This window comes from Phocoena phocoena, chromosome 4 (assembly GCF_963924675.1).
Source record: "Phocoena phocoena chromosome 4, mPhoPho1.1, whole genome shotgun sequence".
NCBI classification, from domain to species: domain Eukaryota; kingdom Metazoa; phylum Chordata; class Mammalia; order Artiodactyla; family Phocoenidae; genus Phocoena; species Phocoena phocoena.
The window spans coordinates 10,631,683-11,785,115 of NC_089222.1; the positions used below are offsets into that span (position 1 = coordinate 10,631,683).

The 1,153,433-nt window shown below is 42.3% G+C and overlaps 6 protein-coding genes across 9 annotated transcripts; 4 read left to right on the forward strand and 2 right to left on the reverse strand.

Moving 5' to 3' along the window:
• Positions 1 to 11,965: 11,965 nt before the first annotated feature.
• On the forward strand, positions 11,966 to 355,275 carry TBC1D5 (TBC1 domain family member 5). Its single transcript, XM_065876432.1, has 21 exons — positions 11,966 to 12,062; positions 79,046 to 79,115; positions 97,614 to 97,722; positions 99,212 to 99,301; positions 99,402 to 99,476; positions 100,592 to 100,659; positions 126,075 to 126,177; positions 132,836 to 132,924; positions 134,476 to 134,526; positions 134,621 to 134,690; positions 140,746 to 140,918; positions 202,339 to 202,481; positions 222,505 to 222,611; positions 263,463 to 263,548; positions 283,470 to 283,717; positions 288,033 to 288,098; positions 305,330 to 305,493; positions 334,198 to 334,297; positions 348,710 to 348,789; positions 349,598 to 349,742; positions 354,986 to 355,275. Exons 1-21 carry the CDS (start codon positions 11,966 to 11,968, stop codon positions 355,273 to 355,275), a joined length of 2,424 nt encoding a protein of 807 aa, XP_065732504.1.
• Positions 355,276 to 357,455: 2,180 nt separating this feature from the next.
• Positions 357,456 to 559,660, reverse strand: PLCL2 (phospholipase C like 2). The gene is made up of 6 exons (XM_065876327.1): positions 559,331 to 559,660; positions 442,893 to 445,379; positions 440,293 to 440,496; positions 413,338 to 413,413; positions 390,762 to 390,871; positions 357,456 to 358,294 (listed from the first exon to the last, which is right to left on the reverse strand). Exons 1-6 carry the CDS (start codon positions 559,658 to 559,660, stop codon positions 358,115 to 358,117), a joined length of 3,387 nt encoding a protein of 1,128 aa, XP_065732399.1. The 3' UTR covers positions 357,456 to 358,114.
• Positions 559,661 to 749,042: 189,382 nt separating this feature from the next.
• On the forward strand, positions 749,043 to 766,851 carry DAZL (deleted in azoospermia like). 2 transcript variants are annotated; one of them, XM_065877069.1, is made up of 12 exons: positions 749,045 to 749,162; positions 755,518 to 755,664; positions 755,925 to 756,016; positions 756,579 to 756,630; positions 757,076 to 757,139; positions 757,226 to 757,365; positions 758,931 to 759,002; positions 759,726 to 759,776; positions 760,621 to 760,734; positions 761,844 to 761,942; positions 764,868 to 764,968; positions 766,607 to 766,851. In XM_065877069.1, the coding sequence occupies exons 1-11, from the start codon at positions 749,160 to 749,162 to the stop codon at positions 764,919 to 764,921; spliced, it is 888 nt and encodes a 295-aa protein (XP_065733141.1). In that variant the 5' UTR covers positions 749,045 to 749,159; the 3' UTR covers positions 764,922 to 764,968; positions 766,607 to 766,851. The 2 variants fall into 2 exon arrangements, with proteins under 2 accessions (XP_065733140.1, XP_065733141.1); XM_065877068.1 differs by having other exon boundaries at positions 749,043 to 749,162; positions 764,868 to 766,851.
• An 80,055-nt stretch (positions 766,852 to 846,906) lies between these two features.
• Positions 846,907 to 1,041,638, forward strand: RFTN1 (raftlin, lipid raft linker 1). The gene is made up of 9 exons (XM_065876692.1): positions 846,907 to 847,051; positions 915,997 to 916,183; positions 947,929 to 948,037; positions 979,310 to 979,658; positions 988,072 to 988,275; positions 998,630 to 998,745; positions 1,031,041 to 1,031,144; positions 1,033,530 to 1,033,611; positions 1,041,231 to 1,041,638. Exons 1-9 carry the CDS (start codon positions 846,907 to 846,909, stop codon positions 1,041,636 to 1,041,638), a joined length of 1,704 nt encoding a protein of 567 aa, XP_065732764.1.
• Positions 1,041,639 to 1,057,583: 15,945 nt separating this feature from the next.
• OXNAD1 (oxidoreductase NAD binding domain containing 1) lies at positions 1,057,584 to 1,103,079 on the reverse strand. 2 transcript variants are annotated; one of them, XM_065876577.1, is made up of 8 exons: positions 1,102,929 to 1,103,079; positions 1,100,978 to 1,101,030; positions 1,100,603 to 1,100,666; positions 1,085,438 to 1,085,544; positions 1,073,356 to 1,073,497; positions 1,059,694 to 1,059,936; positions 1,058,840 to 1,058,948; positions 1,057,584 to 1,058,166 (listed from the first exon to the last, which is right to left on the reverse strand). In XM_065876577.1, the coding sequence occupies exons 1-8, from the start codon at positions 1,102,986 to 1,102,988 to the stop codon at positions 1,058,012 to 1,058,014; spliced, it is 933 nt and encodes a 310-aa protein (XP_065732649.1). In that variant the 5' UTR covers positions 1,102,989 to 1,103,079; the 3' UTR covers positions 1,057,584 to 1,058,011. The 2 variants fall into 2 exon arrangements, with proteins under 2 accessions (XP_065732649.1, XP_065732650.1); XM_065876578.1 differs by lacking the exon at positions 1,102,929 to 1,103,079 and having other exon boundaries at positions 1,100,978 to 1,101,087.
• A 10,369-nt stretch (positions 1,103,080 to 1,113,448) lies between these two features.
• Positions 1,113,449 to 1,116,634, forward strand: DPH3 (diphthamide biosynthesis 3). 2 transcript variants are annotated; one of them, XM_065876804.1, is made up of 3 exons: positions 1,113,449 to 1,113,677; positions 1,114,189 to 1,114,263; positions 1,115,987 to 1,116,634. In XM_065876804.1, exons 1-3 carry the CDS (start codon positions 1,113,570 to 1,113,572, stop codon positions 1,116,050 to 1,116,052), a joined length of 249 nt encoding a protein of 82 aa, XP_065732876.1. In that variant the 5' UTR covers positions 1,113,449 to 1,113,569; the 3' UTR covers positions 1,116,053 to 1,116,634. The 2 variants fall into 2 exon arrangements, with proteins under 2 accessions (XP_065732876.1, XP_065732877.1); XM_065876805.1 differs by lacking the exon at positions 1,114,189 to 1,114,263 and having other exon boundaries at positions 1,113,570 to 1,113,677; positions 1,115,987 to 1,116,052.
• Positions 1,116,635 to 1,153,433: the final 36,799 nt, after the last annotated feature.

Sequence of the window (1,153,433 nt, forward strand, 5' to 3'; positions counted from 1 at the left end):
ATATCATCTACTTGATGTCAAATGTAAACCAGATGTTATTCTAAAATACTTTCAAACTCTACTTTTGTCATTGAAATACTATTCCTTTTTTCTTTGTTTGTTTTGGTAATTTACATACGGAAACTTAGAAATTCCAGTGGTTAACTTTTGTCAGGAACTTCATTAATTTGATTAATCACTGTCATGGGTTTATGACATATTCTCATCATCGGCCTGTGCGTGGTCCTTTTATTGTTTATTTGTGGGATGGCTAACTTTGTAAAGCTTGCATATGTTGCTAGTTTCTCAGAAATTTCTCAAAATCTAAGCATTTACAGTTGAAATGCAAGGGCTTATGTCAGTTCTCACCCACTGTACTAGTATACTGAGCCGCTAACCTTCTGGTTCCAGCCCTGAACAAGAGACATGGGTTATTTTTTCAGTAAGTGGTTGGACTTGACTCACAGAGCACGGATCACAGGTTGGGTAAAATGTGCGGATTTCTTGCCGTCTTTGGTCTTCCCTGGCTTCCGTGGAGCATTTCTAACCAATGGGCAACGTTAAAAGGGAGCAGTTTGGCCACTGTAGAGTGTGGTGAGTGCAGGTGGCAGAAGAGTGTGTGTGTGTGTCTGTGTGTGGGCGGGGGGGGGGTGGGTTTGGGGGGTGTCTGAGAACCTGTTGGTCTACAGGGAACTTGGGCTCTCTTCTCCCATGCTGTGTTTCTGAGAGAGTCCTGAGCAGCAGCACCGAATGTTTGTTCAGCTGCCGCAGGCTCTCCCAAGAGAGAGCCCAGGGCCTCGTGCTACCTCTCACCTAGAGGGACCAGTCCTTGATTCTTTAGAGTAACTCTTATTAGAGGATCTTCCTAATCTCTAGTCTGTTTCATGGGATCTGTCTTCTCAAATATCTTTAATTCTAATCTCTTTCATGTATTTTGTGCTAATATACATCCCTAACATGTACCTAGGAATTCTTGAAAAACTGATTTAAATTAATAACTAACTGGGACTCAAATTAGGTTTCTCTCATTGTACTTTATTGGATTTGTCCAAACTGTCATCAGGAATGCCATAATAAAAAAAAAATAAGGGTACCTTCCAGGTACGGGAGATACAGAAGTGAATAAAATAGGTAAAGCCTTTGCGTTCATAGAATTTATAATAAGGGGTGATGGACGCTAAACAAAACACGAGTAAGTTTGTACTGTGTGAGGTAGTGATACATATTATAAGTAAAGTTGGGTAATGGGATGAAGAGTAAGGGAGGGTGTGTGTCGAGTGTGGCCCTGTGATCATGGGTCACCTAACAAATGAGGTGACGGTTGAACCTGGACTTTGAAAGGCAGTGTGGGAGAGCCATCTCTGAGGATGGATACCTCACGGAAGTGTTTAGGAACTGAGGACAGTATTCTACAAAGGCCCCCGGCAGCAAGAACTTGCCTAGCACATGTGAGGAGCTGCAAAGAGGCCATTAGGCCTGGAGAGCCTGAGTAGCAGGGGCAGGGGAGCTGTAGGGTAAAAGCTCAAAAAAAGCAGTGCTGGGGACAAGATCCTGTGGAGTCCCGTGAAGATTTTTTGTTTTCTTCTGAGTGAGATGAGAAACCAGTGGAAAGCTTTGAGCAGAGGTGAGGCACGCGCTGAGTTAAAATCTGAGATGGATCACACAGACTGCTGTGGGTCGATGGACCGTAGATGACCAGCCAGGTTGGAAACAGGGAGCCTTATTGGAGGAAATTAAATAGTCCGAGCCGGGGCTGGCAGTGACCTGGGTCAGGGTGGTTGTGGTACAGAACGGCCTAATGCTTGATTTTGTTTGGAAGGTCGAACTAGCAAGATTTGCCAGTGGATTAGATATGCTCCAGGAAAAGCTTTCTGCGCTGCCCTGCATGTGAGCAGATAACTGAAGGATATTAAGGGGCAGAGCGTCCCAGCAGAGGAAATGGGGTTGTGCGAAGACCTAGAGTGGCACTGAGCTGGATTTTTTTTTTTTTTTTTTTTTGTTACGTGGGCCTCTCACTGTTGTGGCCTCTCCCATTGTGGAACACAGGCTCCGGACGCACAGGCTCAGCGGCCATGGCTCACGGGCCCAGCCGCTCCGCGGCATGTGGGATCTTCCCGGACCGGGGCACGAACCCACGTCCCATGCATCGGCAGGCGGACTCTCAACCACTGCGCCACCAGGGAAGCCCGAGCTGGATTTTATTTTATTTTATTTTATTTTTTTATTTTTTATTTTTTTTGCTGTACGCGGGCCTCCCACTGTCATGGTCTCTCCCGTTGCAGAGCACAGGCTCCGGACGCGCAGGCTCAGCGGCCATGGCTCACGGGCCCAGCTGCTCCACGTCATGTGGGATCTTCCCGGACTGGGGCACGAACCGGCGTCCCCTGCATTGGCAGGCGGACTCTCAACCACTGCGCCACCAGGGAAGCCCCCCTGAGCTGGATTTTTGTTTAAGGAATAGAAAGAAGTCCTGTATGGCCAGAGCATCCCGACCGAGGGGAGAGTGGGGTCAGAGGGTTAGGCGTGGGTCTGGATCCAGGGCCTCTTAACAAGAGTTTGAATTTTATGCCAAGTACGTTGGGAAACAGTTTACAATGGAAAAAAATTGCATTGGATATTGTGTGGTAATGGACTGTAGGAGGTGGGTATGCTAGGCTGTGAAATCTGGCAGTAACAGGAAATCTCAGTTGGGTTATACAGTAAGGATTCTGTTACTACCTATAGCAAGATGGCAAGAGGTAGGGTGAATCTAGGTTGGTTAATCCACTGCTATTAAGAGTCTTTGTAACTGAGAGAAAAACCTAGGGCAACTTCCATTCACATCGAATGGCTCATCCCAACCAATCTGACACAGGAAATGGGACCATCACGATTGGCTTAGACCAATTATAACTACCCACCTGGGTATCTCTCCAGGAGCACTTGGACCGGAACAAAATTTGAATTTTGTTGGAAAGGCAATCAACACTGTTGACAGCAGCAAGGAAGAATGTAAGCTGGGAGACCAGTTAGGGAGGGTATTGCCAGAGTGTCAGTGAGAGATGAATCTACAATGAGGGGGTTAGGAGTGGTCACACTACAGAGGGGAAGCAAAAACTTGAATGAAAAATTTTTACTGGGCTTCCCTGGTGGCGCAGTGGTTGAGAGTCCGCCTGCTGATGCAGGGGACGCGGGTTCATGCCCTGGTCCGGGAGGATCCCACGTGCCGCGGAGCGGCTGGGTCCGTGAGCCATGGCTGCTGAGCCTGCGCGTCCGGAGCCTGTGCTCCGCAACGGGAGGGACCACAGCAGTGAGAGGCCCGCGTACAGCAAAAAAAAAATTTTTTTTTACTTTCTACTGAAGTCTTCAATTACATACCTTCTCTCTGTAAGAAAAATCGGTACTAATGCTATTGACCAAAATGTATTTAGAACAAACGTAGTTCTTCATATTCTAACTACTAGCATTTATTGCTTAATATTGTCCTGCAGGCAGGCTCCTGGGGTCCATCACATGAGGGAAATGCTACCATGGAGGAGCAGGGAGAAATGACTTCTGGCATTGGTCCACAGAGGAAAAGATGGGTGTTTAAATTATGTCTAGGATTTAGAAAAGTGAATGGGAAAGGCCTCATCAGGAGGGAAAGAGGTATGAATAAAACTGTGGAGGGAGGAAAGTATAGATATTTTTGTGTAGGCTACTTTGGCTAGAGAGGATCAGGTGATGCTTCTGAGCAGCTGGCCTCGCCTCAGTGATGCTACTTGGAACTGCAGTGATTGGCGTAATATGAATCATAGCATTGCGGGATTTAAGTAATTCACAGTTTTGGCTGTTTGATAGTGACTCCAAAGGTCATGTGGCTTACTCATAAACTATAATTTTGCTGAGGCGTATATAAACTATGTCTGCATCCATAGCTTACTTATTATTGTCTTTTCTCTCTAGATATGCATTTATTCTCAGATGGTGATTTGGGAGGGCACATATACCCTGTAAATATAAAGGGCCTATTGAACTTTTAATCCTAGATTTTGCAAAGCTTGTATGGGAGAAAAGTAAACTAGAATGCTTTCCCTTACAAGCATACCTCGTTTTATTGTGTTTTGCAGATCGTGGTGTTTTTTAACAAATTTGAGGGTTTGTGGCAACCCTGCGTTGTCAGCTGATAATTAACATATTTTAGCAATAAAGTATTTTAAATTAAGGTATGTACATTTTTTAGACATGCTATTGCACACATAATAGAGTACAGTATAGCATAAACATAACTTTCCAATTCACCGGGAAACCAAAATATTCCAGTGACTCTATTGGGATACTTGCTTTATTGCGGTGGTCTGGAACCGAACCCGCAGTATCTCCACGGTCTTCCTGTGCATTATATTTAACATAACAATAAAGAAAACTTTTCATCCTATAAATCCTGAGGTGGTTTTGCCACTAACAGCTCTGTGACTCTAAGTTCTCTAACTTCTCTGTGGTTGCCTAATCATAAAAGGGGATAATGAAGAGTGTCTGCTACACAGAGGAATTGTAAGGTTGAAATGTAAAAGTGCCTAAACAGTGCCTGCTTCCCAATAAATGCTATGTTTTTGCTGTTATTATTGTTTAATTAAAAGTACTGTTTTTAGTAACGTTTCTTTGGGTTTCGCAGCCCTACCACTTACTAACAGCCAAGGGATAAATATAAGATCCCCACGGACTTTCAGACGGGTCTCCTCACAGTTGCTCATAGGCTTCTGGAAACAACTCAGGCCTCCCCAGGCTTGCACCAAGGGGATTTTTTTTTTTTTTTTTTACGGTACACGGGCCTCTCACTGTCGTGGCCTCTCCCGGAGCACAGGCTCCGGACGCGCAGGCTCAGCGGCCATGGTTCATGGGCCCAGCCGCTCCACGGCATGTGGGATCTTCCCGGACTGGGGCACGAACCCGTGCCCCCTGCATCGGCAGGCGGACTCTCAACCACTGCGCCACCAGGGAAGCCCCCAAGGGGATGTTTTTTGTTTGTTTTTTGACCAAAATGTTTGATTTGATGTGATGCTTCTGCGAAGAGTAGCCATTTATTTCTTTTCCTTGTTCTTCACATCATCATCAGTTTAACGTAATTGACAAGTTAACTGTGACTGTTTTCTCTTTTCATTTTCTGTTTTGCTCATTCTTCCTGAACTCCTAATTGTTGTAGTTCTCTTGATTTTATGAAAAGCTGACCGAATAGCGTAAAGGCTAGAGGTGGTGTCTATGCACATAAAATACGGCAGTAGCAATGGAAGGCTATAATAAACGAAACGCTTGGTTACTAGGCTGAGCTGCTTTCTCAGTCTTTGCTTTGTGAGCATGTATTCAAGAGAACTCTGAAACTACATGAGCATACATGCTGGAGAGCTTTTTGTCAGGCCACTTTAGCTCTTTATAACGCTCAATTTCCTCTTGTTTATATGGTCACAACTGCCACGTTCTGTTACTTTATAGCATTTGGATATTGAAAGGCCAAACATATTCCTATTTTGTAATATAAAATACTTAAGACCACCTGTGAACCTTTCGTATCTTCTACGTGTTTCTGATAGTGTGTATCATTTGTGAATCTGGTATATTTATAGTGGATTGTTTACCCTAAAATTCTTGTTCTAATAGCCTGTTAATTATAAGGATTAAATCTGTGTTAATTTTCTATTGATCATTGTTCTCAGTGTGTAGACCCTCATCGTAGTCCTATACCTACACTGAGGTATTTAATAGACAGCACTTGAATAATACAATTGTGTGGTTGGTAAAAATGAATTAGGGTTTCAGGATTTTACCAATGGGTGATTTTTAATATTGAATGACGTGTATTAAGACAAACGCTTTTATATATAATTTATTTGGCATTGTAAATGCATTTATCTTGTGAGAAACAGACCCCCTGTTGTCAGATGAAGTATTCTGGAAAGGTTTAGAGTAAATAAATAATAAAACTACTTTGAGATACAATCTAACCAATATTAAATATTAAGACTTTCAGATGATTGATTTTAATACTTAATTAACTTATTTAAAGCCCAGTGTAGCACTCTTGCATTCAAGATTGACAGAATTTAAAAATGGGACTTCATCCTTTGTCTTTGTTTTCTTTCTCATTTCTTTTTCTTTCTTCCTTGCTCCTTTTCTACCTCCTTCTCTCCCTTGTAACTTAAGACTTTAAAACATCATTATTCCTGACCATCAAATTTACCTCTAGCTACCAATATTTCTAAATAAAAGTTTTTGTTTTTTTGTTTTTTGCCAGTTCTACAGGTAATGGTCCATTACTCTCTTAATTACAAAAAATCTAGCTTCTATCAGTTTCTTGCTTTTGTAGGCAAGATGTCATATTTTAGGTTACATACCCATCATGGTGAATGCATACTACCTGTAACAGTCATTCATGCTGTATGCTCTCCCCCTTTTATAATTGTGCTCTGGAAATAGTTCATTTAAGCTCTTTGATATGCTTTTCTTACAAGAGATATCTTTATGTAAAGTAATATTACTCTGTAACTTCAGTGTTTGACTTCTAAGTTTACCATCAGGCAAGAATATAAATGAATGGAATATGCTTATATGAGCTTTTCTGAATACGGATGTCTTTAGAAGACACAATTCAGAATGCTAATTCTATGCCTATGTAATAGAAACAGTGATAGAACGAATATAAGCTGAAATACGTAGAACTTCAGATTCAGAGGGAATAAACTATTTTTCTAGAGGTTTTGTTTATATGATGCCATTTTAAAAGTGAGAAATTTTATTCAGCTAACCTTTTGTTTTGTCTGTATCATGCTAATAATTTGACATTTTCACTTACAGACTGCTTTTGTTGCTTCAGTTTACATGGAAAATAGATTATTCTGAAATTTAATTAACATACTTTAAGACTGTCTTCCAAGCTTTAGTGCTGAACTCCTACCCTTTCATTAAATACTATTTTCACAAGACTTCCCTTCTTTCAGACAGATCACTTTTATCTTAAGATTTAATACTGCAAGAACCAGATATGTGAAGCCACTACAACTGTCCTAAGATTAGTCTGGGATTTTAAATGGCACTTTTAGCCTAATGTGTCAATTCCTGTGACCAGGATGGCAGTAAAACCACGCTGCACAACCAGTTTTGAGTTTTGTGAATGTTGAGTTCATGTGCAGTAGGAACTTTGTTATTTATAGTAAGTGTAGCAAAGAAGGGATATCTCCTTTCTCAGGTCTTAGAAGGTATATTGCTGTGCTTTCTGAATTAGAAAAAATAAGATTGCCTTTATTTTTAAAAATTCTTTACCATTTTTGTCAGTCAGAGAAATTCTAGAGACAACTTAGCATTATTTAAGAAAACTGAACTCCATCAATTATGGATTTGAGTAGTCATTTACTAAGATACATAATTTTGGTCATTATATATATATTTTTCTACATATATGTCTAGCTTCTGTGTAGAGAAGATTAAGGCATAGCAAGTATACAAACATAAGATGCAGTGGTCCACTGTGAGTTTCAAAATGTTTATACCATTTTGACTTTTATAGGGGTTATCTTAAAATCTTCAGACCACAAAAAATTCCCTTAAGTATTTGAATTTTTATTAAATATTTTCTTATAGTCTGATATTCATAGATACAAAATTTATTCAAAATAGTGATTAAAACAAATATAGATACATTTGTTTAAAAACCTTTGCTATTCTGCTTTATTTTTGGTTGTTGTTATAGTCACAGAACACAAATTGGAAAAATTACTTCATATTTGAAAGCAACGTTGTATTGTGATTTTATAAGGTAATCACAGTAGCGGTAACCAACAAAGTTAAATATTCTTTTATGTTCTAAAAAGCAAAAATAGCCCTTTGTATTTAAAACAACAACAAAAAACAAAACAGCGCCTACTTAATAAGTTACTTCTGAACTAGATTATTATTTAAATCTACGATTAAAAGAAAATTAAGGATATTGTCCAAACTTTTTCTTCAACGTATTTCTTGAAAATAACTCATTATTACTATTCAGCAGGTTTGCTTTATTTGACAATAAAAGCATTTCAGTGACTCAGTTTCAACCTATAGGCATGATTAATTAGCATATAGTAGATGCCTGGTTCTCTAGAATGGTTGTAGACTGGTATGTTTGGTAAACTTTGTATTCTGTTTATTGGGTGTTACCACAGACATCTCAATTTCTAAAGAATTATTATTAAAGCTAAAATCAGTGAATGACTTGAACTTAACTTTCTCTAAGGAGTTTAAAAGGTCTTAAGTCTCTTTGAGCATCTTGAGTGAATATTTGAACATCGTCATGTTGTATTTTATTTTAGCCATAGAGAGGGTTTTTTTTTCTTCTGATGTTCCTTTTTGAAATACACTTTGATATCAGTTTCCTTGTTGTTTATTTCTCATAGAGTTTAAAATATATAACATCCCCTTATTTATATATTTTACGTATATGAAGTCTAACAGAAGTATATACTATAAAAATGAGAAATGATATGAAAACATAGTATAGGATATTAAAGAAATTTTAAGGAAGTCTGGCAGTTAACTTGCAATATTCATTTCGAATGTTTACCCTTGTATTTTTAAAGAGTATGACAAAGTGTATAGAGAATATGAATTTTACATTAAAATAGTTGTCCATGGCCAAATACAGTTTTGACGTGTTTAATCAGTTCTACACAGTTTCTTTCTTTCTTTCTTTCTTTTTTTATTATTTGCCAACACTTACAAGTAAAGAGATTTCCCATAAAATTCTGCATTTTCAGTTTTTCTTGAAAATGTTGAAGCAGAGAAATGGATGTTCCAATAATTCACAGACCCAGTCCTCTTAGACCCCCTTGTTTTATGCCTCTCTTGTCTGTCTCATTGACTTAACAGGAGCCAAGTGTAGTACTGAGTAGAGGGTGAGCTTTGGAGCCAGATAGGATGTGTTCACAGCCTGGCTGTTCAACACTTCCTAGTTGTGCGGCTGTAAGCAAATTGCTTCATCTCTCTGTACCTCAGTTTTCTCTTTGGTAAAATGAAAATGATGGTGAAGATACGTCATTGAGTTGTTGGGAGGATGAAATGCTGAGTATATGTGAAGTGTTTAGAGTAGTTTTTGTCATATATTCACTACTTAATAGATGTTAACTGTAATTAATAATGCTTTTTGCCTGACCCCATTAGGTGCTGGCATTTGGTGAGCCTTTCTTCTCCATAGTAGAGGACTTTATTTTTTAACCTGCTCATTCATTTGATCAGCAGAATGTATCAGATTCTATTTTATAATATAATTGCTTATCTACATTTTGCTCTCCTCTACCACAGGGGCCCCCAACCCCCAGGCCATGGACCAGCAGCAGTCCGTGGCCTGTTAGCAACTGGGCTGCACGGCAGGAGGTGAGCAGCGGACAAGTGAGCAAAGCTTCATCTGTATTTACAGCCGCTCCCCATCACTCACATTACCACCTGAGCTCCACCTCCTGTCAGATCAGTGGCAGCGTTAGATTCTCACAGGAGCGGGAACCCTACTGTGAGCTGCGCGTGCAAGGGATCTAGGTTGCACATTTCTTATGAGAATCTAATGCCCGGTGATCAGAGGTGGAGCTGAGACAGTGATGCTAGCGCTGGGGAGCGGCTGCAAATACAGATTATCATTAGCAGAGAGATTTGACTGCATAGAGACCATAATAAATCAATTGCTTGTAGACTCGTATCAAAACCCTATCAGTGAGTGGTAAGTGAAGACTAGCTCAGGGCTCCCACTGATTCTGCATTATGGTGGGTTGTGTAATTATTTCATTATCTATTACAATGTAATAATAACAGAAATAAAGCACACAATAAATGTAATGTGCTTGAATCATCCCAACACCATCCCCCCTAACCCACCCCCCACCCCCACCCCCCCATTCTGTGGAAAAATTTTCTTCCACAAAACCAGTCCCTGGTGCCAAGAAGGTTGGGGACCGCTGCTCTACTAGATTATATTCCCCAGAGTTCCTTCTGTATAGTTAGTGCTCCATATATGTTAATTGATTTGTACACATAAGAAACAAGAACTGACAATGGTTTAGCTTTATGGATTTAGGATTTATGGCTTTAGAAATTCTTACTATGTTGGCAGCAAAAGTTCTGCTTTCCCAAGTGTTGATTTAGCCTAACCCTCTGCTTCTTTTGTTTTAACCATAAGCTGAGGGGGAAAGGATGTTAACATCTGATCCAAGAGTGAGGGTGGGTAAGAGTTGGACGGTTCTGATAAAAATGAGAAAGTGTTCAAGAGTGCTTTTATGAAATGAGAGTTTTAGAAATTAAGTGAACAGGATAAAGGAGCATTTTGTGAGACTGGTCAAGGATTTGTGTGTTCATGGGCTTCTCTGGTATTTTCCTCCATAAGTGGAGACTATATCCTTTAAAACTACATACCCATTTTGGTTGGACTTGCTTTTCCAGTTTAGCATTACACATTTCCTCTTCCTGTCCCCCCTGCTCTTAAAATTTAAAAGATTATGTTACTTACATTATTTTGGATGAAAAGTAGCGAACTCAGTCTATTATTTGGAAGATTCTGATTTGGGAAGTACAAATTCTCATTTGTACTTTATAGACATAAAAATATTATAAGTAGTTAATGTAGCTTGGAAGTTCAAAAACAATTTAATTTCTAAAAAAATTAGAATTATTTATAGAAATGAGAATTGAGGAGGAAGACCTTCAAAAAATGAGAAGACACAGGTGGTTATTTATATAATCTTGCCTTTGGAAGTGTAATACCAGAGGTAGAATCCATAAAGAAGATACAGATATATTTGGCTACATAAAAATGAAGAAGTTACTATCTCCACAAAAACTATATGTAATTTGAAGACAGACACACTCTGAGAAAAACATATGTAGCATATGACAAAGGTTTAATATCCTGAATATTTAAAGCATGCTTACAAATCATGAAGGCAATCATAATAATAGACTGCATCCACAAAAGACAATAACAGATGTCAGAGAAAACATATGAAGTCTTCAGTGATCTCGCTAGGTATCAAGCAAATGCAATATACAATTTGACTATCATATAGGTCCAAAAAAAAACAAAAAGCCCAAGGAATTACTGCTTCCCACTGTTGATGAGGGTCCAGGGGAAATGAATTGTTCTATTATATACAAATCTTTCTAGAGCATAATTTGGCAAAACTTATCTTAAAATCTTATTTTTTAAAAATAAATATTTTGGTCCAGCAATTATGCTTATAGGATTTTATCCTAAGGAAATAATCATGGATACAGCACAGAGATATTACTGGAAGATATCCATTGTGAGGCTATTCATAGTGTTGGGGAACTAAAAGTATCCTAATTGTTTGCTAATAAGGAATTGGTTTACATCAATTGTTATAGCTATATAAAGAATACCAGGGATCCATTAGAAGTGATAATATAGACTTTTTTATGGGAAGGAAAATACTCATGATAATTTATATAATCAGTATACTTAGCATGGTGGATCACATTAAACTATATGTATTTTAAATGCCCAGAAAGAATACATATAATAAACTGAAATGTTAACAGTGGTGTTTTTAGCTAATATAATTACAAATGATTTCAGTTAGCTATATTTTCTATATTTTGAAAGTTCCTATAGTAAATGTGTATTATTTTGGCAGTAAAATGAAGGATATTATAAATGTGACAGTGATTTAACTTACAATTCAGCTTTTTGTGTAGAAGTTTACTGAAAATAAATGTAACTGAATGTTGAGGTAGAGGTTACCAGTGAAGTCCAGATTTGGGAAGAAATTGTTGAAATGAAAATCTTGTGCCACTTTTTCACTTCTTTTATGTATATGCCTACCAATGTGTAGTAACAGTCCCTGGAGCCTGTGGAAAATTTGTTAATGTTTGTAATGCTCATTTAATCATTTTCCATTTTGCATTTATTCCCAGTCATAGCAGAAAAAAATTTATCATTTTTCTCCATATTTTTCATCTCCCAGGTGGTCACTCTTGGTGACATTGTCCAGTTCTCACAATGTATCATTCCTTATCTGAAACTAGACATCCTCTGCAGCCAGAAGAACAAGAAGTGGGCATTGACCCCTTGTTGAGTTACTCACACAAGCCTGGAGGTGAGTTTTGTATGCAGATAATTTTGAGGTTACTGGGAAACCTGGCAGAGGGTCTCCAGCTAGCTCTGCCTGCCTTGTGTGTCATTCTCTAGAGAGGCTGAGCGGGAGAGCTTTAAGAACATTTCCCTGGATAGATATGGAGCGCTCTGATACTGATGGATTCCACAAAACGTCAACTTTTAATTATAGACAGACGCATTAGCTATAGCCAAGTGTTTAATGCACTGTCATTCTTTTTTAAAAAAATCATAAACTTAAACAGTTTATTGCTTTAGTATAAGAATGTTGAAATGCAAAATGGCCTTTTCTCAAACATCTTTTAAAGAAGTCTAAGCTCTTGGTGTTGATTTTTGCAGGGATTTTATTTTTTCCTTCAGCAAGTTGAGATAATTACAGGATAAATAATTTTTTTTGGATTATTCTTTTTTTGTTTTTTTTTTTTTAAATAATTGGGATTTGTGTTTAACTTTTAAAGCTCTGTGTAGTGAAGTTGTTAAAACATCAACTGTATTCGGGGTCTGCCCTATAAAAATGTATTAAATGTATATGTATCAGAGCTTTGTATTATTTTCTCAGTATTAGTGATAATATAGTATCTTAGAAGGAAACAATGAGTTTGTGAGCATTCTTGACGCCTTTTCCTTATTTCAACTAATTCACTAAATATTTGCTAAAGTTGATTCATTGACTCAAGTAACTATTTGTAATTTTTCATTCAATACATATATCAGGATTATAAGATCTGTTTTAAGAAATTATAATTAGTCAGTCATTCACATATATTTTACATACTTCAAATATGATTTTTTTTCTGTATTGATGTAAATAAAGGTCTGCCATTAACTCTTGTTTGGAGAATTAAAAAAGAAATTGATACCTTAAGTAGTTAATTCTGTAGTATACACGCTATTGAGTTTATGGAGTGTGTTTATGTTTTTAGTGCATCTTTAATACCTTCCACATCATACAAATGCCCTTGTTGTTTTTAATGAAAATAGCATGCAACTTATTTTCGTGATTTTATTTTTATATTTGCTTTTATTTAAACTGCTGTTTAAGGTTTTGATAATATGAAAAAATTATTTATGTCCAATTTCAGTTTCAGCATTTAAAGAATTTCAGTGGTAAGAATGATATAATCCTCCCTAGTGATGTTTTTTCTTAAATGTCATACCTATAAGAAGTACTCATAATGAAATAAGTCAAATTATTATGCAAGCGCTTTGATAAGTGGATATTTTAAAAGTGAATATATTTTGTGTTATCAGTATATATATAACCAAAATGTTCTGGTTTATATGCTTATTTTAGAACATAGGTGTTTTTTTGTTGTTGTTTTGTTTTTTCCTTAAGTGCCTATTTTTCTCTGGACTAGTTCATTAAATATTGAGGTTCTTTTTTTTAAAACCGGTTAAAAAACATTTTAAATTAATTTTATCCTTTATTGTTTGTAGGAATGAGGAGTTACCTTTACTGAAAAGGCTTTTCGTTTATATCCTAGCCAACATTTATATGACATACAAAGTTATTAGGACTGAATTGATGTTTAAAAGTGCCATTAATTCATTTACCCCAAATGTTCATTAACAATGTAAATGTATGCTGATGTTCTATAAGACAAGGAAGTGACTAATGACTCTTCCAACTAACAACACTTAAAATGAATAGAAACTTTAGATAGCTAATCTTGAAGTAATCAAGACCCTCATTCAGCTTGGCATCTCTGTATGCTCTAAAACAGCTGTCAACTGTTAAAAATATATACAAAACACACGTACACGCACGCACATGCAGAAGAAAGATATGTAAATATCTAGTTCTTCAAAGCCATAAAGGTTACTAACCGTAGTGGGTTTTGTGCATTGTATATGTAAATATTTTATATAAAGCATATATTTCATCTTAGGTTTTCTTTTTGCAGAAAACCGTGTGTTGCATTTCAATGGGGTTGTCATATTTACTTGAAAAATCACCACCTTTTTAGTATGTTGGTTTATTTTAATATATGTCTTTCTTGGGGTTCTCCATGTATTTGAAGTCTTTTATACAACTGAATGACTCATTTTGTAAGTAGTCAGACATTGGACTTAATCAGTGGTTTCCCTGTGTAGAAGTCCTGTTTTTCTGTTTGATTTTTTAAAATTTCCTGTTGTATATTCCGTAAGTAAACAAATAAATCTTTAATTTCTCAAATCTGAATTTTTAACATTTATAGAAAAACAGTACATTACTGAGTTAAATGATTCTGAGTATTCTGGAAAGGATTAGCAAAAATAGCCACATCATAGGTATGATAGAGAGAAAATTACATATCATTGGTTTACTTTCATGGATGTTTGAGGAAAGTGGGTAAGGGCAGAAAAAAGAACTGTTTAGATAGATATATGCAAAATCTTAGGGCGCATTTTCCATGTGAATTAACTTTTAACTGCTTTAATTTCTTTCTGAAATAGAAAACAGCATAGAAAGTATGCCCTACTCTATTGCATTTGGTCATATACAAAAATTACCACCTTAAATTTCAAGATCTTTAATCAGAGGGTATTAATTAATAATTGACAAGTTACCTGTAATTCAATTGCAGCCATAAAAAAAAGCAAAACTTTGTTCAGCTACTCATGATTATTCATTCTTAGCATGGAACTTTCAAGGATTAAATGAAAAAGTAATTATTTTATTTTAAACTGGAAAAAAACAATATCAAGATCTAGGGAAACTTAACCTATTAGTAAAATAGTATTCTCTGAATTACTAATTGTTTTCCAATCTTACAAGAGCTTGGAATCTTGCTCATGGTGAAAGAACATTTTCCTCTATTAGGTCTCTTTTGAGAATAGCATTTTGTTACATGTAGCCAGAGATTTTAGCTTCAATTGTATATGCCTTCTTACAGCTTTCATAGTATTCAGATAATTACTTAATGTAATGCCTTTTTATAAAATATCTGTTTCAAAGCTTTCTTTCTAGCTCATGTATAAAATATTCAGTAACCCACTTAAGAAAACTCTAAGACATTCAGAATATCCTGCCTACTCCATTTTTGTCTCTTGTACTTTTTTGTCCCAATCTCCCTTTCTTTCTGTTACTATATCATAGAGTTTTATGACTAGAAGGGGGTGCGTGGCTTTACTGATGAACAAATTGGTGGTAATTCAATTCGTTTACTGAAGTTGATGTGATAAATGACACTGTTCTATTATGATCTTTAGTACAGTTTTTCCAGTTAGTAGAAGTGTCACTGAACTCAGGTTTGGCTGCTCACTGCTCGAAAAGTCAGCACTTGTGTGACCAGTGCTGATTAAGAACGGAAAGGTCACATTAATCAGAGAGCCGGCAATCTGGGGAGAACGCGGACTCCTGTCCCACAACCAATTCCGAAGATTCTGGTCGGCCATGAAAGTTTTTAAAAGGAAAGAGGGGAAATAATCTCAGTTACTCATTGAGATAGGGGGTCAGATTTGTAGTCATCTCCCATTGTGTGCAGGCCTGTCGACTCCCTTCCGTTTTTTGGAAAGATCCAAAATATGACCTTTCTTTTTTAAAATTTTTATTGGTGTATGGTTCCTTTACAGTATTGTGTTAGTTTATACTGTACAGCAAAGTGAATCAGCTATACGCATACGTATATCCCCTCTTTTTTTGGATTTCCTTCTCATTTAGGTCACCACAGAGCATTGAGCGGTGTGATCTTTCTTTAGATGCTATTTTGTTCACACAGTTTGATTGCGAGATTACTGAAGGGGGAGCTGGGGAAGAGATCCGGTCATCTGTTAATTACTCATTCTTCAATTCTACTTCTATGATCTATGGAAAGAATCAACAGGTTAGGCAAAGTACTGTGTGATCAAAAAGATTTGAAAGGTGTGCTTGGGCCGGAGGTTAGTTAAAATATAGCCTTGCTAAAGTGATGGGACAAAAGTGGCCTCCTGCAGAGAGCTACTGCCTGCAAAAATTTGCTTACAAATCACCGCTGTCAGACATCATTCCATTTCTGTGGGATTATGGGCGAAGGTCCATCTTCTGTAACTTCTTCATCCTGACACAGGGTGCCATATTCTTAGAGTGGAAGATGTCGACATGGGTCTGTAGCATCTCTTTGCTGATAATTTTAGTTGCCTGCTTACATATACGGGGAGAAAAAGCCACAATTATTTTGATGCCCACAAAGATACAGATTATTATGAGCAATAGTGTTAATCCCACTGTCTTAAGGCCAGTTCTTGGAATTGTGCTAGCCATAGATTCAGTACTGCTCAAGGTGGAACAGCTTATGTCATGGCGACAGTCTGGTCATCATGCAGTTAGCGTTTTCCCTCTGGTGGCAGTTACAGTATCTGTAAGACAACTCAGGAATGTGCATCAGACACTGAAGGATTCTGTGCCTCTATTGTCCTAATCATTAACTTCTTGAGCTTGCTCTTCTGTGACTCAGGGAAGCTTGGGAGACTTCACCTCTTCTGTAAACAAGAGCTAGGGGGTGTGGAGGGGCCTTTGTACTTGGAACAGGGCAGTGGCAGGGCTCTGCTTGGTTTCAGATGCAGTCTAGCGCCAAGATGGAGGGATTCGTGGAGAGAGAAGGAGAGGAAGGATGGAGAACAGATGTTTAGGTGCAGTAAGTTCATTCGTTTGATGGCAGAGGGTTCAGTGAAATATCATTGATATTTCTCTTTCTTGATATGTTAGGGTGAGATAATTTGCTGATAGTGAGTGACAGAATGAAGCATTTGAAGATTTATGGAGAGCAACAAAGGTTAATTGAGTTGAAAAAGAATATATGATCTTGGGGGCCAAGGTGATATTAGACATCATAATTTATAGGTGATACAAGCTTATAAGCGTGTGTGATTATGTCTAGCAGAATTCAGCACCTAGGATTTAGCCACAATCAAAAGCAGGCAGTGGTTGGACTTACCTGGTGGCACGGTGGTTAAGAATCCGCCTGCCAATGCAGGGGACACGGGTTCGATCCCTGGTCTGGGAAGATCCCACATGCCGTGGGGCAACTAAGCCTGAGTGCCACAACTACTGAGCCTGCATGCTGCAACTACTGAACCCCGTGTGCCCTAAAGCCTGCATGCCGCAACTGCTGAGCCTGCATGCTGCAAAGCCTGCACGCCCTAGAGCCCATGTGCCGCAATTACTGAGCCTGCGTGCTGCAACTACTGAAGCCTGCGTGCCCTAGAGCCCACGTGCCACAACTACTGAGCCTGCGTGCTGCAACTACTGCAGCCCGCACGCCTAGAGCCCGTGTTCCGCAGCAAGAGATTCCACAGCAATGAGAAGCCCACGCACTGCAATGAAGAGTAGCCTCCACTCACCACAACTAGAGAAAGCCTGCACAGCAATGAAGACCCAACATAGCTAAAAAAAGATAGTAATAGAAAAAAAAGCAGGCAGTAGTTTTGTCAGGGGAGTATAATAGGTAGACAGTAGACAAGGAAGTTGATGGCAGAAGAATTCATTGATAGTTTGAGAATATAAAGAAGTTTGCTGTTATGGAAGGGGCTTATAAGAGGGCAGAGTAGAAAGTTTTGGAAGGGATTGAGTTAGAAGAGATGAAGCATAGAGTAGCATGGTGATGGGAGTCATAAAGGGGACATGGGAACAGTATGTAAGTCTTTGATAACTATGTTAATTCGTTGGAACATTGTCTAGTGGTATCCAATAAACCAGCTCAGTACCTTCATTAGCTCTGTGTAATAAATTGGATCTACGTCGATTTGAATAGGTTTTGGTTTGAAATCTTTTTTTATTTTTTTTAATTTTAAACACTTAATTTTTTTAGAGCAGTTTTAGGTTCACAGCAAAATTCAGAGGAAGGTACAGATTTCCCATATAGCCTCTGGTTCCCATATCTATATCTCCCACCAGAGTGGTACATTTGTGACAACTGATGAGCCTACACTGACACGTGATAATCACCCAGACTCTGTAGTTTACATTAGGATTCACTCTTGGTGGTGGACGTTCTATATGAGTTTGGAAGAATGTATAATGACGTGTACCTGTCATTATAGTGTCATACAGAGTATTTTCCCAAAATTCTCTGTGCTCTGCCTGTTCATCTTCCCCATCCCATGCCCCTCAACCCCTGGCAACCACTGATCTTTTTACTGTCTGTGTCGTTTTGTAAAAAGTATCATCTTAATGAAAAATTCTCTCTACATATGGAGGAAAACGGCAGTTTAGATAGATGAAAAACTGTAAGGCTATTAAGTCATTAAGGAAAATGGTGGCTTTGTTGAAGATGAAGATTGTTAAATAAATGGTAGAACGACTTGGAAGTTCTTAAATTACAGTAACAAGGATTTTTTTTAAATGGATGTTTTTTAAAATGTCTCCTTAAAGACGGATTTTGTTACGTGGTGTGACAATAGGTAGAAGTTACATCAAAGAGCAGAGAACATGCCATGCCCTGTTCCTCTAAATTACACTGTCCGAAAGAAAGTGGGAAATGAGAGACTTCAGTCTGAGAGGCCATGAGTTAGAGATCTGAAAGTCATCCTCCAGAGATATCAGTTCACAGTATGAGACAGGTAAGAAATTCAAAGAAAGAGAAAAGAACTGAGGATTGATTGGTCAGAATTCTCCATGATTAGAAATTGGATAGAGAGAGCAGTATTTTAAAACAGTCAAAGTTGGGGAAAGATAAAGGAGGGTCAAAATTAAAGAAGCTACAGATGTGAGAGCTTCCAAGTAGGTCCAGGGTGGTCACTGCTTCAGAATTGCATAGGTTAAAGACTATAATTATAGAGGAGAAAAATCTATGATTCGGTGATGGGAAGAGTATTGATGATCTGTAATTAGTGGTAAGGCATTTTCAAGATACCAGTCACTAGCTGACTTGAGTAGATGGAATTAACATGAAAAGGTAGTGGTGAAATACCAGTCGTAAACATTTAAATGGCGAAGGAGTTTCAAGTTACTCTTTAATGTTAGATTTAGATGACTATATATGGATTTTATGTATTCGTGCGCTCACAGTGGATTGAGATTTAGCAAGTTAGACATTTTAATGGTAACAATGAAACTCACTGTTGGTAAAATGTACTCTTGAAATAAAAAAAAGTCTTCTGGTCTGAATTCTGATCTTTTTTTATTATGTTGTCTATTTCTCATTAATTGAATCCAGTTTTTAGTTTTATTTGAAGTTTTCTGTTGGTGTGGCAATTCCTAGTATTTACTTAATGGAGAGGCCCCTTTTCAGTTCCTTTAGAGTTGGGGTTGTGTGAAGAGTTATTTTAGTTGTACTGGGATTTTTTTCATTTCCCATGTCTTTAGGAGCAAAGGAGACCTCACTGCTTGCTCTGGTGGCAGACAGAAACAGTAGCCCGGCAAGAGCTGTCACCACTACCCCCTTGGGCAAAGTTATCTGCAAAGGAATATCCATACCTTGAGATATTTTTTCCACCATGCTTAGTCAGCCTTATAATATTCTTGGATCACCAAAAATGAGAAGCTGTGTGATGGTGGTTTGTTTTGGTTGGGTCTAGGCATAACTGAGCTATAGAGGTGATGTAGAGTGACAGTATTATCTTAAAACCTTAGAAAAACATAAACCCATTTAGGTGCAGTGACCTACAGTGGATTTCTTATCAAAGATTTATATTAGTTGTTTTCTGCTAGTGCATCAGTAGGGCCAGAAAGGACAGCAGAATAGAGTATGACTGATTTTGACCAAGCTTAGAACACTTCTATCAATCTGAATCTTTAATTAGACTTGTGAATAGATCTGTTTTGTTGAACTTACAGATTTTCAATCAGACATGTTGGCATGATGGTTAAGAAATTTCAGTTGCACTTAATAAATGAATAGAGACCATAAAGGCACGTATATTTAATCACAGTAGTGGCTGTGGGTCACAGACCTGACGTTTGTTCATTCATTCAAAAATATTCATTGGGGGCTTCCCTGGTGGCGCAGTGGTTGAGAGTCCGCCTGCCGATGCAGGGGACGCGGGTTCGTGCCCCGGTCTGGGGGGATCCCACATGCCGCGGAGCGGCTGGGCCCGTGGGCCATGGCCGCTGGGCCTGCGCGTCCGGAGCCTGTCCTCCACAGCGGGGGGGGGCCACAGCAGTGAGAGGCCCGCGTAACGCATAAAAAAAAAAAAAAAAAAAAAAAAAAAAATATTCATTGATCATCTAGTATCTGGGGATAGGCTATTAAACAAATAGTCCAGGTGCTCTCTTTCAATGAAATTCACATTTTAGCATGAGAGAGACAGCAAAAAAAAAAAAAAAAGGAAAACTACAAAAATGAGGAAAAAAATAGCAGAGAATGATAAAGGCTAGGTAAGAATCAAGATAAGGTAGTGTTACAATGAGCGTCTGTGTGCGTAATTTAGATTGTCAGGGAAGATCTCTCTGACAAGGTGATATGTCAGTTGCATGTGAATGACAGATGAGCCAGGCACGCAAAGGTGGTGACAGAAAGAGGGAGACAGATGGACAGACAGATAGGCAGAATGAAAGAAACATCAGTCTAGAAAAAGGAAAGAGTTCATACGGAGGAAGTTCCTAGGATAGGAGTAGGCTCATCCTATTCAAGGAACTGAAGGAAGATCACGGTGGCTGGAGCATTGTGGGTGACATGGAATGGCACAGGATGGGCCTAGCAGGCAGGGGCCAAATGCTGGGGGTTTTGTAAGCCAGCGTAGATTGTATTTTAAAGACTGAGAGTTATTTAGCATCTATGTTGTTATCTGAGAAGGTGATATGTCAGTTACATGGAAGTGACATGTAACTCTCTTGTGCTATTAAGTTTCTTCTCAAGAATGAGGGCCATAACTATTTTTTACTATGTATCCTTATGACTTGATATACTAAGCATTTAATAAGTAACATCTGATTTACATAGAGTTGGAGTATTTTAACATTTATTTTCATATTGCAGTCCTCTATACCAATCTTTGTTTCCTCACTCCAAGTTTTTTCAATATTTTAACTCTTTGTAATGGTGAAGTTATTTCTGTTTAACCTGACATAAAGAATGTCCTAAAATTAACCATTTATCTAAAGATCAGTTACTTCTATGTGGTCTGTTTTATGCCCTGCTACCAATATTAAAATAGTAATGATAAATGCAGTCTGGTGAGACCTTTTCTGCTTGACCCATTGTGTGTACATGTGTGTAGGAGACTTTGGGGTGGGGGTGGGGCCCACATAATTATTATTTTTCTTTTGCTGATGTGATGGAAAATTTGCTCCTTTAGGACATATTAGAACAATATATTTAATGCTCTTCAATTTAATTAGCTAGTATCACAATTAATACAGTTAAGGTCACTTGAAATGAAACTGTTAAATTGAGTAATTTACTTGAACAATGTCAATGTGTTCTCACAATTACATTTGCTTTAATTACTGTACAAGCTATTATTTAATAGCATACCTCACATAGAAAAATGTAATAATGCATTCTTGGCTCCTTATAGCAGAAAGAAAGAAACTTTTAATGGACCGAGTGATTTTGCGGAATTGCTACTAGATATAAAGTGATGGAAGGGAAAGTACAAAGCCAGAAAGCAAAGTGTGCAAGAGCGTAAATAAAACAGATACCTTTTTGGCACTTAACAATATGTATATATCCTATTTGTCATTGTGTAAATAGTATCGGAAACTTTTAATTACCATTTAAAAATAAGAGAACATAGATCCTCGAAAATTTTAAGTGTTCAGTTTTATCTGGTTTTTGCTTAATACTGCAATAATATTCCACTTTTTTGAATATCATAAAATAGTTAAAATCATTAATAGTTAAATTACTATTATTATCATCATTATTATAAGTTAATTAATAGTTAAAATAATTAGTCACGCTAATAGAGAGGAACAGAATGGTGTGGCGTATAGGAAAGGTAGGAAACAAAAATGTTTTAATTCTCAGTTTGGCTTTTGTTTTCTATCTTTGTTTTTGAATTTTATTTAATTTATTTTTTTATACAACAGGTTCTTATTAGTTATCCATTTTATATATATTAGTATATACATGTCAATCCCAGTCTCCCAATTCATTACACAGCTACCTGCCCCCTGCCACTTTCCCCCCTTGGTGTCCATACGTTTGCTCTCTACATCTGTGTTTCTATTTCTGCCCATTTCTTACCCAAGAGTTCACTTTTATAGCCAATGAAAAAAAGCTCTTCTTCTACCCGGCCTACTCTATACATTGAGATCAGAAGATCCAGGGAGGAATAAATGGTTATGTTTCTGTTCCTAGATATGCAGAGTAAGCAGAAGGAGATGGATGGTCAACCCAGTCATAATAAGATCTGCAGTTCTCCATACACACAAGAGCTAGATTTACTGTCATGTAATCAAGTGGTGATTTTATGTGGAAGGGAGATAAATGCAATCCAGATAATTCAATACTGTAATTTAAAAAATTAGTTTGACAGTCTTTTTGCCTAATTTGATTGATTTGACTTTCTACTGTTTTTATCTTCTTTCCTTTCCTTCTTTGGTTAATGACAAAAATTCCTAAAGTTGGGAGTAAAAAAAACCGGCAGAAGAGTAATTAGGTAGTAAATATTTAAATGTCAAATGCAAGAAACTTAGCGAATCTAGACTTTGAAAAATTAACTATATCTCACATTTCTAGGAAAGAGGTTCATAGGAGTATATTTAGTTTTTCAGTGCTCGTGAATGTTTATGCAGCAATCCGTCATTGGCTCTCCTTTTGTGCCCTAAATTCTGAATTCAGTCTATCAGGGTGTTCATAGGTCAGATGAGTCAGAATAGAGTCATTTACTAGAACAGTCTACTTAGCAATAGTAGAAAATTAGCTTAGGTGATTCTTTAAATAGCATTTTGAGTTTTGCATGGGTAAACTACTGCTTTTATTAGCTGCTACATATACTACAGCAAGGAGTTCTCATTTGGCCCTCATCTGATTCTTATTATACCTCATCTCTAAATTCTATCTTGACTTTTAAATATATTTGTCTATTGATTCCTTAGCCTATATTATAGAATATTAGAAGAGTAACCAGAATCTGACTAATTTAAATACTTGTTCTTTAAAATGTAATAGATTTTAAAATAAGACATTGATTTGCTTTCTCAAAGAAGGCCAAATGCAAGAAGTTAATTGCTCTCTTCCAAATCTTGCCTGTATGTGGTCTTCATTCTTAGTTCTCTATCTTGTAAGTAAGAAATTACCCCGATGTTTTTTTTTTTTTTTTTTTGCCATGCCATGAGAATCTTAGTTCCCTGACCAGGGATTGAACCTGGGCCATGGCAGTGAAAATGCCAAGTCCTAACCACTGGGCCGCCAATGAATTCCCCCCAACCTTCTTGAAACAACATAATATGCCCTTAAAGTGTTTATTTTATGTTAGGTCTGAAGATTAATTCACTGCATGTCAGGGTTATAAGCAACTCAGAAGTGCCTTTATGAGCAGCCTGTGTTTTGTTGTTGTTGTTGTTTTTTGGTTTTGTTTGTTTGTTTTTTGGATTAAGTGAAGTTTTAAAGAAAGTTCTAAAAAGACTTCACAACCTGGTCTCTGCTTGTTCAATCACTTTCCAGTGTGGCTACACAGGATTTCTCTATTAAAGTCCAAGACCAACCCAGAATAGACAATGTAACATTGAAGGAGAACAAAATTCGAAGACTGACAATATCTGACTTCAGACTAGAGAGCCCAGAAATAGACCCATGCAAATATAGTTTTAAGTGATACTGACAAAGGAGCAAAGGCAATTCAGTGGAAAAAGGGATAGTGTTTTCAACAAATGGAGCTGGACCAGTTAGATATCTCCATGGGGGTTGGGGGGAAGAAATCTAGACGTTGATTTTATGCCTTTCAAAAACAATTAACTCAAAATGGATCATTAACCTAAATGTAAAATGCAAAACTATAAAATTTCCAGAAGATGACATAGGAGAAAATCTTCATGACCTTGGGTTTGGTGATAACAGTTTAGTTTCAAAACCAAAAAGCATGATCAGTGAAAGAAAAAATTGATAAGTTGGATTTCATTAGAATTAAAACTATAAGGGAATGAAAGACAAGCCAGAGACTGGGAGAAAAATCTTTATAAAAATTATCTGTTAAAAGACTGATATCTAAGATATACAAAGAACTTTAATAACCCAGGAATAAGAAAACAACCCAGTCAGTTAAAAAATGAGCAAAATACGTGAGCAGAAATTTTACCAAACAAGATACACAGATAAGCATAGGAGAAGATGCTCAACATCATAGGTCATCAGAAAATTGCAAATTAAAATGAGATACCACTACACATCTATTGGGCTGACTAAGATCCAGGACACGAGGCCAAATGCCAGTGAGGACGTGGAGCCAGCAGGAGCCCCCGTTCACTGCTAGTGAGCATACAGATTGGTGCAGCCACTTGGTAAGACAGTTTGACTTCTTCTTACAAAGCTGAACGTACTCTTACCATGTGATCCGCAGTTGCACTCCTTGGTGTTTGCCCAAATGAATTGAAAACTTATGTCTAAACGTAAACCAGCATACAGTGTTCATAGCAGTTTTATTCGTAATTGCCAAAACTTGGAAGCAACCAAGATGACCTTCAATAGGTGAATGGATAAGCAAAGTGATATGTATATAACAGTGGAATTGTATATACGTATTCAGTGATAAAAATAAATGAGCTATTAGGTCACAGAAGAACAAGGAGAAACCTTAGATGCATATTACTAAGTGAAAGAAGCTCATCTGTAAAGGTTATTATATACTGTATGATTCCAACTATATAACATTCTGGAAGAGGAAACACTATGAAGACAGTAAAAAGATCAGGGGTTGCCAGGGGTGAGGGTGGAGGGAGGGATGAATAGATAGAGCACAGAGGATCTTTAGGGCACTGACACTGTTCTGTATGATACTGTAATTGTGGATACATATCATTAGACATTTGTCAAAACCCCTACAATGTACAACACAAAGAGTAAATCCTAATGTAAATTATAAACTTTAGTTAATACTATTGTATCACCATTGATGCATCAGTGTAATAAATGTACCACATTAATGCAAGATGTGAATACTGGGGGAAGCTATGAATGTGAGGGATGGGGAATATGTAGGAACTCTGTACTTTCTGCTCAGTTTTTTTTTTTAACCCAAAACAACTCTCAAAATAAGATTTATTAATTAAAAATAAAAGATACTAGGGTTCCTCATCCACTGATATTTACTTTTTTTCAAGTGGCACCATACATTTCCCCTTCATTCATCATGCCAGTTTAATATGAAACACCTGCTTAGTTTATTTGAAATATACAGAATACTCAAGACTAGGGGTTCTTGAAAGGACACATTATTTTTTTAAAAGTGTGCTACACTCCCTGCTTACAACATCTCTCAAACCTTTTTAGTTTATAATAGTTCTCTGTCTCACTCATGAAACAGGCCAAATCCTCTTGTAATCTACTATTTGGGTGGATAGTCTTTCCCATCAACATTACCTACTACTGATCTAATCCTTCATATAACTTTATTTATTTATTTATTCATTCATCTGTTCATTCATTCATTTATAATCGACAAATATTTATTATACTTTCAGTGAGTAAGAGTTTATACAAATGGGATCATGGCATTATCACAGGGGCAGTAGAGAAAGTATGCTTATTTGTAATAGAATTTTAAGTGAGTGTGTTATTCAATTATATTCCTCTAACATGGGCAAAATCAAGTGTCCAGAAAAACCAGTTTATATGATCTCAGTTTTGCAGTGTCATAGCATTTGGGCCAGTTTCAACAGGCAATGGGCAAAGAGTTGGACTCTTCATGAAAATAATATAAAAAAGGAAAAGTAAAAATGTCATTTTTTCCTTCCCAGTGAAAGTTACTTAACTCTTCTGATTTTTATATACTTCATGAAATCAAAGTAACATGCATTAAGCACAGCTTTGTCCCACACAAGGTACTGCAGGGGAAGCAAAACCTTTGAGCTTAGAACTACATCAGATAATCAGAGAACAGTTAAAACTAGACTTGGATAGATAATCAGTCATCTAACATTTTTTAAAAAGCATTCTCTCTTTAATTAATGAGCAAAGTCCTTTTTTGTATGACCATTCCTTGGCTCTGGATTGGAAATACTTTCATAATCATTTGAACATTAACTCAGCCATCCTTTTGGAGTTTTTCTTTGATTTTGAATAGGGTGGTTACTTATAATTGACAAGGTAAAAGAGAAATCTTGATATACCTGTCAGATGTGAATCTGAGGTCAGTTTTTATACTAGATTATTTTTCAGAACTGAGGTTGTCAAAATTTTTTCTTAAAGGGCCGGATAGTAAATACTTCAGGTTTGCAGGCCATGCCATTTCAGCCTGAGAGCAGTCAGAAACAGTATGTAAACAAATGCCTGGGAATGTGTTTCAATAAAACATTACCTAACAGGAGGTTGACCAGTTTGGCCTGTGGGCTGTAATTTGTTGACCCTTGTTTTAGAATAACTATTACTATGTTTTTAAAATAAATGTATAAAATGGAAGTGAGACAGAGAGTGGTAGAATGTTATTTTTTCCACAATTTTCCTCAAATAGAATATCCTAAAAATGGTTTCATAGCATTGGGACTGGTAAACCAAAAGTTTCTTCACATGAATTTAGAGGCTCCTGTCAAAGAGACTCTTTTATTCTGACTCCTTAATATACTTACTGAATTTAGCTGGATTGCAACTATGCTTAGTGTAAAGAAATACACTGATTTTCATATGTTGATCTTGTATCCTGCAACTTTGCTGAATTCATTTATTAGCTAGTGTTTTTGTGTGTGTGGATTCTTTACTATTTTCTCTATATCAGGTCATGTCAGCCTCTAATAGTGATTTTTTTACTCCTCCCTTTTCAATTTGAATAGCTTTTGTTTTTCTTGTCTAATTACACTGGCTAGAACTTCTAGTGAAGTGATGAATAGAACTGGTGTCTCGTTTGTGATTTTGGGAAGAAAGCTTTCAGTCTTTCACCATTGACTGATGTTAGATATGAGTTTTTCATAAATGCCCTTTTTTATGTTGAGAAAGTTCCCTTCCATTCCTAGTTTGTTCAGTGTTTTTAATCAAGAAAGGATGTTGGATTTTGTCAAATGTTTTTTCTGCCTTGAGATGATCATGTTGTTTTTTCCTTCATTTTATGAATATGGTGTGTTACATTGATTGATATTCATATACTTGAGCCATCTTTGCATTCCTGGGGTAAACCCCACTTGGTCATGATGTTTAATTTCTTAAAATGCAGCTGGGTTCAGTCTGCTATTATTTTGTTGAGAATTTATTTTTGTAGCTATATTGATATGGGATATTGGTCTATAGTTTTCCTGTAATATCCTTATCTGGCTTGGTATCAGGGTAATGCTGGCTTTGTAGGTAAGTGCTCCCTCCTAGTTTTTAGAAGAGTTTGAGAAGGATTGGTATTAATTATTATTAATATTTGGTAGAATTACTAGTGAAGCCATCTGGTCCTAGACTTTTGGTTGGGAGTTTTTTGATTATTTACCCAATCTCTTTACTTCTTACGGGTCTGTTCAGATTTTCTTTTTCTTCTTGATGCAGTTTTGGCAATTTGTGTGTTTCTAGGAATCTGTCCATTTCATTTAGATTATCAAATTTGTCAGTGAACGGTTGTTTGTAGTATTTTGTATAATCCTATTTGTTTCTGTAAGATCCGTAGTAAAGTCCCTGCTTTCATTTCTTATTTTAGTAAAGTGTTTTTTTCCCCCATGTCAGTCTAGCTAAAGGTTTGTCAATTTTGTTCTTTTCAAAGAACCTACTTTCTGTTTCATTGATTCTCTATTGTTTTTCTATTCTCTGTTTTATTTATCTCTGCTCTGTTCTTCTCCTTGTTCTTTTTTCTTCCCCTTAGACTAAATAATCTCATTGGACATATTCGACTGTGCTGATTTCTTCTGCGTGCTCAAATCTGCTGTTGAATGCCTCCAGTGGATTTTAATTTTATTTGTTGTAATTTTCAGCTACAGAATTGCTATTTTGTTTCTGTTTGTAATATCTATCTTTTTTTTTTTTTTTTTAACGGTACTTGGGCCTCTCACTGTTGTGGCCTCTCCCGTTGAGCCTCCGGACGCGCAGGCTCAGCGGCCATGGCTCACAGGTCCAGCCGCTCCGCGGCATGTGGGATCTTCCCAGACCGGGGCACAAACCCGTGTCCCCTGCATCGGCAGGCCGACTCTCAACCACTGTGCCACCAGGGAAGCCCGTAATATCTATCTTTTTATTGATATAGTTTGTTTAGACATTGTTCCCCTGGTGTCCTTTAGTTCTTTGTTCATGGTTTCCTTTATCTGTTTGAACATATTTGTGACAGTTGGTTTAAAGTCTTTGTCTAGTAAGTGCAATGCCTGGGCTTCCTCAGGGACGTTTCCTGTTAATTTTTTTTTCTGTGAATGGGCCATACTTTCTTGTTTCTTTGAAATTAGATTCTTCCCCTCCTCCTTGGGGTTTGTTGTTTCTGGTAGTTGTGGGTTGTTATTGTTTTAGTGTCTTTTATAAACTATTATAAAGTCTGTGTGTGTATAAATAAATATATATAAGTCTTTGTTGTGTATAACCATTGAAGTCTCTGCTCTGTCTGGTCTGTTACATCAGTGGTCAGCTACCGTTTTGCCAGAGTTTCCTTAAATACCAGGAGCCAGGAAAAGAAGAAGGAAACAGCACTGTCTTAGACTTTGTGTGTTGGGTCTGTGTTAAGGCAGGCGCACCCTCATTGCTTGACCAGGCTACTTACAGCCTTGCCTTAGCCTTTATGTCCTGCTTGTGTGAACCATGAAGTTCAGTCAGGAGTGAACGTTTAGGGTCTTTTCAGGCCCTTTCTGAGTGTGTGTCTCACGCTCGCGATTCCCTTGTATACAGGTAACTTTTAAAACCCCTCACTCCACCACATACCTCCTTTCCCAACCTTTTCCTTCCCAGGCTACTTGGTTTGTCTATTATTTGTCGTGACTGTTACTTCTAGCACTAGCCTGCCGTAGCCAATAGTTTTGGCTTTCACTGCTTTTAGCAAATGCTACCAGGGAAGCTGCCCTAGCCCTGGGATCACTAGAATTGGCCAGACAAAGGCAGGTGTTTGCACTGGTTCTTCAGGGAGCGCCCAGACAGGTTGAAACATTCAACTACGTTTCATACCGAACAAAGTCCGTAGCTCACTCTGGCTTAGCAACCTGCTGCAGGCTCCCACCATGCAGCAGCTTCTTTTTTCATTCATCTTTCCCGTTTGTTATCAGCTTTGAACTAGATTCCAGAGTTCTGCAAAAGCTAATTCTTAACAGTTTTTGCCAGCTTACTAGTTGCTTTCGTGGAGGGATGGAGCTCTGGATTTCCCTGCTCTGCCATTTTTCAGAGTAACTGCTAGTGATGTACTATGAAGAGATTTTCATAATGATAATTTAAAAAATCTTGTTTTTTAAAATAATTGAGTGTGGAGAGACAGCAGTAAAACTGTCAGTAATGTTTTCAGATGTGCACAGAAGAATCACAAACCTCACAACAATACCTTTTAAAAAGGTAAGCATGTTTCTTCAATACCAGAAGCACTTAGTATTAATAAATCCTATATAGTGATTTACTTTATTTTCCTTCATTATTAAAAGGTGGTAGGGATAATAGTATCATACTTTAAAATTTCTCAGGGTTGATTTATATACTTTAATATAGCTTCCAATTTTTTATGTTGTTCATATTTCTTATAAGTAATTTCGTGTTGCTGTCCACAGTCATTTTTCAAGTGTGAAGAACTGACTATATTATTCTCTTTGATTTTGTTAAGGAGATTCAGTTGGGTTAATGTGGGTGCCTCATTCCTCTCCCTCTTCTGTTCCTGTGAGTACAGAGACCCTATCTTGGATCCTCTCAGTTCACTCTGGGGAAGGTTAATTTAGCCTATAGTAGGTTATATATCCAGTGTTACTGGTTATCCTAGTTACAAAAGAAACCCCAGGGTGCTTAGAGTAGCACAAGGGTTATCCAAACCAGGAGTGAGACTTTCTCTCAGCTATTGAGTTTCTGATAAATTTGTTCCTGAAGTTTTAGTTCTACTCACAACATAGTAAAACCTAAGTTATGTTATCTTTTGATAGGGCCTTATGATTAAGTTTGTCCTGATTATGAAATCAGGAGTATGACAGGTTTCATACTGGGAAATAGTATTACATGCCATATGTTTTGAAAAGTCCTTCTGTTCGTGTCCTTAAGGATGAAACATGAAATCGTTGTAGCCTTGCTTCCTTTCGAGGTAGTTGTCTTAACCTTACCCGGCTTTTTATTGCTGGACTCACTTTCTATCCTGTAATTTCCTCGTGCTCAGCTGGTCTTCAGTTATGATGCTTCATCCTCAGTGCTCTAGTATGGGAACCTCTTTTTTCCTTAAACCTGGGTGGATTCATGATAATAAAGCTTCAACACAAGGGTAAAAGTCAGTGCTCTTTTTCTGTCTGAAAGCAGCTTTGTAAGTCCATACACGACAAACGATTCACAAGTTAACATTAGGAACGAAGAGGAGACTCTTTTTTTTTTTTTTAACATCTTTATTGGAGTATAATTGCTTTACAATGGTGTGTTCGCTTCTGCTTTATCACAAAGTAAATCAGTTATACATATACATATGTTCCCATATCTCTTCCCTCTTGTGTCTCCCTCCCACCCTACCTATCCCACCCCTCTAAGTGGTCACAAAGCACTGAGCTGATCTCCCTGTGCTATGCGGCTGCTTCCCACTAGTTATCTATTTTACGTTTGGTAGTGTATATATGTCCATGCCACTCTCTCACTTTGTCACAGCTTACCCTTCCCCCTCCCCATATCCTCAAGTCCATTCTCTAGTAGGCCTGTGTCTTTATTCCCATCTTACCCCTAGGTTCTTCATGACCTTTTTTTTTTTTTCTTAAATTCCATATATATGTGTTAGCATATGGTATTTGTTTTTCTCTCTCTGACTTACTTCACTCTGTATGACAGACTCTAGGTCCATCCACCTCACTACAAATAACTCAGTTTCGTTTCTTTTTATGGCTGAGTAATATTCCGTTGTATATATGTACCACATCTTCTTTATCCATTCATCTGATGATGGACACTTAGGTTGCTTCCATCTCCTGGCTATTGTAAATAGAGCTGCAATGAACGTTTTGGTACATGACTCTTTTTGAATTATGCTTTTCTCAGGGTATATGCCCAGTAGTGGGATTGCTGTGTCGTGTGGTAGTTCTTTTTGTAGTTTTTTAATGAACCTCCATATAATGAAACTTAAAAGCTTTTGCACAGCAAAGGAAACCATAAACAAGACCAAAAGACAACCCTCAGAATGGGAGAAAATATTTGCAAATGAAGCAACTGACAAAGGATTAATCTCCAAAATGTACAAGCAGCTCAGTATCAAAAAAACAAACAACCCAATCCAAAAATGGGCAGAAGACCTAAATAGACATTTCTCCAAGGAAGATATACAGACTGCCAACAAACACATGAAAGAATGCTCAACATCGTTAATCATTAGAGAAATGCAAATCAAAACTACAATGAGATATCATCTCAACACTGGTCAGAATGGCCATCATCAAAAAATCTAGACACAATAAATGCTGGAGAAGGTGTGGAGAAAAGGGAACGCTCTTGCACTGCCGGTGGGAATGTAAATTGAAGAGGAGACTCTTCAGTGTGGTTCTTTGGATGCTTGGCCAGTTATCTCCAAGATCTTTGCCTAATAAGGCCATTTTCTGAAATCAGTTGTCTGATAGTTCTTGAGGACAGGTTTTGAAGATACAATTACGGCTGTTTTCTTAAAGTCATCATATTCAGGCAGCTCTGTTTAATAGTTAATGTAACGTTATTTAAAAAATGTATGTCGTATCGGTGGAAACGAGCTGTAGACAGTATGTAGTTTTCAGTCGTTCTGAGGTTAAATTATTTTTTGCAGCTGTCAGGCATAATATTTTAATAGTCCTTTATGTACATTTAATTACTGCAAGTAACTTAGTAACAAGTTAAAAATAAATCTTTTGTCTTGTTAATCAAACTTCACACAAAAATATAGTAATTAAACATTTGACACATTTTTATACCTTCTACTCTTAATGGTTTCAGTATGGGATTAATTTGATACATGTGAACACTGTTAACTATACAATTCATACATGGATGTATACAATTCATACATGAGTTTTGAAATTATTTGTATACACATCAATGAGATTTTTTATATTGCACTTAAAAACTTAGTGTTAAAATCTACTTATGAACAGGTCAGAACTGAACAGAAATTCTGTTCAGTAACTGGATTGGCCAGTTAAATGTAAAGTTTTGAGTTTTCTGTCCAAGCCCCCCCCCCCAAAAAAAAAGTAAGTGATTCGAGCCATTTCATCTTATTGCTAAGGCAGTGTAATTTAGGTTTCATTTAAACCTTTTATATAATCAAATACATGGAAGCCAATAGGATTGGAAACCTAGGGCCTACCAGGAATTTATAGAAGGGGGAGGGATGGGGGCTCTTAAGGATGGTTCTTAATGGCAATTTATAGAATTCATCTATACCAACTTGTGGTTCTTAATATAGGTTATCTGATTTTAGAGATGGCTGTTACATTAAACCTCTCTCCAAAGACTGAGAGGTGCTATTTTTATGAACATCTAGGCAAGGGACTAAGTGAGTTCACATGCCTGACTTGAGTGATGAAAACACCAAGAAGCATTTACATACTTGGTTTAATTTCTTGCCATTAACACACACACACACACACGCACGCACGCACACACACACAGATTAGGGGTATATTTATGTACAGTCTGGCCTTTTAACAAAGAAAAATAAGCCTGTGTTTAGGCTGCCAGTGCTATGAACAAAACAGCTGAGATTTTAATGAACACCATACTGAGGACATAGGACATAAGGCGAATTAAGCAGGTTACAAACTGCACATCTTCTGTTTAGATAGAAGAGATCTCCCCAACCCTGACAGTTAGTTGTACTGACAAGGCAAGCAGATAGAAACAGAAGGAGATCATTTGTATCAATTTGAGAAATAGAACAAGTAATGAAACAAAATAGCTGCTCAAAAATAGTCTCACTTTTATGTTAAAATTGTTCTTTCTCTGTTTTTCCCCCAAAATAAATATGCATGGTTAAACAAAAACTTATTTTATTTTGTTTGCCAACATAGTTTTTGTTTTTATTTTAAGTAAAGATTTTCTGGACACTCAAACAAATTTTAGTCTTGGTAACCTGACAGCTTTGTTTAAACATTGAATATGAGTTTCCTTTCATGAAAGTCTTTTCAAAGTATAGCAGTTCGGCTGTGAAAACCTGAATACATTAATGATGACAAAGAAGCTCCAGAATGAGCCAACATTTGTTTTGTTCTTTTACAACATTTCTTGATAAATTACATACACAACAGTGTTGCAAGGTTATTTTTAAATTTCCCTATTCCTTTGCTAATAAATGTCTTTGTGTTTACTTTTTAGATATAATACCTTATTAATCACTTCACATTATCTTTTAAACAAAGTGATTTAAGAAGTTCTTTTTTAAAAATATGACTTAAAAGTACATATTATAGGGAACACTTAAACATTGCCTTTGAGGTATGTGATTAAATATGAAAATACATTATTCATGTTTAGGCTTTGGATAATTTCTTGAAAAGTAAACCTCTTTCAAATACCAGACAATTGTGTTCTGAAGGTGTTTATTTAAGGATCATTTACTTTATATCTTAAGTGATTAAAGAAGAGGAGTCATTTGCAAAGAAAGCAATATTGTAATATTTTAGTGTAATGCTTTTTTTTAGGGGTCACAGTATGCTTATTCAACATGGTCATTCTTATGAAGAGTGATATTGTAAATCTTTCTGAGATAAATGTTTCTTAGTGAGAAATTTTTATTTTTTAATTTGCATATGTATATCCTATCTCCTTTCAAAAATGTTTGAGGCATAATTTGAGACATTGTCTGAGAAGGTTAGCTTTTCTGATTTTTAAAGTTCTATTATGTTTTTTCTATTCTATTTACAAAATACTTTTGAGTAAAGCATATCGCAAAACTTTTGCAATTGTAGAATTATTTTTTAAAAGTTCTTAAATACATGGAAGGGTGCTCAACATCACTAATCATTAGAGAAATGCAAATCAAAACTACAATGAGGTATCACCTCACACTGGTCAGAATGACCATCATCAAAGATATCTACAAACAATAAATACTGGAGAGGGTGTGGAGAAAAGGGAACCCTCTTGCACTGTAGGTGGGAATGTAAATTGATACAGCCACTGTGGAGAACAATATGGAGGTTCCTTAAAAAACTAAAAATAGAACTACCATATAACCCAGCAATCCCATTCCTGGGCATATACCCTGAGAAAACCATAATTGAAAAAGAGTCATGCACCACAATGTTCATTGCAGCTCTATTTACAATAGCCAGGACCTGGAAGCAACCTAAATGTCCATCGACAGATGAATGGATAAAGAAGATGTGGCACATATACACAGTGGAATATTACTCAGTCATATAAAGAAACGAAATTGAGTTATTTGTAGTGAGGGGGATGGACCTAGAGACTGTCATACAGAGTGAACTAAGAAAGAGAAAAACAAATACCGTATGCTAACACATATATATGGAATCTAAAAAAAAAAAAAAGGTTCTGAAGAACCTAGGGGCAGGACAGGAATAAAGACATAGACGTAGAGAATGGGCTTGAGGACACAGGGAGGGGGAAGGGTAAGTTGGGACGAAGTGAGAGAGTGGCATGGACATACATACACTACCAAATGTAAAATAGATAGCTAGTGGGAAGCAGCTGCATCGCACGGGGAGGTCAGCTCAGAGCTTTGTGTTCACCTGGGTGGGGGGGATTAGGGAGGGTGGGGGGGATAGGGAGGGTGGGAGGGAGGGAGACGCAAGAGGGAAGAGATATGGGGATATATGTATATGCATAGCTGATTCACTTTGTTATACAGCAGAAGCTAACACACCGTTTTAAAGCTATTATCCTCCAATAAGTATGTTAAAAAATAAAAAGTTCCTTGAACTACTTTTTGATGTATTTTACATTTACAGATTGAAAATGTTTCCAAATGGTATATAGCTGAGCTTGATAACTAAAGTGAACTGTGTTGGTCACTTATATGTGTCTATCAGTTGGCTTTTGCTGTATAACAAACCATCCCTAAACTCAGTTGCATAAAGCAATAAGTGTTTATTATTGCTAATGATAAAGTTTGGTAAGCTTGGTAATTCTCTTACTCTGGGCTGAGCTTTCTTATATGTTTGGGGAATAGCTGGTTTAACATGGCCTCACTCATGTGTCTGGTGACTGGCTGACAGTTTGGTGAAGTGATGGAGTGACTGAGTCACATGTTTCATCCTTCAGTAGGCCAGCCATCACGTGTTTACGTGGCGGTGTCATCATTCCATGAAGACAAACAGAAGCTGCAGGTTTTCATGAGAACTAGGCTTATTAGTGACACTTTGTCACCTCTACCACATTCTGTTGGCCACAGGAGGTAACAGAACCAGCCAGAGTAGAGTAGTAGCAAAATTGTATTTCTATAGACTAGCAATGGACAATCCAACAGTAATTTTAAGCCAAAAATTCTATTCACAGTAGCACTAGAAAGAATTAAATACTTAGGAGTACTTCTGACAAGACATTACTGTAAGGAAGACACAAATAAATGGAGAGAAATTTGATGTTCATGGATTAGGGAACTCATTATTGTTATGATGCCACGGCCTCTTGATGGAAGGAACTGGAAAGCCACATCATAAAAGGCATGTTTTCAAAAAGGGGAATAATCAGGGCCATTTATACCATCAGTTTGCTGCAGATACCGAAGCAGAAGTGTAAGTAAGCAATTGTAATGTACATACTTTATGTTAACAAGAATCAGTCGAAAAAGGATGGTGTGACGGAAAACACAAAAGAATGAACTGAAAATCTAGGACAAGTGACTGAAAAATAATAGAAGAAATAAGAGAGCTCAACAATGTGGTGGCCACTGGGAAATAAGCTATAGTTTTCCTGTATTTCTGGAATTACCAGATTAAAAGTATATTACATATGAAATGAGTTAATAAGATCTTTAAATAAAATCTTTTAACAAGTGTTGTGTAATTTTGTCAATTCCCAGAGAGATTCTTTGAACTTGGAAAATATCTCTCTAAAACTCTTTCAGAATTATAAGCTTATTAAAAAGACAGCAAGAAAATATAGTGAAAATTTTTATGACAACAAATTTGAAAACTAAGATGAAGTGGAAGAATTTCTATTAAAAAAGAATTATTAAAAGTGACTAAAAGACAGTTAAATCCATTTTAAGTAAAATACTAAGTCCTCTACGAGGCTAGAGTACTTGCATCGCTTTCTGAGTTATATTTTACACATGAAAAACTGTGGCTATGTAAACTATTACCACATGTACAAAGAGTTTATTTTAAAATGGGAAAGATTTATTTGCTAAAGTGATTTTTATAAAATATATACAACCATATATTGCGGATCACAAACATTAAAATATAAAATAAATTAAAAAATTCTAGGTGATCCCATAGCCATTAATATAATGGAATAAATATGTCATCATATCCCACAGAGAAAATACCAGTCCCAGTTTGGTGACAGATGATTTCCAGCAGACAAAAAGACAATTTAGCTCTAGTTAAAAATTCTTTCAGAGAATTGAGGGCTTCCCTGGTGGAGCAGTGGTTGAGAGTCTGCCTGCCAATGCAGGGGACACGGGTTCGAGCCCTGGTCTGGGAGGATCCCACATGCTGCGGAGCGACTGGGCCCGTGAGCCACAATTACTGAGCCTGCGCGTCTGGAGCCTGTGCTCCGCAACAAGAGAGGTCGCGATAGTGAGAGGCCTGCGCACCGCGATGAAGAGTGGCCTCCGCTTGCCACAACTAGAGAAAGCCCTCGCACAGAAACGAAGACCCAACACAGCCATAAATAAATTAATTAATTAAAAAAATTTAAAAAAGAAAAAAAAAATTCTTTCAGAGAATTGAAATACAGGGAATGTTCTCACATTCATATCACATGGCTAATACAACCTTCATAAGAATATCAGACAACAGCATTATGAGAAAATACAGGCCATTCTTGTGCATGAATATAATACCAATAAAATATCGGTAAACTGAATCGAGCAATGTGTAAAAGGATAACACATCTTACCAAATCTTGTTTATCCTGGGAATGTAAGGTTTGTTCATTACAAAAATTTTTAAAGTGATTCACCTTACTAACGAAGTAAAGAAGAAAGGTCATTTCAGTAGATACAGGGAAAACATTAAGAAAAATTCAGATAACTTTATGATAAAAAGAAAAGCTCTTAGCAAATTGTGAATAGAATATAACTTCCATAATATGAAAAAGAGCATGTACAAAAGAACCCTAGCAAAACCATCTTCAATGGTGAAATATTTAAAATGTTCTTCCCTTTAAGATTGGGTGCAAGATGAGAATCTATAGATAAGTTATTAGAATTAACAATTTATTTTACAAATATACCCTGTTATAAAATTAACATGCAATATAATTTGCACTTAGAAATACATGAGTAATAAAAATAAAGTGTTTTGTAATAATATAAAAATATAAATACCCTTGAATAAATTCAGTAAAGAATATGACAGCTTTTATGGAGAATATTATGAAACTTTATGGAAAGACATATGAGACCTGAGTAAATACATACAGAGAATTCACCATGATTGTGGAAGGGAGAACTCATTGTCACAGAGCTATTAGGTCGTTTTCAAATTGATCTATAAATTCAGTACACTTTTAAATCAAAATTTCAACAGTGTTTTTTGAGTAACTTGGCAGACTGATTCTAATATTTGCATAGAGGAGCAAGATGTTCCATTGCCAAGACACTTCTGAAGAGCGAAGGTGTCCTGTGTAACAAGGTAATATGGTAATGGCTCATGACTTGACAAATAGACCAGTGAAAAGAACGAAAGTCCAGATAGACCCACGCATATATTAAAACCTAATATATTGCAAAGCTGGCATTGCAGATCAGTGGTAAAGAATGGGTTATTCATTAAATGGTCTGAGGACAGTTGATTTTCCATATGGGGGAAAAATGAGAATAAATCCCTTTTTCATGTCTTATGGAAAATACCAGTTCCTCTCACATTGCCATTATGCTTTAGGGTAGCAAAATGTTTAAGACAAAAAAAGCGAATCATATAGAATTAGATTGCGTTTATCAAGAAATGCTTTCAGAAGATACCATAAAGAAAGTGAAAATACAAGCTAGATTCTGGGAAAAGATAATACACAAAACTAACAAAAGTTTGATATCCAAAATATGTAAAGAATTTCTGTGAATCAATAGGTAAATGACACGAACAGACATACATTTTATAGAAAAGGAAATATGTAATAACCATAAATATAAGAAAAACCTAAACAAAATCAGATTGTACATAAGACCTTTTCCCCCAATTCTAACCCTTAACTACCATTGATCTATTCTCCATCATTTTAATTTTGTCACTTAAAGAATGTTATATAAGTGAAATCATATAGAGTATAACAGTTTTTGATTGGCTTTTTTATTCACAAAATGATCTTCACATCTAAGTTGTTAGATGTATCAGTAGTTTGTTCCTTTTTATTGCTGAATAGAATTCCATTGTATGGATGTACTACAGTTTGTATTATCCATTCTCCTATGAAGGACATGTGGGTTTTTAACAAATGTTAGCAGTTACTAAGAGAGCTACAGGAATCATTTGTGTACAGGATTTTGTGTGGATGTAAGTTTTGTTGAGCTACTTTCCAGAGTAGTTGTACTATTTTACTTTTCCATCAGCAACGTGTGAGAAGTCCAGTTGCTCAGCATCCTCACCAGCATTTTGATATTGTCAGGAATTTTTAGCCATTCTAATAAGGATGTAATAGTATCACATTGTGGTTTTAATATGCACTTCCCTAATGGCTAATGATGTTGAACATTTTTTTATGTGCATATTTACCATCTGTATTTCCTCTTTGGTGAAGTGTCTGTTCAAGTTGTTTGCCAAATTGGATTTTTTTTTTTTTTACTATTGAATTTAGAGAATTCTTTTTATATTCTACCTACAAGTGCTTTGTCAGATATGTGATCTGCAAATATTTTCTCCTCGTCTCTGGCTTGTCTTTTCATCCCTTCTAACAGACTCTTTCACAGAGAAATTTATTTTATTTTGATGTATTTTTTTCACTGATGAATTACGCCTTTGGTGTCATATCTAAGAACTCACATCAGATAACTCTTAACCTAACCCTAGGTCTTGATGATTTTGTCTGTTTCCTTCTAAACATTTTATATTTTACATTTAGATTCACGACCCATTTATTTTTATTTTTGTATAAGGTGTGAGGTTTAGATCAGCGTCTGTTTTTTTGCTCATCTAATTGTTCCAGTGCCATTTGTTGAAAAGATTATTCTTCCTTCATAGAGGTGCTTGTATACCTTTGTCAAAAGTCATTTGTACTTTTCTGGGAATATTTGTGGGCTCTTTTCTGTTCCATTGACCAAAATGTCTATCCTTCCACCAGTATTGTACTATCTTAAATACTGCAGCTATATAGCATGCATTTTCAATGAGGGTGATACTGCCCACAAGGGGGCAAAAATGTATTCTTGTGGGTTGAAAAAAACCTTAAGTCATTACAATGGTTGTGGCTCTTCAAGGGGCCACAATATATAATAGATATACAGTATACTTGTGGCATTAAAATATCATAGTTGGGAAGCAATTAGGAAAAAAATATTATATGCCAGTGTTACTGATGAACATAGATGCAAAAATCCGCAACAAAATATGCACAAACCGAATCCAGCAATACATTAGAAGGATCATACACCATGATCAAGTGGGATTTAGCCCAGGGATGCAAGGATTTTTCAATATCCACAAATCAATCAGTGTGATACACCATATTAACAAATTGAAGAATAAAAACCATATGATCATCTCAATAGATGCTGCAGAAAAAGCTTTTTGACAAAATTCAACATCGATTTATGATAATAACTCTCCAGAAAGTGGGCATAGAGGGAACCTACCTCAACATGATAACGGCCATATATGACAGACCCACAGCCTATATCATACTCAATGGTGAAAAGCAGAAAGCATTTCCTCTAAGATCAGGAACAAGACAAGGATGTCCACTTTCGCCACCTTTACTTAACATAGTTTTCGAAGTCCTAGCCACAGCAATCAGAGGGGAAAAAAAAGAACTGAAAGCTACCAGAAAACCATAGAGCTCATCAATGAATTCAGTAAGGTTGTAGGATCGAAAATTAATACACAGAAATCTCTTGCATTTCTATACACTAACAACAAAAGATCAGAAAGAAAAATTAAGGAGACAAAGCTGTTAACCATCATAAAAAGAATAAAATACCTAGGAATAAACCTACCTATGGAGGCAAAAGACCTGTACTCTGAAAACTGTAAGACACTGATGAAAGAAATTGAAGATGACAGAAACAGATGGAAAGATATACCATGTTCTTGGATTGGAAGAACCAATATTGTCAAAATGATTATACTACCCAAAGCTATCTACAGATTCATTGTAATCCCTCTCAGATTACCAATAGCATTTCTCACAGAACTATAACAAAAATTAAAAAAAAAAATTTGTTGTATGGCAACACAAAAGACCCTGAATAGCCAAATAAAGATACATTTTTGAGATGAGCAAAGAAGACTACTCATTGATGAATTGATGGCAGGGCAGTTAGTGTAAGAGAGGAATTCAGAAAGATTTCTAGATTTCTGTCTTGGGTAACTGACTAGGTGGATGATGCTGTATACTGAAATGTTGGAAACTGAGGGAAAATTAAGTTTGTAGAGAATTGGAGTGGGGAGGAGAAATGAAGATTTTTGTTTGTCCTGTGTCACAACATCCAAGGTGTCCGGTAGATATTCTTGGGCAGATGTCACTGAGCAGACACATATGTGAGTTAAAAATTCTGAGAATACAGTCTGGAGATACGGATTTGAGACATGTCAACACAGAATGATGTTGGATTTGAGAACATGGCAAGGTGAAGACTCAAGACACTAACCTTTAGAGTTGGTAAATAAGTGTTTGATATCCTTAGTGTTTGAGAATTCTGAAAAATTAGTAAAAAAAAAGATGAATGTAATAGAAAAATGGCCAAAGAGCAAAAATAGGTAATTCTCAAAAAGTATTTAGTGTTTTAGTTGTTTAATAATTATATACAGAATGGCTTCATTTTCCATCTATAGAATGACATTAAGGCAAGATAATTTTTTTAACATATTTTCAAAGATTCAAAATATAATAAAAGTGAGCATTGGCTGAGGTCTAGAGAGATGAACATTTTCAGAATGGCAATCAGTTTGGCAATATTTATCAAAAGTCTTAATGTGTCCTTATCCATTAACCTTCCAGTTTATTTTCTCTTTCTGAAATCCTGTGATTTTTTTTTCCCTCTTCTTTGTGGTTTTTTACTTTCACTGTCAATGATGCATCAAAATAGATTAAAATGTGGATAGTTTGTTGAATGTAAAGTCCTTATTCATCTGAAAGTCTGTCTAAATATGTCTTCTGAAGACTGGAGTAGTTCTTTATAGTTCTGTGTTTACTTTATGTTAATCTTCATTTCTTTTACTTTCACATACCTTCCAGCTTTTCTTCCCCTAATGGATCATGAATTTATTCCACCTTTCAAATATTGCTAATGTTGTCCATACCTAGCACAGAGAACCTTATTTATAATAAATATTGAAATGTGCACTGTTATGGAATGAATATTTGCATCCTTACAGAATTTATATATTGAAATCTGAACCCCCAATGTGATGGTGTTAGGATGTGGGGACTTTGGGACATGATTAGGTTATGAGGATAGAGCCCTTTTGAATGGGATTAGTACCCTTATAAAAGGGACCCCTGAGAGCTCTCTCCCCCTCTTCATACCATATGAAGACAATATTTGTTGTTGAAGCCACCCTGTCTATGGTGGTTTTGTTATAGCAGCCCGAATTGACTAAGACATTCACTTTATTTTTTTAAATTTTTGTTTCTGTTGGGTCCTAGTTGCTGAACGTCGGCTTTCTCTAGTTGTGGCGAGCGGGGGATACTCTTCATTGTGGTGCACGGGCGGCTTCTCACTGCGGTGGCTTCTCTTGTTGCAGAGCACGGGCTCTGGAGCGCAGGCTCAGTCGTTGTGGTGCACGGGCTTAGTTACTCCACGGCATGTGGGATCTTCCCGGACCAGGGCTTGAACGCATGTCCCCTGCATTGGAAGGTGGATTCTTAACCACTGCGCCACCAGGGAAGCCCAGGACGTTCACTTTTTAAATGAATTAAATAGGAAGTAGTGTATGGCTTCCCCATTTTGCCTGGAGGAAAACAAAGATATGATGAAACTTCTACAACAAACATAAGTAAACTCAGATTATGATAGGGCTTTTTTTTTTTTTTTTTTTTTTTTTTTGCGATACACGGGCCTCTCACTCCTGTGGCCTCTCCCGTTGAGGAGCACAGGCTCCGGACGCGCAGGCCCAGCGGCCGTGGCTCACGGGCTCAGCCACTCCGCGGCATGTGGGATCTTCCCGGACACGAACCCGTGTCCCCTGCATCAGCAGGCAGACTCCCAACCACTGCGCCACCAGGGAAGCCCTGTGATCGGGCTTTTTAACTCAGTAAGTGTTGTAACTCAGAAATCTGTTTTGATGAATAAGCAGTTAATATTCCAGGAAAGCATTTGCCAATGTAACTCTGTCAATACTGTATTCCCAAAAGGTAAATTAAATGAAAGTAGCAATTTTTACCCAGTGATTATTGACTTTGCCTGTGTGTACCTTTAGTAGATTTTAAGGTGGTTCCTATTTTAAAGTCTCCCTTTTTATCTCTTAATTTCATGTCTCTTCACCATTGTTAGGTACATTCTTTAAGAGGAAAACACCCTATTTGGAAATTATGTCTGTTGAGGTTTCTGAGTCCTTCCTCTTGTGAGATATATTCCTATTTGTTCCATCATGTATTATAAATAGGTAAAAAGCAAGAGCTTTTTTTCTTTTGCGGTACGCGGGCCTCCCACTGCCGTGACCTCTCCCATTGCAGAGCACAGGCTCCAGACGCGCAGGCCCAGCAGCCACAGCCCACGGGCCCAGCCGCTCCGTGGCACACGGGATCTTCCCGGACCAGGGCACGAACCTGCGCCCCCTGTGTCGGCAGGTGGACTCCCAACCACTGTGCCACCAGGGAAGCCCAAAAAGCAAGAACTTTTTAAGAGAGTGAAATAAAACTTAATAAGAGGGGATTTAGCCAGTGCATGTGTTTTGTCTTATTTACAAAATCTGTACATTTGTTTACTTTGTAAATAAAAAATATAGGTTCTACCAAATAGAAAAAGCCACAAATCTGTCCATCAGTAGATGTTTCCGCCTTAAAGTCAACTAAATTCTCATCAAATTGGATTTAGTGACTCATGGCCAGAACACATGTTATCTTAATGCAGGAAAGAAGTAGAAAATTGTGTGGTGAGCCACAGAGGCACTTCCAAATTTTATCCTTTGTAGGTACAAGAAAAGTTCAAAACCCTATTTCCTGCCATTTGCTAATACTATACCAGAACTCAGTGTTTTATACCCCAGGTGTTTAAATTTTAAAAGTACAGTTTAAATATATAAAGAGTGAATATTGAAATATTCAGGGAATTTTTTTTTTTTTTTTTGTGGTACGCGGGCCTCTCACTGCTGTGGCCTCTCCCGTTGCGGAGCACAGGCTCTGGACGCACAGGCTCAGCGGCCATGGCTCACGGGCCTAGCCGCTCCGCAGCATGTGGGATGTTCCCGGACCAGGGAACGAACCCGTGTCCCCTGCATCGGCAGGCGGACTCTCAACCACTGCGCCACCAGGGAAGCCCCATGGAATTTTTAATGTTATAAATTTGTATATGAATTCATATGTTCACATTAATATGTTAAGTTCTTTGATCCTCTATCAAAAATCACACATTCTTGTAATTTGTAAATTGCTCAAGATCATTAATTGTTCTTTTATTTAATCTCTGATAAATTGAACATACTTTCAAGGTGTTGACACTTAAGAATGTTAACCAATTTTGTTAGTTTTTATTCTGTACGTTTTAATCGGAATAATTATTGGGGGGGTGAGGTCAAAATTATAGCTTTTTATAGGATTAGTAGTTGGTGATATATTTTCTCTCAGTTCTATTTCAGCGATTGAATAGCTCAGCTACAATGACTGAGTTGGGTGGGTTAAGGTGCTCTGGTAACTTAGACACACATATTCTGATGATGTTAATATTTAGAATTTAACAGCACTGTCAAACCTTCAGTACTAGTCTTAAGTGTTCTGGTTTGGTTGTTAATGTAAAACAATGTTTCTACCTCAGGTGTCCTCATTCATTGTAGGGTTTAATATTCATTGATGACTTCATTCGCTAGCCATTTGTTGAGTGCCTGCTCCATGCCTTACTCTGCTGTAGATTCTGGGGACCCTGTGGTGAACAAACCACACAGTGATCTCTGCTCTCAAGAAGTTTATGATTTTAGTGCAAGACAATAAGCAAGATTAATGTGTAAAACATATATCACGTTTGGCGGTGTTAAGGGCTAAGGAGAAAAACGAAGCTGGGGAGAGGGTAGGCAGTGAGTGAAGGATGTCAGTGAGGGCAGCAGGAAAGGCTGCCTTCACTTGTGTAAAGACCCAAAGAAAGTGTCCAGTGAAAAAATTTCTTTCATAAAACCCCAGTGTATTGAAATAACATACTACATTAGTGTTAAATTGTAATATTCTTCTAATTAGATAACAATGATAAGAATATTGAAAAACCTATAATATCCTGCAACTGGCATCACCATTTATTTAGCATGTCCTGTTAGTATAGTTTATTAGGTATTTATAGTACTTTAAAGTACTTTATCTTGCTTTATATGGTAACTGCTAACCATTCTGACCTCCTACTGCAGAAAATATGTAATTTTGTTGGTTTTATCTCTGTGGTAGAAAGAAAATCAATTAAGTTCTATTAACACATGTAGGTTCTAATGCATTAAAGTACATTTGAAATCCCACAGTATTGTGAATACATGTTTTGGATATCAACTTGTTCTAATTAAAAAAATTGCTGTCTGTGTAGTGCTATTATTTGTCAACTTTTCTTAGATCTTTTGCAAATGCTCAGAAATGGGAAAAGCTGAGTAGTTTCTTTTAGTTTTTTTATACTTATGATTCTTCTTCTAAAATCTGTTTTTTTTAGCTTATTGCTTAGCCGAACTTTTAAAAAATTATTTGAGCATAAGAATATCAATACTGATAACGTTTCATTGCATTCTAAGATTTTAATCCTGCTATAAAACATTTTCTGATACTCTTTAAGAATAGAATTCTTTGTCATTTTTATTCTTCACATATAGGTCAAGAGAAGAGAGAATGACTGCTGGACTCCATTTATCTATGTGCCAAATGTGCCTGTCTTCTCCTACTTAATCTTCTGGGCTGCAGTTCAATCTAGGGATCCTCTAAGTAGAAGAGTGGAGGTGGGCTTTATGCTCTCCTGCTCTCCCTCGAGCCACGCTGCCCGTTGACCCCAGTATGGTAGTCCCTGGCAATGATATTCCAGTAACGTGAAACATTTACACACAAAAAGCATATGCTATTTTCTTTACGCAAGTCCACATCACAAAAATCAGTTTTATTTTTACATTAGATTTCTCATCATAGGGTAGAAGCTGTTATTTCAAGACCCTTGTGATATTATTACATAGGTCTTATAGTCATCTAAGTCATATTTCATTATTTTAAAGCACCTCATTGCAATGCCAATTTATAATTATTTGTAAAAATAAAGATACACTGCAATACATTCCATTTATCTTTCACAGTAACGAACATTCTTAGTGCGTGCTATCCCTTAATGCCTCCACTAAATTGTATTCTGCTCTTTGTTGCATAGGGTATTTTTACTTTTTGTAAAACTAGTTATGTTATGAAATAACCAGTGGATACTTAATATTTCTAAAGGTTTGGATGAATGTAGATATAGTTACTCATTACCCAATTTACCTATTTTAGGAAGACTTCCTGCCTGAAGTAACATTTTCTGTGAGTTGAAGAAAATAGCTTGGCAAGTCAAGTTTTGTAGTACAGACTAAAAAATTCACTGAATCTTTTTCTTTTTAACATCTTTATTGGAGTATAAGTGCTTTACAATGGTGTGTTAGTTTCTGCTTTATAACAAAGTGAATCAGTTATATGTATACATATGTTCCCATATCTCCTCCCTCTTGCGTCTCCCTCCCACCCTCCCCATCCCACCCCTCTAGGTGGTCACACAGCACCGAGCTGATCTCCCTGTGCTATGCGGCTGCTTCCCACTACCTATCTACCTTACGTTTGGTAGTGTATATATGTCCATGCCTCTCTCTCACTTTGTCACAGCTTACCCTTCCCCCTCCCCATATCCTCAAGTCCATTCTCTACGTCTGTGTCTTTATTCCTGTCCTGCCCCTAGGTTCTTCAGAACCATTTTTTTTAGATTCCATATATATGAAGTCACTGAATCTTGAGTGAGGGGAAAAAACAAAGTGATAGCAAAGGAATATGACAGTAGAGTATATGAAGAAAAACATGTTTCAGTATGAAATGGAGGAGGGTCCTGAGAGTTCAAGTGACAGACCAGGAAGTTACAGCTCAGGACAAGAGTGTGGGAAATGAGGGACTGAATGAGGGACACGGTTTTTACAGCTACAAGTTCACATGGAATGGGAGGGCTGAGGTGGATCAAAAGTGAGATGGGGGCTTCCCTGGTGGCGCAGTGGTTGAGAGTCCGCCTGTCGATGCAGGGGACACGGGTTCGTGCCCCGGTCTGGGAAGATCCCACATGCCGCGGAGCGGCTGGGCCCGTGAGCCATGGCCGCTGAGCCTGCGCGTCTGGAGCCTGTGCTCCACAATGGGAGAGGCCACAACAGTGAGAGACCCGCGTACTCCAAAAACAAAAGAGAGATGATTAACTAAATTCTTTGTATAAAGCATTTATTCTTTTATTTTAGTATACTTCCTTTCCTATACAATAAATTATGTCCTAATAAAAATTAAGAGCAAGTTGCATTTGGAAGATCGGGTCATCGTAGCTCATTGACATTAGGCCCATAACTGAATAATGTCTTCCTTCAGTGAAATACATCAAATGAGATCAACAATTATGACTCATAAACATGCCTCGCAGGCATAAAACAGCAGGGAATTAGCATGTGAGGCTGATAAATATGCATGTAAATAAGCTCCCAAAGGAATAACATGGGTTTGATTGATAGGTTTAGAATTGGAACATATGTAAACCCCTTTATTCCTCATTCTGGTGTAGCTAAGTAAAGATGCGTTTTACTTGTTAAAAAGTTTCAATAACTTTGTAAATCTTAATGCCACATCTGTTTTTGTTGTTGGTGGTGGTGGTGGTTTTTTTGTGTGTCACTTGTAAGATTAATTGAATTGTCTACAGGCTGTGGTTGGCCCTCACATACAATAAATGGAGGAACATGTGAGAGAGAGGCTGTGCATCTGGGGCTGGAGAGGGGGTAAGGATCTTTGAGAAATCTCTGTTGTTATATTGGAAAATGATGCATGGTTATAGGAAGTTTCTTTTGGAAATAAAGATGTGACATAGCAGTTAACTTTGACTCTCTATATATTTCATATCCTCTCTTTCTGTGTTTATTTAGCTCCTAACGGTGAAATCTCTGTTCATTTCATACTACTGTTTTGATAGTCTTTAACCAAAATGTATCTTTTTAATAATTTTTGTTTTTTCAGTTCATGATACCTGTGCTTTTTCTGGCCCTTCCAGATGGGCATTCATAAACTCTCAAGGAACTGTATTAGAAAGTACATGCCTAAACGCTAATGTCAGTGGATCTCTGGTTTTGGGTCCATGCCTTGGCCACTAGATGACTTTGGGGACTGTTAATTCCCTCCTTAGGCTCAAGTCATTTCAGATAAATGGAAGGAGAAATGTGGCTTTGGATTTCCTGGTGCAGAGTCTTAAGCATTATTGCTGTGGAGGGTTCAGAGATTTGCTAGCTAAAGGCATTAAGGGATTAGAAAGTGCCCATGTCTGTAAGAGCAGAGTTTTGCTGTCTTCCTCTAGTAATAAACTAGTGAATAAGAAGCAGCGTTAGTGTAATACCATGCAAGTGCCTGTGGTTTCAAAGGAATCATGTTTTTGGTTTGTTGAGACAGAACTGAATTCTCTACAGCCTGCATCCATCATGCTGCAGATCAGGGTTGCTGATGTGAACATTAGGCTTTTTGAGATCTGCAGCTCTGTTCTGGGTGCTTGGGATACATCAGTGAACAAAGCAAAGATCCTTGCCCTCGTAGAGCTTACGTTCTAGCAGAGGGAGAGAGTAAAAAACAAGCATAATAAAGAATTAGGATTGTGTCTCAGAAAGTAAGAATTGCTTTGGAAGGAAGAAATAAACTTTGCAGTTCAAGGGGATTGATAGTGTATGTATGAGTCAGGAGGTTGCAGAATTAAATATCAGGGTAGATCTTATTGGGAAAAACATTTGAGCCAAGACTTTAAAGGAAATGAACGAGCCATGTGAACATTGGTGCCAAGGGCATTGCAGGCTGAGGAAATAGCCAAGTACAGAGGTGCTAGGGTAGGAGCTGCCAAGCACGTGCTGCAAGTCAAGTGGGCAGAGAGGGATGTAAGTTCATGTAGGACTTCACCTCTCTAACCCTCAATGGTGTTAGATTCCTCAAGTTTGCCTAAGTGACGTACACTTGATCCAGGTTGACTGAATCGCCATCTGCAGTGGTCTTATTGCTGGATGCCACTGACCTTTTGGTCGTTCTTCCCTTTAGACCTTTTGCATTTTGTCACTTCATTTATTCTATACTGTTTATTCAAAATGTGTATTTCCCTTCTGATAGCATTTTTTCTTGATTTAGTCTCTGTCTTTCCCTTAACACAGATGGAGTTCAGCAGACGCAAGGGCAGGATTTTCTTTAGTGTATAAGAAAGCTATAGGAGAAAGTAGATTCAGTTAGGGGATACAGAGTTCAGATTCTGAAAGTGAGGAAAACCAGGCAAATGAGTTGTCATGATACAAAGAATTTAGGTACTAGGTCCACACACTGTGTGTTACAGAGATCAGTTGGGAGCGGTGCTCCATTTCCCCTCTTCCCCCTCCCATCTCCACTCCCAAACATTGGGAAACACATAAAGGCAGGGGATTTTTGCAGGGAGGGCTTGTCTTGGTAGCTAGGAAACTCCACTGGCATTTAGTGCATAAGGTGCTAAAGGTTTGCAGTGCAAACTGTTCCACATAATGAAGAACTGCCTTGCTCCAAATGCCCACAGCTATACCACCGAGAAGTACTGAGACAAAGATGCTAAGGACCAGGTTAGTCCACGCAAGCAAGAGGGCACTATAGACCTTGGGAAGGTAGTTTTCTGGAAGAGTGAAGACTGAAAGCAAGAGGGATTTCCTGGCCTAATGAGCTGGAAACTCTAGGCTGAGTTGATGGCATTGCTATTGTGGGGAAGCAAAGGCTTCTAGATAAAGGTATGTCTTCGTGTACACACAGTCAAAAGCAGAACCCTACAGGTACTCAGAAGACTCCATTAGCCTCAATGCTTAAATATGAAACATAGTTAAATAATGAGAATTTCATATTATGGTGATCTGGTACTAGTTAATGAAGCCTTGGAGAATACATGTGTTTTATTTTAAATACATGATTGGCTGGGGTAGGAATTCTGATGATTGCAAATTGATTGTTTTCTTTTTAAAGTTTCCAACTTGCTTTTAAAGACCTTATAGCACATGTTTCTATATAAATTCTCTTGGAAATGAGAATTTTAATTTCCAAGACAACTCACAAAAGTGAATATTGGCTATATAAGTACCTTTTCTGGTTTAGTTTAGGAGTAGAACAGTCTCACATACTAAAATATCTGATCATTGAGAACCAAAATTGTATAGAAAGGGGAGAAATAATATTTTGAAAAGCTTTTAAAAAGAGAGTTTTTAAAACGCAGCAGGTCCCTTGTCTATTTTGTTCACTTCAGGATCTCCAGCACCGGGGCTAAATAATTATTTGTAATGAAATGAATGAAACACACCAGAGACACACAGCCTTAGGTTCCTGGCCAGGACAAAAGTTTAACATTATGGTTTGCATAATTCTCATCCTTTAGTGAAAGAAAAAGCATCATTTCTAAGAAAGTATTTCTTGGTATTAACTTCAAAAGGAATTAATCAAATTGGCTCTTATGTAATAAGTGATCTTAGGTAAAAGTTATTGATAAGAATATTTTTAAAGAAAATTGTGTAAATATTTGTAAAGTTTTGCTAATTAGTCATCATTCTATTGTCTTGAATAACTAACTTTTTGTATCTGTACCATTTTGACACTGAAATGATTCCTTCAGTGTCAGGAGGGAGAGAGCTGAGGATCAGCTAAGAAGGGCTGGCAGAAGCTGGACACTATCTGGGTAGATTTAGGAGTCAGAAAGGCCCTGAACAATTGGATGAAGGATCAGACCCAGAATGAGAACAATGAAACATACTTCTTCGTTTGCATTTTATCTGTGGCAAAGCAAAGTGTTTATCATCGTCTCATTAAAATTTGGGGGGAAGAGAGATCCTGATAGGATTTTAAAAAACAAGAGTGGCTACATGGAACATGTGTCATACCCATTATTAATACCTTCATATGAACAACATAGCATACCTTCTTTTAAGTATTATTGCTTTATTTTAGAAAACACAAAAGATTTACTAGGGCTTTAAAAATGTACCTCCAAAATTCAGTCTTCCTCATCCTGTTTTCATTACCAACTTTTAAATTTCTTGGTGATAAAATTTCCAGTCCTGGTGTTTTTCAGTAACTTAGCTATTCCTGTTGAAGATGTACTACTTTAGTCACCCTTGATAGTAATAAAAAACAAAATTAGAGATATAATTCCTAAGAAATCATTATAATTCTTGGGGGAGGGCCTATGGCAGTCAAATCTAAGACCCTTTATTTCTGCAGGACTCTCTTGTCTAGTGGTCTAACTTGATCCAAAGAGAGAGAAAAAAATCCTTAAAGGAAATGTTGTCTAGCCTATGTATCAGATCACTATCTGCCAACCCAAATTATCCTCTTAGCCAATAAACTATCTAAAATCCCCATCACTGTTTCCTGGAGTTAGGGAAAAGAGGAAGTTAGCAAATAGAGAAGAGAAATGGAAATGAGATAATTTAAAAAAAAAGTTTGCCTTCACAGTGCCTTAGATGGTTTTTCTTACCCTTTGGCTGTCTTAGCTACTTAACAGGAGCTATGGAGTTATCAGTTCTGGAGCCTGTTATAGAAATATTCTTTATATTTGGTTTATTCATCTGTTTTCCCAACTAAACTATTTGTTCTTCGAAAGCAGAGGCTGTGCGTTTCGTCCCCGAATTCCCCATGGCACACAGCAGAAGCTCACTAAGTTTTGACTAAATGAACTGACTCAGATGTTTTAGGTAGCGAACACGCTTACGGAGAGGCAGTAGCATTTCATCGTGATATGAGAATACCAATGTGTATTCTCACTGGGACCTGTTCTTTCATTGATGTGGACTGTAGGGATGCTTATAGGCAGAGCCAAAGTATTTTTTCGAGAAGCAATCCATGAGAAAAAGTGCTGTGTTGATACCTCAGAGTTTTGTGCCGCAAAAGATGGCAAGGATCTGGAAAACAGGAAGAGAAAGTATAATCAGTTTGTCTGTATCAATTGTGAGGCAACTCAGGTCTGCACAACATCTGAGTTGAAGTAACATCACCTCTTAATGGACCAGAAGGAATTGGCTAAAAATATAATTCTTCCAGGAATTGCCCTGCCTAATTGATTTTGTTTGGCATTTACCAGCTGTACACTATAAAGTGGCTGCCGAAACCAAAGGCTTGAATTTGGGTGTGTTTGATACTGAGTCCGTTTTACTCTCAGTAGTTACACAGTAGGATTCATTGTTTCTTGAAATAATTCTCAGTTTATGGTAATGTAACCTTAAGATCTATTTGGAGGACCTGGCGTATATTCCTGTTTGCCACAGCAGGAGGTTGGGTGTCAGTTGATCCATGTTTATAAAATGTATAAATAAATTTAAAGGAAGTGTGTGTGTGTTGGGGGGGGTGGGTTGGAGAGTGGGGGAAATCAGTTTTGTTTTTTTTTTTTCTGAAGATGAGGAATGATTTAAAAGTGAGCAGTCAAGTCTTATTCCCCAGCTTGTTGCTTTCTGTCAACTAGCAGGATGATCCCTTTCCAGCCTTTTCCCGTCACAGAAAGCTCCCTGTGGGAGCTCACCAGAGGCTCACCAGAGCCTTTTCTTTATCTCCTGAAACACTTTTACCCTCTGCTGGTGAGGTTTCTCAACGTAGGACTGTGTTGATCTAGAGCAGGAGTGGACACATTTTTTTTCTGTAAATGGTCAGATAATAAATATTTCAGACATCACAGGCCATATGGTCTGCAGCACCTACCCAGCTCTGTCCTTGTCATGTGAAAGCACCCACAGAAAACATGTAAATGAATGGGTATGGCTGTGTTCCAGTAAACCTATATTTATGATGACCAAACTTTGAATATCATATAATTTTGATGTGTCCCAAGATATCCTTTTGATTTAAAAAAAATTTTGAAATATAGAAGCCATTCTTAGCTCATTAAGCCATACAAAAACAGCGGTAATTTGAGGACCCCTGATCTAGCTTTGTTCAGGTAGAATCACCGTTGGGCTTTGCTTGCTTGAAAATTCCTTTTCTTCTCAATGTATTATGATTTTGATGATATCTGTTGTTATCTTGAAGAAAACCAAATTTTTTTACCATATAGCTTAGGTTTTCCAAAGAAGACAGGTGCACCATGTGGTTGGGCCCCATCTGTTACTTTTCACTAAGGTGGATTCATTCTTTTGTTTGTTCAGTGTGGGGAATACTAAGATGAATGAGAGAACCCTGGGGTCCGAGGAATTTATAGTCTAGTGAGAAAATGAATATTATCACTTAAAATGTACCTTGTACATGGCGAGTTTTTACCAGGGAGGAATGGAAGGAGCATTCAAAATAGAGGGAGTGATAAAAATCAAAGATGGCAGAAAGGGATCTACAACGTGTTGAAAAAGGTGATTGTCTAGGTTTGGGTGGAGCTAAGATTTCTTGATGGTGATGGCTGAGAGATAAGAAATAGGAGTCGCACAGTATAGAATGGATTACAAAACGGAGAGAGAGAATCAAGCAGGTTGAAAGGCTAGGTCACAACAGGCAACTTCAGTTGGCTGTGAGGTGGTGAAGCTGCTAAGAAGGGACGTAGTGCTGGTAATGGAAGAAGGATATAGATGAAAAGTGAATATAGGTGAGAAAGGATATAGATACGAAACTGTACAAGGTGTTTCGTGTATAGTTTTAATCAGGTGTTGGGGACAAGTCATGAATGCTGCTGGATGGGTGAGTAAATAAATGAGGGAGTGGAAGCAGTGTCTGTGCACCGGTGTTGGAAACAGGTGAAGCAAGTGAAATAAGGTCAGGAAGAATGCTTGAGCTCTAGAAAGGATTCTTAAGGCAATGGGACCCAATTTCCCTTGAAAGGGGATGGAATCAACCAAGAGGAAGGATTTAAATTTGATGTAGAAAGGAGTGCTTACAGGAAAAACCATCCCAGTAAAGGAGAAAGGAGAGAATAAAATATTCAGTAATTAGAAGAGAACCCTCTTCCTCTGAGACAGGAGAGAAGCAGAAGAATGTGGGTGAATATCCAGAGAAGTTCTGAGTAGTGAGAAGTACGTGGTGACACTTTGGGTTGAAGTGGAGCAGTCAGTTGGGAAACAAGTAACTCTTGTCTGATGACCTTGACTTTAGTTTATTTATTAAGAGTAAGGAAGGCAAGTACAGATAAGGAACTTCAGAAATAACGTGTCAATAAAATTAATAAATCACCAACAGCTATGAGAAAAGGTTACAATCGAGACAGGATCACATAGAATTGTGTGGATCCCATCAGCAGGCCTCATGGTCTTCCTTCTGCCATGACCAGAGCAGCGATTAGTGAGTGAGAAATATAGTTGCTCAAATACTTGTTTCAAGACTGAGATTAGGATGAGGCAGGTAAAAGGATTGGTATTACTGATTTTTCTTTTGCCTTGGGCTTCAATGTGGCTTCGAATAGCAATATTACTAATCTTCATTTAAAAGTTTATTTTGTTAATCATTGTTTTTTTTTGCATTCATGTGATTTTTAAAATATACTACATTAAAATATTTTTATCTTTGGGTTTTTGGCATTCCCTTAAATTTTGTGAGCAAAGTCTAAGTACCTAACTTTCCTCACTGCCTTCTCCCTAATCTCAGTCCAAATTTGTTGAACAAACAGTAAGGTCCCCCAGAGTTGATGGCTGATGTGGAGAGCATGGCTCATGATCAGAGAAGCCAGAACACAGGATCTTGGAGAAAGTGCTCTTGAGAATATGGACCACGGTGTCCAATGCAGTATAGAACCTAGAAGCAGGCAAAAAGGGACCAGCAAGTTAAGGATTGAGCCAGTCCATAATTTCTCATGCTACCTTCAAAATGCTTGTAGACAAAGAGATACAAAACTATGCATTGCTGTAATCCAGAATATTTATCAGTAACCTGCCAGACAACATGAAGAGCTTCTACCAACCAAAACAGGCAGAATGGTAGCAGGTTGAGACAGAATGGTAGTAAGTTAAAAAATTTTTGTTTTAGTTGGTGTTCAATTCCATTGCATGCTGTACCTCTGAGATACCAGGCCTTTGAGGAAAGAAGTTCTTTTCTGCTCTAAGAGAGTTGCTTTCTAACAGAGAGGACCATTTCGTGACCATACTGATCCCTTACCACCAATTATTCACCTGTTAGGGCCTTGCTTTATTCAGAAGTGAAGTTCCTGATAATGTAATATGGCCAAGGTAAAAGAAGGTAGATAATGGCACATTTCATTTGGAAATAGGAAAATTAATGCCAGGAATGTGTGTCAAACCATGGGACCTATGCATTCTGGCATTGAATTTTTGTTGCTGTATCTTTAAAGAGAAGGTAATGCTTCGGTTTATCCAGGATTTATTATTCTTTTATATAGACTGGAAGCAGTGGAGCCCAGGAGAGCTCTTCTCTTTAGAGCCATAGTAAGCAGATGACAACTAATAATAGAAATTTGGCAAAAGTCCTTAAGGTCTGAAAGATTTAAATGTAAATATGTGAGTAATGAAGGAAACCAAGGAAATTAATTCACCCCCCCCCCCACCTCCCCCTTCTCTCCTACTTATTAGGAAATGAGAGAGTTGACTTCTTCAGGAATGAGTAAACAGCCAAACAAAGACCAAAGGATTCAGTAGTATGAAATAAGGAGAACATTGTTATTAGGGGACAGAGAAAAGATATATTCATGGAAAAGATTTAAATCTAGGAAAAAAATTAAATTTTATTTAAAAAATGCTTTATATTTTCAGTAAGAGCATACATGTTCTTTTGAAACAAAGTATGAAAAATGTTAAAAGACAGAGGTGAAAAAAAATCTGGCTGAGATATAGGAAAGGATAAAGAGAGCTGAAAAGAAATGATAAGCAATTAAAATTTAATAGCTGAGGTGAAATATCGGTTAGAAGCAGTAAAGAACAGAATCAAGAAAGCAGAAATTCAGAGCATAGATAGGACAAATAAAATGAGGTGATGGGTGTGATGAAAACCAAGGTCCCTTCTAGAATATGGAGTGAGGAAGATAGGAGACCACTTCACAGGGACCTTTGAATCTTTGGTTGGAAGTTTAGATTTGAATTAGTCATCAGGTAAAACCACACACACACACACACACACACACACACACAGAGCATTGCAAGCCCTTGACTTATGTCTTACCTTGATAAACATGGTTATTTATGTGAAGGTTATTCTGATAGTTATTTTTAGAACTATTAATGGAGAAAACAAAAGTAGATACCAGATCTTTGGAGAAGTAGCAGTCCGTGGGTTGGGTTATGAAGCCAGGGAGAAGAGTGTGGTGTTTTTGCAAATGAGGAACAATGTAAGCAGCATTAAAGTGTTGTGGACAGTAAATCAGCACAACTCAGTACCTACCGAATATAGAAGTGAAAGAGTGAGAATTTTCAAGTCTGGGACTTGAGAGAAGCCCATAGTAAATACGTAAAACATAGTTAACAAAACCTGTTGGAAATGTAAGGAAAGGAGACCTTCGACCAGACTGAGGTGTATGTGTGTGCATGCTCCCGCGTGCCTGTGTACATATGTGTAAAGAAATCATGAACGGTTATCCTAACTGAAAATGAAGTTAAACTGTGCTTGCGTTATTGCTTTGGTATTAACATGCCTCAGAGTGATACAGACCATAAAGTACAAATACGTCTAATTATACAGCCTTGTCCTGTACTGTGCTTGAATCAACCTACTGTAGAATGTTATTTTCTGTGCTTTATTTGCAAGTTAACATTTTAATAATTATCATAAATAGTTACGTGATTTGCATATTCTGGTTCATAATCCAACTGTTCTGCGGATCAACCACAGTTATCTCATTATTCATGCCAAGACTTCTATATTAGTCTGAATAATCTATCCTAGACTGCATTTCTGTTTCCAGTTCTAAGAGCTTTTTATAACTCAAAGTTATAGCGCTTTTTAAATCAAAAGACTGAATCATACATGTGCTAGTATAGTAATGTCTTTGACCCACTATTATATTGAAGCTAATTTTTATTGTGTGATTACCAACATTTCTGTGTAGTATCTTTTTTTTAATTTAATTTTCATAACCCTCTGAGTTAGATATTCATTGGTGTTTAAGCAATCCCTCATCTTTTATCTTTTTAGAATATATAGTGAAATGAAATAGTGGGGCATATACACTGAGAACTGAAAAACTTTTAAAACATTACCTTTTGAGAGTCAAACTATAAAATCTATGTAAAGTAGATTACATAGTAGAAATGGTCATATTAGAGAGGCAAAATGACTGAGAGACCAGATCAAAAACTTGGCTGTAATGTAATTAATGATACTAGCATACCTAGAGAATAACTTAATCTAGAAATGGAAAGTCATAAATATTAGTAATAACCATTTGAGCATTAGGTACAGAAGGAGCAATTGTTTTAGACAATCATAATGTTCTCAGTAGTTATCTCCAGAGATGTGGAAGGCTGCATGTATCAAGTTAGAAAACTTTGAAGCCATTAAGATTAGTCTTCTAATCTCCTTTTACGAAACTGTGGTATTTTCCTTATCAGCTTACATTCTGAAACCTTGATTTCCATGGTACTCTTTCTTACATGTAGAGACTATAGTGGTTAGATTCTCACAAATACCTGATCCTCCTCACAGATTTTTTTTTGGCTCCATATAAAACACATTAATTAATTGGCTTATATATTTTAATTTCTTATATGAACAGAATTGGCTTGAAGTATCTGTCTCCAGTAAAATCTGACGTACTGAAAAATTCAGCCTTTAGAATTTAAGACTGAGTACTTACCACCAGAGTGCTACAGGTACAAATATGAATAGACCACATTCCATGAAGGTTGCCCTCAATTCCATGTAATATATTCCCATAATATAATAAATATATCCTACTGGATTTTTAAAATCCTGTCATTGTCTGCTGTTTGCTATAAACTTATTGGATTAATTTTGCAAGGAAAACTCCATATTTTTCCAAGGCATTGTGCCTTCAATTCATCTGTTACCCATGAATAGTGATTCTTAATCACTTTGCCGTGCCTTAACAGCCTCCTTAAGCATGTATAACTGTGGATTATTGATAAAATGTGCTTCGCTTCACAGTATTGTTTTTTAAATGTTCAAGCTGTTCTCTATAAGCAAAGTAATGCAGAGTTAAGAGATAAAGTTTTTATCTTATTCATATATATATATTCTCTACAGCATCACATAAAGTCTTTGAAGTTGTTTGAATTAAGCTACAATATCTATTTGAAGCTAACTACACGTAAATGCAATCATGAAATCTTTTCCCTTGACCTTCAGATTAGAAATTGGGTCAGCTTCTTTTGGTGAGGCATTTGGTATGGCAGACATTAGTTAGCTGCTTAAACTTTAGCAGAATGACGGCATCGGCTTCTGGCCCAATGCCTGCCATGTAGTAAGCTTTATGTGGACATTTGCTGAATGCGTGAACTTAATGGAAAGTTATGATGGTAAGCTTTGAAAATCATAATATGTAGAATTAAATAGAAATAGTTGGGATGATTTCAGTTTTCTAACCAGAGTTGTAGAAAGCTGGAAAAAATCATTTCCAAACTTACAACAATAAAAAGCTGGACTGACATCAGGTTCACTACTTTTCTTGAACCCACTGAGTGCTGAAGTTGCAAGCCAATGAACTGGTCCAGAATCTAGAGAGAGGCAAACACCTTTCTCTTGCAGAGGGAGGCAAGGTGCGAGTACTAACCAGGGCATGACGCAGCCAGACGCCTATAGAAAGGGTTCAACTAAAATGATTGTTGATTTGTGGAGGTCAAGTGTGTACTGGTGAGAAAAAGTGAAGCCTGGGGTGGGGGTGTGGGGGGGTGGGGGGCATGGAAATAGGAGAGCCTGTTTTTCTTGTGTGGATTTTTCTTCCTGAACCCCATCAGCCACACAAAGAAAATTTCCTGTGTGTTGAAGAACTGGGGTAGTAGAGCAGCCATAGCAAGAGGAGCAATATACTCCATCTGGACTCTTCTTCTTCTGTTCTCTTACAGAACAAAACCATATTCTGTTGGGAGAAATGCAATGCCTTAGGGCACTGGTGAATCCCTTTGTAGCTGGGGATTTGGAACAGGGAAAAAAAATAAACCTCAGCCCCTAGGGAAAGGGCAGGAATATGTACAGGAACCAAAACTATACCAGGTGAGGGGAAGGATCACTGAGAAGGCATACACGTGAGACCTAGGGACACAGTGCTCACGTAAGACTAAGACTTAATCAGAAGATCAAAGAACACTCTCCCCCTTTGTTCATTCCCTGCTGCCAGAATAATAGCTGTCAAATTCTAAGTAACTTGCAAGAGACAGACCTTTCTGGATCACAAAGATTTAAGACTGAGTATGGAGCAGTTGTGAGAATGAAAAAAAAAAATCTGGCAAACTATATCCCCCATCCCTAACACTGTGTATCAGTATAGGAATTTGCAGCCTGTGGTGCCCAAGTGTAATCATTGCAACTACAAAATTCAAACCTAGCTCAACTCCTGATTAGGTTAACCCAAACCCCTGTGCTAAAGTTCTAGTAGAAGGAAGTGTGTGCTCATTTCTAAGCATAAAATCTACCTTAGTCTCTACTACTGTACACCTGATAAGAGTAGGACATAAGAACTTTAGCAAAAAGTTAAAAAGAATATGAAAAGGCAGGGGACCCCCCCCAAAGAAAAAAAAAACAACACTCAAAAAAGAGACAAAGTACTCATCACAGTCAGATACAACTATTACACAGATGTTGGCACTGTCTCACAAGGAAATTTAAATAACTGTGAATTATAGGTTAAAGGCTCTAGTAGACATGCAAGATCACATGGTTAACTTCAGCAGAGATGAAAATTATCTCAAGAAATTGAATTGAAAGCCTAGAAATATAAAACAAAGCAACAGAGATAGAGAATGTCTATGACAAGGGTTATCAGTAGAGTTGACACAGATAAAAGAAGAATCAGTAAACTGGAAAATGTCAATAGAAATTATTCAAATTGAAACATAAAGAGAAATAGGAATTAAACAAACAAAACACCCAAGGACCGTGAGACAGTATCAAATGGTATGTGTAACTGGAATCCCAGAAGAAGAGAGGTTCAGAAGAAATGTTTGAAGAAATAATGGTCGATAATTTCCCAAAATTAATGACAGACACTGAACTGCAGATCTGAGAAGCTAAGAGAACATAAAGCATAATAAATGCAGAAAACAAACAAAAATAATTTCAAAACATAGTCATATCATATTCAAACTGATAAAAACAAAAGACAAATAATGAAAGGCAAAAAATTGTTATAGCAATAATAGAAAACTAATATAAAAATATTACAGACAGATATAAGAAAAGATAAGAATTAGAGCAAAGCTCTCTTCAGAAATCATGCAAGCTGAAGACCACGGAGTAACATCTTTCATGTGCTGAAAGGAAAAGCAAAACTTCTCAAACCAAATTTCTATACCTGATGAAAAAATATTCAAAATAAATGAAGAAGAAATAAAGACTTTTCCAGATAAGCAAAATCCATTGGAATTTATTAGCAAGCCAACCCTATAAGAAATGCTAAAGGACGGTTGTCAGGCAGAAGGAACAGATAGGACAAAGACACTGAGATCTATACAAAGAAGAGAAACAGTATTGGAAGTGGAATAAGTGAAAGTAAAACTATTTTTTCTTTTTTATTGCTCTAAAATATGAGTGTCTAAAGCAAAAATAGTAGCAATATGTTTTGTGTTTACAGCGTATTTAAAAGTGAAATACATGACAACAGTAGCACAAAGGATGAGAGGGAAGAATTGGAAATACACTGTTGTGAGGTTGTGACTTTACACATGACTATATAAAGTTGTTTGAAGATAGCTCTGATTAATTAAATATGTATACACTGTATTGTAAGCCTAGAGCAGGGGTCAGGAAACACTTTCTTAAAGGACAGTACAATATATATTTAAGGCTTTCTTGCTTTATGACCTCTCTCTCAACTATTCAACTCTTCCACTGTAGTGTGAAAGCAGCCTGAGTACAAAAACAAATGGGCATGGTTCTGTTTCAGTAAAATTTAATATACAAAAACATTTGGCTGGCCCATGCCATGGGTTTGTCAACACCTGCTCTAGAATATCCATTAAAAAATGTAATACAGAAACATAAATAATAATTCATTAGAGGAGATCAAATGGAATCATAAAATATCCTCGACTTAAAGCATAAAATGAGGAAAAAAGAAATAGAGGATAGATGGAACAAGAACAGATACAAAACAAGTAGTTGGGTGCTATATTTTAATTCATCCATATCAATAATCACATTAATATATACAGTCTAAACACAGCAGTTAAAAGGCAGAGATTGTCAGAAAAGATTTTAAAAAACAAGAAGCAGTTATTTGCTATCTACAAGATACTTAATTTTTTAAATATTTATTTAGCTGCACCAGGTCTTAGTGGAGGCACGCAGGATCTTTAGTTGAGGCATGCAGTATCTTTTAGTTGCAGCATGCAGGCTCTTGGTTGCAGCATGCAGGACCTAGTTCCCTGACCAGGTATCGAACCCAGGCCCCCTTCATTGGGAGTGCAGAGTCTTAGCCACTGGACCGCCAGGGAAGTCCCAAGATACTTTAAATAAAATGGTGTGGCAGGCTGAATAATGCCTCCCTCCCAAATATTTTTATACCCTAACCTCCAGAACCTGTGAATGTGTTACCTTACATGGCAGGAAGAATTTTGCAGATATTTTTATGGTTATATGTTGAGGCACTGAATTCTCTGAACACCTGAATGAGCAAGGAAACAGATTCTTCCCAAGAGCCTCCAATAAGATACACAGCCCTGCTCACACCTTAATTTTAGCTCAGTGAGGACGTGTATTAGAATTCTGACCTACAGAACTGTAAGATAATGTATTTGTGTTGTTTTAATCTGCTAAGCTTGTGATAATTTATTATAACAATAATAGAAAACTAATACAAATCAGATAGAAATGTCAAAAATAAAAGGATTCAGAAAGTTATACCATGAAAACACTACACAAGAGAAAGCCGGGGCTTCCCTGGTGGTGCAGTGGTTGAGAGTCCACCTGCCGATGTAGGGGACACGGGTTCGTGCCCCAGTCCGGGAAGATCCCACATGCCACGGAGTGGCTGCGCCCGTGAGCCATGGCTGCTGAGCCTGCATGTCCGGAGCCTGTGCTCCACAACGGGAGAGGCCACAACAGTGAGAGGCCCGCATACCGCAAAAAAACAAAGAAAGCTGAAGTAACTGTTAATATTAGACTAAGTAGACATCAGAACAAGGATTATTATTAGGAGTGAAGAGGGTCATTACCTGTGATTGTATCTGGCGTATTTCACTTAATGTTTTTGGGGTCCAACCACGTTGTAGCATATATCAATATTTTGTTCTGTTTTTATTGCTGAATAGTATTTCATTGTATGGATATACCACATTTTGTGTTTATTCAGTGGTTGAAAGACATTTATATCATTTCTTGTTTAGGGCTATTACAAACAGTGCTGCTATAAACATTTGAACATAGATTTTCATGTAGACATGTATATTCATTTCCCTTGGATAGATTCCTAGGAGAAGAATTGCTGGGTCATATGTTAAATTTATGTTTAACTTTTGATGAAATTGCCATACTCTTTTCTGAAGTGGCTGCATTGTTTTACATTCCTACCAGCAATGTATGAGGGCTGTAGTTTCTCCACATCATTACCAATACTTGATATCTTCTCATCTCTTAGGTAATAGCTACTCTTTGGGCTTGAATTAGCCTTGGTTATTGTTTTCCCATGTTCTAGTCCATGGGAAGAAAAAGAAGGCATCAGGTTATTTTTAAACAGTTGAAGTAGAATTTTCCGTTATCCCTTGTGCATACAGGGCTGCATCCAGGAATGAAGAAGCTGTGAAATGTATTCTGTAACTGGGTTGCCATATGCCCAAGAAAAAGGGGAAAATAGATTTGGGGGAACAATCAGTATTCTTTAATAACTAAATCTAGGTTCACAAAATGAAGATGCTCATCTTTCAGGCATTGACTTTCAAATTATTTCTTACGTGGACAGTTCTGTATAGGATGCTTTAGAGTGAACGGCAGTAGGAATATATTTATTTATTAGTGGTTTATAGTTATCTTGGCCTATGCCATAAAGATCAGCTATTGTTTAAAATTCTGTGCAGCCATTGAAAGTCATTTTAAAATAGTATTAAAACAAATACTATTATATTCAAATTATAGAATATATATAGTGAATTTCATTTAAAAATTGAGGAAATATGTCAGAATACTAACAGCAGTAGAATTATGAATGACTTTTAATTTTCTTCCTTGTATGACTCTGCATTTGAAAGTTTTCCATAATAATCATGTTTGTGATTTTTATCAATTTCTATTAATTTTATAATTTTAAAAATACCTTTCAATCAGCCAATTTATTTTTTTATCTTAAGGCAGCCAGGGAACGATTTATGCACAATGATACTTATAATGTTATATAGGAAGAGCTAACTATTTTAAATAGGAAAATATTGATAGAATATTGGTTAAATAAATTATAGAACATTAATTAATAGCTGAATTATGCACTCATTTAAAATTTTGTTGTAAAACACTTAAAATAACATGGCAGATATTCTTATACTTAAAATACATGAAATAATAGAACCCAAAATTGTTTATGTAGTGTGTTTTCAATTTTATAGAAGAAAGAAAAATATTTTTGCCATGTAATTATATTGTAGGTTGATTTTCCTTTTCTCTTTTTTTCTTTCTTTTTTCAAAATCGCTTTCTTTTTTCAAAATTTCTTTTTCTTTTTTTTATTTGGTTTTGTCTGAATTTATTTCAAATCTACAAGTTTTTAATGTATAATATATGTATTTCTTTTACAATGGAAAAATAAAATATATCCAAGAAATGAAAGATAAGTGAATTCTAGAGTAGACCAAATTAATTTCCTTATTCTATTATAATCTCAATTTTTATTTAGATAATATTTACATTTATTCTTTATGATGAAATTATATTTGAATACAACTAATGAGAAGATAGTTATAGTGATAATTTATATAATGTGATTCTGATAATGTTTTTAAAAATGGTTGAATTTAAAAAATTTACCAGGAGTCTGTGTTGCCCCACAGTTTCCTGAGGTTCTGTTCATTTTATTTTATTTATTTAAAAAATTTTTTTTGGCTGCATTGGGTCTTCGTTGCTGTGCACAGGCTTTCTCTAGCTGTGGCGAGCGGGGTCTACTCTTCATGTGCATGGGCTTCTCATTGAGGTGGCTTCTCTTGTGGAACATGGGCTCTAGGCACACAGGCTTCAGTAGCTGCAGCACGCGGGCTCAGTAGTTGCGGCACGTAGGCCCTAGAGTGTGCGGGCTTCAGTAGTTGCGGTACGTGGGCTCAGTAGTTGTGGCTCGTGGGCTCAGTAGTTGTGGATCACGGGCTCTAGAGCACAGGCTTACTAGTTGTGGCGCACGGGCTTAGTTGCTCCACGGCATGTGGGGGTCTTCCCTGACCAGGGATTGAACCCATGTCCCCTGCATTGGCAGGTGGATTCTTAACCACTGTGCCACCAGGGAAGCCCCTATTTTTTTTTTTTATCTTTCACTTCTTCAGATTTGATAACTTACATTGATCTACCTTCTAGTTCACTGACTTGTTCCTCTGTCAACTCCATGTTGTTATTGAGCGCACCTAGTGAAATATTTTTTTTTTTTTTGTATTTCACATACTGTACTTTACAGCTTTAACAGTTTAATTTGATTTTTTTTAATAGGTTTTTTTTTTCATGCTGTGAAGTTCTGTCTTTCCATTCATTTCAGGAGTGTGCACTATTGTTTCTTGGAGAAAAGTGTTAATGGCTTCTTCAAATCTTTGTTGATTCCTACATTTGGGTCATCTCAGGATTGATGTGTGTTGATTGTATTATACCTTAAGAGTTGGCCAGATTTTCCTGATTTTTGGGTATATCAAGTAATTTTATATTGTATCCTGAACATTTTGAATATTTTGCTTTGAAACTCTAGATCTCATTGAATCCACTGGAGGAATCTTTCCTTTCCTGTCTTTCTCTTTTTTTTCCCCTCTCCTTCTTTCTTTCCTTTTTGCTTTCTTTTCCTTTTCTTTTCACTGGCAGTCATTGCAATTAGGTTCAACCTACAAATTCTGGTTCACTTTCTGTGGGTGTTAGTTCCAGTGTCAGTTCAGTTTTCAAACTCCTTTCTATGCTTTTTGAGTCTGCACCTTGTATGTGACTCTCAGGACTTTGGCGATGGTTTATATCATAGGTCAGTTCTCACAGCTTTTGCTGTGCTTCTTTGAGTACGTTTTGAGCATATACATCTTAGGGGTGAACCCAGGGTTTGTGTCAGTTCACACAAATACACAGAATTAGAGAATCCCCTTGTCCAAGGCTTTCTTTTTGAGACCAACTGTACATTCTCTGGCTTGTTTTATCAGAGCTTTTGCCTCTTGTGCTGTCATACGGATCCACGTGAATGGGCCTGCTTTTGTGGCAAACTGACAAGAGGAAGAGAAAGAAAACATAATGGGGATTCCCCGCTCAATGTTCACACAACAGAGGCCCCATTTTCCTAGTTTTCTATTATGAAAGATAGCTTTCTTCCTCACTGCTGTCACCCACCCATGGTGGCAGTATAGTTCTATGATTAGTCCTGGTCTTGTGGCAAGGTTGGAAGTGAACAACAGGGAAAAGATTCTTTTCCCAGTCCCAGAAAAATGGGATTGGAGTTTTTGCTCTTCATACCTGGCATTTAGTTCTCAGATTCAGCCTGACTTGAGCTCAAAGTTAGGATATAAAAGGAGGAAAAACAGAACACTCATCACCACTGTATCTTTGACTCCGTTATCCAGTATGTCTGCTATTATTTACTACTCAGATTCCTCAAGAAGTTGCTTTTTGTACTTTGCCCAGAGTTTTTAGTTGTAATCAGTGGGAGAGAGAGGCTTGCAGTGGTCCTCCTTGTTGGATGGTACTGGAAATCCCATTAATAATCTATAATGTGCTATTTTACTGTTTCTTTTCTCTCTTTCTTTTTGTGATTCAGATGTCAGTCTTATTTAGAAACCAGATTAATTACTAATCTATATAGAAAGCAGCATATAAAAATAAATAAATTTATTAATAATCAAATTCAGATAGTTATATATGGAAATAAAATATTAGGAACACAATTATTTATTTTTCCACCATGGAAATAATTTCAAATTATTTTAAAGGATTTCAATTTTCAAATCCTCATTTAGACTATCTTAGAATTAAGTATACAGTTGTCTCTTTGTATTGTCAGGTTATCCTATGATCCAGATCCCAACTGATCTCTTAGCCTCCATCTTGCCCCTCCCTGTTCAATCTAATCTTCACATAGCAGCTAAAATAATGATTTCCAAACCTGAAGTAGATAATCTTTTTCATCATTTTGAAACTTTATGATGGCTTCTCATTATACGTGTAAAATCTAGACTTCCTTCCTATAAAACCCCAAGTTCTCTGGCCCCTCCTTGTCACACAGACCTCATCTCATACTACTCTGCTCCTAGCCTTCCAGCCACCATGGCCTTTTTTTTTTTTTTTTCTTTATCTTTTCTAAAAGCCAGCTTCTGCTGTACGTCCCTTGCATGGCTAATTTTTTCCTTATAACTAGAATCTCATTGGATATTACCTCTCCCTGCAGAGAACACCCTCTCCCAGTCACTGGATGTCACATTAATCTGTTGTATTTTGTTTTTAAGCTTTTATGATTATCTGAATTTATTTGTTATAAAATTTATTTTCTTGTTTTTTTTCCCCCTGCACCCACACACACACTTGGTTCTGTTTTGTTCACTATGGTACTTCCATGTCCAAGAACAGTGCCTGGCACATAGTAGCCTCTCAGCAAATAATAGCAATGAGTTTTAAAAATGGTAAATTACTGTACCTAAGATCATATGAAAACAGTATCATCAATATGACTATTCTGTCATCATTTTTCACCTTGGAGTATGCAGGCTTCTGAGTCTCCCTCCATCCACTCTTCCCCCTACACCTGCACTCTAATTGCTTCCTCCCTAGTTCAAGTGATCTTTTAAAAGCCTTCATCATGTTCTACTTCTGCTTAAACCCTTCTTTCACTGACTTCCTGTTCATCTGGACCAAAATTCTTAGTGTGACCTTTAAAGACTCTTGACGCATGCAGATCCCAGGTGGGGTGCTCTCCATGCTCCTTTGGGCCAGGGACCCCCTCCTCTCTCATATGTTATTTTACAGTAGGCTGTGTGACTTTATTCTGTAACAGTTTTGAAAGTTGTCATTGTACATTGATTTGACTGTCCTTCTCTGCTGAACTTTCAACAAATTCCAGGATGTCAGGGATGGGTTTTGACCTTTGTTTTACACTGTATCACTAGTACTAAAACATAGGAGGTGCTTAACTGGTGATTGTTGAAAGAATTTTTAAAAGTAGAAAAGCTATCATGTGATCCAGGTGCATGACTAGAAGTTTGAATTAGTACATAAATGCATTTATTAATCAGGCCCATTTACCATTTGTCTAGGTAACTATTTGTTAGTTTAGATAAAGTGATCAATAAATACTTTGATATTTTTAATACTCTACAAGGATAGTTGAATTTAGTATGTTACACATTTACTAGCAAATTTAAAGGTGTCACCATTTTAAAACTAGTTATTATTAGGTTTAAAAAATCATCTCCACTAATAAATAATTAGACTTTATCATAAAATGATAAATAGAAATCAGTTTGTATATTTAGAATTTTTCTTTAAAAATTATATTTTAGTATAGTTCTTTAATATCAAAACAAAAATAGTTTATGAAATAAAACATTTTTATAGATCAATTAAAATATTTTTCAAATTTTTTTATTTGAAGGAAATGGTATAAACACTTGAAAATTTTTGATATTTTGAGAAATTTAGATTATTATATTTAAGGTAATTTAGTTTAGTAAATTGTTTTTAAAACTAAAGATAGGTTTGAGAATATTTACCCTTGGTTCTTCATCTGAGCTTTTGGACTTTATAGTTAAAACCCCCTTTGTGCTTTTTAAGTAGATCTTTGATATAAGACCTTGTTCAGTTAGCTGTCATTTAAAAGACATTAATAGAATGATTTACCCTAGTTCATGGATGGTAGTTTATATCCTTCAAATAGTCCCACTTTAGTTTTTTATACCAAAAAGGGGGATATCTGATGTTAACTATCCAAAGTCAAGTACTTGAGGTTAATGGTGTCTTTACATTTTATGTCCCCTTGATGTCAAACAATCTTAAAGGTTCTAGCGTTGATTATAATCAGTAGTGAAAATGAGAATTGCTCAAAGGAATCTGTTTTATAGAAAAAGATACTTCCTTTTTTTATACACTGAAGAAAAGAATAATTAATATACATGTTTTATAGTTATTATTTAAAAGATTTATAGAAGATGAAATCGGATTTCAATAGCAGATGTACTCTTTTATCTAGCAGATAATATGTATATGACTTCTGTTATGTTATTTAGGCACCGAAATGTAATTTGATGTCAGGTTTAGAATTCCCTAGGTCTCAGTTAGATTATCTTTGAAAAGCTGCTGTGTGTTTTTGTTTGGTGGTTGTTGTTTTTGTGGATAGGGGGGTATTTCATTGAAACTTGTGTAAGACTAGTAGAAAATCTAAAAATGTCAGTCAAAATTTAAACCAAGTCATTATTTGTATTTTTGTTAAGAAAAATTGTAGCAAAGGGAAAACTGTATAATAGTCGTCTTTGGCCTTGATACTCTTTCTCCAAGTTTTAAACTTGGAGTAATATTTTCAGATATTCTTTGTCAAAACATGTACTTCTAAGGAAGCTCTTTTTAAAAATCTGTTTCGCTGTTTATCTACTTATTTGCAATTGTCTAAATTATAGCATTGGCCTTATGTAACTCTTTTGTAGGAAGGTGCTTTTGAAGCCCAGGTGGTCTACAGGAGGACCACACAGGCCAATAGCAGTGTTCTGCTGGGCAGCTCCATTGTGCACCCTCCCCCAATAATCAGTACATGCAACTGATCGTATAGGGTAATGTGCAGAATTGGCATAGCTCAGAACAGTCCTCTACTACTGCTGGAAGATGTGACCAAATCTTGTGCCTCATTGATAGCTCGTAGTAAATGATGATACATGAGGCACTCTCCCTGTTTGGGGCAAATTAAATTGCCTTCTACAAGAGACTGTCAACTTTCATCACAGTAGAAGTTTATCGTTTCATACTAGGAAAGACTTTTGGATCATCACAATAATCTAGGAAACCCTTTAAAAGTAGAGGATCCTGGACCACACCCACGATTGTCTCAATCTCATCCTTTTTTTCATTTCTCTTTCTCTCCCACAAACACACCACATGCATGCACACGCACACACACACCACCTAAATACCTGTCCCCAGGTGATTTGGATGATCAGCATGTTCATGAACTTGGTCTGATCTGGTCCTGCCCTTCTCTGTTGTAGATGTGGGTGGTAGGACCCAGAGAGGTTAATTTTGCATTGGAATTCTCTTTACTTGATTGATTCCTGGTCTACTTTGTTTTTTTTCTGAGACATCAAGCAGCTTTAAGTCTATGGAATGCCTGGAGAGACAACAATATGTCCAGTAATGACAATGAAAATAAATAGAAATATTTGCATTTGTGTGTTATTACCCATTAACTTAAGTTGGGTAGTTATATTTGTGATTATTTTTGGAATTAGACCTTGTTTCCATTCAGTCTCAGAATCCTTAATGAATTCTTCTTAAAACTTGTTTTATTCTGATGCGTGTGTAATATTGTATACTATCCTATATGTGATAGTTTTAGTTTGACTGTAGTTTTAGTTCTTTATCTGCATTTTATCAATACCAAGAAACATATATATTCAGCTCATGGATTAGGTAGCTTTTTATTTCAAGGCTCTGATTTTATTTAGTTTTACTATTTTTCCACTCGCTTTCTTTATATCATATTCAATGTTTGATATCATCATCAGGAAGGATATTAAAGTATACCACAAATCTTGCACAGAGTTGTATAATTCATGGAATAAACTTTTGTTAATTATAAATTTTATCAGAAAGAGTGCTTTTTAGGGAATTCCCTGGTGGTCCAGTGGTTAGGACTCCATGCTCTCACTGCCAAGGGCCCCTGTTTGATCCCTGGTTGGGGAACTAAACTCACACAAGCCGCGCAGTGTGGGCCAAAAAAATAAAAGCAATGTAGAAATAATGCTTTTTAATTGCTAAGAAGAGTTACAATTTTCAGTTATTTAAATTATGAATAAGTTTATTCTCTTTACATAGCACCAATAGACTTCTACTTTTATTCCTTTACTGGGTACAGTATTTTAAATACATTCACTGATTAAAACATTCATAAATTAATAGCTAACATTTATCAAGGAACTTACATTGTGCTACATGCTATACTAAGCTCTTTATTTGCACTTATCTAATCTTCATAACCACACTTTGTGGTAGAAACTGTTATCTTCATTTTACAGATGAGGAAACTGAAATATTGAACAGTTAAGTCAGAGGGAAAGTAAATAGTGGAGCATGTACTCAGGTCTATCTTGCCTGAGCCTTAGCTTTTAATCATGAGGCTGTAATACCTCTACTTTATAATTTCATTAAATTGAACAGGGCAGTTTAATTTTACCAATTCATTAAGCGTTTTCTTTCCTGGAAATTACTTAAAAGTTTAATCAAAGATCATCATCAGCATTTTTTTTTTTCTTAAAATTTACAACCACTGTGTGTTCATACAGACCCCACCTACATACTTAACCTGTTTTTCTGTCTTTCCATCTATAGACACACATATTTGCATTTACTAGAGAATTTTCCCGTTTTCCTTCAGTAATTGACTTCTAGCTTTGTTCCTTTGTAGTCAGAAAAGATACTTTGTATGATTTCAGTCTTTTTAAATATATTGAGTCTTGTTTTATGGCTTAACATATGGTATGTCCTGGACAGTGTTCCATGTGCACTTGAGAAGATTGTATATTCTGTTGTTGGCTAGTTAGGTCTACTTGGTTTACAATCTTGAGTCCTCTGTTTCCTTACTGATCTTCTTTCTAGGCATTCTGTCAATTTTCATTGTAGAACTGTCTGTTCCTCCCTTCAATTCTGTCAGTGTTTGCTTCATATATTTTCATGTTCTATTGTTTGGTGCATATGTTTGTAATTATTATATCTTCTTCATGGTTTGACCCTTTTATCAATATATAATGTCCTTCTTTGTTGTAGCAGTTTTTGACTTAAAGTCCATTTTGTCTAATATTGTTATAGCCAAGTATCTCCTTTTTTGGTTATTTTCTTTTCCATACTTTTACTTTGGTTCTTAAATGAGTCTCTTGTAGACAACATACAGTTGCATCATGATTTTTTTTTTAATCCATTTTTGCTAATCTCTGCCTTTTTTTTTTTGCGGTACATGGGCCTCTCACTGTTGTGGCCTCTCCCGTTGCGGAGCACAGGCTCCGGACGCGCAGGCTCAGTGGCCATGGCTCACGGGCCCAGCCACTCTGCGGCATGTGGGATCTTCCTGGACCGGGGCACGAACCTGCGTCCCCTGCATCGGCAGGCGGACTCTCAACCACTGCGCCACCAGGGAAGCCCTGATCTCTGCCTTTTGATTGAAACTTTAATCCATTTACATTTAAGTTAACTACTGATAAGAAATAACTTACTTCTGCCATGATGCTGTTGTTTTCTGTATGTTTTATACCTTATTTCTCCTCATTTCCTCCATTACTGCTTTTTCTTGTGTTTGGTTGTATTTTTCTGTTTTTGTTCTGTAGTGACCATTTTGGTTCCCTTCTCATTCCTGTTGTGTAAATTTTAGATCTCTTCTTTGTGGTTATCATAGGGATTAAATGATAAAATTTAAATCCTAAATTTTTAACTATCTACTTCAAGTCGATAACCAAACTTAACTTTATAGCATACAAAATATGTGCTCCTGTACTGCTCTGTCTTTTTCCCTTTTAATGTTGTGTCATAAATTACATTTTTTTTTTAACTTTCCATATAATCCAAGTGAAAACCAGCTGAGAAGTTCAGCTTCATTAGTTGTGGCATGCAGACTCAGTAGTTGTGGCTCACAGGCTTAGTTGCTCCGTGGCATGTAGGATCTTCCCGGACCAGGGCTAGAACCTGTGTCCACTACATTGGCAGGCGGATTCTTAACCACTGCGCCACCAGGGAAGCCCATAAATTACATTTTTATACATTGTTGCTCAGTTATATTAACTTATAATTATTTTTATCCATTTGTTTTTATATCCTATAGGAAGCAAAGGGTGGCATCACAAACCTTAAATACAGCAAAGCTGGCTTTATGTTGGCTCACATATTCACCTTTACCAGAGATCTTTATTTCTTCCCACGGCTTTGAGTTATTGTGTGGTATTCTTTCCTTTCAACCTGAAAGACTGCCATTAGCTTTTCTCTTACGGTATGTCTAGTTTCAGCTTTTGTGTTTCTAGGAATGTCTTAACTTCTCACTCATTTTCAAAGGAATATTTTGCTAGATATAAAATTCTTGGTTGATAGCCTTTTTTAAAAGCACTTTATATATAGATATAGATAGATATATATCTATATATACATATCATCCCACTCTTTTGGCCTGCATGTTTTCTGATGAGAAATCATCTATTAATCTTACTGAGGATTCTCTGTTGTGACAAAGTACTTTTCTGTTGTATCTTTCAGGATTCTCTCTTTGTTTTTGTCTTAGAACAGTTTGCTTATAATGTGTCTTGGTGTGAGTCTCTGAGTTAATCCTACCTAGAGTTAATTGAACTTCTTGGATTTGTAGATATTTGTCTTACATCAAATTTGGGAAGTTTTTGGCCATTATTTCTTCAAATATTCTTTCTGCGTCTTTCTTCTATTTCTCAGACTCTCATAATGCATATGTTGCTGTGCGTGATGGTGTCATACAGGTTTCTTAGGGGATGCTCACTTTTCTTCACTTTTTTCCTATTTTTGCTCCTCAGACTCCATAATTTCAATTGTCGTATGTTCAACTTTGTTATTTTTGTGTTTTGCCTGCTCACACCTGTGGGTGAGCCCCTCTAGTGAATTTTTCAATTCAGTTATTGTATTTTTTAGCTCCAGAAATTCTATTTCCTTTTATTATTTCTGCCTCTCTATTAATGTCATTTTGTTGATTTATTCTCTACATGATTTCTTTCCTTTTTTGGTCTATGTTTTCCTTTTGCTCTTTGAACATCCTTAAGACAGTTTCAAAATCTTTGTCTAGTAAATCCAGTTATTTCTGAGGGATAGTTTCTGTCAATTTATTTTCATTCCTTTGACGAGCCATGCTTCCTGTTTCTTTGTATGCTTCATGATTTTGTTGTTTTTGACAACTTGATATTTAAATATTATATTGGTTACTCCAGAAATGAGATTCTCCCCTTCTCCTGGGTTTGTTATTTTCTATATTCTTGAAGACCATTTCAGTCCATTTGTTTAGTTATTCTCCTGAAATATTTTTTTATTTTTGCAAAGACTTATTGTTTGACATACATAGTCATTGAAGTCTTTATTTCTTAGGTTGTGTTCAGCTAGGATTTTAACAGAGATTTTCTGAATGCCAGGAGCTAAGAAGAGCAACAAAACCCTGAACCTCTCCTTATCTTTTCAGTTTATCTCTGCTGCAGCAGTCCTTCATCATTTAGCCAGGCTTGCATTCTTCCTAGTGGTCAGCTTCAGGTGGAAACTTAACGGTCTTCTCAGTTTCTGTATCATCATGCATCTTGCCCTGGGTATGTGCATAGTGTTCTACATGCCCCTGCATACCCAGGTGCTTTTGAATGTCCTAATTTCTCAAAGAAGCTCTCGCTAGCTTTTTCTCCCAGGCCTTAGGTGGTTGGTCTATTTTATGTTTTGATTGTATTCTTTTGCCCCAGGCATCTGCTGGCTCTTAATTTGATGTGCAGTGGGTACAAGAGCAAAGCCCACCTTTTTTTTTTTTCCTTTTTTTTATTTAGATGCAAAAGAGATGAACATCTTATGTCAGTTCTTCTGGTAGCTCCTAACAAGTTAGAATTGATTTACACAATACTTTGAAAATATGGTCTTCTCTGCTCCCTCCAGAACCAGGTACTATTCTCCTGGGAACTAGCTTACTTCTTACTTACACTGGGAACTAGTTTACTTCTTCAAGACTGCTGCTGATCTAGGGAGATGGTAGAACAGGCAAGTAAAAACCCCACAGAGCTTTCCAGTTGCCATTTTATTGGCTCATTGTTCACTTGGTTCTTGTAAATCTTTGACTATTTTCCAGAGTCATTACAAAGTTGGTTCCGACAGTTCTAGTTTTTCGACGTTTCTGTGGGAGGATAAGAACTTGGAGTTGTATCTTCTGCCACTCTGCTGATGTCATTCTGCTTTCTTTTTAAAAAGAATTCTGTTCAATATTTAACAAGAATAACAAGCATTATCTTCTTAAATTAAAATTGTGCACTTGAAATGTTATTTATTTAAAATAGTTCCTATGTATTTGTTTTACATCTGAGTTTCATTATGTAAGTTAATAATTTGAAAATATTATGTAGAGAACTAAATATGGCCATTAAATCATTAGAATATAGATAAATTAACAGTGATAGAGAAAATGGAAAATTATTGAATAAACAAATTTCCTGTATTTACTTGAGCACTGGCTCTTAAACCTAATGAGTGGTCCTAGATTTTTAGCATAAATAGTTAGCCTACAGAGCCTGTTGTTTACCTTATTCCTGAAATGAGGTAATAACCTTTGCAGCTACTGATTTCATTGACGATGCTGAGTTATTATGCTTTGCCTTAACTGTGTCAATGCCATGAATATACGTAATTTATAGATTTTTTTGAATCATTCACTTTGAATGGGATTTCAGATTTAACTAAAACATTTCAGTAGTAATCCTCATTCATTTAAAAGACACACAAGGTTTTAGGTGTTTACACTATTCATTTATGTCATATTATCCTATCACAACTAAAATGTGGCTATCCATAAGTTTGCTTTCAACTTAAGTTTGAACCAAATATTTTCCCCTTACTATTAATAATTCATCACACATACATGATGACATTTCTCTAACAATTCAGAGATCAGCCTTTTTAAAACTTCTGTGATATTTTTCAGAATTCATACTTAGTACCATGTGATCCTCTAAAACTTGATTCTTTTTTCCATGTAAACTGGAGAAGGCACAGTTGAGTAGGTGTGCTTACTTACAGCATTATTCTGGTTGTTTTTAACCTAGCCTCGTTTAAAATCTTCATCCCCCCCTTATAAAGCAGATATTTGTGCATAAAAAGCACTCTGGAAATCTGTAAACTTTGTTCAGCATGGTTTCAGCAGTGCACAGATAGATACTGTAAATGCTCTTAGCTAAGCATGACTACAGTAAAAGCTAAAAAAGGAGTCCAAATTTAATTTATCCTATTTAAGTCACCGTTATACATATTATTGTTTTAATAAGTTAGATATACATATATGTTAGGGATTACTAATGGAAAATACTATGCTCTTTGTACTCTCATTAAAAACAATAACTATGAGCATATTCTTTTCAAATCAGCCAACTTATTTTAATTCTGAATGTTATGAACTCATTTCACAGTTACTTACCAATTAATGAGAAATGAATGTGTTATGTAAATTTCAAACTGTAATGGTCACAGATAATTGATGAACCATTCCTACAAATATATATGTTGTACAATCTTACACATGCATATAGCGACATACAAAATTCATATGTTATATATTGTATATAATTTATGTATTTATTTAAGATTTACTCAGTAAACACATCCATTTTATTTTACTGGCTTAGTTTACATTAAATATTGGAATACCTTTAAAGTCACAATTGTATTTTTTAAATTTACTCTATTGTTAAATTACTTTTCAAGCAAATGAAAGGAACTCTGTTAACATATTTCAGTATTTGTGCTGCTTGGTTTTTAAAGGCCTTTGTGTGAGATTACTTTAAAAATGTATTTGTGTGTGTGTGTGTGTGTGTGTGTGTGTGTGCGCGTGTGTTTGTGTGTTTGGGAGAGAGAGAGGGAATGTCTAAAAACAACCTATGTATCCTTGTTACGGTTACAGCTACCTGACAACTTAGTTCAAGAATCAGAACAGCAACTAAAAGCATCATATTAAACTCTCTTGCACCCTCTGTTGTTATTTTTGAGGAACACTACATATACTTTCCCATGGCTGTATTGGCATTAGACTTACTAAAATCCCGATAAAATTAATACTTTGTTATACTTACCTCCAAATTAGGTTGATAATAAAGTAGCATTTGTTTTTAATTCTTAGTTGGTCTTTTCTTGTGATACAGATATGTTTTTGTTGTATAACAGCTTAAATGAAAAATGAGCCTTTCTGTTTGTCTTTGATCTCTCCTGGTTACCAGTTTTAAGCCCCTCCAAGTGTTTCACACAAATGAAAATCTCTACCGGCTATAGCACACTGTATATACCATTTTCCAGAATTACAAATTCTGTCTGTTCCTTGGTAAACCTTTCAATTGTCAGACAGTTACCTTCCAAAGTAAGAGTCTGGAATCGTCCATACTAAAATTAAGAATTTATAACTGTAAGGAACAGATGTTTTCATAAACATTTGCTATAATTAATTTCATCTAGAGGATTGAAGGAACAAAGCAGTTTTTCCCACTTCAAAACTTTATAGCCTTTTCCCCATATAGCAAACTCTGAAATCTTTTCTCTAATATTGTTGTGAGAAACAACTGTACTCCTTATTTGATATGTTTTAGAGAAAGAAAAGCTGCTGTTTTTCCTTATTACAATCCTTTGAGGGTTACATTTAATGTGATATATTCGTTTCCATACAGGTATAAAATGAAGAAAACTTTTGTGATGTATTTTGGTGACAAAACTTTGGTGTTTAAAAAACTGAAAATCTCTTAATTCTTCGAAGTATTTTATATTTATTATGATAAATATAAGCAGAGGACAAGAAATATTCCATTGGTGAGATTTTATGTATTTAAGTAATCATAATCTTTAGTTTTAAAGACAAAGAGCTTATATTTTAAATGTATGATGTAGTAGTTATTCTGTGCTGATTGTGGAACGTTTTACAGGAAATGTCTGCAAGCTGTTAAATAACATGTGTTGTAGGAAATTTTCATTTAGCAAGACAGGGAGAGACTAATTTTCCTTAAATCTTTTTAGTTTATTTATGATAATACCATTAATTTTTTTAAAAAGCAAATGAAGTATGTTGCATGAGTCATCTTACGGTACCCATGTTTTCAAAGAATTAACAGAGTATACTCAACTAGATTGATCTTAAACATTTAAGTGTTTTGGATTATTTTCTTCTATAAAATTTGGCAACATTTTCAAATGCTGTAATCCATTTCAGGGTTTTTGTTTAATGAAAAGAAACCCCCAAAACCGGAAAGTGTATTTTGAAAAAAAGAGTAGACTTAAAAGTTCAGTAAGTGAGCTCAGACCAATTTTCGTTCTTCTAAACACTTTGGGTGCAGCTGCAAAGATTTTGAAGAGAACCAACATTTTTGACTAGTCAGTCAGCTATAAAATGTGCAAAGAAAAATAGGTAGCTATCATTAAAATTACACTTTTGCTTTCAATAACCATTAATGAGCAACATAATCATATATGTATGGTACCTTAAGTGCTATATTCAGTAATTTAAAATAATCTCGCCTCTAAACTGAAAGGTCTGTAATTACTATTTGACTTAACCAGGACCACTGTGATAATCTCCCATGGTACTTTAGAATGTTCAAAGTGGAGTGAAAGTATAAATAACAATTGAATAAATCATTTAAATTATTAAGCTTTAAATATCTTAAAAGTGAATATAACCTAATGTTTGAAAGTTGCATTATAGGAATTAGGAGTATAAAATGTAATCAGATTCTGGTCTATTTAATTTGTTTCTAAGAATAAATGATATATTTAATAGTAGTATCTATGGTTTCCTAAAAACTATACTTTTAAGTATATATTTTAAATTTTAAGCTAAAATTAATTTTCTTTGAGTAAGAATGTATATTTTGTATTATGGCATTGGCAAGCATTTGTTTAAACTTCTTTAGCAAATTTATTCTTATTCTATGATCTCTAAACTGATAGGTATGAATTTGTTCTAATCTGATTTTATGAATATGCTTGAGAGGAATTGTTTTTTTCCCTAAAAGTTTGATATTACTACATGAGGCAGAAATACCTTTTGATGTTGTTGTTTTTTTTATTTTTTTAAACTACTGAACTTTTGCCCACAGTTAAAACATAAAGTTTGGGGAAGACTATTAAGATGTATTAAAAGCTCCTTAGAATGCATTCTTTTTTTTTTTTTTTAACATTTTTATTGGAGTATAACTGCTTTACAATGGTGTGTGTTAGTTTCTGCTGTATAACAGAGTGAATCAATTATACATATACATATGTCTCCATATCTCTTCCCTCTTGCGTCTCCCCCCCTCTCACCCTCCCTATCCCACCCCTCTAGGTGGTCACAAAGCACTGAGCTGATCTCCCTGTGCTATGTGGCTGCTTCCCCCTAGCTATCTATTTTACATTTGGTAGTGTATATATGTCCATGCCACTCTCTCACTTCATCCCAGCATACCCTTCCCCCTCCCCGTGTCCTCAAGTCCATTCTCTAGTAGGTCTGCGTCTTTATAGAATGCATTCCTGATCACCACCTCTCAGCTTTCTGTTCTTGCTCTCTGCAGACCAGATTCCTAGAGAGTGGAGGACTGGGGGGCCAGGGGCTGAGGTGGGCCGGGGGAGGGTATTCCATGTCTGCCTGCTCTCTTTTGACTCTGCCAGTGGACAGGACACTAATAAAAAGTTGCCCTTTGTTTATAAGCATTAGTTTGTGATTAAATGGTGTATAAATTTTGCTTTTGTCTGTGAATCATAAGCAGAAGATGGCTGTATTATACTTCATTTGTTCCTGTTTGCAATTACTTCTGTAGTATTCCTATCCAAGTTAGGAGTGGTGGTGTTAGTCTATATTTTAACATCAAAATGAATTTTTTGTTTAAAGGACTCTGATTACAAAAGATATTTGGGGGAGGGATAAGAGGATATTTGTTGTTTTGACTCAATAACCGCGTGGAGCTGTCACACAGTAGCTTTTCAACTGGAATACTCAAGTTTCATAATCTCAGTATTTTTAATTTTTTTTTCCAGGAGATTCAAATCAAAATGGAAGAAGAACAAGTTCTGCTTTAGACTCTGATGGAACTTTTAATTCCTATAGGTAGGTGATGAATACATAGATACATAATATTACAAGATATCTAATCTTACAGGGTTCTAAAAAATTTGACAAATGTGAAGAATATTTGTGGTATGCAATTGTCCTGCAGACTTATTGAGTCATTGAAAATGTAACATTCTTAGTTCTTGAGTAGATGGACTTATTGTAGATATCTGTCGTTATCCTAGAGTAGGATGGTTAGAATGAATGCGTATGTAGTATTAAGTTTCAATATAATCCATTTTTGTTTTCGTTTTTCCAGTATATCTCTTACAGTACTAAAGGCTTCCTTTGTTTAAGTTTCCTGCTAATACAGAGTGTACTGCCTGTGAGCATCTCAGAGAGTATAAAATATAATCCGTGGTTACATTAAGTGCTGTTTGTTAACATCCCATTTAGCTCTTCAGCAAACAGGGCAGTTACATCTCAATTAACAATTTTGAAAAAGGATACAGCAATTAAGGAAACATGCATCTTATCTAGTTATTTGTTACTATTCTCTTTATAACTTGAATTTGCTTGAGTAAATGTTTATATATTTTGTATCTTCTTAACAGGGAAACCTAGGAAGAAGAAAGATTAATGTATTTCCAGTAATATTTGAAAATTCATATACTGAACCAAAGTGATGTAAGAACTAGGTTGTTTTCTTTTGGGGAATAAAAAGTAGAGATCGAGTAATAATACATTTTGGCATTATAGGTAGCAATGCAGATTCTTGAAGAAGTACTTTAATTGGAGTACATTGTCCTTATGGTTAATAAGTTCCGATACTTGTGTGTTGATGCTATAAAATATATGCAAGAACCACTGTACACTTGGAAACTCATTTGAATATTAAGCTATAATTCCTTCTTTTCTATAATAAGTATGGAATTTATGCTGAGAATCTTTATCTTTTTCTTGAGCACATATTCTGTATACCTAGCTGGAAATGTGTCATTTGTTTCTTCAGATCCCAGGCAAGCTGTTAACATCTAGAGTAGGGCCTTATATTCAGGAAGCACTTAATAAAAGTGTGGTAATTGTGAAAGTTTTTACAGTTTGTTTATGAATTCCAGAAATGAGGTGGTAATTGAGATGCTTGACATCTTTATGTTATACCAGTTGGGGTCTTTATAAATAATCAGTCATTCAAGTGTCACAGATACTACAGAAGGCTTATGTTCCCGTGGTGTTCTAGAAGCATATTATAACAGCAGTAAAAGCTCACGTGTTGTCATTATATTTTCTCTGTACCCATCCCACCTTATAAATGTTGGAGTTCTCCAGAACCTTCTTTTAGTGCTGAAGTGTAATATAAAGTTTGGAATTTGACATATTAAGTAATAGGTAGAATCCTCTATCTGAACATGTTGATCACACCAAAAAAAAAAAAAAAAGATGAATAAAAAAGATATTTATTTATGGCCATGCTGCACAGCTTACAGGATTTCAGTTCCCCAACCAGGGATTGAACCTGGGCCACAGCAGTGAAAGTGCAGAATCCTGACCACTAGACCACCAGGGAACTCTCTATAAAAGATATTTAAATAAATATTCATGTTTGTCATGTAACTGAGGAATGCTAAGATGATAATATGTGTGAAATCCATGGTGGGAATATCAGTATTAGATATAAATACAGTTTAAAAAAATCCAAGACAAAAGGAAAATAAAGATGTATTTCAAAGGCAGGAAAACCCATATGTATATATCAACTTCATTGGTGAATCATACTTCATACCTACATTTGTAGTTAGCTAATTATAGTAACTAATGGGCAGCAAGTTAAGAGAAATTTGTTAATATGAAGGCACAGTGTTATCTGGTAGTTTATTTTGTTCTTGAGTAGTTTGAAGATTAAAGTATCTTAGTATGATTGAATGATAATTGTACTTTGAAAATAAACTCCTAATGCAACTTTGCACAGTAAATACTAATGTTGTTAACTAATATAGTTTTAATCAATGCCTGTCAGTGTTGTAATGTTAGGATATTAATTTATGGTTGTAAGTAAAAAGGCAAGATAAAAAGCTCAGGTAGTACAGTGTATAAAAATGAGCTTTTAATAGTTGGCAGGCCAGTGCTGTTATTAAATAGTAGTATAGTATTTAAGGTGTGAAATGAATATTTTGCTACTGAGTAGGCAATAGCTCTTACAATATAATGAGCTTACTTGTGAATTTGACACTTGTGTTAAATGCAGAATTCATAGAAGCACAGCTCTAGGGTATATTTTCACATCAGGTTAACTGATAGAACCTAGGAATTGCTGCAGAATCACACTAAAATGGCAACAGAATTGTCAATAAAATTTACTTTTGAAAATGAAAATTATTTTTCCATTACTATCGGAGCTCTTTTAAAGCAAGTAGAAATAGGTTATTAGAAAAATGGGAATGTTCCAACCGTCAAATATCTTTAGCCTAACAAGTCTACCTTTGTGTTTTAAACCACCTCAGAAATCCTGACCTTTCTTCGCAGATAATTCTGGCTGTCAGCCTAGTACTAGGATACTCAAGCTATATATGCTGTGCCTTGGGATAATGATTAGCTCTAATTTTTTATCTATAGAATGGACATTATAATGTCTGACCTGCTTCCTTCTCACAACTGTTTTAAAGATCGAGATAGGACTGTATAAGATAAAGCCTTTTGAAAATCTAAATGCAAAGCCATGCATTAATATTATTAATTCTTTGTGCTTACCTCATGTGAACTGGCAACTTTGCTGCCTTATTGTTCACTTAATCTTCCACGTGTGTACCCTTTTATAGCATGTGCCAAGGTTTTATTAACTTTCCAATTCAGTCTTGAATTGGCCACCTAAGTCTATATTCTTTCCATTATTTGTTTATATTATTGTGGTCTTAGATGGTCAGTTATAAGAGGGCACAGTCTCTTTTTTTTGTTGTTGTTGTTTTGGTTTTTGTTTATTAATAATATATAAGCATAGCGAGTTGGTTCGTATCCTGACTCCAAATGGAGACTTTGGACAAGTCTTCGGCTCAGTTTCCTCACCTTGAATGTGGGGATAATAAAACACATTTGTTACAAGGAGTTAATGGGCTAATGTTGTGTGGCAGATGCTGAATAAATATTAGCTGCTTTTATCTTCCAGTCCATGTCATCCTCATCATTGTCATCATTGTTAATCTTCTGGTATTGTAGAATATTTTTACCGTGCGCTAATGTAGAGACACCAAAAGGAAGATTTAAAAACAAAATGTCTTACAGGAAAGTAACTTTTGTTTTTTAGCAGAAAGGAGGCTAAGAACAAGCTTAACCTGAGGCTTGATACTCTGTCTTTGCTGTATATTCCAGGTTGCCTTTGTATAACACATTTGTACACATAGTAGAGATAAGGAGAAGATGTTTTATTATGAGTATAAATTCAGAGGTGGATTTTTGGAATTTTGACAAAGTTTGAAATTTACAATCAATGGACCGTATCTATAGCTTTATGTGCCTAAGGCTCATAGATTTGTTTTTCAGAGGCTAGGAGGTTTCACTTTGGATTTGTCTCTTGTGGTTTGCTTCTTTGATTCAGATAGAGTATAGCTGCATTTAACTCCTAAGGCACCAGTATGATGATTATATGGTGCCTGGGTAATAGCTAGATCTTGTTTTGGAAGTTTCTGTTAAAATTTAATTGTTTTTCTCCCAACTAATTTGCAGGTGATGTGGTAAAATGGAAAGATTAGAAGAATTGAGAAGATATTACTGGTTTATGCAGTATACCTTGTGCTTTTTGAAGACTAGTGTTAATGTTTTCTGTTAGATTAAATGAGCTTTCTCTGTTTCTTATTTCACCATTAAAACTGAGACCCTTTCAAACTGAGGGTATGAGAGCAGAGAAGTAGTTTGCCGATGAACAGTTTGCAGTAGATGTTTAACTTAGTGACTGTAGCACAGGGCCACGTGGTAGGAGCGTTCTCTCCCCATCCCCCCTCCTCTTCCCAAGGGCAGCTGACCTTCTCCTCTCCAAAGAGGCGAGCCCCTTGCCAGCACATATGACTACAGACTATTACATTAATCTGTTTAGCTGTAGTACCAGCTGCTTGCATGTTTTTAATTATCTTATTAGATGGTATAACAGTGACCTATGAAATAAATTGAAGGTGAGCATTTTTAAATTTTCCCTTTTTTACCCTATGTTTTTAAATATCTTGATTGATCAAATTATGATATTCTGCAAAAGTTCATTGGAAGTCTGTATGGTTTTTTGAGTCAGTGTAAAGCTTTTAAAAGTATAATGTTATAATTACCAGTATAAAAATAACTTCATTTTTGAAAGAGTTAGGCTGTGTTTATGTAGCCACAAATTCATGTTAAAATCTGTTGTTTTAAGAGTCAATTTAGAGAAAACTCAGACCAGTTATTTTGAGTTTCTCTGGGAAACTCAAAATATTGCTTAAATTTCAGACAACATCTTGGCATTGTATAAATGGCATAGGATGGAATATAAATCATTTTAGATTATTTTAAAATAATTTTGTCTATTTAACTCTGATTTTCTAGATTCTGTGTATTCAGTGGTAAATCATCTTAGCTGACCCTAATTATTTTTACAATTTAATTTCACATGGTACCATTTTTTTTTTTTTTTTTTTGCGGTACACGGGCCTCTCACTGTTGCCGCCTCTCCCGTTGCAGAGCACAGGCTCCCGACGCGCAGGCTCAGCGGCCATGGCTCACGGGCCCAGCCGCTCCGTGGCATGTGGGATCTTTCCGGACCGGGGCACGAACCCGTGTCCCCTGCATCGGCAGGCGGACTCTCAGCCACTGCGCCACCAGGGAAACCCACATGGTACCATTTTTGAGTGTATTTTCCCAAGCTGTACCATTAGTAAAAATGTATTATCTTCTGGATTTTGACAATTGGATAATTTTCAAATAATACCTTAAATGAAATGCTGACTCCAAGAGACAGTTCAAAATAATATCAACCAGTGATTGTCCAGTTATGAGTCATAGCCAATCAACAAAACTTGTAATGATTTAGTCAGAAACCCTGATGTTGAATTAAAAAAAAAGGTAGTTGGATGCAAAAAAGAATTGCAAAATACTTGTGTGTGTCTTTTGAATTAGCAAATCCTACAGCTGGCATAACAGGGTGACTTGAGCCTTGAAAAATGTGTAGCCCTTGAATAAGGACTATAAACTACACACTGTTTGTTTTTTTAACTAAGAAATATTCATTCTTTTTGGCTTCATAGTTTTTTCCCTCTAAAGAAAGACCAAGTTTCATATTTCAAAAGAACTTTTGTTGAAGAAATAAGGGAAAAATTTCCCCTTTATATATTTTATTTTCTTTTTAAGGAAAGAAAATAAAAAGCCACTTGGCACTACAGTACCGATGGCATTATTTCTTGATATATATATATATACACACGTATATATATATTAACGTCTTTATTGGAGTATAATTGCCTTACAATGGTGTGTTAGTTTCTGCTGTATAACAAAGTGAATCAGCTATACGTATACATATATCCCCGTATCTCTTCCCTCTTGCATCTCCCTCCCACCTTCCCTATCCCATCCCTCTAGGTGGTCACAAAGCACCGAGCTGATCTCCCCGTGCTATGCGGCTGCTTCCCACTAGCTATCTGTTTTACACTTGGTAGTGTATATATGTCCATGCCACTCTTTCAGTTCGTCCCAGCTTACCCTTCCCCCTCCCCGTGTCCTCAAGTCCATTCTCTATGTCTGCGTCTTTATTCCTGTCCTGCGCCTAGGTTCATTAGAACCAATTTTTTTTTTTAGATTCCATATATATGTGTTAGCATATGGTATTTGTTTTTCTCTTATTTCTTGATATTGATCAGAGTTTCCACAGTTGCCTCCCTTTCTCAGTGTGGTGTATTCTGTAGCCCACAGAGTCAAAGGCTGTTTAAGTTGGTTAAAAGTTTAAAAAAAATCATAGTTGGTTTAGCTTTTTGAATTTAAAAGTTGTCTTTTTCTGAATAAGGAAGAAAACCATTAATTTGAACTTTCTTTAGTCAGTGAAGAAATTTTTAAAATTAGGCTTCAAGTTTTATCACAAAAGACGTTTATGTATCCTATTTACATGTAATTAATAATTTGGGAGGATGTGGGAAATATCCTTACATCATTTACATTTATTGTTGGTATAGTACCTTCCTCCTCACCCCGATTTGTGTGTAAGAGGGTCATATTTCTCTTGAAATGACAATGAAGCAGTGATTCAAAATATTAGAGATAATAGGGCAAAAGCATACTTTGGATTTAAAATTAGAAATCTAGGTTCTGGTTATGCTCTTAGAATGATATAAATTTGTTAATATATTATTTTTAGGAATACGGATTTATAGAAACAATTTAATTATTGAAAGTTATACTGTATTAGTTTGTTTGGGATGCTATAACAAATTACCAGAGACTAGGTAGCTTATAAACAACAGAAATTTATTTCTCACAATTTAGAGTCTGGGAAGTTCAAGATTAAGATGCTGGTAGATTTGGTGTTTGATGGAGCCCACTTCCGGGTTCATAGACGGAGTCTTTTCACTGCGTTCTTACTTGGCTGTAGGGGCAGGAAAGATCTCTGGGAGCCTCTTTTGTAAAGGCACTAATTTCATTCATTAGAGCTCAGCCCTGATGACTTACTCACCTCCGAAAGGCCCCACCCCCAAACGCTGTCACATTGGGTGTCAGGATTCAGAACATGAATCTGTGGGGGCCACATTCAGTCCATAACACATACTAAAGATAATCAAGACCAAACTGAATTCCCCATCCCACTCCTTCTCCACCCACTCATCTTAAGTTCCTGAGGCCTTGCCTTTTAAATTATTTTTCCAGGACATAGCTTAGTAAATAGATGAAAGAGGAGGACCTAGAATTAGGGTTTCTTTCCTGATTCTTAGAAAGTTGCTTTCCTCACTTTGATGGGATGCCTGTATTTTGCTGAGAATCTATATAATTATATGACACTGACTCTTTAAGTTCTTAAGAATAAATACATAATTTAGGGAAACAGTTTAGAAAAACTACACAGATAGAAATAAGACAGAATAAAGTTTACATCTTAGCTCCAGCACTTACTGACTGTGTGATCTTAGGCAAGGTAATTAACCTCCCTGATTCCTAATTACTTCATTTGTGAAGCTGGAGTATTAACAGCTCCTGTATCACAGAGTTGTAGAGTTCTACACAAATGTGTAGAGCTGCTGGACCAGTCACCTAACACATAGTGAGTAACAATACTAGTTTCTTTCTTTTCTCTGTCTTTTCTAAAACATCCTTTAAGTTTTAATCAACTTTTTCACCTAACAAAGTTGGCCTTCATCTCAGAAAAGTGTTTTAAATTTACTCATTTTATTTATTTTTGACTGTGTTGGGTCTTCGTTGCTGCGTGTAGGTTTTCTCTAGTTGCAGCGAGCGGGGGCTACTCTTTGTTGCGGGGCACGGGCTCTAGGCACGCGGGCTCAGTAGCTGTGGCGCAAGGGCTTAGTTGCTCCTTGGCATGTGGGATCTTCCTGGACCAGGGATCGAACCCGTGTCCCCTGCCTTGGCAGGCGGATTCTTAACCACTGTGCCACCAGGGAAGTATTTTAAAATTCTATATAGTTTTAAAGTGGCAATAAATTTCTGATGTTTGATTTGAGGGACAATCTATATGTCTCAAAGATATAGTTTAAGGGTGAAATTTACATAGAATATTTTAATAAAATTGGTATTTAATATTTGTCTCTTTTCTATATCAGATTACCTTGCCTTTTGAGGGAAAGTGGCAGTGGTTAATAATCCTATTTTTTCATTTATTATTAATCCAGAGCTTTCAAAAGTGCTTTTGTGACATTTGTTTATATATATAAACATCCGTTTCCATTCCAGCGTATGGAAAAACCCAAACGAACTTTTTGGCCAACCCAAATTTATATGGAAGTTTGTTGTTGTTCATCATGAGACCTAACGTATCTTCATTCATTCTGCAGATCGTTATTCTGCACCCATTACAGCCCAGCCAGTGTGCTAGACAAAGGTTAAAACAAAACCCTGCTCTTGGTGCCCTCGTGATCTAGGAGGGGAGACAGACATGGAAGCAACTAGCATACATGAGGACCGGTGTCATTGTGGGGGCATTTCACCAAGAACTAGGGGAATACCAGACGGGCTAGTTAATATTGAGGGTGGGTTGTGGTTGGGAGGAAGAATATGCTTGCTAGACAAAGTAGATGAACAGGAGTTTTCCGTGAGGTGAACAATATGAACAAAGACATTCTTCATTTCCTACTGCAGCAATGCATTCTTTGGGGGTCTGGAGCACTCAGAATGGGTAGATTCGGTTGGCCTTGTACTTGTCAGTGACAAACTCATACAACATGGGTATTTACATATAACTGTTTCATTGTGGTGACATTGTTACTTTGCAGGAACTGCTATTTTGACACTAGATTTCAATGTATCATAGATGTTTGGTATATCTAAATCAGTGATCAAAATTTTTAACTGGGAGTTGAAAATGTGAATCTTTAAATTGCACAAAATTACATGAAATAGTTGATAATGTTACAAATGAGAGTGAATATTATGTGCCTAGAAATAAGGGAGAAATCAATAAACCAGCTATGGAATAAAATTAGCCTGGAAATGAGAGAATTTTTGAAAATTAAAAAGATGTCCTAGTTATCATCTGAACGTATGGACCTAGTTTTCATTCCAGGATTATAGAGGCACTTTTCTGAGACAGATATAGAAGTAGTTTAGTCTGGTTGACATATTCTCAAGGAGTTTCAAAGATTGTATTTCCAGCTACTTGTTCAGATTAGAAAAATAATTTGGATGACATGACCAAGTCTCTGAACCCATCTGAAGCAAAGCAGAATAGTTGCACACCATCTCTTAACTCTCACTCCAGTTTTTCACATGCTTCTAGATCTTAAAGCTCCCTTGAGTGGTAGAGCCCCACTGTCACTGAATCAGGCACAGAGCTCTGGTAGTTTGGATCTTGTTCGGTTCACAAGAATAAATTTATAATCTCCAGAGTAACGCCTGTCCTTTGCTTGCCCATCCCTCCTCCACAGGCACCACAGGGCCACGCCCAGAGCCTGAGTCTCTCCTTTGAATTCTGACCTCATTTATTCCCACCTGAGAGATCTGGGGTAGGATGGAGGGGGTAGGATAAATAAAGAGAGCCAGAGTGGTCTGTTTGGCATTTTGAACACTGCTTCCACCCCCATTTCTCCTGCTGCCCCTGAGCTGCTGATGGAGTCTGCTCCCTAGAAAAGGAGCCCGTTTTCCTGCCTCTGTCTCTCTAGGTACCATTCCTAATTGTAGTATTTTTAAAAGTTCTGTAGAAAAAATGAAAATTTTCTTCCAGGGCTGATTTTCAATCTTATAGTAGCATTCCACGCAACAACTTTACGAAAACATCCTGCTCTCGTTCATTATAAAGGTATCTGTGGTGGTATAATTAATTGTTTTGTGGCATCCATTTGGGAATATCTGAATTATCACGTGTATGAACTAACAGAACAGCAAATAACAAAGTAACGAAAGGTCTTTTATGAAGTCAGGACTAGATTTGGGTTCTTTTGAAGTACATGAACTTTCAAATAACATAAAATTTCAGCAGTGGAGGATATGTCTGTATATTAACAGAGGATTTTTTATGAAGCATAATTTAATTTGGGCAAGGAGGTCGTGAGAAAACCACTCATCTTCCACTGTGATATGGAGCAGCTGTTTCAAAAAATCGGTGCGAGAAGTACCGCTGCCACTGGTGTTCAGGCCTGCGTGGGAAGCAGCGTGTGGGCTGGAACCGGGTCTCCACACCCTGATTCCTCCACTTCAGTGTCTCCAGTGTCTACTGTTGAGAAAAGGGATCTCCCCTCTTTTCTTTGTAGATGCAGTAACATATCAGTTATTTAGAGGTCAAATTTCTAATATCTTCACCCAAGGAGGATGTAATCAGAGAGTTAGAAATGGGGAAAATGTTAAAATAGCCGAAGAGTTTGTTTATTTAGGTAGATTTAGTCACAGGAAAGCCCTTCCAGTTCTTAAAGTGCTTATCTAATTTCTCATTTTTTTTCCTTAAAAAAGGCTAATATAGTTTATGTTATTGAAATAGGCTAGAATGTATGACAGTTCAGAGTTTACTTTGTTGTCTTGGTTTTAAAAAGGAAAAAGTGAGCAAGTGACAGGGGTGGAGATTTAGGATTTCTGAAAGCTAACATATTATTCTACGAATCGATAGCTGATCGCCTGAAAACGATGGTAATGAGAGAAATGCCACTAAAAACAGAATGGAAAACTCCAAAAGCCAAGCAGTGTGGAGTTATTTAATGTAGAAGCAAATAGCCATGCATTCCCCAAATGTATATCACATCTGCAAAAAAACTCCTTTATGTTTTAGAAATGTTTTGGTACTCTCAACTTTTTTTTTTTTTTTTTTTTTTTTTTTTGCGGTACGCAGGCCTCTCACTGCTGTGGCCTCTCCCGTGGCGGAGCACAGGCTCCGGACGTGCAGGCTCAGCGGCCATCGCTCACGGGCCCAGCCGCTCCATGGCATGTGGGATCTTCCCGGACCGGGGCACGAACCCGTGTCCCCTGCATCGGCAGGTGGACTCTCAACCACTGCGCCACCAGGGAAGCCCCTGTCAACATTTTTGAGTTGAGAAAATGGCATACATTGGCCTTTCATCATGCTGGGTAAATTAGGTATTCAAGCATGGATTTTTAAAATCAGTGCATTCTTTTTCTTTTTAACTATAAATAAGTGATGTTTTCTAGTCACCCAGGGGTTGGGGTATTTCCTTATTTTTCCAGGGGCCCATGTAAAGTTGTTTTCCCAGGTACGTTAGTCTAACAAATTATAAAGTACACATTGACCTTGAATTAAAGTTTATTGGATCACGTGGCCCGTTGATCTTCATTTTAAATTACCATTTCCTGGATCTTTGAGCCAATCTCTTGCCAAGTATGGTTATAATATGCTCATAGTCCAAATCTCAGTTATGATTCTTTTCAGTATCAATCATTTTTGGTAACTTATAGATGTACCACTGTCATCACTAAAGATCTGCTTTTCTAACTTTTATGTGTGTATGTGTATGTGTGTGTGTGTGTGTTAGTGTGTGTGTGTTAGTGTGTCTGTGAGCGTGTGTGTTGTGTGTTAGCATGTGTGTGAGTGTTGTGTGAGAGTGTGTGAGTGTGTGTGTGTGAGTGAAGAGGGAGGTGGGAGGAAGCAGGAGGCAGAGAGTGGTGATGAAGACAGAAACACAGTGGGAGGCAGGGAGCTAAGAGACGAAAAAGGAAAAAAGAAAACTTTTACATGTGTATCTGATTTTACTTACAGTGATTTTTTTTTTTTTTTTTTTTTGCGGTGCACGGGCCTCTCACTGTTGTGGCCTCTCCCGTTGCAGCTGTGCTCTGGATGCACAGGCTCAGCGGCCATGGCTCATGGGCCCAGCCACTCTGCAGCATGTGGGATCTTCCCGGACCGGGGCACGAACTCGTGTCCCCTGCATCGGCAGGCGGCCTCTCAACCACTGCCCCCCCAGGGAAGCCCAGAGTGAATTTTATACTGTGTTACGTCTCTCATAGAATCATCTTGATTTTTTAACCACTTGTATAGGCTAGCTTTTAATGTATTTCTGTCTTCTTTCCCCAGGGACACTATATGAGTATGTATCATGTGCATGTTTATCTTTACATCTCTTGAAACTTTTTAGTTGTTACTTTAAAAGGGAATGTATATATGAATGGTTTATCATCCTAAAACAGTTTCACTGTCCGATATAGGAACCACTAGTGACATGGGGCTAAGTTTAGGTTTAAATTAATTAAAATAAGACAATAAACAACTGTCGTTCAGTTGCACTAACCATATTTCACCTGTTGAGTAGCCACGTGTGAGTAGTGATTACCATATTGGATGGTCAGATAGAGGACATTTCTGTCATCTTAGGAAGTTCTGTTGCATAGTGCTGGTCATCAAATGAATGATGGATTCAGTTAAAATATAATCCACTTAAATCTTTTTAAGAGAAAGTATTTATTTCAAAAGTACATGTATTTCTATATGTGTTATTCCCTACAAGTCAACCCAGTCTTGGAAAACATGGTTTAAGAAACAGGATTGACTTTTAATTAGGACATCAGATTTTGGGAAATAAATGCTTTCTTCTAAATGACTAGAAAATAATTTGTTTTCAATTCTGTATTTCCATTGCAGTATTGTTTACATCATAGACTGTGTGGTAAATTTTTTATCATACAGAAAATAAGATGTGAAGTCCATGCTGGTTATCACCAATAGCAAGGAAAACGAGGGCGGGACAGGGGGGCCAAGAAGGTGGAGGTCTGCACCGAGGTGTCTTGAAGAAAGGGATTTCCCCTATTTGTTAATTATATAAGAAACATCAGTAAACCATGGAATAGAAAGCATTCATTTCAGACAACTTCGTAGCGATTGTCTGTAACGCCTTTTCTCACCTCATTTCTGTATGTTTGATCCTTTGATTAGTAGTATGACTTATTATGTGCTTAATTTTTTATAACCTCGTGACATGGCTTTTCTTATTTCTTTTCTGAAAGTACATTTGTTGAGTACTTTTAATATGATCCTGAATTTAGAAGCTCTTAAACACTATATTTTGAAGAAAATAATACATTTTAAAAAAAAGATTATTATATCTGACAGTCCAAAACTGTTGCTAACTCAGTTGTTATCCACCTTGTGAATATTGACGTGGAAGCTCAAGATTTCTCAATTCACAGTTAAATCCAAACCCGGATCACAACATCATTGTAAATTAATTTTAACACACCACCACACGCTGAACTATCAGTTGCCTTTGTTTCAATGATGCCTCATCACATGAGAACATTTTTCACCTAGAAATATGAAGAAATCCATTTTAGGCTTGTGAGTTGTTTTTGTTTTTATATGTATAAGTAATATGCCCTGATGTTTCATTATGGAGGGAAAAAAAGCTTTAAATAAAAGTAAGTTTTTAAAAATTCCTGATATAGGAAGCAAAAAAGCCAGTATAGTTTCTAATTGCCTTTTAGAGTCTCTGAGTTCCCTCATTACCTGTGATTTAAGCTAAAAATGAGGTAATTATAGATAACATCAGTGTTTATCTGGTTGATCTTGGCACCTGCAGTCCTAATGTTGTAGCTTACCCAGATCTGGTGCCACACTTTATAGTCTCATGCTGACATATCTAATTTACACTTCTCCTATTTCCTTTGATTTTTAAGTTAGACGTTCCTTGTTCTATTTCGATAGTATTTTAAAAACCACCCCTTTAAAATGGTGTAAAGGCACATACTCTTCTATGTGGAATATTGGAATCATGGTACAGCCCTTTCATTAAGAGAAATCTTTCCCTGATATATTTCTATACAGATTAAAAAATTTACTGTGTCCTTTCTCCCTTTGCATTTGATAAAGCAAATATGATCGTAATTAATATGGCAATCTCCTCACATATTGGCATGCACTTTAGGATTATAAAATTGTATAAACCATTGTGCATCAGATGCAGTTTTCTCACCTGTGGTTCCTCACCTTCAAGTATTCTACCCATCTTGTCTGCCTTAAAGACCACCTTCCTTTGACCTGGCCTTTAGTTCTACTGTTCTACTAGTCTACTGTTCCTCTACTGTTCTACTGTTCCTTTAGTCACATCTCAAGGATGAGATGATGATGGTTGACTGGTGACCTTGTAAACCACAGGGCCATCTCTGAGAGCTCCTGCTCCACCCCGCCGCCCCCAGTTCGTCTGTGACTTCTTGACCTTCCCTGTGGTGACGAGCCCTCCTCTGCTCCACTCAGCAACTTTATTATCAAAGCCAATGTAGCTCCTCTTGACCAAGTATTGGAGATACTCAGTACTAGACTGTAGTAGTATGTAGTGTGTAGTCTATGAACTCTTCTCAGTTATTGTAACTGTCTGGATTTCTTACGTTAGCTCCACAGAGACATTGTTCCCTGTCTAAATAAAGCCAGGAAATCGGGTAAAACCATCATATAAAGTATATCTAGTGTATCCTCATTTGGGACAACAATTCAGAAATTTTTTATTCCAGAATTGCCTCGTCATTTTTGCATTCTTTAGGTTACGAAAGTATTTAAACACTTAAATCGAGAAGCCGCTAACCAGTTTCATACTAATTTTATGTGCGTATTTTGGGAAAATACATTAAAATATATCATTAGAAATAGTTATCTCCTTATGATCATCAGCTGTATTTCTTCACTGCAAATTCTAGTTGATTTCCATGTCAAAAAAAAAATTGCAAGAGCCTTAACTACCTAAATAGTTCTTAAATGAAAGGCATCCATTGCTGCTGCAAAAATTAATTTCACTTATTTAGAAATTATTGTAGTGTTCATGGCTAATGAATGTTCTTCCCTGAGGAACACAGAGGTGTTCTCAGAATCCTGAACACAGTGCTTCCAGGGCAGCCAGTACTAATCTGCTAACATTGGCAGGGGAAATGAAACAGCCCATTCCTGCCTCTTGCTTAGATGCTGGTTACGGTTTCAGGGACCCAGTGCCTGCAATGCAGAGTCTTTGCCACTAGATGGCACTAGTGCGTTATCCAGAGAGTTTTTAAGGCCCAGGTTCCATTTGAGGCGATTATGCACCTAAATGTCCCATGTGTTCTTAAACCACTCACAGTATCTGTTGACTTACCTTCGCAGTCCAACTGGTGAAAACTTCTCTCTATACTTTTGGACTTGATGTTCAAACTCTAAAAATGTAAGAAAGAAAATATAAGGTCGCATTCCTATCTTGCCTTGTTGCCAGGGGCCGTTTATGTCCTTTGATGTGTGCAATATTATGCTTCCCTTTAGTGTTTTCAGCCATGTTCTTCTGGAAGGTGCTTTTCCTAATTCTCATTCCATTTCTGTCTTGACAACTTATTTAATTTTTCTGGGCCTCAGTTTTGTCATTCATGGAGAGGGGAGGGGTTAAAATTATTCACCCCAGGAGGGTTGTTGTAGAGGTTAAAAGTGATTTACCCAAAATATTGTATATTTTGAATGGACTTTTTTTAAGCATTTTTGAATGGATTTTTTTTTTTAGCATTTTGAGAACATCGCTGCTAGATTTTTGCTGTGACAGACTATATGTTTTCCTATGTAAGACAAAGTTTAGCAACTACCTTTTCTTTACTTTTGTTAATTAAACTGCAGAATTCCACCACTGACTCCTCAGTACTTACTATTATTTTCCCAAGTCTTCACCTGAGTTCAGGAGTGTTGTCCACCATTTGTATTTGTGATTGGAAAAAACTTTTATTTTTTTCCAGCTCCCTTCAAAGGGCTCAACTTTCCAACATTTTGTCCTCTATAGACTGTTTAACCTCTGACAGCTCAGTTTTTAGGGTGGCATTTCAGTGCCTACAGGGATACTATTTATCATTTTTTACACTGAGTTTTAATTTTTAGATATAAGATTATTTCACCCTCCTCTGTACTGCCAGAGTGCTTTGCCAGTGATTATTGGTTTACACATCCGTCTACTCTCTTTAACTTTTTTAAATTGCTTACAATTTTAAATGATTATTGGTTTACACATCTGTCTACTCTCTTTAACTTTTTAAAATTGCTTTTTCAAATATCTCTGAGTGCTAAGCACACAGTAGGCACTAAATAGATGTTTATTATGTTTACTCTGTATCACAGTTTATTACTGAAACACCATTCCGTAGAAGAGAAAGACAATTAATACGTTTTCTTGTGGCCTTTATATAGTATCTCTGTTGTTAGAGCTCTCCATCAGTTTGAGATTTGTGTTTTAATTGGAACTATGAGTACCTATGAATAAATTTAAATGATTGTGAATTTCAGAGGGAATGTTTCCATTTCACATGCCTCAGTCTCCTTTATTCTTTACCAACACAGTAATCAAGGCACAGGGTCTTATTTGAGCTAACAAATAATTATCCCTCATTACGTAAGTGGTGTGTAACTTGACCTTGAAAGGCTCCTGACCTTGACAAGATGGCAATGAATCTAGCCACCAGCTGTGTCTACTTTCACAATGTCTTGGTACTTGTGAATAGGAGCTGATTTTGGAAGAGGCTGGAGGAGTCATTGCCTCACACTTTACCTCTCTGATTGGGAAGGTATTGGTGTTTTCAGGCCACGGAACTGCATGGTCTCGGACAAATTATTCCATTTGAAATCTGTGCTTTCTGTTCATAGACCACAAGCTATTTAAACATAGGCACGTTTTCGGAGATGTACTCCTGTAACGCTCTTTGTACTCGTTTTTTATCTCATCTTTGAGTATTACTACAAACTGTATAAAAACAAAACTTGAACTGTGAGATGTGGGTAATATATGTGAAACTGTTGGGAAATGGATAATGTATTTAAAATATGATAGATAATACAAATGGACTAAAGTGATGTTCCAAAAACTCAAGAATTCAGTGAACATCTCTTTGAACTTGGAGTGGCTAAGAATTACTTAAGCCTGAAAACAACGGAAAGAGCATCAAGAGGAAATAAATGTTAGGTTTAAATTATACACAAAAAGCTTCAGTGTGTTGAAAATCAAAATAATTGTGTTAAAAATACATATATATGGGGGCTTCCCTGGTGGCGCAGTGGTTGAGAGTCCGCCTGCCGATGCAGGGGACACGGGTTCGTGACCCGGTCCGGGAAGATCCCACGTGCTGCGGAGCAGCTGGGCCCGTGAGCCATGGCCACTGAGCCTGCATGTCCGGAGCCTGTGCTCCGCAACGGGAGAGGCCACAACAGTGAGAGACCCGCATACCGCAAAAAACAAACAAACATATATATGGCGTACAAAGGTGTGATGTCTTTAAGGTATGGAAAACTTCTCTCAGAACAATAAGCCCAAGGCACCAAGATAAAAGCTGTGTTATAATTATTATTAATAATGATATTAATTTTCTAAAATAATATGCCCCTTCTAAGGACTGTTCATATATTTTAATTCTTATGATAATTATTTGAGGTAGATGCTATTATCATTATTCCATTTTACAGAAAGGAAGTTTTAAAAAAGAAGAAATAAAATGGCCCAAAAGCATGAAAAATTTTCGGTTTTACTAATGATACAAAAGCAAGTGAAATCAAAATGAAATTTTATTTTCTTTCATGAATAGCGTGATGGAAATAAGACATTTTCATGGAGTAGTGGTAGGAATTAATTTCTTTCCAGCATAGTGTTGGCCTGTGTGTCGCATTTGTCACACTTAGCCACAAGCCCCTTCTGGCAGAAGCTTGGCGCGGCTGGAGATCAGTGCTGCGGGGCTGAGGCTGGAAGTTCTCCTGCTCGTGGCATTAGGGAACGTGCCATTGCCTCGGCCACTCTTCTGGAAAGCTCTGTGGGGAAGATGCAGCTTGCTCTGCAGTCAGGGTTTTGCACGTTAGGTGTGCAGTTGGTTGTGATACCGGCTCTAAGATTGCCTTGCGTATGGCTGTCCTTTCTGAACACGAGTGGGGTCTGGCCGGCGACAACTGTGCATTACAGAGAAGGATGATTGAGGGGTTTAGAGGCATTCTCTCGCGAGTTGGTCTCTGAAGAGATTGCCAGGCTTGCAGCTTTGATAATAAATTTTACATTATAAGTTTATTGTGGCATTATGGAATCTGAGAGAAATTTCATAAAGCTGCACTCAGTAGCCTCAACTGTTGACAAATGATTCCTGATGTTTAGTTTGGTACCAGACGCAGGGAATATAGGTCTGCTTCCTTTATTCAAACTCAGTAAATGGTTTGGGACAATTAATTTCCAATTGTTTCCCAGTAGGGCAGATTTACTTGTATATTAATGAGGCACAGGTGTTGGGCCCCTGGTGTCTGCATGCCTGGGAGGCATATTTCAGTTGTTTATCTCCTCAGCCATAGGTGCAGGCGGCAGGGTACTCAAGCTTGCCTTTCACAGTTTTTACAGTGAGGCTTTTTAATTTTTTTGATGTTTTTTTCACATTTGCCTGCACCTGTTAAAATTTTAAAACTGATCGTGTGGAAAGAAGTTGCAGAGATTTCAATAGTAAATAGTACTAAAAACTAAAGAAAGTAGTCTTCTATATAATTGCCCAGCTTGACATGAAAGAAAAATGAGTTGATTTAATGAGATATTTCAGGTGAGAAGCCAATACGATCCATGGCCCACTTTTTGGTTGTGTATTTTTGGAGCAAGTATATCTTTGTCAATGGCTAAAGCAGTCATATACTTATATTAATATTCATTTTTTTCTTGTTGATTCACTGAACTGCAGTACCATCATTTTAGAGGCAGTGGAATAGCCTCCATAGACATTATGAATTTCAGTAGCTGGCATAATTATAGCGATCTACATATTCATTAAATCTACTAAAGAACTCTGTCCAAAAAGACAGCCATGCGTTCAGAAACAGTACACAAATAAATATATACGTTTTAAAAGTTGCATTTCTGAGACTTATTTAAAATTAAATTCCTGTAACAGTCCTCTCCAAGCAGAGAATTTTAACAAAAGGATCCCCATGCCTTGGTTTCTTGCATCTAGGAAAGAATGGGAAGAACTATTTGTAAACAACAATTACTTGGCAGCAGTGAGGCAGAAGGGGATTCATGGGCAGCTGAGAAGCAGCAGGTTCCGCAGCATTTGCTGGAAGGTAAGAAGAAAATATTTATTTACAGTTTGTAGTTGCAGTATATCAACACATCACCTGATGCCCCGGAAGATCACCCATGCGGGGGATCACTGAATTTTCCAAGAGACTTCACTCTCGAGGTTTTGGCTATCCAGGTTTATCTTTCATAGGACATTTGCTAATAAGGTTGAACCACCTTACTCCTGGATAACTGGCGATGGTGAAGGAGTCATTTGAAATAACGGTCTTTTCATCCCATGTGATGGTGTGGAACTCAAGCAACGCCTTCCGGGTCTCCAGAGGCGTTTGCAGAAATCCTTGCTGCTGGAAGGGTGTGTGTGTGTGTGTGTGTGTGTGTGTGTGTGTGTGTGAATGTTTTCAGGCTCCTATTATATCAAGTGCCGTCATGTAGTCACTCTCCCTTTTTTCTTCACAAATAACAGATGGAAAAGATTTTCCATATTTTTTGTACTAGAAACACCGAGAGAAGGGCAGCAAGAAGGAGAAGTGGAGGGAGATTCGGTCAGTCTCCTTCCAGAGAAAGCCCATCAGTCACCACATGAGTGATGAGGAGCTACAGTATCTCTTTCATCGCTCGGAAATCTGTCCCTTTTTGTTCTCTCCAAGTGAATCAGTTTAGATTGAGACTCACTTTGAAAATGACTTCTCTTGAAAGTTGTTTAGGATTCATCTGCACAGATTCGGCATACGGAACCTGCAGGTGAAGACAGTAAGGAACACATAATGGAGTAGACAGTTTGAAATCTAATTATTGAGATGTAGTAGTCGAAGTGCATTTTCCTTGCATTTGGTGCAGGCAGTGGAGGCAGGGGTTGTGCTGCTTGGCTGTTTGTACACAGGAGGTTTGGGCCCACCCCCAACTCCTTGTTGTTGAACTTTTTAATGTCTCCTTCATTGGCTAAAAATAAACTCAAACCCAGATTTTTTTTTAATGTTGTATTAAGCTAAATTAAATTAAATTTGTCTTTTTAAGAATGCTTGTTATTTTCATAAGCTGACTGCTAGTTGTAAATTACGTTTTCTGCTGTAGAAGGAACAGCTTCAGTGCTCAGGCTGTGTCCTCAGATTGTTCCTCTCTGTCCTTTACCTGCTTGTTTGAAGACAGATCTGAAACCTTGAAACTAACAAATTGGACCTTGCGCCTGTTAATACACCCCAGCAGCCCCCCCTTAATATAAGAATGTAAAATAGAATTGTACTTGAACCTCAGTGAATTTTTCTTGTTCACTTTTATTACAAATTTGGAGGGGAGGTTGATTCCACCTTGTGATGTAGCTTTTGGGATCTTGTTCTTTGGCCTTTGTTCACTTTTGGAATTGTCCAAATTTATATATTTCTTAAATACCCCCAAATATAATTGACTGAGGATTGGAATGGTAACATGAATATGAATATCTTCTTCAGTTTTCAGGGGGTACCATTTGCCATAGTTTGATGTTTTACTTCTTAGGATTTTTATGAAAGTTTCCTTTTTTTTTTTTTTTGACAGCTCTTTCTTTGTGTTCTTCCTCAAGATAAAAGTCAGTGGATAAATAGAATTAAAGAATTAAGAGCATGGTATAGCAACATTAAAGAAATTGTAAGTTGTACTTTAATTAATGGAATTGTTTTCTTAAGTATGCTTTGGAGTCCAGTAGCCTCTGATCTTTGCATTTGTGTTTTCTCTCTTTCTTTCCCAGCACATCACAAACCCGAGGAAGGTTGTTGGCCAGCAAGACTTGATGATCAACAATCCCCTTTCCCAGGATGAAGGGGTAAAGTTTGTCTTTATTCATATCTCAACCGCTTTTACCCATAAGAGTATGCTTATGTCTTGTTATCCATCACCACGAAAGCAGTGTTATACCATACCAATTATTATTATTTTTTTACCCCACATGTTATACCACCTAAAACCAGATGGGCTTTATTCCATGCTGTGTATGGACAGTGTTGTAGAAAGCCAATGGTCTATTACTGGGGAAGGGCACTGCCAAGAAGAGGCCCCAGGGGTCTGTAAGAGCTGAAGGTCAGAGAGAAGAGCACGAAGCTGAGGGTTGAACTGTCCTCCCAGGGTCGCAGGGGGGAGCGGAAGGCTGCGGAGAGCCTCCCTTCCTGACAAAGGTAGAGAAGGCTTCACCTGGAAGGACCAGGTCACACGAAGGAAAGCAACTGTTTGTAGTGAATCTGTGAACAAGTTTTTAAAGATCATGAAAAAGATCAGGCCCACGAGGAGTAATTACTACCTCAGAGGTATTGATTGTGTAACTTCTTCAGTTGCTGCTCTAATTCCTATTTCCATGTTAACGGACTTTTTTTTTTCTCTATCTTCTACATAACATTAACATTTCTTTTTCCTGATACATGTAATTATTACAATATAGTCTGTGTTATAGCAGCATGAAATATTAAGCAATTTTTAAAACTTTTAAGTTCACATTTTAAAAAGTACATAAAAATCTATTTCATTATAAAACCTAATAGATTGTAATAGAAAACGTTACATATCTTTCTTAGTGCGTTGGCAGTTCAGGTCAGGTTCAAGTGTGACCACTTGGCCAATGGGCCTCCTCTAATCCAGGCGGACCTTTTTGTTGTTGTAGGGGTAGCAGCAGATGTATAGCAGTAAAAGTATCATTCACTTTAAACAGATAGTAGAAAATTTTAAATGTACACAGTAATATCACTGGAAAAGATGTTAGAATAAGGATGTATTTCTGAGATTAAAGTAGATTTTAATAAAAATTTTTCCAGGTTCAGGTTTCCTATCTGCAATGTAAAATCATAACTCAGAGAGGGATAAATTTAATCATTTAATTATTAAATTGAGATCATAAAAGTCAAGCAAAGTTGGGGTATTGTTTTAAATAGGTTGCTTTCCTTATTTCAGAGTCTTTGGAACAAATTCTTCCAGGATAAAGAACTTCGGTCAATGATTGAACAAGATGTCAAAAGAACGTATGTAAAACTACCTACAGGTTACTTTCAATAATTCAAACTGGCGTTACCTCTTTGCAATTTTAGCAAAATATACAATCTTAATTGAATGCAGTATTCTACTTGTGTTAACAGTTATTTTGGCCAAAGTTTGATAATAATAATTACTTTCTATTCTTAAAGTATAGATTTTTGTGTTCCCTTTGTCAAAATTTATAATATTAAAATAATATGTAAATACTTAACTATTTAAATCAGTTTTTCAGTTCCCAATGATTATTTGAAGTCATGTGCTCTGATTAAGGTTATATTTTATAGTCTTAATACTGGTTTTGCTAAAAAAATTATCTTTTGCTTTACACCTTTGAATCTCTTTCTAATCAAATTCCTTTTTAAAGGACAACTATTATTGTTACACACCCCCCTTATTTCTCGTCTTTTCACACCATTCAAGTTTGCAAACAACTCAGTCTACTCAATATTTACTATATGAAGATTGGTTCTTTATTTAGCATGTAGTTAATGTCTATAACTTTTATATATTGGACCTCATCTTTTGGGGTCATGTAGTGAGAATTACATGGAATTTGTGTAGGAAAAGCCCAGGGTAAGTTCTAGCAATGTATGCTATAATCCTGGACAAATTAATTTCAACAAACATCTTTCCCCCTTAGGTGTCCGTTTCCGTAAAACAAGGATAAGAGTAACCACCTCAAGGGATTGTTATAGATTAACATGTTGATAATGGTAGTAAATTTGATGTATTTATACTTTAAACTGCAAACTACATAAAGGTTAGTAAATTTGAGTTCATCATTGGGATCTGGGATGAGCCAGGTATGTGCAGAGTCCTGAATCCACTGCTTCCTTCCAGGTCCTCCTATGACTCTGCTTGTCTGCCCCACTCCTGGTTCAAGTCCTTCTCCCCTAGGGCAATGTCAGGGCCACTGGCTCTCTGACATTCATCTCTTTCCAGGTCCCAAACAGAATAATCAGATGACACGGCCTTTTATAAGGTTATACTACATATTTAACAAATGAGATTTCCTATTTTAAAATGGAAATAATTCAGAGGAGTCATGGGTTCAGAGAACAGCAAAATGGTAGCTAACTGGCCGTGATGGTGGGTTGGAGGTGTGAGGGAGGGATAATTTTGATGAGCTTGCTTAGGACTGGGGACTAAGCAGTGATATGGAAGCTACCCTCCAGTGTCAGATGGTGGTGCTGGATCTCCAGTAGGTGGTTTCAGAAGGCAGAATGCTGCGGTATTGGTTCCCGGGAGGCACTCAGTAAATATTTTTTGGGTAAAACAAAGGGATGAATTTCCTCACCAATCATTTAGGGAACTAGCTGGGTAATCAGTGGCAATAAAACAGACCTCATAAAAACAAAAGGCACGGTGTATCTTGCTAACCAAGCAGTCAAGGTATCTGTTTTGGAAGATGCTGGGCAGTTATCTTAGAAAACTTGACAGCTTCTGTTTAAGAAGAGTTTTAGTGAGTGTCCTCTACTGTTGCCAAATGGAAATGGACATGTCATGGCACTGGGGCAGAGTCACACACTAGCGGCCACATGGGCCAGATTGGCCAAAAGAAATAGGAAAAAAAGAGAACAGCAAAGAAAAAAAGTTGGATGGCCAAACCAATCAAGAAGTGGCATTGGGAGCCTCTTCATCATTTTGGTTCCTTAGCTCCCACATTTCTGCTTTGCTGTGTGAGAAAATGTTATTTCTCAAAAGCTGTATTCTCGTAACTATTTGGTTTTATATTTTTTATGTATTTTTCTTACAAATACATATGTGCGTATGTGTGTAACATACATACATGGCTATTTTTTTCCCCCTTATGATTTGTCTTCACTGGTGCATTTTAGTTAAGTTGACAAACCCAAGATGCAGGGAAGGCTGCTAGGAGGCCTATAGTTCATAGCCTGGGAGGGGGAGGTTGCAGACCTGCTTCCCCAGAAGGCTCTCCCAATGGCTCTCCCCTACATTTAGAGGAAGTCTCTCCTTGCCATCTGTATATAAATTTGGGGGCAAGTAACTTAGCTTGTAGGGTAAGGATGTCCGTCTTATTTTAAAGCCACCAAATTGCCTAATCATAAAAGATGAATAGCTTAAATAATTTTACTGCTTTAGGCAATACACCCTCTTTATTTATTTATTTTTAACAAATTTCATTTATTTACATTTTGGACATGTGGCACATAGGATCCTAGTTCCCTGACCAGGGATCAAATCCATACCCCCTGCATTGAAAGCACGGAGTCTTAACCACTGGACCGCCAGGGAGGTCCCGATACACCCTCTTTAGAAGGCACTATGTTATCTCAAATGCATGGTTTTCAATCCAGTCAGTACAGCAGCTCATAAAGCAACAGGAGAAGAAAGGGAGATGCACAGCTCAGTGAATGTTACACGGTGTTACGCGTTCACTAGCATCTGTGAGAGAATTTGGTGTTCTTTGAGTTTATATTTTACTGAATGTCTACTCTGTTTCAGGCCTGTCCTCTCCCTGGGGGAACAGGGTGGTGAGGGAACAGGTGGTGAGTAAGACAGACAAGGTCCTGCCATCACAGGATGTACATCACAGCAATGTGGGTTGCTGGGGAGTGAGACAATGTGCCCGTCTAGATAAAGAGGGTAATGGTAGAGGGTGGTGATTACTGTGAAGAAATCAAGCAGGATAATAGGACAGCTAGACGGGTGGCTGCTTTAAGAACAGTCATCGGCAACAGCATCTCTGAGAAGACATTTGAGCTGAGAAGTGACACATTTTAAATTTTTTTATTTATTTTATTTTTGGCTGTGTTGGGTCTTCGTTTCTGTGTGAGGGCTTTCTCTAGTTGTGGCGAGTGGGGGCCACTCTTCATCGTGATGCGCAGGCCTCTCACTGTCGCGGCCTCTCTTGTTGCGGAGCACAGGCTCCAGATGCGCAGGCTCAGTAGTTGTGGTTCACGGGCCCAGTTGCTCCGCGGCACGTGGGATCCTCCCAGACCAGGGCTCCAACCCCTGTCCCCTGCATCGGCAGGCAGATTCTCAACCACTGTGCCACCAGGGAAGCCCCATAAGTAACACATTTTAAAAAGCCAGCCATGTGAAGATGTAGGGGAAGCCCATTCCAGGCAGGGGGGACAGTCCTCAGTGAAAGTGGGCTGAGGGTTCAGAGGAACTGAAGGGAGGCCACGGTGGCTGCAGGCGGGTGATCACAGTAGGGAGGCCTGATGGGTGGTCCTGCCGACCACAGTGAGGGGTTTGGGTTTGGTCCCACTTGGAGGGTACTGAGCAGGGGAATGAGATCTGAGAAGAGAATTCTGGCTGCCGCGCAGTGGGGTGAAGGTGGACGTGAGCACGGAAGCTGGGAGGGTCACCAGGAGTTGGTTGCTGTGTCCCAAGTTCAGTGGTGTCGGTGACAGACTGAAGATGAAGATGGGAGTAGATGAGGTGAGGACATACATTTTATATTTTAAAATACAAATTAGGTGTCATTATTTGTAGCTTCCTCACATTCTGCGGTTCTATTCCATTGTTACTGGTCTGTTTTGAGTCCTTTTTACCTCTTACCTGGAGTTTCTTTCTTGTTTAACTGTTTTCCTTGGATCTATTAACTTTCTCTTCCAGTCCAACCCACGTGTTATAGCCTTGTTTTCCCGAAGCACATTTCTAGTCATGCTCCTACTTGCCTAATCTAAGACCTTCTGCGACTCTTTGTGGTTTGCAGAAGATGTACTTAACCTAGACTCCCGAACACACACACAGTTCCCTTTTAGGGCTTTCCAGTTACCTTTCTGTTATTGATTTCTCATTTAATTTCATTGTGGTCTGAGGGCAGACACTGTATGATGTCTCTTCTGTCAAATTTGTTAAAGTGTGTTTTATGGTTCAGAATGGGATCTATCTCTGTCAGCATTCTGTGTGAGCTGGAGGAGAATGTGTACCCTGCTGTTGTTGGATAAAGTGGTCTGTAGATGTCAGTTAGATCCAGTTGATTGATGACGTTGCTGAGTTCAACTCGGTCCTTACTGGTTTTCTGCCTGCCAGGCCTGTTTCTGATAGAGGGGTGTTGAAGTTGCCAACCGTGATAGTGGATTCTTTTATTTCTCTTTGCAGTTTCATCGGGTTTTGCCTTGCATAGTGTGATGCTCTGTTACTAGGTGCATACCTGCTAAGGGTTGTATGCCTTCTTGGAGAATTGATCCCTTCATCATTATGCAGTGTCCTTTCTTATCTTTTAACTAGTGTTAGCATGGTATGTTGTTCTCCAACTATTTACTTTTAATCTACATATGTTGTTCTATTTAAAGTGGTTTCTTAAAGGCAACGTATAGTTGGGTCTTGTTTTTTTGATCCACTCTGACAATGTCTGTCTTTTAATTGGTGCATTTAGGTGGTCTACATTGATGTTCAAAGTGATTACTGATATAGTTGGATTATTATCTGTCATATTTGTTACTGTTTTCTATTCATTACCTTGTTCTTTATTCCTACTTTTGTCTTCTACTCTTTTCCTACCTTTCATAGTTTTAATTGAGCACCTTAGATTATTCCATTTTCTCTCCTTTCTCAGCATGTTGGTTATACTTCTTTTACTTTTTGTCTTAGTAGTTACCTGGGACTTTGCAATATACATTTCAGCAAACCCACTTTCAAATTACACTCTACCACTTCAAAGATAGTGTCAGTGCCTTATAATAGCAAAATAATTCTAATTCCTCCGTGCTGTGTCCCTTGTATGATTTCTGTCATTCATTTCACTTATACATAAGCATATGTAAGCATATGTATCCATATGTATACATACACACAGGCATGCATAATTGAATGTATTGTTGGTATTACTATTTTAAACAAATTGTTATCTGTTATATCAGTTAAGAGCAAGAAAAAAGAAAGTTTTTATTTTACCTTTATTCCTTCTTACACTCTTCCTTTATGTAGATCAGAGTCAGAAATTATTTTCCTTTTTTCTAAAGAACTTTTAAAATAATTTCTGGTAAGGCAAGTCTACTGACAGATTCTCACAATTTTTGATTATCTGAGAAAGTCGTTATTTCTCCTTCACTTTTGAAGGGTAATTTTGTGGGATACAGAATTCCAGGTTGGTGGGTTTCTTCCCTTTCAACACTTTAAATATTTCAGTTCATGTTCTTCTGTCTTGCATGGTTCATGAGGAGAAGTTGGATGTAGTTCCTTATTCCTATATAGAAAAGATGTTCCACCCCCCCCCCCCTTTGAGGACTTTATCTTTGATTTTCAGCAGTTTGCAAATGATATACCTAGGTGTCATTCTTTTGGCGTTTATATTCCTTGGTAGTCTCTGAGCTTCCTGGTTCTGTGGTTTGGTAGCTGACATTAATTTGGGGAATTTCTCAGTTATTATTTCAAATATTTCTCCTGTTCCTTTTTCTCTCTCTTCTTCCGATATTTCTATGATGTGTATGTTACACCTTTTATGGTTGTCCCACAGTCTTTGGATGTTCTGTTCTATTTTTTTGTCTTTGTTCTCTTTGATTTTCAGTTGTTGAGGATTCTATTGAGATATCCTCTGGTGCAGATTCTTTTCTCAGCTGTGTCCAGTCTACTAAGGAGCCCATTAAAGGCGTTCTTCATTTCTCTTACAGTGTTTTTGTATGTCTAGAATTTCTTTTTGGTGCTTTCTTAGGATTTCCATCCTTGGCTTACATTGCCTGTCTGTTCTTGCATGCTATCTACTTTATCCACTAGAGCCCTGAGCATGTTAATCATACTTGTTTTAAATTCCTGATTCCCTAATTCCAACATCCCTGCTTTCTTTGGTTCTGATGTTTGCTCTGTCTCTTCAAATCGTTTGTTTGTTTTTTGCTTTTTGGTATGCCTTGTAAAGTTTGTTGTTGTTGTTGTTTTATGATAGCCAGACATTTGTACTGGCTGAAGGAACTGCTGTAAATAGGTCGTTAGTAATGTGGTGATAAGGTGAGGGGAGAGGGGAAGTGTTCTTTAGACTTACCACCAGTCTTTTAGGGATGTGCCTCTGGACTGTGCCCTTCACAAGTGTTTCTCAGGTCTCCCTACCCACTTAGATGGGACAGGATGGCAGAGGGGGTTGGAGTTGGGTATTTGCCTTTCCCCAGGTCAGTTAGGATCTGATGGTATCCCAGCAGGTTAGGCTCTGGTTAACTAGTTTTCCTTGCAGGCAGGCCTTGTTAAGACGAGCAGAGTGCTCTATTCAGATTGCCCCCTTTACCCCTTCACCTGTTGGAAGCTGAGGGGATTTTCCTCTGATACTTACTGTGGGAACCTGGTCAAGCTCCTGGAAGTAACTCTCACAATATTGTGTGGGCCTCCCTGTGATGGGGTTTTCCTGGAGTTTTTGAACTCTCAGAGCTGTCCAGTGAGCTTCTAGCAATCTGTCAATTACAGTTCAGGTTTTCCTTCCCCAGCACTGGTTCCTGCCAGGGGTTTTGCTTGTGAGTCTTTGTTCTGGTAAGTGTGGCTCCCTGTATTTGTGTGTCTGTCTCTCCAATTTTGGGGACAGCAGTTTGCCATGTGTCCTCGCCTCTCTTAGGAATCCAAGAAGAGCTGTTGATTTTTCAGTCTGCTCAGCTTTTTACTTGTTGTTAGGATAGAGTAGCGATGTCCAAGCTACTTATATGAAGAACCAGAAACCTGACGTCCCTCCAGAATTCCCTTTTAGACCAGTGCTCTGGCATTGTTTCCTGCACAGGCTTTTGCTTTCCATTTGCATTCCTCAGCTGCTCCTCTGCTGGAATTACACTTCCCCCTACTGCTCCCTGTTGGAGTCCTGACAGCTCATCCTTCAAGGCCTGAGTTCATCACCACCCTGTTCATGACGCGTGTTCCAGTCTTTGCAACTGGAAATCAATTGTGCCGATTCTGTGTTCCAGTGGCATTTTCTTAATAACTCTGTGATAATATTACTTAAGTTGATTTCGTCTTATATTTATTTAGACCTGCCAATGTATTCGATACATTTATATTAATCTCCTTGGCACTGCAGATGCCAAGACAAATATGGCACGGGCCCTTAAGAAGCTCAAAGTCTAATAGAGAAAGCAGACCTAAAAAAAGTTACAGTGCAAAATATGATGGAAAGAGTACGCACAGGAGCTCTGGTATCAGCCCAGGTCTCATCTTTCAGACCTAATGGTAAGCCCTGGAGGGCATGGACCAAATCTTACTTCTGTCACACTGTGCAGAATCAGGGTTATGCTTATTAATAAATGCTCTTTGATGGTGAATCTTATCACTGATGATCGGTATTGTTCAATTTTAGTAATAACAGTCTCTAACATTTTCACTCTTCAGAAACATAAACACACTTAAAAAAATACTATTGTCAGCCTTCTAGTCTGAGTTTAAACAAGATAATTTCGTCTCGTGAGCTGTGTTGTTGCCATCATTATTGAATGTATTTGATCTGAATATGTCACTGTATTAAATATCATCTCCTCTTTCAACTAATTTTAATATTCTTTTCTTCTACTAACTCTTTTCTGCCTCAGAGGGTTTTGTATTCATTTCAATTAATTGTTCCTTACCTCAACCCAATGAGGTTGTTACTATCCTCATTTTTATTACTGAATGAAAAAGAAACAGCTGAAAATCAAAAGGTAAATCAAGTAGCTTCCAATTTACAGCATTTCGAATTCAGAACTTGAATCGTCCATTCTGAACCAATTTTGCCATGCTTCAAAGGCTGTAACATTAAATGAAATTCAGTATTATTTAAAATGATGGGAAATATTGAGTTCAGAATAAAAGATCATTTCCGTGTTAGATACCAAAGAAGTCTGTTATTTGGTCAATCAAGGTCTATTCTAAAAGTATATTTATAGTGTCTACAACATCATTTGCAAAGTAACATATTTATAAGCTATTGCCGAACATATTTATAAGCTATGGCCCGGCTTTTCTTCCAATGCGTTCTCCCTCTTTCCTGAATTAAATGATTAAAATTCTTTAACTTACTTTTATTATTGTAATGGTACCTGTGTTTAACAGTCGATCTCACTGCCTGTCAGGTTTCCTGGTCGTTGTCTTCAGTTTCTGGTCTTTCATGTTTCTGGTTATTGTAGGGTCCTTAGGGTTGGCAGTTCAGGCAGCTCACTCATAGTTCATTCTGCTCTGTCCCACTTGAATCTCCATGACATGGTTAAATCTTTAATGATCCAGCTTTCTCATTTGATGCTCCCTTTCATTTATATTTCCCATATGGGCCAAGCTGTAGACGTAATCTATTTCAGCAAACTTTCTTTCCTCAAATTTTTTTTTATCTTGTCATTTGATATTTTGTGGATTCATTTATAATTGATAAAATGTTCTCTTTAAAACCACAGACGTAAAAATTCCGAATGTAGAGCATTTTTCCACGCCTTTTTTTTTTTCTGTTAAAAAATAAAAAAAGAAGGACCCAAGATGGCAGAGTAGAAGGATGTGCGCTCACTCTTTCTTGCGAGAACCCCAGAATCACAACTAGCTGCTGGACAGTCATCGACAGGAAGACACTGGAACTCACCAAAAAAGATACCCCACATCGAAAGACAAAGGAGAAGCCACAATGAGATGAAAGGAAGGGCACAATCACAGCAAAATCAAATCCCATAACTGCTAGGTGGGCGACTCACAAACTGGAGAACTCTTATACCACAGAAGGCCACCCACTGGAGTGAAGGTTCTGAGCCCCACGTCATGCTTCCCAACCTGAGGGTCCGGCAACGGGAGGAGGAATTCCTAGAGAATCAGACTTTGAAGGCTAGTGGGATTTGACTGCAGAACTTTGACAGGACTGGGGGAAAACAGAGACTTCACTCTTGGAGGGCACACACAAAGTAGCGTGTGCATCGGGACCCAGGGGAAGGAGCAGTGACCCCAGGGGAGACTGAACCAGACCTACCTGCTAGCGTTGGAGGGTCTCCTGCAGAGGCGGGGTGTGGCTGTTGGTCACCATGGGAACAAGGACACTGGCAGCAGAAGTTCTGGGAAGTACTCCTTGGCATGAGCCCTCCCAGAGTCTGTCATTAGCCCCACCAATGAGCCCAGGTAGGCTCCAGTGTTGGGTTGCCTCAGGCCAAACAACCAACAGGGAGGGAACCCAGCCCCACCCATCAGCAGACAAGCGGATTAAAGTATTACTGAGCTCTGCCCACCAGAGCAACAGCCAGCTCTACCCACCACCAGTCCCTCTCATCAGGAAACTTGCACAAGCCTCTTAGATAGCCTCATCCACCAGAGGGCAGACAGCAGAAGCAAGACCTACAATCCTGCAGCCTGTGGAACAAAAACCACATTCACAGAAAGATAGACAAGATGAAAAGGCAGAGGGCTATGTACCAGATGAAGGAACAAGATGAAACCCCAGTAAAACAACTAAATGAAGTGGAGATAGGCAACCTTCCATAAAAAGAATTCAGAATAATGATAGTGAAGATGAACCAGGACCTCGGAAAAAGAATGGAGGCAAAGATTGAGAACGAAAACTACACTAGAAGGAATCAATAGCAGAATAACTGAGGCAGAAGAACAGATAAGTGACCTGGAAGACAGAATGGTGGAATTCACTGCTGCGGAACAGAATAAAGAAAAAAGAGTGAAAATAAATGAAGACAGCCTAAGAGACCTCTGGGACAACATTAAATGCAACAACATTCGCCTTATAGGGGTCCCAGAAGGAGAAGAGAGACAGAAAGGACCTGAGAAAATATTTGAAGAGATTATAGTCGAAAACTTCCCTTGGAAGTTGGAAAGGAAATAGCCACCCAAGTCCAGGAAACACAGAGAGTCCCATACAGGATAAACCCAAGGAGAAACACGCCAAGACACATAGTAATCAAACGAGTAAAAATTAAAGACAAAGAAAAATTATTGAAAGCAGCAAGGGAAAAACGACAAATAACATACAAGGGAACTCCCGTAAGGTTAACAGCTGATTTCTCAGCAGAAACTCTACAGGCCAGAAGGGAGTGACATGATATACTTAAAGTGATGAAAGGGAAGAACCTACAACCGAGATTACTCTGCCCTGCAAGGATCTTATTCAGATTCGTTGGAGACATCAGAAGCTTTACAGGCAAGCAAAAGCTAAGAGAATTCAGCACCACCAAACCAGCTCTACAACAAGTGCTAAAGGAACTTCTCTAAGTGGGAAACACAAGAGAAGAAAAGGATCTACAAAAACAAACCCAAAACAATTAAGACAATGGTCATAGGAACATACGTATCCATAATTACCTTAAACCTGAATTTAAGGACGTTTAACCAACCAAAAGACACAGGCTTGCTGAATGGATACAAAAAAAGACCCATATATATGCTGTCCACAAGAGACCCACTTCAGACCTAGGGACACATACAGACTGAAAGTGAGGGGATGGAAAAAGATATTCTATGCAAATGGAAACCAAAAGAAAGCTGGAGTAGCAATACTCATATCAGATAAAATAGACTTTAAAATAAAGAATGTTACAAGAGACAAGGAAGGACACTACATAACGATCAACGGATCAATCCAAGAAGAAGATATAACAGTTATAAATATATATGCACTGAACAAAGGAGCACCTCAATACATAAGGCAACTGCTAACAGCTATGAAAGAGGAAATCGACAGTAACACAGTAATAGTGGGGGACTTTAATACCTTACTTACACCAGTGGACAGATCATCCAAAATGAAAATAAATAAGGAAACAGAAGCTATAAATGATACAATAGACCAGATAGATTTAATTGATATTTATAGGACATTCCATCCAAAAACAGCAGATTACACTTTCCTCTCAAGTGCACATGGAACATTCTCCAGGATAAATCACATCTTGGGTCATAAATCAAGCCTCAGTAAATTTAAGAAAATTGAAATCATATCAAGCATATTTTCCGACCACAACGCTCTGAGATTAGAAATGAATTATGGGGAAAAATACGTAAAAACCACAAACACATGGAGGCTAAAAAATACGTTACTAAATGACCAAGAGATCACTGAAGAAATCAAAGAGGAAATCAAAAAATACCTAGAGACAAGTGACAATGAAAACACAATGTTCCAAAGCCTATGGGATGCAGCAAAAGCAGTTCTAAGAGGGAAGTTTATAGCTATACAAGCCTACCTCAAGATACAAGAAAAATCTCAAATAAACAATCTAACCTTATACCTAAAGGAAGTAGAGAAAGAAGAACAAACAAAACCCAAAGTTAGCAGAAGGAAAGAAATCATAAAGATCAGAGAAAAAATAAATGAAATAGAAACAAAGAAAACGATAGCAAAGATCAATAAAACTAAAAGCTGGTTCTTTGAGAAGATAAACAAAATTGATAAACCATTAGCCAGACTCATCAAGAAAAAGAGGGAGAGGACTCAAATCAATAAAATTAGAAATGAAAAAGGAGGATTTACAGCAGACACCGCAGAAATCCAAAGCATCCTAAGAGACTACTACAAGCAACTCTATGCCAATAAAATGGACAACCTGGAAGAAATGGACAAATTCTTAGAAAGGTATAACCTTCCAAGACTGAACCAGGAAGAAATAGAAAATATGAACAGACCAGTCACAAGTAGTGAAGTTGAAACTGTGATTAAAAATCTTCCAACAAAAGTCCAGGACCAGATGTCTTCACAGGTGAATTCTATCAAACATTTAGAGAAGAGCTAACAACCATCCTTCTCAAAGTCTTCCAAGAAATTACAGAGGAAGGAACACTCCCAAACTCATTCTATGAGGTCACCATCACCCTGATACCAAAACCAGACAAAGATACTACAAAAAAAGAAAATTACAGACCATTATCACTGATGAATATAGATGCAAAAATCCTCAACAGAATACTAGCACACAGAATCCAACAATACATTACAAGGATCATAAACCATGATCAAGTGGGATTTATCCCAGGGATGCAAGGATTCTTCAATATACACAAATCAATCAATGTGATATACCATATTAGCAAACTGAAGAATAAAAACCATATGATCATATCAATAGATGCAGAAAAAGCTTTTGACAAAATTCAACACCCATTTATGATAAAATCTCTCCAGAAAGTGGGCATAGAGGGAGCCTACCTCAACATAATAAAGGCCATATATGACAAACATCATTCTCAGTGGTGAAAAACTGAAAGCATTTCCTCTAAGATCAGGAACAAGACAAGGATGTCTACTTTCACCACTATTATTCAACACAGTTTTGGAAGTCCTAGCCACGGCAATGAGAGAAGAAAAAGAAATAAAAGGAATACAAATTGGAAAAGAAGAAGTGAAACTGTCACTCTTTGCAGATGATATGATACTGTACATAGAGAATCCTAAAGATGCCACCAGAAAACTACTAGAGCTAATCAATGAATTTGGTAAAGTTGCAGGATACAAAATTAATGCACAGAAATCTCTTGCATTCCTATACACTAATGATGAAAAATCTGAAAGAGAAATTAAGGAAACACTCCCATTTACCATTGCAAAAAAAGGAATAAAATACCTAGGAATAAACCTACCTAGGGAGACAAAAGACCTGTATGCAGAAAACTATAAGACACTGATGAAAGAAATTGAAGATGATACCAACAGATGGAGAGATATACCATGTTCTTGGATTGGAGAATCAATATTGTGAAAATGACTATACTACCCAAAGGAGTTTACAGATTCAGTGCAATCCCTGTCAAATTACCAATGGCATTTTTTACAGAACTAGAACAAAACATCTTGAAGTTTGTATGGAGACATAAAAGACCCCGAGTAGCCAAAGCAGTCTTGAGGGAAAAACACGGAGCTGGAGGAATCAGACTCCCTGACTTCAGACTATACTACAAATCTGCAGTAATCAAGACAATATGGTACTGGCACAAAAACAGAAACATAGATCAACGGAACAAGATAGAAAGCCCAGAGATAAACCCACGCACCTATGGCCAACTAATCTATGACAAAGGAGGCAAGGATATACAATGGAGAAAAGACAGTCTCTTCAATAAGTGGTGCTGGGAAAACTGGACAGCTACATGTAAAAGAATGAAATTAGAACACTCCCTAACACCATACACAAAAATAAACTCAAAATGGATTAGAGACCGAAGTGTAAGAGTGGACACTATAAAACTGTTAGAGGAAAACATAGGAAGAACACTCTGACATAAATCACAGCAAGATCATTTTTGATCCACCTCCTAGAGTAATGGAAATAAAAATGAAAATAAACAAATGGGACCTAATGAAACTTAAAAGCTTTTGCACAACAAAGGAAACCATAAAGAAGACGAAAAGGCAACCCTTAGAATGGGAGAAAATATTTGCAAATGAATCAGTGGACAAAGGATTAATCTCCAAAATATATAAACAACTCATGCAGCTCAATGTTAAAAAAACAAACAACCCAATCCAGAAATGGGCAGAAGACCTAAATAGACATTTCTCCAAAGAAGACATACAGATGGCCAAGACGCACATGAAGAGCTGCTCAACATCACTAATTATTAGAGAAATGCAAATCAAAACTGCAATGAGGTATCACCTCACACCAGTTAGAATAGGCATCATTAGAAAATCCACAAACAACAAACGCTGGAGAGGGTGTGGAGAAAACGGAACCCTCTTGCACTGTTGGTGGGAATGTAAATTGATACAGCCACTATGGAGAACAGTATGGAGGTTCCTTAAAAAACTAAAAACAGAATTTCCAGGGGATCCAGCAATCCCAGAGAAAACCAGAGAAAACCATAAATCAAAAAGACACATGCACCCCAATGTTCATTGCAGCACTATTTACAATAGCCAGGTCATGGAAGCAACCTAAATGCCCATTGACAGATGAATGGATAAAGCAGATGTGGCCCATATATACAATGGAATATTACTTAGCCCTAAAAAGGAACGAAATTGGGTCATTTGTTGTGACGTTGATGTATCTAGAGACTGTCATACAGAGTGAAGTAAGTCAGAAAGAGAAAAACAACTATCGTATATTAACACGTATATGTGGAACCTAGAAGAATGGTACAGATGAACCGGTTTGCAGCGCAGGAATTGAGACACAGATGTAGAGAACAAATGTATGGAAAACAAGGGGGGAAAGTGGTGGTGGTGGTGGTGGTAGTGGTGTGCTTAATTGGGCGATTGGGATTGACATGTATACACTGATGTGTATAAAATTGATGACTAATAAGAACCTGCTGTATAAAATAAAATTCAAAAATTAAAAGAAAAAAAAACCACAGATGTGTGCTGTCCAGTTTGGTAGCCACCAGGCACATGTGGCTATTTAAGTTGAAATTAATTTGGATTAAATAAGATAAAATATGTCTTCAGAGGCCACATCTCAAGTGCTAATGGCTACTTTAGAGGCCAGCACAGATATCGGACATTCCTATCATCATAGGAGGTTCTACTGAACAGTGCTGTGTAAATAATTCGTTGTTGTTATATTATTATGCAGTATATGATAGGAATGTCTGCATTTTATTTTTTATTCATAGTGAACTTTTAGATATGACCTCTGCCCAGTATTTGCTTTTGTTTCCTTTCTCTGCCCTTAAGAAACCTCCATGAATTTTTATAGTGTACAAGTCTTATCTGAGTTTTTGATCAAATTTAGTGTTATATTGTAGTGGGCAGCTTGAAATTAGACTAGTTTGAAAATGTTTTCTATGTTAATAATATACAAAAGTGATTTTACAAAGTTGTTGGGTTTGTTTTTTTTTTTTTTTCTTTCTTTTTCTTATTTAAAGTCCATCTTCTGCACAGTTCCCATTTTTGGGAGAAGTACTGCCTGTTCCCTCGTCCAGCATTGATTGTCACACTTTACAAAGTTAAGATACCCTAAATGTTGGTATCTTTTACACAGTTTCCTCCAAGCCCCTTGTTTTTTTTTTTACTTAAATAAAAACCAAATTTCTCAGGGAAAGAAGATTTTTACAAGCAATTTCGGAGCAGAATTGATTTTGGTGTGTGTTAATGCAGACAATCTGCCCAGTGTTAAAATGTTACAGAGAAAAAAACCCACACAAGCTGCCACGTTCGTGTGATCACACCAAAATAGCAGCTTGTATTTATATTTTCAGTCTCCTCGAGGTGGACTGCAGGCACACACGAATGAGTGGCTGTACTTGGTGTTGTGTTGTGATTTTATTTGATGCAGGCACAGTACATGCTTGTGCGTTCACGACCAGCCTTCGCATATGCACTTGTTCACAGCCACGGAAGTGAAAACTACAACACAAGCCGCTCTCTATGAGTTGTCGGCAACCTGTGTGTGTGTTTCCTAAATATTAAAGAGGGGGAGAAACAAATTTTCAGGAACACAAGAAACAATTCTTCTGTCAAATGGCCTGTAGTCCTTCCTCATTTGACAACACTTAAGGTAAAAATAAAATATTGGATTCTCATGGTTGCATATATATATTTAGAAATATGTATTTTCCTGTACTGCTCATGATTTTGACGTGTATTTTTCTCATTTCTGTTCCATTTAAGCATGCAGATTCTTACCACACATTTGTCCCAATTTATGGGATATTTTTAAACTTTAAAAAAATTTTATAGTATTTGAGTGAAAATATAGGTGTATTTGCTGCAGTCGTGGTGCTTTGATTAGCATCCTGGCACTCCCTGTCTGTGGGATTTGGGAGCAGCGGTCCATGTCGTGGCAGCAGAGTTACATCACTCTGAGCAGCTGACCAGAAGAATTTTTACTTTTGAGGTCCTCCTTGTAAATTAAGCCAGAGTTTTTTAGCACTATTTATAGTTGTGGGTTCACATATTGATTATGAGAAGGTTAAAAAGTAAAGTCTGGTGGGTGGCAAAGTAATGCCTCATCCTGAAACATTCCTAGTTGGCCTATCCTGTTCAGTAGGGTAACAGTATTTTCGGAACTTTCACACATTTGGAATTGACACTACTTAAGTACTTCAAGAGTAAATGCTTTCAATTGCTTTAAAATTTTTTCTTAATTGCTGAAAAAGTGCAAAATAAAGTCTGTATTTTCAGTGTGACAAAGCCTTGCACTTAAAGTGCATATTTCTATCTACCTTTTTTTTTTTTAATTTTTCACCTTTATGGTATCAGTAAAAAGATTTTTTTTTTTTTTAATTTGAGACAGAGAGGCAGTGGGGTAGAGGGCTTGCTATGTAACTCAGGGCATTGGAGAGCTAGAAAGAACCTTGGATGAAAACCTCTATTTGGATGGTGACAGATACCACTCCCTGAAAGTCCAGCCCCAACTGCCCTGTCCTATCATTCTTTGATATTTCCTGTCATCCTAACCCTTCTGCTTTGTCTTCTCACCTGTATGGCGATTTCAAATTCCCACCTTCCCTGTTAGGCTCTTGGAGACTTTCCTGCTATCCTCTTGGGCTGGATCACACCCTTGTCATCACAACAGATTTCTACTTTCTTTCTGTTCACCTCCAGTTTATGGCCTGTGAAAACTATATGTTGCTTATGTATTCATTAGTTGCAAAAAACAAAGGTAGCCGAACTGTGGTCTGGCCTTTGTTATGCTTTGCCTTTTCACCTCCAGTCCTTGAGTTCATGATTTCATTCTCATTTTTTGTTGGTTTGTTTATTTGTAGGTTTGTAGATTTATTTACTCATTCAACAAATGCTACTTGAGAAATTACTATGTAGCAGCTACTATTCCAGAAGTTGAGGATCCTGATAAGGAAAATAGTGTGTCTTCTGTTCTTCTGTAGACCCTGCGTATTTTATTGTAATTATCTTCCTTTTAAAAATATCTGTAAAATGTCTACTTTCTCGCCTAGATTTTCTTAAGTACTTAGTTTTTCTGTTTTATATCTTTCATATTCCCCAGTACCAGGCATCCATAATAGGCATTTGTGTCATTGGTAGTCATCTACTTAAGTCCTTTTATTTTGCAAACGCGTAAAGTTGAAGCTCAGAAAGAATGACTTAAGAAAATACAACTTGTTAACGGCTGAAATGGAAATAACACCTGGGACCCCAGGTCTTTCCACAGATCTGTAACGTTTTATGTTAATCTAGTTTGCCTGAATTTAACGCTTTCTCAGTTCTAGAAACATTTATCAAATACTTTGTGTCTGCAGATCACTCTGTGGAGCACACAGGACATGAAGGCATGAGTGTTATCTCAAATCTTACTCAGAAAGTTCTAGAGATTCCATACATAGCTACTGTTTCTGCCCTCTGGGTTCATATGTTCTAATGTAGAGTTTCTCACCCTTGGGAGTATTGACCTTTTGGACCAATTAATTCTTTGTTGTGAGAGGCTGTCCCACGCAGTGGGGTGTTAACCAGCGTCCCCGACCTCTGGCTGCCGAGGGCTCTTTGGGGCATGATTTTTAGATCTTTCCAGGGCATCAGGGTGTCTTGTTTGACAGGAGGGTTCTCTGATGCACTGCTTTAGAGCTTTCTGAGATCTTAACAAAGTATTTTACATTCACACCCTTGGTTTCATCTTTGGACCTTGTTTTTCTGACTGTGTCTTATATTCGATCTTTGCCCAGAAGCAGTGTCTTAATGCTTCATTTGTGACTAGAGAGGATGAGAAGGAGAAAAGGTTGTATTTTCAAGCCCAGCAAGTCCCAGCGCCTCTGCGTTGAGCAGTTCTTCCACTTTCCTCATTTTCCATTCTACTGTAAATAACAAGCAACACCAGGCAGCACCTTCAGCACTGCCTGGACAGTCTCCTTGGCTAGATCACCCAGTGTATTAGGTACATTTTCAGTATTCCAAATAACTAGAGGCTGCTGTGTTGTCAGTACATAATAAGGAATCTTTTCTCTCCACTTTTCTTGTGATGTTTTCCTCACTTTGATTTACGCCCTCACTGGCAGCCTCGTGGGCTGTCTGGCTAATCATCTCTTTCAGATCCTTTAGTCTTTCAGTGAGGTCTATGCAAGGTCCTTCCAACTCCTGTCCAGTCCTATAGACACCTCTACCACATATTTTATTGTTTTTTTTAAAAACAGCCCAGTTTCAGGTATCAAAACCTCTTTTCATCATCTATTTGCTGCATAATACATCAACCAAAATGTAATCACTTGGAACTATAATCATGTATTGTATTTCATAGTTGCTGGAGATCAGGAGTTTGGGAGCAGCTGTGGTCCTGGCTCAGGGGTCTCTCTTGAGCTTGCAGTCAGGTGTCAGCTGGAGCTGCCGTCGTGTGGAGGCCTAATGAGGGCTGGAGGACCCCTGTGGGTTCCTCTCCATGTGGGTCTCGCCATGGCGCTGCTTAAGTGTCTTTTCTCCAGAGGGTTCTTCCCCTAAAGCAAACAATCCACGGAGGAAGGGCAGTGTGTTAAAGAATTGGCAGATGTATTTTTAAAACCACCACAGTCCATATGTAGCTTCCCAAGTTTCCCAGATGACCTTTTCCATTCTGTCCAGCTGGAAGGGGAAACGTGGATGGGGCCTGATGGGGGCTGGGGGAAATGTGAATTTTGTGGTCACATGTCATGGCCACTCCCATCCCAGTGGCCACAGCTCACTGAAGAGGATGCTGGGAAGTTCAGTCCTGCTGTGTACCTGGAATGAGGAGAAAGCAGATTTGGTTGAATAGGGGGGATGGTGAAATCATCAACCAAAGTAGGGAGGACAGGAATAAAAAATACGTAGTGTGCCTCCGTTCATTTTATATCAAATTGCTCCTCTGTGGTTTTTGCTTGATTTTTTTTCCAGTTTTTCTTTAATAAAACAACAAACCAGAGAAAGGTATTATAGTTATTTTGGTGTTTAATAGTATTCTAGGGAGTTTTCATCCGCTCATTTTAAATTTTAGATGGATGCTGGTAGTGAAGTTCTGGTTTTAAAGTACCGACGTAACATCAATTATTGTTCCTTCAAGCCCTCCTGTGCTGCTCTGTCCTCCTGCTTGACTATAAACCTTCCCCAAGGGTTTTATTTTTTCCCTTGGGGCATCTTATTGAATACTTGCATCTTCAGTAATTCAGCTGGGCCCAGTGCTTTGTCTGTTTTAATACTTCTAATTACCTAATTATGTACTATTATGCAGTGACAAAGCCCTTTGTCATTTCACTCTTTTCTTAACCCTTTTCTTGCTTAGGAAATGTTCTTTTTGTCTCTTTGTTGTCTGAGGAACTCTCCATCATAGACACCCCAGATATTTGCCTAGCTTCCCTTCATCCTCTGTCTGTGTTATGAGCGACCACAGCCCTGTGTGAAGTTTCTGCGTCTTTCCAGTTAGCTCCCATCAGGCACCTGGGTTCCTGGTTACTGGGTTTGACGTTGTTGTTTAGCTGTACTCCGTCCCTCACCTCCTGACTTGTTCCCATATGCTGCAGTTGCATGGGAAGATAGATATCCAAAAGGCAAATAGAATAGTCCAGTTATCATAACCTATTTTCGTGACAGAATTAGTGTCATTTATCATTCATAGAGCTTAGATGTCCACAAGCATCCATGAGTAAATATAATGGAAACCAACTATGTTTTTCAAAATTATAGTGATCTGTACTTCAGGATGACTAAAAATTGACAAGGGTAAATTTTTCTTTATATATGTATTTTAGATAATAATGAAAGGAAAAAGGATAAAGTTGTAGTCTTGCCATCTTACCACCTCTAATGAATTAATACATCTAGGCAATGATCATCGATCATCACAGAAAGAGAAGCTAAAAATGTATGCCTCCTGATGGAAGTACACAGTACCATCTGTACCCGTTAGCTATTGCTGCATTGTAAACCACCCCAAAGCTTAAAAGAACAGCAGAATTAATTTTGTTGATGAATCTCCAACTTGGGTAGGGCTGAGCAGGCAGGTTGTCTCTGTTCCACATGGTGTTGGCCAGGCCAGCTTGAAGGTTAAGGACTGGAATCATTGGAAGATGTGTTGTTCACTTTCCTGCCTGGCTGTTGAAGCCGGCTCTCAGCAGAGACCTCTGGAGCTGTGGCTGGAACACCTCCCCACGGCCTCTCCTGTAGCTGCTTGACTTCTAGCAGCACAGCGTCTGGGTTCCACGATGTGTCCAGACGGAGAGGCAGACAGAAGCTGTGTCGCAGCATCACTTGTACTGTCTTCCCTTTGTGAGAAGCTCATCACTGAGGACAGCACATCTGCAGAGGGAAGGAAGTTAGGCTCCTCCACCTTTGTATGGGAGGAGTGCCAAAGAATTCGTGAACATGTACTAAAGCCACCATGCCACCCATGAAGGTTTTTGTTGAAAGTTGAACCTGAACCTGATGAAGTCTCTAGACCTACCTACCAGATTATAGGAAATACAGTAGGGGCGGGGGTGTGGAGGTGGGGGGTGGGGCGCGGTGGGGAGGAGAGGAATGTGTTACATAACAAAATGGAGGAACAATAAGTAAAATTCAGAATGTGGGAAGTTTCTACAGGGAAAAGAGCCTGGTTTCTTTAACAAATACATTGTAAGAGAGAGAGGGAGAGGGAGAGAGGAAGGAAGGAAGGGAGGGAGGGAGGGGCACGTCTATGTAGTAAAAAACTCTTAAGAGATATATCAACAAGTTGCAGTGTAAATTCTTGGATCTTGATTGAAACAAACTGAAAAATATTTAGGGAAATTTGAACATTGATTGTATATTTGATTTAATAAATGGATTATTTTTATTAGTTATAGTGTTAAAGTGGTGCTATGGTTATGTTTTTAGAGAGTCTTTATGTTTTAGAAATACACACTGCAATATTATGGGTGTAGTGATGTCTCAGGTTTGCTTCAAAATGCAACACTGAGAGAGGAGGATATGTAAAAAAAAAAAAAAGAACTGATTAATGATGAAGCTGGGCGATAGCTATACTGAAATTCAGTCTACTATTGTCTCTTTATAGATGCTGGAATTTATAATGAAAAGATTATGTATGAAAGATTTTAGATAATGAAAGATTTTTTTTAAACTTAAGTTGAAAACTATACTGCCTACGAATGTGGGGTTATTTCAAGATACAAACCAAAACTCACACAGCAGACTTTTATATCTCTTGATGTTAGTTTGCACTATGTAAAATTTGTCTATTTAATACCTGCACACATCTTGAGAGAGAAACTCCTGCATTTTAAATATTGATCTATTAAGTTAAAACTGAATTATCGGGCTTCCCTGGTGGCGCAGTGGTTGAGAGTCCGCCTGCCGATGCAGGGAACACGGGTTCGTGCCCCGATCCGGGAAGATCCCACATGACGCGGGGCTGGGCCCGTGAGTCATGGCCGCTGAGCCTGCGCTTCCAGAGCCTGTGCTCCGCAACGGGAGAGGCCACAACAGTGAGAGGGCCCGCATACCGCAAAAACAAAAAACAAAAAACTGAATTATCACCTTTTTTTCCATCAGGTAAAAATGTTCGATGGTATTAGTCTAAATCACATCATGGAATACTTTAATATTAATTTCTCTTTGCTTTTTATCTCTATCAGAGTTTCATCCTCACCTGTTTTTCATCTCCACTTTCATTTCTGGCCAAATGCAGGAATTAGTTCTCTTGACTTTCATTTTCTAATAATAATTTAGAATTTCTCTTCAGTTCCCATTTATTGTGATTCTTTTCTCCTTTTACTTTCCTATCAGATAGTTTGGCTTGAGTGAATCATAAATGTCTCTAGTTTCAATCCTAAGTTTTTTTTTCTCTATCTCATCTTTAATGAATATACTACCATTTCTCTTTTTTGCATGAAACTGTAGAGTCACTATTGATTTTTCAAAATCTTCACAGTTGTTGACTTCAGCCTCGGTCTGTCTTCTGTGATTTTTGTTATTGTCTCAAAACCAGATTTGCCTTTCCAGTGATATTCGGGTTAGACTACTGTTCAGATTACCTGCCCTGAATCAACACCAGATGTTAGGAAAGCTATTTTGAAACTTAAAACCTATCATCAAAGCTGCTTGTCACTATTCCTAGAGAATCTACTCACTACTTTTCTCCCTTTTATTTCTGATTCCTATAGATGGAATGCCTTCTTACTTGAAGCCTGTTAATACGAAACCAAGTATTTGTTGTAGCAAATATGTTATTATTCAGGTATATTCATCAACCTTATGACCTAGGTTCTTCCGTGTAACTTTAAACTCATGGAATTTTACTTCAATGCGTATCTCTGACACACTGTTTAGCAAAGCAGTTGGGAAGTACTGCTAACCTGCTTAACTACCCAGATATACTGGAGCAGGTATTAATCTCTCTGCTTCCGTTCTCCTTACCTGTTACCTTCTGAACTGGACTCTTTCACCTTATAACTTCTCTGAATGTCATCTCTTTTTCCAGCTTCTGAAAATAGCATAAACTTTTGTTTCTTTTTTGGAACTCTTCTGAAATCTTTCCCATGTTACTTGTTTGATGCTATGGATTCTTCATCAGAATTTAGAGAGCACCTCACACTTTTCTAAAAAAGAGGATATCCTGAAACTTCCTAAATTGACACTTCAGCATTGTAGACTAGAATTGTGGATGGTGTGCTATCACATAGATATGCTCTGTCTGCCTAATAGGCGTTTTCAGTTGATTGGGTATTTGCTAAAAGTGGGTAATTTAAATTATCTACCTGCAATTTGATTCTTATAGATCTCTAGTTTTTAGTCTTGTGAGTGGTTAGTATGCATTTAAATGAAACTATGAATTGATATGTAATATAATTTACATTTTTAGTAGTAAGGTATTAAATTCTTACTTTATATAGTTCATGGATATTTGTTACAAAGTGAATGTTGTAGGTTTTAGTACTTTCTCCCATAGTCCATTCAGATTGCAGTGACTGTAGGGAATTTGGTGGTGCCAGTGTTCATAGACAGTTTCCAAAGCATAGTTATGGAAGGGGACACACAAAATCACGCATCCGTGTGATCTGTCCAGATCCTGGGACAGGAAGCCTACTTCACGACAGGGCTAGATTTAAGTCATCTGATGAGGAAGGAGGGGGAACAGTTTTGTCTCAGAAGGGTTACTCTGTTTTTACTTTAGTGACTAAGTTTTCCCAAGAAATTTCTTTCCAGCATTTTATTAACTACTTACCTATCTTTCATCCTGATTACTCTAATTTGGGATATTTGACTATCTAAAGGTTTTAGCAGCTTTCTTTTGTCCCAAATAAGTCATTTAACAAGTTTTTCTGTTTCTTTCCTGCTTCAGTGCATTTGACACCTTTCTGGAACTTCTTTGGCTTCTAAGATATAGTTATTATTCTTGCTCTGAATCTGCTTTCAGGTAATTTCTCTCCTCTTTAGGAGCTATGGTCACTTGTGCCTAGTCAGACTCCTGAGCTTCAGTCTGGGCTGCCTGGGGGGCCATCACATTAATCTGGATGGCTGTCTGGAGGGCCATCCATCTCAAGCATGGACTTGAGATAACATTGTTCAGACCCATGGACTGTTGATTACCGGCCCCTCAAAGGAGAGGCTTCCTTGTTGGTAGAGAACAGGTCAGATACCTGTGTCTGGGGACAAATTGTACATCCAAGGGAATTTCAAGCAAAAGTCAAATGAACAGATGAAGATGAAACAGGCTGTAATTTATTATAAAAATTAGGCGCAGGAAAGAGATGCTTCACAAACCGCCTGAACTGGAGAGAAAGTTCTCACTCTCACAGGGTGCCCGAAGAGGATCAGAAGGAAGCAGAAAAGAGCAGAGGTTGCCAGAGATAGGAAGCAGTGAACCATCAGAATATGAATAAAATAACCATTGCTGCCTTTACGAGACTAACGAAGGAGTTTTTTCTGTTTCCGTGATGCCGCGTGCCTCCGTGCTCCAGGCGCTCCTCCTTTTCAGCCTCTTGCGTATTTACTACATATTCTCGTGTTTTCTAGTTCCAATGCGACCTCATTCACATCTTCATCACCTAAAGTACCAGTACTCAGAGACTAGCAATCACTTCTCTTCCTGAACGTCTGCTGCCAGGCGCTGTTCTTGGTGCTTTCACATTATTTCATCTTCATCACAAGATCAGTATTATTATCGCTACTTATAGATGAGGCCATTAAGCAGCCATTTACTCAAGGTCGCACAGCCAGCAATTATGCAACAGGGATCTGAACTTCGGCTTTTCTTCTCAGGTTTGTGATTTTTCCATTTCACCTCAGTATAATGTCCTCTTATCTCCTTCCTGCAGTCTCTCCTCCTGCAGGCTTAATCCTACTTAGAGTTACTCAAATACTGTCTTCTTTGGTACTTCCCTATTCAGAAATGTAGAGTCACTCTGTTGCTTTTCCTCAGTTGTAAATACTGCATTCAAAGCTCTTTTCTACACCTCCCACCTTTTCTTCTGTCCTGTTGCCCTGCTGCCAAGTGGCAGTACTTCACAGAAGTATTGATACTTTCCTTTTGCATTACTAATACCATACAGTGCTCTGCATTTGGAATACTCTTTGCCTTCTATGTCTTCATAGCTTTCCTTCTGATTTGGTTACCTTTCCCACAGATGTTCCATGTTCCTCCTCTCCTAAAAATTCTTGTTCAAACCTTTTGTGATTGAACCCATTTGCTGCTTATTTCTAGATGACATTCCTTCTTCCCTTATAGGCTCGTCTCTTGGTATTCATAGGAGATTAGTTCCAGGACTCCCACAGATACCAAAGTCCATGGATGCTTAACTCTCTTGTATAAAATGGAGTAATATTCTCATATAATCTATGCATATCCTCTCATATACTTTAAATCATCTCTAGATTTCTTATAATACCTACTACAATGTAAATGCCATGTAAATAGTGGCTGGCATGCTGGCAAATGCAAGTTTTGCTTTTTGGAACTTTCTGGAATTTTTTTTCCCCAGACATCTTTGATCTACGGTTGGTTGAGTCTGCAGATTCGAAACCCAGGAATCCACAGGGTCGACTGTATATTCACTGTGTATTGCACTGCTCTGTATTTGCTCTTTGGGTTGTTGCAGTCGTGAATTCTTGCATTATAAACAGCTATTTAAGCTCCTTTCAGGTGGATACTCTTGCCCTTTTGTATTTCACATTACCTCAAAGCACCTGGTAGAATTTTTGATCCAGAGATCATTTAAGCAATACTGACTAACTCAGTCCATTTGAAGTCTGTGTTTTAATCAGATAAAATGAATGGTGTGGTCATGTATAATAATTTAAATCATGGTATTTGCATCCAAAAAAATAGGATAATGATTTTTTTTCACAAAGTTGGTACTTACAAAATCACAGTATACCAAATGGGGTAAAACAGAGCAGTCCCCACACCAAATGCACAGGCTATAATTTGTTTTGCTTAAAAACTGTTGTATTCATCATGCATATGATGACATTTACATATGAAGACATTTGAAATATTTAGATGTTGAAGGGTATCCAGTAGTTTCCCTTTTTCTCACCCTTTTTTCTTTAACACATGAGTCCCACCTATGGCATAAGTTGCCTGGCAAATACAGACTTGTACTAAAACCAAAAGCTGCCCATGGCACCTCTCAGAGATGAGAATTTGAGGGTAATTCTTGGAATTGTGCTAGCCGATTTCAATCCTGTGTTTTCTTTTTTCAGGTTTCCTGAAATGCAGTTTTTCCAACAAGAAAATGTGAGAAAAATTCTTACAGATGTTCTTTTCTGTTATGCTAGAGAAAACGAGCAGTTGCTTTATAAGCAGGTAATGAAAATATCGTACAGGTGGCATCCATTGACTCAGAATTTTCTATACAGCTTGACAAATGATAGAGCAATAATGTAGCCTTTATTGTATCCAAAGTTGCATCATAATAGTAAAGCAATCAAAGAGCTGCTTGTCAGCTGCATGGTGAGAAAGGTAAGCTCATTGACGCACATATGCTTCTTCCTTATTATAAGACATTCCACCAAATTGTCTTCTATGAGGCATTCAATCTTTGCTTTCAACTTTTGAGAGTTTGTTTATAAACAGCATCTTTGAAGGCAATCTAGTAATAAAGCTTTTCAGAGTTGTATATATAAATATTGTTTCTAAGTACAGCATTTATAAATATGTGGCATGTCATGTAGAGGATAATCAAATGTCCTTTTACTCTTCAAAATCTACCAGTAATATAACTGCAGAAAGTTCCTTTAAACTTTCTGAAATTTATATGATATTCTTGTGATCTTGATGTTTAATTCATCTCGTTATTAAAGAAGATTATTGGATTGTGTTTATTCTTTTCAAAGTGTAAATTTTTAATTTAATATATAAAGAAGTATCTAGGTTTGCATTTAACATTATGGGGTTCCAATAAAAATACGCAAAGTTAGATATTTTTATGTATTTCTCAAAATGCATATTAAGTCAGAATTCAAACTATATTAATAAATTCTCCAACAATCCAAAGTTATGACATCCAACTGATGACAACCCAAATTCAGTGTAATATAACAGAAAACATCTGCATGGTGAGAGCAGTGTATTTAATTTGAGATAGACTTAATTTGTTTAAAGATAATAAATCAAGTCATATTACAGTTGTCCTAAATAATGTATTTGTTATTGTGTACATAGAATATCCAAGGGAACTAATTTTATCTTAGTTTTCATACTAATAATATGTCTTTATATTAATTACATGGTGACATTTAGCTTTTAGAATGGGAAATGGAAAAATATATCCTACTCATAATGGCAACCAAAACTATAAAATGTCTAAAAATAAATGTAATTATATAGAATCAAAAGCTATATGAAGAAAACTATAAACGTTATTGGAGCAAGAGTTGAATAAATAGAAAAGTGATAACGTGTTTTTAGGTGGGAAGACATTAAGTAAAAATATTACTTCTTCCCAAATTAATATATAAATGTGTTATCATTCCATTGATAGTCTAAGTGAGAGATATGGTTTTTAAAAACCAGGCACAGTGATTTTAAATTTTACACCAAGAAGCTTTATAGTCATTTTAATGGTGATGATACAGCTTAGTGGTTAAGATCACTGGCTTTAGACTCGGATCCCTTGATTTGAATCTCGGCTCCAACACTTTAAGTAGCTACCTTGTCTTAGACAATATACACATGTAACTTTTCTAATCCTTAGTTTCGTTGATGAGGGCAATAATAGTATTGACTTTGTAGAGTTAAAAACATGTAGTGCTCATTATGAGTTCATGTTGGTAGCTGTGATGGTGATCATTGCTACAGTCAGTATTAAATATGTTGGAGCTGCCACAGAATTCAGGGGAAGGGGAGAATGGCACAGGGAGATCTGAAAACTGTTGTAAATGTTCTGTGATCAAACCAATGTGACAGTAATGTGGGAACTGAGAAAATAGATCAGTGGAACAAGCTAAGAACAGGTTCAGTTGTACATGAGATCTTCATATAAGATAGGACGTTTTCTTTCAATGGGAAAAGGATATTGACATGCTGTATTTGGCTTTCTATCTAAAAAAGATTATATTATACCATTATTGGGAGAAGAAATTCCAGATGGAGTAAAAATATAATTATAAAAACTAAAATTACATAAAAATTCTGGAAAAAACATTTAGGAGAACTTTTTTTTATAATCTCAGGGTAGGAAAGGTCTTCCCAAGCAAGACAGGCTATTCAGGTCAGATATAACGTGCAAAGACCAAAAACAAACCAAAAAGGAGACTGGGAGAAAATAAATCCCAATCAGTATATCAGGATTTTTTGGAAGCAAATAACAGAAAATTCCATTCAGAATGACTTACAGTCTAAGGACGTTATTAACACACTTTGCAAGAAGTCTGGGGGCAGAATGTTTCCACAGCATTTGTTAGTTCAGTACCTCAGGCTCTTCACCAGTGATCCAGGTTTATTTCTGTTTTTCTCTTCTCCTCTTCTCATTGTGTTGGCTTTTGTCATCAAGCCTGTCTCCTCAGTGTGCCCTCTTCTCTTTCAAATATTTGGAAATATCTCACAGTAAAAGATTTGATGATAACGAATCAAGTCGGAATAAAATTATCCCAAGTTATACATTTGTTTCCTCTTTTTCTTTTGAGAAAGAAAAATCTAGATTCAGGAAATCTTATAATAATGGAAGCAAGTTCCACGGACAAGGAACCAAAACATCGTAACTGCACCATCCACCGTTTGTGAGGCACGCAGCCCACTGCGTTTGTGAGGAAGCCTATAAACAGACCAGACTCTTGATCATTTAGACAAAGCCTATCAATTACTGAATAGGAAAGTATTATTAATTTACTCCTGTGTATCACTTTCTAAGATTTAAATTACTCCCTGTTAATGTTAAAAATTCTATAGATTCTTTACGTAGGAAGAATCCCTTGCTGTAAAAGGACTGAATATTTTAGCCAGATCAAATTTAAGAAAAAACCTTAAGTTTCATCACAAGCTGCTAAAGCTATTATTTTGTACTAGGTGACACCCCGTTTAACATCGACCATATTGTTAATAGTTATGGGATTTTATTGAATTAATGAGACTGTTATCATGTAGTAGAATGTCTTGCTGAGTTAATTGAAACTGCAGAGATTATATAAATGGTATTAATGAACTTTGACTGCCTGATGCCTCAGCTTTAATAAAGACTGCTTGGTAGGCTAAATGAACACAGGCAGATAAAAGAACACGTTCAATTTTGTGAGCCTACAGGCTGTTGATGAGGAAAACTTTGCTACCTTTCTTTTCAACTGGCATGAGTTTGGAGTGCAGTGACTACTGAGGATCCAGCAGGGAAAAAGGCTGTAAGCAAGCAGAAACGCTAATGGTGTGGATGGACGCAAAATACACATTTTGGGAACGAAGAAGTGTACCGACAATACATTCTTTTTCATTATGCTTTGTCAGATTTACAGCATATTGAATTTATGATCATTCTTTCCAGATAGTTCTCTTTTCCTTTAAAGATGTCTGTTTGCTTGCCACTTGTAATTATTAATCAGGTTTTTACTAGTCTAGAATTGAGAGTAAAACCAGTAATCTCTTACAAGTCTATTCGAGAAAAATATCCCTAGTTTGGTTGGAAGTCAACACTGAATGTGTAAAAGATTGTCTTAATGGTATTCAGGGGACTCTTAATTTCCATTATACAAAAAGCACTTATTTATTGATGGGAAATATTGAAATATAATTCAGGATGATTCTTTTCCATTTCTCATCTTATCGTAGTTCAGCTTTTACCCTTGTGTTGATAAATGAAGTATCTACCCCTCACTATATTGAGTGGAAGCTATTTCATTCATTCAGTCACTATGCAGTGAGCACCTTGTATGTGCCAAGCCTGTAGGAGGAGCTGGGTTTGTCTATGTATGTATGTACATACATATACATATATGTATCACTTGTCCCAGTTTATAACCTACAGTACTTCTGTGCTCATTTTATTATTGTGTGTCTTGCTGTTTAGACTGCAGGCTCCATAATGGTCAGGAGTTTGCCCACGCCACTCACTTTTGTGTTACCAGCACGTCTTAGGTAGTTAATAGATAATTTTTGGAATAAATGAAGGTGAATGATGCATGAGCAAAATCTGGAGAAAGGAGTGTCACAGGAACTAGAGGGAAGAGAATGTTCAGGGAACGTGAGAAGATACATTTAGGCAAGAACCTTTCGTATTAAACCAGCCTTAATTAGTTAGAAAGCATACTGCAGGGAAGAGTTCTATTCAGAAGATCTCTGCCGCCACCACCACCAACACCAACACCCAAAGCCTAGTAAGAAACCTAATAAAAACTATGCAGTTCCACATATTTTTGGATTGGAAGATCTGGTGTTCTTAAAGAAGTCTGTTTTCTTCAAGTTAATTTTAATGCAATGGCAATAAAAATTGCAGTATTTTGTTTAGCATTTTATGTAACTAAATTACATTTTCATTTGGATGAAAAGATGTTAGAATAGGCAAGATAATTTTGAGAAAAAGAATAGAAAATATGGGGAAATGGAGTATTTTACAGCTCAAGACATTACAGTAGTAAAGTTCCTGTTAAGAGTATATAAACCAATGGAATACCAGTAAAAACTCAGAAAAAATGAGAGCTAAATATTCAGCTTATGATAAAGATGACATTGCAGAACTCTGGGGAGAAGATGGATTATTCAATAATTGGTGATTATTCAATAAATTAGTTTAACACTTTGGGAAGGAAAAATACATATTATTCTTCAGGGCAAAATTAAATACCAGGTGGGTAAAGAATTGGCTGTAAAAAAGGAACCTGTATATTTAATCTAATCTCAATATGAGGAAGGTCTTTTTGCCATAAAAGCAAAATAAGAAATCATGAAAGATGATTTATTGATTTGACTGTTTTAAAGTATACAGCTTTACTATGACATAATCAAAATTAAAAGGCAAGTTATAAACATGGGAAAGTATTTGTAACAAAAATAACTAAGGGTTAATTTCCTGAATTGCTGAAGAACTATTACAAATCATCAGGAGAAGGGAGACTCTTCATTAGGAGAAAATGGGCAATTCATTAAATAAAAATGACCACTGAAATGTTTGTCTTCAACCTCACTAGCATTTAAATAAGTTAAAACAACTATTTGACTGTAGAATTTGACAGGATTTTTAAAAAACACTACAAATAAAGATGAGGGTATGTGAAATGGTGATTTTTATGCCCTAAAGTGAGGGAATTATTTCTAAAGGGCAGGTTAATTGTATATATCAAATGTCTTATTAGCTCATTTACCCAGAAATTTTACTTCTTGGGACTTTATCCTAAGGAAATTATCAGAAATAAGCAAAAAAGATTACCGCAAAGATATCTATCACAGTTTTAATTTTTCTTTCTTTTCTCTTTTGGCCTTCCTTCCCTTCCTTCCTGCCTTCCCTCCTTCCTTTTTTTTTGTTTTTTTTTGTTTTTTTTTTTTGTTTTAGATATTCTGTAGTTCTGTGCAGTAAGTAACTATTACTTTCATGATTAAAATTATGTCACTTGGTCTTTGGAATAATTTGAGATTATTTTAGAAGAATAAACCCCTCATAATGATTTTAAAGCACATTAGCAAAACTTAATTCCATTCTTTATGGGTGTGTACCAAGTTCTTCTAAGGCATAGTCTTTTCAAGATTTGTTTAGTAGGAGACGGTCACCTAAAAAGATTGAAGTGATGTGTGGTAATTTGTCCCAAATCACAAGTAAATTGTCAATGGGTCATAAATAATTTTGTAAAAAGTGTAATTAAGTCCTTCTCATTCAAGGCTAGTGATAACTTATAAATGAACTCTGACAGAGTTTCCTTTTGTATTACTTTATGATAATAACTAGCGTCCTACGAACAGCACAGAGCTGCCAGACCGTGCAGAGGTCCGTGTGGCTGTCCTTCCATCACAGGAGATTCCCTCTAATCCCATCAGCAAAAACTCTGTCTTCTCTCGGCTTCAGTATTTTATTGTTATTTCTTGTAGAAGCGGGGTTTTGTCTTCTTTTTTTGTAAAAGATCATCGTAGGCAAAAGGAAAATAGTGACACACCTTAAGAGGCAGAAAAGAGTACAGTCCATTTTTAACTTGCAAAAATATATTTTTGATGCCTAAGTAGGGAAAAAAATCTCAGCTAACAAGGCGGGTCACTGATGTGGAATATCTTATTTCCTCACAAGAATGGATAAATAATGGATTTTTATAATACCCTTTGAAAGGCAACTAAGTAACCAATATACCTTTTTGTTTCTATGCCTATGTATGTAATCCACAGGTGAACACGATATAAGGAAAAAGAAAGTTGTATTGGTGAAATCACTAAATGAATTGAAAAGTAACCTTATCGTTGAAGTAGACAGGAAAAAAAATTATGGCCATCTTGGCTTAAACATGTTGAAAATCGTACTTTAAAAACTTTGTTTTCTCTCATACCTGCTAAAGGTTGTTTCTTTTATTATCCAGCATTTCCAGCTAGCTGACTTCAGCTCTTCCTAAATCTACAGACATCCTAATTTTGAGCCATTATATAATGAAAACATTGGATGTAATTTCCTTAGGTCTACAGTTCTTAGTTGCCCTTCTTACTGCAGATCTTTACACTGTAGCATATGATTATAATTTGCATACATGAAATTCATATTTATGAGTACACATCCTGAAGCAACTGACAGGTGCAAGGTTGTCTACCGTGCCGATTTATTGTTTGTTGTGTCATTTAAAAGAGAACTGCTCTCCATGTTTTAAAGAAGAATACCTGCTGTGGTAGAATTGGAGTCAAGTTCTAAAACTAGATAAAATCTCACTTTGTAGGTTTTTATGTTTATGCTCTTCTGTATAATACGAAAATGCCTGGGGCGGGGATCAGCTGCAGAGGCTTTTAGCTGAGCCCGTCTGTCCACCAGCGGAGTCTGGACATGCCCCCGTCCCTTTCTCTGGCTCTATTTCAGGGCATGCACGAGCTGTTGGCTCCAATGGTCTTCACCCTCCACTGTGACCACCAAGCCTTTCTTCATGCCAGTGAGTCTGCACAGCCAAGGCAAGTTTGTATATGAGCTCCATCTATTTTGTCAGCCCTGCTGTAATCCTTTTTTAACCTCAACACCTTTTATATTGAAGGTATTTTGTAAATTGTAAACATTTGGTTGTGTTTCATGTGACTGATGATTAATTCCGCTTAATAACTGTAATCCCATTTCAGCTATGGGGCAAACTTGGAATTCTAAATATCTTTGCAAGTCTTAGAGCTGTACCAAAGGAAGACATGTAACTGATGGATCAAGAAGAGGACATTTTTGTTGTAATGGCAAAGTGCTGATGATTGTTAATATTCATACGTTCTATCCTCCAGTGGCCCATTCTTTCACAGTAAGCTGTAAGAGAACCTTATGTGTGAGATATTTTGTCCTCACCAGACTCAGTTCAGTTCATAAATAGAACAGTCCCCCAAAGAACCCCAGTATAAAGAAACAAAATGACTTCTCATGTTTTTGAGATACAATTACTGAAGTTATTTGCCGAGATAATAAATTAGTGTATCTTGTATTTAACTTAGGCCGATTGTTAGAATTTATTTTCTAACTTAAGATACCCTAACTAGATGGGCCAGAGAGGCAGCCGGGAAGCATCTTGGGAATGGAGAGCTGAGGGATTATAAAACTTCCTCAGGAATATTCCACAGGCTAGCCTCTCTCTGTGCCGAAAACAACGGATTAACATATACTATTTCATGTGTTTATCTATATGATCTTTATTCATCAAATGTAGCCATCCATTTTGCTGAACATATATTAGGGCATTTGTCAAATCAACTTTTGTTTACTATATTATAGATCAGTGTCTTCTAGTTCCTTTGAGTTTTTCTAATTATACTAAATTTATTGGATCTGACTATAGTAACCATATCTTAGTTGCTGTTGCCTCAGTTATTCTGAAGTATGATAAGGTTGCAGTTAGTATTGGGATCCTGTTTTCATGCCAGTTTTATCTTTTTAAAAGCACATGTGCAGAATATACTCCATAGGAAAGTATACACGATTGCAAATTGCTTTTTAAAAAAATAGCTTTTAAATGAGTTCTACATGCTTCTTTAACTGTTTCAATCCTTTATAAAGTAAAAGCAGCACGAAAATAGATTTGGAAGAGTTGCTGTCACTGATTAATTGATGTTAAAACATAATAAAAATAGAAGCCATTGAAAGAAAATAAATTACTGTTATAATATGGGATATTTGACCAGTAACTATATATTTTTTTGTTTCGTTTTGGACAAGTGATAGATTGTGGAATAATCAGTTGATTCTAGATCAGTCACATTCAAGGAATGTATTGTCACATTCAGTTTTGTTATTTGGAATAATTAGATAGTTGCCTCATTGTGGTACAGACAGGCAGCTAATTTGTTTTTGATCTTTATAGAAAGAAATGATTTTGTTTGTTAACGGAGTTGCTCTTTTTATTGAAAAAAGGCTAACTCTTTTTCATTTACACATTATATGAAAGTTGGCTTATGAGCATAGAATAAGGCAACCTCTGCATCTCCTTCAGTTAAAAATTTACACATTCTGATTGATTGTATCGCTTTTTTAAGTGAGGAAATGAAAACTCTCTTGAACCCTGAGTATCTGGAACATGATGCCTAGTAAGTACAAAAACTTTCTGTTTTTATTTTTTTACGCCATTTTTACTTTAATGAAGATTTAACATTGGCGTTATATTATTTTTCTAATTTTTAGTGCAATGTTCTCACAACTTATGGAAACTGCTGAACCTTGGTTTTCTACTTTTGAGCATGATGGTCAAAAGGTAAATCTTACAGTACAGATCTTTTCAATATATTTGAGGGAACAAATGATTTTAGTAACAACATATAATCAGAATAAAAGCCATTATTATCACTATAAAAAAATGAAAATATGAAGATACCTGTGGAGTAAGTTTGAACTGGGGGTCTAAATCATATCTCTAATTATTGACAGATTTACAAAGGTAATATAAAATTTTTCATATAAATAAATAGAAACTTTCTTTTATATGTGCGTATATTTTGCATGCAATATAATTTCATAAAAACTATTATAAACTTTGAATGAAAAGAGTATTTATCTACTTGATCTGTGCTGTCCTGGTGAGTTGATAGGCACGGAAGTATGTAGATAAACTCTGTGTCAAATAGGTTGTTTTGCTTTTACTAATGCATCACTAAATTGAATTTATATGTTTAGCACCAATACCATTTATCCTTACTCTCTCTTACCCTTATTCTTTTTTTTTTCCTAATAATTTTTATTGGAATATAGTTGATTTACAATGTTGTGTTAGTTTCAGGTGTACAGCAAAGTGAATCAGTTATACGTATACATATATCCACTCTTTTTTAGATTCTTTTCCCATATAGGCCATTACAGAGTATTGAGTAGAGTTCCCTGTGCTAGACAGTAGGTCCTTATTAGTTATCTATTTCATGTATAGTAGTGTGATTATGTCAATCCCAATCTCCCAATTTATCCCTACCCCCCAACACCTCCTGTAACCATAAGTTTGTTTTCTACATCTGTAACTCTATTGCTGTTTTGTAGATAAATTCATTTGTACCCTTTTTTAAGATTCTGCATATAAGTGATATCATATGATATTTTTCTTTCTCTCTCTTACTTGACTCATATGACAATGTCTAGGTCCAGTTTCATTCTTTTTTATGGCTGAGTAATATTCCATTGTGTATATGTACCACATCTTTATCCACTCCTTTGTTGATGGACATTTAGGTTGCTTCCATGTCCTGGCTTTTGTAAATAGTGTTGCTGTGAACATTAGGGTGCATGTGTCTTTTTGAATTAGAGCTTTCTCTGGATATATGCGCAGGATTGGGATTGCTGGATCCCATGGTAATTCTATTTTTAGTTTTTTAAGGAACCTTCATACCGTTCTCCGTAGTGGCGGTACCAATTTACATTCCCACCAACAGGGTAGGAGGGTTCCCTCTTACCCTTATTCTTTAACTATAATTTTTATTGTGAAATAATTAGCATACCGTAACATTCACCTTTTTAAAGTGTACAATTTATTGGGTTTTAGTATATTCACAAGGTTGTGCAAATGTCCCCACTATCTAATTTCAAAGCATTTTCAACACCCTAAAAGGAAATCCTTTTAGTCCCATTAGCAGTCACTCCCCATTTCCCCCTCCCTAGAGCCTTGGGCATCACTAATCTACTTTCTGTTCCTTTGGACTTGCCTATTCTGGACATTTCATATAAATGGAATCATACAATATGTGACCTTTTGTGACTGACTTTTTTCACTTAGCATAATGTTTTCACTGTTCATTCATGTTGTGGCATGTGTCAGTACTTCATCCCTTTTCAGGGCTAAATAATGTTTCATTGCATAGATATATGCCACATTTTGTTTTTCCATACCTCAGTTGGTGACGTTTGGGTTCTTTTCACTTTTTGACTATTAAGAATAATGTTGTGGGCTTCCCTGATGGCGCAGTGGTTGAGAGTCCACCTGCCGATGCAGGGAACACGGGTTCGTGCCCCGGTCCGGGAAGATCCCACATGCTGCGGAGCGGTTAGGCCCGTGAGCCATGGCCGCTGAGCCTGCGCGTCCAGAGCCTGTGCTCCGCAACGGGAGAGGCCACAACAGTGAGAGGCCTGCGTACCGCAAAACAAAACAAAACAAAACAAAAACAAACAAACAAACAAAAAAGAATAATGTTGCTAGGAACATTTGTATACAAACTTTTATGTGAACATATGTTTTCAGTTCTCTTGGCATATCTGTAGGAGTGGTATTGCCGAATTAACTGTTATTTTAAACAACCATATATGCTTAGAGATCATTTATTGGAAAAATTGCAAATTATTCTGGCAAGGGCTGTTGTTAAGAGTTTTTGGTATATTATTTTCTATATGACTAATTTATTTTATGTTAGTATAATTGAATGAGTTCTAGTTAGAGACCACGTATTACTCAGTCCCTTCACTCCATCTCTTAGCAAATGAGATGGATAACTAATGCTTTTTATGCCTTTGGCCGAGGTCAGGGCGAACTACTGCCTGCAGGCCCATTTGGCCTGCCATCTGTTTTTGTAAGACTTGTGAGTTAAAAATGGCTTTTACATTATTAAATGGTTGAAAAAAATATCAAAAGAGGAATAGTATTTGGTGACATGCAGATTATATAGAATGCAAATTTCCATGTCCATAAAAAAAGTTTGGTGGGGATACAGCCATGCCTACTTGTTTACTTACTGTCTTCGGCTGCTTTCTCGTTACAAAGGCAGAGCTGGGTGGTTGCAGCACAGACTGTATGACCTGGAAGGTCTCAAATGTTTACCATCTGGCTCTTTCTAGAGAAAGTTTGTCTACCCCGAGCTTAGGTGATAAAGTCTTACTCCAGCTGTATATCACCATGCTCCATTCCGTAAGGGTTATTACAGGGGAAGTTTGCTGTAAGCATGTGTGATGAACAGTAGCTCTATCTTCTCAGCAGGTGATCTGATGGAGTCATAGACTTATGTGAACATCAGCTTCTGAGCAGAGTTTTTGAAGACATTTAATTAACAGGCCTCATGATCGTTTTACGCAGTGGTCATTTTGTATTTTATAACTGATTCACAGCATCTGAGAAACTGAATGGTAAAAATGAGAGGGCTGCCAGTTTTTACTTTTACTTATTCATATTGCTTTCACTGAATCATGTCATGAGAATGGTAAGACAATACAAAGACATTTATTTTATCAAAGAACACATAGATGTGACCTCTGAGAATTTATATTATCTGTGTGTATCAGTGCATAATATATTCCTAAAAAGCGTATCTAGTGAATCCCTTTTTCATCCTCCCTTTTTGTTCTTTTTCATGATTCGATCATCGTTTTAAAAAGAAGTTCGAGAAATTAATGTATCACTCCATCATGCAGGTCTTCTAGTTCCCCAGAAAATTCAGTCATATCACTGTGCATGCTGGCTAGTTTAGCGACGTACTTTTTGTAATAAGACTTTCTTGATGAAGGAAGCAGTGTGTTGGTTTACATAATGGTGTGAAATCATTATCTTGCTGCATTGCTCAGTCTGTGGCCTGGCAATGATCTGTAGAACACACTTTGCGTACCACTAATAAGTGGTTAGAAAAGTTTTCTAGTTTTATCGGTAGTTGTGGCTGTCTTATTTGATCATATATGTTATATGCAAGTAGCATTCTTTGTAATAAGAAATCCTGAAGATAAGGAAGTGTTTTACATTAACTCTGTCTTCACTGTTTTTGATTTTTTACTGTTAGATAAGCTGTGCTGTTTAGCATCAAGTGATCAGAAACATTACTTTCAGGTTTTTTAAGTTTAAGAGATTTTACTATAAAGTATTCTGAGCTCAGGGGAAATCCTTTTAAGTTAAAGCATCCTGTTATTTGAAGAGAGTACTAGATGTTACAAAATCAGAAAAAGGTGTTTTGGATGTACTATTTTTATAATAAATGAGCACAATATAGAGGTTTCCCTTTCTCCTGTCTATACAAATTAACAAAAATGAACTGAGCCCTAAAGATTAATATGGTCTTATGTCCTTTGGACCTAAATACTCTAGGGCAGACACAGTAGGAAGTCCAAAGGGCTGCTTTTCTTTTTTAAGACTTGAAATGATCCTGGACAGACAGATGGAGCCCCTTCTCCCTGGACTGACACAGGACCCTCCCCTCCTCTCTTCTGTGCTTTCTACCAGCCTGATTAGTCACAGCTCTCACACAGAATTCAGAGCTTTTTTTCCCTCCAAATGATGAGGGCAAGAGCTTACCTTTTTTATCTTTATGCCCCTGAATGTGGTCCAGTGACAAAAAGATGTTATTCCTTTCAGAGATCTCACAGTTTAGGAGGAAGACAAGTAGAAACACATAACTGTGGGAGGAGAGAAGAGGATAATGAACTAGACCTGGCACTTGAGCCAAATCTTAAAATACACATGGGGGTTTCTCAGTGGGGAGGGGATATTTCAGGTAAAAGAATGGCATCCCCAGTATCTCTGGAAGCACAGTGAGAACAGAACTAGATGATGGAAAGCCTTGCCAGCCTGGCTAAAGAATTTGAACTGTTTCGTTTTGTTTTTCCCAGAGTGAAAATAATGGGGAGCTATTAAAAATGTCTAAGGAGGGACTTCCCTGGTGGTCCAGTGGTTAACACTCCGCACTCCCACTGCAGGGGGCACGGGTTCAGTCCCTGGTCGGTTGGGGAACTAAGCGTGCTGTGTGGCGTGGCCAAAAAAAAAAAAAAAAAAGTGTCTAAGGAGGGCAATCTGGCATAATCTAATACCTGCTTTAGATAGATCACCAGGCATTTTGGAAGATGGATTTAAAGCAGACTAAATTGGGGGGGGGGGCAGCAAGACGAGGAGCAAAGGAATGATTAGGGCCCCAAGTCAGGGTGTTGGTGCCAAAGAAGAGACATATACAAGAGTCCCCTGAGTGGTTCTGAGGAGCTACAATTGGCAAACCAGGTGTTCGTATTGGAGGATGGGTTGAGGTAGGCATGGGAGAGGATGAACATGTTTTTGAGCGGAAGGTGATGAGCTCAGTTGCAGGCCTGCTGAATTCGAGACCCTTCGGCAATCTGACATTCTTCGCCGACATTTGAGCGTGTGGGAAGCACTCCAGAGTTCTAGGTTACGAATACAGATTAGGAAGTCTTTGGAGAATGGGTTTTGGTTGAAGCACTGTGAATGACTGAGCTCACTCAGGGAACTGCGTGTAAGTAGAGATTAAACTGAGACCAGAACTGTATGAAAAAGCAGCATGTGTGAAACAGAAACAAGAATTTGACTCAAGTAGACTGAGGATGAGTGATAGGCAGATAATCATGAGAGAAGATGCTATAAATCCCAGTATTGGAGAGAGGTAGAAACTGGGAACTGTACGTCAGAAGAAAGGTCAACCATGATATATTAGGGTATATCATCAGACTTGAGGGGGCAATTGACGTTTACATGAAAGCATTACAAGGAGTTACAGATCTTTCTTAATATTGGGTGGAAGGAATGGAAGTTGTACTGCCCACATAGATTTTTTTTTTTTTAAGTCAGCTACATTTTTGGTCTGAAGATTTTAAAAATCTTTCTACCAAGCTATTTAAATTGATCAAAGGAAAGTTAGAGGATGTCTTCTTTTCTAGTACTGGTTTGCTTTATTTCTTGACTTTTTTATAGTTTTGAGAGCTCAAAGTAAGACAGTTTTGTTTTTTTGGTTTTTTTCTGCGGTACGCGGGCCTCTCACCGCTGTGGCCTCTCCCGCCGCGGAGCACAGGCTCCGGACGCGCAGGCTCAGCGGCCATGGCTCACGGGTCCAGCCGCTCCGCGGCATGTGGGATCTTCCCGGACCGGGGCACGAACCCGTGTCCCCTGCATCGGCAGGCGGACTCTCAACCACTGCGCCACCAGGGAAGCCCAAGACAGTTTTCAATTACTTTTTTTCATGTTTAACTTTTATGCCACAAGAAATATATTTTCCTCAGAGTGTGCCATTTAGGTACTATGGCTGCTGCTGAGACACACTGGCCATGGACAGATAGACTAGTGGCCACCACTACCTCTAGCCAAAATTATCTTATAAGACTTAATGTCACCAGATAAAGTGGTCGAGGGAATACAAGTAGAAAATTTTTAGAAGATATTTCAAGGCCTTTATGGGCACAGTCATCTATGTGACGATCAGTTTATGATCCCACATGTTAAGCTTTTTTCCTGAGTTGGTTAAAGTAGTTGTTGGTTCTTCGCTAAACTTCCATTGATAAATACGTTCAAGAATGACGTCCATGTATTTGTTAACTTCGCATTGAAATAATACATGTTCCATTTTTCCTGTGTTTAGGGGAAAGAAACCCTGATGACTCCTATCCCCTTTGCTAGACCACAGGATTTGGGGCCAACAGTTGCTATTGTTACTAAAGTCAACCAGATCCAGGATCATCTACTAAAGAAGCATGATATTGAGCTTTACATGCACCTGAACAGACTAGAAATTGCACCACAGATATATGGGTTGTAAGTATTCAAGTTTAAATTTCAGCAACACCTAATTATGATTTATGGTGGTTTCTATACGTTTCAGATTCATAGAAGTAAGAGTAAGAGCTATGCCGGCTACATTACATTTCATATCTCCTTTTGTGTTCTGTGTGCCAGACGCTGTGCTCATTGCTTTCATATGTCCTATTTCATCTAACGTTACCCCTTTGTTACAGAGGAAGAAACTAAGGTTTACAATAAACTTACACATATTGAACAGTGAAGTCATAATTCAAATCCAGGCAGAATTGGCTCTATCATCTGCAGAGCCAGTGTAAAATAAAAATGAATGGCCCTTTAAAAAAAAATTAGTGGGAATTTCAAGATGGCAACAGCAGATCATTAAACCAAGCATTCTGAGAAGTGCTGGGTCACACTGATTGTACACAGCGAAGCCAGCCCGGAACCCAAACTATCCTGTAAGATATTCATGTTCTTTCCATTTTATAGTGTGCTTATCTGCTCTACCCTCAGAAGTGCATTTCTAAAAGTAAGATAAATGTCCCTCATGGTAAAAATAATATATTAATCATCTTCAGCCAGATGACTTCTGTGACATGCTGTAGCAGAATATGGAGCCAGTTACCCTTAGGGGTGTGTGTGTGTGTGTGTGTGTGTGTGTGTGTGTGTGTGTGTGTTGTGTGTTTGTATGCATTCAGTGGCTTAAAACATCAGTAGGCAAATTAGAGAGATAGCAACTTTAATAAATATGAATTAGTTGTGTAGTGCTACAGACAACAAGATGATCCTTTAAATAGAAACAATATGACATTTATGTCTGGTGCTGGGCAGTTCCCTGGTAGATATTTCCTGCAAATCCCATCTGTCAACTAGATAGAACGTGGAAAATTGAGAAGGTGTTACTGAGATATACATAGTAGATGCTCAATGAATATGAATTCATATTTCTGCTCTCCTGTTTTCATGATGCCTGTTTTCATTTCTGTGACTTAAGCTTGATTTCATCATTGAGAGCAGCTCTGTCATTCCCAATGGAAGTGAGAAAGTTCTGGGGAACGTGGGTCCTTGGCAGCATTGTACGTTATTAATGAACTGGCATTTCTTACACTTCAAAGTCTAGCTAATATATTTGTGATTATAGAGTAAAGATTTATTTTAAAATACCTCGTGGCAAGGTCAGGAGGCAGATTCTATATTCCTCTCTACTCTGCACTCAAAGAATTGGTTTACTCAAATACAGAAATCCATTTTATAGCCTCAAGAATTTTTGCAAGTCTAGAAATTGGTCTTAAATATTGAAGAAAGAAACTAATGTCGGACACGTTGATCATTTCTTTGAAGTGCTCTATTGTTTGTTACCTCTTTGGCCAAGCTGGTGCTTCACCTTACGGTGGTCGAGGCATGGACTTGGGTACAATGATTTATAACTAGTGTGTTCTGGTTTCCTTATCAGACATTAGTTCACATCAGCTTTCTCTTCATAATAATGATTCATAGAGCTTCTTTGATATCCAGCCAGCACCTTCCCAATAAAATTCTATGATCCATGACATAATTACTCTTAATCCTTTCAACTTTATTTTCAGCTGTACTAACAAAATTAGGGCTTGTGGTAACCCTAGTTGACTCAGTTATCCCTTTATTTTTGTATAGAATCTCATCTGCATTATCTAAAAATATGTAATTGTTTTAATCTTTGAAGAAGTCATTCATTCTCTTAATTGGGCTGTACTACATTTTATAGTGTAAGAGTGTTACTTTCTCATATCACTTATTAAAGTTGATTTTATTATTTCTATTTGTGGGACAGTGTGGTTGAATTTTCCTATGTGTTTATGCTACCCTAAGCTGTACTGCTCACCTGTATATTTCCTATTGATGACTGTTAGAATCTTTGGGCCCAAAGGATAATGTCAGTATAATATAAAATAGCAGTTAGAAGCACAGGCTTTGAAATGAAACAGACCTGTTTAACCACCTAGAGCCTTGGTTTCTTCATCTGTGTAATGGAGATGAAAAATAGTGGTACCTGCTTCATGGAGTGCCTATGAAAATTAAATCATAATATATAAAAATCAGTGTTCAGTTTGGAATAAACATTCAATATATGTTTAGCACTGCTTTTGTTGTCATTATCTGTCATTATAATTACTGAATTAGGATATCATGGCTCTATCAATATGATGTACCATGTGATTCATGCACCCTTCCAGCTCTGGCTTTGGCTTTCTATGTTTGCTTCACTGAAGCATACAAGTTTCTACTTAAGTGGAAACATAATAGTTATCCTTTGCACCAGTGGTTCTCAAGAGATAGTGTAGAAGTGGAGAGTGAACTTTTAGAAACAGATCATAGCAATTTGGCACAATAATTTTATGTCCTTGAAGGTAATAAATTTTGTGGGTCTTTATCTCATGGAAATGAATTGAAATTGTTTCTTTTATATCATGCAAGTAATATTAATCTAAATAATTGCTGATGCTACTGTCTGTTGCTGTTGGGAGAAAGTTGTTTACATGGTGGAGAAAGGGTTATTTAGCAAAATGAAATTATATCCCACATTGAGTCCAGGTTTCTAATTTTAGTCAATCTTAGCAGTTGCATGATACATTAAAATTTATTTAAATCTGCCCTCTGATATGGGTGTGGTTATCTTTAAGAAAATGATTTTATAATTACCCTGTTTTTAGAAGTAGTTTTTCTTCTGTTTTTTATAGGAGAATATATGTGGGAGTCTCCTGATGTAGCAGATATGCCATATATAAATGCATCTGTTGCATTTTGCTAATAAATGTATTTAACAGAATTAGAATTAATAATTAGTGTAAAAATATTAATTGTACAAACATTGGCTAAAGTCATTTTAAATTAGCTTATCTTAATTTTAAATAAATTGATGATATTTATCTTGAAATATGGGAGTAAGACCCATATTAATGGGATTATTAATGGGATTATTTATTTTATGTATTTTAGTGCATAATCTCCTGGATAATTGTAGCTGGTTTTTCTGTTAGGAAATGTTAAATCAACTTACTATTTAGGTTAAACAAAGTTAATTTGCAATTAAATATTTAATACTTTCTAAGTGATATTATAAAATAATATTTCCTAAAAGTAATTTATACTGTTTTTCATTAACTTTATGAAAGATTACTCCTGTTGCACCTAAAATGAAATTTCTCTTACGTTAATTCAAATAATTAACATCTTGAGTTGTCTTTTGCTTGCCAATTATTGATAAGTATTAGACTTTTTAAAAATTAAGTTCTGTAGGGGCCTGTCAGTGCATGCCTACTAGTTTCCAAAGTAAAACATTGACTGTATCATTTCTAACTTTCCAAGGTGATTTCTAAGAGTTGCTGTTTGGTATCTTCATTTTTAATATGAGAATAAGAATGTCCTGTGATTTCATCACCTGGGAATTATTTTTGTGCAGAAGCCTCTAAAATATTACTGTTACAGTTCCATCCCTGAGTATGTCTTGTTTTGAGTCCAAAAGACCCTTAATCACAGCAGATTCAAATACAAAGATTCAATACTGTTTTCTTAATACTTAATACTATAAATACTCTTTTATAAAAAGACCAAAAATTGAAGTTTAAAAATAACAGTTTTTGCTAGGCCAGAGTAACTGTTTTATTATCACTCTTAAATATATTGAATCTGTATATTTTTGACTACATATTATACTTTGATATGAATAGAATACATAATAAGCATCTATGGGATATGCAATTAATGTCACTTTTGAGGAAAGACCCTCATAACACACTTGGGCTTTGGCATTCTTAAATTACGAGCTCTTTACAGCACACATGGGATAGATTCCATATCTCCCAAATGTTTTTTATACATCTTTCATTTCCCTTATTTCCTATTTTCTGGATTAGCAGTTGTTTTGCTGTGGTGGTTTCTAGTAATTTAATTGAGGAGGTTGTTGGTTATTGATAAATAATCTGCTAAATTATGGTATAGTTTCAGAATATTTATATCACATTTTATTTGTTCTAACACATATCAGTGTGATTATGTATGACTACCAAGTTTTTTAAACTGATACTGGAAGTATAAACATAGGGTAAAAATATAACTCTCAGTCATCAAAGTCAATATAATTACCCACCTTAAAAATTCTCTCTCTCAACAGGTTAAGAAATGGCTTCCTATTCAAAACACAGTTAATGATTGAAATATTCTTTTCTTTTCAATGAGCTTTATGTTATGTATTAAACATAAAATACAGAATGAGGGATTAGAAGGTGAAGAGCCAATGATACCTTGTCATACAGCGCTGGGCATTCCCCCCAAATTATTCCTTTTGAAAAAGCTGGCTTTTTTCCCCCTCCTACAATATGTGAAGAATTATGATTAAGAATTGTGGGGAAATATAATAAATTATTTGAAATATTGGTTAATAATTGTTAATATTTATTATTTCCTGTGGACTAGGCATTGTCTCTAAAGGCTTTACGTTGATTATCTTATCTGTCCTCACAACACATTGGGATAGATGCTGTGATCATCTGCATTTTGAAGATGAGGAAATCAAGGCTTATAAGGGCTTATTTAGATCAACTAGCTACCAAGAAGTTGAGCCAGGCTTTGAACTCCTGAGCTTACATTCATACTCTAATTTGACTAGAAATATGAGTGTGGTAGAAAACTAAGGTACCCAAAGGTACTATGTATCAGATGGGACCATGAGTCAAATGCAGGGTGAGCAGGTAAGCAGCAAAGACGAGCCAGGTATGAGGCCCGAAATTAGAGGAGTCTTGTTAGTGGGGATCAGAAACCAGCCTGGTAAGGAGGAAATGGAAAATCAAAGGCACTGGAGGGCCTGAGAGCCATAGCCATGCCAAGAATCAGGACAGAAAGAGCACAGCATCTTCTGCACAAAGGTAGCAGCATCAGAGATGTAGGTAAAATAATAAGCCACTGCCTGAGGCTTAACTCTTCTTGTCCAGGTCCAATACTGGCCTTATTTAGGTCAGGCCACTGGATAGAAGAATAAGAAAGCAGGTGGAGAAGGGGTGTTCTGCTACTTTAATCTTTAACTTGACCTACAAAAAGAGTTAATTGATGAAATAGAAGAAATGGAATCTGTACTGACAAAGTAATCATGAATTTTAAGATAGACAGGCCAAGAAGAAAATGCTTTGCCTTAGTCACACATGCAGAAATTTAGGGAAAGTACCATCCACACATCTTTCTAGGTAAAAATATACTCTTCCCACTGAAAGGTGAATAAAAATGAATAATTCAAAAGGGGAAAGCAGTTTCTTAAAGGACTGCTCAAAAGCAATGTAACCAGTAAGATATGGTGTTTACAACTGAATGCAGTTGTCAAAAATAATCATCTAAAGAGCAGTCAAAATAATTTATAACATTATTTGGATCTTAGATCTACTTAATTCTTGTGAATAATTCAAAGTGGGAAAGAAGTATAAAAGTTTGCATAATTTATCACACGTGAAGGAATATATACTATTTCACTGATATTTATAATCACTAAAGACGTTTTTTGTTTTATAAAACTTCTATAAAATAGTATCCATGCAGTGGGATTGTGAGGATTAAATGAAAAAATATCATTTAGAGCACAGTAGCTGGCATGTTGTAAACACTCAAAAATGTTCATAGGTATTAACTTTCATGTGCTAAGTCCAATTGCCTGGCTCATAAGACTCACTAAGTAGTCATAATAACAGCAACAACAACAAGGGCTTACAAAGGAAGCGTAAAACAATAAAACAAGATGACAAATGATACTGTCAAACAGTAGGTATAGTACTATACCTAAGTGCTTTAAGCTCTCCTAATAAAAGACTATTCTTGATTGACTTTATGGACAAAATCCAACTACATGCTACTTAAAAGAGACAGCTAAAATACATTGATCTGGTTTGGTAAAGGAATACAGAAATGGCAATAGTAATACCGAAAAATACACTTTGAAACGAAAACATTGAAAAGAGTATTCTTTATTAATAGCACATTCAGTTATAATAGCCTTGAATTTTAGTGCGTAAGATCTATGACAGCAAGGAGTTTGTCTGTCTTGTTCATTAATATATCCGAGATGCCTCCCTAACAGAACCCACTACATGGTTAAGTATTCAGTAAATATTTTTGAATCGATGCATGAATGGGATGGAGGTAAAAACAAAGGAAGTAAAGGTCACAAACCAATTATATAAGGAACTGATTATTCAAAATATCATTGGTGGAAAATCTGCTATTTTGAGGAACATCAACTAATAATTATTTAAAAAATTAAAACTCTAAATAATTACTAGAAAACATACATGAAAATGTAACTATAACCAATCTTCCAATGACCATGGAGTTTTCTAAGAAAAGTAGCAATGAAAGACATTTTAGAGAGTAAGTTTGTAATATGTCTACTCCAAAATTTCATTCCAATAAAATTCAGTGCAAAGACAAACTTTTTTTGCAATGTACACAAAATATATAAAGAATATAAAGCAAATTTTTATTCTTTATATAAAATAAGCCCTTAAAATTAGTAAGAAACCACTTTACCTATAAAGTAGAAAAATAAAGTGAACCAACAATGCATAGGAAAAAACAATCAATGGCCAACAAATATAGTAAAAAGGTTTCAACTATTCAAATATTTAAAGAATTATAAATTAAATAGCAAAATATAATTTTCATTCAGGTTGATTAGGATTGGAGAAAATTTTACTCAGTGCTGCTATAATTAATTTGGGAGTTGATTGGGAAAGTGAGTAAAATACCTGATGAACTTGGGCTCCTTGACTCATGATTCTACTTTTAAGCTTTAAGGGAATCAGAGAGCAGAGGTCTGTATAAAGATATCTATCACAGTATTATTTATGATATGAAATGGGAACTAATTTCTAATAATAAAGGAAATAATAGGGTAAATAAGTCCATTTGATGAAACTATGCCATAATTTAAATGATGTATCTGTGGAATCTGTAATCCCAAGAGGTGATGCGTATGATATAGTCTAAGTGAAAAATCAGGAAGAGAAACCACATAATCTATTTTCCTAGTTTTAAAAAGTATATATGTTTTAAATGAAAATTAGCCTGGAAGTAGTGTTAATACTGGTTATCTCTGAAAGGGAATAAAGAATTGTGTTTATTTTCTTTATACTTTTTGCTGTTTTCTCAATTATCTCAATTTAATCACAGATTGATTTTATAAGAATTTTTAAAATATGAGGGCAAACATAAGGTACTTAATTACTATTAGTGGGCACATACGTCAGTATCCAGAAAACTCAAATACTTTGAAGACATATTTGAACCATTATCAGTAATCTTTGAAGAATTAAGAAAAGTGGTGGTCTTGGCAAGAATACTTAAAGTAAAAGAAAATCTCTATTTTAACATCTGCAGTGGAATAAAATGTATTTACCTCCATCTCTGACAGTATTTTATCACTTTTAAAAAATAGATAATCTGTAATTCTTTGAAAGGGAAATTGTTTTATATAGATCTAGCATGTGTTCACCAGAACAGTTTGGACAAGATAGAACTGCATTTTCTTTTGCATCAAATTACCAGATTAGAGAAAAACTTTTGACTGAAGATTTTTATTTCACCATTTTCTTGTAATATTCTTTTGCTCAAAATGGAGGATTTGAAGACGGAGTGATACTACATTTGGGCTGAAATGTAGCTTTACTTAACAACCATGTTCAAAGAGTATCCATGAGTGTGCTGTGACCTAGGTGGAATGGGGTCCTGGTGGCCTGCCACAGGGCTTCGTTATTGGCCCTGCACAGAATCCCAGCATTCTGGGATTGAGGGTCTTTTGGAAGGTCGCTCTTGTAGCTACTCATGAAATGCTTCAATCTCAATTGTATTATTCATATTAAATTAATTGAATATCTCAACTTGACCAGTCCCTTGTTGGGGAGTTTGGTACCATCACAAATAGTTGCTTATTTCATGGCTGATTTGACTTACCTGTCCACTCTACCTCCCAGTATAACATAACAGATATTTTAATTCCTGATAAATGTTAGGCACTTGTTCACAGGGTGCTCACAACATTATAAAGTGAAAAAATAAGTGAGGTTTGAAGTAATATAGAGTTAGATTAAATCATGGCTTTAAGGGCTGGCAAGACGGTGGAGAAGAACGTGAGCTTACTCCTCACAAAAACACCAAACTCAAAACTAACTATTGAACAAACATCGACAAAAAAAAATGCTTGAACCTACCAAAAAAGATACCCTACATCCAAAGACAAAGAGGAAGCCACAGCAAGATGGTAGGAGGGGCACAATTGTGATAAAATCAAATCCCATACCTGCCGGGTGGGCGACCCACAAACTGGAAAACAGTTATACCACAGCAGTTCTCCCACAGGAGTGAAAGTCCTGAGCCCCACGTCCGGCTTCCCAGCCTGGGGGTCTGGCAATGGGAGGAGGAGCTCCCAGAGAATCTGGCTCTGAAGGCCATCAGGGTTTGATTACAGGAGTTCCACAGGACTGGGGGAAACAGAAACTCCACTCTTGGAGGGCGCACACAAGGTCACGTGTCCACCAGGACCCAGGGGAAAAAGCAGTGACCTCATAAGAGACTGGGACAGACCTACCTGCTAGTATTGGAGGGTCTCCTTTGGAGGTGGGGGACAGTTGTGGCTCACTGTGGGGACAAAGACACTGGAAGCAGCAGCTCTGGCATGTACTCATTGGCGTGAACCCTCCTGGAGGCTGCCATTTCCTCCCCAAGACCTAGCCCCACCCAACAACCTATAGGCCCCTGTGCTGGAACGTCTCAGGCCAGACAACCAACAGGATGGGAACACAGCTCCACCCATCAGCCAACAGGCTGTTTAAAGTCTTCCTCAGCACACAGCTGGTCAATAAACACACCCTCTGACATGGCCCTGCCCACCAGAGGGACAAGATCCAGTTCCACCCCCCAGTGGACAGGAACCAGACCCTCACATGAGGAAGCTTGCACAAGCCTCTTAGATAGCCTCATCCACCAGAAGGCAGACAGCAGAAGCAAGAAGAACTATAATCCTGCAGCTTGCAGAATGGAAACCACAATCACAGAAAGTTAGACAAAAGGAGATGGCAGAGGAATATGTCCCAGATGAAGGAACAAGACAAAACCCCAGAAGAACAACTGAGTGAAGAGGAGATAGGCAGTCTACCCAAAAAAGAATCGAGAGTAATGATAGTGAAGATGATCCAAGATCTCAGAAAAAGAATGGGGGCACAGATCGAGAAGATGCAAGACGTGTTTAAAAAAGACCTAAAATAGGGCTTCCCTGATGGCGCAGTGGTTGAGAATCTGCCTGCTAATGCAGGGGACACGGGTTCGAGCCCTGGTCTGGGAGGATCCCACATGCCAGGGAGCAACTAGGCCTGTGAGCCACAACTACTGAGCCTGCGCGTCTGGAGCCTGTGCTCCTCAGCAAGAGAGGCTGCGACAGTGAGAGGCCCGCGCACCGCGATAAAGAGTGGCCCCCACTTGCCACAACTAGAGATAGCCCTCACACAGAAACGAAGACCCAACACAGCAAAAATAAATTAGTTAATAAGTTCCTACCCCCAACATCTTCTTAAAAAAATAAAAAAGACCTAGAAGAACTTAGGAACAAGCAAACAGAGATGAACAATACAATAACTGAAATGAAAAATACACTAGAAGGAAACAACAGAGTAACTGAGGCAGAAGAACGGGTAAGTGAGCTGGAAGACAGAATGGTGGAAATCACTGCCATGGAACAGAATAAAGAAAAAAGACTGAAAAGAAATGAAGGCAGTCTGAAAGACCTCTAGGACAACATTAAACACACCAACATTTGCATTATAGGGGTCCCAGGAGAAGAGATAGGGGAAGGACACAAGAAAATATTTGAAGAGGTAATAGCTGAAAACTTTCCTAAGATGGGAAAAGAGACAGTCACCCAAGTATAGGAAGCACAGAGAGTCCCCGTCAGGATAAAGCTAAGGAGAAACACTCGAAGACACATAGTAATCAAACTGGAAAAAAATTAAAGACAGAGAAAAAAAAATTAAAAACAACAAGGGAAAAGCAATAACATAGAAGGGAACTCTCATAAGGCTATCAGCTGATTTCTCAGCAGAAACTCTGCAGGCCAGAAGGGAGTGGCATGATATATTTAGAGTGATGAAAGGGAATAACCTACAACCAAGAATACTCTACCCAGCAAGGCTCTCATTCAGATTCAACCGAGAAATCAAAAGCTTTATAGACAAGTAAAGGCTAAGAGAATTCAGCACCACCAGACCAGCTTTACAGCAAATGCTAAAGGAACTTATCTAAACAGAAGAGAAAAGTGGCTTATCTAAGCCACTACTAGAAACAAAATTATGAACGGAGAAGCTCACTGGTAAAGGCAAACATAAAGGTAGGAAATCACCTGCACACATGTATGACATCAAAACCCGCAACTGTGATAAGAGGAGAGTGCAAATGCAAGAGATTGGAAATTGATTGGAAATTAAAAGACCAGCAACTTAAAACAATCTTGTTTTCATATAAACAAAAGAAAGCAGGAGATATATTTGATAATAATATCAAATAAAGTAGACTTCAGAACACAGAGAATTACCAGCGACAAAAGGGATATTCCATAAGGGTAAAAGGGTCAGTTCACCAAAAGGACTTAGCAGTCCTAAATGTGTGTCCATTAAACAACAGAGCTACAAAATATGTGAACCAAAAACTGATAGAACTGAAAGGAGAAAGACAAATACATGTTTATAGTTTGAGACTATTGATAATTGACAGTACAACTAGACAAGAAATATAGAGCTCAACAACTAAATATATCCTGGCCCATGAAACAAGCCTCAACAAATTTAATAGAATTGAAATCATACAGAGTATTTTCCCTGTCCACGATAGAATCAGATTAGAAATAACAGTTAAGGGGAAAACTTTCCAAACACTTGGAAACTAAATAACACACTTCCAAATAATCCCTGGATTGGAGAGGAAGTCTCGAGAGAAATTTTTAAAGATATATTTAACTGAATGAAATGAAAGTACAACATATCAAAATTTGTGGGACAGAACTAAAGCAATGCTAAAGGGTAAATTTATTCCACTAAATGCTTATGTTAGAAAAGAAGAAAATTCAAGTTAGTAATCTAAGCTTCCACTTAAGAACCTAGAAAAAGAAGACAAAATAAACTCAAAGTAGGTAAAAGGAAGGAATAAAGGTAAGAATTGAAACCAATATTATTAAAAACAGTACAAAGATAATAGAATAAGAAGAAACAGAATAACAAGAAAATGGAAACAAAAAGCTGTTTCTTTGAAAAGATTAATAAAATTAACAGGCATGAAAAAATGAGAGCAGGAGAGAAGTGGGTATGCTTATAAAAGAGCATAGGAAGGATCCTTGTGGTAATGGAATATTTTGGTATTATGACCTTGTGAATGGTTGTGTATCCTGGTGGTGATATTGTACTATAGTTTTGTAGGATGTTACCCTTGGGTAAACAATTCACAGACTCTCACTGTACTGTTTCTTCCAAATGCATGTGAATATACAATTATCTCAGAATAAATTTAATTAAAATAATGTCAGTTCAGATGGCTCACATCTTTTGCCCTTTTTACAAATTGGGTTTATTTATTTGTTTAGTATTGAGTTTTGAGAGTTTTCTATATAGTCTAGATACAAGTCTGTTGCCATTGGTTATTCACAAATAGTATCTTCCTGTCAGTGGCTTGTCTTTTCATGTCTTGTAATTATCTTTCAAACATTTTTCATTTTGGTGAAATCCAATTTATCTACTGTTTCCTTATCAAATGTGTTTTTGGTGTCATATCTGAGAACTCTTTGTTTAACCTAAGTTTTCTTCTAATTGTTTTATGTATTATGTTTAGGGCTGTGATCCATTTTGAGTTAATTTTTGTATAAAATGAGTATAGGTAAAGGTTAATTAGTTAATTACTTTGACAGAGGATATCCAGTTATTCTGGTGTCATTGTTGAAAGAGTATCCTTTTTCCATTCAGTTACCTTTGCATCTTTGTCAAAAATCAGTTGGTTTGATTTGTATGGGTTTATTTCTGATCTATATTTTTTGTTTCTGAGAGAGAAGTGTTAATCCAGCTATAACTGTAAATTTCTCTATTTCTGAATTCCAGACTACTTAGGTAGACACCTAAGATTGAGAATTAGCCACCCAGTATTCTTAACCCCATACAAATGGCACAATTTTCTTTTAATTTATGACAGGCAACTCAGTTTTGTTTATTTCTTGGTACTTTTTGACACACAGAGAACATAATTCCAGTCATGTGTATGGTATGTACAGACTTGATAATAAAACTTTTAAATACTTATGAACTTTGAGGAACCAGTGATTTCCATCATAACCTTGAAATGCTGTAGCTAAAAGGACTGTAACTATTTGGAAATAAAGTGTTTAGCACAGACCAGGACTTTGTGTGTGTGTGTGTGTGTGTGTGTGTGTGTGTGTGTGTGTGTGTGTGTGTGTGCGTGCTCCTTTCTAAAATTCTTCCCATGGTCTGAAAGTTTTTCCAATTAAATGACTTCTTCCACTAGTGTTTTGGAGCCTAAAAAATATATTGGACTAGTGAAAACAACCAAAAAGCAAATGATGGCATCTTCATTTAACGTATTTAAGTTTTAGATACTTCCAAAATATCAAGCGTCTAATAAGAAGTATTTACAGTGAACATTAAAATGCTTCCAACACATAGAAGAAGCTTCTATCATAAACTTTTTAGCTCTGCAACTAAGGCCTCGTTTATTAAATTTTATTTATCAAAGCAATTCACGTATTAAAGATGAACATGTTAATATATTTTCCTTATCTTTGAGTTATACATCATGAACAGTATAACACTTTGCCAACCCCAGTGTTAAACTCACCCACCAGACCTGGGTCAACTTCAGGTTATATCAGCATTCTCTAGAGGAACCCGATAGGACTGTGACTGCACAATTGTTGCGATGTCTTTAACTGAACATAAGTGCAATGTACAGGAAAAACAAATATCACCCCAAAACTCAACACACATAAAATACCACCTAATAACAGTCATAAAAAAGAAAAGTTCTCCAGAAAGACATTGGCAGAGTTGTTTTAAGTCTTAGTGGAACAGTGGGATGTCTTCTTTAAGCTGCCTGGTTTAACAACAGAGTGATACAACTGTAAATCCAGTATTGCCTTTGAATCTGTTAGCCAGTAGAATACATTTAGATTGGAAGGGATGTAATTTTTGTCCTCAAATCAGAACTGTAGGTTCTAAAGCAAGAAGGAGAAATTTTTAGGACTTACAGGGAAATAATAGTTAAGTGTGGATAAAAACCTTGGCGTTATTAATTAGCCGCTCATATTCAGTTTCTCTCCCTCATTTCTCGTCCTTGGCGTCTTTATTTCATGGGTCTCTGATTGTTTTTCTATTCTCCAACTCCTTCCATAACCAAGTAAGCCAGAGGCAAATTGAATATCTACAGCTAATTGTGCTAATAAGCTCTTTCCTAGTGCTATATGGTAATTCATGTATGATATCATACTCCATTATTAAGTATACCTTGTAATTAACCTAATTTGTATCACTTACATCAGTGATTACAGTGTGTGTGTCTTTGATAGGTCTCTGACCAGACTTAAGTTTCTACCCTTATTTTTTAACCTCTAGAGACTTGGCCTAATACATGTAAAACCTTTTATGGGAACCACTAGGACTTCAAACAGATGCCTGTAAATGTCAAGTTTTCTAGAGAAGTGTCTCTTGGCTAGCTTTTTAGACATTTGAGATCACCTAGTGCACATTTTGTGTGAAAATTCTAGGTTATCTTTCTGACTTTTGTGAAATTATTTTAAGGACAACGTTTCACCATTACATAAAATTTTATATGACCCACGATATCAAGTTAGAATCCTGCCTTCCTACCGTTAGTTCTTCCCTGACCTAAATGTTAGAAAAATGAGAGCTTGCTTAATGAAGAGAACCTCTTCCAAGCTCATAATTTCATAAGATGCTGTTTGACAAAGGCTGCCGATTCAATTAAGAAAATTCATCATTTATTACAGTCAGTTTAAAAGGGTAAAAAATGAGAGCTCTTCTACCGCAAACTCTAAGAAAAACTTTTTCCTTCACTAATAGTGATACAGGTTAAACCTTGCTAGAGCATATTGCTTTTAACTTCTTATTTTTGCTTTTGGCTGCTTTTGATTCTTCATCGTATGTTTCTTTACCCCTCAAATTTCTTATTCTTATTTTTGTAGTTTTAAATACTAGATTTGTACCAGAGTTTAAGTGCAGGAAAAGAAATATTGTTTGCAATTCAGTTTGGCTTATATATACACACTTTGTTTCTAAAATCTTCTTTCATTAAAATTCACCTTCTCTAATAAAAATAATGCTTTTGTTTTCATTTTACTTCAGTTATTGTTAGACATTTTTGTATGATTTAATATGATTTTTTTATACCAACGTACCACCTCTTTTTGTTTTGTTTTGTTTTTGCGGTACGCGGGCCTCTCACCGTTGTGGCCTCTCCCGTTGCGGAGCACAGGCTCTGGACGTGCAGGCTCAGCGTCCATGGCTCACGGGCCCAGCCGCTCTGCGGCATGTGGGATCTTCCCAGACCGGGGCACGAACCCGTGTCCCCTGCATCGGCAGGTGGACTCCCAACCACTGTGCCACCAGGGAAGCCCCGTACCACCTCTTAAAGGTCCTTATTATGATTTGAACTATGAATGGTATGTGAGATTAAAAAAAAAACTCCAGACTTTGAAAAAAATTTTAGTCTTATTAAAATTAAATGTTATGCTATATGGAATTTGTGGGGGGAAATATGATACACCTTTAAAAGATCTTAATTTAGAATTGATAATCATTGAAATAGACATAAGCCCTGATTTAAGAGGCGTCAGAAACAATGTCAAGATGACTAGGACTTGGAGAAAAGACTAAATTATGGTCTGAGTGATCCCATCTGTGCTGAGCAGGGTCGGCTTTTACTAAAGAGAGCATCTGACCTAACTAAGTCACTGGGTCTTAAACAATTAAAAATGGTTAAAGTGTGAACAGTGACCCTTGTGGACACCCTCCGAAAGAGCTAACGTCCGCAAGTGTGAAGATGATCCATGTCTACACCAAAGGTGGGAGGAGGGGAAGGATTATTACTACAAGTGTATTTTAGTGGGTAGCATTTTATCATGTTGATGCCTAGTATATACTGTAGGCTTAGTTTATTCGTATTACTGATTTATAATTAAAAGGGTTTTATCTTATTTGAAGTAAATATTAAGAGAAAAATAATATTTATATGTTGTTTATACCCTCTTACAAGTTCCGGAAGCTGGTATCAGGTACCTGGTTGCACTGAATGCTTGCAAAAGTTGAGTCAAAGTCAGATTAAGAGTACTTACTTCCTTTTATAGGGTTGCCACGTGGCTTTTCTATTTGCAGAGCCCTTAAAACAGTGTCTGGCACATAGGAAACACTTTCTAAGTGTTCATTAAATTTAAAAATAATGATAAATCATAACAAGGATCATAAAATTCTAGTTAAGACTGCATACCTCTAAATAATAATAAAAATGATGAATAATATTACTCCTTCAAATTGAAAATTAATGGTAAATGGTTCTTTCCAGAGCCATGAGTCCCCATATACCAAATTGCTGTGGTTTAGCCCATCAGTAAGTAGCTGTCTTTTCTGTAGCTTGATGGGCTCCAGCGGGGAGGAGGGCCTCTGCCTCTTGATGTTTACGACGACAGTGTCAGATCAGGGCAGACTGGCTCCTAAGACGACTTTCTTCTTGTCTTTGAATTTTCACTCCCACTCTTCTTCTATGGAAAATACAGTTTCAAAACAATAGTAATTGAGAGGGATCAGTTACCTAATTGTCCTCTTCCATAGGTTCTGTGGCTGGTGGTGGAGAGTGCACGGGCTGCCCAGAGTGCATCTCTAGGCTTGCTCCTGGCTCCGCTCCACCACACAGGCGCCCTGCCTGTGCAGCCTCTTATTCTCTGTCTCCCCTCCTTCCTGCGTCTCCTTCCTGGCCTGCCCCTCCCTCATCACATCCCCTGCTCCGATCATGCATTCTGCTGGTATTACGATATAAAGGCCAGAGAAAGAGGAGGAAGGGAGACAAATGAAACACAGAGGAAGGTTTTTTTTAATGTTTGTCAGCCATGTATTTAAGTCACCCTCTAGATTTTACATAGTCTCACTGTTTCTCTTCTATCAGGCGACCCTGAACATTGACACCCTCCCGCCACGCCCCCCTTTTAAACTGCTTTAAGGATCTCTGGAGAAACAAGGTTTGACTGATTTCCTGGTACCAATTCTACAGCCATAGGTTTAACGTTTGCCTCCCAAGCCCAACATTCTGGAATAAGGTCCCACGACAGTGGAAGACTAGCCCATCTCACCCAGGACCAGCGCTTCACAACCAAAGGGTGGGTCCCCGTAGTGTGACCTGACTGCTCCCAGCCAGCTTCCGACCCACATACGATTAGCCTCTTATTATTATTTTTTAAAATTTTTATTGGAGTATAGTTGATTTACAGTGTTGTGTGGGATTAACATATACACACTACTATATATAAGACATAACTAATAAGGACCTACTGTATAGCACAGGGAACTCTACTCAATGTTCTGTAATAACCTATATGGGAAAAGAATCTGAAAAAGAAATATATATATATAAAACTGGCCTCTGCTTCTGGTTGTTCTACTAGTTGATGAGAAGTTTGGCTTTTCACCTAGTTCTTAGATTTATAAGTTTTCTCATTAAGGAAATTTGATTAAGCTGTGTATATCAATTTTTTCTTAGTTTCATTAGTTTAAGCCTTTCACTTGATTTCGCTAATTCTATGGGTTTTTTTTTTTAAGTTTAGTGGTTTTGAAAAAATAGAACTGTTTCAGCCATCATTCCTTCAGCAACCAGTAATTTTTATTAAACACCTACTGATATCAACATTGTGCTTTATGTTTGGGTATTTGAAGGATTATTAATTAGAACAGGGAAGAGCCACTCTAAAAGGCTAGATGAAAACTAGTAGAAAGAATCTGGGGGCATGGGCACATTTTGAATCAGCAAGTGGAAAAATCTGACATCAAAAATTATTTGCAAAATAGCTGGTTTAGGATTGGTGACTGCCTTCATCCTGATGTCTCAGCAGAGGCTCAAGAGTCCCCAGCCACCAGAAATTTGATGGATGAGTTGCCTTATGAATATGAGAGATTGGACAAAAGGGCGAATAAAGTCCAATATTAAGGTTGCACATCTTTGAAAATAACACAAATGACTAGGTTCATCCCCATTAAAAATAACGAAATCAATTTTTTTAAACCAACGATGATCAGTTTTGTTTTTTTTTTAAAGCAGCATACCCGTGTCTTCATATTGAGAATGACCATGGTCCTTCTGAAGCATGGTCTCTTTAACAAGTTTACATGTATTTTAATGAAACATTATTACTCAAAATATTTCTAGGACTCCCTCTTTGGAATGGTCATTATTACTAGTGTAGGAGCCACCTTAGAAACCTGATTCATGGCTGTGTAACCAAATCATCATAAAAAGGTTTTGTGTAATGTTGTTTCTCATGTTGTTTACCACATTTGGCTCTAATTAGAAGTGTTAGTTACTTTCACAAATAAAACTCATCTTCAAAACACACTCAGCCTCTCTGGGAGGTATTCAAATAACCTACCATGGCTCTGAATGAATCCTTTCATATATAAATTTTGGTATCTTTGTTTAAAAAAAAGAATCAGTTTCATTACTTTCTAGTCACATGCTCTATGTATTTTATTATGAACGTGTGGAAAATTAATGTTATGTATCATACAACAAAGCCAAGACAATACACTGATACTACTTGGTGATGAAATTTTCTTCTGAAGTATTACTTTGATGTAAAACTGTGGATTACCTAAAAGAGAATCCAGTCTGAGATGGCTGTCCTTTTCTACAAGATACTAATTCATCCAATGACACACTTGAGTTCTCTGAGTTTTGTTCTCTACTTGAGCCGTTTAATGACCACAGTCTCCTGAGGGATGATGTTCACTCTTACAAACAAATGGGAATGTACAGGAGCCTTGAGATTGCCATAAACACAACAGGGCATTTGAAGGACCGCGGCAACGGAGAGAGCAGGGTGCTGGCTCCTGTAGTGGCCAGCCTTCAAAATAGCTGAGCCAGTAGACTGCTGTGTCTTCTTTTGAACATAAGCTGGAAGTTAGAGGATCTGGGAGACAATTTGGTAGAGTTCTATTAAAAAAAAAACCTTGCTTATAAGAAAGCAGCTAAAGGGAAATGGTAAATGGAGTAAAATGATCCTGTCCCTTGGATTGTGAACCACAGTCCAGTTGGCCAGATTTGGATTTTTCAGCTATTGCCCAGCTGGTGAACAGTTCAAAACTGTTTTCGATCATGTGATCCCATTGTGGCCAATTGGGTGGTTTGGCAAACAGCAACATAGTAAATATCTGTTCACACAAATTGTACTCATACTGCATTTGTCCATGTGCATTCTCTGCTTGTCTGTATTGATGATAACATCCCCACATAGGTAGGTGGATAAATTGTGTGTATAGGTCCATACCTGGATATTTATGCACAGTAATTATGTACTTTGATTCCTTCTAGGAAACAGAATTGTAGGAATAATCTAGTTAAATCAGTTTCTATGAGGATTTTTTTTTACTCCTTTTTTCATATTTCCTCTAGTTGTAAAAATTACAGTGATTACACATCATAAAGCCTATCTGTAATAAAACGCATCAGCTGGCCAAGGTTTTCATCGCTCACTCAATAATCCATTAATACAGCAACGCTGCCCAGGCATCTTTATAATACCAACTCGGAGGTAATTTTAATCAGCTAGACCAGCTGGTATTTAACAGCAGCTGTCGGAGACGCCACAAATATACTCAATAGCTGACATCTTTATTTGCAGTTTTTCAAGGGGAGAAGAGATTCTCCTGTGGTTACTTGTATTAAGCATTTAAAAGAAGGTGTAAAGTATATAGGGGTTTATACCTAAATGAGAAGGGGGAGGGAGTAATGATGAAACAAAGTTGATAAATTCTATCAGGAGCAGAGGTTTGTGAGTGAAGAAACTGCTCAAGTGAATAAGAATACATTGGCTTTGGACTTTAGATCTTTTTCCGAGTTACGTTTACACTGATCTTGGATATGCCTAGCAGTAAAAATGTGGTCTGCTGTGTAGCATCCAGATACTCCTTCTGTACTAGATTTGTAGTGTCCTTTACTAGGTAAAGCTGTGGAAAAGAATCTGAGTCTGTGAAAGAGAGGTCTGTTTGTGTGCATGTGTTGTCTCAGCCCCTGCACGCCGTGTCCTTTTTTGTTGTTTTATGGATATGTTTTATTAATGTTCGATTTTGATACTTTAAATGAAAAGGATCATCATCGATATGTACTGTCTAGTAGTAAACATGGAATGCCATTTCACACGGGGGTGTGTGAGCATCGGTGGGGGGGAGCAGGCCTCGGCAACGTGAAGTCAACAGTCACAAACCCATTATAAATAAAAATTTAATTACACTTGGGGGAGCTTGGCTTACAAAGCTCAGAAATCCATAATGGAGCTTGCTGGTAATAAATGCCTGATCTGTTTGTTAAACTCCACTGTTCCCATCCTTTCCTTGCCTTCTTTTATAAAATATTTTGCCATCTCTACGGATTAGAAACTGGTAAACAGAGCTGACTCTGAGTAGTAAAATATTTTGCCTTTGCCTCTTTGACTGTGAATCTCCCCTTTTAGTTTAAAAACCAAGAGAAGAATTAGAGTAAAATAGGAAAAGGCAAAGGCATTGTTAGAGAAATAAAGGTCTTTCAAGACAGTTACTTTTAGTCCACATTTATAAATGCGGGCTTTGCCTACAGATAGCTGTGTATTCAAATGTGTTGGTGATATAAATGTCTGATACTTATGTGAACAGAAGCTAAGTGGTTTCCATTTTCATGGAAAATTTCGTGTGTCATTTTTTTCTAAGACTGATTTCATAATTAAATATAAAAGAAACTGATGGAGTTATGGGCCTTGTATACTTGGCATAGAAATTGTCTTGTCATTTCTGACTCTTGTAGAGCAATCAAACCTTTTTTTATGCTAATCGTTCTTGCTGGGAAAGGAAGCATTACAGACTCCTCAAAAAGTAAAATGTATAACACGTTTAAGTGTACTTCTGTACTAAATTATCAGAGGTTAACGAAATTTGTTGTAATACCAAGTCTTTTGCAGTTAACTTCATTTATCAGTGACACCGATTGTCTTTTTCCAGAGCCGCATAGTAATCTGTCTGTGTTGGATTATGATTGAATACTGAAAATTAAAATCCAGTAACGGAATGGATTACTGAGATAGCAATTTGAATTTTGAAATTACTTAGCAAGCATTTTTTTCCCTGTTATTTGTAGTGAAAACAGTCTGTTTAAGTTTGTTTAGTGTGTTTGACAACAGTTTGGTATATTGCTGGGCACAGCGGTAGGTTGGACTTGAGTGGTATTAGCTCTCCGTGTTTTGATTAATGGTAATTGTTTCGATGAAAAGGCAAGTTTTCCGTACAACTCATAGTTCTGGAAAACAGAAGTCAACTTGCAAGATCCATCATTACTGTTCTGAGTTAGCATATCAAAAGGGCAAGGAGAACCTGCCCGAGTAGCACAGTAGGGTTTTTTTGCTTTTTGCTTTGTATTGTAGTTAGAGCCTGTTCTTTATGTCAGAATATACATCTTCTGTTATTTGTCTTTTGTTCAGCATTTGAAGTTGATTTATGACACATTTCTGTATCGCATAATTTAGTTTGAATCCCACACCAAGGTGAAATTTCACCTGTCTCTAGAGTCAACTGTAAAAGGGACCAGAAGTGACCTAGTGTAGTACGGATTACAATTTTTTTTCTTATTTTTCTCTAGTATTGCTCCCTTGTTTTAAAAGAATGCAGTTTAGAAAACAATTAGAAGGTTTATTTGAACACTTCAGAGATTTCTATTGCTTTTTTAAATAAAACATTTTACATATCATTAGTGTACCCAAACTCAGGGAAAAATGGTCATTTTTACTTGGAGAAAATAAAACGTGCATTTAAGGAAGGACCAATTTTTGTCAGCCTAAAAGCTGTCAGCATAAAGCCTTTCATTCTCACACAAAGGTCTGTATACATATATGAAATAGATGTGTGTATGCAAGTCTACCCACAAAATGCACAGCACTCTGCATTTAGGTTATCAGTAGGTAGAAATTGACCTTAAATGAGTGTCCTTACCTTTAGCAGGAGCAAAGGAAAACCACTTTCCTGTAAAGACTTGGGAAGGGGCTGGGAGAAAATGCCCTTACCATATCTAAGCATCCTTGTTTTAAGAGGGTGAGAAATTTTGTAGGTCGGAGGCAGTGCTAGGGGATTTTCTTGCTTTACCTCTCTTTTGCTTTTTCCCTACTAAAGAAAAGAACTACGTAGTGTAGTAAGTGTAACCAGAATAATCTTCAAAGTGGCACGAATGGCAACCATGTTTGTGAAACTAAGGTTGAGAATCAGTATTTGCACAACCCGCCCCTACTTACTGTTTTTTTAAAGAAGCGTAGAAATTTTGAATCTGTTGGGTAATTTCCTAAATATTTACCCAGGAAGCCTAGTATGGTATTTAAAAAATATTAGTCCTCCCTGATAGAAGCAGGATTTTAGGTTTATATAAATATTGGAGGTTTGGCATAAATATGAGCACATATCTTCTGTATATCTTTTATATAATCCGCGTTCTTTAATATATTTGAGGGAAAGGGGGGGTGGGAGGTGAAATCTCTAGTGCAGAAACTTGTGGCGTTACTCTTTATATCTAAAAGGGAATGAATGATCCTGCTCTGTAGTCTCCTGGCTTGAAATGCTGTTTGTCAGAGTGTTTATTCCAAGCAAAATTAAAATGAATAAACGGTTGTCTGGTACACACCTAAGCCTTTGACATAAAAAGAGATATAATTTAAACGCTTTTTTCCTCGTAGTGAACAGCCATGTGTCATTGAGTCATCTTTTATTGAAAGGAACTTTATTTAAGTAGCATAAACTTGTTGGATGGGCTTCAATTGAATGATGATTTGTTAATGCAAATGTGTGGTGAATGACTGGTCGTACATCTGTCTCTTCATCCACAGGCCATTACTGTGCAGCGTGAGCCCATGATTGTAAAAAAAACGAGAAATCATTATATGCAGGTAGTACATATTCAGTCAATTCCGACCTTATGTCTCTGGCGAACTAAAAAAGGTATATAATGTAAATGTTATTTAATCTGAATAACAAAAAAGCAGCACTTTGACTCTCTCTGACTCAAGCTGTTGGGTGATGTGAGGTGACTGCTGTTTGGGGATTGATGGTTATTGGTGGTCCAGTGGGGAAAGGATATCACTTGAATCCTTTGTCATTTTCCCCATGCACTCCTCCAACCTCAATTATATTTCAAGTTCTATTTTCTTTCTGTTTTTCTTTTCAAGAGTGGTTTGTGGAGTTGTGGTGAGAAATAGGCAGTGATGACCACCAGCATGAGTGTGGCAATCGGTGACAATTAATACACACAAAAAATTATACAATTAGCTTCAGCTCCATAAGTGTCTAATGAGCCATTTGTCAGTCTTTTGGTGAAATAAACTACTCTATCTTAATTCTCCACTCTTGCAGCAAATAAATAAAAGTTATGAAACGCCTGGGCACCAGTAAAATATAATTTATTTCATAGGGCATGACAGAACTCTTTACATATCTAAAATGAACATGTTATTTACAAATGACTTGTGATACTCATATAAACCATGGATCTGTGTGCTAACTGCTTTCATTATAGAGATAGGCAATTTTTTTCTGATTGTTTAATCATTTAAATGTATCATTACTCCTAAAGGCATGTGAGTTAAAGTGACTCCTCCTGGTGTGATTAACTCATGAGGCCAAAAAGAACCTCAGAAATGAGCTGTTCTGCAGCTGAAGACATTAAGAATTTACTGGAAAGGACAAAACAATAATTTTCATTTGGGAATCTCTCAGCTCTTTACTGATTATCTTCCTGCCCTCATTTATTTTTAGGAACCCCAGCTTCTCAAAAGTTTTTCATCATCACTATGTATCAATCAAACAAAACAACATTGTAAGCTTCTTTCAACTTGTATTTTGTACTAGGTTAAAAGTTGTAATCACCATGTGGTGAAAATGGGAACTGAAAATTCACATTGAAAATGTGAAGTGTCATTCAAATGAAAGCCCAGATATTTGAAAAACAGTAATTAGTCGTTTTAAACAGAACAGGAACACAAAAACTGTTTGTCAGGGTAGCATATAGCCCTGCTCTTAAATGTAATCCGTGAACCAGTTGCATCGGTATTATCTTCGGAGATTGCTAGAAATGCAGGTTCTTCAGTCCCTGCTAAATCAGAAACTGTGAAAAGGGTCCAGGAATCTGTTTCAACAAGCCCTGCGAGTGCTTCTGCTGTCCACTAGAGTTCGTGAGCCACTGATGTATACTGTAAAGTAATTGAAGCAAAAATAAACTTTAGGAATCCCTAATATATAGAACCCAAAGGAAAGTAGACATCTTTCAGCTTCAAATAACTTCCATGAGATCCAATTCGTCTCATTTCCCACTCCTCTTGGTTGGTTCAGTGCTACTTTTTGACCCCTTCTTTCTCTGTTTTTTGTTGTTGTTGTTGTTTAATATTTATTTATTTATTTGGCTGCCCCGGGTCTTCGTTGCAGCATGCGAGATCTAGTTCCCTGACCAGGGATCAAACACAGGCCCTCTGCATTGAGGACGCGGAGTCTTAACCGCTGGACCACCAGGGAAGTCCCTCTCTTTTTCTCTTTTAATTTACCTTCATTCTCTACCGTCTTTGCAAGGTAATGAATGATAGTTTTCAGGCAAGTTCCAAGTTATTCAGCCTGCCACTGTCTCTTATTGCTAACCAGATGTTTTAGCCTACAGTTTAGGGTTGCTAGTATTTCATGGTTAGTATTTGGTTTCACCTTTCAATTTTAAACTTATTTCAAAGCTATTAATGGACAGTCCCCTTAGAAAGAAGAGAACGGGTTTCTTCCAGTGCCAGCCTGGTGAGTCCATGAAGCAGGAGGCTGGTGAACCTCTGGAAGGAATGGGTCAGGTACTTCCAAATGGCTTATGAGACATCATTAGGACTCGATGCTTTACACCTGCAGCCTGAATGATCCGCTGTTGTTACTAGTAGCTGTAGATTGATCCAAAAAATGAAATTGAGTCTAAAGTGGAGAGTGGCAAGTGAAATCAGAAAAAAAAAGACAGCTAGGAAGAATTTTACTAAAGGCGAACTAGAACCAATGATAATTATAGGCAGTTTTGTTTAAAAGGCATTCCTAGGTCCCCTGCTACTCAAAGTGTGGCCCACTGGCCAGCAGCACCGCATCTCCTGGAAGCTTGGGAGCAATGAAGAATCTCAGGTCCCACACGAGGCTAGCCTACTGACTCTGAATTCACATTTTAACAAGATTCTTTGTAGATTTACATGCACATTAAAAATTGAGAATCACTTGCTTAATATATGAGCAGGCAGGGGATTGGGTCAGAGATTGGTAGTGAAGACATTACCAAAGCAACATCACACTTTTACATGGGGACAAATTCTATGCAGGTGTGATAATTCCAAGGGGTATTTTTCAACAAATACACAGGACAATTGCAATTGTTATATTGGCCCGACTTACTTGATTTTCGAATAAATTCAACATGGAAATATAAAATTTGATTAATGATATTTAAGTTTAATTTTTAATCGTTTCTTTCCCAGAGGAGAAGTTACAGTTCAAGTGGGTATTATAAGTGTGAAGGGGGTTACAACTGAGAGATGATATAGATTTAAATCTAAACTCTAAAAAAAATTCTGAGCTTAGACTTTCTTAATCTGGTTTTTAAAAAGTGGTAGAAGTGTTTGGATTCTGATATTTTAAAAAACTCAGTTGCTTCATCTCAGGAAGTTAAAGAAGAAGGCGAGTATATTATTATTATTTTTTTTTTTACAATACCAAAAGAAAAATTTAGGTTGAAACTTTTAGGTAACTTGTCACACCATTTTAAAAATTTAGTTTAGAGTTGTGAGCAAATCAGTTTAACTAATTCTCAATTATTCATATTAAGAAGAAGCAAGAATAGTCTAAGAGGTGACTATTTAGTAAAATAAGCGAATAAGGAGAATTTGAAAAGACCAGGTTATATAGTCTTAAGGGACTAAACCAGGCTTACTTCGATATGTAAAGTCATCATTTAACAAGTGCTTTCAGGTGCTTGAGCTCACATGCCCTCCCAGCTCCTCTCTGAGGTAGACAAACACTGAGTCTCAAGGAAGCTGACGGGCTTAACCAAGTACTTAAAGCTGGTGGTTAAGAGAGCAATGTCTAAACTTACATCATCAGACTCCTGGGCCAAATACCACCCTGTTCCAATGGCATAAAACAGAGAAATACCCCCAGGTTGTAAAACATACATGTAAAAGTATATAAAGATAAATTTGTAATTGATGATTAAATAACATACATTGTCAACCTAGTACAGAAATTAACTGTTCTGTGGAACAGACTAGAAAGTTCATAGATTCAAGTATATATAAAAATTAGCATATACTGATAGTAGATAGATAGTGAATATGTTCCAGGTGCTTACATATACTAACATGATAAAGGTGACTTCATATTTATGGAGGATATGAGACAATTAATCTATTTGAGAAAAATTAGGTCCTTACCCCAGTCCATATGCTGAAATTAATTCCAAAAAGATTTAAAAGTAAAAAGTGAAAGTGTGAAAAACTAGAAAAAATAGTTGAATATATTGTGTTCTTGGATATGGGAAGGCCTTTCTACGTATGATTTCAAAGCAAGAAAACAATAAAGAAGATTGAGGGGTTTTAGAAAATAAAAACGTTAAATGTATGGTAGAAAAACCATCAACTGAAGGACAAATAAACTACGAAAAATATTTATAACTATGCTACAGAGGATTCATGACCTTAATATATTAAAAGCTCTTACAAATAATTAGAAAGAGGAGTACCAACTGACTAGAGAAATGGGCAAATGGTACAGACATTTTGTGTGTAGCATTTTGTGTGTGTATATGCACATATTTACTAATGAATATATTTTAAAAATTAAGTAATCAAAGCCATGTTAATTAAAGCAACAGTGATGTGTCATTTTTGCCTATTGGATTAACAAAGGTAAAACCAAAATAATGCACCCTGTGTTGGGGCAGTTTCATGGAAAGCATCAGTTCGATAGTTTGTTTCAAAATGCATAAAACTGTACATAACCTTTACCCTCCAATTCCATTACTGGGCATTTACTCACAACAAATAATTAATGGTATACAGAGATTTTGCTTTAGAGATTTTTTGGCGATATTATTTATGATACTGAAAAATTCTATAAATGTAGATGCCTAAAAATAGAGGATGAGTTCAATACATAATAGTGTATCCATACAGTGGAAGACTATTCAGCCACTTATATGTGTAGAGAATAGAATTGGAAAGCCATAATCCCTGATTATTTCTGGGCTATGAGATTATCGGTACCTTTTTGTTTTCTTCTCTTTGCTTATGCTTTTCTTTTCTAGCTTTTCTGACACAAATACTGATTACTTTTGTAGTAACGAAAAATAATTTTAATAAAGTCATCTTTGACATTAGTTGATATGTAGAAAAATACATAAAACCAATTATTTTAAATGTAGATCAAACGTTTACCTTTAACTGAGCACTTACTAGGTACTGATGCTAACTTGGGAAATACAGCTCAAGGAATTCATCATGAAATAAAGAAGTTGTGTAAACAAAAGGCATGTGAGTCTGAAAGACTTGTGTAGTGATGAAGGTAGATGTACTAGTAGCTCAGAATGGTCATCTGGGCTTCATGACAGTCAGGGAGTGGGTTGAGCAAGAAGAGATATTGGAGAAAGGTTTTGGAGAAGTTCCCCAAATCCCTGGAAGGGGCAGAGCATTTCTGTCATGTGTAGAAACGGTGAAGAGAGCTGGACTTTTAGCCCGCAATTAGGAAAGGCTAAAATGTGGACTCCGTGTGGGGAAGCGGCCAAAACTGAGTCTCAGCAGGAGTTGAGATGTGGTAACGTGTTCATCAGATGAACAGTGCAGGCCAAAGTTGACCAGATTTGCATTCTAGAAAGATCTCTCTGGAGCAGAATGCACCTAAATAGGATGGCAGCAAGGAGACAGAGTAGACAACTGATGGAGTGTCGGGTAGGAAAGGGAAGGCGTTTGGCAGTGGATTTGCAGAGGGAAGGATGACCACATGTCAGAGAATGAGGAGTCTTGGTCCTCAAGCACTGGAGAGGGGAGAGGGGGGGTTTAAGGGCGAGGTACCGTTAACTCCACCCCCAGATACAGGAGGAGAGAGGAGATGGGAGGAGGGGGGTGCCGTGATGAGTTGTGTCAGAGGATTAAGTTGAGTCGACTGTTCAAATCTCTGTTACAGTAACATACTGTGATTTCTTACTGCATTTTCAGCTTGAATATTCCTTTTACAGTTATTTGTAATGTTCTCTTAATACCTTCCCAGACACTTTGCTTCATGTAAATGTGGTGGTTTAAAAATTTTCATTTAAATACCATTTATCAGAAGGCACTATAGGATAGAGATTAAGAATATGAACTCAACTCCACCACTTCCTCTGTGTGACCTTAGGAAAGCAACCTGCATCTCTCAGCTACAGTTTCTTGTCTGCAAAATGGGCATAATACCTTTAAAGAGTTCAGAATTAAATGAAGGGCTCCATGTAAAGCTCTCACTGTAGTAATCACTCAAATAAATGTTAACCAGTGTTATTTATTATAATTTAAGACAAACGGTTTACAGGAAAATACAGTAGATATAATACAGAAAATATTTGCACATTTTTCTGAAAACGAAATGATTATAATATATTCGCTGTGCAAAACCAAGGGAATTCTGTACATTTAATATGACAATTTCAGAGACTTGTAAGTTGAAGAGCGCGTGCCTGCAGCCCAGGATTTATCTACAAGGAGGTGATCTGTGGTGTCTGATTAAATTAGCAAAGAAGCAGCAGGGACAAGCCCTGGTGCTCTGGGTAGCTGCGAGAAGAAATACACTACTAGACACACACCTGTACTGATTTTATAAATATTTGTGCATTGGATGAAATTGCTTAGATCCCTGGGAAAGAAGCTGATTCCCGCCGTCACTGACTCCAGACTCCATTACGGTGATGTGTCCATCCCTCTGTCTAATCCCGCTGCCCTTGCAGCTCTTCCGGGAAGAGTGTGGAGGCTCCAGAGGATGACACTCCTGAGTCTTCAGGGCACATTGACTCTCCATCCTCAGCTTCCTAACATGAAACAAGAGCTGCTTTTGTTAAAGTTACAGTGACAGCCTCAGCCTGTACTTTCCTTCTGCCAAACAGTCACTTTCTCCGTCTGCCTATTCTCAATCAGGTATTTGCGTCATGGCCGGTGAGATCGTACTTCACTCTTAAGAGGCCGTGGGTGTGCCCGGCCCCTCAGCACGGTTGCACCCCAGCACTGCTGCTGCCCTCTCCCTGCTTGTGCTGACAGCCTGAATTCGATATGGGCCTGCTTCTTTGGGGGTCTCAGACCCTCCATCGCCTGAAGGCCCTGTTTGCCCCCGTGCTGTTTTCATGCATAGACTTTTTAAAATTTTTATTGCAATATAGTTGATTTACAATGTTGTGTTAGTTTCAGGTGTACAGTTACACATATACATCTATCTACTCTATTTTAGATTCTTTTCCCATATAGGTCATTACAGAGTATTGAGTAGAGTTCCCTGTGCTATGCAGTAGGTCCTTGTTGGTTGTCTATTTTATATATAGTAGTGTGTATGTGTCAATCCCAATCTCCCAGTTTATCCCTTCCCCCCCCCCCCCCCCCCCCGCTTACCCCTGGTAACCATACATTTGTTTTCTACATCTGTAACTCTGTTTTGTGGATAAGTTCATTTGTACCCTTTTTTTAGATTCCACGTATAAGCTATAGCATGTGGTATTTGTCTTTCTCTGTCTGGCTTACTTCACTCAGTGTGACAATCTCTAGGTCCATCCATTGTTGCTGCAAATCGTTCCTCACTGTGAACTTCTCAGACTGGAGTTTCGCAGGCACCAACTGGGTAGCTGCCTGGTCCCTTCATGTTGAGACCCGTCCCCAGTGTGGAGGGGACCCAAGCATGAGATAGAAACATAGGGTTCTTCCTGCCCCCTTGTGTGCCCATAGCCCCCACTTCCATCTGGGAGCTCTGGGCTGCCCTGAGGGCTTGTAAACACACAGTGGGAACTGTTTACCATCCCACTAGTTTCTAGAAGAACTGTCTGACAAATTTGCTACTGCCAGCAACTATTTCAAGACTACTTTTTCATACTAAATAAACATAATGTTCTGCTTCTCACATTAACATTCATTCCATTTTAAATTTAAAGTTTCTTTTCCTTAAAATTGATCTTCTTAGCCCTCTGCTGCAAGGCCCTCGACTGTTTTCTCTCTAGTATTCATTTTAGGTGGTGACCAGCATCCTTGCCTCTTTTTTTCCCTTAAAGTGATCTCCTCACCCATGAATAAAAGTTTTATCTCCTCAGTTCTCTTAGATAAATTCACTGCAGATGTCATGCAAGATATTATAGGTGGTAAATTTTCTGCTATATGGTGTGTGTATGTGAATATACACATATCCTTTCTAATGTCATATTTACAGATTTCTGAATGCCAGTATGTGAAGATCAGTTTCTACTAACCATGGAAATATGTAGGGCGACATAGATGACCACTTATTACTGGTCAGATTCTTTTCTTCAAGTAGTTTGTTTTGACACACAAGTCACTAAGTGGTTTTTCAGAGAAAGCTTAGCTTGATGGGTCGTCACATAAGCTATTTGACATTTGTCCCCAGTCAAACCGGATGCCACATGAAAAATTTACTCGGGCAAGAGGCTCCTAGGAGTAAACAGAGCTCTAGTGATGCTCACAGGGGACTCGGCAAGGTGAGCGGAACTTCAGCTTGTCACGGATGCACTGTTCTGACAAACATAAGTAGATGCTAATGGCTACATCATGACAGAATAAAGTCCCACAACCATATGGCTAATTGCCACAACAGTATCTTCAGTGTTATTAATCAAGTTTTCATAGTGTGCCATGATAATTGGAATAATTAGGAACAGCCTCGGCCTTGCTCGTCTCCACCACACACTTTGCAGACAGGGGTCTCACACAACCACACTTGCACACTCAGTACTGTATTGCCCAGTGCCATCGTCTCCTCGGAAATACTTTGGCTCATTAATAACTTAACTGCTTGCCATCGGTGCATTTTGTGTGAGCTTCTGTAGGTGCGCACGTATCTAAGTGAAACCACCGAAACCCCTGTGCCTCCGTTTAAATAGGCAGTATTCCTTTAAGGCAGGAAGAGAAGTCTGCCCGTCTTGGATCTTATAGTTTGAAAGATGAATTCATTGTACACTAATTTGGATGATGGACATTCATTTCTTTGGTCATATATTTCCCCTTTTAGCTAATTTAGTTAAGAAAATGAGGAATTAGAAAGCAATTGAATAAATTACAAGATGTAAGTATTTGCATAATTCGTCTCAGGCAGATACTATGTAATAGTGCTCCCAAAATGAGCTATTTTGAGCATGTCTTTCAATTATGGATGAAGTAAATATTGCCATCTTTAATATCACCATCAGAACTTATATTTTCATGTTGTTAATATTGAAATATACTTACTTCAGTCATTTATAAGCTAATATCTATTCCTTCATCTTAATAGTGGAGTGAGAATTCGTTTGTGTTTGTCACAGTCCTTCTAAGTAAGAGAGCTTCTCGGGCTGCTTTGCTTTGTGAGGAGGTGACCGAACAGGAGAGACACCAGATTGATAACCGGCTTGGTGGTGGCACAGAAGCATCTAGACAAACAGATGAAGGGAAATGGCTGTTGGAGCTGTCTATTGTTAAACAGCTTCACTAATTATTGTTGAATATATACAAGTAGTCATGTCTTTGAATTCTGTGCCATCTCAATTTTTGTCTTCCTTGCCCTTTTCTGTCCCATTGCATTCCTTAACTAGAGATAAGTCATACCACATTCTTCTAAAATTTAAGATGTTCTTGTGTCTTTGGTTAAAATTATCCCCCCAAATCCCAAAATGAAAATAACTGATTAGAAACACTGTTTTATTATAACTTCAGAATTACCTCGGCCAAAAATCTTTGCGTTAGTGATCCCTGAACGCCACAAAATTTAAAATCACTGTGTTACTCAGTTTCTTTAATTAAATGAGTCTTTTCTTTTCCTCTCTTTGCCTCTCACTCCGGATGGGGTGAGAGGCAAAGTATAGAGACTATATTAGGATAAGACAGCAGAAAAAAAAAAAAAATCTGATTTTTTTCTTTCAGTCAACTCAATTAATGATTATTTATTCACTTTGTGGATAAAATGATTTAGATCTTTTACTTTTCTCCTACTTTGTCTTTTTACTATTCATTAGATAGGGGACAGACAAGGAAAAAAATGAAACTTCATTTTGGTGCTCATTAACAGTGATGATAAAAAATTGGTGTGGAGCAAAATATTAAGCCAATGTCTAAAATGAAGCTTGAGTTACGTGTAGGTTTTGTCTATTCATGACCTGCTTTAAATAAGGTGTAATTGTGTTCTTCATTAAACTTCAAATTTACAATCAGGATACACTTGGCAGCAAGTTGTAGAAAACCCTACCTCAGACTGGCTCAGGCATGAAGGAACTTAATTGTCTCCTACAGCTGAAGTCTAGTGGTGCTGCGTGCGACTCTAGGGGCTCAATTAAGGACTCAAGTATTTTTTCTATTTAACCTAATCGTCAGTATCTTACGACCCATTCTCTTGGATTCACAAATGATTTGGGAGCTACAGCCTTCCTTGCTCTAGCCTAGCAGGAGAGAGAGAATGCACCTTTTCATCAAATACAAAACAACAGTTCCTTTCAATCCAAATCAACCAAATTAGATCTGTGCCTACCCCCAAACCAAGAATGGTTTCCAAAGAGAATATCATATACTGTTTACCTCAGACTAACTGGAGCCTGCCTTTAGAGCAGTGGTTCTTAAATTGTGGCCTCTGGACCACCATTGTCAACATTCCCTGCCAACTTGTTAGAAATGATCCACCTTAGACCCACTGGATTGGAAACTCTAGGGGGGTAGCCCAGCCATCTGGGTCTTTAAGAGCTTTCCAGATAATTCTGGTGCATACTGTGTTTGAGAACCACTGACCACCAGAGCAAGGGATGCTATCAACTTTCTTCTGAATAACGATGGGGAGACGTGCATGGCTGGACTAAATTAAGTTCGTTTAGGAAGGAATGAGGCCAGAATAGATTCTTGGTAGCCAATCACCTTCTCTGTACTTTTAAGACTAAAATAATTATGTTTTCTCTCTTGCAAAGTTATTTATATGTGATGTACATCATTTGTCATGAAACTCAACTATTCCAAATTCTTTTCCTGTTAAATGTGGCAGACAGTGCTTTTTACCCACCTAATATCTCTGTTCACCCTTTCTTCCTTACTAAAATAAGTCTGATTTAGAGTTTGTTGGATATTTTTGTTGTTGGTTTTGGAATGTTACTGTACCTATGTTCAGGTGTGCAGTGTGACACAGTTTAGGCCAATTATATTTAATCTCCAGCCTCTCTGATGGGGATTTATGTCAAAGATTTTCTTTCAAGACATAGGCCTCACCCTTTCCTTTCATCACTTTCTCTTTTTTCCTATGTGATGGCTGTAGATGCAGCAGCCATTTTGCATCTATGAGTGAATGCCAAAGAGAATTCAGAGACCTCAGCCCTGACATCTTTAAGCTGTAGACCCAAAGCCAGCAAGCACATACTTTGTCCTTCTCTTTCCTGAGACAAAAATAAACCTCATATTTAAGACACTGTTTTTTTTTCTTACTTGCAACCAAATGCAATCCTAACGGATTGAGTAACATAGTGTAATTGTTTTCATAAAAGTAGATATGTGCAGCTTCCCTGTTTCCAAATTCTCTCCCCTATCTTCTAGACTTTACTTACTGCCCATATCATTACAAAGCCCTTGCAGACTGGCTAAGCCCACATGCTTTAGGCTTGAATCTCCTCTCTCCATATCTTACTATGTTTGTCAAGTTATACAAATTCGTCAAGCCATAGTTTTCTGAAATGTAAAATGAGAATAATAATAATTCATTTGGCTGTTAAAGGGATAAACTATGTTAATGGATGTACACTGTTAGCCCCACGCCTGACACATTTTAAGCTTTGAAAAAGTGGTGGCTATATGCTGTTGAAGCTCTTTGAAGATGGAAAGTGACCTATATCTGTAAATATTATACTATTCAGCAGCATAGGATTAAGGGCATAGAAAACAAGAGAAGAAGTCAGCATGAGCCTTACTTTGTTGCAACACCTATTTGGACATTTTATTAGCAGCTCATAAAACTCTTCTGAGAAGCTCGTTGTGCCAAAATACGATTTTCATTAAGTATGAATATGCATTTGGTTTCTTCTGTCTAGATAACATCTCAACTCTTTTTGTCTTTGGGGAAAACTATCACTTAAATTCTCCAACATAATAGCTGAAATCCATCCTGCATAATTTGATATTCTTTAAAATTCAAACTGGATTCTGTAGACTTCCTAAAGGTCATTGTTTAGATTCTTTACTCCAGCAGGCAGGACCCATGACTATTTAATGTGTGTTCTATGACATTTAAAACAGTTAAATATGCAAGCAGGCATTAATAATCCTTTTTGGTGATAGAGAAGGTAGAGCAGTAATTACCAGGGAGTGGTTTTCTGTATTTTTCAGTCTGGGAATTGTGGCCCTGCTAGTGGGAGTCCTAGATGGGTCCTTCTCACTATAGTTTAGAGTCATTCATTGCACTGCTGCCCTGACCACCAGAAAGATCCAATGAGAGAGTAAATGGGTCAGGGCAAAAAGTTTTTAGGATTATGGAAACATCAACTCAAAGATGTCACCTATGAGGGCTTCCCTGGTGGCACAGTGGTTGAGAGTCCACCTGCCGATGCAGGGGACACGGGTTCGTGCCCCGGTCCGGGAAGATCCCACATGCCACGGAGTGGCTGGGCCCGTGAGCCATGGCCGCTGAGCCTGTGCGTCCGGAGCCTGTGCTCCACAACGGGAGAGGCCACAACAGTGAGAGGCCCGCGTACCGCAATAAAAAGAAAAAAAAAAAAAAAAGAAAGATATCACCTATGAAATACACATACTGTGACCTTACACATTCTGTTAATAGTTATCTGTATTTCAAGTAACAGCTATATTTGAGTCTTATCTTTCATCTTTTTGACAGAAAAAAACTTACTATGGGCCCCATGTCAGATAAGACCATAACTTGTCAAGTTACGTTTAATAATACATTCCATTAAAATACTTAATGAAATTCATATCCACCATTTTCAAAATGATCTTATAAGAAATACTTTTCTTATCTTTTGAGTATATGTACTCAGATTTTAAGGCTTAGACCAAATTCAAATCTCTATCATCTTATTCTGATTAAAAGGGATAATTGATTTTATAAAGGTTTTTGTATTATTTCTAAGCTGACTAGCTTATCTGGGCTTTATCTGAGGATTGTTCCCTGTAAAATTGAGTGAAGTGTTTGCTTTAAATACGCAAAGTCAGATCACTTTGGGAGGAATAAAAAAATTATCAGCTCCAATTATCCATTTTAGTATCAGTCTCAGAAGAGCTCGGAATGTTGAAAGGAAAAATGAGGAAAATTCTCCCTTGTCCTGAACCCTTTTGGTACAATTCTATAGAAATATGAAAAACATCTATGTAGAGATTTATATCAAAAGATGACTTACCAAGGTCTCAGTGTTTGGATTTAGTAGATCTTGAAATGAAAGACCAGATCCCATAATCCTTAGAACAAGGAAGGTGTATTTCCTGTTGTAAATGAGATTATATTTAAGAATTAGGGGCTTCCCTGGTGGCGCAGTGGTTGGGAGTCCGCCTGCCGATGCAGGGGACATGGGTTCGTGCCCCAGTCCGGGAGGATCCCACATGCCGCGGAGCGGCTGGGCCCGTGAGCCATGGCCGCTGAGCCTGCGCGTCCGGAGCCTGTGCTCTGCAATGGGAGAGTCCACAGCAGTGAGAGGCCCACGTACCGCAAAAAGAAAAAAAAAAAAAAAAAAAAAGAATTAGGCTTTCTTTAAGGGCTCCAATCAAGAGATAGAGTCTTCAGTTTTATGGTCAGGCAGTTCTAGGTTTTAATCCTGACCCCACCATTTTTTTTAGCTCTGCAGCTGCTTCATCTGTACAATGAAGACATAATGATTGCCCCCTAGAGCGGGTATTAGTTTAAAAGAAAATGACTTCCATAAAGTATCCAAAACAAGTGTCTTCAATAAATGGTAGTTCCTCTGTTAATCACCAAAGTCTAAACATATGCCAAGAATTAGCATGACTTTGAATCTCTAAAGCTACTGTGGATGATGAGTAGAAAATACTCCCTCAAACTTCCCGGTGGCTCCTAAAGTCAGTGTTTCTGAGGCAGGTCTTATCTGCCTCTGCCCTTCAGTTATTCCTCTACTTCCTCACCTCCAGCTGCCTACTCTCGTGGTCATGCCAATAATCTCTTTATTTCCAGTAATTGTACCACCCGAAGAACATCCACCTCAAACTTGCTTCTCTCTGACTTGTTCCCGCCCCTTCCATGATCATATCTCCAATTCCAGCCTGATTTCCAGTTCATTTACCCCACTGCTTTTCCACTGTCCTTTATTCCACTAGTGTCCTCAATTCCCCAGCTCCTCCTGTGCTCCCTCGTTTTAATTACGCCCGAGCATTTACCCACAGCACCCTTGTTCCTTCCTCCCTCTGTGTCATTGACTAACAAAACCCAAACCCTACTGGTGCCTGTAAGTGAGCAGCTGAAGGTGGCCAGACGAAAACAGCCATACTTACTGACCTCTCTTCAAGTGGGTCCTCGCACTGTGGAGCAGCCCTCCAGTATTTCCTGTCCTCTTAAGCATCTAACACCCCTCCAGCCGCCCCCCGCCTCCCCATGTCCCCACGCCCTTGCTGTGTATTTCACTGAGAACCTAGAAGGGAACTTGCTCACATTCCCACAGGCATATCCTTCAGTCTGTTTCGTCTCTCCCTGCCCTCTTCAAAACTGCCCTTACCTCTCTGCTCAGGCACGGGGTCCCACTGTCTCCTACACAAAGATTTGTTCCTGCACTTCTGTCCATTCAGTTCTGCTCTAGTAAGTCCCCGTCTACTGTATCATTATTGGTATTTGAACATGCTGTCTTTTCTGTCTCATCTGAAGGAATAAGAAACAAACATGAAACACGCCACCTTGAACATGAATCCCTCTCCAGCTATTTCCTATTTCTCACCAGCTGTTAGAGCAAAGCTCCTCATGCAAAGGGCAGAGGGGCAGCACAACTCCGTTTCTCCAGCTTCCACTCTCTTAAACCCACTACTCTCTGGCTGTCACCTCCTATCCCCTGCCCCATTCCTCTAACCACTTTTCCCCATGTTGCTAAATACAGTGGTCAATTTTCATTCCTTTTCTTACTCAGCCTCTCATCCTTGAAACCACTGATTTCTACATCCTTCTTGAAATACTCTCTTTACTGGATTTCCGGAATACCCCGTTCTGGTTTTTCTCCTACTTCCACTGGCTGTTTCTCCTCCATCTCCTTCATCAGCTCAGTTTCCTTTCCCAGCTGCTAAATGTTGACATGGCCACCTCAGAGTACCCAGTCCTCAGACCTCTTCTTTTCTCTATCTCCCTGGGTGATTTCACAAGTCCTGTGGCTTGAAATGTCATTTCTAAGTTCATGACTCCCAAAGCGGTATCTCCAGTTTCTGCTTCTCCTCTTACGAGATCTAATCTGACATACCTAGCTTCCTAAGCATCACTTGGAAAGCCACAGGACCCTAACTTCACATGTCCAAAGCTACATTCTTGGTTTTCTCCTGAAAACTTCTCTGCTCTCTGTCTTCTCCCATCCGTAAATAAAATGACACCAACATGCACCCACTGGCTCCCCTAAAGCCCAGGGATGAATCATCTGGATTTATTTCCCTCTCATCCCACATCCATCAACAAATCATAATGGCCCTATCTTCATAATATATCCAGAGGGCTTCCCTGGTGGCACAGTGGTTGAGAGTCCACCTGCCGATGCAGGGGACACAGGTTCGTGTCCCGGTCCGGGAAGATCCCGCATGCCGCGGAGTGGCTAGGCCCGTGAGCCATGGCTGCTGAGCCTGTGCGCCTGGAGCCTGTGCTCCGCAGCGGGAGAAGCCACAACAGTGAGAGACCCGTGTACTGCAAAAAATAATAATAATAATTAAAAAAAAAAGTATATATATATATATATATATATATATATATATATATATATATCCAGAATCTCCCCCACTTGTTTGCAAACTCCACCAGGCCAACTCACCCTGGTCCCGGTCTTCTGTCATCTTTCACCTGGACTGTTGCAAATGCCTCCTAACTGGGCTCCCTCTTTTCCTCCCAGTCTCCCTACAGCCTCTTCTCTTCACAGCAGCAACAGTGACCTGTTTTAAATAGAAATAGAATTATAACAGTTTCCTACTCAGAAACCTCCAAGAGCATCCAATCTGTCTTAATTCATTCGGGCTGCTATAACAGAGTTCCATAAGACTGGGTGGCTTATAAACCACAGAAATTTCTCTCTCATAGTTCTCTCATAGATCAAACCACTGGCCAATTCGTTGTTTGGTGGTTCATAGATGGCCGTTTTCCCTCGTTTCCTCACAGGGCAGAAGGGGCAGGCGAGCTCTGCGGGATCTCTTTTATAAGGACCCTGATCCCACTTGTGAAGGCAGAACTAACTCCATTCCCAGAGGACACACCTCCCAATACCATCACCATGGGTGTTAGGATTTAATGTATGAATTTTGTGGGGTCACAAACATTCGGTCTCAAGCACCATCACATTTGGAATGGTACCCGGAGCCCTTCCCTGCTGTGGCCCGTGCGATCCCGTGTGGCCCCTTCACCTCTCTGTCCTCTTCTTCCAGACACTTCCTTAAACAAGTCAAGTTTGTTCTGACCATGGAGCGTTTGCACTTGCTGTTGCTTCTCTATTATTTCCACTCACTCGCCCTAAGATGTCCCCATGGCTTGTTCCCTCACTTTATTTGTGGTTCATTATCCCCTTATGCACTTTATTTTTCTTAATAGCACTTACGATTTATTATGTATTTATTGGTTTACATTCTGGCTCCCCCACTACAGTGTAAGCTCTAGGAAGGCAGGGACTTACCTCCTTCATTGCTATGTCCTTAGCACACAGAATAGGACCCGGTGTATATGATATGTTTTTAATAAACATTTGAGAAAGAATAGACTACATTTTACTTTTTATTTTTAAGTTCTCTCATGCAAAGAGTCATTAGATGATTAGTGAGCATCTGCAGTATAGAGAGTGTCTATAGTAAGGGGGAAGAGAATAGATATGTAGGGGAAGAGGTGGCCATATGTGTGTTATCACAGAGACCAGGGCACAGGATTCGTGGGATGGGGGAGGAGGATGTCAGTTGAGATGAGGATAATATTTGATTTTTGCTTGGGCAACTGAGATGGAGAGCAGAGTGGGAGCAAATTTGGGGGGGGGATGGTAAATGAGTTCAATGTTGGACATGTTGAGTATCAGGTACTCGTGAGATACCCAGGTGCTGAGGCCCAGTGACCAAAAGGCTGTACATATAAGTCTGAAACTCATAGGAGAGATATCTAATATGGAGAGGAATTTTAAGAAATAGCAGATGAATGGTTAAGTGAGAGAGACTGATCTCTAGCTTGATCAAGGAGAAAGATGGGAAGGATGGGTGTGAGTGCTGGTAATTTTGTGGGCTTTTACTCTGAAATGATACACTGTTAGAGAAATTTGAGCAGAGGCATGGCATTATCTGACTTACCTTTTGAAAGGATCTCCTTACAATCAGCGATGAGAATCGACTGTAGGAAGACAAGGGCAGAAGCAAAGAAATCAGTTAAGAAGGTATTGAAATCTTAATCATTATCTACTAGAAGTAATTTTCTACTACCAAATAAGATCCATGAAGATATTTTTATCTGTCTCGATTACTGCCAAAACCTCACCATTTATAACAGAAGTTGGCATATATTTGCCTCTCAAATTTTCTTCTTCCAGTTTTATTGAGGTATAATTGACATACAGTACTGTATAAGTTTAAGGTGCATAGCTTAGTGATTTGACTTGCATACATTATGAAATGATGACCACGATAAGTTTAGTGGACATCCATCATCTCATATAGATACAAACTAAAAGAAAAGTATTTTTCCTTGTGATGAGAACTCTTAACATTTATATTAATTATATTAATCATGTTGTATATTACATCCCTATTACTTACGATCTTATAACTGGAAGTTTGTGCTTTTGACTGCCTTCATCCAGTTCCTCCTTCCTCACCCCCTACCTTTGGTAACCACAAATATGATCTCTTTTTCTGTGAGTTTGTCTGTTTGTTTTTGAATTGTAGTTGACCTAGGACACTATGTTAGTTCTCAGTACTCAACATAGTGATTTGATATTTCTATACATTACAAAATGATCGCCATGATAAGGCTGGTTACCATCTGTCACCATACAATGATATTATGTTATTATTGACTAGATTTCCCATACTATACATTTCATCCCTGTGACTCATGTATTTTGTAACTGGAAGTTGGTACCTCTTAAGTTTCTTCACCTGTTTCACCCACCTCCCTCCCCTCTGGCAACCATTTGTTTGTTCTCTGCGTCTGTGACTCTGTTTCTGTTTTGTTATAATTGTTCATTTGTTTTGCTTTTTAGATTTCACATATAATAAGTTAGACCATATGGTAATTGTCTTGCTCTATCTGACTTCTTTCCTTTAGCATAATATCCTCCAGGCCTATCCGTGTTGTTATGAAGGGCAATATTTCATTCTTTTTTATGGCTGAGTAATAGTCCATTGTATACATATATACCGAATCTTCTTCGCCCATTCATCTGTTGATGGACCCTTAGGTTACTTTCATATCTTGGCTATTGTAAATAATACTGCTATGAACGTTGGGGTGCATATATCATTTCGAATTAGTGTTTTCATTTTCTTCAGATAAATACCTAGAAGTGGAATTTCTGGATCATATGGTAGTTCCGTTTTTAATTATTTGAGGAAGCTCCACTCTGTTTTCCACAGTGGGTGCACGAATTTGCATTCCCACCAAGAGCGCACAAGGGTTACCTTTCTTTCACATTCTCGCCAACACTTGGATATTATATTTTGGATATTAACCCCTTATGAGGTATATCATTTGCAAATATTTCTCCCATCCAGTAGGTGACTTTTTTGTTTTATTAAGTTTTCTTCACCGTGCAAAAGCTTTTTAGTTTGATGTAGTCCCATTTGTTTATTTTTGTTTTTGTTTCCCTTGCCTAAAGAGACAGATCTAAAAACGTATTGCTAAGACTGATGTCAAGAAGTGTACTGCCTGTGTTTTATTCTAGAAGTTTTATGGTTTCAGGTCTTACCTTTAAGTCCTTAATCCAATTTGAGTTTACTTTTGCATATGATATGAGTAGTCCAGTTTGATTTTTTTGCATATAGCTGTCCAGTTTGCCAACACCATTTATTGAGGAGGCTATATATGCAGTGTACATCTGCATTGTATATTCTTGCCTCCTTTGTCATAGACTAATTGCCTGTATAAGTGTGGGTTCGTTTCTGGGCTGTCTGTTCTGTTCCATTGATCTATGTGCCTGTATTTGTGCAAACACCATACTGTTTTGAGTACTGTAGCTTTGTAGTGTAGTTTGAAATAAGGGAGCATGATACCTCCAGCTTTGCTCTTATTTCTCAAGGTTTTTTCAGCTATTTGGGGTCTTTTGTGTTTCCATACAAATTTTAGAATTTTTGTGCCAGTTCTGTAAAAGAAATGTCATTAGTCTTGATAGGGATTGCATTGAATCTGTAGATTGCCTTGGGTTGTATAGTCATTAATTCTTCCAGTCCATGAGCGCAGCATTTCTTTCCATCCATTTATGTTGACTTTGATTTCTTTCATCAGTGTATTATAGTTTCCCAAGTATAGATCTTTCACCTCCTTTGTTCGATTTATTCCTTAGGCATTTTATTCTTTTTGATGCAATTGTAAATGGGATTGTTTCCGTTCTCTTTCTGATAGTTCATTGTTAGTGTATAGAAACGCAGTAGATTTCTGAACATTAATTTTTTTCCTGCAACTTTACTGAATTCATTTATTCTAATAGTTTTTGGTGGCATTTTCTAGGATTTTCTTTATATAATATTGTGTCATCTGCAAACAGTGACCGTTTTACTTCTTCCTTTCCAATTTGGATGTCTTTTATTTCTTTTTCTTGTCGGATTGCTGTGGCTAGGACTTAAAATAGTTTGTTGAATAAAAGTGGCGAGAGTGGGCATCCTTTTTTTCTTCCTGATCTTAGAGGAAATGCTTTCATCTTTCACTGTTGAGTATGATGTTGGCTGAAGGCTTGTGATACATGGCTTTTATTATGTTGAAATATGTTCCCTCTACACCCACCTTGTTGAGAGTTTTTATCATAAATGGATGTTGAATTTTGTCAAAAGCTTTTTCTGTGTCTACTGAGATGATCATATGATTTTTATTCCTCAGTTTGATAATATGATGTATCACATTGACTGATTTGCAGATATTGAACCATCCTTGCATCCCTTGGAGAAATCCCACTTGATCATGGTATATGATCCTTTTAATGTAGTCTTATATTCATAAATATTAGTTTGCTAATATTTTGTTGAGGGCTTTTGCCCCTATGTTCATCAGTGATATTGGCCTTTAAATTTTCTTTTTTGTGGTATCTTTCTCTGCTTGTAGTATCAGGGTGATGCTAGCCTTGTAGAATGAGTTCCAAAGTGTTTCTTGCTCTTCAAGTTTTTGAAATAGTTTGAGACAGATAGGCATTAACCTCTTCGTAAAATATTTGGTACACTTCACCTGTGATGCCATCTGGTCCTGGACTTTTGTTTATTGGTAGATTTTTTAAATTACTACTAGTGATTCAGTTTCATTTCTGGTAATTGGTCTGTCCATGTTTTCTGTTTCTTCCTGATTCAGTCTTAGGATATTGTATGTTTATGGGAATATATCCATTTCTTCTAGGTTGTCCCTTTAATTGGCATATAATGTCATAATAATCTCTTATCCTTTCTATTTCTGTGGTATCAGTTATTATTTCTCCTTTTCTATTTCTGAAATTATTTATTTGGGTCCTCTCTCTTTTTTTCTTGATGAGTCTGGCTAAAAGTATATCACTTTTGTTTATCTGTTGAAAGAACCAGCTCTTAATTTCATTGAAGTTTTCTATTTTTTTAAGTCTCTATATCATTTATTTCTGCTCTGATCTTTATGAATTCTTTCCTTCTACTAACTTGCGTTTTTGTTGTTGTTGTTGTTGTTGTTTTTCTTTTTCTAGTCCCTGTAGGTGTTAGGTTAGGTTGCCTATTTGAGATTTTTCTTGTTTCCTGAGGTAAGCTTGTATTGCTATTAACTTCCCTCATAGAACTGTTTTTGCTGTGTTCTTTAAATTTTGTATCATTGTGTTTCCATTTTCTTTTAATTTCCACTTTAGTTTCTTCAGTGACCCATTGGTTGTTTAGTAGTATATTGTTTAGTTTACATGTGTTTGTGGTTCTTTTTTTTTTCTTTTCCTTATAGGTGATTTCTAGTCTCATAGCACTGTGGTCAAATAAAATGCTTGATCTGATTTCAGTCTTCTTAAATTTATTGAGACCTGTTTTGTGGCCTAGCATTTCATCTCTCCTGGAGAATGTTCCAAGTACTCTTGAATAATTTGTGTTCTGCTGCTTTGGGGTAGAATGTTCTATATATATCTATTAAGTCTGTCTAATCTAATGTGTCATTTAAGGCCAGTGTTTCCTTATTGATTTTTCTGTCTGGATGATCTGTCCATTCATGTAAGTGAGATGTTAAAGTCCCCTGCTATTATTGGGTTACTGTCAATTTCTTTCTCTATGTTTGTTAATATATGCTTTATGTATTTAGGTGCTTCTGAACGTCCTCAAGTATGTTTTTCATTAAATGAAAGACTAATTTTAGAAATTAAATGAATATTTGGTTAATCAAAGTAGAAGATGATGGTGGTAGCATCAGTAAAGTTGGTATCAAGATGGAAGACTGGGATACTATCACTAAAATTGGTGACAAAAGGTCAGATTATGAATATGTTTTGAAGATAAAACTCAAAAGGATTTGCTGATGGACTAAATGTGGGGTATGAGAGGAAAGAAATAAAGGAAGTTCCAAGTTTTTTGGTCCCTGAGCAACTAGAAGTGTGCAGTTGCTGTTTGCTGAGTTAGGAAAAGTGGTGAGAGGGTTAGGAGTTTGGTGTTGGATATTTTCAGTTTGAGATGACTTTTTATAATATTCAAGTAGAGAGGTTCTGTTTCTAGGTAAGATGGAGCAAGCACACTCTACTCTGTCTCTGCCACTGAACGCAGCTAAAAATCTTTTCAGAATAAATGGGATAGCCACTTGAGAACTCTGGGAGGTAAATAATACAGGCTTACTGGAGAACACCAGAATTTGAAGTACCACCAAAGTGGCGGTGACGTTGTCATTTCTTACCCTCCAGTGTCCCTGTCTAGATAGAACACAGCTCTAGTGTCTTGGAATAGTTATTTCAGGTTTTCTCTTTATCAGTGTTCTGAATATCAAAACAAATTTTCCCCTCATCTATAAAGTATATTTTTGTATAGTAGTACCTGTTCATATTTCCATGAGATTACTTAATGTTCCTCAAATTTCCTCCTTACACTTTACATGTCTAGTGCTCTAGGAAATGAGTACAGTCACACAGAATTTATCTATTTCACCATTTTTCCCCACTTTGTAATACTAACATGGGTGGGGGTTTAAAAAATTCATTATTTACTTATTGACCTTTTGGGTTTTGTTTGTTTAGTGTTCAAGGTCTTTGTGACTCAGTTTGCTTGTATCTTTCTTCTTTTGATTTAAGTTTTTTGACGTATAGCTTGACAAAAACATACATTTGCGCTACAGTCAGTACTTAGAAGTAATTTTTCAATTAAAAAATTTCTCTTACGCCCCTTTGTTATCATTCCCTCCCTCAACTCCAGTCCCTGCCAGCACTGATATTTTCAGTCTGTCTCTATAGTTTTGCCTTTTCTAGAATATCATATAAACAGAATCATGTGGTATATAGCTTTTTAAGTCTGGTTTCTTTCACTTATTGTAAGACATTTAAGATTCATCCATGTTGTTGCTTGTATCGGTAACATTGCTTTTTATTACTGAGTAGTATTACCATGTTTGGGTGTACCACAGTTTGTTTATTCTTACTCCAGTTGAAGAACATTTGGGTTTTTGCAGTTTGAGTCAATTATGAAAAAAACACTATAAATATTTATGTACAGCTATTTATGTGAACTTAGTTTTTACTCCTCTTGGATAAATATCAAGGATATGGACACTGGTTTGTTTGGTAAATATATGTTTAACTTTATAAGAAACTGCCAAGGGGCTTTCAAACTGCTTTTCAAAATGAGTATTCCACCAGTAGTGTTTGAGGATTTCAGTTGTATCCTTGTCACCACTTGGTTTTGTCATTTTTTTAAAAAGCCATTCTTGTGATTATGTAGTGGTAGCTCATTGTGGTTTTAATTTGTATTTCCATAATTATTAACCATTTTGAGTATTTTTTCATACGTTTGTTATTCACATCTCTGGTGAAGTACCTGTTGACATCTCGTGATTTTAAAAAATTGAGGTATTTGTTTATTACAGTTGAGTTGTGAGAGTTATTTGTATATTCCCTTTTTCAATACATATTTTGTAAATATTTTCTCCCAATGTGTTGCCCATGTTTTCATTTTCTTAACAGTGTCTTTCAAAGAGTGTCTTTTTGTGGTTAGAGTTTCTATATCCTAAGAAATATTTGCATATATCAATATCAAAAATTTTTCTCTTACTTATTTTCAAGACATTTTACAATTCTTGCCTTTACATCTGTTATCCAGTTTAAGTTAATTTTTGTGTAAAGTGTGAAATATAGTTCTAATCTTAATTGTTTTATAGTGGATGTGCAATTATTCCGTAATTGTTTGTGAAAAGAGCATTTTTTCACAATTGACTTTCCTTACCATCTTTAGCAAAATTAATTGAAAATATGTGTAGGTCTATTTCCAAACTCTGTACTCTGTTCTGTTGATCTAGGTAATAATGGAAATTATGGAAATTATGTAGTAGGACTCTTCCAATTTTGCTTTTTCTTTTTAAAATTGTTTTGGTTATTCTTAATCCTTTGCTTTTCCATTCATATTTTAGAACCAGCTTGTAATTTCACTGGAAATCTTGCTGGGATTTTGATAATGATTATACTAAGTCTATAAAATCAGCTTTAGGAAAACAGACATCTTGCACTATTGACTGTTCTAGCCAATAAGCAGAGTGTATCTCTCCATTTATTTAGGTCTTCATTGATTTCTCTCATTATTTTTTGATAGTTTTCAGCTTATAAATATTACACTTATTATCCCTAAATATTGGGTCGGCCAAAAAGTTAGTTCGGTTTTAAGTAAAAACAAAAGACCCATTTTTCATTTTCACGAAGAACTTTATTGAACAACGTATTCACTGACCGAACGAACTTTTTCGCCAACCCAATACTTTATGATTTGGGGGTGCTGATTCTTTTGATTTCAGTTTCTAGGTGTTCATTCCTAGTATGTAAAAATGTAACTGATTTTGGTATATTGACCTGTATCCTTTCTGAAGTTACTTACTAGCTTGAGTAGCTTCTTTATAGATTGTTTGGGATTTTGTTTGAAAATTATTTCATCTGCAGTTAAAGATCACTTTATTTCTTCCTGTCTTATCTCTTTGCCTTTTGTATACAACTTGACGATATTTTGTTAAGGATCTTCATGCTTATGTTTGTGGTGGATATTGGTCTGCATTTTCTGTCTTTGGGACCTCAGTAATGCTGGCTTCAATATGAGTTTCTGCATCTTTCATATTTTTAGGAAGAATTTGTGTAAAACTGGTCTTATTCCTTTCTGGTATGTTGTTTAGTTGTATGTTACATTTCACTACTTTTTCTCATCATTTGTGGGGTTTTTTAATGCTGTGCACTTTGAATGTTATGTTGTTGAATTTCTGAATTTTGTGGTCTTCCTTTAGAGGAATGTTGAGTTTACTTTTGGATCATCTTGATCTTTTTGATACTTGTTTTTAGACTTTTTTTTTAAGTATGGTTCTAATGTATCCTCTACCCAAGGGCCAGTTTAGCCCTACTACTAAGACGTGGCACTTTGGGGATTTCCACTGGATTCCCTGTGTATACGCCAATTCCTCTCAAGCCTGTTTAGTCAGAACGTGGATGTTTCCCAGCCTTGTAAAACCTTCTTGCAATTTTTACACTCCCCAGTAGGAGTTCTTTCTCTGGTAGTTTTTCTTTGCTGAGCCTACTAGAGTTTTACCCTACATGTGCACAACTTAGTATTCAGCGAAAAAGTTAAGGAGATCCCCTGGTGCAGACCTCTGATTTCTTTCTCTGTATAACTTTCTCCTTTAAAGATAACATATCCTGCAGACTTCCCTCAGCCTTTCTGTCTTCTCAACCCAGCAAGACCAATGCACATTGCTTTGGGTTTCCCCGTCCTGATATGTGCTCTCAAAAGTACTTCCAGGCAGAAAACCAGTTACAGAGATCCCCTTGTTTTCTTTTCCCCCTTACATTAAGGATCATGGTGCTATGCTGCCTGTTTTCTTATGTCTGCGTGTTTCATATATTTTATCCAGTTTTATGTGTCATATCAGTTATTGCAGCAAGGTCTGAAAGGGAAATTATTTTAAAAAATAAAATAAACCAACCCTACCCTAAGAAAATCACCTCTAAAGCAAAGGAAACTGAAACAGATTGAAAATAAAACAATTTGCACAGGCATACTAAAAAAAGCAAATGAAAATGAGGTATAATAATATTCATATCAGACAAATGAATTTAAAGCAAATAGCATTGAATGAGATAAATGAGAACATTTTATGAATGTGAAAAAGTTTACAGTTTATAATGAAGAGCTTTCTTTAATCATTGTATACCTCCCCGCAGCCCCCTCGTAAAAAAGCCCCTCAGAATATAATGTAACAGTTGCAGAAACTATAAGGAGAAATACATAGAAATACGGTAATACTAAATGACTTGTACCTCTCCTCATTCATGGTAAATCAGGCCAACTCACTCTAAAGTAGGGATGTAGAGAACCTAACTATTCACATTGAATGTCAGACCTAGGTAATATATATCGAACTCTATATACTAGAAACAGAGAATGAAATTAATGTATCCATAGAATATTTATTTTTAAAGTAGCCACAAAGAAAAGCTTCAGTAAATTTCACATAGTAGAAAGTTGTATTCTTTGACGACAACACTTGAGATTAATAACAAAAATAGAAAACAACCCCGAGACAAACCTATCACTGAAAATATTAAAACTTTCTTTGGGCTTCCCTGGTGACGCAGTGGTTGAGAGTCCGCCTGCCGATGCAGGGGACACGGGTTCGTGCCCCGGTCCGGGAAGATCCCACATGCCGCGGAGCAGCTGGGCCCGTGAGCCATGGCCGCTGGGCCTGCACGTCCGGAGCCTGTGCTCCGCAACGGGAGAGGCCACAACAGTGAGAGGCCCGCATACCGCAAAAAAAAAAAAAAATCTTTACTCTCGTATTAAAAAGAAATCAAAATTGAAATTGTATAATTTCTAGAAATTAATGGTAATTAAAGTATATTGATCAAAACTTATTGATTTTGACTAAAACAATACTCTTAGAAGTTCTTAGTCTGATACTCTTAAATTACTAAACAAAAAAGGAATAAAAATATGTGAATCATACATTCATCTCAGGTAGTGAGGAAAATAACAGCAAAATAAATCTAAAGAAAACAAAATGAAGGAATTAAAACTAAAAGTTATGAATCGATAAGAAAACATAAATGGCACGAACTAGTATACATACAAACTTTCTTTGGGGGAAAATAAGTAACAAACATTAAAATTATAAAATAGAAAATATACATGTACAAATTAAAAATAAATGACAAAAGGTGCAAATTTCCAGCTGTCAAATGAATAAGTCTTGGGAATGCAGCATACAGCATGTGATTATAGTTAATAATACTGTATTGCATGTTGAAAAGTAGATAGGAGAGTAGATCTTCAAAGTTGTAGTCACAAGAAAAAAGTCATAACTATGTATGGTGACGGATATTAACTTGATTTATTGTGATGATCATTTTGCAGTATATATAAGTATTGAACCATCGTGTTGTACACTCGAAACTAATATAATATTATGTCAGTTATACCTCAATTTAAAAAGCAAACATAAATAAAATTTTATTTACAAAAAATTTGTTTTTATACATTCAGGTATAGCCAGGAATGTTCTGGTATAAATTTGTCATTAGCCCCATCCCCTGTTAAAATGTGTTGTAAAGATACCATACTTATAACAGTTTGGAATTGGTAAAGGGTCAATACCTATAGGACCCTCAGTACATATGGCAATTTCATGTATGATAAAAGTAGAATTTCAAATCAATAGAAAAATAATGGATTATTTAATAGTACAGTTTTTAGAACTAACTAGCTATTTGGTTAACCATGAAACTGTATCTCTATTTTTGCACCAAAATAAATTCTGGGTAGATCAGTGATATAAACAAAACTGGAATAAAATTATTATTTTTATATTCTTAGGTGCAATATTCAAATACCCATTAACCATAAAGAAAAAAGTTTGGTAAATTTGACAATATTACAATAAAATTTCTGCCTGGGAAAAGAGACCTCCCTGTAGCCTGAGAGAGATGGAAAAAGAGGTCACTGAAACTTTCTTAGTCCCTGGTAGCTTTGGGGCCCAGAACTGTATTCTGTTATATAACTCTTAAAGTAGGGGCTTCAAACTTGAGCTTGCATCAGAATCACCCAGAGGGCTTGTGCAAATTCTGCCAGGATTTCTGGTTTAGTAACTATGGGTGGGGAATGTCCAAAACTTTGCAGTTTGAAGAAATTCTCAGGTAATGCTGATGCTACTGGTCCAGGGACCACGCTTTGAAAACCACTGTTTTACTGTGTTCCCAAATGCCCCCTTTTTTCCTGAGATCATTCACTTCTACTCTTTGTAATCAAAGAGTCTAAAATCAAACTAAAGTGTTGAGGTAACATGAAGTAAACCATTTCCTTCTTTCCAAGATATACTGTGCTTTCAAGCACAAAGACCCATACAGAGGAGACATGTGTAATAACAAAGGGAGAAATCTAAATGCCATCAAAGTAAAAGAACTGGTTGAATCATGATACATCCACTCAGTGGAATACTGTGCAACCACAAAAAAGGATAAAGTATTTCTATAAATGCTGATTTGGAATGCTCTCCATTTTAACAATCATATTGTTAAATTTTAAAATACATGGTTTAGTATGTTCCCATGTCTGTTTTTAAAAGGCGTTTGCATACCTAAAAGTGCCTCTGTGTTATGGAAGCACATTGGCTGCACTTAGGCAGGTGGATTTGGAGGGAGTGGATCAAGGAATAGTAAGGGAAATTACTTCTCACTGTATGTCCCGTTACATGTTAAAATTACTTTTCACCTTGCAAAAAGTTATTCAAAATTAACAAAATAATAACCCCACATAGTTTTCACTGTAATTCACAGGAAATAGAAGAATTTTGGAAGTGAGAACACTGGTAAGACAGAAGGCTGTGGCCAGAGCAGCATTTCTGCCTTTGAGATAGTGGATTTGTAGCTTCTCAGAACCAGCTCTCAGCCGCAGTAACTGCTAGCTGATGTGGAAAGGAAATGAGTATTGTTGATAAAAATAAATTTAAAGTGTTTTACGGGATGTTTTTGTGCTTCATATGTGAGTTGCTTTACGAGCAGATTAACTTATGAACATATTATGTACCATGATGCCCTCAGTAAGCCGGACTTCACCGAGTTTCTGTTATCTCCCTTAGCCCAATGTACAATCTAGACCTCATAAGTCTTTCTAAAATAGGCTGACCAAAAGTGGCAATTAATTTTTCTTTGTAAGTTCTTAGTTCTCTATAGTTTCCTTAATGAGTTTCCTTGAAAGGAAACACTCTAAATCTTTTAGGGTCCTGTAGCTGTAATTACCACTGTATTGTATGTAACTGGAGTGCTAGTGAAATAGCTGATCATGATTTATCAAAGTAAGTCCTTCAGAAAGCTCCATTTCTTGTATTGTACTCAGAAAAACTTAGTGACCACTAAGTTTTGTGGTAGTGATAGATAGCAAGAGTAGTTACTGTGCATTCTGAGTCTTGTGACTCAGACATGAATGTGAAGAGGTGTTTTTAAAATATAAATCTGAATTAGATATCCTTTAGGAATTATAGAGGAGAATTCAGAGGATTATAAAAAAGTAGGTGGAACACTGAGCTTGGAGCTAAAGTATCATTGTCTAAATCTACAATCTGCTTTTGATTGGGGTGTGCTCAGGCTGGGCCATGGACCTCTGTTGGGACCTCTGGACATCTGTAACATGTTTGCCTGTTTGCCTGCCCTGCCTGTTTGGAGCCATCATTCTGTACTGGAGGCTCAACGAAGTCATCACCTGTCTCTGAAACATGCATTTTCCCACAGGTGATTTTAATGCCTATATTCCACAGACCACTTGAAGAAATACCACTTTTAGAGAGTTAAGGCTAATTTTTAGATCATGTATTTGGTAGTACTTCTAGAAATCAAAAAAGTCATATAAATGCATGATATTTGCCATTATAAATTATGAAGTCTACGCATAAGGAAATGCATTTTCTTTTTGCTTGGTGTATATTTGTCCCTATATTTTTTAAATGTACACACACACACACACACACACACACACACACATACACACAGTTGACTGTAAAGTTGTTTGGGCACTAAACTTCAGCTGTTAGCTAGGGAGCCAGGGATAAAGTGGAGTAGCCCACCCCTCTTTAACCCTCTTTTGTTCCCATTTTGCTTCCATTACTAGAGAAAGGTAACTGTGAGGGTTTGAGTTGAGCTACGTGGGTGTTGACTGCCCTTCTCCCTCACTGACTCCTGCCCCCTTGTAAGTCAGCTGGGCCCCGTGCAGATACATTCCGCTCTTCATTTATCTGCATTAATGGACAGGAACCAGGGCACATATAATCCCAAATGGTGGGTAATCCAAAAACAGTTAATACTTGACTTTGAAATGTATTTAGTGGTGTTTTAAATTGTTTTTACCTTCCTAACTATATTGTGCTAATGTTGCCAATTAGTTTGCATTCCCTGAACATACCCTGGTTGATTGAGGCACTTAGTGGGGAGGGGGCACAGAAAAATACAAAGTGACCGTGGGAACCCAGATTGGTAGGGCTTTGACTGAATTAGAATTTTACTTTGGATAATTTCCATGTTAATCATTGAAAGTTGTCAGCATCTCATCCCATCTAGGGCCTAGCACAGTGCCTGCTACACAGTTGAATTTCAGGAAATACATGTTAAGTGAAGATCCTGGGTGTTTTTCATAGCAGCCTTACTTACGGTCAGATCAGGGCTAGCCTGAGCCAGGAGAGGAAGTCAGTGAAGGATGTCCACTGCCCTCTCCCCAGCTGTTCCATCTCCAGCTTAGTAAAGGTGAGAATTGCCAATCAGGGACACTTTTCCAATATGCTGCTGAATTATAGGCTGTTCAACCAGCTGAGCCACAAAGATTAGCTCCTCAGTAGCAGACACTTAATCCAGGAAGAAAGAAGTTATGCTGTTCCTTTAAAATGCAAGGAGATAATTTGAAATAGGCACAAAGAGGCTGTGTATTCCTTTCAGTAGAGTATAACTTTCCATGGCAGTATAAACCTCTAAAGTAAAATAAACAATAATACAGAGCATAACTTCTTAATTTAAGGTCCATGGAACAGCTAAACTCCTGAAATGGCTTGCACATGAGTATGTGTGTGGATGTGTGTATATTTTAGGGGAGAGGGTTCATCAACTTGATTGAATTCTCAAAGGGGTCCACAACTCCTCTCTAATTATATAGAGAATAGAATTTACGTTTCACTATTTCATGCTTTCCATAAAGCTTTGTAAAGAGGGAAACACACCCATTGCCACTGCCTCTCAATTGTCTCCCTTTAGACTTCAGAACTACCCGAGAAAGTAATGTTGTGAAACTGAAACTGTAGCTGGTTCTAGACTAGGCATGGGCGTAGGCCGAGCAGCCTGGAGTCGGTAAAGAAAGACTGAATGAGAAAGTGAACGCTGGCCAGGCAATCTAGGACAAGAGAGCACTGACCTGTGCAAGAAGCCAAGTCACAACCTCTGCAGCAAAATCAGCCCGGAACAGTCAGGACTTGGTCAGTGACTGCCAACTCCCCTGTTTTTGCCTGCTTCCAACTCAGGACCAAACAGAGAAAGCTAATATGCTCCCCAAATCAATCACAAATGGGGCTCCTCTTCTGGTCGGCCCAGCGCCATCCTTATAGCCTCCAATCAGGCAGACCTGAAGCCTTCTCTGTGATTCACTAATAAAGCTTTCCCACTCCCCTGACTGCTTTTGATCCTTTGCCAAACACAAGTGATGGTAGCTGACTCCCTTGCTATAGCAAGCTTTGAATAAATAGCCTCCACTTGCCCTTGTTTGGGTGGTCTTCCTTTGTTTCAACTGCGCGTGGAGATCTGAGAGGTTCCAGGGGCGCTCCCTTATCCTGAAATCTCTCTTCTACCAGGTCATCGTGGGGGCTGGTAGTAATGATACCATTGGGGCAGACATCTCTTACTGTTTAGCTGTTTATCTTTCCAGGTAAAACATTTTAAATGCATGTTTTCTTTTAGAGACAGATCCGTCTGAGCATACTGATAGCGCAGAACCTCGGGGTGAGAATGGTTCATGGGTCACACAGAAGAGAAATCACCAAATCGTTGGCCATTCAGCCAGGCTCCCAATGTTGTAGGGCTTCTGCATGGGGAGTAGGAGAGTGCCCTTTTGGGTCCTGGTGGCACTGGGATTCTCTGCCCCTTGTATGCACTGGCCACTCCCCTCCTTGCAGCTAGCTTATTGGCCACGTCCTGTCCCATCCCAACTGTCACCTCGTTAGAGCCGATCACCAGAGAACCCAGGAGAGTCATCAACTCAGGGCTAAACACAGAGGGCCTCAAACTTAAGAGTGTTCGCTCTGCCTTGAACTGCAGTTGTATGTAACCATCATAGTAAATTTATGTTTAAAAAACATTGACCTATAAATGTTAACTTATAAAATGTCACAATTTTTTATGGCCTTGTTCTGGCATTTCTTCATCTTGTAATATACTGGGAGTTAAACAAAATCAGAGTGGCCCAGTTTCTCCTAACCTTTGGGAGGCCTTCTCCTTTTCCCGAATGTCTGTGTCTCTCCTTTTTATTGGATCATGTTTTTATGGTGATGTTTTCCTGGGGGCAAGAAGTATAGATACTACTAGAGATAGAATGTTAAGAGAGGTTTGGCTGTGTGTGCTTGGTGTCCCAGCCATTAGATGTTTCATGGCCGTTGGTCCACGAAACCAATGAGTAAGCTGATTAGAAGACCCCCACCCAGGACTAAGGGGATGTGAACAGAAACCAGAACCTCATTTAGTGATTCTCATACTGTGATCTGTGGATCAGCGGCGTGAGCAGCTCCAGGGAACTAGTTCGTAATGCAAACGATCGGGCCCCATCTAAACCTCAGGATCAGAATCTGACACTCTGAGGATGCGTCCTAGCAATCTGCGTTTTAATAAGCCCTCCAGGCAAGTCTGATGCATACTAAAGTTTGAGACCATTACTCTAGTTAGAAGAGTCATCCAACAGTTTAAGCCTTTTCTCTCCTCCTAGAATAACATTATACGCGGATGCATGGTGGATTTTAGGAGCCCTGACAGCTGGCACCAAAATGAGTGGGAAACAGGGAACTGTCACCTAGTCCATGGCTTCCAAAACTTTAATATACACAGAGATCACCTGTAGGTCTGGTTAAAATGAAGAGTCTGATCCAGTAGGACTATATTAGGGACCTGGGAGTCTGCATTTCTAACAAGCTCCCCAATGTTGGGGCCGGTCCTAGGATCACATTTTGAGGGCAGGGTCCTAGTAGACTACAGGCCCCAGCTGCAGACCATCTGAGGTGTAGGCAAGCAGGGAGCCAGAGTACAGGAAGTGAAGGGAGAAAGTCCAAGAGAGAGGGCTTAGGAGGCCTTGATCGATTCCTTCATAGGTATGATCACTTACTATTCAGTATGTGTGTCGAGGGATCCCTACAGAGAGGAGAGCAGCCCAGGGGAATGTCAGATGAGCAGCTAGGAAACGTATGAGAGATCAAGGATGCAGGCTCAAGGTCAAGAAGATCACTGGTTAACAAGAGCTGACCTGGGAAGGAGGATTCATATTAATTTAATAAACATTTGTTAACTCCCCTACTCTGTCCAACACCAAATAACCCCAAGGAGCTTGTGATCTGCCGCAGAAGGAAGAAGAACCAAACCAACCTATCAGTAATTAACCCTTGAGCTGGGATCTGTTTATCAGTGCCTTCATCTCTGGACAGTGTGATGGGGGAACAGAATAGATACGGAACCTGTAAGCATCAGGCCTGAGTGACGCACTTGTCCTAGCCTCCGCACAGCTGGGCAGGGTCGGGGCGCCTTGTGCGAAGGCGGGGAGGGGGAGAAGGAAAAGAGGGCCCGAGAAAACCACTCCCAGAAGGTGCTTACAGATACAGGTAAGCGGTAAGAAGTCATAGAAACCAGGCACCGCTGCTGCCTCTTAGGAAGGGGCTCAGTCTGACTCTCTTCACGACGTGTGACCGGTCTGCAGACGTGCGGTCTTACGTCCACCCTGAATCACATGGATCCTGATGATATTTCTTAGTTTAGTGTTACACCTTATGTTAGTTCCTCCAACAATATATATGAGTGTATTAGGAGATTTATGCAGAGGAAATTGAAAAGTGTTATTCAGTGAGGCTAAGATCTCATTGGTATGTGAAATAGCCTATGACAATTTCAAAAAATAAATAAATAAATAAAGTCGCACAAGGTTTGTTTTGTTTTTTAATGAGTTTCAGATTAGGGAAGGATAGGAGCAATTATTTTTAGGAAGACGGTGTGTGCTCTTTCAGAAAACCGACTTGCTCATAACTCCCTTTCCTGAAGATAAAATGACAGAACAAAGCCTATTTATAGACTTCCTAGAAGTAAGACTTGTTTGTAGTATAAATAAACACTAGTATTCACAGAGCCTAAAATTAAGTGTCCCAACGTGACCACCGACCATCCATGAATTCTTCATGCTGTTATTCATAGGTCGGAGTGGCTTCCAAGTAATTTTCTCAAGGAGATGCCCAGTAGCTCACTTGTAGTGGAGCCCAAGTAAGTGATCGGGTAGAGAGATTACTTCATAGCAGCTTTTACCCCCATGTTCTCTTGAGTCAGGGCTATGATTCCAGCTGCACCCTGGTTGGAGTGTACAATAGGATTCTCAGTGAGAGCACATCCTATTCATACAGCTAAATCGATATTGGAGTATGACCACCTTTCAATAGCTTTATTTGAACTTGCTGGTAAATCATACATCCTAAAATTACTCCTCGATATACCATACTTGTAATCCAAATGGCAGGTCTACCTCTGAAAGAAGTGTGTGTGTGTGTGTGTGTGTGTGTGTGTGTGTGTGTGTATGTGAGAGAGAGAGAAAGAGAGAGAGACAGAGAGAGAGGGAACGTTCAAGGATTATACAGCCTCAAGACGTGTGATGGTCATCCTCTGTGCCCCACACTCTCAGAGCATCTTGAACCGCTGAAGAAACATAGATACACAAGGCTCTGCTTTCCATTCAGGCTGTTTTTGCAAAGGGCGTATTATAGTTGTTCTGACAAAACAGCTTCAAAACAGCTTCAGACCCTTGCCAAAGAGAATAAATTACAGTACGAATGGGTAATAATTATTAGGAACTTATTTTTGGAATAAGAAACCTTCCTTAATAAAGGGCTATGTACTGCCCACTGAAAGGAACAGAGAATTTTCCCCAAAGTCAAAAATACGCTTTTGACAGTCCGTGTACTTATCCTGTGGGGGTTAACACGTGTTCCCAGAAAGCCAAATTCAAGCTGGCTTCAACCTGCGTATTACAAGGAGCACTTAGAAAGCAAATTTGAGTTCCTTAAAGATAATAACTAATTTGAAGTGCAGTTCCTTCAGTTTTTGCAGCAGAGTTTGATGGGCTTGAAGTATTCAGATCTTTCTGTAACACATGCAGATCCCAAATATTTTTAAGGAGACCAAATTGAAATAGATTGAAAAAATAGCCAACAGGCTAAGCATCTTCCAATAATGTATTCTGCAGAGCTGTCAGAAAAAGAATAAACGTGAAACTGGGGGGGGGGGAATGATTTATTTTGGCTTCCATCTTTTGTGGCTTTGCTCTCCAAAGAAGTTAGAATTAAAGATGAGACTGCCTTGTGACCCTAATTATAATAACTACAATATTTGGTTCTAATTTTAAGACTGTTTTCACAGAGTTGACATAAAGGAAAACTCGGTAAATTAATTCAAAAAGAACTGAGTACAAAGGAACTCAGTATAAGAAGAGCCTAAATTCAGTCAAGGGAGGAGGCAGGCACAGAGATGGGAACTTCTGATTTGCTTTTGTGTTTCTCTGACACAAACGCAGAATTTGGATTCTGTGTTTCTTCTCTACCAGGCATGGATTATTTAAAAATTAACTGTTAGTTTTGAAAAGTACAAGTGAACAGAAGGCAAAAGACAAAATTAATATCATTAAGCAAAACTCTAACATTGCTCTTTTGTGTTCCAATATGCTTACCCAGTGATCACAGGTTACTCAAGATGCCCCTATAGTGTCTGTTAAATTAAATTGAATATACCTTTTCCATTTTACTTGTTCTTCCAAGGTGGCTGTACCCATATCTCAGAAGAAAAAAGAAATGAAGATCTAGTGTATAAATTGCTTTCTGCGTGTATAACCCACTGCAGCCATGTTGGATTAAGGCTATGTTTATTTAAGCCTCAGTCAAATTGTTTATTTAAACCTCAGTCAAATTGGTCATTTTCATAAACTGATCAGTAAAAAATGTATTTCTCTTGGTGTTTCCATGGGTCATTCACCAAGCAATAACACCATCAGGAATCACTGATCCCCAGGGGATAACAGCTTAATTACACAGAAATTTAAAACTGAGAATAGTGGCATAAATGCAGACATGGAGACTGTCCTGTCTGTGGGTGGTTTATTATTAAATTTAATACTTCAGAAGGTCTTTTTGGTTTGTGTAGATTTTAATTACTAAGTAAGTCTGGTAAAAAATGAATTACTGTATTTTCACAAATAATACAAGGTATAGGTTACGAGCATTGCAATCTGCAGGTGTAACATACATAAAGCAAGATTAATAGTATCAAGCAATTAAACTGAAACTAAAAGAAAGGTTTAATGCTACCCTTAAGTGTAACTTAAATTCTTGCTAAGTATTTTTAACTGCAATAAAAGCATGTTAATTTTAGGAGTGACTTCTTTACAGGACCTCATTTCTTAGAGTAAGTTTTCCTTTCTAGGAATACAAAAGCATACTGAAATTGTTTCTATTGGTAACTCATTCCATAAAGAACTGATTTTTTTCTTGGTTTTTAAGCTCAATGAAGAAAGTCCAAAATAGCACAGGAAATTTTGTGTGTGGTGAATATATGTATGAACTAAACCCAGTTGGGATAAAAATGATTAAATTATTGATAAGGTCATTGTTGGTCCCAAAGCGTTCCATTAGTCATACAGTGTACGCCTTAAATATTTTGAGAATTTGGCCTTAATTTTCCTATAATTGCAGGTAAAATAGAGGAAACTATATTTTGCTTTAATGTAATATCCTTGCATGTACAACTTATTAACAGTTTTATATAAAAGAAACTTGCTAGGCACCTATTAATGAATTTTTTCCTTCTGTGTTTCTGGATTTTTTTCCACTTCCTGAATTATTTTTATGCTGCCATTACCCAGATGAATTCCTGTATTTCCAATTTAGCCACCTTTCCTTGTCAGTAGTGTGACAGGTGGCTTTACAGTGAGTTTAACAAGACCTTGGTAAACACGTAAAGCACTTAGCAAAGTGTACACAGCTCTTTACAGAGAACTTTCTGGCTCACGCTCTCTCTCTCTATTTCTCTCTGTGTCTCTCTCTCTCTCTCTCACACACACACACACACACACACACTCACACGCACACACACACACACACTCACAAGCTTTGGTCCTTGCCCTGGAATTATTTACCAGTGTACTTGGCAAGGTGAAACTTCAAAAATAAAGCAATGTAAAATATTTATAAAGCGGCACATCACAGATTACACATTAAATATAAAAGTACTGAAGGCGTACATTCTGTGTGGTTTTGAAGGCATGTTTTATTCACTGTAGATTGCTAGGTGTCTTCAGTCCCCACTCCTGACAGCTCTGCGGTGGCAACTGCGGCACATATGTATCTGCAGGGTGGTTTTTGAAGCTAAGCTAACACAACCCCAAATGGCAGGAAAGCTGCAAGAGAAGGGGTTTGGGCAATAACTGGGCATTTTGTTATAGAAATAATAGGAATATAGATTATTTCTGAAAAGTAGACTCCTTTGTTTTCGATGCATTATCTGTGATGAAACCAAAGATGTGATTGTCCATAAGAAAATGAGAGGAATTTGAACTTTAAGGAAGAGGGATAAAGATAGCATTGTATTCTCATCCGTGGTATGTATTAACCTTCATTAGTTTGGGGGTTTTTTTTGATAAATGATATTTATTGTAATATGATAGATGTCACCTTTTTTCAAAAGGCATTTTGCTTTCAATAGCCTGGAAAACACACAGAAAAAATTTTCTCTACACATAAGAAGGCCTAGCAAAAGCAATGTCTTTTGGGAAACAGCAGCAGCAGTTACCAAATGGGCTTATTCAGATAAGGACAGCATTAAAATAACCTCCAGGAGGGAAGGGGCCACATTCAGGGCACAGTGTTGTTTTACGGGTGTGATCCTTGAGTTTTGTACTGGCATCCAGATTTGAACCAGGAGGAATCACTTAAATGTCAGAATTTGCAGTTTTCAAATTGCCAAAATTTGCCTATCTGTCAAACCAAGATAATTCTTATTTATTTACTTATGTTTTTCAGCGTTACTGAGGTATAATTGACACATACAATTGTAGGATATTTAGCATACATCATTGTGATTTGATGTACGTGCACATCGTGAAAAGATTCCTCCATCTATTTAATTAACATAGCCATGATCTCACATATTTATCTCTTTTTTTTGGTGAGAACATTTAAGTTCTTTCTTTCTTAGCAAAATTCAATGATACAATACAGTGTTACCAACTATGGTCACCATGTTATACATTCGCCCCTCATCAGTTTTTTTCATTGATGAATGTTTCATCAGTTATGTCACTTGGATAACTGGATAACCATGTTCTAAGTGATTTTAGTCACTTACTAACGCAGATATAGATAGTTATCAGTTTAAAGGTCCTTAAACAGGTCCCCCAGATGGTCTAATCCAGGTACTTTTTGCTTTGCCCATTCTCTGGTTCCCCGACACTCTTTGCAAGACCAGTTAATTGTTTGTAATTAAGAAGAGCAACCTGTTTAATTTAGGGATATTTTGGTACTTCTTAAAACAGTAAATATTAGCATTTGTAATTTGTAAGAATTAGAAGTGTGTGGAGAAATAATGTTTCATTCTAAACCACATAAATACAAGCATATTAGACAAAATATACATATATATATTTTGTGTTAGTCACCTCTCATATATTAGCAGTGAGGTAAGAACTGAAAGGTAGATAAACATTCTAAGCAATACTATAACATTTTTTTTAAAGGATAGATGTCATTTAGACATTAAATTTCTTCCTGAAAAATTGAGTAACATAATTTAAGATGAAGTTGAAAATAGTTTAATTATTCTGTTGATTAATTTGGTAATATTAATAAAAGAACTCAAATATTTGATCATATGGTTCCTAATAAACTGTGATGCGTATGTGTGATTATACAGTATTTTGTCACAGCTTTTTGATTCCTCCTTAAATGTAATACTCCCTGAAAAAAAAGCAGTATTTGAATTTTTTTTTTTTGGCCTCACTTTAACCTCACAGATGGTTATATTTGGTTTTGAATTTTGCAAGGAGGTAATAATATCTCTTAACTAATTTGTAAAGAATCTCCTCTATTCTGTACTATTTAGTGGTACTAGAAATTTAGAATTTTTGAGTCTTTGCTATGTGCCAGAATCACACAGATTTCTAGCTGAAGTTCCTTAGAGAAAGGCTTGTGTAAGGAAATTATAGCCATATATATACAATTAGAAGTAAATGGATAAAAATATATCAAAGTGAATTATTTTAATTTTCTTGTAAGAATTAGATATAAATAGCTTAGCATTGGCTCAGAATCTGAGGTGTTACTATTTATGATATAAAATTAGAGACAGACCTTGTTTAGTATTCCTATTAGCTTTTTATGTCTGCTCTGTAGCATCAGTGTTCGTTTTCCTGGCCATAAAACTGACTGTGTTTTGAAAACTACCCCTAGAAAGATAACCTCACTGATAAGGTATATCTATTCTGAAGTTAAAAATTAAGTATCATTATATGTTTCATTTGAAATAACTGTCTGCGCTTGACAAAAACAGATATCTTTTGTTTTTTCCACATTTAATTTTAAAATGAATATTTTTACATAGGAGTGAAATGTGAGAATGCAGTTTTCTGTTTGGCTGTAGTAATTTGTCATATGACCATTTGCAAAAGTCTAGTTAACAAAAAAAAGGTCAGTAATAATATAAAATTTTGGAATATTGTTATTTTTTAATTCATAACCTTACGTATGAGGCAACTATCAAACTACATTCATTTTTCTCTTTGCCTTTTTGAAATTTGTGATTTCTAATACATATGAAAGATTTCTACCCTTTTCAAATATCATACTTGTGTTTTATACATATAGGAATAAAGTTTAATGATTGTGGCCTAGTTGTAAAATTACAAAACTCATTTGAAAGCTTAAAACTTGGATTTCACTGTATTATATTTTTGATATATAATATTTGCTCAGTGTGATCAGTTAAAATTTATAATTTTTTCACAGTCACAGGAGAAAATGATTCCTCTTTATATTACTCTCAAAAGTACTATTTTCTGAATTTGGGTTTTGTTTCTTCCCAGACGGTGGGTACGGCTGCTGTTTGGACGAGAGTTCCCCCTGCAGGATCTTCTGGTGGTCTGGGATGCCTTGTTTGCAGATGGCCTCAGCCTGAGTTTGGTTGATTATATCTTCATAGCCATGTTACTCTACATCCGAGATGCTTGTAAGTGTTAACGGCCTTGCTGACATTCAACTAAGTGGTCCTGATTTTTTAAACTGTGTTTCTTAAATATAGTTTATCTTTTATTTTGAATTACCATACCTACATTTTTATAGTAGGCAGTATAGTGAAGTTTCAAAGGAACATACTAAATATGCTTTCTGTTAGTTAACCATGTACATATTGGGAGATATGGGTGATTTTATATTGAGAGAATTGGAATATTCTTCAGAACCCTTTTTCTAAAGACTTTACTCCTGCTTTAATCTCCTCATTACACACATTTTTGAAACATACATATAAAAAGCCAGTATTTCAGATATGTTTAGAGCTCCACCTTCTGACAGGTAGGGAGTATTCAGGAATATTTATCAGGAGCTTGGAGCTGTTTTTATAGTATCTACAACTTGCCAATAAAAGTTAAATATTACATTTAAAGATATTTTAACTTCTTCTCAGTTGTATTTTGGCCAAATGTATTTCTCAGTGGAGTGTCAAATGGCAGATGTATCCCCACCTCATCCGATCTACCTTAGGGTGCTTGCCGAGCTGGAAAGCCAGTGCCTAACCCTTTGGAACGGTCCGATAATCCTCCGCTTGGAGAAAATAGCAAAGCGTGTTTTAATTTTCGAAATACCTCAAATTGTTTTCCTTCTCAAAAAAATAACCACAGTTCACAAAACCAGATTTGTAAGCCAAAATATAATTAGGAGAGATTGCACAAAGGGATGATGAAGTAGGAGATAAAAAACTACCATAAGAGTAGGACTTTGTCAGAAGAACATAAACTCTTTGGAGTCATTCATAATCTTGACTGTTAAATTGCTGTGTGGTTCTCTTTCTGTGTTCATTAAATGCCAGTTGTGCCAGATGCTGTTGTTATGCCTCTGGTAACACTAATAATATTCTTTAAACTTTAGATTATACTTTCTAAATTACCCCCAAATTACTTGAATGAGTAAGTGACAGGAGCACCACATTTTATCCAAAACTTGTGGTCTTCTTCTGTTCCTTGAAGGTCAGATAGTTTGGGTATTGACATACAAAGTGAAAAGTTCCTTCTTTCTGAGTCAGAGCTAAACCGAGAAGAACATGGAAATCATAAGAGGAAACATCTTGGAAAGTAGAGAAGAATGTTTGGGTAGATTTGAGGGATACTGTTGATAGATTTTAGAATATTTAATGCTAATCTCCCATTTAAAAATGGTACGATTTTTATAAAATGTAAGTAATAAAAAACAAAAGGAATGAGAAGCTGCTTTTATTTTTAAAAATGCTTTTGGATAATATTTTCACAAAATTTTCCAAGTCAAACCACTATCGAAATGTATTCTGATTTTCTGTAGTCTTAAACATTTGAATATTTACTCTTTTCTTACTTTGGTGCATCACAACTATATTTTTAATTTAATCACCCTGTTTTCTGTGCTAAGATCTACTTTTAAAAATTAATTTAATAAAACTTGCAGTTTTTGGCAGCTGAAGCCTTTGTACATTTTTAATCCCTGCTCTGATGACCTTATAAAACACATAGGCAAAAGTGAAAACATGCAGGAGTAATGAAGTTGTTTATTTCAATATGAAGTCCAAGTTATTTAAATTTGCTTATTTAAACCCATAACAGTGGATGAGATTTCCTAAAAATAGGATGACTATATATTAAGTATTTAAGGGGCACTGCCCCTGTCCTCAGGAAGTTTACCAACTAGTAGGAAAGACTGACATCATTAATTTCAAACTGACGTGTCTGGAACTGTGGCTGAGGCATGGATGGGCAGCATGAAAGTTTACAGCAGGGGCACCGAGCTCCCCTCCGGGCAGGCTGTGTGACTAGAGATAACGCTATAGATGTTGGTGAGGGAAATAAGGGATCTGCGTTCCAGGCAGAAGGAACAGCATGAGCAAAGAAGCTATGGAGTAAGAGTCAGCTTAATGGGGGTGCTGTATGTGTGTTTCTGCGACTGTCTGGTATCCTGAGGGTGCAAAGGGAGAGTGACTAGCAGGTTATGAGGCTGAAGGAGTCAAGAGAATGAGATCGTGATGAGAGTCCTTATCCTGGAGGTGACAGGAAACTGCTGAAAGGTTCAGAGCAGCTGTGTGGGCAGTGTTAGGTCACTCTGTCAGCCGTGTGGAAATAGACTTGAAGCAGACAAGACTGGAGCAAGGACATCAGATAAAAAGTTATGACCATAGTCCAAGGGAAAAACAGTGGATTGAAGAAATCTTCAGAACTGAAGTCAGCATGTCTTGGGGATTAAATCGAATAGGTGAGAGAGAACAGGAAGTTCTCCCTCATGAGCCCTGGCTTGGAGAGCTGAGTAATCTCTACGACTTGGAGAGGAAAGAGAAGGATTAGCAGGTTTGGGGTATGGGTATGATTGAGTTTGGGCCATGCTGAATTTGAGATGTCTGTAAGAAATCAGTACCTGAAGATTGGAAAATAAAGCTCACTGTCAGTGTCAAGGCTACAGATTTATTTTTGGTGAATAGGTACGTGTTCGTTAAAGCCGCAACAGTGGATGTGATCTCCGAAGAATAGAGGGACCATACATCCCAGTTTATATGGAACAGTCTCAGTTTACACTTGCTAATCAAGAGTAATAGTTATTCATACTGCCTTCTTTCACTCTCAGAGGCATCCCATAGAGATCATAAGAATTATATGGTCAGTCTAGCTAAGGTGGGTGCTTACAGAAAGAGAAGGTGGCAAAGGTATTTAATATCAGTATTTAAGAGGCACCAGAGAAGGAAGAGCTTGTGTTGTAACCTCACAAAGCTGTTATATGAGCGAGGGAAGTAACAGGGGTCAGGAGTGCTGAGGTACAGTAAGGTAAGGCTGGAAAGGTCCACCTGTGGAGGGACAGTCATTGGAGACCTTACCGAAGTGGATTCAGTGGACTGGGGGAGCAGAAGCTGGATTATGGTAGGTTGAAGGGTAACTGGACAGCTCAGAACTACAATAGCCTTTTCTACAGTTTTTGTTGTTATTTTATATACACATTACATTTTCAACAAAAAGTCAACTAAATAAAAAAGAAAGAATGCAGAGAGAGCATGTGCAGAGTAATCTTTAAAGAAAGTCAGCAGGGAAGGGAAGAAGAAAGATGTAACTAGAGGTCGGTGTGGGGACCAGGAAGGTTTGATGGCTGCCTGTAGAGGGAAACAGGGCACCTGGAGGTGGGAGAGCTGCGGAGAATTTCTTTCTCAGACCAGAGTCTGAGCTCCTCCTTCAAGGGTCAGCGCTAGTTTTTCCCTCCTGTTCTATGAGTAGGATTTATGAAAAGTTGAATTATCCTGTTTATTTGAAGTTTTTACCGTTTATGATTTGTTCTTCACACCCACTCTTCTACCCGCCAGTGAGAGATAGAATTTTGTCTCTCTTGGTTTGCCTACTGTATCCCAGCATCTAGAACAGGGCCCAGTGCATAGTAGTCCTCCTGACACATATTTTTTGAGTGAAATAACTGAAGAAACAAGGGCCTAGACTAGGCAGTGGCGTGAGGTCGGGAGTCCTGTGGAAGGAGGCACCAGGCAGGTTTCAGAAGTAGACCAGTTTCTAGGAGAAGGTGCCTGATAAAGGATGAGGCGAGGCTGTCTGCTGTGAATGGGACAGGGCAGGTCTTGAGGGGAGTGACTGGGAAGCGCTGGGGAGGTGGCTGCCCAAGACCTAGCATGAGCCCGTGAGCTGTTGAAGAGCCTGCAGAGACATGTGGGCAGTGGCACCTGGTGACGCTCACCGGGCAAGACCCAAAGAGGCAGAGAGCGATTCAGGCTTCAAGTGAGGCCCATGTCCGGCTGAAAGGAGGCAGGAGGTGGGGGGCATTGAGTACATCTTAAGAGAGAGGTTCAAGATGTGTAGGGAGAGAAGTGTGGCCAGGAAGAGACTGCTGCAAAATCAGAGTATCGGGATTTACAGGGAGCATGCGAGAGCTGAAAGCATCAGAGGTTGTGGTCAAACGAGAGGACGTGGAGCAGTTCTCGGTGTGACCAGGGTGGTCAAAGTCAGTAAAGGCGGGAAGGAAGTCACTGAGGAGATCAAGGGATTGGGAAGGAGCTGGGCTTTTTGTTTGGTCCTCCAGGGACACTTCATCGAGAATCATGATAGGAGAAGGTATAGAAGAAGCACAGTGAGGCCAGCAGTGGAAGCATCCCATAATTGCAGAAGAGTGACCAAGGAAACAACTTTTATTCAGTCAATCATTTATTCAAAGCATCAACCACTCAACCAGTATTTATTGAGTGCCTGCTCTTTGCCGGCCATCCTGGTGCCTCCACGACACTAACGAAGGGGAAGGATGGAAGTATAGATACATGGCATGACCTTCAGAGGAAGAGGGATCTTTATGGAATGAGAGGAAGCAATGGCTCACAGACAGAATCAGGGAGCGGGGTGCCCCCCACCATCACCCCTGGAGGTTGCAGGGGCAGCAGTGGTCGGGAGGGCAAGGCTCAAAGGGGAAGGCGTTGTTCCTCAGAGAGGATTGGGAGGGGGCAGAGTAGCAGGAAGAAGACACAAAACAGGATAGGGCAGAACACATGGGAGGGCAGTACTGATCAGATGAGTCTGCATCTTAGGCTGGGGTCAAGAACAAGAGGAAGGTGGGTAATTTGCCACCCTGTGCGTTCCATATGGAACATTGGTATCGAGTTTTTATTCCATCTCCGTGGATTCTGACTCATGATGCCCTGCCTGGGGCATCCAGAATGCTGATGTTCCATTACACCCAATCGTCTTCAAGCTCAAAAAGTTTTAACCGAACACCACTGTACAAGGCTCTGGACATGACGTGTGCTCTCTTGGAGCTATAGGTGATGTATTTGTAGCTCAAGGAATGTTGCTCTTGCAGAAACTAAAGAGCCTTCCTTCAGTGACGGCACTCCTTACCTGGGGCCCCTGCTTCCTAGGGGTTCAATGGAGGGCTTCATCTTGATGCTGTGCAGAATATCCAGTAGGTGTGTGTTGCCCTGAGTCAAGGGTGTCTAGCCTTCATCATCGTCTCAAAGGAATATGTCACCCAAAAAACAGTTCAGATCCACCACATCTAGTCCAAAATCCTGATTTTACAGGCTCAGATAATGAGGCCTGTTATGAATTGAACTGTATATTCAATCCAAAAAAGATATGTTGAAGACCTAACCCCTAGTACTTCAGAGTAGGACCTTAGTTGGAGATAGACTGTTGCAGATGTAAGCAGTTAAGAGGACGTCCTACTGGAGTGGAGGGCCTCTGATGCAATATGACTGGTGTCCTTCTAAGAAGATGAAAATTTGGACACAGACGTGCACAGAGAGAAAACAGTGTGAGGACGCATGGGGAGAATAATGCCATATGAAGGCAGGGCAGAGATTGAAGTGATGCGTCTACAAGCCAAGGAATGGCAAGGAATTCCACCTGTCACCAGAAGCTGTGAGAAGGGCATAGAACAGATTGTCCCTCAGAGGCTCTCAGAAGGAGCAAACCCTGCCAACACTAGAAGCTAGAAGAGGCAGGAAGGACTCTTTCCTACAGATGTGAGAGGGACCATGGCCCTGCCAAGACCTTGATTTCGGACTTTCAGACTCCAGAACTGTTAGACAATACATTTCTGTTGTTTTCCACCGTCCATTTTTTGGTACTTTGTTACAGCAGCCCTAGCAAACTAATACAATGCCCTTGGCAGTTAAGTGATTGAAAATAATCACACTCAGTCTGTGGGATTAGATCCCAGTGTCCTTGCTTAGTTCTCATTCTGCCCAGTTCACCATCAGCATCTCATATTTAATTTTTAACAAAAGTATTTGTATAAGTTTCTTAATTCACCTTGAAGAAAGCTTTCATTCTCTTTGAAAGTAATTGTCAGCCAAGTATAATATTCAACCACTTAATAAATTTCATAGAAACAGACAGCATGTTCTTTATGAAGCCTCAGAGATGGAGCCCAACCTCCGTGTTGAGAGGTTAGGAAAGAAGCTCTAGGCCACCGGGCTGATGTCAGGCAGACTGGTGCTCACATCACCTTTAATATCCCTCAAACCCTGCCATGATTTTATTAAGTAAAAGTAAAATTTCACATTGGAAAAAAAGCAATACGAACATTACCTATACAGATTTTAAAATTTAACCTTTGAAATGAAGGTCAAATGGCTACTCTTCAAACAAAACTTTCACTTTTCCAAAGATACAGACCAGAATTATTATAAATAGATTATTCCCAAATATTTTAATCAAACTACAAACATTTTTACTTTCTTATGTGTTGTAAGAAGTGCTTTGTGTATTCTTTGCTGGATTATATGGATTAAGATTGCATGCAAATTTTTCACAGAGCTAGAACAAAAAAGTTTCACAATCTGTATGGAAACACAGAAGACCTCTAATAGCCAAAGCAATCTTGAGAACGAAAAATGGAGCTGGAGGAATCAGGCTCCCTGACTTCAGACTATACTACAAAGCTACAGTAATCAAGACAGTATGGTACTGGCACAAAAAAAGAAATATAGATCAATGGAACAGGATAGAAAGCCCAGAGATAACCCCACGCACATATGGTCACCTTATTTATTTATTTTTTTTGCGGTACGCCGGCCTCTCACTGCTGTGGCCCCTCCCACCGCGAAGCACAGGCCCTGGATGCGCAGGCCCAGCGGCCACGGCCCATGGGCCCAGCCACTCCGCGGCACGCGGGATCCTCCCGGACTGGGGCACAAACCTGCGCCCCCCCGCATCGGCAGGCAGAGTCTCAACCACTGCACCACCAGGAAAGTGCAGTCACCTTATTTTTGTTAAAGGAGGCAAGAATATACAATGGAGAAAAGACAGCCACTTCAATAAGTGGTGCTGGGAAAACTGGACAGCTACATGGAAAAGAATGAAATTAGGACACTCCCTAACACCATACACAAAAATAAACCCAAAATGGATTAAAGACCTAAATGTAAGGCCAGACACTAGAAAACTCTTTAGAGGAAAACATAGGCAGAACACTCCATGACATAAATCACAGCAAGATCATTTTAGACCCACCTCCTACAGAAATGGAAATAAAAAAAAATAATAAACAAATGGGACCTAATGAAACTTAAAAAGCTTTTGCACAGCAAAGGAAACCATAAGCAAGATGAAAAGACAGCCCTCAGAATGGGAGAAAATATTTGCAAATGAAGCAACTGACAAAGGATTAATCTCCAAAATTTACAAGGAGCTCATGCAGCTCAATATCAAAAAAAACAACCCAATCCAAAAATGGGCAGAAGACCTAAATAGACATTTCTCCAAAGAAGATGTACAGATTGCCAACAAACACATGAAAGGATGCTCAACATCATTAATCATTAGAGAAATGCAAATCAAAACTACAATGAGGTATCATCTCACACCAGTCAGACCGACCATCATCAAAAAATCTAGAAACAGTAAATGCTGGAGAGGGTGTGGAGAAAAGGGAACCCTCTTGCACTGTTGGTGGGAGTGTAAACTGATACAGCCACTATGGAGAACAGTATGGAGGTTCCTTAAAAAACAAAATAGAACTACCATATGACCCAGCAGTCCCACTACTGGGCATATACCCTGAGAAAACCATAATTCATAAAGAGTCATGTACCACAACGTTCACTGCAGCTCTATTTACAATAGTCAGGACATGGAAGCAACCTAAGTTCCATCGACAGATGAATGGATAAAGAAGATGTGGTACATATATACAATGGAATATTACTCAGCCATAAAAAGAAATGAAATTGAGTTATTTGTAGTGAGGTGGATGGACCTAGAGTCTGTCATACAGAGTGAAGTCAGAAATAAAAAAACAAATACCGTATGCTAACACATATATATGGAATCTAAAGATAAAAAGAAAATGGTCATGAAGAACCTAGGAGCTGGACAGGAATAAAGATGCAGACCTACTAGAGAATGGACTTGAGGACGTGGGGAGGGGGAAGGGTAAGCTGGGACAAAGTGAGAGAGTGGCATGGACATATATACACTACCAAACGTAAAATAGATAGCTAGTGGGAAGCAGCGGCATAGCACAGGGAGATCAGCTCGGTGCTTTGTGACCACCTATAGGGGTGGGATAGGGAGGGTGGGAGGGAGGGAGATGCAAGAGGGAAGAGATATGGAACATATGTATATGTACATCTGATTCACTTAGTTATAAAGCAGAAACTAACACATCTTTGCAAAGCAGTTATACTCCAATAAAGATGTTAAAAAAAAGAAAAAGATTACATGCAAAAATAAAGGTTAGGAGATAAGGAAATATAATCCTATTATACTCCTATAGTATAATATAATCGTATTATTACTCCTGTAATAGTTTAAAATCGAGCTGCTCTTCTCACACTTTTTTTAGTGACTGACTTCATACTGTAAGTCACTCATGTGGTCCCCTCCTTCCCCTGGCCTTACCTACCTAAATCTTGCTCCTGTTCTCATGCCTCGGGCAGAGTAGCTTTCCCCCCACACCCAACCTTCCCTGATTAGTCTAGCCCTCATTGAGCTCTCGCTTTTACAGTCCTATAAGGCTTTAATCAATGCTACTCAACGTAGCACTTAATTACACTCAGTCTTATATTGTTCTTTCCTGTGAGTGTGCACCTCGTTTTCTCAACTAGACTGTCAGCTCCTCAGGACCAGGGCCGATGTTACAGTTCTTCCCGGCTCCTCAAAGCATTTGAAGCTCCTGTCGTGCTCAGTTAATATTGAGGGTGATCTCAGACAGAAGGGCGCTCTAGAGACCTGGGGTGAGGGCATGGATTCGTGTGCCATCGTTGCTGAGAGGACAGGTGCCAGAAGCTCTTTTCAACGTGGCTTTTGTAAAGAAAGCATTGTCTACTTTTAAATTAAGTACCTCGATTTTTTGCTTCTTATCTCTTATTTATTTAAATTTTTATTTTGTTTTTTACTAGTATCAAAGAAAAACATTTTCTCTAATTTACAAAGTAACGTACCTTTTATTTGTCTTGTAAATTGTATTAATAGCTAAAACACTATAATCAAATCTATTTAACAGTAGATTTTCCTAACCATCTCGCAAATGTTTATTGTCTCTTTTAATTGACTTTTCTTTCTGAACACTTTGTAAATGGAAAAGTTTCTTTTTGGCGCTTCTGTCCACTTCCTGCCTTGTTTTTTCAGCCAGCATCAACATGGCACTGCACTGTCATTTTCCTAGGTTTTCTGTAGGGCTCTCCTTAGTCATTTCTCAGCCTGGCCTGGTGTGGCAGTTATGTCCTCTTTGTGGTTTAAAACATTGCTCCTTTTTATTTCATTTTAGATCTCCCCTTACTCCTCAGCCATTATCTGTCTATCTGCCAGTATTTCCATCTGTCCTACCCCAGAATTTCTGTTTCTCTATTTTCTCGTTAAGAGCATGTTCAACATTATACTGATGTCAAAATGCAGTTAATTTCAACGATAAATGGAATGTATTTGTCTTGTCTGGAAAAGCTTTACCCAACCTCAGGGACTAGGAATAAAGACTCTCCCAAATCACACAGTGATGTGCCACAGAGTTTATATCAAAGCACAAACTGGGAGTCTTATTTTTGAAGGAATGTTTAAACAGTTCCTGACTGCCAGCTCTCTTTCCTCTCAGACATTAAATATTGTCAGTTATTTTTATGACCATCTCAGATGTAGATATTAATATACCCTTTGGGTTACACGTGTACCATTTATATTACTTCATGTTTTTAGTCTGATGTACCGGAATAGCACGTTGTCTTTTTTTTTTAATGTTTAGATTTTTTTTAATAAAACAGGCTATTTTTTGGAGAATTTCTGGCTCACAGGAAAATTGAGTGGAAAGTACAGAGAACTTTCCATCTGCCTCCACGCCCACATACACACTGCCCACTGTACGATCAGCATCCCTCACCACGGCAGTCCATTCGTTACAGTCGATGAACCTACACTGACACAGCATCATCACCCAAGTCCATGGTTTACTTTTTATTTTTAACATCCTTATTGGAGTATAATTGCTTTACAATGGTGTGTTAGTTTCTGCTTTATAACAAAGTGAATCAGTTGTACATATACATACGTTCCCATATCTCTTCTCTCTTGCGTCTCCCTCCCATGGTTTACTTTACAGTTCACTCTTGGTGTTAGACATCCTGTGGGCTTAGACAAACGTATAATGACGTGTATCCACCCCTATATATCGTACAGAGTCATTTCCCTGCCCTAAAAATCCTCTGTGCTCCACCTGTTCATCCCTCTTTCCCCTCTAACCCGTGACGACCACTGATCTTTTTATTGTCTACATAGTGTTACCTTTTCCAGATTGAAATATAGTTGAATCATACAGTATGTAGTCTTTTCAGATTAGCTTCTTTCACTTAGTAATATGGCATCTAAGTTTTCTACATGTCTTTCAGGTCTTGATAGCTCATTTCTGTTTAGCACAGAATACTATTCCATGGTCTGGATGTACCAGTTTATCCATTCACCTACTGAAGGACACCTTGGTTGCTTCTGATTTTTGTCAGCTATGAATAAGGCCACTATAAATATCAGTGTGCAGGTTTTTGTGTACAAGACATAAATTTTCATCTCATTTGGGTAAGTACCAAGGAGCACGACTGACTGCTGGATCGTATGGGAAACGTCAGGAGCTCAGCTGAGCTGGGCGCGAGAGAGAGCCAAGCTTCTAGGTGTTGGAGTAGCCAATTAAAGCAACAAGTCAAAAGTGGAAGAGTTAAGCCTTTAGTCACTTACTGTGGTGGTAGAATAAGCAGGGGTCAAAACCTGGAGAAAACGCCAAAGCCTGTGTTCCATTTTCACCCACGGAACGGCACACTGGTTGAGGGCCAGGTGATCAGCACAGATGTGCCATCTTCTCACTGTTGAGGGAGCCCTGAGCGAAAAAGTCTGGCAGTCTATGAACCCTGAGATGGTGGTGGTGTCGGAGGGCGGGACGTGAGCAGAAAGGCGAGGGGTGGAAGAGTACTGGCTACTAAGTCACACGAGGGAAGGCGTCTTCACGGTTTCCTCCGCCTGCCTCCACCTGACAAGGACCACTGCCCAAGGCCTCAGATAAAGAGATCTACGAACGAAGGCACCGGGGCTTGGAATACAAGTATGTGGAAAATCATGCCCGATGAGTTGGCCTGAGACCTTGATTGCAGCTCCTTTCAGAGGATGCAAGGTGCTGGCTGTGCACCAGGTCCGGAGTGGGAAGGGCATTTCTCCCCTGTGAGGCCTGTCAGAGAAAGCCTTTGGTATTAGGCTTCTTCAAAGAAAAAGAACCAGTAGAATAAAGAGAGAGAGAAAGAGAAGAGGAGATTTCTTATAGGATTCAGCTCACACAGTTCTGGAGGCCTGGAAGCCCCACAGTCGGCTGTCTGTAAGCTGGGAACCAGGAAAGCCAGTGGCATAATTCAGTCCAAGTCTGAAGGCCTGAGAACCAGGGGACCAATGGTGTAAGTCCCAGAATCCAAAGGCCTGAGAACCAGGAACTCCAATATCCAGGACATCGTAGCCCAGAGAGAGAGAGAATTCACCCTTCCTTGGCCTTTTTGTTCCCTTTGGGCTCCCAGCGGATTGGGTGATGCCCACTTATTGACAAGGATGGATCTCTTCACTCAAGTCTACCGAATCCAGTGCTCATCTCTTCCAGTTGCACACTCACAGACACACCCAGGAATCATGTTTACCGGCTATCTGGGCATCCTTTAGGCTGGTCGAGTTGAAAACATAAAATTTATTATCATACCTTTATAATTGCCTATGGTCAGGCCTGAAAAATCACACACAACTGCCTTTCCGTATGGCTGTACCACTCTGCATTCCCACCAGCAATGCCTGAAATTTCTTGTTGCTCCACATCGACACCAGCATTGGTGGTGTCAGTGTTTTGGATTTTGCCCCTTCTACTGTGTCATATTGTCTTTAAATTTAATGTCTATTTTTTGCCTCAAAAGAATTTTAATTTATACAACTCTAGAAATAGAGATATGAAAAGAGAATTAATTTCCTGCTGAAATTCTGTTCCATGTTCAAAATTAATAGTTGATACCCCACCCTGGCCTTCTATAAAGGGGAAGAAGTGGCTTATCTCCTGTACCGTAATCTTACCCTTCCACACACTTACTCCCATTCCACAGTTTTCTGTTGCCCTCGAAAGCAATATGACAGATGGATTCAGGAACCCTAGGATAACTTTTATGGGCAAAAGCCAGCAAAATTACATGCGTCACTGGAATTTTACCCAGGAATACTCAAGCTTCCATGTCCATGTGTTGCTGCCAAAGGAGAATGCGAAGAGTCCTGCAGGGTGACTGGGGCCATTCTGTCTGATGCACAGAGAAAGGATGGTGGTGATCTTTGCTTCCTGACTACTTATTTCCTCATTTCTCCACCCAATTGCCTCCCCACCTAGATTCTTCTTTCCCTTCAATCCACCTGCCCGGGGGTTCAGTAGAAATGTCATTAAAGTGATAAGGATATCAGATATGAGATGTTATGTTAAGGTCCTGCATTTACCTCCATTGCTCCTAAAACCCCATTGAAATAGCATCAACCCATAGGACACAGAGAATTAGGAAGGAGACAATTAGGGTAGTTTTGGAAGCAGGAAAACAGATGGGTGAGTGATAACTGACTTATCAGATCCAAGAAAGCTAAATACAAAATTGATAATGGAGAAAGCCAAGAAATAACCCATAGAATTCCTAAAAGTGTAGAAGTTGGCAGTGTTGGGTACTTCTGGAAATTGGTAGGGGGAGGGAAGGAGTTAAGACTAAAAAATGAAAACTGGTTGAAAGTCTATTTAAGAAGCAGTTACACCCAGATCTCCAACTGTACCTTCAGGATTTTTCCTCTGCGGACGGTAAAGTGGAGGGTCTTTGAAATTTCAGTGACTGTTGAACCGCCAGTCTTCTTTCTCAGGATGTCGAAGCTAGACTGTCTCCCTCCGGGAAGAGTCTGGGAGAATCTTCTCTGAGGGAATCTAGTCAGCACAAGAGAAAAGGCTTGGAGTGGCCCAAGCGTGACCTATGTCAACCCCCAGCATTCACAAACCCACCCAGCTATGCGCACACAGCTGTCTTCAAGATGCCTTTCTACTGCCCCACTCCTCCACAGGAGCAGGTAGCCCCAAACCACCACAGGATTGAGGAGAGCGTCGACATGAAAACAGAGATCTAAACAAGCAGCCAGGAAGAAAGCAACTTGGAGGCCACAGAGACTGTGCAGGGAGGAGAAAACTTCTCAGAGAGCTGGGAAATACATTATTCAAAGGGAAAAGTGTAATTGAAAAATAAAGTATCATGGAAATAGGTGGCTGGAATATAAAATTGAAGAAGTGTCCCAGAAAGAAGCACATGAAACCGTGAGAAAGCAAGAAAGAAAATTAGAGGACCAGGCCGGGAAATCCAACATCTTGCTATCATGACTTCTTATTAAAAAAAAAAAGAAGAAGAAGAAGAAGAAAAGGAGAGAGGGAGGGGGGAAGGAAGGAATAAGAAACAAATAAACAAAGTAAAACGGGAGGGAGAAAATCATCAAAGAAACAAAGAGAAATTTCTAGTTCAACAAAGGCATATGAGTTTCTAAATTGAAAGGGCCTGTTATGTATGAAAACAGATGCAAACCAAGGTATTTATCATCAATCTACAGAAAAATGTGGGGGAGGAGAAGAGAAAACAGATCACAGAAAGGATTAGGAATTGGAATGGTTTGAGGCTTTTCAACTGGAAGCCAGGAAACTCTGGAACAATGCTCCCAGCAATCTCAGGGAAAAGTATTTCCAACCTAGAATTCAGTACCTAACCAAACTATTAATTAATGTCAAAATAAAATCTTTCAAACAGAGAAGTTTTCAAAAAATTCATGTCCTGAGCATAAAGCTTTTGGAGAGATGGCCTCCACCAAAATGAGGGAGAAAAGCAAGAAAGAAGCAGGTAGGTACTCTAGGAAATAAGGATACAACACGTGAAAGAGGTAAAGGACATCCTCAGGGTGAGGGAGCAGGCCAGAGGCCTCATGAGCAATTTCCTAAAAAAAAAGGAAATTGACAAAATATCTAAATGTTTTAAAAGTATTAAGGGGAGATTTATATGACTAGGGGAGCATTTAAGATTAAATTACTGTTAAAAATATACACAGCAAAGCAAATGAAAAAGCAGGCAGTTATAAATTCCAGGAAAGGAACAAGGCTATACAAGAAAGAGTAGTCTTGATATACTCTGTTGTTCAGCTGTGATAACATTTGCCTGGTTATAAAAATGAAAACTCGAGAAATTATTCTAACCAAAATTTTGATACAACTTCACGTGGGAGAGACGAAGAGTGACGTGGAGGTGGGTGGAGGGTTGAGTTTCAGTGCTGGGGTGTGGTCGTATATGGCAAATTGTACACACATTATACGTGCTTACTGGCTTTTTTTTTTAACATGTTAGAGATGGTAGTTGTTCTCAGTCCATCTTGTTACCTTGAGAAGGTATATCTAAATGTGAAATAAATAATTTGACTAGTGTTTCACTTCAAAATGTTCCAGTTGTAAGTAGTTAACTCTGACTCAGACATAAGCTAATGGTCCCGTTGCTTTAAACTTTCTCAAAACAATCATGTCTCTGGTTATCTTTACTGAGCTCATTTTGTTTGTTACTACTGGAGAAACTTATTTATTTTATTTTTTTATTTATTTTTAATATCTTTATTGGAGTATAATTGCTCTACAATGGTGTGTTAGTTTCTGCCTTTTTTTTTTTTTTTTTTTTGCGGTACGCGGGCCTCTCACTGCTGTGGCCTCTCCCGTTGCGGAGCACAGGCTCCGGACGCGCAGGCTTAGCGGCCATGGCTCACGGACCCAGCCGCTCCACAGCATGTGGCATCTTCCCGGACCAGGGCACGAACCCGTGTCCCCTGCATCGGCAGGCAGACTCTCAACCACTGCGCCACCAGGGAAGCCCCTAGTTTCTGCTTTATAACACAGTGAATCAGCTGTACATATACCTATATCCCCATATCTCCTCCCTCTTGCATCTCCCTCCCTCCCACCCTCCCTATCCCACTCCTCTAGGTGGTCACACAGCACCGAGCTGATGTCCCTGTGCTATGCGGCTGCTTCCCACTAGCTATCTATTTTACGTTTGGTAGTGTATATATGTCCATACCACTCCCTCACTTCGTCCCAGCTTACCCTTCCCCTCCCCGTGTCCTCAAGTCCATTCTCTAGTAGGTCTGTGTCTTTATTCCCATCTTGCCCCTAGGTTTTTCATGACCTTTTTTTTTTTTTAGATCCCATATATATGTGTTAGCATACGGTATTGGTTTGGAGAAACCATTTAAACCAACTCCCTTAGACCACTCCAGAACAGTTTAGGCCCTTTAAAGCAGGGACCCCCAACCCCTGGGTACGGGTCCGCCGCCTGTTAGGAGCAGGAGGTGAGCGGCAGGGGAGCGAGCGAAGCCTCATCTGCTGCCCCCCATCGCCCCCATCACCGCCCCATCGCCCCCCATCTCTCCCCATTGCCCCTCCATCGCCCCCCATCGCCCCCCTCATCGCTCCCCATCGCCCCCCATCGCTCGCAGTACCGCCCGAACCATCCCTCCCCCACCCCCGCCCCCCATCCGTGGAAAAATTGTCTTCCACAAAACCGGTCCCTGGTGCCAGAAAGGTCGGGAACCGCTGATTTAAAGGTAGAGGCAGCAAAGTCAGCTCTGCTTCAGGTGGTGGGAGTGCTATTTATTTAGCAAGAGTCAAGCAAGATGGGGAAGCACATGACCTCACTTCCGTGCCGTTCTTACAGAATCCCTACAGGTAGAGTTAATGCTTTTTATAAATGAGAGAAATAAGGTTTAGTGAAGCTAAGCGGCTTGCGTAAATTCACACCCACAGTAAATGACTAGTCAGCCTTCTGATCTAGATCTAATCTACATCGTCTGATTTCAGATTCCATAGGTTTTCCTAAACGCCGCTCACCTTTGTCTTAACCATCCCTGAATAGGCACTTCAGAGTGTGGCTTTAGTACTTTGTTTTTAAAGCATATACATCCTTGTGTGCATCCTTGTGTGCAAGAGTTAACACCTGTCCTTCTGAAACTATTCCAAAAAACTGCAGAGGAAGGAACACTTCCAAGCTCATTGTATGAGGCCACCGTCACCCTGATACCAAAACCAGACAAAGATTCCACAAAAATAGAAAATTACAGGCCAATATCACTGATAAACATGGACGCAAAAATCCTCAACAAAATACTAGCAAACCAAATCCAGCAGTACATTAAAAGGACCAGACACCATGATCAAGAGGGGTTTTTCCCAGGGATACAAGGATTTTTCAATATCTTCAAATTAATCAGTGTGATACATCACATTAACAAATTGAAGAATAAAAACCATATGATCTTCTCAATAAAGCATATACATCCTTGATTTCAAATGTAGGTAGATATAGCAAAACTCAGTCTTTTTTTAGTCTTTCACTTTTTTTTCCTTGTGTCACTGCCCTGCTCAGATAGAATAAACACTGGAGAAGGAACAGTGTTGTGGATTAGTTTTTCAAGTTCAAGAAAAATTTACTGCAAAGATCATAACTAAATTCTTCTCCTATCAGATTCCTACTATTTTATTTTTTAAATAGCTCGTATTATTCTCCATTCGAGTACGCTAAATTGGACACAGTTATTCAAAAGGGACATAATACTGGCACATGTAATTGCAAATGAAAAGTACAAGTTTTCATTAAGAAATTCGAGGTGGAAATACACGTTTTCATTAAGAAATTAGAGATGGCATTATCAGAAGGCAGGGAGCAAGAGGAAGGTGAAACCTTACCTCTACCCAGTTAGGTTTTCCTCTGAGATTCTTTCACAAAATGATTGAGAGATAAACAGGCAAGTTGATTAACATGTATACCTCATGCGCATACGGGAGATACCCAGGGGAAAATGAGCGACCCTCAAAGAGATGGCTTTAGATTTCAGGATTAAATACCACCTCAATAGAGAAAGGGGAGGGGTGTTGTAGGCCTCTTAGGGGAGAGTAAATGATTTTTAGGAAAGATGAATGGACCCTGAGAAGAATAGATGCAAGCTATCTTTGTGACAAAGTTTGGCTGGAGGAATTTATGACAGTTGAGTTCCTTTTGGAGCACTTAGGGAGTTAAAGATAAGCGGAGTTCAGAGAAAACCTCTCCAGCTCAAAATAGTCAGTATACCAAAGGGGCATATTTGGAGGTGGCGCGTCCTGAGCCCCTGTAGCCAAACTTCAGGGTGCCACGTTCTGCTACCTTTCACAGCTCAGACTCATTCGCCATCATATCCCTAGTGCTACTGCCTGGCACGGGATTTTGTAGATGCTCAGAAAACGTACGTGATATTCAGTGACTGGAGGGATGGATTGATGGATGGGTGGATGGTTGGATAGATGGATGGATAGGAGAAAGAACGTTAGCTCCTTCGTTTGTTATGCAAGTAGAATAGTAATATGTTATTTAACTTCCCTTCTTTTGTAAAATGTATTTTATTTGTATTTGTAAAATGTATTTTACAGCTTCCTATAGTTTCAAAAGTTTTTTCAAGTTGTAATAACATAGGATTGTCGCTCTGGTCCCTCCAAATAAATGCCTACCTATGTCAGGCTGCTTTACACACTGGGTTAATCTGATCTTCCAAGCTACTTAAAACTATTACACAAGAGTACTAACATTAAATGACTTTTCTGTTTGCAGTGATTATTTGCATCCATTATGTCACTTGCTTTTCAAAACAATGGCCTTTCAAAACAAAGCCCTGACCCTGCCGCTAGACTTCTGAATTTCAAATCTTGGTCTACCACCAAATCACTGTGTGATCTGGGCAAATGATTTAATCCCTCCAAGGATTAGTTTTCACATCTGTAAAACAGGGTTAATAATAATTGTACCCTGTGATAAGATCGTCATAGAAGTTAAATGAGATATGCCGGTAACGTTCTTGGTATGGGGCCTGGCCTGGCCTCGGAAAGGCTTCAACAATTCGTTATCATCTTAGAGGTAGTAGTAGCAGTAACAACTGCTTGTTGTTACGTGTCTGCTCTCTGTACTTTCATTTTCTCGAGGGTGAGGACTGTGTTTTGTTCATCTCCACCTCGTCTCCTAACGTAGGGCCTGTCATGGATTAGGTACTCAACAAATGATTATTGGAATGAATGAGGTAGGCAGGTAAATTTTTTTTTAATCGTAAAGTTGTTTTCCAAATGACTGAACTTCAGCTCTGAGAGGTTACTCCCAACCGGTTTTGAGCTGCTGCTGTAAATCAGTCACTTAGATTATGTCATTGAGTCTCCAGGCAACTTTATGAAACGTTTTTAAGTGGCGTCCCAGGATGAAAGCCCACATCTTTTTCTTTTTCTTTTTTTTTTTTTTGCGGTACGCGGGCCTCTCGCTGTTGTGGCCTCTCCCGTTGCGGAGCACAGGCTCCAGACGCGCGGGCTCAGCGGCCATGGCTCACGTGCCCAGCCACTCTGCGGCATGTGGGATCTTCCCGGACCGGGGCACGAACCCGTGTCCCCTGCATCGGCAGGCAGACTCTCAACCACTGCGCCACCAGGGAAGCCCCAAAGTCCACATCTTTGAATCCCGAGCCCAGAACCATTTCCACTAAACTCTCCTGCCTGTCTTACAAAATATACAAGAATTCTTCCTGGGTCTGTTACTAATATATAACCATTATAGCATTTGGGAAAATAACTTTATGAGTTAGGAAATGAATTGATTATCTAAGTTTTATTTATTTGTTAGATTGCAAAGAAAACTGGACATGAAAATGTTATACTATTCTCAGTACCCTAGGTTTTTGAATTCTAGAGTAAAAAAGACAACAGGCAACTGAATGTGAATATGATAAAATGAACAAATAAGAAAAGAGGAGTCTGAACAGATAAAGAAAGGGTAGGATAAGTGAGTACTTCACAAATGAAAGCAGATGTATGAAATTACAAGCTGTCAGATAAGCAAAGGAAATGAAAATGATAAAGTGGTTCCTTACATAGATTATAATTATTCATTTTGCCCAGTCCTGTCCCCTTTCTCTGTAATGTTCATGGGAAGGGGGATGTTCCCAGCAGAAGAAGGAAAGAAAAACCTAAGAGTCAAGGGTATTTCTGATCACAAAAAAATTATTTTGTGACTTACGTTGTTTCTAGTGAGTCACAGTTGTTTTCCTACGGAATATTTTTCAGCTAACCATTCTGATTAATGAAAAGGATTCAGTCACAGCCACAGGAAGTTGCAACTGTAAAGTTTGTTCGCAATCATGCTGCCGAGGCCGTCAGCCCGGCTTACAAAACAAGAGTCGCTAATGGGCGCAACTGTGACAGCAGTGGCAGATGGATTGCCAAGAAATGAAGTAGTTTACATAGACCTGCCTGAAAAGATGTGTTTAATAATTGCAGCCATAATTAGGTTGATTTGGGGAAAAAAAATTAAATGACGGTCTAAGGAGCACAGTTAGGCTAATCTATGAAGATTTTGACACTTTTCCTCCAAGAAATGCTGCATAAATATCTTTCCTAAATTTCTTGTTACCTTTAGGAAAACAAATAATTGGAAGAAATTATATTCTCTTTAATTTTGAACTATGTAATATTTATATATACAAAAAATAAATGTAACATATGTAAGTTGTGAAGCATAGTAATCAGGGTACATAATATTTTATGAGAATTTTAAGCTGGTTCTTTCCCATTCATAAGATTTTTGTTACTAATTTCCAAGCAGCAAAGCTAGAGACATTTAAATACAGCCATATAAATGGCAATAAATGTGCATGCTTCTAAGAGTTTATTTGTGTTACAAGCGCACACACAAATCTATATCTGAGGCTCTTCCTTCCAACACCGCCCTGACGATGAGTGCTGGTATATTAGTGCAGTGTGCTGCTTCAAGGGCCATTTGGTAACGATCCCCTCTCCCCATTTCCTTTTGTCCAAATCAGTCGAGTTATTGGTTTGCTTTCTTTGAATCTAAGTTGTTAATTTTGTTTCTCTTAGTAATGCAGTTATCTGAAACAGCATTGCTTCTCAATTGCTTTTGTTCCCCTTTTATTTAGTGATCTCTAGTAACTACCAGACCTGTCTTGGCCTTCTGATGCATTACCCACTCATCGGGGATGTTCACTCGCTGATTCTTAAGGCTCTGTTCCTTCGCGATCCCAAGGTAAGCTTTCCATGTGGGATGTGCACAGTTTTAAGTGGGGTGAAAAACTGGTTTCTCTACGTGACTCCAAGAATTCCTAATGTAGAATTTGCCTAATAGCAGATGAATTGCCTACAGGCCACAACTCCACATACCTGATGGTCTAGCAGCTCAGCGGGCAAATTCAAAGGACACTGCCCTGAGAAACAGGAGCGCATGTCTCTTGTAACTCAGGAGGTTGTTCTGCCCACCTGCTTCCTTGTAACTCAAGGAAATAGTTGAGCACCTGCTTCTCCTTATAACCACACTTCATGCAGGGGGCCAACTGACCCAGGTATAGCCTCATGAGCCATGTGAAGAACAAGACATTAGACCTCTAAAAAGGACCAGTTTTCTAAGAGTTTATGATGCAGTGAGACACTAAATTATTTCATATTATGAACATGTATTTCTTATTTTGCGGGTGAAGAGTAACCTAATAAAATAAAGATTTAAAGAGTCTTTAATGCTGATTTCTCTGTTTGAACTTAAAGCAAGTCACCAAAATTTTCTTTACACTCCAGAGAAAAAGTGTGCTCTTTTACAACTAATGTTACATTTCTTGAAAATAAGAACATTTAATGATCTAAAAAAATCTGTGAATCCTTGATGCTTTTGAGCCAAACAAAAATATTGGATGAAGTATAAGAGAGAAAGCTTCAAACACGAGGACTAGGATGCCAGGCGCTGGGTGGTAATCCCAGCCTTTGGCTCTTTGGCAGAGCTCCCAGCAATCGTGTTGGCAGTTGTCGAACTGTCTTTGAGTCAGTCTGTCTGTGGATTCCACTGCCAGAGCTCTGTCTGATCAACGTGGACCTCCAAGTTCAACGTACATTTTGATTCTGAAGGATTTCTGTCCTTTCATCGGTTGTTGACTTCAACATTTGAGCATGTATTTATTCTTTGCTTGATTTAAAATTATTGTTTTCCTGTGCCTATATCCATTTTCTTCAGAAATACACAATTTTATGTCATTTCTCCTATACAAAATTTCATTAAGTGTCAGAAATACAATCCATCATTTCTCTAATACATAAGGTAGCATTTTTTTTTTCTGGTAAGGCTTAGGAGTCAGACTATGAAAAAAACCTACAGTCTCATATTTACTTTTTTATGTATATGTAGGCTGTATAAGTATATATTTTTAATATGAAATAGTCAAAATTATGGCATATCTATAAAAGGAATAAAGGATGAAGCTTCTGGTCAGTGAGGTATCTGAGTTTTGGTCTACAAACTTAAGGTAAATTCTATCTGCTCAGCATTGAGAATTATTAGGGTCATACAGAGTGGGAAAAAATTGCTAAAATAGCTGTTTGAATTATCTACTTGTGGGATTTGTTGGGTTTAATTGAAAGGAGAAACGAATATGTTATCTAAACCTATCCATCTTGGTAAGTTTTTTCCTAGCTAAATATGGTTGATCTTCCTATAAACCATTCACTCTTATGGTTGCAGAATTCTGTATACGAAATTCCTCAATGTTGTTAGTGGAATCCGTGATTTTATTAGAGTACTTTTGACATTAAAAAGATAGTATATGTAATATAGAGACTAATTAAGCCAATTCTACAAGTATTAAGAAAAATTTTCTCCAAGGTTTAAGAGAAACAATGTAATAGCATAAGTATCTAAAAAATAGTATTCCCCACTTTTACATTCAGAATCTTACCAAGTAAAAACAATCAAGATAATTGTCCAAAAGTTAGGACTTTAAACTGGTATTTCTGAGACATGAGAAACTGGGCAGAAGGAGGGAGTCATGTGTAAAAAGCTCCTGAGAACAAGTTCGTGGCATGATGATATCTGTAGGGGAAGATAAAGCAAGCTGCAGAGTACTTAAGGGGGTTTCAGACGGCCAACCCAGCAAGGTGGTAGTTTTAGTTAAGTGTATGTAATGGCTGATCCATTGACATTATTAGTAAATGTCAAATGGTAACTAACATCACTTGGCATATCTGCTAATTGGAGATCTATCGCAGTGTGGTGTCCTGGGTCTTGCCAGGAGCCTGAGCTAGGAATCGGGACACTGGGCCAAGTCTTGACTCTCCTACCAAATGTCCTTGTGATCTGGGGATTCACGCTTGCTAAGCCTTGGTCTCCTCTTTTGTTGCCTCTAACAACCTACCCAAGCAGAGCAGCCTTTGACCATAAAGAACTGACGTCTAAATAATAAGATGCAATCCAGTGCTACAAAGGCACAAAAGGAAAAAAAAGAAGTAAGTTTATATATATCGTAAAAATCCACCAGTGGATAGAGCTTTCAGTGTAGTTCATGTCAACTATAAAGTCATAGAGGAGGCCATGTAAAGAGAGGGAAAGACGATGCTAGTACCCCACCCATAGCCTCTGAGGATCCAGACCTCAGAGTGCTTGAAATGTTTTCTATTTATTAGCAACAATGAAACACTTAAATCAGAGTAAGTATATAAACACACAAGTCTCTATGAAGTGACCTAGTAGGAAGAGATTTGAGGCATGAAAGTTTACTGTCCTGTATCCCAGCTTCACGTGGCAGTTGTGCTGAGTGCTGCTGACAGACTCAATAAAATAAAAATGAACAAGGAGTTCTGGGCCTCCCTAGATTCATTGTCAGCCTTCAGAGAAACACTTCGTCCCGCCACTATCCCGAAATCCCAGTGGAGACTGCTCAGTTGAGAATAGACTCTGCAGTAGAGCTTGAGACACTGAGCTGTTACTTATTGTCTATCAGATGTCAGCTTTACTGTGAAAAGATTTCTCATTTGAACAGACTGAAATAATGGGCTGGTAAACTGTAATCACAGGATCATACTCGTTCACGTCTCCAAGTACTTTGATATGCTTCCTTTGGTCCTCACTACAAGCTCCGAGACAGCAGAGCGGGTTATCTTTCTTCCTTCTTTTTCAGTGCAGAGGCCATGTGGCTTTCCCAAGGCCGAAACGCTTGTAAGCTTCCAAACTAGCTGGAATGGTTCCATGACCCTTGTTTCTACTCATCCCCTCCTGAGGTTCCCAGCCTCTGTTCTTCCTTCCCCAGGAAGCCATTCCCAGACTAGATAAGACACGTCTTCCCTTTGAGTCCTCATAGCCCCTTTTAGTTTAGCGATTTGCTTGTATCTTCTATCAATTATCCCTCCTCATCATCCTGCTCGTTTGTTAGCATTTAGCTCTGTGTCGTGCAGTGGTTGGTATTAAGAAGACAATGGTAGCATTGAATGCTGACTTAAGCACTGCGCCTCTTCTAATACTGACTCTAATCCAGGTGGATCTCACTCACTTTACATATTTCTGGAACCCATATCCACATTCCACAGAAACCATAGCCAATGGTATATTTGTCAGCTGCCATTTTTATCAAGATGGTGAAGTGACCCTACAACTTGAACTGAAAGAGCATCTAGTTCCTTAATTTAATATCGATCAGAATTATTTGAAAACCTGTTATCACCTTCAAATATTATGGAACAAAGAAGATACAACAAAGGATCTAAGTAATATACTTCGGGGCTTCCCAGGTGGTGCAGTGGTTGAGAGTCCACCTGCCGATGCAGGGGACACGGGTTCGTGCCCCGGTCCGGGAAGATCCCACGTGCCGCGGAGCGGCTGGGCCCGTGAGCCATGGCCGCTGAGCCTGCGCGTCTGGAGCCTGTGCTGTGCAACGGGAGAGGCCACAACAGTGAGAGGCCCGCGTATCGCAAAAAAATAATAAATAAATAATATACTTCACTTAGACTGTGCAAATTTCAGAACTGCCAAGAATCAAGAGTCTAATTCCGCTCCTCCTTCTGTAATATGAACAAACTGAGGATCCAGGTATTTGAGAGACTTTTTCAAGGTCACAAAGCTTGTCAGTGGCAGAGCTAGCCGTTGAACCAAGGTCTTCCAGCCACCCTTCCACACAAGAGCTGTAGCTTCGTTAGTTTTAAAAATAGTGGAATCCTAGTTACCGATATTTCTCATACAAATTCTTTTATTTGTAGTAGATATTTATTTGCATCTGTAATAAATGAAAGTGCCACGTATATAAGTGACCCAAGAACTACTTGAAATGTTTGTAAATGTATGCTGTCTGAAGAGACTGGATATCAAATATCTGTAGCATTCTATACTCTGTTCACCTTACGATATGGTTTCTATACTTAGCTCTTCAGACCACAATCCTGATTCTCGTTTTCCTTTTATTATATTAGAATCACTGAGCAGATTTCCAAAAACAATCCACTAAACGAAGTAGAGGAGTGGAATGATGACAGTCTGAAAAATATGAAGTGATTAAAAAACATTGTTCTAACTAGTTGTTCAAATTCCAAAAAAAATTTAAAACCCAATTAGAAACAAAAGTCATAGAAAATGTGAACATATTGTGTTCCTTAAATAACCAGATGTTCTCTCCTTCCTGAAGGCAGTAAGGGCTAGGAATAAAAGGTTTAAAACTATTGTTTTAAGTTAACTGTGAATTTTGCAAATCTGTTTTTTACCCTTCAGCAAATAGAATTCTAATACAGAAACATAAGCAAAGTAATTTTCATTTTTCGGTCCTCTCTTATTTGTGTTGTATGTTGAAGTGTTAATCTTATCACAAAGACTTATTACAAATGAAATACAGTACATGAATTAACATTGTAGATTATTCAGTAAGAATTTGACAGCTACCGTTTGTTTTGAAGACTAGAATAGTCCCCCAATATTATATTTCTGGTAAGTTTGTAAGCATCCCTGTTATTGTTTATGGGAGAAAATTGCTAGAAATAAGACAATTTAATTTTATAGTCATTCTTGTATACAGAAGCACAAAATATATATACTATAAAATAAATATAAATATATATATATATAAAATATAGTGTACAGTGTTCTTGTGCTTGGCCAATTCTGATTTGGCTTTTGTTCGGAGTTATGTTAAATATTGCTTTTTTAAATTATAACGTCTGAATATTCAGATTTTATGCAGGTAATGGATTTTTATTCTTTAATTCCAAAAACCCTCACTGTACATGCAACTTTTTAATGTCAGGTGGCTTTAGTAAAATGTCACATATCAGAATTGAAAAGTGGTGAGTGGATTCAAGCCGAGTGATGATGATAGAAAATGCTTCATTCCAGAAATGCCATTATAATGTCATCTTCTCTGAGCAGTGAAGGACCTAAAATCACACACACTGACTCTTTGAGGAGCATGCACGGTGTCCATTTATTTACTTTTCCTGATGTTCCCATCCGAGGTTCTGTTCAGATTTCCTAGGATGTTTCTTGTCTGATTTTGTTACAGAAAGAATGTGTTACTTCTGTCTTCACCATCCTTTTTTTTTTTTCCCTCCCCTAAAAGCTGGAGCATTTCTATGAGAACTGCCTTTCTTGGAGAATCATTTTTTTGTGTGTGTTTTCTCTCTCAGTGACGAAAAAAAAAAAATGTGTTTTTTTCCCTTCATATCTGAGCTGCATGACTATATATTGTTCTTTTTTATCACTAGATTATAACCAATTGGATGTTTATTGTAGTTAGTAGTTAGGTATTGGTGACTCCTCAGTTATGTTTTCACATTCAGTCAGAAATATAGACTTTTTGACATAGACTCACATTAAAAAAAAACTCAAGTTTTACTTCAGAGTACATGGTGGCTTTCAGAAATCTGTAAGAACAATCAAAAGATCTTTATTGAACCAGTATTTGAAATTTGTTATTATGTTCAAACATTTCATAAAGTAGAATTGTGGGTTTCTCAAAACTTATTAAGGGTTTCCTAGTGCCTTAAATAATTTTGGATTAGTTTTATAAAAGTATTTTGAATTCATTAATTTATTCAGCAAATCTTTATTGTGTATCACAATGCACTGGGCACTGTTTAGGTTCTGGTGATATAAAGGTGAACCAAAAAAATGGCCCTTATCATTATAAACAAGTAAACAAACAAGAAAATACTCAGTTTGTCATGTGTTATAAAAGGTACAAATGGGGTATCATCCTTAAAATAATAAGAGGAGGAAGAACCTGAGCTGGGGAGGTACTATTTCCGGTGAGAACTATTGGAGGAGAAGGAACTAGCCAGGCAAAGAGCAGGGAGAGGAGCCGCTAGGAAGGGGAATAGCAAACACAAAGACTCCAAGGTAGGAAAGAGCTTGGACTCTTCATGGAACTGGAAGACCAGCAGCCTGGGGGACCCTACCTGAGACAGACACAAGAGCCAGGGGAGGCTTGCTAAGGTCACCTTTTGAAACTCCAGAAAGATTGCTGGATTTGTGATGATTCTTCCTGATGATTAAGACATCCTCTTATTATAAACTACTCTTGCTCTCAGCCAGAAGTTCCAAAAACTCTTCTTAAATGAGTTCCCCACTTGATAAAGCACATTCACTTATTCAGACCTCTAGGCTGTCACATGGGTCCGGCCAGTAGGTTCTTGTTTGATTTAAGAGGACTGGGGCCAGGACTCTGAACACTTTTGGTCATACATATATTACTTTTATCTTTTAAAAAACAATCTTGGCTGCCTTCTATATATCACCAATCTAGTCAGTTTTGCTCTCATTCATGTCAGCATTATGCTCACTGTGTAGTGTCAAGGTAACTAGACCCGTCTTTCTTGTCTACCAAATGAGAGCTTTGCAAGGTCAGGGACTAGATCTTCAACAGCATAAATCCTGTGTCAGCCCCTTGAGGGAAGCTCAGAATTCAGGTTTCACTTCTGTCACAGCCTGCTGTGTTTATTGAGCAAGTCACCCTTTTCTTGAACAAAGAGGCTAGATCACATAATGTCAAAGGACCCTTCTGGCTCTGTTTTAGCAAGATGCAGTTCAACTCAGCAGATCCCTTTTTTTTTTTTTTTTTAATTACTTACTGTGTGTAGAGGATGAGAGGGATGAGAGTTGGTCACAGTCCTTTATAGATGTGAACAAAACTGTTAGAGAAGGTAAAATGAGTGAGACTATTGCAGAAAGGACAGCTGATTTGGGCTTGGATAGTCAGAAAGGATTCCAACTGGGCTTTTTTTTTTTTTTTTTAACATCTTTATTGGAGTATAATTGCTTTACAATGCTGTGTTAGTTTCTGCTGTATAACAAAGTGAATAAGCTATGCATATACATATATCCCCATATCTCCTCCCTCTTGTGTCTCCCTCCCACCCTCCCTATCCCACCCCTCTAGGTGGTCACAAAGCACCAAGCTGATCTCCCTGTGCTATGTGGCTGCTTCCCACTAGCTATCTAGTTTACATTTGGTAGTGTATATATGTCCATGCCACTCTCTCACTTCATCCCAGCTTACCAATTGGGCTTTGAAGAATTTTGTTGGGACATGTTATTCCATCTTAAGAAAACAGTATAAGCAGAGCTCCTGAGAATTGCTGAAGCAAGTGGCCGGGTTGGGCCTGGCAGTTCTCTAGCCACAGTCATTCACGGACCCCTCAGGGACTGCCCTCAACATCTTATATATTAGCAGACACTAATTTTTTTTTTTAACTAAAGCATAGTTGATTTACAATATCATGTTAGTTTCAGGTGTACAGCACAGTGATTGAGTTATACATATATATGTATATTCCTTTCAGATTCTTTTCCCTTATAGGTTATTACAAAATATTAAGTATAGTTCTCTGTGCTATACTCAGTATTGGTTATCTATTTTATATATAGTGTGTATATGTTAATGCCAACTTCCTTATTTATCCCTCCGTCTCCCCTTTCCCCTTTGGTAACCATAAGTTTGTTTTCTCTGTCTGTGAGTCACTTTCTGTTTTGTAAATAAGTTCATTAGTATCATTTTTTTAGATTCCACATATAAGCATTATCATAGGGTATTTGTCTTTCTGTGTCTGACTTACTTCACTTAGTGTGATAATCTCTAGGTCCATCCATGTTGCTGCAAATGGCATTATTTCATTCTTTTTATGGCTGAGCAATATTCCATTGTATATATGTACCATATCTTCTTTAGCCATTCATGTTGGGTGGACATTTAGGTTGTTTCCATGTCTTGGCTGTTGTAAATAGTGCTACAGTGAACACTGGGGTGCATGTATCTTTTTAAATTATGGTTTTCTCCAGATATATGCCCAGGAGTGGGATTGTTAGATCATATGGTAATTCTATTTTTAGTTTTCTGAGGAACCTCCATACTGTTCTCCATAGTGGCTGCACCAATTTACATTCCCACCAACAGTGTAGAGTTCCTTTTTCTCCACACCCTCTCCAGAATTTATTATTTTTAGACTTTTTGATAATGGCCATTCTGACTGATGTGAAGTGATACCTCATTGTAGTTTTTATTTACTTAGTTAGTTAGTTAGTTTGTTAGTTTTGTCTGTGTTGGGTCTTCGTTGCTGCGTGCAGGCTTTCTCTACTGTGGTGAGTGGGGGCTACTCTTCTTTGCGCTGCGCGGGCTTCTCATTGCAGTCGCTTCTCTTGTTGCGGAGCATGGGCTCTAGGCACGTGGGCTTCAGTAGTTGTGGAACGCGGGCTCAGTTGTGGCTTGTGGGCTCTAGAGTTTAGGCTCAGTAGTTGTGGCGCACGGGCTTAGTTGCCCCACGGCATGTGGAATCTTCCTGGACCAGGGCTTGAACCCATGTCGCCTGCATTGGCAGGCAGATTCGTAACCAAAAGTCCCTCATTGTAGTTTTGATTTGCATTTCTCTAATAATTAACAATGTTGAGCATCTTTTCATGTGCCTTTTGACCATCGAGATGTCTTCTTTAGAGAAGTGTCTATTTAGATCTTCTGCTCATTTGTTGATTGGGTTCTTTGGTTTATTGATATTGAGCTCTCTCTGTGAGCTGTTTGTGTATTTTGGAGATTAATCCCTTATGGGTTGCTTTGTTTGCAAATATTTTCTCCCATTCTGTAGGTTGTCATTTCATTTTGTTTATGTTTCCCTTTGCTGTGCAAAAGCTCCTAAGTTTAATTAGGTCCCATTTGTTTACTTTTGTTCTTATTTTCATTACTCTAAGAGATGGATCCAAAAACATATTGCTGTGATTTATGTCAAAGAGTGTTCTGCCTATCTTTTCCTCTAGGAGTTTAGGTCTTTAATCCATTTTGAGTTTACTTTTGTGCATGGTGTTAGAGAATGCTCTAATTTCATTCTTTTACATGTACCTGTCTAGTTTTCCCAGCACCACTTATTGAAGAGACTGTCTTTTCTCCATTGTGTATTCTTGCCTCCTTTGTCATAGATTAATTGACCATAAGTGTATGGGTTTATTTCTGGGCTTTCTATCCTGTTCCACTGATCTATATTTCTGTTTTTGTGCCAGTTCTGTACTGTTTTGATTACTGCAGCTTTGTAGTATAGTCTGAAGTTAAGGAGTCTGATTCCTCCAGCTCCGTTTTTCTTTCTCAGGATTGCTTTGACTAGTTGAGGACTTTTAGTTTCCATAAAAATTTTAAGATTTTTTTTTGTTCTAGTTCTGTGAAAAATGCCATTGGTAATTTGATAGGGATTGACTTGAATCTGTAGATTGCCTTGGGTAGTATAGTCATTTGACAATATTCATTCTTCCAGTCCAAGAACGTGGTATATCTTTCCATCTGCTTGTGTCATGTTCAGTTTCTTTCATCAGCATCTTATAATTTTCAGAGTACAGGTCTTTTGCCTCCTTAAGGTGGTTTATTCCTTAGTATTTTATTCTTTTTGATGCGATAGTAAATGGGATTATTTCCTTAATTTCTCTTTTTGGTCTTTCCTTGTTAGTGTATAGTAATGCAACAGATTTCTGTGTATTAATTCTGTGTCCTGCAACTTTACTGAATTCACTGATGAGCTCTAGTGGTTTTCTGGTTTTCTGGAGCTGTGACACATTGCTCTGCATGTTTTAGAGGAAAGAGCTTCTTTACTGAAAGAGAACCAATTATCGTGGTGATTTATTTTTCCTCAAATAACTAAAGAAGAGACTAGAATCCATGGTTAATTCTGTTCTCATTAACAATACACAAAACAAAATCTACAAACCAGTTCTCTGCTTTTTATTTGCTATTTTGCAAGTAAGGGAGAAATCTAGGCTTTTAGGGAGAAATATTTTAAATAGATTACTTAAGCTTTCAAGCTTTTCACACATGCATAGTGTGTCTAGAAAGGCACTGAGGCCCCAAATGTAAAAGTATGAAAGTGTTACAGCACATCACAGTGAAATGTTTGTGCTGTGTCCCTGAGGTCGAGGCATGAAGTGGCTGTCCTGCTTCACCATAGACTTGATGTTACACCATCAGAGAAATCGTTGAACCATTTGCAGCCTTAGAGTCAGTTTCACTAATTGTTTTTTTTTAAAGGGATAGGTGACTGGTAAGACTGTAATTAGCCTATAATCTCTAAAGATAATTTCCAGTTCGAAGTGCAGAAAACCTAGCTAATCACTTACTTTCCTTCTTGTATGTGAAGTAGGTTGGTTGTTCAGAAAGAAAAGGCGCTACTTTGAGTTGTTTCTATGTCATCCTAATGTTACAGTTTAAAGAAATTAAAAGCTAGAAATCACAAATTATGACAAAAAGATTATAAACTTAAAACTGACAAAATGGAAAAAAAAGAGCATAATTCTTTTTGTGTGTGTGTGCGGTACGCAGGCCTCTCACTGCTGTGGCCTCTCCTGTTGCAGAGCACAGGCTCTGGACGCGCAGGCTCAGTGGCCATGGCTCACGGGCCCAGCCGCTCCGCAGCATGTGGGATCTTCCCAGACTGGGGCACAAACCCGTGTACCCTGCATCGGCAGGCGGGCTCTCAACTACTGCGCCACCAGGGATGCCCCATAATTACTTTTAATCTAAGTAGTTATGGCCACAATAAATATTTTATTTGCCCCTTAAGTATATTAGCTCAGAAAACATCTTATTGCTAATTTAAAATATTAAATGCCTTTTTTAATGTCACCTCCTTATGCCCAGTTAAGTCACACATCACCTGTCAGGTCTCCTGAGGGAAGAGGGCACTTCCCCTACAAAGGCATTGAGTGACCCCTACCTTTCCTTTCCATCTACCACCTTGTGCCTTATCATCATCTCCATGTGCCCAGTTAAGTGGATGTATGGGTTATATCATCTTAAACGATTCCATATTTACAATATTAAAATGATGTCGGGGGCCATGAACATCTGTTGTGGGTTTGCTGGATATCTTGTGCTAAAAGGAGTTGCCAAACATAAGTTCTTTCTGAAAAAAATAAACATACGTCACACTTGCTTACCTCTAATGTGATGACAAGTAACTGTCAGTATTAAGGTACCATGCACATATTTTTGAATAGACCAGCAGCTTTTCTCTTCAAGGTAATGATGACATTTTAAAAATGAGTGAAAATAAGAGCTTTTTCAAAGACATTCATGCTATGGAAAGGACATTTTAAAACTGGTTATCTGGAAATGTTTCATCTGTTTGTGATGTTCTGGCCAACAACAATTTAAGTGCATCACTTATTTACAACTCTCAAAGTACACTAAAAGATTATGGAAACAATTTTCTAACTAGATTTCTAACAAATCTTCTGAATGAAAAGATAAAGAGTCAGGTTTGAATCCATTTTTTTAAATTTAGAAAAGTAGAATCTTCCAATTAAATTTTCAGAAGACTTGGATGATGGTTAATTTTATGTGTCAACTTGACTGGGCTAAGGGTTGCCCATAGTGGTGAAACATTCTTTCTAAGTGTGTCTGTGCGGCTGTTTCCAAAAGTGATGAGTGCTGGTATCAGTAGTCTAGGTAAAGAAGATTCTCCCCAAACAATGTGGACAGGTGCCATCCAGTCCCTTGAGGGCCCTAATAGAACAAAAAGGCTGAGAAAGGGCTCCTTGATCTGGGGCATCCATCTTCTCCTCCCCTCAGACATCCGAGCTCCTGGTTCCTGGGCCTTCAGCTTCTGACCCATCCCCACCGCCCCCTCACTCACCTCCCCCATTTCCTCTTTCTCTACTTCCCTATCCCCCTCCCAGTTCTCAGACCTTGGAACTTGGACTGAATTATACCACCGGCGTTCCTCGTTCTCCAGCTTGCTGATGGCATATTTCAGCATATCTAAGCTCCGTAATCACATGAGCCAGTAATAAATCTCCTCTTATATATCAGTGTATATCCTAGTGGTTCTCTGGAGTACCCTAATACAAGCTGATTAACATTAAGGAAGAGAGAAATTTTATTAGCCAAATTTTAACAAAAATCTTGGCATAATTGATGGATTCCAAAATGAATACCATAATTTAGCAAGGGTAGCCAACGATGTCTTTCCTCCATTCAGACCTATATCTCCTTGTGAGGTAGCTTTTTCTGGCATGTCATTCACAAAAACCGACTATCACAAAGCATTTAAGCAAGATTTCCAAAAAGTAAAGAAACTTAGTCAATCACACTCCTACGGTTGAACATATTTTAGGAAGAGCATAAAATACCATAATATGTAACCTATTATAAAAGTCAATTTAAATATAGCTTATTTTATCTCTCTCATTTAAAAATTCTATTATGCATATATTTTCTAATGTACATAATGGATTAGTACAAGTGATTACATGCATATGATTCGTAAATAAATAGTCAATGTTAAATGTCAAGCCCCCCGATTTTAACTAGCAAAGGAATAATCAAAGTTGAAAGAACCCTGCTCTAGGATCCAGTTGATTCTATGCTTAGCCATCATGAGAGTCTTAAGGCTGGCTCTCAGCACACACATAATTCTGGAACTCCCCCAGACACCCATTAGCAGGGGCAGCTTAGGAGAACATAGGCCTTACCCTTATCCTTATGAATGAGGGAGTTCTCCTTCATCCCTCTAGTTCATCTGATGCTTTAGTATCCTCTGGACCATTAAATTTCACTGTCCAGTGGACGTGTTCCATCCTGGTCCTCTTGCCGTGTTCTTGTAACTTGGATTCATTGTGCACCTTTTCTAAATGATACTGCTGATGAAAAAGTAATTCCTTTAAAACTTTCAGTTATAAGAATATTATGCATCTTGTAATTTGTTTAGAGGTGGTTGAGTCTCTCGATCATGTAATTATACCCTCATTTCCTCCTGAGGCCTGATGACGGTGAGGTGAAATACCCAAAGTCACTCTGAATTCTGTGGCATAGCCGAGACCAGTCCCCGTGGCTCCTGCTCCCAGGCTGGAGATGTCTGTCATCCTCCTTGTCCACCTTGCCTGCCTTGCAGACTCCTAGGATAGAACTTTCTCACTATTCCCACACACACCATTTCCCCTCCTTCCTGATTGGCCACAGGAAAATTAAGACAAGCTCTTCGGTCTTGTGCAGTAAACACAAAACAGTTACAACTCAATTACCCTTTCAAGGACAGTTATTTACTTGATTCCTCATTTGTTCATTGTCTGAATACTGAGTTGGAAAATTGGTCTACTGTTAATTAGTTTGCCAGATCTGGCCTCTAGGATCAGGAAATGTTAAACCCAGTGAAATTGATGGGAGAAACATATAAAAATAATAATTACTGTTCTGTAATGAAACTGACCTTTGTTTTTTCCCTCAACCATGTGTCTACAATGGCTGCCACCCAAGTGGAGGACAATAAAATACAAAATGAGATTAAAGCAGTCAGGAGAGCCAGTTGATGGGCTAGGAGTGATAGTGTGAAATGCAGAGGGAAAAGGGGAGGTATACAAATATGAATGTTAATAAATAAGGATTAAGTAGCTAAAAGAAGTCACCACAACTTTTCTTCTTGAGATTAAAGTGTGTGCCTGCCACAGTGATCATTCTGTTTCATTGTTACACTGTGTTAAGGCTGGCCAACTGCTGTAACAAATGAACCCCTGTGTTTCCATACCTTAACACAGTAGGTGTTTAACTTTCACACAAGTGACAATCCATTGGAAGTCAAGGGTGGGGGTATCTCAGTGTCACACAGTTTTTTGGGCTTCTGCCAGCTCTGCTGTTTTCAACTTTGACCTTCCAGGGTTGTCCAGTACATCGACATCCCTGACAGGATGAGAAAACTAGTTGGTTACTGAACCAAACTTAGGTCTGCTCACCTGTTCAGTAAAGCCAATGTACTGACACCAGGTTGTGGTGAAGGAAAATACAGCATTTATTGCAGGGCACCAAGCAAGGAGAACGGGCAGCTCATGCTCAAAAGACCCAAACTCCCTAGTGGCTTTCAGGGAAGAGGTTTTAAAGACAGTGTGAGAGAGGTGGCTACAGGGTATGTGATCAGCTTGTGCACAGTTCTCAGATTGGGTGGCATCAAAGTGAAGTTTCAAGCATCATCAACCTTCTGGTTTCAACCAGTCTAGGGTCTACATGCTTGCAGTCAGTTTTCCTCTGGTGGGCTCTGCTTCCTGTACAAACAGCTTAGGAATGTGTGTCACGCCTGTATCTGTATTTTTCAGGGAACTGCAGGTTCGGCAACTCTGCTATGTGGCCGACTTAGAGTCTGAATTGTTACCAGTTTCCCGGCCCAACAGCCATTCTTTGTTTGTACATCTTCACATTTCCTGATCATTAACTCTTTAAGTCAGCCTTTTGAGACTCAAGGGAGACCTGGGAGACTAAGGCAAAGGCCTTTTACTTCAAAGGACAGGGGCACAGGGGCTTGTATATGATTCCAATCTCCCCTTTTCTTTGATACTCCTCAATCTTGAAGGGAACAGGTTCAGGAAAAGAAGGGGAGTAAAGTTTTGGATAGAGAGGTTAATCATAAACTCAGCAGAGGAACTCAGTTTTAGGGGGACTTTGTTTCAAGAGTTTTTCTCCATACATTGCCATTCTTAGCTGTTTTGATAGCCCTTTAAGCTTATCTTCTGTTTACTGAAAATGTGTTGAAGAGAGATGTGTTGAAGAGATGTGTTGAAGAGATGAAGAGAGATGAATTGATGAAGTGGAGAGCTGTAAGATGTTATACAGAATCGTCAGCCCTAGATCTGACCATCGTCATGTTATAGGTTGGGGTTGTTAGTTATGTGATTCCTTCTGGCCTTTTCTTGAAGTTCCTATTGTGGTATAAGTTCCTGATTCATCACTTCCCTCTTTCTCACTATAACAATAGCAATAAAAATAGAGAATATTTCAAATTATTCCATTTAAAGTAAACGTTGTATGATGCATACCTGCTTTGAACTGCCTTTGAGGAACACTGCCAAAGTAGCAAAATTTGAAGAAGGCAGAAAAAAGACAGGAATGGATAGAGTTGTTTCTCATAAACTCAGAAAAGAGGTAAACCCTTTACCCTCATCTTTCCAGCCAGTGTCTGGAGAAATCCCACCATATTTTCTCCTAAAGGTCCTAATTGAATGTATCTATTATGTATTCCGCTTACAAAAGAACCTGCTGCCAAGAATGTCAGTTGTTAACTTGAGATCAACTACTTAATTTACTTAATTGATAACATCTTATTTAGGCTCTCTTACTTGAACTTCCTTGCATTTGAGTTCTAGAGACTAAGTGACTACACATGAAACAGTATTTGAAATAGCACTGAAAATAAACTAAAATTTCAGAATATATTTAGGACTTACTCATTCAAAAGAAATTGACCTCTGATTGAACAAGGGAGAAGAGATTTCATTATCACAGAAATAACACAGTTTGGTGCCCTAAAGGATTTCACTGGCAGGTTTAATGTGTGTGTGTGTGTGTATATTATTATTAAAATTAGAGTCATTTCCTACCAACCATTCCTTTTGCTATAGGAGAGCAAACAATAGAATATAGATAGTATGAATGTTCTGTTTCCTTCCTCTCCTCTTTTCTCATTTTCTTCATTCATTCTTTCTTCCCTCCTTTTTTAAAAAAATAAGACATACTTATGAGCTTCTTGAAAACAGAAAATGTAGAGAATAACTTTGAGGAGTATTTAAGACAGGGTCAACAAAGGCTTGGTGAATGGATCCAGAGCTTTGGATGGTGAACAGTTAGTTGTATTTCCAAGGTATCCACCTATTGATTGAGTCGGTGGAAAAATATATAGATGAGCAGGTTTGCGAGAATGTTTAGGTATAAGAAGGTTGGATAATGAGTTGGCTTTGAGTAGGTTGTGGGATATGCAGGAAGAGATGTCCAGAAGACAACTGGGAATGTGTGTCTAGAGCTGAAAGGAGATATCTGGAATAGAGATACAGGTTTAGAAATCTTGGAAGATGGACATTAATTGTAGTTGAGGGAATACAAGTGATCTCAGGAATGGTATGTTGGGGAGATCAGAAGAGAGCTGGGAAGAGAATGACAGGACATAACAGGGAAAGAGGAAGGAACATGTGGAGAAGACTCAGAATGTGGAAAGCCATGAGGGAATAGACTTATATTTTAATTTTTTTTAATTTTATTTTTTTAATTGGTGTAACATTGATTTATAACATATAAGTCTCATGTATACATTATATTTCTACTTCTGTATATACTACAACGTGCTCACCACCAAAAATTTAGTTTCTGTCACCTTCCAGTTGACCCCTTTACCCATTTCACCCTCCCCCTGCCCCTTTCCCTCTGATAACCACTACTTTGTATCTATGTGTTTGCTTTGGTTCATTTATTTATTTTGTTTGTTTATTAGTTATATTCCACATATAAGTGAGGTCATACAGTACTTCTCTTTCTCCCTCTGTCTTATTTCACTTTGCCTAATGCCCTCAGGGTCCATCCATGTTGTCCCAAGATTTCTTCTTTTTTTTGTTCATGGCTGAGCAGTATTCCATTGTATATAGATATACCACATGAGAAAATAGAATTATAATTGTCCAAGTGTGGATAATCCCAAGTACCTGGAAATGGTTAGTGACAGATGTTGTAGAGAGATCAACTGAAATTAAAAATAAGCAAATAATCCGTTGGAAGTTGCTGAGATATTTAGGGTGATATTGAGCATCTTTTCATGTGCCTCTTGGCCATCTGTATGTCTTTTTTGGTGAAATGTCTATATATAGGTCTTTCACCCATTTTTTAATTGGATTGCTTGTTTTTTTGATATTGAGCTCCATGAGCTGTTTGTATATTTTGGAGAGTAATCCCTTGTCCGTTGTTTGATTTGCCAATATTTTCTCCCATTCTGAGGGTTTTCTTTTCATCTTGTTTATGGTTTCCTTTGCTGTGCAAAAGCTTTTAATTAGGTCCCATTTGTTTATTTTAGTTTTTATTTTCATTACTTTGGAGGTGGGTCAAAAGAGATCTTCCTGTGGTTTATGATAGAGTGTTTTTCCTATGTTTTCTTCTAAGAGTTTTATAGTGTCTGGACTTAAATTTAGGTCTTTAATCCATTTGGAGTTTATTTTTGTGTATGGTGTTAGGTAGTGTTCTAATTTCATTCTTTTACATGTAGCTATCCAGTTTTCCCAGCACCACTTACTGAAGAGGCTGTCTTTTCTCCATTGTATGTTCTTGCCTCCTTTGTTGTAAATTAGGTGACTGTATGTGAATGGGTTTATCTCTGGGCTTTCTGTCCGGTACCATTGATCTCTATATCCGTTTTTGTGCCAGTACCATACTGTCTTGATTACTGTAGCTTTGTAATATACTTTGAAGTTGGGGAGCCTGATTCCTCTAGCTCCATTTTTCTTTCTCAAGATTGCTTTGACTATTTTGGGTCTTTTGTGTTTCCATACAAATTGTAAAAAATTTTTGTTCTAATTCTGTGAAGAATGCTGTTGTAGTATGATAGGGATTGCATTGAATCTGTAGATTGCTTTGAGTTGTATAGTCATTTTCACAATATTGATTCTTCCAATCCAAGAACATGGTATATTTCTCCATTTGTTTATGTCATCTTTGATTTCTATCATCAGTGTTTTATAGTTTTCTGAGTACAGGTCCTTTGCCTGCTTAGGTAGGTTTATTCCTAGGTATTTTATTTTTGTTGTGATGGTAAAGGGGATTGTCTCCTTAATTTCTCTTTCAGATTTTTCATTGTTAGTGTATAGGAATGCCAGAGATTTCTGTGCATTAATTTTGTATCCTGCAACCTTACCAAATTCATTGATTAGTTCTAGTAGTTTTCTGGTGGCATCTTTAGGATTTTCTATGTATAGTATCATGTCATCTGCAAACAGTGACAGTTTTACGTCTTCTTTTCCAATTTGTATTCCTTTTATTTCTTTTTCTTTTCTGATTGCCGTGGCTAGGAATTCCAAAACTATGTTGAATAAGAGTGGCGAGAGTGGACATTCTTGTCTTGTTCCTGGTCTTAGTGGAAATGCATTTGGCTTTTCACCATTGAGAATGATGTTTGCTGTGGGTTTGTCATATATGGCCATTATTATATTGAGGTAGTTTCTCTCCCTGCCCATTTTCTGGAGAGTTTTTAATCATAAATGGGTGTTGAATTTTGTCAAAAGCTTTTTCTGCATCTGTTGAGATGATCATATGGTTTTTATTCCTTAATTTGTTAATATGGTGTATAATGTTGATTGATTTGCATATATTGAAGAATCCTTGCATCCTGGGATAAATCCCACTTGATCATGGTGTATGATCCTTTTAATATGTTGCTGGGTTCTGTTTGCTAGTATTCTGTTCAGGATTTTTGCATCTATGTTCATCAGTGGTATTGGTCTATAATTTTCTTTTTTTGTGATATCTTTTTCTGGTTTTGGTATCAGAGTGATAGTGGCTTCATAAAATGAATTTGGGAGGGTTCCTCCCTCTGCAATTTTTTGGAAGAGTTTGAGAAGTATTGTCGTTAGTTTTTCTCTAAATGTTTGATAGAATTCACCTGTGAAGCCATCTGGTCCTGGACTTTTGTTTGTTGGAAGATTTTTAACTACAGTTTCAATTTTATTACTTGTGATAGGTCTGTTTATAGTCTCTAATTCTTCCTGATTCAGTCTTGGGAAATTGTATCTTTCCAAGAATTTGTCCATTTCTTCGTGGTTGTCCATCTTATTGGCATATATTTGTCTGTAGTAGTCTCTTATAATCCTTTGCATTTTTGCGGTGTCAGTTGTGATTTCTCCTTTTTCATTTCTAATTTTATTGATTTGCATCCTCTCCCTTTTTTTTTTGATGAGGCTGGCTAAGCATTTATCAATTTTATCTTCTCAAAGAACCAGTTAGTTTTATTGATCTTTGCTATTGTTTTTTTCGTTTCTATTTCATTTATTTCTGCTCTGATCTTTATGATTTCTTTACTTCTACTGACTTTGGGTTTTCTTTGTTCTCCTTTTTCTAGTTGCTTTAGGTATAGGGTTAGATTTTTTATTTGAGATTTTTCTTCTTTCTTGAGGTGAGGTTGAATTGCTATAAACTTCCCTCTTAGAACTGCTTTTGCTGCATCCCATAGGTTTTCGGTTGTTGTGTTTTTGTTGTCATTTGTTTCTGTATATTTTTTTATTTCTTCTTTGATTTCTTCAGTGATCTCTTGGTTATTTAGTAGCACACTGTTTAGCCTCCATGTATTTCTGCTTTTTACAGTCTTTTTCTTGTAATTTATTTGCAATCTCATAGCGTTGTGTTCAGAAAAGATGCTTAATACAATTTCAATTTTCTTAAATTTTCCGAGGCTTGATTTGTGATCCAAGATGTGATCTGTTCTGGAGAATGTTCTGTGTGTACTTGAGAAGAAAGTGTACTCTGCCACTTTCAGGTGGAATGTTCTATAAATATCAATTAAATCTATCTGGTCTGTTGTGTCATTTAAAGCTTGTGTTTCCTTATTTATTTTCTGTTTGGATGATCTGTCCATTGGTGTAAGTGGGGTGTTAAAGTCCCTTACTATTATTGTGTTACTGTCAATTTCCCCTTTCATGGTTGTTAGCATTTTCCTTATGTATTGAGGTGCTCCTGTGTTGGGTGTATAAACATTTATAATTGTTATACTTCTTCTTGGATTGATCCCTTGATCATTATGTAGTGTCCTTCCTTATCTCTTGTAGCAGTCTTTATTTTAATATCTATTTTATATGATACAAGTATTGCTACTTCAGCTTTCTTTTGATTACCATTTGCATGGAATATCTTTTTCCATCCCTTCACTTTCAGTCTGTATGTGTCCCTAGGTTTGAAGTGGGTCTCTTGTAGACAATATATATATATGGGTCTTGTTTTTGTATCCATTCAGCCAGACTGTGTCTTTTGGTTGGGGCATTTAATCCACTTACATTCAAGATTATTATCGATATGTATGTTCCTATTACCATTTTCTGAATTGTTTTGGGTTTGTTTTTGTGGGTTTTTTTCTTCTCTTGTGTTTCCCGCCTAGAGAAGTTTCTTTCACATTTGTTGTAGAGCTGGTTTGGTGGTGCTGAATTCTCTTAGCTTTTGCTTGTCTGAAAATATTTTGATTTCTCCATTGAATCTGAATGAGGTCCTTTCTGGGTAGATTAATCTTGGTTGTAGGTTTTTCTCTTTCATCACTTTAAGTATATCCTGCCACTCCTTTATGGGGATTCCTTTGTATGTTATTTTTTGTTTTTCCCTTGCTGCTTTTAATGTTTTTTCTTTGAATTTAATTTTTTTTAGTTTGATTGATATGTGTCTTGGTGTGTTTCTCCTTGGGTTTATCGTGTAAGGGACTCTCTGCGCTTCCTGGACTTGGGTGACTCTTTCCTTTCCCATGTTAGTGAAGTTTTTGAATGTAATCTCTTCAAATATTTTCTCAGACCCTTTGTTTTTCTCTTCTTCTTCTGGGACCCCTATAAGTCGAATGTTAGTGTGTTTAGTGTTGTCCCAGAGGTCTCTGAGATTGTCTTCAATTCTTTTCCTTCTTTTTTATTTATTCTGTTCCTCAGCAGTTATTTCCACCATTTTGTCTTCCAGCTCACTTATTCGTTCTTCTGCCTCAGTTATTCTGTTATTGATTCCTTCTAGTGTATTTTTCTTTTCAGTTGTTGTGTTGTTCATCTCTGTTTGTTTGTTCCTTAGTTCTTCTAGATCTTTGTTAAACATTTCTTGTATTTTCTCAATCCGTGCCTCCATTCTATTTCCGAGATTCTGGATCATCTTTACTCTGAATTCTTTTTCAGGTAGATTGCCTATTTCCTCTTCATTTATTTGGTCTTGTAGGTTTTTACCTTGCTCCTTCATCTGTGACATTTTTTTTTGCCATCTCATTATTATTATTATTATTTTGATGGGTGGAATTGTGTTCCTGTCTTACTGGTTGTTTGGCCTGAGGCTTCCAACACTGGAGTTTGTAGGCTGTTGTTTAGAGCTGGGTCTTGGTGCCGAGATGAGGAACTCCAGGAGACGTCACTCTGATGAATATTCCCTGGGGTCTGAGGTTCTCTGTTCGTCCAGTGGTTCGAACTCAGAGCTCCCACTGCAGGAGCTTCTGTCCAACCCCTGGCTCATGAACCACAATCCTGCAAGCCATCTGGGGCAGGAAAAAAAAAAAGAAAAGGAGAACAATAACAGTAAAAAATAAAATTAGACTAGGAAACTAACAGATATGTTAGAAAGAATATAAAAATTAAAATATAGATGAAACAACAACCAGAAGGTAAAACAGAACCACACTAGTAAAAAAGAGGAGAAGGGAAAACAAAAAAAGAGGTAGAAAAGGCCTTGGCTGTGGAGGGCGGTCCCTAAGCAGGGGTGGGGTTTGGGCTGTGGGTGGGACCTATGCTTTGGACCCACCAGGCTGGGAAAGGCCCTGGGTGGTGTGGGGGTGGGGCTTAGGCTCATCGGAACAGAAGGGGCCCAGGCGTGCCTCCTGCCTCTGGTCTCAGAGGGCTGGGGACCCCACATGGGAACCCAGCAGGCTTCCTGGGCCCCAGTGGCCTGTCCAGCCTCCACTTCTCCTCCACTCCTGGAGGCCCCTTCCCGCCTGCCACTCCTGCTCTCCCCAGGCCTCCCTCCTACCCCCCGGGACCAGTGGGACCCAGTGTGGGGGAGGGGGCCTGGCCTGGGAGCCTGGCAGGCTTCCCTGGCCCAAGTGGGTGGGGCAAACACCCTCGCTCCTCCCCCTGCTCCTCCAGTCCTGGAGGGCCCCACCTGCCTGCCTTTCTTGTTCTGCCCTGGCCTCCCTCCTACACCCCCAGGACCAATGTGGCCCAGAGGGTGCCTCTGAGGGTGTAGGACCCGGCCGGAGAGCTGGGCAGACTTCCCTGTCTGACTGGGCAGGGGAAACGCTGGGTGCGCTCCCACCTGATCGGAGCTCCCGAGGGTCCCTCCAGGCGTGGGAACCCTCCCCCCTCTCAGCCGCTCCTCAGGGGCGTCAGTCTCATCCAGCCTCCACTTCTCCTGCCCCCTCAGTCCCCCCACATTCTACCAGTTCGCTTGGGGGTTCCTCCTGCCTCCTTGGGTGTCGAGGTCCCCCACCAGCCTCCAGCAGGCAGCCAGTTGTGAGGGGGTGTGAACTCTACGCTTCCCACACCGCCATCTTGACTCCGCCCCTCCCTGAATAATTTACTGTATTGTTATTTGTTGATTTTCTACAAATTATTGGGAATTCCCCGGCGGTTCAGTGGTTAGGACTCCGTGCTTCCACTGCAGGGGAGCCCCGGGTTTGATCCCTGGTTGGGGAACTAAGATCCTGCAGGCCGCACTGAGTGGCCATAAATAAATAAATGCTAACCTTTTAAAAAATAAAAATAAAATTATCTACTGCTTTTTAATGTAGGTGTATAGACAGATAAAGTTTGAAAGTTCTAGACATCATTGATCATTAAATAGTGCTGTCTAGAAAAAGAAGTCACATTTTCAAGGCTGTTGAGAGCTCCAAGAATGACAAGAATTTTCCTCACTGCTGCACTGCTGCTCTCTGGAACCTTCCCCCACAACTCAAACATAGTTGACAATCCCTCTTCCTTCAGATTGCTGTTCATCGTCACTTCCTCTGGGAAGTTCCTCCCTGATCTCTCTGATGAAATAAAATCACCCCATTCTGCACTTCCACCGCACCCTATACTTCCCTTATCTAAGCACTCGGCATGGGCACGGTCTTACATTGATGTGTGTAATTATTTCATTGTCTCATCCTCCCGCTCTTTAAGGGTAGAGTCATAACTATTGTGTCACCATTGTACTGCTGGTATCTAGCACGGCACCTGACATATAGGAGGTATTTGGATAGAAGGATTCATGGATGGGTGGCTGGCTGGCTGGCTGGATAAAGACAGAAGAATGTTTCTTTCCATAGTGTCTTCACCCCAGCTCTGTGTTGTCTTCCTTCTACATGGATTACTGTTTCTGCCCCTCTCCTACTGGCAGCGTCACAACCTCCCTTGCCATCCAGCTTAGATAGCACCTCTTGGTTTTAAAATGACATCCAGATTCTCAATTTCCTAGTAAAACTCCTATGAAGATCCAGACAAACAAAAGACAATATCACACCAGAAAAACAAAATGAAATAGTCAGACAACCTACTGCCTGCAAGGAATTCAACTCAATTAGGAAAAGTTAATTATATTGCCTGTGTTCTTCTTTATAAAGCAGGGTGCCATCCACAGCCACTCAGCCAGCTGTTCCTTTGTGAAATAACCCACCAAACAGGGGTGTGGTCAGGTAGTCATGGCCAACTCGTGTTCACTCTGCTGTCTGCTGACTGGACTTCTTTCCATTTTTGTGACCTGAATTGTGATCATGATGTTGGACTCAGTGAGTTAGGCTTCTGTTCATCCAGAGAAACTTTGGGAGCAGCATGAGATCGCACTCACTGCCAGCTAGACTTTTTTGAGCTTCTTTCTAAAATGGGTGTAATGGCAGCATCTTTGGCCTCACACTGAGGACAGGACTTGTGTGGGCTACTCTCTGAGCCTTCCATTAGTCATGCGGACATGCAGGTCAGATGGATCTTCACCCTAGTTCTCTGCAGCTCTTTCTTTAAAGGCCAGACTCTGGCGAGCTCTTCGTTTTATGTAGTTCATAGATCATACCATGTACCAGACACTTTGCAAGAGGCAGAGAGGATACGAAGGGAGATCTGGACGTGACTCAGCCCTCAGGGAACTTACACTCTACGTGCAAGACAGACATGTATACAAGTAACCATCATGCAAGGCAAGGTGGAGTAAATGCAAAATCAACTTAAAATTAGCACGCTGTTAGAATGGAGGCGGTGGAGTGATGTGGAAATTCACAAAAGGCTTCACACAGGAGGCGTATTTGACTAAGAATGAGAAGGATTCCAGAAAGCAGAGAACAGTGTGTAGACAACTCTAACCTGAGAGAACAGTTTACCTAAAGTCTGGAGATGTGGGGAATGCCCATAGACTGTGGTGAGTGAAACATGGGGTACATGGTGGGTGATATGAGAAGTGTTTTAGGGCCCGGATCATGGAGGTCCTTGAATGTCACGCTAAGAAATTGGAACTTTATTTGATTGGCAATTGAGACTTGATTCAGAACTAAGGAAGGGAGGTAAAAAAAAAATCAGGCCTATATTTTTAGGTGATTCTGGTGGCATTATATATACAGATCAGAGGGGCACGAGATTAGAGACTTGACATAGTCAGCAGAAAAGTTAAGACAGGTCTGAACCACCGTGAGGGTCCTGGTCATGCAGCAGTGGGATCGCACCACGGGAGTCATTGGGGAGGCGGGACGGTGGAACTTGCCCAGCCCCAGATGTGTCATGTCCTGGGTTTAGGGTTCTAAGAAGTGATCTGAAATGTTAATACCAGACATAGAGGCTTAGCAGGTTTTTTTGGGTTTTTTAATAAATTTATTTTATTTATTTATTTTTGGCTGCGTTGGGTCTTCATTGCTGCATGCGGGCTTTCTCTAGTTGCGGCAAGTGGGGGCTACTCTTCGTTGCGGTGCACGGGCTTCTCATTGCGGTGGCTTCTCTTGTTGCGGAGCACGGGCTCTAGGCGCGCAGGCTTCAGTAGTTGTGGCTCGCAGGCTCTAGAGTGCAGGCTCAGTAGTTGTGGCGCATGGACTTAGTTGTTCCACAGCATGTGGGATCTTCCTGGACCAGGGATCAAACCCGTGTCCCCTGCATTGGCAGGGAGATTCTTCATCACTGCGCCACCAGGGAAGCCCTATGTTTGCTTTCTAATTTCTCTCTTGGACATTTTTTTTTTTTTCTCTTGGACATTTTAAAGTTCAGTATAAATACTTCATGGTTATCCTAAAAAGTATCAGAAAAGATAGAGTGTAAGTGAATGACCTTAGTAAAAGTGTATTTACATAATAGAATTTTTAATTGCAAGATGTTTTATCATTGAAGTTACTCCCAATATTGCATGAGAAGTGTGACTGTGCAAGGCTTTCTTTTACCAGACCTCAGTGCAGGAGCTCAGCTTTTGTTGCCTTGGCAATTACAATAGCAAGTCACGAAAGGGAAGAAGATGGGGTAAAATTTCTCAAAACAGGGTTCTCAGTCCTATGGGGTCACATAGACTTATTCCTGAGGATTCAAAACTCCTAAAACCATTTTGTAAATAGCTTCTATTTTGATGATAATTTGTTTAAAATTATTTTAACATTTCTAAAAATAAAAATTTACGGTGGTAATTTTTATATCTGAGATTTTAGTTTCTTAAGTCTCTTTCCTGAAATGGAATATTTAAGATTCTTTTTTTTTGAGATTCTCTCTTTCCTTTTCTGCTTTGTATCATTGACAGTTGGGAACCTTCAGTCTTAGGAAAAGATAAATGGGTTTCCAGTTGTCTCTAAACCATTGAAGTAAGGCTCCCCCTCCCTCACTCTGCTCATATTCAAGGAAGGGAAAAGGTGAAGAGTTCAGTGCCGCTGAACAGAGCTCACCAACTACCTAAAAGGAATATTTTGAGGCCCAGGATTAGTAACAAAGAAAATGTGTAAACATGAACTGCTTTCCATATATATATATATATATATATATAGGCATGTTAATCTTTCATCTTCCTGCGTGCTAAATTCAAAATGTAAATACATTAGAAAAAGGAAAAAAAATTCTCTTTTGGTGTCTATTTATTGTATGAAGCTACAGCCGAGCATAACGCACAGGTGGTTTAAAATGCTTCTCTGCCATCTGAGATCTTGGCTTGCCAGGGTATAGATGTGGATGTCACTTTAGGGAATTGGGCTTATTCAGTATGTAAAATGAGGCTGGCATGGGTTCAGAGGTTTTGTCTGTCTTTAACAATTAACAATTTTTGCTTCCTTTTTTTTTTAAGGTCTTTTAAATCCTCTCTTTTTTTTTCTTTTTTGTTTTAATCTGTAGATTCATAGATTGAAATTACCGAAATTTTTCTGTCAAAGGCGCTGTCTTAATACCTAGTATCTGTAATATATATTTCCTATCAAAAGACATAGGAACTATTAGTATATAAACCAGAGGTCATTTTAATCTGGTACTGAAGTGAAATTCTCATTTACAACCTTGTTAAAAAGGTTTGTTTTCTTTTTTTTTTTTTTTGATGAAGGTCTGTGTGGTATCCACGTTTTAGATTTTGTAATGTTGTAAAAAAAAAAACAAACTAGATTTTGTTTTTCCAAATCTGATGTTTTGTGAACTTATTTTATGCAAAGCATTTGGCATTTAATTCATGGCATGGGTTCTTAAAACAAAAAAAAAGGGAAAGTGGTTTATATAAGGAAGGTATGGCTCAGTATTACTATTACACATAAATACATAACGGTAAAATCAGTACTGTCTCAATAGCACATAATATAAAAAGAAAATCAACTCCTAGATAAATGATGAAGGAAATAAAATACAAATCTAGGTTTGACAGCAATATCTAGATAATGCCACTTATTTATATATATATATATATATATTTTTTTTTTTAAGGGAATTTTGTGAGCATTTAGGATTATAGTGGCTGCCTTTTTGATCCACTGTGTTACTCTATCTAATTTTAATGAAGAGGGCAGTATGTAGCAATAAGGAACAGAAATGTTGAGACCTTTGTGGACCCTCTAGCAATCAGTGAATATCAGATCACAAATCTCTCCAGCTTTAATTACAGGCAAAAGAAAAGACAAAATTAGCATTTTAATATAGAAATATCTTAGGCTTTAGGAGAATTATGATAAATATAATGTTGCCTAGTGAACCAAAGAGGGAATATTACAACAAACTGTCTTCTTAGGAATATTTGTTTAAATGAAGGCAACAATACTTCATCCTTATCATTTTTGGATAATTATCACTATTTCAGGCTGTTCTTTGTTCCAGGTTTAAAATACCTTTAGTTGGGGGGGGGGGGTGGGGAAAAGAAAAAGTAATTGACAGTGTTTGTTTTCTGTAAAACTACAAGAAGGAAAAAATGCTGTTTGCTTGGCACTAACAAGATAATTATTTTAGGGAGAGCTTTTGCTCTGCAGCTCTGGTTCACTGGTGCCATGGCAGCCCTGCACTTGGATGCATTTAGGTTACGTCGTTTCAGCTACAGCGTATTAAACTAACTCCTCTTCCAGGGCTGAGTTTTGCCCACCTGTCTCCCCTAAAACACCTGCAACATATGTTTGCATAACCCTGTAATGCTTTGCCTTTGGGGTCCTGAGAAATTCCCCCAGAGCTTTTTGCTTATAAACAGCTGAGCAATTCGTTTTTCTAATGGCAGTTGCTTTTCCCCCAGCATTGAGGCAATAACATATTCACTAAAATAAGAGTCTCATTTTTCATCAAAGGGAAATGTTTGACGTATTTTTTACAGTGCTGTTTCTCCTTCTGAGCCTTATTCTTCCCCTAATCTGCCATGCTAAAAATTAAGAGTTGGTAGCAAGGTATTAGGGGAAAGCAAACTAAGTAATGCTTCATTTGTCAAATATTTTCTTCATGCCAGACATTGTATTTATATTGTAAATATAAATTAACCTTTTCTATTAGACAAGTGCTACAGGAACTTTATCAGTTTAATGTAAAAATTGTAACCAATAAACTATAAAAATAATAATTTGGACTTATTGTAAGAAATCACTTTAATTACTGTAACCTCATTAGCTGGCAAACAACTGTGCATTAATAGTATGTGGTTTTACAATTTTTAAAAAATTGTATGTATGTACGTACGCCTGTTCTGAGAAATAAGACAGCTTTTCTCCCCACATATGAGGTCCATTGTGCATGATATATTTTCCTAAATATGTGTTTTTACTTTTTAAAAAGTGGAATGTTTGGTAATATCTGCCCTAAGTTTATATGTGGTTATCAGAAGGACGAAACACTGCTTTCTCTACCTGTTTGTTATCATGGATTTCAAGTCGTCAAACTGTCAGATCTGCTGTCAAAGTTCTGTTTATCCGTGCTCAGTGGTATCAGAAGGTAATTGTAGCTTCCATTTTATTGAGTTTTTACGAAGTGCCCAGCACTGTGCCGCACCTAATGTTCATTGTCCCCTTTAATCCTTTCCGTTATGTTGCAGATGAGAAAACCTGAGCCGGAGTGTAAATTGACTCCTTCCCAGCCAGGCATGGGAGGGGCAGGCTCTGGACTTGAACCTCCCTGACTCCGGATCCCTGGCCTCCCCTGCCAGGCAGCCTGTGCCTCTAAAGCAGATGTTAGGTCTACCTTAGTCCCTTTGTTTCTAACGTAACACTTTTACTCTTCTTTACCTCCTGCTGGTACATTCATAGATTAGAACAGGGATCACTGGAATTGCTTATCTTTTGCTCCATTCAGTTCTACATGTGTTTACAAATAGCCAGACCTTTGAAAGGCAGGCGATGTGTTGTTCCAAGCAGGATGAGTGCCTCAGACTCTTTTCCTTCTGGAGTTTCCATTAACAGTGCAAAAGGAGATTATCGTCCTCAGGTGAGGGAAGGGAGTTAGGGGATCAGTCTAGAAAGTACTATTTGTGATGACCTTTGTTGGATGAGTTTGATTTCACCAGGCTCAGAACGAGGAAAATTGTCACATTTCATCTTGTGGTTAATTTCACTTCTTGTGGTTAGTTGTACTTAGTGTGGGTTAGCATTTAAATATTTTTGTACACTACCATAGCAAAGTGAGTTTGAACTTAAAGTCCTGAAATATTACTGTGCGGGTAAGGGTGGTAGGGAGGGACTTCTATTACAGAGTAGAACGGAGGGGAGTTGTCCACCATCAAAAGCCATACTCAGTAAGGGACAGGGTGTTTTACCTGAAATTACATTAAGGCACAGCTTACTATTGTATAATATAGAACTCAGAAGTGAAGAATGTTAACTATAACGGAGAGGTTAGGTTTCAATCAGTTTTGTCCCTAACATTGATTGCTGTCATTTAAGCACTACCTGTAAATTGATTTGACCACGCCAAATTAACCAAAGCATTTTGAAAATTCAGAAGTACCACACGAGTTTGGTTTGTTTTGTTTTTTTTCCGTATAGTTCCCTCTAGGATACTTGTTTCTACTGTTATCTATCCTGCTTCTGTAAGTCATTTTGTCCACAAGGCTCTAAGCTGCCTCCCCAGATTTCAGCCTATCTGTGCCACAGGTGGGAGTTTCAACATTCTTCTTCTATTACCATAAAGTAACATGCTGAAGAGAAAGCCTTAAGAAGAGCTCCAACAGCTTGTTAACAGAGAAGGATGGAGTGGTACTTGGGAAGTTAATTAGCTGCAATCTTGTGGAAGATTTATTTCAAGTCCATCCAGGTTGGTTTAGGAAAGGCATGGTAAACCCAGGGTGGATTGAATTTGTGATTTCTGCATTTTCATGTATAGTTATGTAGACTTCTCAGGTCATGAAACATAATTGGTATTCCTCTGTACACAGACCAATATAAGTTAGGGTATAATTACCATTTTTTCTTCTGAAGAAAAATTCCCCCAAATAAACAGAAGTGGGTTTTTTTGTTGTTTTTGTTTTTGCTTTTTTTTTTTTTTAAATGTACATTGGCTTGGAAAAGCTTATAATATTTGGAATCCTGACTGTGTGAAAGTGGGTTTAAAATAATTACTAATTGTTCCAATATTTTGCAAAGACATACTTTTAAAGTTGTCCACCACAGGGAGATCAGCTCGGTGCTTTGTGATCTCCTGGAGGGGTGGGATAGGGAGGATGGGAGGGAGGGAGACGCAAGAGGGATGAGATATGGGAACATATGTATATATATATAACTGATTCATTTTGTTGTAAAGCAGAAACTAACACACCGTTGTAAAGCAATTATACTCCAATAAAGATGTTAAAAAAATAAAAAAAAAAAAGTTGTCCACATCACATGTCCTACACAATGAGAACTTAAAACTGTCATTGGGTCTGGTCTTTCTTACATACAGAGTTTTATATGTGTAGAATTCTAGTGGCTCTTACATTTTAGAGGAAATTCCAGATCTATAAAAAAATAGAAATCAAAACTGTTATATTTCTGTTAAATTTTATTTGGAAAAGAATCCTTTGAAATAAGAAAGGCAAATGTTACTTTTAAAATATTGCAATTGCATGAGGTTAGAATTCAGCTCATTTAATCTCATCCCGCTAAGGAAACCATTGCTATCATTTTGGTACATAGTTGTGTGAGAAGATATTGCTCCAAAATTTCTTGACTTTTTAAAACCTTATTCAGAAGAGACTAAACTAAATTAAAAGAGAACAATTATAGGTGAATTAAAGAACTGCCAGTACTGAATCTTAATGTATAAACAAAGGCATGTGCCCTTTTTAAATAAGTGTCTATACCTGTTGATTTCTATAGCCACATGTTGGTTTACAGAGGTATTAGACATTCAGTAGCTACAGCCACAGGTGGCCATTGAGCACCTGAAGTGTGGCTGGTCCAAACTGAGATGTGCTCTCAGTGTAAAGTATACACAAGATTTCAAACACTTTGTACAAAAGAAAGCATGTAAAATATCTCTATTTTTTTATATCGATTGCATGTTAAAATGACAACATTTTGGATATACCAAATGAAACAAAATATTATTACAGACTTTCACTCTTTTTTCCTCTTTTTTTTTTTAACGTGGTTGCTAGAACATTTTTTTTTTTTTTTAAACATCTTTATTGGGGTATAATTGCTTTACAATGGTGTGTTAGTTTCTGCTTTATAACAAAGTGAATCAGCTATACATATACATATGTTCCCATATGTCTTCCCTCTTGCGTCTCCCTCCCTCCCACTCTCCCCATCCCACCCTTCCAGGCTGTCACAAAGCACCGAGCTAATATCCCTGTGCCTTGCGGCTGCTTCCCCCCAGCTATCTACCTTACTACGTTTGTTAGTGTGTATATGTCCATGACTCTCTCTCGCCCTGTCAAAACTCACCCTTCCCCCTCCCCATATCCTCAAGTCCGTTCTCCAGTAGGTCTGCGTCTTTATTCCTATCTTACCCCTAGGTTCTTCATGACATTTTTTTCCCTTAAATTCCATATATATGTGTTAGCATACGGTATTTGTCTTTTTCTTTCTGACTTACTTCACTCTGTATGACAGACTCTAGGTCTATCCATCTCATTACAAATAGCTCAATTTCATTTCTTTTTAAGGCTGAGTAATATTCCATTGTGTATATGTGCCACATCTTCTTTATCCATTCATCCGATGATGGGCGCTTAGGTTGTTTCCATGTCCTGGCTATTGTAAATAGAGCTGCAATGAACATTTTGGTACATGACTCTTTTTGAATTTTGGTTTTCTCAGGGTATATGCCAAGTAGTGGGATTGCTGGGTCATATGGTAATTCTATTTGTAGTTTTTTAAGGAACCTCCATACTGTTCTCCACAGTGGCTGAACCAATTCACATTCCCACCAGCAGTGCAAGAGTGTCCCCTTTTCGGGGCTTCCCTGGTGGTGCAGTGGTTGAGAGTCCGCCTGCCAATGCAGGAGACACTGGTTCGTGCCCCGGTCCGGGAGGATCCCACGTGCCGCGGAGCGGCTGGGCCCATGAGCCATGGCCGCTGGCCCGCGTACCACAAAAAAAAAAAAAAAAAAAAAAAAAAAAAAGAGTGTCCCCTTTTCTCCACACCCTCTCCAGCATTTATTGTTTCTAGATTTTTTGATGATGGCCATTCTGACTGGTGTGAGATGATATCTCATTGTAGTTTTGATTTGCATTTCTCTAATGATTAATGATGTTGAGCATTCTTTCATGTGTTTGTTGGCATTCTGTATATCTTCTTTGGAGAAATGTCTATTTAGGTCTTCTGCCCATTTTTGGATGGGGTTGTTTGTTTTTTTGTTATTGAGCTGCATGAGCTGCTTGTAAATTTTGGAGATTAATCCTTTGTCAGTTGCTTCATTTGCAAATGTTTTCTCCCATTCTGAGGGTTGTCTTTTGGTCTTGATTATGGTTTCCTTTGCTGTGCAAAAGCTTTGAAGTTTCATTAGGTCCCATTTGTTTATTTTTGTTTTTATTTCCATTACTCTAGGAGGTGGGTCAGAAAGGATCTTGCTGTGATTTATGTCATAGAGTGTTCTTCCTATGTTTTCTTCTAAGAGTTTGATAGTTTCTGGCCTTACATTTAGGTCTTTAATCCATTTTGAGCTTATTTTTGTGTATGGTGTTAGGGAGTGATCTAATCTCATACTTTTACATGTACCTGTCCAGTTTTCCCAGCACCATTTATTGAAGAGGCTGTCCTTTCTCCACTGTACATTCCTGCCTCCTTTATCAAAGAAAAGGTGTCCATATGTGCGTGGGTTTATCTCTGGGCTTTCTATCCTGTTCCACTGATCTATCTTTCTGTTTTTGTGCCAGTACCATACTGTCTTGATTACTGTTGCTTTGTAATATAGTCTAAAGTCAGGGAGCCTGATTCCTCCAGCTCCTTTTTTCGTTCTCAAGATTGCTTTGGCTATTCGGGGTCTTTTGTGTTTCCATACAAATTGCGAAATTTTTTGTTCTAGTTCTGTGAAAAATGCCAGTGGTAGTTTGATAGGGATTGCATTGAATCTGTAGATTGCTTTGGGTAGTAGAGTCATTTTCACAATGTTGATTCTTCCCATCCAAGAACATGGTATATCTCTCCATCTATTTGTATCATCTTTAATTTCTTTCATCAGTGTCTTATAATTTTCTGCATACAGGTCTTTCATCTCCTTAGGTAGGTTTATTCCTAGATATTTTATTCTTTTTGTTGCAATGGTAAATGGGAGTGTTTTCTTGATTTCACTTTCAGATTTTTCATCATTAGTATATAGGAATGCCAGAGATTTCTGTGCATTAATTTTGTATCCTGCTACTTTACCAAATTCATTGATTAGCTCTAGTAGTTTTCTGGTAGCATCTTTAGGATTCTCTATGTATAGTATCATGTCATCTGCAAACAGTGACAGCTTTACTTCTTCTTTTCCGATTTGGATTCCTTTTATTTCCTTTTCTTCTCTGATTGCTGTGGCTAAAACTTCCAAAACTATGTTGAATAAGAGTGGTGAGAGTGGGCAACCTTGTCTTGTTCCTGATCTTAGTGGAAATGCTTTCAGTTTTTCACCATTGAGGATGATGTTTGCTGTGGGCTTGTCATATATGGCTTTTATTATGTTTAGGAAAGTTCCCTCTATGCCTACTTTCTGGAGGGTTTTTATCATAAATGGGTGTTGAATTTTGTTGAAAGCTTTCTCTGCATCTATTGAGATGATCATATGGTTTTTCTCCTTCAATTTGTTAATATGGTTTATCACATTGATAGATTTGCGTATATTGAAGAATCCTTGCATTCCTGGAATAAACCCCACTTGATCATGGTGTATGATCCTTTTAATGTGCTGTTGGATTCTGTTTGCTAGTATTTTGTTGAGGATTTTTGCATCTATGTTCATCAGTGATATTGGCCTGTAGTTTTCTTTCTTTGTGACATCCTTGTCTGGTTTTGGTATCAAGGTGATGGTGGCTTCGTAGAAGGAATTTGGGAGTGTTCCTCCCTCTGCTATATTTTGGAAGAGTTTGAGAAGGATAGGTGTTAGCTCTTCTCTAAACGTTTGATAGAATTCACCTGTGAAGCCATCTGGTCCTGGGCTTTTGTTTGTTGGAAGGTTTTTAATCACAGTTTCAATTTCAGTGCTTGTGATTGGTCTGTTCATATTTTCTATTTCTTCCTGATTCAGTCTTGGCAGGTTGTGCATTTCTAAGAATTTGTCCATTTCTTCCAGATTGTCCATTTTATTGGCATAGAGTTGCTTGTAGTAATCTCTCATGATTTTTTTTATTTCTGCAGTGTCAGTTGTTACTTCTCCTTTTTCATTTCTAATTCTATTGATTTGAGTCTTCTCCCTTTTTTTCTTGATGAGTCTGGCTAGTGGTTTATCTATATTGTTTATCTTCTCAAAGAACCAGCTTTTAGTTTTATTGATCTTTGCTATTGTTTCCTTCATTTCTTTTTCATTTATTTCTGATCTGATTTTTATGATTTCTTTCCTTCTGCTAGCTTTGGGGTTTTTTTGTTCTTCTTTCTCTAATTGCTTGAGGTGCAAGGTTAGGCTGTTTATTCGAGATGTTTCCTGCTTCTTAAGGTGGGCTTGTATTGCTATAAACTTCCCCCTTAGAACTGCTTTTGCTGCATCCCATAGGTTTTGGGTCGTTGTGTCTCCATTGTCATTTGTTTCTAGGTATTTTTTTATTTCCTCTTTGATTTCTTCAGTGATCACTTCATTATTAAGTAGTGTATTGTTTAGCCTCCATGTGTTTGTATTTTTTACAGATCTTTTCCTGTAATTGATATCTAGTCTCATGGCGTTGTGGTCGGAAAAGATACTTGATACAATTTCAGTTTTCTTAAATTTACCAAGGCTTGATTTGTGACCCAAGATATGATCTATACTGGAGAATGTTCCATGAGCACTTGAGAAAAATGTGTATTCTGTTGTTTTTGGATGGAGTGTCCTATAAATATCAATTAAGTCCATCTTGTTTAATGTATCATTTAAAGCTTGTGTTTCCTTATTTATTTTCATTTTGGATGATCTGTCCATGGGTGAAAGTGGGGTGTTAAAGTCCCCTACTATGAATGTGTTACTGTTGATCTCCCCTTTTATGGTTGTTAGTATTTGCCTTATGTATTGAGGTGCTCCTATGTTGGGTGCATAAATATTTACAATTGTTATATCTTCTTCTTGGATCGATCCCTTGATCATTATGTAGTATCCTTCTTTGTCCCTTTTAATAGTCCTTATTTTAAAGTCTATTTTGTCTGATATGAGAATTGCTACTCCAGCTTTCTTTTGGTTTCCATTTGCATGGAATATCTTTTTCCATACCCTTACTTTCAGTCTGTATGTGTCTCTAGTTCTGAAGTGGGTCTCTTGTAGACAGCATATATAAGGGTCTTGTTTTTGTATCCATTCAGCCAATCTGTGTCTTTTGGTGGGAGCATTTAGTCCATTTACATTTAAGGTAATTATCGATATGTATGTTCCTATTTCCATTTTATATATTGTTTTGGGTTTGCTACTATAGGTCATTTCCTTCTCTTGTGTTTTGTGTCTAGAGAAGTTCCTTTAGCATTTGTTGTAAAGCTGGTTTGGTGGTGCTGAACTCTCTCAGCTTTTGCTTGTCTGTAAAGGTTATAATTACTCCATCAAATGTGAATGAGATCCTTGCTGGGTAGAGTAGTCTTGGTTGCAGGCTATTCTCCTTCATCACTTTCAGTATGTCCTGCCACTCCCTTCTGGCTTGTAGGGTTTCTGCTGAGAGATCAGCTGTTAACCTTATGGGGATTCCCTTGTGTGTTATTTGTTGTTTTTCCCTTGCTGCTTTTAATATGCTTTCTTTGTATTTAATTTTTGACAGTTTGATTAATATGTGTCTTGGCGTGTTTCTCCTTGTATTTATCCTGTATGGGACCCTCTGTGCTTCCTGGACTTGATTAACTATTTCCTTTCCCATATTAGGGAAGTTTTCAACTATAATCTCTTCAAATATTTTCTCAGTCCCTTTCTTTCTTTCTTCTTCTTCTGGAACCCCTATAATTCGAATGTTGGTGCGTTTCATGTTGTCCCAGAGGTCTCTGAGACGGTCCTCAGTTCTTTTCATTCTTTTTTCTTTATTCTGCTCTGCAGTAGTTATTTCCACTACTTTATCTTCCAGGTCACTTATCCGTTCTTCTGCCTCAGTTATTCTGCTATTGATCCTATCTAGAGTGGTTTTAATTTCATTTATTGCATTGTTCATCGTTGCTTGTTTCATCTTTAGTTCTTGTAGGTCCTTGTTAACTGTTTCTTGCATTTTGTCCATTCTACTTCCAAGATTTCGGATCATCCTTACTATCATTATTCTGAATTCTTTTTCAGGTAGATTGCCTATTTCCTCTTCATTTGTTAGGTCTGGTGGGTTTTTATCTTGCTTCTTCATCTGCTGTGTGTTTTTCTGTCTTCTCATTTTGCTTATCTTACTGTGTTTGGGGTCTCCTTTTTGCAGGCTGCACTTTCGTAGTTCCCGTTGTTTTTGATGTCTGTCTCCAGTGGCTAAGGTTGTTTCAGTGGGTTGTGTAGGCTTCCTGGTGGAGGGGACTAGTGCCTGTGTTGTGCTGGATGAGGCTGGATCTTGTCTCTCTAGTGGGCAGGTTCACGTCTGGTGGTGTGTTTTGGGGTGTCTGTGGCCTTATTATGATTTTAGGCAGCCTCTCTGCTAATGGGTGGGGTTGTGTTCCTGTTTTGCTAGTTGTTTGGCATAGGTTGTCCAGCACTGTGGCTTGCTGGTCGTTGAGTGAAGCTGGGTGCTGGTGTTAAGATGGAGGTCTCTGGGATATTTCCACCGTTTAATATTATGTGGACCTGGGAGGTCTCTTGTTGACCAGTGTCCTGAAGTTGGCTCTCCTACCTCAGAGGCAGAGCCCTGACTCCTGGCTGGAGCACCAAGAGCCTTTCATCCACACAGCTCAGAATAAAAGGGAGAAAAAGTAGGGAGAATTAGTAGAAGTATGAGTAAAGAAAGAAGGAAAGGAGGAAAGGAAGGAAGGAAGAAAGAAGCAAAGAAGGAAAGAAAGGAGGGAGGGAGGGAGGGAGGGAGGAAGGAAGGAAGGAGGGAAAGAAGGAAAAAAGACAGAAAGAAAGATGATACAGTAAAAATAAAATAAAGTATAATATAGTTATTGAATTAAAAAATATTTAGAAAAAAAAAAGGGACGGATAGAACCTTAGGACAAATGTTGGAAGCAAAGCTATACAGAGAAAATCTTACACAGAAGCATACACATACACCTTCACAAAAAGAGGTAAAGGGGGAAAAATCATAAATCCTGCTCCCTGAGACCACCTCCTCAATTTGGGGTGATTCGTTGTCTAAAGGAGGGAAGGAAGGAAGGAAAGAAAGAAAGAACGAAGGTAAAGTATAATAAAGTTATTACAATTAAACTTAATTATTAAGAAAAAGAATTTTTTAAAAAAAGTCATGGACGGATAGAGCCCTAGGACAAATGGTGGAAGCAAGAGTATACAGACAAGATCTCACACAGAAGCATACACGTACACATTCACAAAAAGAGGAAAAGGGAAAAAAATCATAGATCTCGCTCCTAAATTCCACCTCTTCAATTTGGGATCATTCCTTGTCTATTCAGGTATTCCACAGATGCAGGGTATATCAAGTTGATTGTGGAGCTTTAATCCGCTGCTTCTGTGGCTGCTGGGAGAGATTTCCCTTTCTCTTCTTTGTTCTCACAGCTCACAGGAGCTCAGCTTTGGATTTGGCCCTGCCTCTGCGTGTAGGTCGCTGGAGGGCGTCTGTTTTTTCGCTCAGACAGGACGGGGTTAAAGGAGCCGCTGATTCGGGGCCTCCGGCTCACTCAGGCCGGGGGTTGGGGGATGGGGGAAGGAGGGGCACTGCGTGCGGGGCGGGCCTGCGGCGGCAGAGGCAGAGTGACGTTGCGGCAGAGGCCGGCGTGACGTTACACCAGCCTGAGGCCCGCCGTGCGCTGTCCCGGGGAAGTTGTCCCTGGATCCCGGGAACCTGGCAGTGGCGGGCTGCACAGGCTCCGCGGAAGAGGGGTGTGGAGAGTGACCTGTGCTCGCACACAGGCCCCTTGGTGGCGGCAGCAGCAGCCTTAGCGTCTCCCGCCCGTCTCTGGGCTCCGCGGTTTTAGCCGCGGCTCGCGCCCGTCTCTGGGGCTCGCGCTTCCCGCCGCGGCTCGCGCCCGTCTCGGGGGCTCGCGCCCTCAGCCGCGGCTCGCGCCCGTCTCTGGGGTTCGCGCTTTTAGCCGCGGCTCACGCCCGTCTCTGGAGTTCCTTTAAGCAGCGCTCTTAAACCCCTCTCCTCGCGCACCAGGAAACCAAGAGGGAAGAAAAAGTCTCTTGCCTCTTCGGCCGGTGCAGGCTTTTCCCCGAACTCCCTCCCGGCTAGTCGTGGTGCACTAACCCCTTCAGGCTATGTTCAAGCCGCCAACCCCAGTCCTCTCCCTGAGCTCCGTCCAAAACCAAAACCCGAGCCTCAGCTCGCAGCCCCGCCCGCCCCGGCGGGTGAGCAGACAAGCCTCTCGGGTTGGTGAGTGCTGGTCGGCACCGATCGTCTGTGCAGGAATCTCCCCGCTTTGCCCTCCGCACCCGTCGCTGTGCACTACTCCGCGGTCCCGAAACCCCCCCCCCTCTGCCTCCCGCAGTCTCCGCCCGCGGAGGGGCTTCCTAGTGTGTGGAAACTTTTCCTCCTTCACAGCTCTCTCCCACTGGTGCAGGTGCCGTCCTTATTCTTTTGTCTCTGTTTTTTCTTTTGCCCTACCCAGTTACGTGGGGAGTTTCTTGCCTTTTGGGAGGTCTGAGGTCTTCTGCCAGCCTTCAGTAGGAGTTCTGTAGGAGTTGTTCCACGTGTGGATGTATTTCTGGTGTATCCGTGGGGAGGAAGGCGATCTCCGCGTCTTACTCTTCCGCCATCTTCCTGTACCTTCTAGAACATTTTAAGTTACATATGAAGCCTGCATTTGTGACCCACATTATATTTCTGTTGGACAGTGCTGGTCTAGACCATCCATGTGTACACATACTTCTGTTTTAGTAACAGTGTCACCTTCTCAGATAGAAAACCCTATTGAATGACTTTAAACTATAACTTCTGATTTTATTTTCTTACATTTCAAATACTATTTTTCGACATCATCTTTTGATTCTTTCTTTTCCATCCCAGTACAGTGGCACTTTAAACTGCCTCTCCTTTTGATACTAGTAAGTCTCCTAGGAATTTAAATAGGCCTCAGTGAAAGCAATACTTGAGCCTCATTCATATGTTCAAGTTAGATCATTATTCCTAATAATGGCTTTAAGTGCTTAGATAGATCAGCACTTCGTGTCTTGAATTGCTTGTCATTTCTTTATAAAGATGTTTCAAGAAATTGCTCCATGCATTCCCTGCTTTCATTGTTTCCTAGCAAAGAGGAACATAATCCTATATTAATTTGTTGAAAGTCAGAGAAGAAAAGCCTTTTATAGTCACGAAAACAAAATGTTTCCAGGTACTGAGAATAAAGAACAAAATTGGTTATGAGTGATAGTCCTACGCAAGTTAATTTTTAAAATAAATCATGAATGCACTGTCAGTCTGCCAGTGGCTTTGACCTCTATTTCATTTTCCCGTTATGCTTGGGTCCAGGTTGTCATCAGCTACCAAGAGGAAACCTATGTAATTCCTAGAGAGCTAGAAGTTGCACTGTTAGACTTAATAGTATGGTAGTCATGGAAGCATCAGTTATCTTCATCAAGGCAATTCAGATTTGATTATTGTAGAACTGTGTTGAATACCAAACCAGTGGAGTAGTAGCTGGAGCTAAATCAAGGGATTGTCATTTTTGTCAGATGATTACGGCTGACTTGGAAGAGATATGAAAGGGTTGAGCTCTGTAAATATTCTCTTTTCAGCAGAAAAAGAAAAGGTCCATCATGGCCTTAAGATGCAGCTTGTTAGCTTGATGAATTTCAAACTATTTAACCTTAGCAATTATGTACCCCCGCCTACATGCAAGTATATCCGTGCCTTGGGATTATGTCTCCAAGGACTGATATCAAAGCATATTGGTAATTTTCTATTAAGATAAAATGCAGCCTTTTTATGCCTAGTTAGATCTCTCAAAGGACAGGGCATGCTCTTGTTCAAAGTCCTAATTATTAACTTGAGTTATATGTTCAGGTAAACATTGGAACACATTTATTTATAAGTTTTTAAAAACTGTTTAAGGAAAAATACATATAATTTAACCTTTCAGAGATGATGGTATTCATTTAAGTTATGCTATTAACGTGTTACATTTTTATAAACTGAAAGTGTATTTGATTAATTTGTATTTGCCTGAGGGACTTGATACTTTTAAATAATAGACATATTAAATAATAGCAACCTATGTAAATAGACACACCCAACCTAATGATTCAAGGACATTTCTGCAAGTTTATAAATAATACTACATGCCAGAAAGTACAGTGTGTTGCTGCATTTATGAAAATGTGCATTGGTCAGTTTGCTTTTGTATTTCTACTACCTGGGCACTTATTAAACTCGTATATAAGAATAGATGACACAGAAGGTGCAAACTTCAAAAGAATTGCTGAATTCTGAAATAACTCATTCATTTTAGGAGAAGAAAGACTCGGTGTGCCATCTAGTGGGCATATATAGCACTTCGGTTATCAAAAACTAACTTGAGTTTTGCTCTTCTTCAAATGCAGCTTTCTTGACACTTTGTGTCTCCTAGGCCTTAGGCATAGATTATGCTGGGGTTAATCTCATACAATATTTCAGTTTTGTTGTAATTTTGTCTGATTGTATTTTGGAAAGGCATATTGAAAATGATCAAAATTATCAAAAAGAAATCTAATGAAAGGAATAAATCTGTGTGAACTACGAAACAGGTAAAAAGAAAATGTATTAAAACAATTTCAGTCTAATCAGACTAAGATCAGTTAAGGCAAAACTTCAACAATAAAAACAAACAAACAAAAAAAAAAACAGGGAGTTCCCTGGCAGTCCAGTGGTTAGGTCTCTGCACTTTGACTGCTGTGGCCCAGGTTCAATTCCTGGTCAGGGAATTAAGATCCCACGAGCCATGAGGCGCAGCCAAATTAAAAAAACAGAAAAACCCAAGCACATTAATTATTAAACTTCATTATTATACGTATTTTTTTCTGAAAGAATATAAAAACAATTGTTTCATTCTTTTATGTGTTAATGTATAATTTAAATAGCTTTATACATTTTAATTTACTGCTTTTTTTTTTCTATAGAGAAATCCAAGACCAGTGACTTATCAGTTCCATCCAAATTTAGATTATTACAAAGCCCGAGGAGCAGACCTCATGAATAAAAGCCGGTAAGTCCTCTTTCTCTGATGAAAGTCACTAAAATATTCTTGGAGATCGTCAGGAAATGTTACACGTTTGCTGAAAATAATTTCCCAGATTTGAGTATGGCAATGGTTAATGCATGTAATGAATCTTTGTAAAATAAATTATCTGAGTTTTTTTTTAAGGCATGAGCAAAGGATGTATGTTGATGTCAGTGGTAAGGTGAAAAATTAAATAAATTTAAGAGTACTTATTACAGATTGAAGTTTGTCAACTTTGTTCTTCTAACACTAAGAAACCTGAATAAAGTATGCCTGCTTGTGCAATCTCTTTCTAGACCCTAGCTGTTGACTGAAAAGAAGCAGTTCTGTAATATATGTTTAAATTATTTCAGTAACAAAATTAAAACTGGGTTTCCCAACTGTCTTTAGAACTACACAATAAACTTATAAATGCATCTTGTGTGTGCATTTGTGATTACATACATAGAAAATTTAAGGGCCACTGTAGGAATAAAAAAAAACATTAAAATCCTACTTTTAAAAGAAATTAACACTGGCATAAAGGGTTGATGAACAGTTTTGTTCTTTCATAATACTATACTCAGATGTCTCAAGAGTTAACTCATCAAACCAGAACCATCTCAAATTAGAACATAATTTCAAAATTTACTCTGGTAGACTAAAATGTTAGTCATGATAAATGCTGCAAGTTGTCCGAATTTTCTTCCTTAAGCATTTTGCCTCTGTGCTAGCTTTTCTTCAGTAGAATTCCAACAACCTAAATATACATGGCTGGAGTACACGTACATGATGTGTTCTGCTCCTACTCGGAGAGTTTTAAAAAAAGACATAATTCCTGACACATCGAAACTCATCGTCTGAGGGGTGAGAGGATTTTACAAGAAAGCAGCTAAATTTAAACTTGCATTTTGAACCCTTAGTGTAACGTTATTTTTAAATTACCCATCCTTGATTGAAGTCTGTCTCATGTTTTGAAGGGCTATGTAATTATAAGACCAGTTCTGTAGCCCACGAGGCTTCTGTGAAGCTCTTTTCTGTTTGTTCATTTCATCTGATTCTTGGTTCACAAATAAAAGGTTTTTCCCTATAGTCACTTTGTTCATTTAATTTAACAAATTCTTCTTGAGTGCCAGACTTTCAGTATTCTAGGCATTGGAGATAGTGAACAAACCAGAAAAAAATCCTAGCCCTCAGGAATCTTACAGTCTAATCACTTGTATTTCCTCCCTGTCAAGTATTTAGTTTTGATATGTTTTTTAAAAAGTATATTTTAGGTACTTTCTTCATACAAGATCTTTCCAGCTGGAGCTCCTTCTTCTCTCCCCTAATCTCCACCCTGCACCCCCTGCCCACCACCTTCCCCAGGTTAGTTTTCACAGGACGGCCTGTAAACTCTCAGTTTCCAGCAGATTAGATCACACTCCCACTTGAACCTCCAAAGGCTTCCTAATACCTCCCATAATCCAGTCTTCTTCCCTTGCCCCTCCCCTAGTGACCTCATCTCCTCCACCCTGCCCTTCTCTTCCCTCTTGCCTGAGCTTGCCTGGGGCCATAGTGCTTCCCTGTTCTCCTCCCACCTCCCCTATTCCTTTTCAGCTTCATGATTTATGGCTCAGCACAAATATCTCACACAAGGCAAGCCTATCTCTCTCTCACAGTTTTTTTTTTTATTGACATATAGTTGATTTACAATGTTGTGTTAATTTCTGCTGTACAGCAAAGTGATTCAGTTATACATGTATCTACATTTCTCTTCCATTATGGTTTATCACAGGATATTGAATATAGTTCCCTGTGCCATACTGTAAGACCTTGTTGTTTATCCATTCTCTGTATTATAGTTTGCATCTGCTAATCCCAAACTCCCACTCCATCCCTCCCCTCCCCACCCCACCTTGGCAACCACAAGTCTGTTCTCTATGTCTGTCAGTCTGTTTCTGTTTTGTAGGTAGGTTCATTTGTGTCATATTTTAGATTCCATATATAAGTGATATCATATGGTATTTATCTTTCTATTTCTGACTTACATCTTCTTTTTCCATTCATCTGTCAATGGACATTTAGGTTGTTTCCATGTCCATGTCTTGGATATTGTAAATCGTGCTGCGATGAACATAGGGGTGCATGTATCTTTTCGAATCATAGTTTTGTCTGGATATATGCCCAGGAGTGGGATTGCAGAATCATATGGTAGCTCTATTTTTAGTTTTTTGAGGAACCTCAATACTGTTCTCCATAGTGGCTGTACCAATTCACATTCCCACCAACACTGCAAGAGGGTTCCCTTTCATCCACAGCCTCTCCAGCATTTATTGTTTGTAGACTTTTTGATGATGGCCATTCTGACTGGTGTGAGGTGAAACCTCATTGTAGTTGTGATTTGCATTTCTCTAATGATTAGTGATACTGAGCAGCTTTTCATGTGCCTGTTAGCGATCCATATGTTCACACAAGCCTCTCTTGACCTCCCTTTTGTCTTCACCTCCCTTGGTCACTCTCTACCCCACTGCCCCCATCTTATTTTCATAGCATTCTTTACTCACAGAAGTCATAGACATATGTATCATCTATCTCCCCAACCTCCCCACTAAAGTCAAGCCCCCTGCAGGCAGGTCCCTTGTCTTACTCACTACTTGAGGGCACCTGGACAATCCTGGCTGGTGTGGGGAGGTTACTCAGTATTTGTTGTATGTATACATGATTCTATTTTTACATTTTTCAACATCTACTTTTTTTTTTTTTCAAAAAAGGAAATAGACTGTACCCTTTCCTTTTTCCCCTTGATGTTTTATCTCTCTTCCATTTAGCTTTCTGTCCCAGCATTTTTCTTCTCAAAAATGTTGGTTCTGTTTTATATATTTCCTTGTAAGCACATTGAGATTCTTACACAAAGTAACACTGTAAGGATGCAAGGCAGATTTCTCATCATCACTGTTGCAATTTCAAAGCTTGAAATTGAAACTGAACCAAATAAAGTGTAGTGTGTGAAGACATCACAGACCAGCAAATGAGGAGAGAAAGAGTTCAGAGATGGTACTGGGAAACTTGACAAATCTTTTGAAAAGGTATCAACTTATAAACTTAACACACACCAGAATAAACTCTGAGTTAATCAAAGTTCATTCAAACAAGCAAACATAGAAATAAAACACAAATGTCTGTCTGACCTCTAGTTACTAGACTTTTTAGCCTTAAAAGTAATGGAAGAAATCACAAAGGGAAGGACTGGTGGATTTTATTACACAACTGTTTTTAAGTAGATGTCAAAAATAAAATAAACTGAATCAAAAAGGAAACAGAAAATTGGGAAAATATTTGTAGTATAAATGACTGACAAACTATAATATCATTAATGTATAGAAACGTACACAGTTCAGTAAGAAACACAAGATCTGTTTCAGGGGCCATCACATCTCCTGACATACTCCTCTCTGCCCAGAGGATCTCAGCCCAGGTTCATGGCTTTACGTTCCATTTATGACTAAAGGGTCCTTCACTTATATCTTCAGTCTGACCTCTTCCCTTGAACTCCAGACTCACATGTTCCAAACTAAACTCTTGATTCCACCTCCACACACCTGTTGTTCCCCCAGTGTTTCTGCATCACAATGAATGTCATGACCCAGTTGATCAAGCCTTAGAATTGCCTTTAACTCTTCTTTTTCTCTGACATCACACGTCAAGTGCATCAGCAACTCCTATTCAAACTATATCCTGAACTAAGCCACTTACCTCTCTCTGCAGTGGTGGCACCAAGTCACGTGGCCTTGCCCATCTCACCCCCACGGTCTCCTAACCCATCTCCCTATGCAAGTCCAATCATATCACTCTTCTGCTCAGAGCCCTTCCGTGGCTTCCCAAAACATTTGGGGTCAATCCAAAGCCTTTTCAGTGGTCTGCAAGGCAGGCCCTACATGATCCTGTCTCTCCAACCCCACCACCCTGCTCTCTTGTTCACTGGACTCCAGCCACACCGGGCTGCTTACCATCCCTCCAGCTCTCGAACAAGTTTCCACTTCAGGAGCTTTGAGCTTGTTTCTCCCCGTGTCTGGGTTCTTCCCCAGGAATCCACATGGCACACTTACTGCTCAGTCTGTGTTCAGATATCGTCTCTTCAGAGAACCTCTCTTTGACTGCCCTGTCTAAAATAATGGACCACTCTACCCTGTCCCTTTAATTTGCTTTGTTATTGTTTTTGTGGGGTTTTTTTTTTAATAGCTGAAATGGTATTTTTAATTTTTTTTAGCTTTTCAGTTTGTTTTTATAGTTTGTTTCTTGCATTGAAATGTAAACTCTGCATGTTTGTCTTGTTAACTGTCTTATCCTCAGCACCTAAAATAGTGCCTAGAATATAGTAGGCACTCAATGAAAGGATTGCAAACAGCAAATAAACATTTAAAAAGCTGTTCAAACTCATAATTAATCAAAGAAATGCATAATTAATTAAAACACCTATGAAGCACTGTTTTTCACCTTTCAAATTAGCAAATTAAAAATAAACGAGGCAGAGGTGAGTAAATCATCACGATCTACTGTACGGCCTAGGCCCATAGTTAATAATCCTATATTGTGTACTTAAAATTTGCTAAGCGAGTAGACCTTAAGTGCTCTTATCACAAAAAATAAAATAAATAAAAATAGTAGTGATAAAGAGGGTGGGAGGAAACTTCTGGGGGTGATGGTTAGGTTTATGGCATAGATTGTGGTGATAGTTTCACAGATGTGTACTTATCTCCAAACTTATCAAGTTGTACACTTTAAATGGGTACAGCCGTTGTATGTCTGTTATACCTCAATAAAGTGGTTTTGAATGAATGAATGAATAAATGGGCAAGCTAGCACCAGTGAAGGTGAACGGATATCCTTAGTCACCAATACAGGGAGTATAAGTTGAGACAAGCTTGGTAATCTTGCCAAATAGTACTCCTAATTCTGTATGTAGCCCTTATAACTACCACATTATTCCCCAGAGGTTTGTTTATCCTGCCACTACTTTATCCATGATCAGAAACTATTGTAGCTGCAAAATCCTTGGGAAAGTCCCCCTTTAGCTATTTGATGCTTTTACCAAGCTGGACCCTTCAGCCATAATTAGCCTTGCAACTACTTTCTTAGCTGTATAGAGGCTATTAAAGAGTTAATGCATTGGGACTGTCATTGAGCAGCAAGACAGGTAGTGGGGATGGTCTAGAGGGAATTTATATCCTCATGGGGGAACCCCGAGCAGGGATCAGTTAGCAGTGGACAGACAAGAGGCAGGCAGACACCTGGAAAGCAGGGAGCTAATACTTGCTACGTCTAGGGCAATGGACTTCTATTTGTGTTGCTTATCCAAATGAGGGATGAGGATGCAAAGATGACATGTGATTTTGAGATAAGAATATCTCTAGAAATCAAGAAGCCTGATTTCTCTTCTCTGCTTTACCATGGATTGCTATAATTAAGTCTTTAAACGCAAGTGCCTAGGTATTTTAGTGGTAGATTTTCCATTACGTGTGTGGGTAATATTCACTGTGCTCTGATTTTACTTACTTGCAAATTTCTCTTTAAAAATGGGAATTGACATTTTGTTATTCATTCAATTTTTGAGCTCAGAACAATAATTTAACACTCAAATCCTGCTCCAATTTTGTCCTTAAATAACCATAAGTTGCTGCTATACATATTTTTTTTAGAAAAAGCACATCTAAATTGTGACTGGTCTTCAGAAAGACCCATCTAATTTACTCAGGAATCTATGACCACTGAAGTGCCCAATTGAGAAGTCATGGAACAGAATTTAATAGTTTTTAAATACTGCAACCTCTTATAGTAAGAGTAGAATCTCATACCTTCTTTATTCCAGAACATTCATGGGTTTTCTGTTTTGAAAATGAGAGAACACAATTTCTCAGAATGTGTAGTTTTTATCTGCTCTGCAGAGGTGATGAAATAATCACGCCTGAGCTGTCAGCAGTGACTCAAGGCCATGTGTCACTTTATCTAGTGGTGCCTTTTTTTTTTTTTTTTTTGCGGTATGCGGGCCTCTCACTGCTGTGGCCTCTCCCGTTTGCGGAGCACAGGCTCCGGACGCGCAGGCTCAGCGGCCACGGCTCACTGGCCCAGCCGCTCCGCGGCACGTGGGATCTTCCCGGACCGGGGCACGAAGAACCCGTGTCCCCTGCATCGGCAGGCGGACTCTCAACCACTGCGCCACCAGGGAAGCCCCTAGTGGTTCCTTTTTACAGACTCCACAACTATAGGTCTTTTAACTTGCTTAAGCAATTTCGCATCACCAAAGTTAGATATTTCGCTTGATTAAATGAGACCTTGGTAGAGATGGAAGAAACCAAGCTCAGTTCCTGATCTGCGTACTCACCAGATCAGCAATAGCGTTCTCTGTGCTAATATTCCCAGCTTTCCTCTGCCTTGTGTCAGAGCTTGAACAACTTAACTGATACCAATAATGAAAGATTCCAGAATTAGAATTCTGGCAGGTACAGGCCTCTGGCAGACCTCTACAAAAGGCCCCTTGTCAGGATCCCTGCATGGGATCCAGCAGGAAGCCAGGGAAAGATGATTCTAATAAGAGTGTTCGCTGGGCTTTAAAGATGTTTTCCACATTCCTCAGCTGGGCTCCAGTGATGAAGTAGTGATGGCGTCCAGTCCATTTTTACCCCAAGAATGCCTGATGGCCAATAACTTTCAGTCTCTCCTTGGGATCAGGATCTGCCCCAGCTTAGGAGCGTTCTTCTCAGGACCTGGCCTAACAAGAATGTCCTAGAAAGTGCGTGATCCCAGGAAGCTCAGGAATTCTTCTACCAGTTGTCATCTTATGCTAGAATTTGAGCTTTGTGAGAACAGGGACCACATCTGCCTCTGTCATTGCTGTTTCCTCAGTACCCGGCACAGAGAACACATTCAAATACTGGTGAAATGATTGAATGCTTTCTAGCCTCATTTATAGAGGAACCATATGGATGTCAGGGACTGAATCCTAGAATCTTCATATTGCCAGGGCCTAGCACAGTACCTGGCACTGTTTCTAGTGTTCAGTGAGTATTTAGTTTAATGACTGAATAAATAAATACTGTTTTGAATACCTAAAAGGCATTATAAAATTCTTCTGGCCAATTTCCATTTTATATGGTCCACAAGATTTTTAAATTAGGCTTTATTGTATTTACTCAGAAGTATTTTATTGCTAAAATATGGTAAAGAAATAATATGCTAATGATATTTCCCAAGTCATGAAGCCAAGAAGTCCATTGTTATAGTCCCTTAGTAGTTAATTGGCTAATCAGAATTCTAAAGGACACTGATTTCTATATAAATGTAATTTTGTGATATTTTTGTGCTCAAATAAGAGTTTATGCTATAAACAATTCTATGTCTGAAATGCTCTTTCTCTTGTATCAAAGAGAGTTGTTAGGGCTTCCCTGGTGGCGCAGTGGTTGAGCGTCTGCCTGCCGATGCAGGGGACGCGGGTTCGTGCCCTGGTCCGGGAAGATCCCACGTGCCGCGGAGCGGCTGGGCCTGTGAGCCATGGCCCCTGAGCCTGCGCGTCTGGAGCCTGTGCTCCACGACGGGAGAGGCCACAGCAGTGGGAGGCCCGTGTACGGCAAAAAAAAAAAAAAAAAAAAAAAAAAAAAAGAGTTGTTAATTCCTAACCAATTTAGGTAAATTGGTAAAACTATCTCCTGTTTAGGGCAGAGTAAATAACTCTTTCTCCTGTTTTAAAAAATTTAAGTGTAATTTGTACACAAAACACATCTTAAGTGTTCAGTCTGATGAGTTTTGACAGCTGTGTATACCCCTGTAAGCGCCATCTAAAACAATATATCTGGAATGAACATTTCTTTCACCCGAGAATTCCCTGGTGTCCCTTTACGGTCAGTTCCAACCCTTCATCCCAAGGCAACCACTGTCTGATTTCTATTACCTTATATTAGTTTTGCCTTTTCTTGAGCTTCCCATAAATAGAGCCACACAGTATGCACTCATTTTTGTCTAGCTTTCTTCATTCAGAATAATGTTTTTGCAATTCATGCGTGTTGTTGCATGTATCAGCAGTTTCTTCCTTTAGATTGTTGAGTTGTATTCCACTATACAATGTATCACAAGTTGTTTATCTATTCTCTTGTTGATAAATACTGGGTTATTTCCAGATTTGGGGTGTTATGAACAAGACTGCTAAGAGCATTCTTGTACAGGTGTTTTGATGTTTTTGTTTGTTGTTTTTGGTTGTGGTGTTTATCTTTCCCTTGGGTAAACACTTAGAAATTAAATTGTCCTAATGGATAGATCTATGTTTAACTTTATAAGAAACTACAAACTGTTTTACAAAGTAATTATACCTTTTTCCACTCTCATCAGGAATATATGGGGGTTCTAACTGCTCTTCATCTTTGCCAGCATTCGCTACTGTCAGTCTTTCTGATTTTACCTATTCTAGTTGGTGTGAAAATGCTATCTCATTGTGTTTTAATTTGCATTTTCCTGGGCATCTTTTCATAGAATATTGGTGATTTGTATATCTTCTTTTGTGAACTGTCCAGGTTGTTTGCCTGTGTTTAATGGGTTGTTTGTCTTTTTATTCTTGATTTGTAAGAATACTTTATATATTCTGGATGGAAGTCTTTGTCAGATAAATGTACTGCAAATATTATCCTCTCCCAGTGTGTGGCTTGCCTGTTCATTTTCTTAGTGATATCTTTTGATGAGCAGAAAATTATTATTTCAGTGAAGTTTCTTTTACCAGTTTTTTTCTTCTGTGGCTAGTGCATTTTATTTTCCTATTGAAGAAATCTCCTATCTAAGACTCACCTTAGTTTCCATTGTTGAGGGTCCTTAAGACCACGCTTGGCTTCGAAGTTTCACTAGAAGGACTCACAGAACTCAGAAAAGCTGATAGACTCATGTTTATAGTATACTGTGGCAAAAGATAATAGATTAAAATCAGGAAGGGAAAAAGGTTGGTGTTGTAGACTGAAAAAATGCACAACCTAGAAGCTGAGGGTTATGTTTTATTCGGCGGACTTTCTGAGGTCTTCAAGCCAGGGAGACAGGACTCTCAGATCACTCTGAGGGACTGCTCTGAAGAGGCAAGGGGGGAGCCAGGATATACAGTAGTTTTTGCAGCAAATACCAGGTAGTCGGAACATCAAAAGTTTACTGTTAATTAAAGAAAACCAGACATCTCACGTTAAAGAATGGAGCGCTTTTCTGTGTATGGGAAGACGCAAGAGTCTGGGCTCACTGAAATCATTGCTTTGATATGCACCTCAGCTACCTGGGGCCAGCATCCTGTGCTTTCTCATCCAGGGTCTCCTCAGGGTGCACCGTCAGGGTGGCTGCAGCAGTTGACTGCTAGATGGTGGGCATCCTGTTTCCATCCTGAGTTCCCTCAGGGCTCACCATTGGGGAGGCTACAATGTGATGGCTTGATGGCTGCAGCATCCTCTACTTACTGATATGGCAGGCAACATTTTTCACTCAGAGTCTTAAGAGAAACCAGGTACAACTTTCCAGGTGTCCGCTCCCAGTGGACTGCTTAAATCTCCTGGGAACCATGTAGGGCAACACATGTAAAGTGTTGCCAACCAGGGAAGCTCACCCAGGACTTGATGACCCCAAGGTTTGTTATTAGAGGTCAGTCATGTAGTCATGAAGCAACCATGTGACTAACATTAGCTACTCCATCTCCAGTTCCCTCCAGAGGTCAGACTGATATAGTGTGGCAGGGGCCCAGGTTGAACAAAAACAGACTTTTGCCATAAATCTGATTGTTAGCATAAACTTTGGTGTGGCTCAAGGCCCCAGGTCTACAAAGACACTTTTATCAGGTTGGATATTCCAAGGGCTAGAGGAGGTTATCTCCCAGTTGTCCCTCGAGGTCCAGTCCTAAACAATGTTGGAATGTGCAGGATTGGGACAGTCCAGGCCCGCTGAGTTAGCCCTTTACTGTACAGTCTCAAAGGTATTCTGTATTCTTCTAAAAGCTCTGTGGTTCTAACATTTGTATTAAATCTGTGGTCCACGTCAAGTTAATGTCTGTGTGTGGAGTGAGGTAAAAATTAAAGTCCATCTTTTTCCATAAAGGTATCCAGCAGTTCAGTACCACTTGTTTAAAAGTCTTTCCTTTCCCCATTGAATTAAATTGGATCCTTGGTTGAAAATCAATTGACTATATAGATATAAGCCAATTTCTGGACCTTCTATCCTTTCTCTAGTACCACACTAACTGAATTATGTAGCTTTATAGCAAGTCTTGATTTTAAATAGCCTGAATCCTCCAACTTTATTCTTTTTTTTATTATTTTGGCTATTCTGGGTTCTTTGCATTTCCTTATAAATTTTAGAATCTACATGTCAACTTCTATAAAAATTATTGGGATTTTGGTTGGAATTACACTGAATCTATAGATCAATTTGGAAAGAACTGATACCTTAATATTATTGAATTATCTAATCCATGAACATGGACTATCTCTTCATTCAATTAGTCTTCTTCACATTCCCTCAGTAGTGTTGTATAGTTTTTAGTGCAGAAGTCTTGTATATTTTTTTTTTCAATTGAGAGAAAATAAATTCCTCTTTTTTTCTGCATCTAACCTGTTCCCTTCCATGGCTGTACTTTTTTTAATGTGACTGTTTCCTTGGACTTTTATGTGCACTCACACTTTCTTTATCTTTATTGGCTCCCATACCTCCTTCCTTAAAACCCTTAACAGTTGATTCTTGATACATGTTAAGTACAGCTGCTTGTGATTTTTTTTTCAATTGTGAAGATATATAGTGATTCTCAAAGTGAAGGTAGAGAGGTGAAGAGGGCAAAACTCCCCACCAGGTGGGCATCTCAGAACTTTATCCTCTTCCATTCTGATGTATTTCCCTAGGCCAGAGACTCCCATGAGCCACGGTTAACGGGAGAGATTTGTATCCCTCTCAGATACTGGGTCAGAAAATAAATTAGTTGAAAACCACCACTCTAGAAGTAGAAACCTCAAAATTTATTCCTAGAGATATGTCTTGGGGAGTTTATCTCATGATTTTATACAACCACGATTAATGTGTAATTGCTAATTATTTGTTATATTAAACAAATATTACAAATTGTGTTCAGACCCAATTAGGTGAGCCCTACAGTCTAGCTTATATCCACCCTCTCATGAGGGCTAGCTTTTCTATCCCTAACAAGCACTCCTTTTGCTTCACATAACAGTCACAAAGATTTACATGCCACACGCAAAATAACCATGGTCTTCCTAGATGAAAGGAAACATGTTTCACTTGAAAGGCAGATTCCTAAGGAATAAGTAATAGCAAGCTAACTTTTATCACATAGTTTTTATAAAGGCCTATAAAATCTTGAGTTTCTTGAGATATGGAGAGAGTTCATTTTCTAAGATAATAGAAACCTCACAATATGGCAAACAAATTAGAATTACATATAGATGTCTTTCATTGAAGCAAATTCGATACACTCAACCTTAAAGGTAAAGAATTAAGAAAGTTGGAAACCAATTCATTTTATAGAATTGAGACCTTCAGCTTAGAGAATTTGTGAGTAGAAGTACATGATGAACGTTAGCTCAAATGTTAGAATCATTTGGAAAAGTATTATTTTGCAACCATGGCAACTGTTTTAAATTTCCAAATAAAAGATGGATGTATATAATAAGCATTCTGAAAGAGGTAAATATGAATCATAATCCATTCAGGGTACATCAATAATGACAGACTAGAAAATTACAGAGATGCAAAGAGAATATTTTTTCTATCCAAAAACCAAAGTCTCATATTTATATTTACTTTTTCCAGCTACTCCTTGTACTTAAGAAGATAATTTTAAAGTAAGTTATATGTTTTTATGATGGAAAAAAGTATAGGTAGGATGAGGTGAGAATATGATAGAAAGAAAAGGAGATTTTGATGGAAGGAGAAGGAAAAGAATAGAGAAAAAAGGCCTCAGAGGGAAGATGAACGTAGAGGAGGAAGGAGAGGTGAAAAGAACAGAATAGAAACTGAGGGTGGAAATAAGGAGGCAGGGCAGACAGGTAGGCCCCTGAGTTTGAGATGGGTTTGGTCAGCATCCCTCAAGGGCCCACACTATCATTCAGGCCTCTTTTTGGTCCTGTAATCTTAGCAAGATGGTGAATGTGATGGTAGAAGCCATTTGGCTCAGCTGATCACAAGCTGTCAGAGTCAGAAGGGGCTTTCACTGAACCCTGCCTCCCACCCATGCCAGGGCCAGGGAGCCTGTGTGTCTGAAAATGTTTTTCTAATCTCTACTTACACAGTTCCAGAAACGGAGCTCTTACTATTTTAAATTGAGCCTGTGAAATCACTAGAAAGGATTTCCTGTGTCATAGCCTTTTAACTGTCTTCTGTTACTGTCTGTAACTTTTGTAAACTTATTTTTTAAAAGCCACGCGAAGAAGTGCTGCTTTCCCTCATGGCAGCTCTCACAGTACTGGAGGACTTGCTCCCCTGCTTTTTTAGCCATTTCTCCTCCATCGTAATTTTCATACCTCCCTACTGTACCACTCCATTTTATAGACACAAAGTTCAGTTCTGCCAGAAATTAATGCATCACCAAAACAGTCTGCCATGATTGTACAGTTAGTTACCTCCTGCAGTGTAGACAGTCAGCTAGTATTTCTAGCCACATATCATATTTACTATTAAAGGAAAACGTGTTTCCTATAAGAGGTTAATATATACTTACTATATATAGATACCATATTTGCTTTTGAGGGATAATTGCACAGGGTACAGAATTCTAGGTTGGTGGTTTTTTCTCTCAACACTTTACATATTCACTGCACTCTCTTCTTGCATACGTGGTTTCTGAGGATAATTAGAATGTTGTTCTTATTTTTGCTCCTCTATAGGTAAGCTGTTTTTTTTCCTCGGGCTTATTTCAGGATTTTTTTTTCCTGTGATTTTCCATAGTTTAAAAATGATATAACTAAACATAGTTATTTTTTGGCATTTTTCTTGCCTGGTGTTCTCTGAACTTCCTGGATCTTTGGTTTGTTGACTGACATTAATTTGGGGGAAATTCTCAGTCATTGTTTCAAATATTTCTTCTGTTCTTTTCTCTCTTTCTTCTTCTGGTGTTCCCATTATTTGAATGTTACATCTTTTAGGGTTGTCCCACAATTTTTGGATATTCTGCTCTGCTTTTTCTGTCTTTTCTGTTTGCTTGGGGAGTTTCTATTGAAATATCCTCAACCTCAGAGATTCTTTCCTTAGCCATGTCCATCAATAATAAGCCCATCAAAGACATACTTTGTTTATGTTACAGTATTTTTGATCTCTGTCATTTCTTTTTTTTTTTCTTAGAATTTCCTCCCCTCTGCTTATATTTCCTATCTGTTCTTGCATGCTGTATACTTTATTCCTTAAGAGTCTTTAGCATTTTAATCATAGTGATTTAAAATTTCCAGTCTGATAATTCCAACATCTCTGATGTATCTGAGTCTGGTTCTGAAGCTTGGTCACTCTCTCTCTTCAAAGTATGCTTTTTGCTGTTTTAATATATCTTTTAATTTTTTTTTTTAATAGTTGGACATGTTGTACTGGGTAAAAGGAACTCCAGAAATAGGCCTTTAGTAATGTGGTGATAAGGTGTGGAGGAAAGGAAGCATTCTATGGTCCTATGATTAGGTCTCAATCTTTTAGTGAGCCTGGGCTTCCAGACTGTGAACTTGACACATGCCTCTCAGCTGCAGCCCCCACCAACATCAGGTGGAACAGGACGGCTAGTGGGGGCTGGGGTTGGGTACTTGCCTTCTCCCAGGTCAGTTAGGCTCGGCGAAAATCCCTGTAGGTTGGACTCTGGTTAAATATTTCTCCTGAGGGCAGACCATTTAAGAAGAACAAGATGCTCTGGTGTATTTCAAATGGTTCCTTTTCCTCTACCCCTGCCAGAAGCACAATTTTTCTCCCATATTTACCATGAGAACCTGGTAGAGCTCCAGGAGGTAAAACTCGCTGAAGTTTGGGCTGCCCCTCCACCCTCCTGACTGGGTCCCCTGGGAGATTTTAACTCTCAAGTTTGTCCACACTGAGCTTCTAGCAATTCAGCCACAGTTCCAATTTCCCTACCCCAGCACTAGTTCTTGTGGGTTTCTGCTCTGGTAGGTCGTGATCCTCTGTATTCACCCGTCACTCTCTCCAATCTGGGTGACAGCAGTTTGCCCTTTGACCTCACTTCTCTTATGGATCTAAGAAAAAAATGTTGATTTTTTTTTTCAGTTTGTTCAGCTTTTTACTTGTTGTTAGGACAGTGTAAAGACTTCCAAGCATTTTACACGCTTGCCTGGAAGCCCAGAAGTTCACTCATCTAGAATTAATGTACCCCAAGAATCTTAGTTTTCTCCTGCAACATCATTATGGGCTCAGATTAGCCTTGTAGACCAGACCAAAACATTCATTTTTGGGAGCTTGACTTTTTGTTTTTCAATATGAACTCATGTTAATCCATGCCTCCCTATTCTATCTGTAATGAGCAGTTGTCAAAAGTTTTAACCTAAGTGTATAAGCTTTTATTTATCTTCATTAAATGTTATGTGTTTCATTTATTTCTCATGCTACCCTCTTGAGAGTGTTTTAAATTTTGATTATTTTATCTGATGTATTGGGTACCTCTGCAGCTTTTGGTCTAAAATTTATAAGCCCATGTTCTCTTTCTTCAAGTCTTAAAACTATAGGATCTTCTATCTCAAAGGGACACAAAATATCATATAACTCAGCCCCCATGGTTTAAAGATAAGGAAACTAAGGTCCAGACAACAGGCTAAATAACTCTTCCAAGTTACGCAATTCAGTGACAGAAGATTATGACCTTTAAAAAAAAGGACTGGTGAGGAGGTCTGTGAACCAAGTCTGAGACACACGTCACCAAAGGGGAGCTAGAACATTCAGCGGTACACGTGAGGTACAGTTGTTCAGCTGTAACTAAGTGTGTATCATCCTCCATTATATCCACTGCACCTTGATAAAATCCAACAGAGGTCAGCTCTTCAGATAAGAAATAAAGTTGTCTTAGAATGACTTGTTTTTAGTGAACCAGACTGGCTACTTGTAATAAACACAGCCATTTCCAAGTAATTAGTAAAAATATTTGTATAAACCAGTCTATTTTACAGTTTGGTTTCCACACTCCTTTTGAAAAATCAGAATATTTCCCTACTTCCATTCGCTGATATTTCTATTTTTATTTAATAAAACAAAATGAGTAATATACTTAAGACAAACCCAACTGTCTAAAATTTTAAATGTATCTAAATAACAATTGGATCAACAGACTATTTGAAAATGTGAGGGAAAATCTTTGATGCAACTGCTTTAATTTTTTAAATATTTATTTATTTTATTTACTTGGTTGTGCTCGGTCTTAGTTGTGGCAGGCGGGCTCCTTAGTTGCAGCTCACAGGCTCCTTATTTGTGGCTCACCGGCTCCTTAGTTGTGGCATGCGAACCCTTAGTTGCGGCATGCATGTGGGATCGTGCAGGGGCCCCCTGCATAGGGAGCGAGGAGTCTTAACCACTATACCATCGGGGAAGTCCCAATGCTATTGCTTTAATCAGATGCAAATGTGCAGCTTTAAATACTTATATTGGGAAAAAGAGAAAATGAGTAAGTGAATGAATGAATGAACCAAGCATTCAACCTTTGGGAATATAGATAAAATAATTAAAAATGAGTTGAAAACTCATTATTTGACAAAAATATAAACAAGCATTTAACAACATTTTATTGCAAGAGGAGTGAAATAAACAAATATTAGATACTTAATATCAGACTTGAAAGAAATCTGTAGGTAAGAAGGAAATAAATCAGGGTGGTGAAAAGATTTGGATACCAGGAAAGGAAAGAAGGTTGTGGAGAGTTTTTACAGAGGCAATACTTTTTTTTTTTTTAAGTTTTAGAAAGGTTTTAGAAGCTGAATGAGAGCAGCTCATGATCCTGGGAATTAAGAAGGCATTGGAGACCCTAGAAACTCTTTCAGTAAACAGAGTGTGAGTTAGAAAGCCAGGCTGCAAGAGATCAAGTTGGTAGGAAGAGGGTAGAAGAGGCAGCAAGAGTCACCCACTTTCAGAATTTCAGAAACTGTACAAAAAGGGCCCAACAGTGAAGCCAGGTTGGGTTCTGGTACAGGTATTTCGAAGGATTCATGGATCTTCAGGAAGATGCCTCTGTTGCTGCTGATTTAACCCACTGAAGAGGCTGTGCTAAAAGAAAGTTCTTGGCACAATTTCCAAACAATCCCTCCTAGGTGATACTGTTTTTAATAATAGTATGTAGTGTAGACGACAGTAACAAAAAACTTTGATTACACAGAGCCAGTTGCTCATTAGATTTGCTGTTCAGTGTCTTGTTAACTCCAAAGCCCTCTTAGCATTTCTTTTAACACTATTTACACATTGCCGCCATCTTTTTTTGTTTTGTTTTGTTTTGTTTTTTGTGTTTTTTTGTGGTACGCGGACCTCTCTCACTGTTGTGGCCTCTCCCATTGCGGAGCACAGGCTCCGGACGCGCAGGCTCAGCGGCCATGGCTTACGGGCCCAGCCGCTCCGCGGCATGTGGGATCTTCCCGGACCGGGGCACGAACCCGCGTCCCCTGCATCGGCAGGCGGACTCCCAACCACTGCGCCACCAGGGAAGCCCCATTGCCGCCATCTTTAATCCAATCCAGTCCGGTCCTCACTGTCCATCAGATCTCTTGACAACTGCATTAATTTTCATGAATTTAGCACACGTGACTTGACAGCCAATAATAATTGTTGCAGAATGTTTAGTATGTCTTGCGAAGACCGCTGCTGCTAATATTTAAGATCTCTCTTAGCTAACTTTGTCATAAAAGTTGTCATGCCTGAAACACAAACAGCGGGCAGCATGCTTAGCATGCCTGCTCTAGAAGTACATGGGTTATAATTGTTTCTACCTGAAAATAGTCACCTTCAATAGTTGTTTTCAAAATTCTTCTCATTCTTCTGGAAGCATGGGTAGTGGATGAGGGGGAAATTGGTTGAAAACAAAAAACGTTCAAAAAAGGAAAACAGCGCTCATCCTCTTTTAAGAGCTATTCAGATGAAAAATGGTTCGGCATGAGCTTGATCTCTGTGTTTTTCATGGTTTGTAGTAGTAATGAAGATGCCATAACCATAGTCTCTTGATAATGCTCTAGCAGTTTCTTAGTACTTTTATCAACATATGAATTTTAGAACTGGCAATATGGGAATTTGACTAGTACATTTTTGTTTATAAAAAAAGGGTAACAACATTATAACTTCTTCATATCCGTGAATTATGGATCTTGACTTGCATACAAGCGAAACTAAAATGCAGTGGAACTTCAGTATCCTAATAACTCTTCTTTCCACTATGACTCGCGAGAAAGGGGGATGCACGCAGGCTGCTGAGTGCACTGCAGTGCCAGAGGTGAACGCCTTCTGAATCCAGAATTTATGAGTTCTTTACCTGTCATTCATTCTTTTTCTCAATAAACATGTATTGAGCGCCTTCTCTGTTGCCAAGCTGTAGTGTCTATACATTGAGAGGTCTCTACTTCCTTAGGAAGCATATAAAAATTGGAAATAGGGCTTCCCTGGTGGCGCAGTGGTTGAGAGTCCGCCTGCCGATGCAGGGGACACGGGTTCATGCCCCGGTCCGGGAAGATCCCACATGCCGCGGAGCAGCTGGGCCCGTGAGCCATGGCTGCTGAGCCTGCGCGTCTGGAGACTGTGCTCCGCAACGGGAGAGGCCACAGCGCTGAGAGGCCCGCGTACCGCAAAAAAATAAATAAATAAATAAATAAATAATTGGAAATAAGTGGTGCATCATCACTATATATCCTCATCTCCATTAGGAAACATTATTTTCAATAATTTTTCGAAGAACATTAAATAGCTTTGTTCTTTAAAGATGAAATGATGCAAAATGAACCATTTGAAAAAGGATTTTTTTTTCACATTTCATGCATTATAAATGAATAGCTCGTTTCTTTTATAAAGCAAATTCCAGGTTTTAAATTTGATTTGTCCAATCTCTGAAGCAATATAAGTTTCCCATACCTAGCCCATAATATTAGCTAGGACCGTTAAAGACTTTATGGAAGGAACAAGCATAGTGTTCTTTGCTTTTTATTACAGAACTCTGGATCAGTTCTGTTCTAGCGCCCTATCTAGCAACGGCAAGGTTACAGCTGTCATATAAAAAGTAGGCGAATTACCGTGTAAGTGCTGCCAGGTAGATCTGAGAGGACGAAATGATGGCAATATTCAAGGTAACTAAAATCATAACAAGTGGATCCCTCAAACTTGATTTTCAGTTTCCTACTTTTATGAAAAAGAAGCTAAATGTGAGAAAACAAGCTTCTATTAATGATTGGGCAGTAAAAATGCAAACTTTGATATTGACATGGTCAGCCTCCTACAACTAAAATAATTTATGATCATAACTGGTCTTTCACGTAATAGCCCTGAGATACTTCAAGATGATGAATCATTTGGGAAGTAATCATTCATTTTAGCCAATGTTGACTTGGTGTCCTCTATCTGCCAGACAGAGCACAGGTGCTGGCAAACCCTGGTGTCCGAGAGAGGACCTGTCTGAGAGGGAGCGGGGAGTGGAGGGCAGTTGGCTGCTGCTGAGACGTGGCACGAAGTAAGGGTGGACCTTTGCCCTGCGGAGTCATTGGTGACCTCCAGGGGTGGTTTCAGAGCGATGGCAAGGAGGCCACAGCCAGACCTTAGTGGGCCAGGACTGGAGAAGCACAAGTAGCACATTAAGACACTTCTGAAAAGACGTGTTGTGAGGAGGGAAAGAAGTAGGATGGTAACCAGGAAGGAATGAGGGTTCAAAGGAGAAGTTGGGAGACACGTGCGCGCGTGCACACACACACACCACGGTTGTGTGCTCATGGGAAAGATACGGTAGAAAGGGGGAAATGGTGATGCAGGAGAGCAAGATCCAGGAGCAACCGTCTCCAAAGGTCAGAGCAGATGGCATCTCCCCGCACGTGGGGAGGCAGGCCGTGGCCAGGAGCAAGGGACACTTCCTCCATGGGAATAGGTGTAAAGGCTTAGACTACAGGCAGACGCAGCTGCCTTTTAACACATATTTCTAGAATACCTGTTATGTTCTAGGCGACTGGCAACATGGCAGAGAGACCGAAGTCCTGTCTCCATGAAACATTTATTCCAGTGGGGGTTGGGGGAGGTGGACAGATCATAGCCAAATAAGTAAAATATGTAGTATGTCAGGTGATGCAAAGCACCATCAGGAAAAGTAAAGCAGGGACGTGGGGAAGGAGGATACGGAACGCGGGGCCGGTAGTGTGGGGTGAGGGTGGACCCAATTCTCGTGGACCAGAGCCCTTGATGTACTTCTATGAACTGACTTCATGGCTCTCAGACACATTTATTTTTCAAAGTCAGATTAAATATGGCCTTGTTCCCACAGGCCAGAGTTTGTGGGAAATCTATTCTCAGCCTGGCTTCCCAGGTGCCCCCTTCTGTGGGTTACCCCAGACTCGCCCAGCCCTGTACCTCTCCTTCAGAGTCCTCATCACAGGTTTTAGTCATACATCTGTTTATGTGATTATGTGATGAATGTATTTTCTAGAATCTCCAGGAGGGAAACTATGTCTGTTTTGGACAGTTGCAGTGTTGGCTATAATGGGCCCTGTTTGTTGAATGAATGAATGAATGAATGGAAAGTAAAAAGACTATATTCCATAAGCCACGTCTTTAAGAATCTTGTTGTTTTCTTATCCTGTGGTCACTTTGAAATTATCACGCCTCACTTCGTGTAGCTGATCTAGACCTTTTCCAAAGCAGGTGAGGTATGTTTTTATATCAACAGAGCATGTGAAATAGAGTTGTCCTCTAATTTAAACAATGTCTCTCCACCTAATTTGTTTTTTTACAGGACTAGTGCCAAAGGTGCTCCCCTGAATATCAATAAAGTCTCTACCAGCCTGATGAACTTTGGAAGAAAGTTGATTTCTCCGGCAACGGCCCCGGGCGGTGCGGATAGCCCAGTACCGGGAGGCAGTGGCGGTGCCTCCTCCCCGGCTGTGGTTCCCACCAGGACCCTGGCAGAGGCCCCCACGCATCCTCTGCAGCAGCAGCAGAGGCTGATGAAATCGGAAAGCATGCCAGTGCAGCTGAACAAAGGTAAGGGGAGATGCTGGTTAATCTAGAGGAAACACTCCCAGGGTAGCCTGGGATTTCCTCACCTGCCTGTGAGGAATCCCCGTCCTAGAAAGAGAAATTAGTGCAAGACTTAATTTTTTAAAATCTGTTATAGTAGGTCCTTTTTAAGTGGCAATATCAGATACTATATTGTTCTTAAGAACGTTTTATGAGGTAATTTGTTAAAGTACTTGTTTTAACGTCTGTACCTTAGTATACTTGCATTTGCGTCCTGGTGATGCCCACAGAGTATGGCGTGAACCATCACAGCATGGAACTTGACGTCGGTTGACCGAGATCCCTGCTAGCTTTGTATAGTGATGCTTCTGGCTAGAAGAGCATCTGAGATGGGAAGGTCTGGTACCCTGGGCTCTGCTAGTCACAGCATTTGTCCGTGCAGTTGGTTTGGAGGAAGCGGGTCACCAGGCTTGCAGTCCCTGTTCCACCTGCTTTACCTCCAAGGAATTCAAACTAGAGCCCAAAGCGGGGAAGAGGCCAAACAGAATATCTCAGGCAGCAGAGTTAGTGTCTGAGTCCCTGCACTGAGAGAACCAGAGAACGTGAGAGCCGGATCACTCAGTTGACGAGTGTGCACTGCTGCTGGGAGTGCCGTCAGCGGCTCTCCTGCTGCTGGGACTCAGGTACGCTCCTTTCCATTTCAGGGCCTTTCCAGCGCTTCACCTGCCTCCGGTGATTTGTTCATAAGGGAGCCCTTCAGGTTCTTACTCATAACCTTTTTCTCTTATTTTCTACTTCTTTCCAAAGACATATGAATTAAGTACCCCTACTCATAGCCGATTAGAAACAGCCACATTTATTTTTAGTGATGGGACTCTGCTGTCTATACTACGGAAACAAGAAATAGTAACACGATGGCAGAAAATCTACAAAAATCAATCCTAAGGCCTCACAAAGCATAGTGTCTGTGGCCAGTTAGTGTCAGAGCAAATACCCTCCTGACCCCTGCCTCATCTGTGTCTTAAAGGTGTCCCTGGATCATAGCCAAGTTCAGTAACAGGTGTTGACAATAACAATAGTAATACTGAATCAGTAAGAAGACCTTAAACCATGTTCCATATACTCTGTTTAAGAAGATTGCATCCAAAATTATTTTTAAAATTAAATTATTGGCATTTAAACTGGTCAGAACTTAAGTTAAATGGACTCTTCTCCAATGATAGAAAATAATGAGTTATTCAATAATAATAAGTGTGTGTTCAATAATAAGTGTGTGTTGTTAGTTTCATCATATTATCTATCATTGCCTATATGAAGTATTAGACTTTATATATTTAGTATTTAAATTTCTATTAGAATATTCCATTTACCTTACATACGAATATCTCTTTTAAAATTACGTTTTTCTCTTTTTAATGTCGAGCTATCACACATGTTTTAAAAAATAGGAGACTTCAGATCATTAACATATTGTAAATGTATTTTAATGCCAGGAGACATGCCCACTTCCAGGATGGAAATGAATGTTATTGTATATTTCTTAATTGTACTGTCTTACTGTTCTAAACAAATACGATTTCAATATTGCTTTGATAACAAGCTGTAGTCAGTAGTAGTTCTAACTGATGGCAGCAAATGAGTCAGAGAATCTCTTAATGCCGTTAAATTTTCTGAGGAACCAAGCCAAATGACTATAGAAATATAAAGTTGTGTCTCTAAGGAAATGTCAAGTATTAATATCACAGTAAGTGAGAAAGGAAGTGCATGAGGATGGAACAATTGATGAAAACTAAGTCTCCAGTTACAAGGAAACAACAGAGCACTTAAGCAAAGTATTTGGAACGTGAGCATCACTGGGGCATTTTGTAACTGATCCCTGCGCTGAACAAAAGTGGTCTTGTTTGGCAACTCTCCTTTTTATTTCTGGTTTGTTCTTGTCGTGTCAACCTACAAAAAGCTTGTCTACCTTCATATTAAAGGTATATCGTCCTGCTAATGCCCCTCCCTGCATGAAGTTTTGAATAAAATGGAGTAAAAGGAAGGAGAAAGTTTTATACCAGTAGAAGCGAGGGTAGGTTGATCCCCTTCCTTCATTCACTCTCCAGTGAACCACGGGCAGAATCCTGAAGCTTTCAGACCCTTTTCCTCATCCGGAAATAAGAGGTTTGGACTGATCCCTGGGGAGCCTCCCAGCTCCAAAAATCTGCGGTTCCTTTGGTAAAAGATACCAACATGCATGGACATATATACACTACCAAACGTAAAATAGATAGCTAGTGGGAAGCAGCCGCATGGCACAGGGAGATCAGCTCTGTGCTTTGTGACCACCTAGAGGGGTGGGATAGGGAGGGTGGGAGGGAGGGAGACGCAAGAGGGAAGAGATATGGGAGCATATGTGTATGCATAACTGATTCACTTTGTTATAAAGCAGAAACTAACACACCATTGTAAAGCAATTATACTCCAATAAAGATGTAAAAAAAAAAAAAAGATACCAACATCGGTTGTTTACGCTGGTGTTTCCCACAAGTGTCCTGCTGTGCTGTGACACTGACAAATCTGCAGGTGTGTCACCTGGCCCAGGAATGAGTGAGCACAGTGTTTACCCTTTCAGAAGGCATGTGTTGGAATAGGACTTCTGACTATCTCAGAACAGAGTCATCTACTTGGTGCCTTTTTAGTGTACTCTGCTGGAAAATTTTAAAGTTGTTTTGAAAAGTGGTTGTTTATGCAGCTGGATATCCTTATGGCTTTCATAGGTTAGTTAAATCCCGATTACCTGTGCTTGTATAGGGGAAGAGTTCTACGGAGAAGCCAACATTCATGTATGAGTCACTTGAAATGCCTTCTGCTGTTGCCATCTCTGTTGGGGCCGGGGTCCTGAAGGAGGGAGGGAGTACAGGTGATCCTCCATCATTTTCCTGGTGACATCCAATATTAAAGTTAGTCTCAGTCTCTAAATATACATTAATAGGTGATCCAGAAGCAGCAGAGTGAAATGGGTAGCAAGCATAGAATTGAAAATTTTCAGATGTACAGAAAATGAGGCACACCATTCACCAGTGAATAGAGAGTTAACTATATTATGAAAATTCAGGACCTGAGAAGTTCCACTAAAAGTTGTTTATCACTTGTTTGGCATATGTACCTATTTATAGATTTTATTTCAGCTATAGGAGAATATAAATGCATGTACCGTTAATTGATAGGAATGGTCTAATTACAACCCAATAATTTCCAGATGAGCTGGCTGTGCTGTAAATCATAATGGTAGCAAGTGGTCAAGGCACTGAGGGTTGTTATATAATTCAAAAATTGATTTTTTTTTTTTTTTACTATTGTGTAAAAGCTACAGGGAAAGCAAATCTGTTAATCATACATTATCATACATAGAAAATATGGTGCCTTTTAAGAAGGCTTGTTTTTCAGCTCATTAATCTCAAAATAGCATGGGGCTTCAGATGCTGATCTATCCAGGGGATGATTCTGTCAACAGCAACTGTGCTTCATATTGAACTTTGTCATCCAGGAAGGAAATCAAAGAACCAAAAAAATCTTCCTTCTCAGTGGTCGTGTACCTCGAATGCTTCTCAGTACTTCCTTTTCCTTTCTTTCCTGCATTTTTTAAATGTACTCCCTTTCCCCCCCTTTTCCTCTGTTTTTTGAATTTGAACACTTCTTTATTTTAAGCATTTACTGCAGGTCCAATTTGTAAATGAAATCTCGCCTATAATAAGTATATCAAGTTTAAAGGGTATGCAGTTCACAGATTTATTTTTACATGTTGACATTTATAAGTGCATGTGGTAACTTATGAAATCTTTTCAATACTTAATATGAAATTAGAACTTGTTTAGGTCTTTATCTTATCACTGAAGAAATTGGTTTCAAGTTTAGTTAAAAATAAATTTTGTCTGTTGCAGGAGGAAATCAATTTCAGAAGAATGTTGACTTCTTAATAAAGGCATTTAACTTACTTTTGGATAAAGAATTCTTAAAAAAAATAAGAAAATATAAATTCATGCTGTTATTTGTAGCATAATGAAATCTGCTCAGCCAAGTCTTTTGATGGCTAAAGTTTCCTGTGCTTTAGAGTAATAGAAACTTGTTTTTTTCCTTAAGAAAAACAGGCACAAAAGCTTTCTAGGAAACACTTTTTAAAAATCAGTTGCTTTAAAAAATATTTTATATTTTTCTAAGATTGTGTTGTATTTTCTGTTTCACTGTACTTTTAGTAATTAGGTTGATAAGTAAAAGTATTCCAGCATTAAATATGAAAGAAAAGTTGATTTCCTTTTCCTCTTTATGATACCTAATTATTTTTTCTTATGAAATCCAGGCGATGTAGTTACAGGAAGCGATGCTCAGGTTTCTGTTCCTGCCCAGACCCTAACTGACCTCCCAGGTACAGTTACCATGGCAATGCAGTATCTCTTTGCCTGCAGTACTATCATTGCCTCTTCCCAAACTCCATTTTCCTTTTTGCCCACCTTCCATTCATGCTGTTTATCAGTTCACTCCATTGTTCAGCCACTGAGTGGCACTGTTGTTAAGAACAAAAGTCCCCTCTCATGTCATATCGTGCTGATGCTGATGCCAAATCCCGTTAAGCTGTGGGTTTTTTATCGAGTTTGCACCAGCTTCTTTCCTTGCCAAAATATGGTCACTTTAGATTTTGTGATTATTTTACCACCATATTTTATTTGGCAGCTCACGCTGAGGTGTTCTTTCAGTTGTGCATAGGTGCTCTGTGACAAGATTTGACAAATTAGTTCTGAGGTTAAGACATTTTAGATGCTGTGTGTATACATATTCTTGTATGTATTAGCCATAGGTACTTATTATATTTTAGCTAAAAGAATTACAACTTGATTCTGAAATACATTTTTAAGTACAGGCTTCGTACTATGAATCATACTAACAGAATTAAAGTTCAGTGTGACAAATCTCTATGTAGAGTCATTGGTAATGATTTAAAATAAAAAGATAATAGTTAAATATCATAACCGTGTGTTCAAAATCTAGAAGAAGTTTATTTAAGAAATACAGGGGGCTTCCCTGGTGGCGCAGTGGTTGAGAGTCCGCCTGCCGATGCAGGGGACACGGGTTCGTGCCCCGGTCCGGGAAGATCCCACATGCCGCGGAGCGGCTGGGCCCGTGAGCCATGGCTGCTGAGCCTGCGCGTCCGGAGCCTGTGCTCCACAATGGGAGAGGCCACAACAGTGAGAGGCCCATGTACCGCAAAAAAAAAAAAAAAAAAAAGAAAAGAAACAATAATAGTAATCCATATTCAGCAGCTCCTGTGGAATTTAGAAAGGTAAATATTTAAAGTTGCTGCATTCATCTTTTATTATGTGATCTTTTAGAAAAAAAACATGCTACAGAGAGGAATTCTGTATTAAATGGAAGACTAGACTAACTTTAAGAATCCTCCATTCAAATTCAGACAAAAAAGGCAGCTGTATTAATTGAAATTCCTATCATGTCTTCCTTAATTTAAAATACCCGCACAGTACAGTCATGCTACTAGTATTAAAATACTGTTCTAATAATGATATGTCTCCATAATATCTGTGCCTTTTAATAAATTAACAGAAAACAATATATTGTGATTAGGAGATCGGTGGTATGTTGACTTCACATCTTAAAAAACATACTGTGGCACAGAGGGGTGTGATCTTACTTCTATATGTATTTCTGTGTTTCACAGGTAGGGTTTCTGGCTGTGTTCTAGTTAAGTGAACCAGCTGACCTTTAGGGCTTTTCAAGCTCAGGGATTCTGTGAAAAGCTGCTATTTACTCTTCTTGGTGTCTGTGGAGTGATCTGTATAATAAAGGGGTGCAGTAGCGTGGCCAGTAGAAGAGGCAGATCACCTCCAGATGACTTCTCTTTAGCTTTGTCAGTTATTGCGCTTAGATGAATATTGATGTGATCTTCTGATACGGTGAGGATTTGTAGGACTTAAATTTCTTTCCTAAAATTAAAATCTGAGCCCCCCCAGGCGACTTCGTTTTTGGCCTCGCCACGTGGCTCACAGGATCTTAGTTCCTCGACCAGGAATCAACTCGGGCCCTTGGTACTGAAAGCACGGAGTCCTAACCACTGGACTGCCAGGGAATTCCCCCTAGACAACTTTTTTTTTTTTTTTTTTTCCCGGTACACGGGCCTCTCACTGTTGTGGCCTCTCCCGTTGCGGAGCACAGGCTCCGGACGCGCAGGCCCAGCGGCCATGGCTCACGGGCCCAGCCGCTCCGCGGCATGTGGGATCTTCCTGGACCGGGGCACGAACCCGTGTCCCCTGCATCGGCAGGCGGACTCTCAACCACTGCGCCACCAGGGAAGCCCCCACCCAGACAACTTTTTAACCAGAGTTTTGTTATCCCAAAGTGAGTCCACCGCAGAGTATTCCTTTGGGTATTGAAGCCCGATCATTTTATACCTGTGGTAAGAGAAAGCTGAAGGCTGGCTTGTCTGTTCTGACTTCTGCTTTTATGCTATTGCTCAGTCCATGTTTTCCTGCAGACCAGAGCCACGTGAACAGTGTCGCTTTTTAAATAGACTCTTAAAGAAGGAGGTTGTATCATTTTGTTCAAATGACTTGTGTTGTAGAAGTAGAATCATCTCATTCACTTATTCAACAAGTGTTCATTGAGTGCCTACTGTGTGCCAAGCTCTGTTTTCATCAGTCCCTTGGGCTTCCGTCCAGCTTCACCAGGCTGCTAGGGCATCCCCGGTGCTGTAGATGGCCCAGCAAGCCCACATGGTCAGGAACCAGCTCCTTTTCTGATACCCTGTTCTAAATTACCCTGCCTGCCCTGCTCCAGCAGAGACTGTATCAGTCTGACAGGGAAGAGTCCAGTGGCTTAATGAGACATGAGGCCAGATAAAGAGCTTCCAATCTGTGATGAGACAGTAGGATGATACCTACCGGGATTTGGAGAAGTCACAGTGTGTTTCCCTCAACACACTTCCTGCAGAGTCTCAGAAAGCAAGGGGAAGTAGAAGTAAACCAAAATAGTCAGCGGTGACAACAAAAAACTTTCTAACAATCTCTGCTTGATAGGGTCACTAATATTGGAAATTTGAGAATCTCATCAGATGTGCTAAACCCACAAGAGTAGGTATACTTTTCATTTCAGGGAAATAAAACTAACATTTAGGCTTCCCAAGTATCTTTTTTCAAAGCAGTGGAGCAAATTTCAAGAAATTAAGTAAATGTCAATATTTTCGATGATTCTTTGATTGTAGATAGTCTTTTCTTCCCATGAGGTTTCATATCTGTTATCTTTGCCTTTTAACACACAATAATTATACAGGTTTTAATTTTTTGAAGAAAATTCTGAATATAAAGTGAGATCTCACAATTTAGTCAATAAATAATATTTGGAAAATTGTTGGAAAGTTCCATTTTTTCTCAGTGTAGGTTGCAATCATAAAAAAATGTGCCACAGGACAGTTCACTTTTGGCAACTCAAAGGGTTTCTTCAAAATTATTTTTGGAAATGGCACATCTACCCCCAGGAACTTTTTTCGAGAGATACTTAGGAATTATTAATTCATAAACTAAAAAACTTTAAAATATGGGGAGATAGACACATGCATATACACAGACATTACTTCCAAAGAGAATTTAGAATTTCCAACAACGGACGTATATAAGTATTATCATATAATGGACCCTTAGGAAAGAAATTTAGATTTCTTAAGTTATTGCCATAGGCAGTGTTAAAATTTGTATTCGTGTATATGTATTTATGTTACTAACATGAATGTATAGATATCATTATATAACATTTATCAGGTTGTTTTTTTTTTTCTTTTCCATTATGGTTTATTACAGGATATTGAATATATTTAGTTCCCTGTGCTATACAGTAGGACCTTGTGTTTATCCATGACATGTATAATGGTTTGCATCTGCTAATCCCACACTTCCAGTCCATCCCTCCCCTCCTCTCCCCACACCTTGGCAACCACAAGTCTGTTCTCTATGTCTGTGAGTCTGTTTCTGTTTCTTAGATAACTTCATTTGTGTCGTATTTTAGATTCCACATATAAGTGCTAATCATATGGTATTTGTCTTTCTCTTTCTGACTTACTTTGCTTAGTATAGTAATCTCTCTACGTCCATCCATGTTGCTGCAAATGGCACTATTTCGTTCTTTTTTATGGCCGAGAGGTATTCCATTATATATACGTACCACATCTTCTTTATCCATTTATCTGTTGATGGACGTTTAGGTGGTTTCCATGTCTTGGCTATTGTACATTGTGCCATTACGAACATAGGGGTGCATGTATCAGGTTGCTTTTTTAAATAAAAAAGGTTGAGAAAGATCAAAAATCTCCCTGCCCAGATAACCACTGTTGACATTCTTAAGGTAAAACTGAAGTACATATAATATTAGACAATCCCCAATTAATTAAAGACATTACATGGGAAATAAAACAACCCCCTGTTCTCCTCCCACTTCTTTCTGCCAGCCCATTTCACTAAGGGTATCCACTGTTAAGTTTCCTATAATGCCTTGTAGGAAAAAAAAAAAAAAATAGATTTTAAACTGAGAAACAACATGCGAGTCACATTAAATGTGTTAACAGCTCGTGCCTGGAGATGACTTCACTCTGGACCTTCAAGATGAAAACACTAACAGAAAAGTCCCAGTGCAGGTAACAAGCAGCAAATGGATAGAACAAAGAAGAGGGAGGTCAAATCAACTCAAGCAGGACATGGTGACGAGAGGACAGATAGCTGCTGCTGCCCACAAGGGTGAGGGAGGAGACTGCAGAGCCAAAAGGTTATCCTGGTAGATGACCTGGTACCGGTCCCTCCAGGTGTTGTTGAGACATGATAGTCCTGAAGCAGAACAGGTAGTTCCATTATGTTCTGAACAATTGCAGAGAAGTACAGAATATGGAAAACAAATTTGGGGATGCATCAATTAGCTAGAAAAAGCCTCTTTTTGGAACACTTACTGGAAAAAACATTGAATAAATGAGTTGTTTTTGGATTGAGAACAAGATCAGAATTTGCCCTTTGATATCCAAAGACCTCATTCCACTTTTCTTTAATTCGAAGTCACGTTTACTGCAGCCCTTTGTAGGGGAGCAGGATGGTGGTGCATCTTTGCCCAGCCCGGGCTCTGGAGTCGGGCCTGGGTTAGGGTCCTGCTTCCGTCACTGCCTTGCTGGATGACCCAGTGAGGCCACTTCACCACTCGCCTGTAAAGACAGAGAAAGAGTAGCTGCTTCAAGGGCAGTTACCTGTCGCATAGTAAGGGCTCGAGGGCACGACCTACGGAGCGGTGGGGGGCGGGTCCTGGTGGTGGCATCATTATGTGTTTTCCTCAGGTACCTCTTTGGTTTCCAGAATCAAACAGATGAACCGACTTAACACCTCTGTCTTTTCTTTGCTTAACAATGACTTCTGACAATCTGAAACCCCGTTTGCGCGCCAGCCCTGGACGCGGTAAAGCTTGACCTCTCTGGCCAGGCTAGAACCAGGTCTGTTTCAGGGGCTTCAGGTACAGCCTGTTTCCTTTCCCCTCTTGTGGCACCAAGATGTATGTTTCTCACGAGTAGACCTGAGCCCTCTTGCTGTCTGTCACTCAGGTCTGTGAGGTACCAAAGTGTCACCAGGCGGGGCCCAGCTTCGTCCTGTCTTCTCCGGGTCGCTGAATGACGTCAAGGCGACCCCCTTCCTGTGGCCACAGCACCGGGCTTCCCAAAGGCTTTGCCCTTCCCACTTCCCTGAGCCAGGCCTCCCACCAGCGACCCCCAGACTTCCTAGCCTCCTGAACGTTTTGCCTTTGGCCGTCCTGTGTCCAAATCCCCCAGCTGGTCTCAGGTTTATGGGGGTTCTGCCCGACTATTTAGGAATACAGCCCAACCCCTGTTCTTGCTTCCCACTGAGTTTAATGAGAGAAAAGTCATGAAAATACATGAGGCATAGTAGGAACTTAGTAAATATTCTTCCCCTTCCTCCTTTCCTCTCTCCCAGCCACTCTGTGGTCAGGGTCCCCGCTGATGCCTGTGAAGCTCATTCAGTCCACTCAGGTGCTTGACAGATAACCTCCATTGACACGTAGCACAGGGGACCCAGAAGCTTTATTGCATCTTTCAGAGAAGGACAGAGAGTGAAGGAAAGATTTAATATACCCAGACACAGCCATAGCTAGTCCAAGGAGTCCCTTTGTGCATGTTAGAAAAAGGTATGTTCCCGTCCTGCGCAGATGCAGCTTGCACCAGGGCGTGCGTCCGAACCCGCAGGCGCTCCCAGGCGTGGCGTACATGGTGGTCCTGGGCTCAGAGCCAATTAGCCCAGGTCTGTGGGTGGTCACCGGGCAGTGCAGCCAGTGGAAGGACAGGCCAGCAGGAGAGCACTGGCAGGTCTGTGACCACAGGACTGCCTGTGAACCCGCCTGCTCTAGATTTGGAAGTGCCCAGCGTGCTGGTTACTGGTCTGGGTCTGCGCAGCGCGTAGCAGATGCTGGGAGTCACGCTGAGCCCTTTACACACGCGACCCACCTAGGACACACAGCGCACGTGAAGTGGATGCTTCCCTTGTGGATGAGAACTGGGCCTGTGGAGGGTCAGTGACTCGTTCAAGGCCACACAGCTAGATACCAGCTGAGCTCAGACTCCAGCACAGGTGCTGACTCAGCAGGTATTGCTTTGAGGAATTGTGCTTTGCAAGTGTCTCTCAAATCTATCACCCCAGCTTTAGTTGAAGCCTTATAATCTCTTGCATGGGCCAGTGCAGGGCATGCCTCGTTCAGCCAAGCTCCTGTGAAACTCAGGCTACTTTCCTGATTAACATCTGTAAAAACTCCCATCGCTACTGACAAGAGAAAGGCCAGACCCCTTCACATGAGAACAAGTTGCTCTTCTTGGTCTAGCTGGCCCTATTTTTAGAGCCCCACCTTCCCTCTTGCCTCCCTCCCCCAGAGCTGGATGACCAAGAGAGAAAGCAGCTCACATTTGGGGTACTGGCAACTTTTAGAAAGAATTTTCTTCCCTCCTCCCCACCCCAGCCCACCCCAGCCCACCCCGGAGAAAACCACTGATGTAATCATCAAATGAAACAGAAGCACCCAGTTGAACTTAATCCTATTTTGTTTACACTGGTATTGGTGTCATTTTCAATTCCATATGGATGGCAGGAAGCGCTGAAGGATTAATCAGGCTTTGTCTGAACTCGATGTTCCCAGGAGTCTAACTGCCTCGTAAATACCATGTTTTCTGCCCCCAAATGACCTTCCCTGAGCCATGACCCCCACCACTGCCCACTCCTCGGATTTCAAGATGTCGCTCACAACTCTGATGGCCTGAGACAGGATTGGATGGTCCCTCTTTTGTGCTTCCAGAGTCCCGCTGTTCATACTTCAGTGTTTGCTTTTACCACCTGGGGTTGTAGGTCAGTCAGTGCAGGTACAAGTCTGTGTTTCCCTTGTGCTGCTGTTTTAGGAGCTTCTCACGAGCTCCTGTGGTCATCCCCCCATCCTCAGTGCTGGGCAGAGTTTCCAGAGACATTTCCTCAGATCAGTCTGTATAGGGCTTGTTCCCCGACGTTTGGTTATGAAAGGAAGACTGGGCATGCCTGAGGTGGCTTGAGAATAGGTCTGTATTTAGTATATTCAAGAGTGCCTTACCATATAATCATAAATAATCGTCTTGGGTCAGGACTTTGGAGAATTCGAGTAGGAAGCTTTTGGGGGAGTGCCCTCAGGGTCAAAGAAGCAGTGTTGCCCTCAGTTGTCTGTTTTGAGACAAGGGGGCCAGACTTTGTCCTCTGTCCACCCAAACCAGTCACTGGATTGGAGCTGTTCCCCGGGGAAGGGGCATGATCTTGGGCAAAGCAGCTCTCCTCGGCTGGGGCTGTTTCCAGAGAGGAAGCCGTGAGAGCCAGTGGCAGCCCACGCTTCCCGCGTCTGGGAGAACAAGTGCCTCGGTCCCGAAGCGGGGATCTCGGCAGGGCTCCGCAGGCTCCTCTAGGAATGAGCATCGGGTTTTGGTGCAACACAAGAAATGGTTAATGTTGTTCCTGTCAGTTAAAAACTTTCAAAGGTTTACAAGAGTATCAGGGCTACTGTGCGGTTTATGGGCTACAGGCGTGTTGAGAGTCCTGACTCCTCAGCTTGGGAGCTCTCCGGGTGAGGCCCGGGTGATGGAATGTCTCAGGCCTGGAAAGGGCGGGAAGTCTGACAGTCCTTTCTTCTGTCTCACGGGCTGGTGACTCTGTCTTCTTAAGGTCTAAATGTCTACGGTCCCAAAGGGCACAAAAATGTTAGCTAATTTGTGTAATTGAGGGGAAATGTATTTTGTACAGGGGTTTTATACGAGATACAGGCCAAGTAGTACTGTATAATACCACGACCAATTTGGAATTTGATCATTCAGAGGGAAATTCTGATAAGAACTGGCTTAGTGTTATTTCTGAAAAGGTAGTTTGCCCAGGAGCATAATAGCTACAAAAGAAACTTAGGGAGAATAAGACACTTTTAAGTTCTCTCTGGATTGGATAACTGGATACTAAATCTCACCCAGTAAATAACTGATGAGCTAATTTATTAAAGCAGGTATTCAAAAGATCTCTCCTAGATATGTCATTAGCTTATTTTGTTAAGATGGTTACTTGCCTGCCTGTTGTGAAAAACATTTGGAAATTTAGACTGTTAAGTGGTTTATACCTGTCCTGTCCAGTGTGGTGTCCGCTAGCCACACAGGACCTTGGAGTGCTTGAAATATATGCTTTTTTTTTTTTTTTTTCCATTTTGGAAGAAAGATGGGGGCAAAAGTTGTTATAGTCCACAGAATTCTAACTTTTTCCAGCAGTATAATAAAATTCAAATGATTCTACCTGGAATTTTAGATTAACTCAGAATCTGAACTATAATGTCAAATGTTCAAGAGTCTAGAGATCGTAAGTAGAGAAATACTTCTGAAATACTTAAGAAATAATAATGAGCATTTCCCACTATTGTAACAGTTCTGTGAATCAAAAGTCTGATTGAGGTCTCAGCAAGCTAAAACCAAGGTGTCAGGAGGCTCTAGGGGAGAATCATCTGTGCTGTTGGCAGAATTCACTTCCTTGTGACTGTAGAACCGAGGTCCCCATGTCTTCACTGGCCGTCATCTGAGGGCCATTGCCATCTCTAGAGGAGCCACACTGACTCACGTCCCTGCCTCCACGTCCAAAGCCAACACCACCAGGTCAGCTCCCTCTCCTGCTTCAGCTGCCTTCTTTTTCTTTTTCTTTTTCTTTTTTTTTTTTTGCGGTACGCGGGCCTCTCACTGTTGCGGCCTCTCCCATTGCAGAGCACAGCCTCTGGACGCACAGGCTTAGCCGCCATGGCTCACGGGCCCAGCCGCTCCCCGGCATGTGGGATCTTCCTGGACTGGGGCACGAACCCGTGTCCCCTGCATCGGCAGGCGGACTCTCAACCACTGCGCCACCAGGGAAGCCCTGCCTTTTTTTTCTTTAGTCACAGCTCTGACTCCTTCTTCTACTTTCCTGTTTCACTGTAAGGACTCGTGTTCACACTAACCCACCATGATCACCCAGGATACTCTTCCCATCTTAAGGTTCTTTAAATCACACCTGCAAAGTCTCTTTCGCCACATAAAGTAGCATATTCATAGGCTCTAGAGATGAAGGGCATAGGCATTATTCCACCTGCCATATAATCTGGCTTTTGGGGGAAAGATACGAATGATCAAAATTGACCCAAGTAAAAGTAGGAAACTTTAATAGAGGAATTAACATAGAAAAAAATCCAAAGAGCCGCTATAGTAGTACCTTTCAAAAGTCACCAGCACCAGAGTTATGGGTGAATGATCCAGATTTTGAAGGGACAGATAAATTCAGTTGTATAAACTTAGAAAGAGATGGAAGTTTTTTCATTTCATTTTGTGAAGAAAACCATGTTCTCGTGAATCAAAATGCTTTGGCTTCTTGGATTTCTTTTTTTCTGTGTACTTTTAAAAGTAAATTGAAACTCAAAACTGAGCAAACGTTCCTTTTGTTTTAGCTTTATCTTCCGCCACCCCAAGGCAATAAAAGCTTCTTAAGGAGTAGAGTTTGAAGGAGCAAGGAGAAAATGTTCATAAAAGGAAAAAGAAAAACCTAGGTTTATAATCAACACTTAAGTTGTTTTTCACTTTATCATCTTGGGTAAGAAATGCCTTCCTAAGTAGGACCCTAAAAACAGAAGCCATAAAGGTAAATGTAGACATACACAGACATATATACAAAGGGCTATGTTCTAGAATTTAGGAGGAACTTCCCTAAATCAGTTTTTTTAAATGAAATTAACAGAGACAATTCACAGAGGATCTTCAGATGGCCCATATTATTATGTTAAGAGATATTGTTTAAAAAGATATTCAGGGCTTCCCTGGTGGCGCAGCGGTTAAGAGTCCGCCTGCCAATGCAGGGGACACGGATTCGTGCCCCAGTCCAGGAAGATCCCACATGCCGGGGAGCGGCTGGGCCCGTGAGCCATGGCCGCTGAGCCTGCATGTCCGGAGCCTGTGCTCCGCAACGGGAGAGGCCACAACAATGAGAGGCCCGTGTACCGCAAAAAAAAAAAAAAAAAAAAAAAGATATCCAGCCTCACTAGTTATCAAGAAACTTCAAGCTAACATAATGAAGTCTTCCTTCCATCAGATTAACCAAATAAGTAAGTAGATAAAGATATCATACATCATATTACATTTACACTTATATATAAATATATATTACACACATATATGTCTGTTAAAATCCTAGGAGGAAGCAATTTGGAATCATCTAAATTTAAGATGTACATACCATTAAACATAGCAGTTCCATGTATATAAATTTATCTTACAGAAATAGCCAACTGTACCTAAAGATGTACCTCTCCAGAGCATTGTCATTTTGTTTGCAAAGGCAAAAAATTAGAAAAATCCCAATTATTCAGGAGCGCTACAAAATTTCTTTCTTCACATTCCTTAAAAAAGATAAGGCAGATTTTTATATAAATGAAAGACAAATTTTCATGATCAAGTCCAAAAAACATGTTACAGAGGGATGTACTTTTGGAATAACAGAATTAGGACCTCTGAAAAATCTGTTTCTCCATAAAAGTAACAAGAAGAATGGCAAGAATGCCAAAATCAACTTGTTCAGAACTCTGAAAATTAATCAAAGGATTGAGTCCATTTGAGGAGCATCAATTCAAGAAAAAAATGGCTGAATTTCAGTTACAACCGTGAGAAATGAAATATTTTCCTGCTATATCAATAAACAGAGGATGTCACAGTCATCAAGGATCGCAGCCCTACACCATGAGCCGAGAAAACTCAGGGCTGAAAAGAATACCTGCCATCTAGCAGCCATCAGACTGCAGCCACTCCCTGCGGTGAGCCCTGAGGAAACTCAGGATGTGTCAGGATGCTGGCTGCAGATAGCTGAGGTGCATATCAAAGGAAGGATTTCAGTGAGCCCAGACTCTTGCATCTTCCCATGTATAGAAAAGCGATAAATGCCTTAACTTGAGATATCTGGTTTTCTTTACTTAACAATAATCTTTTCATGTTCAGACTACCTGCCCTTTGTTACAGAACTCCTATATAACCTGGCTCCCCACCCCCCACCCCCGCCCTGCCACCCCCCTCCCCGCTCACCTCCTCAGAGCAGCTTCTCAGAGCTATCTGAAAACGCTGTCTCCCGGGGCTGCAGTCCTCATTTTGCCCCAAATAAAACTTAACTCGCAGCTCTCACGTTGTCCATATATATATTTTTTAAGTCAACGACAGCATGCTTTGTAACATTTTAACTTTCCCTGTTTCCACCCTCTCTCCCCAGCTCTGCCATAGCCTTTGATAAACAGCAGCCTCTCAACCGCTGGAGGAAAAAGAATGAATTTGGAGCACCCTAAAAGTCCCATCCCCAATAAATGTCAGTAGTTGACCTGTGCAGCAGCACTCTCAAAAAACCTCTTTCTTAGGGCTTGTCTTTATTGGACTTTAATCAGAACTCACTAAGGGAGAAACCCTATCCACAGAGCATCCATTGAAAATAATCAGTGGCAGTTACTTAACATCGCAGCTGCCCAAGGCAGAAATGGAGCAAACAAGAGGCTAAGCGAAAACTTAACAGGAAAATCAGAGGCTAGCAAAAAGCTTAAAAGGAAAATCTAAGGAATGAGATGTCCATCGGGGGTTTTGAAAAGCTCCAGTATATTTCTGGGAATCAAGAAGGCCACACACATGCAAGATTATACACATGCCCAGGGAAGATTTAAAAAGGGTTTAATCTGTCAACTCTGGATGAACTTGAGGCTCTGCATAGACAAGAATGAAAGCTAGAGCAGAACTGTAGACTGCCTGCTGAGCACTGAAGGCATGCCCGAAGACACACGCGTACAGAGCCCCCTGCAGAGGCTCAGAGACTGACTGGTTCAAGGCATTTAAGGAAGGGAAACTTCTGTCTCTTAACTGACCACTAAGCTAACCGAGCAGAGACTTCAGGGGCACACAACAGCAAAGAATATAGACTTTACAGAATTAGTTTAGGGAAGTCACTAAAGAACAAAACAAACAGCAAGAAAAACAAATCTGGGGGTTGGGATGGGATCTCATGTGCAGAGCTGCCACATTATTTTATTAAAATGGCCAGTTTTCAATAAAAAGTCTGAGACGTACAAAGAAACAGGAAAGTATGGCCCATATTATTGGGAATAAAGCAATCAATACACACTGCCCCTGAGGAAGCAGAGACATTTACTTGACTAACTAGATCAGTAAGCTATTAAGTCAGCTATTACAAATATCTTGAAAAAGTTCAAACTGTGTCTGAAGATCTACAGGAATGTGTGAGACCAGTTTCTCACCAAATAGAGAATATCAATAAAGCGATAGGATTTTTTTTTTTTTTTGAAGAACCAAATAGCTATTCTGGAGTTGAAATACAATAACTCAAATGAAAATTTCACTGTAGAGGATCAACAGTAGATTTGAGCTTACAGAAGAAAGAATCATAACTTAAAGACATGTCAATCGAGATGATCTGATTTGAAAAGCAGAAAGACAAAAGAATGAAATAAAATGAACAGAGTCTCAAAGACTTGCAGAATACCATCAAATATACCAACATACAGATGATGGGAATTCCAGGAGAGAAGAGAGAGAAAGGTGCGGAAGGAATATCTGAAGAAATGCTGGCAGAAGTATTCCACAACTTTATGAAAAACATTAGTCTGTGTATCCAAGAAGCTCCGTTAACTCCAAACAGGGTAAACTCAAAGAGATCCACACCTAGACACAGCATGGACAAACTGCTAAAAGCCAACAACAAAGAGAGAAACTTGAAAGCAGAAAGAGAAAAACAATTCACAATATACTAGGGAACCTCAATAAGATTAACAGCTGACTTGTCATAAAAAATCATGGAGTCCAGAAGGCAGTAGGATGATATATTCAATAATTCTATATCTAGTAAAACTATCCTTCAAAAAGAAAGGAGAAATTAAGACAATCACATAAACAAAAACAGAATCCAGTGCTAGCAAATCTGCCCTGTAAGACATAATAAATGGAGTCCTGCGGGCTGAAATGAAGGGATACTATAAGTGAATTCAGATCCACATAAAGAAAAAGAGCACCGATAAAGGTAACTACATAGGTAAATATAAAATACAGTATAAATGTATTTTGTTTATGTCTTATTAACAGAACAGTACTACCCAAATTGATCTATATATTCATCACAATCACCCTCAAAATCTCAGGTGTCTTTTTGGGAGAAACTGACAAGGTGATCATAAAACTCATCTGGAAATGCAAAATCCCCCTAAAGGCAAAAAAACAGTCTTGAAAAAGAACAAAATTGGAGAACTCATACTCCATGATTTCAAAACTTACTGTGTAGCTACAGTAATCAAGACAGTGTGGTACTGTCATAAAGATAGGCATGTGTAAATGGAATAGAGTTGAGAGCATAGAAATAAACCCTTACATTTGTGGTAAGTCGATTTTCAACAAGGGTACCAAGACCATTCAGTGGGGAAATAGTCTTTTCTAGAAATAGTACTGGGAAAACTAGATCTCTGCGTGAAAAAGAATGAACTGGAACTACTTCCTCACATTATGTACAAAAATTAACTCAAAATGGACCAGACTTAAATGCAAAAGCTAAAACTATAACACTCTTAAAAGAAAATGTAGGAGTAAATCTTTGTAATTAGGCAATATCTTCTTAGATATATTGCACAAGCAACAAAAGAAAAAATAGGTAAATTCATCAGAATTAAAAACTTTTTGGTTTCAAAGGATACCATTAAAGTGAAAAGGCAGTACACAGAATGGGAGAATTCTTTGCAAATCATATCTCTGAAATAGAATATATGAAGAATCCTTACAGCTTAACCATAAAAAGACAAATAACCCAGTGTTAAAAATGGGCAAAAGATTTGAATAGGTGTTTCTCCACAGAAGATATACAGCTATCTAATAAGCACATGAACGCAACATCGTTAGTCATTTGCATTGGTAAATTGCAAATAAAAATCACAGTGAGATACCACTTCATACCCACTAGGGTGGCTCAAATAAGAAACAGCCAAAAATACGTGTTGACAAGGATGTGGAGAAACTGGAACCCTCATAGGATGCTGATGGAAATGTTAAAATGGTGTAGCTATTTTCAAAACCAGTTTGGCAGTTTCTCAAAATGTTCAACACAGACTTACCATATTGACCCAGCAGTTTCACTCCTAGGTACTGACCCAAGAGAAATGAAAACATAGGTCCACACAAAATTTTATACACGACTGTTTGTGGTACAAACATAATAATAATAGCCAAGAAATGGATACAAGCTATAAATGTCCATCAACTGATGAGTGGATAAGCAAAATGTGGTCTATCCATACAACAGAGTATTATTTGGCAGTAAAAAGGAATGAAGTACTGACACAGACTACAGTGTGAATGCACCTTGAAAACATTGTGCCAACTGATAGAAGCCAGGCACAAAAGACCACATATTGTATAATTCCATTTATATGACATTTCTAGAAAAGGCAGAGCCATAGAGACAGAAAGTAGATTAGTGGTAGCCAGGGGGTATTGGGAGGAACTGCTAATGGGCACAGGTTTGGGTTTTTTGGTGATAAAAATGTTCTAAAATTAGATGGTGATAGTTGAGAATCTCTGTGAATATACTAAAAACCGCTGAATTATACACTTTTAAAAGGTGAGTTTTATGGTATGTGAATTATATCTCAATAAATCTGTTATTTTTTTTTATAAAGGCAATTTTCACATTTAGTCTGTTTACAATAAAAATATATTTACGAATTAGTGGCATAATCTTAAAAAGAGAAAATAAATAGGTGGTTCCTGAGGTCTTTTTCAGCTCCAGCGTTCTAGGACCCTCTACCAGTGAGCTTGTCGCCATGCAGCATAGCCCAGGGAAGTTATGACCTAGAGCCTGCGGGTGGGTGGGAGACAGACAGAGGCAGAGGAGGGAAGAAGGGAAGGTGTGGGGGACTTAGACAGTCTAGACCCTGCAGTCAACATCAGATGCTTCTATGGCCTGGGACTCTGCTGCCCCTCCTTTCCCAACCTCAAGACCGCCTCTGTCCTCCTCAGGGCTCAGCTCTGACATCACCCACTGCAGGTTGGATTCTCCAGGAAGCAGACCCTGAGACGGAGTTAGAAGTACACAAGGCTTACAGGGGACTACCATCTGTGAAAGGAAAAGAGGAGGGGCTGGAACTAAGAAGGGGGTTGTCATCAGACTGCGATGCAGACCTCACGGAGGTCTCTGGAGGCTCAGCAGGAAGCCTTGAGGCTGAGTTCCTAGTAGAAGAGCCCTGTGTCATCAGGTGGAAATGGGTCGGCCCTTTACTGCTGGTCGCTGACTGACAGTCACGTGTGAAAACCGACTTTATAAAAGTAACAGCTTTATTGAGGTATAATTCATATGCCATCAAATTTACTTTTCTTTAAGTGTATCATTCAGTGGTTTTTAGCATATTCACAGAGATGCTCACCTCATACCGCTATCTAACACTTGGAGTTAAACTTGACCCTTCTCATTCCTTCTCATTCCCGGATTCGTCAGTAAATCTCATCAGTTTTGTATAGAATCTGACCTCTTCTCACCACCAAGCTGTGAACATTCTGCTGACTTGGATTTTTGCAATGGCAAAAATTGTTTCCCCTCTTTTTTTGCTCTCTGCCAACCCTAAACTGTTCCCAATGCAGCAGTCAGAGGGATCCTTTTTAAATGAAGTCAAATCATGTCACTCTCCTGCTCAAGTCCTCTAGCAGCTTCTACTGGCTTCGCTTCTCAGAGGAGAAGTCATCAAAATTGTCTACAATTCCTCACCTGACGTGATGCCCCCAGGCCCCATCTGCTCCCCCCATTCTTAGCTTTAGCCACACTGGCCACTCTGCTGTTCTTCAGAACCACTAAGGTCCTGCTTGGGGCCTTGGTACTTACTGTCCCTTCATATTGTCTGCAAAGCTGGTATTTTACCTTCTTCAAGTTTTTGCCCAAATGTCCTGCACCTCATTTCTCAGTGACACCTTCCCTGACCATCCTATTTCATACTGCACACCTTCCTCCGACACTGACAATCCCCTTTCCTGCTTTCTTTTTCCTGCTTTCTTTTTCCTGCTTTCTTTTTCCCCACGGTGTTTACTACCATCTAAAATCATATATATTTTATGAATGTATGTGTCTGTCTCCCCTCACTAGAAACTGAATGCCTTGAGGGATGGGAGTTTAGATGGCTCAGTTTCCAGTCTCCCTGCCCCGCTAAGTGCCTGATACTTACTAGGCGCTCAGTTACTATGGGTGAATGAATGAATAACTGAATGCACACCAGGTGCTGCGCTAGGTCCTTAAATCCTCATAACAACCTTCCAGAAACGTCCCCATCGTATACGTGAGACCTGCGTGGGTCTGGCCGTAGCCAATTCTGTTCACCTATCTTCTGCGCCGTGCTGCCCTCCCAGCAGGCCTTCCTAGAGCCCTTGCTCCTGTCTAAGGGAGCTTTGTGGCTCCAGAACCTCTCAGTGCAAAAGGCACTGCAGGGAGTCACAGATGCACCCACTCTGATGTGGCGACCAGTCTTGGATGTAGCCCTTGAGCCAGCACCTTGTCCCATTTCCAGATGCTTCTACTATGGCCTGGGGGTAGCGGTGTATCTGTTCTGCAATTATTGAAAAGGAAAGGGGTGCTTTTGAAAAACTGGTGAAGGATTTAGGGGTTTTTTGTGTGTATATTAATAATATAATGTGCCATATAATTGTTTCTGGCTTCTGTTATTAAGGATGATTCCATTAGTGGGGGAAAATCCAGTCATTTCACCTGTGATTTCTGAAAATTGGATTTTTTTCGTTTTTTGATATGCGTACCACACTTGGACCAGTGTAGTTTAAATAACGCGCAGAAAACTAGAGCACTACTTCATTGTTTTAAAAAATCGACAGCTATTCTGATACATAAAAATACATGCATCTTAACACTCCACAGCGTCATCATGTTGACAGTGTGAATAAAGAAGTATTCTAATTGATCATTTATTAAAAGCAGTAAATTCAGTAGCAGTGAAAGAGTCTGGTGTCTCATTATTGCTACTTAATTTTTCTTACAGGACAAAGCTCTAAAAACATCCGTTCATCTCCAAGCATTGAGAGTTTGCCTGGAGGAAGAGAGTTCACTGGCTCCCCACCTTCATCTGCTACTAAAAAGGATTCCTTTTTCAGCAACATCTCCCGTTCACGCTCACACAGCAAAACTATGGGCAGAAAAGAATCTGTAAGTATTTTAAGGACGGTTTTCTTTTTATCCTACGTTTTCCTCTAGAATGCTGCATTTGTGAAAGCCTCTCTTCGTGCCTAGTTTTATAAAGTTCTTAAAATTTTTATGGACTAAAATGAACTATTTCATCAGAAATATTTTTATTATTATAATTTAGTAATATTTTAATGCTCTGATCTATATTACACTGGGGTGGGGGTGAGGGGAAGTAGCATCAATTAAAATAAGTTGAATCCCAAATCTTCATCCTTTTTTTCCTCTACAAATGCCTTTGTCAAAGCCTGTACTCTTCTAAAATGCTAAGAAATAACATTATACCAAACCATAGAATAAGACACTTAAACCAAGCTGTTTTTTTCAGTTTTAAGTATTTCTTGAAAATGAAAAACAGCTATTTTACCAATTGTTTAAAAAAGTTGTACAGATTACCTTTAAATTATGGTGTATTGATAGCTGCTGTCTAAGATCCTTTGTATACATTACTCAAAAGGACACAGCTAGCGCATATCAACTACAATACTTAAAAAATCTCGTTTCTTGGGCTTCCCTGGTGGCGCAGTGGTTGAGAGTCCGCCTGCCGATGCAGGGGACGCGGGTTCGTGCCCCGGTCCGGGAAGATCCCGCATGCCGCGGAGCGGCTGGGCCCGTGAGCCATGGCCGCTGAGCCTGCACGTCGGAGCCTGTGCTCCGCGATGGCAGAGGCCACAACAGTGAGAGGCCCACGTACCGCAAAAAAAAAAAAATCTCGTTTCTGAAAAAATGTTTAAGTCACCTTCACAAGAGATAAAACATTTAGTCACACTTTATAGCTATTTCAACCCAGTATTCTAATAGGAAGAATTCATCTGCCCACTGGAAGAGGCTGTAAATGCAAGGTCTTACAGCCAAGGACTAGCTGTTGCTGAAACAGTGCTAAGATGGAGGGGTGGGCTGTACGACCTTTGAGGGATAATTATTTAAGGTACATAGGCCAGATAACAGCATGGTATCTATCTGCGTGACTGTATGACACTCAGCTTCCTGGTGCTTCCGCCACCTCATCTGTAAGTTAAACAACATACTTTGCCCTCTGAAGGGAAGAGTTCACCACATACTCTCTCGGGGCGCTTTCCACGTGTAGGAACCGTGCTTCTCTAATTTGTAGAAGAGCAGAGTGGAACTCCCATTTGCAAATAGCAGCTTTAATGCAAGCAGTTAGCTCTGCTGCCTCCTAAACTCCACTCCAGGAACAGTTAAGGTCATTTCAGGTAAACCCTAGAGGAATAAGGAAACAGGAGAGACCATAGCCGCTAGCTTTTTGTTACTTGGAAAGCAGATGTTAAGTGGAAGCTAACTTAGCGGCCTAAGAAAGCTGTGCATGCTAAGCCAGCAGTAGGGAAAAACCAAGAAGCAACCTGAGTGAGATGGTAAAACCCTCTAGAAGCTCAGGAACTGGAAACGGGGTGAAGGTGGAGCTGAAGACATGAGGACTGGTTAGAGGTTTCTTTAAAAAGCGGATAGATTCCCATCCTCACTCTGGCAGAAGACTGGAGGTTTAATTCTCTGGGAAGTGCGAAACAGAATGTCTCTGGACTGAGAGAGATCAGGAATATTCGAGTATGAGACCACCCTCCTGGAAAAGGGTGTTGAATATATTTAAATACTGAATTGAGATCCCCAGGCCTCACCCCACTTGCTTCCCAGAACACCAGTAAGCATGTCCCTTCAGGCAGGAGATTGGAAGGGTTTTCTCTAGGCAGAAGTCACAAATTAGAAAAACCTTAGGGGTTCTCCAGGGAAATAGCCAGTTCACTTTACAGTGAACTCAACCATCACAGGCCCATCTAAGCACAGAAATTTCTCTTAACTTGTAGTTCACACTATTTTATATGAACAGGACAGGCAAGGATCACCAGATACTAGAGGAGAGCATCTAATAGTGACAGACAGGCAGGAACAAATAGATAAAAAGCAACTGGGAAGAAACAAGTCTTTGCAGGAGAACGCTTCAGAAAAAAATATTCATCCGGAGAATAACAACAACAACAAAAGCTATTAGAAATTAAAAGATGACATCTGAAATGTAAAACTCAATAGAATAATTGGAAGATAAAATTGAGGAAACCTCCCCAGAAAATAGGATACAAGACAGAAATGGAAGGTAAGAGAAATAAATATAATAAATAAAAAAAAATTAGAGAACCAGCCCAGGAGGTTCAAAATCTAAAAAAAACAGGAGTTGCAGAAAGAGGGAACAGAGAAAGTGACAGGAAGGAAATAATCAAAAATATAATTCAGTTAGTTTTTCCACTAATGAAAGACCTGAGTTTTCAGATTGAAAAAGGTCATAGAAGGTCCCACGTGAATAAAAACAAACCCACACCCAGATACACCACCAAAAAGGCTCAGAACCCTGGGAACAAAGAGATATCCTACAAACATGTAGAGTTGGGGAAAAATAAAGATTTCCAACAAAGGGTGAGGAATTACAATAGCTACAAATTTCACATGGCAACACCAGAAGTAAGACAATGGAGGAGAAATTCCTTCAAAGTTCTGAGGGGAAATTACTCCCAGCCTAGATTCAGTCCCTAGCTAAGCTAATTATATGTGAGGGCCACTTTCAGACATTCAAGATTCAAAAAATGTATTCACATGCGCCCATTCTCAGAATCCACTGGAGGATGTGCTCTACAAAAATGAGGACAGGTACCAAGGATAAAGGATACATGAGAACAGGAAATAGAGCAACCAGTGCGAGACAAAAGGATTCCTCAGAAGGGTAATGCAGGGAATCCCGGAGTATACAAAGCATGACTGTTTAGCAGATCCAAAGAGCAGCAGCCAGCCCGGACTGGAGCAACTCAAAAGGTTCCAGACAGTTTTCTCTAAAAAGACGAAATTGGAAGAATGACTCGTATATTTGGACAAATCGAGAAATTTACACAGCTACAGGTGGGTTTAGGTTTGAATTGGTGATAACTTTTTAAAAATGAAGCCATTAAAACACAGGACAACTATATGCCAATAAAAATGAAAAAAACAAAAAACACAGGACAAGGTAACTCCAAAGAAAAACCAAGGGTGTACAGGAAAAGACAGAAAGGTATTGATAAACCCTGTCACTGAGCCAGGCCTGGAATTTACATAAACATTATGATGTAAGTCTGTTGACTGTTAATGGTGATAAAAATCCATTGAGAAAGGTGGGTGGGGAACTGCGTTTGCTTGGGGAGGGGAAGGGGTAGGTGGTGGTCAGAAGAGCCGCATCTTCATCTTCTTTCCTGGAAAATCAGCGAATAATACTCTAGAAAAATCAAGAGGTGGCAATGTAAGCTAGAGCTATAAAGGTGAGAAGAAAAGCACGCGTAAAAGAGTTGAAAGGTTGCTAGAGCAGGAAGCAGAGGGTGGGGCTGTGTGAACTGCTTTTCGTAACAAGCCTCGTAGAACCATTGGACTCTTTTCAGCGTTACATATGTAACTCAGATTAAAAATAATAACTAAAAATCTCAACAAAAATAGGATGTATTGGCATAATAAATTAGTAGAGGAGCTGTCTGCCTGTACAAAGAGCATGTCTCTGAAGAACCAGAGTAAGGAATAACAAGTGAGAAGGCAGACGGAGACAGGTCTGATTTGCGTTCTGTCCTCTTCTGGTGCCATATGGGTTAGCCTACAGCACCAACTAATTACTTTTCTTTATGGTGCTACTGTAACTTAAAGCTGAGCAAAAATAGAAACAGCGTACGTAGACCTGCTGTGAACCCAGAAACCGAAGGCCCAACTCTTATTCAAAATTTAGTATATTGCCTAAGTTGTGAGAAGTAAGTAGACAGAACTTTTCAAGAGAAAGTGCACAGTTTTCCGAGTTACAGGTTATTATTTTAGGAAATAATTTATCGTGGTCAGTGCTCTTTGCCACATCATTCCAGTTCTGCGCCACTCTGGGCACTGGATGGGATTGCACCACCCCCCGCCCCCCCACCGTCCCCTGGGACCCGTTGGAGCTGTGTGGCCTGTTGTGTCCCGTGAGTTGGGAACGGCAGTGGCAGGCATGTGTTGCCACTGCAGGGTTTTCCACAGCCCTCTCCTTCCCTCTGGCATGGTGAGCAGAACCCACGTGTCAGCCCATGATAGACGTGGAGCCTGAGTGAGAAATAAGCCTTTACTGAGTTAAGGTGAGATTGCTGCTTTGCACAGCGTACACAGTTGGAAATGTTCAGGCCCAGAGCTGAGATTCATTCTCCCATGGGACCACCAGAGTGGTCCCGGTGGCACCAGAGCCTGTGACGAGGCACCGACCATCCTTGCGCCCACTTTGCTTTCATTTCCGGCCCCATTTAGTGTGATACAGGGGTTTTCCATGTCCTTAGAAAAATTCAAGGTAATTTTTCATTAACATCATCATCATCACCAGTTTCTCACGCAGCAGGTGGCCAGAAACTGAAGCAAGGACATCTGTTGCTTTGGGTCCCTAGTGCCTTAAAACTGTATGATGCCTTTCAGATTTCAAGACTCAGCTGATCTTTTAAAGTATCCTGGGGTTAAGAAATGGTTGATGTCAGTTAACAAAAGGCTGAAATAGCAGTTGAAAACAGACATTAAAACAAAAGTAACCGGGCTTCCCTGGTGGCGCAGTGGTTGGGAGTCCGCCTGCCGATGCAGGGGACACGGGTTCATGCCCTGGTCCGGGAAGATCCCACATGCCATGAAGCGGCTGGGCCCGTGAGCCATGGCCGCTGAGCCTGCGTGTCCGGAGCCTGTGCTCCGCAATGGGAGAGGCCACAACAGTGAGAGGCCTGCGTACCGCAAAAAAAAAAAAAAAAAACAAACAAACAGCAACAAAAGAAGTAACCTAGTAAGTCGCTATCAACCTAAAAGTGGTGAAATCTGCTTATAATGTGTCTAATCTTATCATTGAGAAACAATTTTTTTCAACATCAATATAGGTATGATGTATTTTGGACAAGAATCACGTATTAGGTCATAGAACTTATTTCCTCTCACTGTTGCCTTTTATGGATCATAGAAAGGCTTTCTGTAATCCACAGGCTACCTTTTTTAAATGAAGGTGTATCACATTTACTCCGGGTAATGCCCCCGATCTGGTTGTATAATAGAGGAACACAAAACTCAGCTAAGACTCTAGAGAGGTAACAAATTAAGCTTTGTGCGATGTGTTTATAAAAGACACTGTTTTCTGAAATGCAAGCAAACTAGTAGGAAGTTTTAAGAATTGACCTTACTTCTTTATCAGTGGTGGATTGTTTTGAGGATTGGTATTTATTCATGAAGATGATTTTCCCTCTGCTTTGTTTCCCAAAAGAGTCTTTAGGGCTCACCTAACTCCATCCAGGTTCTAATCAAGCTCTGATTTTTCAGTCTTGAGGAAGTTGGCAATTTTGATACTTAAGTTTTCATGCTTTATTTCACATAGTAATATAAATGACATCCAGTACTTAGTTTTCTAGAAATCTATTTTAGTTGGTCATTCATCTGACTGCTAAATAAATTTTAACTTGTTTTAGCATCATTAGTCATGTTCTATGATTGTTGCCAAGTCGTTTTCCGAGAATATATTTGCTAAGGTTAAAGATAGGGACTATGAGAAAGACTCTAAAATTGATTTGTGTAGGTGAATGAGTTCTAATCTTGAAGCACATTAGCCAACTAAATGATCTTTTCTGAATTCCTGATGAACTGCAAGACATTATGCTATGCTTTGTGACATTTACATACCAATCTCCAAAGATCTAAACTTGTAAATGGTTCAGAATCCTCTCTAAACCACAGGAAATCAAAATTATCTGAGCTGAAAGTCCCTGCATAAGACAGAGTGTGTAACGAACTACCCACCACCTGCGGATTCGCAGCACCACTGGGGGTGCCACCCTGTGTCTTTGTGACCCCCGCACGCACTCATCTTTCTCCTACAGTAGTTTGAACATATGCCTTTGTCATACTAATAGGATTTATTTTTATCGTATTCATTGATCTCTCCTTTATCACAACAAAATGACAAAAAGTTTCAGATGAGTGAAAACAGATTTGAAAGCAGACTCATACTTCTGGAAGTACAGACAACCTGAACATTACCTGATCTACATTACCTGATTACATCATCTCCGGTCATGTTCTAGTAGTTGGAATTCAAGACGTATCCATATAAGACATATGAGAGCAGTCCCAATGAAGGTGCTTACAGTGAAACTGGGGAGGGGAGAACACATCAAAAGTTAAGTAATAATTACACTAAATAAAAATATAACTCATCAGCAGGAGAGGCATAAGATGGTTTAATGCTATCCAACAGTAAAGACAGTAACTAATATGGATTCAAAAGATAGACCACCATGGGCTTTATTGGTCCAGACAAGCTTCGTGTGAGAGATTAGACTTGAACCACAGACATATTTCTTCTTCCACCAACTGCAACCATTGTTTTCCCTCATGAAGACCCCGAGACTTCCTAGGAGAGACAGTGGGGGGCGGATATTGAACAGGTGGTCAGCAGAGCCTGCCATAGCTGTTCTCTCCTCCCTCACGTCCTCTGACAGAGTGTAAGATAGTTGGGCTTATATCAAGTTGCTTTTGGTAAGAGTAAGAGAAATTACCGTCTCAAATGAGGAAGTTTGTTGCTTATTATCTAAAATAACAAGAGTCCCGAGAGAGGCAGGTGTGGAGTTGGATGATTCAGCACTGGGGTCACCAACTTTCCATTCGGCCACCTCAGTGTGTTGGCTTTGTCCTCAACACGCTCCCGGTCCCGCCATTTTTCTCAAGAAGGCTGCCACAGAACCCAGCAGGTGTCCTGTCGCCCCTACCCCCTCACACGCACACAGCGTCTTCTAGGGAAGTCTGGAAGTTCCCCGGCAGGCTTTCCCTCCCGTCTCATCGGTTGGGCAGAATTAAATCCCATGCCCACTGTAAACCCAGTCAGCCAGGGGAAAGGTTTAGAGAAGTCCACGGCGGTGGGGAAAGGTGGTAGGAGCGGGTGACCAGACACTTTGATGGACCAATTATCCCTGAAGTATTAATTGCCGAAACGGTTCATCTAATCCTTCCCTAAAACATTTACGTTTGAAAAGAGCCAGTTCTGTTGTATCAGTGATGTTTTAGTTGTAGATTTTCAGGCAGCTTGAGTTGGACTGGTAGTTGGAAGAGGGAAATTGAGCAGTGGCCTTCCCAGTAGGTCAGAATTTTCCTGGCTATATGATTTTTCTCTTCAGTCAGTGATGTATACTTCCTAAGAAGGTATATTATGTGGAAAGTATTGATTATAATGGATTTTTTATGGGCTTCTGCATGGAATTGAAAACTGGCATCTAGAGTGTATCTAATTACAGGACTTTTTTCAAATAATATATAATTGTAATCTCTCACTTAATCAGTAATACTAATGATAACTGGATTAAAATACAGTCCTATTGAAAATACATTCCCATTTAAGATAGTTTATTGAAATGAATAGATATAAAATGAATTTAAGTATCAGTTTTTCTGGCTTCTTTTTTAAGTCTCACGATAGGGATTTTAATTTAAGGCCAAAATGAACTCAGATAGTTGATCCATGATATTTAGTTGTCATTTGGTGTCGTATGAATCGTGCTCACATACCAAACAAGTCTTTCTGCCAGTGTGTCAGCTCGGGGTCAGGGAAGATGGACCATATCTTTGTAGGAGTGTCCCATCCTTCTCTCTCTCTCTTCTTGCCTTACCCAGTCCACGTAATATCATTGCAAAGAAATATGAACGTCAGAGGGAACGTCATAAAGAACGCTCTGTAGTCGACAGCTTGTAGGATGACAATATTAATTTAACTTCCGTTAAACAGGTTTTATAACCAACTTTTAACATCTTTATGCATCAATAAATTTATTTTTAACCAAAACATCTGAGGAGCCTCTGAAAACAGAACGACAGGGAGTGGAATGCTGAACCTTGACTCAATGCCCATTTTAGGGCAGTGAAGATGTTGCCCTTTGGGGTTGAATGAGATGCTTATCCCCTCTTGCTGGGCCTCTTCCCCCATCATTTGTCTTCAGCCCCATAATCTCCATAAAATGCCAAGATGCCAGACCAGACCATGCTGATCACTGCCCCAGAGGCAGAAACAGTGGTTTGGGGAGAGCTCAAGTGGAGCAATTAGAAATATTTAGAATCCCTGGCCAGAAATTCCTGTGGGTTTGAATTATCCCAAGTTAAATGTGTCATTGATAGCATTTGCTTCCTTCCAATGGCCTTTCTTGAAACTTGACATTTATTTCACCTTTTAATTCCACGTTACCTTAGGGACAGTAATTTGTGCCCCGAAGTGCACATGTGCATGGCAGGGAAGGAAGTGAGGGCTTCCCATTGTCCCGTGCAGACGGCAGTCAGCCAAGGCCAGAGGCCAAACTGAGGAGACTGTTGGGTGGTCCTCCTTTTCTGCCTCCATGGCACCCCCAGCACCTCCTACCCAGCGCCGTCCTGCTTTTAAGTCTTCTACCCCTAACATCTCATCATCTATCCTTTGAAATACCTATGTTTACTTTTCCAGGATGCTGTATTTTTAATCCACTGGGCTTTACTCCCACAAAGAATGGCTTTGCTCCTGTCGTAGGAACTCTAGGCCTTCTGAGCCAAGGCGCAGGGGAATCTTTGTCAGGCGGCCTGCCCCTTGCCTTGAAACCTTCAGGCCGAGTCACGCCTTTCTGGTTGCTCCTTGTGCCAGAGCTGCTGTACCCAGAGGGTCAGTCAGAGGCCTGGGTGCCTTTTTCCTTCCCTCAGCCCTGCTATCTTCCCCCCAGTGTTTTGCTCCGAGATGCCCGTGTGTCAGGCATTCGTGGATCGGTGTGAGTACTGGGAAGCTCACGTCTCCCGCAGGGGAGAAGGGAGCAGTGACAGGCATCGCCAGTGCAGCCTGGGCACTGCTCACGAGGGCCCCCGCGGAGGGCAGGTGGGTGCCAAACCCAGCCTGGGCGAGGCTCACCAAGCAGCAAGCCTGAGTTGGGGGCCATTTCTTTCTCTGCTCAAAGGTAGTATCCATTCCCCAAGTCCTGTACCCAAAGGAGGTGACTTCTTTCCTAATTAACTTAAAAGCATGTCTGAGGTTAGTAAAGGCCCCAAGAGGGAGTTGCCATTGTTGGAAAGATTCAGAATCTTTCTGTACTGTGGCAGTGATGATTAAAAAAACATGGATGGTACCAGGAAAACCTGCTAGCAATGACACAAATAACTAATAATAAGATGAGAAAGGAAAAACAAAAATAAAATTCATTTGACCATAAAAATAATAATAAACATAATCATTGACACAGAGAGTTCACCATTCATGCTTTATTAAGCCTCTTAATAAGCATGTCTGTCATTACAAATGCGCCTGATTAACTGTCGTAACTTTATTTGATTAGATTAGTAAACTTTGCTCATATACGCTTGACCTTCGTCTGAGGTGTTTGCTTGTGAGGTACAGTTGGTCACGAGCAACTTTTTAAAATACGTGAAAAAAGCAACCACCAAGACGGCTCCCAGCGCTGACATTACAGTGTGGCCGAAGGGTTTACAAAGCCTTGACTGTATGGATCACCAGAAGGTAAGACAGTCCAGTTCCCAAGCTTCCTTTTTATCTAAGATGATGGCAAAGCCACTCCTCCTTTCCCTCAGAATCGCTACCAACTTAGTACAGTTCCGTCGATAGCCTCATCATTTCTAGTCAGCACGGCATGTTCCAAAGTTACCTAGGTCAGTTGGTAGAAACTTTAACAGCAGTAACTCAAAGCATGATGATTGTAATAAGCCAAGAACAAATTAGCTTTATATTAAATTCTAAAAAGCTATGGGCTACCTTGGAAAATGAGAGAAAAGGGTAAAGAAGTGTTTCAGCTGGAAAAGTACTTACGAAAGGGGCCACTCCTCCCCCACCCCCATCATTTACTCGTAGACCCCTGACTAGACTGATTCCTGCTTTTCTTGGTCATATTTCCCAATTGTTTTTTCACCTTTGATGTTCTTACTGTTCTGCTTTAACACTTCTTTTACCTCGTTCCTTCGTCTGGAGCATATTCCTTTGCCATTTCATTTTGTTTAAGTCTCTATTTGTATTTTTATGTATATAGTAGGGGCTAGTTATGTTTCTTGACCTTGCAGAAGTGGCCCTCTGTCAGGGATGTCCTGTTTCCCAGCAGTACGCTCCCCTTTCATCACCCAAGGACCAGGGACCAGCTGGTCCCAGGGTAGTGTCTGGCCTGCATTCGTGGACTCTGTCTGCAGGCTGCAGGATCACAGTTTTCTTGTTTCTGGTGTCTGCCCCCAGGTGGGTGAGGCTGGTCTAGAGGCTTGTGCAGGCTTCCTGGCAGGAGGAGCCAGTGCCTGCCCACTGGTGGGTGGAGCTGGTGCCTGGCCCTCTTGGGGGCAGGGCCGTGTCAAGGGGTGTGTTTAGAGGGGGCCGTGGGTTCAGGAGGACTTAGGCAGGCAGCCTGTCTGCTGATACGTAGGGCTGTGTTCCCGCCCTGTTGTTTGGCTTGAGGTGTCCCAGCACTGGAGCCCACAGGCTGTTGGGTGGAGCCAGGTCTTGGAACTAATGACCCAAGCAAGATGTCACCCTCCAGCGAGAGTCCACGAAGATGAATACTCCCCGATATATCTGCCACCAATTTTTATGCCCCCAGGTTGAGCCACAGCTGCCCCCCGCCTCCCCAGGAGACCCTCTGAGACCCTCATGTAGGTCTGGCCCAGGTTCCTGTGAAGTAACTGCTTTTGCCCTGGATCCCAGTGGGCACGAGACCTTGTGTGCGCCCTCCAAGAGTGGAGTCTCTGTTTCCCCCAGTCCTGTGGAGCTCCTGCAGTCAAGCCCCGCTGGCCTTCAAGGCCAGATGCTCCGGGGGTCCTCCTCCCGATGCGAGACCCCCAGGTAGAACTGTAAACAAGGTCATGAAAGTTTGCAACATCTACCTGAGTTCTTTCATGTGTCCCCTCTGATATCTCAAGGATTCCACTAACAGGGAAGTGGAAAGAACTGGCAAAGTGATATCATTAACCTGCCCACATACACACGTACCCCCCCACCGCACAGTCCAGAAGACGGCGGGGGTCCCAACATGCAGAATTACGCCCCAATCAGTCTAGAATAAACTCTGAGAAGTGCTGCCACATCGCTTAGCATCAGGGTGTGCTCAGTCTACACTCTAGGTAGTCTTCTGGGTCTGGAGCATATCTGTATACTCCACATGCATCTCTTACTCATCCATCATGGTATAAAGATACATATTCTGTGAAACATCAAGAACAATACTTTGGAAAATGAAATTGAAGAAAAAAAGAATGAAACCAGCAAGGAAACACTAGGTAATAATGCTAACATTTACAGAAATCTTAAATTCATCCCTAGACAACAATCAAACTTTAATCTCATCCAGCTAGACTATTAATAGCTATTTACTGCCCGGGATGAATGAATGTTAAGTTTTTTCTCAGTGTCTATAATCAAATTCACCCATCCGTAGGCTCTGTTATGACTAAACTCCATTTTGATACCCTTGATGAAAGTCTCCAAATTAGGTTTGAAGGTTGGGTCAGCACAAGATTTTTTTTTCCCCCCTCAAATAAATGAGCAGGCCTGATTCTTTTGCCAGGAACTGAGATTTAAATTTATGAGATGGACTGATCGAATGTTAAGACTGTTTCAATCCTGGACCTTGCATTTCATTCCGAAGAGAGCATCATTATTTAGGATGCTTTGAGCTGACTATAATGGAAATCCTGACTCAAACCGATTCAAAGAGTAAAGAAAATTATTAGCTCAAAAAAGTCCGAAGGGGCTTCCCTGGTGGCGCAGTGGTTGAGAGTCCGCCTGCCGATGCAGGGGACGCGGGTTCGTGCCCCGGTCTGGGAGGATCCCACATGCCGCGGAGCGGCTGGGCCCGTGGGCCATGGCCGCTGGGCCTGCGCGTCCGGAGCCTGTGCTCCGCAACGGGAGAGGCCACAACGGTGAGAGGCCCGCGTACAGCAAAAAAAAAAAAAAAAAGCTTCCCAGCTTGTTCAAATGTACAGTCAAGGTTTGGAGCTGATGATTTAGAAACTCATCAGCATCTTCAAGGGCCCCAGTTCCTTGCACCTCTCTGCCTAGCCCTGCTCAGAGCAGGCCCTTCCTCAGGTTAGAAGCAAGAAAAGGAGAGAGACCGACCGTGTCTTCCTGCGGCTCTGGATTGGGGTGGCCTCCCCTTAGGGGAGGCTCCTGGCTGCAGGACCCTCTTGCGGAGGAAGAGGTGGAGTGAACACGGGGGGCACCAGCGTCCTCGCCGCTCCCTCGCGGAGTTAGAGTTCAGTCAGCCCTGCCCCGTGCCGCCGTGATCTCCAGACCGAAGCTTTTATGCGAACAGTTACCTCTGTGGGAAAATATATCAATTTGATTGTCGTGAGTGTATTGATCTTCAAATGAACAGGCATCTTCACAACGGTCAGTTTTGCTGGAGGCAGTTTACACGTCCCCCCCAAATCACCAGGCTGTACAAGATCATTAAAAACCACCGGACTCATGGGGAAGATGGGATTGGGGAACGACATTAAAAAACTTCATCAGTGACACATGAAGTAGGAACCTAGTTGGTTTGACACATGTTAAAATGATTACGAAATAAAGAAATACTGCAATAAATATGACCCTTTACCTTGAAAAACACCTGCTACTTGGTTGGAGAAGTGAACATCGTCGGAAAGGTCGCAGCTTATGAGTTACAGTGAAGTAACGGAAGGAGAATTCTCTGGAATCTGACAGATTTGGGTTACGGGTGCAGCTTGTCACACACACCGTGAACCCAGGTCGCTGGCAGATGTGTGAGGTGTGCACATGAATGCATTCTGTGTATTCCTGCGTGTCTGGGTCCAGCTTCGCGCAGTTGTCTGCATTCACCCAGTGTTGCTTGTGGATGCAGCTGTGCATAAGCAGACATGGGGTTCACGCTGTGCTCCGTTGTTCCCTAATCCATCGATCTCGTTGGAACAAGTTCACATTTTCAAAACAAGCATCATAACAGAACTGACTCTACTCTGGGTGTGACGTGCAGCTTCTGATTTTGGTTGGGTTGGGGAAAGGAAGTTATAGAAAGATTACACTTTCTGTATTAATTTTTTGTTCCCAGTTCAGTAACTGAGTTCTCAGTTCTCGGTTCAATAACAGTACCCTGCTAATCAGAACTTTTAGAATAAGTCCATTTTGATAATGGCCACATACATCCCTAGTATTTATAACATCGGCTTTCTCGCTGTGAATGTCTGAGTCCCCATCAGAATTCTGCAGAGGCTCCTTCTTCCCCGGGGTAAATCTTGAGGCACAGCCTGCAGGGCCCTTGATACTCTCACCGTGTCCAGCATTACAGTGAGAGCCTCCCTCCAAATCCCCAGCCTTTCAGGAATGCACAGCTGTTTCGTACCTCCAGTCAAGCACGCTGTCTCACACCTCTGTGCTACTTTGCTCCACTGTCTTTTCTGACCAAAATGATTCATGTGGCCCTAAAACTCCTAGAGTTCCTTCCAGTCTCTGCCCAAGCACCTCGTGTCCCATGGAGCCTTCCCTGCCACCCTCTGGAAGCTTTAAGCACTTTCAGGAGGTAGCTGTGGTCCCACTGAAGCTACCGATTCTGGAGTCCCTCCCCTAATCTACGGAAGCAGCATCTAAAGATGAGGCATGTCCTAGGTTATCTGCAGTTGCTTCCTTTGCTTTCACTGTCTGAGAACTGCTTGTATTTAGTTATAAGGCTTTTCCAGGCACTTGTCTCTATCACAGTATCTCCTGAGCCAGATATTGTGTCTGGCACTCAGTAAATGTTTGGGAATGAATGAAGGCTGTTGAGGGTTTTTTCCTGCTGCACAAGGATTCAGACGCATTAGGCTTTCCTCTGGCCTATTCTAGAACCTGAAAAGTCACCTCATTTCCCAGTGGCATTCACCAACCACATAAGAAAAATAGCAAGAGTTGTTGGTATCTAGTGAAAATGGGGTTTATATAAATTAGTTTAAGGGACAAAAAATTTTTAAGTGTGATAGGTATATAAATAAACCAGTAATTTAGAGAATTATTTCCTTCTCACATTTTTTTTTTTTATTCCAGAAGTCTCAGAACTGGTAATGTTTGTGTTAATCAAAGCTGTTCCAACACTTGGTTTCCTTTTACCAATTATAACTTAAAGTACTTCGTAAAGCATGCGTGATCCTCAACTTGGATTTTTGTAGGGTGCCATTTTTTGTTTGTCTCTAATGGGACATCAGGGGGTCAGTAGCCCAGAGCATTGTGGTACAGGGGTGCACATTTCATCCTCACACAGGTCAATTAGCCTTGCCGTAAAGAAGCAGTGTTGGCTGAGGCCCTTCTGTCTGGGTCAGCCATTGTGCAGACGCCTACTTTGGTGCCAGAAACAGCAAGGGAGAGCACGCAGATGGTTCTGCCCAGACAGCAACTCCACGAGAAGGCCGGCCGGAGGCCTCCGTGCTGGCTGGGTGGTTTCATCAGTTGGTCTGATCACGTGTAAGTGGAGAGGGGAAAACCCTTGATAAATAAAGTAACATCTGTGCTAATAGGCATGGTGGAGGAGAGAACCATTCTGGTTTACAAAAGATCGGTCAGGTTGCCTAATTATAAAAATACAACATGAAGGCGATAGCCTAAAAGCCCAAAAGATGGGGACATTCCCCACAAATGCCATTTAGTTAGCCTGTCAAACACAATCCCTTCTAGGAGAGAGCCTTTTTTTTTTCCAGTTAAAATGTTCAGAAGACCGGCAATTGCCTTAACAACTGAGCTTAACATTTCTATACCTTTTGAATTTTTAAAGGCTAGGAAGTTCCTAAGACAAACCATACGCATACGATGATTTTTTTAAAAGAGCAGTAACAGGATTTTTGCAAATAGAAGGTTTATAACTATGCGAGTAAGGTTTTATTCTTCCACTGATTATACCTGTGTGAGGTTGTCCTAGTTAAAGATTTTATTTTAATTTCCAGTATGTTTTTTCAGGACTGTACGTTTATTCCGTTTACTTTAAAATCTATAGTACATGATCCAGTTATTTGTCACTATTCTTTTCTATTTACTCTATTTATTGTGTTTTTGTAAACAACCTCTAGAAAGGCAAAGTTAGATTAAAATAGCTCATAATGTTGAAATGGTAATAGACAGAAAAGCATATTTCTAAATGCTCAATGTATTTAACAGTTATTACTTTTTATGATTATTATTAAAATATCTTCAGAAAATCAGGGATGAATTTAAATACCATAGATAATGACATGCTCTACCATTTTCTTTTTATTGCATTTACATTTGAAAAGCATCCTTTATTCTTGGATATACTTAAACACAGCCTCTGTTTATTGAAAGTTACAGAAGAGAGCATGCATAACCCCCCAAAATTAATTTATATTGGGCTTTAAAATAAGTACTTGTGCAAAAACAGAAATATAGATCAATGGAACAGGATAGAAAGCCCAGAGATAACCCTGCACACATGTGGTCACCTTATCTTTGATAAAGGAGGCAAGAATGTACAATGGAGAAAAGACAGCCTCTTCAATAAGTGGTGCTGGGAAAACTGGACAGGTACATGTAAAAGAATGAACTCAGAACACTCCCTAACACTGTATACAAAAATAAACTCAAAATGGATTAAACACCTAAATGTAAGGCCAGACACTATCAAACTCTTAGAGTAAAACATAGGCAGAACACTCTATGACATAAATCACACACAGCAAGATCCTTTTTGACCCAACTCCTAGAGAAATGGAAATAAAAACAAAAATAAACAAATGGGACCTAATGAAACTTAAAAAGCTTTTGCACAGCAAAGGAAACCATGAACAAGATGAAAAGACAGCCCTCAGAATGGGAGAAAATATTTGCAAACGAAGCAAGTGACAAAGGATTAATCTCCAAAATATACAAGCAGCTCATGCAGCTCAATATCAGAAAAACAAACAACCCAATCCAGAAATGGGCAGAAGACCTAACTAGACATTTCTCCAAAGATGATATACAGATTGCCAACAAACACATGAAAGAATACTCAACATCACTAATCATTAGAGAAATGCAAATCAAAACTGCTATGAGGTATCACCTCACACCAGTCACAATGGCCATCATCAAGAAATCTATAAACAATAAATGCTGGAGAGGGTGTGGAGATAAGGGAACTCTCTTGTACTGTTGGTGGGAATGTAAATTGATACAGCCACTATGGAGAACAGTATGGAGATTCCTTAAAAAACTAAAAATAGAATTACCATATGACCCAGCAATCCCACTACTGGGCATGTACCCTGAGAAAACCATAATTCTAAAAGAGTCATGTGCCCCAACGTTCACTGCAGCACTATTTACAATAGCCAGGACATGGAAGCAATCTAAGTGTACATCGACAGATGAATGGATAAAGAAGATGTGGCACATATATACAGTGGAATATTACTCAGCCATAAAAAGAAACGAAATTGAGTTATTTGTAGTGAGGTGGATGGATCTAGAGTCTGTCATACAGAGTGAAGTAAGTCAGAAAGAGAAAACAAATACCGTATGCTAACACATATATATGGAATCTAAAAAAAAAAAAAAAACGGTTCTGAAGAACCTAGGGGCAGGACAGGAATAAAGACGCAGATGCAGAGAATGGACTTGAGGACACGGGGAGGGGGAAGGGTAAGCTGGGACGAAGTGAGAGAGTGGCATGGACTTATATACACTACCAAATGTGAAATAGATAGCTAGGGGGAAGCAACCGCATAGCACAGGGAGATCAGCTCTGTGCTTTGTGACCACCTAGAGTGGTGGGAGGGAGACGCAAGAGGGAGGAGATATGGGGATATATGTATACGTATAGCTGATTCACTTTGTTATACAGCAGAAGCTAACACACCATTGTAAAGCAATTATACTCCAATAAAGATGTTAAAATAAATTTTAAAAATAAGTGCTTGTACTTACAGTAGAATAAATTGACCCCAAACCGTGTAAGAATTAGTTCTGAATAGAACAGTGAAGCCACTCTGGACAGAACTGGCATAGGGGACATTGGAAAGCTGTCTTGGGAGCCTGTCACCCTGCTTCTCCTCCCTGCATCCTACTCCATGTTGAGAAGAGGCCTCTTGTACTGTTAGCAAATAGGCATCTAACTATGCAGCCATCTGTTAAAACCGCCTTAGAGCAGGGAAATAGTAAAGTGCTTCACAACCTTCCCAGAGAGGTTGGCAGCTGTATTCAGAAGTAAGACTAAATCCTTACCATTCAGAGTGTGGTCCATGGACCAGCTGTGTAGTCATCCCCTGGGAGCTTGTTAGAAGTACTGACTCTCAGGCCCCACCTCAGGCCTGCTAAATTAGACATTCTCCAGGTGATTTTCATGCATATTAAAGATTGAAAAGAATTAGTCTGAGTAAGGTTAACGGAATACCAAATCAGAAATGAGATTTCCTATAGATAAAGCCAGCTCTAGATACATCCTAATGTGAACATGTTCTCCTAGTGGGTGATGGGTAAGTGCTTTCCATGCGTGAACTCTGCTCTTAGGACATTTTGCATGTATTAGCTCCTTTAACCCTCAAAAGACTCTGTGAGGTCAGTTCTGTAATTATTGCCCATTTTACAGATGAGAGTACTGAAGCACAGGGAGGCTGTGTTTAACTCTCTCCTGCAAAAAAAATGTTACTAGTCATGCCTGGACAATCGGTAATTTCTGCCTTATCAGAGCCCAGAAAAATAAAATGGGGTAAGAAACTAAGAACTTTTTTTTACTTCCTCAGTAAAAATTATGAGAGGAAGTTGAATAAGAAGAAACTTCTTTCTCTAAATTTTGTGAGCTTCACATGTTCTACTTGTAAATTGTTGTTTATAAACAATCCGTTTCCCTGTCCCACCCACGGCAAGCGCATGACTGGAGTTAATTATTTTAACTGCCCACATCTGACTTCAAAAGGATATTTGGAACACTGCCACATGGAAACCAATGAAGTGAATGTGGATTTATTATGTAATTGGCCAACTTGAGGGATTTGCTAAAAGACAATACAGCAAATGTTTGCATGGAAAAATAAGTTTCTCCCTCTATTTCATGTGGCGGCCCTGTCCTGCAGCTCTTCGTGGGCTGCTGCTGGGGAACAGGTTCAGATGGTCCCTGTTAGTGATCAAATGAGGGAGAGTGATTAGAGAGCCCGGCTGGCAGAAGCCTGGCCCACGCCTCACCTGGCCACGCTTATTTTAGGGCAGGCCATTTTTAACTTTATAAGAAGGCAGTATTCTTTTTTTTATTTTGGTAAAATGGACATAAAATCTGCCATCTTCATCATTGTTAAGTGTACAGTTCAGTGGTATTAAATTCTTTCATTGTGTTGTGCGTCCATCTCCGTAACTCAGCCTATCCTGTAAATTTGAAACTACACGTTAAACAATAACCCTCGCCTCCCTCGCCACCCTTCCTTTGGCAACCACCATTCTACTTTCTGTCTTTATGATTTTGACTACTCTAAGCATCTCATATAAATGGTACTGTATGTAAATACCATACAGTATTTGTATTTTTGTGAGTAGCTTAGCATGTTTTCAAGGTTCATCCACGTTGTAGCATATGTCAGGATTTCCTTCCTTTTTCAGGCTGAATAATATTCCACTGTAGGTACTTACCACATTTTGCTTATCCATCCATCTGTCAGTGGACACTTGAATTACTTCCACATTTTAGCTATTATGAATAATGCTTCGGTGACCATGGGTGTATAAATATCTCTTTGAGACTCCCCTTTCAGTTACTTTGGGTATATACCCAGAAGTGGAATTTCTGGATCATTCGGTAATTCCATTTCTAATTTTTGAGAAACATTTATACTGTTTTCCACATCAGCCTATACCATTTTACATTCCTACCAGCAGTGTACAAGGGTTCCAATTTCTCCACATCCGTACCAACATTTGTTATTATTTGCTTTTTGGATAGTAGCCATCCTAATAGGTATGAGGTAGTATCTCATTATGGTTTTGATTTGCCTCTCCCTGATGATTAGTGATGTTGAGCATCTTTTCATGTGCTTGTTGGCCATTTGTATATCTTTTTTGAAAAAATATCTATTCAAGTCCTTTACCCATTTTTTAATCAGGTTGGGTTTTTTTTTTTCGTTGATATTGAGTTTTAAGAGTTCTCTATATATTCTGTGTATTAATCCCTTATCAGACATATGATTTGCAAATATTTTCTCTCATTCTATGGGCTGCCTTTTTACTGTGTTGAGCACAAAAGCACAATTTTTTTGATTTTTTGTGCACAGTTTTTTGATGCACAGAAAAATTTTTGATGCACAAAATTTTTGTAATTTTCATGAAGTCCAGTTTTTCTACCTTTTCTCTTGATGCCTGTGCGTTTGGTGTCATATCTAAGAAATCATTGCCAAATTTAATGTCATGAAGTTTTGCTCTGTTTTCTTCTAAGTGTTTTATAGTTTTATGTCTTACATTTAGGTCTTTGATCCATTTTGAGTTAATTATTTGTTTATGGTGAGAGATAAGGGTCCAACTCAATTCTTTTGCGAATGGATATCCAGTTTTCCCAGCACCATTTATTGAAAATACTGTCCTTTCTCACATTGAATTGTCTTGGCACCCTTGCAAAAATTATTTGACCCTATATGTGAGAGTTTATTTCTGGTTCTTTATTCTGTTCTATTGATCTATATGTCTGTCTTTTTGCCAGTACCATGCTGTTTTGATTACTGTAATTCTGTAGTAAGTTTTGAAGTCAGGAAGTGTAAGTCCTCCAGATTTGTTCTTCTTCAAGATTGTTTTGACTACTCAGAGTCCCTTGAGATTCCATATGAATTTTAGGCTGAATTTTTCTCTTTCTGAAAAAATGTCATTGGGATTTTGATAGAGGTTGCATTGACTCTGTAGATCATTTTGGATAGTATTGACATTCTAACAATGTTAAGTCTTCTAATCCATGACCTTGGAATTTTATTTCTTCTTAATTTCTTTCAGCGGTTTTTATGATTTTCTACATATAAGATTATGTCATTTTAAAACAGAGAGTTTTATTTCTTCCTTTCCAATTTGAATGCTTTTTATTTCTCTTTCTTGTGTAATTGCTCTGGTTGGAACTTCCAGTGTTGAATAGAAGTTGTGAAGGTGGAACATCCTTGTTTTTTCTACTCCCGATCTTAGAGGAAAAGCTTTCAGTCTTTCATCATTGAATATGATGTTTGCTGTGGTATTTTTCATGTATGGTTTTTATTATGTTGAAGTACTTTCCTTTCACTAGTTAATTGAATGATTTTATCATGAAAGGCTGTTGAATTTTTTTAAATGCTTTTTCTGCACCAATTGACATGATCGTTGTTTTTTTCTCATTTTGTTAATGTGGTGTTGTTCACACTTTCATATGTTGAACCATCCTTGCGTCCTAGGGATAAATATATACATATTTATTTATTTATTATATGTATGTATATATATATTCTTTTTTAGGTTCTTTTCCCTTATAGGTTATTACAAAATATTAAGTATCTAAATGTCCTAGTCTTTAATGTCTGGCTCCCCAAAGGGGAGAAAGAGAAAAATGAAGTGGGCCATAAAGGGTGCAGGCTGTTTAAATTCACTGGAAGTCACTTCATCTGGAGAGGGAGAAGTTTGCAATAATGGAAGGAGGTGTGACAATGCCCGCCCTCCTCTTTGTCTGCACCTCTGTGATCAGAAACAGCAATCAGTGATCAGCACAGATCCCTGATATTTGAAGGGCAGGGTCCTTTTTGCCCACTCTGGCTCCCACAAGCTGCATGCAAGCTGCTCTAAGAACAAGGGCACAGCTGCCTGCCACAGGACTAGGGGGTGGGGTAGCCCCCAGGTAGCTCGTATTGTGCTAAGAGCTGAAATGGACCAAAATTAACTACGATCTACCCTCCCTGCCTTCCCCGGGAAGTGGACAGTCTTCAGTAGACTCCAGCATTCCAAAATAGTTACATCAGGCAGATTCTGCTGGTGCAATTATTGAATAGGTGGGGAGACAGATTTCTGGTGTTTCCTACTAACCCAGGGCAGTATTCCTTAATGTAGTTGTTTTATTCAGCTTGCTGGAGGAAAATAAAGTATGAAAATTCATAAAGTACTGTCAAGTTTAGGTTTTAGCACCTTTGTTCTAGGCTATAACAGGCCGGAAGGAGCATCACCCCATTATAGCATGACATGGGGAGGAGGGAGGGGCCTCTGTGCTTGTTACAAAAACCCATCCTGTGAGGAAGGACACCTCTGGTGTCCACGGTGGTATGCGTCTCAGTGCTGGGACATAGCACTGCTTCAGTGGCTGAGAAAAAAAAAGTCCGCTTGTGTAAGTTCTGCTCCGAGCTAGCCACCTAGCCATATTAAAATTTATTTATAAAAATAAGGCGTTGAAATATATTATCTCTAAAGGAAATTCCAGCACTGAAATGGTATGAGTTGCTAAATACCTTAAGCTTTGAGTTTCAGTTCAAAATTTCTAAAGGCCTTTTTCATTTACATTTAACATGTTTGTTTACATCCTGTCTGAAAATAGGAACTGTTTTATTTACTGGGGAAATGTGATAACCATCTTTCCATTTTTGTGTCTTTAAGAATCACATTCTTTCTAGGCAACCCCGGAAGATCCAGTGATGTTCCCACTTTAAGTGCAGAGAAAGGAGCCATTCCCCTGAAAATGCTGCTCAGGGCTTGCATATTGTACATTGGACAAAATATTATAGTCATTTACTTTTTCACAAATTATTTCATTTAAGTTATTCTTACTGCTTAGTGTTGTTTAGGGAACAGATTTGTTTAGACTACAGGGTTGCTTATAGTTTGGGAATCGGTTTTGGTAATTTAAAAATATTAATATTTCCTTTTTCTCCTTAGTAATCACCTTTTACTTTTCTGTCTTATTTTCTCTCTATTATGTTATTTGAATAATAATTTGATTTGATGATTACAAAAGTATGATCTGATTTCACTGTAGAAAATCCAGAAAAAATCAGAGGGAAAATGACCTACAATCGCACCGTTTGGAGAATAACCAATATAAACAGTTTGCTGAATGTCTTTCCGCTTTTTTCCAAAAACAGAATCATTCTTTACCTACTACTTTCCTGGTCAGTATATATGTTATTGTTAAATGTTCTCCTGTGAGAACGTTTAATTTCAAGTTGCATAATATTCTGTGCATCACTGTGTACCACAGGTTACCAAGTCCCCTGTCATTAGACATTTCGGATCTGTGTCGAAAGGACGAGGAATTTCCTGGGAGTTGTTTTTGCCCGTGTCCATAATTCCTTGGAATAACTTTATAGAAACTCTATTAATAATCTAAAGACAACAAAAGGAACATTTACTGAGCGTTTACCATTCACCAAGCACTGTGCAAAGCACTTCATCTGGAATATCTCATGTAATTCAATCCCCAACAGTCAGCTGAGATAGGGGTTATTATTATCCCCATTTTATAAACGGGAAACTGAGGCTCAGCAAGCTCGGCTCTCGGGTGGGGGTCACAGAGGCGGTCCGTGCGGGTGTGATACACACTGATGCTAGGGCTGCCGACTGTGCCCCAGCTCGCTCCCTGCGTCACACACCCAGAGCACTGATTTTTTATGCTCCTGAAAAGCCTTCTTCATGCTCCTCGTCTGTGTTTTCCAGTGGCATCTTCCTCTGCTGACACCATATGCTCCGGCTGGGGTTCCATCCACACCATGTGTGTATTTTGCCCTACGTAACCACAGCTTCCTCAGAACATCTGAGGCCTTCCGACTTTTTCTCCTCGAGACTTTCCGTTTCCTTCACTTCCCACTCCTTCACCCATCTGCGCGATAACGACGGGGTGTCTCTCCTGTCTTCTGGCTGCTATATTTAGCCTGTTCCTGCCGCCTGCCAGTCGGTGTCGGTTGCTTGTCTGCCGCTCTGCAATCTGAGGATACCCCGCTCGGAAGCTCAGTGGAACTCCACCCTGGTGCCCTTCCTGCCCCACTTTTCTCCAAACCAAGCGCGCCGGGGTCTCCATTAGTCCGTGGACAGGGACCCTGCTGCCGCCTGTGTGATCACGAGCAGGGCAGCGTGTCAGGGCAGTGGCCACCGCAGTGTGCACGTTGGGCCCCAGCCCCCGAAACCTCAGTATGTGAAGCAGAAATAATAGGGACGGAAGGGAGGGAGGGGAGCCTTCCTGCCCGTCCTCCACTCCCGCTGTTCTCCACACCCTCCTCGACTCAGTGACAGGCTCTTTGCCCGTGTCCCGAACTTTTCTGACTCTACTCCTTTGTTCACTGGGTCCCTGCCTCCTAAAACATTTTCCTTCGTTTCCTCTGAGCCAAGTCCCCCTTCTTCAAGACCCATCAAAAATGCTGCCTCTTCCAGAAAATCTGCCTTCATTTCTACCTCTATGGAGGCCATCTGCCCTCCCCATAACTGTGAAGTTTCTTTTTTCATATCTGCTGCAAAACTTCCCTGACGCCCCTCTTGGCCTGATGTATAGGTCTGACCTCCTGCTAAATTTGCAGACGTTGGAAGACATGTCTCGTTTGTTATTATATTTACCACAAGGGCCAGCACAATACAAATGAATATATTTGTTGAAAAAATTAATGAATAAGTGAATAAACAATAAACTGCAAAATCTCATCCTGTTATTAACCCAGAAAGAACACAAAGATGTTGAAGCATTTAACAAAATTGATATATATAATCCATATATTATCAAACAGTTTAAACATTTGAGACATATACTATGTGAGTGAAGCGTAATGATGCATCAACTATTGGGGGTGAATGGTGGTAGAAGCACCACTTTTTTTTTTTTTTTTTCCGTATGCTGGCCTCTCAACTGTTGTGGCCTCTCCCGTTGCGGAGCAGAGGCTCCGGACGCGCAGGCTCACGGGCCCAGCTGCTCCGCGGCATGTGGGATCTTCCCGGACCGGGGCACGAACCCGTGTCCCCGGCATCGGCAGGCAGACTCTCGACCACTGCGCCACCAGGGAAGCCCAGAAGCATCACTTTTTAAAAAGCAAATTCAAAAACCATTTCTCCAGATACAGTCCAAGCAGAAATCATTCCGCAAACTAAATGGAACACAGCCAATCATACCTGAGTGTTTTTGAAGGAAAATAACTTAGTAAGCCATTTGGGGTTAGGACTTAACATTGGAAATAGTGAATTTCTCTTAAAGGAAACTTGAGATACGAGGTTATTCCTTGTAAGTCCTAGTAGTAATCCAGCATAAGAAAGAATATATATACATGGGGACATAGGAGTAGTGGGCTAAGTGACTTGGGTTCTGAAACAGCTTTGTCAACCTTGGCATCACTTCCAGAGAACGTGGCTTACAGAGGAGACCACGTTTCATGTAGGACATGATGAGAGGGTCTACCTCATAGGTTTATTGTGAGGATTAAACGAGTTCATGCACGTGAAGCGCAGGGTCAGGCATATTATAACCACTATAAAAGGACTAGATGACAGCTGTTTTCCTCTTCTGATGGGACGGCCCTCATCCTTGGTCCTTCTCTGCAGGGCTGCCAGATCCATCTGGTGCTGTGTGTTGCACACGTGGTCTGCACACCACCCTACTTCATAATCCTCCATCAGTTTCTTGCCTTACACATCAGTTCATTATCCAGAACTTAAGACAATAATGGGCTCCCAAGCCCTACTTCATCTTTCTGGGCTGGGCCACATAAAAGTTTTAAACCAAGAGTGAATCATAGACCTCTGTATTTAAAATCCATTTTATTGTTTTGACCTGATTAAAAAAAAATGTTTAAAAAAAGAATAATTGCCTTTATGGAGTACCTGTTCTTTGCCAGACACTCTCCATGTGTTAGCATTTGTTTCTCCCACCAATACTGCCAAGTGGGGCTGAGGGGACCAAGAAATTAAGCATCTTGTTCAAGATTACACAGCCAGTAACTGGTAGAAAGAGGATTCAAACCCAGGTGTGTCTTCCCCTGAATTCCGCCCTGTTTCACCGTCCTCCCTCCCGTAACAGAGCATGTACGTGAAAGTAAATATAGTAAGCGTTTCTCTTCATGTCTTATTTATACATAAAAATGACACTAACCGGTTGTTTTTATAAAACCTCAAGGCAATTAGCCAAGCATTTGTTTTTGATTACAGAGGACCATTAATGAAAACAATTGACTAAAGCTGTCCGTGTCTGAAGCATGTTAGTTGGCGTGTGGAGCCTGAGAAGCTAAGATAGAAATGGAAAGTCAGTTCTCACAATTTTAGAAGCTTGATTCTCGGCTCTTCTTTTATCTGTAATTATATGAAAGAGTGAAGAATAAATGACAAGCCACCCTTTTGCCTCCAAGTGATGCCATTTCTATTTTTAAAGTCTGAGTGATTGTTGAAGGGCTTAGGAATATTTTAAGATTAAGCAAACTCTAGAGAGATCATACACTGAATTTCAAACTTTCAAACGGAAGAGGTTCTTGCTCCCCTCAACCTGTTTCAACCAGAATGCTCCTCTTATCTCATAATTGGGCTTTAGTGTCAGCTTTCCTTTGGAATAAAAAAAAAAGGTTTAAATTAATGAAAACTGCCATTTTCTACAGAGCAGATTCCATTTGTATTGAGGTTTACTCAGGATTTTGGCAAGCAAGATGCTCTTCACTTGCCATCAGTGTCCTACGCAAAAGTGCACGCCTGGGAGACTGTGTCTTATATCCCCGTGTGCTCAGCCAGCACACGCTTCCGCTGCCGTGCTCTCGGGTCTGCCCCGTGCGCTTGTTCAGGTTGTGCACTGCACAGTTCAGAGGGCGCCGGCCTCAGCCCATTTTCCTTACAGTCATGTTCCTACCAGCCCGGTAACGCGTTTGGAGGAAGAGACCCCCTTGAGCTCCGTACTTCCCTCCAGCTGTCAGTGCCTCACCACCCACAGGCAAGGCCTGCGTCCCCTCCAGCTCTTGTTCCCTCCCAGCTTTTAAAAGGAAAACAAACTGAATACAATCAATCCATCCAGGTAGGAATGACTGCTGGGGATTAAGGCTCCCAAGGGCTTTTGCATCTTATAAGAAGTGAGGGCTTAATCCAAACTAAACTAATACATAGAGTAAATAGGCAAGAGGTTTTTAAGCCAGGAGGTGGTACGTTCCTGGTGTCCTTTAGTCCATTCCAGGCTCTCAGCACCCCAAATGGTAGCCGAGTGCAAGGACAGACTCTGGCCATACCTGGGTCCCCTTCTTTCGAAAGACTTCCACACGCTGGCCTCAGTACAGTTTGAGACTCTTCCAGTTGGGTTTGTATCTGTGACATATTGAAAAGGTAGGTGACTTGTTCCACAGGAGGGACAGGAGGCTGGGATCAAGATTCCCAGGGCAGTTATTCTTATTTCTTTGTAAGACTTTCATGTACTCTCCCTCATCCTCTAGTTTATATACCTTTCCTATTCCAACTCCAAGCTTGTAAACTCCTTGGGAGCAAAGTATCTAACTTCTGCCTTCTCCAGAGGGTGCCAGAGTTAGGCCCAGACTGGGTAGAGGGTTACTGAAGTTGACATGACTTGTTAATGGCAGGACCAGGAATAGAAGTCAGATTTCCTCGTGCCATATACCACTCTAGTGTTCTTCCCATTCCACCACCATGTCAGTTATCTGTGGCTACGTAACAAACCACCCCCAAACCCCGCTCCTCAAAACGGCATTGTTACTTCTCATAGGTTTACCGGTCAGGCATCTGGACAAGGCTGGGTTAGGCTGCTCTTCCATTCCACGTGATGCTGACTGGGTTACTTATTTGGCTGGCTTCAGACAGGTGGAGCTGAAGGGTCCAGGAAGACGCCATTCACGTGTCTAGAACCTCACTGCTTCTCCTGTGGCCTCTTTCTCTCCATTTTGTCTCTCCTCCCTTTCAGTATCCTAGCCTGAGCTTCTTGACAACTAACTATGGTAGCCCTCTTCCTCTAGTGCAAGCAGAAGAAAGCAGAAGTTGGCAGGCCTCTTACACTAGCCCCCAGCTGGAACAGTTTGACTTCTGCTGCATCCTCTGGATCAAGGCAAGTGACAGGCCAGCCAGGATTCGAGGGGAGGAGAAACAGACACTACCTCTTGATGAATGGAACAGCATGTCCATTGAGGGAGGGAAGGAATGGATGGTGGCCATCTTTGGAGACGAACCACAACCAGGGTTAACCCACAGATGTAGCCTTCTTTCTGTGATTCCTGTAGGGTCCTGATAGAACGGGGAAACTCAAGTTTGTGCAGACGCAAAGGAGAAAAAGGAGAAGAAGAATGCCCTGAAACCACCTACCCAAGGCCCCAGTAATCATTCCCTGTCTGAGCTTCTCCTGGTTGCATTTGTCTTTACTTGAGTATCAGAAGAGAGGCTGCTTCGCCTTGTGGGATGTATAAAGTACATGGTTCATGCTTGTGTAATCCTACAGTGGGCATTTCACAGTAATTTGTTTTTAGAGCTATGGCTATGTCTGTTTTCTGCGTCAAGCATTTAAATGCATATTCCTAAGGGCTCAGCCTTCAGGCAGCCGTTAAAAACAGTGCTGCCTATGTGTGTTGCTTAAATGTGGTACACCTACAAGTAACCTTTTCAACTGTTCATTTCCATCTATGTGTCAAATTATATTCAGTCTCTAAGAAAAAGTATCTCTTGGGAGGTTTCTCTTCCCTTTTTTTTGATGACACAGAGGATTCTTAATGTGAAAAGAAAAGTGTCTAACACTCGAAAATCAATTTGCTAGCCTCCTCCAGCTTTGAGGATTACTCTTTCTCTGAGAAAAACTCCCTTAATCTTCGAAATTTCCTTGGGAACTTTATTGCATGTATTCCTTTTTTTCTTAAAAAAAAAACAAACCCAAAACCCACGTTTTATCCTTTTGTTACAGTTAGATTGTCTTTTACCGTTTAGATAATTATCCCACCCAGAGTATTTTTTTTCCTGGAAACAAGTCAAATAAATACAATCCTCTAGTATCCTACCAAGAGAGGAAACGTTAAGAGCAGCTAATTATGGGCTGTGGGGACAGAACTTTTCCAAGTGCTTTGGGAAATCTCACGTTTTAAGAGATTATCATTGTCTAGAAAATGATGAGATTTGTCTGAAACAAATGGAAATCTTTGGTGTCTCAAATGTGTGTGAGAAAATGTAATGGTCTCGTACCAGCTGCCTAAGGAGTAGGGTCCACTGAAATCCCATTTACTCTCTCAATTTGTGTGGCTCCATAGTTACTGAAGACATTTTATGTACTTCTGTAATACAAGGTTGTATGGGTAAACATTTACACGTGGCGCAAAGCTGACATTCAATTAGAAGTCCAGATTTTTTTTTTTTTTTTTTTTTTTTTTTTTTGTGGTATGCAGGCCTCTCACTGTTGTGGCCTCTCCCGTTGCAGAGCACAGGCTCCGGACGCGCAGGCTCAGCGTCCATGGCTCACGGGCCCAGCCGCTCCGCGGCATGTGGGATCTTCCCGGACCGGGGCACGAACCCGTGTCCCCTGCATCGGCCAGCGGACTCTCAACCACTGAGCCACCAGGGAAGCCCAAGTCCAGATTTTTTTAAACCTCCACTTTACCCTTACTCTGGTTTGTTGGTGGTGGCAGTAGTGGGTTTGCTGTTGTTTATTTGTTGCTTTCTTTTGTTCTGTCTAGGGCTGAAAAGACACTGTGGCTCTTTAACAGTCCAGATCATTTGGAGGACTTTGGGGATTTTCTTTGATTTTTTTTTTTTTTTTTTTCATTTTCATATCTTTGCTCCCTTCATTTTAGGAAGAAGAATTAGAAGCCCAGATTTCCCTCCTTCAAGGACAGTTGAATGACCTGGATGCCATGTGCAAATACTGTGCGAAGGTGATGGACACTCATCTTGGTGAGTGAAGTACTTTGGCCCTGGGCACGCTGGCAGTCGTGACAGTAATAGCCCAGCCGCGAGGGCCTGTGCTGAGCGCTTTACGTGAATTATCTCATGTAACCCACACAGCAGAGCTGCAGTAGGTGTACGATTACTATCCGCCTTGTGCACGTGAGGAAACTGATGCACGGAGATTAATACAGTTTCCCCAAATTATAACACCAGTGAGTAGAGGAGAAATTCAGAATCAAGCAGTCTGACTCTAGATTTCAGCTCTTAACGGCTACGCTGCCCTTTGTGAATATCTCTCTGCCCCAAACCAAAATGAAATATTGAACTTTCAAGACCAGATGGTCAGCCCTACTCTTGTGCTAACCTGCCTATCATCACTCATGTGATGATTATGTTGACAGTGCTTTCGTTATATTTTTAAGTATATGTTTTTAACCGCCTGCCCAAAACGCATGTCAGGACCCTGACCTTTTCTTACTTCTGACTGTGCCTATACTTTAAGAAATGTCTTAAAAAAAAAAAAAAAAAGAAGTCTTAGTTTGAAGTTGAGTTTATGTGTGTTGTCCATATGTCACATGAGAGAGTCTTCAGGCCTTATTCTCTACATTTGTGAAAGTTCTGTATTTTGTATTAGAAGAGCTCTCTGCTGGACCACCTGTGTATTGCTTCAGGAACTCCATTCTGCTTGCAGAACTTTTATAATCCATACTGTGGTTATTTTCAGCCCACTTATGGACATCCTTTCCTTCTCCATTCTCCAGTGTCTAGTATCTGTAGTTTGGGAGCAAATTAGGAAAACAAATCTCATGGAACTGGCCAGTATGCTGCCTGGTGAGTGTGGAGAAGTGGCAATACCAAGCACTGTGAGAAATCAGGACGTACCCCACCTATGAGGGGAAACCAAAGAGAACCTACCAAGGCCTCTTCCCACTGGCAGGGGCCATGAGTGTGGCCCATCTCTGGGGCCTTCGCTGAAGATAGACTTTATGTTTGTTCGGTTTTTTTAATTTTTCTTCATTTTATTCCACAAATATTGAGCACCTGCAACATGCCAGGCCCTTTTCTAGACACTGGAGAAATACTAGTGAAGAAAACAGATGAAAATCATGTATATTTCACAGCTCAATCCTATTTTTGACGATTGAAAACAGCCGTTTTTTTATCGGTTTCGTGTTTATCCTTCAGAAATAAACTATGTTTGTACAAACCAATATAACCCTGCACTTACCCTTTCAGAGTGCAAGTAGAGCATAATCCTCGCACTGTTCTGCACTTTGATTTCTCATTGAACGCTGTACTATGGAGAGCACTTCTATATGAATACAGAGTGGCCTCATGCTTTTTTACACCTGCATTGAATCTCATTATATGGCTGTATCATAATTCATTTAACCCCAGACTAATGAGCACCTAAGATATTGCCAGTCTTTTAATATTACAAATGATGTTCAAATGAAGAATCTTATATGACCTTTCACACATGTACAAGCATATGGTATAAATTCCTACTTTTCACCCTTTAAAGGAGTGTTTAAATAACTGTTGGAAGTATAAGACAGCCCTGAAGCTCAGTCCTTGGTTTTCCTAGACTCAGGGAGCAGTTGTTTGTAGAACATGAAGCTTATTATAGACAAACACTTTATGTAGGAATAACAGTGACAGCCCAGGCAAAATCTAATCATTTGAATTAGCCGAGTAATGGAGACAAAGGCAAAGTGAATTCCTGGTGCCAAAATTATCCAGATAATTAAGTTCCTGTACTTGACTTTGCGCTGGCAAGTTGGTCTCGATAATAAATCAGGAACACAATCCTCACTTGCCTCCAAAATTCAGTCGTCCTTCCTCTTTTTTAGAAGAATGAAAAAACTCGAGAGGGATGAAGGTAGACTTTATACCTCAGATTCTATCAGTCACCCAGCCTGCTGGGTCCTGAGTCCATGACATGTGGCCAACACGGCTGTCGTCTGGATGTAGCCTAAAACATACTGGCCTGGAGCCAGTAATACACGCTCTCTTACGGCTTTGGAGAGGTGCTTGAACCAGGTGTCGCGGCCTCCCGCTCGCTGGGCCCTGTTCTATCCTCCGCCTTCTTTCTGCTCTCTTGACCCCTCCTCCAGAGAAAGGGCTCAGGAGGGGGAAGCTGCAGGACAAACCGTGGTAGGTGATCAAAAGTGTAGTATCTGTAATCACAGAAAGAGACGTTCCCCGTCATACCTGCTTCCACCCCCTTCAAAACTCTATATGTTCCTTTATGATCACTTTTTAAAATTCATATAGAATTGATTTTACATGAATCTTATAGCATCACAGTTTAAAATGCATCAAAAAGAAGGGGGTGGGATGAATTGGGAGATTAGAGTTGACATATATACACTCCGATGTATAAAATAGATAACTAATGAGAACCTGCTGTACAGCACAGGGAACTCTGCTCAGTGCGCTGTGGTGACCTAACTGGGAAGGAAATCCAAATAAAAGAGGGGATGTGTGTATACGTATGGCTGATTCACTTTGCTGTACAGCAGAAACTAACACAGCCGTGTGAAGCAACTCTACTGCAATAAAAAAATAAAATGCTTCAAAAAGAAGTAACAAAGAGGTAGTTTATGAATAAATAACGGATATGTATTACATAACTAGTTTTAGTTAATTATTTAAATATAATTTTAATTTTAAAGTAAGTGTGGGCATGTGTGTGCGCACATGGACGTGTGTGTATTTTTTCCTTCTCCAGCTAAATGGGTGACCTTCGTGTTACTTGATTTTTGGTTTTGACCAAAGTAGGAGAACAAAGAAGTGACTGAAAAGATGTACTGGAACTCTGGCAAAATCCTAGAGTAGGATATTTCCAAGTTGTTCGGGCCGCTTTTAAAGCAACTTTACTTAAGCCTCAGAATTTTCAAACAGCTTTTGCTCTGATTTTTGTTCTTTCAGTCAGCACCAGCAGAGCATTTTCTCATCGCATGGGAGGGGGAAGCACTTTAATTAAAGAAAAGCCCATACCCAGCTGTGGATTTTCAGCTGACCACAAAACTAAATTTGTTTTTGTGTATATGTTTCACTTTCAGCCAGAATCCCTTCTGTCGACTTCTTTTTGCCATACAGATAGCACGACTGCATTTTTACAGTAGGGTTGAGGGTTGCTACGGAGAATTTGTGGCCCTGGGGGCTGCACATGCGTTTTATTTCATCTGCGTATATAACGCTGGTTTATTAAAGGGTGTTCCCGGGTTGTAGGCAGTTTTGACTGTAAGGAAAACTTTGAGGAAAACACAAAGATTAACTGAGGTGAAGCTCTTGATCTACCTTTTAAATTATATCCTTTAAAAATGACTTTAATACCCTAGTATTTTTTCCATATGACCTTTTCTGTTTTTCCTGATTATTAAAGTAGTTCAAAAATAGGCACAAGTGAAAAATCCATGACTAAGTGATTGATTATAATATAGTAATGCAATCTTTATAAAGATGAAAATATTTATTAACATAAGGAGGTGTTCATAATATATTGTGAAGTGAAAACAGCAGGTGGCACCATAGAATACATTTGATGTGAAAGTAACCATTAACAGTGGTGGCCTGAGTGAAAGGAAGAGTATAGAGGGACTTTCTAAGGGACCTGACCTAGTCTTCTATGCTTGGAAAATCTGTAGATGCCTTAAGTGCGTGTAACTAGCACCTGGGGGTCAGTCTTTACACTGCAGGCAAGAGTCAGCGGTAAGAGCGGCTACAGTGGTACGTGAGAAGGAGAGACAGCCTCGTGGGCGTCAGACAGACACAGGGTTGAAACCAGGCTCCATCACCTGTGAGATCAGCGTGCTTATGATGGCGTCTACATATATAAAATGGAGATACAAAGATAATCTCTTGCCAGCTGGTTGCCAAGACTAGTATGTTTTTAAAACCCAGCACAGGCTGGGTTTTCAGCACAGATCCTCCCCCTCTTTCCCCTTAACTCTTAACTGTCCCTTCTGGTGGACGAGCCTGGGAAACTCAGCCAGCCCATGACCGGAGAGCTGAGTAGTGACCGGTCTCGGGCCCCGCCGCTAGTTAGCAGGAGAGCTGGGAACAGTACCACACTTCCCCAAACCTACTCGAATATTCTTCCATCAAATCATGCCAAAAGATGCTGGATTTTTGGATCTGCCGGTCCTCAGATTAGGTGTGTGGGCTCTTTGAGCAAAAGCAGCTTTGTCAGAGCCCAGTGGTGCGTCTGCAGGCCACCGTGGCATGAGCCTCCCGAGGGCCGTGAGAGCCGCCTCACATACTCATCCTGGGAGTTACTGCTCTGCACGCTTTTCTAATGTTAATTATTTTCACTAAATTCCTTTCATTTCAAGAGAATGCCATATCAACCTATGTTATCATCAGACATGAAATAGTATCTTAAAATGTCAAGTACAGTTGAAGGCTATTTTTATAACAGAACAAATACAGAGAAGAACATCTCAGTTAAAAATTAAATAAAGGCATTTGTTTAAATGGTCCTTTAATTGTAGAGGTAATAAAATTGACTGGTTAGCAGTTATTTCCTTATAGTTCTGGAAGCCAACACTGAAAAAGTATTTGTCTTCTCAAAACTCTACCAAAATTCCCATTTCATTACCTCCGCATAAGTGAGCTATGTGAATTCAAAGATTTAGAGACGGGAAGTGAAAATCTGTGTTTTATTAAATCTAAACTTTTCCTGTCAACTTTAGAAGACTTTTTCACATGTTCATTTTTCTGTTGCTATAGTCACTCCTGACAGTTGAGCTGAAAACCATTGACAGCAGGAACCTCCGTGGCTGAGTCAGGCTATTTTTAGGTTTGCCATCGTTCACACGTAATTTCACTGCACGTGGCTGAGCTGCCTGCACTTCTCTGATCTGTGAGCAGCTGGGCTGCCGCTCGCCCTGCCTGCTCCCAGGGGAGGTGTTTCCCCTCATCTGTTTGGTATTTACACTAGTTTCCGGCAGCTTGCCCTTTCATTGGTGGTTCACACAGACAGTGGGAGGGTTAAATGCAATGAATTAAGGGAAATTAGAGTTCTGTAGCCCGTAGGATCTTAGACTGTTGAAGACGTGGACCCCCAACAGGCCGTCTCGGCCGTTCTTCATTTCACAGATAAGGAAACCGAGGCCCGGGCAGGATGAGTGACACACAGCTCGCTGGTGCCAGGGGCCCAGACCCCATCCCAGGCCTTGGACTCTCTTCCACTGATGATCCTGCTGAGGCCACACTCGAACCAGTAGTTGGGCTTCAGATCTGCTGCTTTATGGCGCACATCCTTACTGATTTTGTACTTGTCCTAATGTTTATGCAAGAATTAGCTGTAAGAGGAGGCCATTTTTGAAAATCAGTGTATTAGCCTCTGCAAGAACTTTATGCATCTGATTTGCTGATGTTTACAAAAACAGCGTTCAATTGATGCCTTTGGAAATGTTCAGCAAGCAGTTAACTAATGACATTTGAGAAGCACAGAAGGAAAATGTGATCACCAGACAGCTTTCCCTCTGTCAACCACACTGTGATAAAAGCTTCTTGTAATTCTTTTAAGAATTTGAAACACTGCATTTAATTGTGGGTAGCATAGTCCTCTGTAGAAGGATAAGATATACTTCACCTGAGGGTCTTGTTAAAAATGCAGATTTTGACTCAGTAGGTCTGAGCCGGGGCCTGAAGATCTGCATTTCTAACAGCCCCCAGGACACCTGGTGATACTGGCCCGTGACAGACTCCAAGCAGCAAGGAGCAAGAGAACTTTACACAATCGGGGCAAGATTCAGTTAATGTATTGCTAGCGCTGTCATGCATCCGTAACCCCACACTGCAGGCACACGTGCAGGAGCTCTGTGGGTGGAGAGCTCACAAGCTCCCTGGCCACATTCAGTGCTGTTCTCAGCCTCTTTCCAGCCTTGCTGTCTCGTCATGGAAGGCATTTTCCCCCCGGTTGTATTATCAGAAGCCTTGGAAGCATCTTCCTTGCACCAACCCTAGACCTACTGAGAAAAACTTAGCCAACTGTACGCTACCTTGTCCTTTCCCGGCTCAGAGAACACATCCCTGATCACGAGGCCTCAGTATGGACGATTCATCTTGCATCATTTTGTTTTCCATTTTATGGCTCTCTCCATTTTCCCACATGCTTTTCCAAACTGAATATCTTTCACTCTCTTTCTCTTTTTTGAAGATTATTCCCAAATCCTTTGTCTTTCTTAAACTGTGTCTGACTGCACCACCTGTTTTCCCACCTCCATATCAGGCTGCCTTTCCACCTCCTCTAACCCCGGCCTCTCCAGTGATGACCCAGGAAGCAAAAGACTTGTCCCCCCCCCCACCTCAGTAGAAACAGGCTTGCCACCAACAGCTCGCAGGCTCAAGGACTTCTTGGCCACCACAAGTGTCTCATGCTGAGCTAAGGGCTTGTGAGTGGGGAGAGGGGACCTGAGCGGACGTAAGGAGGTTCGTATTCACTGCCATGGCTGTGTTTCACTCCCAGCTGAGGTGTGGCACTTGACTATCCCCAGTCCTCGAGTGGGCAAAACCTTATGGCCTGCAATTCACAAAAAACATATCCATCTTCAACCCAATTCAAAGGGTCTTGTCTGACTAAATGATGTTATTTTTATCTCATTGCTCCCAAATGAGACGCGGTGGTTACAGAAACCCCAGGATATTTCCTATTAGTGAGGTCCTAGCTGTGTTTCTGCTTTATTTTTAGAAATATGTATTCTGGCAAAGGCATCTAACCCTTACTGGAGCTTAGAGACCTTTTAAGTTGAAAAGTATGTGCAGAGTCTCTTCTGATTGACCCAAAGGTGGCAGCCGTATCGTGAACAGGATAGGTTTTACCTTGAAGAGCCGTGCTTCTGTGCCAGCCTCTGGCTGGCAGGGAGGGAAATCCTGAGAGAAGAATCAGAAATGGCTGAGAGCAGTACAGATTTGAAACTCTGTGCCGAGCACACTCAGTTCACTTAGGAGAACTGTTGATTGACCCGAAGATTAAGCTTCAGTGCAATACGCGTTGTTTGCCTAGCCTTCCCTTGGGTTTTCCTACGGATTGTTCCTCTCCCAGTGCTGAGTTCAGGGTCTTCAGCCATTCTGGCAGCTGGATGCAAAGTAGGACCCTTGATTATATTTTCTGTGTGATCTGCTGTTTGCTTTTTAAGAAAATACTGAGCGCAAAGCCCCGGACTCAGTCCTTGGCCCTTAGTAGACCGTCAGTGACTGTACTTCCCTTCACCCGCCCCTCCCACTTTCCAATCCAGGATCTGCGTGATCGGATTAGTAGCCCTTAATTCTTCACCTGAGAAATCTCTCACCTCCATCTATTCCTCAGGAGATAAAAATCAGCCCTAACGTTGGCGGGAAAGCCTCGCATCGGCCATTCGGCCAATATTTCCTAAGTGCCTGCTCTCTGATGTAGAAACAGGCTCGGGGTGAAGGAGGTTGGGGTGGGGTGAAGTGGGGGAGCGCTTTTCAAATAGAGCTCAATGTGTATGGAAAGAGTGGACCAAACTTCAAAGTAGGGAGACAGAGCGCAACAGAGAATATGCCTTGTTAGAAATACCTGAAGTGACACGTGGCTTCACGGGAAGCAAGCACAGTCCTCCTGGAGCACCAGTGATCTCAGAAACATTGGCAGGGACGGTGGGTTCAAAGTCAAGGGATGTCGTGAACCTACGCCACCCACATTTGCAACCAGAAGACCTGGAGTCCGGGACTTGCCGTGCAGAACTGTGCAGTTTCAGGAAACTTTTCGTCTTCAAGCCTCATCTCTGGATGACAGTTGCAAGCATGAAAGATGAAGCAGGAGAGTCCATCAAGCGGGTGCTTGCGGAGGGAAGGACTGACGCTTGAACAGCTTTAAGGTGGGCTTTGAAGAGAAGGAGGGTGTGGTGATAGGAGGAGAGTAGAAGGGCCTTCTAGACGGGGAGTGGCATTGCAGGGACACCCAGAAATAGATGCCGCAGATTAAAGGATGAATTTGACGCCTACGAGTCTTCTCCTAGACCTGCCTTCTCCCAAGACTGGACAACTATGGCACACCCTCTGTGGGCAGAAATCCCTTTGCTAATAATGGTCCAGCCAAAGCCAATAGTGACAAAGTACAGGTCTGCCCCCCTCCTTGCCTAATGGTCACTTCTTAAACCACCACCACTCTCTGGACGCGTGTGACCCTAGGGCAACCATACACGTGCCCCCTCTGGTTTGTAACAGCCTGTGTATTTCCTCTGGGGCCGTCCCTTATTGTCAGAAGTCAGGGTGACTAAATCTCTGTCAGAGATGAGAGAACCTCTGGGAGCAGAATCCACTTCTCTGGGTATTTAAGGAACTGGTGAAAGAAACAACAACAACATACTAAGCAATAATAATCATAGCAAGGCAGCATGATAGATGTGGACCACTTCGATTATCTCCTCTAACCTTCAAGGCAGGTGTCACCCGCATGTTACTGATAGCTTTAGTGACACACAGACCCATCAGTATCATGGCCCAGGGTCATCAAAGTCCAGGCTGTTGGATGACCACTCCAGCGCTCCGGAAAGCTCTGGGAGAAGTGAAAGGTGACTTCCTGCCGCTGGCTGACCTCCCTTAGGTCAGTTCCACCACCAGATAAAGGGCACTGGCATCTCAAGGCAGTCGAGTCACTGCCAGGACTCCATCCTGTGCCTTTTCGTATCTCCAGCTTCCCCGTCAGTGCCATATGCATAAATCGTGTGTGTCAGGAGGGCTCAGGAGTCCAGCCAATCCGGAATCTGATCCTAGCTCTGTCCAGTCATGGGACCTCACGTGAGAGACCTGGCATTTCTCAGCTGGGCTCCCATTTCTATGATAGGATGATGGCCCTCATCCAGAAGGGTTGTTGGGATAGTCAGATGAGGTAGGGTGGCTGTGTAGACATGGAAGCTCCCGGGTGTGGAGCTTCTGCAGTGGCCTGGGTGCTGTGCTGTTTGTTTATGCTTCACACTGACCCTCTGGGGAGAGGTCTGTTATTACCCCTCAGGCACAAGGAGGTTAAATGACCCACCCAGTTTCACCTCCTCTGTAGACAGATGTGAGTTCTCCTTTTGTCCCCTTTTCCTGCCCTTCTTAAGGAATATAGGCTTCTGTTATCTTTGTACCCGGCATATAGATGAAAACACTTTTTATTTTAGCATTGAAAAGAATTTTAGGAAATTGAAAAAGTAGTTCGTGTGCCATTTCCATTATCCTTAGAGAGAGAGACCCATTTTTTGCGGCATTGACATTTCATTAAAAGTAGTGGAGACCCCGTGGGATTGTGATGTTGATGAGATTTTTGTGTAATTTCCACAGAAGCAGTTAGTTTTGTGAGGTTTTCCCCTTCAGTTTCAGTGCCCCAACATCTGTAATAGGCAATGCTTAAATAGAAGGAGACTATAAAGAACATAATCTCCCTTCTACACAGAAACAAAAAGAAAGAACCTTTATATCATCACTTATATTATTTCTGCCTCTTACTAGAAGGAAAAATGTGCACTACATTGAAAATTTAAACATTTCACATTTCTGCCTTCAATATTACAAGGTATGAAAAGAGACCATTATGTTTTTCTATTTTTACATGCAGTGCATTTGTGACTGAGAAGTTCTATATTACTAAAATGGTTGTAAATGCCGCCTTGAATCAGTATATAGTGGAAGTGGCTAGGCAGAGGATTTACACGGTCAGTACTTTGTGAGGTAAATAAAAATTCTTGTACTCAGGACACTTAGCAGCCTCTGTAGGTGCCCTTTTGCTTTGACTTGGATTTCTGCACCCTGGATTGCACAGCTAGTCAGCTCAGGTGATTTTACAGGAGAGGTTTAGCCTTAAAATTAAGTGAACATTTTATGTCATTTTATGTGGGTTTTCAGGGGAGAAGCTCCTGGTTTTCATCCCCTTCAAAAAGGTGAACTTTGATCCAATCCAAAGAACCAGGCTGGAGAGCTGTTGGGTGGGAGTGCACTGCTGAGGACACCAAGGCTGTGGGCTCCTGTCCTCCCAGGTGCGCCCTTGACCTTGGTCCCCTTTCATTAGAGGAACTGGATGACTTTGATCCTGTGTGACAGGTAGGCAGCGGGGCTGCTGTACTGAGTCGAGAAGAGTTCCCCCCAATTCATGTTCACCCGGAACCCGTGAATGTGACCTTATTTGGAAAGAGGGTCTTGACAAGTGTCATCGAGTTGAGACGAAGCCGGGAGGAGGCAGGAAAGAACACTTCTCTCCAGCCTGCAGGGAGCGAGGCCCCACCGGCACCTTGGCTTTGGACTTACCACCTCTGGAACGAGAATACATTTCTTTCGTTTTAAACCACCCAGTTTGTAGTCCTTGGACACGATTACAGCCGCTACTCACATTAACCCCCAAAACAGTAGAATAGACACACCAGGAGGTTATTTATTTTTTTCTTAAGTCAAAGCAGCCCAGAGGCAGGCCGTGGGAGCAGGTATGGCAGCTCCGCGATGGGCTGGGGCCCCGGGCTCTTCCCGGCCACGCCCACAGCGCTGGGCGGTGACCCTCACCCAGGTGCTTGCGAGGTGACCTGCAGGGTTCCTGCCAGCCTTGCAGGCAGCACGAGTGGGGAACGTAAAGGCACAGACGGAGCCAGTCCCCGTGGGGAGCTTTCCAGAGGCTCCCTCCGCGGGCTTCGCGGTCACGTGACCACCGCTGGCGGCGAGGGAGGGCGCACCGCAACCTCTGGGACCCGTCGGTGAGGAGGGGTTGGAGGGTGGGGTTGGGGTCCCCCCACCCAGCAGCCGTGCCACCTCTTTAGACCTGAGAGACGGTGCGGCGGCTGTGAGGATCTAGGCTGTGGCTGCTGGCGTCTCAGCAAAGGAAAGCACAGGAAGGGAGGGGCCTTGAGAAACAGGGAGCGTATCCCCACTTAGGCCTGAAGGACCAGGGTTTCCGTTACTGCAGCTTCCCGACGCGCTCCTGCCCTCTGCTTCCCCAGCCCGCCCTGCCAGCATCACCACTACCCCTCTGGAGTATACGGGCCATGGGAGGCTCACAGCAAAGCAGGGCATCCACGAGAGCGTGGCTAGGCCTTCTTGGTTCATGGGATTTTCGGCCCGCACGGCCCGTGTGATGTGGTACGGCCTCAGGTCTGTAGTGGGAGAGTAAATCTATATACTTAAACTCGGGTGTGCAGAAATCTCTCTCTGAAGTTCCAGTCCCACCAACGGCCATCTGAGGCCTAAACACTTGCCAGTTAGAGGCAACTCGATTTCCTACCCGTTAACCACCTTGTCTGGACCAAGGCCCACAGTTCGTTTCCCCACTCTGTCTCTTCTTCCTGCCCGGGTGGCGTCAGGATTCTGGTCTGTCTCACGTGTCCCTCTGTTATTTGAGGAAGGGCGTCTGAGTGCACTCCGGGTCCTTGCCGGCCTTTAAGGAAGGCTCTGTTCCCGCATCTTTCTAGGCCTCTGTCCCCACTGGAGCCACTGACAGCCCTGTCAGCCAAGGCCTGTGGTCCTTACGGCTGCCAACCGTGGGTCCCACCACTACGTTGGAGACAGGCAGTCTGGCCAAGCCCTTTGGCTCCGTGCGATGTTCCACAGCAAACTCTCCAAGAGGCAACAGGAGACAAAGGTCCTGCAGGGTAGGACATAACCTATCACAGTTGCTCTCTACAGATCGCCTCTCTTCCTGGCCCCCGATTTGCCAGGTGCGGCCTCCGTTACTTCCTTGGACGGGAGAACCCCCCGCGCTCCCTCCAGCTGTCCCTGTGCCCCTGCATCCGCTGGCTGAGCTTCCTCCCGGGGGCTGGGAGCTCTCCCCTGCTGCCTCCGCCTCCACAGCCGAAGCTGGGGATCTGCCCCCTAGCGGCTCAGTGGGGCAGGGCCACCGCCCTGCCAAACTGCCTAGGCAGCCCTGGGCCCTGAGCTCTGCCTTAAAACTGATTCACTTTTTTATAAAGCAGAAACTAACACACCATTGTAAAGCAATTATACTCCAATAAAGACGTTGATTTAAAAAAAAATGCCTAGAAGATTTGAAAGAGAATTCCTCAAGTTAAAAAGGAAATGTCATTGAAATTTAAAATTCAATAAATATTTGATACAATAAGGCTAGGCTACCCTAACAAAACGATCCAACAATAATTCAATGCCTTAAAGGAGACTAAAGTTTACTTTCCTCCCACATAATAGTCTGAGGGAGTGTTCAAGGTAAACGTTGAGCCTCTATTTCATTTGGCCATTCAGCGATACACTATCCTCCAGGTCCTTGTTTTCATCTATAGTTGGGGTAGTGAGTTGTCATGGGTTCCAGATAGCTAGAAGGGAGAAGAGAGAATGGAGGAGTTATGAATAGGCCTTACATTTCCATCCTGGAAGTGGTATACTTCTATTCTGTTCATGTTTTATTGACAAGTGTGCTCCTTGGTAATTCCTCCTCTCACCCCTCCCCAACCCACTGACCCCAGGCATACACCGTCCTACTTTCTGTAACCATAAATTACTTTGAATTTTCCAGAATTTTAAATAAATAAAATTATATGGTAAAAAAAAAAAAAAAAAAAAAGCCGAGCAGTCCTGAGGCAACCCTGAAAGGCAACCTTTCTCAGTCCTCCCAGAGACCTACAGGACTGTCTCTCTGGTCAGTCTTCTGCAGTTGGTTGTCGTTAATGTCATGTTGAGTGGATTTTATGATGGGTTTTTTGTTGTTGTTGTTGTTTTTTAATTGAGAGAGAACAAATTGTTACAGGCTTTTAAGGAAACCAGAAACATTCCCGCTCTAATTATATCTGTTATTCCATTCCCATTCATCTTGCTCTCTTCTGAAGCAGGGCTTTCTGTTAGCCAGAGGCTGCAGTCACATTTTCTGAGTAAGCTAAGGCTGCTGTTTTTCTGCTGCTGTCTGTAAGAGGACTTGTCAGTGTGGTCCGGAGATTTATTCTCAGCGAAGGCTCTAATAAACCGGCTGGACTAGTGCGGATAGTACCAGTCTTCGCCTTGCCCCTTGCTGGAACTCCTTGTTGGAAGTATTGAGGACAGCAGTGTTCTGCAGTGCAGGTTCCAAGGATGTTTTTCCATGTTTGTTCAGTCGGTCGGTCAGTCAATACTTACCGTGCACCTGAAATGCGCCGGCCATTCTGCTGAGGGCTGGGGGTGTAGTCCCGAACCAGACCTGCTGGGGGTGATGGACCACAGATAAGCCAGCAGACGCCTGTGCTAACGTCGGGTGTGACAGGGCTTATTGTCGAGGCAGTAGAAGAGCTGGTGGTGGGAGACCAGAGGGTGGCCTGGGCCGCTTGGCTCTGCTCCAGTGAGGCCGCAGGGGAGCCGAGGGTGGACCCCTGAGGGGAGCGGGTCGGCAGGGCTCTGGGGACAGAGCCTCCAGGCCCCGGGGCAGGCAGGATGCTGGCCCCGCCTCTCCCACCGCGGGCCGCTGGGGGCCGGGCACAGAGCAGAGGAGCCCCGCGCAGAGACTGGGCCAGCTTGGTGGAGCGAATGACTGAGAACATGGCTTGTGAGGCCTTGTAAGTAGGGTATTGTTAAGGGCCAGGAAATAAGGAAGCAGGTGTTAACGGAGGGTGAGCCTGCACCGATTCTGCAGCGATTCTCAATGTGGTGCTCGGATGGTATCTTTGTAAAAATGTGTTTCAATTCCCCGCCCCCCCCACCGCCCACCCCCGAACACAGTCTCCTGCGTAGCGCTGGGGAGGGGGCTTCCACTCCTGCACTCCCCCGAGAATCCCCTCCTCGGAAGCCACAGTCCCCAGCAGGGCTGGGTGCATCCCTCAAGGCATGCGGTGGGGAAGGCCGAGGTCCCCTGCTTGCTGAAGCCCTTGGTGGTCAGCTCAGCTTGGCGAGTCCTCAGATCAGGTCTGGCTGAAGGCCTCTCCAGCAGAGGCCAAGCCTCCTGCAGGGCATAGGGAAGCAGTTCCTGTGAAGACCCTGGGTTAAGTGTTGCTGACTCCGTGAGCTTGTTCTTTTATTTTTAACGTTATGTTGAGTTGACAACATACCGTACTGTTTACATTTTTTAAAGATGGTGTCTTTAATGTACGTCACCTGGGAGGACCTGGTCTTTATTTAGCGAGAGGGGTGAGGTAACAGCATTGAACTCTGAGAAGTGTAGGAAGCCCAGTGGAAACACCTCCTCCCAGACGCTGGATGAACGCTCCACGCTGTTCACCACGTCTTAGGTCAGCAAGGGGCGCCCTGGGCCCTCTGGAGGAGTAAGACACGTCTGTCACGGTGAGAGCGCATCCGTGGGATGTTGGGGGAGGCTGTGTGTACCAGGCTCGGTGTCCCCGCGCTGTGCCCGGCAACTGCCCCATCTCTAGATGGGCAGAGCGTCCTTGGTGGGAAGAGTTGCTGTGAAACTTGGCAAAAGCCTTCCCCAGCTTGTCTGAAGTGATGGTGTGACAGCAGATAAGTTACACCCAGGCCACTAGTTACAAAATGTCATTCTTCTATTTTCAGTAAATATTCAAGAAGTGATACTACAAGAAAATTTGGAAAAAGAAGATCAAATTCTGGTTTCCCTGGCAGGACTAAAGCAGGTATGTCCATTGCTCTGACTTTGTGTCGCACAGGCCACCCTTGCAGTGCCTGCTGGGGAGGGCACCAGGGCACGGGTACCGTGACATCAGAGCAAGTGTCCCCCTGGCCCTGTGTCTCCTCCCAGACAGACCCCTCCTGACTCTACCTGCTCATGGCCCTGCTCCGCCCAGCAATTACATCTGACCAGCCTGCAGCCCAGACTGGTTTCTCTTTTCCCACCTCTGCCCCTTCCGCTTAGCAAAGCTGTTCTGTTTGCTCCTTATCGAAGCTGCTGTGGTGTGTGTGGTCCAGCTCAAGTCCAGTCACTCATCACGAATGTCCTGGGAGCACAAGGCATAAACGACCACCTCCTATAACAGGCCTCAGCCCCTCAAGGGCCGCAGTGACTCGACCCTTGAAGGACCGAATGGAACAGAAATGTCAGTGAAGAGACGCGCCTGCGTTATTAGCCCTCAACTGGGGTGGGTGGGCCCCTTCAGAGGCTGAGGGCTGTTCCATGGAGCCGGGTGTGAGGGCACGCGGTGCTTCCTGCTCTAGGATAACCACCAAGGGCGTGACAGCCCTTGTCCGCGCCTGTGAGAACCTGGCCATTCAGGCTGTGGCATCTTCCTTGGTCATTCATAAGTCAGCGGTTTTGATATAGAGCTGGATTTTTTCTCCTGTGCTTTCTGATGGTCATAAATTCATACCCACACTATAAAAGAACAGTCAATGACAAGTCTGATTCAGATGTATTCGAGGTTTAGCTGACATTTAAAACCAAACTCATTCATCTTTCTCATGGATTTTCCTCTTCTTTGAAAACAGATCAAAGACATTCTAAAAGGTTCCCTGCGTTTCAACCAGAGCCAGCTGGAAGCCGAGGAGAACGAGCAGATCACCATCTCGGACGACCACTACTGCTCCAGCGGCCAGGGTCACCTGCCCAGGGCCACCAAGCAGGTACAGGCGCGTGAGAACACTGTCACATCAGCCTGAGAAGGAAGGTGGCGGGGGGACGCAAAGTTCAACTGTAAAATACAAGTGACCTAAGCCAGGGGTGCTGTAGCCAGCTGTGCGAGCTGTGTACTCCAGTGCCCTGGGCAGTGCCCTTCAGAATAGACTAGCATCTCCTGGAGTTGTGCAGTGCACAGCCTACACACCTGTACGCAGCAGCTTCGGCCTGAGCCTCCTGCCAGTCCCACCTTGCGGTGTTAGAAAGCCGGATCTCTGCCTCAGTTATTGGTCAGTTGCCTTCAGCCGATGCCTCCATTCCCCTTTAGCACAAGAAGTACTGTCCATGCTTTCCTAATGCTGTCTTGAGTGTACTTCACTGGCCTGGAACGTTTTTGGCCTTCATGGGGAAGGACTTCTCAATGTCCATCCTCTAAGCCACATAGGTCAGCAATTTTTTTCTGTAAAGGGCCAGAGAGTAAATAGTTTAGGATTTTCAGGCCACATGTGGTCTCTGTCACATATCTGTTTTTGTATTTGGTATGCTAGCTTGCTTGTTTTTACAGCCCTTTAAAATTTACAAAACAGAAACAGACTCACAGACTTGGAGAACAAACTTATGGTTACTGAGGGAAGAAGGTTGGGGGAGAGGGATAAATTAGGAGTTTGGGATTAACATATACACACCACTATATATAAAACAGGTAACCAACAAGGACCTCCTGTATAGCACAGGGAACTCTGCTCAATATTCTGTAATAACCTAAATGGGAAAAGAATTTGAAAAAGAATAGATACACGTATATGTATAACTGAACCACTTTGCTGTACACCTGAAACTAACACAACATTGCTAATCAACTATACCCCAATATAAAATAAAAATTAAAAAAATATATATGTATACATAAGCCATTCTCAGCTTGAGAGCCACACAAAAACAGGCCACAGGCTGGATTTGGCCCACGAGCTGTCGTTTGCTGACCTGCGCTCTTGGGTGTCAACATGGTGTGTAATTTGTTCTAACATAGAATCCCAGAATTTTCCAGTTAGGAAGGATCGAAGAAACACCTGCTCGTTTCACCAGTGAGGAATTGTTTTCTGAACCCCTGTCCCAGTTCAGTCAGCTTCCAGCTCCACCACGCTGCCTCCCGGCGTGTGATCTGATGGGAGTAAACATTCCTAATAATATTCTTGTTAAAATGGTATGCAGAGTTTCATCTTCAAAATCTCCCATTAGCTCTCATCTAAGTTACTTTCTCAAAAACTAGCATCCAGATGCTTGTAAATTGTATATTTTTTATGACTTTAAAGAAGCAAAATGACATCTCAGAATGGGATTTTTTCAGTTTTAAGAGTACTCTTCCAGAAGAGAACCCTGTGTGGTCCGTTTCATCCAGCTTTAGAAGGGAATTTTCAGAGAGCGTTTTGAGTCTGCATTTTAAAGCCACGTGAATCCAACAGTAACATTGCAAGCTTACCTCGATTAGTTCCTCCAGATTCCCCTTCCATGCCCAGATGTTTAATTTTCAATAATTAGTTACTTATTCACATATTATTGCGCTTAGGCCCACCCCCCGACCATTTTTATTCAACAAGTTTATTTTAAAATTTAGCGTGATATTTTTTTTAGTTGAATGTCTAAAAATACCACAGAAAAAGAGCTTTGAAGAACACTAACAAATTTGCTAATTGAAAACTTCTTGAGTATACTTTGTAATCGTCCTTCCCAGTTTTCAGATTTGTAAGAACCTACCAGTTGCCAGCGCAGCCCCGGTGGACCCAGTGCAGCCTCCACATGAGCTGGCCGTGAGCCGGGAAGGGCGGTGCAGTGTGATAGGCCCTCGTTTCCGCAGAGAACTGGGCTCACCCCACCTTGGAGCAGAGGGCTCGGTCCCCCTGCCAGTGCCCCTCCCCACCAGGGACTTAAAAGGGCTCTTCTGGGCTTCCCTGGTGGCGCAGTGGTTGAGAGTCCGCCTGCCGACGCAGGGGACGTGGGTTCGTGCCCCGGTCCAGGAAGATACCACATGCCACGAAGCAGCTGGGCCCGTGAGCCATGGCCGCTGAGCCTGTGCGTCCGGAGCCTGTGCTCCGCAAATGGGAGAGGCCACAGCAGTGAGAGGCCCACGTACCAAAAAAAAAAAAAAAAAACACACACACACACAAAATGAAACATAAAAGGGCTCTTCCTTTGTGGCAGTGCACGCACCCCACTCCCCCCTGGGAAGCTGGTAGAGATGTGGCTCTTCTTTCCCTCTGATTACACATCTCTTGAGCTCTGCCAACAGCAGAGGGGAAATTGTATTCGTTTTTTCTCTTTTTAAGTTAGTTTATTTTTGGCTGTGTTGGGTCTTCATTGCTGCGCGCGGGCTTTCTCTAGTTGCGGCGAGCGGGGGCTGCTCTTCGTTGTAGTGCGCGGGCTTCTCATTGCAGTGGCTTCTCTTGTTGCGGAGCACGGGCTCCAGGCGCGCGGGCTTCGGTAGTTGTGGCTCGCGGGCTCTAGAGCGCAGGCTCAGTAGTTGTGGCGCACGGGCTTAGTTGCTCCGCGGCATGTGGGATCTTCCTGGACCAGGGATGGAACCCGTGTCCCCCTACACTGGCAGGCGGATTCTTAACCATGGCGCCACCAGGGAAGTCCTGGAAATTGTATTCTGCAGGGTGAAAAGAGCCTCATTCAGTCCCTCCCTTCCACAGTCTGTCCTTCACACACTCCTTCGTGAATCTTTGGGAGGTTTTGGATGAACTTCACTCAAATCCACCACAGCAGAAGGAGGGACTTGGAGGACCCTTGATTCATCAGTCCATCAGCCCGTATCACCTGCCTCCCTGGTCTTTGGCCCCATATTTTTATCTGTGGTCCAGAACTGCGGGGGGCTAATGCAGTAGCCACTAGCCACAGGTGTCTACTTAAAATTCAATTTAAATTCATCAGGATCAAAGAGAATTCAAAGTTAATTCAGTTCCTCAGTCACACTGGGTGCCTCTCCAGCACTCAGTATCCTCATGTGAGTAGGGCTGCCTGCCTGGACAGCACAGAGAGGGGACATTTCATCAGCGTGCGCGGAACATTCCTGTTGAACAGCACCTGCTTCCACTGCGATCCTAAATCAATCTGAGCAACAGGAGTGGTGGGCTGGCAGGGCGGGGAAGGTGGCCGTGCTGGCCAGCTGTAGGCAGGACTGACATGTTGAGAAACTTTTTATATCACGTGACACACGCCTGTGTTTGGCAGAAAGAGAAGACTGACGTGAGAAATTACAAAGTTTCTGTAAAGGATAGAAACGGCACCAGGTAGTAGCTGAGATTGCTACGGGAATCCAGAGAGAAAGCTTACTTGGGTCTAGAAAAAAATTCTAGGTGGGAATCCAGAAGAATGGGGTGTTTTCATCTGCTTGTGACGTCGGCCAAGTCTCCAGGCCTCTGACCTGGGCTTCAGTTCTTGGTTCGTAAGATAATGGTGCAGTGGGGTAAGAAGAAAAGACGGTTGCAGAAGCCCTGGCAGTTCTAACGTGCCTTGTCTGGGCCAGTCATGGCTTTATCCGGAAACTGGGGGGAGGGCGGCGTCACTCACCGTTTATAACTTGACTCCACTGCTTTTCCAGAAACAAGCCAGATAATTAGTGATGGTAGGAACCATCTTTCCTTCTAGTCACAGGCTAAAACACGTTACAGGTGTTTCTCCTCTTCAAGTCCTGCCCATGTCCTCACTGTATGCTAAAGGCGGAGAGGTTATCTTGGCATTTCTGCGGTAGAGACACGGCTCTGAAAATAGGACTGTCCTTGCTCTGTTGTCAACCTCAGATAAGCTCCTCAGTGGGGTGGGAGGTCAAGGTTCTCGCGGCTTACAGCTCAGCACAGCAGTCACATGAACAAAGCTTCTCCAGTCTGGGGGTGGGAGGCCAAAGCCAAGGCCTGACGTGCACCCGCGGGCATGGACGTGGGGGGACACCCTCCCCTGAGGGGCCCCTGGCCCTGACCACCTCACAGAGGGCAGTAATGGGATGAGAAAGGGCCATCTGTCTCACCAAACTGCCCTAGTGCCATTAGGGATCATATCCCCTTCTACCGCAGGGCCATGTGCTGCATGTCTCTTCCGTTTTGTAAGAATTGCTGTGTTGACAGGCTATAAACAGCTTTACAACTTGAGGCCTGCTGTGTCTCAGCACTGGGATCTTTAATGCCATTCTGTTCCGGTTCTCCGATTAAATCTCTTAAAAGTAGGCAAATTGTCAGAGGGGGAGACACCTGAGCCATTATTTAGCCACTGGCCCGTATGTCACTCAGGAGAACATGAAATTCAGAGGGGGCCTGTCAGTCACACCCAGATTCCCTGAGGAGTGTTGCTGACTCTCTGTCCAGGCTCTGCCCATAGCCCAAAGGTGGTCTTGGCCATGCTGGAGCCAGAGGTCCCCAGGGGGCTCTGTACCCCTCCTTAGACCTCAGGCCCTGCCCTAATTCCCCCCACCCCTCGGGGAGAGTAGGCGGGCGGGGCGGGCAGCAGGTGTGGCCACTGCATTGGCTTAGTTGGCCGTGGGCAAGGGCTCTTCCTGCCAGGCTGGAACATCCCTGGTCAGACTGTGGCTTTACTTTCATCCCAGGGCTGGCAGGAGCTTCTCTGATCTTAACCCAAAACCTCGACCAGTGTCCTTGGATGTCAGCTGTTTTTGTTAAAAACAAAACACATAATTACTCAGAAAGAAAGGAAAATAATTGTAGAGTAAAGCCATTGCGTCTCTATACTTTTTGCAAAGGACCATTCTGGGTTTCTGTGTCTCTAGAAGCTCCCAGCCCCCCGCATTGTCCTGGGAGACCCCCGGCGCTCAGCCAGGATGAGCCGGCTGTGAGATGTGAGGAGATGGAACACATTGGGCTCCCCCTGCAGCCCCCTTGCAGGCGGTAGTAGCATCACTGCAGATGCGGGGTGGGGGGCACACTGGGGAGCCAGCCTGTGGCCTCATAACCATCTGGGCGCGTCACTCACTGCGTGGCGGCCACACCCGAGGGCGGGGGCGAGGACGGACACGCTGTCCTCACCCCACGCCCCCTCACATGGGAAAGCTGGCGCCCCAGGAGGAGGGTGATGAGCAGGGCAGGGCCGCAGGCCGTGTGCTCCGCTCCCCAGGCCCACAGCTCCCATCAGAGGGGCCTCCCTGCGTCTTTCCGGGGGGACCGTGGGGCCCCCAACCTGCTCCGCATCTCACCGTCTCACCGGTTCTTCCCTCCCCCCCTGTGCTCTGACTCCTTCCCAGGCCCCTTCAGCAGCGCCGCCGGGGCGCAGGGAGAAAGGCGACATGGACGACTTCATCCTCGTCTCCAAAGACGACGAAGGGGGCAGCGCCAGGGCGGCCCCGGTCGGCCAGGCTCAGGCCCCGCGGCCCCTCCGGAGCTCGGCCCGGCGCGCCCCGGTGTTCTCAGACCCGCTGACCGGCCCGGCCGCGGCCTCGGCCTCGGCCTCGTCCGGCAGCCCCAGCTCCAGCCCCAGCCCCGACGACGACAGCAGCGGCAACAGCAAGGACTCGGGCTTCACCATCGTGAGCCCCCTGGACCTCTGACCGCCGCCCGGCCACCCCCGCAGCCCCGTGGAGACGCCTCTGAAACCCAGCCTCTTCCCAGCGCGCACGTGGCCTTGGTGCAGCCCTTTAAACCTGCGAAGAGAAGCAGGGGGCCCGCTGAGCACGCAGACCTTCCCCCAAATGCAGACAGCTTTTCCCTGTAGCTCACCCGGCCCCGCCAGTGAGGTCCCCAGCATCACACACACTGTCCAAAAAGACCAAACCACAGCTAGAATCACTTGTTCTGTCCTCTCCTCGCCAGCAGAGAAGGTGTGGCCACTCCATCCGGTGGATCCAGAAGGAAGAAGTGGTTTTCAAATCTTCCCTCCCCCAGAGCATCAGGCATAGGAAAACTGAGATCAGGAAACACTCTCTCTGGAAATCTGTATCTCAACCTATTTCATACTTCATTCCTCCCTTGGGAAGCCATACAGTAGAGGCCAGGTGCAACCAAATGGACTAGAACTAGTGGAGCCCAGGGCTGGGAGAAACCTCCCAGATAGTTACAGGGTCTAAACTTAGGAATCATATTTACCCGCCACCCGGTTCCAGTTTTTTTCATTTGTTAGAAAAGAATACATTTCTAAACCTCAGACCACATCAACTCTGGCCATCACTGCCCCTCCTTAAACAATTGTAATTCATCCTTTAGAATCTTTCACAGTCAGAAAAGAGGGTCACTTAGCCACGAATAAGCCATGACTGTGTGCTCTGCTGATTCGGGTCATCGTCTTGAAGGAGACAGTGCTCCCTGGAGTGGGATCTAGACAAGCAGGAGAAACACTGCGACTTGGGGAACAACTCCCCGGCAAGTGCGCCTGCTTTTTTCCTTTGCTTGGCTTATCCCTTTGAAGAGAGGGGTCAAAAGGAGGCTGACTTAGCATGGCAACATGGAGCAAACCCTGGGCTGGGTCACTCCCCTGACAGACTTTGTGACCTCGGGCACCGCAGTTGATCGCTTTTGTCCGCAACGTCTGCATCCGGGAAAGGACACGTCAGATGGAATGATCTCATAGACCCCCTTCGGTTTTGAAGTCTGCTGATTCTAAAAGCCTATATGAACCCTAGCCAATGACAGGTGCCTTGGTCTCAGAGTCATTTAAGTCACATATTAGATAATATCTGCCATTACTATAAATGTAGCAATTTTTTTCAATTTTATATTTTAAGTCATTTTTTATGATTTCTGGATTGTCACTGAATATTGCGATTTACTTGCCAGCTACGTTCAAGGATTGCTAGCCATAATCTAAATTACACATTCTTTTATTTCTCAGTCTACAAATCTACTTTTCTTTACTATTTCCTACATATTTTTGTTTTTGTTTTTTTTTCCGATTAGAGTTAATTTCAGAGCTAAGAGCCTAAGCTGCTGGCTGGTTGCTGGCTGGTGTGAGCAGGAAGCCACACTATTATTCAGGTAACAGAGACGTTTAATTTTCTGACTGGAACGACGCTGAGTGAAGACCAGTGGAGATGTATACCTTAGTTTAAGCACACGATCAGCAGGCAAATGACAAGAACTGGAAAAAGGAATTGTTTTGTAAAAGGATATTTCAGGGTCTGGGCATAAATAAATTCAATGTATCAGCCTGCCCACTTCCCCATGAGGAAATAATGAGGCGCCACGTTGGGGATTCCACACAGTTACCTGGCTTACCTGAGTCACTGAAAAGAATATGGACAAATGAAAAAGCGGTTATCGAAGGTTTAGAAAGCTTTTACCCTTCCAAAACGTGAGAGCAGTTTGGTTTGGGAGGAGTAGTAATTAGGCTTTGGTGTCTAGCAGGTTTTCTAAAATAGCGTCAAGTTTCACTGATTGGGACAATAAAGTCTTGGATTAAAGACTCAGCTGGCCAGTGGAGCATGGCACCCGCTCCAGCCCCTTCACCTGCCACTGGCTTACCGTCTGCACCGTGTCCAGGCTCACTCCCCTACGGCAGGAATCAACAGGCTGAGAAGGGGGAAGCGGTGTCGGTGGTTTTACAGACAGCTGCCACTATGTAAACTCATGGCTGCTGTATGTACTAAAAGCAAAATGTCAAGCCAGACAAGCGGCTCATCTTTGACAAAGCTGTTCACCAAGTAACTGGCCACTCTTCTTAAGAGTAGAGTATCTTGAACTGGAAATTTTTAAAAAGTTACACTTTCATTAAATTCACGTACTGTTATTGGAGAAATATCATAAAATATCTTTTTAATGTGACCACTACTTAATACAATGAAAAACTATGTACAGTGTGTTGCTTCCAAGTTGGTTGCCTTTACATTGTGTACCCAGCAGGTGTCTCCAGCCAGGAGTGTCCGTCCAGCCGCAGTGCCCTTGAACCTAGTGGCTCTCCCAAGTTCAAGGCTACTTACATTCTCCTTTGTAACCATGGCTCAGCAGGCACGCCTCCAAAAACATCTGGAACCCAGAGACCCCCAGCAATCATACATAAGTAAAACTTGTAGATTCGGTTTTTCCCCAGTACATACTAATTAGACCATACAATCCATCTGCGTCTTAAGACACTGTTTTCAGTTAGGAAAATGTCTGTTTCTCGCTGGAACTAGAGTGGCTAGTCTGTTGTTCACACTGGAACTGAGTTATGATGTCTTTGTATACAAATATAGCATATTTGGGCCAGGAAGAGAATTTCTTGTTAAAGAGTTTATTTGCCTCCACACGTAGGGTTGCTACATACATTCACAGTTTTAATAGACAGCAATTAGCTATTCCAGTTGTGCTTTAAAATCCCCAATATTATTTTTCATTAGTGAGTGCAAAGCAAATGTCCCATCTGGCTACGGTTGGTCCTAGAGTTATAAATTCTGTAATCATCTCTAGAAGGTGCCCTCATTCTCCAGTTTCATCGTTTGCTTTTTCGGGTATGACTTCAAGGCTCCGGCGCGGCTTCTGGACGTCGGTGTTCTCTGTGCCTGGTTTATTGAGTCCACAGGAGACAGCCGCATAGTGGATCTGCTTCAGGTTCTCCACAGTCTCGTTCTTGGCGTACTTCAAGAGATCCGCTTGTCCCTGTGATAAAACATGCAGTTAGTTAGACATTGAGAGATGAGACATGACTTGTGGTTACAGTTTGACAATATAGGTCTTCCACTGAAATAGAAATATTTCGCTTCCGCAAGAGGGCATATTTATTTCTGACCGGCACTGAATCCAAATAAGTCAATTTTAACAAAAAAACAAGTCTGTTTTCCCGGTTCCCAACGCCAGACTCCAAGAGTGTGCTGCCTTTTCAGTCCTTTCCGTTTTCTGGGTACTTTATGTTTACATACGTGGAATCAAGCAGCCAGGGCTCTTGATGAATGTCCAGGGTGATCTGCCCGCCACTCACCTGGGGTTGGGGCAGAGAGGCTGGAGCAGCCAGGAAAGGAATGACCATTGGCAGATGCAAAACACCAGAGCCAGTGACCAGCCATTGTCAACACTTGGCCAATCAACAAACTTACTGTCTGACCACAAAAGATGTCCTAGTTGTTAATACATTAAAAATATTTCAAATCACATCTGTTAGTGTTGTGCAGTTTTTGAATCCAAAATTAACAATCAATCACAATTCAGAGCTCTTATTGAGCTGAAACAGCAGGGATTCTGTATTTCAGTTAACTTTGTCAAAGCTTTCTTGCCAAAATATCAGAGAAAAACAGTTGCCTTCCTTCTGAAGTGAGTGGCCACAGAAACTCTCCTGCCCTCGGCCACCACCATGCAGTGGCCACGTGGCCGAGAGCAAAGACGGCCACCTGCTGTCCCCGGGGCCAGCAGACACCTTTCTTCCCGACACACACAGTGGAGGCAAGAGAAAGAAGCGGACACTCACACCACTTTGGGAGTCTGAAAGAGGCACAAAAGTGTCAAATATTTTTTGTTTGCATGCAAATCGGAATGCAAGTTATGAGTGGTCGGACCTCAGCATGTCTGGGGCCCACAAGGACTTCCGGGCTGTTCTGGAGCCAAAGTCCCCAATCCAGGAGGGCTCACCTGGGTGTCTGCTCAGGAGCACAGCAGACTTTGCCTTCACTAATGTAACCGAGCGGGACCCTATGGGGCCTTCCCGGGACAGGCCCTTCCCCCATCTCCTCAGCTTTAGCTCCTCCCTGAAGCACCCAGGTAACAGCATCTGGTGCACATGTGCTGAGTTGTTTCACAGATGTGAAAACCCCCCACCAAACGGAAGATGTTAACTACTTGATGACCCTGAGCACATAGCCCCCAGGCCCCCTGGAGCCTAAGCCCTGATAATGTTAACCCCTGTGACACCACCCTGTTACCTCTCCATCAGCCGATCAGAGAATTGTGCATGAGCTGATCACATACCCTGTGACCCCCTTCCCTCACTTGGCCTTTAAAGATGCTTTGCTGAAACCTTTCGGGGAGTTCAGGGTTTTAGGGGCACAAGCCACCCTTCTCCTTGCGTGACCCTACAATAAACCTTTCTCTGCTCCAAACTCCAACGTTTTGGTATTGTTTGGCCTCACTGTGCGTCGGGCACACAAACGCGTTTGCTAGCAATTTTGGTGAGCCAGCCAAGAGTCTGTGCATGTGACAGGTCGACCCCAGCCAGAGGCAGCCCCTTCCCTGAGGCCCAGCAGCTGCCAGAGTACACTTCGCTCTGCGGATCTCAGAGAGACTATCCCTGACAGGCGCTGGCCACCCCTCGGCACAAGGTTGTTCGGAACCGAGAAACATCCGGAGCTGTGGTCCACATTCAGTGTCGCTTGGGGGTAAGTCGCTCCAGCTTGCGCAGGCTGGGCTCGTGTATGACGACACCAGGGTATCCCTTTTTTTTTTTTTTTTTTAATTTAGAAAGTATTTATTCAAAGAATGTTGATATATATAAAATTAAAAAACATTTCAAAATTCCATCAGGACTTTTTTTTTTTAAACATTACATCTTTTTTTTGCGGAACACAGGGCCTCTCACTGTTGTGGCCTCTCCCGTTGCAGAGCACAGGCTCCGGACACGCAGGCTCAGTGACCATGGCTCAGGGACCTAGCCCCTCCGCAGCATGTGGGATCTTCCCGGACCGGGGCACGAACCCGCGTCCCCTGCATCGGCAGGCGGACTCTCAACCACTGCGCCCCCAGGGAAGCCCTACAAGTACATCTTTACTAGACCATCTCTACTTCTTTTCAGGGTATCCTTCTCTATTGTGTTGGTTTTGCCTGTGGTGGAGCATTGGTTGGGATTTTTGCCTTTTTTGAACTAGCCTTGGTCATTTATTCAGCTTCATCTCTGATGGGACATTGGCTGGGTTTCTCCCGTTTTGTGGCCAGGGACCTATGACCCTGAGAGACCCATTTGAACTGCTGTTTGCTTGATATCTGATAACACCAATCGTGAATAATTAGGTATGTATGATCAGAGCTCTGTTCCATCTTATAGTCCCCTGGGGTATTTTTGCAAAACTTGGAGATCTTTAGCTGTGCTCCCATAAATGAAAGAAAATATATTTTTTGAAACATTGTGTGCCCTCAATACTCCCTGAGATCTGTCGAACAATGGCCCCTAACGGCTCAGCTATTGTATCAGAGTGGGTCTTTTGCAATTGCTTTTATCTTGGGGAGGGGGGGTGGATGTATGTGAATGAGTGTCTCTGTACCTGAGTCCAAATGCTATTCTTTCTTCCTCGTTTTGCTGAAAATGAGGCTTGTGAATGTGAGCGGATGATATACATTATTGTCTATTAGTGTCATTTGTTTGTTTAAACTTCACTGGATATTTGGGAACTGGAAAAAAAGAAAGTTCAAAAATAGCCCAAGATGGCTGGGTTTTATGTAAGTAGTTAGAAGAGAAATTTGCATTTCTTTTCCTGTGCCTTTGAGATGTAAATGATCTCTCCAGATATTTGGTAACGTGAAATTTTAGAGTTGTGCTAAATTAAGTTAAATGATGGAAGTTCATCTGGTTGTTTCTAGATAGGAGAATTAAGGGGCAAAATAATATGGATACAGAAAGTAATGGAAGGTTTGTACAAGTTTAGACTGAATTTAACTTAAGTAAATGAAATTTATTATTAAAAGTAAGCTGGTGCAAGACTAGATTTTTTTCTCGCACTGGTAAGAGGACAAAGTTTTCCTGGAATGCTGCCATTGAAAACAGATTGAGTTTCTGTGCCTTTCAGTGATCTGTATTTGCTTTTGAGATCTCTTCTCATTTTGGTAAAGGAATAAGTATTGTCTCACCATGACCTATGATCTGATTTGACCAAGTGTTTTGAAACTTTTTGACAAACTTCCCAAATATCAAATTTTAATTAATTAAAAAATTTTGACCTCCAGCTAACTTTGGGATGCTTTGGCGAGCCCCCAAGGCATCTCAGAGAAAAATATTAAACTAACTAGGATTGTTTGGTATGTTAAATTACATGGGAAGCATTGTCAAATGTCTGATACGCCTCCTCAGGTTATACGGTATGGATAAATGTTTTTTAATATAGACATTCTAGAAATTATATAAAGCTTCTGAAGTTTGAATATGTCCTGGTATAATGTTATAATTTTAGTTGTTATCTTAAAATGTTGGGGAGGAACCAACATGGCAGAATAGAAGGACGTGGAGCTCACCTCCTCCCACAAACACATCAAAAATACATCCACGTGTGGAACAATTCTTACAGAGTACCTACTGAACACTGGCACGAGATATCAGACACCCAGAAGTGTCTAGAAGTATCTCCTCATAACTGGATAGGATGAAAGATTTTTTAAAAAGGAATAGGGATGGGACCTGTGTCCCTGGGAAGGAGCTGGAAAAGAGGAAAGAGTCCCACACCCTGAGAAGCCCCCTCACCAGCGGGGATATCAGCTGGGACAGAAAGGGAGCTTCAGAGGCTTGGAGAACGCAGCAGTTGGCAGCAGGCAGAAAAGAGAGAGACCAGCACAGAGGATCCGAGCTACCTCGCAGCACTCCCCAGCCCGAGACGCTCACCTGCTGGTATGTGCAGGGGCTGCGTGCTGAACCTCAGGCTTCAGAGGACAGACCCAGAGACAGGACTGGGGCTGGCCACACGGAGACAGCCTGAAGGGCTGGGGAGTGTGGTACGGGTGGCAACCAGGGGTGTACGTGGAAGAAGCGCGGGTCTGCCATAGAAGTGAAGCACCACTGCTAAGGGGTGAGTGAAGGGAGGGGCGGAGCCTGCCCCTTAGCAGCCTCTTTCTTGGTGCTGCTGCTATGAGCTCTGGGAGCGGGACAGCAGGTGTACTGTGGCCGGGGTGGGTCTGGCCTTAGCAGCTGTGGGCTTGCTGGGAGCACACACGGAGGCAGAGCCTGGGCTGTTTCCAAGGTTCCCACGGCGAGGCCAGGTGCATGACTGCCGTGCTTCTGGTACCAAATTCAGTGGACTGGCGTGTTGGGATCTGTGCTGTTGGCTTTGTGAGCACAGTGCCTGAGGGACACCGGGGCCAACTGCCTGCATTCCCACAGCAGAGGTGGGGCTGAGGGCAGTGCCGACAACAGTGTACTTTGTGAGCCCAGTCAGGCGACACCACAGAGCACACTCCCCTGTGGACAGCTCTGGCGAAGCAATACTCAGCAGCTCCTCTCCAGAGGGAGTGCTCCAATCCCACCTATTTCACACTGCAGCTCAGAATCAGATCTGGGGGCTTCTGCTCCAACAACTGTCGCTGATGGGGCAGCGACAACCATAGGGCAACCCAGTGCAGACTCTGGTCACCACACCACCACCTGTCAAGCACAAACAGCACACGCTGAGGAAAGAGGTCAGAGACATCCATACTAAAATCAGCCCTTGCGCCAAAAATATTCAACACACACAGGCTATACAGGGACACTCCCACATAAAAGCAGCCCTCCAAGACCACAGTAGACAATTGTTTCTCCTAAACTCACAGAGTAAGAGAAATATAAGTAAGATGAAGAAGCAGAGGAACCACTCCCAATTAAAAGGTCAAGAGAATTCCCCCAAAAGAACAATGAAACAGACCTCTTCAGTCTAATAGACACTGAGTTCCAAAAGGAGATAATGAAAATATTGAAGAAATGTACAAGGCCTATTGATAGAAATGCAGATTCCTGTAAAAAGGAGGTAGAAACTATAAGGAGGAACCAAGAGAAATTAGGAAACTCATTCGCCGAGATGAAAGCTGAGCTAAAGGCAATGAATAACAATGAATAATGCAGAAGAACGAATAAATGATCTGGAAGATAGAATAGTGGAAATCACCCATTCAGAACAGCAGACAGAAAGGCAAATTGAAAGAAACAAAAAATGAGAGCAATGTAAGAGACCTATGGGATACTAATATAAAGCATGCCAATCTATGCGTAATAGGGATTTCAGAAAGAGAAGAAAGAGACAGGGGGATTGAAAATGTAATTAAAGAAATTATGGCTGAAAACTTCCCAAACCTAAAGAAGGAAACAGATATCCAGGTACAGGAAGCACAGAGGGTTCCAAACAAGATAAACCCAAACCCAACCTACACCAAGACATACTATAATTAAAATAGCAAAAGTTAAAGATAAAGAGAGGCTTCTGAAGGCAGCAAGAGAAAAACAAAGAAAGACTTAATTACAAGGGAACCCCCATAAGGCTATCAGCTGATTTCTCTACAGAAACACTGCAGGCCAGAAGGGAGTGACAAGATATATTCAAAATCCTGGAGGGGAAAAAATCTGACCTAGAATCTACCAGCAAGATTACCATTTATAATAGAAAAGGAGTGAAAGAATTTCTCAGATAAGCAAAACCTAAAAGAATACAGCAATACTAAACCTATCCTACAGGAAATATTGAAAGGTCTTTAAATAGAAAAGAAGCAAGAAGCCATAGGAAAGAGAAAATCACAGTTAGAAAGTAAATCACTTAAGCCAGTACACAGGTTAAAATGCTGTATGTCACAACTTCATTAAGCTTCTTTTATTAAAATTTATTTATTTAATTTATTTATTTTTGGCTGCATTGGCTTTGTTGCTGCTCACGGGCTTTCTCTAGTTGTGGCGAGCGGGGGCTACTCTTCGTTGCGGTGCACGGGCTTCTCATTGCAGTGGCTTCTCCTGTTGTGGAGCACGGGCTCTAGGTGCGCGGGCTTCAGTAGTTGTGGCACGTGGGCTCAGTAGTTGTGGCTCACGGGCTCTAGAGCACAGTCTCGGTAGTTGTGGCGCACGGGCTTAGTTGCTCCGTGGCATGTGGGATATTCCTGGACCAGGGCTCAAACCCGTGTCGCCTGCATTGGCAGGCGGATTCTTAACCACTGCGCCACCAGGGAAGTCCCCATTAAGCTTCTTTGTCAAAAAACATTATAATCAGATCTCTAACCTTGCCTTTTTAAGTCCTTTATCATTCATAGACAGTTAAGCTGTTGCTTTGCAAAATGCTTCATCTCTAAGAAGAGTCATAGAAAGGACTTTTTAACAATCATACTGCTAAACTAGATTTTAAAAGTCTAATAGCAACTCTGATTTCATAAAACTGTTAGTAAAAAAGAATTAATTATATAGGACTGAGTAAACTGATGAATATGGTTATAATTTTTTGGTTTTAAGGAAACCCTTCCCCTTAAGCTAACTATGACTTACAGCAATTTGGTAGATTTTACCTTTGTAATCACAATTGAAACATTTGTTTTTTCTCTCTACCTGATCCCTCCAGATACTGGAAACTCTTAGGTTCCCAGCAGCTTTATCAGGTAAATTAGGAAGGGTACTTCCTAACAGGTGCAAAAATCTCAAGGTACTTTGGGGACCTCAAAAAGTGAGGAATTCACCTACATCTGTAAGGCAAAATCTATGAAAAGCCCTTGGCATGGCATTCCTGGTCCTGAGAGGGCTTTTAAAATTTCAGTCTGAGACTCCTTATGAAAAATTCCCACACAGCCAATTGAAAGGAGCCAATATGATCAATTAACCAGACTCACTTTGCAAACAAACTAATCTTAATTTGGCTGTATTTGATGAAAAATGAGGGTAATTTTTAGAGAGAAAGAGATTACATTTCAGTGGATATCAAATTCTGATTCTGTTAATTGAGGTCTGCATTTATTGTCTAAGACTCACTTCCTAGACAGTTTCTTGTTGGCATGCTACATAATTGTAAAGTTTAATTGCATTATTAAGAAGGACACTCTAAGTTTATTTCTGAAGCTTATCCCAACCGTCTCCCTTTGGATAAATATCAGATGCCCCATGACCTGTAGCCAGATATTATACATACTGGAAGGAGCATTGCTAAAATGTGTCAAGAGACTAATTTAACTTGGGATAAGGCCTTGTCAATTGCCCTACTACAGATCAGAATGGCTCCCAAAAGGAGACTTAAATTAAGCCCCTTTGAAATATTGTATGGTAGGCCATTCCAGGTGTCTGCCCAGGTGGGAGAATCTATAAATGCTCTGAAAGAGCTAGCTGTTGCTAATTACATTAAAACTTTGGGCACTATACTAACCTCTGCTCATGAGTTTGCCTCCCAGAGGTCTGCCTATCCAACTGAAGTAGCCTTACATCCTTTCTTACCTTGAGACCAAGTCCTCCTTAAAGCCTGGAAAGATAAAGTGCCTGAACATCAGCTGACTGCAAGGTGGACAGGACCACACGTGGTATTACCTACCACAAACTCATCCGTCAAGTTAGCCAGAGTAAAGCCATGAATTCATCACACTGGGATTAAAGCAGCACCACTGTCATCAGAAAATGGTCCAACTCCTGAAAGGCCTAGAGAGCAATGGGTTTGTAAACCGTTAGAAGACTTAAGGTTGCTCTTCAAAAAGATAAGTACTGAGATTGCACTTTCATTATAGCTGGAGAAGGTGAGTCAACTTACTTGTTTAATCTTGTTCACCTGAACAGTACGGGAATCTAGTGTAGTTATGACAGTCAGAAAGTTAAGATGAATAGCTATGTATAGGAGCTAGAAACAAAAGCCCAAGTCGAATGACAAATCAGACAACAAACGGGCTAAATAAAGGGTTTCATCAGGTTCAAATAATTGTAGATAAAAAAGGAAAGAGAATTGTACTACTTACTAAAGATTCTAAGGAGTATTCCCTGCTGAAAGCTGATCAATTCCATTCCATAATCACCCATCACTGCCCCTGTTCAGCAGGAAGTAGCCAGAGCGGTCGTCACCCCTTTCTCACAGGATTGTGGAATGGACACTGACAGTGGGGAATTGTAATAGGGAATAACAAGTCTGACTCCATATTAGATCCATTCCTTTTACTTTAATCTTTGTATTCTACTGCTTTTGCTACAAGTTAATCACTAAAGGGATGTTGCCTATCGCTTAAAGTATACATAATGGTCCATCTCAGGAAACACTGTCCCCATGCTTGAATGTTAAACTAAAATACCTTTGTTCAGCTCACAGGAAACATCCTGACCCAGTCCACCTGTGAATGGCTGCAGGAAAGAAGAAAGTAACATATCCCCTCCTGGAGTCTGGCTGAAACCAGGAGATATTTGTGCCAACTTATGACCTTGCTAATAGTACTAGCTATATTATTTGTATATTGCCTGTTTTACAGAATTGTTGTTTCTCGTATTACCAAATACAAGAGCCTCTGATAAAATAATGATGACCAGGCGACTTGAAACAGTTGACCAGATATAAAGTTCTATATAAGATCAATGATTGTAATAGTGCAACTCTAGATATAGGAAGAAGCAACAAGAAGGAATTTTTTCCTAGACCATAACGGAGTAGTAAAACAGGTGGTCCAGAGACTTCTGACTACTGTTAATAAGGCCTAGTCCAGTAATAGCACATTGAGTGGCCTATCAATGAAATCCTCGCCTGAACTACTAATGGGTATTCCTAACATTATGGGATGAAATGATCATGAAATGCTTCCCAAATCATGTTCAAATTTATGACCATGAGGGAGCACTGCCAACTAAAAATTGGCACTTGCCATCTGCCTCTACAAGGATTAAGTCACAAGCCACTCCAGTCACTGACCTTCAATACCCCCTGAAAGGAGGTCAGAGTGGAGATCAGGAATGACGCACTTAGTGCTCTGAGAAAAGCTGACAGAACAGACCTTCAGATAGTTAGATACTTTCAGGAAAAGATTTTATGACCCAAGTTCTTGCATCTCTTCATGTCTAGAAAAGCACTAAAATCATAAACAGTGACACCTGCTTTGGCCATTAAGGAGAAAAATGCATTCGAAAGTCAAAATGGAATACCTGTGGTTCAGACATCCAAGGTAAAGTTGGGTGGCCATTGTGGATGTGAGTTCGAACACACTCCTTTATTGCCAAGAACTTGAATTTTCTGAGCTGTGTCAGACTGATTCTCAAAGCAGTGTCTGCTGGTGACAGGACCCAGTGGGTTCCTCTGTCAAGTTTATGATTAACCTCCTTAACTGAAACTTTATTACTTTTCTTGTCCAACACCTGTTCTCCTCAGGATTGGGAAGTATCAAAGAAAAGGGGGGAACTGTAACCAAGCAGGACCCTATGCGGTCTTCCCAGGGCAGGCCCTTCCTCCATATCCTCTGCTTTAGCTCCTCTCTGAAGTACCTAGAAAACAGTATCCGGTGCACATTTCCTGAGTTGTTTCAAAGATTTGAAACCCCACCCCCCCACCAAATGGAAGATGGAAGATGTTAACTACTTGATGACCATGAGCAGGTAGCCCTCAGGCCTCCTGGAGCCTAAGGACTGACAATGTCAACTGACAATGTTGACCCCTGTGGCACTGCCCTGTTACTTCACCATCAACCAATCAGAGAATTGTGCAGGAGCTGGTCACGTATCCTATGACCCCCTTCCCTCACCTGGCCTTTAAATATGCTTTGCTGAATCCCTTTGGGGAGTTCAAGGTTTTGGGGATATGAGCCACCCATATCCTTGCATTAAACCTTTCTCTGCACCAAACTCCGACGTTCTGGTACTGTTTGGCCTCACTGTCCGTTGGGCACACAAACTTGCATTTGCTAGCACTAACACCTCTGCTCCCCCACAAGATGACACTGACTCTGGGCTAAATGAAAAGGAGTGCCAGGCCCAGACCAAGAAAGACTGTCACCCGCAGTGGGCCTCACACCCACTGCATGCTGGGCCTTGCTCAGCAGCTTGATATGCGAGCTGTTTATCAAGTTATCTTCCCGTCACCCCACAAGTCTCCACGAGCTGCAGGTCCCCTCAGCACCACTCTGAGTTGACACATGCTGGTCTAGGGTTCCTCTGCCATCTCCCCCGAGCATTTTCTGCAACCAAAAGCCAAGAATTGAACCTGTAAAACCTTAACACAATCTCATGGCCGGAAAACAAAAGCCAGGTTGACAGGAAGTTACAGCTTCTTCACTCTTATTTAACTGGAATATTAATAATATGTGGTTACAAACAGAGTACTTTTTAGTAAATATTTTGTGCTTGGTCACTCTTCTGGGTGATGCAAGACTCATATACAAACTGGCTACACTTTAATTCAGTATTTCATGAGTATTCAGGATCACAGGCCAAAGGCATAAACCTCCTTTAAGAGGGCTATGGAAACTAATACGTTCTAACTCTTACAGCCACCACTCAAATTCAAACAGAAGGACTGCAAGTGTGATTAGAGTCCAAAATTTGAAACCACAGAGCCTGTGATGTGTCAAATTAGGCATGTAGGTCCAAAATGAAAATAAATAAGGAAACATAAGCTTTAATTGATACATTAAACAAGATGGACTTAATTGATATTTATAGGACACTCCATCCAAAAACAACAGAATACACATTTTTCTCAAGTGCTCATGGAACATTCTCCAGGATAGACCATATCTTGGGTCACAAATCAAGCCTTGGTAAATTTAAGAAAACTGAAATTGTATCAAGTATCTTTTCTGACCACAACGCCATGAGACTAGATATCAATTACAGGAAAAGATCTGTAAAAAATACAAACACATGGAGGCTAAACAATACACTACTTAATAATGAAGTGATCACTGAAGAAATCAAAGAGGAAATAAAAAAATACCTAGAAACAAATGACAATGGAGACACAACGACCCAAAACCTATGGGATGCAGCAAAAGCAGTTCTAAGGGGGAAGTTTATAGCAATACAAGCCCACCTTAAGAAGCAGGAAACATCTCGAATAAACAACCTAACCTTGCACCTCAAGCAATTAGAGAAAGAAGAACAAAAAAACCCCAAAGCTAGCAGAAGGAAAGAAATCATAAAAATCAGATCAAAAATAAATGAAAAAGAAATGAAGGAAACGATAGCAAAGATCAATAAAACTAAAAGCTGGTTCTTTGAGAAGATAAACAAAAGAGATAAACCACTAGCCAGACTCATCAATAAAAAAAGGGAGAAGACTCAAATCAATAGAATTAGAAATGAAAAAGGAGAAGTAACAACTGACACTGCAGAAATAAAAAAAATCATGAGAGATTACTACAAGCAACTCTACGCCAATAAAATGGACAATCTGGAAGAAATGGACAAATTCTTAGAAATGCACAACCTGCCAAGACTGAATCAGGAAGAAATAGAAAATATGAACAGACCAATCACAAGCACTGAAATTGAAACTGTGATTAAAAATCTTCCAACAAACAAAAGCCCAGGACCAGATGGCTTCACAGGTGAGTTCTATCAAACGTTTAGAGAAGAGCTAACACCTATCCTTCTCGAACTCTTCCAAAATATAGCAGAGGGAGGAACACTCCCAAATTCCTTCTACGAGGCCACCATCACCTTGATACCAAAACCAGACAAGGATGTCACAAAGAAAGAAAACTACAGGCCAATATCACTGATGAACATAGATGCAAAAATCCTCAACAAAATACTAGCAAACAGAATCCAACAGCACATTAAAAGGATCATACACCATGATCAAGTGGGGTTTATTCCAGGAATGCAGGGATTCTTCAATGTACGCAAATCTATCAATGTGATAAACCATATTAACAAACTGAAGGAGAAAAACCATATGATCATCTCAATAGATGCAGAGAAAGCTTTCGACAAAATTCAACACCCATTTATGATAAAAAACCCTCCAGAAAGTAGGCATAGAGGGAACTTTCCTCAACATAATAAAGGCCATATATGACAAGCCCACAGCAAACATCATCCTCAATGGTGAAAAACTGAAAGCATTTCCACTAAGATCAGGAACAAGACAAGGTTGCCCACTCTCACCACTCTTATTCAACATAGTTTTGGAAGTTTTAGCCACAGCAACCAGAGAAGAAAAGGAAATAAAAGGAATCCAAATCGGAAAAGAAGAAGTAAAGCTGTCACTGTTTGCAGATGACATGATACTACACATAGAGAATCCTAAAGATGCTACCAGAAAACTACTAGAGCTAATCAATGAATTCGGTAAAGTAGCAGGATACAAAATTAATGCACAGAAATCTCTGGCATTCCTATATACTAATGATGAAAAATCTGAAATTGAAATCAAGAAAACACTCCCATTTACCATTGCAACAAAAAGAATAAAATATCTAGGAATAAACCTACCTAAGGATACGAAAGACCTGTATGCAGAAAATTATAAGACACTGATGAAAGAAATTAAAGATGATACAAATAGATGGAGAGATATACCATGTTCTTGGATGGGAAGAATCAACATTGTGAAAATGACTCTACTACCCAAAGCAATCTACAGATTCAATGCAATCCCTATCAAACTACCACTGGCATTTTTCACAGAACTAGAACAAAAAATTTCGCAATTTGTATGGAAACACAAAAGACCCCGAATAGCCAAAGCAATCTTGAGAACGAAAAAAGGAGCTGGAGGAATCAGGCTCCCTGACTTCAGACTATACTACAAAGCAACAGTAATCAAGACAGTATGGTACTGGCACAAAAACAGAAAGATAGATCAGTGGAACAGGATAGAAAGCCCAGAGATAAACCCACGCACATATGGACACCTTATCTTTGATAAAGGAGGCAGGAATGTACAGTGGAGAAAGGACAGCCTCTTCAATAAATGGTGCTGGGAAAACTGGACAGGTACATGTAAAAGTATGAGATTAGATCACTCCCTAACACCATACACAAAAATAAGCTCAAAATGGATTAAAGACCTAAATGTAAGGCCAGAAACTATCAAACTCTTAGAGGAAAACATAGGAAGAACACTCTATGACATAAATCACAGCAAGATCCTTTCTGACCCACCTCCTAGAGTAATGGAAATAAAAACAAAAATAAACAAATGGGACCTAATGAAACGTCAAAGCTTTTGCACAGCAAAGGAAACCATAATCAAGACCAAAAGACAACCCTCAGAATGGGAGAAAATATTTACAAATGAAGCAACTGACAAAGGATTAATCTCCAAAATTTACAAACAGCTCATGCAGATCAATAACAAAAAAACAAACAACCCCATTCAAAAATGGGCAGGAGACCTAAATAGACATTTCTCCAAAGAAGATATACAGAATGCCAACAAACACATGAAAGAATGCTCAACATCATTAATCATTAGAGAAATGCAAATCAAAACTACAATGAGATATCATCTCACACCAGTCAGAATGGCCATCATCAAAAAATCTAGAAACAATAAATGCTGGAGAGGGTGTGGAGAAAAGGGGACACTCTTGCACTGCTGGTGGGAATGTGAATTGGTTCAGCCACTATGGAGAACAGTATGGAGGTTCCTTAAAAAACTACAAATAGAATTACCATATGACCCAGCAATCCCACTACTGGGCATATACCCTGAGAAAACCAAAATTCAAAACGAGTCATGTACCAAAATGTTCATTGCAGCTCTATTTACAATAGCCCGGAGATGGAAACAACCTAAGCGCCCATCATCGGATGAATGGATAAAGAAGATGTGGCACATATACACAATGGAATATTACTCAGCCTTAAAAAGAAATGAAATTGAGCTATTTGTAATGAGATGGATAGACCTAGAGTCTGTCATACAGAGTGAAGTAAGTCAGAAAGAAAAAGACAAATACTGTATGCTAACACATATATATGGAATTTAAGGGAAAAAAAATGTCATGAAGAACCTAGGGGTAAGACAGGAATAAAGACGCAGACCTACTGGAGAACGGACTGGAGGATATGGGGAGGGGGAAGGATGAGTTTTGACAGGGTGAGAGAGAGTCATGGACATATACACACTAACAAACGTAGTAAGGTAGATAGCTGGGGGGAAGCAGCCACAAGGCACAGGGATATTAGCTCGGTGCTTTGTGACAGCCTGGAGGGGTGGGATGGGGAGAGTGGGAGGGAGGGAGACGCAAGAGGGAAGACATATGGGAACATATGTTTATGTATAGCTGATTCACTTTGTTATAAAGCAGAAACGAACACACCATTGTAAAGCAATTGTACCCCAATAAAGATGTTTAAAAAAAAAAAAAAAGTAGGCATGTAGGAATGTATACCAGCAAAGCCTACTGGGAACAGTAGTCACCATTTATTGAGTGACTACTGTGTGCCAGACACTGAATTAAGCCCTTTACAAAGATTATTCTCATGACAGTCTCTCAATTCTGCAAGACGGGTGCAATTACCGTCCCCATTGTGTAGATGAGGATACAATTTGGAGAGACCAACGGCCTCACCCAAGGCAGAGTCTACATGGCAAATTATACCTAAACACACACAATTTTCTGTGTGTGTTTTGTTTTCTTTCTGGATAAACTAAACCAGTGGCCCAAACTATAGGGAGTTGAGCCCCTGCATGTTACATGTGACACTTTAAAGCCAGCAGAATGGAACAGTGATGACATTTTAAGTGCACTCAGCACCTCACCACTGATGCAGAAAATGCACTCTTCCTGTGATTAAATACAGGAGCAGAAATCTAGATTTCCAGTTTTTGTTGAGTGACAAAAGAGTGGACAACAGAGTGAATGGAAATCTCGACTACTGGTTCTAAACCACCACCTACCACACTCTGACAGTGCCCTGCGAGGGGTCCTGGGGGGTAGCTGATGAATTAACCAGAGTCAGGAAGCCCCCCCACCTTGGCTCATCAGGCCTTCATCCCACTGAGGTCTCAATAAACGTTCCACTCAAAAAAGATCCCCCAATCATCGTCACCTAAAGCTAGAGCAACAGGGATGGTGGCACGAGCTTTTCCACAGGAAAAGGTTTTAAATGTTTCACTATTTTTTCTGTTGTGTGCCCACCCCCCTCACATTGCTTCATGTGTATGAAGGGAGTCAATGTGAACTGAAAACAAACTCACATCACTGCAGCAGGAAGGTTGCCCTCCCTCCCCGACTCCCACCTCAGCACTTAGAGGTTCATGAGAGGGTCTGAGAGCGTGAGGAACAGCAAGGGGACCTGGGGACACACCTCCTAACCTCTGCCTTTCTCCTGAGAAACAACTTTACGTTTCGTTCAACACTGATGGAGGGTGAGGCCCCCCCAGGCAGCCCCAGGGAGAAGGTGTAGGGTCTGAGCTGAGCCTCAATGGAAGGCAGGAGAGGATTCCAGCAGGTCTAGGAGCTGCAGAGGACACTGTTTTCCACTTGTGACTCCACAGCTCTTGCAGATGATGCCTTTGGGGCCTCACTGTAGGGGCCTGGCTTCTATGTCACAAAGCCCTCTGAGTTCTGACTGTGACCACCCTCCCTGTTATAGACCTGACCTGGAACGGGAGAGGTGCCCGCCTGCACAGAAGTGGGGTGAGGGTCTCAGAAGCAGCCAGCAGGGTCTCCAGACAGCAGAGGTGAGCCCAGCCAAGCACAAAAGGAGGAGGTCAAGAGATTCCAGGTAGAGGACCAGGGCTGGAGTGGGGGTGGGAGCGAGGGGATGGGAGATGAGCAGGGCCAGGATGGGGAGCGGGAAGGCTTCTGAAGACACTAGTAAAAATGGCGCCCACGTAAGGACTTTCCTCGCACCATTAATCTTGCAAGCACACCTTTGCATAATTAAACATTAGCTGAGTAATCACACATTCCACATGAGTGGGATCCAAATGTCTGAGGTTTTACTGTGTTTTAAATGGGTCAGAAAGGACAGCCTGCCTAGTGACAAACGCTACTGTAGTTTGATTTTCTGAACCACTCTGAGGAGTTTTCACACACTAAATAGAGAAATGGCTCTTAGTCAATTAGAGCTTTTTAGGAAAACAGGCAACATAATAGATCACCTATAATAAAAGAAGTAACTAAAGGATATTAGCATCAGTAAAGGAAAGGAGTGGGACACAGACTATAAAAGTAGTTTTCAGAAACAAATGTTAGTCTTCAGGTCTTCCAGGTAAGTCTGCACCTCAGGTAAAAACAAAACAAGATTGTCTTACCACAAACCTCTCAGGACTTCCCTGGTAGCACACTGGTTAAGAGTCCACCTGCCAATGCAGGGGACACGGGTTTGAGCCCTGGTCTGGGAAATCCCACATGCCGCAGAGCAACTAAGTCTATGCACCACAACTACCGAACCTGTGCTCTAGACCCCACGAGCCACAACTATGAGTCCGTGTGCCACAACTACTGAAGCCCACGTACCTTGAGCCCGTGCTCCGCAACAAGAGAAACCTGCACTAGCCACAACTAGAGAAAGCCTGTGTGCAGCAATGAAGACCCAATGCAACCAAAAATAAATAAATTAAAACAAACAAACAAAAACCTCTCACCAGGCTCATCAAGAAGAGAAGAGAGAGGACCCAAATAAACAAAATAAGAATTGAAAAAGGAGAAGAAACAACCAGTACTGCAGAAATACAAAAAACCATAAGAGAATACTATGAAAATTATATGCCAGCAAATTCAACAGCCCAGAAGAAATGGAGAAGTCTCTAGAAACACGCAGCCAACCAAAAGTGGATCAAGAAGAAATTGATAACTTGAATAGACCAATCACTAGAAGTGAAATAGAACCATTAATTTAAAAAACTCCCTACAGACAAAAGTCCAGGACCAGATGGCTTCACAGGCAAATTCTACCAAACGTACAAAGAAGAACTTATACCAATTCTCCTCAAACTCTTCCAAAAGACTGAAGAGGAAGGAATACTCCCAAAGACATTCTAGGAAGCCACCATCACCCTGATACCAAAACCATAGAAGGACACCACAAAAAAAGAAAATTACAGGCCAGTTCCTTTGAAGGATATAGATGCAAAAATTCTCAAACAAAATATTAGCAAACTGAATCCAACAACACATAAAAAAGATCATACACCATGACCAAGTTGGATTCATCCTAAGTTCACAAGGATGGTTCAACATACACAAATCAATCAATGTGATACACCACACCAACAAAAGAAAAGACAAAAACCACATGATCACCTCAATGATGCAAAAAAAAATTTTTGATAAAATTCAACATCCATTCATGACAAAAACTCTTACCAAAGTGGGTGTAGAGGGAACATAGCTCAACATAATAAAAGCTATTTATGACAAACCCACATCCAGTATAATACTCAATGGTGAAAAGCTGAAAGCCTTCCCGCTAAAATCTGGAACAAGACAAGGATGCCCACTCTCACCACTTCTATTCAACATAGTACTGGAAGTCCTAGCCACAGCAATCAGACAAGAAACAGAAATAAAAGGTATCCAAATTGGAAGGGAAGAGGTAAAATTGTCATTATATGCAGATGACATGATACTCTATATAGAAAACCCTAAAGACTCCACACAAAAACTACTAGAACTGATAAACAAATTCAGCAGAGTAGCAGGATACTTCTAGGATAACACACAGAATTCAGCAGAGTGGCAGGATACTACTAGGATAACATACAGAAATCGGTTGCATTTCTTTACACTAACAATGAAACATCAGAAAGGGAATGTAAACAATCCCTTTCAAAAACACATCAAAAGAGATATAAATAAAATACTTAGGAATAAACCTCACCAAGGAGATGAAAGACTTATATGTTGAGAACTATAAATCATTAATAAAGGAAACTGAAGATGATTCAAAGAAATGGAAAGATAGCCACGCTCTTGGATTAGAAGAATTAATATTGCTTAAATGGCCATACTATCCAAAGCAATCTACAGATTTAATGTGATCCCTATCAGAACTAAAACATATAAGCCTAAAATTTATATGAAACAATAAAAAACGCAGAATTGTCAAAGCAATCATGAGGAAAAAGAAAAAGCAGAAGGCGTGTCCCTCCCAGACTTCAGACAGTACTACAAAGCTACAGTAATCAAAAAAGCATGGTAATGGCACAAAAACAGACATTTGGATCAATGGAACAGAACACAAACCCCCAGAAATAAACCCCCACACATACAGTCAATTAATCTTGAACAAAGGAGGCAAGAATATACAATGGAGAACAGACAGTCTTTTCAGCAAGCGGTGCTGGGAAAGTTGAACCACTGCAATGTAAAGCAATGAAATTAAAACACATCCTCACACCATACACAAAAATAAACTCAAAATGGCTTAAAGACCTGAATGTAAGATATGACACCATAAAACTCTTACAAAAGAACATCGGCAAAACATTCTCTGACGTAAATCACACCAATGTTTTCTTAGGGCAGTCTCCCAAGGTAATAGAAATAAAAGCAAAAATAAACAAATGGGAACTAATCAAACTTACAAGCTTCTGTACCGAAAAGGAAACCATAAGCAAAATGAAAAGACAAGCTACAGACTGGGATAAGGTATTTGCAAGTGATGCAACTGACAAGGGCTTAACTTCCAAAACATACAAACAGCTCATACAACTCAACAACAAAAAAACAAACAGGGCTTCCCTGGTGGCGTAGTGGTTGACAGTCCGCCTGCCAATGCAGGGGACACGGGTTTGTGCCCCAGTCTGGGAAGATCCCAAATGCCGCGGAGCGGCTGTGCCCGTGAGCCATGGCCGCTGAGCCTGCGCGTCTGGAGCCTGTTGCTCCGCAATGGGAGAGGCCACAACGGTGAGAGGCCCGCGTACCGCAAAAAAAAAAAACAAAAAACAAAACAAAAAACCCACAAACAACCCAACTAAAAAATGGGCAGAAGACCTAAATAGACATTTCTCCAGATGACATACAGAGGGCCAACAGGCACAAGAAAAGATGCTCAACATCGCTAATTACTATAGAAATGCAAATCAAAACTACAAGGAGGTATCACCTCACACCAGGCAGAATGGCCATCTTTAAAATGTCTACAAATAACAAATGCTAGAGAGGGTGCAGAGAAAAGGGAACCCTCCTACACTGTTGGTGGGAAGGTAAGTTGGTGCAGCTACTGTGGAAAACAGTAAGGAGTTTCCTCAAAAAATTAAAAATAGAACTGCCATATGATCCAGCAATCCTGCTCCTGGGCACATATCAGGACAAAACTATAATTCAAAAAGATACATACACCCCTATGTTCACAGCAGCACTATTCACAATAACCAAGGCACGAAAACAACCTAAATGTCCATCGACAGATGAATGGATAAAGAAGATGTAGTACAGATATAAAATGTACTATGCTATGCAGCCATAAAAAAGAATGAAATAATGTCATTTGCAGCTCATGCATGACTTAGAGATTATCAAGTGAAGTAAGTCAGAAAGAGAAAGGCAAACACCATATGATATCATTTATATGTAGAATCTAAAATAGGACACAAATGAACTTATCTATGAAACAGAAACAGACTCACAGACATAGAGAACAGACTTGTGGTGGCTAAGGGGGAAGGGGGTAGGGGAGGGAGGGATTGGGAGTTTGGGATTAGCAGATGCAAACTATTATATACAGAATGGGTAAACAACAAGGTCCTACTGTATAGCACAGAGAATCATATTCAATATCCTGTGATAAACCATATTGGAAAAGAATATAAAAAAGAATGTGTGTGTGTGTATATATATATATGTATAACTGAATCACTTTGCTGTACAGCAGGAATTAACTCAACATTGTATCAACTGTTTTTCAATTACATACATAAAATTTTGAAAGATTAATGCCTTAACAGGTGCAGAAACTATCCAGTTTAATTATTTATTTTTGGCAGAAGTCTTATGTTCCTAAAGAGAACAAATCTCTAATTACTTTCAGGGTTTAATCTCTAGTTTTTCTCTGAGGGTGGAATGACACAGTATAGGGAGCGCTTGCTTGGCAGCAGTTCTGGAACTCATCTTGGGTTGTAATAAGCTTCATTTAAGTCCATGATAGGACACAGGTGCTATAAAATCCAACATAATTTTGGCCTATATTAATAGTAAGATAGTTTTCAGACTTGGGCAAAATCAGACCACCAAGTCTCATTCAGGGAGGGTTAGCCCGCCAGGCATTTGAAGTGTGGGGGTAATCCTGGTTGTCCCATCTTATGACACTGACAAGTACTGACAAGGCACTGACAAGCCAGAGCCTTCAGAAGATGAAGGGACCCAATGAGGAAGGGACCAGAAGCCACCTCATCCTGAATCTCGGGGGTTTGAGAGAAGATACAACAGTGCCCAAGTATTCACAGGGATGCTGAAGGAGAAGGAATAGGGTATGTCTGTGCTGCTTTGAGGGCATCAGTGTAATCAGTGAGTAGAAGTCACAGAGATGTAAGATGCTATATACTGTACGACAGAACACAATTACCTGATGGTGGAGGGGGCTGGCAATCTAGTGGGAGCACAAGAAGTGGGATCTTATGACATTATCATCCTGTAAGGACAAGCCTCACAAAGTCTCCCACACCCATTTAAGGGAAACGGCTTCATTCACAGATTCTGCCACTGCAAATATGGCCACCACAATGCCTTCTGCCCCCATCCAGGCATGCTGCACTGTCCACTAAGAGGTGGGTCCACTTCCCCAAAGCAAAGAAGAAACCACAATGAGATGGTAGGAGGGGCACAATCACAATAAAATCGTCTTACATACCTGCCAGGTGGGCGACCCACAAACTGGAAAATAATTATATCACAGAGGTTCTCTCATAGGAGTGAAAGATCTGAGCCCCACGTTAGGCTCCCCAGCCTGGGGGTCTGGCATCAGGACGGGGATCTACCAGAGCATCTGGCTTTGAAGGCCAGCAGGGTTTGATCGCAGGAGCTCCACAGGACTGGGAGAAACAGAGACTCCACTCTTGGAGGGTGCACACAAGGTCTCGTGTGCACCAGGACCCAGAGGAAAAAGCAGTGTTCTCATGGGAGCTTGGACCAGACCTACGTGCTGGTATTAGAGGATCTCCTGCTCAGGTCAGGGGGTGGCTGTGGCTCACTGCAGGGAAAAAGATACTGATGGTGGTACTTCTGGGGAGTACTCAATGCTGTGAGCCATTTTCTCACCAAGACCTGGCTCCACCCAACAGCCTGTAGGCTCCAGTGCTGGGACACCTCAGGCCAAACAACAGAGCGGGAACACAGCCCTACCCCATCAGCAGACAGCCTGCCTAAAGTCTTCCCAAACCCACAGCTGCCCTCTAAACACACCCCTTGACACAGCCCTGCTCACCAGAGGGGCAATACCCAGCTCCACCCACCAGTGGGCAGGAACCAGCCCCTCCCACCAGGAAGCCTGCGCAAGCCTCTTAGAACAGCTTCATCCACCAGTGGGCAGACAGCAGAAGCAAGAACTACAACCCTGCAGCCTGCAGAACGGAAACCGCAATCACAGAAAGTTAGATAAAATGAGACAGCAGAATAATATGTCCCAGATGAAGGAACAAGATTAAAACCCCAGAAGAATAACTAAGTCAAGTGCAGACAGGCAACCTACCCAAAAAAGAGTTCAGAGTAATGATAGTAAAGATGATCCAAGATCTCAGAAAAAGAAAAGAGGCAAGGATCGAGAAGATACAAGAAACGTTTAACAAAGAGCTATAAGATCTAAAGAACAAACAGATGAACAATACAATAACTGAAATGAAAAACAGAAGGAATCAATAACAGGATAACTGAGGCAGAAGAATGGATAACTGAGCTGGAAGACAGAATGGTAATCACTGCTGTGGAACCGAATAAAGAAAAATCAATGAAACGAAATGAGGACAGTCTAAGAGAACTTTATGACAACATTCACATTATGGGGATCCCAGAAGAAGAGAGAGAAAGAACCTGAGAAAATATCTGAAGAGATAACAGCTGAAAACTTCCCTAACATAGGAAAGGAAACAGACACCCAAGTCCAGGAAGTGCAGAGAATCCCAGGCAGGATAAACTCAAGGAGGAACATGCCAAGACACATAGTAATCAAACTGACTAAAAGCAACAAGGGAATTCCCATAAGGTTATCAGCTAATTTTTCAGCAGAAACTCTGCAGGCCAGAAGGGAGTGGCACAATATATTTAAAGTGATGAACGGTAAGAACCTACAACCAAGAAAACTCTACCCAGCAAGGCTCTCATTCAGATTCAATGGAGAAATCAAAATCTTTACAGACAAGCAAAAGCTAAGAGAATTCAGCACCACCAGACCACATTTGCAAAAAATGCTACAGGAACGTCTCTAGGTAGAAAAGAAAAGGCCAAAACTAGAAACAAGAAAATTATTTATATAAAAGCTCACCAGTAAAGGCAAACATACAGTAAAGGTAGGAAATCATCCACACACAAATATCAAAACCAGCAACTGTGAGAAGAGGAGAGTACAAATGCAGGATACTGGAAATGCATTTGAAATTAAAAGACCAGCAACTTAAAACAATCTTGTTTATATATAGACTGCTATATCAAAACCTCATGGGAACTGCAAACCGAAAATCTACAATAGGTACACAAAAAAGAAAAAGGAATCCAAACACAACACTAAAATTAGTCATCAAATCACAAGAGAAGAGAACAAAAGAGGACAGGCAGAAAAAAGACCTACAAAAACAAATCCAAAACAATTAACAAAATGATGATAAGAACATACATATCAATAATTACCTTAAATGTAAATGGATTAAATGCTCCAACCAAAAGACACAGACTTGCTGAATGGATACAAAAACAAGACCCGTATATATGCTGTCTACAAGAGACCCACATCAGACCTAGGGACACATACAGACTGAAAGTGAGGTGATCAGAAAAGGAATTCCATGCAAATGGAAATCAAAAGAAAGCAGCAGTAGCAATATTCATATCAGACAAAAATAGACTTTAAAATAAAGACTGTTACAAGAGACAATGGAGGACACTGCATAATGATGAAGGGATCAATCCAACAAGAATATGGAAGAATTGTAAATATATATGCACCCAACGCAGAAGCACCTCAACATATAAGGCAAATGCTAACAGCCATAAAAGGAGAAATTAACAGTAACACAATAATAGTAGGGGACTTTAACAACCCACTTTCATCAGTGGACAGATCATCAGACAGAAAATCAATAAGGAAACACAGGTCTTAAATGACACATTAGACCAGATGGACTTAATTGCTATTTTTAGTGCATTATCCAAAAGTAACAGAGTATATATTCCTTTCAAGTACACATGGAACATTCTCCAGGATTGATCATGTGCTGGGCCACAAAGCGAGCCTCAGTAAATTTTAAAAATTGAAATCATATCAAGCATCTTTTCCAACCACAACACTACGAGATTAGAAATCAACTACAAGAAAACGCCTGTAAAAAACACAAACACGTAGAGGCTAAACAATATGCTATCAATACTAAACAACCAGTGGATCACTGAAGAAATCAGAGGAAATAAAAAAATACTGAGAGATAAATGAAAACAAAAGCATGATGATCCAAAACCTGTGGGATGCAGCAAAATCAGTTCTAAGAGGGAACTTCATAGCCATACAATCTTACTTCAGGAAACATAATAATCTCAAATAAACAACCTAACTTTACAACTAATGCAACTAGAGAAAGAAGAACAAATAAAACCCAAAGTTAGCAGAAGGAAAGAAACCATAAAGACCAGAGCAGAAATGAATGAAATAGAGATGAAGAAATCAATAGATAAGGTCAATGAAACTAAAAGCTGATTCTTTGAAAAGATAAACAAAACTGACAAACCTTTAGCCAGATTCATGAAGAAAAAAAGCAGGAGGACTCAAATCAATAAAATTAGCAGTGAAAAAGAAGTTACAACTGACACCACAGAAATACAAAGGATCATAAGAGACTACTACACACAACTATATGACAACCACAAAGAAATGGACAAATGCTTATTATTAGCAAGGTATAATCTTCCAACACGGAACCGGGAAGAAACAGCAAATATGAGCAGACCAATCATAAGTACTGAAATTGAACCTGTGATTTAAAAAACTCCCAACAAACAAAAGTCCAGGACCAGATGGCTTCACAGGTGAATTCTATCAAACATTTAGAGAAGAGTTAACACCTATCCTTTCAAACTATTCCAAAAAATTGCAGAGGAAGGAACACTCCCAAGCTCATTCTATAGGCCACCATCACACTGATTCCAAAACCAGACAAAGATACCACAAAAGAAAAGTAAATTACAGGCCAGTATCACTGAAGAACATGGACACAAAAATCCTCAACAAAATACTAGCAAATCGAATCCAACAATACACTAAAAGAATCATGCACCATGATCAAGTGGGATTTATCCCAAGATGCAAGGATTCTTCAATATCCACAAATCAATCAGTGTGATACACCACATTAACAAATTGAAGAATAAAAACCATACGATCATCTCAATAGATGCAGAAAAAGCTTTTGACAAAATTCAACACCCATTTATGATAAAAACTCTCCAGAAAGTGGGCATAGAGGGAACCTACCTCAACATGATTAAGGCCATATATGACAAACCTACAGCTAACATCATACTTAATGGTGAAAACCTGGATGCATTTCCTCTAAGATCAGGAACAAGACAAGGATGTCCACTCTCACCACTTTTATTCAACATAGTTTTGGAAGTTCTAGCCACAGCAAGCAGAGAAGAAAAAGAAATAAAAGGAATCCAAAATGGAAAAGAAGTTAAACTGTCACTATTTGCAGATGACATGATACTGTACATAGAAAATCCTAAAGATGCTACCAGAAAACTACCAGAGGTCATCAATGAATTTGGTAAAGTTGCAGGATACAAAATTAATACACAGAAATCTATTGCATTTCTATACACTAACAACAAAAGATCAGAAAGAGAAATTAAGGAAACGATCCCATTTACTGTCACATCAAAAAGAATAAAATACCTAGGAATAAACCTATCTAAGGAGGCAAAAGACCTGTACTCTGAAAACTATAAGACACTGATGAAAGAAATCAAAGATAACACAACCAGATGGAAAGATATACCATGTTCTTGGATTGGAAGAATCAATATTGTCAAAATGACTATACTACCCAAAGCAATCTACAGATTCAATGCAATCCCTGTCAAATTACCAATGGCATTTTTCACAGAACTAGAACAAAAACAATTTTTTGAATTTGTATGGAGACACAAAAGATCCTGAATAGCCAAAGCAGTCTTGAGAAAGAAAAATGGAGCTGGCAGTATCAGGCTCCCTGACATCAGACTATACTGCAAAGCTCCAGTGATCAAAACAGTATGGTACTGGCACAACAACAGAAATATAGATCAATGGAACAGGACAGAAAGTCCACAGATAAACCCATGCACTTATGGTCACCTAATCTATGATAAAGGAGGCAAGCATATACAGTGGAGAAAAGATAGTCTCTTCAATACATGGTGCTGAGGAAACTGGACAGCTACATGTGAAAGAATGAAATTAGAATATTCTTTAACACTATACACAAAAATAAACTCAAAATGGGTTAATGACCTAAATGTAAGACCAGATACTGTAAAACTCTTAGAGAAAAACATAGGCACAACACTCTTGGACATAAACTGCAGCAATATCTTTTTCGATCTGTCTTCTAGAGTAATGGAAATAAAAAGAAAAATAAACAAATGGGAACTGATTAAACTCAAAAGGTTTTGCACAGCAAAGAAAATGAAAAAAAACCCCAAGAGACAACTATGGAATGGGAGAAAATATTTGCAAACAATGCAGCTGACAAGGGCTTAATTTCCAAAATTTACAAGCAGCTCATGCAGCTCAATAGCAAAAAACAAACAAACAAAAAAGTAACCCAATCAAAAATGGGCAGAAGACCTAAATAGACATTTCTCCAAAGAAGACATAGAGGTGGCCACGAGGCACATGAAAAGATGCTCAACATTTTTAATTTTTAGAGAAATGCAAATCAAAACTACAATGAGGTATCACCTCACACCAGTCAGAATGGCCATCATCAAAAAGTCTACAAACAGGGAACTTCCCTGGTGGCGCACTGGTTAAGAATCCACCTGCCAATGTAGGGAACATGGGTTCGAGCCCTGCTCCGGGAAGATCCCATATGCCGCGGAGCAACTAAGCCCGTGTGCCACAACTACTGAGCCTGCATACTAGAGCCCATGAGCCACAACTACTGAGCCCGCGTGCCAAAACTACTGAAGCCCATGCACCTAGAGCCTGTGCTCCGCAACAAGAGAAGCCACTGCAATGAGAAGCCCACGCACCACAACGAAGAGTAGTCCCTGCTCACCACAATTAGAGAAAGCCCGTGTGTGGCAACAAAGACCCAACTCAGCCAAAAATAAGTAAATAAAATAAATAAATTTTTTAAAAAGTCTATAAACAATAAATGTTGGAGAGGATGTGGAGAAAAGGGAACCCTCCTACAGGGCTGGAGAAAAGGGAACCCTCCTACAGGGTTGGTGGGACTATAAATTGGTACAGCCACTCTGGAGAAGAGTATGGAGGTTCCTTAAGAAACTAAAAACAGAGCTACCATATGATTAAGCAATCCCACTCCTGGGCATATATCTGGAGAAAATCATGGTTCAAGAGGATACATGTACCCCAATGTTCAGGATTTTTATGAAGTGCCAGTATGAATTCTGTGAGTTTTAGAAGTTTATTAAACTATGTTATATCCTTTTCTTTGCGGGGTGGCTGCTTGTGTTTGTGTATTTGTGTGTGTGTGTGTGTGTGTGTGTGTTTGACAGTTTTACTCTTTTTGCTCATTTCATCAGGAATATGGGAAGGAAGTTCTGCAATGATTTTTTTTAATTTTTTATTTTATATTGAAGTACAGTTGATTTACAATGCTGTTAGTTTCACGTGTACAGCAAAGTGATTCAGTTATACATATACATATATCTATTCTTTTTCAAATTCTTTTCCCATTTAGGTCCTGAAAATTCTAACAGCCCACCAACCTGGAGAGATATAAACTGAGTGTCTTTCTCCTTTTACTTCTGTTTGATGGAGAAGAGATGATGGGACAGGGGGTGGGAAGAAAGAGGTGAGATGGAAAAGTTAGGAATGGGGCTGACACACAAATATATAAAGCAATGATTTTCAGACAGTGCAAGACAGGGAGCCCTGGGAGAAGGGGTATGGACACAAGGTCCAGCTCATTGCCTGGAGAGCTTCCCAGAGCCCAACAGCCCCTCTTTGGAGCTCAGGGAGGCAAAGCGGCTGCAAGGGTAGTGGTGGAGAGGGAGGGAGGGCTACAACAGCTATTGTAAATATACAATAGGATATTGTACCATGAGCACAAAGGGAGGGAGAGGATATCATGAGCACAAAGAAGAGAAGCAGGAAATTCAAAATAAAAGCCCCACCGGACAGGATTAATGGCAGATTAGATGCTGTAGAACATACAGCAGTATTGTTTGAAGACTAGAAAACTTGAAGACTAGCATTGCTTGCAGCACTAGAAACTATTTAAAAAAAAAAAAAACAGCAAAAAGGCCTAAACAAATGAACAGTGCATCTGTGACTTATGGGATAGTATCAAGCAGTACATATGTACAAATGGAGTCACAGAAGGAGAGGGGAGAAAGGGTAAAACAGAAAAAAATTTAAAGAAACTATGGCTGAAAAATTTCCAAGTTTGCTGAAAACTGTAAATCCATATATAGAAAAACCTCAAAGGACTCTAAGCAGGAAAAACATAAAGAAAGCCACACTAAGGCCCGTCATGATCTTTTTAGAAAAAATCTAAAAAAAACAAAGACCCCAACAAAAAGATGCTCAAACTCTATACACTGATTAGACTTGCTAAACTGATAATAACAAACATTGACAAGGGTGTGGAGTAACTGGAACTCTCCTAACACTGCTGGGGGCAATTCACAATGGAACAGTTCATAAAGCAGTTTGTAAAGCAGTTGGCAATTTCTTATAGAGTCTGATATACACTTACCATGTGAGCAATTCCACTCATAGGTATTTACCCAAGAAAAATAAAAACATACGTTCACACAAAGACTTGAACGTGAATGTTCATTGCAGCTGTATTCTTAATAGGTAAAACCTGGAAGCAACCCAAATGTCCATCAACTAGTGAACAAACGAAGTACGGTACACCCATAGGATAGAATACTATTCATCAATTAAAAGGAATAGCTTACTGAAACATACATCAACTTGGATGAATCTCAGAAGCATTATCCTAAATGCAAGAAGCCAGGCACAAAGTTTATTACTACACGATTCCATTTATGTGACATTCTGGAATGCGTGAAACTAGAGATGGCAATCAGACCAGAGATCAGCAAGGTGGGGGAGTTTACTATGAAGGGGCACAAGGGAACTTCTAGGGATGATGCTCTATCATCACTGTGGTAGGTTGCATGATTATATACATTTGTCAAAATTCATTGAACTGTGCAGTTAAAATTGGTGGATTTTATTTTATGTAAATTATACCTCAACAATGCTCATCAAAAAAGAGAGGATGGTGCTATCTAATGAGTGTGAGGTCTTGAGGGCTGGCTTCTGAATTAAAGAAGCAATCAGAAGCCTGCGGGAATGAATTACACCCTCTCCCCAGTTATGGAGCAGAAACCCTAGAACAGGACATTTACAAACTCTGAGAAAGCTGGGTCTAAGTATCCGAACAAAGGCTGTCTATGACCCCAGCTGAGATTTCTCTCTTCTCCGCCATTCCCTCAGGCTACAGAAAAGCATGGGCGATTTCTTGGACTGGTGGTGAGAGCGAACCAGTTTAAATATTGAGCTTAGAGCAAGCAACATGGGAACTACAGTCTGGTGACGTTTAAACCTGGATAATGGAAAAATAACAATATGCCTAGCTGCCCACCCAGAAATATTAAAAAGTGCTAACTCATCTCTCATAGCAGAAGGGCAACCAACAAAGCTTATAACTGAAATGTATAGCTTTCAAAAACCCAACAAAATGACTCCAATTAACATTTTTCATAGTCTCTTTTCTTAACCTCAGAGGGATTTTATAGGAAAGAAAAACCTCTAGGGTAAAAATTGTTCAGCAATTCCTTTAGTTTCTTTATGGTTTGCTTTTTTCCTGTGAAATTACGTGAAGTGAAACTTAGTACTTAAAAAAATTAAATAGAGAAATTATAGTAGGATTCTATCTACTGATACACCTTATTTCATAATAACTGAGACACTAGTACTTATGAGACATACATACCACTATTTTATACACCACTAAGGAAGAAAATCACTCCAATTTAACTAGGCTACAATGCAAAGATGCCATGCATTATAAGATACACACCAATATCAAAGATGTGAAAAACGGGAAAAAAGTATGACTCAGGATCAAAAACATGTATCTCCATCCATCCATCCATATGCATATAAAAAGGTTCCTGGAATAAGGTCACTTACATTTAATAATAATTATTTCTCAGAGGGAGGATCTGAGGTCATTTTAAAACTTATCTTTTATACATTAAAAAAGTTCTTTAAAATGAAGACATATTTACAAAAACAAATGAATGATTTTTATTCAAAGAAAAAAATGACTGGAAGTAAATATGCCAAGATGTTAACAGCGGGTCATTCTGGATATGGAATCAGAGGTGACATTTCTCCTTCGTTCATTTCTGTATTTTAAAGCAACTCTTAAAGTTGAAAAAACTAAACAAAGCTAGCAAGGACTCATGAAAACTGGGCTGGACATCCTTGGACGAAAGGAGTTTGTGGCCGGGCGCCTGCTCTGGGGGTGACCCATCACCCCGGCTCTGCAAGTCCTTCATCCTGCGATGATTGGTCACCCTGCCTCCCTTGTTGTTCACATGAGTGGGGTGATTCAGAAGGAAAGACACTTCTGATTTGACTCTAGAGTGGTGGCACTCAATTTTTTAGGGCGCCTGCGAATCCCCTGAGGAACGTGTCACACAGCCAGATTCCTGCGTCCACCCCTGAGATGCTGACCCAGGAGGTCTGTGGTGGGGCTTAGGAGACTATGTTTTAAGCACCCAGGTAATTCTTACACCTGGCCTCACAGCTCCGGGGCTCCCTCAGCACGTCTGGAGGGAAAGTCTGGAACCTTCCCCAAGCCTCTGTGCCCCCATGAGGGCACCCGCTGCCAACTACATACCACACAGGGCCCTGGAGGGCTGGACTCCCTCCAAGGTCTGTGCAAAGAACGGGTGGTGAGGGGAACTCAAGGGACCCATCCCCTCCTGCCAGGAAAAGGCTGGGAGCTCAACTCAGACCCAAACTCATGTCTAAAACTCCACCGGCACTGATTCTTCTAAAGAAAGTTTAAACCCGAGAAATATGCAGCAATGAGAAAAGCCCTCCTATTGTACAGAAAAGACACACAGACCTCTCCAACTCTTCCCCACTCAGCGCTTGGGTTCTACCATACTCAAACATCAGCTACGGCAAATACTACCCTGGGGGTTTTAAAAAGATCTATTACCCTGTTCTATACGTTTGTTTCCATATGTACGTAAGTCTGAGGTGCTAATTCTATCTCCTGGACATAATTCAAAAGAAAACAGTCTCCTCAGCATAGCTGTTTGGTTCAATTTCATGTTTCTAAAACCTGAGCCATTACTTTATGTCAGCTGTTTTTCATGAATATGTGCGCCAGCCTCCCATTTTCAGGGGTTCTTAGCCCAGTACTTCTCAAACTGTAATGTGCGTAAGAATCCCCCGGGATCTTGTAAAAAAGGCAGATTCTGACTCAGCAGGCCTGGGGCAGGGCCCGGGAGTCTGCATTGTGAACAAGCTCCCAGGTGAGGCCCAGGCTGCTGGTTCCTGGACCAGAATGGAGTAGCAAGGATAGCTGACAGATGAGAAATTGGCTCCCTGAGTCTGTTTTGCCTATAATAAAATAAAAAAGCCAAATGAGCATTTGTTTCTATCACAGGGCTATAGACAACGATGCAATCATTTCCTGAGGTCTGCAGGAAATTGGTAATGTACAACCCCATCTCTGGTTGGGAGTGAGTCAGCAAGTTGTAAAGCCAAATTCCTCTTCATGGTAAATTTTTCTATCTGCTGTTTACTGAACTGCAAATGATCAGAGTTAAATACTAAGCAGACGATCCAGAGATGCAAAAAAGTACATGTGTAGGAAGGGAAGTATTTGAAGAAGTTTAGAAAATGACTTACTATAAAAATGAGTAAGGGTTTAAGATGAGAAAGTGCAAGTTGGCTAGCTCTGAAAGGGTGACTTTTCATTAAATTAAATCAGAAAACCCTTGTCAGCTGCAGGAGGGATTTTTTTTTTTTTTTTTTGTCTAAATTGTAGTTTATTATCATCTACATGTATGTATTTCCCAAATTTTTTTTACATGAGTATATGTTACTTTGAAAATTAGGGATGCAGGATGGATCTTTTAACTTGAAGGGGAACAGAGAAATTAAGAGGCAGCTGTGATAATGTCTTTTGAATTCAACTGAGAAGAAAGTTTGGAGGGTGAACCAGAGAGTAATTTTACATTGAGCTGTCCAAGGCCCAGAGTGAAATAATGTTTCTGTGTTATTATTATTCAAGGTCCCAAACACTGAGATAAAGAAAAGATCAGAGAGACAAAATGCAAAAAAAGTTCCAAGGCACATACATAACATTAGTTTTAAAATCATGTCATATTATATATACCACAGAGAAAAAGACTAGGAGAATGTACAGCAAAAGACCCTGGACGGTGGGACTATGTTTACCTTTGGTTATGCTATTTTGACATTTTCTATAACGAAAAAATTACTTTTATAATAAAAGTAATAAAAGTTAATTTTTTCAAATGGTCATGCTGAGATAGGAAGATGGAAGGAAAGGAGGGAAGAAGGGAGGGAGGGAGAGAGAGACAGAAAGAAAGGAAAAGAAAGAAAGAAGGAAGCAGATAAACAAACAGATACAGATGGTTTCTCCCTTGAAGGGAAATTTTTTTCAAACAGCAATTCCTTTACATATTTCTTTTGATTATGCCCCCCACAATTCTATCCTGCTTTTTCCCTGGGATCATATTGACATTAAGGCTGTGATTATACTTTAAAGCATTGAATGAAATCTGAAGAACTAGAATCTTGAAATTCCCAGTCATTCCTCTGTAATCAGTGCTTTCTATTTCACATGTAGCAACTGGCATTTATGAACTTTACGATGCTTTAAGGACGAAATGCAGATCCTTTCCCTTCTTGGCAGAATCCACAAGGTGCCAACTGCTCGAGTCCCCTGTTCTCCCTCGGAGCTGCACCGCCCAGCTACTGTGCCCACAGCAGACTCTCCAGAAAGCAGAGTTCTCATTCGATTTTTGTGACCATGCCATAGCTTCAAGTGGCTGGTAATGGACAGTGCAGGAAATGGTATACTAACAGGAAGAAACATGCTGAACAAGGATGCAAAATCACCAGCATCAGAAACAACTCGGAAAATACCTTTAAGATGGTAATATTCCAGGTAAAGCTCTCCACAGCTTTTTGCAGTTTGCGTTCCTTCAGACCTTCCTTGGTGCCTATGCTGTGCAAGTGTTCATGGAATTCCATGGCTGAAAGAAACAGAAAGACAAAGGATATTACTTCCCCACCCAATCTGTGGTAATGAGCCGGCAATATTTACTTTTCTAGGTACAGCTGAAACGATTCCAACCTCCATTGAGATTTCATAAAGTGCCTATTTAAGAATGTAACAATGGGGGAAACACTGCAAATTCACGGCATCCGTGAGGCAGAAGGCGTCTTAGAGGTGGGTGCTCATGGATTGGAAGGGCTGCAGGGCACAGGTGATCGTCCTCATTCTTATGTTAGAGATGAGATGTCTGAGGCTCAGCCAGGTTCAGAGACACTGAGGCTGTGGAGGGAGCAGCAGAACAGCTGGACCAGAATCCAGGTCTTTGGAATCTCAGAGGCAGATTTCAGCTCTGCCAAGGACACGATGTTGGCAATTAGGGATGAAAAGAGTGCAAAGCAATGTATCTCCTGTCCCAGTAAAAGTCAATCTGAGGTCAGACCCCAAGCCTACTGTAGAGGGGAGGGGATGAGGAGAATGCCCAAGAACTCTAACTCTCAATAATTTACATAACCAATGCATATTCCCCATCCTCATTCAAAATAGCCTGAAGGCACGAATGGCGTGCCAGTCCTTTTCCTGGTTTAATATCATTAAAACTCATGGAAAGTTTTCATATTCACCTGCAGTCACTTATCCCATCTCTGGCCAATGGGAACCCCGCAGGTGGGTTCCTAGGTTCTTCTGAAATCACTAAATAGTCTTTGATATGTCCCTTGCTTTCCAGCACAAGATGTTCTAGACCTACCAAGTACATTTCTCATCACAGACGTGGAACCAGGCATTTCTCCAGGGACCTCTGGACTCTTACAGTGGGGAATGGTGTTTAAAGACCACAATCTGGGGGCTAGGAGTGCGCACTGTTACTGAGTTTCCACTGTTTTCTAGGCCTTTATATTGAACAGATCTCAGGTACATGGAGGGTTTTTTTGTTTTTTTTTTTTGCGGTACGCGGGACTCTTACTGTTGTGGCCTCTCCCGTTGTGGAGCACAGGCTCCGGACGCGCAGGCTCAGCGGCCATGGCTCACGGGCCCAGCCACTCCGCGGCATGTGGGATCTTTCCGGACCGGGGCACGAACCCGTGTCCCCTGCATCGGCAGGCGGACTCTCAACCACTGCGCCACCAGGGAAGCCCGGAGTATTTTTTTAAGGGAAGAATAAGATCTTACTCATACTTCTAATTCAAACTTAAATATACAGGAATTTTACATAATTTTAAAAAATCTTATGCTTATTTCTTTTCTCTTAGGTAGACAATCTTAATTCTTAACCACACAAACATAACCAATAGTAAGACCGCTAAATACAATTTAAACTCTGCATTTTTTTTGTCCTTAGAGTATCTCATTGAGAATGTACAGAAGAAGTATTGTGTTCTAAGGTCTGTCAGAGTAATTTCTTTCTTTATGTGGATATGTCACTTAAAGTATAATCCCCTTCATTTGTTTCCTTTCCCCACCCACCACTCCCTTCATTTGTTTCCTTTCCCCACCCCCACCCCGCCCCTATGTGGCGGGCGGGAAGTGATTTTGCTTTTTTGGGTATAATTTGTTTTATGATTCCAAAGTCAAACTACATATCAGGGTGCATTCAGGTAAATCTTACTTTCTTCCTGGTCTCCTCTACTCTGACCCCTCCCTCCTCCTATGCATTTTTCTTAGTTTTATATTTATCTTTTATTGCCTTGTTTCTCCTTGAAAATCTAAGCGAACGTGTTCACATATCCACAGTCCTCCCTTTCTTGCACAGAGCCAGCATACCACGCACACTGCTCTGTACCGTGGTTTTTCTCCTCAGGTAACTACGTAGTGGAGATCACTCCCCGCCAGTGTGTCAAGCTCTTCTTCACTCTTTTTCTAACACTTACATAGGCTCCCACATTGTGTGGATGAGCCAGCATTTATTTAACCAGTCCTCACTGATGGACATTGTCTCCAATCTTTTGCTATTACAAATAATGTTGGAGCAGCTGTAATTTTTACAAGACATTTCCGGCGTTCTTTCGTACATTTTTACTGTTCAGTTGGGCATCCCGATTTCTAACTCCCTTTCTATGCAACATCGTTTCAGAGCAGCTCTTTACATCGTGACTGACAGTAACTTTATTCCTTAGTGTCTTTAAACAGTGAAGGAGAGTTGACACAAAGGATAAATACGGTAAGCTGCCGATCTAGTCTTCCTTCTTCTCTATTTTTTCCCCTCCTAATAGGAACTATGGCCCTAATTCCTGTCATGCTATTAAGGCTTAAGAACCTCCCTGGTTTCAAAAAAGAACAGTAATTAGTAAAATTCATTACATTGCCTAGGAAACTACTACACTGACCACTCTCCTTTAATTCAGCCTCTCTGTTGCCAACACCCCAACTTGGTCACTAAACCCCCTCCAGCGCACTGCTGTGTGGCCTGGCTCACATGGGGGCGCTGCATCCCCCATATCTAGTTCTGACTTTCCTGGATGTGCTTGGCTTAACAGATGGGAAAAATAGACAGACAAAAAATAATAACCACGAGTAGGTGGCGATGATGTTCTAAAACCCAGGATTTCTGCTAGAGTAAAACACACACACACAATGTTTCCCTGATCCGGTCTGAGAGACTCCCTGGCGTGTGCCGTGATGACTCAGACCCGCTTCCTAGAACATGGCCAGATGAGGCCCCGATGGTAGGACCCCAATGGGTCTTAAGTTTTAATACTTCAGCACGATCTGGATTTCAGGACATCAATCGTTAATATTCATAATGTTTCTATTTCGGATAGTCAGGAAGCATTATGGTCTTATAAGCATCACTGAGGCTCAGTGGATGGACGTCTAGACTGGAACACGGGAAAGAGAAGAGACACAGGAGAAGAGGTGAAGCAGTAACTCTCTGTGTAACAAGAAGGTATAGAGTTGTATGGCCTCCGAGGGGCGTGAGAAGGGAAATGGTTGCGACATTATCATGGGACCACACCATACAGCTGCCTGACCAGAAGCGGGCTTTTTGAGACGCTTTCTTATTACAAATCTCAATACTGGCACAAAGATGTGACACAATAGTACTGGCGGCTTTTTCAACCACCCAGATGTATGCTTGGGAGCCTCTCGCCACTGGAGGCAGTCAGCTTAACTCGCCTTGCTGACCATCTGACCACTAAGGTGATGAGACGGTGACCGGAACTGCCCCGCGGGGCTTCACTCCAACCAACAGGTAAGAACCTGCAGGTAACACAAGCACAGAACAGCCGAAGGCGGGAATGCCGAGCTCAAACAAATATCTGTCCTAGATTTTAAGAAAGCAGCTTTCAGAAAGTTCAGAAGAACACAGGGCCAGAGGCTGCCTTGAGAAGGACTGAGGACTCGGGGAAGAAACACAGTCAAGATGATAAAAAATGATACCGATTAGGATGAAATGGAGAAACTCTTTTTTTTTTTCCTTTGGTCACACCGCGCAGCTTGCAGGATCTTAGTTCCCTGACCAGGGATGGAACCCACAACCTTGGCAGTGAAAGTGCAGAGTTCTAACCACTGGACGGCCAGGGAAGTCCCATGATGAAATGCGGAAGCATTTAAGGAAACAAGTATAGCTGTCTAAAAACCTCATATTCTACATGTCTATGAAAAAGTGAGACAATTCCCCCTTATCCTCCCCCTCTTAAAATATCTATAGCCCAATAAAAGTCCACAGGCAAGTGAAAAGTGTATTATTAATGAAGCTCTTTAAAAATGGGCACAAAGAGGGTCTTCCCTGGTGGCACGGTGGTTGGGAGTCCGCCTACCGATGCAGGGGACGCGGGTTCGTGCCCTGGTTCGGGAGGATCCCACATGCCGCGGAGCGGCTGGGCCCGTGGGCCATGGCCACTGGGTCTGCGCGTCCGGGGCCTGTGCTCCACAATGGGAGAGGCCACAACAGTGAGGGGCCCGCGTACCGCAAAAAAAAAAGGCACAAAAAGGTGATTAGTTGAAAAATGGAAAAGTTACGTTAAAAATATAAAACCCCACATTTTAAAAAGTGGTCAAGACCATCAGTCCCATTACCATTTATTTCACTGTCTGGTTTGCTACATAACACACCTGTTTCTTTAAAAATTTTTCATATTATTAACTTATAGACTAATCTTTGCAAACATTCCGCCAATCCACTTATATGTAGTATATGTTGATTTAATTTTTAAGAAAAAAAAAGGATTCTCACCTTGATCTATACAGCATGATTGTACTTTTCACTGCTCCCCTGTGATATGCAAAGTCCGGGCCAAAGACATGATCAAGGGAAGCGCTTTACACCTACTATATAGGAAACTTGGAAAGAGGCTATAGAACTTTCCCGAGGAAATGGTAAAGAAAAACTTGAATATTGGTTTGTCTGAGCCCAGTGGCCTAAGGTTTCCCAACTATCATGCATTATTTCTAAACAAGAATCCCAGCCCTTAATATGAACTCTTGGTTCCATGTCCTGGCTATTGTAAATAAAGCTGCAATGAACATTTTGGTACATGACTCTTTTTGAATTAAGGTTTTCTCAGGGTATATGCCCAGTAGTGGGATTGCTGGGTCATATGGTAGTACTATTTGTAGTTTTTTAAGGAACCTCCATACTATTCTCCATAGTGGCTGTATCAATTTACATTCCCACCAACAGTGCAAGAGTGTTCCCTTTTCTCCACACCTTCTGCAACATTTATTGTTTCTAGATTTTTTGATGATGGCCATTCTGACCGGTGTGAGATGATATCTCATTGTAGCTTTGATTTGCATTTCTCTAATGATTAATGATGTTGAGCATTCTTTCATGTGTTTGATGAATGGATAAAGAAGATGTGGCACATATATACAATGGAATATTACTCAGCCATAAAAAGAAATGAAATTGAGTTATTCGTAGTAAGGTGGATGGACCTAGAGTCTGTTATACAGAGTGAAGTAAGTCAGAAAGAGAAAAACAAATACCGTATGCTAACACATATACATGGAATCTAAGAAAAAAAAATGTCATGAAGAACCTAGGGGCAAGATGGGAATAAAGACAGACCTACTAGAGAACGGACTTGAGGATATGGGGAGGGGGAAGGGTAAGCTGTGACAAAGTGAGAGTGAGGCATGGACATATATACACTACCAAACCTAAAATAGATAGCTAGTGGGAAGCAGCCGCACAGCACAGGGAGATCAGCTCGGTGCTGTGTGACCATCTACAGGGGTGGGATAGGGTGGGAGGGAGACGCAAGAGGGAAGAGATATGGGAACATATGTATATGTTAGCAGAAACTAACACACCATTGTAAAGCAATTATACTCCAATAAAGATGTTTAAAAAAATATATGAGCTCTTGGGATGGTTGTGTGTATCCAATAATTACACTGTGAGGCAGAACACTGCAGGGGTATCAGACAGGCACTGACCCTGTTCTAAGGGAATACAAGGGGAGAGAGAATGAGATCATGCCATGGAACTGGGTCTGCCCAAATATAACAAAGAAATCTGATTATATGCCAAGATGTGAACTGCATTATTCCCTTGATATTAAATTACCAGGAAATCTATTCTAACATGTCACAGGAGGTCTTCACATCAATGGTGCATACAAAGAACCTGTCTGGGTTAGATGTTAAGTAACGTTCTCCCAATTTCCCAAATTATTTTCAGCAAAGAAACATTAGCCCAGTGAAAACATCCTTATCTTATTAAGAAACTTAGAAGCAGCATCTCTTCTCCGCCTGTAAGTCAAACCATCTGTCTGAAGAGCAGAGTTTTAAAGTAGATGGTGAAAATCAGATAACTAAAAACTTTAAGACTAAGTTACCACCTTCCTTCCCCTGCCCCCCACGAAGAAGCTAAGTTGTTTTCATTTTAAAATTTCTTGTTCTTTAGTTACAGTTTGAAGGTGGTGGGGTTAGGAGCCAGAGAAGAGAAAGACAGACAGACATGGGCAAGACAGTCACGATTCTACTTTATTTTTTCTTTAAATGACTGGCCCAGCTCACATATACAAATATCTATTTCTAAATTATTCTATCTCGAACAAGATTATTTTTTAATGCTTTCTAGTTTCACCTTTTTTAAAAAAGGACTCCAATATGAAACACTCGGGAATATTTACTTGAAGAGATAAAACTGAACTATTATCTCAGATTTCTTTAACAAGTGGATTTTTCACAATAGTTCTGTATTTCTGTAATCAGTAGTCAATATTCATAACACTGAGATGCAAAAGGTCTCATCATTTTGGATAATGAAAGTAATTTCTGATGCTTGAAGTAATAACACTAATTGGTCAGCCAATAACATGTATTGATCAAACTCCATGTACAGGGCATTTGACCATCTGCTGTGTTGAGTCCCATTAAGACCCAGTACTTACATGTGCTGAACACTGTAAAAAGCTACAGACTTCTAGAAGCATGGGGAGAAAGCCAGGGTAAGGGGACTAGTGCTTATATTATCTGCTCACTGACAACCATTTCAGAAAGAAATCTTTATAACTTTGTTCTGGAATACAATGGCTGAGTGTACAGGCCTTAGAGTAGCAAATAGGGCAACAGCATTACAACGATGTGAGAACATGTACAATTTCTGCTTTTTTTAATCAATGCCAAAATAAGCTCTGTAGGTGCAGTAGCAAATTAGGATTTTTGTATGAGGACTCATACTATGAAAGGGAGATTCTGTAGGAATGCAAGGACGATGTATTACAAAGTGAAACTTTACAGAATAGATTACAAACAACTGGTAATGTAAAGATTAATCTTAAGAAATAAATAACCAATCAGAAAAGCTGAAATTTCAGAAAACTTGAGGACAACCATTCTGTGTTTTCTCCTTAGTGAGTAGAGAGAAGATGAGAATAAACACCTCCTCTGAGAGAGCTGACTGCCCTTGTCCCTATTATAAAATTGTAAACAGTTATGTTGAAAATTTACATAACAAGGAAGAAAGGGAGCTCTTATCATTTCCTGCCAGAGTGTGCTCAGTGGAGTGACAAGAATGCTGAACTCTGATTAAAGAAAGGTGATCTGGGGGTGCCTGTCCCCCACAGACGGGGCCCAGGAGCAGCCAGCACGGCTCAGCCGCGGCCTCGGGGTGCAGGCTGGGCCTCAGGACGCCTGCACCTCCTATTACTTTGCTCAGGAATAAGACCTGGTCGCTCGTGGTGACGGACCTCTGGGCAGCTTTGGGAGGTTAGTTCTGCTTCCCGCCTTCTTACTAAGTACACTATTGATTCCACAGACAGGCAAGCATCCCTTTGTACTTACACAAAGTAACTATCTGATTTTTGGCATGTCCCTTGCTTACCAGTTACCAATGTGTCTTTTGCCTGCCTCTCTACGTTGCTGATACTTTAGGGTGACAGGCCCTGCACTTTGGGACGGGGACCATCCGTCTACACAGGTGCAGTGCCTAGAAGCCGCCCTCACAGGCAGGCTTGTAATAATGCTGTTAAGTGGAGCCTTTACAGTTCTTAAAAGGATAAGAAGATGCAGGAAAACCACCCAAACCAGCTCCTCCTGAGCTGGTAGAAGGGCAGACACTGCAGTTGCCAGACCATGTCGGTAAGTGAGGCAAGAGATAACAGCTAATTCTGGCCAAAGAAATTAACATCTTCATTAAGTTTTAGAACATTTCACTTGAAAACCCATACTAACTAGGTAAACAGTCTTTTGAAAAACATGATGTGATACAACTTCACGGTGCTACATCATTTAACAGTCAAAATATACGGTGGGGGGCTTCCCTGGTGGCACAGTGGTTGGGAGTCCGCCTGCCGATGCAGGGGACATGGGTTCGTGCCCGGGTCCTGGAGGATCCCACATGCCGCGGAGCGGCTGTGCCCGTGAGCGATGGCCGCTGAGCCTGCGCGTCCGGAGCCTGTGCTCCGCAACGGGAGAGGCCACAACAGTGAGAGGCCCGCGTACCGGAAAAAAAAAAAAAAAAAAAAAAAATATATATATATATATATATGGTATGTTCAAAAGCATGAAAGTTTGAGGCTGTGGGCATATTACACAAATTCAATGACATGCTTGGAAACATGCTTGGGGGAAAAGTCTAGAAAGTAGCAAACGACCACATCTCAAGCACAGCCCTGGCTGGGCCTGCTGGGTCTGCTCTTCCGTCAAGCGGATTGTCTTTGTGCCTTGGCTGCTCTGTGCCAAAGACCCTACAATTAGGTTCCTCCGACTCCGTGACCCCAAGTTTGTGTTTCTAGAAAAGAGCTGTGGGTTATTTTTCTTCTGGAATGTTAACCAGAAGAATGTATACCATTCTCTTCTGGAATGCTCAAATTCCTTTCTGGTAATGAACTTGAGAACCAGGGAAATAAACAGTAGGTCATCAAACAGCAGAGGAAGGGCAAATGGAAAGGCCATAGTCAGTGATTCCTGCGAGAGTATAGTTCATTCTGCTCTAAAGGGAACAGAGGCACAGGCCACACAAACAAAACACAAGGCCAGGCCCTGGGCCCACGGTGGACCTTTCCACTTAAAGCCACAGGGTTAAATTTTAAAAATTGGTATGGCCACACAAAAGTATATTATTTGATTTTTATGTAAAGAACAATGTTTTAGAAATTTATTGCTTCTTTCCATGTCATCTCTCAAAAATTTAAACAGCTCAGATTTTTTATAGAGGGAGGTGCTTGTTTCACATAATTTTCCAATTATTGTTTCAAAACACTGCAACTTAAGTATTTTAAAGGGTTTGTTTTTGAGGGGCTTAAAGCTTAATGACAAAAGATGGAATGTAGTGCTGACAGATTATCATGTTTTAAAACATTAATAAAGAAGTGTATAGATGATACATAATTACATTAGCTAAGAACATTAGTGCAACTGCATATAATGGAATGTAGTAAAGAGAAATTTCCAGTCCTATCAAGTTTCCCGCCTCCCATCACAGATAAACCTAGATGAAAACCAAACAGCCATAAAAATAAAATAAAAAATTTTAAATACATGATACATACAATACTAAGATAGGAAGAAGAGGCTTTGCCTTGAAGGGAAGGGGAAACATGACAGCATTCCCTCTTCGATGGAAACAAACGGCATTTATTCATGCCATACATGAAGCAGATGACCTTTCAAACATCCTGGATGGGATTTTCTATACCAGTCTAAATGATCTGAATCGAAAATGTACCATGTAGCACACGGCTCAAAATTTTCAGAAGCAAGTATAATTTTAAAAAATACTCCATAAGAGACACATTGATCTTAAGTTTATATACCTAAAGATTACTTTTTCAACTGCAAATTTACTTAGCTACCCTAAAAAACGCTTTAATCACAAACATACCCAGTGCAAAAATATTTCTATGTGTGTTGAAAATAGAAACCAAAATCATAGGGTAGAATATTTCAAATGGTGACAAAAGAAATATATAATTTTAATTTATTTCAGATTTCCCAAGTTAGGTACAGTGAGCTATTTCCTGGAAGATGGAATTCCATATAACACAAGTCTACCTGGGATCTCACTCAAGAGGTCAATTTGTCAAGTTTTACAAGTACCTCAAAATAATATGGTCTCATGTCCCAACATCAAAGTCCCTTGAGAACAAAATATGGATAATTTTTTCCAACAAACGTATATATAGAACGTGTTAAAATATACAGGCTTTGTAAACTATACGCTCTGCCCTCCAAACCGCAGGGGTCTGAAGTTCGGGTGTGCCTCCAGCACGTGGGCACTGACGCCATAATCTCCATGGAGACGCAGAAATGCCTCATGACGTTTCATATAGTTCCAGTTGGTAGTCTCTCTCTCTAGGCCTTCTTCCCAAACAATCTTGGCATTAGCAAAAGCCGAATTATTTTCAGATGGATTTTGAGCTGTTTAATCCCATTCCATTTATCTTTCTGAGGTGCAATAGATAAACCACGTCTCTTAAATATACCCTTAAAACCCAGAAGGATGCCACGCCCACAGCATTATGCTTCGTGAATGGACTGCGTGAGGGCGGCGGGCCTTCCTCCGCCAGCGCTCCACCTGGGGAATCCGGGTGAGACGGAGGGGCATCCCTCGCATCCTCTGTGGAATCCAGTGACCATGCCACCCTTCTAAACACGGGCCACGGGACTCACCTGGGCTGGGATCAGACGAGGAACAAACAGCAGACCCTCCTCACTCCAGTGTGTCGAGAAACAAAACGGCCTCTTCACCCCAATTATACTCAAAGATGAGCTTTCCACACGGAGGACACGTTTGTCTGGATGGCCCTCGGAAGTCAGTCCTTTCCCCTCTACCAGTTGGGCACGATCACCCAAACACACGAGGCCCTCGGGACGCAATCCTGTCCACCTCTCCCTTTCTTTTTACGCCTCTTATTTTAATTTTTGAACAGATAATATAGTCGCACGGCTCAACATTTAAAAAGTATACACTGGTATACGGAGAACGACCTTTCCCTCCCCATCACCCAGCCTCCTTGGCCCCTCCCATTGGGCAACCGCGGTTACCCCCTCCCTGAGAGAGCGGTGCCCTCAGCATCTCTCAAGGCTCTAGCCTCCTGCCTCACCTTTTAAAACACATGAGCAGGGACTCCCCTGGTGGCACAGAGGTTAAGAATCTGCCTGCCAAGGAAGGGGATAAAGGTTCGAGCCCTGGTCTGGGAAGATCCCACATGCTGCAGAGCAACTAAGCCCGTGAGCCACAACTACTGAGCCTGCACTCTAGAGCCCACGCTCTGCAATAAGAGAAGCCACCGCAATGAGAAGCCCGTGCACCGCAACGAAGAGTAGCCCCAGCTCTCTGCAACTAGAGAAAGCCAGCACATAGCAACAAAGACCCAACACAGCCAAAGATAAATAATAAATTAATTAAAAAAAAAAAACACATGAGCAAATAGCACACACTGTTTGCCTTGCCTTTTTAAACTATGTATATATACATACACACACACACATATACATATGTTTTTTTATCTTTATGTGTATATAAGATCTTCCTTATATAGGTATATATATGTAGTCTGTGTGTCTGTGCAGGTGAACATATACACATACATATTTCTTTATTCTTTTTGAAGGGGTAGCATAATGTCCCATCATATGGATCTATCATATTTAACAAGGACCCTCCTATTAAACACTTAGATGTAACATCTAGGCTGTTCTCAGTGTTATAAAGAAAACTCTATACACATGTATTTCCCCAAATATGTGATCAAATCTTTAGAATAAACTCTAAAAAAAAAGGAATTACTGGTTCAAAGTGTACATGATTCGTAATTCCAAAATTCACTGCCATGTGGCCTTCCCTAGGTGTGGACCCAATTTATACCCCCTAACAATGTGACAGTTCCCAGTCTCCCCTATATGCCCACCCATCAGTCATGATCTGTGTGTGACGGAACTCTGGGGTCTTTGATATGAACGTTTGGATCTGATGCGTGAAAAGTGGCATCTCCTTGAAACACCTCATCCTCCAGGAGATCACAGCGTCCTCCTCCTACCCGTCTGGCTGCACCCTAACCTCCGGGGTCGCTCTCCTGTGTCTCCCCAACGTCCAAACGGTGAAAGCCCGGGCTCCATTTTCTCTATTCATTGTCACTGCTTAGAAGAGCTCGGTCTCCAAGCTTGAAAGACCTCTTTCGTGCCCATGGCTTCCAAATTCATTGCCTCCAGTCTGGACCTCTCTCTGAACTTTAGACTTGGAAGTCAACCAGGCAGACCAAACTTAACACATCTGCATCCAAACCTCTGATCTTCCGTCTCAAACCCTCTCCCCACAGTCCTCTCCATCTTGGTAAAGAGAACCCAACCAAGAATCCTGCAGTCCTGCCCTCTTTCCTCCTGCCCCACGTCCAATCCATGAGTAACTCCTGATAGCCGTCACCACCACCCAGATCCCCCCAGATCAAGCCGTTCAGTGGCCTGGATGGTTGCAAAAGCCTCCTGGGTGGTCCTCCAGCACCTGCTTTCGTCCCCACCCCTTACCCCCTGCTTATCGGATGCAGCCACTCTTCTGCTCAGACCCTCAGGAAGAGCTTCCACCTCTCTGAGAGCAGAGCTGGCATCCTCGTAACAGCCTGGCCCGTTGTCACCTGGCTCCTGCCCTCCTGGCCCCTTGCTCCCAATGCTGTAGCCAGGTGGCCCGTCTTCCTGAAATTATCTCCTTCCAGATATCTGATAAGCTTGCTCTCTGCCTCCAATCTTGCCTGCACAGATGTCACCGGTTCCCTGAGGTCCTGGCTAAACACTTTATTGAAAAGAGCCGCTGCCCACCCCTGCCCCCGCCCCGTCCCCCTCTCTGCCTCACTGATTCCAAAAAACTCACCACTGTCGGACACAGTGAGTGTTGTATTTACTTGCTTTTTAATTTTCTGTCTCCCATGACTCGACTTCAGCTTTGAGAAGGCCGGAGTTTAGACTCTGCGCTCATAACTGTCCCTCTACCTGTAGCAGGTTTGCATCATTTATGGGTGAGTCTGGACATCCTTTCATTTTAGAGTCTTTTGAATTTCCCTTGTTGTGAACTGTCTTCATATTCTTTGCAAAGAATACAAACATGAGGGTTGTTGGCCTTTTTCAGTCTGATTTTAGGAGTTCCTTGTGTTGTTAGGGATATTAGCCTTTCCTAATACGTATTGCTAACATATTTTTCTTAGTTTCTCGTTGTTGTTGCAGCTTTGCTTCTGATCCTTTTTGGCACACAGAATTCTTTGTATGTAGTCTAATCCATCAAAGGGCTGTGTGTGTGTGCGTGTGTGTGTGTGTGTATGTGTGTGTGTGTGTTTGAATGTTTTGCTGCAGCTTCTGGGTCTGTGCTATCTCCCGTCTGTGCCGCGGCCACTGCTGGCCTGCGCCTGGCTGTCCCTGCGGGGGCTCCTCTCCTGCCTGGAATTCCTGCCCCACCAGCCTTGCTCCCAAACCACTTTCCTGACTCAACTGCAGCTCCAAAACTCTGGTTCCGTGCTGACCCGATGGGTCAGTCACGGGCTGTGCTGTCCTCTCACCAGAGGACCAAGTCCCCTGTGCAGTGAGGATTCTGCTTGCGCCTCTCCTGCGCTCGGCCTGGAGCCCTGGGGCGGGGAAGTGAGGTCCCCAGCCTCCCTCACACTGAGAGTAGGACCCTGATAAACGTCTGTGAAGAAACAAATGGACGAATAACCGTAGCATTCCACGTTCAATTCAATTCAACAAATATTTACTGAGTGCCAGCTTTGGCAAGGCGCTGCTCTTGGCATCGGTGGGAGACGATATGAATAACAAAGCTCCCTGCTCTCAAGGAGTTTACATTCTAGTTGGAAGGAGACACACAATAACCAAGGGACATAAGCAAATGATACTGTGGTTGGAAGGTAATGACTGCTATAGGAAAAAAAAAAAAAGTAGAGCAGGGCAGGGGCTCAGATGTGCCGGCTTGTTCTTAAGGTTTGAGGTTGAAGTAAAACATCCAGGTCTGAATTATTAATACAAACTCGTAATCATATCCTGGGATTGCCTAGATTTCCTCCCAACGCTTTCTTCGTTAAAGAACTCATCCATAGCACAGGGAACTCTACTCAATGTTCTGTGGTGACCTGAACGGGAAGGAAATCCAAAAAAGAGGGGCTGTATGTATACGTAGAGCTGTTTCACTTTGCTGCATAGTAGAAAGTAATACAACATCGTAAAGCAACTATACTCCAATAAAAATTAATTTAAAAGAAAACCAAGAACTCATCCATTCAAATAACTCCTCCACTTGGATGATACTAATTCCATCTGTAGACGCCACTCCACCCCAAGCTTTGCTACAGTTGCTTCAACAATGTGCTAGCTATTTCCATTTGACTCTCTGCTATGGTCTGTTTGGTGTCCCCCTGCCCGACCCCAATCCATATGTTGCAACCCTCATGCCCAAAGGGATGGTGTTAGGAGGTGCGGCCTTTGGGAGGTGCTTAGGTCAGGAGTATGGAGCCCTCATGGACGGGATTAGTGCTCTTTTAAAACTCTACCCCTTCCACCATGTGAGGACCCTGCAAGGAAGTGCCAGCCCCGAACCAGGAAACGGGCCCTCACCTTGCGATCCTGGACGTCCCAGCCTCCCGAGCTGTGAGAGGTAAGTCTCTGTAGTTTTAAGCCCTCTAGTCTGTGATACTTTGTTCTAGCAGCCCGACTGGACCAGGACAGCCACCCTACATGATCCCAGGCCCAGCACGCCTGAACCAGACCTTCACAATCACCTTCCCCCTACCCCAGTAGCTCAGGCCCCCACATTCCAGTGCTGTGTGGACTATTGGAACACGGAGGACACAGGAGAGAGATGGGTCAGTCAGTGAGTCCCCAGGCCTGTCCCAAACTATTTCATGACCCCACGGCCTATGTCAGATTCCAGAAGTGTTCAAGACGTTGGCAGACAGAGCTTGAAAGAAGGGCTTTATAACCAGATACATTTGGTTTGGGAAATGCTGAGTTGAACTAGGGAACATGTAGCATGTTGATGTGTCCTAAGAATCTCCAAAGGGGAATACGTTGTGTTATGAAGATTTGGTGATGAAACCCTTTGCCCCAGGAGCATATGACTAGCGTTCCTCAAATCAGGCTTTGGGCAATGTTGGCCTTAGAAGTCAACGCCAAACACTTTATCCTTGAATTAAAAGGCTCCCGCCATAGAACCCAATCTCTACTTCCAATCCTAATTTCTGCTGCTTCCCAAAGCAAACATTTCCCTTCGGACAGGACAACATACGTCATGGGCATGGAAAGCACATCTGGACGACGAAGCTTCTCCCCTCTGGCCCACCAGAAAAGCCCCGTCCCTCCGCTCTCCTCACACGGACCGTACATGCCTCTCTCAAGCCCCTAGTTCAAGCCCTACCCCCTCCCTGCCAGCAAAACCCCTGGCCTGCTCCCTCTCTCAGATTCCACTTATACCCGTTGCCTAATCTACTGGCTTGGTTGTGTTTTATAACTTTAAATGGTAGCAGAGACCGTGCGTTAGTTTTTGCACCTCTAATAAATACTTAGTACAGCACTAAACACATTCCACAGATGCGCGACTGCATTTTTCCTTTACTGTGTTAACACGTGTAATGACGTATTATTGACAAGGCACTGACCTATAATGAAAGAATACAGGTTAATTAAAATTGTTTCAAATTCCTTATTCTTAGAAGATTTACCTCTAAATATTGTTAAAACATTCTTAGAATGCATTTGTTCACTTTACCCACTACAGTCCCTTATTTATATTATATTATATATCATATATCATATCATGTCATATGATTTGTATACCACAGAATTTGAAAGACAGAAAAAGCCTTAGAGACCATCTAGGCTATTTACTTCATTTTAAATCCAAGAACACCTAATCAGATATGTGTGTGTGTGTGTGTGTGTGTGTGTTTGTGTGTGTATAAAACCTTCTGGTATTTGAGAAAGATGATTTAATTTACTGTGGACTTTACTTGACTTGTGGTTTTTGTCAAATTTAATAAACAAGTATAATGGAATAATGACAAAAATGATTTTTATGGGAGTGCCAGAGTTAAAGGAAGCCTGACCCCTCCCCAGAAGATAATCTGCTGAGGGGCTGAGAGTTGCCATTTATTTATTTGTTTGTTTGTTTGTTTTTGGCTGCATTGGGTCTTCATTGCTGTGAACGGGCTTTCTCTAGTTGCGGCAAGCAGGGGCTACTCTTCGTTGCAGTGCACGGGCTCTAGGCACACGGGCTGCAGTAGTTGTGGCATGTGGGCTCAGGAGTTGTGGCTCACGGGCTCTAGAGTACAGGCTCAGTAGTTGTGGCGCACGGGCTTAGTTGCTCCACGGCATGTGGGATCTTCCCGGACCAGGGCTTGAACCTGTGTCCCCTGCTTTGGCAGGCCGACTCCCAACCACTGTGCCACCAGGAAGCCTGCGAGTTGCCATTAAGATGAAAAGTGATGCGTTCAGAGACTCTGGGTTTACAGGGAAGGAGGAGGCAGAGGAAGAAGTGACAAGAAAGCACAGCTTTGGGATCTGCGCACAGGACAGATATCCAGGGAGGTCACACATCCGCCCATCTGCCTCTCCTTCACTCCTGGCACTGGGAAATGTCACCAGTGAAAGCAGTGCTGGGAAGAAGGAATCGCTCACATCAATCCAGCAGGCAGGCACGGAGCAGTCACCCTTTGCAGGGTGGGGAGGGGTGGGGAGAGGCTCAGAGGTGAGCATGAACCCAGGAGGGGCCTCTCTGCTCCACCCTCTAAAGAGAGCTTCTCGTTCAAATGCAAATTCCTGGGCCCCAACCTCCAGGATTCAATATTGGGGGGCGAAGCAAAGAAACTGCACTTTACACAAGTGTCCCTAGGAGACTCTGACCACACTCGTAGGAAATCCTGCTGCGATGACAGCTCTGTGGTCGTCTGAAGGCAGGATGGGGTAATGGGCACCTGAGACGGTGGGGTGTGGTGAGACAGCCGGTTCGCACAGACTGCCTGCTTGTTTAGCCTTCCTGCCTGAGTTGGCCTAGTTGTCACTTTTGTGATCATCCCTCTACCCTCCCTTACCATCAGCAAAGGTTCCTTTTGAGGGAATTAAGAAGGATGGGGCGGGGGGGGGGGGCAGGCTGGCCCACCAACAATGACCTTGCTACTTCTTGGCTTCTGTGGCTTCACTGTTAGTTAATTAAAGTGCCCGGGAGAGCATCTGGTGATTCTTAGAAGAGGAAAGAGGCCGAGGGTCCCAAAGGAGTTAAGGGTTCACGTGTCTCACCTTCAGAGAGGTCACTCTTCACCTTCCAAGTGAGGCATTAACTCTCCCCCTTGAAACGCACGCTGACAGGCTGCATGCAACTCATGCATCCGTGCCATCGCAGGGGATTACTTATTTGATCTTCTCTTTTTAGGTGACTGTAATCAGGCCATTCCAAAATTGCTCCTTAGGCAACTGATCTGAGGTCACTGTATTCTCGAACCCGTGGGGCTATCGGGGACGCATACAACTCACTGTCACTTAGAAGGAGGAAAATGAGCCAGAAAGAAGTCGAGTGACTAATGTAATACCACACAGCAAGACATGGTACAGGGGGGCCAGGGGCCTGTGCTGGATCCCCAGGGAAGAACCCCTTACTTCTGTAAACTGGGGCTGAGAAACAGCCTGACATAAGCGAAGACAAAAGTTATAGGCTCCCAGGCTTCCTTTTGCAAACACTGTTAACAGAACACTGTGAAGTGTTTTCAGAATGACTCGTACAGATGATTTTACGTTTGCTGTGTTGAGCCAGACAATGATGTGAGCAAAGCAAGTGATGGATGGTGACAGGTTACTTATCCGGAAACCTTCCCTGCTAAGAACACACTGCAATCCCAGGAGTTTGCAAAACAACAGAGGCCTCTGAGCAATGTCATGTAGGTCTGCCTGGCATCCTGCTTGTTCTCCTCACACAGACGCGTCAGGCTCTCTCTGCTTTGAGGTAAGATAAATCTATCAAGCTTGGTCCCAGGGGAAAGGCCGGCAGACCAGAAGCAGCAAATCAGAAAGAGAACAAAAGAGTCATGTACAAACAGGCGGTGGGAAATGCAGCACGAACTGTAGGAGCAGTAGGGAGCGAAAGCCGAAGGAAAGGAGATGGAACTAAACTATGACCCCTGGGATGGGATCTGAACAGGAAGCCCCAGTGCACAGCGTAAGGGCCCTGAAAACTGAAGGCTCCTGGGGGCATCGCTGCATTAACCACAGCAAATAACCACCCTGGGTCATCGCAAGTTCAAATTACTCTTGGCAGCCCAATTTAAGAAAGCAGAGATGTGTAGAATCCATTACAGAAAATTTTCCAGTAAGCAGATTAAAATGAAGGGCAATTAAAGCTTTTGTTATTTCGAAAGCTGCCTTCCATCCCACTTTACTCAGTAATGATGCACCCCTGTCATGCATGGGAGCCCCTCAGAGCTTTCAGAATAGAAGCTTCTGCTTCTTTCCCTGGAAAGAGCAGGGACCCGACTCTCCTGCCAGAAGAGGAGCCAGGCTCTCGCCCACTGGGTGCAGACACCACCTCTGAACCTGGCCTGCACAGAAAGCCAGGGTGGCAGGGGTCCCGGGCAGTAAGCACCTGTCTCACCCACCTGGCCCCAAGCCTGGTGGGCGTGGCCACGCCTCCTCCAGGACCACGCAGGTCAAGGATTCCTGTCGCAGCTTCCACCGCTCCATCTCTTCCTCTTTCTTAAACTTAGTAAATTAAATTAAGTTTAAATTTAGCAGTGATTTAATGTTTGGCAGAAGGATGCATACACCTAGTTTAAAGATAAAGAGTTGTCACCAATCCCCCCTCTCCACAAGCGGTTAACATTCAACCCCTTTAGCTGAGTTTGTTTCCTTTTTGAGTATCCACGCCCCTATTGCTAAGTAACAGGCATATACTGTTTAGATTTTTTGCCCCAAGCATTACTTGTTAAACTGCCCAGATGAAGGATGAGAATTTGGCTATTTTCAAGCTCCCCACCGTCAGGACTCTCGGCCGTCTGGGACCTAGCTGCTCCTGAGTCCAGCTTTCGGACAGCTCTCCCCTTTTATTCCCACCTCTACCCCGACCCCCAGAGGCATCTGCTGCCACCGGGTCCCAGCCTGCTGGGGTCTCCACGAAGTCAGACTGTGCCCCCATCCCCACCAGCTTCAGGCTCAGCTTTCTTGAGTCAGCTAAGTCAACTTTCCTTTTCCTGTTTCCAAAATTTTGTTGCTCCCATTTTCTTTGTCCTTGTAAGTTTTTTATTAAAAAAAAAAAAACCCTACTGTCATTTTAATGAGGCTCAGAAAGGAGTGGACCTTCAATGCATGTGTTAATGCACCATCTTGGACAGGAAGTAAGCTATTGTCAGGAAATAAGTCATTGATTTCTTTTTTTCTTCCCAGAGAACAAATGCTTTTCCATTTAAATTCACCTGATGAAAACATCCAATGCACCGAAGCAAAGCAGTCTGGACTACCTCCTAGATCATCTTCCTATTCTTTACGGAACAGATCGATTCAGTGACTAACTAAAATTCAAACACAGGCTTCTGTTTTGGGGCCATTGAAGGAGAGAAAGAGCTAGACATCAGAAAGTGGAAAAGATGTTTCCCCTGAAAGAATCCAGCTAATCTTCTATCAGCTTTTATAAACTTTTGAAAAAGAACTTGTATGAACTTTTACAATGCTTCTCCCTCTGGAGATTCCGGCCCTGCCCCCGCCCCCGTGTGTGTTCCTTTCCATCACCCACTTGGATACTTCCTGGGAGAACAAGCATTTTTTAGACCCAGTAGGACGTGTGCTCGTTACTTCACACAGACCCGTTCTCGCACGGCCGTACCATCCACCACTTCTCTGTCTTTCTCACTCGCATGGCAGCCTAGATCCACTCATCCCACATCCCTCCCCGCGATCCCAACATTCAGTCCATCCCTGTCGCTGGCACCACTGGCCTCTGGCTCTGAGCAAATGCTCCACATCCTGCCCTTCCTGTCCCCCACTTCTACCGCACCCAAGAGCCGGTGCCACGCACCCTTCTCAGTGGAAAACACTCCTCCACCCCAGGATGCGTCCACACGCCACGGCTCTCCCTTTCCAAGGTCAAGTGTTTCACAGCCACGCTTGATTCCTGCCCCCCTCACTTCCTGCATCCTTTATCCTGGGCTCATCTTTTAGCATCTTTCTCTTCGCCTCTTCACTGGATCTTCCATATTCCTAGGAACATGGTTTTCTTATTAAGATTTCCCTTTAACCCACCAAACTTCTGTGCTGGCATATTCTCGTCTTAAAAGAGTGGGCTACACAGCCTGCCCCAACTGCCCCTCACCTGGCTGTTCTCACCTCCCTTCCTTGGTCCCTTTGGGTCCCTGTCTGCTGCGCGAGCAGCTTCCTGGTCCACCTTGGCTGTGGGTCTTCACTTACCGGCGTTCCTCACCGGCCTCAGTCTCTCCTCCCAATAACGGCCTCAGCAGACTCATTTCTAGCTCCAAAAAATCAGTTACACAGCGGGGAGTCTGAACCTGTCCCAACTGGGCGCACTTTTCAACACGGGACTGGAGGCGGGTGGCGTGTAACTCCTTATTTTCAGTTATTTACGTGAAGGTTGATCTAATAAGAATATAGGTTTGTGTTTAAAAGTGTGGAATACTTCTAAAATAATCCTCTCCTCCAGCACTTGGGTGACCTATACCTTCGCTTTGTCATTGCAAGATTAAAGATCTGCAAGCAGAACAATTACTCACCAAAAGTAAAATCTTATGCAAATGCTATTGAGCCCAACACAAATGAGCAACTCTTCAGATGACTAAGAACGATATGCCTTACGATAACTGTAAACATAAGAAACAAAGGTCAAGAGACTCTAAAATAAGCACTTGGGACAACAGAAGGGCTGTGTAGGCGGTCGGCAGTAATTATGAAACCGGGAGATGATCGTTATGTGCTTCTGAAGGGCTTTCAACCCGAAGCAACTCAGACCATTACACAGCGGTTGTCCCCACGCCTACCTCCCCAAGCAAAACCCTTAACAGACAAGACTCTTCAGCTTTTCAAATACAAGCAAATACATCCCTTACTGAAATCGAACAGAAAAACAACATGAAGCTGCATGATGCCAGACGTTATCAAATTTCATAAGCCAAGGCAGTTGCAAAGAATTGCCAATAACTCAAATTGTTAAATGAATAGCCAGTTCTTTTTTTCCGGTAAATTGTGGTTTCAGATTCTAACGGTCCACAATTCTCATAGCAATACATGCATTTAATAGAATCGAATGCTTCATAAAAGTCAAATCACATTTAGCCAGTTAGTATCTGAGCGACTCTGCTGTGCAGATGTTAGAACAGATGTCACGGGTAAAACAGAGAGTCACTCAGCATGCAAGCCTGGTGCACAGGAGGTCACTGTCCCGTTTGGAAGATGGGACACGTTAATAAAAGACACAGTGACCGAAGAGGCTTGATCGGCTGAACCAGATACACGTCTGAAGGGCTGAATGGAATGGGTCCGAACACACATCCCAGAATCAGGAAAACCCCTGGGAGACTAATGAGATGAGAAGAAGACAAGGAAAGACTGGCAGAGTGGAGGGAGACAGAGGTCCTACCTTGTGGAAATCTAAGTGGAAACACACAGGGGATGGCAGAGGAGGCGGGGCAGCCCAAAGCCCGGCTGGACAAACAACCTCACGTCTTCCTCACTGTTCCCGACAACCTCCAGCGGGTCCTGCCCACAACAGTCCTCTGCACACAGCTATTACGGTGGTCACCTGAAAGCTCAGCTTCTCTCCCCTTCCACTAAAAAACCAGGGGTTCCCCACTGCCTCACAAGCCGAGTTCAGGCTCCTGAGTCACACACAGTAAGTACTCAATGCGTCTGACTGTGCGTGGTTACTTCCATACGTCCTGTTTGATTTGAAGGTTCTAGAAGACAAAAACCAATCTTCCTTATTTTTTTTAAATATTTTGGTATGTAACAGCTCTTACAAGTATCTTAGGCATAGTACAAGTTCAAAACATATTTATTAAATAAACGAACAGACGACTTAATTAATGCTTTTTAATATAATGTTGGCAAAGTGGGTGGGCCAGTTGGCAATGACTTTGCATAGGAAGTTAGAAGTTTAGATTTGGTCAGCTACTCAATGATTTTGTATAGGGTAGTGACGTGATAAAAAGTGGTATTTGACGTAACTTGCTTTAATTGTGGTCGTAAGTGTCCCAGAAAGGGCTAGAAGTAGAAAGATTACTTTGCTAAGAATATTTTGCTAACAAGATGAGGATTTTTGTCTCTTGATTAGTCACTAACGTGCATATTCTTCCATAAACACCAAAAGAGAAATTGTCGCATGTATCTTTGCCTTTCATCTATTTTAAACGAGTTCATTTCTGAGATAAGAGATGATTTTTTTTTACGGCTAGGTAACAGTTATGGCCTCTGGATTTGAAAGAACAGAAACCAAAAACCCTAGAAATTAAGGACAGATACTCTTATTTATGAATTACAAATATTCTCCACATTAGAACCTTCCAAATTGACACTCAAAATTTGAAAACTGAAAGAATTGCATTTTGCCTATTCTTATTACAATGCAGAACACTTGACTGTTTGGTTTTATCACAGCTAAAAATTACTGAGACGGTTGTTTATGTAAGTTGAATTTTGTAATCTAGTATAGCATTTGGTTGTGAAATGAATGAATTCCTCAGCATGTGGAAAGGCCAGTGCATTAACAATTTCAAGAGGCTGTAACTGGTGCCCACGGAGGTGGAAGAGATTTAGCGCAGAGGATCTCAATCTGGGCTGTGGCTTAGAAATGCTCAGGAACCTTTAACAGCTATGAACGCTTAAGCCACACCCCAGACCATGTCAATATATTGTAAAAGCTCCCCCCAGGTGAGTCTATTATCCAGGCTTGAGAACCAGTGAATTAGTATTTTCTTTAGCCATGAAGAAATACTTTTTATATCTGGTTTTCTTGATATAGTATCAAAAAGGTGAAATAGCTCAGGGGCAAACTACTAACTTTATTTTAAAGAAAAGAAACAAATTCTCACTCACCTGCTTTCTGACAGTGTACAATCTTTTCATACACAGCGTCTGCATTTTCAATCAACGCCTTGAGGGACTGGATCATCTGCAGAGGAAACATCCAGACAGGAGGTCACACAGACAGCTGGACACAGGAGGGCGCGCTCTCAGGCGCGAGGCTCTTCCCCCGACGCGGCTGACGGGATGCGGCGACTCGTCCCTCCATCTGACGTCCCACTACTCAAGTTCATGTGTGTACATGTTAAATGATACAGTCATACCTCCCCACACAAGGGCTTAGACCAGACTGTGATGAGTATATTCCTCGGGTGGCTAGGCTTGCACAACACTGGATTTGAACCTCAAGCCAGTACCTGAGCTCGTTTCAGTGTGAAAAGCTACAAATAAATATGTGTGCACATCCAATCTGTCCTTCATTTTAACAAGACCTCCTGCGTGACCTCATGGAAAGCTCCAGCCCCTACATGCCTTTCTCACCTCAGCCAAGATGCCTCCATCTGAATCGGTTTAAAGCTTTGGTTGAGGATCCAAAAACAGCATTTCTTTGATGCATCACTAATGCTCTCTCTCAAACAAGTAGTTTTAACGTGCCTATCAGGGATTTAAAAAATTCAGTGTTGACTTCTTGTTCTAAATTGTATGTCCTTATTTTAGGAGCCGCGCCTGAATTAAGAAAAAGGAACAGGGTACATACAGCTGACCAATTATTTCACTCACCAAAATGCTGGGGAAAGATCTGTCTGAAGTAAACTTTTTGACTCTAAAATCACTATGAAAATGGGATGGCCGGATTCAGTTCTCATGGCTCAAATGGGGACAATTATGATCCTTGCCATAACTGTAGACTCGTTTTTAATTTAATTTTTATTTTATATCAGAGTATAGCTGATTTACAATGTTGTGTTATTTTCAGGTGAACAGCTAAGTGATTCAGTTATACATATACATGTATCTATTCTTTTTCAGATTCTTTTCCCATATAGGTTATTACAGAATAGTAAGTAGAGATCCCTGTGCTATACAGTAGGCCCCTGTTGATTATAAGCTTTTTGTATTTAAATATTTCATATGATAATATTACTCATCTCTTTTACAGGGCCATTCTATTTTGTATAACAAATACCAATCCATCATTGTTTATTCCTTTAAATTCTGCCTTGTTTTTCTTTATAGTATTTATCACTAGCTGCCTTAGTAATTATTTTATAGAAACTAAATATACATAGGTTGAATTATTTATATAACTCGAAGAACACCATATTTTATTAGTTATACTTATTTAAACTAAAGCATCATCAACACGCCTCTTAAGAAGTACACCAGATTCTTAAAGTGAGTCACACAGCATTTATCAACTTCCACTGTTCTAAGAAAATTACAGTAAACACTGTGAGGTTTGAAGGCCAAAGCAGGTGTTCATTTATGCCTTCATTCATTATTCATGGAAGGTGTCCTGTGGGCAGCCGCTGAGCAGAAATGGGGGGCAGGGTGACCTACAGGACACAGCCCCTGTCTTCAGGAAGTGCACAGCCCAGGGGCACGGCTCCCACTTAGGAATTCGGTATTTTCACATTCGTTCTTCAAGATCTGAGTCATTCCTGCAAATTTAAATATTCTACTTTACAGCTTGACATATTGAACAGGCAGTGATAAAAATGAATAGTTCAGAACTCAATTACACTGACAGAAAGTCATTTGTACCATTACATAATTTGCATACTGAAAAGGTTCACACCATCATCAGTAACCTTCTTCAGCTCTGAGCCGAGCCAACGAGAGGCATCACAAAGTAAGGACTTCCCCCAGCGGGGATGGTGGTTGTCACAGCTCAGTATCAAAGAACTGGCCAACCGTGCCGCCACCATTCAGACAGGGGGAAAAAGCAACAAAATGAACCTGGTCACGAGACAAGTGGGCAGGACAGGAGCAGTAACAGAAGGAAAGCAAGAGAACAAAACAGCAGCATTCAGGCCAGACTCACGCATCCCAACAGCCTGCGGGCGAAGGTGGTCAAAACAGATCGACATCCGGGCTGGGGTAGGCGCAGAACAAGCACAGATTTACATGGGTTCCTCAGCTCTGTCATCTAGGACAAGGTATTAAACATCATGGAGCCATAATTTCCTACCTGTAAACTGAGCTGAATAAAAGACATTATGAGGGCTCATAATATTGTGGGGATTAGAGGAGAGGATGCTTGCGGCTGGAACTTGCCAATGGTGAAGTCGCAGTGGACTCCGCACTCACCCGGGGGCCCGGCAGAGCTCCTTCTGGAAGCCCCCAGTTAGCTGAATGAGTGTGCCTTCCTGTCCTGCTCTCCTTGGCAATGTTGTACACACCCATTACTGACACTAGTTTTGTTGACAAGCCTGGTGTGAAGAAGCTCAGAGGAACAACAAATCGCACTATTACTCAAGAAGCATCTTCCAGTTTAAAGTATCGCCAAAGGTTAAAGAGTGCTGCACCTTTTAACTGTAAAAGACACGAAAGGCTTCAGAAACGCACACGTGCACCTCCAGGGGCTAGAGAAGGACGCTGCCCTGCCCCTGTGCTCTGTGATGCCGGAGGACTGATCCTTTACTCTGGGGACAGTCATGCGCTGAGGCTGCACGTGTGGGACCCTGAGGTCGGTGCTGAGAACGCATGAAGAGCAGAATGACCCGGGGCCACGAGCAAACAGCAATCACATAAAACGTGGCAGTGCCACCGCTGCCCACGTGCTCCTGGGTGTGACAGTGAGATGCTCTAAGCCAGGGCAGGGTAGCGGGACAGTTCAATACTAAGTCTTTCTCCCGGTAATGGGGGTGAATGTGTCCCCCGACTTACGTGCAGTATATAAATTATGAAGGTGGCTAACACCCCAGGTGAAGGATGCAAACACAGTGAAAAGCCAGCCCCCCGGGTGTGGAAGTGACCAGCGGCAGGTCCCTGCAGAGCGTATCAGAGGGGATTCCAGAGGCAGTCAGCCCAGGAGAGGTGGGTACCTGCTAACCAATCAGCAACTTTCAGACACAGGAAGAAAGAAAACCCACCCAGACCTCAGCAGAGATGATTCACTTCCCCACACCTGTCATGGAATGAGCGCATCATTCCCTCTGGGAGGAGGAACTGCCAGTTTATATCTTTTTATAGTTGCAGGGTACATATTTATAATTAAGTTTATATTCTTGCCCACAGATTGAGTCCATTAACCCTCCACTTCTGCAATATTCGTGTGAGTTCTCCTCGAGTAAAGGGCCTGTCTAGGTGTTGTTCAGGGGACTCTCTGGCCTGTGGGCTCCTGTAAGCGCACTCGGTTAAAGGTCCAGTGGGCCGAGAGGGCAGGACCAGGCCAGGCCGGGCCTCCCTGCCTGCCTACCCGGCTGGCTGAGGTCTTGTTCTCGCACAGCTGACAACTATGACTGAATGCACTGCGGACACAGCAGGGAGACCGTGGAGGCACCGTCAGATCTAGGGGTGCTGCCACTTGGGCTGGGTCTGCCACTCTGTAACAAGGTGCAATTATAAACAGTACAAGTGTTGGCTGAATGAGTCAAAATGGAAGTATTTCAACGCCTCCTTGGCATCAGGTATGTACTTGGCGTCCTCCATTTCCTCTAATGCTCACCAAAGTCCACGGGAGGTAGGTGTTGGTGGTGCTGCTTTCACAGATGTGAACACTGATGACCCCAGAGCAAAGCCACTTTCCCAAGGTCACCTGCTGTGATGAGCAAAGGGATGCAACTAGTGAACAGGGGGACGGGGATTCCGCTTGACTCAAAGCCTCTGCTGTTTCCACGACACCAGGAAGGTCTTGACCACGGGCAGCAGCTGAACAGGAGGAAAGCGCTTTCCAACCAGGAGGACGGACAGAAGCATCAGGAAACGTCCTGGCTCCCGACAGGTGTTACACACAATATGTAGCATCATCTCAGCTACTGACACGGGCCCGGAAGTGTGTTTTTATAAAGTCATATTTCTATAAAGCACTTTGGGAAAACATTTTTTCAAATGACAACATTAAACAGTTTACTTGGCTCCACTGACCAATTCATTATTAAAAAACAGAAATCATTTATATTTCATGTGAAACCACTAGAATAAGCATCTCAGACTAGACAAAAGCAGATACGTGGGGAGTGCCATCAAGAGAAGAGTCAAAGGGAAAAACTGCTTTAAGTTATCTTGTTTTCTCTGTATACATTACGTTAATGTGTGACTATAACGCAAGGCCCGGTAGAGTGGCTGGTTTTATAAGCATGCTCTGCATTAATGCACATTTCATCGATTCACTTTAAATGCACTGCCGTAAGTCTCAGCACCGAAATCAGACATCCCGCCGCCGGCCCGAGTAACTTACCACGTGGACCCTCATATCGTTTACAAAGTACAAGATGCTTTCAAACAGCTGTTGTTAATGGATTTCACATTAGTGTCCAGTTCACAGTACCTCCTAAATTTCTGGAACAAATGCATTAGGATAATCTATAGATTTAACATAGCCCAGAAACCCATTTCATAAATTCGATCAACTCTAAGATACGGTTTTTTTTTTTTTTTTTTTAAATAATTTTATTTATTTATTTTTGGCTGCATTGGGTCTTCGTTGCTGCATGCGGGCTTTCTCTAGTTGCGGCGAGCAGAGGCTACTCTTTGTTGCGGTGTGCGGGCTTCTCATTGCGGTGGTTTCTCTTGTTGCAGAGCACGGGCTCTAGAACGCAGGCTCAGTAGTTGTGGTGCATGGGCTTAGATGCTCCTTGGCATGTGGGATCTTCCTGGGCCAGGGCTCGAACCCGTGTCCCCTTCCTTGGCAGGCGGATTCTTAACCACCATGCCACCAGGGAAGCCCCTAAGATAAGGTTTTAATATAGGTCTCAAGAAGATGGAAAGTAGGAAGTTTCAACTAAAGGCAAAGTAAAAATTAAAATTCATATTTTATTAAGCTGGAAGGAAACCAGAAATGCCTTCTGTAAGAATGCCCTGTTTTGAAAGTAACTCCCCATGTTAGTATAAGGCAAACGTCTCTGTTTATAGGTGTGATTATGAGAACTATTACTATATTAATATATTTTATATTACTAGATTTCTGTAGACTCTTTATTTTCTGTTTTGCAACCTGTGCTACACAGCCCTACAAAGTGAGTCTGTTCACCAACGCTGAGAACGTAGAGAAAATAAAAACGAAATTCCCTCTGGAATCTGTCAGCTTTGGTGCTTTTTTTCTGTGTTCTTGAAAGTAACGTCCTCAATTAACAATGCTACTTTTGTCTTTAACACTTTACAATAATTATTACTGTATGGGTGAAGAATTTTTGAACCAAATGCGGGAACTCTGGGATCCGAGCCTTCTAAATTGAAATGCAGAGGTAACGTTTCCTTTCGCGAAAGCTTCCAAGTACAGCAAAATGTCACAGAGTTGAACTAATGGAAGAGAAACCATTTATAAAGTTATTGTTGGGAATTACAACATAGCTTTTTAATACTTGAAAATAATATAAAAATCACACATTTGAACTGGGGCATAAAAGTTGCACAGCTGTGGCGGTCTTTAGGCAGCTGCAGGCTGCAGTTAAAGCCCCTCCACCTCACACAGGCCGCTGTGCGGGCACCCTCCCGGGGCTGAGGCGTTCCAGATCAGCGTCCCTTCCAGCAAGGTCACTAGGAAAACACTCTATAAACAAAAAACCGCTTCCAGAGTAATCTGTCCTTGTTTCCTCATGAAACCTGACTTCTACATTTTTCACCGTGCAAATTATAGGAAATTACAGAAAAACAACCTATATAATAGAAAAATGAGAGAAATAACTCTGCCAGGCAAATATCAAATGATATCACTTATATGTGGAATCTAAAAAATAAATGATACAAATGAACTTATATACACAACAGAAATAGACCCAAAGACAGAAAACAAACTTATGGTTACCAAAGGGGAAAGGGCAGAGTTATGGATAAATTAGGAGTTTGGGGTTAATATACATACACTACTATGTATAAAATAGATAAACAAGAACCTACTGTACCGCATAGGGAACTACACTCAATATCTTATAATAATTTATAATGGAAGAGAATATGAAAAAGAATATATATACAGAATATATATGTATAACTGAATCACTTTGCTGTACACCTGAAACTAACATGACATTGTAAATCAACTACACTTCAGTTAAAACATAAAATTTTTTCAAAAAAGGAAAGAACTCTGCCATTTAGAGAACACTACTGGATTGTTAATGAATACGTAGAGAGGAGTGTACGTGGCCGCTGCCACATACCGACCCCCTTGCGGGTGTGATGGGAGGCGCCAGGACAGAGATCCATGTGCAATATCGTTAGGCTCTCTAGACATTTCCTCTTGCGTTAGAGGAAAGTATGGAACGTGGCTAGAAAAGGGCCAGATTGGATGCGATACAGAATTACGATTTTTTTTTTTTTTTCGATACGCGGGGCTCTCACTGCTGTGGCCTCTCCCATTGCGGAGCACAGGCTCCGGACGCGCGGGCTCAGCGACCATGGCTCACGGGCCCAGCCGCTCCGCGGCATGTGGGATCTTCCCAGACCGGGGCGCGAACCCGTGTCCCCTGCATTGGCAGGCGGACTCCCAACCACTGCGCGACCAGGGAAGCCCCCGGAATTACGATTTTAAGCTGAGATGTGCTGTGATCAAGGTAGAATTTCAGGCTCTGAACGAAGAGTAAGGAAGGAATGGGGGATGGGGGTATGAAAGGGGGGCAGGACGCAGGGGGGCTGGGAAAGAGAGATGGGCTGGAGAGGGTACATCGGGAAGGACAGAGCAGGACCCGGTGACTGATGTGCTGTGGACACAGAAGGAAGAGCCAAAGACAAAGAGGGTAAACCGGACAGACGAGGAGGCTGTGCCGCACCCGACCGCTGCAAAGCTTTTCCAGGTTTACACTGGGTCTCTAAGGTGTTAACTCATCCCGGAAGTGGAGTTCCGCCCCAGCTGAGCAGAGGAGTTGGCAGTGAACGGGGCAGTCTTTTGAGGATCCGTAGCAGCAGCTAGAAACCGTGGGAAAGCTTGGTTCTAGGGCTGGAAAATCGGAAGTTTTCTGCACCAAGGTAGCAGCTGAGATGAAAGAATGTCTACATCTCTGAGGGAGGAATTTTAAAGCTAAATGAGATGAAAACATCACAGCAACACTGCAGATAATAATAAGCAGAGGGAAGCTGTGTAAGAGACACAGAAGGAGTGGTCAGAGGGGCAGGGACAGAACAAGGATGTTGAACATTTCCAGGGGTGGGAGGAGAGTTTCTGGAAGGTCTACAGTGTTAGGAGCTCCGGACTCGGTCATTTGGTAACTCTGGACAATAAGATGGCAGTACTGACAGTTCCGCTGTGTGACAGACATATTCCTAAAAATCACCGCACTATAAAAAAACCTGTGTGATAAAAAACGCAAGGTTTGTGGGGAAAATTGGGTCAGGGCACAACACTCAAAAATTCTGCCGTGACACATTACAAAAGGCAGGAGCAGAATACAAGTGATAGCACAGTCCTGCACATGTTACGTAGTTAAGGAATGCAAAAACGCAGCAGTGAGCGTGGCGTGTGGCACCTGACCTTGCAAAAGACCTGGAGGGAAGGGCTGCAGCTCTTGAGTTACTGTGAGTGATGGAAGGAGGGGGTCTGATGTCTGGTGAGAGGTTATAACTGAGATGCGGAGGGCGCAGTGCAGGACACACCCGGTGATCTGATGTAGCAGCTGGTGGGTGTGTGAGGTGGGTGTGTACATTCAATTCACCCAGGTGCAGTGTTCTGCGCTCGCTAGTGTTTCTTGCCGTCAAAACCGTGCACAGGTAAACACAAAATCCGCGTTCAGTTAAAATTATCCCTTACTGTATTGATCACATGCAAATAAATTTGCATGTTCAAAACAAGTGTTATAACTGACTATAAAAGGGAGAGTATTTCAAGATCTACGCAATTTTCTTGTGAAGTAAAGTTAAACTCTCAGTATCTATCACAGTCAACTGAAGTATGCTTTTGGCATCATATAAGACCTCCTCCACATTGTATTCAACCATTTTAACAACCATTCCTTGCCAGAGAAGAGATGCCAAGTGCTGTGTAAATCTGGAGCAAATTATGAGCTAAGAGTGACCCAGAGTCCACATTCAGGAAGCCAAGAACTCTCTAGCTTTTCAGCATGCTCTGATTCGTCATAAAGTTCACTGCAAAGCTAGGGTGGTATGTACCTAAGGGTGAGGCACGTAGCTCTCCTGTTACTTACCTTTTATCTGAGCTGTATGCTGAATCTTCATGCACTTTATTTCAGATCAAACCCTGTAAACTGAGATCCCATTTCACCTGTAATTATCTAGCTGAATTTTCACTTGATGAAAAGCCTCTCCTACCACAGTCAATGTCTCCATTGACTCTAAATCACTTCTTCTCACTCTAAATCAATATATAACCATATTCACACACTTAGAAAGGGCTGCATTTCACAGATTAAACTTCAAGTTTTAACTAACCAGTAGTTCCTGAAGTGAATTACCACGTCAATATAAAAGCAAAGAGACATTATGCTTATTATACACAGAGTAATACAGGTTTTACCTGTACTCATCTAAATAGCAATTTGGATTCAGTATAAAATTCATGGAAATAAACAGTATCATGTAGTCAAAACAACCAGTTTATTGCTCTAGGTGCTTTCTTTTCTCCTAGTTGCTTTGGTGCCTAGTGCACTTGGGATGGACCAAACGTTTACATTGTGGGTATTTCTGAGAGGCACTTCCAGCATTAGCCACTAGAAGTCCTTAGTAATACACATTTGTAGGCTGAAGGAGAGCAGAAAGGAGCAAAGACAGAGAAAACACCATAAAGAGGAAATTAAGGAGGGGAAAAAAGCACTATATAGAGGAATAAAAGAAAAAAGAACAATAAAATCACAGAGCCAGAGCTTAGAGGAATTAAAACAGTGAATGCACAAGGGTGATCTACCTTATTAAAAACCATCCTTCAAATCAGATAAGAAATTTTTATTTTATGCCGACAAGTTAATAAACTATAAAGCCACAACCAAACCTTTACGTGAAAGGAAGTCACTCATATTTCTAGATTAATTGAGACTTAGATTACTAGAAGTCTCCATGTTCCCAAATATATTTAAATAGGTCAGGGCTGGTGAAGCTCAGTAGTGCAGAATAGCACAGGGAAGATAGAAAAGGGCTCTGGAAAAGCTGGGAGTTCCAATAAACCAAGAGATTAGTTACGAGCTCAATGTACAGATTTTAAATGTTTATTCTACCATGAATTGTTGGCAAAGTTTTCAATGTTCTGCATAGTTTTAGTTTCAGAAGTACACAGAATGTCAACAAGTCGAAAAGAATTTTGGTTTTCTTCTTGTACTGCTTCTGCTGCCGTATGATACGATACTCAGAGAAAACGAAAACTGTTGAAAATTGAGCAACAAAACAGAACCCAAACTACCCTAAAAAGGAATTCCAACGCAACTATAAAACTATCCAGAAAAACTATGTAATAACTCCTACCACTTCACCTCATGCTGTGCTTTTTTCTGTGTAGACAGCACGTATATAGTAAGTTCACGTGCACTCAAATGATAATGACCCTCTTATTTCTCCATTTTATGACCAACCTCACACAATCAGAAGTTTCCTTAGGGAAGAACTCGGGATGTTACCTGTCATTTTACACGTGATGACTGTGGGAAGCCTTATTCCACATTCTCATGCTAAACAAGCTACTTTATAGCACAGGATGAATCATTCTGCACCACGGTGACCTCACGGGTGCACGCATACCCCATCCTCCCCAGGGCCCTTGGTCACAGGCAGCCTCTCAACGCTGTAAAACACTTCTCCGATTTTCTCAACTATAGTAGCGATGTGCTTACGTGACACCCTCGTACCATCTCAGCATGAAATTTAAGTGCACCTTGTGCTCAAATACCCGCTGTGGCCATGACGGCAGTAAAGGATATGAGTACGGGAGGGGCTTAGCAGCTGGGAAAGGAGCTTTCCACTAGGCCGGGAGGCAGCCAGGGTGTCCAGTAGGCATGCAGTCTACAGCCGGCCACTTGCTTCTGCTTCCAGTAAATGTCTGGGAGGAGGGAAAGGCGGGGCAGGGCACCACTGTGACTTCCCCAGTCTTCGAAGTTTTAAAGAATTTGAGTGCAGAGGCTACATCTTTGATGGAGGGGAGTGTCTCCAAAGAACTGATGAGACTGGTTTAAAACCTGGCCTAAGGGCTTCCCTGGTGGCGCAGTGGTTGAGAGTCCGCCTGCTGATGCAGGGGACGCGGGTTCATGCCCTGGTCCGGGAGGATCCCATGTGCCGCGGAGCGGCTGGGCCCGTGAGCCATGGCCGCTGAGCCTGCGCGTCCGGAGCCTGTGGTCTGCAACCGGAGAGGCCACAACAGTGAGAGGCCCGCGTACCGCCAAAAAATAAATAAATAAAAAAAACCTGGCCTAAGTCTTCCCTGCAGGAGAAAAGGGGAACTCGAGCTCGTTAAAGCCAACTACTCAGTGAGCAAGCTACTTCCGGAGACTGTATTAGGAACCTCTGGATGCTACGTAACTCTTTCAAGAGACCAAGGACCATTTAGAGTTCTGACATGCTCATTTAAAACTATTATTATGAGGGACTGCCCTGGTGGTCCAGTGGTTAAGACTCTGCCTTTCAATGCAGGGGGCGTGGGTCTGACCCCTGCTCAGGGAACAAAGACCCCACATGCCTCGGGGTGCAGCCAAGAATTTTTAAAAAAAAATAAAAATAAATAAAACTATTATTACGAAATTAATTAAATTTCAAAAGACACAGTTTGAATTAAACATAGTTCCGCTTTTATTACCATCTACTTATATCAAGGTTTTTCTCCAAGGGGATCAAGGTGATTTTCAAACTCCTAATTAACAGACGGTAATTCAATCATAGTCTTACTGTTAAGGTGTCCTTAGTTTCTCTCAGGTCTGTGATAGCTAAGTCTAGATGTTAGTTAATAGAGGAAAGCAATTGGAGACTTCTCTGTACTGAAGAGCATTATTTTTGAGCCCAGTAAAGAGTCTGCAGTACTCTGGAACAGCAGAGCTAGGAGGGGGGCAAGAACCACTCGACCAGCTACTACAATGTTTACGGCCTTTCTGGTGTCAACCACAGAACTCACAGGCTCCTGCATCTTCCCCTTTCTGAGTAGAGAGGCAACTCCCCACGCAAGGTGGTGGGAAACCTAACCTTCTGCTTTTCACTTTGCAACTTTAAACCTGCCTTTATGAAACGGAGTAACCACGTCTCCATATACAGCAAAGCTGCTATGGTGAAGTTCAAGTGATGCTAAGATATACACACAGAGAAGTCTTCGAGCACCAAGAGCTGCTTGTTTCTAGCCTTTGAACGCATACTGACATGATAATGAGTACCGTGTATTGAGAATTTCCCATGCCCTGGGCTACTTACATGTGATCTCAACCCCTGGGTGGCGGTGAGACCCTGCCCGTTCTACAGATGAAGAGGCGACGTGCCCGGTCACAGAGTGCGCACCAGAGCAGGGACTTCTCACGCTCAGGGCTCATATTCTTTGCTGGCACCACCATCCCCCAAGCCCCCACTCACCTACCTCCAGGGTGCAGGCAGGGTCCCCCTTCCTCCCCCAATTGCTAGTCCCAGCGTCTCTGTGCAAGAACGATCTTGTACACACGTGTTCACACCCATGCCCACCTACCCAGGGCTGTGTGAACTTACAACTGCACTCACGGAGATGTGTCCTTGGCAGAACACACCAGGGCACATGGCCTGTGCCCTGGGAGTCAGCTCACAACGCAGGTGAGAGAAGGACCAGCACAAAGCCTAGCCAAGGTGGACTCACAGCCCGCGGATACTGCGTGCGGGGTCCGGGTTTCCTTCCCCGGGTGTGGTACCCAGCAGGGCCCGCGAGCGTTGGGATGAGGGGTGTGACAACTGAGGGACGGTGGCGGTCTGGCATTCAGGGACTTCTCGTTTGGCCCACCAGGAGCCCATGCCCACCTGCTACCTCACGTGGCACTCAACTTCTCAGCATGCTTTGGAAAAGCATGAAACGCTCTTCGTATAGAAGCCATGTTCCCATCTCAGCGGCCTTTGCTGAATCAAGCAGCTCTCCTGTCTGGCCTCCTCTCCCCTTCATTCCTCAACCCTAGGGGTGTGTCCTCCTTAGGACCCATGAATCTTTAAGAGTAGGGCACTGCAGACAGGGCAAAGAACCCTCTGGTAAAGGGCAGGGAAGACTGAGGATCTGAATAAGAGGTAAATGGTCTGGGGACCTGAGACGCTCATAGCTTCCTTCCTCCCAGCTGTCCCAGGCCTGGCCTCCCGCCTCAGGCCCTGCCCTTCGCACAGGCATCTGGAGCTGTCCAGGAACCTCCTCTTCCTGGAACCGCACAGGTGCCACTTACCACCTTAGGACGGACACGGTGAGACCCTCTGGTACTGAGACTGGAAGGACAGTCACTCCACCCTCTAGCCGTCACCAGCCCCAAACCTAATGCTCCCAAGAAAGGCTTTCCGTGCACGCGTAAATGAGCCAAGTTCAGGGAAATGTAGGTACTCCGGGACCTAGATGTAGGGCGGGAAGGACACCTGATATCTGTGTCCTCTAGATCAAGGGCATTTTCTTTCACTCATTCATTCATTCACTCATTCGTTCATAAATATATTTTGAGTGCCTGCCCTGTGGCAGGCTCTGTCGTGAGAACACAGTGATGAGCGGGACACACAGGGTCGCAGCCACCCGGGGGTTCAGATCTGGGGGAGAGAGAGAGAGAGGTACCTTAAGAAAAGGAATCAAACCAACGAATGTATAATTACAGGTTGTGATGAGTGTAAGAAAGCAGCAAAGACCCTCCAGCCCCACCCCCAGCCACCGTGGGAGAGGGTCTGGGTTGGGGCTTCACCTCCAGGTGGAGGTGGAGAGAGCTTTAAATAGAATGTGGTTAGTACTGCCTGGATTTTATAATTCTAGAGAAAGCCCTCCTTCCCACCTTAGGGGAAGGTGAGAGGAAACTAGGGGTTTTCAGAAGAGATGCAGAGCCTGCCCACCGGCTCCACCCAATTCCCCTTTCTCTGCCCTCCCTTCCCCCTCCCCTAACAAGAAATGCTTGACCTGAGCACGGCTTAAACTCAATCCTTAGACGGCTCGTTTGTCGTGCCTCATTACCAAGCAGCGCAATCATGATTATACATCTCGCTAAACACATGTGAACTAAAGGTAGTTACAAATTTTACTGGATTATAACACAAGATTCTGGTCGACTGTCACCATTTTTTTGCTGCAGTAGCACGCTGTCCTCACGGGCATCGTAAGCAAACTGGAATTTTCACAGGCTTTCCTTTCCTAGTTCCCGCCTCTGGTGTTTATAGTTCTGACCGTCAAACACTAACAAGTAGTTTTACTTCTTCAGGGGTCCACTGCCTCTTCCGGGACAGAACTCAGGGGCCCTCCTCCTACTGGGGTAACAGAGTCAAATGATGTTCTATGGATCTACATTCAAATCGCACTAAGTACATTATTCAAAAAAGAAGAAGAAAGAAAACCTTTAAAGTCATGATTTAAGCTGGCCAAAGTGAATCTGGAAACCAGGGCATCAAAACACCCTAAGGACTTTTTCTGTGATCCTCTTTTTGCGGGGTTGGCAAACTTTTCCTGTGAAGGAGCAGACAGTAAATATTTTAGGCGACTGCTGTCACAATGTGAAAGCAGACACAGAGAATGTGTCATGAACGTGCTCCAACAAAATTTCCTTATGGACACAGAGGCTTGAATTTCATATGATTTTTACATGTCCTGAATTTTTTTTTTCCGACCATTTAATATGTAAATACCATTTTAAGCCTGCAGCCCATACACAAATGGGTGGTGCCGGCCAGGCCCACAGGCCAGCGTTGCCTGACCCTGCTCTAAAATGCCACACCATGCATCACTTGGTGAAACTGGACTAAAAGTATTCCAGAGAATATAGTTTGACATGCTACATGCACATTTTAGAACAGAACATGAAAAATCAAGTGCGGTTGGTATTTTAAAAGCATAAACGTATGTTATATGTAAACGAAGGAGAAATTTGGCCACAGAGAATCGTAACATTGGTCAAAGACTTTCACGGACTTATAACATAGCTAGACGTTAGTTTTAGGAAGTCAGCTAAAAATGAGTAACTACCATCTTGGTTACATTTAGCTAAATACTCAAAACAGCTATCTCTATTCACAAAGACAGATTTTTTTTTTTTTTTTTGGCTTTTGGCTTTTGGCACCAGATAAGTGATTATTCAAAGCTAAAATTATTTTGTGCCATATAATGCCATAAGTGATGGTAGCACTCCATTTAATCTCTCTCTGGTATAGGAGTATAATAATTATAAAGAAAACTAGAATAATCAACATTGGTTTCAAAGAAAATACTTCAAGATTTCCATAAGCAGATAAAGGGCTTCCTGTATAAAATCTGCACATAAAAATCTATAAGAGTTAGCCCTAAAGATGTGACTAATACTAAACGTAGTAGGGAAAGAAATGTTTTAAACTACGTAACATGTTATTTTTAAGTTAATTGATAATCAAGCTTGTAGAGTTAAACTTTTAACACATCATACTGTCCACCCACTGAGCTGACTGGGAGAGTAATTTTCTTATGGTTCAGAATTTTAAATGCCTTAAGTTAGAAAAGACTTAAAAACCATTATTAAGTGCTATTTTTATCCCCGATAAATTCATGTGGTAGTAAAATCAGATTTCTGCTGTCAAGGGTGGTTATTTTAGTGGGGTGAGTGGCATTAATTATTTCCTAGCAATCTGGGGGAATATAAGTGAACAGAATGAAAACCAGGAACCGTTAAAATAGAATAATAAGTGACAGTTCCTGCGGTCCCCACTGGCACAGCGGTTAATGTGTATGGCGGAGAGTTACCACCAGACGAGTGCCGCTTAGAGGGGTTTGGTGAGGCTGGGGGTGAGCCCTCCCCACTACACAAAAATAGAAATAATGAATCCGTAGGCAGTGCTGAATTTTATTTCTCTTATAAACCTGAAGTCAAATGTAACATATCAACAAAATATACGCTTATAGCTTAGAAAGGGCCAAATATTACTGTCAGGAATACATCAAGTTGCAGAGAAAAATCACTACTGCCTCATTATTCAAAAGACTGTGGAAAAACACCTTTAAAAAATTTCTTCCAGGTCATGACTAGGGACATAAAAGACAGGAAAAATAGGTCAGAAATGAGTACATCCTACTGCCAAGAAGTGACGTCAGAAGGTGGCCCAAGTAAGTGTCAACAATTACTTGTAGTACTCAAAAAAATTGTGAAATATATGATCTTTCATAAAAATGGTTATTTTGATAGCTAAATTTTCATGGAGCAGATTCCATCCAAAGTATCCCATTTCTTAGAGAGTTGTCTTCTAAAATGTGATTGCACACCCAGAGACTACGTGTCCATGAAAACAGAGGAGACCCATCACTACATTTACAAACCAATCTATGTACCACCAACAATTTTCTAGAGGTATCTGAGTAATTTCAATCTTTCCAACTCAACTCTGAATGGGATTCACAACGCTGCCGATTTTCTCAATGGAAAAGCATTTGCTTCTCTAAACTATATAAGAATGGGTGTCAATAAATCAAGTTAAGCTCCAGTGAATGGATCTTGCATTTGCCAAGTCAGGGAATGATATCAGAATATCGAGATGCTAAACAATAAAATTCTGTTATCACTGCAACTTACATCCTTTCTAAACTTCAACCTGAATACAGACAATGATGGGACACAACGAAATATTAAACAATTCATCTTTTTGATGAATCTTTGACAGAAGAAAAATACTTCTAAAAAAGAGGTTCACGTGTGTGATTCTTACTGGTTAGTTGTAGCCAGCACTGCTAAAATAATCACACAGGCAAAACATCCCCATTTAACTGGCTGGAGAATGTTCTGAATCCCACGTGGAGCTGACAGCAGCGGCAGCCGCAGGCTCAGGTGGCAAAGGCAGCCACCTTCCTGAGCAGGATGAAGAATCACCATGGGCTTCACACCCCCAACTCCCCATCTGGTCAGAAACCGCCACCCTAGGAAAACTAAGATAAACAGTGAAGGTGCATTTCCTGGGTCCTCCAGTGGGGTGTGGCCCAGAGAGTGCTGGGTGTTTCAGAGTAGAGTCCACATGTAGGGGGCTCCAAGGGTTCTGTCCCAGGACAGCTTACGATGAGGGAGAGGAACACAATGATCTCTCAAAGCAGCCAGCACAGGCTGGCACAGCTCCCTCTGTCCCAACGGCACAGGTCAGAGGGTCAATGAGAGACACAGCTCCCCTCTGAGTCCAAGGTCAGAGCAAGCCAGAGGGCTCCCAGACACCAGGGGGGAAGCAGGCCGAACGCATCAGTGAGCCGTGAAAGGCAGGTTCTAGATTGGCCAGTCTTCACTTTTGTGGATCTGAAAGGACTTGGAACTCACAAGCCGCTAAAGACATATAAATTATCACACACCAAAAGCCAACTCAGTCCTTTGTTTCTTTTTTTTGAGGGGGGTACGCGGGCCTCTCACTGTTGCGGCCTCTCCCGTTGCGGAGCACAGCCTCAGACGCGCAGGCTCAGCAGCCATGGCTCATGGGCCCAGCCGCTCCACGGCATAGTGGGATCCTCCCGGACCGGGGCACGAACCCATGTCCCCTGCATCGGCAGGCGGACTCTCAACCACTGCGCCACCAGGGAAGCCCAGTCCTTTGTTTCTTGATCATCACTTTCCTGTTTGAAAAGGATTTCCGCCACAGAGGACAATCACATCCACAAAACTGGCTGTAGACACAGTACCACGCCGTGCACACCACAACAGTGATCACAAACTTCAAGATGTCAAACAGATTCTAGATGCTGTAAAAAGTGTTCTCTTCAAGAAAGGGCTATATATTATTAATAGTGTTTGATGCATGTTTCAATAGCAAATCAGAAATTCTGATTCTGGAAAACTTCAATTGCTACAAGACTATATGCATGAGATACATCTCCCTACAGTTATTTCCCCCCTTTTTTCCCTCTCTTGGCAATTACTAGGCTTAACATAAATGCTTCATCAATCCCAACATGCCAAAGGAAGGCCACATTTCCAAGATGCTCTAAGAAGAATGTTATTCACTTAACAACACTAGTCAAAGTATTCAGACTCCATTTCTCTTGATGATCATTACATAATCGCTAGTTGTTACAGCTGGCACATCAGACTTCTGACTCTGCCTCAGCACCCGGGTCTCTCTCTAGGTGATATTTCCAGAAGTTTGTCTTTCTGGGAATCCAGGAGATGAAGTGCCGTGGGGAGGGAAAGGCTGCCAGCTGCATGGCGACAGCAGTGGGAGGTGTAAGGAGGAGAGTGTAAAGCTGTTTCTTTCCCAGAGATGTTGCCATAGTTTATAAATCATTTTGCCCTGGGGCTTTCCACCTACTCAAAGAGCAAGTTTCAGAGCCTGGGTGAAAAGCAGCTATCTTGTAAAAACAAAGACACTTCTCGGTTTTAAAGGTCAGATTAGATTTTTATTTGGGTTCCCACCAAAACGACAGGCTTGAAAGTTAGGATCTGTCAAGGAGAAACTGTTTTCTAAATTATTTTAACATATCAAGGAACAACACATGTAGGTCCCAGGAGCATCACCCCTAGGGTAGAGGAGATGCCCCTCCACCGACCACGGCTGGACCAAGCGTTTGCAGCCCTAGGGCAGGATGAGGAAAGGGGAAGTGGAGGGGACACTGGGAGCCAAGTGGAGGGGACACTGGGAGCCCGCCTCTTGGAGCCTTGAGGACGGAGGACGGAGCCAGGAAATCCCTGCACTGCACACACCAGCCCCAAGGCGCACTGGGGTGGGCGGTGGTGAGCTTTAGGACGTTCTTTAGCAAGGGCACAGAAAGGAGACTTTCTGCAGCTGCACCCCCTCCAGGCAGCTAGTGGCCACTCTTAGAGGAGCTGAGGGAAGAGAGAAAGTCTGAGAGACGGAGCATTTTACCTAAAGAGTCAAGCAACCACAACCCAAAATGGATAATGTGAATTAAGGCAATGGATCAGGGTTACGAAATGGAACTAAAATTGAGGGACACTCACCTGCCCCTAAGAGAGCTGGGAAAGCTGCATTTCCTTCCCCATCTGGGCCGAGTGTGTGGCCTGAACTCAGTCTCTGCCCCACAGGCATGAGGTGACAACAGGCTGAAGAACCTGGAAGTCGGCTAGCACTGCTGTCTCCACTCAGCCCAATTCTGTTTATTCGAAGCCTAGTGGGGACAGGAAGTTGACCAAGCAAACCAGGATAAGGAAGGCAAATGCTTCTTCCCAGCCTTGACCAGTCGCTGATGCTCGTGGCAACTGACCAAGAAAACCACGTCTGTTATTGACAGAGGACGCTCAGAATTTGAGAGATGTACACGGACTTTTAAAAGATGTCCTGGGGACTTCCCTAGTGGTCCAGTGGCTAAGACTCCATGCTCCCAATGCAGGGGGCTCAGGTTCGATCCCTAGCCGGGGAACTAGATCCCGCATGCATGCCACAACTAAGAGTCCACATGCCACAAGGAAGATCCCGCACGCTGCAACTGAAGATCTGGCGCGGCCAAATAAATGTTGAAAAAAATGTCCTGGTGGGTCTTTGACAGAAAGAAGAACTCAGAAAACAACTTAAGGAGGTAACTTTAGCCACTGAAGAAACAAAATAAGTTATTTCCAGTCAAGAAGAGAATATATCAAAAATAAACACTGAAGGAATAATGCAAGAGCAAAATCCACATTCACGTGGGATCGGATGGGAACGTGGGAAGCAATCCCTCTCCTCTTGCACAGGAAGGAAACAAGACTACAGCACTTCAGCGATCTTAAGTTTCATCAAAAATGTAGTAGTGTTCTTCTGTGTAATGCATCTGCTTACAAGGAAGTTCCCTAACTTTTCTGGAGCCTTAGGTTCCAGATATATTACATACATATTTCCTACCAGATTCAGTGAAATAAGGCGTTCGAGAAATAAGCAATCTTGTTCTGCCCCCTTCAGAAGCAACAGAAAGGCTCTAACAGAGAAGTCAAACTGTGGGAGACCCCACCAAACACATGGCCCCGAGCCACAGCCCCATAACCGCTCCCCAGGTGGCTTGGTTCAAGGGCTGAAGTGATGCCAACAGCAGGCTCCCGTTCCTCGTCTCCCAGTACGGTGGGACAGCGCCGCAGTCACTCAGGAATTGTAAACTGCAGAACAGTATCTGCAGTTGGTGCGTCAGATGGTACAGTGGCTCGCTTCGTACTTTATCACTTCTCGTCTGAAGACACCATCTGACAACGTGTGGGACTCTGTTAAGGTTTGCATCTCTGTCCTCCCAGAGAGTCTGGGGCTGGGTATCAAATTTAACTGGTAAAAAGCAGCGGCCGATGAAGGCTCTTTCAAGGGGATTGCCAGCCCCTAAAATGCTACTGTTTCGCAACTGTTCTTGCTTAGTATCTGAAGGGGTGTGTGTGTGTGTGTGTGTGTGTGTGTGTGTGTGTAAGAATACTTCTACGTATGTGTCCCTCGATGGTTTCTGTGGAGACATGTAAAACATGAAAAGCGGATGAGAGATACAGTCGTGCAATCACCACGTGCATATCACACCGTGAAGCACCATCTCCCCTAAATTTCTCAATCTCCCTGCTTCTGGTGGCTGAGTGGCAGCCTCTACAGCTGCTCTGATGATACGAGTGATACCATCATCACATTCCATCCTGTAAACATTACTTTTCCCTTCCCGTGGGGTTGGCAGTCGCTCTGAAGTGGGTCAGCTGTATGGTTTTGATGATGCCAGAGAAACCGTTTTGGAAACGTCACTGGATGAACCTCCCCTGTCACTGAATTAAACTAGAGGCTTTGGGTTTCTGCTCTTCCCCCTGTAGCAGGGTACATTCACCTTTCCCTAATCTTTTTTTCCCCCTCTTTTTAGCTCAGTCTTATCCCAAGGCATAATACTCTATTTTTCTACAGTTACAAAAATTGGGAGAGTTGACACCTCCAATTAAAAGATGCTTTTAATGTCAAGTTCTGAGGCAGGAGAGTGATAAAAGCAGCCACAGAGGAGATGGGAATCAATAATAACCTTATCACAGATGATCTCTGCTTGGTCCAGATGGGCAGACTCCATCAATTATGAAGTGTGATTTGTCTCTTCCCTGCATTAAGCAGTGGCCAGAGAAAATACAGGAACCCATACCAACAACATAGAGCAGAGCACTCCTGATGCTGCATGTTGACTGCCAACATATCTGTGTAAGAAAAAAACCCTTCGTTTCACATATTTTATTTAAAGGATCTTGTTTTATTTAAGAAACATTTAAAGCCATGAGGTAGAAGGGACGATCCAGTAACTTATATAAAAATATTCACAGCAAGCAAATAACATGCTCCTAGACAAAGCATCTTGTTCCTTTTTTTTTAAACACTAAAAACTACTGTTCTCTACTGGATAAATGGATTCCTCAGAGAGTGCTTTCTTAATTAAGTGTGAAGGCAATTAAAATCAAGATTTTTGTGAAGATGGAAACAAATTAATTTCAGATAGAAAGCAGAGACCAAGGAACGGCAATGACAGGAACAAATTCATGGGTAATCTCCGAGCAGCTACGGCTGCTCGAGAGTCCGCCGCTGTGTATGTGAACAGCCGTGCTCTCTGTGACAGAGCTGGGCATCCTTTTCTTTCCTTTTTCCTCTTCTCTCCCTTTCATTCCCTGGGACTTCATCGTCAATGTACTTACAATGACTGAAGCATATTCCATAGTGCAGAAAAATTGTAGCAAAACCAAGGAAAAAGACTTTTTTTCTTTAAAAAATATTTATGTGATAAGGACACTTAACATGAGATCTACCCCTCTGAACAAATGCTTACCTGTACAATGCATTACTGTTGACTAGAGGTACAAGGTGCTACTGTACACGGGTCTCTAAAACTCCTCCACCTTACTTACCTGAAACTTCATGCCTGTTGATTAATAACGTCCTATCTCCAGCGCCTGGTAACTCCCAGTCTAGTCTTTGATTTTATGAATCTGACTATCTTAGATACCTCATTTAAGTGGAATCCCGCAGGGCTTGTCTTTCTGCGTCTGGCTTCTTTCACCGAGAATACTGCCCTCAAAGTCCAATGAAAAAATTTTAAAGAGAACTTTCTTTTTACGTAACACTCCACAAAATATTTAAACTCCCAGTGTTTTCTCTCAGTCAAGGAAGAATGTCGATGTCTTGGTCTCTATTTGTTAGCACAGATCTCATAACATTTAAAAAAATTTAAGCGTAAAGCAGACGGTAAATCTGAAACTAATAAGCAAAGATAGCTGGAGAGCTGAATCGTTACTTTCATCAACATTAAAAAGGGTGGTAAAAACCACTTTCGTATAAAAAGATGATGATGACGGGAGAGGGAAGCCTGAAGTGGTCCTGAAGCCTCCCGGCAGATCATCCCAGGAGCACTGTGTGTTACGGAGCGGGGACCCGCTCACTCACCAGAATCTCTTACTCAGGTTACGTAATCCTTATCTTCTCCAAACCAGCCTTTAAACACGTGAGAGAACGAGCTCAACTGTGATATCTGATTCTCAACAGTGGATGCATTCAAGTTCACTGACACACACTTTCAAGTAAAACGCTTAAATTTTCTGTTTTCTGAAGTAATAATACAAAAGATATATTCAGGTACTTATAATCAGATTCCAGTGAGTGGAACTCAATCTGTTGAATACAGTCTTCCTTATTTTAAGCTCATCGGATCTGCCTTTTAACATACGCCAAAGTATGCAAGACGAATTCTTCTCCACCTTCATGGGGGGAGCAAGAATCAGAAATAAGGTACCTGGGACTTCAAGGGCCCCACGTGAACAACGTCAGATCATGATCACTGGCGCTATCTGGGCTTTAGATTCATCAGTCATCCACACGCCACGCATGGCTCATCTTCCTGATCTGGACTGCAGGGCAAAAACTGGACAAAGAGACTAGTCAGGTTCTAAACCTGCCATTAGAACCATTAATGGTGCTGCCATTAATTTGATGCACCACTGGGTTTCCATTTTCTCATCTGCAAAATAAAGACGCTCAGCAGGCGGCCTCTGAGTTCTCTTTCACCCCTACCCTCCCACAGTCCACAATCTTAATTCTGAGCATGGCTCTTTGCTGCTCAAAAATGTGCAAGAACTCCCACGGTCCATGCTTGAACTTCCTAGAACACGTGCTTCCCATTTCTGAGAGTGTTTCACCCTGTGAACTCAGCCTGCAACAGTCTCCTTTTCTTTACCTGCTGAAATCTGAGGTGTTCTTAAGGGTCAGAGGCCAGTATTTCCTTGAAGTCTTCCTAATTCCTAAACTTGAAACTGACCGTTCTCTCCCATGAACATCCAAATAATCTGTTTACATATATATATATATATATATATATATATATATATATATATATTTATTTTTATTTGCGGTACGCGGGCCTCTCACTGTTGCAGCCTCTCCCGTTGAGGAGCACAGTCTCCGGATGCGCAGGCTCAGAGGCCATGGCTCACGGGCCCAGCCGCCCCGCGGCATGTGGGATCTTCCCGGACCGGGGCACGAATCCGTGTCCCCTGCATCGGCAGGCGGACTCTCAACCACTGCGCCACCAGGGAAGCCCTGTTTACATATTTTAACACATCTATCTATCATCTATCCTCTCACTATCTCTGGATATGTTTCATCTCTTCCACTAAACTGTGAACTCCTCCAGGGAAGAAAAGCCTCCCTTGTGTGACCACACAGTCACTCCCACTCTCCAGACCAGTCCCTCCCTATTTCTCCCCCATCTGCCTGATCTAAGAAGGTGTCTGTGGTTTTCTTCCTCTGCTCCCGGGTGGCTTTGACACCCGCCTTCCTGAGCAACGTCCCAGCCTCAAACCTCACCACTTCCGGGATCCAAGGAGGGACGACAAATAGGGCAAAAAACCACAATTTGGGCCACCCTGAAGACCTGTTCGTTGGGGGGAATCACAAGAGCCATTAGGACAATCTAGGGGCCGTGGGCAGGGTGACCACACAACTAATTATCTAAACAGGGACACTGTTAAGGGTTAAAGGGAGAACTATTAATAATTATGCTGGGACAACAGGTGTACAAGCAGGGTCTGTCCCAGGCAAATGGGGCTGCAGGCCACCCTGAGCGTGGGCCCTCTTTCCTAGCCTCCACACCGCCTTACACAGTGTCCACATTTCCACAATCAGCTCCTTCCCTGCACTCTCCTTTTTCACAAAGACACTGGCATATTTCAGCTACAACTCGTTTATTAATAAGAGTTTAGACAGAAAAATAGTCACAATCTTGACAGCATAAATACATATCTGTACACTCTTAGGAGATACCGCAATCCTGTCCTCACTGGAGGGCAACTTCAGCAGTGCAGACTCGCAGTAACACAGGACTTTGTGGGGAGGGGTGGATTTCTCAAACTACGCTTACTTCTCATTTGGAGTCTGCAAACTATAAATGGGAAGTCAGTGAAATGAAATAAGATCTTATTTCGAAGGCTAATTTTGGGTTAAGCTCAGTATAACAAACGTTACAAAAATAAAGGCTATCCAGGACCTTATGACGTTTCCCATCAGTATTTCATCTATTCCTTAGCTAGCTTTAATAAATTAGTTGTCAGAAGGTGAGAAATAATTAAGTCATTAATAAATGGACTATAAAATATTACAAGAGCTATAATATTGCCGTAGCAATATGACAACCTTTAAAATGCAAATTATAAACATTTGAATTTAATTTTAAGTACTTTATAGCTTAGTTTAGCAGGTGGAATGAAAAAGAGAGCAAATCAATAAAGCTAGGGGTATGACGCAGCCCAGCTATGTCAATCAGACATTATGTAAGACTAATTTCACAACTTTAAAAACTTAAGCAAGCCAACTGTCTTATCATTTCTACAACAACACAATTATAAAGTTATATGTAGATAAGAGTTACATAGTAAATGTTATCATCTTCCAGCCCAGGGAGAGGAAGGGGCGGGGGAAGTGATATGGTGGGCACTGTGTCCACCCTGCTATGGTCTCACTCCCGCTGTGGGCTCAGCCTGGACTAGCGCCTGGGTACCGACCCTTCCAGTTAACACCTCCCTGGGGCACCACATCCCACTCTCAGGAAGGTCCTCTTAAAAAGGTTACCATGAAGAAATGTCACTGCGTGACCGGTAACACACCTGAGCCAGTAAGTCATCTTAGATGTTGGTCAATGACGTGGGTCTGCAAAATGTCTAACAATTTTATTTGTGGCTTAAGTTTAAAAAGCATTTACAAATATCAGCCACTTCTTTGGGCTTCTTCTCATGAAACCAACTAGGTAGCCTGAGGCACAGCATGCAAGAGCTCTTCAGACTTTTCCATTTAACCTCTTTTTCCTGTCTTTCCATCTTTTCCCCCCAAAGGAATCTCAGCATAAGCTTCTTGGTTTTGTTCCCCAGCTGCCATCCTAGCAGACTGGATGGCTCCCTGAGGACAGGGACCCCTTATGCTCATGCCTGTGGCCCCTCCAGCACCCAGCACAGCGCTCCCCCAGCCCATGTTTACAGACGCATTTGCCCCTGGCCGTCCTTCTTTCTCAAGGGTGACTGTCACTCCCTGCAGTTTGTCTGCAGTGTCCAGTGTTCCATCCTTATTTATCTTACATCACCGTGAACTCTAAGCTGGAAAGAGCAGGGAATAATAAGCACCTGCTACAACGTGTGGTTATTGCATTGGAACTCAGGAAAAAGATCAAATACCACTTCTTCTTAAGGTAATGAACTGATAAGCTGTTTAAAATACTGCACTCTTATGATAGGTGGGAATGTAAATTTGTATAGCTACTAGGGAAAACAGCACGGAAGATCCTCAAAGAGTTAAAAACAGGACTACCATATGATGCAGCAATTCCGCTTTTCAGAATATACCCTAAGGTAATAAAAACACTAACTCAAAAAGATACATGCACCCCCATGTTCATAGCAGCATTATTTACAATAGCCAAGATATGGAAACAACCTAAATGTCTATGGATAGATAAAGAAGTTGTGAGATATACATATATATATATTAAAATATGAGGAGATCCTACCATTTGCTACAACACAGATGAACCCTGAAGGTATTATGCTAAGTGTAATGAGTCAGAGAAAGACAAATACTGTATGACCCACTTATATGTGGAAACTAAAACAAAACAAAACAAAAACAAAAAACCAAACTCATAGAAAAAGAGATCAGATTTGTGGTTACCAGAGGTGAAGGGTGCAGACAGTGAGAACTGAAGGAAGGTGGTCAAAAGGTAGACATTTCCAGTTATAAGATAAATAAGTCCTAGGAATGTAATATATACCATGATGACTGATACACAGAAAACTTAAGAAAATAAATCCTAAGACCTCTTATCACAAGAAATTTTTTTTTCCTTTCCTCTCTTCTTCCTTCTTTTTATATGAGAAGATGGATGTCAGCTGAACCCACTGTGGTAATCATTTCACAATATGCATAAATCAAACCATCATGCTGTACGCCTTAAACTTATACATGAGTGTCAACTATTTCTCAATAAAACTGGGGGAAAGAAAGAGCAAAAGAAAAAAAAAAGCTGCATGCTTCTGACTTGGACTTCCAGGTCTTATGCACCCAAAGATTTGGGTGAACAAGGCTAAGACGTGAAGAAGATTAAGAACAAAAATCCTTCCAAACTTTTGTTTTTGGAAATAGTACCCACTGGTCAAGACAATTTGTCAAATAGGGCATACTATGTCCATCACCCTTTGGAAAGCCACTGCCGGCAAACAAAAGGCCCCACACAGTCCTGCAGTGAAGACATCTGATTAATTTTGCTCAAACCAGTATTTCCCTAAATTATTTCAACATGGAACCCTTTCTCCCATGTGACACTTATTAATATTCTAAGAAACCAAGGCTCCTCAGCAGACACTGTGGGAAATGCTGACCTAAAGCATTTTTTTCTTTCCCGGAAATTGTATAAATCCCTCTGAATTGCAGTTTTCAGGTCAACTTACAGAATAGTAAAAGAAATATATTTCTGTAAGGTTTACAATGCCACTCCTGATTTGTCTTAGACCACAGCAGGCTACCTGAGAAGCAGCCTTGAGTTTTGTGGTCTGAGCTCCTGCTTCTCGTGTGGAGGAGGTGGTGGGTGAGGCCTCTTACCTCTGAGCACCCGGCCGGTACAGGCTGACAGCCTCGCCCATCTGGGAGGGGAGTGTCCAGCACCACCCTTAACCCTGACCGCAGGGGAGGACCTGCGGTGCTCACTGGCGTTTTGACAACTTCAGCTACACTGCGAGCTTGAAACGGTGTTGTTCACTAACTCATCCCTCAGAGTTACGATAAATCAAAAAGTACAGCGAGAGCAGGAAGCGATTAGGAAAACGCAAGATAGACCTTAAGGGCAAAAATGCAATATTCTAGGTGTCCTGAGGATTCCTCATTAACGCTAAGCTGATAACCAATCACAGGGGTCACAGAGCAGCTGCTATAAGGAAGGAAAACTTTGCACAATATAGAGTCATGTAGTGGAAGCACCTGCCTCTGATGGTATTTAAAGTGTATTTTTGGAAAAAAAAAAACTAAATTTCTCACCTTTACCGGTTTGAAAACAAAATAAAAATGAGTGACGCAATGGCTGATTACAGGGAAAGGTTAAAAAAATTCCCTCCTATATATATGTGGAAAATAGGGTATGCTTTAGAAGTCAATTCAGATACATTCTTGAAAAGCTGTCTGAATCCTGCTTTCTAAAATAGCAACAACAAAACACTAAAGTCTTTCAAATACAGCAAGGTCAGGGGAATAACTTTTCCAGCACAGGTAAAGGAAGCCTGAACTAGGAAAGCACACTTCAGCAAGAGCTCCTAAGCATGTCGGGGTACTGTCCTAAGACACCTCCCTCCCCTGGGCTCCATAAAAGTGCAAAGAGCCACTCACCATGTCGTAAGTTGTTACGATCTTTTTCAGAACCTCGGGCACGATTCCCTGCAACTCCATGGTGGGATACTGCTCGCTGAGATTCAGGACCACCAGGGGCGTGTTATCAGGTCCCAGGAAGCGGGGAGACACCGCCAGCATGCACTGCATGAGGTTGGCTACGGAGGAGAGGCCACACAGCTCCTTGAAGGACACCACTGCATTCTGCTCAATGGAAAGAAGAAGGCGCTTTGTAATTCACCAGGGTTTTAATTTCTCGGGGATGTTATACTCAATATACTTGGTTATCCTTGGACTGCCTGGTACAACAGTTACTAGCAGTTTTATGACAGACATGGTTAATGATTATCTTATCCTGGGAAAAATGGCTACTTTCCAAAGTAAACATAGTTATAGATATTTGTAATACCAATTTATCAAAAGTATGGAAAAGGCAAATAAGTTAAATTCTTTCGAAGGGCAAAGCTACTCTTCAGATCAAAGTTCACAGCAGTGCTAATGCTGATATGTAATTATGAACAAACCAAAAAGAAGGCTTCTGCATTCAAAAAGGTAAAGATTCAGAAAAAAAAAATCGGGCTTAAAATAAGTATCAAATATGCCAGCCATCCAAAAAAAAAAAAAAAAGAGGAATATTTGCAAGATAGAAACTTGAGTCTCTCTCACCTGTTCATACCAGCTGGTTCCAAAGCTAAAGGAACTTGGAGGATGCCGCAGTTTCCGTGGAGATGTGCCCGGTGGGAGACCTTCCTGCCCGGTACCACAGCCTTCCCTTCCCCTAGTCCCGTCTCCATGCTGCTTCTCCTGTTCTCAATGCTCTTTTTTACTAATCACCAGAGGTGCCATTAAAATCCCCATTAAAGGAAACCCTTCCATACTGTAAAAAGCCACGAGTCGGTGTTCTCTGAGCACCGTGTGCAAGGCATAGGTAATATACATGACCCCATCTGATCCTCTCAACCAGCCACACTGGGCCCGAGCCTCAGCTGTGGCCTGTCTCTGTTGTCTACCTGAGGTCACACAGCTAGCAGGTGAAGGGGTCAGGATTTTACCTGAAGTCTGCTGAGGATGAGGCCTCTGCTCTTAATCACTGTGCTGCCAGAACAGGTACATTCCAACCGAAAAATGAGTCACCCCAGGCACACCTGGGTCCTGACCTGGGCTGAGCATGGCGACCATAGGGGAGGGATCTGGGCCCCCAAGTCCTGTGCCTTCTGCTCTCAAACACCCCCGTCCTTGGAAATGAGCCGCACGTTGGTTTTAAATTTAAACATTTTCTTTTTATTAATATTGCTTTAAATATGGGCATCAAGCTGTGTATCATTTTGTCCAAAATCACTTGGATGTTGACTGCTCATAACAATAAATCCTTACTGAGAGCTCTAAGGGGGGCCCCCAGTCACACCATCACACTCCCCAGTTACTTCTTCTTCACCTGCCGTTGTCCTATTTGTTTATTATCTGCTGCCCAGCCCCAACTAAAATCTGCTGTTTCCTGCTGCATCCCTGGCCCGACCGCCCGGGTGTGGCAGGGGCATCACACAGCGCCGACTGCAGTGTGGGTTCAGCACAGACACGCGGCCCTGGAAGGACGGCGCTCGGCTTCATGTGCATGACAGCTGCCGTAGGGCAGGGACGTGCAGGCTGCTCAGAGCTGAGGTCCACCAACCATGGCACCCTCAGAGATAGGGAGACACCCTCCACATTTACTATGAGACAAGAAATAAAACAAAATGTCTCCATTGTGGGAAGGTCTTTTAATTTTACTTGCTGCTGGCATTCTGCTCATAATAGTTATAAAGATTATATATATATACACGTGTGTGTGTGTGTGTGTGTGTGTATGTATCTTTTTTTTTTTATCATTTCTAAACACACTGAGCGGTGATCCATCACACGCTGGGATGGGCTGGGGTAGGTGTGTGTGTGAGGTAGCCCTCACAGCCTCCTTCTGCATCACTGGTAGCCCCAGTATCCTGCTAGACACGTGGACAATCCTTAATTACATACCTAACCCTGACTGATTGCTTTTCGCCACTACGCGGTTCAGAGGTAATTATTATCTCAGACATCTAATAAATACAGGTGTCACGTGTCTTTTACTTACACAATTAGATAGCTGCACTGCAGAGTCAAGAGCAGGCTCAATACATAAACCCACGGGCTGTGTACAGGCTCCCCATTCCCGCAGCATGACGGCCCCACAAGAAAGGACCGGAACGTGTCCCTCTAGTTTGATGGGCTTGACGTCAGTGTGTTCCAGCTAAGGAATATTCAGAAATACCAGATTCCCACGTGCGCTTTTAGAGAAGACGGGGGGCTGTTCCCTAGTGATTAACAGGGACCAGGTCGGGTGTGGACTCAGCAGCAAGGCTGTCTCATTCCCATAGAGTGTGTTCAATACCAGCTGCCGTTTTGGAAATTCACAATGATAAAAAAAAAACGAGATCGGTGGTAAACATTCTTACAAGCGATGGGAATTTACAAAGTATTTAAGATGGGAAATACGACTATTTAAAGAAACCCTCCAAAAGACTCTTACACCGCGCGCAGTCGCACACGAGCCCGCGCGCAGGCGCACACAAGCCCCCGCGCCGTACCTGCATGTTCTCTCTCAGGTCGGTGGCGTCCCGAATTGGGGACTGGGCATTCTTGAAGACCTCGTCCACAGTTTTAATCCACAGTGTTCTCAGGGACGCATATTCCCTGGACTTCTTCCCTTTCCTCACAGAGAGGCCCCTCTTGTGAGGCTTCCCGCCTCCTCTCCGGTTCGTGATGGCCACGTGCACGAACAGAGAAGCGTGGGCGAGGACCTCGCCGGTGAGCGACTGCAGCGGCACGTGGCGGTAGCCCGTCTGCAGACACTCGAAGGGAATCGTGTACTGGCCGATGAACTCATCCCCGATGTAGTCGTCGTCCAGGACCACAAAGCGCACCATGGCCAGTTCGGGCAGGTTGATCTGGAACTCAAAGCTTTCGTCGAAGATGGGAGCGTCTCCGTTCTGGTGCACTGTTTTCGTCCTCTGTTCTGCACAGTCAGCGGGGATCCCGTGGATCTCAACGTAGACGTAAGGGTCCACCACGTCGCCTTTAGCACCCGATCCTTTGGGTTTGGGGAAGTTCTGCCCGCTGATGATCTTGATGTGAAGGAGCTGGGGTGAGACTCCTGGGACGGAGTCTTTGGTGTTGGCGCTGAAGAAGGAGACCTCCTCCCTCATGATGGCCGGCCGCAGCACGTAGCCGCAGTTCCCGTTCTGCCTAAACCAGCCGATGTTCAGGTCCATCATCAGTCCCGGGGTCTGAAAGTTCATGGCCACGATCTGACAACCACATTTCCAAAAATCTTGAGGGTTCATGTTGCTGGAGTCAATTCTCATGGGGCTGGGAAAAACCCTGGCGAGAAAGCGCTTGTTATAATTGACAAAGTCCCCTGCATTCTCGTTGGCGTATTTGCTGGCAAGCACTTCGTTGAATGAGCAGACTTCCCAGTACTTCTGAACCTGAAAGGACACCTGGAACTCTTTGAACTGCACCGACTTGCAGATGCTCACCAGCTCGGACAGCTCTTTGCAGAGCTGGAAGCGCTTGGCAGGCACGTGGTTGGGCAGCTCTGCGTTCTCCTTGCCCATCCTCTGAGACATCTCTGCCCCTTCATCCTCATCAGTAACATCGCCCTCTACTCCAGAGCAGTTGGAAGACAGCTTCTTTGCCTTAATGAGTATCTTCCCTTTCAGGACATCTGGGGATGGCAAGTAAGATTCCTCAGCACTGGGTGAGGTTGTGTACAGCTTGTCTCCTAAAATTTTCTTCATGTGTTGAACCATGACCTTCTGTTGTTTAATAGAACAGTGATTTTCCAAACACAGGATGAGAGGGTACTCTGAAGCAAAGAATGCATACTTGTTAATAATATCAATGACACTGCGGAAGACGATCTGCGAGGTCATGGTGTGGCCTGTGTAAATCACAGGTTCGTTATCCGGCCCGTCCCATACATCCAATTCAACACTCCGGCAACCCATTTTAAGAGCTCGGATGTATCCTGTGATATCAGAGGGACCTCGGAACTGATCCTCTATTAAGTACGTATTATGAGATGAGTTTATAAAGTAATGAGACAAGGGTTGCTTCATGTCCTGACAGACCTTCTTATGCTCTGGATCAAATATGTAACAGTCAGATGACACAAGGTAATTAGTGAACCCGTCTATGGAAAGCCAGCCCTTTTCCTGACCCTCTTTGGATGGCTCATATTTGTGAATAATTTCAAGGCTTATTTCCTCATTTATATGTGCCACACCCTGCTCTGCCTCCAGAAACATCATAAGGTCCTTGGTATCAAGGAATTCTTTATTGCTTGAGAACTGAACTAAAAGGAAATAAATTTCAGGTCTAGTACAAAGCTCGTGGAAAACCTCAACAAATTCCTCCTTTGTGACTTCAGTACCAGCTTTGTCCTTGGACTTGTGCAATTCTTTGAACTTAAGCTCAATTTTGCTCGTTTTTAAACCAGGATTGAGGTTTCTGATACACTGCACGGCGCTGCACAGAGTTATATGTCCCAGGTTATCTACATCAATTTCACTAAACATTTGTGAGACCCAAGAAGTCCTCATGTTGTCTTGGCTACTCTCTAACATATCGAGTGTATGTTTCCCATAAGAAATTAGGTACCGCAGTCCCGTGACCCAGATGTTCGCAACATCTGCGGAGTTGGCAACCAAATCAAGTGACTCGTAATTCTCTCCGTAGATGACTGAAAACGCACAGTCTTCAGATATCTGGTCAGAAATGCCATTGCTGCGGAATATGTCTGTATTTTTTCCTGTTCTCACTTCCTTGATGGATTTAATATCAATCTTGGCTTTCTCAGAATCCTTCTTGGATGGCTCCCACCTCAGGCTCTGCATGTCAGCGTCCAGTAAAAAATACCTGTGGTAAATTCTAGAGTTGGAGCGAACCTTTTTGAGTTCCGAACCCTCCACCATGGAATTGATACAATCACTTGCACTGCTGATCTTTTTCTCCGTGGGCATACTGCTGAAGGAGACCGTCTTTTTCCGCTCTCTTTTCTGTTTTGTACCATCCTAGGAGAAAAAAATCATAGTGTATTAGGGTAACACAAACATAGGTTTCTATGTTCAAGACTAGGAATAAAAATTTAATTTCCTTGGGGAAAAAAATCATACTCTTAGGATTTCCAATTGTATGTTCTATAATGAATGATACTCATTCACTTCTAAAGCTTAGAAGTGGCCTTGGCATTTACAGCCTAATACAGACAGGTAAAAAAAAAAAATCATTATTGAATTATTGCAACCCATGAGGATCAAGAAACACAATTCCAGGAATACATAATAAAAGTTCACATAGAGAATTGGCCACACAATTTGCAGGGCCCGGGGGAAAGTGAAAATGCAGGGGAAAATGAACCACCTCATTCAGAAATTAAGAATTTTAAGAAGGTCATGGAAGAGCGTTAAGCCAGCTACATGGCCTTTCTGAGTATGGGGCCTGTACAATGCACTGGTAGTACACCCATGAAGCAGGCCCTGCTGGGTATACACCTCCTGCACCAGTGTTTCCCGAAAGGTTGTCACTAAACCACTTTCCTCAGAATCCCCTGGGTTACCTGGGTAAAATTCAGATTCCTAGGCTCATGGAATCAGCTTTCCAGGGGGTGGTGCCCAGGAATTTACATTTTAGGCAGCACTCTAGGTGATGGGAATGTACAATAAAGTTTAAAACCACTTTCTAACCACTGGGACTCACTAAGCTGTCTGGGGCTATTTCTGGAAACTAAGTATGAACCATTAAATTATGTGTTACGTGAGTAGAAACTGAAATTCCAGTGGCAATTCTTGGCTTTTCAGAGCCTCATATTAGATTAGTCATGGTCCTAAACACTTCAAATAGATATGGTTTTACTTCTGTCATTGTATTAAGTCTGGGTGGGAGGCCCAGATTTCAGCTAGAGGTGCTTCTAAAATTCTGGGGTTGGATTTATTAAAGCCTGCTCCCATGCACCAGGCGAATGTTTAGAACAAGTCACCTAAGTCCTTCCAATGTTAACAGACAAGTAACACTACCAAATGATCAGGCAACATCTACTTCTACAGCAGTCTGCATCACCAGTAATGCACTCCTCAACTTTCCTGCATGATGTAGCAGGCGATCACCTCAAGGAGCTGATGCCACATCTATGTGTGCATTTAAGTTCTTTCCCTGTATAGACTGCCTTTACTATTATTATTATTATAAATGGCCTCACAACATCTTTCACAATTTTAACCTAAAACTCGACATTGCCTTTCAGGAGGCATATGAAACTTGTGATAAATTTTCAGTAAGTCATTATATTCATAAATAAGAAATAGAGGTTGGGATTATATGACTTTCACGCAATAAAGAAAAGAGCATGCAAAATATTGTACAAAGGCATTCTAACTTTCCTGCTCTGAGAGAATCTTTTTTTTTTTTTTTTTTTTCTGGCCGTGTCACGCAGCATGTGGGGTCTTAGTTCCCTGACCAGGGATCGAACCTGCGTCCCCTGCAGTGGAAACATGGAGTCTTAACCACTGGACTGCCAGGGAAGTCCCCAAGAGAATCTATCTTGAATAAAACCTCTACATTTAAAAAAGTGTTTATGCTATTCTCTGCCTCTGAAATTTAAAACTACTTTTACTTTTTGACTACCTATACTTCCAAAAGCAATTTGCAGAAGGCAATTAAACTTAAACTTTGAATCATACAGGTATCATTTCCCTCAAAGTTTCAAAATGAACCAAAGAGGCTTTTGTGATCTGAATGCCAACATGAAACATAAAAGCCACAAGGCAGAGTATTTCTTTATAATTGTATCCTCCAAGCAATAAAGTGCAAAAGACATTAAAGCTGTGGTAATGGTATCTGTAAGATACATTGTATTGAATACTACAGCTCTTCCAATCCCTAAAACTTAGATTGTCTATTCAAGCAAGTTGGCATGAAATTAAATTTGTAATCAGCCATGTATAAGGGTATGAAACAAATGCATGAATTTCCTATTTTTCAGAATGAGGATTGTCTTTACCTTTAAAAATAATATTTACCTTTAATAAAGACAGCATACTAATTAAGGGAATTTTATAATTTTTATAAATTATATCTCAAAGCTGCCACTAGTAAAAGGAATCACAAAGATAAATGGAGGTGCCTATCCATTTATTCACTGAAATATATACAGCATTTTCTCAACAGTGTAATCTTCTATTCTGTCCTTCTCAACATACTGATTAATACTGGACTACCACTTTAGCACATGGAGGCCTGAATGAAAAGGTCTGTCTCTCCTTCTCTGCTAGCAGAAAAAGCTATTAGAAAACATCAAAAGAGAAGCGTGCTTGCTTAGAGACCAACAGAGCAGGCGGGAGCTGGCCCCCATCACCGGATGGACCAGAATCCTGGCTGGAAGCAACAGGTGGATGTGAAGGCAAGCTGGTCCCCCACAGCCCAGAGGAAAGGAAGAGGAAGGCAGATGGAGGGAGAACTGGGCTTCCTCAGCAGGAGACCCAAGCCCCCAACCTGCCTTTGTCCCAGAATCTCTATCCCATCCTACATATTTCCACCTAGCCTTCACTTTTTAGCCCAGCAGTGATCACGTACGCGCATAAGCTAAGCAACCCGTCGGCAGCAGAGTTGGAATCTATTTTCTGTGTTGCGTCTTAATGTTAGTTAGTTTACATTTAAAATTAAAAAGTGATCAAACTATATGTGCTACACATACAGTTTTTTTTTTTAACTAAAGGAAAACTAATGTGTATAACTTACATGCACTCATCACCTAAAACCAGAAGAAAAAAACGTAAGTTTCTGCTGAGATGGAGATGCCTCCAAATACTTTAAAAAATTGTACAGATGATGTTTCAGAACTAGCTCTTAATGTTGTAAGTACTCGTCGCCTAAAGCTTCCGAGTGGTGGAAACCACAACATGTAGATAAACTTGGTCCACCGGTGCATTTCTGCTGCACTATCAACACTTCTTAATACCAAGAGAAGAAACACAAAAGTTACGTCCAGTCTGGAAGAAAACCAGCTTCCAAAAGAACCCACCTCTATATCAACCCTGAAATTCTGAATGCTAGATAAAGCATCATAAAATTTTGAACGGGACAGAAGCTTAAAGATTCATTTATATGTTTAACCAATGCTTATTTACAGAATAACATTTTTGTATCAGGAATAATTTTGTGAAAGCAGTGACCTAGCAAGAGGCTAAGTGAGCTTTTCTGCATCACAGCAAACTCAGGAAGAACGAAAATGTTTATAGAACTTATATGTAACAATAAAAACGGAAGTAGCCTCATTGAACCCAATGGAAAAACATACCTATTTCTAACAAGACTGCCTACTTTATTTAACAGAAGTTTGTCACTACATTTTGGCCTCTAAAATGACCATCTGGGGTATTTCAGAGGTAGCAGTTCATAAATGGGCATGAGCAATTTCATAAATTCTCATCCTGAAATGAGGTGACAAATAGGTGGGCCTCATTTCTTTGCCGGCAACAAGGTGCTTGAGTCTGATGCAACCACCGTAGCACCTTCTAGAGAAGAGGAAACCCGTCTGAGGAGTCGGAGTCTGGTCTCAAGGCCCAGGATTTGATGTCCTGCTGGGACAGCATGGCCTGCTGGGTCCTACTGCATTCCTGTTGTATTTCTAAACTGATTTGTTTCCATTTTCTGTTTGACTATTTCTCAACATACACCACGAGAAAATGACGAATCAACCTCCAGATTCAATACGCTGGCAGAAACTGACACGGCGCCCTAACAATGGGGATGGAGCGTGAAGACAGAGCAGCCGTTTATCCTTCTGGTTTGTTTTGAGTCCAGTTATTTACTCTGATGTATAAGTAACATTAAAGAAGAGTATGAGATCTTTATGTTTATTGAAGGGAGTCTGGGATGAAAGAGTTTGGAAACACTGGTTAAAGAAATTTCTATCCTTGTAAAGCAGTTATATTCCAATAAAGATGTTAAAAAAAAAAAAAAGGAAAAGAAATTTCTATCCTTAACAAAACAAAAAACCCCAGAAACAACTTGAGGCCTATTAAACAAGCACAGCAAGGCCTGACCTTTCTTCAGCTCAGTAACAATAGCTCTGAGTTGAAGGAATAAGTCATGCCGGGCACATCAGGGTTACCTTGCAAGGTTTTTTCATACATCTTTAAAGCTTTGATGTGCTCTCCAAGATGAGCAAAAAGGAAAAAAGAAAAGAAAAAAAAAAAGGATCTGGAGCAAAAACAGTCACTCTGAAGTTCATTTTATAAAATCAGATGAATTGAAAATAACTTGAAGAAAAGCTAGATATGGTCAAACGCTGCTTCCTCCTCACATGGAAGGGCCCTTTACTGCAAGTAACAGAAAGCTGCTTGGCCTGAGGGTGCTCTCCTCACGGATCTGCTAATGGCTTGGGAACCTATGGGTGATCGGACGGTCCCAAACGTGGGCAAGTCCAGTTCAGATGACAGCTTATGCAGAAAGCCGAGAGAACATCACTCCCACTTAACAAGAAAAAGCCAGACTGTCAATAATATCACAACTTTTCTTATACCCATCAAAGAACTGTGATCACAAGGGAGCTGAATTCCAAGGAGTGAAAAACCCCTCCAAGAAGAGAGAAGACGCAGACACTGTTTCACAGTTTGTAGAGCACGGAAGGAAGAGTCTACCATGGAAGCACATAAAAGAAATCAGTTAAGGGACTTCCCTGGCAGTCCAGCGGTTAAGACTCCGTGCTCCCGGTGCAGGGGGCCCCAGTTCGACCCCTGGTTGGGGGATTACAATCCCACATACCACAACTACTGAGCTCGCACACCACAATGAAGAGGCTGTGTGCCACAACGAAGACCCAACACAGCCACAATAAATAAATAAATAAATAAAATTTTAAAAAAAAGAAATCAGTTAAAATTGTAAGGAAATCCTAAAGGCCAAGTGTGGGCTACTGTATCAGCTTGGAGCAACTGGGTACCCCAGACACAGGGAGAGTTTGTATTCACATGAAAGGCTTCACAGGTTGCTCCTGAGAAAGACTGGGGCCAGAGCAGGAGAGAGCCCCTCTCCAGGACACAGGCATGCAGCAGGTGATGGGGACACCATGAAACTCTGCTACTTCCCCGACCCTCCTCTCAGACGAAGCAAAAGCCACTGGGGAATGGCAGCAAGCCCGCTTTCTCCCTGGGCTACGGGAGGATGGGTAGAAGAAAAATCCATCTCCTTCCACAGCCAAGCAAAGATCTACTGGCCCTTGGACTCAGGAGCCTGTACCAATAAAGCAGAACTCTACTACCACCAGGAGAGGGGCAGAAACTCACCACAGATATAGGCAGAGTCTGGCTGCCTCGGGGAGCAGGGCAGGAATGCCCAGAAGGTCCCACCCTTGAGGCCCAGGTGCACAGGTCTGCCTAGGATTGAAACTAGACCAGGAGGACTAAGAAATCCCCGCTCCAGCAGACGCTGGGCACCAAGAGCAGGCAGCGTACCACAGAGGAGGCATAAGACCGTGGAAAGAGAGCCCTTTCTGACACAGGCCTTTGCAGGTGAAAGCAGATGGCAAGAACAGGAACCATGAGTAAACCCTCCAGGACTCCAGTGCCCACTTAGACACATGGTTATGGTGGCCCACAGGGAGAGGAATTGGAAGCCAGCAGTACACTGAAGGTAACAACAGCAACTCAAAACATAAACCCAGATCAATTACTGACTACATTGACTCAACTTCCCCAAAAGTTAATGACCTAGAAGAACTCAGTCTCTATTAAGCGTGATGTTTAGCATTCAATAAAAATTACAGTGTGCACATGCACACACACACACAGACACACACAAAATGTAAGGGAAAACCCCACTGTCAAGAGACAAAACAATCCATAGAGCCAGGCTCAGAGGTGACCTAGACCTGTCACACAGGAACTTTAAAACAACTATTATTAATATACAAAATAATCTGGGGGTGGGGAGTAGACAATATTCATGATCAAATGGGCTATTTCAGCAGAAAGATGGAAATTATAAAAAAAAGAGTCCAATGGAAATGCTATTTAAAAACCCTAGCTATCAGAAGTGGTGAATTCCTTTGATAGGCTTATAAGCAGACTGAACATAGCCAAGAAAAGATTCAGTGAACTTGAAGAGGTGTCCATAAAAATTATCCAAACTAAAACACAAAAAGATTTAAAAAGTGAAAAAATATAAAACAGTGCATCCCAGAGCGGCTGTAGAACATATGCGAAAATTGAGTCCCAGCAGGATAAGAGAGAGAGAATATGGCAGAAGAAGAAATAATGTCCTAGAATTTTCCAAAATTAGATCCAAGAAACTCAAGCACAATCACACACACACACACACTCCTAGACCTATATTATCATAGAGAAATTGCTGAAAAAATAAATACAAAGAGAAAAGCTTTAAGGTAGCCAGAGTAAAAAAGAAAGTGAGACACAAAGGAATGTAGGTAAGAGCTACAGTTCAAATGGATTACAGGTGATGTACTTACATCTAACCACAGGTTGTCTACTTGACCCAGCTTAATAGTTTAATGGGAAAAGTGGTTCTCTTTTAAAGGACTGTATTCCCTAAATTTCCCTCTGCTTCCCCAGATGAAGGTGTCCCTAACGTAGATGTAGGTCTTCAAGGGGTCACAGGTGAGTTTCAGAGGCTCCATAAAACTGTGATTGGATTCTGAAAGTAATTTGTAAACCCATTCTAAGAAGTTTAGAATCCTGGCTTTACTAACATAAATTTTAGAAGGCAAAGAAAAAGGTTTATCATTTCCTAAGAATGTCAGCCTTAAGTGTTAGAGGCAAAGGATAAATGTTTTACAGGGTTGTAAAGGAAATTTTAAGGCTATCCAAAAGAGAAATGACAAACTGAGAGAGGGGAAAGAGAAAACGACATCATTTATGGATATATAATGGAGTTTTGCTAATAAAAACAGCAAAATCAATCAATCACAGAAAGAGCTCTTATTTATAACTGTCAAATAGTTTTCTTTATTCCAAGGTAGAACAAAATAATCCAGCAGTTCATAAACTTTCTAGTTTAGGAATCACCCATGGAAATGCTATGGGCCACAAGATGTAAGCTAGTATTGCATGTTCTCTATGCCTCAGTTTTCCCACCTATAAAATAGAGATTAAAAAAATACCCACACCCCCCATATGTTATTTATAGTCCCTGCTTCATAGGGTTGTTATAATATGAGCTCATATTGGGAAAGTGTTCTAAATGCTGCCTGTCTAACCCTACGTTAGACACTGTTCAGTAAATACATTTCAGACTGAAATGATTTCTTCATGAAAGAAGAATAAAAAGAAACACTGTCATAAATATGTAGATGCAATACTCTCATCACTCAGGATTTATGGAAAGTTAGCCCCATTCCAGAAGAAATAGAATGAACATCACGCTCTTTGGGTCTTTTTTAACTGAGGCCACTACTTAATGCTACCATAGAACTTTTGAGCATGACCAAATGGATGTGATGCCCAAGACACCTTGAGAACCTGTCAAAAATAGCCAGATGCCCTCTCAAAATAAAGCTTCAGAAGGCTGCATCCCCATGTCGAGAAAGAACAAAGAAGTAAACCATTTCTTAAAGTCATTTGTTAATTTTAAATCCCATCAATTTAGTGACAATTACAATTTAACTCATGTATAAGTATTCACATATAAAAAATTTTGAGGCAATGATCCCCATAATAGTTTTCTCTAAAAAATAACCAAATGAATACTCAGGGCACTCTCTGATCAGAATTATTCAGATGATTCCTTCTACTTCATACTCCCATATTATTTCCTACAGTGTTCAAAACAACTGCATGTAAAGAAAACAAATTTCCAGTTCCTGTAAAATGAAGTTTTCAAGGTCAGGTTAAAGCTTCCAAGTCACTTGATGTAATGGGTTACACCTGCCTTTAAAACACTGGGGTCTTTAATTATAAAATCAGAGGACCATAATAGAATATAATACTTTCATAACCACACTCTTTTGGTGATACACTTTCACTACTACTGAGATATTTATTCAAAGTAAATTTACAAAACCATCATCTACATCTGTGTCCAATGTAAACTGCAATAAAATTCATTGGTTTTCTCCAGTAATAAAAAACTTAAGGGTGGGGCTTCCCTGGTGGCGCAGTGGTTGAGAGTCCGCCTGCCGATGCAGGGGACACGGGTTCGTGCCCCGGTCCGGGAAGATCCCACGTGCCACCGAGTGGCTGGGCCCGTGAGCCATGGCCGCTGAGCCTGCGCGTCTAGAGCCTGTTCTCCGCAACAGGAGAGGCCACAACAGTGAGAGGCCCGCGTACCGCAAAAAAAAAAAAAAAAAAACTTAAGGGTGAGCACTGAGCCCCTACAAACTACACCAGCACTACTTTACATTCCAGTGAAAATACTGATGCTAATGAATTTTATTTTATCATCCATAATAATGGTACTTAAGTGGTCCGCTTTGGGGTGAAAGCTGTGTTTCTCAACTGTGTATATGGTAATTCCTTATTTGGCACTTTCTAAAGCCTCTCGACTTCCTATACTGCAGAGCTGTTTTGAGATACGGTTACATAACCTAATTGTTAATAACTGTCTGGTAAATCATACCTAATTTTAAAAGGTATGCAAGTCAAATTACATAATGTGAATTTGAATTCTTAGCTACAAATACAATCAATTCTAAGAGTACCTTCTCAATCACAATTTTCCCCCTAAATTGTACTGGTTCTTCACTACTTCAGAGTAGCTTAGGAGGAAGAATTTATTTTCCTCATTTTTTAATCCTTAAATCTGTCACTGCATTGAGAGGAAAATGATGGTAGTTCAGGGATAGTCAAGAGTCAAAAGAAAAGCTTCCATAGAGATCCATACACAGGCAAAGCTACCGCCGTGGGCTATATCCACCATAAAAAAGAAACAACAGTAGATCTTTCAGTCAGGAATTTTAATATTTCCACAGTTATTTTAAAATTAAAATCTTAAAGGAAAATTGCTTCACCAACAGTATTTTCTATCATCCTGTTATTTATTATTTTCTTTCTATCTTGTTTGGTAGGGAGAAAAAAAAAACCTTCCAAGGGCCTTTTTTTAACCCAGTGGTTTATTTGCATATGAAATTAGTGGGAGGTGGGCAAGTATCAGAAAAAAAGAGAAACAATTCATATGAAAGGAAAACTCAGCTTTCTACAAAATATTCTTTTAAGTCCCAAGCCATTCATGTGCCTGCACTAGTCCAGCCCTCAATGTTATCTCTTCTCCAAACTTGTACAGTATTTATAGTCTCTACCCTATAATTTAACACTTAATTATAGTCTTATTCAGATCTCCAATTGTTTTATATGGGTTAGCCTTATCTCCTCAAGTGGAAAGTAAAAGTTTTGAAGGAATGGGCCAAATCTTATATTCTATATGGCTGGCTGGACCAATTCAAGCAGTCAGAACAGTAACTCCTTCTGATGAATCTGTATCTCAGTGATAAAGGGGTATTCCCAACAAGAGGATGCGACACTGTAAATATGTATGCACCCAACACTGGAGCACCTAAATATATAAAGAAAGTATTAACAGACCCAAAAGACAGAAATATACAGCCACAGAATAATAGTAAGGGACTTTAATACTCCACATTCACCAATGGTTAGGTCATCCAGACAGAAAATCAATAAAGAAACACTGGTCTTAAATGACATGTTAGACCAGATGGACTTAACAGATATGTACAGAACATTCCATCCAAAAGCAACAGAATATACATTCTTCTCAACTATATGTCAAACATTCTCCAGGACGGATCACATGCTAGGCCACAAAACAATCCTTGATAAATTTAATAGTGAAATCATATCAAATATCTTTTCCAACACAATGGTATGAAACTAAAAATCAATTACAGGAAGAAAACTGGAAATTTACAAATATGCAGAGATTAAACAATATACCACTGAACAATTAATGGGTCAAAGATGAAATAAATACCTGACACAAATGAAAATGGAAACACAAATTACCAAAATTTATGGGATGCAACAAAAGCAGTTTTACAAGGGAACTTCATAACAATAAATGGCTACATTAAGAAACAAGAGGACTTCCCTGGTGGTACAGTGGTTAAGAATCCGCCTGCCAATGCAGAGGACACGGGTTCGAGCCCTGGTCTGGGAAGATCCCACATGCCGCAGAGCAACTAAGCCCGTGTGCCACAACTACTAAGCTTGTGCTCTAGAGGGCAAGTGCCACAACTACTGAAGTCCTCATGCTTAGAGCCCATGCTCCGCGACAAGAGAAGCTACCGCAATAAGAAGCCCATGCACTGCAACGAACAGTAGCCCCCACTCTCCACAAATAGAGAAAGTCTGCGCACAGCAACAAAGACCCAGCACAGCCAATAAATAAATAAATTTATAAAAAAATAAAATAAACAAGAAAGATTAAAAATAAACAACCTAACTTTACAGCTCAAGGAACTAGAAGAAGAAGAGCAAACTAAGCCCAAAGTTGGTAGAAAGAAAGAAATAACAAAGATCAGAGTCGAAATAAATGAAATAGAGACTAAAGAACAATAGAGAAGATCAATGAAACTAAGCGCTGTTCTTTTTTTTTTAAAGGTTAAAATGACAAACCCTTAGCTAGACTCACCAAGAAAAAAAGAGAGAAAGAGAGAACTCAAATAAATAAAATCAGAAATGAAAGAGGAAATGTTACATCTGATACCACAGAAATACAAAGGATGAGTTTGAGGAGGTAGTTGGGACCACAGTGGTCACAACAGAGATGGAGAGAGGTAGATGGCTTCAAGATAATATAAATGACAGAACTGACAACATTTGCTGATGGATTGACACAGCACATGACAGAAATGGAGGAATCTAAGATAACTGCCAAGTTTCTGCCTTGATTAAATGGCACATAATGGTGCCATTTATTTACACGGGGAAGATTAAGGAATCGTTTTTTGGGGGGGTAAAATCGGTAGTTTTATTTTGAGTACGATAAGTTTGAGATGCCTCTAGATATCTAAGTGGAGATGTCACGTAGGCAGTTAAATATATGAATGTGGAAATCTGGAGAGAGGTCAAGCCTACAGATGTAAATTTGGAAGCCACAGCACCTTGGTGGCCACATGGGATTACCTAGTGAAGGACGAGAGACAGAAAAGATGGCCTAGCATTTATTCTGGTGCATCCCAATATTTTAGGTTGGGTAGAGAAAGAGGGACTAGCAAAAGAGGCAAGAAAGCAGAAACCAGAAATGTAATAGTGACTCCAGAATATTGTCATATTGCAGCAGCCATGAAATAAAGTGTTTAAATAAGAACAGTCACTGATGCTTCTGAGAGGTAAGGTCAGGAAAGTAAATCATGCTTAATATTAGCACAGCCTCTCCAGCTTTCTTATGGTTGCCGTTTGCACGATGTATCTTCTCCCACCTTGCTGTTTTCAACATATTTGTATTGAATCTTTGAATCAAAAGTGTAGACAGCATATAGTTGGATCTTTTTTAAAAAAAAAAAATCCAGTCTGACAATCTCTGCCTTTGATTATAGATTATTTAATCCATTCACATTTAATGTTATCATTGATACAGCTGGATTGGCATCTGCCACGTTACTTTTTCTTTTCTATATGTCCCATGTCTTTTCATTTCTTTATTCCCTTTTTAATGCATTCTTTGATGTAAGTTAGTGATATATGTTTGAGAGTTGGCAGAGTTCTTTGGTGACCCTGGCAAGAGCAGTTTCAGGGTAGTAGCAAAGGCCAGAAGGCCTCCTGGGATGAGCTGGAGACAAAGATTAATGAGACATGGAGACAGTGACTGCAGTTAACTCTGTGAAGGAGGAGCCAGGGAAAGGAATTGGTAGTTAGAGTGTGTGTTTCTTTTTTCATTCAGATTGGAGACATTAGAGCAGGTTCCATGCTGAAGGGATTTGTCCCATGAAGAAGGGAAACTAATGACGCAGGAGAAGGGAACAGATCTCTGAAGAAGCAAAGTCCTTGGAAAAGCAAGAGGAGATGGGACCCCAAGGGGTGACTGTGAGCTGGATCCTGATGGAAATGTAAAGGAAGGGAAGTTTAATCAGAAGGAACAGCATATGCAAAGACATGAACCTCCTCTGGGTGCAGCGTGTGCTCCTGAGCCACAGACGGAGAAATACCATTGTGTACAAAGCTGATAATCAAGTGCACTTTTCCTGTGTGTGCAAATACAACTCACAACCTGTTTTAAAAGGTCAACAAATAAAAAAGGCCTCATTTGTTTTATAACGAGAATCAACAGCCCATTCATGTAGGTATTTTTGCCTTCACAGCCTAATAAAACTGAGCTAAAGGATAACAACACTTAAATATTTATTAACCTCCCTAAATAAATGAATGAGCTCAAAGATTACCACTTAAAGGCTCACCATTTCAAACACCATATAGAAACCTGTATCCTTTTAAAAGAACTCTTTAAACAGTTACGATTATCTCAAAATGTTACAGTATACATTGTCATAGTCCAAATTTTTTCCTTCCAGTTTTATTGAGATTTAATTGACATCCAGCACTGTAAAAGTTTAAGGTATACAACATAATGATTTCACTTATATACATCATGAAATGATTACCACAGTAAGTTTTTAAAAATTGTTTTATTATTGAAATTTTTTATTTATTGAAAAATTTTTAAGTTATAGTCAATTTCCAACCCACCACTTTTCTACACAGAGGTGTTATATACAAATACAAGATTTTCTAACAGAAACACCTGCTGAAGTGCCACAAATATGCCCTCCATTTTCTTAAAATTAAAAGCTACACTTTGGTTAAGAAATCAATAAAAATGCCAATGCCCACATGGCAGGAATCCATAAGACTCAAGCGATTAAGTGAGAGCGTTTGGAAAACAGAGCAATGCCAGTTTGGATGGCAGAAAGTCCAGTCCTGCCATTCTCCTGAATCAGCGTATATATACTCTTTTAAAACCACGAGTCCCTTCCAAATTAATTAGCTCATCAAACTGAAATGAAAAGCAGTGTTAAAACCCAGCAAAATCTCATCATTAATGCATTTTTAAATGGCCTATGCCGCCATTGACTAAAGCAATTGAACTGCTTCAGTGAAATCTTGTGTCACCATTTTAGCCCTCATTGCTGTAAGCCCCAACCACTGAGAGACATGACAGGATACCAAGTGCACAATTAGTTCACGCAGCAGGTACAAAACTCATCCTAAATACAGCTTCCTGAACCTGATTCATGTTTTAAATAATACAACACAGAACACACTATTAACAAGGGTTTCTGCATTTGTATAGATTACAAAACCAAGAAGCTAGAGCCATCCTACAAAGTACATGCTGCAGACTTTAGTTTTGAGATTTGGAACTAGAAGGGCTTTTTATTAATAGGCTTCAGGATACTGGTGTGAGAATGAAGTACAGGCATTTATCAGGCACGACTAGATTTTACATGAGTTAATACAAGCTAAAAATGTCACATTTAATTATACTGTATTTTATTTCATTAAAGTTATCCAGGAGTAATAACAAGGACTAATTCTAGGTCTACTTGCAAACAAATCCCCAAAAGCCCTTACTAAGCAAGATGTGGTCCTTACTCCAAGAATCTGGCTGCGACACTACCAGAGCTACCACTTCTAAACATTGCTTTGATTTCTGAGTTTCGCAGGTGACCCTCCCATTTTGCAACCCTGCACTGAGTCCCTAAGGCCCCGGCTCTTACGACGAAGACTCCAGAGAGAAGGCGCTGGGAAACGAAGCAGTGCCCGACGGATCCCACAGGAGGGGGCAGCACCCACGGGCCACGGGGATGGTCGGAACCACCAGCAACTGCTGGACTCTATTTCCCCATGGTGCAGTAACATCAAACTGGGGCACTTCTGGGTGATCATGGGAATTATTAATAAATATGTCACCACAACAGGGGCTGTCCTGGGCAAAGTGAAACATGCGTTCACCCTCCTTGAAAGCGACCTTATTAAAAAAAAGTGTGACATCCTGGCTAAGTGCTGGGCACTGGAGATTCGGGTGTAACCAAAGTCCAATCTCAGCTTCAGGGATGGCTGGAAGGCAGGCGGGCAGGCTGCCAGTTGGGTCTGTCTGGACATGTCTCTGTCCAGTCTGAGAGCCCATGATACCAGGCTGGGGACCCAGCTCTACCTGTGGTGAGGGCTGGTTTAATCTTGCTGCCTTGAATCAGTGGGAGGGTAGCCATGTGCACCTTTGGGCGTGGTGGCCTAGTCTTCATGGCTGCTGCTTATTTATTTCCAGAGGCTTCTACAGTTCTCCCCACCCTCCGCCCCTTTGTGGGGATGGGCCCTTAGCCCCATCCCCGGCTTGCCTGCCTGGCCCTTAGTCCTTGCCCAGCTCCCAGCTGGGGCTCCCCTTGATCTGGGGGCACAATCAGACCAGCTGTTATTAGCCATGCAGAGCCCTGCTCTCCCATGACTCTCACTGGCCCAGGCCTTCCTGCAAACCTCACGGCAGGCCCCGTGCAGCCCCCAAAAGGGGAAGCGAGACACAAATGGGAATTACAATCTGCTGGATGTGATGAATGGAGGGGTGGGTGAGCGCTGTGGAGAGCCGGCAATGGCAGGGCAGCCTTCACAAAGGGGATACAGTTGTTAGAAGGGCGTATGGGAGGTGGATGGAGCAGGGGCCCTCGGAGCTGCTGCAAGGCAGGGTGAGGGGGCTGATGACTGTGCTATTCCAACCAACCATGTCAACAGACCACAGATCAGCTCTTCTAGGGATCACATATGCCCCCCCTGCCCCCCAACAAATGCATGTGCATTGTAGCTCTCACTTTAAATCAAAACATGATGTATTATACACATACGACGTCATCACTGCGATATGTGTCACCATCAACAATCTAGGACTCTCTACCCTGCGGTCACCTCAAAACCCAACTCTCCAGGTGCAGAAATGTAAAGCTGCTGAGTTAGTCTGTGGCTCGCGGCACATGAGAAATGCATCTAAAAATTAGATTAGCTAAAAGTTTACCTTTTAATCTGATTTGATGCATCTCCCCTCCTCCTCCAAACCAAACAGGATGTAAAATCCACTTGGGTTTACTGTAAATTATAATAGCAACACAGAAATCGCATTCTGTTCTCTGGAATGAGCTGGAGTTTTAGCTGAACCACGTTTATTCCAATTATAAATTTGTTTTTCAAGTAATTTAGTTGTGCTTTTAAAAGCGTTACTGTAGAGAAGTTTTTAATTTAATAAGACTAAAACTTGAGACCAAGGGCTTTTCCAAATAAGACAGGATTAGGAATGTGGGAAAATCAACCCTCTACACAGCCTGGACCAGCCTGCCTGAGCAGTCCTCGCTCTTGTAGCCCCCCACTCCTGGACAACAGCAGAAGTGTCCTTGAGTTAGGTAATGCAGCAGATGTTTTAAGAATTGATGTTCTTTATGAATTAATTGAGAAGGGAGAAAATTTCAAAACGAATGAAGAGTGAAGTAAGGCTGGAGACTACAATGACCTGCGACCACACACGCAGTGGTCAGAGAGACCGTCAGGATCTAAGTCACTCTCATTTGTCACACACCTGAGCTTTGGGGCCACACGGCAACTACTGCCCACTCGAACTGCAGCCGTCCACAGGGGAAGGGAGGTGGGCTGACCTTTGCTGAGCCGCTATCATGCACGGTACTTTATAAACATGATCTCTTTGAGGACTCCACTCTGTGAGGCAGGACCCATCATCCCATTTCAGAGGCACAACAGTTCTCCCAGGCAGATGGCAAGCTTCCTAGCCCAAGCCCGCTCTGCCCTGTGTGGCAGAAAGCTGGTCCTCGTGGCAGGTCTCCTCAGCCCCCGAGTCAGCTGGGTACCTGCTGGGTGACACCCATGAGGCTCTGGCGGGGTCTGAGGCCAGGCAAGAGGGGCGAAGCTGGCTGGTTCTCCCTCCACCCCCCTGCAGGCGAGAGGCCAGCAGAGGCCGTGTCCGTTCTGCGTCCCCAGGGCCTCTGGGCTCTGCGCCGAGCCGCTCCGGGTCCCTCCACCTTCACGTTAGGATGGTTTTCTGCACTTACTCACCTCTGGGTGGCCTTTTTTGCCCCATTGGCCTCGTGGTTCTTCCAGCAGCTGTAACACCTCCCTAGATTAAATACTCAAGGAAAGTCCTGTTTGTCTGTCTTGACCCTGAGGGATTAAGTGCTTGAAGCTGTAGCTGCTCAGGACCTGGCTGTGCACAGCTTCTAGGCCCTGAGGCCGCGTGGCCTGTCCCTCCCTCTCCCAGGCTGAGCTGCTCCGCCAGCCACCGCTGAGTCCCCCCACATCCCAGGGGACCGGCTGTGACCTTGGGAAGGTCCGTAAACCTCCTGAAACCTCAGCCGCTACTTTTATCAAATGAGGAAAGTATTTACTTGCCCTCAATTGCTTGAAACGGCTTGGCAAGGCACGAAGGGGAAAATAAATGTGAAAGCACCGCGGAGGCCGAGGTTCCTAAGTCTTTTCCATTACCTTATGTGTCTTCAGGTCTTACTTACTGGGATTACTGGTCAGCGCAAAAGAAGCTCACCCCAATTAAACTCACGGACCTAAATGGGTACAAATTATACAAAGCTTCCTCCTAAGGGCTCTCTGGGAGCTCACGAACGCGTCTCTCTCCTACAGCAAAAGGGAAGGGGGCTGGCCAAAGGTCCCCGTGGTATCTGCACATGGCGTGGCTGCCTCGCCTGCGGCTGACTTCACCGCGACTCCCCGTGTAGGTAACCCTGGCCCGGGGCTTTAGAAAGAGTGCCCGCCGCCTAGGACTGCTGCTGTGTTAAACCGGAGAGGGCAGACGTGCCTGCGGAAGCCCTCCATGCCCTAAGTCAATGGACTTCATGTGGTGATCTTATCACTACTATTGGTATTAGCATCACCGCTGTTCCCTCCTACAGTGAGCATTTTATGAGGCTTCGGTCAGAGCCTTCTCTTCTGCCGGAGTCCTCCCCAGACAAGTGGCCGCCTGGACCTCGCTCCCTACGGGCTGCCAGCACCACACCAGGATGGCTCTCTGGCCCCTCCCCCCCTTTCATGCTTTTATTTCAGTTCTAAGCAGATGGGAATCTTGGTTTCGTGTTTACTACCTTTTTTTTTTTATCATACTTGTGAAAGAAAAAACTGTGCTATCTCACCACATATTTACATAATCGTGGGCTAATTAAAGAGCTACTGAGAAATATATGCTCTGATTTCCTATCCTGTTATACTCTGACTGCTATTGTTTGTTGTGGTTACAAACATGAGTATTTATGGGGAAAACACTGAGTGATCTTTGGGCAGATGGACACTTTCCCTTGGTGACATCACTGTAAAGAGGCAGAGACACTGTCTCTCTTAGGAGCGGCCAAAAAGTACGAGAGTCATGTGTAACTAAAATTTTTCTAGTAGCCACCTTAAAAATGCAGAAACAGATGAAATAAACTTTCATAATTCATTTTCTTTAACCCCAAATACTATCATTTCCACATGTAACCAATATAAAAATTAAAATCGTTTGCCTTTACTGAGCCTCTGAAAGTGAGCACGGGACACGCTTAGAGCCCAGCTCAATTCTGACCGACCACACAGCAGTGCCCACTAACCACCAGGCTCCCAGGCTAACAGATGGGACAGAACATGTCTAGGTGACAAGCTCCTTGATGGGAGGGCCTAGTCATATTTTAACTCCAATGCCCCACGCCCCAGGCTTCCAGGACATTTCTAGTGCGGGGCTTTGCCCAAAGCAAGCCCTCAGCAAATTTCCTCACTGAACTCAGGAATGAATGGCTGGAAAGACGGGCTGTCACTCACAAAAGCAAGCAAGCAAGGCCAATATAAGCTTCTTGGAATAACATTTTGTGGGTCTTATACTTTAAAAAATTACAAGTGAACATCATTGCTAAAAAATCCCACAGTGTTCACTCACCCTCATATCGCCCCCAAAGCCACACTATACACAAAGAGAAAAGCAAGGTTAACTGTCCTCCAAAAGAGAAAAAAAGGGGTCTGGGAAGAGAGAAATCAATAACGGTCCTAATGAGATCTCCATAATAAATGACCACAATGAATCATCCAATACTATTTAAATGACCTCATAGGCTTGATATTATGTAAGAAGTTGTGATGTATGCTAAGACACAGACATAACTTGAAAAGGAATTAAAAACTAAGATTTCAGCCAAGTAATCTGTGGACAATGATGACTTTTTCCCCCTCAGGCTTACTAAAAGCATATTTTACTTGGCGGTTTAGAGGCTTAATAAATGCAAATTACATTTGCCTTTCACCTAGCAGATACAAATGAACTTGCTCAGTCAAGATAACCACTTAAAAATAATTTGTAGCTTCTGAAACCACAACATTGAACTATTTATAGAACTAATATGCAATACAGATCAGCCCAAGGAAAGACGGTAGCTCCTTCCAACATGTGGTACAGAAATCATAAACATCAAGTTCCTTGTGACACCAACGCTGTCATCCCCTGAAAGACGACCCAGACTGCAGCCACTTGTCAGCCACTGCAAACTACCTGGTGTATCTTCATTAAGACTGTGAAATGAACTTCTAAGGAACAGTCAACTAGCGCTAAAGGAGGGCACTTATTTGGAAGGGTGCTTTCTCTGGGAAAGAAAAAGAAAAAGCGTTCTCCTTTACTGTGATAGGATTGGCTTTTGCTAGTTCTAAATACGCTTTGACCAAATGGATTCAAAGGAAAAGGCATCTCACTGTACCGGCTCTCCTGTTACAGCTCCTGTCTGTCGGGGTAGGGGGAACTGAGGTGATTCAACCAACTGTAATAGCTCCATGGCCATAGTAATTGCCTTTTTACCTTTAGTGGAAAATCCTCAGTTAAACAAAACTTGGTTTAGTCAACCTAGCAGAATTTCCAACACATCCCAGGCTTGATGAATCCATGGGTCTCTGGTCACGAATTAAAATACCAGCATTCAGCTAGCCCTTTACAAGCTTCTTACAAAACATACAGCTAATAGCTTCATTTATTTGGCCAAGAACTGGTACAGTATATTTAGTTCTTAAATTATTACATTTACTTTTAATTTTCTATCTGCTTGAAAGCTGTTTGTGCTGTCTTTTACATGCAAATACATAGTGCTTTTAAACATCTCCAAAATGGCAACTTTTGAACATTTAAACTTGGGGGAAAAGAAGTGGAGAATACATGAATCGAAATTTATATCATTACTTTTTAAAAGGTTATTTTTAGGTTTATCAGTTTACTTTTCTCCAGAGGCAGCGTGTGCCTCTTTAGTCATCTGAAAAACTGTTGACATCTTTTGAGTTTTATTTAGTGTCAGTTTTTCAGACACTGTCCAATTCTAAACACAGATCTTTAAACAGAGTGGAGCCTATGTTAATACGTGTCACATATTTTTCAGTAATTTGACAATGCTGATGACAAATTTCATATGGCTGACAACCTGTCACTTGCTAAAATAATTCGTTTTGTACCTTAACTTGTGACTTTCATTCACTCAGTAAATCTTTGCAGAGTCTGCCCTGTGCCAGCATGGCCGGGCCCTGGGTCCCATGGAGCCCGCAGTCCGGCCTCCCAGATGCTCACGGTGCCGAGGGGCTGCTGTCCTGCCGTTGAAACCCCTCCCTCCAGGCGGCCTTTCTGCATTTCAGATAAAGAGCACCAGCATTAACACCGGCAGACCTGGGTTCAAATTCTGACCCTGCCTCCTAGCTGCTCATGACCTTAGGCTACTAGATTCGTCCTCTGCCTTAATCTTCTCATCCCTTACACAAGGATGACAATTTATTCTACAGGGTTGCTGTGAGTCAAATGAAACCGGAGGGAAACGGAAAGAATCTGGCACTCAGAAGCCCCACAAATGTCAGCCTCCTTCCTCCAATTCCCCTTAAAAACACATGGCTTTTTACACTAAATGGACACTCCAGTGTCCAGTTTTGAAGCAAAGAGGTAGAGGAACTGGAAATCTTAAACATGTATTGCTGTGAAAAATAACTGGGAGTTATATGTAATAAGGGCTGTTGTAACCTGAAAGTCTATCACCAGCTTGGGCCCCCAGCCCAAGTTTCTCTAACACGTGACCCTTTTTTGGTCGACTGTTAGGTTATTATTTGGTCTTCCCTATTAGATCTTTGAAAACAGTTCTACCATGCCTAAAACAGGAGCTAAAGCACCAGAGGGGCAGAGTCCTTCTATCTGTGGGTGATTCACTCTAGAAGAACTGCAAGGTCAGGAAGGAACTAACATAGTGGACAGTCAAGCACGTCGGGCCCAGTGCTGGTGAATCACGTGGACACCTCTTTAAAACCCACACCGCTCCAAGATGCAGATGTAATTGTCTTCTACCTTCTGCAAAGAAACCCAATGTTCAGGGAGGCTAGGAAAGCTGTCTGCAGTGACACAGGTATAAGCAGCTCAACATCATTTCCCATAACTTCTCTCTTGACTTGCGGGGTCATTCAACTCCTCAGCTTGGCAGATGTCTGGCTGGGTCCTCCCTCCAGCTCCTCTGCTGTCCCTGTGGTCGGACAAGGCCCCTCTCCTGCGGGTTGGGATTCCCGGTGTCTCGGCTCCGCTGACGGCTCCGATCAACATCTCCAGGGTTGCTCAGACTCATGGACCGCTCAGGATGTCATAATTCCATGGATCATCTCAGTTTTTGTTCTCCTCCTCCTGGTATCTCTAAGGGGTGACCAGGAGTAGTGAGTACTGTCCCTCAATGTTGATGACCAGCTCTGTTTCTTCTGCAAAGCCCTCAGAAATTGCCGCTCCAAACGGGCTAACACTCTCCTGTGTCTCACTGCCATGTGGATGCTGCCCACACGTGTCTCTGCACTGAGAGCGAGTTCATTTAAAGTGCCTTCCGGGGCACCGCAGAGTAGCTGTTTTCACTCTTGGCGTTGCCCACACACAGGTCATATAGACGCCACAACCCTAAATCCTTTTCACACATTCCCTGTGTGGGACAACAGCACACGGAGTATGCAAATTTAGCACAGATACCACTGTATCACTCGGTTCCCTACGGAAATAAACGAAAAGTGACACCGGAGTAGAGCAATTAAGCCAAAAGTCTCCCTCATGGTCACCCTTCAATGTTTCAATGTGTGTAATAACGGAATAGTATACTCATCAAGTATATTTTTTTTTTTTTTTTTTTTTTTTTTTTTTGCAGTACGCGGGCCTCTCACTGTTGCGGCCTCTCCCGTTGCGGAGCACAGGCTCCGGACGCGCAGGCTCAGCGGCCATGGCCCACGGGCCCAGCCGCTCCGCGGCATGTGGGATCCTCCCAGACCGGGGCACGAACCCGCGTCCCCTGCATCGGCAGGCGGACTCTCAACCACTGCGCCACCAGGGAAGCCCCTCATCAAGTATATTTTTATGCTTTTTCTTTTGGCTTTTAGCTTAGTTCAGTTCAACAAACAATAATTAAAGCCTCATGAGGCAGCTACAGTGGAAGTACTAAAAAACCTCACAGTCAAGTGGAGATGGCAGAAATAACAATTCAGAAGTCCGTGATTAGAAGGTAATACAGAAGCACACCCAGGGAGCTGTGGGCACCCAGCGTGGAGCCACCATTCCCAGCCTACAGGTCCAGAGAAGGCTTCCCAGGACTCCTGAGCCTTAAAATAACCAAAATACACACAGCCACAGTTACTGCATCCTCTACTGAAGAGAAGTAAACTAAAGAAATTCCATGAAAAGTTATCTTTGTAAAAGAGACAATCCGACATCTAAAAATTAGGAATGAACCCAGTTGCACTTCTGCTTCACGAAAGCAATCCATCTTAGCCTCTTTTAAGTAACCTATTTATCCCTGAAATTGCTAGGGATGGCCTGATTCTTAAATCATAACTCTTTTTTTTCCCCTTATTGGTGACACCCTCTTCTTTCTGACTTTCCATGTCAATTATGAATTGTCATTATGTTCTAATGTATGGAGATCAGAAGCCAAGTAGATTATCCAAAGAGGTAAACCCTGAAAAGATTCACATAGAAACAGCAATCTCTAACGCTCCTGTCCACAAAGAAAGGCTTACAATCAGATAACCAGGCAAATGATTTATTATCTAATAAAACCTTATTTTCCCCAAATTTCAGTACTTTACAACCAATTACATGTCTACTAAGCAAAATCAATGGGTGAAATAGAAAGGAAGAGCCAGTGAAAACAGCTAGTGGTAAGTTATTTTTATTCTTAGAATTATTAGACCTTTATTTCTTCTTTAAAAAAACTGTAACCTTAAAAAAAATCAGCTGCTTATACAATTCCTCATTTCTTTTAAATACAAGTCTCAACACCTGTCAATAGGGCCCTATTATTTAAGCTTTACATATTAGAAAAGAAATAACCCTCCACACATTTAGGTATGAAGAGAAATAATAAAATGGCTTTTGGCAGAAACCATAGAATTATCCCATTTCCTGTCTTGGTTGTAAATAACAATTTACCTAAATCGCTGAAAATAAATAGCTTTCACATTTTGACTAAATGTCTTCATAGCATACAGAAAAAAATGGAGTTTGCTGCTGACCTACAATGAAGTACAAAATCATTGCATTTGAATATGTGACTCCAAAATGCAGCAGAAGCCTTAGACATATTTCATGATAATTAAGGAATAAGAATTTGCTCAAATGATATCTCATAAATGTTTTAGAATACTTTTCTGGATAAAGTAGAAAAAGTCTTTACAATGAAAATTTCTCTGTCCTTATTAAAATCATTGCAGTTTAGTCCTTACTAGCATTATAAAATGAGTGGCCAGTAGTGGACAATTCTGGTCACCTCATTTGCTTAGAGCATAGTCTACAGATGCTGAAGCTCTTATCCCACATGGACCATTTTATTCTCACAGGAGTCACTTAGCTCTGCTTTGAACCATGGCTGCAAATCATAGACGTTCTTTTTAATGTGGTTGGGCCTTTGTAAATCCTAATGACAGTAGGTAGATTAGAGACTGGATCATGACAAGTCAAACCCTGAACAAAACAGAAAGCATCCTTTAACAACATCTATGTTGTTACATAGATACGTGCACACCTGGAAGGCAATATGCAAGAGTGAAAATAGCTGTGTGGGAGGGCTGAGACCTAGAGGGATTGTTTTTCAAAATGTTCTTTAATATATGCTTTAGATCATCTTTAAATTAATACCAAACATTTAATGACATAAAAAAAAATGCCACTGCTACGGAAAAACAAGCCAAAGGCCCGCTAATGACAGGCTATCAGATTAGTATCTACACAGAATACAGAAATGTAGAAACGGGTGAAGATAGAGTTCTATCGAACTAAAAATATATTCACAGATTAAGTTTATTTTTGTCATAGAATAAGGAAGAATGGATTTCATTTTTAGAAACCTCCACACGACGGCTTTCTTCTTTTCTTTTTTTTTTTTTTTTTGATTTTCTGGTAAGAGAATATGCAGCTGTGGAGTAGCTTCTCTCCTTTGAGGAAAGGGAAGAGGAGAAAGATTGTCAACGGAGGTGGGGCATCAACCCTGTGGATAAAGGAAGTCACTTCTCCCTGCTCCAAGGGGCTCACAGGTAACAGGGAAAGACAAGACACAACCAACAGACACCAGACGCTGACTTACACCAGGCAGGTCCGGCCACCCTGCCCCAGGCCCTGCCTCCAACACCTGCTCTTCACTTCAAGATGCCTGGAAACCCTCTGCCCAGAAGTGTGCATTTCTCTCTTGACTTTGGGCCACATTCCTGGGTTTTGATAAATACGGTAGATCCCAACTGCTGCCTTTATGGTAACAAACATCACCCCGTCCACCAAAGACACATCTACCCCAAAGTAGGAAAAGGAAACGAGAACAGAGAGCCCTGCGAACACCGTATCTCGGAAGCACCCGCAGGATTCTCAGGGCGATAATAATGTTTCCTAAAAACTTGCAAAAGCCTAAATCAACTGGTAAAATGAAAAAGAGGTCAGAGGCTGGATGAAGACAGAAAGGCACCAGTGGAGACCGGGTCTTAATTTTACAGTCTGGGGAGAGATCTAGCATGTGGTATAGCCCCCTGAATCCACAGGGATTCCCGGAGCACCTTCCAGGTGCTGGAACTTTCTAATGAACATGAAGCAAATGCATTCTCTGCCTCAGATGTTCCTCCTTGAAACTGTTAACGAGAAAACATATTTTTAGAAATGAGTAGCCGGCCTACTCACAAATCTGAAGTGGCCTAAGTTTATAGCAAAATATAAAAGAGGATGATTTGGGGTGAAGAAAATAGAACATCTAAAAGAAGCTTTAAGATACGATGTCACCACACACCTGAAGTGAATAAACTGCTATAGTGTGATAATAAATTTCTGTGACAGAAAATTCACAAATGGCAATTCACGGGGTTACACATATGTACTGTCCAACAAAATTTAGCAAGCAAAAGTCCTTGCTAAGAATAACTTTCACAAACTAAATTCAAGATGCGGTTCGTCACATATTTCTTGTATAAAAAGCACTGGGAAATAAAGTAGATGGCAACTACTCTTCTACTCAGGAAAGAGAACCTCTAAGATGTGAAAGTTAACAACTAAATTAACCTTCAGGTATGATCTCTGGCCATGCTGCAAACAAAATATAAATCTTTCAGAAGATGTACCTACGTTTGAACCAAATAACCAAACTCGTAGAAAACTTCCTTACTCTTTTATTTTTTTTTAATTTTTTTTTCCTTCACTCTTTTAAATTCCAGATAATGCCCCACTAATACTGAAACTACTCATTTCTCATAGACAGTGAAAATGAGGATGGAGTCACAATTTTAATCATAAGATTCTTGTTGGCTTTCTTTTTCCAAACACTCAATATAAAATTTCAAAGTATATTATTTTTTAAAAAATAACTGATACAAAATTTGCTTAAATTAAAATGGAAAGTAAACTGGGGGTGGGGGAAGCATGCTATTTTCATCTTTGCTACTTGATCTGTATATTATCAATATTATATTATTTAAATAAATGTATTTCCAGCAAATACAAATCGTGACAACTATAGTTCAGATGGGTTTGATAAAGTTTACGTTTTCAAAGTTGTAGTCCAAACCAAATGTCAAATAGAGATCATATGTGCGAAACCCCCTGGGAGGAGGGCAATATACACACACAAACTAAGAGAAACAGGAGTTCACGCCTTAGACTTAACTGAGGCTTTTAATCACAAAATGAATGTGGCTTGTGTGCCCTATAGTTTATAAATCACATAATCAGGTGATTCTGAAATGTCAGTCAAATTTATAAATTCCTATTTGGGCTTGTGATGGTCCAGAGGCATACCAGCCAAAAGTAAACAAGGCAACAACAAAAACAATTGCTGACGCCGTGAAAAAGTAAACATTCCAAAAACAAGACTTCATCGTTCCTTAGAATTACATTTTCTTGACAGTTATTCTCTTTGGGCAAGCATCCTTGCATCAGCTAAAAGTTCTAACAGAACAGCAAGGGCTGACCGAAAGAAAATTATACACGAGTTTTCCTGTGCTTTGGCAAAGGGCACAATCTGCTTTCTTCTCTGCCAACAAAACCTCCTAATGTGAAAAGAGTCATTTTCAATAAATTTCCAGCATTTAAAAATGTTGCTAGGATTCTGGGCTTGTTGCACTGACACGATGTTGTCTGGCCTCTGGGCACACCAATGCCTCTGTGCTGAGAAAACTAACGAGCTTGGAAGGCCGTCCTTACATCGTCACATCCCTGAGAACCTCGCGGCTGTCTTCTCCACGGTGAGGACGTTTTCCTCCCTTCGGTGGTGATATCTAGGCTGGACCTAAAGCACTGAACTGCAAAGAAAGGAAGGCAGGCCTCTGCCCACCCCCCTTCTCTACGGTCCCATTAGACCCTCTCCCTTCTCTCTCCTCTCATCTTACCAGACTGAGAGTTTCCAAGTGGCAACTAAGCATGAGTCATAAGAAAAATGAAGCTTCAGCTTGCTGTCACTGGCTGCCATGGCAAAGCATCATTAACTAATTTGTGTGAGTTGATGGAAGTGAGGCCCCCTGATAAAGAAGTCAGAAATCATTTTCAAGCTGTCTTGCAGCCATTCATTTTAAACCTTCAAATGAGTGTGGCTGTTTTTGGTTAACTACCCTCTTAAGCAGCAATAAAAAACGCAGGATCTTCATTCCTTCTTCTGTCCTCTGACTACATTCCAAATACGAGAAGAAAAGCAATGTCTGAGATCGTCCAGGAACTGGATAATCAGCTCAAAATAATCTTGCACTGGCTGAACAGATTCCTAACACATGTGTCAAACAAAACACAAGGGCTGCTGGGGGCCGCCGTGACCTGCTTCATTCAAGCCTGCAGAGCGCCAGGTACTGGGCAGGGATACGATGTACAATATGGAATGAGACACAGCTTTCAACACAGAGGCTGGAAGAAATACCTAGGTGCTAAGTATGGGAAGAGAGGTCTACGAAGGGGCCGTGATGCTCTGAATACAGGGAGGCTCCTGAGCTCACGTCTATTGGATAATGGATCTGAATGGGTAAAACTGGAAGGAACTGGCAAGAAAGGACATTTCAGGTGAAAGGAACACCGTAAGAGTGGAAAGGGTCTCGGGATGCCCGTGAAGGGCACCTAGTTTGCGTGGCCGGAGTGAAGGCTGGGGGAGAAACAGTTAGAGCTTAGGTAGAAAGGTGATCTCAGGAAACACGAGCGCCAGCCCAGGAGAAAGGACTAACAGGACGGTGTTCTATGATACACTAGTTTGAAGTCATTCCCCTCTAATCAGGGAAAAAAGGAAATACGAATCATAGCATAAAGTGATGTGAAATAATTCGATCAATAAATACATATTCGATGGCTATTCTAATACCTAGTACAGTGCCTTGGGCTTGGAAGACGTGAAACCTTTTTGAATAAATGTTGTCCATCCTGTATGAGGCTGGGCACCAAGACACCAGACACCACAGGGCTCCCATGATGCCCAAACATGGATGCTACCCTTAAGGTGCTTCCCTCTATTATAGATGGGCCCATCAAGAACCAAGAGGCTGCGACTCTGCCTGGTACCAGTGACAGTAACCATTTTAGAAGGAAGTAATCTATGATAAGTCAGCCCCCCAAATACCACCGTAGTGGGGGCCAATGGAAGATAGAGTTCAAGAAGGAGCTAAAGGGCTTCCCTGGTGGCGCAGTGGTTGAGAGTCCGCCTGCCGATGCAGCGGACACGGGTTCGAGCCCTGGTCTAGGAAGATCCCACATGCCACGGAGCAACGGGGCCCGTGAGCCACAGCTACTGAGCCTGCGTGTCTGGAGCCTGTGCTCCGCAACAAGAGAGGCCGCGATAGTGAGAGGCCTGCGCACCGCGATGAAGAGTGGCCCCCGCTCGCCGCAACTAGAGAAAGCCCTCACACAGAAACGAAGACCCAACACAGCCAAAAATTTAAAAAAAGTAAATTAATTAATAAAAATTAAAAAAAAAAGAAGGAGCTAAAGGCTGAAATAAATAAACCACACAAATAAGGACAGTACTTTCCTCTCCTCCACCTTCCCACTCTCTGTCGAAGGGGAAACGGTTACCTAATGACCTTCGTTCCTTTGAGAGATGACAGCATTCCCTGGGCATTGTGGTGACGGTTAATTTATGTGTTAAGTTGGGTAGAACAAGTGTTGTCCAACACTAGTGTAGATGAGATTAGTGTTTACAGTCAGTTGACTTGAAGTAGAGCTGATTAGCCTCACAATGTGGATGGGCCTCATCCAGTCGGCTGAGGTCTTAAAAGCAAAGACAGGTTTCCTGAGAACAAGGAATTCTGCATCCAGATGGCAGCAAGGAAAATCTGACCTCAGACCCAAGACTGCAACATCAAGTCTTCCTGAATCTCCAGCCTGCTGCTGGCTGGCTCTGCGGATTTCAGACAGGCCAGCCCGACAATCGCTCAAGCCAGCTCCTTAAAATCCATCTCTCTCTCTCTCTCTCTCTCCCTCTCTCTCTCTCTCTCTCTCTCTCACACACACACACACACACACACACACACACACACACACCCTATTGGCCCTGTTTCTCTGGGGAACCCGGACTAACACAACTGTGATCTGACTGTGGCCTCTTTCACAGCCACCCCCAGTTCCCCCACAGCCCTTGGAGAGGTCCATGTTGCCCCTTCTCCACTTGGTTTTCCGAGGCAGCCACCTGGATGGCAAGATTCCATCTGCCCTCTCCAACGAGCTCATCCTAAGATGGGCCTCAATGCACTGTCAGGTACGGCTGCTCGAGCCCACCCAAGCCACACCAGCCCCGGGGGGAGGAGAGCCAGGCCTTCCAAGGGACTGGCAGTGGCTTTCCCGCTGGCGAGCGGGGCTTGGAAAGAGGCCAGCTGCCCCCAGGCAGGGCACGGTGCCTAGAAGAACTTGCCCTATCCGCTGAGAGCACCTCAGTTCAATGGCTTCCTTTTCCCCATCAGTCACCCCAGACGTCTGACCAACCAGTCTCCAGCCGCTCAGTTACGGGCACGTCCTCCAGCCACCCCTACCCCTGGCACCTGGGAGAAGCTCCATGGACTCCAGAGCGTTGACTGTGTCTGAGTAACGCACAGCCGAGAAGCCCCTCTGACAAACCCCACCCTACCCAGGCCTCTAGGACTCTTCTGCCAGTGTGAACGGTCCAGACAGCCACATCCTCTGGACTCTGCGACCCGGGAACCTGATCTTCACAGGGGTCCAAAACTATTACAAGGAAAGCTCCCAGTAAGCTCCACACTGGATACGGCAAAGCAGCCGAATGCACTACCTAAGAGCACAAGGGGCTGAAATCTGAGCACTTCTTCACTGAGCGCGACGCCTTGATGGAGTGAGTGAGGGACTGAATCCCAGCCTCCATCTCCCCTCATTACTAAGGGAGAGCCACCAGGACCCCCTGATGAGCCCACCTCCGACAGGCCCCGTGAAAGGTCTGTGTGTTCATTCAGTGTAATCTGAGGCTCGGGAGAAGAGCCTGTTTTGTCCTTTGAGACCTTCTGGAGGCAGGGAGCGCTCTCAGAGCCCAGGTTGAGATGCTCCATGACGCACTGCCCACCCCCCGCCCCGCCGTCCCCCAGACAAGCCAGACCTCCTGAAGCAAGCGCCCTTTCCTCCACGTGAGCTGATCTCCCCACATGAGAAATTGTAATCAGAGAAGGGCCAGCACTGGAACTGGACCCAGACAGAAGCAGGGACCTCTGGAGCAACGCCAAGTGCCCCACTGCAGACCTCAGCCCTTTCCCTCTCCACGCGCTCAGAGCCTCGTGAGGACAATTGCTAACATTATTCAATACGCATCTATTATGCAAAGTGAGGCACAACTGCATTTTCAAAGGTTATTAAATCTTAGTGCTATGGGGCAAGGACTTTTGGACTTAGATTTCACTTAGTAAATAATATAAGGCTGACCCCAAACAGGAACTCTTAATGGCAGTCGCAAGAGGCACAAAGTCCTGTGGGAACTCAGGGCTGGCGGTGGGGGGGGACCACGGCCTTCGGGTGACGACAGTCTGGAGATCTCAGGAGCACCTGACGTGCAGGTCCAGCTGCTTCCCAGACATTTCTTCTTGGTGGTCTCACAGGCACCTCAAGCTCAGCATGTGGCAAACTGGACCCAGCTGGTCCTCCAGCGATGCTCCCTCCTCAGCGAGGGTTTCACCCCCTCAAGGTCAGAAGCTCAGGACCCATGCACACTTCCTCCTGTTCTTCCTGTCCATGTCGCCTCCTAAATCCCGCTCCGACCCATCTGCTTCCTTCCTCTCCACACCATTACTATGCCTCTGGACATGACGGCCTCCCAGCCTGCCACGGTCACCCAGTCCTGCCCTCTAGCCCACTGTCCACTGCAGCTGTGGGATGTGGTCTTGACACCGCCTACTCAAAACCCTTTGACACGTCCCTTCCCTCTCTGGATAGAGATAAGGCTCCTTAAAGAGGCCCACAGGCTCTGCAGGTGTCCAGTCTCGCCCTCCCTACCACCCTCTCTGATACCCCCAACCTCCATCATCTGCTGGGCTTTGCCTTTGCTGTTCCATTGGCCTAGAAAGCTCTTCCCCCCTCCTCCCCTCTCTGCTTAGTTTAACTCCTAGAGAGTCTTCAGATTTCAAAACAGTGGTCACTTCCTGGATCTCCAGGATTAAGTCCCATTCTCTTATTATATGTTCTCTCAGTGCCACGGACCTTGCCTGTCCAACACCTGTCATCATCACAATTTTATATTTATTGTCTCATTACATGATGAATGTCTGTCTCTCCCACTAGACTCTAAGCTCCTTGAGAGTAAGCTAAGTGCTAGATGTTGTGCCCAAGTGTCCAGCCCAGGGGCAGAAACTTAGCAGACCCTGAGTAAAAATGTACTGATTGATGAGTATATGAAACTCATTCGGGCCCAGGTCACAGACAGCAGTGACAGCAGCAGAAACAGCAGCTGGGTGGGGCCTCTTCTCACTCCCACGTGACTCTTCTTTTGGTTTTTTTTTTTTTTTTTTTGCGGTATGCGAGCCTCTCACTGCTGTGGCCTCTCCCGTTGCGGAGCACAGGCTCCGGACGCGCAGGCTCAGCGGCCATGGCTCACGGGCCCAGCCGCTCCGCGGCATGTGGGATCTTCTAGGACAGGGTCACGAACCCGTGTCCCCTGCATCGGCAGGCGGACTCTAAACCACTGCGCCACCAGGGAAGCCCCGACGTGACTCTTCTTGATCACACTGCAGGGTTCTCAGTATTTGTAGAAACAGTGCTCTTTAAATTCATTGTTTCTTTTCACTATCTTAAACATAATTTTAAAATACTTAAGAGATACATAGATTTCTGGCAATTTATGTAGTTAAAAAATTCATTCACTGCATATGGGTAAACTTAAATATTGTAACTTTTTTGTTCTTTCCGTCAAACACTTTCATCGACTAACTACAATGTTTCCGCACAGTGCTAGGCATTAGGAATATAAAAATGAGTAACACATCCCCTGCCCTATATATTATGTGGGCTTTGGAGCCCCAGCACCCAGGTTCATTTGATTACTTTTTTGAGTACCTGCTGGAGACAGAGTTCAATAAGACTGCTCTCTACTTTTAAAGAATTCACAGTCAAAAGGTCAAGTAAATGATTAGTAAAAAAAATAACTTTAACATAGAGTCAGACAGGCTGTACCCAGGTACATAGAGGTTGCTGGCACAGGCTTTGAACCTGCCATTTTATTATCTGATTTTATTATCTATTCATGAACTAATAAAACACAATTTACTCTTCTCTCGAGATAAGCTGTTTTTTTCATCTTCATGATTAGGATGGCCTGTTCCTTTTTTCCAAAGTTCGATAAGATATATTGCCTCAAATACTTAAATATGTGTGTACATACAAATGTGTATGTGTGTGATTGTACACACATATATTCTTTACTTTTTACTACTAGATCCAATTATCTTTAGGAATCAAGAAGAGGGAGATTTTAATACTTCGAGGCATTGCTTTTCAAATCTCTTATTCACTATTTCTTCAGCTTAGAAAGGTCCCCAGTAATTCCTTTCCATGTCAGCTGTTCTTGGTTTTATTTTTCCAAGCAGTTTTAATTGCTTTTGCTCTCTTCACCATTGCATTTCTTTGCATAAAACTTCGCAGTATCGAGTTTGATCAGTAGTGGGCAACGCCACAGGGCAGGGTGAGGGTTATGAAAATATCACTGAGTAGATCCATGCCTTTAATTCTCTTCACTGGTTACTTATAGCTAGGTTATTAAAGTCAATTGACTCTGAATTATTCATACTTAAGAACTGTAATAGCGTAAGAGTCAAACATGAAAGGTCCGGGGAAGAAAGATCCTAGGTGGGGCTGCTTGTGATTGCGATGAGCACCCAGAGGACCTAACACTGGGTCCCCAGTGAGCAGCTGGGGTCCGCCCTCACTCAAGGATGGAGATGCCGCGCCCTGACCCGCCCTCCTCACGAGTAGGTCTCTGCTGGCCGAGCGCTGCACTTCAAGTCTAAATTAACTGACCATACCGTTCAAAATAAATCTTTTTTGTGTGTTATTTATTTTTGGCTGCGTTGGGTCTTTGCTGCTGCATGTGGGCTTTCTCTAGTTGCGGCGAGCGGGGTGGGCTTAGTTGCTCCGCAGCATGTGGGATCTTCCTGGACCAGGGCTTAGAACCCGTGTCCCTTGCATTGGCAGGCGGATTCTCAACCACTGCGCCACCAGGGAAGTCCTATAGTCTCTCCTCTAACATCCTTTCCCTTCCATTCCTTCAGCTGACTTTCTACGCCTTCTACATCAACTGCCACAAAAGGAAAATGTCTCCTTTGTGGGCACCACTCTTGTCTGTCTCCAGCATCGTCCCGGGACTGCCCAGGACCCACACAGATGTCGGATCATCCCTACAGAACCACCGCTCACCACGCCCATCATCTGAGTTTCCTCCCAGCAGGAGCGGACCCTGGACACCTGGACACTGCAGCATCAGAGGGCTCGACTCCTGCCTAGAAAACCCCGTACCCACCTAGTGGTGGGCCTCTGCGGGGCAGCCGTGAGGGCTGCCTCAGGCCTTTGCCCTTCCCCACCTCTTCCCTTCCTGGGCTTTAGATGACTGCCCCCGACATGCCTGAGCGAGTCAGGACTGGCACTTGCTCAGGGGGCTTCACCTGTTCTTCCTTCTCCTCCCTACTGCCCTCCCCTCCTCTCAGCCAAAGGCCGGGGCGCCTGATGGGCACGCATCCCCAGCTTCCATTCTCCTTCTCTGACTCCAGTCTGGTTGGAAGTGCCACCCTCTCTGCTCTGAGGCTTTGCCCCCACCTGTGCTCTGGACCCTGTTCCCTTCACACACCTCCAAAGGGACATCACTGCACCAGTTACCCTGCCACCAAACCTTCAGGCTTTCCCCTGCCATTGGCACTTTCCCTCAGCATTAAGCTTCCTCAAATCCTGACCATATCAGAACAACACAGACCAAAAAATGTTTCTTCCACCTCGCGTCCCACTGCATTTCCACTTGACATTGAGTCATCTGTCTCCTCTGGTAGACTGTGCTCTCTGAGGGCAGGGACTGCGTCTTATTCTTAAGTCACATTTCATAGCTAGGCAGGGACTGACACACAGTAGGCCCTCACTAAGCATGTGCTGAGTGAATAAACGAGTGATTGGAACATACGGAAATGTGCAGTGGAGAGGTCTCTGGACCTAAGAACACCAGCCTCTAGTCCCAGCCTCGACGTTTGCTGGTGGTATCAGCTGTCCCTAAGTTTCTGTTGGCTTCGATTGTGAAAAGAGAAAGTCCTGCCAAGACGCTCTCTGAGGCCCCTTCTGGCATCAGCCTTCTCCGACTCCAGCACCTTCCAGCCCGAGATGGTTTTCTGTTGTAAATGTTAGAAGGTGACCCTAAGAAAAGGGGCAGGCTCTCCACTGAAACAAGCGGGCAGACACTCTGATAGCAAGCATTTCGTCTAGAAAACATTTTTTTAAATTCCAAGAATGTTAGGCCCTGGCATATGTTACTACCAGAAACTTTTGGTATTTCACTGAATATAGATGATGGGATTATTTGAAATCTTAAGTATTCAAACTGTGACGTCCAACAATTAATCAATAAGTCAGTAGTTACTGAAATTTCCCTCTGTATGAAAGCGGTCACCAGAGAGGACAGAGGAGGGGATGAGGTCTATTCCTACCCTCAAGAAGCTTATATATAGTACAGTTGGGAAACTATGACTCAAATGTGTTTTCAGAAATGGTAGAAAATGGAAAGGCTTCAGAAAAAGGGAAGGTGAGGTTTATGCCCAGGGGGTTGCTTATTTATCCACCTAGAGGGAAAATGAACAATATTTGATTCAACTGCGGGGTACTGACTTTGGACCTAGATTCACAGAGATGCTGGCGGTCCCCGACAGCTAGGCAGGACCTGGGATGGCACGACGCAGACAGTCCTAACAGGATGACAGTGAGGCTGAGGCCTGAATGAGAGACCGTGGCCCATCCAACATCAAGTGGGAGACCGGGAGAGGGGCAAACTCCCAAGGGTCCTGAGAGTCAGGGCCAGGAGCTAAAACTAGCATCCCATGAAGAAGGGACTGCTTGATGACGAGCAGCTTGACTACAGGGGTGTCTAGGAAGTGCCATCAGATGGTGATGACCCTGAAGAGGAATTACTGTTGGGAGGCCGGGCAAGGTGAGACAGACCAGGGTACTGGCTCTGTGCTGGGGAACTGCCATCAATCAGCTCACGACCCCATAAAGGATAACGGGGTGGGCTGATTTAAGAGACTGCTAGACTTTTCAGCTGAATCGCTAGTAAAGGTGGTGCCATTTACAGAGAGCAGAATAATGATAGTGCTTTGTTGAAACAAAGAATTTTTATGAACAAACTAGTTTTATGGAGAAGATGATTCTTTTCACCCAAAGAATCACAGGTCCTCAAGTTGGAAAGGACATTATAGTGGAACATCTAAATGAAAAGTTCTGAACACAGGTGGCTATGGTATTGGTAGCCAGGCAAGTGGGAGCCTATCAGGGATGGGACTGTACTAAGAAAGCCTTCAGTGTAGAAGCAATACCTGCTGCTGTGAGAGCTCTCCAAGGGGGGAACATCCACAGGGGAGAGTGCAGACTGGAGGGCAGAGCCGTGATGAATGCCCACAGCCAGACAAAGAAAGCAACAGCAAAGCCAGCCGGGAAGAACTGGCTATCAAGGCAGGAGAACAATTATGATGGATAATGTGAGAATGACCAGAGGTAAAAAAATGTCTCGAAGGGCACAGTCAGCAGCATCAGCGTTGTGGAAAGGCCAAAACGAGAAATAATGAACAGGAGACCTTTGGATTTTGCAACATAAAGATCAAGGGCAGCACAGAAGAAAGAAGTTGCTTGGTAGGGTGTGGAAACAAAAATCAGCCGGGAGAGGCCAGGAGACAGTGGGCACCAGCCTCCCATTCAGTGTGTTTTGTAGTAAAAAGGAGCAAAAAGAGAAGAGGCATCAAAAAGCGCAAATAGGGCTTCCCAGGTGGCGCAGTGGTTGAGAGTCCGCCTGCCGACGCAGGGGACGTGGGTTCGTGCCCCGGTCCGGGAAGATCCCACATGCCGTGGAGCGGCTAGGCCCGTGAGCCATGGCCGCTGAGCCTGCGCGTCCGGAGCCTGTGCTCCGCAACGGGAGAGGCCACAACAGTGAGAGGCCCGCGTACCGCAAAAAAAAAAAAAAAAAAAAAAAAAAAAAAAAAAGCTCAAATATGACAGAGGTGGTGAGGTGTGGGGCTGGATCCAGAGGGATGGAAGGAAGATCCTAGAGACAGTGGGGAAAGCGTGGCAGCAAGAGCTGCAGTGGGTGAGGGTGATGCCCTCAGGCTCAGGCGCAGCACTGAAGCAGGGCAGCCTTTCCCTGCATGTGAATGGGAAGCTGGAAGGATATATATATATATATATATATATATATATATATATATATATTTTTTTTTTTTTTTTTTTTTTTTTTTTGCGGTACGCGGGCCTCTCACTGCTGTGACCTCTCCCGTTGAGGAGCACAGGCTCCGGACGCGCAGGCTCAGCGGCCATGGCTCACGGGCCCAGCCGCTCCGCGGCACGTGGGATCTTCCCGGAACGGGGCACGAACCCATGTCCCCTGCATCGGCAGGTGGACTCAACCACTGCGCTACCAGGGAAGCCCTAAAAGCTACTTTTTAAAAAAATATTTATTTATTTATTTGGCTGCGCCGGCATGCCATCTGCAGTATCTTTCGTTGCAGCATGGGAACTCTTAGTTTTGCCATGTGGGATGTAGTTCCCTGACTAGGGATGGAGCCTGGGTCCCCTGCATTGGGAGCATGGAGTCTTAGCCACTGGACCACCAGGGAAGTCCCCAAAAGGTATTTTAAAGTTCATCAGGTACATTAAATGAAAATGAAACATCAGCTAAAAATTTAAACATTTGCACTGATCTTTTTAACTTTACATGATACTTGTGACCCATTATAAATAACAAATTCTTCTAAGACTTATTTCTAAGTCTACTATGAAAAAAACAATGGTGCAAACAGTGTAAGTTTTATTATGTTTAGCAGGAACTCCTATGGAGTTTTTTAAAGTCTGCGCTGATAATAATCTTACCCATACAATTCCTTTCTCAGACAAGTTAAATATCCACCTTGGAATTATCTGACCCACAGAAGATAAACATCCATGAAATTAGCACTAGTTCACTGAAGTAAGAAATGACTAAATTGTTACATATGGTGGCAAATGTGAACTAGACTTACGATGATCATTTTGCAATGTATATGAATACCAAATCATTACGTTGTACACCTGAAACTAACACGTATATGCCAATTATACCTCAATTTTTAAAATTAAAAAAGAAATTACTAAACTGTAATTATTGGACTTCTAGCAAATTAAATATATTACTACCCATTAAAAATAATTATATGAACGCTGTATACCTGTGAAAAAGAGAATCTGTGGGCAAGCTCCTCCAGGGCGGTCATTCTATTTCACATGCTTGTTATACTGCTGGGCATACCACCAAACACAGAAAGGAAATATCAGTGCAAAAACAGTATCTGAGGGTTTCCCTGGTGGCACAGGGGTTGAGAATCCGCCTGCTAATGCAGGGCACCCGGGTTCGGGCCCTGGTCCGGGAAGATCCCGCATGCCGCGGAGCAACTAAGCCCGTGTGCCACAACTACTGAGCCTGTGCTCTAGAGCCCGTGAGCCACAACTACTGAGCCCGCATGCTGTAACTACTGAAGCCCGCATGCCTAGAGCCCGTGCTCTGCAACAAGAGAAGCCACGGCAATGAGAAGCCCGCGCACCACAACGAAGAGTAGCCCCTGCTCTCCACAACTAGAGAAAGCCCACTCGCAGCAACGAAGACCCAACACAGCCAAAAATAAATAAACAAATTTATTTTTTAAAAAGTAGTATCTGATCACAGTGATAGCACTTTTTACCTTTTTTTAAAATGTATTTTTATCAAAATTTGCTTAAAGCAATTCATGTTTATTGTAAAAATCCAAAATTATAATACATGAAGTGACATCACCCAGGTCTGCTCTTTGTTCACAGGCAGGTTAACTATTTCATATGTACTTCTCCAAAAAAATTTTAATGTATGTAAATGTGTGTAAATGTGTACACACACATCCCATTCTTTACAGAAAATGGGATCATACTATACATAGTATTTGCAACTTGTTTCATTCACTTAAAAATGTGTCTTTGGGCTTCCCTGGTGGTGAAGTGGTTGAGAGTCCGCCTGCCGATGCAGGGGGCGCGGGTTCGTGCCCTGGTCCGGGAGGATCCCACGTGCCGCGGAGCGGCTGGGCCCGTGAGCCATGGCCGCTGAGCCTGCGCGTCCAGAGCCTGTGCTCCCCAACGGGAGCGGCCACAGCAGTGAGAGGCCTGTGTACCGCAAAAAAAAAAAAAAAAAAAAAAAAAAAAAAAAAAAAGCTCAAATATGACAGAGGTGGTGAGGTGTGGGGCTGGATCCAGAGGGATGGAAGGAAGATCCTAGAGACAGTGGGGAAAGCGTGGCAGCAAGAGCTGCAGTGGGTGAGGGTGATGCCCTCAGGCTCAGGCGCAGCACTGAAGCAGGGCAGCCTTTCCCTGCATGTGAATGGGAAGCTGGAAGGATATATATATATATATATATATATATATATATATATATATTTTTTTTTTTTTTTTTTTTTTTTTTTTTTTGCGGTACGCGGGCCTCTCACTGCTGTGACCTCTCCCGTTGAGGAGCACAGGCTCCGGACGCGCAGGCTCAGCGGCCATGGCTCACGGGCCCAGCCGCTCCGCGGCACGTGGGATCTTCCCGGAACGGGGCACGAACCCATGTCCCCTGCATCGGCAGGTGGACTCAACCACTGCGCTACCAGGGAAGCCCTAAAAGCTACTTTTTAAAAAAATATTTATTTATTTATTTGGCTGCGCCGGCATGCCATCTGCAGTATCTTTCGTTGCAGCATGGGAACTCTTAGTTTTGCCATGTGGGATGTAGTTCCCTGACTAGGGATGGAGCCTGGGTCCCCTGCATTGGGAGCATGGAGTCTTAGCCACTGGACCACCAGGGAAGTCCCCAAAAGGTATTTTAAAGTTCATCAGGTACATTAAATGAAAATGAAACATCAGCTAAAAATTTAAACATTTGCACTGATCTTTTTAACTTTACATGATACTTGTGACCCATTATAAATAACAAATTCTTCTAAGACTTATTTCTAAGTCTACTATGAAAAAAACAATGGTGCAAACAGTGTAAGTTTTATTATGTTTAGCAGGAACTCCTATGGAGTTTTTTAAAGTCTGCGCTGATAATAATCTTACCCATACAATTCCTTTCTCAGACAAGTTAAATATCCACCTTGGAATTATCTGACCCACAGAAGATAAACATCCATGAAATTAGCACTAGTTCACTGAAGTAAGAAATGACTAAATTGTTACATATGGTGGCAAATGTGAACTAGACTTACGATGATCATTTTGCAATGTATATGAATACCAAATCATTACGTTGTACACCTGAAACTAACACGTATATGCCAATTATACCTCAATTTTTAAAATTAAAAAAGAAATTACTAAACTGTAATTATTGGACTTCTAGCAAATTAAATATATTACTACCCATTAAAAATAATTATATGAACGCTGTATACCTGTGAAAAAGAGAATCTGTGGGCAAGCTCCTCCAGGGCGGTCATTCTATTTCACATGCTTGTTATACTGCTGGGCATACCACCAAACACAGAAAGGAAATATCAGTGCAAAAACAGTATCTGAGGGTTTCCCTGGTGGCACAGGGGTTGAGAATCCGCCTGCTAATGCAGGGCACCCGGGTTCGGGCCCTGGTCCGGGAAGATCCCGCATGCCGCGGAGCAACTAAGCCCGTGTGCCACAACTACTGAGCCTGTGCTCTAGAGCCCGTGAGCCACAACTACTGAGCCCGCATGCTGTAACTACTGAAGCCCGCATGCCTAGAGCCCGTGCTCTGCAACAAGAGAAGCCACGGCAATGAGAAGCCCGCGCACCACAACGAAGAGTAGCCCCTGCTCTCCACAACTAGAGAAAGCCCACTCGCAGCAACGAAGACCCAACACAGCCAAAAATAAATAAACAAATTTATTTTTTAAAAAGTAGTATCTGATCACAGTGATAGCACTTTTTACCTTTTTTTAAAATGTATTTTTATCAAAATTTGCTTAAAGCAATTCATGTTTATTGTAAAAATCCAAAATTATAATACATGAAGTGACATCACCCAGGTCTGCTCTTTGTTCACAGGCAGGTTAACTATTTCATATGTACTTCTCCAAAAAAATTTTAATGTATGTAAATGTGTGTAAATGTGTACACACACATCCCATTCTTTACAGAAAATGGGATCATACTATACATAGTATTTGCAACTTGTTTCATTCACTTAAAAATGTGTCTTTGGGCTTCCCTGGTGGTGAAGTGGTTGAGAGTCCGCCTGCCGATGCAGGGGGCGCGGGTTCGTGCCCTGGTCCGGGAGGATCCCACGTGCCGCGGAGCGGCTGGGCCCGTGAGCCATGGCCGCTGAGCCTGCGCGTCCAGAGCCTGTGCTCCCCAACGGGAGCGGCCACAGCAGTGAGAGGCCTGTGTACCGCAAAAAAAAAAAAAAAAAAAAAAAAAAAAAAAAAAAGCTCAAATATGACAGAGGTGGTGAGGTGTGGGGCTGGATCCAGAGGGATGGAAGGAAGATCCTAGAGACAGTGGGGAAAGCGTGGCAGCAAGAGCTGCAGTGGGTGAGGGTGATGCCCTCAGGCTCAGGCGCAGCACTGAAGCAGGGCAGCCTTTCCCTGCATGTGAATGGGAAGCTGGAAGGATATATATATATATATATATATATATATATATATATATATTTTTTTTTTTTTTTTTTTTTTTTTTTTTTTGCGGTACGCGGGCCTCTCACTGCTGTGACCTCTCCCGTTGAGGAGCACAGGCTCCGGACGCGCAGGCTCAGCGGCCATGGCTCACGGGCCCAGCCGCTCCGCGGCACGTGGGATCTTCCCGGAACGGGGCACGAACCCATGTCCCCTGCATCGGCAGGTGGACTCAACCACTGCGCTACCAGGGAAGCCCTAAAAGCTACTTTTTAAAAAAATATTTATTTATTTATTTGGCTGCGCCGGCATGCCATCTGCAGTATCTTTCGTTGCAGCATGGGAACTCTTAGTTTTGCCATGTGGGATGTAGTTCCCTGACTAGGGATGGAGCCTGGGTCCCCTGCATTGGGAGCATGGAGTCTTAGCCACTGGACCACCAGGGAAGTCCCCAAAAGGTATTTTAAAGTTCATCAGGTACATTAAATGAAAATGAAACATCAGCTAAAAATTTAAACATTTGCACTGATCTTTTTAACTTTACATGATACTTGTGACCCATTATAAATAACAAATTCTTCTAAGACTTATTTCTAAGTCTACTATGAAAAAAACAATGGTGCAAACAGTGTAAGTTTTATTATGTTTAGCAGGAACTCCTATGGAGTTTTTTAAAGTCTGCGCTGATAATAATCTTACCCATACAATTCCTTTCTCAGACAAGTTAAATATCCACCTTGGAATTATCTGACCCACAGAAGATAAACATCCATGAAATTAGCACTAGTTCACTGAAGTAAGAAATGACTAAATTGTTACATATGGTGGCAAATGTGAACTAGACTTACGATGATCATTTTGCAATGTATATGAATACCAAATCATTACGTTGTACACCTGAAACTAACACGTATATGCCAATTATACCTCAATTTTTAAAATTAAAAAAGAAATTACTAAACTGTAATTATTGGACTTCTAGCAAATTAAATATATTACTACCCATTAAAAATAATTATATGAACGCTGTATACCTGTGAAAAAGAGAATCTGTGGGCAAGCTCCTCCAGGGCGGTCATTCTATTTCACATGCTTGTTATACTGCTGGGCATACCACCAAACACAGAAAGGAAATATCAGTGCAAAAACAGTATCTGAGGGTTTCCCTGGTGGCACAGGGGTTGAGAATCCGCCTGCTAATGCAGGGCACCCGGGTTCGGGCCCTGGTCCGGGAAGATCCCGCATGCCGCGGAGCAACTAAGCCCGTGTGCCACAACTACTGAGCCTGTGCTCTAGAGCCCGTGAGCCACAACTACTGAGCCCGCATGCTGTAACTACTGAAGCCCGCATGCCTAGAGCCCGTGCTCTGCAACAAGAGAAGCCACGGCAATGAGAAGCCCGCGCACCACAACGAAGAGTAGCCCCTGCTCTCCACAACTAGAGAAAGCCCACTCGCAGCAACGAAGACCCAACACAGCCAAAAATAAATAAACAAATTTATTTTTTAAAAAGTAGTATCTGATCACAGTGATAGCACTTTTTACCTTTTTTTAAAATGTATTTTTATCAAAATTTGCTTAAAGCAATTCATGTTTATTGTAAAAATCCAAAATTATAATACATGAAGTGACATCACCCAGGTCTGCTCTTTGTTCACAGGCAGGTTAACTATTTCATATGTACTTCTCCAAAAAAATTTTAATGTATGTAAATGTGTGTAAATGTGTACACACACATCCCATTCTTTACAGAAAATGGGATCATACTATACATAGTATTTGCAACTTGTTTCATTCACTTAAAAATGTGTCTTTGGGCTTCCCTGGTGGTGAAGTGGTTGAGAGTCCGCCTGCCGATGCAGGGGGCGCGGGTTCGTGCCCTGGTCCGGGAGGATCCCACGTGCCGCGGAGCGGCTGGGCCCGTGAGCCATGGCCGCTGAGCCTGCGCGTCCAGAGCCTGTGCTCCCCAACGGGAGCGGCCACAGCAGTGAGAGGCCTGTGTACCGCAAAAAAAAAAAAAAAAAAAAAATGTGTCTTTGACATTTTTCGTGCCATTATCCATAAATCGCCCCTTTCTTTTTAAGGCTTGTGAAATAATTCCCTTGTTTGGATATAACACAATTTATTTGGCTACTTCCATACTGATGGATATAAGGATTTTCTTCTTCCAATTTTTTCACTATTATAAACAGTACTCAGTGAAGTCCTTCAGTACTTTTTAAAAAAACTGCTGCAGAATTAATTCATAGCAGAGAACTTTCTGAATCAAAGAATATAAATATTCAGAATGTTAACACGCATTGCTAAATTGCCCATCACAAGTTGCCTACCACTGCTACCCGCAGCCGATTAGAATACCTAATCCCCCCTTGTTCTCTCCAACACAAAATGTATCCGTCGTTCTACTTTGTCCACTTGATACTATTTTAAACTTCATCGAGTACATTTTAGATTAAATCTGCCATAATCATTTAATGTACTTCTGCCTTTACAATTAGATATTTCAATATAAAATTTTAGCACTCACCTGACTTTGGGTTATATACATTCTAGACGAAAGAAATAATGTGGTGAGAGATGCTTCCAAAGGCATACATTTTATTATTAGATAAATCATCATTGTAAAAAATTTGAAAAAAAGTCAAATATAAAGAATAAAATGAAATTGTATCATCATTCAAGAGATACTGTTTTTATTCTATACATATATCTAATGCACATATATTGTTTTTCTCAAAAAGCAATAATAACATATACTATTTTATATGCTGATTTATTAAATTAACAGTAATAATCTCCCCCATAATCTCATAATCTTAAATAGTCTTTTGAAGAACATGATTTTTTTCTAAATTTGTTTATTTTATTTATACTTATTTTTGGCTGTGTTGGTTCTTTGTTGCTGCACGCAGGCTTTCTCTAGTTGCAGCGAGCGGGGGCTACTCTTCGTTGCAGCGCACGGGCTTCTCATTGTGGTGGCTTCTCTTGTTGCAGAGCATGGGCTCTAGGCACGCAGGCTTCAGTAGCTGTGGCTCATGGGCTCTGTAGTTGTGGCTCGCATGCTCTAGAGAGCAGGCTCAGTAGATGTGGCACACGGGCTTAGTTGCTCTGAGGCAATGTGGTATCTTCCCAGACCAGGGACCAAACCCGTGTCCCCAACATTGGCAGGCAGATTCTTCACCACTGCACCACCAGGGAAGCCCAAGAACATGATTTTTAAAGCCCACATAATATGTCTTCATTTATTTAGCAGTTACTATTGGATTTTTACTTCTGATTTTTCATTATTATAAATTATGCAGAAAATTTTATTTGAGTACACCTCTGAGTATTCTGTGAGGTTACAGAGATTCCTAAGAGTGGCTAGAACAGGTTCTTTGTTTTAAAATAATGAACCATATCTTTGCGACATCAAGTCCTTAGGTTGTTATCATCTGTTAGATATAGCCCCATCTATGGAGGTGACTCCACTTCCTTAGGATAAGACAGGCACCGTGGCTGGGCTGAACTTTATATTTATAAATTTTTTTTAAAATTTTTTGCAAAATTTTTCATGACTTTGAATACCAGTATATTTGACTGACAAAGCAGTAATCATGGAAAGACTTTTACCATACTTTTCTCAGAAATCATCAAATCAAGGACAGAAAACTAGGGATAAGAGCATCTGAAAAAACTTCTACAAGCATTAGTCTTTATTATATTCACAGAAGTGATCTTGAATTAGGCCACAAATGAGCACTCAAAAACATTCTCAACCCAGAAAACATCCAAGCAAAATAATCTGACAGATTTACATAACCAGAAGAATCCTATACATGTAGAAATTCTAAAACACATTTCCAAAAAACTTTTAGGTTAGAGAAAAAAATCAAAACGGAAATCAGTAGCTGTTCAAAAATGAACGATAAAACCATTAAGCTGCTGGAAAAATAACACTTAGGAAAGCTTACAGCCTTAACTGCCTGTTTAGAAAATAAGAACAATAAAAAATAAGTGGCCGAAATAGGCACACGAAAAGAGGCTCAACATCGCTAATTATTAAAGAAATGCAAATCAAAACTACAGTGAGGTACCACCCCACACCAGTCAGAATGGCCAGCACCAAAAAGTGTAAAAACAATAAATGCTAGAGAGGGTGTGGAGAAAAAGGAACCCTCCTACACTGCTGGTGGGAATGCACACTGGTACAGCTACTATGGAGAACAGTATCGAGGTTCCTCAAAAAACTAAAAATAGAGTTACCACATGATCCTACAATCCCACTCCTGGCATATGTCCAGAGAAAACTCTAATTTGAAAAGATACATACACCCCTATGTTTCTAGCAGCACTATTTACAATAGCCAAGACATGGAAACAACCTAAATATCCATCAACAGATGAATGGATAAAGATGTGAGATACACACACACACACACACACACACACACACACACACACACACAGGAATATTACTCAGCCATAAAAAAGTATGAAATAATGCCATTTGCAGCAACATGGATGGACCTAGAGATTATCATACTAAGTGAAGTAAGTCAGACAGAGAAAGACAAATATCATATGATATCCACTTATATGTGGAATCTAAAAAAATAAATACAAATGAACTTATGTACAAAACAGAAGCATACCCACAGACATAGAAAACAAATTTACGGTTACCGAAGGGGAAAGGTGGGAGGGATAAATTAGGAGTTTGGAATTAACAGATATACACAACAGATATATAAAACAGATAAACAACAAGGATTACTATATAGCACAGGGAACTATATTCAATATTGTGTAATAAATGATAATAAAAAGAATCTGAAAAAAGGATATATATATATACATATATATATCACATATATATGAATCACTTTGCTCTACACCAGAAACTAACACAACATTGTAAATCAACTATATTTCAATTAAAAAAAAATTAAGTGGCCTAAGTTTTCAATTCAAAAAAACTAGAAAAAAGAGAAACAAAACATATAGAAAAGAGCAGTTACTAAAGATATAAGAAGAGAGAGATGAATGAGAAATCAAAATTCAAAGAAAATAAACAAAAATTGTAGAGTTGATCAATAAAACCAAAATCTGCTAATTTTCAAGGACAAATGAAACAAATCTGTGGCAAAATTTTAAAAAGACAAAGAATAGGACTATTATTTTTAAAATTCAGAAAAATGTAATCAATTTAATATGAATAGATTAGAAATAAACAAAATAGCCAATTTCCCAGGAAAATATAATTATCATAATTAGCTCAAGAAGAAGAAAACCACTGAGATCCACATTCTAGAAAAAACTGAAAATGTAGTCAAAGACCTAGACTTTTAAAAGGCACCAGGCTCAGGTCATTTTAGGTGAATTATACCAAATTTTCAAAGAATAGGTAAATGTTATGTTCTATAAACTATTCAGGAACTTAGGAAAAAAATAGAAAGCCACTCAGCTTATTTTATGAGTTGAGCACAAGCCTTCTTGAATTCAGGACTCCTGACATTTGGACAGGACCATTAACTGGGGGGAGAAGGAGGGGCTGCCCTGAGTATTGCATGGGTTAGCATGACCCTGATATTCAAGCCAGACAATAACAAATCAAAAAAAAAAAAAAAAAACCCACAGATCTTTCACACTTATGAACAAAGAGTCAAAAGGCCTAAATAAAATAGTGGCTAATCAATTTATCAAGAACAGGCAGAATTTATTCCAGAAGTACAATGGTGGTTTCATAAGAGAAAAGAATATGAAGATAATTACTGTATTAACAAAATAAAAGAGAAAAATCATATGATTGTGTTAATTACTGCAGAGAAAAGATTTGATAAAATGCAACACACATTCATGGTTAAGACTCTTAACAAACCAGAAATAGAAATTTTCCTTTACCTAAAAAAAGGAATCTATGAAAAACCAATGGGAAACTTTTTATTTCATGATGAAATGCTGGAAGCATCCCAATTGAAGAATAAGACTGTACAGCCAAAGCAGTATCTCAAGAAAAAGAATAATATAAGATATACACACTAGTAAACAAGATACAAAACAGTCATTATTTGCAGGTTTTTTAATTGTCTACATGAAGAGCGAAGATAGAATTAGAAATGAAAAAGGAGAAGTAACAACTGACACTGCAGAAATACAAAAGATCATGAGAGATTACTACATGCAACTCTATGCCAATAAAATGGACAACCTGGAAGAAATGGACAAATTCTTAGAAAGGCACAACCTGCCAAGACTGAATCAGGCAGAAATAGAAAATACGAACAGACCAATAACAAGCACTGAAATTGAAACTGAGATTAAAAATCTTCCAACAAACAAAAGCCCAGGACCAGATGGCTTCACAGGCGAATTATATCAAACATTTAGAGAAGAGCTAACACCTATCCTTCTCAAACTCTTCCAAAATATAGCAGAGGGAGGAACACTCCCAAACTCATTCTACGAGGTCACCATCACCCTTATACCAAAACCAGACAAGGATGTCACAAAGAAAGAAAACTACAGGCCAATATCACTGATGAACATAGATGCAAAAATCCTCAACAAAATACTAGCAAACAGAATCCAACAGCACATTAAACGGAACATACACCATGATCAAGTGGGGTGTATTCCAGGAATGCAAGGACTCTTCAATATACACAAATCAATCAACGTGATACACCATATTAACAAATTGAAGGAGAAGAACCATATGATCATCTCAATAGATGCAGAAAACGCTTTTGACAAAACTTAACCCATTTATGATAAAAACCCTGCAGAAAGTAGGCATAGAGGGAACATTCCTCAACATAATAAAGGCCATATATGACAAACCCACAGCCAACATTGTCCTCAATGGTGAAAAATTGAAACCATTTCCACTAAGATCAGGAACAAGACAAGGTTGCCCACTCTCACCACTCTTATTCAACATAGTTTTGGAAGTTTTAGCCACAGCAATCAGAGAAGAAAAGGAAATAAAACGAATCCAAATCGGAAAAGAAGAAGTAAAGCTGTCACTGTTTGCAGATGACATGATACTATACTTAGAGAATCCTAAAGATGCTACCAGAAAACTACTAGAGCTAATCAATGAATTTGGTAAAGTAGCAGGATACAAAATTAATGCACAGAAATCTCTGGCATTCCTATACACTAATGATGAAAAATCTGAAAGTGAAATCAAGAAAACACTCCCATTTACCACTGCAACAAAAAGACTAAAATATCTAGGAATAAACCTACCTAAGGAGACAAAAGACCTGTATGCAGAAAATTATAAGACACTGATGAAAGAAATTATAGATGATACAAATAGATGGAGAGAAATACCATGTTCTTGGATTGGAAGAATCAACATTGTGAAAATGACTCTACTACCCAAAGCAATCTACAGATTCAATGCAATCCCTATCAAACTACCACTGGCATTTTTCACAGAACTAGAACAAAAAACTTCGCAATTTGTATGGAAACACAAAAGACCCCGAATAGCCAAAGCAATCTTGAGAACGAAAAATAGAGCTGGAGGAATCAGGTTCCCTGACTTCAGACTATACTACAAAGCTACAGTAATCAAGACAGTATGGTACTGGCACAAAAACAGAAAGATAGATCAATGTAACAGGATAGAAAGCCCAGAGATAAACCCATGCACATATGGTCACATTATCTTTGATAAAGGAGGCCCGAATGTACAGTGGAGAAAGGACAGCCTCTTCAATAAGTGGTGCTGGGAAAACTGGACAGGTACATGTAAAAGTATGAGATTAGATCACTCCCTAACACCATACACAAAAATAAGCTCAAAATGGATTAAAGACCTAAATGTAAGGCCAGAAACTATCAAACTCTTAGAGGAAAATATAGGCAGAACACTCCATGACCTAAATCACAGCAAGATCCTTTTTGACCCACATCCTAGAGAAATGGAAATAAAAACAAAAATAAACAAATGAGACCTAATGCAACTTAAGAGCTTTTGCACAGCAAAGGAAAACATAAACAAGACCAAAAGACAACCCTCAGAATGGGAGAAAATATTTGCAAATGAAGCAACTAAGAAAGGATTAATCTCCAAAATTTACAAGCAGCTCATGCAGCTCAACATCAAATAAACAAACAACCCAATCCAAAAATGGGCAGAAGATCTAAATAGACATTTCTCCAAAGAAGATATACAGATTGCCAACAAACACATAAAAGGATGCTCAACATCACTAATCATTAGAGAAATGCAAATCAAAACTACAATGAGGTATCACCTCACACCAGTCAGAATGGCCATCATCAAAAAATCTACAAAAAATAAATGCTGGAGAGGGTGTGGAGAACAGGGAACCCTCTTGCACTGTTGGTGGAAATGTAAACTGATACAGCCACTATGGAGAACAGTATGGAGGTTCCTTAAAAAACAAAAAATAGAACTACCATATGACCCAGCAATCCCACTACTGGGCATATACCCTGAGAAAACCATAATTCAAAAAGAGTCATGTACCACAATGTTCATTGCAGCTCTATTTACAATATTCTGGAGATGGAAACAACCTAAGTGCCCATCATTGGATGAATGGATAAAGAAGATGTGGCACATATATACAATGGAATATTACTCGGCCATAAAAAGAAACGAAATTGAGCTATTTGTAATGAGGTGGATAGACCTAGAGTCTGTCATACAGAGTGAAGTAAGTCAGAAAGAGAGAGACAAATATCATATGCTAACACATATATATGGGATTTAGGGAAAAAAAATGTCATGAAGAATCTAGGGGTAAAACAGGAATAAAGACACAGACCTACTAGAGAATGGACTTGAGGATATGGGGAGGGGGAAGGGTAAGCTGTGACAAAGCGAAAGAGAGGCATGGACATATATACACTACCAAATGTAAGGTAGATAGCTAGTGGGAAGCAGCCGCATAGCACAGGGAGATCAGCTCGGTGCTTTGTGACCACCTGGAGGGGTGGGATAGGGAGGGTGGGAGGGAGGGAGACGCAAGAGGGAAGAGATATGGGAACATATGTATATATATAACTGATTCATTTTGTTGTAAAGCAGAAACTAACACACCATTGTAAAGCAATTATACTCCAATAAAGATGTTAAAAAAAAAAAAAACTTTACTGAAGGACATAAAGTAATTAAAGCCGAGACATAGCTTGTCCCTGGGTGGGAAGGCTCAATATTATAAAGACTTCATTTTTTACCCCAAATTATTTATAAATTTTATGAAATCCTTAATAAAATACTAAATAGAATTTGCAAGGAATTTGACATGCTGATACAGAAAATTGAAGCAAATGAATAAACATACAAGAAAGTTGAGGCAATCTTAAAAAGAAAGAACACTACTCTTGCACTACCAGATATCAAAAAAAACATTGTGAAGACACAGTAGTTAAAACAGCACGATACTGGTGCAGGAATAGATGACCAGATTCACAGAACAGAACACAGACTCCAGAGGCAATCCATTGAACACAAGGGAATTCAAAATATAATCAAAGTGGCATTCCAAATCATGGGAAGAGGACTAACTACTCAACAAACAGTGCTGAAATAATTTGCAAAAAGCACAAAATAAAAAATAATAAAGTCTCTTCTTCACACAAGTGACACACACATAGATTCCAGAGTAATTAAAGACCTAATAAACCTAAAATAACATATTAGTAGGATCAACTACATAATTTGGGGGGCCCAGTACAAAACGAAATGCAAAGCTTTCAAGATGGCAACAGCTGAGATTCAAACAAAGTGATTTACCCCTCTGGACATTTCATATAACTGGAACCATAAATGTATGGCCTTTTGTAACTGGCTTCTTTCACTCAATGTATAACGTTTTCAAGGTTCATCCATGTGTGGCATATATCAGTACTTCATTTTTCTTTTATTGTTAAACAATATTCTATGGTATGGATGCACCATATTTTATTTATCCATTCACCAATTAATGAATATTTGGGTTGTTTCCACTTTTTGAGTATGATTAATAATGCTGCTATGAACATCCCTGTATAAGTCAAAAAGCGTTTTTAAAAAAACTGAACAACTCTATGTAAACGTGTGCTGGATGATTTAGAAAGTAGGATACTTAAAGTACATGTTTTTCTTTATTCAACCAAACGAGTAATCCTTAACGAATCAAATGAGCCGTTTTATAAAAATAATGAACAGGAAACAATCACTGGTACCCTACTAACCATAACTAACTTCCAAATTAACCTTCTCTTAGATGCTAAATATTAAGACATGAGTTTTTGTAACTGGAGAAATACCCTTGACCAGCAATTAACTTACTGATGAGAATTTTCTGAAGAGAAAGGAATGAAAGGGCACTCTGGACAGTGGCGGGGGTTGGGGGTAGGGGGTTGTTTAAATCTTTCCAGTCAATGGAGTAACTGAACATTTTGGTGGCAAACATCCTTTGCACTATGATTTGGAGTGAATTTTTACAATTATTTGGAATAATAAAATAATTGGACACAAAACTATTGAAAAGCAGAGGATACTCTGTTTTTAAAGCACTTCCTCCCCGTGGATGCAATGAATTGCCCTTCAAAAGTGCAAAGGTACCAGACAGGTGAGATGCGGCCACCCAAAGGCTTTGCAGATGGCCCCTGCCTTCCGCCTGTCTCAGTATAAACTGTTATTCCTTCAGCCCCATTTACTGTGTGAGCTTCCAGGGACAATGACACCAGCCCTCCTCCTAAGGAACTCTACTATAAGTGCCCCGATCCCACCAAGGTGCGAATTTAAGGAAATCTTTATTTACCGCTCTTCTGGCAATTTTGTTTGAGCTCCCACAGAAAATAATGATGATTGGTAAGAAAAAAATCTTTAATCTTGTATTCATTCACTTATTCTGCTTATGTGGGAAAAAGAATATAAAAGAAAGGCTCTACCTGATTATCATCTGATTAAAAGACAGAGGAAAAAAAACTATTAATCCTTTTTTTAAGAGTTACAATATAAAAAAAAAAAAAAAAAAAAAAGAGTTACAATATAATAAGAAATTTGAAATCAAATTACTTATGACAGGACTTATAACCTGTTTTGACTCTTTGGTTAGCTGCATAGAGTACTATGGAATCAAAAGAAAAAAGCTACCCTGGGGCTTCCCTGGTGGCGCAGTGGTTGGGAGTCCGCCTGCTGATGCAGGCATGGGTTTGTGCCCCGGTCCGGGAAGATCCCACATGCCGCAGAGCAGCTGGGCCCGTGAGCCATGGCCGCTGAGCCTGCGCGTCCAGAGCCTGTGCTCCGCAACGGGAGAGGCCACAGCAGTGAGAGGCCCATGTACCGCCAAAAAAAAAAAAAAAGCTACCCTGGGCTCCACTTATAAACCAGGCAAGCAAAATGTGACACCCAAAGCTTCTGTGTAAGTCAGCTGTCTGCAGCTCCACATTCATTATCCCATAAAAACTACAAAGGAAATATGCTTACAATCTCAGACCAACCCAGAAAAGCCTATTTAATCCACAATGTAGCTAAAATAATGTATACAGACCACATAAAAAGTGGGGAAATTACTCTGAAATCTTGGAATTAAACCAAGTGGAAAATAATTTAAACTCATTAAAAAATAAAATTTTAGCTTTTTCTTTGCTCCTCCTCAATCAAGTGCATGAAAAAAAGCGACCTTGCCTGAGCAGAACGAGGACCAGACACACCCTCCGCCGAGCTGCCCAAGGCCTTGGCACCCGGGAAGCTGCTGGACAGGACGGGGCTCTCTCCTCCCTGCTTCTCACCTCCCTCTACTTCACCCACCTCCCCTTCTCTTCTACCGAAACCCTGCTGATGTTCAGTCTTCAATCTCCATCGTTCTATCTCCACAGAGGCCCCTCCGTCGGAAAGGTCCTGACCTACAGGTGGATGCTACGAAGTGGCCAGATCACTGTGACTCATGGGCCACAGGACGGATTTGAGCTTTGATTCTGCATGAGTTGAGTTTAAGGAAAAAGAGTCATGTGATGTGACTTCACACCCTCTGGCTGCTGGAATAATCCAGTCTGGAGACGTGTGTGCATGGACCAAGGTGAGAGCAGGGGAAGGTGATAAGAAGTAGTCAGATGGCGACATACTTTGAAGGGGGAGCTGATGGGATTTGCTAATGGACTGAATGGAAGGTTGGGGGCTTAGACAACAAAAATTCCTATTCTCACAGTTCATGGAGCTGGAAGGCTGAGGCCAAGGTGCCAACAGACAGCTTCGTCCTTCTCAGGCGTCTCTCCTTGTCTTGTAGACACCGTGTTCTCTCTCCCTCCGTCTTCACATGGTCTCCCCTCTGTGAGTGTCTGTATCCTAATCTCCTCTTCTTATAAGGACACCAGCCATGTTGGATTGGAGCCCAACCCAATGACCTCATTTAACCTTAACCAGCTCTTTACAGACCCTATCTCCAAATACAGTCACAGAGGCACTGGGGGGCTTAAGACTTCAACACACCTATTTTGGGTAGACAACAGTTCCTCCCACAAGGCATGTGGTGTCAAGACGACTCCAAGGTTTTTGGCCTGACCAAGCGGAAAGGTAGAGAGTCACCTGAGCTCATCACTGAACGACGGGGTGGGCTTCTGATGCATGGAGAAGGGCATCAGCTTTGAAAATAGTAGAAATTAGTAGAAATCGTTATATAATAGTAAAAAGGTCAACTAACGTGGATCGGGTGCTTAGTACGTGTAAGACACCACGCTAAGCACTTCACGTTCCTTACTTCACTTATCCTCACAACACTGTAATGTCAGGATTACCATCTCCATTTACAAATCAGGAAGCCAAGGCTTAACAAGGTTACACAATATGCCCGAAGTCACGCAGCTAGTAGAGCGAATTTAAGGGACTTGGATCCAAGCACTCTAACTGCAGCAGGCATGCCCTCAACCACTGTCTGCACCTCCTCTGCCATAGAGAGCCACTAGGGAAGGCAGGAAACCATAAATATCACCATCAATGTGATCAAAACTAACCATAAGTATGACACCCAAGAGCTCATCAAGTTCAACTTATACTCTAGAAGTAAGCATAGATTCAAACGGTGATTAAATCATTTGTCCAATTCAAGCTACCCAGAAGAGACTTTAATTAGAATATTTTTTATTTTACACTACTAAAAAAATGGAAACAACCTAAATGAGTTTGTTAGAAAATTATGGAATAACCTTACAATAAAACACCATGCAACCACGAAACAGTGGTGAGCTACACGGATTACATGGATAGATATCTGTGTTACATTGTTGTTGTTGTTTTTTTAAAGCAGGGAATAAAATTACATTTTAGAATAATCTTTTAAAAATATCATAAGTATACGCAAAAATCTAGCTGAACATACACTAAAAAGGAGAGATAGTAAGAAAGTGGATAATTTTCACTTTCTTTTTTAAACTTTTCTACTCTGCCTGATTTTCTTCTAGAGTAAATATGCATTGTTTGTAAAATCAGAAAAACAATGCTATTGCCAATCTAGAAAGATTTTTTTCAAAGCGATTTCCTTTACACTTTGCTGCTCAAACTTCCCCCAAGCATGGGGGCTCTCAGGACAGGCTGGCGTCTGAGCCTTCTGGGAGTCACTTCTCTCCCGTGGCTCTGACGGCACCCAAAGCAACCCTCAGAAGCGACTTGTCAATGGAAGTGCTTGACAGCTGGCACAGGGGATAACTGTACTCACAGTTTACAACTCATTTAGACCCAGAGAATCAACGTTTCCCAAATGAAGTGTCTGACCTCAACAAGTGCAAGCATATTACTCGGCCGGTATTTTTTTAATAATATCAAATCTGTCAAGGTTGTCATTTACGTCAAAGTCATTTGAGGATTATAAAATAAAACACCAATAATAATGTTTAAGAGCAGGAGGCAGACAAGGGCGTGAAAGAGAGAGCAGGGGGAATGCTTAGGGGCAAGGCTTGATGGACACAGCACGTTCTTATTGAGTTCATCATTCTATGCACGCACCAGGCTATGCCCTACGAGGATAAAGGTAAAGAAGGTACAGCCCCTTAAGGACCACTGTCATTTTTAATCCGTGGCCTGTGACGCTATCACAAACTCCGTTCCCTCTATTAAGTGGAGGCGCCCCAACGACCTGGATGATATCTGTCATCTGATAACATCGCTCTTTTACAAGATTTGTCAATTGTTTCTTTTTTTTTTTCTTTTAGATTCCATATATGTGTGTGTTAGCATACGGTATTTATTTTTCTCTTTCTGACTTACTTCACTCTGTATGACAGACTCGAGGTCCATCCACCTCACTACAAATACCTCAATTTCGTTTCTTTTTATGGCTGAGTAATATTCAATTGCTGTTTCTTTTATTCTTTGCTTCTGAGGATGTGGAGGGGAGGAATGGGATAAAATGAGGAAGACAAAGGCACAGGAAGAAGACAGGTGGTGAAAATATGAGAGGAAGCAATAAAAACGCTGAAAATGAACACTGAATTTGGAAGACAAGGTGCCTGAAAAAGAGGACAGAACAACTGAGCAGAGTGGAAAGATGGCGTGTGTTACAGAGCCATGTCCGGCCCTGCCAGGACGAGGAAGGCAGCCAAGGAACACAGGGAGGGAAGTGTGGGGACACGGTGCGGGGGGGGGGGCCTGGGAGGGAAGGATGCACCCCTCCTCCCCAGGGCGCGCTTCCTGGCTGACGGCAGGAAAATGTACAGGAAAGACTATGGAACCTTCCACCTGGCCACCCTTTCCTCCTCTGCTACCCTGGCTGCAGGGAAGCTCTTCTAGAGTCTCAGAGGGTAGGAGCCCTGCTTCTCTAAAGAGATAAAAGAGCTGCTTTTCCCCTGAATCATCACAGCGTCTGCTCACACGCAGGTAGACAGGAGGCCGAGGCATCTCCCCTGCAGACTCTCACGTGAGGATTCCTACACAGGACTCGATGGTCCGTGGGACGAGGAGCCCAGAGTCAGTAGCTCATTTAGATTCAGAAAAGCAACTTTTCACACAACCATTTATTTCATCCTAGGAATCCATGTGTTCCCCTATTCCCCTCACCTCTGCTCCTTTGAGAATCAGCAGATTCCATTTAACGAGCTTTTTATTTGACTACATACTTTGCTAAACATTAGGGCTAAAGAAGTTAAGATCAGGCCTTGCTCTTAAGGGATTTACAATCCACGGGGAAACACATAGGGAATTTCAGCAGCGCGTGACAAATCTGTTTTTCAAACTTTTTGTTGTGACCCTGAATAAAACCTACAGCTTATACAGCAATCCTTCATATACTGACACACAAACATATGAAATAGCATTTTCTCTTTTAGTCCCTTCTGCTCTGTTTTATTTAATTTTTTTAAATGGGGTCACAATTATCGCCTGAGAAATAGACAGGGTGCAGTGGGAGGACAGGGGAGGGGCCCTGAGCCCAGCCAGGATCCAGAGAAGGCCGCAGGGAGAGGCAGTCTGGGCCGGGGATGGTCAAAGTGAGTTAAACCAAGAAAGGAGGACAGACATCCAGGCAGAGCAGATACCGTGAACCTGTGAGGCAAAGAAAGTGGACCTACTGGCCCCGGACATCACCAGACAGGTACCGTGATGCAGGGAAGAACGGTGACCGGGGTGCTGAGTGCACAGGGGCCAGGAGAGGGGGGTCTTGAGTGTCACGGTGCGGGGCTGTTAGCTTGTGCTGTGGGAACAGGGCTTGGCTGAAGGGTTTTTAACAGGGAATAATCTGAGTTGCCTTTTCCAGAAATCACTCTGCCTGCGTGACAACTAAATTTAAGGAAGGCAAAAACGGAAGGAGAAAGAAATGAAGAAGCTCACGCAACAGTGGAATTGAGCAGTGATGGGGTTTTTCACATGCTCTGAACGAAGGGGGTGCAGAGCATCTCAGTGACAATGTCAGCGGGCAACAGAGATAAACTTGGGGCGGGGTGGGGCCTTGAGCACACGGGGGGGGGGGCGCGGGGGGGGCCTGACAACCATGGGCTCGGACAGCAAAGCAGTGAGAAGACTGAGCACCGGGCAGCCACCTCCGCTTAGCACTGGGAAAAGGCCAAGGAGGCCACGAAGGAGACCGAAAGCTGCAGGCAGGCCAGAGCAAACCTACAGAGGACAAACGTGGAGCCAGGGGCCTGCGGCACCGCAACAGCCGCAGGTCTGGTAGCAGCAGCTGCAACGGCAGCTCCCCCGATCCCAGCACTTCCTGCGGGCCTGCACACTGCATCACGTACATTACACACTGTATCACACTGATCTTTATAACAAAAGGTATTGGCATCCCATTTTATAACGTAAGGCTCGGAGAGGTTAAGTAACTTGTCTGATATCACACTTGATTCGTCTGGCAACTTAGTCGCGGCCTCTGTGAAAGCAAACACGAGATGACACAGCCGTGGGGGAAACGGGAGGAGAGACGGTGAAAAAGAGAGAGCAGACGTCTGTTGCAATAAAAGTGACGAGGAGGGAAACCAAACACAGGATGCCGCCCCTGAAAAGAGGGCTGGTTTAGGGTGTGAGCAAGGTAGGCAGGTTCGCAGGCTGCAAGGACAGCCAGGCCAGAGGAGGAAGAGGAGGCAGAGGCCCGAGGGCCAACGGGGACGGGAGGTGGTGGTCCTGGCCAAGGGACACTCTCCCACCTGTGCCCCCTGAGGCCAGAGGTGGGAGGGGCGCCGCCTAGGTCCCCTGCACAGGAAAGTCATCCAGATGCTCCCTGTCTCCCTGCCATTTACCGAGTCCCCTCTCGTCCTCTACGGTTTCCCTCAAACTCCACTCATTTGGGGTTTTGAACGCCACTGTCTCAAATACGTAAGTTTTTGGTTGAATAGCATCCATCTTTTTCTTTAGAGGGAAGGCCTCAGGTATCGTCCACCGCCCGCAGGCTTGGGTATCTCATCTGCTCCCCGTCTGCAGAACAGGAACATTTGCTCGGTTGGTTTCTTCTCCCTCTGTAACGTCTGGGAGCAAACATTTTCCTGAGGTTTTCTAAAATATGTCACTTTGCAGGGAAACAGATGGAGTGAAAATAATGAAAACATCGCCCCAATGTAAACTGTCCCCGATGGTCTGTGTAATGTAAATAGAATGACACCCTGGCCTTTTGTACATTCAGAGGCTCTGCAATTCTCCCATCATTTCTGTCCCACTGAGGCCTAATCCATCTTTATTGATTTTATTCTAGAAATAACTACCTTTTGATTGCTTCACCCAATTTTAACAATCCGTGGGCACTTACCTGATAGTTTTCTCAGGTATTTATATGTTTATGGTTTGAATTGCTTACTGGTGTGTGCCCAGCACAACAGACACTCACAAATATCTGTGGGATGAGAGGATTCTCTCTTTGAACACGGCCCCCTGGAGACCACCTCTTTGGAGGCCATACAATACAATCATGGAATCCGGCAAAGCTAAGTACTAAATGCTGAGCTCCAGCCTGTGACCTGAGCCCCAATAAATTCAACCAACAGACTTTTCTAAAATAAACATTTAAAAATAAAAATCCACAGGCTGAAGACTTACATTTGTTTCTAAATCAATAGATTAAAAACTCTGGAAGACTGAACACTAGTAGTTTGAATCTATCCAAACGCCAACAGCTATTAGACTATTGCCCTAAAAGAAGACATGACCAGAAAGACTGTGTGATTACCTTTCACCCTAGGTGCTGTCTACAGAGAGAATCGTATTTCCACCATTTGCACAAGCACGTATGGGCCTTGGTTGATTTGCAGGAAGCTGAAACATAAAGCATGGATTGACTGTGTTCCTGAAATGTCTATATTTAGACAGAGACACGGTCAGATGATTCAAACAAACTATATAGCTAGCTGCTTACAAGTTTTTCAAATTGAATAAGTTAGAGACAGGGCTAATATCCCCTCTCAAACACTTGTACACATTGTCCTCACCTTTCTGGTTTCTTCAGCTCTAATCTTTAGAGTGACAGTGTTAGCTGTCTCTCTTTGTTTCATGAACAAGTATAAACGCAGTAAACTGAATGTAAATCGTCAACATAGAAAACTCGTGCCTGGGGGAGGCATTAACAGAAGGAGAAGAGGTCCAGGGAGAAGGGGCCTAAAGGCAACTCCTGTTCCCCCCGTTTCCAGGCAGGCATCCAGCTATGACGGCTCCTGGTGTCAGTCTCATTAAATGCTTCTAAATGCTACCTTTGCACTATATGTGCAACCAAAAGTGGGTTCCTATTTCCTGGTTCCGTATAGAAATATACTCTGACACGGGCCAGTCATAATCTGCTGAGAAAAAAACTGTGAATATGCTCTCTTCCAAAGTGGATTGCCGTCTCTGAGGCTTTTCCCTCCTACAGGTCAGGCAACTCCTACTGTAGACAGAACACTAAGTCTGGACAGAGAGACACTGTGGATGGCTAGGTTTCCTGTATTTCTTTCCGAATGCTTTCTCGGTTTCTATAACGCCTCTTCCTCCCTCTATTAGCAATCATCATTGAAGTGATCGTTGAAAGTTGACTATAATTCTAACTTCTAATTATTATTTTACTGTCCTTTAAAATGCATTAAAGGGCATTTTATACAGTGCAGAAACAGTTCATCTAGTTATCCAAAAGCTTTAAAAAATCATCAAAACTTCGTTAAAAAACAGATCCAAACATGATTTATTGCTTGTCCAGTATAAGCAAAGCAATGTTTTTGGCAAGAGATCTGTAACTCACTCCAATTAAGTAATTAATAAAAATACTTTTAGCAATGAGCTAATACATTGCATGATATAGGCAGTTATGCTTGAAAGTAGTACTAAAAATGATGTAAGCCAAGTAAATTTTAATGAGAAACATCAAATTGCACATCAATCGCCACCTTTCAGACCAATTTTTCATACAGTAATTATTGCATTATTAAGAAAAACCATAACCCGTTATCCAAACTTAATGCAGGTACAACACTCTCTTTTAGAGACTGAGTCTGTGACATGGCTCTTTGCCTTTTGTTTGATCTGTACTGTCAATGTTAATTTAAAAAGGAAGCATCTTTAAAAATCAGCAACAGTGAGAGGAGGGAAATTGAACCATATGTGAGGAAAACACAGGCCACTAAATCCTGGCCGAGTGTATAACCTGCAGTCATTAAAACACGTAGTCAAGCGAGGGTTTTGTTACAGGCTTTGGCTGACTTTCCAGATTTTCCCCAGCAGGTGGGTGTTTCATCTGAGTAGGTCAACCATCCACAGAAGGCCACAACCTGCAAATCCTGCACAGCCTAGAAGGGCAGGTGGATCTTTTAGGAAAGAAGCATCCTGATCTTTGGTTTATGCCATTAGCACAGCAAATAACTAAATTTCACAACCGTAAGTGATTCACCTCAGAAGTACCATATGATTCCTGCCTTCTGCTGGAGTGATTGAGACCCACATCAGATCAGTCTCTCCAGAAAACAACCTCCCAGAGTCTCCAGCCAGCCCTCAGGTCTCAGCTCACTGGTTTCACTTGCAATATGATAAATGCAGGCAGTGACTTTCAGTGCTGTGAAACGTAATTGTATTTCCACTGAAGTTTACATAAAGGTGCCTTCCAGGAGCCTGTTACTGCCCTGAAGATGTTAACCATCTGACCTGAAAGTAGACCATGGAAAAGTCAAACCTAAATCCTGATCTGACCATGCTCACCTTCTCACACAGGGACCAGATGCCCCCAACGGGACATCTCACACAGTCTGGGGTGACATTTTTTAATTGTCACGGCTGGGGAGGGGTGGGGGACTCCTGTCATCTTGTGAGGAGAGACCAGGGATGTTGCTAAAAATCCTGTAATACAACGAACGGCCAGCCCCTCACAACAATGAATTATCCAGCCCAAATTCTCAAGGATGCTGAGTCTGGAAACCCTGAACTGCGAAGATACGACGAAGGGTTCCACCTTCACCTGGACGACACAGAAACCCGTGCCTAATGAACAAAATGATGCGTCCCACCCCTCACTCTTCTCGCCGTCTCTGACACGCCAAGGGTAGGCAGTTACAGCCTTGCTCTGTGAAAAAAATACTGCTTAGCCTGCTGAAATAAATGTATTACAAACTCATATATCCATTTTCGTAGTTAATATTCACAGCCTTAAAAGAAAAAAAAAAAAAAAGACTAAATGCCCCCGAAGAAAATCTCCCCAGAGAGACAATCTTTTGTTCTTTTAGAAATGCAATTACAGTTACATTTTCCTTAAATTCATGTGAAATGATAAACACTTAACATAGTCTGTTTGCTTGCTTGCTTTTCTGTCTTTTTTTTTTTTTTTTTTTTTTTTAAAACAGGGTGGCAGAAACACAGAGAATAGACAAACCACAGAGTTTATCAAACAGATACACATGGCACTCTGGGTGGCCTGAAAGCCACAGAACCCCACCTCAGGCTCTTACAAAGAGCACTGACTGAGAAGCCAGGCTTCACTGGGGAGCCAGGGGAACAGGCTGATGTGGACAACACAGCCTCAAGCCAAGCCCCTGTAAACAAACACTCCTGTCACCAGACTCATCCCGAAATTTCTACTAAACAGCCAGACCAGGACAGTGTTTTCTCTTAGGAAAAACCAATCAAGCTCCAGAATTTAAAAATAAAATAAATAAAAAATATTAGACTTCCATCAGGACCCTAAATTATTTCTAAAAGTTCAGGACACGTTTATCTTGCTGCCAAGATGATAAATGTCAGGGGCTGTGGCATTTTATCTCCTAAGACACATGGAGTCCTGCTGAGGCTCTGCTTTAGTCACCATGGGTCAGGACTCCACAATCTTTGGTCCCGTTCTGATTTCCTCTGCCGTAGGCAAGAGAAGGGGCTGTCTCGAATGTCCTGCGTGGAAAGGAACCTACGAACGTGTAAAGATTACAGTCACCGTCCACCTGAAAAGTCACTTCGATGTTTAAATTAATGTTTCAAAGAGGAAGGAAATTCGAGCTTTCAGTGAAATACAGGCTGTAACCACACAAACCATGAGCAATGTTTTATGACCTGAACTTTCCCATACACTCCTGATTTCAAACATTCTTTCACCCGTGTATATAACATCAAATGTCTTAGAAATGTAAATAGCTCTACATCTCATCTCTGAGACTGCCCCCCACACACAAATTGCATAAAAATTCTTTTAGGCTAGGTGTGTGTCCTGATTTTTTGGTTTCAGGAAAAAAAATTTTTTTTTTTTTTTACTTTTCTTTTTAACTATTAGGAACTAGAAAGGTAGATTGCTACAACACATCTGACACCAGAAAAGTCCTGATTAAAGATTTAAAGGTAAAAAATGAAAATAAATGTGAATATTTATACAAATTCCAACACTTATATAACCCAGGGTTGAGGAAGTACTCTCTCAACACTAAACTGAAGACAGAAAGCACAGGAATTCCCTGGCAGTCCAGTGGTTAGGACTCCAGCTTTCACTGCCAGGGCCCGGATTCAATCCCCGGTCGGGGATTTAAGACTCTGCAAGCTGTGCAGCGCGACCAAGGAAAAAAAAAAAAAAAGACAAAGTATGAACAAAACATTTTATCACATTTTAGAAAAATTTTCCATATCAACAAAACAATATAAACAAAAGTAAGAACAATAACAAACTGGTGGAATGCTACAACAAACTACGGAAATACTGCAACAAGTACAAAAGACAAGGTGTTGAGCAACTAAATATTTATAGAGCCCTTAGAAATCAAAAAGACAAGGATAAATGGCTGAAGAGAAAAATAAGCAAAGATTATTTTTTGCATAAGCAAATATGCAATTGGTGGAAAAATAAACGTGAAAAAACTTCAACCTCTCCAGTACTCACAGAAACACAAATTAAAACAAAGAAAAGATACGTACTTTCTGCCTAGTAAATGGGTGTCAGTTCAGAGCGATGCTAACATGCAGTGAGGCTGAGGCTATGGGGAGCCAGTGGCTTCCTCGTGGCTCATGGGCCTGTAAACAAGTGAAGTTTTTACAGAGGCAATTTGATTTTAAAATGCTGTTTCCTTTGACTCAGCCACTCTACTTCCAGGGTTTATCCAAAAGAAACAACGTGAGACGTCCGTAAAGATGCATGTATTAAACGCAATGCTTACCATTTTAAGTGAACAACCGGGGCTGCACGCATCTGCCTCCACACCCGCTGACCCCACTGTCTAGAGGGGCCCCCACGCCCGCCTCTGCCCACCTGCACCCTTGTTACGTTGTTCAGGCCCCATCACCCTTCACTCAGGTGATCGCAACTGCTTTTTCAACAGCATCTGCCCCTTTTCCAGGTCGTTCTCCCTCCACCTGGCCATCAGAATGAGATTTTAAAAACACAGACCGGGTAACTTCATACCCCTGGCAAAAGCCTTCCAGGGCCTTCCATAGCCTGTTGTCCAAACTCCTCAGCCCTTGTAGAGCGCTGCGGCTCTCCTGAGTGCTTGGTCACCGCGCCAGCCTCCTACCCCCACCCCCAGGACACGCTCTGAAGGTCATGCAATGGGCCAAGCTGGTCTCCACGCACGCTGCTGTGCCCTCTCCTGAACACGGGTCCCCCCATCGCTCCAGCCCTTGGCTGACCCGTCCTCCTCCAGAGCATCCTCAGCGCGCAGGGCGGCGGGCACTTCCTCCGGGGACCCTCTCCCCCTTTGAGCAGGTGTTGCCCCTCAGTGCTCCTGCCCACGTGCCTTGCAATTGTCCAGTCACAGCACTGACTGCGCTGGGTGGGAATTAGAGGTTTAATTGTGGGTTGCTTGGTTTGCAGGCAGCTCGGGTCACCTTTGTCACTGCTTGGCCCTCTCAGAGGACACAGATGCCTCTGCGTGCCCAGCAGCTCCCTCCCTCATTCACAGCCTGAGACCACGCGACCCTGGGCACAGGGGCTGGCACTGCACATCCTACAGGCCACTTGTGTGGTTCTTGGGTCCTTATTAAAGGAGAAATCCTTTAGGCCCTATCAACTGTGATTTGTGTTGTTCTGGAAACAGAGATCCCACATAGTTCCCGCTCTTCTTTTTTCTAGGATAAGCTGTTCATCATCTCAAGAGAGCACATTATAACATGACAGCTTTCACAAACCAAGGAGAGGATTTTTAAAATAGTTCCTTCCTTCTAGCACCTTTGGTGATAATCAAAGAGGAAAAGCAACCTAATGTCCCTCACGAGTTAACTGGTTAAATAAAGTATCCGTCAACACAGCAGAGGACGGTACCGCCACGAGAGTGAGAAAGTCTTTGCATGCGCATTCACTCGGAAACATCGGGAAATAGCATAAAGTGGAAAAAAGCAACGCGATGAACCATAATGTAACAGTCTTCTACGTGTCTAAAAAGGGCAGGCACGTGCATATGTGTGCCGGCTCATGCACCGAATATCCCTGGGAGAACCCACCTGTGGGTAGGAAAACTGGGTGTCTGTCAGGGGCCAGGATGGGGAGGCAGACTTCACTCTGTATAAATCTCTCACTGTTCAGCCTCGTTAGTCTACTATGCATTTCAATGACAGCTTACTCCGGATTTTTACTTAACTAAGCAGGTATGAATGTCTGACAAAAGTCTTTATATGAGAAGCACAAAAGCTAATTTTAACAGCCCCTTTTCCCCCCAAAAAACCCCTTACAACTCCCAGTGCCCTTGGACAAGGCTGCCAGGTGGCAGCAGTGGCACAGCTTCCTTGCCAGGTCATTTAGGGGCGTCTCACGAGCCGGCTAGTGCCTTCGTTCCTGCATCTGCTTCACCCCTCTTTCTCAGCGCTCACCCTAGACCGTCCTGGGGAGCAGACGCTGCAAGACGCCCTGCTGTCTAACAACGGCAAAGGCACCCATCTCACCAGAGGCCTGTGACGCTAGGACGCTTTCCCCCCAGTAAGTGGTGCTGAAATCAGCCTTGAAGGAAAAGCAACACTCTGCATTTGTCAGCCAAACAAGCACACCCTACAAATTCTGCTTTGGGGGCCCATATTACTACAAAGAAAATGAATGGGTAAACTAAAGAAAACATGATGGAGAGACTAAAGAAAACCAGAAAAGGGAGAAAAAAAAGAGCTTTTCCTTTTCCTTTCCCTTGGTACAGCCAACACGGCAGGACAACAGGGTAGGCTGATTTCCTCTTGATTAGTATTGGGTTACAGATCCGGTCTGTAACTAATAAGTTGTAGCTCACACCTCAGATACGTTTTTCCTACATCTTAAAGATGTGTGCAAGGGAGAAATACGCTCTGGATCTCCTGTGTAAATCCCAGTGCCAACCGGGTACCATGCTCTCTCCATGTGACCAGCGTATGGCTATGGAGAGAAGGCCCTTTTCCAATGGAGGATTGCAATGGAGAGAAAATTCAGCAGAAACTCCAAACAAAATAACGATAACCACGAAACATCTTACTTCTTGTCTTCATACCAATATGAAAATAAATACCTCTAAAGCAGAACTGCTAAATTTAATTACCAAGTTTTAAAAAAAGACTCCATTAATTCAATATTATCCAAACATGGGAGGGAAATAAGGGGCATTACAAAAATTCTTAAATGAGAAGGAAAAATTCAGTCCAGTTGTATGACACCATCAGTGGAAATGATATTCATTAGTTGTTGTTACCAAAAAGAGGATGTTACGAACCTGACATAAAGACAGATTTTGAAAATTTAGTCCTTGAGACATCACATATGCGTACAGCTGATACTACGTAAACTAACTAGTACGATGACTGTCAAATCCAGGTCGAACAAATATATATACATTCAAATCAAACTAAAAATTGAGTGAGAGCTTATTCTATGTCAGAACTTACTCTATGTCTCACCCCATAGAAGATGCTCTCATATCCAATGACTCACTGAATCCTTGACAGAACTTTGGGGGGTAGGTATTTTTCTTAATATTTTAATTTTATTGGAGTATCGCTGATTTACAATGTTGTTGGTTTCAGGTGTACAGCAAAGTGATTCAGTTATACGCATACATGCATTCATTCTCTTTTAGATTCTTTTCTCATATAGGTTATCACAGAATATTGAGTAGAGTTCCCTGTGCTGTACAGTATGTCCTTGTTGGTTATCTATCCCATATATAGTAGTGTGTGTATGTTGAGCCCAAGCTCCTGATGTATCCCTCCCCTCCACGTTTCCCCTTTGGTAAACATAAACTTTGTTTTTGATATCTGTAAGTCTGTTTCTGTTTTGTAAATAAGTTCATTTGTATCTTTTTAAAATTAGATTCCACAGACGACTGATATCACATGATCCTTGTCTTTGTCTGACTTACTTTACTTAGTATGAGAATCTCTAGGTCCATCCATGTTGCTGGCATTATTTCATTCTTTTTTATGACTGAGTAATAGTCCATTGTATTATATATATATATATACCACATCTTCTTTATCCATTCCTTTGTTGATGGACATTTAGGTTGCTTCCATGTTTTGGCTCTTGTAAACAGTGCTGCAATGAACACTGAGGTGCATGTATCCTTTCGGATTATGGTTTTCTCCAGATATATATGCCCAGGAGTGGGACTGCTGGATCATATGGTAATTCTTTTTTTTTTTTTAAAGATTTCTTTATTTTATTTATTTTTGGCTGTGTCGTGTCTTAATTGCGGCACGCGGTCTTCTCTCTAGTTGTAACTTCCTGGTTTTCTCTCTCTAGTTGTGGTGCGCAGGCTCCAGGGTGCATGGACTCTGTAGCTGTGGCACGCGACTTCCAGAGCACGTGGGCTTTGTAGTTTGTGGCACACAGCCTCTCTAGTTGAGGTGTGCAAGCTCAGTAGTTGCAACACATGGGCTTTGTTGCCCCGCGGCATGTGGGATCTTAGTTCCCTGACCAGGGATCAAACCCGCATCCCCTGCATTGGAAGGCAGATTCTTTACCACTGGACCACCAGGGAAGTCCCATGGATCATAGGGTAGCTCTATTTTAAGTTTTTTAAGGAACCTCCATACTGTTCTCCATAGTGGTTGTACCAATTTACATTCCCACCAATGTCAGGTAGATACTATTATTCTCATTTTGCAGAGGAGAAAACTGAACCTAAAAGACACTGTAGCCTTGCCTGGGTCACTCAGGTACTAAGTGTCAACAACAGGACTGAACCTGGGCCCTCAAGTTCTGAGACCAATGACTTTCCTTTATAAATACTATTGGTGAGGTTTTCTTTTCTGTTCCTTACTGTCAACAATGTCGATGTTAATTAAAATGCCTTTTGACAGAACACTGATACCTCGACCAGGTTATTCTATTTGCCCATATAGAACGTCTGTATTTAAACTGTTTTTATAGCGATGGAACTTTTCTTTGGTTTTATCTAAGTAAGAGAAGCAAATGGGGAGAAAAGAGAAAAAAAAAAAGACTAAAAAGAGATCAAACAAGAAATAATAAGCATCATTTACGGGTTCCTTTTCTATTCATCTTTTTCTAAATTCAAGTCAACTAAACTTAGCCACTAGTTTTTGTGCCGACGTGTGCCAGACACCGATCGAAGCACCAAAAGGGTCCCTACGCTCAAAAATCTCGTAATCTAGCAGAAGAGCCAGACCTGCAAATAAAAAAATGACTAAATAATTTCATGAGTATTAGAGTAAAAAAATTACATGGCAATCCAGAGGAAGAAGGGAATTAATGCATCTTCTGGGAAGGGGGTTGTGGCGGGAGGGTTCTGCTGAGGTGGCAGCATCTGGCAGAGGAATGGGAACCGGCCATGAAGAAGAGAATTCCAAGCAGAAGAGAATTCCAAGCAGAAGAAGAACGATATGGGCCCTACTCTACCACCTGCACTGATAGAGAAAAAAGTACAGAGAGACATCTCAGAGCATAGGGTGATCAAATGTACACAGGAGGTAAGCAAAAAAGGAGACAAAGGTGGCTCCACGGTTTCTTGCTTGGGTCATAAAAAGAAAAAAAAAAGCCATTAGGAATGCCATAGGAACTACTGCAGGAGAAGCAGACATAAGGAGAAAATCATGAATAGTACCTGGGACATGGTGAACTCCAGATGCTGTAAGAGATTCCATGAGGCTTAAGAAAATAAACCACTCAAGTTTAGAGGAGTGATGGGGTTCACAGATCTGAGGACAGTCCCTCAGGGAGTTTACAGAAGTATCACTTGTTTACCATTCTTGGTTCAATTTCTTAGAAGTGAACAGAGGGCTGAAGAAGGTTGCATCAAAAGAAAAAACACTGACTTGTGGTGAAAGCCCTGGAGTTTCAGAAAACACTACACCACGGCTTTCTTATTTATAGCAGTTTTGATCAAAACAAAGAGAGATGATCAGCAAAGGTCCTATTCATACATTTGTGGGACTGTAGATCTATAGACAGAATAAATAACAATTAGGAGACTTTCAAACACAGCTGTTCCCAGTGCTGGCTCTTCCCGCAGTGAGGGGAGGGCCGCTGCCTGCTCTCAGCCACAAGCACCAATGCCCGTGGAGCGCTCCCGCAGATTTGGGTGTTCTAGCTACTCGGGAAATCCTGCCTGTCTTCAAAATGAGAAAAACAAGAGTAGGAACCCATGAGGTTACTTCCTCAAGTTAAATGGAGAAATCATCAAAAGCATCCTCTAACCCACATTCCTTTTTAGACTAAAAGAAAAGGCAGTAAACTAGGGGTGTTCACCTCCGAAGAGCCTGTTCTAGGTTCTGGGAGAGAAGACACACCAGGCGCATTCTGGCTGGGAGAACACAATCTGAACTAAGGGTCACATGACTCTTCCGCATCCTTGGGCAAATGACCTCCTAGGATACATCTCCCTCTGTAAAGACAGGCCTCCTAAGAGCCCACCTGGAGGGTCTGGGAGGAGCTTGGACAGACAGCCCAGGTCACCTGTAGGCACCACACAGACGCTGGAACGCACAGCAGCCATCCCCTCGCTCCTTCTGGGCTCAAGCAGGAAGCAGCCCCCTTCCGCTCAAGAAGCCCCCATGTCAGGAGGGAGAGTGCATCCTCCTCCCTTTAAGTTTCGGGAGGACTGGGCTTCCCCACTCCCCCAAGATTCGGGGATGGTGGGGATTCCTCCTGCTCGGGAGAGGAGACCCGGAAGGAGGAAGGGTCCGCGTTCCCTGGACAGAAAAACACATCAAGGGCCACCAGAGCAGGGGGAAATGCTGGCAGTCATATCTGTACGATGCGGGACCAGCAGGAAAGAGCCGATGGCTGCAGTTCAATAGGGTGAGATTTGAGAGTCTCTTTTCTAAAGTTAAGCAAGACTACAAAGTGAGTCTGCACCCGCGTATATGATGACTTTATCAAGCTGCTCCGTGTCCCGCCTTTCTTCTCAGGAGCCTTTTCTGGATTTGGAAATGTTATCTTTACGGTGCAGTACACCATGATTTTCAGGAACCTACACATCTCGTCCCAGATCTATCTAGATGCCCCGAAGTGAGTCCTGACAAAGGGCAGGTCTCCCCTGGTCCTATTCCCATGCCCCTGGCTCTCCTAACCCTAACCCTCAGCATTTAAATGTGCTCAAGCCTCTCCACCCGTCCTCAAAAATCCAGCTCCCCAAACCATTCACCACTAATCTTGAGAAATTTTCTGAACTCCAGCCCCTATTTTTTCACCTCCTACTCACCCCTCAACCTGTCACTCGTTGAAATGGATGTTTACCAAGGCCACCCACAACCTCCACGATACTGGATGCAAGAGGGGTTTCTGGGTCCTGTCTTATCTGATAATCACAACGATGGCATCACCCACCGGTCCACTGAGCACTTCTTATACGCCACCTACGACCCTCCATACTGTGCGGACTTTATCTCATCTTCACTACAAGTCGATGAAGGACGCTTTACAAGCTGCCTGTCTCTGCGTTTTTTCCTCCCTCTTTTGGTCTCCATTTGGGGCTGCTCTTGGCTGGGGCCCCTTAAACACTGATGTCCCCCAGGCTCTAACCTTGGCTCCTCATCCCTGGGGTGCTCTCATCCAGGTTCTGGCCTCAATTATTATACACGGAAATCACAACCTGTCCCTCTGGCCAGGCTACTGACTGGTCTCTCCAACTGGTCTACTGTCACCCTCACAGATGTCTCAGGGTTAATGTACCCACGGGGACCTCAGTTCCTCCCCCCTACCTGAATTAGGTCCTTCCTGTGCTCTCCCGGCATCCTGCACAGCCTCCTTCCTCGCCCTGACCACCCCACGCTGTAGTTGCCAGGTCTCTGCCTATCCTGAGTACTATCACTGTCCCCGGGGCCTAGCACTGGGCTACCGCGCATTAAGTGCTCACTCAGTGATTATGAAACTAATTAACACGGAGCCACAGAGTCTTTGGTCAGGCAGGTAACCTCCCTGGGCCTCAGCGTCCTCACCTGGAAAATGACAGCAATGAATCAGGAGCACAGAGGAGTGTTAACATTACATTCTGCAAGCTGCCCTTCCAAAAGGGTCTGTAGTCAAATAAGCTGAGACATTCTGCATGTCCCCCTCTCGCCATTAGAAAGCACAGGGAGTGCTCTGACAATCTTTTGTTGTTGTTTCAATAAGGATCCCCAAACTCATTTGACCACAGAATCTTCTTTTCCTGGAGTGTCTCAGACCCTCCGGAGTGAGCGGTGTACACGCTTTGGCAAATACCAGACCAGTGACTCTCAATGGGGAGCAATTTTGCCCCCAGAGCACTCTTGGCAAAGTCTGGAGACATTTTTAGTTGTCACAGAGGGGTGGGGGGGGGAGGGGGAGAGGTGCTCCTGACATCTAGTGGGTAGCGACCAGGGATGCTGTTCAACACCTTGCAATGCACAGGACACAAATAATTATCAGCCCCAAATGTTTATGGTGCCCGGGCTGAGAAACCCTGAGCTAGACTGATCTTTATTATCCAAGTCTCTTCCAGCTCTAAAACTGCTGATGCTACTGAGCCACAGAAACATACGAAGATGCTTCGCATGGAGATAATGGGACGTCCCATTTAGAACAGAGCCTGGGCCAAGATGCATTCCTTTTAAACTGACAAATAGGGTTTGATCAAAATGTTCACCAACCATTCCTGGCCATTTTCATTTATGTCTTCAACTGTTTACTTCACATGTGTATTTTCAATTTGTGCATTTTGTCAAGATTTTATTTGCACCGTACTAGTAGCATAGGATAGCGGGGCAACAACTGGAAAAATCACTTTGTTTACTTACTATAACAAGTAAAGCAAAATTAAAGAGAAATGTGACAGCTGACAACCTATTGTGCAATCAAATGTCTTGTAAACATTCTGCGAAGGATCTACCCTGTTCTGTCTTAAAGAATAACTTTAAAGTAGTGCAAAAAGGAATGATGGCTTTAATATGCCGTTTTAGCTAAAAAAAAAAATTCTCTGCATCTAAATTTCATTTGCTTTAGGAAAGAAGGAAAAGAAAAAACAAATTGCTTTAATTTTACATACATCGAAGGATAAAATGAATAACTACCAAAGAGCAATTTCAAATGGATTTTTTTCAGCTGCCCCCCCATTCTTCTCTCACCTTAAAAAGTTTTTGAGTATAAATTATTTTGTTTGCTAGAACGAAAGTCTGATCACGATTGTAAAGCAAGATTCATCCCCAAGTAGTTTCAGAGAGTATTTTAAAATATTATTTAATTTATTCTTCTAAAGAAAATCTTTGCAGTTAAATAATCATATAATAATAAAAATAAGTTTTACAATGGTTAACATTTATTGAGCACTTGGGAATTGCCAGGCAAGTGCTTTTCACACGTGATCTCATTCTCATACTTACAGGAACACCTAGAAATAGATACTATTATCAACCCCATTTTACAGAAGGGGGAAACTGAGGTTCAAGAAAGGGAATTATTCCCCAAAGTGACATTTGCTAGGAACCTAACAAAAGAGCCAGTCCTCACATGTGTCTGATTCTACAGTATTTGATTTTATGAATAATAGGCCTTGTTTTGTCTGTTTGTGAGCAATTCAAAGCTACGCAAGCAGAAATGTCAGCAAAAGACTTAATTCTGATGGGCATGGCAGTAACGTTTAGACATCCTGAACGAAGAGAGTGATCGAAAGAAAATAATTTTAACTGTTTTCATGCAGACACTCTCCCTGTAAATTATAAGCATTTGAAACACTTAGTTCATAGAACTGACAGCAAATATGACCAACGTTTTTGTTTTGTGAACTGGAAACAGTCACCTGGAAAGCAGACAGGATTGCTTTAGAAAACATCTGGTGGTTCCTCAAAAAAAAATTAAACATAGATTTACCATCTGACCCATCAATTCCACACCTAGGTATACAGCCAAAGAGAAATGAAAACAACTGTCCACACAAAAGACTGCACACAAGTTTTCATAGCAGCATTATTCATAATAGCCAAAAGGTGAAGAGAACCCACATGTCCATCAACTAATAAGTGGACAAAGCGCAGTAGATGCATACAATGGAATATTATTCAGCCATAGAAAAAATAACAAAGTACTAATACTACATGCTATAACATGGAAGAACTTTGAAAACATTCTGCTTAAGCAAAAAAAAAGCCAGTGGCAAAAGGCCACGTATTGTATTATTCCATTTATATGAACGGTCCAGAACAGGCAAATTCAAAGAGATAGAAAGTAAATCAGTGGCTGCCAGGGCTAGTAGTGGCTGCTGATCGGCAAGGTGTTTTTTTCTGGGGAGATGAAAATGTTTTTGAATGAGATAGTGGTGATGGTTGCACAACTGTGAATATACTAAGAACCAATAAATTGTACACTTTAAAAGGGTATATTTTACATTATGTGAATTACATCCCAATAAAAAAGCAGATTGGATAACTGCAATAAACAAAATAAACAATAAGCTCATGTTTATAACTTGAATTGGCTCAGACAAATATGTGTACCAATAGGATTTTGGAATTTTAAGTGGACATGCTGATTAACCATAATGACTTAGGTCATTCATAGGGGGAAAAAAAAAAAGCTCTGTAGATTTAAATTCCACATACATGAAATATAGCTGAATAAAATCTGAAATTCTGACCTAGAGGTATCTTCTAATACCTATTATCACGGTTACTCCCAGTCACTGACGTACGCTGAGCAAGGCTGGTAAACGACACTCCACCCAACGACTAGGAACAGCAGTGACCATTACAGAGCTGGGGAGTGGCGGGGTGGGGCAGGGGGGTATGGAATCTATCGTCCTCCCTTCATGCCAATGACCCTTAACTGGCACAGACAATCAGAGGCTGACAGTGGGTTGTGGAAAAGTTGGTTTCCTCATACAGCTGACAGTTCCAAAGCCTAGAATGCTAAAATTCTAGACTTCTACTTTAGATTTCACTCTTTTTGTTAAACATATTAAATGATGTAAGAGCACTTTGTATTCATTTAAATACAAGGAAAAAAAAATTTGTCCTGACAGGTCCAACCGGAAATTATTAAAAGAGATGGGTTCTAGAGAATCTGGTTTTTGGTATTTTCTAAGTAAGCCACAAAAACTAAGGCTAAAACTCAGGAGACTTTCCTGTAACGCCATTATTCTACTTAACTCAATTTAAAGGTTTAGATGATTCAAGTAGTATAGGTCTACACTCTATAGTCTTCATCTAACAGCCTCTGTGTTTGTTCATTTATTCTGCAAATGTTTCTTGAGGACCTACTATGAGCCAGGCACCAGGCCTAGTGCTAGGGACACAAGATGAATAAAAACAGAGATTATCTCTGCACTAGAGGGTTCTCGGTCCAGTGGGCAAGACCGTCATCAATCAAATAATAAAATACACATATAAAGGTGTGCATTGAACATTACTGATTTAGAAATTATACAAATTCTAGGAAAGCTGAATCTTATAGTATCTATTGGGATTCTCCAAGCTTTATGTTATTCACTGTCATGCAAGGGAATTTTATTGTATTAAAATAAGATATTAGACTTTAAATTTTTATTTTTATTATTACATGTAATTTTTATTACATTACTTGGGAAAATCACCTTGATCTAGATGTGCTTATAGACCCTAGAGGGTTCCGGAAAGTGTAAAATTAAGAAAAGCAAATGCTGCCATATCGAATATATAAACAATAAAGAGTATATCCACTCATATATTTCAATGAAAAAGATTCATCAAGAAGTGCTGCGAGTTGGATGCTAAATTAAACAGCTACAGTTTGAAGTTAACAGCAGCCTATAAAACCAAAGTGAGATGCTAAGTGACATTAGTGAAAATGGCAGACTAGGACACTCTAAAAGTCCATTCCTCCACAAAAAATAAACTGGCAAAACTGTCTAAATCAACTTTTTTTGGCACTGTGGAAACAACTAAGAGATTGCAAAAACCAGGGGAACACTTAATCCATAAAAAACAGCTGAATCTCAGGAGGAACAGTCAGCTTTGTGGTATTATAACTTGCCCTGTTCCCATCCTCCACTCCCCAGCTAAGTGGAGGAGGGGAACCTAGAAGACAACAGCCCACATTCCCAGTTCACATACCATTAGCAGAAGAAGCAGAACAGAGCCTATTTGGAAAGAATTGTGGTTGTTTGTTTTTTTTTTTTTTTTTTAATTTACTTATTTTATTTATTTATTTTAGGTTGCATTGGGTCTTTGTTGCTGGGTGTGGGCTTCCTCTAGTTGCAGTGAGCGGGGGCTACTCTTCGTTGAGGCACGTGGGCTTCTCATTGCGGTGGCCTCTCCCGTTGCAGAGCACAGGCTCTAGGCGCAGGCTTCAGTAGTTGTGGCTAGCAGGCTCAGTAGTTGTGGCCCACGGGCTCTAGAGCTCAGGCTCAGTAGTGTGGCACATGGGATTAGTTGCTCCATGGCATGTGGGATCCTCCCCGACCAGGGCTTGAACCCGTGTCCCCTGCATTGGCAGGCGGACTCTCAACCACTGTGCCACCAGGGAAGCCCTGGTTGTTTGTTTTGATCTGGTTGTTTGGCTCAGCTCAGAGGGCTTGCCTCAATCTCTCCTAACTGAAACTCTAACAGTGTTAAGGTGGCAACCCTGGGCTTTTGTCAGAAACACTTAAATGCAAATATATTTGCTGCTGTTGCCTTGGAGCAATGGATAACGGTTGAGGTAAACAATAAATGAACCAAAAAGCTTGGGAAGAAAGGCTGGGGGATGAGATGCTTTGGCAAATAAGGACTTTGAAAAAGATCAGACATATTCCTGGGAATCTAGGCAGCTACATGCATGCATAGGGCTGAGTACATGCTCAGGACAGTCCCCCGAGAGCCCAAAACTGTCACCTCTGGCTGACCTTCAGGTTCTGTGCAAGCAGGAAGTGAAGGCTAGGACAGAGTTGCCAATTTCAGTCTGATCTGAACTGGCTGACCACTAAGCTAACAAAATAGAGACATCAGAAGCCACACATGACAAAGAATATCAACTTCCCAAAATTAGTACAGAAAAGTCACCGAGCAAACAACAGGAACCACAACAAGCAGCAACAAACCCTGGGGAGTGGAACCTTATTTCCAGAATTGCCACATTAAAATATTAAAAATGTCCAGTTTTCAACAACAAAAAATTACACAGCGTGCAAAGAAACAAGAAAGTACGGCCCATATACAGGAAGAAAAAAGGCAACTAATAGAAACTGTCCCTGAGGAGGCCTCACATTGGACTTATGAGAGAAAGACTTTAAATCAATTATTTTAAATATGCTCAAAGAACTGAAGGGAATCATGTACAAAGGACTAGAGGAAATCATGAGAATGATGTCTTATCAAATACAGATTATCAATAAATAGATAGAAATGATTTTTTTTTAAAAAAAGAAGCCAAATAGAAATTCTGGATTTCAAAAGTACTATCACTGAACTGAAATTTCCATGAGAGGGGCTCACTAGCAGATCTGAGCAGGCAGAAGAAAGAATCCACAAACATGAAAATAAGTCAACTGATATGATCCAGTCTGAAGAGCAGAAGGAAAAAAGAATGAAGAAAAATGAACAGAGACTAAGAGACCTCTGGGACAGCACTAGTCATAGAACATATGCATGATGAGAATCCCAGAACAAGAAGAAAGACAGGAGGAGAGAGGAATAGTTAAAGAAATAATGGCTGAAAACTCCCCAAATTTGATGAAAAATAAGAACTGATGTTTACTCAAGGGCAAAATTAACAGAAGTGGTCGCATGAGATGACTGAACCAAGCCACTGGGCATTTCTGACACAGGAAGAGCGAGAGTTTAATAGAAGAGAATGCCTTGTGAATGAAAATCCAGTGAGAGGTGAGTGGTGTGGTAGGTCTAAAAGCACTCCATGCTAAAGATCCTCCAGATAATGAGAGGAAGCGGCAGAGAGAAACCCGGGCCTCCATCCACGGTCCTGCCCGCTCCCTGCCCTCCTACCCCTTTTGTAGCTGTGAGCTGCTATGTCCAGGGTCTTCCCCACTCCTCACAGCCAGACTGCCCCATGCCTCCTGCAGACCTCCCCCCACAACTACCAAATCACCAGGGTTGGGGGCAGCCACTATTATGAACTAAGACTGTCATCTCCCTTTGACAAGGGAGTCTGACTGCTGTGACCAGCAGAGAAGTCCAACACAAACCACATTTCAATCACTGGTTGGAGGAGGGGGCAGGAAGTGAGCTTATTTTGAGCACTTACAATATTTTATTATAGTTAGTGATCATTTAAATTCACTCTTAGAAAAAGGTTGTTATATTTTCAATATTTATTATGAAAGGGTTACTGTTTTCTCCAATGAACACTTTTCTACTTTTATGGCAAGTATCAATAGGGAAATCAGGGTTCCTTATGCAAAATTTTGCCTCCAGAAGCTTTTTGTTTGTCCAAAGTATTAATGGATGCCCTGATGGAGGAGGGATGAGAGAGAGATTATCTTCAATTAAACCCTGTACTTTACTTCTTTTTGAGGTAGCATATTTACCTGTCTCTAAAAGATTATTTTTCCCTAAAATATAATATTTTCGTTTTGATTATCATGGGTTAAGAAAAGATTCTGTGCCCATTCAAAGATGGAATGTTTCACTTGCCTATTGCCAATTATGATTTTTCTATGGACAGAAATATACCTTCAGGATATATTTCTTTTTTTTAATTTGAAGTAGAGTTGATTTACAATATTGTGTTAGTTTCAGATGTACAGAAAAGTGAGTCAGTTATACACATTTTTTTTCAGGTTCTTTTCTATTATAGGTTATTACAAGATATTGAATATTGTTCCCTGTGCTATACGGTATATCCTTGCTATTTGTCTGTTTTATATATAGTGGCTTCTATCTGTTAATCTCATACTCCTAATTTATCTCTTACCCCTTTCCCCTTTGGTAACCATAAGTTTGTTTTCTATGTCTATGGGTCTGTTCCTATTTTGTAAATAAATTCAACTCTATTATTTTTTAGACTCCACATATAAGTGATATCATATAATATTTGTCTTTCTCTGTCTGACTGACTCCACTCAGTATGATATCTCTTGAAGAAATCAAATTGAATTCATTCCAGGGTCACAAGTATGGTTCAACACATGCAAATCAATCAATGTGATACACCACATCAACAAAAGAAGAGACAAAAATCAGAGGATCATCTCAATAGATGCAGAAAAAGCCTTTGGCAAAATTCAACATCCATTCATGATAAAAACTCTTACCAAAGTGGGTAGAGAGGGAACATAGCTCAACATAATAAAAGCCATTTATGACAAACCCACGGCTAATATAATACCCCAATGGTGAAAAGCTGAAGGCTTTTCCACTAAATTCTGGAACAAGACAAGGATGCCCTCTCTCACTTCTTCTTTTCAACATAGTATTGGAAGTCCTAGCCACAGCAATCAGACAAGAAAAAGAAACAAAAGGTATCCAAATTGGAAGGGAAGAGGTAAAACTGTCATTATATGCAGATGACATGATACTCTATATAGAAAACCCTAAAGACACCACACAAAAGCTATTAGAACTGATAAATGAATTCAGCAAGGTACCAAGATACAAGATTAAGACACAGAAATCTGTTGTGTTTCTTTACAATAACAGTGAAATATCAGGAAGTAAAAAAAAAAAAAAATCCTGTTTAAAATCACATCATAAAAATCAAACACCTAGGAATAAATCTACCTAAGGAGGTGAAAGACCTATATACTGAGAACTATAAAACACTGATAAAGGAAATTGAAGAAGATTTTAAAGAAATGGAAAGATATCCATACTCTTAGATTGAAAGAATTAATATTGTTAAAATGGTCATACCACCCAAAGCAATCTACAGATTTAATGCAATCCCTATCAAATCACCCATGACATTTTTCACAGAAATAGAATGAATAATCCTAAAATTTACATGGAACCATAAAAGACCCAGAATTGCCAAAGCAATCCTGAGGGAAAAAACAAAGCTGGAAGCATACCATACCCTCCTACGCTTCAGTACTACAAAGCTACAGTAATCAAAAAAGTATGATATTGGCACAAAAACAGACATATGGATCAATGGAACAGAACAGAGAGTCCAGAAATAAACCCACACACCTATGGTCAATTAATCTTCAACAAAGACAGTCACTTCAACAAGTGGTGTTGGGAAAGCTAGACAGCCTCATGTAAATCAATGAAGGTAGAACACTCCCTCACACCATATACAAAATATGATAATCTCTTGAAGAAAAGAGACAGGACCCAAATAAACAAAATAAGAAATGAAAGAGGAGAAATAATAATCGATACCACAGAAATACAAAAAATCATAAGAAAATACTATGCACAGATATATGCAAAAAATTGGACAGCCTAGAAGAAATGGACAAGTTTCTAGAAACATACAGCCTGCCAAACCTGAGTCAAGAAGAAACAGATAATTTAAGCAGTCTGATCACTAGAAGTGAAATAGAATCTGTAATTTTAAAACTCCCTGCAAAAAAAGTCCAGGACTGGATGGCTTCACTGGGGAATTCTACCAAACGTACAAAGAAGAACTTATACCAATCCTTCTCAAACTCTGCCAAAAGACTGAAGAGGAGAGAACACTCCCAAAGCTATTCTATGAAGCCACTATCACCCTGATACCAAAACCAGAGAAAGACACTACAAAAAAAAGAAAATTACAGGCCAATATCTTTGATGAATATAGATGCAAAAATCCTCAACAAAATATCAGCAAACTGAATCCAACAGCACATAAAAAGAATCATACTCCATGATCAAGTAGGATATATTTCAGTGGTACCTAATACCATAATTGCTAAGCCCTCTGTTAAACACATTGTACTATTAACACATACACGCATAGGAAGATTAATTGCCCAAATGTGGTCTTATTCATAGCCATACTTGGTGGCACTAGAAGATCTTAGGAATGATTTCTTTTGACAAAGAAAGTAACATTTTATGACAGTTAAGAGACACAATGCAGTATCAAAAAAAGTTCCATCCAGGGCTTCCCTGGTGGCACAGTGGTTGAGAGTCCGCCTGCCGATGCAGGGGACGCAGGTTCGCGCATGCTGCGGAGCGGTAGGGCCCGTGAGCCAGGGCCGCTGAGCCTGCGCGTCCGGAGCCTGTGCTCCGCAACGGGAGAGGCCACAACAGTGAGAGGCCTGCGTACCGCAAAAAAAAAAAAAAAAAAAAAAAAGAAAGTTCCATCCAGTGAGAAATGCATGAAAAGATTTCAAATCTTTAGAAGTCCCATTTTTAGACCATTTTAAAATTTCACAATTGCTTTAAAGTTTTGAGAGTGGTTATATGCTTAAAATAGGTTTGATTTCTATTACAAACTCTGAATTGCAGTGCTAAATTCTGAACACCAAAATTCTGCCTGAATAAGTTTTAACATAACAAAAACTGCAGAGTCAAATTCTAGCAGTAAAGATTCAACTTCGCAGGAATTAATTTTAAAAGTTCGTAACTATTAAAAAGCATAAAATTTCCTCTACCCTGCCACAGATTAAAAACAGCTTTTGTTGTATCATATTCTTTTTAAACAACTGCATGCAACTCTCTCTCTCTCTCTTTTTTTTTTTTTGGTCCTGCTAAAAACATGTATAATTCAACCAACCTACTAAAATCAAAGCATCTTCAACTTTCGTTTTTCCCACAACTACCAGTTTCTTGGATGAGATTCTTCCACACTGCTATCTTAATATTTCCTGTGTTCTTATTTAAGGAGACTGTATTTCTATTTAGACCTTTCATAACCAAATTCTGTCTTCATGATTGCCTGTTTAATAGAAAGGGGCGATAGTAAAGATCATGCTAAAATGATCTGCACCTGTCTTTAGAAAACATTTTTGCACTTGTATATAAAAATGAATAGTGATGTTCTGGGAGTTTTGAACCTTGTCCTTTCAAAGTTGACATCACATTTTTCTAAAATACAGGTGGCGAAACATCTCCTGCTTTTCTCATCCTCACTCGGGCTTTGAAGAATTCTGAAAGCCTGGTGAAACAGGATCTCCTCTCAGGGAAATCCGGGTGCTGTTTTCCTCAAAAGATTGTTCTCGGCTCCTGTGTTCAATGATCTTACCACTTACTAGATTTCATCAGCTTGCCAAGAATGGGTATGAGAATCACCAGTTCACAATTTGCCATTAAGCAGGTAAATGATCTTTCCAGTACATCAGTACTTTACCCCTTGGTCACTTTACTTAAAGCTTTTTTTTTTTTTTTTTTTTGATAAAGGCAGGTGATTAAGTTAAAAATAAAACAATCCACTTGGGTTATCATTTTAAAGAAAGATTCTCTACAAAGGCAACTTCATTCTGGAATGGTCCATTTTTAAAGATATGATTAAAATAGCTGACTAGCATCTCTCTACCTACCAGGTAGCAGGTATTTGTTGCTAAAAATACATACATAAGAAGCAGAGGACCTGGTCTCCTGCCCTTGGAGAAATTTACCATACGGGCTAGATCCGCAAATAAAATAAAGTACATAATGCTTAAAGATGCTTTTAAGTCAAAATGTGAAGCACTTCTTTTAATGGTTTTGATCTGTTCTGTCCTTCTGAATGAAATTCCTAATTCAAACTTTAATTGAAGGTGAGATATAATTGTTATCATTTTAATGGCAGATACCACATACTAAATTTCTTCCAAGTGGCAAGGACAAAGGAAAACTATAAATGTGGGATAACTAAAAACACATTTATAGATTATGACTTGATGCTGAGGAATTAATATTCAAAATGTTTTGCTGTATTCTCATTTAGTAGTAGTTATAATACGATGGTTATCAATACAGTAAACTATTTTTTTTCCACAGTATTTGAGGAACTGGGTGGCCTCTGGTTAAATGAGAAGTAAATCTAGTTTTAAAATAAATAAAAACCCCACACAAGCACTGTCACACCTGCATATGTGGGCATGTCCTCCACAGAAGGCTGGCCCCTCTCTACCACACAAATAGCTAAGCCAGAGTGCAAGAGCCACTTACAAGTACCAGAGCACTTGCTTTCTTGATCTCTCTGTGTTATCTACATATGTACTTTTTAATTTTGGATTGATCTTTCTAGTGGTTTAGATTCTCAATAAATAGAAGTTTATTACATACTCATATTAAATAATAAAATTAACCTATATTTATGTGGAATATTCTAGGGGTGAATACAATGGTATGTCATGTCATCTATTAAAGAAGAAAAATATACAAGGATTAACAGTATATGTAATAAACACAGTTTTAAAAACTTAAGTGATATTCTAAAGCCAAGAAGTAATTTCCTCACTAGCCTTCTGCACAAGGACCCTTTCTGGAATCTAATCGAGTGATTCCAGTATCTGTGGCCACATTTCCCTGCTACAACATGGAAGAATTTTACAGACAATAAAGTAACAAAACTACAAACAGTACCATTAACAAAACATTATGGAAAAAATTCTTTTAATTTGTTTAAAAATGCACAGGCTCTTTGCCTCGTTGATTTTTTTTTACCCACAGAAGCAGAGAGGAAAAAAAAGTTGGGTTGGTTGGCAAGAGCATATTCTGGTGATTAAATTTTAGGCAGATGCTATATATATGGTATGAGTTATTTTACAATTTGAATGAATTTTCAATTGCTTTGCTTATTTTTATGCCACAGCTGCCAGAAAATACCATTTTGAAGTCCATATTCACATGATCTTTGCAATGAGAATTCCCTGGAATGGACACTTATTCATGTGCTGCTACCTAGGGTGACTCTTCCTTACTCTCAGGGAAGCACTTGCAGGAAAACAGATGCCCACCCCACCAGACTCCAAAAAAGGTCAGTCGTAAAACATCCATATTTCCTGTAAGCCAACTACACAAGCCACAGAATTAACACCCTAAAGGAAGGCTAAACATTAGAGAGCCAAACATATAACTTTAAAAGTCAGAAAAATAGCAAAGAAAAAGAAATAATAAGGATAAAGGAAGTAATAAAAATAAAAGCAGAAATTAATGAAACAGAAAAGGGATACAATAGAGCAATAGAGAAGATCAACAAAGCCACAAGTTGGTTTTTGAAAAAAAATATGAAACTGATAAACCACGGGCAAGCATGATCAAGAAGAAAGAAAGAACAAATAAACAATACTAGTAATGAAAAGAAGGACATAACTACAGACACAGGGGATTGTAGAAAGGTGAGAGAATATGATGAGTATTATGTCAATAAATTTGAAAACTTAGGCAAAATGGACAAATTCCTAAAATCACATAACCAAACACTTATAAAAACAATGCAGTGCCTAGACTTCAAAGTAGTTACTTGTATATACATAAAGGCACCGTTAAAGCCCAGAAAAACAAAATAAGCCCCAGAAACTTGACTGCACTATTTCCTATTAAACTGTTTTTTAGGAATTGAAATTTTGGCTCCAAATGACTGAGTTCAGGTTTCTGGTTCAAAGGAATAAAACAAAAAATTTCAACTAGAATATTTCATATCAATAATGATTCATAAGTGCTCAAATGTAAGAATGATGTCCATATCTTTTTAAACAATTGACCTAATCCAGAGTTTTCCCATAGTATTTGTATTTAACTTTTGGGATTAATTAATAAAAGTTTATATATGTTGCCAAGAGTTAAGTGATAAGGACTCAATAACTTTCTGGAACTTGACTGAATGACCCTTGTACTTCTGTATTTAATGTTAACTTTGACCTGCCATGTAACAGCCATATATTCCAGATGCGATGTAAGTGTAAGAACAATAAAGTCAAAGCATTCCACAGATAGAAGAGATCTCCACCCTTCACTTTACATATGACAAATCTGAGACCCACTGAGGTGAAGTAAGTTGCCAGGTTGTTACATTAGCTTAGTCTTTTGCCTCCAACACAAAGCCATGATTCTGTACTCTGTGAAACATAATTCTGCCCCATTACCTTCACTACTAAGGTAATACACAGCTGTTGCTAAAGCCCCAGCATGTGTCTCTCTGTGACACGGTGTCTAGAATAAGCACAGCCATTAGAGGTAAGGGGGTTTGTCATACTTTATCCAGAAAGACAAAAAAATTCCATTGTTTTAACATTTCTCTCCTTCCGTCCTTCTGGTTGAAATGCCTCGTTGATTGTAAAGTTCACGGTGACAATTTGCCCCTCCCTATAGTAACCTGGCACAATCTAGTCATCTTATTTTAGTTTCTCAGATTAAGGGTATGAATTGAATCTGAGTTGAACAGTCCGCCTCCGATGCTGCAGTCATACAGAAGTTGTGTGTCAGATTCTAACACACACAGATATAAAGACGACTATTCAGGCAATCATCCAAATTTTTTTCTACATAATGCTAAAATTTCAAATGATGAGACATTTGAATGATTCGTATAAGAAAACAGAAATCTGGCATTATGGAATCCAAATAACAAGATGCAGTTTTCCCTTTTGCATAAGTTCCCAAAGTGACAGCTACAATGTCCCTTATGCTCCATGCTCAGCTTCCATGAGACCTCACCTCTCCCCCACCAAGAAGTGGTCTCGGACTTCCCTGGTGGTGCAGTGGTTAAGAATCCGCTTGCCAATGCAGGGGACGTGGGTTCGAGCCCTGGTCGGGGAAGATCCCACATGCCGCGGAGCAACTAAGCCCGTGCGCCACACCTACTGAGTCTGTGCTCTAGAGCCCGCGAGCCACAACTACTGAGCCCACATGCCACAACTACTGAAGCCCGCGTGCCTAGAGCCCGTGATCTGCAGCAAGAGAAGCCACTGCAATGAGAAGCCCGCTCACTGCAAAACAGAGTAGTCTCCTTTCCACACAACTAGAGAAAGCCCACGCGCAGCAACAAAGACCCAGCGCTGCCATAAATTAATTAATTAATTAATTTTTAAAAAGGAAGTGGTCTCTTCCCCTCTCCCTGAATCTGAGCCAGCCAATGATTCGCTTGTAACTAAAAGAATGCAGCACAAGTGACTCACCATGACATCTGAGGCTAGGTCACACAAGATCGTGCAGCTTCCACCTGGTTCTTTTGGGAGGATTTCTCTGGGGTACATTCGACCACCTGAGACCACCACGTTGGAAAGGCCTCATGTAGGCACTCTTGTAGATGGTCCCAGCCAAGCCCAACCTCCCGTTATCCCCACCAAGGTGCTCACATGTGACGAAGAGAAGCATGTTGGCAGGGACCCTCCAGGCTCTGCCCCAGTGGTTTTGAGTCACCTGCCATTCACGTCTTCCCAAGTTGCGGCCTCAGACACCAGAGAGCAAAGATGAGCCATCCCTGATGTGTCCTGTCCAATTTGCTGACCCAAAGAATCCATGATCATAATAAAACGGTCATTGTTCCACGCCACTAAGTTTAAGGTGGTTTATTAAACAGTTGCAGCTAACCGGAAGGCTGTATTGTGGTCAAAGAACGAAAAACTAAAAAAACCTGAAAATGCTACACGACTGCTGAGCCTAGTTACAGGACTAATTCTTACATTTGTTAGCGAGGTAGACAGACCAGAAGGTCAAAAAGACCCTTCAGACCTGACCCTAACCGAAAGGAAGATCAACCCTCCGGTACACAGAGGATGTATGTCCTTCACAAAACAGGACCGTATCCTATGCACATCCGGACTGTGAAGAACTGAAAAGGCCTAAGCACCAGGAAATGGCTGGGCTGGGGAAGGAAGAGCCTTTTATAGCTCTTTCCAGCGTAGCTATCTCATTCTCCAGTCACTGCCAGGCAACCTCCTAAGGAAACTATGAGTCTCCAAGGGGCTCCTGAGACAAAGAACACAGGCAAGGGGAGAAGAGGGAGATACAGGACACACAAGCTGTCCCTTAACCCTGTGAGGTACAAGATGGCACATGGCTATTGTCTGACCACAAGAGAGAGAAGAAAGCCTAAGATATAATTACCAGACAGACCTGAACACCAAAGAGGGGGAAAAAGTATTTTAACGATCTTTACCTTTTATCCTTCAAAGTTCTTGTTGACAATATAATTACTTTTAAGTCTCTTTAGGTAATTTGTGTCATCATCAACCGTTTGGATTTTTCCTCTAAATAAAAAGATCTGATAGAGTTCTATGAAGCACATTCATGAGATGCCACAGTACCACTGACTCTTTTTATGGATGGTATTAATTTTCTTCTTTTAGGCTCTTCTCCTTAACAGACTGGATGTTCTTGGTGGAAAACTTTTACTGGAGTTTTGGCAATAGCAAATTCAAATGCCAATCTGTAGAATGTATTTTTCCAACAGAAATAGTTCAGGGAGAGACTACTTCCCTCTCAACCACTGTTCCGCCCTACAGACCATTTTTCTTACTTCAAAGCCCCAGGAAAGATACTTTCAGGAGATGAAAAATTAGTTCTCTACAGAAACCAGCAAAACCTAGAACCCAAAAAAGGACATTTTCTTGATGAAGACATGAGAGAAACAACTAGCTTAAAAGCAAAATATTGGGTTATTCCTTGTCTTAAAAAGCTAAATAATCTTATATTCCCCGTTCTCCCCCAAATTTGCCTATTCTGAGTAGGGCAGGTTTACTGAGTCAACTGTACCTCTGTTAATTCTGGTGCCATAGTATCAAAATAGGCTATGATCTGCAAAAATACAAAACAAAACAAAACAAAAAACCAACAAGCCATTCAGTCAGACCAAAACACAACACGGAACGCTTTTCGAGATTATAGGGCCCTGCTAAGCATGCTTTGATTTAATTAATTAACAATAATGGGACTATTTTAGATACTGTGAATTACTTCCTGAGGTCTGAGCAGGTTGGGCCTGGATTTTCCTCATAATATTTGTTGCATCCCCGGCTGCGGAGTGAAGGCTGCATGGGCGACCTTCCTCTTCTCTCCAGCCTTTCACAAATCTGTAACTGGTACCCGGGTGAGCACAGAGTGGGCACTGTCCCTCCCCTACAGCAAACCTGGCTTGACCCAATAGTCTCCAAATAACCTTTTCAGAAATAATCGGTTTCCCAAGTTCAAATGATGAATTTAAAAGGAAAAACAGCATAAACAGAATAAATCAATGGGAAGCAATTTCCTAATGACAGAGATGAAACACTATCTGAATAAAAAGAGGAAAAAGTCATAAAATTAAAGGAAACACATTAGAGCAGCAAACAAACCTACCTACACAACCAGAGAATATGTTTAAACTTCAGGGAATTAACTGTTTCCAATGCCTTGAACACCTATGAATCATGGAGCATGGAAAACTCTAACACGAAATGCTCACTAAAAAATTTCAGCAATTCTCACAGCAAATACATGCTGACTTTCTCTATGTTAGGGTTTGGGTAATAGTGGCATAAAGTGAATGTGTGGACATTATTACTCAGAACTCTCACCTTAAAAATAAAAAAAGCAAGGTTGAGAATAACATGGAGATTACAATGAAGTCTTAAGCAGCTTGTAGGCCTCGAATCAAAGCATTAACCTCATAGAGAAAAGAATGTTCACTATGCATTGTTTGGTTTATTTTCTTTTTTCTTTACCACATTATAGGAGATATGTTTTATTTGATTTATTCTCTAACATCCACTAATACAGCTTTTATAAGCAGATGAAATCTTTGTTCCCGTAAATCAAAAGTATTGTGTTACAAAATTAAGGGAGTTTTTTGAATTTAACTTTAAATCTTTAAACCACACATATCCTCTGAATCCTGTAACAGGACAACTCTCTAACAAACTCTGTAAGAATTTTTAATCATTCATTTCTACTATCGTGTAATTTCGTGAAAACTAAGATCTATCAAACTCTATTCAAAAAGTACAGATACCCACATATTTTAACCCAGTAAAATTAGACCACCAAGGGGGAAAAAGCTTGAAAATTCAATTTTAATTTATCATGTAAGTACACTAATATTTTAATTAATAAGTTCATAATTAAATTCAATATACTAAGTTTACTGATGGGTGAACTTAAGGAATGTATTTTTTGAACCCTTGTCTTTCTTCCAGATAATATTAGTGCTTAAGAAAATTCAGATGAATTAGTATGCTTCTCCCTAATTCCTCCCCTCACTGTTAATATATATTTCTCCATACACAAAATGCACTTTATTACTCTCATGAAAACTTTACGGACTATATTAAGATCTATGTTAGAGTCGCCTTAATTTTCTCTCCAATGACTTTCTCTGCTCACAACTAAAACAATTTCTCATAAGGAATGGCACACACCAGAAGTTCTACATTAAACGAGAAGAAAGAAAAAGTTGAATATCAATGAAATACAAGCTGAACTGCATTTGTAGTTACCAAATTTAAAACATTATGACAATACATACTACGGTTGTTAAAGATGCCTGGTGTCAGAGGAGTGTGGCAAGTCATACATCATAGGGTACTGAAGAAAACATTTTAAAAAAGAACAACACTAATGCAGCCTCTGTGTTTCCATAATCAAAATATGAGTCTTCTTTTACTTTTTTTAACAGGAACAAAATCTACAAGCAGATCACTTTTACTTCCCCAAAATAAATCTCTAAACCCAACACCTCAAGCATTCTATTAAAAAATGATTATGAGGGTTTTTTTTAGCAACACACTGTCATAAAAATGACTTCACGAAAGCTAAGTTTTATACATATATACACACAAATAATTTATATATTCATATTCTATTAAGTAAGTGGATTTAATTTCCCATTCTCAAAGCAAAGTCACTTTACATTTCACAAAATCTTGGGCTAAATTTAAACATCTGTTGTCCCTTACAGCCAAATTAAAATGGTATGATTTCAAGTAAACATACAAGAAAGCAATAAACCATTAAAATATAAATTTATACATTTATTAGTCATAACAGAATCTCAGCAATAACCTGATAATGTGATTAAGAAAAATTTAATACCACATCCCATACGAGGAAGTGATCCTACTTTCTAGGTGAAGACAAGAGTAAACCCGCAGGAGAAGCTTAGAGTATCAAAGACATAGCACAGCCCTACAATCAAAATTCAACCAATGAGTGAGACGTGCCCCTAGACAAGGGCTGGGCTGGCTAACCAAGAGGAGGGGAAGGGTACTTCCGGAATAGGACACAGAATACAAGACTAAAGGGATGTAAAGTGGCTGCAGTCTGTGAGACCCCATCTGGCTAGAATGGGGGTTGGCGAGAAGCAGGAAGGGATCCTGGAGAAACACCACGGTCAAAAAGCGGGGGTGGTCCTGAGAACCAAGGTGAAGGCCAGGGCTCCCGTCTAAAAGCAAAGGGCATCCACAGAACTGTTGAGTAAGAAGTTTACAAAGTAGTGTTATGGAGCATTTATCTGGAAACTATCTGGGAAAAGATGTCGGGGAAAGGGAGAGGAACAGGACGAAGGGAGATTAATCCTTGTAATGGTCCAAGCGTATGGGGACATGAGCCTGGTACCAGCATGAGAAATGATGGGACAGGTACGGGGGATAATGAGAACACGTCAACTGGCAGGAGGAGCCCATCTGCCGACACCAGCATCTCAAGAGGGGTTTTGTTTTTGTTTTTGTTTTGTTTTTGCAGTACACGGGCCTCTCACTGTTGTGGCCTCTCCCGTCGCGGAGCACAGGCTCTAGAGCGCAGGCTCAGCGGCCATGGCTCACGGGCCCAGCCGCTCCGCGGCATGTGGGATCTTCCCGGACCGGGGCACGAACCCATGTCCCCTGCATCGGCAGGCCGACTCTCAACCACTGCGCCACCAGGGAAGCCCTCAAGAGGGGTTTTATTTGGATGGCTGACTTGGTTTGGTGAGGAAGTGCCCTTTTATAGATCTAACTAGGATTCCTCTCAGTCATTACTTATCCAGTATTGTCCATTAATAATTTTTTAAAGCAAAGAAAGCAGAATAACTCAGGGGAGAGCACCTGGTCTCAGTCAGGAGCCCACAAGTCTATTTTTGGCTTTTTGAGCAATGCTGCTCATCACCTTGTACAACCAAAGGGGTCTCAGTTCCCTTCGAGGAAAAATGGCAGAGCAAACGGATACAACTCGTGAGCTGTCACGGGGGATAACAAGCTCGGATCTGTGAAATAAAGAGCTTGGGAGGAAAACTACCGTACAAACGTTAAACCACTACCAAGTAATACTTTCTAAAAAATACCAGATAGACCTTCAATTTTACCAAACTGGATGCTTTTTTTGTTTGTTTACTGTGATGAGGGCGCTGATGTCCAAACACATCAATACTAAAATTCACCATTTCACCTACTTATGATCATCCTTGCATGTCTGTTTTTTGCTTCTAAGGTTGAAGATCAATCACAATTGAGATACAATTTTGAAATACTACATGGATATTTTTTAAAATTGACCAACAAAATGTTTCCACAAATTCAAATCCAAATCAAATATTTAAAACCAAAATCATTTAACGGTTACACTAAGCCACTGGGTGGGCTGTCTAGGAGGCAAGGCGTTCATACGGTATTCATGACCACAAAGGGACAAATAAATGGTAATTTTCATTTTGCATGAAGACTGATCACAAGGGACACTGAACAGTCACTAGAGACAGTCAGGTTTCCCCCATCCACTCAGGCTGACGGCACCAGCTCTGAGAGCCGAGCTCCATCATAACAAAAGTGAAGCTTACAGGTTATTAGCTAGCTGGAGAAGGAGGTTCTCAACTCCTGTTTCTTGAAGACCTGGGTTTGTTCAGAAGAAAGCATAGTCTAATACATGAGTTAGATTTAAATCTCCTTGAACTAGGGAGACAAAGGAAGTGAATTCTAAAGATACCCTGGAATATTCTTTTCCTGCCCTTTAGTGCTGAATGGTCTCCCTACTCTCCCATTAAGCTGTGACATTTAAAAAATTATGCAAGTAGGTACTTCCCTGGTGGTGCAGTGACTGAGAATCCACCTGCCAATGCAGGGGACACAGGTTCAAGCCCTCGTCTGGGAAGATCCCACACGCCCCGGAGCAACTAAGCCTGTGTGCCACAACTACTGAGCCTGTGCTCTAGAGCCCGTGAGCCACAAATACTGGGCCCACATGCCACAACTACTGAAGCCCACGCACCACAACTACTGAAGCCCACGCACCTAGAGGCCGTGATCCACAACAAGAGAAGCCACCGCAATGAGAAGCCCGCTCGCCACAACTAGAGAAAGCCCACACGCAGCAACGAAGACCCAACGCAGGCGAAAATAAAATTTTTTTAAAAACTATGCAAATAGAAAATAAAAAATATAATAACGCAAAATAACAGTGAAATCTTTGGAGCCTCACAGATCTGTGGTCAAATCAGAGCTGCACCTATCACTTCCTCTATAACAGGGATAATACTCTTATATTCTAGATATATTTTGAAGATAGAGCCAAAAGAATTTGTTGATAGACAGGACGTGGTGTGTGAGAGACAGAAGAGTCAGAGAGACCCCACAGTGTGGACAACCAGAAGGCTGCCATCACACTGAGACGGGCTGGGGGCACAGGCGCTGCAGAAGGAAAGGAAACAGCAGAACTGTGTTGTGATGTGGTCAGTGGAGACGTCTAGGAGGCAGTTGGACGTACAAGCTCGAGTACAGAGAGACACTGGGCTAAAGAGAGAAATTTGGGGGTGGTTGACATATAGATGGCACTTCAGGCCAGGAGACAGGATGAGATCATCAAAGGAGCGTAAACAGAAAAGAATAGAGAGAAAAAGACTGAAATCACTACAACATTTCGAGGTTGTAGAGGAGGCGTCAGCCAAGGGGATGGAAAAGACTGATGAGTGAGACAGGAGGAAGCCTGGGAGAGTGGGGAGCCCTGGACGCCAGTGAGTGAGGGAAGCAAGACGGCGAACGAGGGACCAAGTCCTACGCTACTGATGGGAGAGTGAAGGGAGGACTGAGGCCCATGACCTTGACCAGAGCAGCTGTGGTGAGCAGTGAGGCTGAGAACCTGAAGGGAGGGGCCTTAGGAAAAAAATGGGAGCCGGGAATTGGAGACGGTGAGCACAGACAGGTCTGCGAGTTGTCTGGCTGCAAGAGAGGCAAAGAACTTGGGCAGCGGCTGGCAGAGAAGCGGCATCATGAGAACACGGGACAAATACCAAACTAACTGATGCTTGCGGAAGTGACCCGGGAGACAGAGAACTGACTCCACAGGGGAGTAGGGATGAGGTGAGCAGGCGAGAGGGCTGAGATCCTCTGCCCGCGTGAAGAGGCTGGCCTCCGCTATTCTGTAAGTTAGTAGAAGAGCAGTCACTAATACTTATTAAAGGTTAAGCATTACATGCATGACCTCAAACAATTCTCCCAAAAATCCAGGGACGCCGATCTCATTATATGTACGTATGTTAGAGATGAGGAAACTAAAACGAGTAGTTGACCCCCGCCTGGACTCACACCCAAGCCAGCTGACACCATAGCCTAAGTAATGAGCCTTCCTTCCAAAGCAGTGCTCTGTGGAGCTGGCACCACCAACACCCTATGCCTTGCTGTAGAGTTGACAAAGCAATAACGTTTGGGCAAAGGGTCCTGACAGGGGTGGACGTTTTCCAGCGCCTGACTAGTAACACGCGTGATGCCACCGGGCTGCCCTCCTGGCGGTCGTGGCTTTGCATGAAGCTGTGCACTCCTCCACGGTGCTTACAATCCGCAGCACACGGGATGGGCTCGTCTGGTCAACACGCAGCCCTGTGAGGTTGTGTCCTTCCTGGGGGATAAGCCGGCACAAGAACGAAATTCATCATCTAGACCCTTTTGAACACAGTGGCCAGATCAGTAGCCAGAGGTTATCGTGAATAACACAGCAACATTTAAAACTATCAACTGGCAAGTTTTAAAAGCATAATCATTAGTAAAACCCACAATTTCAAAATTTCCTTTCACGGGACAGTGCTTAGATCATAAACAGAGAGGCGGATGATAAGGAACCCAAAACTAAACTAACGTAAAAGTCAAACTCATTTTTAGACAACAGCACGTGAAAATAATTCATCTGAGCTGCCAAAGAAAGGAAACAGGATTCAGAAGTTAAAAGGACGATCTCTTCCCTCAACTCTACAACAGGGGGAAGAAAGAGAAAAAAACACCTTCCAAGTCACCACTGACCTTCCCCAAGCCTGCAACCGCATGGCTATGTTTTAGACTGGGTGGAGTAGAGAGCAAATAAACACAGCTGCTATTTGTAGCACACTTTTCCTGGCCACTCTGAAATTTCCAAGTCACAAATTATTGCTTGTTATCTTTTCAAGTAGATTTTTGCTCAAAGAATTCATAGACGGCTTCTCAGAATCAGGAGGAGACATATGTAAGTTCCTCTATAAAGTTGACTTATTTTAGAAAATAATTTATTATGTAGAATGTATTATATATTCATAAAGCAAACTAGAAAGAATGCTTAAAATATTTTCCATTGCATACGCTCAAAAGAGTAAATCTTCCTAAATTCTGTAGAATATTAATTACTGAAGTTAATACAGTAAATTTTTAAAACTCAAATTTTACTAAAATTTTGAAAATGAACTCCTTCGCCAAAATTAACAGTACGATAAACCTAGATCGAAGATGCAAGTTACGTATTCACTGATGCAAACTTCTCTGCAAAACTTAAATTCACAACACGCTCAATGTCTTCTCTGAACTTTACTCAAGAATAACAGATAGGAAGTAAAAAACAGCATATTTATTTGGATATTCCACTTCTATATACTTCAGAAAGAAAATCGGGGCCAACTTATCCACTGGACAGTAGGGACAATGCTTAAGACCCATATTCTTAAGAAGCCCACAAAAAAAGGTTTACTTTTATTTTAAAACCAGAAAGAATAAAAAGAAACTTTAAAATGCTTTCATATATAACATGAATAGATTTGTCTTTACACCAATACAGGTGCAAAAGATAATTTAAAAAAAATTTTTTAATGGAGGAAGGAGCCCACATAAAGAAAAGGGCCTGGACCCATGTAAGTCAACACGCAGCCCTGCTACGTACACACCCTTCCTGTCCCAGAAGCCTTTCTCTGTGGACCTGGATTTTGTTCCTCAAAGCAGAAGATGGTTAGCGGCGCCCTGGCTGGGCCCAGAAAGTCGTGGGCACCAGTCAGCAACCATCCCTCCATGTGCAGGGACCCCCTCCCATCTCCAACCTCTTCCAAAGATGGGGGCACCGAACTAACAGGCTCCCCATACGCTGCCTATACCCTGATGAGGCTTAAACAGTAAGCTGGAGCCACAACAGCACAATCTCACTCTGAATCAACTGTTTGGCTGCTTTTTTAAAATTTCAGATGCCTTTGAAAACTGACAAAAACTTCTCAGAAACAGAGGCACATACCCACAGATTCTGCATACAACTGATTGCACCATTGGAAATTCACTACCTTCACATAGAAGATTTTTTTAATTTTGTAAATAATACTTCCCAATCTCATTTTAAATACAAAATTAACTGGTTGCTTCCAAAAAAAATGGAAATAAATCTAAACAGTGCATATGAAACCGAAAGTACACTATATTCTAAAAGAAAATTCCAACTAGAAGGCAGCTACTTTGCTTTGGTACTGAAGTTGAAATTGGGTCCTAATCTTTGACAGTCAATGTGCTTTGACTTCTAGTTTCCGTGTTAATCATAAAAGGTGTGCGGTGCCAGGCGGAATCACAGCCTACTCTGCCAGCAAGCTAGGAGAGGCGTGTGTGAAGGAGTGTGAAAATCCCCCAAACCTCCCAGCTCCATTCACTCTGCATCACTCTCTGTGCCCACACACCACGGGGCCGATGCTGTCCCTGTCACGAAGCAGAGGATTCAGTCCGCATTTTAATGTAAAACCAAAATAACCTTCAAAAGCATTCTGTGCTGCTTCCTTAAGAGCCTGCCCCAGCTGTGTCCCTGACTCTGGCCAGCAGACCTCCTTGTTTATCTGCTCCCAGGCTGGCCTGGGGGCCAAAGCACTCCTAGTTTTCCACCAGCATCCATCCTGGTGATGGCAAAGCCTTGAGCTGAAAGACGGGCCTCATTCAAAGGGCCAGATCACCACCAAATAAGCCAACCCACCAGGAAACTCCTCCCATGAAAACAGGCATTTCCCTTTTTAACAAAAAACGTGCGCGTTCTGACACACACACACTCTGCTCACGGCTTGTCCTCTGTGTTAACCAGGGGATTTTACAGTCTGCTCACATCTTTGTCAAGATCTCTTTAAAAGGTTAGGAGTGAAAGTCATGGCCTGGCTCTGGCCAAACGGACAACTTTGCAGGCCTCGAATGTGTTTTAGGGATCCTGGCTGGCAGGCTTGACAAAACCGAGCAGGGACACAGAAAGCTACATGTTCCCGGGACACATGGGACCTTTACCACCCAGCAGCCAAGCCAGATTAGCTGCCCTGTGTCCAGGTGCTCCCAAGGTTTTCTTACTGTCACAGTTCTACAGATCAGAGATCTCCGTGGCCACTGCACTTCCCACAAAGAGATCACAAAAGATGAATTCTTTGAAACGCCACCCACGCGTAAGCCATGAACACCGTATCAGGTGGCTGGAGTAAAGGATGCCCGTGGGCTCGCCCAGGTGCAGCCGGAAGGGACCCGTCCTGCCAAAGCCCGCTGTGAAACATCAGAAATGTCAGCAGCCTTGGGCACGCAGCACCTCGGTAAGGAGACCGCTTCAACTCTTTTCTCTGTACTCAGCCACAAACCCAACCACACCACTTCCCAGAACTACAACTTTACGGCTCTCTGGCCGGGTGTGGCTTCTCCCACCCACCACGTGAAACACAACCCTGCTAAGCCTCTGCTCTGTCCTCCCAGCATGTGAGTACCTACAGCCGAGCTCACTAGAACCCCTCCTGACCCCACACTGTTCCGTGCAGGGACCTTGCTGTACAGCCAGCACAGGGGTTTCGTGAGTCACCATACCAGCAGTGAAATGAAAACGAAAGGGCTAGAGCACCGATGCACTTTGCTGTCTTCAGCATCTCCCAATGTAAGAAGAGACAGATGTCCAGGATCTTATGGCAGAACAGGTCTGCTTCAGTGCCTGTCAAAGGGGAGCTAAACTAGTTCCATACATGAAGGTCACTCCAGGGGTGACCTCCAGTCCACGCAGAGTATCATTTTACCCCACCTGATCCTCACCTGTGGCAACATGGCCTAGTACTATCTTTGGCACAAAAAAAAAAAAAACAAAAACACTTCTTTCACAGAAAGAAATTTCAATGAGAAAGAAATTAGTGAGGAAAAAACAGTAAATCATGGATCCCAGAACAATAATAGTCTAAAGATTATTAGAGGGACTTCCCCGGTAGCGCAGTGGTTAAGAATCCGCCTCCCAACGTAGGGGACACGGGTTCGATCCCTGGGCCGGGAAGATCCCACATGCCACGGAGCAACCAAGTCAGTGCACCACAACTACTGAGCCCGCGTGCCACAACTACTGAAGCCCGTGCACCTGGAGCCCACGCTCCACAACAAGAGAAGCCACCACAACGTGAAGCCTGCACACCACAACGAAGAGTAGCCCCTGCTCGCCACAACTAGAGAAAGCCCATGCACAGCAACGAAGACCCAATGCAGCCAAAAATAAATCAATGAAATAAATTTTAAAATATGTATAAAAAATAAAGATTATTAGACTCCAAACTGAAACCTTAAAAGAAAATAAGTTCTTCACGTGGATTCTCCATTTTGAAACGCTTAAAAATTATCCCTGTCTGGCTCACAAATAGGCCCATTCCTAACTCATAACACCTTTCCTATAAGAAACAAATGTTTCTGAGCCAGATACCAATTAAATTTTGCTTTGCAAATTTAAGTGCACCAATGCATGGCAAGTAATGATAAGAGACTTGCAAAGATTAATTGGAGGTTGAGGGTAGAGGCAGATGAATACCTAGATACTTGAATGATTCCCTCTAAACCATTTCAGAATGAAAATTAGAAAGTTACACTTAAGAGTCAAACATTTTAATTCAACCAGCCTATGTTCTTGCTATAGAAACTGTGCACTTCCTTAGTTTTAATAGCAATATACATCAGAACCGATCATTTCTTTTTTAAAAAAAAGGTAAATGGGAGCATTTTTCTTTTCTTTTCTTTTTTTTGCTGTATGTGGGCCTCTCACTGCTGTGGTCTCTCCCGTTGTGGAGCACAGGCTCCGGACGCGCAGGCTCAGCGGCCATGGCTCACAGGCCCAGCGGCTCCGCGGCATGTGGGATCTTCCCGGACCGGGGCACGAACCCATGTCCCCTGCATTGGCAGGCGGACTCTCAACCACTGTGCCACCAGGGAAGCCCTCTTTTTTTTATATATAAATTTCTTTCTTTATTTACTTTTGGCTGCATTGGGTCTTCATTGCTGTGCACGGGCTTTCTCTAGTCGCAGCGAGCGGGGGTTACTCTTTGTTGCGGTGCGTGGGCTTCTCACCACAGTGGCTTCTCTTGTTGCGGAGCACGGGCTCGAGGCGCACGGGCTTCACTACTTGTGGCACGCGGGCTCAAGAGTTGTGGCTTGCAGGTTCTAGAGCACAGGCTCTAGGTGTGCAGGCTCCAGTAGTTGCAGTGCGTGGGCTCAGTAGTTGTGGTTCACGGGCTCTAGAGCGCAGGCTCAGTAGTTGTGGCTCACAGGCTTAGTTGCTCCGCGGCATGTGGGATCTTCCCGGACCAGGGCTCGAACCCGTGTCCCCTGCATTGGCAGGCAGATTCTTAACCACTGCACCACCAGGGAAGCCCCATTTTTCTTATAAAAGAAGAGCTTGCTGTAATTTCTTAAGCTTTCCAACTCCTTTTTAAAAAATACTCTTTCATCCAGACTGACTCCTTGACCATGAAGAAAGGAGAATGGATGAGGGTACCATCTGCCAAGCTACGTAGCTCCAGAAAAGGACCAGACAGGAAGGTGGGAGCAGGGTAAGGAAGGGAAGGTCAGATGTGTTGCAGTGAGATGCCGGGTGACAGGGCAGAGGGTGCCGAGTGGACAGCTGTTCCTGGGCTGGAGGGCAAGCCTGAGGCAGAGACATCACCGGAGAGTCCCCGTGGCTAACTGCAGCTGCGGCTGCTGGCCTGGGCCGGGATGAGGCCTGCAACAGGCAAGGAAGCCCACTACCTGGTGACCCTCGCTGGAGGGACTGGGTGGGGAGGTAAACACCAGGAGAGGCAATGGAGCAGGAGGGCGCAGTCACTCTTTCCAGACACAGCTGAAGAGGGGAGAGGGAAGGTTCTGGTCTTGCATGTTTGTTAAGAACCTGAGTGTGTTTACACGCTGATGGGGACACATAAGCACAGAAGCAGAAGTTACAGACACAGGAGGGAGAGGATGAGACCTAGAGGCAGGGCGGTGGAAGAAGGTAGCCCCCACCCCTACAGAGGGAGGACCGGCCAGGGTATGGGTCCCAAGGACAAGGCCCTGAGGTTTCTCTAAGAAGCAGGAGGTAAGGCTGTGTCCAAGGATGAGAGGGAGGAGGTGACAGGACGGCCTCCCAGATCTCCTTGCCAACAGTGGCCCATTAGTAGGCACTGCCCACCCAGAGTCAGGGCTGCAGAGGCAGACCGTGTGAAGCGGAGTCCTTCCCGCCGGCTCAGAGCACGGCAGCCTGTGACCCTGTCCTCACCGGCTCACATGGCCTTGGGAAAAGGACTGCCCCACACAGTTGGCACACGCAGCCCCCCACGTGATGACAGGTCTTTAGTCACGGAGGCAGTGCCCTCCACGTGGCTCTTGAAAGCAACAGGTGGCCTCCAGAATGGCCAGGCGTGATGCTGTTACTTTCCTGGAATGACAAATAGGTCCAACACGCTAAATATTTAGTGCAGAAATAATTTTTTTTTTTAACTTCAAGGATGTCCAGATGCTCTGCCTTATCATAATAAGCAGTGAAGTGGTTGATTTATCTAAGCAATAACAGGGCAGAGACAGACGTTCAAGGCATTAAACTGCAGGCCCTTTCACAGCACAAAAGCAGCTCTTCAGTATTTTGATCAGCCAGAGAGTCCACCACCTCAAACGGGCACTGCCCTAAGATCACCTTTCGATGATCCTGGTTCGATTTTTGTGCCTCATTAATTCAGCGGGTGAGGAAGGAAGTGCCACCTTCCCAGTTTACATGGACATGACGTTTGAAGGTCTCTGGGCAGCGTGGAAGGGACAGGAGGACAGGGCCACAGGGCAGGGACCTGGGTCCACAGCCCAACCTTGCTCACACATAAAAGGATGCTCAACATCACTAATCATTAGAGAAATGCAAATCAAAACTACAATGAGGTATCACCTCACATCAGTCACAACGGCCATCATCAAAAAATCTACAAACAATAAATGCTGGAGAGGGTGTGGAGAACAGGGAACCCTCTTGCACTGTTGGTGGGAATGTAAACTGATACAGCCACTATGGAGAACAGTATGGAGGTTCCTTAAAAAACTAAAAGTAGAACTACCATACGACCCAGCAATCCCACTACTGGGCATATACCCTGAGAAAACCATAATTCAAAAAGAGTCATGTACCAAAATGTTCATTGCAGCACTATTTACAATAGGCAGGACATGGAAGCAACCTAAGTATCCATCGACAGATGAATGGATAAAGAAGATGCGGCACATATATACAATGGAATACTACTCAGACATAAAAAAGAAACGAAATTGAGTTATTTGTAGTGAGGTGGATGGACCTAGAGTCTGTCATACAGAGTGAAGTATGTCAGAAAGAGAAAAACAAATACCGTACGCTAACACATATATATGGAATCTTAAAAAAAAAATGGTTCTGAAGAACCTAGGGGCAGGACAGGAATAAAGACGCAGACGTAGAGAATGGACTTGAGGACACAGGGAGGGGGAAGGGTAAGCTGGGGTGAAGTGAGAGAATGGCATGGACTTATATACACTACCAAATGTGAAATAGATAGCTAGGGGGAAGCAACCGCATAGCACAGGGAGATCAGCTCGGTGCTTTGTGACCACCTAGAGGGGTGGGATAGGGAGGGTGGGAGGGAGATGCAAGAGGGAGGAGATACGGGGATATATGTATACGTATAGCTGATTCACTTTGTTATAAAGCAGAAACTAACACACCATTGTGAAGCAATTATACTCCAATAAAGATGTTAAAAAACAAAGTGCCTGGTGGAGATTAAAGAACTATGCAAACGTGAGGTGTTACTAGCTTACACATGAACTTTCACAGATGATTTTTTTTTTCTTTTTTGGTTATGAAGTATTGTTACCACCGTTTTATGTTTTCATAACATCTTGCTTTGGGAGTTTTAAAATTCTTTCTAAACATTAGGACAACCATGCAATGAGGAGATTAACATGTAGCTTTATTTCAATTTATAGAGAATACAGTGAGATATAAAGAGTCTTGCTGATTTTCTTAAAAGTCAAAATATGATCTAAAGTTCGGATTTTCTGTCTTCAGTAGGAATGAGAATAGAATAAAGAATAAAATAAAGTGTAATTTGTAATTTCATTAGTTAAAAATTGTATTGTCTTTTCAAATCCACTGAAAAATACTAAAAATACAGAAATAACTGTATTTAAATGATTATTATCACATTGAGAGACTCCCTAAATTCTTCTCTGAATTGTTACTTTGTCCAGGAAAAAAATGAAGGTCATTTCCTTCAGTATCACAGTCACTGCTTAGGTCATAATAGAACCTTTCACAACTCTGAGATTAAAACCTCACTGGCTCTAGCCTGGTCATGACTAAAACCGTCAGGCCAACCCACCAGCTCCCAGTGCTAAAAAATGATAAAAGTGACCGGCTGGGGGACAAGGCACAGGGCCTGGGGTTATGCATTTTCACTTCAAATGGTAAGTAAATCAAAACCAGAATGAAACGAATTAAAAATATGAAACCAAAACATGATATTCAAATAAGGTGGCACAGGGAGTACTGTATATTATAGATGATAAGAGAAGTGGGAAATTAAATGTGACCTTTAAAACAGGATAGAGTCTCTCATTAGGATTTTTAGGATGGAGAGTGAGTGGTGTAATGGATCTATGAGTAAACTTATAGGAACAGCACAGATCTTTCTCATGCAAAGAACTGAAACAGTAAACTAGCAGCAACCGAATCACTCAGATAAACAGATCCTCCCGAGATTTATACAGCCTTTACCTACCACATCAGAAAGTCACCCAGAAAGTACTGACCCAAGTGCCCAAAACACACCTAAGAAATCTGGCAGACGAGAATTCATGTACCTCTTACGTGCACAAGAGGAGAAGGCGGACTCCTCTGGGTGCATTTAACATTACGATGGGGCAGAGGCACAAACCCCAGATGAGAGCCCGGGGCTCCCCACCTGCAGCTCCCGTCCCCACAGAACAGAGCCCTGAGCACCGGAACTGGAGTCCTCGTCTCAGGCTTGAGGCTTCTGCAGAGGAACTCAGGGAGTTCAGCCTCCCTGCCTACTTGGGGCTGTTTTGTTGTTGGTTTTAAACATGACCCCATGGTTGGCTCTGTTCAGATATAGGAGAAAAGCCCAAGGCTAGACTAACAGTCCGCTCTATACACGACATCGGCCCTGCTGTGAACGCAGATGCTTGACTGTCCCTCTCACTCTTGAGATGCCCCATCCTGTCCAGGTCTCACACCTGTCTACTGATGCTGTCTGCACAGGCTCCACGTGGCTCCAGCGGCCGCAGCTCCATGGCACGTCCCAGGGCTGAGCTCCTGTCCACCACAGAGGTGAGCCAGCCCCCGCAGTTGTGTAACGGGGGGGCATCACCTCAGCAGCCATGGATGCAGGGCACCCAGAGCCAACCGTACCTTTCCTCACACCTCTGTTCTCCTCTCTACCACCTGGAAAGCACAGCCTCCACTAAATGTGGGTGCCCTGGCAGAGCACCAGGGGCCGCCGGTGGATTACAGGCTGGCCAGGATACTGATCCTGCAAGCCCTCACCTTCCATCCCTGGCCGCGTCACAGCTGGGTGGGGGCCTGTAGCCACAAGCCACCTCTTCAAACTGAGCTGTACAACGACATCATTCTCTGTCTGTAGCCTGGTGTAGAAAAGGTTGAAAGCACTCTTTTGGAGCATAATGCATGGATCCCACGGCCCCTGGCGCTCGTAGGAATGGCAGGCCTGAGAGTCGCCAAGTCCTATCTGGGTCCGGAGCTCTACCGCAGCCTGTTATTTCGGGGACATCTCCTAGGCCATCTCCCTCCTTGTTTTACCTTGCCGTCTGGCAACCAGCAAGATAAACGCACTGAGGTCAGGGCACTGTCACAGAGGGAGGACACTTCTCCTCCACTAAGTGAGAAGCCAGCCAGCAAGGCTACTTGCCTATTTCTCTCGCTTTGTTTCACCTTCTTGCTTCTAGTCCCCTCAGGGTATCATTCATCAATGGCAGGTATTCTTGTGGGCAAAAGGGGTATTTAACGATTAAAAGTAATCTTCAACAATACTTTCTTCCCTAACAGAGAAGACGGGTAAGAAGATCTGGCTAATTACGCTATAGGAAAGGAAACCCCTCCAATTCTTAGCTTGGTAAATATTAGGGAGTACTAAACTTTCACAGAAAGATTGTAGACTTTCTCCCCCAAAGAATGTTAAAGCTCATTTCTACTCTGCCTCTCATTTACAAATAAGTAAATAAAACAACAATTAGAGGTGCATCAATTATGTACGAATAAGTGGGTCCCAACCACAGCCAGGAAGGCTCGAGAACACTTCTGTGCTGCCAGACTGTGCATCCTCCGGCCTCCAGAGTCCGGGGTCTCCAAAGACTCGGCCTTCCCAGCCAGGACAGGGGGACACAAGCTTCTATTCTGGAATATCCACTCATGTTAACCTGGAAGAGAAAAACAACTGACCTAAAAGGATGAGCGTGAATAATGGTGGCCTGTTGATAAGAGCAGCCAAGTCCTGGAGAAACAGCACACAGCAAGTCACGAAGACCACGAACCCGCAACACTGATGTCTCCACGTGACTGAAAATATATTTTACAGATGCTCTGGGAGTTCAGTGGTCACTCCTCCTGACCGCAAGGGTCTGTGTGGCAAGAGGAAAAGGTTACAGCATTCAGAAAGTAGACGTTCACCCGAAGATCAAGACACACCCACCCCGACTGTTGGCACACCGGCACGGGATGTCCTGAAGCATCACCAGATTGTTCTCTTCCTCCCAGCATAAATTACCTGTACAAACAGACACCTGTCTTCAAGGGTCGTCGTATAATCTGCCACGAGTAAACAGCATTTTTACTACACGTCACCGCCTGCGGTGGTTAAAGTTTGAAATGTACAATCAGCTCTCTCTAGAAACAGTGCTCATGCCTCAGTCAAATTAGTTCTTTCAAAAAAATATCCCTCCTGCAGAGGTCTTCTTCCACGATGTAGAACGTCCTGGGTACACAGAGGTCTTTTCTCTTGTGAGGGATGGACCAGGATACAGTGGCCGCACAGTGAAGATCAATCCAGGTAGATTAAGGCCCCAAATAATGAACCCAGGGCCTGGATGAATGCAACATACTCCTTTACTTGGATCAAAAATACATTCTTAAGGTACAATGATTAGCACAGAGGGCAGACCACCATTTTTACACGTAAGTCAGTTTCTCCAGATTTGACCTGATGCACGGGAGAGCCATCAGTGTCTTACACACCCCCTCGGAAAAAGGGCAACTCAACTCCTCGAAGGAGAGGCTCCACTGAGGCAGCTGAAGGCTGCGCCCTACCAGCCACAGGATCACCAACCAACCGCCTGTCACCTGCAGGATTCTGGGGCTGCTTGTTCTGTCATACCTAACAGAGCTGACCAGTCTGAGACCCAACACAGGAGAAAGGTTTCAGCTATTTTCAACCCTGACCATGCCCTGAAATCTCCCAGGGCGCTTTAGGGAAACCCCGGAAATTCTGATTTAATTGGACTAGAGTGGATCTGCACGTTAGTGCGTTTTAGAATCCAGATAATTCAGTGTCCTAAAAATTCCAGTGTGGCCCATTTGTAGAGCTGGTGTTCTCCCCACCTGAAGGAACATTTCGATGGGACAAGATAAATGCCGACAGAGCCAAAACTCTGCTGGCCACCTGGGACCCCAGGTAGATGGCTCTTCGGTGGCCAACACAAAGCTCTCGCTTTTGCCTACAAACCTGGATAACTGGTTTCTGTTTGTTCACTGCTTTTGAGACCAAAAGTGCTCTCTAGAAAGCCGTCTTGCAGAGAACAGGTGCTCCACAAAGGAGAGGTTCTCAAAGTTTTGTGTGAGCAGCACACTTTCGAATAGTAAATCTTTCGAGCGCACCGGAAGGGATGAAAACGCTCAAAATCACACCAAACCGATCGTCAAAACTCCCAGCGATCACAACAGAGTAAGATGACGCCAGTGACCAACACTCCCTTCACCACTGTGTCAGCCCGCCGCCCCCCCTCCTTCCAGGCCCGGCTCCTGATATGTTCTCAGCACAGCCCAGCAAGGATCCCGTCCTCCTGCTGTTCCAGCCAGCGTCTCCCCTACCCCCCAACTCCACACCATCACACAGCTTGGGCCTCCACCAGGCCTCGCTGCAACCCCACTGCAGCGAAAAGGTGTTTTACGTGTTGATCGACAGACAGCAGCAAACTATGAAAGGCAGTGTCCTAAACAGTGCAGAGTGAAGCAACCTGTAAGCATCTAATTTTGATTTATTTTCTCAATTGTGTAAATCAACTTATTTATTGAAGTATGATATACCTCTGGAAGTCAGGAGTGTCTGCAGTTCAACGGATTTTCACAAAGTGGAACCACCCTCAGATCCAACAACCAAAAATCAGTGACACCCAGAAGCCCCTGGGTCCCCCCTCCCAGTCATGAGCCTTAAATGGGACCACTATTAGGACTCCTATCACCAAAAATCAGTTTGTCTGTTTTGGAACTTTATATAAACGGAATCATACAACATGCATTCTTTTTGTGTCTGGTTTCTTTCCCTCAACATTATCTTGAGAGGCTAGAGCGGTACATGTAGCAGTCATCTGCTCTTTTTGTTGTTCCTGTCTGTCTGTCTGTCTTTTTTCTTCATAGTATTCCATTGTGTGATATGCTTATTTTAAAAGATGAGCATTTGGGTTGTTTCCAGTTTGGGGCTCTTACGGTTAATGCTGCTACAAACATTCTTGTACATATCTTTTGATACACAAACGGCCTAATTATCTGTTGGGTATACACCTAGGAAGAAAGACAGTATGAACGAAAGAATAGGCAAATAGACCAATCTAACAAAACAGACTTCAGAACAAACCCACACATATAAAGTCACTTGATATATGACAAAGGGCCGATGCAGTGCAACAGGGAAAAATGATATTTTCAAATAAATGGTGCTGGATTAATTAACTGGATATTTACATGGAAAGAAAAATCTTGACCCCTACCTCACACCACACACACAAATAAGTTCCAGACAGACTGCAGAGCTAAATTTGAAAAATAAAGGTTCTAGAAGTTAAATAAATGAATATCTTCATGGTCTCAAGCTAAGTTAAAATATCGTACACAGGACAACCGTAAAGGAAAATGCTGATAAACTGGATTTCACTAAAACTAATAAGACTTATTGTTCATTAAGAGGTGCCCCTTAAGACAATGAAAAGACAAGTCACATACTGGGAGAAGAAATTTTCAATATACATATCACACAAAAGACATACCCAGAAAATGTAAAGAAGTCCCACAAATTAATTTTTTTAAATATAAAAACCCCAATTTTTTTATATGGACGAAAGATAGGAATAGGCATTTTACAAAGGAGAATATACTAATGGCCAAGAAGACAGGAAAAGGTGCTCGACATCACTCATCATCAGGGAAATGCAACCTAAAAGCCACAGTGCATTACATAACCATCACAGATACAATTTAAAACCAACAGAAACCACGGACAATGCCAAGTATTAGGAAGCATTTAGAGCAACTAGAACTCACATAACCTGGTGGGTGTGTCAATTAGTTTTGTCAGTTAGGAAAAGCACACGATAATATTTACTGAAGCTGAATATACATATATCCTAAGACATAGCAATTCAACTTCTGATACTATTTTAATGTATAGAAAAAACCATTTATGGGAATATACATAAACCAGAGAAAGCCTTGAAAGAATATATAGATCGCTTTCAACAAACCACCAAAAATTCCAAAGACAAACACATCCGTTAAACCCACATTACATCAGGAATTCTATCAGTTCTGATATGAAACCCTCTGAATGATTCTATTGGTATTTAATATAATCTATTAGCGTGGATTAATAGCAACAAAAATCTAAGCAACTTGCTGTATTTCCTCCAAGAATAACCATTTTAACTATTTGCAAAATTACATCTACTTATGCTCACAGGATATCAGAGCTTAGAAGGAAGATGAAAAATAAAAAGTAGCAGGAAACCATGTAGAGAGAGTCACAGAGCTTGTGATTCTAATGGTAGCTGCAAACGAGGTCGCTCATCCCTCTGTGGCCACGCTAATTGGTCAAGAGCAACCGAAGCCTCATTAGCAATGTTCATAAAAACAGGCTCCCCCTGCCTGGGCATTTTCAATTTAGAGAGCAGACACCTGCTACCCATCGGTCTCTCACAAGACAGGACTCGTGCCAACCACCACTATGTTATTTGGCTTGTTCTTAATCTTTACTATTTATAAACAGAGTCTTCAGAGTACATGCGTGCACAAGTGTAGCATGTGTACCCATGCAGCTATCTATAGCCAAAAAAACAAATTCTCAAAAATAGCTGTTTGGAAGACCACATCTTGTGCTATTAATACTCACATACTGCAGTATTACATAACAATTTTTTTTCCAATTCTGCTAGGCTAATATGCAAATAAATGAACTCAACCATAGCTAGGAGCTAGATGTACTGATCAGTATGGCCTTGCCTCTCTATAACTACAAAAGAATTTTGCATGATCTCTTTCCGTTCTAAAACTCCCATGAATCTACATGATTAATCACTTTTAAATCCAGCTGCCGGGGTTCTGGGGTGGTAATATCTGCTATTTCCAAATCCGTGTATTTAGCATACTCCAAGAAGATACCTCAGTACTGAACTCAAAGTAATGTGCTGAAGGCATAAACATATTCTATAATTTTATAATTTATATAAATTATGTTTATATAATTTATATAAATATCTTTATATAATAATTTATATAATTATTAAATATAAATAATTTATATTATTTGACAATTCCAAAACAATAGTAGGGATAAATACTAACAGAAAGAACTCACCTGAAAACAAATTGTTACTACTACCTGCTTTACCCTCCAGGACCCTAAAAAGTGTAAATCAAATTTTGTTAAAAAGAGACAAAAACGGGAAATGATTCCCTCCTGAAAAGCTTTGAAATCCATCAAAGGAGAGCGGAGAGGACAAAACCCTGGTTTTGTCCGGGGTAAATCCGGACTATGCTGGGCAAACCAAGACATATGGGGGCTTGGTGCAATAAAACTAATGTCCAGTGCCCTCCGATTATTGAAGTGGGGCTATTGAAGTGGGGCTATTAAGATATGAGCTCAGTTGTACTGACGCATCAGGTTGAAAGAGGCACCAGAACAAAAATCACTCATGAAGCATCTTCAGAAGAAGTCTGAGAAACTTATCTGGGTACATTCTTTGTGTCTCAAAAGATAAGACTTTCAAAACGGGGATGGCAGTGTTAGTGATCTCCAATTCAAATGAAGCTAAATGAGTTTGCTCATCTCAGGATCAACTCTAAATAAGAGAAACTAAACATACCAGGGGCTGCTGATTGAGTATTTACTACAGGCCACACGCTGTTCTGAGTATGCCACACACATCATCTCATTTAATCTCCACGACAATGTTATGAGGGAGATATCCTTGTGTCTGTTTTAGAGGTGGGTTAACTAGACACACAGACTTAAATATCTTGCCCAAGGTCAAGAGGAAGGAAGAGAGGGAGGCAGAATCTGATCCAAGCACCGAACTTCACACCCTCTAGTTTTCCCACCAGTATTCTTCCCCCTGAATAATCCAGACATACAACGTGTGTCCTGAGGACAGACCAAGACCCCACCGTGCAGGCACACCTCAGAGATACTGCCTCGAAGAAGCAAATATCGCAACAAAGAGAATCACACGAATCTTTTGGCTCCCAGGGCATATAAAAGCTGTGTTTATACTACCCTGTAGTCTACTAAGTGGGCAAGAGCATTGTGTCTAAAAAAGCAATATACATACCTTCATTTTAAAATACTTTATTGGTTGAAGAAGAAAAAGCTAACCATCCTCTGAGCCTTCAGTGAGTTGTAGTCTTCTTGCTGGTGGAGGATCTTGCCTCGATGTTGATGGCTGCTGACCGATCAGGGTGGTGGCTGCTGAGGGCGGGGGTGACTGGCAGTTTCTTAAAATAAGCCAGCGATGAAGTCTGCCCCATCAACTGATGCTTCCTTTCAAGAACGATTTCTCTGTAGCACGCAGTGCTGTTTGACAGCATTTTACCCACAGTAGAACTTCTTTCAAAATTGGAGGCACTCTTCTCAAACCCTGCCACTGCTTTATCAATTAAGATTATGTAATATTCTGAATCCTTTGTCATTGCAACAAGCTTCGCAGCATCTTCACCAGGAGTCGTTTCCAACTCAAGAAACCACTTTCTCTGCTCATCCATAAGCAGCAACTCCTCATCCATTCAAGTTTTATCATGGGATTGCAGCAATTCAGCCCCATCTTCAGGTACCGCATCTAATTCTCGTTCTCTTGCTGTTTCCACCACATCTGCAATTACCTCCTCCACTGAAGTCTTGAAACCCTCAAAGACATCCATGAGGGTTGGAATCAACTTCTTCCAAACTCCTGTTAACGTTGATATTTTGACCTCTTCCCATGAATCATGAATGTTCTTCATGGCATCTAGAATGGTGAATCCTTTCCAGGTTTTCAACTGAGTTTGCCCAGACCCATCAGCGGGATCACTCTCTATGGCATCTATATAGCCTTACGAAATATATTTCTTAAATAATAAGGCTTGAAAGTCAAAATCATACCTTGGTCCATGGGCTGCAGAATGGATTTTGTGTTGGCAGGCATGAAAACAACATGTATCTCGTTGTGCATCTCCCTCAGAGTCCTTGGGTGACCAGGTGCATTGTCATTGAACAGTCAGATTTTGAAAGGGATCTTCTTTTTCTGAGCAATAGGTCTCAACAGTGGGCTTAATATATTCAGTATTCACTTGCAGCCATGTTGCAAGCAGATGTGCCGTAATCCAAGCTTTGTCGTTCCACTTACAGAGCACAGGCAGGGTAGATTCAGCATGATCCTTAAGGGTCCTAGGATTTTTGGAATGGTAAATGAGCATTGACTTCAACTTCAAGTCACCAGCTGCATTAGCCTCTAACAAGAGAGTTAGCCTGTCGTTTGAAGCTCTGAAGCCAGGCACTGACTTCTCCTCTCTAGCTATGAAAGTCCTAGATGGCATCTTCTTCCAATAGAAGGCTGTTTCATCCACATTGAAAATCTGTTGTTTAGTGTGGCTCCCTTCATTAATGATCTTGGCTGGATCTTCTGGATAACTTGCTGCAGCTTCGTCATCAGCACTCACTGCTTCACCTTGCACTCTGATGTCACAGAGATGGCTTCTTGCCTTAAACCTCATGAACCAACCTCTGCTAAGCTTCGAACTTTTCTTCTGCAGCTTCCTCGCCTCTCTCAGCCTTCACAGAACTGAAGAGAGTTACGGCCTTGCTCTGGACTAGGCTTTGGTTTAAGGGAATGTGGTGGCTGGTCTGATCGTCTCTCCGGACCACTCAGACTTTCTCCATATCAGCAATAAGGCTGTTTCGCTTTCTTACCATTGGTGTGTTCACTGGGGCAGCACTTTTAATTTCCTTCAAGAACTTTTCCTTTGCATCCAGAACTTGGCTAACTGTTTGGCGCAAGAGGCCTGGCTTTCAGCCTATCTGGGCTTTCGACATGCCTTCCTCACTAAGCTTAATCATTTCTAGCTTTTGACTTAAAATGAGAAAAAAAAAATATATGAGAGAAGTGTGACTCTTCCTTTCACTCGAACACTTAGAGGCCCTTGCAGGGCTATTAACTGGCCAAATTTCAACATTGCTGTGTCTCAGGCAACAGGGAGGTGACAGCAGTCAGAACATACACAAAATGTATCAATTAAGTTCGCCGTCTGACATGGGCACGGTTCGTGGTGCCCTTAAATGATTACAAGAGTGACATTAAAGATCCCTGATCACAGATCACCATCACAAACATAATAACAAGGAAATATTTTGAAATACTGCGAGAATTACCAAAACGTGACACAGAGACACTAGTGAGCAAACGCGGTTGGAAAAATGGCGCCAACAGACTTGCTCGACGCGGGGTTGCCAGAGACCTTCAACTTGTAAAAAGCACGCTATCTGTGAAGCGCAATAAAGCGAACCACAATAAAAGGTGGTCTGCCTGTACAGCCCAGCTGAGATGACTACCCAGAACAAGCTTTACCTAATCCCCCGCCACGTGACCAAGCACTCACAGCCAGCAGGGCCTCCCACCTGCCCTCCTCTGCCCTTCGGAGACAGGTAGGTGCCAGGCGTCCTGCCAGCAGACTGGCCCACTCACACAACTGTTGCTAAAGCCCAGTGTAAGTCATTGTACGCTCTGAGCCCCCTAAAGCTATGGGATTATCCTGCCATAAAGAACAAAGGTCCCACTGAAACCCCCCCGGGGGTTCCGACTTGTCTGAGTCACTGCTAACACCCATGCTGGGTACGACCCTGTCGATTCACCATTATCAACAGCAGAGAAAAGCTGGCCAGGCAGCCTGCACAGTTTCTGATCCTGTGGCCCACTGGTAAAAATATATGAATATCCCCTGTACTACAGAATCCATTAATTCGAAATAAAACATAAGTAGCTGAAGTAATCTGGAGGTCTGGTAGACAAGCAAGTAATGACAGACAAAATTTAGCATTAATAAGGAACAGAGCATCTATTTTTGAACACACGTATAAAATAGAGTCGGAAGGGAACACGTGAATGTTCACAATTCATTTATACCTGCATTTAGGCTGCAGATAGCACGGCCCTATTTCGTTGAATTCGGAGGCATGGGGAACTTAAGCGTTAAAAAAAGAACAGTCTCGTTTAGACCCCTTACAGAGCATACAGAACTATAAAAGGAACTGAACAGATTCTGGGAGAGAGCATTCTAAGAAACTAACTCAAGAGGCCAAGATAGGCAATTTAAAAAATAATAATAAACAATTTCCTGTCGGTTGTCTATCTGGACCTGGTGAAAAGCACCACAAGTCAAGCATCACTGTTTGGAGGGGAGGCTGGAAGACAGGGAAGGGCAGAAGCAAAAGGGGTAAGTAATTTTTAGGGTCTGAAAATGAACACCCCCTAATGACTTCTGAAACTGAACTCTGAAGTGTGACGAAAGCTCTCTGAGTGGCTGAGACTCACGGCCCTGCGCCCGCCTTGCAGCAGTTATGGAGCCTGGACTCCCTCACATGCATCAGTACAAAGCCAAGTGGAGACTTGCTGATTGGCTACCAGAGTTTTCTGACCTAAATGACCAAGGCTGCCTGTTTAACCAGACAAATTCACTCTGTGATCCAGTTACTGTTGGTTGAATATTCATGATACGTCCACAGGTTTGCTGGGTGTACAGCTGTCTCCCCCGAGCCCCCATTCAGAAAAAAAAGTCTAAAGTCAAATGCAGATATTATTCTTAAGATAAAATTCAGAAAATGGTTATTGAGTGCTTGCTTTCTGTGCAGAACTGATAAATACAGCCCAGCTTTGGCCTGCAAAGAGTCTACTTTATTTACACCATAATGTACATTTTAATTATTTTGTTTAAATATGCATAATAGATGTGAAAAGCCTGCTAGTTCCCCATGATGCGGTGCTCAGCATCAAGACATAGGGAATCTACGTTGGCGGAAAGTTAGCAAAAGCATTTCCCCTACACACCGTGACACTATAATAAGGACAACAGTGATATTAAGAAAACTAAGGGCTGCCACCCTGGACAAGGTCAAACCTTTGGTCCCAGCGAAGCCAGAGTCTCTGGTCAGGCAGCCATAACAGGTGACTAGACAGCTGCCTGGCCATATTATCTGCCAACTTCTTCTGCCAGAAGAAATTGAGATTCTTTTTTTCCCTTCAGTATCCCCTACATTTAAAGGGGAAAACCAAATCTGGTGTTCCAAACCACCAATGCTTCCTTAAGTATACAAAAAAATTAACACTGCCAGTGTAATGTGGGGGTCAGTGGAGTGCCCAAGCGGGGTACAACAACCAGCTCCAGCACCCTGGACAAGCGGTTAACCCCTCTGAACTTGGGGTTTTCTTCAGCCTCCATGGTTGGTGCAAGACCAGGTCACAGAATCAAATTAAACACTTTTCATGTGTTTTGCACATAGTAAGTGCTTAATAAACAGTGGCTGCTGTCATTACTTTTAAATACCTAAACAGTATAATGGCTATACTTCCAACTTATTTTTTTTAAATACCCAAATCAATAGTTGTTATGGTCAGGGGATAGGGGGCAGGGAAGGCTGCAAAGAGACTTGGAGAATTTTTTGAGATGATAGAATTGTTCTAGATCTTGGTTGTGGTAGTGGTTACATGACTTACATGTGTTTGTCAAATTCCATAGAACTAGACACCAACGGGAGTGAATTTTATTTTATGCAAATTAAATCACCTCTCTTAATGTACCATCCAAAATATTTAATTAGCTTTGACTAAAGTAAACCATCCAAACTAATAGACATTTTAACTTCATTTATTTCAAAACTTAAAAAGAAATCTAAGGCTTAAAGTGTTACTTCATATTTTTAGACCAAGCTTCTGAATTAAAGGATGGAGCTATTTGTAAAAAATGAATGCCATCTGAACAGCTAACCAAATTAACTGTTTCAAAATAAAGCGTGGACTGTATTGAATGGTGTGATGAAATGAAATATGGAAAGAGAAAATGAAAGTGACGTTTTCGTTTACTAGATTACTAGAGATGACAAACATAATGGCTTCTCCCCTAAAAATCTAGTAATAGGCCTTTGAGAATAAGCTAAAAAGTGTGACACTATTTTCAACAAGCTAAGGAAAAGTAGAAAAGTCTGGTGATGAGTTCCATGATTTATTTTTCTTCTCAAGGTACTTAGAAAGGTCTGACCAGGCTGCTCACCCTGAATTTCCATCGACACTCTTACCATAAACAAGGAGCTCTTTTAGTATGGATCTGTGCATCTGTTTTGGCAGAAAATGTAGTTTTACAATTTACAATTTCTTACTCAACACCACATTTACAAAACAGATGGAGTTCCAAAGAAATAATTTTAAATACGGAATATCATTCCAGTCAGCCTACAGTGGATTTAGTTCCCCTTCTTTGCCCACTGTTTATCCCATTTCTGCTGTTATTTCTCTCTCTGATTTGGGGATCCCCACCTAAGAGGAAGGTCAAGACTGTGATGAACTAGGAAACAGGCATAGCCGGACACTGCAACTAATGCAACCCCACGAACACCAGCCTCTGATCCTTAGTGAGCACACACGCTCCGCGCCATGCCCTCAAGTCCGCTGTCATCACCAGGCTCACTAATCTACTCCCGCCTCTCCCCTTCCATCACCTGACTGCATTCATCCCTTTATTCAAAAGAAACCAAAGAAATATGTCACCACTGCTTTTTCACATGGGCTCCTGCTAAGCTGTTTATTACATTTTAACAAAAGTGAAATGTAATTCTGCCATTTGTGTGACAAAAATACCTGTGCATTATTTGCTGCTTTATGAAAGTCGGTATTAAAGTTAAAGATCTCTTTATTCTATTACGTTATTAACTTGATGCTGTCATGTCTTTAGAAAATGCCACACTAAATTTCTAAAATCTTGATACCTCAAGATTTTAGACGCCAACTGAAAGGGAGTAAATACCAAGTAATTACCTATTTAAATATAGCATACTCCTCCTCTAAAATCCAGGCTTGATCAACTTTCAACACTATTTCCATAGTTTTAAAGGGTGATTAAGAAAATGCACATTGAAAATAGAGGCAAGAAAAAGGAGTCAAGTCATCTTAGGAGATACGAGACAATACATAAGATATGCGACTGGTAAATCCCAATGAGCCATTTTAAAAATTTAAAGAACTTAGAGAAAATATGTACTTTCTTATCATTTGTCCATTCATTCAGGAAGCAACCTATTGAACCCCTACTACATTCCTCACAATGTATATCTAGGGCTACAACTGCAAACAAGGGACCAACTACCTCCATTAGAAAGAAGACAAAGATATCTGGGAAACTTTCAAAATTCCAGTGATTTCTGAATTATTAATCATTTCCCCATGTGCTTCTAGCATCTTCAATGAAGAAATGATATCTACCAACAAGTTCTCAATTCCACATGTCAGAAATGTTGGCAAACCATCCTTCTTCCTAACCTCCCATGAATGCAAAATTAAAACAGATGCTGTTGTAATTAAATAAGTTACACTGTGAACCACATGTAGACAACAATTAAATCTGAATTTTTTTTTTTAAAAATAGTGCAAGATCAGGCCCTTCAAAAAAATTGAGGGAGAGGAGTTAAAATGTGGTCAGCTTTTATCTTCTCTGGAATTTTTACGTCAGAAGATTTCATTAACACTGCAGTGCAAAATCACCACAAATATCTAGTAACCAATAAAAACAGTTATGACACATAACTCTGTCAATGGGTATTGAGTACCACGCACGGTTGAAAGCAACTTCCATGGCAACATAAGCGACAGAGTAGAAGAAAACGTTAAGTCACTAAAAGCTAGGTAGGTATGCAGCAAAAACCTCTTTTGCTTTCCTTAGTTAAACTCTAAACGCCTGCTGCAGATAGGTAATACACTTGATCTTTAAGCCCTCCAACTGTGCCCTTGCTCAGCCATAAACCGGGCCAACAGATGACAAAGCGAAAACCAGTTTCACAATTGCCTGTTACATAGAGTAGCAAGGTTGTATATTTCACTAGGTAACTGCAGAGGCTGATAATACCATCAGACACTACATGCTACTCAGAAGGTTTCTGTAGGTCCAGTTAAATTTCAAATACCACCAGTGCCAATTCTCTTCACTGTGGCCCGTTCTGCTCTCCCCCTCCCGCTGATGATCTGCCACAGGAAGGTGGGGACAGCCGTGTCAGGGTGCTTTGATGCTCACCGTCCTGGTGACCTCTCAGCCTTCAGACAGCAACATTTTCTATTTGTTCCAAACTTGAGCAGAAAGAGCTAGCCCTTCCTAAGGCTCTGCTCTTCTTAGCTCATCAATTTTTTTTCACTTCATGTCAGGAGAAATATGTTTGCACTGCAGACCAAAATGTAATATTAGTACGAAACCATCACAAACTCAGGAGTTCCTTACATTACTCCTGGAGTTTAAAATGCACAAAACAATCGCTGACTTCCTTTTGCTAAATAACCCCAGGCAAAAGATAGCAAAACCAAGCAAACTACCCAAAAGAACTTCCACAGAGCTGGAGGCCTGCCTACTGCAGCAAGGAAAAGATTAAACCGTGCAGGACTGTAATCTCTCAGCGCCTCTGACCCTAAGAAAGCCGAAATGGGCATTTATGTTCAGAAACCTGCTCCATTTCTCCGTGAGATTGAGCGACCTGGGATTTTTTGCACCCTCTGAGTCCAGCTGTTTGCAAGAGGCAACTATAGAGCGATGAGAAGAAACCTATTAAATAATCTCTGTTCACTGCCTGGGATTTTTAAGAACATGCTTTCACATGGTAACTGTTTTTAACATACAATGGAAACCTTGCAGGGAGTCTGTTACCAGCCGAGGCTACCACAAGAGAGCGTGCCCTGCCAAGCAGGTACAGGCCATCATTCCAGGCCAATCCTGGGAGAGGTGACATCCCTAAGTTCCGCGGGGGATGTCTGAGCACAGCTCCCTGCACATTCAGGACCACCTCTCCATTCTTCCCAAATGCCATATGCACCCAGTCCCCGCTCAACCACTCCAAGCACCAGCGCACCCCTGGCTCCCGTTAGCAGGGGGCTGGCTCCTCGTACACCCACCTCCTGCCACCACTACTCCCCTCTCGGGTAAAGAGCCCCCGCGGACGGCGGGGGGCGGGCGACGGGTGCCCCTCGCCCACCTACCTTGATGATGCTGCTCCGGCGGGGCAGGCCGCCCGGCTTGCTCTCCCGGGGGAGGGGGCAGGCGGCCGGGCCGGGGGTCGGGGCGAGCGCGGCGCCGCGGGGGCCCCTGGAGGGGCTGGCCTGGGCTTCGTCCGCGGACACGCCGAGGCTGCAGTCTCCGTTGGAAACCCCGGCGCTGTCATAGCGCGCCCGCCCGTGGCCGAGGCGCCCTCCGCCGCCGCCGCCGCCTTCCCCGGCCCCGGCTCTCAGGGCGCCCTTGGCCGCGAGGACCGGGCCCGGGGAGGTGGGCAGGGCCCCGCCGGCGGCGCCCCCCCGGCCGCACTCCGCCATGGGCGCCCCGCGACCCGCCAGCACAAAGCCGCGTCCCCGCGTCCCCGCGTCCCCGCCGCCTCGGGCCGCGCGGCCCCTCCTCCTCTCCTCCTCCCGCCGCCGCCTCGGCCGCTTCTTCCGCCTTTTTTTTTTTTTTTTTTTTTTTAAATTTAGATGTGCTGTTGGTTTCGAGCTCGCCTCGCTCACGGTTAGAGTCGCGGCAGCAGGATTCTCGGAAGATTCCTGCAGGGGGAGAAGAGAGACACAGTCAGCGCGGCGGCGGGGCCCGGGGCCCGGCACCCGGGAGGGAAACACGCCCGGCACACGCGCCGCCGCGGGCGCCACAAATTCCGCGCGGCCGGGGGCGCCGGAACGGGGCGCCCTCACCGGGGGAACGCCCCGGGGCGCCCACCGCGGGGCTCAGGGCACCCACCGCGCGGGCACCGGGCGTCCCGCTCGGGCTCGGGGAAGCGGCGGGCGCCCAGACGCTCCCCGGCCACGCGGAGGCGCCTCCCGAGGCTCTCGCGGCCCCGGGCGGGCGGGTGGCGACGCCGGGGTCTCCCCGGATCCCAATTCTCCAGGGGCTGTCGCGCGCCGGGCCCGCCACGTACCCCCGGGTCCCCGCCGAAGCCGGCGGCGCCGGGTAAGCGCACGGAGGGCAGGGAGGCCGGGACTCGCCCACCCCTCCGCCGCCGTCTCCTCCCGGGCTCGGCGCTGCCCCCTACAGGCCGCGGGGACCCTCCCCTGCCGCCGCGGGCCACCCGGCTCCCGCTCGTGGTCGCCGTCGTCGCGGCTGCTCCCGCTGGGCCGGCTCATCGGGCCGCAGGAACCTCGCTGCCCAGCGGACGGCGACAGGCGGCGGCCGCGGGTCCCGGGAGGCTCACCGCCTCCCTAGAGATTTGTCAACTTCCAGTCACCCGCCGGCGCCCCGAGGAGCAAAGACAGTGCAGGCCGCGGGCCGCACGATGGTCCCGAGCTCTGGGCTCCGCCGCTGCGCCCTATCCTACCCCAACCCCGCGCGCGGGACTCGTTCCGCTCCCGCCCAGCTCCGGAGGAGACTCTCCGCACGTTCCCCTCCGGGCTCCCCTCGTGGGTCAGACCCACTTCACATACAGAAGCTAATTCCGTTCCTTTCGGATCCTGAACTGTGAATCTGTGAATTGATTCAACTAGTTGCAAGGATGCTGGGGCGGGGGGAGGGGAGCGGCGAGAGGTGAGAAGCAGAGGACCTCGTTAGAGCCTGTTCTGAGCCCTCTGAGTCGTCCTCCAGGGATTTATCACCGTCGTCCCTCCCTCCCAGTGTCCTTCCGCCAGTGTCCCGCCGCCAGCCAGTCCAGCCCTCTGCAGACCGCGTCCTAGGTCAGGCTCATCTTTTGGGGCATTATCCTACTTGGATCACTGCAGCCGGTCCCTCTGGTTCTCCCTCCTTCCTCCTTCCTCCCTCCCCCAATGCTTCAGGTAGAGTGACCAGCCTAAAAACCCTGATCATGTCACTCCCCCGAGCAAATACCTTCCCTGGCTCTCCACCCTTGGAGCCAGACGTGGCCCCATCTCCGCATCTTGGTACCCGAGGCCGCACCCAGCCTGGCCCCACCCACCTCTCCATCCCAGGCTCCCTGGTTCCAGCTTCCAGCCCTTCTCTAGCACCCCAGCTCTTCTCCAACTAGTGTGTTTCCCTTCCCGGGAATGCGCTTCCCGCAGGGCGCGAAGGAGAAACTGACAGTCCGCTGGGGGGTGAACTTAAAGACCCTGCTTTCATCAGCCTGATGTTGTAGCAAACTGCCAAGCAGCCTCAGAGGAAACGAGCTTTACATACATATACACACCCGCCCTTGCCTCTGAAGCAACTTCAATTACCTTTGTGTTATTCTCGGGGTGTTTTAATGCTTCTGATCTCTGGATTCATGTTTTTGTAACCCATCAGACAAGCTTTTATCCATCTTTTGCCAACCTGGGCCTACACGCTAACAGACATATTTTCACATCGATGGACAACAATGTTATAATATTCAGTCCCATCCCTCCTTCCTTCCTTCCTTCCTTCTTTTTCTTTCTTTCTTCCTTTCTTTTTCTAGTTTGGTTCAATTTTTTTTCTGTCTTGTGATATTTTTGCAGGAAAATATATTCAAATAATGCAAATCAGGCCTTATCAAATGTATAGTCATAGTAGCCAGTGACTGTGCTGTGGGGAGGAAAGGAAGAATGCTAGGCCTTTATCCTTAAAGTCCTCTAATTTTGATATTTTAATAAACGCCTGGAGATATTTCTGCCTTTTCCTGCACTTACCCATCACTAGTAATATGCTATGAGAGTCATATATCCTGCAGCTTGTACCATGAGTTTCCTAGGGTGAGTGGGGACATATAGAGATTTAAACCTCCAGGATGCTTTTTTATAAAACCAGCATCTAATTCTCCTAATGCTTTCCAAAATGAGCACCTATCAATCTCCCTCTGGACTCCCAACAGGTCAAACCAGGGAGTCTTCGTTGAAATACACTTGGCATTTAAATTAAAATGTTTCCCAAAGCATCTTGGCAGACCTGTGACTAACGACGCCAGAAGCCCAAGGCCTGTGCCAGTTTCCTTTTTATCCCCCTAAGTGCTTGTCTCCCACAGGTCAGACGCCTGCAGATGTTATAGCTGTACTTCTGCATCACACAAACAGCCAGGCGGTGGGTACCATCTCTCCTGTATGGTGACGGGAAGCAGCGTGTGCCTCTGACATGTGCAGTGCTCAGCCCCCAGCAGGCTTTTTTAATAGCTAAACTCAGACTTTTTTCATCACAAGCAGCACAGTAAGCAGTTGTTCCTCCTCCCTCCTGCTTGTTTCTCCGCAGTTACTAAGTGATTGCTTTCCATTTCTCCTATTCCGTGAACAGTGTTATTGAAGAAATTGTAAATATTCTGCCAAAATTCTTGCTGAAGTGTTTTCACGGCATTGTAAAATTCATAGAAGTTTGACTTAGAAAAAGGGCCAAAATATCGTAGTCATCCCTCAACAAATACTGTCTAGTGGTTCCTTCAGTTGAATTTTCAGAGCTGGGCAATAAGAGATAGGCAAGACATTAATAAAATGTTCATTCCACGTAACTCCGTGGTGCTTATGCCAGTTTATTATCTCTGTATACCAATGGTAAGATGTCGATGAATCATTTGTTCATAATGTTTAAAGTAAATAAGTACCTCTAAAGATCTCATTAATTTTTATCATGCCACCAATACAGAGCTGTATCTCTTTTTTCTTCATATTTCATTCTGCCTCAGCTTTTAATTATTGTCACCCTTGACTGCGCGATCTTCTGTTTGTTTGTATCTTAAATACGGTGCCTCGAACATGAGCTATTCAGGCTCCCTGGTCCATAATAAGCTTCCTGCAGCCTCCCAAAATAACACTGACGCTGTTTACCGACTTCTTGCCGTCATTGATATCCTTGTAGGTTATGAATTCGTATCTAGTTTCCAGTTTGCAGCCTCTAACATTACGACTCTCCAAATTTTTCTGACTCACTGAACGCTTGGCCTTCAAATTATTTTTTCCCTCAGTGTGTGATGACAATTTCCATTTCTCAGACCTCCATCTCATTTTATTTCTGTATTTCTTTCAAGATGCAGTACAACCTCTGAGGCTTCATATTCGACTGCTCCCCATGTTTAAAGTGAGCGCTGGGCTTCCCTTGTGGCGCAGTGGTTGAGAGTCCGCCTGCCGATGCAGGGGACATGGGTTTGTGGGTCCGGGAAGACCCCACATGCCGCGGAGCGGCTGGACCCGTGAGCCATGGCCGCTGAGCCTGCGCGTCCCGAGCCTGTGCTCCGCAACGAGAGAGACCACAACAGTGAGAGGCCCGGGTACCGCAAAAAAAAAAAAAAAAATTAAAGTGAGCGCTAACTAGAGCAGAAAGTAGAAGACCAAAATGCTTTAAGGAAATACCAGATTATATCAATGTACTGGTCTACACTGGCTACATTTGCTTCCTAGGTTAATCCTAGGAAGATTGATAGATTTCAATCTATCGTGCTCCTAAGGGTTGGATTATGTGTATTTTATCATAAGCCTTAATAAGAAATATGTAGCAGTTCTCTTTCTTCCTGGACACCCATGAGGCAAGTTAGACCTGCCCAAAGCTTTCATTTTCATATTCTTCTTCTCCTCTGACACTTAAAATCCTTCACCCATTTTCCGTGGATCTACCTTACACGCGTATATAGCTGCCAAGAATTTAGGCACTCAGAGAATTACATCGACGATTTCCAGCCACTGAGGAACCACTGCGTGAATTCATTAAATTGTTCTCAGTGGCTCAGTGTCTCTCAGGAGTTAGTTAGGTAGCACTTTGAGGGAATCTATTAATTACTGGAGATTCAGTAAGATCATTCTATTAGCAAAAATAACAATACGATTTGCTCTAAAAATTGCCGTTGATTATCACACCACTTTTATAAACTCTCATGCATTTGATTGTACTTCCACTATTATTTTATGACAGGAGTCACTGCAAACTCAAATGCCTGTAGGAGCCGGGTGGATGATGTAACGAGTACAACTAGAAGGATTTGTTTTCTAATAGCATCACAATTTATAGTTTTCGACAGTGGCATGTTTGCATATCGAATACAGAGGAATACTCTTCCTGATTAATCTTTGGTTTTCCAGTTTTTGAAAGTGTCTTGGTTATAAGAAATATTTCACTTCCCTCCTAATTCTAAGAAAGACACCATGAACAGCCAGGTGTGAGGCAGCAATACAGAGTGGTGGGGACTCAGATAACCTGCTGAGGAATCTTACTGCTGCCGAGAGGAAATCCTGGCCCCATGCTGCCCGGATCATCTTGTTCTTTCAGAGAAGCCAAAAATCTAGAATATAAAACTTGATATTGTGTTGGTGCATTCTCTTAAGAGAATGACACCCACAAAGTGAGGTCTGCACGTATCGTTCCTTTATAAGGTCTACAGAGAGGCTTATTCATTCCTACCCTAGCTCCTAACTGCATGAGAGGCAAAGCGTAGCAAATGCCTCCCAAATCTGGTATTTATTTGGGCCTCATCAATCTGAGTTTCAAGAACAGATTTCTTTTCTGGAGTGCAAGAAGTCTGATGAGTACATCATTTTCTGCATCCCAGCGTGGGATGGATGGCTCCCAACCTACTTCCCTTCATCTAACCACTCGCACATCCCAGCCCCGGAACTATTTGATCTCTGAAATCTGAAAGTCAGAAATCTATTGTCTAGCCAACAACTCTGCCCTTTCATCAGTCCCATTCCCTTACTTCCCCCAGATGCATCTGCCAGCCTCAGCAAGACCTGTACTTCTCTCACCCCACCCAACTCTCTCAGTCCATCAGCACTCCTGTCTGTACCTTTTCCCTACCCAGCCTGGACCTCATGACCAAGACTTTCAACCATATTCTCACCAGCAGCCCAGGCCCTTCTACACTTTGCCAATCTATACTTTGCATGAATCCAACCATGACTGTCTCCCGACATGTCCCAGGCTGCCACTCTGCTGGAGAAAAAAAAGCATAGCTCTGCTGAATGGGCAGGTGTATGATTTCTGGTGTCAGCGGGAACTTTGGTGCTCTTAAAACAATCTATTACCCTTTGCTAAATGGCTCAAATTTCCATTCTCCAAACTGTTCCTCTCCAAATCCCAACTAACCCACTGCCCCTCCATCTTAGCAATAGGCCTATGGTTCTATTTCATGGAGACAATAACGTATCAGTACATCAAGAAATAAACTGCTTTAACTTTTCCTCCATCCCATTTATCCTTACCTAACCGACCACTACTGTGGCTTAGGCTAACCTCACATCAGAAACCATCTATGAATGATTGTATGATTATTGGACTCTTCTGATGTGATTGTTTTTTGGGGGAGGGGAACCAAAGGGTTTTGTAACCCTCCTTTGGGTAAAAGGTGGAGTGGGGTCTTCCCTGAAGGAGTGGCCAGTCTCAATGTCAATCAAGTAAGGACAAGAATCAAGGGTTTGGAAGGCAGCCTTAGACCAATGAGAGAAGAAATGCTTCCACCCTTCTGGTCTACCTGCTCTTGGGCCTGGCATCTCAAGTTTTCACGGGTGCTCCAGGGCAGCTAGCAGGAGAGCAGGGCCACCAGGAGCCAGGAGGGGAAGGAGCTGACTTCATCAGAAACCCCCTAAGGCCAGACCTCTGGGCTGTGAGGAGAGGGACATTGCCTGGCTCTCGTGGTGTATTCCCCCAAGCTGCCAGTGACGAGGGGCTAGGTATTACAGCTCCTCCCAGCTATACCATTGTGCATAAAGGGACAGATGGCCTGTAGAAGAAAGAGGAGCCCCTTCCCTCACGCCCACAGCCAGTGTGATGGCTGAAGCCACCATGGGTGAGATTCTGGGAGAAAAGGTAAATTCCCTGAGGCAAAGACGCAGTTTCTCTCTCTTTCGCAAACCCGTCAGGACTGGGGCTGTTCTTCCACCTCTCCTAGCTTGTTTAGTCCCATCTCTTCATCCATTTCTCTCTCCATTAGCTGCTTTTCTTCTACCTATAAATATAATGCCTTCCCCTCAAATATTCAGTTACCAGCCTATTGTAGCTGGTTTCCTTCCTCTTCTAATGAAAGTCCCCTCCCGAAGGTCATGGTTGACATACTAATTAACAAACCCAATGGCTACTTTTTAATCTTCATCTTTCTTGACCTTTGTGAAACAGTTGATATGCTAACTCTCCTTGTATCACTGAAACTCTCTTTTTCCCTACTGAGATTCTCAGCCTGATTGTGCCCCAGGAATCTCACATTCAACATGCCTTAGGTTTAAGTCACTGAACCTGTACTCCACACATCTGTTCTCCTGTACTCCGCATTTCTTTCTGTGGTACGCTACCTACACAGCAGCCTTCCTGAAGAACTCGGCATCGGCTTCAACTCCTTGCATCCCCCTATTCCAGGTAACCGTTAAGGAATAGTTAAACTTGTAAATCAACCTAGACAGGTCTCTCAAACCATTTCCACCAGAGTGGCCTGGTTTACTGTCTCATCACACTTGGCTTGGACTCTTGCAGTAGCCTCCCAACCCTGCCCAACTCTAGTCCCTCCCAACTTCAATCTAGTTCTCAAACCACCCTCAGAATTGTCCCTGGGGGGATCACTTCTCAACCTGAAAGTCTCCAACAGTTCCCAATTCAAGACAAACTTCTTTCTCCTTAACAGACACTCATGGCGCATAATAACCTGGCCCCCAGCTTCCCTTCCAGTATCATTTCCTAGCCAGATATGCCCCCTCTATACTAGTCACAATGACTACTTCCCTGAAAAGGCTGTGCATTCTCACCCTCTGTGTGTTTGCTAGGTTTAGAATTCCTGTTTCCCTCCCTCCATTGGAAGAACTTAAAGGCATCCTTCAAGAAAACACAAATGTTTCCTCCTTTGCTAGGATGTTCCTGACTCCAGAAGACATAGTATGCTGCTATTCCTGGCTCTTAAAGTAGCACATACCTCTACTCCAGCCCTGATTACACTATATTGTAATTATTTATGAGTCTCTTCCCCATATGAGTTAGAGTTCAACAGAGGACAACTTACAAGTCTTTTCTCCATACTAACTGAGCTCGTCAGAGTTTGACAGTATATAGGATTCACCTTCAAGCTCTCTGCACCAGCCCAGAACCTGACACATAATAGCTCCTCAATAAATGTGTCGAGTTTAATACACCTTTTTTGAAAATCCATCTTTGTCCCTCATATCCTTATAAAATCCTTTCTTATTTTGTAAGGTCTCTTTCTTTGGATATGCTGAGTATGATTTATTCTATGCCTTCTGACTTTTCTTCCTGTTTTGCCGTATGATCTGTTACAAATAAATGCATTCATGAAGCTACCATCTGTTAACTATACATGGACTTTATGGAAAGGACCATATGTGATGCTATCGGGGAAGGCAACTGAGGGTTTGGGGTCGGAGGGAGGTTTATTCCCCATTGTGCACGCATTACATTTCCAATTTAAAAAGTAGTTAAGAATAATCAACGAAAGGAGCCATCCTAGCCCTTTCATAGGTCAGTAAAAATTCTGACGTAGCCCTGAGAGGTGCGATGCAGCGAAACCTGGCAAGACCAAAAACATTACCCCTCCAGCTTGGCATGCCGCCCAACTCCTTTCTTAATGAGTTAGAAAGGCCCACCTGTAGCAGTACACAACACAAGAGAGAGGACGAAATCTCCAGAAGGCTGCTGTGGAAATGTACAAATTACCTGGCCAAAGGAAGCTTCCCTAGACAGCGCCCACTCTCATGCACATTCGCAAACAGTTAGCCAAGTGCCACCTTGTCCTTTTCGGTAGAGACATATGGAGGCCAAGTGAGAGAACAAAGACAGGTTAATCCTGCTACCCAGGTGGTGGACAACAAGGCTTAGGACACGGCCAACCACACCCAACACCACCCAAAAAACTCAGAAAACAGAGGAGGGATCTGGGGCAAGTGAAGAGAGATTAGGAGCCATGCGCTTCGGTTTTCTGATCTGCCTGGGTACAGAGGAACACCTAGGAGGGGGCTTGGGATGGGAGCGAGACTTGAATGAACCAGGGCTTCAAGGAAGTGACAGTCTGGCTTGTTGAACAGGGGTCAGAGGTCATTCTGGGGAAGCCGGGAGCACAAACTAAGACCCATCCAAACACTTCTTGCATTATTAAACCTTCGTTAAGACCTAATGTGCAGGGAGCCTTAAATGATCTTTTCATATCATGGGATCATATAAACAGAGGATCTTGAGCTCACCTGGGACTAGCACAAGACCAAGAGGAAGTGGATAAACTAGGGTCACAGGGATTTCAGGCTCCATGGAGAGGAAATCCTTGTGCTGCCACTAGGCACTGGCCCGCATTACCGAGAGGGCTCTGGAATTTCCTCTGCACAAGAACCTTAAGGATAGGGTAGGCAATTATCTACCAAGATGGCCTGGGCCGGCTCCAGCCCGAAGGCAAAATTCATAATGAATGACTCTTTTAACCACCTGCTTCTGGGTGTTAAGTCACAGATTTTTAAAAAACTTTTTAAGTCAAATTAGATGTTGGGTTTTTTGTTCGTTTGGTTGTTTGTTTGTTTCAGTTCTGGGTAGTTTTCATTTTAGGGGAATTACTATTGTGTGTAATGTAATGTTTCAGCCCTCTTCCAAAGCTACGTATTGCTCAGTGGGGAGGTGAGTCCCCATCGTTTGCTGCCGTGAAGTGGAATACCTTTGCAATCATGTATTCCCAGAGTCTGAGTTCAAGTGTTGCACATAATTGGTCCGTTTTTTCCCTACCGTTTAAATTAGGTTCCCTGGTTTCTCTTCATCCCAGGACAGTCTCTTCTCTGGGAAGATTCTCCACTCGGGGAATTATAAAATGGTTCTTTTCCTAACATGGTAACTTCTTTGATGCTGAGGTCTTGCTGTGTTTGTAACAGTTAGGGGCAATTAAAGTGTCTAGTAGGGTACGGTGTTAATGCGATTTAACATTATGGAGCAATTGTATGTGGAGCAATTTTAAATCACCTTCAATCTCCAGTTCTGATAACAATACCTTGGGTTTTTAACTCTATGTTGCATCCAAAATTAAAAATGTCATCACCATATTCTCCAGTGTCAAAGTCAGGCTTACTGCCTCCATAAACTCTCCGCACCTTCACCCATCATCTCTGTGTCCTTTAATCCATCCATCTCCCTACAAAGACCAAATTAGCCTACGCTGACATTTCGGCCGTAAAAATGAGTCCAACCATCTCTGCTCTGCCTCTTTTTTCTTTTTAAATACACAGCTTAAATCTTAAGTCCTTCATAAGCCCCTTTCTCTGCAGTGGTGTATAAACATTTCATTCCAACAATCTACTGTCCTTACTCTTACTTGTAGTGAAATTCAAAGCTTCTGTCTAATTTAGGATGTTAGGAAGCAAGCCTGGCTGTGTGACTCAGCCCCCAGACCTGAGATGCTTTTGTTAGGAGTTCCAATCAGAACTCCTGCCATTTAGTCACTGTTTGTCATAAGACAAATCCTTTAAACCTTGGGGATTTCATTTTCCTCTTTGGTCACACAGGGATAAAAATGCTGACCTACCGCCCAACCTGCCTTCTGGGATGGATGCAGACCAACATTTGCAAGTGTTAAAGGAGGATATGAATGCTGATTAAAAAGGTAGCAATTCGAGCTCACAAGTAATTTCCCCCAAAGGTCAGTTAGACCCACAAGAGTTTTCTGGCACACACAGGAAGTCTCAGCCTCATCTGTATTTAATGTATTTCCCTTCTCACTGGTCCCCATAAAGGTGAGTTTGGGGTGTGGTAAATATTTCACAGTAAAACTTTCCATACCCCCAAATTTCAGAGCCCCAGTCAATGGCCTCCTTTATTTTCACTTTGAATATAATAAAGTGTCTGCTCAATCACAGAATAGGGATATTTGTTGGAACATACACACTATATTCCCTTAGTGGTGTTATTGACAACTGACTCCTGTACGTTACATTGACTTGGGGATTTCACAACTGCCCACTAACGCCCCCATCAGCACGCAGCATGTTGTAAAACCTTTTTAGTCTTTCTACTGCATCTAACAAGCTAATAGCTCTTCAGAGAAAGAAACACAAAACCATGAGAGGACAGAAATTGTGTCCTTCCAAATTGTGATCTCATCAAGAAGAAAGAGAGAAGCTAGCCCAGCAACTAGAGACTGTAATGGGGAAAACCATTTATCAATCCAGAAAGGTGGGTGAGTAAGGGGGGGGGGGGGTCAAGGGTTGGGAACGGGATTATTCCTATACATCAAAATGACAGAAGGCATTAGTGGAATTAGAGTATTCCTTGTGAAGCTGGCTCGAGAGCTCTACTTGATTCTGGTGTGAGTAGAGTTCGTGTCAGGAACCAAGTACTCAGTATTTAGTGTCCCGGGGCAAATTCACACCATGTCAGGCCTTAGAGGCAGACCATGGGGGTATCTTGGGACGAGCAGGACATCTGAGAAGCAGCTTCACATCCTTACCCAGGCCTAAACATAGGCCCTTAGGGGGTGAGTAAACCAGGGCCCTGGGGTGGGCCTGCTTTGAGATTCAAGCTTTATGGATTTATTTCATCAAGACTCTATCTCCAGGATCTGGAAGTAGGATTCTGTTAGTGGAGTTTCAGCATGTGGCAGCAGCTACACTGAAAAAAAAAAAAAGAAGGTCAATCTGGGGAATGAGAAGAATGAGACAAAGGGAACCAGCGTCAACGGGCAATACAGAGCCTGCTTGTCTCCTTCTGAGCCAACAGCCTCCCTGAACAAGAGAGAAGGAGGAACATGGTGTCGAAACCAGGCAGAGGGGCAGGTAGGACACATTTAACCTCACTTTACAGTTGTGGCTACAAGGGCACATCCAAAGTTAGGTAACTTACCCAGGGCCAAGTATGGTTCCACTAACTCAGCAACTATGCAGTCCTGAGGGGGGGAAGAAGCCAGTGTGCCCACCTTGAAAGTCCAGCCCAAGAACAATGGGTAGCTATGGGAACACATTTATCTCTCTGTATTATATTCTGCAGACTGAGACCCAGTTCAGTCAGCCCAGTTGGCTCTTCCTTACCAGAGGCCCAGAGACCTGGAGAACTTCCCTTACATCCCTTCCTGAGGTCACTGTCCAGAGAGACAAAGAAGACCTCAGGGGGTTGAGCTAGCACCAGGCTTGAGGATCCACCATGAAGCTCAGCGGAGCGTCATTGACACTTGCTACACCCTGGACATCATTTCAGAGACCCTAACCCTAATGCTCACAGACGCTCTGAAGCATAGCTACTGTCATTTCCTCCATTTTACAGATGGGCAGACCAAGAAGGCTCAGACAGGTGAAGTGACTTGCCTAAGGCCAAACCACAGGTAAGAGACAAGCCCAACTCAAGTTAAAATTTTCAAGGATGCTCCAGTGGGTTTTAACCTGGTCCCGCCCGTGGCAGCTCTAACTCCCAGGATGCCTGGAAAGGTTAAGGTTTGAAGGCAAGTGAGTTTGGGACCTCCAGAACGATGTGTACAGCTAAAGCAGAGAGGAGTACGGCAGAAAAGGATCACGGACCCAAACGCCCAAGTGCATGGGAGCGAGCCCCATCCTTTCCGCGTTAGGGGGCTGAGGAAGATGAGGGCTCCTGGGCCGTGGGGTGGGAGAGGCGTGAGGGGCAGAGCTTACTGCAGCTTCTGCTCTTGCTTCTCCGGACAAAAGTCCTGCTAACAGAGGCCTGAAGCGGGTCTCATCTGTTGCACACCTGACCACAAGCTCCTCCAGCGCCTCTGGAAGTAAGACAAGAACACTTGACATTAAGTGAAGGAGACGAGAAGAGAGAACTTTTAGAAGAGATCTCACCCTGGGGGTGGGGAAGGGCTAACCGGAGGACTTTCCCGAAGCTACCTGGCTGGAAGAGGATTTCAGTTAGATGATAGAATGACTTATCTAGAAAAGCCAACAAATCATCTCCAAGCAGCTTGTAATAACAATGAGTTCAGCGAAGCCGCAGGATATAAGGAACAAGCAGGACCGGCTACATAATTTGCGGCAGCACCTTGCACGGTGAAAATGGAGGGCCTTTTGCTCAGAAATTATGAAGAGTTTCAAAACAGTAACAGCAGCGCATTAAACTAAGTACAGGGCCCCTCTGAGAGCGGAAGCCTGCGCTACTGCATGGGTTGAGATGACCTTGAAGCCAGTCCTTGACTAAGGCATATGTAGGAGAAGCTGGCCAAGTACAAGGACAAACTCATAGAAATATAATTATAGACTTCAGGACGAAAAGGTTGTGGCAGAATCTGTGAACAAATAGAAAAGAAACAATATAGCTGAAAAATGTAAGGAATAAAGTGGAGCTAACAGACATACGGAAAGTATTGAATCATAGGGCAAGGGATTATAAAGATTCTTTCTAGTTCTACAAATTAATCATATACTGGGACATAAAACTGAACTCAGTTAATGCAGAAAACAATAGCATGAAATCTATGAAACCACTTTCTTACACCACAACGTAACAGTACAATTATAATTAAGTAGGGAAAATAAAATTCTACAGAAACAAATCACATGGAAATTAAAAATGTAAATACCATATTAAATTACATAGAGGAAAGCTACAGCAGCATCAAAAATATATTTTTTTAAATAGCAAGCGTGTAAGTACAACAAATCATAAGTAATAAGACACCGGCAGAAATGTGCTAAGAAAATGTATCTCCTTAGATGTATATTAACAATAAAAATGAGGATAGAAACATCATGAATTAATTCTGTGCCTAAAGAACTTCAAGACGGAATAAGGTAATGGGACAAAACAAAGCAGGAAAACAAAAACGCAACGGGAAGGTTTAAAATAAAGGAAGAATAATCAAAATAAACCAACAGAATGGAAGTTTGCATTTGGACAAAATGGACAAAATTGATAAATCATTGCCCCAATGAAAAGGAGAAATTACAGATCAGTCTAATCAGGGAGAAGACCATTAAAACAGCACCAATTTTGTTAAGAAGCACTCAGGGTATTCACAAGGTAAATGTCCCCCTTATTCAGATGGAGGAAGTGGTGGATAAACAGGGAGAGAGGAAGAGGAAGCTGGAAGGTCCAGCTTGTACATACATCATCTCGGGTCCTAAATTCCAGGCAATCTGGATGATCTGAAGCAGCGGAATGATGTGAAGACCGAGGTACCTCCACATTCTACGTTTCTGAGATCTGGATTAAGTAGAGGGATCTTCTATCCTAAGAGTTTTGACCAGACTGATTGACGCAGAGATTTGTAGCCTTATTTTCTGAGGCCAGGGGTAATTCATTTATTTAACACCAGTTCACCTTCGGGTGACAGGGTCAAAAGAGAGTGGGAGTGTTAAGAATTTCTCTCATAATCTTACTAAGTGGTTGGGTTTCACACTAGACCAGGCCAAGGAGAGGACTGGGTGAGGGCAAGTGAATGAATTCCCCTTTTGCCCTCATTCACACCACAGGCTTCATTTTGTTTTATGCTAGTCATGGCTTTGGGATCAGACAAGTTTGGGTTTGAGCTCCAGTTTAACTTTGACCAACTGGATGACCTTGGGAAAATGATGTCATCTCTCAGTGCCTCAACTTCCTCATCTGTAAACCGGGGTTTAACATAGTATCTACTTCCTGGGGTTTCTGTGAGGGTGGAAAGAAGGTAATGAACCCACTACATTTCTGGCGTAGAGCAAATGCCCATTTGATATTAGCTCTCATTCTTTGTTATCATTGCATTACTTTGTGTAAAAGCAAATAAATAAGCAGTGTGACTAAGTCTGTAAAAAAAAAAGGTGAAGAGCATTGTTCTTAGCTATAAGTGTATGGCTGATTGATTTAATAATCATGTGTATATGATTTCTCACAAACATGTAATAAAAAAACATATGCAGCAAGAAATAGAAAATATTATTAATTCATGATATATGAATAGGAAAAGTGAGGTATTATGACCTTGATACCTAACCGGAGAATTTTCTAAGCTTTTAAAGAATAAATAACCCCTTATACTACTTAAATTGCTCCCCAAATATATATTTTAAGCTACAGTTTGTTTCCTTTAGGGAACAATATTTCCTAAGTAAATTTGTCGGGCCTTGGCAGGGCTAGGAAATCTCATTAATGAAACAAAGATGCAAGACCTTAAGCAAAATCTTAGCAAGCAAAATGTAATAGGTTTAAAAAATTGTCCAATATGGAGAAAGCAGGATTTACTCCAAGAATGTAAAGTTGGTATATTATAGCAAAATATTTAATTAAATTAATCATAAAAAGTAAGCAAAATAAGCACAGTGGATTACTACCTTCGTATAATAAAGCATAGGTACTTTAATAGTAAAAGCCAAATACAAATGCTAGCATGCTGCATTCCAGAAGAAAAAAAAAATGATGCATAAATTCAGGAAAGAGTGAAATTTTAAATTCTGCTTTTGTAAGTTAATGCAGCTATATTTAGAAAGTAGAACTAAACAAGCCATAAAACTATTAAAGATAATTAAGAAAAGATCAGAGGAAATTAAGAAGAGAGGCACAAAATTCAATGGCATTCCTTTGTACTGATGGCACACCACTAGAAAATACAAAAATAGTTCCCATTAAAACAATGAAAAAAGTCAATGATGTCAACTCAGAATCAATTGGCTTGAAAAATGTAAAATACAGGTCGAAAAATAAAGATATATATAATAAAGCAGAAATCAGGTACCTGGGAAACCTAAAATTAGAAGAGATGACAATTTTTTTTTTCTTTTTTTTGCAGTACGCAGGCCTCTCACTACTGTGGCCTCTCCCGTTGCAGAGCACAGGCTCCGGACCCGCAGGCTCAGTGGCCATGGCTCACGGGCCCAGCCGCTCCGCGGCATGTGGGATCCTCCCGGACCGGGGCACGAACCTGTGTCCCCTGCATCGTCAGGCAGACTCTCAACCACTGCGCCACCAGGGAAGCCCAGATGACAATATTCTTAAGTGAATAAAAAGATTTAATGCACTATAAAGTAAAAGTTTTCATGATATAAATATATAGAACTTTATAAATTGATGGTACACATCATCTGGAAACATAAGAAATCAATAATACCAAGTACTATTTTAAAGGTATCATTGTACTCATATTTCAAGCATATTTAAATTATTAAAATAATTATAAAACCACAGGAATTAGGTATAAATTATTAGGAAAAATTAATCAATTGAATTGAAAATCCAGAAATAATTTCAAGGCATTAGAACAGTGCTGTCCAAAAGAAATATAATGTGAACCACACATGTAATTTAAAATTTCTAATAGCCACATTTTTAAATGTACAGACAGGTGAAATTAATTTTAATAATCTTTTATTTAATCCAAAATATCAAAAATATTATTTCAACATGTAATCAATATAAAAAATATTAATGATGTATTTTACATTCTTTTGCTCATATTAATATTCTAGATCCAGTGTGTATTTTACATTTAAAGCACATATCAATTCAGACTAGCCACATTTCATGTGGCTAATGGCTACTATATTGGATAAGACAACATAAATATGATAATATATGACAAATTACATATATACATAATACTTATATATACATATGTACTTATATATACATATAAATGACTCTAAAGGAAAAAAAATGAATACAAATTTCTCATCCCATTCGTGCTGCTATAACAAAATACTGAAGATTCGGTGGCTTGTAAACAACAGAAATTTACTTCTCCCAGTTCTGGAGGCTGGGAGGTCCAAGATCAGGACGCCAGCATGGCCACTTTCTGGTGAGAACCCAATCCCTGATTCATAGCCAGCACCTTCTTGCTGTGTCCTCACCTGGTGGAAGCCAGGGAGCTTTGTGAGATCTCTTTTTAAGGGAACTAATCCCATTCATGCAGGCCCCGCCCTCGTGACTTAATCACCTCCCCAAAAGCCTTCTAACACTGTCACATTGGGTATCAGGATTTCCATGTGTGAATTTTGGTGGAGACACAGACATTCAGACCTAAGCAACAAGTATTATAATTGTAGCAATATTTATAATGTCAGTTCGTCGGAAACATTCAAGTGTCACTAAATGGGGCCTGATTAAGAAAATAGTGTGAAATCAACAAAATGAAAATGTTCTGTAGGATATCTATAGATACTGTCCATGCACAAAAAAATGAGACTGAAAAGCTGCATGAAGTAAACAAAAGCTAAAACACGTAATGTTCCTTACGACTATATTAAAAAGCATTCTTGTGCAACAACAGAGAAAATACCTGAGTTGTGAGGAATGCAATATTAATACTGCCATAAAAATGCAGTGTGTGACCATATTTAAAGCAATTTTGCATTAATCGTATTTCAGTGGATGTAAGGTCTCTTTTCTCATACTGATACTTCTGCTTATGAAGGAAGGAAAGGAAAGGCTATATGGCGACATGACCACAATAGTTACCAAATTTTGCTTGTCCAGTGCAATTGCAACACTGTCTGACCTAGGGACATTCAACTATACTTACATTTCTTTGATGTAACTTAAAATGCTGCAAATTAGGCTTTGTCTTTTTTACCTGGGGTTCCAGGAAAGAATTAATCTTCAAGATCCTAAGACATCCATTCATAGTATATACTGGATTGAGTTCTTTCCTTGGCATCTGGAATTATATTAGCTATGTACCATTCTCGGGAGAATTGAGAAAATAGTCACTCCAACCACTTTCTGTGTTTTCTGCTTCAGAAAAGAAACCCTGGTAAATTTACTGAAAATCGTACACTTAAAATGGGTGAATTTTGGTGTGTATATTTCTGCAGTAGATTATACTGCAGAAAAGGTGTTTGTTGGTTTGTTTTTAACACCAACAGCCTGATGGGCTCACAGGTTGTGAGGGATTTTCTTGATGTTGAGCAACTCCAATGCCTTCTGTGAAGTGTCAGCTTTAGGTCACCAGCTGCTGATGAACCAGAGCTCAGGACCCAGTGTCATGTCACCAACAACCCAGGTCGCAGCCCCAGTTACGTTCCTTTGCTGAATCTCAAACGACGTCTTTGCCCTCCAATATTCTTCTCCCTTTAAATACTGCACACGTGGGGACTTTAAGAGGATAAAGGTTGTCAGAAGAGGGGATGATACATGAGCTTCTGAATAATTCTGCTTATATCAGTGCATAAGCCAGGGCACGGTCAGCCCCTGGAGGCTTTCCCAGGAAGATTAATGATCATCCGATATCAAACGGAAACAAACCAAGGCCAAAGAGCAGTAATCAAGCCCCAAATGAACACACACTCTGAAAGCTCAGCCTTGGATCTTACATCAAACAGTCGTCAGTGTTATGAAAAACATAAGAAAACTGGAGGGGGAAGGTGGACGGGGAGACTGACAGCATCACTTCATGAAAAGGGTTTTATCCATATTGCCCCGAATAAAATGGAAAGGCCCACTGTGAAGAAACTGAGGGTAGAAGTATTTGTCAAAACTGTTGATAGCCAAGGACCCTTCATTCTGTGTTCTACAGAATTCTGTCAGAAACCAAACGGGTTCTCATTCAGATGGTCATTCTCTGGGGTTGATTCCCTGGGAAACTGACTCTGAGATGGAGTTTGGTGTGTAGGGGGTTTATTAGGTGTATTATCAGGATCAACACCCGTAAAAAGGAAGGGAAAGAAGCAGGACTGGGCAGAGGAAGAGGCTGGGATGGGCTTTTTTGTCACAACAGAGGCCTCAGCGAGCCCCATGGGGAGCTCTGGAGCCGAGATGCCCTGAAGATCTGTCCCAGCATGGGGCGGGCAGGGTGGCCAGGCTTTGCACCCTCCCACTGATCAGTTATCAGATGTTGGCTGCCCTGGAAAGAGGGCATGACCTTGGGTGAGGCAGCTCCCCCCAGCCAAGGGCAGTTCTGAAGAGGGTTGAGGGCCATCTGCTGACAGCAGTCCCAGCAGCCGGGGAAATGGGTCCTTCAGTCCTGAAGGCAGATCTGGGTGATGTGTAACAGCATCCAGTACATTTCTTTCTTTCTTTCTTTTTTTTTTTTTTGCGGTACGCGGGCCTCTCCTGTTGCAGAGCACATGCTCCGGACGCGCAGGCTCAGCGGCCATGGCTCACGGGCCCAGACGCTCCGCGGCATGTGGGATCTTCCCGGGCCGAGGCACAAACCCGTGTCCTCTGCATCGGCAGGCGGACTCCCAACCACTGCGCCACCAGGGAAGCCCCAGTACATTTCTTTAACAGGTGTTTATTCAGCAACAGCTGTGTGTCAGGCACTAGGCTCAGGTCTGTGGGAATAGGACTGGACACGAGATATGTATGATTCTGTTCTTTGAGGATTTTCCAATGTCCAGAGTAAGAAATCTTCACTCCAGCATGAGGGCAAATTGAAAGCCTTTGACTTAAAAAGCACCAAGAGTCAGTCTGCTTTTGTTTGACATCAAAACCAATTTGTTTGCTCTTTCTCCATTTTGAGTGGAACTTCAAGAGTTCCTTTAAGAAAGATACGAATCAGTGTCTCTTAAAGCTCATTTGGATGCCTTGACTTTTTATTGGGATCAAAGAATCAGGGAATTTTAGACCTAGAAGAGGCATTAGGGAATACGTGGTATAACATATCTCCCAAAGTTGGAGACATCCTTACTGCAGCATCTCTGACACGTGGTGATTCGGCTTTACTTGCATACCTCCAAGGACAGGGTACTCACTCTCCAGAGAGGAATTCCTTTCCATTCTTGGATAACTTCCACTGTTACTCATGACCTCTACCCACTGATCCTAATTCTGCTGTCTTGAGCAATATCAGGTACCATAGCCCTTCAGGTATCAGAAGACACCTGCTCATCTTAACCTCCTCTCCTCCAGGTTAAACATACTTACTTCCTCTGACTGTATCTCATAGGACTCTATCTTTTTGGTGTCTCCCTAGTGTTTCCCCTGTGTTCTTTCCCCTATTACTCCTTGACTTAGTTCAGGCCTTAGCCTTACATTGTTGTTCTCAACAGGCTCTAAACTGCCCTCCCAGAATCCATGATATTCCAGGCCAGAATCATCTTTTTAAAACACACAAAGCTACTAGTCACTCCCCAGCCCACCCTCACTACAATTTGTTTGAATCCAAGACCCCAATCTCTAACGTAGCACAAAAGGCCCTTCAAGATGGGCTCCTGCCTAAGGTTTGGGCCTCAACTCCCACCACTTCTAAAGTGCACTCTAAGATCAAAATATCCTCTTTTCTTCATTCATATTGTCCCCCTTCCTGCTGTGCCTGTTCTTCTATGTTTCTAGTGAACTCCTATTTAATCTTGAAAATCCATTTCAAAAGTCAGCCCCTCTGTGAAGGTAACCCCAGAGTTGTACCTTTCTCTGCTTCTGCAGAACTGCTCAACCCTCTCTCCTCTACCGTTCACCACATTGTTCAGTAATTATCAGTTGTGAGTCTACCTTCCCAATTAGAATGTAAGCCTTTGAGAGCCAGGAATTCTGGTTTATTCTTGGCATATGATAATTGAGTACATAAGTAAATGAATGAATGAAAAGTGAATGCATATAAAATACTTTTCAGAACCGTCATCAGCATAGTAACTCCCCTCTGAATTGTTACATTTCTCAAGATCTCTTAAGGACATCTTCACTCTTTGAATGTACAATTACGTTTTTGAACCTGAGGACAGAAATTTGCATTTCTCCCCACAAAGTTCTACCTGTAGATTTATTGTCTGTCATAATAAAGTCCCATCTTAATTCTCTTACCTGTTATGTTAGCTAGTCCTGTCTCAGTTTTGTATCATGTGTACTGCTCTTATACTAGAAAAGGGATAATTTTGTGTCTTCAAATAAATTACTGACAAAATTGATGACTAGAATTGTGCCAACAACTCATAACTTTCCTCTACCAGCCTCCTTCCAGATGCCAAGACAACAAGCTACATCCTTATAATGATGCTGCTATAAAGAGTCCAATCATCTCCTCCTCATTGGCCAAAAAACTAGCCAATCCATACGGTTTTTTCTTCATGATAGAACAGTGGGTCTATCATTAAACCTCTGTATTTGTTTTAAAGAAGAGGTTCTCAAGTGATTAGGGATGTGAATTAGTGACAATTTTCTTAGATTTTCAAACTGTATATTTCAAAATCTTATCTTTATTCTTGACCCCATGCTCAGTCCATACTGATGACGTGAGTGATTATCTCGAACTAATAAAAGGAAGAGGAAAATATACTTCATTAATATATTACTGGTTCCTTCCTAAAGCCAGAGTGCAGCCCCATTGCTGCCCACCCCCACCCCATTTCACTTTAGCCTTCACAAGCTATGTATTTTGCTCTTACCTTTACTCTAAAAAGATAGGTCTTTGTGTTATTTAGTCCCTTCCTGGAACAAAATGACATAGTTAGGTTATAGATTAAATCTTGCCCCCATAAGCAATTTAGAGTATGTCTCTTACTCTAAGATGAAGAACCTTATTCTCTTTCAGCAGCTTACAAGTGGACTCCCTCCGAAAAGACTCTGATTGTTAACTGTTAAGTGTATGCCAAAATCACTGTACTAAAGTCTGGGTCTGTCAATTAGGAAAACAAAGTTCATTTGTAAGGTCTAAGAATTCGATGGGGGAAAAAAATAGATGGTTTGCGCTTACTTTTCCAACTCCAGTGATGGAACCACAGTTGATGCTCCATAAAAAGTGGCTGAGGAATTAAAAAATGGCATGGTCCCACTGGCTTAAAATAGGGACCCTCAACCCAATCTTAGGCCTTTTAGAAAAGTTTCTTGGCTTATTCATAATAAAAGCCCAAAATGTTACATTCAGTGGGGGAAATCTGGAAGTGAGGCTAAGGAATACACAGAGGAATGGAATTTAGACTTCCAGATCCCATTGGAACGTACAAATTAAAAGACATAAAATGCATCCTCATCATGGGCCTCGTGAATATTTTTCATTGACCTTTTCATCATGATGGAGTTTTTAAATCCACAAAGAAAGTTGAAATGTCAAGACACTAATATATTTTCATGTCTATTCTGACTTTGAATGAGTCAATCTAACCTTGTTTTTTACTTGCTAAAGAATATGTTGACCTCTTCTAAGGTTATTGTAACATTCAGCCCCCAGAAGTCATTCCCACTGAGGTAAAAATGAGATTAAAGCATTATTCACTAAATTAGAAAATTTAAAGGAAACTCAGTGCTAAATTTAGATGATGCCAGTACCTTGGTTGTTCAAATTACATTCAAGTTTTTCCAAATAAGCTATTTAGGAATCAGAGGATGAGACAGTAACCCATTGCCTTACTGAAAAAAAGCTAGATAATGTCCCTTTGGCAGTAAAACATTCATAAAGTCCAAAGCACAGTATTACTCATTCCTCACTTCTGACTCATGCAAATTTTTGGAAATAATCCTTCTTTAAATGTTGCTGTAATGGGAAATAGAAAGAGCAAAGTTGTTTTGGCACAACTTCACTCTTGTTTTGTAGAGTTATGAACTGTGTTTAGTTTCACGCTTTTGATCTTGTGCATTCTGGATGATATATTTGCACACATAACATCTCTATATACATTAGAAATAGGCCTGCTATGACAGCTCCTATGATTTAAAAATTCTCTATACAGCTACTTACAGAAATGTCTTTTACAGTAATCTATTATTTTCCACCATGAAAATACTTAATGCCATCAAAATAAATTTCATATAACATATACTGTAATACCCTTTATTTGAGGGTATGACATCGTAGTTATGCATAAGGAAAAGTTGATGAGAAGTAAATGTTTACATACAGTTAATTTTACTTTTGGAAATAAAAAGGGAAAATGGATTTTAAAATGTCAGTGCTATTAGGACATATCTTCCTAACAATAGTAAAAGAAAGAAAAATGTTCCTGTCAGTCTAGGTCAAGGGTATTCATTTCTGGGAAATGTTTCTAAACCACTCTGATCTGCTATGATTGCACCCTCCTCTGAAGTTCAATGGAAACTGAATGTTGTTTCACTCATCCTGTCTTATTTTTAAGCATGGAATTTGGAGTCAGTTTGGGATAGGCTTGAATCTCATCTTGGTCTTTGTCAACAAAAAGGAGCAATCATACCTTCCACAAAGGGTTATATTAAGGATTAATAAGCGAATGCATGCAAAGCAGGGCCAGGCACATGGTAAGAGTTATAAAATCAATAGCTATTATTATGATTTGACAGTTATATGTGTTATAAACCTGCTGAAACATTGAGGGGTGAAGTGTCATGATGTTTTCACCTTACTTTCAAATGGTTCAAGGAAAGAAAAAAAAGTATATATGGAGAGAGAAAGAGAGAGACAAATGTTAACAACCAATGATATTAGATGAAAGTATACAGGTGTTTATTATACCATTTTTTATCAAACTTCTCACAGATTTGAAAATTTTAAATAAAAAATATTAGAGGAAAATGTAAATTATAACAGATTATATCACTTCCTTGCTTAACACTAAAAAGAAGTTACTTGTGCACATTCACATTTCAATCTTATAAAGACCACTTAATCCCATGGATACCCCACACTTCATGATACACATGAAACCTCACTGTCACAGATGGTTCCCCAGTCAGTCTTTCCATGTGTCTGTTTTATTCACCACTTCATACTCTCTCCTCACCAACTCTCCAATCTTATGACTCCATTCTCCAGCTCTTAAAGATCTTCTGAGGTGACTTCTGTTCTGATAACCCCTTTAGTTTCTCTTTCTGGCTTGTGGAGGATCCTTCTTCATGATTTTGTTGATTCCTTGACTTTTTTTTAACTTAATAGTGCAACAATTTAATGCATATTTGTGGTAAAATAGAAAATTAAATCTACACTGAAATGTAGAGAGGAAAACAAAAGTCAACCTCCTCTCCACTTCTTGGTCCCACTTCTTAAAACAACCACTTTTAATAGTTTAGCAGGTATCCCTGCAGATAATTTTTCTATCCACATTTAAATTTATAGGTACATTTCTATTTTTTTAAAATGGTGTTATGTATTTTTCTTATCTTATTACATTGGCTTGGATTTCTAGAACAATTGAATTACTAATAATAACAAATATCCTTAAATTATTCCTGATTCTCCCCTTTTCCAGTCATATTCCCAGATTTAGATTATATTTCTTTTGATAGTCTTTGCCAAAATAAACTCTTATTAGTGGGGCTAGCCTAATTTCTCTACAGGGAGAGAAATCAACCAATTAGACTCTTAACTCCTTAAGGCAGGAACTATTTCTTACACTTTGTATTTCCTTTTGGACTTATCCATTCATTTGCTGTTCCCACTTGTTGAGTGAAAGGACAAATAAAAATTAACCTTTTTTCTGGAAGTGAAGTCAGTTTTACTACAGATTAGTTTTGATGTACTAGAAAGGCATCATGACTATTCTGCATACATTGCTGTTGGAGGCTGACAACTGAAATTTAATAGCTTCTAGACAAACATACCTCAAGCAGGTTTTGTAATTTTAGGCCTGCTGTGACTAACAATTAGGTGACAGCACGCAATAATTTGCTTAAATAAAGGTGTCAAATGAAAAGCTAACAAGACTTGCTGTCTAAGTCATTAAATTTTGGGGTTTTTTTTGTAAAATCCAATAAAGCCTACTGTGACCCACACATTTCTAGGGCTGGAACTGAAGTCAGAGGTAATATTAGCAGAAAGAATGCTTGATGAAAGTAGAACAACTTTATAGGAAACTGGAATGCATCCATAACAATATCTATTTTCTGCAAAGTTAGAAAAAGAGTGAGTTGACCACCTGGGTATAATATTCAGTCCATTAAACAACAGAAATATGATCTTCCTCATGAGAAAACTGCACACACAGTTATTAAATCTCTCTGTATTTCCCTTCAAGGAGTTTGAGTGGATGGAGTCATTGAACTTTTTATTGTTGAGTCATGACAGTACTTAATACATTCTGGAGTAAAATTTATCATCTGTGAATTACATCTCAATAAAGCTGCTATTAAAAAAAACCCCTAAGTCAATGCATCTTGCTACCATTTTTGTTCTTGTGGTAATGGTGTCTTTTCAATTATTAGATGTGTGTAAAATGAGAATTCATACTCTTGGCAAACCACTGATGTTTGTGAAATTAAAATACAAAAAAATAGTTGATATTTTCTTTTAAGAGGTAAATGATTAACTCTGGGTTTTTAAGGTGGAAGATATTAGTTTTCCCTTTGACAATGAATAGTTTTATAATATAGTGATACTATGTAACATAACTGAAACATATGGAATTTCAACCTTAATTTAACGTATATTTTCTTTCCTCTGCAACCTGTACTCAGAAAGAAATGACAGCTAAAACAAGATAGAACTTATAGTACTACATCAGAAGACTCTATATGTTAGAAAAGAAACTGATTTCTTTGATTTGAGCTTAGGTTTAAATTAATTGAATTGCCCTGCAGGATTCAATTCTCTACTAGAGTATCTCAGCCTATTCTCATAATCACCTTCCCTAACAATGTTTCTCCAACTATTTTTTCATTATTGCCCCTCTAAGAAACCTTTTCTTCCTAATTTGCCCTCTCCCTCATGAATTTTAATTCTACAGATATACTGTATATCTCTTTATATTAATCTATGTACCATACATCTATGCTTTATCCATAAAAAGGGTAAGAATTTTTTTACCAACAGAACCAATTTTTACTCCCTTTGGAGTGATATCGCCCCCACTGGGTATGCATGGTGTATGTTTAAAATTCATGTGTGTGTCTGAATGTACATATTTTACTTTCCTTCCTCTATACAGAATTTAGAATTCTTTCAGCAACTCAAATTTAACATTTACAAATATAGGTAGATAAAATTTAATTTTAATATATTAAAGTTAAGAATAATTTGGAAACAAATATATAAATATTATTAAATATGTTAAGTTCAGATAAAATACCAGGCAGACTTCAAAATTATTTTTTCTGAGACTATTCATCAACATCAGCATTTGTTTATGCTATTAAGCAGGGGAAAAAAGCAACATACAAAACTATACCAAGAATAGTTTATACATCTTCTAAAAATACAGACATATGTGAGTACAAATGACTGGAGAATATTCATTAAAATGTTAACAATTATCTCTGGAGGCAAATATTGTAGATGAATTTCAGTCTCAACTTTATACATGTCTGTAGTTTCCAAGTTTTCTATTATGAGTTTGCATCACTATTACAGTTGAGGAAAAATGGTTACCAAAAAAATATTTATTGAAATTAGCTCATACCAGGGAAAAATGTAATCATACCTATTTTATAATACTTGAAGTAATGTATTTCTGTAGCCTTTTGGGAAAAGGTTTTGTTTTTGTTTACAAGTCATAGACCATGGTACACTATTTCTAGCCCTTCGTCTTCCTAGGATTTTCAATTCTTCCTCAGTAAAAGTATTAACCCTTAACAAATGAGAAGTCGACTCTGACCTAGGCTTTTAGCAACTACCCTTCTGTAGAACCAACTTTAACATATTTCAAGGCTACAGGGGAATCATTCAGCAAGCAAATGTTTGCTGATGAGCTTTTTAAAGAGAGTGAATCCAGCAGGTAGCTATAAGCCATCATGCACTCGATTTCAACAGAGCCTATTTAAGTAATGACTCACATCTGAATATCAGCAATTTGGGGGGCTACTGAAGGAAAAATACTTTGAATATCATTTGAGTTACACAGTTTGCAGAGTTCTCTTATTTGTGTGTCACTTGATATCCTTCCTATTATTTATGGGTACACACGAGGCAAGTGAAAGAACTGATACTCCAACCAAAGACTTAGACTACAAGTTCTGTATTCTTCCTCTCTTTGGACCATTCTTCCTTTCTAAATAAAATCAGTGAGTATTTTAAGCACGAGTAAAGTAACTAAAGCAATTAACCAGGATGTACAACCTTACCAACCATGGCTTGCTATAGAGCAGAGCTTAAATGTACCCCTACTCTCTCCTACATTCTTGTGGCCCCACAGAAAGAGCCACTGGTGGCACAGGGTGTGGTCTACAGACCCATTAGGAAGGCTCCATCCAGATGATTATCACCAGTGTGGTGGCTTCTGCCTCAAAGCCTGATGGGTCCTCTCATCCAGTACTTGTAGGATTTAGAGGAGGGGCAGGATGGCGTGAGGGGTGGAAGGATGAGACCACAGGGTTTCAGAAGGCCACCCTCAGACTGGGCTCAGGGAGTCTGCGCCTGTTGTGGAATCAGAGGAGCACCACAGAATGAGGCGTTTAGTAGGAACTGTGCTGCAGTGCACACCACTTGACTGTGATCTCCCAGGTCAGTCTCAGTCACCAACCCAAAACTAAATACATTCAGTACATAAGCCAAAACACCAAAACAATCCTAGTCTACTTTTTTAAATGATGGATTGCTTACATTTATATTTTAAGGAAAAAATAACTTACATTTAAAAAATACATATCCTGTTTCAGTTTTTAAAAAAGATACATTATTCACTTAAAAAATCCCTAAAATTCACCTGTAAGCATACAAGTTAATAATATAAAACAGTGAAAATGTTGTGGTTTCTATCTATTGTCCTCCTAACAGAACAACAAATCTCACCAATATTCATGATCAGCGTATTAAATTGGAGATGAGTCACCTCCAGGGTCTTCCCTTCAATTTCCTTTAGGTAGTAAAATAACCGATCATGATTCAGTTTTTTGATGTTGCTGTACATTTAGCTTGAAAAAATACAAAAATATATCAGTGCTTAAATACACCAGTGCTTAACTATACCTATATATATACAATTGACATAAACAATCAACTGATTTTTGACAAAGGTGCTAAGATAATTCTATGAAGAAACGATAGTCTTTTAAACAAATGATGTTGTAAAAACTGGACATTCATATGAAATGTGAACCTTATCTCACACCATACAAAAAAATTAACTCAAAATGGATCATAGACCTAAATGTAAAAGCTAAAACTACTTATAGTTTTAGAAGTCTAAAAGAAGGACTTCAGGAGAATATCTTTGCAATTAGGCAAAGATTTCTTAAGAAAAATGTTTTAACCATAAAAGAAGAAAATAGAAAACTATTTTCCATCAAAATAAGAACTTCTGCTCCTCAGAAGACACCATTAAGGAAATGCAAAGGTAAGCCACAGACTGAGAGAAAACATTAGCAACACATACAACTGACAAGTATCTTAGAGCCCAAACATGTAAAGAACTCTTACAACTCAATAATAAGGAGCAACCCAGCGGAAGAAAAATAAGCAAAAGACTCGAACAGCCATTTCAAAAAGAAGTTAGCAAATAGCCAGAGAGCTCAGAAATAAAAGATACTTAACATCAACCATCACCAAGGAAATGCAAATTAAAGCCACAATGAGAGACCACTATACACTCACTAGAACTCGTAAAAGTAAAAAGATTGACAATACTGAATGTTGATGAGGATGCAGAGAAATTGCAACACACACTGACAGTGGGTCCGCAAAATGGTGCAACCACTTTGGAAAGTAACGTTCTTTATCCGTGCTGTCCAATCCAATAGCCAATAGCCACATATGGTGCGTGGCTGGTGTGAGTGAGGAAATGGATTTTTAATTCTATTTAATTTTAAGAATTAATTAAATTAATTAATTAATTAATTAAATTCTATTTAATTTTAAATAGCCACATGCGGTGCATGGCTGTTGTATTGGACGGTGAACAGTATAGCCCTCGCTACTCAATGTGCGGTCCCTGGACCAGCGGCATCAGCATCAAAGGGCAGCTCGCTAGAAAAGTAGAGTCTCAGGCCCCATCCCAGACCTGCTGAATCAGAACCTGCATTAATGAGACGCCAGGAGGCTCGCGTGCACATTGAAGTTTGAGTAACATTGCCCTGTATCTGGAAGGCTACTAGTCAGCAAGTTACCAACGTTGTCTTCTGAATCGAGGCATGAGCCTGGTTGCCATAGGGGTAGAGAAGAGGGGAGAACACTTGGACTTTTTCCTTTAGACACCTGTGTTGTTTGATTTTGATTCAACAAATATGCATTACTTTTGAGATTTGTAAAATAATAAAGATAAAAAGGATGGTGGAATTACCATACCGGCTGTATATAGTTAACACTGATGTTTAGTGAGCTAGTACACATCAGGTAAACTGAACACCTTCTTCTGATGGGCAGAACAGACTTGAACTCAAGGAGGGAGGCTTCTTGAAGATAGGCTTGGGTCCTCTCTACCTATCCCTCCTCGTCCAAAGCAAACCCACCATATTTAATAAAAAATTAATTAACTACACATCTCAAAATCCTGTTGTCTGCCATTACTGTATCCAAGAGTGGTTAATGAAATAGCCCTCTCTGAGCCAACAACCTAACCATTGGAATTGGTTTGCACCCAGAAGATGAATATTGCTTGCAGATTTAATGGAAGCCAGTACTTAATATGAATTCTGGGTTTTATGAGGTTTTTCTGCTAGAGAACACATTTCCTTTCCATGGATGCTAATCCACAAGGAGAAAAAATTCCAAGAAAAAGTAATTTAAAAATTCCTGACTCTGAGGGTGGGGTAGAAGTTGAGAAAAAGAAATATTAAAACTTTATCAATATGATCCTCTTAAAAGTACTCATCAGAAAAAGATTATTAGCTATATCAGATAATAAAGAGATTTCTTCAGTTGTAAATTATATCCCAGTGGCCTTCAAACTTTTTTGACCATAATATATAATACGGAAATAACTTTATACACAGACATTCACACCCACATGTATAACTGAGACAAGAGTTTACCCCTACCCTAAGATGCACTCTAATGTTTTCTATTTTATTGTATATTATTCTATATATTCTATCCTATTTCAGCGTTTTGAAAGTGCTTGTTATAACTCACAACACTGGGTTCATAACCTACTAATAGGCCAAGTGTTGCAAAACACTTTTAAGGTAAGAGAGGAGAAAAAGAGGGAGAAGGGAGGCTGATCAATTAATCGACAGATTGATTCAAGAAAGAGAAAGATAAGCTTTCCAAGAGATGGCAGGGAAGGATGGAAAATGTCAGAAGTGGGAGAACGAGTGAGAGGAAGAGGAATCCCAACCCCTTTCATCTGTCTTGCTCGGCCAATGCGTACTGACTCTAAGGGGGACTTCTCTCACCCAAAAGACTGACCAGATTCTCCTGCTCTGGCCTTCACCTCCTCCCAGAATCCTGATTCCCTCATTCTGCTGCCGCTTGCCTCTTAATCACCTGAAAGCTTTTTTTTTTTGCTCTAAGATCACAAAGTCCTCTCATGGGGGCACTGACTGGCTTCCTTCATCTCTGATCCTCTATCTCCATCCTTCTACTGATGGCTCCTTCTCCTTTTTCCCTTTCCCTTGGATGTCTAACCTCCTCTTTGCCTCTATTTCTTCTTCTCTCTCTTTCTCTCCTGGCTGTGCCTCTCCCCTGTGACTGCTATTTCAAGATCAATGTAAAACACTTTGTTGGGTTCAAAAATTCGACTTCACAAGCACTGTGGAGGGTGAGCTGTTCAAGTGAAAAGTTACAGGACACTGGTTCTCAAACTCTGAGTACTCCTAGACTTTGGAGAAAACCACTGCAGACCGCTAAGGCAGCTGGGCTTCCATTCTAAGACACCCTGGCCTGGGTGTTCTGTTGTCTGTGAAAAGAGCTGATGTGATCAGACAAACGTGGTATTCAAGAGCAAGGACAAACAACTGGAGCGGATTCTGCAAACGACAGCCTGTGGAGGGAGGAAGGTTGTAAGGACATAGTGGGTAGACTGGGCAGGTAGAAGTCTGCCAGCAGGAAGCCCAGTTAGCAGGCTGGACCAGTGCCCAGCTCTGGGACAGTAAGGATCTAAACTACTGATAGCAACAGAAAGGAAGAAAGGAGAGGAGAGGTGTTTTCAAAGAAGAACCTCCAGTTAGCATCTTGGCATCCTTAACCTGGACCAGGTTTTTAAAAATCTGCAAAAGCATGGCAATCGTGTTAGAGCTATTCTGAAGCTGAGCCTTGACCCCACTCTTATTAGCTCTTGCAAACTGAGAGCAGACAGATGAAAATTAAATTACTCAAAGGGGAAAAAACACAGGAGAGTTTTTGAGGATGCAGAGCTGAAGCCTGGTTCGCATTGAGCCGGGAACAGCTTGCCAGCCTTGGCTGCCGGTCCATTTTCTTCATCCCTAAGACAGGAAATTACACGAGGCCCAAAATACGCTCCCCTACAACTCCATGACTGAGTTCGGCTGTCCTGACAGCATTTCCTGTGTCCGGGCTCCACACATGAAGACATGTGCATGGCCAACACGTTTGCTGAGCACCTGCTCTCTGCAAGGTGCATTGTTAGGGCTATGTTCAGCCTTACAGGTGAGCCTAACCCAGTAGAGGAGAAGCTGGCTCTGAGCTGCAGTAGAAATGGAGTCCCCTTTGACCTCTTGCCAAGTTCCCCAGCACTGCCTATTGCCTTGGTCAGTTCCTGCATCACCTCCTTGGGACCTGGGAGGATTCCTTCAACCCCCAAACCCACCCTAGACCCCAGAACCACCCTCTCTTACTCGAGACACTCCATACTGGCAGGGGTTCTGAATCACCCATATCTATGTGTATGTGTAAACACACGCACAGCTCAAGAATAGTAGGTAACAAATTGAAATGATTAAACATGGCTTTCTAGATGTGTGAGGGTGTTTACGGCTCATACAGTGCTGTCCGCGACTCCCTCTTTTTTCTGAGCTCTTCAATCCATTGCCTTGACCCTGTGTTTTCTTAAACAAAAAAGAAAGAAAAGGAATGAGAAAGAAAAGAAGGGAGGGAGGGAAGGAGGGAGGAGGGAAGGAGGGGAGAAAGGAAGGGAGGAAGGGAGGGATGGAGGGAGGGAGGAAGAGAGAGAGAGAGAAAGAAAGAAAGAAAGAAAGAAAGAAAGAAAGAAAGGAAGGAAGAAAGGAAGGAAGATTGTAAAACATGAAAAAAACACAAAAAACAAAAAAGCACCAGACCTTCCTTATTTTCCAAAGTGGGAAACACTTTTTTTAAAATTTTTTTAGTGCCTGGCAGAGGAAGTATGGTTGCAAATGTTACCCAGCACTAAACCAGATTACTTCTCCATTCAAGAAGAAAAGTAAGCAAATTGGGCTAAAGGAGGCGAATTGCATGGCCCTATTATTTAGCACGTTTGAAATGAAAGCCAATACTGCTATCGAAGCGCTGCTGACGAGTTTCCCTTCGTCTACCTAACGCCCGCCCACAGGTTGCCTGGCAACCACATTACGGTGCTGAATACTCCCCAGCAATAACTGACCCTGCATTTTAATTTTTGTGCTCATGCTTAAGTGAGATAAACAAATAAATGCAATTGCCCCGAAACCGTATTCATTTTGACGAATAAGCAGCATGTGTAGATTACAGGATGGCAAATAGGGGGGTACAAAAAAATGGGTAAAGCCTTTCTCTTTTCAGGAAATTTTGCTTAAAAATTATGAAAACTTTGGGTAGGCTTGTGGAAAACTTAGTCAAACAGTTGTATGAAGTTAAGACTGAAAGATGAATTTCACCAAAAAAATTCTAACATCTACAATAGCATGAAGAATTAAATGTTAATTTTTATTGTCCCTTAACTGGAATGGCTTTTCGAAGATAGGAAATAACACTAGATGTGGTATGCTAAAAGGATCTGGGAGGCCACGTACAACCCTTCTCACTGCAGGAGAAATAATCCTCGACCTGCATAGTGGGAAAAAGGGGGCAGGTTGAGTTGGGGCTTTTACATCCACATGTAGCTGCTGCTCTGTGTTTTGAATAAAAGAGTTTGAAGGGAACAGTCTCCATTGCCTTTTATTCACGACTTTTAAAGATGTGACCTCCTGGTCCGCCTGCCGATGCAGGGGACACGGGTTCGTGCCCCGGTCCGGGAAGATCCCACATGCCGCGGAGTGGCTGGGCCCGCGAGCCATGGCTGCTGAGCCTGCGCATCCGGAGCCTGTGCTCTGCAACGGGAGAGGCCACAGAAGTGAGAGCCCGGTGTACCGCAAAAAAAAAAAAAAAAAAAAAAAAAAAAAAAAAAGTGACCTCCTGTAGTTATTTAAGTGTTTCTAATTCTGGGGGTTAGGAATGATCGTTTTTGCCATCTCTGAAAATCATCCTTCTAGTTCATCGTGAAGATGAAAGGAAAGCGCAGCACACCTCTTGTCACTTGAATATGTAGTAAGATTTTTGCCTGGAAACTTAAATTCTTACCTGAAAACACTCTTTTAAGTATTTACCCAAACAAATAAAGCAAAGACTTAAGATTCAAATTCTGGCTCCCCAGGCTCATCAGCTGTGGGACCCAAGGAGTGTCTGGTCATCTGATTTCTCCATTGGTAAAGAGGATACCGTTAATAATCACCTTTTTGAGCAGCTGTGGGCTGAGGTCACCTAGCATAATGCTGTCATATGGTAAGTACTCAATTTCAGCCATCATTACTGTTGACTATACAGTGCAGTATTATGAGTGTAGAGGCCTTGACATGTTGCCCAGATCCCTCTTTGGCAATGAAGGAGTTATTCTCCTGGCTTCTGGGAATGCTGCTCCAAGACAGCCTTCAGCTCTGAACCTTCTTTGAGGACTGCGTTAGCTAAAGGACACTGCCTAGCCTAAATCATGTGAATTTCCAGAGTAAGCCTGAAACCAATGGGCAGTCCCCCTGGGGATGTAAAGGTCCAGCCCCTTCACTCCAACCTCAGACAACTCAGGAGGGCCATCCCTGCTCCACAGTTCCCTATGGGGTTGGTTAAGGCCTTTGGTGGACCTGTAATGGAGCAGGACCCTATGGAGCCTTCCCAGGACAGACCCCTCCCCCCATTTCCTCTGCCTGCTTGAAAAACTTTAGCCAAAGTATAAATTTAATCAGAGAAATGAAAAAATGCAAAAGCAAAGAAAAGCAGTCAAACGGGACAAAATAATAATAGTTTAGTCATTAAACAAAGTTGAGGGTCTTTAGTTTCTCCTCAAGGGCTATAGATAATATTCTGAGCCATATCCTTTGAGTTGTTTTATAGATACTGAAACCCCCATCAGGTGGAAGAATTTAACTACACGATGACCAGGCTGTAGTCATGACATAAGCTGCTCCATCTTACACAATTCCGAGAACTGGCCTCAAGAAGATGGGAATAAAACAACTCTGGAACTGAAGATTAATTGCACTTAGAACAATCAAGGTGATGCTGATCAGACCACCGCATGACCAATTTCAAGATGACTGTTGGAGCTGACTGTGCTGCTCTGCACATAGCCCCCCACCTCCTCAATGCACCCCTGGAGCTCCCCTTTAAAAGCTCTTGCCTCCTGATCAGCAGTGGGGAGTAGGCTTTTGGACACAAGTCCACCTTCTCCCCAGGTTGTTGGCCTCCTGAATAAAGCAAGTTTTCCTTTGCTACCAACACTTGTCTCTTGAATATCAGCTTTCGAACAGCGAGCTGCCAGACCTCAGTTCGGAACATGCCTAAAACACAGTGCAACTGCTCCCTGGGTCTCGTCCTTCTTCCTTCTCTCCCTTTTTGCAGCTGCTGATTTCTAGGGCACTACCTAAGAAACATCCTGCACACCAACATGTATCTCAGAGTCTGCTTCCTGGGGAATGAACCAACACAAATATATTTAGAGGAGTTTTAGTGATCATGGTGTAATTGTATGTGAAAAGAGTAGGTTACCCAACTCAACATACGGCATGATCTCAACTATGACAGATTATATTTATGTGTGTATAACTGGAAAACTGGAAAGTACACTAAAATTAACAATGTTTCTTTCTGGCTGGTAGGATTAGAGATGATTTTTATTTTCTTTATACTTTTCTGTACTTTCCAAGTTTCCTACAAGGACCAAATTACTTTTTCTGTGGGGCAGGGATGGATCGTTCAAGGACTGAGCCCCATCCTCTACTTGACTTCCCCAGTAGTGGAGTTTTCAGATAGTTGTGAACGAGGATGGGCCAATCTAGAAAGCTCCTCTCCACTACAACCCATCAGCCCTCTACCACGTTTCCAATGGCTGGGACCTGGAGTTCCCAAGCTTTAGCTAAGGAGTCCTTCCTTCAAGTCTCTAAGATGTCACTTTGAAAACCCTGAACCAGAGTTAGGATTTGTAAATGTCACAGAGCCCTCAGTTCAAGCTTGTTGATGTGATTTGAAGGGCAAGCCGTAGACCCTGACTTCAGTCTTGTTGGAAAAACACAAGTAAGAAACAAGAGACAAGAAACAAGAGAGTGGTCAATACTTTGTCACTGTAGATGAGGGCAGTAGGAGTCCAGAAAAAGGTGACATGCCTACAGGCTGGAATCATCAGAAAGGCGCTTCTTCGGGGGAAGCAGGTCTTGACTGTACCTTGAAGAATGAGTAAAATTTAGCAAAGCAGAGGGTAACAGTGAGGTCATCCTGGAATAGGGCAGTGGCCAAAGCACAGAACGGAAGTGAGTATTGCATTTTTCCATCCAGTAAATACTTCTCTCTTACTGGAGCTAAGGATACACTTGGAAAATGAGAGAATATGGTTGAATCAACATGGTGGGTGAGATTTCTGGAAGGAAACCAAGCAGTGAAGTTTAGACTTCCTCTTCAGGTAAAAGGGGTTCCCTGAGGGTAACGTGACAAGTTGAAGGTGGTCTATTAAATAGCTTCGTCTGACCGTGATATGCAGGTTGAGGCACAGAAGGGAGAACTAGGTGGACAGCACCTGGGGGAGAAGCTGTGGCCTTCACCTCAGGGTCATGGGGCCCAGCCGAAGGCGGTTTCTGGCAGTAGTTGACATATTGAATTTGAATGCAGTGACACTGATTTTCTCATGCTTATGAGAATCAATCAGATCACATACAAATAGCTATGTCATTCCCTCCTGGAAACTTTTCTTTAATATGGTTGTATGTCTTACCTTCCAATGCTCCACTGACAACGATCCCATTGCTAAAGAGTAAAAGAAGCAGGAACAAATGAGGGGTGAACCAGACACCCTCAGGTGTGTGTGATTACCCCCGTAGCTGGGCCCTCCCTGGCTTCTGTTTCATTGAGCAAATAAGACCTTTAACAATTCTGCCCAGAGTGATCTGGAATAACACTAGAAATTCCCTCGTTTTATGGCACCCAACAAATGAGTGAGTGGAGAGATAGTACATGCCATAAACTTATGTATGGGGTTTTCTGATCCCACGTGTGCTTGTTGAATTCACTAGATTAGAATCAAATGACATTTATTGATGGCTTACTATTTGCTAGGTAGTTTGCACGCACATCGTTTAATCCTCAGCACTCTATGAGGTAGATATTTGCACCTCCATTTTGCAGACCACTGGCATTCCGTAGACCTTCATCTCTATTCACCAACATAATCTAACATTTTCTCAGGATTTTTATTTTTAAAACAAACAACTAATCCCTTCTTCTCTTTGCCTCAGTAAATGTAAAAGGTAGGTTTAGATTACAGGGCTTGACTGCAGTTAGCTGTAGAATAGCTGTTCACTAACTGGGCACTTTTTCCATGCATGGTACTTGAACTAGGGCCTCTGGGGAAGGAAGCAAAGCCTGGTGGATGCAATCACTGCCAAGAGTTAGATAAATACTCAACACATAGAAGAACATTAAATAACAGTTCAAGGAGGTGTGTGATGGGATCTGATGAAGTTACATCTAGGAGGAGCCCCCTTCCAAATTCCAAATCAACAGGTATTTCCTAGACCCCAAACCCAAAGCAAGTAAGCCATCTTTGTCTACACTTCTGCCATTTTTTTCCCCTGCTCAGTCAAAACCTGTTTTCCTTTCTATTGCCTCTCTTTCCATTTCCCTGTGCATTGACCCATTTCCGGTCCTTCTCCTCTCCTGCCTGGATTCTTCCTGCAACCTTTGGGCTGGTATCCCAGTGAAGACGGCTGGGTTCCTCCAGTCCAGGTTTGTAACCCCTGCCAGACTCACCTTGGCAAAGTACTACCTGCACGATTGTGCCCTTCTGCTCACAACCCTTCTATGGCTCCCAGTGTCTGCAGGATAAAGTCTAATCATCTTATGTTGGCATTCAAGTCCTTCCAAAGTCTGACCCCAGCCCCATTTCCAATGTGGCTGCCAACTAATATTTCTATTTCATCTAGGGTAACTGCTTCCCGTTTCCCACCGTTTTGTAACCATCTCTGCCTCCTTTACTCAGTTCTACTTGTGTCTCCCGTCCTGTGAAAGTCAAGCATCACATCCTTTTTCCAAAGCCGCTCTGGTCTCTCAGCATCTCACTGGGTTTTCCTCATACACCTCCTTGAACTGCTGTTTAACGTTGTTCTAGGTATTTGGTATCTATCCAACTCAACGACAAGCAATTTGGGATCAGTCAATGCATCCGCCAGACTTTGCTATCTTCCCCAGAGCCACTAGATTAGAGCTCTACACAGAGTAAGTGTCTAGATACTTAATAACTGTTGAACAAAAAAATGAGTCAAACTTTATTATTGTCCAAAAGTAAACTTACCCCTTACATTTCCTAATTTTTGTATTCAATTCTGCAACATCCTCATTGCATGAGTTCTAGATTTTGCCATCTCTGGGTACCTCAATTACAATCTGCAACTCTTAAAGTAAAAAACTTATACTCTAAGGCACTGCTGTCCGGTGGAATGTTCTACATCTACACAGCTGTGCTGTCCAGTTTGTTAACTACTAGCCACATGTGGCCATTGAACACTTGGAATGTGCCTAGTGCAAATGAATTTTGAATTTTATTCCATTTTCATTAAGATAAATAGCCATATGTGGCTCATATATATTGTTTTGGGTAGTTCAGGTCTAAGTATTCACAGACAAAAGACAGTATTAGCCCCAGAGCTTTGCAATAACTATTCTAGACGGTAAGTAATCCACAACAGTATCGAGTGGTGATGAAATTTCCGGCCCTTCTCACCTAAATTATAGCCAGTTTCAGCTAGGTCTATACCTACTGGCTGTCTATCCACCAAACATTACTATTTTCGTGGTTTCATGGTTTCTGGAATTCCAGAAGCCTAGCTCAGGTGATCTCATAGGGAGACGGAATAAAATTCTCCCTCATGACATCCCCTGATAAGCAGAGCTGGTCTCAAGAAACCAGCTCATACCTAAGGGTCCCACTTGAAGTATTCTGCCAAGACCCCTATTTCTGTCATTATATGTGTTTTCCTATTTTACGTTCAAGGAAAAATTTTATAAAAGTTAATACAAATACCTGTCATTATTCATGTTAATGGAGGGCATGCATGGCAAAAATAAATGATGTTCACTCATAAGCCATACCTTAGACAAATATGCCCATCCTCACCAAAGTAAACCAATCAAAATGTTGTCAAACTGGCGAATGTCAACTTCAGCTCTTAACAAAAATAACAGATAACATTTACTGAATGCTTACAGTTGCTGAGAGCAATTTATATGTATTATGTCATGGAAGGGTCGCAACAACTCTTTGAGGCAGGTACTACTGTCATCCTTATTTCACCAATGAGGAAACTGAGGCACAGAGAGGTCAAAGGGTATGGCCAGATTCTTGGAGCTAGCACAGAGCAGAGCCAGGATTTGCAGGGCATTCTAACTCTAGTGCCTGTGCTCTTAACCACTCTGCTATTCTCTTTCTGAGCCTAATATGAGGTATTAATATTCATTCATTCATTCGTCTCAAACTCAAGCTATAGGGAGCATTGGCTACCCCTGTGTACCAGGTGCTATGCGAGCTGTGGAGCAGAAAAGCCATGACCTCTCTCATGGAGCTGTAGCCTAGGACTTGAAGAACTCAATCACGGTGACTGGTTGTCCACCACCAGGCTTGCTCTGAGAGCCTTATCACCTCCGTGGCAGGAAAGGATCACTAGTAAACAAGACCATTAAACAGAAGGACCCATGTCAGGTGAGTGTTAGAAATGCGTTTCTCAGAATATCAGGTTTGACACTGTCTTAAAGAATGAATCAAAACCTAATAGAATTAAAAGGTAAGCCCAGGGCCATTTCAAGCCTCTCCAATTAAACCTCAGCCACTCTGACAATTCAACCGTCCCCACGCCTGAAGTGGCCCACCTGGAACGTTCTCTCTCTTAGGAGTGAATATCCCTTCCCACTTCTCTACCTGCCTAGCTCCCTCGTAGGCATCACGTAGGGTTTTGCCATTCAAAGTGTGGACCTCAGACCAGCGGCATCAGTATCACCTGGGAGCTTGTTAGAAATGCAGCATCTCAGGCTCCTCTCCAGACCTGCTGAATGAGAACCTGCAGCTTCGCAAGATACCCAGGCGATTCTCATGCCCATTAAAGTCTGAGAAGCACCAAGGTCAGACACGGCTCGACACTGTCCCTTTCTTGAGCCGCCCAGGAGTGCCCGTGATCCCCTGGTCTTCGATTCACCACTGGGGCCTGTGGCCTCTCTCCCTCTTCCCTGGATTCCGGAGGGCAACTACTGTATCTTATTTCTCTTGGTTTCTCCAGTGCCTAGAACACTACCGAGTAGGCGCCAGCTGAACAGATGAATGAATGGCTCTGCAGAAACCTCAAGGCACTCTGAAAAGTTAGCCTCGTATGGCCAGCAGCCCATTTGGAACCATGTTCTTGGTGTTCCTCCATCCCAGGTGCCCGGGCCGCCTCCTGGATGGGACAATGGCTTCCCTGGATGCCCCTAACTCAGCCTCCAGCCCTGAGCCAGGGCTGGGGTTCGCGAGCCTTCTGCTTTTAGCCACCTTGTCATAGAACCCAGCAGGAAAGCCCCAACAAACCAGGGCGGGTCCTCTGCGGCGCAGCTCAACAAAAGCAGGGCGCTTCCTGTGGGGCCCAACCCAGTGGGCCTCCCACTTTCCAGGGGGATCCCCGGTGCTCAGGGCACCAAGGCCTGTGCCCTGTCGCTTGGGTTTCTGCAGGCGCTGAGGACACACCCTGCTCTGGGGGCAGCTTCAGAACCTCAGAGGCAGTAGACGCTAGCTGTTCTCAAAGATCCTGCAAACAGTGGAAGGGGCCTCTGAGCCTGCTTCTTGCTTCTTCCCAGAGAGTGACTGTCCCCTAATGAGCCTTGCATGCTGACTTGAGGGAGGGTCTGTACTCCTGGGGAACGTGGAAACCGGGCTTTACTTCTTAATGGTGTCTTTCTTTTGTACGTAGTTTTTGTCTTGTCTTGTTTTGCTTTAAGCATTTTCGGTAGCTACATGAGGTTGGGTAATACCCAGGGCTTTGCCAACGTCATTGTGATATTTTTTTTCACTTGTAACATATGTGACCACAGATGCCACCGCACGCATCACGTGGCTCACTCCCTGTAGCTGGGACAGAGACTTGCCTCTTGCTTTCCTCTGACCACTGGGCTTCGCCTTTTCCCTTTCCTGCTTCCATTACTGAGCTGTCAGAACTAAAGGGAGTGTAGGAAAGCAGAAATTACCCACTTAATTTTAAAAAATGGTAAAACAAACTGTGCTTTCATTTTTAAAACTTTGAGAAGCATTTTATTTTTTATGTGCTACTTCTGCATGCCCATTATAGAAAAACGGGAAAATACAGAGAAGCATAGATTACCCATAATACCACAACAAAGAGAGAACCTTTGCTAATATTTTGGTAAAATTTTCACTAAGCATCCACAGCCGTGGAATAATGTGACTTTGGATGGGAGATGACGAGGAATTAGCTGTCATCTACCTTCCAGCCCTCACATTCACTGTAGGAGCTTTGTCACAACACAAACCTTACATTTTATGCAGTTTGGAGTTTGGGCCCCTACTCACAACATTATGGTGGGTTTATTGTGCTTATATAGTTGAGCTAAAATTGTATGCAATTTTGTATGCTAATTGTTTTATTAAAAGAATATCAATAGTATTCTCTCACGTTAACTTTTTTTCCCAATTTTATAATTGGGGAAAAAAAATTAATAATTTTTTAATAAATTTTATAAATTTTTAAAATAATTTTTTATAATTTTATAATTAAACCAGGTTTAAATGAGATGATAAATAAATTGTTGGAAGTTAGGTTACTAATCTGTCATAATAAGGTTTAAATGATATAATGTATATTCAAAGTACTTAGCCTAGAGCCCGGCATATAGTAAACTCTTCATAAATGGTAGTTTGGCCATAGATTATTGCTAAAATCTCATCTTAATGCCAGCATAATATTTCACTCTAAGTAGTATATTTAAACCATCCTTTTATTTTACTGAGCTTATTTCTAACTCTTCCTATTTAAAATAGTAGTGCTGGAACAGATATCTTTGAATATAACTTTTTATTCACCTTAAGAAAATATTATTTCTTCAAAATGGATGGCTAGGGCTTCCCTGGTGGCGCAGTGGTTGAGAGTCCACCTGCCGATGCAGGGGACGCGGGTTCATGTCCCGGTCCGGGAAGATCCCACAGGCAGCGGAGTGGCTGGACCCGTGACCGCTGAGTCTGCGCGTCCGGAGCCTGTGCTCCGCAATGGGAGAGGCCACAATGGTGAGAGGCCCGCGTACCGCAAAAAAAAAAAAAAAAAAAAAAAAAAAAAAAAAAAAGGATGACTACATTGGATGATATGAGTATCTTAAAGGCTTTTGGCACATAACTTCCTTGTGATTGTACCAAATTCCCCACCAGACATGAGTGGGATTACCTGTCTTTCTGCATCGTCACCAGCAGTACATTTTCTTGTTTTTTAAATCTGCCAATTTGATGGGTGAAAATTCAATTTCATTGTTTTTGATTTTGCATTTTGAAAAGCTGCCAGTGAAATCAAAATATTTTTTCATATTCATTAACCATTTGTATGGCCTCTTCTACAAATTATCTCTTCAAGATCCTTACAGTAAAACATATTTTATCAATCAAATACACTAACAGTGGTTTGGGTTTTCTTTTCGTGTGGCGTTTCTCATATCAAAACTCAGAAACACAATCTCTTCCTGCACATAGCTGGAAAGGCTAATGGTGAGACCATTTGGGATTTTATTAGAGTCGTCTTTAATCACACACTAATAAATATTTGGCAAAGGCCTACTACGTATACCCGTACAGCAGTCTTTAATGCAGATTCTCTCCAGGAATAATGGGAGAGGAAGGGGTGGGCCACAGCCAGAGAGCCCAAGCAGCTGGATGCATCCAACACATCTTATCTGTGCCCCAAGTGAGCATCGGAGCCCATGCCAGGCACAGAGATGCTCAGAACCCAGAGTAACACACCCAGCCCCCCAGCTGGCACCGTGGGGTTTGGCTAATCTATAAGAGTGGGTGATGATGTGTTGGAGCAGATTGTACAGGCAGGGGCTGCCAATTTACACCACCATCTCTCACCAGCCTCGTTTTATGGGTGAGGATACCGTGGCTCAAACACAGTAAGTTGCCTAAGGTCACAGAGTAAGTGGCAGAGCAAGGATTCAATCTTTGGCTGAGTAGACCCCAAAGTGGATGCTCTCAGCCACCAAACCATACAGCTTCCCTTAAAAATGGGCCTCCAAAAAGGAGCCCTCCTACACTGTTGGTGGGAATATAAATTGGTGTAGCCACTATGGAGAACAGTACGGAGGTTCCTTAAAAAACTAAAAATAGAGTTGCCATATGATCCAGCAATCCCCCTCCTGGGCATATATCCAGAGAAAACTATAATTTGAAAAGATACATGCACCCCAATGTTCAATGCAGTACTATTTACAGTAAAGACATGGAAGCAACCTAAATGTCCATCGACAGAGGAGTGGATAAAGAAGATGTGGTACATACATACACAATGGAATATTACTCAGCCATAAAAAAGAATGAAATAATGTCATTTGCAGCAACATGGATGGACCTAGAGATTATCATACTGAGTGAAATCAGTCAGCCAGAGAAAGACAAATATCATATGACATCACTTATGTGAGAATCTAAAAAAAAAAAGATGTGAAAAAATGAACTTATTTACAAAACAGAAATAGACTCACAGATATAGAAAACAAACATGGTTACCAAAGGGGAAATGGGGGTGGGGGAGGGATAAATGAGGAGTTTGGGATTAACATATACACACTACTGTATATAAAAATAGATACCCAACAAGGACTTACTGTATAGCACAGGGAACTTTTCTCAATATCTTGTATTCAATAATAACTTATAAGGGATATATATATATAATACCCCTTATACACCTGAAACTAACACAACATTGTAAACCAACTATACTTCAGTTTAAAATACAAATATACACACAGGTCTCCAGACATGAGAATGTCAAAAGTTTATATCCGGAGACCCTCAAATAAAACTTTAATGAGCAAAGCAACTCAATTCTTATCCTCAAAGTAAAATGACCATCTCCAGGCAAGAAGCCTCATTTCCCTGAGAACTTCCCAAGGGAAGGACATAGGATTCCTGGCACGTCACCTTCCTGAGTCCAACAGGGAAACTGAAGTCAAGAGTTATCTTGGTCCCCAGAGAGGAACTTATGCTTACCAGGACTCAGTTTCCTCTCCTGAAAAAGGGGAACCAACTCCAACCTCCCTCAGAAAACAGTGAAGATGCTAAGCTTGGTTAGTCCTCGGAGGAGAAAAATGATTATGGGACGCCATATCCTGAGGGTAGTCTCTTACATGTTGTAGAGCATCTGTCACTCACAATGCCTGTTGATTAATGAGGATTGAAATTATCGTGAAAGTCATTTGCAAATACAAAGCAGGATCTGCATACATCTTGCCAAGAATTCTGCCTATCAATCCCAGCAAAGTTTTAGCCACCGGAGCAGGCATCTTCCCCACCAGCCCTTCAATCCCTATAGTGCTGGGACATGCAATAAATAGTGTTACCTGTAATCCACCACTTAAAAACAATGACTTGAGCTCTGAAGCATGTATTTATGAAACATACATTTAATGTATTCATAGCCTGATTTCTCACAGGGCTGACCTAATTTCTGGGAGGTACCAATCCATTATGCTACATTAATGCATATGATTGATGTAATATGTCCCTCACTTCCAGTACGTGGGGAGCTATGAAAATATTCACCCCTCTAAGCTACAGAAATCAGTTTTCTTGTTCACGTTCTGTTAAAAGTACCCAATGCTATTTGTCAGAAAGGGATTGAGATACACACACTTTGGTCTCTGAATCCTAAACAGGAGGGAAAGGCAAAGTGTATCACGTAGACCCCATGACTTCAGACAGCACTGTTTTTAATTTTCAACTTGTGTCTAAACTTGAGAACCAATTTGGCTACCTGGAGTGTACAACACAGGTAGCTAGGTTTGCTTCCGCAATGCAAGCTGAAGTTAACTGCTTTTGCTTGAATTAAGTAAACGCTGGCAGTGCTATCAGGACCTGGCATGACCAGATGGCAGTCACCACACCTTGCTAGTTGCCAATCAGCATTCAACAGCTGGGCTTGACCAAACAACAGCTGCCCTTGACCCTGGCTTCTGATCATCTGTTAGCTATAAATAGAAGCGGAGTGTCAGAAAAGAGGGCAAAGTACTTGATGCCGGCAATTCAGGAAATCCATCTGGCAGCAACAGAACCAGCTTAATGTATTGAGCTAGTTTCAGGAATACTTGAGAATGGAAAAACATAAAGTCCAATATTTGATCATTCCAATAGCGGCAGCAATAAACCATGGGGGCTTTTATAAAATAAAAGCTAGGAACTTTCCAGATATATGTGTCATCATTTTGAAAACATCACCTATCAGTGTTTGAAGTCCCCTGGATTTGACAGATAACAACTGCTGCAATTTGTTTAAGACATAGAAGAGCATATCCAAAATTCAGTGTCATGCTTTTCCCATGCAAAAAGAAAAATTTACAGGCAGAAACTCGCAGTGGCTCACCATTCTGTTTCACATAATGTATCAACTCATTTGTCAAATGTCACAGTAGAGCTAAAGACTGAGAGATGAGAGTTTTGTGGACTCAGATCTGGACTGGGTGATTCTCAAAGAGAGCACTGGGAAGAGAATCTCCACATGTTATGTGGCTAAATATCCATATTTTCTAAAGACAACAGATGGGGGTTGAGGGGAGCAGAAAATGGCATTTTTAGAAACAAAACTGACTTTTCTGCTGGATGAGATGGGACCCACACATTCTGAAGGAAATGCAAACACAGCCCAGCAAGAAAGGAAAGAGCCACAAAGTGGAATAAAGAACAAGAAAGAAGAAAATAGCTGAGTTGAAGATCCAGATTTTCATTAAACCGCCGCACCGTGACAGGGCTGTGCTTTAAAGGTTAAGGCCACACTCGGGCAGGCGGGGGCGCCTCTCACCCAGGACAGCTGGGGATGTCTTTCACTGCTGACAACTGGGGCGGGGGAGTGTAGGGACAGAACAGCAACTGTGCGCTTGTCGGGACTCCACGGGGCCAAGGGCGGGTCAGCTGGGCAAAGCCTGACATCACAAAGCCTCTTCTCTCTCCCTCTGCAGAGCGGGTACCACCTGAGCAGAGGCCTGTGGGTACGAGAGCTGCGGGCCGTTCCAACCGCTGGGCTCAGAGGACTCTTTCAAAGTCAAGGACAGTGCTAAGGACTTCCCCATGTGCCGGTAGTTATACTCTGAGTGGTCGAAAGACTGAAAACCAGACTTCCCTGGTGGTCCACTGGTTAAGACTTTGCCTTCCAAGGCAGGGGGTGTGGGTTTGATCCCTGGCCAGGGAGCTAAGATCCCACATGCCTTAAGGCCGAAAACCCAAAACATTAAAACATAAGCAATATCGTAACAAACTCACTAAAGACCTTAGAACTGGTTCACATCAAAAAAAAAAAAAAAAATTTAAAAAAAGGACTGAAAGCCACTAGGAATTCATAAGGCTTTAAAAAATAATGTGTATTTTGTTCTTCACCACACCATCTATATAGATTTGGGAACAAGTCATACAAAACCTGTGAGACAAGTTATTTTTCCAGTCTACAGATGGATGGGAGGCCCCCTGGCTGTTCTGAAGCACAGACAGAACATGGGATCATGGCATCTGACTTTGGGGCTGACAGCTTGATTAGAAACTGCATTATTTATGCCCCTCTGGGATTGCTATGGCTTTGGAGGCTTAAAACCACCTTCTGTGGTAGCTCTTTCCCTGACTTTAGGTGCACTGATCTCCTTTTTTGGGTATGTGCCTCCATGGCAGGATTTGAAAAAGAATGAATCCGTTAATCCGTTTTCTTGATCGCTTTTCATTACTCCATCAAACCAATCTCAGTCCAAATCAGGAGGATGCCTTTTTCCTTTCCCTCGCACAGGTCTTCCTTTTCTAGAAGTTTCTATACATATTTACTCCAAGTTTCAGGTCACTGTGGGCTCACTGAGAATCTGAGAAAACCAATGTTCTCTCAGCAACGAAGGTATTTCTCTCACAATCTGGCACTCAAAAAGCAAATTGAGAAACTGTGATAAACAGTAATTGGCAGAGATTTCAGATTCAGAAGAATTCCCATAATTGTGCAAATGTCTCTCAGGAGGTAGGCTTGTAAAAGTTAGGGGGTTGCATCCCCTCCCCCACTGATAAGGCTGGTTTTCCACCATTCAGATTCTCTGAGGAGGGCCCACCCAAATCCATGACCAAATGTTTTTTACTTTGAAAAACATTCTAATTCATGAGCAAGCTATTAGGTTTATCAAAGAGAATCACAGAATGCTGGTGTTGGAAAGAACCTTGGGGAAGCCCAGACCTCATAGTTTATACCTCAGGAGATGGAGACCTGAGATTTTAGAGCCCAGAACAGATAGTCACAATACCATTCTCAGTGGTTTTCCATGAAGGTTTTAATGGCATATGAGCCAGATACCATCTTTAATGTCTAACATGGAGAAACAATGGTTACCTGAAAGCAACTAAGGTGGGCCTTCTTTGCTGTAACCCACACTTTCCTTTGTGGATGGGGAGTAACAACTTGGCTGGAACTGCTAGTCAAGGACCTATGGCCTCTTGGTGGCTTATCAAACCAGGATCTGCTGTGGAGTGGCATCTAATTTTTCCATTTTGAGTTCCATCTCCATTTCCTACCCATTCCCAGAAACTTTGAAGTCACCTAAAATGGTGATCCCGGGCTCAGATTTCACTGTGGGTGGGATCCCCAAGGGGGCCAACCAACATACTTTGCTAATCTTGATGTCACCCTTGCCTTTCTCTGCAAAAATGAATAGAACTGAAACAGATTACTTTCTAGCTATCAAGGAGCGTGTATCATTCAGGGCTAACTAGAGAATCAGAACCACGAGGACACAGGTAGTAAAAGATTTATCACAAGGAACTGGCTCTTGTGATTGCAAGGGCTCGCCGGGCAAGAGTGAAGTCCACAGGGCAGGCTGTCAGGAGGGGTGGCATGAGCTGGAGCTGCAGCCCACAGGTGGAACTTCTTCTTCATGGAAACCTCAGTTCTGCTTTTAAGGCTTTTCAATGGATCCAAGACCACCCAGATTATTGAGGACATTCTCCTGACTTAAAGGCAACTGATTACAAACTTTGTCACCTCTACAAAATACCTCCAGCGACACCTGGATTAGTGCTTGATTGAACACCTAGGGACCCTGGCCTCGTCAAGCTGATATAACGCTGACCATCACAGGGGTCCTTCTCTGTGGTCCCTACGGAATAGTCCCACACTGAAGGACACACCGTGCCTCCAACTGTTCTTCCATTTGTGTAAGGCACAAAGCTGACAATAGACATGTATTGAATGAATGAATAAATGGGTGAAGGAGATCATGATAGGGATGTGGGTGTGGGCTACAGTAACTCAGCCTATCCTGGGGGGATGGGGGGTAGGGGGAGGGCAATAGGTCAAATCACACTGGCCCCAGGACCCAGGCAGAGCCCCAGGGGTGGGGGCAATTGTCTAGTTTGGGGTTGGGGTATGTCACCCTCAACAATTTCATATGAGCAAAGGAAGTCAACTTTGCACCAAGGACCACATTGAAAGGGGAGAATTCATAAAGCACAAACAAATATGCCTGTGGAGAAGCATGGACACTCTTCCACTGATGGGAAGTCAGGGCAGGAGGAAGGCTGAGAGGAGGAACTGCCAAGGTCCTCCACTGTCTCCTGTGCCCAAGCCCTCTCTTGTCCGGAAAGACCAAAGCAATGGCACTAGCAGCTTTGAACCCAATGTCCCTAATAAGAGGGGTAGAGCTGAGAGCAACTCTCTCAGCCTTTGGTTCTCTGTGGGACATGGCGGACTTCGCTCCTTGGTACTTGGTTTCTTGACCTATAGAATCTCAGTAAGATCTAATTCTCTGGACCGTGGAAGGAATATAATATGTGTTGAGAGCAGTGGTAGATTTACTTTGAAGCTAATGAAGCTCAAGTTTCAGGACTCCTCACTTGCACAGGCCCCTCCAAGGCTCCGAGCTTCCCCCAGGGATGCGAGAGGGAACAGCAGCCCTGCAGTGCGCTGGCGTGTGGCGTGCCACTGAAGCTTGGGGTTACCCCCTGTGCCCTGGTGACCGTCCTGGTGCCACCAGCACTAGCTCCGCATCCAACTGACCCCAGCAACCATCTGCCCCTTAGGAACTAATGGAGTGAGTTACTTCATGGGAAGGCGAAGGCTACTAGTATTTCAAAGCCTTACACAGTATTTTAGTCAGTATAAGGTAAAGAGTAGATGCTAAGATGAATTTCGAGCTCTATAGATGCTCTCAGGAGCTGAATTCTGTCCTGCCTGGATGTTCATTTTCCCACTAAAATGAGCTATTATTATGGATCTTCAAAGTGTGTCCTTTTAATCAGGATATGATGGGTAAAAATAGTGGGTGTGTGGGCTTAGTGTTCAAAATAAAACATGATTTGATTATCCTAACCATCTTTCTCCCCATTTTATTTCTAGATCCCACAAACTAGTTTCCAGCTAGCGAGAAAGTGAGAATGGAGTTGAGTGGGCAGAATTAAGAAATGAAACGAGCAAATAAAGTCAGGAACATTTAAGAAAAAACTCAGTCAATGCTCACTGCTTCCACATAGTGGCCAAACGTTCTTCTCCACTGAACGAAGAGTTCACATTTTTGCCTCCAATAACTGGAAAAATTATGGGACAAGGTCCAGCTCCACTTATTAGAACTTGACTAGATTGCCTCCAGTACTACCAGGAAGGCCTTTGGTCCAACTACACTGAGAGCCTTCCAGAAATTATGAAATGTGCCCCCCTTCTACTGGGATCTATCATGAGCCCAGTTGTGATGAGAATATTTGAAAAGGCACAAACTGTCTCGCTTAGTAAGGAGACAAGAGCAAGGAGAATAAAACTTGAGAAGCAATGGTTAATTTCCAACTGTTGCTACCCCAAAATGGTCTAACACTGTATTGTTGTATTATGAAGCTGTGTACTTGTGAAAAATGGGGGAAAAAAGCATAATGGCTTAGAGTCCAAATACTTTTTGCCCCAAAAGATAAATCTCATTGGCTTAACTCAACAGAGGTTTGTTTCTTGCTCTTGCAAAGTCTTACGTAGTTCAGGTGGTCCTGTGCCATATTGCAGCTATATCATCTGGAACCTGTGGTCTTCAAGAGCATTTCGGCAGAATTAGTGATGGAAGATATGCTCCAGCTATGAACTGTCTTAGTGCATGTTATTTGTGCTCACTTTTCACTGGCCAACAGGCATATGGCCACAACGAATTACAAGGGAGTCTGGGAAATGTAGAGGAAGACACAGACGTTAGCTGGTCACCAACTGTCTTTGCCACCCATAGAAACCACTAGGGATAAGATGATTGAAGACAACAGCTCATTCACTGATTCATCCGATGAGTATTTCTTGAGGACCTACTTTGTGTCTGGCCCTGTTCTAGACACCAGGGATATAGCAGAGAACACAATGCATGTGGCTCTGACCACCATGTTGTTTGTAGTCTAACGGGGGAGATGGACACCACACACGTGTTTACGCAACTAATATCCTGTGGATGTGGAAAGCAAAATTCAAAGCAAGCAGGTCTCAGCTGAAATAAAGTCACTCTGTTCCAGAGGCCTTCAGGACACACTCCCTTCCACGAAATAACCCCCTCTTCTCCACCCTTCTCACTATTTTTTTTCTTCCAAGATGCTGGAACTTTCTGGAAATTTTGATGCTGACACTTTCCTTCCCCCCTTCCTTCCTTCCTTCCCCCTCTCCCTCCCTCTCTCTTGCCTTTGTTCCTTCCTTTCTTTCTTCTCTCTTTCCCTCTCTCTCTTTGTAACAGCTTTATGGGTGTATAATTCACATACCGTACAATCCCCAACTCAGTATTTTTTTTAGTATATACACAGAGTTGTGCAATGAGCACCGCATTCAGTTACAGAACATTTCATCACCTCAAGAAGAAACCCTGTGTCTCCTTCAGCTATAACTCTCAAATCCTCTCCATCCACTCCAGCCCTAAGCCCACTCCTAAGCAACCACTAATTTCTTTGTAGACCTGAATAAATATTCCAGTATATGAATATACTACATTTTGTTTATTCATTCATCATTTGATGGGCATTTGGGTTGTTTCCATCATTTGGCTATTAGGAATGTTACTGCTATGAACGTTCATGTGTAAGTTTTTATGCAGACATGTTTTCATTTCTCTTGGGTACATATCTAGGAATGGAATTGCTGGGTCAAACGTAACTCTACGTTCAATCATTTGAGAAACTGACAGGCTGTTTTTTGAAGTGCTGCTATAGAAGCTTCTGATTTTTCCAGATCCTTGTCAATATTTACTAATGAGACAGGCTGGGACCTGGGACCTGGGACCCTTTGCTGCAGTGCTTACAGCTGGACAAACGTTTCCTCAAGCAACAGAACACAAAGAAACTATAAGGGACTAAAAATAACTGCACGCATGTGCAGTTGGGGCAAATTATGAACAACAAGTAACAATGAGACCAAAAAAACCCCCACCCAACTGCCACTTCTGAAGAGCCAGGAGCAAAAACAGGGTGCTGGGAGCAAAAGCAGGGCACTGTGCCCCCTGCACTCAACACCACCAAGGGGGTGGGCAGACCACCTAAGCCACGCCTCCGTCCCGATCCACCGAGCTGCCCCTACCGTAAACCCCATTTAAGGGACCAGCTCACACACAGCCCCACCCCCACCCCCCACCCGCCTCGGGGAGCAAGCACCCCAGTAAAGCCTTGCCTGAATTTCTTGTCTGGCATCCTATCAATTTCTATTGATTGGGGAAGGCCAAGAACGCCGGTTGGTAACACTATTATCTGACTTTTTGATGATAGCTATACTGATAGGTGTGAAGTGGGATATCTTTGTGGAAAACCAAAGATTGGGAAAGCAAAAGATTTGCATTTCCCTGATGGCTAAGGATGCTGAGCCACTTTTCATTTATTGTCCATTTGGGTATATTTTTTGGAGAAATGCCTAGTCAGATCCTTTGTCATCTTTTAACTGGGTTATTTGTCTTCTTCTTATTCATTTGTAAGAGTTCTTTATATATTCTAGATGGAAGTCCCTTATCAAATATTCGATTTGCCATGTTTTCTCACATTCGGTGAGTATCTTTTCACTTTCTTGATGGTGTCCTTTGAAGTCCAAAAGTTTTAAATTTTAATGAAGTATCAATACAATTGATGTATTTTTTGTTGTTGTTGTTGCTTGTGTTTTTGGTGTCATATCTAAGAATCTAATGCCAAATCCAAGATCAAGAAGATTTACCCCATGTTTTCTTCTAGAGTTTTATAGTTTTGGCTTTACATTTAAGTCTCTGCTTTATTTTGAGTTAATTATTGTATATGGTGGGAGGAAAAGATTCAAATTCGTTCTCTTCCATATGGCTATCCAGTTGACCTTAAGTTTATCTTAAGCCAGTACCACGCTGTCCCAATTACTGTTGCTTTATAGTAAGTTTTGAAATTAGGAAGTGAGTCCTCCAACTTTATTCTTCTTTTTCGAGATTAACTTGGCTATTCAGGGCTCATGCAATTCCATATGAACTTTAGGATCAGCTTGCAAATTTCTACAAAGAAGCCAATTAGGATTCTGATAAGCATTGCATTGAGTCCATAGGTAAATTTGGGAAGTATTGCCTTCTTAACAATATTAAGTCTTCTAATCCATGAACATGAGATGTCTCTCCACTTATTTGGATCTTTCATGTCTTTCAACAATGTTTTATAATTTCTAGAGCATATGTTTTGAAATTCTCTTGTTAAATTTATTCCTAAGTATTCCATTCTATTTGATGCTGTTATAAACGGCATTGTTTTCTTAAATTTTCAGGTTGTTTCTTGCAGGTGTATACAAATACAATTGATTTTTTCATATCTTATATTCTGCAATGTTCCTAAACTCCTGTATTAGTTCTTACCATGTTTTAGTGGATTCTGCAGGATTTTCTATGTACAAGATCATGTCATCTGCGAATAGTTTTATTTAATTATTTCCAATATGACGTCTTTTATTCCATGTTCTTGCTTCTGTCATTCTTGACTTTTCTTACCTCTATTATTTTTCACTGGGCTGACCATTACCAAACATATTGTTTGTCTGTTTATATCTGCACTTTCTGGTAAATAAGCTCCCAGAAAGGAGGTGCTTCCTCTTTTCTGCTCACTGCCTTCCTAGGTTTTCTAGAACAGAGCCTGTTAGCTTGCAGGGTAAATCCTCCAAAGGGATAGCCTCCTGATCTCAGCATGTTCTCAAGACCTAGCACCACCTGTAGTTAAGGCCATAGCTGAGTGGGCACAGTTCAGGGCATCCAGGGCCACTGTACCAGGATGCATACCTTTTCAGGGATCAGTACAGCCATTGCAAAAACAAACAATAAAATCCCTTTCCATGTCTATCTATTCACAGCAAATCAGCTTGCATCGCAGTCTCCAAGATGGGGGTCTACAAGATCCTTTACTGTTTCCCTGACCATAGTGACTGTGTCCCCTTCTACTACCTGACAACCTAGGGCAGAGGGACCTCTTGTGGCCGCAAAGCAGTGGCAGGAGCTAAGAGGCCTTTTGAATATTACACCGTGGTAAGAGTCTCTAGAATGAAGACTCATTCAAGAGTTTCTACAGCCACTGCATTGGACAAATTCCACGTGTACAAAGACCTGTCCACATGCCTCCCTATCATATTTCCTGCCAACAACCTCTTCCTGGCCAGTGTTTCTGTGGCATCCGTTATTAGGATTAACAAAAGATCATTAATCAGAGCCATGAAGAGTGAGAAGAGGAGGTTTCTGTAAAGCTAAAAAGAGGAAGAGCTAGTCTGGAGCAAAGAGTGTGTGCTCTGGGCTCCACGACACAAAGTAAGATCTTTGGAATCTGGGCAGGCAGCCAGCGGCGACCTAGGGAGATGGGCTTTTGGTGAAACTGTATCCCTCCCCCTCCCACCCACCCAAGTCAGGCAACCTAGGGAGAAGGCGCTACAGGGATTCTTTTGACTCTATTTCATTTATTAAAGGAAAATAAGTCATTTTAAAGGTGACCTGACAAAGCAAAGTCAAGATTATGAAGCAAAGTACAGGAGACATTTGCAGACATTTAGAGTGTGTAAATAGTTGTTCTCTCAAAAGTTTGTCCCCAGGCTCTGGCTTTATTTGACCCAGATTAAGTTCAGGAAAACTAAGTGCAATTTTCATGTCAAATGTAAGAAAGAAAAAAAGGGAAATCCAAAGTATTCCTAAGGAAATGGAGGAAAACAAGAATTGATTGGTTACAGATGATAAGGTCTTTCATAAAGTAGTTTTTGTATGTTGATAGGTTTTGTCTGTTTTACCCATACTTTGGCAATTGAATTATAGAATAAAATGTTGGGATTTTTAAATCTTAAGATTGAAAATATCTTGTAAGCTATTATGTTTAAAATGTCAGGCTCAAATTTTATAATTAAGAGAAGAAACCTAAAATAATAACTAATACATGGAGTGCTTGATATGCACCATGTACTATGCATTTAGTTCTCCACCAACCCTCAGAAGCAGTTACTTACTATTAACCCATTTTCCAGACAAGCAAGTTGAGGCAAGTGATGCTATGAGCAAATTGCCCAAGGTTTTACAATCAATCTGGCAGGGCCTAAATTTGGACTTAGTCATCTAATTTCAGGGTCTGGGTCACTGCTGCAATTTATTTTCTATGCCATTATAGTTTATGATAAGTATTCTACCTGATCTAAATACTCTTGGTATGTAAATAACCATGTATCTGTTTTCAGATAGAAAAGTGTCAACCAGACAAATGTCTCAGTTTGTGGGCTACTGAGAATTTGCCCACAAGATATACTTGTACATTGGCCAAACACCAGTATGTATACCAAATATGTTCATTATAGGATTATTTTCTTTTTGGTAATAGCCAAAGATCCATCTTTGTATCCAATGGATACAAAGACCCTAAGTATCCATTAATAATTATTTAGGTAAATTATCCATAAAAATGGAATATTCAGCAACCACTAAAAAGAACAAGCAAGACTGCCCTATGCTGATGTAGAAACTTTAAAAGATGTGAAAAGATGCATTTGTATTAATAACAAAGAAGGTGCATATAATTTTCTGAAAGGACATAGAAGAATATAACTGTGGTTAACACTAGGGTTAAGATAAGGAAGAAAACACAGTAATGTGAATATACTTAACACTATCAAACTGAACACTTAAAAGTAAAGATGGTAAATTTTATGTTATGTATATTTTACCAAAATAAAAATAAAATAACAGAGAAGAGACATTTACTTCTCACTTTAGATCTTTCTACTCTTTGATATTTGCACGTATTACTTTTATTTGCATAATTAGTCCAGTAAAAAAATAAAAGAAATGCATAAAAGAAAATTGTGAGTAGTCAGAAGGACTAAAAATCACAGCATCTCCATCCAGCTGTATTTTTATTAATGTCCCGTACGAAAAGCTCTGAGTCAACAATACTTAAAATTGATGTGTGATTTCAAGCAACCATGTAGTCATCTTAAATTTCTCAAATAAACAGCCCAGGGCTTCCCTGGTGGCGCAGTAGAGAGTCCGCCTGCCGATGCAGGGGACACGGGTTCATGCCCCAGTCCGGGAAGATCCCACATGCCGCGGAGCGGCTGGGCCCTTGAGCCGTGGCCACTGAGCCTGTGCGTCCGGAGCCTGGGCTCCGCAACGGGAGAGGCCACAGCAGTGAGAGGCCCACATACCACAACAAACAAACAAACAAACAAAAAAAACAGCCCAGCTCCCTGAGAACTTCACATCCCATCAAGAGAAGAGGGTTTTATTGAATGTGGTCTGTGTAAAACAACATCAGACTCAGCACCCACCTGACATACTGTACTGGAATTTATTTCAGATTATCTTGTTTTGAAGAACAGGTAGCTCCTCTGTAATTTCAGACTGTCCTTCTGAGAACACATTATCCTGTGTCCTCTCTCTTCTGGACCATGCAATTTCTTCATAACCTTTTATGGCTTTTGTTTTGTCTCTGCTTCTGCCTTCAAAAATGAGCCAGAATATAAAAATGCACAGGGAGTAGCCGAACATCGTGAATATATGTGTCAAGGCGAAAGGCAAAACAGAGGCAAGCATCTCACAGAGAACTTTGCCAGTTATTAGTTTTACTTTGATCATCCCTATCTTTATATGAAAATATTGACTGAGCCTGAATCTCTTTATCTTTGCCTCACAGGTTTTAAGATGATGCTATGAGTCAAGGAGTCTCAACTTCTGGAGGAGACTTTGGAGATCACCTGGTTTCCAGGTGAAACCTTCTGCAGGGGCTGGAAGGTAAGTCAACAGTGATGATGGCCAGTGGGAGATGGGAAAGCCTGAGGACTGTGAGACCCATCTAAAGAGAGGGCCAGCCCTCTCAATCCCAGCCCACAGTTACCTATGGGACCCAGTAGGGCAAGACTGTCTCTTCCAATTATTCAAGAGAAGCTGGAAATCTAGACTTTATGTAAAATGATTCCAATATTTAAATGTTGGCAATTAATTCAAAAAATGTGAAAGTGAGGGCCAAACAAAACATGTCTCTTGGCTGAACTGAGATGTGACCTCAGATGGGATCCAACTCTCTTCGTTTTACGGAAGAGGCTCAGAGGGGAGTGAAATCGCTTGCCAGAGTCTTCGGGCTGGTTTGGGGAAGGGGTCGGGACCAGACACAGTGTGCCTTCCCATCCCATTCTCTTTCTTCAACTTTTTGGTCCAGCTAATAGCAGCAGACTAATTTTAGACAAGCATACGACAAGTCTCCACCCCAGCACACCTGTCCGTAAGCCTTTCCGCCTGATGGGCTGGACCTTGACCACAAATAGAAGATACAACTGACAAACTACATCCCCTCTCCACTTAATTACGGCTGGAGTCTAGCTCCCGACCTTTTGGGGTGGATATGGGGAAGAAAATGAAAGGTTGAAAATTCTCCCCTCAGACAGTCTGTGGGAGGAATGGGAGAGTCTGCATGTTCTGCTAGAATGTTTTTTTGAATTACTAATTATAAATGTGGCATTGCTTGGGAAGATCTTTTACTCAGCTTCCCAGAAAGCAGCTACAGGGTCTCCATCCCCAGCTCTGTGGCCACTTTACAGTACGGGGCTTTGCCAAGGACTTATGTTTCCCACGTCACACAAGGAAATGAACCTGCTGGCTAAGAGCATGGACTCTGGAGCCAGATGGCCTGGGTTCAGATCCACATCCTGCAGATTACCAACCGTATGAACTTGGACAAAGCATGGGACTCTGCAGTGCCTCCATCTCCTTGTCCGTAAAATGGGAACAGAATCTGCACCCCTCTCCTAAGATAGCTGCAAGGATTCAATGTGCGAATATGCATGAAGCACACGGCAGGCACCGTGTATGTCAGCTGCAGCATGCAAGCACCTGGATGCTTGGGTCTCGCCCCCAGAGATTCTGGTTTAACTGATCTGATGTGTGCCTGGGCATCAGAGCTTGTCAAGGGTCCCCAGTTGACTCCAACGTGCAGCCAAGATGCAGAACCTCTGATATAAGTGCTTATTAGATGAATGATGACCCTCTCAGTGATTAATTAACAATAGCAATTTATTGTCACACAATTCTGGAGGCTAGAAGTGCAAAATCATGTGTCAGCAGAGCCACGCTCCCTCTGAAACCTCTAGGGAAGACCCCTCCCCTGCCTAATCCTAGTGACGGTGTTGGCCGTCAATCCTTACCATTCTTTGGTTTGCAGCTGCATCTCTGAGGGATTGATCTTAAAGACACTAAAATCCTCTCCTTCATTTAAGCACATATTTTGTAACCTCTTTATGATGTTTGCCAAGTGGTCGTCTCAGGAGCATTCAGCATGGAGGGCCACAAGGTCCCAGGCAAATTTGCAAAGAAGGTGAAGTTCCTCCGGGAGCCTGCCCATCTTCTCTGTCTTCCTTTCCCACTTCTGCCCCTGGCTTCAGGGTATTCAGGCAGCCCCTGGAGGTCCTGATGCAGCTGGGTGGTGGAAGATATACTGGCATGAATTCTCATAAGCTGAATAGACATGATTTTTTTTAACATCTTATTTATTTGTTTGTTTATTTTATTTTTTTCTTTACTGGCTGCACCCCGCAGCTTGTGGGAAAATTAGTTCCCCAACCAGGGATTGAACCCAGGCCCTCGGTAGTGAAAGCATGGAGTCCTAACCACTGGACTGCCAGGGAATTCCCTAGGCGTGCATTCTTTTTTTAAAATGTATTTATTTATTTTTGGCTGTGTTAGGTCTTCGTTGATGCGCGCGGGTTTTCTCTAGCTGCGGCAGGCCGGGGTTACTCTTCATTGCGGTGTGCAGGCTTCTCATTGCGGTGGCTTCTCTTGCTGTGGAGCATGAGCTCTGGGTGCACAGGCTTCAGTAGTTGTGGCATACGGGCTCAGTAGTTGTGGCTCGCCGGCTCTAGAGCGCAGGCTCAGGAGTTGTGGCGCACGGGCTTAGTTGCTCTGCAGCATGTGGGATCTTTCCAGACCAGGGATTGTACCCGTGTCCCCTGCACTGGCAGGCAGATTCTTAACCACTGTGCCACCAGGGAAGTCCAAGGCATGCATTCTTAAAAGGAGGATCTACAAATCCAAGTAATCTTCAATGAGTGAAATAAGCCTGTGGAGGCACAGAGTATGGGGGCGTTCACTGGAGAGTCGGGGGGCATGTCTTTTCCCACATCCCTGAACTTTCCAATTCCAATGACCCAGGCCAATAGGAGAGCAGAGGCCTCCAACATGGCTCTCCAGCCTTAAAAGATAGCACCTTTGAAATTTTCATCTGACAGATGCTGACAGATTGACTCAGGAATACTGCTGATATAGCAAACTATTACCAGTTGAGTGAGTTACATCCTAAACATGCAGTATGCTCTCAAAGTAAAATGGAATCATTACGACTTGACTCTATCACGGAGGCTTGTTTCTAAGTTTCCTGTCCCAATATCTTCAGTGTTGTACGTGATTGGAAATTCTAATGCCACTGGATTGGGGTGGCAGGGGAGACAGAGAAGGGGAAGATTTTCATGTGACAGTACATCTGCCCTGAAATGGGAAATTTGGGGGGAAGCTTTTAAACAGACTGAAACCTTGATGAGGGGGTGGCAGCATCTGCGGTCTGAAGCACAGATTAACCAAGTTCCTCTATAAGTACGTCTGGCGTTTTTTATCAGCCTCCTTCCCTGGGCTTTTGCTATCTTATTAGTAAGCCCTGTGTTGCACACACTTGTTCTCACGATAGGAATTTGAAGATTTCCGTGGTGATTCCAGAATGTGCCGCTAGAAAAACGAGGAAGTTAATTGACCAAAGGGAAATTCATTTTTTCACATCTCCAAACAGAAGCATCATGAATGTCTCTGTACTCCAGCCACTGGACTGTGGGGCTCAGCCTAGAGAGGCCTAGACCATTGGTTACTACCATACCCTTTCTCTGTTCTCGGCTGTCAAGATTTCTGGGATTTCAGGAAAAATAACAACAATTATAATAGCTAATACTTGAGTAGTGTCGATTATCCTAACCCTAAGCCCTCTCCATAACATAACAGCCCTATGAGGTAGGTAACGCTATTTGTCAAATGAGGAAACTGAGACACAGAGACGGTAAGTGACCTACCCAAAGTCACACAGCTAGAGTTGGCAGAACTTGGACTAGGATCTAGCCAGTCCAATTTCAGCTACACTGCCTTCCCAGAGAGTGTGTAGCCTGACTCAACAAAACTTTTATTCGATTGTGTGGTCAGGGACACTGTTTCAAAAACCAGCTTCTTCTTTATGAGCCCCTAACAAGTACTACCCCTCTGCCACCTGCCTCTCAACTCTTCCACGAGTGAGAACATCTACGCTATTTCCCAGGAGATCCCTCCACTGCCCTCATCTCCCTGCCCCCTTATACTCATAGGTCCTCTTTCTCTCCTGTTTCAGAGAACGAGTTCCCCCATCCCAAGACAAACACTCTGGCTGTGCTTTAAATCCCTTCTTCCATCATTTCTTTTTGCAGCAGCATCATTTCTCACGTTCTGTATATTGTTTCTCCCCATCCTTCCCGAATGCCCACAAAGCTTCTCGAAAAGTGTATAGAACAGACTCAGAGCCAAGTTGTTGGGGTTTGAATACTGGACCTGGACTTCTTCTCTGTGTGATCCTGGGCAAGTGACTTAACCTCTCTGTGCCATCTGTAACTTGAAGGTAACAAGAGTACCCATCCGAGCCGATTGCTATGAAAATTAAAAAGAGTTAATCCAAGGAAGCACTTAGGATAGTGCCAGGCACATAGTAAGTGCTCCAAATGTCAATATATTATTTTTATCTCCTCTATTGGAGATACATTTTTGGTCCCATTGCTCTTTGCAGTTACCCACTTTTGTCTTTTTTTAAAAAATATTTATTTATTTATTTTTGGTTGTGTCGAGTCATAGTTGCGGCACACGGGATCGTCACTGAGGCATGCAGGATCTTTCATTTCGGTGCACGGGCTTCTCTCTAGTTGTGGTGTGTGGGTTTTCTCTCTCTAGCTGTGGCATGCAGGCTCCACGGCGCATGGGGCTCTGTAGTTTTGGGCACGCAGGCTCTCTCATTGAGGCGCGCGAGCTCAGTAGTTGTGGTGAGTGGGCTTAGTTGCCCCACGGCATGTGGGATCTTAGTTCCCCGACCAGGGATTGAACCCACGTCCCCTGAATTGTAAGGTGGATTCATAACCACTGGACCACCAGGGAAGTGCCCCAGTTTTGTCTTTGATCCCAGTGACCAGGTCACTCTTCAATTCAAAATCCTTCAATGGCTCCCTGTTGTCTACCCAGTAAGATATGCTGGTGTTCAGGGCCCGTCCCTTGCTCTACCTGGAATGCTTCATCCCTCCTTCCCTGCCTGATCAACTCCTACCCATCCTTCAAGGCCCAGGTTCCATGACACCTCCTACAAGAAGCCTTCTGAGACTGTGCCCTCAGTCCCTGCTTCCATCTTGGGAGCCTTGTTCCTGCTGCCCTCCAGCTCTTCTTGAGCAAAACCCTCTCCTACGTGCTTGCCTTCCGTCATCTTGCGTCCACTCCTTTCCTTCTTCTCTCCCTACAATTACTTCTACAACCAGAACCTACTGAGCCTCGGGGCTAAACGCTGAAGTCCATGCACTTCTCAGCCAGTCCCTATGAAAACCATCGAAGTCATCATCCATATTTTACACGTGACACCTGGAGAGCTTCCTAATGCACCCAAAGTCCCACAGCCGCTGAGTGACAGAGCCCAGACCTGAAGCCAGGCCATGAGCTCATCATATTCCCCACCAAGCTCCAGGCTGTTTGACTGACTGTGTGCCTTCCCAGCTGTAACCCAGAACACGAGTGCGGCTGAGCACTTCAGCAGGTACTTAGTAACGATAATGATAACACAACAGCTCGTCTGAGTGCTTACTGAGTGCCCAGCCCCTTTTCAAGCACTTTATGTCTAGTAACCAATGCAATCCTCACAACCACCATTTGAAGTAGGGACAGTTTTTACTCCCATTTTACAGATAAGGAAACTGAGGCACACAGCATTATGTAACTTGTCCAGTGGCAGAGCTAGGATGCAAACGCAGGAAGCCTGGCCCCAGAGCCCAGGCACTTAACCAATGTGTTGCCTCCTTGTATGTCTATTTTGAATAAATAGATTTAAATGGGGAAAAAAATAAAGAAACAGATATGTCATTTAAAAATAGAACTTAAGGGCTTCCCTGGTGGCGCAGTGGTTGAGAGTCTGCCTGCCGATGCAGGGGACACAGGTTCATGCCCCGGTCTGGGAAGATCCCACATGCCGCGGAGCGGCTGGGCCCGTGAGCCATGGCCGCTGGGCCTGCGCGTACCGGAGCCTGTGCTCCGCGATGGGAGAGGCCACAGCAGTGAGAGGCCCACGTACTGCAAAAAATAAATAAATAAATAAAAATAAAATAAATAAATAAATAAAATAGAATTTAATGAATTTGCACTTTGTAGACATCCCCTAAACCAGAAGATGGGGACTGAGAGGGACATTTTAGCCACACGCCCTATTCTGAGGCCAGCATCCAAGAGCAGGGTGCTCCCAGCCACAGAGCACCTGGAGCACAGCACGAAGCACCGGGCGGCACCCCTCCTCCACCACCACCACCACAGCTCCCTGCTTCTTCCACCCTCAAGGCCACGGACACTCACTCGGGTGGCCTTTGGCTGATCCTATTTGACCTCCTCAGGGGGAAGTCCAGAAGGCCTGCCGCCCAGCTCCAGCTCTGTGCCGGGAACACCAGTGCCGAGTGCTGTGGTGACTCTGTGAGCGTGAGCCAGCGTGCCCACAGAGGCAAATCCCACACAACCTCCAGGCACCTGCCCAGGGTGTGTGGTGTCAAGGTTACCACTCAGCAGGGGCTAGCTAAACACCTCCCTTGGGTCTCATTCAGGATGGACCAAATGTACAAATGGAAGGGAAGGGAGGCATAAATCCTATCTTAGTGATTGTTCTGGACTCAACTTGGACACATATTGACAGTACTAGCTATATCTCGTTGATATACATGAAAACTGCTTGCTTCGCTGATACTGAAGCATCTTGTTCATTCAGGATATTTATCCCCCTTCACTGTAACTACTCTTTAATGGTCATTTACTAGCAAATGGTAAGTAAGCTCTGTAAGGGCAAAAATTATGCCTATATCCCCAGGCTCTCTGCCCTCAGGCTCACCACCATGCCCAGCAGATGTTCATATATCTGTTGAATAGATGCCCAAGTAAGTAAAAGAGAAAGTGATCGTACCAACAGACCTGCTCCCTGATATCCACTTTTCCTCTCTGAAATTACTGTTCCTTGACAGCTGGGTGGGATTACATGACTTTTTGTGAATGGAAAGGGCATGTCATTTCTGGTTGGGGCATCAGTTGTTGGTACAACTGACAATGTTCCAGAGGGTGTTTTTTTTCTCAACCTGGATCCTGGGTGGGATATGTAGGTTGAATAACAAATAAACCTATGTTGTTTGAAGCCATCAAGGCTTGGGGGTCATTTGTTATTTCAGCAAAGCCTAGTCTAACCTGACTAATAGATACTCAGCCCATACAAGTTTGTCAGGGGCCGACAAAACTGAACATACCCAGCCAACTATCTTCTAGAATTGCTCAATAAAACTGTCTGCAATGACAGAAATGTCCTATATCTAATCTGTCCAGTACAATGCCACTAGCCATATGTAGTTACTAAGCACTTGAAATGTGGCTAAGACTCTGAATTTTTAATTTTAATTAATTTAAATGTGGCTAGTCGGGGACTTTCAAGATGTCAGAGGAGTAAGACGTGGAGATCACCTTCCTCCCCACAAATACATCAAAAATACATCTACACGTGGAATAACTCCTACAGAACACCTACTGAACACTGGCAGAAGACCTCAGAGCTCCCAAAAGGCAAGAAACTCCCCACGTACCTGGATAGGGCAAAAGAAAAAAGAAAAAACAGAGACAAAAGAATAGGGGTGGGACCTGCACCAGTAGGAGGGAGCTGTGAAGGAGGAAAAGTTTCCACACACTAGGAAGCCCCTTCACTGGCAGAGACGGGGGGTGGACTGGGGGAGAGCTTTGCAGCCACGGAGGAGAGCACAGCAACAGGGGTGCAGAGGGCAAAGCGGAGAGATTCCCGCACAGAGGATTGGTGCCGACCAGCACTCACCAGCCCGAGAGGCTTGTCTGCTCACCCGCCAGGGGGTTGGGGGCTGGGGCTTCGGGCTCGGGCTTCAGGCTTCGGAGGTCAGACCCCAGGGAGAGGACTGGGGTTGGCTGCATGAACACAGCCTGAAGGGGGCTAGTGCGTCACAGCTAGCTGGGAGGGAGTCCGGGAAAAAGTCTGGAGCTGCCGAAGAGGCTGGAGACCATTGTTCTGGGGTGCACAAGGAGAGGGAATTCAGAACACCGCCTAAACCAGCTCCAGAGACGGGTGTGAGCCAAGGCTATCAGCGTGGACCCCAGAGACGGGCATGAAATGCTAAGGCTGCTGCTGCAGCAACCAAGAAGCCTGTGTGCGAGCACAGGTCACTATTCACACCTCCCCTCCTGGAAGCCTGTGCAGCCCACCACTGCCAGGGTCCCGTGATCCAGTGACAACTTCCTCGGGAGAATGCATGGCGCACCTCACACTGTTGCAATGTCAGGCCGGCCTCTGCCGCCAAAGGCTCGCCCCGATTATGACTACTGTACCCCTCCCTCCTCCCGAGCGTAAGTGAGCAAGAGAGCCCTAATCAGCTGCTGCTTTCACCCCCTTCTGTCTGGGCAGGAACAGACTCCTGAGGGCAGCCTACACACAGAGGCGGGGCCAAATCCAAAGCTGAACCCCAGGAGCTGTGTGAACAAAGAAGAGAAAGGGAAATCTCTCCCAGCAGTCTCAGGAGCAGCGGATGAAACCCCACAGCAACTTGACGTACCCTGAATCTGTAGAATACCTGAATAGACAATGAATCATCCCAAAAATGAGGCAGTGGACTTTGGGAGCAACAGAAGACTCGGGGTTTGCTGTCTGTGACTGATTTTTATATTTATCGTAGTTTAGTTTTTAGCACTTGTTATCATTGGTGGATTTGTTTATTGGTTTGGTTACTCTCTTCTTTTATTTTCTTATTATTTTTTAATTTATTTAATTAATTTATTTATTTTTTCTTTCTTTTTTTCTCCCTTTTCTTCTGAGCCTTGTGGCTGAAAGTGTCTTGGTGCTCCAGCCTGGTGTCAGGCCTGAGCCTCCAAGGTGGGAAAGCCGAGTTCAGGACATTGGACCAACAGAGACCTCCCAGCCCCATGTAATATCAATCAGCAAGAGCTCTCCCAGAGAGCTCTGTCTGAACGGTAAGACCCAGCTCCACCCAATGGCCAGCAGGCACCAGTGCTGAACAAGCAAGACAGGAACACAATCCCACACATAAGCAAAGAAGCTGCCTAAAATCATACTAAGTTCACAGACACCCCAAAACACACTGCCAGATGTAGCTCTGCTGACCAGAAAGATAAGATCCAGCTGCACCCACCAGAACACAGGCACAAGTCCCCTCCACCAGGAAGCCTACACAAGCCACTGAACCAACCTCACTCACTGGGGGAAGACACTGAAAACAACAGGAATTATGAATCTGCAGCCTGTGAAAAGGAGACCCCATAGCAGCCTGGACTCCTTGCTTGGTTCCCTGCAATAAATGTTGCACTTTCCTTCACCACAAAAAAAAAAAAAAAAAAAGAAAGAAAACGAGACCCCAAACAAAGTAAGTTAAACAAAATGAGAAGACAGAGAAATATGCAGCAGTTAAAGGAGAAAGGCAAAAACCCACCAGACCAAACAAATGAAGAGGAAATAGGCAGTCTACCTGAAAAAGAATTCAGAGTAATGATAGTAAAGATGATCCAAAATCTTGGAAATAGAATGGAAAAAATACAAGAAACATTTAACAAGGACCTAGAAAAAATAAAGAGCAAACAAACAATGATGAACAGCACAATAAATGAAATTTCAAATTCTCTAGAAGGAATCAATAGCAGAAAAACTGAGGCAGAAGAACAGATAAGTGACCTGGTAGATAAAACAGTGGAAATAACTACCTCAGAGCAGAATAACAATAAAGAATGAAAAGAATTGAGGAGAGTCTCAGAGACCTCTGGGGCAACATTAAATGCACCAACATTCGAATTATAGGGGTACCAGAAGAAGAAGAGAAAAAGAAAGGGTCTGAGAAAATATTTGAAGGTGTTATAGTTGAAAACTTCCCTAATATGGAAAAGGAAATAGTCAGTCAAGTCCAGGAAGCACAGAGAGTCCCATATAGGATAAATCCAAGGAGAAACACGTCAAGACACGTATTAATCAAACTACCAAAATTAAATACAAAGAAAAGATATTAAAAGCAGCAAGGGAAAAACAACAACTAACATACAAGGGAATCCCCATAAGGTTAACAGCTGATCTTTCAGCAGAAACTCTGCGAGCCAGAAGGCAGTGGCAGGACATATTTAAAGTGATGAAAGGGAAAAACCTACAAACAAGACTACTCTACCCAGCAAGGGTCTCATTCAGATTCGATGGAGAAATTAAAACCTTTACAGACAAACAAAAGTTAAGAGGATTCAGCACCACCAAACCAGCTTAGCAACGAATGCTAAAGGAACTTCTCTAGGCAGGAAACACAAGAGAAGGAAAAGACCTACAAAAACAAACCCAAAACAATTAATGAAATGGCAATAGGAACATACGTATCGATAATTACCTTAAATGTAAATGGATTAAATGCTCCAACCAAAAGACACAGACTGCCTGAATGGATATAAAAATAAGGCCCATATATATGCTGTCTACAAGAGACTCACTTCAGACCTAGGTACACGTACAGACTGAAAATGAGGGGATGGAAAAAGATATTCCATGCAAATGGAAATCAAAAGAAAGCTGGAGTAGTAATTCTCATATCAGACAAAATAGACTTTAAAATAAAGACTATTACAGGAGACAAAGAAGGACACAACATAATGATCAAGGGATCACTCCAAGAAGAAGATATAACAATTGTAAATATTTATGCATCCAACCTTGGAGCACCTCAATACATAAGGCAAATGCTAATATCCATAAAAGGGGAATTTGACAGTAACACAATAATAGCAGGGGACTTTAACACCCCACTTTCACCAATGGACAGATCATCCAAAATGAAAATAAATAAGAAAACACAAGCTTTAAATGACACAGTAGACAAAACAGACTTAACTCATATTTATAGGACATTCCATCCAAAATCAGCAGAATACACTTTCTACTTAAGTGCTCATGGAAGAGTCTCCAGGATAGATCATATCTTGGGTCACAAATAAAGCCTTGATAAATTTAAGAAAATTGAAATCATGTGAGGTATATTTTCTGACCACAACAGTATGAGACTAGATCTCAATTACAGGAAAAAAAACTGTAACAAATACAAACACATGGAGGCTAAACAATACACTACTAAATAACCAAGAGATTACTGAAGAAATCAAAGACAAAATCAAAAAATACATAGAAAAAATGACAATGAAAGCATGATGACCCAAAACCTATGGGATGCAGCAAAAGCAGTTCTAAGAGGGAATTTTATAGCAATACAATCCTACCTCAAGAAACAAGAAACGTCTCAAATAAACAACCCAACCTTACACCTAAAGCAATTAGAGAAAGAAGAACAAAAAAACCCCAACGTTAGCAGAAGGAAAGAACTCATAAAGATCAGAGCAGAAATAAATGAAAAGAAATGAAGAAACAATAGCAAAGATCATTAAACTAAAAGCTGGTTCTCTGAGAAGATAAACAAAATTGATAAACCATTAGCCAGACTCATCACGAAAAAAAGGGAGAAGACTCAAATCAACAGAATCAGAAAAGAAAATGAAGTAACAACTGACACTGCAGAAATACAAAGGATCATGGTCGACTACTACAAGCAACTATATGCCAATAAAGTGGCAACAAAAAGAATAAAATACCTAGGAACAAACCTACCTAAATGAGACAAAAGACCTGTATGCAGAAAACTATAAGACACTGATGAAGGAAATTAAAGATGAGACAAACAGATGGAGAGATATACCATGTTCTTGGATTGGAAGAATCAACATTGTGAAAATGACTATACTACCCAAAGCAATCTACAGATTCAGTGCAATCCCTATCAAACTACCAGTGGCATTTTTCACAGAAGTAGAACAAAAAATTTCACAATTTGTATAGAAATACAAAAGACCCTGAATTGCCAAAGCAATCTTGAGAAAGAAAAACGAAGCTGGAGGAATCAGGCTTCCTGACTTCAGACTATACTACAAAGCTACAGTAACCAAGACAGTATGGTACTGACACAAAAACAGAAAAAAATAGATCAATAGAATAGGATAGAAAGCCCAGAGATAAACCCATGCACATATGGTCACTTTATCTTTGATAAAGGAGGCAAGAGTATGCAGTGGAGAAAAGAAAGCCTTTTCAATAAGTGGTGCTGGGAAAACTGGACAGCTACATGTAAAAGAATAAAATTAGAACACTCCCTAACACCATACACAAAAATAAACTCAAAATGGATTAAAGTCCTAAATGTAAGGCCAGACACTATAAAACTCTTAGAGGAAAACATAGGCAGAACACTCTATGACATACATCACAGCAAGATCCTTTTTGACCCACCTCCTAGAGAAATGGAAATAAAAGCAAAAATAAGCAAATGGGACCTAATGAAACTTAAAAGCTTTTGCACAGCAAATGAAACCATAACCAAGATGAAAAGACAACCCTTAGAATGGGAGAAAATATTTGCAAATGAAGCAACTGACAAAGGATTAATCTCCAAAATATACAAGCAGCTCATGCAGCTCAATATCAAAAAAACAAACAACCCAATCCAAAAATGGGCAGAAGACCTAAATTGACATTTCTCTAAAGAAGATATACAGATTGCCAGCAAACACATGAAAGGATGCTCAACATCATTAATCATTAGAGAAATGCAAATAAAAACTACCATGAGGTATCACCTTACATCAGTCAGAATGGCCATCATCAAAAAATCTACAAACAATAAATGCTGGAGAGGGTGTGGAGAAAAGGGAACCCTCTTGCACTGTTGGTGGGAATGTAAACTGATATAGCCACTATGGAGAACAGTATGTAGGTTCCTTAAAAAACTACAAATAGAACTACCATACAACACAGCAATCCCACTACTGGGCATATACCCTGAGAAAACCATAATTCAAAAGGAGATATGTACCACAATGTTCATTGCAGCTCTGTTTACAATAACCAGGACATGGAAGCAACCTAAGTGTCCGTCGACAGATGAATGGATAAAGAAGATGTGGCACATATATACAATGGAATATTTACTCAGCCATAAAAAGAAATGAAATTGAGTTATTTGTAGTGAAGTGGATGGACCTAGAGTCTGTCATAGAGAGTGAAGTAAGTCAGAAAGAGAAAAACAAATACCATATGCTAACACATATATACGGAATCTAAAAAAAATGGTCTGAAGAACCTAGAGGCAGGACAGGAATAAAGACGCAGACGTAGAGAATGGACTTGAGGACATGGGGAGGGGGAAGGGTAAGCTGGGACGAAGTGAGAGAGTGGCATGGACATATATACACTATGAAATGTAAAATAGCTAGCGGGAAGCAGCCGCATAGTATTGGGAGATCAGCTCGGTGCTTTGTGTTCCCCTAGAGGGGTGGGATACGGAGGGTGCGAGGGCGATGCAAGAGGGAGGAGATATGGGGATATATGTATGTGTATAAGTGATTCACTTTGTTATGAAGCAGAAACTAACACACCATTGTAAAGCAATTGTACTCCAATAAAGATGTTAAAAATAAATAAATAAATGTGGCTAGTGACTATGGTATTCGAGAGCATAGTTCTAGAATCTACCATGGTAGCAGACACTATAATGCAGCCTGCCAAAGCCCCTCATTCCATGTGACCCAGTGAAGCTGTGGTGGACAGTTCCACGCCTAGGAGCTGAGTCCCCATCAAGGACACTAATTGTAACCCTCTCGTCTGCCGCCTTCTCTTTTTTTTTTTTTTGAATTTTTATTTATTTTTTAAAATTAATTTTTATTGGAGTATAGTAGATTTACAGTGTTGTGTTAGTTTCTACTGGACAGCAAAGTGAATCAGCTATACATATACTCACTCTTCGTTGGATTTCCTTCCCTTTTAAGTCACCACAAAGCATTAAATAGAGCTCCCTGTGCTATACAATCTATTCTCATTAGTTATCTATTTTATACATAGTCGTGGATATGTGTCAATCCCACTCTCCCAGTTCATCCCCCCTCTTCCCCCCTTGGTATCCATACGTTTGTTCTCTATTTCTGCTTTGCAAATAAGTTCATCTGTACCATTGCCTTCTTTGAGGTTGTCAGGTCCACACAGCCGCACCCGGAAGCTCAGAGCTGTGATGACGAGGTGATGCTGCCAGAGGGAGTCTTCAACAGTGGAGGACAGAAGTCAGTGGGGCATTGTCCCAGCCTCCCTGTCATCCCGTGGGAAAAATCTGAGACCCGTCTGACACGGTTTCTTAGAGAGATTCCAGAGAAATGAAACCGCTCATTCACACGCCTTTTAGTGGCCTTTCTCACTTTCTCTCCTCCTTGAGTTCCGCTGTCTGGGATCACCTCCCACAGAAGCTACCTGCACCCCAATCCTGGCGGCAGAGTGCTTTCAGCAGGAACCCAAACTAAGATGAGTGGTTCGCATTCCCTAAGAACCCCACAATGAAAGCTGCTAATTCATTCCGTTTGAAAAATCTTTTAAACTTTGACTCATTGTCCCATAATGGTTTGTCTTTCCACATTTCCGAGCCTGCCTCTGTGACAGGGGAGGATGCTGGGGGCTGGCTACCAAAGGCAGGTCACAAGAGGAGTCACAGACTGCACCACCAGCCTTTGGCTTTAAAATGCAAACAAAAGACAGCGTATCCTTATTAAACGCCATCTGAAACACAGATCTTAGTTTGTATCAGCTTTGGGGGAAAGAGACAATTCAATCCCAATGTAATATTTAGAGGCCAAGCTAAACATTTCAAAACTCCAAATTCCATTTCTCCCAGCCTGCAATTTAAAAACTGTATCCTAATGGTGATGCCTTCGCTCAGGGTGCTGTCTCCCAGGCCCCTGCGGGAGGGGGTTGTCCCTTGAACCCACGAACTAATTTGTCCTGTAAAAGGGCAGTATTTCCCCACTTGCTAAGGGAGAACAATTTGTGGTGAGAGGGAAGGCCGGCAGAAGTGGCTGATTCCGTGGAGGAGCCCTGGTCAGGGAAATCTTCCATGGATATAATTATTATACAATTCACATGTGTTATTTTAGGGCCCATGACATCCTGGCTGCTGCCATTGGTGTATACAAGCATATATCCTGTGAAAGGAAATTCAATTTTTGAGGGCACATCATGGCCACAGACTCTGTACTCTGTTTATATCCAGGATCTCACTTAATCTGAGAGACAGAGATTATCAGAGCCATTTTGTAGCTGAGAACTGAGGTCCAGAAACAACAAGGAAGTTGGGATTCAGATCCAACCCAACTTGATCCCAAATTTCCCGTGTTCTCTCACTATCTTTTATACTATATTTAGGATAGTGGCGCTCCCATCACTCTTTGGACAAAACTGTAAAACCGAAGAATGGCAGTAACCAGCGGGGATTTTGAATTAAGGAGAAAGGCTTAGGAAGAGGTAGGAGAACGAACACTGAGTTAGAAAATAGATGTGGGTTCCAAACTTGGTATTCGCAAGACCTGATGTGAATGCCTTCTTCCCTCTGGGCCTTGGTTTCTTCTGTAAAGTGAAATGGTTTGATGGTGCCCTCTCTATGGTTTCTACCAGCTCAGTATTTCCACCCATCCAGCTAGGCAGCCCCTGAGACTGCCAACATCAACCTCCCTGGAAAATCACCCCAAGTTAGATTTTGTTTGTTTCAGCTGCTTTTAGACTAATAACGTTCAGGGTCAGTGTTGGGGGTACTATAGTCACAACCAGTCTAAATCAGGTGAGAATTTTATGGCTCCACTGGGAAAATGGTTCAATTCGAATATTCCCCATTCATTTTTTTTTTTTAACAAACTTTTAACTTTAGATTTAAAGAAAACTTACAAGGCTAATACAGAGAGCTCCTGTATACCCCATACCCAGATTACTCTATTATTAGCATCTTATATTAATTACTATGGTACATATTTCACAGCTAATGAGCAAATAGTGATTCACTACTGTTAACTAAATGCCATGCTTTATTATTATTTCCCTCATTTTAACCTATGCCCTTTCTCTTTTCAGGTTCCCATTCGGGATACCTCATTTCATTTAGCATCTATGTTTCCGTAGCCTCCTCTAGACTGTGACAGTTTCTCTACTTTTCTCGTTTTTGATAACCTTGACAGTTTTAAGGAGTACTGATTGGATGTTTTGTAGACCGTCCCTCCATTTGGGTTTGTCTGGTGTCGTGGTTAGACTGTGGTTATCCATTTGGGGGAGGAATACCAGAGAAATAAAGTGCCCTTCTCATCGCATCATCTCAAGGGTGCGTGCTGTCATCATGACTTATCACTGTTGGTGTAACCCTTGATCCCATGACCGAGGTAGAGTTTGCCATGCTTCTCCACAGAAAGGTCATTACCCTCCCTTCCATACTACACTCTTTGGAAGGAAGTCACTAGGTGCAGCCCATGTGTACTCCACTTCCTTGATGGGGGAGCAGGCGTTTTTGTAAAGTACATCCAGACTGGCAATTTCTGCTAGGGAACAGATTCAACGCTAAACCTTATTGCCCCAAAACGACCGAGCCAAGATGTGGGTGAAAGGTAATCCTTGTATCAAGCCTTTGAAAGAGGCATTCCCTAACAAAGGGGGCAAACTGCTCTCTCAAATTAGCAGCCACAGAGCACCTTGCACAAAATATAGTACTGCTCAGTAGAGGGTCTATTCCTATTCTTGTTGACACAAGGCTTGTTTACTACTCATGACAGTCTCTCTCTCACCTACAAATCTAATGCAGCTAAGTCTTACATATAAAGAGCTCTTAGAAATCAATAAGAAAAAAGTACAATTTATCTTTTCAAATGAGCAAAGGAGATGAACAGTAACTTTACATAAGAGACACAAATGGATAAGAAATATACATACGTGCCTACATACCAAAGAGTCTAAGCTGGCTATCTCTGAGGTGGGTGTGGGGATGGAGACATGACAGAGTACTCTCACTCTCTACTTTATGATTTCTGAGTATTAAACAAAGGTCATTTTGCAATCATTCTTGAAAAGCAATAAAATAATTTAAAAGTAATAATATTAAAATATTTGTGGTGTGGTTTCTAATCCGACACTGGCTATAAAACCTAAAATTTGCTTTAGGCTTTCTCTTTCACTTAACGGTTTCTTGCAGTGAAGATTCTGCAAGGCTTTGGGAACAGATGGCTGGTATTGTCAAACAGGATGTGACTATTTGTTTGCATCTTTTAGTTGGAAATTTAGCACACAAGGTCACTTCACCTTATATGTTTATAGTAAGAAATTACAGATGCTTTTCTCTGCTAGGTTTACAAGATTCATCAATTAAGCCTATGATAGAGGAGGACCGTTGTTCACTAGGCAATTTTAGTTCTACTTGCCATTAACTGGAAAAAAAAAAAGTAGTCATGCAATTTCTGAGGAAGGATTATTGTTATTATTCTACACATTCTTGTTTTGGTTATATTATATAAGTATGTGTGTAGACGTCCTTCCGAATGAAGAAGATGTTAAACTAAGACCATTTTGATAGTCCAACGGAATCGAATCTGTCAGCTCTATTTAGCTTGTATCAAGAAGAAGAAAAATTAAGAATAACTGGATCAAAAATTTAAGTATAAATTTATGTTTCTGAAAAAAATGATCCCTAAATGAACACACTGATATTTGGGGGCATCCAAATAAGAGAAAAATGATGTGATGTTAAAACTCACCCTATCACGATGGAGTACTAAGCTTGTGATGTGGGCTGGTGCTATTGAAATGTTGTAGCAGAAAGAAGTGTGTTGGACTTGTTGGCCAGGCAAGGGCAACACTACTTCTTCATTAGCCCCAGAGACAGAGCCGAAGATAAACGCAGACGGGAGCAAGAGAAGTCAATGCCCACTTATTTTAAGGTGTGATTTTATGTGCAGAAAAGATGCACATGTAAGTGCTATGCATTTGTTTGTCTGATAAAGGCTAGAGCCCTCGTCACAAGCCTTGACCTGTGAGGGATTGCATTAGCTTTGACGATATTGTTCTGGGCCTCTGAATACCTTCGAGTCTGCCATTCAATGACTAGCTGAAAAAAATACGTTCACGCCCATAATGAAACCTCTTCTATCATCCAGTTTCTATTTAATGGTCAGGCCAAAATACTTGAGCAGCCAAAATAACTTGAGAAGCTACTGAGGGTGTGAGGCAGCTACATTTATTGAGGCTTAAGGGAGCCGTGTGACTTAAGCCACCCTGGATACCTCCAGACCTTTTGAAGCGTTCCTTCAGGAAATCCTATTGGAAAATAGTTTGGGGTTTTTTGTTTTGTTTTTTGTACTCAGTGCTGACTCCATTTGGAACATTTAAATCTTTGGGATGTTATTTTGGAACAAAAATTTTCTCCTGTAAATTTTACTCAGAAAGAGTTGAGATGAAAGGAAGGAGCCCCAGAATTATTTTACCAATTCCAAACCTTCAAACAACATTGGAATATTTTTATTGGAGATCCACAGGGCAACATTACCCAATTTGGTTACAATCTTTCCACTGCAGTGGATTGTCAGGCTGAAAAACAACCAGGGCAGTGATGGGAAATTCTTTTTTTTTTTTTAATCTGGCAGAGACTAAATACAAAATAATATTCTGTAAAGTGTCTAAATCAGATCTTCAACATCTCTGAAGTTCTGATTCATCATCAGAACCCAGCCTAAGACAAAGCCTCTTTAATTGTTGGGCAGTTTGTTTTGGAGAACGACCTCCTCGGATGTACATTCCGTATAACCAAATGTTCCAATGATTTGTTTTCCAATCTCTTGCACCAGCTCCAGCCAGAAAATAGTCTTAATGTCCCACGAGGCTTATGGGGTTTCTGTCGGTATATCTGCTAATATGGAAAATACTCTTGCTATTGGGAATCAAAGAGAACCAGACACGTTCTCCCTACAAAGACCAAAGGTCTGCCAGCTCTCCCAAGTGTCTGATTTGCAGCAAACCTGGAAGTCTATGATCCCTTGGGCCAAGGAATGTTGATGAATGGATATGTTCAACAGACACCTGACATGTTGTAGCTCACATCAACTGTTTTCCAAACCACTTCCACCAATAACAAGACAAACTGTCCAAATAAGCGTCTTCCATATTTCGGTCAAACAAAGACATGAAGAAATGAAAACACCAGAAGATAAAATACTTCAGTGAGATAGTTCCCAGTTATCAGCATATCACATTAGAAACTTTCACCATATTATAGAACCGCTATACTATTAGGTTAAACTATATAAAATTACCAAAATTTGGGCATGAGCTACAAAATCAGAGATATCGTATGGTTCAATCTAATATTTTTTCCCTAAGGTTTTTCGAACTTTAAAACCTTAAATTCTATCCAGCAACTGCACTCCTTGGTATTTACCCAGAGGAGTTGAAAACTTCTGTCCTCACAAAAACCTGCACACAGGTGTTTATAGAAGCTTTATTCATAACTGCCAACACTTGAAAGCAACCAAGATGTCCTTCAGTAGGTGAATGGGTAAATAAACTGTGGTCCATCCAGACAACGGAATATTATTCAGTGCTAAACACAAATGAGCTATCAAGTCAAGAAAAAGACCTGGAGGAAACTTAAATGCATTTTACTAAGTGAAAGAAGCCAATCGGAAAAGGCTACATACTATATGATTCCAACTATATTCTGGAAAAGGAAAAACTATGAAGACAGTAAGATGACCAGTGATTGCCAGGGGTTAGGGGGAGAAATGGATGGATAGGCAGAGCCTGGAGGATTTATGGGGGTGAAAGTACTCGCTATGATACTATAATGATGGATATGTGTCATTATTCATTTGTCCAAACCCATAGAACTACACCGAGTGAACCCTAGTGTAAGCTGTTGTCTGTGGGTGATTATGATGTGTCAGTGTAAGTTGATCAATTGTAACAAATGTACCACTCTGCACTCTGGGGGGCGTGGTGTATGTTGATAATGGGGGAGGCGATGTATTAGCAAGGGCAAGGGCTATATGGAAAATCTCTGTACCTTTCTCTCAATTTTGCTGTGAACCTAAAATGCTCTTTTAAAAGAACCCTGTCTATTTAAGAACAAAACAAAACCTTAAATTAGTGTTATTCTAGACTTTAAGCATACTGTGGTAGAAAGTATCCAAGTGTGGCCTCGATCAATTCCTTCCCTGCCTGCACATTCATGCTGCTTCTCTCACCAAAAGTAGAGTCCGTTTCTCCTCCCCTTGAATCTAGACGGGTTTTGTGACTGTCTTTCACCAAGACAGTATGGCAGGGGTGAAATGGCTTCAGTTCTGAGGCTACCTTCCAAGAGGCCTGGCAGCTTCTGACTCGCTCACTGAAGAGAAGTCAGCAAACGATGTAACAAATCTGACCACCCTGAGACCACCAAGCTGTGAAGAAGCCCGGAAGTTAATCACATGGGAGGTCACATGGGGAGAACAGAAGAACCCAGCATATGGTTTGAACCACGCCCCCAGACCTATGACTCCAGCTGAACAATCCCAGCCAGCTCTCGGCAGTTTGAGTCCTTCCAGCCAGGCCCTAGACACGGTGAAGTACAGATGAGCACCTCTCTGCTATGACCTACCTAAATTCACGGCCCACAGAATCAACGAATGCCCTGAGATATTTGTTGCTTTAAGTCGTTAAGTTTGGAGATAGATAAATGAAACACTCTGCTTGAGGAGATTTGCCTGGTGGTTCAGACCACAGATTCTGGAGCCAGGCTGCTCCAGATCCCGGTGTGTACACTTACTAGCTGTGAGGCCATGGGTATACCATGACTGTGGAAGCTTGCTACACTGGTGGCCCCCAGCGGACCGTACCTTCCAGCATTCACACCCTTGTGCGGTCCCTCCCACACGGACTCTGGACTTGGCCACGTGACTTGCTTTGGTCAACAGGACACTAGCTAGTATGACGTAAGCAGAGAATTAACACCTGCACAATGGGACTTGTCCTTTTGGAACGCTTGCTCTTGGAGCCCTGAGCCACCATGTAAAGAGGTCCAGCTGCCTGGATGAGATCATGCAGAAGGAGAGAGATTCCCAACGAGCCCCAGCTGTTCCAGCCATCCCAGCTCAGGTGGCAGACATGTGAATGAATACGAGGAGGACTGACTGGCTGAGCCTAGCCCAGTTCACAAACCCAAAGAAATAATAAGTTAGCGTTGTCGAGAGCCACGAAGTTTAGGGATGGTGTGTTATACAACAATAAATAAATAGAAATAATATCTATGAAATCATGAATGTGACAAAATAATACTTTTCCTAGCACGCATTAAAATTTTTAAAAAGTCAATCAATGTACCTCCTAAAATTACCTAAATAATCCACTTACTAGACTCTGGGAAATACTGGTTTAATGGGACAATAACAATGATATGAAGTATAATAGCAATCATTAATTGAATATCTACTCTTTTCTAGGTTCTGGGCTAAATGGTTTATATGCATAATTTAATTTAACCCTCCCAACAACCCTGTTGGGTAGGCACTGTCATTATTCCCATTCTGTGGATGAGGAAAGTGAAGCTCCAAAAGGTTAAGTAACGTGCCAAAGGTCACCGGAGGCATTTGATGACATTTTCAACTTTTTTTTTTATAGAATAGAACCTTTCCTTGATCTGGAAGCAAATGAATGAGCCCTACTCTCTATATAAATGTGTTTTCTACCTTTTGGTTATGAATTGCTGATATCTTCCTTGTATGTTCAGGGTCTACTTCAGAAATAGAGCTGCTCTACTTGACCAGAAGCTTGGGTTACAGATGGGCTTCCTCACCTGTCTCCACCCCTACTGGGGAGCTGTCAGGACCAACACATCGTCCTCATCAGAACACTCTGACTCTAAAAACCCAACAGTATTTATTGGACGTTTAGCATGTGCTCAGTTTGGTGGAGGGTTGAGGTGGGAAGGGAGGGTTAAGAAGAGATTCAGGGTAAAATACGACTCCAACCCTCAAAGAAGACTAGTTCACACACCCAAAATAGTCACCCAAGTAAGGCCATTTAAATTGTATGCTACGTTGCACAGAACAGGTATGTTACAGAAATTGGGAGGAAAAGGAAAAACCAGGGGAGGCGGAATAGAAAAGGCAACTCTTGCAAACCTCAGAAGTGAGCACAGGTTTTGCAAAATTGGAGCTGACAGGAGAGGGTACCCTGGGTGAAGAAAACACCATAGGAAGAGACGGTGGTGACGGTTGTCATGGGACAGAGAGACAGGTTGGGGATAGGAAATAAGTTTCGATCTATAGACCAGAGGATGGAACAGAGCCCATGCTGGATTCACCTCAGGTCTCCAGCCCAGCACAGGGCCTGGCACATGGTAAGGGTAGTACCCATTGAATAAACATGAGTCAGGGTCTTCTCCATGGGTACAAGGAAAGAGTGACCCATGGAGTATTTGTGGGTGGAGGGCTGGATAGGAGAGACGAAGACTGTCCGGCAAGGATGTACGTCCAAGGACTATGCAAGGAATGATGTCCGAGGCCACGTCCATGTCCTTCCAGGAGGGTCACTGGGGGCTGTGCAAGGAGGCCAGGTGGGTCAAAGGCCTAGCAGAGAGCATCCTGTCCTCCTATGGGACCCTGCTGGCCTGGGACAAGGTCTTCCCTGCCCTGTCCCAGCAGGTGTCTAAAACACAGAGGCTTACTCTACCTACAGGAGACGTGGGAAGCTCCATGGCCGCTTCCTTCACTGGCCTTGCACAGAGTTCAGGAACCGCCCTCTCCCTTCAGAAACTGACCTTGGCTTCACAAGGACCCATTTCTTCCTTCCAGCAATGACCACCTCCTTCGCCCCCCAATTTCCTCCTGGGCGTGACCAGTGCTTACTGCCTGCATCCAGCCTGAAGAGGGTAAGTGATCCCATGGCTGCCTCGAGGGGCCTCTGAACACTCACTGTGCTTTGGAGGTCTCCAAGTCTCCCTCAGCCCATGGGGTCTATGTGTCTTCTTCAAAGTCCTTTGACCTGGCAAAAGTACATGCCACACCCAACGCCCATCAAAGTGAGACCCTTCTGGTGCCAAGTCTGCAAAATCCAAACAGGCCTCCTGACTTCCTGGCCATCTGAGCGCTCCCAGGCATGGGCACACTGTTCTTACCCTCTCTTTGTTCTTTAGGGAGCAGTGAGCTTTGGTTTGAGGTTACCTCAAAAGAAAAACAATCTGATGTGTGATAAGATTCTTTGGCCGCCGGCAGAACAAGGAGGGCCTATTGGAGGGACCTGGCTCCAATTAAACAAAGCTGGGCTTTTCCTTGTGGGTTAGGCTAAACCGTAGCCCTAGTTTTTGGTGAAAAGAAACCAGCTGAAACTCCAGCCAAAGGCTGACACCTGGGAAACCTGCTAGCAGAATTATAAATAAGCAAAGGAAGTAGTTCTTGGGGAACTAGAAAAGCAATTTCATAAGTGTACACATTTCCAACAGCACCTCTGCAAAAACAGCTCAATTTGAAATATTCATTTGCATCAGAATAGTCATGAATATTCAAAAGTCAGCCAGTGTTTTAGAACCATTGTCTATTCCTGGCGCTTTTGTCTTCCCCTTGAAAAGCAGATCACGGGTTTTCAAGAAAGGTGGGTTTGGATGGTCTTTGCACTGCCTTGCTTGGCAGGAAAGGGGATGATTATTTTCTGTTTCTTAATATTAAAAAAAATAAAATAAAAGGCTCAGCTGGTGTTACATCTCTGCTCTTTGTTCCGGCCAGGATACGAGTCGCGCCACAGACCTCGAATCTGGCCTAGGGTGCATTTTTCAAGTTGCTAGGCAGACCTTTCTGTTCAGAATCCTGGACATATTTTCCTACATGCAGGTTTCTCAAACAGAAAATCTTGCCAGGGTCGTATTCCAGATCTGGGGAATGTATACAGCCCTAAGATTTGGAAGACTCCTGTCAGAGAGCTCAGAACTCTCTGGATTACTCTGGCCAAGCCACGTATGTATCTTCTGTACTTTAACATTCCCATTGGTCAAATAAAGACCCATATATGTCCATCCTCCCTCTCTTCTTTTGCCTCCGTTTTACAAAGCTAAATAAGATGATACTGCCTAAGTGAAAGTGCTTTGAACTCCTTGGAGGAAAATCAAAAGCTATGGCCTAGTCAGTGGCTGTATGTCAAAGCTTTCATTGCCAGAAAGTGATACAATCTTATGATTCACAGGGGATTATCTAAACAGTTTTGATGTTAAGAAAACAAATGCCATTAGAAAAAAGGAAGATACTCACCAGTCCATCATTTGCTGAGATGACTGACAGCTATTTATCCCTTTCATGCTAAAATTTGATTTTCCCAACATGTCTTCCTTATGCCCCCAATTGATAAATGGTTCAATAACAGGTTTAAACTAGATTATGAGAGAAGAAGATGAAGGAAGGTTGAATTGGCACAGACTTGATTTTTGAGAATTTGTTCCTCTGCCCCCACCCCGGTCCAGATGAAGTTCATTCTATTGTCACCTAAGCTCTGTCTAAATGGTTCAATGTATGTGACAAAGTCTTGATGGTATCTCTTGAAGGCTGTCAGCGAAGCCACTGCAGTGTCAATGCAGCAGTGAAGTCATGGTTACAAAAGTGCCTTTAGTGAGAATTGACAGTGTGGGAAGGCTTCCCTTCTCTCTGGTAATTGTCTCCATATTCAGTTTGCAAGGCAAAGAATGAGCACCTCTCCACCCACCCCCCTACCTTGGATCAGGCTGTGCTCTATTTTATTCTGCAGCTTCCTCAGGGTCGGCCTCAGATCCCCAGGTAGAGTCCTTGAATGTTGGTGTTGGGAGGACTTTGGAAATTTCCTAGCCTAGCTACAGTAGAGCTGAACATCCAAAAGATAGAATTATTAAAAAAAAAAAAACTTACATTAACCATGCATTAAAAAAAAAAGATATGCCTTGCTACCAAAAGGCTAAAAACCATCTGAATCAAAGGAAAAATCTGGGGATGGGGTGAGTCAGGCAAGGAGGCTGACACACTGCCCCTCGCACGGCGTGAAGCACAATAAATACCGCAGCTTCGATGGGACCGTTTGTAGGTGTGTTCTGCACAGTCCCGGAGGCCCCCAGTGAGGCTGACCGCTCCCCAACCGGAGCAGTAGTAACCTGTTCATTAGCACACTCTCCACTGGTTCTCCTCCCTCCCTGACTCACTTCCCCAGCCCCTCACGATGTTTCCTGAGAGGACCCCCCCGAATTAACTACCTGCACCCAGTTCTTTGTCTCAAGGACTGCTTTCGACGATGCGAAAGTCCATATATCCAGAGGCTGATTTTGCCCCCGGGGGACATCTGGCAAAATCTGGACACGTTTCTGGTCCTCACAGCTGGGGGGAGGGGTGCTATTGGCATGGGATGGGTAGGAACCAGGGATGTTACTAAATATCTACAGTGCATAGGAAAGTCCCCCACAATCAGGATTATGCAGCTCAAAATGTCAGTAGTGTCAAGGCTGGGAGACTCTGCCCTAGAGAACCCACTCCATGGGTCTCATACCATCAGCTCAACTTAGTACCCTAAAAGTTGTGTAAATGTCCCCTCTTGGAGGATGAGGTCATAGAAGGGAACCGTCCAGGCCATCTCAGCTCCTCCACTGCTTGTAATAATGGAAGTCGTTTCCAGGGGGAGGATGATGTGTGGCTCCTGCAGCTACAAACGCGAAAGGGCTCAGAGCTGGCACTTAGGGCAGCGTGGAGCACGATTGCCAACTTCAGGGATACTATTGAGGTCCTGTAGGCAAGGCGCCAACTGTGGTGATTCTTGGGCAGCTCGCTTCTCTTTTAATTACCGAAGTGCAGTTGAATGCATACCTATTATACATGCTAAAATCGTTTCGGGGTTAATTGTGCTATTTTGAACTCAGTTTATCTAAACTCCTAAAACAGTGTTAGGTACACCTAAATAGGTTCCAGACATTCTAGGTAGATGTGATCTTCTAGTGCAACTCATTGTACAGATGAAGAAACTAAAGTCCCGATCGAGGAAGCTGTTCTTCATCACACGGCTTGCTGGGCTGGGTGCCAAATCAGGACTACAGCATGGATAACTGAACTCCCAGCCCATCACTCCTTCACCCAGGGCCCGAGAGGAGCATACGGAGAGCCTCGCATTTTATTGCCGGGTGGATTATATAAGCCCAGCAGATGGCTAACACGGAAGCCAGCAGTTTTTCAAATTCCCCCAATCTTAGTAAGTAAGTATCAGTCTCATTATGGTGAACTGTGCCCACCTTCTAGTGAACCTTCAAAAGGGAAACTGTGACAATACAACACACACACACACACACACACACACACACACACACACAAACATACAACCTATGCACACCCTATATGCCTTAGCCTAGAAAGCAATATAAGAAATTCAGCCTTAAAAAACTTCTAAATTCCAGGTGAAGATCAAGAGAGAAAAGTGAAATCAAGTTGATGTGAAGAACCCTGAGGAATTTTGTCTTTGATTTCTTAAGAAGATGTAGTCAGTAGCTAGAGAAAACAGCCAATAACCAACAAGAGCTCTTTCAAGAACCTCACAAATTCACATCTGGGGAAGATCGCAGTTATCATCTCATCCAACGGCCTTACTTTACAAATAGGTAAACCGAGGCACAGAGAAGGCAAGGAACATGTCCAGCTTCACTCAGCAGGGGCTAGAACATTCCCTCCATCATTGTGAAACACTCCTCTGAAAGCAATTTTCTAATATGGTTCTTATTAAATAAATGATAGTCATCAAATACGGACATAGTTCTAAGCTGGATTGTTTCTGTACAATCCAGGAGGCAAAAAAACAAGAGGTTGAAGGAAACCTGTTGCCTTCCAGGAAATTTCGAATTATTTTCTTCTAGGTTCATCTATAATTTGAATCTTCTTTATGATTCCATGAAGAGATAAGTTCCTACCAAGTTCTGGATTACAAACTTTGGAGGGTAATTAGCATTTACTGGAAATGAAACAAATGTGTGGTGTGTAATCACATAGGCAGTGGTCATACAGGAGATTACAACTTAATTTTTGCAGCTCTATCACTTTAATTAGAAAATCAACTCAAAGCAACTTTTTCTTCAGAGCACTGATATTTTTTTAATTTTGGAAAAATGACTAGTAAATTCATATGCTAGGATTTTGTTTAATTTTCTGTTCTAACTAGACTACACAGTACTTGAGTGTTAGAAAAGATCATATTTGTCTGGAAATTAGCACAATGCCTGGCACTTAATAATTACTCAACATGCTTGTGTTGAATGAACGAACATCAGTCATTGCTTTAGAAGGCATTCTGCCTTGACAGGAATTATTAGTCAATGCAAGTCTATTTATTTTTCACAAGTCTGTTTGAATTTTCCCATCCCCATACTTCTTATAACCCAAGTCAATCTCAGAATATCCATCTTTTTTTTTTTTTTTTTTTCGGTACGCGGGCCTCTCATTGTCGGGGCCTCTCCCGTTGTGGAGCACAGGCTCTGGACGCGCAGGCTCAGCGGCCATGGCTCACGGGCCCAGCCGCTCCGCGGCATGTGGGATCTTCCCGGACCGGGGCACGAACCCGTGTCCCTTGCATCGGCAGGCGGACTCTCAACCACTGCGCCACCAGGGGAGCCCAGAATATCCATCTTTTATACAATAATAATTCAAGGAAGGAATTACTGAAACAGAAGGAATGCATTCTGAATAGGAATGCAGGTCATCATTTCAAAAATCATTCCTCCCTTCTTGCAGAAAGTAATCCTTAACTAGGAAATAAACACAGAAAGCAGGAGTTATAAAGCTTGAGTGTTACTTCCCCGTCTCTGTTTATCCTTTATTACTTTGTGTTGGTTCATTCTAAGTGCTGGTGGCAGTGTGGCGGTGTGGTCTTGAGCAAGGACTTTGGAATCAGGCAGACACAAAGTCAAGCTTCAGATCTGCCACCTACCAACCACGTGACCTTGGGCAAGTTACATCACCGCTCTGTGCCTTGTTTTCCCCAGTGGTACTGTAGTACCTATAGCATACCGGTGTTGGGAAGATTAAATGAGTTATATACATAAGGTGTCTGATAAATAACTCTCCATCTACTTGTTACCTAACTCCTCAACCATCAGAGTGCCTTCAAGACCTTGATTATATCTATTTCTGTTGTCTATTGCAGCATAAAAAATGACTCCAAAACTTAGTGGCTCAGAAAAATAAAAATGCATTATTTTTTATGATTCTGGGGATTGACTGGGTGGTTTCTGCTGGGCTCACTCATGGAAAGTCAGCTGGGGACTAGACCCAGCAGGAATAGTTAGGCTGTTGGCCTCCCTCCCCACGTGGCCTTCCATCTGGGCTTCTCTGTGACACAGTAGCCACAGGGCAGCACTCCAGATGTCCAAAGGCCGAAGCTGCAAGGCCTCCTGAGGTCTAGGCTCTGCAGTTTGCATGACATTCCTTCCACTACATTCCATTAGTCAAAGCAAGTCACAGGGCCAGCCCAGTTTTTTCTTATCCTTTTTTTTTTTTTTTTTTGGCTGTACGCCGGCCTCTCACTGTTGTGGCCTCTCCCGTTGCGGAGCACAGGCTCCAGACGCGCAGGCTCAGCGGCCATGGCTCACAGGCCCAGCCGCTCTGCGGCATGTGGGATCTTCCCGGACCAGGGCACGAACCCGTGTCCCCCGCATCGGCAGGCGGACTCTCAACCACTGCGCCACCAGGGAAGCCCTCTTTTTATCCTTTTTTAAAAAAATTGAAGTATAGTTGATTAACAATGTTTCAGGTATACAGCAAAGTGATTTAGTTATACATATACATATTCTTCTATATACATATATGATATGAATACATATTATGCATACATATAGACACATACATATATAAACACATACATACTTATATACATACATATATATATTCTTTTTCAGATTCTTTTCCATTATAGAGTTATTACAAGATACTGAGTAGAGTTCCCTGTGCTACAGAGTAGGACCTTGTCATTTATTTATTTTATATATAGTAGTGTGTATCAGCTAATCTCAAACTCCTAATTTATCTCTCCCCAACCTTTCCCTTTTGGTAACCATAAATTTGTTTTCTATGACTGTGAGTCTATTTGTTTTGTATATAAGTTCATTTGTATCACTTTTTAGATTCCACATATAAGTGATATCGTATGGCATTTGTCTTCCTCTGCCTGGCTTACTTCACTTAGTATGATCATCTCTAGGTCCATCCATGTTGCTGCCAATGGCATTACTTCATGCTTTTTTATGGCTGAGTAATATTCCATCTTTATCCATTCATCTGTCGATGGACATTAAGGTTGCTTCCATGTCTTGGCTATTGTAGCTAGTGCTGCTAGGAACATAGGGGTGCATGTGTCTTTTTGAATTATGGTTTTCTCCAGATATATGCCCAGGAGTGGGGTTGCAGGATCATATGGTAGCTCTACTTTTAGTTTTTTAATGGAACCTCCATACTGTTCTCCATAGCGGCTGCACCAATTTACATTCCCACCAACAGTGCAGGAGGGTTCCAGGGCCGGGTTTTAAGAGGGTATAGACTCCACCTCTGGATGGGGGAGCAGCAAAGACCCATTGCAAAGAGCCATGCAGCAGGAATGGGATGACTTTGTGCTGGTAACACAACCTGCCATGTCATCCCTTCAACTGGCCTCAGGTACCTCTTCTTGGACTGTACTTTCCCAATCCTCCACGCTCACTTCTCAAATCTCCCGATCACTGCATGAGGTAAAGTAACCTTGTCATGTAGCCAGCTCCTGCTGGAGAATCATGCAACAAGGCAGTGAACAAAGAGCTTGTATCCCAGAGTAGGGTGGAATCCAGGGACACTCAAATCTAGGGACAAATTCAGAGAGCCAAGAACCCGTGTGCCATGATCGGGGCCATCTAGTCTCCCTGAAATAATCCAGACGTGGGATTTCAGAGTTGTTTTACTTATGGAGTCACACAATGCTCTTGGTATGAAAAGTACTGCAAAACTGCAGTTATTAAAAAATAATCTATGCATTTGCAGATTGAACCTGGCATGAAAGTTTGTAGAAATAGAAAGGGAGAGATGAGGTGGTGACAAATAAGGCAGAAATTGCTTTCTCAGCCTCCTTTGAGCTGGGCCAGGCATGGGACCCAGGCTTCCCTCGTCAGAGGCCCCCGTGGAGACTTCACGGTGTAGGCTGGTGATGCTGAGGAGGTAGAACCACCCAGAAGTGTTGCTGGTGAAGATATCCAGCGGCCAGAGCCTGCAGGGGTGGAAATTCTAGAAACAAGTGGGGTAGCATGTGGTATCTGTGCCCGCTGTGATTTCCACTGAAGCAATCCTGAGGGGTGGTCTGGGGGTTGTGCAGACTGCGTGGCTACTGCCTGAGACTCTCTAGTCCTCCTAGCCATTCGGTGAGCTGCCTCTATCTCCTTGAATAACTTCCGTGCCTGCTTAATGGGCTTAAAAACGTTCTGTACTCTGTGAAGAAAACCCTTCCTGGTACGTCTATCTAACTAGGGAGTTTGGTCAGGACAGTGGCCCGCTCAGGACATTTTATTGGACTTTTTCAGAGTTCACATGAAACCAGGTCAGGTCATCCCTGGCAGGTGGCAGCCACGGGAACGTGCCACTCAGATCGCCCCATAGAGAGAACCTCACGGGGTGAACGTGCCACGTGTCCTCGCCGTGGCTGTGCTCCCCCCGGGGCTGCTTCCAGGCAGAGACTGAGCGTGGAAGGGGTGCCAGAACCGGGGCGTTCCGGTGCCGGGCTTTCCCGTAGGCCTGGCTGAGATGTTCTCAGATCTGTCCTTTCCATGTCTTATTTAAGAAGTCCTTTCTTTCCCTGAAGGTCAGAAAAATACATTAACCTATATTTCTTGCTAATAACTTTAAAGTTTTGCTCTTATAATTATAGACTTCAATTCATCTGGCGGTATTGTGGGCTCTGGTATGCGTGGAGGCCAGTTTCGTCTTTATACATGTGGACAAGCAGGTTTTTAGCTCCACTTACTAGAGTCCCTCCTTTTCCCGCCGCCAGGCTGATCCTATCACACACATCAAAGTTCCACAAGTACACGGGTCTGTTCCAGAGCTCTGTACTGTAGTCTATCGGTCAGTTTATCTACTGTGGTGCCAGCGCCACATTGTCTTAATTACCATAGCTTCATAATAAGTCCGGTTATCTGTAAGGTAAGCCTCCCCTTCTTATTCTCCTTCTTCAGAAATGCCTTCGCTATTCTGGCCTCTTACTCCTCCAGATAGCTTTTAGAATCAGCCTGCTAATTCTATGAAAAACCCTACTGGAGTTTGTGGGCTTGGAATTGCATTGAATCTATAGACCAATGTGGGGAAATGTGACTTTTTTTCTTTCACTTTCTTGGGAGGGTGGATGGGTGGTCCTGGGATTAAACGCCTGGCTGCCTGCTGTTCTGTATCCAGATGTGAGGAATCCGTGACTCCTTATACACACCCTCAAATAATTTCTGTTTTTAGACTCCTTTCTCACTCCCAGGTCATCTGATTCTGAGTTCGGAGACCCAGAATCAGTTCCAGGGATCACTTGTTTTCTTTGCTGTAGAGGCAATTTTAATTTTCTCATTTATATTTCTCATTTTAGAGTTTTTCTACGATGAATATGCATTATTATTGCAATAAAACAAACAAAATAATTATCGCATTCCTGTGGTGATGACTCCCAAGTCCAGCAGTCAGCTTTCTCAGTTACTTCAACAGAATTAATACCCACACGGCCAACACGCTCTCCCAGGTCAATGGTGCACACTGACCATCAATCACACCCATGGCCTGATGCACCCTGTCATCAGAATCCTTCTTAACACAGCCCCACAGACAGCCACTGCTAATTTATCAAAGTGGCGAGAGAAAACCTGTTTGCCATCCTAGGCTGTGATGAAGATTCACTCTTCCTTCTAGATCTATAATCTATGAATAATTCTGAAGGAGACAGTCCAGGGAGATGAAAAGAGCACTGTACATGGAGCCAGATGCCCCCGTGCAGGTCTGCCTTTGCCATCCTCTAACAGAGGATTTTTTTTTTTCCTTGAGACAGCCATGTTCCTCATCCTCAAGCTTCCTCTTCTGTGAAATGGAGATGTTGACCTAAGTGCTAGCTGAGGTCCCAATCTGCTGTAACACGCTGGGATTCTCAGTGCCATGCTTTCCCCAGGCACTTGACACAGGTAAAGACAACGATAATGGCAACACTACCATATATCAAGGGCCTCCTGTGTATCAAGCATTGTGCCAAGCACTTCACCCGTGTTATCATCTCATTTACGACTCACAGAGTCTCGTGATGGTACTGTTCTCCACGTCACAGAGGAAGAACCTGAGGATCAGAGAGGGAAAGTAACTTGTCTGAGCTCGTCCAGCAAGTCAATGGATTCCGATTTGAACCCAAACCTGACCCTTTGCTGCTATGCTCTGCCCACATCCCCCATAGCACATGTTGTTCTGATGTATCTATTGCAACAATAGGTCACTCTCCACTTGAGGGCTTTCTCTTGTCCCAGTGGCAGAAGTTCCAGACATATGGAGAAGTCAATACCCCTGGAAGCAGCTCTCGCATATAGTAACACATCAGAGTTGGAGGATACACACCCCAACTCCCTCGCCTCTTGGTTGGGATACTCTGAGGCATGTCTTTTCCCTTCCCGGCCTCACTTTCTCTCTCCTCTCTCTTCACTTCACGCGATTACCTCCCAAGAAAACTCCTTGCACTCAGATTCTTGTCTCGGGGTCTGTTTCCTAGAACTTAAACCAAGATAACCTTGCACCATGCTATATCGCCATGAAAAACTGAACTGGAATGTTGTAGAAAAATACATTTAAAACTTGTTTCTCGGGTCTTACTGAGTTCCCTTTGAGTTCAAACTCTATAAACCAGTTATTTTAAGGTCTGCAACCCTTGAGTGAGAGAGGGGAGTTAGGGGCACTTGGGATTTGTAGAGCCCTTAGGTCCATGTGGCTTCTTGTTTTGTCTTCAGCCACTTCTGTGTCCTCAGACAAGTGTGGAAACTCCAGAGGCCTACTTCTTCCTCGGTAAAGAGAAAGCTCTGGGACTCTGACTGAGATTTTAGATCTTGGACTCAAGGTAATCCAGCGTAGATTGACAGACCCACAGTTAAGGCCGGAAGGCCTCACTTCACACAGCTGCCAACTTTGCATAAAGGAAATAAAGGCTCTGGACACTGGCGGGCAGGAAAAGACACAATAGTAAACAAGGAAACAAGATGGGTAGAGATAAAAAGGCTGTGCAGTCAGTCCCAGGTGAAAATATTAATTACAGTACAGCCTCTTGGATCAAGACGGAATGAAAACTCCCACAGATTACAATGTGCCGAGGGCTAAATATGCAGCCATTATGATTTCTTTTTCCCACAGGGCCATCATACTCAGTTATAGCTCTGAGATGTTTCTTTTCATCCACATAATACGTTTACACATTTAATAACCTCTTTTTAGCCTCGACCTCAGTTTTTAGTGGCAGTGGCACTCCTGAACGCCATGCCTTCCAGGCTTGCGTTGATGGTGGTGGTTGTGGGATCGGCTGAAGTAATGCTTGCTATTTTATTAGAGGAATTTGTGAAGAGGACAAGGTCCCCAGTGGACTTGAAAATAAAGCAAAGAAAGCATCCCACGTGACCAAAGTTCTCTGCGACTCCCTGCCTGCCGTCAAGCTTGGGCTGTGATGTTAATTTTTCCATCTGCTTTGGCTGCAGGTAATTTAGAGACACCAACGTCATCAGACCATCTGTTCAGTAGAACGGCAGCAATGCTTTTCCTCCTGCGTCATTTATGCCTTGACAGTGACTTTGGGCTATTTTCAATATATGCTGGGCAGAGACAAAATTGTGTACCGAGGAGTCCCTTAGCATCGCACCAAAGGGTAAGGACTGAATACTAATTCCATTTGCAATTATTTGTATAAGACGCAGGTATAAACAGAGTTATCAAAACTCATGGTTAATCCCAAGACAAGGGAATGCAGGTAGTTGGCATGTGAGCGGTCGCACAACATGGTTTGCTTTCTTTCTGATGATTTCCTGACAGACTCAGTTTGTACAGTCTGATCATTCTGGCATTGTTGATTATTGAAAAGCTGTTCTCAGAATGACACTGTTCAATGCGAGGCATGTCTTTCCACTTTCCGCTGTGACTTTGAATCTTCTGAATAACCTGATCCAAGTGACATTTATTGAGTACCTACTATATGCCAATCAGTGCGTTGGAAGTGAGTGTACGAACAGCATAACACAAAGGCCACGCCCTTCAGGGGCTCACGGTCTGGAAGCAGAGATAGGCACATAAACACAAAATTAGTTAATCTCTCTGTGACTCAGTTTTCTTGTTATTAAATAGGAGTAATTATAGTACCTGCCTCTTGAGTTGTTCCGAGGGTTGAAATGTAAAGCAGAAACATAAAATGTGCTTCATAGATGTTAGAAAACAAACAAATATGGAGCCATTAAGGCTACTGTGAAGGGCTTCACCAAGTGCCATGTGGGCACTGGCAAGGGAAGGGTTCGTGGGAGAGGTCAGGTGGAGGATGCAGTGTGCGTCAGTCCACCTTGAGTCCACCTGGTGCCATGGTGGATGTTTTCTATGCATGCGGACAACTTCTCTCCTCAAGCCCTGAGCCCTTCTGCTTCTATGCTTGAGCAAGAGCTTTCTGTGGCATCAGTGTGGGTCTCCCTGAACCTGTGCTTAGCGTAGCTGGGAAGCTCTGGGATTGACTGCCCCCAGGGGCAACCCTCAGCCAAGGAGGGATGGAGTCGGCAGATACATATCCAGCCTCCCTAATCCATGGCGGGCCAGTTCCAAGGCACACAGACAGTCCCTCAGAGGCCCCAGCAGGACTGAGCCCAGGTACCCCCAGCAGGGACCCTTCACTTATTTGTTTACCCACCTTCAATGGTTTTGCACCCACCCTTCCCCATCTCCACTCCTTTACTTGTGCAAATAAACTATCTGCACCCAAGTCTTGTCACAAGTTTTGCTTTTGAGGACACTCAAACTTCAAGGAATTGGAGATGGGGAAGGAAGCTACGGAAAAGAAGTGACGTTTGAGGGAGGCCTTGAAAGACAGTTAGGAGTGCAGCAGGTGGGGAGATGGAAAGGCCTGAACCAGGAACACAAAGAGGCAAAGGCATGGAGGCCTGTGAACATGCGGAGTCTGGACTATGCCAGGGTTGCTGGAGCCCCAGGTTCACAGAGGGCAGGGACAGCCAGCAGCACTGAGAGGTTGTCCAGGAGCAGCTGAAGTACAGCCCTGCCTGCAGAGCGGGTCAAAGGATAAAAAACGTTCCTTCATTGCACAATAAGATCTATTTAAGAAACAACAGGCACATGAAAAGATGTTCAGCGTCGCTAGTCATTAGAGAAATGCAAATCAAAACTACAGTGAGGTGTCACTTTACACCGATCAGAATGGCCATCATTTAAAAGTCTACAAATAACAAATGCTGGAGAAGGTGTGGAGAAAAGGGAACCCTCCTACACCGTTAGAGGGAATGTAAATTGGTGCAGCCACTATGGAAAACAGTATGGAGGTTCCTCAAAACACTAAAATTAGAGTTGCCATATGATCCAGCAATCCCACTCCTGGGCATATACCCAGACAAAACTATAATTCAAGAAGATACATGCACCCCTATGTTCACAGCAACACTATTTACAATAGCCAAGACATGGAAACAACCTGGATGTCCATTGACAGATGAATGGATAAAGAAGATGTGGTACATATATACAATGGAATATTACTCAGCCATTAAAAAGAATGAAATAATGCCATTTGCAGCAACATGGATGGACCTAGGGATTATCATACTAAGTGAAGTAAGTCAGAAAGAGAAAGACAAATACCACATGACATCACTTACATGTGGAATCTAAAGCGTGACACAAGTGAACATATCTACAAAACAAAAACAGACTCACAGACATAGAGAACAGACTTGTGGTTGCCAAGGGAGAGAGAGGTTTATGGAATGGATGGATTGGAAGTTTGGGATTAGCAGATGCAAACTGCTATATATAGAATGGATACACAACAAGGTCCTACTGTATAGCACAGGGAACTATATTCAGTACCCTGGTAAAAACTATAATGGAAAAGAATATGAAAAAGAATATATATATATATATATATATATATATATATATATATATATATAAAACGGAGTCACTTTGCTGTACAGCAGAAATTAACACAACATTGTAAATCAACTATACTTCAATAAAATTTTAAAAAAGAAAGAAAAGAAACACAATGCCTTATCAAGATCTATTCCTTTGAGTCCTGCTCCTGGGACAGGCCAATTCAGTCCTAATGATCCCAGGATTCCAGAGACATCTTGCCTCTCTTAAGGGCTGGAACAACCCAGCAAACGGTGACAGAAAGCTTTTGGCTTTTTAGTCAACAACCACTGTCTTCTGTGAATCACCAGAAATAAAAATGTGTTTATTTAGTGCAGATTAAACACCAATGCCCTTTACCTTAGCTGGATTCATGGTTTTCATCTGATTCCATGAGTGGATCTTTGTCCCAGGCAATCCGTGGGTGTCCTGACTGTGGCGAGTATTGGATGATATCTGCTACTCTTGAGGTCTTAGGAAACTCTGAAGATCCCAAAATAGCAGCCAATGCTCAATGATTCTGTTTCCAGATGATTCAAGCTCTTCCTCTTTTCCACTCCTTTCAGTAGTTGCTTATGGTTCTACCTTCATTTCCAATGAGCAGTGGGACTTGAGTACACCTACAGCAGCTGTTGTCACTGACCTGCCCATATACCCTTTGCCTTGCCATTATCGTGTACAACTGCCTGACCTCCAATTACCTGAGGGCTTACTTGGGTGGTTGGAGCCCACTGTGCCCAAACCTAGGAGGCTACAAGTACAGGGAATTGATGCCCATGCCCTGTAGCAGCCCTCAGCCAACAACAAATGAAAGTAGAAGTGTAAATACCCCAGCTCCCTCTCCCTTAAGGTGTGACAGCTCAGAGATGCCTGTTCTACACTGAGTCCTGGGGGTTCGATTAAGCTCTGGTTGCCTGGAAAGCCCTGGCTTCATTTTGTAGCTTCATCAGAGCCATCCCCTTCCTCTCCCACTTTCCATTCCCCTACCAATGTTGTTTGCGATCATCTCCTTAATAAATTACTTGCATTCAATTCCTGGTCCCACTGTTTCTTAAGAACCCAAATTTAGACAATATTCACCAATCATTTTTTCATTTTAGTGCCAGCTCTCACAATGCTTTGTTTTGTGAGGGGGAAAATTAGTGTTGTGTTTTTTATCATTTTGATGTTTCATTGGTTACATCTGAGTTTCTCTTTTGCCCCCACTTTTATGTATTATTACCTTTGTAACAAAAATGTGTTGAATAGGTGGACGTGAGTGGGGAGGGCAGAGTTCCTGCCGGACTGATAGGGAAGAGAGTCCCCAGAAACGCATATGGGAAGACAGATGTAAAGGGAATTAGATGTGGCTCACTGGCTAGCTAAAACACGGCAGATAAAAGAAGGTGACAGGCAGAGATAAGTAAAGATGGATTTTCACTGAGAGAAGAACAGTCTCTCAGTTATCTCTTCTCTAAAGCATGGCAGAAATGTTAGTTACTTTTACTTGCTGACAAAATTTCATCTCTGTTACAGGGGTGATATGTTCCAGCCACAGGTGAAGAATCTTGATTGATTTAAGTCAACTGTGACAATCCTGTTTCCTTATTACTCACCTTGTGCAAAAGTTGCCATGTGACTAGTTCTAACCAGTGACATGTAAGGAAAAGCTCACTGCAGGATTTGAGGTAGGCTTTGCTTTCCCAATAAAAAGAGACAGAATAGGTTGTCTCTGTTCTTTCCTACTTTTTTGTGAGTTAAATGAAGACGTGATGCTTGGAACTGCAGCAGGCACAGTGCAACCATGAGGCAACAAGCCAACACACTTAAGAATGACTGAGTGGATAGAAAAGAAAGTCAGAAGGATCTTGTCTGCATTAAGAATTATCCTGGGCTGCTGATATATGCAACATCTGCTACAGAGAAAAATAAACCTCTATTTGTTTAAGCAACTTGTAGTTGACGTTTTGGCTTCTTGTAGCCTAAAGCATTCCTAAATCCTAAAAATTTTCTCTGTCAAGTTAAATCCCCAAGTCCTTTAAAAAATACTCTTACATGTGATTTTGTGACAGTGACAACTAATTAGAAGTATCATTAGATCAATAAAATCTTGGTTAATTAGAATTTAACTCAGTTTTGAGAAGATCCACTGATCAAAGTTAAGTGGCAGAAAGTATGGCAATTAGCTGATTCATTAATTAGGAAGAAGTAAAGGTTGAAGGACAGGTATTAGAAGTCAGTAATCCAATATGAAAATAGTCAATTTTCAGGGACTATTTGAAGATAATACTACATGTATACATATATAAGCATGTACGTATTTTTCCTAGATAACACAGAGTATTTTGCACCCTGCTCTTTATCAGTTAAGAATACATCTTGGGGTTTCCCTGGTGGCGCAGTGGTTGGGAGTCCGCCTGCCGATGCAGGGGACACGGGTTCGTGCCCCGGTCTGGGAAGATCCCACATGCTGCGGAGCGGCTGGGCCCGTGAGCCATGGCCGCTGAGCCTGTGTGTCCGGAGCCTGTGCTCCGCAACGGGAGAGGCCACAACAGTGAGAGGCCCGCGTACTGCAAAAAAAAAAAAAAAAAAATACATCTTGGATATTGCCCCACATCAGTTCAGAGAGAGTATCCTTGTACTTTTTCTTTTCACAGATGCATGGTACTCCAACACGTGGCTATCTCATGGTCTATTCAAACACTCTCCTATGGATGGGCATAATGGGCTTAGCTGTGTCTCCCCAAAACTCGTCTGTTGAAGCCCTAACCCCCAGTACCTTAGAATGTGACTGTATTTGGAGATAGGGACTTCAAAGAAGTAATTAAGCTTAAATGAAGTCATAAGTGTGGGGCTCTAATCCAATAGGACTGGTGTCTTAGAAGAAGAGGAAGAGAAGCCAAAGAGGTGAGCACACAGAGAAAAGGCCATGTGAGGACATAGCCAGGATGTGAGCCTGGGAGCTGGTTACTGCTGAGAATCCCCTCAAAATGCCAGCACCACAATGAGGTACCTCCTCATGCTGGTCAGAATGGCTATCATTAAGAAACCTACAAATAACAAATGCTGGAGAGGGTGTGGAGAAAAGAGAACCCTCCTACACTGTTGGTAGGAATGTAAATTGGTACAGCCACTGTGGAAAACCGTGTGGAGGTTCCTCAGAAAACTAAAAATAGAATTACCGTATATCCCACTCCTGGACATATATCCAGACAAAACTATAATTCAAAAAGATACATGCACCCTTATGCTCATAGCAGCACTATTCACAATAGCCAAGACACGGAAACAACCTAAATGTCCATCGACAGATGAGTGGATAAAGAAGATGTGGCACATACATACAGTGGAATACTACTCAGCCATAGAAAAGAATAAAATAATGCCATTTGCAGCAACATGGATGCATCTAGAGATTATCATACTAAATGAAGTCAGAAAGAGAAGGACAAATGCCATATGATATCACTTATATGTGGACTCTAAAATATGACACAAATGAACCTATCTATGAAAAAGAAACAGAATCACAGACATAGAGAATAGACTGGTGGTTGCCAAGGGGGAGGGTGGGTGGGGGAGGGAAAGACTGGGAGTTTGGGATTAGCAGATGCAAACTGGTATATATAGAATGGATAAAAAACAAGGTCCTACTGTTGAACACAGGGAGCTATTTTCAATATCCTGTGATAAACCACAGTGGAAAAGAATATGAAAAAGAATGTATATATATATATATACACATATATATACATATATAACTGAGTCACTTTGCTGTACAGCAGTAATTAATACAATATTGTAAATCAACTATACTATAATTTCTTTTAAAATGGAAAAAGAAAAAACCACGCCAGCATCAAGAGGCTTTGCTTTGGGACTCCAGCCCTCCACCTGGTAAGCCCTCGCTCTCTCCTCAGGAGCGCTCTTGTCACAGGTGTAGCTGATCATGCTTCCAGGTTTGGCCCAGGGATGAACCCATGACTGCTGGCTCTCCTGCAGCTCCACGGGCGGGTGAGGGGATCACGGATGCCTGAGAGTGGTGAAGGGGGGCAATTGGCACAGCTCTGCCACAGGCTGTCTCCCTCCACCGTTTACTATCCCACCTCCCAGACTAACGCTCTCTACATGGTGGCTGCAGGCGTCCAGCATCCCCGGGGCTCCTGGAGAGAAGGGCTCCAGGCTGAGATGCAGTCTTCAGCCCAGCAGTGGTGGGTTCCTCTATATACTCACCTGTCAATGTGCTCCCCGTTTGCCATCTGCCATCAGCCATCCAGACAGTCATTAGTAACTCTCAAGGGATGATTAACCTGCTCCCAGTCTCCACACTTTCGGAGGTTTATTTCCTCTGGAACTTCTGCGTCAACATTCCAATGGCACTTGGAGAGAGAATGGAGAGAAAACTGCATGTGGGCCCCTCACCTTGACCTAGAAACCTGCATTATTATAACATAATGTAGTGTCAAGGGCACTTGACCAGGAGGTTAGAGACGAGAGTCCTTGTCCTAATTTGATCATCATCTCTGTCACCACGTACCTACTCTTCTTTTCCTTATCAGCCCCTTACAGCTCCAATATCCGAGAGTCTTTAGGGAACACATTCCCATATAGCTGACCCCTACCAGCTGACTCTACGAGCCTTATACCCTTGACATTTCTTCCTGTCACCCCAATGCACCACAAATGAATATATGTGTCACTTGCCTTTTTCCCGTTGTCCAAGAACCTTGAAAGATTTCAACCAGAAACAAAATCAGAAGCAAATTACTCAGTGAGAACTGAAAGCTTAGGAGTCTCCAAATGAGGCACAATCCTTTTTCTCCTTTCTTATTTAACAATTCCCTGCTAACAGTAGGCTCTGTTCTTTCTTAAGACCTAACCTCTCCAGGAATGAGGAGACACTGAAAGGGCTTAAGTGAAAATATTAGGCAAGGGAAGTAGCAGAAGTAAAGCTAACCACTGCTGCCAGAGTGGTGAGAATGTATTCATCCATCCAGAGAGAAGCTGTTGGGACCCAAGGACACTTAAAACACAATGCTTGCCCTCCAGGAATCTATAGTTTCATTAGTCAGATTTTCCGTCATGGTGCTAAATTGGAAAGGAGCAGTCAAGTGTTTGCTGCTCTAGGTAAATGTGAGGCTGCGTGAGAATTCACTTGGTGGAGTTTGAAGCCTACAGGGGTGGAGTCTGCAGCCTACAGGGGTGCATTCTGTCATTGCCAACAACATGCCAAAGACTGAAATGAAAGATGTAAGTCTCATCAGGAAGGAGTCTTCGGAGTATAGGGCACAGAGATGGGCCAGCTCAGAGAGAAGGAAGTGTGTCCACACGGCATTGCCAAGGTGATGCAGGGAGAGCGGATGCAGGGATTCAGAGGCAGCATCTCAGCTCACCTTGCACTGTTTGCCCATCCAGAAGAGGCCTGCTGACACTAGGCAAGGGTGGCATAGATCTTCTGTGGAACACTTATGTGGTGATGGGCTACTGTTTAGAATGGTGAGTAAAAAGATTAGGATGGTTTATTTAGGTCAGTTTCGACATTCACCTCAGATAGCTCTAGCCTCATAACAAACTACCCCAAATGCAGCAGCTTGAGGACACAACCATTTCCTTATTATACCTTACAATTTTGTGGGCCAGGAATTTGAATGTGACACAGCTGGGCAATTCTCCTATTCAATATGGCCTCAACTAAGATCACTCAGTGATTTCAGCGATGGAATTCAGTTGGCGCATGAGCTGGTCTCGAGGATCCAAGACAGCTTCACTTATATGTCTGGTGCCACGGTGACGGAAAGAAGGCTGTGTCCAGCTGTTGACGAGAGTGGCCACATGTGAACTCTTCAGCGTGGCGGTCACAGAGACTTCTTACATGGTGGCTCAGCGCCCCAAGAGAAAGTGTTCTAAGAGATGGCAAGTGGAAGCTTCCAGTGTCTTAAGGCCTGAGCTGGGAAACTGCTACAGCATCACTTGCGCCGTATTCTGTATAGTCACAGAGCTGCCCAGGTTGAAGGGTAGGGAATACAGACCCCACTTCTCGATAGGAAAGGGGTTAAAGAATCTGTGGCCATCGTTACTCCACTGCAGCATTAAAGAGGAGACTGGAGAGCAGAAGGCTGCAGTATACTAGTCACAGGGTGACCAACCATGTGGTTTTCCCAGGACTGAGGGATTTCCCGGGACCATCCCAGGCAAATGCAATCGGTCGATCAACCCGCCTATTCAGCTCATTCCTATCACCATAACCTTAACAGCCACAGCAGTTTCTTCCCATCTTTGTATGCTATTGTCTTCTTGTAGGAGATTTGTGTTCATGTGGGTTGTAGCTAAGGAGACAGCTCAGGAAACAGCTTTCTGAAGCTGAGGTTGGAAAACATACAGGCATTTGCAAGTAAGGAGAAAAAGATACACAGTGGTATGAAGTGGAGGTTAAGCAAAAAATGTCTTGTGCTATCTTTCCCACAAGTCACTGTCGATCTCATTTTTCTCATTGTATTGTCATTATATTTAGTCACAACTTATTTTTTTTTTAATAAATTTATTTATTTTTATTTTTGGCTGCATTGTGTCTTTGTTGCTGTGCGCAGGCTTTCTCTAGTTGTGGAGAACAGGGGCTACTCTTGGTTGCAGTGCACGGGCTTCTCACTGCAGTGGCTTCTCTTGTTGCGGAGCACGGGCCCTAGGTGCGCAGGCTTCAGTCGTTGTGACTCGTGGGCTCTAGAACGCAGGCTCAGTAGTTGTGGCACATGGGCTTAGTTGCTCCGTGGCATGTGGGATCTTCCGAGACCAGGGCTTAAACCCATGTCCCCTGCATTGGCAGGTGGACTCTCAACCACTGCGCCACCAAGGAAGCCCACAACTTATTTTTTGTTTGCTCTTCCCTCGACCCCTCCTTAGGCAAGCGTCCAGGGCTGGATGAATATCTCAGCATAGCAGAAAGAGCAGAGAGCACAGGTTCCAGTTCCTCCTTTGTCACATCTCCTATAATGTGACTTTGAGTACCTCCCTGGACCTCTCTCAGTCCTGGTTCTCTCATCTCAAATGATGTTGCCTGACTTTCTGATGGTCAGTGTCCACAGCAAATGAAAAATCACATGTTTATTCAACATTTTAAATCAATGACTTGGATGTGAGCTCTGAGGGTGTAACAGAAATTTTTAGGCCACGTGCAACTTTGGAGGGAGAGCTACTACACCAGATAATACTCAATATCCAAAAAAGATTTAACAGGCTGGAATGATGAGATAAATTTAAGGAGATGAAGTTGAACAGAGAAAATGTAGAAGTTTGAACTTTGGCCTATTAAAGCCCAACTCGAGTACAGAATGAGGAATAGGGATTAGTAGCAACACATATGAAATTATTTGGGAGTTTTAGTTGACTGTAGGCCGGGTATGAGTCAACACTACCATGTGACTATGAAAAATAAAAGCTGATTAAATGGAATCAAGATCTCAATTGAGAGGGGTGCTCCTCCTTTTCTAAACTGAAATGGAGGAATCACATCTGAGGTATATATTCATTGATTTGGGATCCCAACACTTTAAAGGGGTTAAAAAAAACAACTTAAGCTTGTTCAGAGAAGAATGTATAAGATTGAATGAGAACCCCCAAAAGTGGAATGGTTAGCCTAAGGGGCCAAAAACCCCTGGAGTACTAAATAGATTTCCTTAATGCACTGAAATTAACAGACTGCCCCAAGTACAGAGAACTAAGGTCTAAGTGTAAGAGTTCCAAAGAAAGTGGTTTTATTCATGAGAAAGGAATATTGACTACAGAACTGTGTCCATGATGATGTCCATGTCACAGGGCTTCCCTGGGGGCAGAGCATAGAAGGATAGCCGTTGCGCACTTAGGAGGATGTATTTTCCTAAGACGGTCGTGCCAATACACATCCTACCCCATATGTTCTGACAACGTGATGCTGCCACTCCTGCATCCAGGGATGGGAGCCTATATTCTCTCCCCTTGAACGGAGGCACATCTTTGTAACTATGTTGACCAGTAGAGAAAATAATCTTATGTGACTTCTGAGGATAGGTCATCTGCCTGGTGCTCTCTCTCTCTCTCTCTGTCTGTCTTTCTAGGTACTCTCGTCCTGGGAACCCAGTCACCATGCTGTGGGAAAGCCAAGCAGCCACATGCAGATGTTCTAGCTATTTCCTAGCTGTTTAAGTCTACTCAGCCAAGAGCCAGCATTAACCGCTACACATGTGAGTAAATGAAACTTGAGATGATAATCTCCCATCCTTTTAGACTTTTCAGCAGAGGCCCCAGACATTATGCAGCAGGGGTCAGCCAGTTCTGCTATGCGCTGTCTGAATTCTTGACCCTGAGGATCCATGAGCAGATAATGATGTTTATGTTACTATACTTTGGGATAATTTGTTATCACAACCAAAGTGCCTGTAATAGAGGGGTCCTACCCAAGGACTACTATCTATGGTCCCCTATCCAGGAAGAGGGAGAGGGAGTCTGAATGATGGTTTGGACTGGAAGGATGGGGCTAGGGGGTATTAAGAGACAGGCAAGGGTGTTGGGAGAGTAGAGAACAAGGTATTGAACAGATGGGATCAAGGGCTTGGGGAACTAAATCTGAGAACTGGGGACTCTAGGCATGCAGTTAAGGAGGCATTTACTTTACAAAGGTTTGCTTTGCAGGAAAGAGTGACTCCAGATCAGCAAAGTGGAGGAGCTATCTTAGCAGGCAGTGGGGGGCTTCAGCATATGCTATAGAGAGGATGTGGACATCAGATGGGTGGGTGGCTGCACTACATGACAACCTCTAACGTTCCTTTCAATCCTGAAATTCTATGAAGTTCTTAGAAAAGTGTAAAACACTGTGTAGAGGTAGGTACTATTATTAATGTATATGTTATGGGCCCAATAAGAAGAGGCTTAACACAAATTGGTGGGAAGCCGAAAGTCGAGGCAGGAAGCTAAATTATTCTCACAGGTTTAACAGAGGCACAACTGGAACCCCCTCGTGGGACAAGATAAATGCCCATTACTCCATCCACCCTGCTCTAACCTTCAGTCACGCATCAGAATCCAGGCCTCAAGGAATTGGCTCCTAGCAAAGATGAGGAAAAGTGTGGAAGAAGAAATAAAGCCATGTGGAAGCAGGTGATACCACAGCCAAGCATTTACCCGCGGGGAAGAGGTAAACCCCACTCCGGGAGCCATGCTTGTGAACAAATGATACATTGTTGAAGAACGGGGGGTAAAGGCAACCAGCAGAAAGTACCTGCTTCTGCCCAAGTTCTCCAATAGTTAATAATATCTCTACTGATGCATTTCTTGCAATAGCTTTTAATGTTTTTTTCAATCGGACTGACTTTTAACTTCTAAAGGGCAGGGATCAGATATCTTCATGTCTCCAGTGATTAGCATAATACCTCAAAGAGAATAGGAACTCAATAATTTTTTGATGAATGGGTAGATAGAGGGAATGGCTGGCTGGCTGGCTGGCTGAGATATTTGAAGGCTGGCAACCTTACCACCCAAGTGTGGGCTTTGCTATTCTGTTACTGAGTAACTTTGGCCCAGAGCCTTTGGAGACAGTTAGGTGAGGAGTGCAAAGAAATCTGGACTTTTATCAGTGATCACCTCTGCCTCTACTCCTCCCTACAGCTGCTCTATAATCCACCGTGGAGCCCTAGGATGGGTCCTTTACCTTTTAAGCATATTGTTCATTTAATAAATATTTATTGAGCACCCCATCCCTGTGCTAGGCACTGGAGGTAAGGATATAAATAAGCTGTGACCCTGACCTCTCATAATTAAATAAGCAATCATATACTATTTCATATGTGCAATGATGGTGGAGGAACAGGGCGCTGAGGGAACATAATAACAGCAGATATCGACCTCGATCTAGGGGAGATCAGAAAAGTTTTCCCATAGGAAATGACATGGGGAGTGGGAACCAGGCACAATGAACAGGATGAGTATTCCAGGCAGAAAGAAGAACATGTTCAAAAGTCCAGAAACAAGCTAAAGCTAAAAGAGTTTCAGTAGCTGAGAGACATCCTCTGGGACCAAAGCTTGAGCCATCAACAAGTGTGAAGACTCCACGAAGATCCCTTTTGATTAGAACTGAAAGAAAGGACTGTTAGCTAAAAAGCCTTTTTGCTGTCCTGAAAGAACCAAATGACGAGCCCCTGGCCAGGTAGGACTGTGCTTTTCTCATCTTGGTGGCCACAGAGGAGTAGCTTTCTTGCACAGAGAAGGAACTCAGCACCTACTGCACACCTAAAAGTTCCCCTGACACATGAGCAAGGTCCAATTTTCTTCTAGAAGATGCTGTGCTCCAGGGTGGTCAGACTGAATGAAGGGAATTTCCTTGTGGTCCTGTGTAAGCCTTTGGCTCTCTCCTAATGACTGCATAACCACGTGGTTTTGTCTTCTTCTGAGTTTCCCAAGAGGCAGACCCTGAGACAAAAAGCTGGGTATCAGTAGCTCATTGGAGAGATGATCCCAGGAATCACTGGTAAGAGAGAGGGGAAGCGAGACAGACAAGGAATGAAGCCAATAAAGGATGTGTTGATGAGCTTCTTGCTGTGGGAACCGAGGGCTCCATCCTGTGTGAACCTCTGGGAAACAGTGCAGAAAACAACTCAGAGTTGGCTCACCCGAGAAGAGAGAGAGCACAAGTATTGACCGACCACCTCCCATCTCTCACTGGTTGGGGGAAGCTCCTGAGAAGTTAACTGTCAGCATTTCTGGCCTGCCCCACATGCAGGCAAAGGAAGGGAGGGGTTATGGGCTGGCAATCATAACATCTGCTACTGGTTCCCTCCCACTCAGGCCCTAAGCTCTGCTCACATGCTCAGGGAGAGAGGAGATCAGGCCCCTGAGTTCCAGACCACCATCTGGTCTTGGGCTGAGGGGGGGATTCCCTGATGGCAGGGAGGTTGAGGTCAATCCTGTATCATCTTCGGTCTGTTTGATCTCCTGGGGCACTGAAGAAGTCACCCAATTCTTTGTTGTCTTTTTTTAAGCTTTATACTATCTTCTTCCTAGCCATACTCAGACTGTACTTACACTTTAATTTTTCACCTTAGGTACTGCTATAATTTTTGTTTTCAATCAAAATGTTCATTAAAATCCTTTCACTCTCGCAAGCTTCCTTGTCATCTGCCTTACTCTTCCAAATGGCATAGAATTGAACAGACCTGGGAGGGTCCCATGGTGATAGAAAAACTAGAAATAACGAGGTCATCTGGCTACATAAAAACAGAGCTAGGACTCGAATTCAAGTCTCTCGTCTCCTAGCTCAGAGGGTGATGAACTTTGACCCTTGGACCAATTCAGCCCACTGCCTGCCTAGTTTTATAAGTAAACGTATATTAGGACATTAAATTACGTATTATTATATGGTTTCTTTCAAGCTACAATACCAGAGTTGAGTAGTTGCAACAGAGACAGTCCCAAAGACAAAATGTTTACTCTCTGGCCCTTTACATTTTCTGCTCTCCCCCAGGCCTAACTCTCCCATCATCTGTAGTCACAATACAATCTGTCATTCAGACTGCACAAGAACCCAGAAAAGTGGGGAGTTGTTGTTTAATAGGTCCAGAGTTTCAGTTTTGCAAGATGGAAAGAGTCTGTGCGTGGATGGTGGTGATGGTAGCCAACAGTGTGAATGTACTTAATGCCACTGAATTGTACACTTAAAGATGATTAAGATGGTAAATTTTATGTTATGTGTATTTCAGCACAATTAAAATAAAAAAGAAACAGAAAAAAGGGAACCCAGAAAAGTATGTCATGTTTCCCACTTTATAGATGAGAAAATCAAGGCACAGGAGGTTAAGTGACTTGCCCAAGATTACGCAGCTGGTTAAGAGGCAGAGGCAAGACTCAAATCCACATATCCTGACTGTGTGTCTATGTGTTTTTTCTACCCAGCCTCTGCTGCCCTGAGCTCCATCATGCCTGTCCTTGGTTTAACTCCTGAATAGCTATCCATTCAGGCAACGGCCTCCCTCAGTTGCTGTGCAGCTTTCTGTAGAGTGTGAGTCGTCTAGGTGTATATCTTCATGTTTTTCTTGTTGCCTTCAACCCAAACAAACATAGCTCTGGTACATGATAAGTTACAAGAATCCAGGAACAGGACATACATTTTGACAATGTAGGTGTGTTTTTTTTTCTTTTTTTTTATAAACTGTAATTTACTGAAGTGGAAATGTAAGCCTTTCAAAGGCAGAGGACTGGAAAGGTTTGTAGCATACCCCGCGAGAACTCAGTCTCACTGGTTTGAGAAATACTCCAGAAGGTTTGGCACACCCAGTTGTAGCCATTCTAAGCAACAGCATTTTGTCTGATATTCCAGTGGGGCCCTATGATTCAGATAACTGTCTAACAAATACATCAATGATAAAAGAAAAGAATTATGAAAATTGTACACACGCTTCATCAGAAGTATGTGTGTAGGTGATTAATATCAAGAATCACTCTTACACTCAAAAACTTTTGTTGTCCCATCATAATTCATCTGTAGCCAGTCTTAACATTTAACCATTTAAATAATAAATTCAAATTATCTTATGACGAACAATGGGTTCTCGATTTTATGCACTTTTGGGTTAAAACTGGCAAACTAAACTATCACACCACACATGTCTTACCATGTGAATTTGCTCAAAGTGGTCCATACCCCATTCAATGAGATAAGCCTGCTGTTGCTTCCGTCCTGCCTCTGCTCCCCTGCTCTCAGGCCTGTCTTTAGTATCATTCCTCAGATAGCTAGTGGGAAGCAGCCGCATAGCACAGGGAGATCAGCTCGGTGGTTTGTGACCACCTAGAGGGGTGGGATAGGGAGGGTGGGAGGGAGGGAGACGCAAGAGGGAAGAGATATGGGAACATATGTATATGTATAACTGATTCACTTTGTTATACAGCAGAAACTAACACACCATTGTAAAGCAATTATACTCCAATAAAGATGCTAAAAAAATAATAAAAATAAATACCCACCTCATGGCTTTCTCTGTGTCTTAAGTGATCTTAGGTGTATGTCTCCCATGTTATCTTATTGCTTCCAACCCAGACAAAAAGACAGCTCTGGGGCTTCCCTGGTGACACAGTGGTGGAGAGTCCGCCTGCCGATGCAGGGGACACAGGTTTGTGCCCCGGTCTGGGAAGATCCCACATGCTGTGGAGCGGCTGGGCCCGTGAGCCATGGCTGCTGAGCCTGCATGTCCAGAGCCTGTGCTCCGCAACGGGAGAGGCCACAACAGTGAGAGGCCCGCGTACTGCAAAAAAAAATAAAAGACAGCTGTGGTACAAGATAAATTACAAGAGTCCAGGACCACACTTGGACATTGTGGCAATATCAAATTCTTACCATCTTTTCTAAATGCTTTCTCTAAATCTCTGTGTTTCTCACATTGCAGACCAGTAGCCAACAGTCCACAGACCAGCACCAACCCTCAGTCCGGGAGGCATTCACAGAGATCCTCCTTCTCTGTTTTCCAAGGTGTGCTGGTTCCCTCTTGTGTGCTCCATTCTGTGTTCCTCTCGCATCATCTCAGTACTGGCCCTGATTCCTTCCTTATTTCCAGGTGCGAAGCAGAACTGAGCTCTCATCAGAATATTGTTAAGGAGGTTTTGACTTCTCTGATAAACTCTGCCTACCAAAAATACTAAGTCCCTAACTTTACCTACTTTCCCAAGAGTGGCAGCACCGTGCTAGACTTTTTTCTATTCTGAGCACTCCGCCTACGTTTGGGTGGTATCTGCCACTTAGCCAAGGCACAGGGAGGGGCTGTTTAACATCTGTGTGACAGGAAGCATCACTTCCTCATTGGCATCCAAGCCGAAAATAGATTTCCCCACTGGGCAGACACGCGATAGCCATGACACTACCTGTATCCTGTCATTGCCCTGGAAACGCCTTCTCCCCACCCCTCACTCTGCCCCCAACTGGAGCCCCATTTGATTGACTGCTTCCCTACTTGATCACATCATACTGAATATTAAGTAGCCAGAACATTCATTGACTGACAGTTAGCCTGCCTAATTAAAGTGAGTAGCTTTAACTACTAAGATTAGGTCCACAGGCTTTCTCTTAACTAGAATAGATGGGTGCATATTTTAAACTACACCAACCCCATCTGAAGTGTTAATTGCTGATACACACTGTGAAGTAGCATTTTTAAATGGGTAACATTTTAGCCTTTGCTCCTGGTTAGTGTTTAGACTTTGATGACTATATTTCTCTAGAAGATAAATTATTTTGAGAACAGTTTGGGACTCTAGAACCAGCTTCTGTTCAAATTAAAGTTTGTCACCATCATACACTTTGCTTCCACGCCCTTTCATCTCCTCCTTTTAGCTCCTTGATTTGTTTATTCTTCTGCATTTCACAGGCGAGAGGTGCCAGCCTTGAGGAAGGCAGTGAGGTGCTGGGGAAGGGAAAGGAGCCTCTGACCTCAGGGTAAAAGCTATTTTAAACACTTAGAAAGAAAACGTCCATTTTTAGTTACAGGGAATTAGAGGAAAAGATTAAAAGTACAAACTTTTAAAAATGAAAGACATATCTTATTAAATTAAAATCTGGGACAAATGTCATAAATATACTGGAGTTTGAGGAAAGGTTCTGTTTCCTCCAGCTATCAAAGTCCCATATACCAGGACAACTGAGACTCACAGCTTTCCAAACAACTTACCTTCTTAAATCATGACATTCTGTGACAACTCTGGGCCATCACCGGGATTCAAGGTATTCCAAAGTTCGGCTTCCTTCTTCCTGGCCTCCCTCCTTCGTGTTGATTCTAGCAGTTGATGTTTAAAGATCAGGATGGCAAGAAATAATGCCATTTTCCTCCGCTGCTTTAACATAAGAATTGTTGAACTCACACACGACTGTCACTCACAGCCCCAATATGCGACTGACACTTTTTACAAAGTTATTTTTTCTTTCAAAACAAGGGTGACAATTCCTGCATAAAATAAATTCTTCATCAACTGGGAAACACAATCACTAGAATTTTTTGGCACACTACATTTGGGAGAAAGAGGTGACTGAGAAGAAAAGAGTTGAATGTCGAGCACATTTGTTTAAAGCAACTTTCCAAGCTGTATCCCAGAGTCAGACAGACCCCATGCAATTTCTTTCTCATTCTGCATCTGTGGTTTCCGTCAGTGTTGATCAATGGTTATAGTGTTGACCCTTGCGCACACTAAGACCCTGACCGTCAAAGGAAGAATAAATACTGTTCGATGCACTGTCCTTCCCAAAGGAAGAAATTAGAACGGAACACTTCAGGAAGATTTGCAACATTAGCTAAAACCTTCATTTTAACCAACTGATCAAAGAAATTAGAATCCAGACTCCTCAATTCATGTTTAAACTATTACCTCATCTGTAAAGTGAGAACATTCCATTAGAAAGTTTATGAATTTATTTAGCAAAGACTTATTAAGTGCCTAATCTGTGCCAAATGCTTTTAGGATTCTGGAAATAGAGCCATGGACAAAGTCCCTGCACTCAGATGAATTACAGTTAGCAGGAGAGATGGAGATCAAACAAATAATTACATAAATAATTTATAATTGTAATTGTGGTAGGCGTTACAAAGAACTAGTACAAGATGTTATGAGAAAGTATCATGGGGACAGAGAAACCCAATCTGGGATTCCTAAATCCCAGCAATGAGAGCATGTGCAAAGGTGCTGAGGTGGAGTGGAGCCCAGTCCTTCTCAGAAAATGAAAGTAGGAAAACAGAGCTAAAATACACAAGTAACCAGGGATGAGGCCAGAGACCAAGCAGTGATGATCAGAAAGGTCAGAACAATGAGTTTATACTTTATCCAAATAGCAATGGGAAATTGTGGCTAAGAAACCTATTTGTCCCACAATATCTGTCCAAGCCTTCTTATTTCAGCAACAGAGCCCCAGAATCTAGCCAGACGCACAGCTGCCCAAATTAAAGACTATATTTCCTAGGCTCCCATGTGACTGAATTCTGGCCAATGAGGTGTAAGCAGAAGTGGTAGAAGCAACTTCTGGGAAGTAAGTGTCTTTAAAGGAGAGGGTGGGGCTTCCCTGGTGGCGCAGTGGTTGAGAGTCCGCCTGCCGATGCAGGGGACGCAGGTTCGTGCCCCAGTCCGGGAGGATCCCGCGTGCCACGGAGCAGCTGGGCCTGTGAGCCATGGCCGCTGAGTCTGCGCGTCCAGAGCCTGTGCTCTGCAACGGGAGAGGCCACGACAGCGAGAGACCCGCGTACCGCAAAAAAAAAAAGAGAGAGAGTGTAGTCTTCCCCTTTCTCTCAGGTGGGAATGCTGATGTGATCACAGAAGTTTGAATAGCCATCTGGGACCATGAAGGTGGAAGCCACACACTGAGGATAGCAATGCTGCAAGGTGAAAAAGCCCAGACGCCTGCCACCTGAGGAGTCACACTAGCCATGGATGGATACCTCTGAGCTTCTACTATGTCAGACAAAAGTACACTGAATAACACATCTATCCAAGCTACTCTGATTTAGACTTCCTGCCAGTCTCTGCTGAGCCTGTTCTTAATTGATGTACAACTCATTTCTTAAAGATGGAGTTTGTGATTGACATGTACACACTGCTATATTTAAAATGGATAACCATAAAGGACCTACTGTATAGCACAGGAAACTCTGCTCAATATCCTGTAATAACCTAAGTGGGAAAAGAATTTGAAAAAGACTAAATAAATAAATATTTTTAAAAATAAAAAAAAGAGAGGTCTTTCTTTCATGGTGGGATTATGAGCTCTTAAGTTCACAAATTTCTATGACTTTTATGAGGAACCTGAATATTTAGTATAAGAAACAAAACTTTTGTTTGCTTATTCATTCATTGTTTTATTCATTCATTTAATCATTTTGGCCCCTGCTATGTACAAAGTACTTGTCTTAGATGTTGCAGAAGACAAAATCGTAAATAATTTGATGCCTACCCTAAAAGGATTTATAATTTGGAAATACAGGAAGTGGTCACTGGTAAGATGCAGATGACCAAAGAAGAGAGTTAAGGAAAAGCTGATGTTAAGAACATGGACAATTCATAGAGAGAAGAAAACCATCACATACTGAGTGTAAGAGCACTTATAAAGCTATCACATAGCTAAAGCTTGTGTAATGCCTCCACTCCAATTCAGAAACGATCTAAACTAATACTCTAAGGCATGAAGTCTCAGAACAGCAGGAAACTTCAGAGGAACCCAATGTTTGTCAAATTCAATAATTAATAGGATTCCACTGACCTCAGCAGACCACTCAGACCTCAGCAGACCACTCAGACCACTCAGGCAAAGTAAACAGGTAAAAAACCATTTCCTTCTTTGAAACCAGGGATTAACAAAGAAAACTCAGCCCAACACTGGGCTTCAAACACCTATTGACAAAATCTGTTTTGTCATTGTCATGGCCCAAAGCTAGTCCCCAATCATATCATAGTTGCTGAGATCTTAAGAGTTAATGCTGTGGATTTACAAGAGAGAAACCTGATCCCATGTTTAGAAATAGTTGAAGAGCCATATGCCTAAGCAAACAGTCCTTTTGGACCAGTTATGAGCCCACACCAGCTGAAGGAGGAAGCACGCGGAAGATGGCGTGTTATGGAATCTTGGGTGAATGGGCAATAGAGGGAGGGAAGGACTATTTCTGAGCACCTCTGTGCCAGGAACTGTGTAAAGCACTTTATATAGAAGCTTGTTTAATGTTTATACCAGCTCTGTGGGATTTGAATGTTATCTCCTTTTACAGGTAAGGAAACTGAGGCTGAAGAAGATCTGATTTACCCAGGACATGAAACCAGGGCACAACCAGACTGCAATCCAGATGTATTCTGTCCATTAAGTCAGGCTCCATGAAGCTCTCTGGGAGATGGTGTCTTCAGCTGTAAGTTGGAAGTGAGGGCTGTTAGCAGAGAACCTCCAAGGGCATTTTCCTTGTAAAAGTCAAGCTATAGTTCTCCACCTAATAGTCAATAAGACCGTTTCTAAACCTCAGGGGTGCCTTCCAGTCCCAGTAATAACAATCTTCCCTTTGTACTAAATTGATAAATTTAGCATAATAAACCAACTGTCTCTACAGCTATTATTCATCCTAAGACTTGAAAACATCTTAAGATATATGGAAACTGGCACTTTCAAACTTTTATGAGGAAAACAAACAAAATAAGAAAAATTTGACAATATCAACATTTAAAAATTTGGATTCCGGGTAGCTATTTGCTGCTGGGTTATTTCTCTCTTGGGTAAAAGTCTGGAGGTAGGCATTTAAGCTAGTGTAACAGCTCTGTTTCATGAAGTCCTCAGGCACACAGGATTATCCCAGGCCAGGGCCCTGTCATCCCCATGATGTGGCCCTTGTCTTTGTGGTGTGAGATATGTGCTAGAGCTCCAGACACCACATCTGCATAAAACACATTTTTATTTTTAAACCTATGTAACTGCTGAGGGTCGGTATTCACGTGGTGAAATACATGCTCTTACACACCGCTGGGGGGGGGGGGGGGCTGGTTGTATATTGGTAGAACCTTCCTGGGGGAAAATTTGTATTATGAATAGTAAATATATATACAATCCTTCACCCATTTCTAAGGATATATTTATCCCTCTCTCCCCTTGAATCTCGCTGGCCCTGTGACTTGCTTTGACTAACAGAAAGAAGCACAAGTAATGGATTGGGACATCCAAGCTTTGACCTTAAGAGACTTAATGGAGAGTTTCCATTTCTCCCTCTTGGGAGCCAGCCAATGTGCTGTAAAGAAGCCCAGGTTTCACTGGGGAATGATAAGAGACCACGTGGAGAGGGGCTTCGGAGGAGGAGACACTTGTCTTTTTTCTTCCCTTTCCTTTTTTTTTAAAATTGAAGTATAGTTGATTTACAATGTGTTAGCTTCAGGTGTACAGCAGAGTGGTTCAGTTATACATATCTATCTAATCTTTATTTTAAGATTCTTTTCCATTATAGGTTATTACATGATACTGAGTAGAGTCCCCTGTGCCATACAGTAGGTCCTTGTTGGTTATCCATTTTATTATATATAGCAGTGTGGATATGTTAATGCCACCCTCCTAATTTAAGGAGAGACTATCTTTGATGATACAGTCTCAGCAAAGCACTCAGCCAAATGCAGCCACATGTGTGACTCCAGTTACAGCACGTGGACCAGAACTTCCCGGCTGAGCCCAATCAACCCACAGAATCGTGAGAAATAGATCACTGTTGTTGTTTCAAGCCACTAAGCTTTCTTTGAGGTGGTTTGTCATGCAGCAACAGAACTGAAACCATATCTTAAAGAAATAATGAGAGATATCAACAGATATTTATGTACAAGGATGTTCACATAAGTAACAATGGAACATTAGAATTCATCTAAATGCCTGTGTTGGTCTTCTGTTTTTTTCTCTGGCTACTCAGAATCCATTCCTAATTTTATTTCATAAGAGAGCACAGAATTTCCTTTATGAAAACCTTCCTCCTCATTTTCAGGCAGTGTGATTCCAGTGAAGTTTTTCCCCACACGAGGAGTGGACATATGACTCAGACCCGTCACCAGATCCCCCTGGGATTGGTTGAGGGATGCGACATGACTCACACAATATGGTCACAATCAGTGGATCCCAGACTTGTACAGGAGCTACAGGAAAGAGTTCTTTCTTTCTTTTGAGACTGTTGACAGAATGATTGAAGACAAGAATTCCTAACAGGCTGGGAATTAAATGAACTCCCCATGAGGTAGAGCTGAAAGATGGAGTGAACCAGTTCTAGATGATGTTTTTGAATCCCAAGGCCAAGCTATACACTAGACTTTCCGGGTATAGGATAACCAGTAAAAGTCAGTGGGTATCTTCTATAAATAATTTTTATAAAAGTTCCCATCTGGATAAAAGTCACAGCAAACTTGTAGATGTCTCTTCAAGTACTGTGGTGGGTATCAGCTGTTTTGATCTGCCCACGTCCATTCCCTCAACTTCTTGTAACAGATCCCATTTTTCTTTGGGGAATTGCCTTTCTCTCTTCCATATGGTTTTGGTGGGGCTACAAATCGGAGTATTCTGTTACTCTGGCCACGGTAATCAGTCCAGGAGGAGAGCCTCTGATCGAAGCAGAGCTAATCAGATTCCTTGCATGTGATTTTATACACGGATCATGGGAAAGAGATCTTTCTTTGCCTGAAGGTAACTCCCTGAGACACAGGAACCTGGACTTCCCTGAAAGCAGACTACCCCTTCCCTACCACCAGCAGGGAGCCCCCTTAGGGACAGAAAAAGAAAATCAGTGAGAATGAGACCACTGCACAGAGAGAGAGCGAGAGAGAGAGCAAGCTTGTGACATCACTCAAGTCACTGGATTCAGCCCTGCCCCAAGCAATAGCCACCCCTGGACTTCCCAGTTATATAATAAATTCCCTATTGGAATTGGGTTTCTGTCCCTAGTCATGGAAAGACTTACTGTGTTAGTACATTATCCAGCTTGTTTTTACATCTGATATCAGAGCCAGATTTCTGACTGGAGGGCTGGCTGCTCCAGTGTTCTAGTCAGTGCTAACAGAGAAGTGCCCCCTCCCCCGCCCCATGCTCACATACGTGCAGTCAGCACAATTCACACAGTCCCTAAACACCTAGTGGCTGTTGAACTAAACTGGCTCCCTGGTTTCCTAGCAACCAAGCTCCCTTTCCCCTTCTTCACACACTAACACCCTTTGTGACATCTCCTTTTCAAGGCTGCCCTTCATGTGTGTGTTTGGGAGGTGGCAAAGGAGAACGCAAGAAAACACACGCATATATTTCACTCCAAAACTCGAGACCTGAGACCGCATGTGAGGTGGTCTAGCTTACAGATTCAGCACATTCACTGACAGACTAAAAATAGCAAGAGATTTTGCCTTGCTGTTTATTTCTTTCTTGCTTATACCTAATTTTGTAAAATTAATAGTACCTATTTTAATCAGCTTAGAATGTCATAAGTGGCATAGACTGGGTGGCTTTAACAACAGAAATTTATTTCTCACAGTCTGTGGTCTGGAAGACTGAGATCAGGGGAACAGCATGGTCAGGTTCTGGTGAGAACTCTCTTCCTGGCTTGCAGATGGCCACCTTCTCACTGTGTCCTCACATGGCCTTTCCAATGTACATGTGTGAAGAGAGACAGAGAGAGAGAGAGAGAGAGAGAGATCTTCCTCTTCTTATAAGGCCACCAATCTCATCATGAGGGCCCCACTCTCATGACTTAATCTAACCCTAATTACTTCTCAAAGGCCCCTTCTCCAAATACCATCACATTGAGGGTTAGGACTTCAAGATGCGAATTTTTGGAGGCTGCGAACATTCTGTCCATAATAGAATCTGAATATTATTAAAGTGTTTTTCATATTTGTAATTCACACAATATTCATAACAGCCACATAATAGGACAGGCTACGTTTATATCACATTTTACACAATCAAGGAGTCATTAAGGGAGTTGTCCAGAGTCACACAGTCAGAAGACCAGAACACAGTAACCCTCTCGCTGGTGGACTAATTTCATTGTCTTCTGTGTTTAGAGGCTTTTAATAATTTTCTCAGTGATATGCAATGTCATCCTAGGTACAGTGATGCTAGGACTGCACAGTGTTTATGCCACTTTTATTTGGCAGTGCCCAAGGCCCTTTCCCTGTGTCTCAGGTTCCACACCATATTATATTGAAATTGGTTAATAAAGAGGTAAATATTGGGACTTCCATGGTGGTGCAGTGGTTAAGAATCCACCTGCCAATGCAGGGGACATGGGTTCGATCCCTGGTCCAGGAAGATCCCACATGCCGCAGGGCGACTAAGCCCACGCACCACAACTACTGAGCCCAAGTGATGCAACTACTGAAGCCCGTGCATCGAGCCCATGCTCTGCAACAAGAGAAGCCACTGCAGTGAAGAGCAGCCCCCGCTTACCACAACTAGAGAAAGCCTGTGCACAGCAACGAAGACCTAACGCAGCCAAAAATTTTTTTAAATAAAATAAATTAAAAAGTAATAAAATCTCCAAAAAAATAAAAATAAAGAGGCAAATATTGTAATAAGCATGGCTACATAGGGTGCACAGCTTTACAAGAGAGTAGCAGACTGGAATGTCAAAACTAATGTTATTCCCATTCTGTGACACTGGCTGGACTGGCACTTCTGTCCATCCAAAAGCTCCCCTGAAATCTGAGTCATGCTTGACCCCAGACAATCTCCCTCACCCACCACATCAATCTATCACCAAGAGTCTACCTCCACAGCAGGACTGGTATCTACCTCGTCCCTCCACCTGCACCATCACCAGTTCCTGCCATGGCATCCTAGCTGGGATCTCTACTTCTCCTCTCGCGAGTGTTGCCAAATAACATGCTGAACACCCAGTTAAAGTTGGGCGAACAGATAAGCGATGATTTCAGATAAACAAAGAACGATTCTTTTAAGCATAAGTATGTCCCATATGGTATTTGGGACATGCTTATTTGTTGCTAATTTGAATTTCAAATTCAGCTGGGCATCCTGTATTTTTATTTGTTAATTCTGGCAACCCTGCCTCTTATCTCCCACCACTCCTGTAAAACGCTAAACTGCTCTGTCATTCCCCTGCCTAAAGTCTTCAGTATTGTGCCATTGTCCTTAAGAAAAACCCCAACATCTTAACATTAAGTCCTGCAGGATCTAGTCCCTGAAGGTAAATAGTTTGGGTTCTGAAACCAAATCGCTTGGGGGCTTGTTTTTAGTGTCACACTCAAAGGAGCCTTCCTAGTATCCAGGTCCTAATTGAGTCATCCTCCTATATCCCTCGTTGATCCTTTACTTTCCTATTATAGCCCTTGTGTGTATGTGGGAGGGGGGAATCATTTGTGCCACATGCCTCAGGTTTCCAAGTAAGGGGACCGCCACTACAGTAGCACTCCGGACCTCCTGCCCCACCCCTAACAGAGGAGCAGCGACTCCTCTGATTGGTGGGTTTGAGAGAAGGAACATCTGCTTGGCCGGTCCCTCCACCTGCAGGGGTTGCTGGTCTGGACGTTTTCTACACCAGCAAGGTAGGCTTGACGGGACAGGCTTAGCCCCTGTGGCCTGAGGTTTTCAGGAGGAGGGGTGGTAAATCCTATTAGGACATTAACAAGCCCAGCTGGCCATACCCCAGCCATACCCTTCTCAGCAATGAAGATGATACTTTTATCTGCATCTCCTTCTCTGCCTTTTCAGTTTCTAAACCAAGGGGAGAGGGGGGTAGTGATGGCGGGGGTCGGGGTGGGGGCTGGGGGAAACATGTTAATTGTTAGCCTTCCAAATCTTCAGTAGCATTCATTACAATTTGTATTTATATGTTTAGGTTTATTTACGGCTATTTAATGTGTAGGGGCCATGTCTGTTTGATTCACTGTTGTATCCCCATGCTTTACTACAATGCTAGGCACAGATTTCTATCTTTTCAATCTTGTCAATATCAGGACGACTAAAAAATAAACGGGACCTTGCTGCCTACACAGTGCTGCCACCCACAACACTCTGAGCACAATTAAGCCCAGGCCTGGGATGGTAATTGAGCTCTACCTCTGATCCCCTGGTGGTAGCTCTTGGACGCTCAGTGTTGTGAAGCGCCCTGAGGCCGTGCCCAAGCTCATCATAAAATTGCACCATGATTGATTAGTGATGTCTGGCCACGCTTGCCGGTGTCATTAGTGTAGGATGGCTGGCATAGGTTTGTCCACCTTGGCTTAGAAACATCTGGGGCTATGATGTCCCCACCACATGCACTCACTCGCCGCAAAGCTAATCTGGGTGGGACTGAGCTACTCTTCTCTTGTGGATACAGGTTTGGCTGTTTGGTTCCCTCCTGCTGGGCTCATCCTACAGCTGAGCAGTCCTGCAAGTACAGCCTCCTCTTTCTTACTGAGTCCGATGTAGGCCAGCAGGCAGTGCCCCCAGGAATTATGAGAGGGTTTCATGGCCCATAAACCTCGCTGCAGTGGGAGGAAACAGGGTGCACACTGGCTTCAGCTGAGGCAAATTGCAAACAGGATCTCTCATGAGACAATTAACTGTAATCCAAAGACCTTCTTTTGTAACACTTGGAGTTCTAAGGGAAGTCTCCTTGGTGTGACCTTGATCTTGAAGTTGGGGCTCTTCTGGCTAATATGGTCTGCTTCCATCAATTCAGGCCAGGCTATTTGCTTTTGTTTCTGAGATTTTTATTTGTGTGTGTGTTTGTGCACGGTCTTTAGGGAGGTGTGAACTTCACTGGTTGCGGTCCCAAGGACACGTATGTATGTAGCTCCCACCTGTGATGGTCACACCGTCCTCCATCACCTCTCAGCCAGTCTTTGCTCTCACATAACTTTCCCCCAGGCACTCTAGGGTCCTTATCATCACCCGTCCCAGCTGAGGAATCGTCTCCTAGCCCAGTGATTCTCAACCATGGCTGCACGTTAGCCTCCCTTGGGGAGCCTTTAGCTGCTAAACCTAATGCCCAGGTAGCACCCAGACCAACTAGATTAGAATCCCTGGGGATACAGCCTGTGGTTCAGTATTTTTTAAATCTCCCCAGGTGATTCCAATGTACAGGCAACGATGAGAACCCAGCCCTAGTGTGGACATTCACCAATCACCATTCAGGGATTCAAACTATATAATTCCATGTTAAAAGCAACCTCCATCCTACTGACCTTCGTTAGACACGGGTGGAAGGAACCTCAGAGGCATCCACCATTTATAGAACAGCATTTATGGAAGATGCTCCCCAGCAAGGGAAAAAAAGATTCTGCTGTCAAATTTGGAAAATACTTCATCCTATATATTCCTTCAGAATTACAACACAAGTGAACTCCAGAGGTTCTGATAAATGCAGCAGGGAGAAAAGAGATAGCAGGAATCCATTTAACTTGACCTTAGGTTAAGGACAGCTATTAACACTTCTAGGAACCCACTTGCAAAACACTTAGTGCAGCTCTTTCATTTGACCAAGGCATGGAGGGGTTAAATGATTCAAATATCTGAATACTTAGACAGACCACCCTGGGATGAATATTTGTATTACCAAGGATTGGATTGTTTTCCTTTAAATATCTCCCATCAGGAAGCATTAAAGGAGATATTTCCTTTAAATATCTCCCCACCTGCATTTCTGCATTTCTTTACCTAAGACAAGGTAATTAAGATTCAAAGGTCCTAAAGGTCCTAAGGTGACAGCGTTAGGAACCACTGCTGTTTGAATATTAATCTGGCATATAAATACTTTAAATATTAGACTTTATTAATTCAACAAATACATATTGAATGCCTTTCACTGGGGAGTAGCTCCTACATGCATTTAACAGGAGTTAGTACAGCTATGGAGTAACGACAGTAATAACAGCTAAACCTTCCATAGCACTTATCATGGGCCGACCACTCACAGACTTTACCTGTATTAACTCGTTTAACTCTCATCACAACCTCGCTAAGGTTGGGGCCGCTATTATCCCCATTTCACAGCTGAGAAACTGAGCCACAGAGAGATTATATACAATAATTTGCCCACGGTCATAGAACTAACTAGTCAGTGATGGAGCAGGCCTTCAAACCCAGGCAGTCTGGTTCCAGAGGTCAGGCTCCTAACCATTTCTCTAGACCATATACTTCATCGTGTGTGGATGATTATTTAAATAGTGAGTACCTTTCTACCCACCAGTTTATTTAATGAGTTTGGCCTGAGGGGTTCCCTGTGTCTCTCACAGTAAAAGTATCTTGCTGCACTGAACGTGATCTATTACTTAAGGATCCTACTCTTGAAACACTACAGACCCTAATGCAAGCTAGCTAATTCATCTGCTGGAGCAGTGATCTCTTCCAATGTTGGGATAAAGACAGTGTGGGCTTCTAAAGAGATGGCATGTTGGCCTCCAACCTAGCAAAATCCCAAGGAAGTGTTCAAGGGCAATTTTAACTCTATGCAATTTCCACCTTAAATCCTGGCTTTAGAACTGAATTCCTATTTGAGATGTGTGTAGTGCTGAGTATTGGATGTAGAAACCCGTCGTTATCCCGGTTCACTTACACCCTTAGTGGTTCCCTTCTTCCCTGCTGACACCACCCTGGTTTTTGTTCAGGGCAGCAATGTAGCCAGTCACCACTGACGAATCATTGCTGGTCTCTGACAATCAAGACAATTCTCTTCCTCCCCTCCCAGCCTCCCTCCACAGCAAGGCTGCGTGAGGTAGTTCTAGCCAATGAGCTGTGAAGGAAAGTCTTCTGGAGGAATTCTGGACGAGCCAAGACTTTCCTAATAAGGGGAAATAGGACAGACACAGCCTGAGCCATACCTTCCCTTTCTTTCTCCCTTGAATGCAGATATGGTGGCTGGAGTAGTGGTACCCATGAGGGAAAACAACAGAGACACCATCCCTGATATCACGGAGCTGTGAACCTGTCAGCAACTGCCCTCTACTGAACTTCTTATGTGAAAAACACAAACCTCAAATTCTTCACATTTCTGTGGTCATATTTCCTTTTATTTGTAGCCCAAAACATTCCTTTACTGATACACCTGCTCCGAGGGAGCTCATCATTCAGTCGAGCAGATAGACATTAATTATGTAGCATATACAGAGAGAGCTCTAGCTATATATCTGTTATAATTGTATTCAGTTTACAAAGTGAAGCGTGCAAGATATGTCTCTCCATAGTCTTCGTAATTCACTTTAACTTTTTATTAAAAGGTCTTTTGCCAGGCAGTGGAAACTTAGTTTCATCAATTCAGGTAGGTCTCCTGCTTTTCCCTGCAGTTGTTTCTAAGGGAAATGGAGGGAGGGTAGGTCATACTGGGGTCAAGATATTGGTGAACATGGGCATCTAATCTCAGCCATCATCTTTCCACGCTAGTTTCCATGGAGACATATTTATCCCATCTGGGCCCTGCGTTCCTGACTACAGGCTCCTCTGGGCTCAGCTGTCAGTAACCTCCAGGAACTTCTTAGGTACATAGGGACCACCTGCAGTTCTCATGGCATACGGGGCCTGAGGAAACTGTGGAGCTGCCTAAATCTTCTACTTCTCTGCTCCACCTGGGGCTGTGCTATCCAGTGCAGTAACCAGTGACTGCGTGGGGTTATTTAAATTTAAATTAACTAAAAATTTTTAAAAATTCAGTTCCTCAGTCACACTAGCCGGATTTCAAGTGCTCAAGAGCTACGGTGGCTAGTGTCTACCATATTAGACAGGACAGATATAGAACATTTCCATCACACTGTAGACAAATAGGACTGTGCACTGCTCCCAGGCCCTGCCAGGCTTAAACTTTAAAATCTCAAAATCAAGAAAAAAAAGAAGATACAAATCAACTTATTTACAAAACAGAAATAGACTCACAGACATAGAAAAGAAATTTATGGTTACCAAAGGGGAAAGGGGTGGGGAGGGATAAATTAGAAGTTTGGGATTAACAGAAACACACGACTGTATATAAAATAGATAAACAACAAGGACCTACTGTACAGCACAGGGAACTGTATTCAATATTTTGTAACAACCTATGAGGGAAAAGAGGCTGAAAAAGAATAAATATATAAATATATATATATATATGATATATATAATATGCGTATGTATAACTGAATCACTGTGTTGTACACCTGAAACTAACACAACACTGTAAATCAACTATACTTCAATCTTAAAAGGGAAGAAAATAAATAAATAAGTAAACAAACAAATAAATAAATCAATCTGAAAATCCAGGATAAGACTCCTTTTCTTCAGAAGTCCGCTCTCCCTGAGGCAGAAAGTCCACATGAATAGTTGCAAATGTTACCCCACCACATAATCACACAAAAACTATAGAATTACCAACTGAATGAGGGCCAGGTCAATGGTTCAATGTGAAAATATGACACGGGGATCTGACCCAGTTTTGAGGGAGGGGTTCAGAGAAGGCTGTCTGCTCTCCCTTTGAAATACATATAGAATCTGATTACTTCACTGCACCCCCAGCACCTCAGCCTCACGCACCTCCACCTCTCACCTGTGCATGTCCTGTAGGCTCCCCACTGGCTCTCAGCTTCTACTCTTGTCTATGCTCCACACAGAAGCCACGGGAATCCTTCAAAGGCAGAAGTCAAATCACGTGACTTGTCTGCCGAACACCTGCAGCAGCTCCCCTTATCACCTGGGGGAAGAGAGTCCTTACCCTGGCCTGCCAGGCCCTCATGATCTGCAGCCCCTTCCCCGTTACCTTGAGGACCTCATCTCCCTCACTCTCCTGGCCGTTCACACTGCTCCAGCCACCCAGCCCTCCTTGCTCATCCTTGAACAAACCAAGGGCACTCCCGCTTCCAGGGCCTTTGCACCTGCTGTTCATGCCCTCACTTCCTTCCGGTCTCTGCTCCAATGTCCCCCAGCAGAGAAACATTCCTTGCCCACCGGTCTAAAGTAACAATCCCATCCCCACCTCGGCTTCTCCCTCCTTACTGTGCTTTAGTTTTCTTCTTCTTAGCACGTCTAGCCTTGTGACATATTTTCACACATGACATGTTCATTTTATGCTTCCCCCAACTAGGATATCCACTCATTAAGAAGGAACATTTTCTCTTCGCCCAGAAGATTGTATGGCATATAGTAAGTGACAGACACAGGAAGGAAGTAACGTTTGGGTTGAGAACTAAAGGGTGAGCAGGAAGGTGAGAGTTGGGGCTGGGGACACTGTTTCAGGAAGAAGACAACACTTGTGTAAAGGCCCTGAGGTGGAGGAAGCGTGGATGAATTAAGAGATGGTTGTGGCTGGAGTGATTAGGACCACAGAGCGCAGTGAAGGGTGGCAGGAGGCAGTGACTAGGTCACAAGGACCTCCCAGGCCATGGCTAAGAGCAAGGTGAGGCCAGTAAAGGATATTAAGGTGGACAGGTGGTATATACGCAGATCTGCTTGTTGAAGGCTCCTTCTGGACCTGCAGGGGAAGGGGCAAGATTCCATAATATCCTAGCGAGGGAAGATGGCGGCGGAGAACATTCGATTCACATTGCTAACATAATGTTTAAGCACAACTTTCTAGGAACACATATTTCACAAGCATCCTTGCGTTAAAAAACAGAAGATAAATGTCTACATAGATATCAGATATTACAGTCATCTTCATAGCGGTGCATTTACATTTTATGACTAAAAGGGTGTCTAAGGGATTCAAATAATCTGCTAAGGGTATGTTTCACGTGAACGTATATATTCATAAAAATTGCTACACCTTGGGCAACCCCTGCCTGGAGATGGATTTTCTTGATCTGTACCTTTGATCTTCCAGTTAAGATGCCTAGTCATGCTGACTTCTAAAACCTACCTGAAGATCACACATTCATTATCCACAAACACAGACCCTAGATTTCTACATAATTGTGCATCCCAGGACCAGATTATCTCTGATAGTTCTAGTTATATCTGCCAATTACATGACCATTAAACCGCTTCCTTTGCTTTTTCAGATAAAAGATGATTAAAATTAAAAAGGGCATCTGTTTTCTTAAGGATTATTCTGTCTTTGGGTTATGGAGAGACACTTGAAAACAGTGCTTTTTGTTCAAAATTATGTTTTCAAGGTGATGAAACAGTAAGCCTACTTGATGCGTAACATTTTTTATTTTAGGAAAAAAAGCTGTACAGTTGACCCTCAAACAGCATGGGTTTGAACTGCACAGGTCCACTTATATGCAGATACTTTTCAATAGTAACTATTAATAACACTACGCTATCCACAGTTGGTTGAATCTGAGGATGCAGAACCATGGATACAGAGGACCCGCTTATAGAGAGGGCTGACCATAAGTTACACATGGATTTTCAACTGCACGGGCATTGGCACCCTTAAATCCCTGCCTTGTTCAAGGGTCAACTGTAATTACATACAAAGAATACGTGTCCCTCCTCCTTCTTAGGTTGGGCCCCTACATTCCTTACCTGGTAGTACTTTGTACACTCAATTAATTACCTGTGTCCATCTTTTTCACCATATTGAGCCCAGAGCCAAGCTGAGCCCAATGCCTAGCACACAGTAGGGCAACAATACAAACTTGTGGCCTGATTGGCTACCCCACTGGTCCCTTCCTGTCCCATCTCACTGGCAGCATGCGTGTCAGTTCCCTGTCAGCTCACACTGACATCAGCACACTCTCCTCCTCACAGACTGCCTACAGTCTCTGCCCCCAGCAAGCCATTCTGCACATATCTGGCAAATCCACCTGGCTAAAATCCCATGTCCATTACGTTGCTCACTGAAGGAGTTTTAGTGCAGTGGTTAAAAGGTGGGAGGTAAAACAAACTTATGGTTACCAAGGGGGAAAAGGGGGAGGGATAAACTGGGAGATTGGGATTGACATAAACACACTACTATGTATAAAATAGATAACTAGTAAGGACCTACTGCATAGCACCGGGATCTCTACTCAATACTCTAATGGCCTATAGGGGAAAAGAATCTAAAACAGAGTGTATATATGTATATGTATAACTGATTCACTTTGCTGTACACCTGAAACTAATACAACGTTGTAAATCGACTATACTCCAATAAAAAATTTTTTTAAAAAAAGTGGGAAGTCTGGAATCAGACTGCATGAATCAAATCCTGGCTTCCATGTTAATAGTTGTGTGACACTGGGCACGTTACTTGACCATTCTTTGTCTTACTTCTCTCGTAGTTAGAATAAGGGTAATATTACAGCCTATGCTACAGAGTTGCTGTGAAAATTAAATGAAATAAAACGTAAAGCACTTATAAAAAGTTTTTTGACATATAGTAAGTATCAGTAAATGTTAGAATTTATTAATCTTATTAGTGCTAGAATCAAGTCTAAACTTCTTAGCTTTATCCAAGACATTCTACCATCTGATTTTTAATTTTATCTTTTTCGATTCTACCCCTTCCCCAACCCTGTGAACCATCTGCTGAGGCTGGTAAGTTCTGTCTCTTGTATCTTCAGCTTTCCTCCTTCTGGGACTTTGGTCATGTCTTTCTGTCCCACCGGAATGCCCTCTTACTTCCCTCTCTTTATAGCATTTCCATCCTTCGGGGTGCATGAAAATCCCCCAGCTTCCACAAAGCCTTCCCTGATCTGGTCAGGCCCCACTCGTCTCACCTGTAGCCCTTAGGAATCTTGTCCCATATCCCAGTTAAGCAAATACTGCCCAGGGACAACTCATTTTTTTTTCTCATACAACTGAACTGAACAAAATCCTCAGTTTATAACACACTATCATCACTCGTCCATGAAGAACCCTTATTTTATCTCACTGCATTTCATTTTTCACTTGTTTTTCTTAAAAAATTTTCTCCTCTATCCTCCATTCCCAATCTCAGTATTCACACAGTATTGTACTCTGTATCTCATCCTGTTTATTACTCTTCCACCTTAACAATTTCTCTTTAAGATCTATCCATGCTGATATATAGATGTAGATGGATCTCCTATCTATCTATCTATCTATCCATCTTTTATTCCTTGTAGCAGCTGAATAATATTTCATTCTTTTTGCTTAGACTGAATTTTATTTCTCCATTCTCTCATTGAAGGGCATTGAGGTTGTCTCAAGTTTTTTGTTGTTATGAATAATTCTGGGATGAAAATCTTTTAGTTCTCAATTTGTGTGTCTGTTAATTCCTTTATTCAACAAGTGTTCATCAGGTGTCTACTCTATGCTCCATACTACTGGGTTCTGCAGATACAGCATGAACAAAAATAGACAAAGTCCCTTCACTTCTTTTAGTAGGAAGAGAGAATAAATAAACAAATATATAATGCTAGGTTATGATAAGTGCAAAGAAGACAATAATTCAGGATAAGAGGACAGAGAGCAATGAAACATGCTGTTTCAGATCGAGGGGCCAGGAAAGGCCCCTCCAAGACTGTGGTGGCATTTGACAGAGACATGAATGAGGTGAGAGAGCAGGCTGTGCTGATATGGGGGGAAAGAGCATTCAGACAAAAGGAACAGCAAGTGCAAAGGCCCTGAGGTGAGAATGGGCAAGGCTGTTCCAGGGAGAGCAGTGGGTGCAGCTAAAGCAGAGCGAGTGAGTGGAGGATGATAAGACATGAGATCACAGGGAAGCCAGGGTCCAATCAGATGGAAGAGTCCTCTGGGCCACAGTAAGGACTGCAGCTTCCATTCCGAGTGAAGTGGGGAGGGTTTTGAGGAAGAGAATGACAAGATCTGACTGACTTTTGAAAGACACCCTGGCAGGGACTTCCCTGGTGACCCAGTGGCTAAGACTCATGCTACCACTGCAAGGGGCATAGGTTCGATCCCTGGCTGGGGAACTAGGATCCCACATGCCGCACACGGCCAAAAAAAAAAAAAAAAAGCAAAAGAAAGACACCCGGCAGCTGGGTGGAGAACAGACTGGAGAAGAGTGAGGGTAAGGGGGAGAGTCCAGTTAGGGCGTCATTGCAGTGGTCCTGGGAAGAGACCATGGTGCTTGGGCAGGGTGGTAGTGGAGGGGGTAGGGAGAAGGGGTGGGAATGCCACAGCATGTTTAGAAGGTGGAGCCAGTAAGATTTGCAAGTGGCTTGGATGGGGGGCTGTGAGAGGAGGAGAAGAATCAAGGGTGACCCTGAGAGCTCTGACCTGAGCAGCTGGAAGGATGGGTTACCATGAACTAAGAAGAAGAAGAAAACAGGGTTGGAACAGTTTTCAGTGATAGATCAATAGTCTGGTTTTGAACATTTTAAGTCTGAAATGCTTATTAGACATCCAAGTAGAGCTGTCAAGTAGGAAGTTGGCTTCTGGAGTTTGGGATCAAGGTCTGTGCTGGAGATAAACTTGGGAGGTCATCCTGGCATATATGATCCTTAAAGCCAAGATTACCTAGGGAGTGAGTATAGACTGGAAAGAGAACAGGGCAACATATGGAGTCTGGGAAGGCTATGAGGACCAGCAAAGGAAAGTGAGAAGCAGAGGCCATGAGAAGAAGAACCTAGCAAAAGAAAAGTGTCCCTGGGGCAGTGAAGAAAGGGCTTGAGGAGGTGGAGGAAACCATCAATGGTGTCAGATGATGTGGATGGGCCCAGTCAAGGGGAAGGCTGAGAATTATAGACAATTCTTTGGAGAAATGTTGCTGTAGAGGAGAGCATACAAATGGAGCAGAACATAGAGGGGAATGTATAAAAGAGGGAAGTTTTCTTTCCTTTTTTCCTCCTTTCTGCCCCCCTCCTTCTCTTCTCCCTCTTCCTCCTGTAGGAAGTCCTCACACAGCACTCATACCAGCATAAGGGCTTCAACAGCATGCTGACGTGAATGATCCCACAGGGAGGGAAAAAACTGACGATGCAGAAGAAAGGAAAATCCAGGTTCTTTTTAAAAATAATTAATTAATTTACTTAGTTAGTTAGTTTTGGCTACGTTGGGTCTTCGTTGCCGCACGTGGGCTTTCTCTAGTTGCGGCGAGCGGGAGCTACTCTTCGTTGTGGTCTGCGGGCTTCTCATTGCGGTGGCACCTCTTGTTATGGAGCACGGGCTCTAGGCGCACGGGCTTCAGTAGTTGTGGCACATGGGCTCAGTAGTTGTGGCTTGCGGGCTCTAGAGCACAGGCTCAGTAGTTGTGGTGCATGGGCTTAGTTGCTCCGCAGCATGTGGGATCTTCCCGGACCAGGGCTTGAACCCGTGTCCCCTGCATTGGCAGGCAGATTCTTAACCACTGTACCACCAGGGAAGCCCACAATCCAGGATCCTGAGGAGGCGAGAGAGACGGGAGGAGTTGGGGTAGGAAGGGAGGAAGGCAGAGGATAAGGGCACACTTACTGGTCAGTTGATAGATGCGGTGATGGAAGTGCACGGAAATATTTTCTGTTTGCTTCTGTTTTTTCAGTTCAGTAAAAGGGAGGTCATCAGCAGAATGTGACGAAGCAAGAGTGGGTATCAGAGGAGAGAAGTTAAAAAGGAGAGAGATGGACTTGAGGCATGTGGTTGGATTAGCAGGAGCACTGAAGACTGATTCGTAGAGCAGATAGGATGGGGGTGTGAGAGTCTGTGTGGGGCACGTGCAGAGGAGAGCATCTGTGAGACTGCAGGGCGTGCAGGTACACAAACCCATGGAACACTGTGAATTGTCCTCCAGAATGCCTGCATAGCACGTCCATTTCTCCACATTCTCACAAGCACTTTATAAAATCCAGAGTTTTAATGTTTGCCAAATGTTTGGGGGTATAGTGGCAGCTCCCTACATAGTTTTCATTCCTCTGATCACTTTAATTTGAGGGTCTTTCCCACGCTTGTTATTCTTTCCTGTTTCCCTTTCTGTGAAATGTTTATTACATCCATCCTGATTTGGGTTCCCCTGAAAGCAGACCCTCAAAGACTTGAGTGCAAGTGAGGGGGTAAAGATGGTGAGAAAAGGAAGGAGAAAACCAGAAACAGGGTGGGTTGTGAGGAGTTGCTGCTGTGGGCACCCGAGGCTGAGTCCTGCTGGGGACCCTCTGAGGAGCCATGCTGAACACTCTCATCAGGATTGTCCCACCAACAAATGAGGAAGCTGAGCTACTTATAGGCTACCCCCTGGTTCTCACTGGTTGAGGGCTGCCTGTGGGCAGATTCAGCCACCAGCCCTTCCAGTTTGCAGAGCACCTAAATTGAGCGTCTCCCACAGTGCCTGAGAGAACCTTCAGACCCAGAGAGAAAGTTTCCCACACTGAGGTGGGAACTCATTGTCCAGCACAGCTGCTGGTGAACCCAGAGGAGGGTCGAGGGATGTGGGCAGGATATTGCTACAATATCCTTTGCTTTATCTGACTTTCAGGAGTTATCTGCATTTTCTAAATAGTTCTGTGTCAGTTATTACCACTTTGTCACCTGCAGTCTATCACCTGTCTGTTCACTTAGTTTATGGTATCAGAAATTCTTAATTTTGTTATCATTAACTCCATCAACTACCTACTTCATGGTTTTCACTTTTGGGGATCTTACGAAATCCTTCTCCCTTCTGATGTCACAAAAAATATTCTACACTTTCTTCTAATAGATGTGTAGCTTTACCTTCCATATTTGACTTTTAACTGACATAAAGTTTATTTTTTTGTTTATAGAAGAAGGTAGAGATCTCATCCTAGTTTTCCCCATATGGTGAAACCAGTTTTCTAGAGACTATTGATGAATAATCCATCTTCCCGCTCCAGGGCTATGATGCACATACATACAGCAAGCTCTCATGCACAGAAGGGTTGGTCATAGTCTATCCACTTGGCGTCTGTTCAGCTCTTCAATCCATTCTTTATTTTGGCAATTATATTATATCCAGTATCTTTGGTTGACTCTCCTTCAAAACCACCAATTCTTGTTTTATACTTGCTATGTCTTACGTAAGATTAAGATTCCTGTTTATGTCTGTCAGTAGGTCTCCTCCTTCTGCTGTAGGTTTTTCTGCTTGTGGTTGTTCTCTCACAGTACTTGTTTTCTTAAATTGTCCCATGATTTTTGGCTATGGGCTTATCTTCAGTCCTTTGAGACCACTAACTACCTCTACTTCTGACGTCTAACTGGGAGAAGTAGCAAAAGCCATGGCAGGTGGGTGTGGGGAATGGGTGAGATACATCTCACAGACGACTGCTCTTCCTACTGATGGCCAACCTTAATAACACCCAGTTTTCCTCTGGGTACCTCCCTCCCACTCAGTCCAAGCACCAATATCCTCCTGGGACAGCTGCCCCATCTGCCCATAGCGGCAGTCCCCCTGCCAGCCAAACTGTCTCTTAATCTGTCATCTCTGACTACCCATGCCCCACTCCCACCTAAGACTTCTTTTTTCCAAACAAAACATCCCAAGAGCCTACAATCATTCCTCGTTGCATGTTTTTCAAACTCCTGATTACTCGCCAGTGGGCATATTTTAATTCGTCACTGTACTTCTCAAGATGTGGTATCCAGACTGAAACACAATGCTCTGGGTGTTCATATGATAACATTTCGCCAGGTAAAAATTCTTTGTGTCCTTTCTTTAAACCAGGAAGTTTTCAGTGAAATACTTTAATTGTTATGTCTCTAAGAGGTAGTCATAAGATGTGAGAAAATTATCCTAGCAAAGAAGAATGAGATTATTCTAATCACAGAATGGACAGCAAGGGAAGAATGGATGAGATGGAATGATTTAAAGAAGAATAAGAAGCAGCCTCATTGTCAGCCACCCTGGGACAGAGAAATCATGAGGAAGCCAAGGAGAAGACACAATGAAATCCAGAAAAAGAATGAAGGGTGTGGGTTTATGAATACGGAAAAGGAAGATTCTGGAGTTTGGAAAATTCCAGAAAAAATCAAATTCAGAAATGTGAAACTCTGGAAAAGAAAAGTGGAAACATCCATGAAATCTCCCAATTCATTTTTGAGTGTAGTTTTAAAAATGAAAAAAGGATGGATTATCTTTTTAAGTGAGTAAAATTCACAATATAAATTATTTGCATATTGCTATCTAACTTCTGTTTGCTAAAAAATTACTTTTAAAAGCTATATAGGAGAGGGGGAAGATGGTGGAAGAGTAAGACGCGGAGAACACCTTCCTCCCCACGGATACATCAGAAATACATCTGCATGTGGAACAACTCCCACAGAACACCTACTGAACGCTGGCAGAAGACCTCAGACCTCCCAAAAGGCAAGAAACTCCCCACGTACCTGGGTAGGGCAAAAGAAAAAAGAATAAACAGAGACAAAGGGATAGGGACGGGACCTGCACCAGTGGGAGGGAGCTGTGAAGGAGGAAAGGTTTCCACACACTAGAAGCCCCTTCACGGGCGGAGACTGCGGGTGGCGGAGCGGGGAAGCTTCGGAGCTGTGGAGGAGAGAGCAGCAACAGGGTTGCGGAGGGCAAAGCGGAGAGATTCCCGCACAGAGGATCGGTGCCGACCAGCACTCACCAGCCCGAGAGGCTTGTCTGCTCACCTGCCGGGGCGGCCGGGGTTGGGAGTTGAGGCTCGGGCTTCGGTCCGAGCGCGCCGGGAAAGGACTGGGGTTGGCGGTGTGAACACAGCCTGAAGGGGTTAGTGCACCACCGCTAGCCGGGAGGGAGTCTGGGAAAAGTCTGGAACTGCCGGAGAGGCAAGAGACTTTTTCTTCCCTCTTTGTTTTCTGGGGCGCGAGGAGAGGGGATTAAGAGCGCTGCTTAAAGGAGCTCCAGAGACGGGCGTGAGCTGCGGCTAAAACCGCGGAACCCAGAGACGGGCGGGAGATGCTAAGGCTGCTGCTGCCACCACCAAGAAGCCTGTGTGAGAGCATAGGTCACTCTCCACACACCCCTTCCGGGGAGCCTGTGCAGCCCGCCACTGCCATGGTCTCGGAATCCAGGAACAATTTCCCCAGGATAATGCAGGGCACGCCTCAGGCTGGTGCAACGTCATGCTGGTCTCTGCCGCCGCAGGATCGCCCCGCACTCCGTGTCCCTCCCTCCCCCTGGCCTAAGTGAGCCAGAGCCCCCGAATCAGCTCCTTTAACCCCGTCCTATCTGAGCGAAGAACAGACGCCCTCCAGCGACCTACATGCAGAGGCGGGGCCAAATCCAAAGCTGAGCCGCCCGAGCTGTGCGAACAAAGAAGAGAAAGGGAAATCTCTCCCAGCAACATCAGAAGCAGCAGATTAAAGCTCCACAATCAACTAGATGTACCCTGCATCTGTGGAATACATGAATAGACAACGAATCATCCCAAATTGAGGAGGTGGACTTTGAGAGCAAAATTTATTATTTTTTCCCCCTTTTCCTCTTTTTGTGAGTGTGTACGTGTATGCTTCTGTGTGAGATTTTGTCTGTATAGCTTTGCTTTCACCATTTGTCCTAGTGTTCTGTCTGTCCGTTTTTGTTTTTTCTTTTTTAAAAAAATTTTTTCTTAATAATTATTTTTTATTTTAATAACTTTATTTTATTTATCTTACATTATTTTATTTTATCTTTTTTCCTTCTTTCTTTCTTTTTCTCCCTTTTATTCTGAGCCGTATGGATGAAAGGCTCTTGCTGCTGCAGCCAGGAGTCAGTGCTGTGCCTCTGAGGTGGGAGAGCCAACTTCAGGACACTGGTCCACAAGAGACCTCCCAGCTCCACATAATATCAAACAGTGAAAATCTCCCAGAGATCTCCATCTCAACACCAACACCCAGCTTCACTCAATGACCAGTAAGCTACAGTGCTGGACACCCTATGCCAAACAACTAGCAAGACAGGAACACAATCCCACCCATTAGCGGAGAGTCTGCCTAAAATCATAATAAGGCCACAGACACCCCAAAACACACCACCAGACATGGACCTGCCCACCAGAAAGACAAGATCCAGCCTCATCCACCAGAACACAGGCACTAGTCCCCTCCACTAGAAAGCCTACACAACCCACTGAACCAACCTTAGCCACTGGGGACAGACACCAAAAACAATGGGAACTACGAACCTGCAGCCTGCAAAAAGGAGACCCCAAACACAGTAAGATAAGCAAAATGAGAAGACAGAAAAACACACAGCAGATGAAGGAGCAAGATAAAAACCCACCAGACCTAACAAATGAAGAGGAAATAGGCAGTCTACCTGAAAAAGAATTCAGAATAATGATAGTAAAGATGACCAAAAATCTTGGGAATAGAATAGAGAAAATGCAAGAAACATTTAACAAGGACCTAGAAGAACTAAAGAGGAAACAAGCAGTGATGAACAACACAATAAATGAAATGAAGAAGACTCTGGATGGGATCAATAGCAGAATAACTGAGGCAGAAAAACGGATGAGTGACCTGGAAGATAAAATAGTGGAAATAACTACTGCAGAGCAGAATAAAGAAAAAAGCATGAAAAGAACTGAGGACAGTCTCAGAGACCTCTGGGACAACAATAAACACACCAACATTCGAATTATAGGGGTCCAAGAAGAAGAAGAGAAAAAGAAAGGGGCTGAGAAAATATTTGAAGAGATTATAGTTGAAAACTTCCCTAATATGGGAAAGGAAATAGTTAATCAAGTCCAGGAAATACAGAGAGTCCCATACAGGATAAATCCAAGGAGAAACATGCCAAGACGCATATTAATCAAACTGTCAAAAATTAAATACAAAGAAAACAGATTAAAAGCAGCAAGGGAAAAACAACAAATAACACACAAGGGAATCCCCATAAGGTTAACAACTGATCTTTCAGCAGAAACTCTGCAAGCCAGAAGGGATTGGCAGGACATATTTAAAGTGATGAAGAAGAAAAACCTACAACCAAGATTACTCTACCCAGCAAGGATCTCATTCAGATTTGATGGAGAAATTAAAACCTTTACAGACAAGCAAAAGCTGAGAGAGTTCAGCACCACCAAAACAGCTTTAAAACAAATGCTAAAGGCACTTCTCTAGGCAAGAAACACAAGAGAAGGAAAAGACCTACAATAACAAACCCAAAACAATTAAGAAAATGGGAATAGGAACATACATATCGATAATTACCTTAAATGTAAATGGATTAAATGCTCCCACCAAAAGACACAGACTGGCTGAATGGATACAAAAACAAGACCCATATATATGCTGTCTACAAGAGACCCACTTCAGACCTAGAGACACATACAGACTGAAAGTGAGGGGATAGAAAAATATAGTCCATGAAAATGGAAACCAAAAGAAAGCTGGAGAAGCAATTCTCAAATCAGATAAAATAGACTTTAAAATAAAGACTATTAGAAGAGACAAGGAAGGATACTACATAATGATCAAGGGATCGATCCAAGAAGAAGATATAACAATTGTAAATATTTATGCACCCAACATAGGAGCACCTCAATACATAAGGCAAATACTAACAGCCACAAAAGGGGAAATCGACAGTAACACATTCATAGTAGGGGACTTTAACACCTCACTTTCACCAATGGACAGATCATCCAAAATGAAAATAAATAAGGAAACAAAAGCTTTAAATGATACATTAAACAAGATGGAGTTAATTGATATTTATAGGACATTCCATCCAAAAACAACAGAATACACATTTTTCTCAAGTGCTCATGGAACCTTCTCCAGGATAGATCATATCTTGGGTCACAAATCAAGCCTTGGTAAATTTAAGAAAATTGAAATTGTATCAAGTATCTTTTCCAACCACAATGCTGTGAGACTAGATATCAATTACAGGAAAAGATCTGTAAAAATTACAAACACATGGAGGCTAAACAATACACTACTTAATAATGAAGAAATCAAAAAATACCTAGAAACAAATGACAATGGAGACACGACGACCCAAAACCTATGGGATGCAGCAAAAGCCATTCTAAGAGGGAAGTTTATGGCAATACAATCCTACCTTAAGAAACAGGAAACATCTCGAATAAACAACCTAACCTTGCACCTAAAGCAATTAGAGAAATAAGAACAAAAAGAAACCCAAAGTTAGCAGAAGGAAAGAAATCATAAAAATCAGATCAGAAATAAATGAAAAAGAAATGAAGGAAACGATAGCAATGATTAATAAAACTAAAAGCTGGTTCTTTGAGAAGATAAACAAAATTGATAAACCATTAGCCAGACTTATCAAGAAAAAAAGGGAGAAGACTCAAATCAATAGAATTAGGAATGAAAAAGGAGAAGTAACAACTGACACTGCAGAAATACAAAAGATCATGAGAGATTACTACAAGCACCTCTATGCCAATAAAATGGACAACCTGGAAGAAATGGACAAATTCTTAGAAATACACAACCTGCCAAGACTGAATCAGGAAGAAATAGAAAATATGAACAGACCAATCACAAGCACTGAAATTGATACTGTGATTAAAAATCTTCCAACAAACAAAAGCCCAGGACCAGATGGCTTCACAGTCGAGTTCTATCAAACATTTAGAGAAGAGCTAACACCTATCCTTCTCAAACTCTTCCAAAATATAGCAGAGGGAGGAACACTCCCAAACTCATTCTACAAGGCCACCATCACCCTGATACCAAAACCAGACAAGGATGTCACAAAGAAAGAAAACTACAGGCCAATATCACTGATGAACATAGAGGCAAAATTCCTCAACAAAATACTAGCAAACAGAATCCAACAGCACATTAAACGGATCATACACCATGATCAAGTGGGGTTTATTCCAGGAATGCAAGGATTCTTCAATATATGCAAATCAATCAACGTGATACACCATATTAACAAATTGAAGGAGAAAAACCATATGATCATCTCAATAGATGCAGAGAAAGCTTTCAACAAAATTCAACACCCATTTATGATAAAAACCCTGCAGAAAGTAGGCATGGAGGGAACTTTCCTCGACATAATAAAGGCCATATATGACAAACCCACAGCCAACATCGTCCTCAATATGAAAAAGTGAAAGCATTCCCACTAAGATCAGGAACAAGACAAGGTTGCCCACTCTCACCACTCTTATTCAACATAGTTTTGGAAGTTTTAGCCACAGCAATCAGAGAAGAAAAGGAAATAAAAGGAATCCAAATCGGAAAAGAAAAAGTAAAACAGTCACTGTTTGCAGATGACATGATACTATACATAGAGAATCCTAAAGATGGTACCAGAAAACTACTAGAGCTATTCAATGAATTTGGTAAAGTAGCAGGATACAAAATTAATGCACAGAAATTTCTGACATTCCTATACACTAATGATGAAAAATCTGAAAGTGAAATCAAGAAAACACTCCCATTTACCATTGCAACAAAAAGAATAAAATATCTAGGAATAAACCTACCTAAGGAGACAAAAGTACTGTATACAGAAAATTATAAGACACTGATGATAGAAATTAAAGATGATACAAATAGATGGAGAGATATACCATGTTCTTGGATTGGAAGAATCAACATTGTGAATATGACCCTACTACCCAAAGCAATCTACAGATTCAATGTAATCCCTATCAAACTACCACTGGCATTTTTCACAGAACTAGAACAAAAAATTTCACAATTTGTATGGAAACACAAAGGACCCTGAATAGCCAAAGCAATCTTGAGAACAAAAAATGGAGCTGGAGGAATCAGGCTCCCTGACTTCGGACTATACTACAAAGCTACAGTAATCAAGACAGTATGGTACTGGCACAAAAACAGAAAGATAGATCAATGGAAGAGGACAGAAAGCCCAGAGATAAACCCACGCACATATGGTAACCTTATCTTTGATAAAGGATGCAGGAATGTACAGTGGAGAAAGGACAGCCTATTCAACAAGTGATGCTGGGAAAACTGGACAGGTACATGTAAAAATATGAGATTAGAACACTCCTTAACACCATACACAAAAATAAGATCAAAATGGATTAAAGACCTAAATGTAAGGCCAGAAACTATCAAACTCTTAGAGGAAAACATAGGCAGAACACTCTATGACATAAATCACAGCAAGATCTTTTTTGACCCACCTCCTAGAGAAATGGAAATAAAAACAAAAATAAACAAATGGGACCCAATGAAACTTAAAAGCTTTTGCACTACAAAGGAAACCTTAAACAAGACCAAAAGACAACCCTCAGAATGGGAGAAAATATTTGCAAATGAAGCAACTGACAAAGGATTAATCCCCAAAATTTATAAGCAGCTTATGCAGCTTAATAACCAAAAAACAAACAACACATTCCAGAAATGGGCAGAAGACCTAAATAGACATTTCTCCAAAGAAGATATACAGATTGCTAACAAACACATGAAAGAATGCTCAACATCATTAATCATTAGAGAAATGAAAATCAAAACTACAATGAGATATCTTGTTACACTGGTCAGAATGGCCATCATCAAAAAATCTAGAGACAGTAAATGCTGGAGAGGGTGTGGAGAAAAGGGAACACTTTTGCACTGCTGGTGGGAATGTGAATTGGTACAGCCACTATGGAGAACAGTATGGAGGTTCCTTAGAAAACTACAAATAGAACTACCATCTGACCCAGCAATCCCACTACTGGGCATATACCCTGAGAAAACCATAATTCAAAAAGAGTCATGTACCAAAATGTTCATTTCAGCTCTATTTACAATAGCCAGGAGATAGAAGCAACCTAAGTGTCCATCATAGGATGAATGGATAAAGAAGATGTGGCACATATATACAATGGAATATTACTCAGCCATAAAAAGAAATGAAATTGAGTTATTTGTAATGAGGTGGATAGACCTAGAGTCTGTCATACAGAGTGAAGTAAGTCAGAAAGAGAAAGAAGAATACCGTATGCTTACACACATATATGGAATCTAAGAAAAAAAAATGTCATGAAGAACGTAGGGGTAAGACAGGAATAAACACACAGACCTACTAGAGAATGGACTTGAGGATATGGGGAGGGGGAAGGGTAAGCTGTGACAGAGTGAGAGAGTGGCATGGACATATATACACTACCAAACATAAAATAGATAGCTAGTGGGAAGCAGCCGCATAGCACAGGGAGATCAGCTCAGTGCTTTGTGACCACCTAGAGGGGTGGGAGGGAGCGAGATGCAAGAGGGAAGAGATATGGGAACATATGTATATGTATAACTGATTTACTTTTTTATAATGCAGAAACTAACACATCACTGTAAAGCAATTATACTCCAATAAAAATGTAAAAAAGAAGAAAAGCTATATAACAAGAATATTTCCATGTAAAACTATTTAGAGTAATGTCTGCAACTAACTGTGCTTTTGGCAGATGAAACCAACTTGTTTTGAAATTTAAGAATATTTCCATTTTCAAATATAGGAGAAGATAAAATGAAAAATTTTATTAAGAAAGGGAAAGAATTTTCCTGTTGGCTAATTCACACTACCCTTTTGTGGATCCTCGTTTCAAAAGTATGGGGGCTTATATGTGTTTGTGGAATGAAAGGGGAAAGAACAAGTAAATAAGTGAAAAAGAAGATGAAAAAAGAAAGAAAGGGGAGGTGGAAAGAAGGAAGGAAGAAGGGAAGTGTGCAGGTAGTACTATCGGGATTCCGGACATCAGTGCCATGAAGATGCCTTCAGGAGTGGCCCTGTTGAATCATGGTGCTTAGGAGGAGTTTCCAACAAGCACTTGCAGACTCTTACTTTAACCTTCTTTTGGTCCTCTGTTTCCCTCCTGAAGCCACTCCGGCCAGGCACTCCCCACTACCACGCCACCAGACAGGGTACCCAGTGATCTCCACTTTGCTAAACCCAACACATGGCCGCCTCTCAACCCTCATCTCTTTGACCCGTTGGCAGCAGTGACATCCAGCTGACCATCTGGAATTCCACACTTGCTGCCTTTCCTCCTCTTCTGCCTTGCTGGATGCTCCTCCTGGGGCTCTTTTGCTGGTTCCTCCTCATCTCCCTGATCTCCAGCTGTGCCCCAGGGCTCAGTCCTTAGACTTTTCTTTTAAAAAAAAAATTTATTTTATTTATTTATTTACTTGGCTGAGCCAGGTCTTAGTTGAGGCATGAGGGATCTTCGTTACAGCATGCGGGATCTTTAGTTGAGGCATGTGGGATCTTTAGTTGCAGCATGCGGGATCTAGCTCCCTGACCAGGGGTGGAACCTGGGCCCCCTGATTTGGGTGCTCAGAGTCTTAACTATTGGACCACTAGGGAAGTCTCTTTGACTTTTCTTTTTGTATCAACATCTGTTGCCATCTATATGTTGACTCCCTACTTTTCACCTGACTGTAAGTCTTTAGAGAATGCTAAAAATGAAAATGTTATGTATACTGTGGTAGACAGAATAATGCTCCCCCCTCATTGTCATAATCTTCAGGACCTATAAGTATGTTATTGCCATGGACTGAATTGTATCCCCTCCACAAAATTCATATGTTGAAGCCCTAAACCCCCAGTGTGGCTGTATCTGGAGATAAAGCCTATTAGGAGGTAATTAAGGTAAATGAGATCATAAGGTAGAGCCTTGATCCAACAGGATTAGTATCTCTTTAAGAAGAGAGAGCTTGCTTCCTTAGCCATGTGAGGACACAGCGAGAAGGCCACAAGTCAGAGAGAACTCTTACCAGGAGATAAATCCACCACCACCTTGCTCTTGGCCTTCCCAGTCTCTGAACTGTGAAAAAATTAATTTCTGTTGTTTAAGCCATCCAATCTATGGTATTTTGTTATAGTGGCCCAAGCAAATGGATAGTCACCTTACAGGGCAAAAGGGACTTTGCAGCTGTGATTAAGCTAAGGATCTAGACATCACAGATTGTCCTGGAATATTCAAATGGGCCCAATGTAATCACAAGAGACCTCATAAGAGAGAAGCAGGAGGGTTGGAGTTAGAGGAGATGTGAGGACAGAAACAGAGATCAGAGAGAGGTCTGAAGATGCTGTAGTGCTGGCTTTGAAGATGGAGATGCATTAAAAATGAAAGACAGCTTTACTGGACAGAGGGATGGATAGATACTTAGATGTGTGGTGAAGCAAAGATAGCAACATGTTAGTGGTAGAATCTAGGTGGTGGTTTTGCAGGTGCTAACTTAAAATTCTTTCAACTTTTTCTCTGTGTTTCAAATCTAAAAAAAATAAGATGTTGGGGAAAAGCAAAAAAAAAAATTAGGTAGATATTATGATTTTTCCAAAATTTCTGTTATGTTGTTTTCAGAAAGGAAAAACATGTCTTCTCCTTGCTTCTTCTCTCACAAAGGTCTTGAATTTCTCTGGAAGTTATGTTTCTACTTATTTACACTGCCTGGTACCCCTGATGCTCGTATTTTAGAAAGGGCCTCAACACAGCAGAGGTAATCAGACCCTGTGGAGGCTGAAGATCTAACCTTGACATCAACAGCAGCAAGCAGTAATCAACTGGGTTAACTAGCCTGAGGAAAAAGGTATGTAACCCCATGGAATGCTAACATGCGGGTTTGCAAATGAACCAATTTGTAATTTCTCAAACCTGAACTAAAAGATATACTCTGAAAATTGATAGCTATCCTGACTTCAAGGGGAAAAAAACAGGGGAAAAAAAACTGATGTTACTTTTAAGAAGAACAATATCCTGCTCCCACCTTTATGAGAAAATTCTTATTTTCATAGGGAATACTGTTGGGCAATTAAAGAAGCAAGCAGTGTCTGTGGGCCTTTTGGTCCATTAGGGAGTGAGATCAGAAAATCTGTGGATGTGACTTCTTGAATTAGAAGTCTGCCCTTTTGTGTATCTCAATAGCTACAGAAGCCATAGCATGGAGGATGTGAGGAGAAATGTCTTCTTTGGAATATTTTCTGATACAGGAGTGGGGGTACGGGTTGGGGTGGTCATATTTTCATATATTAACTGCTGTCTCCCATACCCAGTAATGACTTCTGTCAGTGAAAAAATGTTGCCTGCCATATCAGTAAACAAATGATGTTGCAGCCATCAAGCCATCACATTACAGCTGCCCCGATGGTGAGTCCTGACGGAACTCAGGATGGCAACAGGATGCCCACCATTTAGCAGTCAGCTGCTGCAGCCACCCCCGACGGTGTACCCTGAGGAGACTCAGGATGAAAAAGCACAGGATACTGGCCCCAGAGAGCTGAGGTGCATATCAAAGGAATGATTTCAGTGAGCCCAGACTCTTGCAGCTTCCCATACGTAGAAAAGCGCTAAATTCCTTAACTTGCGATGTCTGGTTTTCTTTAATTAACAGCAATCTTCTGATGTTCCGACTACCTGGTCTTTGTCGCAAAAACTCCTGTGTATCCTGGCTCCCCACCTGCCTCTTCTGAGCAGTCCCTCAGAGTAATCTGAGAGGCTGTGTCCCAGGCTTAAGTCCTCAGTTTTGTCCAAAAAATAAAACATAATTCTCAACTTTTAGGTTGTGTAATTTTTTTCAGTTGATACTTCTTTTTCTTACTCTACAATTTCCCCCAGCATCACTGCCTGGTGAGGGCAGGCTGAGAGGCCTGTGGGTTTCCGCCTGAGAAGGCAGACTGCAGAGTATTTCCAGTCCAGTTCTGGGCGTTTTGAGTTGCTAAGCAGGCCTTTCAAATCCATGACAGAAAAACAGACGTTCTCATTTACAAAAGTTGTGCTTTTTGAGAGAGAAAATAGTTCTGAGTTACAAGATGTTGGAGTGTCAAAAACAAAGGTCTGAAGCAATCCGGGCATATAGTGTATACAAACCATATACACTTGCCATCTTGCCAGGAGCTAAGACAAAGCCAGACCGCTCTTTGGGTAAGGCTAAGTCTTCACTACATGCTTCCCCTCTCCACACCTCAGTTTCCTCATCGGGGAGTAGAACGTAAAATACTGACCTTGCTGCCTTGTTGTCAGGATTAGGGGACGTTCCTGGCACAGTCTCTGGCTCCCATTGTTTCCTTCTTCCATTCCCCTGCGTGCCCAGGGCACTTCTGAAAGAAAGAAAAGCAGAGTCCATCTTGGATATTTTATAATATACATGTAGACAGATGAGAAAACTGCATTCTCTCAGCCACTGGTAACTAGAATTCATCTTAGAAAAAGAATTTTATCTTTTTGTTTGAAAAAATAGTTTGATTAGTTCTTGGAGTGTGTGCTGTTCACTGATGTTCCTGGCTCTCTTCCTTCTGGCAGATGGTAGGATATGCCACCCCCCTCTTGAAGTCAGGTGTTGACATGTGAGTGGAAGTGACCCATGGAGGACCTTATGAACCAGGAAACAAGTTAGTCACATTCTCTTTCCCCCGCCATGTTGACAGTAACATTTTCAACAGTGGAGTGTCCATCAGCTCATGGCCTTTGAGGGAAGATGATGTAGAACAAAGTCCCCAGCTGACCTATAATGAACTATGTCATGAGCAAGAAATAACCTTTGTTGTTTTAAAGCACTACTCTTTGGGGTTGTTTGTTACCATGGCATAACTTAGCCCATGCTAACTACACGGTACCTTAAGGTGTCAGAGGAGACCCCAGGGACTTGGGTGTAGATATGATGGCTCTGCATTGGACAAGAGGAAAGAATGTTTTGCCCCGTTGATAGAGGAAGAGCAGGAATACAGAGGTGGAGCCAGCAAATGGGGAAAGGCTGTGTGGTCTAAGGGCATTGGCATATGCTTTCTATTTTTGCAACAGTCTCCACTGAAGTAAGACTTCAGCTTGTCCCTCACAGCAAATTGTTCTGCTTTTCTTGGGCAACACCAGATTCAACTGAGAGAATGATATTGTTGCAGGAAGGGGGACCCATTCCAGAGCCTGAGAGTGGGATCTTGTCTAACACTCAGAAATGAACTGTCCAAGGAGACACTGACAAAGCAAAAGACTTTATTGGGAAGGGGCACCAGGGCAGACAGCAGTAGGGTAAGGGAACCCAGGAGAACTGCTCTGCCACGTGGCTCACAGTCTCAGGATTTATGGTAATGGGGTTAGTTCCCAAATGGGTTGGTTAGTTCCCAATCATCTTGCTCGGGCCATATTTGGTCTGACTCAGGGTCCTTCCTGGTGGCTCACGCACCTATCAGCCAAGATGGATTCCAGCATGAAGGATTCTGGGCGGTTGGTAGGACATGTCGTCTCCTCTCTCCTGCTTTTGGCCCCTCCTGAATTCTCCCGGTTAGTTTTCAGTGGAAGCGCCGTGTTCCTTATCGGAACCTCCTGCCGTGAGGCAACTCGGGCAAGCGGTTATCCTTGTGTCCGGCTAAGGTGGGCAGTTTTGGTCAACGTTCACCTAACAATATTACCCAGGAAAAGCCAAGGCGTTGAAGAGCCTTTCAGATTTGTAATATATTCCATTCTGATATTTAGCCCCATTGATGAAAATAATCCTTTGGTATGTATGAGGCCTTTCATTTTTGTAAAGGTGCCACAGTTACATAGTTAAAAAGTCATGATAGGTGACCCTGGCGTAACTTCTCACAGGTTGATCAGATCTAAGTTAGCTGTAAAATGAAGTAGAAGGGGTCCCCAGCCCTGTTCCACACCAGGGAACTTCACCCCTTCGTGCCCCTTCCAACTCCAGACCCGCAGGCTGTGGCTTCCAGAGATCACCGGAGACAAAAAGCCCAGGGGTTCAAAGCCTGGATGCTGGGATCAGAAGCCTGCTTTTGACTCCTTGCCATCACTTAGCTGGATGGTTAAGCCAGTGACTTAACCTCTCTGAGGTTCACTTTCCTATCTTTAAAATATGGAAACTACTGTTCGCCTCGTAGGGTTGTTATGAAAAATGAATGAAATACTGCATGTAAATCGCCTGCGCTTAGTAGGTGCTGCCTATCTTGTAGGAAGCTTTCAATAAATGATAGCCATTCCCTCTTTGAAGAAGTACTTTTTATGTGATTCAGGTTTGTTTTTGTCTTTGCTGTAGCATATAACATTTCCTTGTTATTGCTGTTGATTTTAGCATGATATCGTTATTATGATGGACGTTTATTCCTAGGGAATTAACTAATTGCGGTATTAGGTCCATTTTTAAATTGGTATAGGAGCCACAAAGTGAGGTTTGGAGAGAAAGAAGGAACTCATATCCTGAATGTAACAGACCCTCTACACTAAGTTAGAAGTATTGCTTGTCATCCAGTTACCCCACTTTCCCCAAGTGTACCCTCTGAACCCTGTATGTCCTAGGTGGGCCTGCACAACCTAGCACCTTCCTATCTGCCATCGCCTTACCTTACACACAGCTACTCATGAGCTGTGCTCAGTGCACACTGGTGTGTTTAACATTGACAAGCTTCAAGCAAGACTTGCTCCTTCCCAGGCCTCTATTCTTCCATATTCCCTGCCCTTTGCTAACAACTATATATCCTCCAGAATGCAGCTTAGCTCCTACCCAGGGTATGTGGGTACCCAGAGGCTGACAGATCCAGAGACGAGTGGAACTGGACAAATGATGACTGTCAATCACAGAGCCTGGTGACCCCAGTGGGGTCAGTTCCTTACCCTCACTAAGCCGCATTTCCTCATCTACAAGGTGCGAGAACAATGCATCTACCTTCCTTGAGCAATTATGAAGATGAAATGAGGTCTTGAGAGGAGCAAGCCTGGCAGTGCCCATCACACCATAGTTCTGTCCCCTCCCCATTCTCCCATGGAGCTGACCCTCTCCGTCCTGAGTGGACTCATGGTGGGGGACAGAGGCAGAAACCTCCAAGCAGTCAGGGCTCCCAGCCTGATGCATGGTCTGTGCTCCCAAGAGAAGCCCGCTTCCCGACCAGCTCTGCAGCTGCTCCTCACTTGAAGTGTTGCCCTTTGTCACCACAGCAGAGTATCCTTACCCTCCCTTGTGACCTCACTGGGGCCTTGTCCTCTCAGATGACCACAGGGGTTCATTACTCACAGTAATTCTCACCACAGCCACTAGAAGGGAGCACAGCTAGGCTTTCTGGTGGCCTCGGGGGCACGTCACTGCTCTTTTAGGGAACTTCATCAGGTGCTCTCGGGAGAGCTACATCAGAGTGTGGTTCTCAGACTTAAGTGAGCATCAGAGTCACCTGGAGGGCTTGTTAAACCACAGATTGCTGGGCCCAACCCTGATTCAGAAGGTTTGCGTTTCCCAGGTGGTGCTGATGTTACCAGTCCAGAACCACAGCTCAGAACGTCTGCACTGGGGAAGCAAGCCCAGGAGGGCTTACCCCGCAGCCACTTCCTCCTGCCCTTTCCCCTCTCCTGAGGGTCTGAGGCGGGGCCCAGGCTGCTCTCCCGTGGCTTCTGCTGTGTTCTCCTGCTCCTAGGGGCTTCCTGGAGCCTCGTACCATCTGTGTCCTCTTCCCGGTCCCTGACAGGAGCTACTCCCACCCCACTCCTGTTCTCTTTCCTCTTCTCTTTCTCTCCCCCTGGGAACCATGTCTGTCTTGCTCACCACAGTGACCCTAGCACCTAATGCGGTGCCTGGAGAACAAGGACCCGTAAATGAGTGCTGAACCAACCAGATGACCTCCTTGCACACGTGGTCCTCGTATCAGTCAGGACAGACCAGGTTATGCTGCTGTAACAAATAGCTTCCAAGTCTCAGTGGCTCAAACGTCAAAGGTTTACTTCATTTGCACTGCGCGTCCTTTGCAGGCTGGCAGGGTGCTGTCCTTGTGCTCACTTCAGGACCCGGTCTGAGATGCCTGTACCACGTGGAATGCTACTGGTGAGACGGCAGGACTAAGGGCACGTGGAAAAGCTCACACCAGCTCCTATGTGATTCCACCCAGCAGTAACGCACATATCTGGCTCGGATTTCACTGGCCAATCCAGTCACATTGCCGTGTCTGACTTCAGAGGGGTGGGAAGTGCAGCCTTCCTACATACCCAGCACTACCACCGCAAGCAGGGAAGGAGGACGGGACTTCAAGAGAGCAGCCCCTCGGGCTTCCCTGGTGGCGCAGTGGTTGGGAGTCTGCCTGCGGATTTAGGGGACGCGGGTTCGTGCCCCGGCCCGGGAGGATCCCACATGCCGCAGAGCGGCTGGGCCCATGAGCCATGGCCGCCGAGCCTGCACGTCTGGAGCCTGTGCTCCGCAAGGGAGAGGCCACAGCAGTGAGAGGCCCGCGTACTGCAAAAAAAAAAAAGAGAGAGAGCAGCCCCGTGCCTCCCACCCCTACCTGCAGCCCTGATTGCTACCCTGGTATCCAGACTTGTATTTCCAAATGCCTACTAGACATTTATACCTGGCAGATCCTCTAGATGTTGTTTTTAAAACTGAATATGCCCCCATCAAGCTCCCTTTTCTTCCTTTGTCTGTGTTGCTGGGTTTTGTCCCAGGAAAAACCTATGGGTTCTAAACTTGGCCTTGTCTTTGCCGTCTCCTTGCCCTTGCACAGCTAACCAATTGCCACATCCAGCCAGTTATATGCCTCTTATACCTCAGTGCTTGAATCCTATCTTATCCCCTGCCCTAAGTTACCCACTCCTATTCATTCATCCCACAAAGAGGTATAAATGCCCACCATGTGCCAGGAACTACACTGGACTCTGGAGATACAGCAGTGTGACCGAGTCCCAGCACTGGCCTCATGGAGCTAACAGTTGGAATGGTGACAACTTGATTATACAAGGAATCATGTAGTTATGGTTATGATTGGAGGAGAAAGGAGGATGGGGAACATGTTCCAGGCAAAGGAACTCCAGTGTAGAACCTCTTTCCCAGAACTGCTGCAGAAGCCTCCTCTATGGTCCTGCCTTCTCCCTCTGTCTGTCCAGTACCGCAAAAGATTAGGAAGGGTAGGAGTAATCCTCCCCTGCATAGGACTTTTCATGCCATCCCTTACTGAAATGCTCTCAATGAGTGTCCACTGCCTCAAAATAAAGTGACTCACAAGGTCCTCCAGTCGCAACCTAACCTGTCTTTCTGCCGTTGTTTCCCACTTTTCTCCCCTCACTGATGGTCAAGCCAAACCAAATTGTTTACAATTCTCTTCACACACCCTCCACACTTTCCAGCTTCCAGCCTTTATCTCTGCCTGGAATATCTCCCAGTTCCTTGGGTAAAGATCCCCCCCATTCTTCAGATGCCACCTCATCCATGAAGCTTTTCCTTGTAAACCTATCATAAGTAACTTCTCTCTCCAGTTAGTGCCAATGACCCTTGATCTGACTTTTTCAAAGTATCTTTTGTGACTTGTGTCAGCGTGCATCCCCCAGGAGACCATAATTTTCTTAAAAAGGAGATATGGCTGTGGCAGCTTTCTGTTTCTCACAGGACTCACCACAGGGGTTTGCACGGAATAAGTTGCAGCTGCATGACTGTAGACTCCTTCACTACCCCCATGGTCTGGCCCCAGGAATCCCGGGAATTTGCTACCCTCTGCTCCCTTTTCTCCTTTTCTCAGATCAGGAGCCCCTAGAATGGTTTGAGAGATCCCCTCACTTCTCAGAGGGAGATCCATAAGCTATATTCTATAGCATCTACTCTCTGGAACTTTCTTCAACCTCTCAGTAAACTTTTGCTACCAAACAAGATACATGCTCCTCTCTCCCCAGTCTAGCCCACCCACTATTTGCTGGTTTTGAATGGACATATTTCCACTTCTCTGCAGGGGTTAAGGGGATAAGGACTGGTGGGTGAGCGCGAGCTCATCATGGCTTTGGAGACTGCCTGGCTTTGTTTAAATCCTAGCTCTCCAGCCTTAAGCTCAGGGAGCCTCTTTTCATTCATCTGCGTAATGGGGATATCCATGCTCCTGCCCCAGACACAGTGGGAAAATACATAGGAAGTGCTTTGGGCATTGATTCCTCCAACAAATATCTTAATAAATGGTCATTGTTACTCCAGTGTGCTCCCTCCCCATCCCCTGCCTCTTAAACTCTCTATCCACATGGAACTACCAGCCTATGCCCATTACTGCCCCACCTCTACTTCCTCCTCTCCTGCCCACCCCTCCCCTCCGCCCCACGGCCCCCACTGTGCCCTCCTGAGGAAGGGAGGAAGCAGGTGCTAGAGCAAGAGTGAAATGGACCCCAGAGCAGCCTGACTTCAGTTTGCAGCATCTCTTGTCTGGAGAGCAGAGAGCTTTCAGTTCAGGGCCCACAAGCATGCTCTTCGGCTCCCCTGGGCCACACCTGATCTGACCATCACTCTTGCCCCTCCCAGCCCCTCTGTGGACTCCTGTTCCAGGCCGGCTCACTCCCCACAGGGGCCCACAGGAACAGGAATGAAGAGTTCCTCTCTCCCTTGTCCAAAGCCTGAAGATTTGGGCCTGGCAGTGTTCCACATTGCAAATGTCCTGGTATATTTTTAATTTTTTTTTAATTTATTATTTTTTTGAGGTACACGGGCCTCTCACTGTTGTGGCCTCTCCCGTTGCGGAGCACAGGCTCCGGATGTGCAGGCCCAGCGGCCATGGCTCACGGGCCCAGCCGCTCCGCGGCATGTGGGATCTTCCCAGACCGGGGCATGAACCCGTGTCCCCCACATCAGCAGGCGGACTCTCAACCACTGCGCCACCGGGGAAGCCCTGTCCTGGTAAATTTTATACAGCAACAAGGAAGATCCCTGGATAGTCACAGCAAAGGTTTTAATGGGTGGGCTGTAACCAACTCTGCTGTGTTCTAGGCCTGAGTTTGGCAGGTACAGACTGTGGGACCTCAAACTGCTAGACCTCCGGGGGCCTGGGTTAGGCCAGCAGGAAATGTTCTCCAGTTCCCTTCAACACAAACATTCTGGGAGTCTAGAAGTAGGCACAGAGCTTATGAAATCTTCAGACCCAAGCTTTCAGGGGTGATCTGGGGCCACATCAGGACTATGACCCAACACCAAAGATGCTCATTCCAGAGGCCCTCGAGTCCCTGCAGCTGGAAAGCACCAGTTATGATCCTTCAAGGGTTTCCAATAGCAAGAATATTAGGAATAATGGATATCATATGCCAGCCACTGAGCTAAGGCTCACATGCATTAACCCTTTAATCCTCACAACAGTCCTAGAAAGCACTGTCACAGAGGAGGAAACAGAGAGGGCCTTACTCCGAATGGATGCCTGGACAGCTCTCTCCCCATCCCCGGCTCCACAGGCGGACTGACTTTTAGATCCAAACAGCAGCAGCCAGCCACATTTTATACTATATACAAATGTTAGGAATCACTGATTTATTGTATTAATGCTCGCTATTTCAGTAGGGGAAGGGGATCTTGTTTGTGTGTCTGTGTATTAAGCATGCTGTCCCTGTTCTTGGTTATCACACCTAAGAAATGACCCATTGATTGGTCTCCGTGGCCAACAGCCAAGCACCTGATACACACTGTTGAGTGCCTTGCACCAAAATAAGTCCAACTGAATAATGTGACATTCTGATGTCTGTTAACTATAGACATGCTTATTTTACAGTTTGTTCCTTAAAACTGTACCTGATTTTTAAAATGATAAAAGAGCTAACATTTCTGAGCACTGGCCATGTGCCAGACCCTCACCCCATCACACAGATGCTACCTCACTCCCTCCCACAGCCCCCAGGGCAGAGACCTTCCGCAGTGCTCTCACTAACAGAGGAGGGAGGAGGCTGGGGCACGGAGGCGGCTCACTGAGGTCCCACAGCTAGGAAGTAGCTGACCTGCATTAGACCCAGCGTTGTCTACCTCTGGAACCCATGCTCTTAACCACGCAGCACACTGGGGTAAAAGCAGCCGACATACTTTAAAATGTTGATTTGAAAATACAGAGTATTAGGGGCAGAGAGAGCAAAAGGAGGAAATCCATGAGCTAATGGGGATCCGGTCTTTCCAGCAGAAATCCTCTCTGATTCCCCTTGAGAATGAAAGCCTCAAGCCACAGGGAAGCAAAGGCATGAAAGGGCCGGGAGGGGGTAGGGAGCTTTGTGTCTCACCTCAACGCCTTTCCTTTCTTCAAATTCACTTGTCTTTCCTGAACCCACACCAATCTGTTCCAACAACGCCCTATCTCCCTGTTTCAAAAACCGTCATCTGTCCTAGTGGATGATTTTTATTGACACCCTCTTCTCTTTGAGACGCCTCACTAATAGGAATGCATATTAGGAATTTATAAACTTGCTTTCAAAGACGCCACAGGAAGTATACAATTTTTCACACGTTGCTTTGTCCCCTTCTAAGAAAAAATTAAGCCTGCCGTGGAATATAGTGAGTTAAAGAAAAGGTCTTAAGTGATAGCAATTGATTTTCTGTGAAGTCTTCCCTTAGAATGCCTTTTAGAGAACAGCAGGGGTCCCCCCACACTTCCCAGGGGTTCTCAGAACCATTCTTCCCTCTCATCTTGCAAGACTGAGCTGGCACAAGGTGTCAAGCCACACAGGAGAGCGGTGGGGGGCTCAGCCCAGCCTTCATTACCCATTCAGGGAGGACAGCGCGGGGCTGAGCTGCCTGAAACCAGCTCTTGTGTCACACACCAGCAGCATCAAGTCAGACAATGTGGACACAATCACCGCTTTTAATTTCAAGTTGGGGGTGGGAGGATTGGATTTTAAGACCTTGTAATTCGGCTTCTCTATTAGGACTGATTTCAGAGCCTCCTGGAGGATACAGCCCATGCCACCGATGACTTCTGGATCCTCTTCTTCACAATGGAGAAAGCATTACAAACTACCGGCGTATCCAGGTTCGCCTGTACTCTCTTCCTAAGAAAAGCCATTTGTTTTTAAAAATTTAAGCCTAAGAGACGTACTTCAGACCAGTGTTGGTCAATAGAGATATAATGGGGACCACGTCAAACTTTCCAGTAGTCATGTTAAAAAAGGTAAAAAGAAATAGGTAATAAATAGGTGCATAATTTTAATAATGCATTTTATTTAACTCAGTATACCCCAAACAACATCTTAACATGTAATCGATATTTTGAAAATTACTAATGAGCTGTTCTGCGTTCTTTTTTTCATACTAAATCTCTGACCTCAGATGTGTATCTCACAAGCACAGCACATCTCAATCGGGACCAGTCACATTTCAAGTGCTCCTTGAGGAGCAGGTGCCTCATGGCTGTTGTACTGAACTAGGTGGATATAGATGTTGCTGAATCTATATGTGTCCGTCCATGTATACGTTGCTTTAAGCAGATCTTAATAAAATTCAAGATTCACGTAAAAACAGGACATGTAACTCCGTACTAATCTTTCCACTTGCTCTCAAGCGAACTGCAAACACCTTGGAGGAAAGGATCCAACCCATAGCCAGTTGTGTATTTCCTTTTTCATAAGTGAAGTTGATAATTTATGATGATTAGACTTATCTGGTTTTATGGTTTCTAGATCCAATTACTAGTCTGTTTGTCAATTTTTATCTTACTCTATTTCCAAACATTTGATTTTTGCAGGGATCTCCACACTCTTATACCCAGCCATCTATATCCAACCTCTCCACTTAAAGATCTCAAACTCAACATGTCCAAGGCTGAATTTTTTTTTAAATTTTATCAAAATGTAGTTGATTTACAATGTTGTGTTAGTCTCAGGTGTACTGTAAAGTGATTCATTATATATCTATTCTTTCTCATATTCTTTTCCATTATCGGTTATTACAAGATATTGAATATAGTTCCCTGTGCCGTAAGTAAGTCCTTGTTGGTTATCTATTTTATATATAGTAGTGTGTACATTATAATCCCAAACTCCTAATTTATCCCTCCTCCCTTCCCCTTTGGTAACCACAAATCTGTTCTCTATGTCTGTGAGTTGGTTTCTGTTTCGTAGATAGGTTCACTTGTGCCATATTTTAGATTCCACATACAAGCAATATCATATGATATTTGTCTTTCTCTTTCTGACTTACTTCACTTAGCATGATAATCTCTAGATCCATCTGTGTTGCTGCAAATGGCATTATTTCATTCTCTTTAATGGCTGAGTAGTATTCCATTGTAAATATGTACATCTTTATCCATTCCTCTGTCGATGGATATTTAGGTTGTTTCCATGTCTTGGCTTTTGTGAATAGTGTTGCTATGAGCATAGGGGTGCATATATCTTTTTGAATTATAGTTTTGTCCAGATATGTGCCCAGGAGTGGCATTGCTGGATCATATGGCAACCCTATAGCTTTTTTTTTTTTTTTTTTTTTTTGTGGTATGCGGGCCTCTCACTGTTGTGGCCTCTCCCGTCGTGGAGCACAGGCTCCAGACACGCAGGCCCAGCGGCCATGGCTCACGGGCCCAGCCGCTCCGTGGCATGTGGGATCCTCCCGGACCGGGGCACGAACCCGTGTCCCCTGCATCGGCAGACGGACTCTCAACCACTGCGCCACCAGGGAAGCCCCAACCCTATAGCTTTTTGAGGAACCTCCATACTGTTTTCCATAGTGGCTGCACCAACTTACGCTCCCACCAACAGGGTAGGAGGGTTCCCTTTTCTCCAAAGCCTCTCCAGCATTTGTTATTTGTAGAGTTTTTAATGATGGCCCTTCTGACCATCATTAAAGTGTGGTGTGAGGTGTGATGTGGTACCTCACTGTAGTTTTTTGGGTTTTGGGGGTTTTTTAATTTATTTATTTATTTTTGGCTGTGTTGGGTCTTCGTTGCTGCACATGGGCTTTCTTCTAGTTGCGGCAAGCGGGGGCTACTCTTCATTGCAGTGCACAGGCCTCTCATTGTGGTGGCCTCTCTTGTTGTGGAGCACGGGCTCTAGGCACACAGGCTTCAGTAGTTGTGGCACACAGGCTCAGTAGTTGTGTCTCGCGGGCTCTAGAGTGCAGGCTCAGTAGTTGTGGTGCATGGGCTTAGTTGCTCCACAGCATGTGGGATCTTCCTGGACCAGGGCTCGAACCCATCACCCCTGCATTAGCAGGCGGAATCTTAATCACTGTACCACCAGAGAAGCCTCCTCACTGTAGTTTTGATTTGCATTTCTCTAATAATTAACAATGTTGAGCATCTTTTCATGTGCGTTTTGGCCATCTCTGTGTCTTCTTTGGAGAAGTGTCTATTTAGGTCTTCTGCCCATTTTTCAATCGAGGAGTTTGTTTTTTTGTTGTTGAGTTGTATGAGCTGTTTGTATATTTGGGAGATTAAGCCCTTGTCAGTTGCATTGTTTGCAAATATTTTCTCCCATTCTGTAGATTGTCTTTTTGTTTTGTTTATGGTTTCCTTTGCTGTGCAAACGCTTGTAAGTTTGATTCGGTCCCATTTGTTTATTTTTTGCTTTTATTTCTCTTGCCTTGGGAGACTGACCTAAGAAAATATTGGTATGATTTATGTCAGAGAATGTTTTGCCTGTGTTCTAGGAGTCTTATGGTGTCTTGTCTTATGTTTAAGTCTAAGCCATTTGGGGTTTATTTTTGTGTATAAAGTGAGGGTGTGTTCTAACATTATTAATTTACACGCAGCTGTCCAGCTTTCCTAACACCACTTGCTGAAGAGACTGTCTTTTTCCCATTATATATCTTGCCTCCTTTGTTGAAGATTAATTTACCATAGGTGTGTGAGTATATTTCTGGGCTCTCTATTCTGTTCCATTGACCCATATGTCTGTTTTGATTATAAATGACATACCATGCTATTTTGATTACTGTAGCTTTGTGGTATTGTCTGAAGCCTGGGAGGGTTATGTCCCCTGCTTTGCTCTTTTTCCTCAGGATTGCTTTGGCAGTTCTAGGTCTTTTATTGTTCTGTATAAATTTTAGGATTATTTGTTCTAGTTCTGTGAAAATTGTAATTTGGGTAATTTGATAGGGGTCACATTAAATCTGTAAATTGCTTTGGGTAGTACGGTCATTTTAACAATATTAATTCTTCTAATCTAAGATCATGGGATATCTTTCCATTTCTTTGAATCATCTTCAATTTCCTTTATTAATGTTTTATAGTTCTCAGCATATAAGTCTTTCACCTCCTTGGTCAGGTTTATTCCTAAGTAATTTTTTTGGGGGGGTGTGATTTTAAAGGTATTGCTCTTTTACATTCCCCTTCTGATATTTCACTGTTAGTGTAAAGAAATCCAACCAATTTCTATATGTTAATCTTATATCCTGAGTATTTCCTCTTTATTAAGGATTTGGGAAAGTGTTATAGGAAGACATGGCTTGAGAGTCAAATTTTAAATCAAATGCAAAGTTTTGAGTTAAACCCAAGATGGCCAGCATTGGGGGGAAGGGAGTATGGAATGGGATCAGAGGTTTCCTCCCATCTCTTCCATGTTTCACTGCCAAGAACAGAGATGACAATAATAATAACCTTCCTTCCTTAAGCATTGTACCAGGCAATGTGCAAGCAGTTTTTAAAATCAATTATCTCAGGAATTCCCTGATGGTCCAGTGGTTAGGCCTCTGTGCTTTCACTGCTGAGGGCATGGGTTCAATCCCTGGTCAGGGAGCTAAGATCCCACAAGCCATGCTCTGAAGCCAAAATAAACAAATACATACATACATACATGAAAGAGTCTGTGATAGAAGAAGCAGAGCTGAAAATTAAAGGAAAAAATTTAAAAAGAAATCAATTATCAAGTTTTCACAATAACCCTGTGAGGCCGGTTAAACTATTTTCATCTTCATTACACAGATGGGGGAATGGAGACTCTCAGGGTACGACTCCCTGCACAGCTGACCTAAGATGCTATCTGCCTAATCCCAGAGCCTGGCCACACTCCTCTTCCAGCGTTGCTGTTTAAGCCACAGCACAATAGAACGCTAACACAGCATACCAGAGGGAAGGAGCTAGACATTCAGATAGTGAACTTGAGATTTTGTAGGGCTTATGTGGTAGTGACAAGGTCAAGGGTAAAGCCCTGTGTATATAGTCTGAGGTAAGGTAGTCAACCAGATAGTTGGAAGAACACACCTCACAGAACTAGTCAGATAAAACCAACATTTTGTCATGGTTACTATATGTAGGTCAAAATGATGTGGCAAACTGTGAATGTGTTCGAGGTTTTTGTTTGTTTTTTCACTAGCAGGCATACCCAGCAGAAGATGTGGCCCTCCCCTTTCTCCAGCTGATCTTTATTAGTGTTTACTGCTCACTAGTATAAACTGTGTTACTCAGAATTGGATTAGGGGGAGATCTGGCCTAAATTAAAGCCGTAATAAATGAGCACTGTTTACATTTCCTCACACCCGGCCTTCTCCACACACACATCAAATTCCTCTGGAAATGAAATGCAGAATGAAACGAGGAAGGGTTCTGCTCTTCATTAACATGGAATTATAAAGTGCTGGGCCTCCCCTGCTGGGCGGAGAAGGAAAGCTCACAGCAGGGGTGGGATGCCTGAGGGTGGGACACTCTTTGTTGCTCTTAACTATGGATGGAGTATGATTTTCACATCTTTACGAAGAGATGAATAACCATGAGGACAGTGATGGATCTCACCAGGCTCAAATCAAGATACTGGCAGGGCAGTGTTCCTTTTGGTGGGATCTGGGTGGGGTCTACTTCCTGCTTTTTCCAGCATCTAGAAGCCACCTGCATTCCTTGGCTCAGGTCCGCCTTCTGCCACCTTCAAAGCCAGCATAAACAAGTCGGATCCTTCTTAAATCACATCACCCTGACCTTCTATAGTCATATCTGCCCGACTCTTCTCCTGCATGCTTCCTTTTTTTTTTTTTTTGCGGTAAACGGGCCTCTCACCGTTGTGGCCTCTCCCGTCACGGAGCACAGGCTCCAGACGTGCAGACTCAGCGGCCATGGCTCACGGGCCCAGCCGCTCCCCAGCATGTGGAATCTTCCCGGACCAGGACACGAACCCATGTCCCCCGCATCGGCAGGCGGACTCTCAACCACTGCGCCACCAGGGAAGCCCCATGCTTCCATTTTTAAGGGCCCTGTGACTACATTGCCAGCCCCCCGCCCCCCTAGATAACCTTCCTATTTTAAGATCATCTAATTAGCAACCTTAATTCCATTTGCAACCTTAATCCCCCTTTGCCACGTAACCTAACATTCCAGGGATTAGGATGTGGGCATCTCGGGATGGGAATTATGGGAGGAATTATTCTTCCTACCACATATCCCAACTCCAGGAATCCTTCTGCCCTCTGGGACCTAAGATCCATTGTTCCCACGGCTGAGAACTTTCTGTCACCTTGCTTCATATCATCACTTCTGTCTTTTCCCAGCCAGAATTTCATGATCAGTTATTAAAATCGTGTCTTTCATACACCTTCAACTCCCTTGTTCCCCTCTCTTGCTTCATTGTTCTTACCTGGCAAAACCTGAAAGAGTTGGGTGAAATCCAACTCTCTGCATGCTCTGCACCTGCATGCATGCAGCTAAAAAATGGCCAGAGGGCTTCCCTGGTGGCGCAGTGGTTGGGAGTCTGCCTGTCGATGCGGGGGACATGGGTTCGTGCCCCGGTCCGGGAAGATCCCACATGCTGCGGAGCAGCTGGGCCCGTGATCCATGGCCGCTGGGCCTGCACATCCGGAGCCTGTGCTCCGCAATGGGAGAGGCCACAACAGTGAGAGGCCCGCGTACCGCAAAAAAAAAAAAAAGGCCAGAGAAAATATACTACCAGTAGGACCGTCATGCTGCCCACCAATTGTACAACATCTCCCTGGTCTGTTCATTCTCCCACATGACACTTTCCCACCTTTTTGTCCTTCAACTCTGGCCCCCCCCTCCCACTTACCCTTTTAGCCAATGACCTTTTTCACCAAGAAAATAGAAGCAACCAGAGGAGACGTTCTGCAAATTCCCTCCATCACAGCTACTGACCCACAGCCCATGTCCTCTGCCTTCCATCCTCATGCTCCATGAACTCTATCCAAGGCCAGCACTTCCTCTTGTGTCTAAAATCCCAGTCCCCTACCTCCTCATTCCCAGCAGCACAAAAGCATGCATGATTTCTCTTATCCTAAAAGCACACAACAAACTCTCTCTTGACCCCCACTGACCTTTCCTGCTACCCTCCTATTTCTCTGTCACCCTTTAGAGCAAAACTCCTCAGGAGAGTAACCTGATTTGCTGTGTCCAGTCCTCTTACAATTCTCTCTTAACCTTTTGCAGTCAGACTTTTGACTCCACCCCCTAATCCCACCTGTCCTTGTGGAGGCACCAGATGACCACCATGCTGGCAAATCCAAGGGTCCATTTTCAGTCCCAATATTACTTTGCATACCAATTGTTCCATCGTCCTTGAAGCACTTTCCTCACTTGACCTTCAGGACTCTCCTGGTTCTCCGCCTACTTCCCTGGCCATTTTCAGTCTCCTTTGCTAGTTCCTCCTGGACTGAAGTTCCAGATCGGTCTTTGGCCCTCACGTCTTTTCTATCTACACTCCCCTCTGAACGAGCTCATCCACTTTCATGGCTTTAAATACATCTATATAGTGGTGATGCTCAAATGCGTATCTCCAAACCTAACATTCCCCCGGACCCCACACTCAGAGCCAGCCACGTACCTGACACAGGCACTTAAACGTCTGATAGACATCTCAAAACCCACCGTGTTCAAAACCAGCTAATGATCTTCTCAAAACTTGATCTACCCACAGTCTGCCACATTTCAGTTAATGGCAGGTCCATCTCCTTGTTGTTTAGTCATCGCATAGTTGCAGTGCTTGCAAACATTCTTGACTCCCCTCTTTTTCTTATCCATATCCCAACTACCTCGAATCCTTAACTTGGCTTTCAAGGTATCTCCAGGTTCTGTCGACTTCTCACCAGCTCCACCGCTATCATCCTGGTCCCAGCCACCATCGTCTGGCCTCAGTTATTATAAGAACCTCCTAACTGTTCTTCCTGTTTCCACCCTGGTCCCATCTCTGCAGTTTACTACAGCACAGCAGCCAGAGTAGTCCCTGTAAAACCCAAGTCAAATTATGTCCCTTGTATACTCCATGGTTCCTCATTTCACTCAGAGTAAAAGCCAAGGTCCTTAAAGGGCATACCCGGCCCTCAAAGCTCCAGCTCCCACTCACCTCCCACTGTCCTCCCCTTGCTCTCTCCACTCCAACCACACTGGCCTCCTTGGAGTCTTTTTTAACTCACTAGGAATGCCACCACCTCAGGGCTTTGGATTTGCTATTCCCTCTGCCTCATATAACTGTGTGATTTGCTCCCTTGTTAAAGCCATTTCCCTACAGAACCCTTCCTAGTCACTCAGCTCAAAATCACATGCCCTCATCACTCCCTATTCTACTTCCCTGCCTGATTGTTTCCCATAGGATTTATAGCCTTTAAAAAGACTATAAGATGTATTTATTTTGTATATCATCTGCTTTCACTGGAATCTAAATGCCATGAGGACAGGATTTTGTTCACTGCTCTATGCCCAGAGCTTGGTACATAATAGGTGTTCAGAAAATATTAGTCAGGTGTGAATGAATGTGTAGCTCTTTTTAAAAAGATCATTCTCCGGGACTTCCCCGGGGTGGTCTAGTGGTAAAGAATCTGCCTTGCAGTGTAGGGGACGTGGGTTAGATCCCTGGTCAGGGAACTAAGACCCCACATGCCGCGGGGCAACTAAGCCCGTGTACCACAACTACTGAGCTCGCCCGCCTCAACTAGAGAGCCTGCGTGCCACAAACTACAGAGCCCACGTGCCCTGGAACCCGCGTGCCACAACTACAGAACCCATGCGCCCTGGAGCCTGCGCGCCACAACTAGAGAAGAGAAAACCCGCGCACCACAACAAAAGATCCCGTGTGCCTCAATGAAGATCCCATGTGCTACAACCAAGACCCAACCCAGCCAAAAATAAATAATAAAATAAAAAATAAATAAATCTTTTTAAAAAATAAATAAAAAGATTATTCTCTGTCAGAAGCTAGACTGTTAAAAAATTCAGGGAATTTTAACCTATTATACACCTAAGCAAATCACTCTAATTAAAGAAATAAATTTAAAGGAATTGTAGTAAATATTATACATTACCTACAAAAGCCATTCTCCTCTCTCCCCTCTCCATCTGTTTTATGCTAAAACAACTCTGATTTTGTTTGGGATGCACGTCCCTACCTCCAGTTGAATTACAGTGGATCTAAGCCAGTTCTGGCGATTTTAGAAACTCATTTTTTTAGTCACTTTGCACCTACAGGTGACCATGTACTCTTACTAAACGTGAAGAAGTTAGCTGGGGCACATCTGGGAAAGATTCTCCTCTCTGATAAAATCAAAGTTCTTTTCATCCTTTTCTTTCCTGCTCTGAATCTCCAGATATTTGGGGATATAACTTTTGAAGCTATGGCAGCAATCTGTGACTGTACATTGACAAGCATAAGAAAGCAAACCTTCACTACGAGGATGGCAAAGCAGAAAGACACAAAGAGCCTGGGTCTTTGATGATGCTATTGAGCCTTTGGACCAAATCCTGGAAATACTTACTTTCAGACTTCCTGTTTTGTGAAAGACTTTTAAGTATCTTTTTGCTTAAGCCTCTGCTTGTCAGGTGCTCTGCCGTTTATAGCCAAAAACATGCCTAATGGATATAGACCTCGGTGAATCTTGGGGTGAACTGTGACATCAAGGGACACTATACCCGACTGAATGTACGCAGATTCACAAAGGTTCTCAAACCTCAGGGTGCATCAGAATCACCTGGCAAGCTTGTTAGGGTGCAGGTTCCAGGGCCCCACCTTCAGAGATTCTGAGGCAGGAGGCCCAGGGTGGCCAGGGGACACTGGCTATGGAGCCACAGAGGAGAATCACTCCAATGCCCTCCAAGAAAGAGCTTGCCTTTCAGCTGCGAGGAGTACAGTCAGCTGCCGACTTCCAGGGGTTAGTACCTGCAGGATCCACCTTAGTTTCTGAGCCAAAGCCACACTCTTCCCCCCAACCAGTTAAGTATGGTGGGGGTACTAGGACATGACCATTTCTACCCATAGTGAGGCTCTAATGGGCAGTCTTTGTTCCAAAACTCCCCATTGGGTTGGCTGAGATTTCGTCAGATCTGTGTCATGCTCTGGACACATTCTGCCCAGTTCCACTTCCTTCCCTCTTCCTTTCACGGGTGTCAGACGGGCACTGTGGTGTGAAGCTTCCATGCCCAATACCGCTGCCTCGTCTTTTGTCTCTCGCAGGCGTTGCTGCCCAATAAGCCTCTTGTGCTCCTAATTCCTCCTTAGGGTCTGCTTCCCGGAGCACCCAACTAACACAATGACTTTTTTTAAGAAGCACCTAGGGATGATTCTAATGCAGGTGATCTGTGGTTAAAGTTTGGGAAATGCTAGTGTAGGATTTGGGGTAAGGAAAAATCCTTACCCCAGCTCAGGGGATGGCGAGGAATGTTGTCTCTCAGACTCTGCCTCTGTGTCCGAGCCTTTTTATTCTTCTCTGGAGAGATTTCATTTTTTCTCACCAGTACATCTAGCATAAACATTGGGAAAATGGGTCCAACCATAGTACCCATGAGAAAACTTTGTTGTACAAACTATTCACTTGTTGAACCACTTTACAAACATTGTACGAAATTGTACAAAATGATTATGCGTGCAAGTTCACCTTGTTCCGGTGTTGTAGCACCTGTGTGGAGTACTTGGCGATGCCTTTGCTTTTCACTTTCTGCAGCTGGAAGGCTCATCTACAGTTCCAGTTTTCTTCTGGACACTCTTCTTTCAATCTTTGGGATAACAGGGGCTGGATAAGGGAAGTGGACACCCTGTGGGAGCAAGTATATCACAGAGGTCCACCACAAAGAGGACCCCCAATGTGGCAAATGCACTTTACCATGTTGCCTAGAACGAGCCTTACCTGAAGCTCACTTTTCAGGTGTCCACCTTTCAAAACTGACTTTTACTAAAGTCCATCTTTGGATTAGTGCTGGAAAAGTGCAACTGACAGCTACAGCCTAAACTAAAAATTTTTAATGCTCATTGAATAGATTCAACCTCAAAAATATCAACAAAGAAAAAGAACAAATGGTTCCATGGTTATTCTTGATCTTCTGTCCATAATGTAAAGTGCCATTTTGTAGCATGAGTGGTTCAATACTGAGTCTGGATGAATGAGTGCTAATTTTTCCAACTGTCCTGGTGTAGATGTCCTGTGGAGGCAGCAAGGACACGAATAGCACCCATGCATCTTTGTCCCCCCACCCACTGGTTTGCTAAAGCCAAGAGTCTTCCTCTCAGGCATCTCTGACGTTGAAGACAAAGCTATGTTGTACCCAACCTACTTCCTGATGAGGTCTCTAACCCATTCACTCTGTACCACCTCCATTGCCACCATTCTTGTCAAGACCTCTGTCATCTCTCCTCTGGACTCCCCTGGACCATCACAACAGCCTCCCCCATACTGGCTTCCTTCTAATTTGTTTTCCACATGGCTGACAGAGGGATCTTTTAAACTTCTAAAACAGATTGTGCTCTTTCTTAACTTCAAGGTTTTCAATGACTCTGCCTTAAGGCTCCTTACCTGGCCTACAAGCCCTGGAGCAATCCAATCCCTTCCCTCCTCTGCAGCCTCATCTCCCTCCTCCTCTCCTTCTTGTTCAACATGATCCAGCCACTCCGGCATTCCCGCCATTTTTTTTGAGTGGGCCAAGTTCTTTCCCATCCCTGCTTATAACTCTCTTCCATCTACTTCTCACCAGAGCCATCATCCCCTAAGTAAAGCTACCCCTCACCACCCCTGCCGTCTATATTTGGCCTCTCCTAGGACACTGTACTGATTGTTTATAGACTTGACCATGTGATTATTTGTGTAACATATGTCTTTTCTACTCTGTTGTAAGCTCCATGAGATCTTGGTTGTCTGGTTGACCACCAGACACCCAACATCAGACACAGTGCCAGGATCATAACACTTATTAAAAAATGAAAAAATCTGGGCTTCCCTGATGGCGCAGTGGTTGAGAGTCTGCCTGCCGATGCAGGGGATGCGGGTTCGTGCCCCAGTCCGGGAAGATCCCACATGTTGTGGAGCGGCTGGGCCCGTGAGCCATGGCCGCTGAGCCTGCGCGTCTGGAGCCTGTGCTCCACAACGGGAGAGGCCACAACAGTGAGAGGCCTGCGTACTGCAAAACAAAAACAAAAACAAAAACAAAAAAAATGAAAAGATCTTAATGAACTAAGATTGATCATAGCTCAGTCTTACTCTCACCAAGTTTTCAAGAATTTCTTACTCTTCTACCAGGGAATAAAAGCTTTGGTCCTAGCTGTTGATAATTTCTACTTGGCTTTATAAAACATTCTAGGTTTTCTGGAACTAGAGACTAGGTGAACAGCAAATTATTTTCATTGGTTCAAATATACAATATATTTCTATACAAAAATCATTCTGAAAAAGATATGTAATCAGAATGTGTTGGAAGGCTATAAAAACAAAGCCTGTGACTATGCTCTCTAGGCTTAGGTTCTCAACAAAGCAGTAAAATCCCCAGTGGCTCTGAATCCCACTGAGACTGTCCACAGCTCCGCCTCAGCTCAGCCAGCTCCTCGGAGGCCCTGACAGCACAGAGGTCAGAGTTTGCATGTCCCTACGGCAGGGCTACACATAGATTCTGCGCAGGCATACAACTGTCAGTCTTTCAAGGTTGTGCTTCCTCCCTTGGGGTGGGGGAGAGGGATGGGGTCGGCATGGGAGCTTGTTGATGTAAAGGGAGGCGGAAAGGGAGGGAAGTGGTCTGAGAGATTCAGGAAGATTCAACCACTAATCCACCAATGAGGATCTGATCAGAGAAGCTGAACCACCGGGAGAGAGATAACCAGTAAGGAGTTTATTTAGGGATATGACCTTTCGCAATTTGGGGACTGGTTCTACAGTCTCTGTAAGGCTCCACGTCTGGTGTTAGAACCTGAAGACTTCAGCAGGTTGTTGGGAAGGGAAGTTGGAGATAAAGCAGCAGTTCTTTATTAGGGCCTATCCCCCCCACCCCCATGCACCTGACATTTGACAATGTCTGGAGACATTTTGGGTTGTCGCAACTTGGAGACAGGATACTGGCATCCAATAGGTAGAGGCCAGGGATGCTGATACACATCCTACAATGTAAGGAAAATTCCCCACAATGAAGAATTATCTCACCCAAATGTCATTAGTACTAAGATTTAGAAACTCTGATATAGAGTGAGGCCAAACTGCAACACGTGTGTGTAACCTGGAGCCCAGGAAGATGGGTTAGAACCAATGTCCCTTACCTCTTAAAGCTTCAGGGCTGCAGGGGCCCTGTGGTAGCAGCGGGTGCCTTTTCTCACAGACCTAACCATGCACTTGGTTCATGTGTCAGGGAAGCCAAAGACAGCTCCAGGGGCAGGTGGAAACGCTGCAGGCCCAGCTGGAGCTCCTAACCAGCAAAATGGGCCCGCCCATAGCGACAAGGTACGTGACCTACAACAGCACCTGGGGCCTCTGCTCCCACCACCCCCACGATCCCCCGGCTCCAGCCCACCACCTAAAAGCAACGTGGCCACTGCTTCCAAATCCTGGGCAAAACATGTTTGCAGCCCGCCTTCAACATAGAGGGAAGACAATTCTGGGAAATGTAGTTCAGCATTGTCAAGTTGACACATTATAAAGCCACCACAGGGGACTTCCCTGGTGGCGCAGTGGTTAAGGCTCTGTGCTCCATTGCAGCGGGCCCTGGTTCCATCCTTGGTCAGGGAACTAGATCCCATATGTCGCAACTAAGAGTTCGCATGCCGCAGCTAAAAAAGATCCCACATGTGGCAGCGAAGACCCCGCGCGCTGCAGCTAGGACCTGGCACAGCCAAATAAACAAATAAATATTAAAAACTAATAATAAAATAAAGCCACTGCAGGATATACATGGAAGAGTTATGTGAGGGTTCTCCAGAGAAACAGAACCAGCTGGATGTGTGGATGGATAGATAGACTAGATAGACAGATAGATAACAAGGAATTGGTTCATGCAATCATGGAGGCTGACAAGTCCCAAGGTCGATCCTCAGCAAGCTGGAGACCCAGAAGAGCCAGTGATGGAGTTCCACTCTGAAAGCTGGCAGGCTGGAGATCTAAGAAAAGCTATGTTTCAGTTCAAGTCTGAACACAGGAGTAGACCAGTGTCCCAGCTCAAAGTCAGTCAGGTAGAAGAAATTTTCTCTTACTCAGCCTTTTTATTCTATCCAGACCTTCAACGGATTGGATGAAGCCCATCCACATCAGGGAGGGCAATCTGCTGTACTCAGTCTACAAATTCAAATGCTAAACTCACCCAGAAACACCCTCACAGACACATCCAAGGTAATATCTGACCAGATATCTGGGTACCCCATGGCTAAGTCAAGTTGACATATGAAATAACCCATCTCAAATTGCTTAAAGCATTTCCTATATTGTGTATCAGTAAACACAGGGAATTGAATAAGGGGTGCCTCCCTTCAGACTTTCTATAGAACCTTGAGTGTATACCATTTATTGACTTTTTTTCATTGCCTCTCACTGCTGTTCAACTATTATCAGATCTGCTCTACTCAGTTTTTAATCCTCAGCTCCTAGCAAAGGCCTTGGGACATAGTAGGTGCTCAATTGATATTGGTCAAATGAATGCCTGCTTTTAAGGTGGAAGAAACCCAAACAAAATTGTAAATAATAATTTACATTAGGTGGATTTGGTCCTCACAAAGAATTTTTGTTTTAGGAGTTGTGTTGTTGTCACCAGACTTCTAAAAATGATTCTAGTTCTCCTATAGTTATATCTTCTTAAATCTTCCCTGGATTTTTCCACAATAACCTACTAGTATGTTGTATTAAAGTAAAACACAAATTAGTCATTTCTCTCTTTGGGAATAAAGTAATATAGAAATAAAAATTTCAAGAGCTAACACTTTAAGTGCAATCAACTCTTTGAAATAATTTTTCACCTTCAAAACATGACAATCAAGCAGCAAAACAATAAATCCGAAACTCTGAAGCAGTGAGAATCCATAGGAGGTAAAAGGAGCAAAAGACAACCTCCATTTTTACCCTAATCACGGCAAATATCACCACATTCAACAGGAAATGATAAGCTTATAGATGTGAGAGTCCTGAAGAAAACAAAATCATTGCTTCCTTGCTTTTTCTGAAGGAGAATAATGAAACACTTCTGAACTTCACTGGTCACCAGGAAAAAGCACATTATATCAAAGAGGTTTTTAAAAATCATATTATGTTAAATAGGTTAAAGGGCCAAAACTTCATTCTCTGTAAACTTCGCCTTTCCATGATATTAATAATTTCTGAAGCTGTTGTGCACCTTAAAGCCAGAAGGTCCTTTGGCAACTCCTAAGTTTCCAGTTAGGCTCAGCCCAGGATCTGCTAGTATTTTTTATAAAGAAGTCACTTCCAGGGAAGAAATGTTCTCGAATCCAGTTTCCACAAGAGCCAGGTAAGTGAACAGGAAAACACCATAATCTCCATTTAAAGGGAATCTATCATAAGAGGTATCTGATATAACAGGTAAAGGCCCTGACAGAATTAGTTTAAACATCATGTGAGATGCCTCTGGTTTTAGGGAAAAAAATTCAAGATTTGGAGTTGGAAAACTTGGATTTAATTTCTGGCTTTGCCACTTGCGAGCTACATGACCTTGAAAGGGGGAAGGAGTGCTATAGATCCTCAGATTCTTATGCAGAAGGTCTAACCCCAGGGTGACGATATTTGGGGATGGGGCTTTGGGGAGGTAATTGGGTTTAGATGAGGTCAAAAAGGATTAATGCCCTTATAGGAGATACCAGAGAGCTTGCTCTAGCTTTCTCCCTCCCTTCCTTCCCCCTCTTTCTGTCTCTGCCATGTAAGGACACAGCAAGAAGGCTGTTGTGTGCAAACCAGGAAGAGAACCTCACCAGAACTCAACCATGCAGGCACTCTTATCTCAGACTTACAGCCTCCACAAGTGTGAGAAAATAAATTTGTTGTTTAAGCCACCGAGTCTATGGTATTTTGTTGTGACAGCCCAAATTGACTGTTACAGGGAGGCATTAAAGTTCTCTGAGCTTCAGTCCCTCATTTGTAAAATGGAGATGACTGTACCTAAGTCATAGCATTATTGAGAGAGTCAATGAAATAATACATAATGAGAGTTTTTAATAAACTGCAAAGAAGAGTACAAATGCATGGTCTTGTTCCATGATTACTTATATAAAAGTAATCAACATCTGTAGAGTACTTTACAGTTTAACACTTTAATTCGATGGTTAAAACAACTGTATTAGATACACAAAACAGATAGTATGCTCACCTTGTTAATGAGGAATTGGAAGCCACAACTAGAAAACCAGGTCTTCTGACACCAAATCCAGCAGTATTCCCACTCTGCTCTTAAAAGATCTGTCCAACTTTAACAATACAACAAAAAGGTATGATGAAGGCTCTACACAAACATAAGAAATTTTCTCCCTAGCTTGCCCACCATCTTCTTCCATTCAGTGTTCATACGGTGGGTGGTATTGATTTGTTTCTGGCACAAGTAAGAAGTGTAGGTACTCAGATTAAGAAAGAGGGTGAGAGACTCCCAGACTATAATACAAAGCTACCATAATCAAAACAGCACAGAACTGGCACAAAAACAGACATATAGATCAATGGAACAGAATAGAGAGCCCAGAAATAAACCCACGCACTTATGGTCAATTAATCTACAACAAAGGAGGCAAGAATACACAATGGAGAAAAGACAATCTCTTCAATAAGTGGTGCTGGGAAAGCTGGACAGCTACATGTAAAAGAATGTAATTAAAAAACTCTCTAAAACCATATACAAAAATAAAACTATATATTTTTTAAACACCATATACAACTATAAAACTCCTAGAGGAAAACAGGCAGAATACTCTTTGACATAAATTGTAGCAATATTTTTTTTTGGATCCATCTCCTAAAGTGAAGGAAATAAAAGCAAAAATAAACAAATGAGACCTAATTAAACTTAAAAGCTTTTGGACAGCAAAGGAAACCATTGGTAAAACAAAAAGACAGCCTCCTGAATGGCAGAAAATATTTGCAAATGATATGACCAGCAAGGGGTTAATATCCAAAATATACAAACAGTTCATACAACTCAACATCAAAACCAAGCAACCCAATTAAAAATGGACAGCTGAACTGAATAGACATGTTTTCAAAGAAGACATGCAAATGGCCAACAGGCACATGAAAAGGTGCTCAATATTGCTAATCGTCAGGGAAATGTAAATCAAAACCACAATGAGATATCACTTCATATCTGTTATAATGGCTACTATTAAAAAGAAAAGATATAACAAATACTGACCAGGATGTGGAGAAAAGGAAACCCTTGTATACTGCTGGTGGGAATATAAATTGGTGCAGCTACTGTGGAAATCAGTATGGAGATTTCTCAAAAAACAAAAATAGAACTGTCATATATGGCCCAGCAATTCCACTCCTGGGTATATATCTGAAAAAAACAAAAACATCAATTCAAAAAGATACATGCACCCCAATGTTCATAGCAACATTATTTACAATTGCCAAGATATGGAAGTTACCTAAGTGTCCATCAACAGAAGAATGGATAAGAAGATGGGTGTGTATGTGTGTGTGTGTGTCTGTGTGTGTGTGTGTGTGTGTCTGTGTATATATATATATATATATATACACAGACACACACACACACACAGACACACACACACATATACATACACAATGAAATACTACTCAGCCATAAAAAATAGTGAAATTTTGCCATTTGCAGCAACATGGATGGATTTGGAGGGCATTATGCTAAGTGAAATAAGTCAGACAGAGAAAGACAAATAGTGTATGATATCACTTATACACAGAATCTAAAAAATACAACAAACTAGTGAATATAACAAAAAGAAGCAGACTCACAGATATAAAGAACAAACTATTGGTTACCAGTGGGGAGAGAGAAGGGGGAAGGAGCAATACAGGGGTAGGGGATTAAGAGGTATAAAATAAGCTACAAGGATATACAGTACAACATGGGGAATAGAGCCAATATTTTATAATAACTATAAATGGGATGCAACCTTTAAAAAAATGTTAATCACTACATTGTACCTCTGTAACTTACGTAATATTGTATATCAACTACAATAAAAAAATAAAAATTAAAGTTAAAAAAAAGAAAGAGGGTGAGAGAAGATCCTTGAATGACTGTAACAGTTACTAGAAATCTGGAAATTTGGCAGGCAAAGCAGAATGAGACAGGGAAATATAGAAGGTGGTTAATGACACAGATTCTCAACTCCAGTCTCGGGTTTGCCATTTATGAACTATGAACTGTTGGGCAAGTTAACCTAACTGAGCCTCAGTTTCTTTATCTGTAAAATGGGGGTAATAACGATATCTACTTCATAGGGCTGCTGTTAAGAATTAGATGAGTTGATCCATGTAAAGTGCTTAGGGCAGCTTCTGACACAAAGTATGTGTTCAATTTATGTGGCCTCATGAATAAGTTGCCAGTGGCAAGAAAAAGATGGATGATAAGAACAGAAATGAGGATTCACAGCCCTTTCCTGCCTTCTAGGGAGACAGAAGCCTGCATCCCTTCGCAGGCTACCAGTGCTTGGTTTGCTGGCTGGGGCCATGGGTAAAGGGATCACGTAATTTATAGTTCTTGAGTGCAAAAGAATTCATATTAGGTAATTTTGTGAAATATTTTAAAGCGACCATTTGATTTCATTATATTAATAGATCTATAAAAGAGTTTTATTCAAAAACAATTTCTCCCAAATAAATGCATCATATATTTTGTTCATTAAAGCAAAATTTTAAACTTCTTTATAGTGATTATTTGAGTTTTAAAATATAACCAAGTAGAACAGTTATTCTTGATATATGTTCATCTACTTTAATGAGTTTCTTAGCTGACTCTAATACTACCGTTGATATTTTCCAAGGTAGTCTCATTCTTTTCATAAAATAACCTGTAATCTTCTTTAAAGATGCATCTTGTAGTTAATAATTTTGAAACTGTTGACACCTTCAATGCTCCTTTGCTGTAAATCACACTATTTTTAATTGAGAAGGAAAGTATTCTCCCAATAGATACTGAGGTACCTGGTAAACTCACAGTAAATTCTGCTACATAGAAGATACTCTCATTCTAATGTTTTAATGTAAGTATTTACATATTTCAGCCCAAATATTTTATACATATTTTCTCCATTCAGAATACCTTTCTTCAACACAGAGTATTATAAAACTTGTCAATTAAATTATCTGTTATCAATCACCACAGATACTGCAAAATACTGCCTTCTCAATCTCATTGCCTTCTAATAATATAAATTTATCCAATTAAAAATGGGAGCTCAAAAGAAAAGGAAGGGGGCTCCATCCAAAGAGTTAAACCCCCTTTTGGAAAACCCTTACTGCCCCTCAGGTCTCAGCATAACCATCTCCCCCTGACCTGGCCACCACACTTCCCTCCTCCCAGGCTAGTACAACCCCTTGTTATGTGCTTCTACTCCATTCTGGCAATATTCCGCTTAATGTTTCCTCCCATCAAGTTCCACAAGGCAGGGACTGTGTCTGTCATGTTCACGGTGGGATCCAGCACAGTGCCCGACACACAGTAGGTCCTCAGTAAGTAAAAACTGAATTAATGAACAAACAGCCCTTGTTTAAAAGAACACATAATTAGGTTCAAAGTGTAAGAACCCAGTAAGATCCCATGAAATATGATTTAAAATATTTTCTTTTCCTAATAATAACTTTACAGTGGAGAAGCTTGGCAGATCAACCTTGGCCATGTGATCAAAATTAACATCACCAGTAATAAGACATATCAACATCACGTAGCCGATGACAGGATGCCCTGAGAAAAGCACATCATCACTTCCGTGGTTTTCTTGCCAAAAAGCCATAACCTCACTTGGAACCATGAGAAAACACCAGACAAGCCCAAACTGAGGGCTGTTCCACCAAATAACTGAAAACGGCACTGGACTCTTCCAAAGTGTCAAGGTTATGAAAGACAAAGACGGAGCAACTGTCACAGATTTGGAGGAGACCATGGAGACATAACCACTGCATGCAAAGTGAGGTCCTGGAACAGTTTAAAGGACATTCGTCGGGAAACTGGAAAAATCTGAATAATGCCTGTGGATTGTTTAATCATATTTTACCAGTGTTAATTTGGTATTAATAATAGTACTGTGTCTGTGTAACATGTTAACATTAGGGGTAATCAATGAAAGTTAAAGTTTCCCCAGTTATTTGTTCAAAGACCAAAAACCTTAAGCGCCATATATACAGTGTTTCCTCTTGCCTGAGTACCTTGCATTGATCCATTAGTGCTGACTTATGAAGCCCATCCACTCTGCCCACTTGTCAAGGCCCCTTCCAGCCTGACTGCCCATGGAGCAGACTGAAGCAGGCTCTGGGGTCCTCAGCACTCTCCTTGTCTTTGCACTCACGCAGTCACCCAGGGACCAATGTCTTCCCCTCTACTGCTTCTGCCAAACGCATGGTCCCTCTCTGCCTTTAACGTGGCTCAAAGGTCACCTCCTGAAGACCTTCCAGAATTTGCCCTTCTCAGGGCTGATGACTCCTTCCCCTCTCACGGCCTGGCCCTTGGATGAATACGTGCTCCAAGGCATGGCTTTATCATGTGCTGTTAAGTCATACCTTGCTTGTACGCTGTGACCCAAGATAAATTGTCAGGGAACCCTCTGATGGTCATGCCCCTCAAGGGTCTCTTCAGGCCCTGTCATTGTAAGATGCATTCTAGTCTATAATAAGGAGTTGATGAATGAGAAGCATGAGGGCCCAGAGAGGCTAAGTGACTTGCCCAGGATGCTACAGTATGTGAATGGTGGGGCCTACACCACCCGGCTCTCTCGAGTGGCTGTGCAGGGCTGAGCACATGTCTGAGGATGCACTGGGGGAGATGAGACAGGGGCAGGCCAAGTCGTGGCAAGTCTGGACGAGGAGTTTGGCTTTCAGCCCTGTAACAGCAAGCCACCATTAAGGATTATAAGCCTGGTTCCGCTCTGATAATGTCACTGTTACTCAGAAACTTTCAGTGGCTCCTATATAATAAATTCTACACAATAAACTCCAAAATCCTATGGTGGCACCCAAACATCCCATCCGACCTGCTTTGGATTTACTTTTCCATCCTCATCTCTCTTGCTTCCCTTTCACGTTATCCAAATTCAAACAGTATGCTCCCCACATACTCACGTGGTCTCTCCAGCACCTAGCGAAGTATCTGACACACTGAATGAAAGAACCCCAGTTTTCCTCCCAAGTCTTGGGCAATGATGAGCCTCCAGTTGGAAACCAGCGATGACTTTCCTTCATCTCCTCATATACGTTTCCACCTCCTTTATTAAGGCCTAGCTCAAATGCTTCCTTCTCCATGGAGTCTGTTTTCACAAAATTGCTCCAGTTAGAAATGGAGGAAGGCTCCCCTTCACTAACGACTCATGCATCTCATCTCCCTTAGAGTATGCTATCTTATGTATGGAGGGATCCGTGTCTGTTTTGGCTCTGTGGTAGGAAATGCTATGCCATCCGCCCCCAGATGCCCACTGCCAGGCCCGTGCACCCACGTCCCAGCTTCTCTGAGGGTTGACTGCAAATGGCTCACAGATGCCTTCCCTGTGCTGAGAATAGACCTCAGCTGCCAGGATCCCCCTTGTCCCTGGAAGTGACTCCCTCAGTCCTATAGGGGCAGCTGACAGCCAACAACTGACTAATATTAGGTGCAAAGGGCCAGCCCCCTTGTCTCAGTGGGGAACAACTCTGTGGGGATGTGGATACGCCAGAGCCCCCATGAGTCAGGCCAAGGCTGCTGAATCCATGTCTTCGAGTGGCTTCTTCCGCTGTCTTATCTTGCTGCACACCCTCCCTTCTAGGTTTGTCCTGAAGTACATTCCCTCAATAAATCGTTTTCCTGAGAATTCCCATTTCAGGCTCACTTCTCGGAACCTGACCTAAAACATACGTGAGACCACCAACAGCTAGCTAAAGACGGGTACAGACAGTTAGTCGTGTCTGCAATGTGTCATGCACGGCAAATATTTTACAGGCATTGTCTCATTTAATCTTCTCAGCAATCCTATGCGTAGGAACTGTTACCCCTCTTCTGCAGAAAGGGTAACTGAGGCTTAAAGTTAAAATCAGATTCATGATTTCAACTCGTATCTGTTCTTTCCACCACACCCGGTCGCTCACTAGCATAACCTCAACGCTCAGAGGAACTCAATACATGTTCCTGAGACAATGAATGAGCCATAGTTAGGCTTTCTCAACTCTATGTAGTTTAGAGTTGGTTGGTGTTTTGTCCAACTTTAAAAAAAAGAAATTAGAGCCAGTATTGTGCTAAGTTGTAAACTGAGGGAAACTTAGCAAGACCTGTTCTTTCAGATTTTTCTTGGAGTCCCTCTGTCCTGGAGATAAGGATTCTCCCTTCTTCCGGGTATAGGGAGGACACCTCTCACATGCGGGGCTTATGACCTCCTTCAGGGGAAGGTCAAAGGGTTCTTGCATTTGCCATTTCTCAGAGTCCTTCAGCTTTAAATATTTGATACACCAAGTTGCCATATTTGGGGGTAGCGTGTCCTGAACGCCCCCCAGCACCCGCTCCCTCATCAAAACCAGGTGATAAATGCTATACTAGGGAGAGAAAGATGCTGAGTCTGCTCTGAAAGCACAGGAGAGGTGGCAGTTACCTCTGACAAGGGTGGTAGGGATGGGAGCAGGGGATTTTAGAAGAACTTCACAAAGGGAAAGAAACTCAGGTGGGGGTCTTGAGGGACAAGGAGAGAGTCATCTAGCAAGCAAGCGAAGACGGAGTGGAAGATGATCTCAGTGAGAGAGGACATCAAGAGTGACGGCGTGGGCGTGAGAAAGTGCACAGCGTGCTCGGGACAGCCGCAGGTGTGAGAGGTGGCAGGCAGCCGAAACCAGGGGTGCGACAGACAGGAAAGGCAGGAGGGGGTCAGGAGCCCACGACGGTCTGGGTAGGCACTTGAATCAAGAGGGGCCAGGCCTGCAGAAGACTGGAAGTCACCCTCAATGATTTCAACCCTGCTTCCATTGAAGGAGGCCCTGACGTATCCCCCTCATAAGGTTGTCCACAGGTGATGGAGCGAGAATGAGAACAGGTCAACTCACAGATGCTCAGCCCAGCACCAGCCCACTCAACAGTACTGCTTGGCAGAGAGAGCCAGAAATAAATATCCAGCTGTAACAGCACCAAAACACGGGTATTTTTTTCAAGTCAACAGCCTCACTTCACCTCACCTGAACTCACATGAACTCTCATTTTGTCCTGCCTGCTGGAAGCTGATCCAGGAATGTAGGAATTTACTGATAAGATGTCTCAGTTGGAAGGAAAGCTAAGCCGCATGCTCTTTTGTCCTTTATCATATTTTTTAAAACATGAGGGCCGTTTCTTAAGGGGAAACACAAAGGGGTAAGAAAAATGTTGAAGGTTAGCTTCTGCCTACAGCGTCAGAAATCAATATCCTAGCCCAAATTTTGGAGTCTAAATATTCCTATTTAAGCAGGCAGTTTTCAGTTCCTAATTTCTTACCTCCTTGAGCAGAAGGGGGCCCAACAGTTTAAATCGGAGATTCTCATAAAAACAATGTATATTTTTACATGGACTTGAAGAAACTAGAAAATACCGTACGTATTCAATTACATATGATAAAGAACCATTATTAATATTTCTAAATAAATGATTTTTCCTGGCACGCTAGTAATGAATTGTACTCACTAGTCACCTGGTTCTAAATTCTTTATTCCCAAGTGCACGTGTGACAGTAAGTGAATTCTGCTAATTAATCCCAGTGCCTTGTCTGAGATGAGATTTAGAATACAGGAACTAAAATTTGCTTTGTGAGTGAATTCAGAGCAGACCACAGGAAGACGCTTCTGTTTCCGTTGCTGCTCTCAAAATTTGTAGGAATAAAGGCAAGGGGCTGAAGACCACCTCGGGCGGCAACGGGAGGATGTGCAAAGTCTGTGCCCAAGGCCCTTCCCAGCATTATCTCCCTGCACTGAGATCTGTCCACAGTGTACCTGAAGCCAGCACAGGCAGGAGCCCCTGGGAAGTACAGGCCCCTTTGTCCTCAGTCAGACTAGTTCACTGCCCGCAGGCAAAGCAGGAAGGTTTCACTCTCCTCCCCTTTACTGTTCAAATAAGTACTCGGGCCTGCAAACACCCTATGGATCATTAATCAGTTATGGACACTGAACTTTTTCCCTGTCTTGAGTTGAAATGCCCAGTGGGACTCCAGTGGAAATGCCAGAAGAGGGAATTCTTTATGGGTACCCACTGCCAACAAGGTCTTGATTTCAAATCCCTAAACCTAAAGCAACTCTCAGAAGCTGCCTGTGCCACACAGCCTGGGGGACTGCAGGACCCCCTTTTGCCAAGGGCCGCTCAGTAATGATAAAGTTTAGACGGCTAACCAGTGGGGGTAGAACACAGCCATTTCCTCCTTGGAAAAAGTGGCCCCAGGATAAACAAGAAGGTCTTACTGTATGGCACAGGGAACTATATTCAGTATCCTGTAATAAACCATAATGGAGAAGAATATGAAAAAGAATGTGTATATATATGTATAGCTGAATCTCTTTCCTGTACAGCAGAAATAAACACATTGTCAATCAACTACGCATCAATAAAATAATTTTTTTAAGTGGCCCCAAACAGGTTACTCTACAAGCACTACAAAAGGCTGATTTCTCTTTAAAAAAAAAATCCAGCCCTTGTCATGATAGCCCATGTTATCCTAACTAGAATCTTAGACATTGAGATTTTATAAAGTGCGTTCGAGATGGTCTCACCTAAGCATACCAGCTTACAGATGAGGAAACTGAGCTCGGTCAGTCCACATGACTTACTCAAGGCCCTCCAACGAATTAGTATTCCCTAAAACTGGAACAGAAATCTCCAGGTCCTGGTCTGGTCCTTCTGGGGTTGAAGGTGACATGCTGGCAAGAAGCAGAGCAATGGGCTTAACACAGCCCATCCTGCCGGAGCAATTTTCATGCAATAGTAATTCATTAACGCATGATTTTTATACTAAAAGGTGCATGTTAATTTTTTAAAAATTATAACAAGTCTCTTCAAGGAAATTCCACGCTTGTGGTGGTTGTTTAAGGCTATGTTCCCAAGCCATAAACACTACAGATACTCTGTCGATATGGTAGCCACTAGCCACCTGTGGTTATTGAGCACTTGGAATAGGGCTGGTACAAGTTGAGAGAGGCTGTAAGTGTAAAATACACACCTGACTTCAAAGACGTAGGTCCAAAAAAGAATAAAATGTCTCAATAATTTCTTATGGTTACATGTTGAAATGATAATATTTTAGATGAATTGGTTTAAATAAAATACATTATTAAAAGTAATTTCACCTGCTTTTTTCCTGTTTTTAATGTTGTTTAGTAAACAGGAAATTACATTTGGGGCGTACATTATCCTTCTATTGGTCTGTGGCTGGTAGAGGGTGGATATTAGGGTTGCTCAATAGTCAAGTTCTCTTCCTTCCAGGCACACACTAGGATTGCAGGTCCCTGCCCCCTATGAAATGAGGTGTGGTCATGTAGCTGGCTTTGGTCAATGAAATGTGAGTGGAAGACACACGTTTTTCTGGGCAGTGCCTTTAACTGCCCATGCAGGACACTGTAACACCTTCCAAGGAAATCGTGGACGTGAATGTGGAGACTAATCGCAGTCAAACTGTGGTGAGCTGAGGCTCCCACTGACTCGCCTTAGATATGGAATGTGAGCTCAAAATCAACTTTTTAAAATCAGCATTGAGATTTGGGGATCGTTCATTCCTGTGGCATCAGCTAACATATTCTTAAATATAACTTTCCAGTGTAAAGGTGTACAGAGAACTATGCCACGGCAGCGTTCTCCCAAACTTGCTTAACCACAGAGCACTTTGAAGGTGTGATTTATTGACAGGATAGTAATTAGAGTTCATGAGATAGAATGCACACTCAGATTTGTGAAGACAGCAAAAATCGACCACACAGATCAATTAATTGAGCCAATGATCAAAATCTGACTTGCACGTCTTACTAGTCTTAGAATAAAACCAAAAATTAACCATTTTTATGTTAAGAATGAACAAATCAAAATCATTTATTTTACTTTTAAAAATACATTACATTTCATCAAAACTTTTTTATAAGAATAATATTTTGTGACTTTTTAAAAATTGTGAGCCTGGTCAATATCAGAAACACGATTGCTGATTAAGGATAGCACCTAGTTTGTTTCCTAAATTTTGTCTTTACTACATTATGATCTGAAAAAATAACATTTTTCCAGAAAATGAAGAACAATATGATCAGTGTGCTCTGCTATATTTGGGGACTACTGAAACGGGCTTCTCCAAAATTCAATTATTTCATCCCAAATAGCTCACTTCCTTCTTTTTTTAGAAAACAAAGTCTGTGATTTTTCATTTTTACTTTGAAGGATTCACTTTTTGCTTTTTTTAGATTGATACAATCCGCTAACTATCAAGACTGCTTTTTGTTTAAAACTTTCTTCTTTCAATCTCAGATCCACAGGGAGCAAATTTATGTAGTATAAATATTTTTACATGAAATCAGTACTAAATATTATTACAAATTAATTTTTTATTGAGATATAATGTATCACAATCTCTTAAAGTGGTTTTTAGTATATTCACAAGTCATGCCACCATCACGACTAATTTCAGAATATTTTTATCACCCCAAAAAGCAACCCCATTCCCATGAGCAGTCACTCAGTACTTCCCCTCTCCTGCCAGCTCCTGGCCACCACTAATCTACTTTTTGTCTCTATGGATTTGCCTTTCCTGGACATTTCTTACAAATGAAATTATACAAGATGTGGTCTTCTGTCTGGCTCCTTCACTTAGCATAATGTTTTCAAGGTTCATCCAGGCTGTAGCATGAATCAGTACTTCATTCCTTTTCATGGATGAATTATATTCCATTGTATGGAGAATTATCACATTTTGTTTATCCATTCATTAGTTGATGGACATTTGGGTTGCCTCCACTTTGGACTTACGAATAATACTGTTAGGAGCATCCCTATACAGGCTTTTATGTGAAAATATGTTTTTAATTATCTTGGGTCAAATTAAAATTTTGAGACAAAAAATAATTTTTAAGACAAAATGCATAACATAGATTTGGGTGTCCTTATAGCAAAGTGCAGATTAAATGTCCTGCATCTGTGCATCAGGCCAGGTGATTTCCTGGGGAATAGAGGCATGCTGGGAGACGACCGGCTGGCCTGGTTTGGACCCAGCTGGTACATACAGGAGCTTTGTCTTCAAGCCCCCATTACCACCACCACCCTCTACTAGGTATCCACACCCCACTCTGTATTCCAGGGGGCTCCTGAGCATCCTGGCTGTCATCCACTTGTGATGAGTTGGGGAGGGGGCCCTGAACAAAATCTCAGAGCACAGATGGCATCACTCACATCGGATGATTGATGAGCATTGTGCACTCCTCTCTGGACCTCAATAGGAGGCACGGATGGATCCGTGCTCGGCTTTGAGAGGGCCTCCTGGCATGGGAAACACACCACGCCGATTCTGGTGGGAGCTCATGGTCCTTCACTTGTATGCCGTACCCCTTTCAGGTGCTTCCTCCCAATCCTTCCCAGTATATTTCTTCCCACCCGCTGTGGGTTTGGTTTTTTTTTTTTTTTGGGTACGCGGGCCTCTCACTGTTGTGGCCTCTCGCGTTGCGGAGCACAGGCTCCGGACGTGCAGGCTCAGCGGCCATGGCTCACGGGTCCAGCTGCTCCGCGGCATGTGCAATCTTCCCTGACCGGGGCACAAACCCGCATCCCCTGCATCTGCAGGCGAACTCTCAACCACTGCGCCACCAGGGAAGCCCCGCTGGGTTCTTTTAAACTATCCTGCCTTTCACCACCTCTGCAACTGTCTACCTTTCACCAACATATGTTGAATTCAAGACTCAAATATGCCACCTGTATTTTCCTGTCTTCGGGGCCTCTCTCTACCCAGAGGAGAGGGTAACCATGTCTGGCTACCTGGGTTGGGGGAAGGAGGAGGTGAAAAGCCCAAGTAAAGGAAACTGATTTTTATATACAACTTCAGAGTAGAAGGAGGAAGAAGAACTGATCATTTTCAACATTATCCCACATAGCAGTGCGCTTGGTAATGCCGTACCGTTTCTTAACGATAAATTATCCCAGGAGACTAAGAATAACCATAGATTTGATGTTTTTCTTAGACATTTAAGAAGAAAGACATTCACTAGTATCCCTGTGAATTTCCCCCACCTGGCACAACCTTAGCCCTTTATGGAACCCAGTTTTGGAAATGAAGCACCCCAGAGCGTGCGGCCACACAAAGGATCTATTTTGAGCCTAGATGTCCTCAACTAGTCCCAAATGAGGAGTTAGGATAGCTAGGTATGTTGCAGAAACAAAAGACCCCAAACTTGAACTGGCTTACAATAACAAAGGTTTATTTCTCACATAGTTATATGCCCACGCGGGTCTGCTGTGGCTCTGTTCTGTGTCATCCTCACTCCAGGATCCCCATGGAAAGCAGCCACTCTCTTGGAACATTGCCAGCAAGAGGAAAGAGAGAGCAGGCTGAACCAGACCCTGGCTCTCTGCCTTGCCCAGAAGTGACACACATCACTTCCTCCTACATTTCATTGGCCAGAGCAAATCAAGTCCCACAGCCGTGACCAAATTCATGGGGTGAGGATGTACAACCCTCTCATGGGGAGGGGCACTACAGTGAGGGGCCCTGAATTTCAGTGAACAATAAATAAGTCAACTATGGGACCAGAACCAGAAAGCCCCACAAAATCTGGACGCTCGTGTAGGGCCTAAGTCACCAAGCCACGCCTTCCATTCCCCTCAGTGAGTTCTTTGAGATCATTTGGGTCCTTCTGTACTGGGATCACACCTCCTGGTCAAAACCATCTCATTCTACCCCATCTCTATATCTGCCTCTAACTTCAAATCTCAGAAAGTAGGGGTTGGGGTCTCAGACTGTTCCCACTGAGCAGGCCCTTGACTCCTTCCTCCTTGGCAATGGGCACAGCATTCTGCTGACTGTCTGTTCTACTCCCTGCTCAGAGGCAATGTCAGGGGCAGGGGAGCCATCTCAGGAATGGGCTACATAGCGAGCTCCAATCCCAGGCCAAGTAGTGAAGGGCTCTAGTAGTTTGAGCCACCGATTTTCCCTGTTCGTGATTTCCTTCATAGAGTCACATTGACTCATTATAGAATAAGTACCACATCTTGGATATAAAACCATACAATGAATTAACTAAAGTCAGCAGGAGACGTAACAAGTCGAAAGCACTCAACAAGTTCTCTCAAACGTGCACGTTTTTACTATGCTAAATCTAAAACCCTCCCTTTCTCTGATCGCTGTATCAATTAAGATTGCATTCACTGCAAATAACAGATCCCCCCTCCCCCTCCCCCCCCCCCCCCCCCCCACCGCACGCACTGGTGACTTAAATAACTCCCTTAAGGGAGTATGTTTTTTTTTCATTTAACATGACCTTCTAAGTTAAGCAGAGGTGGTACTGAAGTTCCATGATGCTATCAGAGACCCAGGCATTTTCTTTCTCTACTCCTTCATCTTTAATATAATGATTTTCACGTCGTGTTTGTCAATTCATGGTCCTCTGATGGTTGCAGCCCCTCCAAGCCACGCAACCGTGTCCAAGAGGGAAAAGAGCAAGAATGATGGGCCAGGGGCTTTCTCTTCAGGAGGCTGTGCCTTTTTATGCAGGAAGTGACACAATAGGGGCTCCCTCTCAAGAGCTTCTGCCTGTATCCCACTGACCTGAAGTGTGTCATTTGCTCCACTGGCCATAATAGAGGCTAGAAAAGAAAAATTTCACCTTTTACAGCCTCTGTAGTTGAGACAGGTAAGGGAGAAGGGGGTTGGAGGATGAGTTTGAGTCAGCCAGTCTGCAACGTCTGCTGCGTCCAGGCTGCACAGTTTCCACAATGCCACCTACTTCTGTGCCCAAATTAGGCATTTGATTAGATTACATTTATCTCCTGAGAAACCACATGATTTTACTCCTGGGAGTGGCTGGTGTCCCCAGCTTCCTTGTTTGATGCCTCTGCAGTCCTTCCTTGGTAAATACCCTAATGCCAGTTGGTTTTCATCCAAGTGTGTATAACCATATTAATCTTGGGTGATCAAAATTATACAAAGAAATAGAAGCTTGCTTTCTGTTATACATTAGAGATGTTAGCTGGTATTAATATGACCTGATTTTCACTGTCCTTATTTCTTTTTAATAGGTCTCTATTGGAGTACAATTGCTTCACAATACTGTGTTAGTTTCTGTTGTACAACAAAGCGAATCAGCCACATGCACACACATGTCCCCATATCCCCTCCCTCTTGAGCCTCCCTCCCATCCTTCCTATCCCACCCCTCTAGGTCATCGCAAATCACTGAGCTGATCTCCCTGTGCTATGCTGATGCTTCCCAACAGCCAGCTATTTTGCATTCAGTAGTGTATATATGTTGATGCTACTCTCACTTCGCCCCAGCTTCCCCCTCCCACCCCGTGTCCTTAAGTCCATTGTCTATGTCTACATCTTTATTCCTGCCCTGCAACTAGGTTCATCAGTACCTTTTTTTTTTTTTTTTTAGATTCCATATATATGCGTTAGCATACGGTATTTGTTTTTCTCTTTCTGACTTACCTCACTCAGTATGACAGACTCTAGGTCCATCCACCTTACTACAAATAACTCAATTTTGTTTCTTTTTATGGCTGAGTAATAGTCCATTGTATACATGTGCCACATCTTCTTTATCCATGCATCTGTTGATGGACATTTAGGTTGGTTCCATGTCCTGTACTGTAAATAGTGCTGCAATGAACATTGTGGTACATGACTCATTTTGAATTATGGTTTTCTCCGGGTATATGCCCAGTAGTGGGATTGCTGGGTCGTATGGTAGTTCTATTTTTAGTTTTCTAAGGAACCTCCATCCTGTTCTCCATAGTGGCTGTATCAGTTTACATTCCTATCAACAGGGCAGGAGGGTTCCCTTTCACCACACCCTCTCCAGCATTTATTGTTTGTTGATTTATTTATGATGGCCATTCTGACTGGTGTGAGGTGAGACCTCATTGTGGTTTTGATTTGCATTTCTCTACTGATTAGTGATGTTGAGCATCCTTTCATATGTTTGTTGGCTATCTGTATATTTTCTTTGGAGAAATGTCTGTTTAGGTCTTCTGCCCATTTTTGGATTGGGGTGTTTGTTTTTTTTTGATATTGAGCTACATGGGCTGCTTGTAAATTTTGGAGATTAATCCTTTGTCGGTTCCTTCATTTGCAAATATTTTGTCCCATTCTGAGGGCTCTACCAAAGAAAGTTAAAGAAGCTGCCTTTTCTCTGCACCTCTGAATGTAGCCTGGGTGAACACTGGACCCTGGTGACTCTTGTAACATCAACAGCAGTGGATTTTTAAAGATGAGGAGCCTGTTTATCAGTTGCCAACCCTGTGACAGGAAGGTGTGGTCCTCATATAACATCACGTCTTGAAGCACTTTGCTAAAACAATAGCGTTTATTTACCGGGTAAAAGAGTACTTTTTTTGTGGCCCTAATGTGAATTCATAAGTGGAGATTGTTTCTGCCTGGAATCAAAACCAAAAAAATGTATTACCCTTATTGTTATTGTGGATACATCTGTGGTCCAGTTGCGACATCTGGAACGTGTTGAATCCAGCTCTTTTTACAAACAAAAAGAAGTCTAATATTAATTTTGTTTTTTAAAAACATGGATATTTACTTACATGGGGTCTGTATGATATAAAATGTTCAGAGTGTTAGGAGAAAAACAGATTTGTCTAATTTGTGGCTTGAAACAAAAGCTCTTGTGATACTGAATTCTGGAGAAATTTTGTTTTTACTTGTCAGACTTTTGCACAAATGCCCATTAAACATTTGGATGTTCTGATAACAAAGTAGCATTCCTTTTAAACAATGAGCAGAGATGTCAAGAAAACTCAAATGATTTTAGACTTAAAACATAGCCAAGCAGACTTTTGTTCATTTTTAAAATTGTTTTCAATTAAATAGGAATTTTTTTAAAGTACTTTAAGGGAAAACTTATGATTTGGTATCGTGTGCTTTAAATTGTGTTACACTTTTCTATGAGATTAATGTTATTCTGAGTTAAAAGGAAGTCGAAATCCAAATTTTACACTATTCAATGAAGGTCAAAGTGTCCTTAATGTTACAGTTTATTTGTAGCATACCCTTAGACAAAAGAAGGAAATTAAAAAACACGTACTAAGTGGCCAAATATATTTTTTCCTGATTGCCTCTTTTGAAATTAACTTATTTCTTTTCAGATTCTGAAAGTAATTCATGGCCGGTATGGAAAATCTGAAAGATTTAGATTAGTATGATGATGACACATCCATAATACTACCTCTCAGAGATAACAACTACTGTTTGTATTGGTTTATGTCTCTTTGTTCTTTTGTCAATTTGCTATATTTTAAAAGATTTTAAATTCATCAAACCAGCAATCTGGAACTGCATTTTGCTAATCTGATGGATTATACATCACCATGTTTTTCTTTTTATCTACTTCTGGAACAGTTAAAAATAGTAACGAAGAAAGAGTAGAAACCAACCAAACAATTATTCAACAAGTGTTAAGGGAGCTCATCACCCCTTGTGGTTAATAATACTACGGGAACTAAAATACACAATTGATTTCTGCCTTGAGGGATTTATAGGCTATGTGCAAGATGAGACTAACATGCATGAAACCATTAAAAAACAAAATAGGAAGTAAATGTTATAATAATTATCTTAGTAATTGAGACCATTAAATTGAGCCTCTGGCTTAATCAGGCTCTCTGATTTCAAGAAACAGAAACCCACTGAAAGGAGACTTACTGGAAAGATGCCGAGCTCTATCATAGAATGTAAGGCGCTGGAATCAGGAAATACTGATTCTTGAGTTCTTAATTCAAATGCTAATGGGAGAGAATCTGATTGATCAAGGTTAGGTCAATGTTCATTTCCATACAATCAGTCGTGGCCGGAAGAACTCAGGTGGCATCTTGAGTTGCCCAAAGGACAGTCATGGTTGACACCTAAAATATATCCATCCCCTCTTCTTCCTTGACAATAGAACCCACTTCTGGTATCAAGCAGGAATGTGCCCAAGCCCAGAGGATGAATCATGACTAGTTCAGGTCAATTATTATAAATGCATTTCCCTTTGGCCATATATGGACTTACCCAGACTCCCTTTGAGCTGGAAGTACATACATCACAGAGTTCTGGCCAATAAGGTACAAAAGGAAGCCTATTAGGAAAGATTTTCCTCCCAGATAAAAGAGAGATGTAAGAAAGAAACATCTCTCTATAGCAGAAAACTGTAAGACACTGATGAAAGAAATTAAAGATGACACAAACAGATGGAGAGATATATCATGTTCTTGGATTGGAAGAATCAACACTGTGAAAATGACTCTACTACACAAAGCAATCTACAGATTCAATGCAATCCCTATCAAACTACCACTGGCATTTTTCACAGAACTAGAACAAAAAATTTCACAATGTGTATGGAAACACAAAAGACCCCGAAGAGCCAAAGCAATCTTGAGAAAGAAAAACGGAGCTGGAGGAATCAGGCTCCCTGACTTTAGACTATACTACAAAGCTACAGTAATAAAGACAGTATGGTACTGGCACAAAAACTGAAGTATAGATCAACAGAACAGGAGAGAAAGCCCAGAGATAAACCTATGCACATATGGTCACCTTATTTTTGATAAAGGAGGCAAGAATATACAATGGAGAAAAGAGAGCCTCTTCAATAAGTGGTGCTGGGAAAACTGGACAGCTACATGTAAAAGAATGAAATTAGAACACTTCCTAACACCATACACAAAAATAAACTCAAAATGGATTAAAGTCCTAAATGTAAGGCCAGACACTATAAAACTCTTAGAGAAAAACACAGGCAGAACACTCTATGACATCAATCACAGCAAGATCCTTTTTGACCCGCCTCCTAGAGAAATGGAAATAAAAACAAAAATAAACAAATGGGACCCAATGAAACGTAAAAGCTTTTCCACAGCAAAGGAAACCATAAACAACACGAAAAGACAACCCTCAGAATGGGAGAAAATATTTGCAAATGAAGCAAGTGACAAAGGATTAATCTCCATATAAGCAGCTCATGCAGCTCAATATCAAAAAAACAAACAACCCAATCCAAAAATGAACAGAAGACCTAAATTGACATTTCTCCAAAGAAGATATACAGATTGCCAGCAAACACATGAAAGGATGCTCAACATCACTAATCAGTAGAGAAATGCAAATCCAAACTACAATGAGGTATCACCTTACATCAGTCAGAATGGCCATCATAAAAAAATCTACAAACAATAAATGCTGGAGAGAGTGTGGAGAAAAGGGAACACTCTTGCACTGCTGGTGGGAATGTGAATTGGTACAGCCACTATGGAGAACAGTATGGAGGTTCCTTAGAAAACTAAAAATAGAACTAAAACACAACCCAGTAATCCCACTACTGGGCATATACCCTGAGAAAACCATAATTCAAAAAGAGTCATGTGCCAAAATGTTCACTGCAGCACTAGTTACAATAGCCAGGACACGGAAGGAACCTAAGTGTCCATCGACAGATGAATGGATAAAGAAGGTGTAGCACATATATACAATGGAATATTACTCAGCCATGAAAAGAAATGAAATTGAGTTACTTGTAGTGAGGTGGATGGACCTAGAGCCTGTCATACAGAGTGAAGTAAGTCAGAAAGGGAAAAACAAATACTGTATGCTAACACATATATATGGAATCTAAAAAAAAAAAAAGTTCTGAAGAACCTAGAGGCAGGACAGGAATAAAGATGCAGATGTAGAGAATGGACTTGAGGACATGGGGAGGGGGAAGGGTAAGCTGGGACAAAGTGAGAGAGCGGCACTGACATATATACACTACCAAATGTACAACAGATAGCTAGTGGGAAGCAGCCGCATAGCACAGGGAGATCAGCTCGGTGCTTTGTGACCACCTAGATGGGTGGGAGAGGAAGGGTGGGAGGGAGACGGCAAGTGGGATGGAATATGGGGATATATCTATATGTATAGCTGATTCATTTTGTTATAAAGTAGAAACTAACACACCATTGTAAAGCAATTAAGCTCCAATCCGCCTGTCAATGCAGGGGACACGGGTTCAAGCCCTGGTCCGGGAAGATCCCACATGCTGCAGAGCAACAAAGCCCGTTAGCTACAACTACTAGCCTGTGCTCTAGAGCCCACGAGCCACAACAGCTGAAGCCCACGCGCCTAGAGCCTGTGCTGTGCAACAAGAGAAGAAGCCATTGCAATGAGAAGCCCGCGCACAGCAACGAAGACACCATGCAGTCAAAAATAAATAAATAAAGTAAATAAATTTATTTAAAAAATAAAAGGAAGGAATACAGAAGGCAGAATGAGAAGGGAGTTGGTGAGACAGTCTGATTAGGGCTATATAGGGCAAGGTCGTATAGTAAAGAGATCTAAGAGCCAGGCTGAAAAGGTAAAATTTAATATAATAAAGCTAGCACTAGGGAATGCTGGAAGGTTTGTGAGCAGAGCAAGAGAGCAATACACTGACAGTAGCGTCTGATGGAAATTTAGGTGGCATGGATTCCAGTCACAGAGCTATTGGAATCATCCAGGCACAAAAAAAAGAGAACATGACCTGATTTTTTTTTTTTTTTAACCAAGAGTATGTCCCATGGTCTAAAAGAAAGTGGTAGGAACAGAAAGGAAGCTCTGTTAGAGAATCAATTTGAAGGAAAACTGACAGAACTTGTTGGCTGACCAGATATGGAAAATGACAAAAGAATGTTTCCCTTAACTATTTCCATTCTTTTTTTAAGTATGTGCATTTTCTCCTTTTCTATGTCTTTTCTTTCTTTACTCTCTGATTTTCTTTCAGTTTGGGTTCTATTCTGCCCTTTCACTTCCGTTTCTTTGTCTAGGTTGGCTGAAATGCTAGCTACAGCTACAAAACACAAAATGTTTGCCAAAAGGGAGCTCTAAAATTAAAGACAGATTTTTTTTTCCAGTCAATTCCACATAGGACACAGGAAAAATCCTTAGTAGGGAAAAGGAAACAGTTTCTCCTTTTTAGGGTGATCAGAGATTAATTTATGTTTGTGTTAATCAAGTTGCTTTCTGAGCCTTTCCTGCTAGGCTCTAAATGCTGGTCCTGTGAACGATGTATTTATTCATCTGAAGTCTCACCTCTTTTCTCTACAGGTACTCTCACTCTAAACAGAGGGGACCAGGGGCAAGAACAGACCTTCCAAAGTTGTTGGATCTTAGTACATTGTTGCCCTGAGCAGATTTCTCTGGGGGGTTCTTTTTTTTTTTTTTTTAGGGTACGTGGTCCTCTCACTGTTGTGGCCTCTCCCGTTGCGGAGCACAGGCTCTGGACGCGCAGGCTCAGCGGCCATGGCTCACGGGCCCAGCCGCTCTGTGGCATGTGGGATCTTCCCGGACCGGGGCCCACCCGTGTCCCCTGCATCGGCAGGCGGACTCTCAACCACTGAGCCACCAGGGAAGCCCTCTCTGGGGTTTTTTAGGCACTATCTTTGAAAGTGAGGGACTAACTGATTTAAATAAGAGCTCTTATCGGGTTTTTAGGAGGATGTCCAGGAACGGGTTGATGTTCAAAGGCACTGAAAGCTTCAACAGTTGATGTTTACACCACAGATTTCCTTTCCTCTCTTGTTTGTGGCTTACATCTCTTTGATTTAGGGAAAGAAACTCTTGGAAATGAAGGTAACTCTAATGCATTACACTGGACTAGAATTTCAAGGAAGCACCAATACCACTGCAACCTTTGCCCAAGGGGCTGAGGAGGAAAAGAAAGAAGCCAGACTCCCACGAAACAATATACAAAAGACAAGCAACCCAAAAGAAAAATGGCCAATGGCTAAGAACAGGCCAGAAGAAGAAACTGAACAGTCAACAGACAGCAAAAAAGAGGCTCAATTAATTCCATGAACAATCAGAGAAATGCAAAGTAAAATGAAAATTAGATGCTGTTTCTGTGCCATTGGGCTGACAAATTCAAGCGTAATGGTATCAATATTGGCAAATGAATTGACTCACACCCACAGCTGTAAGCTGGTATATACTGGCACAGCACTTTAAAGGGCAGTTTCCTGCTACCTATTAAAATTTGAAACGTGCATACCCCATGACCCAGCAGTTACACTTTTTGGTGTTCACTGCAGAAAAATACTCATGTGGCTCCAATTAGACAGGCTCATTGTGTATATTTGTAGCAATGAAAAAGTGAAAACAACCTAAAGGTCCATTGACCAGGGAATGGCTAAGAAATTATGGTATATCCATATTATGTAAGATTATGCCACAGTTAAAAGGTATTAGGTAGATCTATATACTGACATTAGAAGTCTCTTAGTCATACTGTTAAAGGAAAAAAATCAAGTTGCAAGATGTGTACAGTATGATACCATTTGTGTTAACAACATACAATAAAGTACTACATATTATAAATATACATATATAGTCTATAAGTATATACTATAGCATATAGTACCTGTCCTATATAAACTATATATAGTATATACAGCATAAGTAGCATAAGTAGTGTATATTTTCTACACGTATACTAAAAGAAGTACATATTTCCATTAGCATAAGTACTTTCTATAAATACAAACAGAAAATATTGCATATAGGTATACAAAAGGGAAAGCCTAGAAAAAGGTGCGCAAGTATTCACACCAAACTACCAACAGTGGTTATTACCTCTGGGGAAGGATCTGGGATAGAGAGTTGGTGGTCAAAGGGAATTTAAACCTTACCTTTAATGTTTTACATTTCTTTAGAAAGGGAAACGTATTCTTGTATTCTCAAAAAAATGGATAAGGAAAAGAAAACATTTAAATACAGAAAAACTATGGAAATGAAGGTGAAGTTGACTAGGCCTGAGGAAAATGAGACGAGTGAGTTCTACCAGCCTTTTCTCCCTGCTCCTCCACGGTGTAAAACAGCCTCTGCTTCTCTGATTTGCAAATGTCTGCTCAGTGATGCCTCTTGACTCAGAAAAAAGCAGTTTCAAAGCGATTGCGAGGAATATAAGCATGAGTAGGGAACCGGCAGTGTGAGCCAGGGCTAGAGATGAGGTTGTCAAACAGTATAGTTGTGACCCCAACACTTGGAAAAAGGACTAGAAGATTTTCTGCCTGGCAAAGTTCAGAGGGAAATTTCTGTTAATCGGGTAGCCTCCTCAAGGGCCAATTGTGTTGGAGCAATTCAATGGTGTAGGTTAGTTTGAACGTAGATTTGGGGGTTTTCTCTCATTTTGATGGAACCACTGAAGTCCTGGTCCTGGCCCTACTTATTAATGTGAATATATCAGAAATGACTAAAAAACCTTTTTTAAAGTGAGAAAAGACTCCCAACCTTCCTCTTTACTTGGCTACTCTCATGGAAGTCAGGGATTTAATTTGTCCCACTACATCAGCCCTTTCATCTTCCACGAAGCTTGCTAATACAGCATGATGGTTAAGAACTCAGACTCAGAAAACAGACTGGATCAAAACTGCCACTCTGATATTTACCAGCTGTGTGATCTTGGGCAAGTTATTTGATCTGTCTGTGCCTCTGCTTCCTTCTGTGTAAAATGGCGATGATAATAATAGTACCTATTATTATTATAAAGATTGGATGAATTAACAGAAGTAAGACGGTTAGAATAGTGCCTGGTACGTAGTAAGCACCATATCAGCATCAGTGATTTTTGTCATTACTGTTGCTTTTAATAAGTCAATCCCTTTCACGGCCATCTGTTTAGGCAGGTCTTTTGAAGCCACTCTGAGGATTAGGTCAGCGTGGCTCAGGCCAACCCCCAAATTCAGGCAACCTGCTTATGAGATTAAGTGTTAAATGAACAAACTATTATGCAGGTACTAGGGTTAAAGGTGAATAAATGGGGCTTAAGCAACATTGCTCAGTGGACAGACATCTCTGCAAGTACACACAAGTGCCCTTGAGATGTGTGTTGCTATGCTGGGCCATGTGAACATAGGCCCAATAGAAGCTAAGGTACCATACCTTGAGATTTAAATGGCATTGGCTCAGACTTCAGTGTGCAGTTGGTATAGCACACATCTCTTTCTATGTATCTGGGGATTCTGAAAGTATGATTTATGGTTTCCAGGTCACTTCTGGCTCCAAGCTTCTGTTCCTGATGAATTATTTCATCTGTGGATCATCCTACTGCAGACTGTGCAGTCCCTGTCTATACTATGTTGCTCCGGAGAGGGAAAAGAGACACTTTCTTGACAGCCCTCACAAAACGCCACTGGCACAAGGCCTTTGTGTATGTAGTAGAACCTTACTAAAGGTTGGAAGCAATAGAGGGGTATTGTGTTATGGAGTTAGAGCAAAGAGCCATAAATCTTTTGGCTGTTAACCATCCACTTAAAAGTACTTTGGCTGACCTCACTCTCCACCTATTTCAGTCAAGGTTTTTTGTTGCAATAGCCACAGTACTTTCGGCTGATTTAAATAGAAAAGGAATCTCATACAGGACTGAAGAACCGGGTTGGAAGTCTGTGTCTCCAGGAACAACACGTGGAATCATGCTGCAGAACTGGTCCAGTGAAGGAGCTTCAGCTGCTACTGCTGGGCACTGAATGGCATCACAGCTTGCACAACTGACCTCAGTGGATATCGCTGCTCTGACTGATGCCCGGGCTGCTGCTGCTGTCACTGCCTTGTGGCATAATTAGTCCCCTATTCAAAATGTAGAGTAGGTGCATCTCATTGGTGTTGTTTAGGTCACATGCCCAGGTCTAGCTGAAAGAGAGGCTGGGAAAGCAGTCTCTCCCTGTAAAGTGAGGGATTCTCAAATCCAAGAATGCAAGTTGTTTATGGCAAATATTCTCTATGTCAGGGCTTCCTGAACTTTAATGTGTTTGTGAGCCATCTGGAGATCTTATCAAACTGCAGATTCTGATTCAGTAAGTCTAGGGTGGGGCCTGAGATTCCACAGCACCCAGATGATGCAAAGCTGCTGGTCTGAGGACCACACTTTGAGTAGTAAAGCTCTATACCAAAGATTTTCAAATTTAGTTGCATATTAGATTAACTTGAGAAACATTTTTTTTAAAGAAATACTAATGTCTGGGTCTCATCCTGAATTATTTGGTCTGGGGTAAGGCCTGGGAATGTGAACTTTTAAAAGTCTTCAGATGACTCCAATGTACTCAGATAACATCTTTCATTGCAGGCTCCAACTTTTCACTTTGCAAGCTTATTCCTTTTTTCCAAATTCCCAGATTTCCACTTTTCCAGCCTTGCTTGGTTTCCCTCTTCAGATCGAATTACTCTCATTTATTATGAAGAACGATATGACACTCCACCCCCTAGTTCCTGGGACCTAACTTTGCATATCCAAAGACTGGGTAAAAAGTTCTCCTAATCCAGTATTTTTTCTATTGCTCTGGGAAAGTGTGATCTGAAGTGATCCACAGACCAATATTGTTTTAAATGTTAATAATTATATATTTTAACATGCATTGCTAAAAGAAAAATGTAACTAACACAATAAATGTGATTTCATAAATATTTTTGCTTATGACAAGTCAGTTTTTTAAAAGTTAGGTAAATAATGAAATAGAGATTCAGAGCAGATACAACTTAAGTTATGAAAATGGTTTGCAAATGAATGACGTTTGAGAGTGTTTATACTGCTAATTGTAAGCCTTCTATCCAAAGTCACAGGCTTTAAGAGCACAAAAGAACTGGCAGAGGAGTTTAAAAATATCAGTCTTTTTTCTTCTCCCTTCCCTATCAGTCTTGGAGGATAAGGAAGCAATATAGAGATTTATTTCTGAATTTATGTGAATTATGCTACCAATCTTAACACATAGAAATAGTTACAGTTAATCTTCATCTTAAATCAATTCTTTTTCTCTATGTTACGTGACGATTTCATAAGGTTTTAAGAAAATACTATCAACCTTTGAAAAAGTCATGAGCTAAACAAAAATCACCATAAGAATTGCTTATGGAATATGAAAAACAGGTTAAATTCCCTAACCAGTTAATCTTTGACAAGAAAATGGGTGAAATTTTTTAGAATTCTTGAAAGCTAATCTACAAATCCAGAGAGCCCAAAAACTCCTAAGGAGAAAAAATTTTTTAAACTGTACACCTTGTCACATTACTGTGAAATTGCAGAACACCAAAGAAAAACAGATCTTAACCAGCGATTAGATTGATAGCAGATTTCTCAGTAGCAACAGAAACCAGAAGATAACAGAATAATATGTTCAATATTCTGAGGAAAAAAGACAACTGCTAACCTAGAATTATATCCAGTAGAATTATCTTCAATGAACAAGGGCAAAATAAAAGCATTTCAGGTGAGAAAAAACCTGAGTTTACCACACATCACACTTATTAAAGGAAATTTATAGAGTTTACTTCAGGCACAAGGAAAACAATGCAGAAGGAAGATCTGAGATATGCAAAGAAATGGTGAGCAAAATATTTTTACACATGCAGGTGGCTTTAAAAAACATGATGTCTAATTCATAGAAGGAAAACAGGATAGAACTAAAGTAGTGATTAATAATAGCTTATAAATTGGGAGGGGTGTGCCAACTTAAAACATCCTAAGGTCTTTGAATTATTCGAGAGGAGAGCAAAGATATTTACTTGTTTGAGACTTTGTTTACAAGTTATAATATAGTAGAAAAATCACCTTACAATATACATAGAGTGTATGACTCCAAATAAGAGAAAAAGACATGTGCCCAGGTGTATTCACACACACTCCAAAAGAAGTTTCTTTTGTTAAGTTTTTGACATTTTAATCTTCATCCTTTGCCATTCTTATTCATGGTAAACAGTATGTTATAACTTTTCATTCTGAGTTTAACTTTAAAGTGCTCTTTTCTCATAAGAATCCCTTTCAGCCTTTTACGGAAGCATCCCTCCAGGTTGGTTTCACATTTTTTTCTGCTAGGCATTCCAGTTGCACCCTGTCTAGGATCTTTTCTTGGGGAGGAGGCAAAGGTTAAGGGAAATCAATTTCTAGTTTTTGAAATCCCAACGTTAAATAAGTGCTCCAGATTTAAACTCCAAACTCCAAACTCATGAAATGCAGGTCTAGGATTTTAAAATTTCATTGGAGTTAAATAATTTTCATTTTCACTCAGAAATGGGATAAGCTTCCTCACTTGCTTGTCCACTGGGTGTTCTACATTGTCCCTAGTCCACTCTTTTCGTGAGCTGATGTCTCTCTGGGACAATGTGTTTTTGTAGCATATTCAGTACCAGTTCCCACCCTGAGCTATTCCAGACCCTTACCTCCTGTCCCTATACTTTCAGGCCTCAAGTTACAGAAACTAACGTTTTGCCCACACGGAAGATGACCAACTCTCCTGGTTTGCCTTGGACCTGGTCTCCAACAATTTGGGGGTTTTCAGGGCTAAAACCAGGAAGGTCTCGGGCAAACCAGTTGATTAGTCACCCTACACTCCAGCCCTGACACCCAGGGGCGGAGAAGAATCTGTTCAACAAGTTACTGCTCTCTGATTTTCAGTTTATTTTGATTTCTGGCCTCTTGGGATTTCCCTTCATTTCTTGAGTTTAACTGCACATTGAACTCAAGACATGAAGTTATTATCCAGTAATGCTAGCTGTTTGTGGTCAGTTTTCCGGTTACAGATGACCACCATTTTGCCAGCTCACAAAGTAACATTTTCTAACTTTTCATCAGTAGCAAAGTGAAGTTGGAGGATAAAAGTCACAGTTGCCCCCTGTGGATACAGGGTGCTGCAGTGGTTCCCAAAGTTATGTGACTTTCTCCACCAACTGCCCCACAGCTCTCCCTTGCTCTAGGCCCTGTTTCTCCGACCTTGAGAAAGTTCTAGAATTCTCTAGGCAGGCCTAGCTTCCTGTAAGGCCTAGAAGAAAAATTCTCCCCCTCACAACTTGAACTCCCGGAGCGAAGGAATGTTTGGCTGTTTTGTTCACTCCTACACCTTGGGTATCTGGCAAATCGCTGACCTAGATAACTATTTCTTGAAAACATGAACGTCTTGAACACCAAGTTGGCCTGCCCTAACTGGTGTTCCTTCCAATCCAACCCCATCTCCCTCAGACTTGACAGAAAGTAGTCCAAGTTTCTGGACTTCTGATGTCTCCCTCCTTGTTCTCCATATAGGTGTTTCTATTTTCTATTTCTGTTGGCATTTCAATTGATTCTGCGGCCGATGATAGGAATAATCGCCATCGATCGGGCTAATCCTGTGACTTCAGGACGCCATTTTGATCCCAGCGCCTGGACACATTAAAAGTTTGTTTTTAATTTTAACACATATTTGAGAATGCATACTTATGCCTCTAAGGCACTTTTGGGGTGATGCCTGTCTCTGTGGGTCGGTGGGCCCTTTCGTCTGGGGCCGGTGCCTGAGGCGGAGGGTGGGGGGGAGGGGCACGATGCCGGCCCGCGCGCGACCCCTGCGTGCCCCCCGGCCGGCGCAGTCGTGCCCCGCGAGTCCCCCCGCCCCCCGCCACTGGGGACGGCGGCGCGGCCGCCCATTGGCTGACGCGTCTTTCCGACGACCCCCTCACCCTGCGCAGGAGCCACGTCCGGCGCTCCGGCCACGCCTCAGTTCCCCCTGCGCCCCTCGGTCTCGCCAGCAGCCTCGGCTTCTCCTCGCTTGTCCACCTCTGCTTCCTCTGCCCAGTCAAGCTGGGCAGTGGGTACGAGCAGGCCTAACAGCAGCCCCGGTGCCTGAAGCCATCCTCAGCTCCTTCTCGAGCCCCTCTGTGGGAACACGGGCTGCCGCCATCATGGTGAGTGGACGAGGCCTGAGGGGGTCCTCAGGGCGGCCGCGGCGCTGAAGGGGGCGGGGGAACGGGAGCCGAGAATGGGGCCACCCGGCTTTCCTGTATTTGGGCCCGGCCTGAGGGCAAGGGGGAGGTGGTCCAGCACGGCCTACAGGGCGTTGAGGGCTGGCGGAGGGGCAGGAGGCCAGGCTGTGGGAAGGGAGTGCCCGGGGCCCCGCCCAGCACGTGCAAGCCCCGCGGCCATCCCGCCACCGCAGCCAGGGTGTGGAGGGGCTTTCGGCCTCTGCCGTGGACTGGGGGGCGGGGACCCCGCTCCGCCCCACCCCCACCCCACCCTAGAAACCTCTCTTCCCGTGCTTATTCTGAGGAGCCAGGCGGTGAGGCCTCCGCGAGATGGCGTCGTGCCTGCCGAGCACCGTGTGTCGTGGCCTCAGGGGTGCCTGCGTGCAGATGCGGAAGCCAGGCCCAAGCCACCTCGGGAGGCGGGGCCCCACGGGTCTGGCTCGGGGCTGGGGTCGGGCTTCCTGGCGGGACTTTGGGGGCGTGTCGAGACCTGGAGAGCTCGATCCCGCGGTGCTCCTGGGGCAGCCTTGTGCCTGCGGGGTGGCGGCAGCGGGGACCGCGGGGCAGAAGCTCACCCGACGCCATCATTTCCCTACGAGGTCGGCGCTGGCCACGCCTCTGAGCGGCCGCAGGTTGGGGAAGTCTAGCAGTTTTTAACCCGGGGAACACTTTTCCCAAAGAGAAACCAGAAACCTTCAACAAAATGTCCCTAGAGTATTACATGCTCTGTTGGGTGACATTTATGTGAGTTTTGTTTAGTGCATTTACTTGATTTCACCACCTCAAGGTACAGCTCTGAGAACACTTTTGACCAACCATCAAGTCACAGGTGTATTATATATGTGTAGTTGTCGGTAGTGTAATAACTATTATTTTCTGTATTTTTAGAGGCAAAGGGAGGAACTTTATATCCAATTTATTAGAACATAAATTTTAAAGTAAAAATTTGTGATTGTATGTAACTATTTGTGATAATTATGTCACGTACGTATCCATAGCAATAATTAATAATCTGAGTTACTGTAATTATTTCCAACTTTGTTCTCTCCTCTTTTTAGAGGAAAAGGGGGGAAATGCTAATAACTTCACTGATTTTTTTTCTGATACAAAACTAATACGTTGGGCTTCCCTGGTGGCGCAGTGGTTGAGAGTCCGCCTGCCGATGCCGGGGACACGGGTTCGTGCCCCGGTCCGGGAAGATCCCACATGCCGCGGAGCGGCTGGGCCCGTGAGCCATGGCCGCTGAGCCTGTGCGTCCGGAGCCTGCGCTCCGCAACGGGAGGGGCTACAACAGTGAAAGGCCCGCGTACCGCAAAAAAAAAAAAAAAAAAAAACTAATACGTTAACTCATTGGAAGGTAATCAATGTAAGAAAGTAGAGGTCCATCTTAATCCCAACATTTAACCACTATTGAAGTTTTGATGTACGTATGCCCTTCCAGATTGTTTTCAAGCATGTATTGCATATATACAGGTACATTTTATTTTATAAAAATTTTCCCGTGCTATATAATACTATCTTACAACCTGTATTCTTCACTTAGTGTAGTGGGCTTTATTCCAAAGAGAAATTTAAAATAATTTTGAATATATACTTAGTTATTTTACCAAAAATTATATATTTCTATACTACCATTACTTAATTTTACTAATTCCCTTATAATGAATAATTTGTTTACGTTAAAACAATACCATAATGAGTATGTTTGTGCAAATGTTTTGGCATGTTTATTCTGTTAATAACTTGAAATAAATTGCCAGGAGTGGAATCACTGGGTGAAAAGGTTATGCCCATTTTATAACGATTTTGAATTATGATACATTTTTCTTAGTAACTCTTGATAAAGCACGTACCAGTATGTATTCCCACTGGTGGTGTGTAGTGTGACCCCTTCTCCTCACACTTTCCAATGAAAGGTATTGCAGTTTTTAAAGTTGCCAGTCTAATAACTGGAAAATATTTCACTGTGTTGATGTACTTTTTCTTTTGTTTATCATTAGTGAAGTTGAAGTTTGTCATTAGCTTTTTCCATTTCTTTTTTTTTTAATTCTTAATCCACCTTTCTATTTGCATATTTATCTTTTCTTGGTGATTTATAACAACTCTATATTAATACATTAGTCATATAGGAAAAAATTTATAGGTATGATAAAGAGAGAACCTTATTTCTAATTTTAATGTAAATTACTACCATGTTTCACTTTAAGCTTGATGATAGCCTAGATTTAGATCAATAGAAAATAAGATGTTTTTATTTTACTTGGGTTTTTTTAAAAATTAAGAAATGGATGCTGTATTTTATCAAATGCTTTTGCAGTGGTGAATTACAGTAACAGATTTCCTAAGAATGAACCATCCTTGAATTTACAGTGTAAACTGTTCTTAATTGTATATTTTTTTGTATGCTGCTAGAATTTTGCATCTCAGTGTTGAGGCCAGGGGTGGACCATCTTAACCAGCTTTGCTATTTAGATGGTATTAGTTTTATTAAATGCATTGAGAAATATTCTTTTTCTTTTCTCTGAAAAATTTTTTAAAACATTTGAATTTTCCTTCTCTTCCACTCTCTCTCCTGTCTACTGTTGTTTCTGTCTAGGTGTGCCCCCCTCTTAGCGCCCCACTTGCCCTCCACACACAAATTACCTGTTTCTTCACAGTTTGAGAAAACTCCCAGTGAAACTGACCCAGGAATTGAGTGCTCTTTCTTTTCTTAAGATTGTCTTTAAAAGTTCATTTCTCTGGAAAGTTAGTCATATCATCAAGATTTCCAAACTTACTCCTATAGAGCATTCTAATCTGTACTCATATTCCGTTTTTTCAAGACTAATGTGTATTTTTGTATTCTTGCCTTTTTCTTGCTTAGCTTTCCCAGGATTGTTTGTTTATTGTTTGGATTCCCCCTGCCCCCCAGAGTCCATTATTTGATTTACTTAAAGGGTTTTATTCTGATTTTCATTTACTATTTCCTTAATAGAATTTCCTTTTCTCTTTAATAACTACTTCCTTCTGTGGATATGACGCTGATGATTGCAAATTATTTCATGCTTGCATGAAGATATAATAGTTGAATAAAATGTCAAAGAGCTGACATCCCAGAAGCTTTAGTAATGATAAAGTTTTTTTTTCCAGCTTTTAGTTATCTTTGTCATTTGGTCATCCAGATATAAAAGGGAATATATTACTGTGAATAGCAGTGACGAGAATTGTGTATATGATGGCCTCCAAGTTCACCCCTACTTAATATTCCAGAATTACTCATTTCAGAACCCATCAACTCACTTGAAGGTGTAATTAAGAAAAATAATTATTTCTTTCATTTAATTTACATGCAGTTTATTTTCTGTATGCTGTTGGTAGGTAAGATGAATTCTTCACCAAACTTTTTGCTTTAGCCTAAGAATTCATTTGTGAAGTATTTTTAGCAATAGTTTAGAAGTAACCAAAGGTTGTGTGTGGTTCTGGATTTGTATATATAAGTTATAACTGTATGTAAATACACACACAGGCAAAGTTTTAAAATCCCTATTGTTCAGGTGTCTTAAAATGGAGTACTTTCCTTACTTTAGCTTTGAGCACCATCTGCTGGCTCAGGACTAGGACGGACATAACGATGCCTTCCTTAAGACATTATGGCACTAGTGAAATGATTTGATCAGTTTTATACTTAATACCTCAATTAAGCAGACAGTCAATTTGTACAACCCAACCCGAAACCAAACTTTCTATAATATCTAATGGCTTTTTTTTTTTTCGCAAATTACTGTTTAGTTGTCTCAGACATCCATTTTACTTTTGTAAATAGGACATAAGAATTAGAACTTCCGGGCTTCCCTGGTGGTGCGGTGGTTGAGAGTCTGCCTGCCGATGCAGGGGACATGGGTTCGTGTCCCGGTCCGGGAAGATCCCACGTGCCACGGAGTGGCGGGGCCCGTAAGCCATGGCCACTGAGCCTGCGCGTCGTACGGAGCCTGTGCTCCGCAACGGGAGATGCCACAACAGTGAGAGGCCCGTATACCGCATAAAAAAAAGAATTAGAACTTCCCTCTTCGATTCTGGCAACACTATCACAGGTTCTCAGCTGTGACCCTGTGCAAATTTGGGGCCAGATAATTCTTTGTTGTGGGAGGCTCTCCTTTGCGTTATAGGATGCTTACTGTATCTCTGGCCTCTGCCACCCAGATACCAGGTACACCCCTCAATTGTGACAACCAAAAATGCCCCCGGGCCACAAAATCTTCCCCGGTTGAAAATCAGTATATTATCATAACTCTTTATAATCTGGCACAGTTTTCTGGCCTAATGTTATACCTCTAATTTAAAATACATTTATCCATTGTGGTTCACAGACAGCTAATATTATAAATAGTTTGTCAGATAAAAAGGTATCCAAAGTTCATCCACAAACGAATGGAAAATTGAGAAGGAGAAAAGTCTATAAGAATTTCAGAACCGCTATTTTGTTTTATTCCTGTTTTGGGTTTTTGAATGTGAGCTAATTGAAAGAGATTGGTAAATTGTCTGTCACGAAGGGAAATCTAGTCAAATTTCTTGATAGTTCAAGGTATGTGACTTATGTAATATAGTCCCATTTAGAAAAAAAATAAAATTATAAAACATTTAAAAATGGAAAAGCTTTAGAAATAGTTTTTACTTTCTCTGATTTTATTGTCTTGGAATACCACTGTACCATAGTTAAAGGAAAGAATCAGGAACTATTCAGACAGAAACACTGAATAGCAAGTATGAACACAAATTAATAGAGAAAAGCCCAAACACTCAAATTTGGTAATTTAACAATTTTGATTTCATAGCTAATTAGTACAGCAGCTTGTAGAATCTTAAATTTATCAGTAATTTCTAACACTTAACAAAGTAGGAACTCTACCTGCTTTTCATTATTGTAACTAATTTCTGTAAAAATTATTTTGCTTATCTTTTAAAAAATACGTATCGGTTGGTTTCTTTTGTCCTTGCTTTTGTTTTCCTTTATAAGCTGAAGTGTAATAGCTATATCTCTCTCTTGCAGCCTTTTGTATTTACTACTTATAATCAATAGGCACTTCATAAATGAATTTCAAATGAGCAAATGTGCCATAAACTAGTTTCCTGAGGTTCCAACTCAAGTTAGTTGTTAATTAATAGAGTATCTACAAAATAAGTACATAAATCGTAAAACCAGGAAAGAAACCTTTCTTTAACCTATTGAAAATAAATTCAGATACCAGGATGCTAACCGTATTGGCATACCACTTTATAGTTTACAAAAATTCACAGATGTTATCTCACTTCATTCTCAAAGAAGTTTTCCAAGAGATAAATAACTGCCAAGTAAGTGATTTATAACTTAGTAAGGGACACAAATATCTGACTAAATCAATTTTTAGATCTCCTGGCTAAATCAGTTTTTGTTTCCGAAATATGTATTACCAGTAAATTCTGATTCAGAAAAATCTACATTAATCTCAGTGTGGGAAGCCTAAAGACAGAGTTCTGACCAGAATTCAGAAAAGTAATAAGTTTCTTGTGTGGGTCTCTGAAAATAAAGATGATATCATTTGTATCTGTCAGCCCCTTGTGAAAATTAGAATTATCAGTAGGACTTATTTGGTATTATTCAAGAAGAAAAACATTATTTTAAAGATGCTATGAACACCCTACCATTAGGGAAGAGGATTATAAACCCTTTTTTTTTTTAAAGCAGGAGCTATGATATGTGAGCAAATGATGTTTTCATGATCCATTTCCAAAGTAAACAGGCATACTAACACAAGGAGTGTTAAAATTATAAAGTCCGTGTTAGTTTTGGTGAATAGGAAGATGAGGCAAAACAAATTGGTTTAAAACTTTCTTGTTTCCTTTTTGATGCAACTTTTAAAAAAATGGTATCTTTAAAACCATACTTTTGAATAAGGTACTCAGAAAAATGAGAATTTGCTTATTGACATACAACAGGATGATTTTAGTAACTTTACTTTTTACAAAGCTGAACTTTCTGATTACTTAACCAGTTCACGTAGGATTTCACAAACTCAATATAAAATCACTATTCTGCCACAGCACTGTACCAGGGTAGTGGTGAGTGACACTGGGTTTGAGAAAGTACTATATACCCTTCTGTTTAAATTTCATGCTGATTACCCTAGACCTTGAGCCTGAACTAAGCTACATTGATGACTAATTTACAATAAAAGTAATTTATATGAAAATATTTTGTATTTTAAAAACATAAATTGTATTTCATATCATCCGTCATTTTAGCCTGTATGTCTAGTGGTGATGTCTGCTTTCCAAATTACAGTCTGCTGCAGATCCTGACACTCCAAACTCAACCATCTCCAGAGAGGCCAGCACCCAGTCTTCATCAGCTGCCACCAGCCAAGGCTATGTTTTACCAGAAGGCAGAATCATGCCGAACACTGTTTTCGTTGGTGGAATTGATGTTAGGGTATTGTATTCATGTTTCATTTATTTTAAAAAGTATTTTGTGAATAGTGGGATTTGGGCCCTGTTGTAAACATAAGGCTTTTTTGGGGCATTGTTTTTATGTTTAACCTAATAGGGACTAAAAATATCTTTGACAAAGAACTACAGGTAGTTTGGGGGTACATGGAGGAGATACTTCCACATCATCAAATCTTCTTTATAGTATAATTGAAAATTTTGAATGTTGAATATTTAATCTTGAAGTCAAATTTTTCTTCATAGATGGATGAAACCGAAATTAAAAACTTCTTTGCTAAATATGGTTCAGTAAAAGAAGTGAAGATAATCACGGATCGAAGTGGTGTGTCCAAAGGGTAAGTGAAACATGTTCAATATAAATTATAATAAATATCTGAACTATAGCATCTATAGAGTGTCAGAAAATAAAATTTCAAATCTGGTATTATAACATTTGTATAAATGTAATTTGTTACTTTGTAATTCCTTTCATGTAGAAGATAAAAGTTTGTTGCCAGCTCTTTTATTTAATCATTTGCCTAGTGTTTGTATTTAAATGTTTCCCATCTTCATTTGTTTCACTTAAGTGGATTAATCAGTTATATTGAAGAATTGTTTTCTTCACACATTTCACAGTACCTTAAATTTTAACTATCTTACCATAGATAGTAAGTTAAATTCAGGTTCATAGGTATGAATTTTCTGTTAATCTTTGTGCATTCTAATACAAATGACCGTAGGAAAATAAAACAGTAGTATTTATAGAGGATCTATCATGTATGTCTTACAATTATTTATCTCAGTATATTCTTCATCCTTTATCATTATCACTTCTGTCAGTTATTTCATGGAATAATGAAGTTTCAAACCGTGTACTGTTACGGTAGTGATTTTATACTCATTTATTTGCCTTTCTAGCTATGGATTTGTTTCATTTTATAATGACGTGGATGTGCAGAAGATAGTAGAAGTAAGTAATCTTCTTTTGGGAAAAACTCTCTTAATTACCTTATGGATGCAGTGTTCAATATTGTTTTGAGTCCTGAATATTTACTTAGTCTTGTATAATGTATAGAAATAAATATACTTTCTGTTTGAAATCCAGACTTAGAATAATCTTACATAACTTGTGAGAACCTGTTTATTTTTGATTGGGCATCCAGCCTCATGATCCAGAGACAGGAAAGATAGACAGAGAGTAAAGGTTTTTGATCAAGTTCCACGACACCTCTCAACATTTGATTAGAGTAGTGAAGGTAAGTAAGGTAGCTTCAGGCTGATAAATTTTGATTTGGTATGTTTTTAGCACTGATCTTCTCCGATAGTAGTAATTTTAGAGAACTTGTGTGTTTACCAGAGTCTTGGAAATAAAGATTTAGACATTGATTCTAGTTTTGTTACTGTTTTATTTTCAGTCACAGATAAATTTCCATGGTAAAAAGCTGAAACTGGGCCCTGCAATTAGGAAACAAACTTTATGTGAGTAAAGAAAGGAATTGTTCTCATTGACATGTGTAGCTTTTCAGAGAACTAAAAATAGGCTTTGTTTTCTTTTCTTTAAAAAGGTGCTTATCATGTGCAGCCACGTCCTTTGGTTTTTAATCCTCCTCCTCCACCACAGTTTCAGAGTGTCTGGAGTAATCCACACACAGAAGCTTACGTGCAGCCTCCAACCATGATGAGTCCTATTACTCAGTATGTTCAGGTAAGAATTACCTACATTCCTGTTTTTTGTGTGTATGCTATTAGAAATCTTATACAATGAGATGGGGGCACCTTAAAAATTAAGCCAGTCTCACTTCTTATGCTCTGTGGAATTACGTCAACAATTTCCATAATAAGTGACAATATTATTCCTGTTTGAATATTTTTGAGTGATGGGACATCTGTTACTCCTGTTAGAAATCTGTCATTCTTAGTGTTACTTTTTTTTTTTTTTTTGGCGGTACGCGGGCCTCTCACTGTTGCGGCCTCTCCCGTTGCGGAGCACAGGCTCTGGACGCGCAGGCTCAGCGGCCACGGCCCACCGGCCCAGCCGCTCTGCGGCATGTGGGATCCTCCTGGACCGGGCACGAGCCCGTGTCCCCCGCATCGGCAGGCGGACTCTCAACCACTGCGCCACCAGGGAAGCCCAGTGTTACTTCTTATACTAAGCTAAAATCTGCTTCTATATAGTTTGTAAGCCTTTATCTTAGAACTGATGGCTGTAGCCACATAGAATATATCTTTTTTTTCCCCAGATAACTCGTAGAATATTTGAAGGCAGCTTTCCTCATGTGTTTGTTTGGTTTGTTCTTTTCTAGGGTCAGCTATTCTTTATTTGCAATGATTCCAGATGCCTTCTCATATAGATTGTTGATTTCTGGATGTATTATGGTTCTAGAATGGATAAATTTCTGGTGACTTAACTATATTTGTAAACTCTATACTTGGAATACTTACCTCCCATTGATGATATTTATTTTCTTCTTAGTTCAGTTTACTTTCTTCAGTTTAAAAGACATTTCATTTTTAGGAAAAGAAAGAAAATAATAGTGAAGTAGTTCTGCAGTGTCTCTCATTTGTTTACATTTTCCATCTACCTGAAGTGTAGGATATATCTTTTTATACTTGTCTTACTTAAAACACAGATAGAAGAAAAGCCCTACTTGTTCCTAACATTTACCATGAGGTATTATTACCTATTCTGGTATATTTATGTATGCTACTACCTAGATATTTTCAATCAATAAATACCTTTTGAAAGATATAAGACATTGTATTGTCTCTTTTCTAGTTTGGGGTAATAAACTGCCCTTAACTTTTAGAAGTGAAATACAGAAAGAGCCAGAAAGTCTGTAGGAGGATCCCACGTTACCCCGAAATACTGTCAAAGGAATACAAAACTGCTTAAAAGTATTTTTACAAAAAAAGAAAACACATGTATTAATACAACTCTAACATGGAAATCTATTCTAATAGAGTCTTATCATCATGTAAGAAAGAACTTCTGGATGGGAATAAATATACAGATAAGGTAAACTTAGGCTGGCAAAATCAGTCACTCACCTTATTTATCTCTTCCTTCTCCCAGCCCAAAAGACTAACATTTGACAGAGAATACTTATTTCTTCATGAAGCCAGTCACTCAAATAGAATCTTGCATTGTATATGAAAAAATTAAGATTTCCTTATTTTCATATTTTTCTTACATTGGGAATAATATTCCTTCTTTCTGATTTTTAAAAATATATCTCGTTCATTCATTCTTTCTGTAAAATTTATTTTCAGGCTTATCCTCCTTATCCAAGTTCACCAGTTCAGGTTATCACTGGATATCAGCTGCCTGTTTATAATTATCAGGTAATTTAAGAGGGATCAAAATGATTTACATTGGAATATTATTGAGGCCTTTATTTATGTAAATTTCCCTAATAGTTTGTCATTTAAAGTAGTTGAGTGTGCTTAAAATTTAAGAAAAAAGTTGGAATTAGTCTAGAATTAGGGCTTCTCTATTACTTAGAAATAAGGGAATGAACTTAGAAAGAAGCTTTTGACAGGAATGAGTTTAGGAAGAAGCTTCCTCTTGTACAAGATGTGGTGTCCCCTTCTATATTTCAACATGTGTTCTTCATCTTTTCTGTCAAATAGCTGAAACATCCAGGCTGACTTTTATGAGTTTTTCTAATGGCATAGGTTGAAATAAAATGATTACTCAGTTCTTAGAGCATTGAATTCCAATTATGTTTGATAGTGTTTATTTTAGCTGGCTGCTACAATAGTAGTTCTCTGAATTTCTGCCCATGGATATGACCATATCTATGGTAATATATTCAAAGAACTGTATGTTTGAGTTTTCCTGTAGACCAACTCCAGAAAATTGAGAAAAAGATGGAGTTTATATATGAAAGTAACAATAAAATCCTTAGGTATCAGAAACAGAAAGTACTTTATTCTTCCATTTTGTTTCTTTTATTATAACAAGGTCAAGGAGCCAGCATGACAGATACCTCAACATTGTCTATCTCATATCTTTGTGAAAATGTGAAGGTATATTTAAATAATAATTTCCTTTTTTTTTCTAAGATGCCACCGCAGTGGCCTGTTGGGGAACAAAGGAGTTATGTTATTTCTCCGGTAAGGTGAATTAGCGAAACATGTACTTCCTATTTTAAAGTTTTTTACTGTTTAACTATTATATATTTTAAAGTATTTTACTGTTCAGCTATTATATATTTCTTGACCTTTTGCAATATCAAGTATGCCTAGAAATATTTTAAATGCTCTTTTACATTATGTGTTATGTTTTATTTCTTGTCAACCCAAGTATATACTCCCATGGGAGAAACTGTGCTTTTTGTTTCTCAGGTTGTTGTGTGTGTACTTAAGCAATGGCTGCCCTGCATACAACAAGTGCTCAGTTACTTGTTGATAGAATATGTAACCAAGAAAGGTAGTTTTAATAACTATGCTAATTCTAACTCCAGGGATTTAGAATTAGTATTGAATCTGCCTCTAGTTTTCTTGCCATAAAAAATGTGATGAAGAGAAGCAAAAATGTTTTGCTGTCAGTACTGTTATATGTTATATAAGAAAAGGAAAAAAAACAAGAGAGGGTGCTACCTCTAAAACACCTGTGCCTTTGTTACCTTCTGTCTTTCATCAAGATTGGATATTCGAAGGATATAGTATGAGCTGAAATTCTCAGGCACTAGGAAATTCCCTTCTCATTCCCTTACTATATGTTGGAGTTTCTTTTTCTTAGGGAAATTGTCCTAATTCTGATTGTGTTGACATTTCAAAATAAAAAATTGCCTTATTGCATTTCAACTCTATAGTTTGAAATAGTTTCTGAAATAATGTAATTGAACTTCACAGTCCACATTTAGACTTTCAGTGTCAGCTCACATTTTGAAGAATAGATTTAGAAATGTATCTAATGTACATCTCTTTAATTACACTTTTATCATTTTAAATGTAGACTTATACAGCCGTTAACTACCACTGTAATGAAGTTGATCCAGGAGTTGAAGTTTTGCCAAGTGAATGCTCAGTTCATGAAGCTACTGCATCCTCTGGAAATGGCCCACAAAAGGCAAACATCTAATTTTGCTTATTAACATTTATATTTTTATTGTTTTTCAGGTTTTAATAATGGCCATTTGAGAAGCAAGCATCTTTGCCCAAATTTAAATACGTTACAGAGCTTGAGTCATTGACTAATAACTTTGCAATTTACATAAAAGTTAATGAAATTTTAGGCATCCCCAAACTTTCAGTGTGTATATATAGTTGCTGATTCAGTAGTCCTTCCCTCTGTTCTGTTTTCATTGGGGTTTTTTTGTTGTTGTTTTTTAACCGTAGTTTAATAAATATTGTATTAATGTGATTTGGTGGAGTGGGTTGGTTTCCTCAAGAATCCTACTCTTCAAAAGAGGAATTAGTATGAATTATATCTACTTTGTCTTTTGCCAATTTAAACATTTATTTAGCTAAAGAATAATATACAGTTATTTACGGTATTCTCTCTGTAACATTATATATGGTAGCAGCTCTCAAGAGTGGTGGAGCCACTAGTAATTGAAATATTAAAACAGGCAGAGTTGTTTCTTTTTTATCATTAGAGCAGATCCCTATAATAGCAGTGCCCTCACTCTTGAATTCTGTGTTTTCTCGTATGGGTGAGAATATGGAAGTAATTGATGTGATTGGAATGTGCATAATAACATAGGATGATTCCCATTGGAGTATGTGTACTTCGTTCATGTGTTTCTCAGTGGAAAAATGTTGAGAGCTACTGAACTGTGGGGTGAAAAAATTCCCAGATTTGTTACACAACTTAAAATTTGAAAAAATATCGAAATAACTTACAGTATAATTATATTACCAAAGTTTAACCTAAATGTTTCTTGAAATGTTGAAGTTCACTGTTTTTTATCTAACAGGAAAAATTAAAGAGGCTTAAGCAAGTATCTTAGGGCTTGACTAATTGAGCTTTTTAAATCAGTACTCTATCACTAAGTTTCTGAAATAATTCTTAAATTTGGTACAAAAGTTACACACTAAGTGACATGTGGCACGTATTACAAAATTACCTGAGAATTCTTCAGAAATAAGTGTATGTGTTCATTAAACTTTTTCAAAAAGCTTGTTCCCAGTGAGTAAAAGGAGGAATAGTCTTTACCGAAAACTTCTGTGTTTCAGAAGTCTGTGGACCGAAGCATACAGACAGTGGTATCTTGTCTGTTTAATCCAGAGAACAGATTGAGAAGCTCCTTTGTTACTCAAGAAGAGTACTTCAAGGTATGAAAGGAATAGTGTACAGGATAAAAAGCACACTTGTCAGCCATAAAGTATCTTCTTTCTGTGGTCTATATATTTTGATACTACATAGAGCATATATCAGTAATTGAACTGTTAGCTTTTGACTGTAACCCAGTAAATCTGTGAGTGAGTTTTAAGTGGCAGTGTATTCTAGCTGCTCAAATCTTGATATAGTGTAGTTTGCCCTTAGGGAAGATAATCTTTAGCAGAAGCCTATACTGTAATTGATAGGGTTCATGAGAGTTGAATGAGAATATTGGCTTGACCAAATAGGAAATGAGAAAATTTTAGAAAGAGAAAGCAAAACTTAAGAGTACGTAGATATTGGACTGAAGAGAAGAAAAGAAATTGATCACTCAGATGATGCCTGAACCAACAGTGTTTTGGGGGGGGAGAAAAGAGGTAAAATGAAGTAGTAAAAAGAGCTGAGTAGAAAGAAATGGAAGTTGATTCAGAGTTGGTGAAGTGGAGAAGAATATGGGTGTTTGAATTTAAGAAAGTTCTGGTTTCTGACCCTGGTTCTGTCACCTTGGACAAATCATTTAAATCTTATTAAGGCTCCAGTTTTTACAAGTCTGAAATGAGTCTCTAAGATCCCTTTAAGTTGTGAGTCTGAATATGGAAAGGAACCGGTCGCTTCAATGGGGGAAGAATACTGTGCTTTCTGGTAAAGGGAAGGTTTTTGTTGTTTTTTGTAACAGGTTTATTGAGATAACGATTTTCATACCCCACAGTTCACCCATTTAAAGTGTGCAATTCAGTGCTTTTTAGAATATTAACAGAGTTGCACAACCATAACGACAAACAATTTTAGAATATTTTAATCACCCCCAAAAAAAGCCCCTGCCCATTAGCAGTCACTCTCTATTCTCCCAAACTCTCTAGCCTTAGGCAACCACTAACCTCCTTTCTTTAAGAATTTGCCTGTTCTGGATATTTCATATAAATAGTATAATATGTGACCTTTTGTGAGTGACTTAAACTTAGCGAAATGTTTTCAAGGTTCATCAGTGTTACAGCATGTATCAGGACTTCATTTCTTTTTATTTATGGATCTGCCACTTTGCGTTTATCCATTCATCACTTATTTGATAGACATTTGGGTTGTTTCCACTTTTGGGCTCTGATGAGTAACGCTGTGAACATTCGTGTACAGGTTATTGTGTGGATATACGTTTTTATTTCTCTTGGATATATACCTAAGAATGGAATTGCTGAATCACATAGTAACTATGTTTAACTTTCCAAGGAGCTGCCAGAATTTTTCTAAAATGCACCATTTTGGAACCATTTGTAAGCCATTGCTTTGTATCTTAAAACAGGGAAAGGAGAATAGCTTTTTCCATCTATGAATGGAAATTGGATAAAGCTTAAAGTGTTTTTAAAAGGAATACTTAGGAGTTCCTTTAATGCAGAAGGCTAGAGCTGTAGCAGAGTTAAGTTCTTAATCCCCTTCTCATTGGGGAGTAAACCCATTCATTTAAAGTTGATCTTTGTTCTCTTGTTTCATTCTGCATAGGACAATTTAAAAGGAAAGTACTGGGAGCTGTAGGACAGCTTACTTTTGCCCAAGGTTCTGCAGGTTAAATAGGTAGTACTAAAGGATTTGTTTGCAAAGCAGAAAATCTAACCAGCAAGTCTTTAAACTTGAATTTTTACCTGGTATTAAAAGTTTCTCTTTGAACCTTCCAAAATTTTCTGCTTCTCTGAGCTAAGAGTTAGAAGTTGTATAGCACATCTAGACCTACCTTGATTAGCTAAATGTTGTTATTGTTGTTTTAATTGAATTAGAATGCACTGAGGCGGGATATACACTGTTGCCATGATAAATTCCAGCTCCTTCATAATCTTTCATATCCTGCCTGATCTCTGAAGATACTTGAGTTTGTGACCAGTTTTCTGGGCTTTAACCTAAATAGGATATTACCCTGTTAACAAATTACATAATTTCCAGAAGTCACCCTTCTTTATGTGACAATGGAATTTAATCCCTAGGAACAGGGCACAGTTAAGCTAAAAGTGTAGAGAAGAAATATTATTATTATGTTATTGCTGGTTTACTCAGCTCCATTCCTCTTTGTAAGGCCTCATTTCTTCTATCTGCACATCTGCAAGCAACATAAAGTGAAAGGAAATTTTTGCATATATTTTTATTTTTCTATTCATTTCCTAAAAAATTATATATCGGGCTTCCCTGGTGGCGCAGTGGTTGAGAGTCTGCCTGCCGATGCAGGGGACACGGGTTTGTGCCCCAGTCCGGGAAGATTCCCCACATGCCGCGGAGCGGCTGGGCCCGTGAGCCACGGCTGCTGAGCCTGCGCGTCCGGAGCCTGCGCGTCTGGAGCCTGTGCTCCGCAACGGGCGAGGCCACAACAGTGAGAGGCCCGTGTACCGCAAAAAAAAAAAAAAAAAATTATATATCTTCATTACAGGTTAAGAATATGCCTTTAAATATGCCAAAACTTCTATCTTTTAACCTGAAAGCATAGGGTTTCAGATTGAAGTGGATTACTCTTCTCGAGCCATGATTTCTGTCAGATGTATTTTAGTAAAAATAGGACTTTTAAAAATCTCATGTGCTTTTCACCAGCTGTCTTTTGGGGACATGACTGCCAAATCATGAGTTAATGTACATAAAAGGGTATTGATTCTAAGTCCTCTTTTTCTGAGTTACTCATACTTCTTTTTTAACTAAATTGTTGAATAAAACTGGTCATTGGTACATTGGTTATCGCAAAGTTCAGGAATGCTTCCCCAAAAGGATCACTTTTCTTTCATTATTTATAGCGTTTAAACCCAAAATAAATGCTTTTTAAAGTACAATATTTTTCATCTGTCTTAGGTGATAATGGTAATAGGAATTTTCAGTGAAGTAAAATGGAGTATTATTTCTGTCTCTTCTAGGATAAACGAGTTCATCACTTCAGAAGAAGTCGGGCAGTGCTTAAGTCTGTTTGATCCTCTGCTAACTTTCTAGTCTCACAGGAAGTTGGAGGTTTTGAATAGTAAGAAGAGACTGAAAGTTTTTCCCACTATTTTAGAGATTTAATTCTGAGTTTTGATAAATCACACTTAGATTTTCTATACAAGTTATATTAGATTGCCTAGTTTTATTTTACATTAGAACTGTTTTTCATTAGACATTTACTTAGAAACTGGTTCTGTGTTGAATATATGGTTAAAAGTAAAAAAAAAATTGAGACTGAAAGGAATAACTTTAAGATTTATCTGTAAGGATTTTTTTAATTGACATTTTAAGAGTTTAAAAGCAAATGCTGATTTCCAGAAAAATTGTTTTAGAAAACCTATTTTGAAAAGTCAGAATTTTGATTGTTTAACTACAAGCACTTCACTTCTCCAGCAAGTACCTATGAACAGTACAGTATCTACAATATTGTGCTTTTATGATTTGTCTAGAAATTTACCACAAAAGCAGAGTTTTCAAAACTGCATTTTTAATCAGTGGAACTCAGTATATAGTTGGCTTTATTGAAGTTTTCCTTATCTAAACCCAGTAAAACAGATTCTAAACAAATAGTCCAATCAGTGGGTCTTACATTTATTAGTTCAAAATATTTAATCTTATCTAGAATCCACACATCCGATTGGGATGGTAACTAGGATAACTAAAATTCTGGGCCTAATTTTTTTTTTTTTAAAGAATCCAAAACAAACTAAACTTCACTAGGTACATAAGCTTCTCAGTGAGTTACCATTCTCCTTTTTTTCTTTTACTTTTTTTTTCCTTGAAATGATAAATTCAATGGCTGTATCTTAAATTGTGCAAAATGTTGGTATTAAAGAAGGCTGAAACTTCTTTTATGTCACTTAAAAGTTAATCAGAGTATCTGAAAGGAATAGTTTTTATAAAAAACATTAAAATATTAGTTATTTGTTAAAGAACAGGTCGATTTTTATTTTTGTTTTTTAGCTTATTATATTTTCTTTTTTAAAATAAAATATGTCCAGGAGAATCGAATTAGTTTTGGCGTTTCTAAACCACAAAAGTTGTTGAGTAATACGCATAGCCCAAAAATACACTAGCGTTGTGTTAACAATCCATTTTTAGATTAACTAGGCTCCTGGTTAGACATTTGTAAATCGTGACAAACAACTAGAGATCCAGAGCCCCTTTGCTCTACCCACAGTCTTGCTTTTCCAGTCTGTAGCACCATTCTTCCAGGAGGTTTGCTTTTAGGATAGGTGATGTAAAGAAGAGAAGTAGCAGTATAAGCAGTATGTGGGCTAATAAGCCTTGGAAAGGTAGCAATGGGATAATACCTTTCTAAGGGAAACACTTGTATCAGCATCATTTGACCTGCTGTGGACATGAGTTTAACGTGGCTTCCTGGCTTTTCTTTCATTGGCCTGCCCCTTCACTAAAACATGGAAACTCCATTTATCTTTATCCTAATGAAGCTTCCATGGGCCATATCATCAGTGCCCATTGTTTTATAATCCCTAATAATTTTCATTCTGAATCTGAAGGGAGGAGTCTTTTAACTTGAGGATCCCCAAGAGAGCTTTCTTAGGCCTCAAAATTTGAAAGTGCCCTGAAATTTGTTCTTTTTAAAATTCTTTGTACTTTTTTGTGTGTGTGCTATAACATTCTTACACATATTATTCTGTGATTAAATCTCCAGGTTACTGTAAATGATACCCATATTCTAAAGAGCCAATTCTGATTATCCCAATATGACCTTAAGTAAACGAAGGAAATAAATTTTTGTCTGCTGTTTTGTTGGACTGAAGTATTTAAAAGAGTAAGGTAGAAGGAAGAGACAAAATCCTGAACCTTTCAAAATGGAAAATTAATTTTAAACTTAAAAGTGTGTTCCTATTACCTATGCTGATACTGTCTTTGCATAAATGAATAAATAGAAATAAAACCTTTTTTCAAAAGCGTTTTAACCTACTTATTCATGTCATCTTAAAAAACATGGTGGGGATTTGGGTGGGTAGTATGTGACAAGATTTAGATCCTTGAAATTCCCCAGGAGTGTAAATATTTTTCAGTTTCTTAATCTAGCCGAGTTCGTTTATAAAAGCACATTTTGGTACATTGTATTTTTGCTGCTCTCTCATGAAATTAAGAGATTTTCATGAGAAAATAATTTCTCTTAGTTGAGTTGGAGATAGTTTACAGTGGGTTCCAGTGCAGTGCATCAGCAGAGCAGTGCCTAGTAGGAATGCTGGAGAGTCATGTATATGACTGCAGTCCCATGGCCAAGGTCCCTCTCTGTAAACAACTTGGACTTTATAAACACTTTGTTGCACACTTTTGGTCTAATCTCTGTGACACTATTATTTTGGGGAATTGCAGTTGTTGATAATAGAGCCTAGATTTTTCATATTGCATGTACTTCATGAAAAAGAGTGCCCTCTGAATCACCAAAGATTAAATTTTGATGTTTAAAGTATAATTTGCTGACGATTAGTAGTACTTAAATGTGTGTATACTCATACGTATATACTAAGCATTATCCAGATTATTTGATTAGTTCTGATCAAGCTAAATTACAGTTTTTAACATTTTGAGACCCTAAAACTAGACTATATATTTTAAAACAGTGGCTTTAAATCTACTTGATAATTTAAGCGTATTTGCAGTTGAGGATTACCACAAAATTCTCAACACAAAGCCAAGTCTTTGGGATTGAAAAAAATTTCATAGAACACCTTTTTGTAAAAAGTTTCAAATTACGGCAAAATCAAACAACTCCAAAGAGTTTGGTCCCCTCTGTAAGAAGTTTATTCTGCATGCTTTCTTTTCTTTTCCTAGTAAGAGCATGTTATCTTTGTAATTGTTCAAAATAACTATTCATTATTCATTAGCACCCTTAAATTGCAAGGAAGTCATTGAGTTTCAAAAATAAATACTCCATTGCAGTTCCCTGTAGTTTATAAAGCCCTGTACCTACTTCTCTAAAATTCTCTTGCTTGTCTTTAAAGGTAAATTCATAAAAATGGGCTGCCACATTGCTTAATCGGTTTGCCTGCTTTCATTGCCTTTGTTTGAGGGTAATTAGCAACAGCGATAAGGCAGCATGCCACTCTGCTTTCACAAAGAAGTATTAGGGTGGGGGACCATAAGGCAGAGAAAAGCTTCCCATTGACCAAATCTTACAAATAGGCCCAGCTGTTGAGTGTGATCATTTGGAATCCCTGAAACACTTCTAGATGAAGATTGCTCCTGTACATATTTCGATAACTATGTAATCTAGCCCTTCCCAACATTATGTGTAATATGTTTTCTCTGTGTGTAACTGAATCTTTTTGAATCTTCCTCACCACCCATCATCGAAGACTCTGTAGACAGTACATTTGGTAGTAGAACACAAACATAAGTTCAGACTATAAACGTGTTTTTGAATGCTCATACAGAATATTCAGTCTGTATAGAAAAGAAATGATAGGCAATTCTGCATTGCATTTAGAGTTAAAAATGTGTCCAGTATGGCTGTAGCTGTGGGCCAATCCTAAGAAAATGCAAAAAATTGTCTCTCAATACAGAAACTGAAACTGCCACTGTACAATTAAGCTCTGTGGTAGCGATATTTTATGTTTTTAACTGGTCTGAAAGCTTTCCAGTTGAGTCTCTAGTTCATTTTCCCAAGGCACACGGGGTTTTGTATCATACATGCACGTCTGTTAAGGCTGCGTGCCAGGAATTGCCTTTTCTCATATGAAATTCCCAGATACCAGTTCACTATACCTTTAACAATAGAACAAATGCTTGCATTACTGGGATATTGAAGTCATGAAAGCTCTATAAATTTGAAGCAATAGTAACATTTCAAGCAGTTCAGAAAGTTGAAGGTTTTAATCCTTAATCAGTTCTTTACAAAAAGCAAATCTAGCAAAAGTACATTAAGGCTCTAGTCACATCTGTTATCTTTCTCCAAAAGAAAATGAATAGAGACATGCTGTATTCTGGCTCAGTGTTGGGTGAAACTATTTACTGTAGAAGAAAGGCAGGGCTGGCACTCAACTGATCTGTGCTGGTAAAGCCAGATCAGCTGTTTCCAGTGGGCTGGTCCCCTCTGCCCATGCACACATGTTAAACATTTTTAATATTAGCAACTTAGCCCCATCCTCCAGAATAAATCTGGCTGGACCCATGAGAATGGGGAGGGGTAATTTAAATTATAGAGGCCATTTTCTCTTTGTTTTTGCCTAAGCTAGACCCCCTTCACAGTCAAGTCTGAACAACATTAAAATAGTATACCTGGTAAATGAGAAAAGTTTTAACTGCACTTTCTTTCTTTCTGAAACAGGGCATGGTTGCTGCTCATTATTCTGATTGGTGGTGTGTCTGTCTTTGACAAAGTAAAAACCCATACACTCAGTATCCAAGGTTTTATCAATGATTAGGTCAACCTCATATTTAACAGGTCAAGTTTCAGTGATCCCAGTCTCACAGGGAAGTCAAAATACATCGGAACCATCATCTGGGGTGTTTCTCAGAGATTTAGACTCCTGGGCCCTATGCTCAGATATACTTACTCTGTAGAAATGAGTGGGCTCAGTAACATGCATTTTTTTGAAAGTCCCTTGGGATTCTTACCTCTGTGACATTCACTTTGAGAAGTACTGCCCCAGATGGAGATCTCAGCATCTCAGGCTACCCCTAGATTGAGGATAGCTGAATTTGGAGAACAATGCTGTCAAGTCCATTTTGACTCATTCATAAGGGATTTTGTTGGCTTAATCTTTCCCTGACAAGCCTGTGCCCAGGAGTGCCATTTGTCCTCAGACCAGGTTGACTCGTGAACAGGCTGAAAAGTGGATTGAATGAAATCTGAAAGCCAAGACTTGTGACCAAAAATGAATGGTAAAAGAGAGTGACTGCAGGAGAAAAGCCGGATGTAGAGGCCAAGTGTAGGCCGAGTGTGAGGGACTAGGCTCAGCTTGGAGGGCAGAGTGGACTTTATGGAGGCTGAGATGCCATACTTCCTTCCTGGAGGGTCTTTGGCCCATTTGGCTAATTTTAAAAACATTACCTGGATTTTAGAAAAGTATGGTCTGTCATTTCTCCTATTCCTGCCTTGGAATTAACTAGTATGTCTCATCCTTAACAAGAATATTAATAACACATCAACATTGGAAATAAGTTAAATCAAGTTCCAGAGACAGTCTTGAGCATACTGAAATCTGAATTGTGTATTTAAAAAATTCACCCATAATTCATGTGAAAATGAGTATAGAAATAAGTATACCTTTAAAGAATAATAAAATAAGTTAGCATAAGAATTTACCAATAAGTAGCAATTCCCTCCTCAAAAAAAAAAAGAATATTCCATTAATTTAAAAGTTCCCTATATGCCTTCCCTCATCACACCCTCTTCCTCAACAAGAAGTAACCACTAAATTGAATTTTGATTTAATTATCCACTAAATTGTTGGTTGTTTCTTTTCACATGTTTTTTTAGATGCTTTTAAATTTTTATTTCACTTTTTTGAGGATTTTATTTAAAGACTTCATTTTTTCAGAGTAGTTTTAGGTTCATAGAAAAACTGAGAGGAAGGTACAGAGATTTCCCATATGCCCCCTCACCCCACACATGCACAGCCTCAGCTATCATCCACATCCCCCAACAGGGTGGGACAGTTGTTACGATGGATGGACCTACATCGACACATCATAATCACCCAAAATCCATAGCTTACTTTAGGGTTCACTCTTGGTGGTGTACGTTCTATGGGTTTGGACAAATGTATGATGTGAATTCACCATACAGAGTATTTTCACTGCCCTATAGATCTTCTGTTGCCTATTTACCCCTTCAACCACCTTACTCCCAATCCCAAGCCCTGGCAACCACTGATCTTCTTACTGTCTGCATAGTTTTGCCTTTTCCAGAATTTCACATAGTTGGAATTTTACAGTATGTAGAGTTTTCAGATTGGCTTCTTTCACTTAGGAATATGTATTTGTTTCCTTCACGTCTTTTTGTCTTGATAGCGCATTTCTGATGAATGATTTCATTGTCTGGATGTACCACAGTTTGTTTATCCTTTCACTACTGAAGGCATCTTGGTTGCTTCCAAGTTTTGGCAATAAAGCTGCTTTAAACATCCATGTGCAGGTTTTTGTTTTTTTTTTAAATTATTTTTGGCTGCATTGGGTCTTTGTTGCTGCACACGGGCTTTCTCCAGTTGCGGCGAGCAGGGGCTACTCTTAGTTGCAGTGCATGGGCTTCTCATTGCGGTGGCTTCTCTTGTTGTGGAGCACTGGCTCTAGACTCGTGGCTTCAGTAGTTGTGGCACATGGGCTCAGTAGTTGTGGCTCATGGGTTGTAGAGCACAGGCTCAGTAGTTGGTGGTGCATGGGCTTAGTTGCTCTGTGGCCTGTGGGATCTTCCCAGACCAGGGCTTGAACCCTGTCCCCTGCCTTGGCAGGCGGATTCTTAACCACTGTGCCACCAGGGAAGCCCCCATGTACAGGTTTTTGGGCAGACAGTTTTCAAATCGTTTGGGTAAATTCCCAGGGTACAGTTGCTGAATCATATGGTAGGAGTATGCTTAGTTTTGTAAGGAACCACTAAAGTGTCTTCCAAAGTGGCTGCACTATTTTGCATTCATTCCCACCAGCAATGAATGAGAGTTCCTGCTGCTCCACATCCTCGCCAGCATTTGGTGGTGTCAATGTTCCAGATTCTGGCCATTCTAGTAGGTGTGTAGTGGTATCTTATTGTTTTAGTTTGCATTTCCTTGATGATATATGATATGGAGCGTCTTTTCATATGCTTATTTGCCATCTGTGTATTTTCTTTGGAGAATTGTCTTTTAAGGTCTTTGGCCTATTTTTTAATTGAATTGTTTGTTTTCTTATTTCTGAGTTTTAAGAGTTCCTCATATATTTTGGAAAACAGTTGTTTATCGGATGTATCGTTTATTTTTACTTTCTCCTCCAGGATGTTTCAGATGTACCTTTTGAAAATATTTTCTACAAGTCTGTGGCTTGTCTTCTCATTCTCTTGAAATTGTCTTTTGCAGAGCAGAAATTTTTTAACAAAGTCTAGCTTACTGATTATTTCTTTCATGGATCATGGTGTTGCATATAAAAAGTCATCTCCATACCTAAGGTCATCTAGGTTTTCTCCTATGTCATCTTATAGGATTTTTATAGTTTTGCATTCTACATTTAGTTATATGATCCATTTTGAGTTAATTTTTGTGAAGGGTGTCTAGATTCTTTTTTTTTTGCATGTGGATTTCTAGTTGTTCCAGCACCATTTGTTGAAAAGACCATCTTTGCTCCATTGCATTGTCTTTGCACCTTTGTTAAAAATCAGTTGACTACATACTTACATGAGTCTGTGTCTGGTCTCTATATTTTGTTCCATGATTTCGTTTTTCCTCTTCTAGTTTTTCTTTTCTTCCTTCCTTCCTTCCTTCCTTCCTTCCTTCCATTTTAACAGCTACATTAAAGTTGTATAATTGGTGTACATTAAACTACATATATTTAAATTGAACAATTTGATGAGTTTTGACATAAACATATATATAATATATATATACACAACCATCACAGCAGTCAAGACAAGTAGCATTTCCATCACCTCTTTGTAACTCATTCGCAACTCACCTTCAACTACTAACCTTCTTTTGGTCACTATAGATTTGTTTTGCACTTTCTAGAATTTTATATAATGGAATCATACAGTGTATATATTCTTTTATGTCTGGCTCTTTCACTCAGCAGAATTATTTTTAGATTCATCCATGTTGTTGAATGTATCAATAATTTCTTCCTATTTATTGCTGTGTTGTATTCCATAATATAAATTTACCACCATTTGTTTATCCACTCTTCTGTTGATGGACAATTGGATTGTTTCCAGTCTTTGGTTATTGCAATAAAGCTGCTATGAACTTTTGTGTACAAGTCTTTGTATGGACATATGCTTTCATTTCTTTTCTGTAAACACCTAGGAATTGAAGAGCTGGGTCTCGTGATAGGTTCATTTTAAATTCGTAAGGAAACTTCCAGACCGTTTTCCGGAAACAGGCAAGGATAAGGTAGCATCATCATCTCTCCTGTTAGGTTTGTGCTACAATGATGTTTGAAGGTTCTTATAAAATTAAATGAGAGCATCTGTTTCACCTGTGTCTCTGATTGCCTGGCGATTTCTTCTTTTTTGCTCCTGTAGTTCCTAAAACAGTGCTTTGTATAAGGCAGATGTTTAATCCACCTTGGATGAATGAATATCAGGTAATGGTTTATCTGAACAAATGTGATGATTTAAGCACCAAAATGAATGACAGAGCAAAATTTGAGCGATCGAGAAATAGGTAAAATAAATAAAATAGGTAAAATAAAATAGGTAAATAAATAACACTGTCTTTTAAAAATTATGCAAGTAATTCATTATGGAAAAATTAGAAAATACAAAATAGATTAAAGGAGAAAATAAGTCACCTGTGATCCTTCCCATTCCCTCTTTAAAAAAATATTTTATTGCTGTTCTTTTTTCCCCCCAATATACTCTTATTAAAGTTAGGGCCAGTGGTTCTCAACTCTGGCTACACATAAAATCACCCAGGGAGCTTGCAATGGACTGAAGCCCTCATGAGTGGGATTAATTCCTCTACGAAGGGCCTGAGAGAGTTCTCTTGCCCCTTCTGCCATGTGAGGTTACAGCAAAAAGATGGCCATCTAGGAAGAGGGCCCTCACCAGACACCTGAATCTGCCAGGACTTGACCTCAGACTTCCCATCCTGCAGAACTGTGAGAAATAAATTTCTGTTTATAAGTTTATAAGTCAACTGGTCTGTTGTATTTTGTTATAGCTGCCCAAACAGATAAGATAGATCTCTTATCTGGGTAGGTCCAACGTCTGGGTCCCATCCCAGAGATTCTAATTTAATTGGTCTAAGGTAGAGTCTGGGTGTCAACAGTTTTCAATCAACTTTTTCGAGGTGTAATTTACATACAATAAAAATGCATCTATTTTAGGTGAACAGATCCAGTTTTGGCAAATGTATATCCCCTTATAAACACTATAATCAAGTATAGACCATTTCTATCATCCCCAGAATAATCCCTGTTCCATCACCAGGTAACCACTGATCTAGCTGGTCACTGTAATTGGGACTCTGTAAGCACTAGAATTTCGTGTAAACAGAATCAAGCAGTCTGGCTTCTGTCACTGCATCATGTTTATGAGAGTCATCATGTCGCTACATGTTTCAGCAGTTCATTTTATTTCTTTCATATAAATTTTTTAACATCTTTATTGGAGTATAATTGCTTTACAGTGTTGTATTAGTTTCTGCTGTATAACAAAGTGAATCAGCTATATGCATACATATATTCCCATACCCCTCCCTCTTGCATCTCCCTCCCACCCTCCCTATCCCACCCCTCTAGGTGGTCTCAAAGCACCGAGCTGATCTCCCTGTGCCATGCAGCTGCTTCCCACTAGCTATTTTGCATTTGGTAGTGTACATGTGTCAATGCTTCTCTCTCACTTTGTCCCAGTTTACCCTTCCCCCTCCCCGTGTCCTCAAGTCCATTCTCCTATTACCATTTTCTTAATTGTTTTGGGTTTGTTATTGTAGGTCTTTTCCTTCTTTTGTGTTTCCTTCCTAGAGAAGTTCCTTTAGCATTTGTTGTAAAGCTGGTTTGGTGGTGCTGAATTCTCCTAGCTTTTGGTTGTCTGTAAAGGTTTTAATTTCTCCATCAAATCTGAATGAGATCCTTGCTGGGTAATCTTGGTTGTAGGTTGTTCCCTTTCATCACTTCAAATATGTCCTGCCACTCCCTTCTGGCTAGAGTTTCTGCTGAAAAATCAGCTGTTAATCTTATGGGGATTCCCTTGTATGTTATTTGTTGCTTTTTCCTTGTTGTTGTAATATTTTTTCTTTGTATTTAATTTTTGATAGTTCGATTAATATGTGTCTCGGTGTGTTTCTCCTTGGGTTTATCCTGTATGGCACTCTCTGTGCTTCCTGGACTTGATTGACTATTTCCTTTTTCATATTAGGGAAGTTTTCAACTATAATCTCTTCAAATATTTTCTCAGACCCTTTCTTTTTCTCTTCTTCTGGAACCCCTATAATTTGAATGTTGGTGCATTTAATGTTGTCCCAGAGGTCTCTGAGACTGTCCTCAATTCTTTTCATTGTTTTTTCTTTATTCTGCTCCCTGGCAGTTATTTCCACCATTTTATCTTCCAGGTCACTTATCTGTTCTTCTGCCTCAGTTGTTCTGTTATTGTTTCCTTCTAGAGTATTTTTAATTTCAGTAATTGTGTTGTTCACTGTTTGTTTGCTCTTTAGTTCTTCTAGATCCTTGTTAAATGTTTCTTGTATTTCATCCATTCTGTTTCCGAGATTTTGGATCATCTTTACTATCATTACTCTGAATTCTTTTTCAGGGAGGTCGCCTATTTTCTTCATTTATTTGGTCTTGTAGGTTTTTACCTTGCTCCTTCATCTGTGCCATATTTTTTGGTCGTTTCTTTTTTTTTTTGGTGGGTGGTGCTGTATTCCTGTCTTACTGGTTGTTTGGCCTGAGACGTCCAGCACTGGAGTGTGCAGTCAGTTGGATAGAGCTGGGTCTTGGTGCTGAGATGAGGACCTCCAGGAGGCCTCACTCCAATTGATATTCCCTGGGGTGTGAGGTTCTCCGTTAGTCCAGCAGTTTGGGCTTGGAGCTCCTACCACAGGAGCTCGGTACTGACCTCTGGCCTGGGAAGCAAGATCCTGCAAGCTTCATGGTGTGGGAAAAAAAAAAGAAGAAAGAAAAAGGAGCACTACAATATCAAAGAATAAAAAACAAAATAAAATTAGGAAGATAAAAAATACATTAGAAACAAGACTATAATTGAAACAACTGCAACAACGTGAAATAAAACCACAACATAGGAAAAAAAAAAGGGGGGGTGGAACAAGCCAAAAGGAGTGATCACTAACAAAGTATAAAGAATAAAATAAAATTAGAAAAATAAAAGATTTATTAGGAAAAATAAAAATATAAAAGAATCAACAACAGTGAATCAACAAGGTAAAACAGAACCCCAATCTAAAAGGAAAAAAGTAAAAAAAAAAAAAGCCTTGGCTGTCGGGGTGGAGTTTAGGTGGGGGGTGGAACTTGGGCAGGGGCGGGGTTTAGGGTGGGGCGGGACCTAGGCGGGGTGGTGGGGGTGATGTTTGAGCATGGGGCGGGGCCTAGGCAGGGCTACATTCAAGCATGGGGCAGGGCCTCTGCTTAGGACCTGTGCAGAAGGGGAGAGGCAGCAAGTGGAAAGGAGGGCTTCTGGAGTGAGGAGTTCTGGAGTTTGGAGGTAGGGCCCTGAGTGAGGGTGTGTGGGTGGGGCTTAGGCGCAGCGCAGCTGAAGGGAGGGGTTCTCTGAGTGCCGAGGTGGGGCCCTGGGTGGGGGTGTAGGGGCGGGACTTGGGTTCTGTACAGCAGAAGGGAGGCTCTGAGGGCAGAGGATTACGCCTGGGAGCCCAACAGGGTCTCCAGTGTCTAAGTGGGCAGGGAAAGCGCTGGCCCCGTTCCCTTCCATTCCTCTGCACCCCTCCCCCATCTTCCTCAGGGTCTCCCCAGTTGCCGCTGGACCCTTAACCCTGGGTGGGTCCCCTTGGGCGTAGGAACTCCTCCCCTCCCCCAGCCGCCCCTCAGGGGTGCCAGTCCTGGAGGTCCGGCCTTTACTTTTGCTCCCCCTTCCCTCCCTCCCACTCCCTCAGGACCTGCGCAGCTGGAGGGAGCCTAGGTGGGTAGAGATCAGGCCCGGGATCTCAGCAGGCTCCTGGGGGCCCAAGTGGGCAGGGGAAACCTGGCCACACACCCTTTTGACCCTCTGCCCTCCCAATGGTTCCCCAACTTCCCCCTTCTGGCATGGGATCCCTTCCCCGCCCCAGCTGCCCCTCAGGGGCGCCAGTCCCCTCCCGTCTCCACTTCTCCTCCCCTCTCACTCCCCCCATGCCCCACGTCCTACCTGGTCACTGGGCATTCCTCCCGTCCCCTTAGGTGTCCGTGGTCCCCCACTGGTGCCTGGTAGGTGCCCTAGTTGTGATAAGACGCGATTTCCGCGTCCTCCTAGTCCGCCATCTTGACTTCGCCCCCATTTTTTTTTTTTTTTTAACTGCTGATTAGTATTCCATTGTGTGGAGGCACCATGTTTTGGTTTGTCTTTTTTTTTTTTTTTTTTGGCCAGGGCACTGGGCGTGTGGGCTCTTAGTTCCCCCACCAGGGATTGAACCCAGGCCCCCTGCATTGCAAGCATGGAATTTTAACCACTGGACCACCAGGGAAGTCCCTCACCACGTTTTCTTTACACTCACCTGTTGTTGATGGACATCTGGGCTGTTTCCAGTTACCGAGCATTATGAATAATGCTTCTATCAACATTCATGTAAAAGGTTTTTGTGTGAATATGTGTTTTCATTCTCTTGGGGAAATACCTAGGAGTGGAATTTCTGTTCCTATGCTGAGTGTCTGTTTAACTGTATAAGAAACTTCCAAACTGTTTCCCAAAGTAGTTGTATTATTTGCATCCCCACTAGCAATCTGTGAGTGCTCACTTGTACTGCATTTTGTCCACAGCACTAGGTATTGTCAGTGTTCTTAATTTCAACCATTCTCGAGCATAGCAGTTTTTAAAAGCTCCCCAAGATATATATACTTTTCTGTATACATCAATAAAAGGTTAAGAAAAAACCAACTCCCTAAATGATTCTAGGTTGAGAACTGCCAAGCCAGACTAGACAAGTTCCAAATATCTTTAATTATGCATTCAAGGTTGGTTTTTTTCCCCACTCACCCACTTATTTACCCAAAAAGAGCTGCACCAGCTCTTTACTAAGCATAGAGAATGTAGAGATAACACAACACCTCTGTCTGCCCTCCAGAAGCTCAGTGTCAAATAATTTTCTTTTTTCTCTTGTAAGAAAACCAGTTTCACATGTATGACCACACTCATTTCAGAGAGTTTAATTTTTTTTTTTTTTTTTTTACTGATCTTGGAACTTTGCAGCTCTGGCCTATGTTCAGTCCTGGTGAGGGGAGGCAAAGGGGTCATTCATGGTGTTTGAGATGTTGCTTTGTTGGTTTTTCACTTTTCCTTTCCTGCTTCCTTACCACCAGTACTTTCTTATGTACATATTTAACTTTGGGGACCTTTTTTTTTGGCCAAACTGCATTGCCTATGGGATCCTAATTCCCTGACCAGGGAACAAACCCGCGCCCCCAGCAGTGGAAGCGCGGAGAGTCAACCACTGGAACAATGTCTTTAAATGAGGTGGTAGGAGGTTATAACAATAAATATTAAATGGACATATTTTACCCCTGGTAACCACATTGGTGCCTGTGCAGAGTATCACGGCTGGTTTCTGATCTTTGTATTTTATTCCTCTCCCTGGTTTGTTTCTTTAATACAGAAAATCTTCAATTAACAGAATATTCTATTAAAAATAAGACCAATTGGCATAATATTATAAAACTGTCACCAAAAACCTAGTAAAGAAATATAGTAGATGGGTGAAAGTAAGGTGGCATGTAAACTGAACAAGGCTCACATGTAAAATTGTGTCATTAAATAGTAAACTATTCTCTTATTTGCTATTAAACTTACACTATACAAAGATTTTGAAATGGTACAACAAAGTCTGCCTCCCTGGAACTGTTAGAAAGAGGTATAAAACTGAAGCAGAGTCTACGCAGAAATTTTTTTATCTTCTAGGGTAGAGATCAGTGTCAGGATTGTTAATATTGCCCCTTCTTGCAAGAGCAACTGATATAAAATAGATTCCATTTTCCTTTTCCCTGGGGCCTTAGTGGTTCCAGAGACCCCAGAAATCTTATGGAAACGTGGCTAATGAAAAAATTCTGACAAAGAATAGAAAGCTATTAGTCTAGCTTTGGGTCTAAAGAAACCTCATCTCTAACATGGATAAATTTTCATCAAGAAAATACTATCTGGAGCAATCTCAAGCCAGTTTAATCCCTTGATTGATATTCTATACAATAGAATAAAACCATTTTCAATATCTGCTGTTTCTTTTTATTTCATTGAAACTTTTAACTGCAATTGTTCTTTTTTTTCAGCCATGGAAAATTCCATTCTTTTTAAAATTTTTTATTGAAATATAGTTGATTTACAAAGTTGTGTTAGTTTCAGGTGTACACCAGAGTGGTTCAGTTATACATATCTATCTATTCTTTTTCAGATTCTTTTCCATTATAGGTTATTACATGATATTGAGTATAGTTCCCTGTGCTATACAGTAGGACCCTGTTGTGTTCTTTTTCTATGTGTATTGTTTTTACACAAATTGGATTCATTATCAGTTTTTTCCAGATTATTAAGGTATGATTGACAAATAAAAATTGTATATATTTAGGTTGTACAATGTGATTTTTTTAAGTATACAATGGGATGATTTACTATACATATATATTGTGATGATTACCACAATCAAGTTAATGAACACATCCATCACCTCACATAGTTACTTTTTGTGTGTGTGGTCAGAACAGTTAAGATCTATTCCCTTAGCATATTTCAAACACACAATATGGTATCATTAACTATAGTCACCATGGTATATATTGGATCTCCAGAACTTACTCATCTTATAACTGAGAGTTTATAGCCTTTGACCAACATCTCCCCATTTCCTCTGCCCCCGTCCCCTGGCAACCACCAGTCTACTCTCTGGTACTATGAGTTTGACTTTTTTAGATTCCATATATTCCCCACTTCTCCATTCCCCACTGGATCCCTGTCTTCTTCTCTTTGGGGCTGCCTGGCCATGAGCTCTCCTGGCTGAGAAGCCACTGACCTGGATGTGGACAGAAACTCCTAATCCCCTTAACTGAGCTGATAAAAAGTTGAAATTTTTCAAAAGGAACTAACTTTACTTGAGTCAACTAAACACAACCGAGCTACACGAAGAAAATACAACAGCATATAAGTGGATGAGGTCGGGGGCCTGTGTTTCAGTACTGATGTAAACAGCAGATTCATTCACTCCAGAACAGCTGTGCTTTGGACATTTTAATCATGTGTATGCTTTACAGGTACACGTGAAACTTTACAGAGCTTGTGCTGACCCAGCCAATCCACTTCTACGAGTTTATCCTAAGCTGATATATTGAACCCATGTCCCAAGATGTATATATAAACTTGTTCATCAACAAAGATTGGCAATAAACTAAATATGTGCCAATAGGGGAATAATTCACTCAAGGTATTTTCGTACTATTTAGCACTCAGCCACAGAGCAAGGGTTGGCAAATTCCTCTGTTAAAAGAATAGATAGTAAATAACTGAAGGCTTTGTGGGCTATATGGTTTCTGTCACAAATAATCAACTCTGCCACTGAAGCATGAAAGCAGCCATAGACAATATGTAAAGGAATGGACGTGGCTGTGTTCCAGTAAAACTCTATTTGTTAAAAAAAAAAGGGGGGGGTGGGTAGATTTGGTTTATGGGCCTTAATTTACGGACTCCTGGTTTAAAAAGAAAATACGGATTTGCATTTATTGACGTGGATAATATATTACTGGGTAAAAAAAAACAGATTTTGTTATTGTCATGCCACTCGTGTAAAATGAAGGTTTGTTTGTGTACATATGCCTAGAGAAGGATCTAAAAGGACGATGAGCAAATGTTAAATATTATCTCTAGGTTTCTTCTTTATGTTTTTATATATATATATATTTTTTGGGGGGGGGTGGGGTACGCGGACCTCTCACCGTTGTGGCCTCTCCTGTTGCAGAGCACAGCCTCCGGACGCGCAGGCTCAGCGGCCATGGCTCACGGGCCCAGCCGCTACGCAGCATGTGGGATCTTCCCGGACCGGGGCACGAACCCGTGTCCCCTGCATCGGCAGGCGGACTCTCAACCACTGCGCCACCAGGGAAGCCCTGTTTTTATGTATTTTTATTATCAGAAAAATACTTTCATTTAGTAATGTATACTCTGACAAAGTAATTCCATGGTTGTTGTTAGGGTCACCACATACAGCTGTGCAGCCTGTGCACTGCACAATTTTAGAAGATGCCGTCCACATTGACTACAGTGTGAAGGATGCCCCCTGGAGTTGTGTTATGGAGCAGCCCTCCTATCTCCCATTCTCTGTTCAGCCCTGTCCAGTTATTTCAACAAACATTTACTTGGCATCTACTATGCCAGACATCGTTCTAGGCACTACGGAAATATCAACAAAAAGTAGACAAAAAATTCTGCCCTTGCAGTGCTTACACTCTAGTGGGGGAGAAAGGTAATAAGCAGAATAAAGATTGAAGTGTGTTAGAAGCAGCAATAAAGCAGAGTGATAAGGGGCATTCAGGATGCTGCAGCAGGGATGGGCTTTCAATTTTAGATAGTTTCAACTGAAAAAAAATGCATAACCTAAAAGTTGGGAATTATGCTTTATTTGGCGGACAAAACTGAGCACTTAAGCCTGGAAGAGAGAGTCTCAGATAAGCCCAAAGAGGTAAGGAAGGAGCCGGGATATGTAAGATTTTTTGCAACAAAACCCAAGTAGTTGGAACTTCAGACGATTACTGTTAATTAAAGAAAATCAGACATCTCAAGTTCATGAACTGAGCTTGCTTCTCTACGTATGGGAAGACGCAAGAGTCTGAGCTTACTGAAATTATTCCTTTGATATGCACCTGAGCTGTCTAGGGCCAGTATCCTGCTTCTCTCCATCACGAATCCCCCCAGGGTGCACAGTTGGGGGGTGGCTGCAGTGACTGCTGGCTCGATGGCCCCAATATCCTTTGCTTACCGACATGGCAGGTGACCTTCCTCATCCACAATAGGATGGTCAGAACAGACCTTACTCAGGAAGTCGCAACTGAGCAGACTCGAAAGAGGTCAAGGAGGAAGCCGTGTTGCTGTCTTGGAGACAGCATTCTAGATGGAGGGGACAAACCAGTGCAAAGGCCCTGAGGGAAAAGCGTGCCTGGAGGTGTGAGGAACAGCAAGGAGGCCAGTGTTGCTGTGGTGAAGAGAGGGACAGGGAGCAGTAGGGGATGAGGACAGATTGGTAATGGGTGGCCAGTTCACAGAAGCCCCTGTAGGTCAGAGCCACTTACGTGTTTTTGAGTAGAGCAATGACATGATTTAATTGATGCATTTACAGGGCCACTCTGAATGCTGGGTTGAGAATAGATTGTCAGGATACCAGGGTAGAGGTAGCCCTTGACACAGTGTTTGGCAATTCCTTTTTTCTCTCTCTCCTCCCCAGTGGCCTGTGGAATCCTGGAGGTCGAGCAGTGGTTTGTGGTCTCCTCTGTTCCTAGCAGTTTCTGGCAGAGGGAATAACTAGTGCAAAGGCCCTGAGGCTCCTTTACTAAGTGAAATAAGGCAGGTAGGACACATACTTACTACTCTTGTTCTACAGAAGGGAAAAATTGGAACTTAAGGAAGTTTAAGTGATTGCCCAGAGTCAAAAGAGGGTCAGCACCAGAACCAAGGCCCTTTTGAGTCCAAGGTCAGGGTTCCTAAGAACTTGGGACAAAAGACAGACATACCTACAAGATTCAGTGGAGTTGAGCTTCCACTGCAGGGGGCACGAGTTCGATCCCTGGTCCCCTGGTCAGGGAACTAAGATCCCGCGAACCTCTGGTGCAGCCAAAAAAAAAAAAAAAAAAACATTCAGTGGAGTTGGTGAAAAGAAGTCCTGAGTTAGATTCTGCAGACTTTTATGAGAAGCCAAGGCATTTTGATTTCATACAGTGATAATGGTAATAGCTAACATATTAAAAAAAAAGAGGATGTATAACTTACCTGGTAGGAGATCCACTGCACATTGCTGATTTGAAAAGGCAGGTTGAAAAATAGCATTTAGAGTTTAGGGACTTCCCTAGTGTGGTAGTGGTTAAGAATCTGCCTGCCAATGCAGGGGACACGGGATCAAGCCCTGGTCTGGGAAGATCCCACATGCCGCAGAGTAACTAAGCCCCTGCGTCACAACTACTGAGCCTGTGCTCTAGAGCCCGTGAACCACAACTACTGAGCCCGCGTGCCACAACTACTGAAGCCTGCGTGCCTAGAGCCTGTGATCCGAAACAAGAGAAGCCACTGCAGTGAGAAGCCCGCGCACCGCAATGAAGAGTAGCCCCCACTAGCTGCAACTAGAGAAAGCCCACACGCAGCAACAAAGACCCAGTGCAGCAAAAAATAAATTAAAAAGTAAATAAATAAATTTATTTTTAAAAATAGAGTTTAATTACCATGTATCTAATACGTGAACGCATAAGAGGAAGGATGTTCACCAGATGTTAGTGATGCTTATTTCCTGAGGGTAGGATTTCAAAGGAGTTTTTATTTTCTTCTTTATTCTTTTCTCAATTGTTTGAATTTTCTACAATAAGAACGTAAGACAGAAGAAATCAACTTAAAATGTTTGATGTTAAAAAGATATCACTAAGCCAATATTTACATGCACTTTGCAGTTTCACAGCACCTTTGTTACGCATGTTCCTTTGTAAATTCTTCCAGGGCAGGCACGGTTTTATTTGGTGTTGGATGCCTGGAGTGCAAAGCCTGCCACAAATAAGTGTTCAGTAGGGCATGTGGAATGAATCAAAATGCCTCTGGGAACTGTAGTTCATATAATCTTCAGTAGACCCCTGGGAGGCGGAGGGGCTCAGGAATGACATGAACACAGGTTTTTTTTTAATTTTTATTGGAGTATAGTTGCTTTACAGTGTCGTGTTAGTTTCTGCTATACAGCAAAGTGAATCAGTTATACATATACATATATTCCCTCTTTTTTAGATTTCCTTCCCATTTAGGTCACCACAGAGCACTGAATAGCGTTCCCTGTGATATACAGTATGTTCTCATTAGTTATCTATTTCATACATAGTAGTATATATATGTCAATCCCAATCTCCCAGTTCATCCCACCCCCCCTTCCCACTTGGCATCCACAAGTTCTCTACATCTCTGTCTCTATTTCTGCTTTGCAAATAAGTTCATCTGTACCATTTTTCTAGATTCCACTTATAAATAATATTATACGATATTTGTTTTTCACTTTCTGACTTACTTCACTCTGTATGACAGTCTCTAGGTCTATCCATGTCTCTGCAAATGGCACTATTTCATTCCTTTTTATGGCTGAGTAATATTCCATTGTATATATATGCCACATCTTCTTTATCCATTCCTCTGTTGATGGACATTTAGATTGCTTCCATGTCCTGGCTATTATAAATAGTGCTGCAATGAACATTGGAGTGCATGTATTTTTTTGACTTATGGGTTTCTCAGGGTGTATGCCCAGTAGTGGGATTGCTGGGTCATATGGTAGTTTTATTTTTAGTTTTTTGAGGAAGCTCCATACTGTTCTCCAAAGTGGCTGTATCAAATTACATTCGCACCAACAGTGTAGGAAGGTTTCCTTTTCTCCACATCCTCTCCAGCATTTATTGTTTGTAGATTTTTTGATGATGGCCATTCTGACTGGTGTGAGGTGAGACCTCATTGTAGTTTTGATTTGCATTTCTCTAATTATTAGTGATGCTGAGCATTTTTTCATGTGCTTTTTGGCCATCTGTATGTCTTCTCTGGAGAAATGTCTATTTAGGTCTTTTGCCCATTTTTGGATTAGGTTGTTTTTTTTAAATTGAGCTGCATGAGCTGTTTGTATATTTTGGAGATTAATCCCTTGTTGGTTGCTTCATTTGCAAATATTTTCTCCCATTCTGAGGATTGTCTTTTCATTTTGCTTATGGTTTCCTTTGCTGTGCAAAAGCATTTAAGTTTAATTAGGTTCAATTTGTTAATTTTTGTTTTTATTTTCATTAGGAGGTGGCTCAAAAAAGATCTTGCTGTGATTTACGTCAAAGAGTGCTCTGCCTATGCTTTCCTCTAAAAGTTTTATAGTGTCTGGCCTTACGTTTAGGTCTTTAATCCATTTTGAGTTTATTTTTGTGTATGGTGTTAGGGAATGTTCTAATTTCATTCTTTTACATGTACCTTCCAGTTTTCACAACACCACTTATTGAAGAGGCTGTCTTTCCTCCACTGTATGTTCTTTCCTCCTTTGTCATAAATTAGGTGACCATATGTGTGTGGGTTTATCTCTGGGCTTTCTATCTTGTACCACTGATCTATAATTCTGTTTTTGTGCCAGTACCATACTGTCTTGATTACTGTAGCTTTGTAGTATAATTTGAGGTTGGGGAGCCTGATTCCTCCGTTTTTCTTTCTCAAGATTTCTTTGGCTATTCAGGATCTTTTGTGTTTCCATACGAATTGTAAAATTCTTTGTTCTAATTCTGTGAAGAATGCCATTGGTAATTTGATAGGGATTGAATTGAATCTGTGGGTTGCTTTTGGTAGTAGAGTCATTTTCACAATATTGATTCTTCCAATGCAAGAACATGGTATATTTCTCCATCTGTTTATGTCATCTTTGATTTCTTTCATCAGTGTTTTATAGTTTTCTGAGTACAGGTCTTTTGCCTCCTTAGGCAGATTTATTCCTAGGTATTTTATTCTTTTTGTTGCAATGGTAAATTTGAGTGTTTCCTTAATTTCTCTTTCTAATTTTTCCTTGTTAGTGTATAGGAATGCCAGAGATTCCTATGCATTAATTCTGTATCCTACAACCTTACCAAATTCATTAATTAGTTCTAGTAGTTTTCTGGTGGCATCTTTAGGATTCCCTATGTATAGTATCATGTCAACTGCCAACAGTGACAGTTTTACTTCTTCTTTTCCAATTTGTATTTCTTTTTCTTCTCTGATTGCCATCACTAGAACTTCCAAAACTATGTTGAATAAGAGTGGCAAGAGTGGGCATCCTTGTCTTGTTCCTGATCTTAATGGAAATGCTTTCAGTTTTTCTCCATTGAGTATGATGTTTGCTGTGGGTTTGTCATATATGGCCTTTATTATTTTGAGGTAGATTCCCTCTATGCCCATTTTCTGGAGAGTTTTTATCATAAATGGGTGTTGAATTTTGTCAAAAGCTTTTTCAGCAACTATTGAGATGATCATATGGTCTTTATTCCTTAATTTGTTAATATGGTGTATCACATAGATTGATTTGCATATATTGAGGAATCCTTGCATCCCTGGGATAAATCCTACTTGATCATGGTGTATAATCCTGTTAATATGTTGTTGGATTCTGTTTGCCAGTATTTTGTTCAGGATTTTTGCATCTATGTTCATCAGTGGTATTGGTCTATAATTTTCTTTTTTTGTGATATCTTTTTCTGGTTTTGGTATCAGGGTCATTGTGCCTTCATAGAATGAATTTGGGAGTGTTCCTCCCTCTGCAATTTTTTGGAGGAGTTTGAGGAGGATTGGTGTTAGATCTTCTCTAAATGTTTGATACAATTCACCTGTGAAGCCATGTGGTACTGGACTTCATTGAAAGATTTTTAATTACAGTGTGAATTTCATTACTTGTGATCAGTCTGTTTATATTTTCTAATTCTTCCTGGTTCAGTCTGGAAAATTGTACCTTTCCAAGAATTTATCCATTTCTTCATGGTTGTCCATTTTATTGGCATATAGTTGTTTGTAATACTCTCATAATCCATTGTATTTCTGCAGTGTCAGCTGTTATTTCTCCTTTTTCATTTCTGATTTTATTGATTTGCATCCTCTCCCATTTTTTCTTGATGAGGCTGGCTAAGGCTTTATCAATTTTGTTTATTTATCTTCTCAAAGAACCAGCTTTTAGTTTTATTTATCTTTGCTATTGTTTTCTTCATTTCTTTTTCATTTATTTCTGCTCTGATCTTTATGATTTCTTTTCTTCTACTGACTTTGCGTTTTCTTTGTTCTTCTTTCTCTAGTTGCTTTAGGTGTTGGGCTAGATTGTTTGTCTGATATTTTTCTTGTTTCTTGAGTGAGATTGAATTGCTATAAACTTCCCTCTTAGAACTGCTTTTGGTGCGTCCCACAGGTTTTCGGTTGTCGTATTTTCATTGTCATGTTTCTATGTATTTTTAAATTTTTTCTTTGATCTCTTCAGTGATCTCTTGGTTATTTAGTAGCGCACTGTTTAGCCTCCATGTATTTGTGTTTTTTTACAGGTATTTTTCCTGCAACTGATTTCCAATCTCATAACATTGTGGTCAGAAAAGATGCTTGATATGATTTCTATTTTCTTAAATTTTCTGGGGTTTGATTTGTGACCCAAGATGTGGTCTATCCTGGAGAAATTTCCATGTGCACTTGAGAAGAAAGTGTATTCTTCCACTTTTGGGTGGAATGTTCTATAAGTATCAGTTAAATCTATCTAGTCTATTGTATCATTTAAAGCTTGTGTTTCCTTATTTATTTTCATTTTGGATGATCTGTCCATTGGTGAAAGTGGGGTGTTAAAGTCCCCTACTATGAATGTGTTACTGTTAATTTCCCCTTCCATGCCTGTTAGCATTTGCCTTATGTATTGAGGTGCTCCTATGTTGGATGCATAAATATTTATAATTGTTATATCTTCTTGGATTGATCCCTTGACCATTATGTAGTGTTCTTCCTTATCTCTTTTAACAGTCTTTATTTTAAAGTCTATTTTATCTGATACAAGTATTGCTACTCCAGCTTTCTTTTGATTTCCATTTGCATGGAATATCTTTTTCCAACCCCTCACTTTCAGTCTGTATGTGTCCCTAGGTATGAAGTGGGTCTCTTGTAGACAGCATATATACGGGTCTTGTTTTCATATCCATTCAGCCAGTCTTTGTCTTTTGGTTGGAGCATTTAATCCATTTACATTTAAGGTAATTATCAATATGTATGCTCCTATTACCATTTTCTTAATTGTTTTGGGTTTGTTATTGTAAGTCTTTTCCTTCTCTTGTGTTTCCTGCCTAGATAAGTTCCTTTAGCATTTGTTGTAAAGCTGGTTTGGTGGTGCTAAATTCTCTTAGCTTTTGCTTGTGTGTAAAGGTTTTAATTTCTCCATCAAATATGAATGAGACCCTTGCTGGGTAGAGTAATCTTGGTTGTAGGTTCTTCCCTTTCATCTGGTATCAGGGTCATGGTGGCTTCATAGAATGAATTTGGGAGTGTTCCTCCCATCACTTTAAATATGTCCTGTCACTCCCTTCTGGCTTGCAGAATTTCTGCTGAAAGATCAGCTGTTAACCTTATGGGGATTCTCCTGTATGTTATTTGTTGTTTTTCCCTTGTTGTTTTAATATTTTTTATTTGTATTTAATTTTTGGTAGTTTGATTAAATGTGTCTTGGCATATTTCTCCTTGGATTTATCCCTTATGGGACTCTCTGTGCTTCCTGGCCTTGACTGACTATTTCCTTTCCCATAATAGGGAAGCTTTCAACTATAATCTCTTCAAATATTTTCTCAGTCCCTTTCTTTTTCTCTTCTTCTTCTGGGACCCCTATAATTCAAATGTTGGTGCATTTAATTTTGTCCCAGAGGTCTCTGAGACTGTCCTCAGTTCTTTTCTTTCTTTTTTTCTTTATTCTGCTCTGCAGTAGTTATTTCCACTATTTTATCTTCCAGGTCACTTATCTGTTCTTCTGCCTCAGTTATTCTGCTATTGATTCCTTCTAGAGAATTTTTAATTTCCTTTATTATGTTGTTCATCATTATTTGTTTGCTCTTTAGTTCTTCTAGGTCCTTGTTAAATGTTTCTTCTATTTTCTCCATTCTATTTCCAAGATTTTGGATCGTCTTTTCTATCATTACTCTAAATTCTTTTTCAGGTAGACTGCCTAATTCCTCTTCATTTGTTTGGTCTGGCGGGTTTTTACTTTGCTCCTTCATCTGCTGTGTATTTCTCTGTCTTCTCATTTTGCTTAACTTACTGTGGTTGAGGTCTCCTTTTCACAGGCTGCAGGTTTGTAGTTCCCATTGTTTTTGGTGTCTGCCCCCATTTGGTAAGGTTGGTTTAGTGGGTTGTGTAGGCTTCCTGGTGGAGGGGACTGGTGCCTGTGTGCTGGTGGATGAGGCTGGATCTTGTCTTTCTGATGGGCAGGACCACGTCCAGTGGTGTGTTTTGGGGTATCTGTGAACCTATTATGGTTTTAGGCAGCCTCCCTGCTAATGGGTGGGGTTGTGTTCCTGTCTTTCTAGTTGTCTGGCATGGGGCACCCATCACTATAACTTGCTGGTCATTGAGTGGAGCTGGGTCTTAGCATTGAGATGGAGATCTATGGAAGAGCTTTTGCTGTTTGATATTGCGTGGGACTGGGAGGTCTCTGGTGGACCAATGTCCTGAACACGGCTCTCCCACCTAAGAGGCTCAGGCCTGACACCAGCCAGAGCTCCAAGACCCTGTCAGCCACATGGCTCAGAAGAAAAGGGAGAAAAGAAAGAAAGAAAGAAAAATAAATAAAATAAAATAAAGTTATTAAAAAATTTTTTTAATTATTTAAAATAAAACAAAGAAAAAAGTAATAAAAAAGAAAGAAGAGAGCAACCAAATCAATAAACAAATCCACCAATGATAACAAGTGCTAAAAACTATACTAAAGAAAAAACAAAAAAAAACTGGACAGACAGAACCCTAAGACAAAAAGCAAAGCTATACATAGAAACTCACCCAAGGAAGCATACACATAGACACTCACGAAAAGAGAAAAAGGAAAAAAAAAAAAAAAAAAAAAAAAAAAATATATATATATATATATATATATATGGAAGAGAGCAACCAAATCAATAAACAAATCTACCAATTATAATAATCTCAAAATACTAAACTAAGATAAAAATTAGATGCAGAAAGCAGACTCCAAGTCTACAGCTGCTCCCAAAGTCCATCGTTTCAATTTGGGATGATTCATTGTCTATTCATGTATTCCACAGATGCAGGGTACATCAAGTTGATTTTGGAGGTTTAATCCTCTGCTCCTGAGGCTGCTGGGAGAGATTTCCCTTTCTCTTCTTTGTTTGCACAGTTCCCGGGGTTCAGCTTTGGATTTGGCCCTGCCGCTGCGTGTAGGTTGCCTGAGGGTGTCTGTTCTTTGCTCAGACGGGATGGGGTTAAAGGAGCCGTTGAGACAATGGTCTCCTACCTCTTAGGCAGGTCCGGACTTTTTCCCGGACTCCCTCCCAGCTAGCTGTGGCGCGCTAGCCCCCTTTAGGCTGTCTTTATGCAGCCAACCCCAGTCCTCTCCCTGGGGTCTGACCTCCGAAGCCCGAGCCTCAGCTCCCAGGCCTGCCCGCCCTGGCGAGTGAGCAGACAAGCCTCTCGGGCTGGTGAGTGCCGGTCGGCACCCATTCTCTGTGCGGGACTCTCTCCGCACCCCTGTTGCTGTGCTCTCCTCCGCAGCTCCGAAGCTTCCCCCTCCGCCACCTGCAGTCTCCGCCCGCGAAGGGGCTTCTAGAGTGTGGCAACCTTTCCTCCTTCATGGCTCCCTCCCACTGGTGCAGGTCCCGTCCCTATTCTTTTGTCTCTGTTTATTCTTTTTTCTTTTGCCCTACCCAGGTACGTGGGGAGTTTCTTGCCTTTTGGGAGGTCTGAGGTCTTCTGCCAGCGTTCAGTAGGTGTCCTGTAGGAGTTGTTCCACATGTAGATGTATTTTTGATGTATTTGTGGGGAGGAAGGTGATCTCCACGTCTTACTCCTCCGACCTCTTGAAGGTCCCCCATATCAAAATTTCTTAATCTCTTCACCTGTTGATAAACATTTGGGTTGTTTCCAGTTTGGGAATAAAACATTTGTTTGTAAACATTTGTTTGTAAAACATTTGTTTGTAAAACAAACAAATGTTAAACGTTGTTAAATGTTAAACGTTGCTACAGACATTCCTGTATAAGTCTTTGTATGGACATGTGTTTTCATTTCTCATGTAGATACCTTGGACTGCAATGACTGGATCATATGGGAGATAGATGTTTGACTCTAAGTAAATGCCAGACTGTATTCCATTTTGCATTCCCACTAGCAGTGTAGGAGAGTCCCAGTTCCTCCACATCTTTGCCAACACTTGGTGTACTCAGTCCTTTTGATTTTGCTTTTTAAACAGATGTGTAGTTGTTTTAATTTGCATTTCCCTAATGACTAATGATTTTGGACATCTTTTCATGTGTTTATCATCCATATGACTTCTTTGTGGAAGTGTCTGTTCAAATCATTTGCCCATTGTTTTATTAAATCATTTGTTTTTTTAATCACTGAAATTTGAGAGTTCTTTCTTTATTCTAGATGCAAGTCTCTTATCAAATATGTTCTGTGGAAATATTTTCTCCCAAACTCTAGCTTGTTTTCTCATTCTCTTAACAGTGTCATCAGAAAGACCAGAAGTTTTAAATTTTGATGAAATCCAATTCATCAGTTTGTTCTTTTATGAATTGTATTTTTGGTGTCATATCTAAGAAATCTTAGCCTAGCCTAGGTCATAAAGATTTTCTTCTGTTTTCTTCTAGAAGTTTTAACATTTTAGGTTTTACATTTAGGTCCATGACCCATTTTCAGTTCATTTTTATATATGGTGTAAAGTATGAATTATTATTTTTTAATTTGAATATCCAATTGTTCTAGCACCATTTGTTGAAAAGACCATCCTTTCTCCATTGCTTGCTTTTGTACCTTTGGGAAAAAAATCAGTGTCCACATATGTGTGAGTCTCTTTCTGGGCTCTCTGTTCCTTTTCATTGATCTCTTTTGTCAATACCTCATGTAGATGTTCAACAATCAGCCCTCGGAAAGGACCCTGTTTGTGGTTTATCAGTGGTGTAAATACTCTCATGGTGGCTGATTTCAAGCTTCTTTCTTTCCTCCTTCTTTCTCTCCTTCCTTCCTTGCACTCTTTCCCCATCCCTCTTTCATTCCTTTTTTCCTCTCCCTCCTTCTTTTATTTTTTCCTCCCTCCCTTTTCTTATTCTCTGCCCCCTTCCTTCTCCAGAATTTGCATTCCATGACAGAAAGATCCAAATGTTTGTCTTAGTCGTTGCTTAGAAGTGTCAGACACACAATAGATGCTCAGTAAATATTTGTTGAATTAATGAATGACCCATTTTTAATGCTGTATTTCCAGCATTTAATAACCGTTCAAAGTAGATGGCATATTTTTTTTTAATTTTTAAAGAATTGTTATACAATTTTTAAATGTTACTTTCCATTTACAGTTATTACCAAATATTGGTTGTATTTCCCGTGTTGTACAATACATCCTTAAGCTTATCTTGCACCCAATAGTTTGTACCTCCCACTCCCCGACCCCTATATTGCCCCTCCTCCCTCTCCCCATTGGTAACGACTAGTTTGTTCTCTATGAGTCTGCTTCTTTTTTGTTATATTCACTAGTTGTATTTTTTAGATTCCACATGTAAGTGATGTTATACGGTATTTGTCTTTCTCTGTCTGATTTGTTTCACTTAGCATAATGCCCTCCAGGTCCATCCATGTTGCTGCAAATGGCAAAATTTCATTCTCTTTTATGACTAATATTCCATTGCATATATATACCACATCTTTTTTTTGTGTGTGTGGTACGCGGACCTCTCACCACTGTGGCCTCTCCCGCTGTGGAGCACAGGCTCCGGACGCGCACGCAGGCTCAGCGGCCATGGCTCACGGGCCCAGCCGCTCCGTGGCATGTGGGATCCTCCCGGACCGGAGCATGAACGCGCATCCCCTGCATCAGCAGGCGGACTCTCAACCACTGCGCCACCAGGGAAGCCCCACCACATCTTCTTTATCCATTCATCTGTCAATGGATATTTAGGTTGTTTCTATATCTTGGCTATTGTAAATAATGCTGCTATGAACATCTGTGTGCGAAAATGACATAGTTTTAAAATAACCAAATACTGTTTAGCACTTTCAAGTTTGCAAAGCACTACCTCGCATGTCGTCTCATACAACCTGGGCACCATCCTGAGAAGCAGCCAGACAAGGTGTTCCCCTCCCCACTTCACAGATGAGAAAACAAAGACCCAGAAAGGTGGAGGTGCCCACCCCAGGTCACACCACAAATGACATAATCTGCAGGGTCTGACTCCAGGTTTGGGGCTCTTCCCCAGGGCTGCCCATGACCACCTGGCTCTGGGAGGATCTCAGCAGGGAAGGCTGGCAGCTTCAGGGAGAGTTGTCCCAAGGAATAGGAAAGCAACAGATGGAGAGTGGGAGGGGGCAGATGATACCAGGGGAAGGCCTACCTGGGCCGCTACCAGGCTGTGACTCTCACCTCAGGGCCAAAACAGTGGTGACATCAGACCCCCCACCCCATTCCTGTTGCTGGATGTTCACGGCCCCCTCCCCCAGACCCAGCTTCCCCCAGAGAGCAGGCTCACTCCTAGCATCCGCGTCTTCTTACATGTCTATAAAAATGAACAGCAGAGACTGAAAGCTAGAGACCCACAAGCTGAATTCAGTCCCCATGTATGACTTATTTAGTCCCTGCAGGGTTTTAAAATGTGGGCCAATTTACAGAGCGGGAGAGTCCACGTGGGTAGTTGATTTCTTTTAGCAAAGAGGGAAATCTGGCCACCCAGGCCCACAATCCCTTCTGGATGCCCCCTGAGACCAGATAAGTGTTATCCAGGTCACCACAGTCCCCACCATTTCCTAGCACTTCTCCAACCTCGAGGACAGCCATCACCTGCTGTTTACTTTCACCCTCACACTGTTTATTCTTATTGTTGAGAAACATACCTCGGAACCCATACCGCTAACAAAGGGAGGAACACAAAACATGTAGGACCTCATGATGTTATTACATCATGACAGGTAGTCATCTGAGTCCGAGCGCCTTGATTTACATCTGCTTTTAAATACACCCTCTCAACAATCCCACAAAGAAGGCTTGGAGAATGACCGTTTAGGAGAGGATCCTGGGGTTCAGAGGTTGAGGGCCTTACCCAAGGCTTTATAACTAATTGGAAGCAGACATAAAACTTGAAGACAACATCTCACCCGGCACGGAAATCTGCATAAATTGCCTTTACGGCCACACGCTGCCTTTGTGTCCACTGTAGGACAGTGGGTGCAACCTGACGGAACAGCCCTGTGCAATCTTCCGCGTGCCCATTAGGTGGCGCCCTAAGCCAACAAAGCTTTTCGGGACAATGCCTTTGTGTAAATTGATTTTCTTCCATTATTACTGAATTTTAAGCCAGAGTGGTTTTTCCACTTTCTCTAAGAAAAAAAAAAAAAAAAAGGTCTTTCAGCACAAAATAGAGCATGGCTTTCGTGCCAGGCGTAAAATGAAGTTTGCTTTAATCCATCGCCTAGGGAGAAAGTGTTTTATGTGTCACAATTGACATCTGTTAAATTTTAAAATGAAGTAAGCAAGCAATAAGAAGGTCTGAAACACATTCTTTGTTCAAGAAGTTGTGCAGACACTGCTCAGCTGTTCTGTACAATTAGAAATAAAACAAGCACATTTTCTTCCCCAGCATGCCCCGCTGAAAGCCCCAATGAGGAAAAAGACGGAGGGCAATGGACCTGGGCTCCGAGAGAGGTTAGCACCTGCCTTCCCGCAAATCTGCCCGCACAGCAGGGATGACCTGCTTCTGCCCAGAAGGCCTCCCCCTCCTCACCTGCTCCTTTTTTTGCAAAGCGTAAGGAAGTGTGAGGAATTTCAGAGCAGCCAGGTCAGTTTTAACCATCAGCATATTTTGCGGTGAAATCTATTCTTAAACCGATAGACATTTGTGCTTTTGTATTTCACACTAGCAAGGAATCTGGAACCAATCCCTCCAAAGTTAGCGCTTCCTATCTATCATTCAAGCTTCATTATTAAAAAGAGAATGAGAGCAGACAAAATTCCAATATGCAGCTTCAGTATCAGTCAACAATCTGGCCTTTTGAAGATATCCTAAGACCATCAAATGAGAAAGCAAGGCCTTGCCTATAAAACCAAATATTACAATTGTGGAACGGGGTATTTGTAATACACATGTAATAAGTGAAATACTTTTTTTGTGTGTTAAACCATTGAGATTTAAGCTTAATTTGTTATTTCAGCATAACCCGTCCCATCCTAGAAGGTAGGACTGTGCCTTTGATTACTGGAGCCTTGAGCCCTCGGTAAGGAGTCGCGGGAAAGAAATGCTTGTTGAGCACGACTCATTTGGACAGTCTTCCCTTCGATTATTTGAAATACTTCAGTATCCATGAATAAACTCTCCTTTCTGATCAGTTAGTTTGAGTTGGGGCTTGCCATTTTCAACTAAGACGTCTACTTAACATAAGTCATTTCCCTCTCCTGTTCTGGAATCACTCTTCTTTTTTCTGATAAATAACTTCAAATTTTTCTTCTCTTGTCTTATACGAATTGGTAAAAATGTACAAATGAAATACATGTAAGTATTTACTTTTTGTTTCTTTTATTCAGGAAAATGTCTTCAAGTTTAATAATGGTTTTCTTATTTCAAAAGCATGATGTACTTATTAAAGAATAATCAGAAAATACATATGGGCCAAAGAGGGAATAAAGTGCCTACAATCCCCATGCCCAGAGAAAAACATGGTTCATATCTTACTGTGTGGCTATAAAGATAGTATGATTTTTACAAAATTGTATCACATTATATGTATATTAAAATCAGATTTTTTTCATTGAAGTACATCTTTTCGTTTTGGTAAACATATTTCTATAACACTATTTCAATGGCTACACAATAGTTCATTCTGTGACTATTTGATCATTTAAACATTTTTTCTATACATGTTAAATATCATAAACATCTACCAGATCTTTGTCTGAATTGTATCCTTTGTTAATTTCTTTTTTTAAATATTTTTTTGCTGCTCCGGGTCTTAGTTACGGCACACGGGATCTTCGTTGCTGCATGCGAGATCTTTCATTGCGGCATGTGAGATCTATTTCCCTGACCAGGGATCGAACCCGGGCCCCCTGCATTTGGAGCACGGAGTCCTAACTGCTGGACCACGAGGGAAGTCCCTCCTTTGTTATTTTCTTAAGACAAATCCCCAAACATGGAATTTCTGGGTCAATGAAAAGACACATCTTTAAAGACTTTTGATACATAGTGCCAAATTGCCTTCCAGAAAGTTTCTGCCAAATTAGAGAACATAAGTGCCCATTTCTCAGCCGAGTATTATATCTTAAAATATTTCCAACTTGGTAAAACTCATTGTTTTACCAAATTACAATAATAATTTGTATTTTTAAATTACTAGTAAAGCTTTTTTTCATATGTTTATTCTAATAATTTTTGGTTCATATGTTCTGTTTTTCTGTTAAGGTATTACTGTTTTGTTGTTGATTTGTAACAACTTTTACATATTTTGGAGATTAATTCCTTCTTATCATGTATATTGCAAATATTTCCCCAGTTTTTCATTTGCTTTTTAATCTTTTACATACAGACATCTTATATTTTATAACATCAAACGTACCTAGCAAGAGTCATGCTTAGCCATGTCTTCCCCATCCTAATATGACATAAATTTATGCTCATATTTTCTCCTAGTTGTTTTGTGGTCTCATCTTTCCATTTGAACATTTAATCCCCTTGGAATTTATTTTAGTATATTAGTTTTTAACCAGTTGTTCACAGACTATGTAATTAGTCTTTCTTTTCCCCACCTACTGCAATTGCCAATCGAATATATGACAAATTCTGATCTCTGGATTTCTGGTCCAGGAATCTATCTTTTCATTCCTACATTGGTAACAAACTTCCTAAATTAGAGTATTTGGAACTATGTCTTACCATCTGGTAGAGCCTGTCCCCTTTAGTATTAAAATATTATCTTAGTTACTCACAAATATATTCTTCCAGTGGAATTTAAAAATCAATTTGGTAAGTTAAAAAAAGTAAAGTTGGCAGCCCTAGCCTTCTCATTCAGATGCATGATGTTTCTCTGCACTATTCAGTCTTCTTTCTGTCCAGGTTGTATATTTCTGCTGTATTTGGTCCTAAGTATAGGATCATTTTTGTTGCTTCTGTGAATGGGATATTTTTCTCATTCTATTTTCCAATTTTTATGACTGAACATTATTCCATTGTATGTATGTACCACCGTTTATTTATCCATTCGTTGTTGATGGACATTTGGGCTGTTTCCACCTTTTGTGAATCGTGCTACTGTGTACCTGTGCTCGTGAGACTCCCTGCCTTCAGTTCTTTTGGGTGTGTACCTGGGGAGTGGAATTGCAGGGTCATATGGTAATTCTATGTTTACTTTTTGAGGAACTCCAAACTGTTTTCCACAGCAACTGAACCATTTTGCCTTCCCACCAGCAATGTACAAGTTCCAATTTCTCTACATCCTCACCAATGCTGGTTATTTTTTTTAATTGCCATCTTAGTGGGTATTGAAGTGGTATCTCATTGTGGTTTTAACTTACATTTCTTTAATGACTAATGATGCTGAGCATCTTTTCATGTGTTTATGGTCTATTCTATATCTCCTTTGGAGAAATGTCTGTTGAATTCCTTTGTCCATTTTTTAAGGAATTGTTTATCTTTTCGTTGTTGATTTCCTAACTTTTTGACAGGAAAAAGCAGCTAATTGAAAGTTGCCATTTCATATAGAATACTTTCAAAAGCAAAAACTAGAGGCAATACAAAATGACTTAAATGATAAAAATTTTTTTAAATGTTTGAGTGGTTACTATATGCCAGGTATTGTTCTAGCACTTTCCACGTATTAATTTATTTAAATTTCACAACACTACAGGGTAGGTACTCTAATCGGTATCTCCACTTCACAAATCAGAAACAAGAGGCACAGAGAAGTTCAAATTCACGTAACTGGTAAAATTAGAATTTGAACCTGGGAACTATATTCAATATCCTGTGATAAACCATAGTGGAAAAGAATATGAAAAAGAATGTGTATATATATATATATATATACATATATATGTGTATATGTATGTATAACTGAATCACTTTGCTATACAGCAGAAATTAACACAACATTGTAAATCAAGTATACTTCAGTAAAATTGTAAAAAAAGAATCTGAACCTGGGATATCTGACTCATCTCTGTGTTACTCAGTAAATAAGAAAGATTTATTTTCTTACATAATAATAAGTACTTAGGGAGGCATTACCAGCATTGATTGGGTTAGGAGTGAAATATAATTCACGAATCAGGATTTTTCTATCTTCCTAACATGAAAAAGTTCATCCTAAGCATGCTGCTTTGGCCTCGAGATTGTTCCCTCATGGTCACAAAATGGCTACAACAGCTCTAAGCATCACATTCTTTCCCAGCAACACCCAAATGCCAGAAGCAGAAGGTCTCTGGTTTCTTCTTCTTTAAGAATGAGGAAAACTTTCCTAGAAGTCTTTCTGGCCCACTTCTCATTGGCCAGAATTGTGTCACATGCCCCACGTTCAACCAGCCACTGACAGTTTGGGACAGAGATAAATCAAGATTTGCACTCTGACACTCCAGTGGGGTCCACCCTCCCAGAACCACCTGCTGCTGAACTCCTGAACAGAATCGCTTTTCTGTCAACCAAGGACTAGGTCATGGCTATTGGGTTGGTGAGCAACAACTTCTGCCACATTGCCGTTTGCCTCTGCAAAGCTCAAGGTCAGTGATGTTTCCTCCATGGGCTGGTGATTCCTCACCCTTGATTTCTCCTAAGTCCTCTCTCTGATTCCTTGTAGGCCATGGATGCAATGCATGCAGGAAGAATTTGAAATTCTGTCATACAACTATTTGCAAAACCCCGTTTGCCAACTTCTTTCCTGACTCTGTTTTCCTCTGTGGACCACAGGGGCTCCCTTAGGCTGACCTTTGTGAGTTCACGCTGGTTACAGATTTAAACTGCAAGCACCAACACTCATAAAATCCTAGCTTCCCTATGTAAGAATTCCCCGAAGTGGTGCTTAATTTCACATGCTTGCCAAATCCTAAACGCAGAAGCAAAAGCTGATTTACCTTCGTGCTGAAACTAAAGCTAAGAAAAGCTCTTGGCTTTGGGGACACACACTGGTGTCCTGGGCAACACCTCATAGCAGGGATTTAAGTTAGGGGTCTCCCTGATATGTTAAGTGTCATTGAATTGCTCTGGCTAAAGAGAACTGGATGAAGCTTTCCTCCACGTGTACAAGGGTCACAGGCTACCTCTCCAAGTGACCAAAGTGAAGTAATCCTGGGACAAATCATTTTACTCCATGTTCATACGGTGGATACACTGCCTGGAACATCTGTGAATTTACCTTTTCCTTTTATTTTTCTGCACCCTGCCCCAGGCCAAATTTAATGTATTTCTGATAATGAAAACAAAAACAAACACACTTAACCTTCAAAAAGGCAAATGAATGCCAGTCACTTCAGAATCTGAGACAAATATCTGTAAGCATCTGGTCGCTGAATCTACACGATGGTCCTTCTGCAATTACTCTGGAGCTTCTGCAAGGTGGCTGTGATTTCACAAAAAGCCAACTCAAGTGGGAAAGCTTGTGGGAGTTAATTTCTTCTTAGAGAAAGGTAGGGAGTTTCCCATCACAGGAAGGATTCAAGCAGAGGGTAGTTGACCTTTTGTCCAGGATCCTTGAATTTGGAGAGGTTGAACATAAAGAATTTATTTAAGCTCTCTTCCAAAGGATTCTAAGATGAGTCAGAAAAAACTCTATATTCATATGGTGCTTTACAAATCATGAAGCCCTTAGATACATGTTTTATCTCATTTAAGCTTCAAAACAACTCTGTGACGTGGGTGGGTTTATTACTTTCATTTTAGAGTTGGAGAAATCAAGGTTCAAACAGAGGTTAAGCAAGTTTTCCAGACTCACACTTTTGGGAAGCGGATGGTCTTAGGACATCGGGATCAGAGATATGGCCACTCTCAGGACAAGGGGTTGGCCTGAGGCTGGCCCATCACTGAAGCATCGACTTTGGGCAGCCACGCTGAGGCCCAGAGACATATCTGGTCTGGACCATCCCTTTCTCCTACGCCCTCAGGCTGGTCCTCGGCGAATCTGTGTGTCCTCAGGGCCTCTTATGGACTCTGTCGGTTACTGTAGTGTGGAGCTTCCTGTCTCCTCAGAAGTGGAATTTGTGAAGCCCAGGGTTTGAACTTGCTCGGTGTTTCAGCCCATTCCTGGGGTATTTCCTCTTTAAAAGCACCGCGGGCAGAGTCACCCTAAGAAGGGGGCTGTCAGGGCGGCCCTCAGTGTGGGAGGAGGGGGTATTTCTGCTCCATGGGGGTCTTTCCAGCCATGCCAACCTGGCCACTCCACCTAGCCCGGATTGTGCAAGCACAAAGGACAATGCCACTGCTTGGTGGGGAAAGAATGCCGGGGAGGGGACAGGATATCCGCATCAATCCCCCGCAGCCCCCAGGCCCTGGCTGGTGGGAGGACAAATCCCCTTGTGTGAGGGCCTGGGAACCGAGCTTTCTTCCACGCTGATCTTCCTATCAGATTTTGCCCTATTCTGGTAATTCAATGGGAAATGAATCCACCCAGGAGTCTGGGCTGGCCCCCGAAAGGAAGGTAAACGCAACAAAGAGAAAGTCATTGCCAATTTTAGAGATCATGTGTTCACAGGAATAAACAGGAATACAGCAGACTGGGAAAGTGGGCGTTTCACCACACCTTGTAACTAAACAGGCAATAGTCAAGCCACGCTTTGTATCTCTTTTCATTTGGGTTGGCCAGTGGGGATAAATGAGGGGGAATAAAGTATGTACAGATTGCTTCAAATATAATAGCTCTGGGTTAAAAATATTTATATATATATATCCAGTCTTGATACTCCTAATGCACCAGGAAGTAGTTCCATTTTCAATGAATCTGGAAAGAATTTTTTTCCCTCTGACTAAATATCTTTGACCACATAATATGACGTTTGGGTCTGTTGGTGGTAGATTTTCTGACTCTGAGGGCCTGAGGAAATTGATGTTCAGAGAGAGGTTGAGTGACTTGCCCAGGGCTGCACAGCTTGGAAATGTGAAGCCGCGACTCTCGCCCAGTCTCCTGACCCCTCAACAGGTGTCTTTCTGCGCACCTGGATAAGGCAGGGCATGAGGGGGACCAGGCACCCCACTACAGAGCAGGATAAATACATCGATACTAACTTTTATGATTATTTCATCGCAAGGTCATTCTCCCACTCAAAGTACAATGGAGGCACCTGCTGGCTCAGAGGACGGATGCTCAGAAATAAAAGTGGAAGCAAATGTTTTCTGTCTTCTACACCAGGGCTTTAGAGACGCAAGAGCTTAAAAATCGGAGCCCTAAAGGAATTAAAGCCCTGAGTTTATGCCAGAAACTATAGAAAGCGGAAAAGAGCGAGGCTTAGGGGACCGGGAGTGTCTGGGTGTTCACACACCTCACTGAGAAAGGGGGCGGTGGCACATACATTTCACAGGCACCCAACGGGGATGTGGGGATTGCATGCCTCACAGCAGCCTTGGCGTTGGAGCAAGGAGACAGAAGGAGCGCTTTATGGACCAGGGACGAAAGCCTAGGACAGCGAGGACACCTCAGGGGCATGGCAGAGTGTGCAGTGACCAGGGACCAGGTGGCTCCCGCACATGACTGCCCTTCCCCGCATGCCCCGTCGCCACGTCAGCCCCTGAAGTGTAGGCACAGCCCGGGGAGCAATGGAGCTGAAATATACTGGAACCATACACAGTTGCCAATTTTTGCTTAGAAATGATCAAACCGCAGCCATTTCCTATTGTTCATCGTCATGTCATGGGAACCCCAGAACCGACTGCAATTTAGTTTCTATCACCCAGCAGAACGGGAGTTTGAAATGGAAATCAAATTCAGTGGCAGTCAAACAGACACTTGGATTTCCTGCCCCCTGCTTGGGGGCCACACTGCTCACACCCTGACACCAAGCAGTTCTTGGAATGCCCAGTGGTTCAGATCTCCTTCTCCAGGGGGCGCCTGGGACGTTTCCAAGACATTCGGCTCTGATTAGAATGGATTCTGCTCCACAACCTGTCATTTCAGACCTACACACCAATTCCTGTATTTTGATGGACCATGCATGAAGCAGGGAGAACTCGTTCTCTGCTTACAATTCAATCCAGTTCAAAGTCTTCCCTGTGTTGCATGTGAGTACAGGGTTAGGTCATTTCAGAGAGCAAGCAGGCGCCTACCAATCCTCACCGCGACTTTGTAAATGGGGTGAGTTTTGCTGTAGGCTTCTTACTGGGGTAAGGCAGGCCGGGTGGGGAAGCTTAGTCCCCACTGGCTGAGGACTGGTAGTAAGGACATTTCTGGGAAACTCATCAGCACTCACTCCTCCTGGTGTGACACTTGTGTGACACTTAGTGTGATATGTAATCTGAGGAGTCTTGGAAGAGCTGAGGAAGTGATTGCCAGAGAGGTCGGAAGGCGTTGCCCCTCCAGAAGAAGCCATATCTTGGTGTAGTGCAGTGACTCATAGAGCCAGGGGGACAAGGACAACTTTCTAGGGCAGTGGTTCTCAAACTGTGTGTCGAGGCACCCTGAGGTGCCTCACTGAACACATAGGAGCACTGCAGGATAGTTTAGATTTCTGAGAGAAACACGTTAACTTCTCAGATACTGAATAAAACTACCAGCTCAAGATAGCTTATGTTTGAACATTAGGTCATGACGTCATGTCTTTGTGAAGCTGGGTTTCAGATGGTTGCTTTGATAAAAAGCATGCACTGGGCTTCCCTGGTGGCACAGTGGTTGAGAGTCCGCCTGCCGATGCAGGGGACACAGGTTCGTGCCCCGGTCCGGGAGGATCCCACATGCCACGGAGCGGCTGGGCCCGTGAGCCATGGCCACTGAGCCTGCACATCCAGAGCCTGTGCTCCACAACGGGAGAAGCCACAACAGTGAGAGGCCCGCGTATTGCAAAAAAAAAAAAAAAGAAAAAGAAATTGTGGTATTAAAAATGAAATTAAAATATTATTGCTTATTTTGATCTATTTTTTTCACATAGGTATTAAGCCATTAAGACAGACATAATTATTAAATTATTTGAAACTAATTAATAAACAAATCTTTGGGGTATTTCTTTTGGCTTATAGGTGCCATGAAAAATTCCTGAGATGCTAAGGGAGCCGTGAACCAAGAAAACTGGGGCATTTCTGTCCTAGGAGGTGGGCAAGCTAAAATGAACCTGGGCCCCTGGATGAACCACCCTGCATTGCCCACTACCCTAGATGGTCTTATGAAAGAGAAACAAACTCTTTTATTTGAGCCATTGTACTTGGGGGCTCTTTGTTACAGCAGCTTAGCTTGTTTCCTCACTGATACAGTAATGCTCAGTAGATATTTGTTGGTGAATAGACTTGGCATTGATTTCCTCTATAGCTTCATATTCTGGATTTGCTTATGGAACAGTAATAAGAAGTGGGTTATGAAAAATATATATAATACAGCAAGGGGCCAAGGGAAGTATAAAGGAAAGAAGATTGGATACTCACTGGTCATTTGAGTAAGTTCCTTGAATGTCAGGCTCCTCATCTGCAAAATGGGAATAATTGATCTACTTTGTGTAACTTACGGTAGCGGAAACTGGATAAGATAATAATCATGAAAATATTTTGAGGAGTATTATACAAATAGAAGTAGCCTTAATTATTGTAACATTTACGAAAATACTAATGAGTCAAGGATTATCTTCAAAGGGGCTTGTCCATAAGAAGGAAAGCCTGAATTAGTGGAGAGTCTAAATAATCGAGTTTCTTCTTCTTTTCTTAAATCAAAATTTATTTGCTCAAAAGCAGTTAAGCACTGCCACTTAGAGGCTAAGTTTTAACAGGTAAAGAATCACTTATCTCTTGAAAGTAAAGTTCCAGCCCCAGTAGCTTACCTATTTATGTGGTATGACTACCAATAAATTCATCAGGGTCCCAAAACATTTAATTCTCTTAAGTAGTTAAGCAATCTTCTGTTTTATTGACACCTTCCATTTATTAAAAATCTTTCTTGTCTTTGTCAAGGCCATTGTTAAGCCGCACTCCACCCCCTGTATGAGTTCTTATAATATCAAATTAGTAGGACCTGATTTTATCACAGTTTGGGATAAATCAATCAGATCCAAGGAACCCAGGAAAGAAGGATTTGAGAGGTGGCCCTGGAGGGGGAGGGGTGCCAGGCTGTCTGGCATCCACTCCCCTCTGTGACTGTCCCCTCTTGTCCCCTCTTGAGGAGTTTTCCATCGTGTGGAGCCTTAGAGGTAGGAATACAGTCAGGGGATTAGGCTTTGCCATTTGGGCTCAGCCTCTCTTCCAGGCTCTGAAAATCTGAAAACCACGGGGCAGTGGTGGTCCCGGTTCTTTGCAGGCTAAGGAGGGATGTGCGGGTCATTCCTTGGACGTGGTCCTTTTCACAACCCCCTTGGTTCTGGGATCCTAACCTACCATCAAGTCAGTGAACCCCAAATGTCCTTCCAATTACACCCCACTCTGTCCAAGAGAGCCAGAATCCGTTTTTTTTATTTGTAAATAAATACAGATAGCCTAACTACTACAATGTCTTTTTCTGAACAGTTTTTCATCCGCAAACACTTTTTGAGCTGACTTAGGGTGTTATTGGTGCTAAGTGTTTAACAGGAAGGAAATCAGAGTGATTTTAGAAACAAGAGCGCTCAATCCTGTTTTGATCGAGAATTCCTGAGTTGAAGATTTAAGATGTATCTGGAAGAAGTTTGTGTGCTCTTAAAACGTAGCCATGTTTCCATAATTGATATATTATACCTTTTTCATATTCTTCATCTCTGTGTGGCTGCAAAAATTATAAAGAAAAGTTTCTCTTCGCAAAGGAGAACTCCTCTATGGAAAACTGTTTTGTTTTTTTTTTAAAGCCACAACCATACTTCTGAGAATGTTTATCTCACTTTACTAAAACCTCATGGGCATTCTTTATTCTGACACTTATGACTCTGAATAAGAACACCATCCACCTTGGGAGAAAAAAAGAGAATGTTTCTTTCCAAATATGTTTACTGTTCAGTTTAAAGTGTGTATATAATGGAGAAGGGGGAGGATGAATTTTTCCTGAAACTTTTGAGAGGCTAGTTATTCAACATTGTCTATTTTAAATAACATTTATTATCTGAAATTATTAAGAATTTAGGTGTTTGGAGGTTGACTTTCTTGATGTTGGTGTTATATTCAAAGGAAATGGATATAACACCATTTGCTCCATGGTGCTAAATGGATATAGCACCATTTGGAGATATTTGCTCCGAAGAAGAGACTCTAATTAGGAATGCAAGTCTGCCTTTTTGTGTATGGAATTATTTACCTTACCTTCTTCATTTTTGATTCAGCTCTGTCTGTCCTGATCACCCAATTCAATCACTTCCCTCTTTATCTACTTCTCTCCAATTCCACGGCCACCATCTTGGTCCAGGTTGCTGTCACCTTCCACCTATATTAACACCTTGTATCTGCCTTCATTGCCTCTGTTCTCACCACCCACTTCCAATCCCCATTCCATTTTCAAGAGCTAGAGAAATCTGCTAAACACACAAATCTGGTCATTTTATCCTCTGTCAAATATCATTCAATGTCTCTTCATTGTTCTTAGGATGAAAAACAAAATCCTTAACAGACTGAGAAGGCCAAGAGTATCACTGTATTTTTAGCATTAAGAAAAACAACCCTGAGGGCTTCCCTGGTGATGCAGTGGTTAAGAGTCCTCCTGCCAATGCAGGCGACACAGGTTCGAGCCCTGGTCTGGGAAGATCCCATGTGCTGTGGAACAACTAAGCCTGTGAGCCACAAATACAGAGCCTGCGCTCTATAGCCTGCGAGCCACAACTACTGAGCCCACGTGCCACAACTACTGAAGCCCGCGCGACTAGAGCCTGTGCTTCACAACAAGAGAAGCCACCACAACAAGAAGCCCGTGCACTGCAACAAATAGTAGCCCCTGCTCGCCGCAGCTAGAGAAAACCTGTGCGCAGTGACAAAGACCCAGTGCAGCCAAAAATAAATAAGTTAAACAATAAATAAATTTTTTAAAAACCCAGAAAGATGAAAGGGTCTTATAGTTCATAATTTGCAAACAAATTCACCAGAGCTGGATTTTTAAAAATTCATAACTTGCAATGGCCTCATCTTTCAATAACCCTTTATCAGTAAATTAAATGTGTCAAATTTCATACTTTTGACAAGGAAAAAAAAAACCCTGAAATGGTGAAGCAACAGAAATGCCTGGTTCGATGGAAAGAAGATGTTGAAACTAAGCAAAAATGTTTAAGTTGGCAAAAATTAGAGCCAAGAAAAAGTAGAGAAAACAGGCGAGCCCATCCATCAGGCAGTGCCTGGGAAGTGGCCACATCCAGACTGGAACAGGCAATCCCAAAAGTTGAAAAATATGTGGACACCATGTACCTTTGACCTAGTGTTACTTTTCTTTAAGGGAAATGTGTGTGTGTGTGTGTGTGTGTGTGTGTGTGTGTGTGTGTGTGTGTATCAGTGGGAAATAAAACAATATGATAAGATTTTACAATGCAATTGTTCAGGCTGCAGCAACTTCCTCAGTGCGCATGTATCGTAAGAACGCGGGGAGCCAGAGGGAGATATTTAATGCCAGAAAGGAACAGCTCTCATAGCCCCTGACTTTAGGTGGGTCGGCCATTGGGTGGCTTCCTCAGTGGCAACCCCAGCCTGCCTGCGAGAAAGGACTCATGCAAAACTCTAGTTTTTATTCCCCTGGCGAGAAGTGATGGATCAACTTTCAGAGATTCACTGCTTGCGGTAGGGTGAGGTTTAGGAGATCTATAAAACGGCAGGGTTGGCCATGAAAAATCTTCCATCTGTGCTGGGGATGCATTCTTTAGAAAGCCAATGACAACACCTTTATTTTCTGGAGGAAACGTTTGGAGACTGTTACTTATTAGGCACTTCCCATGAACCACACGATGGTCTGAATTTCATAATGTAGTTAAAGTTATTCCCACTTTAAAGATGGAGAGATGGAGTCTTAGAAAGAGAAGAGACGCTGTTTCCTCCATGCTCAGCATCCTTCCCCTTTGTTTCTGGTTTTCTCTGAGGGACAGGCCTCCCCCAGTCTTGGTGGGAGTTGAGGGGAGGCTACCACCCATGGTATCCTGCTCTCTTCTAGCCAATCTTATGCTCTTCCCAAAGAATCCCGGTCTTGGTAAAGAACCATGGATGGAAAATGGTTGGAGAGCTCCTAAAGTATCTGCTCCCGTGGTCTCCCTTCTAGCCTTTCTGAAGCCTGGTTCTTCAGCTTTTCCTCTATTACTTCCTTTCTGGCCTCAGTTGTCCAGAGTCGGTTTCTGTTGCTTGCAATCAGACAGTCTTGGCTGAAACGAGTCAGTAGCTTGCCTGCACACGTTCCCACTTCTTGTTGCCTCAGTCTTCCTGCTTCCTCTCCTTACTGCCTGTGGTTATGATTTCCGTGCACTGGGTGCATGGTGCACGTGGGCCTGACCCTCTCTTCCACACTAGGAGAGTGAAGGAGGTGGTGCGTACTATGCTCCCTGGGCACAGCTGCCCCAGTTCAAGGCCGTGGGTTTGTGTTTCTCAGCACAGCTGCACTGTATACAAGCTGAGCTCCCACCTCAGTGTGATTTGAAGGCGACCGAATAGCCTGGTGGCCTCCACATATCCATCCCCAAACTGCATCTGTGTCTGAAACGCCACCATGAGAACCACGAGCTGTGGGACTGTTTCTGAAAGCTCTTGTTGAATAGCATTAAGCTAGGGGTTTAACTCTCACATGAAAGTAGGTGTGTATTCAGTATCTACTGCTTACCTAAAGCTTAGATAACGCTTTTGAATGAAATATTATCCATCACAGTATCTCTTGTATACATCTGAATAATAGTGGTATAACCCTATGCAAGACACATAGAGATCGAGTTCATGGACAGTAAAGCATGCAGGTGGATTTGGGGGTCTCCTTGCGCAAACTGTGTGCCCCCATCCCCAAAAGCCTCATGTCCTGTAGGTGGGGAACCAGCCCAATAATCCCTGCGGTATTTGTTATCACATCAGAAGGATTCATTCATCAGAGAGCAGGGGTCACAGGGAACGGCACCGAGACAGACCTGTAGAGGTTATGGGTTCTGCAGGAAACTTTGAGAGTGTATTTGACTTGGCGGGGGGCAGGGGTGGCTTTAAAGACAATTTTTGCTGCTTTATGGCTTGTTTGGGTTTCTTTGAGCCATGAGTGGTGGAAATGTAGTAAGTACAAGTCCTGATTTTAGGAACACCAAATTTCTTGCTAAAATTGCCTTGTGCTTGAAAACCTGGGCCCACAGCTGGGGTTTGGCAACCATACCCTGCGTGTTTTCCGGCTGAGTCTAAGGTGCTGTTGATTGTATGAGGGATTTGTGTGGGCAGGGGTTATGGGAGGGTGGGGAGCCCAGTCTGCAAGGGGAAAAGGGATGTTTGTTTAATCTTGTTTGAGGATAGACCCTGTGGAACTGATTAAAGAAACCTCAGCTAAAGTTGGAGCCAGGCCCAGAGGGGAAGCTTTCATGCCCCACCATGCATCATCAATTACTCTGAACAGGAAGAGACTTAGATCTAGGACTCTATCAGAAGGTACCTCTATTTACTCTCCAGCAGGAAGAAAATTGTCCTCTGCACAGGGCAGCCCAGCCAAACAGAGACTGTAGCAGCTCAACCAATGAGAAGCCTCCGTGCTTTGGAACACCAGCTCTTTCAATGGACTCCTTTGGTTATCACAGCCCTGCCAACTCCCCCTTTTTTCTTTTTTAAATTAATTAATTAATTTTATTTTTGGCTGCACTGGGTCTTCACTGCTGCCTGCAGGCTTTCTCTAGTTGCGGCGAGCAGGGGCTTCTCTTCGTTGCGGTGCTCGGCCTTCTGGTTGTGGTGGCTTCTCTTTGTTGCGGAGCACGGGCTCTAGGCGCCGCGGGCTTCAGTAGTTGTGGCACGCGGGCTCAGTAGTTGTGGTGCACGGGCTTAGTTGCTCTCTGGCATGTGGGATCTTCCCGGAGCCCGTGCTCCGCAACAAGAGAAGCCACCACAATAAGAAGCCAGCGCAGCGCAACGAAGACCCAACGCAGCCAAAAATAAATAAATTTTTTAAAAAAGGCAAGTTCGCCTTCCTGGTTCTCTGGATTTGATGGTCCACCGTTTTTCTCCATCCTGAATTGCAATTACTCTGGCTATTATAGTACTTAGGTTGACAGCCACAAAATGGAAGAGAGGGAGACACGGAAAAAGAAATAATTAGGGTGTGACTCCAGCCCAGCCCCAGGGACTAATAATAAAAGCCAGCATTTATTGATTGCCTAGTCAGTGGCAGGCACAGTGTATCCCTCATTTAATCCCCACAATGACTCTGTCGTGGAAACAATTACTATCATCTCATCTTAGAGAGAAGAAACAGATTTGGGATGTTAAGTAACTTTCTCAGGGTCACATACCCAGGTCTGTTGCTCTTGGAGCCCTGGCCTCACTCCCACAGTGATTGGAAGCCTCTGCAGGGCTAACCTTTAAGGAAGGTGTGGCCTGTTCCCCGAATTTGTGGGCACACAGCCTGGCTCCAGTGAGTGAAACCCAAAGAGGATATTTTGCACCTCAATGTTATCAGCTCTAGGAGTCAGGGTATCAACCAACCTCAAGGGTGAGGCATTATTCTCAAGGAACCAGAGTGTACCCCAGCTATGTAAACTTGAGGCTCAGTCTCTTCATCTGTAAAATGGGGATGGCAATACCTCCTATTTCAGGATTAGCTTCAGTTAGAATGACAGAAAATACAGACTAACAGTAGCTTAAACAAGAGAAGTGTATTTTTCTCTCGCCTAAACAAATTCTGGAGATGTACAATCCAGAACTCACATGGTGGCTCCATGGTAATCAAATACCCAGGCTTTCTATATATTTGTTCTGCCATTTGCACTGCATTTCTTCTACTTCATAGTCCTAAATGGCTGCTCTAGCTCCAACCATCACATCTGTTTCCATTCATTGGGAAGGAGGAAGGGGCAAAGGAGAGCACTTCTCTTTGAGGTCACTCTCTTCCTGGGAGATGCACATGCGCCTTCTGCTTACATCCCATTGGTCAGAACTCAGCAAATGCTAAATCTAGCTGCAAAGGAAGCTGTGAGGCCGCTTGTCTAGCTACAAATCAGGAGTTCCATTACTAAGAAGGGGGGGAATGGATACTGAGGTTGCTGGGAGGATGAAATGAGTTAAATGTAGGTAAGTTATCCAGCAGAGGACCTTCCTGGCACTTAGGGTATACTAGATAAACACTAGTTTTGGATCTTTCTTTCCTTCCTTTACAGGTTTCCTATAAAACATTCCTGCAAACCGTTCCAATTTGGTCATATCTGCTTTTAGTATGAACAAAAAACCGATCAAACATTTGTCTTTTGGAGCTTTTATTCTTTTCTAATTTTTCTAATTTTGTCATAGGAAAGGTTTTTTTTTTAATGCACCATTAATTTTTTAAGTTCCTTGCTGTTCTTGATGATTTCTTAGTAAAGGAAAGCTCTTTTTTTTTCTTCTAATGCTGTAATCCTTGGCTCTCTACTTTCCCTATTGTAATTAAGGCCCATCACAGAAGGCAAATAAAAATGATGTCAGTGTCATAATAAAGTGTGATAACTGAAAAAGTAAAGCACCATACTCATCTTTTCTCGGCCTTGAGATCATTATTGATATTCATGCCACTTTCCAAAAGGCGAATAAGGTCTGCCACATATAAGCTATTTGCACTTGGGCAAGTCAGTTCCCGCTCTAAGCCTCAGTTTGCTGATCTGGAAGACAAGACTGTGGGAATGAAATGGAAGGATTGATGGGAGAAAAACTCTCCACAGACACCTGGCACATTGTACGCCCACCACAAAGGATAACTCTTACTTGCTTATTTTTCTATTCGAAAGACTATCAGGCTTAGTTGGAGATTTTTACTGAGGCTTCAAGTTCATGACATTTTAGCTTTTGTTATAATAACAAGCAAGTACTCAACAAGATTGTTTATAGCAGATTTATTCACAGTCGCCCCAAACTGGAAACAGCCCAGTGCATCAACATAAGAGCAGATAAACAAAGTTTGCCTGTTCTTACAAAGGCACACTGCTCAGCAAACAAAAGGAAAGAGCAACTCTCCACAGCCACTTGGGATGAGTCCCAAACCATTGTGCTGAGTGAAAAGAAGCCAGCTACGAACGGGTACCTAATACATGATTCCACATCTTTCCGGCAAAATTAATCTGCGGTGGAAATAAAAACAGAATAGTGGTTGCCTCTGGAGGGTGGCAGCTGGGAGTGCCTGAGAAGGGATTTGAGGGAACGTTCTGGAATGTTCCAGGGCCCTCCACTTGGGAGCGTTTCTTACAGTGGTCATTCTGCCCATCTGGTGGAATTCTGTCCTCCCATCTGTGGCCCCATCAGACTGCGGGTCCCAGGAGGCAAGGACGAAGTTTGGCTCACCACCATCTCCCCAGCACCTAGCACAGTAGCTGGCTTAGGGCAGAGACAATGTGCATTGGATGAAAGAGGAGAAGGAAGGGGTGGCGGCCATGGGGTGGCGGCCATGAGGACCCACCCAGCTGACCTCCAGGCACGGGGAGCACAGGTGATCAGGGCCCTGTGACTGTGCTCAGAGGTGGAGGCTACACCACAACCAGGGACCAAACACAGCAGAACCCTGAAGCAGTCCTGTTCCTGGGGGACACGGGACCCCTGGACGGCCAGCTTTGGCTCGAGGCCTCCCTAACAGAACCGGCCACACCTCACAGCAGTCTAGAACGCTCCCCTCGAATCCGCCTTCCCTCACTCCTCCACCTCAGCCAGACCTGCATCCCCAGCAGGAATCTCCTCTGATAGAAGCCTTGCAAGGTGCATCCCGTCTTGGCATCCGCTTCTCAGAAGATCCAGACTCACAGAGAGGGAGGGAATGAAGGAGTGAGGAAGGGATCTAGCCCTGGCTCAGCCCCCAGTCACGCCCTGAAGGCTTCATGATGACGGCACCTCCTAGCTGCTGACTTTTACGTTGCTCTGTGTTGCAGTTTCCTCAGTGCCTTGCCTCCACCGTTAGCTTCCTGAAGGGGGAAGGAATGGCCAGTGTGCTTCGTGTAGTTTCTGCCTTTTCCAGAACAGGAAAGCAGCCCCCAAGGCACCTTGTACACAGAGGAAACAAAGTCCTAGGCTCTCAACAAATAGCCATTCAAAGGGTTAGAAGCACCATTTTCCAAATTGTAGCCGGTGACTCATTACTGGGTCAATTGAGTGAGTCTCAACCACCATTTAAAAAAAAAAAAGGAAACTGAAACAGAGTAGAACAGAGCAAGGTGTAAGTATCAGGATCTGTCACAGAAAGAAGGGGCCAGTTTTGTGTCCTGAATGCTTTCAGTTTTTACAGATAGGTGTGTTTGTAACAGGCCCTGGGCTGAAATGTATTTCTTTTTTTTTTTTGCGGTACACGGGCCTCTCACTGTTGTGGCCTCTCCCACAGGGCCCGGACGCACAGGCTCAGCGGCCATGGCTCACGGGCCCAGCCGCTCCACGGCATGTGGGATCTCCCCGGACTGGGGCACGAACCCGTGTCCCCTGCATCGGCAGGCGGACTCTCAACCACTGCACCACCAGGGAAGCCCTGAAATGTATTTCTTAATGGTGGTGAGTCATGGTCAAAAATGTTTAGAAAACACTGATCTACTAGCATCGTCTAGTTCAGCATTGCTCCAGGACACATTTATCAACCCAAGTGATCCTTTTGAAAGGGATTTCCTAGGCAAATTGGTAGGGCAACTGGGAGCAAACCGCTAACTCACAGAGAGAAAATCTCCTCAAGCGACCTCAGCCTGCTTGGAGGTTCACAGGAGTTAAGGATGTTAAAGACTGCGTCTGCATCATCAAATCTATTGAACGTAGAACTTTTCAAACATGTTTGAGCTCTGCATGCCTCCTCCCTCTTTTATTTTGAATCACGCTGGAGCACCTATGTCTCTCTCCCTGGATGTGACCGTGGAGAGACACTGACCCAGCTCATGCCCTGCTCCATGGATTCCTCACCACGCTGCCCTTGTTAGTAGGACCGGGGGCTGACCCTCACCCTTTGGCATCTGACCTCCCACTCGGATGATAATTTTGTATGCAGCTTCTTCATACACTCAGAGACCCACTCAGGGGTGGTGGACATGAAATGGCTTTTCCCATTATTCCCCATAGGCCCCCAGGATACATTTGCATTCTTCTGTGCCAAGTGCATGCATCTGCATGATGGTGGCCTGTCACTGGGGTAACCCCTGGGCCATGAAGAGAGGGAAGTTAAGTGGTCCACATGGGGGCTGGGCTGTGATCTGGGCCTCATTCCCCACGCTTGGCGATACGGAGTTAAAATAGGTGCTTTCCAACAAATGAAAGTAGGTTCTACCAGCCCACCGGCCCCCGCTGCTCTCCTATAATTGGCAAGGAGGTTAGTCTGACTTTGAGGACAGTCTGGGAGTCGGAGGGTCTCAGTTCTAGGCTATGTCCTTGCTGTGGAGCCTAGGCAAGCCCCTGGGCCTTATGGGTAAAATCAGGTGTCAGTCTCAGTGATCGAATTGACACAGAACAGTAGAGGCAAAGTGGGCCTCAGAAGACTTCAGTTCATGTTTTTGGTTGAACAGATGAAGAAACGGAAGCCGAGAGAGGCCAAGTAACGTTTACTAGGCCACACAGCACAGGTGGGAACTCAGATGTCTGGCTCCTATTGCAGTCCATTCCCATCTGACCAGCCTGTCATCCTAAGGCCCCTTCCAAGTATTTTCCAATATATAAAGTAATCATAGTAGAGGGGCAGATGGCACACAGCTCATCTGAGAGATTTTTAAATGGCCTCTAAAAAGAACCCCAAGAAACAATGATAGAAACCGTCATTGTTTAACCGCAGTATTTGCATACTGTGATATGTCTAAGTGCTTTTAAAAGTCTTCTAAACTCAATATAAGTTCATGAATCATTTCTCCCATTTCCCCTTGGCAAACTTCTTCCTTAATTACAAATAAATGGCATTTACCTTATTGGGTGTGTTTGTCTAAGCTCTTGATTAATCAAGAATCTCAGGTACAGTGGATAGAAATTCAACTAAATCAGTTTGATAAAAAGACAGATTTATGGCTCACATAAGTGGAAGTCCACTCACAATGAAATTCAGAGACTTAAACGAGATTGTAGTTAGCTCTTTTTCCCTTGCTATCACATGCATTCTAAATTCTGCACATCCCTGTGTGGTTGTGGCCTCCTTTTCTCCTTCTAAAGACATGCTTTCTCCATGTGGGGAAGATGTTTGCCAGCAGCCCATTTCCAGTTCTACCACCAAAAATGATGATTTTTTTTTTCTGTACCTCTAAATAAACAATCCTGGGGGATAAGTCTGATTGGTCCTGCTAGGGTCACATGAACACTTGTAGACCAATCACTGGGACCAAGTGGTTGGGTTATGATGAATGGCTGGGCTCAGGTCACGTGCCTACACACCTGTGGCCAGGACATCCTTATCCTTGGAACAACAGTCCCACTAGAATCTGATGATTAAATCTAGGAGGTGCATTCCCCACACCAAGATAAAGAGCCAAATACGAATGGTTAGTTGACTTAGGAAGCTGAGATTGTATACGAGAGACAAATAGTCTGCCTAAATTCCAGGAATGAAGTCCTTGCCTGGAGCAAATATTTACTTGTCCACACCATGTTCACAGGTATGTATTTGTAAAAATAATGCAACACCATGGATCTGACTGATCTAACTCCCATTCTCAACCCTTTATCTATAGCTACTTTTTAGCTGGAGGTGGCCAAGTTATGTACTTCTGACCAATAAGACACAAGTTTGTGTTTTCTTTGTGGTTTTTGGAAAGGCAAACACTTCCCCCAAATAGGTTTTGTTTCTTCCTTCTTCCTTCTTTCTTCTCATGGAAGATGGGTGTGATACCTGGAGTTGCAGCAACCATCTTGCAAACATGAGGGAAAGGCCAAAAGAATCATAAGCTGCAAACAAGGGCCAGCAAGCTGTTGCCTTGAGACTTTTTGTTGTACAAGGAAAACAATCCCGTTTGTTTAAATCTCTCAAGTCAGTTTGTCAGATACTTATAGCCAAAATATTCCTAACTGATAAAACGGATAAATGAGATTCCTTTGTAGCCGTACATAAAATCTTAGAAGTTATAGAATCTGGTACAGGTCTATGTCTCTCTTTGTTTCACTCTGAGTTTTCAGTTTCAAACTTTGGGGAAGATGAAGAACACACAGTCCTTTTACCCAGAGGAAGCTTACAATTAAATAGAGCTTAAAATTTAGGCCAGTGTTGAACAAAGAATTCCTTCTCATGTTTAATTCCCCAATGCTGCAATTAAGCCCATTTGCTTTTTATTCCATCCTCAGTAGAGCTCAAGAATGGCTAGTTACCATATTTTTAAATAAGGAAGATGACTTAATTAAAAATACACTCCCATCTCTGTGATGTGCGTGTGTGTGCGTGCATGCACACGTGCGTGTTTCAGTTTGTCTTCCTTGGTTTCTTTGACTTTCTTCATAGGTCTTATTTTTCAAACCTCTAATCTTTATGTGAAATTTGATCAAACAAAATGTAGGGTTAGAGTTTTTAAATATTTGTGTGGTCACTTAGGATCTCTGGTTTATTTGGAGAATAAAATTTTAAAGACTTTTTGGCCTCCTGCTTTCAAATCCCTCCAGCCCCAATGCTGGAGCCACATAGCCTCTCCTGCGTGATTGAATCTTCATGTTTGTGACTCTGGCTCCAAATTCTGGAATCAAACTTGTCCCTGGGTAGAGGAATCAGATGCAACCTAGGCTGAAGGACTCCTGACTCTGAATGGGGTCTATGGGCCTTTCATGAGCATTTAACCTTGTTGTCCTAGCTCACCAGTGACTGTTCTCCACATGCTCTTTAATTTCCTCTGTTACGGGTATTTTCCCTGTCTGGTCTTATCCCTCTTCTTCTGGCACCTGTTCACTAGTCTTCCTGCAGCATGGCCCCTTCTTTACTCCTGATCTTCGTGGTTCTAGTGAAGTTAACTCCAACTCCAGCTCAAGGGTGAGCGTGTGACTCAGGCTGGCCAATCAGAGCATCACATCAGCTTGGTCACAGTAATCAGTTCAGTGATTGTCATGTGACCAAGTCTGGTTGCTCAAAGCCAGTGATACTCAGTGATGGGACTTTTTTGGAAGAATGATTGAGAAAGGAAAGCTCTTTCCCTGCTGGGGTTGCTGAGAGGAGAGATTATGAGCCTGGCAGCCATCTTGCCCCCTAAAAGGAGAGGCCTCCAAGAAGAGAGCCCACAAAAAGGTGGGAAGAGCTGAAAGAGAGAGAGAAAACTAGATCTTTATTTTTTAATATAAATTTATTTATTTTTGGCTGCGTTGGGTCTTCGTTGCTGCACGCGGGCTTTCTCTAGTTGCGGTGAGCAGGGGCTGCTCTTCATTGCGGTGTGCGGGCTTCTCATTGTGGTGGCTTCTCTTGTGGAACATGAGCTCTAGGCACGTGGGATTCAGCAGTTGTGGCATGTGGGCTCAGTAGTTGTGGCTTGCAGGCTGTAGAACGCAGACTCAGTAGTTGTGGCACACGAGATTGGTTGCTCCGCAGCATGTGGGATCTTCCCGGACTAGGGATCGAACCCGTGTCCCCTGCATTGGCAGGTGGATTCTTAACCACTGTGCCACCAGGGAAGTCCGAAAACCGGATCTTGAGGATACTCTTTGAGCTCTGGATCCAGCCTGGGTCAGTACTTTCTACTGACTTTCTCATTTCATGATCCAAAACATTTCCTTTTTAGCTTAAGCTAATTTAAGTAGATTTTCTGCCCTGAACCCTACATGTCTTCTGAGTGGGTCCCCAAATCCCATTTGGATTAGACACCTTGATGTGCCATGAATGCACCTCCCACTCAACAATTTAGCATCTCCCATCCTAAGGATGGACCTCCTGGACTTACCTGAGACTCAGGTCCTTACCTGCTGGTCCCTATAGAAATTAGCCCATGAATGTGCCCTCAGAGGCCCTTGCACCTCACCCAGATTCCCAGTGGTTCTTCTACTGGCTGCTGCTAATGGCTCCCATGGCAATCCTTACCTGAGAAGTGCCCTTAGGAAACTGGAGTTGACTCTCTCTGACATACCTGGGAGTTACAACCCCTCACCTGGGGCTTCTTTGAGCTAGTGGTTGACTAATGTCAGTGTACAAGAGCCCTACTTCTTTGCCTCAATGCAGGACAGATGCTACATAAAAATATATGCTCCAGAGTTCCTCCCGAGATGGGGCTGAGGCTAGAGCTCAGTTGAATCCACATCTCACTTAGCTTCTCCTCCTTCCCTGTTCCTTCATAAGTGACTACACGAGAATCCCTATTTCAAGTTCTGCTTCTAGAGAACCTGACCTGTTGCAACTTGTAATTTCCAAAGATGGCGGCCACAATGTCTCTCACCCCACGTGCTCTTCTTACAACTCAACTTCTCTCATTGGAGGAAGGCATCTATGTCCCTCCCCTTAAATCTGGGTGGATGTGACTGTTCTGAATAAAAGAGTATGGTGGAAATGTTACTCTGTGATTCCCAGTTTAGGTCATAACAGGCGGTGGAGCTCTGGTGTTCTGGTGTGATTCGTCGTTCAGTGACAGAGTCTGGAGCCCGAAGACATCATGAATCCTTAGCCTTTATGCAAGTCTGCATGATGGCCTCATCTTTCCTGGTCCTGTTTGGCAACCCAGACAAGCCAAGTTCTGGAAACATCTGCTGGTAGTCCTCCTGGCGAACACGCCTGGAAAAGCTGTGGCTTTCCAGGATTCCACCATCTGGGAGACAATGCTGTCATTTGTGGGTTATCGTTGTCATTCCAACACCCGGGAGGGTTTACGTATCAGGAATAGATGATGCGCTACTTGTTGTGTGGTCAGGCAGATGAGTCAGGGGCTGTACTTTCCCTCCTGAACACATTTTACTTGTAATATTACCAATGCTTTCTGGGAAATTCCCAGACGGCAAGGTTTGAAAATCCTGAAGCAGCAGCTCATTGTGTCTCGGTTTTGCTTAAGTAAAAATGCTAATGAAAGTTTCTCCTGAGTGTTAAAAGGAGAATCAAAAATAGGAACTCAAAGGTAAGGTAAACTTGGCGTTCTCTAAAAGTAACAGGAATGCTTATTTTCATTGTCCCCTTGTGAGCCAAAGGGCTCTCTGTCCAAATGATCTGAAGACTGGATGAGTCCACACAAGGTGTGCATGTATGTGTGTGTTTTAAAAAGCTTAGCGGAATTTTTCTTGCATGTTCTAACCAGTGTTTTTAAATAGGAAAATGAGCATCTAAAAAATATAACCCTATTTTTAAAAAGAAGATAGAGTCACAAAAACAGGTGCCTCCACAGACAAAACACCACCTGATATATTTGGCTTAGGTTTGCTTTGTAGTAGGAATGAGGAGGAAAGGCATGGGGGCGATGAGGAGACTGTTGGGGGGTTTGCTTCAGGTTATTAGCTTTACACTAAAGAAAACAATCTGTATGCCACTGAAATTTCAAGGTTTCCATTCATTCATTGCTCATTTTCTCATATAGCTCTCTAACACCAGGAACTCAGCAATATAAAGTCTGGGGCAGGTGGAGGAAATCAACCTGGTGAGAGTGTCCTGCTTGAACAAACTGTTTCTGATCTTATTCTTACAGTCCTTTGTTCCTGACTGTTCCGGTTAGCTATTGCTGCATAACAAATAACCCCCAAACCTAGTGACTAAAACAACAGCCATTTAGTTTTATCATGATTTTTGTGAATCAGGATTTGTGGAAGTCAAGGCTAGGTGGTTCAGGCGGTGTGTCAGTGAGGGGCCGTAGTAGCCTGGGACTGACTGGGCATCTCTTCCTCATGTCACTGCTCTCAGGTCCTCTCCATGTGGTCTCTGTGTGCGCTAGTTTGGGCTTCCCCACAACATGGCAACCTCAAAGCTGTTGGACTGCTTGCACAGTAGCTATTAATATGTTTCATGAGTGAATTCCAGCTATCTAAGTGGAGGCTTCATTACCTTCTAGCTACAGAAGTCACACAGCTTCACTTATGCCACATTCTACTGGTTACAAGTGCATCACAAACTGCTCAGATTAGGGAGAGGGAAATTAGACACCCTTCCCCCTTCTGATGGGGGAATGGCAAGGTTCTGGAAGAGAACATGGGGCAGGTGATATTGTTGCAGGCCATCTTTGGAAGATACAATTAGCTACACTGCACAAGCCTGGTTCCTCAGTGCTCCCATCGATTCTGTGAGCTGCCCAAAAGCCTTTTTCTGATTTTCTTTACACTTTAAGGTAATCAGAGCCAAGGTCTCTGGTGTGCAACAAGAACCCTTCCTGGCACCCTCTCAATTATTTAAAATGGAGTTTACTTATAGATTCTTGGTTAGAACCTCTAACTGGAATTAGAGCAAAGCGAGGTGGCTTTTGGAGCCAGAGTTACCCTCCTTAAGATAATCAGATCAGTATAATGACCTTAAGAGAGGAGAGGTGAGAATAAGACCTTGCCTTGTGGTGTCTTGACCACCAAGGTCTTGTCCTGCATGACTTTACTAGCTGTCTTTTCAGGAATTGATAACACTTGAAAAATATTGGTAATTCCTTAATAATAGCATTAGCAAAGAAGCTTATACTAATGCTTGGAGAAGAAGGCAGATGTCTGAAGCTGGCCCATTGTGGTCCAGCTGTTGCTTAGCAGAGGCTGCATGCCAAAACCAGGCCTTAGGCCTGTTAAAAAGTCTCTCATGCTCTTTCCCCAAGCTGCCAGTGCTGTTAGCCTGACTCTTGATACTTGGGCCTGGGAACATTAGGGCTGAGAGAAAAGGCCTCAGTGGTGACTAATGGAGAGCTCTATTCCAAAATTCCCATTTCAACTGAGTAGAGAGACAACAGACATTGGGAGGGAGAAAAGTGGGCCTGGAGCCACTGGCATTTAAACCCTCTATATGTGCTTCACAAAGGGACAGGTAGAACAGAATGAGTTAGGAGGAGGGAAAGCGTGGGCTTTTCAAGAGACATTATTAATCCAACATATAAGTTCTGTATTAGCTCCTGGTATGAATGGTGCTATGGTCTTAATGTGTGCATCCCCTCAAAATTCATATTTGAAACCCTAATCCCCAAGGTGATGGTAGTAGAAGGTAGGGCCTTAGGGAGGTGATTAGGTCATGAGGGTGGAGCCTTCATCAATGGTATTAGTGCCCCTTATAAAAGAGGACCCAGGGACTTCTCTGGCGATCTAGTGGTTAAGACATCACGCTTCCACTGCAGGGGCATGGGTTCGATTCCTAGCTGGGGGACTAAGATCCTGCATGCCATGCGGCCAAAAGGTAGAAAAAAAAAGAGGGCCCAGAGGCCCCTGGTCCTTTCCACCATGTGACGATATATCAAAAGATGGTTGGTTATCTAGGAAGTGGGTCCTCATCAGACAATGAATCTGGTGGGGGGCAGGGAATGATCACAGACTTCTCAAGCTTCCTGAACTATAAGAAATCAATATTTGTTGTGTATAATCTACCTGGTCTATGGGTTTTAATTATAGGAGCCTAGACTGACTAAGACAAATGATATTCACCTGTTTATCCTATTTATTCACTTATTCATTCCCTTGTTTATTCATTCATTCATCATATGAGTTTATAAGCCAGAGCATCCCAGGAAATGGAGAAATAACTAGATCAGAACCATGAGATCCCTCCTGCAGGTGGGGAAATAGGAGAGGAGTAAATGGCTACATAGCAGGCAAGGCAGTTAAATCTCAGTTAACAAAACCTCTTGAAGGAAACCCCTTTTATAAGAAATCATGTTTGGAATCATGTTTTAAAAAGCAGATACCTTGAGAAGCTGTGCTCACAGTGTAGAGCCTGAGCCATATGCTAACTGTTAAGAGTTTTCCTCTATACGGCACGGGGAGAGGTGGGAGGAGGACCTTATGTTTGTTTGCTAATCGTCAATGTCATCCTTCAAGTGTCTAATCTCCCCTTTCATATCTATTAGCATAGTAGGTACTAAGATATACTAAGAATAAAACTTATGTTCCTATAACAACATTTCAGGGGGGCAGACATGGTGGAAACTAATTCCTAGTCAGTTTCAGGATTGGCCCCAGCTCCCCTAGACTTGCGTATAAGTTCTGGGGGGCTCGTATTGTGCCAAACCCTTAGAAGGATTAGCAAAACCAATCGATGTCATCTACATCCAGGATGGCTTCTGTTGGGACATCTTCGCATCCTCTGGTTGCCTATTGTTTTGTACTGCTCTCTGCTGTATTATCCCTAAGATTTGTCACAAGGCTCCTGTTGGTTCAGATCTCTCAGCTTCTTTCAGTACAAGAGAGAATTTTTGCTGCTTTTGTGCCTTCACTCACTACAGGAATCTTTGTGGGACTATTTTATGACTTCCGTGCTTCCCTCAGGTCCTCAGGAGTCATTTTATTTCTTCCACAGTATGGTATGGTCATGGTCTTCTTCAGATCCATCTGTCCAGACATACCATGCTGGGTGCCACCCTGAGCTCTACTTGGGGAAGGAGCCATGAGTCCCTTCTGTACTTGGGTTCTTCCAAACACATCTCAGGTTTCTATTATACCACTCACCAATATTATTCACTTTTATTTCAGGTATTCAGTTTTAGAATTTCCATTTGGTTCCTTTTCTTGGTAGTTTCTAGCTCTCTGCTGCAATTTCCTATCTGTTCCTTCATTACAAACACATTTTCCTTTATATCCCTGAGTATAGTTATAACAGCTGCTTTAACATCCTAATCTTATTTCAACACTTGGCTCATCTTGAGGTTGGCCTCCATTAATTAATTTTTCTCTTGGATATGGGTTACATTTTCCTTTTTTAAAATGTCTAGTAATTTTGGATTGTATTGTGGACGTTTGTGAATGATATATTGTGAAGACTCTGGACTCTGCTATGTTACTCTCAAGAATATTATTTTTTTTTAATGTTAGCAGGCAGTTAACTTTGCTGAACTAAAATTCCAAACTTGGTCACCTTTGCGATGGGCACTGCTTGGTGTCTACTTCAGGGGTCAGCCAGTGGTTATACGGTCTGGTGCTTCCCATCTGTGGCTCTCTCATTTTGGGGATTCTGCCTCTCTCTCTCCAGCTGCTGTGATCACTCTGAACTCTGTCCTCTGATTCCTTAGCTGGTATGACTGTGGGTTTCTGTCAAAGTTTTGGCTGCCCTCTCAGGGACTAAAGGGGCCTGGCCTCAGGTGAAAAGCCATAAAAGAATGGAAAACCCACCCACGATGTTTCCATTTTTCAAATGTGGACTCCCTTCCAGCTTATGCCTAGTTTTAGTTGCTTTCCACTGCCTTCAGAGAGTTATTTTTTAGAGTTTGTCCAGAGTTTATCTGCAGGAGAGTTGGTTCAATACTGTACCATGTGGAGTGGAATTTGCTGCCCTTCCTTCTGGTTAAACTGTAGGGGCAGGATATTGTGTGTCCCTTTCTCAGGGACCTACAATGTCCATTCAGTCCCTCTCCTCATATTCTTCTCCCTATCTGCAGCCTAGGGTTATGTTATGCACTCAGAGAAGTTGGGGAGATTTTTTTCTGCCTCTTTTTTTTTCTTTCTAAATTTTGAGTCCCCTTGGATATTTGAAACTCAAAAGTCCAAGCTTTCAAAACCTCAAAAGCTTTTCTTTGCCAAACTGTTGTGGCCTCTCCCGTTGCGGAGCACAGGCTCCAGACGCGTAGGCTCAGAGGCCATGGCTCACGGGCCCAGTTGCTCCGCGGCATGTGGGATCTTCCCGGACCGGGGCACGAACCCGTGTCCCCTGCGTCGGCAGGCGGACTCTCAACCCCTGTGCCACCAGGGAAGCCCTTCTTTGCCCTTTTGCTGAAACTACCATTCCTTGGGCTATAGATGCCATATGTATGCTTGGTTCCCAAATCAAAGAAAAGGGATAAGATAACAGGAAGTATTGGGATTGGAAAGCACAACAATATTTCAAAAAAATTATTCCTCCATATCAGGAATGACACCTATGTTGAGTGATTGTTTGGCTGTGGTTTAGTACAAGTGAGACTGAGTGTGTCTGATATTTAGATCAATAGTTGTAATTATTTAAGCCTTCTTATTTCATTCATTTATTCATTCAAACATGCTTCACTCATTTAAAAAACATTTAGAGAGTGCCTATTATTCGTTAGGCCTTGTGCTAGGTACTAGTTATGGAATAAAAAGTTGTATTTGTTAAAGACATTTCAGGCATCAGCAAACATTACAGAGAAAGGCATAAGGCAGTCTAGAATTAAATCTCGCTGGCTCTATCGAGCAGACTTGAAGCAATACAGATGCTGTTACTTTAAAGTCATTTGAGATAGTGAAGATAGCACAAAATTTGGATTCAAAAAACTCAAGTTTAAGTCCCAGTTTACCATTTATTAATTGTATTACTTTGGGCCAATCTCTCAATTTCTCTGGGCCCTACATTCATTTTGAATCATTATTAACTGCTGAATGTTGCTAGACTGAAAGCTTTCTCCCAACAGTACCTGTTCCTTCCCCGCTGTATCCTAGCATAGTGTTGGCACACATTAGGTTCTCAATAAATACTTCAACATTAAATGAGCAACTAAATAATAACTCTTATTGCTTTTTCGATATGGACTTTTCTAGCAGGACATCTTGAGAACTACCAGGATTCCAGGTTAACATGGGAAATGCTCCTCTAATTGGGTTCCTCCTCTGTTCTTCCAGCTCCCAGATATGCTTGTGATGCCTTCCAGAACATCTGATGGATTCTAATAGGTAATAATCAATTAGGATATTGTGCTGCAGAAACAAACGACTTGTAGTCTCAGTGGCTTACAACAGGTCATTTCTTGTTCACGTTCCGTGATCATTACAGGTTTGATGGAGGGCTCAGCTTCTCACAACCATTCATGGACCTAGACTGGGGAGCAGCCACCATACAGAATGTTGCCAGTGGCCTTGCTAGAGAGAAGCGAGAGCTCTGGAAGGTCTTGTCCTAACAATTAAATAATTGCTGTGGATTGATATACATCACTTCTGCTCACAATTCGTGGGCCAGAACTAGCCATATAGCCTCTCTCAACCACAGGGAGCCAGAAAGAGCAATTCTACCATGGGACCAGAAGGAGAGGACCAGAAATATTGGAGGAACAGCACTGATGATCACCACAGTCCTGCCTTGCAAGGAAGATCCTGAGCTGGTCCACGCAGGCTCATCTAAGGACAGGTCTGATGGGAAATAAGTGGAGTATCTCTCATACTCCTGGGTCTTCTCACTTCCCTCAGGGTGGCAGGGCCTTACTCTGTCTCAGGTGCTTCACAGCATCCTAGGCTATCAAATGAGGATTGAACTCAAGGAATAAGAGTTAGTCTTTCTGGATGACCCACAGGTGGTGCTCTGGCTGCTACTGATGGGAGTTCATTTCCAAACGTCAAGCTCCAAGAGTTGTTGTCTGGTTGTATACAAAGTTCCCAAGTTGTTATGGATGGATGATTCTCATCTGAGTAGAGGGAGCTGGGTTTCTGAATTCTGACTCTGATCAGTCCCTGAGTCCTGTGAATTGCATCCTATTGACACAGCCCCTCTGTCTCTCCCTCCTCCCCCTGTTCCAGTCTGGCAACTTCGATCTATTCCTGAGAGGTGTGTGTGTGTGCGTGTGTGTTGGTGGAGGGGGGGGGATGGTGGTGGGTAGAGGAAGGAAAGGAGATATGATAGGAGACAATGCTTCTACTTGATTTCATATTTTTCCATATCTTTTTCATTTCATATTTGGACCTTGACTATGGAAACCCCAAAACCAAGAATTTGTCTTTTTTTTTCTGGTATTGTCATGGGAACTCTCCCTGGTGGCAAATGATGCCTTCTCTAGCTGTCTAAATTGGTGGGAAGAGGGTTGTTACAGCATAACAAGAAATACAATGGGGCCCAATAGAATATTACTCAGCCATAAAAAGAATGAAATAATACCATTTGCGGCAACACGGATCGACCTAGAGATTATCATACTAAGTGAAGTCAGTCAGACAGAGAAAGACAAATAGCATGTTATTGCTTATACGTGGAATCGAAAAAAATGATACAAATTAATTTATTTACAAACAGAAACAGATTCATAGACATAGAAAACAAACTTATGGTTACCAAAGGGGAAAGGGGGTGGGGGAGGGATAAATTAGGAGGTTGGAATTAACATATACACACTACTATATATAAAATACATAAACAACAAGGACCTACTGAATAGCACAGGGAGCTATACTCAACATCTTGTAATAATCTATAAGGGAAAAGAATCTGAAAAAGAAAATGTATATAACTGAATCATGGTGCTGTACACCTGAAACTAACGTGACATTGTAAGTCAACTATAAGTCAATTAAAAAAAAAGTTTAAAAGAAAAAGAAAAAGAAAATACAGAGGGGGAAGGGAAATCAGATCAGTTCATATATCAAAATATTATCCCATCATTTATTTAGTGAGTTATTTCCACAATCTCCTTTATTTATTTTTTATTTTTTTATTTTTTTGTGGTAGGCGGGCCTCTCACTGTTGTGGCCTCTCCTGTTGTGGAGCACAGGCTCTGGACGCGCAGGCCCAGCGGCCACGGCCCACAGGTCCAGCTGCTCCGTGGCACGTGGGATCCTCCCAGACCGGGGCACGAACCCGTGTCCCCTGCATCGGCAGGCGGACTCTCAACCACTGTGCCACCAGGGAAGCCCCTTTATTTTTTTACATCTGTGGAGTATACAGGATTCCTACATATTCTTTTATATATATATATATATATATTTTTTTTTTTTTTCTATCTCTGGTAATAAAGTTTGTTCACAAATGCGAGTTGATAGGTGTGTCCCATGAATGGAATAACCAGTGAAGGGGTATGGATGTGGACGGCTTTTGGTAAAGCCAGAGGCTTCCTCAGGCTGCCAACAGCAGTGTGCTTCATACTATAATTCCTGCAATTTAGTCTCGCGGCTCTTTGCTCCAGAGAGCAAATTCTATCTCAGCCACAGGAGGGCCCCTGCTCCCCTGAACTGCCTGTCAGACAGATTGGGAATTCAGAGGTAAAATGAAGAGTGGATTCAGGAACAGAATAACAATCTTTTTATTTTTTTTTGTATTGGGGTGAATGGAACATTTCGCAATCATCCGAACATTTCCTCAAATTGGTGATGCCTATGGGTGGCATATGCAAAGTATTAGTTTGACTACACTTTGGACAAAATTCCCTGGCCTTGGCCCATCAATGCAAACATACAAAATATCCTGACAAGCTCCCTGCTCCACCCCAATTCACACTCCCACACGGCTGAGGGGGTCACAGGGCATGTTTGGACACTGGCATGAAGGTGCCCTGCTCCATCCTGGACTTGCCAGTGGCGTGTCTGTGAGGCTGTGACCGTCACAGTGCACGCAGGGCAGGGGGCTCATTTGAAACCACTGGCTCTGGGGCACCTTATAGGAACTCTTATGGGAATGAATGTTACCCTACTTGGGGCCAGCTTTCTGCAGCCGTTTATTACAGAGCAGCTGGCCAAACTGTGATCTCACTGTGGCTGCAAACCCACTTAAAATATTAACAGTGATGATAAAGATGAATAATTCCTGTACCTCCAGGGCATATATGAGTTTGCTTATCTCTCCTGTCAGCCCTGAAATGTTGCTGTTCAGCTGCCCGGGAGATGATCTGGTTTTCGTGGTCCTGCAAATAAACAATAAGGTCAGTAGCTCCCAGGTTCTGCAGCTTTTGATGGGTCTGTTTTCTGCAGAAGTTGTTACTGCTCTCTGCAGAATAACAGGCACTGAGCGTTTCTGAGCTAAGCTGGGAGAGAGGGGTTGAGTGAGGTGGGGTGGTGGTGAGGGTGGGAAAGAGGTGGGCAGAATAGAAGGTTAGCTGGGGTTCTCCCTCTCTCCAAGCCTCAGCGAAGCCGGGATGCGGTGCAACTGCCCCGGCTGCTGGTACCCATGGCCTTAATCATCTCCAGGGTGGGATGCTGCTGCTGAGGCCAAGGGAGAGAACTGCTCCAGCAGGGGGGCTCCTCGAACCCAGCTCTTCTAGGAATTGTACAGTCTGGCCACGGCAGCTTCTTACGCTTGCCTGGGCCGGCTTAACTGCTCTCCTTTCTACAGGGGCTGCGAGGGGAACCAGCTTCCCCATTAACTTGTGGCTTGCGTTTTATTGATTGCGAACACTCGGGATCCCAGTTCTGGAGCCATCTGTGACCTGTCGTGCTGTAATAGCTTGGTTTTCCCCGTGTTCAGCTCCCTCCCCGAGTACTTAGTGTTAAATCACAGGGGGAGGAAGTGTGAGCAGAGGAAAAACAGCACTATTACATGACCCCCGATGAGACCGCTGTGATAGAATGAAAAGCTGCTGCCCTAGGACATTCTAACAGATGACATTGTGAGGTTGCCAAGGTAACCCACCAGGATACAGTTCCAGCATCTTTGGGATTGATGCTGGGTAGGCGAGGTCAGTCAGAGGTGAGGCCCAGCTGCTCAGGGTGTGTCCCCTGGCTGGCCAGTCCATGGCAGTCAAGTGGAAAATCAAGGCTGACCTTTATACAACACGAATGAACCCAACCTTGTCTCCTCATTGGCTATTCCAGGTGGAAGAGAATCAGAATACTGCAGGTAATTGTTCAATGTAGGTTACACAGAGCCGAAAAAGGTCCGGATATGAATGACTCACCCATTCATTCCATATATGTTGATTAAACACCTACTATGTACCAGATAGGAAGCGTCAGAATATCTAGGCAGAAAGGTCGGGAGTTCTAGAAAAACTGAGAAAATGCAGGTCCAAGCAGGGTTAAAAAGACATTTAAGACATTTACACATCATTACTACTTAGGAAAAGGTTGAGTGGAAGAAAATAAAAACAATCAGAATAACTTATTAACCCCAAGGACCTGGTGTTAAAAAAAACAGGGGCAAAAATTGTATAGAGCGGAAATTATCTGCTTAAAAGAAGGCAACCTCCTCCTCCAAACACACCAAGTTATGCTGCATTCCCCCCTTTTCCCTTTATCTTCTTTTAAATACTCCGTGTTTACTTTTGAACTACTGGTTAATACCTATAAATGTTATTTTCTTTCTCTCAGGTAAGGATTGCAAAGATTTCAGATGGGCCCTAGCTTGGGATCACTTAAGGCCTTGGGCATATAAATAACAAAGATCCCTCCTTTTGGCCTCATAGGTGGGTGTTCAAAACCATCACTGGGGCCCCCCCGGCCCCCCCCCACTTGTCTCCACATAATACTGTTTGCATCTGGACTTGGGCTGTCACCTGATCTTGTTATTTTCTCCCAGATGGCAAGCCAAGCAGAGGAGAGAGTGGGGGAGATTGGAGGCGGTGGTGGTGAGTGATACCAGCGAGTGGTGGGGTGGAAAGGGAAAGGGGCAAAAAACAAAAACAAAAACAAAATGGTAGTGGGGGGAGGGGGGAGGAACACAGAACTGGGATGGCTCCAGAACAAGCAAACAAGGAAGAAAATCTCTGAGAAACTGTGGTTACAGGAATTCCTGCAAACAAAATAGTGCCTCCTTACCCCCTGGGGGTGGTTATTAGTACCGGAAGGACATCATTAAAACACTGCTGGGGCCTACACCAGCCCTCCATCCTGTGGGCTCCAATGCTTAAAGCCCCCTCTTTGGCCAGCCAGAAAATGTAGATAATTAGATTATGTCAGTTGTCTTACTGCAGTCCCCTAATAATAATAGTAATGATAATAATAATATCAACAACAACCGGATAATAGCTAAGTTATAGAGTGCTTTCCTAAACACTTTACTTATAAAACCCACCAGAAAAAAGTGCTACTTAACAGAGAAGGAAATAGGAACAGAGCCGTTAAGTCACTTACCGAAATCACACAGAAGGTAGATATGGATGAGGGCCTGAGGCCCACCCTGATGATTTGGCTCTAGGGTTCCCGCTATTAACCCTTACACTGTGATTGTGCTTTGTTTAAAAAGGTCCAGGAAGAAAGACTTTTACAATGGGCTCACTGCCTACTATTTTCCCGTCACTAACAAAGCCCTGGCTTGGTTTTCATTTATAGAATTGTCTCCTTGGCCGGCCTAAAGCTGCAGGCCAAGATGGTTCCCCAGATCTTCTCAAACCTTCTGGGCGCCTGAAGTAGGTGGGCTAGGGTGTAGCATGAGGACTGTGGCATTGTCCCGCTCCTTAAGCATTGACTCCCAAGCAATAACGTAGAGCCTGGGGATGGCCCCACCTGTGGAATGGGGAGGAGGAATGGTCCACTGTTACTGGTCCTTCCCCGCCCACTCCCAGCCATCAGCGCCCTAGTGGCAGTCACCCTCCTGCACCCAAGTCCAAATTTTGAGGGCTCCGAGTCCCCCACGCGCGCTTCTGACGCACGCAACCTTGGTTACAAGGGGTCGAGAGGGTGGGCGGGGGAGCCACGGACCTCTGCGCCGTGGAGCGACGAGGGTCACTGGCTGGGGGGAAGCCGTGGGCAGCGCGCAGGTTGCCGGCCGCCTGCAGGTGGCGGCGCGGGGCGCGGGGCGCGGAGGGGGCGCGGGGCGGGCCAGCTGCTCCCGCGGCGGCTCCCCCGAAGACGCAGCGCAGCATATTTTGCACATGAGTTCAGAGGAAGAGGAAGTGTAGCCGGCGGACGCGCGGCGGCGACGGGGGCGCGTCGGGGCTGGAGCCGGAGCGCGCCGGGCTCAGGGCGCAGCGAGCGGGAGCGCGGCGGCCGCGGGCTCCGCTGAGGGACAGACGCACGGATCGCAGGAGGGGCAGACACACGAGCACGCCGCACCACCTGCCCCGTCCCCACCCCCTGGCGCCCACGCCTTCCCCGCGCCGCCTCCTCTATATGGCACAAACTTTCCTCCCGGGACGGAACACGCTGTCTCCGGGAGCCCGCGCCCGCGCCTTCTCCTCGGCTTAGTCCAGAACGGTAGGTGGGCGCCTGAAGGATTCGGGATGGAGGCGGGCGCAGGCGGGGCGGGAACCCGGCGGGCAGGGGGAGCCTGGCGGGGCGCCTCCCTTCAGGTTGCCGAGGCTGGCCGTGCTTCCCAGGCGCCGGGGCTGCCAGAGGGCCATCCCCGTCCCTTGCACCCCGGCCCGGATTGGATGGGGTCGGGGACAGGATCCATGGGACGCAGCGGTCTTGGGCCAACTTTTTTTTGGGAAAAAAAAAAAAAAATCATCCCTGGCGAGCCATGGGGAGAGGCACCCCAGAGCAGTCTGTTGAGGGTCGTGGGCTCCGCATGCTCCGGGCGCCTAGGAAGGAAGCAGAGGGGAAGCTTCGAGGCTACAGGTGGGTGTAGGACACTGATGCAGGGGGTCCTCGGCAAAGATCAGGCGGGAGCTGGCCCAGGAATCCAGGTTCAGGAGGGCGCGAGGCCGGGGTGGGCTGGGGTGGAGGCGACTCCCGCTGCCCTGCGTGCGCCCCGGGAGGTGCGTTTGTTCCCGGGGCAGCGGTGTTGGACGGGCGGGAGCAGACGTGCCGCGCGTTCAGAGGAAGCGCCGCGGCCAAGGGAGGCTCAGAGCCTCGGGGCGCGGGAAGTCCCCGTCACTGAAAACGGGTATCTCCCCTTCTGTAAAGGGGGTTTCTTCCCTCGTCCTCACCATTTTCCTAGGCCCAAGGGACGCCAGGATGGACCTGGGTGAGGGCGGGGTGGTGGCGGCATTTATTTCAGGAAGCCCCGTTGTCAGGCATGCACACCCCCCTCCTGCGCCAGGGCTCATGCCCTTCACCTAGACTGCCGCTGTCTTTGGCAGCGAGAACCGCGTGGAGGCCAAGGTGCAGTAACCCAGGCGCCCTGCCTCCCTGGTGCTTGCACCTGGCTGCCCTGTGTCGTTGTGGGTGGTCCCCAGGGACGCTGGGTGGTGTCAGTGAGTTTGTTAGGGGGTTTAAGAACAAAAAAGTATTAAAAAAAAAAAAAAAAGTCTGGCACCAGTTCCTATGTTTGAGTGACTGCCCTGGTCTCCAGCAACCTGGTTTCCTTCTTGTAATTGGTACAGCTGTTTTCAGATGGTGGGCGCAGTCAGGCGAGGCGTCTTCCAACCCCTGCCATCGTGTGTCATCTCAGGATAAGTGAGGCCCTGCCAGGAAGGAAGGCAGGTGTAATGTGAGCCACCTCTGGGCCCGCGTGTAGGGCTTGCTCTGCACCCCACGTGTCCCTGGCCACAGGGATTCCTAATTTGTACCTCTGAAGAGCTGAATTCCCTACCAAGTTCAAGTGACCCCAGATGTCACCAAACCCCACAGAGGGGTTAAGCAACAAGCTGTTTGGGGCTCTTTGGTGCGTGTGCGTGCTAACCTCAGTGAAATCACTTTAACCTCAGAGGGAGCTCTGCATCCTCTTTTGCCTTAAGTGGGGTTTCTGGCCTGACAGCTGTGAGGACACCCCTCTGGCTGCATTTGTATAGCAAGTCGCTGGGTCGCTTTTTCTTTGTTTGTCTTTTGGCTGCATGGACGTGGGACAAATGGAAGAGAGGTGTTGTACCGTTAGCTAATAGATTTGGTGCAGGAACTGAAAGAGAATTAATTGGGAGTACGAGTCAGTGAGTTCTTTTTCTCCCTCTTGAGCAGGAATTTTTGGCCTCCATTCAAATAATTGCTTTGTCTGTAGGGAAACAGGCAGAAAATCTTTGGCATGAGTGATGTGAGTTCCTGTAAAGCTACTGTGTTCTTCCAGTCTTAACTTTTCAGCAGAATCGAAATTATGTGGGCCCATGGCTTGGTGGGGCATGAGTGTCTTGCTAAATTTCTAAGTTGGTAGGCTAGGGAGAGGGCCCTGTGACTCTTTACCCCACCCACCTCCTTTTAAAAAATATAGAAAAGTTAGGGCTTCCCTGGTGACGCAGTGGTTGAGAGTCCGCCTGCTGATGCAGGGGACACGGGTTCGTGCCCCGGTCCGGGAAGATCCCACATGCCGCGGAGCAGCTGGGCCCGTGAGCCATGGCCGCTGAGCCTGCGCATCCGGAGGGAGAGGCCACAACAGTGAGAGGCCTGCGTACCGGAAAAAAAAAAAAATATATATATATATATATATATATATATATATAGAAAAGTTGCAAGAACAGTGACCACCCAAATACTCGTATCTAGAGTCTATAATTTTACAATATTGGCTTTATTACATATCCGTCCATCTAGTCATCCTTCTATCCATCCATCAGCAACTTATTGTTTTATGCATTTTAAATTAAATGACAGACATTGGTACAGGTCACGTCTAAACGTTTCAGCACACATTTCATTATTTAGAGTTCAACATATGTTCATGATTTTCTTAAGGTAAAATTTATACATATGGTGAATTTTTACATACATACAAATCTCCTTATAGTGAAATGCACAGACCTTGAGGGTAACATTTGCATAATGTTTCGACAGACGCCTACACCTGTGTAACCCTCATCTCTATCAAGTAATGTTGCCATCACCCCCAGAAAGTTCCTTCATCCCCATTCCCAGTCAGTCCCTGCCCTCACCCTTTGTTTGTCACTCAAAGTTAGTTTAGCCTGGTCCTGAACTTCATGTAAGTGGAATTCCACTTACAGTATTTATTCTACTTTACAGTATTGTGTAAAGCTTCTTTCAGTCAGCATGTTTTTGAGGTTCACCCATGTTTTATGTACCAGTAATTCGGTCTTTTTTACTGCTGAGTTATAGTCTGGTATCTATTTATAATGCAGTTTGTTTATGTATTCCCTTGTTGATGGACACATGAGTTATTTCCAGGTTTGGGGGGTATTGTGAATGGAGCTGCTGTGAATATTTGTATACAAGTCTTCCTAGGGACATACGTTGTCATGTCTTGTGGGTAAATGGAGTGGGATTGCTGGGTCATAAAAGAGATGTATGTGAACCTTATAAGAGGCTGCCCGACCTTCTCCCAACATGGTTATACCATTTTACACTCCCGCCAGCAAAGAATACAAATGTGAGATTCCAGATGCAACAACTCATCTTCCTAGCACAAAGTCAAGACCGTGGTAGACCAGTGTTCTTCTGGGGCCAGAGGGAGCCAGCAATTGGAACATCTGAGACAGTCTGGACCATGTTGTTCATAGCTGGAGGAGCTGAGAGAAATCCCTGACTCTGCCAGTAAATGGGTTTACTCTTAAATTATTGCAGACAGTCAGACAAATATTTTATTTTTAGAGATCTTCAGAGAAGGGAATTCCATAGGGGAACGTCCCCTTGGTTGTGAAAGAAGATCGACTGCTTTCGATATAAAGAAAAATAAACCCCAAACCCCAAAGAATTCCACTAAACTTCTGCTTCGAAACTCCTGGGGGATTTCTGGCGTAGTGGTCTGGTTGCTGTGAATCTGGTGGAGATTCCCGTTGGATTTCACCGGCTGAGGCAGCTGGCTGTTGAAAGCGGTTGTGTTTGCATCGTGAGACAGGTCAGATTTGGCTTTTTGAAGGCTGCGAGAACAGCTTTCCTGTTAAAGTGATGTGTCCTGTCAGTGAGAAACATGGCCTGTCAACACCCCTCTTATTGTCCTGGCTGAGAAAATGGGCCGTTCCCTCTCAGGTCCCCTTGCACCTTCATCCCCGTCTGTGGGCCTGTAGCCAAACCTGGTCTTGGCTGATATAGGAAGTAGGAATGGAGCCTCCTGCTTAGGTGAGACCCAGGATGAAGCTTTGACATCTCGCCGAGGTGTCTCATTGAGGTCAGCTGACAAGTGGTACAGAGTCTTAAGACATTGGACTATGTTTGGGGACTGTTCCCTTCATCCGCCAGCCTAGTACATTGCCTGCCGCAGGGTAGAGGCACAGAATAATTCTCATGGTACCCATCTGGGTGACTGCCTGTCTGAAGGTTGCCAGGGACGGCCCAGATGTCAGGACCCCAAGACGTATTTTACTAGAGGCCACTTTACTATAGCCCGTGAAACAGGTTCAAAGTGTTAGGAAAACTTTGCCAACTGTAAACTTCCATTCTAGTAGCACCGTTTTTATTTTATTACAGATTTTACTATCGCTGTTGACAAAATTATCATTATAGCCACCCCTTGCCAGGCGCCCATTCTTTGCCAGCCACGGTTAGGCTCGTTACGTGCGTGCTCTGAATCTAACCCTCGTGAAAGGCAAATACTATTATTATCTGCACTTTGGCCTTGAGGAAACTGAAGCTTAGGGAGTTAGGGAACTTGCCCCAAGTTCACATTTTCATGTTTCCTGGACATTAAGGGAAGAGGCTGTGACCTTCTGGTTTCGCAAATGCAGATTCCATCTGCAAGCACAGATTTCCAAATACACGAAGCTGTCGGAGAAGAGAAATGTAAGCTGGATGGGGGATGGAAGTTGGAACAAATGACACACTGGAATCCCTTTCTGAAGTCTTTTGCCTTTTTCTTTTTGTTTCAGGCTTTCTGAGATTTGGGGCACCTGGAGCCTGGGTAGAGGTGCTAATTTTGGTGACAATTTAAGATATTATTGGTTGTGATGATTGTAATTCTATCGTAGGGAAAGAAAGACGTTGCCAGCTGTTTGGTTTGAGTGTCTGTCAGCTCACTTGTGGCTGAGCTGTCCACTACAGTAGCCACTGGCTACATGTGGCTATTTACATTTAAATGTCAATGAATTAAAAGGAAATAAAATTTAAAATGCAGTTCCAGTCTCACCGGCCACCTTTCAAGAGCCCTAGAGCCACATGTGGTTATTGGTGAGCAAATTGGACAGAGCAGATGTATTTTCATCCTCGTTGAAAGTTCTGTTTGATGGGGCTACTCTATACTAAGCATTTCTCTTTTGTCCTTCAGTTTAAGAATTGGCCACACTCTTGGCTAAAGCTTAGGCTGTTTTTCACTGACAAAGAGATAAATTTAGCCAGACATTTCTTTTATGTTTATAAAAAGGTTTGTGTGTGTGTGTGATCCTTCCTCCCATTCACATTCAGTTTTTGACATAAATTTGAGTTTCCCTTTTCTCTTGGGCCCCCAAAGGGGCTCTCGTTATTATCGTTGTGTATTTTACCAAGATGCGTTCTCTGAAAAGATCGGTACAGTGGGCAAGCGATGGCCACTGCTTGAGGCCCTGTTAATTTCCTTGCTCTCCAAAGAATTCAGTTCAGCTTTTAAATATGCATTTGTGCGACTTACTCCCTACCTGGGCTGAATTCAGGAAGAAAAAGCGCTCTCAGCGGGGCCAGAACCAAAGAGCTAGAAAATCAGGTCACATTCTATGTGTGATGGCTACCTGCCAAGACTGAGGTGGAGCAGGCATCCTTTGGGGTACCTGGGGGCTTCGTTAGGGGGTTTTCCTGGGTCGGGCCTGCCCCTGTGGTGTCGGGAGCAGCGGAGGGGCCGCAGCGTCGTGTCTGATGGTGCAGGATGGTGACGGAGGGACGTCCCCTTTAGGGGGTGTCCACTACTCAGGCTCGGTTCAAAGGAGAGGGGCGCCAGCCCATGGGGGTCAGTGGGGAACCCAGAGCCCCCAGAGCTGGGAAGTCAACATCAGCTATGTTTGCTCAGCTTGTTTTATGCTCACCAACTCTCGTGCTACTTTATGAAGCTGTATTGGATGTTTCCACACTTTTTCAACCAGGAAGCCAGCTGCACTTCACTGACAGCGTTCTTTGGCTTTTAAAACGAAACTATCCCATCGTGTTGTTCCATAGGCAGAGCCCCTGGATGGTCAGCATTTATTCTTTGCAAAGGATTATCAGCTTCCATGTGTGTGTGTGTGTTTGTGTTGTGTGTGTGTGTGTTTGTGTGTTGGAAGTCCCAGATTAGTATTTCACCCCGAGGAAATACTTCTGAGGAACCTTCAAGTTTTATGGAATAACTCCCAAATTACTCAGATTTGGAGAAATTTTTGTAATAGACCTTATCCATTAAAGTCAGATGAGAAGAGATTAGGTTAATCACAGACTCTGGTTAATGGAACGTGACCATATCGTGTATTACAAGATTTTGGAAATGCAGAGTACGAGAAATCAGACTGTTCATTTAAACACTTCTTTAATTTAGAGAGGTCTTTGGGGATTTTTCCAGTGTCTTGGGACACTTTATAAGCGCCCTGTCGGTGTGGTGTAATTATGGCAGGTTAACAGGGATCTTTGTCATGGATAACAAGTAGTACTAGTAATAGTACTAATAATGGTTAACATTTAGACAGCCATTTCTAGGTGCCTGAGCTCTTCTAAGCCCTGTTAAATTAACTTATTTAGTCCTCACCCTGCAAGTGGATTCTGCGTTCATCCCGATTTTATAGTTGAGAACCCTGAGGTTAAGTGGCTCCCTTGACGTCACTCGGCTAGGAAGTAGGAACCCTCGAACTTTAACCAGGCACTCTGGCTCCAGAGCGTCACCAGCCCCTGTGCTGTGCTTTTAAAATGGCGAACTTGAGAGCAACAGGCAAATATTCCAAAGGCCCTTCCCATCCTTTTCCGGATAATAGGCACCCTTCCTTCTCCGGAAGTCTGTTGACGGAGTAGGTGTTACTGTGCATCTCTTGGGGCAGGGCATTGGGGTAGTTGTTGTTGAGGATGAAGATGTAACTGCCTTCGAGGAGTCTGCTGTCCCATGGGAAGATGGGGTGGTACCCAAAGCTCTCTCCCTTGAGCTGTGGACTGGTCCATCCGGCTGCCCACCCCACCTCCCCTTGGTTGGAGTTAACGCATCCAGGACAAACTCCGGTCTGCTCTGGCCCAACTGCTCCTTTCATGGCGTGCCTGTCCTGGGAGGTGGTCGCTGCAGCTTTACAGGTGCTCAGGCCACAAACCTGAGAGGGGTCTCGGATGCCCTCTTTTTCTCATGCCCTGTCTCCAAACCACTGAGAAATCTCACTTCCTACCTTCAAAACGTATCCAGAATTTGACCTCTGCTCACACCTCATCACCACCTGGTCTCCCTATTCCCAGGGTCAGAGTGATCCTGTCTCCCTCGGGGCTCGAAACCCTCTGAGGTCTCCCATCTCACTGGGGACAAAGCCAGCGTCCTGACCACGGCCGCCCAGGCTACCCCACCTCCCCGGGCAGGTCCAGGACCTCCCGGCCTGTTTGCACGTGTGGCCACCTGCCCCCTCATCCCAGCGCTCGCCCTGTCACCTTCTGGGGGAGGCCTTCCCTGATCACGCTGTTTTTTTTTAAATTGTGCCCTCCCCTGTACTTGCTAATGCCCCTCTCTGCCTTACTTGTCTTTACGTGACATACTTTTTTTTTTTTTTTTTTTTTTTGCGGTACGCGGGCCTCTCGCTGTTGTGGCCTCTCCCGTTGCGGAGCACAGGCTGTGGACGTGCGAGCCCAGCGGCCATGGCTCACGGGCCCAGCCGCTCCGCGGCACGTGGGATCCTCCCGGACCGGGGCACGAACCCGCGTCCCCCGCATCGGCAGGCGGACTCCCAACCACTGCGCCACCAGGGAAGCCCTATGTGACATACTTTTAAACTTGAACTTCATTCATTATTTTTATGTGTCTGCTCCTGAAAGTTAGGTCCACGAGGGCGGGGTTGTTCTTGTTTTGTTTTGTTTTGGTCTTTGTCTCTGTTTCACTTCGGTATCCCCAGCACTTGGAACAGTGCCTGGCACCTACTAAGTGCTCAGTGAAGGAGGGCGTGATGGTTAATTTTATGTATCACATTGGCTACCACGGGGGTACCCAGTTTTTGGTCAAACAGCAGTCTAGGTGTTGCCATGGGGTATTTTTAAAGATGTGATTAACATTTGAATCACCCTCCCTAATATGGGCGGGCCTCATCCAACTAGTCTGAGGACTTAGAAGACTGAGGTCTCCTGAGGAGGAAGGAGTTCTGCCTCCAGATGGGCCTGGGGCTCAGCTCCGCACCATCAAGTTTTCCTTGGGCCTTTGGCCTCCTGGCCTGTGCTATAGATTTTGGACTTGCCAGCCTCCAAGTCCAAAGACAAGTCCTTTAAAACAAACCTGCCCCAACTTCTCTCTCTGTAGATATCTACATAAGGACACACATACACACAAGAAACCCAGGAGGAAGAACAGGCTTTTGGGGAAGGGTGTTGTGTTCTCTTTGGGGCATATTCATCCGGAAGTGCCAGGAAAGTTCCAGGTGAAGATGTTGGAACGGGTCCGTGGGCGTGTCTGCTGGAGTTGGAGAGCAGTCAGGCTGGGAGGTGAATCTGACAGCTAACGGGGAGATGATGCAGTTATGGAACTTTTTTGAGCCTACGTGCCTCCTTGTATTGGAAGTTCCCAAATTCTGTACTAAGGCACCCCAAGGCACCGCAGCAAGTGGTACTTGCATGTTGGATGCCACCCTCATTACTAGCCCGAGGTAGTTCACAGGATCGACATCAAAGGCCACCACTTCCTTTTGATGATGTCATATCTTTGCAAAGCTGGATTTGGGGTGGTTGCTAAGAAGATCATTGTTGAACAGGAGATGAGGGTGGTGGTGTCCAGTGTGATTCTGAGGTTTGAGAAGTTTCCCGGTGCCAAACGGATGCACACGTCCCAGTAGTAAGTAATTACGGTAATTTAAGGATGCAGGAAAATTTTTTTTTTCAGTTTGTGTAGTCTGTTCTTTCAAAAGGATGCTAAGTTGTTTATACATAATTATCAATTTGTTTGGACCTGAGTACTTAATAAATCGAGCTGTGGGTATTGCTTTTAGCCTGGGGGTGCTGTGAACAAACGTATAGGGACACTGGGGGTGCCATGACCCGAAAAGTGTCAGAGCCTTTGCCCTGGGTATTTGTTCTGGGTATTATTATATGTAGTGTGTACAGGATAAGGACCAGGGACAGAAAGACAGGGGACAAGGGGACAGGAATGAGGGCTGCACACCAAAAGTTGTATTTCTACAAAAACAAAAGATGTGAGCAAATAAAATATAAGCGTTTGTTGATTCAGGGTAGTGGGTACAGAGATGTCTCATTTTTTTAATCCTTCTCCATATGCTTGCGGTGGTCGGTAGTGAAAGTAATCTGAAGAGAGAGGCAGAAGGAGGCTGGAGATAGAAATTTGGGGGTGCACTTGTGTTAGGGACGACAACAGAGAGCCTGGGAAGGGAGGGTATGAGGTCCAGCGAGATTCAGGTGATGCAGGGGTGGAACCAAGGGGGTTAGCAAGACCACGTTCTTCTAGACTGTGGTTCTCAGCCCTGGCCATGCAGCCTAAGAGAGGCCCTGGGCCCCTGCGGCCTGGGCGTTAGGAGATCGGAGAGGGTCAGGAGCGGGAAAAGACAGGGTTTGCTCTGAGGGTGTGGATTCTCAATCCTGGATGTCAGTTAGAATCACTTGTGGGGGTGTCTTAAAAATGATGCTTGGGGGCTTCCCTGGTGGCGCAGTGGTTGAGGGTCCGCCTGCCGATGCAGGGGACGCGGGTTCGTGCCCCGGTCCGGGAGGATCCCACGTGCTGCGGAGTGGCTGGGCCCGTGGGCCATGGCCGCTGGGCCTGCGCGTCCGGAGGCTGTGCTCCGCGGCGGGAGGGGCCGCGACAGTGGGAGGCCCGTGTACCGCAAAAAAAAAAAAAAAAAAATGATGCTTGGGCCCCACCCCAAGTGCCTGGGCATCTGGACATCAAAACAGCTGTCCAGGTGATTCCAGCGTGCAGCCAAGCTTGAGAACCACCGCCATGGCTTTCTCAAGCTTTACTGTGATTCAGACTTTGATGAATCGTGTGGGAAAAGGTGGATTCTGATTAAGTAGGTCCGGGTGGGCTGATCCCAGGAGTGCCATTGCTCCTGGTCTGAGGACCACACTTTGAGTAGCAAGTTCTTCTGAGGGGAGGCTGTTTTATTTAAGGGTGGTTGTGATGGAGGCTAGTGGGAGAGCAGAAAGCAAAGGTGGTCTGGATCAGTCTCCACCGAGTGTTTTCCTTTGATAATGTAAATACCCCTCGTATTGCCTTATCTCTTGCTGTGTAACGTATTACCCCCAAACTTGGCAACTGAAAATAGTAATGAATGTTTATTATCTCGCAGGGCTTCTGTGAGTTAGAGATCCAGAAGCAGCTGAGCTGGGTGGTTCTGACTCAGGGTCTCTCACGAGATTGTGGTCAAGATGCTGGCTAGGCTGAAGGCTGTTCTGGAGCTGAAGGATGCTCCCATTTGAGTGTTGAGTTCATCGTGGCTGTTGGTTGGAGGGCTCAGTTCCCTGCCCTGGGGGCTTCTCCATGGGGTTAATAGAGTGTTCTTACAATATGGCAGCGGGCTTCCCCAGGGACATATCCTACTGACTACACAGGTCAGCCCTGCTCAGTAGAGGAGGGGACCACTGGTGAACGGGAGGATTATTGAGGGATATCTTGCAGGCTGTCGGTGATACATCTTGTTGTCTTCAACTAGGAAACGTAATGCATATGCAACACAGAAAACTTGAAAATATAGAAACCCATGAAGAGAATGTCTCCCATCACCTCGTGACCCAGAGGAAAGTTCTGTGAATATCTTTATTTAACCTGCCAGTTAAAAAAAATACGTGGATTTTCATATACAGATACACACATAGACACTTAAAAAAAAGTAGCACCATAATATAACCCCCTTTCATACAGATTGTTCTTTTCCTTGGCATTGAATCAGGAATACTTTCAATGGGTCAGTTTTAGTTATCCTTGGGTTTCTGTCTTAGTTTGTAGGATATCAAGATTTGACACCATCCGTACAGCTGATTGGATTTTCAAGTTTTCATTTACATTTCTGGGGGGAGAGAGATGTTCTTATCATGTAAAAACTTCTTAATTTGGATCATCAGTTCCTACTTTGGGTGCCTGAATGATGTAATAAACACACTCGAGTCTTTAAATATAGGATTTGAGTGGAGAAATAAAGAATGAGTTTGCCAGCTGATCCAGCATCATTGCGTATAATTGCCCCATCTCTGGTTGCTTGTCATGAGCTGTTGGCAGTTGTTAAAATTAGCTTTACAGTCTGCCTCAGATTAGTAGCAAGTGTGGTAAATGAGGGCTCACTCTTAATGAAACTAATTTGTATTTGAAAATATAACTACATTTATTGCCCCCATTATTTAAATGTGTGCATGCTAGTTGATAGTAAAAATAAACCTTTAAACTGAGGGATTGTTTTTAAACCCCAGCTGAAAAATAATTGTTTAAGGAGGTGATCCTTTTTCTTTCTTTCTTTCTTTTTTTTTTTTTTTTGTGCGGTACACGGGCCTCTCACTGTTGTGGCCTCTCCCCTTGCGGAGCACAGGCTCCGGACGCGCAGGCTCAGTGGCCATGACTCACGGGCCCAGCCGCTCCGCGGCATGTGGGATCGTCCCGGACCGGGGCACGAACCCGTGTCCCCTGCATCGGCAGGCAGACTCTCAACCACTGCGCCACCAGGGAAGCCTGGAGGTGATCCTTTTTGAAGTGGTTTTCCAGTTTTTTACATGCATCTGGGGAAGTATTTCAAAACCAAATTAGAACTACTTTAAAATAAAATTTCAAACATTTCAACATTTAAAATGACATAGAACATCGTGCCCCATGGCTGATCAGCTTTTTCTAGAACCAAGTCTATGGGGATGTGCCCTCTGTTTTATATCACAGCGGTTTTCTCCAAATGCCCTGCACCCGGCCCAGACTTCTAGAACAACCAGCCTCACTGTACCACGTGTATTTCTTCATTGTCTTTCTTCTCCTTCACCTGTGATCTCCTAGAGGGTAGGACCTGGTCTTTCCATTTTTGTATTTCCTAATTGAGGGTGTGACTCAAAAGAGGCCATAATAAATGTGCATTTGATGAATGACTGCATGAACTTGGAACTTGAATTCTCTCCCTCATGGAGCTGACAGTTCCTGCATGAAACTGGGCCCACATATACCAAAGACACACCTCTTTCTAGACTTGATTCAGAAAGAATTGATTTTTCCAGAGTGTCACCAGTTGAGGGATCTTTGCTTCCGGGTCATTTGCAAATGACCTCTCCTTGTAGTGGGTCTCAGAAACCCCCAGTGATGACCTTATTTTCTTCCCCAGTCTGTCTCCAGTCCTAATAATGTTTAGCCAGTTTCTGCTGAAGAACTGTGAGGATACTTTGGCTCTTTTCCCACTGTCTCACCATAGGAGTGGGGAAAGACCTGTGAAGACCCCTTGGATGGTTTTTCTTGGTGCCTTGGTGCTAGAGAGACCCATGCACGTGGGTGCAGGGTTGTCTTTTGGAAAGATAAAGACGTAAAAAGAAGAAAAAACCCTCCTGTGTGACTGTCAAATAATCAGAGCTGATCCAACCATCACCTCACACATAAAACAAGTAACCTGGTTTCCATAGGTGTCAATGTGAAGTGACTATAGGAATTTGGAAGGGCAGAGCTATGGGGGTTGGATGGACCATAGGAAAGTACTGAAAAAATGTCATCACACACAGGTGATTTTTAGCAAGTGTCCTTTACAAAAACAGACAATAATGAAAGGAGGAATAGCCATGAATAGCACTGCTGGTCATGATTCCCTCCCAGTGAGCTGATGCCCCAGGGTGAGCAGGGGTGGCCGAGCTAAATCCGTGGAATCTCAGCGGGTCTCACCTTCCACGGTGCCTCTCGCGGGTCAGCATCTGGCCACCCTGAGTGCGTTATTCATTAACAGGAGCCTGTACTTACCGTGTAACCCAGCGATCCCGCCCCGAGGTATTGCCCTAGAGAAATGAAAACTTATGTCCACATTAGAACTTCTATGTGAATGTTTACAGTCACTTTTTTTAGAATCGACCCAAACTGGAAACTCCCCAGATGTCCTTCCAGCATGAGTGGCTGAAGCAGGGCCCTGACTGCAGGCTTGGCCAAGGAGGCAGCTGGCTGTGGTCATTTGGAGCAAACTTGATGTAGAGGTTACCTGTTGTATGATGAATCACGCCAAAACTCAGAGGCCTAAAACAGCAACCGTGGTGTATTTTGCTCAGGAATCTGCCGATGTGTCAGGTCTTGGTGGAAACAGCTCATTTCTGCTCCACGTGGTATCAGTGGCTTGACTGAGCCAGAGGCTCGTCTTCCAAGGCAGCAAGTTGGTGCTGGCTGTGGATTCCTCCATACGTGGGCCTCTCTTCGGGGCTGCTTGAGCTCCCTCATGGCATGGTGGCTGGGTTCCAAGAGCAGGTGTCCCAAGAGTCAGGCAGTGGATGCTCCCAGTTTCTTAAGGCTCAGGTCCAGAAGCTGGCACTGCATCATCTGACACTTTCTATAGCAAGCAGTCACGGAGCCCCGATTCAGGGGAGGTGACATAGGCCCCACCTCTCGATGGCAGGAGTGTCAAAGGATTTGGGGGCCACATTAAAAAACCATCACACTCACCGTTTACCTTCTGCCCTACCTTGACCCCCGAGACCCTCCCTGAATGTCTGTGCGGGGCACGTGCAGCTACGCCAGCCCCATCTGCCGGCATCCGGTGAGGCTGTGCCCTTCACTCCTTCCTCCTCCTCCACCTCTCACTGCCCTCCAAGGCCCATATCCAGCCTCTGCCCCAGCTTCTTGTGGGATTCTAATACAACCAGGGTTTGGGAACCTCGCACTGGAAACAGGGAAGTTTACAAAATGTAGATGTAGGGCACTATTATATCTTAGTTTTCCTTCTTTTTTTCTTTTTTTTTTTTTTTTTTTCGCAGTACGCGGGCCTCTCACTGTTGTGGCCTCTCCCGTTGCGGACGCGCAGGCTCAGCGGCCACGGCTTACGGGCCCAGCCGCTCCGTGGCATGTGGGATCTTCCCGGACCGGGACACGAACCCGTGTCCCCTGCATCGGCAGGCGGACTCTCAACCACTGCGCCACCAGGGAAGCCCCAGTTTTCCTTCTTTTCGTAAGCTAGATTTTGTGACTTGTTTGAGCATAGTAGGGACTGTAACAGACGTTTTTGGAGTGATGTAAAAGTCTTTCCTGTTTTGACGGGTAGGGTTGGTGGAAGAATGCAGGAAGGAACTAGGAGGAAAGCAAATGTGCCAGTAGCAAGCAAGGTAGGGCCCTAACACAAACGAGTAAGAGGAACAAAGTCACACTAAGTTTTTGGTGACTGGCAACGGCTTCACCATGATTCCCTTCCCAGAGAGAACTGTGCTTTAGAAGCAGTTGCTTAACCAGAGTTGTATGCCCTAAACTTTGAGACCTAAAGGATTCACTGATATTTCAGTTTTGCACCTGGCTGGTACAGTGTCTGATCACATAGATGATTTCTCAGGGTCTCACTGTGTCCTGTGAGACAAGCACATTACCCTTTGGAGTGAACTTGGACCTCAGGTTTGGGATAGTCTGATTAAAACCTTAAATTCAAAGTTATGAATTGGGAGTTTTTCTAATACTTCCTGACATGCCTCCCTGCAACCCCAAATTTGTCTGAGACTATCTTACTCATCTTGATAATCCTCTCCTCCTTTTTTTATGCTGTGCAGGAACCTGTCCTTGAGAGAAGAAATTAAATCATACTAAAGTGTTAGTGGCTACCAGGAGCTTGGTTTGTTGCCCGTCCCAGGGAGATATTTGTGGTTTCAAAGGCAATGCTGAGGTAGGGTGTTCTCAAAGGAACGACTCTCTAGTGCTAGAATTTACCTAATAGGATAGCAAGAATGGGAAGATTTTTGAGGAAGGTTTTTTTTTTCTTGGAGGTTCCCAAATGCTCAGTCCTTTGTAGGGAGGAAGACGAGTGAGTGACTGGTAAGCCTTTGGGTTATTTCCAGTTCTGTTCTGGCAGTGATAGTACTTATCTCACTAGGTTACCTGTTCCCCAGTACTTAGGGGCCTCCCTGTCTGCTTCTGCTTTGCCCCAGCGGATGCCAGGCGGTTTGCTTTTTAGCAGTTAAATATGCAGCCTCTGTGCATATCAGCTATTATATCTGCAGAAGTGCAGAGTATTTTACAAGTAATCAGTTCATGCAGATTGCACATAAATCATGTCTGCTCTGGCCCTTTGGACACTAATGTTCTCTTATTAAGGCATAAGTAAGCCTCCCTGTTCTCATCCATCCTTCCAGACTTTTTTTAATTACTGCAAATATAGCCTGGTTGTCGCTTCGTCAGCCTGTTCCCTCCCTCCCCGGCCTCGTTGCTTTTGTGCGGTTCATCTAGTTTTTTTGGAGCTGGCCAAGTTGCCGTAGGAAGCTGGGTACCTTGTGAATGGATTGAGCCAACGGAAATTCTTATCTCAAAAAGGAAGTGGCCACCACGTTTCTGTTTGTGATATTCTTGACCAGTTAATATATTTGTGAAATATGTTCTGATGGCAGCACCGGTGCCCCAGAGAGGAGGGAACTGAGCCAGGCTCAGTCACAAAAGGGAAAATATCTCCCGCTGAAGTCTGGGGAGTGGATAAAAAGTCGTTTCATGAATGTCATTCTGCCTAAATAAACAGAGAACATTCATTGTTTTTAATCCCCTGGAAGCTCAGCCCACCCTCGTATGCACATCGTATTAACATTTCTCCGTTTTCTTTCCAAACCGCAGCCACGGATCTTTGCTCCGATACACGTGGATTCTGCTTCCAATTTCTGCGGCCCTGCTCTTAGTGTTCAGCCAGTTTTCATTTTGGTCTCAAATGACTCTGAGTCTGGAAGAACCGCTCTATTCCTGTGGTTTGGTCTAAAACGGAATAAACAGGGACTTTTTAGACGAGGCCTGTAAAAGTACCACCATCTACTTTGAGAGGTGTTTTTTGAATGTAAAATCCTGTCTAAATAATTACTGTTGAGGGTAGAAAGGACTTTGGAAATTGTAACAACTTATTATCGCCTCTTAGAAACCACGGCGGAGCGACATCTCTCTTATTTTTTTTTTCAAATGGGTTGACACCATGATGCACTTGTATTGCTTTTCAGATCCCATTTTTTAATCATGTATACAGAGTATAGGGGAACTGAGACACTCTGAGGTGTTATTTTCCTCAGATGGGGAGAAAAATGATATAAAACAGTATTTTTTTTTTAACATCCTTTTTGGAGTATACTTGCTTTACAATGGTGTGTTAGTTTCTGGTTTATAACAAAGTGAATCAGCTATACGTATACATATATCCCCGTATCTCCTCCCTCTTGCATCTCCCTCCCACCCTCCCTATCCCACCCCTCTAGGTGGTCACAAAGCACCGAGCTGATCTCCCTGTGCTATGCGGCTGCTTCCCACTAGCTATCTATTTTACGTTTGGTAGCGTATATATGTCCATGCCGCTCTCTCACTTTGTCCCAGCTTACCCTTCCCCCTCCACGTGTCCTTAAGTCCATTCTCTACGTCTGCGTCTTTATTCCTGTCCTACCCCTAGGTTCTTCAGAACCTTTTTTTTTTAGATTCCATATATATGTGTTAGCATACAGTATTTATTTTTCTCTTTCTGACTTACTTCACTCTGTATGACAGTCTCTAGGTCCTTCAACCTCACTACAAATAACTCAATTTCGTTTCTTTTTATGGCTGAGTAATATTCCATTGTATATAGGTGCCACATCTTCTTTCTCCATTCATCTGTCAGTGGACACTTAGGTTGCTTCCATGTCCTGGCTATTGTAAATAGAGCTGCAGTGAACATTGTGGTACATGACTCTTTTTGAATTATGGTTTTCTCAGGGTATATGCCCAGTAGTGGCATTTTTGGTAGTTCTATTTTTAGTTTTTTAAGGAACCTCCATGCTGTTCTCCATCAATTTACATTCCCACTAACAGTGCAAGAGTGTTCCCTTCTCTCCACACCCTCTCCAGCATTTATTGTTTCTAGATTTTTTGATGATGGCCATTCTGACCGGTGTGAGATGATATCTCATTGTAGTTTTGATTTGCATTTCTCTAATGGTTAATGATGTTGAGCATTCTTTCGTGTGTTTGTTGGCCATCTGTATATCTTCTTTGGAGAAATGTCTGTTTAGGTCTGCTGCCCATTTTTGGATTAGGTTGTTTGTTTTTTTTGATATTGAGCTGCATGAGCTGCTTGTATATTTTGGAGATTAATCCTTTGTCAGTTGCTTCGTTTGCAAATATTTTCTCCCATTCTGAGGGTTGTCTTTTCGTTCTGTAAAACAGTATGTTTTTGGTGTCATTTCAGAATCACAGGCTGGCTGGTAATGGTATCTTATGAGCGAGAGAAAGCAGCCTGAGGGTAGAGCCTCCAGTGTTCAGGTCATGGGTTGAACTGTGCTCTAGATTTCAGCCGGGCTCAAGTCCTTTACGTGTTCTTCAGGGAAATAATGGGGTCGTTTATACTACGGTGTGTAGAATCAACATCTCAGGAGGAAGAAAATCATCCCCCCGTTTTTCTCCTTTTGCTGGCAGCTGCTGAAATGGGTTGCGGATTGAACAAGTTAGAGAAACCTGATGACAAACGGCCTGGAAATATCTATTCGACGTTGAAGAGGCCCCAGGTGGAAACCAAGATAGACGTGTCCTATGAGTACCGCTTCCTGGAGTTCACCACCCTGAGCGCCGGTGAGGACGGGGTTCAGCCCAACCCAGGGGTGGGGCGCTTGACAGGGCTTTGGCCCAATCAGCGCTGGAGGGGCTGCCCAGGACACGCTGGGGGGTGGGGGGCCGGGGGCCGGAGGTGGCGTTGGGTGGTGAGCTGCAAAGGGTGGGCCTGTTGAGAAGGGCCTGCGCTCAGAAATCCAGATTTTTAGGTGAAATCTTTCATTGTTTTGAAAGCTAGCAACTAATTTAAATTGTAACAAATTAAAACCAGGTGTGAGCCAAAGAGTACACGTGGGTGGGTTGCATTTGGCCCTGGGCCCGCTTGTTTACAGACTGTTTCACGACAAGACGCGCGGAACAGGACAGTCGCCATCTGTCCGCGTGGTCGTCTGCCCATCCACCCAGGTCTCCCTGCCCCTTGTCCGCTGGTGTCTTTCGAGACTGCTCGTCCAGCGGGCTTGGCCCTGCCTCGCCCCGGTGTCCCAGTGGCCCCCGGGTGACTGGCTAGTGAGGGTCAGTGTTCTCATCCCGAGCATTTGCTGAGCACCGACTGTATACAGAGAGTTGAGGTGGTGCTGTGGGAAAAGCACGCGGTCCGTCCTGGTTTCCAAGACTCGTACACATGGAAAAACTCAGCAGGCTATAACTGTAAGTCGGAAACATGTAAACTATGTTTTCGGAAGAGGAAGAGAACATTCTTCCTTGTGGGAGACCCCTGGAAGCCATGAGCCCAACCCAGGAGCTTCCTAACACAGACATCTTAAGACTAACTTTCTCCCTGGGCTTCTGTGAATATGTTAATCTTCTAGTAAGAGAAGAGAATTCATGGGAAAAGCCCTCCGAGTCGTGGGTTTGAGCCCTGGCTCTGCTGTGGAGCAGCCGGGCCTGCAGTGTCCTCATCTGTGAAGTGGGCACACACAGACCAGCTCGCAGGGCAGCACTGAGAATCAGGAGAGGCGACACGTGTTCTGAAGCTCTTAGCACGTCCAGCTCCAGTTGGGTTGCTGGCATCACTACCCCAGCTCCCTCCTCCACCGCTTCTGCCCGACCACCTTCGTGCTGAAGCTCCAGATGCTTTCTGAGCCCGGAGAGGGATGGGCAGCTGGGCGTCTCTGCAGGGGTGGGCCTGGGCACCCCTCGCGCCCCCCAAACTGAACCCGGCCTCTTCCTCAGCCGGCTGCTTCCTGCTGGCGCCGTTGATGAATATAATGTCACCATTGTCCTAAACAGCCAGACTTGACACCTTAGTCATTGTGACCATGCCTCCCCCTCACCCACAATTTCCATTCTGTCACCCAGGCCTCTTAAAACTACTTCCAGAAATGCTAAGGAGGTAGCTGATGTAACATGGACAAATCTGAACCTAGAAGCATTTGGAGTATTTCGTCATCCAATATTTGCTCAATGAGTATTTGAGCGCTTTCAGTGTGCTGGGCCTTGTAGGATGGTCAAGGAGAAAACCAGAGCATGTGTAGGAGAAAAGATCCAAAGGAAGTATATAACGAGATGGTCAATATTGATTGTTAGGGTGCTGAGATGGTGGGGGAATTCTTTTTCATATTTTTGTGCATTGTGGTTACATTTCTTTCATTACTAAGAGGAGTGATTTGCGCCTTTTGCTTTTCTTAGTAATAATTTCCAGGAATACGTCCCGCCCCCTGCCCCCCACTGATTCATCGCTCATTCCCTGAGCTATTTCCCTGACCTCCTTGTTTGTTTCTCTGCTTACCTGTGCTCCAGTCACAGCACCTACATGGCTTGTTTGGATTGAATTACCTTTTGTTTTCCGATTATAAAGTGGATATATGTTCATCATAAAAAGTTAGGAGGGACTTCCCTGGTGGTCCAGGGGTTAGGACTTCACCCTCCAATGCCAGGGGTGAGAGTTCCATCCCTGGTCAGGGAGCTAAGATCCCACATGCCTCGCAGCCAAAAAACCAAAACATAAAAAAAAAAAAAAAAAAAAAGCAATATTGTTACAAATTCAATAAAGACTTAAAAAAAAAAGTTAGGAAAACACTGGAAAAATTCTAGCTTGTCTCCCTGCTTCTCTCCCCTTGTTCCCACCACCCCCAGGTCACATCACTCCTCTGCTTAAAACCCTGCCATGGCTCCCCGACCCTGAGACACCGGCTTCCCTCTGCCTCGGTCTCCCACTGTCCTGCGTGTTCTGCCACTGCGGCCTTGCTGTTTCTCAAATCTCCCAGGCCTCCTCAGGGCCTTTGCACTGCCTGTTCCCTCTGCCTGGAAGTTTTCTCAGATATACCCTGGGTTCAAACCCTTAACCCCCTTCTCTGGGAAACCTCTCTGACTGCCTATTTAAAATTTCACCTCCCCTGACACCCCATCCCTTTCCCCTCTTGATTTTCCTCATAGCGTATCCTGCCATCAACATGCTTTATATTTCGCTTGTTGTTATTCATTTCCTTGTTTGTTGTTTGCCTTCCTTCAGAAGGTGGAATCCCTTCTAATGAGAGCAGGATTGTGTCTATTTTATCCTTTGCTGTGTTGTCGGTGCTTTAAAAAAAAGAAAAAAAAAGAACAGTGCCTGGCACATAATAGATAATCAATAATGTTTGTTGAATGAATCCTCAATGTATATTTTTGTATCCTGCTTTTTTGCATCTTAACATTGTACCGTGAGGCACACACCTCGTGGTTCCATATGTTCTGAAAATATGATTTAATGGCCGCTATATGCTTGAGTCACTCAGGGTGCCGTAATTTATTTAGGGTCCCCTTTTATTGTTTTGTTTTGTTGTGTTTTGTTTTGCTTTTGCGGTACGCGGGCCTCTCACTGTTGTGGCCTCTCCTGTTGCGGAGCACAGGCTCCGGACGCGCAGGCTCAGTGGCCATGGCTCACAGGCCCAGCCGCTCCGCGGCATGTGGGATCTTCCCGTACCGGGGCACGAACCCGTGTCCCCTGCATTGGCAGGCGGACTCTCAACCACTGCACCACCAGGGAAGCCCTTTCTGACACTTTTATCCCATCATATATTAAACTCATTTGTGTTTCCTTGAGGGCGGAGACCAAGCCTTTCCCATCTTTCTGTTCATCCTTCTTGTTTATGCTTTCTGGCCGAGAACAGCGTGTCCTAAATAGTTGGGTTCTAGTACACCTTCAAAGTCACTGTTACACTTGCTGATGCGGTTCCCTGGCAGCCTGTCAAGTTTCTTTTCCAGAAGTTCTAATGGGATCATTCATTATTGCTCTAGAGTGGAGCCAACATTTGTTAAGAGCCTACTGTGTGCCAGGTCCTGTGATGGGGCATTAGATCCCTGATCTCATTTTTTTAAACTTTTCAACTTTGCCAAAGTATTATTTAAGCGTACCACACTGCACATCTTTAAAATGTTCAAACCCATGAAGCCGTCACCTCATCAAGATGTAGAACGTTTCCATTGCCCCCAAGGTGTCCTCATGCTCCTTTGGAGTCCCTCCTTTTTTCCAACCCTCTGTCCCCAGACAGCCAGTGATCTGCCTTCTATCACTGATTTTATTTTCTAGAATTTTCTATAAATGGAATCATGGTGTGTAGTCATTTGGTCTGGCTTCTTCCACTCAGCTTACTTATTTTGAGATTCATTTATGTTGTTTTGTGTGTCAGTGGCTCATTCCTATTTCGTCGCTGAGTAATAATATTCTATTGTATGGATTTACCACAGTGTGTTTTTCCATTCACCTGCTGATGGACTTTTGGGTCATTTCCAGTTTTGGGCTATTACAAATTAAGTTGCTATGACCATTCGTCTTTTTGTGGTTTCTTATGTCATCTTATCGCCACAGTAACCCAGTGAGGTGTATGGGGACGCTCATTCCTTTTTTGCAGAAGAGGAAATGGACCCTCAGAGAGGTTAAGTAACCTTTCTAAAGATGCAGTGCTAGGAAGTGATTAGGGTGGAATATGCATATGGATCTCTTGGACATCTGAGCTCTTGTGCCTTGTAAACTGCAAGGTGCCAGAGAAATAGGCATTGACACCAGTCGGAACATTCTTGCTAGGAAACTTGTGTTATAGTGTAGAGACGCATAGGAGTACTCTTCTACAGGGTTTTGGCCATAGGGGATTTTTGAGGAGCACTTGACATGCTTATTTTTCATAGAGAAGGTGGTCATCTGACACTTTAATGAATTTCAAGTTGGGGAAAGGGTGTTGTCCACTTCCACCTGCTGGCCTAGGCAGGAAGGGGACCACGTGCACTTTAAAACAATCAAGGTCAGAGCCAACATTGTTCTATCTGTCCCTTGCTTAGAGCTCAGTGCTTTTGTGGATGATACTGGGACATGCAGCCTCGCTTGTAGGGCTGGCGGAGGCGAAAAGCAGCGGGAGACTCACAAGTGAAGTATGTAAGCTGCCAAAAATCTCAATTCTGGGTGATTCGATTGGATCTTAAATTTTCAATTAACTCTGGTCGCCGAGGGATGAACCTGCCCTTTGATGGGTTTCATCACAGACGGAGGTCCATAAAGCATCACAATTTCTGCAAAACGGTGCTTCATTATCCCTTTTCTGTGTGTGTTTTGCCAGCTTCTCTGTGCCAGGCCACTCAGAAGCTACCTGTGTCAGCTCTGTGAGAATCCACTGTGTTTATAACATGCTTGGTGCCGGGACAGTTGGCAGTCAGAGACCTGTAGGATGGAGTTAGTGCCCAGGGCGTGATCCTTGCTTGAACTGTCTAGTCCTGCACTGTCTAGTACAGAAGCCACCAGCCACGTGGTTACTGAAATATAATAATTGATTGCCACTGAATAAAATTAAAAATTCATTTCCTCTGTCACCTTGGCCACACTTCAAGGGCTCAGCATGCACATGTGGCTGGTGGCTACCATACTGGACATCGCAGATGGAGGACACGCCCACCATTGCAGAAGGGTCTGTTGGGCAGTGCTGTTCTAGTTGGTTTTCAAGGGAGGATAACACTGTGGCAGGTCTGACTCTGTATCCCTAATGCACATTAATGTACCATGTTATTATGAAAGTTTGCCCTTGGGTTCCTCACGGACTGTAGGATGACAACTCATTGATTTCACAGATATTTATTGAGTGTTGACCGGAGGCACATGTTGTGTCCTGAACACATAAGAGTGAACCAGACAGGTACTCCCCTGTCTTAGTCAGCTGGGCTGCTGTAACAAAATGCTCCAGACTGGTGGGCTTAAACCACAGGTTTTTATTTTTTCATGGATCTGGAGGCTGAAAGTCCAAGATCAGGGGGCCAGCAGGGTTGGGTTCTGGTGAGAGCTCTCTTCCTGGCTTGCAGACGGCTGCCTTCTTGCTGTGTCTTCACGTCCGGAGAGACAGAGAGAGTCCCTTCTCATGTCTCTTCTTATAAGGACATTAGTCTTATTGGAGTAGAGCTGCACCCTTATGACCTCATTTAAACTTAGTTGCTTCCTTACTCAAAATACAGTCACATTGGGGGTTGGGGCTTCAGCAGTTGAATATTGAAGGAACAATTCACTCCATAGCACTGGTCTAGCCCACTGGTCTACGTGGCTTCAGCATCTTACAGATGAAGAACCAAGTGACTGTAGTACTTGAGGCTAGAGTGATAGAGGGGATGTGGTGGAAGGTTCCCTTGTTGGAAGATGTGTATGTCAAGGAAGGTTTGAGATCCGCAGGTGGATTTGGAGTTAGCCAGGCAGGAGAATGAGGCTGGGAGCAGGTGATCTTTTCAGGCAAAGGGGACAACCTATGGGAGGGGACAGAACGTGGAGACAGCATTGCATGTACGGGAAGCTGTAGGTGGTTCAGGTCGGTTGGAGTGTGGCTTTTCAGCGGCCAGATGACTAAAGGTCTTAGGTCTTGGACTGAGGAGACTAGGCTCTCTCAAGAGCCCTGAAGGATTTTAAGGTGGGGCGAGGGTAGGTGACGTGATCAAATTTATGTTCTGGAAGGCTCGCTCTGGGTTTAGAATGAAAAAGAATGGCAGGGATAAAACTGGGGGAGAGGAGAGCGTTTGGAAACCATTGCGATCATCAGGCAAGGGGTGAAGGTGGCCTCAGCTGAAGGGGTGGCAGTAGGGATGAGGGAAGTGAGCAGGGGGTGGTCAAGAGAGATCAGGAGGTGATCCCAGAGACTGACTGGCGGGTGAGGGAGTGGGGAGTAGAGGAGGAGGTAGCTCACTGGGCACCTGGATGGCTGGCATGGGGGCCACACGGCTGGATGCTCTGATTCTGCTTTAAAGCAGTTTCTTTTTTTTATGTATATAAATGTATTTATTTATTTATTTAGGCTGTGTTGGGTCTTCATTGCTGCACATGGGCTTTCTCTAGTTGTGGCGAGCTGGGGCTGCTCTTCGTTGCGGTTCGCGGGCTTCGCATCGCGGTGGCTTCTCTTGCTGCAGAGCATGGGCTCTAGGTGCATGGGCTTCAGTAGTTGTGGCGCGTGAGCTCAGTAGTTGTGGCTCGTGGGCTCTAGAGCGCAGGCTCAGTAGTTGTGGCGCACGGGCTTAGTCGCTCCACGGAATGTGGGATCTTCCTGGGCCAGGGCTCAAACCCGTGTCCCCTGCATTGGCAGGCGGATTCTTAACCACTGCGCCACCAGGGAAGTCCAAAAAGCATTTTCAAATAATGATCTCACTTGATCATCTAGGTGGCCCTGAGAGCCAAAGCAAAAGCAATTTTTTTCTCTTTCCTTTTTCAGATGAGGAAATTTCCTTATGTGGTAGGTAGTAAGTGGGACCAGAATCCAGGGCTTGTACTGCCTTCACACAGCATTTTTCTCCTGCACGTGAAGGAGAGCGCAGACCTCCCGAATGGCATAGCAGTATAAAAAAATAACTTTATTGGGGTATAACTTATGTACCATAAAATACACCCATATGAAGTGTATGGCTTGATGAGTTTTGGTAAATGTAAACACCCGTGTAATTACCACCACACTCAAGATGTGGAACTTTTCCATCACCCTAGAAGATTCCCTGCCCCCAGCGCCTGCCCCAGACAACTGCTGGTTTGCCTTCTGTCATGCTAAGTTCATCCTGCTTCTTCTCGAGTAACACAGCAATGCAGTCATACAGGGTATATACTTTTGTGTCTGACTTTTTTTTTGCGGTACGCGGGCCTCTCACTGTTGCAGCCTCTCCCGTTGCGGAGCACAGGCTCCGGACGCGCAGGCTCAGCGGCCATGGCTCATGGGCCCAGCCGCTCCGCGGCACGTGGGATCCTCCCGGACCGGGACACAAACCCGCGTCCCCTGCGTCGGCAGGCGGACTCTCAACCACTGCGCCGCCAGGGAAGCCCTGTGTCTGACTTCTTTAACTCAGCATAATGCTTTTGGGATCCATCCATGCCGTTGTATATATCGAGAGCTCATTCCTTTGTGTTTCTGAGTAATATTCCACTGTCTGGATGTGCCACAATTTTTCAATCATTTTCCTGTTGAACACTTGGGCTGTTTCCAGTTTGGAGCTATTAGCAGAAAAGCTGCTATGAACATTTGTAAACAAGTCTTGTGTGGACATATGTTTTCATTTCTATTGGGTAAATACGTAGGAGTGGAATTTCTGGGTTGTTGGGTAAATGTATGTTTACCATTATAAGAAACTGTCCAGCTGTTTTCCAAAGTGGTTGTGCCATTTTACATTTCCAGCGGCAGCAGGTGAGGGTGGGGAGCTTATTTTTTTACATGTGATCATTACAGCTGCTATTTATTAAGCACCTAGTGTTGTGTTAATCAATTTTAAACAAACTAAGGACTGTCTGATGAGGTGGGTGGTATGGAAGGATAATGGAGATCTTGAGTTTGGAGAGGTCATACAAGTGACTTGCCCTAGGCCACCAAGCTGTGGGATGTGTGTAGCAAACTCCATCATCTAACTGAACAGTAGAGCGTTCACTTTAGCCTGTCTTGATTCCTGAATCGCCAGCAAGTTGTGGTGGGTTTCGACTAAATTGAAGGGCTTCAACATGAAAAAACTGATAAGTACCTCGTGATCCATCGCGTGTCTTCTTCCAGCTCGTCTTCTGTGTCTCCTCTTAAATTCTTGCTTGTGAAACATTCCCATGACACACATTAAAATATCTAGCATCAGTTCACACTGCCACATTTTAAAAATTCCCATCTATGTGGTTTTCCTGTCTAAGAGGTCTTTGAGAGCTGACCTTTGGGATTTTTTTCTTCGCCATTATGCTGACCAGGCTCATACTTGGATTTTGGCTGCGAGCATTTTAGCCTTAAGCCCTGTATATAAATTTCGGGTGGTTATGAGAATAATACAGGGTGACATTAATTATTCAAAACATGTGTATTGTGCAATGAATCATTTAAAGGGCCAGGTTTTACTTCACTTCCAGTCTGGGTAACCTTATCCCTAAACACGACTGCAGAGGCAGCTGATATCTTTATTTCTTTAAGTTGTCCTTTTAATCTCTCTTCCCAACTGGGAAGAAGACTCCTCTAAAAAGATGGATTGCAATTTAAGGTCTAAAAACCAACAGGTTAAAGTGTTTTGGGGCTAAGAGCTAGGGTGCCTAATGGCTCATTATAAATCCTGGTACTGTTAGCCTGTCTGATTTCATGGGTCGTCAAGGGAGGTGATAAGCAAATTCTGAAATACCACCCAAAATAATGTTAACCTCCAGAGAAAGACTGTAGGCCTTTAGAACTAATCCTTTCCTTAAAGCGGTGGTTCTCCAACTTGATGGTGGGTCACAAGCACCTGAAGAGCTCTTTGAAACCCAGAATCCTAAGCTCCAGAATTTCTGATTCATTAGGTCTGGGGCAAGGCCTGGGAATGCATTTGTAGCAAGTTCCCAGGTGATGCTGATACTGCTGGTCTAGGGACCACACTGAGAACCTTCCAGAACCAGATGGACTGCAGATTTCTTTGATCTGAGTGGAGACGGCAGAGAGAAATGGTACTGGTGTGATTTTAAGTATAAAATAAATTCAATAAATATACACGTACATAATGACCACTCATATTTTATTTCCTTGAAGTAGCTTGCAGTATGTTTAGAAGGACAGCTCATACTCCTAAAACAAAAATACTACCAGTTGGACACAATGATTCTCAAACTTTTTGCTTAAAAGATTCCCATGGCCAGGCTGCACCCCAGACCAGTGAAGTCCATCTTGGGAAAGTGAGCCAGACCTCAGGGTTTTTTGAAACTTATAGGTGATGCCGTGTGCAGCTGTGGTGCACCCGTGGGCATTTGTGAAGGGCCAGGTGGTCAGTACAAGCCTGGGTACCCCAGCTGGTTACCCTCACGTGGGTCACATGTACTGAGACTTTGTTTCCCTTCAGCCCTTGGAGCTGTTTGAATCTCCTGCAGGTCACTTCCAGTTCCCTGAAGCCTGGTTTCTTTCTCCAGAGCACTGAGAAGCATGTGACATGGTGTAGTTGGGAAGCCCAGGTACAAACAGTTGTTCTCAAACTGTAGCAACACCAGAATCACCTGGTGGGCTCGTTACACCGGATTGCTGAGCCCCTACCTGTGGAATTTGTCGTTTGGATGTCTAGGGTGGGGCTCAAGATTTTGCACTTCTAGCAGGTTCCCAGGTGATGCTGCTGTTTGCTGTTGCTCCTACAGGGGACCACACTGAAAACCAATGGGCTAGACCGTGGGCAGTAGATTCCCACCCGCAGCCACAGTCATTCTCCTGAGCTGAGGACTCCACATCTCCGCTGTAACTGCATCCCGGCTGTCCCCTGTGGATACCCTGCCTCCCCAGGGTGCCCTAAAGCCTTAAATGGTTGTTCGTCAGAAAAGCCAGTCTTTCTAAACTGGCTCCTTCTTCCCCGAGCAGTCACCCTGGGAACCGACCCGCTGGTCCTGATGTGGGACCACACGGCCCTCCCTCTTGCCCTGTGTGAACCGCGTCCTATGTGGAGCGCTGCCCTCCCCCCCTCGAGCCCCGAGGCTAACTGGGGTCCTCTCTCTTCTTCAAGGTCCTAGAAAAGCTTCACCTCCTCCAGGCTCTCTTCCCCGAGAGCCCAGCCCTTGCGGGTTACCAGCCACTGTGGAGGGGGGCAGGAGGTGGATAGGTTTGGGGGTGAGAGGCTGTGTAGTTGGAAATGAGTGTTTGCAGGGAGGATGCTGGGCTCAGCTGAAGGAAGAGGAGTGAGAGGTGGGTTTAGGGAACAGTTTTGTGCTGGCTAACAGGTGTGCTCCCAGTGGTCTGGGGTCTGCGGACAGCCCCTTCTTGGCCCAGCGACCTTGACTACTGGGTGTCTGTATCCTTCCCTCTCGTCCAAGGGGGAGGGGGAGGTGTAGCCCACCTGGGGGACAGTCGGTATACTGTGGTTTGACCAGCCCATGCTGGGCATATTAGGGGCCTGTTACACCTCCAACATCTGGATAGGCCTTTGTTTTCATTTACACGGCTCATCACGTCTAGCTGGAAACACTGCACCTTAGAAGCACGTCTGTAGGCTGCTCTTGGGCCCCAGTGGCCGCGTGGTACAGCCTCCTCCTTGGCGCTTTTCTGGAAGGCTTTGCCTTGATTAGGTCTCTACCACTTCTATTCCCTGCACCCCTTTTCTACTCCTTTGCTGCCCTTGCCTGTCTGACCAGTTCCCATAGAAATGACCTAGATCCTGGGCATATATCCAGAGAAAACTATAATTCGAAAAGATACTTGCACCCCTGTGTTCATTGCAGCACTATTCACGATAGCCAAGACATGGAAACAACCTAAATGTCCATTGACAGAGGAATGGATAAAGAAGATGTGGTACATATATACAATGGAATACTACTCAGCCATAAAAAAGAACGAAATAATGCCATTTGCAGCAACATGGATGGACCTAGAGATTGTCATACTAAGTGAAGTAAGTCAGACAGAGAAAGACAAATATATGATATCACTTGTATGTGGAATCTTAAAAAAAGACACAAATGAACTTATTTACAAAACAGAAAGAGACTCACAGATGTAGAAAACAAACTTATGGTTACCAAAGGGGAAAGAGTGTGGGGGAGGGATAAATTGGTAATTTGGGATTAACATATACACACTATTATATATAAAATGAATAACCAGTAAGGACATACTTGTATAGCACAGGGAACTATACTCAATATTTTGTAATAACCAATAAGGGAAAAGAATCTGAAAAAGAATATATGTACATATATATAACTGAATCACTGTGCTGTATACCTGAAACTAACATGACATTGTAAATCAACTATACCTCAATTAAAAAAAAAAAAAAGAAATGACTTAGAGTTGACAACCTAGAACGAGTGTTGATGGGCTGAGCTTGAGACTGAGGGATCAGGGCCAGGACGCTGGGGAGGAGTGACACCTGGCTGCAGGTGCCTGCAGGTGTGCGTCCCCCTTTTCGGGGAGAAACCCTTGGTAGAGAGCTCTGGAAAGGAAGGAAGTGGATTGGGGGATGGGGAGTTATTTGCATTACAGGAGGAGTCTTGGTTTAAAGTGGGTTTCACCATGGGGTTCCTTTAGTGGAGCCTCGAGTGCCCTGAAGTGTTTGTTTTGCCATCCAGAATGAGGTATTTATTACCGCACTAAATATGGTAACTGCAGCTTTAGAACATAACAAGTTCATCTATAACATTTGCAGCTCTTCAGCAGAATCGAACATAAAGTCATTGATGTTGATGGCACATTTTTGCAGGGAAAACAAACAAACAAACCTTGAAGCAAAATGTCAGAAGCCGGGAAGGAGGGGAGGTGGATGGATAGAAGGAAGGCCCAAGGCAGCCCTGATAGTACAGCATGAAGCAGGGAGGGGTCCCCCATCTGAGTTGGGGGGATGATTTTTTACACCCAAACATTAAGCTCACCCCTGAGGGAGGGTCCTCCTGCTGCAGCCCTTAATCTTAGTGGTAGAAAGGCTTTCTGCTTCTGTGCCCTCTCTTGGTTTGCTGAGGATGCCTGCTGATGATGAGGTGTGCCAGGCGCCTCATATGACGATGATGTTGATATTATTATTATTGGTAACAGTAACGACAGCAATGACAGCTAATGAGCCATGCACCATGCTTGGTGTAAATTAATCCTCAGGGGATCCTGATTTTCGAGATGAGGAAACGAGGCCCAGAGAGGTTACCCAACATGCCCACGGTCACACAGCAAATATGTGATGGGGCTAGAATCAGAACTCAGACTTTCCTTCTTCAAATCCTTTGCTCTTAAGCGGTGTTGGCTGTACCACAGGCCTCTCAGGTACAGCTTTGAGGCTCCCGTAGGCTCTGATCTGTCATTCAAAGACCCCAGCTGTGATGGCCCTTCCTTTGACTGTAGTCTCTGATCTGTCATTCAAAGATGCCAGCTGCGATGGCCCTTCCTTTGACTGAGCCCTGCTCCAGGGAGAACTTACGCATATGGTTTGGTGACTCATAGCTGGTGGGGATGAAAATAGCAACTGAGGGTGATGCTGTATTAGTTGCTGTACAGACAGGTTAGTCGACCTCGGCTCAAGTAACGCAGCTCTGGAGGTGACTTTCAGTCCTGTGTATAGACGGGGAGGCTCAGTCACAGGGCGGTCCTGTGCCAGAATGTTGGTCTCCCTGCTGCCCGGGACCCTCAGGATCTGGGGGTCAGAAACCACGTGAAGATCACGCTGCCCGTAACCTATTAGAATCACCACTGTTCTTATTTGCCACGATCACGAACGCAGGGTAATAACCCACTGGAGTGGAGTGTTGCCTTCCATTTGTTGCTGGTTTTAAAATCGGGCTGTTTGACCTCTGGCTTAGATTTGGAGGCCAAGTGGCTGTGGATGGCTGCCATGCAGTCCTGGTTTTGTCAGCGTGCCGGGCTCAGAGCTTCTCCTGTGCTGAATACAGGCACCTCCTTTGCTGAAAATAGTATGGGCCGTAGGTAGGGGAACATTTCTCTTTCCTAGAAAATCGCTGCCTGTGCCTCTAGGCTGCACTGACTTCTGTGAAACCGTCTGTTCCTTCCGATGTAATTTCCAGACTATTAGATTAAACAGTTTCTCCTGCCCCACGTTCAGCTTCTGTTTCCTTTTGCTGTTCATTAATAAATTGTGTGGTGGAGTTTTCATGGACCGGGTGTGTGTATGTTTATTTAATTTCAGTTTGGGCAGTAGCGGTTGTTGGGCCCTGTGAATTTATTTAGTTTCCTACCCGTGTTTCATTTTTGTTTTTAGTTTCTGTAATTGCTAAGAGTTGGTTGCTTTTTTTCGTTTGTTTCTGAGACTCATGAAAGGAAGTCAGCTGCATGAGTTAGGGGTTGAGGTTCTGGTTGGGAGGTGCGCTAAAAACAGACCCTTCTGTTTTTAAACAGGAGATACAAGGAGTGGTAAGGAAATCGGTTCCCATTAAACATGTCTTATCGCAGATAAGTACACTTTTACGGAGTTTGCGGGGGTTTTTGAAAGATAAATGAGATAATATGTGTGACATGGCTTTAAGCTTTCCTGAGCGTAACTACCAAATTCGTCTTCCGTATTGTTGCTTTTGAGACCGGGGCCAAGTCTGCTATTAGTATTAATGTTATTGTTAAATATTCACTAATGGAGGTAATAAGATTAGATTTAAGAGGAAGGAAGGCATTCTTTGCATTCCTTCCTGAATGTAAAAACTCTTCGTGCTCTTTTCCCAGCGACTCCAAATCCAGACCAAGAAACAACACTCAGTCTTGTGTGAAAATGGGCTCAGGGGTGTGTGTGTATGTGCGCAAGCAGTAAATTTCAGCCACTCAAGACTTCCTTCAGTAAAATGAAATTCCTTGGTGATGACTGTTATCTGTCAAAGCAAAACCAAATTCTTTTTCTATAGGCATTCATAAAAGCAGCGCTGTGGTTGTGGTAATAATTTTTATCTAATTTGGTTTAAGCAGAACAGAAAACAAGCTAACGTTCTATGCACCCTACTAATTTTGGTTGTTAGTGATATTGCTTCAAAGAATTTTTATAAAGGGATTTTAGCCAATGTTTGGACTAGCTTTCACTGATGCTTCAGAAGAAAGGAGGCCTGTCGAAGTTTTTCTATGAAATATTTTCAAATAGTGTAAAAAGGTAGGGGATTCCGCCTTCAGGTTGCTTGTCACTGTCATTAATTCTAGAGTCTTTTCCTCAGTTCTGCGTTTCAGACATGCCTTAAGCTGTTCTTTGTTTACGGGTCGGATCTCCTGGTAAATAGAAGTGAGCCAAGCAGTTGGTACTTGCTGGAGTCATCAACAGCTGAGATTTTTCCCCATTTTGTTGCCTAAACATGCTTGTCAGGTGCATATGTATGATTCATTAGGAAGAGGATACATTCATTTGAACAGCCTTATTGGGCCCTCTTAAAGGAGGAAGGGGATGATTTCAGTTGGGCATCTTGGGTGTAAATTCAGAGTTGCTTGGGGAGCATGAACACAGTATGGCACCATATGGAACGTGTGTTACTGCTGGTGCAGGATTGGTAATAATATTCCTAAGGGATCTGGCATGCTTGATGGGTAGACTTTCTTTAATGCAGAAAGCAGTCCCTTCTGACAGGGTTGTTCAACATCAATTCATTGGATATTTATTGACTACCTACCTGCTCTTTCTCCGGCTCCAGGCTGGGCATGCAACGGTGAACAAGATGGCGAGACCTCTCAACATAGGAACCAGTGTCTAAATCATCCCCATCCAATTCTATGTTATTAGTGTCCTCGCCCAGTGTCTGCTTTCCCATATCTGGAAACCAGTCCAGCGTGGCCGTAGCCTTAACAGTGTCTGTGTGTTATCTTGGAAAAGCATTTTCCTTGATTCACCATGATTTATCTTTGACCTGGCAGGCCCTGCATGGCTGGAGCTTTGTCTGCTGTTTGGTGGGCGCAGGAAAGCCCTGGACATCTTAGACCGGGTCTGATCCCTGGGCCCACCAACCTGAAGCTTGGAAAACCCCTGGGTTAGTGCCTCAATCAAACCAGCTTCCCAGGGCTGAGGGTCTCATCTGGGCAGCTTGTGCCTTCAGGCTGAGCTTTGGGAGACTTAACAGGTGCATCCAGGATGCCCTGGGTGCTTGCTCCAGGCTTTCAGTCCGTTATGCTTTCTTGGTAAGAAATGGTATGTTGGTCTAGAGTGAGATGAACCTTGTGAAAGAAGAATTACTGCTGCTTCTTCAAATAGCCTGGGCTGAGATAATGCCGGAAACATGACTAGGCGCAGGGAGAAGGGCACCGAGGGTTTTCTGGATGGCCTTTGATTTATCCCCCAGACGGGTGGCCCAACTCTCCTTGTCTAACCACTGTTTCTTGCCCATTTGGAGACTGTAAATTCGAACAAAAACTTATTCTTCTTTCTACCTGGTGGTTTCTCACTGTGGACTTCATATAAATGGATTAGACCAAAATAGCTAAAATCTAAGACATCTTTTCTCCTAATACCCTTTATTTTCTTTGCTGTAAATGAGAAGCCAGAGGCGGCTTAAAAGGCAGGTGATGGGGGCTAGTGCCCCAGAGAGGTGAGCCAAACATGGTTGTGTTCTTGAACAGGGCAGAATCTTAGAGTCCTGGACAGAGCTTGGAGCTGGGAGACAAGTTAATGGAGGTAAAAACAGCTTTAAACTCAACTTTTCTGATTACTGGTTGTGTGATGTTGGGCAGCATGGTAGGTACCCTCCAAGGTGGCCCCCAGTGACCCCTGCCTCCTGGCGTTCATGCCCTTGTATAACCCCCGCCCCTTGGGTGTGGGAGGACCGAGCGACTTGTTTCTAGTGAAAGTGATGGGCTGGCACTTCCGAGATTAGGTTATAACAAGATGGTGGCTTGCACCTTGATTCCTCTTGTTCCCTTGGCCACTCCTTCTGAGGAAGCCAGCTGCCATGTTGTAGGCTGCCCAGTGCAGAGGCCTGTGTGGCAGAGGACATAGGGGGGCCTCCTGCTAACAGCCAGCGAGGAACCTTGTCCAGCAGCCCTGGAGGACCTGAGTCCCACCAACACCCGTGTACATGAGCTTGGGGGTTGGTCCCCCAACAGACCTCGAGGTCCCTTCCGCCTGAGCTGATGCCCTCATGCCACCTCACGAGAGTCCTTGAGCCAGAGGCACCCAAGTTAGCTGCCCCTGGATTCCTGACTCGCAGAAACTGAGGTAATAAATGTCTGTCGTTTTAGGCTGCTGTGTTTTGGGGTAATTTGCTGCATGTCATTAAATACAGTTAAGTCCCCTACATACGAACGAGTTCCATCCCGAGAGCGTGTTCGTCAAGTACGACAAAGTTAGCCTAGGTACCCAGCTAACACAATCGGCTATATAGTACTGTACTGTAATAGGTTTATAATACTTTTCACGCAAATAATACATAAAAAAATAAAACGTGTTTAATCTCACAGTACGGTACCTTGAAAAGTACAGTAGTAAGTACAACAGCTGGCATCCAGGGGCTGGCATCGAGCGAACAGGCAAGAAGAGTTGCTGGTTGGAGGAGGTGGGAGATGGTAGAGCTGAAGGATCGTCAGCAATAGGGGACAGAGGGCCAGCTGCAGTGTCACTCACGCCTGACGTTGCTGGCACAGGTTCTGGTTCCTTGCTGGATTCAATTCTATCTACCCTCTTGAGAAAACGATCCAGTGATGTCTGGGTAGTAGCTCTTTTTTTCTCATCATAGATGACACGGTAGCACTGGATTGCATTCTGAGCAACTGCTGCAACCTTCGTGTACCGTTCTACGTTCGGATCCTGTGCCTCAAAAACTAACAGCGCCGCCTCAGATAAAGAAAATCCCCTGCCATTTCCTGTGTCGTGAATCCCTTCGGTTCTTCAGTTACTTCTCCTTCCTCTTGTCTCTCTTCGTCCTTTCTCTGGGCCCCCAATTCCATCAGGTCTTCATTAGTAAGCTCCTCGTGTGGCACAGCAAGGAGTTCAATGAAGCCGTGCTCCTGCAGATCTCGCTCCAGCTTCTCGCTGAGGGTCACTACGTTGCTGGAGACCTCTTTGGACTCCTCATTCACCTTCTCACGTCAAATCTCAAAAAATCGTGAACAAACTGCGGGCCATGGTTCTTCCAAACCCCATTCACGGTGACGGCTGTAACCTCACGCCAAGCAAAGTCCGTGTTTTTTTATGATCTTGTTCACGTTCTATTCCTGCCAAAATTGTCGCAAGGCTGTTACTGATTCGTTACTCGCCTTTACTGCCTGACGAAAAGTGTGATGTAAATAATATTTCTTGAGAGTCGCTGTAATTCCCTGGTCCATAGGATGGATGAGCAACGTAGTATCTGGTGGCAGATGCACTACTTTGACGTTGGGATGAAAGTTGTCCATGATTGGGGGGTGGCCCACAGCACTGTAGAGCAGCAAAAGAATGTTGAATGGGACGTCCTTCTCCAAGCAATATTTCTCCACCTCCGGGATAAAGTGGTGGAAAAACCAGTCCCGGAAATGGCCTTTGTAACCCAGGCTTTGGGGTTACTCTTCCACACAACAGGAAGAAAGCCCTTGGCTGTGTTTTTAAGGGCTCTTGGGCTCTCTGAATGATAAACCAAGAGAGGCTTCAGCTTCATATCGCCAGAAGCATTGCCACCAAACAACAGAGTTAGCCTATCCTTTGCTGCTTTATAGCCTGGTGAGCTTACGTTCGCATCTTTGAAAGCGTGCAACTTGAAGGTTCGTATGTAGGGGACTTACTGTTAACTAACACAGGAAGTTTATGTTAAATGTCTTGCTACTGTATGAGAGGCAGCCTTGTGAGTGGTTGAGAGCACAGACTCTTGAGCCAGACTTCAAATTCTGGTTCTGCCACTGATTAGCTGTGTGACTTTGGGAAATTCACTTAACCCCTCTGTTACAGTTTCCTCATCGGAAAAGGGAAAGGTAGTTTTTGCCTTCTAGCTTCTGTATTCTAGGAAGACTAGCTTGAAGCGGGTGGATGAGTTTTAACTGACACAGTCCACACTTTCTGCCACAATGAGTAGAAAGAAGGGACCACGTTAATAGCTTTTGTGACTCTCTCAAGCCTCTTGGGTGGCTCCCATTGGGCTGAGGGCAGTTTTCCAGAGGAAGGGGCAGCTAACACACAGCACTGGGGGATGGGTGCACGGGTCCCTTAAATAATGGCCATCGGGACTTCCCTGGTGGTCCATCAGTTAAGACTCCGCACTCCCAGGGCAGTGGGCTCGGGTTCAATCCCTGGCCAGAGAACTAGATCCCACCTGCCACAACTAAGAGCCTGGTGCAGCCAAGTAAATAAATAAATATTAAAAAAATATAATGGCCATCAACAGGAGTAATCCCCTACAGTGAGTGACCTGCTAGGTCGGAAGCAAAGGACCACTGTTCATTTTTCCATCCTTGTCTTTTCTTTGATGCCATGAGCTGTGTCCATAGCATCTCTAATTTCATGCTGTAGGACTTGTGGAGCAGAGTGCATCTTTTCTCAAGACTAAATTCTATGTTTAAGAAAAGCCTTCTGCTTTGCCCACAGTTATTCATCAGTCTAGATGTAAATCAGTCGTTAAGCCTGGCTTCCAGCTGTGAAAGTCAAGATTTGTGACAGTTGAGCCTACTGATGAAATGCAAATGCCCTGTGGTTACCCTTCAAGGCCCTAGCACTTAGAGAAGTTAATGACTGAGAAGGAGTTGGAAGACATGGGTATCCAAAACCATGAACTTGAGAATTGTTCCTCACTGCTGCTGGCATCTGGTCACCCCAGTGACCATGACTACTGGTCAATAGTAATGAGGTTCACTCTTCCCAAAGGGCCCCAGTTCACTGTAGGCTGTTTACTTGTAGATACAACTGGATTTTTTCTCCCTTTTTCCTTTGTTTCTTTCTCTTTTCCTTCCTTCCCTCCTTCCTTCATCCCTACCCTAAAAATAAGCATCAATTTTTTGTCTAGGGAAAGAAAAATATATATGTAAATGAGACTAGCTCTCCTCAGTTTTTGAGTTTCTCATGTCTTCTTTTTTTTAAAAAATATATTTATTTGTTTATTTTATTTTTGGCTGTGTTGGGTCTTCGTTGCTGCGCGCAGGCTTTCTCTAGTTGTGGCGAGCGGGGGCTACTCTTCGTTGCAGTGAGGGGGCTTCCCACTGGGGTGGTCTCTCCCGTTGTGGAGCACGTGCTCTACGCGTACGGGCCTCAGTAGCTGTGGCTCGTGGGCTCCAGAGCGCAGGCTCGGCAGTTGTGGCGCACGGGCTTAGTTGCTCTGCGGCATCCTCCCGCACCAGGGCTGGAACCCCTGTCCCCTGCACTGGCAGGCGGACTCTCAACCACTGCGCCACCAGGGAAGGCCCTCTCATGTTTTCTTGCTGTTTTCACTTTCTCTGCTCTCTAGCAGGAAAATAAAATTGCATTCGATTGACATGCTGTCCTGCTGGGAACCCAAGATCTATTACACCATTTCTGTGTCCTCCTGGTTGTGATGAAACGGTGGGAAATCTCTGGCAACCTTAGACGAGATAGGCGCTGGCGGTTCATCCAATATCAGGAAGGAAGATAATTTACTCATTATTTTCCCCATTAAAGAAACACTGCTTCAAAGAGTTGAAGCAGCTGATGCCTTGGGAAGATGAGTGTGCTTTAATGGAGATGCCATTAATAATTTTCTTTTATAATGTAATAGTTGCCATTTTTGTGACCAGAAATTTGTTTCAACCCCTGCTTTATGGATTAAAAGTAGGATCAATTAATATTGAGTGATGACAGCCTTCCTGCAGAGAGAAAATGGGAAATCTTGGTGTCGTCATCCGCCTTGTGACTAAGAAATAGCTTTTCTTAATTGTACGGAACAGAGAAACCCAGGGGGATGTAATTCATTTCTCTCTAGCTTGCGATGTAAATTGAAAGTAAGGAAAAATAACCACCCGCCGGAGTGGGGATGTGAACTCAGCCACTGAACAAGGTCCAACTTGTAGGGTTCGGCAGAGAAAAGAGGACAGCTTCCCCCGTGATGGACCATCTCCATCCACAGCTCCCATACCGCTGATGGTGTTCTGGAGCTTTCTGCTTGGGGGGCTGGCTCCCACATCTTCTTAGGGCTAATTCCTTCCCTCATCCAACTCTCTGCTAAATGCCATCTTCTCCGAGGGACCTTCTCTTACTGTCCTGCCTAAAACGGCCCTTCCCCTTGCCCCATTCACTTTCACCTGCTCCACCACCTGCTTTATCTCCTTTGAGGAACTTGTCACCATCTGAAGTCATACTCTTGTATTGTTTGTTGTTATTTATGGGGTCCCCCAACCCCAATGTAGGGTCCCCCAACCCTAATGTAGGCTCCCCGAGCGGCATGGCATTGCCTTGTTCATTGCTAAGCCTCGGAGCTTTCCTGCTGAGGGCACTTGTTGAATGACTGAATGACTGAATCACTGATTAATGTAAAAATTCCAGGAATGCAGAATAATTTTAAAACTCTTGACTGTGCACAGCAGCCTTCCTTAAAGGTGTATTGTCTCCAGGAAGGTAACACAGTCTGAGCTGATCCTCTGGATGTGGTTTGGTGCCAATTATTCTTGGATATCTCTGCCAATAGCCGGAAGTCCCAGAATGTAACCATGCCACTGACATCATTCCCAAGACCTTCTGGGACGTGTTCTCAGAGGAACCTGTACATCTTCGCGGCAGTGATCACAGTTCCTTATTTGTTCAATGGCTTCTCCTTGCTGGGTTTTAAGCGCCTGGAGGATCGGGGCCATTTCCACCTCATTAACTGCTCTGTCTTTAGCACCACCACTGAGCTCCCTGAGGCTGCCTTGGGAAGTAGTGAGAGACGACGGGAGGGGGTGGGGGGTGGGGAGGGGTTGGAACCAGCTGCCGCTTCCAGGTGAAGTGGTGCAAACAGAAGAGGGAGGTCCCTTCTCCCCTCGCCTGCCTGCCGTCCAGTCTCCATCTAGAGCCTGCACTGGCGACTGACCCTGATAGGAAGTCGGCTGGCAAAGGAGAAATGCTGTTTGCAGACTTCTAGTTCACAGCAAAGATCGGCGTCTAGAAGGGGGATTTGGACCTGAGAGATAGCAACGAAATGACCAGCACGGTCCACCCGTTCTCATTCTCGGCATCCATGCACCCTTCTGCACATTTTTAACTCCACGTAATGACAAAACAACGCTGTTTCTATGTAACGAGATGCCACGGTTCTTCACACAAGTGATCTCCCTGTTTCATCATAAAGAGGAGACACAAAGCCCCAGGGGCACAGTGTCCTTCTCTGGCTGATGGGAATTATTTTTCTCTTGCAGTCTGCAGGGTACGGAATGTCAGCATTGCTGACATTCAGCATTGCTCAGATATGGATACCCTGACTGTGGGGACTTGGCTTTTGCCCTCAGCCAACACCTCACCTGTCTGGGGTTCATTGCCTGGTGGAATGATCTAGAAATCGAAATCCTTACTGGTTCTCCCCTCCCCCCGCCAGTTGCTTTAGTTTTCCATTAATATTTACTCTCGGACATGAAAGTACCAAGAGAAACTCCAGAGACTTCCCTGGGTTCCATTTTTTGGCAACGTCCCATTTCCCCTTGGAAATCGGGATCACTCACCTCAGTGGTGCAGTACCTATCTTCTTAGCCTCTGGGTTCTGTGGCATTGGTCATCCAAAATGGCCTAGGGATGGTCTTAACTTCCAGCTCAATGAAACCATTGCTGTGTTGTCTGGTGACAGCTTTCCGTTGGGAACCAAGACCTCCAAACCAGCAGATCCAAAGTTGTGGGACCAGGAAGCAAAAGTTCTACATCCATTAGGTTTTCTTTTCTTTAAGATTTTTTGTTTTTTGATGTGGACCATTTTTTTAAAAGTCTTTGTTGACTTTGTTACAATATTGCTTCTGTTTTATGTTTTGCTTTTTTGGGCGGCGATGCATGTGGGATCTCCCTGACTAGGGATCGAACCTGAACCCCCTGCATTGGAAGGCCAAGTCTCAACCACTGGGCCACCAGGGAAGTCCCCATCTATTAGGTTTAAGAGGAGATGAGGCATCCCTACTCCCAGCCTTGATTGCTGGAAGTAGAACTGATTCAATTTATATTCCTCATCCTGCAGGAATGAATTCCAACTCATCTGGATGTCTCCCACCTGGCTCCACAGGGAATGTTGGACCAATGCGTGGTGGTTGTTTTTTAACGATGTACAGCATTTTGCATACACAGTGGTGGCTGAGGCTCTTTGGATAACACTGCATCGCATGGTGAATCAGTGGTTTAAAAATTGCATTGGATGGAAGCCTATTTTTTTTCCTCACCTCTCCTTGAGTGCTTCAGAGTGGCCATCAGACGCCTATAGATGTCCAGTCCAGCATCACTCATCACTGCAGGGCTGGCTGCCTTCCTCGGGGTGTGCTGGCATCTTTCTCATGGCCCCAGGATCAGCCTGTGTTTATCTTGGAGGAAGGGGGCAAGTAGCAGGAGCATTAACTAATTAATCAGACACTGTTTATCAGTCCGTCACCCTGCACGTTGGGGAATAGCGCTGGTGGAGTGATTAAAAGCGTGGGCTTTGGTGGAGCACAGATCTGAGCCTGAGGCTGCAGACCTAGTGGGAGAGCCGGCTCTCTCATTCGCTCTGTGCCCGGAGTGGGTTCCTTAAGCCCCTCAGGGTCTTACTTTCTTATCTGTAAAATGGTGATATATTCCCCAGGGCTGTTAGAATTGGTTAGAGTCATCAGATAAAGCACTGGGTAACCCCATAGATAAGGCTCAGGAAATGGCAGCCATTTTTTATCACATCAATGCAAAGAAGAGTCCATTAAGAATAGTGTCCAGGAGAACCTGACAGGATTTACGGCCCAAGACGGGAAGGATAAAATGATTTTTGGGGGCCTTCCTTCCCTTACCTGCAAAATGAGGTTGTCCTTGTTGATCCACCTTTAGGATGATGGCAGGTGGTGGTTCACCACCTGGGGTGGGAAACTGCAAGACAGAACAGGTTGGATGTGGTGTAGCCCAGGCCACGAGGACCACAGGCTTCCGAAGAGAAGCTCTGCCTCTGAGGTAGAAGCCTCTGGGTGGGAGAAACTGGTGATGTTTGATGTTAGTAGAGCGCTTGCAGGAATACAGAGTGCCTCTCTGGACCTTATCTTATTTAGTTGTTTGATAATTAGCAGCTGGGTTTATTAATAGATGTGATAAGCAGATGATCAAATTTTAGAAATCTGGTGCCTTGCAACGCCCCACGTTGACCCAGTGTCATGGCATCTTGCCCAGTTTGGGGAGCTGAGGTCTTTTACTCTGGCCAGTGGTGTTGAACTAGCTCTGCTGAAGGAACAGACCGGGGGATTGCATCTGAAATCATAACGTGTGTGCGTGTGTGTGTGCGTGTGTGCACACAGGTGATGGGAAGTGGGTGTTATCGACGAGCACATTCATGGCCAACAGTGATTTCCCGGGAATACTTAGGACGGAGAGCAGCCTCCGAGGTCACCCCGCCCAAGGGTGACCCTGTGCGGATAAGGAAACCGAGGCTGTTGGTGGAGAGAGCTCGCCCAGGGCCAGTCAAGCTGGTGGCGCCAGGTTTCCTGGCAACTCCTAGTCTCACCATGGCCCACGCTGGCCGCATTCCTCAGCTTTCGGTCACTGAACATTGTGTTCGTTACTTTGGCTTCAGATGGCCCCTCCCGTGTAATTAGGAGAGCAGACCGTGGGCCTGCGAAGGTCATCATGTGTTGGGACAAAGCCCACCTCTGATTCAGACAGGAAGTCACATTCACCTGGAGTTGGACACGACACAATTTGCCTCTGCCTTGCCGAGCTTCCTCACCGAGTCGGGCCGGGTGTCCTTGCAATTCCAGAACGTTCCAGCCGAGTCTCATCCATGCCTCCCGCCATACCCTTGTCAGAAATTCCTGGAACCCTTTGGGCTTCTCCAAGTTCTCCCTCTCCTTTCTGGCCTCAGTTGTTTTGGGTCTTGTTTTGAGAGCTTTTTAAGGATCTAATTTCTTCTCCTCACAAAATGAGGACGGCATGGAGGCTCCTGGCTCTGGGCTGTTACCGCCCGTGTAGATGCTCCCCGCTGCTTCCATATAGTCAGTGTGTCATGAATTCTTGGGTTTCATCTCACAGGGAGGCGGAGGACTATGTGGGGAAGGGTGTCGCCTCTCTCCTTGGCTCCCTGTCCCAACACCTGTTTGGTTTTTTCTAAAAGGCAAAATCCCAAGTTTCATAAAGAATTATAACACTCCTCATGTCAGGCAAAAAAAAAAAAAAAGTGACTTTCCTTCCTCAACTCCTAGACAGTTGTTTTTTTACAGCTTAAACTTCTTCGTGCTGTGTCAGCTGTTGGGAAAATGGGAAGGAAAAGAAAAGAAAAACAGTGAGCGCAAGAGCCACAGGCACGGGGTGTTCGTTCTTCCCACACCAGAGTCTGCAATGAGATCCTTGAAAAAGATGTTGTCGGTGATCATGTGTGAGGCGAATTCTGAGGCTCCGTGTGAGCGCTGATGGAAATAATTGAAAAAAAAGGGCACTTATGAACTACTATATATAAAATAGATAAGCCATAAGGTCCTACTGTATGGCACAGGGAACTCCACACAATATCCTGTAGTAAGCCATAATGGAAAAGAATATGAAAAAGAATATATATATATATATATGTATAACTGAATCACTTTGCTGTACAGCAGAAACTAACACAACATTGTAAATCAACTATACTTCAATAAAAATTTTTTTAAAATTTAAAGAGGGCTTCCCTGGTGGAGCAGTGGTGAAGAGTCTGCCTGCCAATGCAGGGGACGCAGGTTCAAGCCCTGGTCCGGGGGATCCCACATGCCGCAGAGCACTAAGCCCTTGGGCCACAACTACTGAAGCCTGCGCTCCTAGAACCCACGTGCTGCAGTAAGAGAAGCCACCACAACGAGAAGCCCGTGCACCACAACGAAGAGTAGCCCCCACTCGCCGCAACTAGAGAAAGTCCGCGTGCAACAACGAAGACCCAATGCAGCCCAAAATAAATGAATTAAATAAATAAATTTAAAAAAAATTTAAAGAAACAAATTTTTAAAGGCATTCATGTAAGTTGCCCAGGCTCACATCTTAAGACCTTTCAAATTCAAAGGAAGAAAATGTTTAAAAGTCAAATATTCTACTTTTTAGATATAATTTTTGGATTGAATTTGTGACATGGCAGAGTTGTGCTTTTTATGTGTTTTGCACATTTTAGAATTCTGAAGGAACTTGGAATAACCAATTTCCTGTGCATTTGTGCCTGTTTGAAGAACTTTTATGAAGAAGTGATTTAAAATGGAAGCATGGATCCAGGTGCTACTCCCAGGTCTGTAATCTGCTCCCGGGCAATGCTGGTCAAGGCACCTCCCCTCTCTTACCTCCTGTTTATTGAGCACTTGACTCTGTGCCACGTAAGTCCCTGAATGTGAATTTTCACAGCAATCCTGTGAGGCAGGTACTCTTATGATCAACAGTTTCCACTAAAAAGAAATGATACAAATGAATTTATTTACAAAACAGAAACAGACTCACAGACTTAGAGAACTAAGTTATGGTTACCAGCGGGGAAGGCTGGGAGGAAGGGATAGTTAGGGAGTTTGGGATCGACATGTACCCACTGCTGTATTTAAAATGGATAACCGAGAAGGACCTACTATATAGCACAGGGAACTCTGCTCCCTATTGTGTAACAACCTAAATGGGAAAATGCACAGCTGAATCACTTTGCTGTACATCTGAAACTATCACAACACTGATAATCAACTATACTCCAATGTGAAATAAAAAGTTAAAACAAAACAAAAAAACCATTTTCCAGTTGGAAAGTGAGGTGCAAAGAGGCTACGTAAGTCGTGCAGGGAGACACAGCTTTTATGTCACGAGGCTGACATTTGAGCCCAGGCTGTATGACTTCTAAGCCGACAATGGTAAACCACTACGCACACTGTCCCCGCCTTCTGCCTGAAATAGGCTATGTATGACATATGGCTCAGTTTTGCTTTTTAAAAGGATTTGTGGTGGTATATGGGCATTACACGCTTTGATTTATAACACATTATTATTTGTCTTTGTGATTTATTTAAAAACAGAGTTTTGATCATAAATTCAGTCCTTGAGTATAACTTGTTCCTTGAAGAAAGGCTGTGCGTATTAAAATGGTTTGCTTTAATGCATGGTTTCTGGGAACAGATGTGAAAATTGGGGGCCACCTGAATTCGTAATGTTAGGTGTAGCATATGCGAAACTTTTCAGAGCTCTTTTTCTTGCCTGACTTTACTGTCAGCTGTGACGTAGGTTCAGCAAATATTGAGTGTATTTATAAAGCTGCTTTAAAATTCTTGTCTAACTTCCAGGTCAGTATGGGATCAGTTTTCATTGATTGTCTTCTTTCTTGAGCGTGAGGCACATATTCAATTGATTTTGAAATAACTGTGGATTGTATCCTGGACATTGTAACTGTTATGTCATGGAGACTCTAGATGCTGTTATATTCGTCTGATGAGTATTGATTTTTCTGTTTGTTTGTTTTAGCAGGCAGTTTACTTGATTGGACTTCAACTGTGAACTCTGTTTCTTGGGTGGTGGCTTCAAGTCTCAGTTTGTTCTTTCAGCCTTAATTGGGCTGGTTGGAGAGTACCTGATGTGTGCGTGGTCCAGGGGTCAGCCAGAGACATGAACAGTTTATGCTCAGAATTTGAGACTTCCTCTGTTTGGCTCTCTCTTTTCTGGCGTTCCCCCTTCATATTCCAGCAGCAGAAGTACCCCTGGATTCTGTCTTCTGTTTCTCCAAGCCAGTAAGACTGTGGGTTCCTGAGTTTTAGTTGCCCCTGTGGTATAGACCAGGACTTGACCTTGGGCTAAGAGCCGTAAGTAACAAAAACTTGGTGCACTACCTTTCTTCCAAATACCGACTCCCCTTCAGTACCTACCTGCCTTAGCTCACTCTCCAGTGCCCTCAGATAGGGTTTTTTGGTTTTGGGGTTTTATCCAGTGCTTTTGGTTGTCATCTGCAGGAGAGTCAATCTGATAGGAGCTTCCTCAGTCAAACAGAAGAGGAGCTGGAAGGTCAAATGTCAACATCCCCATTTTAATTGGATATTTTTTTCTATTTTGTGGAACGCGGGCCTCCCACTGTTGTGGCCTCTCCCACTGCGGAGCGCAGGCTCTGGACGCGCAGGCTCAGCGGCCATGGCTCACGGGCCCAGCCGCTCCGCGGCATGTGGGATCTTCCCGGACCGGGGCACGAACCCTTGTCCCCTGCATCGGCAGGCGGACTCCCAACCACTGTGCCACCAGGGAAGCCCAACATCCCCATTTTAAGATGGACAGATGAAAGCACTGAGGGGTTCCATCTCCAAGCTTGTTAATAATGACTGAATACAAGTTCTTGGGTCTGTAGCCTGGTCCTCCTTCTTCTTTTCTGTCACCTCCCATCTACTTCTCTCCTCACGAGGATTGGCTTAGCAGTTGTCCACTGAAGTTTCCTACTTCAGTGCCATTGGAAAGTTACCAGAGACCCTCCTGTTGATTCTGATAAACCGATCATTCGTGGAGGGCAGGCACTGTGGTGTGTGGTGGACAAGGTGTGTTTTAGGGTCTCTGATGGATCCAGGTTCATATTTCACTCTGCTGCTTGCTAGCCCCATGATCTCGAGCAGGTTAGCTCACCTCTCTGAGCGCACAGCAACATGGGGTCACTGTCAAGGGGAAATGAGATGCCATATCTGGAGGGCCTGGTACAGAGTAGACCTTCAGGAGATGTCTCTGTGTTGACAGAAAGAGTCCTTGGGGTATATTTTCTGTGATTCATCGTCCCTTCTCCCCATGGGGCTGGCCTTGACTCTGCAGTCCATGCGTTGGTGATGTGAGAGGGGGGAAGAAGGAAAAGCTTCATGTTCAAGGTGAGCAAGCACCTGCCAGGCCCAAGGCCATCGTCTTTGGAAGTCTTGGGGGGGGGTGGTCTTAGACTCAGGGGTCTGCCCTGAGCTCCCCTCCATGGACCCTGATCCCCCACTCTCCCTGGAGTCACGCTTCCATCCCTCAGTCCCTGGGCTGGGCTTGTGTTGAAGGCTGTAGATGTGCCTTTGCAGGGCCTCTCAGCGTTGGCTTGTTTCGCTATTCCTATGCCCAGTGCCCGGTGTTTGTCCTGCTTGGATAAGTGTAACAGCCTCGCGACTGGCTGCTGCTGGCAACCCCTGCTATTGTGAAATGCTTAGTAATAATGATACTGTCGTGGAGTCTTAACAACAACATCACAACAGCGACCGCCCGCTTGGATGGCATTTACTACAGGCCAGGCACTGATTGGAACCCTTCGCATATATTAGCTCGTTTAAGCCTCATAACACTCCATCAGCCTTGTACTATGGTTATACCCATTTTACAGATGAGAAAACTGCTAGAGAGTAGCACAGCTGGGATTTGAACTCAGGTACCCAGCTCTAGAAGCTGTGCCCTCGGCCGCTTTGCTAAACAGATTTTTTTTTTTTAACATGTAGCTGAGTGGGTAGCTGGTGGGTGGGGACCCTATTAATCTTTTACTTACTTGGACCTGGAGTAGGCAAGGAACTCAAGGATTCTGCGGGGGCCTGTTGTCAAAGGAACCCCCCCCCCCCTCAGCGGCCTGCCGTTGGATGTGGTTCAGGCAGGCTGCGGGGTGGGAGGATGGGCCGGCCTCCTGCCAGGGGAGAAGTGGCTGCACGCCGGCCTCGCAGGTCAGCCACAGGAAAGGGAAGCGCGTGTACCCTTTTCTGGCTGCGTCTGATTATGTGGCATTTTCTGTCTCCGTTATAAAGATATAATTGCTCCATTGTACTGGGGCTTTGGGGCCTCTTTTAAGTCATCTTTTACGATTGGTGAAAATTGGCTCAGCTGGAATTGGCTTCAGCTAGTCACAATTTCCTTACCATTTTGAATCCGAGATCTTATTTTAGCCTTATCCTTTTTGTGAGTCAAGTTTTGTTTTGTTTTTAAACCTCAAATGCTGGGTTGTACTTGAAGCAATGCTTCAGCCTTTTTCTCCGCCCCATCACTCTACTTGGGCTGACCCTGGCATTGAGCATCTAATCGAAAGATCGTAAAGATACAAAAAAACATGTGAAAAGGTTTCTGTGGATTGGAAAAGAAAACACTGTGACGGGGCGTGGGGAATACATTCAACAGCCATGGGGTGTAGACAGACAGCATCTAAAGGAGCCCTGCTTGTCCATGAGAACGCCATACATCAGAAATTAACAACAGCGAGGATTTGGAAAATCTTGAAGATAAGTTTCCCAATGAAAAAGATAAAAAGCTTGTCGCCTGAAAGAGAATGAGGTATGAGCCACATACATTCAGCTGACAGAATGTCTAGAAAGCGAAAAGTGTGTTGAGGCATCACCCACTGTGGCATAAAGTACATCTCACCCCATTACCATTCCGGGGGCTGGAGTCTCCATATTGATGTTTCTGTGTTTCAAGTAAGCGCTTCCTGAATGTTCCAGTCTGTAAGTCTGGCGGGCTTGATTTATGAAGAAATGATGACGATCGTGAATGGAAAAGGTTTGCTGAAGAATTAATTGGGGGTTGGTAAGAGTGAGCCTGCTTCTCCCAGCCTCTTGCCCCAAAGTGTTGCTGACGTGCGGGCAGGGAGAGGGCTGAGGGGCGAGATGCTTTACAGCGCTTTCCTGTGGGTCAGTCCCTGCTCTGTTTGCTGTGAACAGCTCTCATCCTCCTGGGTTCTGAAGGTGGTTGGTATTTTATTTGAAAATCAGGAATGGGCTTGAGGTCCAGCTCAGAAGGAGCGGAGGGGACGGCTGGTCTCCTAGAAACTGCCTTCTTGATGGTGATGATCAGTGAACAGAAAGGAAGAATCCACTACATTCTTTCTGAACCACCAGTGGGGAAAATGAGAGTCCATGCTGTCAGGGGTCTCTACAAGCTTTGTGATTCAGTCATTTTGGCGGTACTTTTACTATCATAAGTAATTGACTATAGAGATTTTTATAGATAGTACATCTTTAAAATAGAGTGAAATACTCTAACTTTTTTCATAACAAATTCTGAAGTAAGAACGTGGCGCTGGTTCGGATGGCGGGATGATGTGCTTTGAAGGGGTTCCTCACTGCAAGAGCAGAACAGACAAGGCAGAGAGGCTGGAAAGTAAGTTTGGGGAGAGACACAGGAATGTGGAGTCCCGTGTATGCTGTGCTCAGGGGCTGGGGCTCCAGAACTGGGCGTAGGGGAGCCATTGAAGAATTCTGAGCATGAGAGTCACTGAATGCTGGGCTCACCCATGGAAACGCGGGCTAAGTTCTGCTTTTGCCTTTCTGTCTCCAGAACGTTCTAAGCACTGAGAGAACCAACTTTGGGATCCTGTCAGGGTGGCCTTGAGGGCCCTTCCTTTCTCCCGACTCTGCTTTCCTCACGTCTTAGAGGAGTTCGTGTTTCTTTATAAGGACGTGACTCCATTACTTTTATATATTAATCTTTTTCCTCTCTTACACCTTACTTTGCACTCTCCAGCCATAAGTGCATTTTTCCTGGGAAAATGGGGCTCTCTAGTTGGCAAGAGGCAGACACGCTCAGATCAGCCTTCTGCATAAGATGCAGTGAAACAAAAAAGGCTAGCTTGCCCCCGACAGGTATGTGCGTGTGTGCGTATATGTGTATGTGTAGGTGTGTATGTGTGTGCATGTGTATGTATGTAGGTGTGTGTACGTGTAGGTGTGTATGTGTATGTGTGTACGTGTAAGTGTGTGTGTATGTATGTAGATGTGTGTATGTGTAGGTGTTTATGTGTATGTGTGTAGGTACATGTATGTGTAGGTGTGTGTGTGTGTGTGTGTACGTGTGTATATGTGTGTGAGATAATTTTGGCGATCTTATGATTCTGAAATTTTTAGCATCCATAATTGACATGGGGTGCTAAGTTGCACCACTCATTAGATTGTACAGTTTTATTAAAAAGAAGCAAATTACCTTGTATTTGTATTAAGCAGAGCAGGGGAAAAGGAAGATGGCCTTTCTTTTAAGTCATTATTAAGTTTGGAACTGTATCAGATTTTTTTCTGTTTTGTTTTGTTTAATCACACACTCTGTGTGTGTGTGTGTGTGTGTCCTTGTCCTTCTTAGTTGCCATCTTCTGCTGGGGACATTTTTCCCCCCGGCTCAGGAACTGCCTTGATGAAAGCTTTCAGCAATTAAATGGATAAAAATTGAACACATTTGTAAGGGATTCTTTTCATTGTTCTGCCTTATATGTTTATTTTGTGAACAACACAATAAAAAAGTCCTGTGAAATATTAAGACTTTCTTAACTCAGAGTGGCATCCTTGACTACTTGCCTTCTTTTATTTGTTTCAGCAGATTTCCAAGGTGACTGCTGAAATTCCCTGAATCTTCCAAAGATAAAAGGGGCCTTCATTGTGTTTGCTGGGACTCCTTTTTCCATATTGGGACTGTCTGGTTTAAAATCATCCCTCTCTCCTTCTTGTGTTAATCTTTAAAAATGATTATAATAAATCATTGTGATAGGAAGCAACTTAGAAAAATAGGGAGGCAGCTGGACTAAAAACCAGGGGATGGATGGATGCAATCTTCTCTTAAAGTTGATTGGTAAGTCACTAAACTGAGCTCCAGTTTCCTGAACCCATATAAAACAGGCTGGCAAACTTTTTCTGGAAAGGAAAAGATACTAAATATTTTGGTTTTTGAGGGCAATATGGTCTCTCTCACAGCTGTTCAACTCTGCCCTTGTAGAGTTACAAAATGCAAAAGCAGCCCTACACAATATGTAGACAATAGGTGTGGCAGTGTTCCAATAAAAATGCACAAAACCTGGCAATGGGCTGGACTTGGCCTGTGGGCCATAGTTTGCCAACTTCTGGTTTCAAAGATTAGAGGAATGAACGTTGCTCTATTTTTTCTTATAGGTTTACAAGCGGGAAGATTAAATGTTGTAATGAAAGCACTTTGAAAAATTTAAAGGAGGGATTTCTGTTTCTCGGTAAGATTGAGTAGTTTGAGGCAAACTAATGATCCCAAGAACAAGAAAAGCCATATAGAATGTATTTTAAAAAATCATTTTGGGGCTTCCCTGGTGGCGCAGTGGTTGAGAGTCCACCTGCCGATGCAGGGGATGCGGGTTCGTGCCCCGGTCCGGGAAGATCCCATATGCCGCGGAGCTGCTGGGCCCGTGAGTCATGGCCGCTGAGCCTTCGCATCCGGAGCCTGTGCTCCGCAACGGGAGAGGCCACAACAGTGAGAGGCCCGCGTACTGCAAAAAAAAAAAAAAAAAAAAAAAAAAAAATCATTGTGTTTAAAGGCATCTGAGAGGTGTTGAAACAATGAGGACCTGGTAGAGGTGGGGGAAGGGTGCTGAGTCAAATCTATAAAGAATCTATTCCTGGCAAAAATATCTGAACTTAAGAACAGAAGATCACATATGGCCGAAGACAAAGAGTAAATTGGAAGTTATTCAGACTGAAGTACAGGGAGTTAAAAATGGAGCATACAGAAAAGAACTTGAGAGACAAGTGGGCCACAATGAAAAAAATCTAAGATACGTATAATTGGAGTCTCAGAAGGAGAAGGCAAGGACAGAATGGGACAGAAGCAGTATTTGAAGAGCTCATGGCTAAGAATTTCCCCAAACTTGTGAGAGATATCAACCCACAGATTCAAGAACCTGTGCAAACTCCAAGCATAATAAATATAAAGAAAAAAATAGAGTGCTGAATGGATAAAGATGTTATTAGAAACACACAACACCCTGGCATTTTAGGTTTCTGTTACTGGTGGGTGAGACCTATCAGAGGATGAGATGCCAGCCTCAGGCTTATGTCTTTACCTCCCTGACCCCTCTCCTCCTCCAACTGAACCCGTCTACTCACAGTCCCTTGCATTTTCCCGCTCTCTGCTTTTGTCAAGCTCAACACGTAACACCAGCCCTTGGCACCTCCCACTTCCAGGCACCCTTACCTTTGGCCTTATCGTTGTCACAGTTAACGTCCTCAAGGCACATCTAAGGTCAAGTGAGAGCTGTATCCATTAAGGTGCTGTATTAGGTTCCTAAGGCTGCTGTAACAAACTACCCCAAACATGGAGGCTGAAATCAACAGAAATTTATTCTCTCACAGTTCTAGAGGCCGGAAGTCTGAAATCAAGGTGGAGCAGGGCCATACTCCCTCTGGAGTCTCTGGTGGGGTGGGGGGGCATCTGTTTCATACTACTTTCAGCTTCTGGGGGCTGACGGCAACCCTTGGCTTGTAGCTGTACCTCTCTGGGCTCTGTCTTCACGTTGCCGTCTGCTCTGTGTGTCTGTGTCCTTTTCTGTGTATCTGTCTTGAAACTCCCTCTGCCTCCTTTTCTAAGGTTGCACGTGATGGCATTTAGGGTCCACCTGGACCATCCAGGAAAAATAAACTCCTCCTGTCAGAGTCCTTAACTTAATCACCTCTTTTGCCATCTAAGGTAATATTTACAGGTCCTGGGGACTAGGTGGTGGACATCTCTTTTTGGGGGCTACCATTGAGCCCATTAAAGGTGATGCTGTTGTAAGAATAATAGTAATTGCTTAAAAAGGTAGTATGTGTCTAGGACTGTACTAAGTGCATTACACATCCTCTTCTTTAGTTCTTGAACCACCTGCCTAAGATAGGGGCCATCATTACCACCTTTGTACAGGTGAAAACTCTCAAGCTCAGAGAGGTAAGTACTTGCTAAGGTCACCTTGCAGCTAGTAAGTGGTAGAGCCAGGATTTGAACCCAAGCATTTAGGCTTTGGAACTCCTTCCCTAGCCTTCCCGGTAAGCTGGATTTCTGGTTGGACTGCTGGTGGCAGCTGGCTTTTAGAGGTTGGGTCCCGGGTGCTACTTTTTAGCTCTAAAATTCTATGATCCTATGAGTTCTTATCAGAAAAAACAAAAACAAAAAACTCCAAGCCTGGATTATTAAGAATATAACAAATTTTAATCTGCCAGGTAATGGAGAAGAATTTGCTTCCACTGCTTACAAACGAAGCTGATGTGAATTTACTGTTGCACGTTTTGATATTTGCTGATGGCGGGGGCGTTCTGCAGTCACCGGCCAAATCTATACCATCTGAGTAAATTGAGGTAATTACCCAGATTATTTAGACCCTGCCTTCCAGATAATGGAGGGAAATGGGCTTATTAATTTGAAGTAGCTAGGCAATTGGGCCTGCCTCCTTTGATAATGTAAACATGGTCCTAGTGTGTAATTGCATAATTGGCTGAAAGGGCTCTATTCTTTCTCTTGAAGCGTCTGCTATTGTCTGTGGCCTGGCCCTTGGGTTACAGCGTGTTAGATTACTACTGACAAACCCCGGTATTTAGCTTGGCTTTCCTAATGAGAAATACATACATATATGTGTATGTGTTTATATATGTGTGTGCATGTATATGTATATTTTTAAATTAAAAATGAGAATATGGGGTATTTTGAAGTTTGACTATTGCTGATAATTCATGTAAGAATTTTAAAGAAATATTTGCTTCCAAGGCAAACGGCCTTCGAGTCTATGTGAGGAGATTGGCCCCGCTTTATAAGAGGTTTTTTCTTTGACTCTCTACCAGAACGTCTGTATTTGAATGTAGCAGAGATTAGGCCTTGTCAAAGATGGTCAAAGGAAAATTACCTTTGGTTTGTTAGCTGCTACCTAATCTTTGCCCAGTGGGGTCTGTGTTGTGGTTTTGCTGTTGGGTCACGGACATTTTTCTCCATCCTTCCTATGCCTGGTGCTGGCCCCTGTTGTCACAGCAGCTGGGCTGCCTCGGGAGCCTCCGTGGGCCTTTATATATCTCCCTTTCCAAAATGACTGGTGTCTTCTGAGATGGCTTCATTTTTTTTTCTGCGGTACGTGGGCCTCTCACTGTTGTGGCCTCTCCCGTTGCGGAGCACAGGCTCCGGACACGCAGGCTCAGCGGCCATGGCTCACAGGCCTAGCCACTCCGCGGCATGTGGGATCTCCCCGGACTGGGGCACTAACCCGTGTCCCCTGCATTGGCAGGCGGACTCTCAACCACTGCGCCACCTGGGAAGCCCGGCTTCATTTTATATTGGGGCTGAGCCTGATTTGCCTATCATTTTGTTGAGGAAGTCTGGTCGTTCAAGGGTAGGGGCTGCCTTATGAAGGGTAAAATTCTTTGCGGGGGGGTTGGAGGTGGGAGGGAGTGGGCCATGTCACAGCCGTGGAGGCCACCTGTCTCAGATGTTCTGAGTCATCTGGTTCTAGAAAATTCTTCCTGGTTTCAGACCTTCCATCCTGAATTTTGACTTGGAAAATGAGGCTCACGTGATGTCTGTTCACGTCTCTCATTTGCATAACAGGCCTCTGATATGATACTTTTACCTAAGTTAAAAAAAAGAGAAAACTGGGAGGAAAATGTCAGTTAAAACGAAATATTCACCACCCAGCCTTTGACTGAAATGTGCAGCTTGGGTCTTGGCCGATGGTGTTGGTGGTTGACACCATTGATCCGAGTGTTCCATTCCCTGCCTCACTTTGCTTGCCCAGATGTGGTCCAAAGAGTTCAGAGGGCTGTTCGGACAAAACTGGGCTCAGTACATTCAGATGAAATGTCCACCTGGGCTTCCTGAGGTCTTCCCTGTTGGTGTGAGTTTATTTATAACTTGATGGGCCTTGGGGGAAGGAGAAGGGAGGAGAGGGGGAGTCTCCTAGAATGAAAACCAAATACAGTTACTATAAACCTCCCCACGTGCAACTCACCACCAGCCTCCAATAAACGTACAAATATCAAAATAACACAACAACAGAAAAAGATCACAATGCAAAAGAGAAATTGAGACAATTTCGGTGTTTTACAGGGCCAGAAAATTCCATGTAATTTACTTCTTCTGCAGCGTTATTTTACATACTGTACTACATTATCTGATTGTATGTAATATTCGTGTAGATCTAGATCACCGCTAAAACTCAGAAAAATTCAAACCAAAGCTATGTCCACCTACAATGTTGAAATCAGCCAATCATGTGGAAAATTCAAGCTTTTAAAAACCTCTTGGTTTTAGTTATCTGAGAAGAAAACATCACATTTAATTTTCTTAGTTTTCTGTTTTAGTCTGCAAATGTCAAATAGCTCAAAGTTATAGGGAAAAAAAGAGATGAACTGAATGTATATAAATATTAGAGTTTACTTTTTTCTAGCATTTAAACAAATAATAGTGGTCAACATTTGTGTAATAATATGTTCTTTTTCATCTTTTTTCTATATCATGATACTGACTAGGTCATTATAGATAGAAGTGATAGCTAGTCAGGCAAGTGAATTCTAGAAAAACTAGAATTTTTGAGAAAATTTTGAGTGTAGATTTGAGTTTGAGTTTTCAGTCTTTTGACATATGGGAAATGAAAAATGGTCTTTCACTAGGGCAAAAGACTCTTCATGTAAGAGTTTAGATGTCTGAAATACTTTTTGGGTATTACTCAGTCCTTTTTGGTTCTGTTCATTCAGTAAAAATCGAGGTGTACTGGTTTGTAACTTTACAGAATCCATGAAGCCAAGCATTATATTTTCAATTTACTCTGCAGATTTTTGTACTTGCAATCTGCTAGAAAAAAAAAGATGAACAAACTCTCTATGTGTGTAAAATAAAAGTAACTATAGCCTGAGATACTCTTCAAAAGGGACTAAAGTTTATGGAAAGTTGCCATGGTTTTGAGAATTCTTTTGGCTTCTTTGTGCTTTGGGTTTGTTTTGTACGCCTCTGAGTTTTTAGTTGCTGGAATTTGACATCTAAATAAAAGGCTGTTACTATGATATGTAACTAGAATGGGTTGAGATACTTGTCATTATGAATATTGAAAGGGCAATTTACGATTTACAAAGACGGAAAAGCTCAATAAAGATCCATATTGAAGAGCTGGTGCAATAGGAAAGCTGTAGATAGATGGGCTTCTTGCGAATGAACAGAATTAATGACAATTGAGAGGAAAAATTGACTTCTCTGGTAGAAGACGTTTTCCAAATGTCAGCACGAACAGTACTCTCTCCTTTCCTCTGCCCTCACCTGGGCTAAAGGCTCTACTACCTGAGGCCCCAGGCCCCACCCTGAGCATAACTGGACCCTAATATTACAGCAGACAGGTGCTCTGTGGATCTGTTTCCATCCCTGCCCACTAGACTGTGTAAGTCCCCATTGGCCAGACACCTCGTCTGGTTTCTTTTTATCTCCCTGGCACCTAGTACAACCCTGGCACATAGCAGGTGCTCAGTAAATGTCTATTGAATTAATATGTCTTGATGGCAAAAAAATCTTCCTTTTGTAGGAATAGTTTATGTATTCATCTTATTCCCTATCCTACGATGAGTCGTAGTTTAATTTTTGCTTCAGGTAGCATTTACCATTTTCAATCAGAGGAACTGAAACAAAAAATGAGAATTTTATTAGTTAAAATTCATAGAATTCAGTAACTTCTTTGGTAAGTTTGTAATGCTTATACTTCTGAAGTTTGAGCTTAAAACTGCCTTGAGACTTTTGGGGTACCTTGTATATTGTCAAAGAAGGTTTACTAATAACTGGTATTTGGTGTGTACTTACTATGTCTTAGGTAGCTAACCCTTTTGATTTCTATAAAGATCCTGACACATAGATACTGTTGCTGTCCCTTTTTATGTTTGGGGAGGCAAATGCACCAAGAGATTAAATAACTCACCCAATGCCACCCAGCAAGTGTCCAAGCCAGGATTTGAACCCAGCAGATCTCACTGTAGAGGCTGCACTCCTAACCACTAAGGGAACCTGCCTCTGGGGAGTGACTGGCCTGAATGTGGTATTTGTTGAAGGGACTCCATTTACCCAGGCAGGCCTGTCCCTTAGTGGAGACATTGCACAGCCTGTGTAGAAGCAGTAAGTCATCTGTACCAGGAGAGGCCATAAAACACATGTGCTGAACTATAAAATATTAAAGAGCCAGTTTTCTTGTCACAGAAAGTTGCACATTTACTTGTTGAAGTGCTCCTAGAGCTGGCATCCGTCATTCTGTAAACTTTTTATGGACGTGCTGGACACAAGGAGTGTTTAGATTTTACGACAGAAATGATTCTTGAAACAGTTGACATCTCTGTGTCAGCCAGAGGCCAGCAGTTCTCAGAGTGTGGTCTGGAAACCCCTGGGAGTTCTTAAGGACAAAATAATTTTCAAAATAATAGTGAGATCTTTATTTGCCTTTTTTCACTCTTATTCTGTCACGTCACTTTTATTCTGTCACAAGTCCACGGTAGAATATTCTAGAGGCTACATGAAATAATTAGCATCATTGCTAATTAACATGTGCTTGGATATTATTGTTTTAAAAAATCTTAGTTTAGGGCTTCCCTAGTGGCGCAGTGGTTGAGAGACCGCCTGCCGATGCAGGGGACACGGGTTCGTGCCCCGGTCCGGGAAGATCCCACATGCCGCGGAGCAGCTGGGCCCGTGAGCCATGGCCGTGGAGCCAAGAGTGAGAGGCCCGCGTACCGCAAAAAAAAAAACCTTAGTTTAAAATTTTCTAATATAATAAATTTCACTAGATATAATCCACATAAACAGAAGCTCTTAGGGAGTTTCCCAGAATTTTTTTTTTTTTTTTTTTTTTTTGCGGTACGCGTGCCTCTCACTGTTGTGGCCTCTCCCGTTGCGGAGCACAGGCTCCGGACGCGCAGGCTCAGCGGCCACGGCTCACAGGCCCAGCCGCTTCGCGGCATGTGGGATCTTCCCGGACCGGGGCACGAACCCGTGTCCCCTGCATCGGCAGGCGGACTCTCAACCACTGTGCCACCAGGGAAGCCCCCAGAACTTTTAAGACTGAAAGAAAGATTCTTTTTTTTTTTCTTAGAGTTTGGTCAATAAATATAATTTATTTATTAATAAATTTATTCCAAATATACCTGAGTTTGCAATCCCTTTGCAATGTGTAAGCAGTTGGGCAAAATGAAATTTGCCTGAGAAAGACAAGCTATTCTTCTCTTTGAGCTACCTCACATCTGTTAGACTATCCTCAAAGCCCTGAGTAACTTATCTCCTGAAAGGAAGGGTATTCTTTCTATCTTCGGTCTCCAAAGATTGGGTCCCCATTCTAACCTACAGAGCGCACAGCCCTCATTACTGTAATTGTTAATAAGGCAGCCTGCTGAGTGGCAGAGCCCATTTTTCTGTGTGATCAAAACTAAGCTGCATCCCTCCTTCCTGACCTTTCCTCCACTCCACTTCGAGGTTTTGAGAATTAGCTGTTCGTAGATTAAGTGCCCTTAATCAGTTCATCTTACATTACAATGTGAAGTTTCTCTCCTGTTCAGCAGAGAACTTGATTTTCATTTGATATTAGCGACCACAGAATAGTAAGTGGATTCCTGGGAAATTTCATGAAGAGGAATAATAATGCAGAGATGGGGTGGAGAGCGTGGGGATGTCGAGCTAATTGATTAGTTTAGAACCTTCTAATTTCCATGAGGAGTGGAGGGGCCCAATTTGTCTTTCTCCTTCTTGGCATGGTATTCTCACAGATTGTCTGATGTTTCATTATCATCTTGACAGAACAGCTGATGTCTAATTCTGTTGAGTAGGATATCCGTTGTGTTTTTGCCATGTGCATTTATTACTTCGTGATTAGATTATTTGGACTCTATTAGTTGATTATCTGAGAGCTGGGGGAGTGAGCTCAGAGGAGAGTGGACCTCTCTGGGCCCTGAATTTTCAGTGTCACTGGTCCTTTGAATATAGCAGACACCTTCTCCCCCAGTGCTAATAGATTGGGCTTTGGGGACCATAAATGCCTGGCATGAATGTCCTCTCCTAATAAAACTTCTGGGCAGAATGTCCCTTCTTCAGAATTTTCCTCATCTCTAAATACGGCCAGCTTCATAGTTTTCCTGCCTGTCGTCACTGGCCCCTCGCCTGGTTCCAGGGTTAATGTGTGCGCTTGTCATCCTGAGGTTTTTATTTTCCCGCCCCTGACCTGTTTATGGAGCATCTTCCCTGTGGGTTTGAAAACGCCCAGGTTCTAGCGTGAGGATTTTCACACCCACACGCAAAGCTCAGGCGAACAAATTGTGTTCATTGGCCAAATAAGCCTCTTTGGTGTCCCCTTCCCCCTAAAAATAACATCATTCCTCCAAGTGACAGTTACAGAAAATCATCACAGAGCAAGTTTTTCTCACAACCACACACCACCTGAACAAACCGGGGTGGCTCTGCAAATGCTTCTGCAGCCGCTCCCTTAACCCCACTGGTGCCCGACCACCCGCCTGGAGTCTCCATCACTCGCCGAGACAAGGCCGGGTACCGGAGCGGGGACTTCGCTGGCTGCCAGCCCTCATTTGTCAGCCTGTCTTGCCACCTCTTTGGAGGACCAGGGATCTTGGGGGAGGCGACATGGTGCAGAGGAAGAGGCAGCTTTACCCATTTGTCCTTCCCAGTAACTGACTCTGTATTCGTTCTCTCCTAGTTAGTTGTTTATTCGTTTGCTGAGTATTTATTGAATTCTGGTTATCAGCTAGGCAAAGAGGAGGCCAGTTGTGAGGGGACTAAATGGGCAAGACAAAGTTCCAGCCTCTCTGGGGGAGGCGCTTAGAAACTGTGAGAGCTCCGGGGATGTCTGGAGGAAGGCTGAGGGGTAGGCTGAGGAAGCTTCTTCTGGAAAGAGCTGTGAAAGATGATAGGGGTTCTCTAGGCAGACAGGGACAGACAGGGAGAGGAGAGAAGGTAGGGGGGAATCTCATTGGTCTGCGTGGATTCCCACTTCCGCCACCACGCAGGCATCACTGATCCATTGGGAACTATCTCTTGGCGAGCTCACCCTTTGCCCACAGTCTTTTCCAGAACATGGCTCCTGAAGCCTCTCACACAATCCTTCTCAAACGTGAGGGAGCAAAGGAAGGAAATGGCCCTGGTTGTCTAGATGCAGATCCGACTCAGTAGATCGGGAAACGGCCCGGGAGTCTGCAATCGTAAGCAAGCCTCCCCCGCCCCGCCCTCAGGTGATCGTGATGCTGTGGGTGTGCTCAGCAGCTGTGTTGAGAAATAGGCCCTTGATCTCCCTGGGTTTACACAGGAGTACATGCCTAAAAGATTCAGTGTATAGTAAACCGTGCAAACTTATTTTTGTTGATAGGTAAAGCAAAGTGAAATTCCAGGCTTTGGTAATTAGAGCCAGGCTTTTCATCTACAAAGAATATCCAGTGGGATTTTCAAAAAACGTGTGGGAATCAGGACAGTTCTTAGTGGGGCGGCCCTGTGCACCGTAGCTGTCTAGCTTGCTTGGCCTTTACCCAAAGTGGTGATGAGCAGAGACAGCCATCCCCTGTGAGGACCACTGGACCAAACGTTGGGGCCATGGGGTTTTTGTGGGGGGAAGGTGTGCCAGCCTGTGTTTTTTTACTCAGATAGTTGGTGTAGACAGTGTATGGAGAGCAGCCTGGAGGCATCGTGGAGATCAGGAAGGCTGAGGCGGTGGCAGTGCAGAGGAGGGGGCCTCATAAAGGAGAGTTCAAGAGAGGCTTGATAGGATGCAGCGGCCGATTGGCTGTAGAGGAGAGCGAGAGGTAGATGGAGGCATCTGTGTTGTTTCAGATTTCTGTCTCTGTCACCCTCGGCTGTGATGCTGTAAGCCAAACGAGAAAATGCAGGAGGCAGGGCAAGTGCTGGGAACATGAACGGGTTTTGTTTGGAACATGTTGAATTTTGATGCCTTGTGGGATTTGCCGATAGAGATTTTTCTGGACCAACTGCAGATGTGGGTCTGGAGCTCAGGAGACGGAGACTTAGGAGTGTGGGCCACATGGAATCGTCAGGAAGGAAATAGTGGTTGGAGCCAAGGAGTGCATGAGGTGTGGTTCAGGTGTGTAATTCCTCCTGGCCAGTTAGGAAAGGGGGTCACAGGGACATGGGCAGCGACGGTCCTGCTGGTATTGTTGTGACTCTCTCCAGCAGTCCCCAAATAGTGTGGGTCCGGGGGTGGGAGTGGGGGAGAAGCCTCAGTTTCCCCTTCTGCAAAATGAGAGTCTTTTCCGACTCTAAAGTTCCAACAATGTGTGTGTTTCTTGAATTGTCGGGAAAAATATGTTACTAGGCGTGAACGCAAGGAATCTGCAATCCAAATTTGAATAGTATTGAGTGGGCGGAGAAGAAAGGCATCTCAGTAGCTTCAGAAGAAAGAGGGTCCTGGATATTTAACTCATTCTCTTACGGGGCTGTTGGCCCTGCTCAGACCCTCTATTCCTGGACCTCAGCACATGTGTCCAGGACTGTTCCGGGGGCCAAGCACTGCCTAGCACCGTAGCGGAAACCCAGTTCTAGGCACTCATCTATCTTAGGGGTTAGTGGCATCACCTTCAACTATAAATGGGGTTTTAAGATATTAACCCAATCCTTTCATTTAGAAAGGATGCTACGTAACCCAGAAGCCTTAAAGTTTTAGAGGTTTTGATCATGTACACTTTTAAAACGTTTGTGTCAGGAAAAGACAAACAAAATTGCAATACGGGCACATCTCAGAGGTACTGCGGGCTCAGTTCCAGACGCGACAATAAAGTGAATATCACAATAAAGCAAGTCACAGAAATATTTTGTTTTCGCAGTGTATATAAAAGTTATGTTTATACTATAGTCTGTTGAGTGTGCAGAAGCATTATATCTAGACACTGTGTACATCCCTTAATTAAAAAATACTTTGTTGCTCGGAATTCCCTGGTGGTCCAGTGGTTAAGGCTGGGGGTTTTCACTGCCACGGGCCCGGGTTCAATCCCTGATTGGGGAACTAAGATCCCATAAGCTGCACGGTGTGGCAGAAAAAACAAAACAAAACTTTATTGCCAAAAACGTGTTAACCATCATGTGACCATGCAGGGTTGCCACAAACCTTCAATTTGTCAAAAATGTAGTATCTGTGAAGGACAGGAAAATGAGGTATGCCCGTATGCATAACAGATAAAGGACTAGTACCCATCTTAGAGAAAAATCTTACTGCAAATCAGTAAGGGAAGGATAAGCCTGGTTATGGGAAAATGGGCAGCAGGAATCTTAACTGAAGAGTATGACATATATAATTATACATAAAAAGAGTCTCACCTCGTTACCAGTTACAGAAATTCAGAAGAAAACAACAAAATCATTTTTCACCTATTGGATTAGTAATGTGGGGAAATAGGCATAGATTGGACGGTGAATTGGTCAGACCGTTTCGTAGGGCACTTCGGGAATTCCTGTCAAATCTTGAGCCTGTAAAGGTATGTGAACATGGGCTTTTGGAAAAGCATTAACAGTAATGACACGAGGAGAGCAGAGGTGAATGCGGAAACCTCGTTACAGTGGCACCCCCCCCACACCCCGCCACATACCAGGGGATTCTCAAACCAGGTATTGCTCAAACTCTTTGTAGAGGTCGGCCAAGGCACCTGGTGACCTCCTGGTCTTGACCTTTGTCCTCTGCCTGCCCCTCTGCACTGTGGGCAGGAGTCCAGGGACATGGAGAAGATCAGCAACATGTTATTTGCCTTTGCTCACCTGAATTACGTCAGTGCCCACTTTATAAACGTCTTTGAATATCACTGTGCAAATTTAAATTTTAATATTGGATTTGCTTTTAAACAGTTGCTTTACTTTCGTGTGCCATACCCTGAAATGAAGCAAGTTTGGTTTCTGATGGTGATTTATAATCACTAGGTAGCCCTTCTCATTCTTCTGGTTCCCGAATTGTAGATTTCCTGCCTGTGAACATGGTGCACACATCCATGCTGTACTTTTTTTTTTCCATCGTGATTACACTGCCAAATTCATTGAAGAAATAAACGCTGCATTTCAAAGAAAGGCTTTGTTGTGATCAGCCTTTCAAGGAAAACACTGATCCAAGCAGTTGACTCTTGATGGAACGGAAACAAAACGCAGAACCTTGGAAGGAGCACCATGGAGGCCACAGTTGTGCAGAAGCAAGGAGACGGTGTCCATTGGTTTCTAGGAATCCTTTTGTTCTGAGCCTGCCACACCCGTTACAGTACTGTGGTACAGTGAAAAGAGCATGATGTGTAGTCCAGGGGTCTTTCAGAGTCCTGATTCTGCTGCTAGGTGTGTGTCTATGGCCAGTTGTTTAATCCCAGGGGACATCAAGTTATGATCTGTAAAATGAGGGGACTGACTGGCTTGGGCAATTAGGGAAACTTCATAGTGTCAAGGTTAAAGGTATAGGTTCTGAATGCCTGGGTTTGAATCTTAGGTCCACTACTTACCAGCTGTGCAACGTTGGGAAAGTTACTCAACCTCTCTGATCCAGAGTTTCCTCATTTTTAAAATGGAGATAATAATAATACATAGCTCAAGGGTGGTTTGATAATTAAATGAGGATGCATGTAAAGCAAATAAAACAATGTCTGGCATAAGATATATGTTCAATGGAAGTTAGCTATCATTGTTATCACTGTTGTTAGTATTATTTCTGAAATACTTCTATCATTGTCACAGCCATCTTCATCGTCATCATCGTCTTTAAGGGCTCCTTTAGCTATAAAATCCTTGGAAACCATGGTTCTCAGGAAGGCAGGTTAGAAAGCACTAAAACACTAAGTGGAAAAGAATATGATAGCTGGGGAAGAACAGGCTGCAGGGTCATCAGATGACAGTTGACTTGTCCCCAGCCTGACTTTAGCTACGTTTCTCCACTCACAGCTGTCTCTAAACTCCGGGATGGATGTTTCCTATTCCTTGTCTTACTGAAGGGCTTGGCAATGCTGGCCGCTCCCTCATTGTCACAGCTGAGACCAATATTGGTTAGTAAATCAAAAAAGTCGGTTTGTACAGAGAATCATTCATATATATATATATATATATATATATATACACACACACATATATATGTATATATATATATATATATATATATGTAATATGCCTTAAACATTTAATTTAGCATCAAACACAGAAATGTACATTCATGTGCCTGTCTCTTAGATGTGGGGATGTGCTCTTTGATCATGTTTCTGATTAAAGATCTACATTATCTTTTTGTGTCAACCCTCAATATACCATCTAAATTTTTCAATTAAAACTTTTTTTAAGATAGAGGGAGACCTCCGATGCACACAAAGCAATCGGAGTATAACATTGTACACTTAAAAGTTACTTCTCCCTTCCTCTCGTATTATTTTCTCTCTCTCATCCACTTTGACAGCCATTTCTCGTAGTAGCTCTCTCTTACGGAATCCTAAGAAACAACTCTCGTTCACTCTATTTCGGTTTGTGTAATGATTGATTAAATTTCCCCTTTATAGCCAGTATAAGTGGCATTGGCAGGTTTGGGACTGGGCCCAGCTGTTGCAGAGGAAGGTCACAGGTGTATGGTACAGTCTGTCAGGCCGGGCGTCCTAGAAGGCAGGAGGGCTTTGGCTGACCCGGGGCCCTGGGTCAGAGGGGGATCGCTTATGAAGCTTTCTCTTGCTTTTTCTTCCCTCTTTCTTGGCTTCTCTCCCACGCTCTCCTGGTTTTCTCCCTACCTCTGTGGCTGCTCCTCTGCCCCCTTTGCAGATCTGTCCATCTTCGCTTGGCCACTGAATGTGGAGAGTTTGGCCGTCTCGGCTGTAGGCCTGCTGTTCCCTCTGCGTGGTCTCTCGTCACGAGAGCTTATCTGAGCCCAGGCCCTCAGTGAGCATTTATGCTTAGTAGATGATTCTTGGACTTGTATCCTCAACTCAGAGTTCACCTTCTTCTGAACTGCAGACCTCATAGCCAGTGGCCTACTTACCGTTTCCTTTCAGATGCCACAGAGCTCATTGCAGCCACCATGACCAACACCCAGCAGTGCCTATCACCGCCATCCATTCAGTCCCTGCAGACTGGAGCTCCAGGAGCTGTGTTTGCCATTTCGCTCTTCCTCATCTCCCAGCCATTTCTTTGGTTTTGTTTTCTTACGGGGAAATAAAAAAGAAGAAAGAAAGAGACTTGAAAATAGGGTCTCCTAAGAAGGGGAACAGATACTAGGTTAGTTTTTTTGGTGTTTGTTAATCCTGGGTTCAGAGTACCTGTCCTGTCTCAGGAGCAGTTAGAGGCAGGTTGATGTCTGCCTGGTGTTGTTTGATGAAACTAATTGCCTACGGAAGTCCCTGGATGCAGCAAAGGTGTGAGAGACATTCATACCTGACCAGGCTGCTGGCAGACTTCAGGTCATACAGCTAGTGAGGGGTGGCAATGAGATTTCAACTCAGGTAACCCCTGAGCTATGTATTATTATTATCTCCATTTTAAAAATGAGGAACCTCTGGATCAGAGAGGTTCAGTAACTTTCCCAAGGTTGCACAGCTGGTAAGTGGTGGACCCAAGATTCAAACCCAGGCATTCAGAGCCTATGCCTTTAACCTCAACACTGTGAAGTCTCTCTCATTACCTAAGCCAGTCCCCTCATTTTACAGATCATAACATGATGTCCCCAGGGATTAAACGACTGGCTATGGACACAGAGCTAGCAGCAGAATCAGGACTCTAAAAGACTCCTGGACCCCAACCCAGCGCTCTTTCCACTACACCACAGAAGTGCAACCTTGGCCGCTACACCACCCATCTCTGCCTTAGCCAGCTTTGAGACATCACCAACTTTCTACCCTATAATCCAATTCCAGGTTTCTGTGCTCTGTTTGCATACGTTGTTTAGAATTAGGACAGACTGAACTGCAATGGTAACAAAGTAATAATAATACTCACTTCTTACTAATATGTGGGAATTGAGAATACCATGAAGCCTTCATCCTACCCTCAAAGGAACCAGGCAAGGAATCCCAGGAAGGGAGACGGCTCTGTTAACTAGAAACGTGACCACAGGGATGTTTATTAAGTGCATGAGGGAGAATTTGCATTTCTGGAATGTAACATAAATCATCCAGAAAATCCACTCCAAAGCACTTCCAAGGACTTAAAATAGACTGACAGGTCTAGTGATATTTCTGATATGAATAATCTCAGTCGTGATGCTGGCTGGCTGGTGGCCTCTGCAGCTGTTTCCGGTTTTGCCAGAGCAGTGATTTGCAGGTGAGATGCTCAGTTTGAGATTCCCCGCGTGGGAAGAGAGGTGAGATTTGGGAGGGTGTTTGGAGCTGCTGATGGAGTAGGGACAGAAAAAGGCTGCAAACCCACTTGCTCCAGAGCAGTGAACACTTTAGGAGCTGGTGTGATTGTGATACTAGGAAGTCTCCAAGAGCAAATATTCAAGGGCTCAGGGACCAAAACATCGAACGCGAAGATTGTAGGAAGTTTTGCTTTTTTCCTCCAATTTCGAGTAGTGACAATGAGTAAGAAGAAAAGATTTAATGTGCTTGAAGGCAGGTGACTCACTGATCCCACACTGTAAATATTCTGGCAGCTTTGCCCCATTCCTTGGTGTTAACAGGTTTATTTTGGGAAGAGAAGTGACCTTACTGATGGCTGTGGCTAACGGATGCTTAGTAAGGAGTTAAATTGGCAGTTTAATAAAAGTAGAGCAGGGATCATGTTTTTTTGGACTGAAATAAGTTTAAAATAAATAAATAAATAAAATAATTAACTAATTTAAAATAAAAGGTTCTAGATCAAGCCTATCCAGTTGAAATATAATGTGAGCCATAGATCTAATTTAAAATAAAATTAGAGAAGGGATCATGTTTTTTGGACTGAAATTAGTTTAAAATAAAAGATTTAAGTAAGTAAATAAATAAATTTAAAACAAGAGGTTCTAGAACAGACCTTGTCCAATAAAAATATAACATGAGGCATGAATCTAATTGAAAATATTCTAGTAGCCACATTAAAAAAATTCAAATTAGGTAAGTTAACTTTAAGGATATATTTTATGTAACCCAGTATATTCAGAATACTATCAGTTCAACATGTGATCAGTAAAACACTCTGAGATATTTCACATTCTTTTCTTTCTACGGAGTCTTTGAAATCTTGTGTGTTTTTCACACTTCCAGCGTATCTCAGTTCACACTAACTGCATTTCAAGTGGAAGAGAGGAAAGAACAAGGGAGGGAGGAACTGTTAGAGAAAACTTAAGATGCCTTACAAGCACATAGATCCCTATCAGATCCTCACTGGCAATCTCCAAGGCGAAGCTTCCGGGTGGTCCATTTCAGTATGTATCACTGGCCGAATCAGGGAAGTCCTTTTTACTGCCTGGGTAATATCCATCTTTCCCTTCTTGTACAAACTGTCATTGATAGATGGCATTTTTCCGGGTGTCAATACAAATTTTTTTTTCTTTTAACCATGTTTCCTCTCTGTTTTATTATTCTGAAGAATATCTGTTGCCCATTATTCTACTTAATCTCATTCTCAAGCTTTTCCGCTCTTCCACTGAACTACATGAGAAGGCACCTGGGAGGGACTTATATTCATGCATAGACCCCAGACACCATCAGGGGCCCCCCTTTTAATAGTGGGAACCAAAATGTCTCTTGAAATCAGTCTCCCGAGGCATCACAGACCCCCATATCTTATATGGCACAAAGTAAACTGGAGAGTGCTGATGACAATTTTGCATGCAAATTGTTTAGCAGAGCCCGTGTGTACGATTTTCTATTTCCACGCACCAGTTTGGGAGTTTGCGCGTGAACGTAGTAATTGTTCATGCAAAGCTGAAAATGCAGGTGCTCGAAGCCTTTTTTAGAGCATGAGACCTGGCTGGTCCTGTCCTCATTTGAGTTCTGTTGAATCTTTTGTGATGTCATACACATAATTTTATTTATTAACACATATTTGCAATATATGGAACTTTTGGTAAGTTCGTGAATGGCTTATTGACTGTGCCACAGAATATGTGGTGTGTCTCCACTACAGCAAGAAAAGGAGAATCCACTGATGTGCATTTGTTGGTGTGTCTGGGGATCGTGCCTTTGAACCTACGAGTGGGCTTCCTTTGTGGGTAGAAGTTGTACTAAGCCTGGAGAGAGTGGGATTTATTCTGTCACAAGCACTTAAAACTAGTCTTGTGCATGATGAAATTTTATGCTTTCCAACAGTTTCTATAGTGTATTATTTTATCGTATTATATTCTGAAATAAAAAATACTCTCCTAGGTAAAGACTTTATTGACATACCAATGTAAAACTCTGTTATAGAGTGGAGACCCTTATGATAATGACTCAGGATAAAAAGAAGTAGTAATATTCTCTTGTGTCCTGTGTAAATGCCAAACTGAAGTGCACTTATGCCATTGGGGCACCAGACTTTTGGGGAAATTCCTTTTTTTTTTTTTCCATTTTATGCTGTTTGGGGTTAAGATGCATAATCTTTGTGCTGTCATTTGACCGCCTCTGCAAAGTGAAATTTTTTACATTCTTCCTTCGCTTCTGTTGTCATATCAAATTTGATTTTTTTCCAGTGGCAGATTTTCACATTTGGGAATTATTATGACTCATGGCAGCTTTTTTTTTTCTCCTTGCTGCTCTTGTATCTCCTGCTCATACCAGAGGGGAGAGAGGAAGGAAGGATGGAGGTGAGGTGTCCTTTCTCCTTGGGTGGCTGAGGTGAAGGGTTGGGTGGCAAGTGCAGGTGACACTGTTGGTTAAAAGAAGGTTTCCCGGAGGTGCCTGGTGGTGGTGGTTGCACAACAGTGCAAATGTAGTTCAGGCCATTGAATTGTACACTTAACTGTGGTTAAAATGGTACATTTTTATGTATATTTTACCATGATTAAGAAAAAAAGTTCATCACTGGGTGATGGTTTTCTAGGACTATTTATGGTTTCTTTCATCTTGGTATGGTGGCTAATTTACTTTGGAGCCCAGAGCGGGGACCTCAGAGTTAACTACCCCCCCCAACCCCGACCCTGAGTAACTGCAGGGGGCAGTTTGCATTGGCCTTTCTTTGACGGAAAAAGTACTGGTGTGGTCGTGACGTGTGGCTGTACCAATCAGTGGAGAATTCCTTCATTTAACGATGATTGTTAATGAGGTTTCTCCAGGCACTCTGGGTTGGCCAGCTTGTTGGCGAATAAACCTGGCCTGGGCTCTGGCCTGGCAAAACTTGTTTATTGGGAAGGACAGGAAAAAAAAATTAAATGAATAATTTGTATAATTAAAAATAGTGATAAATGTTACAACAAGTGATTGGTAAGTAATCGTAAGAGCAGTGCTGTCCAGTGGAAATATATGTGAGCCCCATATGTAAGTTTAAATTTTCCTGTAGCCACATTTAAAACAGGTAGAAATTCATTTTAGTATATTTTATTTAATCCTCAACTATCCCAAATGTTGTCATTTCAGTGTGTTACCAATATAAAATAACTTCTTTACTTAGGTATTTTACATTCTTGTTTGCGTGCTAAGTCTTTGAAATCTCATGTACATTTTACACGTGTGGCACATTCAGTTTGGACTAGCCACACTTCCACCGCTGAAGATTTTCAGTGCTGATTACTTTTATGCAAAGCCTTGAGACTTTATCATGGAAATCCATATAGGGTCTCATTTACATTCTAAATAGTTTCATTTCCATATTGTTTGTACATAGTCATTAGTGGCTGGTCTTTGATGCAATCAGTTTATTGTATTCTCAAAATCAAAAGAGAATTTCAGGAGTGTCAGCTATAGTGCTATCATGCTCAGTTAGGAAAATGGCATAAAATACTGGTAACTAGCTTCCCTTCTGACTCATGCTAAGCTCTTCTTGGATCTGGTGTGGATGAGTTTGGTTAGAAATTCTGAAGACTTGGTAATCCTTCATGTCTTCTCTTCTCTATAAAAAGTATTTTTAAGTGTGTGAAATATTTTATTAATACTCTGGGTTCAGTTTCTAGCTGGTTGCTTTTAATATCTGAATACTCCCACTGTGAGATCTAAGCAGCGCGGTGCCTGGTGTTTCTTGAAAAGCTTTCCTGATGAATCTTAGCCTGTGTCTTCTCTGACAAAATGGACTGGTGAGGTGGGATGAGCCATCATGCCATCTTCGGAGTTTGATCAATGGGTATCGTCAACAGGGATTATTCAGGGCCTCTCCTTACAAACACCTAGACATTGAATTTTTTATAGTACAATATTGTGTGTGTGTGTAATTCAGTGACTGTGTGTGACTCTTTGGAATGACAAGCAAACCAATAACAGCTTGACCCTCTGCTCCCCTTTACAACCCCCCTTTTTGTCACAGAGTCTGATAGTCTGACGTTTAACAAGCATCTGTGGACCAGTGGCCTGCATCTTAGGAACTCATTTGATGAGCATCTGTTGCTTTGTCAATTACTGCCTGATTGACCTGTAGGAGCCTAGGTTTATGGAAGCTTCAAAAAGTGCTTTTACTTCTACTGAGATTTCCCTCTTGAGTTTATCCATGATTTAGTTAAGGTGTTAAGAATTGTGTTTTATGAAAGCAGATTGGTGGTTGCCAGGGGCTGGGGGAGAGAGGAATGGGGAATAACTGCTTAATGAATATGCAGTTTCCTCATTTTAGAACTAGACAGAGGTGATGGTTGTATAACATTGCAAATATATTAAATGCCACTGAATAGTTCACTTTTTTTTTTTTTTTTTGCGGTACGCGTGCCTCTAACTGTTGTGGCCTCTCCCGTTGCGGAGCACAGGCTCCGGACGCGCAGGCTCAGCGGCCATGGCTCACGGGCCCAGCCGCTCCGCGGCATGTGGGATCCTCCCGGACCAGGGCACGATCCCGTGTCCCCTGCATTGACAGGCGGACTCTCAACCACTGTGCCACCAGGGGAGCCCAATAGTTCACTTTTTTTTTTTTTTTTTTTTTTAACATCTTTATTGGGGTATAATTGCTTTACAATGGTGTGTTAGTTTCTGATTTATAACAAAGTGAATCAGCTATACATATACATGTGCTCCCATGTGTCTTCCCTCCTGCATCTCCCTCCCTCCCACTCTCCCCCTCCCACCCCTCCAGGCTGTCCCAAAGCCCCGAGCTAATATCCCTGTGCCTTGCGGCTGCTTCCCCCCAGCTATCCACCCCACCACGTTTGTTAGTGTGTATATGTCCATGACTCTCTCTCGCCCTGTCAAAACTCACCCTTCCCCCTCCCCATATCCCCAAGTCCGCTCTCCAGTAGGTCTGCGCCTCCATTCCTGTCTTATCCCTAGGTTCTTCATGACATTTTTTCCCCTCAAATTCCATATATATGTGTTAGCATACGGTATCTGTCTTTGTCTTTCTGACTTACTTCACTCTGTATGACAGACTCTAGGTCTATCCATCTCATTACAAATATCTCAATTTCATTTCTTTTTAAGGCTGAGTAATATTCCATTGTGTATATGTGCCACATCTTCTTTATCCATTCGTCCGATGATGGGCGCTTAGGTTCTTTCCATCTCCGGGCTATTGTAAATAGAGCTGCGATGAACATTTTGGTACATGACTCCTTTTGAATTTTGGTTTTCTCAGGGTATATGCCCAGTAGTGGGATTGCTGGGTCATATGGTAATTCTATTTGTAGTTTTTTAAGGAACCTCCATACTGTTCTCCATAGTGGCTGAACCAATTCACATTCCCACCAGCAGTGCAAGAGTGTCCCCTTTTCTCCACACCCTCTCCAGCATTTATTGTTTCTAGATTTTTTGATGATGGCCATTCTGACTGGTGTGAGATGATATCTCATTGTAGTTTTGATTTGCATTTCTCTAATGATTAATGAGGTTGAGCATTCTTTCATGTGTTTGTTGGCATTCTGTATATCTTCTTTGGAGAAATGTCTGTTTAGGTCTTCTGCCCATTTTTGGATGGGGTTGTTTGTTTTTTTGTTATTGAGCTGCATGAGCTGCTTGTAAATTTTGGAGATTAATCCTTTGTCAGTTGCTTCATTTGCAAATGTTTTCTCCCATTCTGAGGGTTGTCTTTTGGTCTTGATTATGGTTTCCTTTGCTGTGCAAAAGCTTTGAAGTTTCATTAGGTCCCATTTGTTTATTTTTGTTTTTATTTCCATTACTCTAGGAGGTGGGTCAGAAAGGATCTTGCTGTGATTTATGTCATAGAGTGTTCTTCCTATGTTTTCCTCTAAGAGTTTGATAGTTTCTGGCCTTACATTTAGGTCTTTAATCCATTTTGAGCTTATTTTTGTGTATGGTGTTAGGGAGTGATCTAATCTCATACTTTTATATGTACCTGTCCAGTTTTCCCAGCACCATTTATTGAAGAGGCTGTCCTTTCTCCACTGTACATTCCTGCCTCCTTTATCAAAGATAAGGTGTCCATATGTGCATGGGTTTATCTCTGGGCTTTCTATCCTGTTCCACTGATCTATCTTTCTGTTTTTGTGCCAGTACCATACTGTCTTGATTACTGTTGCTTTGTAGTATAGTCTGAAGTCAGGGAGCCTGATTCCTCCAGCTCCTTTTTTCGTTCTCAAAATTGCTTTGGCTATTCGGGGTCTTTTGTGTTTCCATACAAATTGCGAAATTTTTTGTTCTAGTTCTGTGAAAAATGCCAGTGGTAGTTTAATAGGGATTGCATTGAATCTGTAGATTGCTTTGGGTAGTAGAGTCATTTTCACAATGTTGATTCTTCCCATCCAAGAACATGGTATATCTCTCCATCTATTTGTATCATCTTTAATTTCTTTCATCAGTGTCTTATAATTTTCTGCATACAGGTCTTTTGTATCCTTAGGTAGGTTTATTCCTAGATATTTTATTCGTTTTGTTGCAATGGTAAATGGGAGTGTTTTCTTGATTTCACTTTCAGATTTTTCATCATTAGTATATAGGAATGCCAGAGATTTCTGTGCATTAATTTTGTATCCTGCTACTTTACCAAATTCATTGATTAGCTCTAGTAGTTTTCTGGTAGCATCTTTAGGATTCTCTATGTATAGTATCATGTCATCTGCAAACAGTGACAGCTTTACTTCTTCTTTTCCGATGTGGATTCCTTTTATTTCCTTTTCTTCTCTGATTGCTGTGGCTAAAACTTCCAAAACTATGTTGAATAAGAGTGGTGAGAGTGGGCAACCTTGTCTTGTTCCTGATCTTAGTGGAAATGCTTTCAGTTTTTCACCATTGAGGATGATGTTTGCTGTGGGCTTGTCATATATGGCCTTTATTATGTTGAGGAAAGTTCCCTCTATGCCCACTTTCTGGAGGGTTTTTATCATAAATGGGTGTTGAATTTTGTCAAAAGCTTTCTCTGCATCTATTGAGATGATCATATGGTTTTTCTCCTTCAATTTGTTAATATGGTTTATCACATTGATAGATTTGCGTATATTGAAGAATCCTTGCATTCCTGGAATAAACCCCACTTGATCATGGTGTATGATCCTTTTAATGTGCTGTTGGATTCTGTTTGCTAGTATTTTGTTGAGGATTTTTGCATCTATGTTCATCAGTGATATTGGCCTGTAGTTTTCTTTCTTGGTGACATCCTTGTCTGGTTTTGGTATCAAGGTGATGGTGGCCTCGTAGAAGGAATTTGGGAGTGTTCCTCCCTCTGCTATATTTTGGAAGAGTTTGAGAAGGATAGGTGTTAGCTCTTCTCTAAACGTTTGATAGAATTCACCTGTGAAGCCATCTGGTCCTGGGCTTTTGTTTGTTGGAAGATTTTTAATCACACTTTCAATTTCAGTGCTTGTGATTGGTCTGTTCATATTTTCTATTTCTTCCTGATTCAGTCTTGGCAGGTTGTGCATTTCTAAGAATTTGTCCATTTCTTCCAGATTGTCCATTTTATTGGCATAGAGTTGCTTGTAGTAATCTCTCATGATTTTTTTTATTTCTGCAGTGTCAGTTGTTATTTCTCCTTTCTCATTTCTAATTCTATTGATTTGAGTCTTCTCCCTTTTTTTCTTGATGAGTCTAGCTAGTGGTTTATCTATTTTGTTTATCTTCTCAAAGAACCAGCTTTTAGTTTTATTGATCTTTGCTATCGTTTCCTTCATTTCTTTTTCATTTATTTCTGATCTGATTTTTATGATTTCTTTCCTTCTGCTAGCTTTGGGGCTTTTTTGTTCTTCTTTCTCTAATTGCTTGAGGTGCAAGGTTAGGTTGTTTATTCGAGATGTTTCCTGCTTCTTAAGGTGGGCTTGTATTGCTATAAACTTCCCCCTTAGAACTGCTTTTGCTGCATCCCATAGGTTTTGGGTCGTTGTGTCTCCATTGTCATTTGTTTCTAGGTATTTTTTTATTTCCTCTTTAATTTCTTCAGTGATCACTTCATTATTAAGTAGTGTATTGTTTAGCCTCCATGTGCTTGTATATTTTACAGATCTTTTCCTGTAATTGATATCTAGTCTCATGGCGTTGTGGTCAGAAAAGATACTTGATACAATTTCAATTTTCTTAAATTTACCAAGGCTTGATTTGTGACCCAAGATATGATCTATCCTGGAGAATGTTCCATGAGCACTTGAGAAAAATGTGTAATCTGTTGTTTTTGGATGGAGTGTCCTATAAATATCAATTAAGTCCATCTTGTTTAATGTATCATTTAAAGCTTGTGTTTCCTTATTTATTTTCATTTTGGATGATCTGTCCATGGGTGAAAGTGGGGTGTTAAAGTCCCCTACTATGAATGTGTTACTGTCTATTTCCCCTTTTATGGCTGTTAGTATTTGCCTTACGTATTGAGGTGCTCCTATGTTGGGTGCATAAATATTTACAATTGTTATATCTTCTTCTTGGATCGATCCCTTGATCATTATGTAGTGTCCTTCTTTATCCCTTTTAATAGTCCTTATTTTAAAGTCTATTTTGTCTGATATGAGAATTGCTACTCCAGCTTTCTTTTGGTTTCCATTTGCATGGAATATCTTTTTCCATCCCCTTACTTTCAGTCTGTATGTGTCTCTAGGTCTGAGGTGGGTCTCTTGTAGACAGCATATATAAGGGTCTTGTTTTTGTATCCATTCAGCCAATCTGTGTCTTTTGGTGGGAGCATTTAGTCCATTTACATTTAAGGTAATTATCGATATGTATGTTCCTATTCCCATTTTCTATATTGTTTTGGGTTCGTTATTATAGGTCGTTTCCTTCTTTTGCATTTCTTATCTAGAGGAGTTCCTTTAGCATTTGTTGTAAAGCTGGTTTGGTGGTGCTGAACTCTCTCAGCTTTTGCTTGTCTGTAAAGGTTTTAATTTCTCCATCAAATCTGAATGAGATCCTTGCTGGGTAGAGTAGTCTTGGTTGCAGGTTTTTCTCCTTCATCACTTTCAGTATGTCCTGCCACTCCCTTCTGGCTTGTAGGGTTTCTGCTGAGAGATCAGCTGTTAACCTTATGGGGATTCCCTTGTGTGTTATTTGTTGTTTTTCCCTTGCTGCTTTTAATATGCTTTCTTTGTATTTAATTTTTGATAGTTTGATTAATATGTGTCTTGGCGTATTTCTCCTTGTATTTATCCTGTATGGGACTCTCTGTGCTTCCTGGACTTGATTAACTATTTCCTTTCCCATATTAGGGAAGTTTTCAACTATAATCTCTTCAAATATTTTCTCAGTCCCTTTCTTTTTTTCTTCTTCTTCTGGAACCCCTATAATTCGAATGTTGGTGCGTTTAATGTTGTCCCAGAGCTCTCTGAGACTGTCCTCAGTTCTTTTCATTCTTTTTTCTTTATTCTGCTCTGCAGTAGTTATTTCCACTACTTTATCTTCCAGGTCACTTATCCGTTCTTCTGCCTCAGTTATTCTGCTATTGATCCTATCTAGAGTACTTTTAATTTCATTTATTGCGTTGTTCATCGTTGCTTGTTTCATCTTTATGTCTTCTAGGTCCTTGTTAACTGTTTCTTGCATTTTGTCTATTCTACTTCCAAGATTTCGGATCATCCTTACTATCATTATTCTGAATTCTTTTTCAGGTAGATTGCCTATTTCCTCTTCATTTGTTAGGTCTGGTGGGTTTTTATCTTGCTCCTTCATCTGCTGTGTGTTTTTCTGTCTTCTCATTTTGCTTATCTTACTGTGTTTGGGGTCTCCTTTTTGCAGGCTGCACGCTCGTAGTTCCCGTTGTTTTTGATGTCTGTCTCCAGTGGCTAAGGTTGTTTCAGCGGGTTGTGTAGGCTTCCTGGTGGAGGGGACTAGTGCCTGTGTTGTGCTGGATGAGGCTCGGTCTTGTCTCTCTAGTGGGCAGATTCACGTCTGGTGGTGTGTTTTGGGGTGTCTGTGGCCTTGTTATGATTTTAGGCAGCCTCTCTGCTAATGGGTGGGGTTGTGTTCCTGTTTTGCTAGTTGTTTGGCATAGGTTGTCCAGCACTGTGGCTTGCTGGTCGTTGAGTGAAGCTGGGTGCTGGTGTTAAGATGGAGGTCTCTGGGAGATGTCCACCGTTTAATATTATGTGGAGCTGGGAGGTCTCTTGTTGATCAGTTTCCTGAAGTTGGCTCTCCTACCTCAGAGGCAGAGCCCTGCCTCCTGGGCTGGAGCACCAAGAGCCTTTCATCCACACGGCTCAGAATAAAAGGGAGGAAAAGTAGAGAGAATTATTAGAAGTATGAGGAAAGAAAGAAGGAAAGGAGGAAAGGAAGGAAGGAAGAAAGAAGCAAAGAAGGAAAGAAAGGAGGGAGGGAGGGAGGAAGGAAGGAAGGAAGGAGGGAAAGAAGGGGAAAATGTAGAGAGAATTATTAGAAGTTTGAGGAAAGAAAGAGGGAAAGGAGGAAAGGAAGGAAGGAAGAAAGAAGCAAAGAAGGAAAGAAAGGAGGGAGGGAGGGAGGGAGGAAGGAAGGAAAGAAGGAGGGAAAGAAGGAGAAAATGTAGAGAGAATTAGTAGAAGTTTGAGGAAAGAGAGAAGGAAAGGAGGAAAGGAAGGAAGGAAGAAAGAAGCAAAGAAGGAAAGAAAGGAGGGAGGGAGGGAGGAAGGAAGGAAGGTAGGAGGGAAAGAAGGAGAAAATGTAGAGAGAATTAGTAGAAGTTTGAGGAAAGAAAGAAGGAAAGGAGGAAAGGAGGAAAGGAAGGAAGGAAGAAAGAAGCAAAGAAGGAAAGAAAGGAGGGAGGGAGGGAGGGAGGAAGGGAGGAAGGAAGGAAGGAAAGAAGGAAAAAAGACAGAAAGAAAGAAGATACAGTAAAAATAAAATAAAGTATAATATAGTTATTGTACTAAAAAATATTTAGAACAAAAAAAAAAAGAAAAAGAAAAAAAAAAAAAAAAAAAAAAAAAAAAAGAACAGATAGAACCCTAGGACAAATGCTGGAAACAAAGCTATACAGAGAAAATCTTACACAGAAGCATACACATACACGTTCACAAAGAGAGGCAAAGGGGGAAAAATCCTAAATCCTGCTCCCAGAGACCACCTCCTCAACCTGGGGTGATTTGCTGTCTAAAGGAGGGAAGGAAGGAAGGAAAGAAAGAAAGAAAGAACGAAGGTAAAGTACAATAAAGTTATTGCAATTAAAATTAATTATTAAGAAAGAAAAAAAATTTTTTTTTTTTTTTTAAAAAAAAACCATGGACGGATAGAGCCCTAGGACAAATGTTGGAAGCAAAGCTATACAGAGAAAATCTTACACAGAAGCATACACATACACGTTCACAAAGAGAGGCAAAGGGGGAAAAATCCTAAATCCTGCTCCCAGAGACCACCTCCTCAACCTGGGGTGATTTGCTGTCTAAAGGAGGGAAGGAAGGAAGGAAAGAAAGAAAGAAAGAACGAAGGTAAAGTACAATAAAGTTATTGCAATTAAAATTAATAAGAAAGAAAAAAAATTTTTTTTTTTTTTTTTAAAAAACCATGGAAGGATAGAGCCCTAGGACAACTATTGGGAGCAAAGCTATACAGAGAAAATCTTACACAGAAGCATACACCTACACGTTCACAAAGAGAGGCAAAGGGGGAAAAATCATAAATCCTGCTCCCAGAGACCACCTCCTCAATTTGGGGTGATTAGTTGTCTAAAGGAGGGAAGGAAGGAAGGAAAGAAAGAAAGAAAGAACGAAGGTAAAGTTCAATAAAGTTATTACAATTAAAATTAATTATTAAAAAAAATTTTTTTTTTTTTTTTTTAAAAAAAAAAAACCCATGGACGGATAGAGCCCTAGGACAAATGGTGGAAACAAGAGTATACAGACAAGATCTCACACAGAAGCATACATGCCCACATTCACAAAAAGAGGAAAAGGGAAAAAAATCACCGATCTCGCTCCTAAATTCCCCCTCTTCAATTTGGGCTCACTCCCTGTCTATTCAGGTATTCCACAATGCAGGGCACATCAAGTTGATTGTGGAGCTTCAATCCGCCGCCTCCGCGGCTGCCGGGAGAGACCTCCCCCTCTCCTCCCTGCTCTCACAGCTCACAGGAGCTCAGCTTTGTACCCGGCCCTGCCCCTGCGCGCTGATCGCTGGAGGGCGTCTGTTTTTTTTTGCTCAGACAGGACGGGGTTAAAGGAGCCGCTGATTAGGGAGCTCCGGCTCACTCAGGCCGGGGGTTGGGGGATGGGGGAAGGCGGGGCACTGCGTGCGGGGCGGGTCTGCGGCGGCAGAGGCGGCGTGACGCTGCGGCAGAGGCCGGCGTGACGCTGCACCAGCCTGAGACCCGCCGTGCGGGAAGCTGTCCCCAGATCCCGGGAACCCGGCAGTGGCGGCCTGCACAGGCTCCGCGGAAGAGGGGCGCGGAGAGTGACCTGTGCTCGCACACAGCCCCCCTGGTGGCGGCAGCAGCAGCCCCAGCGTCTCCCGCCCGTCTCTGGGCTCCGCAGTTTCAGCCGCGGCTCGCGCCCGTCTCTGGGGCTCGCGCTTCCCGCCGCGGCTCGCGCCCGTCTCGGGGGCTCGCGCTTCCCGCCGCGGCTCGCGCCCGTCTCGGGGGCTCGCGCCCTCAGCCGAGGCTCGCGCCCGTCTCTGGGGTTTGCGCTTTTTAGCCGCGGCTCGCGCCCTTCTCTGGAGTTCCTTTAAGCAGCGCTCTTAAACCCCTCTCCTCGCGCGCCAGGAAACAAAGAGGGAAGAAAAAGTCTCTTGCCTCTTCGGCCGGTGCAGGCTTTTCCCCGAACTCCCTCCCGGCTAGTCGTGGCGCACCAACCCCTCCAGGCTATGCTCAAGCCGCCAACCCCAGTCCTCTCCCCGCGCTCCGTCCAAAACCGAAACCCGAGCCTCAGCTCGCAGCCCCGCCCGCCCCGGCGGGTAAGCAGACAAGCCTCTCGGGTTGGTGAGTGCCGGTCGGCACCGATCGTCTGTGCAGGAATCCCCCCGCTTTGCCCTCCGCACCCGTCGCTGTGCTCCACTCCGCGGTCCCGAAGCTCCCCCCTCCGCCTCCCGCAGTCTCCGCCCGCGGAGGGGCTTCCTAGTGTGTGGAGACCTTTCCTTCTTCACAGCTCCCTCCCACTGGTGCAGGTGCCGTCCTTATTCTTTTGTCTCTGTTTTTTCTTTTTTCTTTTGCCCTACCCAGGTACGTGGGGAGTTTCTTGCCTTTTGGGAGCTCTGAGGTCTTCTGCCAGCCTTCAGTAGGTGTTCGGTAGGAGTTGTTCCACGTGTATATGTATTTCTGGTGTATCCGTGAGGAGGAAGGCGATCTCCGCGTCTTACTCTTCCGCCATCTTCCCGCCCAGCCTAGTTCACTTTTAACTGACTGATTTTTATGTTAGGTGAATTTCACTCCAATTAACAAAATATGAAAGAATAAATAGTGTTTTAATGGTGTGGTCTCCTGAGTCTGGATGTGTTTTTTTTTTTAAGTTTCAGAAACATGGGTTTATTTGATAACAAGATGACAGAAGTCTGAATTTGAAAATCCTAAAATGAAAGTTTTATGCCACAGATTTAGAAATAACACCGAAGACATGGGCTGCAAACATTATTTAAAAAATCGAATTCCTGAGACTTCCCTGGCGGCCTAATGGTTAAGACTCCGCATTTCCACTTCAGAGGCCGCAGGTTCGATCCCTGATCGGGGAACTAAGATCCCGTATGCCGTGTGGCGTGGCCAAAAAAAAAAAAAAATTGAATTCCTATTTTTTACTTATACAGTGAAAAACCCCACATCGAAAAGTGATTGATTTTAGCTTTTTGCTAAATTGGATCTACTGCAAAGTCCAGCCAGATTGATGTTATAGAAATGGTGGCCTTCAAGGAAATTTGAGAAAAAAAGATTTGGTTGAACAGTGTCATTATCAGCTTCACCTGAGAAGGAAGTGACCCCGGGGAGATAGTCACTTGGGCTCCCTGGTATTGACAGATCCATTAGTGGATGTAATTAGAAAAGCAAAGTTGGACTTTGAATAATTAGGTTAAAGTCACAAATGTGCTGGGCAAAATCATAGGAACTGTTGAGGGTCAGCGTGTGTTGCCTGCTGTAGAGACTTGAGTGAGACGTGAGGTCATCGTGCACAGTGCTTTCTTTCTTGTGTTGGAAGCTGGTAGTTTCCCTATAATGAAGTTTGAAGTAGCAGAAACATTGCTTTGGCTCTTCTGCAGATGTCTGAAGGGCTTCGTTTCCAGGGAATAAACAGGGCTGCAGAATGTTTCTGCTAAACAAACATAGTCATAGCAAAAACACAATCTCCTTTATCCCAGGAGTGTTAAGAAATATGTGGTTTTGTGGATTATGCTTTTTCCCCTGTTTTCCTTCCTTTCTTTTTAAACTCCTGGAATAATGGTTTATTTATTTATATGGAGTTATTTTCTGAAAGAAAAAACCCCCACTTATTTCAAAACAAAACCTTTGGACTCTCATGTTACCCAAAATACCTTTCTAGCAGTACTTTCTGTGTTTTTGTTTTTTGTTTTTTTTTTTGCGGTACGCGGGCCTCTCACTGTCGTGGCCTCTCCCGCTGTGGAGCACAGGCTCCGGACGTGCAGGCCCAGCGGCCATGGCTCACGGGCCCAGCTGCTCCGCGGCATGTGGGATCTTCCTGGACCGGGGCACGAACCCGTGTCCCCTGCATCGGCAGGCGGACTCCCAACCACTGAGCCACCAGGGAAGCCCACTTTCTGTGTCTTGATTTTTTAAAAAGCCTCTTATTGGTAATTGAATGAGGGAAAAAAGATTTCCAAGGGATTTGAAATATAGTTATGTGGTTCTAACCTCTTTGTTCATGTCTACATCAGTATAGAAGAGGGAGGGATTTGGGATTAACATATACATACTACTATCTATAAAATAGATAACCAACAAGGACCTACTGTATGGCACAGGGAACTATACTTAATATTTTGTAATAACCTATAAGGGAAAAGAATCTGAAAAAGAATATACATATATGTATGTATGTATAACTGCATCACTTTGCTGAAACTAACACAACATCGTAAATCAACTGACTTCAGTTTTAAAAGAATGTGATATATAGATACAATGCAATATTATTCAGCCTTAAAAAAGAAAGAAATCCTGACGCATGCTGCAACATAGATGAACTTTGAAGAAATTATGCTAAGTGAAATAAACCAGTCACAAAAGGACAAATATATGATTTCCCTGGTATGAGGTACCTCCAGTAGTCAAATTCATAGAGACAGAAAGTAGAAAGGAAATAGAGGCGTGTGTCAGATACCTGCGGACATGTCCTTGAAGACTTGGGATAAGTCGTGATGATGTGGGGACGAGCACACTGGGAAGCTGGTCATTGCCAGACTGGCAGTCACACCATCCCTTGGCAGTGCCACCATCAGGGATGGGAAGGGTGTGGGGCATGCATCCTCCCACGTTTATCAAATGCCCCAGCCAGACACTGTGACCTACCAGGTCTCGGCTTTGGGCCACATGGGGTTGAAAATAAAATAGGACTTACTTGCCAAATCTAAAGATTAGGAGAGTTTCTATGAGGATCAAGATTTCTGGCTTCTTGAAGGTAAGAATTAGACGTTCTGGCACCAGTGGTGCCCATTGGCAGTAACCAGGGCACCCACGTGCCCATTGGCAGTAGCCAGGCCAGAAGGACAAGATGCCACCCCTTTGGGGAGGTGGGCCCTCCGTGTTCACTGCTCATCCCCTGGCTCTGTCTCTTGCTTACTTTATCCATCTGGGCCCTGGGGCCCCAGTTCCTGGCCTTGGGATCTGTCCCAGACCTGCTACAGGTCATAGGATGAGACCCAGCCCCTGCCAGGCTGGAGAACTGGGCTTCGCACAGCAGCAGCATGAGTGCCCGTATGGGAAGAAGACAGCTCCCTGGGCGGGAGCACGGGGATGTCCAGCCTGGACCCCGGCTTGCAGACTGATTGCTGTTAACCAAGTGTATGGAACAAGCAGTTTAGAAAGTGGAGAGAAAAGTGTGACCTTCAAATGGGTGTTGGGCCCTACTGGTGACACTTCCTCAGACTGGAGGGTGACACTGGCCAAGACAGCCCCATCAGTGCCTTCACCTCCAGCGGACTTTTATCCTGCCGCACCAGCAGCAGATTCTTTTCCTGCCTCCGTTTCCATCTCTCTACCCACCCGAACATGTGGTTGTGCCTTTTTCTCATTTTGGCTCTGGTTTGGGAGGACTCTTTCAAGTTCACGTTGGAAACATTTATTGTATTCTCTTCCAATGTCACTTTTTAGTTAGAGACTTGTACCTTAGTCTCCAAATGGAAATCATAACGTCATTGCATTTTAAAGTTGGAAGCTCCTTTTGGAATTGCCTGTCCGGGGTCTTCATTTTAAAAATGAGGGACCCAAGAGATGGGGTGGGAATTATGTGACTTGCCCAAGACTATGTAATTTGTAAACGAAATCAGGCAAATATTACAAAACAAAAATAGTGGAGAGGTCATTCTGATGGGTGGGGTGAGAAATAGCCCAAGAGCCCACGATTGGTATGTTCATCCAAACAGATAAGTCATTCCCTTGTTTGTGTTCCTAGTAGTAATACTGGGGGATTGGTCACTTTACAAGAACCAGGGTTTCTTTTTAAGGTTAAGGTTCAAAAAGAAACGTGAAATTAGGCCTTTAATCGTCGTGTTTACAGTTGGCGCTGTTTGTTTTTTTTTAAATTATAGGATAGTTGAGATTCATTTTTATTTGTTTTTTAACCAATGAAGCTCAACTTTGATAGCATGCATACCAAAAATTAAAGCTATAAAATTGCTGAGTTTTGACAGGAGATACATCTTTAGATTTAAAGATAAAAATTTTAAAGTTATTCTGTTTCATTCAGGAAGCATTTAGCTACAAAGTGGTTGATTAATATTTTTAGTGCACTGATTTGGAGCGTGGAGGTGAAGGGCTGTGGACGGGGATGGGGAGGGCTTAATGCCCCAGCACCTAATTGTCATCAGCGGCTGCAGCGGACCAGTCCGTCCGCCACTCCCAGCACCACTGAACTCCGCTGTTCGGAGCTTCATCGATTACGCACACCTCCTTACACATGTAAGGATCCCGTGTGATCCTCACAACCACTCTCTGATGGAAGACAGGCCCACGTTGTCATCTCCGTTTTATACGCGGAAACTGACCGTTCACAGGCCCAGGATCGATGCCAGGGAGGAGCATAGAGCTGATCCTAGAATCCCAAGTCTTCTAAACACGTCAACTGCTTTTATTCATTTTTTAAATTATAGGATCATGCATAAGAGGAAAGAAACATACAAATTATCAAAATCTTGGCACAGGTTTATTTTACCATAGCAGAAAGAGTCTGAAATACTAGAAACATTTACAAAATACCGACCCGTAGAGACTGACTTTGAGGTCACAGATGCTCTTTATGTACAGTTTTATCAAAGAAGAGGGGATCTTTGTGCCGTGTGGTAGTTTTAGGTCTGATGGATATTATAAAATTACCCTCCAGAAGAGCTTACACTCCTACCAAAAGTTCATGCAGTTTTTTAAATAAAACAACAGTGTCTGTGACACACACACTTCTGTTGCTTCGTCATCTCCCGACAGCGCAGGAGACCTGCCCCTGGTTCCCCTGGAGCAGCCTACATACAGGCCCACTCCTGTCATTCGCAGGGCCCCGGACAAGAGGGCAAGAGATGTTGGGCTGGGCCGGCACTGGGGTGAGGCAACGTCTTTTACAAAGAGGAGATTAGTAACAGGGCTGTGCCGAGCTTGAGGCAAAAGAAAAATCAATAAGACGGATGCTGTCCTTAGTAAAACTTTTGATAGTTTGTTCATTATGGACTTCCGGCATTCATGTTCACTTTTTAACATATTGCGTTTAATGTTGATTAGTACAGGTTACTGAGTTTTTGGTGCTCCTTAAATGTTGCCCCCGCAGCAGTGTCTCCCCACTCGCCTCCCCCTAGTCTCTGTGCCGCCTTGGGCCTGGGGGTGCACACAGACTGGGGGAGAAGCCTGTGCGGATCCCCGCAGTGGGCCTGGGGCTGCCATGGCAGGGATGGCCAGGGTCCTGGCTGTGTGGAGTTGGGGTGCAGGTCACAGGTGGGTGTGTGGCCTTAGATCCAAAGGTTCCCTGCCCTTTGGCACTCCTCTAGAGGAAACCCTCTAGAAGGTAGTTCTCAGCCTCTTAATCTCCTCGAGGGCTTGTGAAGCCATAGATGGCTCTGATTCCGTTTCAGTAGGTCTGGGGTGGCGCCCAAGGGTCTCCATTTCCAAGGATTTTGGGTGTTGCCTCTGCTGCTGGATGGTGGGGCAGGCTTGGAGAGGCTGCCCCTCTGGCCCACCGGGTTGCTGTGCCTAGGAGTGTGGACGGGCTCAGCGATCTTTCCAGACTTACCTTCAAGATTTTTTTCTATCTGGCGGCATATGTAGAACATACTCTTCAAGGCAAAGATTGCATGCTCTCTAGCTTTCCTGACCAGCCTTATCTCTGTCACTGTTATTCAGGGCGATTTCTCCAGGATGCTGGACACTTGCTTTAGAATGAATCATTGCTGTAGATTTTTCTTCCTTGTAAATTTCTTGCCTGATGTATGGAAGTGAGGGCTACAGTGGCTGATGTTAAGAGTATTCTTAAGTACCCCTAGATTTTGTTTTTAAGTTTGTTTTAAAGTAACACAGTGTTTTTAAAAATATATTAAAATTTAAAATATTTTTCACATGTAAAGAAGAAAATTAAAATGTCTCATGAACCCTCCACCCAAATGATTGCTGTATTGACGGTAATAGTATTGAAAGTACAAAATAAAGTAAAAACTACCTTCTCATCCTCACCTTTCTACTCCAGTCTCTCCAATATTGATGTTTTTGTTATTTCTTCCAGAAAAAAATTTTATTCATGTCTATCTATCCTTCGAATTTTTTTATACTGAAGTATCCTACGATAAACACTGTTAGACACCTTGTCTCTTAACTTAGTCATGGGTCTTGGGCACATTTTCATCCTCATGTAACACATATTAATGGTTCAGAGGATTCATCATTGGGGTGTCCCAATGTTGAGCTAGCCCTCCAAAGAAGAACTCCTTGGTTCTAGGTTTTTGCTGTTGTGATGACCCTGTAGTGAATAACTTTGCCCATATATCTCGAGAAACATTTAGGAGTCCAGCCACAGGCATAAAACTCAGTGGTGAGGTTGCTGGACAAAGTGCAAATGCACTTTTAGGATTGAGGGAAAATACCAGAAAGGTTCACCACTGCCAGCTGCCATGAGCATGACTGTTTCTCCAACATTCTTGCCCACAATGGAGATCATAGAAGTAAAAGGAGAAAAAAAAAACAATTCAAATAGCAATAAAATATAAAATAACTAGGAATAAACTTCACAAGTGTGCAGTATCTATGTGAAGAAAATTTTAATATGCACCCAGGGGACCCCTAAAGAGTCTTGAATAAACGAAAATCGTGCAATGTTCTTGGATGGAAACTTGCAGTGTGATGAAAATATCCATTCTCGGGAGGTTGATGTTGTTAACTTTCTGTAAAATATTGTTTGGCTTCAATTTCCAATTCCTGTGGATTAAAAATATAATCAAATAGTGTGAGGGGGAGCAATAAATTAGGAGTTTGGGGTTAACATATCCACACTACTATATATAAAATAGATAACCAACAAGGACCTACTGTACAGCACAGGGAACTATATTCAATATCTTGTAATAACCTATAATGGAAAAGAATCTGAAGAAAAACAGACATATATAGATATGTATAACTAAATCACTTTGCTGTACACCTAAAACTAACACAACATCGTAAATTAACTATACTTCAATTTAAAAAATGGTTAAAAAGAAAAAAATCCATTCTCTCTCAGTTCAGCTGTAATTTGAACATGATCTGATAAAAGTAGCAACAAGATTTTTTTTTTGAGGGACAATTTGATGACCTGATTTTAAAGACCATTTGGAAAAACAAATAATTGAGAAGAAACAGGAAGATTCAGAAAATAAACAGGAAGATAGGAACATTCAGGAAATAGCCGGACCAGATTTTAAAACATAATATGAAACTAAAATTGTTAGAATAGATTAATAGATCATAGTCATAGACTTAAATATACTTAAGAATATAATATATGATAAAGGTGACATCTCAAATCAATGCAGAAAAATGGATAAACTGGGGGTGGGTGGGAAAAGTTGAGTTCATATTGCATAAATTCCAAATGGAGCAAAGATTTACATGAAAAAACTGAAATATTACTACAGGAAATCACAAGAGAATTGTTTTATATTCCGGGTCTCTGTGCTATGACATAAAACTCAGAAGCCATTGAAGGCAAGATTGATAAATTCAAATTTATTAAAAAAAATTCTTCATGGCAAAACTCGTGTCATGCAAAGTCAAAAGACAATAATTTGGGAAAGATATTTGCAACTGTTATTACAAATAAGAAATGAATTTCCTAATATATAAAGAGCTCCTACAAATCAATAGACAAAAGACCAATAACCCAGTAGGAAACTAGGCAAAGATTTTGAACAGTTAACAGAAAAGGCAACATAAATAGCATTTAAACATGAGATGTTTAATAAGAAAAAGTACAAATTACATAATGAGAAATATAAATTACCACCTCACAGGGATCATATTTTTTGTTGTGAGATTAGCCAGGGCGTGGGAAAAGAAATAACCTTTGTACCTCACTGATAAAGGTAAGCCCTTACTGCACTGTGGAGGAGATTTGGCAGTCTCTAAAAAAATTACAATGCATTTATCTTGAGCCCAGCAATTCCACACCTAAGAATTAACTTTTTTAGGTATACCGTACATGAATGCATGTGAAATCATGTAGGAGTGATGTTTTTCATTGCAGTATTACTTATGAAAGCAAAAGTTTGGATAATCTGTGGTACTTCACACAGTGGAACACTTGTGCAGCTGTAAAAAGAATGAGGAAGAGCTCTGTGTACTGCCATGGAATGATCTCCAAGAAAAGGATACTGTTAATTGATAAAAATGGATAAAAAGCTGGGTTGTAACATTATCCTACCATTTGTGTAAAAAAAGTGAGATAGATGTATAAACTTATTTGTACACAGATTCAGCGATTATTAACATATATACAAAAGAAAATGGATAGTACTGGTTGCCTCTAGGGAAAGAGCCTGAGGGGCAGGGGATTGGGCTGGAAGACTTGTCACTTGAATCTGTTGACTTCTGATATCTTGTCTGCCCTTCTCAAAAAGGTTTTTTTAAACCCCGATTTTAAAATAATTCAACAGGGAGAAAACATTTGTTTTGTTTTGCATAGTTCTAATATTGAGTTAATTTGAGTGTCCTTTCAAGTACTGATTACCCTTTTATGCTTTTCAGGAAATTGCCTGTTCATATATTCTGCCCATTTTTCTTGTTTTTGTTCTTGCTTCTGTTTTTTGCCTGTTAAGGAAATTACCCTTTTGTCTTAAGTGGCACAGAAATGTTGTTCCAGTCTGTCTTTGGACTTTGTTTTGCTGCTGCTTTTAGCCACCCAGCAGTTTTACGATTGTGTGCACTTGTCATCGTCTTGTGCTCCTCCTTCTTCATTTCTTTCTTTTTTATTTTCTGAGGGGCTGGAAGTGACTTTTCCAGTGTGATCTCTGAGAAACTGGCTCTAATTTTTTTTTTTTTTGCGGTACGCGGGCCTCTCACTGTTGTGGCCTCTCCCGTTGCGGAGCACAGGCTCCGGACGCGCAGGCTCAGTGGCCATGGCTCACGGGCCCAGCCGCTCCGCGGTATGTGGGATCCTCCCGGACTGGGGCACGAACCCGAGTCCTCTGCATCGGCAGGCGGACTTTCAACCACTGCGCCACCAGGGAAGCCCTGGCTCTAATTTTAAGCCATCCAGTCTCCAGTACCTACGGATGAGTTGGAAATTAACCAGCAGTTTTGTAGGTCCCCTTGAAGACAGTAGTTAAGATGGGAATAGACTCATGTGACTGAGAGGCGACCTGGAGATTTTCTGCTGAGCTGAGGGGAGAGGGATGTGGATGCGTGGGGTGGCCGGTCTGGGTGGGTCTCTGATGAGCCTCCCCTCTCTCCACTCCCAGCCGAGCTCCCACGGGCCTCGGCCGTGAGGCTGACCTCCCTCCGTGACCTGCCCGCCCAGCTGCTGGAGCTGTACCAGCAGGGCTTCTCGCTGGTGGCCCTGCACCCCTTCGTGCAGCCAACCCATGAGCGGGAGAAGACGCCCCTCGAGAACATCTTCAGGGCCATCCTGATCAAGAAAGCCGACAGGTAAGGCCTCTGAGGGTGGGCGGTTACCTTAGCATCGTGAGGTGCCTCATGTGTGTTGAAGAAGGGAGGGGAAAGGAATAGGGTTTGTGGATGTGTGTGTGTGGAGTTTGCATCTGTTCCCAGGGCCTCTGCCCTCTGACAGGTAAGGCCAAACATCAGACAACTAAAGAGTTTCATAGCGTCTTGCAACTGTCCACACCAGATGGCATAAGTAGAGAATCCACGTTACATCCTTTCCTCCTTCAATTCACTGCATTACACTCAGCTAGAAAACTGTCTCCTTGAGGAGCTGTACTCCCAGAAGAGAGCGGCTAGTGAAAGTATACTACTATTAATATGCAAAGCATGGCTGGAAGACACACTAATTTTGGTTAGAGGCTGTATACAAACTTCATACTTCCCCCAAACTCCAGAAATACTTGAATCTTTTGAACCCATCATACTTTCTGTCAATCACTTGGGAGGAAAAACAAAACTCACTTGAATCAAGTCCTGTAATTGATTTGGTCTTGCTTTTGATTTTTAAGGCTTAGATGATGTTTTTCAATATGGCTTTCCCAAGAATGCTTACTCTTATATTTTTATTGGGTCTAATTAGGAAAAGAGAGGTAGAGATTGGTTTTTCGAGAAGAGCAATATTAATTTTAAATGCTTTTTAAAAAAATGATGAAGGGGCACAGAGGGATAAACTAGGACCTTGGGATTAACATATACATACTACTATATTTCAGTATAAAATGGATAACCAACAAGGACCTACTTACCGTATAGCACAGGGAACTAAATATTTTGTAATAACCTATAAGGGAAAAGAATCTGTACGAGTATATATATATATATAAATGTATATAAATCTGAATCACTTTGCTGTACACCTGAAACTAGTACAACATTGTAAATCAACTATACAATAAAAATAAATGAATGAATAAATAAATAAATAAAAACAATGAAGGTGGGATAGAAAGCACATTATGTTTCTGCTGGTCTTGTAAAAATAAAAATTGAAAGCCTGGCAAAGGAAATCAGATCTGTCTTTTGGACAGTTATCGTGGGAGAAATGACAACATGTGCTATATTTTAAAAAGAGAGTAGAGGGGCTTCCCTGGTGGTGCAGTGGTTGAGAGTCCGCCTGTCGATTGAGGGGACACGGGTTCGTGCCCCGGTCCGGGAAGATCCCACATGCCGTGGAGCGGCTGGGCCCGTGAGCCATGGCCGCTGAGCCTGCGCGTCCGGAGCCTGTGCTCCGCAACGGGAGAGGCCACAACAGTGAGAGGCCCGCGTACCGCAAAAAGAAAAAAAAAAAGAAGAAGAAGGAAGCATGGAGGGTTTTCAAGAAAGGGAAGATGACATTGTCCTTGAGTTTGAGTTCATTCTATCCAGAGTGTCTGGACCACCTGCCTGGATGACTTTAATGAACCTTCCAGCTCCTTAATAAGCAGATACAGAGGAAGAATTGCTTGGATAACTTGGTGCCAGATCTTTGAAACTGGCCCCTACCCTTTTAAAGGAAGTTGCAAAAGCTTGGTAATTTGCCAAGTATGGTAATGAGTGGTAATTTGCCATTCTCATGACAAAAATGACCAACAGAATTTCCCCCACTTCTGTTTAGTATTGTGTTATACAATTTTAAAGTTCAGGCATTTTCTCCCCTAGCAAATGCAATAACTGTATGTTTTTGCATCATGAGGAAAAGACCCCATGCTATGAAAAATAAACAAACAAAACCCAGCAGAACATTTTCTGTATCAGTAGGGAGTTGTGTGTTTGTTTTTTTTTTAAGTATTGGTTTTAATGTAATGTTCATAAGGCAGCCTTTAGAAGCTCACTACCTGGTCTTTTAATTTATTTTTGGCTGTGTCGGGTCTTCGTTGCCGCACGCAGGCTTTCTCTAGTTGCAGCGAGCGAGGACTACTCTTCGTTGTGGTGCACGGGCTTCCCATTGCTGTGGCTTCTCTTTGTTGCGGAGCACCGGCTCTACGCGCCTGGGCTTCAGGAGTTGTGGATCGTGGGCTCTAGAGCGCAGGCTCAGTAGTTGTGGCGCACAGGCTTAGTTGCTCCATAGCATGTGGGATCTTCCTGGACCAGGGCTTGAACCCGTGTCCCCTGCATTGGCAGGTGAATTCTTAACCACTGCACCACCAGGGAAGTCCAGTAGGGTTTAAGTAGTAAAAAATGAAACAAAGGAAATCTTGTGTGATTAATTTTTAATATGAGCAGTTGATGGTATTTTTCACCAAGTCTGCCAAAGTTCTGACAGCTATAGATGCTGATAAATGAAATGATTAGCTCTCAAAGAGGAGGTAAATGCCTTGGTTAATATTGTCCAAGTAGACAATATTGAAAGACCTGTACATAAACTTTTTAGATTACTATCAGTTTAAATCAAGTTCATTAGCAAGAATCATCATGGAATGACTACTTGAAACTTGGATATCAACCTTAATGTGTTTGAAAGGTGAACGTAAAGTTTGTAGCAAATAATTAGCCTTTGGGCTCTGCAGTAAGAGCAGGAAAAAAAAAAACCCAGAACCTTACAAGCTTGCATTCACTCACTCACTCATTGAGTCATTTGCAGACACTTAGCTTGTGCTCTTCGTAAGGTATCGTGCTAGGGACTCTACTTGGTGGGAAAGGAGAGGGTGCAGGTGCAAGATTCAACTGCCCGTGGAACCTGCCTTCCAGGTACCTGCAGTTTACCTGAGAAAATAAGACATCCCTCACGCCATGGGAGTTTGGAAAAAGGAGAAGTCACCTGCTGCTGGAAAGAAAAACTAGGGAAATGTTTCAGGAGGAAACATTTCTTTCGGCTAGGCGTAGGAGTAATATGTCTGAAGTGAGAAGAGTTTATTCAAGTCTCACAATGAAATGTTTTCTAGTGAATTTTGAGTAATTTGAGAGCATCATGGACAGTCTAACTGTATCACCAGTTATTCCCAAAGCACAGTGCGGTAATGTTCCTCTGAGGCCTCTGCCAGTTTGATAAATTTCACTTCAATCCATGAAAAATTGCCCGATCCTTTCTTCTGAAAATTTTGATAACTGCCATTCCATTTTAAGATGGCAGGCCAAACCACACATCTGAGTTAGTTTTTCTTGATCCTAAGTGTGTTCAATTGAGTCAGTCAGTGGCTTTGAAAACCGACTCAAGAATGAATAGCCGAATATGAGATATTTGGTAAGTAAAAGGGCGATTGTACTTCCTTCTCTCAGGTCTTTCTTAGGAACGCAGAGTGATTTGCAACAGACAATGTAGTTGCATTCACCCTGATTTCTAAGTACATTTAAGTTGTGCTTCATTTTCTTCGGGCAGTTTTCCTTAGAACGAGTTGCCAAAGATCTTAAAACTTGATGGCTAAGAGAAGTCAGTTATTAAAATGTCACTCTGATGTTTCGTGAGTGTGGGTTTAATTCTAGGTCGCTTTATGGTTGTAGACATAAGTACAGAAATGCATTGTGCTGCTCTATTTTTCAGCTGTTACAAACTGTCGTTGTTCACACACAGAGCTAGTTCAGGGTGTCATTGATGTGTTTTTTCATCACTAATGGGTTGAAGCCATTTGGGTCTAGGTCCCCTGGAATAATGCCTTATATGGAGCAGGGCACCAGGACATTTGTGCCCTCTGTCGACATTCATCAGGTGCCTTTTGGCTTAGGGTCAAGGAGTGGGGCACACAGAGGACCTGCAGCTAATGCAGGGGGTGGGATTCTGAAACCCTGGTGGAGGGTGAAAAACGCATATAATCAAAGCTGCCCTTGAAAATCTCTTTAATTGCCCGTGAAATGTAATCCTGTAGCATCTCTCTACCCTATGATGCAGGCTTTCCTTCAGGACTAGATCAGATTGGTGTTTCCAACAATGAGCCCCGTGGGGAATAAGTCAGTTTGGGTTTAGAGTGAGTGTTCATTAGAATCACACCTAGGGTGGTGAGATGCTTGCATCCAGAGAGGCGCCTGTAGGAACTAAGATAGAGAGAAGAGGATCTCCCCCCTCCCCCCGCCCCGCCCGCCGCTGTCTCACATCCATTCTGGAACACATCTGCCTGAGACTAGAATAACTAGCACCGTTTTAAGTGGTAAATGTTTCCGCCCTTTCAGTTAGATTTTTCTAAGATAAATGAGCAAAGATCACTCTAAAGAGCTCCCAGCTCTCAGGAAACTTATCTGCTAGGAAGATGTAAAGTCTATATGCAAATTATGTGAATGCCCAGCTTCATCTATGGGTCTTGGTTTTTGTCTCTCGCCTGGAATGTGTTAATGGGGGGCTTCAGAAAAGGAGGCTCCATGACTCCCATGTGCTCTGGGTCTGGACTGATGGGTAGATTTGAACAGGGGCACCAAGGGTGGGAAGGGCCTCCCAGGCAGGGGGACCGGCCCAGGGGAGCCTGGAGCCTGGAAAAGCAGACCACGGATGATGTGGGGTGACTGGAGCATGAGGCCCAGAGGGAAACGGGGAGAAAAGGCATGAGAAGGGTGAGGGCCTGGGTCACGAGGCCTCTGATGGCTGGGCTAAGGAGTTGGAACTTTATCCTGAAGTCAGTGGGGAACCACTGCAATATTTTTGTTTTGTTTTAGAGGAACAACCACTGGAAGTGCTGAGTTTCCAAAAGCCTAAGAGGGGAAGAAAACGGAAGCTGAGAAAACATGGCACCTGTCATGGCGGGAGGTGATGGGTAGCTAAAGTCGGTTGTAGTGAGGAGGTGAGGGTATGTGTCCCATAGGAGGAAATATTGGATTTAATGTGTAGCTAGAAAGAGACAGCATGGAGGAAGAGGGAGAATCGAAGTCTAAGTGAGCTTTGGACTCCGAGGGCCTGGGAGGGGTAACTGGAGGGGACAGGGGTGGGGAGGGGAGGGGATGTGTCTGGGTGGGGTTTTCCCAGGCGCAGACCCCAGAGGAGGTTTCACATGCAAGTGATTATTAAGGAAGTGCTCCCAGGAGGAATCAGGATCAGGGTCGTGGGGCAGGGAAGGGGAGGTAGCCAGCAAGGGTGGCTGGTCCTCTGGGGAGCAGTGAGTCCACCCTGAGGCTGGGGATCTGGTTCTCACACTCCTGCATCCAGGAGCTGTTGGCCGTGAGCTTCCCCGCACACTTCCAGGTCTGGGGCACATCCAGGTGAAGCAGCTCCAATAGCCAAAGATGACTGCATATCACGCAGAAGCTGGGGGGACACACAGAACCGGGATGGGGGATGGGAGGGACCTGGGTGGAAGATGGAAAGCATCCACCGCAGGAGGAGATGAATGGCATCAGTTTGGTCGCATCGTGTTTTGGCCGTTGCTGGTGGCACATGCCCCTGGGAGGTGTCCCCCGGGGAGGCGGGGGCCAGGAGAGAAGGCCGAGCTGGGGGAGGCTGTGGAAAGCCATGTGAGGCCGGGGTGAGCCCATGAGGACCAGCACGCTTCTGTGCTGCTGACCGAGCCCCAGCTGCTGTGGTCCTTTTTCTGTACCAGATGCTTCCAGTGATCCTTAGGAGGGATGCAGTGGCCTGCTGAGAGCTGTGCTGAGTTGCTGTCTTCCAAACGGACCATATGCTTGGAGCCTGAGAAGGTTTTCCTCTCCGACTGCACCAGCAAGCTGTTCTCACAAGTGCTTACGAGCAGCACAGAGGCTTAACTGAGTCAACTGGCTGATCAGTGTCAAGTGATGCAGAGACAGACAATTCTGTTGGCTTTTTGCTGTTTTATTTCTAGGAAAGCAAATCTCAGAGTTCAGCTTTCCCCCGTGTTTCCCTTCTTAGGGTAGGATTCTGAAACCTTGACGACTCTACCTTTGTCCTAAGACAGGGGCTTACAACGCAGATGCCTACAGGGGCCAGGCTCCTTGAGTGAGGACTCTCGGGTATTGGAGAGCCCATGCCTACCTATCTCTGCACCGTTGTTGCCAAGTGTTGCCAGATCTTGTACTTTTTTTAAGAAAAGCCAGAAATCTGGATTTTTATGTGAAAACTTCTCTTTTTTAACCATTGCCTCGCTTTTTCAAAATAACATTGTGTATCCCTGACCCACCCTACTGGCTGCCATCTTGTAACCTTTAAGATTTCTGTGTGGTGCTTGCTTCGGGGGAGTTCATCACCCACCCTGTTCTCCTTTCACACACAGCAATCACCAGACTTCTGACTCTCTTGTTACTGTTTTCCGTATGTCTGCCCACCTCCCCTCCCCCTTGCTAAATCTTCTTTCGTCTTTGGACTCCCATTACTAACTTAGAGTGCCAGGTGCTGAGTAGTGGATCAATAGAATTTTCCTGAATTGAGTGGAACAAAACCGTGCCGTGGAATTTTGCTACCATCTTCCACTAAACGACCATAAATCCATTGAAAGATGGATTTGTCTTTGGTTTACATATCTAACCAGTACCAAAAGTGCATCTTGTTAATGTAGCCACACAGCAGCATGGACCCCAAGTAATGGAACACACACACACACACACACACAAGATCCTTTCATTGCCAAATAGCAGTGATTTGCCACAAGAGTAATGTACATTATTTTTCACTCTTTTTTTTTTTCTTTTTCTTTTTAAAAACCATCCAAAGGATGGCCTTCAAAGGAAGGGAAATCTTTGTGGACCTTAAGTGGAGTACAAATGCATTACCTTGCTGTATGGTCAGACCAATAAAGATGGCTGTTCTCTCGCTCTCTGTACATCCCCTGCTTGACCAGTACCTGCTTCACCAGTACCTGCTTCACCTATACCCTACTCACAGGAGTGACCTTCTTAAGTACTTGCCCCAGACCCCAGCTAGTGGTGGTTCTTATCAAGGTTCAATAAGGGGGTGCCCCTCTGCTGGTTTCCCTGGTAACTGGTGAGGCAGCCTGAGGTAATCCCCCTATAACTAGTAACCTCCCCTCTCGCTGGGCGTGAAGCCTGCCTTCAGGTTATGTCTGCCTTTCGCCACACAAGGTAGGGTGTCCCTCCAAGACCTTGCTTCAGACGTGTAAGCTCCCCCATCCGTGAAACCACTGATGTCTCTGTTGGTGACTCAGGGCTCTTTCTTCGGTCTTAAGGTCTTAAAGCCGGGCAAGTGCAGGCCTTGTAGGCCTGCGGGATGCAGCCCAACGATTGGCTTTTTTTTTATAGCCCACGAGATAACATGAACCTTTTCTCTGGCATTTGAAAAGGGCAGAATTGGGAAAGTACAAAATTATATTAGGACTGAACAGAAAATTCTTTTAAAAATTATAGTCGAAAGTGTCCTCTTTAAGAGGCCTTGTGTCTCTTCATGTCTAATTTCTACCAATTACTTTGACTCTTGGGAGAATTATGGGGCTTCTAGAAAGAGGTTTCATAATTAAATGAAATACACAGGGGCTGGGGGCACCTTCTGGGATGTGCCCTAGAAAACGCTCACATGCGAGGCTGGGCTTCAGCCTGGGGCATCTGATTGTTGGAATCACACGTGGGGAGGAAAAGTAACACTGGGCCTAGTGGTGATTGACACGTGTTATTGTGGTGGAAAAACCACAGCAGCTGGCTTATTCCCAGAGAGCAGAAACTGCGGAAGGAGGACTCAAAGTGCTTTTCTTAAATCAGGCGGGGAATAAAGGTGTTTGTTTAGCGTGCAGGTTGTTGTTTGGGTTTCGGATTTGGGAAGGGCCCCGCTCTTTGCCCACGGCCGCCCCTAGCTGCTGGCGTGGGAGCACCCTTCTTCAGGTTTCTCAAGCTTCCCGAGGTGTCGGGAGAACTTGATTAGCTTTCCAGGGCTGCCGCCCGCCCCCTGCAGAGCTGTCCAGCCTCACTGAAGATTACCTTAATGTATCCCTATTTTCCAGGTCTCACTCCTGAGTGACACTCTTTTCTGGCGTGTTGAAGTTTCAGGATTCACTGTTAATTATTTTTTTTTTTTTGCTGTACACCGGCCTCTCACTGTTGTGGCCTCTCCTGTTGCGGAGCAGAGGCTGTGGACGCACAGGTTCATTGGCCATGGCTCACGGGCCTAGCCGCTCCGCGGCATGTGGGATCTTCCCAGACCAGGGCACGAACCCGTGTCCCATGCATTGGCAGGCGGACTCTCAACCACTGCGCCACCAGGGAAGCCCATTGTTAATTATTGTGTTTGCACTTTCTAATCTAATATGCCGGTGTAAAGCCACATTCTCTTGGGGAAAGAGAGTTTTTTCCCACCCACACCCCTAAATGGCTTGCCTACCTATTCTTCTGTCTCTCCAAGTGTCGGTCTTTATCCCAGTGGAGAGAACAGGAAAGCCGTGCGTGGTTCGTGTGAGACCTCATTCCCCACCCCCTGTTTGATCGCTGTCCTCGATTGCCTGTGTCTTTCCCCACATTTTATACTTTATTTATTTTTTTGCCTCCTCTGAGAGAGAGAATTAACATACTAGTGATTTTCAGTCTTTCTCAGAAGTCGTTTGGAATGGCAGAGAACAGCAAGCACATATCCATAACGCAGCAGCACAAACACTACAGTTCTTTGAAATTTCCTCTTGATCTTAAAACCTGCGCAAATACTACGGTACCATGACATGTCTGTATTTGTTTTAAAATAAAGTAAATAGTAGCCCTCTCCTCCCACAATCTTTAAATTAAAATGGACTCTAGGAAGGTTTATTATGTGACATTGCAGGTGTGTTATAGGGACACTTACTGTTATGAGGGCCATGTGCACGCAATATAGGTCATTTGGTTGCACACAATTTTATTTGTTAGATTTTTGTATTTGCACGCCTATTCCATATTAGATTTAGGAACTCACATTGTCTTCCTGGCAAAGTCTTTTTTGTCTTTACTCTTCTTTGTCAATCAGAGGTAAATTAGATTGTGTCTGTTTCTCAAGCTAAGAAAGATGCAGTGGGCATGACCAGTGTTGGGGCCTGGAAACGACTAGTACTCATTCAATTTTGCATTTTTAGCTATGAATGCAGCGGCAGGTGAGAAATAACTTCCAGATCCATATAAGTACATTGTTAGTGATTGTAGCATTCTTGAGATCTTGATGTAATGATTATCTCTATGATCTATCTAGCTGTTTTCTATAATTTTTTAAATGGTTGAAAGATGGAACCATTTTACAAAGAGGTAAATGCTGTAATGTGATTTAGTGGAGTACATCATTTCGTTTGCTTCCTATTCGGCGACTACAGGATGGAACTTAAAATGGCTACAAAGACTTTAAAAACCAAATTAGTAACTCCTATTCATACAACACCTGTTTCTGAGGGCCTGAGAGCACTTTGGCTTCATTTCTGTGTGTGTTAAATGTTATAATTTTGTCTCACTATGTCCTCATGATGGTTGTTTTTTGCCGTTAATATTTGTTGAAAACATTATTATGCGTTCAGCCGAGGTTTTAGACTTCCTCTATTTTATAGCTAAAAGGTACTATTATCTTCTGTTATTCCTTGCTTCCATTTTATTTCCTAAGAAAATTAGACTGAAGTAGTTACTAATGACTTCTCAGTACTGAAGTGTGGGGCAGGTGAGTGGGAGGGTGTGGTGGGGATGGGACTTACGTTCCATCTTGAGGCTCATGGCTCAGAAATACACCATCTTTCAGCTCAGGGACCCGGAGCTCATGGAAGGGTCCTCAGAGAATTCCCACAATCCTCTGGGCTTCGCAGTATCAAGGGTCCCCATAACAAGGTTATGGGACCACAGGCCTGGTTACCCCCAAGCTGGTTTCAGGACATAGGGCTGCCACTGCAAACCAGCTGGAGCCCCCCAAATGGCTCCATTCAGCAGGCTAGCTGGGTCTTGTCAGTTTCTGCACTGAACAGTTGTATGCAAATGATGGTTCGAAGGCCGTTAGTGTACTATTTCCCTCTGTTCCCTAAAATCAAAAGCAAAATGTACTAGGTGTCTGTGTCTTCTAAGGTAGTGACCCTTGTAAGAGAGAATGAGGTGAGCACAATCTGTGCTCTGGGGGGATTTATAACAACTTGAAATTTTCATCCTCAACTTCTATAGTTTAAGTCCCCGAAATTGCTCTGTCAGGCAACCTGGATCTTAACAAAAAGGGAACAAAAAGCCCATTTTTCTTGTGAAGAACACTTACATGTTTGCAGGCATTTCTTTTTTGAAAAAAAATTATTTTATTGAAGTATAGTTGATTTATTATATTTTATTAATTTCTGCTGTACAGCAAAGTGATTCAGTTATACATAGATATGCATTCTGTTTTTTTATGTTTTAGTATTTATTTTATTATGAGAATTTCAAACATAAAAATAAGCAGACAGAATAATATAATGAAACCCCCCTACCTATCACCCAGCTTCAGCAGCTGTCAGTTCATGGCCAGTCTTGCTTCATTTGAGCCCCCATCCACTTCTCTCCTTCATATACATATATATATATGGCACAGGGGACTATATTCAATATCTTGTAATAGTCTAGAATGGAAAAGAATCTGAAATAACTGAATCACTTTGCTACACACCCGAAACTAACACAACACTGCAAATCAATTACACTTATTGTTTGATTTGTAAAAAATATATAATGTTGATCGTTCACTGTATTTTTTCCATTAAACAGATGTTCAAGTTGTCAGTTTTGAAAACAAAAGGTATCTCTCATTGCCAGGTGACATGCAGAATTGTTAACAACTGACATAGGATAGACACTAATTAAAAAGAACACAGACCATAAACAACTAAAATAGCTATAATAAGGCACATGAGCTGAATATACGTCCCATATATTATCATTTTTGATCATTTTCAAATACTATGTGTATTAGGTCTTCTTTGTGTATTCTTTTTTTTTACATCTTTATTGGAGTATAATTGCTTTACAATGGTGTGTTAGTTTCTGCTTTATAACAAAGTGAATCAGTTATACATATACATATGTTCCCATATCTCTTCCCTCTTGCGTCTCCCTCCCTCCCACCCTCCCTATCCCACCCCTCTAGATGGTCACAAAGCACCGAGCTGATCTCTCTGTGCTATGCGGCTGCTTCCCACTAGCTATCTACCTTACGTTTGGTAGTGTATATATGTCCATACCACTCTCTCGTTTTTTCACAGCTTACCCTTCCCCCTCCCCATATCCTCAAGTCCATTCTCTAGTAGGCCTGTATCTTTATTCCTGTCTTAACCCTAGGTTCTTCATGACAGTTTTTACTTTCTTAAATTCCCTATATATGTGTTAGTATACGGTATTTATCTTTCTCTTTCTGACTTACTTTACTCTGTATGACAGACTCTAGGTCCATCCACCTCATTACAAATAGTTCAATTTCGTTTCTTTATATGGCTGAGTAATATTCCATTGTATATATATGCCACATCTTCTTTATCCATTCATCCGATGATGGACACATAGGTTGTTTCCATCTCCGGGCTACTGTAAATAGAGCTGCAATGAACATTTTGGTACATGACTGTTTTTGAATTATGGTTTTCTCAGGGTATATGCCCAGTCGTGGGATTGCTGTGTTATATGGTAATTCTATTTGTAGTTTTTTAAGGAACCTCCATACTGTTCTCCATAGTGGCTGTACCAATTCACATTCCCATCAGCAGTGCAAGAGTGTTCCCTTTTCTCCACACCCTCTCCAGCATTTATTGGTTCTAGACTTTTTGATGATGGCCATTCTGACTGGTGTGAGATGATATATCCTTGTAGTTTTGATTTGCATTTCTCTAATGATTAATGATGTTGACCATTCTTTCATGTGTCTGTTGGCAGTCTGTATATCTTCTTTGGAGAATGTCTATTTAGGTCTTCTGCCCATTTTTGGATTGGGTTGTTTGTTTTTTTGTTATTGAGCTGCATGAGCTGCTTATAAATTTTGGAGATAAATCCTTTGTCAGTTGCTTCATTTGCAAATATTTTCTCCCATTCTGAGGGTTGTCTTTTGGTCTTGTTTATGGTTTCCTTTGCTATGCAAAAGCTTTGAAGTTTCATTAGGTCCCATTTGTTTATTTTTGGTTTTATTTCCATTTCTCTAGGAGGCGGGTAAAAAAGGATCTTGCTGTGATTTATGTCATGGAGTGTTCTGCCTATGTTTTCCTCTAAGAGTTTGATACTTTCTGGCCTTACATTTAGGTCTTTAATCCATTTTGAGCTTATTTTTGTGTATGGTGTTAGGGAGTGATCTAATCTCATACTTTTACATGTACCTGTCCAGTTTTCCCAGCACCACTTATTGAAGAGGCTATCCTTTCTCCACTGTATATTCTTGCCTCCTTTATCAAAGATAAGGTTACCATATGTGCGTGGGTTTATCTCTGGGCTTTCTATCCTGTTCCATTGATCTGTCTTTCTTTTTTTGTGCCAGTACCATACTGTCTTGATTACTGTAGCTTTGTAGTATAGTCTGAAGTCAGGGATCCTGATTCCTCCAGCTCCGTTTTTCGTTCTCAAGATTGCTTTGGCTATTCGGGGTCTTTTGTGTTTCCATACAAATTGTGAAATTTTTTTGTTCTAGTTTTGTGAAAAATGCCAGTGGTAGTTTGATAGGGATTGCATTGAATCTGTAGATTGCTTTGGGTAGTAGAGTCATTTTCACAATGTTGATTCTTCCCATCCAAGAACATGGTATATCTCTCCATCTATTTGTATCATCTTTAATTTCTTTCATCAGTGTCTTATAATTTTCTGCATACAGGTCTTTTGTCTCCTTAGGTAGGTTTATTCCTAGATATTTTAGTCTTTTTGTTGTAATGGTAAATGGGAGTGTTTTCTTGATTTCACTTTCAGATTTTCCATCATTAGTGTATAGCAATGCCAGAGATTTGTGTGCATTAATTTTTTATCCTGCTACTTTACCAAATTCATTGATTAGCTCTAGTAGTTTTCTGGTAGCAGCTTTAGGATTCTCTATGTATAATATCATGTCATCTGCAAACAGTGACAGCTTTACTTCTTCTTTTCTGATTTGGATTCCTTTTATTTCCTCTTCTTCTCTGATTGCTGTAGCTAAAACTTCCAAAACTATGTTGAATAAGAGGGGTGAGAGTGGGCAACCTTGTCTTGTTCCTGATCTTAGTGGAAATGCTTTCAGTTTTTCACCATTGAGGATGATGTTGGCTGTGGGTTTGTCATATATGGCCTTTATTATGTTGAGGAAAGTTCCCTCTATGCCTACTTTCTGCAGGGTTTTTATCATAAATGGGTGTTGAATTTTGTCGAAAGCTTTTTCTGCATCTATTGAGATGATCATATGGTTTTCCTCCTTCAATTTGGTAATATGGTGTATCACGTTGATTGATTTGCATATATTGAAGAATCCTTGCATTCTTGGAATAAACCCCACTTGATCATGGTGTATGATCATTTTAATGTGCTGTTGGATTCTGTTTGCTAGTATTTTGTTGAGGAGTTTTGCATCTATGTTCATCAGTGATATTGGCCTGTAGTTTTCTTTCTTTTTGGCATCCTTGTCTGGTTTTGGTATCAGGGTGATGGTGGCCTTGTAGAATGAGTTTGGGAGTGTTCCTCCCTCTGCTATATTTTGGAAGAGTTTGAGAAGGATAGGTGTTAGCTCTTCTCTAAATGTTTGACAGAATTCGCCTGTGAAGGCATCTGGTCCTGGGCTTCTGTTTGTTGGAAGATTTTTAACCACAGTTTCAATTTCAGTGCTTGTGATTCGTCTGTTCATATTTTCTATTTCTTCCTGATTCAGTCTTGGCAGGTTGTGCATTTCTAAGAATTTGTCCATTTCTTCCAGGTTGTCCATTTTATTGGCATAGAGTTGCTTGTAGTAACGTCTCATGATCTTTTGTATTTCTGCAGTGTCAGGTGTTACTTCTCCTTTTTCATTTCTAATTCTATTGATTTGAGTCGTCTCCCTTTTTTTCTTGATGAGTCTGGCTAATGGTTTATCAATTTTGTTTATCTTCTCAAAGAACCAGCTTTTAGTTTTATTCATCTTTGCTATCATTTCCTTCATTTCTTTTTCATTTATTTCTGATCTGATCTTTATGATTTCTTTCCTTCTACTAACTTTGGGGTTTTTTTGTTCTTCTTTCTCTAATTGCTTTAGGTTCAAGGTTAGGTTGTTTATTCGAGATGTTTCCTGTTTCTTAAGGTAGGAATGCATTGCTAAAAACTTCCCTCTTAGAACGGCTTTTGCTCCATCCCATAAGTTTTGGGTCGTCGTGTCTCCATTGTCATCTGTTTCTAGGTATTTTTTAATTTTGTCTTTGATTTCTTCAGTGATCACTTCGTTATTAAGTAGTGTATTGTTTAGCCTCCATGTCTTTGTATTTTTTACAGATCTTTTCCTGTAATTGATATCTAGTCTCATAGTGTTGTTGTTGGAAAAGATACTTGATACAATTTCAATTTTGTTAAATTTACCAAGGCTTGACTTGTGACCCAGGATATGATCTATCCTCGAGAATGTTCCATGAGCACTTGAGAAAATTGTGTATTCTGTTGTTTTTGGATGGAATGTCCTATAAATATCAATTAAGTCCATCTTGTTTAAAGTATCATTTAAATCTTGTGTTTCCTTATGTATTTTCATTTTGGATGATCTGTCCATGGGTGAAAGTGGGGTGTTAAAGTCCCCTACTATGAATGTGTTACTATGGATTTCCCCTTTTATGGCTGTTAGTATTTGCCTTATGTATTGAGGTGCTACTATGTTGGGTGCATAAATATTTACAATTGTTATATCTTCTTCTTGGATCGATCCCTTGATCATTATGTGGTGTCCTTCTTTGTCTCTTCTAATAGTCTTTATTTTAAAGTCTGTTTTGTCTGATATGAGAATTGCTACTCCAGCTTTCTTTTGGTTTCCATTTGCATGGAATATCTTTTTCCATCCCCTTACTTTCAGTCTGTATGTGTCTCTAGGTCTGAAGTGCGTCTCTTGTAGACAGCATATATATGGGTCTTGTTTTTGTATCCATTCAGCCAATCTGTGTCTTTTGGTGGGAGCATTTAGTCCATTTACATTTAAGGTAATTATCGATATGTATGTTCCTATTCCCATTTTCTAAATTGTTTTTGGTTCGTTATTGTAGGTCTTTTCCTTCTCTTGTGTTTCTTGTCTAGAGAAGTTCCTTTAGCATTTGTTGTAAAGCTGGTTTGGTGGTGCTGAACTCTCTCAGCTTTTGCTTGTCTCTAAAGGCTTTAATTTCTCCATCAAATCTGAATGAGATCCTTGCTGGATAGAATAATCTTGGTTGCAGGTTTTTCTTCTTCATCACTTTAAATATGTCCTGCCAGTCCCTTCTGGCTTGCAGAGTTTCTGCTGAAAGATCAGCTGTTAACCTTATGGGGATTCCTTTGTGTGTTATTTGTTGTTTTTCCCTTGCTGCTTTTAATATGTTTTCTTTGTATTTAATTTTTGACAGTTTGATTAATATGTGTCTTGGCATATTTCTCCTTGGATTTATCCTGTTTGGGACTCTCTGTGCTTCCTGGACTTGATTAACTATTTCCTTTCCCATATTAGGGAAGTTTCAACTGTAATCTCTTCAAATATTTTCTCAGTCCCTTTCTTTTTCTCTTCTTTTTCTGGGACCCCTATAATGCGAATGTTAGTGCGTTTAATGTTGTCCCAGAGGTCTCTGAGACTGTCCTCAGTTCTTTTCATTCTTTTCTCTTTATTCTGCTCTGCAGTAGTTATTTCCACTATTTTATCTTCCAGGTCACTTATCCGTTCTTCTGCCTCAGTTATTCTGCTATTGATCCCATTTAGAATATTTTTAATTTCATTTATTGTGTTGTTCATCATTGCTTGTTTCATCTTTAGTTCTTCTAGGTCCTTGTTAAATGTTTCTTGCATTTTGTCTATTCTATTTCCAAGATTTCGGATCATCTTTACTATCATTATTCTGAATTCTTTTTCAGGTAGACTGCCTATTTCCTCTTCATTTGTTAGGTCTGGTGGGTTTTTATCTTGCTCCTTCATCTGCTGTGTGTTTCTCTGTCTTCTCATTTTGCTTATCTTACTGTGTTTGGGGTCTCCTTTTTGCAGGCTGCAGGTTTGTAGTTCCCGTTGTTTTTGATGTCTGTCCCCAGTGGCTAAAGTTGGTTCCGTGGGTTGTGTAGGCTTCCTGGTGGAGCGGACTGGTGCCTGTGTTCTGGTGGATGAGGCTGGATGTTGTCTTTCTGGTGGGCAGGTCCACGTCTGGTGGTGTGTTTTGGGGTGTCTGTGGCCTTATTATGATTTTAGGCAGACTCTCTGCTAATGGGTGGGGTTGTGTTCCTGTCTTCCTAGTTGTTTGGCATAGGGTGTCCCACACTGTAGCTTGCTGGTCATTGAGTGAAGCTGGGTGCTGGTGTTGAGATGGAGATCTCTGGGAGATTTTTGCGGTTTGATATTATGTGGAGCTGGGAGGTCTCTTGTTGACCAGTGTCCTGAAGTTGGCTCTCCCACCTCAGAGGCACAGCACTGACTCCTAGCTGCAGCACCAAGAGCCTTTCATCCACACTGCTCAGAATAAAAGTGAGAAAAAGTAGAAGGAAGGAAGGAAGGAAGGAAGGAAAGAAAGGAGGGAGGAAGGAAGGAGGGAAGGAAGAAATAAATAAATAAAATAAAATAAAATAAAGCAAGATAAAATAAAGTTATTAAAATAAAAAATAATTATTAAGAAAAATTTTTTTAAAAAAGGATGGACAGAACTCTAGGACAAATGGTGGAAGCAATGCTATACAGACAAAATCTCACACAGAAGCATACACATACACACTCACAAAAAGAGGAAAAGAGGAAAAAATAAACCTTGCTCTCAAAGTCCACCTCCTCAATTTGGGATGATTCGTTGTCTATTCATGTATTCCACAGATGCAGGGTACATCAAGTTGATTGTGGAGCTGCTTCTAAGGCTGCTGGGAGAGATTTCCCATTCTCTTCTTTGTTCTCACAGTTCCCAGGGCTCGGCTTTGGATTTGGCCCCGCCTCTGCGTGTAGGTCTCCGGAGGGCATGTGTTCTTCACTCAGGACGGGGTTAAAGCAGCGGCTGATTCGGGGCCTCTGGCTCTCTCAGGCCAGGGGGAGGGAGGGGCATGGAGTGCAGGGCGAGCCTGCGGCGGCAGAGGCCGGCGGGACGTTGCACCAGCCTGAGGCGCGTCGTGCGTTCTCCCGGGGAAGTTGTCCCTGGATCCTGGGACCCAGGCAGTGGCAGTCTGCACAGGCTCCCTGGAAGGGGGTGTGTGGATAGTGACCTGTGCTCGCACACAGGCTTCTTGGTGGCGGCAGCAGCAGCCTTAGTGTCTCATGCCCGTCTCTGGGGTCCGCGCTTTTAGCCGCAGCTCGCGCCCGTCTCTGGAGCTCCTTTAAGCAGCGCTCTTAATCCCCTCTCCTCGCGCACCAGGAGACAAAGAGGCAAGAAAAAGTCTCTTGCCTCTTCGGCAGGTCCAGGCTTTTCCCCAGACTCCCTCCCGGCTAGCTGTGGCGTACTAGCCCCCTTCAGGCTGTGTTCACGCCGCCAACCCCAGTCCTCTCCCTAGGTTCTGACGGAAGCCCGAGCGTCAGCTCCCAGCCCCGCCCGCTGCGGCGGTGAGCAGACAAGCCTCTTGGGCTGATGAGTGCCGGTCGGCCCCGATCCTCTGTGCGGGAATCTCTCCGCTTAGCCCTCTGCACCCCTGTTGCTGTGCTCTCCTCCGCTGCTCCAAAGCTTTCCCCCTCCGCCACCCACAGTCTCCGCCTGCGGAGGGACTTCCTAGTGTGTGGAAACCTTTCCTCCTTCACGGCTCTCTCCCACTGGTGCAGGTCCCGTCCCTATCCTTTTGTCTTTGTTTATTCTTTTTTCTTTTGCCCTACCCAGGTACGTGGGGACTTTCTTGCCTTTTGGGAGGTCTGAGGTCTTCTGCCAGCATTCAGTAGGTGTTCTGTAGGAGTTGTTCCACGTGTAGATGTATATCTGGTGTATCTGTGGTGAGGAAGGTGATCTCCGCGTCTTACTCTTCCGCCATCTTCCCCTCCTTTCTCCATTCTGTTTTTCATATTCTTTTCCATTATGGTTTATCCCAGGATATTGAATATAGTTTCCTGTGCTATACAGTAGGGCCTTGTTGTTTATCCATCCTATATATAATAGTTTACATCTGTTAATCCCAAACTCCCACTCCATCTCTCCCCCACCCCCCTCCCCCTTGGCAACCACAAGTCTGTCCTCTATGTCTGTGAGTCTACTCTGTTTTGTAGATAAGTTCATTAGTGTCATATTGACATTTTAGACTCACAGGCACTTCTTAATATGATTTACCATTTATGTTATTGGCCATAATAGCTACCATTTATTTATTGCTGCGCCAGAGTCCCTGCTCTTTGCTTCATGGTGTGCCTTGTCTTTCCTCTTGAAAGCCAAGATGAAGAAAACGGTACTTTCTTCAGCGTCACCCTTCTGATGGTGTGGAGGAGCCAGGTTTCTCATCAGGATCTTTCTACTTCTAACACTGTTCCTCTTTAACTTTGTAATCATTAGGGTTAGGGTTTGGGTAGGATTTCTCAGCCTACGTAGTTTCTCAACTGTTGACATTTTGGGCCAGGGACCGTACTGTGAGTTGCAGGATATTTGGCAGCATTCCTGGCCTCTGCCCACTTGATGCCGACAGCAAACACCGCCCCCCCCTTCCCGCCCTTGCAGTTGTGGCAGTCAGAAATGTTTCCAGATGTTATGAAATGCCCCTGAACAAGCAAAACTGCTGCCCCTGGTTGAGAACCACTGGATTAGCGTTAGGGTGTGAGGTAAGGGGTCTAACTGTATTTTCTTCTACCTTTGTCAACAGCATTTATTGTATTAACCTAACTTGGTGAATGAAATGCCACCTTTATCATAGGTTGGATTTCTGCATACACCCTAATTTATTCCCCATTCTTTATTGTTCCTTTGATCTATTGATTGATTTTTGTGCTAATCCCATGCTATTTTGATTACAATAAATTACAATAAATTTGTAGTGTATATTAATATCTAGCCAAGCACTATTTTTTTCAGGATCTTGGCAACTTTGGCATATTGATTTTTCCATATATAGTCTATAGTCTAAAGTTATTTTCTTCAGTTCCCAGTAAACCCTGTTGAAATTGTAACTTCATTTACATACTAATCTGAGAAGAATTTCTACCAGGTGTTTTTAAGATCATAGAGTTCAATATTATTGTTGGAAGTACATTTTTTATTCTAGAGCTTTGTGATTATTCTGAAAATTCTATGCACCATCTAGACCAGTGGTTACCAAAGGTGGTAGACATACCACATACCTATGTTGAAAGAGAATTGAAGCTTCTGTGTATGTTTATTTATACTGAAAAATTAGGAGAGAAATTATGCATTACCAATATTTAGCATTCAGGTTGAAGGTGATGCCCTGGCTGGGTGTAGATGTCTGAGGGCCCCTGTCTGTATGAAGCGGGGTGTGACCGGGGGGGGATCCTGGAGGAGACTGGGGTCAGAGGAAACTTTTGCAGCTGAGAACCCAGGGAAGTGGGTTTGTGGATTATTTTTTGTAGTTTTAACTAAGTTTAGCCCTGATGAAATATACACATGGCTTAAAAAATTCCTGTAAGTTCATTGCAGATTGAAGAGAACACAGAATACCAGTAATGTAAATGTGAAACTCTCCTCCCTCACCCCTCCTTTATCTTTTTCTTTGTCCTTGGAGCACCATGTCTCTCTCTCTCTTTCCCTCTCAGAGATCTCTCTCTCTCTCTCTCTCTCTCTCACACACACACACACACACACAACTGGCCACATCAATCCTTCTCTCACTGTGTGTTAGAGCTTTCTTGGTGACATAAAAAAATCGATACCTACCTGTTCCAATCTGACAAAAGATGGCGAAAGAATTTTAGACTCATCAAGAAGACATTTTGCAATGTGGATTTACTTCCACGATTGTTAACAGTGAATCTCATTTCAAGTGTATATTATGCCTTGGAGTATTAATTACTAATAATAGGGACCTATTGCGACTACACTTTTTAAATATTGCTTATTTCATCTGTTTCTCGTCTTCTAAATGCATTGTTTTCTAACATAGGTAAGATGTTGGTACAGTAGTACTCAGGAGACTTTTACTTGAGGGTTTTATGATCAAAAGCTTTGGAGACCACCCATTCACGAGGCTTCCAGGTCACACTGGTGGTTCCCGAAGCAGTTCCAGTCTTTACCTTGGTCTGTGCACTGGCAGCCCCAGCATCACCTGGCAGCCTCTTAGAAATGCAGATCCCAGGCCCCACCCACATCTGCTGACTCCGAATTTGCATTTTAACAGGATCCCAGGGGATGTATGTGCACATCTAAGTTTCAGAACAGAGCTAAGCTGAGCTTTTCTATTAGGGAGACACTAGGCACATATTATCAATGAAAATTAATTAAAATTAAATAATATTAAGCATTCATTCCCTCAGTGGCACTCGCTACATTTTAGGTAGTGGCTACTGTGTTGGGCAGTGCAGAGATGGAACATGTCCATCGTCTAACTCAGCAGGTTGGAGGATGCGGGTAGGAAGACCCAGAAAAGAGGGAAACGGTGAGCAAACTTGAATTGGGATGTGTGCGTTAACCGTAAATAAAGAAGAGACTTCCTGTCACTCAGCTGGACGTGGCTGGTGAGAGTCTTGGGAAGGGCATTCTCGTGTGTGGCTACTGCTGTTACTTTTGTTTGCAGATAATGTGACTTTTCTGAACCAGTAAGTACCAGGCAGTAAGTACTGCCTTTATTCAGTGTTATCTTTGTGAAAAAATAATATTTATGCATCAGTACTACTAGTCGTCATTTCCACATGTTTCAGAGTCAGCGAGGAGCCTTGCAGGGTTCATGAGAAAGCAGGACCCTGCCCCAAGTCCGATTTCGTGTGGCAGTGGTCCCCTTTGCTGTAGTCTGGTGTGGTGGGGATTGAATTTCTCTCACAGCTACATTATACAGGGACCACTGGGGGTAAAACTTGTTTTTCTTGCCTTTTAAGGTTAAAGGTGAACTTCTTGTGTTGTGCAAGTCACTGATGGCTTATCTACCAGAGAGCCGGCTCCAGCAGTAAAGAGTGAGGCAGGATGTGGCAAGATTTCTCTAGCATAAATAGCAGCCGTGGCTCGTTAGGGGCCCATGATGCCTTGCACCCGCTTGGCAGTGCACAGCTCCCTGGGAGAGTGTGTGGTTAGAGTATCATGTGCACATCTCCCCCATCATCTCTGGAGTGTTCCAGATACCAAACCCTTATCCACAGATGGGATGCGTGTCTGTTGGTGAAAAAAGAAGGGTGAAGAAAGACCAGTGACCCGTCTGCGAGTTGTTTCCTTCTCTCTGCTTCCTACTTCAGCACTCCCCTGATAAACTCTGTAATTAGGTGCTTTATGGAAAGATTCACTAGGATTTGTTTACTTGGCTTTTTTCTTCTTCCAGCATTTCTCAAGCTTCACTGTTAGCGGAAACTTTTGACTCCAGCAGCCTCATTTTGGCTTTGTAGATTTGGTTCACTTTGCAAAGAGGAGGTCACAGAAATTATTGGAACCTTTTCCCCGTTGATCTGAGAGCATCTTTGGGGAGCAGCAGTTTATGCCCCTCCCCCAACCCAACCACCAGCACCTGCAGGGACAATACACACCTCAACTCTCTCTCCCATCCATCCACTTCCTCTACAGAAACCTTAGCTCTCATTTCTGCTCTCCTAAAATGTTCTTCCAACTCTTCCTCCATCATACACAATGCTGCTTGCTTAATCTTCCTAAAATCTGTACTTCCATATCTTCTTTTATCTAAGACCATGACTCCCCTTTACCTCAGAAAGAAGGCCAGTCCCGTCCTGTAGCGACACACCCCTGTCCTTTCTTTCCAACCCCGTTTCTCACTTTCTGCTCCAGGCAGCACTGCAGGGCCCACATCACAGATCTATTCCAACAGCACATTCACCCATACATTCGCCAGGCTCGTGTTTACTGATCCAGCTGAATTAGCATAAACAAACCTCGCCTTCACATATCTTTTACCAAACTGACCTATTCATTATTTCCACCATGTAACTCATGCTTTTTTTCCATCTAGATCCTTCCTAATTTCTGTTCTCAGTGCCTGGAATGTCATTTTATCCGTTGTCCCATGACTAATTTTCACACAGCTTCAAAGACTCTGCTTACATGCTCTTTGCTTTTTAAAACTCCCTGATCCCTGACTGTGGAAGCAACTGAACTTTCATAGCTCTTCTCTATGGTTAGAATAAATAGCAGTGTTGGGTAGTTACATGCCCATAGACTCTAAGTTTCTTTTTTTTTTTTATTATTGAAGTGTAGTTGATTTACAAAATTATATGTTTTGGGTGTACAGTGTAGTGATTCACAATTTTTAATTAAAGGTTATGCTCCATTTATAGTTATTATAAAATATTGGCCATATTCCCTGTGTTGTACCATAACTCCTTGTAGCTTATTTTGTACCCAATAGTTTGTACCTCTGAAGCCTCTCTGCCTATGTTGCCCCTCCCCCTTTCCCTCTCCCCACTGGTAACCACTAGTTGGTTCTCCATATCTGGGAGTCTGTTTCTTTTTTGTTATATTCACCAATTTGTTTTATTATTTAGAGTCCACATTTAAGCGATAACATGCAGTATTTTTCTTTGACATTTCACTAAGGAAAATATGAGACTGTAAGTTTCTCTAGCGGATGTAACTCCAGCCCTTCCTGTGGTCAGTGGTCAAGCAAGTGATAAGCTCATGAAACTAGAAAAAGCCTTCTTTTCCTTTCGTGGACAGACCATTCTCAGATGTGTAGTTCATTTTCCTCCCTACTACTCCTTTAAAACAACAACAACAACAACAACACACCGTTCTGATCACTCTACTGGAACCTGGCGTTGCCTTGAGGGAAGAATCTGAAAATTCCGTCCTGTTTCCCAGAGATAGAGGATTTGCTTCTGTCAACTGACATTTAGTGATTTTTTTTTTCTCTCGTTGGAGAAATGCCTAGTAATCTAAGTTTGTGTTTGTCACCATTTCTTTCTGATTGTTCCTCAATGAAGCAAAAATAGCCCTACTGGTGAACGGCACATTCTCTCTTGTTTCTTTTCATAACTCAAGTTCAAACGGTGCTTTGTGTCCTGGGAAAAAGAAGATGTTGCTTCAACTCTTGATCTTTGAAGCTATCTAAGGGATTAATGAGTTGAAGTGAGATCTGTTACATGTTTATTATTTAAAAGAAGTGTGTATGATAGTTTTTATTAACATGTTTATTGTTTAAAATAATAGTTTATAGTAGACTCTAAACAGACATCTAATTTTTAGTGGCCTGATTTCAGCTCTGTCCATGAGACCAAAATAGGTATTCAGCTTACTGCTTGACATTTCATCTGAATAATTTGAGGATTAACCCTTTATGACTGTAACTCATAAAGCGTTACAGTGTTTGCTTGCAAACATGTTTTTTTAATGGCTCAGAAAAGGGTTCTGTCCTAGCCACTGTGAGATCAGGCAGGGTCAGTGTCGATGTCCTGACCGCGGTCATGGGGAGTGAGGAGGGGAAGAATCTGCCAGGTCATTACAATGGGTGAAATATTGGACTTGGGTTTAGGGTTAGTTATTCTGATGATGATGCAGTTGGATAATCTGTTCGCTCTTATCTCTTGCCTGGCATCCAGCCTCTGTGACTCACATTGGAGCATTGTGTATGGAACCCAGAGGCCAGGGACTGATGGCCCAGAGGTCAGATTCAGTCCCAAAGATGTTGGATTACATAATAGTAATAAACATCGTTTGGAGCCAAAATTTGACATTTGTGGCCACCAAAAAACATGGTGTAATGACTCCTTTAAAAAAGTTAGATTTGGCAACCCCGGCCTGGAGTTTCTAGTAATGGTTGGGATAGAAACTGCCCAGCTCACCATGGTTTCCACTGCTCCCATCGGCTCCCCAGTACGGGGGTGACTCGGCCATGCCACTTGACATCACCCGTGCACTGGGACTTTTCCCCTGGTGGGTCAAGTTTCTCTCTAGCCACATCGGTCTCAGAAATGGGAATGTGGAAGGGAGTCAGACAGGACTCTGTGTTTGGAGAGAAATAGGAGAGAGCATATTTCTTGGTGGACATGAAGACCATTTCTGTAACTTTTATATGAGAACAAAGTGATCGGGTTATGTCTTTTGGTCAAAAAATATCCTCTTTCACTCAGTGTTTGTGGACCTTTGAGTTTGCTTCCCTTGGTTTGACCTTCTGACTCTCCAGCTGCCTGGGGAATGACCACACAACCCTTGGCAGCTGTGGCAGTGGTGACATGAGGAGTTTGTGCACAGTTTTTATGACAGCTGATGTTTGTGTCTGAGTAATGAGGGTGACGTGACACGGAATAGGTGGTGTTTTATTATGGTCTGAAACAGCTCTGATGTCTGGGGCCAATCGTGTTGACCTCTGAGGTACTTCGGCATGTGGGCTCTTTGCTGCCCTGCCCTACGGTTAGGAAACGTTTGTGCACAAATGCGCAGCGTCTGAATCTGCTCTCGTGTGTTTGTTTGAGAAGCCTTTATCTAAATTTTCCTACGTGTTCATGTTCAGTTGTGGCCCAAGTCCCATTTATATGGTGTCACAGGAGCAAGGACTGTTTGGGATGTTGAAGAAGTTCCGGAGATGGTTGGTGGTGACGCTGACACAACATGGTGAATGTACTTAATGACACTGAACGTATGCTTAGAAATGGCTAAAATGGTCAATGGCATGTTATGTATATCTTAGCACAATAAAACATAAGAAGAGTGAGGAAACCAAGAAGCGGGAAGTATTTTTGAGTTTTTCTAACTGAAAGAGGCACAGATAGAGTTGTCCATTCTTATATTTCCTTAAGGTCTGGTCCTTTTTCTGGGAGGTTTGTCTTCTTCTGAGGGGCTAGGAGTCTACATTGTTGGTCTCTGCAAGTCCTTCTTTCCGTGTTTCCTCTTTTCCTTGGACGTGCTCAGTTACGGCCAAGGAAAATCTCCAGGAGAGCAGCCGCTGCAACACAGCCCACCTAGACCGTCGTTCTCCACTCTGGTTGCCCATTAGAATCACTGGGGGGTTTCTAGAGCCCCTTGGCCCAGGCCGTACCACAGACCAATTAAATCAAAATTTGTGGGAGCTCACCGAGTGATTCCAAGGTTGAATGCAGCCAGGGTGAATGCCCGCCTGAAGGGACAACCGGTCTGTTGCACAGAGCCCGGGGTTTACTTGTTGGCTTGGTCCAGTGCCTAAAGTTAGGGCACATCAATGGAGATATTCTTTTGTACCCCAAACCCAATTATTTCATTCATTGCCTTCATGTGATTTGAGGGATCTCTTACATAAACAGTATAGTCAGGCAGGGATGTTGGTGTAGTTTAGGACTAGAAACACTTACTCTGAGAATAAATATTACAGAATCAAAACAAACAAACAGGGCTTCCCTGGTGGCGCAATGGTTGAGAGTCCACCTGCCGATGCAGGGGACGCGGGTTCGTGCCCCGGTCCGGGAGGATCCCACATGCTGCGGGGTGGCTGGGCCCGTGAGCCATGGCCGCTGAGCCTGTGCGTCCAGAGCCTGTGCTCCGCAACGGGAGAGGCCACAGCAGTGAGAGGCCCGCGTACCGCAAAAACACCCAGAAAAAACCATACACATCAGAGATCTCTTTAGTTTATGCTCCCTCCAGGCCATTTCTGAGAAATGACCCAGCAGCACGGAGATGGTTTTTTTTCAAGGAGCCAAGCTACTTGGAACCCAAATCGGCAGATTGCTTTGACAGTCAGCCCATGTAACAGGATAGTCATATATAATATTAAATGTGAACTGATTTCTTCACACCTTTTTCTGTAGGGTGGATTAAATCCAGTTTCTCTCTTGGGATTTCAAGGGGATAAGTAAATTGAAGAGAAGATTGTAAATATGTTAATTGAAGCAATGGACAGGGTGGCTCCTACCCTCCCCTAGACATGCTTCCTTGATTTGATCCAGGACTGCACGCTCCCTTGGTTTTCTCTCTTCCCCCATGGTTGCTCTTTCTTTGTCTCCTTGGCTGCTTTCTCCTCTTTTCTCCCCACTGTCTTCATGGTGGAGGGTCCCCAAGCTCAGTCCTTGACTCTTCTCTCTGTATATTGATTGAGATCTCATTCAGTCTCATGCTTTGAATACCATGTAGCAGCTGATGACTCCCAGATTCACCTCTCCAGCCCTCTCTCCTGAAGTCCAGACTCGAATATACATTCAGCTCTCTACCAGATATCTCTCCTTGGCCATCTGCTGGATAATGTCAAATTCAGTACCTGGGAAGCCAAATTACTGATCTTCTCCCCAAGCCTGTGACCACTCCCGCCCCAGCCTTCCCCATCATAGTTGTGGCAACATCATCCACTCTCTCGGTGGCTGGAGCAAAAATCCTTGGAGCCATCGTCATCTGCTTTCTTCCTTTCACACCTCACAACCTGTTCTGTTCATAAGGAAGTCTTGAAGGTTCTACCTTGAAAGTATATCCAGAATCCACCACTTCCCAGCGCTGCTACGCTGCTACCAGCCCCCTTGGGGTCACCATCACCTCCCGCCTGGACCACTGGGTTAGTCTCTTAGCTGCCCCCTACAGCCAGAAGGTTTCTTTTAAAATAAACATGTACCCACTTCTATATATAAAATGGATAACCAGCAAGGACCTACTGTAGAGCACAGGGAACTCTACACAATATTTTGTAGTAACCTATAAGGGAAGAGAATCGAAAAAGTTATTTATATATATATATATAATTATAACTGAATCACTGTGCTATAACACCTGAAACTAACACAATATTGTAAATCAACTATACTTCTATAAAAATAAAATAAATCAGATGGTGTCACTTCTCTGTTCGACAAGGGCTTCCCCTATCATTCTGAGTAAGAGCCACTGTCTTCACCCTGGCCTGTAAGTTCTACACTCTCTGGCTCCCCTTTGGCTCTCCGACCTCATCCCCTGCCCCTGGTTCACTGAGCTCCAGCCACAGGGCTTTTTTGTACCATCTCACCTTAGGACCTTTGCACTGGCCGTTCCTCTGCCTGGAAGCTTCTTTCCTGGCTGTGAGCACGGTCACCTCCCATAGATCTTTATTACAAGTGTCGCCTTCTCAATGAGGCTGCCCTGACCACCCTCATAAAAACTGCAGCTTCCCACCACTCGTGATTCTCTACACCTTGCTGTTTCTTTTTTCTTTAACGCTTACCACCGTTGAACATACTCTCTGTACTCATGAGTATTTCTTGTTTATTGCCTGTCTCCCTCCACCAGGTTGTGAGCTCCGTGAGAGCAGAGATTCTGTCTCTTTTGTCTGTTGATGCTAAAGAAGAGTGTCTGGCACAAAGTAGTAGTGTGATCAATATTCGTTGAATGCATGAGTAATTAGGAACTATGAAAAGGGCTAGGAATGCACTTAACAGATGATAGAAGTAGATCAGCAGCTGCTAATACTCGTTGAGCCCGGACTTCTTGCCATGCCCTATGCTAAGGGCTTTACATGCTTTTGTCTTATTTAATCCTTACAAGGATGCCAAGAGATAGCTACTCATAATATTCCCATTTGACAGTGAAAGAAACTGAGGCATAGAATGTTTAAATAAATTGTCCAAAGGCACACAGCTGGGAAATGATCCACCTCTAGTTAGGTTTAGGACCTGCAGCCTCTAACTAATAAATCTAGAGGAAATTATGGAGGGGAGGTATGCAGGGAGACAGGGAAGCATGTTTCATTGTTAGCAATGCTCTTCTCAGAGTGTCTGCATTTAATCTCAGTGTATTTACTGTTAATTTTTAGATAAGGGAGGCTTTGGCAGGTAGTTAATCCTACATCTCCAGAAGTGCATTCTGTGTCCCTCTTTTTTTTGATTGTTTAGACCCAGATCTTTCTGTCCCTTCTAGAAGTGGAAGCCAGTGGGCTTCAGTCCAGGTGGATGTTTGGTGGTTTCCAGTATCCTTTTCCAGGACAAAACAAGGACATGTCCTTTGGGGAAACATAAGTGGTGTTTCCCCTATCCCACAGGAGGGTGCAGATCCCTGCTCAGCCGGTGATGCATCTTAAGGATTCTTAGGAACTTGACTGACTGCAGGACATCTACTCCCCTGTGCTGTGGTCCCTTGGGGGCCAGGCCATGGTTCCTGGACTCACTTCTAGGGCATGTCTGCTTCTTGATGCCAGGGTGGTCCTTGCCCTCTGGGACATGAAACACTCATCATCTGTCAGAGGCTCTTCTCAGGTGTCTGGCTGGATCTTGGGGCCTGAGCCTAGAGCCAGCCACCAGTAGGAGGCCTGGTCTGAGCATGAAGCTGCCGTGTCTTCCTGCTCGGCAACTGCATGAGTTTTCTACTCTCTGTAATAAATTACCACAAGTTTACTGGTTCCAACAACATACATTTATGATCTCAGTTTCTGTAGCTTTTCTGGGCTCTCTGCTTCAGGTCTTATCAGGCTGCGGTAGAAGTATTGGCTGGGGCTGCAGTCTCATCGGGGGCTTGACTGGGGAAGGGTCTGCTCCCAAGCTCCATTTGGTGGTGGGCAGAATTCATCTCCTAGGGCTGAGATCTGTTTCTTGATGGCTGTCATCCAGGGACTGCCCACACGGTGCCCTGGCAGCCTGGCAGCCAGCAAGGACAGGGTCTAGCTCTCATCTGCTAAGGTGGAGTCTTATGGTGTCACGTCATCACGAGAGGGATCTCCTATCCCTTTGCCTGGTTCTTTTGATTAGAAGCACGTTGCAGGCCCTGCCCCCACTCAGGGGGAGAGACTCTACAAAGGCATGAACACCAGAAAAGAAAGGTCATTGGGGGTCACCTTAGAACAACCACAGTCACTGCCCTCCCTCCACCCAACCTCCCCCCAGTGCTGAGAAGCCCAGATGCTCCCACTGGCAGCCCTGTAGGCAAGCTTCAAGCTTTGTGGATTTGATACAGTTCTTCACAGGGCTGCTGGCAGGGAGGGGCTTTCTGTGTGACTGTGCCACCCACCCAGCTCTGGCATCACCCCTCACAGAGTGCTGACTTGAGGGCTTGGGCATCTGTCCTCGGAGTAGTCAGGGGTCCTTGCCACACCCCTCCCCTGCAGCTGCTCTTCAGTGTTCCAACCCTTTCATTTTAAACTGTGGAGGTAATTCCTGTAAGGCAGGGGAGACCTTTAGTTACTCACCTATTCCTCCAATATGCATGGCTTTGCTTTCAAGTGACCATAGGCCGAGATGTGAGTTTTCATGTTTCATCTAGAAAATTTGTAATAATGCCTATTTTTGTCCACCATTTGTGCTTCTTTCAGTTCAGATGTAACTGAGTTAATTATCTGATGAAATGAACCAGAGCTTGCTTTCCTCCTCAGAGTACTTCTTGTTCTAGAAGCAAAGCTGAGAGTTATTAGATCCTGTACTAACAATTATCCCTTGTGCGTCTAGCGAGTCTGGCCTGTGAGTTGTTTAAAGACAGACCCGTCTTCCCTCCATTCATTTTATGGGTGTTTTACAGAGTGGATACAGTGTTGACTTACTTTATTTTATTCTTGTGGTTTCTTATTGAAGGATTCTTTTTTTAAATTGAAGTACAGTTGATTTATAATGTTGTGCCCCGGAGCAGCTAAGCCCATGCACCACAACTACTGAGCCTGCGCTCTAGAGCCAGCAAGCCACAACTACTGAGCCCGCGAGCCACAACTGCTGAGCCCGCGAGCCACAACTACTGAAGCCCGCATATCTAGAGCCCACGCACCGCAACGAAGAGTAGCCCCCGCTCACTACAAATACAGAAAGCCTGTGTGCAGCAACAAAGACCCAACACAGCCAAATATAAATAAATACATTTATAAAAAAGCAAAACAAAAAAATAAAATAAAATGTCAGTGGGTATTTATAAATAACCTTGTACAGTCTGGTGTTAGTCCCTGTGTGACAGCAGTGGGGATTTCACATCCTATTTTCCTCTTCCTATTCCTGTCTTTGTTGTTTGAGATGCCACACGATGCATATGACAGTATCTCGACTAAGTCTTCTCTTTCAAAAGTCTGGAATCTTCTGCTTTAGTTCCTCTTAGCATGTCTTTTGTTTAGGGTGGGGAGAGAGTAAGAACATGGGGGGAAAAGGGAGGACGTGAGTCTAATCTCTGATGAAGCTTTTAGGCGAGAAGGCTGAGGTGCAGAATTGGTTGATTCTTTTGGAATTAGTTTATTCCAGTTTGGCCAGTTTGGAATCAGTTGATTCTTTTACATTTCAAAAGTATGCACCTCAGTCCCTACCCCTGAAAGGATATGTTAGAGAGAAAAATAAAATAAATTCTTGACATTTGCTTACCCAATCACAGTTGCACACCTGGGGAAAACCAAATCCTCTTTAATTTTTCCACTTTTGAATTTCGTGTGAATCATGCTCAGATGGTTAATGGCAGCATAAATTGCTTTGAATGATATATGACTCCTAGAAGTTCATCTTTAAAATATTATAGCAAATAGGCATTCAGAAACTATTTATTTGGTGGGATATACGTGTCTCAGGAATTCAGTATGAAGGCACCCGTCCTGGCTACACCTGCTCTCACAGGGGCTGCAGGGGCCCCTCCTCGGTAGGTACCCTCCTAAGTTGGCTGGGAGGGCCCTGCTCTGCCCTCAGCAGTGGAGAGTTGCTGTACACGTGGTGTGAGCCCTGGAGAGCCCGGCCCTGATCTCCAAGTCCCCCTTCCCACGAGGAAAGGGCACGGTCTGCCGGCCCTTGACTGACGTCCACTTCCTGTTGTCTGACGTCCGGCAGGGCCAGCCAGTCACCTTCAATTTCTGGCAACCACGTGGCTCCCAGGAGTCCCTCAGCCCCATAGTGTCACCCAGGGGTCCCTCAAAGGAGTGACATGGAGTGGTGGGATTGCTTTCCGGTGACCACTTGCTGCTGGTTGTCCCAAGTGCACCCAGCATTGAGTCACATGCACATCTATATGAGGGGGATGGGGAAGCAGCCCCACCCCCTGGTCGGGGGGCAGGGCACGCTGGACACCTCCGTCTCAACCGCAAGGTGTTCGGTGTTTGCTTCAGACAGCCCTTCACGTCCGCTCTCGTCCCAGGATTTCTACTTCAGTTGCCTTATATTCTTTTCTTCATGCATCTTTAGTTTTGATAGATTTTGCTGGACTGCCCTCTGTAGGGGTTGAACCCTTTAAAAGTCTTTTAAGGGCTTCCCTGGTGGCGCAGAGGTTGAGAGTCCGCCTGCCAATGCAGGGGACACGGGTTCGTGCCCTGGTTCGAGAAGATCCCACATGCCACGGAACGGCTGGGCCCGTGAGCCATGGACGCTGAGCCTGCGCGTCCGGGGCCTGTGCTCCACAACGGGAGAGGCCACAACAGTGAGAGGCCCACGTACCGCAAAAAAAAAAAAAAAAAAAAAAAAAAAAGTCTTTTAAAAATTAATTTTTAATTTTCTAAGTGATACGTGAATATATTCTCTTCCAAAAAAGTGAAAAAATTAGAGATACAGCCAAAGTCACTTTTGATCACCAGCACCATCCCCGCTCGATTCCCACACTGGCCTTCACCATCCCCCCAGAGGCCACTGCTATTATTGGTTTGCCAATGGGAAATATACATTACTGGAGTGTGTGTGTGTGTGTGTGTGTGTGTGTTTGTGTTGTTTAAGGTATAAACCTTATTGTACTAAACCCATCATTCTATAATGATGTGTTTTCCTTGATGATATGTCTTGGAGGTCTTTCCATGAAGTATTAATAGGTCCATCTATATTATTTGAGTTGTTAACCATAAATTATTTTTTCAGAACTGCCTTTTTGACAGTTACTTTCAGGAAAGAAATTAGGATTTCATTCAACACCCAGTGATTCTTTTTTTTTTCTAATATGTGTATAGTGCAAAATCTTAACGTGTGTGTGTGTGTGTGTGTGTGTTTCTCTTTTCAGATCTCAGAACACTGATCTTCACAATGAAGGCTACATCTTGGAATTAGATTGCTATTCTTCCCTAGACCACCTGACAGACCAAAAAATCATCCCAGAGTTCATTAAGAAGGTGAGTGCTACAGTCAGGATGCAATTGAATGGGCTCGCTGAGCACTTGCCTGAGTGAATGGCTGGGGGCTGGCTGAGGGCAGGTGGGCTGCACTCCCCAGGCCTGTTCTGACCTGGGACTTTGGGTGGCCTCGTGGGGGGCAGTCCATTCCCACTCAGGCTGGCCTTGGCTCTGGAACAAGGTGGCTTCCCCTCCTCCCAGGATGGCAGACCCTGTGTTTTTAGGGCTGGAGTGGCGTTAACAGCTGACAGGCCTGCCGGCCCACTGCCAGCACCCCCTTCAAATCCTCAGGGTGGTGTGAGCCCCTCAGATCCCACCTTCCACTCCCCCTGTGGGTCTTCATTGTCACGAGCCCCCTTTCTTCCCTAGAGCGGGAGCGTGCCACAGTCCAGTGACCACTGGCATGCGATCATAGCAGGGAAAATTTCCTCGTTGCAGGGGGTTCATTTTCTGCCCTGAAATATGTCTGGGTTTGAACTTCTCTTTGAGCCATATGAGGTTTCCTGTCTAATTGCAGGGTGAGCTGAGTTTCAATACACTGACGTTTACTGCAGGAGGAATGTCCTTGCCCAAACTGGGGCTAAGTTCATCGCTTAATGCTTGCCTTGTCCTCCCCTTCCTAGTCTCCCAAAATAATTGGCAGTTCCCCCCGCCCCATCATGTAGAGGTGATTGTGGTTTGTCTGAAATCCAGTCAATCAGTGAATTCTTTAATAAATATTGTTGGCTGTTGTCAGGCCAGAAATAGTACTAGGTGCTGGCACGCAGAGAACAAAATAGCCGTGGTCCCTGCCCTCGTGTCCTCACAGTGAAGGCTCTTCTGAACCCGACTCATGAGCATGACTGGGAGGGAAGCAGCAGACAGACAGGGTGTGGTGTGGGAATCGGGGAGGCGCCTCGGGCTGAGACAGTAGGATTAGGCCTGATGGGGCTGCAGTGGGCGGGTTGGGGTCCCTCCGAACAGAGGGAGAAGCATGTGTGAGGGCCTGAGGGGAATGAAGAGAAGATCAGAGGACCTTTGGCAAGAAAGGGGCCATGAGGGATGGAAGGAAGGGCCAGGACTCGGCTGTGAAAGCAACAGGAGGCCTTGGAGAGAAGTTCTGCAGAAAAGTGGAACTGAATGGTCCCTTTAAACAACCAGTGATTCTATTTTTTTTTTTTTTTTTTTTTTTGGTTCACTCTGTGCCTCCCTCTCTTCAACATTTGTGGAGTGTTCAGGCTCTACAAGGCCCTGGGAATAACCACTCGGGTATGATGGGAGCCGAGACCCGTAGCCCAGGAATCGGATGACCTATTAGGTCAGACATTTGGGTAATTTTACTAGGGCGATGGAGACTCTTTCTGCTATGGTAGAATTCAGATCATTTTTAAGAAGTGGGAGGAAAAGCAGTTTCAGTTCACACATGCCTAACCCTGAGAACATGGGTGCTTTCATAACTCAGAGAGATGTCTGTATAAATAGGGCCATCTTCTTTGGATTGCTGCAAATAAAATGTCCTCATAAACTTGGTAGGGACATTCTAGAGGTGGGATTTACCCCGTGATCTGAGCACTGGGGAAAAATAGTTGTAGAAATGGTTTTGTAATTAGACTCAGATGCTTGGAATATTTGAGGGGCGGGTTGGTAAGATGAGGGCATCGGCTCTGGCCATACTATCAAACAGGCTCTTTTAAAAACATGTGATTTGGCGCTTTTGTCTTAACCAAACCAGATCGCTGCGGGACTGACCCATTGCCTTGTGGCTGTATCAGGTCATAAACAGCCTGCTGAGTGGACGCTCAGATGCCGTGTGTCTGCAGTGCCTGCAGTGCAGGTGGGCGTCTGTCCCACAGAGGACAGAACCTCAGAGTTATGGTTTATATGCCCTGAAGGACATCAGCCACTTTTGTGTTAACTTTTACTTTTATCCCAACATTCTTTCCCCCCCACTGATTTTGTGTGTGTGTGTACACATGGCAGTATCTCATGATTTATTCAATAATTGGTTAAATCGATCATTGACACCTGCTCATTCTATGTATGTATAAGAATTCTGTTTTTAACATTAAAAAAATTATTTTTTTTATTGAGGTATCGTTGAAGTTTCAGGTGTACAGCACAGCAATTCAGTTATAAATATGTATATGTATATATACATGCATACATATATACGCACACACACATATATTCTTTTTCATATGCTTTTCCTTTATACATTATTACAAAATATTGAGATAGTTCCCTGTGCTATACAGTTGGTCCTTGTTGTTTATCTGTTTCATATATAGTAGTGTATTTATGTTATTCCCAAACTCCTAATTTATCCCTCTCCCAACCTCCCTTTGCCTTTGGGAACCATGAGTTTGTTTTCTGTGTCTGTGGGTCTAGTTCTGTTTTGGAAATAAGTTCACCTGTATCTTTTGGTTAGATTCCACATATAAGTGACATACGATATTTATCTTTCTCTGTCTGGCTGACTTCATTTAGTATGATAGTCGCCATGCGATTCTGCGTTTAACATTTTGAAGAGGATACACTTTAAAGCCCACTGTGCCATCCTGCCTCTGCCTGGGCAGCAGGCACAGGGTGCCTCTGTTCCCCTGGTTTTCAAATACAAATGACTGGGTTCAGGCAGACTAGACAACTTGCACACTCAGATAGCACTGAGATTTCTGAGCTAGAACTGGTCTCCAGATGTGTATCTTGGAGTCTCTCACCTCTTTTTCTCTCAGTAGAGACATAGTTCGTGGTTGTGGTCAGCAGAGTGGAAGGGAACCTCCCCACTCTGGAGAACCCAGGTGTTGAGGTGGCCTGGCCATGTGGCCCTGCCCTGTCGGTCCGTGGCCGGGGGCTCCACCTGGGAGGATCTAGTGTTTCTGGCTGTCACTGCTGGCTGTGGCTCTAGTTCTAGGCCAGTGGCCGTGACAACCAGGAGAAGAGGTACAAAATGATGGGACTGGGCCCCCTTCCCTATGCTCCCCTTTTCTGTTGTTGGACATGATTTGTGGAGAAAACACCACCTCTGGTGCAAAGAGGAGAGGAATGGGGGCCTCTCTGCAAGGTCAACAGCTGTTGCAGCTGATGGCTGAATTGTACACGTGTGTACGTTTTCCTGTCATCACACGGGTCGAAGACTACAGGAGTTCCCTGGGAAGAAAGGAAAAATTATTTTGTGTATTTTTAGTAAATATTTAATGAATAGCTTGGTCCCTATATATATGTGTGTGTGTGTATATATATATATATATATATATATGTGTGTGTGTGTGTGTGTATGTGTGTGTATATATATATATATATATATATACACATGTGTGTGTGTGTATGTGTGTGTGTATATATATATATATATATATACGTGTGTGTGTATGTGTATAACAAGTGGTGACACCTGTTAATTGCCATTCACTTAGACCAAGATGAAGCTGTGTCACTGCAGCTACTGCCTACAGCCATTCCTTTTTTATCTGGGTCATTATTTTGTGTGAAATAATGGCTCCCGTCCCTATGACAAGTAGATCCATCTTACGATGAGACGGTAATTAACTCATTTTGTCACTGTGCCATCATCCAGGATAAGCTCATATTCTTCTCTGCACAGTAGAATTAAACTCAAAGTGATTAGAATTTTTCTTTTCTTCAGAACAATGCCTCAGTGTTGTTTTTCCACCAAATGTTTTAAATTAGCAGAACCTTTGGTTAGAGGACATGGTTGGAGGGAGGGAAAGGAGATTTCATTATTTTCCACAATGAGGAAAAATAAAATCATCTGTATCTGTGTCATGTAAAATTAGCTGAAGATGCCATAATTCACAGCCCCCCTTTATCACGATTTCACACGGAAGGTGAAGGGAGCTGTATAAAAAAGATGGCTCTCTTCCTTTCCGTGTGGCTTAATGATGTTCTGAGCACTTCGGCTGATCAAATTAAACCTGGGCTACTGCGCTGTGTTCTTCCCCCTGGTGTCCTGCTGTGCTCCATCCAACTGACCCTTTATGTAAATTATTTATTAGGGCCCACAGAACATTTAAGATGCAGTTTTATGGGCAGACTTGGAGGGAATACATTTTCCAAGCCCTAGAACCGAACGCTCGAGAGACAGTTGCAAGGCTGGGAGCACTTCGGTGCTGCCTCTGTTCCTTTGAGACAAAGGTTCAGCCTGCCAGGTGACTCCCAGAGCCTGTTTCGTGTGGCTGGTGTGTTTGTGGGACCCTTTGGAATTTCTGTTCTCCAGAGCTCCCAGAGGATTGTAAAGAAGACAGGGTGATATAGAATGAAGAGTCTACACGTTCGTCTTCGAATGACTTTACATTCTTTGGAGCTTCTTGGGAAAGTGTCTGGACGTTTCGAAAGCACTTTAAAGTTTGCCAAGCCACGGCACACATTTTCTGGTTGGTGCCGCACAGTATTTCCGTTCCGGGGGCCACGCTGGCAGTGATGTCTCCCTTCTAGACCGGAGGAGACAGCTCAGAGAGGACGGGGGCTTTGCCAGGGGCTGCGACTGCAGAGCAATGGGGCCTGGCCTGGCCTGCCATGGGGTTGGGGGGGAGCGGGATGGCCCCAGCAGGTGCCTGTGGAGCTGGAGAGGAGGGTCTGGGGAGGGTCTGTGGCCTGGGAAGGCTGTGGAGACGTGAGCTATAGGATGGGGGCTCTGAGCAGCGAGCGATGGGTGCTGGCGGAGGTGGAGGGGCCTGGTGGACAGTGCTGTTTCTGGTGTGGACGGGAGCATGGAGGAAAGGCTCAAGGCTGAGAAAGAGCCATGTCCTGATTGGCTGGAGTTTAGGATGGACAGTGGGAGGAGGAAGGCTGTTCTCGGCACCGTTCTTTTGGTTACGTGAAAGGGAGCCCTACTCAAGCCAGCTCAGGTGAATTGGGGGTGAGGTTCCTTCCTCTAAAGATGCAGGAAATGGCCTGGAGTCTCAGGCTCCAGGAACTCCAGGAGCAAGAATTCCCCTGGGGCAGGAATACAAGGGAAAAAAAAAAAAAAAGATGATTTGGTCTCTCTGTCTGTATTATGTGCTGCTGGCTCCTATTTACGAATATATAGGTTAATTTGAATTTTAAATGGGATTTTACTCCACAGAGGGAATCCCTCTAGATGCCAGGCAGACCCTGTGCTGAAGGGCTGTTACAAGCACTATACCCTTAACCCTCATCTCTGCCTTCTGAAGCCTTATCCCCATTTTACAGGTGAAGAAACTGAGGCACAGAGATGCTATGCAGTTTGCCCAAAGTTACACCTGGGAAAGGGAGGACTGGGGTTGGAACCCAGCCTGTCTGGTCCAGGGGCCACACTCCTGACCACTGGGCCCTGCCGCCACTTCTGTGGAGCCCTCAGGAACTGGGAGGGAGCCATCCAAGCCAGAAGGCCGGATTGGGCATGGGAGGCAGTTGGGTGTAACCGTGTCTGGTACGTGGGGACAGATTTCGGAGCAAGTCCAAGGCCTCCCCTGAGTGGAGTCTGGGGCTCCAGGCCTGGCTGCCCAGGGGAGAAAGCCACACACACCCCTGCCATTGTCCGGGCGAGACTGCAGGGCCTCACCTTCAGACCCTCAGCTCTGGGCTCTTGCTTTCTCAGATTAACTCCTTTTATGATGGACCTGAAAGACCTACTTAGAACTAGGTTTCGGTTTTCACTGGACCACGGAGCCTTGGGAATGAAGACATCGAGGCAAACCCCTGCGAGGTTCTGTGTGGGGAAGCTCAGAAACTCAGTGGCCTGGATTAAACTACAGGCATTGCCCTTCAGAAAACCAAACGATGCTGCTTCCATCTTGTCCTAAAGAAGAGAACCCGACAGGTATTTCAAATCTCAATGGCTCCTTTTAATGAAACAGAATATCTCAAATCCCCAGGACTCTGAAACTTTGCCTGTGGTATCTAAATGACTCATCGTTTATTCTGGCTAATTGTTGAGTATTCGGGGCTTCATTTCTACAAGTGCTGTGCAGGGTCTAATTTTAATTAGTGCGAGATGCCGACTGAGAGTGAAAGGGAAATTATATTAAAAAGGCTTCCCTTTCCTCACTGCACCCTCATCTACTCTCAGACCAAGGGAATCGTGACATTTTTTAAAAGGCTGCCCTGGTAGGGCTGGGGGAGAGGTTAAGGGAAAGTGGAGTGTGGTTCTAGCAGTGAGGGTAGCCTCGGCGTGGAGGGAAGTGGCTCAGGGCTGGGGCTGGACAGAGAAGGGGCTGAGGCACTGCGGGGGATGGGGTGTCCTGTTCCCTGTTATGTCTCCAGAACTTAATACATATTTGTCGAGTGACTGAACAAATTGAAAGAGAAATGCAGAGGAAGAATCATTAAGACTTTGTGTCACAGAGGAGGGAGGGGAGCCTAACGTGACACTCAGGGGACGGAAGTGTCAGGCGGGGTCATTTGCAAGGATGGGGAGAAACACACAGCCCGAGGGGCCGTTTGGGGGCGAGAGGTGATGAGGCTGGTGACGGGCATCTTTGGGACCAAGGGGACAGTGGGACCCTCTGGGAAACATTCCAGAAGGCAGGTATGGTTACACTGGAGCTGGGGAGGAGGTGGGGAATGGGGACGTAGTTGAGGGACAGGTGAGATGGTGGGGAAGTGATTCAGGGGGTTGTCTGCGGGGCACATGCCCATCTCAAGGGCCTCAGCCCATTGCTGCCTCGTCGAAAATACAGACCCAGGATCCTAAGGTCTTCTGTTGCTTGGCTGGCTCGTTGGCTGACTTTGTTCTAGGGAAGTGGATAATGTTTTTTATTTTGTTATTGGGAAGTCTTGGTTTCTCAATGTAAGCAGATAGATCCATCAAAGAACTGCAAGATCAGGCTTCCCTGGTGGCTCAGTGGTTGAGAGTCCGCCTGCCGGTGCAGGGGACACGGGTTTGTGCCCCGGTCCGGGAAGGTCCCACATGCCGCAGAGCGGCTGGGCCCGTGAGCCATGGCCGCTGAGCCTGCGCATCCGGAGCCTGCGCTCCACAACGGGAGAGGCCACAGCAGTGAGAGGCCCGCGTGTGGCAAAAAAACAAAAAACAAAAAAAACCCTGCAAGATCTAGACCAGATTCTCAGATTCTCTGTAGTGAAGGACCAGGTTTTGTTTGTTTTGTTCTTTTCCAGTTCATTAAGGAGGGATGCTTTTGTAAAATACAGTGAAACATGGTGGCAACGTTGAAGAGCTAGAAAAGTATATAAATGCTTTCTCTTGTTTTGTGTACCTATCTTGTCACAAACTGGTAACAGAAAGTTGGTGGACCAGCAGTGGGCCGAGGACCACATTTTGAGTAGCCCCTGGCTAAGGTGGTGGAGACGTGGACAGGGTGAACTCGTGATGGGAGAGCTCACTCATTCCTGCAGAGGGAGAGAGGAGAGAGCTCTGGGGAGGATCCAGAGAAGGAGAAAAAGAAATGGCTTTTAAAAGAAGCACGGGGAGAAAGGGAAGAGCGTGATGTCCCAGAATCTGCGGGAAGAGACCAGGGAATACCGTAACAGCAGGAAAGAGGTCAAGTTGGAACCCACTTTGGGTGGGAGGTCGCCCACTGCGTTTGACCACTGGAGGCCACTGATAAATCTCACAAGAGCAATTTTTAAAGGATGGGGCAGGCAGAGACCCCTCACATTCTGGGTTTAAGAATACAAGTATAGATAGAGGCTAAGACAGGGTACAGGTCGAAGGAATTCTTGTTAGTTTGTTTTGAATAGGAGAATTGAGCATCTCTAAAAGCTGAAAGGTACTGATAGAGAAGGAAAAGTTAACGGAAGTTAGAGGTGATAAAAAGCAGAGGCAGGGGCTTCCCTGGTGGTGCAGTAGTTGAGAGTTCGCCTGCCGACGCAGGGGACACGGGTTCGTGCCCCGGTCCGGGAAGATCCCACATGCCACGAAGCGGCTGGGCCCGTGAGCCATGGCCGCTGAGCCTGCGCGTCCGGAGCCTGTGCTTTGCAACGGGAGAGGCCACAACAGTGAGAGGCCCGCGTACAGCAAAAAAAAAAAAAAAAAAAAAAAAAAAAAAGCAGAGGCAGGTCCAGGGTGGGGTGATCTGCACTTGTGGGACGGGACACCCTCTCCCTTGAGGCCGGGGTAGGAGGCAGGAGGGCCTCCCAGGCTTAGACGCTCACAGTGGAGGGAACAATGCAGGAGCTGCTGCCTGGAGGCCTGTTTGCTTATAAAGTTCCTTTTCTGCTCTTTTCCCTGGCCTGTGAGCTCCCTGTTCTGTCCTGGGAGGTTAGCTGAAGTTAATTTGATCCTGAGGGGAGGGAGGGCGTTGTGTGCTTGTCTTGATCACTCCGCCCAAAATGAGACAAACTCTTATGCTTCGTTTTTTGCCCTGTGCGTGAACTTAAGACCCAGTACCGGTGGCCAAGGTTCACCCATGTTTCTGTGACCAGACCTTTGAGGTGTTGTCTGGGGAGGCCTTAGCCAGTCCAGGTACCATCCCTGGTCACAGGAGGCTTACAGCCCAGCTGAGAGCAGGTAGTCACAGGGTGGAGGTCTCATCACAAAGGGTATGTGCTCCGGAGTGGAACGTGGTGAGGGGCCCTGACCCAGGCAGGCAGTGGGAGGAGAGGGTGGTGCACTAAGAAGTGGGGTTTGCACTGAGATCTGAGGGTTAAACAGGTGAGAGAGAGTGGAGGTAGTGGGACCTGGAAGGACTTGGGAAAAGGCCAGGAGGTGGGTGGGGGGCATGTTTCGTCAGAGGAACGGGACGGAGGCCGTTTTTTTTTTTTTTTTTTTTTTTGTGGTACACGGGCCTCTCACTGTTGTGGCCTCTCCCATTGCGGAGCACAGGCTCCGGACGCGCAGGCTCAGCAGCCATGGCTCATGGGCCCAGCCGCTCCGCGGCATGTGGGATCCTCCCAGACCGGGGCACAAACCCGTGTCCCCTGCATCAGCAGGCAAACTCTCAACCACTGCGCCACCAGGGGAGCCCACAGAGGCCGTTTTGACTTGACCGCAGAGATTGGAGGGTGAGGCTGGAGAGTCAGGACTCACGTGTGCAGGGCCCACAGGTCAGCAGCAGGATTTGGGTTTTTCTCCCAAATGCAGTGGAAAGCCGCTGGGGGGACGGCTTTTAGGAGGAGCTAGAGAATGATACCAGATTTACATTTTGGAAAGATCAGAACGGCTGTGGGGTAGAGACTGGATGGGGGGCAGGGGTGGGTGCGGTTAGGATCCTGTTGGAGTGTCTCTTTGTAGATGGTTAAGTTGTAGCTTAGCTTACGGTCAGAACAACATCATGGTGGAGATGTGGTTGGATTTAAGGACTGCGGAGCCAGGGGGATCACCAGGGCTGTTTACGGATCGAATAACGGCATGGTCGGGAGGGAGGGACCAGGCTGGTTTGGCCTGTGTAGCTGAAGGAATGGAGGCCTCTGCCGAGATAAGAAAGTCTGTGGGACAGGCCATCGTTTCTGTGGTCCAGGAGCTCAGGGCAGTGGTCTGGGCTGGAGATACCGGCTGGTAGATGGTGAATGATGCCATGGCCATGATGAAATCACTTAGGAAGGAAGGGAGGGTGTGAAGGAAGAGGGCCTCCATGGGAACCCAGAGGAATTCCAACATTCACTGCTGGGCAGAGAAAAGAGGCAGAAAGTGAGTGGCTAGAGAGGTCCAGGGGAAACTCGGGGAGGGCGGGTGATGGAGGCTGAGGATGCTTCAGCAGGGGAGGGCTTGTCAACACTGTTGGTGCTTCTAAGACTAAAAATAAGAAATAGCCATTGGTGGGATGGTGGAAGCTATTGCTGTGGCCCCTCCCCTCCCGGTACATACTTTACAAGGCCTGATCCAAAAAGCCTTTGGGTTATAATTAAAAACCACTGCCCGGGGCTTCCCTGGCGGTGCAGTGGTTGAGAGTCCGCCTGCCGATGCAGGGGACACGGGTTCATGCCCCGGTCCGGGAAGATCCCACATGCCGCGGAGCGGCTGGGCCCGTGAGCCATGGCCGCTGAGCCTGCGCGTCCGGAGCCTGTGCTCCGCAATGGGAGAGGCCACAACAGTGAGAGGCCCGCGTACCGCAAAAAACAAAAACAAACAAAAAAAAATCCACTGCCCTATACCCTGTAGAACTCACGTGTGTTCCTGTGTTATTCCCAGGATGGTTCTGAGACTGTTGTTTCGTTTGTTTGTTTTACTTTTAAATTGAAGCTGTTCTTCCTTTCTTTCCACGGGCTTGCTGAATTCTCTTCATTGTTCTCCTTAATGTGATTTTTTATTAAGCAACTGAATTTTAATATCTGACTTGAGGATTAGAACTTGACCGTGTAAAGCATTGTGATTTTATGTAATTTTTAGCATTTGGATCACATGTCACATAAAATAAAATAACAGAACTTGTTATCAAAAAATCAACTTGGGATTTTTAAAAGTGGCATTTAGATGCACACAGAACAGAGTGGCCTGTTGCTGAGTCTGTGGGCAGCCTGTGGCCGTCAGCCTGCCTTCCTTTGTGGTCTCTGCAGAGAAACTGCTCCAAATCCAAGGAATCAGAAACTCTTCTGGAGGCTGGTGGAGAAGACAAAACACTGGAGGGGAAACAGAAAGTAAACCGGAGCAAGGTGGCAGGTCTGTGCCCAAGAACACTGTGTTCTAGAGAGAAATTAGGCCTGGGCATCAGGCTGTCCTCTCAGGAGGACAACTCTCCTGGGTTGCTTTTGGCATCTTGGGAAGGCTACTCTCTCCTCCATCCCCACTTGTTGGTAGGAGGTTGGAGGTGCCAGGGCTCACGTGACTTCACCTGAGGCCAGGTGTTTGGGTGGGCTGTAGGCCAGCCTGGGAGCTCCTGTAGGTGAGGGACAGATGTCTGCTTCTCCAGGACAGCACTGTGGCCTGGGGGCACCTGAGATGTACTTGGCTTCCATAGCTGCTGAAATAGGCCCCAGAGGGAGTCTGCGACGGACAAGGTGGGATAAAGCAGGTTCTGGCTCCCGTTGCCTCTGAACTGTGCTTACAACAGACAGTTGTGTTCCTTTTGGGCTGAGGGTGAAGCCAAAAGGGCTGAAGATCTGAGTGAGTTCCTGCTAAGCCAGCACTTCTTGATGTGTGCTCTTCCTGCAATGTTCCTTGGAAATAGAGGTTCTGGGGACTTGGTTAAGAATCCGCCTGCCAATGCAGGGGACATGGGTTCAATCCCTGGTCTGGGAAGGTCCCACATGCCACGGAGCAACTAAGCCTGTGCGCCACAACTACTGAGCCTGCGCTCTAGAGCCCGTGAGCCACAACTACTGAGCCTACGTGCCACAACTACTGAAGCCTGTGCGCCTAGAGCCCACGCTCTGCAACAAGAGAAGCCACTGCAATGAGAAGCCCGTGCACTGAAACAAAGAGTAGCCGCCACTCGCCACAACTAGAGAAAGGCTGCATGTAGCAATGAAGACCCAACACAGCCATAAATAAATAAATAAAAATAGGTTCTGCAGTCCAGAATGTTTGGGAAACAGGCAGGGTGCAAGCCCTCTTGACGGTCATGATGCTTCTTAGAAGAGTCAAGGCTCTGACAAGGTCTGCAGTAAGAAGCCTGCTTACTTAGCTTAACTCAGCATTTCTCAAAGGTCATTTAAGAACTTTCCCCTTGTCTCTTCTCCTCGCCAAACACCTGTTTATGTCGTGGAGCATACTGGGGAAAATGCACCTAGTCAACGAGGAACTCATGGAACACTTACAAACCATGGACAATCACAGGTGGTCAGCAGATGGCAGGGGCCGTCTTCTCCCTTTTTACAGTGGGTCCCTAATACTGATTGTCTCCCCACCACACAGAATTGCCATAAGCCCACATGAGTAGAGTACTTGACTGTATTTTCTTGGTTCTACTAAAACAAGTCCTTCGGTCCAGACTCTTCGGGTAACTGTGTTTCCTAATCCTTACCCAGACCTCCAATGGAGGGCGATTAAAACTCCCTCCTCTCCTTTGTCACCCCAGAAAGATACGTGCTTGACACCTCTGTCATCCCTCTGCACCTTTAATAACAGACATAGCAATCTCCTAACACATCGTCAGCAAAAACTAGGTCCTTGGGTCTGGTGACAGCTGTGGAATCGTCGATAGCGTTTGCTCTGCTGTCTGGGTCAGTTCCAGCTTATCTGACCTCGGTCTCTTGGACTTTTGCTCCTCTTTTCTACTTTTCCCCATTCCCCCACCCCGGCCCTGGACTTCTTCTACCATAGTTGTTAATCAGATCTTCAAATATATTGGCTTTTCCAGCTTTGATTCTCATTCTTTTATCTCTTCCCTTTGGTCCCTAATCAAAAGTGGCGTTTTCAAACTATTATATATAGAATGGATAAACAACAAGGTCCTACTGTAGAGCATAGGGAACTATGTTCAATATCCTGTGATAAACCATAATGGAAAAAAATATGAAAAAGAATGTATATGTCTATATAACTGAATCACTCTGCTATACAGCAGAAATTAGCACAACATTGTAAATCAACTATTCTTCCATAAAATCTTTTAAAAAGTGGCATTTTATTCCTTAGTTACGCTGTCCAATAAAAATATAATTTGAGCCCCTGTGTCATTTCAAATTCGCTAGTAGCCCTGTTAAAAAAATAAAAACAAAGGTGAAATTAATTTTAGTAATATATTTCGTTTAACCTAATGGATCCAAGATATTATGTTTTCCATGTGTAACGAGATATTTTATTTTTTTACCAACAAAATCTTGGAAATGTGGTATCTATTTTATACTCGTATCACATCTCCATTTGGATGCCAAATTTTCAGTAAAGTGAAGTGGCCTACAAAATAAAGTTGTGTTTAACAGAAAAATAGTTTATGCACTCTGGTTTTTAAATTTAGTTTAAATTCATTAAAATTCAAGACAATTAAGAATTCAGCTCCTTAGTTGCACCACCCACATTGCCCATGCTTGATGGCCATGTGCGGCTGGTGGCTACTGTCTGGGACGGCATAGTTCTGTAGGATTCATTTATTTAAACAATTTTCAGTTCTCCGTGTTTTCTAAATTGACAGAAAATATGTGTGATTATGAGTCTTGTCAGCCACAAGAAGAAGCATTTATTAGACAACTGAAAGAAAATTTTCCTCATGGAAAGATCCAAAACATACGTTGGGGTCAACTTTACTATATAGCCTTTGAGGAATATATTTGAAATACATCTCCTTTCAGAATATTAATTATTAATTTAGTTCTTCATGCAAACTTTAAATTATCTAAAAACACATAAATTTGGAAATAGTGCTTTCCCCGCCCCATGTTTATATTTCGTGAAACAATTTTGTTCCAACCCTTTTCATGCATCTTTGCCCTTAGTGTCTCTGTCATCACCAGAGGGACTTCTGGGAGTTTCTAACACAGGTTTCAAGCTCATCGTGTTTACTTTCATCCAAATTGTGTGGAATTCGGCACTCTTAAAATTCATGAATGATGCTATCACTGGAAACTCTATCCTAAGTCCTAAGTGCCCATTCATTGGACATTAGGATCGTTTTTTCTTATCCAGCTCATACGTGAATGAGAAATCACCATAATGCAACCACTTACTCTGCGTAGCTCTTTTAAAAGTCTCTTTATTAAAAATAACGTAAATACAGGAGAGTGCATAAATCGTAAGTGAGTTTGCACAAAATGTACTCACCTGGGTACCAGCACCCAGGTCAAGAAACAGAACAGCTCAGGGAACCTCCGATGGCCACTCCCATCACCCTGCCTCCTTCTCCTCCTCTAAGGTAGCCTCTGTCTAGTTTCTAACACCAAAGGTTAGCTTAGCCGGGTTTTGAACTTTATGTAAGTGTAATCTTTGTAAATGGCGTCTTTTGCTCAACCCTCTGTCTGTGAGATTCATCCACATCCCAGTAGCACATTTGCATTCGTGCATAGAATTCCTTGCAGTGTTTTGAAAAGCGATCTCTAAGAAGCATGCTTACTACAGCTCCCCCCAAATTTTGTTTCACGCTATAGGAATTAATTTAAGCTTTATGCTGAATGTATTTACCTCCTTTTAAAAACTCAAATGCATCAGATGACTTCAGTAAACGTCCCAAATCAGCTTTGACTGGTGTGCTTTCCCCAGTCAGTATTTGTTGTTCAAAATAAAGTGACAGAGAGTCCTTGTCTTGTGAGAGACTTTGTAAAAGGCTGTAATGTGTGAACTAATTCGCTCTTTCCTGAGAAATAACATTTTGGAGGGGGGAAAACCCAGGGGATATCCAGGTTACATCCTGGAGATGCAGCGTGGGATTATGTATGCACTGTGTATTTCCCCCTTCAGCTCACTGTGAATCGGGTCACCAAGTTGCGTTGGTTGCGTTGGTTCCCCTTTCAGCTCACTGTGAATCGGGTCACCAAGTTGGTTATTGCATTCGGTCTAACTCTTGGCAGGGACATCACTTTTATGAACCTTCTTCCCCCCGAGATACTTGCGTGCCTACTCCCTCCCTTCCTTCACATCTTCACTCGAGTTCGCTTTCTCAGCACCCTGCCCATCATTTTATTTATTATTGAAGTATAGTTGATTTACAACATTGTGTTAGTTTCAGGCGTACAACAAAGTGATTCAGTTATATATATATATATATATATATATATATATATATATGTAGATATATATTCTTTTTCAGATTCTTTTCCCATATAGGTTATTATAAAATATTGAGTATAGTTCCCTGTGCTATTCTGTAGGTCCTTGTTGGTGATCTATTTTATATATAGCAGTGTGTATCTGTTTAAAGAGCACCTTAGAGAATTCCCCAGTGGTCCAGTGGTTGGGACTCAGTGCTTTCACTGCCGGAGCCTGGGCTCGATCCCTGGTCAGGGAACTAAGATCCCGAAAGCCAGAGGTGCCATCAAAAAAAAAAAAAAAAAAAAAAGCACCTTAGCCCCCGTCCTCCCCACCCTAGTGATTCCTTTCACTCTATCTGTCTTGTATCTGTACCTCTTTTGCCTCTGAAGATACTTTACTAATTTTACTTAATTATCATGTTTATTATTTCCCATGTCTTTTTTTCCGTGCCGGGAAGAGCGGGGGTCATGTATTACAGGAGTCCCCAACCCCCGGGGCAGCAGCTGGTTAGGAACCGGGCCGCACAGCAGGAGGTGAGCGCCTGGGCGAGTGAGCGAAGCCTCATCTGCCGCTCCCCATTGCTCCCCATTGCTCGCATTACCGCCTGAGCCATCCCTCCCCCCGCCCCCGCCACGAAACCGGCCCCTGGTGCCAGAAAGGTTGGGGACCAATGATATAGTAGATGCGCAATGAATATTTATGCAATGACGGAGCGAGACCCCGTGGATTCCCGAGGCTTGAAAGGTATCAGAACTGTATAGGGACAGAGGTTTTTGGAGGTGAGGCAGGGGACACCAAGTTGACGGACACTCACGTGTTTTCTCCTTCCTGTCACTTGCGGTCGCTTTTGTCTGTGCTTGGGGGTGGTCGAAACTTGTTGAGTCAGCCCTCCCTGGAAGTGACTTGGGAGGGTTATAATGTCACCCGATTCCCCTTCATTCTTCCCACCAGACGTGTTTACAAATATGGAATTTGCTGTTCTCACCAGGGAAGTTTCCAAAGTGGCATGTATGGCATGCAAAAATTATATATCTTTTATGGGAGGGGAACATGTTGTGAGTGCTAATTATGTGCTGTCAGTGAACACATGTGGTAGCTGACGGGTTTACAGCCCAGTTGAACTTTCCCATCTGGGTTGTTCGGAGGTGCTGAGCATCCCTGCTCAGTGAGACCTCCTGTCTGCTGATATGTCTGGGATCTAGCACAGATAACGAGTGTGGGAATTTGGCCTGACCTCTTGGCACGTGGAGGGTGGAGTGTCTCGTCTGAGAGATGGAGTTTATCCTGGCGGGTGGCTCTTTCCCCCAAACTGGAAGGTTTCAATTTTATTGCTGGATATTATGTGGAATCTTTTCGGAGGGTTTTGAGAGCCGGTGTGACAGGGTTACAACCCATGCAAGGTTTTCCCCTCTTCTTCTTTTGGGAGAATTCCCGTTCAAAGAGCCCGATTCCATTAGGACCAGTTAGCAGTGTTGAGGATGGCTTGGGGAGGGGGTAGGGAGGGGCTGCTTACCAAGTACTCAATTCCTGAAACCAACTTGCCTCTTCCAGGAGAAATTTGGAACTTTGAAAGCCCAGTTCCAGAATTGTCCCCTGATTCCACTAAAAGAAGCTTACTGCTTAACGAATCATGGGCCGGCATTTAGGAGGGACACATCATTTTCACAAATTTTTGGTTCTCTTATGTGTCAAATGAGTTTTTGCACGTCCGTCATCTTGAATATTCTGTGATTGTGTGGTCAACCTGACTTTTAAATTATTTCTCCCTCATTATCAAAAAAAAATTATTGATTAATTCTGGTTTTTAATGGTGGCGTGCTGAATTCCAGTGCCACGTGCCCTCATTTTGTGAATCTTGCTGGGCACATCTTAGTATTCCCTGTGATCTTCATCTAGTAAATCAATGTTTGTTGACTGACAATGATTTTTGTCTTCCCCCTTAACTAATAACTGTGATTGGAGTTCGGTACAAGAGCTATTATTTTCCTTTTTTAAAGCTAAAAGTAAATATTGCCTTTTAACACTCCAATGGAAAAAAAAATCTGTTGTAAGGAAAATCTAAATGATTCACTTATGACTTCTTAAGTGTTTAAAAGACTGAAAAATAAGATAGATGACCATTTTGTGAGTGGTGCTGTAATCTGTAGAAGTATGTTTGGACCAATGGCCCACATATTCTAATAACTATTATAAATCTAGCCTAAGCAATAAGAGAAAATAGGCTAAACCAAGGTTTCCCATCTAATTAATTACTTCCCAGTATATGTGTCCATTCTGTTAGCCTTATAGCAGCATTCCTAGGTACTGAAAAGGTCGCTGTGGAGGATGGCTAGTAGGGATGTTATTGTTTGGGATAGCAGGGATGTTATTGGTGCGGTAGTAGACAGCTTGCTTTTTTCCAGCTTTATTGAGATATAATTGACAAATAACATTGCGTAAGTTTAAGGTGTACAACGTGATGATTTGAGATATTGTTAAATGACTACCACGTTAATCCAAAGTTACCATTTCCCATGTGTGCTGAAAATATTAACATCTACTCCTTTAGCAAATTTCAATTATACAACACATACAGTATTGTTAACTACAGTCATCGTGGTGTCCATTACATCCTCAGAATGTATTCATCTTACAACTGGAAGTTCGTACCCTTTGACCAACATGTCCCTATTTCCCCTGCCCCCCTAGCTCCTGGTAAGCACCATTCTACTCTACATTTCTTTGAGTTTGACGTTTTTAGATTCTACATATGAGTGATATCATCCAGTATTTGCCTTTCTTTGTCTGACTTATTTCACTTTGCACAATGCCTTCCAGGTCCATCCATGTTGTTGCAAGTGGCAGGATCGGCTTCTTTTTCATGGTTGAATAATGTTCCATTGTACACACATACCACCCTTCCTTTAAGTAGGGACGTTATCGTTGGCAGTGATAGGGATGCTATTGGTGGGGATAGTAAGGATGTTATTGGTGGGGTGATAAGGACGTTATTGAGTGCAGTATACCTGAAGAGACAGAAAAACTTTAAAAGAAAGTGTTTAAATATATTCTTGGTAGAAATAAATTTAGCTTTTGATGGAACTCTTCATCGTTCAGTTGGGGTGGAAACTTTATTTCAAAGACTTCCCATTTTGAATGAGAGATGCTGTGGCCACTCTGACCTCTGAGACGCTCCCCGGAGGGCAAGGGAAGATTCTCTTTATGACACCTTAAGGATACAGATGGATTTTTTCCCAAAGCCTCAAGCACAGGGTTTCTCGGTGACTTTTTCCGAGTCTGATGGTGCCTGGGAACGTGGGCATCGTCCTGTGGCGTTCCTAAACAGTAAGACATAATCACTAATTCATGTGCTGCGCGTTTGTAACACGTGATAAACAAGAACCGAGCCTCCGTGTGCCTACGGTTTTGCTCAGCCAGTTAATAATGTAAGGCACGCTGCGGGGGCCGTGCTTACCTCTGGGGGCCCGCCTGTGCCACCAGTTCAGATGCATCGTCACAAACTGAGAGGCTAATTACAAATTACTCTTACCTCTTTATTAAAACAGGTCCCTAGAGGCCCACTCCCTGGAAGTGTTCGTGTTATCCTTGTTTACATTTCCACATGTTTGAGAGCGCCCCTAACAGCATCCTTTATAAAGACTGTGGATTTGACTTTAAGAAAGTACTGCAGTCTGGTATCTTCCCATAGGTATGAATTAGTGAGGATTACTGTATTTTAAGAGAATGTCTATTGCTGTGTCACAAACCACCCCCAAACATAGTGGTTTACAGTGACACCATTCATTGAATTTGCTCACAAATGTGCAACTTGGGCAGGACTTGGCAAGGCAGCTAATCTTTGCTCTACATGGTATGCTCTGGTCAGCGGCTGGGGAATCCACTTTCAAGATGGTGCACTCAGGGCTTCCCTGGTGGCGCGGTAGTTGAGAGTCCGCCTCCCGATGCAGGGGACGCGGGTTCGTGCCCTGGTCTGGGAGGATTCCACATGCCGCGGAGCGGCTGGGCCCGTGAGCCATGGCCGCTGAGCCTGCGCGTCCGGAGCCTGTGCTCCGCAATGGGAGAGGCCACGACAGTGAGAGGCCTGTGTACCACAAAAAAAAAAAAAGATGGTGCACCCATACCACTGGCGAGTAGTTGCTGGCTACAGGCCTCTCCATAGACTGCTTGGGCTTCCTCAAAACATGGCTGGGTTCTTCGCCCAAAACAAACTGGAAGTTCATGGAAATTTTATGACCAGGCCTCAAAAGTTACACAGTCTCCTTTTCACTTTACTCATTGGTCAAGGGCCATACTGGTCCAAGGAAACACATATAGATTCCACCTCTTGTCGGGGGAGTGACAAGCTTCCAGGCTGTCATGTGGGATGAGAGATATCTTTGGAAAATACAACCTGCCACAGACATGAATTCAGACATGCTATGTTCATTTACTAGGGGAGAAATTTGAGACCATTTGGGGCTCATATGGAATACAGAAAAAATAAAAATGAAGGCAAGAAGTGGAAATAAGGAGTTGAGTATTGAATATAAGGGTTATTGGGTATTGGAAATCATCTTTAAGTGTAATTCTCAGCAGTTGTAAATGGAAAGTCCTCTCCCCCAAAAAACAACCACCCTATTTGTTACGCAAAGAGATCACATATCTTCCCGAGATCTGAAACTCTCAGATCATTTTCATCTTCTAGAAAAACCATCCCAGGGTTCTCCAGGGTATTTACAAAAAGAACAAGAAAACATTCATTTCTTTAGCACACTGTAATGGAAACCATCCCCAAGTACTTAGTTTCACTGCTCTGTTTACTGTGAGGGTTTCAAATGCCATTAGGACTGTGTTATATTTTTGCTGGTCTGGAGTCATGGGGACAGAAAAGGGTTTTTTTTTTTTTTTTTTTAACTAAGGGTTAAAACTAGGACAGCATTGGTCCAACAGCGCCAGCTCAACATTTTGTTAAAGTGCCTTTCATTAATGTTCTGGAGGCCTATGTAAATCAGGCAATGGTGGGGAAAAAAAAAGTCATGGATTCTGGATGTTAACGCAGCAATGTGGTGTGAAGGGAAACATCTGCTCCTGATTAAACTTCTTTAAACTCAGGTTCTTTTGCCTCAGTCACTTAACTGTGGTGCTGAGATTTGAGTTCCATGAAGACTCTCAAACACGTTTTCCAGAACATTACCAGGAGTCTTAATAAGCCCTTGAGGTTCTTTGCCCCCAAGCTTATAATTCCAGGGTCACTGCTATTACCAAAGGATAAAATTGGGGCTGTCAGCATCAGCAGTTCCAGGATTCTAGATTCTAGCTGGTTCTTTTTTTCTTTTTTCTTTTCTTTTCTTTTCTTTTCTTCTCTTTTTTCTTTTCCTTCCCCTCCCCTCCCCTCCCCTCCCCTCCCCTCCCCTCCCCTCCCCTCCCCTCCCCTCCCCTTCCCTCCCCTCCCCTTCCCTCCCCTCCCCTCCCCTCCCCTCCCCTTCCTTCCCCTCCCCTCCCCTCCCCTCCCCTCCCCTTCCCTCCCCCCTCCCCTCCCCTCCCCTCCCCTTCCCTCCCCTCCCCTCCCCTCCCCTCCCCTTCCCTCCCCTCCCCTCCCCTCCCCTTCCCTCCCCTTCCCTCCCCCTTCCCCTTCCCTCCCCTCCCCTCCCCCCTCCCCCCTCCCCTCCCCCTTCCCCTTCCCTCCCCTCCCCTCCCCCCTCCCCTCCCCTCCCCTTTTCTTTTCTTTTCTTTTCTGGAAATGCACTGTCTTAGGCAGTGCCTTTTGAAAGAAGGCCCAGTGGAATGCCCAGTTATGAGGCATTTTTTTACTGTGATGACAAGTACTGATATTAACGAATTGTTTGCCTCTGCATATTTTCCTTCTCCTGAGGGGAAGATTGACCTGGTTTGTTACGAGATGAACTGGAAACCCAAGGACTGCCAGGTACCTGCAGCCTCAGTTTTCTTCACTGTTAAAAATGATACAAGTAGCGAACAATGTGCACATTTCACAATCTCAAATGAGTGTATTTGTAAAACATTATTGGCCCCAGATGGATATTTCCTGAAACTGTAGACTCATAGAAGTTTCCTTTCAGAAGTAACCTCAGATTCTGCAAATTTGATCTCCTGACTGTTCACTGCTTGCATAAACATTTACTGAGTACTTACCAGGGACCAGGAACTGTTTCAGATGCTGGGGACAAAGCAGGGGACAACACAGACAACACTCCTGCCCTCACGGAGCTCTCATTCAACTGGGAAAGACAGACAATAGTTTAGAAATGTGGAAATAAGTGATACGATGAAAGTTAAACAAAGAGATGTGCTGAAGAGTGACCTGGTGACCATTTTTTAGGTTGGGATGTCAGTGAAGGCCACATGGGAAGAAGGCACCCTGGTGACAAGGAGAAACCGGTCGTGGGGAGGGGAGGGAAACAGCATCCCAAACAGAGGAAGCTGCAGACGCTGAGGCCTCAGATGGGAACGGACTTGGAGTGTAAAATAGCGAAGGTGGGGGAAGTGAAGGAGGCGTGGGGTAGGTCTCACGGGGAAAGACAGGACAGGAGAGCTGGCAGAGGGGGCGGAAGGACTGCAGGACAGCCGAGTCCACTGCCGGTCTAGATGGAAAACCCTGAGCTGTTCTTTTTGTGACCGTGAGTGGACTGGAGGGACCTGACCTTTGTGGGAGGGGCTAGCCAGAGAAAGCCAAGGATGTAAGGGGCAGGAGGGATGGCTGGCGGAGGGAGCGGGTCCCATGCTGGACAGGGAGGGGTGAGGAGAGCTGTCACCTGTGTGTTTGGTACCTTTTAAAAGCAGCTTTCTCGGTCCTCACTGCTGGTCGCGTGTAACGAAGTGACCCTGTGTCTGGGTTAGCTTGGACAGTTTTAGCTCATGCCTGTCGTCACAGACTAATTATTGATAGCTTCACCTTTTGCTTTCAAAAGTGTCAAACTGTTTAAAGTTTGCACGACAGTTTACCAATGTTTCAACACACCAGAATCTCGTGGTGTATCACCTTTTAGTCCTGGACTGCCGTGTCTACTCTGGGTCTCCCGTCTACCTCGCCCATCCTTCCCCATGGCAGGTGTAAGCTCTTCTGGCCTCTCCCACGAGCCCTGCGGTGACTCCCGGGCCCCCAGCCACTCTCTTCGCCTCCCTCCTTTTACCCTTCTCCCCCATCCATACCACATCCTGTGGAAAGATTAATTTTGCTTGGGAAAGGGCTGATTATGTCACTGCTGCCAGAAACCGTGATGGCATCTCATTGCCTCCAGAAAAGAAGTCCAGACTCTAAAGATTCAACACTCTCCAAGATCAAGCCCTGGTATTTCACAGTATAGCTTAGAGTGTAGGACATACTATAGTAAATACACGCTGTATAACAGGTGGGAATATGGACTCTGAGGCCAGACTGACTAGGTTTGAATCCTACCTGCCGTTTGCTAGCTGTGTGCCCTTGGGCAAGCTGTGCAACCTCTCTGTGTCTCAGTTTTCTGATCTGTAACATGGGGATGAGAAAGAATATCTACTGTTATTGTTACAAAAGGATGAAATGAGTTAATCCACGCAAAGCCCTTAGAAGAGCTTTTGGCACATGGTAAGCTCTCGGTAGATGGAAGCTACTGTGATTATGGATTTTTGGTGCAGGACGTTTGTCCTTCTCTGCATAACTTAGGACGCTTTCTTACCTCTTTGCCTTTGCTAGCCTTGTTCCTTCTTGGATTCTTTCCCCCAGACCATTCCGTATGCACATATTCTACCTGTGGGTCAGGTTATTTTACCAACCATGGATTTCAACAGCCACAAGACTGACAAACCGTGAAGTCTGTTGCACATCCTTCGACTTTCCCATGCGACTCTGATGAAAGTCTCTTTAAATGCTTTGCTGACATAAGCTTTTGAGGTTGATTTCTCCATTTTCTTTGTGGGTGTGCACTGGCCCTAGCGGAAACCTGGGGGCATCTTGTAGCCTTGGTGGGAGATGCAGATCCTTCTGAGGACCTGTGACTTGAAGGTCCCTCAGTTTTCCTGCCTGGATGATGCCACGGTCTTTGCTTTTGCTCCAAGATCCTCTTCTGAGCACGTCCATGCAAAGTTCTACTGATGGGCAGACATTGAGGGAGATTAGGGATTTGCAGGGATCGTGCAAATCTGCCAGAGGTGACCCCCGTCTGCCCCAGCTCATGACTCTCTGTTGTGTCCTCCTGATCTGGGTGCCTCTGCTCTGTGTAGGGGAAAGCTTGGGGGTTGGACACTGACTCCAGAAAATATTCCTAAGAAATAATCTTCAATTCTACCTCAGTAAAGCTGGGAAAAGAAATCTTGAGCAGACCCGATGGAGATAAAGATAGCCCGAGAAAAGGAGAAGAATGCTGCATCTCTGCAGACAAAATAACCTGGAGCATTGACACAGGTTCCACTTTGACCAGAACATATCAACACTGTTGTGATTGGTATGGCCTTACTTGCTCAGTTTTGTTCAGCTTAAGTATTGGTTACCTTATATTCTCTTCTTCACGTTAGTACACGTGGGTACTGAACAAATTTCAAATTTTATTTCCCATCAGATGATGTATCTACATGACAGATATTAAATATGTATTTCTTCTGCCCTGAAATTCCTTTTCTTCTGAAAGCTTCTTTGTTCCCACAATCCAGCTCTGTGAATTCCATAGGAGCTACCCTAACAATGGCCAGAGCTGATTGGCCCAGAAGTGGACACCTGACCTAAGCTGAGCCAATCAGAGCCCTTCCCTGAGATCTTTTACTTGTGTGTAGCCAGGAAGTTTTGACATTCTATCTCCAGTGGCTAAGCTATGAGCAGAAAAACTTAGAAGTTGACAATGGCCATAGTTTCTGCCACATGGAGAAAATTGGTCCTGGAAGAGAAAGAAGAATGATGCTAACAAATAAAGAAAAGTAGGGACAAAACCTGGAGCAAGTTTCCTGACAGTGCTGGAGATGCTGGTCCCAGGTCTTCCTAAGATCCTGCTCTGGCCCTACCCTGCTGGTGCTTGCTCTTTGAGACACAATTGGATTGCTCCCCACAGATAGGTCTCTCCTTGCTCACCTCTCTTTTGCATCTCTGATTTAGACTTTTGACATTAGGTTGGGATCTTCTGGTGGGTTGGTTTTCACGGGGCTTTAGAAATTAGTTGAAGATCTTTGAGGGAGCTTAACAGCACACCCCCTCTTAGTTCTGTTGATTTCCCATGAACTACATTTTCAGTGAACAGTGAAATTATAGGCACAATCTGAGTGAAAGAACCGAATCAGTTAACACAGGTAAGGAAGGCCAGTAAAACTCCTTTTGTCAGGACTACCTTCCCTGAACCACCGAAGGATGTATTTGTTCTCTGCTCCTACCCCAGTGTTGGACCCCATCTCTTCCTTTTGCTTTTAAGGGAGTTTACAGTTTTCTAAGTTCTTCCATCATTTCCCAAGCTTCCCACCAAATCACTCCTAATAGCAGAGGAGAATAAAATAGTACCTCTTCCTTCAACCTCAGCCTTGCCAGGGACTTAAGGGGGCAAACAGTGGTCCCTCAAACTGAGCATAGGCAGGTTGAGAAGGAGAGATCACATGGACTCTTCAGAGTCTCTGAGTTGCCCCTTAAGTTAGATCAACACATATTAAACTCAAGGCGTCAGGAATAGTGCCTATTTGCCTCCCCAGCACCTAGTGCCCAGCACATAGTAAATATTGAGTAAGTAGTTAGTGAATGAATAAATGGGTATTATTATCCCCATTTTATAGATTAGGAAACTGAAGCTCAGATAAATCAACTGAGTTGACCAGTAACATAGCTAGTGAATGGCAGGGTTGAGTCCAAAGCTTTAGGTCTCAGACTTCTTGTCTAGGGCTCATTCTGAGACCTCTCAGTCACTGAAAGAGAAAACCACAACACCAGAGGTCTACATGATCTTTCCTTGTGGCCTCATAATGGAGCTAACACACAGCAGCACTTGGTCAAAGTTTCAATTCCTGAGGCAAACTGTTAACACGTCAGAACTAAAGGCAGCTTCAGACTTGAACTAAAACCCATGTTATTTTTGAACCTCCACTTTCAGAAAGTTGGTACGAGAGTTTAGGCGACAGAAGATGAGAAGGGTTGTGTGTGTGTGATAAAATATTCACCGTAAAGACTCATGTGTAACCGTGCAACCCAGAACAGCATCTTTGCGCCTGTTCTTGACATACGGTACATGCCTCTGTTTGTAGGTTCCCTATGTATGGCATGGATCCCCAAAGGCTTTAAAATGTCAGCTGTCATGAAATGGTGGCCCATGAGTTATGAGGAGGGTCACAGTGGGCATTGGTCTGGTCTAGGGTCCATTTGGGATGTTTGTGTGTGTGTCTTGGTCTTGACCCTATATTATATGCATCTGCAGTCATTACTGAAAGCTCTGTTTCCATTGCTCAGTATTTCATATGGTTTATTATGCCCCACAACAGCACTGTCTATCCAGTAGAACTTTCTGTGATGATGGAAATGTTCTATATTTGCACCAAATGTTCTATATTTGCATCCAATACTGTAGTCCCAGCCACAGAGGCTATCGAATACTTGAAATGTGGCTGGTGTGACTGAGGAATTGAATTTTTAATTTTATTTGAATTACTTTAAGTTTAAATAGTCATACTTGGCTAGTGGCTACCATGTTGGATAGTATAGCTCCATATTTTTAAGAGGTCAGTAAGTTTCTGATTCCTAGCACTAATTAGCTCATTATTTATAGGGATTCCAGTAAGTTCATCCTAAAGTTAGAAACTGCTTATAACTTATAGAAATTAAATCTAACAGTTACAGATTTAATTCTTTCACCTGCAAATATGGTGGGGAGATTTCTTTCACCTGGGCAATGGTGACTGCTCTCCACCTTCTTGTACACTTCGGCCTCTCCCTGGGACCTTTAATCAACACCAGATTGAGTCCTTCTTTGTTCCTGTTTGGAGCACATTTCTCTTCCCGCCTTTTGGGAGCTCTTAGCCATGCCTTCCTTTCACACCCACTCCGCTTGGAATTTGGAGACCTCTAGCAGCCTGCCCTGTGTGGTCTTCTTTCCCTCACTCCCTTCACCTGCTTTTCTCCTCTATGACATTTCTCCAGAGAAACAACTCATAGGGTTATCTATCTGTCTATCTGTCTGTCTATATCATGAGACTGGAATTGAGATTGATTTATTTTAAGGAATTGGCTCATGTGATTGTGAGAGCTGGCCAGTCCCAAATCTGCAGGGCCATTTGGCGGGCTAGAGGTTCGGGTGAGAGTGATGTGGCAGCCTTGAGTCTGAAGGTTGAAAACTCAGGCAGATTGTCTGGAGGCAGAATTCCTTCTTCTTTGGAAGATCTCACTCTTTGCTCTTAAGGCCTTCAACTGATTGGGTGAAGCCTACCCACATTATAGAGGGTGATTTGCTTTACTTAAAGTCAATTGACTGTAGATGTTAATCACATCTAAAAATACCTTTACCGCAATTTCTAGGCCAGTGTTGACAACTGGTCACCGTAGTTTATCCAGGTTGACACATAAAATGAACCATGACACCTTCTTCATTAGATTCAGACCAGATTGTCCCGGACTCCCTCTAACCCTTCACCTGTGCCATCTCATATGGCCTGTGGGTAGTCCAGTTCCTACTGACCCGTCAGCAGGAGTCTTTTCTGCTCCTTTTCCTGTGTTACTTATGTCTTTCATTTTTCCCAAACTCAACCCATGTCCCATTTCTCCCAAACTCAACCCATGTCCCATTTCTCCCTAACTGGTTTTACCCTAGTTGATAAATGTACTCTAAACAAATATGTGTATAAGACCAGAAAAAGTATATATTTGCACTCAGACGCAGCAGCATGGTATTCATTTTGAAAGTAGGGTAACAGACAGGACGTCCTAGAGTATCAGGAACTATCCCAATGTCATGCTGTTATCTTTAATCAAAATGATTCTTGAAATATATAACCAAAGATGACATCATTTGCCAACGCATCGAGCCTTTATAGAAATAAAGTTTTCAAAAAGAAAAAATAAATCTTTTTCACATCATGATCTCTGGTTTTAGGTTGGGAAAATATAGTTACCATTGAATCTGTTCTTACTCATCATAGATCAGTTGAATGAAGTCTTGGGTCAGTTGAAAACGTTAATATTTGATGCCTAAACCAGCAATTGTTACTCCTTTAAGCGTTGGGGGTGGGATGGTTTTTAAATGCAGCCAACATGAGAAAAGGTGGATGAGGGTGTATTTCAGTTTAAACTCGTATCCGACTGGGCATCTTGGCACAGTTTGGATCGTGTAATGTGGAAGAGCACTGTCCTGAGGGTGCACCAGTTTGCATTAAGATGCTCAGAGTCAGATCTGGGCTTTGCCATGATCTAATCACAGATGTTAGAGAAACTCTTCGGGCATGCGTGTGACAGTCTGTGGGGAATTCCTTACCCAAAGTGGCTTGGATATTCAGGATTTGATCTTCTGTATGGATTCGATTCCACGATCTTGAAGACCTGGTGTAGCTTGAAGTCATGGTGGTGTCCAGCCGCTGATGAGCCCCTGAAAGTAAAGGGATCTGAGGTGTCTGGAGAACGGGGGAGGGATTCCAGAAACATCGTGGGATAAATCTGGCAGGATGTGGTGAGCAGTTACACAGGGTTACAGAAAGGGAAGAACTGAAGAAGATGCCTTTCCTCCAGTGTGAGGGACAAGGTCCACGGTAGACCCATCAGCTGTGATCATTGGTCATGTATGTCTGAGCTCCAGAGGAAAGTCAGGACTGGAGAGTCCAAATTTGGGAATTATTAACATATGACTAGTGGCTAAGTCCAGGTGAGTAGAGAAGGTTCCCATGGGGAGTTTGGGGTGAGGAGAGCTGGTGGCCAGGGATGAGCCCTGATGAACACCATCTAGTGCCCACCTTTCTGATGTGCGTGAGACTTGCTTAATGAAGGTTAGGAATGACCAAATGAATACATGAGTGAATGAGAAACAAACAGGATTCAGTTTGACAAACACAGTCAAGTGACATTACGAAAAAGAAAAGAAAGACCCTGTTCTAGGATAAGGTAGAAAACCAAAGGCGTCAGGGCCCCTAGGGTCTAGCCAAATATTGATCTTTTTTTTGCAGTACGCGGGCCTCTCACTGTTGTGGCCTCTCCCATTGTGGAGCACAGGCTCCGGACGCGCAGGCTCAGCGGCCATGGCCCACAGGCCCAGCTGCTCCGCGGCATGCGGGATCCTCCCAGACCGGGGCACGAACCCGTGTCCCCTGCATCGGGAGGCGGACTCTCAACCACTGCGCCACCAGGGAAGCCCCTAAATATTGATCTTTATAAAATCTAAATGCGGGTCTTCTAGTTAAAAAAGACTACTCACCCTTTCTGGTAAACAATTTGGCAGCCTGTACCAAGCCTTTGAAAAGCTGATATCCGTTGACCCATTAATTCCACTTCCAGGAATCCACCCCAAGGAAGTAAATAGAGCTGCAGACAAAGATTTGTGCATGAAGGTGTTTCATATTCTTGAGACACACTTTCCCTGGAAGGTTTGCAACGCGGAGGGGGGAGCATCTTTACCATTTAACTTGAGCATCTTTTTAAAAGTTTTGATAGTATTCAGTACTAGGTGCAGGATACCACATTTTCATTAATGTTTAAGATAAAAGATGAGCATTCAAAGAAATCTTGTGCTTTGCCCTCAGACCCTCACCCCTCACCTCCTCTGTCTCAAGAGTTACTATGGGGCTTCCCTGGTGGCGCAGTGGTTGAGAGTCCGCCTGCCGATGCAGGCGACACGGGTTCGTGCCCTGGTCTGGGAGGATCCCACATGCCACGGAGCGGCTGGGCCCATGAGCCATGGCCGCTGGGCCTGCGCGTCCGGAGGCTGTGCTCCGCAGCAGGAAAGGCCACAACGGTGAGAGGCCCGCGTACCGCAAAAAAAAAGAAAAAAAAGAGTTACTATTGTGGGAAAGTTAGGGACCTGTTGCTGTGGGGTAAAGTCAGAGCCTTTGTTGGCTTGGTATTCTGTGACATCGATGGTGTGGCCCTTGTAATTTCCAGTCCAGCCTCATTTCTGTGCACTCCTGGCTTCTCATGTCATGTTCCAGAAATGTTTCTAGAAATTTCTTCAATACTCAGGCTGTTGCACACCATCAAGCCTTTGCCCGTGATGATCCGTCCATCTCTTTACCTGCACTGCCCTGTCCCTTTTTTTCACCTATCTGGTGAACTCCTATTCATCCTTCAAAGCCTCCCACAGATTGGGTCCCCTAATAGGATTTGTTTAGCACGATATTTTGGGGAAAAAATTGAATTTGAATGTTGTCGGTGAGGCATGCACATTCCAGCTCTGCCACACCCCTCACGTCTTCTAGTTGTATTGTGGTCTTACTCCATTTCGTTTATTACAGCCCTGACCTTCTGTGAGAAACGTCTCAGTGTCCCCTTCAGGCAGAAGTAATCTATACCTTTCTATACCTTTATATCCATTATTGCGCTTAGCACCCTCTATGAGAAATTTCTGGAATATTTACTTTTTTCAATTATAAAGGTAATATGCATGCTTATTAGATAAATTTTGAAAAATTACACACAAATATTATACAGCTGTCATACTGTGTCTAAAAAGTGTAGAATCTTGATTTTTTTATATAACATTATAATATAAGCATTATTGTGCCATGTTAGTATAATATTCTTAAAGTCTGTTTACAATAATTGGCTGAATCTTTTGAGAGTCAGGACTCCTATTTTGTATCCCCCAGAACCTAACTGTGATGTTGGTTTGAGCCAGTATAGGGACTTAATAAATGTTTGTTGGAGTCTAGGGCTGAAAAATCAATTGGTCTCCATCCCTACCTTTTAGGAGCTCATTCTGGGAGAGGAGACACATTTCCACTCATTATGTAATATATTCATTCATTCATTCATTCAACAGATACTTATTGATCACCTCCTATATGTCAGACAAATTACTAGCTCGTTACGCTTCTCTCTTCTTGACCAGGAGTCTTTCCTTATTTCGTTTGGGACTGTGAAATCCCTTGCATTTCTCTTTTCGCTTGTGCTGCCAGGAAGCTCAGAGCTATGCTTTGTACATATTACCTTCCCTCAACCTAAGGCCCTTTGGTATAATTATCTCCTCAGTCTTTTCTTTTAAAACTTTTGTGACCTGTATGTTGTTTTAGAAGCTTTCCAAAACAATTTCTAAGAGTAGATAGATATCACAGATTAATGGGTAAAAAATGAATTTTCAGGATGGAAAGGATGACTTTAAGTTTTTTTTTTTAAGTTTTGAAGCATGAATTGAGCCAACCATGGGCATTTGTGTGGGCACGTACATATCCAAGAACTGGATGCTTTGACATGTATCCACTTGACCTTGTACTTAAGAGAATGAACTTGGGCCCAAGCCAGACCTGGCTTTGAACCTGGCTACCCACAGCTTGCTTTATGACTTTAATGTCTCTGGGCCTTAGCATCCTCATCTGAAATGAGGATCGTGATACCATGCAGGGTCATTCAAGGGTTAAGCAAAACAATTTATATGAAGCACATAGTGTAGGGCTTGACACATAGTAGGTCTGTGATAGATGACAATTAATACTGTTGTTATCATTACATCTAGCACAGGCTAGACCTTACAGAAAGACTGGGCTGTACATTCGTGTAGCTGCTCCAGGCCATTTTCTAGAATGGCCAGTGTTGAACTAAAATGACCTCCTGTTTTAAGTTAGGGTGGGTCATCCGGGGAGGGCTGCCAAGGCTTGCTTCTCCTTTAGAGAGTAGCTCTGTGCTGGTATTTCTTACTAATTCTCAAATGACAGGAGAAGATCACTGCAGAAGCCTCGAGATTTTCTGAGGTCATCCACTTGGGAGTCGGTGACTAAGACTCACAGAGCTCTGAGGTCTCCACCTCCTGATTTATTTGTAAAGTGACTTCAGCATTCTTGCCCAGAAAGTCCCCTAAAGCCCATCTTCTAGTTTTGGCCAGCTCTTGCTTGATTTTATTCGGCTACTACTTTCAGTTTGTTTTCCCTTATGACTATTACACTCAATTGCCTGGGGTATATTTTAGGGAGGGGAGCGTTCACGGGGTACAGAGCTCAGTGTGGCCATCCGTCCCCCATCTTGAGGCTTAGGAGGTGAGAAGGTGCCACCTGTTACCTGGACTGGATGGTGGATGCAGAGTCATGGGTCAGCCCAAGGTGATGCCCGTGGGCTGGGTGTGGACTGATATCCTCAGATGTCCCCTCTTGCGGGGCTGCGTGTGTCAGCTTTTGCGCGGTGGTGATTCTCCCCACCTCTGCCCTTCTCTGCCAAAACAATTGTTTCAGAGAGGAAGCTCTTTGGGTCATAAAATGTCATCTGGTAGTTAGTATATGGTTATATAGACGTATTGAGTTATATAGTAGCCTGATGAGCAGGAAGTAGGTGATTCGTCAGAAAAAAAAAATAACAAGAAAATAAACTCTTACCAAAATGAACTTCCTCTTTCAGCCACTCTTTGTTCCAGCTCATCCTTTTAGAACCTTCTTCCAGCTTCTTAGAAAACAATTGTCAATCGGGACTAACACAGTGTTTCAAAGAGAGGCCGTCGCAGCCCTTCATAGCCAAATGCATTATTTTTCCATAGTTTATAAAAAAATAAGCCCCACACTCTCTGTCCCCAGTTGGGCCAGGGTTGGGGTGTGGGCGCTGCCTTGAAGACACGGAACCTTTGCCAGCTCGAGAGACTTCATGTTCAAACAGAAATGTCCCCAAGGCCTCCCTGAGGTATTTCGTTGCCCCTTTGCTAGAACATCCCATTCACTTGTTTCCCTTCGTTCTGTTTGCCTCACAGATCCAGGAGGCTGCGAGTCGGGGCCTGAAATTTGTCGGGGTTATACCTCAGTACCACTGCCCTGGGCACTCGGCAGGTGGCAGCCCCCCAGCGGATGCCCGGGATGCGACAGAGGAGCCTGGCAGGTGTGTGGCTACAGAGAACCTGGGGGCTGCCGACGCTCCGGTGGGGATGGACAGAAGCCCAGAGCCCGGCCGGGACCCGAGAGGGGAGGCGCCCACCACCCAGCAGCCCGGCTCGCCCTCGGGAGCCGGGGTTGGCACAGAATCCCCTCCATGCGGGGTGAGCGAGACTCTGGATGGACCGGATGGGGACCCACTGGAAGGGCATGGAGAGCCACTCTCGGGAAGTAAGTATGTCAGTGCTGGGACTCTGACCCGCTGAGAGAGAGGCTGCTAGCTTGTCAGTAATCCCCTTGGCATTTTAGGAAAACGAATGGAACTAGAGTGTAGAGGGAGCGGTCCATCAAACAGGAGAAACTGTCAAGCTGTTTTCTGGGCCTCCTGACTGTTTCCTGCCTGAAGCTGTGACTTCCAGGGGTGTGGAGGGGAAGGGGGGGCGGGGCAGGGGGGCAGAACCACATGACGTTGACTCGTAGTTGCTCCAAATGGTCACGTGTGAAGTAGATTCTAGAACGGGAGGTCGTTTCTCCCGCACGCTCTTGCACTGCCCCTGAATTACCCCGTGTGAACACAGGAAGTGTAAACTTTGCTGGGCACCAGTGCAGAAAGCAGCCTCCACTTTTGGACCCCTTGTTTTGAATATCTGCCTGAAGAAGGAAATCAAGAAAGCCAGCTGAGGACAAATTGTGCAGGAAGCTGGTGATTCAGCTCACCCAGCTGTAAACAGCCAGATCTCAGGGAGTTGTATAGTTGACAGATGAGCTCCGTGGAAAGAAAACTGCCAAGGAGAGGCCACCAGTAAGTGACTCCTCTGAATCACATTGTAACGGCCGTCGGAGCACGCCCTTTAGGTTGGGGATTTCAACTAGCGACACAACAAGGATGATAATAGCTGACGTTTATTAATACTTCCTGTGGACCGGGCGCTGGACCAGCAAGCTTTCCTATAACTATCTCTTCATTTTTCCTATGATGTGGGTGAGCTCTTGCATCATTGCCCATTTTACAGCTGAGTAAACTGAGGTTCAGAGAGTCCATCTGTTGCCCAGGCTGGAAAGAGATCTGATGTGTGAGCCCAGGCCCGCTCTCTGCCTGGTCTTTCCTGTGTGGTACTCAGACAGACGAACAAGGTTTACCGAGGCCCTCAGTCTACAGGGAGCTAAGTTTCTCTTCATTTCCCCGTGATTCCCTTTCATCTTCCTTCTCCAGGAAATCTAGCCTTGAGCCATTTCCTGAGAGCCAGGCCCTCGTATGAGGTGCATGGCCTCTTCTAGCCTTTGGGAGGTGACAAGTGACAAGACTGACAGGAGGCGGCCACAGGTCTTACGAAGCCTTTCTCTTTAGGCCTTCCTGGATCATCTCCCTGGTTAATGTTACTATTTACGTACTAATACTTGAAGTTAGCCTCTTAGAAATGACGAGGAACCATTTATACTTTGAGAGTAGAAAAGAGGGTGAGGGGCTCCCTGGCTGTCCAGTGGTTAAGACTCCACGCTTCTGCTCCAGGGGGTGCGGGTTCGATCCCTGGTCTGGGAACTGAGATCCCGCAGGCCGTGCGGTGCGGCCAGAGGAGAAAAGAGGGTGAAATTGTTTTTCTTGTTATGTCAGTAGTTCCTGGAAAGAAAATTGTGGGCTGGTTAATTCTGGGGCTTGTTTGCAAAGTTGACCTTGGAGGGGGAGTTGGCAGCAGCCTCAGTTCTGGGACAGATTAGGACCGTTTCATGAAAGCCTTGATCCTTCTTAAATATGTGCTGAAGTAGAGGCTCATTTGGGGGACTTCTGCTCCCACAGAGTAGCTGAGAGCACGTTTGGATCCCGTGGGTGCCTCCCAAGGAACATCCCAGTCTTATTTCAGAATCCCCCATTTCTGCATGGCTGTTGGGCTGAATCCCAAGAAGGAGGACTGGCCTCCTTGGAGCCCCTCTGTTGTACCATCTCAGGCCCTGGGAGGTTGAGGGATCAGGGCATCACAAGCCCCAGGAGAGAGCACAGGGAGCACCGGGCTTAAGAACCACACCTCTCGAGCAAGATACCCTCCTGTGCCTCAGCTCCTTGCCCTGTAAAATAGGGATTAAAAAAAAAGTTTCTTGGGCTTCCCTGGTGGCGTAGTGGTTGAGGGTCTGCCTGCCGATGCGGGGGACACGGGTTCGTGCCCCGGTCCGGGAAGATCCCACATGCTGCGGAGCGGCTGGGCCCGTGAGCCATGGCCGCTGAGCCTGCGCATCCGGAGCCTGTGCTCCGCAACGGGAGAGGCCACAACAGTGAGAGGCCTGCGTACCACAAAAAAAAAAAAAAAAAAAAAGTTTCTTGTAGAAAAGTGAAAGGAGAGATGCATTTAAAGCACTCCTAAGTGGCGGTTCTTACGACTGGGGTACAGGCTCCGTCGTCCTGACCATTGCCCCCACCTCTGCACAGAACCCTGCCTTGGAGAAAGGGGGCTCTTGATACTGAGGGTCCCCTCAGGAGTTTTCAGATATTCCTTGTTCCAGAATCCACTTTTCTCCAAGATTCCTTCCAGACGTCCTGCCTCCTGGGGTTGAGTTAACTGGGGAGGCTTGTCCTGGGACCCTCCGCCCCAGGTCCCTCCTGCTGCCCTGTGACTGTTCCCTCGATCACTCAGACACTCCTCCCCCATCGCTGGGCACACAGAGACCACCCCCGCCCCCCCCGTGATACCACAAGTGTCTTGGCCTGCATCTCATTTCCTCAAGTCCCTGTTTTCTATGAGAAAATCAGTTCCTGCTGAGGAATAGCAGGTTAGGGTGTGTCTGGAAGTGGTCAGCCTAACAGAGCATGAGGACTCCAGCTGTTGAGGGGCTTATAGTGCCGCCCACCCCCCAAGATTTGCTCAGTAGGCAGCTGTGTGTGTCTGTTGTCTGCTCATGAGCCTGGCACTGATCTCTCTGCGCAGGAGGCCACGGGTCTCACTGTTACCCTTTATTTCTCTTTTGGTGGAATAAATGAACCTTTGGGTCTTTTCCATCAGTCAGTGAACACACAGGGGTTACGAGTGCACAGGCGTGGCCTTGCAGGGGATGGACAGTCATCACGGTGACGGCCCTCTGAGTGAACTCTTCTGAGCTCTCCCCGTGTGTCTTGACTATGCTTCACAACAGCTTTGTGACAGAAGATGCTATTGTTACACCCGTATCACAGATAAGGACAGTCGCCTGCGTGCCCTCATAGAGTTAAATGTTATCTCCTGGTCTGAGCATTAGTTGAGCAACCATAGTTTCAGCCTCCCAGAAGGCCGGCCGGCCGTCCAGGGACCCTGTCCCCATTCACAGCCCTCAACTGACCCCAGCTTCTCTCCTAATCGTTTTCCGGGGAAGTCTTTCCTTCCCTGGGAAGTCCATGCACCATCACCCACCCCGTCCCCAATGCCCCCTCCCTGCTGCTCACTCAGCTTTCACCTCCCTTTCTCTCAGGGCCCCCTAAGGACGGTGAAGTGTTTTTACGCCTCTCTCTGCCAGGTGGGCTTAAATAGGCAATCACAGCAAGACAATTAAAAAAAATCCAGAGGGAGCCTCCCTCCTTCCCCCTCCCTTTCCTCCTTTAATTTGTTTCCTTTATAGGAGCCTGGGGGAGCTGTGCGGCAAAGGCTGCTCAGGAGGGCTGCCAGGGAGCTCTCATCTGGAAACAGGGCAGGCCGCCCCTCCCCTCCCCCTCCCCACGGGCTGCAGGGACCGCTCTGGTCCAGGGGTTCTGCTCCCCATGCCCACCTGGGTTTCTTCCCGCTCGTCCTAGGGAATTTCCTGTAGGTTTGAGGTCAGGCCGTGCAGACATTACCTGAGCCTTGCTGCAGGCTGCTTCCCTTCTCCCATCCAGCTTGCCCCAGCCTCCTGGTGAAACGCAGAGCACCTGGGAAGGACAGGACCGCGTTCCCATGCCGCGTTCTCCATGCATTTCTGTGCTGGGGGGCAGCTTCCTTCATTCTCCGCAGACAGGCCAGTGCATGGCCAGGTTAGGGAGGTGTCGCGGGACGGACCCCTGGCACTTCTCTCCTGGCCTCCAGCATTCCCATCTTGTCTCTGTCGCTGAAACTTGAGCAGGAGAAACAAGGAGGCCACACAGGTTCACGCAAAGTCAGCTGGTTCTCACTGGCACTGAAATAATAATGCAAACTCTTCCAAGAGTTACCCTTCCTACCTGCACCTGCTCACTTAAAATGCCTACAGATGCAGCCAGGAACCCGAGCCGGGGATTGCCGTGACCTTCTCTGGAGGGGGATTCTATTCAGCAGGCCTCCTTGGCAGGCAGCTTCTTCTGGGGGGGATGCCCCCTGAGCCTGCCCTTTCTCCCTGGGCCTTGTCCTCCCCTCCCGGAGCCCCCAGAATAGTTCTACCCTGTGGTTCTGTCCCCCACCCCCAATCTGCCACCATCTTCCTGGCCTTTCACTCAGGCCATTAACAAATAGCTATTGAACACCTCCCCACCCCCCCTCCCCCCCACACACGCACATCGTCATTGTCAGCTCCCGCTTTCCATGAGCCGATGAAATTAGCCTTGTGTTAGATTTGGGACACAGCCCAGCATTGGGGGTTTGGAAGAGTCTTGGATTTGTCACTTACCAGATTGTGATTCTGGGGGAACCACTTAAGGCTTCTGGGCATAGAAGGGACACCGTTCCCCCGTGGAGGCTGGAGTCATGTGAGATGATGGCGGTGGTGATGGCCCTCATTAATACATTCCCATCCTGTGGGCCGCTGACATCCTTACAAGTGGGCCCCGTGGATTGCTGTGCAGACAGCGGGCCCCACACTTGGCCTGGCAAGCAGGCCTCCCCCAGGCCCAGCGGACCTGGCTGGCAGGCCGGCAGCGCCCAGCTGGCCCCGCCTCCAGGCTCACGTGCCCTCCTCCCCCTGTCCACCTAGCTCCTTGCCCTTGTCTGGCTCAGGTCAATCCAGCAGACACAGGTGTGGCACCTGCCATGTCTTCTGGACTACTACCTTTTCTGGACACAAAGGATCTAAATGACACAAGGCAAGCCCCCCGCGCCCCCCACCCCCACCCCATGTCAGGGGAACACAGCAAGACAACGAGACAGAAATAGAAGTGCAAGTCTCGAAGCTCCTTGGGTGCCCTGCCAGGCCAGTCCTGCGGCCATTCTCAGAAACAATGCCTTCCCCCTCCTTTGGGACTTTCTGTCCCATGTCTGGAAAAATCTTCCAGCTGGGGTCATGGCAGAGTCACAGAGCAGCTAAGAAAATGTAAACAAATTTGGTCTTCTTTTTGGAATCCCTGGTGACTGCTCCTGTGAGGATATGTATTGGAGAGTCAGAATATTAAAACATCAAAGGGCATCGTTTGGGGACAGTTTTTCTTGGCTGGTTTCCATGTGAGTAGAAAGACGATTGTGGCCAAGGAGGCAGCGGGACAGAGGAGTTTACTGAAGGCTTGGGCATCTGGAAGCAGGTTTCTTCCAATATTTCATTGCTGCTCATGCTTTGGAGGCTCTCGAGTCCGACAGCCTTTCCTTTTCCTTCCTGAAAAATCTATTTCTGGCTCTGGCTTTGGTCCTCCTCCCTGGGGAGGATCCAGACGGAAAGCAAGGGGCGCTGTCGGCACCCCACCATCCACCTTTGTCTCCCCGCTCTGTCTCCCCCTGCCCTGCCCCACCCCCAAGCATGCTTCTTCCCTTCTGCCTTCCCTTGTTCTGTTTCATCATGCGTGTGGGAAAGTTGTGGTTTTGTCTTGCCATGTGACTGGGGATCCTTCTGTGTGATCAAGTGTTGTCATGTCGTTTTGGACTTGGGCCACTTCTCAGTTCCCCACTCATCCTCCCGTGCAGAGGCTGTGATTTCTTTTTCTCTTTGTTGATAATTCGTATGCATTTAGCAGACCATGGGGACTGGTGCTCTGGCCCACCTTGGGGTCACCTGAGGACAGCTTTCCTAGCCTCTGCCTGGGCAGATGTCCCAGGGAATGAACGCCTCAGGAGTGGCCTCCATCCCTGAGGACAAATGCCCGGCTTCCTTGCCCCTCATAGAGCAGTATGGGGTGTGCGTATATGGTGTGTCAGGTCCCCAGGTGCCGTGACAGTAACCCGCTCATCAATGCAGCCTTCCTTGGCTTTCAGCTCTTCTCTGTTTCTCGTCCCTGCTCTCTCACTCTGTTTCCTGGGATTACTTCCCAAATGAACGACTTGCACCCAAAAGCTTACAGGGTCTGATTTTGAAGCAATTGAAATGCAGTCAAGGACTCGCTAAAGCATGACTTACCCTCTTTTGCCTTTAGTAGCTGCAGGTCTTATTTGAACCACTGGCACCTTGGACTGGAGAACACCCAATCACTTCCTGTCCCACCCCCAACCCCCAGCTCTAATCCATTGCTTGATTTCCCTCCTTTACAAACCTTCTGTGCTGTCTGCATGACCCCATTCCTAAAGTGTGTATCTGAAAGTCACGAAATAGTCTAGGGATTGCTAGCTCCATATACCAAGACCTAATTTCTCCTGCGAAAGCACTTACTGGCTGGATTGTAGATGGCTTCCTGAGTCAGGTAAGCGGACCCAGAAAGGTAATTTGGGCTGGGGATGATGAACAGGCCAGCGGTGGTTGTTGAAGATCCAGGTGGCCGTTTGTGAAGATGGGGACCCCTCCTTCCTAACTGGCTCTACCCCATGGATAGCTTGAAAAGGTCTCCCTGTCGGCTTCACCATTGCTGACGACAAAGTCTGTGGCCCAGCAATGCTCCCCAGAGGTCTCTGCTGGTGCTTGCTCAGTTGGGGCTGTGCAAAGCCTTCCTTTGTCCCAGAATACAGTCGCCCTGTGAGATAATTTGAGTTTGCTACGTGGATGGACATTCTTGGTGTGACCATGCCTCATCTTTCACTCCTGTTTACGGCAAACGGTAGTGTTTTCCCTTATGGTCGTGAAGCAGAGTTTCCTGTTTAAGTGCACTTATTTAGATAAAGCAGAGTGAGTTCGTTTTAAAAAGTAATGTACTCGGATACTGGAAAAATTGTGAAATACCGAAATATGGGATGCAGTGTCCCAGAATGTGAGTCTAGACGAGGTATCTCCTGCAAGGAGCGTGGATGTCCTTTGTCCTTTTTGCTAATGTCAGTCATTGTTTATGACCTTTAAAATATTTCTTCGGAAGAAGGGTGGGGACTTTCTTATTATCCAAATAGATATTTTTGGAAACCAAAGCATATTCCTGACTAGCCCATGTAAGCAAAGCTTTTTAAGCTGGGTGAACTCTGATTGCTTGACTGAATGAGTAACGCAAAAATAGACCTCCAGACTTCGATTGAAATTCCAGGTATTTGCTTCCGGAGGCTGACACTGCTCACTCACGGCCAGTACCGTGTGTCGCAGGAGGCGAGGGTCAGCTGCCGGGTGTAGTGAGTATTGATTTTTAAAGAACTGAGCTATAAATGAAGGCACGGGAAGCAGAGCCTCACTCTCAGGGCCTGCTTGGCTGTTTGAGCGACCTACCACTCCAGGCAGGAACGTGCATTTACTGGAATGTATTTATTTTTACATATCAATGATGTATTTTTGATGTACTTGATTAAGTATTATGGGTCTGGCCCCAGGAAACACCACTGTGGTTTATAAATAGTCAGTTCAGAGATGTACAAGGTTCCAGGAATTACAGCAGTATTTTTGTCTTTATGTGCCTCTGTGCATTTACTTTTTTTTTTTAAGACCAGCTCTCGCCCCAAAATATGTCTGCTTTTTCTTCTAAAACACACCTTTGTATGAATTTCTAGAAATGTCTACTGTGTCCTTCTCTCAAACACCTAACCGTACAAATGAATCCCAGCTAACAGCTATATGCCAGATTCCAAACCTAAGTCCTGTCGACTAAAAAATGCACAACATGAGAGTTGCTAGTTCGTTTTATTTGGGGCAAAATGTCTAGCCTGGGAGACAGCGTTTCGGATAGTTCTGAGAAACTGCTCCAGAGAGGTGGGGAGAAGGTCAGTGTTAGACATGATTTTAGTGAAGGGGGACGTGCAGTGGAGCACACATGTTGGCAGAGGCTGGCTGCTAGTCACGAGAGCAGGTGTCACTGTTAATGCTTTTAGTGCTTTTCTAGATAGGAGGAGATGCAAGAATTGGGCTCATAATGTCTTCTCCTGAAAATATCTGACTATCTAAGGGCTTGATCTGCCAGTTTTTCTCAGAGCACAGAGGGCTCCTGATCTCCACCCTGAACGCCTTTCAGGGTGTGTTGAGGTCGCTGGCTGCAGTGACTAGTGACCTCAGCCTTGTAGAGGCAGATGACAAGTGCCACATTTTTGTTGGCAGTCACCTTAGGACTCAACCTTTGAGGTCCATGTCACTTTTAAGGCACCCTAACTTACTGCTTAGAATTAGGGGGATTTGGGGTTGTTTTTTTAAATTAAAAGACATTCTTTTTGGCCATATCACGTGGCACGTGGGATCCTAGTTCCCCGGCCAGGGGTCAAACCCGCGGCCCCTGCAGTGGATGCACGGAGTCTTAACCACTGGACCACCAGGGAAGTCTCCGGAATCAGGTTTTATTATTAGGTAACAGTGCAACCTAACAGAACTTTGGCCTTTGATATGGCTTCTTCAGGCTCCTGAGAGATCCCGTCAGGCCCAGTGAGGCAGTATGTCCCCATCTGACCTCTTCTCTCCCTACTCTCTTTACAAATCCCAGCAGAAATGGAGATTTTCGCCCTTTTCAACAAACCGAAGAGCCATCAGAAGTGCCGGCAATACTATCCCGTCACCATTCCCCTCCGGGTCTCCAGGAATGGCCAGACGGTGAGCAGTTTGGATGCCAATTGGCTGGAGCACATGAGCGACCACTTCCGGAAGGGCGGCGTCCTGGTGAACTCGGTCTTCTCCCTCAGCTTGGTCAACGGTAGGGAAGGCACAGCCCACCCTTCGGGGGGCCCTTCTGAACTCTGCTGCTTCCTCTTTCTCAGAGCCTGCCCTATTCAGAAAGCTCTGTGGCGGGTCAGCATGCTGCGTCTGATTTCTGATGAACACATCTCGAGGAATCTTCCATAAAGCTCACCAGCCATGTTCTGCCGACCCCTGCAGGAGCCAGCCAGGTCTATTCTAACATGACAGAGAAGGGGGAGCAATTCTGTTTCGTTGATGATGGTGGCCTCGATCTAGGTTGCTTTTAAAACCTTTTCAAAAGGTTTTCCCAGGGTTTGTTAATTACCCCCCAGGATCATGCCACTCCAAATGTACAAATTGTTTGTAGACACCATTACAGCTTGAAGCAACCATAGCAGCATCTTGGAATTAACTGCAGAGAAGTGAATTGGTTTCTGTAAGCTCCATGGGGATACACACTGCTCCTGGGTCTCTCGGCACCCAGTGGCCCTGCCAGTAATGGGTTCCCTCTGGGGGGTTGCTGCATGGGTAGCGCTATTGGTGTCAGCTTTTCTAAGGCAGAGAGAAAGTTTGCCCAAAGTGAGGAGACGTGTCACAGGCAAAGAAAGGGTTTTCAAGTTAACACGAAGGCAAGCTGAGTTGCTAGGGGCATCGAAACCGGGAGACAACTTGGGGAGTAGGGCCAACCTGCCAGCATGTGTGCATGCTGAGGGCTGCCAGCCAGCAGGATCCCGAAGTAAATGAAACGTAAAGTAACACCAAATCCGATGATCCCAGCAAAACGTGGCAGGGGGCACTGACAGCCCTGCGTCTTGGTCGTTGAGCAGTTTTCTCTCTAAAAATTAGCAGCGTCAGGAACAGAGTTTGGATGCTATATTACTTGCGACCCTTGAGATGCTAACAAGCATCCTTGGAAGAGACATCAGTCTTAATTCTGAATGTACATACGTGCAAGCATCCAAAACCTTAGAACAAGTACAAGTGCAAGTCCCTTGTCCCTATCTTAGTAGCAATATCTAATGTTAGCATGTTCATATAGTAGTAGCAGGCGTTGTACGGTATCGTGGGCCGCGACTATTTGTGGATGGGTGAAGGACATTAGAAAGGTGACGGGTGGTCTCTTAGAACTTGCTGTGTCGACGGGGCTATTCTGTATGTGTGCTGTCCAGTATGGTAGCCACCAGCCATCAGTGGCCACTGACCACTGGAGATGTGGTAAGTATGACTGAGGAACTTAATTTTTATTTTATTTAATTTTCATTAATTTAAATACCCACGTACAGCTCATAGCTAGTGTATTGGACAGTGCAGTTCTAGAGTATATTTTCATTAATACAACTAAGGAAGAGTCAGTTCCATTCCCTGGCGGCAAGGTCAGTAAACTCCCTCTGCTCCAGGAGGCTTCCCCTGGGTGCCTGCAGAGTTCTTGGAAGCCAGGGGTCGTCCCGGCCTATTGAAGAGCACCGTCCAACACCAGGGTGTGTGCTAGGGCCAGATGTTTACAGCCCTCGTCATTAGCATTAGGGGGGGCCAGGAAGGAACCCTCCACCCCCTGCTTCCTGCAGGGACACCCCATTGCCCGTCTTTGAGTGTGACAACAACAGCTCCTTTTAGCTCCTCTTGGGCCCAGAGGGCCTCCCTGTGACTGTGCATATCTCCCTGGGAAACTGATGTTAGTTGCATTAACATCTTAAAGATAGGTAGGGAGGCGCTGGACATGGCAGCCACCGAGGCAGCCACGTGTCACGTCCCCACCTTGGGAGAACTGGGGTTTCAAAGGGGAAGTTTTCTCTCTTGCCTGCGCGTGTCAGAGGCTAGCTGAGCCCCAAGAGAGGACACCTTGAACTTGAAAGTTCACGCTGCCGTTCGTTGTCTGTCTAGCCATTCTGCCTTTGGCAACCAAGGCTCCGTTACCACCTCCACTCCTCCCCTAATCCCGTTCTCCAACCTTGAGTCCAAAAACACAGATAATGTATACAGTCTTGCTTCAGATCTGACTGGAGTGTTGGAAATGCTGTTATATCCTCCCTTGGCTTTAGCTGCATGAAATCCAGCCTTCCTGCTTGAAGACAGAACATGAAATTTTCCCTGGCAAGTGTAGCCGAGCAGCCTGCACTAAGCCTGTGACATCTCCACAGCAGGGCTGCCCACACGTCGGGCTGCCCCATGGCTGCACATCCCTGTCCCGGTGACGGCCGCAAAATCCTCAGAACAAAGTGCATCTGAACCCACTCAAAATTCAAATGCGATTTCACCCTGACGTTTCTGATAGGAGGGAGCGTGTGACCTGGGAGAAGGGCTTACTGGGTTAGCGCGTTTCTGCTCTAGGAAAGCCCAGGCTTTCCGTTGGCAGGGAGGAAACATGCATATGTTCTTTTCCCAGAATTAAAAAAAAAAAAGCAAGCTAATCATCGTTATAAAAAGAACCTATTTCTAGTAGGTTAATTAGTGTCCTTACAAATAAACCTGGCAGAGCTAGGAGCACATCTTTAAGCTGTTTGCCATCTGGAAAAGCATCAGTCTTCTTAACTAGACATTTGTGCTTCAGAATATTTTCTACAGGGTCATAAAATGCATGAGAACTTTGTCCCATAAGCAAGGTGATGTTTAGCCCAAATAATCCAGTTAAGACTCCATCTTCTGTTTTTGAGTCTTTACCTCCCAGGACGTGGAAAGGCTTGTACCATCCTCGAGTTGGGCTTCTGCTCGTGGCCTCCTGGGTGTCCCTCCTGAGAAACGCCCAGGTGTCCCGGGCTGGGGAGGCTGTGGCCTTGGGGTCTGGTAAACTTCAGGCATAGGTGAAAGGGCAGCAGAGTGATGGGAACACGCCCCTAGCGGCTCCTGTGTGCTGGTCCTCGGCCAAGCAGCTCACACAGCAACTCCTCTGATCCCCATGGCTGAGTGGGATGGGTACTGTCGTTACGTCTGTGGAGACCGAGACACAGAGCACTGAAGCCATTGCCACGGTGCCCAGCTGCTAAGTGGCAAGAAAGTGGTTGGAAGAAAGAAGGGTGTGGGTGGGGAAAAGGGACTCGAGGAGAGAAAAGAGGTTTGAGGTTTGAAAATAGGTTGAGGCCCCCGGCTGGACCCCTGGGGAGGGGAGAGCTGAAAGTCACCCTTAGGGAAGTAGCAGGACCTGGTGGCAGCCAGCAGCGTGGATGAGCCCAGGGGATGCTCAGACAGCAGGATGGATGGGCGTACGGAAACACTGCAGCCAGTGAGACGAAAGCCAGAATCTATGCTTCCCAAGGGTGGGAAAGGCCGGACAGGGAGACCTTCTGCTGAGCCGGCTGCCGCTGAGGACTCTGGTGGGTACCACGAGTCTGGGGTAAGGGCGAGGCGGAGCTGGCTGCCCACCTTCTGAAGCTTGTTTTCCCACCAAGGGTTTCCAGGCCTGCAGAGTCCCTGCTGCCATCACTGGCCACCACCAGCTGTCTTTGCCCTGCTCTCACCCGCCTTGTCCCCCTGGCTCCGTCCTTGCTCTGCATCCCTCTTAGTCTACACTTTGCCCCCTGCTCCTTTCCCCACCTTGCTCTGCCCTTGACCTTGCCCTTGGCCCTGTCCTAGCCCTCCCCCTCCCTCTCCCTGCCCCCTGGCCCTCCCGCTCCCCTCGCCCCACCCTTACCCTCTCCTAGCCGGGCAGTCCTTCCGCCTCTGGCAGCATCATCTCTATTCAGCCCACGTTCACAGGCCTTCCACTGTTTCCGAAATGCCCTTTGCAGCAAGTAGCGCAAACCAGAATCCAGTCCAGCAACAGGCACTGCATACGGTGACCACGTCCTTACTGCTCCTGTACCTGGAAGAGTCGTTCTTCATGACCCTGACTGCTTGAAATAAACCTATTAGCCTCTTAGAATGCCCTGTGTTCTGGATTTGTCCGGCCAGGGCCTCATAATGTTATCTTGTTTCTCCAGCCTCTGTTTCCTATAAACTGGAATTTAGTTCTAAGGCCTCGATAAATTAAGCCCTTAGGTCTAGGATACATTCCAGATGCTGTTGTGTTCCACGAGCTGTGTCACATCAGGAGACACACTGTACCTAGGAGTCTCTCCTTTCCTACCTCTTTAAAGATTAGGTTTTCCTGAAGACTCTCTCTGATGCCCCAGCTTCACGTCAATCCAAATAACATTTGGTATTCACACCACATTTTTGATGCCTGACATAAACCAGATTGCCTTGTATTTGCAAAATACATAGGTAAAAATCATGTACGTATTTTAAATAAAATACACATAGGGACACATATTTTAGGCAGACATGTTTGCAGGCCCTTGGGCAAGGGCGTCCCAGTGTCTGTCCACCGTGCACTGTATACAGGAGGCGACCAATAAAGGTTTCCGGATGCTGCACTAATGCGTAGTGCTGGGGGGAGCTGATGTTGGCGTGTGCATCCCCAGGCCCCTGCAGACTGGGGGAGCAAGGGAGGATGAGGTTGCAGGAAGTTCACGGCCACTGCCTTGTCCGACCGCAGGCTCCAGGCACGTCTGCCTAGTGGTTGCAGGCGTAGCTTCTATTTCAGAGGAGCCGCTGAATAACATAAGGGGTAAATTTCACTTACACCATGAAATGCATCTTCTCTTCTATCCATGGCACATCTTTTAAGTAAATTTTTTCCTGCAGTATAGCACACGTACAGAAACCAAGACAGATCCTAAGGGTCCAGCTCAGTGGGTTTTCACAAGGCGAGCACACCCATGTAACCAGCGCCAGATCAAGAAACAGAGCATCCCAGCCCCATCAGAGTCCCACTCACGACCTCACAATGCCTCTCCCCCAGGGCGACCACAGTCCTGACTGGAAGCGTCACAGGTGGGGCGTGAACTTTATGTGGGTGGAGTCTGCCCTTGTTTGGCTTCTTTCCGTTTGGCTTCTCCTTGTGAGATTCATCCACATTTTTACACGTCACTGCAGATCATTTTTTCTCGCTGCTGTATGCTGTCCCTTGTGTTGATAGATACAGCTTATCCATTTACACACATATTTTTGTTCTTTCTTTGCCCCATGCAGGAAGGCGTGGCCTCTGCACGGATTTGGCCCCAAACAGAAGCCGTAAGGCCATCTCACTGCAACCCCACTGAGATGCCACAAAACACGAGGGCAGGGAGAGCAGCCTAGTGGTCAGAGCACGCCAGCTCCATGAGGCTGGGCCCCTAGGCTGCTCATCCCCGGCTGGAGCACAGCCCCTGACACATCCTCGTGGTAGCAAAATAAAATATCTGTCACCTGTTGAAAGAGCATAGGCTTTGGAGTCACACAAACTACATTTCAGATCGAGATAGGCCCTTGTATGCGCTTGAATGTGGACAAATGGTTTCACGCCTATAGCTTCCTTCCATCTTCTCACCACTTAGAGGGAATGATAACCTTGCAGAACTTGCGGCGGGGGGTAGGCATTCAATGAGAAGCCATGAGTGTGCCTGGCAGAGGTCCTCATAGCTGGCAAGCACAGAATCAGGGCGTTTCCTCCCCATCTGGTCATCCGTTCTGATAAATGACACTGAAGTTGCAGGCTGCCCCTAACTGTAACTTATTCACTGCTTCAAACAGGGACTGCAGGAAGGCAGGCAGACCGAGAGCAGAAGTGAGGGCTGCAGAAGCAAGAGAAGCAGCAGGCCTGCTCCACTCTCGATAATGTCAGCAGATTAGCTGTGGGGTGATGGGGGAGCTGCACACACCATTGTCCGATTGGTTGCGTGCGGCTGCGCGTCCCTATAACACGGGCGATTATGGCTATGCAGTTGGTACAGGCCACTCCTGGAGCCAAGGTGGTGCCGTGAGTGCCGTGCTGGTGGGGAAAAGGGGTTTCAGGGGGCCAAGGACATCTGTTATGCCAGTGACCCCAGTGTGGGCATTTAAACCATCCTAGCTTGTAAAAGGAGAACAGTAACATTTTCTAGTGGGCCACATGCGTCGACCCCTTGTGTCGATGGCGTGTGCATTTCACGCTGGACTTGGGAGAGGTGCAGCACCTAGGGTGAGCCTGAAGGGTAGCTTGCTAGATGGAGTCTTCGTGTCCCAGAGGCTGCAGGGGAAGAGCAGTTTTCTCATAGAATTTACCTCTTGGGCTAATAGGGCAAATCTCCTTTTCTCACATCCTTCTTGTAAAGCATAAGCTTGGAAAGTTAAGGTGCCCTTTTGCCAAAAGACCGGCATCAAATATTTATACAATGCCAGGGCACATAGCTTTCTGTGCACAGTAGGGAAGCATCTTTACTTTAATAAAAAATGCAGTGATAACGGAATGTTTTCCATAGATGGAGGATGATTTAACCTTTTTGCATGGGGAGCTGCAGTCTGAGAGAGACCTATTTATACCAGCTCGGAGCACACTACAGCGAGGCTGAGCCAGGAAGGTGATGAAGAGACGGGTGGTGGATGAGGCCGTCAAAACAAGGGGTTCTTTAAAAGCCCAGCTGTCTGCTGTCTGTGGTTCATTGACTTTTTTGCTGTTACAGATGACCAAATTTTGACAGCCATTCTGAACTTGCTATGTAGTGAAGTGGGTGAATCAGCACTCTGGATTCAGAAGAGCAGAGCAGCGGGCTGAGACGCTGCAGGCAGGACTGAGTTAGGAGGATGGTAAATAAGGACCTGGGCTTGTTCCTGCTTCACGCCCCCAAGCCTGGACCACACAGCCCTCCTTCCAGGCTTGTGACTTGGAGCCAAGGAGGGGATCCCAGGCAGGGGGTAGGAAAGAAAGTTGGATGGGCTGTGCTGTCTCCTTCCCCAGGTGGACCTCAACTCTATCTATATCGTGCTAGCACTCTAATACTTAGAGCGTGTGGTAGGCGCATTGAAAGGGCTTCGAGTCTTACCAGTAAGGAGATCTGTAGGTAGAGACTTTGGAAATTGGGTATAACATATTTTTGTAGAAGCCTTGAAGAAATGTGTGCTGTGATCATGTGCTACTGAAGGATCAGTGAATATCTTCTGGTCCCAAGCATCACCAGGTCAGGACTTGGGAAAGCTTTATTCAAAGGGGTTCCGTAGGGTATCCCTACTGTGGCAGGGGCTCCAGCTGGACCTGTGTTACCCAGAACTTGATAAGTGAGGTGGACTATGGTCCGTGCTTGTCCTGGAGCCCAAAATATTTAAATGTGGTTCAGCCAGAGAGCAGTTGTGTCCTTCCTCGGTCACCTTAGTAAAATGTCTTTTAGGAGGACATTGAACAAACACTTGGGGGGAACGTTTTAGCAGAGCGGATGAGAGAGGCAAGCTTAGCACTTTTGCCAAGGCTGATTGGTAACAGACTCTCGGTATAGGAAACAAATACAAAAATGGAGCATAGCATTGATTAACCCACAGGGATCTTATTTGAAATGGAGTTTTGTCTTGTCCGTAGGAAGAATATCAGGATGAGGCTGCTGTGCTCCAGGAATTCCCCTCAGAGCTGTGGTTTGTTGAGTTGGTCAGGCCCCTCTATCATTCTGGAATAATCAGGAATATTCCCCAGGCTAAGTGAAGTACACTGGTCTCAGATTTCTTAAGTTTCAATTGGGCATTGTAACAGTCAGATATTGCCAGGATGATGCTGTGTAACAAACCACTCCAGAGCTCACTGGCTTAAAACAGTAATAATTTATTCTCTCATATTTGTAGGTTGCCTGGAGCAACTTCTTTGAGGTGGCTGGGCCCACTCTCAGGTCTATGGATCAGCTGATCTAGGCTGAGCTCCACTGGGGCAGCTCTGTTCCAACAGGCTAGCTGGGGCATGTGCTCTCAAAGTGGTGGCACAGATGTGAGATCAAGTTCAGCCACGCCAGTGCTTTGCAAGCTCCTGCTTGTGTCACACCCGCTAAGATCCCACTGGCTAAGCGAGTCACATGGATAAGCCCCTGGTTGGCTTATCTCCCCACTCTTGTCTTAGTCTTGAATTTCTTCTCATGATTCTGCTGCTTGTCTGGTCCTTGGTGACCCCTCATTCACTCTTCATTTCTATTCAAGCTGTGTCCTCTACCTTGAACTCTCAAACCCCGCAGATCCATATGCCTGGCTTGCAGTTAGTTCATATCTCTACTCAAAGTGGAGGGACCTACCCTGAGCACTTCTTTCAGAAACAGCCGTGCCATTGCCTCTACCTCCATGCAACACCCCACCCTGCCCCAGCCCACTTTATATTCTCATAGCATTTATACCCTGGGACATTATGTTTTCTCCCCCTGCAGGGCAGGGGAAGCTCCATGGGGGCGGGGTCTTCATTTGTCACCAGTGATCACAAGAGTACCTGGCACATAGTGGGTGCCAGGGTGCTCAGAATAGACTGAAAGGGGTAGGGTTTCTGAGTCAAAGAGGATGGACTTTTGTGTTTCAGTCTTTTGAGACATTGTTAAGTTGTTCTCTGGAAAGGTTGTACAGTTAAAATTCCCTTCAGCCCTGGAAGCTTTTTATTTATTTATTTATTTATGGCCATGTTGGGTCTTCGTTGCTGCGCACGGGCTTTCTCTAGTTGTGGCGAGCAGGGGCTACTCTTCGTTGTGGTGCACGGCTTCTCATTGCAGTGGCTTCTCTTGCTGTGGAGCACGGGCTCTAGGCACGCGGGCTTCAGTAGTTGTGGCATGCGGGCTCAGTAGTTGTGGCTTGCGGGCTCTAGAGCACAGGCTCAGCAGTTGTGGCGCACGGGCTTAGTTGCTCCGCGGCATGTGGGATCCTCCCAGACCAGGGCTCGAACCCATGTCCCCTGCATTGGCAGGCGGATTCTTAACCACTGCGCCACCAGGGAGGTCCTGGAAACTTTTTACATACAATAAAGAGTGTTAAACGTAGCCATTTATTTATTACTTATTTTTGTTGTTGCAAATAATTTTCTCATTCTGACGGCTTTTTGACTTGCTTGTGAGGTCTGTTGGAAGACAGAAGCTGAAGGTTGCTATATGTTTCCATCTGTCTGTCTTTTTGTGACTTCTGGAAAGCACTGGCAGTTCCTGAGCTCCAGTGTGACTCAGGGGGCTTTCTGTGTTTGTCTCCCTTTCCTTCCTGATGAAGAAAAGATCACATTATTGTGTGAATTGTCCTTTATATCACTACACATATTTTTATGTCTGTTGCCATAACAAAACACCACAGACTGGTTGGCTTGAACAACAGACATTTATTTTCTCATAGATCAGGAGGCTGGACGTCCATGATCAGGGAGTTGGCAAATTCGGTTTCTGGTGAGGCCTCCTTTCCTGACTTGCAGATGGCCACCTCCTCTGTGTCCTCCTATGGGCTTTCCTCTGTGCAAGGTTAGGGGGTTGGGGTGGGTGGTGCTCTGGTGTCTCTTCCTCTTCTTGTAAGGACATCAGTCCTATTGGACTAGGGCCCACCCTTATGACCTCATTGAACCTTAATTACCCCTGGAAAGGATCTATTTCCAAATGTACTCACTTTGGAGGTTAGAGTTTCAACATATGAATCGGGGGTGGGGGGGTGGGGACAGAGTTCAGTCCAGCACAGTGCGACTGAGCAGTGATTTGTAGAATACTGACCAGGAGGAATTCTCTGTCTACAACCCCCTTTCACAGACAAGAAACCAAACCCCTCAAGGGTCAGATCCCTTTTCCGATAGAGCATGGGCCCAAACCCCCTGCTTCCGAGTCCATTCGTCTGTTTCCACAGTCCCTCATCTAAGTGAATCTAGGGTATTTAGGAGCCATTAACTTAAAAAGTGCCTCCTTGAAAGTCTTCTTCAGGGGCAAGGGCCCTGTTGTGTTTTTCTTGACATCTTCATTGCCTGAGACAGTTCTGAATCATGCTATGTTTGATGTAGGTTTGTTGAATTATATGGAACTTTACCATGAACTATAGCAGTGCCCAGGGAAACGTTTTCAATGGTAAATCATTTTGAAAAATTCTCCCTTCCCCCAAATTTCACCTCCTGATAAGAGCTGTGTGAAGTGTCCCATGTACTGCACCCACGTCACACAAATGTCGAGGAATCAATGCATCTGAACTGTGTCTGCAAGCCCAGAGCGCTGCGTTGCATCTATCCCCACTTCAAAATAATTTCTCTCACCTCAATATAGTTTTCTTCTAAAAACTGTCTCTAAGTGACTGCATTTCCCCCGAATAAGTTCTCCCCAGTGCATCCTGACGTTGGAGCATGAAAAGGAAGGTAAACGCGTGAAATCAAATGGTGATTGCTAACAATGAAATTTGGGCTCATAAAATCAAGGATATTATTCAAAACTGCGAGGTAAATTAGTCTCATTCATTCTGATGGGGCTAGACTCTGTGGTTGTGTATGCCTTCTTTAATTAACATGCTGAAAAGATGTTCTGATTGGGATTATTAATGAATGCAGTGAAAATTTTTGCTGCTTGTAAGGCTTCTGCCACAGACGGTTTACAGCAACCTCCCTCCACCCCACCCCGCCTTTTCTTTCTCCACAGATTCCTTACACGGCTTGACAGATGGAGTATTCATCTTTGAAGCAGCTTCCACAGAAGATAGCAAAACCATGCAGGGCTACGATGCTATTGTAGTGGAACAATGGACGGTTCTGGACGTAAGTGTTGGGATTGGCAGTGGTGCATTTCTTGTTTGGACGGTGATTGTTTTACCCGCTCGCTCCTCTGAGCGTGGCTGCTGATGGACGTCGCTTTCCTCTGAACGGCAGTTGGACCTCCATACACCCTGTGAGGACCCCTTTCGTCCTTTGGTGCCCCTCCTATGCCACCCCCAGTTGGGGGATGGGCCCCACTTTTCCCTTTCTGTAGAAAAAACACATTGTGTGTGCCGGGTAGAAAAGATTCTTCTGTCATTAATTTGAAAGCGCTAAGTGACATAAGTGAGGCAAACGCATAGTTTGTGGCCCCCATAATAATTAGAGCATCATCTTTATTGGAGCTAGACTGTATGGCCCCCTCTGACAGGGGGCCATAGAAATTTATATGCCAGAAGAAATTTATATGCATCTGCGCTCTTAACCTTCACAATAAGTCTGAGTACTGTGATTGCTCCCATTTTACAGATGAGGAAACTGAGGCACAGGGAGGTTAGAACCCTGGCCCATTAAGTGTAGAAGGCGGTCTTTGAGAAGCATTGACCCGCAAGGCCACCAGATTGCTGTGGGCAGAGGAATTCCTCAAGCTGTGTTGCGCTGGGATTTGGGAAGGGGAGAGCTGATTTCTTTCTGAGATTTGCTGGTGTGTATTTTAAAGGCATTTCTGCAACTGTTGAAACATGGACTTTATAGACCAGTCTCTTGTCCACCCAGCATCTGGCATGTTTGAAGATAGGGGACTGATTTCTGAATGCTCTCAAGTTGGCCCTAGAAGGACACAGGGTTGGCGTCGCTCCGAGGGGCCCTGCCAGACAGGGGGGTCTCTGTGCCAGAGGAGGACGGATGAGGAAGCAGCTCTTGGTGGAGAGTGTGGGGCACTGGGACCCGCCACACCCTTGTGCCCTTTGGCACTGCAGCCTGTGGCCAGTCCCCCGCCTGGAACTGGGGTGGAGCGCCCCACGGGCACCGTTGCTTAGCCTCTGAGCCTTCAGCCGTTCTGAGGAGGCCTGATGTGGGGAGCAGGGGTGCGGGGGGCAGCCTGCATCTGAGTAGGGATGGGAACTAGCTGCCTGCAAATGTGACAGAATAGAGTCCACAGAAAAACTGCAATATCAGAAACAGGAATTCCAAAATCACAGCATCCAGGGCCAGTTAGGCTGGGAGCCAGGGGTCCTGCAGGCATAAGTAGTGAGGAAGGTAAGGAGGTAGGTGATGACCTGCTTTGCCGTCAGGCTCCGCCAGTGAGTCCTGCCCGCCATCAGTCCCAGTGAGCCTCCGTGCCCCTAACTGGAAATGGGGTGCAGAGGAAGTGAGGCTCTGTCGAAAATGCAGAGTCCAATGTGGGCAGGTCATGTCCCCCCTGGGGACCCTAAACTTCTACAACTGTAAGATGGGGCGGTCCGTTCACCCAGCCTGCCACGTGTGGTAGATGCAGGATCTCAAGGACCCCGTCCGGACAAGCTCATGCTGGCTGCCCTGCACCCACGAGCTGCAGCGCTTGGTTTGCTCTGTGACACAGGGCTGTATCAGCAAGCGATGCATGGCTGCACCAGAAAGAGGTTGAGTGATTTTGCACATGCGATCGGCCACGGGCCATGGGGACGTGTATAAAATCCCTTGCTGTCTGCACATTAAAGTGGCTGTGAAAGGCAGGCTTTGTGGTTTCCTCAATAAAGATGGTTTGATGGCAATGATCCAAAATCGCCTGAGAAAGTGGTTCTCAAAGTGTGGTCTCAGGACCGGTAGCAGCAGCACCTGGAAGTTGTTAGCGATGCAGACGCTTGGGCCCCACCCTGGACTTACTGAATGGGAAGCACTGCGGGTGGGCCCAGCCATCCAGGTTTTAACAGGCTCTCTAGGTGGTTCTGAAGCTTCCTCAGATTTAAGAACTAGTGTCTGAAAGAACGGTACAGATGCCACTTTCCCCAGATGTCTATGGTCGTGTGATATTTGATGAAAAGGGTGATAGGAAAAGCACCCCAATGATTCATCTTTCTTCAGCCTTTGAAATATTGAAATTTTAAAATGTGACCTTGATGCGTAACTGGAGGGAACGCCTACTATCTAAAAAGTCTGTGGGAGGGAATTCCCCGGTGGTCCAGTGGCTAAGACCCTGCACTCCCAGTGCAGGGGGCCCGGGTTCCATCCCTGGTTGGGGAACTAGATCCCACATGCATGCCGCAACTAAAAAGATCCCGCGTGCTGCAACTAAGACCCGGCACAGCCAAACAAATAAATATATTAGAAAATAAAATGTCTGCGGGAGGGAGATAATGGTTACAAACTCAAGTAAGGACACAGTTGTCATTTTGTGCCCCTGTCAATTTTTTAAATTGTTATTTTTTTAAATTGAAGTATAGTTGACTTACAGTGTTGTGTTAGTTTCAGGTGTACATCAAAGTGATTTCGTTATATATATATATATATATAAAGTATGTAGAATATATAAAGTATGTATATGTATATACACACATATATATATATATTCTGCATACTTTATATATTCTTTTTCATATTCTTCTCCCTTTTAGGCGACTACAGAATACTGCGTACAGGTCCCTGTGCTCTACAGTAGGTCCTTGTTGGTTACTTATTTTATATATAGTAGTGTGTATATGTTAATCGCAAACTCCTAATTTATCCCTCCCCACCTTTCCCCTTTGATAACCATAAATTTGTTGTCTATGTCTGTGGGTCTATTTCAGTTTTGTATTTAAAGTTATTTATATCTTTTTTTAAGATTCTACATGTAAGTGATATCATATGATATTTGTCTTTCTCTGTCTCACTTACTATGATCATCTCTAGGTCCATCCATGTTGCCGCAAATGGCATTGCTTCATTCTTTTTTATGGCCGAGTAATATTCCATTGTATATATACACCACGTCTTCTTTATCCATTCGTCCGTCGATGGATGTTCATCTTTGTTTCTCAAGGCATCCAGTAAATGCTTCCTGAATTGGGTTGAAAGCCTTTTGGTTCAAATTGAGCTTGTGTCTATCTGGAAAGCTTTTTAAAAGACACACGTCCAGGCTCTCCCCCCGAGTTTCCTATTCAGCCCTCTGTGAGAATCAATCCCTGCCTTAGAGGAGCCACGTGTATGCAGCTGTTACCAGCACAGCCCAGCAGGGTCCAGTCTGGGGCGGGGGGCTGTCTAGCTCCCTCACCTCTGTCCTCGAGACCATCTCCTTCCTCTCCTCCCCACCCTATGGCCTCTGGGGAAGGCCTTTCCTGTTCAAGCCCTGGGCAGCTCCCTCTTGGCTTGTGGTTGATCCTGCTTTTCTAGCAGCCACTTTCCTCCCGGAGCCTCCCAGGGCTCTGACCACCAAGTATCTCGGACCTGCTTTTTCTCTTTTCTCACAGTTGGGACTGACTTGTCCCTTTTCTGCCCCTTTACTCCTCTGCCCGTTAATATCCTCAAGCTCTGTGTGCAGATGTGCCAGTCTAATTCGGCCACATCTTCCTGGCTTTCCTCTCCCCCCACACCCCAGACCACACGCACACATACAGACACACACACTTTCACAAGACAACCTACCTGGCTCTTCACACCTCTGCAGACAGTGCGGTATGTTGGAAAGAGAATGTGGATTCTCGAGTCTGGCCTGGGTAGGCATCTTGCTCTCTTGTTTCTTGCTGAGTGTATGAAAAGGAAACCACCCCCTCTTTGCTTTTCCATTTTTCAATTGTATAAATAGAGAGACGGGTAACAACCTCTCGAAGTCGATGAGAATGAAAAGAGATAACGTATTTAAAAGTTGTGAGTGTCGTACTTGGCATAGAGTAAGTCAATACTGTTTTCTTGTATCGGTCACCCAGGATCATCAATTGGAAAGATCCTCTGCCTATTGCATTGATCTTGTTCCAAAAGCACAGAGGAGGCTGGGCTAGGGAACATGTGGAGTCAAATGCAAATAATTGCATTTTTCTCAGTTGGAAACCTATGGCCTAAAATTAAAGGCAGTTGTGAATGGGATGAAAGTCCATCCATAGGGCGTTTATGACAGGTATTTGGCTTATGCTCTATGAGTTTACAACCTAGAGTGTGAGCAGAAAGGGTGATTCTTTGAAATGAAAGGGGGAAGCTATGTAGACGGATAGGTGAAGAGGAAGAGAGAGGCAGAGAAAGGGACCGTCCTCTTCTCTCTGTCTGCACGTCCCTCAGCCTGACCGCGCAATGGACTTGGAGGATGCCACCAGGAGCTTGTGAGCCATAGAACCTCTCCATCCACATCCCGCTCCCTGGACTGTCTTCTAGCTCACAAGTGCTTCCTGTGAAATTTGCCACCAGAACTGAACATAAGACAGTAGGGAAAGCGCTTTGAGTAGATGCGGTTGTCTTGGGAGCCGGTGGGTTAACTGAAAAAGTCAATGAAAAAGAACCAAAGAAAATCATATTCAGAGGGAAGGATTGGGAGTTTGGGATTAGCACATTGCAAACTATTTTTTTTTAAATTTCAAATACATATATAATTTTTCCAAGTCTCCAAATATTTTTTTCTGTTAGTTTCTGCTCTATAACAAAGTGAATCAGCTCTACATATACATATATCCCCATATCTCCTCCCTCTTGCGTCTCCTTCCCACCCTCCCTATCCCACCCCTCTAGGTGGTCACAAAGCACCGAGCTGATCTCCCTATGCTATGTGGCTGCTTCCCACTAGCTATCTATTTTACATTTGGTAGTGTATATATGTCCATGCCACTCTCTCACTTCATCCCAGCTTACCCTTCCCCCTCCCCGTGTCCTCAAGTCCGTTCTCTATGTCTGCATCTTTATTCCTGTCCTGCCCCTAGGTTCCTCAGAACCTTCTTTTTTGGTTTTTTTTTTAGATTCCATACATACGTGTTAGCATATGGTATTTGTTTTTCTCTTTCTGACTTACTTCATTCTATATGAAAGGCTCTAAGTCCATCCACCTCACTACAACTCAATTTCATTTCTTTTTATGGCTGCATAATATTCCATTGTATATATGTGCTACATCTTCTTTATCCATTCATCTGTCAGTGGGCACTTAGGTTGCTTCCATGTACTGGCTATTGTAAATAGAGCTTCAGTGAACATTGTGGTACATGACTCTTTTTGAATTATAGTTTTCTCAGGGTATGTGCCCAGTAGTGGGATCGCTGGGTCAAATGGTAGTTCTATTTTTAGTTTTTTAAGGAACCTCCTACTGTTCTCCATAGTGGCTGTATCAATTTACCTTCCTACCAACAGCACAAGAGGGTTCCCTTTTCTCCACACCCTCTCCAGCATTTATTGTTTGTAGATTTTTTTGATGATGGCCATTCTGATTGATGTGAGGTGAAAACTCATTGTAGTTTTGATTTGCATTTCTCTAATGATTAGTGATGTTGAGCATCCTTTCATGTGTTTGCTGGCAATCTGTGTATCTTCTTTGGAGAAATGTCTATTTAGGTCTTCTGCCCATTTTTGGATTGGGTTGTTTTTTTTTGATATTGAACTGCATGAGCTGCTTGTAAATTTTGGAGATTAATCCTCTGTCAGGTGCTTCATTTGCAAATATTTTCTCCCATTCCAAGGGTTGTCTTTTCATCTTGTTTCTGCTTTCCTTTGCTGTGCAAAAGCTTTTAAGTTTCATTAGGTCCCATTTGTTTATTTTTGTTTTTATTTCCATTTCTCTAGGAGATGGGTCAAAAAGGATCTTGCTGTGATTGATGTCATAGAGTGTTCTGCCTACGTTTTCCTCTAAGAGTTTTATAGTGTCTAGCCTTACATTTAGGTCTTTAATCCATTTTAAGTTTATTTTTGTGTATGGTGTTAGGGAGTGTTCTAATTTCATTCTTTTACATGTAGCTGTCCAGTTTTCCCAGCACCACTTATTGAAGAGACTGTCTTTTCTCCACTGTATATTTTTGCCTTCTTTATCAAAAATAAGGTGGCCATATGTGCGTGGGTTTATCTCTGGGCTCTCTATCCTGTTCCATTGATCTACACTTCTGTTTTTGTGCCAGTACCATACTGTCTTGATTACTGTAGCTTTGTAGTATAGTCTGAAGTCCAGGAGCCTGATTCCTCCAGCTCCATTTTTCTTTCTCAAGATTGCTTTGGCTATTCGGGTCTTTTGTGTTTCCATACAAATTGTGAAATTTTTTTGTTCTAGTTCTGTGAAAAATGCCATTGGTAGTTTGATAGGGATTGCACTGAATCTGTAGATTGCTTTGGGTAGTAGAGTCATTTTCACAGTGTTGATTCTTCCAGTCCAAGAACATGGTATATCTCTCCATCTGTTTGAATCATCTTTAATTTCTTTCATCAGTGTCTTATAGTTTTCTGCATATAGGTCTTTTGTCTCCTTTGGTAGCTTTATTCCTATGTATCTTATTCTTTTTGTTTCAGTGGTAAATGGGAGTGTTTCCTTAATTTCTCTTTCAGATTTTTCATCATTAGTGTGTAGAAATGCAAGAGATTTCTGTGCATTCATTTTGTATCCTGCTACTTTACCAAATTCATTGATTAGCTCAAATAGTTTTCCGGTAGCAACTTTAGGAATCTCTATGTATAATATCATGTCATCTGCAAACAGTGACAGCTTTAATTCTTCTTTTCTGATTTGGATTCCTTTTATTTCTTTTTCTTCTCTGATTGCTGTGGCTAAAACTTCCAAAACTATGTTGAATAAGAGTGGTGAGAGTGGGCAACCTTGTCTTGTTCCTGATCTTAGAAGGAATGGTTTCAGTTTTTCACCATTGAGAATGATGTTGGCTGTGGGTTTGTCATATATGGCCTTTATTATGTTGAGCTAAGTTCCCTCTATGCCTACTTTCTGGAGAGTTTTTATCATAAATGGGTGTTGAATTTTGTCAAAAGCTTTTTCTGCATCTATTGAGATGATCATATGGTTTTTATCCTTCAATTTGTTAATATGGTGTATCACATTGATTGATTTGTGTATATTGAAGAATCCTTGCATTCCTGGGATAAACCCCACTTGATCATGGTGTATGATACTTTTAATGTGCTGTTGGATTCTGTTTGCTAGTATTTTGTTGAGGATTTGTGCATCTATGTTCATCAGTGATATTGGCCTGTAGTTTTCTTTCTTTGTGACATCTTTGTCTGGTTTTGGTATCAGGGTGATGGTGGCCTCGTAGAATGATTTTGGAAGCGTTCCTCCCTCTGCTATGTTTTGGAAGAGTTTGAGAAGGATAGGTGTTAGCTCTTCTCTAAATGTCTTATAGAATTCGCCTGTGAAGCCATCTGGTCCTGGGCTTTTGTTTGTTGGAAGACTTTTAATCACAGTTTCAATTTTAGTGCTTGTGATTGGTCTGTTTATATTTTCTATTTCTTCAAGGTTCAGTCTCGGAAGGTTGTGCTTTTCTAAGAATTTGTCCATTTCGTCCAGGTTGTCTGTTTTATTGGCATATAATTGCTTATAGTAACCTCTCATGATCCTTTGTATTTCTGCAGTGTCAGTTGTAACTTCTCCTTTTTCATTTCTAATTCTATTGATTTGATTCTTCTCTTTCTTTTTTGTGATGAGTCTGGCTAATGGATTATCAATTTTGTTTAACTTCTCAAAGAACCAGGTTTTAGTTTTATTCATCTTTGCTATCATTTCCTTCATTTCTTTTTCATTGATTTCTGATCTAATCTTTATGATTTCTTTCCTTCTGCTAACTTTGGGGTTTTTTTGTTCTCCTCTCTCTACTTGCTTTAGTTGTAAGGTTAGGTTGTTTATTTGAGATATTTCTTGTTTCTTGAGGTAGGATTGTATTGCTATAAACTTCCCTCTTAGAAATGCTTTTGCTGCATCCCATAGGTTTTGGGTCATCATGCTTTCATTGTCATTTGTTTCTAGGCATTTTTTGATTTCTTCAGTGATCGCTTGGTTATTAAGTAGTGTATTGTTTAACCTCCATGTTTTTGTATTTTTTTTACAGATTTTCCCCTGTAATTGATATCTAGTCTCATAGCGTTGTAGTCAGAAAAGATATTTGATACGATTTCAATTTTCTTAAATTTACCAAGGCTTGATTTGTGACCCAAGATATGATCTATCCTGGAGAATGTTCCATTAGCACTGGAGAAGAAAGTGTATTCTGTTGTTTTTGGATGGAATGTCCTATAAATATCAATTAAGTCCATCTTGTATAAAGTATCATTTAAAGGTTTTGTTTCCTTATTTATTTTCATTTTGGATGATCTGTTCTTTGGTGTAAGTGGGATGTTAAAGTCCCCCACTATGATTGTCTTACTGTTGATTTCCCATTTTATGGCTGTTAGCATTTGCCTTATGTATTGAGGTGCTCCTCAATTATGCGTGCATAAATATTTACAATTGTTATATCTTTTTCTTGGATTGATCCCTTGATCATTATGTAGTGTCCTTCTTTGTCTCTTCTAATAGTGTTTATTTTAAAGTCTATTTTGTCTAATATGAGAATTGCTACTCCAGCTTTCTTTTGATTTCCATTTGCATGGAATAACTTTTTCCATCCCCTCACTTTCAGTCTGTATGTGTCCCTAGGTCTGAAGTGAGTCTCTTGTAGACAGCAAATATATGGGTCTTGTTTTTGTATCCATTCAGCCAGTCTGTGTCTTTTGGCTGGAGCATTTAATCCATTTACATTTAAGGTAGTTATGGATATGTATGTTCCTATTACCGTTTTCTTAATTGTTTTGGGTTTGTTATTGTAGGTCTTTTCCTTCTCTTGTGTTTCCTGCCTAGAGAAGTTCCTGTAACATTTGTTGTAAAGCTGGTTTGGTGGTGCTGAATTCTCTTAGCTTTTGCTTGTCTGTAAAGGTTTTAATTTGTCCGTCAAATCTTAATGAGATCCTTGCTGAGTAGAGTAATCTTGGTTGTAGGTTTTTCCCTTTCATCAGTTTAAATATGTCCTGCCACTCCCTTCTGGCTTGCAGAGTTTCTGCTGAAAGATCAGCTGTTAACCTTATGGGGATTCCCTTGTATGTTATTTGTTGTTTTTCCCTTGATGCTTTTAATTTTTTCTTTGTATTTAATTTTTGAAAGTTTGATCAATATGTGTCTTGGCATGTTTCCCCTTGGATTTATGCTGTATGGGATTCTCTGTGCCTCCTGGACTTGATTGAATATTTCCTTTCCCATATTAGGGAAGTTTTCAACTCTAATCTCTTCAAATATTTTCTCAGTCCCTTTCTTTTTCTCTTCTTCTTCTGGGACCCCTGTAATTCGAATGTTGGTGCATTTAATGTTGTCCCAGAGGTCTCTGAGACTGTCCTCAATTCTTTTCATTCTTTTTTCTTTATTTTGCTCTGTGGTAGTTATTTCCACTATTTTGTCTTCCAGGTCACTTATCTGTTCTTCTGCCTCAGTTATTCTGCTATTGATTCCTTCTAGAGTATTTTTAATTTCCTTTATGGTGTTGTTCATCATTGTTTGTTTGCTCTTTAGTTCTTCTTGGTCCTTGTTAAACGTTTCTTGTATTTTCTCCATTCTGTTTCCAGGATTTGGGATCATGTTTACTATCATTACTCTGAATTCTTTTCCGGGTGGACTGCCTATTTCCTCTTCATTTGTTTGGTATGGTGGGTTTTTACCCTGCTCCTTCGTCTGCTGTGTGTTTCTCTGTCTTCTCATTTTGCTTAACTTACTGTGTTTGGGGTCTCTTTTTTGCAGGCCGAAGGTTTGTAGTTTCCGTTGCTTTTGGTGCCTGCCCAGTGGCTAAGGTTGGTTCAGTGGGTTTTGTAGGCTTCCTGGTGGAGGGAACTGGTGCCTGTCTTCTGCTGGATGAGGCTGGGTCTTGTCTTTCTGGTGGGAAGGACTGCGTCCGTTGGTGTGTTTTGGGGTGTCTGTGACCTTATTATGATTTTAGGCAGCCTCTCTGCTAATGGGTGGGGTTGTGTTCCTGTCTTGCTGGTTGTTTGGCATAGGGTGTCCAGAACTGTAGCTTGCTGTTCGTTGAGTGGAGCTGGGTCATAGCATTGAGATGGAGAACTCTGGGAGAGCTTTCATCGTTTGATATTATGTGGAACTCGGAGATCTCTGGTGGACCAATGTCCTGAACTCCGCTCTCCCACCCCAGAGGCACAGGACTGACACCCGGCCGGAGCACCAAGACCCTGTCAGCCACATGGCTCAGAAGAAAAGGGAGAAAAAATGAAGGAAAGAAAGAAAAAATAAAATAAAAATAAAGTTATTAAAATAAAAATAAATTATTAAAAATAAAAATAATTAAAAAGTAATTTAAAAAAAGAAAGAAGAGAGCAACCACTCCAAGAAACAAATCCACCAATGATAACAAGCACTAAAAACTATACAAAAAAAAAAAGACAGACAGAACCCTAAGACAAATGGTAAAGGCAAAGCTATACAGACAAAATCACACAAAGAAGCATACACATACACACTCACAAAAAGAGAAAAAGGAAAAAAATATATATATCTCTTAGGAAGTCTGAGGTCTTCTGCCAGCGTTCAGCAGGTGTTCTGTAGGAGTTGTTCCACGTGTAGATGTATTTCTGATGTATTTTTGGGGAGGGAGGTGATCTCCGCGTCTCACTCCTCCACCATCTTGAAGGTCTCCCTCACCACAAGTTCAGATGCAAACTATTATATATAGGATGGATAAACAACAAGGTCCTACTGTATAGCCCAGGGAACTATATTCAATATCCTGTGATAAACCATAATGGAAAAGAATATACATATGTATAACTGAGTCACTTTGCTGTACAACAGAAATTAACACAACACTGTACATCAACTATACTTCAATTACATTTTTTAAAAAGAGCAAAAAGCATATTCACATCTTACACAGTTTAATATAAAATATGTAAGTACACATCCATGTGCCAATCTTTTTGAGTTTGGGGTCTGCTGATTAGAATCCCACTTCATTCTTCTTTTATCAACCAAAGTGTGCAGTCGCTGATGGCCAGCGTTAGTGTCTGTAAAGTGTAGCAAAGGGATTTGACTGCAGAATCCTTCTGTTTTCATGATTTTTTTCCTGGTCTTTTCCAGCCCCCTCTGCCCCGCCAGACAGTGGCCACAGTTGTTATTTTTAAGCAACTGTCCTTTGTCAGGTCTCTTCAAAGCATTCTATCTAGTTTTCCTAGAAACAACTTCTTTGCACTTCCTATCCGTTTTAAATAATTTAAATTAAGACATGTAGCTGTGATCATGGGTCTAACTGACGTGAACAGGTGTGGAAGCACGGAAGACTTACCCTGGAAGTGCTCACCTGCACAGCATCCTGGGATCCGAAGGGCATCGTGAAGAGCAGCCCACTACCTGCAAGGACCTGGTCTCGCTACAGCTGGACCCGGGCTTCTGCTAGTGCAGCTGGAGATTGAATGGACTTTGGGGTCACCTGTTACAGCCTGTGAACACCCACAGTTCTCATCCCGTGAGGCGCTGTTGTCAGGTGTTGTCTCCATCCTCCACCTGTGTGTTCAGTCTGCTGTTGAATCACCTCCCATTGGTTTCTACCCATTTTTCCAGCCTGCTGAGACATTTGTGATCATGACAGTAGCATCTTGTGTCTGGGGGAATCGTCCCAGCCCTGGCTTCTCTGAGCATTTCCTACGTAGGGTTGCTTCTGTCTGATCCAGTGTCCAACGGGTGGATGGAGGACACGGTCCTTTGGCATGCTGTGGGAATCTCTCCCTCAGGCCCTAATGTGGCCCCAGCACCGTCTGCAGAGGTTTCAGATGGCCCTGTCATTCCACCCAGCGGTCACCACCTTGTCCCTGAAGAACTCATGAGAGGCTTGGTAAGAGGCATCTCTGTAATTGGAACCCACTCTGGGGTACACTCCACCCCACCTGTCCCACAACCCTATCTAACAACTCGTATGTCCCCCTTTTTCTGCATGGACGTCCACAGCCTTCTGGGCATCAATCTTCTGTTTCCAAGGGCTCCCGACCATCCACATAACGGTCCACACTGGGATTTGCCAGGGAGTAACGTCAATGTCTGCGGTGTCTAGAATTCACCACCTTCTGCTCCTACAAGGGAGCCAATATTTGTTCCTCTTAAACCATCTGGCATTTTTTTCATTGCCACAGTTTCTCCAAGATAATTATTTTGGTTCTGATATCATAGCCTTTAGTGCAAAAGATAGCAGGTCTCTGCCTTGTTCCTGTGGTACAGAGGATTTTCCCGTGGATGATCACTGCCATGAAAGGTCCAGGCCTGCCCTCCCAGGTGGTAACGCCACTCCTTCCAACCCAGAGCAAACCGCAGCTCAGATGAGTCTGCCAGTGGCTGGGACAACAGAATGTCTATTCTCCCAGCTTTCACTTTGGTCAAGTTCCTTGCATCTACCTTTGATAGTGACATACCAGTGTACTGAGCACCTTTTCCTTAAAATGGAATTCTCGGCTTGATGAATTTTAAATTCGTCATTTAAAAAATTGAGGTTTGCTTGGGAGGGCAGGTTGCCAACCTCTATGAAAAATTTTCAATGCCCACCCCTACGCAAGTCCACACCTCACGTCCATCTCTTTTGGAGAAACAGAGGCATGTTCACAAGAATGCTGATACCAGGACATGGTTTCAGCATTATTAGTAACAGGAAAAAGGAAACAAGGTGCGCGTCCATCAGTAGCAGAAGGGTTAAATAGTGGATGGTACATCCTTACTATGCATGCAGTCATTCTGTACAGACTGACACGGAAGGAACTCCATGAAATGTTGTCCAGTGGGGAAACAAGGTGCAGAAGAACCGTGATGGTTAATTTTATGGGACAACCTGGCCAGGCTGTGGTACCCAGTTGTTTGGTCAAACACCAGTCTAGATGTTGCAGTGAAGGTGTTTTTTAGATGCGATTAACATTCAAATCAGTAGACTTTGAGCAAAGCAGATGACTAACCCTCTATAATGCGAGTGGCTCATCCAGTCAGCTGAGACATCAAGAGAGGGCCAGCCCTGCAGACACTGAACTTGCCAGCCCCCCAATCGCATGAGTCAATTCCTCCAAATCAATCCATCTATCTATCAATCTCTCTCTGTCTCTGTCTCTTTGTCGCTATCTATCTATCTGTCTAAAAATCTGTCTGTTCTCTATCCATTATGTTGGTTCTGTCTCTCAGGAGAACCCTGACCAGTACAGAGGTACCCTCACCAGTGTGATGCCATTTATGGGGAAAAAAAGTCACAGAATATTATGATGTATATTGTGTGGGAATATGTAAATGTAGAAAAAGGCCTGGAAGAGCAGCCACCAAGCTGATGATGTGACTTGTGACTTGGCATGGAAGGGTGGAAGGTAGCTTTATCTGGAATATTTTCATTTTTATGTAGAGAAATATTCATTTTACTTGGGTAATTAAAAGTTAGTTTTTAGATGATAGCTAGTTCTGTCTCCCCATAACCTTTCTTCTCTTAGGTTTTAGGTGTATTTATTTTCTCCTTGTGGAAAAGAAAGTAAAGTAGGAGTTGATTAATTCCACTTTCTGTGTCTTCCACATATTTTTTTTTCCTTATACAACTTCTTGTTTTGAACATAATTTCTTATTGAAGTATAGTTAATTTACAATGTTTCAGGTGTACAGCAAAGTGATTCAGTTATATGTATATTCTTTTTCAGAGTCTTTTCCATCATAGGTCGTTACAAGATATTGAATGTAGTTCCCTGTGCTATACAGTAGGCCCTTGATGTTTATCCATTTTACATATAGTAATGTGTATCGGCTAATCCCAAACTCTTCATTTATCCCTTCCCCACTTCCCCCTTTGGTAACCGTAAGTTTGTTTTCTACGTCTGTGGGTCTATTTCTGTTTTGTAAATAAGTTCATTTGAATCATTTTTTTAGATTCCACATATAAGTGATGTCATATGTGGTGGTCAGGGGTATCAATCAGCATGCTTTTCACTGTCAAGGCAGAGTATCCACCTGGCCGTGGCTTGAACAGTAGGGATTTGTCATCGCATCTCACCAGGCAGCAAGTCTGGAGGAATGTGGGGGGTTGCAGCGTCATCTTTTTCAGCGGCTTGAGGACATCACCAGGGACCCGGGGACTGTCACCTTCCACATCCCGGTCCTCAGTTTGTCTGCTAGGTCTCCCCTCAGGACCCTAATCCCAGGGTGGCTGCAGAGTTCCTAAGCATCTCATGGGAACATAATGACAGTTGGAAAGAAGAGGGCGTTTCCTGCCATGTGCCCTTTTTTATTAGCAAGTAAGACCTTTCCCAGGAACTCCCAAGCAGAGTTTCCCTTCTGTCCCATTGGCTGGGTCACAGACCCACGTCACTGTCAAGATCATGGTGAGCTGGGCTGGAGAGGGTGTCAGCCAGGAAGGCAGACCTGGGCTATTGGCCTTGGCAACCAACAGTTGGCCACTGAGTGGGACAGAAAGCAGGGATGCTCCTAGAAATATTTTAAGGAAGACTAAACTTGGACTTGGTGACAGCTCAGAGAGTGGGATGACAAAGGAAGAATTTGACTTTTACTCTCTATCTGCACTCTTTTTCTTCCATAAACTCAATGGTCCTGTTTTCTCAGATTCCCATATTTCACTTCCTATGCAAAATTTAGTCATACAAGTAAGTTAAGCCTTTTAAAAATTTATTCAGCAAATAAGTATTGAGTTCCTACTGTGTGTCAGCCACTGTGAAAACATGATGAATGGATTCAATCCAGGCAGGAAGGATTGATTCCTTTAACTGGGGGGAAGAAGTGTAGTCATTAAAAATGAATGCTCACCCCCTGGTCTTTCCACACCCGTAAATAACTTCTCTTCCTTGTCAGGCTTCCTGAGGGGTGGTGAGAGGCCCTAAATCACCAGGAACCTTTTAAGGCTGATGAGAGGGGAGACGCAAGTGTGTGGTCTGGTGAAGACCATGGGGCAAGGCGAATTTAGAGCCTGGCTGCAGAGGAAGAGAGAGTGAAGGAAATCATCACGCTTTCAGAATCATGGGACAAATGCATTTTTTAAACAGTATCAGGCTTTAAAACATCCAGTGCATGACAAAAAAGAGGCAACCCTCAATGTGATAAGAAGGGCTTTATCTTTAGGTTTTCCCAATGTGTTTGGGATTAGAAGGGTGGCGGATGATTCTATAAGAGTTTTAAACACACACACACAATTTATTGTCTTACAGTTTCTGGAGGTCAGAAGTCAGGGTGAGCTCAACTGGGTCCTCTCCTTTGGGTCTCATAAGGCTGAAATCAGGGCTTGGCAGGGCTGTGTTCCTTATTGGAGGCTCTGGGGGAAGAATCTGCTCCCAAGCTCATCCAGGTTGTTGACCAAATCCAGCTCCTTGTGGTTGCAGGACTGAGGTCCTTGCTTCCTTGCTGGCTGCCAGCCAAGGGCTGGTTTTGCTCCTGAGAACTGCCTGCATTCCTTCTCATGACCCCTATAATAATTTTTTAAATGCATAGACAGCCTGGGAACCACAGGTGAGGACAGGGCAAATGGTTCTGCAAGAACTTAGTATATTAAATCAGTGAGTATAGAGGGTTGGAGGGTGTTCTTGTAGTTAACAAGAACTTCATCACCCTTCCTTGGAATTTGTCCTTTTTAAATTCACTTGGCAAGAACTTTAGTAAGATGAAATGCAAAGGAAGGGCCTGCTTCCTCTGGAACTGCTTAAGGGGCTACACTCAGTATGACCATCTTTAATTGGATGGGGGTCTTTCTTCGTGGGCCCTGTGATGCCATCCTGTGCCTTGTCCTGTTTCACGTCATTTTCAGTGCCTCGTGTAGAGACCTAGATGATGGGGGACCTGTGGGAGGCCGTGGCGTATACTGGATGGCCGTCAAGATCCAAAGAACAGGGATGCTCTTGGGCTCCACAAAAACATTTCGGTTGGGCACGGTGTGGGTGGGGGAGGGAAGAATTGAGGGAATCGTTGAGAGCGGGGAGTGGGGAAGATTCTGGACAACCCACCCATGTCAGTGGGAACCAGAGCTGCTTTTTCTGACTCTATCTGCTTTAACATATTGGGCTTCTAAGTTAGATTACATTGATGTTTGTGGAAAGCCTCCCACTGCTTTTTAAAAAACAGAAAAGAAACAAAGCAAGAAGCCTTGAAAATTACTTATCTAATCCAGCTTCTTTTCTGAGTAGGTTTCCCTGATTTCTTAAACTCCTTCCAATCTCATTATCTACTAGTTTATCAATGTTAGGTCAAAACCAGCCCAATAAAATGTAATGGGATACATTTAAGTATAAAAAAATCAATTGTATTTAAGTGCAAAAAAATCAATAACACAGCATGGAGAATACCTGAATTGAAAGCAATTGTAATGAATTAAGTTTAATTCAGGTGAACAGTGTACCGACTACTCCTCTCCAAATACTCCAAATGCTCTGAGCTGTGACCAAGTGGGGTTTTCCAGATCACACCCTGGTTGCTTGTCCCTCCATTTGTGTTCTCTCTTGCCCTCTGCTGAGTCCCTGCTCGACATTTGAGGTGCTTGCCCTTCCTGGCCCAACTCTTTGTGACATCATCTTTGATGCTGCCGGCTGGATTTGCACTCCCTTCCTTTCAGCACTTTTGGCACCATGTTCCTTAGAGCTATTTCATTTTTTTTTAAATTTATTTTATTGAAGTATAGTTGATTTACAATGTTGTGTGATTTTCTACTGTACAGCAAAGTGATTCAGTTATACGTATATATGTCTACTCTTTTTCATATTCTTTTCCATTATGGTTTATCACAGGATACTGAATATAGTTCCCTGTGCTCTACGGTAGGACCTTGTTGTCTATCCATTATATATATAATAGGTTGCATCTGCTAACCCCAAACTCCCAATCCATCCCTCCCTTCCTACCCTCTCCCCTTTGGCAACCACAAGTCTGTTGTTCTCTATGTCTGTGAGTCTATTTTTGTGTCATAGATGTTTATTTGTTTCGTAATTTAGATTCTTGTCTTTCTATGTCTGGCCTACTGCGCTTAGTATGATAATCTCTAGGTCCATCCATGGTGCTGCAAATGACATTATTTTCTTCTTTTTTATGGCTGAGTAATATTCCATTGTATATATACACACACACACACACACACACACACACACACATATATATATATATATCACTTCTTTATCCATTCATCTGTCAGTGGACATTTAGGTTGCGTCCATGTCTTGGCAATTATTGTAAATAGTGCTGCTATGAACAGTGGGGTGCCTATATCTTTTCAAATTAGTTTTGTTTGGATGTATGCCCAGGAGTGACATTGCTGGATCATATGGTATAGAGTTATTTAATTTTTTAATTGCTCTGTGAACTCCTCGAGTCAGGGACTAGCTGTTTCTAATGTTCATGTTCCCTGGATCCAAATTAACTCCTTTCGTGTTACAAGTTTCATCAAACACTGGTTGGGTGGATGTGAAACAACATGAGATTATTGCTATGGGTAAAAGATAACTGGCCATATTATGAAATGCACACAGGAGGTGCTTATCTTCTGTTTTCCAGTGTGATACCGGTTGACTGGGAGTCTTATGTCTACCACACTGCTGTATTTGACGAGAAACACAGACGGACTGGGGGGTGGGCAGCGATGGAGGACATGCCTGGAAATGGTTGAAAACAAGTGGGTGTGTTTATTTTGGAGGAGGAACAAACAAGGGCAATCAGGAAGCTGGTTCCATATCTTCGAAGGGCAAACCTCTGATAAAGGGGATAGACTCTGTTTTCCTTAGTTGCAAGGGGAAAACCAGGATCCTTTGGAGAGTTTTGTGGAACCATCTGGCAGTGGAAGTAGGTGGGGCATGAGGCTGTCAACTCCCAGGTATCAGGGTGATTCACATGTTCAGTTTACCATCTCTCAGGGGTGATGGAGGTGGCCTTCCTGTTCTGGGCAGGAAGCACTAGAAAAGTGCTTCCCAAACCTTGTTGATCCTCAGAATCACCTGGGGATTTGACACGAATACACATTCCCCAGCACCAGCCCTGGCAGTCAGTAGGTCTGGGGGTGGAGATTAGGGATCTGCATGTTAAAAATCCAACCAGGAGCCACTGAACAGAGAAACACCCTGATTGCTTCCAGCTTTAATAAGCTGGGATGCATGGGTCAACTATTGCTTTTAAGTCAGTGACCTCTTTGAGGCAAAATTATTAAACATCCTCTTCAGCTATGGTGGAAGGGGGGATTCACTTGGCAAATTAGACAAGAAGGCTCAGAAGCTAGTCTAATGAGGCCAAGACATCTGTTCTTAAATTTTTATAACTTTTTTTTCTTATTGCAAAAGTGATGCATGGACAGTTCCTCAAAATGTTAAGCATAGGTACCATATGACCAACCCAGTAATTTTACTCTAAGGCACATATCCAAGAGAAATAATAGTAGCATTATTCATAATATCCAAAAAGTAGAGACAATCCGAATGCCCATCAAGTGTTGAATAAATAAAATATGTACAATGGAATATTATTCATACAATGGAATATTATTCAGCAGTAAAAAGGAATGGAGTACTAATACATGCTACAACACAGATGAACCTTGAAAACATTATGTTAAAATGAAAGAAGCCAGGTACAAAAGACAACGTATTGTATGATTCCATTTATATGAAATGGGCGGGGTGATTAGGCACATCTATAGAAAGTAGATTGGTGGTTGCCTAGGGGTGAGGGTGGGGGCAAAAAGAGTGACTGCTAATGCGGACAAGAATTTGGGGGGGAGGTGATGAAAACGTTCTAAATTTGTACTTTGGTGATGGTTGCATAACTGTGAACATATTAAAAACCATTGAATTGTGTACTGTATATAAACAGGTGAATTTTTAGATATGTCCATTATTCTTAAGGTGTTTTTAAAAATTGATACATGTAATACATGTAATTGAAGACAATACATGTAATTGAAGACAGTTTAGAAAATACAAATAAGGAAAAGAAAGCAAAAATCATCCCACTTTCATCATAACTGAGAAGACAGTCGCATATTGGTGTGTATTCTAGTATGTATTCTGTCTGTATATAGACAGAAAAATATATTTGCATATATTTTTTAAAAATGGGATTATTTTGTTCACACTCTTTCTATCTCATCATTTTAAATGGCTGTAGAATATTGGTATATGAGCCATCGTATTTTAATTTATTTAATTAGTTTTCTGTTGGTAGATTTTAGATGGTTTCCATTTTTTGCTCTTGTACATCATGAATATTCTCTAGCTTTATCATTGTGCTTCATATCACATTTTGGCTTACAGGTCCATACTTTTTAAAGCTAGCTATTTTGTATCCCATGGAAACAAGTTTTACTTTTGATTTCACCTTAAAAATGCTTGATGTTGTCCAGAAGGGTACATGGGTCAAGAATGTGAGGATCATCACAAAGACATCACCCTATTTCAAACCGATTTAGGGCTTCCCTGGTGGCGCAGTGGTTGAGAGTCCGCCTGCCGATGCAGGGGACGCGGGTTCGTGCCCCGGTCCGGGAAGATCCCACATGCCGTGGAGCTGCTGGGCCCGTGAGCCATGGCCACTGAGCCTGCGCATCCGGAGCCTGTGCTCCACAACGGGAGAGGCCACAATAGTGAGAGGCCCGCGTACCACAAAAAAAAAAAAAAAACCGATTTAGGCTACAAAATTGTGCAGAGTCACTCTCCCATATGAAGACAAAGTCACACTGAAAGAAGCAGGTAGACTTGTCTCTATTAAATGATAGATGTTTTGTTTTCCAGTCTGTATCAGTTAGTTCTTGCTGTATAACAAACCAGTCCAAACTTCACAGCTTCAAATGACTGTTTATTGAGCTCATGATTCTTTGGATCAGCTAAGCAGTTCTTCTGCTCTGAAGCAGTTTAGCTGACCTCTCCTGGGCTTTCTCATACATCAGGTGATGGCCAGAGGATCCAGGGTTGGCCTCACTCACGTGTCTGACAGTTGGCTGGCTGTTGGCTGGGGCCAGAAGGGCCTGTGTATCTTAACATCTAGTAGGCTTGCCCAGACTTCTTCGCAGGAGGAAAGTCACAGGGTGCCTGAGAGCCCCAGTGTGCTAGCTTGCTTACTTCCTGCTTTGGTTTGTATCATATTTGTTAATATCCTACTGATTTGTTAATATCCTGTTAACAGCCAAAGAAGGTCACACAACCAAACTCAGATTCAAGAGGTGGTGAGATAGATATTATCTCCTGGTAGGACCATCTGCACCAAAGTGCAGGGGCACAGATGCAGGATGGGGATGGATTTGTGTGTGGCCAGTTTAATAATTTTACCAATCTTTGCTAAAGCATCCAGTAGCCTTAGTGGTTGGTGACCAATGTGGTTCTGCATTTAATTTTCATTCATGAATATACTTCCAACTTCCACATACAGAAAGGTCAGAAGGATGGTACCACAACATCCTGGCAGATTAACTCCCATTTTGAATGGTAAACTCACGTCTCATTAGTGTTGGATGTGATTTACAGCAATTTTGATAAGATTTTGAGCATATAAGACAGCGGTGGCAGAACCTACCCCAGAAATGCTAGGGAAGGTGCATTCATTCATTGACTCATTTTGTGCCAGACACTTCCCTAGTTGCTTGGGATTCATTGAGAGTAAGACAAACCCCTTGCTTTGTGGAGAATGCATTCCAGTGAAGGACATAGTAGTAAATAGATAAGCTAATCAGTGTTAAGAAGTGATCAGTATGATGAAGTGATACTGCAGGGGACAGGGGGAAATAGGGGGGTTTTCTTCAAGACCCCACATAGAGTTGGCTGATCTCGCTGAGGCTGTTTTCATTTTCTTGACCTTGGTTTTCTGTTCATCAGCTCCTCCTTTGGTGGGTCACAACCCAGATGCTGATGGAAACCCAACAGTGCGTCTGTGACAGGCTCTGGTGCGTCTATCTCCAGGCTGTAGTGGAGCAGGAAACCAGAGAGAGTGGAAGAACCCTGGTGACAGGGGAGCTGACAGTCAGGGGTCTGACGTGTCCTGAAGGCTGGATATTCCCGCTAGTGGTTCCCAGCACCTCGGAAGCCCTAGTCGAAGTCCCCTTACCAGGAGCAGGGTCCTCAGAGGACACACCGAGGGACTCGTGCAACATAATTTGGCTTGAGGGGGAGGGTCCACTTAGCTTCCTGGTAACCATGGCAACAAGAGGCTAACAATTGGGTCACCACCGAGAGAATATTGACCAGAGAGAATACTGACCGAACGCTGAAGTGGGACCATGGCCCCTTGAATTTACCAGATGGAGAAAGTCAGGAAGGGAAAATGTGTTGTGCTGAATGTTCTACAACGTTACTGTCTTTTCAGAGCGACTGTGCTTTGTGGCTCTGAGTGCTGCTGGGCCGCCCAGCGACAGTGGAATAACCCTTAACTTCCATTGCCGCTTCTGCTAGGATTTTGAAGCAGCCTTTGTTCAGGGACATCATCTGGGCTAACGCTTTATGATTATTGGTAAGCCGTCAGGAATCCACTGTAGTGGAAGGTGATAACTTTGATGTAGTTTTAAGTTCGAGAGTTTTTGCTGACACATGTCCCCACCCCCTCCCCACTCCAGAGTAAATCCCTTTTAATTATATACTGTGGGAAAGCTCCTTTTAAATCCTCTTTTTTCTAGGTTGTAGATACGGTGAAAAAATAAGAAAGGCTAAAACTATGATCCCTCATATTGTCTAAAGACAAAGTGACAGATCCCATTTATTCCCAGAAAGTCTAATTTCCTCTCACTCCTCAAAGCAAGCGGAAGGGACTTGGCAAGTCCCTGGATGGAGAAAATGTTTCTTGTTTAATTGTTATCAGACCAAGCTGTTTCCAAGTCTGCCTGCCGGAGAGGATGCGCTCACCCCGATGCATTCAGTGTGTGTGTGAAATGTCAGCTTCTGGAGGTTGCAAGGCTCGCGCTCTCCCACCGTGAGGTCCCGCAGAGCAGCCCACAGGATGTAACGGCTTTGAGTCGCTTAACTGCTTGCGCTCAGAACGGCAGCAGCATCTTCTCCTACTAATGGTCAGGGTCTGCCCCAGCCGTGCCCCCTTAACCGTGAAACGTCCAGCATCTTTGCCTGCAGCGTAATCTGGGAGCCCTCTACTGTCACGCACCTGGCGTGGTTCTCACTCTGTCGAGCAGGCACCTGTCAGCAGGCAGCTCTGATGCGCGCATGCATCTCCTGTGTCTCCACCCCATAACCCCTAACCCCTCTCCCGAAGCTGTACATCCCAGGACCAAATCACCTGCCCGGCCTAGAACCTGGAAGAGTGATATCTTGCACTGCAGGTTTGGTTTTCCTGCCAGCTGGGCATGCGTGGTACTCTGGAAGAAGCCCGGACAGCATCTCGAGCGAGCACACTCTCCCCCTGCGTGGGTTTTTAATCTCTCCCTCCCAGGGTAGGCTGGTGGCAGTGTTGGGCCTCACGGTAGCTTGTCGTAAGTGAGACTTCAGGGCTGCGATGCCACGCCGGGTCACAATGTATCTGGCATGTAGGAGATGAGGGCGTGGTGTGCCAGCTTTGAGAGCGGTGAGAAATTAGAAACCCCGAGCTCCATTCAGTAGTAGCTATTACATTCTATTTCTCTCTAATCAGATGAGGTGACTTTCACTCCGATTTTCCTCCTAGAGGTTTGCTGGGTTATTTGGCTCTCCCTAGAATAATCATAATCTATCAGCTTCTGCTGTGGAATAAGGCACCCCGAAGCTTAGCGAATTGAAATAACCAGCCTTTATGGTTGTAGTGAGTGCACAGGTCAGCTGGGTGATTCTGCTGATCTGGGCTAAGCTCCTCTAACCTCACTCTACTTCCGTGTCACTGGCTGGTCGACTGGCGTCTCGCTGGTCCAAGATGGCGTCTCTCACGTCTGCTAGTTGCTTGGGCCACATGACTCATCATCCAACAGGCCAGCCTGGGCTTGTTGGTTCCCTGAGAGCAGGTAGAAGCAGCAAGGTCACTCGCGGCCTAGGCTTAGAACTATAATGTCACACCTACCATATCTGTTGGTCAGAGCAAGACACAAGCCCAGCCTGAACTCGAGGGGTGGAGGAGTGGACTCTGCCTCTTTATGGGAGGAGCTGCAGAATGCCGTAAAGAGGCCTAGAGGCAGGGAAGTAATCATTGAGGCCATTTTTTGCAAACAGTGTATCTCAAATAATAATAACAGTCATTATTATTATTTTGTTGGGCTCTCAATAGGGCTGCAGAGTTTGTTGCCTTTCTTGCATGGGAGAGAAAATCAGGCAAAGATGTGAATTAACCAGCAGGGGTGGGTAAATAGTCCTAGAAAAGAAGCTTTCCACACATTGCATGTATTTTCCTCTGCCCCCTTTTCTATATCTGAGAGCTAAGCTTTTTTCTTTTTTAAACGTATTCTCTTTGAACGTTATGAAAGCCGAAGTTGTCTAAAATGAGACGGACGGCTTTCTTAGGCTCTATTATGTTGGCCTAATTACATATCAGCAAAATGTTTTTCTGGGGCATTGTGTGTAAAACAAAGAGGAAAACATCTCCAGCCGGCCCCAGCATCCTTGCCCCTCCCTCTGCTGGCAGAGGCAGTGGTCCTGCAGGAGGCCTGTGGGGGGATGGGGGCCAGGAAGGCAGGGCTGCTGCAGCTGCCACTGGCCTCAGATGGATTTGCCCTTTCCCCAGAGAGGACGAGTGGCACAGCCTCCCTTCCTCTCTCCTTCCCTCCAGCACACCTCATGGTGGCTTGCATCTGGGGAGGGACTGTATGTTTGCTCTCCCCACCCCCTGGACCGGGATCTCCTACAGCAGGAGAAGAGGCTCACACATCTTCGCTTCCCGGGTGCATGGCACAGAACCAGGTTGACTGGATGTGGAGAATCATAAGTGAATCGTGGTACCTGGTATAGTCGTGCCCTTGGCGATACTGAAGGACTCAGTGGAGTTTTCTGCAAGACCGCCGCAGTGTTACAGCCCCTACTTTCCAGTTGATAAATGAAGATGAAATGTTCCTTCTTTCCAGCTTGGCATTCCCCTCTCCTGCCCTGTCCTTGCATCTCTACTTTCTATCACCTGAGGGCATGACTCTTATCTTCCCTGTGTGCCGTCACGGCCAGGGTCTCTGCTGGCCATGGCAATGTCAAGGCAGACCCCAGATTTCCTGAGAACATGTTTACATGCCAGCCACTTCCCTCCTGAAGCATCCTGGCTGTGGTCTCCTGAGACCTCACGGTCTATCCAGAGATGGTTTTTCAGGCTCCGTGTTGCTTGCCCTCTCAAGACATTAGATGGTGTGGATCTTTCTTCTTAAACGTGTTTCCTACCCTGGGCTGCCCTCCAGCCAGTTCCTCCCAGTTCAGGGCTCTTTATCATCTTCTGCTCTCCCCGCCCCAGGAGACCCAGTCCTCAGCCAGCCTCACCCTCCTTGAGTTGTTCTCCACACGTATTGGCCAATGCCTCCAAGTCTTCATTTTCATCTAACCTTTCCCTGGCTTTAGACTGTGTATGAGTGCCCTATTGCTGCTGTAACAAATTACTACAAACGTAGTGACTGAAAACATCACAGATTTATTCTCTTAACAGTTCTGGAGGCCAAAAATCCAAAACGGGTTGTAAGGGATTATAATCAAGGGGTTGGCAGAGTTGCATTCTTTCTGGGAGAATCTGTTCCTTGCTTTCAACTTCTAGAGGCCAACCTGCTGGTGGCCAAGCACCCTGCCCTCTGTTCCCATCCTCACCTCTCCTTACCTGACTCTGACCCGCCTCCTGCCTTCCGTCTAAGGACCCTGTTGATCACATTGAACACACCTGGTTAATCTCCCCATCCCATGATCCTTAAGTTCATCAATCCGCCGGATCCCTTTTACCACAGAAGGCAACCTCTTCCCAGGCCCCAGGATTTAGGACGTAGACATATCTGGGGGGAGTGAGTGGGCATTCTTCTTTCTACCATAGGAATCATTCCCTCTCATTGTGGTCCTTGGCCCATATGCCTTGGTTCAATACATGAGCAGCCATTACCCATTGTGTTGTTATGTAGCATTATTTATTTAACAAGCCCAACACTGATTGACACAGGTGGTGTCCAGTGTTTTGCCATTGTGAGCAGTTCTCCAGTGAATAACTCTGTACATTTGTCATTTTTTTATATACAGGATCCACTCCCAGAAGTGCGGTTGTTGGGTCAGAGGGTACATGTATTTGTAATTTTGAGAGATACTGTCAAATTGTTCTCCCTGAGGTTGAATCAGTCCTCCTGCCAGCCATGTATGAGAATACTTGCCTCCCCACAGCCTTGTCAGCTAAGTAGTTCTCAGACTTTGGGGGTTTTCCAGTATGAGAGGTGAAACTATGATATCACAGGGTAGTTTTGATTTGCACTTCTCTTATTGTGAGATTTAGTATATTTTCCTCTGGTTTATGGCCATTAGAATTTCCTTTGCTGTGACTCTCTTCCTAGCCTCATCCCATCTTAAAATTTGGATTTCTTTTCTTATCAATTTTTAAGAGCTACTTTTTTGACTGTAATTTGAGCTACAAATAGTTTCCCATCTTGTCATTTGTCTCTTGCCTTTGCATAGCTTGTCGTTTGTCACGCAGTAGGGGTTTTATGTCACCAAATTTATTATTTTTTCTTTATGTTTTCTGGATTCTAAGATGTTTAGAAATGGCTTCCAGTAGGCCCTTTAAAAATTAATAAAATTGTGTTAAATGTGGGGAGTTGGACATAGGTAGCTATTTCTTCTCTCTTATGAAAAATCCCAGTGAACTGATACTAAAAGAATGATAGATTTATTTGTAAATTTATTTGTAATCCCCAAATCAGTACTCTTGGTGCTTTCACAGTCACTTGCAGATGTATACTTAGTGGCAAAAAAAAAATTATGTTGCTGACATGCATGTTCCCAGCTAAGCTTTCTCATTTCAGCTGTCATGCTGTAAACAAGTGTCCTGTTCGCATTTCACTTAGTGCCACATTTTTCACACGCTTGTGTGTTTTGTTGGTGATTTCACTGCATAAAGTTGCCCCCAAGCACAGTGGTGCAGTACTGTCCTGTGTTCCTAAGAACAGGAGGGCTGAGATGTGCCTTATGGGGCAAATATGTGTGTTAGGTAAGCTTTGTTCAGGCGTGAGTTACAAATCTGACCAGAGGCTAACAGGAAGCTAACCCTGTATTTCCCCAGGAACAGTGGTTCAGTATCTGCTAATTCAGTGTTTGTGGCAACGTTATAGAACAGAACTCCCACAAATAATGAAAAATGACTTTAGATGATAGATAGATAGATGGATAGAGATATAGGTAGGTAGGTAAGTAGGTACGTGGATGGATGGATGGATAGGAAGATAGATGATAGATAGATAGAGACATAGAGCCAGATAGGTATATAGATAGGTGGATGGATGGTTAGATAGGAAGATAATAGGTAGATAGAGACATAGAGAGAGACATAGATAGGTAGGTAGATGGATGGATGGATAGATACCCACAAGAACAAAAAGATTGGAAGAAGAGAAAGTGGTAGATGTATGATTTCAACAGATTTTTAGAAGATGGAAGGTGCATGGAGGAAGGCTGATTAATTTAGCAAAGTAGAGGAAGCTGCACCTGGATGTAGAAGGGATCCTGAGGAAAGCTCTGGTCTTTGAAGCCTAAATCACTGCAGGATGGTGGGATGTGAACTGCAGAGCTGAAAACTGAGGCATTGTGATGAAGTCCTTACACAGTGTGGTAAGATCCCTGGCTCCAACCTCTGTCTTGTGCAACCTAGTGACTGCGGAGATAATTCAAGGATCAGACGAAACGACTTATAGAAATAGAATATATATATCCGTGAAACAAAACCAAGATGCTATAAAAAAGAAATGCTCAAAAGAGAAGAAAGAGCTTTGGGGTCTGAAAATAGGGCACCAGAACATTTTAAAACATACAAAAAGACTGGAAAACAAAATAAAGGACATCTTTCAGAAGGTAAAATTTTTAAAAAGTAAGAAAACAGGGGGAAGGAAAGGTAATAAAAGTAACACATCAGTCCTACGTTTCGACTAATAGGAAGTCCAGAAAGAAAGAAGACAGAAATGGAAGAGAGAAAAATTATCAAAACAACAAAAGAAAACCAAAACACTTTTCAGAGCCAAAGGACAAGAATCCTTTGAGTGCAAAGCCATTGAGTGTACAGCCCTTTAAATAAACACACACACACACACACACACACACACACACACACACGAAGGCATGTTGTGAAATTCTGGAACTTCATGGGGAAAAATATCCTAAAATCTTCCAAAGCAGCACAACAGGTTACACTCAAAGTATTAGTAATCCAAGTAGATATCACTATAGCAATACTGACAGCTAGAAGCTAGTGTAGCAATACTTCTAAAGTGTTAAAGAAAAAACAGATTTCAGCCTACACTTCTGTACCCAAACTTAGTTAAAAGTGAAGACAAAGACATTTTTAGGAGTGCGGGGATGCCAGTAACCTCCAGGGCATTGTTTCCTAGGGAGCCACTAGAGGATATGCTCCAGCAAAATGAGGAGGAAATCAAAACAGAGAAGACACCAGCCATAGACAGTAGTGGAGGGAGAACACAGCCCTGGGAAGCATCCACACCAGATTGAAGCAAGGGTACAGAAAGTTCCAGAAATTATGTCCCCAAGTGGAAAAAAGTAGAACTAATATATTTAGGTACATGGGATAGTTATTGATGGGCAGGAAGAAGAAGTGTTGGAACATGTGGAATGAATTAGTGATGGGTTCATGTAAAACCACACAGATGAAAAAAACTGAGGCCACAGTTAACTCCAGGAAAAATAAAGGACTTAATAATAGATATATTTAAATATTTAATATAAATAATATTATAATTATAATATAATAATATTATATTTTATATTTAATTATAATAATAAATATATTTAAGTAAATATATTAATATTTAAATTAATAATAAATATATTTTTTAAAAAAAAGAAGGTGTGGTCACAGTACATTACTTGACCCAGCAATATTTGCAATAACACAAACACAGACTTTTGATTTAATTAAAGTTATATTCTAACCATTTGGGGCATCAAGAAAGAGAAAGTAAGAAATGTGAATGGGAGCTCTAAGCCTTCATTTCCCATGGTAGGAAATCAATAGATACCTAAAATTGATAAGTAAGGAAATAGTATATAAACAGGCCCTGCCAATTAGTGTTAGGCATTAGTGCTTCGGTAGCAATTTTACAAAAGACTCTTGCAGGCCTCCGGCTTCACATGCCCTCTCCGGGAAGGGAAGGGAAGGGAAGCACCCAGCTGGTGGCTGTCTCCAATCATTGTTTCAGGTGTGGAGACCAGCCCAGAAGTCCTGCATACTTTTCAGACATGGAAATTGAATTCCTCTCTTCATTCACAGTCATGAATAAGGAGCAAAGTATCATCTTTTAAGCTGTTTTTCTCCCAGATTCTTCCAGAATGGAAACAAGAAGAAAAGAAGAGCACACTGCCATCAGGATACAAACTTTCTCACTGTACCAATGTGTTACCTCCTAATATTCCCCTGCACAAAGGATCTTTGAAAGGATCAAAAGACACACGCATTTCTTAGTAAACTCTACATCGTGTTGTTCTGTTTTGGGAGGGTAAGGGAAAGTTGTGTCGGATGCCTGTTTCTTTAGTGGATTTGCAACTACGGAGAAATTACAGGGAACAAAGGAAAAAGAGCCATAAATACAAACGAAACGCTTTTACACAAGTCAAAGAACCACAGGACATGCTTCATTTTTTTTTAACACTCCAGGTGTGATCGGAGATTACGTATCCACACAGGAGAGTGGAGAGTTAATTAAAATTTTTGCACCTGTTCCCAGAAAGAAATGTCTTTTCGTTTGATAAGCGGGCTGGCTTTGGAGTGCTGTTTGTGCTTTTCTCTCCTCACTGGAGTGTCACAGAAAAGCAGATCAAAGAGAGCCTTCCATCCGATGCGTTTCCGACCACCTTTCTCAGCTAATGGACTTGAAAGCCTCTTCCACTGACTGCATGGAGTTCATGTCATATTTTAGAAATGTCGTCTTCTGACTGTGTTGATAATATGCAAACCGGCTTTGATAGGTGCTTGTGGAAAACCACATTAACCGTTAATTAAATCAAGACCAGCCCAGAGGGTTGGAGTGGGAGAGTCTGGCAGAATGAAACACCTCACCCCCTACCATTTGTATTTTACTTTTCAACCCGTCCTGTGACAGCCGGCTGGGAACACTTGTGATTGAACTCTCAGCTCTCTCAAGCAGGGTCATGTTTTGCTGTGTTTTCGCTTCTTCCTTTTAGTCTTTATGATTCTGTACCCTCTGGCTGACATCCCCTACCTTGAGGGGAAAAGCTGTTGGGGAGAAATCCTGCCGTCTTTCTCTTTAAGATGGTGAATGAGGGGAATAAAATAGAGCAAAGCAGAAGCAGCCCTTCGAGGCCTGTCTGGGCAGGCGGGTCAGGCTGCCTCGGGGGTGCCCATTGTCCTGCCGTGCTGGGTACCCAAGGAGAAAACCCGGCCGGGGCACAGGCACCAATAAAAGGACTCCATCCTGCCACTCAGGGCTTTGTGAGCACCACGCTTGTCCTGGTTGCCATGGTGACTGTCTGTGGCTGGTTTGTCGGAGTGCTTGATAAAGTGGGAAGGTTATTCTTGATAGACCCAAGTAATCTTAACCTTGCAGAGCTTGAGTGTGGATGTACCATTTTCTCTCTCTTCTCTTTAAATCAGGAATGCAGGGATGGGGGCACGGGTTCTCAGGATAAAGCTGCCACAGCAGGTGGTGAGGGCCCTGCCCAGCACAAGGGACACTGGCCGTAACTGGTCTGGAAGGGAGGTCCCGTGTGTCCGGAGACCAGCAGAGACAGGGGTGGCTGGGTCATCCGCTGCCGCCTCTGGCCTGAATGGGGGCTTCAGGGACGGGGCCAGAGTGGGGTTGCCTGTCCCTCTCCTGTCAGTTGGTTGTATTTGTACCTGTCTCTCCTCTCTTTTCCTTTTCTTCCTGCTCCCCTCCTTCATTAACTCCCCTTCCTCTCCTCCTTCCCTTGCCCCTTGCCCACCCCCCTTCTTTTGTCCCCCCACCTTCTCCCCTTCCCCCCGCCATTGCTTTCTGCTGAACCAGTATTAGTAACAGAGCAGAGCCTTTCAAAGTCCCCCGACTTCTCCCCTCCTGGAGGATGAAAGGAAAGGTAACAGCTTGCCTTTCGAGGAAATTCAAAAGTTAACAGCTGATCATTTCTGGCCACAAAATGGCAGACTCTTTTCTGTCATCCGTAGAAACCTAATTGATTATCTAGGCAGTACTTTTCAGACTTAGCTGCATCTCAGCTACTGGGAGCACTCTAAAAAAAACAGAGCTACCGAATCATCCAGCAGTTCCACTCCTGGGTATGTATCCGAAGAAAAGAAAACACCAATTAGAAAAGATACATGCACCCCAGTGTTCATAGCAGCATCATTTATCATTGCTAAGATACAGAAGAAACCCAATTGTCTATCAATAGATGAATGGCTAAAGAAGATGTGGTACATATACACAATGGAATACTATGCAGCCATAAAAAAGAACGAAATAATGCCATTTGCAGCAACACGGATGGACCTGGGGGGTAGTATGCTTATTAGTGAAATAAGTCAGATGGAGAAAGACAGATACTTTATGTTTCCACTTATATGTGAAATCTAAAAAATAAAATGAATGAATATAACATATCAGAAACAGACTCACAGATATAGAGAACAAACTAGCGGTTATCAGTGGGGAGAAGGAAGGGGGGAGGGGCAAGATAGGTAAAGGGGATTAAGAGGTACAAACTACTATGTATAAAATAGATAAGATACAAGGATGTAATGTACAGCACAGGGAATATATATTTTATAGTAACTTGATATGGAGTATAATCTATAAAAATATTGAATCACTATGGGGTATGCCTGAAATTAATATAACATTGTAACTCAACAGCACTTCAATTAAGAAAAGAAAAAAAAAACAGACCCCTGGGTCCCACCCCCAGAGTTTCTGATTGTGCAGGTCTGGGTGGGGTCCCAAGGCTCTATTTCTAACAAGTTCCCAGGTGATGCTGCTGGCTTGGGGACCACACTTTGAGAACCACTGACATAGGCCAAGGCTTACTTTATATAGTTGAGGCTCCCCAAGGGTACATTGGTTGCCCAGTAGCCACGCTGGGATGGATGCCCAGTGATAGGAGTTTTAAAAGCCATTGGGAGAAGCAGGGCTGGTTGTTCCCTCATGTCTCTTCTGGCCCCTGGTTCTGTCCCCAAAAGGCCTCCAGCAGGACAGCCCCTTGCCGTGGGCGGTCCCCTCTGAGCAGCGCCGCTCCCCGGGTGAGCCTCTTCTCAGCGCTCCAGGCCCCTCGCGGTCTGCCATTTGTCTGTGCTGGGGTCCCCCCTGGAATGCCTCTTCCCCAGCTCCGCCTGTCCATCTCCACCCAGCCCCTGAGCCCCAGGAAGCCCTCCCTGACCACAATCGCACCATCTTTTTGCTAACAGTCCAGCCTTATGGCCCTGCCAGTGGGTTGTTTTTTATTTCGGTCACATGCGTGTTTGTGCCGTGGCCTCTCCTGGACTGAACTCCAGCAGCAGGACTGTGCCTTCATTCACCTCCGACCCACCTGGGCTCCCAGGTACTTGCTGAATGAGTCCTGTGGCGGCCTCCGCTGGAAGGACTCTACACACGTCAGCAGTGTTTGAAGCCATTACCAGGAGCTGACCGAGCAGAGAGTGGGTGCAGAGTCTACGCAGGGAGGGCTGGGGCTGGAGTCGGAAGTTAGCCTGCCTCTCGAGAAAGCAGGATGTGAGGCCCAGGCTGGCGGCCTCACAGTGGGATTGTCTCCCTGTGGGGGCAGGACTGGGTTTTTAAATTGAAAGGCAAGCGTCAGTCCCCTCCCCCCACTCCTCCCTGATTCCAAATGAAACACCTTTCATCTACTCCTTTACGGCGGGATGTGTAACACAGGTGAAGCTCCCTGTTTGTGTGCACGTGCAGGGGTGTGTGTGTGTGTGTGTGTGTGTGTGTGTGTTGCCGCTGTGGCTGGATGCAGATGACTCGATCATTTGTCAAATGTAATTTAACTCCCCACAAGATGCTCTGAAACCATCCAAGCAGTGGGTGTTGTCATGGGCTTAGGTACGTCTTGGAGGAGAAGTGATGGTGTTTCTTCAGTGAAACTCACAGGAAGCTATTTGTCCAGACAAGAATAAAACAAAATGAATGGATCAACCCTTTGGCTCCATCTCTTTGCCGACTGCACAGACTGAGTCGGGACTGGAAAGAGATCCCATGTTGGCAGTTGGGCTCCAAGCTCTTGAAGCATCTTTGGAGCTGGAGTATGGCCCCAGGCTACAGGGCATCCCGCCCCTTTCTGCTTTGTTGGGTTGGTGGATTGGACGATCCCCTCTCTGTCCCTCAGACGTCATTGGCTTGAGGCAGCTGCAGCCCTGACTGTGGCCTTTCTCCCCAGGGTGTCGAGGTGCAGACAGACTACGTGCCCCTGCTGAACTCTCTGGCCGCCTACGGCTGGCAACTCACTTGTGTGCTGCCAACTCCAGTCGTCAAGACAACGAGGTAAAAATAACCACCATTACTGTTACTGAACACTTGCACTGTTCCCCAGAAGCTCTTCCGTGCGTAACTTATTGAATCCCTGTGAGTCTGGTGCTGTTACATCAGTTCTCCACCTGGGAGACGGCAGGGTCAGGATTTCAGAGTCTTAACTACCCCCCCACCCGGAGCACCCCTCTTCCCACGTTGGGAGCCTCGGCCAGTGAGCCATTGCTGCCTAGCCTGTCACCTGGGCTGAGGGGACCCAGGGCTCTCAGATGCAAAAGAAACTCAGCATCTGCTGTGTGCCCCGTGCTGGGCTAGGCAGGCACGTTGCTGGCGCGCATGCAAAGTCTCATCTAGTCCTCAGAAAATCCTGTGAGGTGAGGTGGGATTTTTTTGGTTTTATTTAACTGATTTTATAGCTGAGGAAAGTGTGGCCAGGGAGGTTGAAGCGCTAGCGCAAGGTCATGTTGCTGGTCAGTAGCCCCACCAAGGGGACGTGAGGCCCTGGAGTCTCAGCCCTGGCTATGGCCCTCCCTACGATTTCACGTTCATGGTCGTTTGTCCACCCTCAGCTCTGCCTGCCGTCCCTTGAGCCCGTGGGCTTATCCTAGTCTTACGAACCCTAAAAGCCCTTCCATCTGTCTTTTGGGTTTGCTATCAAGCTGGTCCTTCTAACTACCTGTGGGGTGGTAAGCATAGATGTGGTTCCCATTTTACAGATGAAGAAACTGAGGCTCAGAGAGGCTCCATCACATACCCAAGGCCACACAGCCAGCAAGTGGCAGAACCCGCGACTAGACCCTCAGTCTACAACGGGCCACCTCTTTGCTGACCTCTGGGGGTACCCCCTCCCATGGCCCTCAGCCCCACGCTACCTGAGTCCTGCTGCGTGCTCACGCCCGCAGGTTATGGACGGCCTGTGGCAAGCCTAGTGACCTGGGGGACAGCAGGCAGTGCAGCCCCAGAGCACAGACAGAGGCAGGAGGGTGGGCGCCCATCACTGCCTCTCCTGGGCCCTCATCACGTCCCCCACCCCCCGGGTCTGTGCAGCTGCAGGAGCCAGTCTGCAGCTGCCCTTGGGCCCTGCGCCACCGGGAGATTTCCGTACTGCTTCTTGGCCAAGATTTCTGTGGGCACAGGGTGGTGCCGTGGAGGGGAAGGAACTCCGGATTTGTGACCCGGAGCTTGAACCCAAGTCCTGAGTCGGCCGATTGCTGTCTACCTTGGTCAAGTCCACGTAGCTTCTTTGAGCCAGTTTCCTAGTCCATGCAACTAAGAATGCTGCCTGCCTTGCATTCCAGAGGACAAGAGCCCCCCTGAGAATATATCTGAACGTGAAGCCCCCGCTGGCTCTGTGCTCGCAGCCCGGAGGGTAGGGACGGTCTCTCTGTCTCAAGCAGTCCCACATTCTAAATAAGCCTCCATGATCCTCCACCTTCGTGGCCTTAAATGACCCTTGCAGTGGAGTGGAGAGTACATGGGACCGGGCAGAATCCCCACTGTGTGACCCCCGGCCTGCTCCTTGACCAAGCTGAGCTGTCCTGTCCTGTCCCGTTGGTGGAAGTAGGGGTCCCATTGTTTGGAGCGCCGGGTGCAATCGCCCAGCCCGGCTGGAGCACAAAATAGAAAATGCTAGTGTCCTCTACCTCCTTTCCCTCCAGCACCCCACGTAGTGACACATCACCTCAGCAGAGAAGACGTTTGCCAAATAGAGGTTTAAGAAAGTGATCCGAAGGCGCGGGGTTCGCGGTGGCCAGAAAACAATGATCTCTATCACAATATTTCTAGCACCTTTAAAGGCAGCTCCTTGAGAGCCTGCCTTCCTGGGAGGAAGGCACACCCCCTGTGCCATAAAAATGAATAGTGCCCCCAGCCCATTCGTTAATGCCAGTTCCCGCTGCTCACAAGGGTGACTCAGGGTGACTCAGGGTGGTGGCCGGGACCCATGCACAGCCAGGCCCTCTGCCCAAGCTCCTGTAATCGCTCAGGTCCTCACTGGCCGCCCATCCCAGGCCAACCAGGTCCCTCCTCGGCCTCATTCCCAAAGAGACTTGGAAGAGGCCTCCACCCTCTGGTATTCACTGAGGCCACTTTGTCATCATTTGGCCAAGATGGTAGCTGTCATTTCACATCACGGGAAAGGGGGTTTTCAGCCAGGAAGCTGCCTTTCAAGGATGCACACAAAGGTTTAGTTGGGCCCCTGCGATAGCAAGCAAGCGTGGGGGGCCTGGGGGTGGGAAGGTGGGGGGCTTCTTGACCTCCGACCTCTCACTCTCGAGCGGCCACCTTCCTTCCCACGGGCAGCCGGCCTGGATGAAGTTCAGGATGGCGGCCTCCGTGTGAGGTGCGGGGCTCCTCTAGGTATAAAGGACTCACTCATTCTCAGCTCTGCCTGTGTTACAGGGAGGGGAACGTATCCACCAAGCAGATTGTCTTTCTTCAGAGACCGTGTCTACCTCAGAAAATCAAGAAGAAAGAATCAAAGGTGAGTGACCTTGGCTGCTCTGTTTTGCTCACCAGAGCCCAGGGACACCTGAGCCCCTCAGTGACGTGAGTCACATCCGGGGCAGGTGAGGGCGCCGGAGCGCCGGAGGGCCTTGTCGCCGGTCTCCTCCTGCGAGGATGCTCAGGCCACCAGCATTCACGAGGCTGAAGGGGGAGTGGGAAGGCAGCTGCAGTGTGACTCGGGCTGGGACGGCCGAGCTCACGCCCAGCTTCTCTGTATCTCTTAATCTCGTTACAAGCTGGTTGACGCCCTGCCCTGCCCGTGGGTCCCTTGGGACATCAGAAGTTTGGGGAGCTTGGCAGAGAGAACCTGCCAGTCCACATTCCCCACAGACCCCGCCCTGCAGGTTTGAGTGGCAGTGGCTCGTACAGACAGAGGGCATCTCCCCTGTGGAGTGAGTCCTCAGTCCAGGCTGTCCTGGAATGGCCAGGGGCCTTCCCCCTCTCCCTGGACGTCACGTGAACTGTCCCAGAAACACAGTGGCACTGAGAGACGTGGCCGTTCTCAGTTTTGCCCGCGTTTCCTGAGACTGAGGCCAAGTCCTCCCCTCGTGTGACATGATTCCGGTGCCTCACACCCCCGTGTTCACGGTCACTCGGGAAGAGAGTCGAGGGAACCTGCCAAGCGCCTGGAGCCAGCTGGCTCCGCCTGTGACGGACAAGGCCACACTGTGGGGCAGAGCCCACCAGACCCGCCCGTCCCCTCGCCGGGCACCATCCCCAAGCTCCCCACCCGCGGTTTCTCTGCAGCCAACAAATCCGAGGGGGGGCCCCTTGTGGGAGGAACGCCAAGGAAGTAGCTCCGGAGCCAGCTGGGGTGCAGTGCGGAGGAAGGGCTCTCCAAGCTCGGAAGATGCCAGTGTGACAGGTGACAGCAGCAGAAGACCAGAGGCAGCCACCGAAGCCACCGTTGCCCGCCAGGAGCAGCCGGCCACCAGCTGGAAGACAGATGGCCCCGGGCTGCCACCGGCCACAGCTTTGCATTCACGCAGGGACATTCTAGCAGCACCGCTGAGGTCTCCCGCCAGCTTTTGCCCTGACGAGGAGGGCGTGGTGCTGCCTTTTCCTGCCAGCGCGTCCTGGTTGTGGTGCCAGCAGATCCCAGAGGACAGACGGGCGGCTTGATCCTGGTGAAGGCTGCACGTCTCACCCAGGGGACAAGCCAGCGGAAACCCGAGGGCAGGGAGACGTTAGGGGTAGAGCTTTAAGGCTGCTGTAAGAAAGTAGAACAGCGTACCTCCGGGGAAATCCAGGGAGGTGGGAGTCAGCCTTTTCTGGTCGGTAGAGACGTCCACCGCAGTGAGCTGCCCGGACCCGGGCAGACCTGCTCATTCCAGGGCTTGGGGTGACAAGCACTGTTCTCTGTGTGACCTGGGCAGGCCACCTCACTGTTACAGCCCCAGATGGGGGGACTGTAGCATCCCATCACCCCCGGCATCCACTCCTCGCTCAGCTGACGGGTCATCGTCCTGCTCCCAGGAGACGGTGCCCCCCCCACCCTTGGCCACGGCTCCATCCTCACCGTGCCCTAGACCCCGCGTCACTGACACCGTTCATACCCTCCATCGCTCGAAGCACTGTTTTCTCTCGGCTGTCCCACCACTCTCGCCTGGTTTCCCACCTAGTTCCTCATTTCTAGCCCCGTTTCTCCCCATTTTCTCTCACCTCTTCCTTAGAAAATCTCATCCACCCCCAGAGTGAGAAAATCTCACTCACCACCTCTGTGTCAACGAGTCTTACCTCTGCATGTTCAGCCCTGGCTTCTCCCCTGGGACCCCAGCTCCACCTGCCCTGCGGCTACTCACCCCACCCCCCGACCTTAGAGGAACAGCGCTTCCATGGCCCAGAGGCTCCCACACACCTAGAGGTCGCCCTCGGTGCTTCCATCTCCTTCCCACCATATTCAGTCTGTCCTTAAGGCACATCTGTTTTAGGTCCTAGACACTCTGGAACCCCCTCTTCTCTCCATCACCACCGGCCTGGACTACTCCTCCGATCTCCTGATGACAGGTGTCCCCTTCAGACATGTTCTCCACTCAGTGCCAAAGTGAACTTTAAAAAAAAGTAAATTGGCTCGTGTCACTCCACTGCTTAAAATGGTTCTAAAGCTTTGGGTTTTTCTTAAGATAAAGATGGAAGCCTGTACGGTGGTCCACATAGCCCTGTGGGATCTGGCCCCCGTCTTCCGCATTCCAGCCACTCTGGCCTTCATGCGCGTCCATGCCCCTCGCTGCCACAGGGCCTTTGCTTGGGCAGTTCCTCTGCCCCAGATGTTCTCTTCCTTTGTATTTTTTTGGGGGGATGGTGTTCTCTCCATTTAGACCAAGCCAGGCTCCTCTGTGATTCACTGGGAAGAGCCACGTTCCTCTCCTCTCTGTTTCTAACTATTTGTGGTCAATCCTCCACCAGTAGAATCAGACGTTCATTCTGTGAGAACAGACCCTTTTGGTCCTCACTGTCGTATGCCCAATGCCTGGCTTTTAGTTAGTACTCAACAAATACTTGCTGGATCAATGAGTGAATAATCAAACTTCTGAGCCTGAGACATGCACAGTATGTCTAGCGCTGAAATTTCAGACAAGAGATTGCAAGATTCAAACATCAAGGATGCAGCATATTTAGTCCTCTTTAATCAGCCAAGTGGACAAAAGCCTCCAGTCAAGACCTTTCACCGTTTGAAAGAAACCTCTCTGTGTACCTCTGAGTGTGGCTTTCAAAGCAAATATTAACCTCCTTGGAAGGTAACAGGTGATTTCTACGACACGGGAGAAGTCTGCCTTCCCACTAAGTTACTTGAAGTGGAGGCAGATACGGACGGTTTCTTAATGTGTGAATGAAATCACCAGCCCTGCTGACGTGGAGCTCTGGACACACACGCTGCTGTAAAGCGGAGGATTTTTCCTTTTCTGCACGCACTTCTGGCATGGACCGCTAGTCGGGTTTTTCTCAGTTTAGGTACCGGCAGTACACTCACGTGCCACACACACACCCGGCTCAGGAAGGCCCATCCACCCTGCTCAACGTGCAGCTGCTGGTTGGGTTCAGAGACTCGCCCTGGAACTGCTCAGGCTGTGATGCATCCTTCAGGCTGTGGATGCTACAGTTCTCCCCTCAGAGCCTGCGCACGGAAAGCTCTACCGCCTCGGATCTGAAATACAGTCGACCCTTGAACAACGTGGAGGTTAATCCGAGTGTAATTTGTAGTGGGCCCTCCGTATCCAAGGTTCACTGACCCGAGGATGCAACCAACCACTGACCGAACAGCACTGTAGTTTTTACTCTTGCCAACCATCCGCGTGTAAGTGGACCTGCATCGTCCAAGGGCCAAGTGTAGTTTTGGTTGTTCCGTAAAGACTGTGACTGTGTGACTTTGGGCAAGTTACTTAACCCCTCTGAACCTCTACATGCTCATCATAATAATGGTGCTAACAGTGCCTAATGAGAGTACCGCTTTGGGGATTCAGGGAAATGGGAAAGCTCGTCCCAGTGTGAGACACTCAGAACATTTAGCTTTTAGATTATATAGACCCTGAGTTCGGGCCACTGCTACTTCCCTGCTTCATGAGAATGCCCTCTTCAAAAGGAGAGAAGGAAAGGAGAAGACTCCAGCCAGAACCTCCGGGTGACCTGGCTGCAGCACCGGGACAGCTGTGGTGGCTTGGGGACCCCGGGCAGCTTGGGGAGTCAGTGACATCACCACTCCCCATCTGAGGACACAGAAAACGGTGCAGTCCTCGAAGACATTTGGCTTGGCAGATTTTTCTGGGATGACTCCGAAGGACAGAAAAACATTGGCTGGAGTAGTTCCCATCCAGCTCGGCATGGACAGTCCCAAATCTTTCTCTGCCCAGCAGCCCAGGCAGGGTCCTGAAGAAGGTGGCTGGTGTGCCCGCCACAGGCCCTTTCCGGTCTGTGTCCTTCTGTCGTATTATATCAGGAGATCAATGCAGTGTGATCCTCTACAGGAAGCTGGATATGGCCAGGCACCCGAGGAACCACGAGTCTGTTGTCTATTTATAGCAAGAGCAGCCTCTGAGAGGACATCGGGTTTGCATTAGAAAATAGCCAGGGTCCAGGATGGAGTCTGGCACAGGTAGAATGGGCACAGCTATACACCGCCCACCCGCAGAGGGTGCTGTGCCCATCCACTACGGTGTGGGTTGGCCCCCGGGGTGTGCACCCAGACCTGGGGGCAGGGGCAGCTCTTTTGGAGATGAATAACTTGCCCAAAGACAGACAGCTAACGAATGCCAGAACCGAGGTTTGAACCGGGGTCTTAGCCACCACACTACGTGTAATGCTTTGGTGTCTTAGCATTTAGGGCCTTTCAGCCGAAGCAATCTCCCCAGTTTTCTGGCAAAAGTAAAACTTCCTCTAGCTTCTCTGAGAGTTGACTGCCTCTCGGATCGCTACATATAGGCCCGTTTGACTGGCCTTTTTCTAAGAACATGCAAAATGCAGAGGGTCTGTTTGGAGACATCCATTAAAAAAAAAAAAAGGCTCTTCCATTTGGGCTGGGATTAAAACGCAGCAGCTTCTGCGCACGACAAGGCAGCAGTTATGAAGCATGATTGCCTGGTACCCAAGAGCTGGTACCCAAGAGCCATGCCGGGCTGGCGCTGGAGGCTGCAGCATCTGTGCTGAGGTCAGAGGTCCTGGTCCTGCACTGGTGCTTAGGGGTCCCCAAGATGCCTGCTTGGCAGTGTCTACTGAAGTGGGTGCCTTTGGGTTGGGGTCTGAGACACCACTTCACCTGCAGAGGGGGTCTATTGTTGCAAACTCATGGCTTGGGTGGAAGAAACTCAAACTACCCCCAGAGGGAAGTCCATCAGCCATCGTACAAGAGAATCCCCAAAAAGGAGTGCCCTGGGGAAACCCAGCCAACGCTGTAGGTGAACTCATTTGGGATTTGCAGGGAGGGCGGGTGGAGGAAGACAGGATAAATGTTAAATCCTAACCTCAGCACGCACTTCACTCTTTTTCCTCTTCTTTGATGGAATATTCAAATTTACCAGTCTCGTCCAAAAGGGGCTCAACACACGAACCCCAGGTTGCGTTCAGCCTCGGAGCCCTGAGTGTGTTTAGGCAGATGTCTTATTTGAGGAAGTAGACTTCTACCACCGAAAACGCCACAAAGTTGGCAGATTTTTAAGAATTCACATAGCACATTTTTGCTTCTTCCTAGCAAAGTACTCAGATTTATCTATGCATGGTAAAGCCTTAGGAAATGGTTTTCCACGGATGGTGCAACTGCCCTCCCGGGCTCCCCTCTCTAGGCTCGCCAGAAGTCATTCGAACGGATGGCTCCCTTTATTTTTCTTTCAGTCACAGAATGGCTTAGATTTAAGTCCATATTTGGTGAAACCAGTGTGCCGCGACTCAAGTGGAAAGAAATGAAACGAAAGAAAGAAGTGGAACTTCAAGTGCAACCACGTGTCCCTGGGGCCCGGAGCTGCACCTGCGGGGTGGCCGAGGCCCTTGCCCGGGGTCCAGGCCCCCGATTCTCTTCCCAGCAAGACCCGTCTCTCCCCGGGGCCTCCTGACTCCAGTCCTCCCCCACCCAGCACTCTCGGGGCTTCGCTCTTGTTCTCCGTGCTTCTCACAGCTGGGCGTGGCACGTCCCCAGGACCCTGTGGCTGGTGTCACCCCAGGTGTGCAGCATGCAGCTCCAGGCCCCTGAGTCTGAGCACCGGGGACCGGGGCCCCAGGATGGCAGGGCTCAGAGGGGCCTTTGCTCAGGAAGACTGGGGGACCCCTTATGTTTGGGGAGTGGAAGAAGGCCACAGTTCTCGCTGCGTTGTTACCCAGGAGTGCATCCCTCTCTTGTAAACACAGGGACCCATTTCTCCGAGTCTTCCTTTACTACCCTTCACGTTTCTGTGTCTGCTGGAGCTCATTCGCCCGGATTTATTCCAAGCACACAGGCTCCCAAACTGTCTTCCTCCAGAGCAGCTCCTGCTGTCAGCAGACTCAGCAGGACTTTGAATTTTTCCCCCTCTTTTCTTCCTCAAATTAATTTCTCTTTCTGGAGATCAGCCAGACCTGATGTGTGGATGCACCAGTAACTCCTCACTAAGCCCCAAGCAGTGTTTTGACTCTTAAAATTTCAGGACCGGCTCCCCTGAAACAGGGAGCTTGGCTAGCTTGGCCGGGCTCTGCCGTCCTTCCATTCATCCATCTCACAAAAGGTTTTGAGCACCTTCTCTGTGCCAGGCTCCATGCTGTATCCCAGGGATGCAGGGGTGCAGAGGACAGATGGCATCCCTGACCTTCTGGACTCACATCTTGTGTCAGTAATGGTAACAGCAGACACACGGGTATATTGTGTGCTGGGCACAGTGCTAAGCCTGCTATGTGGATTATTGCATCATTGAATCGAAATAAATACCCTCTAAGGCAGAGTTTGGCAAACTACGGCTCTCAGGCCAAATCCGGCCCACTGCCTGTTTTTGTAGATAAAGCTTTATTGGAACACAGTCATGCCCGTTTGCTCACGTGTTACCCATGACTGCTTTTGTGCTATGGCAGAGTTGAATGGCTGCAACGGAGAACATAAGGCTGCAAAGCTTAAAATAGTTATTACCTGCCTCTGTACAGAAAAAGTTATCGACCCTGATTTAAGTTAGAGTTACTCCCCCCGTTGTATAGATGAGAACACGGGCCAGTCTGGGGCGGGGGCGGTGGACTCTTCACGTGGGCGGATCCCTCCACGGCTTTGATGTGACCCCGTCCTTGCCCAGCTCTGTTGCTGACTGTGCGCTTGATCCTCTCTGAGCTCCATAGACTTCCCTGTCCCACAGGGAAATGCAGGTGGGGCTCCCTGGGAAGCAGCATCTGAGATGGATTTGGATGCGGTTTTAGGGGGAGTGCCCTCGGGAATAACACCTGTTGGGGAAGGAGGGCGCAGGAGTGGGCAGAGGGAGATGTTGGGCTGTTATCGTAGCTCTGGAGCAGGGATGGTCTTTTAGAGTTGCCCAGAGTTGGAAACAGGAGGATGGGCCGTTGTCCACGCCTGGACCAGTCATCGGTCGTAGCTTGCCCCTGGAAGGGAGTGAGACCTTTGGGGAGGTGGCCGGACTCAGAGAGGAGCTTGGCTGGGGGCTGTCAGCCTGCCCATCCTACAGGGGGACCTGAGCACCCGGGTTCAGTGCCCTTCTGGCTGGGGTGAGCTGATGAGGTGGTGACCAGTGCGTAGTATCTGTAGCTGCTCAGAGTGGAAAGGAGTGGCCGGAGCCCTGGCACTTAGGAAGAACAGGCCCGTGTCCCCTCACCCATCCTGGTCCTCCAAACGATAAGATTTCAGCACCTTCTTTCCCAGGCCTTTGGTATGGGGCCAGCTGAAAGAAATACCCCTCGTCCCCTACAAAACCCTGGAATCCACATCTGAAATACACGCCATGGCAGGATCAGCAGGCTCTGGGTGGGTGTGACATTTGGGCTGTGATTCGGTTTGGTGCCAGGAATGCCCTGCTCCGGGAATACCGGGCATTGCGTCTTGCTGCCAGAGGTGACGTGGGAGTGAATGCAAACAAACATCCAGGGGAAGCTCTAGATTCACAGAGGATGCATGTATTTATCCCCATCGTCTCTGATTTCTAGTTTCAGTGGCGATTCTCCCGAGACGAAATGCACAACAGGCAGATGAGGAAATCCAGAGGTAAACTCGGTGCCAGAGAAAAGCAGCAAGCAGAGGAAAATGAGAGGAATCTAGAAGACCAGTTTCCCAAAGCCGGAGACGTGGAAAACCGTGTGCTGGGGCTGCAGCAGGAGGACTGGGCCTCCGCGGAGGTGAAGGTCCCCGTGCAGGCGGAGGTCCCGGGAGAAAAGCTGTGTCCTGACGGCCGGCTCTGGGTGGAGGCTGGGGCCGTGCAGAACGGTCCCTTCGGCCACAGCCCCGCCCCGGCAGGGGGCTGCACTGGGCACCCCGGTCCTGATCCTAGAGAGGATGCCGGGGAGGGGGATGCTGAGGAGATGGCTGCAGAGCCCGCAGCAGCAGAGGACAACTGAGGCTCAGCAGGCGGTGCTGGGGCGTGAAGAGCTGGCAGACCTGGGGCACAGTGCCAGCTGGGCTGGGGGCTGATGTGCCCTGGTGTCACATGTTACCCTTCGGCTTGGCTTGACCTCTCCTTGCGAGCTTACCTGAGCCCTCCGAGGAGGAGCTGGCTCCCTGACAGTGTTGGTTTCTGCACATCCATTTGAAATGTGTCGTAAGGCCCTGGTGTTAGAACACAAGAGGACAGGTTACTTCCAGACATGCAGGCTGGAGGCCCCGCCCCGGCTCCACACCACTCCTCCAGGGAGGGGCTGGGCCATCCAGTGCCTGGGCCCACCCCCACCCAGAGCCTCCAGGGGGCCTTTGGGCCAAATCCCCGTGCCTCCCTGTCTACAAGTCAAGGCTGAGTTGTTCATCCCCACACCCCGAGATGGCCGTGTCCAGCCCGTGCTGTCTGCTGCAGCTACTTGGTGATTGTAACAACCCCTAGTGCCCAGTCGGGCTGCCTTTCTCCATCTAACCCCCCCCCGGACCTTGCTGCTTTGGCAAAGAAAATAACATTGGGAGGGGAGGTGCCCCACCTCCTGGCTTTTCTCCAAGTGTTCCCATAGATACTGGTAATCTGAAAATGAAGAGGTAATTCTCTGTGTGTACCCACTCTTGCAGAATGTCCAAGAAAGTATTCTGTGTTAGTGTTAATGCCAAAAGTTTTTTTAAAGATTTTGTATTCAGCACATCACATGAACACACGTTCTTTCTGTCATTTCAAGGCAAACCGACTGGTGGCGAGCCCTTGTTACGTGCTATTTTAATCATGTGTCATTAGCCAAGTCACTTCCCATGTATGCTATGATGTGTTTATATCGTCCAGAATGTGGCTTTAAGTAGATGCAGCTGGCAAACCTTGGAGAGAGTGTCAACCGTCTTGACCAACATCCTGTCTCTTCTCTTTCTTGTTTAGTTACTTAAAGCAATAAATCATCTATGAGTTTAGTGCACTGTGAGTATTGAGTATTTATCATGTTGCAGCGACAAGTCCTATAGCCTCGTGTCCCCTATTCACGCTTCCTAAGTTTCTAACTCCTGGCAGCAGCTGGATGACTTTGGAGTAGAGATCAAAGCTTCTGGGGAAGCAGCGGAGCCAGCTGAGCATGCTCTGCTTTCTCGTCATTTGTAGAAAGAAGACAAAAAGCGGGATTCAGGTGCCACCAGGTAAGTCAGGGCACGGCCATCTCCCATCACCCCGGGGTGGTGGAGACAAGTACCTTTTTAAAACAAATAAGAAGCCCCACGTCAATTTCTAAGCATGTCTCCAAGCTTTTAAGTAAATTATTTAATGAGGTAAGTCTTTTACCTGCTTGCAAATTTGCTAAAATAAAACACATTTTAATATATTTTTATAGGGCAGAATTGAAAACCCTTACACAGCCACATTGTACGGTCGTTTTCCTTTTGATTTTTGAGCAAACTTCACACCCAAGCCCCAGAGCTTACAGAAAGGCTGAAGGCTCTGTTCGAAAAGAAGATAGGGTGTTTTTTTTTTTCCAGTTATACATGTATATGTATTTTTCAGATTCTTTTTCCTTATAGATTATTACAAAATATTGAGTAGTTCCCTGTACTATACAGTAGGACCTCATTGGTTATCTATTTTATACATAGTAGTGTGTATATGTTAATCCCAAACTCCTAATTGATCCCTCCCTTCCTCCTTCCCCTTCAGTAGCCCTAAGTTTGTTTTCTACGTGGGTCTACTTCTGCTTTGTATATAAGTTTATTTGTATCATTTTTAAAAAGAGTCCACATATAAGCGGTATCATATGATATTTGTTTTTCTCTATCTGACCTACCTCATTTAGTATGATAATCTCCAGGTCCATCCATGTTGCTGCAAATGGCATTATTTTATTCTTTTTTATGGTTGAGTAGTATTCCATTGTATATATGTACCATATCTTCTTGATCCATTCATCTGTCAGTGGACATTTAGGTTGCTTCCATGTCCTGGCTATTGTAAATAGTGCTGCAATGAACATTGGGGTACACGTATCCTTTCATATCATGGTTTTCTCCAGATATATGCCAGGAGTGGGATTGCAGGATCATATGGTAGCCTTATTTTTAGTTTTTTAAGGGACCTCCATACTGTTCCTCATAGCGGCTGTACCAATTTACTTTCCCATGAACAGTGTAGGAGGGTTCCTTCTTCTCCACACCCGCTCCAGCATTTCTTTGTAGACTTTTTGATGATGGCCATTCTGACTGGCGTGAGGTGATACCTCATTGTAGTTTGGGTTTGGATTTCTCTAATAATTAGCGACACTGAGCATCTTTTCATGTGCGTTTGGCCATCTGTATGTCTTCTTTGGAGAATTGTCTGTTTAGGTCTGCTCATACTTTTAGTTGGGTTGTTTGGTTTTTGTTTCGGTTTTTTTTTGATATTGAGCTGTATGAGCCGTCTGTTTATTTTGGAAATGAATCCCTTGTCAGTAGCATCATTTGCAAATATTTTCTCCCATTCTGTAGGTTGTCTTTTCATTTTATTTATGCTTTCCTTTGCTGTGTAAAAGCTTTTAAGTTTAATTAGGTCCCATTTGTTTATTTTTGTTTTTATTTCCATTACGCTAAGAGACGGATCCAAAAAGATATTGCTGCGATTTATGTCAAAGGGGGTCCTGCCTATGTTTTCCGCTAGGAGTTTTATAGTATCTGGTCTTATTTAGGTCTTTAATCCATTTTGAGTTTATTTTTGTGCATGGTGTTAAAGAATGTTCTAATTTCATTCTTTTACATGTAGCTGTCCAGTTTTCCCAGCACCACTTTTCGAAGAGACTGTCTTTTCTCCATTGTATATTCTTGCCTCCTTTGTGGTAGATTAATTGACCATAGGTGAATGGGTTTATTTTAGTCCTGTTCCATTGATCTATATTTGTTTTTGTGCCAGTACCACACTGTTTTGATGACTGTAGCTTTGTAGTATAGTCTGAAGTCAGAAAGCCTGGTTCCTCCAGCTCTGCTTTTCTTTCTCAAGATTGCTTTGAGAAGGTAAAGGAATATGTACATATGTTTTCATACAAATTTAAAAAAATTTTTGTTCTAGTTCTGTAATTTGATAGGGATTGTGTTGAATCTGTAGATTGGCTTGAGTAGTATGGTTATTTTGACAATATTGATTCTTCCAATCTAAGAACACGGTATATCTTTCCATCTGTTTGTGTCATTTTCAGTTTCTTTCATCAGCATCTTATAGTTTTCCAAGTACAGGTCTTTTGCCACCTTAGGCTGGTTTATTTCTAGGTATTTTAAGACAGTTTTTAAAAAATAGATAGTTTTAAAGAAGATGGTTTTTTTTTTAAGTTCCGTGTGAAATGAGATGCTTGTTACAAAAAATAAATAAGCCCCTAAATCCCAGTCCCTTCATCCTGCATGTCCCTTTTAAGTGTGGGGATTCCTGAAGGAAATTTTACTTTGCTGTGGTTGCCAACAGGGAAAAAGGCTATCGTTGGCACTGACGAGGCCCTGGTGACCAAAGTTGCGAAGACTTGCAGGGTTTGGCGTAAGGCTTGTGCATGTGGTCATTAGTCTCTGGGGCTGCAGCTGTCACAGTGGGTCTGGAAGGAATGGGGCGTTTTCAGGGGTGATCAGGGTACGGAGGTGGGGACCCAAGTAGCTGCCATAGGCACTGTGGCCACCACTGTACAGCCCAGTGGGCTGTTATAAAGCATAGCGGACCCCATCCTAACAGAAACATTGTAATAACGTTTATAGTTTTAAAGTTAGTGGTCTATAAGTAACAAAACACTGACCATCAGTCCAGTCCTTGTCTGAATTTTTTCAGACTTCTAACTGGATCATACTTTAGAGTTATGCTTGATGGGACTGGCTTCAAGAAAACATGAGAAGGAGACATTCTAATTCATTTCTTATGAAGCATGTTTTATCTGTAATCTAAACGTATTAATCACGGCCCGTTCTAAACCACAAATCATCCTAGTTCAGGACGAGCTCTCAAAGCAATCAGTGGGCTATTATTAGTAGTAGGAATACGCTGACGCAAAGCTCACTACCCACACCCAGTGCAGGGCTGTGCTGGCCCTGGGGACTGTCCTGCTGGGCTCCCCTGAGCAGGCCGAGAGCAGCAGATGGGATTAAAGATGACGTGAGACGGCTGGTGAGGGGACGGGCTGGAGGCAGCTGGGCATGACCCCTGCTTCCCACAGCCCTGCTGGAGGTGCTGGCACCACGTGGGCAGCACGGGACGGACTCCCAGGGGAGTCCAGGTTTCCCGTACCTGCCCCAGAGTGACGGCATCCCGTCAGATCCAAGGTCAGGACCCAACGAACCTTCACCTGGGTTTCTGAGGTAGCTGTCCCCAGAAGAGGAAGTAAGGTGGTATTCCCCACGGGTTCCTGTTGCCTGGCGTGGCTTCTGCAGCCAGACCAAAGCTCACGGGCCATAGGCCACTGGGCCCTGCACCCGGCAGGCGCTGGCTTCCCCAGCCCCTGTGCGTTCACGTGGGCACGAGGAGCCAGATCTCTCACTCCCCAGACCTGTGGCTTTAGCTCCCATCCACTGTGCCGTGTGCTGGGGAGACGGAGCCAATCCTGGCTCCCTTGGAGCTCACAGCACAGCAGACACCCAGCAGTTACGCAGGAGTGGTAACTGCACTAACACGGGCCGTGGAGAAGCTCAGGGGTCCGTGAAGGCGGGCGTGGGGCGGAGGGTGCAGCCGGCTGGGGAGGCTTTGTGGAGGAGGTCAGCGTTGAGGCTGAGACCTGAAGGCCAAGGTCGGGGGAGCTGTCCCCGGGAAGGCAGCGTGCCTGGTGGCTAAGGGCGTGGATGCTGGGGCCATGGTGCTGGCTAGAAGCCTGACCCCAGTCCCAGGCATGAGGCCTTGGGCAAGTTACTTATCCCTGTGTAATATGGGGATGATAGCTGTGAGAATCAAATGAATGCATGCAAAGTGCTTGGAGACTGGCTGGCACACAGTAGGTGCTACATAAATGTTAGTGTGGAGGAGGAGTCTGAGGGCGGGCTCTGAAGACTCTGCAGTGGACTGGAGAATGAAGAGGGGCTGAAACTACCAGTCACACTGGAACCAAGCAAGCATTGTCATTGTCAAAGGCATTTCCTCAGAATAATGAACATTCCGGGGCTTCCCTGGGGGCGCAGTGGTTGAGAGTCTGCCTGCCAATGCAGGGGACACGGGTTCGAGCCCTGGTCTGGGAGGATCCCACATGCTGCGGAGCAGCTGGGCCCGTGAGCCACAACTACTGAGCCTGTGCTCCGCAACGAGAGGCCGCGACAGTGAGAGGCCCGCGCACCGCGATGAAGAGTGGCCCCCGCTCACCACAACTAGAGAAAGCCCTCGCACAGAAACAAAGACCCAACACAGCCAAAATTAATTAATTAATTAATAAACTCCTACCCCCAACATCTTCTTTAAAAACAAAAAAAGAATAATGAACACTCCGGTGATCCTGTCCTGTCCTGTTTAGGACCTTCCTAGAACCTCTCTCCTGGATTCGTTTTCAGGATTTGAACCACTAATCTCAGCAATATTCTACAAAGTCATTGAAATGTAAGTCTTGATCCTTTCCTTAAGACCCAGAGAACATATCTTTAATTTGGGGAGAGAGGAGTTGTTGCGAACCAGAAGCAGCTGGCTGGGGAGACATCACAGGTGAGGGGTGTGGTTGCATAACGGGAACTACTTATCCTGGGTCTGGGGGCAGAGCCTAAGTTCTGCCCCGAAACGATTCTAATGGTGATGTTGGCAATTACAGCCGTGGCTGGCAACCGAGTCTTAGAAATGGGGTAAGGGGATTCATTCAATCCAAAGATGGTTTAAAAACACAGACCCCCATGTTGGCTGACTGGTGAAAGAAGAAAAGTATTCCACCCTCTAACTAATGCAGTAAAATCTACACTTCCGTAGTTAAATGTGTTGCTCACTGGTCATCAAACCCAATATGGCTTTGGATTTTTCTGCTGCCTCTAAGTAACAGAAAGGCTCAATGATGGTAAGAAACAGACTTCACTTTTCAGAGTGAGTATTAAAATGCTTCTTGTACTGGACCTGTGTCCGTGAACCTTCAGTGCTAGGTACCATCTATCTTGTTGACTTTTCAACGAATATAACAAGAAACTCATCTTGGAAGGAAAGACAACCAACAAGCTTGCCAGTTTCTGGATCCACAAAATGCCTAAGTTGCTAACTGTCTAAAACTTCCCTTTCTTGAATCTAGGGAACTATCGACTCACCCCCTGTCTCAGTCCAGCCCATCTGGAGCCCCACTAGGCAAATGTTGTCAGTTTTCTTTCTTATTAATGGTGATTCCACCATTTCTCTTGAGCCCCAACTCCAGAATTTAATCACCGGTAGAGTGCAAAAGCCCTCTACATCAAACCAAACTTTTCCCTTGCTTCAGTCCAAGGCAATTTCTTCTTCTTCTGTCAACACTGGAGCTGCAAATAGTCACTGCAACAATTAATCAAATATCTGAAGACAGTTAAGACGCTCCTTGCTCATCGCTCATCAGAACGGCCAACCTCAACCGCCCCTTGATCCCTAAGGCCCGTTTTTCCATCATGAAATTGTAGGATGGTAAAGCTGAAAGGGACTTAATCTGCACATTCCTACCTGCTTGACAGACGAGAGCAGGTTACGGAGAAAGGTGGGGTGAGTCACGCAGGAAGCAAGGTCTCTGGATGCCGGGCACCATGTTCTTTCCATTAGACCACACAGCCAACCACACTCATTCCGTGTTTCTTCTCTCTAGGCGCCTTACAACAGAGAGGCTTAGCGGGATTTAAAAATCTCACCAACTGAGGGGCTTCCCTGGTGGCGCAGTGGTTGAGAGTCCGCCTGCCGATGCAGGCGACACGGGTTCGTGCCCTGGCCCGGGAGGATCCCAGGTGCCGCGGAGCAGCTGGGCCCGTGAGCCATGGCCGCTGAGCCTGCGCGTCCGGAGCCTGTGCTCCGCAGCGGGAGAGGCCACAGCAGTGAGAGGCCTGTGTACCGCAAAAAATAATAATAATAAAAAAAAAATCTCACCAACTAAAATGCTCTGGTGATGGGGTGTTCTGGTTAATTGAGTCTCTCTCAAAAGATGGAGGAGAGCCCACCCTTTAGCGGCAGGGAGGATTTGGGAACAAGCCCAAGGCGGAGTCTGTGGAGAGGAAAGTCCTCCAAGAGGAGAGGGAGGAGGCTGTGTCCCACACGTCTGGCTTTGTCACTCCCAGCCATGGGCAAGCCATCTAACCACTCTCCCTCACTTCCCCTGTAGGTAAATGGGACAGCATTGTTCACACTGCCTACTTCACAGAAATGTTGTAATTTGCTGAGACAAAACAAACTACTTGTCAAATGCCAAGTACTTCTGTAGTGTTCAGTTGATACTGGAGCGCCCACCAAAATCCAGACCACCACAGAATTCAGGTTAACCCCAGAGCTTCTACCCCCCGTCACTCCCCCTTTATAACTTTACCTGTGAAACTGAAGTTATATTGCTATGGATAAAACCTATTTGTGTTTAAATAACCTGAAGATGAAAAAGATGTGGTAAAGAAATGACAGAATATACTAAAAAGCTTGAGTAATGAAAACTGTGATTTCAGAGCAGGAACAAATAAGTAGACTTAGGAAACAGTAGTGAGGGGACTCAGTATGTGATAAAGGAGGCATTTCAAATCAGGGGAAAAGTGTGATGAATGGTGCTGAGCAACTGGAGAGCCATATGGAAAAAGTCGGACCCCTATCCCTCATCCAGCACAAAATTAATTCCCAGTGGATTAAAGACCTGCAAAAGTATCAGAAGAAAGTATCTCCATAAAAACCAAGGGAAAAGACTGACATATTTGATTATATATAAATTTAAAATTCTGGTATACATTATAAAAAACAGAATTCAGGGACAAGTAATAGACTGGGGAAAATCTCTGCAATACATGTAACAAAGGATTAACATTCATTCTATAAGGAGTTACATTTCAGATATCAAGATGGACAGAAGACATGAACACACCATTCTCCAAAGAAGAAAGAGAAGTAGCTAAAACACTCAAGGAAAAAAAAATGCTAGAGAGCAATCAGGAAATAAGAAAAAAAAAGCAACTTTCACCCAACTGACTAGGAAAAACAGTTTAAAGACTTAGAATATCTAGTATTAGCCAGAAGGTAGGGGAATGGGTACTTTCATACTCCATTAGACTATAAATCGATTAGGAATTTTATAAAGCAGTTTGACCATACCAGTCAACTTTTGATCCAGAAATGACAATTCTAGCAATTATACAGGATTATGTGCATAAAAACCAAATGAACAAGTTTGTTCACTGCAAATCGTAACAGCCCCAAACTGGGGACAATCTAGATGTCATTCATAGACATACGGTAAAGTACATTCTGATATATATCCATAATTTGAAGTGTGTTAAAAGAATGAAATCCACAAGCACACATATTTCATATGTATTCCATGTTAATACACTGTAAACTGTCTAAAAGAATACCCAGCAAGATTTTTACACAGAAGTTCGTTCTAGGTGAGGGAGTGGCACGGGGAGGTGGTGGTGGGGACTTCAGCTTTTTATTTTACATGCTTTTGTATTATTTGATTTTCCACAATCATATTGATTAAAAAGAAATGGACAGAATCTTGGTACACTCGAGCACAGCAAAATGAGACACGGGGATGAGATGGAAGAGACCAGCTTAGGCTAACGGGCCCCTGCAGGGTTTGTAAGAGCTCAGATTGGATCAAGATCCAATTGGATCAAGCTGCTCAACATCCAGGACAGTCTGGGTTCCTAAGCACAAAGCATTTTAAAATGCACGCCTTGATTTGATGGTGGGTTAGGAGGTATCTTTAAATGTCATCTCCATGCTTGCTGCATATGTGCATATTAGGAAAGAGTAATATTAAAGACAAGACATCTCACTACTTCTCTAAGATGAGAGCAGTATACTTCCTTGAGTTTCATTTAAAATAAAATGAAATAACAGCTCTCAGGTTGAATTATCAGGATATGATCGTCTACAATAAGCAGGGATGAAGGAAATTGCTGTTCTCCATTCAGAAAGTTAAAAAAAATCTCAGGCGGAGGCACACGAGACTGGATGCTGTTTGACAATCAGTGCATGTGTCCACACACTGGTACCTGCGCACGCACATGTACCCACTTGCAGCTCTGCATCCCGTAGTAAAAATTCTCCAAAGCACTGTCGCCAGAATGGATACAACCTTCCCCACTGCCCCCTCCCACCTCCTCACCACTCCAGTGATTCATGCAGTCAGCCACATTCTACACCTCTCTTTCAAGCAGAGTTGCAAAAAAACATTTTTCCCCAAAGCGTTTCCACTTTCAATCATAAAAAAAGTTTCCCAAAGTATTAAACTTGCTCCTCAAAAGAGACTTTGTCTTATACTTTCTTATCTTGAATTTCTAGACAGTGACTGCATATAGTAGGTGCTCAGAAAATAACAGTTAACTAATTTAGCGTCCTCTAGAAAAAGCCACCTGGACTCCCACTAAATGATTCTTTCAGAGTTTGGTTTAGTTAATAGTACTGTACCAATTTAACTGTGCTGTTGATTCCTTAGTTTTGATAAACATACCATGTATATATATGTAAGATGCTGCCACTCGGGGAAGCTGGGAAAAGGTTGTATGGGAACTCTGTACTATCTTTGTAACTCTTCTATAAATCTAAACTTATTTCAAAATAAAGTTTAAAAAACATTAAAAAATGAGTAAATGTTCTTGGATTAGAAGAATTAATATTGTTAAAATGGCAATATTACCCAAAGCAATCTACAGGTTTAATGCGATCCCTATCAAATTACCCATGACATTTTTCACAAAACTAGGACAAATAATCCTAAAACTTATATGGAACCATTAAAGACCAGAATTGACAAAGCAATCCTGAAGATAAAGAACAAATCAGGAGGCACAACCTGATTTCAGACAACACTATAAAGCTACAGTAATCAAAACAGCATGGTATTGGCACAAAAACAGACATATGGATCAATGGAACAAAATAGAGAGCCCAGAAAAAAACTCACACACCAATATACAATGGGAAAAAGACAGTCCCTTTATCAAGTGGTGTTGGGAAAGTAGGACAGCTGCATGTAAATCAATGAAGTTAGAACACACCTTCACACCATACACAAAAACTCAAAATGGCTTAAATGTAAAACATAACACCATAAAACTCCTAGAAGGAGAACATAAGCAAAACATTCTCTGACATAAATCGTACAAATGTTTTCTTAGGTCAGTCTCCCAAGGCAATAGAAATAAAAGCAAAAATAAACAAATGGGACCTAATTAAACTTAAAAGCTTTTGCACAGCAAAGGAAACCATAAAGAAAACAAAAAGACAACCTACAGACTGGGAGAAAAGATTTGCAAACGATGCTACCAACAAGGGATTAATTTCCAAATTACACAAACAGCTCATACATTTCAATAACAAAAACACAAACAATCCAATTGAAAAATGGGCAGAAGACATAAATAGACATTTCTCCAAAGAAGACATACTGATGGCAGATAGACACATGAAAAGACACTTGTCATTGCTAATCAAAACTACAATGAGGTACCATATCACATTGGTCAGAATGGCCATCATTAAAAAGTCTACAAACAATAAATGCTGGAGAGGGTGTGGAGAAAAGGGAACCCTATTATTCTGTTGGTGGGAATGTAGATTGGCGCAGCCACTATGAAGAACAGTATGGAGGTTCCTCAAAAAACTAAAAACAGTTTACCATATGATCCAGCAATCCCACTCCTGGGAATATATCCGGAGAAAACCATAATTCAAAAAGATACATGCACCCCTATATTCATAGCAGCACTATTCACAATAGCCAAGACATGGAAACAACCTAAGTGTCCATCGACAGAGGAATGGATAAAGAAGATGTGGTACATATATACAATGGAATACTACTCAGCCATAAAAAAGAATGTTGTTTGCAGCAACATGGATGGACCTAGAGATTATTATACTAAGTGAAGTTGACAGGAAAAGACAAATATCGTATGATATCACTTATATGTGGAATCTAAAATACTACAGAAATGAACACATCTACGAAACAGACATAGAGAACAGACCTGTGGTTGCCAAGGGGGGGTGTGGGGGAGGGATGGATTTGGGGTTAGCAGGTGCAAACTATTATATATAGGATGGATCCACAACGAGGTCCTACTGTACAGAACAGGGAACTATATTCAATATCCTGTGATAAGCCATAATGGAAAAGAATGTGAAAAAGAATACATGTATGTATAACTGAATCACTTTGCTGTACAGCAGAAATTAATACAACATTGTAAATCAAGTATACGTCAATAAAAATTTTTTTAATGAGTTTTAAAAAATGGAGTTCTCTTGACCCCATTTCCCTTTCCAGTTACCATCCCATCTTTTTCCTTCCCTTTACACTAACATTCTTTGAAATAGCGATTCATACTCGTTACAATTTCTTTCCTCCCAGTTGTTCCCACACCCACTCCAATGTTTCACTCTTGACATCCCTCTTATCAAGATCACCGGTGACCTTCCAGTTGCTACATCAATGGCTGCTCATGAGAACTTCTCTCCTGTTGCATCAAGAATGACCCAGCTGACCAGTCCGTCCTGCTTGAAACACTTTCTTCATGTGGGTTTCTGACAGCACACTCATCTCCTTTTCCTCTTTTCTGTTTATTCAAGCACTTTTTGCAACTCTAATAGTCCCAAACCTCATCAACACCCCATGACTTAGTGGGGGCCCCTAACACAGCCGGGGCATCCCCGAACAAGCCAACCATCGAAAGTTTGAACACAATGGATGCAAACAATCAAATGTACAAAAAGCCAAAGAGTTCATAATGATACTTAAAAAAAATAATGTCACTGGTCATCTTCGATCTTTGGAGGTTGCTCAGACACCAACTCTTAATAGGCTAATTGATGAATAAAAGGAATCAAGCACTGACTCTGTCTTTCCAATTCAGACTCATTTTAGGGCAAAGTCAATGAGGGAAAGTTCTTTTTAGAAGAGTCACTGGTAATAAATGCAGAAAAAATGATAGAGATGGGCGATTGATCCTTAATGAAAGAGTAGGTATAGACAATGATCAACAGCTACTAAGATAATTAGGTGAAAGGCTGATAGAGAACTTTTCATTGGGGGGATCAGGCTGACAAAAGCTGAACCCACTGATCAATCTTAAAAACACTAGAAGTGGGACAGACATTAGGTGCCTCCATAGGATGCAACAGAAATACATAACACCGGGCTTCCCTGGTGGCACAGTGGTTGAGAATCTGCCTGCTGATGCATGGGACACGGGTTTGAGCCCTGGTCTGGGAGGGTCCCACATGCCGCGGAGCAACTAGGCCCGTGAGCCACAACTACTGAGCCTGCGCGCCTGGAGCCTGTGCTCTGCAACAAGAGAGGCTGCGATAGTGAGAGGGCCGCGCACCGCGATGAAGAGTGGCACCCGCTCGCTGCAACTAGAGAAAGCCCTCGCACAGAAACGAAGACCCAACACAGCAAAAATAAATGAATAAACTCCTACCCTCAACATCTTCTTAAAAGAAAAAAAAATACGTAACACCACTTACGATGTAGTCCTGCAAAAGAAAAACAAAATCTTGAATCTAAATGAGCTCTAGATCTCCTTACCAGTTTATGTGACATACAGAGGATACAGGGTGATGTTCAACGACACCTTGAGGATACAGTAGGCTGGGTTGACAATGTGGGAAAGTCTATAGGACCAATGCCCCAGTTTCTTCAATGAAATGTCTATGGAGATGTGTGTGGGGTGGGGAGAAGAGACCGTGGATTGAAAGAAGCTCAAAGGACATATCAACCAAATTGCAACACGTGGACTTTGAGGCAGTGGGGGGAAAAGAGCTCAGGAAGGTTGTTTTGATGATATTAAGGAATCACTGTTACTTGTGCTGAGTGTGATGAGGGCATGGTGGTCACATTGAGGTGACATGGCTGTTATACACTGAAGAATTTACAGGTGACATGATATGATTTCTAGGATTTACTTCAAAATACTCCTGAAACATCAAAACACAATGACGTTGAGGGCAGACAAAAATAAACAGCAGAATGTTGGTAATCAGTGAAGCTGGGTGATGGATGTATAATTCTACTGCCTTGTCTACTTTGGTGTATCTTTGAACATTTTCGTAAGACCTTTTTTTTTTTTTTTCTTTCAGAGTAGGGGCTACTGACCAGAAACAGGGTCCCAGGGAACATCCTTATCTCGGAGCTCCACGTCCACCTAAAGACACCCTGTGGACGAGGAAGTGCCCTGTGCCTCAGAGAAAGCCCCTTTAATGGCAGACTATTTGGGAAAGGCCAAGGTATTTGATCCATTTCCTGGTGAGCATTAGCGTTCATTCTAACACAAAATTTGAGAAAGTCTCACACATCAGCTTAACCTATCTTCTGAGTAGACTCTGAAAGGGTCTCATGTCCCAAGAAGAAACATCCTTTCACAAACTCATAAGGCCAGAAGGATCCTCAAGAATGCCTTTAAAACAGCCCATCAGCTCTGGGCAAGTCCTCTCACCCACGTAAGAAGTATCTACTAAGTACTTACCATGTGCCAAAATGAGCGCTGAACAAGACAGAGCCCTACCATGTGCAGGTTACAGGCAGGTGGACTAAACCTGCGCCATCCAGCCTCTTACATCCTTCCTGAATAGGATGAGGAAAAGCAAAGTACTAACACACTCACGCTCATGCACTGCTCTACCGAGCACTTCATATGTTTCATCACCTTTAATCCCTATAACAGCCCTACAAGGGAGGGGGTATTACTACCTCCATTTCACATGCAGGGGCACGTTACGTGCCCACGTGTGTGTAATTACAAACTGAGGCATCACGTAGGTCAGTGACGTGCTCCAGGTCATCTACCCAGTACGTGGCAGAGCTGAGATCTGAACCCAAGCAGCCTGGCTCACAGGCTCTCTCCAGTTGACATTCTCAGCCACCACACTGTAAATTCCAAGTCACCCTGGCTGGACTTAATTTGAGGACCAAAGAGATTCTCACTGGCTCAGCAAGCAAGGGCAAAAGGACATCCTTGACAGTGGACCAGATATACTGTTCAGCGCTCAGCACCAGAAAGAGCAGAGCTGGAGGGAGCTACAGTCTAGGCAAAGGTCATGACCTGGCCCCTCAGGGATTTACAGATGGCGACAGTGTCTGGCAGGGTGGCGGGCAGAGCTGGGATCTCCAGGATGGGTGGCCCTCGCTCTATGACACAACACCGGGCACACAGGCCCCTGTCCCACGCCACACTGAAGCTGCTCCCCGGCATCTCCACTCCCAACACAGAAAGGCCTGGGGCGGACTCCCTCTCGGTAGCTGGGTGTCCCCCCGCTACCAGCTGCCCTGGCCAGTGGGCAGAAGGGCCCTGCGGTGCTCTCACGCCCTTGAACCTCAGCATGCTCCGCCCTCAAGGCCAGCCCTCGGCCTGGACACTTTGGGGCCAACGGGTGACTCAGGCTCCTTAGGGAGGTCAGAGCTCCTCATGTTCCCCTCACCTCTGAAATGGTGACCATCATTGCCCTGAACGGACTCTGATGGTCCTGTCGGGTCAAGGGTCCCCCTCTCCTCCCACGGAATTCAAATCTGGGATTGAAACAGTTGACAAATGATCCCTGCTTAAAACAAAATTCAAAACAGGGCAGAGGCTAGAATGGTGATGCTAGCCGTCGCCAGACCCCACAAGTCAGTGATGTGTTTAAGTCCTGGAGTCCCTGTGAGACCTGCAACCCCAGAGAGGAGAAAGGGTCTCCTGCCCTCTCATCAGCTGGAGAACAGAATCCTCTCCATGGACCCCTGCATTCTGGCTCTGGTCTGCCCTTCTTCCCAGATCCCCCTTACCTCATGGGGTTCTCCAGGAAAGTGGCCATGGTCCGAGACTGCCTGTCACAGAAAGGAGGGCCTGGCCTGAGCCTGGGGACTTATTTCAGGTATTTTAAACTCTAAATAGAGATAAGAAGTAAAGTCTGCTTTCTAGCAGTTCTACCAGAGCAGCCTTAGGACGATGCTCTCCACTCTGTCCATGCATCCCGGGGACCACCTCCCAACCCCAGGCTTAGCAAGGGATTAAACGGTAGTTGCTTTCTTTTAGTCACTCAACAGGTATGTGAGAAGCTGCCGTGCCAGGAACAACTTTGGCAAAAGAATGAAATAAAAGGCAGAGGAACAGGGTTTGGAATTGGCTCTGTACCCCCTAATCAATCCTAAGCACATTTCTATAGCCAGCCAGCCGAGCCACTAAAGGCAGATTCAACAGGGAACACGGCAGTCATCCTTGCCTTTGTCCCAAACAAGAAGCCGCCTCCCACGTGTAGCACTGAGGCAGGTGGCCAAAGACACAGACCCCAGGAAAGGTTTCATCTGAGAAGAAACTAACAATTAGGATACATACTGAGGTTGTTTATTAACATGAAGCAAATATGCTGGATGTTCAATTCCATAAAGCAGTTTTCCTAATAATTTTCTATTTCCAAATCCAACTTCTGAAGAAGCAAGGCTGCAGGCAACAACAAGGTAAACTAAAACATTAAATTTTTATTTATTTATTTTTGGCTGCGTTGGGTCTTTGTTGCTGCACGTGGGCTTTCTCTAGTTGAAGCAAGCAGGGGCTACTCTTCGTTGCGCTGCGCAGGTTTCTCACTGCAGTGGTTTCCCTTGTTGCAGAGCATGGGCTCTAGGCGCACACGCTTCAGCAGCTGTGGCACGCAGGCTCAGGAGTTGTGGCACGTGGGCTTAGTTGCTCCATGGCATGTGGGATCTTCCCGGACCAGGGCTTGAACCCGTGTCCCCTGCATTGACAGGCGGATTCTTAACCACTGTGCCACCAAGGAAGTCCCTAAGACATTAAATATAAAGCATTTCAAATGAAATTATGTTTAAATTTATTCAACATAAGATATATAGGTTGTTATCAAATAATTTAAAGATAGCCTACATTTCACACACAAAACCATATTTTCATATGACTGAATAAAAGTCTATGTCTTTTTTTCCCTTAAGGGGAAAGAAAATCCCTATTGACCAATTCAAGGTACATCATGAGATAATCAAGCAGTTATTCATAAAAGAAAGTCAACGTAGTGAAAGTCAGTTTAATCAATGAAGTTTTTGCAACAAGTTTATCATTTAAGTCTGTCAGCTGGTTTTTCTCGTTTCTCCAACCGGTCACTGAGTTCACAGCCTTAAAAACTAAGACTGGGTAGAGGTAAATTCATCCATCACGAATCACAGAGTGTGGACACAGAGTGTCCCTGTCCTCGTGGACCTCCATCCCACCCTTCTGCACCTGCGCCTGCCCCCTACCACCACTTCTCAAAGTAGATGTGCTCTTTGGGAACGTGGCTGCTCTCCAGTTCCTTGGAGAAGAAGTCTGTCATGGGAGGTGGGCCACAAATGTAGAACAAGGTCTCTCTTGAAATATGATATCCTATCTCCTTCTCCGTTATTCTTCCTTCTACCAAAAAACAGAATAAACACCAATTTAAGCCAGATGTGTCTGTACTGAAAAGAGGAAGGACTAACCACAACTCGGCAACAGTGTTTATTTGCAGTAACTAAGCTCAGTGGGTCACGTCCTGAGTCATCAGCATGCTGGCTCCTGCTGGTGTCCTGGCCGGACCCAAGCAGAGAGCGCGTCTCCAGGTTTCCTGAATCCACGGCAAGCAATGAGGGCAGCTGATCATAATGCACTCACCAGACAGGGCCAGGGAGCATACTGATCTCTGGGAGAGATTCAAAACTGCCTTCAGCAAAGTAAATAAACTGCTTTGTGAGAACTCCTCCCAGGGAGGGGAAACCACGAGAAATTTAAATTACTATTAATGGCAAATGGAATTGATTCAGTCAAAGCCGGAGTATAATTCTTTGTATGCATACTACGGCGATGACGCAAAGGTCCCCTAAAAAATGCAGAAAATAAATTTTAATATGGGCAGCAGGAGATCTGTATATAATAAGTAAATCCAACTAACCTCTCTGTATTTTTCCATGATGAATCATCTCTCGATTCCCCAAGTAGTGACATTCCCAGCCAGCAACTCCCAGCAATAAAGCATCTACACTCAACCAACTGGCACATCCACAAAATAACGGTGTGGATACAGTCAAAACATCTTTAGGGGACTCACCCGTGATGTACGGCTTGAGTTCTGCACTGATTTGTGTAGTCTGTTTTGTAACATGCAAACTGCATGCAATCTTCTCAGGAAATTCATTTACTAAATCAAGGATATTTTTCTGGAATGTCAAACATATTTGGTCACACTACAATTTAAAAAAATCAAAACAGATGTGCACCCCCAGGGACACTGAACCTCCACAGCCATTCCACACACGTCTGCCCCTCCACTCTCTACTTAGAGAGATATTGTTTGCAGCCGAGCAGACCAGAGCATTCAGAGTACAGAGGGCTATTGGCTTTAATTGAAATCTGAATATGCTAACAAGCATATTACTAACTCTCCGGGAGTTTTTTCTTTTTCCTTTTTCTCAGGCGTGGGCAATTAAGCAGCAGTTTCACTGACCACAGTTGTGTCTTTTAACTGTTTCTGTTCTTTTGTTCATCCTTGCAGCTGCAAAGCAACCCAGAGTGAAACGCTTCTCCTGTCAAATGGACTTAGTTTCCACAGATGCAACCGCTGGGAGTTTCACATACCCAGCTGGGTCTTACCTACTCCTGTGCCATCTGAGCCCACCCGTAGTCCTCGTGACTCTCTGGGGAACCCCAGCGCCATGGTGACTTTCCTGCTCATCCACCTCCTGATTCAAGCCCCCAGCCCTGCCCTCTCCTGTCACTGCACTGGGAGCCTCCTCAGCACTAGCTTTTTAAATTGTCCTGGGCCTCATTTGAACATGATTCAGCCTTTCCAGCTTCTGAACTATTGCAGAGAAGACGGAATAGAGACAAGAAAGGTCCGTGGACACTAATACCATGATGCGAGTCTGCTCACAGCAAGCTATGGGACACACACTCCTCCCTTACCTTGAACAGGAGCTCACTGGTGTTTTTTGCGCTGTAGAACAGTCTGATTGTTCCAATCTCATACCCACGTCCCTTGTTCGCCCGTTCTCTGTGGAGGTCTGCTGCATGCCGCAGGATGGAAAGCAGAGGGTTAATTCCAACTCCTCCCGCAATCAACACAAGGTTTCTAGAGGCATCTGCAGGCTGAGGGTCAAAGAAGAACTCTCCACCCACTCTCATGGCCACTTCCGAGTCCAGTGTACACTGAGGGGGGAGAGAAACGAGCCTTTAATGCTGTGTAGCAAAGGTCTTAAACCATGTTCTTCCTTCGGAAAGCAGAGTGCATCCACCTCCTATATTCTGGTCACATTTTAGGGCCATTTTTACAGCTTGCTCTCAGTTCTCGCAGGGCCGTGAACTGATCCCACCTGTGCCTCATACAGGCCATGTGCTCCTCCACCTTCATGATGCAGGCTGCACAGCCACTCTGGTGTAGAGAAACGGAGGCTCGCTTCAGGAATCCTGCCATTTGTTAACTTCTCAGGTGCTGAACTAACTGGGTTGTGCAGAGAGGCACTGGGCCCAGGGGACAGCCCTGACGTATGAGTGTCCTTTTCTGAGCTGTGCGCCTGTGCTCTGATTAAAGCCTTGGAGCTGAGAGGCGGGATGGGGCTACCCTGGGCTCATCAGGGCTGAGAAGTGTGGGTCCCCAGGCTTCCTCGTGGCCACCAGCAGGGAACAGCCAGGCTGCTCCACAGGCTGAGGCCAGCACTGTGGTCCTGCTCAGTGCTGTCAGCTTCTCCCTGGAGCCGAACAGGCAGCCAGAGGTTCCAGCCTAGGGGTTGAGTACCAATCACACCCACCCAGGTAAAGCAGCTACAACTGGGTGAGGTCACTTACACCAGAGATACCATCAGAGCTGAATGCACTGGTTCTCCATGGGGGCAGTACTGCCCCTGAAGGAGGTGTTTTGGAAATCTGTGGTGACACTTTTTTCAGGTCATGATGACTTGGGGAATCCAACTGGCATTTAGAGGGCAGGGCCAGAGACACCAGATGTCCTATGAAGTTAGTGGTGCCCAGAAGCTGGCTCCTACTAAGCGGATGGTTAAATCTGCAGGAATTGTGTGGGCCAGTTTCTACTGGTAGTTTGATGCCAGCAACTGTGGGAGTATTTACAGCACAGAAATCAGCAAATGAGGCAAATGAGGGCTTTTAAGTCAGAGAGCTGGTGTGGCGGCACACCAGTCTCTGTGATGCACAGGGCTGCCCTGCACAGACTTCTAAAAGATCCATGGGACGTACATGCAGGTGAAAACTGGTTTGGAACGATCTGAGACTAGACCCTAAATCATTTTACAAAAAAACTCGACCACAGGGCAGACAGCAGAAGCAAGAAGAACCACAATCCTGCAGCCTGTGGAACAAAAACCACCATTGACAGAAAGAAAGACATGATGAAAAGGCAGAGGGCTATGTACCAGATGAAGGAACAAGATAAAACCCCAGAAAAACAACTAAATGAAGTGGAGATAGGCAACATTCCAGAAAGAGAATTCAGAATAATGATGGTAAAGATGATTCAGGACCTCAGAAAAAGAATGGAGGCAAAGATAGAGAAGATGCAAGAAATGTTTAACAAAGACCTAGAAGAACTAAAGAACAAACAAACAGAGATTAACAATACAATAACTGAAATGAAAACTACACTAGAAGGAATCAATAGCAGAATAACTGAGGCAGAAGAACGGATAAGTGACCTGGAAGACACAATGGTGGAACTCACTGCTGTGGAAGAGAATAAAGATAAAAGAATGAAAAGAAATGAAGACAGCCTAAGAGACCTCTGGGACAACGTTAAACACAACAACATTCGCTTTACAGGGGTCTCAGAAGGAGAAGACAGAAAGGACCCGAGAAAATATTTGAAGAGATGATAGTCGAAAACTTCCCTAACATGGGAAAGGAAATAGCCACCCAAGTCCCGGAAGTGCAGAGAGTCCCATACATGATAAACCCAAGGAGAAACATGCCGAGACACACAGTAATCAAACTGGCAAAAATTAAAAGACAAAGAAAAATCAGTGAAAGCAGCAAGGGAAAAATGACAAATAACAGACAAGGAAACTCCCATAAGGTTAACAGCTGATTTCTCAGCAGAAACTCTACAAGCCAGAAGGTAGTGGCATGACATATATAAAGTGATGAAAGGGAAGAACCTACAACCAAGATTACTCTACCCGGCAAGGATCTCATTCAGATTCAATGGAGAAATCAAAAGCTTTACAGACAAGCAAAAGCTAAGAGAATTCCGCACCACCAAACCAGCTCTACAACAAATGCTAAAGAAACTTCTCTAACGGGGAAGCACAAGAGGAGAAAAGGACCCACAAAAACAAACCCAAAACAATTAAGGAAATGGTCATAATTACCTTAAACATGAATGGATTAAATGCTCCAACCAAAAGACACAGGCTCGCTGAATGGATACAAAAACAAGACCCATATATATATGCTGTCTACAAGAGACCCACTTCAGACCTAGGGACACATACAGACTGAAAGTGAGGGGATGGAAAAAGATATTCCATGCAAATGGAAATCAAAAGAAAGCTGGAGTAGCAATACTCCTATCAGGTAAAATAGACTTTAAAATAAAGAACATTACAAGAGACAAGGAAAGACACTACATAACGATCAAGGGATCAATCCAAGAAGAAATGTAACAATTATAAATATATATGCACCCAACATAGGAGCACCTCAATACATAAGGCAACTGCTAACAGCTATAAAAGAGGAAATCGACAGTAACACAATAATACTTTAACACCTCACTTACACCAATGGACAGATCATCCAAACAGAAAATTAATAAGGAAACACAAGCTTTAAATGACACAAAAGACCACACAGATTTGGTATTTATAGGACATTCAATGCAAAAACAGCAGATTACACTTTCTTCTCAAGTGCGCACGGTACATTCTCCAGGACAGGTCACATCTTGGGTCACAAATCAAGTCTTAGTAAATTTAAAAATACTGAAATCATATCAAGCATCTTTTCTGACCACAATGCTATGAGATTAGAAATTACAGGGAAAAAAACGGTAAAAACCACAAACATATGCAGGCTAAACAATACATTACTAAATAACCAAGAGATCACTGAAGAAATCAAAGAGGAAATCAAAAAAATACCTAGAGACAAATGACAATGAAAACAGAATGATCCAAAACCTATGGGATGCAGCAAAAGCATTTCTAAGAGGTTAAATTTATAGCAATACAAGCCTACCTCAAGAAACAAGAAAAATCTCAAATAAACAATCTAACCTTACACTTAAAAGAACTAGAGAAAGAAGAACAAACAAAACCCAAAGTTAGTAGAAGGAAAGAAATCAAAAAGATCAGAGCAGAAATAAATGAAATAGAAACAAAGAAAACAACAGCAAAAGTCAATAAAACTAAAAGCTGGTTCTTTGAGAAGATAAACAAAATTGATAAACCATTAGCCAGACCCATCAAGAAAAAGAGGGAGAGGACTCAAATCAATAAAATTAGAAATGAAAAAGGAGAAGTTAGAACAGACACTGCAAAAATACAAAGCATCCTAAGAGACTACTACAAGCAACTCTATGGCAATAAAATTTTAGGACAACTTGGAAGAAATGGACAAATTCTTAGAAAGGTACAAGCTTCCAAGACTGAACCAGGAAGAAATAGAAAATATAAGCAGACCAATCACAAGTAATGAAATTGAAACTGTGATTAAAAATCTTCCAACAAACAAAAATCCAGGACCAGATGGCTTCACAGGTGAATTCTACCAAACATTTAGAGAAGAGCTAACACCCATCCTTCTCAAACTCTTCCAAAACACTGCAGAGGAAGGAACACTCCCAAACTCATTCTATAAGACCACCATCACTCTGTTACCAAAACCAAAGATACGGGCTTCCCTGGTGGCGCAGTGATTGAGAGTACGCCTGCCGATGCAGGGGACACGGGTTCGTGCCCCGGTCCAGGAGGATCCCACATGCCGCAGAGCGGCTGGGCCCATGAGCCGTGGCCGCTGAGCCTGCACATCCGGAGCCTGTGCCCTACAATGGGAGAGGCCACACCAGTGAGAGGCCCGCGTACCGCAAAAAAACAAAACCAAACCAAAGACACTACAAAAACAGAAAATTACACACCTATATCACTGATGAATATAGATGCAAAAATCCTCAACAAAATACTAGCAAACAGAATCCAACAACACATTAAAAGGATCATACACCATGATCAAGTGGGATTTATCCCAGGGATGCAAGGATTCTTCAGTATACACAAATCAATCAATGTGATACACCATATTAACAAACTGAAGAATAAAAACCATATGATTATCTCAATAGATGCAGAAAAAGCTTTTGACCAAATTCAACACCCATTTATGATAAAAACTCTCCAGAAAGTAGGCATAGAGGGAACCTTCCTCAACATAATAAAGGCCATATACAACAAGCCCACAGCAAACATCATTCTCAATGGCGAAAAACTGAAAGCATTTCTTCTAAGATCAGGAACAAGACAAAGATATCCACTCTCACTGCTATTATTCAACATAGTTGCAGGATACAAAATTAATGCACAGAAATCTCTGGCATTCCTATACATAAATGATGAAACATCTGAAAGAGAAATTAAGGAAACACTCCCATTTACCACTGCAACACAAAGAATAAAATACCTAGGAATAAACCTACCTAGGGAGACAAAAGACCTGTATGCAGAAAACTACAAGACACTGATGAAAGAAATTAAAGATGACACCAACAGATGGAGAGATATACCATGTTCTTGGATTGGAAGAATAAATATTGTGAAAATGACTATACTTCCCAAGCAACCTACAGATTCAATGCAATCCCTATCAAATTACCAATGGCATGTTTTTATAAAACTAGAAAAAATCTTAACATTTGTATGGAGACACAAAAGACCCCGAATAGCCAAAGAGTCTTGAGGGAAAAAAACGGAGCTGGAGGAATCAGACTCCCTGGCTATAGACTATACTACAAAGCTACAGTAATCAAGACAATATGGTACTGGCACAAAAACAGAAACATAGATCAATGGAACAGGATAGAAAGCCCAGAGATATACCCATGCACCTATGGTCAACTAATCTATGACAAAGGAGACAAGGATATACAAGAGAAAAAACACTCTCTTCAATAAGTGGTGCTGGGAAAACTGGACAGCTACATGTAGAAGAATGAAATTAGAACACTCCCTAACACCATACACAAAAATAAACTCAAAATGGATTAGAGACCTAAATGTAAGACCATACACTATAAAACTTAGAGGAAAACACAGGAAGAACATTCTATGACATAAATCATAGCAAGATCTTTTTTGATCCACCTCCTAGAGTAATCGAAATAAAAACAAAAATAAACAAATGGGACCTAATGAAACTTAAAGGCTTTTGCAAAGCAAAGGAAACTACAAACAAGACTAAAAGACAACCCTCAGAATGGGAGAAAATATTTGCAAACAAATCAACAGACACAGGATTAATCTCCAAAATATATAAACAGCTCATGCAGCTCAATATTAAAAAAAACGAACGACCGAATCAAAAAATCGGCAGAAGACCTAAATAGACATTTCTCCAAAGAAGACATACAGATGGCCAAGAAGCACATGAAAAGCTGCTCAACATCACTAATTATTAGAGAAATGCAAATCAAAACTACAATGAGGTATCACCTCACACCAGTTAGAATGGGCATCATGAGAAAATCTACAAAGAACAAATGCTGGAGAGGGTGTGGAGAAAAGGGAACCCTCTTGCACTGTTGGTGGGAATGTAAATTGATACAGCCACTATGGCTGTATGGAGGTTCCTTAAAAAACTAAAATTAGAATTACCATATGACCCAGCAATCCCACTACTGGGCATATACCCAGAGAAAACCATAATTCAAAAAGACACATGTACCCCAATGTTCACTGCAGCACTATTTACAATAGCCAGGACATGGAAGCAACCTAAATGTCCATCGACAGACAAACGTATAAAGAAGATGTGGTACATGTATACGATGGAATATTACTCAGCCATAAAAAGGAACAAAACTGGGTCATTTGTAGAGACATGGTAAGATCTAGAGACTGTCATACAGAGTGAAGTAAGTCAGAAAGAGAAAAACAAATATAGCATATTAACGCATATATGTGGAACCTAGAAAGATGGTACAGATGAACCAGTTTGCAGGGCAGAAATTGAGACACACATGTAGAGAACAAACATATGGACACCAAGGGGGGAAAGCAGCGGGGCTGGGGGGTGGTGGTGTGATGAATTGGGGGATTGGGATTGACATGTATACACTGACGTGTATATCCATACAAAATGGATAACTAATAAGAACCTGCTGTATAAAAAACAAAAACAGAGGGCTTCCCTGGTGGCACAGTGGTTGAGAGTCCGCCTGCCGATGCAGGGGACACGGGTTCGTGCCCCGGTCCGGGAAGATCCCACATGCCACGGAGCGGCTGGGCCCGTGAGCCATGGCCACTGAGCCTGCACATCCGGAGCCTGTGCTCTGCAATGGGAGAGGCCACAACAGTGAGCGGCCCACATACTGCCAAAAAAAAAAAAAAAAACAAAAAACACCCAGAAACAAAAACAAGTCAAAGTATTGTTTGCCTGGATCTAACATGGTCTGAATCTTCCAGAAGGTCACTGCCATGTAGATTGTACGTTGTTGTGTCCAGAAATTTACCAAACATGTTCACTATTCTGGAGAACCACATCCCAGTGTACAGCACGTATGTGTGGTCATTCTGTTGCCAGGAAACACCTGCACCACCTGCATCTGTATACGTGTATTCCCGGTGATCCTACACTGGGGAACAGCAACCTGCCTACCTCATTCTACCTTCTAGTTTAGACATGTCTCACCATTTATACACTGAAATACAGTCTTTGATTATGGATCACTTTCCTTTATTTCTCCTTTGTATTATATTTAGAGAATTGTGTTATATTTTAAATGTATTTATTTAATGTATGTACCTATGTATATACTAACTTTGAATTTCATTTCAGAAATGAAAGGGGGCATTGGATCCAGCAGTGTTGAGAACCCTTAATTTGGATAAAAACACACTGATCTAGGAGTCAGAAAGCTAACTTTTAATCACAGCCCCTATGAAATCCAGCAAGTCCCTTCGCTCCTCTCAGCCTCTGCTGCCACACCTGGAAAATGGGTTCCAGCCCCCGTCCTGCTCACCCCCCAGGGCCATGGTGGGCATTGCATGACACTGTGGGGGAACCCCTGCTGGCAGCAAGCACTACATGGAGGGTATTTTGGTCATGTGGCTGTCACAGAAGAAAAAACATAGGGGGTGCCTGCTTCCTTCTTCCCTGTCACCAAAAAACAGAACTTAGGAATAAAGAAATCATTTATACTAGGAGCATTCCTGACACAAGTCAACTGAGTAGACTCCCTCAGTTCAGGCACTTTCTGAAGACCAACCCTGAGCACTCACCTGGTGTCTTGCCTGACAGGGGCACAGTAAGTACTTTTTGATATGAATTTAATTTGGGGCTCTACAACTTAAGGAACTAAACTTAGAGAAAATCTAAGAAAAAATGAAAATTATGTGAATTCACAGAACAGGTCCTTTTTGGTCAAGAACTGTTAAATGAATGGAAATCCTTTCTCTGAGGGGGAAAAAAACCCCATCTGAACTATTTTAAAGATGCAGGAGATTTTTACATGAAGGATGGTACATGGGTTTTCATTTTTGACAGAAGAAATTAGCAGCAAGGGTGCATTCTTTTAGGAATAACTAAAATCTAGGAATTGCTACACTGTCTTCCAAAGTGCTTTAAAATGCTCTTCCCTTTCCAGTCTTGAAAACAGAAATCTGTGGAGGCTCTGTCTAATGATGACAGCAGAGTTAATCTCTCTCCCCTCCTCTCCTTCTTGCCTGTACATTTCTCTTTATCTCTAAGAATCTAAGAGTAAAAGAGACTAAGAAACAAGACAGAAATAATTCCCTCCAATGGTCACCTTCAGAGTGCTTAGTAATGACACCAAACAAAACCTTTGGGTTACTGTTTTTAGAAACCAGAGCATTTTCAACCCTTAAGTTGTCAAGAAAATATGTTCCAGAGAAAGATAATAATCAAGAAGCCTGTCGTCTCCTTAGTGACAAAATAATCTTCAGTAGATCTATCTCCTAATTTGCTAGCATCTGGAAAGAATCAAAAGCCACCTTTGTCTTTTGTTGATCAATAAAAACTGCCAGGGTAGCATGAACACGAGACTCAAAGTGCTGTAGAGTATAAAATGGAAGCGAGTAAAGGGACATTACCTTCAATTACATGGCAATGTATCTAATTTGGATATAGATTTTCTACTTTTGAAATAAACAACTTTTCCACTGCAACTGGCGCCCAGCACACAATAGCTGTCTACAACCCTTTACCCTACCAGGAGCTTGAGCCAAAGCAGAGAAAATAAAGGAAGACGTTTATGGCACTTTATTCGATGTCCCAACACAGCAGCCTGCTGCCACCGAGACACTCACGTGCCTCTATTGTCCACTCTAATAGCTTAATAAGACGAATCCTCAGGAGGAAAACAGACACCTGAGAATGGTTCCAAAAAAAATCTGACTTCATAAAGGCTGTTTGCAACTCCCACTGGGCAGAGTGGAGCAGGCAATACAATTAGGATGTGCACTCAAGCAATGCCACTTGGAGATTTTCTACAGCCTCTTGGAATAAGTTCCTCCACTGAAATGCCAATGAGCCATGAAACCAAGCAGGAAGCTATGGACCAGGAACAGGTCCAGGTCACGTAGGCGGCCAACAACTGGAGGGGGCACATGGCACTAGGAGCCCAGATGGCTAAGCTCCTTTTAGCACTGAGCTCGGGGCACATGGACACCTTGCTGGTCCCACCCTCAGGGCATACTTTAACAACTCAGGATGCAACCTGGAGATAGTGATGGAGGAAAATCCAAAGAGAATATAAAAAGGAATGAGATAGCCGAGGCCACACCAAAGGAAGGACTCAGAAGGTCGCAGGGTAGAAATGTGACAGGATACATTTACAATGGAAATGCTAAGGCAAGCAGCTAGAAATGTGTGTAAACAGATACAACCTGACATGTAAACCATAGGAAGAATATTTTTTTATGCTGCTGTAGATTTAGAAATCTTTTATTTTTTACATTATCTTTACGGTAACAGTTTTTTGTTTTTGTACACTTCTATGAATTTTAACACAAACATAGAGAAGTGTAGCACCAAAATTGATACTGAACAGTTCCATCACCCCCCCAAAACTCCCCTATGCTATCCCTTTCTGCTCACACCCTTCCCCACCCTATCCCTTGTCAACCACGTTTCCATCACTGTATTTCTGCCTTCCAGATTGTGGCATAAATGAGATGTATGGGACCTTTGAGACTGGCTTTTTTCATTCAACGTAACACCCCTGAGATTCACCTGAGTTGTGTTGTGCATCAACAGTTGATCTGTTTTTACTGCTTAATTACAAATACAGGTGGGCCTGGGAGATACTGCAGGTTGGATTCCAGAACACAGCAATAAAGCGAGTACTACAATTAAGTGAGTCACAGCCATTGTTTGGTTGCTGTGCATATAATAGTTACATTTATAATGCATATAAAAGTTATGTTTACATTATACTTTAGTCTATTAAGTGTACAGTAGCATTATGTCTAAAAAACATGTACATACCTTAATTAAAAAATACTTTATACTACAAAGCTACAGTAATCAAAACAGTACGGTACTGGCACAAGACAGATCAATGGAACAGGACAGAAAGCCCAGAAATAAACCCACACACTTATGGTCAATTAATCTATGACAAAGGAGGCAAGAATAGACAATGGAGAAAAGACAGTCTCTTCACTAAGTGGTACGGGGAAAACTGGACAGCTACATGTAAAAGAATAAAATTAGAACATTCTCTAACATCATATAGAAAAACAAACTCAAAGTGGATTAAAGACCTAAATGTTAAGACCAGATACTATTAAACTCCTAGAGAAAAACACAGGCAAGACACTCTTTGACATAAATTTCAGCAATTTTTTTTTTGGATCCATCTCCTAGAGTAATGGAAATAAAAACAAAAATAAACAAATGGGACCTAATTAAACTTAAAAGCTTTTGCACAACAAAGGAAACCATAAACAAAACGAAAAGACAACCTATGGACTGGGAGAAAATATTTGCAAACAATGCTACCAACAAGGGATTAACGCCCAAAATATACAAACAGCTCATACAGCTTAATATAAAAAAAAAACCCAATTAAAAAATAGGTAGAAGACCTAAACAGACATTTCTCCAAAGAAGACATACAGATGGCCAAAAGGCATATGAAATGATACTCAATGTCGTTAGTTATTAGAGAAATGCAAATCAAAACGACTATGAGGTACCACCTCACTCCAGTCAGAATGGCCATCATCAAAAAATCTACAAATAAATGGTGGACAGGGTGTGGGGAAAGGCAACCTTCCAAACTGTTGGTAGAAAGGTAAATTGGTGCAGCCACTATAAGGAACAGTATGGAGGTTCCTTAAAAAACTAAAAACAGACTTAGTATATGATCCATCAATCCCACTCCTGGGCATATATCCAGAGAAAAACTCTAATTTGAAAAGATACATGCACCGCAAAGTTCATAGCAGACCTATTCACAATAGCCAAGACATGGAAACAACCTTATGTCCATCAACAGATGAATGGATAAAGAAGATGTGGTATATATATATGATGGAATAATATTCAGCCATAAAAAAGAATGAAATAATGCCATTTGAAGCTACATGGATAGACTTAGAGATTATCATACTAAGTGAAGTAAACAAGACAAAGACAAATATCATATATCACTTGTATGTGGAATCTAAAAAAATAATACAAAAAAACTTATTTACAAAACAGAAATAGACTCACAGGCATAGAAAACAAAATTACGGCCACCAAAGGGGAAAGCTGGGGAAGGGATAAATTAAGAGTTTGGGATTAACATACATATACTACTGCTATATATAAGACAGATAAACAACAAGGACCTACTATATACTACAGGAAACTATATTCAATATCTTGTAATAACCTATAATGGGAAAGAATCTGAAAAAGAATATATATATGTATGTATGTATATATATATATATATATATATATACACATACACACACATACATATATATGTATAGCTGAGTCACTTTGTTGTACATCTGAAACTAACATAACATTGTACATTAACTATACTTTTTTTTTTTTTTTTTTTTGCGGTATGTGGGCCTCTCACTGTTGTGGCCTCTCCCGTTGCAGAGCACAGGCTCCGTACGCGCAGGCTCAGTGGCCATGGCTCACGGGCCCAGCCGCTCCACGACATGTGGGATGTTCCCGGACTGGGGCATGAACCCGTGTCCCCTGCATCGGCAGGTGGACTCTCAACCACTGCGCCACCAGGGAAGCCCAACTATACTTTCATTTAAAAAATTTCTTCATATAAAGAAAATCTTTATTGTTAAAAAAAATGCTAACTATCATCTGACAAGGCAGGGTTGCCACAAACATTCAATTAGTAAAAGAACACAATTATTTGCAAAGTGCAGTAAAGTAAGGCGCAGTAAAACAAGGTCTGCCTGTATACTGTATGAATGTATTGATATCACAGTTTATCCATTCACCTGCTGAGGGATGTTTTGGTTGTTTCTAGTTTTTGACAATTATGAATAGAACCACTATAAACATTCATGTACAGGTTTTTATATGGACAATTCTTTTGTTTCTCTAGGATGAATACCCAGGAGTGGTACTGCTGGGTATTATGGTAAGTGTATATTTAGTTTCATATGGAACTGCCAAAATATTTTCCAGGATGGCTGTAGTATCTTGCTTTCCTTCTAACAATATAAGCAATATAAGAGTTCCAGTTTCTCCACATCATTGGCAGCACTTGGTATTGTCGATATCTTAAATTTTAGTCATTCTAATAGGTCTGTAGAGGTATCCCACTATATATGGTTTTAATCTGCATTTCCCTAATGGTTAATGATGCTGACCATTGTTTCATTACTTATTTGCCATCCTTATGTCCTTTTTAGGGAAGCATCTGTTCAATCCTTTGCCCATTTAAAAATTATGTTTGTTTTATTTTTGCTGCCTTTTGCAAGTTCTTTATATATTCTGGATATGAGTCCTTTGTTGGATATCTAATTTGCAAATACTTTCTCCTAGGCTGTGGCTTCTTTTTGAAAATTCTGTTATAGTGTATTTTGCAGAAAAAAAATTTTAATTTTGATTAAGTCCGATATATAAATCTTTCCTCTTAGGAATCTTGCTTTTGGTGTCATGTCTAAGAACTATCTGCCTACCCTGATGTTCAGAATGTATCCAGTGTTTTCTTCTAAAACCTTTACTTAGACCCACAATATATTTTGAGTTAACTCTGAATATAAAGTATGAGATTTAAGTCAATGTTCCTTTTTTCTGCATATGGATAGACAACTATTCCAGCACTGTTTGTTGAAAAGGTTATCCTTTCTCCATTGAATTTCTTTAGCACCTCTGTCAAAAATCAAAAGGCCGTATGTGTGCCGGTCTACTGAACTCTTTAATCTGTTCCATTGATCTATATGTCTATCCCTTCACCAATACCACACTGTTTTTATTACTGTAGCTTTATTTTAATCTTAAATTTGAGTAATGTGATTCCTCCCCTGTTAGTCTTCTTTTTCAAAACTGTTTTTGCTACCCTAGTTCCTTTGCTCTTCCATATAAATTTTAAAATCAGTTTATTTGTATCTACAATATTTGCAATATAGCACATTCCTTTTTGGTAAAGGGGATAAGCAGGTGCCTGAGACGGGATGGAGGTTGTTGGTAAATATAGAAGGCACACTCTAGAAGTGAAGGGGATGGCAGTTAAAAAAAAGATAAAGGTCAAAACCTAAGAAGACAAATAACTGATCTGTTCTTAGCTCACTCTTTGTTATCAGAGTTCTAGTAGGTAATGAACAGCAGCATAGGGTTGTGTTGAGGTCCATGATCAACCATGAATTATTAGCAGCAAATGTGGACTCCTCCTCAAAATTACATGTGAAGAGCTCTCCAGAAACTGAAATGGAGAGGCAGTGGCACCACAGATTTAGCAGTGCTCAACTGGGCACGAGAAGTACGTAATCAGAGATTGTTTCCTCTCCAAATAATGAGAGAATGATTAGCTTAATTCTCTTCATTTAAGATGGTCAGGACAAAATAATCTGATTTATAGATTTACCAATTACAAGGCACACACAGAGCCAATTTCCAAAAACGTACATATGAAGTAAAAATGTTTTAATCCTAAAGCAGCATTCAACTGAATACTGTTTGGTGACCCAAAAGGTATTTCAAGACCCCAAAGTATCTTTGCATCATCCTTAGTGCATCAAAAAGGTTCTGCTTCTTTAACCTTCCTATAGTCTGAATTCTGGATGGAGGGGAGCTCTTTGTGAGCTTCTACCCTTTTCATGAAAGCCTAGGTTTCTTAGGTGGATTAAGAGAGCTGAACACAAATTCTGTGGGAGACAGAGATCCCAGATCTCCCAGTTTAAACACAGGTTTGCTCACCTGATTGTGAATCCAGAGAGCAGGAGGGTGGTTTGTGTATTTCACTGCCAATTCTATCATTCTCTCTTGTTCTAGCAGTCTGGGGCTGGAGCATATTGAGAACCCACCAACCACAGAGACTCCTGGGATAAAGAAGTCAACCCTAAAAGGAAAGGCAAGTAAATGACTATTGTTGAAGCAATTTTAAAAGTGGGTAGTAAGGTAAACAAAACTGACAAACTAGACTAAGAAAAAAGGAGAAACAAATAAAATTACTAAAATCAAGAATGAATGATGGGACATTATCACCAACCTCACCAAAAAAAAAAAAAAAAAAGATTATAAAGGAATTCTATGAATAAGATAAAAAATTAGCTAACTCAGATGAAATGGACACATTCCTTGAAAGACACAAATTACCTAACTGGACTCAAGAAGAAACTGAAAATCTGAACAGACCCATAATAAGTAAATGGATTGAATTAGTAATTTTAAAAATTCCCACCAGAAAAGAATAGGTCCAGATGGCAGCACTGGTGAACTCTATCAAACATTTAATGAAGAATTAATGCTAATCTTTCACAAATACTTCCAAAAAACCCAGAAAAGAACACTTCCCAACTTATCCTATGAGGTCAGTTACCCTGATACCAAAACCAGACAAAGCTATCACAAGAAAAGGAACTACAGATCAACATCCCTTGTGAATATAGATGCAAAAACCCCAGGAATACAAGATTGGTTTAACATGTGAAAATCAATCCAATGAAATAAACCCACTTAACAGAATAAAGGACAAACCCATGGGATCATCTCAATAGATGCAAAAATGGCATCTGACAAAATTCAATACCCTTACATAATAAAAATACTCAACAAACCAGGAATAAATGTGAACTTCCTCAACATGATAAAGGCAACTATAAAATATCTACAGCCAACATCATATTTAACCTTGAAAGGCCAAAAACTTCCCCACTAAGAACAGAAGCAAGACAAAGATGTCTGCTCTGACCACTTCTACTCAACATTGTACTAAAGGTTCTAGCCAAAGCAATTAAGCAAGAAAATGAAATAAAAGGTATCCAGATTGGAGGGAAAGAAGTTGCAGATGACTTAATATTGTATATAGAAAATTCCAAGGAATTTACTATAAATATATTAGACTAATAAACAAGTTCAAATAAGGCTGCAGGATTTAAAATCAGTAATAAAAACCAATTTTACTTCTACACACTAGCAATGAACAATCTAAATGTGAAATTAAGAAAAATAATTCTATTTATAATAGAATAAAATAATAACTGGGAATAATCTTTAAAAGAAGTTTAAGATTTGTACACTGAAAACTACAAAACATTGTTGAAAAAAATCAAAGAAGATCTAAATAAACAGAAAGGCTTCTCATGCTCATGGACTAGAAGACCTAACACTGTTAAGATGGCATTAGTGCCCAAAGTGATCTACAGATTCTACACAATACCTATCAAACCCTAGCTGGTTTCTTTGCAGAAACTGACAAGTTGATCATAAAACTGATATGAAATTCAAGGAACCCAGAATCACCGAAGAATAAATTTGGAGGATTCATACCTTCTGATTTCAAAACTTATTATAAATCTACAGTAATGAGGACACTGTGTACTGGTGTAAGGACAGGCATATATATCAATGGCAAAGAACTGAGAATCCAGAAATAAACTCTTAGATTTATGGTCAACTGATTTTCAACAACAATACCAACACAATTCAATGGCAAAAGAATAGTGTTTTCAACAAGTCGTGCTGGTTTTGTAGTAATCTATAAGGGAAAAGAACCTGAAAAAGAATATATATATATATATATATATATATATATATATGTGTGTGTGTGTGTGTGTGTGTATACACACACACACACACATATAAATAACTGAATCACTTTGCTGTACACCTGAAACTAACACAACATTGTAAATCAACTATACTTCAATTAAAACAAACAACAAGTGGTGCTGGGACTACTGAATAGCCACACAAAAAGAATAAAGTTGGACCCCTACCTCACACCATATACAAACATTAACTCAGATCACAGACTTAAATATAAAAGCTAAAATTATAAACTCTTAGAAGACTTACACAGGAGTAACTCTTCATAGCAACAGATACTTAGAAATGACACTAAAACACAAAGGTCAAAGGAAAAATGGAGAAACTAGACTGCATACAATGAAAAACTTTGTGCCACAAATGATACCATCAAGAAAAAGATGACCCTCAGAATGGGAGAAAATATTTTCAAATCATGTATCTAATAAGGGACTTGGATACACATTATATAAAGAACTCTTAACAAGTCAGTAATAAAAAGACAACTCAAGTAAAAAATGGGCAAAGGATTTGTACAAACGTTTCTCCAAAGAAGATATACAAATGGTTAATAAGTACATGAAAAATCCTCAACATCATTAGTTATTAGGGAAAGGCAAATCAAAATCACAATGGGCTATCACTTCACACTCACTAGGATGGATGGCTAATCAAAAAGACAATATCAAGGATCAGAGAAATCAGAACCCTTACACATCGCTGATGGGAATGTAAAATGGTCTTGCCACTTTAGAAAACAATTTGGCAGTGCCTGAAAATGTTAAACATATGTGACCAGCAATTCCACTCCTAGGTATATAACGAAGAGAAAAAAATATATATGTCCACTCAAAAGCATGTACATGAATGTTCACAGCAGCATTATTGATAATAGTCTAAAAGTTTCAAAATAATCTAAACATTCATCAACTGATGAAGGCATAAACAAAATGTGGTACATCCACACGACGGAATTAAACACTGATCGCATGCCACCACATCGATGAACAACAAAATTATGTTAAGTTAAAGAAACCAGTCACAAAAAAAGATCACATATTATATATTTCTATTGATATTAAATGTCCAGAAGAGGCAAATCTGCAAAGACAGAAAGTAGAACAGTGGTTGCCTAAGAGGGTGAGGATGGGGACTGAATGATAATTAGTGCAGAGTTTTTTTCTGGGATGATGAGAACGTTCTAAAATTTGTCTGGGCTGATTGATCACTGTACAGTTCTGTGAATATACTAGAAATCATTGAATTGTACACTTTAAATGAGTGAATTTTATGATATGTAAAGTATATCTCAATAAAAGTTTTTAAAAAGTGTGGGGGAAAAAATGGCAACAAACACTCTCTCACTGGCATTTGAAAAACTAAACAGGCTGATGCGGGCTCCTAAGTTCCAAGAGTCTCATTTTCCTTCTTCTCTTCTAACCATTCTCCTGTAGTCGAGAACTCTTGTGAGTTCTTCTACTGAACTGAATTCTATGCCACAGAAACTGTTTTTTGGCGGGGGGGCTGGGGGGGGGTGATTCTAGGAAATGCAACAAATCTAGTCACATACCAAGGAAAGGGAAACTTTTTAGAAACTGGGACCACAGGAAATTCTCATCTCCATGTCCAGAAAACTCAAATACCTAATATAGCTGTTTCTCAGCCATCAAAGAGCGACAGTATTAAAAAAAAGCAATAGTATCATTTCCCTCCAGTTGCTTCCCTACCAGCAGGCTTACACGAAAAGCACTTGATGTTCTCTCCTGATCTGATCTATGTATGGCCTTAAAAGATGTTCTCTTCTCATCTCTGGCCTTAGATATCTGGTCATTTTTTTATAGTCTTAGAAAACCAGTTCTGTACTGGAAGTGCTCCAGAAAAGGTCCCCAGGCTGTTTTCGCATTTATTCACTTCCTTCTTTCCCATGAATATTCTAATTCCCCTTCCATTTCAGACAAGATACAAATTTTAAAAGACTATAGCTAACATTTATTAACACAGTTGCTATATGCTTTCAGAGAAGAGGTAAATGGCATCTCCATAGCTTCTGTGTTTAAAAAAATTAATCTCTGAGCTACTGTTGCTGCTTTATCTCCTGAACTATAGCACCCTCTGCTGCTTGATGTTGATAAAGACCTTTCTCTCAGGTGTCCCTCTTCTCTAGTAACTCTGGAAACCCTTTGCCTTTAAAAGGACTCCTTCATGAAATGCTACAGAAGAACCTCATCTGAATGGACTTAAGAAAATATGTACAATACGTATTTAATAAAACATCTTTCCAAGAAAGAATTAAGTTTTAAACACACAAGCGCGCGCACATGTACCCCTTTAAAAATGCTTTCCGCAGGATCAGCAACCAGATGAGTGAGTACGTGAAGAGCAGAGAGAAAAGACCTAATTCTGTAGTGAAGCGCACATATCCACATCCAATGTGACACACCAGGCAGCCGCATCCTGCCCCAGGGCCCAGCACAGAGCAGGCACACAAACCACAGCCGAACGACAATGCTTTAGCCATCAGCTACCGTACTCGGCAAACGCGACAGACGGCATCTGCCCACTATGAACAGGCACTGGGGTTGGTGTTGCAGGTAAAGATGCAAGTATGTCTTGGTTCCTGCCCTCAAAAAACTCCCAAGTGGGAGGAAAATTAACAAATAAACACGATTATGGGGCTATGAAAAACTCTGCTTGGCAGAGAGAAAACGCTCATCATTTGAGATCTGTCTGGAAGTACCTGTACTTAGTATAGGTTTCTTCTTAGCTCCAACATATGTGATCCTGATTTTCTCGGGCAAATAATAAAGCCGCTGCTTTACTTAAAAAAAAAAAAAAAACTTGCTTGGGGGGTGGGACGTGGGGAGGGGAGGCAAGGAAGAAGTAGTCAATTCCACTAGGGGTGGAGGAATTAGGAAGGACTTCACAGAGGAGTCCTGAAAGACAGTGCTCATCAAACAAGCAGTGGAGGAGGACACCATCTGAACAAAGATGCCAAGGAACGCAGCACTTCCTCAGCGTGGCCCTGTGAGTCAGGGCTGTGAGGCCATCTCTATATGTCTACAGCACAGGTGCCCTGCCAGCGGGGGGGTGGGGGGGAGGAAGAGTCCTATTTCTCTAATCTTGCTCCTCTAATCACTTTCTTCTCAGTGTCCTCCTCCTCTTAGTACAGCCCAGTCACTTGCAAGCATAAAACCTTGTGATATCTTGTACGAAGTCAGAGACACACCTTTCTCTCTCCAAAAACGCCTGGGCCTTGCTCCCCTGGGTGCGTTCTGTGCACAGCCCAGATGTGGAGCACGCACTGACTGTACACGAGGGGCAGCATCACAGGGAGTGGAGCTGTGCACTCACCCACTCCTCGCAGGTCTGCTGCTCTTCCAACAATAGCCTCACTGCAGGGGAACTGGCAGAGGAGCCAAGAGTTACAATCTGTCCCTTGGGCCTCACCAACACAGATGATCTAACTGACTGTGAAACACTGGCTACAACAAAAAACAAAACAAACTCTGCCTGACATACCCCAAGACACAAAAATATTACTATTCCCTGTTTAAAGACATGGAAACGAAAGCCCAGAGCAAGAAGGAAGCCGCCCATATCACAGAGCCAGCAGGTAGAAGAGCGAGCGTTTGGGCCAGGCAGTCTGCAGAGCACAAGGCGTGTGACGCTATGATACAGCCTCCCAGGGGGACAGACCCAACACTGGTGATATTACCAAATCCATTCACTGATACGGTGTATGTAACACCCACCCTGAGTGATTTTATCTTGAGGCTCACAGGGAGACCCTATTTCTATGTATATCACCAGGGAAGGATGACATTTTTCTTATCAGGTATCAGTTTGCAAACTTACAGTTTGCAAGTGCCAACACACTCACACGCACGCCAGGGGAGGAGCAGTGTGACGAAGGCACAGGCTTTTTCTAATCAGGATGCTGGGGTCAGAGTCTTGGCACAACTCTGAGTTGGAGGCAGGGAGATAATTGTGTGCACAGGACACAAACACTTCCCCAGAAGGGAAATGTGGAAAGATAGATCATTACAATTAAAGTTTGCACTTTTCAATGTAACAACTGCTAAACTAGTTTGGAAGGGTAAAAATGCTGCCCTCCCCCCAAAACAGCCCAAATTCACTTAATATGTATCACTGAACATGTGCAAAGATTGCAGTAAATTGCTTCACAAACGCAAATTATTGCAATCAGCATCTTGTTTTCTAGTTCTAAATTCAAAGGCAAACTATTAACACAAGACTGCTAACTCTTGCTATTATCACATTTGCTATTATCACACATCCTCCTTCTAACAAAACCACATTTCCAGATGGACTGCCAAAATTAGTCAAGTGACTCCTAAGAAAGACAACCAAGACTGACATGCCAGAAATTCATTTAGAAATGAATGCTTTATTTAAATAAAGGAAACAGACACCCAAACACACCTTTCCTAAGGAAATACAAGTTGCTTTATTTACAATTCAACTTGAATCCCAGCGCAGTGAGGCCATTTGCAGGAACAGTGGGGCAGCTGGGCTGTTACCCTGTCAGCGTACTGACCAGCTCTCAGAGTCCTGAGTGTGATATGGGCTGGGCCCCATGGGGGATCCTGATAATAAATTCAGCAAAATAGTTCAACTCAACCCAGACAAGTTATGAGGGATACAGGAATTCAGGCAAGAGGGTGGGCAGCTCTGTGACATACCTCATTAGAACAACCAGTTTCAGACTGCTGTGTTTACTCTGCATTTGACATAAAGAAGACTGATTTTTAAAAATGGATCAACCCCCCAGCAACACATAACTGAAGCACATTAGATAACTGCAGTGCAATCTATTAGCAGCCATTCCTGTAGAACGTAATCAGAGTTGTCAGGTCCTCAGACCACAGCTACCTGCTCTGTTTCAATCTGGAAAACTCAAGAAGTTCTGGGAAGTACTCCTTGGCATGAGCCCTCCCAAAGTCCACCATTAGCCCCACCAAAGAGCCAGGTAGGCTCCAGTGCTGGGTTGCCTCAGGCCAAACAACCAACAGGGAGGGAACCCCACCCCACCCATCAGCAGACAATCGGATTAAAGTTTTACTGAGCTCTACCCACCAGAGCAACACCCAGCTATACCCACCACCAGTCCCTCCCATCAGGAAGTTCGCACAAGTCTCTTAGATAGCCTCATCCACCAGAAGACAGACAGCAGAAGCAAGAACTACAATTCTGCAGCCTGTGGAATGAAAACTACATTAACAGAAAGATAGACAAGATGAAAACGCAGAGATGTACCAGATGAAGCAACAAGATAAAACCTCAGAAAAACAACTAAATGAAGTGGAGTTAGGAAACCTTCCAGAAAGAGAATTCAGAATAAAGATAGTGAAGATGATCCAGGACCTTGGAAAAAGAATGGAGGCAAAGATCAAGAAGACGCAAGAAACGTTTAACAAAGACCTAGAAGAATTAAAGAACAAACACCTAGAAGAATTAAAGAACAAACAGAGATGAACAATACAATAATTGAAATGAAAAATACACTAGAAGGAATCAATAGAATAACTGAGGCAGAAAAAAGGATAAGTGACCTGGAAGACAGAATGGTGGAATTCACTGCCACAGAGCAGAATAAAGAAAAGAGAATGAAAAGAAATGAAAAGAGCCTAAGACACCTCTGGGACAACATTAAACATACCAACATTCGCATTATACGGGTCCCAGAAGAAGAGAGAGAGAAAGGACCCGAGAAAATATTTGAAGAGATTACACACAAAAACTTTCCTAACATGGGAAAGGAAATAGCCACTCAAGTCTGGGAAGCACAGAGAGTCACAGGCAGGATAAACCAAGGACAGACATGCCAAGACACATAGTAATCAAACTGACAAAAATTAAAGACAAAGAAAAATTATTAAAAGAAACAAGGGAGGGGCTACCCTGCTGGCGCAGTGGTTGAGAATCCGCCTGCCAATGCAGGGGACGTGGGTTTAGGCCCTGGTCTGGAAAGATCCCACATGCTGCAGAGCAACTAAGCTCGTGTGCCACAGCTACTGAGCCTGCACTCTAGAGCCCGCGAGCCACAACTACTGAAGCCCAAGTGCCTAGAGCCCATGCTCTGCAACAAGAGAAGCCAGCGCAATGAGAAGCCTGTGCACCACAACGAAGAGGAACCCCAGCTCACCACAACTAGAGTAAGTCGGCATGCAGCAATGAAGACGCAGTGCAACCCAAAATAAATAAATAAATAGATAAATGAATAAATAAATTTATTTTTTAAAAAAAGCAACAAGGGAAAAAATGTCAAATAACATACAAGGGAACTCCCATGAGGTTAACAGCTGATCTCTCAGCAGAAACTCTACAAGCCAGAAGGGAGTGGCACGGTATATTTAAAGTGATGAAAGGGAAGAACCTACAACCAAGATTATTCTACCTGGCAAGGATCTCATTCAGATTCAATGGAGAAGTCAAAAGCTTTACAGACAAGCAAAAGCTAAGAGAATTCAGCACCACCAAACCAGCTCTACAACAAATGCTAAAGGAACTTCTCTAAGTGGGAAACACAAAAGAAAAGGATCTACAAAAACAAACCCAAAACAATTAAGAAAATAGTAATAGGAACATACATATTGATAATCACCTCAAATGTGAATGGATTAAATGCTCCAACAAAAAGACACAGGCTCGCTGAATGGATACAAAAAAAAACCTCCATATGTATGCTGTCTACAAGAGAGTCACTTCAGACCTAGGGACACATACAGACTGAAAGCGAGGGGATGGAAAAAGATATTACATGCAAATGGAAATCAAAAGAAAACTGGAGTAGCAATACTCATATCAGATAAAACAGACTTTAAAGAATGTTACAAGAGACAAGAAAGGACACTACATAATGATCAAGGGATCAATCCAATAAGAAGCTATAATGATTATAAATATATATGCACCCAACATAGGAGCACCTCAATACGTAAGGCAAATGCTAACAGCTGTAAAAGAGGAAATCAACAGTAACACAATAATAGTGGGGCACGACTTTAACACCTCACTTACACCAATGGACAGATCATCCAAACAGAAAATTAATAAGGAAACACAAGCTTTAAGTGACACAACAGACCAGATAGACTTGATATTTATAGGACATTCCAACCGAAAACAGCAGATTACACTTTCTTCTCAAGTGCACACAGAACATTCTCCAGGATAGATCACATCTTGGGTCACAAACCAAGCCTCAGTAAATTTAAGAAAACTGAAATCGTATCAAGCATCTTTTCTGACCACAATGCTATGAGATTAGAAATCAATTACAGGGGCAAAAAACGTAAAAAACACAAACACATGGAGGTTAAACAATACATTACTAAATAACCAAGAGATCACTGAATATGATCATCTCCATAGATGCAGAAAAAGCTTTTGACAAAATCCAACACCCACTTATGATAAAAAACTCTCCAGAAAGTGGGCACAGAGGGAACCTTCCTCAACATGATAAAGCCCATATATGACAAACCCACAGCAAACATCATTCTCAATGGTGAAAAACTGAAAGCATTTCTTCTAAGATCAGGAACAAGACAAGGATGTCCACTCTCGCCACTATTATTCAACACAGTTTTGGAAGTCCTAGCCACAGCAATCAGAGAAGAAAAAGAAATAAAAGGAATACAAATTGGAAAAGAAGAAGTAAAACTGTCACTGTTTGCAGATGACATGATACTATACATAGTTAATCCTAAAGATGCCACCAGCAAACTACTAGAGCTAATCAATGAATTTGGTAAAGTTGCAGGATATAAAATTAATGCACAGAAATTTCTGGCATTCCTATACACTAACAATGAAATATCAGAAAGAGAAATTAAGGAAACAATCCCATTCACCATTGCAACAAAAAGAACAAAATACCTAGGAATAAACCTACCTAAGGAGGTAAAAGACCTGTACTCAGAAAACTATAAAACACTGATGAAAGAAATCAAAGATGACACAAACAGATGGAGAGATATACCATGTTCTTGGATTGGAAGAATCAATATTGTGAAAATGACTCCACTACCCAAAGCAATCTACAGATTTGATGCAATCCTTATCAAATTACCAATGGCATTTTTTACAGAACTCCAAAAAGAAATCTTAAAATTTGTACAGAAACACAAAAGACCCCAAATAGCCAAAGGAATCTTGAGGGAAAAAAACGGAGCTGGAGGAATCAGGCTCCCTGACTTCAGACTCTACTACAAAACTACAGTAATCAAGACAACATAGTACTGGCACAAAAACAGAAATACAGACCAATGGAACAGGATAGAAATCCCAGAGATAAACCCACATACCTACGGTCAACTAATCTATGACAAAGGAGGCAAGGATATACAATGGAGAAAAGACACTCTCTTCAATAAGTGGTGCTGGGAAAACTGGACAGCTACATGTAAAAGAATGAAATTAGAACACTCCCTAACACCATACACAAAAATAAACTCAAAATGGATTAAAGACCTAAATGTAGGACGAGACATTATAAAACTCTCAGAGGAAAATATAGGAAGAACACTCTTTGACATAAATCACAGCAAGATCTTTTTTGACCCACATCCTAGAGTAATGGAAATAAAAACAAAAATAAACAAATGGTACCTAATGAAACTTAAAAGCTTTTGCACAGCAAAGGAACCTATAAACAAGACAAAAAGACGACCCTCAGAATGGGAGAAAATATTTGCAAACGAATCAACGGAGAAAGAATTAATCTCCAAAACATATAAACAGCTCATGCAGCTCAATATTAAAAAAGCAAACAACCCAATGCAAAAATGGGCAGGAGATCTAAATAGACATTTCTCCAAAGAAGACATACAGATGGCCAAGAGGCACATGAAAAGCTGCTCAACATCATTAATCATTAGAGAAATGCAAATCAAAACCACAGTGAGGGGACTTCCCTGGTGGCGCAGTGGTTGAGAGTCCGCCTGCCGATGCAGGGGACACGGGTTCGTGCCCCGGTCCGGGAAGATCCCACGTGCCGCGGAGCGGCTGGGCCCGTGAGCCATGGCTGCTGGGCCTGCGCCTCCAGAGCCTGTGCTCCGCGACGGGAGGGGCCACAACAGTGAGAGGCCCGCGTACCGCAAAAAAAAAAAAAAAAAACAACCAAAAAAAAAAAAAAAAAAACCACAGTGAGGTATCACCTCACACCGGTTAGAATGGGCATCGTCAGGAAATCTACAAACAACAAATGCTGGAGAGGGTGTGGAGAAAAGGGAACCCTCTTGCACTGTTGGTGGGAATATAAATTGATACAGCCACTATGGAGAACAGTATGGAGGTTCCTTAAAAAACTAAAAATAGAATTACCATATGACCCAGCAATCCCACTACCAGGCATATATACCCAGAGAAAACCATAATTCAAAAAGACACATGCACTCTAATGTTCCTTGCAGCACTATTTACAATAGCCAAGTCATGGAAGCAACCTAAATGCGTATCAACAGACGAATGGATAAAGAAGATGTGGTACAGTTATACAATGGAGTATTACTCGGCCATAAAAAAGGAATGAAATTGGATCATTTGTAGAAATGTGGATGGATGTAGAGACTGTCATACAGAATGAAGTCAGTCAGAAAGAGAAAAACAAATATTGTATATTAACGCATATATGTGGAATCTAGAAAAAATGGTACAGATGAACTAGTTTGCAAGGCAGAAACAGAGACACAGATGTACAGAACAAACGATATAGACAACAGGGGGGGAGGAGGGGATGAACTGGGAGACTGGGATTGACATATATACACCAATATGTATAAAATAGATAACTAATAAAAACCTGTTATATAAAAAATAAAATAAAAATTTAAAAAAAGTGTATCAACCCCCAGCAACACATAACTGAAGCAGATTAGATTATTGCAGTGCATTCTATTAGCAGCCATTCCTGCAGAATGTAATTATCAGAGTTGTCAGGTCCTTGGACCACAACTAGCTGCTTTGTTTCAATCTGGAAAACTCAAGGCAGCAATTTTCATCTATGACTGAGAGGGTCATGTGCTCAAAACCAAGGTGAGCTGAGGATAGGAAATGAATCAGATTCTCCATGCCAAAAAGAGGCTCAGGCCGAATGGAGACGCTCTAGAATTCCTACTCCCTGGGAGAAACAGTAGCCATAGAAGTCCTTTCCAGAAGGAAAAACAAGCTCTTGTATCTGATGGCACCTTGAACACACACACACTTAGCAAACAGAAAAGCCACTTACCACTGGCCGGCTTTAAAAGAAAAGTCTTTATCAGCTACAAGCAGGCGGAGCCTCTTCACAGATGGGGACTCATCAGCTGCTCCACACACCTTAGCTGCTGACACGACCTGGAGCCAAAAGACCAGAGTGGCTGAGGTTAGGTGCACACAACTCAGGAACAAACTGTGGCTTTCTGGTAGGTAGGTTTTTGGTTTTTTTTTAAATCTACAAAGATGTGGGTTTTGAAAATTGCAAAACAAAGTAAAGCACACTTTGCTTTAGAATTCTGCCTACCACCAGGTGAACAAATTTTAATTATTTTGGGAGAATTTTATTCTGCATACAAAACTCACCTCTGAAAGGGACCGTTTAACAAGCGTGTATTTGTGGAGCGTGCAGTGTGTGCCACGCACGAGGCTGGGTGCTCTGGGGAAGAGCCGGGGCACCGGAGCCCCATGCAGCCCTGCCTGGAGCCTGACTGCTCTGTCAGCGCTATGCACATAAATGAGACCCACCGTCAGCCACAAGCCTGTGTTTGTTCTGAGCCCGCCAGAAGCCCACGCCAAGCTGACTTCAGAAATTAAAAGCCAAGCACTTAGAAACTTTTTTTTATTTTAAGTAATTTTCACAGAGTAAGTTGTGTGCCTGTTTAATCTAATAACAGACAACAAATTGGGTTTGTACTCCTTGTGCCTTTGTTTTCATTTATTTTTTCTAATTCATTTTTTATTATATTTTACAAGATATAAACAGTTCACAACTTTCAAACAACAAAAACAGCCGTTTGCTACAGATCGTTGGAGAAACACTATTTTAAACGATGTATCTGATTTCCAGAAAATCCTAAAAAGGTCTGAGTCAGGTACTCTTCAGTTCAGTGACATCCATGCCTCCAACACCCCTCAAATTCCAAATGCCTCTACTTCCTACATTCCTTGTTTCTTCCGCCTGTGGGTTTCTCTTCCTCCCAAACCTGGGGTTTCTTCACAACAGGGCTGAAAAGACAATATGACTCTTTCCTCCACCTACTGCCCTTCAGCTCCACTTCTGGCAGCAAATCAAATCAGTAGCAGGTGACCAAACACCGTCCTTCTCCTTGACTGTGTTACCTTCACAGCTCCATTAGGGGGCGCCTTGGGACACTGTCGAGGTCAGTGAGCCTCCCACCCTAATGCTCGCTCCCCTAGCCCCTTTTTTCCAATAGGACCAAGTCCAGTCAAACTATCAATGGGAGACAGTTCTTAAAAATCCACGGGAAAATTCTCCAGATGATGACGGTCTCCCTCGCTACCTCAACAAACCTCTTAAAATGTTCTCCCTTTCTCTTGCTCCTGTAAAATCCCCTGCCTCTCTTTCTCTGTATTTGTGCCAGTCCTCTCTCTCCTCCTCTCCCTGAGAGCAAGTGGGGTGAATATCCCCTCTGGAGCCTCTGAGCCTGGCCCCACCCCCGCCCTGCATGAAACGCTGCTTCACCAGCTCCCACCAGCCTCTCCTCCACGTTCAACCTGCTCCTCTAGACCCCCTGACTCATCAGACATGATGTCTAATGCTAACTGCTCATCCTCAACAATTCAGCAGCAAAAAGGAAGCAGCAGAGTACAGCTTTTAACAGCACAGGCTCTACAGCTAGACTGCTTGGTATTGAAGCCTGGCGCCACCACTTACCAGCTGTGTGACCCTGGCCACACGCGTGACCCTAGGCCACCTCAGCTGGGAGATGAGAATAACAGCACCTGTACCTCACAGAGTTGGTGGGAAGATTAAAGGAGACAACATATGCAAAGCGCATATAACGCTGCTGGCCCACAGTAAGTGCTCCTTAAGTATCTGTTTTTATGTATCTTATTGCATTAATTATATCAATGATATATGAATTTATCAGTGTTTATTCATTATTACTAGAAATCTCACACTTTATCCATTTACGATCGCACATGCCACCTCACCAGTGCCACCATGCAGGGCCTCGCAGACCAAGCACTGCACAGCCTGGGGAGCTGTCCTCATGGACAACAGTACAGACTATAAAGCATGGTGGTCTCGGTACCACAGCCTATTCATTGTTTTGCTAGAACAAACTTAAAAGCCATACTGTCTTTAAAAGCTATTCTGGAAATCTTGCCTTTAACACTGGCCTCCACTTATACTTCTTCATCCAACAGAACCTCCCCTGCTCCCTTGATGCTCTCTGCACCCATGGGAAACCTGGCTTCTGCTCTCCTGTGACTTCTCCCAAGCTTGGTGGATGTCTTGCCGAACAACCAAACTCAACATCCAGTCCCAGTTCTCAGCCTCCCTTCTGAGCGTCCCTGGTCTCTCTGAATTTGATGCTTCCTACTTCCTTTCCATCCTGAAGCACCCTCCTTGCCTGGGACGGCTGACACTGAACTCTCCCGACCCCCTCCTGCCTCTCTGACCTGGTCCTCCTGCCCCTTCTCCGCCCCTCCTCCCACTTCCTTACCAGGCGCTTCCTCTGAGCTGCCTCACTCCTGCGCCCTCTTCACCTCCGGGCTGAGGCCCTCAAGCACTCCCAAAGCTACAACCCTCCACCCCAATTCACTGTTACTTCTCTGCCAATCACAGGCTCACATCTACATGCCCCTGTAAAAACAGCCAACGTCTGAGGAGCATTTATCTCAGGTGTATGCCAGGTGCTGAGCTAAATGTTTTATGTGCATTAATTCATTCAGCTAATATGAATAACCAGATTCTATCCCGAGAGACAGTATTGTTACCCTCCATTCTGCAGATGAGGAAGTGGAAAGGTTCAGTAACTGGCTCCAGATCACTCAGGAATGGCCGTGTCGGCATTCACACCCAGGTCTGCTTGGCCCTTGACCACCTGAAAGTCCTGATCCAATGGCAAACTCACTGATGTGCACAACTAAACCCAGCATATTCATTCCTTCCACAAACCTTTCTTGAACTTGGTGCCTGGCGCTGGAGGCGCAGAGGTGGAGAAGGCTGCTCCTGCCCTCAGAGGGCCCCGCAAAAGCAGCCGCCTTTCACGACCAAGGTTTCAATTCTGGATCGACCCTGGAGTCAGTAAGTCAAATCCATGATCTACTGGTACCTGCACACACAGTCTTGGTTCATCGCTAACACAGGCCAGTTCCACGAATTCAGCTCACGCCTCTTCCTCCCCTTGCTCACCCACCACCATCCTAAGCCAAGAACTCTGTTCTTCTCACTTGAGTTTCTGTCTCAGCCTCCTTCTTATCTCTCTCAAAACAGACAACAGGCGAATATTCCTAATGTTCCGACCTCACCGAGTTACTCACCAGCTCAAAACCCTCCAAGGTCTCCCTAACTCTCAACTACAAACAAAATGCTCAGAGGCCTTGGTAACTCATGCCAGCCTGAGCTCCTCCTGGTTTACCAGCCAAACTGGACGACTTGCCAGTCCTTAAAGGCAACTGACACCTGCCTCCCTCTCAAAGCCCTGCTGAGGTCTCTGGGCAGGCACCCGCCCTCAGTCCTGTCACCCTCCCACCCAGGCCCCCGGGGCCCTGCTCGAACACCACCCCTCACCCAGGTCCTCCCTCTCCTCTCCATCCTCTCAACTCTGCCAATAAAATTTTTCCACCTGTCTTATCATACTTAGCACATTTAATGTAAATATAAATACTCATGAACAGATCTTTTCCACACACAGACCACAAGCCTCCTGAGGTCACGTACTGGATAGAATTTCCATCTAGGTCACTTCCCTGCCTCAAGCATGGGGCCAAACACATAGTTAAGGTTCAGTAAATATCTGCAGAATGAATGAAAACTCTAACTTAAAGTGACTTAAAATTGGTTTCCAAAACAAAGGTTAGTAGAAATTCAGGAGTTATTTGTTGTTCAAAAAAAACAAAAAAACGAAAAGAAAAGAAAAAAAAAAGCAAGTGGGGGACCACTAAAGAAAATCTAAATTCATGTTCAAAACTGTGGAAAAGTCAGGGAAGGCAGGGATTTCTTCAGTAGATTAGGAATCTTCCTTTGTTTGCCACACACTCTATTTTAAGTATCTTATTACAAAGTAATAATGATCAGCAGAGGACTCTCCATGACATTATTACTCTCATTTTTTTAGGTTTACAAAAAAGAAACATTTGTTTTTGTAAAGTCATTATTTTCTTTCAATACAATAATCTGCAAAAACACAGCCAAGAGCTAGATCATTTCATTTGTAACAGTTTAATGGGCATCTGTCAGATTCATTAAAAACTAGATATGTATAAGCTTTAAACACATCCCAAAGAGTCACCTGGTCTCAGGGAAATGACACTCATAATCACGGGGGGGGGGTGGGGAAAGGCACAGAGAATTTCAGCTGAAACATAAGTATGCCTGACCAACAAATGCTAGACTACATAAAATGAATTCAACAATCATCTGCTAATGTCCAAATAAATTCAATGAAGAAGGGAAAGAAGTTATACTTCCCATTGAAAAAGTCCTGTTTTCATCTGGATAGCCCCCATGACCAAAAATGATCCCAGATGCTTTATGCCTACTGGTATTAATACAAAAGGCAACATACCTGTTGCTATTAGTCCAAATAATCTGGGCAAAACTGCTATAACTAGTCACACAAAATACCTTTGCACAATTCATGATTTTTAAAGACATGCCTCCCTCTTAACACCTTATCTTCTTAATATAAATACTGTTCACTATACAAAGATTTCTAGCAATGGGGATTAAAAACATTAGCAAAATCTTTTTGAAGGCCGTGTCTTTTATTTTATTCTGAAGCTATTTCATATAATTAAGCCATGATTATGGCTCTGGTTATATGCCATTCTTTCTCTACTTTTAGTGAATAAGCAAAACATGATGGAGAAACTGTATGTTTTAACATTTGTACTTGTTCTCATACTTAATGGATCAAAAGATTTCGCAATTGAAACCTCAACTAGCCACGTCCTAAGTTAAAACACATGGCAGGAAATGAAGTTTTCCATAAAATAACATCTAGACTCTTCTACTGTTCAGTAAAATAACAATACATTTGCCAACTTTTACTAGCACACTTTTTTAATGCTTTGTCAGAGTCAGCATCTAAAAGGAAATGCCATCATACTGACTGAAAGGGTTTTATGGACGATATTTTGATGTTACTGCTGCTACAAAAGTCTCTGTTCAGGAAATGGGCCTTTCTCTGGGAAACCTGGCCGCTTTCCCCTGTTCACTCCCATTCATTCATTTGCTGGCTTAAAAATTTAGACAAAGTCAGTAGTAGAGACGACCTGAAACAAAAACACAGGTGGGGCACAGAGCATTTCAGAGGTGAAGGAAAATGTAATCATTATCCAGAATAGTGTGTCATCTTACACATAAGGACACCAAGGCCCAGAGACATGATTTTAACTGTGGCTGAACACCAATCTGATGAGTAGGAATCTGATTAAAAGAAAATGGCTTTACTGTAGTAAATTACTGAAAAGGAAAGACCACACAATGCTGTCAACTGTATAACCTCTTCAGCGGTGTGTGCCGTCAACACCACGGCCTGCTGTGACAATGCGCTCTCCCTGCTCCTCCCAAAGACTCACCCATCCACCTGGGCTGAGTCTGCTCTCTGCCCCCTCAAGCCTTCACTCTCTCATGCAACACTCCCCGCTCCCCTGTCTCCATGACAACACACTCGGGCGTTTGGGTCTGCCGTCTCACATAAGGACACCTCACATAAGGACACCGGCAGCAAACGCCTACACACAGCGCTCACCACGGGCTAGCCACTCCACGTACAGCATTCATTCCATCATCACAACCCGAAGAGGTGGGTATTGCTATCATCCCCATTTTATATGTGAGAAAACTGAGGTCCCAGAGCTAGTAAGTGGCAAAGCCGAGATTTGAATCCAGGCACTTGACCACTGTGCTTTGCTGCTTCTCAAAACATAACAATTAAAACAAGCCTCTCCCTTAATCCAGCTGTTACCCCATTTCTCTGCTACCATCCACATAAAAAATTTCAGAGGGATACATGGGCCTGGCTCCACTTCCCTATTTCCACCCTCTCCCCAACACATCCATCAGGCATTCACACTCAGCGATGCACTGACACTGAAGCCAGCCACTCCGGTGGCCCACTATCCACTCTGCTATATCCAGTGACGGCCTCTCAGCAGACTTCCACGTGGTTGGCTGCTCCCTCCCGGAAACACTTTTCTTCCTGGCTTCACCAACACCTGCTGATCGCCCGCCTGCCTGGTCAGCCCCTGCTTCCCCATCTCCTCCACTGGCCCTTCCTCTCCTGCTTGACCTCTAGATGTTGACATGCCCCAGGCTGAGTGCCAGGCCCTCTCCCTCTCCTCTCTATGTGGCTTAAACTTTTCATCTCCAGCAGTGAACTCCAATCTCATATACCCAACTGCTGACTTCAATTTCCATTTCAAACAAAACATCCAACATAGAACTCTTTTATCTCTCAAAGTTTCTTCCTTTTTATTATGGAAAACGTCAAACATACACAAAACTAGTAAAAATAATATAATGAATCTCCATGTAGCCATGACCCACATTGAACAGCTGATGTGAGGTGACAAAGCTCATGGCTGATCTTGTCTCATTTGTAACTCCATCTACCTCCCGCCCCAGATTATCCCCAAACTGAGCTCTTTATCCCCCTCCTCCAAACTTGTTCTTCTCTACTTTAGTAAATAAGTGCCACCACCATCATCTACCCTGATGATTCAAATCCCAAACTAGAAGTCTCTTGGTCTCCTGTCCTCTCACTAGCTGTACGCCCCCCGCCCCACCTGTGAATCCCATCAGCCCCACCCACAACCCCACCACGCTACCCTAAGCCACCGTCATCTCTCCGCGGACTATGTCAGTAGCCTCCAACTTGGTGTCAAAGCACCGCAGAAGCCCAGAGCTCTACCGAGCCAATAGATGACCCACTTACAATGTAAACCACACGTCATTTCCCTGCTTTAAACCTTCTGTCGCCCTGAGAATAAAACCCCAACTCCTTGTCCAAGGCCACAGCAGTTTCCATGACCTGGGCCCTCCCACCTCTCATCTATCACCTTCTCTGAACACGCGGAGCTCATTCCTGCCTCAAAGTCTCCGCACTCTCCAGTCCCTCTGCCAGGAATGCCGTGCATTAGGCTGGCTGGCTTTCCCCCTTATTCGAGTCTCAGCCCAAACGTTACAAACCAATAGGAAATAACCCTCCCAACCCCCGTGACCCCATTACCCTGTTTTATTTCCTTCATAGTGTTTATCACATCTGACATTTTCTGGTTTACCTGCCCCACATACCTCAGGGGCTTTACCTGCCTCATGCACTGCTGTATTCCCCACACCTGGAACGGGGCTAGGTTACAGCAGGCACTCAGTGCATGTCTGTTTCATTTGATTGGATCCCCTAAGGGAAAAATGGAAAAGAGCCACCTCTTAGATTACTTAATTTGTTGAAAAAAAGTGTGTCCGTGAAAAGCAATGACACTATATATTTTAGACACAAGTTAAGTTCTAGGTCGTTAAGAAGTAGCAGGTGAGGCAAGTTCTCATTTTCACAGGCCTTATCTGCATATCATCACTGTCCCTACTTTACAAAGGGACTCATCCAAGGCAGTACAGGTAATCAGCCACAGAAGAGGTGTCGAGTGAAAAAACATACACAACCTAAAGTTGAGAATTATACTTTATTCTGTGGACTTACTGCAGACTTAAGTCTAGGATACAGCCTCTCAGATAGCTCTGAGATACTGGTCCAAAGAGGTAAGGGAGGAGCCAGGATATACAGGAGTTTCTGCAAAAACCCAGGTAATCGACCATCAAAAGATTACCGCTAGGGCTTCCCTGGTGGCGCAGTGGTTGAGAGTCCGCCTGCCGATGCAGGGCACCCGGGTTCGTGCCCTGGTCCGGGAGGATCCCACATGCTGCAGAGTGGCTGGGCCCGTGAGCCATGGCCGCTGAGCCTGCGCGTCCGGAGCCTGTGCTCCGCAACGGGAGAGGCCACAACAGTGGGAGGCCCGCATACCGCAAAAAAAAAAAAAAAAAAAAGATTACTACTTATTAAAGAAAAAACAGACATCTCAAGTTAATGAATTTAGTGCTTCTCTATGTATGGGAAGATGCAAGAGTCTGAGCTTATTGAAATCATTCCTTTGATATGCACCTTGGCTATCTAGAGCCAGTATCCTGCTTTTCTCCATCCTGAATCCCCTCAGTGTGCACCATGGGGGATGGTGGCTACAGTGGCTGATGGCTTGATGGCCCCAATATCCTTTGTTTACTGAAATGGGCAGGCGACATTCTTTGTCCATAGTGGGAGTAACACTTGTTTATTCTACTCAATGAAATAGGTACTGAGTGCCTATGTCATGTCAGGACTATGCCAGGTTCTGTGGCTACAGTGGCTTCCCTCTTTGTACGCCTCCACTCACAGCAGGGTGCTGGGTACCTGAGGAGCTGGAGGCCAGCTGCCAGGGCCATCAGACTGCACCCCCCTGGGAGATTCTCCAAGAGACTGGGGCCCACCCCCCCACAAGCCCCCAGCTGCCTCTAGGTGCCTGAGGTCTCCCCACCACTCTCTGCTCTGTCAGAGCTGACAGTGCCGTGAATGCCAAGTACTGTTCATCTCAATCTGGATAATCTCTAAAAGGTTCTCTGACCATCAGTCGAAGCAAATTAGCTGTCCAACTTCTGGGAAACAGTCCATATTAAAAAGATGCCCCCCGCCCACCTCCCAACTTGAAGAAGGTCACTCCAGCACACAACCTTCCCCAAATGTACAGGAGATGACTAGCAGAGAAGTGTTAAGAGTTAAACTCAGAACACGATCCAGCTCTCCAACTAAGCAGCCTATTCCACTCAAATCCAAGCCTCAGCAAAACCCAAAGTCAAGCAGATTCTCAGCACTCAATAACCAGCAATGGGACTCACAGGATCCCCAAATGTCTCTGACTCAGAAGCCCAGTCATTTGGTTTTATTGTGTCAGTAGTAACTCCCGTGTTTGTTATGCCCGGTAATACTAAGTGAAGTTTTGATCTGGAACAGAGATATGGCTGTGTGAAATTTACCTCCCATTTTGTTGCTCAACTGAACTTTGTCTAAATCGAGTGTCATGATCCTCTGCTATATTAGAAAGAAAGACCAATTTGATAACAAAGATCTGAGTTCAAGGGCTGAGTTCTCCATTTACTTGAACAAGTCCTTTAAACTTAGGCCAACAATGTAATTTATCACCCAAAACAGGGCCCTTGTGAAGGTGAAAAGGGGGTGCTACTGACAATTATACCAGAGGAAGAGTTATAAGCCAGGACTACCCCAGGCAAACAGAAAGCAGGGTCATCCTATCTAAATCTCTGAAACCTTACTTGCCTCACCTGTGAAATGGGGATAAGCACCAGGGTGGCTGTGAGAATCAAGTAACAACTTATTGTCTAATCAAGGGCTTTGTAAACAACAGGCAACAATACACATAAGGCATTTGTAGGATAAGGCACAGGCTTCTAAAAGAAGTACACTAGTACAATTAAAAAAGTATTAATCCCAAGGAGGAACACACCTAGACACACAGTAATCAAACTGACAAAAATTAAAGGCAAAGAGAAAATATTAAAAGCAATAAGGGAAAAGCAATAAATAACATACAAGGGAATCCCCATAAGACTATCAGCTGATTTTTCAGCAGAAATGCCGCAGGCCAGAAGGGAGTGACGTAATATATTTAAAGTGATGAAAGAGAAAAACCTACAACCAAGAATACGCTACCCAGCAAGGCTCTCATCAGATCTGACGGAGAAATCAAAAGTTTACAAACAAGCAAAGCTAAAAGAATTCAGCACCACCAAACCAGCTTTATAACAAATACTGCAGGAATTTCTCTAAGTGGAAAAGAAAAGGCCACAACTAGAAACAAGAAAATTATGAAAGAGGAAAGCTCACTGGTAAAGGCAAACATATAGTAAGAGTAGGAAATCATCCACACACAAATATTTTATCAAAACCAGTAATCATGAGGAGGAGAGTACAAGGGCAGGATATATGAAATGCATTTGAAATTAAGAGACCAGCAATTTAAAACAATCATGTATATATACAGACTGCTGTATCAAAACCTTATGGTAACCACAAATGAAAAATCTGTCATAGATATATACATGAAAAAGAAAAAGGAATCCAAAAACAACATGAAAGATAATCAATCACACAAGAAGAGAACAAAAGAGGAAAGGAAGAAAAAAGACCTAATAAAACAAATCCAAAATTAATAAAATGGCAATAAGAACATACATATGGATAATTACCTTAAAAGTAAACATTAAATTCTCCAACCAAAAGACACAGACTGGCTGAATGGATACAAAAATAAGGCCCATATATATGCTGTCTACAAGAGACCCACTTCAGATCTAGAGACACATACAGACTGAAACTCAGGGGATGGAGAAAGGTATTCCATATGAATGGAAATCAAAAGACAGCTGGAGTAGCAATACTCATATCAGACAAAATAGACTTTTAAATAAAGACTGTTACAAGAGACAAAGAAATATACTACATAATGATCAAGGCATCAATCCAAGAAGAAGTAACAATTGTAAATATATATGCACCCAACACACAAGCACCTCAATGTATAAGGCAAATGTTAACAGAAATAAAAGAAATTGACAGTTACATAATAATAGTGGGAGACTTTAACATCCCACTTACATCAATGGACAGATCAACCAGACAGAAAATCAATAAGGGAACACAGGCCTTAAATGACACATTAGACCAGACGGACTTAATTGATATTTACAGAGCATTCCATCTGAAAGCAGCAGAATACACATTGTTTTCAAGCGCATATGGAACATTCTCTAGGACAGATCACATGCTGGGCCACAAAGCAAGCCTCAGTAAATTTAAGAAAACTAAAATCATGTCAAGTATCTTTTCCAACCACAATGCTATGAGATTAGAAATCAACAAGAAATAACTGCAAAAAACATAAACGTGGAGGCTAAACAATATGCTACTAAACAACCAACAGATCACTGAAGAAATCAAAGAGGAAATCAAAAAATACCTAAACACAAATGAAAACAAAAACATGATGATCCAAAACCTGTGGGACACAGCAAAAGCCGTTCTGAAAGGGAAGTTTATAGCAATACAAGCTTCCCTCAGGAAACAAGAAAAGTCTCAAACAACCTAACTTTACACCTAAAGCAACTAGAGAAAGAACAAAACACCAAGAAGGAAAGAAATCATAAAGAGCAGAGCAGAAATAAATGAAATAGAGACTAAGAAAACAGAAAACATCAATGAAATTAAAAGCTGCTTCTTTGAAAAGATAAACAAAATTGATAAACCTTTAGCAAGACACATCAAGAAAAAAAGGGAGAGGGCCCAAATCAAAATTTGAAACAAAAAAGGAGAATTTACAACAGACACCACAGAAATACAAAGGATCACATGAGACTACTACAAGCAACTACATGCCAATAAAATGGACAACCTAGAAGAAATGGACAAATTCTTAAAAAGGTACAATCTCCCAAGACTGAACCAGAAAGAAACAGAAAATATGAACAGATCAATTACAAGTACTGAAATTGAATCTATGATTTAAAAACTCCAGAACACAAAAGTCCAGGACCAGATGGCTTCACAGGCGACTTCTATCAAATATTTAGAGAAGAGGTCCAAGAGGGAGGGGATATATGTATACATATATCTGATTCACTTCACTGTACAGCAGAAACTAACACAACATTGTAAAGCAATTATATGCCAATAAAAAAATTAAACTAAATTAAAATACGGAAGAGTTAACATCTATCCTTCTGAAACTATTCCAAAAAATGCAGAGAAAGAAATACTTCCAAACTCATTCTATGAAGCCACCATCACTCTGCTACCAAAACCAGACAAAGATACCACAAAAAAAGAAAATTACAGGTCAGTTCACTGATGAATAGAGATGCAGAAATCCTCAACAAAATATTAGCAAACCAAATCCAACAATATATTAAAAGGATCATACACCAGGACCAAGTGGGATTTATCCCAGGGATGCAAAGATTCTTCAATATAGACACATCAATCAGTGTGATAAACCATATTAACAAACTGAAGAATAAAAACCATATGATCATCTCATTAGATGCAGAAAAAGCTTTTGATAAAATTCAACATCCATTTATGATAAAAAACTCTCCAGAAAGTGGGCATAGAGGGAATCTACCTCAACATAATAAAGGCCATATACGACAAACCCACAGCAAACATACTCAACAGTGAAAAACTAAAAGCATTTCCTCTAAGATCAGGAACAAGACAAGGATGTCCACTCTTGTCACTTTTTTTTTTTTTTTTTTTTTTTTTTTTTTGCGGTACACAGGCCTCTCACTGCTGTGGCCTCTCCCGTTGCGGAGCACAGGCTCCGGACGCGCAGGCTCAGCGGCCATGGCTCACGGGCCCAGCCGTTCCGCGGCATGTGGGATCTTCCCAGACCGGGGCACGAACCCCCGTGTCCCCTGCATTGGCAGGCGGACTCTCAACCACTGCGCCACCGTGGAAGCCCCACTCTTGCCACTTTTATTCAACATAGTTTTGTAAGTCCTAGCCACAGCACCACAGTCAAATGTCATTCAGTTCAGAGCTCAGTTTCCCTCATCAGCAGGACTCCAGACAGCTTACAGTTACAGCCCCAAGTAAGAAATATTAACATCATAATATGATCATTCAGTAAATTCTCCAGAGGGAACCCCAGGCCTAGTAAGGAAAGGACACTTCCGGGCGGGTGAGAGCTCCATTCTAGACCCACGCCAGGAAGCAGCAGGGTCCTTTGGCCTAGGAATCAGAGACCTGGAGCTTCCCTCTGGCCCCAGGCTCTGCTGCCTCTGCTGTAACATGGAGATGCCAAGCTATCCTTAGGCTGTCTCACAGGCTGGAACTGAAGGGCAAATGACGCATGGAGAGTTTTGTGCAGTATGCTAGCCGTACAAAGGGAAGGCAGGGTCTGCAGACAAGAGAGGAGAAAGTGGTCTGGCCTGACCAGAGGTGCTGGTCATTTCCACAAGTCCAAGCTGAGCGCCTGTTCCATGGCTAGGACCTGCACTCTCGAGGGATGCAGGTGAGCCCCTGATGACCTGACACCACTAAGGACGTGGTTCCAGGCACCACCTGGCTTATCCAGCTCCACCCCCCAGCACTCCACTCTCATTCTGTGTGGTAGAGGAGCAGAAATGAGAAACAGAGAAGGAGGGGAGGTGCAACTGGAAAATCTCCCACCTAGCTGATACCATGGCTGGAATTACCCTGTAATTCTCTGACTTCCAGGCATTACAACTCTCAACTGCTCAATCACACTACTGGAGTTTTCATTAACTTTCTGTGCAGTTTTCTTAAACTTGGCTCAAAATAACCCCTCAGAAGTCTCAGAAATTCTGTCCTGTAAAATTTGAATTCAGGGATTGGCAAATTACAATCGACCCACAGGCCAAATCTGAGTGTTCTGGTGAATGCCGTCTTACTGGAACACAGCCACAACAATCTGTTTACATGTTGCCTAGGGCTATCTTCACACTACAAAGGCAGAGTTTTGTAGTTGTAACTGAGACAGGGTGGCCCTGGAAGCCTAACATACTATCTGGCTCCTTATGAAAAGTTTGCCAAACCCAAATCGTAATTCTACCTGCCTCAAAATACAACAGAAGAGAGTACAGTCCAAACCTGTTAAATAAACTGCTTTTTCTTCAAAGCTGGCAAGGTTTCACTTTAAAAAAAAAATTCTAACAAATCTCACTTTTACAGAGTCAGCATTTTTGCGTGTTGAACAAACCAAAAAAAAGAGTTTTCAGATTTATCATCAGCGGGAAAAGCATATTTTCCCACACAGCCATAAATCTATTATGCTGAACTACTTTACATAAACTCCTCAAAAACACATTGGCTTAAAGCTGAATCCACAAACACACCACTCTTGGCCCCAAAGCAATTTTCTGAAAGTAGAATAAGCTTGAGAGTGGGGCCTAAATAATAATCTTTTACATTAAAGTATATTCTATTATTAACACTAAAAATTAAACTACTGCGACAATGCAATTTCTGACCATGTTTATAGAAGTGTATAGTCCTTCCTTATATGAAATAGTTTTCTAACTGTTAGTTTAAATACACTTACAAAACTAAGCTAAGTATTTCCAAATACGTGAAGAACCATTCAAAAGCAAAATCAAATATCCAGCTGACACTTTTAAAAGAAAATGGGGTTACTCATGGAGATAAAGGGTGAGGATCCTTTATTTCCCAGCCCTCGACACCCCTTCAGGTTGGTGGATTAGCCCTTCTATAGTCTGAATATGGAGGAAAATAATCTGCACATGGGAAGGGGTAACAAGAGCTCGTCCACCTTCCTTTCTCAGATGTTAGTGCTTTCTCCCTTTTGATGAAATAGGAAGTTGTTCTAAAGTAGGGATAAGAACAAGGACTTTGAGACATGGTGCCAAAAAAAAGAAAGAAAAAGCAAGCTACTCATAAAATGTAGGCTCTAAAAGAAGTTCTATCCCTAAAATATAACCTTAAACCTTATGCCTGTGAGGATAGTTCCCTCCATTGCTGCTATACTTCCTTCAACAAAAACAAATCCATCAGGACTTCACTGGTGGTGCAGTGGTTAAGAATCTGCCTGCCAATTCAGGGACATGGGTTTGATCCCTGGTCCAGGAAGATCCCACATGCCACGGAGCAACTAAGCCTGTGCGCCACAACTACTGAGCCCGTGCTCTAGAGCCCACGAGCCACAACTACTGAGCCTACGTGCCACAACTACTGAAGCCCACGTGCCTAGAGCCTGTGCTCCACAACAAGAGAAGCCACCGCAATGAGAAGCCCACGCACCGCAACGAAGTGTAGCCCCCACTCACCACAACTAGAGAAAGCCCGCGTGCTGCAACAAAGACCCAACGCAGCCCAAAATGAATAAATAAATAAATTTATTTATTTAAAAAGAAAAAATCCATCCATTCCAAGTTTAAAGGGAACAATTTGAGTATTTTGCTGTCATCTTTTCAAATCAGTTGTCACATGCCCTGTTCAGAAAAGTTCTGAAGAGAAAAATAACAAACTTGCCCTGACTGTCTTCACAGGGATCAAGCTCATGTAATGCCCTCTCAGTAAGCCAGTCCTAACTGTGTGCCACCTGCCAGCGAGGAGAACCTGCCCTGGCCCAAGATACAAACCTCCCGGCGAACGACATCTGCAGTTCTCTCCAAGTGATCAGTTTTCCTTTTGGATTTCATTACGCTTTAATAGAAAGTAAAATTCGGTTATTAAGTATTATCCTCCTGAAAATTAATTACACTAGTAATTATCGTGACTATCCGATACCTGTCATACCTGTAGCTGGAAAGCAACAGCATGACTATCCACAATACAATATAACATCATGGATCCCAGAAAGTGGCCCATGAAAATCTGCACATCTAACTAAAGCTTAACGATCCACTGATAGCATGCACATGTAAGCAAGATGTTACAATATGCCTCCCATGATCATCAGCAGGTCAGGTCTTTTTGAAAATCAACCTCAAATGACACTGAAGGTGACAACTCACCTGCTTAGAGTAAGGTGGCGCAAAGCGCTGGGTGTCAGTCTACTCGAAGCAGCCTGAGCGCAGATGGCCCCCACAAAGCCTCGCAGCAACGCAGGAATCACGACAGCCATGGTGCTTCCTGGGAAACAACAAACTGAAAGTTAAAATATTTTAAGGAAAAGTAGGGAAATATCAGACTATCTTAGGGGCCAGTGAAGAAGAGTTTGGATTTTTGTTGCTGACATTATGAGCTGATCTAACAGCAAAACAATCAACTTCACCCTGACAAAATTTCTGCTGCTACATACAACTGATTCAACTGATCTCCACAGCACATACGTATGTAATTATGGTGTTCAAATATCTGTGTTCTCTATTAGTTTCCAAAATCTCTGACCAAACTCATGGGACTAATCTTCTGCTATTACAGATGAGGACAGTAGATTTTATAACTGCCTAATAATTATATTCTGCCCAGAGCACCACATAAGTCTTTAATATTTCTTGTTAGATAACGTGAAAGGGACAAATTTTCTGAGGTTCACGGCAATGAGAATAAACAACCTCCAACTACATGCAGTAACATAGGTATCACAAATATCACAGTAAATGAAAATGAAAAGTAAATGAAAAGAATGAAATGAAAAGAAATGAAAGAAGCCAGACTCAAAGAAGTCAGTCACACAGAGTACAAAAACAGAAAAAACGAATCTATGCAGTTAGAAATCAAGTTAGTAATTACTCCTGGTGAGGTGCCAATGACAATGTCTTTTCTTAATATGAATGCTGACTGCATGGTTCATTTTGAAAAAAGTTCATCAAATCACAGAGAAGTTTGGGGGCAGTAAAAATACTCTGCATGGTACCATAATGACAAAAGTCATTAAACATATGTCCAAATCCACAGAACATACAACACCAAGAGTGAGCCGTGGTGTTAGACTTGGGGTGATTATGATGTATCAGTGCAGGTTCATCACCTATAACAACTGTCCCACTCTGGTGGGGGATGTGGATGCTGGGGGAGGCGATGCACGTGTGTGAGCAGGGGGTGTATGGGGAATCCCTCTACTAGCCCTCAGTTTTGCTGTGAACCTAAAACTGCTCTAAAAAAAAAATCAAGTCTTAAAAATTCACTGAAGCAGTCCTCTTAGGATTTATGTACTTCTGTTTATATGTTACACTTCAATAACAAGTTAAAAAAAAAAGCCAGAAAGATTCTCCAACATTTCAAATTCTAAAAACTACTGGCCTATCAGGGAAAGCACTGATTGGAAGTCAAATGATACATTTTTTTTGCTTCCTATCGCTCTGTTTTCCTCTGCCAATTTTTAACTATTTCTTTGCCTAAGATGGCCACTTTTAACACATTATATTGGCATATATATCTGTCCTTTCCTATCTCAGTTGGCTTGAGAATAAATGAAAATGTATGTGAACACTCTATTTCCTGAGCTCTTTGGAAGGTACTACATAAATTAATTGTAACAAATACAGTGTTAGAAAAATATTGAAGTGAGGTGTGCTGCATTCCTACTTCCCATTCATTAATTTAGCCCTTCATTTGACAAATATTTATTAAAGTCCATCACATGGCAGGTCCTGGGGATACAAACATGAACAAAACAAAGACCTTAGGGAGCCTACATTTAAAAGACAGAGACATGAAATAAATAAAAGTAAGTAAATTGAGCAGTGATATTAGTCATATGTAATTTATTCAGTTATAACCAAATCATATCAAAAATCCACTGTTTCATAACTAGTCTTTGGACAAGATAAAAGATCTATTTCTTGCCATGCAGCATCACTGTGGATAAACATGCTACTCGCTATTTTTCTCTCTAGTAAATGAAATAAGTATAAGGCCTCTTTCAGCTCATGTAAGACTACTACATGTAGTTTTTCTCCTTTGAATGTACTAAACCAAAAATGGTACATAAATAATTGAAAGAAAGAAGGCAAAACTTACTTTAGAAGTCCATGAGAGTTCAGGAGTCATTAAGAGTACGGCTGGCTGACTGACTGACATGCAATATTCTGGTCCTGCATTTACACTGAGACCTTTGGAATATACACCAGTTGGAACACAGACAGTGTTTCCATATACTGAAATTCTAACAAAGTTCCTGCAATGGCAGAGACAACATATAAGAACGATGTTGGGGAAAATTAAAAAGCACTGTCTCTTAGTGGCAAAAGGAAAGGCTCATTGTAATCAGCAGCATCACCACAGAGCAAGCCGACTCTCAAAGACCCCCTTTCCATTCATTCCTCCTCCTGTTTCCACTTTTCTTGTCTGACTGTCTTGCTGCTTCTCTCTTTCATCTTCCTTGACCGTCAGTCTGTAACTTCTGCTGCTTAGGGTATCCACCCCATGAACAACCAGCTCAATGGCTGGAATGATACAGTTACATGTCACTTGGGGTCAACTTCCCTGATAAAATTTAACCAAAATGTAGGTACATACGGACACCCTGTTCTGCTCAATGTTTTGGACAACTACTGCTACAATAAGTTGTCCTCATCTAAGACACATATTTTAGTGATTATGCTGTTTGAACGGTCTACTGCTCAACTGAACTGGAAAACAAAGAAATGTTAATTTTTAAAAGCTGTTCTCTTTAAAATTCTAAAATCTTGTTTTGTAACAATAGTAACCATGACCAAGAGCGCCACCTACTGGTAAAAAGAAGGGTATTTCATCAAATTGTGTTCAAAGTGCCTTCCAAAGCAAAAGGTATTTAAAGAAAAAAAAACTACCCATATTTTGAAATATGCCCAGTGGTTTTATATATTCAATGTAAGTATTAATTAACTATGGAAAATTAACATATATTAATTTTCAAAACCATACAAAAAAGAATATTCCATCAATGTTTGTATCCTCATAGGCCTTACCTCACCAAAGTTATTTCTAAAACAGAGAAAAGTATCATAAATGCTAAATAAAACATATATCCATTTAAACAGTGAACTGCAAGACACAGATAATTATGACACTATACATATAAAATCCTGAAGATGCTACCAAAAAACTACTAGAGCTCATCAATGAATTTGGTAAAGTTGCAGGATACAAAATTATACCCAGAAATTTGCTGCATTTCTATACACTAGCAACAAAAGATCAGAAAGAGAAATTAAGGAAACAATCCCATTTACCATCACATCAAAAAAAACAATACCTAGCAATAAACCTACCTAAGGAGATAAAAGACCTGTACTCCAAAAACTGTAAGATGCTGATGAAAGAAATCAAAGATGACACAAACAGATGGAAAGATACACCATGCTCTTGGATTGGAAAAATCAATATTGTCAAAATGACTGTATTATCCAAGGCTATCTACAGACTCAATGCAATCCTTATCAAATTACCAATGACATTTTTCACAGAACTAGAACAAAAAATTTTTAAATCTGTATGGAAATACAAAAGGCCCTGAGTAGCCAAAGCAATCCTGAGAAAGAAAAACAGAGCTGGAGGAATCAGGCTCCCTGACTTCAGACTATACTACAAAGCTATGGTCATCAAAACAGTATGGTACTGGCACAAAAACAGACATGTAGATCAATGGAACAGGATAGAAAGCCCAGAAATAAACACACGCACCTATGCTCAATTAACCTATGACAAAGGAGGCAGGAATATACAATGGAGAAAAGAGAGTCTCTTCAATAAGTGGTGCTGGGAAAACTGGACAGCTACATATAAAAGAACGAAATTAGAACATTCTCTAACACCATGCACAAAAATAAATTCAAAATGGATTAAAGACCTAACTGTAAGACCAGGTACCACAAAACTCCTAAAGGAAAACATAAGCAGAACACTCTTTGACATAAATTGCAGCTATATCTTTTTGGATCTGTCTCCTAGAGCACGAGTCCCCGAGTCCCCAAACACCACCACCCCCCCCACCCGCGGCTCGCACAGCAGGGGGGGAACCAGGTCGCAGAGCAGGAGGTGAGCAGCGGGGGAGTGAGCGAAGCTTCATCCGTATTTACAGCCTCTCCCCTTAGCTCACATTACCGCCTGAGCTCCGCCTCCTGTCAGATCAGCAGCAGCATTAGATTCTCATAGGAGCACAAACCCTACCGTGAACTGTGCATGCAAAGGATCTAAGCTGCATGCTCCTTATGAGAATCTAATGCCTGATGATCTGAGGTGGAGCTGAGGCAGTGATGCCGGCACTGGCAAGTGGCTGCAAATACAGACTATCATTAGCAGACAGTCTGACTGCAGAGACCATAATAAATCAATTGCTTGCAGACTCATATCAAAACCCTATCAGTGAGTGACAAGTGACAATTAAGCTGCATCTGGTGGCAGGCTTTATAGTGGCAAGTGAGTTGCTGTACTTCAATTGTACAGCTGCATCTAGTGGCAGGCTTTGAGTCAGAATCCAACACTTATTTAGTCCACGCGTGGCCTACCCATTATTTTATTTACCACTTCCATTGTGCCTCCTTCCCGCACTGCACACTTGTCTCAGTCGGAGTTTTGGTAAGCCCACAAGCTAACCCTAGCCAAAATGCATAAAAAACAAACGTCTCTGGAGAGCTTCTTTGAAAATGGGGAAAGACCCAATGATGAGACGGCAGAAGACTCTAAGACTGCCAACAGAAAGAAAGCTGGATTTAAAAGAAAATACCAAGAGTCTTACATAATTACAGGTTCATTGCAACAGGTTATTCACATTCTCCAAGCCCGCTTTTGTATAATATGTGGCAACTGGCTATCCAACAAAGCCATGAAACCTTCAACTGCTTCGCCACATGGAGACCAAGCACGCTGCATTGAAAGACAAGCCTTTGGAGTTTTTCAAAAGAAAAGAACATGAACACGAAGAACAGTAGCAATTACTGAAGGCCACCACTTCATCAAATGTGTCTGCACTGAGAGCATCTTTCTTAGTGCCCAACCACATTGCTAAAGCTAAGAAGCCCTTTACTATTGGTGAAGAGCTGATCCTGCCTGCTGCTAAGGACACTTGTCGGGAACTTTTAGGAGAGGCTGCCGTTCAAAAGGTGGCATGTATTCCTCGCTAGCACCATCACTAGATGAACTGATGAAACAGCAGCAGAGGATACTGACACACAATTGTTAGAGAGGATTAATGAGTCACCGCGGTATGCAATCCACGTTGACGAGTCTACTGATGTTGACAACAAGGCAACAACGCTTGTTTTTTGTGCAATATATTTTTCAGAAGGATGTGCATGAGGATAAGTTATGTGCACTTTTCTTGCCAATCAACACCACAGCTGCAGAACTACTCAACTCTTTGGGCTTATCGGGACATATCAGGAAAACTGAATTGGTCATTTTTTAAAATTAATTAATTTACTTTTGGCTGCATTGGGTCTTCATCGCTGTGCGTGGGCTTTCTCTAGTTGTAGGAAGTGGGGGCTACTCTTCGTTGCGGTGCATGGGCTTCTCATTGTGGTGGCTTCTCTTGCTGTGGAGAACGGGCTCTAGGCGCACAGGCTTCAGTAGTTGTGGCACACGGGCTCAGTAGTTGTGGCACATGGGCATGTGGGATATTCCTGGACCAGGGCTTGAACCCGTGTCCCCTGCATTGGCAGGTGGATTCTTAACCACTGCGCCACCAGGGAAGTCCTGAATTGGTCATTTTGTGTCAGTATATGTGCCGACGGAGCACCTGCCACAACTGGACAGCTTTCTGGTTTCACCACTTGGGTCAAAGAGGTCGCCTATGAATGTGAGTCTACGCACTGTGTCATCCGTAGAGAAAGGCTGGTTAGCCGAAAAATGTCACCTGAACTTAACATTTTGCAGGATGTGATTAACATTATCAACCACATTAAAGTACATGCCCTTAACTCCCATCTGTTTGTGCAGTTCTGTGAGGAGATGGACACAGAGCATACACGTCTTCTCTTACACACAGAAGTGAGATGGCTTTCTAAAGGTAGATCACTGGCCAGAGTTTTTGAGTTACGAGAGCCGCTCCTGAGATTTCTTTTAGAAAAACAGTCACCACTGGCACTACATTTCAGTGACACAGAATGGGTCGCAAAACTTGCTTACCTGTGTGACATATTCAACCTGCTCAGCAAACTCGATCTGTCACTTCACAGGAGAATGACAACTGTGTTCAAGTTGGCAGATAAAGTGGCTGTATTCAAAGCCAAACTGGAGTTATGGGGGTGACAAGTGAACATTGGGATTTTTGACATGTTTCAAACATTAGCAGAGATTTTGAAAGAGACTGAGCCAGATCCTTCTTTCTCCCACTAGTGCATGATCACCTATCTCAGCTTTCAAAAGTGTCTGAGCATTACTTCCCAATCACAAAAGACTCCCGAACCGGGAAGGTATGGATCCGTGACCCATTTGTGAATAAGCCAGGTGAATCGACTTCATCCGTGCTAGAAGAGAATCAACTGCTTGAGATCGCAAATGATGGTGGCCTTAAAAGTATGTTTGAGTCAACTTCAAATCTCCATACATTCTGGATTAAAGTCAAGGCGGGATATTCTGAGATTGCCACAAAAGCACTGAAAAGCCTGCTTCCATTTCCAACATCCTATCCTTGTGAAGCAGGGTTTTCTGCAGGGACAGCAACCAAAACGAGATCACGGAGTAGAGTGGACATAAGCAACACACTTCGGGTGTCCCTGTCTCCCATCACCCCCAGATGGGACCATCTAGTTACATGAAAACAAGCTCAGGACTCCCACTGATTCTGCATTAGGGTGAGTTGTATAATTATTTCATTATATATTATGATGTAATAATAATAGAAATAAAGTGCACAATAAATGCAATGCGCTTGAATCATCCCGAAACCATCCCCCCACCCCACCCCACCCCCGTCTGTGGAACAACTGTCGTCCACGAAACCAGTCCCTGGTGCCAAAAAGGTTGGGGCCGCTGTCCTAGAGTAACAGAAATAAAAACAAACAAATGGGACCTAATTAAACTTAAAAGCTTTTGCACAGCAGAGGAAACCATGAACAAAATGAAAAGACAACCTACAGAATGGGATAAAAAATTTGCAAACAATGCAACCAACAAGGGGCTCATCTCCAAAATATACAAATGGCTCATACAGCGCAATATCAAAAAATCAAACAACCCAATCAAAGAATGGACAGAAGATCTAAATAGACATTTCTCCAAAGACCTACAGATGGCCAAAGACACATGAAAAGATGCTCAGCACTGCTAATTATTCGAGAAATGCAAATCAAAACTACAATGATGTATCACCTTACACTAGTCAGAATGGCCGTTATCAAAAAGTCTACAAATAATAAACGCTGGAAAGGGTGTGGAGAAAAAGGAACCCTCCTACCCTGTTGGTGGGAATGTAAACTGGTACAGCCTCTATGTAGAACAGTATGGAGGTTCCTTAAAAAACTAAAAATAAAGCTACCATATCATCCTACAATCCCACTCCTGGACATATGTCCAGAGAAAAACCATAATTCAAAAAGATACATGCACCCCAATGTTCACTGCAGCACTATTTACAATAGCCAAGACATGGAAGCAACTTAAATGGCCATTGGCAGATGAATGGATAAAGATGTCATATATCTATATATATATAGATATACAATGGAATATTACTCAGCCATAAAAAAGAATGAAATAATGCCATTTGCAGCAACATGGATGGACCTAGAGATTTTCACACTAAGTGAAGTCAGACAAGGAAAGACAAATAACCACATGATATCACTTATATGTGGAATCCAAAATATGATACAAATGAACTTATCTATGAAACAGAAACAGACACACACAGAAAACGAACTTATGGTTACCAAAGGGGAAAGAAGGGGAGGAATACATGTTTGGGATTAACATATACTCACTACTATATATAAAATAGATAACCAACAATGACCTACTGTATAGCACAGGGAACTATAGTCAATATTTTGTAATAACCTATTAGGGAGGAAAATCTGAAGAACATATATACTTATGTATGTATAACTGAATCTCTGTGCTATACACTTGAAACTAACCAACAATGCAAATCAACTATACTTCAATAAAATTTTTTTTAAAAAATAAAGCCACATTCAAAGAATACAAAAAATACAAAAAAAGAAAAAACTACACATATTTTGAAATTTATGTCCAATGGTTTTATATATTCAATGTATTAATTAACTAAATAAAATTAACATATTAATTAATTTTCAAAACCATACAAGAAAGAATATTCCATCAATATTTGTATCTCATGGGCCTTATCTCACCAAAAAGTTATTTTACTTTTAAAAGAGAGAAAAGTATCATAAATGCTAAATAAAACAGATATCCATTTAAGCAATGAACTGCAAGCAACAGATTAAGATTTAAAATGAATGATACTAGTTTCTGTTCAATAGCTACATTCAAATTCTTTAACAATTACTGAGGCACCAGGCACTATTTCAGGTTGTGGAGACACAATAAACAACCAGACACAAGGCCTTTGCCATCATGAGGCTTTTATCACAATGTCTACAACAGATAACAATAAACAGATAATTAACAAGACTCAGATTACAATGAGTGTGATAAAGGAAATAAGAGTGATGAGGTAGGTGGGGGAATATCAGGAAAGGTCTCTCTCAAGAGGCATCAGAGCTGAGACCCGAATGAGGGTAAAGAGGCAGCCAAGCAGGCGTTAAGTGCAGAGCACTGGAGCGAGGCCCCATCACAGAAACAAGCCTGGTGTGTTAGAGGAAGCACAGCCAGTGTGACTGGAGAGCAGTGAGCCAAGGACAGTGACAGGACATGAGGTCAAGGAGGGAGACACGTGCCAGGTCACAGCAGGCCACAGGAAGGGTGTGGACTTTCTTCTAAAGGTGATGGGCAACAACTGAAGGGTTTAAATAAACCAGGGGAGGGACGTGATCTAATTTACATTAAAGGATCACTCAGGCTGCCCTGTAAAGAACAGATTGCAGAGGGGCAAGAGTTGAAGCAGGAAGTTCAGTTAGAAGGCACCAGGCTAAGCGCAGATAGGATAAAACTCAGACAGAAGCAGATGAACATGGAATAGCTTTTGGAATTAGAGCCCTATCACTTGCTGATAGACTGGATGAGGTGTGAGCAAGCAGAGAGAGAAAGAAAAACCAAGAATGCCTCAAAGAGCATGAATGCACTGAGATAAACTCACAGAGCTAGCATGGCACCTGCTGATTTATAATTCTAGGTGCCAGTGAGGAAGCACAAGGGATCCTGGCATTTGGTAAGGGGACCCGAGTGGAATACAAGTTATAACAGAGTGCTCGACTCAGAATCAGCAGAACTGGGCTCAGATCTGACTCCTTTCTGCTTTCTGACCTTAGGCCAGTCACCTCTTCCCATTTATAAATGGGAATGACAACACTACCTCACTAGATTGCTGAAAGGAATAAACGTCCGGGGAAATACCTAGCAAGCAGGAGTGTCACTAAAAATCAACCCAAATACGTTATCCCTGCCAAACAATCTAGAGAGGCAGTGGGTTGATATTGCCAATAAACAACTCCTTAGCCTGATCTACAACAGCACTCATAAAAAACAGCTGCTATGACGTAAGTATGATCTAGTTCTAAATTCAATCTCACGCTAAGAATTTTGGTCACTGTTATTTTCCAAATCAGCAGTATTACAATTTAAAAAAAAATTATTTTTAAACCATAAATTTGTGATCTCAAATGACTGTATAGCAACTAGTAAACTTGCTTCTGTCATGCTCTCAGAGTCCAAAGATGTTTCATTATATTATAAAATGTCTATTCCCTTTTAGGAATAAATGTAAAGTTTAGTAGTCATTGTGATGTTTTATTAAAAAATGCTGGGTGGCGTAAAATAATGCCTCACAGGATTGGCTACAGTTTTACTTTCCTCAGCACAGGATGAACTCAAACTGGCAGAATGATATGGGAAACCACCTCTGGCCAGACAAGGGATATGGCAACAGACGGCAGGCTGAAAGTGGTACGGAAGGCCAAGGAGACCCCCAAATCTAGGCCTCAAGGGAACCTGCACTGCTCTAGCAGAAAATCTCAGCAGTCTACAGAGTGCCAGGGCTGTTTGTTTAATCCAGCTTTGCTTCAAGCACCATCATATCACAGATGGCACTGAAGGTAATTAAGAGCCTAGTTTCTGGGGTCAGACAGGTCTGAGTGATCACCATAGCTTAATGTCACTTAACCAGCTTTGCCCCTTTTGGTAAGCTCCTAAACCTAAGCCCCTAAAGCTCACGTTTCCCAATGTTGAAGATGGGATTAATGATACCTATACCTCACTGGGCTGTTTCAATGACATGATGCATGTAAACCACTTGGTACAGGGCCTGGCACACAGTGTCAATTACTATTAATAAGTGGCTCATTAATAAGTGGTTCACTCATTTTTCTTTTTCCATTTGAGGTAATACATACTCAAAGAAAAGTTGGAAAATTACAAGGAAATTATAAAGAAAAATTATCCAACGACTCCTGAAACTTTTAGGATTACAAACCTCAGTTTTAAGATTCCCCAGCAAATTGTTTTTGATAGATCCAAACTGTTTTCTAAAAGGTCTACCAATTTATAGTTCCGTGAACCAAATATGACAGCACCCATTTCTGTACATTCAAAAATGGCTCACCTTTATTTTGTAGGTACTTATGCTCAGAAGCACTGAAGAACTAAAGTTCCCAACCTCAAAATGATCACTGGGACTACAGAATAAACACTGGATGGAGACTCTCTGTCCTCCTCTCTCCAAGAGGCTACCTGGGAAGTATCCGTGTCTGCAAAGATTCAGGGAGCAGCCTCTGAGCTATGTGGGCTCTGAGCTATGTGGGCTTTCTCCTTTGCTCAGAGCAGAACCATCCCAGTTAACCCTCAACAAGTTTAGCAAATGTTTCCTAACTCCTGGGTAGATCTCCAATTAGGCAAACTAGAATGTTGGTGAAGCCTCTGAAATAATCTTCTACTAATCCCTTTAACATAACTTCTAAATTTTCTCCCAAAGATTCCTCTGCCTTTAGGTTTTCAAGCTTTAAAAGGGCTAAACCAGGTGGAACTTCAGCGTGCACAAAATTGGTAGCTTCATGCAAACGTCGGAGTACGTGTACATAAATAAGCATAAGGATGTGTACATGTGTATATTATGCATATTATACAAATATAAACTGAATATCGTATATGTGATTGCTGAACCAAGTAAAACTCGTAATTTCCAGGCAAAAGTAGAATGTTGGATCTGAAAGGAATCTTGTAAATCATCTCTAATCCAACCCTCTTTCAGTCAGAAGAGGAAATAAGGCCCAAAGAATGTAAATGTCCAGCCCCCAGAGTTAGTTCCCAACGGTCATCTTCTGAGCCCAGATCTGCTTCTAAATAGTGGTTTTCTCACAGCATTCCTTCTCTACCAAGATTTGAATAAATGCCTAGTAATGGAGCAATATTCCCATGAAACCCCGTTTTACCAAGACAGGCACTAGTACTGCTTTCGAGACAAATCACTTTTTATTTGCATTTCCCATTAAGGTATACAAAGGCCTCATGGTAGTAACTCTGCATGCTGATGCCATTTCTTTTACAAAGAAGAAACTGTGGTTCACGCAAGTTAAGTAATTTGTTCATAGGCTTGGGGACAGACAGGCTCCTCATTTCCTAGGTGTGTGATTTCGGTCAAGATACGTGGCTCTCTGTATCTCAGTTTAAAGATTAATAATATGGAATAACATCTAAAGTCCCAGGGTTGATGGAAGAACTATACTTAGCGAAACACCTGATTGTAGTTATATAATATTATCAATACATGCTTGGCAAACACAGGACTAGAACTCAACCTGCGTTAACAGATCTTGCTTGGTCCTTTCGACAACACAATTTAGGGCATTTGAAGACAATCTAGGGTGAGGAAGAGGCGGGGATGTACCTGAATAGCCGAGTGCAGCCAGAACTACGAGCTACGCGTCGCCCAGAGCTCACGGTCACTCGGTGAAATCACTATTCCATGGGAGCTTTTCGTCAGTCACCGGGGAGGCACGGAGGGACGTTCCGGAGTCCGAGCAGTTCCCGCCGCCACTTCAGACTCACAAAGCGCGCCCGCTTTTCCGCAGCGTCGCCGAGGGGCAAGGTCGACGATACCTAGGCCGGCCGCCGCCCGCTGCGGGGTCTGGTTAAGGCCTCTCTAAGGCCCGCGGACGTGAGGCAAGTAATCAACCCCTCAATAAGGAACCTCCAAGCCGCCGCCACCTCTGGGACTCAGTTCCCAGAGTAGGGACAAGCTCCGCCCCCGGCGACGGAGAGCTTCCGGTGTTCCCCCACGTGACGCAGCAGCCGCGCGAGCGAACCTCACATATTATTGGTCGCTGCCGTCCGATGGGCGGGGCGGGGCGCGACCTCCCGGAGCAGCCACCTCCGTCCGCCCGTGTCTCCGCCCCCTAGCTCCTCCATCTCCATGGTGACCGCTACCCGGTCACCCATTTGACCTCAAACCCTGAGTCGCGTCATTGTCTCTGAGCCGGAAGCGGTCATTCCTGCGCAGGTGCACGGCGACGACGCCCGGTTGGGCCGGCGCCTTAGAAGTTGGACCGGACCCGGCCTGGGTCGGACGGTGGAGGTGATAGACATCTGCTCGCCCCAGTAACGATGGCGGTGTTTCACGACGAGGTGGAGATCGAGGACTTCCAATATGACGAGGACTCGGAGACGTACTTCTACCCCTGCCCGTGTGGAGATAACTTCTGCATCACCAAGGTAACTCGGGGACCCGCCCGGCGACTCCTCGGAGCAGGCGCGCTTTCGCTCTGCCGAGTTTCTGCCGCCGATCCACGCGGCTCATAGTTATCCACGCCCTTTTTTATCCGTTTCTGAATTCCCCCAAATTTGATACTCCGCGCTGTCGGCGGCACTTGGTTCTGGCCTTTAGTCGGGCCGGAGCGGGGAGGGGAGGGTGTGGATGGCGCCATCCTTCCCAACTTAAGCTTCCACTTCCTGGGATACTCCTTTGGAGGAAGGTATGTGTTTTTGTCTTCCCAGGGGTTTTGAGGCGACTGAGCCTTGACTCACCCTCCTGGGTGTTTATCCCAAGTGACGCTTCCAGGGAAGAGTGGGGCTGGCATTTCTCTTGGAAGATGCTTTTGGTCCTCACATGCCTTGTGGGGAGGCCAGCCTCAAAGGAGCTTGCCCACAGAGGTGGGAGGGTTTGGGAGAAGGAGATCGCCAAGAGAAGACTTTGCTGACGGTGCGGTGTTCGATTTTGTTATAGGAAGATTTGGAGAATGGGGAAGACGTGGCAACGTGCCCTAGCTGCTCTCTCATTATAAAAGTGATTTATGACAAAGTAAGGAGTCAGATTTTAAAAGGTGGGGGAGGGTTGCAGGCACCTAGAATAGTCTGCCTGTGATAGGTAGGTGCAGAATGTTTTCTAATCTTGTGCTAGGTAAATGCTATGTTTTTTAAAACAAATTTTTAAAACCATTAATAAGCAGCTGTATAGTAAATTAAAATTTTAAAAGCTCAACTTGATTAACTCTTTTAGCTTTGGAGAAGGCAATAAAGAAAACTGTTCTGTATCTAGTGAATATTAGGATTACTTATTAAATAGAGGAAAATAATTATAAAGATTATTTAATTGACAGTGTTTATTCCTCCCTTATTTAATAAGCAATTAAAATTGTTTAGAGCTCTTGGACTTATTTTGAGGGAACATTTGTATAGTATCTCTTACCTGGCTTATACATCGAACTCTGCATTATCTTGTTTGAGATGTAAGTCATAGTTGCAATTTTACAATTTTCATTTTAGTCTTTAGTTGTCCTGCTGTTTTCACCCAAGGATATTGACAATAGAAAACAAAATAAATGCCCACCCCAACTTTTGGTCAGTACTTTGAATGGAGTCTTAACTTCATAAGAAGCTTAACATTCTTTTCTCTGGGTTTTGGTTTTTGTTTTTGTTGTTGTTGATATAATTGTCATATAACAAAGCTTAACATTCTTAAGGATGAACTCTAAAATGAGTATAGGCAAGGTGGGGGAACAAGGCACATACCTCATGACATAAGCAGGCTATAATTTAGACGACACTTAAGAGGTTTACTGATTTATTCTTGCATTTAAATGTGTTCTGGAACAAAAAGAAAACAGGGTAAGGGTGAGCGGGAGTGCTGGTATGAGAAGAGATTGCAATTTTAAATCGGGTGATCACGTACTGTAGGCTGTTTAGTAGCATCCCTGACCTCTACCCATTAGATGCCAGTAGCACCCCGCAGCATGTCAACCCAGAATGTCTCCACACATTGCCAAATATCCCCAGAGACAAAAACAACACCTCCTCCCCGCTACCTCTCGAGAACCTTGTGTTAGAGCAGGAAGGCACAGGGCCATTTTAAAGAATATGGAGCATCGTGTTGGTGGTGGACCATAAACTCCGAAGAACACAGTGGGAGGGTTCCAGGTGCTGGGCAGGAGTCAGAGATCAATAGGGACAGAATACAGGCTGATCCTTATGGGGATCAGACTGCAGGAGATGAGGGGTAACCTGGGAGGCAGAGGTTTCTTGGGCTGGCTGGTGTAAGCCAGGCTAAATCATCAGAGATTGAACTTCATTTACAAAATAGCTAATTTGCAGATTATCTATGTTGGGAAACATAAAGAGCTATCCCTTTAGTTGAAAAAAGTAATTACTTTGAAGAGGGCAGGTATTTGAGTGACCAAATATTGAAGTGGAGAAGTAGTAGTGCAAATAGTAATTAATACAGAAACTTAAAAGGTGTGATGTCTGTTTTATAAATGTGATTTCTGAGAAATGGGTGCTCTGTAGTGACGAGGGACATGTTTGTTTATAAGATGCATTAAATATGAATTCAGGACTAAAAACTGATACATTTTTAAGATTATGATTCTGCTGCTGGCATTGACTCATTGAACAAGAATGAAGTGATAGAGCAAAGGAAAAACTTAGATTAGCAGAGCTGGATTGATTCTGTAACAAAATGAGTTTATCTTTGATGCATCTGTGACACAGACACTCCGTGATTAATATAATTTCTTGTTCTGTCTTAGGATCAGTTTATGTGTGGAGAGACAGTCCCGGCCCCTTCCACCAACAAAGAGCTAGTTAAGTGCTGAAGCAGACTTTAGGATTCCAAAGCCTGAATTTTGGGGAATGAGCCAAATTGGAAAAATCAAATGCAAAGTCACTGGCTTCTTCATGGGGACAGTCATTTTGTAGTTTGGTGTTCCATAGAGTGTGGATTCTTTCCATCGGCTGCCAAGTTCATCTCCAGTTGAAGAAGCAAGTCCACCACATGACATACGCGGATTTTGTGCCAAAACTTTGAATTGGATGGGCTCTTAATTTTCCATCCGAACTTAAAAGAAGATAATTTCAAATCAGTGCTTTCTTTCACTCAATTTTGTTATTTTTATATCTTACACATAATTACTTCATTATCTGACAACAGCTTCATCTACCTCAAAGTCATTAGGATTCTTTAATTTTAAAAAAGATTTTATTTTTTAGTTGGTTATTAAGATTATTAAAATCAGCCCTTTCTTTGTAGTTTGACATCAGCTCTGCTGTTCTAAACTGAAGGAAATCAGTTGCCTTCAGTCAGTCGGGACTGTACCTTCAGTTGGCCAGGCCAGTTTTCAAGAGCTGGCCATGAGTCAGATGTCTGTGTTCTGTTAAGCATGTCATTTCCATTATACTTCATACACTGGGTTCTGGTCATGGTGTTAAAGAGAAAATATACTGAGCTCACAATTTGTCCAGAGTTAAAAGGTAGTGAGTAAGAAGAAAAGTCAAAAAGTGAAATGATCAAAGAATATGGAATTTCCTTATCAATATTCTGCATGTTCCTTGAAAATCAGGACAAGATAAAAAGAAAAACAGCCAAAGAAAGTGAAATTGGTAACGGAGGAGAGGAGAAAAATATGCCTACTTTTAGTAAATTAACTGCTTGAGTGGTTACAGAGCAAGTAACATTTCTGAATCTGGGTTCTTGTGTGTGTATTTGTTTTTAGATAAGGCTAAGGAAATTTCACTCTAGGTAGGGGTTAATGTCAAGTCTTCATGGCTAGCGGCCCTGCTTTCAGCATTACCACCAAATCAAGTTACTAGTCCTAAAAGGTAAAGCTTCCACAGCAACTCTTGTATTTGCTGAGGAGGAACTTAAGAATGAGATGCCTGTTCCAATTAAATATGCCCCTGAGGGCCCATCTAATAAGCCTCTATAAGCTGCAACCACATCAGACATTCACTCTTGCCCTGGAGAAAAAGAAACATACAAAGATAGGCTATCGGTCTTCCTTTGCTACAGCCCTGAGAATAGCAAGAAATAGAACCACTTGCACAGAAATGCCAAAATTCCCTTTATATACACACCTCTGCTGTGTGTACATAAAGCTAAACTCACCTATGTCTGGTGGGTTGCTCTGTAAATGGCTTCTGCAGTTAGAAAAATAGCTTGCCAGCGTGTGAGCATTTTATTACTAACTGATAAATGTTCAGCATACTCACTGGGGGTTTAAATTAAAACAGGCCAGTGGCCTTTTTTCCCCTGCCAACAGCATGGCTATGTGAAGCCATTAGGCTGAGACATAAATCACCAAAAACTGTATGCCAGAACTGCTTGGTACATTATGTGAAGCATATGGCGTGTTGATATGTTGAGAAATCTCATCGCTGTTTGGGACACTGACACCCCAGAAGTAATCCACAGTTGCTTTGGAACGAGTGACGGCTCAGGTGAACAGAGCAGGGTGTGTGCTGACTGGTGGGGATGAGCTACAGAGAGAAACGAACTGTCCCATACTCAGATCTGATGGTTTCGTAGATACTGGTAACTGATGATGAATTTCAAACAAGAACAGACATCCCTGATGTCACTTACACTGTGAGCGTAGAAGAGCAGGAAGAAAAGTTGCCCAAGTCCAAATGTCCCAGGAGAAAAGCCAGCGCCACTGGCGATTGGTGATAATGTGATAACGGGAATGATTTCATTCCAAAGCAGCTGAGTTGCTAAATCTGTTAACCACAAAAGAACACATCAGGATTTAATCCTGTGTTAAGCAGAAAGTAAAACCAGGGTCTGACAGATACGACTCGAGTTCAGTGTGGTGTATATGCCTTGTTTAGCTTCACAGACATTTCAGAGACCCTCTGAGGACTGAGTTGTAATCCAGGCTCTGTCTCTTGCTGCCTTGGTAATCTTTGGCAAGACCAGTGGATTCCTCATCCGTACAATTAGGAGACTGGATCAGGGTATTTCTAAACTCAGTACTATAATTTCAGGCTTCATAGTTTGCAGGAGCTGGAATGGTAATTGAAACCTTTTTAAACTAAACACGGGCTGAAGATGAATTACAGAGAAAGACACTCCATTCTTCAGTAACTCCATGTCAAAGGATTCTGCGTATACTTTAGTGTACACAGTCAGAAACCTTTTTATTGGAAAGCACCCAACATTTTTGACAACTGTACATATTAATTTATTACCAGAATAAATTGTATTGGCATGCTAAATAAAGCCAGATTATTTACATCCATTTGTTTTCATGTAGTTTTTTTTTCCCCTAAATATGAACATTATGTATTAAAAGGTTATAATGTGATTTTTATATGAGGTAGAAATCTTTAACCCGCTTTAGAACTTTGTAAGGTTTCTGTTGTGGACAGTACAGTTTTTAAGTAGGAAAGAAATTGCCACTGTTTCTACTGTTTGGCCACATGGGTTTCAGTTCTGGATTTTTATTATTAGTTGGAAAAAAATAGCTTTGAAGTAAGCGGCAGAAAGGCAGATACAGTTGACTGTAAGTAATTCAGTTTATTGCTGGGAAGGAAGGCTGGTATTTAAGACTGATGATCAGTTCTTACAGTGCTTTGAGAGCCCAGCTCTAGTTAGGGCACAGTTTGAATCTCAGTTCCTCCACTGTGATCTTGGACAGGTTTCTTTTTGTATCTCTATGTCCTGGAATGTGAAATGTAGACCATAATAGTACCTTTTCCCCAGCATTGCCCTGTGGATTCCTTCATTCAGCAAAGGTCTGTGGAGTGCTTGCCACATGGTGGACACTAAGTGAGGAAGACAGGTTGGTTTCTGCCATCGTGGAGCTTCCTTGCAACTAGAAGAGAGGAAGTAAGAGAACAGGCTGTGTTTAGGGCCCAGGAGGAAACAAACCATGTGATGTGATACAGGTGCCTTTCTAAAGAATAGATGAAAGGCTTCTCAGGTCTGGCATCTTTTCTGAGACCTGAAGGATGAGAATGAAGCAGCCTTGTGAAAATGATTACATTAGCTAATGACTAAAACATTTAGCACAATGCCTGTCATACGTGCAAAAACAAAAAGTTATCTACTCTAATACCGAAAGGAATTCATTGTTTTGAGCACTGGCAATATTATTAGAATAAATACGAAAAGTGCAAAGTATTGGACACCCTTTGCCCACACGTACTGAATCTCTCTGGGCTTGGGTTTTGACAAGCCCTCCAGGTGGTTCTGATGCAGCTAACGTTTGAGAAGCACGGGTTGAGCACTGGCGTTCGAACTTGGCAATGCACTAGAACCACCTGAGGAGCTTTTAAAAGCCGTGCTGCCCAAGAGAGGCTGATTTATTTGGTCTAGGTGCAGCTTGAACGTCAGGAATAGTACAGTCTCCCTTGTGATTCTAACGTGAAGACCAAGCTGAGAACCAGTAGACTCAGCTGGAAAAGAAAATTCATAATCGCAAAGTAAGAAGGATCCAGTTTTTTCAATGGTCACACCTTGTTTGCACGTGAAACAGGTGTGGGCTCACTCGGCCACTTGCTTTGTGTCCAGACATACAATCAGCCTTAACAAGTGACCGCAGAGCCCAAGCTGGGCTAATGACCCCAGTGGGAGAGCCCCAATCTGGGTAGCCCCCTAGCTGCGCCCCCTGCTTAAACAATCACATTTTCCCAGAACTCACTCTGGCTGCTAATTACACACCTTACAGAAGTGACAGCTTCTGCATGTGTAAGTAATTAGGATTGCTTTAACTCCATTCCCTACTTCCTACAAAGCAAATTGCTCATGATTGCATACTACATTGGGAAACCATTTTACAAATTATTCCTTCTTAAGAGTTTAAAACAAAGGACACATGAAAGGGACTTCCCTGGTGGTGCAGTGGTTAAGAATACACCTGCCAATGCAGGGGACACGGGTTCGAGCCCTGATCGAGGAAGATCCCACATGCCGCGGATCAACTAAGCCCGTGCACCACAACTACTGAGCCTGCACTCTAGAGCCCGGGAGCCACAACTACTGAGCCCACATGCTGCAGCTACTGAAACCCGTGTTCCTAGAGCCTGTTCTCGGCAACAGGAGAAGCCATCGCAATGAGAAGCCTGCACACCACAACCGAGAGTAGCCCCCGCTCACCACACCTAGAGAAAGCTCACATGCAGCAACGAAGACCCAACGTGGCCAAAAATAAATAAAATAATTTATATATTTTAAAAAAGGACATATAAAAAAGAAATCACAGTTAAAAATACTAGCTCACAAAATTCTTAAAATGGGGGAGGGATATCCAAGGAAGGCAGCCATCTTGGTCCTGGCAAACGAGGGGTATTTGATGGGGCAAGGGGTTCCATACGAAGTGACTCCCAAATAGAGGTGAATGTCTAGTAAGGGGTGGGGCATCTCAGTATGTGGCACAGAGCCCAGGCACTCCTTCAGGGGGTCAACACTTGGGACTGAGACTGGCAAGCAGGACCCAGTTACTAGGCAAAGATTTGGGGCCAGACTTGATTTTTAGAAGGGAATTGAGCTCTTTCCTGTACGTTTGGGCAAAGATTAACGCCAAGACTGAGGGTGCGGAAGAGGGGAAACAGACTCTTAATGGGCACCACCTGTGTTCTAGGCTCTTTCCATGAGGGCGGGACAGGGCACCCAGGGACACCCCAGAGGGCATTGGGTCCCAGTCTACTATCCCAAATGGCAGAACCTGAACTATTACTGTAGCCAGCAGGTATCTCTGAACTACCAACTGGTGATGATGAAAGAGTGAACTGGCGAGGGTGGGGGCTTTGGACCATTTAATGAGATTAAGTGAAATAATACACGTAAAGCAGTGAGCACAGTGTTTGCCCATAGTAAGAGCTCAATAAAAAATAGTTTAATTGTACTTATTTTTTGCTCTATCAGAAATGACCCAAGACTTACGGTCTGAGGAACTTGCCTGAATTTAAAGGTTAAGACAGCACAGAACTCAGCCATGATGTGTCAGGGGTCAACCCAGAAAAGCAAAAGTGCCACGAGCAGTAGAGGACGAGGGATTTGTCTGAGGGTTAGGCTTTATGTGGTTGTGCAAGCGAGAAGGAGGCATCAAGGCTGTTATCTCTGCGTCTGGTCTTGAGACTAAAGTAGCTACACGTCAGCCAAACTTGGTGTGAACAAAAGAAAATACAAACTGGAGCTACATCTGTCTCTCCCCACTGCCAACTTTGACTCAGTGGGTGATGTCTGTAGGAGGCTGGCACCCTTCATCAGGGAACTGCATAAGTATTTGGCGCAGAACAAGGCAGAGGTGGCAACAGTGTGTGTGAGCACCCACTGACCTGCTGCCCTGCTCCAACCTTCCGAACATAAAAATATGTCTGCTGCTTTCCTTCTCATTTTCAATGTTTTTTTTTTTTTTTTGGTCGAGCAGCTTGCGGGATCTTAGTTCCCCGACCAGGGATTGAACCCGAGCCCTGACAGTGAGAGCACCGAGTCCTAACCACTGGACCACCAGGGAATTCCCTCATTTCCAAATCTTGCACAAAATTTCTCTGGTGGTCGATGCTCACCCAGGACCATACAGAGAAGGGAATTCTGCAAAATGTAGTCCTATAGTCCCAGTTTAGCCGATTGCCACCATACACAATGTTGGGGAAGCCGAGGCAGGGGTGGGACACCATTTTTGTTTTTAAACAGGTAAAGTGATAATAGCATGACGTCATTTAGATCACACCGTGGTGTTGATTTCATTATCCCCATGTTAACTGAAACATTAGATCAAGTCAGCCTCTCTTGCTGGCCAGACATCAGACAACAGTTCCATGAGATTAATTTTTGCTACACTTGCGTTGTGAGATGAGCAAGGTTTTGGCTGTGTTTTCTGCATTCAAATTTAGAGCAATGTCATTCTGGTAATAATAGGTTAATATTTCCAAAGTCTGCTCTATATATCCACATGAAGGGATTTATTAGCTCTAATTCTAGAGAGAGATGGGACATATGTTCATACAATGTCATTCAAAGTGAGATGTAATACCCCTGGGAAGCTAGACTACTCCCCCCCCCCCCCCGCCTCCCCTTACTGATGGATCTGGTATCCTGGTTGCCGGAATTTGGGGATGATTCGTTTTGAGTGTTTTTATTGCAACAAATTCCCTGATACATTTCAGTGGTGTCCAACAGTTTGTTATCCGGACCATTTCAAATCAGGTGAGAAGCTCACACGTTAAGTCCGACATGATCTGCATGGCCAGGCCTGAAAACTTGAACTTTGGACCTTGAACAGAATCTGCCAGATATAGTTTTTATATTCCTGGCAAAATATGGCCTACTCAGGACTTGTCCATCTAGCTTGGCTAAGCACTCGTCATATGATGCTGAGGTCAAGGGGGAAGAAATCCGTGAAGTTAGACATAAAAAAGGACTCTCTGCTTGTAGAAGTGTTAAGGTTGCTAGTAGTTACCCACCAAAATGGATAAGCAGTGTCATTCAACCAATAAAGATGCTGCAAGCATTTTCTGTTTATGAGTTAGGCCTAATCTCTGTGCCAAGGGGGGATTTTACAAAAACAGAATTATATTACAGAGAAACTTTAAGAACAGGATGGAAATGCTTTTCACCAATAAGTGACACAGATGTAGGTATTGGTAGCTAAATGAGTGGAAACTTTGTTCTCTTTGCCGAACACACCCCTTACTCATCAGGAATCGTAAGCAGTTAAGTTTTATCTGGACATCGTGAGGCAGAAGGGGGCCTGACCTCGGCCAGATGGCTCCTGTTTTCCTCGCTTGCACACGTGTTCCTCCCCATCTGTGGACTCAGTGGGGCAGGGCCCTGGGCAAAGTGGCCAAGGACAGTACTGGTCACCTGGGCAGGCCTTGGTCTCTCCACTGTAATACAGGGAGGGGGGGGGAGTTGAAGGAATGATTTCAGACATCTTAGCTCTGTTCTGATGTGACATTGAGTGCGTGAATGACTATTTCCAGTCTCCGATGAACTTGTCCTCTCGAGCCTGCAGGGGCCACCTTGAGGTGACAGCCGTGCTTTGGGCTGGGAAGCGGGGTCAGGAAGAGAGGAGTGGAGGAGAGCAGCCCTCGCAGGAATGACTGTGAATGACAGCGGCCAGGGCCTGTCGGGAGAGCCAGAGCCCCACTGGACACGAGTGTGGGTAGCCCAAGCCCTGCCAGCTTGCAGAAGGACATGTGCGGCCAAAACCTCTCTGTCCCACGTGTCCTTTTTCCCAGGGGGCAGCCTACTTAATGCAAATGCCACCTGTGGGACCTTCAGCCCAGGTCTGGGGCAAACTCGCCCGCTGGTTACTGGCCTCAGCATCTCAAGACACACTTAGCCAGGCCTTTGAGTTCCAGGGCTGCCCTGTCCAACATGGTAGCTAAAGTTCATATTTCAATTAAGAGGAAATAAAATTAAGAAGTCAATTCCTCAGCCATACTACCATATTTCAAGTACTCATGTACACATGCTGCTGTGGCCTGTGGCTACCATATCGGACGGTCCAAGTAAAGAACATTTCCATCATCACAGGAAGTTCTACTGGAGAGCTCTGTTCCAGAATTCGCCAGAGTGCTCATATACTGAAGAAACATAAAACACCTCTCTGGACTTCCTCTTCTTCTATTACGTTTCTTTCTTTGCTTGCATTGGAATACCTTGGCCATAGATTCTTTTTTTTTTTTAAATTAATTAATTTATTTATTTATCTTTGGCTGCTTTGGGTCTTCGTTGCTGCGTGCGAGCTTTCTCTAGTTGTGGTGAGTGGGGGCTACTCTTTGTTGCGGTGCGCGGGCTTCTCATTGCGGTGGCTTCTCTTGTTGCGGAGCACAGGCTCTAGGCGTGCGGGCTTCAGTAGTTGTGGCTCACAGGCTCTAGAGCGCAGGCTCAGTAGTTGTGGCGCACGGGCTTAGTTGCTCCACGGCATGTGGGATCTTCCCGGACCAGGGCTTGAACCCGTGTCCCCCGCATTGACAGGCGGATTCTTAACCACTGCACCACCAGGGAAGTCCCCATAGATTCTTAGAGACATTTGATATCGAAGACCTGGGTTCAAGCCTCAGCTTCCCCACATCAAGTTTAGGAGGGTTACTTAGTCTGTTTCTGTGTCAATAAAATGAGGATAATTAACCACCTCCCTGGGTTGGGAAAATCAGACGGGATAATAAACAGGAAGTTGCTGATAAGCCCCATGCACTGTACATATTCTCACCAAGCGATGCACGAAGAGAAAAGGGAGGGGTGATAGCCATTAAAATTCTGTCAAAAAAAGAGGTGGTTTTTGGAATAATATTGGTGGTTTTTCAGAAGGGACTGTAAAGGTAAAATAATGACACTTCCTCTGAGAAGAGAGGCCACTCCTTCCCACTCCCCTCTCCTTAGTGGGTCTTTTTGAAAACATTAATAGGCCTGATAAGAAGCCCAACCTTTTGATTTTATAATGCAAGGTCAAGGGCCTTCGGATCCTTACAACCATAGACACACATTGTGCAAATGAACTCAGAGCCTCTGGAGGTGGACAGGAGACAATCACGTGGTCCACCCATCTGCCTCTCAAAGGGATGAGAGACGTTCTCATCGTTCCTTCTTCTACTATACTGCATAAACTCATAGGAAATTCTGTCCAGACTCTGAAGTCACTTTCGTGTTACCTTAATGCACGTGAGTCTGTTAGTTCTTACCAATAATGAGCCATGTTTGCTGTCTTCTGTATTAGTACGGAGGGGTCTTTGTGTTGGCAGGATTGTTTTATTTGTCCAACAGGGCCAAAGGAGACTTGAGTTTCCCATGTGGAGTGGAGGTGGCGAGGGGAAAGCCCCCCTCTGGAGGTGATGGGCTCAGATTGGAGGGAAAGGCTGGGTTTCTGGCTGATTTCCCCTCCTGGGACGCCAGCATTTGAGACCCAACCAGAAGAGAGAAGGTGCTCTGGTTTTCAGGAGCCCAGTAGGGATGTAGCCCAGGAAAGGAGAGGGGTAGCCTGCTAAGTGTGTGGCAGACTCACTGATAACCCCAATCCTGTGATTTCTCCTATAAAAGTCCATGAAGTGAAGTTTCTATTTTAAGTGCTATGGGGCTTTGTCTTGCATGAGATTTCAAATCACTCTAACTTCGATGGCAACTAAGAAAAAGTCCTTTCAGTTTTCTAGAAGAAGCTGGGAAGGAGCCCCAAGTCCCTACTGTGAATTAGTTGGGGAAGCAGGTGGCAGATTCTGGGAGCCTGTGTGCCTTTGTCAAAAGGGTAGTTGGCGATCAAGTGGGCTGCAAAGGACAAAGCAGGGGACAAGGGGCCCGGGGGCTGTAAGAACAAAGGAGCCCAGGGGCAGACAAGGGAGGGACCAGCCCTGCCCACAAACCTGGGGTTCACATTTGGAGCCGAAAAGCAAGTCAGCCGACAATTTCAAGGAAGAATTTGGTCAAAACAAATATCTACAATACATATATTCCAGTCAATATTCCTTCAAGGATTAGTAATTTTGCTACATCACGGGACATTCGACAACTGCTTTGCACATGTATACACTTTGGGACAACTTTCAGAATTTTCTATTATTTTCTGTTTATTTCTTATTCATATTTTGCCAATATTCTTGGTTCCACATTGTTTATAATTACAGGCGAGAGGCTCCGGGGCCGGGTACTGAGGGCAGGAAGGACAGAAATGTTGAAAAATAGGGGCTCCACTGGTACAAGTTAAATGTTCAACAATAGTTTTATTGTTTATTTTATTGTTTTGTCTCATTCTATAAGTAATGCAGCCCCATTATAGGAAAATCACAAAACACAAACAAAAGAAAATAAAGAACAAGAGCTCCTATAATTCCAACTTCCCTTGCCTCATTCCATTTCTGTTCCTCCCAGGGGGATTCTTTTTTTTCTCCTAGGAGTTGAAGGCACAACAGCCCTCAGACTGGCAGCTCCTCATTCCCCCCACCCCAGACCAAGTTCAGGAGGCCTCCTGCCCTCAGTACCTGGCCCCAGAGCCTCTCCCCAGACTCCTGCAGGTTGTCTGCACTTTGCTACACTCACTTTGTGTTATACTTCAAAATCCTTAAATGTAATTTTTTTTTTAGTTTATTTATTTATTTTTGGCTGAGTCGGGTCTTCGTTGCTGCACATGGGCTTTCTCTAGTTGCGGCGAGCGGGGGCTACTCTTCGTTGCAGTGCGGTGGCTTCTCTTGTTGCAGAGCATGGGCTCTAGGTGTGTGGGCTTCAGTAGTTGTGGCACATGGGCTCAGTAGTTGTGGCGCACGGGCTTCGTTGCTCCGTGCATGAGGGATCTTCCCGGATCAGGGCTCGAACCCACGTCCCCTGCATTGGCAGGCGAAGTCTTACCCACTGTGCCACTAGGGAAGTCCCCTTAAATGTAATTTTATATATGATCTTCTATCAGGTGTGTGTGTGTGTGTGTGTGTGTGTGTATGAAAGAAAGATACAGATACAGCAAGTGAGGGAGGGAAGGAAAGAGAGAGAGAGAAAGAGACAGAGACAGAGAGTCAGGGACAGAGACAGAGAGAGACACAAGGTAGATATTTGGTGTTAAAAGATCTACAGATTGGGGTCAAGGGAAGCCCTGGAAATTTGGAGGGGGCAAGGGGATGGTGAGGGCCTTCTATGTTCTCAGGGTAGAGAAAAAAGTGTATTTCAATGGGAAACTATGTTTCATCTAGAGGTTAGATCACCTCCAATTTATCTGCTTCTAGACTCTGACTGTCTCTGAGCTGTTTTAACTCTGTAGTTGAGGGCAGCTGACAGCAACGCGAGGTCGCTCTTGTCTCTAAGTGTGCATGTCCTCTACTGCCCAGGAAAGGCTCAGTTGTTCGCCCTCCCACCGTGTGACAAGACCCGTTTTGCCTCCATTTATGTACATATTCATGTCAATATTCCTCCTGTATAAGGTGTCTCTTTTGAACTGGTTATAGTCTCTACTGGTCCCACATGAAATCAATAAAATCTTTAACATGTGTTCATTTTATCTGTATGAGAGTCGTGATTTTACCATTTTGTCGAGAATTATTTTTGAATAGTTTTCCGAGGATTGAGGAGGGGTCAGCTGGAAAGTGAAGGGGGGAAGGGGTGAGCGACCTGTACACCTCTGGGCATGAAAGGAGTGGCTGATGGGGTCAAGGCACCCAGGTCATCTAAATCGCTATAGAAATGCACCTCTGTTTGGCTTACTATGTATTATTACTGATTTGGGCTCAGACTCTAGGAAGTCAGATATTAATGTGTAGAAGAGTAGTAAGTTCCAAGTGATTTTAGCCTGCTACAGATGCAAATGATTTCTATCCACCAAAAAATATAACTCCCAAAGGATTTATTGTCCTGTAAGAAGACGTTATCTAATTTTGCAATCTATTTCAGCATCTTTTATTCTTCTTCTTCTCCTCCTCCCTGCCCCACCCCTCCTTCTTCTTCTTGGCTTTATTTTGCTTCGTTTGCTTACTTTTTTGTTTTTCTTTGTTGGAAGGCAACATTCTTTTTGTCACTAACATTATGTCAGTCTTTCCTGTTCTTTGAACTAGCTTTACCAATCTGCTGATTCTGTCGTTAATGAGTTAAATAAATCATTGCCACATGCTTATTCTACTATGAAAGAGGGTCATAGTTATTTTTGGTTTTGGTTTTGGGTTTTTTTTGTGATACGCGGGCCTCTCACTGTCGTGGCCTCTCCCGTTGCGGAGCACAGGCTCCGGACGCGCAGGCTCAGCGGCCGTGGCTCACGGGCCCAGCCGCTCCGCGACACGTGGGATCTTCCCGGACCGGGGCACGAACACATGTCCCCTGCATCGGCAGGTGGACTCCCAACCACTGTGCCCCCAGGGAAGCCCAGAGGGTCATACTTTTTAACTTTTTGAAATGTATACGTCGACAGTCTAGTTGCCAGCTCGTGGTCTGCATGATCCTGTCCCAAGGTCGCCCCAACCTGTTCTGTGCCTGGCACCGTGGCAGGTGCTGAAGTTAGGGGAAATGGAAGCAGACAGGCTCAAGAAATTCACACTTGTGGTCAGAGAAAAGTTGTTGGTTTGTTTCTTAAATCAATAATTAAAATGAAATGTAATAGGGCTTCCCTGGTGGTGCAGTGGTTGAGAGTCCGTCTGCCGATGCAGGTGACACGGGTTCGTGCCCCGGTCTGGGAGGATCCCACGTGCCGCGAAGCGGCTGGGCCCGTGAGCCATGGCCGCTGAGCCTGCGCGTCCGGAGCCTGTGCTCCGCAACGGGAGAGGCCACGACAGTGAGAGGCCCGCGTACCGCAAAAAAAAAAAAAAAAAAAAAAGAAATGTGATAACTGCTGGCTTAGAGGTGGCAGTGCTCTAGAGCAAGCGTGGACGAAAGGCAAGCTCAGATCCCCATTATGCGGGCCTTGCCCTTGCTCCTCTTTTCCCTTTTTCACAGGGAATCGTTAAGTTCCAGCTCAGTAGTCAGCATTGTCTTCTTCCTGGCTAGGAGCATCCTCACACCTCACATGACTCCAGTGTCCAGGCATTAGATGCTTCTGTGTTAAATGAGAAAAACTAATTTGAACGGCGTATCCTAAAGAAAGTCTGTTGTGAAATCCATCCAAAAATCTAATAAGTAGGAGTGATATCTGTTGGTGAATGAATTGGGTTATCTGAGGTGAAGCTGAGTTACTAAAGCAATAAGCAAATCAAGAAGAGAGCAATCTGGAAGGTTGTGAATGTGCCTTCTGGTTCCTAAAAAGCAGGATTAGCACTGAACAGAAAAATCCAATTAACCTTGGCCCATTTGCATTTTAGCACTCATTTTGGGTACGGGTGGGATGGTGGAGAGGACCTTGGTCATGGAAATGGAAGTTCTTTGCTCTAGTCTCAGTTTGGAAATCTTATCCCAGATTTTCTCTCTGAGCTTTAAAGACTTGGTGTGAGGTTAAATCATAGAATTAATGTTAAAGCACTCGTGATTTTGCCTCTACAAGACATTTGATAATGTCTGGAGACATTTTTAGTTTTCATAATTGGGTGTGAGTGGTGCTCCTGGCATCTGTGTAGTAGGTACAGGGCAGGGATGCTCCGAAAAGTTCTGCAATGCGCATGGCAGCCCTCGAGCAAAGACTTATTTGGCCTCAAATGTTAATAGTGCTGAAGTTGATAAATCCTATCTAGGTCCATCTTCTTGGTTCTGTTTGACCCAGGGAATCTGATAAATGAGAGCTTTATGAAGACTGAGTTTCCTGAGTAGGTAGCTGATCTGGGGAGGTGTGGGTAGAGGATGTTGGGGAGTGCAGGTTCAGGTGATAACCTGGGTCCCTTGTGGTTACAGATGGAGTTGGTTGTCAGTTTTCACTGGTCTCAGTTCCCCAGTTGGTAGATGAATAGAGTGGGAGGGCATTGCTGTGGAATTTACAGAGATAGTTGGTACCTATGTTAGAAGGCCCCTCTGAGTGGCTGGGCTATAACCATAAGCTTTAGATGGGGTGACATATTGGTGTCTTATCAGTTTGTTAGATTTACAAAGACTCTTCCAGCTCATTTAAGTAAAGAAGAGTCACTTATTAAAAGTTTTTTTGGTTATCCGTTTTAAATATAGCAGTGTGTACATGTCAGTCCCAACAAGCACCTACTGTATAGCACTGGGAACTCTGCTCAATATTATGTAGCAACCTAAATGGGAAAAGAATTTGAAAAAGGATAGATATATATATAACTGAAGCACTTTGATGTAGACCTGAAACTATCACAATATTGATAATCAACTATACTCCAATATAAAATAAAAGTTTTAAAAAGTTATGTTTAAATTAAAAAAAGAAAAAAATGAAATGTGATAAGTCCCATAGTAGAGGTTTCAGAGTTAAAAACTAGATGCTCACAATAGCCCCTGCCTGACACCTCATCTTCCACATGATGGGTATTTTAAATCGTAGCTGGAATCTTCAGGGGGTGACTTGAGCTATCCAAGCCTGGTGATGCTTACAAAGAAATAAAATGGGAGTTTCCTCTCTGAATCACTTCACCTCATCAGGGCAGGACCAGCAGCCCAGTGGTTGTTAATTGTCCTGAAACATACTGGCGCTATTTGCTCCTCTTTTGACAGTCCCAGTAGCTTTCGTTGCCTTTTTTGGATAGTGGGTTTGGGAGTGAGGGTTTGCTTCTCCTTGTTTCACAAGCCGTTTTGTGAAGAGGAGGCGTGCTTAGTTCCGGCGCGTTGGCCTGTGTCTGATCCAGTCCGGCCACCAGATGGCGCAGTTTCGCCTCTCAGCGCCGCAGTGCCGCGTAGGATTGAGCTCTGACGCTACTGGATTTGAGTCCTTTGTTGCATTGTGACCTTGGGAAAGCCAGTTTCCCCTTCTGCAAACGAGGAATGGTGAAAATCACCTTGCAGGGCAGCTGTGAGGATTAAATAAGATGACAAAGGCTAAGCGCCTTGAACAGTTCAGACGCACAGTGGATGCTCTGTAATCCTGGCCCTTCTCTTTCCTCTTTCATTCATTCAGTGCACATTTATTGACCCGTGTTTCTATGCAATGGCTCATAAAGGCGCAGAGTGTCTTACACACACAACACACACACACACACACACACACACACACACACACACAATTGTAGTTACTGGCATACAAGACACACCCTCTACCCTCCAGTACCTAAGTCATCCAAAATTTCCTCTCGTTCAAATGCATTTAGGTACAAAAAGCTACATTCTGAAGAGCTAAAATAATGGTAAATAAATAGCTAAAATAATGGTAAAATAGCTAAAATAACGGTAAAATAGCTAAAATAATGGTAAAAGCTAAAATAATGGTAAAAGACATAGCAGTTACTATGTGTTCAGAGCCTACTATTCCCCACTGGGTTCCACTGTAGAGTATTATACAAACAAGATAATATGTTGCCCCATACAACCAACTTAAAATCCCTTTCAGGGCTTCCCTGGTGGCGCAGTGGTTGAGAGTCCGCCTGCCGATGCAGCGGACACGGGTTCGTGCCCCGGTCCGGGAGGATCCCGCGTGCCGCGGAGCGGCTGGGCCCGTGAGCCATGGCCGCTGAGCCTGCGCGTCCGGAGCCTGTGCTCCGCAACGGGAGAGGCCACGACAGTGAGAGGCCCACGTACTGCAAAAAAAAAAAAAAAAAAAAAAAAAAAAAAAAAAAAATCCCTTTCAAAACATGTATGATGTTTTCCCCAGAGGAGGGACAGTGACGCTGGCTCAGGACAGCCCTAGGCTTGTGGGCCAATGTGCCCTGAGTGCAGCGTTGTGAAGGGAGGTTGTCAGAGCTGCGTTGCGGGGGATTGCATGTAACACTAAGCACATCCATTTTTGTCACATGCAGTGCGGAGCCACAGCTGCCTTCTGAGTTGAGGAATGACAGGGCAACATTACCAGCCCCAAACCCTAGAAAAAGCAGTGTCTGTCTAAAGCTGGGGGGTAGATAATTTCATCCTTAATCCCACCCGAACGTCTTCTCCCACCCCTCCTCCTCTCTTTCCTGTCCTCTCCTCCTTCTATTTACTCATTCATTCATTCATTCATTCAGCAAAGATCTATTAACCATATATACCATATTGCAGATATGTTTTAGGCACTAGGGTTAATCAGTGAACAACAGCAACAAAGCTTCTTCCTGGAACTTACAGAAACCCATTCATGTTACAATATTTATATATGCACCTGTCTTCTATGGGCCACCCGAGCAGTTGGGGGCCACCTGCCTCCCGTGTGAAAAAGCCAGCATCATAGCTTGTCCTCTGAGGCCCTGCCGTGCCCCTGCCCTTCCCATAGTTTGGTTGTGCAACCTTCCCTTCAATTACATGAGATGCTTTGTTATTCGCCTACAAATCTCCCCAGCCTCTGCAGGACTAAGCTTGTGTAATTTGCATTTCTATCACCCGCCACCCAAAGGTGCCTGCTAGAAAGGCAGAGACACTTAAGAAAACTGATAAGACTTTCTTGATTATGTTGGGATGCAGGGCCAGCCCTGTAGGCAGGATTAGCCTGAAGGCCTACTTGGCATCAGCTGTGTTAGCCAGGACCAGCCACATCATAAAGGAAGGCTGTGTTCATGTGTGGTTTTGTTTGGCTTCCCCTGCAAGCAGAGCCTGAGGCAAGGATTGGGTGCAGGTGGTTGATGTGGGGGGTGAGCCTGGGAAGCAGGGGAGTGTGAGCAAGGAACTGAGCTGGGGAAGAAGGAGAGGTGAATATAAGGGCACATTCTCCCAGCTGCTGCTTGATTCTGCTTGATTCTGAGAGGCGAACAGAATGCCTCCATTCAGAATTACCTCCTGAAAGGTGGAGGCTGGAGCGATCTTCCACTGGGTCCTATCCCCTCCATGACTGAGAGTTGCCTGGGGTGCTAACTCTCAGGGATGCTCGCTCCTGGTCTCTGCCTTCAGAGAAGACCCTGGGGCAGAAGACCCTTGGCATGGGGCTAAAGGAATCAGAGCCACATGGAGCTGACCAGGAACTGGGGCTGAAGCAGAGCCAGCCTGAGGGCATGTGATGCAGGCACAGGAGGTGTCACCAACAGCCTTACTGAACTTTGCTGCATATTGTAAGTTACCTAACTCAGTGGTCCCCAACCTTTTTGGCACCAAGGACCAGCTTCGTGGGAGACAGTTTTTTCACAGACCAGGGGCGGTGGATGGTTTGGGGATGATTCAAGTGCCTTACATTTATTGTGCACTTTCTTTCTATTATTATTACATTGTAATATATAAAGAAATAATTATACAGCAATTATACCATAATGCAGAATGAGTGGGAGCCCTGAGCTTGTTTTCACTTGCCGCTCACAGATAGGGTTTTGATAGGAGTCTGCAAGCAATTGATTTTTTATGGTCTCTGTGCAGTCAGACCTCTCCGCTAATGATAATCTGTATTTGCAGTCGCTCCCCAGCGCTAGCATCACTGCCTCAGCTCCACCTCAGATTATCAGGCATTAGATTCTCATAAGGAGCGTACAGCTTAGATCCCTCGCATGTGTAGTTCACAGTAGGGTTCGCGCTCCTATGAGAACCTAATGCTGCCGCTGATCTGACAGGAGGTGGAGCTCAGGCCATAACGTGAGCGAAGGGGAGCAGCTGTAAATACGGATGAAGCTTCGCTCACTCCCCCGCTGCTCACCTCCTGCTGTGCGACCTGGTTCCTAACAGGTCATGGACCGGTACCTAACCGGACCGGTTAGGTTGGGGACCCCTGACCTAACCCCAGGTTGTGGGAGGTGTTGCTGCCCCAGATGAGATAGTCTCTGGCTTATCTCTAGAATGTAGCCTCTTCGCAGAACTCCAATCTAAGCATGGGCCTGGCAGGAAAGAATTGAGCTTCCAGAAATTCTGACAAGATCTTTATTTGATTTTGCACATTTTAAGTGTCATTGCTGAGGCTAATTTGGGGATCAAGAGTCTGCACCTCGTCTGGAACATGTAGCATTCTCTATGGTGTACCCCAATTATGACGACTTCCTTAAGCCTTTGATTTGCCCAACGGTGTTAGGATGCCTGACTGTACTGCCCCGACTGGGCCACCTTGGCATTGGTCAACATAGTGGCCGTGCACAAACTCTGCTTCCAGAATTGCTCTGCGGGCTCCAAATCACATTCAAGTTCTCCTGTGATGGTTGCAGCCGGCGGCAGAGACTGCAACATGTGGAGTGCCTGTCACTCTCCTCCCTGACAGCCTGGCTCCATTTAGTTTAAGGATTTTGTGGCCCAGAATATTAACTGAGCTGTCACCGTCATGCTCTGTTACCCTGAAACGGATGGCAGGAAATGGGTCGGCGAGCCCTGTCAGTTTCCTTGCTGCTGGCATCATTCCTGGGTTCGACCGTGAGCATCCCGGCTGTGAGTCACTGCGGAGGTGGAGAGAATCCACTCAAATGTCTGCAGCCACACTTAGAAAGAACTCTTGGAGAGACAGAAGAGCCCTCTTCATCCATGTCTATTCTCTGCCCTCGTTCTCCATGAGCTGATTGTTGCCTAGACTCACACAGCTGGGCTAATGGGGCACCTGCCACTCCTAAGAGGGCACAGAGCCTGTGTCATATGAGACCTGAGAAAGGAAACCCACCCCCAGGCTGTGGAGCCCCGTTCTTCCTCAGCACACAATTTCCCTGACACCAACATCAGACAAGGCTGCTCTGTGCCTGTTGTGATGGAGCGAGACCCAAACAGAGCCACACTGTCATCGGTGTGAGCTAAGACAAAGCAGGAACGCTGGGCACATTACAAAAATGACCAGAGAGGCCCTCTCCTGGAGAGCAGGAGTGGTTGTCCGTCCACCAGTGATAGCGTTAGCCCCGCTCTGTTCCTCCCATCACCTTCTATATAAAAGTGAGAGGCCCACGGGCTTCCCTGGTGGTGCAGTGGTTAAGAATCCGCCTGCCAATGCAGGGGACACGGGTTAGAGCCCTGGTCCGGGAAGATCCCACATGCCGTGGAGCAACTAAGCCCATGCGCCACAACTACTGAGCCTGCGCTCTAGAGCCTGCGAGTCGCAACTACTGAGCCCACGTGCCTAGAGCCCATGCTCCGCAACAAGAGAAGCCACCGCAATGAGAAGCCCGTGCACTGCAACGAAGAGTAGCCCCCCTTCACCGCAACTAGAGAAAGCCTGCGCAGCAACAAAGACCCAATGCAGCCAAAAATAAAATAAATAAATATATTAAAAAATAAAAATTAAAAAAAGTGAGGTGCCTAATCATAAAATTGCCCCATTTCCTGATCGCATCCAGTCTAGGGCAAGACCACGCTTCCTAGCACCCTTTCCAAAGTCCCCTTGCCCAAGCTCTGATCTCCAAGGCCCTCTGCACCCTCCTGCTGAGATCCCCAAGGTTCCATACGGTGTGTGGTCTCCCTGGGCAATAACCCCGAGTTCTGTGGCCACGGGTGAATTCCTGTTGGCGTTGGCTGGCTGGCGAAGGCCAGTGCTGACCTGCTGCCCAGCAGGCGCTCCTGTGTCCCCTCATCAACTGCAGAAGCGCTCCTGGCAGCCACTGGGGGAGGCGACTGGGGCTCTGGCCCCGCGGGGGGCACTTGATTGTCTCCTGTGGCAGACATTTTGGTGCCCAGTGTCTTGTCCCTGCCCCCCTCCAGATTTCAGCTCTAGGGCGCCTTTCCATGTGGGCTCGGACTCATCTTGCCCCGTGTGACGGTCAAGCCCAGGCCTCTCCGCTTTCCTGCCTGGGGGCCTTCTCTGAAGCCTAGGAGCCGCTCTGCCCTTGCAGCCTGCAAGGTGCCCTGGAGAGAGCTGATGTCCCCAGAGGTCATGTCAACCAGGAAGGGAGAAAAATTGGTGGAAAAACGTCCCGGCCTCTGCCCTTCCGGTGGATGGCTCTGGAACACGTTCTGCAGGCATCTCAGTGTAGGAAGAACCAAGCTCATGACCCCCTTACATTGGCTTTTCCTCCCTCTCTGCCCCACTCTCCTGACTCCTGCCGCCTGGGGTCACCTCTCAAATAAAGCACCCACATCCAAGGCCTTGTTCCGTCTGCTCTTAAGTTACCCCAAAGTAACACGCCTCCCTAGGACGCACCCACCCCCATCTCCTGCCTGCAGAATTTCCTAGCCGTAATGTTGGCTGGGGTCGTTTCCCACACGCCAGCTCCAATAAAAACTCCCAAGCTCCTTGTCACAGAGTTTGGTTCAGGGGCATGCGCATTCCCCAAGCCAGTTTAACCAGAGTGACCCTTAGAGCTCTTGCTGGGGATTCTGGGACATGAACCCGGTCTCTGCCGCTCAGCCTGTGGGGATGGTTCTTTACCGATGGCTGCATTTTTTCACTCCTCCCTTTGTTAGGTGGGGTCTGTTTGTCCTCCTCTTGAATGTGGGCTGATCTCGGTTGCATTGAGCAAGGAGAACAGTGGAAGGGGTGCTATACAAGTTCCAAGTCTGGTCTTTAAGAGGACCAGAAGCTTCTGTGTTGGTCTGGGTGTGCTGAACCGTTGGGTAAGAGAGCTGACAGCCCTGCTGCAGGGACCATGAGAGAGGCCGAGACTCCTAGAGCCAGGCTATGTTTAGTTTCCTGAGGAACCTCCATGCTGTTCTCCCTAGTGGCTGCACCAGCTTACATTCCCACCAACAATGTAGGAGGGTTCTCTAGAAAAGGGCATTCTCGGCAGAGGGAACAACGTGGCAAAAGCAGGGACAAAAGAAAGAGTGATGTGTTAGGGGACAGTGGGATGAGTGGCAGGAGGTGAGTCCAGAGGCTGAAGGCTAGACAAGGAAGGAGCTTGTAGGCAGGCCATGTCAGGAACCTAGAGCATTATTCTGAAAATAATGGGGAGCCATGGAGGGGATTCCATCAGGGGAGCATTTTGGCGAGATCACTCGAGCTTTATGGAAGACTGACGGTGCTTGAATGAGTGAATCCTTCAAAGGAGGGGTTAAGGCTGGAGAAACACCTGGGAATTATCCGAACGTAGGTGGATTATTACATCACAAATAGGTATTTAAAGGGTCACTTGATGCTGGGCCTGTTGCCATGGCAATTTTTGACAAATAATTATTTACAAATGTAAGTCTATTTTGTGTCCCACTTGGCAAATGTATTAAAAAAAAAAAAAAGCATACTCATTTACTTTCCTGGAATTGTTTTTGAAATAAATAGCTCTGCCTTCCCAGAAACCTGAGGGTACATATCCAACTCCATCTGAGTCTGTGGTGACATAATATGCATTAAAGATGATGTTTTGCAATTTTCTGATTCATGGGTGACTCATCAAGGTCATCCAAGCTTAGCATTCCCAACGAAACACGTGGGACAAGGACCTAGCCGTGTCCTTGGTACTTAATAGAGATTCAAGAAATATTTGTAGTTTTTGAATTTGGAAAGTGGCCCTAAGTGTCTAGAATTCACTCTGGAAAGAGCAATGTAGTCTTGGTTGCTATTAGTAAACTTATCATTCAGAAGCTTAACTTTGTGTTTTGCGGGCCTCCGAAAGCCCAGCCATCGAAATTTGTCAGAGCACAGAAAGGTTTTCACCAGATGCCATACCTCTGTGTTTAATGACTGGACAAGGAAGGTGAGGATTAGGACCAAAGTGTTGAAGGATCTTGTCTTAAGCACTCGCATTATGAGAAAGCCTTGAGGAAATCCAGAGGCCCCTTGGCACTGCCGTGTAATGACTTCTCCTGCTCATGGGAAGCAGATGGAGTTAACAGGCTGAAACTGTTGTTTTATATAAAATCCCCAAACAACTTCCTATATCATATACTCCCATATGATACACAAAACAGGAAGAAATTCATTATAAATCCCAAGGGATGTTCCCTTCTCACTTTCAGAAGCCGTACTTACTTGCTGTTCATGGTTTTTTTTAGAAAGCAAATAGAAACCTGCCTCTCAGAGATGGGAATAAAGAAAGATTTTTTATTTTTATTTATTTATTTTGTGGTACGTGGGCCTCTCACTGTTGGGGCCTCTCCCATCGCAGGGCACAGGCTCTGGACGCGCAGGTTCAACGACCATCGCTCACGGGCCCAGCCGCTCTGCGGCATGTGGGATCTTCCTGGACCGGGGCACGAACCCGTGTCCCCTGCATGGCAGGCGGACTCTCAACCACTGCGCCACCAGGGAAGCCCAAGAAAGAGTTTTATGGGATGGTGCTTTGGGCCACAATGCTTTCCAGAAGGTGTGTGAGAAAAGAGATCAAAACACCTTTGCCTCTCAGCATGTCTGAGCAGCCCTGCTGGTGGACGGTGGGATCTGGATGGCAGGCACACAATGCCTTCCTCACACCCCCAAACTGAGAAAACCGAGCTGGTTTGGGGGGTGCTGGAAGATCCCTACCTTGGGGTGGGACAGGAGCTGATTGGAGAACACCCTGGAGTTATGAGCACAGAACTGTATAGGTCTTAGACTCAGGGTCTGGCAATTTTCATTTCATAATGATAAAGAACAGAAGCAGAGCCTGGTCTTGCCTGAGAGAGGAGTAATCTGCAACTGCAGACACTGGCCCTGCACCAGTCAACCTCCCATCTTCCTGGCCCACAGAACCCCAGTGAGGTCTGGGTGGCAGTGTGCCCAGCCCTTTCCTCCCTGTGGGTTACTTTCCGTGACCACGTGGCATGGTTCTGGCCACTGGGGCAGAGGGAAGTCCACTGATGGGAAGTGGGAGGGGGTCTCTGGGAAAGACCTCTCTTTCTCAACAGAGACAAAGATGTTAGAGGAAAGCTTCCTTGTGTGGCATCTCTTCCTTCCTATTTGGGATGCTAGGACAAGGATGTCATGTTTGGGGTTGTGATGGACATCCTGTAATCACGAAGCAATAGATATCGGAAACAAAAGCCAAGAGGAATGGTGAACAGAACGTTAAAAAGAGCCTGTTGATGAACGCTGTCTGTGAGCTATTGCAGCCAATGGGGAACCTACCTTTGAATTAGGAGTGTGAAATAACGGAAGATCTTTATTTCTTCAGCCTCTGGGGGTTGGTTATTCTTATACTTGCACCTGAACTCATTGAACTGACGCATCTAATATTTACACATGCTAAAACAACTTGACCTTTGTTTTCACCCATTCCCATTTGGAAGGTCATTGTCACAAACACTGGGAGGTAATAAAATGTAGAAGTTAAAAGTAAAGGCCTTGAGACAGAAGAAGCAAGAAGAACTACAATCCTTCAGCCTGTAGAACAAAAACCCATTCACAGAAATATAGACAAGATGAAAAGGCAGAGGGCTATGGACCAGATGAAGTAACAAGATAAAACCAGAGAAAAACAACTAAATGAAGTAGAGATAGGCAACCTTATAGGAAAAGAATCCAGAATAATGATAGTGAAGACGATCCAGGACCTCAGAAAAAGAATGGAGGCAAAGATCGAGAAGATGCAAGAAGTGTTTAACAAAGACCTAGAAGAATTAAAGAACAAACAAACAGAGATGAACAATTCAATAACTGAAATGAAAAATACACTAGAAGGAATCAGTAGCAGAATAACTGAGGCAGAAGAATGGATAAGTGAACTGGAAGACAGAATGGTGGAATTCACTGCTCGGAACAGAATAAAGAAAAAAGAAAGAAAAGAAATGAGGATCATACACCACAATCAAGTGGGGTTTATCCCAGGAATGCAAGGATTCTTCAATATACGCAAATCAATCAATGTGATACACCATATCAACAAATTGAAGAAGACAAACCATATGATCATCTCAATAGATGCAGAAAAAACTTTTGACAAAATTCAACACCCATTTATGATAAAAACTCTCCAGAAAGTAGGCATAGAGGGAACTTAGCTCAACATAATACAGGCCATATATGACAAACCCACAGCCAACATCATTCTCAATGCTGAAAAACTGAAACCATTTCCTCTAAGATCAGGAACAAGACAAGGTTGCCCACTCTCACCACTATTATTCAACACAGTTTTGGAAGTATTAGCCACAGCAATCAGAGAAGAAGAAGAAATAGAAGGAATCCAAATCAGAAAAGAGGAAGTAAAGCTGTCACTGTTTGCAGATGACATGATATTATACATAGAGAATCCTAAAGATGCTACCAGAAAACTACTAGAGCTAATCAATGAATTTGGTAAAGTAGCAGGATACAAAATTAATGCACAGAAATCTCTTGCATTCCTATACACTAATGATGAAAAATCTGAAAGAGAAATTAAGGAAACCCTATCATTTACCATTGCAACAAAAAGAATAGAACACCTAAGAATAAACCTACCTAGGGAGACAAAAGACCTGTATGCAGAAAACTATAAGACACTGATGAAAGAAGTTAAAGATGATACCAACAGATGGAGAGATATACCACGTTCTTGGATTGGAAGAATCAATATTATGAAAATGACTATACTACCCAAAACAATCTACAGATTCAATGCAATCCCTATCAAATTACCAATGGCATTTTTTACAGAACTAGAACAAAAATAAACTTAAAATTTGTATGGAGACAAAAAGGACCCCGAATAGCCGAAGCAGTCTTGATGGAAAAAAACGGAGCTGAAGGAATCAGGCTCCCTGACTTCAGACTATACTACAAAGCTACAGTAATCAAGACAATATGGTACTGGCACAAAAAAAGAGATATAGATCAATGGAACAGGATAGAAAGCTCAGAGATAAACCCACGCACGTATGGTCAACTAATCTATGACAAAGGAAGGCAAGGATATACCATGGAGAAAAGACAGTCTCTTCAATATGTGGTGCTGGGAGAACTGGACAGCTACATGTAAAGGAATGAAATTCGAACACTCCCTAACACCATACACAAAAATAAACTCAAAATGGATTAGAGACCTAAATGTAAGACCGGATACTATAGAACTCTTAGAGGAAAACATAGGAAGAACACTTTTACATAAATCACAGCAAGATCTTTTTTGATCTACCTCCTAGAGCAGTGGAAATAAAAACAAAAATAAACAAATGGGACTTAATGAAACTTAAAAGTTTTTGCACAGCAAAGGAAACTACAAACAAGACAAAAAGACAACTCTCAGAATGGGAGAAAATATTTACAAACGAATCAATGGACAAAGGATTAATCTCCAAAATATATAAACAGCTCATGTAGCTCAATATTAAAAAAAACAAACAACCCAATCCAAAAATCGGCAGAAGACCTAAATAGACATTTCTCCAAAGAAGACATACAGCTGGCCAAGAAGCACATGAAAAGCTGCTCAACATCACTAATTATAAGAGAAATGCAAATCAAAACTACAGTGAGGTATCATCTCACACCGGTTAGAATGGGCATCATGAGAAAATCTACAAAGAACAAATGCTGGGGAGGGTGTGGAGAAAAGGGAACCCTCTTGCACTGTTCATGGGAATGTAAATTGATACAGCCACTCTGGCTGTATGGAGGTTCCTTAAAAAACTAAAATTAGAATTACCATATGACCCAGCAATCCCACTACTGTGCATATACCCTGAGAAAACCATAATTCAAAAAGACACATGTACCCCAATGTTCATTGCAGCTCTATTTACAACAGCTAGGTCATGGAAGCAACCTAAATGCCCATCGGATGAACGGGTAAAGAAGATGTGGTACATATATGCAATGGAATATTACTCAGCCATAAAAGGAACAAAATTGGGTCATTTGTAGAGACGTGGATGTATCTAGAGACTGTCATACAGAGTGAAGTAAGCCAGAAAGAGAAAAACAAATATTATATATTAACATATATATGTGGAACCTAGAAAAATGTTACAGATGAACCGGTTTGCAGGGCAGATGTTGAGACACAGATGCAGAGAACAAATGTATGGACACCAAGGGGGGAAAATGGCAGGGGTGGTGTTGTGATGAATTGGGAGATTGGGATTGACATATATACACCAATATGTATAAAATGGATAACTAATAAGAACCTGCTGTATAAAAAATAATAATAGTAAATAAATAAAAAGTAAAGGCCTTGGAACAAGATGAACCTGGGTTTGTGATACAGCTGCATCCCTTTCTTGTTGTGTGGCCTTGGGAATATTGCTTCATCCATGTAAGCCTCACTTTCTTCAACTATAGAATGGGATAATATAAAATGAGGATTATAATGGTACCTACTTGGTTGGTCTATTGTAAATACAACAAGAGATGGTGTGAGTAAAGGGCTAGGCACAGGCTTAACACCTGTGGTAGTTATTACTATTATTTCCGATGACGGGTACATATGTTTGTTCACAGAGCTTGTATTGTCTCTTGTCCAGTTAGTGTCCAAAGTTTTTTCTACTTGATTTTTCTCCCAATTCTTGAAACGTCATTCATCTGTACTCCAGCTCCTGGTTTTCTCTCCTCCGTGATAGAATCCACGGAGTCGAGCATCCAGCCCTTTGGTAAGTGGTGAGGGGGAACAAGGAAGTATAGACCATGACTCTTTGCTTAGAAAAGCCTATTGCTTAGTCTGGGATAGAATTCCACTATGAGCTACACAGTAAGTCCCCTACAGATGAACGAGTTCCATTCTGAAAGCGCTTACGTAAGTCCAATTTATCCGTAAGTCCAACAAAGTCAGCCTAGGTACCCAACTAACACAATTGGCTATATAGTACTGTACTATAGTAAGTTTATAACACTTTTCACACAAATAATACATAAAAAATAAAGAAAACACTTTTAATCTTACAGTATAGTACCTTGAAAAGTACAGTAGTAAGTACAACAGCTGGCATACAGGGGCACATTCGCATCTTCGAAATTTCGCAACTTACTGTATTGAATGGAAATGTCGGACAAGGGCCATCTTAAGGCAACATATATCATGTTTCCATCTGGATCCCACCTGTTAGCCTAAGTAAGGCCAGATGGGTAGGGAGACAATGCGAGGATGTAGCCAGCGGGTTGGGGGCGGGCACTGGAGACCTGACCAGTTGGGAGGGCCATTGCTCAAACCAATCTGTGAGGAGATGTCATTGTCAGGAGCTGGAGCCTCAGGGAGACGGTAGGAGCTCCACCACCAAGCAAACCAATCACTAACTAGAGCCACGTGCAAAGACCTCCCATGGAGAGCAGTCGAGGAGTTGACTGGAGAAGAAAATAGCATTCCCAACAAAGAGTAAGAATAGGGGATTCTCATCCTTCTGTTATATGAGGCATGTGACCAACATGGAGGAACAAACCAAGATCTCACCACAGCAGAAGACAAGAGGCCTCAGCTGTGCCTCCCAACTGCGTGGCCAGAGTGATGGAGCTGCCTGGCCCTTGTGCTTGGTGAAGGCTCGCTGGACAATAACAAGTGGGGTCAGCAGTGTGGAGAGTAGAGATGGGACCGGACAGCTTTGGACTGTCTGTGCATGTGGGGTGGAGGTGGTCCTCAGGCTGTTCGTTTTATCAGGAGCCAAACTTGGATGTGCCGGCACTGACGCTCCAAGGGCATGATGGGCTGGCAGCCCCGAACGTAGGTTGTAACAGGCAGGAGGCACCCCTGGGTCTGGCCTTTAAACATGTTCCATGGGCCCATGTTGGCTTAGGAGCACAGGGAGGAAGGTTTGCCGGCCTCGTACAGCCTGGCCTCAAGCCCTGCTATTGGGAGTCCCTCTACTTGGCTTGACTCCTCCTGTTGGTGTTTTGAAGTCTGGCTGAATTGGATGCCAAGGATCGGAGTTTATATAAATACATAGAGGCTATGGCTCTTGCTCCACGCAAGAGCTTATATCTGATTGTCCTCACATCCCAACTGCAAGGGAATTGTGTTGGGGGAAGGCAAGGAGTGTGTGCATTGTGCTTTGTGAGTCTCTTCACCGCTATAACATAAAACCTCGAGTGTCAGATTTCATCTGTTACTACGATTGAATCCCGTTGGCTTGGCTGAAATGCTGAGAGTTGCTTTGCTTATTAGCAGCCCTCCCTTTCCTGTGGTCACGTAAAGAAAGCTGGTCCTGCCCAAGCTCTGTCAACAGTGAGGGCCCGTGGCATCTGGGTGTCCAGAAGAAAGGCGGCTGAGGGCTACAGTGTCAATGTTTTATATCTTGATTTACAAAAATGATTCATTTGTTTATTTCTATTATTTTCTGAAAAGGATTGGAGTCTGCTTACAATAAGATCTAATATTTCCCCTCTTCTGTTTTCTTTGCTTTTTGGGTTATTTATACTGTAAAAACACCCTATTTTTATGTTTTTCAAGCTGATTTACAATTTCTTTGGGAATATTTCTCTGTTTTTAAAGCATCTGTCATTTGTCTCCTTCTGCAGCTGGAATGAGACAAAAAACTCTAGTGCAGGTGGTGGTAAATGATGCCTGTGAGCCACATCTGCCCCACCACCTGTTCTTTTTTAATTAATTAATTAATTTATTATTTAGTTTTGGCTGCGTTGGGTCTTCGTTGCTACGTGTGGGCTTTCTCTAGTTGCCTGCCACCTGTTTTGTTTTGTTTTTTTTAAACAGTGCCGACTTTCTTTTCTTTTTTTAATTAATTGATTGATTGATTGATTTTTGGCTGCGTTGGGTCTTGGTTGCTGCGCGCAGGCTTTCTCTGGTTGTGGTGAGTGGGGGCTACTCTTCATTGTGGTGCGTGGGCTTCTCATTGCGGTGGCTTCTCTTGTTGCGGAGCATGGGCTCTAGGTGCACGGGCTTCAGTAGCTGTGGCATGCAGGCTCAGTAGTTGTGGTGCACGGGCTTAGTTGCTCCGCAGCCTGTGGGATCTTTCTGGACTAGGGCTTGAACCCGTGTCCCCTGCATTGGCAGGAGGATTCTTAACCACTGCGCCCCCGGGGAAGCCCCTACCACCTGTTTTTGTAAATAAAGTTTTATTGGAACACAGGCATGGGTATCTGTTTATTATTGACCCTGATTACTTTTGTGCTACAATGGCAGAGTTGTATAGTTGTGACAGAGACTGTGGAGCTGCAAAGCCAAAAATATTTACTATGTAGCCCTTTATAGAAAAAGTTTGCTGACCCCTGCTTTAGTTCAGTCAAATATAATTTTAAAATACTATCTGACCTAAGTGAATTTATCTTGAGCGGCACTGTGTGGTGGTGTGTGGCTAGGATGGGTGTCCATTCTTTTCTATACCAATGTTGCTCTGCTTCCTGAGAGCCCAGTCTTACTGGATCTATCTGACTGCAAAGGCTGCTTTTTGCCGGCTCTGTCCTGGACAGTGAGCTCAACCCAATTCCTTGATTCCCGTTCTCCAAAACAGGACACGGTCAGCGTGGAGGGCTTGGCTGAAAGTGTGGAGTGGTGGAAATAAAGCACACAACTTTAGACTGAGGACTAGACACCTCACTCTGAAAATCCCTCTGGCAACCCTTCCTGCCCCCACTAGGAATACCTTTCTGACCATCTTGCTCTTTAGATATTCACCATGTTGTTTTGCCCTTCTCCTCCCCAATACCCACCTCATATCTAAATCCCCCTCACTTTATCCTGGAGAGCTATCATGCTCTCCACTACTGACTTACACAGTATACCTGTACATCCTCTAATACTGGTATGTACCAGTTACTGGAAAATAACTGGAATATGAGAGGGAAAGGTTGTGTGATGCAGGAGGGAACCTTGCTTCCCTAGGCTTCAGGTTTCCACAAGGTGGAACATCAGCTAGTGGAACATGAGTGGCCTCACGCATTCTTACCCAGAGGAAGGACTTCTAATATTATTGATAAGCTTGGGATAAGCACTGACCATGTGCCCCTTCCTCAGTCTCTTTCTCTCGGGACACAGCTTCCCGGAAGCCCATACTCTGGTCTTGCTGTTTGGTGGGATAATTTCAGTTCAGGGGAATAGGGGTATTTGGTGCATGGGGTGGGACTATTGATAAATAAATGAAGAATGGAACTTGATGAACAAACTAACTCTTGTAGATGGAAGCTTCTGGTGGGCCAGGCCATGTATTTTAGGGTGGGTTTCCCTATTAGGAGAAAAGGATTTGAGGGCAAGTGGTCTATCTGGAAGGTGAGCCTAGGAAGTACCAGTTGGGGTGTGTGGACGGGAATGCAGCCAATTACAGATGCGCCATTTACCACTTGGGTGATCAGAGCTTAATCCCACAGTAAACGCTGGAAAATGGTATAGAACATGCACCTCAGAGTTGTCCTGCTGGAGAGGTGAGGGAGCTGAGGTGTTTATACTCCAACTCCTGTCACTCAGTGATTGAGGGTTGCTCCTGGGGGGTGACTTCCAAGGCATGGCTGGGCTTCCCCACATCATAAAGAAGCCTTCTTTATCTTTGAGGAAAACCCTCAGGCAAAGAAATGCAGATGCTCACTGTTATAATTTCTTCAGGAGCTCACTGAAGCTGTAAGACCAGAGGGAGGTGGGCAGGGCCAGAACACTCTATGTCACTATTACAGACTCTGGTGTTGAAGGGTGAATTTGGCATCTCTTTCTTAGTTAATGGTGCTTTAACTTTACTGTGGGATTCAGGATTGAGAGAATCAAATTTTGGGTTTCAGCATGATTTGTTTTCTGATCATATAATCCCATGTTTGTCTGTTCGATGTGGCTATTTTCAGAGGCCACAGGTCCTGGATCATCTCCAGAGGGTTCCTATAGAGCCTCTACTTAAATGGGGCTACCTGCTTTCCAGGGCCCCAGCTGCCTCCTCGAGACAAGGACCATATCCCCACCACTATCGGCAGGACCTCTAGTAGCCTCTCATCCTATGTCCATAGTAAATGGTATTTCTGTGCCTTCATACTGTGGGCTCTTCCAGGAGAGGAGCTGAGGCTGAGAACAGCTGAAAATTTGAGCAATTAATTGATTTGTTCAGTGCTCATAAATTCTTACATTATCTCTTACATTTCTGCTGGAGAGACTAATTTCTTAGCCTCAGTAACAAAATTATTGGTGAATGTGCTGGTTGACCCAATTAGGTCAAGTGTCCTCCCTGGAACCAATCAGGGGGTGGAATCCTGTGGAGATAACAGGCAGGTCCCACTGGAGCCACATGGCTAGAGTTGGAGAATTGTGCTGGTTAGATAATCCATTTGTTGCTCTCCTCCCACACAACAGTTATTCTCCACCCTCTGAACAGGGTTAGCATTGGTGTATCTGGACAGGTCATGACTTTAAAAACAGCTTCTCATGCTCTCCTGGGTCTTATTTAAATAAAACATTAAGCAATGCCACCCTTGGCCAATTCCTAAAGGAGAGGGGTCAGCAGTGCCTTCATGAAGGTTGCCCAGTGAAGTAAAGTTGCCCTACCCTCTGGTCACATTTTACTGTAAAGTTTAAAGGCTCTCATAAGCCCAAGTTGCAGCAGAATTGGCCCTGCCATCTTCATTTAGCATTTGTCAAGGGTTCTGGAATTTCAGTTAACTGTGTGTTAGCTGTACGGTTTAGGAACTGTTGGGAAACTTTCATTTTCAAACATGAATCTAATCTGTTTGGGCTGAGCTTGTGAACTATCACCCTAGGAGTGAAGTAACCAGGCCAACTCTGTTTTTGAGCCAAATAAAATCAGGTGAGCTGCTTTTATGTCATTATAGCATAGTGTATTGATATCATGTAGACACTTCAATGATGAGAGAACATCAACATTCCAGTCCTGTGGAAAGAATTACCACGCCAGCAAAGATCCTCACAATATTAAAACAATGCTAAGGACATATTTCCATATTTAAAGAGCACATTTCATGGAGGAAGAGGTTGAAACTGCAAAGAGTTTGGAGATTGGAGGGACCGTTATTAATAAAGAAATAGGAGAGGATTCTAGAATCCTGAAAATATCACCTCCTTGGCTATTTGCACTTAACGTAATCACTGGAAATATGCCCAAATCAAGGTGCTTGAAGAATCAGGGCCAGGCTTGTAGGTGCTTTGGGCTTTGGCCAAACAAGTTGCATTCTGAACAGAGCTTTTAAAGAACAAGCATAAACAGTGTACACAATATGTAGAGTTGTGCCCATCAAGGCAGCCCGTGTCAATGTCCAGATTTGGTGACTGGTCACAGATCACTTGGTGTCCAACTGGTTTTTCTTGGCCTTTCAGGGGAAAATGGAAGGCTTCTCCTGAGGTGGGCACAATAACACGAACTCTAATGATGTCAAATTCTGGTGCAGTGACAGCACCATCTCGTGGACCTGGGGGACTTTTTGATGTTTGTGGGAGTCGGGATTCTAAATTGGTCAGTGAGATTGATGGCATTGAGACCAAAGAGGAAATAGATCAGGGCCCCTCCAGGGATGACATCTGCTTTCATTGTGTAATAACACAAAGAGTGTTGACTCTAGATTGTTGGCTGAATACCTCTCTCTGTCCCCTCAGTGGGATACTTACTAATGATGGTGAGCTTGTTGGGGGTGATGATGAATTCAGTCTTACAACCCAAACAATAAAGTCAATCATAAAATTCAGGTAGACAAATGAAACTCTTGGGAATCAAATCTTCCGACTGCCAAGTTTCTCTACTTTTAAATTGATCATTGTGGATAAAATCAGAGATGAGCCCATAGAGAAGAGAATTTGAATACTCTGTTCCTCTATGAGGAGAAGGTGGTTGAATTTTTTTAGAACTAAATGGAGGCATCTGTTTTGTTTAAATTAAGGGTCTTGAAGTACCAGCCAGGGACTGAGCTGACCATCATTTCTGTAATAAGGTAATAAATCATGCGGATGGTTAAAGAAGCAAGAAACACCACATTCTTGCTTTGTTCAACCAATTAAGCAATAAGCCTTCTGGGTCCTTTTGTTAATTACTGTCAAACACAACTTATACAATTGAATCCAGCCTTTTATTTAATTATATTAATTTATTCCAGCAACTTCAAATACCAACAATGCCAATAAAAAAGTTCATTTAAAAAATAGAGGTCTTGTTTAATTTTGATTTTTCAACCATAATACCCTTTACAAGGTTGCCATCTGAGAATTTTTAGCTCTGTCTCAGCTTCAGGATGTTAGGGGAATTTGTGTTGAATATAGACAAGTCTGAAGCCAGAAGATGGTGGCTGAATCTCTTCTCTCAATGAGGTGATAAATCTGTCTAGGTCAATGCTATCCAATAGACCTGTTTGCACTGACGGAATGTTTTATTCTCTGTGCTTTGCAACACAGTGGCTATTGAGCACTAGAAATGTGGCCGGTACAACTGAGGAACTGAGTTTAAATTTTCTTTAATTTTAATGAATTTACGTTTAGATAACCACATGTGGCCAGTGGCTCCTCGCCCAGGTCTAGAGTGTATTCTGAGGAAGGAAAAATACAGTGTTCCATTGACTTCAACAGGTGAAGAAATGCATAGTTATGATGTGTACTGTTTAGAAACCCTTACCTCCTGCTTAGAGTTTGTTGTTTGAAACACACTGTATCCTGAGACAGCCCAAAGGAGATCAGCATCTTTGAGGGGAGGTTTTAAGCTGACCATGTGAAGAGGGAAATCCACCTGGAAGAGAGATGGGTACCAGGTCTTTTTTTTTAAATAGATCTTTATTGGAGTATAATTGCTTCACAATACTGTGTTAGTTTCTGTTGAAAGCAAGGTGAATCAGCCCTGTGCATACATATGTCCCCATATCCCCTACCTCTTAAGCCTCCCTCCCACCCTCCCTACCCCACCCCTCTAGGTCATCGCAAAGCACCGAGCTGATCTCCCTGTGCTATGCTGCTGCTTCCCACTAGCTATCTATCTTACATTCAGTAGTGTATGTACTAATACACTTCGCCCCAGCTTCCCCCTCCCCACCTCCTGTGTCCTCAAGTGCATTCTCTATGGTTACGTCTTTTTTTTTTTTATGCTTACGTCTTTATTCCTGCCCTGCCACTCGGTTCATCAGTACCTGTTTTTTTTTTTTTTTTTTTTTTTTAGATTCCACATATGTGCGTTAGCATACAGTATTTGTTTTTCTCTTTCTGACTTACTTCACTCTGTATAACAGACTCTAGGTCCATCCACTTCACTAAAAATAGCTCAATTTTGTTTCTTTTTATGGCTGAGTAATATTCTTTATCCATTCATCTGTCAATAGACACTTAGGTTGCTTCCATGTCCTGGCTATTGTAAATAGTGCTGCAATGAACACTGTAGTACATGTCTTTTTTTTTTTTTAACATCTTTATTGGGGTATAATTGCTTTACAATGGTGTGTTAGTTTCTGCTTTATAACAAAGTGAATCAGTTATACATATACATATGTTCCCATATCTCTTCCCTCTTGCATCTCTCTCCCTCCCACCCTCCCTATCCCACCCCTCCAGGCGGTCACAAAGCACCGAGGTGATCTCCCTGTGCTATGCGGCTGCTTCCCACTAGCTATCTACCTTACGTTTGGTAGTGTATATATGTCCATGCCTCTCTTTCGCTTTGTCACAGCTCACCCTTCCCCCTCCCCATATCCTCAAGTCCATTCTCTAGTAGATCTGTGTCTTTATTCCTGTCTTACCCCTAGGTTCTTCATGACATATTTTTTTCTTTAATTCCATATATACGTGTTAGCATACGGTATTTGTCTTTCTCTTTCTGACTTACTTCACTCTGTATGACAGACTCTAGGTCTATCCACCTAATTACAAATAGCTCAATTTCGTTTCTTTTTATGGCTGAGTAATATTCCATTGTATATATGTGCCACAACTTCTTTATCCATTCATCCGATCATGGGCACTTAGGATGTTTCCATCTCCGGGCTATTGTAAATAGAGCTGCAATGAACATTTTGGTACATGACTCTTTTTGAATTATGGTTTTCTCAGGGTATACGCCCAGTAGTGGGATTGCTGGGTCATATGGTAGTTCTATTTTTAGTTTTTTAAGGAACCTCCATACTGTTCTCCATAGTGGCTGTATCAATTTACATTCCCACCAACAGTGCAGGAGGGGTCCCTTTTCACCACACCCTCTCTAGCATTTACGGTTTGTAGATTTTTTGATGATGGCCATTCTGACTGGTGTGAGGTGATACCCCATTGTAGTTTTGACTTGTATTTCTCTAATAATTAGTGATGTTGAGCATCTTTTCTTTTTTTTTTCTCTTTACTATTTTTTTTTGAATTTTTGAATTTTACTTATCTTTTTATACAGCAAGTTCTTATTAGTCATCAATTTTTTACACATCACTGTATACATGTCAATCCCAATCTCCCAATTCATCACACCACCACTCCCACCCCCACTCCCCTACTTTCCCCCTTTGGTGTCCATACGTTTGTTCTCTACATCTGTGTCTCTATTTCTGCCCTGCAAACTGGTTTGTCTGTACCATTTTCTAGGTTCCACATATATGCGTTAATATACGATACTTGTTTTTCTCTTTCTGACTTACTTCACTCGTATGATAGTCTCTATATCCATCCACATCTCTATAAATGACCAATTTCGTTCCTTTTTATGGCTGAGTAATATTCCATTGTATACATGTACCACATCTTCTTTATCCATTCATCTGTCGATGGGCATTGAGGTTGCTTCCATGACCTGGCTATTGTAAATAGAGCTGCAATGAACATTGGGGCGCATGTGTCTTTTTGAATTATGGTTTTCTCTGGGTATATGCCCAGTAGTGGGATTGCTGGATCATATGGTAATTCTATTTTTAGTATTTTAAGGAACCTCCATACTGTTCTCCATAGTAGTTGTATCAATTTACATTCCCATGAACAGTGCAAGAGGGTTCCCTTTTCTCCACACCCTCTCCAGCATTTGTTCTTTGTAGATTTTCTCATGATGCCCATTCTAACTGGTGTGAGGTGATACCTCATTGTAGTTTTGATGTGCATTTCTCTAATAATTAGTGATGTTGAGCAGCTTTTCATGTGCTTCTTGACCATCTGTATGTCTTCTTTGGAGAAATGTCTATTTAAGTCTTCTGCCCATTTTTGCATTGGGTTGTTTGTTTTTTTAATATTGAGCTGCAAGAGCTGTTTATATATTTTGGAGATTAATCCTTTGTCCATTGATTCATTTGCAAATATTTTCTCCCATTCTGAGGGTTGTCTTTTTGTCTTGTTTGTAGTTTCCTTTGCTTTGCACAAGCTTTTAAGTTTCATTAGGTCCCATTTGTTTATTTTTGTTTTTATTTCCATTACTCTAGGAGGTGGATCAAAAAAGATCTTGCTGTGATTTATGTCAAAGAGTGTTCTTTCTATGTTTTCCTCTAAGAGTTTTATAGTGACCAGTCTTACAGTTAGGTCTTTAATCCATTTTGAGTTTATTTTTTTGTATGGTGTTAGGGAGTGTTCAAATTTCATTCTTTTACATGTAGCTGTCCAGTTTTCCCAGTACCACTTATTGAAGAGACTGTCTTTTCTCCATTGTATATCCTTGCCTTCCTTTGTCATAGATCAGTTGACCACAGGTGCCTCGGTTTATCTCTGGGCTTTCTATCGTGTTCCATTGATCTATATTTCTGTTTTTGTCAGTACCACACTGTCTTGATTACTGTAGCTTTGTAGTATAGTTTGACGTCAGAGAGACTGATTCCTCCATTCCGTTTTCCTTTCTCAAGATTGCTTTGGCTTTTTGGGGTCTTCTGTGTTTCCATATGAAGTGTAAATTTTTTTGTTCTAATTCTGTGAAGAATGCCATTGATAGTTTGATAGGGTTTTCACTGAATCTGTAGATTGCTTTGGGTAGTATAGTCATTTTCACAACATTGATTCTTCCAATCCAAGAACATGGTGTATTTCTCCATCTGTTTATATCGTCTTTGATTCCTTTCACCAGTGTTTTATAGTTTTCTGAGTACTAATATTTCATCTCCTTAGGTAGGTTTATTCCTAGGCATTTTATTCTTTTTGTTGCAATGGTAAATGGGATTGTTTCCTTAATTTCTCTTTCTGATTTTTCATTGTTAGTGTATAGGAATGCAAGAACTTTCTGTGTATTAATTTTGTATCCTGCAACCTTACCAAATTCATTAATTAGTTCTAGTCGTTTTCTGGTGGCATCTTTAGGATTTTCTATATATAATATCATGTCATCTGCAAACAGTGACAGTTTTACTTCTTCTTTTCCAATTTGTGTTCCTTTTCTTCTCTGATTGCCGTGGCTAGGACTTCCAAAACCATGTTGAATAAGAGTGGTGAGTGGACACCCTTGTCTTGTTCCTGATCTTAGTGGAAATGCTTTCAGTTTTTCACCATTGAGAATGATGTTTGCTGTGGGTTTGTCATATATGGCCTTCATTATGTTGAGGTACGTTCCCTCTATTCCCATTTTCTGGATAGTTTTTATCATAAATGGGTGTTGAATTTTGTCGAAAGCTTTTTCTGCATCTATTGAGATGATCATATGGTTTTTCTTCTTCAATTTGTTACTATGGTGTATCACATAGATTGATTTGTGTATACTGAAGAATCCTTGAATCCCTGGGATAAATCCCACTTGATCATGGTGTATGAAACTTTTAATATGTTGTTGGATTCTGTTTGCTAGTATTTGTTCAGGATTTTTGCATCTATGTTCATCAGTGATATTGGTCTATAATTTTCATTTTTTGTGATATCTTTTTCTGGTTTGGGTATCAGGGTGATGGTTGCTTTGTAGAATGAATTTGGGAGTGTTCCTCCCTCTGCAATTTTTTGGATGAGTTTGAGAAGGAGTGGTTTTAGCTGTTCTCTAAATATGTAATAGAATTCGTCTGTGAAGCCCTCTGGTCCTGGACCTTGGTTTGTTGGAAGATTTTAAATTACAGTTTCAATTTCATTACTAGTGATAGGTCCGTTTATATTTTCTAATTATTCCTGGTTCAGCCTTGGGAAATTGCACCTTTCCAAGAATTTGTCCATTTCTTCGTGGTTGTCCATTTTATTAGCATATAGTTGTTTGTAGTAGTCTTTTGTAATCCTTTGTATTTCTGTGGTGTCAGTTGTGATTTCTCCTTTTTCATTTCCAATTTTATTGATTTGTGTCCTCTCCGTTTTTTTCTTGATGAGGCTGGCTAA

Excerpts from the sequence above, each read along its gene's own strand:
- TBC1D5 (XM_065876432.1), top strand. The coding sequence starts at position 11,966 with ATGTATCATTCCTTATCTGAAACTAGACATCCTCTGCAGCCAGAAGAA. Across the intron at positions 79,116-97,613 it reads GGAACTTTTAATTCCTATAG|GAAAGAATGGGAAGAACTAT; the intron begins GTAGGTGATGAA and ends TCTTGCATCTAG. Across the intron at positions 283,718-288,032 it reads GCCAGTGCAGCTGAACAAAG|GCGATGTAGTTACAGGAAGC; the intron begins GTAAGGGGAGAT and ends TATGAAATCCAG.
- PLCL2 (XM_065876327.1), bottom strand. The coding sequence starts at position 559,660 with ATGGCGGAGTGCGGCCGGGGGGGCGCCGCCGGCGGGGCCCTGCCCACC. Across the intron at positions 440,497-442,892 it reads ACCTGAGAGAGAACATGCAG|AATGCAGTGGTGTCCTTCAA; the intron begins GTACGGCGCGGG and ends TCCATTGAGCAG. Across the intron at positions 390,872-413,337 it reads TGTACACTGTCAGAAAGCAG|CCATGGAATTCCATGAACAC; the intron begins GTGAGTGAGAAT and ends TGTTTCTTTCAG.
- DAZL (XM_065877068.1), top strand. Across the intron at positions 756,631-757,075 it reads ATGTGCAGAAGATAGTAGAA|TCACAGATAAATTTCCATGG; the intron begins GTAAGTAATCTT and ends TTTTATTTTCAG. Across the intron at positions 760,735-761,843 it reads CTGGAAATGGCCCACAAAAG|AAGTCTGTGGACCGAAGCAT; the intron begins GCAAACATCTAA and ends TCTGTGTTTCAG.
- RFTN1 (XM_065876692.1), top strand. The coding sequence starts at position 846,907 with ATGGGTTGCGGATTGAACAAGTTAGAGAAACCTGATGACAAACGGCCT. Across the intron at positions 847,052-915,996 it reads GTTCACCACCCTGAGCGCCG|CCGAGCTCCCACGGGCCTCG; the intron begins GTGAGGACGGGG and ends CTCCACTCCCAG. Across the intron at positions 998,746-1,031,040 it reads AACAATGGACGGTTCTGGAC|GGTGTCGAGGTGCAGACAGA; the intron begins GTAAGTGTTGGG and ends CTTTCTCCCCAG.
- OXNAD1 (XM_065876577.1), bottom strand. The coding sequence starts at position 1,102,988 with ATGTCAGTCAGTCAGCCAGCCGTACTCTTAATGACTCCTGAACTCTCA. Across the intron at positions 1,101,031-1,102,928 it reads AACTCTCATGGACTTCTAAA|GCTGCTTCGAGTAGACTGAC; the intron begins GTAAGTTTTGCC and ends ATCTGCGCTCAG. Across the intron at positions 1,058,167-1,058,839 it reads ACTCAAGCCGTACATCACGG|AAGGAAGAATAACGGAGAAG; the intron begins GTGAGTCCCCTA and ends GTTTTTTGGTAG.
- DPH3 (XM_065876804.1), top strand. The coding sequence starts at position 1,113,570 with ATGGCGGTGTTTCACGACGAGGTGGAGATCGAGGACTTCCAATATGAC. Across the intron at positions 1,113,678-1,114,188 it reads ATAACTTCTGCATCACCAAG|GAAGATTTGGAGAATGGGGA; the intron begins GTAACTCGGGGA and ends ATTTTGTTATAG. Across the intron at positions 1,114,264-1,115,986 it reads TAAAAGTGATTTATGACAAA|GATCAGTTTATGTGTGGAGA; the intron begins GTAAGGAGTCAG and ends GTTCTGTCTTAG.